Source organism: Sus scrofa, chromosome 13 (genome assembly GCF_000003025.6).
Source record: "Sus scrofa isolate TJ Tabasco breed Duroc chromosome 13, Sscrofa11.1, whole genome shotgun sequence".
Taxonomy (NCBI): Eukaryota; Metazoa; Chordata; class Mammalia; order Artiodactyla; family Suidae; genus Sus; species Sus scrofa.
The window spans coordinates 120,726,814-121,868,272 of NC_010455.5; the positions used below are offsets into that span (position 1 = coordinate 120,726,814).

The window sequence follows — 1,141,459 nt, forward strand, 5'->3', positions numbered from 1 at the left end:
GTGTTTTAATTCAGCAAAATGCTGCACACACTAGGCATACAGTAACACTCAAGTTGTATAGGAGCCTGCTTTTGAACAAAGCCAGACCTGGAGCTTCATTTCAACCTTCTAGGTCAAGGCCTTGCTCCAGCTGCTTCCTACTGCTATTTAGCCACACCCTTATCTTACCTAGGTCTTGCTACTTATGGGGTGTTTTTGATTGCAGGAGTTTGGCAATTAACAGTAAACAACTACCTTCCCTCAGAAAGTATTTTTCTCCCTAATCTATTCAATTTGGCACTTGCAAGACAGAATATCTCGTCCATTGTCTGGGAAACACTGGTCCTACACTGGGCCAGGCACAAAGAAGTTGCATCTCCTTTCAAAATCACTTAAAGGTGATCACTGTTCCTCTAGCCCCAGTTCAGTCGTTTGCTAAAAAGAGCTGCATAGAGGCAAAGACTTTGGTAATTTAACTGAACCGCAACTGAAGACCTCCGGGGATTAACTTTCAGTCGCTACACTCCAGATTGCGCGTATGCGCATTGGGCGACTGGGGGAAGCAAAGAAGGCAGAAACAGACCTGCAACAGGAGGTAGAAACGTAGCAGTCAGCCAGAACCGCCCGTTTGGTAGACTGACACTCAGATGCGACTTAATCCTACCCTTGAAATAAGGGGGTGGGGGGCAGAGCTCCAACTCCGCTTCGGAACCCCGCCCTCTCCGCCAGCCCCGCCCATGCAGCCGAGCCCCGCTCCCTGACGGCTGCGAGGCGCGCCGGGCCCCTCGGTTCGCGCAATCCCTTTCGTCACATCCGGGGCGGGCCGGGGCGCCGGGGGCGGGCCCGGGTGGGGCCCGGGGCCGGGGGTGGGGTTGTGGCGGTGCTTCGGGTGACAACGGTCAATAATGAAGGTGGCTGCGGCTCGGCAGCAGGCTCGGCTGCGCCGGGTGGGGGCGGCGCCGGGGCCGCGCCTGTAGGACCTCGGGGCCGGCACGGCAAGATGCGGCCCCGGCGCGGGGAGTGAGGTGGTGGCGGCGGCGTCGAGCGGAACTTCAGCCAGAGGGGCTCTACTACTTCCCCCTCTGGCTCGTCGGCCTCCACTTGCAGCACCTCGGACCCCCAGTCCCGCGGGACCGGGAAGGCGACGGCGGGGGCATGTGGCGCTGGATTCGACAGCAGTTGGTAGGTGCCTCTGTCCCTCAGCTCCCGGACGCTCGATCCTGCTCGGCCTCTCGGGCCCGGGTGGCGGGGACGGGCCGGCGGCGCGGGCTCCCGGCTAGGCCGCGGCGGAGGCGGGCGCGGGTCCCGGAGCCGGCGAAGCCGCGCGCAGCCCCGGCACGCGTCTTGCCTCCGAGCCCGGGCTGCCGAGGCTGAGGCGGGAGGCGGCTGCTTGCTGCCCGCACTTCTCGGTTACTACCTCCTCCTCGCCTTTTATGGGCGGCTGCGGCCAGAAGCGGGGCCGGGGGTGGTCGGCGACCTCCTGAGGAACTAGGGCGAGGGAACGGAAAGAGAGTAGGTCTTGGGGAGAGAAAAGAGGTTTGTGTTTCCTGCCTCTAGCAATTTGGGACGCGTTTGAGTGGAGGGGAAGGACTTGTCTTCAGCCCCTTCTCACTGTTTTCAAGGTTGCCTAAAGGAGGGTAGCTTATCTAGTCTAACCACTCTCAACGAAAATGTTACCCAACGTCTGGGTGAGGGAAAGAAAGAATTTTCCAACACCCTGTCTAGTTTAGAAGATAAGTACGGTAGTTATGAAGGACTGTTTTCCTTTATACCTTGTCCTCACCCAACCCCAAGTGAAACTTGGAAGGCAAACCTTACTTTTTTCCGTTCTCCTCCAGGCGGTTTGGAGAAGACCGGTTGGGAACCAGTGCTTAACTTTTCAGTTTTATGGAACATTTGTAGAAAAATAGACTCTTAGAAAAGGGTGATTTAAGGCATATAAAAAGTGCCACCTTTCTCAGAATTAATTCACAGAGAAAAATTTCTTGCCTCCTGGCAACTACAGCCCTCAAAATACAGCAGTAAGGCATCAGTGACAATTAGGACAGAAATTGCTCCTGGCTGAAGAAGCCTAGCCTTGTCTCCATGTTGAGGTCTGTTACTGGTTGATGCTTAATTTCTAAATCGCATTAGTAATTAAATGCTTCTACGATCGGTGTTCTCATTTACTAATTCAAAAGGCAGTGAGGCAAAAATGATTTTCATGGGACTGTAAAGATTTTGTGGGACTAAAGCATTGATACCTCTATTTGCCTGCTCCAGAACATTTTTACGTTTAGACTAATGTATGCGGTTTCAGAGCCAGCCTTGTGTTAATTCATTTTGCTGTGGGAATCATTCTCCAAAAAAATCTTATAAATAAAACTACTGTTGCCTGCCACTCCCTCAGACAAATGCTAGCTCTCTATTTTTAGGTAATTGTGAATTCAGATATATGCCTTATTAGGAAACCAAGCTAATGATGCCATTATAATACCATATTGTTGTAATACTTCAGCTTCTTTGCAGTAAGCCACAGCTGGGTAACTTGACTCTCAGATGTTAATTATTATGGGTCTGATCTCATGCTTTTGGTTTTCCCATCTTCATGTGTGGAAGGCTTGTTTGATATTTTTGCGTGCTAGGAAGATCTTTTTTTTTTTTTTTTTTTTTTTGTCTTTTTGCTATTTCTTGGGCCGCTCCCGTTTTTGTTTGTTTGTTTGTTTTGTTTTTGTTTTGTTTTGTCTTTTTGCTATTTCTTGGGCCGCTCCCACGGCATATGGAGGTTCCCAGGCTAGGGGTCTAAACCGGCCTACGCCAGAGCCACAGCAACGCGGGATCCGAGCCGCGTCTGCAACCTACACCACAGCTCACGGCAACGCCAGATCGTTAACCCACTGAGCAAGGGCAGGGATCGAACCCGCAACCTCATGGTTCCTAGTCGGATTCGTTAACCACTGTGCCACGACGGGAACTCAGGAAGATCATTTTTAAAGTGAGTCTCAAAGTTTGGTTTTTTTTTTTCCTAGTAGATTAAGACTACAGTTCTCAGTGTTAGATATTTTTGTTAGCCTGAATAAAATTCTGGTTGTATAACCAGTCTCATCTTCAGCGTAGGCAGTGTGGTAATGTTTTTAAAATGGCTTCAACTGAGCACAGCTGAAAGGAAGGGAAGGAAGTTGTGTGGTTAATTTACAAGACTACTGCCTTATGGAGTGGTTAACAAGTTGAACAAGTTGCTTTGCATAAAGAATGCCATCTCTGACATTAGTTGCTCACCTCACTGGTTTTACTTTTAAGTTATCAGATCTTCCAAGTAAGTAATCAGACCTGTGCCCATGTAGGACTTTGTCTCTCTGATTAAGTTTGTGCAGTCACTTAAGTCATACACTAAGGATAGTGGATACACAGTTTTATTATTCCAGTTATAAACAGCCATTCTAGTTACTATACCAGGAGTTAATTCAATTCAAAGTCTAGTTTAAATCATATTTTCATTTGCTCAATGGATTGAGTCTTTTAGCAGTAGGATCACTTAAAAATTCATATAAATGGGACACATTTGGAGAAATTAATAAACAGATCACAAAGACAGGTTTTTTGGAGTTATATTTATAATATAAATACAAATATAACTCAGTATACAAATACACTATATTCATTATATGACTCGATTTTCAACAGCTTATGCTGTAAGAAGTTTATTGTCATTTTGTTACAGAAGCAACTCCTGTGTTCTAGTAATTTTTCTCTACAGAAATGCTTGACTCCTTATCTCCACAAAGTGATTTCACTTGTTGACACAATGAGAAAAACTAGGAGGTGTCAGAAGGTTGATGTTTTCTTTTGCAGAAGTAGACTGAAAAGATTGGACTGTCCTTTCCTTTTTCTTTTCCATTTTGCTCTTTTTGGTCTTAAAATGCTAGTTATTTTACACCAGGAAAATTTTCTTATGATGTCTTTCTGGTACAATTAGTTTTATTTATAGTGTATTCATTTCTAACATCACATTATGTGTGTTAACTCATTAGAGATGACAGCACCTTGATTATAATAGTGGAAATGCCATTAGCTACTCACTATATACTAATATTTAGGTATTTATGGTAGCCATTAACCATTTGGCTATTAAAATTCTAATTAAATTTAAAATCTGTGGCTATTAGCTACCATATTGAACAGTTCAGAGTAGTATATTCATCATGACATAAAATTCTGTTGTACAACATTGCTTTAAACTTAAATGAAAATCTTTATCATTTCACATTTTAGTTGACATGTAGTATTTCTTTACAGGGCAATATAATGCTATGTTTTTAAAGCAGTCACTGTCACGTGGCTCGGATCCCGCGTTGCTGTGGCTCTGTCTTTGCTGTGGCTCTGTCGTAGGCCAGCAGCTACAGCTCCAATTAGACCCCTACCCTGGGAACCTCCATATGTCACGGGAGCGGCCCCAGAAAAAGGCAAAAAGACTAAAATAAAATAAAAAATAAAGCACTCACTGTGTGCAGACATAATAAGATAAATACTGGAGACACTGATCCCTAGTAGGTCAGTGAGGGCCTTGTTCATCTCTGAATGTTACATAGTATTCACACAGCACTTGACAGAAGAATACAAACTTATGCTAAATAAATGAATAGTTGAGAAAATAAAGTATGAATCCATAATACTGCGTCTGTGTTCAGTGATAAAGTGACAGAATTCAAGATTGACCTGTCCTGAAGAAAGCTAGAAAAGTACTGTAAGTTTACAAAAATACAACTTCATGTTGTCATTCTAGGATACAGTTTCTTTTCTTTCTTTCTTTTTCTTTTCTTTTTTTTTTTAGGGCTGCACTACGGCATGTGGAGGTTCCCAGGCTAGGGTTGAATCTGACGCTGTGGCCACTGGCCTGTGCCACAGCCACGCCAGATCTTAGCCGCATCTGTGACCTACACCACAGCTCACGGCAATGCTGGATTCTTAACCCACTGAGCGAGGCCTGGGATCGAACCCACAACCTCATGGTTCCTAGTCGGATTCATTTCTGCTGCACCATTGCGGGAACTGCAGAAACTGTATAATAAAAGAATGTAAAGTATCTTAAATTTTTTATATTAGTTACGTGTCATAATATTTTGGATTTATTTGGTAAAGTAAAATACTGCCATTTTACCTGTTTATTTTTACCTTTTTTAAAAAATGCAGTTACTAGAAATTTTTTAAATGATTTTTGTTTTTTCCATTATAGTTGGTTTACAGTGTTCTGTCAATTTTTCTACTGTACAGCAAAGTGACCCTGTCGCACACACACAAACACATGTATATACACATTCTTTTTCTCACGTTATCCTTCATCATGCTCCATCACAAGTGGCTAGAGTTCCCAGTGCTATACAGCAGGATCTCATTGTTTACCCATTCCAGATGCAGCATTGTGCATCTGTTAACCCCAGATTCCCAGTCCATCCCACTCCTTCCCCTCCCCCTTGGCAACCACAAGTCTCTTCTCCAAGTCCATGAGTTTCTTTTCTGTGGAAAGGTTCATTTGTGCAGTGTATTAGATTCCAGATGTAAGTGATATCATATGGTATTTGTCATTCTCTTTCTGACTTAGTATGAGAGTCTCTAGTTCCATCCATGTTGCTGCAAATGGCATTGTTTTGTTCTTTTTGATGACTGAGTAGTATTCCATTTTGTATATACACTATGTGTTCTTAATCCATCCTTCTGTTGATGGACATTTAGGTTATTTCCATGCCTTGGCTATTGTTAATAGTGCTGCAGTGAACATATGGATGCATGTGTCTTTTTCAAGGAAAGTTTTGTCGGGATATATGCCCAAGAGTGGGATTGCTGGGTCATATGGTAGTTCTATATTTAGTTTTCTGAGGTACCTCCATACTGTTTTCCATAGTGGTTGTAACAATTTAGAAAATTTTAAATTACATATATGGCTTACATTTGTGGCTGATATTTCTACTGGTGCTGCTGTATAAGCATTAAAAGCCCATGGGGAGTTCCCCTGTGGCACAGTGAGTTAAGGATCCAGCATTGTCACTGCAGCAACTTGGGTTTAGACTAGACTGTAAATATCTTAGAGCAGGGGCCGTATTTTGTTCATCTGTATAGCCCCTGAACTCAAAAAAGCAGCTGGCCCGTTGTAGGTACTCACCCACCAAATGTTGGTTGACTAAATGAATGAGTATCCGATTTATTTCAGCATCAGTTTGGAAGTACCTGTGTTCTTTGCCCTTCTCTCAAGGAATGAATGGAGGAGTTGGAAAGGAAAGCACAGGCCTATGGTGGTATTATTTTGGTGTGGCTAAGTACCTTTTAACCTCAAAAATTAATGTTTAAGATCCTAGATCCTAGAATATTTGCTTCTTTTATCTCTGTTCAGACATATAATCTCAGGTACCCATTTTTTGATTGAGTTAGGTCAAACATTAGTGGAATTCCAGGTATCAAGCAGCACTGAAGTAGGGACCTTGCCCCAATCCCAATCCCCCAAAGAACCTTTTTTTTTTTAATAGCTTTTTTAGGGCCACATCCACAGCATATTGGAGTTCCCAGGCTAGAAGTTGAATTGGAGCTGTAGCTGCTGGACTGCAACACAGCCACAGCAACCCTGGATCCCAAATGCAACTGCGATCTATACCACAGCTCACAGCAATGCTAGATCCTTAACCCACTGAGCAAGACCAGGGATCAAATCTGCATCTGCATGAATACTAGGTGGGTTTCTTACCACTGAGCCACAACCACAAACCCCCAAAGAACCGTATTGATTGCCACTATCATTGTTAAATATCCCTTCTCTCCCTGCAGTCAGTTTTGAACATAGCAGCCAGAGTGATCTTATTAAAGCACAAGTTAGATCATGTAATTCCTCTGTTTAAAACCTCTGAGGGGAGTTCCCGTCATGGCGCAGTGGCTAACGAATCAGACTAGGAACTCTGAGGTTGCGGGTTCGGTCCCTGCCCTTGCTCAGTGGGTTAACGATCCGGTGTTGCCGTGAGCTGTGGTGTAGGTTGCTGACGCATCTCGGATCCCGTGTTGCTGTGGCTCTGGTGTAGGCCGGCGGCTACAGCTCCGATTCAACCCCTAGCGTGGAAACTCCATATGCTGCGGGAGCGGCCCAAAGAAATAGCAAAAAGACAAAAACAAAAACCTCTAAGGACTTGCCTTCTTGCTCAGAGTAAAAGCCAGAGTCTCTGCTGGATCTGTATCCATCCCCCTCCCCAAACCACTTCTCACCTCCCATCATTCTTCGCTCACTTTGCTTTATCCACACAGATCTTGATATTCATCATAGAGAAGTGCCACAAGCATACTTCAATCTTATGATTTTTGTCCTGGTTGTCACCTCTGCTGGAATGTTCTTCCCCCAGTTAGCTGCTGGCTCCTTCACTCCCTTCATGTCATTATTCAAATGTTACCTATCAGTGAGGCCTTTTTTGGTCATTCAGTATAAAATTTTAAACAGCCACCCCATACTTCCCTATCCCCTTCCCACTTTTTAAATTTCTCTTAGCACTTAGCACTGTTAAACATATTCTGTATTTTACCTGTCTCACTTATGTCATGAAGGCAAGGATTTTTGTTTGTTTTGTTTTAGTTCTCCATATAACAAAAGCTGTTTCTCAACTCTATCTACTTTTAGGTAACACTATTTCTTTCACATTTATTTACTTATTCACTCAAACATTTTCTGAACTAGTACTCTGTGATAGCTTATTGCTATGCTCTGAAACTACCAAAATGAAACAGTTCCTGCCCTAGACATTCTTCTAGTACTAATGCATATTTGAACTGTTGTCAATTTTTTTCCCTATTAAAAAAAAAAAAAGGTTGTAGAGACCATTCTTGTTTGTTTATTTATTTATTCATTTGTTTAGTTTTGCTTTTTAGGGCAGCACCTGTGGCATATGGAGGTTCCCAGGTTAGGGGTCTAGTTGGAGCCACAGCTCACCGCAACACTGGATCCTTAACCCACTGAGCAAGGTCAGGGATCGAACCCACAACTTCATGGTTCCTAGTTGGATTTGTTTCTGCTGAGCCACGACAGGAACTCCCCTATGTTTTTTTGTTTGCTTTTTAGGGCCACACTCGCGGCATATGGAGATTCCCAGGCTAGGGTCCAGTCGGAGCTACAGCTGCCAGCCTACGCCACAGCCGCAGCAACTCCAGATCCAAGCCAAGTCTATGACCTACACCACAGCTCATAGCAAGGCCGGATCCTTAAGCCACTGATCAGGCCAGGAATCGAACGCACAACCTCATGGTTCCTAGTAAGATTCATTTCCGCTGAGCCACAACGGGAACTCCTCCTATGTTTTTGTTTTTGGTTTTTGGCTTTTTGAGGGCCGCACTCTCGGCATGTGGAGGTTCCCAGGCTAGGGGTCAGATCGGAGCTGTAGCTACCAGCCTACGCCATAGCCACAGCAACACCAGATCCGAGCCGTGTTTGCGACCTACACCACAGCTCACGGCAACGCTGGGTCCTTGACCTACTGAGACAGGCCAGGGATCAAACCCGAAACCTCATGGTTCCTATTCGGATTCCTTTCCCCTGCAACATGATGGGAACTCCCCCCTTTTTTTTTTGATTGGAATATCTAGAAGTGAAATTGTTGGGTTATGGAGTGTGCACATTATAGCTATTGCTAGATATTGCCAAGTCAACACTTTGTACTGTCAGACTTGAAAAACTTAGCAGGAGTTCCCATGGTGACTCAGCCAAAACGAACTGACTGGGATTGGGTTCAGTCCCTGGCCTCAATCAGTGAGTTAAGGATCCAGCGTTGCTGTGAGCTGTGGTGTAAGTCACAGGCCTGACTTGGATCCTGCATTGCTGTGGCTGTGGCATAGGCTGGCAGCTCCATTCCACCACCGATAGCCTGGGAACTTGCATGTGCTGCACCTGCGGCCCAAAAAAAGAAAAAATTTACCAATCTGATGAGTGTGACAGGTAGCTCATTTTGCCCTAATTGTATTTTCCTGATTGCTAGAGAGATTCAGATGTCCTGTATTTCATTCATATGACTAGATTATCCATTTTTTCTATTGAGTGGTTTGTTTTTTCCTTGTTAGTTTCTTCTGTGGTATGAATGCCCATTCTTTGTTGTATATATTGTAAATATCTTCTTCTAGTCTTTCGCTTGTATTTAACTTTGTTGATGGTGTCTTTTTCAATATTTTAAATTTATTTTTAGGTGAATTTTATCAGGTGAATGATTTCTGCTTTTTATTGTTTAGGAATTCATTTTGTATACTAAGGTCATAAAACTATTTTTGTAGCATTTCCTTCAAGTTGTCTTAAAATTTAGTTTTACAACATTTGGGTCTTTAACATACCTGGAATTTATTTTTGTATATGGATAAAGTAGGGAAATTAGAAAAGGCAAAAAATAAATAAATTTAGGAGTTCCCATCATGGCTCAGTGGTTAACGAATCCAACTAGGAACCATGAGGTTATGGATTCGATCCCTGGCCTTGCTCAGTGGGTTAAGGATCCCACGTTGCTGTGGCTCTGGCATAGGCCAGCAGCTACAGCTCCGATTAGAGCCCTAGCCTGGGAACCTCCATATGCCACAGGAGTAGCCTTAGAAAAGGCCAAAAAAAAAAAAAGATAAAGTAGAGAATTTGTTTTCTCCCGTATGGGAAGTTATTTGTCCCAGTTCCCTTACTGAATGAGCCCTCACTCCCCCACCAACCTGTGTTTGCCTTCTCTGTCACATACCAGGGTTCTCTTTCATAATGTATTCTCTTTTTAGATTTTCTATTCTGTTTTATACATCTGTTGATCTGTTGGTGCACCAAAAATGCACTATCATAATGACAGTAGCTTATGGTAAGTCTTGATAGTTATCTGGCCAGGCAGAACCCTAATCCCTTTTTTTTTCTCTAGAAATGCTTTGGATCTTTACTCTTCCGTATGCTCTTATTTATAATCAGTTTGTTTAGTTCTGTGGAAAATCTTTGATTTTGATTGGCTTTGCATTAAATTTGTTAAGTTTCAATTCATGTTTTTCCCTTTGATCATATAGAAACTATGGATTGTATTTTTATCCTTTTTTTTTTTTTTTTAGCTATGCCTATATATTGAGCATCCCTATCAACCTACACATTGTGTGTGTGTGTGTGTATATATATACATATATATATATATATATATATATATTTTTTTTTTTTTTGCTTTTTAGGGCTGCACCTGCAGCATATGGAAGTTCCCAGGCCAAGGGTCGAATCACAGCTGCAGCTGCCAGCCTATGCCACAGCTACAGCAATGCAGGATCCAAGACTTACCTGCAGCCTATACCACAGCTCATGGCAGCACTGGACCCTTAACCCACTAAGTGAGGCCAGGGATCAAACCTACATCCTCATGGATACTAGTTGGGTTTGTTACTGCTGAGCCTCATTGGGAACTCTAAGGGACTGAGAAGATTTTTACTTTAGTATTCCCTCTCACTTTCCACATTACTATTACACAATAGTTTAGCTCTTTTTTTTTCCTTTACCAGCTTTATTGAGAAATAACTCACATACCATTCAGTTTGTTCTTTAAAGTATACAGTTCAGTTCTTCATTATATGCTTTGAGTTCTGCACTCATGACCACACTCTTAATTTTCAAACTTTTTTTTTTGGCCACACCTGAAGCATGTGGAACTTCCCTGGCCAGGAATCAAAACTGTGCCACAGCAGCAACCCAAGGTGCTGCAGCAACAGCTCCAGATCTTTAACCCAGTATGCCACAAAGGAATTCCAAATTTTAGAGCATTTTTATACCCCCTAAAAAAGACTCCCTGCGCATTAAAGGAGACTTGCTACCCATTAACTTTCATTCTCCATTCCCCCAAGCCACTAGCCCCTATCAATCATTAATCTGCTTTCTGTCTGTGTAGATTTGCCTCCTCTAGACATTTCGTATAAATGGCATCATACAATATGAGGTATTTTGTGACTGTCTTCTTTTCATCTACGATAATGTTTCAAGGTTCATCTGTGTTGTAACGTGTCAGTGCTTTATTTCTTTTTATTGACAAAGATATTCTCTTGTATAGATATACCACATTTTGTTCATTCATTCATCAATTATGGGCATTTCATTTGTTTCCACTGTTTGGCTATTAGAAATAATACTGCTTTCACCATTTATGTGTAGGTTTTTGTGGATGTATGTTTTTGTTTCTCTTTTGTAAATATCTAAGTAGCAGAATCACTGGGTCATATGATAACTATTTTTAATTTTGTGAGGAATTGCCAGACTATTTTCTAAAATGACTATACCATTTTACATTCCCACCAGCAATGTATGAGGGTTCAAGTGTCTTTATATCTTTGCCAACACTTATTTTTGTCTTTTTTTTTTTTTTTTCTATTTAAAGCCATACCTCTGGCATGTGGAAGTTCCCAGTCTAGGGGTCAAATGGGAGCTGAATCTGAGGCCTTCGCCACAGCCATGCAGATCCGAGCCTCATCTGTAGCCTGCGCTGCATCTTGTGGCAATGCTAGATCCTTAACCCACTGCATGGGGCTAGAGTTGAAACCGTCATTATCATGGAGACTACATCAGGTTCTTAACCCACTGATCAACAATGGGAACTCCTATTTTTATCTTTCTGATTCTAGCCATGTCATGGTAAATGGTAACTTGTGCTTTTGATTTCTATTTCCCGAATGACTAATGTTTTCAAACATCTTTTCATGTCCCTATTAGCCAAGTTTTGGGGGGTGAGGGTTGTATTTTGTGGGAGGTTTTTTTGGTTTGTTTTGGGGGGGTTTTGGTGAAATGCTTACATCTTTCTGTCCATTTTTAAGTTGTCCTTTTTTTGTCATAAGAGTTCTTTATATGTTCTGGATACAAGACCCTTATCAGATGTGTGAGTTGCAGATATTTTCTTCTATAATGTGTGTTGTAGTTCTACTTCTTTTTAAACACAAAACATTTTTGAATTTTTAAAATGTTAATCCTTTTGATTTACTACAAGGATTTAGTGATTTCTCTTAGGCATTGTTTCTTGAATACCACCTTTTTTCCTCTGTATTTGCCTTTATTCTTGCTGAAATACATCTTTTAGTTATTTTTAAGCAAGGCTTTATGTGTGGTAAACTTTCTTCATTTTTATATCTTAAAATGTCTATTTCATAGTTAATATTGAATATTAAATTAGGTAAATTCAGAATTCTAGATTAGCAGTTACATTCACTCATCATTGAAGATACTAATTCTATTGCTTTTGGACATTTGCTGGTTTAAAATATGCTTTTAATCTAGTTATCATTTCTTTGCTAATAATCTCTTTCACATTGTTTTTAAGATTATCTCTTTGTCCTGCATATTTTGCAGTTTTATTATGCAAACATAATAATATGAATACAGCATAATAAAACTGCAAAATATGCAGGACAAAGAGATTGCTGTACAATTGTGTGCTTTCAATCAGAAAACTCATTTCTACAGTTCAGAAAAATTTCCAGCCATTTTTTTCCTTAAAATACTGCTTCTCCACCTTTAATATTCTCAATCTGGAACTCTTGCTTGATATTAATCTATGCCCTAGGACTCTTAACTTTTTGTTCATATTTCTCATCTGTTTTCTCTCTGTGCTGCTCTCAGTGTGAATTTCTTAGTTCTAGCTTCTAGTCACATTCTTTCCCATGCATGTTCCATCTACAATTCATCCTTCCGAATTAATTTAAATGACTTTTTTTTCAGAATTTGTTATTGGACCTCTTTCATTGATGCATATCTGCCTGATTTGTAGTATTTTGTTGTTGTTTTAATATTATTCTCTTATCTTTTTGAAAGTTTTATACACGTTAAAAAGTACATAGCTTTTTTCACCCTTATTTGAGTTGAACCTAACTGGGACTCTGGTACAAAAGGGGGTTGAACTTCAGACTGCCTCTTTCCAGATTCAGAGTCCCAAAGGCTCATTACAGAAATGGTTATCTTATTTTAAGCCTAGCTAAGTCTTCTTAATTAAAAAAAATTTTTTTATCTGTCTTTGTTTTTGTGAAGAGTTAAAAGTATGTACTTTTCCAAGGTCACTAACTGATTAGTGCCAGAGGCAGAACTCAAACACTAGAGTGTTGCTCTAGGGAGTTTAACTGTGGAAGAGAATGAGAAGTAGCAGCAGTTTTCCCTTATTTATCTCTTTCCCAGTCTTGCCATTTAAAATCTACCCACGAGTGAGACAAAAAGAGAGGAGCAGTTAGGGAAAAGAAATTTGAAGGTACTCTGAGGTGGAAGTGACGGGTTTGTAGTAGAAAAGGAGAGAAGTGACCAAGAATTCCCATAGTTAGTCCCCTTTGGCCATTTTCGAATTGATGTGACATTTTTAGGTACCAGAAGAAGTTAGGCCTTTCTTGTACCTCAATTTGTATCTCCTCTAGAATATGTTATCTAATGTTACATGCAGCATATTTAAATTGATTTTGAATAGCATGATGCATTTTTTTTAACAATTTTCAAAGTTTTAAATTTCTTGTTTCCTCTTAAAGCTTAGGAATTGCAAAATTATTTTGAAGTTTGATAAGTTTGATGTTGCGATAGAAATTTGGAAATGCTAAGAAGAGATAAGATAGTTGTCCATTTTTATTAATAATTATTATTATATCTTACATCTATAATGAAATGCCATCCTTTTTTTCTTTTTTTCTTTTTTTTTTTTTGCTTTTTAGGGCTGCACCCATGGCATGTGGAAGTTCCCAGGCGAGGGGTTGAATCAGAGCTACAGCTGCCAGCCTATGCCACAGGCATGGCATCTCAGGATCCAAGCCACATCTGCGACCTACACCACAACTCACAGGAATGCCAGATCCCTGGTCCACCGAGCAAGGCCAGGGATTGAACCGGCATCCTCACAGATACTAGTCAGATTCGTTTCTGCTGAGCCATGACCAGAACTCCTTATATATTTTAAAATGAGGTTAACTCAGTCAGAAGAAGATATCTGATAATTTTCTGTAGGAAAAAAAGCAGATCATCTAATGACTTATTGTTATTCCAGTCAGGATTTTACTCATTTTACTTGATACTTGTTTCACTTTTCATGCTTATTAAAAGGCCCTATTTTTTAAAAATGAACTTTTATTCAATGCAGGGGCCCTGACTTCTCACTTTAGTATTTCCACAGTGCTAAGCATAATACCTAGCATGTAGTCAATGCTCGTAGTATTTATACATTTAATTTTTAGAAATTAAATTATGGAATAATTTGGGAGTTCCCGTCATGGCGCAGTGGTTAACGAATCTGACTAGGAACCATGAGGTTGCGGGTTCGATCCCTGGCCTTGCTCAGTGGGTTAAGGATTTGGTGTTGCCGTGAGCTGTGGTGTAGGTTACAGACTCGGCTCGGATTCCACGTTGCTATATGGCTCTGGCGTAGGCCGGCGGCTACAGCTCCGATAAGACCCCTAGCCTGGGAACCTCCATATGCCGCAGGAGCGGCCCAAGAAATGGCAAAAAAAAAAAAAAAAGAAAAAGAAAAAGAAATTAAATTATGGAATAATTTAACAAATGAAATACTCAGTGGCTTGATATTTCAAAATGGTCCATTTCTTTTTTTTTTTTTTGTCTTTTTGCTATTTCTTTGGGCCGCTCCAGCGGCAAATGGAGGTTCCCAGGCTAGGGGTCGAATCAGAGCTGTAGCCACTGGCCTACGCCAGAGCCACAGCAATGCGGGATCTGAGCCGCGTCTGCAACCTACACCACAGCTCACAGCAACGCCAAATCCTTAACCCACTGAGCAAGGCCAGGGACCGAACCCGCAACCTCATGGTTCCTAGTCGGATTCGTTAACCACTGCGCCATGACAGGACTCCCCAAAATGGTCCAATATTTTTACTTAAATTTGATGCAGTGCCTAGCATAGTATCAAGCACATATTTCTCAATAAATACTTGTGCTACATATTGGTATTGTAAGATTTTGCTTTGAAGCCTTTTGCAGTGAGTGCAGTTAGCAGATAAATCTTGAGTATAATATAGTCAGTTCAGATCTTAATCACATGTTACCTAGGAAACATTTTTTTCATTCATGTATCTCTGGAGCTACAAAGGGAATATAGATATCCTTATCTCACTTCTCCACTATGCTCTTTAATATAGTAGTTCAGAAAACTCTAACAAAGACGTGAGGGTGGACTTGATTTTTTACTATTGAGAGACAGGGAAGCGGTTGTCTAACTTTTTTTTTCTTACTGAAATTTAAATATTATGGAGTATCTGGCCTCCAACTTAGATGTGCAGGAGACCCTCAGACTTTGTAGATCCAACTCTTATGCAGAATTAAAGGAAATTGATGCAGTGTTTACTTACCTGCCAGTGTTGATCAACTTTTTTTGAACATATATTTGCAGATTTTTTTTTTTTTTTTAATGGGCCACACCTGTGGCAAATGGAAGTTCCTGGGCTAGGGGCCTACGCCACAGCAACACAGGATCTGAGCCACGTCTGTGACCTACAACACAGCTCATGGCAACACTGGATCCTTAACCCACTGAGGGAGGCCAGGGATCGATCCTGCATCCTCTTGGATACTAGTGGGGTTCTTAACCCACTGAGCCACAGCAGAAACTCCCAGATTTTTTTTTTTCTTTTTTTCTGTGCCTGTGGCATGTAGAAGTTCCTGGGCTAAGGATCTGAACCTACGCCATAGCAGTGACCCAAGCCACTGCAGTGACAACACCAGATCCTTAATCCGCTTTACCTCAGGAGAGTTCCTGTGCAGAATTAAAAAAAAAAAAAAAGAAAAAAGAAAGAAAGAAACTTAGGGATTTATTATGAGATGGTAAAAGTCAAAATTCTTAAATAATCAGGGATGCTTTTAACAATCTTTAAACAGTCTCTTTGACCCTGGGTTCCCTACTTAATGATGTTTCCTGTAGATAGAGAGAACATTTTCAGTGTTCTCTGGCAAAATAAAAAGAAAGTCAGTATAGCATGCATATGTGTGTGTGTGCACGCACGTCTCTTTGTTTAACCTTATATATGTCCTTGTTTTTGAGGACTGTCTTTTTTTAACTTTTAAGAAGTTTAACTTTTTATTCTAAAATAGGTTTAGATTTTCAGAAAGATTGTAAAAATAATACACAGAATTCCAAACATTATTCTCACTGAGTTTCTCCTGTGGTTAACATCTTAAATTAAGGTGCTACATTTGTTACACTGATGAACCAGTGTTAATACATTATTATTAAACCCCATATTTTATTCAGATAGTAGTTTTTCACTAATTTCTTTTTTTATGGGGATATAATTGGCACACAACGTTCTATTAGTTTCAGGTATACAACAATGATTTGATATTTGTATGTATTGCAGAGTGATCATCACAATAAATCTACTTAACATATATCACCAAAGTTTTCCTTGTGATGAGAACTTTTAATATCTACACTCTTAGAAACTTTCAAATATACAACACAGTATTGTTAACTAGAGTTACTGTGCCATACATTACATCCCCTAACTTATTTTATAAATAAAAGTTTGTACCTTTTTTTTTTTTTTTTTTTTGTCTTTTTGCCATTTCTTGAGCCGCTCCCGTGGCATATGGAGGTTCCCAGGCTAGGGGTCGAATCGGAGCTGCAGCTGCCAGCCTACGCCAGAGCCACAGCAACATAGGATCCAAGCCGAGTCTGTGACCTACACCACAGCTCACGGCAACGCCGGATCGTTAACCCACTGAGCAAGGGCAGGGACCGAACCCGCAACCTCATGGTTCCTAGTCGGATTCGTTAACCACTGCGCCATGATGGGAACTCCAAAGTTTTTACCTTTTGACTCCCTTTACCCATTTTGCCCACTCCTCAACCCTCACCTCTGGCAATCACCAATGTCTTCTCTGCATTTCTGAATCTAAGAGATTGAGTTTTTTTTGTTTTTGTTTTTATTTTTTATATTTATTTATTTAGTTAGTTATTTAGCTTTTTAGGGCTGCACCTGTAGCATATGGAAGTTCCCAGGCTAGGAGTGGAATCGGAGCTATAGCTGCTGGCCTACACCATAGCCACAGCAATGCCAGATTGAAGCTGCGTCTGCAGCCTACACTGCAACTCACAGAATGCCAGATCCTTAACCCATTGATCAAGGCCAGGGTTCAAACCCACGTCTTCATGGATACTAGTTGGGTTTGTTACTGCTGAGCCATGATAGAATTCCTGATAATTTTCATTCTAAACAGGTGTAAGATGACATCTCTTTATAGTTTTCACTAATACTCTTTTTCCGATTCATAATCTCATCTGGGATAACACATTACATTTAGTCTTTATGTGTTCCTAGGCTTCCCTGGGCTGTGACAGTTTCTCAGACTTTAAAGAACAATTAAGTCTTAGATTGTTTCCCTTACTTGGGTTTTCTGTTTTTCTTCTGTTCTGATGATCTTTTTCCTTTGCTCATTCCTTTTCTTCTGCATGTATCTTAAATGATAGCCTTGAGAATTCCATGTCTTTCCTAGTCTCTTTCTTCTCTGTTCACTCTTAATAGGGAGTCTAGTGCATATCTTTGACTTTAACCACCATCATTATGCTTGCTGGGTTACAATCTCAAGTCCAGCCCTCTTTCCTGAACTCTAAATAAACACATCCATAATTTGATCTTAAATATGTGAGAAGAGATAGGAAATTAGGTGATATCTTAAGTGATAAGGCCTAAATCACTAAGGTTTCATCAAGGACTAAGTCATGTATTCCTTTTCATTACCAGTCATCCTTAATGCGCTGGAAAGAACTTGGTAAGTATTAAGTAAATACTCTGTGGTTGCTAAAAATTTTTTTTTCCACTACATGCAGGAAGATACCAGAAGGCAAGAATTTGCAGATCAGCAGTGCAGTTTTAATAGTCATTATATAGGATAAATGAATTGCTTGCTGAAAGAACTGTAAATACACTAAGATGTTATTTTATTTTATTTTATTTTCCCACTTTTTAAGGCTCCCGCGACATTTGGAGGTTCCCAGGCTAGGGGTCTAATCGGAGCTGTAGCTGCCAGCCTATGCCAGAGCCACAAGCAATGTGGATCTGAGCCGCGTCTGTGACCTACACCACAGCTCACGGCAACACCGAATCCTCAACCCACTGAGCGAGGCCAAGGATGGAACCCGCAACCTCATGGTTCCTCGTCAGATTTGTTAACCACTGAGCCACGACGGGAACTCCTATTTTGTGTTTTTATAAAAGATATTTTCAGAATTATGTCAGTTTGACTCAATGTTGCTAAATAATCATTTCCATGCTTAAAGGTTAATTATCAAATTTTCATAGCAATAGTTTCTGATTTGCTGAGTTCTTTTTTGTTGTTGTTTTTAACCTGGCGCAGACCTGTTTTACTTCGTTCTGAAGCATGTTTCTCAGATTCTCAGCATATAAATAAGACAATTGTATCTTTCTTCCAGCTTACTTTTTTCTACCTTTTGTTTCAGTTCTTGTCTAACTAAATAGGATTCACTATTTTCTGATTTTAATATTTTTTTGTTGTCATTGTTTAGAATTTTTTATGTAACACACAAGCATGTTTAAATCTGTACTTGGAAATATTTGTTGTAGTTTCCTGGTTTGGATGCTGCTATTATGCTTTCGGTATAAGCAGCGGCTTCTAACTTGAGGGATTCTTTTGTAGACCCAAGATAGTGAATACCTGTAATATGACTTAGATACAAGGCCATACAAGTACATAGTTGGATTTCAACTCTAGGGCCCAGTGCCCCTTATTTCTAACAGTTCATAAATGCTCTTTCCATTCCTATCCTACAATACAATTTAAATATTGACAGAACATTGTAAATCAACAACAAGACAGTCTCTGTTCTTTGACTTCAGTATACTTTTATACTTTTATTTCATTCATTTATATCCTGCAATACAATTTAAATATTGACAGAACATTGTAAATCAACAAGACAGTCTCTGTTCTTTGACTTCAGTATACTTTTATACTTTTATTTCATTCATTTATTTTTATTTTTAATTTATTTTTTTAGGGCCACACTTATGGTACATGAAAGTTCCAACACTAAGGGTTCAATGGGAGCTGCAGCTGCCGGCCTACACCACAGCCACAGCAGTGGCAGATCCGAGCCAAATCTGTGACCTAGGCTGGAGATTATGGCAACACCAGAACCTTAATCCACTGAGCAAGGTTAGGGATTGATCCTGCATCTTCATGGATACTAGTGGGGTTCTTAACCTGCTGAGACACAATGGGAACTCCATTATTTTTATTTTTTAACTGAAGTGTAGTTGATTTCAGTATAGTTTTTATGTTATTGTTTAAAATTTTGCCATTGTGTCTTTGTGATTTATATATATATATGTGTATATATATATATTTTTTTTTAATTTAAAACTTGAAAGTCCTGTGTAAAGGATATGTTTTTTGGAGTTTTTTGTTGGTTTGTTTTGTGTTTTTTGGCCGTGCCTGCAGCACACAGTAGCTCATGGACCAGGGATTGAACCAGAGCCACAGCTGTGACAATGCTGAATCCTTAACCAGGGCCACCAGGGAACTCCAAGGATGTGTTTTATGATTGACTGTCTCTGGCCTTTTGCAGAGTTGTAATCCCACTGCTTCTAATGTACTGAGGAGGACTTAAAAGCCATCTTATATGAAATTGTTGTTTGTAGAGTTCCCATCATGGCTCAGTGGAAATGAATCTGACTAGGAACCATGAGGTTGTGGGTTTGATCCTTGGCCTCACTCAGTGGGTTAAACATCTGGCTTTGCCATGAGCTGTGGTGTAGGTTGCAGACATGGCTTTGATCTGGCATTGCTGTGGATGTGGTGTAGGCCAGCAGCTATAGTTCCAATTGGACCCCTAGCCTGGGAGCTTCCACATGCCTCGGTTGCTGCCCTATAAAAAAAGCAAAAAAAAAAAAAAAAAAGGAAGTTGTTGTTTATGATGGTGAGTAAAGAAGGAAAAAGCTTAGAAGTGACTGAGAAACTTTAGTAGAAATTTCATTTTATTTATCTATCTCCAATCTGGATACCACAGTTAATAAGATTTACTAGTTTCACTCCTTGTCCAGCCAGTGTGCAACTGGATAGGTAAACCAAAAAAATCAGTTAAGGCATTTTGGTTACAGAAACCTTAAATTCTCTCTTACTAGAACCTATGATTTTTTTTTTTTTCTTTTTTCTTTTAGGGCTGCCTCTGTGGCATATGGAAGTTCCCTGTCTAAAGGTCAAATCAGAGCTACAGCTGCTGGCCTACGCCTCAGCCACAGCAACGAGGGATCCAAGCTGCATCTGCAACCTACGCCACAGCTCATGACAGCACCAGAACCTTAACCCACTGAGCAAGGCCAGGGATCAAACCTGTGTCCTCATGGATGATAGATTCGTTAACCATGGAGCCACGACAGGAACTCCTAGAACCTATAATTTTAATATTTTATCTAAATTAAATGAACATCACATGTTTATTTTTATCATAAATGTCTCTAATTCCATACATGTTTTTCACCAGTCCAGCAAACAAGAGACATTTACTATCATGGTTGAATTATGGCCAGATAGGATTCTTCTATTCTAGAAAATCCGTGGTAAAGTCCCAGATGGGTGAAATGGATGTTTTTAATTGTTGTGAGATATATTTAACATAAAATTTGCCATCTTTACCATTTCTAAGGGCACAGTTCTGTGGCATTAAGTACATTCATATTGTTATGCCATCCTCACATAATATCATCTATTTCCTGAATTTTTCATCTTTCCAAACCGAAACTCTATGCTCTTTAAACACTAATGTCTTGTCTCCCACACCACTTCTATAAATGCCTGGCAGGCTATGAATTTGGCAATTCCTATTCCTTATGTAGGAGAAATTTGTTGTTTCATGATGGGCTTAATTTCACTTAACATGTCTTCAGGGTTCATCCATGGTATAGCATAAATCAAAATCTTTTTAAAGCTGAATCATATCCCATTGTACATACCACATTTTGTTTATGCATTCATCTGTCAGTGAACATTTGGGTTGCTTCCACCTTTTGGCTGTTGTGAATAATACTGGAATGAACCCGGGTGTACATTTTTCTGTTCAAGTCTTTTGAGTTTATACCCAGAAGTGGAATCATTGGATCACATGGTTATTCTGTGTTTACTTTTCTGAGGAATCACCATACACAGTGGCTTCTGAAGATGTGTGTTAGAGTTAGGAATCAAGTTTGGGAGGTAATATCGTAAACTTTAAGAAATGAGCTTCCTATAGTAAAGTATTGGCACATGATTTAAGAATCTTGGAGAGTTCTCATTGTGGTTCAGTGGAAACGAATCCGACTAGCATCCATGAGGTGGTGGGTTCAATCCCTGGCCTCATTCAGTGGGTTAAGGATCCAGTGTTGCCATGAGCTGTGTTATTGGTTACAGATACAACTTGGATCCCACCTTGCTGTGGCTATGGTTTAGGCCTGGAGCTATAGTTCCAATTCAGCCCCTAACCTGGGAACTTCCATATGCTGTGGGTGTGGCCCTAAAAAAGCAAAAAAAAAAAAAAAGAATCCTTTTAGTCAAAGATCACTCTAAATGTTGTGTCATATAGCTGGAGAGTCGGTCCCAATCCACTTCTGCACTAAGCTGAAGTTCTTGGAAGCCTAGAGTGGTTTAATAGATGGCAAATTACCTTAAATCCTAAAATGGAATTTATGTAATATGATACACAAAGTTAAATTATTGTGTTTATATCATGGGCGTTTTAAATTATTCCTTCTCACCTTGCTTTGGGTCTGTTAACAGTATAAAATTACCTTGCCCTTATAATACCTTTATATAGGTATATTTTATTTAAAGACTATGTCCAGGAAACAGTAGAATTGGTAAAATACATTAAATTATTCTTACCACAAAGCATTGTATTTTTGCTAAGCCATTTTTCATGTGCTTGTGTACATTGGAATATGTAGCCAAAAAAATCATTTTGTCATACAAAATGTGTGACCTAAATAAAGCTTTTGTTCGTTTATTGTAATAACAGTTCTGTTGCAGTTTTTACTCTGCAACTTATTTTTATGTTGTTTTTCATTTTTTGTTTTGTTTTCTACGTTTTTCTTTCTATTACGGAGGAAATAGGTCACATATAAAAATAATTAAATGTGCAAATTAACTTTGATCACTGTTAACTTTAAAGATAATGTTTTCTTAGTTATATTAAGGAAGTGTGATGATATTTAATTGCAGGACTGTAGTTCTAGTTTCTTAGCTCTTATTTGTAATGCTTGTATTTTTCATAAATTTTTTTTTTTTTTTTTTTTTTTGCTTTTTAGGGCTGCACTTGCGGCATATGGAGGTTCCCAGGCTAGGGATGGAATCAGAGCTCTAACTGCCGGCCCACACCACAGCCACAGCAACACAGGATCTGAGCTTTGTCTGTGACCTATACCACAGCTCATGGCAACTCCAGATTCCTAACCCACTAAGCAAAGCCAGGGATTGAATCTGCGTCCTCATGGATACTAGTCAGATTTGTTAACCACTGAGCCACAAGGGGAACTCCTTTTCATAAAATCTTTAATATTTTAAGAATAGTGCAGAGGAGGGTAAATTCGGTTTGAAAATATAAAATGTTGTGATTCATTTACAAGTTCTGCTTTGTGTGAAAGACCAACTCCTAAAATTTATCACGCTATTTTCTGGTTCACTTTCCCTAGACTTCCATCAGGTTTCTGTTACAAAGGAATCCCTTTCAAATCAGTCCCATGTGTTGTCAGTTCTTCCCCTAAATGCCAGTATGAGATTTTTTTTTTTCATCTTAAATGTTCACTTTTTAAAAAAGTACCTGTCATTTTTATATATGCTCACAAATCCAGACAGAAAAGAGGTTTTTAATTTCATACTTTTTTAGGGTAAGTTTTTATTTTTAAATAGTTTAAATTTGTATGCTTCCAAAAATCCAAACAGTTGACTCTTGAACAACACATGTTTGAACGGTGTAGATCCTCTTATATGTGGATTGTTTTCAGTAGTAATTCTGCAATACTACATGATTTGTTATTTGGAAGGATCCAGGGATGCAGAGGGCCAACTATAAAGTTATATGCAGATTTTCGATGTGTGGAGGTCAGCTCCTTTCACTCTTGAGTTATTCAAGGGTCAGCTGAACCTTTTCTTATCTTTTTTTTTCTCTTACGGTTGTACCTGTGGCATATGAAGTTCCTGGGCCAGGGGTCAAATCAGAGCTGTAGCTGCCAGCCTACAACACAGGATCCGAGCTGCATCTGCGACCTTAACCCATTAAGCGAGGCCAGGAATCAAACCCAAATCCTGATGGATACTAGTTGGGTTCTTAACCTGCTGGTCCACAATGGGAACTCCCTCAGCTGTACTCTTTAGCAGGCATTAGAGTAAAATCAGGATGGCTACAATAGCATTAATCTATCTCAATTCCTTTGCCCAGGACAAGATGAAATCAGAGAAGAAAGGAGCAGGCAAGCCATCCAAGGATTCAAGCTTTGAATAGGTAGTCTGGGATGACAACAGAAAGTGTAATAAATGCCAGAGGCTTCTGAACCTTGGCATGTAGCCTTGACCTAGTGATTAGGGAGTTAGGATTGTACAGAACCATAGAATTGCTGTTAATGCTTGCTAGAAATAGCATGAAACTATACTTGAACTTCACACTAACAGTGAGGTTACACAATTGCTTTTGATAACGTGTGTTTTGATTCCTGTTAAAGTAGAAGTATTATTGAAAGATTGATTCTCTGTGTCACTTTTAAAATATGGAATATTGGCATTCCTTTTGTGGCTCAGCAGAAATGAATCTGACTAGTATCCATGAGAACGCAAGTTCGATCCCTGGCCTTGCTCAGCGGGTTGAGGATCCAGCCTTGCCATGAGCTGTGGTGATTCGACTCCTAGCCTGGGAACCTCCATGTGTTGCAGGTGTGGCCCTAAAAAGACAAAATATATATACATATGTGTGTGTGTGTGTATGTATATGTGTACGTATATATGACCTTAGATAAGTGGCTCTAACTTTCTTTACATCATGAAAAGCTCATGAAAACTATGCTATCATCAGAAAAATAGACGTATATGCAAATTTGCATATAGTTTCAGAAATTCACAGACTGGAGGCCCTGCTCTAAGTCACTTTTCTCATTTTTGGACAGTCATATTCTTTTATTCAGTTCACGGCTACTTGAATTTATTGCAGAGATGATGATGCTAATGAATTGAAGTTATAGGCTTAATTTCCATGAAGGACACTTAGCTATATTTATACTTTAGTCACAAATATAGAATTTAAATAGGGTTGTGGAAAAAAATGCTTAACCCACATGTATATGCATGCCATTGATTATAACATGATTGGATAAGATCATTTGAAGTAATCACTGAAAAAACAACTCAGAAAATGCTTAAGTGGATATTACAGCATCTTTGAGAATAAGGAAAAACATACTATCATTCTCCTTTTGGAATTGTTACTTCAAATTATGATTTCTTGGTGTATGGTGATGCTTAGTTTAAAATTCAATTTAGTTCAAAACTGATTTTTTTAAAACATTTCAAAATATCTCCTTGAAATAATTATAGAAATAGCAGGAGTTCCAAACCTTAGTATCATTGGGTTCATCCAGTAGAAAGGAATAGAGAATGATGAACATCTGCTTCCTAGAAGTACGTGCATTTATATATATAGTATATTCTAGTCATGAATGAGAAATTGTAGTGTAAATAGCATAATATATTTTGGGCAAGCTTCTTTGTTTTGTTTTTTGATTCTTTAGATGTTCATAGTAATAATCTTGGATTTAGCAAAAAGTAAAATTTTATAACAGTGGTTCTTAGTCTCAGTTGTCTTGACATCCTCTTAAAGATTTATATATTCTTTCAACTCTTCAAATTCACTTCCTTTTTACTTTAATCTATCCCAGGAGCTTACATGCATGAGATATAATTTAGGGTTATGTTGCAAGGTTACAGAGTAGATGCAGAGTAAATATACTCCATGGAGTCTAGTGCTTCAGTTATCTGTGTTCCCCTCTTTTGTTTTGCGAATTTTACAGGCAAACTTCCAATGGCCACTCTTTGAGAAAAAGAACCATATATTATTGCAGTAGAATTCTAACTATTTATTCATTCATTAATTTGTTGAATTGTAGCATGTTATAATTTGCTGGAGTATATAATAGATCACATAATCCTTCATGACTAAAGTGCTTAAACTCAGTAAATATATGTTAAATGAATAAATGACATGTACCTTTAAAATGATTATGTTATTCTAGATAGAGCAGTGAGTTCCAACTCTGATTTTGAAACCTGACACCCCCCCCATGAGTTATTACAGGACACAATTGTGAAATGTTTAAAAGAAATTTATGAGGAAAATGAACGTGTGCCGCATTTTATCCTCGAAGAAACTGATTTTTTTTTTTTTTTTTTTTTTTTTTTGTCTCTCTGGGACCGTACCCACACAGCATATGGAGGTTCCCAGGCTAGGGGTTGAATTGGAGTTACAAGTGCTGGCCTCCCATCTCAGCCATGCCATATCCAAACCATATCTGCAGCCTACACCATAGCTTACAGCAATGCTGGATCCTTAACACACTGATGCGAAGCCAGGGGTTGATCTTGCGTCCTTAGGGATACTAGTTGAGTTCATTAGCACTGAGTCAAATGGGAACTCCCCCAATTTTTTTTTAGTGGAGCATACAAATGCATTTAATTTGCACAGTTCTGTATTAGCTGTTTCTAAGATCACCAAATGTTTAAAACCAACAGTAGTTGAAAACCATCTATGGCACTGCTAATATATTCTGTTGTGCTAAACAAAATATTCCTCTAGGTAATACAGGAATTTCCACTTGCTGTGTATATTTGTGCTTAATGGAAATTTTGCAGGGATACTAAGCATGGAAGGGCAACCACATTATTTAGATTACTTAGAGTCCTTAGTATATAAAAGCGGATCATTGTAGTTTATGAATACCAAGTTTAATAGATCTCTTAATAACTTAGAAATACTAGTTAATAGCCCTTGACCACCATGAAAAACATGAAAATCCAACAGAATTCTTTTTTTTTTTTTTTTTTTTTGCAGTTTTTTTCTTGTTGATCTCCAGTTGTATAGCATTGTGGTCGGAAAAGAAGCTTCACATGATTTCAGCTTTCTTAAACTTACTGAAGCCTGATTTGTGGCCCAGAATGTGATCTATCTTAGAGAATGTTCCATGTGCACTTGAGAAGAATGTGTGTTCTGCTGCTTTTGGATGGAGTATTCTATAGCTATTAAGTCCATCTGATCTAATGCATCATTTAAGACCTGTGTTTCCTTGTTGATTTTCTGTCTGGATGAGCTGTCTGTTGCTGTAAGTGGGCTGTTAAAGTCCCCTGCTATTATTATGTTATTGTCAATTTCTCCTTTTAAGGTCGGTTAGCAGTCGCCTTATATATTACGGTGATCCTGTGTGGGTGCATATATATTTGCAATTGCTATATTTTCTTCTTGCAGTGATCATTTGATCACTATGTAATGTTCTTCTTTGTCTCTTATGGTATTCTTTATTTTAAGGTCTGTTTTGTCTGATGCAAGTATTGCTACTCTAGCTTTCTTTTGATTTCCATTTGCATGGAATATTTTCTTCCATCCTCTCACTTTCAATTTATATGTGTCCCTAGAGCTAAAGTGGGTCTCTTGAAGACAGCTTATATATGGGCATTGCTTTTGTATCCATTTAGCCAGTCTGTGTCTTTTGGTTGGGGTATTTAGTCCATTTGCATTTAAGGTAATTATTGGTATGCATGTTCTTACTGGCATTTCGTTAACTGTTGTGGGTTTATTTTTGTCTTTGATCTTTTTTCTTCCCTTCTCTTGGGGTTTGATGATTCTCTTTAGAGTTGTATTTGGATTATGTTTTCTTAATTGTGTGTCTATCTGTTGTGTCGATTTCTGGGTTTGGTGGCATATTTGTGTGTGGAAAATTTCCTATCTCTACTATATGTATGCCTTTTCTGTGAGCCTTGTCATTTGTAATATTTTTGTATCTAGTTGTGCCCTTTTCTTTTCCACCTAGAGAAGTTCCTTTAGAATTTGTTACAAAGCTGGTCTAGTGGTGCTGAATTCTCTTAGCTTTTTCTTGTCTGTAAAGATTTGATGCCACAGCAGCTCGGGAACTGAGCTGTGTCTGTGAGTTACATGACACCTCACAGCAATGCCAGATCCTTAACCCACTGAGTGAGGTCAGGGATCAAACCTGAAACTTCATGATTCCTAGTCGGATTCGTTAACCACTGAGTCACGATGAGAACTCATATGTTGTTTCTTTTCCCTAGCTGTTTTCAGTATTTTCTTTGTCTTGTAATTTTGGTCAGTTTGATAAATATGTGTCTTGGGGAGTTCCTCTTTCAGTTCATTTTATATGGTACTCGTGCTTCCTGGATTCAAGTGAGTGGTTCCTTTCCCATGTTAGGGAGGTTTTCAGCTATTATTTCTTCACATATATTCTCTGGTCCTTTCTCTCCCTCTTCTCCTTCTGGTGCCCTTATAAAGTGGATGTTGGTGTGTTTAAAGTTGTCCCAGAGTTCTCTTAGACTGTCTTCATTTCTTTTCAATCTTTTTTCTCTTTTTTGTTCTGTGTCAGTGATTTCCAATAGTCTGTCCTCCACCTTGCTTATTCATTCTTCTGTCTCCCATATTCTTCTGTTGGTTCATTCTAATGACTTTTTTATTTCATTTATTGTATTTTGCATCACTCCTTGCTGTTTCTTTGCTTACTGTTTCTTGTTATTTATCAGTCTTTGCCTCCGGTTTATTTACAAGATCTTGAATCATCTTCACTATCATCAGTCTATAAAGTCTTTTTCATGGAGGTTGCTAATCTCCAGATCACATGGTTGTTTTTCTGGGCTTTTTTTTCTTATTCTCTTATCTGAGTCATAATTCTCTGCCTTTTCAATTTGTATAGATTTTTGATGTGGTCTCCTTTTTGCAGACAGTAGGGTTGTAGCCTCTCTTGCTTCTGATGTCTGCCCCCCTTGTGGCTGAAGTTGGTATGGGGGCTTGCTGCAGGCTTCCTGATGGGAGGGACTGGTGCCTGCCCACTGGAAGGTAGAGTTGATTCTTATCCCTCTGGTTGGTGGGGCTTTGTCTCTGGGTGAGATAAGAGGTGGCTGTGTGCCTGGGGTGCATTTGGGCAGCCTGTTTGCTGGTGGGCGGGGCTGCCTTCCCACCCTGATTATTGTTTGGCCTGAGGCTTCTCAGCCCTGCTGGGTGGGGCCAGATTTTTCCCACTTGGCCTCCTCTAGAGGAGCACACGCTGATGATTACTCCTAAGACCTTTGCCTCCAGCATCCTTCCCTCACAATGAGCCACAGTCACCCCCTGTTTTCCCAGAAGATCCTCCAGGAACTGCATTCAGATCTGACTCAGGTTTCTATGGAGTCTCTGCTTTGCCCTGGGACCCAGTACACACGAAAGCCTGTGGGCGCCTTTCAAGAGTAGAGTCTCCGTTTCCCCCAGTCCCGTGGAGCTCCTATGCACGAGCCCTGCTGGCCCTCAACACCAAATGCTCTGGGGGCTCCCCCTGCCAATGCCAGATCCCCAGGTATGGGAACCTGACATGGGGCTCAGAACTGTCACTTCTGTGAGTGAGCCTCTGTGATACAGTTACTTTCCAGTCTGGGCGGCCCGCCTGGACCTGGTGTGTACGGGGCTGCTTATGTTGTGTAATTGCACCTCCTGTGGTCTTGATGTGGCCTCCTCTTTGTCTTCTGGAGTAGGATGTCTTTTTTTGATAATTTGCAGTCTATTTTGTTGAAGGTTGTTCAGCAGTTGGTTGAAATTATGGGGTTTTTTAAAAAATTTTTTAATCATTTTTATTTTTTCTATTATAGCTGGTTTACTGGTTGTAATTTTGTTGCTTTTATGAAAGAAGGTGAGCTCTAGTCCCTCTACTCCACCTTCTTAATCCCTGAAAATCCAAGAGAATTCAACTCATTTCCTATTAGAACCAAAAAAGAGTCTTGGGGAGTTCCCGTTGTAGCACAGTGGTTAAAGTATCCGAGTAGGAACCATGAGGTTGCGGGTTCGATCCCTGCCCTTGCTCAGTGAGTTAAGTATCTGGCATTGCCATGAGCTGTGGCGTAGGTTGCAGACACGGCTCGGATCTGGCGTTGCTGTGGCTCTGGTGTAGGCCAGTGGCTACGGCTCCAATTGGACCCCTAGCCTGGGAATCTCCATATGCTGTGGGAGCGGCCCTAGAAAAGGCAAAAAGGCCAAAAAAAAAGAGTGTTGGGTTTGGTAATTGCCTTTAGCATGTCAGAAGGTTCCCAAGGTCTACTAAAGGAGTCTTGATATTTCACTTGCCACCCTGGAAAAGAGTACAATATTGTAAGAATAGAGTATCAATATTCTTATCACCAGGAAAACTTTTGCACTAGAGATCACTACTAAATGTACCTTAAGAGGTGGTCTTTTAAATTTGAGGCCAGAATTATATATCCATATTTCAGAGAGTCAATTAATAATGTAACTAGACCAAAGAAGTGTTTGTGTGGAATGAATCTCTGCTCTCCATTGTTGCCTTTGGGAACAAAGCGTTTTGAAACCAAGTTGATCTGGGCATAATAGAAGTAAATGTAATAAATAAACCTTTGTCATCAGATGTGGAAGGTGCTGACTAGGCCTTAGCTATATAGGACTTCCATCACTGACTAGAAATCCTAAGAGAAAGGCAGGGAATCCTAGGAATGAAAGGGAAGGAAAGAAGCCTTGTCTTTAAATGCTTTTGTAGGTCTTCTAAGTTATTATTCTTTTCTTGTGGTTACATTTCTGACAGATGTGTGGACTATTTTTCATTACCAAGTGTTATTACATAGTTAGTTTATATCTGAGGATAATTACCTGTTTACTTGTGGGAAAAAAACATATGTGGTATAACTCTTCTAATAGTTAAACAGATTGAACCTATATGCACATCAAGGCCCATAATAACATGTGCAATATAATCAATGAAATAGAACCATTAGTAAAGAATCATAACAACGAACCTTATTGACCATTATTTTTCTTTTACTTCACCTTAGGGTTTTGACCCACCACATCAAAGTGACACAAGAACTATTTACATAGCCAACAGGTTTCCTCTGAATGGCCTTTACACACCTCAGAAATTTATAGATAATCGGATCATTTCATCTAAGGTAAGAATTAACACTTATTATTAAAACTGTTGTTATGTACGGTTTTGTTTTAAAAAGTGATTTTTGTGTATTCTAGTATACATTCATATCCTTAAAAATTCAAGGAAGTGGTGGTTGGTAGATCTATCTTAACCAAAATTGTGAACTGTAAAATAAATAAAGATGCTAGTTGCTAATATCAGGTAGCTAATATGCCAAAAATTACCTTTAGTTCCAATTAAACTAAAGAATTAATATCTATACCGTGTGCTAAGTACTATATTAGGTACTTCTCATGTTATTTAATCCTTAATTAACTTTAAGATAGCTTTTGTAAAGTGTTGTTATACTCATTTATATCAGTCTCTTCAGTTGACTTGCTGGGAAATAATTTACCCAAGGATAAAATAGGAGTTTGAACTCAGTTCTATGTGACTTTAAAGCCTGACTTCCTCCAATTTTATCACTCTTCCATAAACATTTTATAGCACCAAAGTACTACGTCACTCTTGCATATTCTTCCTTGTTTCATTTTTTTTCCTGTGGCATTTTTAAGCTATCTTAGTCTACTTTGAAACTGAGGATTTTAGAATGATGTTAGCTAATAGCCTCTTCTCTCAAGATGGAGATTTTTCCCATGGCATCTAACATGGTAGCCATTAGTCACATAGGGCTATTTAGGCCTTGAAACATGGTAATGTAACTGAAAAACTTAATTTTTAATTTATTTAAAATTTTTAATTTTAATTTAAATGTTAGTGGCCACATGTGACTAATGGCTACCTTACTGGATGGTGCAGTTATAGAGGGTGTGAGTCAGAGACAGGGTAAAATTCTCCTTTGAGCACAGCTGTTTCTTTTTTTCTTTTCTTCTTTTTGGTCTTCCACAGCATATGGAAGTTCCCAGGCTAGGGGTGGAATCAGAACTGCAGCTTCCAGTCTATACCACAGCCACAGCAACACTGGATCCGAGCCACACCTGCATCCTACACCACAGCTTAGGGCAACACCGGATCCTTAACCCACTGAGTGAGGCCAGGAATCGAATGCACATCTTCATGGATACTAGTCAGGTTCTTTACCGCTGAGCCACAATGGGATCTCTGCATAGCTGTTTCTTAATAAACCACCTTAAGAAGCATCTTTATATTGCTCCTTTCTTCCCTCACAGGGTGACTGATAATTTGTCTCTCATCATGATCTCATTTTTTTTTTAATTTTTTTGTAATTTTTTTTAATAGTTATTTCCCCAATAGTTTTTTTTCCTACTGTACATCATAGTGACCCAGTTACACATACATGCACACATTCTATTTTTGCACATTATCATGCTCCGTCATAAGTGACTAGACATAGTTCCCAGTGCTACACAGCAGGATCTCATTGCTAATCCATTCCAAAGGCAGTAGTTTGTATCTGTTAACCCCAAGCTCCCCAACCAACCCACTCCCTCCCCCTTGGCAACCACAAGTATATTCTGCAAGTCCATGATTTTCGTTTTTCATAAAAGATGTCTTAGGCCATTGGTTCCTTTGCCCCATTCCTTTTTTTCCCAGCCTTTACGTTATTTACATATGCAACATACCCATTGGTGACATCTCATTTGGACAGAGATTCCAAAATAGAGGGCAGGAAGGGGAAATATCAGAATTTAAGACAATAGAGGAGCTCTAGATTAATGATGCAGTTCTTAGTAAGTGATGCAAGAAATTAAAGTAATAAGGAAGTAATGAGAAGGATAGTCTTCACATATGTGGGGAAAAAGAGACAATATTTATTTAAATATCTACATTTATGAAATTGGTCAAAAACATTAAACCTAATACTGCTGCTTCTTGAAAATTTTTAAGTTTAATTTTTTTAAATTGGGTCTGATTTATATACAATAAAATTCGCTAATTTTAAGTATATAATTTGATGAGCTCTGACAAATGTGTAACATGTGACCACCACCCCGGTTAAGATACAGAATATATTTGTTACCCCAGAAAGTTAATAACCGGTCCCTCTCCTCCTTCCCTCTAGCACTAGCAACTGATCTGCTTGTATCTATGATTTTGTCTTTTCTAAAATGTCAAATAAATATAGTACAAATCTTTTGTGCCTGACTTTTTTTTTACTTCTGAGGTTCATTGTTGATGTTGCAAGTATCAGTCAGTAGTTTATTTCTTTTTTTGGTGCATAGTTTAACTGTTAGCCTAGGTTTGGATAGTTTATGTTATGAATATGGGTCATCTTCATTGTTTACTATCAATATTTTTCCCTTAAATTTCCAGCTACTTTCCTCACCCTGAACTCTAAATCTCTGTCATATTTACTGATAAGGGGGTAGTTTTCTACCACTGTTTTGTTGCTGCCATAGCTATGAAAGTTGGATAGTGTCTTCAGGATAAGAAGCCATAACCATAATACATACTTCTTCCATTTGTAATTTTTTTGAAGTTAAACTCTTCCAGTTTTTTTTTTTTTGTCTTTTTATAGCCGCCCCACGGCCCATGGAATATCCCAGGCTAGGGGTCGAATTGGAGCTGCAGCTGAGGCCTACTCCAGAGCCACAGCAATACCAGGTCTAAGGTGCATCAGCAGCCTACACCACAGCTTGCGGCAATCTTAACCCACTGAGCGAGGCCAGGGATTGAACCCTCACCCTCATGGATACTAGTCAGGTTCTTAACCTGCTGAGCCACAGTGGGAACTCCTTTCTTCCAGTTTCTGCCTATATCTTGGACATGTTCCAGAATTTTAAAAAGTTTGTTTTAATCTAGTTTTGTAATTGTCTGCTAGGAGTTCACAGGCTGCCAATACCGGAAGCTGAATGTCCTAGAAAACTTTTGGAATAAAATATCTTTATATGACTGTTTTTCATATGCAGTATTAGGTTTAATGTCTTTTGTTTGTTTGTCTTTTTGCCATTTCTTGGGCCACTCTGGCAGTACATGGAGGTTCCCAGGCTAGGGGTCTAATTGGAGCTGTAGCCACTGGCCTACACCACAACCACAGCAACACGGGATCCGAGCTGCATCTGAGACCTGCACCACAGCTCATTGCAACGCCGGATCCTTAACCCACTGAGCGATGCCACGGATCAAACATGCAACCTCCTGGTTCCTAGTCGGATTCGTTAACCACTGAGCCATGACGGGAACTCCGAGAAGGTGTACTTCTAATTCATTGTTCTTGACAATTATTACATAATAATTAAGAGAATTTTAAGGCATAATGAATTATTATTTTTCTTAGAAGTATTTTCTCATATTATATTATTCTATGAGGGTGCCTCCTCTGTGTATGACAGGACAAGCACAGAATTTAGACTCATTCAGTCTATTAATATGTTTGTATTTTAGAAAACCTAGAAACGGTTTCTGGTATTTGTAAGCTAGCTTTCGTGAGAAATTTTTATTTATTCTGAGTTTTTCCATTGCATTATTGGGCTAGCCAAGTAAAATATCTTGAAACCAATTACCTTATTTTATATAGTTGCACTTTACAAGATTCTGGAAGACAAAATATATTGTCACTATTATGATTTAAATAGATTGATGTAAAATTAGAACATTGCCAAGTTAATTCTTTTTTTTTTTTTTTTTTTTTTTTTTTTTTTTTGTCTTTTAGAGCCACACCTGCGGCATATGGTGGTTCCCAGGCTAGGGGTCCAATTAGAGCTGCAGCTACCAGCCTACACCACAGCCACAGCAATGCGGGATCCAAGCCCCCGTCTGCAACCTATACCACAGCTCACAGCAACGCCAGATCCTAAAGCCACTGAGTGAGGCCAAGGGTCGAACCCGTGTCCTCGTGGATATTAGTCGGGTTTGTTAACCACTGAGCCACGATGGGAACTCCTGCCAAGTTAATTCTTACAAATTTTTATGTATTTATCTGGTGCTGAAGGAAGCTGCATAGAAAACTGTGACCCCTGTAGGGAAAGCTGTCCTTTTATTCCATTTAAGGTCAACTAACAATGATTTGACCCATCTCACATGCACATGTTTTGACCAGTGACTTCTTTTCATTATAGGAAGTATCTACCTCTCTTCTCTCTAGAGCCCTGAACATAGTTCCCAATCCCAGATTATAGAGCCACTACCACAGGAGATTATGTTTCAGGTATCCCAGATTAGAACTGAAAATACAATTTTACATAAGAAAAGAAGGTTGTTAGGTATTGTACTATTTTTTTATAAATGCTTGGATCAAGTAGACTTTTGTGGACCCTTCCGGGAACCTAACCCTATTTATAAAATTGTTGGTATGAGAAAGGATGTTTCAGGTCTCAACTGATTAAGTAAGAAGCAAGTTTCTGACATACAAAAATTCAGAAATTAGAATCATTTTACACTGCACCAGAGAAAATCTTGAATTGGTCAGTAACCATCAATGCTTCATTCACTGCCTGATATCAGGAGAGTTGCTTAGAAAAAATTTTTTTTCCAACCATATTTATCTATCTATTCAACTTAAATTTTGATCTTCAGCTGTGTGCCAAGTAGTAGTATAATAAGTGCTAGAGAAAGAGCACTAAATAAAACAATGTTACTCATATCAGAGATCTTACTACTGGGGGAATGTACATAGGGTAAAGTAATGTACTATGTAAAGTGTTTCCCTGTTTCATGCATAAAATTTTGTTTTAAGTAGTAAGTGGTACAAGTAAAATTTGTACTCTGCTATAGCATTATAAGCTTATAAACTGATAAATATAACAACAGACACGTGGCAGTTAATATGAGCCAGGTTCTGTCCTAAGTACTTCATAAATGTACTAGCTTATTTAATCTTAACAACCCCATACAGTATGATTATTATTGTCCTCACTTTATAGAGGTACAAAGTGAGAAACAGAGAGATTAGATCAAAGGTCATTTAGTGACCTTGCGTTAAGATTTAGGCCACAGTAGTTTAACACTTTACCATCTATGTTCGTGATCATTATACTCTATATTATACTGTTTTACTTTAAAAATTGACATTGTAGAGTTCTCTTGTAGCACAGTTGGTTAAGGATCGGGCCTTGTCACTGCAGTGCTTGGATGCTGCTGTGTGGCATGGGTTCATTCCCTGGCCTGGGAACTTCCACATGCTGCTGGCATGGCCGGGAAAAAAAAAAAAAAAGACATTGTGACAGATTTTTATGTCCTTTATGAGGTTTTCTTGATGGTTATACCGGTGATTACTTATCTAAAGTAAATTTTAATCTTTTTCACATTCTAGGTCATTCTCCATATCCCCTGCTTAACAAAGAATAATTGAATAATACCATTTCCTCTTTTTCTGACATGAGCTAAAATATAAAAGAAATTGAATCTAGTGTTAGCATTTCTGCCAACTCTTACTTATCTAGAATTAGGTTTAGTTTTGTGAAACCAGAATCCAAAAGAAATTATTAAAATATTTTAGATCTGCCATCTCCAACTTTAAAAAAAAATCAGTTTAATAGCAAAGTTGATGGGTTCCAGTTTTATCTCATTAAAAAAAATTATATCAAAATTGCCAATAAACAGTAAAAGAAAGAAAAAAATAGAATAAAAATCCTGACACTCTAAAAGCCAGGTAGTTGTTTGTTTGTTTTTTGTCTTTTCTAGGGCTGCACCTGCAGCATATGGAGGTTCCCAGGCTAGGGGTTGAATCAGAGCTGTAGCCACCGGCCTACGCCAGGGCCACAGCAACTCGGGATCTGAGCTGCATCCGCAACCTACACCACAGCTCACTGCAACGCCGGATCCTTAACCCACTGAGCAAGGTCAGGGATCAAACCCAAAACCTCATGATTCCTAGTCCGATTTGTTAACTAACCACTGAGCCATGACAGGAACTCCAAAAACCAGGTAGTTTTGTAGCATCAAGAGTTACATGAATTTGTCTAAGGGCTTAATCTGATACTAGTTTTATTATTATTGTATGTATATATTATATATTATTTAAAATATTAACTAAATGATCTCCCCCTTTTTTTCAGTATACTGTATGGAATTTTGTTCCAAAAAATTTATTTGAACAATTCAGAAGAGTGGCAAACTTTTATTTTCTTATCATATTTTTGGTTCAGGTAAGCTTTATCACTCCCTAAGTTAAGTTTATAGACATGGATTCTAAAAAGTTGTCTTTAGAGAAAAGTTACATTGTATTCTAAATCATTTGACTTTGGGACCATTTTTTTTTTTTCCTGCAGAGCTTCCCCATTGTATTCAGTGAATACAGTAATTTAAACCACATCTAGATGTCTGAAAAATAGCCTGTGAATTTTAAGATTAGTTGTATTTTGCTTTATCACTGATATGCTGATATTCATGATCAAAACAATGAAAATAACATTCTTTCAGATGTTCTGCCTCGGAACATGAATATTTTGGTTTTTAATATACAGCACATGTTTTTGGCACGTTTCTGCCTATGGAACCATCTTTGTATAAAGTAAATCTTTAAGAAAGAAGGCTTTTTTTTAATTTAAATTTTACTTTCATTAAAATTTTTGGAGTTCTTATTGTGGCTTAGCGGGTTAAGGACCTAGTGTTATCTCTGTAAGGATACAGGTTCAATCCCTGGCCTCACTCTGTGGGTTAAGGATTCAGCTTTGCCGCAGGCTGCAGCATTAGTGGCAGATGTGGCTTGGATCTGGTGTTGCTGTGGCTGTGGCATAGGCCTGCAGCTGCAGCTCTCATTCAGCTTCTGTCTTAAGAACTCCCATGTGCTGTGGGTAATGCTGTAAAGCAGGAAAAAAATTTTTTTAATTAATAGTTTTTAGGACTCCCCATGAGTGTAGGTTTTTATCCAGGGGGCTGTTTTCTTAAATCTTTGGTCATTATAAGCTGTTTGACAGTGTTTTAATTTTCATGTTGTGCTTTTTTTCTCCCCAATTTCAAAATATGAAGGGAATAGCTTGTGAAATGAGTATAAGTCAGAGTTTAAAATTAGTGATGGTCATTTTCTTTTAAAGAGATTATTCTTTTCTGATAATACTTTAGTAGTCCTTTCAGTGTGGCATTGAATTTTTGTATAAATTCTGAACTTTTTTTTCCATAGAACCTGTGCTTTGAAAAGGAAAAAAAAAAAAAAAAGCTTGTGAAGAATCACTAAAGCTTGAGGAAGCTTTTTTTTAAATTGATTTCCTTTGTGAACAGAAAGGGAACTTCTGATTTTTTTTTTTTTTTTTTTTTTTTTTTTTATCAGTAGAACATTAGCTTGGTTTGGTTGGAAAAATAAGAGGTGTATTATACTAACCACGTCCATGTAGTACACATTTGTGAAATTACTAGTTAAGATCAGAAATTCGGTTTTTCTGTGGAATAGAACAAATTTAATTGGCCTATCCAAAGTAAAGGAATATTAATAAATCACTAGGCCCATATTATAAATAACCAAATACAATAACTGAAAATATTTCTTTACTTCTCCAGAAGTTTATTGAAGCTTCAACTTCATGATTTAGATCATAATTGCAGCATCATTTTCCAAGTTGTATCCCTCGGGTTCTGCTAGATGTAGCAAAATCACTTGTAGAAAAACCCCTTTCTATAGTCCTATTTCTTCTTCTTTGGTTCTTTTTTTTTTTTTTTTTTTTTTTTTTTTTGGCTGTATCCACAACTTTGGAAGTTCCTGGGCCAGGGATCAAATCCAGGCTGTAGCTGTGACCTTTGCCATAGATGCAGCAATGCCAGAGCCTTAACCCACTGTGCCGGGCTGAGGATTGAACCCGTACCTCAGCAGCAACCTGAGCTGCCGTAGGGACAACATCAGATCTTCAACCCACTGTGCCATTTCTTGTTCTCTAAAAGTGATGAGTTTTTTCTGGATTTCAGGGTAAAAACTGACAGACTTCAATATTTCTCAGGATAGGGAGAAAAATATGAAATGAATTCTGAGCAGCTCTAGCTCCCTGAGAAAGACCTGAAGTACTTTGTGTGTAGAGAAAGCAGAGTGACTCAGTCTGCTCTAACAATATTAGTGGGAATGCAGTAGATTTAGATATCCTGCTAGCCCCACATAAAAGCCAACAAAGTGGACTGTGAAGCTGAATTAAATTATGTTCACTGTATAGTATCTCTTCTATTATTTTTTCACTCTGGACCATAATACATATTTTGTATAATGTTTTCAGATATTTTTGAGATTCTGGATGTTAATAGTGTGTTGTGTACAATATAAAATATAATACTCTGAATTCCTTCTTTTTAATCTAGCTTATGATTGATACACCTACCAGTCCAATTACCAGTGGGCTTCCATTGTTCTTTGTGATAACAGTAACTGCCATAAAGCAGGTATGAAATACTTTCTATTGTCCCCCCCCCCCCCGGTCATTCAGAAATTGCTTAATATTTCCACTCCAAAAGTAAGATTTATTGTTATGAAAGTAATTTTCATATAAAAGCAGCAGATTTGTTTGATTTTGCATATAGTAAAATTAAACCAAGTTAAGCCACTGTTGTATTTCAAGTACCTGGTGACTCATGGGATGATTACAGTTGTTAAAAGATGGTCTTTGACAGACCTAGGAAGCATCCAAAAATAAGCATTTTATATGTACAAGCCAATTCATATATGAAACTTTAATTATACTCATCTTTACAAGGTTTGGTAGTATTTATTTATTATTGAATTACAAAGCTACTTTTAACACTTTGGGGTGAGCCCCAAGGAATAAAAAACACTGAGAAGGGGTAACCTCCTCACCCTGCCCCAGGAGTGGCCCAGGGAGAGAGAGGCTAGCTGAGGGGAAGGAAGCATGAAAAGAACCTGCTGCAGACTCAAGTCAAAGGGAATGCATCCGTGCTGGGACCTGTGAGTGCTACAGGAGAAAACGTGAGCGTGGTGGGACTGGCTCCAGGCACACAGGCGAAGGGCAAGAGGGTTGGACATGAAGCACAAAGCTACTTGGGTTCCTCCTCCTTCTCGTTTGCCTTTTTCTGCTTCTGCTGCATTATCTCTGAGTCCCTGCTTATGGGTGACAGCAGAAAGCCCGTCATCTCGGCACTTTCCCTTAAGCGAGTCGCTCTGCTTTTTCATATTTTCCTGGAGGGTGAGCTCGCACTGGTTACCGTGGGTCATGGCGACGGCAGCAGCTCCGACCTCAAGGTTTAGTATTATTTAAAGGAAGTACAGTTCAAAGAGGATATTTTTATAAAGAGTGGATCATGTACTTCTGGCATGAACATTTTTGAAGAAAAATTGTATAGTGCTTTCCTAACTGAAAGCTTTCTCTGCTGAAGTTTATTTTTATGTAAAGTAGTACTTTAGGGGAAATAACTTCAAATAAATCTTTTTTTTTTAATTCAGTGTTTTGTTTTTGTTTTTTTTATAGTTGCACAGCCATCATCACAGTCTACTTTTAGAACATTTCTATCCCAAACCAATCCATCCCTCCCTCCAACCTTCTCCTTTGGTAACCATAAATTTTTCAAAGTCTGTGGATCTGTTGCTATTCTGCAAATAAGTTCATTGTGTCCTTTTTTTTATATTATACCTATAAGTGATAGCATTATGATGCTTATGTCTCACTGTCGGACTAATTTCATTTAGCATGATAACTTCTAGGTCCATCTATGTTGCTGCAAATGCCATTGTTTCATTCTTTTCTTTTTTTTTTTTTTTTTAATGTCTTTTGTACTTTTAGGGCCACACTTGCAGCATGTGGAGGTTCCCAGGTGAGGGGTCTAATTGGAGCTATAGCTGCCAGCCTACTCCAGAGCCACAGCAACACTGGATCCGAGCCACGTCTGTGACCTACACCAAAGCTCATGTCAACACCAGATCCTTAACCCACTGAGGGTGGCCAGGGATGGAACCCACAACCTCATGGTTCATAGTCAGATTCGTTTCTGCTGCACCATGATGGGAACTCCCCTTTTTATGGCTGAATAATATTCCATTGTATATATATACCGCATCTTCTTTATCCACTCCTCTGTCAATAGACATTTAGGTTCCTTCCATGCCTTGGCTGTTGTATATAGTGCTGCAGTGAACATTGGGGTGCATGTATCTTTTCAAGTCATAATTTTCTCTGAAGAGATACCCAGGATTGGGATTGCTGGATCATATGGTAATTCTATTTTTTGTTTTTTGAGGAATCTCCGTACTGTTTTCCACAGTGGTTGCACCAATTTACATTCCCACCAACAGTGTAAGAGGGTTCCCTTTTCTCCACATCCTCTCCAGGATTTGGTATTAATACACTTTTCGATGATGGCCATTCTGGCTGGTGTAAGGTTTTGATTTGTATTTCTCTAATAATTAGTGATGTTGCACATATTTTCATGTGTTTTTTGGCCATCTGTATGTCTTCTTTGGAGAATTATCTTTTTAGATCTTGCTCATTTTTTATTGGGTTGTTTGTTTTTTGGTATTGAATTATAGGAGTTGTTTATACACTTTGGAGATTAGTCCCCCATCAGTCACTTCATTTGCAAATATTTTCTCCATCCTGTGGGTTGTCTTTTCATTTTGTTTAGGTTTTCCTTTGCTGTGTAAAAGCTTTTAGGTCCCATTGGCTTATTTTTGTTTTTATTGTCATTACTCTAGGAGGTAGATCTGAGAAGCTATTGCTGTGGTTTACATCAGAGTGTTTGGCCTGTTTTCCTCTAGACTGAGTTTTTTGGTAGTCCTAAATTTAGGTCTTTAATCCATTTTGAGTTTATTTTTGTGTATGGCATTAAGGAGTATTCTAGTTTCATTCTGTTATCTATAGCCATCCAGTTTTCCCAGCACCACTTACTGAAGGGGCTGTCTTTTCTCCATTGTATATTCTTGCTTCATTTATCATATATTAGTTGACCATAGGTGCATGGGTTTAATTCCGGGCTTTCTTTCCTGTTCCACTGATCTCTATTTTTGTTTCTGTGCCAGTAATACTGTTTTGATGACTGTAGCTTTGTAGTATAGTCTGAAGGCAGGGAGCCTGATTCCTTCAGCCCCATTTTTCTTTCTCATGATCGCTTTGGCTATTCTTGGTCTTTTGTGTTTCCAAACAAGTTTTAAAATATTTTGTTCTTGGGAGTTCCTGTTGTGGCACAGTGGAAATGAATCTCACTAGTAATCATGAGGTTGTGGGTTTGATCACTGGCCTCGCTCAGTGGGTTAAGGATCCAGCATTGCCAAGAGCTGTGGTCACAGACATGGCTTGGATCCTGCATTGCTGTGGCTGTGGTGTAAGCCAGCAGCTACTGGCTCTGATTCGACCCCTAGCCTGGGAACCTCCATATGCTGTGGGTGCAGCCCTAAAAAGAAAAAAAAAAGAAGAAAGAAAAAATATTTTGTTCTTGTTCTGTGAAAAATGCTATTGGTAATTTGATAGGGATTGTATTGAATCTGTGGATTGCATTTGGTAGTATAGTCATTTTGATAAATTGATTCTTCAAATCCAAGAATATGGTATCTGTGTGTGTCATCTTTGATTTCTTTCATCAGCATCTTATGGTTTTCATGGTACAGGTCTTTTGTCTCTTTAGGTAGGTTTATTCCCAGGTATTTTATTCTTTTTGATGTGATGGTAAATGGGATTGCTTCCCTGATTTCACTTTCTGATCATTTGTTGTTAGTATATAGAAATTCAGTCAATTTCTGTGTATTAATTTTGTATCCTGCAACTTTGCCAAAGGCATTGATGAGCTCTAACAGTTTTTTGGTAGAGTCTTTAGGATTTTGTAAGTATAGTATCATGTCATCTGCAAACATTGATAGTTTTACTTCTTCCTTTCCAATTTGGATTCCTTCTATTTCTTTTACTTCTCTGATTGTCATGGCTAGGACTTCCCAACCTATGTTGAATAGTAGTGATGAGAGCAGACATCCTTGTGTTGCTTGTGATCTCAGCAGGAATTTTTTCGGCTTCTCACCAATGAGAATGATGTTAGCTGTGGGTTTGTGATATATGGCCTTTATTATATTGAGGTAGATTCCCTCTATGCCCACTTTCTGGAGGGTTTTTATCAGAAATGGATGTTGGATTTTGTTGAAGGCTTTTTCTTTGTCTATTGAGAGGATCGTATGGTTTTTATTCTTCAGTGTGTTAATGTGGTGTATCACATCGATTGATTTGAGGATAGTGAAAAATCCTTGCATCCCTGGGATGAATCTCACTTGATCATGGTGTACGATCCTTTTAATGTATTTTTTGGTTTTGGTTTTTGTGGGTTTTTTTTTTTTTTTTTTTTTTTTTTGCTTTTTACGGCCACACTCGCAGCATGTGGAGGTTCCCAGGCTAGGCATCAAATCGGAGCTGCAGCTGCCAGCCTATGCCACAGCCACAGCAATGCAGGATCCGAGCTGCATCTGTGACCTACACCACAGCTCATGACAACTCCAGATCCTTAACCCACTGAGAGGGACCAGAGACTGAACCCACAACCTCATGGTTCCTAGTCAGATTTGTTTCTGCTGCACTGCAATGGGAACTCCTGATCCTTTTAATGTATTGCTGGATTCAATTTGCTATTATCTTGTTGAAGATTTTTCCATCTATATTCATCAGTAATATTGCCCTGTAATTTTCATTTTTTTTTGTGGTATCTTTGTCTGGTTTTGGTATCAGGGCGATGTTGGCCTCAGAGAATGAGTTTGGGAGTTTTCCTTTCTCTGCAATTTTTTGGAATAGTTTTAGAATGTTAGGTGTTAACTCTTTTCCAGATTTTTTATAGAATTCACCTGTGAAGCCATCTGGTCCTGGACTTTTGTTTGTTGGAAGTTTTATTTTTATTCATTTTTTTGTCTTTTTGCCATTTCTTGGGCTGCTCCCGTGGCATATGGAGTTTCCCAGGCTAGGGGTTGAATCGGAGCTGTAGCTGCCAGCCTACGCCAGAGCCACAGCAACACGGGATCCAAGCCACGTCTGCAACCTACACCACAGCTCACGGCAACACTGGACCCTTAACCCACTGAGTGAGGCCAGGGATTGAACCCACAACCTCATGGTTCCTAGTCAGATTTGTTAAACATTGAGCCACGATGGGGACTCCTGTTGGAAGTTTTTAAATCACTTTTCAATTTCAGTACTTGTGATTTGTCTGTTCATCTTTTCTATTTATTCTTGGGTTAGTCTTGGAAGACTGTGCTTTTCTAAGAATTTTTTAGGTTGTCCATTTTATTGGCATATAGTTAGTTGTAGTAGTCTTTTAAGATCTTTTGTATTTCTGTTATGTCTGTTGTAACTTCTTTTTCTTTTCTTTCTTTTTTTTTTTTTTTTTTTTTTTTTTTTTTGCTTTTTAAGCCTGCTTTTGTGGCATATGGAGGTTCCCAGGCTAGCGATCGAAGGGGAGCTGCAGCTGCCAGCCTATGCGGTAGCATCAGCAATGCAGGATCCGAGCCTCGTCTGCGACCTACACCACACAGCTCATGACAATGCCAGATCCTTAACCCACTGAGAGAGGCCAGGGATTGAACCTGCAACCTCATGGTTACTAGTCAGATTCATTTCCACTGGGCACAACAACAGGAACTTCATGATATTCATTATTTTAAGGTCTATTTTGTCTGATGTGAGTATTGCTACTCCAGCTCTCTTTTGATTTCTGTTTGCATGGAATATTTTCTTCCATCCTCTCACTTTCAATTTATATGTGTCCCTAGAGCTAAAGTGGGTCTCTTGAAGACAACATATGTATGGGTATCCATTCAGCTAGTCTCTCTTTTGGTTGGAGCATTTAGCCCATTTCATTTAAGGTAATTATTGGTACGCATGTTCTTACTGCCATTTTATTAACTGTTTTGGATTTGTTTTTGTCGTTGATCTTTTTTCTTCCCTTCTTCTTTTGTTCTCTTGGGGTTTGATGACTGTCTTTAGAGTTGTATTTGGATTGCATTTGCTTAATTGTGTGTGTATCTATCGTAGATTTTTGGTTTGAAGTTACCATGAAGTTTTGATATAGGAATCTATACACACAAGATTGTTTTAAGTTGTTGATCTCTTAACTGCAAATGCATCTCTAGTATTCTGCATGTGTACCCTCCTCACGATTTCTGGTTTTAGTAGCATATTTGTGTGTGGAAAATTTCTTCTCTCTACTATATGTATGCCTTTACTGGTGAGCCTTGTCATTTGTAATATTTTTGTATCTAGTTATGGCCTTTTCTTTTCCACCTAGAGAAGTTCCTTTAGTATTTGTTGTAAAGCTGATCTAGTGGTGCTGCATTCTCTTAGCTTTTTCTTTTCTGTAAAGCTTTTGATTTCTCCTTCAAATCTGAATGAGAGCCTCACTGGGTAATGTAATCTTGGTTGGAAGTTTTTTTCTTTTCATCCTGTTAAGTGTATCATACAACTCCCTTCTGGCCTGCAGAGTTTCTGCTGAAAAATCAGCCAGTAGCCTTACTGGGGATTCCCTTGTATGTTATTTGTTTCTTTTCCCTGGCAGCTTTCAATGTTTTTTTCTTTAGTTTTGATCAGTTTGATTAATATGTGTCTTGGGGTATTCCTCCTTGGGTTTATTTTATATGGTATTAATTGTGCTTCCTGGATTTGAGTGAGTGTTTCCATGCCCATCTTAATGAAGTTTTCATCTATTAGCTCTTCAGATATTTTCTCTGGCTCTTTCTCTTTTTTCTCCTTCTGGCACTGCTATAAAGTAGATGTTGGTTTGTTTAACTTTGTCCTGGAGTTCTCATAGACTGTCTTCATTTCTTTTCAATCTTTTTTCTCTTTTCTGTTTTGCATCAGTGATTTCCAGTAGTCTGTCCTCCACCTCACTTATTCATTCTTCTGCATCCTGTATTCTGCTGTTGGTTCCTTTTAGTAACTTTATTTTATTTATTGTATTTTGCATCTCTGCTTGCTTAATCCATAAATCTTCTCTTTGTTCAATGGTTCTTATATCAGTCTTTGCCTCCAGTTTATTTCTAAGATTTTGAATCATCTTTACTATCATTAGTCAGAAGTCTTTTTCATGGAGGTTGCTAATCTTCAGATCACGTAGTTGTTTTTCTGGGGTGTTTTTTGTTTTGTTTTTTGGTTTTTTATGGCCACACCCCCCTGAGCATATGGAGGTTCCCAGGTATGGGTTGAATCAGAGCTTCAGCTGCCAGCCTAATCCACAGTAATGCAGGATCCAACCCTCGTCTGTAACCTACACCATAGCTCACGGCAGCGGCAACACTGGGTCCTTAACCCACTGAGCAAGGCCAGGGATCAAACCCACAACCTCATGGTTCCTAGTCTGGTTCGTTTCCGCTGCATCACGACAGGAACTCCTCTGGGGTTTTTTCTTATTCTCTTATCTGAGTCATAATTCTCTGCCTTTTCAATTTGTATAGATTTTTGATGTGGTCTCCTTTTTGCAGACAGTAGGGTTGTAGCCTCTCTTGCTTCTGATGTCTGCCCCCCTTGTGGCTGAAGTTGGTATGGGGGCTTGCTGCAGGCTTCCTGATGGGAGGGACTGGTGCCTGCCCACTGGAAGGTAGAGTTGATTCTTATCCCTCTGGTTGGTGGGGCTTTGTCTCTGGGTGAGATAAGAGGTGGCTGTGTGCCTGGGGTGCATTTGGGCAGCCTGTTTGCTGGTGGGCGGGGCTGCCTTCCCACCCTGATTATTGTTTGGCCTGAGGCTTCTCAGCCCTGCTGGGTGGGGCCAGATTTTTCCCACTTGGCCTCCTCTAGAGGAGCACACGCTGATGATTACTCCTAAGACCTTTGCCTCCAGCATCCTTCCCTCACAATGAGCCACAGTCACCCCCTGTTTTCCCAGAAGATCCTCCAGGAACTGCATTCAGATCTGACTCAGGTTTCTATGGAGTCTCTGCTTTGCCCTGGGACCCAGTACACACGAAAGCCTGTGGGCGCCTTTCAAGAGTAGAGTCTCCGTTTCCCCCAGTCCCGTGGAGCTCCTATGCACGAGCCCTGCTGGCCCTCAACACCAAATGCTCTGGGGGCTCCCCCTGCCAATGCCAGATCCCCAGGTATGGGAACCTGACATGGGGCTCAGAACTGTCACTTCTGTGAGTGAGCCTCTGTGATACAGTTACTTTCCAGTCTGGGCGGCCCGCCTGGACCTGGTGTGTACGGGGCTGCTTATGTTGTGTAATTGCACCTCCTGTGGTCTTGATGTGGCCTCCTCTTTGTCTTCTGGAGTAGGATGTCTTTTTTTGATAATTTGCAGTCTATTTTGTTGAAGGTTATTCAGCAGTTGGTTGAAATTTTGTTGCTTTTGTGAGAAAAGATTAGCTGCAGTCCTTCTACTCTGCCATCTTAACCCTTTCACCTATTGATCTTGAAATTATATTAAAATCTAAGTAATATGTATGATATCACTTATATGTGGAATCTAAAATATTGCACAGGTGAACCTATCTAGAGAGTAGAAATAGACTTGTGGTTTCCAAGGGGGAGGGGGATGGTCTGGGGGTTGGGATTAGTATATACAAACTATTACATTTAGAATGGGTAAACAATGATGTCCTGCATGGGGACCTATATCCAATCACCTGTGAAAGAACATGATAGAAGATAATATGAGAAAAAGAATATATATTATGTATAACTGGGTCACTTTGCTATACTGCAGAAGTTGACAGAACATTATGAATCAACTATAATAAAATAATTTTTAAAAATCTAGGTATATTAGTTCCCACTGTTGCACAGCAGGTTAAGAATCTGACTGCAGCGGCTTGGGTTTCTGTGGAGATGAGCGCAGTGCATTAAAGAATCCTGTATTGCCTCAGCTGCGGCATAGGTCACAGGTGTGGCTCGCATTCATTCCCTGGCCCAGGATTTTCCATTTACCATGAATGGGACACAAAAACATCTAGGTATAGAAAACAGGATTACTGGATAAATATGACAAGTAAATTTAAAATTCCTAAGAGATGTCACCTCAAAATATTTTGACAGTGACTCAGTTATATAGAATTGATTCCTTCTTCCTGAAAGAGTTAATTTTGAATTTTAATGTGTAAGTATGATCATTTTCATTTTATAAGATTTAGGGATAAGCTTTAAATTGACATGGAAACCAAATTGGCATACATTTTATAATTTTGGGTTTTAGTATGTCCTTCCTTACATGAAAAAGGTAAGGAGAATCTATAGATTAATAGTTACATTATTTATGTAGTGTACCAGAATATCATGCTACTGCTATAAGTTTGATTTCTCTCTCATAATTATTCTATTGGAGACTAGAATTTGTGTAAGTCAGTAAATATCCAAATCACTTAGTACAATTTCACATTTACCTGGTTTTTCAGATGTCATTTATTTCATCAAAGTAACACATAATTGTGCCTTGGACCTCACTTCTATATGTAGTTTCCTTGTAGATGATTTCATCCAATCTAGTGATTTAAGGTCCCGTTTATATGTTGATGATTCTCAAATGTATGTGTATCCTGAAACTGTACTTTGAACTCCAGATACATATATACAATTGTTTGTGCTTGGAGATACAGCTGTTTTCACTTAGATGTCTTAGGCTTTTCCTGATCACTATGTCATGCTCTCATTTCCTCCTGTGGTCTTTTTGCGTCATATCATTTGCTACTACCTATTGTTCTGTTGAATAAGCGCTTGTTTATTAGTTTGTATACTACCTTCATTTGAATGTTTAGTTCTGTGAGGGCAGACTTTAGGTCCTGTGACCAGAACAAGATTGTGCACATATTTAACCTTTAGTAAATATCTGTTTCATGGATGAATAGATGAATATTCATTTCTCGTGAATATTTTTTATTTTTTTATTTTTTTCATTTTTTATTTTTTTTTTGTCTTTTTGCTATTTCTTTAGGCTGCTCCCGCGGCGTATGGAAGTTCCCAGGCTAGGGGTCAAATTGGAGCTGTAGCCACCAGCCTATGCCAGAGCCACAGCAATGCGGGATCCGAGCCGAGTCTGCGACCTACACAACAGCTCACGGCAACGCTGGATCCTTAACCCACTGAGTGAGGCCAGGGGGACCGAACCCGCAACCTCATGGTTCCTAGTTGGATTCGTTAACCACTGTGCCACGATGGGAACTCCTTGAATATTTTTTAAAGCAGTGTTAATTGTTGCAGTATTTCCATGGTTTCCTAGTATATATTTGGCCAAATATATAGATTGGTTTTAATTGGAATGTGATCTCATTACTGAGTTGAAAAAATGCTGGTGAATTTATATCTACAAAATGAGAGGCTTTAATGTAATGATAATAACTTACAACCTATCTCCTGAAATGGGTTAAGTAAAAAAAAAAAAATCTAAAGGTAGGAAGCAGGAAGATTATACCTAAAATCTGTGTTAGCATGGCTATTGCAGTTTAGTATTGAGTTGAGAACGTCTTGATAACTAATGCAGAATGGAAAATATGAACATTCATGTAATTTTCAAAGAGAAAATTTGGGAGTTCTCATCGTGGCTCAGTGGTTAACAAATCCGACTAGGAACCATGAGGTTGCGGGTTCGATCCCTGGCCTTGCTCAGTGGGTTGAGGATCCAGCGTTGCCATGAGCTATGGTGTAGGTCACAGACATGGCTCGTATCCCACTTTGCAGTGACTCTGGCGTAGGCTGGTGGCTACAGCTCTGATTAGACCCCTAGCCTGGGAGCCTCCATATTCCGAGGGTGTGGCCCTAAAAAAGACCAAAAAAAAAAAAAATTCGATCTATCAGGATTTTCTCCCTTTCTCAGAAACAGTTTCAGAACTGAATTTTCTCTTTTGCAACTACTGTATTTAACCTTAGCTTATTTAATAAACATACAATATACTACAATGTACTGTTCAGATTTTATATTCCTTATGGTGGATCAATAGAACAAATTTTTGAAAAATTGTAAAAATGTTCCCATGTCCTACTCTTACCTTCTTCTCTCCTTTAGTGTGCCTTTGAACTTACATCAGAATAGGAAAAGCATTGTTACCAGTTGTTCATTCTTTCATGTGAATAACGTTGTTAGATGTTTTTTTAACTTCTCCCAACTGTATATGCATATTAAATCTTCTTGTGTAATATAAGACATAGTGTTCTGGTAAATATTATAGTCTTTGTTTTATATGAACTTAAAACCTATGAAGTAGAAAAGATAAGTCCAAATACAAAAATAATTATAGTTTAATAAGATAGTATAAGAGCCAAAGAACTAGCTGTAGGTGATCAGAGAATAGGTGGAACTCTTCATCAGGATAATCAAGGAAGGATTCATGGGATAAATATTATTAGAGATGAGACTTGGAATTTGGGTAAAATGGCAGTTGGTAAAGAAGGTGAGATAGAAACAACTTGGGCAAAGGCTCAAATGAAAGAAAAGGCAGGATTTATTTGGGGGAATATCATATCTGACTAAATGTTTGACCTTGTATAGGAAAGTACTAAAAGATAACATACTGGGGCTGGAGGTTGTTAACTAAATTAGTGAAGCTGGAATTCTTTGCTGTGAACATTGAGAGTTACCAAGAGGGGATTGAACAGGATAGTGAATTAAAACAATGTTTTGGAAAGTTTAATCTGGCAGTGATACATAGATTGGATTATAATTTGTGAGCTTGTATTTAAAAAGATGTTTTTTAAATTATTACTCTATTAATGTCATCTGATTATAGAAGTATGCTTTTTGACAGTTTCAGAAAAGATACTTTGACTCTCAATTAAATTTCTCTAAAACTGACATACCACATCATAAATTGAGCCAATATGAGAATATAAAAATGCTTTCCCAAAAAAGCATTTTCCCAAAAAATGCTTTTATTTCCCTATGAAAACATAGACCTTCAAAGTAGTCTTTAATATTTGCTTTATATTTTATATTTTTAGGTAATAGATGCACATATTTTTTAAAAATGGAAATAGTACAAAGTAACATATAGTAAAAGTCTCTTATGCTCCCATCTTATTTCCTAGTCTCCTCCCCTGAGGGAGCTGTTCTTTGTACATTAGTCCAGATATCTGTACAGAGCATTCACATAGGCAAGCATAAGTTTCTCACAAATAATAGCATAGAATACAACACATTCTGTTCCTTTTATCACTTAATGCTGTCTCTTTGATATTCCGTTTTCTGTACTTGTGTTGTACCTCTAGTTCTTGAATTTTCTCTAAAATAGCACAAGTCTCTTCTACTTAAAAAAAAAAAAAGTCACTCCTTAACATTTAATCAAAGGATTTTTTGTGAAATGCTTATGTTTCCTTTTTTAATCATGATCTGGTTGACCTACTATATATATTTTAAGTATAGATTATAATTAACTCTGTTCTATTGTTTAAGAGTGTGAAAAAACTCAACCTAAGTTTCAAAATCTGTTTTTTTTTCTGTTTATCATCTGCAATAATGTCCTGTGAATATATCATTAGTACATAGAAGCAGTAGAACTAAAGATTGAGTAGGTGTTAGGAAAAGGTAGAAATTAAGAGTGACTCCCTAGATTTCTGGTATGAACAACTTTAGTAGATAGTAAGGTCATTTGTCAAGATCAGAAACATTGGAAATAAGGAGTTACTGTTGTGGCTCAGTGGAAGCAAATCTGACTAGCATCCATGAGGGTGCAGGTTCAATCACTCAGTAGGTTAAGGATCTGGTGTTGCCGTGAGCCATGGTATAGATCACAGACGCAGCTTGGATCTGGCATTGCTATGGTTCTGGTGTAGGCCGATGGCTACAGCTCCAATTCCACTCCTAGTCTGGGAACCTCCATGTGCCACGGGTGCAGCCCTAAAAGAAAGAAAGAAACATTGGAAATACAACAGAGTGGGAGGATATCATCAGTTTAGTTTTGAAATGAAGAATGCAGTTGGGTATTCAGGTTTAGAGATATAAATTTCAACTTTGGGTTTGTTTGTCTGTTTGTTTGTTTGTTTCCTGTCTTCTTAGGGCTGCACCTGCAGCATATGGAGGTCCCAGGCCAGGGGTCAAATCAGAGCTGTAGCACTGGCCTATACCACAGCCACAGCAGCACCAGATATGAGTTGCGTCTGCGACCTACACCACACCTCACAGCAACAACAGATCCTTAACCCACTAAGCGAGGCCAGGGATTGAACCTGTGTCCTCATAGATGTTAGATTTGTTTCCACTGAGCTGCTACAGGAATTCCCCCAGTTTCAGAATTTTTTGAAGAGAGAGGGATGGAAGAAATCTTGCAGTAAGAAAGTGAAGAGTGAAAAAAGGGCCCATTAAGGTGCCATAGAAGGAGCTTCCTATAAGGAAACTGAGAAGGAGTAATTAGAGAGGTACTCTGAAAATCAGGAGCATGTATGTGATGAAAACCAAAAGAGTTTCAGGTAGTAATGAGATATATGTGTCAAAATAACCTAAAATAATTTTAATGAGTGAAATGTTTGGGGGAAGTTTTTATGTTTCTTTTTCTCATTGATAAAAGTGTCTTCTAATTATACTGAAAGGAGCATTTTTTTATTCTTTTGATGTTTACAGGGATATGAAGATTGGTTACGACATATTTCAGATAATGAAGTAAACGCAGCTCCTGTATATGTTGTTCGAAGTGGTGGCCTTGTGAAAACTAGGTCAAGGAACATTCGGGTATGCATTTATTAGTAAATGATAGAAATCAATTATATTTTGAAATCACAAATTCTAATCTGATTATATTTTAGTTGAAAGTTTGCTTTCCTACATTAGAATATTGTGATAGGTGCCCCCTTGTGGCTTAGTAACAAATCCAACTAGTATCCATGAGGACTCAGGTTCAATCCGTGGCCTCGCTCAATGGGTTAAGGATCCAGCATTGCCATGAGCTACAGTGTAGGTAACAGAGGTGGCTTCGATCTAGTGTTTTCATGGCTGTGGTGTAGGCCAGTAGCTGCAGCTCTGATTTGATCCCTAGCCTGGGAACGCCCATATGCTGTGGGTGCAGCCCTAAAAAAAAAAGAAAAGGAAAAAAAAAAAAATATATATATATATAGTGATAGGGCACTTGTTTAGAGCGCAATAGAAATAAGTCCTGTTGGAGTTCCTTTTGTGGCTCTGTGGGTCAAGAACCTGATATAAAGTCTGTGGGGATGCAGGTTCGATCCCTAGCCTTGCTTGGTGGGTTCAGGATCTGGTGTTGCCATGAGTGGTGGTGTAGGTCACAGACGTGGATCGGATCTGGTGTTGATGTGGCTGTGGCAGTAGGCTGGCAGCTCACCTCCGATTTGACCCCTAGCCTGGGAACTTCCATATGCCTTGGGAGCTGCCCTAAAAAGACAGGAAAAAAAGAAGAGAAAAAAAAAATAATGTCCTTGTCTTTTGGTATATTCTTTTTTCCCCCAAATTCTTCATAGGTGGGTGATATTGTTCGAGTAGCCAAAGATGAAGTTTTCCCTGCAGATTTGGTGCTTCTATCCTCAGATCGACTTGATGGTTCTTGTCATATTACAACTGCTAGTTTAGATGGAGAAACTAACCTGAAGGTCTGTACATGTATGTTTGAGTGTTGTCTTATATTCTAGTGATACTTTCCTTTGGTTGAGGTAATAAAGTTTGAGCTGATAAAAGCAGAAATGTTTTTAATTACTGAAACTTTTAAAAATTAAATTTTTTTAAAGAAATAATGTTATTATACATTTCCTTCAAGGATAGCCTCACATAGTTAAGACAAGTTAAAAGGAAAAAATATAGAAAAAATATAATCTTTTAATAATTGGTGCCTTTTTAGATGGGGGGGACACATTTAAATTTTTCTCAATTTTAACTTGATTCACTTTTTTTCCTCTATTAAATTGTTCATAATAAACTTGGAGCAGTGACACAGAATTTCCTTGTATGCAAATGTTCTCTGTAGATAGGTAATCACAGTAGCTTTTTTTGCTACTTGTTATTTTCCATTCTTCTTTCTCTTCTGCCATCTAACTAAGTGATCTAAAGTATGGATCATACTTTAGAATGATCAGAGAATGCTATGATTTCATCTGTAAAAGAGATATGAAATAGATGATAGCTAAGGTCCCATTTAGATCTTGAAACTATGCAATTTAATTTTTCTTTTTTCAGACACATGTGGCAGTTCCAGAAACAGCAGTATTACAAACAGTTGCCAATTTGGACACTCTTATAGCTGTGATAGAATGTCAGCAACCAGAAGCAGACTTGTACAGGTATGGTGTGATACTCACCATACTCATTTTAAGTTCTGTTTACAGAGCTCATTTCTACAGTCATAAATATGCAGTAAAATCTTTAGCTAATGGAAGATGTTATTGGGAGGAGCAAGGCAGGAGATCAGTTAAGGGGGAAAGAGCTAAAAGCAGAATTTGCCAGAATTGAATCTAAAGTATTAATTTAAAAGTCGTGCTTTTATTCACATGTTCCTTCCTGTTACCTTCTACTTTGGTATGAACTGGCTTTATAATGATAGCAGTAAACTTTATAATAGTAGTTGTAAGAGAAACAAATTATTTCCTTAAAAGAAAATAATCTAGAAGTTCCCATCGTGGCTCAGTGGAAACAAATCAGACTAGCATCCATGAGGATGCAGGTTTGATCCCTGGCCTCGCTGAGTGGATTAATGATCTGGTGTTGCCATGAACTGTGGTGTAGGTTGCAGATGTGGCTCGGATCTGGCATTGATGTGGCTGTAGCATAGGCCAGTGGCTACAGCTCTGATTTGACCCCTAGCCTGGGAACCTCCGTATGCCATATGTGTGACTCTAAAAAGACAAGAAAATAATCTAACGTTGTGTGCAGGTTTGCATGCATACATTTGTGCTCACTCCATGAAGACTAGGGCCATGTCTTTGTGTTCACCAAAAACTAACTTCTTTCAACATCATAATTTACTAAATACAATTGAAAGTCGTCTTACAGTGAGCAATATTATGATCTGTGGAATGGAAACAGCATTTTGTCATTAAAGACTTAGAAGAGGAGTTCCCGTCATGGTGCAGCGGAAATGAATCTGACTAGGAACCATGAGGTTGCGGGTTCCATCCCTAGCCTAGCTCAGTGGGTTAAGGATCTGGTGTTGCCGTGAGCTATGGTATAAGTCACAGATGCGGCTCGGATCTGATGTTGCTGTGGCTGTGATGTTGCTGTGGCATAGGCCCACAGCTGTAGCTCTAGTTTGATCCCTGGCCCGGGAACCTCCATATGCTGTGGGTGCAGCCCTAAAAAAAAAAAAAAGAAAGAAAACCTAGAGGAGAAACTAAGCTCATTTTTACTCAACAGCTGGTCATAGAATGTAAATTATAACTGCATTGTAAAAACTGCTCTCATCTTGTCATATTCTCTATGTCCCTCTGTTGGTTGAAATGTTTTAAAATCTTATTAATCATTGGCTTTTTCTTATCTCTTACAAATCTTTGTTCTGGATCCATCTATTTATAATGGATTTATAGTTTCTCTCTAATACTGTAAAAATCTCACATTTTCATCAATGTCAAGTGCAGTATAGAGTTTTCCAATTAACTGTAAAGATTTGGAGTTCTTTGGAGTTCCCATTGTGACTCAGCTCTAATGAACCCACCTAGGATCCATAAGGATTCAGGTTCAATCCCTGTTACACTCAGTGGGTTAAGGAATCTGACGTTGCCACAAGCTGCAGTGTAGTTGCAGACAAGGCTCGGATGTGGTGTTGCTGTGGCTATGGTGTAGGCCGGCAGCTGCAGCTCTGATTCAGCCCCTAGCCTGGGAACTTCCATTTTCTGTGAGTGCAGCCCTAAAAAGAAAAAGAAAAAAATCGGAGTTCTATGTTTTAAGAGCATTTAAATTATAAGATAGATTTAACTGCAAAGAATTCAGTACTTTAATAAGAGTTGTATATTGCTGTTATTTCCAAGTCTCAGACAAGATTATAAGATTATTAAAAACTAGAAAATGATGCAGCATTAAGCAAGCATAAAATTAATATCAGATCAGACATGACTAATGCTTTGGTGGGTAGTTTTTACTTTATTTGGAATATAGGGAGAAAGTTTAAAAAACATTTTAAAATGAGAAATAATTCAGTGTTAAATATAATATATTCCTCTTTATTTTCTCTTATCTTCTTCCTTATTGAAAGTATATATTTTGTTTTAAATATAAATGTAGGGAGTTCCTGTTGTGGCTCAGCGGTAATGAACATGACTACTATCCATGAGGTTGTGGGTTCAGTCCCCAGCCCACATTGCTGTGGCTGTGGCATAGGCCAACAGCTGCAGCTCCAATTCAACCCCTAAGCCTGGGAACTTCCATATGCTGCATGTGTGGCCCTAGAAATACACAAAACAAAACAAACAATGTTTCTATATATACATATATATATACATATATATGACTGCTATAGAAGACTTTTGTAATATAAAGATAACTCATAATTAATTATACCATTTTAAAATTTGTATTGCTGTTTTTATTCCCACATTCAACAAATTGAGAACCTATGTACTCAGTATTATAAGATGATAAATAAGGTGAATAAGCATTATTTCCATTCTTTTTTTTTCACATTTTATGTAATTATTCGACTATGCCCATGGCATGAAGAACTTCCTAGGCCAAAGATCAGAACTGAGCCATAGCAGGGACAACACCTAATCCTTAACTACTAGACAGGATTTAGCAGGTTTTTTTTTTTTTTTATCCTTTTACTGTATGCTACATATATGGGAAATATTGAAACCATTTAAAATGCCCAAGTAGGAGAATGCTTAAATGGGTATATGGTATAGATATAAGATGAAATATATAGGTAATCAAAAAATGATGCTTTTCAAAGGTATTTAATGACATAGGAACATACTGAAATATAATGTTAAATGATACAGAGTTGTAGTCTCACATAATCCCAGTTATACAAAAAGAAATATGTATGTTTATGGACTTGATAGGTAATTAAGAAGTAAGATAGAAAAAAATAGATAGATATAAAGAGGAAGAAAAACCTAGAGGAATTACATGTCATAATGTTAGTAGTTATTTCTTGGTGGTAGGATTTCAGCTGCTTTTTAATTACCTTTTGTTCTCTGTGTTTTCTAATATTTCTTGAAAGATTATGGATTGCTTTTGTGATTACTTTCCATCTTACTAAACATTATTCTTAGTGGTCGTTTTTAATGACAACGTAACCCTCTTAAGTAAATGTACTAGAACCTAACCATTCCCCGTTCTTTCCATACCTAGCTTTTCCATTGTTTTGCTGCTAAAATTTCATGCCACGTTATTATGCGTAAGTTCATCAGTTCAGAATCTAGTAGTTGAATAGTTCATCACTCCCTCCTCTTTGATACTATTTGTTCACTTGGCTTCCAGGACATTTCCTTCTCTTGATTTCCCTCCTATTTCACTAGTCCCTTCTTCTCAGTGTCTGTGCCTGATTTCTCCTCTTTTCCCTAACTTCTTGATGTTAGTGTGCCCCAGGACTGTGCTCAGTCCTCTTCCCTTCTCCACCTATACCTTTCACTATTCGAGTTCCCACTGTAGTGCAGTGGATTAAAAGGATATGGCATCGTCTCTGCAGCAGCTTGGGCCACTGCAGAGGTGCAGGTTCAGTCCCTAGCCTGGTAACTTCCGTATGCTTAAGGTGCAGCCAAAAAAAGAAAAAAAAAAAAAAAATCAAAATTCCTGTACCTTTCACTATTTAAATTCACTCTTTGTGATCTCATCCAGGCTGATAGATTTAAAGACCATCTACATGTCACTAACTCCAAATTCATATTTCCATTTCAGATATTTTTCCCCAAATTCAGATTTTTATATCCAGTTTATTGTTTCACAATTTTACTTGGATATTTAGTAGAAATCTCAAATTACTCATGTTGAAAACTGAAGTCCTGATTTCCCTTCAGAAGTTTTTATGCTAACAACCTTTCCCATCTCTGTTGAAGACAGTGCATCCTTTCAGTTCAAGCCAAAATCCTTGGAGTCAACCATGACTCCTCACATCCCCTTCTCTGCTCACCTTTTCTCATGTCATTTCCCACATCTCATCCCAATTCATCAGAACATCTTTTTGGTTTACCTTCAAAATACGTCCAATATTTGACCATCTTTTGGTAATTTCAGTGCTGCTAATTTGGTCTGAACCAGCATCACCTTCTGCTTGGCCTCCTTACTGGTTTTTTTGCTTTTACCCTCTTTCTCTTGCAGTCAGTCTGTTCTCACAAAGCATCCAGAACGATCCTTTTTAAATGTAAGCTAGATCATGTCATTCCTCTGTTCAAACCCTGCAGTGGCTTTTCTTTCTCACTCCAAGTCAAAATTCTTATCTTTTTAATCATCTATAAGACCTTACTGTTTGCTCCCATTCCCCAGCCTTTTTCCCTTCTGACCTACTTTTTGACTTTTTTCCTTCTTCCCTCACCTTCCACCTATTACCAGCCTCCTATTTTCCCTTGAACATGCCATATCTACTTCCACCTTTTCAATAGTAGTTCTTTGTCTAACTCCTTTAGCACCTTCTAGTCTTTGCTTATATCACCTCCTCAGTGAGGCCTACTTTGACTGTTTATTACTGTGACCTGGTCCTTCTTACCCTCATTTGCTTTTCTTTCTTTTTTTTTTTTTTTTTTTTTTTTTATAGCACATAATACCTTCTGGTATACTGTGTAATTTACTTATTTGTTATGCTTATTGCTTATTATTTCCTTTTCCAACTAAAATGTAAACTTGGGAACAGGCATGGAGTCGTGGCTCAGTGGAAACAAATCTGACTAGTATCCATGAGAATGCAGGTTCAGTCCCTGGACTTGCTCAGTGGATTAAGTATCCGGCATTGCTATGAGCTGTCGTGTAGGTTGCAGATACGGCTCAGATCTGGCATTGCTGTGGTTGTGGCGTAGGCCGGCCACTGAAGCTCTGATTCAACCCCTAGCCTGGGAACTTCCATATGCTGCAGGTACAGCTCTTAAAAAGACAAAAACAAAATAAAACAAAACAAAGAGAACAGGCATCTTTGTGTGTTTTGTTCACTGATGTATCCCAAACACCTAGAATTGGCATATGAGACTGTACTACATGTTTGTTGGCAGTTGAAAATAATAAATTTTTGGAGTTTCTGTCATGACTCAGTAGTTAAGGAACCTGACTAGTATCCATGAGGATGCAGGTTCAATCCCTGGCCTTGCTCAATGGGTTAAGGGTCCAGCATTGCCATGAGCTATGGTGTAGGTCACAGACATGGCTTCTTCTGGTGTTGCTGTGGCTGTGGTATAGGCTGGCAGCTGCAGCTCCAATTCGACCCCTAGCCTAGGAACCTCCATATGCTGCGGGTACAGCCCTAAAAAGACAAAAGACAAAAGGAAAAAAAAAAAAAGAAAGAAAATAATGAATGTCTTTATATACTTAACTTTATGTACTTAACATTTCCCTTTTATTAAATTCTCTGTGATATATGCAAGAAAGATTTGTGTGTATTATAGTTCATTTAGCTCTTGAACTACAGTGCCTAGAACAGTATCATGCACATGGTAGACACTCAATAAAAATGTTGAATGAGTATATCCATGATAGAGTTCTAAATTATTACTTAATCAAAGGATATGAGAACATTTATTCAGCAGATATTGGGTGTGTCCAATAACTAAGGCACTGGGACCACAACAGTAAAGAATGATAGCTCCTGACTTCTAGAGTGTATAGTCTCGTACTAGATTATTCCCTAAGAACAGACAGAGCGGCAAAAGTAGAATTATTAAATTAAAATCCAATCACGTTTGGCCTTTAATAAACATAAATACATTACAGAAGCATTGGATTTTTATTGCAGTGGACAGAGTATAAGTTTATCAGTCTTTTTATTATTTGTTTTATTAGTATTAAGTATTTTTGCTAATTTTATTTTATAATAGTTTTATAGCTTTAAAACTAGTTTTATAATAATTTTATAGCTTTAAAACTAGTATTAATTAATTTTCCTTAGAAAAGCTGCACATTTTCTGTGTTTATTTTTCTACTTTGAAAACTTGTCAGTTCCATCCCAATTACCTGTTAGTTAATTGGGGTTGCATTATTTCTTTTTAAAGAACTTGAATAGCTTATTGAGGAGAGGCTAGAGTATGATAAGAAATTATCTCTGCCAAACCACTGAAAGAAATAGAAACCAGGAGAGTATTCTGTTTAGGAATAGCCTCTAGCCATTGCCTATTTCATAGTTTTCTCTTTCCTTGGCTCATTTACTCTTTTTGTTCTTTCTTTTTCTTCTTTCCACCGACTGACTTATTTATTTATTTAGACTGACTCATTACTTCCATTTCTGGGGATTTTTCCCAACAAAATAATGAAATTCTGTCTCTAGGAATTTATCTTAATGAAAATGTGAAAAGGTATATAACCAGGGTTGTTCAAGCTGCATTGTTTAGACTATCCATCAACAGGAAAAACCTAAACTTCTATTTAGTGTGAATTACTTACATAAATTACACAGTAACCCCAAAATGTAATGCTAAGTGTGGCCATTAAAAATAATGATGTAGGGAGTTCCCGTCGTGGCGCAGCGGAAACGAATCCGACTAGGAACCATGAGGTTGAGGGTTCGATCCCTGGCCTTTCTTAGTGGGTTAAGGATCCCGCATTGCTGTGGCTGTGGTGTAGGCCGGCAGCTACAGCTCTAATTAGATCCCTAGCCTTGGAACCTCCATATGCCACAGGTGTGGCCCTCAAAAAGACAAAAATAATAATAATAATAATAACAATAATATGGGGAGTTTCCATCATGGCACAGTGGAAACAATCCAACTAGGAACCATGAGGTTGTGGGTTTGATCCCTGGCCTCAGTGGGTTAAGGATCTGGCATTGCCATGAGCTGTGCAGCCCTAAAAAGCAAAAAAAATAATGATGTAGAAACTATTTTTTTTCTATTTTGACATGTTAAGTGGTAGTGGGAGGTAGGGTGATGTTACCAACAGTGTTTATGATATCACATTTTTTTGCTTTTAATATATATACATAGTTATCATATGTGCATGGAAAAAAAGCCTGTCAAAATATATTAACAGTGTTTTATTTGAGTAGTGGGATTGCTAATGATTGTTATTTCCCTTTTGATGCCCCTCTTTTTTATTTTTTGTTTTTTTTAGGGCTGCCCCTGCGACATATGGGGGTTCCCAGGCTAAGGCTCGAATCGGAGCTGTAGCTGCTGGCCTATGCCACAGCCACAGCAACGCCAGATCCGAGCCTCATCTTTGACCTACATCACATCTCACAGCAACACTGGATCCTTAACCCACTGAGCAAGGCCAGGGATAGAACCTGTGTCCTCATGGATGCTAGTAAGATTCATTTCCACTGAGCCGCAATGGGAACTCCTTGATGCCTTTTTACATTACCTTAATCATTTTATAAAATGTGTGTATTTGGGGGAGTTCCCGTCATGGTGCAGTGGTTAATGAATCCGACTAGGAACCATGGGGTTGCGGGTTCGATCCCTGCCCTTTCTCAGTGGGTTGACGATCTGGTGTTGCCGTGAACTGTGGTGTAGGTTGCGGATGCGGCTTGGATCCTGCGTTGCTGTGGCTCTGACGCAGGCTGGCAGCTGCAGCTCCGATTAGACCCCTAGCCTGGGAACCTCCATATGCCGCGGAAGCGGCCCAAGAAATGGCAAAAAGACCAAAAAAAAAAAGTGTGTATTTGGGTATATGTGATCTTCATAATCAGGAAAGAATTCTCTTTCTACTTTGAAACCAATCAAAAGTGTCTGGTTTGGAGAAAGTGCTAAGGAAAGCGCAAGATGATTTAATCCAGCAGGTTACTGGAATGAACAAATATAAGAAGTGCCTTAGAATCAAGGATAACAGAAAACAAATCTCTTATTGAAATTTGGCTCAGGAAAATGAAGACTGACCACACATTATCTCCAAAAGATGCCTAGGAGTCACCAGCTGAATGGGTTCTTCAAATCTGAATCCAAAGTTGAGGCTCAAACCAAAGCTACATAAAATTCTGTTAAGTGGAGATAATTAAAAAATAGTGCTTGTCTCTGATACAGGAAGCTGAGAGAAATAGAAGTAAGGGATTAGCAAGAAATAATAAAGCCAAAGTCCACGAGAGGTAAAACCTCTGTGACCTAGGAACAGGAGGGAAAACAAGGGACATTTAGAAGGGAATGCTGAATGTTTCTTTGCCTAGTTAAATGATTAACTTGAGGCTCTGTGTAGAATTTGCTTCAATTCAGACTTGACTTCTCACTATTGTAGAAAGTAATTTTATACTTGAGTTGATTCTATGCTCTGAAGCTGTTTTGGTAGTAGAAGTTGGAACTAAAAGGACAATCTCTGAAAATTCATTATGACAGCCAGGCACTTACTGTAAATTTTAGAAAACCAGAAGTTTAAGCAGCTCTGGAGGTCACTAATATTTCTTTGCTTACTACTCTGTCCTTGCCACATTAATTCACACATAGTAGTTGCTGAATGAATATTTTTGGGGTAAATGGAGTGCATGTATGAATGAATAAATGATCGAATGAATGATTCTGGTTACAGGAGTCTAGAAACTGAGATGAACATTGTTGTCTAAATAGTGTATGCATATTTGTGTAGCAGTTATAAATTCTCATCATGACCAACCTAATAATCATGATAATATGTTACATTTACATTGCCATTTTGAAAACATTTCTTCATTCATTTCTTTATTCATGGCTAGAGTAGAAATGTCAAGAATATGAAATTTTTTAAGGCCTAGTGACTGACAAGAATTTACTTTTGTAATTTCTAACTTGAATATTGGACCATTCATATATGCAAAAGATTGGTTTTGTTTCATGGCTAAAAATAGTTCCAGAACTGTCTAAAATTTTCCACCCATTGATGTCATAAATAATGTATCATTAATTTTTTTGTAACATGGTGAATTCTTTGATAGATTCATGGGACGAATGATAATAACTCAACAAATGGAGGAAATTGTAAGGTAAGAATATATTTGCATTAACCAGTTACTTTAAGGGAGAATTACTTTGGGGGAGGGACTAAAATCAAGTTAAAGGGAGGTTAGATAGGTAGGTAGTGTATCATGGGAAAGGATTAATTTTAAAGTATTTAGCAAAACTCCCATCTTTCGCATCATGGCTCAGCATAATGAATTCAGCCTTGCTCGGTAGGTTAAGGATCCAGCATTGCTGTGAGCTGTGGTTTAGGTCACAGATGCAGCTCGGATCCTGCATTGCTGTGGCTGTGGTGTAGGCTTGCAGCTGCAGCTCCGACTGGACCTCAAGTGAGGTACTTCCATTTGCCGAGGGTGCAGCCCTACAAAAAAAATAAATAAGCATTTCATCTTCTAGTAATTTCTAGCAGCAGCAAATGAGATGAGGATGAAGCAAATCTCATGAAATGACATCAAAATAAATTTAGTAAGATTATTTGTATACTTGTATTTCTTTTTCTGATATTAGGTTGTAACATAAAGGGTATGTAGCAGTTCCTATTCAAATCTTTATACATTTAAACCAACTACCATGTAAAATCTAGAATACGAAAAATGTTTTATGTAATGTTTAACAAATATAAATGTTATGGTCTTCTTCAGAATCATTCCTCACAAATTAGAGTATTTGTTGGCCGATCCACAACTTACTCTTCTCTTTGGTTACTTGTTTGGTGGTTTGGTTTGTTTTCCCTCAATATTTAGGTTGATTTCTGGGATTTATATGAAGGGCTTTAGGTCATTTCAAAAATTTGCTAATAGAGTGAAATTATATTGTTACTAATGACCACAATCTTGGAATCAGTCCTTGAACTTCTAATCAAATTAGCATTCCACCCTTTCTTCTAGAGACATGTTCAGTTTGTACTGGCTGCATGAAATAAGTCACTTAACATAAATTGTTGAGAATTTTTAAAAATGAAATTTTTAAGACAAACCACCAAAAATATCATGCATCAGCACAAATTCATACTATTAATACACATTAACACAGGAGCATGTTCAATAAATTCTGTAACAAGATCTTGGTAAGTGTAGGACCTCTGCTGAATAACAATGACAGGGTTTTATTTTGATTTTTGTAGTGATATAGTGGGATGCTTGTGTGGATACATAGTCTGAATTGCATTAAGATACAGTGGCTGGTAAAGGAAAAAAATCAATTATGTTAACTTAGCCCCTAGAGTGTTTTATTTTGTTTTTTTAAAGAGCCATGTTCCATGCTAAAGCAACCAGAGGGAATTGATGAATTATTTTTTAATTCAAAGCTTTCTCATTATATTCCAATTTTATGAGCGCCAAGTTTTTCATTGTTGGAACCAACAGCAATGTGAGCTCAAAGTTTTTCATTGTTGGAACCAACAGCAAGTGAAAATAGAGCTATAACATGACTCCTGAATAATTGATGTTGGACTTTCCATTCCATGTGCTCCAAATATGACTATTTAATAAAACCATGTTTGTTATGTTTGTTAACCATAGCCCAAACACCTGGCCCACCTTGGTTAATGGAATTGATTGATTATTTATTTATTTATCTTTTTAGGGCTGCACCCAGGGCATATGGAGGTTCCCAGGCCAGGGGTCGAATTGGAGCTGTGCCATAGCCACAGCAATGCCAGGTGCAAGCCAAGTCTGTGACCTACACCACAGCTCATGGCAATGCCAGATCCTTAACCCACTGAGCAAGACCAGTGACCAAACCTACTTCCTCATGGATACTAGTCAGATTCATTTCTGCTGAGCCACGACAGGAACTTTTGAATTTTTTTTTTTTTTTTTTAAATAGTGCTTGGGTTTGTAGACCTCGTCAGAACTGGTTCAGATTCTGTTTGATTTGGATAATTGTTGTATGTTTCAGAAAAGCATAAAAAAGGAATATCAACAAAATTAAGGCTTTTTTTTTGCTTACCCCTAACAGAGCCTTATCATTTGTTATCACTAAGAAAATACAATTTTTCTTTTTAGTTATTTCTTCTCATTTTATATCTCCTTTATGGAGAGAAATTCAAACAGAAAGAAGACCTGTGCTCCAAGAAGTATGCAATGCAAGTAGTCAACTTGTCGTGTTAATCTTGCCTAGAGAAAGTACTAACTCACTCACTGTGCTGTTTAATAACCTAGTGTTATTTTAATTGTGCAGAACTCATGCATTTATACACAAATCATACTAAACTTATATTTACATTGCATTTTAATTGTTTTCCCTTTGAAAATTTAATTTTGCTCAAAAATTTAAAATTTCATCTTCTCTGAGACATTAAGTCATTGCTTAGTCTTCAGTTCTGTTGTGTTTTATGTTTAAACTTTTGAAACTGGTGGCTTTGTGAGTTTATCTACAGACATAATCATATTTCTAAGCCGTTGATCTTAAATGACCGAAATGCTAAAGCTGGTATTTGTTGTTATGGTAACTAACATCATAATTGACCTAGACAGCTTTATAGTAGCTGAGATTTTGGTTTTATATGAAAGCATTGTTGTAAGTATAGCTTTAGTGTCTGATAAAGATACCATTTTAAATTTAATTGAATTTTTAATATATTCAGTGCATTTGGTTATTTTTTTTTCCCTAGACCTCTGGGGCCAGAGAGTCTCTTGCTTCGTGGAGCCAGATTAAAAAACACAAAAGAAATTTTTGGTTTGTATATATTGAAAATTTTAGATTATATATAGATTCATGTTGATTCTTTATAGAAGTATTTTTAAAGCACAGCACTTACTGTTTTTTGGTGGTATAATTTATTAGTTAAATATTATCTATGATAATCTTCTTTCAAAGGTTGTGTTATAATTTTGTATTGTATCATTTGTTAATTACTAATTTTGAGCAATAGATTAGACGCTTGCTGATATATTTTCTTTGTGGATACTTGTGAAACTGAATGCCAAGAAGGTTTTTCTGGCATTTCTATTAACAGTGGATGAAACCTATATAACCTGGCACCATGGTGCAGTATAATTCCATTATAATTATCCTTAAATTGGATTAGTAACACCGCTGACTCATTTATTCATCCTTTTTGTTTCCCCCTTTTCTTTTTAGGGCCGCACCTGTGTTCCTGGGCAGGGGGTCGAATCAGAGATGCAGCTGACGGCCTGTGCCACAGCCACAAGGGATCCGAGCCTTATCTGTGACCTTCAGCACTGCTCTTGGCAACACCAGATCCTTAACCCACTGAGTGAGGCCAGGCATTAAACTCGCATCCTCATGGATACTAGCTGGGTTCTTAAACCACTGAGTCACATTGGGAACTTCATCCATCCATTCATCCATTTATTTATTTATTCATTCATTCATTTTTTTTTAGGGCTGCATCCGTGGCATATGGAAGTTCCCAGGCAAGGGGTCCAATAGGAGCTACAGCTGCCAGTCTATAGCACAGCTACAGCAACTCGGGATCCACACCGCATCTGCGACCCACATCACAGCTCACAACAATGCCGGATCCTTAACCCACTGAGCGAGGCCAGGGAACGAACCCAAGTCTTCACAGATACTAGTCGGGTTTGTTACTGCTGAGCCATGATCCAGTTATTTGTTCAACAAATTCTTACCAACCCCTGACTATATACCAGATACAGTTGGAACATACACTGACTGGATCAAAAGGATGAATAAATAGTGTTCTTGCACTGGAGATCTAAATCAATTCACTGTGCTCTGTTTCAGCTCTAGTTAAATTGTGAAGACAGTGGTAGCCTTTAACTGTCAACTAAATCCTCCTCTTTGGGGAATGACCTCTCAACATCCTGGCCAACTTACGTTATTCATTGAATCTGTACAGCTTTTGAGATCCTCTTCCTCATTCTCCTCTTTCCTGTTAACTCTTCTGAATCTTGTCTCAAGATTAGGCTCTCTGATAAAGAAATCCATATTTTTTTTGAAATGGAAAATAGTAAATATGGCAAAAATGTGGAGAAATTGGAACCCTCATAGATTGCTGGTGGGAGTGTACAGTGTTTCAGCTTCTGTGGAAAACAGTTTGGCAATTCCTGAATAAGTTAAACATAGAATTACCATATCACCTAGCAATTCTGCTTCTATCTATTCCCTAAAGAATTGAAAACAAGTGCTCAAACAAAGGCTTGTGTGAGAATGTTCATAGTAGCACTGTTGGTAATAGCCAAAGGGTAGAAACTGGAGTTCCCGTCGTGGCGCAGTGGTTAATGAATCCAACTAGGAACCATGAGGTTGCGGGTTCGGTCGGTCCCTGCCCTTGCTCAGTGGGTTAACGATCCGGCGTTGCCGTGAGCTGTGGTGTAGGTTGCAGACGCAGCTCAGATCCCGCGTTGCTGTGGCTCTGGCGTAGGCCAGTGGCTACAGCTCCGATTCGACCCCTAGCCTGGGAACCTCCATATGCCGCGGGAGCCGCCCAAAGAAATAGCAAAAAGACAAAAAAAAAAAAAAAAAAAAAAAAAGACAAAGGGTAGAAACTGCCTAAATGTTATCAACTAATGAATGCATAAACAAAATTAGGATATCCAAATAATGGAATATTATTCACTCATAAGTAATGAAGTACTGATACATGCTACAACGTGGGTAAACCGTAAAAACATTATGCTGATTAAAAGATGCAAAAGGCTACATATTATATGATTCCTTTATTTGAAATACCCAAAATAGGCAAATTCATAGTGACAGAAAGAGATTAGTGGTTTCTAGGGGGCTTATAAGTAGAGGGGAATGGAGAATGATTGCTTAATTGGTACAGGGTTTTTTGGAGGGTGATGAAAAATTCTCAACTTAAATAGTGAGGGTGGTTGCACAACATTGTGAATGTACTAGATCTGCCACTGAACTGTACACTTTAAAATGAGTGAAATGGTAAACTGTATGTTATAAGTATTTTACCACAATTTTAAAAAGGAAAACCATAGTAATGTTTTGATGGCAAAAGCCAGAGAAAACCTCCAGAGCTTTTCAGCCCTCTCATGTAATGCTGTATTTTAACACATCTCTCTAGCAGTAATATCTTTCACACTCTTGTTCGGTTTTTTGTTTGTTTTTGCTTTTTAGGGCTGCACCTGCAGCACATGCAAGTTCTCAAGCTAGGGGTTGAATTGAAGCTACAGCCACTGGCCTACGCCACACAGCCTTGCAGGATCCTAGCTGCATCTGTGACCTGCACCACAGCTCATGGCAACAATGGATCCTTAACTGAGCAAGGCCAGGGATTGAACCTGCCTGCATCCTCATGGATTCCAGTTAGGTTTGTTAACCGCTGAGCCACGAAGGGAACTACCCATACTCTTAAAATGTTATTTGAATGCCGTTAGACGGATCTGCTGTTGTTTTCCTCAGCACCACCTTTCTCTGTTATCATTCTGGCTGATTTCTCACATTCCTGTAATTTTGGTGCCCTTTGTCATTTGAGTTTTAATCCCTGCTTTTAAGGAATAATTCCAGTAGTGAAAATTCCAACATGATGAATCTTACATTGCTTCTCAAATCATACTATTTAGAGATAGGCTTGAACATTTATTGTTCATCTTTCTTTCTTTTTTTTTTTTTTCTGGTCTTTTTAGGGCTGCCCCTGCAGCATATGGAAGTTCCCGGGCTAGGGGTCAAATCAGAGCTGCAGCTGCCACCATGGCCACAGCCACCGCAATGCCAGATCCAAGCCATGTCTACGACCCACACCACAGCTCACGCCAGATCCTTAACCCATTGAGCAGGGCCAGGTATCGAACCCACATCATCATGGATACTAGTCAGATTAACCTATTGAACCACTGTGTGAACTCCTATCAATCATCTTTCTGTTTCTAGGCATTTTGCTAATTTGTCACACAACTCTCACATTCCCACTTAAAGATGAAGAAATTGAGACTCAGAAAGATTAAATAACTTACTCAAGCTCACAGAACTAATAAGTGGCAGAGCTAGTGTTTAAACTGACAGAGTTCCCTAGTGGCTTAGTGATTAAGGATTTAGGATTGTCACTGCTGTGGCTTGGGTTCAATGCTTGGCCCAGGAATTTCGGCATGCTGAAAATGCAGCCCAAAAAAAGGTATACAAAGGAAACTCTTACTGCAGAGTTTTTTTTAATAAGACATGTCTTACTAATTTCATTCACTCCCCAATTTTAGTCCCATTATTACTGTCATTCTCTCTCATCTGAGACTCATTCATATAGGCATAAATTTTTTTAAAAGCATGTTCCTTGTGTTTACTTCATTTAGTTTTACAGATTTCCATGTTATCCTTCCATTGCTTATCAAATTATGTTTAGACTTCAGATGTGGCATTCAAGGCCTTTCAAGCTCTGACCCCAGTCCAGTTACAAGCTAACAGAAAATGCTTTTCCGTATGTTTATTAACACTGTTTGCTCTATCTATAATGGCCCTCCCTGCCATCTTTATCTTTCCAAATTGTTTTCCTCCATCAATTCCAACTCAAATCATACCTCTTTAATTCAGTTGTAACTCAAGAACAAAACCCACATGTCTTCCTAGCAGGTTGAGTGACTGGAGTTCCCCAAAATTGGACTTAGAAAGGCTTTTAAAAATTCCAGAAAGGCTTAAAGGAAAATTGGATTCTAACAACTTTCAGATGATACATTTTCTTAGATGCTTTCATGCTTGTGAGTACATTCCTTTGTGAAACAAGGTAGAGGATTATTTTAAGACTTGTTGATTTTTTTTAGGTGTTGCTGTATATACTGGAATGGAAACCAAGATGGCATTAAATTACAAAAGTAAATCACAGAAACGGTCTGCAGTAGAAAAGTAAGGAAATTATTTTCACTTATTTATACAAATATGTGTATTCTTGTATATGTATGAGATATGTATATTAAATATATATTTGAAGTCAACAAAAGATAATGTCCTTGAGGATAAGGAGGGTTTTTTTTTTTCTTTTTTCTTTTTTGTCTTTTTAGGGCAGCACCTGTGGCATATGGAGGTTCCCAGGCTAGGGGTCAAATCTCAGAGCTATAGCCACCAGCCTATGCTACAGCAACACAGGATCCAAGCCTTATCCGAGCCTTGTCATTAGCCTTACCGCAGCTAATGACAGTTCCAATCCTTAACCCACTGAGCAAGGCAGGATGGAACCTGTGTCCTCATGAATGCTGGTCAGATTCGTTTCCAGTGAGCCATGACAGTAACTTCTGGTTTTTCATTTTTATTTATTTTTAATTTATAGAAATATAGTTGACATTCAGTATTATGTTGGTTTCAAGTGTAGTCCATAGTGCTTTGACATTTGCATACGTTATGAAATGATTGCAATAAGTCTAATCATTCGGAGTTTCCACTGTGGCTCAGGGTTGAGGACCTGACGCTGTCTCTGTGAGGATGCAGGTTCCATCCTTGGCCTCGCTCAGTGAGTTAAAGATCTGGCATTGCTGCAAACTGTAGTGTATGTTTCAGATGAGGCTTGGAACTGGTGTTGCCGTGGCTGTGGCATAGGCCTCAGCTGTAGCTCCAATTCAACCCCTAGCCTGGTAACTTCCATATGCCCCAAGAGTAGCCATTAAAAGTAAACAAACAGGAGTTCCTGTCGTGGCACAGTGGAAACGAATCCGACTAAGAACCATGAGGTTGCAGGTTTGATCCCTGGCCTCGCTCAGTGGGTTAAGGATCTGGCGTTGCCATGAGCTGTGGTATAGGTCACAGATGCAGCTCAGATCTGGTGTTGCTGTGGTGTAGGTTGGCAGCTGTAGCTCTGATTAGACGCCTAGCCTGGGAACCTCCATATGCCGTGAGTGTGGCCCTAAAAGGACGAAAGACAAAAAAAAAAAAGAAAGAAAACAAAAAACATTAAGTCTCATAATCATCTGTCTCCATATAAAATTATTGAAGTATTGCTCTCTATATTCCTTATGCTGTATATTATATCCTTGTGGCTTTTTTTTTTTTTCATTTTTTAAAGTTTTAATGAAGTATAGTTGATTTGCAATGTTTTGGTAATTTCTTATATATAGCATAGTGATTCAGTTATAGTACACACATCCATTCTTTTCCACATAGACCATCACAGAATACTAGGTAGAGTTCTCTGTGCATACAGCAGGTCCCCATTGGCCAGTCAGTCGTTCCATGTACCACATATAGAATATTGGCATATGCCAATCCCAAACCCCCAATCTATCTTTCCCCCCAATACCTGTCCCCTTTGGTAACCAAAAGTTTGTTTTCAAAGTCTGTGAGTCTGTTTCTGTTCTGCAGATGAGTTCATTTGTATCCATCTTTAGATTCTGTATATAAGTGATATTGTGATATTTTCTTTCTTTCTTTTTTTTTTTTCCCACTGTACAGCAAGGGGGTCAGGTTATCCTTACATGTATACATTACAATTACAGTTTTTCCCCCATGAGTATCTAGACATAGTTCTCAATGCTATTCAGCAGGATCTCCTTGTAAATCTATTCTAAGTTGTGTCTGATAAGCCCAAGCTCCCGATCCCTCCCACTCCCTCCCCCTCCCATCAGGCAGCCACAAGTCTCTTCTCCAAGTCCATGATTTTCTTTTCTGAGGAGATGTTCATTTGTGCTGGATATTAGATTCCAGTTATAAGTGATATCATATGGTATTTGTCTTTGTCTTTCTGGCTCATTTCACTCAGTATGAGAGTCTCTAGTTCCATGTTGCTGCAAATGGCATTATGTCATTCTTTTTTATGGCTGAGTAGTATTCCATTGTGTATATATACCACTTCTTCCGAATCCAATCCTCTGTCGATGGACATTTGGGTTGGTTCCATGTCCTGGCTATTGTGAATAGTGCTGCAATGAACATGCGGGTGCACGTGTCTCTCTTAAGTAGAGTTTTGTCCGGATAGATGCCCAAGAGTGGGATTGTGGGGTCATATGGAAGTTCTATGTATAGATTTCTAAGGTATCTCCAGACTGTTCTCCATAGTGGCTGTACCAGTTTACATTCCCACCAACAGTGCAGGAGGGTTCCCTTTTCTCCACAGCTCCTCCAGCACTTGTTATTTGTGAACTTATTAATGATGGCCATTGTGACTGGTGTGAGGTGGTATCTCATGGTAGTTTTGATTTGCATTTCTCTTATAATCAGCGATGTTGAGCATTTTTTCATGTGTTTGCTGGCCATCTGTATATCTTCTTTGTAGAAATGTCTATTCAGGTCTTTTGCCCATTTTTCCATTGATTGATTGGCTTTTTTGCTGTTGGGTTGTACAAGTTGTTTATATATTCTAGAGATTAAGCCCTTGTCGGGTGCATCATTTGAAACTATTTTCTCCCATTCTATGAGTTGTCTTTTTGTTTTCTTTTGGGTTTCCTTTGCTGTGCAAAAGCTTTTCAGTTTGATGAGGTCCCATGGGTTTATTTTTGCTCTAATTTCTATTGCTTTGGGAGACGGACCTGAGAAAATATTTATGATGTTGATGTCAGAGAGTGTTTTGCCTATGTTTTCTTCTAGGAGTTTGATGGTGTCCTGTCGTATATTTAAGTCTTTCAGCCATTTGGAGTTTATTTTTGTGCATGGTGTGAGGGTGTGTTCTCGTTTCATTGCTTTGCATGCAGCTGTCCAGGTTTCCCAGCAATGCTTGCTGAATAGACTTTCTTTTTCCCATTTTATGTTCTTGCCTCCCTTGTCAAAGATTAATTGACCATAGGTGTCAGGGTTTATTTCCGGGTTCTCTATTCTGTTCCATTGGTCTGTCTGTCTGTTTTGATACCAGTACCACACTGTTTTGATGACTGTGGCTTTGTAGTATTTCTTGAAGTCTGGGAGAGTTATGCCTCCTGCTTGGTTTTTGTTTCTCAGGATTGCTTTGGCGATGCTGGGTCTTTTGTTGTTGCATATAAATGTTTGGATTGTTTGTTCTAGTTCTGTGAAAAATGTCATGGGTAATTTGATAGGGATTGCATGGAATCTGTAGATTGCTTTGGGTAGTATGGCCATTTTTATAATATTGATTTTCCCAATCCAGGAACATGGAATATCTTTCCATTTCTTTACATCTTCTTTGATTTCTTTGATTAAAGTTTTATAGTTCTCGGCATATAGGTCCTTTACCTCCTTGGTCAGATGTATTCCGAGGTATTTGATTTTGTGAGGTACAATTTCAAAAGGTATCGTATTTTTGTATTCCTTTTCTAATGTTTCATTGCTGGTATACAGAAATGCAACTGACTTCTGAATGTTAATCTTATATCCTGCTACTTTGCTGAATTTATTAATCAGTTCAAGGAGTTTTGGGGTTGAGTCCTTAGGGTTTTCTAGGTATAGTATCATGTCATCTGCATACAGTGACAGTTTGATCTCTTCTCTTCCTATATGGATGCCTTTTATTTCTTTTGTTTGTCTAATTGCTGTGGCTAGGACTTCCAAAACTATGTTGAAGAGCAGTGGTGAGAGTGGGCATCCCTGTCTTGTTCCAGATTTGAGTGAGAAGGCTTTCAGTTTTTCCCCATTGAGTATTATATTTGCTGTGGGTTTATCATAAATGGCTTTGATTATATTCAGGAATGTTCCCTCTATACCCAGTTTGGCGAGGGTCTTGATCATGAATGGATGTTGGACTTTGTCAAATGCTTTTTCTGCGTCTATTGAGATGATCATATGATTTTTGACTTTTTTTTTGTTAATGTGGTGTATGATGCTGATTGATTTGCGTATGTTGAACCATCCTTGTGAACCTGGGATGAACCCAACCTGGTCATGGTGTATAATTTTTTTGGTATGTTGTTGGATTTGGTTGGCTAAGATTTTGTTGAGAATTTTTGCATCTGTATGCATCAATGATATTGGGCGATAGTTTTCTTTTTTGGTGGTATCTCTGCCTGGTTTTGGAATGAGGGTGATGGTGGCATCATAGAATGTCTTTGGGAGTATTCCTTCTTCTTCAAGCTTTTGAAAGAGTTTAAGGAGGATGGGCACCAATTCCTCTTTATATGTTTGATAAAATTCACCTGTGAAGCCATCTGGTCCTGGACTTTTATTTGTAGGGAGTGATTTTATGACCTGTTCAATTTCATTTCTAGTGATGGGTCTGTTCAGTTGGTCTGTTTCTACTTGATTCAGTTTTGGCAGGCTGTAAGATTCTAGAAAATTGTCCATTTCTTCCATATTGTCAAACTTGTTGCCGTATAGTTGTTTATAGTTTTCTCTTATGGTTTTTTGTATTTCTGCTGTATCTGTTGTGATTTCTCCTTTTTCATTTATAATTTTGGTTATTTGGGTTCTTTCTCTCCTCTTTTTAGTGAGTCTGGCAGGGGTTTGTCAATTTTGTTCCATGTGATATTTTCTTTCACTGTCTAACTTCCCTTAGTATGATAATCTCTAGCTCCATCTATGTTGCTACAAATGGCATTATATCATTCTTCTTTATGGCTGAGTAATATTCCATTGTATGTACGTACCATATGTTCTTTATCCTCTGTTGATGGACACTTGCATTGCTTCCAGGTCTTGGCTATTGTAGACAGTGCTTCAGTGAACATTGGGGTGCATGTATCTTTTGGAATTATGGTTTTCTCTGGATCGATATCCAGGTGTGGGATTGCTGGATCATATGCTAGTTCTGTTTTTAGTTTTTTGAAGAACATCCATACTGTTTTCCATAGTGGTTTCACCAATTTACATTCCCACCTACAGTGTAAGAGGGTTCCCTTTTCTCCACACCGTCTTCAGCATATATTGTTTGTAGGCTTTTGCATATTGGACATTCTGGCTGGTGTAAGGTGGTACTTCATCATGGATTTGATTTGAATTTCTCTAACTACCAGTGATGTTGAGCATCTTTTCATATATTTTTTGGCCATCTGTACATCTTCTTTTTTTTTTTTTTTTTTGTCTTTTTTTTTGTCTTTTTGCTATTTCTTGGGCCGCTCCTACGGCATGTGGAAGTTCCCAGGCTAGGGTTCTAATTGGAGCTGCAACTGCCAGCCCATGCCGGAGCCACAGCAACGCGGGATCCAAGCTGCGTCTGTGACCCACACCACAGCTCATGGCAATGCCGGATCGTCAACCCACTAAGCAAGGGCAGGGATCGAACCCGCAACCTCATGGTTCCCAGTCGGATTCGCTAACCACTGCGCCACAATGGGAACTCCCATCTGTACATCTTCTTTGGAGAAACATCTATTTAGACCTTCTGCCCTTTTTTTTTTTTTTTTGTCTTTTTTTTTTTTTTCGCTATTTCTGGGGCCGCTCCTGCAGCATATGGAGGTTCCCAGGCTAGGGGTTGAATCGGAGCTGTAGCCGCCGGCCTACGCCAGAGCCACAGCAACGCGGGATCCGAGCCGCATCTGTGACCTACACCACAGCTCACGGCAACGCCGGATCGTTAACCCACTGAGCAAGGGCAGGGACCGAACCCGCAACCTCATGGTTCCTAGTCGGATTCGTTAACCACTGCACCACGACGGGAACTCCTAGACCTTCTGCCCATTTTTTGATTGGCATGTTTGTTTTTTTGATATTGAGGTATCTGAGTTGTTTGTATATTTTGGAGATTTATCCCTTGTCAGTTGCTTCATTTGCAAATATTTTCTCCCATTCTGTAGGCTGTCTTTTCATTTTGTTTATGGTTTCCTTTGCTGTGAAAAAATGTTATAAGTTTAATTAGGTCCCATTTGCTAATTTTTTCTATTTTTATTACTCTAGGTGGTGGATTCAAAAAGATATTGCTTCACTTTATGTCAGAGAGTGTTTGGCCTATGTTTTCCTCTAAGAGTTTTATGGTATCTGGTCTCACATTTAGGTCTTTAATCCATTTTGAGTTTATTTTTTGTGTGTGGTGTTATAGAGTGTTCTAATTTCATTCTTTCACATGAAGCTGTCCAGTTTTCCCTGTACCACTTACTGAAGAGTCTGTCTTTTCTCCATTGTATATTGTTGCCTCGTTTGTCATAGAGTAGTTGACCATAGGTGTGTAGGTTTATTTCTGGGCTTTCTATTTAGTTCCATTGATATATATTTCTGTTTTTGTGCCGGTACCATACCGTTTTGGTAACTGTAGCTTTGTAGTATACTCTGAAGTCAAGGAGCTGATTCCTTCAGCTCCATTTTTCTTTCTCAGGATTGCTTTGGCTATTCAAGGTCTTTTGTGTTTCCATACAAATTTTAAAATTTGGAGTTCCTGTCGTGGCTCAGTGGTTAACAAATCCGACTAGGAACCATGAGGTTGTGGGTTCAATCCCTGGCCTTGCTCAGTGGGTTAAGGATCCGTTATTGCCATGAGCTGTGGTATGGGTCGCAGACATGGCTCGGATCCCGCATTGCTGTTGCTCTGGCATAGGCCAGCGGCTACAGCTCTGATTTGACCCCTAGCCTGAGAACCTCCATATGCCGTGGGAGCGGTCCAAGAAAATGGCAAAAAAGACCAAAAAAATAAAAAATTCTAGTTTTGCAAAAAATGCCATTGGTAATTTAATAGGGATTGCATTGAATCTGTAGATTGCCTTGGATAGTAGATTCATCTTGACAATATTGATTCTTTCATTCTAAGAGCATTGTATATGTTTCCATCTGTTTGTGTCATCTTTGATTTCTTTCATCATATTCTCTCAGAGTATAGGTCTTTTGTGTCTTTAGGTAGGTTTTTTCCTAGTATTTTGTTCTTCTTGATGTGATGATAAGTGGAGTTGTTTCCCTAATTTCCCTTTCTGATATTTCATTGTTATTGTACAGAAATGCATTCAATTTCTGTGTATTAATTTTGTATCCTGCAACTTTATTGAATTTATTGATGAGCTCTAACAATTTTCTTGTAATATCTTTAGTATTTTCTATGTATAGCATCATGTCTTCTACAAACTGTCTTTACTGGTACATCTACTGAATCAGAATACATCTCTTCCAGAAACACCCTTACAGACATAGCCGGAAACAATGTTTTACCAGCTCTCTGAACATCCCTTAGCCTAATCAAGATGACACATAAAGTTAACCATCACAACACTAAATACTAACATTGGAAAAGAAACACCACTGACAGAAACTAAAATTTAAAATAATATCATTTGCAATCCCCCCTAAAAAAAGGGAAAGTACCTAGGTGTATACCTTGCAAAAGTCATATAGAATCTATATGCTGAAGCTTACAAAATGCTGATGAAAGACTTTAAAGATCCAATATAAAGCTTGCCCAAAAGAAGAGAGATTCTTTTTTTTTTTTTTTGTCTTTTTGCTATTTCTTGGGCCGTTCTCACGGCATATGGAGGTTCCCAGGCTAGGGGTCGAATTGGAGCCGCAGCCACCGGCCTACGCCAGAGCCACAGCAACACGGGATCCGAGCCTCGTCTGCAACCTACACTACAGCTCATGGCAACGCCGGATCGTTAACCCACTGAGCAAGGGCAGGGACCGAACCCCCAACCTCATGGTTCCTAGTCGGATTCTTTAACCACTGCGCCATGATGGGAACTCCAAGAAGAGAGGTTCTAAAGTCAGTTTCTGATTTGTATGAATTTGGAAAATTTGCAGAGTGATTTTTGAGCTTTGGTCATCATCTTTTCAAAGGATGTAATCTCTTCCTCACAGATGTCTATTAAACATTAGACAAGTTAATGAATGTGACAGAAGTTTTATAAAATCTTTTTTTTGTTTTGCTTTTTAGGGCTACATTTGTGGCATATGGACGTTCCTAGGCTAAGGGTAGAATCAGAGCTACATACAGATGCCAGCTTATGCCACAGCCACAGCAACACAGGATCTGAGCCATGTCTGCAGCCTTTACCACAGCTCATGGCACACCAGATCCTTAACCCACTATGCAAGGCCAGGGAACAAATCCGCATCCTCATAGTTACTAGTCGGGTTCTTAACCTACTGAGCCACAACAGCAACTTCCTATGAAATCTTACTGGTATACAAATATTGGTAATATTTGCATTTAAGATTAGGTCCTGAGAATGTAGAAGATTTTAGAATAATTACAGCAAAAATGACTGGCCAAAATTGTCATTTACTCTAGGCATTTGTAACAGTAGCTTTTTCTTTTTTTTTTTTACTTCTTTTTTTTTTTCATTTTTTTAAAGTTGTATTGCAGTAGAGTTGATTTACAAAACAGTAGCTAAACTATAGTAAATGTGCTTGTAATCTCTATCATTCTTTTGTTGAATGATAGATTCAACAATGGTTGTGGTAAATAGATTCAATTAAATGGTCGTTTCTTAAAAACAAAGACTATGTCCTTTAAATAGCTATGATAATATCTCATGTATTTAATACCTTATTTGATACCAACATTAATTTCTGAACAAATGAGGATAGTTACACATAATTGATAACGTTTTATATTCTCTTTTTCTCATTCAGATCAATGAATACATTTTTGATAATATATCTAATAATCCTTATTTCTGAAGCCATCATCAGTACTATCTTGAAATATACATGGCAAGCTGAAGAAAAATGGGATGAACCTTGGTATAATCAAAAAACAGAACATCAAAGAAATAGTAGTAAGGTATTTTATAGTGTTCTTGTCTCTTTTGTAGACTTTATTCTTTGGAACAGTTAATGCTTTGGTAGTGACTTCTAATAGGCATGATCACTGTTATCTCTAAAACTGTTACTATTGAAGGATGACAAAAGGACATTACAGGTAAACTAGTCAGTATGTTTGTCCTGGTATTTTTTTTTTTGTATTTTAGGGCATTGACAGTTAAATTTCCTATGGCATGACTTGAATAGTTAAATGAGGTTATAAAAATTTAAATCATCTGTATTGGCATTCCACTTTAGTAGTACAGATTGAATTTTTAAATTCCATTTACTGTATGTGATACCTTAATTAAAGAGTAAGTTGAGGAATCCCCACTGTGGTGCAGTGTGTTAAGAATCCAACTGCAACAGCTCCAGTCACTGTCGAGGCTTGGGTTTGATCCTTGGCACAGTGGGTTAAAGGATCTGGCATTGCTGCAGCTGCGGCATCGCTGCAGCTGCGGCATCGCTTGCAGCTATGGCTTGGATTCAATACATGGCTCAGGAACTTCCTTGTGCTGCAAGTGTGGCCTAAATAAAGAGTGAGTTGATTTATTTTTAGTTCTGTCAGACTAATTCAAGGAGCCTTACCTTCAGTGTACTGATGGTATGAAGTGACATATGTTATATAAAATTTTAAATTGTTTAAATATGGACTATTAAAAGAAGTCAACGTGCAACTTGGGTAAAGTGTCCAGGTTTCACTTTAGGTTAAAGTACAAAATCAGAACAGAAGCTTGGATCTCAAGAGACCACAAAGCAGATAATCACAGAAACATAATTTCAGTATCATTCATAATTAGGTATTTTCTCTTTTACAGAACACATGTTAAAATGTGGAACTGCTGTACCATTGAAATAGGCTATCCTTGTATAATCTCTAATTAAAAGTTTTAGTTTCTAGAAGTTGTAGCCTAGCAATTATTTAAAATTTTTAAGTTATCAAGTGGCGCTGAGTGGGTGGGCCCATGCGCCGGAGTCCCTGTGGGTGCCATTGCGGCAGGGAAGAGCTGGGGGTTGCCATGGCAGAGCTGTAGCAGCTCTAGGTGCAGGAGGCCATGAACTCCATGGTGAAGAATCTGGGGAGAGAGAGCATCCGGAAGATGCAGGGCCGCATGTTCCGGTGCAGCGCTGGCTGCTGTGAGGACACCCAGGCATCCACTCAGCAGGTGCATCAGTGTATTGAGCACTGCCATGCACCTCTGGCTCAAGCCCAGGCCCTGGTCATCAGCGAGTTGGAGAAGGTCCAGGACCACCTGGCCCAGTGCACTTTGCACTGCAACGACAAGCCAAAGATTTAATAGATGCAGGGAGTAAGGAGATCCAGGTGAAGCGGCAGCTGGACACTTATGTGACCAAGTGTGTGGATGACCACATGAACCTCATCCCAACCATGACCAAGAAGATGAAGGAGTCGGCTCCCGTCCATGGGGAAATAGAAGTCTGCTGTTGGCCATTGGGGCTGAGGGCAGGAATCTATTTAAAAACAGGAATGGGGGTTTTGGGTCTTTCAGGCGAAGTTTATGAATGAAATTATGGATGGCAGCAAGTTTAAGACCTCTGTCACTTGCCTCTGGATACGAGTACCTTTGTGTTTCAAACCTAGAAAGTGAAATAGAAAAAAACTGGTGCTAAAATTTGGGTCGGGGATCGCATGGGAGAGTTTTTGAGAGCCTCAGTTTCATATGGCAAGTTCTTATCCTGACAGTGGGGAGCCTCCCTTGTACCAAACCAGAGCCTTCCGAGGTACCAGATTCTCTTAGTACACAGATACTGGCAGGTTTCTCCAACCCACCTGTGATCTAGTGGAGTGTGAGGAGAGGTGTTCCTGTTTGTTGCCGGCCAACCTCCTGTTTACCAGAAGGATCAACACATACCACGCCATTTTCCACAAACTACAATAAAACAAAATCCTCAAGGTCACCAATTTAGGAGGTGAAAGGGGGCTTCCAGGGTTTCGTTTTGCTTGGTTTTCTGTTATATACAAGGATATGAAGTTAACTTAAGACACGGAGTTGGGAGCAGTAGTTTAGATAAGAGCTTTGAAAGGGTCCTCCTTATGAGTATTCATTTCTGGCCATCGAGATTTAGATTTGCCTTGCTTAAAATATTCACACATTTACATCTTTCAGCCTGGAGACCCTGCAAAAATGTGAGAACTGATGTCACACTAGTATGGGAAACAAATCTTCCCTTTCACCGGTAGCCACGATGGGCCCTGAGGCTCTCTGCAGCCAGAGGGACAGAACAATCTTACGGTGACACTCACTCTTGAAGAGGATCTGGATTGTGCTGTATACTAGGACTTAGGAGTGAACAGTGATAGAGAAACTTTTGTCTCCTTAATTAAGAGTTATGAAGTACTAGATTTGGAAAAATCTGGTTTTCATAGAACAGAATGAAAATCTAAACCCAGTATTGCTTATTTTGCCACCTGAACTAACAGGGCTCTATTGAGACAATCCCTTGGCAACATGAAGGTCAAGGGAGGAAAAGTAAGCAACTTAGGGGCCATCTGTTACTCCTTGGAAAAGAGGGACAGCCCGTCATTACCAAATACCACTTTTGTCAGGGCCTTTGTTCTTGCCCCAGTTCTGACACGTTATTGTTTTGATAAGGCCTTGTTGTCCTTTTACCAACTTATTACTTGAAATGATAATATCGCCTACTATCTATTTGCTGTTTCAAGACTGTGATATATTTTCCTAGTGGTTTGGTTTTAAAAATAAATAAGGTTTAATTTTTTCCTCCTTCCCCCCAAAAAATTTTTAAATTATAGTCAGCTTTAGAGTCCCACCATGGCTGGTTTACAATCCAGCTTATCTCTGTAATGTTGCTGGTTCAATCCCCAACCAAGAACAGTGGGTTAAGGATCTGACATTGCTACATTTGTGGTGTAGGTTGCAGATGTGGCTCAGATTCAGTCCCTGGCCCAGAAACATCCATATGCTATGAGAGCAGCCAAAAGAGGGGGGAAAAATTACACTCAATTTTTAGTTGTCTGTGATTTGAAGGGTAGAGGTAGGAAGTATACTCCAGAGGTTCTAATTATAATTTTGCCACAGGTAGTTTCAGTAACACCAAATTTTTGGTGGCTTCTAAAAAGTAACAAATTGAGTGATTTTAATTTAATTTTTTTGTCTTTTACTTTGTAAAAGAAATAACCAAGTAGAACAACCAAAAGAAATGTAATAAAGGAGTTCCCATTGTGGCTCAGTGGTAACGAACCCAGCTAGTACCCATGAGGACGCGGTTCAGTTGCTGACTTCGCTCAGTGAGTTAAGGATCCTGTGTTGCTGTGGCTGTGATAGTAGGCTGGTGGCTACAGCTCCAGTTTGACCCCTAGCCTGGGAACTTCCATATGCCAGGAGTGTGGACCTAAAAAGCAAAAAATAAAATAACCAAAAGGAATATATTAAAAAGACTGTTCAGTTAATGGATTTCAATTCATGAGACTATTCTATTTCAGAATATAATTGATGGTCTGTTTAAATATGAAAGTGATAATTTACTTTAGTAATAGTGGAGAAATTCTCATATATTTTCTTATCAAACATTTTTCCCCCTAGATTCTGAAATTTATTTCAGACTTCCTTGCTTTTTTGGTACTCTACAATTTCATCATTCCAATTTCATTATATGTGACAGTCGAAATGCAGAAATTTCTTGGATCATTTTTTATTGGCTGGGATCTTGATCTCTATCATGAAGAATCAGATCAGAAAGCTCATGTCAATACTTCTGATTTGAATGAAGAACTTGGACAGGTAAAAATGATCCTTTTTTTTTCTAATTTGTTATTTTTATCAAAACAATACGTGTACAAAGACTAATAAAATATTGCAAGGTATATTCCAGAAAACAGACCTATTTTTTTTGCTCTATACCTAATCTGTTGTTTCCCATTTTAAAATCTTAAGCCATTTATTTTATCATTTTACTGTATTTCTGTACAGTATTCTTTCCTGATTTTTAAATGTAAGATATTATTTACTATGGAATATAAAGGTAGAACTTTTCCACTGCTGCTCTCCCACACATACCACTTTGCCTCCTCATGGCCCCTCAATAATGTAAAGTCACACTTTGGAATTTAATAATTATTTATTTACTGACATTATTATGACTGTTTTGGTATTGTTTACTAATTTCTGGTTCTTTATATGTGCCCTATAATATTGTAATTATGTTTTCTTATATATTTTGTTTTTGCTAGAGTTAATTGCTCTGTTTTTTTCATTTGCTTAATTTTTGTATACCACACACAAATCTCTGAATAGTAAACAGCTGTCTGCATATTCAAACACACCAGATAATCTAGGATTTCCTTTCTCTTTCTTGTGCTCTTGCTCACTTTCTCTTTTGAAGCCTGTAAGCTTTCTGCTTCAATTTGGACTTCTGGGCCTACTTCTCAACTGTCGCTTTAGACTTCCTTTTCCATCACCTGGAAATTCCTTTGCCTCCCCCTCTTTTGGATTTCCTGTCTTCTGGATCCCAGGTCCTCCCACCTATGGCTTATTCTCATAGTTTGGTGGAACACATCTTATAACTTCCTGAAAAAGGATGCATAAGAGAGAAATATTTTGACACTTTCCATATCTGAAAATATCTTTGTTTCCTTTTTACATTTAATTAATAATTTAACTGGATAACACATCTCAGGTTGGAAATTATTTTTCCTCAGAATTTGAAAAGCATTTATCCGTTTTCTTTTTCTCTACCTTCTGATATTTCTGTTAGGAAATCCAGTGTCATTCTGATTTCTAGTTCTTTTTTTTTTTTTCTTTTTAGGGCCACATCTGTTGCATATTGAAGTCCCCAGGCTAAGGGTCAATTGGAGCTATAGCTTCCAGCCTACCCCACAGCCACAGAACTGCAGGATCCAAGACACCTCTGTGACCTACACCACAGCTCCCGGCAATCCTGGATTTCTGGCCTACTGAGCGAGGCCTGGGATTGAACCCACTTCCTCTTGGATGCTAGTTGGATTTGTTTCCACTGTGCCACAGTGGGAACTCCTGATTTCCAGTTCTTTATGTGTGAACTATTGTTTTATCTCTGGAAGTGTTAAGTATTTAGCATCTTATCTTTATGCAGTGATTCTAAAATTTTGTGATGATGTATCTTGGTGTGAGTCGTCTTCTTTGGGCAGTGAACTCTGTGAGCCATTTTAGTCTAGAAATTAGTCCTTCAAATCTAGGGATTTTTCTTACATAATTTCTTTGCTAACATGTCTTTTTATGTTTGTGGGATTTTCTTTTTGAAATGTATTAATTTGGTTGTCAGACCATTTATCTGATTCTTTACTTTTTTTTTGACTTTCAGTTTTCATGTCCTTGTTTGTTTATATAATCTGCTTTCTGGGATAATTGGTGAACTTTGTTTTTCTACCTATCTTGATTTCTTTTATTCCTATTAACATTTATATATATATATATATATATATTTTTTTTTTTTTTTTTTTTTTTTTTTGGTCTTTTTGGTCTTTTTGCCATTTCTTGGGGCTGCTGCTGCCGCAGCATATGGGGCTAGGGGTCTAATCAAAACTGTAGCTGCTGGCCTTCACCAGAGCCACAGCAATGTGGGATCTGAGCTGAGGCTGCAACCTCCACCACAGCTCCTTGCAACAACTGGATCCTTAACCCACTGAGTGAGGCCAGGGGTCGAACCTCTGTCCTAATGGATATTAGATTCGTTTCCACTGAGTCACAACAGGAACTCCTCAAAGTTTATTCTTGATTCCTACTATGTAAAAATACTTTATCCAGAAGATAGAAAAGAAGTACTAATGCCACATATCAGTCAATACTATAGATGAACATGAACCTAAAGATGCCACAAACTTCAAAGTATATGTAGATTTTAAATGTTTTGTGTTAATCTCTTTTGTTGGCGTCTTTATTTGCTTGTGCTTGGATTTTAAGACTCTCAATATCATTATATCAGTATTAATAGGTAAATAACTTCAGGAGACAAAGATTTTTGTTTAACATAAGACCCTGAACTCAGAGATTTGTTTTTTTGTTTATTTTTGTTTTCTCTAGGTGGAATATGTGTTTACAGATAAAACTGGTACACTGACAGAAAATGAGATGCAGTTTCGTGAATGTTCAATTAATGGTGTAAAATACCAAGAAATGAATGGTAGACTTGTATCCGAAGGACCAACACCAGACTCTTTAGAAGGAAACTCATCTTATTTTAGTAGTATATCCCATCTTGCAACCAGTTCCTCTTTTAGAACCAGTCCTGAAAATGACACTGAACTGGTAAGCAATTTTTAAATTAATAAATAAGAGTTTCATTTAAAATAGTAACTCTTTGGTAGTTGGTGAGTTGTAGGAGAAAATGTTTAAGTGTTAGTGGAACAGGAATGTCCACTTGAAATGTTTATCCTTTAATTCAGTACTGAGATATATATATGGTCATAAGCCAGCTTAACTTGTCACTTAATATATATCTACTTTAGTTATCTGGTTATTTATTTATTCATTTATTTATTGTCTTTTTTTTAATGGCCACACCCATGGCACATGGAGGTTCCCAGGCCAGGTGTTGAATTAGAACTCTAGTTGCCTGCCTACACCATAGCCACAGCAACATGGGATCCGAACCGCGTCTGCAGCCTGCACCACAGCTCACGGCAACACGAGATCATTAACCCACTGAGCGAGTCCAGGGATGGAACCTTCGTCTTCATGGACACTAGTCAGATTTGTTTTTGCTGAGCCACGATGGGAACTCCAGTTCTCTGGGTGTTTAAATGGGACTACGTTAAGGAACGCTCTTTCTGTCTTGAAGTAAAGAAGGGTTTGCTAAGGAATAGAGCTTAAATTTATTCAGTACCTTTTGATATCTCAATTCTTCCACAAAAGAGTTTTCACCCTTAACTGCAGTTTGGTTATACCTCCTAAAAAGATATTCATATGTTAAAGGGTCATAAAGCAAATGTGATATTTTACTCTTTGGAATTAGAGGCAACCAGGTATTATATATGCAATTCAAAATTATTAACACTCAGGAGTTCCCGTTGTGACACAGCAGAACGAATCTGACTAGTATCCATGAGGATGTGGGTTTGATCCCTGGCTTGCTCAGTGGGTCAGGGAACCAGCGTTGCTGTGAGCCGTGGTGTAGGTTGTGGACGAGGCTCAGATCCCACATTGCTGAGGCTGTGGTGCAGGCCAGCAGCTGTAGCTCCAATTCAATCCCTAGCCTGGCAACTTCCATATGCTATGGGTGCAGCCGTAAAAAAAAAAAAAAAAAAAATATATATATATATATATATAGCACTCTTGTTTTATATCTTAGTTTGTCAAATTATTATTATTGGCAATTTTTAGAATTTTGTGTCTAGTTTCCTAAGTGTTACTTGGTATTGGCATTTTTATTATGGATGTTAATTATGTTTCTACAGATTAAAGAGCATGATCTCTTCTTTAAAGCAGTGAGTCTCTGTCACACTGTGCAGATTAGCAGTGTTCAGACTGACGGCATTGGTGATGGTCCCTGGCAATCCAACTTTGCTTCCTCCCAGTTGGAGTACTATGCATCTTCACCAGATGAAAAGGCTCTAGTGGAAGCTGCTGCAAGGTAGTTCAAGTCTGATTTTCAAATTGTCAGAAAAATACCTTTTAAGTAAATGTGAAAATACTAGAAAATAATTATAAATTCTAAGACAAAATTCATAAATACATTATTTTATGTGGGAATTATTTTAAATGGGAATTTGAGATGTGTCATTAATTTTGTTAAGCTTACATTAAATCATATTTTGAAGAGCTCTCTGAAAGTCTGGTTACTATGAAATATGAATATGATTTGTGAGAAATTATTGTGTATATATTGTTTTAGATGTACTCTGATCCTTCAAGTTCTTAAAAATAATGCTGTACTAGGAAATTCCCTTGTGTGTGCCACAAAGGGTTAAGGATCCAGCATTGCCACTACTGTGGTTCAGGCTCAGGTTCAATCCCTGGCCCAGGAACTTCCACATGCTGCAGGTGCAGCCAAAAAAAAGAATACTATACTCAAAAAAAAAAAAAAACTTTAAAATACATCTTAAACTTTTATTTAAACATTTTTATTAGTTAGATCGTAAAATATGAAATATCATCCTTTAAATCTTATATTTCTTTTTCTTTAATCCCTAGATTTGGCATTGTATTTATTGGCAACTCTGAAGAAACTATGGAAGTTAAAACACTTGGAAAACTGGAAAGGTAATTTTTTTCTGTATTGTACTTTTCTGTATATTAAGTTTTTACTGTAGAACAAGTTGGTAAACAATGACCCAGAAGCCAAATCTGGCCTATAGCCTGTTTTTGTACAGCCTGCAAAGTAAGTTACATATTTAAAGTGTTTGCAAAAACAAATAAAAAAAATGCCAAGACCATATATGCCCTTCAAAGCCTGAAGTATTTACTGTCTGGCACCTTAGAGAAAAACATTTACTGACCCATATTCCACAGTAATAGCAATATGTTTCCTGGTGGCTCAGTAGGCTAAGGGTCCAGCATTCTCACTGCTGTGGCTCGGGTTGCTGCTGTGGCACAGGTTCAGTCTCTGGCCTGGGAACTTCCACATGCCATGTGTGTGGCCAAAAAATAAAAATATTATGCTCTGAATCTTTCATCTGTATTTTAGCTTAATGGTTCTTGAATTTACTTATGTGTTTATTTTTATATACTCGGGGTAATGAGTATCATAAGTTTATATTCACTAAAGAAAAATTCTTTATCTTTCCTATGATTTTTGTCTTTCAAACATCAAGCAACTGCTATCTTATTTCTAGTATTTCTACTGTTTGAAAAATTAGTCCATTCTTATTATAATCATACCTTTTGTGGTTTTAGCAATTCCAATCCTATCTCAACTATACCTGTGCTTTTCCAGACTAATGCTTTTCTGAACCAAATAGTGCCCACTTTGGCTACTTTCATCTGGGAGCCTAGCTCATTTTATCAACTTAAAAACCATATTTCTACTCAGTGTTTTTCTTTGAGATGTGTAAAACATTCCATATTACATCATTGTGTAAATTCATCCAGAAGATTTTTCAAGCCACACCTGACCCATCTACACAAATTCTTTTACAGCTCCCTAGGAGGCCTTTGTTCCCCCCACCTGCATACACATACCTGTCTTAGGTTCAGAATCACTACTGTAATGAGCCTCTGTTATTAATGCGAGTGTCTGTATTTCTCATGTATGTTTGGGCAGAAAAAAAGGTTGAGAATTAGTCACCTTTTTTAGTGAGAAAAACATGAAGCTGGGCAGATCTGGATTCCAATCCTTGTTCTGCCACTCAAAATCTTACTTGACTTGAGGCAAATTAGTATATTCTTCTGAATTTAATAGTCTTCATTTGTAAAGACTTACCTCCTTGGGTTCTCATGGGTAGTAAATAACATAAGGGGAGTTCCCCTGGTGGTTCAGCAGTAACCAGCTGAGCTAGTATCCATGAAGACGTTAGTTCGATCCTTGGCCTTTCTCAGTGGGCTGTGGTGTAGGTCATAGATTCGACTTGGATCCAGCATTGCTGTGGTGTAGGCCTGCAGCTACATCTCTGATTCAACCCCTAGCCTGGGAACTCCGTATGCTGTGGGTGTGACCCTAAAAAGACAAAAAATAAATTTAAAAAAATAAATAAGGTATTTAAAGTACATAGCATTTGACAAGTACTTAATAAATGTCAGTTCCTTCTTTTTCTATCTTGTTTTGTTGTGTTATATATCTATCATCTTGAAAAATGTGGTTGAGATTAATTAATTGTCCTGAATTAACCATTTTTATCCTTTTAGAGATTCTTTCTAAATATTCCCTTAGTATTATTTTAAGAAGTAAAGATTTTATCTTTCTTATCTTTTTTGTTCCCTTAGGTACAAACTGCTTCATATTCTGGAATTTGATTCAGATCGCAGAAGAATGAGTGTAATTGTTCAGGCACCTTCAGGTAACCAATCTAAACTTTCCTTTCCTTTTTTTTTTTTTTTTGGCTTTTTGCCCTTTCTAGGGCTGCTCCTGCGTCATATGGAGGTTCTCAGGCTAAGGGTCTAATTGGAGCTGTAGCTGCCAACCTATGACAGAGCCATGGCAACACAGGATCTGAGCCACATCTGTGACCTGCACCACGGCTCACGGCAGCACCAGATCCTTAACCCACTGAGCAAGGCCAGGGATCGAACCTGCAACCTCATGGTTCCTAGTCGGATTCGTTAACCACTGAGCCATGATGGGAACTCCATGAATTTTTATTTTTTAATATTAAGAGCTTGATAATTCATTTTTCTTTTTAGGTGAGAAACTATTATTTGCTAAAGGAGCTGAATCATCAATTCTCCCTCAATGTATAGGTGGAGAAATAGAAAAAACCAGAATTCATGTAGATGAATTTGCTTTGGTAAGTGCAGATTTCTCTTATTTCAAAAATGCTAAAATGAAAAAAAATGCTTTCATATATATGAAAGATTTGAGGTTTCATTTTTACATTAGTATTTTATCAAGTATTATAGAAATTCTGCAGTTTCAGTTACATTACATGTTAGCTCCTCATTCTTTTATTAAAAAATTACTTTTAACCTGCTGAAATATGTCTTCTATTTGAATCTGTCATGTATTTATATAGAGTACTTATGGCTGCAAACACCACTCAAATTGCTGTATTAAAAAGGGAGGTGTACAAAAATTCCATGGATGTGTACAAACTGGATCCCCTCATACATTACTGATGGGAATATAAATGATACAGCTACTTTAGAAAATAATTTAACAGATCCTCATAGAGCATAGGGTAATATAGAATTACTGTATGACCCAGTAATTTCACTCCTAGGTGAAATAAGATTGTTGAAAACATAAGTCCACACAAAAACTTGTGCAGAAATATTCTTAGCAGCATTATTCCTAATAGCCAAAAAAATGGAAACACCCAAATGTCCACCAACTGATGAATGGATTAAACAATGTGTCATATCCATATAATGGAATGTTATTTGGCCATTAAAAGGAATGAAATATTGATATATGCACCATCATGGATAAACTTTGAAAAGTTTGCTCAGTATAAGGAGCTAGTCACAAAGGGCCCCATATTCATTTATATGAATTATCCAGAACAAGCAAATTCACAGAGCCAGAAGGCAGATTAGTGGTTGCCAGGAGCTGGAGGAAGGGAGAAAAGAAAGGAAAGTGTTTGCTAATGGATATGGAATTCCTTTTAGAGGTGGTGAAGTGATCTAGAAGTAGTAATAATGAGTACACTAAAGACCACTGAATTGTAGTCTTTAAGGTGAACTATGGCATGTGAATTCTGTCCTTAATAAAAGAGTGTCAGAGTATCTTAAAAAAAACAAAGTGCTACAATCCATGTGAAGAGGAATATTATTAAGCAGCTCTCTGTCAGTCTTAGGACCTCATGATCTCTCATTTCTGTAAATGTGTGCTCCATACTTAGTTCACCTGACTCCTTTGCTTGCTTATATTTCTTTTCACCCATTCTTTGTTTATGGTCTAGTTCATTTACCACACTATAAAGTCATTGACAAGAAAAGACATTGTTGTACTTTTCTGTCCTTTTACTATCCTGAACAATGCTGGTCTGTAAGTTTACACTCAATAAAAGTTTATTATAGAATGAATGAATGAATTTCATATGTTAATAACACTAGTGGTCCCTTTTACTTAAAAGAAACAGGTGTTTATAGGTGTAGGTCATTTGTAAATCAAGGAATGTCAATATTTAGAAATCTGCTAAATAGTGTCATATAGTACTTTAAAACCTACCTTGTCCAACTCCTGTTATAGAACATTTATTTTGCTATTTTCTGAGGAAAATGTATTGAAAAAAAAAAAACAAACAAAACTTTTTTCTTCTCGGCCACAACATGCAGCAGCTTGATGTGGGATCTCAGTTCCTAGGCCAGGGATTGAACCCAAGCCACAGTAGTAAAAGCACTGAGTCCCAACCGCTAGACCACCAGAGAACACTCGGAAAAAGAACTTTTATAAGCTTTCAGATTTAGTTTGGTTTTGGTTTTTTGTTTTTGATTTTTTTTTTTTTTTTTTTTAGGGCCACACCCATAGCATAGGGAAGTTCCTAGGCTAGGGGTTAAATTAGAGCTACAGCTGCTGGCCTACACCACAGCCACAGCAACATCAGATCCAAGCTTCAGCTGGGACCTACACCACAGCTCATAGCAATGCCGGATCCTTAACCCACTGAGCGAGGCCAGGGATCAAACCCACAACCTCATGGATCCTAGTCAGATTCGTTTCCCCTTCACCACAACAGGAACTCTAGCTTTCAGGTTTAGATAGCAGCTTTCAGATATTAACATCATAATAAAAGTTTGCACCTAGTAGAAACAAATAATCAAATATAATATCCTAAGTTTTGTGTACTTCTAATTCACCAGCAAAGATATAATGATACAATTTTAAATTATTCAATGCTTCTAGATTATTGGTTGTTTGATTATGACCATCTTACAGGCTTCATTATTTGAATTATGAGTTTGACATACCATGAATCTTCAGGAAATTATAGTCCCCTCTGCTTAAAAAAAAAAAAAAAATTCCTTTTTTTATTTTTTTGTGATGCCCACAGCATGTGGAAGTTCTTGAGCTAGGGATCAGACCCACACCACAGCAGTGACCTGAGCCACTGCAGTGACAACACCAGGTCTTTGACCTTCTGTGCCACAAGGGAACTCCAACAAAAAATTCTTAAAAAGTAGATAAAAGTGGATGCCTCTCTTGACAATCTCGTAGGTAACATTGTAGAACTTCTGTCTTTCCAGGTAAAATGGTTTTAAAATCACAGATAGATCATCTTTATTATCTTGTCTAAGCTCTGTAATGTTTTACAATTCAATGACCTTAAATATTTTGAGCAACTTTTTAAAAACTCATCGGAAATTAAGAGCTATGAGAAGTTCCTGTTGTGGCTCCGCAGTAACAATTCAGACTAGTATCCATGAGGATGTGGGTTCAATCCCTGGCCTCGCTTAGTGGGTTAAGGATCCGGTGTTGTGTGGCTATGGTGAAGCTGTGGTGTAGGTCGCAGACACGTTTCAGCTCCCATGTGTCTGTGGCTGTGGCGAAGGCTGGCAGCTACAGCTCCGATTCAACTCCTAGCCTGGAAACTTCAATATCTCACAGGTGTGGCCCTAAAATGACAAAAAAGAAAGAGGCTATGATGTCATTTGTGTCGTGTAACCCAGATGACTAGGATTTTGTAACAGTCTATTTCCTATCATTAAATGATAGTACTTTTAAAATTATTTATAAGTGATTTTTGCTAATGGGGTCCTCAGTTTATTTCAATGACTTCTTAATTCCCCATTAGTTATTTTTGTTCAATTTTTGTTTATAATTTTTTTGTTTTAGAAAGGGCTAAGAACTCTGTGTATGGCCTATAGACGATTTACATCTAAAGAGTATGAGGAAATAGATCGACGCCTATTTGAAGCGAGGACTGCCTTGCAGCAACGGGAAGAGAAATTGGCAGATGTTTTCCAGTTCATAGAGAAAGACCTGATATTACTGGGAGCTACAGCAGTAGAAGACAAGTAAGTATCAGATCAGGCAGTATCATTTTTCTCTCATAAGAATTGTTCTAGCCAAATGTTTCTCGTTTATGACAAATTCCATTTATTAACACTTTATAATAACTTAATATATTTAAAATCAAAATAGAGTTAAAACCTTAATTTTTAGCAGTCCATATGTGTAATTTTTGTTCTAGCCAGATACCTGAAGTAGTTGAAAGAATCTAGCCATTTATAGTTTTGCCTTTATGCTTGAATTTTTACAGTACTGTTCAGTGTGCCATACAAAGATCTTAAGCACTAGCTTAATTATCCAGCTTACCTCCTTCCACTGCCCCCTTCTACTTTACATTTCCACAGTACCAAACTGTCTATAGTTCTTGGAACAACAACTGTAGTTTAAACTATTCTATTTTGTGCCTTTTTTCCTTGATAAGGCTGTGCCTTCTGCCTGGATCATTCTTCCCTTATCCATTTTTGAATATTTATTGACAAAGTATAATTCATATATTATCTGCACTCCAGAAAGACCTTTCCTAACCCCTGATAGGATTAAAAATATTCTTTGGAAAGTCTTCTTTTGTAGATAATTCCATTATCCTTGTGGCAGTGTATTATAATGATTTGAAGACTTTCTCCTCTGTCAGCCTGTGAATGCCTAGAGATCTACTTATTCTTTGCTTTTGTTCCTCTCTCAATGTGTGTTTCACAGTTTCTTGAATTAAGTTGAATTCTACAGTATAATCTATTGTTGTGTTTTTCTCTACCCCCTAGATCTTAGGATGCTTGGATTTTTTAAAATCTAGGTTTTCATTTACTTTTCAGTAGTCCTCATGAGATTTCTGAGACTCACCTGAGGTTATATAAACCTGTATTGTCTACAGTCTAATTTTTGAACTACTGAGATGAGAGATTTTCTTACCAATAAGAGAGAAAATCTTACTTGACATTTAAGGCATTCTGTAGAGTTAGTTGGTTCTATAAAAATCGACTTTGAAGGTATATTCTTTTTTAAATTTTTTTTTAATTTTATGGCCATACCCACAGAATCTGGAAGTTCCCGAGCCAGGAATTGAAACTGAGCTACAGCTACAGCCTACACCAGAAGCTTTAACCCACTGCACCAGGCTGGGAATGGAACCCACACTTCTGCGGTGACCCAAGCTACTATAGTCGGATTCTTTCCCAACTGTGCCATGGCAGGAACTCTCAAAGATAGATTCTTAAACTATGAAGTTATAGTTTTTATATTAGCCAGGTACCTGATCACTACCCTAATGTGAAAAATAAAATTCAGCTATATTATATGACATTCCTAGATTAAGGTGTTGAGAATTTACCTTACTTGTACTTGGTTTATATTTAAAATACGGTCAAAAAAGTATTTTCTATTACTAATTTTGCCTCTTTTATTTTCAGACTACAAGATAAAGTTCGAGAAACTATTGAAGCATTGAGAATGGCTGGTATCAAAGTGTGGGTACTTACTGGAGATAAACATGAAACAGCTGTTAGTGTGAGTCTATCATGTGGACATTTTCACAGAACAATGAACATTCTTGAACTTATAAACCAGAAATCAGACAGTGAATGTGCTGAAAAATTGAGGCAGCTTGCCAGAAGGTAAGAATATAATTATCTAGATCATGGAGTTGGTCACCAAGCTATGGTCCATGGGTCCAAATACAGCCCACTGCCCTTTTTTACAGCCCATGAGTTCAAAATATTTTACGTTTTTTTTAATGAATGAAGAAGTCAAACAGTAATATTTCGTGGAGTGAAAATCATATGATATTCAAATTTCAGTGTCTGTAAAGTTTTTTTTTGTTTTGTCTTTTTAGGGCCGCACCTGTGGTATATGGAGGTTCCCAGACTAGGGGTAGAATTGGAGCTGTAGCTGCCAGCCTATACCACAGCCACAGCAACACCAGATCCGAGCCACATCTGAGACCCACACCATAGCTCATGACAACACCAGATCTTTAACCCACTGAGCAAGGCCAGGGATCGAACCTGCGGCCTCATGGACACTAGGCACATTCGTTACCGCTGAGCCATTATGGGCACTCCCTGTAAACTTCTACTGGAACAGAGCCACATTTGTTCATTCACATGACATCAGGGAAGGCTTTTCCACTGTGAAAGCACAGTTGAATAATTGCAACAGAGACCTTATAAAGCGGTTTTATCATTTCTCACTGCTGCCTGACACACTACAAATCACAGTAACATAGTTATAACTCATTAGTTTTTTCTGTGCCACACATTTTGCCATATGACAAATAGTATATTTTTATTAGTAGTATTTATTCATCATGTTCAAGCATGAAAAGAAAAATAGACTTTTAACATTACACTCTTAAAGCAGAGTGGAGTAGTTATTGTATTTTATTGTCAAGTTGGATGGCAAAGCATCATGTTTATTATTCAGTGATAATATGCTTTAATATGCTACCTGTTTGAAAAGACATCAAAAATGAAATATAAAATCTCATTACTGATTTTTCTGTTGTAATAAAATGTAAAACTCATACAGATCATCAAAAGATAAACAAGGTTGCAATTGATTTTGAAGATGGATAACATTAACTTTGAACCCCAATTAATCAAAATGTTCTTCCCCCCACCAAATAAAACTTTATTATTTTAAAAATTATACTTACTGTATTTTTTACTTAAAAATTTTTTGTAAAAATTTGTTTCTTCTCTTGTAACTAAGTGCCTACATATTAGCCTCCTGGCCCATAAAACTTAAAATTGAAGTGTTTATTCCTGGCACTTTATAGAAAACATTTGCCAACTCTTGATGAAGTTCACATGATGAAACTGGGAAATTAATCTGCATTTTCACTGTTCAAAGATAATTTCATAAGTATTTATGTTTTAATTCATTCTCTTTTTCTCTAAATCTGTTTTTTAAGGCAGATCAACTTTAGGAACACCCATTTAATGCAGTCTAATTTTTTACAACAAATTAGGTGTGATTCAGTGTAAGCATCAGGGTTGCTTGTATGTAGGCATATTAGATGTCCTTCAGGTGCCTGTCTTTGCAGTCTTAATCATATTAATTCAGAAGAACAAATACAAAAAAAGACAGTGCTGCAGTTGTCAGTGTATGTTCAGTGCTTTATTTATGTTTATTACATAGGCGTTGATGTGGTACTAAACTCTGGATTTCATCAAAGAAAAACTTATTTAAGGAATGATTTATTTATTTTCATTTTTGGCCACCCTGTGGCATATGGAGCTCCGGGGCCAGGAATCAGATCTGGGCCACAGTTTCAACCTAAACCGAAGCTGCAGCAACGCTGGATCCTTAACCCATTATGCTGGGCTGGGGATTGAACCTACATCCCAGTGCTCCCAAGATGCTGCCAGTCCATTGTGCCACAGCAGGAGCTGCTAAGGAATGTTTTAAAGAGACAGTACAACTCTCAGAAGGTTCTTTGCTTGCATTTAAAAAGGTGATTGATCTAGTTAATTATACTACAGTTTTGGAGCAATGATGACACTGTTGGTGCTGCTTAAATATTTAAGTGTCATAATGTCAAAAACTCCCTAAGATGTAGAAATTAATTGCTCCCTAAAATGTAGAAATCATTTGCTTTGTATATGCCTTCTTAAATATTATTTCTGGTTATAAAAATAATAAATGTTCATTTAAAAATACGGAAAGTGGGGAGTTCCTGTTGAGGTGCAGCAGAAACAAATCCAACTAGTATCCTTGCTCAGTGGGTCAGGCATCTGGTGTTGCCATGAGCTGTGGTGTGGGTTGTAGACCTGGCTTAGATCCCGCATTGCTGTGACTGTGGTGTGGGCTGGCAGTTATAACTCTGATTTCAACCCCTAGCCTGGGCATGTCCATCTGCCTTGGGTTTGGCCCTAAAAAGCAAATCAATCAATCAATCAATCAATCCTGAAAGTGATAAGATATGGTTAATAACAGAATACAATAGTCTAAAGAGAGTTTTTATCTGTTTATGATAATATTTAAGTTTTCTATGTATGTATATACTTTTAGTGAATTTGTAAAGATTGTGGATATTGTTCACTTCCCTTTTTGTACAAAAGCTGTGTTATAAAATGAAGTTTATACCTTAAAATAAGTTTTAGGCTTGCTATGTGAAATTTATGTTATATTTTAGAAATATCATCTTTTTGGTGGAATATGTTTTGTGAGTTAACCGTGTGTGTCAATGAGATTTTGATTTATAGACTTTTAGGAAGTATCTGTTCTAAAAATCTTACATATAGCAAAAGAATCCCATGCCTTTGAAATCTTTTGTGTATATATCCATTTCTTTACACATATTAATTGTCTCCTATCTAGGCATTTGGAGCACAGAATCATTTAAGTTGTATTGTTTATTCTCAGAATATTTACAATGTGTAGGAAAAACGGGAGTAAATCATGTTGTCATCATAGACCTATCATCACTGAATTGTAACTGAGGCAAGAACAGAGGGCTGTGGGTGGACAGAGAGGGAAGCTTGGCTTAGGCACAACTCTAGACTAAGCTCTAGCTCTATGTTAGAACTCAAGACTATGTTGTCTCCTGAGATTACATGTAAGCTGGTCAGAGAGTAACACCAAGAAGCAATATGCAAATTCCCAGAGCTGAGAGAGACTCTTTCAAGGAATTGATGGTAGTTAAGTGTGACTGTAGAATGGTGTCGATGGGAGAGGATGTGGGAAGTACTGAGACATGAAGCTACAGAGATGAGCAGATGCTATTTTACTGCATGCCAGAACTGTGAGGTGCTTTTCCATATTTCATAAATGTTATTCCATGGATTGTGAGGTGGTATGGTGATTTATGAAGCCTCTGTAGAGGAATATCTAATTTAGTGTGCCTCAGAAAGATTTCCTAGGAAAACTTATCTGATCTCTCTTACCCTTGGCTACTACTCTTTATGAAGCCATGTGCTGAGGCTCTGCTTAGGCTGAATGCTTTGGAGGCAGCACAGGTTGCTAAGTAAAGTTAAGCCAGTAGGAAAGACAGTCAGTGTAGGTGCTGATTTTAGATATGGTAGAGTTAATAAAAGAAATATACATTTTTTAGAAGTTTATGTTGTAAATGTTAATTGTTTACCACTTATTAGTTATAGTGCCACACAGTAGTTATTAGGCATACTATGAAAGACATCATTTTAACTTATAGAAAATATTGTTTAAATATTACAAGACTAAAATTTATCAATATATGTTAATTTTTATAGCTTGTTGCTTTTTTTTTTTTTTTTTTTTGCCATTTCTTGGGCCGCTCCCACGGCACATGGAGGTTCCCAGGCTAGGGGTCAAATCGGAGCTATAGCCACAGGCCTACACCAGTGCCACAGCAACGCGGGATCCGAGCCGCGTCTACAACCTACTCCACAGCTTACGGCAGCGCCAGATCCCCAACCCACTGAGCAAGGGCAGGGATCGAACCCACAACCTCATGGTTCCTAGTCGGATTTGTTAATCACTGAGCCACGAAGGGAACTAAGCTTGTTGCTCAGTTAATAGTCTCACTTGTCATTTAAAAATTGAGGGTACAGCCAACGTGGAAAACAGTATGGAAAAAAAGTTAAATAAAACTACCATACAATCCGGCAGTTCCACTGCTGGGTATTTACCCAAAGTAGGTAAAATCACTCTCTCAGGGATGTCTGCACTCTCCTCTCCATTGCAGCATTATTCACAGTAGCCGAGAGTGGAACCAGCCTAAGTGTCCATTGATAGGTGTATGGGTAAGGAAAGTGTGTGTATACATACAAAGGATTATTATTCAACATTAAAATAAAAGGAAATCTTGTCTTTTGCAACATCATGGATGGACCATGAGGGCATTATGCTGAGTAAGATAAGTCAGAGAGAAACAAAACTAATGGTAGAATGGTTGGTTGCCCGGAGCCAAGGTGTGGGGAAATGGGGAGTGACATTCAAAGGGTACAAACTGCCAGATGAATAAGTTCTGGGGGTCTGATGTACAGCCTGGTGACTGTAATTAACAGTACTCTACTGTTAATAGAGTAGAGAAGTTGAAAAGTTGTAAAGAGAGTGGATCTTAAGTGTTATTACTACCAAAAAAAAAAAAGTATTTACATGAGGATGGGGGTGTTAGCTAACCTTAATTGTGGTAGTCATTTTTTGCTATATATATAAATGTGTATCAAATCATCATGTTGCACACCTTAAACTCACATACATTATATCAGTAATATCACAGTAAAGCTGAGAAGAAAATAAAATGAAATGTAAGGATGTTTCTCAGTAGCATTCTTGCTATACTGTGAACCCAGTGGTGAGCTGTAGTATTTTCTTTGTGGTGGATTTTGCACAATGCTACTTTGAGTGCTGGCCTTCAACAGCATAAAGAAGCCTGTTCCGCCACACGCTATACAGTGCTTCTTTCATTCAGAGAGCCTTATTACCAAAAGAGGAGTGAGGAGAAACGGCTGAACAAGATAGTGTGCTCAACAATATAGTTGATTTACATACAGATGCAAAATTCTTTTTCTTGTCACAAATAGTTTGCCCAGCTGCCAGAATTAGACTGTGTTTTGGAATAGTGCTCAGTGTAGTATATGCCCACAAGGGAGATGTTATCCATGTTCCAACCTGGTAATATCTGGCATTACAGTCCATTGTAAGGTTAATATCATGAGATGGGTTCTTTCATTCCTTTCCTTCCTACTTAAATGTACAGTGAATCTAGCTCATGAATTTTCCTGAACATTTTTTATTTTATTTAATTTTTTAAACTTAGGATTTGCTAAATGCATAACTAATAATGTTTTTATTTTTGTAAGACTTTTCATACAGTTTGGGAGAATATCCTCAGATTATATGTTACATTCACATTTTAGTAGATACAGTTACTGTATGTGTACATCAGTTCATTGTAAAATTAAATTTTATCTGTTATACTCCTCGTATCAGTTACTCTCAGTTCTGCTTAATCATAACTTTCAATAATACAGCTTAGTTTGTTCCCTAACATCAGTTTTGTAACAGTGAAGTCTGTGAGTGAATGAATGGTCCATCTTTGAAAAAGAATCTATTGTTTGCTAAATGAGTATAAATAATAGGGTTTTAAGGTATCTCACAGGGGATCTAATTATTTTCTTTTTTAGGATTACAGAGGATCATGTGATTCAGCATGGCCTGGTGGTAGATGGGACCAGTCTGTCTCTTGCGCTCAGAGAGCATGAAAAACTATTTATGGAAGTTTGTAGGAATTGTTCAGCTGTATTATGCTGTCGTATGGCACCACTGCAGAAAGCAAAGGTATGTTTATGTCATAAAATGTTCAATAAAGATATTTAGATTTAAAAGTATTCTTTAAGGTTAATATCTTATCTAATTCCATTTGATGGTATTCATTGTATGACTCTTAGTAGGAGCCAGTCACTTATATTATGAAGTCTTTTTTTTTTTTTTTTTTTTTTTGTCTTTTTGCTATTTCTTTGGGCCGCTCCCCTGGCATATGGAGGTTCCCAGGCTAGGGGTTGAATCGGAGCTGTAGCCCCCGGCCTACGCCAGAGCCACAGCAACGTGGGATCCGAGCCGCGTCTGCAACCTACACTACAGCTCATGGCAACGCCGGATCATTAACCCACTGAGCAAGGGCAGGGACCGAACCCGCAACCTCGTGGTTCCTAGTTGGATTCGTTAACCACTGCGCCACGACGGGAACTCCCTATATTATGAATTCTAACCAGGTACATTAGGCCTTTGGAAATTTCAGAATGAGTATTGAAGTTTTACCATTTATAATGACCTAGAAATGACCATGTGATAGATGGCAGTTTGTGATTTTCCTGAGACGCAAATTTGAACTAAGTGTTGATAACTAAAGCCTTGAAAGTTAGGTACTTAACTTGTAAGGAAGCCTAGAAGACTTCAACTCTTATGCACCTCCAGGTGGTTTTTGAATCTCTGCTTATTTTTGCAGTCTCATGAAAGTAATAATTCTCTTCGTTAAAAATGGCTATTAAGTAATATATAGACTTTAAAGTTGAAAAGGTGATTAACTTGTGATATGAAGCTATCTATACACAGGGAATATTTGTGTCAGTTTTGATTTGAGTGAAATCCTATCAAATATTTTTATAAACACTGAATGTTTCGCATATAGATCTAATAAATTATACATCTGGGTCTTTTGGCTTCATGGAATTTTGCTGTAATGCCTTTATTATTATTATTATCATCATCATCCATGTACCCCCAACTGTGGAGACTAAATGTGAGGATCAAACAGAGCTAATGCCTAGATTCTTCATAAAATATATTCAGGTATCCCAAAGAAACCTTTCTTTTGAATTTATTGATTTTAGTCTTGATTGCTTTTTTTTTTTTTTTTTTAAGTGGCTTATGGAAATTCCTGGGCCAGGGATTGAAGTTGAGCCATAGTTGTGACCCATGCTGCAACTGCAGCAGTGCCAGATCCTTTAACCCACTGTGCTGAGCCGGGGATCAAACCCACAGCTTCACAGCAACCTGAATTAGATTTTTAACCTACTGCACCACAGTAGGAACTCCTAATCTGATTGCTTTTTATATTTTAAAAGATTTTGTTACAAGAGAAAATAATTATCTTTCCTCTATATCAAAATGGAAGGAATAATTTCTTGAGAAAGAAAAATATTTGCCTGACGAAGTTCAATTAATTGTAATTATTTCTACATACTTAATCATTATTAAGCTTTTTACAAATTTAAATTGTGTTTAAAAGATTCTTGCTTTCCATCATAAAATCGAAAGTTGGGGAGTTCCCATCGTGGCTCAGCGGAAACGAATGCAACTAGTATCCATGAGGACACAGATTCGATCCCTGGCCTTGTTCAGTGGGTTAAGGATCTGGTGTTGCCGTGAGCTGTGGTGTAGGCCAGCAGCTACAGCTCCGATTCGACCCCTAGCCTGGGAACCTCCATATGTCACAGGTGCTGCCCTAAAAAGACAAATAAATAAATAAATCCAGAGATGGTACTCTGTTTTGCTATGTCATTTCTGAAAGTCATTCTTAGCATCTTAATGTATACAGCCCTCACAAAAAAGTGCATGTTATTATCTGATATAGAATTAATTTTTTTCAATACTTTACTGTTCTTACAACAGAGTCATTTCAGATCAATGACATATAAATAGAAGATTGAAATTTTATCATAACTAATTAGTTCTATGTCTTTCAGGTAATAAGACTGATAAAAATCTCACCTGAGAAACCTATAACATTAGCTGTTGGTGATGGTGCTAATGATGTCAGCATGATACAAGAAGCACATGTTGGCATAGGTGACTGATTTTTTTTCTTTTCCCTTGAACTTTTAAAGTTATTTGGTGATTTTGAATTTTCCTTTTGTAGACTAAGGCACAATATCAAATATATTAATGAGAACTAAATGCAACAGGGTAATATGTCATAGTGTATCCCCATCAGAAACCAATTATAATTAAGCCCAATATTTAGGATATTTTAACTCCAAATTTTCAAAGAAATAAATGCCACATTAGTTAATTTTATCTTTGCCAATTCTCCTTCCCAATAAAGTACATGCCATTTTGTACCTTTTAAAAGTACTTTCACATTATTTTATCTTTTTTTTTTTTTTTTTAAGTGCCGCACCCATGGCATGTGGAGGTTCCCAGGCTAGGGTCGAATCTGGGCCATAGCTGCCAGCCTACACCACAGCCACAGCAACGCTAAATCTGAGCTGAGTCTACGACCTACATCACAGCTCACAGCAACGCTGGATCCTTAACCCACTGAGCAAGGCCAGGGTTTGAACCTTTGTCCTCATGGATACAAGTCAGATTCGTTTCCCCTGAGCCACTCTGGGAACTCCTATTTTATCATTTTTAAACTCCAAATTTGGGATTTACATAGTTAACCATCATGGTTTTCAATTCTTTTTTTTTTTTTTTTTTTGTCTTTTTGTCATTTCTAGGGCCGCTTCTGCGGCATATGGAGGTTCCTAGGCTAGGGGTCTAATTGGAGCTGTAGCCACTGGCCTATACCAGAGCCACGGCAACGCTGGATCCAAGCTGCTTCTGCAACCTACACCACCGCTCACAGCAATGCCAGATCCTTAACCCACTGAGCAAGGCCAGGGATCGAACCCACAACCTCATGGTTCCTAGTCGGATTCGTTAACTGAGCCACGACGGAAACTCCCTTCAGTTCTTGTTTTAGAATATTAATTACTTTATTCATCAATCTAAAGATTCAACAACTATTTTAAAGATTTTTTTTTTCAATTTTGACAGAGATTTCTAGCTTAATAGCATTAGCTGTAGTTCAATATTATTTTGTCACTAGGGTAATATTGACTTTTCACTGCAATTTAGAGCATTGTTTCTCAAATTTGGGTAATGAACAGACCTCTTTTTAAATATACAAATCCTCCAGACTCATAGACTTGCTCTAACTCGTGTTTACAGTGCTACTAATATCATTACTTAAACATCTCATGCTTATGGCCTTTATACCATTTTAAATCCACCATAAGTTTACAGATGCAATTTAAAGGAAAGAGAAAAATGAAAGAAAGTATTAAATTAGCATTTAATTTGGATTAAGCCCCTTTACTGAAACCAAATTGCCATTTTTTTAATGATTTTTATTTTCTCCATTATAGCTGGTTTACAGTGTAAAGATAGTTTTAGAGATAAGGAATTGTACTAAACTGTAGTTAAATTACCACTTATTTCCTATGTAAACCTTTTTTTTTTTTTTTTTTTTTTTTTTTTTGGCTTTTTAGAGTCGCACCCACGGCATATGGAAGTTTCCAGGCTAGAGGTCAAATCGGTGCTACATTTTCCGGCCTATGCCACAGCCACAGCAATGCCAGATCTGAGTCGAGTCTGCAGTCTACACCACAGTTCATGGCAACACCAGATCCCTGACACACTGAGCATCCTCATGGACACTAGCCAGATTTGTTTCTGTTGTGCCATAATGGGAAATCCTTTAAACTGTATTCTGACCTATATTCCTTAATAATTTTATTATACAAATGCTGAAGCAAAAGAGAAAAGTATGGTTTTTTTAATTGAAGGATAAAATTTTAGAGTTAGAAAAGAGGATAATTCTTGCTCTGGAACTGCCTCTGTACTTTGATGAGTAGTTATTGACTAATATTTCCACTCAAATCAACTCCTTCCTCTTCGGGATAATTAACTCTTCATTTTGAAAACTTCATTTCCTTTCTGGTGCATGTCCTGTTGTTTCCTATAAATCTTCAAAACAATTTGATAATTTCCTATACTATATGTTAGAGCATAAAAAACTATAGTGTTTATAACAGTTTGATTGTAGTATGGTAACAACCAGACCAGTGAACAGAATCAATTCAAAGACCTAGGAATTTATTATATATAAAAGGAGATGTTTCAAATAAGTAGGGAAATGAATTATTTGATAAAAAGTACTGATATAACCAGCTATAATGGAAAAAATAAAATGGTAACAACCAGACCAGTGAACAGAATCAATTCAAAGACCTAGGAATTTATTATATATAAAAGGAGATGTTTCAAATAAGTAGGGAAATGAATTATTTGATAAAAAGTACTGATATAACCAGCTATAATGGAAAAAATAAAAATCATTTTATATATATATATAAAAAGTACTGATATAACTAGTTATTTGAGAAAAAAAGGAAGTGGGTCCCTTTCCATCGCTGATAGCAAAAAAATTCCAGGTGGATTAAGGATTTAAATAATTTTTAAGGACCATAAAAAATAATAGGAAAATAATAATAGGAAACCATTAAGGTTCATTAAGAATAATCTTGTTATTTGAAGTATGGAAGGATCTTTTAAGTACAAAACCAACCAAAGCAAGGAACTAAAAAGGGAAAGATCAGTAGGTATGGCAGAAGTAAATACTTCCTATAAACAAATTTAAAGACAAAACTAATAAAGAATATTTGCAAAGTCTTAATATTCCTAATATATGAGGTCTTAAAGTAAGGCAGAATAAGAAAAACACTCTTGTAGGGAGTTCCCGTTGTGATGCAGTGGAAACAAATCCGACTAGTATCCATGAGGATGCAGGTTCGATCCCTGGCCTCACTCAATGGGTTGGGGATCTGGTTTTGACATGAGTTGTGGTGTAGGTCGCAGACACAGCTCATCCTGCGTTGCTGTGGCATAGGTTGGCAGCTGTAGCACCAATTTGACCCCAAGCCTGAAACTTCCATATGCCGGGGGTGTGACCCTAAAAAAAAAGAAAAACTCTCATGGAAGTATGTTGAATGAATGATGTGAGCCATCTGTTGTCACAACAGGAGAAATTTTAAATGAATATTAAATGAATGAAAAAAGTCTTCATTCTCCCTAATAATCAAAAGAATTTAAGATTGCCTGTAAGATTGGCAAAAATTACAGATTGAGAAAACCTGGAATTGGCAAAGGTGTAACAAATGCCCTTATATGATGTTGTGGAATTATAAATTGGTATATCCTGCATTACTGTGTATAACCATTTTAAATGTGTGTCTATTGACCTAACAGTTATGCATCTAGGAATTCCTTTTAAGAAAATAAATGAATGTATTGACAAACATAAGTTATAAACCATGTTTGTAGTATAGTAAGTGACAAAAGCAGATTACAAAACAAATATTCCCATATCTTTATACATTTGTTTGTATGTATATATGTATGCAGAAGGAAAAATTAATTCTAAAAGGATATAGACCAGAGATAGTGGTTTTCTCTAGGTGTTGTAAATATAGGTGATTGTCTTTACTTATACATTTTGGAATATTTTGATCCTTTTATGATAAAAATTTAAATTTTTAATTTAAAAAATTTTTTCAAAGCTACTTCTGCATTGAAAAACAAGCTTGGCAGTAACTCTTTTGAAACCTAGACAATAATTGTAACTCAAAAAAAGGACTCATTTATCAGATAAAATTATGTACTGATTTCAAATCAAATAATAGTGTACATTTTTGTTTTAAAAAGCACACTGACCTATGCATTAAAGTTTTAAAACAGGTAAACATAGTCATTTTGGCTTGATCGAAATTTGCGTATGGCGTATTTATTATGTTCGTTGGAAACAGTGAAGTTAAAGCTGTTTTACAGCATTCTTTTCATTAAAAATCTGTTAACTAGTGCTTCTTGTTAGTCTAAAAAAGATGTTCTTAGATCCTGAACTTTTTTTTTTTTTTTTTTGTCTTTTTGCCGTTTTCTTGGGCCGCTCCCATGGCATATGGAGGTTCCCAGGCTAGGGGTCAAATCGGAGCTGGAGCTGTAGCCGCCAGCGTATGCCACAGCCACAGCAACGTGGGATCCAAGCCACGTCTGTGACCTACACCACAGCTCACGGCAACACCGGATCCTTAACCCACTGAGCAAGGCCAGGGATCGAACCCACAACCTCATAGTTCCTAGTTGGATTCATTAACCACTGAGCCAAGACGGGAACTCTTAATATTATTTTTATATTAATTGTATTTTATTCTAATTCTTTGAAAATTGATGTTACATGCCTGGTATATGTTACAGCTTTATATCAATTACTTTTTTTTTTTTTTTTTTTTGTCTTTTTAGGGCTGCACCCACAGCACATGGAAGTTCCTAGACTAGGGGTCGAATCCAAGCTGTAGCTCGCCACTGCCACAGCAACACGGGATCTGAGCAGTGTCTGTGACCCCACACCACAGCTCACAGCAGTGCTGGATCCTTAACCCACTGAGCAAAGCCAGGGATCAAAGCTGCATGGATGCCAGTCCGATTCATTTCCACTGAACCACGATGGGAATTCCAATTACATGTTTTAGTTACATGTTGTATTCCTTTGGGGAATCTATTGTCTACTATATATTTTTTTCTTTTTTGGACACCCCCATGGCATATGGAAGTTCCGAGGCTCAAATCCAAGCTGCAGTTTCGACCTGTGCCACAGCTGCAGCAATGCCAGTTTCTTAACCCACTGTACAGGCCTGGAGAGATGACACCAGATCCTTAACCCGCTGCAGTGCAGCGGCACCTCTATATTGTCTGCTGTATTTTAGAATATAGTGATCTTAGGTCCGGGTTTAACTGTTATAGATAATCTAAAGATATTTGCAGATATAGCATGAAAATTATACTTACAAGTTATCATGAATTTACCTTTTTGTCCACTTTATTACAGGGATCATGGGGAAAGAAGGAAGACAAGCTGCAAGGAACAGTGACTATGCAATAGCTAGATTTAAATTCCTCTCCAAATTGCTTTTTGTTCATGGTCATTTTTATTATATTAGAATAGCTACCCTTGTACAGTATTTTTTTTATAAGGTGAGTTCATGGAGATATTTTAGAATCCATTACTGACAGAGTATTTGAGGTTTCAATTTAAGGAGTGCTATTATCATACAGCTTACTTTCTTCTTCTTTTTTTTTTTTTTTTTTTTTTAGGGCTGTACCCATGGCATATGGAAATTCCCAGGCTAGGGGTCAGATCAAATTCCGAGGCTATGCCACAGCAACACCAGATCCAAGCCGTGACTGTGACCTACTCCACAGCTCACAGCAATGCCAGATCCTTAACTCCACTGAGTTCCAGGCATCAAACTCACATCCTCATGGATACTAGGTGGGTTCATTACCACTGAGCCACAACAGGAACTCCCATATGAATTATTCTTTAAATTTGTTTCTATAAGTAAAAATAACACCTTATGGAATATACTTTTGTCATTTTGTCATTAACTTAATGTGTATTCACATAAAGCAAATCAGTAGTTGCCAGAGGCCAAAAGTATAGGTGATAGAATTAGCTGGAAATGGATATAAGAGAACTTAGCATGACAGAAAAGTTCTCTAATTGATTGTGTGGTGGTTACATGGGTGTATAAATTTGTCAGAACACATCAGAATTCACACTTGAAATTGATTACTTTATGCAAATTAGAATGTAATTAATTTGATTTCCTTGATGTTATTTTGTCCTAAAAGTATTAAATAATACTTGTCAGGTTGTAAATTCAAGATTATGGTATTGCTTGGCAATAATACAAGTCAAAGGTATTTTATTCTAGCATTTGCAATGCTGCATAGACTTATAGACATTTTTTAATAAAATATGAATCCTGTTTTCCCATTTTCTATGGATAAGTTCTTAATGTTTAGATCAACTGAGATTGTATTTTTGGATTCTTTAATAGTCATTTTTAGAAATTGTTTCTCTTTTAGACCTAAGTATTTTAATTATTTCAATTTAATCTTGTTTTCCAGAATGTGTGCTTTATCACACCCCAATTTTTATATCAGTTCTACTGTTTGTTTTCTCAACAAGTAAGTAAATAGAAGTTTTTGTTTTTCCTTTTAGAATAAAGTATGTGTGTTCACTTTTTTTTTTTTTTTTGTCTTTTTGCCATTTCTAGGGCCGTTTCCGCGGCATATGGAGGTTCCCAGGCTAGGGGTCTAATCGGAGCTGTAGCCTCTGGCGTACGCCAGAGCCACAGCAATGCGGGATCTGAGCCGAGTCTGCAACCTACACCACAGCTCACGGCAACACCAGATCGTTAACCCACTGAGCAAGGGCAGGGACCAAACCCGCAACCTCATGATTCCTAGTCGGATTCGTTAACCACTGCGCCACAACGGGAACTCGGGAACTCCGTGTGTTCACTTTTTGATAGATATTTGGAGGGACTTTTTCTGTTTTTTCTGGTCCTACAGATAACTACACGAAACTTTTCTAATTAGTATATGTAATCAGCATAACATCCATAATTCTCTATTCTGACTTTAAGTTTGAAGCAAGTGTTAATCAAAATATATTTTAACTCTGGAAGCTTTTTTAAAAAAATAGGTATTGACTCTTAATAGCTTATGAGAGAATTTTGCTGTTTTCAACTTACGTGTAATATTTCTGTAAACTCTGTATCAAGCCAAGCAAGGTATTTGTTGAGATGATACCTCATTATTTATTCTTTGACTCATATAATTTTTTAAGATTTGGAAGATACATTAGTGATTGAGTTCAGGGATGGCATATAGGTTTCATATACGAAGGTAAATAAGTGATAGAGGCCCCAAGAGTGCTATACTGAAAAGGTTCAGAAGTCAGAGGCTCAGAGGGAGAAGTCTTTTAATAGGTTGGCAGTAGCTGTAATGAACACATGGTGGGTCTTTTGTTGACCTGCTCCTCCTGACTAATTGGGCACCCTTTTCACAAACCACACTCCATATCTCTAATGGATCAAGACGTTTGTTCTAATTTATTGAGATGACAAGAGTGTAATTATCTAAGGTTTTTTATGAGTTGTTTGTACCCTTAATCACTGTTTTCTCCTCTGTTTACAAACTGTAACTCTAAATTTCAAATATTTGCTTGGGCATTGATTGCCAGTAACAATATTTGCTTACTTGGGTGAAACTAAGAATGCTATAAGAGCATGTAACAAGGAGACTTAACCTATTTTTATTAGGATTGGGGGAAATTGATAGTGTAATTTGAAAGACAGTATCAATATCAAGAAAAGCAGTATGTGAAGTATAGGCAAAATGCTAAGTAATTACTACCAACAGGAGCCACATATGACTGTTTAGAAGTAGCAGCTGTCATTAGGAATGTGAGCCATTATTTAATCCATGATCCATTTATGGATTAAAGTATAGGACTCAACTGGGAAACAAAGCCATGAAAACAAAACTATATGTTTAGCACATCAAAGGAATAATAACAACCTTAGGATGCAAGTAGGAAAATTGTGTAAAATTACCTCACAGTGACCAAAGTGTGGGGTATCTTGATATATAGATCCAATTCACCATAATTCCAGAATCACTTGACATAACAAAACATTCCAGTTTCTGCAGAGAGTATAAACCTAGAGACATTACATCTATATAAGAAGCAAATTGGAATTATTAAAATGGATTTTGTGTAGATTGAAAAAATTATATAATTTTTATTTTTAATATGCTTCGTAATTATATGCATAAGTATAATAGTAGTATATAGTTTAGGGTCTTAAAATTCCTACCAATTTCTCTTTCTAGACACTATATGACAGTGTGTACCTGACTTTATACAATATTTGTTTTACATCCCTACCTATTCTGATATATAGTCTATTGGAACAGCATATAGACCCTCATGTATTACAGAACAAGCCCACCCTCTATCGGTAAGTATTTTCTAGTATTAAATGTCCATAATGTTTCTTATTGCAAGTAGTATATATTATATAGTTATCAACTTTTAAAAGTACCTTAAAATTAAGGAGATATAGTAGGCATTGTCTTGGTGATTGAGGCTTTCCTAAGGAAAGTACTTTAATTGTCATATGGTTTATAATTGTTAAACATTAAGGAGAATATTTAAATTTTCCAATGTTTTTAGGAAAGAATACTTTCATTCTAAGAATGCATTCAGCAATCGCGTAATTTGCACTTAGATTATAAACCAGTAATACTCTATTTCATCAGCACAGAACTTATTCAGTAATTAGTTGCCTCTGGAGTTCCTATTAGTTACATGTTCTAGCACTGCCAAATTTATGAGAGGTGATCATACAAAATACAAGGTTGAGGACGTAATTCCCACTCCAGATCTCCTGGGTTATTCCTGCTTTCTCAGAATCAAGTACTCATAGATACATGGAACCAGCTCAGGACCAGCTTATTGCTTGCGCATTAACGTGACCTCTGCTCTCATAGAGATATTCGGCCATACAAAAATGGCAGTATCTTACCTTGATTTCCTAGGATATCTAGGACTGGGCTTGACCCTAGATCAGCACAGACTGTTCTCATAATAGCTTTTGATAAACATGAACTCAATTAGGAGCCTCAGTGCTGAACCTAACTCATATGACTCCACTGAAAAGACAGTCATGGTAGAGTGACTGTTTATGACAGATAAATCAACTTTTCAAAGTTAAACTGAAGTATGTTTATATCATATTTAGATATACTTATCAACTCTTTTATAGATGTATGGTGTTTTAAGCAGTGGGTTATAAATTGGGTTTTATTCTTTCTGTTAAAATTTTAAGCAATTTTAAATTAAAAAATCCATCATGTTTTTGTTTATCAAATTATAATTATTTAGTAGATATAAATAATAAGTCCTAATTTTTTTTTTTTTAAATTTGCAGAGACATCAGTAAAAACCGTCAACTAAGTATGAAAACATTTCTTTATTGGACCATCTTAGGTTTTAGTCATGCTTTTATTTTCTTTTTTGGATCCTATTTTCTAATAGGGAAAGATACATCTCTGCTTGGAAATGGCCAGGTAAAATATATAAATTTTTTCCTACATCACAGCCATAGCAATGTGGGTCCTTAACCCAATGAGCAAGGCCAGGGATTGAACCCACATCCCCACAGATACTAGTCGAGTTCTTAACCCACTAAGCCACAACAGGAATTCGATGTAGTTTTTTAAGTAGTGTTTTCAATAATTTGATTTGGTGTGGTTTTTGATAAATTTCTGTCATACAAAATAAAAAGCACATTCACGTTATGAAATTGCAGATGTGGAAATGCAATTATAAAAAGGTCTTCAACTTTTTTTTACTTAACGAAATTTTATACAAATAAAAATTAAAATAGAAAAGCAATGCGATGTAATCTTAATATGAAACTCAAGTTACCTAAGCAGTTTTGCCATTCAAAAATTAATTCTCAGGCAATATGTTCATGCTCCTGCATGCTCTTCACTTAAGGACTGTGTTTTTTAATAATAGCTACTGTTTACTTAGTACTTGATATTGTGCTCATCAGTGCTTTACATGCCCCATTTCCATTAATCCTCATTATAATCCTATTGGAGAGATAATTATGGTCCAGCTTTTTTAGATGAGAAATAAAAACTTAGTGTTTAGGTTTTTACTTGTAATTGCAGGTGGATTGGGGGGGGTGTTTGTTTTTGTTTGGTATGCTTAGGAAGTACTACTCTACTCTTCTGCACACATCAGCAATTCTGAGGACGTCAGGTTACTGTTTAGAATGGCCGCTTTTCTGAAATGTGTAACTGGGAAGGAGTACCACACGATATGGTTTTTTTTTTTTAATTACTCAATGAATTAATTACATTTATAGTTGTATGATGATCATCACAATCCAATTTTATAGTATTTCTATCCCATACCCCCAGCGCATCCCCCCACCACCCCCTAAATGGTCTCCTTTGGAAACCGTAAGTTTTTCAAAGTCTGTGAGTCAGTATCTGTTCTGCAAAGAAGATCATTGTGTCCTTTTTTCAGCTTCCACATGTTAAGTGATAGCATTTGATGTTGGCGTCTCATTGTCTGACTTCACTTAGCATGATAATTTCTGGGTCCATCCATATTGCTAAAAATGCCAGTATTTTGTTCCTTTTAATGGCTAATATTCCATTGTGTATATGTACCACCTCTTCTTTAGCCACTCCTCTGTCAATGGACATTTAGGCTGTTTCCATGTCTTGACTATTGCAAATGGTGCTGTAGTGAACATTGGATTACATGTGTCTTTGCGAGGCATGGTTTTCTCTGGATAGATGCCCAGGAGTGGGATTGCTGGATCAAATAGTAGTTCTATTTTTAGTTTTCTGAGGCATCTCTGTACTATTTTCTACAGTGGTTGCACCAGTTTACAATCCCACCAACAGTGTAATAGGGTTCCTTTTTCTCTACACCCTCTCCAGCATTTATTGTTTGTAGACTTTCTGATGATGGCCATTCTGGCTGGTGTAAGGTGGTACCTCATAGTGGTTTTGATTTGCATTTCTTGAATGATGAGTGATGTTTAACATCTTTTCATGTGTTTTTTGGCCATCCACATGTCTTCTTTGGAGCACTGTCTGTTCAAATCTTCTGCCCATTTTTTGATGGGGTTGTTGGTTTTTTTGGTATTGAGCGGTAGGAGGTGTTTATAAATTTTGAGGATTAATCCCTTGTCAGTCACTTCATTTGCAAATATTTTCTCCCATTCTGACCACACGATATGTTGTTTCTGTGTCCTGATTGGAGTGCTCATGTTAAGAGACTCTGCAGAATGAGGCCTCTCTTTCTAGGCTTAGCTAGATGGGTTAGAAGGAAAAGAAATGACAGCTGTGCTACTATGGTAGACTGGAAATCCTTGTCACCTTTTGTTTCTTTTTCCATTCTAAAATATATTTGTAGATACAGAAACACAAGATTTGCAGTTGGGAAAATACGAAGTTTTATCTTTTCAACAAACATTTATTGAGGACCAACCATTTCCATGTACTACACTAGGATCTGGATATATAACAGTAACTAACACACTCAGTCATGGGTTGTGAGGGATAGAGAAAATAAGCAAGTTAAAATGATAACACAAGTGCAGTGAAGGAAATGGGTTTCAATTGTAAAGTGGCTTTAACCATGCAAATCACTATAGTTTGTGAAATAGGAACACATGTTATTGCACTTCACTTTTGAGAGTGCATTTAGCCTGGTTTAGACAAATATATGAATCTAGTTTGTGTAGATGAAAGTTATAGCACTTCCCCCCAAGTAATGACTACCTTTTGTTGAATTTTTTTCTCAGTGCCAAGTGTATTCCAGGTATTTGCTTATTAGTAAATTGTAATAACCCTATATGAGGAAAATAGTTGTTAACTTTTTTCATACTAGGAAATTAACCTCAGGTTAAGAAACTTGCCTCAGATCACACAATAGATTCCAAAGTATAATTCAAACTGAGATCTGTATGATGTCAAAATCTGCGTGCTTAGCTATGATCTAAAATTTCTTTGAGAAGCAAGTATTAATTAGCCTGGTTCCCTTCTGTGAAGCATTGCCCCCTGTGCAAGGACCATCAAATATATGGATATATGAGAGAGCATGCCCATTTCCACCCAAAATACTGGGCTAAGAGGGGAAAGAGTTAAGCAAGATATCATTGGAGGAAAGGAAATTAAAGAGATCTTTCATTACTAGTTACTACTTTTTTTAAATGATTTTAAAAGTGACGTGTCCCCTTTATGGTAAATTTAAACACTATATAGAAAAATATATAAAGAAAATAAATGACCTGTTTTCCTTTTACCCAGTTGTAATTATCTCTGTCATTTTCATGTATTTTCTTCCATTCTTTTTTTTTACTATCTTTCATTAACTTCAGAATTTATATCTCCTTGTTTTCTCAATGAGAGCCTAATTATAATTATCCCCTTATTATAGCCTAAATGATTTCTCGTATTATTAAAAATTCTTCAGAAATTTTTTTCACAGCTACATAGTATTTTATTACGTGGCAAAAATTATTTAAGTATTCCCTTAATTTGAGAATTTAAATTTGTTTCTAGCTTTTAGCTTTTAAAATTAAATATTGAGCATGCCTTATACAAAAGAAAAAAAAACTTAATGAAAGGTAAATTATTATTGGCTCTTTAATACAAAGTTGTTTTTTTTTTTTTAACCACCTGTTAATTATTGTTTGCTGTGCTTTTTTTTAAAACTGAAATTTGTAAATCATTAATTTCTTTCACCTTTTAGCCTACCAGTTCTCCTACTCAGATATATACCACTAGAAATTAATCTACCACTCCCTGCCACCAATACTAGATATAATGGAAAAGAAACATACATTGGAGTCAGTCAAATTGGATTTATATCCTGGCACCTGGAGTTATCATTTGAGTGGTTTGGGATGAATTAGTTAATCTCTCCGAGACTTGGTTTCTTCCCTGCAAATCTAGGAGCATAATTACTTACCTACATGTTTGCTGTCAGGAATAAATGATATACGTGCAACATTAGGCATAGTGGCTAGCATATAAAAGTATTCAATAAATATTAGCAGTATTACTTGTTATTAGTACTGTCAAATCATATTTGATGTGAAGACCCTGTCCTACCCAATCCCACCTGACTTCTTTCTCTGAGAAACTCCTCTTTAGCTGTGTAGGTTAAACTATCCTTTCTGGCTCTCTTAGAACACGCAATGCTTATTTCTAGCTCCAAGCCATTGCTGTTTCCTCCCTAGAGTACTCTTGCCTCTTTTTTTCCAAAGTCCTTCTTATAACCATCTACTCTTCAGGATTGACCCCACAGACCCCTGTCCTTTTGTTGCATCTCCCTCTTATGTGTCCCTGTACTTAAAGTCTGTTTAGACATCTAGGTCCATGTCCCATTGTCCCCACTGGATGTGTTGAATGCTTAATCATCTCTGCATGATCCTGAGAGAGGAGGAGAAAGAGTTGGAATAGTTATGGTCCATGTAGGGCAGAATAGTATAAGGGAAGTTAAGATTCTACCCCATCTTTTGTGTAAGGGCCCAGCAGTATCATGAATATTATAGGTTTTTTTTTTGTTTTTTTTTTTTTGTCTTTTTGTCTTTTTGTCTTTTTGCCTTTTCTAGGGCCACTCCTGCGGCATATGGAGGTTCCCAGGCTAGGGGTCTAATTGGAGCTGTTGCTGCCATCCCATGCCACAGCCACAGCAACTCGGGATCCAAGCCTCATCTGTGACCTATACCACAGCTCATGGGAACACTGGATCTTTAACCCAGTGAGCAAGGCCAGGGATCGAACCCTCAATCTCATGGTTCCTAGTCAGATTTGTTAACCACTGCGCCACGACGGGAACTCCTTTCAACAAATTTTTGAAGTATTATTTCATTCGTATTCCTCTCAGATCTTTTTAATAGGTCTTCCTTTTCCCTTAGTAAAATATAAGAATCCTGCTAAGTTTTCTCTGAGATTTGGAAAGACTGAAAGAATGTATATTATATGTCTAATACCTGTTTGTTATATGTCTATAAAGCTGCTTTCCTATGGGCAGATCTTTATCTGCTAAGCATCATAAAAAAGACATTCCTTTACTGTCACTCCTTAACAAGTTGCTAGAGGACAAAAAAATAAAAGGGCTGAACTACTGGCTAATTTTTTAATTAGTTTTCTTCAAAATAGTGGATAAGTTAAACTTATATAAAATTTATCTGTCTTTATGCAGGCTTAAAATACTCAAAGTATTTGGAATAGAAGTAGTAAGTTAGAGACTGGGGCTTGTCTTCGAATACTTTAGTATCCTAGTACCACAAATATTTGTCAAAAAGTCAGATTTGTGATTTGATGACTTTGGGTAAACATTTATTTTTCAGAGTTGAAAGTGACCTTAACATAAAATTTTAAATTATTTCTGTAATCCAGTAGGATCACCTTTATTTGAGTCAGCTTTTTCTAACAGCCTTCATACAAGAAAGCAATCATCATTTATTTGTTTTTTTTTAATAAAATTTTTATAGCATTTTTTTTTTGTTTGCTTTTTAGGGCCTCACATGCAACATATGGAAGTTTCCAGGCTAGGGGTGGAATTGGAACTGTTGCTGCCAACCTACACCACAGCCACAGCAATGTGGGATCTGAGCTGCACCTGAGAGCTACACCATAGCTCTTGGCAACACTGGATCCCTGACCCAGTGAGTAAGGCCAGGAATCAAACCTGCATCTTCATGGATACCAGTCGGATTCATTTCCACTGAGCCACAATGGGAATCCCCTAGAATCTTTTTTATTAGCAGAATTTTGACGGAAGTAAAAATCATTATAAAATATTTTATTTGTTAAAAATCTTAACTTTTAAAAAATGTCAAGTCCTCCAAGAATAATGGGAAAAAGAAACTGCCATGAAATCATTTTTTTGAAAGCAGCTTCATTGAGGTATAATCAGTATATAATCTGCACATATTTAAAATTCATAATTTGGTACCTTCTTTTACCATCTTAACATTTTCAAGAGTACAGTTCAGTAGTGTTACATACTTTTTTTTTTTTTTTTTTTTGTCTTTTCTAGGGCTGCATCCACAGCATATGGAGGTTCCCAGGCTAGGGGTGTAATCAGAGCTGTAGCCACCGGTCTTTGACCTACATCACAGCTCACAGCAACGCTGGATCCTTAACCCACTGAGCAAGGCCAGGGATCAAACCCACAACCTCATGGTTCCTAGTTGGATTCATTAACCACTGAGCCATGACAGGAACTCCACATACTTTTTCATCCTGCAAAACTAAAACTCTGTCCCTATTAAATAATTATCCATTTTCCCCTCTTCTCAGCCCCTGGAATTTACTGTTTTTTACTCTTTCTACGAATTTGACTACATATGAAATAATTTTTTTAAGTTACATAATTGGAAGGTAAACATCAACAAAGAAGGTTTATTAAGGATAGTATAAATTACAGAGATACTGAAAGCCAAATAACTATGTTTTTTAAAAAAGGAAAATTTATCTGCTCCTTTGTTAATCTCTACAGAGTCAGTCATCTCATCTTGGGACCCTACTTGTTCTAATAATGTTGCTGTTGCTCAGAATATTTTTGGAAATAGCTTATGTTGTCTTTCTGTGATCTCAGTGAAGAAACTTTCTCAGGGGAGAAGCTATTTAAAATTAGAGATGAGGGAAGATGTTACTTAAGATTATAGATAAGAAAAATATGAGAGAAACAATTTAGGTGGAAAGAGTTCACCTCCAGTTAAAGAAAACTTCCACAGAATGCCATGGCAAACACACCCTGGCTCGGTTAAGAATAGATTAGGAGAGTAAAATATATAATGAAAGAAACTAGAAGAAAGGGAGTTTTTGTCATATGGTAAGAGTAGAAAACTAAGATAATGTAGGAAGGAAAAGATCAGGAGAGTAGTTTTAAAAGGTAGCCAAGTTCCCATCCCAGCATTTCATCGTGTTCTGCTTGTCTAGTGGCTTCTTTTGAAGCCTTCAGGTAAAAAAGAAAATAATAATAAAAAAATAATCCGTTGTTAATTCAGGAAACCAAGCACTAATACCTATTCCATTTAATCTCGTTGGTCTGATACGAAAATTAAAGTCTAGATAACTACAGTTTAAAATAAGATCTCACCCAAATAAGTGTTTTTTGGGTTTTTTGTTTTGTTTTGTTTTGTTTTTGTTTTTGTCTTTTTGCCTTTTCTAGGGCTGCTCCCGTGGCATATGGAGGCTCCCAGGCTCGGGGTCGAATGGGAGCTGTAGCCGCCAGCCTACGCCAGAGCCACAGCAACATGGGATCCACGCTGCATCTGCAACCCACACCACAGCTCACAGCAACGCCGGATCCTCAACCCGCTGAGCAAGGCCAGGGATCGAACCCGCAACCCCATGGTTCCTAGTCGGATTCGCTAACCACAACGGGAACTCCCCATATAAGTGTTTTTTAACTTGTTCATTTTGTTTTTGATTTGCTGAGGTATACAGAAAGTCAAAGAAAAATGTCTGATTTTTTTTTTTTCTTTCTCCTTATGGAGTTATACCCAGTTTGGAAAACTAAAATAATTAAAATTCAAAAAATGCAGGACTGGAGAAAAATAGAAAAAAAAACTATTAGAGTACTCTAATTCTAGTTACACTTCTCCAGTAGATATGCTAAATTGTCATACCCTCGGTACCATTCTCAAACATATATTCACTGTTTCACCACATTAAAAATTAAATGAGTTTCCTTGTGGTGCAGTGGGTTAAGGATCCAGCCTTGGTCACTGCAGCGGCTCAGGTTGCTGTGGTGCAGGTTCAGTCCCTGGCCAGGAACTTCCACAGGACACCAAAAAAATAAAATAAAGGGAACAGGAAAGATTAAGGATGAAAAAGTAATTCTTCACTCCTATATCAAGCCTTCCAGGTCTGGAGCATTTGTCAGATTAGTTTAGGGGAAATAATTAGCAACACACAACAGACTGAAGAGATGAAATTTCAAATTCTCGAGTTCCCGTGGTGGCGCAGTGGTTAACGAATCTGACTGGGAACCATGAGGTTGGGGGTTCGGTCCCTGCCCTTGCTCAGGGGGTTAACGATCCGACGTTGCCCTGAGCTGTGGTGTAGGTTGCAGACGCGGCTCGGATCCCGTGTTGCTGTGGCTCTGGCGTAGGCCAGCGGCTATAGCTGCGATTCGACCCCTAGCCTGGGAACCTCCAAATGCTGCGGGATGACCCAAAGAAATAGCAAAAAGACAAAAAAAAAAAAAAATTTCAAATTCTAATTTTGAAAGAGAAAAAAAAAACCTTTTTGTAATTCTTACTAGTACTTTTATTTTTTCATGATTTCTCCTCTTATTTCCTATCTTTAATTGATTTCTCTTTCACACTATACATCATCAGCTATTAAAACCTAACCATCAAATGGTAAGAGCACTGCGTTAAGACAAAAATATACTATTTTATATCTGTATTCCAAAGAGAAATCAGTATTCTTTATTTCAATTCAAATGATTTAACCAACATAATTACCAGTCAGGTCATTCAAGAACACATATGCAATTTAATTCCTATAAATAGATACAGATTTATTATAATTAGAGCTTATAATTAAAATATCTTTGATTATCTAGTACATTACAGAATTTCCCTATATGGTCATTTATTCATGAGACAAATATTTAAAGCATTAATAATATTCCAGGCAATTTGGTTGTGATGATCATTGTACAACTACAAATGTAATAAAATTCATTGAGTAATTTAAAAAAATACAATAATATTCCAGGTAATTTATAGAAAATTATGTACATTAGAGAACAGAAATATATACCTTGCTTATGGTATCACCCAATAATCAGCTATATGTTTAAAGCTGATACTAAAGAGATAGTTTGTACTGGAGAACTGAACAACAGTAACTAATTGCCTTCTCTATAAGTCTCATAAAAATCCCAAACTTACTATTAAAAAATAAAATCTTGACTTCTGCAAACCCATTTTCCTTCCATTTCTCAGGCGAAATTCTAAGAATCATCCTTGACTTCACTTCTTCTTCCTTCACAACCCATACATGGTCACTTTGGTTTTAATCACACATTTCCTGAATGTTTCTATTTCTCTCCTCTTCCAAACTATTAGGATCATCACCATCTCTTTCTGGGACCATAGTAACTGCCCTCTTCCTGCTCCTGCTTCTGTTCTTCCCTTTCCTACTCTCTGTTCTCTACACAGCAGCCCAAGTGATCTTTTAAAAATGAAGAGATCTGGAGTTCCTGTCGTGGCTCAGCAGTAACGAACCTGACTAGTATCCATGAGGACGTGGGTTCAATCCCTGCCCTCACTCAGTGGGTTAAGGATCTGGCATTGCCAGGATCCGTGGTGTAGGTCGGAAATTCAGCTCAGATCCCACGTTGCTGTGGCTGTGGTGTAGGCCAGCAGCTGCAGCTCCAGTTCAACCCCTAGCCTGGGAACTTCCATACACTGCAGGTGAGGCCCTAAAAAGCAAAAAGAAAACGAAAGATCTAGACTGTATCTTGGACTGTATTTCCTACCACCTTTCCTTTTATTTACTCTACTCATCCACATTAGTTTTCTTGCTCTTTTAAACCAATTTGTTCCTGCTTTACTTCTGCACTTGTTATTTCTCTGCCTGGATGCTTTTCTCTCACGTAGTCATGTGAATGACTCTTATTTATTCACATTTGCTGAAACGTCACTGGTTTAAGTAGGCCCTTCTAGCCCACTCCATTAAAACCCCACCTTCCTCACCTTCCTTCAGTTCCTGACCTCTTGCTCTATATTTGCTTTTTTCATAGCACTAACCTCTACCTGAAAGTATGTATTATTAAATCTATTTATTTTCTGTCTCCTCCACAGTGTGTAAGCTCCATGAGGTCCGGAACTTTACCTTATCACTGCTTTATTCCCCAAGGTCTAAATGATATTTGGCATAGAATAGATGCTCAGTTTTATGTCTTAAATATACAAATGAGTGATGAGTGATCCTTTTTAATTTGGAATACATTCTTGGCTTAAGTAATTAGGTACAAGGTTAAGTTAGAAGAAGTGATCTGAAAAACAGATTGTGATAGAAAGTGTTTCAAAGCATCTGTCTCTTCTGAGCAAGGGCAGATCCAGGTTTAGTAGAATAGTCTAAACTCTCCTTATTTTGGCAGACCCTTATTAAAGGAAAAATCATAGAACTGTAAATACAAACTTAAGAGTATGTGGGAGTTCCCGTTGTGGCACAGCAGAAATGAATCCAACTAGGAACCATGATATTGTGGGTTCCATCCCTGGCCTTGCTCAGTGGGTTAAGGATCCGGTGTTGCTGTGAGCTGTAATGTGGATTGCAGACACAGCTCAGATCTGGCATTGCTATGGCTGTGGCATAGGCCGGCAGCAACAGCTCCGATTAGACCCCTAGCCTGGGAACCTCCGTATGCTGTGAGTGCAGCCCTAAAAAGACAAAAGACAAAAAAAGAATGAAAGAGTATGTGAAAGTGACTATGAGTAGACATAAATACATCCCACTTAACCTAAACCAAAGTAATAAGCCCAACTCAACTTCTCTTTAGCCAAATCCCCAAAATGCCCTCTGCCACTCACTTCATCATCACGTAAACTAGCTCAAGAGGAAATGAGAATGGAAAGAGTCTTAACTGATGATTGCACTTGAAATACATTACTTTTGCCAGTTTAAAAAAAGAGAATGTAAATGTGTTTTCCACAGTTCCCTCTAAGTCTATGAATACCAGAAGGAGCCCTAAATCCTCCTCTGCTTCTGAGGAAGAAACCACGTAACTAGCCGCAGTAAAAGCAGATACTGATGGATAGATGTGCTGTTGTTACCACCTCTAGGCACAGGTTTCCTGACAGTATCAAATACCTGTACCCATATGCCTGAAAGAGAAGACTCTTAAGAACTGAGCTGACTGAGACCTGATGATTTTTTCAGTATTTCCAGGTCATCTCTGGAGATGATAAAAGCAGGAAAAGTCAATATGACTTCCATTCTTTTCCACTTGACAAACTCCCCCAAGTACCCTCAAATAAAGAAATACTAGTTATCTCATTGTTGATTATAATAGCCATTATTTATTGATTGCTTATTATTTATACCATACACCCTGTTCTTTCTGCATATCTTAATTCTTTTTTTTTTTTCTTTTGTCTTTTTAGGACCACGCCCTCGGCACATGGAGGTTCCCACGCTGGGGGTCGAATCAGAGCTGTAGCCTATGTCACAGCCACAACAGCACCAGATCTGAGCCACATCTGTGACCTACACCACAGCTCATGGCAAGCTCATGGCAACACTGGATCCTTAACCCACTGAGAAAGGCCAGGGATTGAACCTGCATCCTCATGGATACTAGTCAGATTTGTTTCCACTGAGCGAGATGGGAATTCCTGCATACCCTAATTCTTATGGGAGCCTATAATGTGTTTCCCCATTTTATAGGTACAAAAAGTGACATAGAGAGAGGTTAAGTAATTTGTCAAGTAAATGCTGATTGTTATAAATCCATAATTAATAATTTTTTAAGCCACTGGTAGAGACTGTTATTACTTTTTAAACTAAATTAGTACATAGTTCTGGTTGTGCTCTTATTTGTGTAAATTAAATACTGACATTCTTTGGGAATTCTGCATTTTTAGTAAACCTTAGTTTTGACTATAAAGCCCTGGGAATACTATCTGATTGATGTAAACTGCATTTTCATACAAAATCATTTGAGGAGTAGTTCACTGGCCATTATCTTTCCTTTCACGTGTTGGTTTTGTATGTAAATTTGTTTTTTACCTGTTCTGTCTATGCTGTGTCCAGAAATACAGTGGCAGTTAATCTGCTGTGACTTCTGGTTAGAAGGGTTTTTGGTTAGAAGGGTTTTAGAAAATAATTGTGAGAGTTCCCATCGTGGCTCAGTGGTTATCAAATCTGACTGGGAACCATGAGGTTGCGGGTTTGATCCCTGGCCTCGCTCAGTGGGTTAAGGATCTGGCATTGCTGTGAGCTGTAGTATAGGTTGCAGATGAGGCTTGGATCCTGCGTTGCTGTGGCTCTGGCGTAGGCTGGCAGCTACAGCTCTGATTAGACCCCTAGCCTGGGAACCTCCATATGCTGTGGGTGCAGCCCAAGAAAAGACAAAAAAAAAGAAAATAATTGTGATTGAACAGGTTTTTATCATCATTTTATCTGTGTTACAGGAATAAAGCAGTCACTAATGGCTATACCATTCAACTAAAAACTGTGCCACACAATTCCAAACCTTTCTTTGGGTTTTAATGCTGATAATGTTATCCAAAGAATCATCTTATATAGTAATGAACTTAGTAATGCTTTATAGTGTTTCTTTCATTTTCCTTTAATTTTTCTAATCAAGTCACAGATTTCAGTTGTGATGGGTGTAAATGGTACAAGTGATTTTTAGTGAAGAGTGTAATTACTTTTTGCCTCACACCTGATTTAGCAGTATGTTAACATGTAATGCAATACTGGTTTATTCTTTTTCTTTTAGATGTTTGGAAACTGGACATTTGGCACCTTGGTCTTCACAGTCATGGTTATTACAGTCACAGCGAAGGTATGATATGGAAATTGGAATCATGGATACATTTTGTATCTGTATAATTCAAAGTTAATTTTCTTCATTTCTTTTGCTATAGATAGATCAGTTTTCCCTTATCCTTTTCCAGTCATGAATAATTTTATAGATTGGTAGTTTAATAATTCACTTTAGTTTTTGTCAAAAAAATCCTTTTTTAAGTTCATTGTTTTGGAAAGCCTCAGCTAATTTTTTTGGTGAAATAAAGGTTAACCCCCCAATACTCATCTCTGAGTATTCTTCTTCTCTCTCTGTAATGTAAGATAACACAAACTGGTTTAAGCCATGGAGTTGAGAATAAAATACTCATGAAATTTTAATGCTGCTTTCTTCTAGAAGAAAAATGCTATTAATTTGAAAATGTTCAAATTTCATACCACGATCTTTCCGTTAATGTTTATCCTCTGAAGGATTTTTGCCATAGGAACCTTAGTCACTTATAATTGATACATTTTATTCTTGCGTTTTACCTGAGAAATTAAAGATTTATAAATTTACATTAGGGATTTTTTATTTTTACTTTTTTTAGATGGCTTTGGAAACTCATTTTTGGACCTGGATCAATCACCTTGTTACCTGGGGATCTATTTTATTCTATTTTATATTTTCATTGTTTTATGGAGGGATTCTCTGGTGAGTATATTGTATTTTAATTATGTTGATTCAACTCTAGTAAATATTTATTGTGGTAGAGTCTATTATGTACAAATTCTTCTCAGAATAATTTTGAGACTCTATCCTGATAAGAAATGTAGTTCTTTCAGTTGATCTTCCTGATATGGAGGAAAAAAGAAACAATTATTGGATGTCTACTACATTCTAAGTGTTTTATCTAAGATACTACATTGATTCATTACAATAATCTTATTACCCTCTTTTGTCTATTTGGAAACTGAGCTCCAAGATCACAAAGGTTAAAAAGTAGCAAAGGAGTTCCCGTCTAGGCTCAGTGGTTAGCGAATCCGACTAGGAACCATAAGGTTGTGGGTTCGGTCCCTGGCCTTGCTCAGTGGGTCAAGGATCTGGTGTTGCCATGAGCTGTGGTATAGGTCGCATATGCGGCTCGGATCCTACGTTGCTGTGGCTCTGGTGTAGGCCAGCTACAGCTCCGATTAGACCCCTAGCCTGGGAACCTCCATATGCTGTGGAAGCGGCTCAAGAAATGGCAAAAAAAGACAAAAAAAAAAAAAAAAAAAAAGCAGCAAAGCTAGGATTTACTTGACAGTTAATGTTCTTTACACTAACCATATTCCCTCTAAATTATTATTACTGTATATAATAAAATAAGTCACATAGAATCTTTAAATTTTCATGAATGAGTTAACTTCTCTCTCAAAAGTAAATAGTATGCTGCATCTTCATTGATAAAAATCAGATAGTCATCTACTCTGATAGACTAAAAATTAATGCCTCTCCTAAGATTCTTTGGTAAGCTGTGGACAACTAAAGTCTCTCAACTGGAGAATTTATATTACGTTTGCCTGCTGTGCCTGTGATCCCTATACCAGGCAAAATATTACAAAAAGTGGGCAAAAAACTTGGATTAGCTAAACATTAAATTTCATTTTGGAATGTAAAAGGATACTTTTATGAATATCATCATTTGTTTGTAATGTTTGTTTTTAATCCTCTTTATTTCTCCATTTCTTTCTGTATTTCCCCATATTTTGAAGTAATACATACATAAACCCAAATCTTGATAATACATTCTACTATGTAAAATATTTGTGAGTACATTTTTTTTTAATACATGTGAAGAGAAGATCCTCTAAGTAGAGCTTTTTAATCTAAGATTTGCATAATCAGGCTTGTTGTTGCTTATCAAGTATGTTGTTATGTACTTTTCCTTGGTTTTTTTCGTCTCTTAAGCCTATATTACTACCTAATTCTACCTAATTCTTTTGATATCCTACCACTAAGATAGAATTATTTAGCCAGCTACTTGCCACTTTCCTAATTATAAAAACTATAGCTGTTACTGAAACAAATTAAATTGGATTTTATTTTTAACAGTTAAAGTCTATCTTGGTTTATTAGTTGATTAATTAAATTACACTGAACATTTTCCCATAGTATTCTTCAAATATAGTAGATTTACTTAATGTCTTGATTTAGGAATCTATCCTATTAGTTTCTACTTTTATTAAGACCATTTTCTTTCTTTGCAGGCCATTTTTGGGCTCCCAAAATATGTATTTTGTATTTATTGAGCTCCTGTCAAGTGGTTCTGCTTGGTTTGCCATAATCCTCATGGTTGTTACATGTCTGTTTCTTGATATTGTGAAGAAAGTATTTGACCGACAGCTCCATCCTACAAATATTGAAAAGGCACAGGTATCCACTTGTTATATACAATACCTTTTTAATCGGAAGTCTTTAATGATGAATAACTGTCATTATAATTTGCTTATATTAGAAAATAGGAAATTGTCTATTCCTATAACAAGTATTCTATAAGTATTATTAAATGTGGTATTTTTAAAGATATTGTTGCTATTTTATGACTCCTGACAAATTATAATTTTTAAATTACATTGTGTTATTAATAGAACTAGATTATCAAGTTACATCCAAATAATAGTGTGTCTTTAAATAGTATTACCACAGCATTCTATCAAATATGTATCCATTATCTTTAGAAACCTAAGAATTTGAGTAATACTTCTTTAGTCTATATTGTTTTCAACAAAAGTATGAAATAAATTCTTTAACCTGTGTAACTTTTTACAGAATGGGTTTTTATAAAATATATTCTCTCACTGAACACATACTAATAAATATTAAGTTACAGTAGATGTTACATAGTGTTTAAGAATATGGTCTTTAGGGCCTGATTCAAAACCCAGTTCTACCACTGTGTAGCTCTGTGACTCTTAAGTCTCAGTTTCCTCATGTGTAAAATTATGACAAATATGTCTGTTTTGGAGTTCCAGCACGGTGGGTTAAAGATCCAGCATTGTCACTGCAGCACCTCAGGTCACTGCTTGGATGTGGTTTCCATCCCCGTCCTAGAACTTCCACATTCTGTGGGCACAGCCAAAAAAAAAAGGAATACCTTCATTACTTCAGTAATGAGGATTAAATGAAATAATGTGCACAAAGTAGATGCTCAAAAAATGATAGCTGTTTAGTTAAATGTGCCTTTTTTGTATAATTGACTTGTTCATGACCTAGAAATCTGAGTTCATCCTGTTAACTGTAGCATAGCATTGAGTATATATCCTCAAGAATATATTCTAATCAACTTTTATGCCCTGTAAGCAAAGTTTATTAATCATTTAGTTCTGCCTATATGCCAAGCAAATTTCATTTCAGTTTTGGAAATTTCTGAGTTCCCACTGTAGCGCAACAAGATTGACAGCATCTTGGGAGTGCTGGGATGCATGTTTGATCCCTGGCCTGGCACAGTGGGTTGAATCCGGTGTTGCTGCTCCTGCAGCTTGGGTTGCAGCTATGGCTCAGATCTGATCCCTGGCCTGGGAATTCCATATGCCACAGAGCAGCCAAAAAAAAAAAAAAATTGGAAATTTAGTTGCATGTTTGTACTACAAAAAGCAAGTACTCCCTAAGTACTTAGTGATTTGGTTAGACTTCCTAAACTGTATTTTGGTTTTAATTTCATTTGATCATATCAAGATTTCTATAGCACTTATTTGCTTTGGTAACTCAATCCTAGCCAGTTTTAACACTGTTGAAGCAACATAGACCTCTGAAGCCCCACAAACTTAATTCAAATACTTGAAATGATATTAACCATTTATAAAATGTATGTCCTTAAGTCATTTCCTTAAGCCTCAGTTTCTTCCTCTGTAATGTCAGAGTAATAATTACTACCTTACATGATTGTTTAGAGATAATGAATATAAAGCACCTAACCCTGGATCTATATGTAGTAAGTCTTCAGGTAAGAACATAATTATAAGGATAATGGGAATGTTGCTTTGTGATACTCATCTCCAGATGGAGCTGAAAAAATTTGCATAATCTGATAACTATGTCTGTCTATACATATATTTATATCAGAAAGGTTTGCCTACGGGATTTCCCCTCGTGGCACAGCAGAAACGAATCCGACTAGGAACCATGAGGTTGCAGGTTCCATCCCTGGCCTCACTCAGTGGGTTAAGGATTACGCGTTGCTGTGAGCTGTGGTGTAGGTCGCAGATGCGGCTCGGATCTGGCGATGCTATGGCTCTGGTGTAGGCCAGCAGCAACAGTTCCGATTAGACCCCTAGCCTGGGAACCTCCATATGCCGTTGGTGTGGCCCTAAAAAAGACAGAAAGAAAGGTTTGCCTACCATTTTTCCTATCTTTAGAGATAAATATTTATGTAAGAGAATACTACTTTTAATACATTGTCTATTATACTTTTTCTGGATCCTTATGGAGAACATATTTATCTTGCCCCTGTGGCTATAAAAAGTTATATTACGGAGTTAGTTTCCTTGCGGCACAGTGGGTTAAGGATCCCGTATTATCACTGTAGCCTCTGAAGTCGGTCCCTGACTGGGAAACTTTCTCATGACATGGGCACAACCGAAAAATAAAATAAAATTTTTTAAAGTTATATTTCACCAAAATATATTAATAAGGAATTCCCACTGTGACTCAGCACATAGAAACTTGACTAGTATCCATGAGGATGTGGATTCGATCCCTGGCCACATATATATGTATGCATGTGTGTGTAATATACACACACACACATATATAATATCACTTTACAAATATAATTCTTTATAAAGGTAAACATTTATTTACATTTATCCTTAGAAATTTTCTCAGGCACAACATTTGCAAACATATGTATTTCCATAGATATTTCTTAATGATGAAAGTTGAGTAGTACCTGTTGTGGCTCAGCAGTAATGAACTTGACTAGTATCCATGAGGATGCAGGTTTGATCCCTAGCCTTGCTCAGTGGGTTAAGGATCTGGCATTGCCATGAGTTGTGGTGCAGGTCACAGACATGACTCAGATCCTGAGTTACTGTGGCATAGGCCGGCAGCTGCAGCTCTGATAAGACCCCTACCCTGAAAACTTCTATATGCCGCAGGTGTGGCCCTAAAAAGACCAAAAAAAAAGTTGACAACAATATTAGTTCTTATAATTTTTTATAGCTTCCGCATACACAGGAAATATTTGACACCTTAGGGTGGACCCTTAGATAAGAAAAAATTTAAAGTACTTTATATATATTTTGGTTCTTTTTACCATAGGTTGAATTGATTTAAAAATTGGTTGTTTTTCTATGTATGAAAACTGGTATAAGCTCCCTTCTGCCCCACTAAATTTCTTCAAAATGATTTGACTGGATGTTCTACTGTGATCTGATCTAAAGAGGAAATGTCTACTTCCACCTAGGGATTTTTTTAGCCTGCTGGGAGTTTTCTCTTTTCACTCAGTGGTCATTCAGATTCTGGGTGTGACATTATGCCTTTGCTTCAGTCAGTAATCTTTATTATTTCAGCCTTGTACTGCCATCTCTGATTTCACATGATGAGAAAATTGTTAGAAAGTTGTCAGCTACTTCATTGCTTACCAAAATTAGCAAGAAAAATCATATCAAAAGGAAATTGGTCAGCATTCATTTTGAGCTTTGTTTTTCTCCAAAATAACAATGTGGTATTAAGTGTAAATTCTTTTGATAGCAGAGCCAACAGCCCAACAAATGTCAGTCATGTATGTCTACCATGTATGATATTTTCTACTCTTGTAGGAACAGATGTCTTTATAAATCTTGTCCTGTGTCTGTCTCTTAGGTAATAAATACAGCTCACTGACTTGTTGTATGTCCCATCCCTTTTCTGTCCACTTATAGATGTACTCCAACACAGTCGCTTTAAGTGACGAGTTCATCGCACTGCAGCCATTGTCAAGGGCAAGGAATCAGCTGAGCAAACTTAGGTAGAGTAGGAGGAGTAGAACCTCGTTAACTCTTCTGCATGCTAAAGGTCAATTTAAAAATATTCAAAAGATGGGCAGAGGCATGAATTAAGAGTGGGGCACTTTTGTTAGCACAGCTCTGTCTCTAATTTGACCTTTATTAATATGTATATTGAAACCTTAAGAAAAATCCATTTCTTCTTTGAGAAGAAAATTCAGACAAAAATTCCGCATAACAGGACAGAGATCTGTACCTTGTTATATATTTTACACCTTAATAACTTTTCTAGCACAATTCTAATGCTTCTGCTTGTCATACTTATGAATGTTCCTGCATGTTGAATAATTTAAGCTACAGAAATTCATCATAAAATTTAAAGTTTTAAGTTTCAGTTACTTGGAGGGCTGAGTTACCCATTTCTTATCTTACCTTAATCTGTATTATAAGTACATGCATATTTGTCTTTGTACACTGTAATGGCTGCTGAAACATTTCATATCCTTGCTATTGTTTAGTGTATCTATAAATTGAACAATGTATTTTGTATCTCTTATATGTACCTTTATCTCCACAGACAGATCAATTCTGTCAGTTTCCACAAAAAATAACCAATAGTCTAGAGATGTCTTTGGATGAAAGAGAATAAAAGTTTAAATCCTAGAACTTTTCATATTGTGATGCCAAAACTATATACATTAATTTTAACTCTAGTCTGGTTTGAAGAGGAAAAGTAATATAACTAAAAACTTTTTTTTTTTTTTTTAGTTTTGATACACTTCAGCTTCTCACTGTGTCAGTATTTTTTCTTAATCACATATTTTTCTAAATTCTTTCCTATCCCAAGGTTTCTAGTGCCTATGTTCACTTGATCAAATGAATGGCTTTGACAAAGCACTGCTTAAATAACCTTTATATATAACCCTATGAATTCATAATTTTGAACTGTTCCAAAACTTTACCAGACCTTTTGATTTTATTATTCCTATTAACATCAGTATTTTTTAATTATTCTACTTTGAAATACAAAGGTATAGTTATTGTAGATGAATATACAAATAGCTGTTTGAGTGATAGTCAACTAAATTTCATGTTTAAAACAACTAAAATCAAAACAAACTTGGAAAAACTGCCTTCACCTTTTGTTGAGCCAAATATATATATCACATTTTATCTATACATACCTTTCTGAAAACAGTGGGTATTTATCACATTTTCGAACATTTAATTAACTCTAAAGAAGTAGAGCTCATTATTTAAAAGAATACTTTGGGAGTTCCCGTTGTGGCTTAGTGGAGTTAAGAACCCAACATAGTGTCCGTGAGCATTCAGGTTCAGTCCCTGGCCTCATTCAGGAGGTTAAGGATCCAGCATTGCTGCAAGTTGCGGCATAGGTTGCAGATGCCTCTCAGCTGTGGCTGTGGTGTAAGTCCCAGCTGCAGCTCCGGTTCGACCCCTACTCAAGAACTTGCATATGCTGCAGGTACAGCCATAAAAAAATAATAAAATAGGAGTTCCAGTTGTGACTCAGTAGGTTAAGGACACGACTAGTGTCCATGAGGATGTGGGTTTGATCCCTGGCCTCGCTTAGTGGGTTAAGGATCCAGTGTTGCTGCAAGCTGCAGCATGGGTTGAAGATGTGGCTCGGATCCCACATTGCTGTGGCTGTCATGGAGGCCGCCAGCTGCAGCTCCAGTTCCAGCCCTTAGCTTGGGAACTTCCGTATGCCACAGGTGCAGCCCTGAAATTTAAAAAGATAAAAAAATAACACTTTGGCAAGTACTTTTGTGAAAGTGGAGATTAACTTTTGCATTGTGGATAATCTTGATATTTTTATTAAATCATATTTTCACATACCGTGTCGGCTTAAATCAAGCCACATTTTTTGAGCAAGATAGACTCAAAAAGAATGAGGCAAGGAGATCATAAGTTAAAGAGATCCCACGCTCCATAATAACGTAATAAAGTAGTAAGCTTAACGTTAATCTGTGATAGAACACGATGCAATGAGAGCAGGATACATTAGTCAGGTAGTCCTTGCCGAAGTCACTCTCCAGTCAGGTGGTACAACGGGAGAAGATCTCTTTTGGCTAGCATTCAGATGCTATTGTGGGATGCCCTTGGTGCTGCACCTTGTATGTCCTAGCCAAATTGGTTTACTTCTCTGAGCCTTCAGGTTCTTCACCTATCACATGATCATTTTAAGTATTGTAATCTATTTACTTACCAGCAGCATCAGAGAAGAACAACAACAAAAAATGCTCGGGAGTTCCCGTCGTGGCGCAGTGGTTAACGAATCCGACTAGGAACCATGAGGTTGCGGGTTCGGTCCCTGCCCTTGCTCAGTGGGTTAATGATCCGGTGTTGCCGTGAGCTGTGGTGTAGGTTGCAGACGCGGCTCGGATCCCGCGTTGCTGTGGCTCTGGCGTAGGCCGGTGGCTACAGCTCCGATTCAACCCCTAGCCTGGGAACCTCCATATGCCGCGGGAGCGGCCCAAGAAATAGCAACAACAACAACAACAAAAAGACAAAAGACAAAAAAATAAATAAATAAAAAAATGCTATTATGCTCAACCAAAGGCCAGGCAGAAATAACAGTTGCTTAAATGAGCAGTGGATGATCACTGGGTGGGCATTTGCTCACAGCTACATGAAGAATAAGTGCCCATAAACATCTCTCTGCTGGTGCATTCTGTGAATTTTAAATATGTCTTGTTTTTGAACTACATTGCATAGTATATTCCTGGATATGATCCATGGTATTTGTGCATAAATCAAACATCTTTAAGAGTTTTCAAATCTTTAATCAGGTTCGTACTTCTTAGGAACCATTAACATATGAACACAAATTTTCTTTGGAATAAAAGAGAACTCATTTTGAGTATGTTCCACTCCTTTATGTTATATGCAAAGCTATAATTACAAGCTATCTGTATAAACTTATTGTATTCTTTAAACCGAGGAATTCTACTACTTTATTTTTATATTTATGAAAAATATACTGTAGCATTTTTAATAGAAATAATTATTAATCAGTCCTAAGACTAAGAAAACACATAGAAATGAGAAGAAAGTTATTTTTTACTTATTGAGGACTTTTTTATAATTTAAGAAAGATTAAAATTATCTTGGCTATGGATTCATACTCCTTAGAAGGTCTCTAATACTTTATAGAAATTTGTGGAAGTTAGTCAAAAGTCACTAAAAATATGTATTTCAAATTAATTTTGTTTACTAAATCAAATCAAGCCCCCCCTTGCCCATATGTCTAACATTTGAAAGCCTGTGTGATTGACCCTTCTACTCTGCTGAAGTCTAATTAGGGTAGAGAAGTCTTCTGCGAAGGGAGCATGAGAGATATGAAATGGGATTTACCTTGGGAATGAGAGCCCTTACTCTTGATACCAAGGAATTTGTTGAAGAGAAGAAACTGAATTTTATTGACAGAAACCTGGTTTTAACTTTGTGCACTGGAAAATCATGGCTTTGTTTTGTGTGCCCTATTATATGCACCTTAAGAAGCTCCCGTTAGCTCTCTTTTGTGACAGTAAATGAAAGTAGTTTTGTGTGAACATTCATTTGTGTCTCACAGAATGTGAACCCCAACTTGCTGTTTTGATTCTAAACTTATATACAGTGAGAGTACTGTTCTGTAATATGAGACTTACTGCTTTTCTGTCCTTCCAGATGGAAGAAGATAAGGGTTCAGTCAGCTCAGCATATGAATTTGCTGAAAGCAAGCACAGAGGGGAGGACAGTAGGCACCTGCTAGCTGAGGCTTGCAGCCAGCAGGACAGTTCTTGCGTGCACTAGGTAGTACTGCGCTGGACCTTCCTGGGGACACATCCGCTAAGTTCTCAATCTTGGGGCATGCTATGGGAGAACTGGCCCTGACATTTCAGTTCTTACTTTACTAATCCCTTCACTGTTTCTCATACATCGTTTTTGTTTACCTGTTTCCCTTTTTTGTGATCTTTACATGACCATACCTGAATATTTTGTTAATCTTCCTTTGGAGTTAATAGTGTTAAATCTTACCTTACCTCAAATTCTAACCTAGTAAGGTATTCTCACAACCTGTTGTCTTATAGCCAACAATTTATTCCATTTCACTTCTTCTGAAAATGTCATGCTGTTTCTATTATTTCTGAAATCATTTTTCCCACTTGTAGGTGTGTGTCATTTTATACACGTTGATGTAATTAGACACCAAATTACTTACCTAAGTCTACCTCTTGAGTTTAATAATCGAATAAATGAGTACATAGAATTGGGACCAAATAGTTTTCTGTTGAAAACTCTGACTTCTTATTTTTCATAAGCTTTTCATAGTTATATCTTTGTAATTAGAAAGTATGAATTAATGAGGACTTGGGGGTTACCCTCGTGGCGCAGTGGTTGGCAAGTCCGACTAGGAACCATGAGGTTGGGGGTTCAATCCCTGACCTTGCTCAGTGGGTTAAGGATCCGGCGTTGCGGTGAGCTGTGGTGTAGGTTGCAGACTTGGTTCGGATCCCACGTTGCTATGGCTCTGGCGTAGGCTGGTGGCTATGGCTCCGATTAGACCCCTAGCCTGGGAATCTCCTTGTGTTGTGGAAGCGGCCCTAGAAAAGGCAAAAAAGACCAAAAAAAAAAAAAAAAAAAAGAGGACTTGCTTCACTCCCCTCTTGAGAATTAAACCCTAACAACAACTTGTAGACCTCATTGCTAATTGGGATATGAAAAATATTTGAATTGGTAGTAGTTACGGAATATAAAAATTCTTACCACTAATAATTATATTTTTACTTGGAATATTTTCCATTTTTTATATTTATTGATCAAGAAAGTGCTGTTTTCTGGGATAAACCCTCATAAATGGTGAGACTTTAAAACAAAGTTACTCGAAGATTATAAATCATTTGACTCTAGATCACGCAGTGGGATATAATGTGAATTATTCTGGAAGACATATTTTTAAAATCAGATTCCTTTAGTGAATTGCCCATGTTGAAGATTAATCAACTTTCAGTCACCATTCTTAATTGAAAATAAATCAAAAGAATTCTAAATTTTATTTTTATTTTGTTTAGGGTACTCCATCATATGATTATTGTTATAATGTATTTATCTTGTATTTTGCTTTGATAAATAAAGAATTTTAGTTTTTTGAACATGCCCTCATTGGCCTGCAAGGAAAACTCAGCTTAACAGCGCTGGATAAAAAGGAAAGGCTAGCTGGGATTTATATTCTGTCCTGGTTAATTCACAGAGCCTAATACTGTGAAACTGTGTCCTCTGTGATAAAAGTTACCCAAAGGTTAAGGTTCAGGTGGGTATTTCATAAGACATGGATCTGGTGCTGCTTTACTTTAATATGTCCATTAAAATGTACAGTGAGGTTGAGAATTGGGTTCTTAGAATGTTCCTATTAAATAATAGGGACCTTGTTATGGTTAAATGGTTACTTTTACCAAGTAATAAATGAATTTTCTTATCTTCCTGTGATATAGGGTCTCTCTTTCTATAAAGAGGAAGAACCCTCAAACTGTGGATATGATTTTAATAAAATTGCTGGAAGTGTTCCCTGATCTGCAGGTTTTTTTCCTGTTTATCACCAAATTTTAATTGGCTTCATGAAATATATCTTGAGTATTTCTCTTCTCATATATTTCTATCTTTGGCATATATTTTGAGATAAAAATCACTTTAAAAAAAATAAGTATTACATAATATCTCTCTTATGTATTTTTTGTCTTGAAATGGCAGTTGTTTCTCTAATCAGAATTTAGTCAGCCTTGCCAAATCAGGCAGAGGGTTATGCTGAGCCGTAAATGTTGCCATGAGCTAGACTCTGCTACTCATCTCCCTCTACATTACCTGCCACTTAAACCTCCATTGTTCTGTCATTTTTTGTCTCCGGATTCTAGCCACTGCTCCAGATGCCCTTTCTCCAGCTACACCTAACAACCGTAGGGATATCAACAGGACATTGGGCTACCAACCCTTCAAATCATTGTGGACCCAAGTGCTTAAGCCCCATACCTGAAATCTGCCACCAACAATAACAACCAACAGAAAAACATTTTAAGCAGTTTCAGCCAACTACAAGTCACCTTCCTCTCCATGTGTGACAAAATATACAACTAATTGCTTCATTTAACAAAGCAGTGAACTACAACAGGAACAGAAAACCTTAATGGCCTGTATTCAGTTATTTGCCACTAAAAGCTACACTTCAATGAATAAGTAAAATTCTGTAAGCAAGTAGAATCAGACATTTAAAAAATAATAGTATCAGGGCTCAGTGGCAGGACATAAATGCATATCTGATAAGAGTGACCACAAAACTAATGTTATTTTGAAATCTGTGCTAGTTCATTAAATACCTTTTTTGTCTAGAGGTCAAAATGAAGAAAAATATTAGTATTGACATTATTTCTACCAAACAGTTATCCTATAATGTGATGTGAATGCCTGATACTTAGAAAACTGATTTCCTAACAGCTCTGCTGATTAATTAATTATTGCTTTTCTGATTTACCCTCTCCATTAAAATTGGAGATTTTATCATTTTTCACATATACTCATACTCTTGTTCACCTAATCTACAAGTTCCTAGTCAGATATTATTTATGTAATCACATCATTAAAATAAAGAGGCCTCAGTCTTTTTGAAACAAGGAATAAGCCAAATTTATTAAAAGCTTATTAAGCTTACCTAATATAATTCATACTGTATGCTTATTTTTGTTCGTAAACTTAGACAACACATATGGAAATCTTTTTCAATTATCTTTTAAATTTGTTTATTTTACTTGGGGAGAAGGAAAGAGGGAACAGAGTCTAGGGGAGTAAATGTGAGCTTGGAAAAAGAGGCCTTGAGTAAGAGAGGCAGTTATTTAAATGCCCACAACTAATTGACTACCTCTTCCAATTCTGAATAACGACTTAAGCTGTTACTTGTTTTGGGCATTTTATTACTCTTAATCGAATTTGGAAATCAGTAATATTTGATGACTTTTGATCTCACATTTAAAAGAACATTTAAAAGAAAAACACAAATACTTCTGTGTTTAAGTATTTCCTTAAACACAGACCTTTTTTTTGCTCCATAATTATAGTTTAAAGCTTCTTTCCAAACACCTCCTTTAAAGCTAAACAAGGTGTTTACTTTGATTATCAAATGTATAAAACAGTTTTAAGAGCAAAAGAACAAACATGATTAATAGTTTGATAATTATCTAAACTCAAAAAAAATTATATTTGACTCTAGGTGAGATGTCATAGGAGTGACTAAAAAACTTAGAAGTGTATGACAGTTTTCTAACTCTTAGAAGATATAACGAGTTCCCACTGTGGTGGAGTAAGTTAAGGATCTGGCATTGCTACAGCTCAGATTCAGTCCCTGGCCTGGGAATTTCCATGTGTCACAGATGCAGCCAAAACAAATTCTGATAAATTAAAAGTTCACTTTTTGGTACCACCAAGTAGGGTCTCGCTCCTACTATTTTTTCTTTTCTGTTTTTTTTTAATAGTCTTTAAAAAGGAAGGGCAGTAATGGCTCCCTCTCCTTGCTTTGATTGAAATGAGGTGTAAGTGCTCCACCCCCAGTTATACTGGAAGCTGTGATACAAGAGCAGAGATGCATATGTGGGAAAATAGTGAAGCTCAGAGGTTTGTTTTCTGTAGATAGCTTTACAGGTACACAATTAAGCAGCATTCAGCGTTTTCAAAGCAGGTGGGTTTTTTCCTTTTTAGGGAAAAAAGGAAATATATTTTGCTTAGTTCAAAAGGTGATCTGAAGAAGTCATTTCTTTATATTTTTGATATTTCAAGATGTTTTCTCTCTGTGTTGACTTGCCCATAGTTTAATAACTGTCCTTACCTTTTAAAGGGAAAGGTGATGAATGCAAAGCAAGATGATTACATAAAATCAGATCCAAATCTAAGCAGTGTTCTGCACTCATGTAGACACCCAAATGCTGCTGACCTTATGGATGTCATCTTTAGTGAATCCCTCTGAATTGATTGAGCCACCAGCAATAGGCAAAGCACATGTTGTTAAACTAAGAAGTACCAGACAAACTCCTTGCTCTTTCAGGTTTCTGGTGTAGTTCATTCCTCCCCAGATACGTGTGGTTTAGGACCAGTTTGTTGTTGTTTTGTTGTTTTTCATTTTGAGTTCATCATGAACCAACACTTTTGTAAAATACCATAAAAATGCATTACTAGGATATGAAATTTGGAAGCTATGCAAGTCCAGGTTCTTAAATTATTATTAGTTTCAACAGTTACAAAGGTATTCCGTCAAATTGCCGTAAAATTTTCCAACTCGTAGTCTCACAGACCAGAGACACTTGTCTCCTTGTGGGCCAATAACAGTGTTTTCAGATCAATGCTGATCCAAGCTTGCATTTTGAGGCACACTGGTCATTTTGCAAAGGGGTAGGAGTAACAATTACTCTCTCTTAAACTTAAGCTAAACATGTGCTAAACATGACACGGTTACTCATTCCTTTTTTTTACCTAGTCTGGAATGCTCTTTCTCCCCTGTTTCCAGCTATTGAAATCCCATCCAGTCTTCAGTATGTATTTCAGATGCCCTCTTTTTTGTGCCCTCACACTAATACCAGCAGCAGTAACTGGGTTTGAACTTTCTCTTTTTCAATATTTATGCTCTGCCTCATACCATAGCTATAAGAAGGCAGTATAACGGCACGGTAAAGAGTTTGGCTCTGGAAATCAAAGAAACCAAGCTCAAGCCCCAGCTGGGTAAGCTTGGACATATTTTTAACTTCTCTTTTTCCTTCTCTCTGAAATGTGTATGAGTATGGTGCCTATCAAAGGTGGTTATAAATGAGATAATCCGTGAGAGGCATTTTACATAGTAACTGGCATGTAGATAGTAAGCATTCGATTAATATAACTGCCATTAATAGTTGTTCCAGACTTATCTCCCACCCTTTTCTTTATCCTTAACTCACTAGATTGAAGGCAGGGTTGCTGTCCCCTGTAGGAACCAGCACAGTGCTTTCCTTGCTCAATAAATATAAGTCAAATTTAAGTATTTCTGCCATGTAAGTGATGTAAACAAGCATTGGAATAGAATCCAGAGAGAAGGAAATAGTTGGAGGGGTGAGGGAGGTTTCATAGTATTCAATGATGGTATGTGTGTATGTATGTATTTTTTAAGGCCACACCCACAGCATATGGAGGTTCCCAAGCTAAGGGTCAAATCGGAGCTGTAGCTGCCAGCCTGTGCCACAGCCACAGCAATGCCAGATCCAGTCCACATTTGTAACCTATACCATAGCTCACAGCAACACCAGATCCTTAACCCACTGATCCAGGACAGGGATCAAACCTGCATCCTTGTGGATGCTAGTCAGATTCGTTTCTGCTGAACCACAATGGGAACTCTCTTGATGATGGAATTTAAACTGAACTTGGTGTTGGGGGTCAGCATTCTGCTGATAATTGGTGACAGGCCCTGACACATCCCCACAAGCAGTAAACACTGGTTGGCTGTGCGGAGACTACACATGAGGATTTATAAGTACAGCAGGAAAGGCAGCCTGAGGTCAGGTTATAAAGGGCCTTAAAGGCCTCCTTTGAGAGTTGTGCTTTCTCCTTTGAGCATGGAAAAGCTCTTAAAGTCCTACTTCCTACAGAGGATGATTTTTGAGATGGAGAAAGCCGGAGACCAGTGATCCAAGGACGAAACTAAGAAACTTGTGAAGTCTTTTTACCTAAACCAGCATTTTCTAAAATATTCCCCTGAATATTAATGTTCCCTGGGAAAAGAAGGAAGGGGCGTTTATTGGAAAAACCAGTTTGAGAATTGGGCTGTCTTGCTCTCCTCCTGGAGACTGACCATGCATCCTGACCTATTGATAATCCTTTACTCAAAAAGAAGAAGTCTTGTTTAGCCATTCATTGAACTAGTGTTTCTCAAACTTAATTGACCACAGAACCTTTTTTCATGCAGTATCTGTAAGTAGCTCATAAAACACAGTTTTAAGGAGTTCTCATTGTGGCTCGGCAGGTTAAGAACCCAACTAGTAACCATAAAGATACGAGTTTGATATCCAGCATTGCCACAAGCTGCGGTGTAGGTCACAGATGCAGCTTGAATCTGGTGTTGCTGTGGCTATGGCGCAGGCCGGCAGCTACAGCTCCAATTCGACCCCTAGCTGGGGAACTTCCATAGGCTATGGGTGTAGCCCTAAAAAGGCCAAAGAAAACAGTTTAAGAAATAGTACCATTAGCAGTCTTAAACCCAAGGGTATTATAATGAAAGAACAAGTAAAATTTGTCTATTTCTCTGTGCTTAGCAGATCCTAGGACATTAATGCAATCAGTTTATTCCTGAACTGTTGTCTTGCATTGCTTGGTATTTGGCAAGATTATTCTGAGAAGGGCTTTTGCAGAACCTCACCAGTTGCTTAGGTTCAGAATGTTAGGTTACATTCCATCACATCCATCTCTCTGTCCATTGTGAGTGTCTCCACAAATGTCCCTGTTGCCATACCTACACTCAACACTTGGTGATTCCCAACCTTTGTGGATGCAGCACTCTAATGAATCTATTTTTGTTTCCCTTTCTCTACATTTTCAAAAGATTTGTTATGCAATTGCTGTATATGTAAAGGAAAGTGAATAAAAGTAAGTTCGTTTAAAATGACAGTCCTTGGGAAATTTAGTAGTACCTTGACTATGTCAAAACCAGGGTTGGGAGTCATTGGGCTTTGTGATCATACCATTTCCCCCCCTTATTTTAGCAGGATTAAAATTATTAGTAATACGGCTTTAAGTTATATTGAAGATTGTGTGTCAATCAATATAAATCTTGCATACTTACAGAAATTAATTCAGTTTTAAATCTTAAAGTACTACTTAGTTACGTCTTTAATAGATTTTAATAATGTATCATCAGTTAATTTTTAAAAAGCAAGATGAGCTCATTATGGGCATGGTTAGCACTTAATAGTTGCTTAGCAATTTGAGGCAAATGATGGATTTTTTTCCAAGGATAATTTATGGAGTGTGTGTGTATGTGGTGTTTAGAACTTGGAACATGGTAAACATTACATAAGGCGTTTGCTGCTGCAGTTGTTATTGTTGAAGATTGGTGTTAGCACCTGCTTGATTATTTCCCAGTCTTCAAAATATTTAAACTCAGCTTTTCTCAATTACTTGACATTTTTTATTTAGGAGCATTTCACCTAAACAAAAGTTCAAAGAAGAGTTAGAATTCATTAATTTTCTGAATGGTTGATGTAAATCATTTTGACCATAATATATTATTATGATATTAAAATCCAGAGTTCCCATTGTTGCTCAGCAAGTTATGAACCTGACATTGTCTGAGGATACAGGTTTGATCCCTGGCATCACTCAGTGGGTTAAGGATCCAGCATTGCTCTAAGCTGTGGTGTAGGTCACAGATGCAGCTCATTGTTGGCTGTGGCTGTGGTGTAGGCTGTGGCTGTGGTGTAGGCTGCAGCTGCAGCTCCAATTCAGTCCCTGGCCTGGGACCTTCCATATGCCATGGTGCAGCCAGTAAAAAAAAAAAAAAATGAAAATAAAGATACTAAGATGCAAAATCTTTGCAGATTTATGTAGTATTCAGCTACTTATTTTTGCATAATTATTTTACTTAGCTTCTAATTTAGGACACAATGCCTTTTTAAATATTTTTGTATGATTACTGTTAATTAAAGCTTTCCATACATTTCCACATTATAGAAAACATGTATTTATATTCATTACTTTTGGTTTTCAAAGTGCTTGTTATAATTTTTTAATGTTTTTTGGAAGTCCAAATCTATAAATAACTAATATTTTTCTGCTTCAACTCCTTCAGCTTACTGAAACAAATTCAAGTATCAAGTGCTTGGACTCCATGTGTTGTTTCTCAGAAGGAGAAACAGCGTGCGCATCTGTTGGAAGAATGCTGGAACGAGTAATAGGAAGATGTAGTCCGACCCATGTCAGCAGGTGTGAAATTTCTCTAAGTAGCCTTTGCTGCAGATGAATATCCTGTAAACTGGAACAGGATGAACCTACATCTCTAGATACCTAATAGATCAGCCCCCCTGCTTTTACCAACTGAAGCAGGAAGTGCTATTTATTAGCACTCTTGATGTATTTCACTTTGTGGCTTTAGGATAGGGGATTCTTTCACTAACAGAGGAAGAGAAAGCACGTTTGAAGAGACTTTTCATCTAATGAACAAAAAATTTTGCTTTACAATCTTTTTCAAATGTGGTCAGTAGGAATGTGTACATGGTACTCTTATTTGGGTTTTATAACTTTCTTCTTTTTATTATACTTACACTATTATTTCCTGTATTTTGTTTGTTTGCTTTTTGAATTTACAAAATATTCTACACATAAAAGTAAAATCAGAAGATTTTGCTTTTCTTACTCCTCATGTATATTGTCTAGTCAGTCATTTGAGAATTTGAGGTATTTATAAACATAAAAGGCTGTATTTCTGCTCTCCTACACCTTTTTATATATGTAATGAGGTTTTAAAATGAGTTGTGATTTTTAAGTTTTTACTTGGTGTTTATGGTCTAATTAAAAGTTTCAAAGTTAGAGCAGGCTGTTTAAATTATAGTTTGGAAGAATTTTAGCATTTTTGTCCCCTCCCAGTTAGATTTGGGAATTAGATTTGCTTTTGTGAATCATAACGAAAATACCGTTTTTTAGTAAATACCACTTATTTATATTTAAAAGTGAAATTGACTCAATTCTTTTTTTTTTTTTTTTTTTTTTTTTTTTTGCTATTTCTTGGGCCGCTCCCACGGCATATGGAGGTTCCCAGGCTAGGGGTTGAATTGGAGCCATAGCCACCAGCCTATGCCAGAGCCACAGCAATGCGGGATCCGAGCCGCATCTGCAACCTACACCACAGCTCACGGCAATGCCGGATCATTAACCCACTGAGCAAGGGCAGGGACCGAACCCACAACCTCATGGTTCCTAGTCGGATTCGTTAACCACTGCGCCACGACGGGAACTCCCCTCAATTCTTTATATATTTTCCCAAGAGACATGTTACTATTTAGGAAATATTAAGGAATAGAAGTAACTTTTTTTACACTTTGGTGTTCTTTTGGTGAGTGATATCCAAGTCCCCAAATCAGAGCAGCACTGGTGTGCATGCAAGGTTGCAGATTGGCAGGAACAGATGGTGATGTCCATTGTCCACAGTGTGCCCTAGGAATAGTAGCCCTTTCTACATATGTCATGGCTTGGAAAGATTGGAAAGACCTCAGGAGCAGGGACTAGAGGGTGGAGGAGGCACTGCTCTTATCTGTTGATAAAAGAAGTTTTAATATTTGGTTGGCTTTATGTTTTAAATACAGTGAGTATGACATCAGTCACGTATCATGGAATTCAGGTAACTTTTACAGGCAAGCGTTTTAGTTCCCATTAGTTATGGCCATTTCTTCATGGTACAGTTGCATTTATAAAGAGCATTCTTATGTTAATATCTGTGGTTTCAGTCCCCATTTATTTATTTTAATGTGATCAAAAATATTTCCATAATGCTGTGACATCATTTTGTAGTCATTTATTTCACATATAAGAAATGCTATGAACAGCTAAATTTATTAGGACTTACGTGTTATGACTTACACAGTTGTATTATAAAATGCATTATAAGAAAGCTACTCTGGAGTTCTCTTGTGGCACAGTTGGTTAAGGATCCACCCATCATGTCGCTGCAGTGGCTTGGGTCACTGCTGTGGGTTGGGTTTGATTTCTAGCTGGGAACTTCCACAGATAGTTTTACTGAACAGAACTGAGGTGGGAGACTAAGAGACTATTAGAAAACTTATATAGAATTTTTTAAATATCTTTTTCAACACAATTCTCTTTAATGACAATGTACATCTTCACTATTTAAAAAAGACTTGAATTAATTTTAAATGAGTCCGGAATATTTTTCTGCTTTATGTGTGTATTCCCATTTTCTGGATATCAATTATTTAAGCAATATGCCCCATTATTCTTTATATAGCCATTTTTATGCTGCATTATCCCTTTTGAACCTGCTCTGGGGACTTATTTCTGCATGTTCTATTGAGGTATCTGTTCTCATCTGTATTTCTTTTCACTTAAAATTGTATCATATTTTTTCTTTTGTAAGACTTTTTTAAATTTTCTTAATAAAATGTTTAACAGTAATGAATATCTTATTTGACAGAGTATAAATACCTTTCCAATCCGTCCAGCATCTTAGGTTATATTATTGGTTACTACTGTCATTATCTCCCTGTTTTCTTCAAATGAATAATCTAAAAAATCTTTTGAGATTTGTTCTTTTTTTTTTTTTTTTTTTTAGTGGATAAAATCACACAATATACAGAACCACTTGGTGCTTTTCAAAGGGCTATATGAAAATTGCCATACATCCCTCTATTACAAGATGTAGAATCCCTTGGATATTTGTTCTCTTAGCATTAAACATGAGAGGTAATTGGCATCACTTGAGAAACACAACTAGTGCTTTCATATGACAGATTTCCTTACTAATAAAGTTTTACCATTCAGATACAAAAATTCTACTTACATTTTATTAATCGATGTTGTCAAAGGAATAATGCCATATAGCAAGCTCAGTTTCAAAGGTAACTTCATGGTGCTTAAAGAATTCACCATGTTGTACTCTAAAGGGCTGTACTTCAGCAATAAATGCTTTTCTCTTTGTATTTTACCAAGTTACTTTATCCTAATCAAAACTGTCTTTTAAATAAAAAGGTGTTTCTTTTTAAAAGACAGTTAATATGTAGTTCAGGTGTTTAATGTTCTGTCAAATATGATATTTAACAATATAAATTCACATGTGTGCTTTGAAAAGATCAAAAATGAAGGAAACCTTGCCTAATAAGATTCTTCTATGTAAGTAATGGTTGGAAAAGAGGAAAAACTAATATAAAATTTTGACAGTTTGAGAGTAGAAAATTGACTCCAGATGATTGGTGTGTTTATAGTTATATTTTATCCTGTGTGTCTGAGCATACTTTTCCTTGCACACTTAAAAAAAATGTTTGTCTCATTTCTTTCATTTATTTTACAAATACTGAGTGCCCACTATGTACCAGGCACAGTTCTAAGTGCTAAAGAGACAGTAAAGTACAAGTCCTTCTTAAATTAAGGTAGATGCTGTTTAAGGTTTTCTGGAAACTAGTAAAACTAGAGAACCTATAACCACTAGTATGGTTGTTGCTTGTTTGTCTTCCTCTTTGCCAACTTTGTTAAGTTTCGAGGTTCTAGACTTCATTGTGACTGTTCTGCCACTTAATCCATTTAAACTGGAATTACACACAAACTTTAGAGTCTCTAGGAAACAGAAGATTTTTTTATAAAAGTGAATTTGGTCCATTTTAAATGTTAATCTCCTCCTCTAACATTTTTAAGAAAAATGAGAGCCCTGGAAAAGGTTACATAAAATGCATTTATGGTTAAGTGCTTTTAGTCTTTAAAAAAAGTCACCTTTGACTTGGTAATCCTAATACTGTCCTTAAAATAGATTAGGCTATTTTAAGCATGGCAGGATATTTTTAGTCTTAAGTTATTTTAGCTGAAATTGATATTGCTGTAAATAAAGTATTATATAATGAATTGCTATGGCCTTATCATTCAGACAGACAGTAATTAACTTTTTCCAGACAAGTAGGGGATCATTTCTTCTTAGTTAAGTGAAAACCCTAGTGACTTAAAGGTATTTCTGATACCTATTGAATTAAAATATTTACTTTGTTCAAGCTAATTATGCTAAAATCTTTAGAATAGAATCTATATCTGAAAAGAAATAATAATATAATATGAACATACTGTTTCATTCCAAAGCTTTTGGTAAGTGGGATTTTTGTTTGTTTGCTTCTGTGATATCAAAACACAGCCTAGTTGCTTTTCAGTAAAACTGAATGTGCCTAACTCTTAATAATGTACTTGTTTCTTATTGAATTGTTAAGATTTTAAGAGTGTCTCATGCGTTACTACCAAGAGAAATTGTTTTAATGCTAATGAATCTCAATTTTGGCTAATATTTTTATACAACAACTAGAGCATTATTTTTCCTAAGTTTTTGTATAATATAAATAGAATATTTGTTCATTCAGTGCTAGTAAGAAGAACTTCCCTTTAGCATTTAAAAATGAATCAGTGCTTATTTTAATACTCAAATTGCATTTTGATCCTACAGTTTAGAGTAAATTTTTTCTCAATTAAAACATAGGTCCTGGTGAGCCAAACTTTTCTCTTATTGTTACTTTAGATCATGGAGTGCATCGGATCCTTTCTATACCAACGACAGGAGCATCTTGACTCTCTCCACAATGGATTCATCTACTTGTTAAAGGGGCAGTTGTACTTGGTGGGAGCCATTTCAACTCCTTTCCTAAAATTCAGTGTGATCATCCTGGTAATGGCCACACTAGCTCTGCGGAATTACTTTCTGAAATATCTGGAGTAGTTCATACCCACTTATAGTTATAATGGCAAACGAACGAAAAGCATTGCCATGTACCTCCCTTAATGTAAATCTGAACATGTTAAAATTTGTGAATGATGAGGCATTTTTCATCTCTTTATTTGGACTGTCTCATGTGCTTATGGGATTCCTCCTGGCATTTCAATCTCTTAGTAAGGCCACTATATTTTAATATCAAGGTAGAAAGGGAGATAATTCCTAGTTAATTGTATTTTTTAGTATTAGCTTGGTTATTGACTCTTCTGTTTAAATCTGCTTCTGTAAATTATGCTGAAAAGTTTGCCTTGAAAACTCTATTTTTTTATTAGAGTTATATTTGAAGCTTTTCATGGGAAAAGTTAATGTGAATAGTAAGGAATTTTGGTCCCTCAGTGACCTGTGTTGTTAATTCATAAGTGCTTTCTAAGTTCACAGAGCAAATTAGGAGAATGCGTTTCCAACCATTATTTACTGCACCATGGGTAGTAAATATATACCAGAACCAAACTTCTCTAAATGTACTGTAACAGAAACAGTTAACCATATACATGCAAAGAGTATATCATATCTTATATATATAAATATATGAGGAATCAAGTCCATTCACCAAATTTCAGATTGATGTTTACTATTTTTGTGACAATATAAGGAACCTATAGTGGGTAAATTAGATACCATTAGCATATTATTATTTAATGTGTTTATCATTGGATCTTTTGCATGCTTTAATCTGATTAATATATTTAAATTTGCTTTTTTTGTCTCTCTGAAGCCTCTGTTTATAGTATTTTATGATACTGTTGTAAAGTTCAACTATATCAATAAAAAACAAGTTTGGACAGTATTTAAATATCACAGATACTTTTAATTACACAAATCAGAATGTTAGGGAAATTAAATAAAATGACAAGAGCCTCCTCTATAGCTAGCTTAGAATTGCTCTGGCCTTTCAGTAAGCTAGCTTTTAGAATAAAGGATTTCAGATAAGAATCCCGTTATTTTCGGGTTAGTGTATGTTATCTAAATTACAGCAGACTACCACAGTAAAGTGAAATCTGCCCAGTGTCCCATTATAAGGTGTATTTTCAGGCATGCCCATAGAGTCTAAATGAAACAAAGTCTAAAATGGCAAATACATGGAGTAATGGCTACAATACATTTAAATGTAAAATGGTTAATCAGGTATGTATTACTGGATTAACTCGCTGCACTTCCATCCTGAATTTATCATTTAGATCCACTGTTGTCTTGATAAAAAGTAATGTTTTGGAGTTGCCACCATGGTACAGTGGATTAGGACTCCAACTGCAGTGGTTTGGGTCACTGCAGAGGTGCAGGTTCGATCCCTGGCCCAGTGCACTTGGTTAAAGGATCCAGCATTGCCACAGCTGCAGCATTAGGTTTCTACTGTGGCTTGGATTCAATCCCTGGCCCAGGAATTTCCATATGCCATGAATGTAGCAATAAAATTTAAAAATAATAATAATAATGTTTTAAAATTTGGAAATGATTATTGGTTTAAGAACTATTACCCAACCCTAAGCATATAATGATTGCATACACATGCATTCAAAATTGTATTTATAGAAATGTTTAAGTAAGGTTTTGCCAAAATTTTCACTGGAGAATATGATAATTTTTGCAGATTTATTGCACAACCCTCCTCCCCTTTCCCATTTCATGAATATAAGACTTCTGGAATTGGGCTGGTAGGGAAAGAATAGTAAAATTAAGACTTTACCTTTGTTCACCAGTAAACTATTTTCTTGCTAATATATAACATTTGTCTTTTTCAACAATGTAAGGATATTAAGTTGTAAACTTGAGCCTAAACATTAATTTTCATAAATAGCCCTTCTTTAACTTAGATATTCCAAAATTGTATTTAGGAAGAGTGTTACTCTGGAAATACATCAAAGGATCATAAAATGTACAATGTATATCCTCACCAACTCATGTTCCAGAAGTGGAAATATTGCAGAATATATTCAGTAGAGTAGTTTAGTGGAGGATAAAAGGGAATTTGTTTTTTCTTAGAATGTCTTATAAAGTGTTCATATAACGAAATGACATTTGGTAGCCCTGCATTACATCTACCTTGCAGTGTTTATTTGCCATCAGTTTAACTAACAACCAATACTAGGGAAGGACTGCAAAGCTATCAAGCAGTCTCTGACCAGCTACAGCAAGGCATGTGGTCAGCTAGCCTATTTGGTGCTCATGGTGTGATTGGTGCAATTTTCTGCATTCACTACTTGAAGTTATTTAAGAACTTTATATCCAGAAAAGGTTAATAGCATCTGCTGACACACTCATCCTACTGTGTTGTTCAAAACCTACTCCATTTAAGGGACGATTATCTTGTAAGGAGTTTTCTTCTACAGTGTCATTTACAAACTTCCAGTAGTTTTCTAGTGCTAATATATTGTAAAATTATTATTACATAATGAGTAATCAAAAAATTTTCCCCTTGTGTATTTCTTTAAAATTCTTTGGCTGTTGATAATTAACTTACTCTTATCTGCCAAAGCCAGGGTATGATGCTTCATGTGTTATTGCTAGTTAATGGTCTTAAATCTATTTGCCTCACTGGCTTGCTTTTGCCTAGCCTGAAGGCTGTAGCCCTAAGATAGGAGCAAGCACCAAGTCAGTTTCCGCAACTGCTTATCATCTGCTTTAGGTGAATCAGCACTCTCCCTCGTTATTAGTAAGCATTAGACTCACTCTAGGAGGAGCTGAGTGTGGACCAGGAGAACTATAGCTACCCAGGCTTGCTATGGGGTTGAGGAGAATTTTAGTTTAAATTTCTCTTAACTTGTTTCTTCTTCAGGTCTTAATCTCTCTGATATCCAAAGGCTTCCCAGACCTGATCCAAACTCTGGCACTGTCCTGAGTAGGAGATTAACAGAGGCAAGTCACCCAGTTAGGGAATACCTTTACTCACTATTTCTACTGCATAATATTGTGAAATTGGGTTTATATTGATAAGCTTGAGCCTCCCGATAGGCAAGAGTCACTAAAGTTTACAGTTAATACCAAAAGTTTTATTAGGGGAGTTCCCGCTCTGGCACAATGGGATCGCCGAGGTCTCTGGAGCACTGGAAAGCAGATTCAGTCGCCGACCTAGCGCAGTGGGTTAAGGATCTGACATTGCTGTAGTGTATGTTGCAACTGCAGCTCGGATCTCATCTCTCCATATGCTGTGGGATGGCCAAAAGAGACAAAAAAAGTTATTAGGGGCTGGAAAAAAAAAGGGAAAGTCATCCATGTTTGTGTTTTTCCTAAGATCTATTTGGGGTATCATATAAGCAAGTATTAATAAAACTAACACACCAAAGAGTTATGTAAAACATGTTGTATTAATTTGGGTCCCCCTTAAGAGACATTTTTTATTTCCATCCTGAAATGAATCATATATTTTAAAATAGAATATTATTAAAGTGCTGTTTATGTGAGATAATCTGAATGATATTCGCAAAAAAAACATAATTAATGATTTGTTTGTAATAATGCTGATTGTTAGATTTTTATGAGAAATTAGTAGCTATAAATACTGTAGCAACACTCAGTTTAATATTTTGGACCCTAGACACTGTCGTTGTCTAAAATAATCTTTAAACATTATCTGCATTGTCATTAAATATATATTTATTATACAGCTCAGTAATTTTTTTAAAGTTTATGAAATTATATTTATCAAATAAAATTTTTCCTATATAAAGTCTTTTTCCATTATTTGAATGCATTTTAAACTTCTTTCTGCTCATCACAACCAGCACTGCTGAATATTTTTAAATTTTACTACATTTACCCTCCATTATACTACAGAAACACCATTATGCCATTCACTGACTGCAGTTTTCAAAAATCTAGTTCTTTTGTTACCCAAGTTTTATAGATTATCATTACAGTTTCTGAAAAGAGGTCTGATTGAAATGCACCAACTATAAAAGACCAACATACTTCAACTAGAAATTGCATCATTCATGAAAAACCAGCCAGTGTGAATTTGAAAATGCCTTAGTTCAATAGAAAATGTGTGCTTTCTTTAAAATATAACATGTAATACATATTTATATATAAAATATTCTAACCTACTAATGACAATCATTGTTTCTAATACTTCTTCAGTTGCCAGTTAAAACACATAATTGTTTCATCTACATTTATTAAAAAGGTAAGCTGTTGTCTTTGCCCAAAGTGTTAGTATTTGCAAAAGATGACAATGTGTATGTGCTTTTATTTCTGAAATGGAATAATGTAACTATAGACAAGTCAGTTTAGGCATCTGGGGGGTGTTTGTTTTTGGCCACGCCCGTGGCATGCAGAAATTCCTGAGCCAGGGATCGAACCTGTGCCACAGCTGCAACCCAAGTCACATCAGTGACAGTGTTGGGTCCTTAGCCTGCTACGCCACCAGGGAATTCCCAAGGCATACATTTTGATTTTATTTATTTTTTCTTTTTATGGCAGCACCCATGGCATATGGAAGTTCCCAGGCAATGGGTCAAATCGGAGCTGCAGCTGCCAGCTTACCTCACAGCCATAGCAACAGTGAATCTGAGCTGCATCTGTAACCTGCACTGCAGCTTGCAGCAATGCCAGATCCTTAACCCAATGAGTGAGGCCAGGGGTTGAACCTGCATCCTCACAGATACTATGTCAGGTTCGTAACCTGGTGAGCCACAACAAGAACTCCTGTTTTTATTTTAAAAAGAGTTGAGGATTTGGATTATTTTTAGGGTAACTTCAGTCTTTAATTCTTATTGTACATCATAATGAATCATGTTCTTACTGGGATTTAGGACCAGAAAGTAACATTTGGGAGTTCCCTGATGGCCTGTCGGGTTAAGGATCCAGTGTTGTCGCTGCTAGGACTCAGGTCACTGCAGTGGCGCAGGTTCAATCCCTGGCCCAGGAATTTAGGCATATGCCATGGGCACAGCTAAAGGGGGGAAGAATTTATGAGCATTTCACCAGAAAATTGACTGAATTCAAAAACACTTCAAGTTTTATTTTGAAGAGCTGACTCAAAGAACAAAGTTGTTGTTAATTGAGGTAAGTTTGCATGCCTATGTGAACAGCTCATTTTGGAAATGGCAGATCTGATAATCTGATGTCACATTTTTAATACTAATTTTAAGGTAAAATGTTTTGTATTCAAGTAAAATCTGTAGATGGTGAAGTACATAGATTTTAGTTATTACATTCTATCACTTTTGACAAATCTACACAGCTGTAACCTGAACTCCAATCCAGATAGAGAAACTTTCCATCATTTCCAAAGATCGGAGTACAAGGAGAAATTGATTTATCTCCACTTCTGCCCTTAGGGACCAGTTTTTTTCTATTTTCTATTGCCTGTCATAGATTAGTTTTACTTGCTTTTGTGTGTGTGTGTGTGTGTGTGTGTGTGTGTGTGTGTGTGCGCTTGTGGCATGTGGAAGTTCCCATGCAAGGGGTCCAATTGGAGCTGCAGCTGCCAACCTATACCACAGCCACAGCAACATCTGTGACCTTCACCACAGCTAATAGCAACACCAGATCCTTAGCCCACTGAGCAAGGCCAGCGATTGAACCCTCATCCTCATGGATACTAGTTGGGTTCATTACTGCTAGGCACAACAGGAGCTCCCTACTTGCTCTTGATTTCATATAAATAGAATTACACATCTTCTCTTTTGCATCTGACTTTGTTGTTCCCAATGTCTGTCAGATTCGTCTGTATTGTTGCGTACACCCATAGTAAGTTTTTTTGGTACTCAGTGTTCCTTTTCATGAACATCTCACAGTTTATCCTTACTCTCTTTTATGGACATCTGGATTATTTAGTTTGGGGTGGTTATAAATAAATTCTTAGGAATATTCTTTGTGGATATGTTTTCTCTTACTAAGTAACTTTTGCTGGGTCTTTACATAAGTTTATGTTTATTTTAATGAGAAACTGCCAAAAAGTTTTCCAGAGTGACTTTGCCGTTTTATGCGTGTTTGTATATAATAATGAGAGTTCCAGGAGTTTCTGCTATGGCATAGTTGGTTAAGAATCTGACGGTAGGAGTTCCCATCGTGGCTAAGCAGAAATGATTCTGACTAGCATCCATGAGGACGAAGGTTCCATTCTCTGGCCTCGCTTAGTGGGTTAAGGATCCTGCGTTGCCATGAGCTGTGGTATAGGTCGCAGACGTGGCTCCGATCTGGCCTGGCTGTGGCTGTGGTGCAGGCAGCAGCTACAGCTCCAATTCAACCCCTAGCCTAGGAACTTCCCTGTGCAGCGCGTGCAGCCCTAAAAAGACAAAAAAAAAAAAAAAAAAAAGAACTCTGGCTGCACAGCTCGGGTTACTGTGAAGGTACGATTTGATCCCCAGCTTAGTACAGTGGGTTAAAGGATCTAGCATTGCTGTAGCTGTGCTGTAGATCATAGCTGCAACTCTGATACCTTCTCTGGCCCAGGAACTTCCATATGTCACAAGTGCAGCCATAAATTATAATAATAAGTTCTAGTTTTATTATAATTTTAATTGGCATAACTAATGATATTTAGCTCCTTCTTTTATTATTATAGTTGATTTACAATGTTCTGTCAGTTTCTGTTGCACATTCTTTTTTTTTTTTTCACATTAGCCTCCATCATTTTCCATCACAGGTGATCAGATATAGCTCCCTGTGCTATACAGCAGAAATTTCATTGCTTATCCATTCCAAATGCAATAGTTTACATCTCCTAACCCCAAAGTTCCTTTTCATACGCTTATTGGCACTTTATCTTTTTTTCTGAAATGTCTGTTGAAGTTTTTGGCCATTTTTTTAATTAGGCTGCTTGTCTAATTACAGAATGGTTGGAATCCTTTTCATAAGGTTGTAAGTTCTATGCAATATATATGTATCACTACCATTTTCCTCCCATCTGTGTCCTACCTGTATATTTTCTTAGTGGTGACTTTGGGGTACAGAAGTGTTTCATTTGATGAAGAATATTTTTTTCCTTGTGGTTATTTACTTTGTCTTATCTGAAATATTCTCTTTAACCCCAAGTTCATGAGGATACTTGCCTATGTTTTTTTCTGAAAGCAGTCTATTCTTAACTCTTGATCCATCTCAACTTCATTTATGTGTATGGTGCAAGACAAGGATGGAGGATCTTCCTTCCTCCTAACCCCCATAAGAATATCTATTTGGTTTAGCTCCATTTGTTGAAAATGTTCTGTCTCCATTGAATTCATTTGGTGCCTCTTTAAAATTAACTGACTGTGTAAATGTGGGTCTATTTCTGGACTCTCCATTCTGTTCAGTTCATTTATCCTTACACCAGTAGTACATTGTCTTGATTACTATAGCTTTATGCCTAGCTTTGAGATCAGGTAGTATTAGGTCTTCCAACAATGTCAAGATTGTTTTGGCTATCCTAGGCTCTTTGCATTTACACGTAAGTTTTGAAATCAGTTGATAATTTGTTTTTTAAAAAATCCTGATTTTTTTTTTTTTTTTTTGTCTTTTTGTCTTCTTGCTATTTCTTGGGCTGCTCCTGCGGCATATGGAGGTTCCCAGGCTAGGGGTCCAATCGGAGCTGTAGCCACCGGCCTACGCCAGGGCCACAGCAACGCGGGATCCAAGCCGCGTCTGCAACCTACACCACAGCTCACGGCAACGCCAGATCGTTAACCCACTGAGCAAGGGCAGGGACCAAACCCGCAACCTCATGGTTCCTAATCGGATTCGTTAACACTACGCCACGACGGGAACTCCCTGATATGTTTTTGATTTGGATTGCTTTGGATTTATGGATCAGTTTTGAAAGCCCTGAACTTCTAACAATATTAACTCTCCTGATCCATGAACATGGTATATTTTTCCATTTATCTTAGGTCTTTAATTTCTCTCAGGAATGTTGTAGTCTACAGTGGAGACATCTGGCAAACCTTTGTTAAACTTCTAAAATTTTTAAGCTTTTTGCTGCTATGGTAAGTGTAATTGTTTCTTAATTTATTTTCCAGTCACTCATTACTATCATATATGAATGCAATTAATGTTTGTGCTTTTCATTTTATAACTTAACAACCTTACTGAATTCATTAAATTGTCCTAGAATTTTTTTAAGTTTTATATAGAAATTTTTTGACATATACAATTATGTCATCTGGGAATTATTTGTTTTTTAATTTTTTATTATAGTTATTTACAGTGTTCTGTCAATTTCTGCTGTACAGCAAAGTGACCCAAGTTATACATATATATATCTTTTTTAACTGTAAAAAGATATATGCCTAGGAGTGGGTTTGCTGGGTTGTGTGGTAGTTCTATGTTTAGTTTTCTGAGGAACCTCCATACTCTTTTCCATAGTGGTTGTACCAATTTACATTCCCACAAACAGTGTAGGACCATTCCCTTTTCTCTACACCCTCTCCAGCATTTATTATTTGTAGACTTATTAATGATAGTCATTTTGACTAGTATGAGGTGGCACCTCATTGTAGTTTTTTGGTTTTTTCTTATTTATTTATTTATTTATTTATTTATAGAACCACACCTGTGGCATAAGGAACTTCACAGTGTAGGGGTCAAATTGGAACTGCAGCTGCCAACATATGCCATAGCCATAGCAATGCCAGATCTGAGATACATTTGCGACCTGCATCACAGCTCACCCCAACGCTGGATCCTTAACCCACTGAACAAGACCAGGGATTGAACCTGCATTCTCATGGATACTGAGCCACAACAGGAGCTCCCTTATTGTAGTTTTGATCTGCATTTCTCTAATTAGTGATGTTGAGCATTTTTTCATGTGCCATCATATGTCTTCTTTAGAGAAATGTCTGTTTAGGTCTTTTTTCCGTTTTTTCAATCTTCATGGCTTTAATCTCCTGTTATTTCCTATTGCACTATCTAGAACTTCCTGTACAACATTAAATAGGCATGGTGAAAACCATGAATCGAGTTGAATATTGAAAATGCGTTCTCTCCATTTTTGAAGATTCTCAAATGATTTTTTTATGTTTTAGTTCAGTAATATGGGACACTATCTTGGTTGATTTTGGCCAGCTTTATATCCCTGAAGTAAATTTCACTTGGTTATGATGTGTTGCCCTTTTAAAAATTGTTGTTTGATGGAGTTCCCGTCATGGCTCAGTGGTTAACAAATCCGACTAGGAACCATGAGGTTGCGGGTTCGGTCCCTGGCCTTGCTCAGTGGGTTAAGGATCTGGCATTTGCCGTGAGCTGTGGTGTAGGTTGCAGACGCGGCTCAGATCCTGTGTTGCTGTGGCTCTGGTGTAGGCTGGCAGCTACAGCTCCGATTCAACCCCTAGCCTGGGAGCCTCCATATGCACAGGAGTGGCCCAAGAAATGGCAAAAAGACAAAAAATTAAAAAATTAAAATTGCTGCTTGATATGTTCATATTGTGTTAGGGGCCCTTGTATCTGTGCTTATGAATGATATAGATCTATAAATTCATTTTCTTATCTTTATCAGGTTTCAGTATTAGGGTTATGCTAGCCTCACAAAACAATTTGGGAAGTGTTCCCTCTTCCCCTCTTTTTTTGGAACAGTTTTTGAGGTGGATATTATTTCTTATTTTAATACTTTAAAGGATTCACCATTGAAATCATCTAAGCCTATAATTGGAGGAGTTTTTGGTTTGTTTTTCTGTATATTTTTGGGGGAAGGTGGCATATTTTGGATCACAAATTCAGTTTCTGAAAGAGAGGGTTATTCACATTTTCTGTTTTTTCTATTTTTGAATTAAGTTGTAAGTTGTATCTTTTAAGGAATTTGTCCATTTCATATAATTTGCAATGTTTTTGACATAAAGTTGAGTACATGCTTTGATTATCCTTGCAGTGACTGGGATCTGTAGTAATACTTCTGCTTTTTTTTTTTTTTTTTGAGCCATACCTGCAGCATATGAAAGTTCCCAGGCTAGGGTTGAATTGGAGCCACAGCTGCTGGCCTATGCCACAGCCACAGCAATGCCAGATCCAAGCCACATCTGCAACCTACACCACAGCTCATGGCAACACCACATCCTTTAACCCCTTGAGTGAGGCCAGGAATTGAACTCTCATCTTCATGGATACTAGTCAGGTTCATTACCACTGAGCCACAATGGGAACTCCTCTGCTTTCCTTTTTTATATTGATAGTTTTTTCTTGACTTTTTACCTGACCAATTTGGCAGGTTCATTAGTTTTTCAAAGAACCAACTTTTGTCTTGGTTAATTTTATCCGTTTGTTTTTATTACCTTATGCTCTCATCTTTATAATTTCTATTTTGGTTTTAATTTACTCTTCTTGTATGGCTTTTTTGAAGCTTAGATAATAGAATTTATTTTTTTTATTTTTTATTTTTTTTTTGTCTTTTTGCTATTTCTTTGGGCCGCTGCCGTGGCATATGGAGGTTCCCAGGCTAGGGGTCGAATCGGAGCCATAGCCCCTGGCCTATGCCAGAGCCACAGCAACGCGGGATCCGAGCCACATCTGCAACCTACACCACAGCTCACGGCAACGCCAGATCGTTAACCCACTGAGCAAGGGCAGGGACCAAACCCGCAACCTCATGGTTCCTAGTCGGATTCGTTAACCACTGCGCCACGATGGGAATTCCGTTAGATAATAGAATTTAAACCCTTCAAAGACATTAAAACATATTTCCCCCTCTGTACTGCTTTAGATGCATCCCATATACTTTATCTTTTCACTGTTACTCAGAATATTTTTACTTCCTTTATTTTTTCTTTGATCTCTAGATTATTTAGAGGTGTCTTGATTTCTAAATATTTGAGGGATATAGTTCTTTTCCCATTTCATTCCCTTTACTTCTCTTTTCTTAATAGCATTAGTCAGGATATCTAATACTGTATTAAACATCTGTGGTAATGAGGATATCCTAATCTTGTTTCTTATCTCACAGGCAGTGCATCTAAGGTTTACCCCTTTAGTGTGGCATATACTGTAGGGTTTAAGTATACATAGCCTTTTCCCTCATAAGAAATTTCCTAGAGGATGTGGAGAAAAAGGAACCCTCCTATGCTGTTGGTGGTAAATTGGTGCAACCACTATGGAGAACAGTATGGAAGTTTCTTTTAAAAACTAAAAATAGAACAATCCCATTCCTGGGCATATATCCAGGGAAAACTATAATTCAAGACGATGCATGTGCCCTAATGTTCATAGCACTACTGTTTACAATAGCCAAAATGTGGAAGCAACCTAAATATCTATTGACAGAGAAGGAATAAAGAAGATGTGGTACATATACACAAAGGAATATTACTCAGCCATAACAAAGAATGAAATAATGCCATTTACAGCAACAGAATACCTGGAGTGGAAAGACAAATATCATTTGATATTGCTTATATGCAGAACCTAAAACAATGATACAAATAAACTTATTTACAAAACAAATAGACTCAGATATAGAAAATAAACTTGTGGCTAATGAAAGAGAAAGGTGAGGGGGGCAGATAAATTAGGAGTTTGGGATTAACATATACATTCTACTAAATATAAAATAACCAACAAGGCCCTATACTGTATAACACAAGGAATTATGCTCAGTATCTTGAAATAACATTTAGAATGGATATGTAATGAGGTCCTATTACCCAGCACAGGTTACTATATCCAACCTCTTGGGATAGAACATGATGGAAGATACTATGGGAAAAAGAATGTGTATATATGTATGTATGACTAGTTCACTATGCTGTACAGCAGAAATTGACACAAAAATATAAATCAACTATAAAATACATATATAAAATTTTAATATCTTGTAATAACCTATAATGGAAAAGAGTCTGAAAATACGTGTGTGTAACTGAATCATTTTGCTTTCACCTGAAACAACATTGTAAATCAATTACTCTTTTTTTTTTTCTTGCTTTATAGGGCCGCACTTGTGACATATGGAGGTTCCCAGGCTAGGGGTCCATAGTAGCTGTACCAATTTACATTTCCACCAGCAGTATAGGAGGGTCCCCTTTTCTCTACACCCTCTCCAGCATTTATTTGTAGATTTTTTTTTAATGATAGCCATCTGACCAGTATGAGGTGATAACATTGCAGTTTTTGATTTTCATTTTTCTTAATACTTAGTGATGTAGAGCATATTTTCAAGTGTTTTTTCCTCTAAGAGCTTTATATTATCTGGTCTTACATTTAAGCCTTTAATCCATTTTGAGTTTCTTTTTGTGTATGGTGTTAGAGAATGTTCTAATTTCATTCTTTTAAATGTAGATGTCCAGTTTTCTCAGCACCACTTATTGAAGAGACTTTCTTTTCTCTATTGTATATTCTTGCCTCCTTCACTGTAGGTTAATTGACCATAGGTGTGTGGGTTTATTTCTGGGCTTTCTATTTTCCGTTTGTCTATAAGATTGTCTTTGTGCCAGTACCATACTGTTTTGATTACTGTAGCTTTGTGATCATTCCTTCAGGTCCATTTTTCTTTCTCAAGATTTCTTTTGCTATTCAGGGTCTTTTGTTTACATACAAATTCTAGATCTTCGAGAATACATCATCAGTATTTTGTGGTTTTTTGGTTTTGTTTTTGTTTTGCCTTTTCTAGGGCTGCTCCCTCAGCATATGGAGATTCCCAGGCTAGAGGTCTAATCAGAGCTGTAGCCGCTGGCTACACCAGAGCCACAGCAATATGGGATCCAAGCCACATCTGTGACCTACAGCACAGCTCGAGGCAACACCAGATCCTTAACCCACTGAGCAAGGCCAGGGATTGAACCTGCAACCTCATGGTTCCTACTTGGACTCGTTAACCACTGAGCCACGACGGAACTCTGATCATCGGTATTTTGAAAGAAATTGCATTGACTCTGTAGATTGCCTTCTGTAGTACAGTCATTTTGACCGTATTGGTTCTTCCAATTCAAGAATATGGGATATCTTTCTATTTGTGTCATATCCAATTTCTTTCTTTTCCTTTTTTTTTTTTTTTTTTTTTTTTGGTCTCTGCCTTTTCTGGGGCCTCTCCTGCAGCATATGGAGGTTCCCAGGCTAGGGGTCCAATCGGAGCCGTAACTGCAGGCCTGTGCCAGAGCCATAGCAACGCAGGATCCAAGCCGTGTCTGTGACCTACACCACAGCTCACAGCAATGCCAGGTCCTTAACCCATTGAGCAAGGCCAGGGATCAAACCCACATCCTCACAGATGCTAGTTGGGTTTGTTAACCACTGAGCCGTGACAGGAACTCCCCTAATGCTTTTAATATTTTCTCTTTCTCTGTAACTTTTTCAGTTTGATCAATATGTCTTGGCATGTTCCTGCTTTGATTTATCCTATGAGGGGTTCTCTGTGCTTCCTGAACGTGAATGTTTCCTTTCCCATGTAGGAAATTTTCAGCTATTATCTCTTCAAATATTTTCTCAAGCCCTTCATCTCTTCTTTGGGGACCTCTATAATGTGAATGTTGGGGTCTTTAATGTTGTCTTAGACTGTCATCATTTCTTTTCATTTTTTTTTCTTTATTTTGTTCCACAGCAGTGCTTTCCTTTCTTCTGCCTTGTTTATTCTGCTATTGATTCCTTCTAGTGTATTTTTCATTTCAATTATTGTTCAACTCTGTTCAATATCTTTTAGCTCTTTGTTAAACATTTCTTGTATCTTCTTGGTCTGTGCCTCCATTTTTTTTTTTTTTCTGAGATCCTGGATCATCTTTGCTATCATTACTCTGAATTCTTTTTCAGATAGATTGTCTATCTCCACTTAATTGTTCTTCTGGGCTTTTATCTTGTTTCTTTTCTGGGACATATTCCTCTACCATCTCATTTTGTCTGTCTGTGTTTGCTGTCTTCATTTTGCAGGCTGTAGAATTATAGTTCCTCTTGCTTCTGTTGTCTGACCCTTGGTGGGTGAGGCTGCTCTAGAGCCTTGTGCAGACTTCCTGGTGGGAGGGAAAGAAATAGTGCCTCCCCACTGGTGGAGAAAGCTGGGTCTTCTCCCTCTGGTGGACAGGGCCAGATCAGAGGCTGTGTTTAGAGGCTGGGAAGTCAGGAAAACTTTAGGCAGCCTGTCTGCCAAGGGTGTGTTCCTGCCTGTTGGTTGTTTGGCCTTGGGCATCGCAGCAGTGGAGTCTACATGCTTGCTGTTGGGTGGGGCCAGGTGTTGCTGTGAAAATGGAAGCCTCCAGGAGAGCTTACACCAATGAGTACTCCCTGGTACCTCTGTCGCCAGTGTCTTCGTCCCCACAGTGAGACACAACCCCCTCCCCTGTCTCCCTAGGATACCTTCCAAGTCCCACAGGTATGCCCAGGCCCCTATGAAGTCACTGCTTACTCCCTGGGTCCTGGTACATATGAGACTTTGTGTGCACCCTCCAAGAGTGGAGTTTCTGTTTCCCCCAGTCCTGTTGAACTCTTGCAGTCAAGTCCTGGTGGCCTTCAAAGGCAAATTCTCTGGGGGCTCCGCCTGATGTCACATTCCTAGGATGCAGAGCCTGACATGGGGCTCAGAATTCTCACTCCTATGGAGAACCTCTGCGATATAATTATTTTCCAGATTGTGTGTTGCCCACATGGCTGGTATGTATTTCAATTATATTGTGAAGGCACACATACCATCTCATTGTGCCTTTTTTTTTTTTTTTTTTTTTTGGCTTTTTGCCTTTTGAGGGCTGCTCCCCTGGCATATGAAGGCTCCCAGGCTAGGGGTCAAATTGGAGCTGTAGCCACTGGCCTATGCCAGAGCCACAGCAACACGGGATCCAAGCCGTGTCTACAACCTACACCACAGCTCACGGCAATGCCAGATCCTTAACCCACTGAGCAAGGCCAGGGATCGAACCTGCAACCTCATGGTTCCTAGTCGGATTTGTTAACCACTGAGCCACGACGGGAACTCCTGTGCCTTTTTCTTTGGATGTAGAATAACTTTTCTGGTAGGTTACAGTCCTTTTTATTTTTGTGTTTTTATTTACTTATTTAATTTATTTTAGGGCTGCACCCATGGCATATGGAAGTTCCCAGGTTAGGAGTCAAGTTGGAGTTGCAGCTGCCAGCCTATGCCACAGCCATAGCAACACCAGATCTTCACCGCAATTCGTGGAAATGCTGGATCCTTAACCCACTGAGCAAGGTCAGGGATCGAATCTGCATCCTCATGTATACTAGTTGGGTTCATTACCCCTGGGCCACATCGGAAACTCCCTACTCTTTCTTATTGATGGTCATTCAGCTGTTAATTGTGATTTTGGTGTTTTTGTGAGAGGTGGTTAGCTTAACTCTTTGTACTCCGCCATCTTCTCTCACACCAAAACTAGGGTTTTCTATATACAATATCATGTCATCTGCAAAGAGTGCCATTTTACTTACTTCCAATTTGGTTGAATTTTATCCCTTTTTCATACCTAATTGCTCTGTTTAGGACTTCCAATGTTATGTTGAATAAATGTGGCAAGAGGGGGACATTGTCTTGTTCCTGATCTTAGAGGAAAAGCTTTTAGAATTTCAGCATTGAACATGTTAGTGGTGGACATGTAATATGATCTTTATTATATGGAGATGAATTCCCTCTATACTCAGATTGTTAAGAATTTTTATAATAAATGGATGTTGGATTTTGTCAAAAACTAACTCGACCTATTGAGATTATCATACAATTTTTATTCATTTTGTCAATGTGTTGTGTATTGATTGATTTGCAGGTGTTGAACCACCCTTGGATCCCTAGAATAAATTCTACTTAATCTTGGTGTATGATTTTTTTAATGTATTCAGTTTGCTAATTTTTTTAATGAATTTGGTTTGCTAATAATTTTATTGAGGATTTCTGTATTTATTTTCACCAAGGACATTGGCCTGTATTTTTTTTCTTGTAGTGTCCTTGTCTGCGTTTGGTAACAGGGTAATGCTGACCTTGAAAAATGAGTTTGGAAATGTTCCCTATTGTATTTTTTTGTAAGAATCCAAGAAGGATTGGTATTAATTCTTTTTTTTTTTTTTTTTTTTTTTTTTTTGTCTTTTTAGGGCCGCACTTGGCAGCAGTGTTAATTCTTTACCTTTTGGTAGAATTTACCAATGAAACCATCTGGACCTGGAGTTTTAGTTAGTTGGGAGGTTTTTATAGTGATTCTATCTCCTTACTAGTGATTGATCTACTCAGAATTTCCATTACTTCCTAATTCAGTCTTGGTAGGTTGTATGTTTCTAGGAATTTATCCTTTTCATCTAAGTTATCTAATTTCTTGTTATATAATCATAATAGTCTTATGATTCTTTGTGTTTTTGTGGTATCATAGGTAATATCTCTTTCATTTCTGATTTTCAGTCCTCTTTCTTGGTCAGTCTAGATAAAGGTTTGTCAATTGTGTTTACTTTTCAAAGGTCCAGCTCTTAGTTTTATTGATTTTATATCTTTTTAGTCTATTTATTTCCACTTTGATCTTTGTTATCTCCTTCCACTATTTGGGCTTTATTTATACTTTTTCTAGTTTATTTACATGTAAAGTTATTTAGATTTTGTTTGAGAAGTTCCTATGAACTTCCCTCTTAGAACTGGTTTTTGCTGTATCCCATAAATTTTTGTATGTTGTATTTCCATTTTCGTTTGTCTCAAGGTTTTTTTTGTTTTGTTGTCTTTTTAGGGCTGCACCCACAGCATAAGGAAGTTCCCGGACCAGGGGTCAAAAAAATCACCTGCTGGCCTACACCATAGCTCATGGCAATGCCAGATCCTTAACCCACTGAGCAGCGCCAGGAATTGAACCCACATCCTCATGGATACTACTTGGGTTCATTACCTCTGAGCTACAACAGAAATACCTCAAGGTATTTTTTATTTATCCTGATTTCTTCTTTGAGCCCTTGGTTGTTCAGTAGCAGGTTGTTTAATCTCTACATTTGTGACTTTTCTGGGTTTTTTTGTTTTCTTCTTGTAATTGATTTGCAGTTTCAAACCATATGGTCAAGAAAAGAAACTTGATATGATTTCATACTTTTAAAATTTTATTAAGACTCGTCTCGTGGCTTAAAATCTGTCCTGGAGAATGTTCCTGTTCACTTAAGAAAAATGTGTACTTTGCTGCTTTTGGATGGAATGGTCAGTGAATATCTGTTAAGTCCATCTGGTCTAACATTTCATTTAAGGCCACTGCTTTATTGATTTTCTGTCTGAATGATTTACCTATTGATGAAAGTGGGTAACTAAAATCCCCTATTACTATATTGCTATATATTTCTCTCTTAGGTTTGTAAATATTTGCTTTATATATTTTTTCAAGTTATAGTAAGTATGGCTTTTATTTTTTTTATTAGAGTATAGTTGAATTACAGTGGTATGTAGTTATTTGGTTTATATATTTAAGTGCTCCTATATTGGATTGATAAATGTTTACAAATGTTATATCCGTTTGTTGGATTGACTCCTTTATCATTATGTTGCTGTCTTTGTTTTAAAGTGTATTTTGTATAATATAAATGTAGCTACCCCAATTTTCATTGGTTTCCATCTACATAGAATTATCTTTTTCCAGAGTTCCCGTCGTGGCGCAGTGGTTAACGAATCCGACTAGGAACCATGAGGTTGTGGGTTCGATCCCTGCCCTTGCTCAGTGGGTTAACGATCCGGCGTTGCCGTGAGCTGTGGTGTAGGTCGCAGACGTGGCTCTGACCCCACGTTGCTGTGGCTGTGGTGTAGGCTGTCGACTACAGCTCCAATTGGACCCCTAGCCTGGGAACCTCCATATGCCACTGGAGTGGCCCAAGAAATGGCAAAAAGACAAAAAAAAAAAAAAAAAGAAAGAATTATCTTTTTCAGTTCTTTCACTTTCAGTCAGTGTGTATTCTTACATCTAAAGTGATTTACTTGCAGAAGTCAGAAAAAGACAACTACCATATGATTTCACTTATGTATGGAATCTAAAATATGGCATAGGAGTTCCCATCAAGGCACAGCAGAAACAAATTCCACTGGGAACCATGAGGTTGCAGGTTGGATCCCTGGCCTCGCTCAGTAGGTTAAGGACCTGGTGTTGCCATGAGCTGTGGTGTGGGTTGAAGACACGGCTTGGATCTGGTGTTGCTGTGGCATAGGCCAGCTTCAATAGCTCCGATTAGAACCCTAGCCTGGGAAACCTCCATATGCCATGGGTGCAGCCCTAAAAAGACAAATACAAAAAAACAAACAAACAAAAACAAAACCTTAAAATATGAACCTACCTATGAAACAGAAACAGACTTGCAGACATAGAGAATAGTCTTACAGTTGCCAAGGACCAGGGAGGGGGGTGGACTGGGAGTTTGGGGTAGGAGATGCTAACTAGTACATTTAGAATGGACAAGCAGGGAGTTTCCATTGTGGCACAGTGGAAACAAATCCGAATAATATCCATGCTGATGTGGGTTTGATCTCTGGCCTTGCTCAGTAGGTAGGGGATCTGGTGTTGCTATAAACTGTGGTGTAGGTTGCCCATAAGGCTCAGATCCTGTGTTGATGTGGCTGTGGCATAGGCCATCAACTGTACCTCCAGTTAGACCCCTAGCCTGGGAATTTCCATATGCCTAAATATGGCCCTAAAAAGCAAATAAATAAATAAAATGGATAAGCAATGAGGTCCTACTGTATAGCACAATAGCACTGGGAACTATCTCTCTCTCTTGTGATTATTTTTTTTAATCCATTCAGATACTCCTTTTGGGAAATTTAGTCCATTTACTTTTAAAGTAATTATTGATAGGTATATACTCATGGTCATTTGTGTGTTGTTTTCTGTTTTATAGTTCCTCTATCCCTTTCTTCTTTTGTTCTCTTTGTGATTTGATGATTTTCTTTTGTGGTATGTGTAGATTCTTTTCTCGATCTTTTGTATAGCTATTCTAGGTTTTCCTTTGTGATTTATTTCACAAAGTTAACATATAACTTAGTCTTTGAAGATGATAACAACTTAAGTTTGAACATTCTAAAGCTGTACATTTTACTTCTCCCCATGTGCATTTCTTTCTCTCTCCCTCTCATTTTTTTTTTTTTTTTTTTTTTTTTTTTGCTTTGTAGGCTAGGGATCAGACTTGCATCATCATGGATACTACTTGGGTTCTTAATTTGCTGAGCCACCAGAGGGAACTCCTATTTCTTGGCTCTGATGTCATGTTTTACATCTTTTTATATTGTGTATCTTTTAATTACTATAGTTATTTTTTTACTACTTTGTCTTTTAATATTGATGTTTTTATTATCACTATGCTGCTATATGGCACACTCCTCAACCCCTCCTTTATTTTTGTTTAATTACTCAATGAATTTTATTACATTTACAGTTATACAATGATCATCACAACCCAGTTTTATAGCATTTCCATCTCAAACCCCTAACCCATCCTCCCACCCTCAACCTGTCTCCTTTGGAAACCATATGTTTTTTAAAGTCTGGGAGTCAGTATCTCTTCTGCAAAGAAGTTCATTGTGTCTTTTTTTTAGATTCCACATGTCAGTGATAGCATTTGATGTTGGTGTCTCAATGTCTGACTAACTTCACTTAGCACGATAATTTCTAGGTCCATCCATGTTGCTGCAAATGCCGTTATTTCTTTCCTTTTAAAAGCTGAGTAATATTCCATTGTGTACTCTTCTTTAGCCACTCCTCTGTCAATGGACATTTAGGCTGTTTCCATGTCTTGGCTATTGTATATAGTGCTGCAATGAACATTGGAATACATGTGTCTTTTTGAGCCATGGTTTTCTCTGGGTAGATGCCCAGGAGTGAGATTGCTGGATCAAATGGTAATCCTATTTTTAGTTTTGTTTGTTTGTTTTTTGTCTTTTCTAGGGCTGCACCCACGGCATATGTAAGCTAGATGTCTAATCGGAGCTGTAGCCACTGGCCTATGCCAGGGCCACAGCAATGTGGGATCCAAGCCCTACACCACAGCTCATGGCAATGCCAGATTCTTAACCCACTGAGTGAGGTCAGGGATAGAACCTGCAACTTCATAGTTCCTTGTCAGATTCATTAACCACTGAGCCATGATGGGAACTCCCCTATTTTTAGTTTCTGAGGAATCTCCATACTGTTTTCCACAATGGTTGCACCAATTTACATTCCCACCAACAATGTAACAGGGTTCCTTTTTCTCCACACTCTCTCCATCACTTATTGTTTGTAGACTTTTTGATGATGGCCATTCTGGCCGGTGTAAGGTGGTATCTCATAGTGATTTTGATTTGCATTTCTCTAGTAATTAGTAATTTTTCAACATCTTTTCATGTGGGCTTTTTTTTTTCCCATCTATATGTCTTCTTTGGAGAATTGTCTGTTTAGATCTTCTGCCCATTTTTTGATAGGGTTGTTGGTTTTTTTGGTATTGAACTGTAGGAGGTGTTTATAAATTTTGAAGATTAATCCCTTGTCAGTCATTTCATTCACAAATATTTTCTCCCATTCTGTGGGTTGTCTTTTCATTTTGTTCAGGGTTTCCTTTGCTGTGCAGAAACTTTTAAGTTTGATTAAGTCCCATTTATGTATTTGTGTTTTTACTGTCATTACTCTAGGAGGTGGACCTGAGAAGATTTTGCTGTGGTTTATGTCAGAGGGTGTTTGGCCTATGTTTTCCTCTAAGAATTTCATAGTATCCAGTCTTATATTTAGGTCTTTAATCCCTTTTGAGTTTATTTTTGTGTATGGTGTTAGGAAGTGTTCTAATTTCATTCTTTTACAGGTGGCTGTCCACTTTTCCCAGCCACACTTGTTGAAGGGACTGTCTTTTCTCCATTGTATATTCTTGCCTCTTTTGTCATAGATTAGTTGACTGTAGGTGCATGGGCTTAATTCTGGGCTTTTTATCCTGTTCCACTGATCTCTATTTCTGTCTTTGTGCCAGTACCATACTGTTTTGATTACAGTAGCTTTGTAGTAAAGTCTGAAGTCAGGGAGCCTGATTCCTCCAGCTCCATTTTTCTTTCTGAGGATTGCTTTGGCTATTCTGGGTCTTTTGTGCTTCCAAACAAACTTTAAGATATTTTTTCCTAGGAGTTCCTGTCATGGCACTGTGGAAGAGAATCTGACTAGGAACCATGAAGCTGCAGGTTCAATTCCTAGACTTGTTCAATGGTTAAGAATCCAGTGTTGCCATGGTGTGTGTCGCAGACATGGCTTGGATCTGCTGTGGCTGTGGTTGTGGCATAGGCCAGCAGCTGTAGTTCCGATTAGACCCCAAGCCTGGGAACCTCCATATGCCATGAGGTGTGGCCCTAAAAAGCAAAAAAAAAAAAAAAAAAAATTTTGTTCTAGTTCTGTGAAAAATGTCCTTGGTAATTTGATAGGGATTGCATCAAATCTGTAGATTGCCTTGGGTAGTATAGTCATTTTGATAATATTGATTCTTCCAATCCAAGAGCCTGGTATGTCTTTCCATCTGTTTGTGTCACCTTTGATTTCTTTTATCAGCATCTTAAAGTTTTCAGAGTACAGATCTTTTATCTCTTTAGGTTAAAAAAATTTTTTTTTAGCCATAGTGTGCAGCATCTTGATGTGGGATCTCAGTTCCCAGACCAGGGATTGAACCCCAGGCTGCAGAGTCTTAACCACTAGACAACCAGGGAACTCCCCTACTTTTGTATTTTAACCTTTATACTAGCTTAATAAGTGATTAGACTTTATGTAATCTAATTAAACTGTCTAAATGTCTTACTGATTATTTATTTTTGTCTGTCTTTTTAGGCAGCACCTGTGGCACATGGAGGTTCCCAGGCTAGGGGTCCAATTGGAGCTATTGCTACTGGCCTATGCCAGAGCCACAGCAATGCCAGATCTGAGCTGTGTCTGCAACCTACACCATAGCTCACGGCAACACAAGATCCTTAACCCACTGAGCAAGGCCAGGACTCGAACCCACAACCTCATAGTTCCTAGTCAGATTTGCTTCCACTGCGCCATGAAGGGAACTTCTGATTACTAATTTATAAGTTTTAATTTCCAAGTATTTTTAATTGATTTATAATTTCATGTAGCCTGAGAACATATTCTGTATGCTTTCAAGTCTTAAATATATTAAACCCCAGCATTTGATATAGCTTGGTTAATGTTCAAGTGCACAGCAAGACTTTGTTTCTGCGTTTAGAGCTGGGAGTTGCCACTCCATCCTAACAACAAGAGAGAATCTGAACAGATTAAAAAATCAACAACTCTTTGTGGACCTATAAGGAAGTAGAAGACAGAAGGTAAACTGTGCCCCAGTATTGGAGGGACAGGACAATACAGGGAGTGTTGTGGGCTAGTAGCCATTTTGAAATATGCTGGACCACACTGTTAAGAAGCTCTGCTCCTAGGGGAAACTAGTTAATCAAAGCCCACCCTGCTGGGGAATTATTAGAACCTGTCATGGAAGAAGGGCAGTATTCAACTCCAACCCACTCTAGCCATCTTTTACCATGTAAGGAAGGGTACTGAAAATTGTAAATGTCTGTCTAGAGGCATAGGCTCACGAAAATACAGAGCTAATCATAAAAATATAGCACACTTCCTCTCCCGCCATACTGTATTACTAAAGGCCTATTTACAGCAGTTACTTTTGGCCAGTACATCATGTCCAACTAGCAATTAAAAACAAAAACTGAAAGCCATGCTAAAAGGCAAAAAACAATTTGAAGAGACAGAGGAAACTTAAGAGCCCCAAAAAGCAGAAATGTTGGAATTATGAGACTGGGAATTTAAAACTATAACTAATATGCAATGGACTCTGATGATGTAGACAGCACGCAAAAAACACATTGGCAATTTAAGCAGAGAGATGGAAATCTAACAGTAATGTTAAAGATTAAAAACAAGAACGGAAGTGAAGAATGCTTTTGATGGGCTTATTTGTAGACTAGACACAGCTGAGGAACAAATCTCTATGCTACAGAGGATATATCAATAGAATCCTTAGAAACTGAAAAGTGAAGATAAGGACTAAAAACAAAAAACAATACAATAAGAGTTCCCATTGTGAGTCAGTGGTTAAGAATCCAACATGTATCCATGAGGATGTGGGTTCAATCCCTGGCCTCACTCAGTGGTTTAAAGGATCCAGCATTGCCACTAGCTGTGATGTAGTTCACAGATGAGGCTTGGATCTGGCTGTGGTGAAGGCCGGAAGCTGCAGCTCCGATTCAACCCCTAGCTCAGGTACCTCCATATTCCAAGGTGCAGTCCTAAAAAGAAAAAGGAAAAAAAAAAAATACAATATCCAAGTACTACGGGACAACTACAAAAGATATAACAAATGTATAATGGCAATACATAATAAAAGAGGAGCTATTATAAATAATAACATATTTTCCCCAACAGTGATGTCAGACACCAAACCACAGATCCAGAAAATCAGAGAACACCAAAGAATACAATCATAGAAAATGCTCAATTAAAACTACAAATGACAGAAAAAGAATGAAAAATAACTGAAACAAGAATAGAAAACTGTAATGATTATGACTGATGTTAATACAACTATCAATAATCACTTTGAATCTCATTTTTTAAATGTACCAATAAAAAGATAAAGATTGTCAGAGTTGATCAAATATAAAGATCTAACTATATATTGTCTACAAGAAATCCACTTTAAAGACAAATAAGGAGTTACCATTGTGGCTCAGGAAAAATGAATCTGACTAGTATCCATGAGGATGCAGGTTTGATCCCTGGCCTCACTCAGTGGGTTAAGGATCCAGCGTTACTGTGAGCTATGGCATAGGTTGCAGACACAGCTCAGATCCCACATTATTGTGGCTCTGGTGTAGACCAGCAGCTACAGCTCCAATTTGACCCCTAGCCTGGGAACCTCCATATGCCTTGGGTGTGGCCTAAAAAGACTAAAAAAGAACAAATGGACTTAACTGTCTTATAACATTCTATGCAACAGCAGCAGACTATACATTCTTTTCAAGTATACATGGAACGTTCTCCAGGAGATATGATAAATATACCAGGAAACAAGTAAATATTAGCAAAGATAAGAAAACTGAAATCATACAGCTATCTTTTCTGAAAAAAATGGTATGAAACTAGAAATCAACAAGAAAAAATAAGATGATCTACAGATATGTGGAAATTAAACATCACATTTCCAAATAACCAATGGGTCAAGGGAGAAATCAAAAGGGAAGTAAAAAATTATCTTGAAACAAATGAAAATGAAAATACAGTATATCAAATACTGTGGGATGCAGCAAAGGCAGAGAAGGACGTTTATAGCAATAAATGCATATTAAGAAATTAGATCTCAAATAATAACCTAACTTAAATGTACCAGAAAAAGAATAAGTCAAAGCCCAAGTTAGCACAAGGAAACAATAAAAGATCAGAATGAAAGTAGAGACCAGAAAAACAATAGAAAGAATAAACAAATCTAAGAGCTGTTTCTTTTAAAAGATAAAGAAAATTGAGGAGTTCCTATTGTGGCACAGGGGAAACTACTTCAACTAGGAACCATGAGGTTGTGGGTTGGATCTCTGGCCTTGCTCAGTGGGTTAAGGATCCAGGGTTGCTGTGAGCTGTGGTGTAGGTCATATCATAGACATGGCTCAGATCCTACATTGCTGTGGCTGTGACTTAGGCCGGCAGCTATAACTCCAATTCGACCCCTAGCCTGGGAACCTCCATGTGCCTTGGATGCGGCCCTAAAAAGCAAAAAAAAAAAAAAAAAAAAAAGAAAGAAAGAAAGAAAATTGACAAAACTTTATCTAGACTAAGTAAAAGAAAGACTTAGGTAAGATTAGAAATGAAAGAGGTGTTAGAACTGATACTACAGAAATTATATGCCAGCAAATTACATAACCTAGACAAAATAGATAAATTTCTAGAAACACACACCTACCAAGACTAAAGCAGGAAGAAACAAAATCTGACCAATAATAAAAACTCCCAACACAGGAAACAAGACAACATGACTACACTGGAAATTTCTACCAAATATATAAAGAGGGAGATCCCATCATGGCTCAGTGGAAAAGAATCTGACTAGAATCCATGAGGACACAGGTTCGATCCCTGGCCTCACTTAGTGGGTTAAGGATCCAGCGTTGCTGTGAGCTGTGGTATGGGTCACAGACGAGGCTCAGATCTGACATTGCTGTGGCTGTGGCGTAGGCCAGCAGCCACAAAATATCAAGGAATAAGGAACACTTCCAAACTCATTCTATGAAGTTAGCATAACCTTGATAGTAAAATCAGACAAAGATACCAAAAGAAAAGACCAATAATCCTGACACAGATATAAAAGAAATTTTTTGGTCTTTTTAGGGCCACACCTGCAGCATATGGAGGTTCCTAGGCACAGCTGCAGCTGCTATCCTACACCACAGCCACAGCAATACTGGATCCAAGCTGTGTCTAAGACCTGCACCACAGCTCATGGCAATGCTAGATCCTTAACCCACTGAGCAAGGCCCGGGATCAAACCTGCATCCACATGGATGCCAGTCAGGTTCATTTCTGCTGAGCCACGACGGGAACTTGTTTTTTTTTTTTTTTTTTTTTCCCCCCCGAGAAGTAAAATTTTTCAACAGAACATTAGCAAACTGAATACAAACACATTAAAATGATTATGGACCATGACCAATTGGGATTTACCTCTGGGATGCAAGCACATTTCAGCATGTACAAATCAATAAATGTAATAGATTGCATCAATAAAATGAAAGCTAAAGATCACATCATTTCAATATATGCAGAAAAATCATTTGACAAAATTTAACAACATTTTATGATTTAAAAATTATAAAGCCCTTAACAGATTATGTATAGAAGGAACTTACCTCAAAATAAACTAAGGCCAAATAAGACAAACCCACAGCTAATATTACACCCTATGGAGAAAAAGTCAAAGTGTTTTCTCTAAGATCAGGAACAAGACAAGGATAGCCATTTCGCTACTTCTATCCAATGTACTAATGGAAATCCTAACTAGAGCAATTAAGCAAGACAAGGAAATATAAGGCATCCCAATCAGAAAGGAAGAAGTAAAATTGTCACTATTTGCTTATGATATGAATTTACACAAAAATCCTAAAGAGATAGTCAAAAATTATTGGTATTAACCATTTCAATAAAGTGACAGGGTACAAAAATCAACATACAGAAATCAGTTACATTCCACGAGTTCCTGTTGTAGAACAGCAGAAAGAATCTAATACCCATGATGATGTCGGTTCGATTCCTGGCCTCGCTCAGTGGGTCAGGGATCCGGCGTTGGCATGAACTGTGGTGTAGGCTGCAGATGCAGCTTGGATCTCGCATTGCTGTGGCTGTGGCATAGGCTGGCAGCTGTAGCTCCAATTTGACTCCTAGCCTGGGAACTTCCATATGCCATGGGTATGGCCCTAAATAGCAAAAAAAGAAAAAAAAAAAAAAAAAGAAAGAAAGAAATCAGTTTCATTCCTTTACACCAATGGTGAAACATTTGGAAAAAAAAAAAAAAAGACAACTATCCAATTTATAATAGCATCAAAAACAATAAAATACCTAGAATAAATTTAACAAAAGTGAAAGATCTGTACAACGAAAGATAAATTACAAGAACTTACTAAAAGAAAGTGAAAAAGACATGAATAGAAAGACATCCCATGTTCATGCACTGGAAGAATTAATATTTTTAAAATGGCAATTATACTCAAATACGTTGAAAAATTCAATGCAATCCCCATCAAAATGCCAACAATATTCCTTATAGAAATAGAAGAAATAATCCTAAAATGTTTGTAAGACCACAAAAGACCTTAAATAACCAAAGCAATCCTGGGGGAAAAAAGAACAAAGCCAGAGGTATCATGCTTCCAGATTTCAAATTATACCATGAAGTCAAAGTAATAAAAACAGTATGGTACTATTGCAGAAATAGACACACCAACCAATGGAACAGCATGGAGAGCCCTGAATTAAATCCCAGCATATATGGTCAACTAATATTCCACAAGGGTACCAAGAACATCAAATGTGGAAAGAATAACTGGAGAAACACACGCAGAGCAAAAAAATTGGTCCCCTATCTCACATCACTCACAAAAATTAACTCAAAATGAATCAAGGACTTAAACATTAGACCTGATACCATAAAACTCCTAGAAGAAAATGTAAGGAAGATGTTATTGGTCTTGCAAGCAGTTTTTTGGACGTGACACCAAAAGCAGTAACATTGAAAGCAAAAATGAATACATGGACTATATCTAACTCAAAAGTTTTGTTCTTTCTGCAGAGCAAAAAGAACAAAATAACAAAATGAAATGATTAGCTACAAAATGGGAGAAAAGTTTTATGTATATCAGATAAAGTGTTAATATCCAAAATATGTAAAGAGATCATACAACTTAATAGCAGAAAATTTAATTTTAAAATGGCAGAAGAGGGAATTCCCATTATGGCTCAGTGGGTTAAGAACCTGACATAGTGTCCATGAAGAAGCAGGTTTGATCCCTGGCTTCACTCAGAAGGTTAGGGATCCAGTGTCGTGGCAAGCTATAGTGTAGTTCACAAATGCAGCTCCAGTCCAGTGTTACTGGGGCTGTGGCCCAGGTTGCAGGTTAGATTCAGCTCCTAGCCTGGGAACTTCCATATGCCATGGATGTGGCCATAAAAAAAAAAAAAAAAAAAGAAGAGACGGCTTAACTGGCAGCATAGCAAGTTAAAGATCTGGCATTGTCGCTATAGTCAGCTAGTGAGTGTGTAGTAAAAAGGAGACCTCATACATTGTTGGTGGGAATGTAAATTGGTCCAATTACTGGAAAACAGTATGGAGTGCTCCTCAAAATATTAAAAATAGATCTACCACATGATTTAGCAATTCCACTTCTGAGTATACACCCAAGGGAAATGAAAACAGGATTTCAAGAAGATATATATATGTACACCTCTTGTGTTAATCGCAGTGTCATTCACAAGATATTTTTTTAAAATTTGAACTTTATGTAAGTTCCCTTGTAGTACAGTGGGTTAAGGATCCACTGCTGTCACTGCAAAGCTTGGGTCACTGCTGTGTGTGTGTGTGTGTGTGTGTGTTCAATCCCTGGCCCAGGAACTTCCACATGCCACAGAAGCAGTCCAAAAAAAAAAAAATGCCCATGAATGGGTTTTTTTTAATCCAAATAATGAAATATTATTCATCCATGAGAAAGAATATCCTGTCATTTGCCACAATGTGGAGGACCTTGAGCATATTATGCTAGCAAGATAAGTCAGCCAGAGAAAGACAAGTACTATACAATTCAACTTATATGAAGAAACTTAAAAAATCAAACCTGTTTAAAAAAAACAGACTAGAGTAAAATGGTAGATAGTTACCAGGTGACTGGGGGCAGGGAGATGAGATTGATGGTGTTTAAGGACACAAACTTATAATGAGTAGTATTAAGCTGTAGAGACCTAAAGCACAGTATAATGAATATAGACAATAATATTGTACTATAATTTTAATGTGACAAATCAATTATATTACAGTATATAGATGTATCAACACATTTATTAATGTAAATATTTATAAATAAATGTTTATAAAAGTAATATGTATGTATACATATATGCAAGTCAAATTCAATATTTATCCATGTATGCAAGGCTGGTGCAACATTTGAAAATCAATTAATGAAATTAGAGTCATGCCATTATCCTGTACACCTTAACCTTATGCAATGCTCCATGTAAATTATATCTTAATAAAACAAAAAAATCAATTAACATAATCTGTTTTATCAGCAGGCTAAAGAAGAAAAACCACCCGATCTTATCAAGAGATGCAGAAAAAAGCATTTGAAAAGACAGACTGTTCAAAAAGTGGTGCTGTGAAAACTGGACAGCCACATGTAAAAAGAATGAAATTAGAACACTTCCTAACACCATACACAAAAATAAACTCAAAAGGGATTAAAGACCTAGACATAAGACCAGATACTATAAAACTCTTAGAGGAAAATGTAGGTCAAAAACACCCTCTGACAGAAACTACAGCAACATTTTCTCAGATCCACCTCTTAATGACAATAAAAACAAAAATAAACAAATGGGACTTCATTAAACTTAAAAGTTTCTGCACAGCAAAGGAAACCCTGAACAAAATGAAAATACAGCCCACAGAATGGGAGAAGATATTTGCAAATGAAGTGACTGACAAGGGATTAATCTTCAAAATTTATAAACACCTCCTACCACTCAATACCAAAAAAACAAACCCCATCAAAAAATGGGCAGAAGATCTAAACAGACAATTCTCCAAGACATACAGATGTCCAAAAAACACATGAAAAGATGTTAAACATCACTAATTACTAGAGAAATGCAAATCAAAACCACTACGAGATACCACCTTATACCAGCCAGAATGGCCATCATCAGAAAGTCTACAAACAATAAATGCTGGAGAGGGTAGGGAGAAAAGGGAACCCTATTGCACTGTCGGTGGGAATGTAAATTGGTGCAACCACTGTGGAAAACAGGATGGAGATTCCTCAGAAGACTAAAAATAGGATTACCATTTGATCCAGTAATCCCACTCCTGGGCATCAACCCAGAGAAAACCATAACTCCCAAAGACACATGTACTCCAATGTTCATTGCAGCACCATTTGCAATAGCCAAGACATGGAAACAGCCTAAATGTCCATTGACAGAGGAGTAGATAAAGAAGATGTGGTACATATACACAATGGAATATTACTCAGCCATTAAAAGGAAAGAAATAACAGCATTTTTAGCAACATGGATGGACCTAGAAATTATCATGCTAAGTGAAGTTAGACAGTGAGACACCAACATCAAATGCTATCACTGACATGTGGAATCTAAAAAAAAGACACAATGAACTTCTTTGCAGAAGAGATACTGACTCACAGACTTTGCAAAACTTACGGTTTCCAAAGGAGACAGGTTGGGGGTAGGGGGAGGCACTGAGAGTTTGGGATGGAAATGCTATAAAATTTGGTTGTGATGATTATTGTACACCTATAAAAAAATTCATTACATAATTTAAAAAAAAAGCATTTGAAAAAATTCAACACCCAGTAAAATAGGAATAGAAGGGAATTTCCCCAACTTAATAAAGAATATCTACAAAAGCCTACAGCTATACTTAACTGTGAGAAATCAAAGATTTCCCGCTAAGATCAGGTACAAGAGAAATATCCTCTCACCACTCCTTTCAAACATTACCCTGAAAGTTCCATCTAATCCAATAAGACAAGAAAAAATAATAAAACTACCTTTGTCACATACAACGTGATATTCTACGAAGAAAATCCAAAAGAAATGACAAAAGGTGTTCCTACTGTGGCACAGTGGAAATGAATCTGATTAGGAACCATGAGGTTTCAGGCTCCATCCTTGGCCTCGATCAGTAGTTTAAGGAACTGGCTTTGCCGTGAGCTGTGGTGTAGGTTGCACATGTGGCTCAGATTCTGTGTTGCTGTGGCTGTGGCATAGGCCAGCAGCTATAGCTTCAATTAGACCCCTAGCCTGGGAAGCTCCATATGCCCAGGATCTGGCCCTAAAAAGCAAAAAAAAAAAAAGAGCTGACAAAAATTTCCTGAAATGAATATTGATTATAGCAAGTTTGCTGGATGAAATTTCATATATAAAAGTCAACCACTTTCTCAGCAATGAACAAGTGGGATTTGAAATTAAAAACACCATTTAATTAGGAACCCTCCAAACTGAAACAGATGTAAATCTAACAAAATATTCATGCAATCTATATAAGGATCTAATAAATGAAATCAAAGAACTAAGTAAATGGAGAGATATTCCATGTTCATGGGTAGGAAGACTCAGTATTTTCAAGATGTCATTTCTTCCTAAATTGATATACACGTTCAATATAATCCCAAGAGTTCCCACTGTGGCACAGTGGGTTAATGATCTGGCTTGTCTCTGTGGAGGCTCCAGTTCAATCCCTTGCCTGGTGCAGTGGGTTAGGGATCCAGCACTGCTGCAGCTATAGTGTATGTCACAGCTCTGGCTTGGTTTCAGTCCCTGGACCAGCAACTTCCATGTGCCATGGGTGTGGCCATAAAAGAAAAAAACACAATCCCAGTTTAAATCCCACAAAGTGCACTATACAATGTGCAGAATGTACCAGCTATAGAATGTGTATTCTACAGTTGCTGAATATAATGTTCTATAATCACCAGTTATTTTCAAATCTATATTCGTGTGTGTGAGTGTGTGGTTTGGTTTTGGTCAATTCTATCAATTATTACATGGTAAAATCTCCAATTGTGGATTTGCCCATTTCTCTCTGTCATTATTTTTCTTCATAGATAAAGTTGTTATTAAATGCATATACATTTAGGATTATGTTTTGATGAAGTAATCCTTTTATCAATATGAAATGTCCCTTTTTACCTTATTTTAATATAGCCACACTATTTTGCTTATGCGTAATTGTTTACATGGTACATTTTTTTCTATCCTTTTAACTCATTGGTGTCTTTATATTTAAAACATGACTTGTATCAAGCATCTACTTAGGGTCTTGCTTTTTATCTATTCTAACAATCTATTTTAATTGGAGTGGTCAGCCCATTGAAGTTCAACATAATTTTTTAATTTTTAAAGTTTTATTGAAGTTGACTTGCAATGTGTGATAATTTCTGCCATACAATGAAGAGATTCAGTTACACACATCTATTCTTTTTCAGATTGCTTTCCCATATAGATTATCACAGAATACTGGGCAGCGTTCCCTGTTCTATACAGCAGGTCCCTGTTGGCCAGTCACTCCACACATCGCAGTGTACATATGCCAATCCCCAACCCCCAGTCCATCCCTTCCTCTCCACCAGTTCCCTTTAGTAACCTTGTTTTCAAAGTCTGTGAGTCTGGTGCTGTCCCAAAAATAAGTTTATTTGTATTCTTTTTGTAGAGTCCACATATAAGCGATATCATATGATATTTGTCTTTTACTGTAACTTTACTTAGCATGATAATCTCCAGGTCCATCCATGTGGGTTCAAATGGCTTTATTTCATTTTCTTTTATGGCTGAATAATATCCATTGAATATGTGTACCACAGCTTCTTTATCCATTCTTTTCTCAATGGATGTCTAGGTTGCTTCCATGTCTTAGCTACCATAAATAATGCTGGTTGCTTCCGTGTCTTGGCTATTGTAAACAGTGCCTGAACACTATTAACATTACATTCAGCAACTGTGGAATACACATTCTATAGCTGGCACATTCTACACATTCTATGAACACTGGGGAGCGTGTTTCCTTTTGAATTAATGGTTTTCTCCAGATAAATGCCCAGGTGTGGGATTTTTAGATCATATAGCAGTTCTGTTTTTAGATTTTTTAGTAAACTCCATGCTGTTTTCCACAGTGATTGTACCAATTTACTTTCTCACCAACAGAGTAGGAGGCATCCCTTTTCTCTGTACACTTTCCAGACTTTTTGATGATGGCCATTTTGGCTGGTGTAAGGCGGTACCTCATGGTTTTGATTTGTATTTCTCTAATAATTAGAGATGTTGAGCATATTTTTTTGGGGGGTGGGCATCTGTACGTCTTCCTTGGAGAAATGTCTATTCAGATCTTCTGCCTCTTTACTGGTTGGGTTGCTTATTTTTTGATATTGAGTTGTATGAGTTGTTTATCTTGGAGATTAACCCCTTGTCAGTCCCTTCATTTGCAAATATTTTCTCCCATTCTGTGGGTTGTCTTTTTATTTATGGTTTCCTTTGCTATGCAAAAATTTTTTAAAAGTTTTAAAAGTCTTAATTAGGTCCCATTTATTTTTGTTTTTACTTTTTATTACTCTAGGTGGTGGACCTGAAAAGACACTGCTATGGTTTATGTCAGAGAGTGTTTTATGTTTTCCTCTAAGAGTTTTATAGTGTCTGGTCTTATATTTATGTCTTTAATCCATTTTGAGTTTATTTTTGTATATGGTGTTAGTGTTCTAATTTCATTCTCTTACATGTAGCTGTCTAGTTTTCCCAGCACCACGTACTGAAGAGTCTTCCTTTTCTCCTTTGTATAGTCTTGCCTTGTTTGTCATAGATTAGTTGTCCATAGGTGCAAGGGTTTATTTCTATCCTGATCCACTGATCTCTATTTCTGCTTTTTTGTGCCAGTACCATATTCTTGATGAATGTAGTTTTGTAACATAGTCTGAAGTCAGGAAGCTTGATTCCTCCAGCTACATTTTTCTTTCTGAGGATTGCTTTGGCTCTTCGTGATCTTTTGTTTCCATAGAAATTTTGTTCATTCTGTGAAAAATGCCATTGGTAATCTGATAGGGATTGAATTGAATCTGCAGATTGCCTTGGGTAGTAGAGTCATTTTGACAACATTGATTCTTCCAATCTGAGACCATGTTTTATCTTCCCATCTGTTTGTGTCATCTTCAACTTCTTTCATCAGCATCTTATAATTCTCAGAGTACAGGTCTTTTGTCTCTTTGGGGAGGTATTCCTAGATATTTTATTCTTTTTGATGCAATGATAAATGGGATTGTTTCCCTAAGTTCAATATAATTATTGATGTATTTGTATTTAAACTTTCCATCTTGCTCTTTTCTATCCATTCCATATATTTGTGCTTTTCTTTTTCTTTCCTGTCTTCACTTATATTTATTATTTTTTGGCATTCAATCTCTTTTTGCTTTTTGGTTATACCTGTTTTCATTGGTAACCCTTAGGATTTATAATACATCATTCTTATATTGAACCAGTCTATATTTATTATACCACTTCATCAATAAGGATCTTACAACAGTAAAATTTCATTTACCGCCCCCCTTCCAATCTTTTGCATTATTGTCATGTGTTTCACTTTTACAGCTTATAAACCAACCAAACACTTTTTTGCGGGGAGAGGATTCCAAGGCATGTGGAAGTTCCTGGAGTAGGGATCAAATGTGCACCAAAGCAGTGACCCAAGCTACAGCAGTGATAATGCTGGGTATTTAACTGCAAGGACACCAGGGAACTCCTAAATACTTTTTGCTTTAAACAAATTAAAGAAATTAAAACTTTCAAAACTATTTTATATTTATCTAATGTTACCATTTCCAACATGCTTCAGTCTTTCCATACTTTTACTTTCTCAAAGACCAACAAATGTAAGTAAATTGTGATTTTTATAATTAAAACAAAATTTTTAGGGCCACACCTGTGGCATGTGGAAGTTCCCAGGCTAGGAGCTGAATTGGAGCCACAGCTGCCAGCCACAGCCACAGCAATGGGGGATCCAAGCTGTGTCCAAGACCTACACCAAAGTTCACAGCAACGGCGGATCCTTAACCCACTGACTGAGGCCAGGGATCGAAACTGCATCCTCATGGATGCAAGTCAGGTTTGTCACCACTGAGCCATGACTGGAACTCCTTTATAATATTTTAATATTTCTAATATTTTTAGTTTCTTGGTAGTAAAAATGGACAATTGTGGACTCACAATGCTGGCATAAGAGAGAGTGAGAATAGTTCTTTTGTGACATCACAAGTTAGGGATCTGGCATTATCACTGCAGAGGCAGAGGTTGTTCCTGTGGCACAAGCTCAATCCCTGGCCCCAGAACTTCCACATACCCCAGGTGTGGCCAAAAAAAAAAAGAATAATGGAATGAATTGGCCTCGACAAAGTGCCAACGCAAAGTGCATAATGCAAAATCTTTTATAACAACTTTAATATAAAAATATTTACAGAAATTATGGCATGTACTTTTTAGTGTCTAATGCCTGAGAATACACACAATTAAATTGAATTTAAAGACCCCTTGGACTAGACAAAGTACACCAGAGGTACAACTTGAGGTAGTACTACCCTGCAAGGGCATTTTAAAATATGTCTGCAATTTAGATTGTCACACTGGGTAGGCAGTATTTCATTTCCTGGGGTAAAATACACAGAACTGAGATCCAATGCAGGATTGTCTTACCTCAAAATGCTCATAGCACCCAGATGAGAGACAGTAAAAATATCTGGCTCTACTTTGGGGCATTATTTATTTTGACTTTTTTGAGAGAATATGAAACATTCCATTCATATCTAACTTTAACAGAATACCTGATTTTTCACCTCATTTCTAATCCAACTGTCTCCCACTATGATAAATTACACCATCATCCAATGAGACATTTTTCTTCCCCTCCCCATCAACATGCAATTCATCATTACATGAGTTGACCCCACCTTTAAAATATCTCTCTTTAATCAGTGTCACACTAGTTCAAACCAACATTACCTCAGTCTAGACAGCAACCTACTAACTCCCTGGGAACCATTCTGCACACAGCAGTCAGAGTCATTGCTTAAAAGCAAAACTCAAAAAATTTTACTTCTGTTTTTAAAATCTTCAAAGTTATCTAGTTACACTTAGAAATTCAGATTCTTTTGCTACCTCACAAAATCATATGTGATGTGTCTCCTGCCTGCCTCTCACCTCATGGTTCTCTGCTCCTCACCCACTGTGCTGCCACCTCTCTGCCTTCCCTTTTCTCAAACTTGCTTCAGGGACTTTAAACTAATGTTTCCTCTGCATAGAAGATCCTTTTCTGCTAGATTTTCATGTAGCTGGCTCGTTTTCTTTAGGACCTCTCACCCTGCTGAGCCAATTCAGCATCTTCAGAAGTAGAAGTAGTTACATTAAAAATGAGTAAACTGGGAGTTCTTGTTGTGGCTCAACATGTTAAGAACCTGCCATAGTGTCCCTTAGAATGTGGGGTCAATCCCTGGCCTCACTCAGTGGGTTAAAGATCTGGCATTGCTGCAAGCTGTGGTGTAGGTCGCAGATGTGGCTTGGAGCTGGTGTTGCCTTGGCTGTGGTGCAGACTGAAGCTGCAGCTCCAGTTTGACCTCTAGCCCAGGAACTTCCATATGCTGCAGGTGAGGCCTTAAAAAATAAAAAAAAATATAAATTTTTAAAAAATGTAAACTGGAGTTCCCTGGTGGCTCAGAGGTAGTTAAGGATCTGGCGTCACCCCTGCCATGTCTCGGGACACTGCTGTAGCACAGATTCGACCCCTGGCCTGGAAACTTCCATATGACACAGATGCAGCCAAAAAAAAAAAAAAAAAAAAAAAAAAAAATTGTCAGCCAAAAAAAAATTGTTTTTTCATTTCTTTTTGTCTTTTTTGCCTTTTCTAGGGCCGCTTCCACAGCATATGGAGGTTCCCAGGCTAGGGGTCGAATCGGAGCTGTTGCTGCTGGCCTACGCCAGAGCCAGAGCAACATGGGATCTGAGCCGAGTCTGCAACCTACACCACCGCTCACAGCAACGCCGGATCCTTAACCCACTGAGCAAGGCCAGGGATTGAACCCGAAACCTCATGGTTCCCAGTCGGATTCATTAACCACTGCGCTACCACAGGAACTCGTTTTTTCACTTCTTTAATTAAAAAATTTTTAAAATAAGTAAACTAAAAATCTTACATATGCTAAAGTTGGTGAACCAGTGAGCTAAACTTTTCTCTGTGTCTGTTACTGATTTGTTAATGAATGTGGAAACAAAAAGCATTTGAGTATCCAATCCAATAACTTTTTTTCTTTTTTTTGCTTTTTAGCGCAGCACTTGCAGCATATGGAAGTTCCCAGGCTAGGGGCAGAATTGGAGCTGCAGGTGCCAGCCTATACCACAGCCACAGCAATGCAGGATCCAAGCCATGTCTGCAATCTACACCATAGCTCACAGACACGCTGGATCCTTAACCTACTGAGCAAGACCAGGGATCGTACCGCATCCTCATGGATACTAGTCTGGATTCGTTTCCATTGCACCACAAGGGGAACTCCAAATCCAATAATTGTTGTTTCCCTTAGAAAATTTTAACATTCAGTGCATGTTGTAGTTAGAAAATGCCATACTACTGCAACAAACACCCAACAACAATAAAGAGGCTTAAGGAGAAGAGGTGTAACATTCTATGACTACATTCTGTGGAGAGTTCCAGTAGGAATTATATAACATGACAAAGTGGGAGTTGTTTCTGGAAGAATGGTTCAACATACAAAAATCACTCTAATATACCACATTAACAGAATGAAGGACAAAAACTAAATGATCATCCTAATTCATGCAGAAAAACATTTGGTAAGACTCAATACCATTTCCTCATTCTCCCCACCTGCCAATCATCAAACTAGGAATAGAAGGAAACTACCTCAGCATAATAAAGGCCATATATGAAAAGCCCAAAGCTAACATTATACTCAGCGTTAAAAGATGCCAAGCTTTTCCTCTAAGATCAGGAATAAAGCAGGATGCCCATTCTTGCCACTTCTACTCAACATGGCGTTTGAAGTCCTAGGCAGAGCAATTAACAAGGAAAAACAAAAACCATCTAAACTGGAAAGAAAGAAAATTATGTTTGCAAATATCTTTCATGATGAAAACCCTAAAGACTCTACACACACACACACACCTAAACCAAAACCTCTACTTCTAAAAAAAAGCAAAAGAAAAGGCAGAAGTTCCCATTGTGGCTTAGCAGTAACAAACCCGACTGGCATCCATGAGGAGGAGGGTTTCAATCCCTGGCCTTACTCAGTGGGCTAAAGGATCTGGTGTTGCTGTTAAGTCGAGGTGTAGAGCACAGACATGGCTCGGATCATGCATGGCTGTGGCTGTGGCTGTGGCTGCAGCTCCGATTGGACCCCTAGCCTGGGAGCTTCCCCATGTCACAGGAGCAGCCCTAAAAAAAAAAAAAAAAAAAAAAAAAAAAAAAAAAAAGGCAGAAACCTAAAGGGAGAAATAGACAGCAATACAATAAGAGTAGGGCCTTCATTATCCCACTTTTATCAATGGATAGATCATCCAGACAGAATACAAGGAAACACAGTACTTAATGACATTTGACAAGATACTTAATATCCAGAATATCAAAAGAATTCCTACAACATAAAAAGCAGTAACCCAATTCAAAAATGGGAAAAGGACTTGAATAGACATTTTCCTAAAGATGAATACAAATGACCAACAGGCAAATGAAAAGATGCTCAACACTCAATCAACATCACTAACCAGAGAAAAGCAATTCGGATCCATGAGATATTAACTCACATCCATTAGGATGGCTAGTATAAAAAAAGGGAAAGGCAGGGAGAGGAAAGGAAGGAAGGAGAGAAGGAATGGAGGGAGGGAGGAAATAAGTGTTGAAGATACGGAGAAATTGGAACCTTTATGTACTATTGGTAGGACTGTAAAATGGTGCAACTGCCATGGAAAACAGTATAGAATTTCCTCAAAAAATTTCAACTAGAACTGCCATAGGATCCAACAATCACACTTCTGGGTATACAGCCAAAAGAACTGAAAGCAGGGACTCAAAGAAATATTTGCACACACGTTCATAGCAGCACAATTCACAATAGTCAAATGTCCACTGACAGATAAACGGATAAAGAAAATGTGATGTATACTTACAACAGAGTATCATCCAGCCTTTAATAGGAATGAATTCCTGTCATATGCCACAATATGGATGAAGCTTGAGGACAATAATGTAAAAATAAGTGAAATAAGGCTTATCACAAAAAGACAAATATTGTGTGATTCCATTTATATTAAGTATTTAAAATAATTAAATCCACAAAGTAAAATGGAAGTTACCAGGGACTGGAGTGTATAAAAGTAGAAATGCTGAGTCATATGCTAAATCTATGCTTAACTTTTTGAGGAACAGCCAAACTGTGTTCCAAAGCTGTTACACCAATGTACAAGGGCTCCAATTCATCTACATGCTCTTCAACACTTTTCCTCTCTTACAGAAATAATCCTTGAGGGTGTGAGGTGATAGCTCACTGTGGTTTTGATTTGCATTTCCCTAATAACTAATGATGTTGAGCATTTTTCATGTGTTTATTAGCCATTTATATATTTCTTTTGGAGAAACGTCTATTCAAATCCTTTGCTCATTTGTAAACTGGGTTGTATTTTTATTATTAAGTTCTATGAGTTCTTTGTATATTCTGGATATAAGTCCCATCATATTTTTATGTTAAGGGAGTATCTGTTGATATAATTACTATGGATTTTTTATAACCACACTTCATTAACTTTCAAAATACTTCCAAGACAATGCATTTTTTTTTGATGAAGTACATCAAATGTCACCATAAAAATAAATTGCATAGAAATTTAAAAATTGGAAAAAAAAAATTGAAAGCAACCACTGCTGCATTTGCAAACAAATGCATTCCAAGTGTAGGAGAGGCAGGTTATGGGATCCATAGATTAAAAGAAATTTAGATATATACTCAACATATGGACTTTATTTAAAACCTCCCTTCAACTGGAAAAATAAATTATGAGGCAATTTAAAGAGCTGGCTGCAGAGTTAATAAATTGTTAACATTTAAGTATGATATAATATTGTGGTTATATTTTAAGAGTTATTATCTTTCAGACATACATACTGAAATATTTACAAATGAAACTATTTGCTAGCTGGGACTTGCTTCAAAATAAATCAGAGTTGGGAAGTTTCCTGGTGGCCTAATGGTTAAGGACTTGGCTGTCACTGCTGTGGCTCAGATTTGATCCTTGGCCGGGGAACTTCTGCATGCTGCTACAAAGGCAATAAATAAATTAAATACATACATACATACATAAAATCAGGATTGGGAATATGGGTGGCATACAAAAAATCACAATTAGCCATGACATGTGTTGAAGTAAGTTTGTTCTACTACTCTACTTTTTCATGTGTCTGAAATTTTCCATTAAACATAAAATAACCACTACTTTAATGTCCACTATGTATAAAAGCACAGGTGGCTGACAGCAACTAAACAATACCAACTAAAGTTATGCAAAATTAGTAAATTAATTCCTCAAAAGAGCTCTAGGAAAATTATTAAGAGACTGACATGTCTATACAATTATTTATGCAACATTTTAAGTATTACCACCAGTCACAGGCTAACTGGCTAACTATATAAATCATGGTACATACAACAGCACAAAATAACAGCCATTAGCATCATTCTTCACCTACACAGGTCATCTCCTCACCAGAATTCACCAAGGGACTAGAATTCCCATTGGAAAAGTAAAATAACTAACCTCATCAGTTACAGAAAATACTATTTTCAAGTAAGCTTATGTATATAGAAAGTAGTTTTACAGCAATCCCTAAGGCCACCTTATACTCACCCAAATCGGACATCTGGTAGACACATGAATTAATAAGACAGGTAGATATATATAACTTGCACACTTCAAATACATATCCACCAGAATGACAATAATAATAAAAGTAAAAATTATCCCCAAGGATAGAGAGAAATGGTAACCCTTATGCATTGTGTTAGGAATATTTTTAAACAGTATAGCAATTTTGGAAAACAGTTTGGCAGTTTAGAAAACGAAACAAAATTTCAAACAACCCAACATTTACACCCCTAGGAATTTACCTAAAAGAAATGAAAATATATGTCCTCACAATGACACATATGGGAATGTTCATAGCATTTTTATAGTAACAAAAAAGTGAAAACAGTCCAAATGTCCATCCATGGTTAATGAATAAACAAGATGTATTATGTCCATACATAATGGAATATGAAATATTAAATAATGGAATACTATTTAATAACTAAAAGAACTATAAATAGGTATATGCTATAACATGGATGTACCCCCAAAACATCATGCCAATGGCAAGAAGCCAAATACAGACTGCTTCAAGTTGTACAATTCTATTCAAGTGTAATTTCTAGAAAAGGAATATTTATAGAAACACATCTGTGTGGCTGCCTAGGGCTCAGGGTAGGACAAGGAACTGCAAAGGGGCATGAGGGGAACTTTTTGGGCTGATGGAAATTTTCTAAAACTGGATCATGATGGTTTCACAACTGTGTAAACTTAATAAAACCACTGAATTATACATTTATAATAGGTGGATTTTATGGTGTGTAAATTACCCATCAATGAAGCTGCTGTTGCTGAGTAGCATTACAACAAAGCCTTAGGAATGACTATTTTAAAACTCTGGCTTTCATTTCATATAATTTCAATACAATGAGTTCTAATGTACTCTCGGGATTAAGAACATTGAAAACTACCCATGCTATTTTCAAAGGATTCCAAGTACACACATCTCTAAACCTTACTCATAAAATACTGCTCTCTTAGTTATGTCATGTAACTATGTGACAATATTATTGTCTACAACTTACATTAGCATTTCTCCTTAGCCATCTTCTTTTCCCTTAAACTTATGCCCTACAGTATTCCTTCTTGTAAAAACCTCATTTGGTGGCCAAGACCCAATGTTTTCTTAAAATATTTCATAATCCAAAATAAAATTTTAATAGTTAAACATGCACCTAAATACATATACACATGCTAAGTATAAAATGAAATGAGAATAATTTCCTCATTAAACCACTCACATGCTGCCTCTGATGTTTCCAAACTTTTTACCATTTCACATCAAGCTTTGCTTTCACTATTTTGGTTCAAAATTCTTCTTTGCTTTAAACTTATTTGATAGATTCTTCTTTTCAAAGCAGTGCTACCTTCTAGAATCAGGCCTGCTTCAATTTCAGCCTGATTCCATTTCTTCCCATGCCACTGAAAAATCTTCCCAAGAGGTAATGTTCACTCTTAAGTCATTTTTTTTGGAGTTCCTGTTGTGGTGCGGTGGGTTAAGAATCCAACCACAGGAGTTCCCATCGTGTAGGTCACAGAGGTGGCTTGGATCTGGTGTTGCTGAGGCTGTGGTGTATAGGCTGGCAGCTGCAGCTCCGATTCGACCCTGGCCTGGGAACTTCCATATGTCACAGGTGTAGCCCTAAAAAGACCAAAAAAAAAAAATCCAACTACAGCAGCTCAGGTCACTGTAGAGGCATGAATTCAGTCCCTGACCAAGAAACTTCCACATGCTGTGGATGCAGACACAAAAAAATCATAATAAATTTTAAAAACAAATGTATTTTTTTAACCCAAACATGTTTCCCCAAACCAAATCTCAAACAAAACACCAATAACCTACAAGAGATAACGTAGAAAGCTTCCAACCTCATGACATATAGCACCCTCAAGGTATGGCTTAAAAATCAATGCTTTAAATTATAAGCTACACTGATTCCTTCATAGCACAAAACAAAAAAGGTAAGCCAAAAATACATAAGTAATTCATTCTTTTAAGAAAAACTAGGATATACTTTAAAAATTTACATTTTAGAAACTCAATTTTTAAAATGGATAATTATAAAATAATTCCCCAAATAATGTCTTTAAAATTCCATAAAGACATTACTTTTTAGGATCTCATCTACTACAAAGGCTGTGCACCTTTTATCATAATTTCCTAATTTATGCAGATTAAAAAACAACAATCACCACCAGGAGTTCCTACTGTGGTACAACAGGATTGGCAGCATCTCTGCAGCACTAGGACACAGGTTCAATCTCGGGCCCAGCACCCCAGCACAGTGGGTGGGTTAAGGATCTGGCATTGCTGCGGCAAATCTGATCTCTGGCCTGGGAATTCCATATGTCACAGGGCGACCAAAATAAAATAAAATTTTAAAAAATGACCAAAGAAAAGTCAAAAGTCACATTAACACAAAACACTGAGCCTAGAGGAATGTTGTCAAATGAGCTGGTCAGCAGGAAATGCCAATTACCCAACAGGCAGTAAAGAAAATAGATGGCAAGAATGCTCTGGTAAAAACCATTTATGTAACTGTATTATGAGTTAAAAAAAAAAAACAAAAAACAAAAAACCAGGACTATCTGCCTCCAGAATCAGGTACAAATCCAGCAAATGTTCAACCAAAATGGCGACAAACAGTAAAGTATAAACCTGGAAAAGGGGATCTATAGTAAAAGGAATTTTTAAACTTAGCAATTACAAAATATAAACCCCTTCCCCTTCAGAAATGAAAGGTTTCATGATATATAACTTTACCGCATTTCTATAAAATAGAAATTATTGCTATATGATTGTAAAAATGGAGGCAAGAATTCAGAAATATACTCATTTATAATCAATTAAATGATGAGCCATAATTTGAACCCTAATTATCACATTATATAGAAATCACAAATCAGGTATCGTGTCCTTAGTTATTAAGATATGTTAAATAGTTCACATTTTAAAAACATTTTATCATTACATTATCAAATTTGATAAAATCTTATCAAAACATCTATATATTCAATATAAATCATATTGTTAAAAGTATAAGGTAATATTTAAAGAAAACTGCTGTGGTGTCAAGTAAGTATTTTCTATTAAATATACACAATTTAACATTTAGAACACCATAAATTAATTCTTGCTAAAAGCTGATTCAGGTTTACAAAGGCACCACTTTCCTTCTTTTCCCCAAAAATTCTTTCATCAGGCTTAACTTTCTTCTGTCCTTCATACGTAAAAGTTATAGAAGGTTATAATACGTAGTCAATACGTTTTTAAAAATCTAAGCAAAGTGCATGTTAATTGGCTACAACTACGCAAACTTCTTGATTATCGTCAAATAAAAAATAGATGAACACTTCATTCACTTAAATCTTTCTGAGGAAAGAATATAGTATACCTTGCTTAAATAAGAATTCCCCAGTGAGAATATTATATAAAGGGTTCCCATGTTATTTTATTAAGTTTTCTTTCTCTCATTAAAACTTTTTGAAAGTCTAATGAACACATACCTACAATGCCATACTATACAACTACAGTACTGTTAATAAAGCAGCCCAGTATAATTGTAAACATTTTAAATGTAGTAAACAAGACTTGGCATGTTTTTTTCTCCCCAAAACTTGCCATTACAATGATCTTCCCATGAATAATTATCTTTCCTGGAAAAGTTTTCTGGTATATTTTAGTCTTTAAAAAATATTACACTGAAATAATATGTGAAAAGATTTAGTCATGGCAATTTCACTGAAGCTTTTATTGCCTCTGTTGGTAATATGACAGGGATGTAAGAAACACAATTGAACTTACAGAGATATGCAGATGATAAGTCATTAAAGATAATCTTGATCTCAAGTATTTTTATATGTGGGCACTTCTAATTTTATACACTTTTACTATTTAAAAAGCATTACATTTTAAAATGTGTACCTGTTTCGACATTTGGCAAAAAGGAAACTGTACCTGCGGTTCAATTTAAAACAAAGATTCACCATGGGGAGTTTATCAGAATGAAGACTGAAACACTAATGAATTAAAGCAATTCAAGTTGTCTGTATGTGTGTGTGCATGTATGTCTCTTTCAACCTGTCAATCTCTCACAGACACACACTCACACACACACAGCCATTATGCATAAGTTTTTTAGTACAAAATATTCCCTGTAACCATTTAGCCTCAGAATAATCACACCACATTAAATCAGTCTTCTCTTTTCAGCCCTAGTAATAGTACTGTTTAATTCTAAGACGCCATCATAGAGTGAACAACCTTAACTTTTATGCTACATAATTATATTCAAAGCTCTATGTATTTTCTGTTTATAATTACACAGTAATTATAAATGTTTAGTACCAAACTGATGACAAACACTATTTTGTTGAAAAGATCTTGCATTTAGAAGGAAGTCTGTAAAACCCAAGGCACTAGGCCACGAACCAGTATCAGACTTTTACGAAAAACAATTTATATTGGGGAAAAAAAGCTAATCGGATCTCATTTCAAAACACAGCATACTCAAATCAATCAATCAATCCAAAAACAATACCATAACTCAAAATTTTCAAGACAGGAAACAAAAAATAGTACACATATATATGTATATATATATCTTTTTAAAATTTTTCATAATTGAAGTTCCTCTTAATATTTACAAATATGAACTCAGGAATACTGAAAGCAGCAGGATTCTTCTTTTTACTTTTCTTTTTTTTAAATGACCAATTCCAGTAACCGGAATAGAAATTTTCAAAATTTTCTTCAGGTAGAATCATAGTCTTGAATTAAATTTATGATTAGAGTATTAACATCTATGGGGAAAGCTTTGTAGTCAATTTCAAAATCATGTACATAAAAAGTAGTTTTAACATATCATTGTTTCTTAAAATCATTTCCGCATCTACATTATAATGTACTCCTATTCTGAAGTATATTCCTTTGAAAATTTCAACATTAGATCTTAGAGAGTGCCTGGATACACCAAACAAAATCTATTCCTGCTAAAAACCAACCATCCAGTATCTGACGTTTCACATTTTTTAGCGTGCCTTACAGAAATGTTTAAGAAAGCAATAAATCCTTCTTCATATGTCAAGAACTGAATAGAAAAATGAGAATTTTCGGCATGAAAGCAGTTCATAGGTATTGTAATGAAACAAAAAAACATACAAGATACATTTCTGCTTTAATGTGAAAACTGAGCTCATCTGAGTGAAAAAAAAAAAACAGTAGAGGCTAAATAATTTACGAAAATAGAAGCCAGATTGGTATTTTGCATCAAGTGCATGCTTGCTTAAAAATCTTTGCTCCTGAAGTATTTGGCAACCACAGTGATTAGCAATTAAAGCAATTTCAACAAAATAAGAAGTCATCAAAAATGGACTACGTGTCTGAAAGAGCAGTACCTATATTATAATTGAACTTCATGGCTCATTACGACCATTATCAAAATTTAGTTCCTACTATTTTATAAATTAAGAGAATTTCATTTGTGTTCCATAGTATGCTGACAAAAAAACCGAAAAAAACCCAAAAATAAACCTTCATGCCTAAATTTAGAATACTGCATTATGTAGCAATCTAAAACGTTCAAAACAAATTAAATAGTTTAACTTACTTGACAGGCATATAAGCATTTCAAAATCATAATGAAATCCAATTATGTAGTGCATAATGTAGACAGGAGTAGAATCTAACATTATGCAGCCATTTTCTAAGTAAAAGCCCCTGTAAGACAACTATATATAAACATGGGTAAGATAAGTGCAGACTAGTTCTGTGGAACCTTTTGAAATCAAGGGTCTAAAAACACAACAACATTTTTGGGTAGGCCACCAAGTTATCCTAAAATTTTTTCACGTTGGTTATTTTGACATTTTTTTCATCAGATACTCTACTCACATTAATGATACATGTGATTTGCCAGGAAAAAAAAAAAAATCCCCCCAAACCAAAACACCATTCCAGATCCGGTACACTTAAATATATCACTCTCACTGGAAGTGCTATCAGCATAGTCTTTGCAACTAGCCCAAAGCATATATTTAAGAAGTTTTTATAAATTGTTTGTGACGTTCATATGTTTAATTTTTATGCCAAACTGTTTTCTGATGAAGACAGCATTGTGCTTTATGCAAGAATGGAAACCTCAAAATAATCACCATAAAGCTTCTAAGACTTATGGGAGAATAAACTAGGATGGTCCACAGATATAAGATGAAATCCACAATGTTGGAATAATAAATGTTTAGAGCGGCCCAGACTAGAAGACAAGCCCAAACCACCATTAGAAGAATGAAATACGATATGGTCCAAGATGTATCCTTAAAGTTTTGTCTCAACCCTCAGTCTGAATTGTGAGGATTGATCTTCAGTTCAGTCCAGCCAGCAGAAATTGACTGTGCAATTTTCCGTTGAATTTATTGTACAGACTATGTACATTCTAGAAAGTTCCTTTAGTGCTACACTGTTGTACTTTTTGTCCCAGCAATTTGAGGGCGTGCAAATTCCACAAAGTCATCAATAAGAACAGGCCATGCTCCTAGAGGGGGGTGGGGAATGGAAGAAAGGAAAGAAAGAAAAACAGAAATAAGGCTAATGGGTTTTTTGTTTTATTTTATTTGCTTTTTAGGGCCACACCCAAAGTATATGGAGGTTCTCAGGCTAGGGGTCTAATTGGAGCTATAGCAACTTAGGATCCAAGCTGTGCCTGCAACCTACGCCATAGCTTATGGCAATGCCAGATCCTTAACCCACTGAGGGAGGCCAGGGATCGAACATGCAACCTCATGGTTACTAGTCAGATTCGCTTCCACTGAGCCGCAACAGAACTCCAAGGCTAATGTTGTAATAGAATCCTTTTTTAAAAAAACTATCTCCCTCATAATTGTTAAGGATATCATAAGTACTCCCACTGACAGGACATCCAAATTTCTAGCCTTTTAAAGTTTCTACCTAAAATATTCCTTGCATTTTCTCTGCTATATTATTCCAACATTTAATCATTCTTTGAATTAAAAAAAAAAAACTCCCCTTGTAATTAATATTATGGTCTTCTGAAGGCTACTAAAGTAATAATCTGGTCATATCTGGCCTTGATATGATGACATGCTGCCAGTGCTAAAAAGCATAGTAGGTTGGAATTAACTTTTTTTTGGAATTTTGTGGCACCCTTGCAAAGGAAATTAAGAGCAAGGATCAAACTCTATCCTATTTCATGATAATAAATTACTAGAAGATTTAAAATTACATATATGTCAACTTCCAAATCAGGAAGTTCTCCAGTTTTATGAAAGGCCTAACAGAAAGCATCAATTATCAGTTATTTCTCACTTTTTAAGGAACATGACAATGAAATGACAAGACATGACAGTGAAAACAAAGATAAGGAAGTAACACCTGGGATTAGATTAAACAGTTTCAGGACACTTTCGAGGAGGCCATAGTTACTAGAGATTTTTCAAAGATTATCTCTATTTGACAATATCAAAAAAAAAAAAAAAAAAGTCCTGCTAGGAAGTTCCCTTGTGGTGCAGTGGGCTAAGGATATGGTGATGCAGTGGCTGTGGCACAGGTCAAAACTGTGGCACAGGTTAGATCCCTGCCCTAGGAACTTCCACATGCCACAGGTACAGCAAAAAAACAAACAAAAAACCAACATCCTGCTAATTCTCAATGGGAACTAGGTAAATGCGAAAGGAATCAATGTAACTGATTAAACTGAAGAAATCAATGTAAACCACTGCCATTTACAAAAAAACAAAAACACATGTCCTGAGAGTGGATGGAAGAATCATCTTTTTTTTTTTTTTTTTTTTTGTCTTTTTGCTATTTCTTGGGCCGCTCCTGCGGCATATGGAGGTTCCCAGGCTAGGGGTCCAATTGGAGCTGTAGCCGCCGGCCTACACCAGAGCCACAGCAACACAGGATCTGAGCCGCGTCTGCAACCTACACAGCTCACGGCAACGCTAGATCATTAACCCACTGAGCAAGGGCAGGGACCGAACCCGCAACCTTATGGTTTCTGGTCAGATTCGTTAACCACTGCGCCACGATAGGAACTCCGGAAGAATCATCTTTATACATACATGAAGAACCAGCAGAAAAGCATTCAAACAGTGAGTATTCAATGACTGTACAAAGTATTCCAGTAAGCAACTAAACTCCATTTCCATTTGGACAAAGTCACTAAACTTAAGGAGTTTACAATCAAGTTCACAGATAAGACAAACACATAACAATAAAAAATATACAATAACTTGAAATACTAAAAAAAGAATAGGTTCCTAAAGTAAACTGAAAATCTAAAACATGGATGAAAATTACTCATGCCTTTCTGGAAGACAAGAACATGTAGTTGGTGTTTAAGGAAAGGATTTGGATTGGTAAAGAGGATGAAGGCATTTCACATATTCAGAAGAACACAAAAGCTCCTAAGAGGGAAATTCAACTCCAAGAAATACAGAAGTAGATGAAATTCAAGAGTGTGTGATAAGAAGTTCCCGTCATGGCTCAGTGGTTAACAAATCCGACGAGGAACCATGAGGTTGCGGGTTCAATCCCTGGCCTTGCTCAGCGGGTTAACGATCCGGCGTTGCTGTGAGCTGTGGTGTAGGTTGCAGACGCGGCTCAGATCCTGCATTGCTGTAGCTCTGGTGTAAGCCGGTGCCTACAGCTCTGATTAGAACCCTAGCCTGGGAACATGCATATGCAGCGGGAGTGGCCCAAGAAATGGCAAAGAGACAAAAAAAAAAAAAAAAAAAGAGTGTGTGATATAAGAAGACAAGTTGTAAAAAAAAAAAAAAACAAAAAACTGGTAGGGCAAGTTTGTTACCTTCTTCGTCATAATTAGACATGTCATCTGCAATCATTGTACTGAAGTCTAAAAGAAGATTCCAAGTATCTTTCGGTATTGATCGTTTATGATGTTCCTATTAAGGAAAAAAAAAAAAGCATCCAAATCACTAAAAAGAGTTTCAAAAAACCAGTCCTGATGATGCCAAACACAATAATGCAAAACAACTTACATAATGAAATTCTGGAAATCAAATTTTTCATTACATCTCATTACATGCTCTGAGATGAGTTAGTCATGCTTTAAAATGTTAATTTATTGTCAAAGCAAACTGCAGAAAACATGAACTTACCAACAAAAACTTATTCCATAAGTCTAAGAATTTAAATCTTCCATTAAGCACTAAATTCCAGTAGGCAATGGCCATTTCTAGATCTGTTAAATTAAAAAAAAAAGAAATTATGTATTTCAAATGTCAGAAATATTTGTCCCTAAAAAAAAAAAAAACAAAACAAAACAAAAAAAACCATAAGAAAAAAAGATAGCCTTAAAAACAAACAAACTTATGTCCTGAATACTTACACAAGAAAAATTTCCTATAGAGGTAGTCCAAGCTTTGTATCCTACTTCCATCACTAATGAATAGCTCTTTTAGAGCAAGAAGGATTTCACTTACCTCATAGGGGATTTCTTTCTTTCTTTTCTTTTTTTTTTTTTCCCTTTGCTTTTTAGGGCCGCTCCCACAGCATATAGAGGTTCTTAGGCTAGGGGTCAAATGGGAGCTACAGCTGCCGGCCTACGCCACAGCCACAGCTACATCCACAGGAAAGCAGGATCCAAGCTGCATCTGCAACCTACACCACAGCTCACAGCAACGCCAGGTCCTTAACTCATAGGGGGTTTCTTAAGTTTAAATGAGATAATATAGATAAGCATGTTTGACTAACTCATAAGTACTCAGATGTTGATGTAAACCAGTGTTTCTTTTCTTTTCTTGTTTTTTTTTAGGACTGCATCTGCGGCATATGGAAGTTCTCAGGCTACAGCTGCAGGCCTACATCACAGCCACAGCCACGGGGATCAGAGCCATGTGTGCGACTACACCACAGCTCACAGTAATCCAAGATCCTTAATCCACAGATCAAGGCCAGGAATCAAACCTGCATCTTCATGGATACTAGCTGGGTTTGTAATCTGCTGACCCACAAGGGGAACTCCCAGTGTTTCTTTTTTATTTTTTGACTGTCCAGCAGCATACAGAGCTCCCGGGCCAAGGGTCAGATCTGAGCCGCAGTTTTGATCTACGCCACAGCTGCAGCAAGGCCAGATCCTTAACGCATTGTGCCAGGCTGGGGATAGAACCTGCATCCCAGTGCTCCCAATCCTGCTGTGCCACAGCAGGAACTCCTAAATTAGTGTTTCTTGACCTCAGCACTTTTGACATTTGGAGTCAGATGATTTTTGTCGTGGGGGGCTGTCCTATGCAATACAGCATCAGCAGCAGCATCCCTGGTCTCTACTCACTAGATGCCAGTAGCTGTTTTATCCTATCCCCAGTGGTAAAAACCAAAAATACCTCCATATACTGCCAAAGGTCCCTGGGGAGGCAAAATTGCCCCTAGTTGAAAATCACTGATGTACACTTAAAGCTGTAATTCAAAGAATTACTACCCACAATCATAACCAATTTTACACTCCAAGTTGTTGGCTGACTGATCCTGACCTCAAGAAGACCATTAAGAATATTGATTTTTAAAATTAATGATAAACTAAGATTTGTCTTTTAAAAATTTTGATGAAGAGGATTTAAATAATTGATTTTGGAGCAGAGAAGGTAAGGCAGCAAAATTACCACCAGACAAAAAAACTCTGTCATACGACAGGAAGAACGAACTATGATTCCTTTCAAGATACTGAAGTAGCTATGTCAAGCTTTTGTGAATTAACATTTCCAGGTCAGGAAAAATTATACCCCAAGTAACTTAAAAGTCCTTTTAGATACACTCTGGATAAACTAAGAAATTGTAAGAGACTCCCAAAAGGCTCCCAAAAGGCTCATGTCCTACCTCAAAGAAAAACCTTGTAAGTCATAAGGTAAAAAATCTACCATCTTCACTGGACCTTTACCTCCTCAAGGACAGGGACTACATACCCCCAAACTAGCAGACTGAAACATACAGTAAGCTTTCAGGAACTGCTGAATGAACAAACTTCCTATGGCTCCATGGGCAAATGTACTTACCTTCAAATCTATCATTATATCTTCCTTCAAAATCAGTGGAAAAGGGGTTTCTTTTTCCTCCTAGGCAAGGTTAAGCCCCTAACACCGCTCCTCTGCACCCAATACACCATCCTGCCTTTTCAAGGAATCTAGTGTGTTGATTAGGTTTCTTCTCTCCCTGTATCTTCAACTTTGCCCTGTCTTCTAGATTTCACCTCCACAAAGGAACATGCTCAAGTTACCACCTATCTTTAAAAAATCTTTCACCCCCTTACTAGCTAACCTGTTCCCTTCACAGATAATCCTGAAAGAGTAGAGTCTTACTTTAAATGTGCTTATGAAAATATGTCTGAAAGTCAAGTTCAGATCCCCGTGTTTTAAGAGAACTAGAAATTTGACGCCAATTCTTTTTTTTCCCCAAGCCAAACTGCATCCAGCTTTATTAAAGATACTTTTCATTAAACAACCAGGCAGACAATTGTTAACCGTATACAACTTTCAAAACTCCCTTTTTCAATGGACTACTAAAATTAGCCACTATAAAACCCAATGAAGTCTCCACGGAATGCTCTGAACAGGGAAAGTTTAAAGTGAGTTGATATTTAGCATTTTGTTTAACAACTCTTCACAGGCTGACCTTGACTTTCAGGACATAAAAATGGTAGCATTATTAATCTAAAGATCTGCAATCTAAAAAAGGAACTACTGTTCTTTTGAGGGATGCCATCTCAACGACTCCAATTCCTAATCATAATTCTTCTCTAATCTTTACACTCTTTAAGGCTCTATACCCAACATTCCTTCAGGTTCTTCACATTTTAGTATTTTCTTTTTTTTTTCCTTTAGGGCCGCACTTGCGGCATATGGAGGTTCCCAGGCTAGGAGTCTAATCGGAGCTACAGCTGCCGGCCTATGCCAGTGCCACAGCAACACCAGATCTGAGCCACGTCTGCAACCTACACCATAGCTCATGGCAACACCAGATCCTTAACCCACTGAGGAAGGCCAGAGATCCAACCTGCAACCTCATGGTTTCTAGTCGGATTTGTTTCCGATGCGCTACGACGGGAACTCTACATTTTAGCATTTTATCAACTAAACTTATGTCTAGCTTAAAGTGCACTGAAATTACTGTTATTATTAGCATGTGTAGTAGGATTTGCTGTTATTTGCATGCCTGATGATATCCTTCTTCACTTTGAACGCACTGAATTTATGAGAACTAACCTTGTTACTAGTGTTAGCATTTTTCTCTTTTCAATTAATTTTTAGACAATGAGAAAAAATGAAATATCCAATAACTGTAAACCATGAGACACCCATAAAAGCCCATTTGTCCACTGATATACTAACATAAGAATCTGACAAAAGTAGGAACGTACATGTTATTATGGTTGAAAAGTTCAGGGTGGAGTTCCCACTGTAGCAAAGTGGGTTAAGAATCTTACTGCAGTGCTTGCTTCGGGAGCACATATACTAAAATTGGGACAATACAGAGAAGATTAGCATGGCCCCTGTGCAAGGATGACAAGCAAATTTATGAAGTGTTCCATTTTTTAATATAAGAAAGGGAATTTTTATATATATGGATGACTGGGTCACTTTCTTGCACAGCAGAAATTGGCACAATGTTGTAAATCAACTATAACAAAAAAATTTTTAATTAAAAAAAAAAGAATCTGACTGCAGTAGCTTGGGTCACTGCAGAGGTACGAGTTTGATCCCTGGCTTGGCACAGTGGGTTAAAGGATCCAGTGCTGCTGCATCTGTGGCTCGGATTCAATCCCTGGCCCCAGAACTTCCTTATGTAGCTGGTGAAGCCAATAAAAAAAAAAAAAAATAGTTCAGGTTGTAAAAGAACTTTTTGTAAACTACATTCATTGTCCAATTTCTCCACCTCCCATACTCTCTAATTCTATAAACTGGGGTCCACCTCTGTCACTCATCCCACTGAAAGTAATCTCTGAAGGGTCACCAAAACCCTTCTAGTTGCCAAATAAACCTTTAGGTCCTTCTATTAGTTGGCTTTCTGCTGTGCTTGACAAAGTTGAGCACACCTACTAGATGAAATTGTCACTTCTTTGAGCTTTAATGATATCACTCTATTAATTTTTCTCTGTTCTCTCGGCCTTATTTTCTTTTACTGGCTCCTCTTCCTCCATTCAGCCATTAAATGTTGATGTTCTATGACGCTGTATGTCAGCAATAACCACTTCTACTTCTCTCAGTAGATTTTTCAAACCTTTACCTTTTTTCAAGTTATATGCTCAATCATCTCTCACAAGTTCTAAATCTGAAAATTCTATCTCTGTGGTCTAGATTCTTATATCTAACTGCCTAAGGGCATCTTCAACTGGGGATTCATAAACAATTCAAGTTCAACAGGGCTCAAACTGAACTCATTATCTTACCCCATTTTTCTTCTCTCTCAATGAATGTCATCACCCTACAGTGTTTCTCAATGAAAAACAAATTTTCGTTGTGAGGAACTGCTATGCCATTGTAGGTCTTTCAGCAGCCCCCAGTCCTGGTAGAAACCCTCAGTCACTGTAACAATTTACCAAAAAAATACCACCACCACCCCAACTTCCAAGTGTCCCCAAATGGGGGTTGAGAACTCAGACCTCATCAAACTTGTAATCAATCAAAGCTTTCTCATTTTGGCTTCTAAGTACCTTTTAAATCTATTATCTTCTCCATCCCCACTTGCAGGCCCTATGCTAGGGTCCTCTTCATATCTAACTAAATCACTGCAATAGCTTCAGAACAAATCTCTGTTCCTCTAGTTCTGCCTCCACTCCTTTTAAAGGACCGCACTGCTTTCAGAAAGACTTTTCAGGCATATAAATTTGGTTTCACTCCCATGTTAAAATTCTTCAATGATTAAAACAATGAGATACACTTGCACACCTTTTAGAATGGCCAAAATCCACAACACTGACAACACCAAATGCTGGTGAGGATGGGAAGCAACAGGAACTCTCATTCATGGATGGTGAGAATGCAAAATAGTATAGCCACTTTGGAGCAGTTTGACAGTTTCCTAAAAAACTAAACTATGCTTACCATATGATCCAGCAATCACACTCCTTGGCATTTACCCAAATGAACTGAAAACTTATATCCACACAAAAAATCTGGTACACAGGTGTTTACAGGTTTATTCATAACTGCCAAAACTTGGAAGCAACCAAGATGTCCTATAGCAGGTAAACAGATATATAAACTGTTGGACATCCAAAGGAAAACTATTCAGTGCTAAAATGAAATGGGCTTTTTCCAGCCACGAAAAGACATGGAGGAAAACAAATGCGTAATAATGTTACTAAGTGAAAGAGGTAAATCCACAAAAACTGCATATTGTAAGATTCCAACGTTATGACATTCTAGAAAAGGCAAAGAAATAGAGACAATAAAAAGATCGGGGGGGGGGAGAAAAAGAAAAAAATGGCACGACATTGTAAATCAACTTTTCAGGCATATAAATTTCTAAAACTTTAAAACTAAAACTTTAAAAGATGAAAAAAAAAATCAGAGCTGGGAAATCTCTATACGTTCTGCTCAATTTTGCTGTAAAACTAAAATAGCTCAAAAAATAAAGTCTATTAACTTTTTAAAAACTGCAGTATTTTCCATTGCCTTCAGATAAAAAAATCTACATTTCTAGTCAAATGAACTTACTTGGAGTTTCTCAAAGGTGCTATGTCTCTAAGCAATTGAACTTGCTAATCTCTCCACATTAGAGATGGCTTCTTTTGGCTTTGAAAACATAAATTCATTCTTCAGGGCTCAAAAATTTTAATCTTTGTGAAGACTTTGCAAACTCACCAAGACATACTTAAGATGTTCCTAACTCCATGCTCTCAGAGTAAGCAGCCAATAAATGTTTTTGAATGAAACAGGAATACTCAAAAAGATCAATAAGTTATTATTTAGAGCTGAAACATTGTAAGGTAAGTTGTTTAGGGATAAAATGTCAATTGTCACAAGCAGAGGAAAAACTGCCCTGTAGATAGAAATGTCTGAGTGACAGAGTACAGCCCAGCTACAGAAGTGGTTTAATACAGTAATTTAGCCTCTTAAATCTCTATCACTAGTTCAGTAGCCTCAAGCAACTAAGTTCAAATTTCATAATTCAGTTCAGTACCTAGCCTCACAGGACTGGAAAGAGAACAAATTCAATAATAATGTAATAAGAAGCAACAACAGCAGTTAGAATAAATAGAATGATAATACAAGAAAAAAAGAGATAAGCAAGTCCTATCAGTAATACTACCTAAAACTGAAATACTTGCAGAATGAATTATTAAGCTCTTATGATAAAATTAAAAATGCAAACAGAGATAATCCCAGTGTCATTCTTTCAAACAGAACCAACAAGGGTAATGTGCTACTTCATAAAAGATGATCAACTGAGTGCTGGATAAACACAGAAATGAACTAAGACTAGATCCACTTTCCCTAAGGGGAACAAAATGCTTCCAACTCACTAGGGACGATGCATGGTGATTTAAAATCCTACCTACAATATCTTCATTTACCTAGAAATATCTACAATTTGCACAACATAATAAAAATAATATAAAATGTAGAGTCAGAAGATCTGAAATTGAGTCCCAATTCTACCAGCTCTAAAGTTATACGACCTTAATAGATCAGTCTCTCTGAATATGATTTTCCTCATCTTTATGACAAAGAGAGAGGTTTCACTTAGCTCAAAGGATTGTTATGAGAACCAAATGGAATTATGCAAATGAAAATAGACTTTTAAAACGCCCTTTAAAGTTATTTCTAAATATTAAAGTAAATGTTTAACAATGTTAACATTTTTTTAAAATCAACTGCGCAGGTGTAAGATTCTGGCTGAACTACCACAGTACGTAAGAAAATAATCTACGAAAAAAAATAAAAGAAGAAAAGAAAACGGGAGTTCCTATTGTGGCTCAATCAGTTATGAACCCAACTAGTATCCACCAGGATGTGGGTTTGATCCCTGGCCTCACTCAGTGGTTTAAGGATCTGGTGGTGCCATGAGCCGTGGCGTAGGTCACAGATGTGGCTTGGATCCCAAGTTGCTGTAGCTGTCATGTAGGCCAGCAGCTGCAGCTCTGATTGGACCCCTAGCCTGGGAACTTCCATATGCTATAGGTACAGTCCTAAAAAGCAAATAATAATAATGATAATAATAATAATAACCTACAGACTTTAGTCTAATAAACTCAGGATGGTCCTAAAAATGAAATGGCTACTAAAAAACAAATGTAATTTTTGAACAACAGAATTAACAGTCTCACAAAAAAAACAGTCCCATGGTGCTCTACATTAAAATAGCCTCCTTCCTTCCTATTATGTTCAGTTTTAAGAGAAAATGAGAAATTAGAAATGTAGCTAGGGGAAACAGCAACAGGAATTTAACAAAGGTCTTCTCAAATGAAAAATAGTTAAAAAAAAGTGAAATGCTGACCTGAAAAAAAGGAAAAGGGGTAAATGAGAGCAATTCAAAGGATTAAGACTTCCTTTGTGCAGCAGCAGAGGACAAATAAGAGCAATGGTCAAAGTTATGAAGACAAAGATGTTAGCTTAACAAGGAAAAAGTGTGTGATAACAAGTAAGATTATTCTGTGATGAGAACAGACCACCTTCTAAAACGATTTGTGTCCAATCTCTGCCTTGTGTGTTCAAAAGTAAAAACTTAAGTATCAGGTATGGATGCTTCTTTGGATTGGTTAGAGTCAACCAAGGACCTATGAAATCCCTTTCAAACTTAAGATTCAGAAGACTATCAGAAATGGCAGGTAACTCATACAGATGGTGAAAAAGGAAGCACCCTATTCTGGTGTCACAAGAAATAAGGTTTAAAAAAATGAGAAAACATGGAGAACACCAGCTCTCATTATAACTACCACAGCTATTTATAAATAAACCACAGTGCTGTCACTGCCACTCTTTGCCAATTTGTTTTGGGCCTCACCTCCACTCATATGATGTCCTAATTCCTTTCTGCCAAACATTATAATTTAAGAGCCCTCTGAACCCTTAGAAAGGCTGTCAAGAAAACTATTTACTTTTTTAAGTTATTCAACTAAGGAAGTCATTACCTCTCCTTATATCCAATACTAATAAATGTAAAAGAGAAATTATGATTTGTCCTTTATTATTTTATTTAAAAAATTAGGACTTTTTTCGTTTTCAGTTTATGAAAAAACTGATCAGAAAGTACAGAGTTTCCATATACTTTTACCCCATCTTTCCCTCGTGTCCATTATTTTAACATCTTGTTTTAGCGGAGTGTATTTCTTATAACTGAAAAGACAATATTAGTCACCAAAGTCCATTATTTTACATTAGAGTTCCTTCTGTGCTGTACATTCTATGGTTTGGGGCTTTTTTTTTTTTTTTGGCTGCACCTATGGCAGGCAGAAGGTCCTGGGCCAGGGATTGAACAGGCACCACAGTGGGATCTTAACTTGCTGTGCCACAAGGGAATTCCTGGGGCCTTTTAAAAAACAACATCCATTCATTCATTCATTTATTTATTTATGTCTTTTTAGAGCTGCACCTGCAGCATATAAAGTTCTCAGGCTAGGGTCAAATTGGAGCTGCAGCTGCTGACCTACGCCATAACCACACCAGAGCCAAGCCATATCTGAGACCTACACTGCAGCTCGTGGCAATGCTAGATCCTTTAACCCACCAAGCAAGACCAGGGATAAAACCCACGTCCTCATGGATACTAGTTGGGTTCTCAACCTACTGAGCCACAATGGGAACTCCTTAAAAACAACTTATAAATTGTAGTTAATTACACATAAAATTTGTCATCTTAACTATTTTTAAGTGTATAGGTCAATAGTGTTAGGTACGTTCATATTGTTATAGAAGGAATCTCCAGAACTCTTTTCATCTTACAAATCAGAAACTCTATACCCATTAAACCATACTGCATTTTTCTTTTATTTTTGTCTTTTTAGGGCCAAATCCATGGCATACGGAAGTTCCCACGTTAGGGGTCGAATTGGAGCTGTAGCTGCCAGCCTCTACTACAGCCACAGCAACACGGGATCCGAGCCGCATCTGTGACCTACACCACAGCTCACAGCAACACCTGATCCTTAACCCACTGAGTGAGGCCAGGGAGTGAACCCACATCCTCATGGATACTAGTCAGGGTCATTTTTTTACCACTGAGCCACAAAGGGAACTCCAATCCTGCATTTTTCTTAAGCTCACTACTTATTACGTAACAGAAAAAAAACATAATTTTAAAATCTAATTCTTCAGCATAGTATTTTTCTCAACTTTCCCTGTAATCTGTAATTAAATTCCAATTTACCATATTAATATATCCAATATCTCTAAAATGTTATTTCAGCTTTATATTCACCAAATATAATAAAAACTAAGATTCAATATCAAAACTAGTCACCCCAAAATATCATTTATTTTGTGTTCTAGTAAGGGGTAGGGATATAGTTAAGAAATAGGTTCAGCTCCTTTAAACCAACATTTGATAGTCAAGAACATCTTCTCTAGTCATATCAAAATAATGCACTACATTTCTAAACACAACAAAAATAATTCTTTGAGTGTATACATGTAAACTTAAAGACTTTAACTGGTTTTTATTTGTGGGAAAAAAAGAGACTAGAAAAAATAGTCCAGTTAGCTGGTGGCCACAGAGAGACAATAAAGAAACTATCACTAGCTATCCCAGTTTAGTTTGCCTGCAAAATGAGAAAATTTCCTGTATCTCCAACCTAAACTGAAGGATCAGCTGGAAAGCAGATATCACTATTTCAAATGATGCTTTATAGATATCTTTGAAATCTTTAATCAACTCAGTCAAGTTTAGTTACTCTTTAGGCCAATTCTCTAATACAAATGTTGTACATTCATCGCTTCCACTAGCTTTCAATCACACTTCCTCAATCTAACTCTTATTCATATCATCCTTCTCTCAGTGTTTTTTTTTCTTTCAAATCTACAATATAAAGGGACTTCCTGCTGTGGCACAGTGGTTTAATTATCGCACTGCAGCGGCTCAGGTCGCTGTGGAGGAGAGAGTTTGATTCCCAGCCCAGTACAGTGGGTTAAAGGATCTGGTGTTCCTGCAGCTACAGCGCAGGTTATAGCTCCAGCTCAGATCCAATCCCTGGCCCAGGAACTTCTGTATGCTGCAAGTAGAGCCATAAAAAAAAATTTTTTTTTAATTAAAATTTAAAAAATAAAGAAGGATTAGTACAAGAGGCCCCCAAAAGCCTCTCCAAGTACTGTATCTTCAAAATCAAAAACAAACTCACTTCCATCATTAGATAAGTTATTTAACTTGCTGTGCCTCAGTTTCCTCATCTGCAAAATAAGGATTAAAAAATACCTAGCATTCTATGACTGGCACATGGTAGCTGATCAACTATTGAAAAATGAATAACTCATAAAGTGTTTAAACATTAAATGAGGCAGTGCACATCACCAGGCACACTGAAAGTTCACATTAAATGGAAGCTACTGCCACGATCAAAATCTCCAGTGCATCCCCACTGCCCACAAATTCCAATTTAAGCCTTACTGTTCTGCTTTTTTAAAAGGCCTAATACTAAATCTCACCAATTTAAGCTCCAAGCAAGCACTTCCACTACAATCAGATCATTTCTCTCTTTCACAAAGAAAGCCAAGATTATTTCTGAAGTCTGAAACCTTCATTACTATTTATCCTCTCTCTGGAACACCATTCTGTCCCTTGCCCAGCCAGAACCTTTTGTTCACACCCCATTTTGTCCAGGAAGCATTTCCCAACCATTCCAGCTTTTACTCGGTTCTCCTTTTATCTAAAACTTTCACACTCATAATAATTATTTTGTATTATGCTCTGTCTACTTTTTCTGAGGAATCTGCAAGTTACACTGTAGGTTTTATTTTACATCCCCTAGCCATCCCCAAAGCAAATGTGTGGTTATTACTGCAGTAAAAACAACTGAACTAAATTGCTTTTTTTGTTTGTTTGTTTTTTGTCTTTTTAGGGCCATACACGCAACATAAGCAGCATACGGGAGTTACCAGGCTAGCGGTGGAATTAGAGCCGTAGCTGCTGGCCTACGCCCCAGCCACAGCAACACCAGACCCAAGCCGCATCTCTGACCTATACCACAGCTCACGGCAATGAAAGACCGTTAACCCACTGAGTGAGGCAGGAGATCAAACCTGCATCCTCATGGATACTAGTAGGGCTCTTAACATGCTGAGCACCAACAGGAACTCCTGAACTAACCTTTAATAATGGCTATTTCTGGTTAAGATTATGAATGATAATCACCCTTTTATTCTCTCTTATAGTGTCCAAATAAATCATACCAAATAGATTTATCTGGCATTCTATGACGTAGAAAGTTTACAATGCCATTTTGCCAGATCCACAGTGAAATAACTTATCATCTTAAGGTGCTACAGTATCTTCTGGGTAATAAACAAACAAACAAACATGCAAATGTACATACGTATGTCAATGGAATTTTAACAACTGCTTATTTCTGCACTGTAGTTCTTAAAAAAAAAAACAGTGGTTCACATATCATATCCAAAGTCTTACTGAATGGGCAGGGTATTTTCTGAATAACTAGAAGTTCATTTTTTCTCATTTTTATTAAATGATAACAACTTTATGTTCAAAACACAGAACATTCTATTACAAACAAAAGTGACACTGTCAATGTATATGAATATATTTGAAATACCATATAATTTAAAAAATTCTTACCTAATCCTTTTTGTCCTGGATTCTTTGCAAAATTAAAAGTAAACTGGTAAAAATCCTTAAATCGTCCTGGTTCTTTCAATTCTTGTTCCATCTTGGGTATCTGGGCCTTTAGTTTTTCTATGCTGTCACATCTATATTGTAAAATTAAGTTTATAAAAGATAAACTTTTCCACTATAAATTAAGAACTTACTTACTTCACAACAGCTTACATTTATGTCATAGAACTTCTTTTTTAAAAAAAAATCCATTGAAATTTCATCTTTTTACATTATATTACTAACAAGTATGGGGGTCAGGTGGAGGAATAAAGATCTGGGGTGATTAAATGTTAGAAAAAGCTACTATTTTTAAAAGAAATGGGCCATTACTTTTAATTATGTAACTCACTAGACTGTCAACACACCCGAACTGTAGAAGTCAGCTGTAATGGACAGAGGAGTACTATCAGCATAACAATCACCAGCTTAAACTGTAGTAGATATCCTCACATGGAAACAAATCACATGTCTAGCTTCCAAATACACTGAAAGCAGTCTCTTGGTTAGGTGAGAAAGCATTCCTCCTGAAAACCTACTCTTTGTTATATACAAAGTATCAAGATAAACATCAGCTGAGCTTCTAATCAACTCTAACTGAAGTTATCTCAAATCAATATTAAGCTTTTTCCGTATTTGCAAAGCATTCAACTTCCAAGGAGCTGAAAGTGTCCAAGTGCTAAGTCCTACTTTCCACACAGCAGCCTTAAGGTAGAAAGAGTCTGTTATAGATTCCGCAAACCAATCATTCCACATTTTTTCCTTTAAATCATTTATTATTTTATTTTCCTTCTATGTTCTTTAGTATGTCTCCCAGATCATTAGTTTGTAAATTAAAATTTTGATTTTGACATTCATTACATTTAGCATGAATTCACTTTCAAATGAAAAAAAAAAAAAAAAAAAGTGAGTCCTAATGAAACCTGTCCTAGCACAGAAAATTCCAGCAAGTTCTGGATAGGGCTGGCTCTAGTCATAGAACATAGTGTGTCTAAGCCAGTTATTAATTTATTGTCTCTCAGCTTTAAACCCATCCTTCTTTCCTCTACTTTGCGACTATTTGCAGGAGACTACAAATTGTGAGACTTCATTTTTCTGGCCAGCTGGCTCACTATTAGGTTCTACCAACAGAGGGCAAGGAAAGGGTGGATGAAGGAACTTTTTCTTATGCCAGTCTGTTTTCTGCAGAGAGCAAGGATTTCAGAGTGCTGGGAGTAAATCGCAGCTAGCTTCTCCACCAGAGAGGTAGGTGAGGCATCATGCTCCTGCAGTAGCCACACACTGTCTTCTGGGGTCCGAATCTCAGCCTTGTGGGGATCCTCTTAAGTTTCTAGGTTCCTTCCTTGTTTACCTTCCTCAGCTTCAGGGGTGGTGGCAGCTTCTTGCAACTGCCATCTCTGTTATACTTAAGAGTTTTCCTTTACTCCTTTAACACAATAAAAATTTTTTAAATTTACCTTGTTCAAATTACTGCTAAGGTTTTCATGTCTTGTCTGGACGGTAACTGATTACAATGTCCCTTAGGCTCAAGAATCAGCATGTCTGAGTTCAAATTCTGGCATACCACCTAACTCTGTATTTCCTCTTTACCTCTGTTTCCTATTCTCTAAAATGCAGATATAAACACTACTTCTCTCACAGGTGAAGTTCTTACCTAGCACAGTTCCTGAAATAAGATAAATTTTTGACAAATGTTTAGCTGTTATTATTCAAAAGCACCCACTAAAAACTCAAAGGGCAGCCTGTTACCTATCCACACACTAAATACTTTCGTGGCCTCATTAAACACAGACAACTAGAGGCCACAGGTAAAACCTCTACCTGACTTCTCAATGTATTTATCCTAAGACATTTAGCTAATAAGCTATCAAGGTATACGTCAAGATTTTAAAATTCTAGGAGTTTATAAATTCAGAGTTCACAGCCTCACCTTAGGAAATAATTTAAAACTTGCTCATTTCAATTATCAATGAAATTTAATATTTCAAATATTAAAGCATGGGTTTTTTTTTTTTTTTTCTTTTTTGGCCACACCTGTGGCATGTGGAAGTTCCTGGGACAGGGATCAAAACCGTGTCACAGTAGCAACCTGAGCTGCTGCAGTGACAACTCCAGATCTTAACCCACTGAGCCACAAGAGAACTCCTAAGGCATAGTAATAGTAATACTAGTGAACCTCCCATAGAAACAAATGACAAAAGCATAATACATATAGAATAGATGGCACTAACTGCAAAGATAACTTGACACGGGAAAGAACTAGGATATTAGCCCATTTCTATTTATAGGGCACAAATGTCAATTCCACAGTAATTCCCATAGTAATATACCTAATTTCCTATGGTAATTATACTCACCCTAACTCTGTCATGCCGTCCATAAACTCCTGTTTTGAAAACTCACACTGTGTTGCTGCTCTGAACTTCCATGCGATGATCAACACACTAATGCTGGCTGGATCGAGTGCCAGGTCATCACAGAACTGCTGTATACCGTCTATTCCAATTTTATTTTCATCTTGAGGATCTTTAAAAACAACAATACAATATTAAATTAGTGTTTTATTTTACTATGCTATTCCTGAATCTGAAAAAGGTAATGATTTTTGCTTCATTAAAAAAAAATGATCAAAATAGACAAAAACATAAGGCAATATTACTCTAACAGATATCTTCCCCCTATAATATTTAAAGTCACTCTGCCCGTGAAATAGCATTCTTAAGGAAAACAGCAGGATATATATCCAAAGAGGCACCTGATTTTTAAAAGTCTCACTTTTTTCATTGAAAAATGTCCCATATTTATAAACATTCAAAAAAATCAGACATTCCTATACAGGGATAAAGAATTTTTACTGAACATATCCATATTTTACAGAGACATTCTAAACAGTATTATATACAGAAATACTATTTTTCTTAAAGTTCATTTCACTACAGAAATCACTTAAAAGAGTATCAGAAAATCCTGTGAAATCAGATTGTTATGATCATTATACAACTACAGATGTGATAAATTCATTTGATAAATAAATAAGAGTATCAGAAAAACCATTACCTCTGCAATTCAATCCTAATCACAATACACACATCTGCTGTTCAAGTTAAAAAAAAAACTATCAATATTTACTTTTGAGACAGCAAAAAATTTAAGTAACAATAAATACAAGGAGAAAGAAGCACTCATACACTGCTGTCAAACATGATTAGCCAACATCTCTAGGAATAAAAAATGTGCACAGGGAGTTCCTGTTGTGGCTGAGCAGGTTAAGCATCCAACTAATATCCATGAGGATGTGGGGTTCGACCCCTGGCCTCGATCAAATGGGTTAAGGATCTGGTGTTGCCACAAGCTGTGGTATAAGGCACAGATGCAGCTTGGATTTGGCATCACTGTAGCTGTGGCATGGCCTGGTAGCTGCTGCTGTTTCGACCCCTAGCCTGGGAACTTCCATATGATGCAGGTATGGCCTTTAAAAGAAAAATAAACATTAAATTTGGCAGGTTTTCTTGAAATCAGCTGAGTTATATGAAAATGAGGGAGTTCCTGTTGTGGTTGATGAACCTGACTGGCATCCATGAGGACACAGGTTCTATCCCTGGTCTCACTGTGAGCTGTGGTGTAGGCCGTAGATGCGGCTTGGATCTAGTGTTACTGTGGCTGCCGGCAGCTGTAGCACCAATTCAGCCCTTAGCCTGGGAACCTCCATATGCCATAGGTGTGGCCCTAAAAACACAAAAGACGAAAAAAAAAAAAAAAAAAAAGAAACGAAAAAGAAAAAGGAAATGAGGGGAAAAACCTAGTCCCCCAGCCCACATTCTCAAATTGAATCATGGGGAAGTAAAAATAAGGGGACAAAGGGAGAGGAAATGAAGAGGCTAAGAGGAAATTGTACTGCACAGAAGAAAAAAATTTATCCCATTTCTTAAAGTAATTCGAAGATCTAAAAAGCTCTGTTGGACACATCCACCCAATTAATGTTCTCTGTATTATCTGATTTCTCACAAGAAGCATGTAACTTTGGAAAACCTGGTTCGAAATATTTAAAGTCACAAGCACTCACCTTTGTATCTATTGTATAGTTGTTCTAACTTCTTCCTGTCCAATGATCCTTTTACACTCTCTCGTATATAAAGTTCAGGATTTTGGAAAAAATTGTCTGTTGCAACATCTAACTTCCAGTCATTTTGAGACAGACAACTTACTGCTGTTTTTTCACTAGATTGTGTGAAGATCATAAACTGACGAACTTTATCCTTCTGCGATGATTTCAACTTGTTCTATTGAAACCAGAAAATAAACTGAAACTCTGTATAAAAATCACAAAATACTAAGTATTTCTATATTGCTGACTAAATCACGTACCAATACCTTTTCCTCACAAAATATTAAAACATTTAGCTCAAGACTTATTCTTGGGGAGTTTCCATTGTGGCTCAGCGGTAAGGAACCCGACTACTGTCCATGAGGACATGGATTCAATCCCTGGTCTCACTCAGTTAGTTAAGAATCTGCTTTGCTGTGAGCTGTGGTAAAAGTTGCAGACATGGCTTGGATCCCAGTTGCTGTGGCTGTGGTGTAGGCCAGCAGCTGCAGCTCTGATTCAACCCTTAGCCTGGGAACTTTCATGTGCAGTAGGAGTGGCCCTAAAAAGACACACCACACAAACACACATTTACTTTTGATCTAGTAATCAGAAAGAAATTTTTAAAAAATCTAAAACACAAAATTAGTATCATTTTGGAAAAGAAACTAGGACAGAGGCATTTCTCCTACAAGTGGGTCCTGCAAACATGTATAAAAGGCTCTAGAAGGGAAATATAGCTACTCTCAAAACTCTAACCAAGTGCAAAGCTGTAAGAGGATGCTGAAGGAGTGGTGGGGAGGAAGGTGACATTATTTCGCCAGCCAGGTTCCTCAAGAGACCCTGAGAAACAATGCAATTAACAGGTATTTGTTGCTGCCCTAAAACACATTATAAAGGATATGGGGTACAATTCTCCCCAACCTCTCTCCCCCACCTTGTTTTCTTGCTATTTTTACCAAATGTGAGAAACCAATAGATTATGAGTACTCTACATTTCTCCTCACAATGTTCAGGAACCAAAATAATTGTCAACAGAATTGCCTCACATTTTCAGTCAAATCAGAAGTGGTGAAATATGAACAACCAACCCAGGTAATTTTTAATAGGATTCTCTCTTTTTTACCTTGAAAGAATCACCTCTTTCCCTTAGCCTCAGTGTAGCAAAGGCTCTCTCTAGCCAGCCTCTCTACTATAATGACCTCCTCTCACTGACCACGTGTTGACACATTCATTTCTCATTTGACCTGAACCCTTAGCAAAACAAAGCAAGGCAATTAGGCCCTCTACTCTCTCCCAGTATCAAAGGACATTTTCTTTCTCCCCTCTCACCCAAGCTGGTCTCCTGTGTAATTTCAGCCTCCCCACTATTATTCTTCCCCATTGCAAGTCGTAATTCCACCTCTCAGTGAAATATTTGGGTTCTCCTGAGTTATTACTGCAAACGAAGGGGGGCAAAGCACGTGAGTAGGGCATACATTAATAGACTGTTGTGACATTTAAGCAACATATCTGAGAACCCCAGCATTTTTGATCTGGCTCAAACTGACAGATCACAAACCTCACTCCCCTGATGGTACAGATGAGAGAACAGACCTAAAGGATAAGGAATTTGTTCAAAAGCCACCCAGGTTATTATTAGCAGAAATGGGACAAGAACAGAAAGGTCTCATGAATCTGAGTCTTAGTAATCTTTCTGAAATAAACCACACTGCTTGCTATACATATTTATAAACATTTTGAGGTTTTCAGGAAAAAGATTACCAAAGAGATAAATATTTCTACCTATGACAGAGTAAAAAGAAGACTATGCAAAATCAAATGTGAAAACCAACCCTATCTCTTGCAATATGAAAAATATTTATACCCTGGAGTCTGATCTGTCAGCCATACTCTTCTCTCTCTGTAAATATGTTATTACTTAGGATTACAGATTAAAATTTCAACCTCTGTTCTCAATTAAAATTGGGAAACTATAAATTCACTAACTTCCTGTTACTATACTAATAACCACCACCTGTGGACACCAGATAACTCATATCACATCATGCAACAAATCTCTCACATGTTTAGGAGTCTTCCCTGTTAAAAAATAATCTTCTCAAGATATGTTATTTAATTGCAACAACCCCATAATGAGACCAAATGCCAAGGAAGATACCTGTCTAATTTTAATATACTGTTTAACTGAAAGGAAACCACTTTGATTTCAACTTGTCATTGAAATCTATTTTTAAAATAAGTATATCTTTCTAAGACATACAGTATACATAAGAGATACAGTATCTAAGAGATATAGTATACTGACATATATTTTAATCCTCTGAAGAACAAGGAAGTATCTGAGGGCCACTATGATTATCAATGACCATTGTATAATGTTGTACAAAGTGTTGGAGATTAACCTAGAAGTATAACAACTACAGGCCACATCCTGGAAATTCTTTTGGGGTGGGTTTTTTTTTTGTTTTTTGTTTGTTTGTTTGTTTGTTTTTCCTTTTTATGGCCACAAAGTTCCCAGGCGAGGGACTGACTCTGAGCTGCAGCTGTGACCTATCCCACAGCTGTGGCCACACTGGATCCTCTAACCCATTGCACTGGGCCAGGGATCAAACCCGTGCCTCTGCAGTGACCCAAGTTGCTGCAGTCAGCTTCTTAACCCACTGGGCCATAGCAGGAACTCCTACACCCTGGAAATTATTTTTTTTATTTTTATTTTTTGTCTTTTTGCCATTTCTTGGGCCACTCCAGTGGCATATGGAGGTTCCGAGGCTAGGGGTCTAATCAGAGCTGTAGCCACTGGCCTACACCAGAGCCACAGCAACGCCGGATCCGAGCTGCGTCTGCAACCTACACCACAGCTCACGGCAATGCCGGATCCTCAACCCACTGAGCAAGGCCAGGGATCGAACCTGCAACCTCATGGTTCTTAGTCGGATTCGTTAACCACTGAGCCACGACGGGAACTCCTCGAAATTATTATTATTACTTTTTTTTTTTTTTTTGTCTTTTTGCCATTTCTTGGGCTGCTCCTGCGGCATATGGAGATTCCCAGGCTAGGGGTCCAATTGGAGCTGTAGCCGCCGGCCTACGCCAGAGCCACAGCAACGCCGGATCTGAGCCACGTCTGCAACCTACACCACAGCTCACGGCAACGCCAGATCGTTAACCCACTGAGCAAGGGCAGGGACCGAACCCACAACCTCATGGTTCCTAGTCGGATTTGCCAACCACTGCACCACGACGGGAACTCCTCGAAATTATTTTTTAATTAAACATTATATAACTTCTCTGTATAATACATCCTCGGTATTCTCCCATTCTCATAAAAGTTAGAGGCAGCATGACAATAAGGGCTATTGGGGATTTTATCATACAGTATTAAATCCTCCCTGCTACCCTGTTGGAGGGAATGTAAGCTGGTACAGCCAATAAAAACAGTATGGAGGTTCCTCAGAAAACTAAGGGTAGAGTTACCATATGATCCAGCAATCCCATGCCTGGGCATACATCTAGATCAAAAAAAAAAAAAAATCAAAAAGATACACGCAACACTATTCACACTAGCCTCGACATAGAAACCACCTAAATGCCCATCAACAGATGAATGGATAAAGAAGATGTGTTACATACATAGTATGGAATACTACTCAACCATAAAAAGAATGAAATAATGCCATTTGCTGCAACATGGGTGGACCTAGAGATTATCATACCAAGAGAAGTCAGAAAGTGAAAGACAAATAAAATCATATGCTATCACTTATAGGTGGAAGCTAAAATATGACACAGATGAAACTATTAAACAGACTCACAGACAAGGAGAACAGATTTGTGGTTGCTAAAGGGAAGGGGGGTGGGGAGAAGGATGGAGTGGGAGGTTTGGATTAACATATGTAAAGCTATTATATATGGAAGATTATCACAACAAGATCCTACTGTATAGCACAGATAACCATTCAATGTCCTATGATAGACTAAAATGGAAAAGAATATTTAAAAATCATGTGTGTATATATACATATAACTGAATCACTGCTTACAGCAGAAATAAATACAACATTGTAAACCAACTATACTTAAAAAAAAAAAATCAAGGGAGTTCCTGGTAGTCTAGTGGTTAGAATTCAGTGCTTTTACCACTGCAGCCCTGCCTGAGTCCTTGGTCTAGGAAGTGAGATCCCACATCAGGCTACTGCACACTTAAGCCAAAAAAAAAAAAAAAAAAAAAGGAAAAAAATTTTTTTAATTTAAACAAATAAATCCAGTGTTGTTCCCTGAAACGTGAATCAGATTTGTGAAGGAAAAACAGTTTAAGTCACTTCTGTAAGCCAAAAAGAGTTGTTCACTCTATTAATGACTTCTTGTCAGAAAACAAGATATTAGAAAATTGAGGAGATGATAAAAAAGTCTTATCCAAAAAACTAACAACTAAGTATATAAGTATATACTTCACATACCTTATGTGAAATAAAATTTTATCTAATAAGGAGTTCCCTCATGGTTCAACGGGTTAAGGATCCAGCACTGCCACTGCTGTGGTTCTGGTTACAGCTGTGGCTTGGGTTTGATTCCTGGCCCAAGAATTTCTGCACGCCACAGGTGTAGCCAAAAAAAGAAAAAAAGAAAAGAAAAAAAAAGAAGTATACAATAATGTCTATGTATATGCAAAGAGAAACTGTTTTAACTGGTTTAAATTTCCAGTATATGGGGCAATATCAATATATTTTAAGAAAATGAACTGCAGCTACCCATTCCCAACACCATAAAAGGCTAGTGATAACTGATAACTGGCAGAGAATATATAGTAAGAGTTGCTGCTAGGCCAACTAATAAGCACTTCCACTCTTACAAGGTCTGATAAGTACCCTCCCCTTTCTTGCACTTATAATGAGCTCTGACCACTTCTCTGTCAGCTCACTGTGCCTAGAATAAATCTTAACACTTGTGCTTTTACTCAGGAGGATGTACTCAATTCTATAGTCCCAAAGACTGCCCTAGAGGCAAGTTGGAATGGGCTACACAGACCTGTACTTTTCCCAAGCCTATCTAGGAGAACTGTAACACTCCCACTCCCTTTTCCCACACCACAAGTGGGCACCAAGCAAGGTGTTTTTGAGAGTACAGTTCAAAGGTTTAAATAAATTTCTATCAACTTAAGGAAGACAAAAAAAGGTATCTAACCAGCAAAGAATTATTTTATAGGGGATGAGAGGGTGGATAGAAAGCTGAGGTGGAAGAAAAACCAGATGGATTGTCTCTATTTCTACTACAAACCCAGTGGGTAACTTCCTAAGAGCAAAAACATGTGACAACTACAATGATTCAGCACTCAAATGTAGTACAGTCTATTTACTTTAAGACTTACTTAAAAGGAGCAAACTTGAATGGTCAGTAAAAAAGATTAGGCAAGACAATCTTCAGTACTCAAATGTGAAACCTATCTACACATTATCAATTTTCAAGGAAATTCAGTATCAGTTAAGTATGCAAGATGTATAAAATAAAAAATATACTGATTATTTACAATTCTAGCCAAAAAAAAGGGAGGGAGAGAGGAAGAAAAGGGGAAAAGGAGGAGGGAGAAAACAAGAGAAATGCTGTCTCATAATAGAAAGCTAATATCAATTTTATCAAAGGTTACCAAAGTTAAAAATATCACTTACTACCACAACCTGGACAATAAAAACCATTTGCTTATTTTTCCAAAATAAAAAAACCTAGTTAGCAATATACATTGTTTTATACTTAAATCTAGCATGTTTTTCCACTTAAGAAATTAAAGAATTACATTTAGGGAGTTCCCGTCGTGGCGCAGTGGTTAACGAATCCGACTAGGCACCAGGAGGTTGCGGGTTCGGTCCCTGCCCTTGCTCAGTGGATTACCGATCCGGCGTTGCCGTGAGCTGTGGTGTAGGTCGCAGACGCGGCTCGGATCCCGCGTTGCTGTGCCTCTGGCATAGGCCGGTGGCTACAGCTCCGATTCAACCCCTAGCCTGGGAACCTCCATATGCCGCGGGAGCGGCCCAAGAAATAGCAACAACAACAACAACAACAACAAAAAAGACAAGAATTACATTTAAAATAACAGTTTATCTGGAAAAAAAACTGAATACTTTGCACATGCAGCCAAGTATCATACAGTCAAATATATTTAACCACAGAACTTACAAAGTCTATTGTGATAGAAGAATAGAGATTCAGAAAGGCCCCATAATAAAAATAATGATCATTAAAGATAGGAAATTCCTCTTATAAGTATTCACATCAAGAAAAACAATTAGGGAGTTCCCGTCGTGGCGCAGTGGTTAACGAATCCGACTAGGAACCAGGAGGTTGCGGGTTCGGTCGCTGCCCTTGCTCAGTGGATTACCGATCCGGCGTTGCCGTGAGCTGTGGTGTAGGTTGCAGACGTGGCTCGGGTCCTGCGTTGCTGTGGCTCTGGCGTAGGCCGGTGGCTACAGCTCCGATTCAACCCCTAGCCTGGGAACCTCCATATGTCGCTGGAGCGGCCCAAGAAATAGCAACAACAACAACAACAAAAGACAAAAAGACAAAAAAAAAAAAAAAGAAAAAAGAAAAACAATTAGGAGTTCCCATCGTGGCGCAGCAGAAACAAATCCAACTAGGAGCCACAAGGTTGCGTGTTCAATCCCGGGCCTCGTTCAGTGGATTAAGGACCCTGCATTGCTATGGCTGTGGTATAGGCCTGCTGCTGTAGCTCCGATTGGACCCCTAGCCTGGGAACCTCCATATGCTGTGGGTGCCGCCCTAAAAAGCAAAAAAAAAAAAAAAAAAGCAAAAAAGAAAGAAAGAAAAACAATGAACATGGAAAATTATTTTCTAGTTAACTAAGTTCTAATAATTTCAAAATAAAAATAATTTTAATAGGTAAGTGACTTTTTTTTTTAATGGCTATACCCATGGCATATGAAAGTTCATTCCAGGGACAGGGACTGAATCCAAGCCTTAGCAAGATCCTTTGTGCCAGGCTGGGGATTAAACCTGTGCCTTTGCAGCGACCCCAGCCACTGCAGTAAGATTCTTAACCCATTGCACCACCATGGGAACTGTGACATTTTTTAAAACAAAAAATTACAATCCATTTTATTATTCTATTATTCTGAATGCTCATCTTCTCACCTTTAAGTTTCAATTTTAGTCTAAACTCCAGAAAAGAAAAACACCAAGGCCTTTATTTTTTATTTTTATCTTTATGCCGTACCCACAGCATATGGAAGTTTCTGGGCCAGGGATCAAATCCAAGCCAAAGCTTGCAAACCTACACTTCTGCTGCTGCAATGCCAGATCCTTAACCTGCTGTACCACAGTGGGAATTCCAGGCCTTTATATTCTTGAAGGAATTAATTTTCTAACTCAATTCTAGTTACCTCAGGATTTGATTAATCTAGCTCAGAAAGGAAATGTTTTAAAAATCGAACACTGTCAGCAGGTTAAGGATCTAGCGATATCACTGCAGTGGCTCAGGTCACTGCTGTGGCACGAATTTGGTCCCTGGCCTGGGAACTTCCACATGCCGTGGGCAAAGCTACAAAAATTAAAAAAAAAAAAAAAAATCAAACACTATAATGATCACTCATAATTTACATTAAAAGCTCTGTATGTTGTTCTCATGTATTTACCATATGATTAACAGTTTAACTTCAACTGAAATTTTAAAAAGCTGGTTTGAGTCCAGAAAAATCATACTTTCTAAATATGATATAGTATTTAGCAGACACAGCCAAATGTTACCAATATCCCAAACCACTCATCTATAAAAGGTCTTCCCACAGATTATTAGTCTGAAGTCAAAAGTACAAGAAAAATCAATTCAATTAACTAGGCTACCTACTCGTAGAGAAGACTTTCACCTAGGGGCAAAGTTCTCCCAGAAAGCCAGGCTAAGAATCTAAGTAGGAGTAGCTGTAAATTCTCTTTACTTCCACCTGCACAGAAAGGTTGAAGAGTGCATACACTCACGCCAGCCTGGCAAGATTTTAATTCCACCTATGCCTCTTAATTGCTGTGTGACTTTGGAAAAATAATTTAATCTCTGTGTGCTTCAATTTCTTCATCTGTAAACAAGGTGTGAAAGTTATCAGAATTAATTCAAGTTAAAGTCTTAGAATTGACTTTACCACACAGTAATGACTCCTTACAAATCCACAATGAATACTCCAGAGGAAAAAAGCAATTTTATGTAAACAAGATAGTAAGAAAGAATAACAACCACCATAATCAGAAAACCAGCAGCTCACATTTACTTGAGCTCCTACTGTGTGCCAACTCTGTGGTAGGTATTTTATTATTAACAATGCTGCAAGGTGGTTATCATTCAGTCTGTTCCACCAATGAGGAGATCTCAGCGCTCCTTTTACCTAAAGACAGGCTAATCCAAAACGTAGCAGAGCCAGAAGTGAAACCCTGATTCCTGGGCAAGGCATCCAGTCTTTCCATTCATTCTACATTATTCTCAGGTGAGAGAGAAAACAAAATGGGCAAAAGTGCAACCACTGACTAAGTACTGTGTGAACTGGGGTAGAAGGGGAACTGTGAACAGTATTTCTTCACCTGTTTTTATGGAAATGTTAAATCAGTAATCAAGTGACCTTTTTCCCTTTCAAATGTTTTCTGACTAAAAATTGTACAAGAAGCATTCCCTTGCTAACTAAAAGGCTAATTTAGGGACCGAACTTCCTTTTAGGGTTTTTGAGGAAGAGGGGAGGAGAGAAGACGTGGATAGGTTATTTTTAAGACAAGTAATTCATCAGGAAGAAAAACGTGTTTATAGTCCTTTCATAGTCTATTTTTTAAAAGATGGCCACATCTATAGCTTTAACTCTACAGAGGTGGAAAGTCAGCAGCACTAAAAATCAGGGCTTCCTTTTCCAATGAGAAGGATTGAAACACAGAGAAAATAAAAAAACATGTACAGGTTATAGCCACAAAATACAAGCACATGTGTACAGTTTCAAATACTAAGCCAAACCAAACACAAACAAACAAAACCCCCAACCCCGAGTATTCATGCAAATTACAACCTGCAGTTTGGAATAATTACTTATGGTAGGCCTGTGGCTCTTATCACTCATCCATAAACTTCTTGCACTTTGAATGACAGTTGAAAGGAACTCTTCTTTGAGAGGTACTGCACTGTACTACTTCTAAGTCAAATGTGGAATAATGTACTATACTATCTAATCATTGTACTCGATGTTTTACTAGAATACTTGTAAGACTCAAACTGGCTGGGTATCTTTTTAAAGGATTTTCCTCACAGTTTAAAAAAAAATTTCATTAATGGAAATTTAAAGGATTTTCCCCTCCCCACCCTCAGAATTATTATCCAAAAGAGGATACCACTGTAAATGCAATAAATATTTTGATTCTGGTTTAGAAAAGACTGTTTTGACTATTAAAAAATTATTTTAGCTAATTCCTGATTATTTTTGAAAACAGAATAGAAATAACCTCCTTAAAATACTTGTGTTAGCCATCATATTTCAACCAATCCTCCCAAATGTACTGCTTGAGTGTCTAACAAGTAGTCAAGGAAGCTAATTTAAATTTGCTTCACCTCTAGATAAACATCTTTTCTAAAGAAATCTCAAATTAACAAAAAGATTACTGAGGTGAAAACAAAACAACAAAAACAAATGAACAAAAAAAGAATTAAATGAGATTTTTAAAGTTCCATAGTTAAATAATTTATGCTGTTGAACAATCATTCAACAGTCATGGATATTTGTTTCACAAGGAGAGTAAATGATCCTTGAAAAATGAAATCTCCTAATTCTAAGATTTGGTATCTATTCAAATCCCAAATCCAAAAACATAGAATCCTACGAATAATAAGTAAGTGCTTCAAATGTTTACTGAAAAATATCCTAATATAACAAAGGAATGGCCCATGTACTTCAACTTATCTCTGTTGCTGAACGCTATGCTTAGTGTTGAGGGATTCAAGAGTGCAATGCAACAGAATTCTTTGGAAAAGAACTGTTTAAAAGTAAATCTCAGGTTCCCGTCGTGGCTCAGTGGTTAATGAATCCAACTAGGAATCATGAGATTTCGGGTTCGATCCCTGGCCTTGCTCAGTGGGTTGAGGATCTGGTGTTGCCGTGAGCTGCGGTGTAGGTTGTAGACCAGGATCGGATCTGGTATGGCTGTGGCTGTGGCGTAGGCTTGGCAGCTACAGTTCCGATTAGACCCCTAGCCTGGGAACCTCCACATGCTGCAGATGTGGCCTTAGAAAAGATGGGGAAAAAAAAAAAAGACAAAAAACAAAAAAAGTAAATCTCAAACTTTTACAATGCAAATAAGCAGCCTAATCACTCTAAATGATTAGGTACTAATTTTATAAAATGGATTCAGGAGTTTCCAATGTGACACAGTGAGTTAATGATCTGGCTTGTCTCTGGCAACATCTGTTCAATTCCCAGCCCGGTGCAGTGGGTTAAGGATCCAGCATTGCCACAGCTGTGCCTTAGGTCACAGCTGAAGCTCAGATTTGATCCCTGGAAGATCTGAACTTTCATATGCAGCAGGTGTGACCAAAAAAAAAAAAAAAAAATGGATTCAACAAAGTGGAGTTCCTGTCTAGCTCAGTGGTTAATGAACCTGACTAGTTCAATCCCTGGCCTCGCTCAGTGGGTTAAGGATCCGGCATTGCCTTGAACTGTGGTGTAGGTTGAAGATTCAGCTCGGATCTGGTGTTGCTGGGCTGTGGCACAGGCTGGCAGCTGTAGTTCCAATGCGACCCCTAGTCTGGGAATCTCCATATGCTTAGCGTGCAGCCCTAAAAAGACAAAGCAAACAAACAAACAAACAAAAAATGGAGTTCCCGTGTGGCTCAGTGATTAACAAACCCAACCAGTATCCATGACAATGTGAGTTCGATCCCTGGATTAAGGTTAAGATTAAGGTAAAGGCTGCAGCTCCAATTTGACCCCTGGCCTGGGAACCTCCACATGCCAGGGGTGCGGCCCTAAAAAGACAAAAGACAAAAAAAAAAAAGTGATGGAAGACACTTTTCCCTTCTGTTTTGCTTTTTTTAGGTTGAGAGGGCATACATCTAAAGTGACTAGGTAAACTAGATAGTCAGCAGGTTATTCAAGAGCTTGTTTGTGTCCTCAAAGCAACTGAATCCTATTTGGAACTCTCTCTTCATCAAATGTCATGGCTAATACTAACACAACCTGAATGACACACACTGAAAATTTAAGAGGGCTTTCTCAGATTTTCACTATGTTTGACCCAACCTATGAAGCCATAATCAAAAGAGCCACTTGACTCCAATGAGTTCAGCTCTTTTAAAACTTAAAACAAAAACCCCACAAGTTAATTTTACTTTCAACTTTTTTTCAATTACTAAATGTCTAACATCAGATCATCTGATGTGACATGGAAACAACTAGGCTGCTATTCAATAAAAGGAAGAAACCAGAGTGAAACTAATCAAAATTTCCACACCTACAAGGAAAGGGTGCTTGCTGGGTTTAAAAAAAAAAAAGAGGGGTAGATAAAGTATGTAACCAGACCAGGCTTCCAATTCCTGCTCTGTCACATACTAGCTCTTTACTCTCAACAACTCTTCAGAAACAAGAAACCTTTTTCAGAGATGTTAAAAAGAGGTAGCAATACCTATCTCACAAACTGTAGTAGAGATGAAGTTAACAATTGTGAATTGTCTGACTAGCAGAGTTCTTGATAAAGGTTAATGTTCATTCTCCCCAAAGGCCCAGTTTTTTGCATACAGTCATTAAATGACATGCAAACTACTAGAACTTATTCAAAAGGAATCTATGAATCAAAGAGATAGTGTTGTTCTTATTAATTAGCATGGCTAGGTAAACTGATGTTCAACTAGTTTTTTATTAAATATTAGATAGTCATCTTAACCAAAATTTAAAACTGAACACAGAAGCTGCACTTGTTTTAAAAACTGCTTTGAAAATAATTACCTGTAGTATAATTTGAATAGGACACTATGAAACAGTAGACACAAGATCTATCATACCACTAAGAATCCTTCAGTGGCTCACAATTCTCTTGGAGTAAAAACTCAATATGATTACAACACCCACCCATGCCCATCTCCAATTCTTATCACTCAGACCTCATCTGCTCCAATGCTCAACATGCTCCTACCTCCACCCTGTCCCACCAACTCCAGCTACACTGGACTCACTGTTCCTCAAACGCTCTCTGATCACATTTCTGCATGGCTTACTCCTTCATCTCCTAGTCTGCTGAAAATTCACCTCGCTAGTGGTACAAATACTATTTTGCAACCCCAATTCCACTGTGCCCCAACACTCCCAATTCCTCTCCCTAACACTGCTTTTCTCCCATAGCACTTAACATCTTCTAATATAGTGAGAAAGAAAATTATATACTATGTTTATCATTTGTCTCTCCCTACAAAATTGTAACCCTCACCAGAGCAAGGATTTTATCTTTTTGATGAAGAAAAAAAAGAAAAAGAAAAAAAAATATATAAGTGTATGTATATTCCTAGTACCTAGAACAGTGCCTGGCACATAATAGGCATTTAAGAAATAATATTAAAATTAAGGCCCTCCCTTAATTTACTTATGTCTATGCAAAGAACATGTAACAAGTTCTACAGAGACAATCTTGAACAGACCTATATTTAGACTTATAAACTCTGATATTTGTTGAAAATAAGTCTACACATTTTTTAAAAAACCATTAACATTAATCACTCATTAATTTGAATTTTATTTAACATTTTCATTAATAACACTTGAGTCTTCCCCTGTTTAAATGAGTAACATAATTTAATTCCAAATCCTATTTTCAACTCTTTCTCTAGATTTCATGTGAATTAAAAGATTACATGTACTACAAATACGGGGGGAAATAGTAAAACCAGGAAAAAATAATTTCAGTTCTGTAACTAACAATTTTGCCAACTTGAACCTCAAAATCTCCTTGATCCTCAATTTCTTCTTCTGTAAAAGGGAAGAGGAGTAAATGAGATATCTCTGAGGCTGTTTCACATCTAAAAATTCTATGATGTGGTAAGTCTATAGAAATTTGGTAGCTTACACAGTCTACACAATTCTCACACATCTAACAAAAATCATTAAAAAATCAAAATTTTTCCCTGAATGAAACTTTAGAAATCATCAAATCCTGTCCTCTTACAAATAAGAAAACAAGTCAGAAATCTTGAACACTTTGAAAAAGATTTTCAGGAGTAACAGAATATTGTCTAGTTTCGAAGTTATTTTTAGTCCTTCTATATATGTGTCAGATAGGTTAAATACACATTTTTTTTCCTTACACAAAATATTTTACATCATTTAAGCTTGCCCCAGAACTGACAATATAACACGTGGTCTAGAAAGGGGCTGCATTACACAAACGGAAAAACATTAGCCCAAAAATTGTATCAAGAAATAATTATAAGTAAAATAAATTTACAATGAACAACTTAACTAGAAAGTTCTTACGGCCTAACTTTTATTAGGGCCCACAGAGATTTAGCTTCCAAACTAACAAAAGCACATCAAGACAATTCTAGTGACAACATCTGAGTTCAGCCACAGAAAGTGTTTTATATTTGTGTTATCTTGTCATTACTGGTATAATTAAATGAGTTATGGCTAAGTTCCAAAACTTGTTACTTTAATATTAATAAAAAGACAGAAGCTTACAAACTCCAATCCAAGCTGAACTCTCATATGAACCACATGAATTCTGAATCGTCGTGAACAGGTAATGTGTGTATTGTAGACCTTGAATTCTACAGGATGGTGCTGATTGGAGACTACTATGAACAGAACACATTTCAGTGCTCTCCCAGAGTGTTTACCAGGGAATTACATTTCATTACTTCAAGCTTACTACTTAACTACACGCCAAGAGTCTGGAAACTTTAGGAGTAATGTCTATGACCCTCAAAACGCTTAAGAAATTGGAAACTGTTCAGCCACCCAGGTGGATCTTTGAACATCGCAACATTAATCTAAACATTAACTTGCACTTTACAGCAGTTTTCTTGCAAACACAAATGGTAAATTTTCATGAAATTTACCAGAGAACGTAAGTCCTGAGTACAAAGCAAACTAAACCACATGTCCATATATGACACCACAATTCTGCCAAGTTGGAGGCGAGACTAGATAAGCGTCATTCAGCAAAAATAAGATCAACTAAAAACAAAGACACTGGGGCATTCCCTTAACACAGACACACACACACACCCTCGTCAAAGAGGCCTTTATGTTCCCCCTGAGCAAAAGGACAACAATATCATTTTTACTGTCTATTCATACAGTATCCTACATGGAATTCCACTCATGCTCAGATATAATGCTAAACATCGCTTCTCAAAAACTAAAGTCCAAGAGTCAGGTACACAATTACCAAAATGTAAACAGATAACTTAAATACCACGTCTTTAAGCTTGTTAGACATTTTCCAAACAAAAAAGAAAAAAAAAGGAGAGGGAAATAACTTGACAAACTGTTTTTTAAAAATCACAAATGGTCTTTAACTGGTATAATAAAGGAATTACTCCTCCCACCCCAAGTACATAAAATACGTGCTCAAAAGGTAGCAAGTCTGCTTCTCCTAATTTTATAAAATAAGAACAGGTTGCACTTCCGTACCCCCCCTCCCCCCACGTCCCCCAGCTCCGCGGTCTCCCATGGTCTCAGCAGAGACGTAAATATAACCTTCACCAACTAGCCAGTGAAACTCCCATTTTCCAAAAGCATGGGACGCGCTGAGAGGTGATGGAGAAAGGAAGAGGGCTGTTACCCCGCCCCAAGCAAAACTGCCTGGAGACTTGAAGGGTGTTGAAGCCGGAGCGGAGGAGGGAGAAGAGCGCCGGGAAAGTCTTCTCCTTCTCCCCGGCGGGGCGGAGGGGGAAGCCCCGGCTCCGGGGCGGGGGGGAGGCTCCTCAGCCGGAACCCCGGACCCCGGTCCCCCGCCAGACACAATGGAGCCAGCGAGGGGGCCGGGCAGGGGCAGGGCCGTTGCCCCATCCCCTCCCCCCGCCCCAACGCCTCCCCTCGCCGCGCCGGGCCCCGGGCGAGGGGCACTGGGGGCCGCTCCCCGCGCCCTAAACTCTCCGGGGCTCCCGACTAGGCCCGGCTCCGCTCCGCCTCCTCGGCTCTCGCGTAGCGGCGGCGCCCGGGCGGGAAGGGGCGAAGGAGGAAGGGAGAGGCGGGGAGGAGAGCCCTGCCGGGGAGCGGGACGGAGGCCGCGGGCCGAGGCTCGGGGCGGCGGGGTCGCCACGGGGCGGAGGGCGGCTGGGGCGGGGGTGCGCGGCTGCGCCGGCCGCCAGCCGGCGGGGCGGGCGGCCGCAGTGCCTCACCATGTTGGTGTCCTCCAGGCCTCTCCCCTCCTCCTCCGACTCCGCAGCGAATGGACGGCGGCGGCGGCGGCGGCTCCTCTCACGGGCTTGCCGGGCTCCCGCTCATGCGCAGTGCGGGGCAGCCCCGGCGCGGCCCGAGGAGGCAGCCCCGGGCCTCCGGGAGGCGGAGGGACTGGGGCGGGCAGCGGACGACCCGCGCGGGGCTTCCCCCGGGCGCGGGGTCCCCCCTCCCCGGCGGGGGGCGCGGCGGGGCAGGAGGGCGACGCACGCGCTGCGCGCGCGGACATCCTCCCGCCGCGCCAGGCGGTCTCTAATGGGGTGGGAGGCCGGGGGACACCACCTCCGCTTCCTACGCGCTCTTTCCTCCGTCCGACGGCCAGGGCTGGGTATGCACGGGCGGGAGGAGGGGAAGAGCGATGGCCCATAACTTGAGCAACTGGGGACGACTGGAAGGGCCAGGACTGAGGCGCTAGATCCATGCCAAACCTCCCCTCAACATCAATACCACCCCCCCAAAAAAGGAAGAGTGAAAACACCTCCACCCCAATGTTTTTTTTCTCTCCACCCTCCCTCCAACTCCATCGTTCCAGTATGGACTTCATCAGGTCGCCCACGCGGACATGCCATGGGCGACCTTAGTCTAGCCATGTGGGAGCCGTAATGCCCTTTAGTATGGCACAGGCTCTTCCCAGACCTATGTCCACAGGAAGACCAGTGGGATGGTCCTAGGGTACCAGGTGAGGAGGACTGAGGATTCAGGGCCCCATGCCTGCCACCATTGGCACCTAAATATCCACTTAGTTAAACCTTCCTAGGATAAGTTTTGGGAAGTAAACTTTTCTTTTTAAAACCAAGGGTTGATGTGAGGCTTGACCTAATCTTCTAAGTCTGGTGAGGCTGAGGATACCAGTATTCTCTGCTGGGGGTCAGTGGACAAGTATGTGCTGCAGGGAGTATAAAAGACTCTTTGGAATAGTCCCTGCCCTTAAGACATAATTGGAGAGATGAGACACTTTCACGCACGAGGGAAGGAAATAAGAAAATAGATAATAAAGCAAACATCAGAAAAGCAGATCTAACATTGAGCGAAAAGATCTATGTGTTTCAGAACAGAACCAACCTGAGTGGAAGTGGTATCACCCTCACCTGTTATCACCCCAATACTGGCATAAGCTGCCAGATCAACTCTATAACTTCACAGCTTTAAAATTCTTATGAAAGCCACAGACCTTCTTTGGCAATCCCTGGGGACCTCCTAACCCTTCCTGGAGCAGCCATGTATCAGGAGCTCCCAGGACTCTACCAAGACAGACCCCTGGCCACCACTAACCACACAGCCATTCTTTTCACCAGCCTTCAGTGTGCTTATACTAATGTACCAATCTCCTTGCTAGGCTCTGGGTAAACAGCTCAGTCAGAATAAGACAGATACGCCTCATGCAGCAAGCCTGAAGCTGGACCATATCCCTGGATGTTCTCCAGGTATTCACCTAGCATTTGACCTGAAAGATCAACTAACATCTATGGTCTAAAGGAAGAGGATTCTCGATATCTCTTTCCCCGCACTGTCATACCTCATTGACGTAATAGCTCATGGGTCTACAACTCAAGCTCTTTTTCCTAATTGCCAACTCCAGTAAACAGTTCTTAGTTCTTATTCTACTTGCCCTTGCTTCTGCATTTGAACATTTATTTCCTCCTTAAATTTCCTTTCCATCATTTTCCATGATTCCACTTTCTTCTACATTTCTTCCTTCGTCTGTGACCACTTCCCTCTGCTGGTTTAGCTCTCTTTGGCTCTTAAATGGTGGCCTTTCCAGAACTATCCCTGAATCTCTTCCTGTATACAAGTTGTGTCATGTTCTCACTCACATTCCCACAATGTCAACTACTACCTGTATTTTGAAGAGTCCTAAATCTTGACTTCTACACATTAATTTTGGTTACTCCACAGGCCTGTCAGTCTTGACAAATCCAAAACCTTATTCCCAAACCTGCTTTCCTCCTGTCTTTTTACCAGATCTTCCAAGCGAGGAAGGCTAAGAGTCATTCCCGATTCCTTCTATTTCATCCCTCTAAGTGTAATCGCTCACTAAATGTTTTTTTGGTTTAACACATAGCCTCTTTTCTTTTTTGGCCACCGTGGGGCATATGGAGAGTTCCTTAGCCAGAGATCAGATCTGAGCCGCAGTTCCAAACTATACTGCCGCTGTGGCAATGCTGGATCCTAAACCCACTGTGCCAGGCCAGGGATCAAACCTGCTTCCCAGCACTCCAGCGACACCTCTGATCCTGTTGTGCCACAGCAGGAACTCCCTCAATAGCTTCTTAACTAATTTTCTGGCCTCTACTCTTTCCCACTGCTCCAGAGTTCTCTTTCTATAACACAAACCTGAATTTCATCCTTAAAATTCTCCTTGGTCTCCATAAATGTGAGCCTCTTTGGTATGGCATATAAAGCTCTAGCCTCATAACCTCTATACTCATCTTGGCATTTCCCACTACCTTCCCCACAAGCGCACCTCTTATTTCAATTTTAACAATCCAACCCTGCCATCTCTCATTCTGCTATCCCTGGTGGACAGGCTAACCACTGTTAGGGCTTTCCAGGTACCATGCACTGTTTTAACCCATGACACAGGAGTTCCCGTTATGGCTCAGCAGTAATGAACCGGACTAGTACCCATGAGGATCCTTGGCCCCCTTCAGTGGGTTAAGGATCCAGTGTTGCAGACACAGTTCGGATCTGGTGTTGCTGTGGCTGTGGTGTAGACTGGCAGATGTAGCTTCTATTAGACCCCTAGCCTGGAAACTACCATATGCCACGAGTGCGACCCTAAAAAATAAATAAATTATAACAAATAAATCCATGCCACATCCTAACTCATGTAATCCTCACGTCAACCCTGTGAACTATGCCCAGTGATTATGCCCATCCTACCAAGGAAGAAATTGAAGCACAGAGAGGTTAAATAACATGCTTACTCTTCCTCATCTGGTATGTAGTAGGACTGGGATATAAACCGAAACAGAATGGCTACAGACTATTCTCTTAACCACGACACTCTATTTCCTGCCAAGACCTCATACTCAACACAAAGACCATCGTCTCTGTGATTGTCTCCTGACCTCATTCCTTGATTCCAGCAGTTAAGTATGTTACTCCTTCTGCACTTCTGTGACAGCTTATATACACTTCTGTTACACTGATGACATCATATGATAATTATTTGCCTCCATAACTACCTCCCTTGCCAGATTGTGCACTGCACCAGGCCAGGGACCCAGTTGCACACATCTTTTGAGTGTTCAGTGTCAAAGTGAGTGCCTTGCATATAGAACATAGATGTGTGCTACATGGTGATGGTAATTAAAAGAAAGAAGACAGCTAACTAATGTTTTGATCTGCCTTAAAATTGTGCCTATACTGTTTGTTATCGTAATGGAATGTCTGTCCTCTTTGGCAGATGGATGTTATACCATATGGTCAGATGGTAAATGTAGTAGCAACTGTACCCATTATTGCACTTTCAGGCTACAGTACTGAATGTGAAATGGAGAATTATTACTCAGTCATTGTCACTGAGAGAAACACACTTGTTAAAATTGCCCTGATTATTTTTTAAATGGAAAAGTCCTGAAGGTAGAGCATAAATCACAAGATGTAATTAATTAAAGAATATTCATTAACATGTTCATATTACCTTTTTTGTCATGAGTTTTCAAGTATTTAAGTTAAGGCTCTGAGGTTCTCTAAGTACAGAATTTGTAAACATTATTTTCTACAGTGACAATCTCAATATAACAAAAAGAAATGATAGAAACATCTAGCTGAAATCTGCTATCATTCTCCCTCTGCCCCCAATATAGATTTATATCTATAAATATATCAACATATAGACATATACACATGTGTACATATGTATATATACAGAGAAAGCTCAACCACACAGGTATATTCACTGTATACATACAGCTACATAGACAAACTAATATACAGTGTTTGCACACAGTATATTTTTCAAGGTAAAAAACCATGCAGTTATTTGAAAATAATTGCTGCCTCAGACACTTAAAAATTCATGTTAAGATAGATATATTTGCTGATAAAATTGTTGCTAGTCTTAAGAAAATAAAAAAACCAAGGATTCCACACTTTTAAAATCTGCCTTTGAGCAAAGAGAAAGAGCAAAAGTAATCTGAAAAGACAGATTGCTAACATTTCTGGTAGTTCATTTAGCTAAAATTAAGCTTGCAGGGTAACTATGTAGACATAGTTACAGTTCAAAGGCTCTAGTCTGGGATGCACAGCCACCACCCTCCCACACTTAACTTGGGTGCAATCAGTTTTGCCCAACATTTACATAAATGTGCTTATTGAGTTCAAGCTGGCCTATTTATGAACATGTTAAGAGTAAATGAGACTGACCAATGCGACCTATTTTAGTTTGAGTGAGACATGGCATTTCGATTTTATCAGTCCAGAATTGTAAATTTTTTTTTCTTTTTTGGCCACACCCTTGGCATGTGGAAGTTCTTGGGCCAGGGATCGAACCCACACCACAGAAGCAACCTGAACCACAGCAGGGACAATGCCAGATCCTTAACTCACTGAGCCACCAGGGAACCCCCAGAATTATAACTTTTTAAAGGGTAAAACAGACAGATTTAGGCCCCAGGGGCAGGGATGTCTAATGTAAAAGCCATGGTCCCAAGTTCACACCAAACTCACCAGAGTAGCTTTTTGGCTCTCCTGTCCCTAAGCAATGTTACCAGTGAAGCCAAAGAAATGATTCCCCGTGACTCTCTATCCAACATTCTGAACCATTTGAAGAGGAATCCTTAATCAGGACAAGGGGATAAACCTCAAGGAGTGTCCCCAGGAAACTGGGCCCCATTGTCCTCTTCACACAAAAAAGCCAACCACAGTGGTATTCCAGTGGGTCACCTTCTAAATAGAGAAACAGGAATATTCACCAGAGCCAGTCTGTCACCTCAAGGTACATGTGGATCTGTTGATTTTAGCTGCTCCACACTCATGGTAGAGGAATGGACTTGCAGTAACAACTGAGATGGAGGGCCAGCAATGGGAAACCATCTGAGACCATCACTGATGATGTCACAATGTCTTACTGTCCCAAGATGTCCATCCTGGACCCCCCTGCCTGGCCCAGCTTAGTTCTTCCCACAGTGAAGACTGTAGCTCAGCTAGAGTGTCTGTCTGGAACAGCTCTGGTCAGTTGCAAAGAGTTCATTGAAATCATAATGACTGAAACAGTTCTGTAGGTAGCAGATTACACGATCCCCTAGAATCCAGGGTGTTTGCTCCTTTCATAATTTTGGTCCTCACCAAGATCATTTGCCACTGATGATGATAGAGGAAAAGCTGGTACTGGATCAAAACTTTGCTCTCCTAGCTTTATTCAGTGGATAGCAATAAGGCATGCACACTTCTCTGGGACTTGGTATTCTCAAAACAAAAAGACTGGGTTGACTTGTAGTAAGTTTCTGTCAACCCCTAAATTTGTTTGATTCTTTCCCAGTAGACTATTATGAGCTGTCCTTGAAGATCAGGAAAGTATAGCTTGTCTCATTTATTCACGCATTCATTCATTGTGAAGCATATGAAGCACCGCATATCCGACAAATATAATGCAGGCCACAAATGTGAAGCATATGTGAAATTTAAGTTTTTCTAGTAATGACATTTTTTAAAAGTAAAAAGAAGCAGACTTCACTTGTTTTGTTTTTAATATTTTATTTAACCCAAGATAGCCAAGATATCAGCATTTCAACTTGTACTGAATATAAAATATTAATGATTTGCAGCAACATAGATAGACCTAGAGACTATCACAGTAAGTGAAGTCAAAGACAAATATCATATGCTATCACATGTGAAGCCTAAAAAGATGATACAAATGAACTTATTTACAAAACAGAAATAGACTCACAGACATAGAAACAATTTATGGTTACCAAAGGGGAAGGAGGGAGGGATAAATTAGGAGTTTGGGATTAGCAGATACAAACTACTATATATATAAATTCTATATATAAAATAATGAACAAGGATCTACTGTATAGCATGTGAACGATATTCAATATCTTATAATAACCTGTAATTGAAAAGAATATAAAAAAATCTATATGTAACCATATATATAGAAACTGAATCACTTTGCCATACTAACACAACATTGTAATTCAACTATACGTCAATTAAAAAAAAAGTTAAGCTACTACTATATAGCTCAGGGAAATCAATTCATTACTCTGTGACAGCATACACAGAGGAAAGAATCTGAAAAAGAATATATATATATGTAGTACATATATATATACACATATGTAGTATATATGTATATATATAGTATGGCTGATTCACTTTGCTGTACACCTAAAACTAACATAACATAAGTCATCTATATGCCAATAACATTTAATTTAATTATTTTTCTTTTTGTGGCTTTACTGTGGCATATAGAAGATCCTGGGCCTAGGGTTGAATCTGAACTGCAGCTGAGACCTACGCCACAGCCATGGCAACACCAGATCCTTAACTCACTGAGTAAGGCCAGGAATTGAACCCATAGCCTCACAGAGATAATACTGGATCCTGAATCCACTGGGCCATAATGGGAACTCCCAATGAAACTGGTTTTTAAAAAAGAATCTATTAATTTTCTAAACCTTAAAAAATTTTTAAAAAACAAATTTCAATTAAAAAAAAAGATTGGCCAAAAAGATGATTAAGACATTTTACTTTTATTTTCACAGTAAGTCTTTGAAATTTTATATATATTTTACACTTAAAGTTACCTTAATTTGGACTGATCATTTTTTTTTTTTTTTTTTTTTTTTTTTTTTGTCTTTTTGAGATTTCTTGGGCCGCTCCTGCGGCATATGGAGGTTCCCAGGCTAGGGGTCGAATTGGAGCTGTAGCCACTGGCCTACGCCAGAGCCACGGCAACGTAGGATCCGAGCTGCATCTGCGACCTATACCACAGCTCATGGCAACGCCGGATCCTTAACCCACTGAGCAAGGGCAGGGACCGAACCCGCAACCTCATGGTTCTAATCGGATTTGTTAACCACTGCGCCACAACGGGAACTCCTGGACTGATCACATTTTAAGTGCTCAGTCACCACATGGCAACAGCCACTGTTTGGCCAGCACAGGCTGAGGCAGTGGCTGGCCTGGAGTGGGTGACCAATTAATGGGAGCAATAAGTATTACTATTATTCTATTAATTAATTAATTAATTAATTAATTTTAGAGCCAAACTCATGGCATATGAAGGTTCCCAGGCTAGAGGTTGAATAGGAGCTGTAGTGACGGCCTACGCCACAGCCACAGCAATGCTGGATACGAGCCACATCTGTGACCTACACCACAGCTCATGGCAATGCTAGATCCCTAACCCACTGAACCAGGGATTGAACCCGTGTCCTCATGGATCCTAGTTGGGTTCGTTAACTGCTAAGACACGAAGGGAACTCCAGTAATAAGTATTCTTACTTCCAGGAAATAGATGAAAATCAAAGTAAATCTGCAATATCAATATATAACCAATAGTAGCACAAGGATATTTGGCATTTGGGAAGATAAAATAGTTCAGTTGGAGAAAGAACACTGGCAAGAGGGCAAAGAATTATTCTTTAAATATACATATATATCTAAGGTAAATATTTTCCACGTGTATAGCAAACTAGGAAAATCATTTAGGGAGTTTCCATCCCAGAAACAAATCTGACTAGTATCCATGAGGACGCAGGTTTGATCCCTGGCCTTGCTCAGTGGGTTATGGATCCGGTGTTGTCTTGAGCTGTGGTGTAGGTTGCAGACATGGCTCGGATCCTGCCTTTCTGTGGCTGTGGTGTAGGCTGGCAGCTACAGCTCCGATTCAACCCCTAGCCTGGAAACCTCCATGTGCCATGGGTGTGGCCCTAAAAAGACACACACACACAAAAATTTATAAATGTCTATCAAGCACCAATAACTTTCCTGACTATGAACATCCTGTTAAATGTAATATCTGTATTCTTCAATCAAAAGAAGCTATATTAAACACTGAAATGAATTTCATAAGCAGTTGAGAGTTTTGAGGTGTTTTTCTTAGGGCTATATAGTAAATTAAGTAAATGCCGTTTTCTTCATTTCCTTCAATATATGTCACTCTTTTCAAAAAAAAATTATTTGGGATGGGTGGTGAGAAAAGAGTTTGGTGAAAGAAAAAATTTCAGTGCAAATATTATACAATTTTTAAAAAGTTAATATCAAGGTCAGGTTAGCCCTATGGCACTGTAAAAGCGAAAAGAGCAGTAAAAATAAACAAAAACAAAAATGCTAATATTATGAGATTATCATTTTGAGACTAAATATACAGAAAGAAGTCAGTGAAGGATTCTAAAGATGAAACTCAAACAGGTTAATCTGTTGAAACCAGGAAGCACCATGTAGGACATCTGGGAAAGGAGATGACAGGGCAGAGTTCCTCAGAGATGAAATGTGACCTGGCCAACAGTGCAAGAAAGAAAAATGTCGGTAGGTCACCACTTTGAAGCAAATAAGGACTCTTTGAGAATTTGAAGAAGTCCCTTGATTTATTGAGAGCCTCACCTGGAAGAAGGGTGCAGAGGCTAAGGGTTGAGTGGTGGAGAAGCAAACATGAAGGTCAGGGTCAGGCCCTGCCAGTGAGCTCTAGGGAGGTGTTGGCGACAGCACAATTGGCAGATCAGGTCTGGCTGGAAAGAACTGCCAGAGGGAGGGGCTAGGAGAGAGGTAGGGATTATTTTCATTCCTGATCAATAGGATACAGCCCTACAGAGTAACAGCATAGCTGTGAAATGCGTACGAGAACACCTAGTTTGGGCTGGGCGCATGTGCCAGGGCCACATACCTTGGGTGAAGTGTCTGGCTCAGAGCCCAGGTTCTTAGCTCACCACCCTCAGTGCCAGATGTTTCATTTGTTTGGTTGATTGGGGAACTGAGAAGAGTCTAAGATTTGATTCCAGTCCTTCAGATGGAAGATTTCTCAAATGAAATAATGAAGAATATTGTCAGTGATGAAGGCACTGCCGTTGGAATGTTTTCTTTACGTTATATGAAATTCAGATCCCTTGTTATTTTTACATTTGTATTTCTCTTCTATAACTTACAAATGGAAGAGTGGCATCACCTTTGAAACTTTTGAGATAGGCCTCTGGGGTTACATGAAAGAGTCATGGACTAAGACAACTGTGTTTTAGCCTCTCTCCACGGAACTGGGCAAATCATGCTTGTTTCCTGTGTACTCAATTCCTCTGACTGGCAAGTTTGGGTGAGACAAATTCTTGGCTTCCTTCCAACTTCAAAGCTAAGCTTGGCTCAAAAATTCTAGGAAGTATAATTGTTCTCATTTAGTCATTTATTTCAACATTCATTGAACACCTACATGTCAGCCAGAGTATGAAGTGCGAGGAGTACAAAGAAAGACCCAAACTGTCCCAGCATCACTGCCCACCCAACTCAGGAACTCAGGATCAGGCAATGTGGGCTCTGTGGGAAGTGAGGAAAGAGTCTTTGAGAAGTACTATAAGTACTGCATCCAGGAGACCCAACGAGACTATGGGCACAAAGGAGACTGTGTGTTGAAGGAGAGCCTGAGCTCCCAGTTGCCTGGATCTGTGTTCGAACCGGACTTTACCATTTATTATAAAGGTGATGGCGGCATATTTCTTAATATGAGTCTCAGTTCCTTCATCTCCAAAATACTTGCCTCAGAGTATTGCGTGACAAATCAGTGAGACAGAAAAAAAACACAAATAGCAAATGTTGGCGAGGATGTGGAGAAAAGCGAACTCTTGCACACTGTTGATGGGACTGTAAATTGGTGGAAAACAGTACAGAGGCTGCTCAAAAAATAACAGTAGAACTACCATATGATCCAGCAATTCCACTCCTAGGTATAAATTCAAAGAAAATGAAAATATTAATTTGAAAAAGATACATGAACCCCAACATTTATATCAACTTTATTTACAATAGCCAAGATATGAAAGAACACACACACACACACACACACACACACACACACACACACACACACACACGTATATAATGGAATACTACTGAGCTGTAAAAAGAATTAAATTTTGCTGTTTGCAATAACATGGAGGTACCTGGAGGGTATTATGCTTAGTGAAATAAGTCTGACAGAGAAAGACAAATACTGTATGTTATCACTTGTCTGTGGAATATAAAAAGAAAAAAAAAAAAACAAAGGAGTTCCCTGGTGGCCTAGCAGTTAGGGATCCAGCATTGTCATTGCTGTGACTTGGGTTTGATCCCTGGCCTGGGAACTTCTGCATGACCAAAAACAAACAGAACAAAACAAAACAGAAATAGACTCACAGATATAAAGAACAAACTAGTGTTTACCAGTGGGGAGAGAAAAGGGGGAAGGCGGGAAGGCCAAGGTAGGGGGAGGGGTTAAGAGGCACAAACTACTATGAATAAAATAAATATATATAAAATAAATAAGCAACAAGGATTATTATACAGCACAGGGAATATAGCCAATATTTTATAGTAACTTTAAATGGAGTAAAATCTATGAAAACTTTGAATCATTGTGTTGTACACCTGAAACTAACATAACGTTATAAATCAACCAGACCTCAATTGAAAAACAAAGGTAAAGGAGACAGAATATGTAATGCTAGTAGTAGGCAGTAACAAGTTGTGGTTGCTTATTCTAGAAGGGGTGACATATGAAAAGACTTCTAACAAATGAATTGCAGTGAGTCTCAGGCTGAGTTGACTTTGTTTGTTTTCAGAAGAAAGTCATTTAAATTCCCTGGTGGCCTAGCAGCTGGGGACCCAGTGTTGTCACTGCTGTGGCTTGGGTTTGATCCCTGCCTCAGAAACTTGCACGTGCCATAGGTGTAGTGCCCCTCCCCCAAAAAAGTACTCTCAGATGGAGCATGTGGTCATTTTTTTTTTTTCACATTTCATAGAGCAAAAAAAAAACCCAAGTGAGCAATGATCATAACAAATATTACAGTTACATTATGAGGGAAACACTGGCTAGAAACTCAGTTCCCTCCAAACACGGAGTCAAGTCAACAGTTTCTTCTGGACATATCATTATATATATATACACACACACACATATATATAGGTAATTATATATATATATATATATATATATATATATATATATTATATATGTAATTTTACATGTATACACATACATACCACATTTCTTCCCCAAATCTCAAGGGGCTGTGATCAGAAGTTACAGTGACAATGACTACTTAAGAGACATTTTTCAATTCCACCAACTGTAAGAGAGAAGGTAGCAACATCCTCTCCTCCTCTCCTGTCTGTGATCAGTTGGGCATTTGGCTCTGGAGGTACTTAGGTCCTAACATGCCATCTGTCTCTACTCATGTCTATAATAGATGTCCCAGGACGGGTTCTCTGATGAAATATGAGTTATATTTTGGTGGACAAACCAAAAAAAGATCTGGTTTCTGCTTTAAAAATAGCTTATGAGGAGTTTCCACATGGCTTAGTGGCTTAAGGATCCAGTGTTTTCACTGCCATGACTCTGGTTAGAGCTGTGGTGTGGTTATGATCCCTGGCCTAAGAACTTCCACATGATGTAAGCCCTGCCAAAACAAAAACAAAAACAAACAAACAAAAAAAGAAATCAGAGAGTTCCTGTTGTGGCTCAGTGGGTTACAAACACAACTAATATCCATGAGATGTGGGTTTGATCCCTGGCCCTGTTCAGTGGGCTAAGGATCCGGCACTTATGCAAGTTGTGGCACAGGTCACAAATGTGGCTTATATTTCCCCATTGCTGTGACTGCAGCTGCAGCTCCAGTTCGACTTCTTAGTCTGAGATCTTCCATATGCCTCAGGCGTGGCCCTAAACCCCCCCCCCCAAAAAAAAGACATCAAAGAAACGACACTGCAGACTAATATCCCTTAAGCATAAATGCAGAAATCCATTAGAAAATGTTAACAAGCTAAAAAAAAAAAAAAGGGAGTTCCCGTCGTGGCGCAGTGGTTAGCGAATCCAACTAGGAACCATGAGGTTGCGGGTTCGGTCCCTGCCCTTGCTCAGCGGGTTAATGATCCGGTGTTGCCGTGAGCTGTGGTGTAGGTTGCAGACGTGGCTCGGATCCTGCATTGCTGTGGCTCTGGCGTAGGCGGGGGGCTACAGCTCTGATTCGACCCCTAGCCTGGGAACCTCCATATGCCGTGGGAGTGGCCCAAAGAAATAACAAAAAGACAAAAAAAAAAAAAAAAAGAAAATGTTATAATTTATAAAAAGAGTTATGGACTGTAACCTAGTACCAGGAATGCAAGGTTGGTTTTAGTAATTGAAAAAAAAAAAATCAACAAATGTAACAGATCAAATTAACAGGATAAAAGATTAAAAAAAAATCATCTCAATAGATGCAGAAAAAGCATTTAACAAAACCCAACAGCTATTCATGATAAACACACACACACACACACACACACACACACACACACACACACACACACACAAACTCCACAACCTAGGACTAAAAATGTAATTCCTTACCTGCCTGAAGGCTTCTACAAAAAAATCTGTGTTATCATCATAGCACTGAGTGAAAAACTGACAGCTTCTCCCTATAATTGGAACAAAGGAAAGAAATTTGCTTTTTCTACTTCTAGTCAACCTTTTACTGAGGTTCTAGTCATCCAATAAGAAAGCAAATTTGTAAGACATCTAAACTGGAAGGATATAAAATTGATTTTATTCTAAGATGACATTGTCCTGTATATAGAGAACCCTAGAGCCTCAACCCCATGCTCCAAAATGCTAGGACTGAAAAATGAATTCAGCAAGGCCATTGAATACAAGATCAAAATGGGGATGGGGGAGTCAATTGAATTTCTATATAATAGCAATAAACAATCCCAAATTAAGAAAAGAATTTCATTCCTATTAGAATAAAAAATAGTAAAATACTTAGGAATAGATTTAACAAAAAAAGAGAAAATTATAAATCATTGCTGGGAACACATTTGAAAACATCTAAATAAATGAAGAAATATCCCATGTTCATGAATTGAAAGACTCAATATTGTTATGATGGTAATTCTCCATAAATCACCGTACAGATTCAATACGATCCCTATTAAAACCCCAGCAGGGGAGTCTCCACTGTGACTGATGGGTTAACAACCCAACATAGTGTCTGTGAGAATGCAAGTTCGAACTCTTGGTTTGCTTAGTGGGTTAACGATCCAGTGTTGCCGCAAGCTTCTGGTGTAGGTTGAAGATGCAGCTGGGAACTGGCATGGCTGTGGCTCTGGCGTAGGCGGGCAGCTGCAGTCCCAATTCAACTCCTAGCCCAGGAACTTTCTGTTTCACGTGCTGTTTCATGCGCTGCAGGTGTGGTCATAAAAAGGAAAGAAAAAAAAATCCCAGCAGGCTTTGCAGAAAAATTGATAACCTGATCCTAAAATTTACATGGAAATTCAACATCATTATTCATTAAAGAAAAGCAAATTCAAACTACAGTGAAAAAAAAAATTCACAGTAGAATACACACATATATCCACCAGAGTGGTTATAATTAAAAAGAGAGATTTTCCTAAGTTTTGGTAAACATGTTGAGAATTGGAACCCTCATGCATCACTGATGGGAATGTAAAATAGAAACAGAAATTGTTGTAAAGTGTTTTGTTTTTTTTTTTTTCTTTTTGGTCTTTTTAGGTCCATACCCATGGCATACGGAAGTTCCTAGGCGAGCGGTCCAATCAGAGCTACAGCTGCTGGCCTACGCCACAGCCACAGCAATGCAGGATCAGAGCCACTCAGAGCCACTTCTGCGACCTACACCACAGCTCACGGCAACGCCTGATCCTTAACCCACTGAGCAAGGCCAGAGATTGATGGATATAATTGGGTTTGTTACCACTGAGCAACGATGGGAACTCCCAGAAAGTGTTCCCAAACTTTTTGTGTTTTTTGTTGTTGTTGTTGTTTTTGTCTTTTTAGGGCTACACCTGAGGCACGAAGGTTCCCAGGCTAAGGCTCTAATTGGAGCTGTTTCTGCTGGCCTACACCACAGCCACAGCAATGTAGGATCCAAGCCCTGTCTGCGACACACACCACCTCATGGCAACACTGGATCCCTAACCTACTAAGTGTAGCCAGGGATCAAACCTGTAACCTCATGGTTCCTAGTCAGATTCGTTTCCACTGCACCACGACAGGAACTCAGTGTTCTTAAACTTGAACTCAGCATATGACCAGCAGTTCTACTATTAAGTATTTATCCAGGAGACATGAAAGAGGTGTACAAGAATGTTCACAGCAGCACTGTGCAAAATGGACATAAGTGGCAATTCTTCAAATGTTCATCAATTGAGGAATGGATAAAGAAAATGTGGTATATCCATATAATGGAATAGGATGCAGCAAAACAAAAAAACAAAAACAAAACAAAATAAGAAACAATGATTCTGTGTGGCCCCTGCTTCTTCCTATTCTCTTACAAAGTGAAGTCTCCCTAGGTAGAAAGGAAGCTAGGAAAGTGATCTACTAGCTTCTAGCAGGACCCTTAATGTGGAAAATTCCCCAAACACAGAAAAGATTTTCAATTGCTATTGTTGGGTGTCACAAGACATGATAAATATCCACTGAAACACTCTCTTTGGAACCATTTCTTGGGTCACAAAAAATGGGACTTTGACTCAGGGCTTTGAAATTTTCAAGGTTGAAGAAATGGATGGAACAAGCTGAACAAGCATACAAATGTCAAGGGTAAGCAATGCTTTGTATGTGGGCCTCCCTCTTCCCCAAACAAAAGGAAGCTTTGTGCGCTGGTCCCAGCAGCAGAATTTCTAGACATGGCCCCACTTCTTCCCTTTCTACCCCAACCTCCTGGATGTCCTTGCCACCACTCACCTGGTGCTCTGGGCTCCCAAGTCAGGCCCTCCCGAGCTGAGTCTGGCTCACCACTATGGGATCACTGTCCTTAAGGTCAGATTTATTCTTGTCACTTATGGGTCACCCCCACCTCCAAACAAACAAAAAAGCAAACAAAAAGCACCATTAGCCACTTACTTCTTGTCTCCATGCTCTGGATGCCACTTATGAATGGCTTCGAATGCTTCTAACCCACATTTTCCTGAATGCCCTCACTGTATGTGTTCTTTATTGCTTAAAAAAATGGAGAAATTACTTGATGACTTCTTAAATAATACCTGCGGCAAAAAAAAAAAAAAAAAAAAATTGTCTTGGAGTTCCCACTGTGGCTCAGCAGGTTCAGAACCCGACTAGTATACATGAGGATGCAGGTTCGATCCCTGGCCTCGCTCAGTGGGTTAAGGATCCAGTGTTACTGCAAACTGTGGTGTAGGTTACAGATGTGGCCGGGATCTGAGTTGCTGTGGCTGTGGTATAGGCCAGAAGCTGCAGTTCCAATTTTACCCCTAGCCTGGGAACTTCCATATGCCACAGGTGTGGTCCTAAAAAGCAAAACAAAACAAAAAAATGTTTTAATACTAAAAGTCCTTGTTGATAGAAATAATTAAGAAGAATATAAAAGAGTAAAGAGCTTGAGAACCATTAAACTAAACAGTAATAGATATTAGAATAGATATTAAAAACTAGCCCTTTGGACTTCCTTGGTGGCCCAGTGGGTTAAAGATCTGGCATCGTCACTACTGTGGCTCAGGTCACAGCTGTGGCGTGGGTTTGATCCCTGGCCTGGGAACTTCTACATGCCACAGGGGCGGCCAAGGAAAGCAAGAAAAAAGGAACTAGCCCTTCAAAATATTAAAAATTTACTTCTCATTGATGGGATCATTTTGTATAGTATGAATCTAAAATCAAGTAATAGTGGCCTCAGATTATCTATTTGGTAATAGTGACTTGAGTGATTACAGTGATGTAATTCAATGAACTAAGAGGAACAGTTTCAACAAAGAGGGAATACAAGAAAAGAAATGATTTCTGAGAGTATACCAGGTTTATACTACCAATTTTAATCTTAATTCATGACTCCTTTTTGGCTACACCCGCAGCATGTACAAGTTCCCTGGCCAGGGACTGGACCTGAGCCATAGCAGTAACAATGCCAGATTCTTACCCTGCTGAGCCACCTGGGAACTCTCAATCTTGGTTCAAGACAATTCAAATCAAAAGAAAAACTAATCACTTTCACCTTCTTAAAAAAGAGCAGAAAATTAAGATTTATAATTTTCCATTTGTTTTTCTGGAAGACTTTTGGTTTGGCTCTTTTTTGTTATGTTATATACTCTATTGATTAATTCAACCCAATGCCAAGGAAGGCAGGAATTGAGATGCTGACAGATGTTACTGCTTCTAACAGATAGAATATATAAGAGAAGAGCCAACTGATTTCCATGTTGTGGTTTCAACTAGATCTTAGAATGAATAAATTCATCCAAGAGAACTCAGGATTCCACTGGCCCTGAGGAAACTCATAAAATGTTCTGCTTTATTCCCAAATAAACATAGATTTTAAAGTTCAGGAAGGAGTCAAGTAAGCATAGTTGCTCACTAGCCCAGCTGCCTTGCCAACATCTCCTGTCCAGGGAGATGCCTCTAATGCAGGGCAGATACTGATACCTGACCCTAGGAGTCTGGCAGAGGCCCAGGAGGAAAGTGCAGGCAGGCTGGCTGGGGCTGTGAAGGTGGAGAGAGTGTCAGATGGTGTGTTGGATCATTGTGGCTCCAGTCATACTTAGTGTTTTGATATCATAATTGAAGGAAGACTGGAAGACTGGTAAGGCATAATGGTTTTTTACCACAAAAGGTTTCAAATACACACAAAGTACACCACAAGGTGTAATCAACTCCCATGCACCCAACACCCAACTTCTACAATTAGTTCAAGACCAGTCTAGTCTCATCTATACCCTACTCATTCCCAGGGCCTGCATGATTTTGATGCAAATCTCTGATATTATTATAACATTTCACTCATAATTCAGTATCTCTAAAACAAGAGGCTTTTAGAGAAAAAAAAACCCAAATAATCCACAATACTATTAACTCATCTAAAGAATTAACAATGATTCCTTAATATTTTTTTCATTTATATATATCCATTTTGTGTTTACATTTCCCTAGAGGGTCTACACATTTTTTTTAAGAACATAAACTTAACTTAGAAAGTTAATTAACTCAGATTTATGTTTTTGATTTTCTAATAAATTATAAACTCCTTGAGCAGCGGGATTGTTTTGTTTATGCCTGCTTCTGAGCGCGTTGCCAACACTTATGCCCAGATTTCACAGTAAAGGTAATTAATTAAATGTGTAATAAAAGAGCTTTTTATGACTCTACATGCAACTACATTTACAAATCAGAAAAAGATCATCACAGTCCTGTTCCAATTTTTAGTACAGAAAATATGAAACAATATAGACCCTCAATTTCATGAGTTAAATTGAAATGAAAATGTCATATATAACATAAGCAATTGCAAATCTGAAACATCCGACTACTAAAAATCTCTCTTGAGAGCTATCACAATTTCTGACAACCTGAGAAACTGATTCTCCAGAGAGAATCTGTCAGTTTTGGCGCAATATCCACGATCACCAAATCAAAGTAAGAGAGAACATCCCTGATAAGAGAAAGATGTGTTCTATGAATTTTAATACAAAAATGGAAGGTTTGTTTGAGATTAAATCAAGGTAAACAGTTTTGATTATCCACCCAGGAGGGCTTTTCCCATCTGTACCATCTTCTCATGTGTTTCCCTCTCTCACTTCCCTCATTTCTAGTTCTTTTTTATAGTAGACAAACAAAATATATGAATTTAAGGGAAAAAATGAGAGCTATGTATCCTTAAGAATATGATCCTAAAAGGAAGAAGAAAGTTATGTACATTGAAATAAGCGCTGCATCATTTTTTAATAGGAAATTTACCTTTCAATAATCTGAATGTCTAAAAATAGCAATATGGAAATTCCTCTGTGGCTCAGTAGGTTAAGGATCTGGTGTTGTCACTGCACTGCCTTGGGTTGCTGTCACAGGTTTGATCCCTGGCCTGGGAACTTCCACATGCGATGGGTGTGGTCAAAGATAAAATAAGATAAAAGTTTAAAAGAATTAAAAAAATAGGAGTATGGTTATATAAAGTATATCCTATTCAATTATCAGAAATAAAAAGGAAAAATTATGAAGTTTTTAAAACTGGAATTATAAAGACCAGGATTTATGAAGACCAGGTAGTAGCATGGAGAATGCCTGTGATTTGTTAGGTAAAAACAATCAGGATTAAAATTTTATGAACACGATGATTTTCACTATGTAAAAAGTATACCTGTAAATAAAAGACTGAAAGGAAATGAAATAGTAGTGGTTATGTTAGTGTGGTGGAATTATGCATGATTTAAAAAATATTATATGTCTGGCCTTATAATATGCTAAATAAATACCAATTTCTTTTGTTTTTCTGTACCCTCTAGCTAAAAATAATAGCACCTTGGTTAAGGGTATTAAATGTAAATATGTTTTCTTCTTTTTAAAGTTTATATTCATACAACTCAACAGCAAAAAAGCCAACAACCCAATGGAAAAATAGGCAAAGGATCTGAATAGACATTTCTCCAAGGAAGAGATACAGATGGCCAACAAGCATTTGAAAAAATGCTCAACACCCCTGATCATAAGAGAAATGCAAATCAAAACTACTATGAGGTACCACCTCACACCAGTCAGAATGGCCATCATTAATAAGTCCACAAATAACAAATGCTGGAGGGGGTGTGGAGAAAAGGGAACCCTTCTGCACTGTTGGTGGGAATGTAAGCTGGTACAGCCACTGTGGAGAACAGTGTGGAGGTACCTTAGAAATCTATACATAGAACTACCATATGACCCAGCAATCCCACTCTTGGGCATATATCTGGACAAAACTTTCCTTAAAAAAGACACATGCACCCACATGTTCATTGCAGCTCCATTCACAATAGCCAAGAGCTGGAAACAACCCAAATGTCCATCGACAGATGATTGGATTAGGAAGATGTGGTATATATATGCAATGGAATACTACCTCAGCCATAAAAAAGAACCAAATAATGCCATTTGCAGCAACACGGATGGAACTAGAGACTCTCATACTGAGTGAAAAAAGAAAAAGACAAATACCATATGATATCAACCATATCTGGTATCTAATATATAGCACAAATGAACTTTTCCACAGAAAAGAAAATCACAGACTTGGAGAATAGACTTGTGGTTGCCCGGGGGGAGGGGAAGGGAGAAGGGAGCAGGAAGGATTGGGAGCTTGGGGTCAACGGATGCAAACTATTGCTCATGGAATGGATTTACAGTGAGATCCTGCTGTGCAGCACTGAAAGCTATGTCTAGATACTTACAATGCAGCACGACAATGGGAGAAAAAATTATGTACACATGTATGTGTAACTAGGTCCCCATGCTCTACAGTGGGAAAAAAAAATGTGTTGGGGGAAATAACAATAAAAAAATAAATTAAAAAAAAATAAAGTGTATATCCAACTTATATATATTTAACTACATATATAACCAATAATGAAAGAATCAGATTTAACTCGTTTTTCTTTTTAGGGCCACACTCCTGGCATATAGAAGTTCCCAGGCTAAGGGTCAAATCAGAGCTGCAGTTGCTGGCCTATGCCATAGCTGCAGCAACTCGGATCCTTAACCCACTGAGTGGGGCCTGGGATCAAACCTGCATCCTCATGGATACTAGTCGGATTCGTTACCTCTAAGAATGGTGCTATAAAATAAAATTACTTATTAAATTTTACTTCTCCTTCTACTTAAATATTAATAAATACTATAACAAAATACCTAGCAGGGATCCTTACACATTTAGGACCTTGACATATATTGGCTGAATAGATTTGAAAACACTGATTCATTTGTTCATTCATTTGATGAATTTTATTTTTTATTTATTTATTTTTTTAAGCCACCTCACATGTTGTTCCTGGGCCTGGGATCAGAGCTGTAGTTGCAACTTACCCTACAATTGAGGCACCGCCAGATCCTTAACCTACTGTGTCAGGCCATGGATTGAAACTGTGTCCTCCTGGATGCTAGTCAGATTGGTTTCCGCTAAGCTATGACAGGAACTCCTGGCTAACAATGGTATTAATAAATCTAAAGAAAGAATATGTATTAAAAAATAGGGATGAGCAAATGAAAAATTTAAAAAATGAGAAACCTCAGGGGAGGAAATTGGTAGTTTGTCTTTGATCATTTGAGGCTCTGGACCCAAAAGTATGCATTCTTTTTGTGGAGAGAGATACATCAAATTGTCAGATCCCTTATCATGCACCAGACTCCTTTATCTGGGAATCCTTGCTCATCAAGAAAACTTGTCATTATAATTTGGCTTCCTTGTGTTTTTCACACCAGGAGAAACATACCAGTCATATCAATATAAGTATTCTAATTTGTGACAAGTACATTTCTCACCATGAATCAAGAAATCATCGTTAAGGTCTTGATTTTTTTTTTTTTTTTTGGTGGGTCCTAGTAGCATCTCTAAGAGATCAAACAAGTTTGTTTTAATGAAAAAATCAAATTTCTGGGTACACATATATGTTATTCTGCTGGAAGAAGGGACAAATACTTTTTGCCCATAAATTTTTCTTTTATGTGGATTCCACTGTGTAGTTTTAATATTTTTTTAAATACATTCATTTAAGCAAGTCAGATTTTTTGGAAAGGAGAACTACATTAGCAAATAATAAAGTGTGCAAAATATGTAAGAAATAATCATCTAAAAAAGTACAGTTGGAGTTCCCATTGTGGCTCAGTGGTAACAAAACCGCCTAGTATCTATGCGAAGGCAGGTTCAATCCCTAGCCCCACTCAGTGGGTTAAGGATCCAGCGTTGCCATGAGCTGCGGTGTAGGTTGCAGACAAAGCTCGGATCCTGTGTTGCTGTGGCTGTGGCCTAGGCTGGTGGCTACAGCTCTGATTTGACCCCTAGCCTGATAACTTCTATGTGCCATGGGTGCAGCCCTAAAAAGACAAATAAATAAATAAATAAAATTTAAAAAAGCACAGAGTTGAGAGAACTGTATCCTTGTTTTTATTTCACTTTATTTCTTTTTGCTTTTTAGAGCAGCATCCACGGCATATGGAGGTTCCCAGGTTAGGTAGGGGTCTAATAGGAGCTACAGCTGCCAGCCTATACCACAGCCACAGCAACGTCAGATCTGAGCCATGTCTGCGACCTACACCAGGGCTCATGGCAACACCAGATCCTTCACCCACTGAGCGAGGCCAGGGATCAAACCTGCAACCTCATGGTTCCTACTCAGATTCATTTCCACTGCACCACAACTGAAACTATGAAACTGTCTTTTTAATTCTTTCATTTTTGTAAGTGAAATATTGGCTTTAGTGAGTCCTATCTTTTCCCTTAACCTGTCTTCACAATTCTCCAGAAGGGTGAAATGTTACCCTTCTGCTTAAAAAGACCTAAACTGGCACTGAATCTACCTACAAAGTACATTTTCCAAACATCAGATGTTTTCAAACTCCTTCTAAGAAACCAAGTCTCTGAGAATTATGGACCTCATTGCCTGCTGCCCTGTCCATTCACCACCCAATCCCACTATTTTCATCTGCGAAGTTAACAAATTCCTTGTCAAAGTTGAAACGTGGTATTTCTATTAAGATTATAAATGGATAATCTTATTCTAGAAAAGAGGACATCAGAGGATTGTTTTGTCCAGAAGATGTTTTAATATTAACCTCCATTCTGAATAGGTTTTATTTCCAAGTTTCTAATTCCACCTTGCTGAAGTTGCACTGAGTCTTTTAAAGCCACTCGTCTGGCCAGTAGCATGACTATGATCCTCTGGTCAGACAAGTGTGGGGCCCCTGGTACCATTAAGTTCTCCTGGCGGAGATCTGAAAAAGTGAGAATAATCAGCTGAGGAGGGAATGTTTTCACAAGGTAGATAAGAGTGTAACCTTTAAGGGGCCTTCCTGAAGCAGACCCCTCCACCTCTGCTTTAGATCTTCTCTCTAGTACCTAGATAACATCTGATGCACATTTCCTGAGCTGTTTCACAGATGTCAAAACCTTCCAACAAATGGAAGATGTTAACTACTTGATGACCTTGAGCACATGGTCCCAGACCTACTGGAGCCTAAGGATTGATAATGTTGGCTCTTTGCCACCACCCTGTTGCCTTACGATCAACCAATCAGAGAACTATATACGAACTGATCACATGCTCTGTGACCTCCCCACCCCCAACTCCCTCACTTGGTCTTGTTTTTTTCTTTTCTTCTCTTTTTTTTTTTGTCTTTTGTCTTTTTAGGGCTGCACCGGTGGCATATGTAGGTTCCCAGGCAAGGGGTCTAATCAGAGCTAGAGCCGCTGTCCTACACCACAGCCACAGCCACGTTGATCTGAGCCATGTCTGCGACCTACACCACAGCTCATGGCAACGTCAGATTCTTAACCCACTGAGTGAGGCCCGGGACTGAATCTATGTCCTCATGGATACTAGTCATGTTTGTTAACCACTGAGCCGTGATGGGAACTCTTCCCTTACCTGGTCTTTAAAGATGCTTTGCTGAAACCCTTGGGGGAGTTCGGGGATCTTAGAGCATGAGCCACAGGTTCCCCTTGTATTGGTACCCTTAAAATAAAAGCTACACTTCCTTTGTTAGTAGATTGACCTTACTGCCAGCAAGTGGGGGAGAGATCCGTTTGGTTTGGTAAAAAGAGGGGTGCATAAGTTCTGGACGAGTAAAACTACATATCTTGCCCCACCCCCACCCCAGGCCTGGCTACTTCAGGAGGCAGCAAGCATGACATGGTTAGAAAGCAGAGAATTTTGGGATGAAAAGCTTTGGTTTCAGATTTGGTCCCAACAACTATGCAAAGTACAATTAATTGTAAGTTTCTCATAAGCTCAGTTCCTTCAAATTCCTATTAGGATAATAGCAGTGATACCCCTCTTGGTGATTAAAAAATGTCAATATATCATAAAACACTTTAAAATGTGAGTTGTGACTGTGGGTATAGCAATATACTGTCAAATACTAGTGTTTTTCCCTTAATTTTTCAATAATTTATTATTAGAAACAGACCCAGCAATTCACTTCTAGTAATTTATCCTAATAGACGTAACTGTGTGTGTACAATAAAAGAACTTGTCAAGTTATTCACAGCAATGTTTTTTGTTTGATTGTTTGTTTGTTTGTATTACCAGAATATTGAAAACAATCTGCACGTCCATCAATAAGGGTCTGGGTGAATAAATTATATATATTTTGTGGAACAAAGTGAATTCCATGAAGTTGTGAAACAGAAAAAGGCAACTCCCTATACATTGTTACAGAAGGATCTCCAATACATATTATTATAAAAAAGCAAAGTGCAGAACTCAGCTTCTACTGTAGGAGGAAATTAGACTCTACAGTTGTATCTGCTTTTGAGTGTATAAAGAAGCACTGGAAGTGATAGGGATGGAGCAGGGATAGTTACACAGGTAGTTGTAGAAGTCCCAGTAGGGGACCACAGATAGAGAGGGAAACTTAGGGAACTTTGGAAAACCACTGCCAAGTTAATAATTGCTCAAAAAAGCTATCAAAAGGAAGCAGGCTTGCTTAACTATAAAACCATAGGAGTTCCCATTGTGGCTCAGTGGTTAGCGAACCCAACTAGGAACCACGAGGTTGCAGGTTCGATCCCTGGCCTTGCTCAGTGGGTTAAGGATCCGGCGTTGCTGTGAGCTGTGATGTAGGTTGTAGACGCGGCTCTGATCCCGAGTTGCTGTGGCTGTGGTGTAGGCCGGCGGCTACAGCTCCAATTCGACCCTAGCCTGGGAACCTCCACATGCCACGTGAGCAGCCCTAGAAATGGCAAAAAAAAAAAAAAGCCAAAAAAAAAAACAACCAAAAAAACTATAAAACCATAAATTAAAGCATGAGATATGCCTTAGGGTATTAAGTGAAAGATAAAATGAAGACGGCATTCAAGTCCAGCAAGATAATGACCCTTAGGACCAAGGACAGGAATTTAAGGGAAAGATGATATTCCAAAGTAGCAGACCCTCATTACAAGGAAACCTGTGGTGATTCAACAGATTTTAGCATATGTTACCCCCCTTCTGCTGATTCGAATAAGCACCATGACAGTCCTAGTTTGACCTCGTAGGTCAAATGCTCTCCTATCTGATATGAAGGAGGAGCTAATGATGTAAGCCTGACACCTACTCGAGGAAGAAGGTGGTCTTTTCCCACTTTTCTTGGATTATAAAAATGTAACCCACCTAATTCTTGGGACAGAGCTTCTTTGACTGCCTGCTTGTATCTCTCACAAGCATCCTATCTTAATAAATCTATTTCTTGCCTATCACTTTGTCTCTCACTGAATTCCTCCTGTGCTGAGACACAAAGAACCCAAACCTCAGTAAGTCCACACTGATTCTAATTTAAAAAACTGTGGGTTCAAGTTCCAATCTAGGTTCAATCAAGTTCCTGCTAGGTTCAAGTCAAAAATGTTGTTAGTTCAGAAGTGTAAGCAGGAGTTCCTGTCATGGCGCAGTGGTTAACAAATCCGACTAGGAACCATGAGGTTGAGGGTTCGATCCCTGGCCTTGCTCAGTGGGTTAAGGATCCAGCATGGCCGTGAGCTGTGGTGTAGGTTGCAGACACGGCTTGGATCCCGAGTTGCTGTGGCTCTGGCGTAGGCTGGTGGCTACGGTTCCGATTGGACCCCTAGCCTGGGAACCTCCACATGCCACAGGAGTGGCCCAAGAAATTGCAAAAAGACAAAAAAAAAAAAAGGTGCAAGCAGATGGGGTAGGGTGTCTGTCCGCTGGAGGAAGAAAACCAGTCATGGCTTTCTTGACATGAGAAGCCATTTTTGATCTGAGCCATTTTGTGATCTAAGCTGGGCCACAACTAGCCCTTGAACAGGCCTCAGCAGTTAATAGTCTTAAGGGAAAAAAGAAAGCAGGAAGAAAGGAATGGCAGTCAAGAAACAATAGTTCCCCTTGTGGTGCATTGGAAACTAGTCTGATTAGGAACCATGAGGGTGTGGGTTTGATCCCTGGCCTCACTCAGTGGATTAAGGATCTGGTGTTGCCATGAGCTGTGGCGTAGGTCGCAGATGCAGCTCGGATCTTATGTTGCTGTGGCTGTGGTGTAGACAGGCAGCTGTAGCTCTGATTGGACCCCTGGCCTGGGAACCTACATCCGCCTCGGGAACAGCCCTAAAAAAAACAAAAACAAAAAAAAACCCACAAAAAGACAAAAAAATAGAGCCCAAGTTCCTCAAGGGATTTGCATTAACAATCTGATATGCGTCTTTAAGTTGTTTGCAGGAACTAAGGCCCTTATCCAGGTGGAGGATCCCAGACTGGTTGGAATCTAAGGAATGATGATATCAACCTTTTCTGACCCTTGTAACTTCAGTCAACTAAAGCTTGGACTCCTCAAGCTCCAATTCTATGCTGAATTCTCCTCTGCTCCAGGCCCTTCATGAATATGCATATATATACTGCCTAAACCTCTTCATGAATATGCACTGCGCCCTTAGCTTAAAATTTCCCCAGTTTTGCTGTTGGGGAGAAACTGCTTTGGGAGAGGTCCCCAGCATTCTCCTCACTTGCTGTAAGTAATAAATCCTTTCTTCTCCCAATCTTTGGCTTGGTTGTGTCTTTTGGCCCACCAAGAGGTGAACCCAGTTTTTGGGTAAATGAGGACACACAACAAACTATAGTGGTTAACTGTTGGCAGGGGTGAGGGGACTGTGGTGGGAGATTTTCACTGTGTATCTTTTAATACATATTTTTGGATTTCGAACCATGAAACTATATTACCCATTCCAAAATTAAGTTAATACTTAATTGAGAAGAGACTAATATTTACACTGCTAAGGAACTACAGATCTACTGTTTATCTTGAGTATAGGAGATCTTCAGTAACAATTTGATGTGTTGTATTACTGCCAAATGACTCCAGGGTTAAGTTGTGTGATGGGCCAGGCCCGTGTGAGAAGCAAGGAAGGTCAAAGGCATGGGGGATGAGGAGCCTGTTTAGGTGGGCACATAAAAAAGGGAAGCTCCCTGGAGTTCCCGTCGTGGCTCAGTGGTTAACGAATCCGACTAGGAACCATGAGGTTGCGGGTTCGATTCCTGGCCTTGCTCAGTGGGTTAAGGATCTGGCATTGCTGTGAGCTGTGCTGCAGGTCACAGATGTGGCTCGGATCTTGAGTTGCTGTGGCTCTGGCGTAGGCCAGCAGCTACAGCTCTGAATAGACCCCTAGCCGGGGAACCTCCATATGCCGTGGGAGTGGCCCTAGAAAACACATACACACACACACACACACACACACACACACACACACACACACGAAGCTCCGTGTGGGGCCAGATGGGAAACAGGGGAACAAACTGAGGCAGGTCACACACACACACACACACACACACACACACACACACACACACACACACGAAGCTCCGTGTGGGGCCAGATGGGAAACAGGGGAACAAACTGAGGCAGGTCACACACACACACACACACACACACACACACACACACACACACACACACACGAAGCTCCGTGTGGGGCCAGATGGGAAACAGGGGAACAAACTGAGGCAGGTGCCAGTCTGTGTTATAGTTAACATGAAGCCCGCTTTCAGTGATAGAGGAAACCATGTGGCTTTTATGACATAGGTGGTAATGATAAAGGAATGAGAATAATTGGAAAGAGAGAGAAGTCCCAAGTTACCTTTCTTTGTTGTTGTTAGTGTTTTTGTTTTGTTTTTCTAGTGGTGGGAGTGGTGTATCTTGATTGAGAGTTATTTCAAATTGAATCAAAGGTTTAGCAAAATGCTAACCAGCAGGAGTACAAATAGAGAAAGTTAGCCTTCTTAGGAGGGAGGGAGTTACATCAGGGCTGCGGTTGGAGGTTTAAGGGGAGGGCAATTCACCGCAGGAGACTGAGCCAGTTAGAGGTACCAAGGCATTCTGATTTCTGGGATCCAGCAAATGGGAGACAAATGTCAGGGTGACAGGGTAATCATGGGTATCAGAGCTGTGATCTGCTAGTGGCCCAGGCACCCCCTGGTCCAGAAGGAATGGTGCCCCACGGTTATTCATAGGGAGTCGGGGTGGAAAGGCAAGATTGTCCCACCCAGCTAGAAACTTTGAGAGCTGTGGGCAGGGCCTCCTGGGATGGAGAAGAATTACTAACTCCAAGGCTGCAGCTCCCATGGGCCAGCCCTCAGGGAGCAGTGTGTCATTAGCAGGAAGGGATTAATGACCCAGGACTCCCTGCTCTGGACTCAAAGCAAAGCATTTTTGGACATTCAACTCCTCTCCTCTCACCACACAGTTTAAATCACATTTTCCCGTTCTGGGAATTTTGAAGCTTAGTGTGAATATCTAGGAGTGCTTTTGAGATCCTCTGATGAAAGGTGCAACAGAAGTGCAAAGTATTACTATCAACACTGTAAATATTTTAATGACAACAGCAGAAGTGTCATGTGCAGGCAGAAGAGATGCACATGCTGACATTTAATATTCCTAAAAGAACTACGGATTGTTAGGAATGGCACATGCGCAAAAGAAGAGGAGCTGGCTATGGAGGAAAAAAAAGACAGTTGAGCTAAGTAAGAAACCTCCCTACTCTGCTGCCCAGCAGAAATGGCACTACCCACCCACACTGAGGCTGAAGCCAGACACCAGGGTTTCCCCTCCAGGTACCAGCCACACACTGATACCAGGTATCAGTGACAACTGATGCAGAAGACAGAGCAAAGCCAGGCCCAGCCTTTAGGCAAGGGGCGAGCTGCTTCTGGGAGTGCTGCTGTCCCATTAGCAGGCAGGCTCTGGGACAGACCAGCCTGGCAGCTGACTGTCGTGCAAGGAGGGGCTAACAGAGGCTTCCCCTGACAGCAGCACAGTCGGCCCGTGGTTGTTGACAGGTGTCAGGCTGACCCTGGAGCAACTTAGAGCTGAGGGACAGGGTGATGCATGACCAGGCAGAGTTTTTCACCACTATGGGACATGGGAATTCTGCTGGCAAGAAAAACTAGTTGGCTCAATTTAGAGCAGTTTCTTAATTGTTCTCAAGCAATAACTGAAGTTAGAAATTAATAACTACTGGGTGAGCATAAATGATGTTCTGGGCACAGTGCTCAAAGGCAACCTCTACTACATTTTCTCATTTAATCTTCACAACAACCCTGTGAGGTAGGACCACTACCCATTCACAGATAGGCTCAGAAGTTAAGTGACCTACCCAACACTACAGTGAGAGGCAAGGCTAGGATCTGAATGCAAGTATTTTAACTCCAAAGTTGTTTGGACTACAATGCTATGTGGCCTCCTCAATGATCAAAAAGCAAACATCAGGGCTCTTAAATTTTGTGCTTTTGTTTGTTTTAAACACACTGCATCCAGTATGCTACTGTCAAAGGTAAGATAGCAAAAGGCTTTCTTCCAACTCTATGACTCAGGTTTTGACCCATGCCCACAAGCAGATCTTATCCAAAAGAAGAGTTACTTCTTCCTTTTCTTTTTGATCTTTTTGTCTTTTTAGGTTGTGGAGGTTCCCAGGTTAGGGGTCCAATCAGAGCTGTAGCCGCTGGCCTACCCCACAGCCACAGCAACGGGGGATCCGAGCTGTGTCTTTGACCTACACCACAACTCACAATAATGCTGGATCCTCAACCCACTGAGCGAGGCCAGGGATCAAACCCTCGTCTTCAGGGATGCTAGTTGGGTTCGTTAACTGCTGAGCCACGACAGGAACTGCAAAGAGTTACCTCTTTTAAGTCAGGAAGATACACACTAAGGTCTGTCTTCCACACCCAGACAACCCAGGCCAGGCTTCCATATTTGGAGCCTGTTTTGGACTCACTGCCTCCAGTCTCTACTTTCTAATCCATATTCTAGATTGTGGACAGAAATAACTTTGAAAAATCTGCCTGCTTGAAAATCTCCAAGGCCCCCAGCTGCCTCCAGAATAAAGTAGTTCCCCTGCTGGGCAGCCACTTCCCAATCTCTTGCCCACGCCCCCTAAGGTCCAGCTTCTGCTGGATCACCCTGTGCCCTGAACAGGGTGCACTTTCACACCTCACTGTTATTATTAGCCCCTTCCTGTCCCTCTCCCTGCAATGGCCTTGTCTTACCTTCCTTCTCCATCTGGCAAATGGCTTGCCTCCAAAGCCCAGTTCAAATGTCACTGTGCTCCCTCAGCTTTCTGACTCACAGTAGCATTTATTACTCCACTCGCTTGACCGCCCTCCTCCATGGCACCCGGTGCCCCAAAGCATATTAAACTACTTACCGTCAAGTACAATACATATATCTATACAGCTTGATCCTCTTCCCCATGGAGGCAAGGACAAAAATCATTTCTTACCATCTTTGTTCCCAGAGGCCCTGGTATACAGCAAATGCCCTAAATGTTTTAGAAGAAACAGATGCAGTCATGTGCAAAGGAACTCTGCTCACACAGCACTACTATCAGTGACGATCTCATTATGTGGGTAATTGCACTAGCTGGCTTCAAATTCCTTCTACACACATGATTTCCTGTGATCTACACTGCCCCTTTATAGTGAAGTAGAGAATAACTCTTGTTCCCCTGAAGAAAATCAAAGGGGGCATACAGCAACCCCAAATTCCACCAGAGAACCTTTGCTTTTCTCTCCTGTCAACAAAGAAAGTTTTGTTTGGGCAGGGGAAATGGCTGTGTAGCTAGAACTATAGTCAGAAGCACTGTTCTAGGTGCCCTCCTCCTTTATGATCCCGTGCCTAAATATCTATCTGTAAGCACATCTTCCTAACTGGTTTTCCAGCCTCAAGTCTTTTCCTCCTCCATCCAGCTTGCATGTTTACTGCCAGATGAAAATTTTTAAAATAGCATTTGACTTACATGTTAACTTTATGTTAGTTATGAAACATAACTGTATAATAAATATAACCAACCAAGCATCTAGCCCTGCAACTAGAACAGTAACAGTAGCTTGTGTCTGTGTGTACATAACACATATGTCAGTTCCTTGCCTATATCTGGAGCTAACTGCTATCTTTCGTTTTGAGTATTTTTATTTTACTTTTTAAGAACATATTTATTAAAAGGGAAAGGGAGGAGGGACAAATTAGGAGAATGAGATGAACAGATACAAACTACTATACATAAAATAGATAAGCAATAAGGAATTACGGTACAGCACCAGGAACTATATTCAGTAGCTTGTAATAACCTATAATGGAAAAAAGTGAAATGTCACATTGCTGTACACCTGAAACTAACACAATCTTACAAACTGGTCACACCTCAATAAAAATGGTTTTATTACATACCTGAATATCACTGATTTTGCTGATCCAGGGAATCCATAAAGATAGTATGATACTGTGTATATCAACTGGTACCTGCTATTTCACTGTGTTGTGAATCTAAGATTCATCCCTGTTGATGAACTTGGTTATTTTGTTGTTACATAGTATTCCACTGTGTGCCATACCACAGTTATTTACTCCTTCTCCTGCCAACCAACTTGGATTGTTTCCAGGGCTTTGCTATTATGGGTAATGTAGCTATGAACAGTTCTTAGTGCACAAGTGCATTTGTGCATTTCTAGAACTGCGATGTTAGGTCATTGGTACACAAATGTTCAACCTTGTGAAATAATGTCAAAGTTTTTTAAAGAGGCTTTGAGAGTCAGGGGAATTTTTCCCAAATCATTGCTTTCTCTGCTAAAAAATATATAATTCTGTGTAACTACTCCTTGCAAGATAAAATCCATACCTGCCATTTCGTGCTAGTTACAAGCTGGCCCCAACATAAATTTCCTATCTTTTCTCTTATTAGCCACCCCTCCCAAACACCTTCCACTCCAGCTGGGCAGATTTGCTCCTGGATATAGAACACAACTTGCTTATTTTCAACAGGGTAGCCCTGCTTCTTCCACTCTAGCCTACAGCCCCCAGACTCCCACTACTACCCCTGGGTTCTCCTTCATGAAACGTACCCTGAGCACATTGGCCCACAAAACTCTCAAACCCCAGTTCCTAAAATGCCTGTGTTCTGCACCAGTCATAGGATACCAGTCTTCACCCCATCCACCGCTTAAGATACTGAGTTTCATGCTGCCTTGTTGGAAAATGGATGTTCTAAGCCATATATTCAGATTTACTTGAAAACTCAGCATTATCCAAATTTAGTATTTGGTACCTTTCTCACCACTCTTTTGACAATGGAAATTGCTTAATTTGGGGTCTGACTGTTTTCCTACATAACTTTTGACATGATTAGGTCTTATTTTCCCAATTAAAATCACTGGCATCTTTCTTTTTTCCTTCTTTTTTGGGCTGCCCCATGGCATATGGAATTCCTGGGCCAGGGATCAGATTCAAGCTGCAGTTGTGACCTAAGCTGTAGCTGTGGCAACATGGTGGGATCCTTTAACCCAGTGTGCCAGGCCAGGGATTGAACCTGTGTCCTGGTGCTGCAGAGACACCGCCAATTCAGTTGCACCAGAGCAGGAACTCCTAAAATCACTGGCATCTTAAAGTACAGAGCCCTTATTTTAATATTTCTTTGTACTCTCCACAACATCTTACATAGTCTCGTGTGTGCAGCAAGAACTCAATTCAACAAATCTTTAAAACGTCAGCAGATGCCTGAAAGTTCAGGAAGCTGTGTGCTTTTAGAAAAAAATACGTTCTAGCATACAATTTAAATATCATAGGGAGTTGTTCCCATTGCAGCTCAGCCAGTTAAGAACCCAACTAGTATTGGTGAAGGTGCAGGTTTGATCCCTGGCCTTAGTCGGTGGGTTAAGGATCAGGTTTTGCTGCAAGCTACAGTGTAGGTCTTAGATGTAGCTTGCAGCCCGAGTTGCTGTGGCTTTGGTGTAGGTCGTCAGTTGCAGTTCCAATTCAACCCCTAGCCCCTGGGAGCTTCCATATGCTGAAGGTGTGGACCTAAAAAGGAAAAAAAAAAAAAAAAAAAAAAGAAGTCCTGCTGTGGTGCAGTGGGTTTAAGAGATCCAGCATTACCACAGGTGTGGCTCAGCTTCAATCCCTAACCCAGGAACTTCCATATGCCTTGGGTGTGGTCATTAAAAAAAATTACATATATATATACATATACATGTGTGTATAAAATATATATACACAAAAGCATAAGCACGTGTATGTGTGTGTATACAAGATTATAAAGTACAATAAAGGGAGATGCAGTCTAGAAAGAAACTTTCCAATGACAAAAACAGTAAACAAGTAACATCCACAACTTTAAACTAAGATGTTTCTTTGACAAAAAAACTCTTTGGTTGAGTTTAGTACTAAGGTATCTATCTCTGAAATATGTTGCTGTCCATTTTTGTCATGACCATCACAGAAAATAATTCATTTACTTAAAGAAGCTTTTCTCAGGAGTTTTCTTGCAGTGCAGCAAGTTAAGGATCTGGTGTTGTCACTGCAGCAGCTTGGGTCATTGCTGTGGCTCAGGTTCAGTCCTGGGCCAGGGAACTTCCACATGCTGTGGGCGCAGCCAAAAAAAAAAAAAAAAAAAATCCTCTAAAACAAAAAAGGACCTTTTCTCTTTCATTTTCTTTTGATCAAGTTGCTGCCCACCTTCCTAAAAACACTACATTGTATAAAATCTGGGGCAAAGACAAACCATATTAGCCTCCAATAAACAAGTATAATTTAATTTTATTAATATGAAATATTTTGAGATAATTTACTGTATTCATGACCCAAGTACATGATTCTAAAATATGAAAGGGTTTTAAGCACAATCATATATAATCATTTAGTAAAAGTGCTGGTCATCAGACCTCAAGAAAAGCAGGAAGGCACTTTCTCTTTTTGGAGTAGAGATTTTATACTTAAGATGCTTCTTAATTGACTATTTATTTGATGGAGCTTATTCGGTTCCCTTTTTGTCAGATCCTTCCTCCTGAAACTCGACTACAGGAGCATGTCTGTTGGCCTGAGAGCCTTCTTTGTAGAACACTTTCTTGATCGTGCCATCCTTTGGAGCCTTTATAGTGTGCTGCAGAGACACAAGGCATGACAAACAATGGCTGTGATATGAACGAGGGTTTGGCATATATGCAATCAAGAAACAAGAAAGTGAAAAATGAAGCCAGCTGTTGATGTTTTGTCATCTGTTGATGCTTTCCGTCTTTTTGAGTATCACTGCACACAGAGAAAATATTTTTATGGTGCGCTTGGGGGTTGACACATTCAAGGTCAATAACAGGGAAGCTCTGGTTTAGCTAGTAATTCTCAGCTCCAGTATCACAGTAGAATCTCGCCTAGGAAGCTTTTAAAAGCTACTGATCCTTGGGCTCCCCTCCATGAGATCCCAATTCAACTGGTCTGGGGAAGTATTTTTGTTGTTGTTGCTGTTGTTGTTATATCTGGAGCATGCAGATGTTCCCTGTCTAAGGACTGAACCCACATCACAGCAAGTAACCAGAGCCACAGCTGGATCCTTAACCTACTGAGCTACCAGGGAACTCCTGGGGAAGAATTTTTTAGAAAGCTCCCTATGTGCAATTCATGACCAGGGCTGAGAACTACTAGTCTACAATTTGTAACCATCTAAAAACCTAAACAGCTAATTTAGTTGGATTGAGGTTTTCACTTTGATACTGATGCTTGGCATCCTAGGTTTGGCTTTAGAAAATAACAATAGTTAACCATTTAATTGGGTTACTGCCTGAATTTAAGTTATTGATAATTTCAGAGTCAGAAATGACAGGAATAACTCACAAAATTAAAATTTATTTCAGAGAAGAATTGGTTTTCTTTCCTGCAGTTAAGGCTTCACCAGCCCATGGCTCTCAGTATTTAAAACAGTCTTAACTTAGAGTTCCCATCACGGCTCAGCAGAAACAAATCTGACTAGTATCCATGAGGATATAGATTTGATCCCTGGGCTTGCTCAGTGGGTTAAGGATCCGGCGTTGCTGTTAGCCATGGTGTAGGTTGCAGATGCAGCTCAGATCCCGAATTGCTGTGGCTGTGGTATAGGCCGGCAGCTGTAGCTCCAATTTGACCCCTAGCCTGGGAACCTCCATGTGCCACTGGTTTAGCCTTTAAAAAAAAAGATCTTACAAGAGAAGGCAAAGGAACAATCGGAATTGATGGTTTACTTGGCAAGTGCACTCAGTGATTTCACTTACCTCCATCTTCATGGCGATCATAACCATCAGAGAATCTCCGGCTTTTACTTTGTCTCCAGCTTTGACAAACACCTAGAAACTCAGACAGTTTAATATATTAAAATACAGAGGTCCTTTGTGGTTCACAGAGTTGGTATATAAACGCATGCAGGAGTATGCATCTATGTGGTTGTCTTGTCTGCCAAAGACAAGTATACTGGCACAAACCAGAGACCCATAGGCCAGTGTGGCACTGCCGGCACTGCTGTCAGTGAGGGGGCACTTCTCAGCTCCCCACCCCTATCCCCAACCCATCTAGCCCTGAAGCAGATGAATACACATTATGTATTTCATGATCCTTTTGTTTTTTTCATGTATTATATAGACAAGACATACCATCAGCAGGGAAGGACTACAGCCACACCTCTTCCCTTTATTGTGCTTTGCAGACACTTTTTTTTTTTTTTAAATAAATTGAAGGTTTGTGGCAACTCTGCATTGAGCAAGTCTACGGGTGCCATTTTTCCAACAGGATTTCTCACTTTGTGCCTTTGTGTCACATTTTGGCAATTCTTGAAATATTTCAAACCCTCTGCCAACAAAAAAGATTGTGACTCACTGATAACTTAGAAGATGGTTAACATTTTTTTAGCGATAAATTTTTGTTTGTTTGTTTTTTGTTTTTTAGGGCTGCACCCGTGGCATACAGAAGTTCCCAGGCTAGGGGTTGAAATGGAGCTATAGCTGCCGGCCTACACCACAGCCATAGCAACGCCAGATCTGAGCCGTGTCTGTAACCTACACCACAGCTCACGGCAACACCGGATCCCCAGACGATTGAGCAAAGCCAGAGGTCGAACTGGCATCCTCATGGATACTAGCCAAATTCTTTTCCACTGCGCCACAATGGGAACTCCAGCAATAAAGTATTTTTAAATTAAGATACGTACATTGGTTTTTTTAGACATATTTTTATTTCACACTTAATAGACTATAACATACTGTAAATGTAATTTTATATGTACTGGGAAACAAAAAAATTTGTGTGACTTGCTTTGCTGTGGTAACTGAACCTGCAATTTCTCTGCAGGATGCCTGTACTACACTCAAATGTCTTCTCGGTAGGCAGTGTGGAGGGTCTTGCCTGGTTTTCTGCTTTTTAAGTTGTTTGGGATAGTGTTTCAAGTCTTTAGGGCCTTGTGTGATAAATGTACAGAAAATCTTAATGTGAAAGAAACTTACTGGCAGCCCAGAAAAATATGCGTTTTCCTTCTTTCAGGTATAAATGAACTCATTTATCCCAGATGGTTTCACTTTCTTCTTGTTTAACATAATTATCAAGTAGTTTTTAGAAATATCACACAGTAGAGTTAGGTTCTAAAGTCAATACATAGAGCCAATATTGTGAAAAATGAGAAGCTCCACAAATCATCCACTGCTGGGTAATGCTACAGTAGCATCTAATGAATTCAATGGCCTAGGTTTAGGCCAGTTACAGGGAAAAACTTGTAAACCCCGTGTAAGAATGCCCACATTACAAGAGGTCTGTGGGAAATGAGACTGAACGAACTATAGGCAGATTCAAGTCCCCTAGTCCACTTCCCTTCTGGGGCAAACATTTTCAGAGGGGACAGTGGGTGAGATCACTCACACCACTCAAACAGTTGTATTCTTATTCTCTTTTTTTATGGCTGCACCTACAGCATATGGAAGTTCCCAGCCAGGGACGGAATGTGAGCCACGCTGTGGCAGTGCTGGATCCTTTGACCCTCTGAGCTGGGTTGGGATCAAACCCGCGCCTCCACAGTGACCTGAGCCCCTGAAGTTGAATTCTTAATCCACTGTGCCACAGTGGGAATCACTCTTCTTATTTGTTGGTATGAAGAATATACAATTGATTTTTTTTTCTTTTCTTTTTGTCTTTTTAGGGCCACACCCACGGCATATGGAGGTTCCCAGGCTAGGGCTCCAAATGAAGCTGTAGCTGTGGGCCTACACCACAGCCACAGCAATTCGGGATCTGAACTGCATCTCTGACCTACACCACAGCTCATGGCAACACTGGATCCTTAAGCCACTGAGAGAGGACAGGGATCAAACCTGCGTCCTCATGGATACTAGTCAGATTTCGTTTCTGCTGAGCCACAACAGGAACTCCTATAGTTGACCATTTATGGCTTAATTGCATTTGAAGGGACTCTACTGTATTCAAGTATACAAAAGGAGACCACTGATCTACCACCATTGGAAGTCATATCAGTTATGGATCTTAACTCTGAGCTCACACGCATTCACCACCAATTCTTCACCAATACCTTTCAAATTTTTAGATAATGCCTGCCGAATGTTCCATTTAGTCATATAAAGACAACTTGGATTATCTATACTCTGATGGAAATTCCCAATTTATCAAATGTTAGGTAAATGGTATTTTCACTGAAGACTCTTAATATAAACTTTATAATAGATCCTATTGTTTTCTTTTCTTTCTCATGGCAATGCCGGATCCTTAACCCACTGAGTGAGGCCGGGGATCAAACCTGTAACCTCATGGATACTAGTTGGGTTCTTAACCCACTGAGCCACAATGGGAACTCCTGATCCTCCTATTTTCTTGAAATGGATGTTTTCCAATGAGCAAGATTTAGAGAGGGAGGAAAAGGATATGTACTACAAAGTTCAACAAAGCTATTTATCAGGACTTACTAGATATCATTCTACACACATTCTTGTCATTACCTTTTCAATGGTTCCAGTCATTGGAGCTATGGCACTTCCTTGGGTTCCTTCTGAGCTCACTGAAGACAAATATTTGGGGACTGGAATGCCAATCTGAATACTTCCATCCTATAAATAGAAATGATATTTATAGGTAGTTTTATACTATAAATCAGAAAGGAAATTAAGAACTTATCACTTCAGTTTTACTAATAGACCTGAGGCAATGATTGTTTTCAAGCTGTTTGCTAAATATTAGTCATCTTTTTTTTATTTTTTATTTTTTTGTCTTTTTGCCATTTCTTGGGCCGTTTCCGCGGCATATGAAGGTTCCCAGGCTAGGGGTCGAATTGGAGCTGTAGCCGCTGGCCTACGCCAGGGCCACAGCAATGCGGGATCCGAGCCGCGTCTGCAACCTACACCACAGCTCACGGCAATGCCGGATCCTTAACCCACTGAGCAAGGCGAGGGATTGAACCCACAACCTCATGGTTCCTAGTCGGATTCATTAACCACTGAGCCACGACGGGCATTCCTTTTTTTTTTTTTGGTCATATTAGTCATCTTTAATACCACGGTTCTAATCTAGCTTTGTGCCTTGAGCGAAGTACTAAGCACCTCTCAGTCTTGGTTTCTCATTATAAAGGAGTAATGGCACATATGCCTCACAGGGGATTAAAAGAATTCATGTATCTAACTGTTGCCAAAGACAGCCACTGTTTGGAAACAGCATCCTCACTATCGAATGCTTAGTCTAAGCCAGGACTTCTTAATTACATGTGTGTTATGTCACTGATTGTCATAACAACCTTAAGAAGTGGGTACTATTATGTATTCCTATTTATAGATGGGAGAACTGAAGCCCAGAGAATAACTTGCCCAAAGTCACACAGATACTGGTAGGGCCAGGATCTGAACCACAGCAGTTTCACCCTCTAAAACTCAGGCTCTTCACCACTCTACTGCCTCTGCCATCATATCATTAGCGCATACTGACTATGGCAAAAGATGCCCTTGACTCCATGCACATAATTTAATCACTGGAATACTAAAGGCATCTCATCACAAAGAACTGTGATCTGCAAGATGGTTCTCAAATGTGAGAAAACTCTGAAGAGGCCACAGCACATCTGATAATCCATTCTCTTTCTTTGTCCATGGAGAACATAAGGTCTCCTAACAAGCTCCTAACCAAATCCATGCCAAGTCCACCTCAACCAGCCTTTGACTGGCAAGAGACCACCGCTAATCCCACCCACCTTCCCTGCAGGGACTATCTGGCCCACAGACCCTTCCTTCATGGTCACCTCCTCCCAAGTCCCCAGGATTCCACGGAGGATGGTGTTTGGGGGAAGTGTTTAGGAATCAAATCCCTGAGAGAACACTGGCCCCTGAGCAGGGAGATGCACTCTGACAAGAAGAGGTGTGTTTGAGAATCAAAGGAAGAAAATGGATATGTGTCTGTCAGTGAGAATCTGTGAGAACAAAAGGTGTGAATGGAAATCTGGAGTACGTGGAAATGTGACCATGAACGGGAGGTAGAGAAAAGGCCAGTGAGTGAGGAAGCAGTTTCTTTCTCTAATATCTCAGGGGAATGCCTCTGGTCAAGCACTTTTCTCCCAAACTCCAATAGTGTTATTATAAAGGGACATTACCATGGAAAATAGGTAAATAGTGTTTTCCAGGATAATTAGCTTAGTTTTACTAGCAACTCCATTAATAGAAGACTTCAGGTAGGTGCAGTCTCCCTCACTGTAAAGATCACCAAGGACATGGAAAGTCTTATCTTCAATCTGAAAAAAAAAAAAAAAAAAAAACCCAGAAAAACAAGATCCTTAAAATAAATGAACAAGACTACAGAAGTAAAATCAAAATCAATTCTTTAATATTAACAGTTTCAAAAGTTAATAGGTAAAATGTTCTCCTGCTAAGATTCACAAAGAAAATACTCTAAATAAAAGGAAACATCAGTAAGATAATTAAAAGAAAGAAAAAAAGTTATGTAACATAGCTACAGCACCATGATGCTACAGATAAAGGTTCATTTAAGAATAGCAATAAAAGAGTGAAACAGAAACACAAATCAAAGTAAGCAAAATTATTAAAATTGAGTTGAGTATATTAGGTTAGTACTCATTTCTGAGTACCCAGAGTCAAATGTCATTGTACTGTGCCAAAGTCCATAATGAAAAAAGCCAGAACCACATAATTAGATGGATTTCTTTTATCTCACCAACATGTAGATCCAATTTATGGGTTCCAGTTATAATTTGAGAAGAGAAATTAGCTGGAGATTGACCACAATTTTCTTACTCTGAGAGAGAGTACGGAAGAACAAATTTCACAATCTTTCAAGGCAGCTGACAAAAGGATACAAAACCTCACATATACACTCAAAAAAAAATAATTTTTCCCCTTACATACAGAAAATCCATTTAAATCTTTCTCTATTTTTCATTTCAATTCCCATGTTAGTGTCAGAGTCTTGTGGCTATTCTTTTCAAATATATTATGTAGGCTAAAGGGAAAGAGGTCACACTGCAGTATTTATACATTGGTTCTCATCTATCCTAAGTTAAATATGACATTTTACTCTGCTTTGTAACCATTTAAAATAGCCACATGAATATTTGTGGGATTCTCAGGACATAAAGGTTAGATTGGGAACAGTTTTGTTTAAAGATTTACAAAAGCACATTCTAAATGTGTGAGATGTAGTTCTGTGCGCAGGTTAGAACAAACCTGCAATTTACTTTACCATTTACGAAGGGATAAGAAGAGTCCCTAAACCAGAGGTATGAATATGAATCGCAACTCTCCCATATGAAAGTAGGTAGATTTCCTATCATTTTTCTAGGTCTTGGAGAAAGAAAACCAAAGTGTCTCAAGGTATTGAGGGATCTAAGGCACCCTACTGACACTCATTTTTGCAGGATTTGAAATTTCTTAACACATACTAAAAATGATTTATTCTAGCCTCTGAATTTGTACTTACTATAGGTCTTTGGTTGAGTTCTCACATTGCTTTTTTTTTTTTTTTTTTTTTTTGTCTTTTTGCCATTTCTTGGGCCGCTCCAGAGGCATATGGAGTTTCCCAAGCTAGGGGTCTAATCGGAGCTGTAGCTGCCAGCCTACGCCAGAGCCACAGCAACGCAGGATCTGAGCCGCATCTGCGACCTACACCACAGCTCACCGCAATGCCAGATCGTCAAGCCACTGAGCAAGGGCAGGGATCGAACCCGCAACCTCATGGTTCCTAGTCGGATCGTTAACCACTGCGCCACGACGGGAACTCCTCACATTGCTTTTTAACACTTTCAGCATTTCATTTTGCATGTGTAATAGACTTTTTTTTGCTGTGCCCAAAGCACGCCAAAGTTCCTGGGCCAGGGATCGAACCCTCACCAGAGCTGTAACCAGAGCCACAATGGTGGCAACACTGGATCCTTAACCTGCTGAGCCACAGGGAACTCCTAAAATGGATTTTTAAAAATTGAGGTCTATCTGCAGATGTCCTTCAGGGGATGAATTTTTTCAATGTGGTTCATGCATACTATCAGGATTAAAAAGGAATGAACAAGTGAAAGATGCAGCTACTTGGAAGAATTATCAGAGAATTATGCTGAGTGAGAAAATCCAGTCCAATATGGTTACATAATGTAGGATTCCTTTTATATAATGTTCTTAAAATGACAAAGTAATTAGAGGTGAAGAAGAGTTTTAAGTTGTCATGTGATGGGGAGGAAGGATGGTTATAGAAGGGCAACAAGAAGGTGCTTGTGGTGATGGAACTTTTCTTCCCTGCGACTGGGCTGGTGGATATGGGACAAGAGCATGCGATGGAGTTCTATAGAACAAACACACACACTCTCAGGCATGTGAAATCTGAATGAATGAGTTGGTGGAATGTGTCACTGTCAGTTTCCCGAATGTGGTATTATACTAGTTTTGCAAGATGTTACCATTTTGGAAAATGGGTAAAAAAATAAATGGAATCTCTTACTATTTCTCCAACTGCATATGAACCTCTAATTATCTAAAATAAAATTTTAAATTATTAAACAAAAAACAAGGTCTACCATAAAAATTCTGACTAAAGATTCTCAAAAGTGTTACCTGTGGATCCCTTGAGGTCCCCAAAACCTCTTTAGGAGTTCCACAAAACCAAATGATTTCAAAATAATATAATATTTTTTGTCTTTTTTAAAGACCTCATTCTCTCACAAGTATATGGTGGGATTTTCTTTCTTTCTTCTTCTTCTTCTTTTTTTTTTTTTTTTTTTTCCGCTTTTCAGGGCTGCACCCCGAGGTACATGGAGGATCCCAGGCTAGAGGTTGAACTGGAGCTACAGCTGCTGGCCTACACCACAGCCACAGCAAAGTGGGATCCGAGGTACATCTGCAACCTACACCACAGCTCACAACAATGCCAGATCCCCCACCCACTGAGCGAGGCCAGGAATAGAACCTGCATCCTCATGGATACTAGTTGGATTCATTTCCGCTGAGCCACAATGGAAACTCCTGGTGGGATTTTCTAGAGACTGCAGGGCATGTGCTAATGTTTTAGCTCTGATGGCTAATGGAATATGAGCTTGCGATAATTTTTTTTCAGTTTATCCTGCAAATGAACAACAAAAAACCCAATCCCATTTTAAAAAAGGGCAAATAAATTGAATATTTCCCCAAGAACATGAACGAATAGGCAATTAGCATATAAAAAGATGCTTACCACCATTAAGTCATTATGGAAAAACAAATCAAAACCACAGTGAGATATTTCCCATACCTTAGAATGTTTGTTTGTTTTTAAAAGAAAACAAACAAAACCCCCACAACCCATCAGAATATACACGTTGGCAAGGAAGGATGTAGAGAAACTGACTCCCTTGTGCACTATTGGTGGGAATTTAAAATGGTATAGAAACTATGGAAAGAGTATGGTAGTTCCTTTTAAAATTAAAAACAGAATTACCATATGATTCAGCAATTCTACTTCTTTGGGTACCTGCCTAAAAAAATTGCAATCAGAGTCTTGAAGAGATGTTTATATACTGATGTTCACAGAAGCATTATTCTCAATAGGCAAAAGGTAGAACGACCCAAGTATCCATTGACAGATGAATAAATAAAGTATGGTGTATATATAAATGGAATATTCAGCCTTAAAAAAGAAGAAAATTTGGACATATGCTACAACAGTGGAAGGACCTCAAAGACATTATACTAAGTGAAATTATTCAATTACAAAAGGAATAATGTTGAATGATTCTACTCACAAGAGGTACCTAGAATAGTTAACTTCATAGACAGTAAGTAGAATGGTGATGGTCAGGGGACGGGGAAGGGGGGTGGATTCGTACTGTTTAATGGGACAGAGTTTCAGTTCCACAAGAGGAGAAAAGTTCTGCAGATGGATGGTGGTAGCAGTTGTACAACAATGTGAATGTATTTAATGCTACTAAACCATACACTTAAAAAAGGTTAAAATGGTGTATATATATAAAATAATGAATATTTAAAAGAGTGTTACAGAGGTCTTGAGACAAAAAGCTTAAGATCTGCTGCTTTAAATACCTTCACACACACTTTAGGGGCTTGTGAAGTGTCTGATTCAAAGATATTACTATTATTATTGTTATTATTTTACCAAGTTTTTATTCTTAAGGAAACAACAGCCAAACTGAATACATGATCAGAAACTACTTAGGGGACAATTTCTCCAAATTGGTTGGAAATAAAAGCTCATGACATTTTCCTAGCTACAGTCATAATAATCAATGTCTTAAGAGAAAGTAGAGAGTGGAAAAATACTTTACTCAATATGACAGAGATCAGATTTAGTTCTGAGCTGCAGAACAAAACCAAGAAGGCTTACCTGCATGCTGTATGACCCATCACGGTTATATGTTACAGCTATGGTTATATCTTTACGGAGAAAGGGAGGGAAATTGAAAAAAAAAATTAGAAGATATTAATTTATTCAGGAACTGAGATTTAGAAAACCTCACTTTAGACCTAAGGATAAGTAGTTGTTAGGGATATCAACATCTTTTAACTCCCTAGCAATAAAGATTTTTTAAAAGTCAAGCAGGTTTCAATAAAGGTGATTTTTTTTTTTTTTTTTCAGGGCCACACCTATGGCATGTGGAAGTTCCCAGGCTAGTGGGTAAATTGGAGCTACAGCTTCTGGTTTACGCCGGGTCCCTGACCCAAGGAGTGAGGCCAGTGATCGAACCTGCTTCCTCATGGATATTAGTGGATTTATTTCTGCTGCGCCACGATGGGAACTCCAATAAAAGTGAATTTTAAACTTTTCTTTTTTAAAATTGGAGTTTCAGGTCTTTTAAGATTATGGATCATTTCAGATACTTTCCCCTCAACAAGAAAGAGAAGTTCTGCTTAGACCCAAATATGCCGTTTGTGATTTTGGCTAAGTCATTTAAAATCTGAGTCTTGGAGTCCCCCCATTGTGGCTCAGCAGGTTAAGAGCCTGAGTAGTATGCATGAGGATGCATGTTTGATCCCGAGTCTCACTCAGTGGGTTAAGGATCTGGCACTGCTATGAGCTGTGATGTATGTCACAGACACAGCTTGGATCCTTCATTGCTGTGGCTGTGGCTGTGGCTGTGGCTGTGGCGCAGACTCCAGCTGCAGCTCTGACTCGACCCTAGCCTGGGAACCTCCATATGCCACAGGTGTGGCTGTAAAAAATAATAATAAAAAAAAATACATATAATAAAATCTCTGAGTCTTGATTTTCTGATCCATTATCTGGGTATGAGAATGTAACAATGATTAAATAAATGTGAAAGTGCTTTATAAGTTGTAACAGTGTACGGAGTTCTCATTGTGGCTCATTGGAAATGAATCTGACTAGTATCCATGAGGACGCAGTCTCAATCCCTGTCCTCGATGTGAACTGTGGTGTAGGCTGCAGATGTCGCTCAGATCCCCCATTGTTGTGGCTGTGGTGTAGGCCGGCAGCTATGGTTCTAATTCGACCCCTAGCCTGGGAACCTCTATATGCCACGGGTGTGGCCCTAAAATGACAAAAAAAAAAAGAAAATTTTTTTTTCAACAGACTATACAAATATAATATATTCACATTCTGTGAAGAAAGAATAGGTTAAAGACTATCCTAGGAGATGGAAATTTTGTAGCGTGGAGAATGCAGACAAAAGCCATTTCATCTACTCTTGACACATCAACCAGCATTTTGATGCTGCCAGTTCAAATCTGTTTCCAACCTTGACCTTCCTTCTCCAGAACTATGTCATTCCCAGCAGGATCCTCCTTCCGCACCTTAAAATAAATATGGTGGGTCTCCCCCCCGCTCCACCTGCCTTACCTCCTGACCTGTGAGCTCTAGGACTGACACCATTATTCTGGTCATCCAGGTGTATAACCTTTCATTCTTGCCTTTTCCTTCACTTTCCATCTCCAATAGTCCCCACAAAGCTGTCAAATTCTTCCCTTTGAGGACCAGTCCTCTCTATTTCCTCCTTCCCTTTCTCACTGCTCTACCCAGATTCAGGCCTCTGCCCGGCTCACGGAAGAGGCCCTCCCCAAACCCTGCCAGCTGATGCTGCCTAGCACAACCCCACATCATTCAAAATGCTTCCCCAAACTCCTAGCCTTACTTCCCACCATTCTTCTACATCACCCTGTGTCCTAGACCAATGGGAAAATGAGCTGGCGTCTAGCTTCCCCACACCGAGCCTCTTTGCTCCTGCTCCTCCCTCACACTCTGGCCCCCAGTTGCACTGAGCCCCTTCCCACCATTCATATCCCTTCACTCACTGGCCCTGGGAAGAGGCTGTCTGGGTGGGAATGAATTCTCTCTGCTTTGAACATTTAGATGGATATAAAATACCATCATGATTCTTCCCACATCCAGCTTTATGAGTGATTTTTCTCTTTGTCAGTTGTTTTCAAAACTTTCAAAAATGAAAAGAGTCACAAAAGCCAAATACTGAGGTACGTAAAACAGAGTGAAAGTCCTCTCTATTGCCCAGATGTACTACTATTAAACACTTGATCCTGTGAATTCTTTTTTTTTTTTTTTTTTTGTCTTTTGTTGTTGTTGCTATTTCTTGGGCCGCTCCCGCGGCATATGGAGGTTCCCAGGCTAGGGGTTGAATCGGAGCTGTAGCCACCGGCCTACGCCAGAGCCACAGCAACGCGGGATCCGAGCCTCGTCTGCAACCTACACCACAGCTCACGGCAACGCCGGATCCTTAACCCACTGAGCAAGGGCAGGGACCGAACCCGCAACCTCCTGGTTCCTAGTCGGATTCGTTAACCACTGCGCCATGACGGGAACTCCAGATCCTGTGAATTCTTTTAGACATTATATGTTTTTATTTTATTTTGTATGGCCACACCTGTAGCACATGGCAGTTCGTGGGCCAGGGAATGAAGCTGAGCTACAGCTGTGGTAACACTGGATCCTTTAACACACTGCCCTGGGCCGGGGACCCAAGCCACTGCAAGCAACCTGAGCTGCTGCAGTCAGGATTCTTAATCTACCGCACCACAGCGGGAACTCCTCATTGACCTATTCTGAAAATGCAAATGAAATAATCCATGGAAAGCACTTAACACCGTGTCTGCCGTATACCAAACACTCAATAAATTCTAGATACTATTATTAAGGCAGGGTTCTATGAAACATGGCTATAGTAACAAAAGATTATTTTTCAAACCTTGAATATTTAAAATACTGAGTTGTTCTCAGACAAAAACAAAAACAAAAACAAAAATGGAATTCCCGTTGAGGCGCAGCAGAAACGAATCTGACTAGGAACCATGAGGTTGAGGGTTTGATCCCTGGCTTTGCTCAGTGGGTTAAGGATTCGATGTTGCTGTGAGCTCTGGTGTAGGTTGCAGACGTGGCTCAGATCCCGTGTTGCTGTAGCTATGGCATAGACAGGCGGCTGTAGCTCTGATTGGACCCCTAGCCTGGGAACCTCCATATGCCACAGGTACAGCCCTAAAAAGACAAAAGACAAAAATAATAAAAATAAAATAAAATAAAATAAATAAAATAAATAAAATACTGAGTTGTTTTCACTTAGATCATTAGGAGCTATTTCTACTTGAGATTCACAAATGATTCCGGGCCCTCAGACTTCTTGTCTGGAGCACTCTCTTATTCAACGAGGGTCATTGCTGATTAGCATTCCTTAAAGACTTACCATGATATTTCTGAAATTTATTACATTCAGACCTGGATTACTGTTGAAAAACACTACCAAAAGAATGTAGTGAACAGCATTCATCTCTGTTTATGTATTTATTTATTTTAAAATTAAAAAAAAAATTCCAAGAGCTGCAGTGTAATTCTAAACACTGCTCAGAGCCTGAGTGAATATTCATGCCAATAATACAACTGGCTCACCTGAGTTATAATCACACATGTGATTTTTCTGTTTAATTTAGGTTGACGAGGCCACTGAAACTTTGCTGCTGATATTTGTATTCAGCATAGAGGAGTCTAGAGTAAAATACTCCAGATTTTGGAGGCTGTTTTTTAGCATGAAATGAATAAGCACACCATAAAATGGATCGGTTAACTATTTGCAGAATGCTACTTTATAAGGAATGTTTGCAAACTTCCTTTCCACCACACACAACTCATTTAAGACAATGACCATCTGGGCGCAGAATGAAAAAATACTCAAAGAGCTGTGTATAACCCAAACGTCTTCCATGAACAAAGCATCTGTTAATAAGTGAGTAACACTTATTAAGTGTCTACATGGAGTTGATACAAGAAAAATTCTACTCTGTCCAGGGAAGAGGGTGCTGTGATCAGCTGGCAGGAGGATTCCGTTCTACCAAGGAGGCACATTTTTATAATGGGCAGCTCCCAACACCACACATTCAAAGGTAATCCAGCCCCACATCTAGCTTCCCAGGAAAACTGTGCTGCAACAGAAGGGATACAGTCACCTGCTAGCACAGGGTTCTGGTCCCTCTAGTACACTCTTCCAGCCAGAATCTAATAAACTGCCTTCTGGATTAGGTGTTGGCCTCTCCTGACTTCAGTTATAATAAATCAGCCCCACTCCTAGCCTACTTATATTAGTTTGCAATCAAAAATCACTTTCCACTGGAGAAGTGGTGGAAATAGCACAGGAGTCAAGGTCAGAAAGCCTGGGTGTCAATCTTGGCTCTGCCTTGAGTAAATTACTGCCTGTCAACAACACCTTGGTTTAACAGTGACCCCTCTCCTGTCTGAGCAGTGGGCAATCTTCCCTGCCTGGAGTAGTTTTAGTTATTGCTTTTCTTCCTTAAAAGTAATACATTCTCACCAAAGTGCAAAGCAAAGAAAGTACAAAGAAGGTGGGGGGAAGACAGTTTCAAATTTTACCATCCAATGGTAACCTCACTAATACTTTGGCATATTTCTTTTCTTTCTTTCTTTTTTTGTTTTGGCTTTTTAGGGCCGCACCCGAGGCATATGGAAGTTCCCAGGCTAGGGGTTGAATTGGAGCTATAGCTGCTGGCCTGGACCACAGACATAGCAATGTGGGATCTGAGCCGTGTCAGCGACCTACACCACAGCTCATGGCAACACTGGATCCTTAACCTGCTGAGTGACGCGAGGGATCAAATCGACATCCTCATGGATCCTAGTCGGGTTCATTAACTGCTGAGCCACAAAGGGAAATCCTATTTTGGCATATTTCATTTCTGTCATTTTGCTATGTGTGTTTTATGACATGTTTTTAAAATATTTACAAAATATAGAAAAATGTAAAGAAAAACAAATATCATTAACTCTACCACCCAAAGCCAATCAATTCTATTATTTTGGAATAATTCCTTTCAATGTTTAGGCTAGGAATCTTAAAAATTATAATTGACTGATCATGGCCAGGCTGAATCTTTTTTTTTTCAGGTAAATCTGATATATTCTATGAAGCACATTTCTTTTTTAATAAAAACCATTATTTACCTTTTTTACCATCCTTAAGGGTCATTTTTCTGGTGTAACAGATATTCAGTCTTCTTCCACTGCTGGATGCAAAAGGAGAATATCGATCTAGAAAAAATTTAAAATTCAATAACAAATTTATGAACATCAAGCCTACTAACAAAAACAGACATACAACAGAGGTCCTATTCTGGCAGTTCAAATATATTTATTTTAGTCATTGCTTTACATTTAAATTAGATGTTTTCACTTATGTTTCAAGAAATTTCCTATGAAAAATCTCAGTTTTTCTTGGAAAATCAGGATATTTACAGTCTTAACTCTCATCCTCTGGTAGCATAAGCTGTGCAGGGCTCACCCCCCACCCCGCCTCCTTTTTTGACCACACGTGCGGCATGTGGAAGTTCCCAGTCCAGGGTTCAAACCTGTACCACAGCAACAACCCAAGCCGCTGCAGTGACAATGCTGGCTCCTTAACCTGCTGCACCACAAGAGAACTCCCATGGGATCATCCTCTCTGACAGGGCGAATGCATTCCAGGTCACCCAAATCCCTCCCACCCACCATTTTCCTTTCACTCGGCCTCTTTTAGTCTTCCCTGCTACTGGTCCACCCCATAGACATTTTTTTTGTGTGTTCACTCGTGGTTAGACAATACCCAGGAGCTACAGCATAGCTAAATTGAAATACTTTCTTCTGAAACTCCTCTTGGTGCTGGTTATAAATTTTTAAAAGGAAGGTGAGAGTATGAGGACTCTCCATTCAAAAAATGCCAGGTCCAGGTTTAGGAATACCATAAGGGGTACCGTTAAATGCATTTATTTAACGTAACAGAATAAAAGGAGGACGGAGCACAAATCTAAAGAGGTAGTTATATATTTTAAGCTTTCGATATAACTTTCTTTTTTTTTTCTTTTTTTTTTTAAAGATCTTACCTGCAGCATATTGAGGTTCCCAGGCTAGGGGTCGAATTGGAGCTGTAGCCGCCAGCCTATGCCACAGCCATAGCCATGCCAGATCCAAGCCACATCTGCAACCTACACCACAGCTCATAGCAACACCAGATCCTTAACCCACTGAGTGAGGCCAGGGATCAAACCTGCATCCTCATGGATCCTAGTTGGGTTTGTTAATCACTGAGCCACGACGGGAACTCCCAATGCAACTTTCTTGAATGAACCTAGAAATTAAATAAAATCCCAATAACAGGATCCTATAATAATATAATAATCCAAAAAATAATGAAGGGATAAATTGATTCAATTTTTTTTTTCCTGTTTGCTCCAAAGTTCAGGAGTTAACCTGAGTAAATACTATGGAGTAAGTTCGGGAGAGCTCAGATTTTGCTCAATTTAGAGGGAAGAATTTTTTTGTTTGTTTTGTTTGCTTTGTTTTTTATCTTTGGCTACGCCCATGGCAAGTGGAAGTTCCCAGGCCAGGGACTGAACCGGTGCCACACCAGCAACTCGAACCACAGGTTTTTAACCTTCTGAGCCATAGAGGAACTCCTAGAGGGAAGAACTTCTTAATGGAGAACTGACTGAAAACTGTAATTAGCTGATGAATTTTCATTAATAATTTCTACCTTCCTGAGGTGTTAGGAAGAGGCTGGACAACCACTCAGTGGGGATGCCAAGCAGGGATGCACGTGTGTAGAGCCAAAATGAATCTCTGCCATTGTCCTCCCTGTGCTCAGACTCCATGATATGATGAAGGGCCTAGGTCTCCAGCTAGAAATTTGATCACAGAATGGAAAGGAGAGGAGGAAGTAACAATAAATTATGGTAACCCAAGGGAATCCCCTCAGAGTTCCCAGTTGCTGTCTGTAGCCTCCTGGACCAAGGAAGTTGCTGTAGGTGCAGAGGATACAACATAGTAAACCACTAGGAGTGGCAAATGAAAGAAGCTGGGAGGAAATAAAATGTAAATTAAAAAAAAGAAAAAAAAAGAGTTCCTATTGTGACTCAGCAGGCTAACGACCCCATGTTGTCTCTGAGGATGCAGGATGGATTAATGGCCTTGCTCAGTGGGTTGAGGATCCGGTGTTGCAACAAGCTGTGATACAGGTCACAGATGTGGCTCGGATATGGCATTGCCGTGGCTGTGGTGTGGGCTGGCAGCTGCAGCTGATTAGACTCCTAGCCTGAGAACTTCGATGTGCCACAGGTATGGCCCTAAAAAAAGAGAAAAAAGAAAGTTGGAAGGATATCAGCATGAGCTGTGGGGAGAACTAGTGTTTGCTTGAAAAGAAGTCCATCTCTACTTTGTTGGGTGATTGTTAAGTTATATTTAATGGGTTAAATAAAGAGTGTTTATGGGTGCATCCGTGCACACTAAATAACACTTTAGCAGAGGATGATGTCAATCATAGAAAAGGGAGGCAGGAGTGGCATAAAGAAAGAAAAACATGTTCAATGATTATTTACATACTTTTTTTTTTTTTTAACTTTTTAGGGCCGCACTTACCTGCATATGGAGGTTCCCAGGCTAGGGGTCTAATCAGAGCTCCAACTGCCAGCCTACACCCCAGCCACAGCAACTTGGGATCTGACCTACACCACAGCTCATGGCAACGCCATATTTTAACCCACTGAGCGAGGCCAGGGATCAAACCTGAAACCTCATGGTTCCTAGTCGGATTCATTTCCACTGCGCCGCCATGGGAACTCCCTGATTATTTATACACTCTTGAAAAGCAGAGGAAAGAGAAAAGCATTCCGTACCTTGTGTCTGAATTCTGAAAGCCTCAGACATAGGCTTCTCCTTGAGGATGAGCCCCAGAGCTGCCTGGCATAAAAACTCTTTGGCTGTGTCCTTCTGACTGGGCAACAGTTCTTTGTGATGCTGAGGGATGAAATCAGTGTGCACATTCCCAGCTTCAAACTCCGGGTGGCCAGTCAGGCTGAGGAGGAAGTTGATGTTGGTGTGCAGCCCAACAATCTAGGACCGAAAAAGCCATGTCCCCGGTGAGCGGAGAAAACAACACATTCAGACAACTGTTCCTATAGCATTTGCTCTTTCTCCTAAGTATTTTCTACTATAAATAACTCAGAAGACCAAACCAAACCAAACCAAACCAAACAAACAAACAAAAAAAACAAAACAAAAAAAAACCACTTCACCATCACTATACACCTGCACTTAATATTATGTTGATTTATTATGACAAAGTGGACCAAGGAAGTGGTACTGGGTAGGTAGTGTGAGGACATTTAATTGGTTCAGGATAGGAAAGCAAGCAATCATTACAAAACTTAAATGAGATTTACTTGCAAGATATTGAAGACTTTCGGCTCAGAAAATGCCCACAAAACAGGAAGACAGCAAACAGAGAGTAGGACTGCTACACTGGGAAGACGATAGAATTACATGACCTGAAAAGAGCTTCCTCCCAACACTAAAACCCAAATTTTACACATTGATATAAAAAGTATAAAATGAACCAAAATCCACCCAATAAATGGGATCCGGGGCAAAACCAGCTATCCGAGGCTTGGGGACATTCATTCATTCATTCACTCATTCATCCATCCATTCACTTATTTGCCAACCATTTACTGAATCCCTTTTATTTTTTTAAATTTAATTTAATTTTATTTTTTGTCTTTTTGTCTTTTAGGGCCACACCTGTGGCTTACAGAGGCCCCCAGGCTAGGGGTCTAATCAGAGCTGTTGCCGCCGGCCTACACCACAGCCACAGCAATGCAGCATCCAAGCCATGTCTGCCACCTACACCACAGCCCATGCCAACACTGGATCCTCAACCCACTGAGCGAGGTCAAGGACTGAACCCGCATCCTCATGAATGCTAGTCGGGTTCGTTAGCCACTTAGCCATGACAGGAACTCCCTGAATGCCTTTTAGGTTCCAGGTCCTGATTTGAGTTTGGGGACACAGTGAGAAACAAAAGAGACCATGTCCTTGCCCTGGGAGTTTACATTCTAAGGACAGATAACAAACGTTATCTATTAAAAAAATATCTAATACAATGTCAGGAGATAGAAGAGAAACAAGGCCAGCTGAAGGGCCAGAGGGTCTTGTGGGGCAGCCTGGGAAGGACTCTGAGGAACACAGGGAGGAAAGAATCGTGTGGGGAATATTCTGGAAGAGACAACAGGAACACACACCTCCTTATTGGGTGTGTCTAAGGCATGGCAAGGAGGCCATTGTAGGTGAAGCCATAAAAACCAGAAGTTTAATCAAATTCACCATGTATAATAATCTGAATATCATGGCTTCATAAGATATCCTTCTATGAGGCTCATTCAGTGTGGTATGGGACTTTTTGTACCAAGGAAATTAATGTGCTACAGAAAAGCAAGGAATTTCATCAAATGGATAAAACTGAACATAATTATTTTCCTTTGGAGAAAATAACACCAGACTATAGGCCACACCCGTGTAGCTGGCCTTATGTACAGGATGAACAGAAATTTCATATCAGATTCCACTGAAGTTAATACCAAAGTAAAGTTTTAGTCCTGCAATTTTTCTGTTCTAGCTGAAATCAAGAGGTCCTCCAACTATTCTGATCCATGGGAAATTCTCCCACATGAAGTTATTTTGTTTGTGACATATGGGGAATTGGAATAAGCTGACAAGTAAAGAGGTCCACCAATCATGACAGACATGGTTGGCTATAGAGACAGAACATCAAGGTCACGAACGGCTCCAGGTCACTCACATTGTAATATCGAAGGCTGTACCTCAGTTTGGTCAGGGCTGCCTGGCGATCTGCAGCCCACACAACCAGCTTGGCAATCATGGGGTCGTAATGCACTGAAACTTCATCTCCTGAAATCGAGAGCCCAAAGTAATCAAAGTTAAAACTTAAAGAGAGAAAATATAATAAGCAGACATTCTCCACAGGCTTTAGGTACATTTCATACTTAATCCCCACACACTCCTACATGAGAGAGATTGTTCTCACCATTTTATTCATGAGGAACCGAGGCTCACCGGAATTTAAAAACTTAGCAGAAGTTGAAAGGGAGTATGGCCACCCAAGAGCACCGGGCCCTAAAAGAGTCATTCAGTGACACACAGGCTGGTTTTCCCCATCCAACCTTCTGAATGTTCTTTCCCCTTCTCATTTTGGAAGTTAGTGCAAACTCCCTCCACCTCTCATATCACAATCACCTTTGGCCCTGGCATTCCTTCCTCTAACTCCTCAGTTTTCTCATTAGAAAAATGAGGATAATGATTTTCCTCTCCTGTAGGCTGACTGGAAGGGACTGACAGTCAAGTGCCAGATGCCATACCTGGCAGAGCTGATAAACAAACAGCGGCTATCTGTACTATGACGCAGTCTCAGAGAACAAGAGTCTGAATTAAGCACATCTCACTAATTAGAAATGGTTCAAGTCAAAAGGACATGGGTGTGTTATAAAGAATGATGGTCTAGGAATTCCTGTCATGGCTCAGTGTAAACAAATCTGACTAGTATCCATGAGGCCGAAGGTTCAATCCCTGGCCTTGTTCAATGGGTTAAGGATCCGGCATTGCCGTGAGCTGTGGTATAGGTCAAAGATGTGGCTCGGATCTCCCGTTGCTGTGGCTGTGGTGTAGGTCAGCAGCTGTAGCTCCAATTCGACCCCTAGCCTGGGAACCTCCATATGCCATGGAAGCAGCCCTAAAAAGAAAAAAAAAAAGAATGCTGTTCTAGGACCTCTGTGATTCTGCCAGGTCACCTGACCCCTCTGAACCCAAGTTGATTAACCTATACAATCAAGGAGTTAGATTACACTTCTTTATCTAGTCATCCATTTACCCCCAGCCCTACCCATCAACACATACTGTACCCTTTCTAGGCCTAGGCTTGAACAAGGGGCTGCAAATATAGCATGGAAGACACAATCACTCCCTTAATACTCTTACAGTCTAGTGAAGAAACTAGACAAGGAATAAAAAGATCACCGAAAGATAATATACAAGGGTAATGACCAAGGAATACACACAGGGGTCATGGAACCCAAAAGAGGAGGGTTGGGGGAATTTCCTGGTGGTTTGGTGGGTTTGGGGATCCATCTGGCGCTGTCACTGCTGTGCTTCAGGTTTTATCCCTGGCCCAAGAATCTCTGTATGCCGTGAGCACAGCCGCTACCTCCAACCCCCCTCCCCGCCCCCCCAAAAAACCCCACAACAAAACAAATAAAAGGGTTAGAAGAAGCTTCCTGGACTAGATTGTCCTCCCCAGTGCCAGGATGTGAATCTGGGAGCCAGTTTCACAATTTTACCTCTGCTACCCTTTGAGCACCTTTAACAAATTAGGCTGTAAGCTTTGCTTGCCTCAGATTCTTTTTTTTTTTTAATCTCTACGGTATTCTACTGAAATGTTAAAGAAAATTTTTACTGGAGTTCCCGTCGAGGCGCAGCAGAAACGAATCCGACTAGGAACCATGAGGTTGCACGTTCAATCCCTGGCCTTGCTCAGTGGGTCCAGCGTTGCCATGAGCTGTGGTATAGGTTGCAGATGTGGTTCGGATCCCATGTTGCTGTGGCTCTGGCGTAGGCTGGCAGCTGTAGCTCCGATTAGGCCCCTAGCCTGGGAACCTCCATGTGCCGCAGATGCGGCCCTAAAAAACAAACAAACAAAATTACTGATTAACAAATCTTGCTGTGGGTTAGCCAGAGCTCTCAAAATGCTGCCACTCTATCAGTAAGAAGTCCTAATTCCTCATTTTGGCTTTTAACACCCTATATGATTTTTGCACCCACTCTGTATATGCAGCCACATCTCCAACTGCTCACCATTTCTCCAGCCACATATTTTCTTACAGTTCTTCCAACACACCTTTAGTAAAGCCGCTTTTCTTCTCTTTTCTTTTTTTTGTCTTTTTTTCTTTTCTAGGGCCACACCTGTGGCATATGGAGGTTCCCAGGCTAGGGGTCCAATTGGAGCTGTAGTCACCAGCCTACACCACAGCCACAGCAACTTGGGATCTGAGCTGCATCTGTGACTTACACCACAGCTCACGGCAACGCTGGATCCTTAACCCACTGAGCAAGGCCAGGGATCATGGTTCCTAGTCGGATTCGTTAAACACTGCACCATGACGGGAACTCCCACTTTTCTGTATGCTGTTAAATCTGCCTACTCAGGAGTTCCCATTGTGGTTCAGCAGGTTGAGAACCCAACATAGTGTCCGTGAGGACGCAGGTTTGAACCCTGGTCTTGCTCAGCAGGTAAAGAAACTGGTGTTGCCACAAGCTGCAGTGTAGCTCGAAGACCTGACTTGGATCCAGTGTTGCTGTGGCTGTGGCATAGGCCAGAGGCTATAGCTCCAATTCAATCCCTGAACGGGGAACTTCCATATGCCACAGGAACAGCCATTACAAAAAAAAAAAAAAAAAAAATCTGCCTACTCAAATCCACTCCAGACTTCCTCTTAGAAATGTGCCCTGATTACACTGGCCTAACATAACCTGCTATTCCTGAGAATTGCTTTATTTTAATCACTCACCATCTGAATAACTTCTCTGGCAACTAAAGTTAAGGTGGCAGTAAACAGAGGTGACTCAGAGAATAAACCCTGGAGCCAGAATGTATGGGCCTGAAGCTTGGCTCCAAGTGACCTTGAACAAGTCACTTTTCCGTGCCCTGGTTTGCTCATGTGGAAAATGGGGGGTGATAAAAACACCTACTTATAGGGTAGTTAAAGGAGCCCAGGTAGAAAAATCACCTAGAACAGGGCCTGTACATAGTAAGTGCTTAGTAATTGTTATGACCATTGTTATTAATTATAAACAAACTGTGATAGCTCTTGAACTATTAATTTTTTTTTTTTTACTTTTCCTCCTTTTATTTATTACTGTTTAGATTGCACTAAGTTTATTTTATAATCCTCCAGCTTGACTTTCAGTACCTCGAAAGGGTGCCTTGGGCATAGCATGTATCAGTCACCTTAAATCACATTTGGAACCAAGAAAAGGAAAACTATAAAACAGTATAAAATCAACCTTCCAGCAAAGTGTTTGGTGCTTAGGTTTGACTAAGTGCTGCTACATTTCAAAAAAGGGTAGTTACTGTTTAAAAATACTAGTTACTCTTATTTTAAAAAAGAGCAATTCCAGAAGGAAAAGTAAAGATGAATGAGAAATCAGTTAAATCCCTTATTTAAAAAAACAGACTTTCCACAAGACACAGGGAAAGGACCCCCACCCCAAAATAAAAATGACCAAAATATTTTAAATACCGAGACTTTTGTGCTTTATTTCACATTACCTTGCTGTACTCCAGTTTCAATCCTGGTGGAAAGGTCTGCTTGAGGGGTGGAGAGATGCACTAGGGGTCCAGCACCTGGCATGAAGTTATCGTTAGGATCTTCCGCGTATATTCTGGCTTCAAAGGCATGGCCCTGCAGAGTTATTTCTTCCTGGCTCAAAGGAATCTTCTCTCCTGCTGCAATCTGGTAAAAGAAGAGCATGTGCTTCTTATGAAAATTCACCTTACAGAAGCTACAAGACTTAGGTGATGATCTTGCCTTTTTCTATGTAAAATGTACATCTGGACTTTATAAAGAAGCCAAGGGAGTTCCCATTGTGGCTCTGTGGTTAATGAACCCAACCAGCATCCATGAGGATGTGGGTTCATTCCTGGCCTCACTCAGTGGGTTAAGGATCCAGTGTTGTTGTGAGCTGTGGTGTAGGTCGTAGATGAAGCTCAGATCCTGTGTTGCCATGACTCTGGTGTAGGCTGGTAGCTACAGCTCCAATTGGATCCCTAGCCTGGGAACTTCCACATGCAGTGGGTGTGGCCCTAGAAAGAAAAAAAGACAAAAAGACACACACACACACACACACACACACACACACACAAAGCCAAATAAAAACTATTACTTTACCTATCCACTTAAGTATTGGGCAAAAGCAAAAAACAAAAAAAAAATAAAAAAAACAAACAACCCAAATGATGCAGCCTGGAAATAATATTATTCATTACAATGGGTTTCTACAACTTTAAATAGAGAAAACAGACAAACTGATGACAAATCATAAATTTAAATCAGTGCTTTTTTAATATAATGAAAACAAATTTCTTTTTTTTTTTAAATTTGGTTTTGCTTTAATGTGAGTTTATCTTTTTTTTTTAAAATATTTTTTTTTAATTTTCCCACTGTACAGCAAGGGGGTCAGGTTATCCTTACATGTATACATTACAATTACATTTTTCCCCCACCCTTTCTTCTGTTGCAGCATGAGTATCTAGACAGAGTTCTCAATGCTATTCAGCAGGATCTCCTTGTAAATCTATTCTAAGTTGTGTCTGATAAGCCCAAGCTCCCGATCCCTCCCACTCCCTCCCCCTCCCATCAGGCAGCCACAAGTCTCTTCTCCAAGTCCATGATTTTCTTTTCTGAGGAGATGTTCATTTGTGCTGGATATTAGATTCCAGTTATAAGTGATATCATATGGTATTTGTCTTTGTCTTTCTGGCTCATTTCACTCAGTATGAGTCTCTAGTTCCATCCATGCTGCTGCAAATGGCATGATGTCATCCTTTTTTTATGGCTGAGTAGTATTCCATTGTGTATATATACCACCTCTTCCGAATCCAATCCTCTGTCGATGGACATTTGGGTTGGTTCCATGTCCTGGCTATTGTGAATAGTGCTGCAATGAACATGCGGGTGCACGTGTCTCTCTTAAGTAGAGTTTTGTCCGGATAGATGCCCAAGAGTGGGATTGCGGGGTCATATGGAAGTTCTATGTATAGATTTCTAAGGTATCTCCAGACTGTTCTCCATAGTGGCTGTACCAGTTTACATTCCCACCAACAGTGCAGGAGGGTTCCCTTTTCTCCACAGCCCCTCCAGCACTTGTTATTTGTGGACTTATTAATGATGGCCATTCTGACTGGTGTGAGGTGGTATCTCATGGTAGTTTTGATTTGCATTTCTCTTATAATCAGCGATGTTGAGCATTTTTTCATGTGTTTGCTGGCCATCTGTATATCTTCTTTGGAGAAATGTCTATTCAGGTCTTTTGCCCATTTTTCCATTGATTGATTGGCTTTTTTGCTGTTGGGTTGTATAAGTTGTTTATATATTCTAGAGATTAAGCCCTTGTCGGGTGCATCATTTGAAACTATTTTCTCCCATTCTGTAAGTTGTCTTTTTGTTTTCTTTTGGGTTTCCTTTGCTGTGCAAAAGCTTTTCAGTTTGATGAGGTCCCATGGGTTTATTTTTGCTCTAATTTCTATTGCTTTGGGAGACTGACCTGAGAAAATATTCATGATGTTGATGTCAGAGAGTGTTTTGCCTATGTTTTCATCTAGGAGTTTGATGGTGTCCTGTCGTATATTTAAGTCTTTCAGCCATTTGGAGTTTATTTTTGTGCATGGTGTGAGGGTGTGTTCTCGTTTCATTGCTTTGCATGCAGCTGTCCAGGTTTCCCAGCAATGCTTGCTGAATAGACTTTCTTTTTCCCATTTTATGTTCTTGCCTCCCTTGTCAAAGATTAATTGACCATAGGTGTCAGGGTTTATTTCCGGGTTCTCTATTCTGTTCCATTGGTCTGTCTGTCTGTCTGTTTTGATACCAGTACCACACTGTTTTGATGACTGTGGCTTTGTAGTATTTCTTGAAGTCTGGGAGAGTTATGCCTCCTGCTTGGTTTTTGTTTCTCAAGATTGCTTTGGTGATTCTGGGTCTTTTGTGGTTCCATATAAATGTTTGGATTGTTTGTTCTAGTTCTGTGAACAATGTCATGGGTAATTTGATAAGGATTGCATTGAATCTATAGATTGCTTTGGGTAGTATGACCATTTTTACAATATTGATTCTTCCAATCCAGGAACATGGAATATCTTTCCATTTCTTTACATCTTCTTTGATTTCTTTGGTTAAAGTTTTATAGTTCTTGGCATATAGGTCCTTTACCTCCTTGGTCAGGTGTATTCCAAGGTATTTGATTTTGTGAGGTACAATTTTAAAAGGTATCGTATTTTTGTATTCCTTTTCTAATATTTCATTGCTGGTATACAGAAATGCAACTGACTTCTGAGTGTTAATCGTATATCCTGCCACTTTGCTGAATTTATTAATCAGTTCAAGGAGTTTTGGGGTTGAGTCCTTAGGGTTTTCTATGTATAGTATCATGTCATCTGCATACAGTGACAGTTTGATCTCTTCTCTTCCTATATGGATGCCTTTTATTTCTTTTGTTTGTCTAATTGCTGTGGCCAGGACTTCCAAAACTATGTTGAAGAGCAGTGGTGAGAGTGGGCATCCCTGTCTTGTTCCAGATTTGAGTGAGAAGGCTTTCAGTTTTTCCCCAGTGAGGATTGTATTTGCTGTGGGTTTATCATAAATGGCTTTGATTATATTCAGGAATGTTCCCTCTATACCCACTTTGGCGAGGGTCTTGATCATGAATGGATGTTGAACTTTGTCAAATGCTTTTTCTGCGTCTATTGAGATGATCATATGATTTTTGACTTTTTTTTTGTTAATGTGGTGTATGATGCTGATTGGTTTGTGTATGTTGAACCATCCTTGTGAACCTGGGATGAACCCAACCTGGTCATGGTGTATAATTTTTTTGGTATGTTGTTGGATTTGGTTGGCTAAGATTTTGTTGAGAATTTTTGCATCTGTATGCATCAATGATATTGGGCGATAGTTTCCTTTTTTGGTGGTATCTCTGCCTGGTTTTGGAATGAGGGTGATGGTGGCCTCATAGAATGTCTTTGGGAGTATTCCTTCTTCTTCAACCTTTTGAAAGAGTTTAAGGAGGATGGGCACCAATTCCTCTTTGTATGTTTGATAAAATTCACCTGTGAAGCCATCTGGTCCTGGACTTTTATTTGTAGGGAGTGATTTTATGACCTGTTCAATTTCATTTCTAGTGATGGGTCTGTTCAGTTGGTCTGTTTCTGCTTGATTCAGTTTTGGCAGGCTGTAAGATTCTAGAAAATTGTCCATTTCTTCCATATTGTCAAACTTGTTGCCATACAGTTGTTCATAGTATTCTCTTATGGTTTTTTGTATTTCTGCTGTATCCGTTGTGATTTCTCCTTTTTCATTTATAATTTTGGTTATTTGGGTTCTTTCTCTCCTCTTTTTAGTGAGTCTGGCCAGGGGTTTGTCAATTTTGTTCACCTTTTCCAAGAACCAGCTCTTGGTTTTATTCATTTTCTCTATTGTTTTTTGAGTCTCTATTTTATTGATTTCTTCTTTCATCTTTATAATTTCCTTCCTTCTGCTGACTTTAGGACTTTTTTGTTCTTCTTTTTCTACTTCGTTTAGGTGGAGGGTTAAGTTGTCAATTTGGGATCTTTCTTCTTTTTTGAGAAAGGCCTGGATTGCTATAAATTTCCCTCTGAGCACTGCTTTCGCAGCATCCCATAGATTTTGAGAGGTTGTGTCTTCATTATCATTTGTTTCAAGGTAGTTTTTAATTTCCTTTTTGATTTCCTCATTGCCCCATTGGTTTTTTAGTAGCATGTTGTTTAGTCTCCATGTAGTAGGTTTTTTCTCTTTGCTTTTCCCATGGTTGATTTCTAATTTCATGGCATTGTGGTCAGAGAAGATACTTGAGATAATTTCTACGCTCCTAAATTTATTGCGATTCGCTTTGTGTCCCAATATGTGGTCGATTCTTGAGAATGTTCCATGAGCATTTGAGAAGAATGTAGTGTTCCATGAGCATTTTTTGGATGTAGTGTCCTGAAGATATCAATTAAGTCTAACTTTTCTATTGTTTCCTTTAGGATCTCTGTTGCTTTATTGGTTTTCTGTCTAGAGGATCTGTCCATTGATGTGAGGGGGGTATTAAGGTCTCCTACTATGATTGTATTCTCATCAATATCTCCCTTTATGTCTGTTAATATTTGTTGTATGTATCTGGGTGCTCCTATATTTGGGGCATATATGTTGATGATAGTAACATCCTCTCCTTGGATGGATCCCTTAATCATTAAGTAGTGTCCTTCTTTGTCTTTCTTTATGTCTTTTGTTTTAAAGTCTATTTTGTCTGATATGAGCGTTGCGACTCCTGCTTTTCTGTCATGTCTATTGGCGTGAAATATTTTTCCCCACCCTTTCACTTTCAATCTATATGTATCTTTTGTCCTAAGGTGAGTTTCTTGTAGGCAGCATATTGAAGGTTTTTGCCTTTTTATCCACTCAGCCACTCTGTGTCTTTTGATTGGGGCATTCAGTCCATTGACATTTAAGGTGATAATTGATAGATGATTATTTATTGCCATTTGAACCTCGTGCTCCAGTTGATTCTATGGTTCTCCATTCTTCGTTTCTTTCTTTTCTTTTTTTTTTTTTTTTGGTTGGATGGTCTCCTGTTATTATCTGCTTGAGTGTATTTTTTTTTCATTTTTTGCAAATGCAATATTTGGTTTTGGCTTGTGGTTGCCCTGTATGCTAACCCCTTCCCATAATTAAGTATGCTAACCCCTTCCCATAATTGTGTGTTTTAGCCTGATGGTCCTGTAAGTTCAAACACTTCATTACTATATTAAAATTAAGAAGAGAAACATACAAACAAACAAAAAGGGGTATTTACTTCCTAACATCCCTTGCCCACATTTTATGGTTTTGATGACACTTTTTTTTTCTTTTTAATTTTATTTTGTTTGAAGCATGTTCATGATTAAATCTGTATGCTGGCTTATTTGAGTGATTGCTCTCTGATTGCAGTTTCCTCAGTCCTAGTTCTTCCTCTTCTTCTTTTTTTTTTCTTTTCTTTTTTCTTCCCTTTCCTTCCTTTTTGGTTTAGAGAAGCCCTTTCAATATTTCCTTTAACCTGGGTTTTGTGTTGCTGTATTCTTTAAGTTTTTATTTGTTGGGAAAAATTTTTATTTCCCCTTCTATTTTAAATGATATTCTTGCTGGATAGAGTATTCTAGGTTGCATATTTTTTCCTTTGAGCACTTTAAATATCTCTTGCCATTCCCTCCTGGCCTGTAGTGTTTCTGTAGAGAAATCAGCTGATATTCTTATGGGGGTTCCCTTGTAGGTAACATTCTGTTTTTCTCTTGCTGCCTTTAGGATCCTCTCTTTATCACTAACTTTTGCCATTTTTATTATGATGTGTCTTGGTGTGGGTCTGTTTGGGTTCAGTTTGTTTGGGGCCCTCTGTGCTTCTTGTATCTTGAACCCAGTATCCTTTAGATTTGGGAAGTTTCCAGCGATAATTTCTTCAAATATATTTTCCATCCCCTTATCTTTTTCTACTCCTTCTGGAATTCCTATTATGCGTAGATTGGCCCGCTTTATATTATCCCATAGGTCTCTTATATTGCTTTCCAGTTTTTTGATTCAGTTTTCTGTCTGTTGACCAGATTGAGTGATTTCCATTATTCTATCTTCCATATCACTGATTCGTTCTTCTGCATTATTCATTCTGGTTTTTACTGCCCCTAGTTCAGTTTGCATCTCTGCAAACGAATGTTCTAGTTTTTCTTGGCTCCTCCTTATATTTTCTAGTTCCTTTCTGAGGGTATCTGCATTACTGTTCATATCTTCTCTTAATTCCTTCAGTATTTTCACTATTTCTCTTTTGAACTCCAGGTCTGTCTGACTGCAGAGATCTGTTTCATTGCTGACTGTTTTAGGTGAGTTCTCCTGTTGGTTTGACTGGGGGTGGTTTCTCAGCTTCTTCATCTTGCTTGTTGTTTTCTTTCTCCTGAGGGAGTTGTACCCTCCGTTATCAGGCAGTGTTTGCCTTGTCACTGCCATGGAATATTTCCCGAGGGCTGGCGTTGTTGGTCAATCTTTTTTGAGGCAGTGTGGCTTTTCTGGAGTGTTGATGGGGCTAACAGTGTTTCTTTGAAGCAAAGGAGGACTGCCTGAGGGCAGACAGGACTGGGAGGTCCACACCACGATGGTAGCAGATTTCACTTGGTCATGCAGAGCTTGCTCTGGTGTTTTTAGGCTGTGGGGTTCTTGCAGGGGGTTGGCGGTGTTGGGCAGCTGTTCCTCAGGAGTGCAGCACCCCCTGGGGGCTGGAGAAGCTATCTGGGTCACTGAGAACCTAAGAGGCTCTTCCCTAGGGAAGCCCAACTCAGAAGGACAGCCTGAGAATGTAGGCGGATCTTTTCACAGTCCGGCCGAGCTTGTTGCAGCTTTTCTGGGCTGCAGGGGCTCTTCCAGGGGGCTGGTGGTGCTGAGCAGCTATTCCGAGGGAGTGGGGCACCCCCTGGGGCTTGGGCGGGTAGCAGGGCCACTGGAAACCCAAGAGGCTCCTCCCCAGGGCAGCCTGACTCAGAAAGACCGTCTGAGATCTTTTCCTGACTCGGCCAGGCTGTTGCAGCTTTTCTGGGCTGCAGGGGGTCCTGCCTGGAGCTGGCAGTCCTATGCAGCTGATCCACTAGGGCACCCCCTGGGGGCTTGGGCGGGTAGCAGGGCCGTTGGAGATCCAAGAGGCTCCTCCCCGGGGCAACCCGACTCAGAAAAACCATCCGAGAATTAGGCCGATCTATTCACAGCCTGGCTAGGCTTGTTCTAGCTTTTCTGGGCTGCAGGCCTTTTCTCGGGGGCTGGTGGTGGTTGGTGCTGCTCTGCGGAAGTGTAGCCCCTCCAAAGGGCAAGCAGGCCTGTGCAGGGACAGCCCCTGCGGTGGTAGGCTTCAGGCAATTGTTGAGGCCAGCCCTCCCGGATGGCAGGCAGCCCCAGGTCCGGTGAGAGCGTAGGGAGTGGCGGGGGTGGGGGGAAGGGATGCACTGGGAAGCACAGCTTTCTGCTAGCTAGCAGGCCTGTAAGCTTGCTGTGGCGTAGGGGGTATTCTATGGGGACCCACCCCTTCTTCTCTCCCCTCCCCAGCACGGGCGCAAACCAGGCTCTTCTCTCAGGTTCCCTCTGATGCGGCTTTCCACTTCCCCGCCCCTAGAGTATTGTTCCCTTCCTCTGAGACAGCTTTGTTTTCTAGTCTCCCAGGCAGTCTCTGCCCCGTCAAATGGTTTCTAGACCTCCCAAGCAGTTTCCGCTCCGCCCTGCCCCCCCTAGCCCGGGGACTAACCTTCGGAGGCGAGGTCTCGGTGCCCAGCCCCCACCCAGGCATCCCCCCGCCCTTTCCTGGGGACTAACCTCTGGAGCCGAGGATTCGGTGCCCAGCCCCCACCCAGGCATCTCAATTTTTGGTGACTGTGCCTGTAGTTCAGATGGTCCGTTGGGTTCTTGATCGGCTTTTCCTTACTCCAACTTATTGCTACACTCTTCTCTGCATCTGGAGATTCCTCCGGTTTGTTTGATCTTTCCCCTGGTAGGTGACTTTCCAGGGTGCGGGATCCCTTTCTCCTCCGCAGTTCCCTTTCGGGAGCGCCCGTCCTGCTCGGATTCACCTTCTCTCACTCTCCTCTTTTCTCCCGTTCTGCCCAGTAATGTCACGAACTTCTTGCCATTATTGGAGTTTAGGTTCCTCTGCCAGCGATTGGTTGCTGTTCTGTGCGCGTCATTTATTCTGTAGATGTGCTTTTTTTGTTGTGTTTGTGGGAGAGGGCGAGCATGTCCCCCTACTCCTCCGCCATCTTGTCCTCTCTCTGAAAACAAATTTCTTAATGGCAAAATACATTTCAGTTTTTTCTTTTTCTTTCTTTCCTTTTTTTAGGGCTGCACCTGCGGCATATGGAGGTTCCCAGGCTAGGGGTCCAATTGGAGCGACAGCTGCTGGCCTATGCTACAGCCACAGCAACACCAGATCTGAGCTGTGTCTGTGACCTATACCATGGCTCACGGCAATGCTGGATCCTTTAACCCAATGAGCGAGGCCAGGGATGGAATCTGCAACCTCACGGTTCCCAGTCGGATTCGTTTCTGCAGTGCCACGATGGGAACTCCTCTTTAATGTCTTAATGCTCAGAAAAAACTGCCTGGCATATAGTAAGCACTATCTAAGTGCTAGCTATTATCATTTCATTCTTATCCTTTATAATGAAATACTCTTCAATGTTTTAACAAAGAATAATACAAAAGGAAAAGAAAGACCATATGACCATATTCTAAGATCTGATCTTATTCCTGAATATATAGCTCAATTTCAACCTGGCTTATCTTGGCCTGTTTTCTTCTGAAGGTGGCTTCTGTCTGAGACCAGAAGGGCCTGGACCCAACCATGCCTCTGGGTACTTGGAAATCTGTGCCATCTGAGTTGTCTCAGGCTTTAGACACTGACTCTCTGGAACCCCCGGACTTTGGACATTTCACCAGTCTCCCTGACACTGCCAACCACCTGCACTTGCTGCCTGGGTGCTCACATCACTGCACCCTCACTCTAGGAAGCCAGTGACTCCAGAGGCAGGTCCTGGAGCATAAACTCTTGACTCACTACATGCTAAGACCCCTTGTTTTAACTCTGCTTGGAGGCCAGACTCCAAAGTGCCTGCAACACTGAAAATAAGGTCCAGTGATGTCCCTAAGCTCTAGAAACCCTCCCCAGATGATAAAAGCCTGCTTCTCTTTCTAACGAGCCTTTGAGACTCTTATAATTTCTTGGCTCGCAGAAATAAATGTCTGTTGGTCCCCCTAATATCCAAAAGCTCCTTAATCCTTAGAAACTTTCTGTCCTTCATGATTTCAGAATTCTGGACTCTCTTGGTTACTGCTTCAGGAAAAAAAAATATTCTTTTCCTCAAGGATATTCTAGAAACACAGGGACTCTTTTTCCAAAAGTTTCTCAATGCACTATGATTTCCCTGGTACTTACTAACACTTAGAAGCCTGATGTGCCAGATTTTCATTAGTTTCTAAGGCTATAGAGGCCCAGAAGAATCTTAAGCCTCAATTAAAACCACCAATCATCCCCAAGGAACCAGAAAAAGGAACATCATGTTATTGTCAACAGAAGTTCTGCAAAGACAAAATTATCAAAGTAATCAAGACCTTAGTATTACCACATGGAAAAAGATAATTTAGATTTAGGATATACAAAGAACCTCTGTAGGTTCTTTGCATATCCTACAGAGATAAAGAATATTCATAATAGGGAGTTCCCATCGTGGCTCAGTGGTTAATGAGTCCCACAAGGAACCACGAGGTTGTGGGTTCAGTCCCCGGCCTTGCTCAGTGGGTTAAGGATCCGGCATTGCCGTGAGCTGTGGTGTAGGTCGCAGAGGCAGCTCAGATCCCGTGTTGCTATGGCTGTGGTGTAGGCCGGCAGCTACAGCTCTGATTTGACCCCTAGCCTGGGAACCTCTATGTGCTGTAAGAGCAGCCCAAGAAATGGCAAAAAAACAAAAAACAAACAAACAAACAAAAAGAATATTCATAATACTATGCAGCTAGAGATAATCTTACTAGGTGAGGTTAAGTCAGACAGAGCAAGACAGGTATCATATGATATCACTTATATGTGGAATCTAAAATATGGCACAAATGAACTCATCTACAGAACAGAAACAGTCTCACAGACACAGAGAACAAAATTGTGGTTGTCAAGGAGGAAGAAGGAGGAAAGGAATGGACTGAGAGTTTGGGGTTAGTAGATACAAACTACTACATTTAGAATGGATAAACAAGGTCCTACATCACTTTGCTGTATAGCAGAAATTAGCACAACATTATAAATCAGCTATACTTCAATTTAAAAAATAGTCATACTACTACCTAAAATAATTTTCATATTTAGGAAAGGCTGTCAAATCTATTGTTTTCAGGAGTTCTGTCGTGACACAGCGGAAATGAATCCGACTAGGAACCATGAAGTTTCGGTTCAATCCCTGGCCTCCCTCAGTGGGTTAAGGATTTGGCATTGCCGTGAGCTTTGGTATAGGCCAGCAGCTGTAGCCCCGATTAGACCCCTAGCCTGGGAACCTCCATATGCCAAATTCGAATTTTCTAAACATTTCCTCTGAAAGGCTACACTTATCCCTTCATGGGCCAACAACAAGGTGTTAGCACTTGCCCGTGAACTATTCTGTTGGTGTAGACCCTTCCCTTGGCTCTTCATTCCCAACTCTTCCTTTGCTCATTTCATCTTGGCTAGCATCCATCCTGCCTCTAATGATGGCCTGGCCCTGAAAGATGGGGTCTCAGGCAGCGCATAAGGCTTTTTGTTGACACAATGTGGTCACAAGCAAGTCTCAGTGGCAGCAGCTCACCTGCTGGCTGCTCCATGTCTAAGGGGAAAAGATGGTAAGTAACAGACAAGGAAGCTCAGTCCATAAAGTGACAATAACGTCATGGCATCAAATGTTACGTCACCTTTAACCTCCCATCTTCCTAGCTTCATGAGAACCATTAACAACTGAGCCCTGTCCAAGGTGATGCCTCCTTTCAAGAGGCCAAAAGGCAATGTATTCTCAACACTGATCTTAACAGAAAAAAATACTCCCACCCTAAGCTGCCATTCCACCAAATCAATTCCTGTGATCATCTCAGTAACAGGATGTTCCACTTGCAGCCTTGTATTCATCTCCATGAAGTAGAAATTGTGCTTTGAGTCCATAATAAACTCCACAGTTCCTAAAAGATAAAAAACAATAGTCACATTTCAATAGCATATCAGGGGTAGGAAGCAAAATTTTCCATGGTACGTAATATCAACTTTCACAGTTGCCTTCATTCAATGGTAAATATTTTGCATTTCATGAAGAAAACATCTGACATTTTGCAGTGGCAAGTGATTCTCAATCAAAAATTGGGAGCCACATGAAATTTAACAATAGAAAAGCATATTTGGGGTTATGAATAAATGGTAAACCCAAGTTATGAATCAGTCTCAGCGGCTGTGGCAGGAGAACGTGATTGACCATGTGTTACTGTTTTAGTGTACCAGGAACCCTGGAAATGTCATTGTGACATCCCATCTCACTCTAACTTGGTGGAGAAAATCAAGGTTTTTCCACCTGACTGTGGGCTTTGGAAGCTTCTATAAAAGTTCTTTTGCTGGTGACCCAGTGGGAGACCGATTAGTAACTAAACATAACGTTAGTGTCTTATCCATAGCATTCTATTAACTACTACACTTCCCCCAAATTTATTCAGGTATAATCTCAGACAGTAAAATTTATCCATTTTAAGTACAGGTGTGCTGGTTTCAGCAACTGCATATAATCATAAAACCACCACCACAGTGGAAATACAAAACATTTCCACCATCCCAAACATTCCCTTCTTCCCCTTTGCCGTCACTCCCTTCCCCAGGACCTACCTCCAGGCAACCACTGGTCTGCTTACTATCACAGTTTTTTCCCTAGAATGTCATATACACGAAATCATACAGTATGTAGGTTTTTGTGTTTGAATTTTTTTCACTTAGCCCAAAGTTAGCTTCATATACCTTAAAACTGTTTTTTAGGCGTTCCCGTCATGGAGCAGAGGTTAACAAATCCGACTAAGAACCATGAGGTTGCGGGTTCGATCTCTGGCCTCACTCCAGGGGTTAAGGATCCAGCGTTGCCATGAGCTGTGATGTAGGTTGCAGATGCAGCTTGGATCCCGTGTTGCTGTGGCTCTGGTGTAGGCCGGCGGCTACAGCTCTGATTCGAACCCTTGCCTGGGAACCTCCATGTTGCCGAGGGTACGGCTCTGGAAAAAGACAAAAAACAAATCAAAACAAAACAAAAAAAAACTGTTTTTCAAAATGTTGGCCACATTCTATTAGTGGATTGTAAAAATTTAGTCAAAGATTTCATTTCTGACCCAGCAGAAAGGAGCTTGAAAGTCACCATTACATTCTGACAAATAAAAAGCTGAATAAGCTGAAAAGTCAACAACTCTTCCTAGATCCACCAGAGATGTGAGGTCACAGGGCAAACCACTGCCCCCCAATTAGAGACACAGACAAGTGAATGCAGAGATCCACAACTTACCAGAGCAAAACACATGAGTAAAAACCTCTATGGGAATAAGTACTGGAGAAGGAAAACCTGGACTGTAATTGACAAATTTTTGGAGGTTCAATGTGAACAGTTCTGAGAATTAAAGACTCCAGGGGGGACCAAGTCATAGGGAGCCACCAGCTATTTTCAGTTTTACCGCCAGAAGCTCTACTGGATCCTCAGTGAACACTGGAGAAAACTATCCCTTGAGTTTCCAGCAGTGGGAGGGGAAAAGGAACCATTTGAAATAGGTCAAAGTTCTGTTCTTCTGAGCAAGATCTGCCCTTAAGAGAACGATTTTCCCAGAGCCTAAACTATTAGGATATTATCATGCCTAATTAATATAACTGAGGGAAGGGAAATACACAACTCCAGCCCATGCCAGCCATTCTGTTCCACATAAGCAAATAAATAATAAATAAAAAGCAAACTAAGAAGCACTGGTGAAGTTCACAGTTTAGGGTGAAGCTCATCAAAGGACTTAGACCTAATCATAGGACTACAGAACACTTTCCCTTCCTCAAATCCAACCACTACATTACTAAAGACCTATTTACCACCGTTCCTTTTACCTGGTACAACAACATCTGGCTATTGAGAAAAATTACACGGCATGCTAAGAGGCAAAAAACAGTTTGGATAGTCTAAAAAAGCATCAGAACCAGACTCAGATGTGACGAATGCTAGAACTATTAGACCAAGTACTTAAAAGCATTGTAAGTAATATGCTAAGAGTGTGAGCTCCCATTGTGGCACTGTGGAAACAAATCTGACTAGTATCCATGAGGATATGGGTTCGATCCCTGGCCTTGCTCAGTGAATCGGGGATCTGGCATTTCCATGAGCAGTGGTGTAAGTTGCAGAAATGGCTTGGATCCTGTGTTCCTGTGGCTGTGGTTGGCAGCTGTAGCTCCAATTCAACCCCTAGCCTGGGAACTTTCAGGACCACAGGGGCGGCCCTGAAAAGAAAAAAAAAAAAAAAAAGGCTAAGGACTTTAATAAAAGCAGAAAACACGTAAGAACATACAGATAATGTCAGCAGAGACATGGAAATTTTAAAAAAAGAGAAAAAAAATTGCTAGAGATCAAAAACATTTTGATAGACATGAAGAATACATTTGATGGGCTCATCAGTAGAATGGACATAGCTAAGGAAAGAATCTCTAAGCTTGAGGATATGACAACAGAAACTTACAAAACTAAAAGCAAAGAGAAAAAACACTGGTTAAAAAACAAAAACAAAAACCCAAACAGAAGAGAATATCTAAGAACTAGGGAGAACTTGAAAAAGTGCAGCATTTACATGATAGAAATACCAGAAGATGAATGAAGAAAGGAGCAGAAGCAGTATTTGAAGTACTAAAAATGGAAAATTTCCCCAAATCAATGTTGCACACCAAAATCACAGATCCAGGCAGCTCAGAGGAAACAAAGCAGGATAAATGTCAGAAAAACTAAACCTAGGCATATAATTTTCAAAGTATAGAAAATAAAAAATAAAGAAAAATACTAACCATGAAATATTAGAAATGGAATACAGAAATACAATAGCTTTTAAAATTGCACCCCCAAAAATCAAATACCTGGGAATACACCTGACCAACGAGGAAAAGGACTTATATGCTGAGAACTATAAAACATTAATCAAGGAAATTAAAGAAGATATAAAGAAATGGAAAGATATTCCACGCACCTGGGCTGGAAAAATTAATATTGTAAAAATGGTCATACTACGCAAAGCAATCTACAGATTCGATGCAATCCCTATCAAATTACCCATGACATTTTTCACAGAACTAGAACAAACGATCCAAAAATGTATATGGAACCACAAAAGACCCAGAATTACCAAAGCTGTTCTGAGGAAGAAAAACCAAGCAAGAGGCATAACTCTCTCAGATCAGGCAATATTACAAAGCCACAGTCATCAAGACAGTGTGGTACTGGTATCAAAACAGACAGACAGACCAATGGAACAAAATAGAGAACCAAGAAATAAGCCCAGATACCTATGGTCAACTAATCTTTGACAAAGGAGGCAAGAACATAAAATGGAGAAAAGACAGTCTTTTCAGCAAGTATTGCTGGGAAACATGGACAGCTGCATGTAAACCAATGAAACTAGAAGACACCCTCACACCATGCACAAAAAATAAACTCAAAATGGCTTAAGGACTTAAATATAAGACAAGACACCATCAAACTCCTGGAAGAGAACATAGGCAAAACATTCTCTGACATCAACCTTAGAAATGTTTTCTCAGGTCAGTCTTCCAAAGCAACAGAAATAAAAGCAGAAATAAACCAACGAGACCTAATCAAATTGACAAGCTTTTGCAGAGCAAAGGAAACCAAAAAGAAAACAAAAAGACAACTTATAGAATGGGAGAAAATAGTTTCAAATGATGCAACTGACAAGGGCTTAATCTCTAAAATATGCAACTTATCCAACTCAACAGCAAAAAAGCGAACAACCCAATTGAAAAATGGGCAGGAGTTCCCGTCATGGCTCAGTGGTTAATGAATCCGACTAAGAACCATGAGGTTGGGGTTCGATCCGTGGCCTTACTCAGTGGATGAAGGATCTGGCGTTGCCGTAAGCAGACGCGGCTCGGATCCCGCGTTGCTGTGGCTCTGGCATAGGCTGAGCCTTTCCCAAGAAATGGCAAAAAGACAAAAAAAAAAAAAAAAAAGAAAGAAAGAAGAAAAATGGGCAAAAGACTTGAACAGACATTTCTCCAAAGCAGATATACAGATGGCCAACAGGTACATGAAAAAATGCTCAACAGCCCTGATTATTAGAGAAATGCATATCAAAACTACCATGAGATACTACCTCATACCCAGTCAGAATGGCTATCATGGCAACACTGGATCTTGAACCCACTGACTGAGTGGAGCCAGGGATAGAATCCTAGTCCTTGTGGATACTAGTTGGGTTTGTTACCACTGAACCACAACAGGAACTCCTAAAATATTTTAAACTAAATAAAAATAGGAACACTACTTACCAAATCTGTGGGATATATAAAAAGCAGTGCTTAGAGGGCTCTTTATAGCACTAAATCCATATATTCGAAGAAAAGAAAGATCTGAAATTAATATAAACTTCCATTCTAGGAAACGCGTAAAAGAAAAAAATTCATTCCAAAGCAGAAGAAAATAATAGAGTAGAAATCCATGAAATTGAACACAGGAAGTCAATAAATATGCAAAAAAACCAACAAAACCAAAAGTTGGTTCTTTGAAAAGATCCATCAAATTGATAAATTTTAAGACAGGCTACCTAAGAAAAAACAGGACACACATTACTAATACTAGAAATGAAAGAAGGAATACCATTACAAATCCTATAAACATTTTAAAGACAATGAAAGGATATTATTAATAACTCTATATCCAAAAATATATTTGTCTTTTTTTTTTTTTTTGCGATTTCTTGGGCCGCTCCCGCAGCATGTGGAGGTTCCCAGGCTAGGGGTCAAATCAGAGCTGTAGACGCTGGCCTATGCCAGAACCACAGCAACGTGGGATCCGAGCTGTGTTTGCAACCTACACCACAACTCATGGCAACGCCGGATCCTTAACCCACTGAGCAAGGCCAGGGATCGAACCTGCAACCTCATGGTTCCTAGTCAGATTCGTTAACCGTAACTGAGCCACAAAGGGAACTCCTGTCTTTTTTTTTTTAAAAGGGCTGCACCCAAGGCCTATGTAAGTTCCTAGGCTAGGGATTGAATCAGAGCTATAGCTGCCGGCCTATACCACAGCCAGAGCAATGTGGGATCTGACCTGTGTCTGGAACCTATACCACAGCTCATGGCAATGCCAGATCCTTAACCCACTGAGCGAGGCCAGGGATTAAACCTGTGTCCTCATGGATACTAGCTGGGTTCGTTACCACTGAGCCAGGACGGGAACTCCCAATGCCCACAAATTTAATAATCTAGATGAACTGGATCAATTCCTTCAAAGACACAATCTGCCAAAACTCACACAAGAAAAAATAGATAAAAATGAATCTAATTTAGATATAAGTTTAAACAGATCTATATTTATTAAAGAAACTGGAATAATCATTAACAACCTTCAAAACAGAAAGCAGCAGTCCCAGACTGATTCACCAGTGAATTCTACTAAATGCTGAAGGTAGAATTTATACCTGTTCTCTACAATCTCTTCCAGAAGATAGATGACAGAATACCTCCAACAATATATAAAAGTAATTATATACCATGACCAGGTGGGATTTATCTCAGTTATGTTAACCTGGTTCAAGATTTGAAAATCAATTAATGTAATCCATCACATCCACAGGTTAAAGAAGAATCACATGATTATATCAAGAAATGCAGAAGAAAAGCATTTGATGAAATCTAATGTCTAATTACAATAAAAAACTTCCTAGTTAGGAATAGAGGGGAACTTCAACTTGATAAAGAAGATTTACAAAAACCTACAGTTAACATCATACCTAATGGTGAGACAGTAAAAGTCTTCCAATTAAGATACAAAACAAGGCAAGGATGTTTGCCGTCATCACTCATTTTCAACATCATAATGCAAATCTTAGCTAATGCAGTGAGATAAGACAAGGAAACATATGTTATACAGATTGGGAAAGAAGAAGTAAAGTTGTCTGTTCATGGATGACTATATTAAAAAATTCAAAAAATTTGACAAAAATACTTTCTGCAACTAATAAGCAATCATATCAAGGTTGTAGGATACAAGATTAATATACAAAAATTAACTGTTTTCCTATATACCAGCAATAAACAAGTAGAATTTGAAATTTAAAACACAGTATCATTGGAGTTCCTATCATGGTGCAGCAGAAATGAATCTGACTAGGAACCATGGGGTGATGGGTTCGAACCCTGGCCTCGCTCATGGCAGAGGTCGCAGACACGGCTCGGATCCTGCATGGCTGTGGCATAGGCTATCGGCTACAGCTCTGACTGGACCCCTAGCCTAGAACCTCTATATGCTGTGGGTGCAGCCCTAAAAAACCAAACAAATAAATAAATAAAAAATAAAATAAAATAAAAATATATAAATAAACACAGTATCATTTATATTAGCACACCCCCTCAAACAAAACAGGTATAAACCTAACAGAATATCTATAAGGTCTATATGAGAAAACTATACAATTCTGATAAAAGAAGTCAAAGAAGAAGGGAAAGATATTCCATGTTCATTGATAAGAAGATTCAACACTGTCAAGATGTTGGTTCTTCCCACTTGTTGTAAAGAGTCAATGCAATCTCAGTTAAAATCCTAGCAAGTTTTTGTGTGTGTGTGTGTGAATATCAAAAAACTGATTCTAATGTTTATATGAAGAGGCAAAAAGATTCAGAAGAGCTGACAATAATAAGAATGACAAAACTGGAGGACTGACACCATAGGAGTCCAAGATTTATCATAAAGCTATAGTAATCAAAACAATGAAGTATTCGTGAAAGGACAGACCAGCGGAACAGAATAGAGCTTAGAAGCAGACCCACATAAATACAGATAACTGATCTTTGACAAACGAGCAAAGGCACTACAATGGAGCAATACAGTCTTTTCAAGAAATGTTGCTGGGAGTTGCTGCTGTGGCAAAACAGGATTAGTGGTGTCTCTGGAATGCTGGGATACAGGTAACAAGCCTGGTGCAGTGAGATAAGGATCTGGCCCGGCTGCACCTGAGGCATAGGTCATAAATGTGACAGACCTGAGCCCTGGCCTGGGAACTCCATATACAGCAATGAGGCCAAAAAGGAAAAGAAATGTTGCTGGAACAACTGGACATCTACATGCAAAAAAATGAATGTAGACACAGAATTTCTGCCTTCACAAAAATCAACTCAAAATGGATCAAGGACCTAAATGTAAAACACAAAAGCATAGAACTACAAGAAGATTACACAGGAGAAAACCTCGTTGACCTTGGGCATCATGATGACCCCCCTTTTGGCCATGTCTGTGGCATACAGAAGTTACCACACCAGGAACTGAACCCATGCCACAGCAGCGACCAGAGCCACAGCAGTGCCAATGCAGGATCCTTAACCTGCTGAGCCACCAGGGAACTCTGGTGATGCTTTTTAGATACGACAGCAAAAGCACAGTCCATGAAAGAAATAATTGATAAATTGGACTCAATTAAAATAAAAAACTTCTGCTCTGAAAAAAGACAATGTCAATAGAATGAAGACTATCCATAGACTGGGAGAAAATATTTGCAAAAGTTACATCTGATAAAGGATTGTAATCTAAAATACACAAAGAACTCTTAAAACTAATCAACAGGAAAACAGCCAATCCAATTTTTAAAAAAATGGGCAAAAGGCCCAAAAAGACACCTCATCAAAGAAGATAGACAGATGGCAAGTAAGCATATGAGAAGATGCTCCACATCATCAGGGAAATACAAATTAAAACAATAATGAGATACCACTACGTACCTATTAGAATGGCCAAAATCTGGAAGACTGATGATACTAAGTGCTAGTTAGGATGTGGAGCCACTTTGGAAGACAGTTTTGCAGTTTCTTATAAAAATAAACATACTTTTACAATATGATCCAGTAATCATACGTCTTGACCCAAATGAACTGAAACTACATCCACACAAAACCCTGTACACAGATGTTTATAGCAGCTTTATTTATAATTTCCAAACTTGAGAGAAACAAAGATGTCTTTGAGTAGATGAGAAGATAAACTTGGTACATTCAGACAACGGAATATTATTCAACACTAAACTGAAATGAACTCTCAAGCCATGAAAAGACATGGAGGAAATTTAATGCATATCCTAAATGAAAGAAGCCAACCTGAAAAGGCTATATAGCCAATTGATTCCAACTATATGATATTCTGGAAAAGACAAATAAAAAGATCAGTGGGAGTCCCTGCCATGGGGCAGTGGGTGAAGAATCCGAATGCAGCAGCTCGGGTCGCTGTGGAAGTGCAGGTTCAATGCCCAGTCCAGTGCAATGGGTTAAAGGATCTGGCATGGCTGTAATTGTGGCTCAGATTTGATGCCTAGCCCAGGAACATCCATAAGCTATGGGTGTGGCATTAACAAAACAAAACAAAACAAAAAAATAACAAAGATCAGTGGTTGAGAGGGGTTGAAGATAGAGGGACAAACAGTATATTTAGGGGACGAAAACTATTCTGTAGTATATAGTACAATGGTAGATACATGGTGGATATACGTCATTCATGTATCTGTCCAAACGCACAAAATGTACATCAAGAGTGAGCCATGGAGTTCCCATCGTGGCGCAGTGGTTAACGAATCCGACTAGGAACCATGAGGTTGCGGGTTCGGTCCCTGCCCTTGCTCAGTGGGTTAACGATCCGGCGTTGCCGTGAGCTGTGGTGTAGGTTGCAGACGCGGCTCTGATCCCGCGTTGCTGTGGCCCTGGCGTAGGCTGGTGGCTCCAGCTCCGATTAGACCCCTAGCCTGGGAACCTCCATACGCCGCTCAAGTGGCCCAAGAAATAGAAATTAGACAATAAATAAATAAATAAATAAATAAATCTTAAAAAATAAATAAATAAATAAATAAAAGAGTGAGCCCTATAGTAAACTATGGACTCTGAGTGATAATAATGTGTCAGTGTAGGTTCATTAGTTTTAACAAATGTACCATTCCAGTGTAGGATGTTGATAGTGAGGAAGGCTGTGCATGTGTGGAGAAGGGTGTATGGGAACTCTCTGTACTTTCTGCTCAATTTTGCTGTGAACCTAAAACTACTCTAAAAAAATTGAAGTTTACAATTTTAGAAAATGTAAAAAATCATTTTAGTGATTTTATTTTAAAACAGGATAGAAAATACCAAAAAGCATTACACATAGTTAGGGTAAGTACTGTTTAGTGACTCCTCCCCCGCTGCCCCCAAATACATAAACACAAACACTTATGAGTAAATATAGGGTCTTAATGTAAAATGTCTTTCTTTCTTTCTTTCTTTTTTTTTTAGGCTGTACTCACAGCATATGGAAGTTACCAGGCCAGAGACTGAATCTGAGGCACAGCTGCATCAATGCTGGATCCTTACTCCACTGTGCTGGGCTGGGGATCAAACCCATGCCACTACAAAGACAACTCTGGATCCTTAACCAGCTGCAGCACAGTAGGAACTCCTAAAATGTATTTCTCAGTGTGGATGTAGTCCAAAAAGTTTGAAAGCCAATGATTTAAAAGTTATGTTTCATTTGCTTTTTGAAACACTAATGATTATTCCTTTTTCTTCTATTAGAAGCAAATCTTAGCATACCTGCACCAACATAATTTACAGCTTTAGCAGCTCTGACTGCAGCTTCTCCAAGTTTTTTTCTTACTTCGGGTTTAATACCAGGCTATGAAAAAATATTTGAAATAAATTTCCATTAGAAATTTGCCTTACTAGAAATTTCCATTAAGATCCAATACTACATTTCTATGTATCAAATACTGCATTCAAGAGATAATAAAGATAAATAGCTAATGTTAAACATTTCTTCAGGAAATACTGTTTTATACCACAGTTCAACTGTCCCTAGGCAAAGCTTTTCAACATTTTAAAATGTTAGCCTGCAGTGCTCTACAGATTTTTATTTAAGCAATCACTACTTGAAAATAGGCTTTACTGAAATTATTGTTGACATTTACTTCAGACGAAATATACTCTGTAACAGAAATTAAATTTTGTATACAGTATAAGAATAACAAATGGATTAACCAAAACCCTTGGATCCATGACATTTTATAAATACACATTGAAAAAAAAAAAACACACACACACATATGTAACTTTGGACAAAAAAGAGTCTATGGCAATAGCAGTTCCCAGAGAAATGTAAATCTAAAAACAGGTAATCTGAGGAGTAGGCCTTGATTGACCCAGATAAACACCTAAACCAATTCAGAGGTAGACTCAAAGAGATGTAAACAATTCTGAGGGGTCAAAGTTGCCAAATAAGAGTAAAGCTCTCTCCTATACAATATAACCTCTAAATTGGGAATATGACTAACATATTTTAGGAACATTTAACATAGCAGTTAAAAGAATCTCAATTAACAAAACCATTCCATTCCTCAAACATTCTAGTTAATTATAATTTAAAACCTGCACGGAAACACTAACACAGCTAGAGTTCCTACTGTGGCAAAATGGGATTGGTGGCATCTTGGGAATGCTGGGACACAGGTTCGATCCATGACCTGGAACAGAGGGTTGGGGATCCATACTGTGGCAGCTGCAGCTTAGGTTGCAACTGCAGCTCGTATCTGACCCATGGCCTCCACAGGGAGGTCAAAAAGGGGGAGGTAGGGGGAAGGAAGCACTATACAGCTGCTAATCACAGAAGGTTTTTCAAGACCCCAATCCAACAGGACTATGGCCCTGTTGTGTGTGCTCTCTGTATGGTAGTCCCAGAACACTAACTCCCTCCTCATCCCCGACACTGCAGGGGGGCCTTGTTACTACTGGGAATTGGTTGTTCTGCAGACTAGCATCACAGATTTCTGACATAAGAGTCAGTGACTGAGTTCTGTATTATAGAGGAGCTATAGCAAATTTCTTTACAAGATTCTTACCCCTGGAGCCTCCTCAATGATCTTCTGATATCTCCTCTGCACACTACAGTCTCTTTCAAATAGGTACACCACATTGCCATGGTGGTCACCAAAGACCTGGACTTCTACATGCCTGTTTAAAAACCCAATGAAAAGTTTCCATTTGAAAGATGAATATTCAAGAAAAAAGTTATATATATGAAATGGCTTGGGAAATAAAAAAAGACAGGAAACACAGGAGACTACTTATGACCTCACAGGAGGGGCAAGTCACAGGTATAAACTGCCAAGGAAAAGACTACATTAAAATTACAAATTATGGAGTTCCCGTCGTGGCGCAGTGGTTAACGAATCCGACTAGGAACCATGAGGTTGCGGGTTCAATCCCTGCCCTTGCTCAGTGGGTTAACGATCCGGCGTTGCCGTGAGCTGTGGTGTAGGTTGCAGACGCGGCTCGGATCCCGAGTTGCTGTGGCTCTGGCGTAGGCCAGTGGCTCCAGCTCCGATTAGACCCCTAGCCTGGGAACCTCCATATGCCGAGGGAGCGGCCCAAGAAATAGCAACAACAACAACAACAACAACAAAAAAGACAAAAGACAAAAAAAAAAAAATTACAAATTATATGAGTTCCTGTCATGGCGCAGCGGAAACAAATCCGACTAGGAACCATGAGGTTTCGGGTTCGATCTCTGGCCTTGCTCAGTGGGTTAAGAATCTGGGATTGCTGTGAGCTGTGGTGTAGGTTGTAGATGCGGCTGGGATCTGGTGTTGCTGTGGCTGTGGCATAGGCCGGCAGCTACAGCTCCGATTAGACCCCTACCCTGGGAACCTCCATATGCCTCTAGTGGCCCTAAAAGGACAAAAGACAATAAATAAATAAATAAAAAATTTAAAAAATAAGTAAAATTACTAATTATAGTCACATTTCATATATCCTCAAAAAGCCAATGAAAACATTTTTTTAATGACCAGGGACTTTTAAAGATTAACTTGTCTAATCATATTTTATAAAGTAAAGCAGACTGAAAATTATTATGGCTTATCCATAGAAAGTTAAGAAATAAGTTTATAGGGATCACTTGTTTTTAAGAATACACTAACATTAAATCAAAAAAATAGAAAAAGGAACTTTTTTTTGGTCTTTTTAGGGCTGCACCCGTGGCATATGAAGGTTTCCAGGCTAGGGGTCAAATTGGAACTACAGCTGCCAGCCTGCACCACAGCCACAGCAGTGCCAGATCTGAGCCACATCTGCACCCTATACCACAGCTCACAGCAACGCCAGATCCTTAACCCACTGAGCAAAGGCAGGGATCAAACCCGCAACCACATGGTTCCTAGTCAGATTCATTTCTGCTGTGCCACGACGGGAACTCCTATTATTACTTTAAATATTTCTCCTTTTCCTTTCTCTCTTCTCCTTGCTGTATTCACATGATACATAGGTTACACCATTTAAAATTGTCCCACAGTTCTCAGATATTATGTTCTGTTTGTTTATTGCTTTCTGTTTTTGTGTGTGTGTCTTTTTAGGGCCGCACCAGATGCATATGGAAGTTCCCAGGCCAGGTTGATTCAGAGCAGTAGCTGCAGGCCAACCCCACAGCCACAGCAACACAGGATCCGAGCCGTGTCTGCGACCTACAGCACAGCTCACGGCAATGCTGGATCTTTAACCCACTGAGCAAGGCCAAGGATGGAACCTGCGTCTTCATGGATGCTAGTCAGATTCATTTCCGATGAGCCACAACGGGAACTCCCTGCTTTATTTCTCTTCTCTTCAATCTGAGGAGTTTCCATTGACATATGTTCAAGGTCACTGTTTCTTTTCTTAGCTGTGTCCAGTCTACCAATAAGCCCATCAAATGCGTTCTTCATTTCTGCTACAGTGTTTTCGAATCCTGGCATTTCCTTTAAATTTTCTTCTTAGAGTTTCCATCTCTCTGCTTACCTTCCCCATATGTACTTGCATGCTGTCTACTGCTCCATTAGAGCCCTTAGCATATTAATCAGTTCCTTTAAATTCTATACTTGACAATTTCAAAATCCGTGTCATGTTTCTGGTTCTAATGCTTGCTTTTTCTCTTCAGACCATACTTATCTTTTGGCATGCCTTAAAATGTTTTCATTAAATGCCAGACATAACGTATTATGGAATAGGAACTGAGTTAAATAGAACTTTAATGTGAGGTTTTATGTTAACCTGGCTAAGAGGCAGGTTGTGTTTAATGTCTGCAGTAGCTGTAGGTGCCAGAGGCTTCAGTTTCCTTTAGTGTCCCTGTTATATTTTTTTCTCCTGTTGTCTTGGGGTTTCCCTAAGAACACCTTTTTTTTTTTTTTTTTTTTTTTTTTTGTCTTTTGTCTTTTTTGTTGTTGTTGTTATTGTTGCTATTTCTTGGGCCGCTCCCGCGGCATATGGAGGTTCCCAGGCTAGGGGTTGAATCAGAGCTGTAGCCACCGGCCTATGCCAGAGCCACAGCAACGCGGGATCCGAGCCGCGTCTGCAACCTACACCACAGCTCACGGCAACGCCGGATCGTTAACCCACTGAGCAAGGGCAGGGATTGAACCCGCAACCTCATGGTTCCTAGTCGGATTCGTTAACCACTGTGCCACGACGGGAACTCCGCGAGAACACCTTCTTAAATAGAGTCTCTGTCTTGCAGCTCTTTCAGTTGTAAGCCTGTTATTGTATGGTAGACCTGGTGACATGGTAGTGGAGTGTGGGGGAGTGAAAGCATTCTATGATCTCATGATTACATTTCTGTCTTTTAATGGGTCTGTGTCCTGTGTGCTTCAGAGGGCTTTTTAGCTTTCTTTTTCTTTTTTTTTTTCCTTCCCTGAGGAGAAACAGCAAGGCTAGAGGGTGTTAGAGTCAGCCTGCTGCCCTTCCACCAGGACAGAAAAGGCTCTGGCCAAGTTCCCCTTAGAGTGCTGGCCTTCCTTCGGGAGAACAGACTGCTCTGGGCCTATTTCAAAATGGTTTCTTTTCTCCTCCCCCTGCTCTAAAATGGGAGGGAACTTTTCTTGGATTTTCATTGTGAGAATCTGGTAGTATTCTTGGTGGAAACAAATCTATGAAAATGTGGGGTTCCCCCTAACACCAGGTCCTCACCACCAAGTTAGTCCATACTCAGCCTCCAGTATTTGTCACAATTCCCATTTAGGTGTTCCTATCAGTTTACAGCTCCAGCAGCCTCTGCTCCAGATTAGCTGATCTTGGCTGGGCTCACTGTATGCACATGCCTGCCCAGATTTCAGGGGAGTGATTTGCCCTGTGGCCTCAGTTCTCTGACACGTCTAAAATTCACTGACTTTCATTTTGTTCAAATTTTTACTTGCTGTTTAGATGTGAGTGACAACTTCCAAACTCTGCATGTTGGAGCTGCACTGTTTGTTTTTCAAATTCCAGTTGTAAAACTTGACCACGTCCACTGACTCCCCCCGACATTCAGCTGCTCCAGAGAAGGAAACACTAGAGCAGGGACTCTAGGTTCTGCAAGGAACACGTGGGGGCCACACCAGGGGCACAACACAGTCTTTTTTGAGTTCTCCAGAGGAGCAAACACTTTTCTTCAGCTGTTTGCAAGGAAAGCTCTCTGAGGATCTGTGTTCTGTGGTGATTTCTACAGTTGGCAAGTCACCCCTGTTATTTCCCTTTTTCTGATGATCCTTTTCTGTGTTGCTTTCCTAACTTAGAGATTCTGGAGCAAAGTGTCTGAGAACCAGGAGGTGCATCAAATCCTAGCCACTCCAAGGCAGGCACTGCTGGGGTCTGGCTAGACAGACAGACAGATGCATCTGGATTCCAGCAGGAACGCTTTGATATTTTCTAAGTGCTCTGAAGTTTTTATTTTCCTGTTGGTATTTTCAGTCCTTCTAGGATGTATAATAAATGTGAAGTAATGAGGGAGTCTTGATTCTTTAAAAAAAAATCCTCTAAAAAAGTATGTTTTGAAGGCTTTTCTATCCCAACTTTTTAGGTCAGCTCAATAGTTCTGATCAGATCTATAAAACATCATGATTTCTGTTTTTCTCAGTTAACAGCACCACCTTACCAATCTTGTGGCACCCCAGAAGATTACTCGACAGGTAATTATTTAGCAGGACATAAAATAGTATGATTATCCTGATACTGAAATATGAGAAAATACACAATAGAAATATGTAGAAATGCTAATACTAACATTAGAAGAATGAGCTTATGAGTGAATTTGTATTCTATCTTCTGTATTTTCCAACTTGGTAATGTATTCATATTACTACCATACTTAAAAAATACTATTGATGCTTATCATGAAGAAAATAATATACCAGGTAATAATATAAGGGAAAATAAAAAGAACTACCAGGTCTTTGATTTCCAGGAGTTTCCCAGCTACTGAGGGAATAAATTACAATGTGAGGTATTCTCTAGCTAACATTTCACAAGAATCTACATCTTTAAGGAATGTTGCGGGCATTGAGTTACAGTCACTGAAATAGCCAGCTGACGTCTCCATGACAATTTTAACTCAAGAGTAAGCCAATTTGCATAGCCAGTCTATTCTTTTTTTGAAAGATACTGTGGAAAAGAACCTTCAATTTACCTTAGAACTGCTTCCATTTTTGTTGTATTTCCCACTAATAGATGGCATATGTCGTGCTCTCCTAGTCAACTGGCCTATTTTGAGAATGACTTTTTTTTTTAAACTATCATACCCTATTGAATTTAATGAACAGTGCCATGCATATAACAGTTCTAAGTTTTGTTGGGACTGAAACAAAACAATTGGGAGCCTTCTTTAAGAAGAGTATAAAACTAGAATTCCCGTCATGGCTTAGTAGTTAAGGAACCCGACTAATGTCTATGAGGACTTGGGTTCAATTCCTGGCCTCACTCAGTGGGTTAAGGATCTGGTATTGCCGTGAGCTGTGGTATAGATCACAGATGAGGCTCGGATCCCGAGTTGCTGTGGCTGTGGCATAGGACGGCAGCTACAGCTTCAATCTGACCCCTAGCCTGGGAACCTCCATATGCCACGGGTGGTGCGGCCCTAAAAAAAAATTTTTAAAAATAAGAGTAAAAAATTAGTACAGGATCTCAGAAGAGGCTCATGCAAGGAAGGGCCTGAAGCTTTAGTTCATTACTTTCTAGAAAAAGCCCTCTCTGGCCATGATTCCAAAATGAATTATTCTTTATAAAGTCATCCAACTTACAGGTTTTATATATATGTATATTTTTACCATGAATTCTATGAAACAAGAAGTTTTTATAATTAGTATCTTACTTGAAGCAATACAGATAAAAACAAAACTCAAAAAAAATTTTAAAAATTAGACATCAATATGATATTTGCTATAGTGGTACCTAAAGAAAACAGTTTAGTGCGATTACTTAGAGTGTGAATTCTAGAGTCAGCCTGCCTGTGTTCAAATATCAGCTTCACCACTTCTAGGCAGGAGACCTTGGGGAAGTCAGATGACCACTCTCACTCAGTGTTCTCACCTGCAAAATGGGAATAGGGCCTACCTAATAGGATTATTGCAGGAACTAGAATAGAAATAGGACAGGAAGATTACTACTTAGTATACGTAAAATACTTGAAATCTGGCACATGATTTAGTACCAGAGTGAGCTGTTAGTATTATTTGTCAATATATCACAGTTATAATTCAATTGGGATAACTATTGGGTAACTATTTCCATTTTCTGAGTATCTCAAATGATATTTATAGACTTCTGTAAAATAAAGCTTGATTTCTTATAAGAATTTTTTTCATTTTGAAAAGACTAAATTCCATCAACAAGAAAAAAAATTTAGTGAATTAATGATACATTAGTTTCAAGGGACTACTAAGCAAGCCCAATAAAAAGAATAAGGTGGGAGTTCCCATCGTGGTGCAGCAGAAATGAATCTGATTAGGAACCATGAGGTTGCAGGTTTGATCCCTGGCCTTGCTCAGTGGGTTAAGGATCTGGCGTTACCATGAGCTATGGTGTAGGTCGCAGACGCAGCTCTGATCCCGCCTCGCTGTGGCTCTGGCGTAGGCTGGCAGCTACAGTTCCAACTGGACCCCTAGCCTGGAAACCTCCAGGTGCCATGGGTGCAGCCCTAAAAAGGAAAAAAAAAAAAAAAAAAAAAAGGTGTTCCCGTCATGGCGCAGTGGTTAACGAATCCGACTAGGAACGATGAGGCTGTGGGTTCGATCCCTGCACTTGCTCGGTGGGTTAAGGATCCGGCGTTGCTGTGAGCTGTGGTGTAGGTCACAGACACGGCTCGGATCCTTCGTTGCTGTGGCTCTGGCGTAGGCCAGCAGCTACAGCTCTGATTAGACCCCTAGCCTGGGAACCTCCATGTGCCATAGGAGTGGCCCTAGAAAAGGCAAAAAGACCAAAAAAAAAAAAAAAGAATGAGGTGGGTCTATGTTCACTGACAAGAAAAGATGTCTATGATATAACATTATGTAAGATTCTGTTCACTGTTTCCTGTGTATTTTGCATTCGGTGTGTATACGTATAAATGATTCTATTCACATAGAAAATGCCTGGAGGAATGCATACCCTACTATAAGTGGTTATATCGGGAAATGGGATTAGAGAATTTAACGTACTCCTGTATTAAAATTTCATATTTTATATAATGTGCCTGCATTTCTTTTTTTTTTTTTTTTGGCTGTACCTGTGGCATACAGAAAGTCCTGGGCCAGGGATCAAACCTGCACCACAGCAGTGACCTGCACCACAGCAGTGACCTGAACCACAGCAGTGACAACACTGGATTCTTAACCTACCGTGCCATCATGGAACTCCTGCATGCATTTCTTTTATAACTGAATTTTTTTCAAAAAGCTGAACCTACCTTGGCATGTCTACAAACTTCTCAATCATCATAACGTCATCGTTGACACACTGCTTAGCTTCTCTCCGAGCTGATTCCAACTGCTCTTGAAATTCTTTTTCAGATCTAATGATCCTCATACCCTAGGATGGGAAGACAATTATGACTACAACATAAGTAGAAGAAATTAGACTAGGCCCAAATGGACAACACAAGCACACACAATCTTACTTTTCCTCCTCCACCACGAACAGCTTTAATCATGACAGGGTAACCGATCCTCCCAGCATGCTCTCTCAGGCACTGGTCTGACTGGTCCTCGCCGTGATAGCCTTCCACAATGGGCACTCCAGCAGCAGCCATGATGGATTTGGATGTGCTTTAGAGTAACAAACCAGATGTGCCCCAATTCTATGATTATTTCATACAAGAGAATCACAAACTGCCCAGTCTACAGAATACAACGGAACTTTTAAATTATTCCACAGGTAAAGAAAGGTCTACCATCTGAGACAACAAATATTAATGCAGCCGTTAAAATATCTATTTGTTTCCTTAATCCAATTACTATGTGGTAGCTCAACCCATCTTGTTTTAAACTGCCCCAAATGAATTAACATATTGATTAGAAATGCTAATGAGTTGAATTATTTTCTGTAACTCACTGTAGTTGCAAATAAATAACTTATGCCTATGACAACAAAAGGGTGTAATTAACATGCCTCTTATAGGTAAAACAAACCATTTCAATTGACCTTCCGATGGCTATATTTAAAAGAGATAAAAAACTCTTACCTCTTTATACCCATGTCTCTAATTGCTGATGAAGGAGGACCTATGAAAATAATTCCTTCTTGTTTACATAGTTCAGCAAATTCCATGCTTTCTGAAAGAAAACCGTATCCTGGATGGATAGCCTAGAAGGGAGAAATGAAAGGATAAACATTCAAGCGTCCCACAGGCAAAGTGATGCAGGTGATGGTGGCTCCCTCTGGGAAGGCCTGCTGATGCTGGTCTCTATCAGAATGTTTCCAAAGAGAGGACTGAAGTTTCATACTAAAGTTCTGAAGCCTCATAGAAAACCCTAAGGACTCAACCCCAAAACTCCTTGAACTGATTAATAAATTCAGCAAAGTAGCAGGATATAAGATTAACATTCAGAGGTCAGTTGCATTTCTGTATACCAGCAATGAAACATTAGAAAAGGAATACAAAAATACGATACCTTTTAAAATTGTACCTCACAAAATCAAATACCTCGGAATACACCTGACCAAGGAGGTAAAGGACCTATATGCCAAGAACTATAAAACTTTAACCAAAGAAATCAAAGAAGATGTAAAGAAATGGAAAGATATTCCATGTTCCTGGATTGGAAGAATCAATATTGTAAAAATGGCCATACTACCCAAAGCAATCTATAGATTCAATGCAATCCCTATCAAATTACCCATGACATTGTTCACAGAACTAGAACAAACAATCCAAACATTTATATGGAACCACAAAAGACCCAGAATCACCAAAGCAATCTTGAGAAACAAAAACCAAGCAGGAGGCATAACTCTCCCAGACTTCAAGAAATACTACAAAGCCACAGTCATCAAAACAGTGTGGTACTGGTATCAAAACAGACAGACAGACAGACCAATGGAACAGAATAGAGAACCCGGAAATAAACCCTGACACCTATGGTCAATTAATCTTTGACAAGGGAGGCAAGAACATAAAATGGGAAAAAGAAAGTCTATTCAGCAAGCATTGCTGGGAAACCTGGACAGCTGCATGCAAAGCAATGAAACGAGAACACACCCTCACACCATGCACAAAAATAAACTCCAAATGGCTGAAAGACTTAAATATACGACAGGACACCATCAAACGCCTAGAAGAAAACATAGGCAAAACACTCTCTGACATCAACATCATGAATATTTTCTCAGGTCAGTCTCCCAAAGCAATAGAAATTAGAGCAAAAATAAACCCATGGGACCTCATCAAACTGAAAAGCTTTTGCACAGCAAAGGAAACCCAAAAGAAAACAAAAAGACAACTTACAGAATGGGAGAAAATAGTTTCAAATGATGCACCCGACAAGGGCTTAATCTCTAGAATATATAAACAACTTATACAACCCAACAGCAAAAAAGCCAATCAATCAATGGAAAAATGGGCAAAAGACCTGAATAGACATTTCTCCAAAGAAGATATACAGATGGCCAGCAAACACATGAAAAAATGCTCAACATCGCTGATTATAAGAGAAATGCAAATCAAAACTACCATGAGATACCACCTCACACCAGTCAGAATGGCCATCATTAATAAGTCCACAAATAACAAGTGCTGGAGGGGCTGTGGAGAAAAGGGAACCCTCCTGCACTGTTGGTGGGAATGTAAACTGGTACAGCCACTATGGAGAACAGTCTGGAGATACCTTAGAAATCTATACATAGAACTTCCATATGACCCCGCAATCCCACTCTTGGGCATCTATCCGGACAAAACTCTACTTAAGAGAGACACGTGCACCCGCATGTTCATTGCAGCACTATTCACAATAGCCAGGACATGGAAACAACCCAAATGTCCATCGACAGAGGATTGGATTCGGAAGAGGTGGTATATATACACAATGGAATACTACTCAGCCATAAAAAAGAATGACATAATGCCATTTGCAGCAACATGGATGGAACTAGAGACTCATACTGAGTGAAATGAGCCAGAAAGACAAAGACAAATACCATATGATATCACTTATAACTGGAATCTAATATCCAGCACAAATGAACATCTCCTCAGAAAAGAAAATCATGGACTTGGAGAAGAGACTTGTGGCTGCCTGATGGGAGGGGGAGGGAGTGGGAGGGATCGGGAGCTTGGCCTTATCAGACACAACCTAGAATAGATTTACAAGGAGATCCTGCTGAATAGCATTGAGAACTATGTCTAGATACTCATGTTTCAACAGAAGAAAGGGTGGGGAAAAAAATGTAATTGTAATGTATACATGTAAGGATAACCTGACCCCCTTGCTGTACAGTGGGAAAATAAAAAAAAATAAAAAAAATAAAAAAAATTAAAGTTCTGAAGCCTTGACCAGAACCAGGAAGATCTGAATTTCCTTTTATTGTGGTAATATATATATCAAGTTGACTATTTTAAACACTTTTAAGTGTACAGTTCGGTGGCATTAAGAACATTCAAAATGTTGTGCAACCATTACCATCATCCATGTCGAGAACATTACCTACTGAACATTATTTCCCTGTTTCCTGATAACCTCTATCTTACTTTCCATCTCCATGCATCTGGCTATTCTTGGTACTTGATATGAGTGGAATCATATAATATTTGTTCATTTGTCTGTGGTTTATTTTATTTAGCATGATGTTTTCAATGTTGATCCATGTATCAGAATTTTATTCCTTGTTTATGTCTGAATAATAGGGCATTGCAGGTATATTCCACATCTGTTCATGCACTCAGCTCTTGTTTTTTGCTCTTCACGGCTGCACCCATGGCATATGGAGGTTCCCAGGCTGGGGGTCGAATTGGAGCTATAGCTACCAGCCTACACCACAACCACAGCAAAGCAGGATCTGAGCCGCGTCTGCAACCTACACCACAGCTCACGGCAATGCCAGATCCTTAACCCACTGAGCAAGGCCAGGGATACAACCTGCATCCTCATGGATTCTAGTTGGGTTCCCCCATCCCCTCAACTCTTGATGGACATGTGGATTATTTTTACTTCTTGGCTATGGTGAATAATGTTGCTACGAACATTGGCATACATGTATGTGAGTTCCTGCTTTAAATTCTTTTAGGTAATATCAAGGAATATTTGCAAAAAGGAGCAAAGGACTTCAGAGTGGTAATGGGGGTGTTGTATGCTCTGCCTCCATATAAAGCTGGCCTAGGATTGAAACCATGGTACTCAAAAGCTTAAGAGCACCCTCGCACAATAGTAACACATTTGGCTTCAGGTCACTATCTCCCAATGTTACGCTTCCAGAAAAGAAGCTAAAAAGCAACAACAAGTCATATAGTATTAAAATATGTATACTTTGGTGAAAGAGGACCCCCATCAGCTTTTAACCCAATTACCTGCAACTCAGTTTTAAGAATTTATTTATTTGGCTTTCTAGCGCATAGAAAAGGAAAATCATTAACTGAAGGACAGCAAGATTTCTAAGAGAAACATACTGAGAGTAAAAAGGGAGGAAATAGAGGAAAGCAAAAAGCAGAACAGGCTCAGATGGTTTAGTGAGGAATAAAGCAGCTCTCCAGCTTCAATAGTCCTTAGGGCAATTTTGTTCTTCTAAAATAATAATTAAGTATGTTTAATTATAACCCAGAGAATGTAAGAAGAAAAAATCTCCTTCAACCCCAGTTCCAAATAGTTAAGTTCAAAGAACGTTTTGAAATTAAAGGGTTAAGCATCAGATGTCTGGGAAACGCATGTAAATAGAAAAACCCACATTTTAGTGACAGCAAACAGCAAAATGCTAGATATTGAATAAGATGCTAGATAATCACATTTTGATATCAGTTTGGAGTTTTGTTTCTTTTAAATAAAAGTTCAATTCTAGTCATTTTATAAGAAATGCCAAATATTATTTTTGTGAGGCAAAGTAAAACAGGTTTATATCCTAGTTCTCCATGGTTTGTTTTTCCCCCTTTGATCATTTTTCTCAGTTGAGGTACAGTTGGTTTACAATCTTTCAGGTGTACAGCAAAGTGATTCAGTTACAGACAAACACACAGATTTTTTTTCCCAATTCTTTTCCACTATAGATTATTACAAGCTGCCGACTATAATTCCCTGTGCTGTACAATAGGTTCTTTTTATCTATTTTATATATAGTAGTATTTATCTGTTAATCCTGAATTCCTAATTTATCCCTCCTCACACCTTTTCGCTTTGGTAACCATAAGTTTGTTTTCTATGTCTGTGAGTCTATTTCTGTTTTATAAATAAGTTCATTTGTTTAGATTCCACATATAAGTGATATCATATGATATATTTAAATTGGAAAGGAAGAAGTAAAACTGTCACTGTGGTGAGATGACATGATACTATACACGGAAAATCCTCAAGACTCTATCAGAAAACTACTAGAGCTCATCAGTTCGTTAAAGTTGCAAGATACAAAATTAACACACAGAAATCTGTTGCATTTCTATACACTAGCAATAAAATATTAGAAAGAGAAATCAGGGAAACAATCCCATTTACCAACACATCAAAAAGAATAAAATACCTAGGAATAAACCTACCTATAGGAGGCAAGAGACCTATATCCTGAAAACTATAAGATGCTGAGAAAGAAAATGAAGATGACACAAATAGAAGGATAAACCATCTTCTTGGATTAGAAGAATTAATACCGTTAAAATGACCAGGAGTTCCTGCTGCAGGTGGAACCGGATCGATGGTGTCTTGAGAGAGGTGGGACAATCCACTATTGCCTCAGCTGTGGCTTAGGCAGCACTAGCAGTTTGGATCTGACCTCTGGCCCTGGATCTCCACACGCCACGGGGCAGCCAAAAATTAATGAATAAAATAAAATAAAATAAAAATAACCATACTACCCAAGGCAATCTACATATTCAATGCAATCCCTATCAAATCACCAATGGCATTTTCCACAGAACTAGAACAAATAATTCTGAAATTTATATGGAAACACAAAAAAACCCTGAACAGTCAAAACAATCCTGAGATAGAAGACTGGAGTGGAAGCAATCATGCTCCCTATCTTGAGACCATAGCTACCATCATCAAAACAAGATGGTACTGGCACAAAAACAGACACATAGATCAATGGAACAGGACAGAAAGCCCAGAAATAAACCCACACACTTATGGCCAATTAATATACGACAAAGGGGGCAAAAATATACAATGGAGAAAAGACAGTTTCTCCAATAAGTGATGGTGGGAAAACTGGACAGCTACATGTACAAGAATGAAATTAGAACATTCCCTCACGCCATACACAAAAATAAACACAAAACAAATTACACTTAAATGTAAAACCAGATACTATACAACTCTTAGAGGAGAACATAGGCAGAATATGCTCCAACATAAATCGCAGAAATATCTTTTTGCATCCACCTCCTAGAGTAATGAAAATGAAAAAAAAAATAAACAAATGGGACCTAATTAAACTTAAAAGCTTTTGCACAGCAAAGGAAACCATAAACAAAACAAAAATATAACCTACAGAATAGGAGAAAATATTTGCAAATGATGTGACTGACAAGGCATTAATTTCCAAAATATATAACAGCTTAATTAAAAAAAAACAAAAAACAAAAAACAAAAAACAACCAAACCAAAAAAACACTAAAACAAAAAATGGGCACTAGAGTTCTCCTGTGGCACAATGGGTTAAGGATCTGGCATTGTCACTGCAGTGGCTTAGGCTGAAGAGGGTGTGGAGAAAAGGGGACCCTCCTATACTGTTGATGGAGTTTCCTTAAAAACTCTAAAAATAGAGCTACCATATGATCCAGCAATCCCACTCCTGGGTATATACTTGCAGAAAACTGTAATTCGAAAACATACATGCACCCCAGTGCTCATAGCAGCATTTTTACAATAGCCAAGACATGGAAGCAACTTAAATGTCCATTGACCAATGAATGGATAAAGAAGATGTATACAGGAGTTTCCACTGTGGCTCAGTGGGTGAGGAACCCAACTAATATCCATGAGGATGCAGGTTTGATTCTTGGCCTCACTTAGTGGGTTAAGGATCTGGCATTGCCATGAGCTGTGGTGTAGGTTGCAGATGTGGCCCAGATCCTGTGTTGCCGTGGCTGGGGCGTAGGGGGGGCAGCTGCAGCTCCAATTCAACCCCTGGCCTGAGAACTTCCATATGCCACAGGTATGACCCTAAAATATAAAAATAAACAAAAAAGATGTATATACATACACATATACAATGGAATATTACTCAGCCATTACACAAAAAAGAAATAATGTCATCTACAGCAGTATGGATGGACCTAGAGATTATCATACTAAGTGAAATAAGTTCAACAGATAAAGAAAAATATCATATAAATCACTTATATGTGGAATCTAAAAAAATGATACAAATGAACCCCCTGGCTTTGTAACAGCTTCTTAAAGGTACAGTTTATAATATAGAACACTTACTCATTTATAGTTTCATGAATTTAGCAAATTTAAATGACGGTGTAACTATTACTGCAATCCACTTTTAGAACACTTCCGCCACTTGAAAATGTTCCTGTGTGTCCATGTGCATTATCTGATTAATCCTTGCTCCCAGAACCAGGCAACTACTGACTGGCTGTCTCTATAACTTTCCCTTTTTTAGAAATCTCATTTAATGGAACCATAGAGTCCACAGTCTTTGTGTGTCTAGCTTCTTAAACGTAGCATAATTTTGTGTGGTTCAAAAAATGAGCTACTGATGCATACTACAACATGGATAAATATGCCACATTTTATTTATCTATTTGGATTTTTTTCCAGTTTGGGGCTATTATGAATAATGCTGTTACGAACATTCATGTACAAGTCTGTGTGGACGTATTGCTCATTTCTGTTGGGTCAATTCCCAGGAGTGCAACTGTTGGGTCAAAATATGGTAAGTATATATTTACCTTTTTAAGAACTAGCCAGTTTTCTAAAGTGGCTATACTATTTTGCATTTCCACCAGCAATGTATGATGGTTCCAAGTTCCTCCACATCCCTGTTAACACATGGTATCATCAGTCTCTTTGATTTTAGCCATTCTAGTGGGTGCGCCAGTGGTACTGCATTTTTAAAATACCTTTGTTGACATATAATTCATAACACGGTAAACTTAATCCACTGATTCTGGTATAGGTGCAGAATTGTGCAATCATCACCGTAATCTAAGATATTGAGTTAAGATCTAATAATGTAAGTTTTCATTACTCCAAAAAGACACTGTGCCTACTTCAGTTATTCTCCATTCTCCACATGGCACCAGCCCTAGACAACCACTACTTTGTTTCTATAGATTTCTCTATTTTGGACATTCTACATAACTGGAACTATGTAATACATAGTCTTTGTGACTAGCTTCTTTCACTAAACGTGATATTTTCAAGGTCCATCAATTTTTTAGCATGTTAACAGTACATCATTCCTTATTATTGCTGAGTAATATTCTATTTTAGGGATATACCACATTTTACTTATCTGTGCATCAGTGGATGGACATCTGGATTATTTCCACTTTTTTGGCTACTATGAATAATGCTTTGATGAACATTCTTCTGTAAGTTTTCACATGGATATATGATCTCATTTCTTTTGGATATACTGAAGAAGGAGAGTCACTGGTTCATATTAATTCTATGTTTAACCTTGTGAGGAACTAACAAATTATTTTCCAAATGTACCAGATTATATATGAAGGTTTCAATTTTTCTGTGTTATTGTCAACACTTATTATCAGTAACATATGAAGGGTAGGGTTAGGGTTAGGGTTAAGGTTAGGGTTAGGGGTTAGGGTTAGTAACATACAAAGGTTTCAATTTTTCTATGTTATTGTCAACACATTATCTTTTTGATTATAGCAACTTGAGTGTAAAGTGGTATCTTACTGTGATTTTAATTTGCATTTCCTTAATGGTTAATAATACTGAGCATCTTTTAATGGGCTCGTTGCCATTTGTGTATATTCTTTGCTTTCAATTCAAATCTCTTGCTCATGCTTTCCCATTATGTTGTTTGTCTTCTAATTAAGTTGTAGTTGTTATACATCCTGGATACCTGTCCTTTATCAAATATATGTTTTGCACATATCTTCTCCCAGTCCATCACTTGTCTTTTTATGTTCTTAATAGTTTCTTTCTTTCTTTTTTTTTTTTTCCTTTTTGGCCATGCCCATTATACGCAGATGTTCCCAGGCCAGGGATCAAACCCATGCCACAGCAGTGACAATGCTGTATCCTTAACCTGCTGAGCCACCAGGGAATTCTTTAATGGTTTCTTTTGAAGAGTGGAAGTATTAAATTTTGATGAAGTCTCTTTTATAATTTTTTTCTTTTACAGATATTATTTATAGTATCATACCTAAGAGACTTTTGCCTAAAATTTCTCAAAGGTTTTCTCCTCCTATGCTTTGCTCTAGAAGTTTTACAGGGTTAACTCTTACATTTAGGTCAATGATATAATTCAAGTTAAGGCGTAAGGTGGGGATGTAGGAACTAGACTTTAGCTTTATCTTTTTGGATATTGATATTCAATTGTTCCAGTACCATTTGTTGAAAAGATTATCCTTCCCCCATTGAATTACTTGAGCATCTTTATTCAAAAATTAGTTGACCAGAAGTTCCTGCTATGGTGCAATGGGATTGGCAGTATCTCTGCAGCACCAAGGATGTGGTTCAATCCCTGGCCAAGCACAACTGCAGCTTGGATCTGATCCCTGGTGTGCAACTCCATATGCTGCAGGGCTGCCAAAAAAGAAAAGGAAAAAAAACTTCCTTGATCATATATGTGTGAGTTTATTTTGAGACTTTTTATTCTCTTCCACTGACATAAATATATATTCTTCTGATACCACACTGTCTTGGTTACTATAGCTTCATAATGAGCCTTGAAATCTAAGAGTCTACGAACCTTACGGATTTGTTAGTCTTTTCAAAATTGTTTCAACTATACACTAAGCCTTTTGGCTGTTTTAGTATCAGTCTGTCAATATCTTAAAAAACAAACCCACTGGGCTTAAGTAGAGAAATACTCTTCCTTCACAACTAAGAAAAGCAACTATCTCCTTGCAAAAATAATGTTTAAATACACTATGGGAATGGCCTCAAGAAGTTTAATTTCTCTTAGGAAGAACACTTAAATATACCCAAACCATAATATCCTTGAGCATTTGAAAGGATTAAAAAGGAAAAACTAACAATACTACCACCAGTGGGCTAATTTGTTAGCCATCAGGCATGTATTTAGCTGCCAACTCACTCTGGTAGGTCACAGAACTGTAACTCTGTTTAGATTCTGTTTAGATTTTTCATCACATAATACTAACATGCCTTTAAGAGTAAAGATAGAAAACTGTTATTTTCTAATCTTAAATCTCTGATAAGTTAATTTCTTCCATGTTTTTAGTTTGTACTATTCTGCTCTGTGCTTGCTCAAGCATATGCACAAATCCATAGCTAATGTTGTTGTTGGCTCTGCCTTTGAACAGAAATGAGATGTGTCCTTTCCACGGTGGGGGAATAAGGCATATTCTTTCAATTCTTATCACCAAGAATTTCCTACCCACATCTGTGATATTTATGACATTACGTAGTTTTGGTCAACCACACAGATTATTAGTATTTAATTAAATAACTTGGCACATTTATGATAATTAGTGACTCTAAAACATCTTTAATCAAGTTATTCACTCCTGGTGGCACACGGAAAGAAACTGGAGCACCTGTACAAAACATTCGTGCTCGCGAGCTAACCCAGATAACTGACAGGTATGACTGAGGCCTGGCAAAATTACTTTTTAACTTTTCACTAAAGAATAATATACATACAAAAACATGCACATTGTAAGGGTACAGCTTTCATAAACATCATTTTCATAAACCGAATACACCTGTGTAGACAGTGTTCGGCTCAAGGAGTAAAGCATTGCTAGCAATTCACAGAGCATAAAGCTCTCTTCCAGGTAACTTTAGGACCCTCCCAGGGTACGAGCCAACAGTCTCTTTAAAATCAGCTGGCACTGACTACTACTACCTCTTTCAAAACCAGCCAGAGAAAGTTGGAAACAACTGACAATCAAGAGAACTAGCCTAGTGAGCGAGCTTGCCATCACATTTTCTAGATTCTCTCAATACAGCATCACCAGGCAAAGCACTGGAAATCTAGTTCCTATGTAAATTTTACTCTGGAGTCTATAAAAAAGCCTATGTCAAAATGGCCATATTAAGAATTCCACATTTTTGGCCTTTTAAGATCACTATACATGTTATTCAATGTCCTTTAATGATCAAGAGAGTTCCCTGTGTGGCTCAGCGGTTAACGAACCTGAATAGGATCCATGAAGATATGGGTTCAATTCCTGACCTCGCTCAGTGGGTTAAGCATCTGGCATTGCCGTGAGCTCTGGTGTAGGTGGCAGACGTGGCTCAGATCCCATGTTGCTGTGGTTGTGGTGTAGGCCGGCAGCTGTAGCTCCGATTTGACCCCAGGCTTGGGAACTTCCATATGCCGAGGGTGAGGCCCTAAAAAGAAAAAAACAAAAACAAAAACACAAGAAAACCAATACATTTCTTCTTCAAAGTCAAGGTGAAAGCAAAGTTTGCTTCCCTAATTGGCAAGTAGCCTTGTAAATTATAACCAAATTTCCCAATTTTCAAATTTGACAAATTTTACCAAATTTCCTTTTTGATCAGGGATGCCAGGGAGAACCAAAGTAGCTTTCTGACTTAATTCTAAGCCCTATCCCCCCGAAATAGTCCTACATTACTTTTTTTTTCCTTTTTGTGTGAAAATTATTTATTCTTTTCTCGTTGTTTGTGTTTTTGTTTTGTTTTGTTTTCTCTTTCTTAGAGCTGCACCTGCGGCATATGGAAATTCTCAGGCTGGGGTCAAATCAGAACTGCAATTGCTGGCCTATACCACAGCCACAGCAACGTGGGATCCAAGCCTTGTCTTCAACCTACACCACAGCTCAAGGTAACGGTGGATCCTTTAACCCATTAAGCAAGGCCAGGGACTGAACCTGCATCCTCATGGATACTAGTCTGGTTCATAACCCACTGAGCCACAACATGAACTCCTTATTTTTGTGTTATTACAGCATTTAACATAATACTAATTCAGATAGACACATAGACTTAGCATATCAAATATTTTCTATAGGGTTATTATTATTTACATTGAAAACTGGTCTCAGCGAACTGTCACTAAAAAGGGAGAGGATTTTCATGTCTAAGGAGAAGACTGTTTAGAAGGGAAAGTAATGATAAAATAAGGAAGCTGACTGGCTTATAAGAAGTTTGTTTGTTTGTTTGTTTGTTTGTTTTTTGTGTCTTTTTTGTTGTTGTTGTTGCTATTTCTTGGGCCGCTCCCAAGGCATATGGAGGTTCCCAGGCTAGGGGTTGACTCGGAGCTGTAGCCACCGGCCTACGCCAGAGCCACAGCAACACAGGATCCGAGCTGCGTCTGCGACCCACACCACACCACACCACAGCTCACAGCAACGCCGGATCGTTGAGCAAGGGCAGGGACCGAACCCGCAACCTCATGGTTCCTAGTCGGATTCGTTAACCACTGCGCCACGACGGGAACTCCCAGAAGTTATTTTTAATCATTTGGAATTTCTGATTAAATAACACCTTCCTTTTTCCCAAAATGCAGGACAATAGTTCTACTGTTCAGCCTGATCTATTAAAGGGGTAATAAGGCTGGAAGTCAGAAGACTCTGGTTTAATCCTTTCTCTTTCAAGGATGAGACAAGTTTTGCTTTCAAAGCACTTGGGGGGTCTTGAAGAAAACGTTAATTATGCACAAAAATGTAGATTACAGTGGGCTTGGGATGAGGCCTAAGAGTCTACATTTCTACCAAACTCCCAAGTAATGCCATGAACCACACTTTGAATAGAGAGACCCAATGATTTTGGATTTCACATATCCTTGTGTTGGATTTTACATCTGTAAACTAGACATCTGTCATGTAAGCTCAAACACATGATAAATAAAGTGATATTTATGCTAAAGTGCCTGGATTTCTAACTAAATACATAGTCAATGCATTATTATCATCTCCTTACCCTCTGAATAAGTGCCTTTTACTAAACGTGATACTACAAGTTTTAGACATGAGCATCTTTTAAATGTTTGTCAGTATAAATTATACCTAAATTATTTATTCTAAAAACTCTAATTCTGAAGAAGAGAACACAGATGCAGAAACACATAAAGACAAAACAATTACATATATTTACCAATTCAAATTCATGCCCCCCTGCGTACCAGCTCATTTGGAAGCTGGGAAGTAGAGAAAAAGTCTGGATAGAGGTTCTTCTCTTAAGTGGGGGCTCGATGCAATTGAACAGGAGCCATGACATGCATTAAAATCACTGAACAAGGAGTTCCCGTCGTGGCGCAGTGGTTAACGAATCCGACTAGGAACCATGAGGTTGCGGGTTCGGTCCCTGCCCTTGCTCAGTGGGTTAACGATCTGGCGTTGCCGTGAGCTGTGGTGTAGGTTGCAGACTCGGCTCGGATCCTGTGTTGCTGTGCCTCTGGCGTAGGCCGGTGGCTACAGCTCCGAATCAACCCCTAGCCTGGAAACCTCCATATGCCGCGGGAGCGGCCCAAGAAATAGCAACAACAACAACAACAAAAGACAAAGAGACAAAAGACAAAAAAAAAAAAAAATCACTGAACAAGATAATAGCTGATCAAGTATAAAAATGATTAGAACAGGGACTCAAATGCTGAAGGAAAAGGGAAAATTCCATGTGACTAGACGAGACCTGAAGGAAATTCTAAGAGGCAGGACCTCCAGTGCTGAAGGGCAAGCCCACAGCAACCGACTCCTAATTATTCTGCCTGCTCTCTGTTTTTATCCTCACCTTTGCCCCCCTTCCCACTAGCCTATTCCCCACCAGTGGTCACAGTGATCTCATTAAAAGGTAAATCAGGGAGCTCCTGCTGTGGCTCACTGTGCTGAGTTCTTAACCTCAGCACAGTGACCCTGAGGATGCAGGTTTGATCCCTGGTCTTGCTCAGTGGGTTAATGTTCCAGCGCTGCCTTGAGCTGGTGTAGGTCACAGATGCAGCTCAGATCTGGCATTGCTGTGGCTGTGGTGTGGGCAGGCAGCTGTAGCTTTGATTCGACCCCTAGCCTGGGGACTTCCATATGTGGTCCATGCGACCATTAAAAAAAAAAAGGTAAATCAGATCATCTCACTACCCTGCATAGCTATTCAGAAAGAAATATGAAGTCCTTACAAAGGCCTATAATGTACTAAATGATCAGGCTTATCGTCTCCTACCATACTCTTCCTGTGTCAGCTCGTTTTTTCAGCTCCAAACCAAACCTTCCACATTAATCTTTGTCGGGGGTATGTGCAAATGGACTTTCTGGCCTGTCAGGTTCCGTCAGCAGGAGTCACTGTAGGGAAACTGGAAGCATGGGAAGTTTCTGGTTCCCCAGTAGCACTCCCAGTCTTCAGTCTCTTGGAGCTTCCAGAACCAGTCTCGATATGCCCCCTGCAACCAGGGAGGGCCCCTCCACAGGGAACTGAGCAAGAGCCGCAGAGAGTCTTTCCTCCAACCTCTTTCTCAGCTCAAGGGATGGATGTCAAAATCTGCAGTTTTTATCATTAGGTAATTTCAACATACTCCTTTTTTTTTTTTTCCTCTTCCAGCACTCTAACACTTGACATTGGTGGAACTAATTCCTGAATTTAATTCCCTCTGTTGAAATACCTAAATACCTAATGGCATTTCGGTTCTGGATCCCAAATGACACAGTCTCTTACTGCCTTCACTTCATCCACACAAAATACTTCTGTACCTTGAACACTGAGCTTATTTTCATTTCAGAGTCTTGGCAATCCCATTTGCTGGTCCTTTTTCTCCAAGTTCTCCACATGGCTGGCTCCTTCTCAACATGCAGGTCTCTGTTCAACTGTCACCTCTTTAGGGAGGCCTCCACTGCTCACCCTATTTAAAAGCATCTTGGAGTTCCCGTCTTAACTAAGTGGTAACAAACCTGACTAGTATCCATGAGGATGCAGGTTTGATTCCTGGCCTTGCTCAGTGGGTTAAGGATAAGGTGTTGTGGTGGGGTGCAGTGTAGGTCACAGATATGGCTCAGATGGCATTGTTGCAGCTGTGGTGTAGGTCGCAGACGCTGCTCAGATCCCGCATTGCTGTGGCTGTGGTGTAGGCCAGCAGCTAAAGCTCTGATTCAACCCCTAGCCTGGGAACTTCCATATGCTGCAGGTGCAGCCCTAAAAACAAACAAACAAACAAAAAAACCACCATCTCCTAATCAATCTTTATTCTTTTATCCTGCTTCACTTTCTTCCCACTACTTATAACATTCTTAATTGTATTCTTTACTTATTTAAATATTTTCTTTCTCCTTTCCTCCTTTTCTCCCTTTCTTTCTTCCCCTTTCTCTGGCCGTGCCCATGCCATATGGAAGTTCCCAGGCCAGGGATCGAATCCGAGCCACAGCTGCAGCAATGCCAGATCCTTAACCCACTGTGCCACAGCAGGAATGCCATTAAATATTTATTTTCTGTCTCACCTACAAGACTGTGGCTTCATGGGGTATGAACTGTCTCAGACATTGCGGCATCCACGCTTAGAAGCTGGCACAAAGCAGGAGACCAATTAATGCTTGCTGAGCGAATAAATGTATGAATGATAAGAGACAGGGGAAAGAGCATTTCGGGCACATGGAACAATATAAGAAAATGCTTATAAGAAATAAGCATGGTTTACAAAGATGGAGAAAAGTTCATTGTAGTAATAAAGAACTGGTGATGAGACATAAGTTTTGACAAATACTGGAAATTCTTAAATGCTAGGCTGAAGAGTGTGAATTTTATCCTGCAATCATTGAAGATTTACTCACTGGGGGATCAGATGAGGGAAAAAAAAAAAAAAGAGCAGGGGGTAATAATGAAACAAATGTTTAAGAAACATTTGTTTAGTAGTATGGAGAACTCGTTGGATGAGTAAGGGATTTAGAAGTAGGGAAAACAGCTGAGAATCAGAAATACAGGTAAGAGATCATAGGTCTGGCTGTATGATCAAAAAGAACAAGTTCTGGAGCCATTTTAAGGAAAGATTTAACACAAGTTGGTTCCTATGTTATAAGGATGAAGGAGAGGTGTAATAACAAAAGTTTTGAGCCTGGGATATTGGGAAACCAGAAAGTAGGGCCCTAGAGAGAGGCTGGAAAGTCAAATGGGAAAAAGATTTTTTTCTGGATTCTATCTTTCCTTGTAATTGAGAACACTGCCTATTTCCTCAAAAGGATCTGATATTCCTTGGATCTGATTTTGAAGATAGAAGGGCTAAATTCGCTTTAATTAATTAATTTACTTATTTATTGTCTTTTTGCCTTTTCTAGGGCCACTTCCGCAGCATATGGAGGTTCCCAGGCTAGGGGTCTAATCAGAGCCGTAGCCACCAGCCTACGCCAGAGCCACAGCAACTCGGGATCCAAGCCGTGTCTGCGACCTACACCACAGCTCACAGCAATGCCAGATCCTTAACCCATTGAGCAAGGCCAAGAATCGAACCCACAAATGGTTCCTAGTCGGATTCGTTAACCACTGAGCCATGATGGGAACTCCTAAATTTGCTTTAATTTAAATTTGTAATTTAGACCCTCCTTCCTTCCCCAGGATTCGGCTGAGGGTTGAGAAGGGACACGCCTAGTTTACAAAAATAACCCCTCTATCAAATGTAAAAATCTTGGGAATAGCTAAAAACAGAGAACAAGTACTGCGAGTAACAAGCAATTTTCTGTAAACCGTACCTAGCAACTCCTTTTGCAATGTAAACCTCTATACAACTCTTACCTGCACAGCGGAGATCTTGGCCACTTGAATGATTTTCTCCATAGAAAGGTAGCTCTGCTGTGAGGGAGCGGGGCCGATGAAATATGCCTCATCTGCCTGTTGAAGGAACATGATGTGCTTAAAAGATCACACAGCCAGTACACACTAGCATACCACATAGAATTGCTGCTAGGTCATCTTATTATTAAAAATAAAAATGCTAGCTCTTGAGAACAGTTCAAGAATTGAGAAACAGGAGTTCCCGTCGTGGTGCAGTGGTTAATGAATCCGACTAGGAACCATGAGGTTGCGGGTTCGATCCCTGGCTTTGCTCAGCGGGTTAACGATCCGGCGTTGCCATGAGCTGTGGTGTAGGTTGCAGATGCAGCTCGGATCCCGCGTTGATGTGGCTCTGGCGTAGGCCAGTGGCTAAAGCTCCAATTCGACCCCTAGCCTAGGAACCTCCATATGCTGAGAGAGCGGCCCAAGAAATGCCAAAAGACAAAAAAAAAAAAAAAGATTTGAGAAACAAAAGCACCAGCTCATGTCTATTTTATAAAAATGAGCCATCTGGAATCTTCTGCATAAGGAGGATGAAAACTTGATTTTTATGTATAAAACACACACTTAAGGGGAAACTAAAGTGCCTTAGGATAGAAAGCAACAGCCATTCATCATGGTATTATGATTTGTAACAACAATAACCTTACATATATATAACACCAAAAATTGTTGTACAATTTGACAACAGACACAGCATATAGCTATACAACAGATGCATACAGCAAGAAATAAAATTACAAAGTATACTGAAGTTTATAGAGTTATTAGAGTATAATAGTCCTTCTATACATTTGTGAACTATTTTATACTGTCCCTTAAAACTTTCACACAATCATAGCATCCTTTGAAACAGACCAGATACAAAACATCATTTACTCAAAGACTTAGTAAATGCCACCATGCACCCACGCTTTGAGGTGGGAGCTGCCTGTACATCAGTAAATAAGACAAACGTCTGTTTAGAGGAAGAGACAAACACCCAACACGCATTCACACACTTAATGACAGCTGTGATAAAGGCCAAGAAGGGAAAACAGAGGATAAAATGCAGTAAGAAGAAAAGGATCAGGGCTGAGGCTGGTCAGGGAAAGGCTGGGAGGGAAGGTCGGGGGCTTCTCTGGAAGATGAGGACTTGGCCAGGCCAGTAGGTGGAGAGGGTGGGGCTAGAAATAGGAGTAAAGATGGGAGCAAGCCTCCCAAGCAGAGAAAACAACACATAGGAAGGCCCTGGCATGGGAGGAAACCTGGCCTATTTGAGGGACTGAAGGAAGCTTGTGTGGCTGGAGCATAGTGAGCAAGGGGCCAGGGCCCAGAGATGTGGCCAGATGACACAGGGAGACAGATTTCAGAGGGCCTTGTGGGAGGCTAAAGCTTTGTATTTTCTCCCAAGGGGATACATAATGAGACTTTTATAAGGTTTTCTTTTTTTTAATTTTTAATTCCATAAAACACAAATCTATCCTCACTCTGAGAATGTGAAAAATAACACAAAAGCAAGGAAGCCCTTTGGCACCACTTTCCCGCTCTCCCATTCCAAACCCCTTCCAGATATAACCTCTATGATCATTTGGGACCTAACTTTCCACATCCATGTTCCTATTTATCTGTATATATTTACATAAGCACATAACAGCTTTTGGTTTTGTTTTTACAAGAAATAAGATCAACCTCAAGTCATCTTCTGCAACTGCTTTTTTCATTATCTGTGTGTCCTGAGAGCTCTTTCCTTGCTAGTACACACATGAGTACCTCATTTTTTAATAACAAATGCATAATGTCCCAGAGTATGAGGTACTATAGTTCATTTAATCCGGTACCCCTTAACAGACATTTAAGTCATAATGGCAAGTGCCTCTAGGTGCACATATGTGTGAGTACGTCTCTCGACAGAAATCTAGAGGAGTGTTTGCCGGGTTGGGTAAAAGATATGACATTTTATTTTATTTTTTAGTCTTTTTGCCATTTCTTGGGCTGCTCCTGCGGCATATGGAGGGTCCCAGGCTAGGGGTCTAATCGGAACTGTAGCCACCGGCCTACGCCAGAGCCACAGCAACGCCAGATCCGAGCCGCTTCTGCAACCCACACCACAGCTCACGTCAACGCTGGATCGTTAACCCACTGAGCAAGGTCAGGGATCGAACCCGCAACCTCATGGTTCCTAGTCGGATTCGTTAACCACTGCACCACGACGGGAACTCTAGATATGACATTTTAATCGCTCCTGGTTAATCATCTCTTGAAATGGTGTCGCCAACACACATTTCCATCAACATAGCAGTTTCTAGCCACATTAACCAATGCTGAGTACTCTCCATCTCTTAAATTATTGCTAGTCTGGTAGATGATAAAAAGGTTTAAAGCATTTAAAACATGGGAGTAACATGGAAAAAAAATTCTGATTTTAGGCTCTCAGTCTGGCTCAAGTGTAGAAAACATGATGGCAGGAGGTCAAGAGCAGAAGCAGGGAGCTCACATAGTAGGCTGGGGCATGTGACCAGAAGAAGATGCTATGAGGAGGAGGTGGTAGAGAGCAGAAAGAAGTGGAAAGAAACGCTTGGGAAGCAGAACTAATAGCACTTGGAGTCTGTCCAGATGGAGGAGGGGGAGAGATGTAGGGTGAGGAGGAAGAGGGGAGATGGTCAGACTCCCAGATCTCTGGCATTATTATTTTTTATCAGCAACGGTGTTGCCAGTGACTGGGTTAGGGAAGTCTACAAGAAAAGCACGTCAGTACAGATGAAGGGTGATGAGTTCAGTTCTGGACACTGGTTTGGTACCTGTGACACTCTCCAGTGGAGACGCTGAGCGGGAGGTTGGACAGACATGTATCACCTTCAAAAGAAGGTCTGGGCCAGAGACAGACATTTGGAAGTTTTCAGCAGAGCCATAGCAGTAGATATGATCTGGAGTGAGAGTATACAGGAGAAAAGAATGGAAGATTCTTAAAAGGTGAGAGGAGGACACCACAGCACAGGAAGACAACTGGCCTTGGATGGGAAGAGGACAGACAGGGGTACGGTGAGCAGATTCTGTGACAAGAGGCTCAGTGCTACGTCCTCTGTGAATCGAGATCATCTGTTGAGAAGAGGTGGCAGAGGGAGAGTCATAGCTTGGAATGGAGCAAACAGCTTTGAGATAGTCACAGCACAGAATTTGTGAGAAAAGTGGCCAGTCACATGGGCTGGCTGTGTGGGACAGTGGCACTGGTCACCAGGAATTTATGTCCACGCTTGGAGTCTTGCTGCAGCCAGAAGAAAGGCCAGTAGCTGAATTCATCCGTGCCTGGGTTCTATCTGGAGGGTGATAGCTAATAACAACTGATGATAACTACAAACTTCAGGAAAGTAGGATCCTTTCAGTTATAATTTTACAGTTAAATCAAGGATCTGAAACTTTAAGTGACTTATCCAAGATCCCCTGGCTAGTAAGTCGCAGCTGCTAAGCCTGAACTTGATCCTTTTCCTGGTACATTATAGATCTGGATGTGCACCACTCAAAGTATGATCTGTGGGTCAGCCACATTCTTTATACTGTTTTAACCAGTCTTGGATGAAAAAGGACCTTGCCTCAAGGTCAGCCACACCACTAAGCATGCTGTTTAGCTCCACTGGTGTTATGTTTGGAAAAGGTTCCCAAGATAAATTATTAATGAGCAGTTTGAACTTACCTATTTAGACATTGTTTTTTATTTTTATTTTTTAATTTTTTTTTTGTCTTTTTCTAGGGCTGCACCCTCGGCATATGGAGGTTCCCAGGGTAAGGGCTGAATTGGAGCTGTAGCCGCTGGCCTACACCACAGCCACAGCAGGATCTGAGCAGCATCTGTGACCTACACCACAGCCCCTGGCAATGCTGGATCCTTTAACACACTGAGCAAGATCAGGGATGGAACCTGCATCCTCATGGACACTAGCTGGACTCTTAACACACTGAGCCACAACAGGAATTCCAATTTAGACACTGTTAACACTAGCAAATATATACTGTCAACAAGAAAATAAAACATTAACACAATGAACAAGTATGATCACTTACAAAATTTGACTTACGGTTCTTAACTTACCATGTCTACATGCATAGAATTCCTATCGGCCTCACTATAAACAGCCACAGACTGTACACCCATTTTTCTGGCTGTTCGTATCACCCTGCAAGCAATTTCTCCTCTGTTTGCAATGAGGATCTTGGTAATGTTTCGTCCTGTTTAAAACACCATAAAAAACATGCACAAATGTTACTGGGGAATTATGGAATAAGAACTTGAAATATAGTCGTCGCTCGATATCCATAGGGGATTGGCTCCAGGACCCCTGCAGACACCAAAATCCACAGATACTTAAGCTCCCTTATATAAAATGGTAGAGTATTTGCATATAACCCATCCACACCCTCCTATTTACTTTAAATCATCTCTAGATTACTTATAATACCTAACACAATGTAAACACTGCATAAATAGCTGTAAGTACAAGGTAAATGCTATGTAAATAGTTGCCAGTGCACAGCAAATTCAAATTTTACTTTTGGAAACTTCCTGGAATTTTTGAATATTGTGATACCTGGCTGGCTGAATCCACAGATGTGGACATGTGGATACTGGAGGGCCCACTGTAAACATCCCAATGACATTAACCAGCTGATAAGCATTTGCTGTGGTAAAGTCAGCACAATGAAGCCTCAAATAGACATTGTAGCTAATATTTCTGCATTTCTTGTCAACGTCCAATATTTGTAGGTGTTGCTACTTGTGTAAAAGGTAAAGTTTGACCTTTGCAGAGAGAGGGCCGCTTTAACTTACAGTGTCTCTTCCTCTCATTGTAGGTTGTCTCTCCAAGTAAACCAAGCTATCTTCTTTGCCTTTCCATTTTGGCCCTGATTTAGAATCAATGCCAGTGCAATCAATTTAGGGCGAGCTGGTAATAAGCCTTTAGAAATCATGAAAGTTGAGATACTCTTATAAACATAAATGTGTGTGTGTCTTTTTTAGGGTCGCACCTATGGCATGTGGCGGTTCCCAGGCTAGGGGCTGAATGAGAGTTGTAGCTGCCAGCCCACACCAGAGCCACAGCAATGCCAGATCTGAGCTGCATCTGCGACCTACACTACAGCTCATGGCAACACCAGATCCTTAACCCACTGAGCCAGGCCAGGGATCAAACCCACATCCTCATGGATACCAGTCAGGTTTGCAACCTGCTGAGCCACAATGGGACCTCCTAACATAAATTTTTAAATTACTTAGCTTTTCCTTTAAACTAAATTTGAAAGATGCTTTGTTATGTCAAAGATAAAATTATAATAGCTAAAAAAAACCCATTAATTAGTAATAATAACTAAATTTTCATAATTATCCTCTATGTCCCAGGTCCTCTGCTAATCATTCAACCTGGGCTTAAATGCTCACAATAATCCTATGGAGTAGATGCTACTATTATTATCTCAATTCTAAAAATGAAATGAAGACTGGAAGAAACACTACTTTCCTGAGATCATACAACTAAAAGAGATGGTAGCTCTGGGATTTGAACCTAGGTTATCTTCACTCCACAATGTGAGCTCTTCATCACTCTGCTCCACTGCCTCTAACCTCCTGTACAATGTAAAATTAATATTGTACCAGTTCACTGGCATCAGTGTCATGTGACAAGCTATTGTATTAATAAATAAGACACACTTCCATCATCACACATGAAATGTTTCTGACAGTTTATAATACTTATTTTTCTCAGAAAAGAAAGTTTTATATCATTTATTTATTGATTTTGGCCGAGCCTGCAGCAGGTGAAAGTTCCCAGGCCAGGGACTGAACCTATGTCTCTGCAACAACCTGAGGCACTGAAGCTGGATTCCTTTTTTTTTTTTTTTTTTTTTTTTGTCCTTTTGCCTTTTCTAGGGCCACTCCCACAGCATATGGAGGTTCCCAGGCTAGGGGTCTAATCAGAGCTGTAGCACCGGCCTACGCCAGAGCCACAGCAACGCCAGATCTGAGCTGGGTCTGCAACCTACACCACAGCAACCTACACCACAGCTCACGGCAACGCCAGATCCTCAACCCACTGAGCAAGGCCAGGGATCGAACCCGCAATCTCATGGTTCCTAGTCAGATTCGTTAACCACTGAGCCATGACAGTAACTCCTCAAGCTGGATTCTTAACCCACTCTGGCACAGCAGGAACTCTGAACCCAAATTTGTATGTAATTTAAAACAATGTTTTTCTGATAGGGATCTACAGAGTTGTGAGGGGGCTGCTAGGAGGAAGTATGCATATGTGTGTTGGGGAGGGCTACATTCAATCAACCAGAAGTTATACTTTTATATGCTTATAGTTGGGAACTCCATATAAAATTTTATTTGGGAAAAAACATCTTCCTACTTGAAATAACTGTTTTAAAGCACTGATTTAGATCATCATAATTATGCTTGTCTAATTCAATACACTAAGAGGGTCAAATAACAACATAAATATAAAATGTCCTCAACTATTTCCTTATATATTTTAGACTCAAAAGCAAGAGAGATTTAACCTTATAGAGGTGAGGGGAGTTCCCGTCGTGGTGCAGTGGAAATGAATCTGACTAGGAACCATGAGGTTTCAGGTTTGATCCCTGGTCTTGCTCAGTGGGTTAAGGATCCGGCGTTGCCATGGTGTAGGGTCACAGACATGGCCTGGATCTGGCATTTCTGTGGCTGTGGCATAAGCCCAAGGCTGTAGCTCCTATTAGACCCCTAGCATATGGGAACCTCCACATGCTGCAGGTACAGCCCTAAAAAGCAATAATTAATTAATTAATTAATTAAATAAACATTTCCCTTTCCTACTTCACAATCTGATACCAAGCCAAACAGAACAGACTATCAGTACCTGTAGTTGTTCCATACTTCATGGTTCTTTGCTTCCAAGCCCATCCCCTATAAAATAAATTCAAATGAAATTATAATTAAACAGGATATTTAAGATCTGTCATTGTTCCTTCACAAGAATCTCAATTCACTTATTTATTTATTTCGGCCACACTCCCAGCATATGGAAGTTCTCAGGCCAGGAACTGAATGGAGCTACAGCTGTAGCAACACCTGATCCTTTATCCCACTATGCCGGGCTGGGGACCCAACCTCACCTCCACAGCAACCCGAGCTGCTGCAGACACAAAAATCTCAATTTTTAAAAACTTGAAGCCAAGTCCAGATATGACCTTAGTTAAATCCTAAGCCTACAAAGTGATTCAATAAGATTTTCTTTGTGGGAAGAAAACTAATCTAGAAATCAGAAGTTGCAGTTCTGGCTGTTCTCCCTGGCACTCTGTGTCCTTGAACAAATCACCTGACCTGCTCGCTCCTGAGGCTGGCAAATGACCATGGGGTCAATGGGAAAGTCAAGACACTTCAAGATCATCCAATTTGGCTTTTTTCAAACTTTTCTGATTAGAATCCAAGGTAAAAACTATGTTTGACTTCACAACCCAGTAAATCAGTGAATACAAGAAGTTTCACAAAAGAAAGATTTTTCCTATTTCCCTATTGAAATAGCTTCTGTTGCTTTTTTTTTTTTTTTCCAAGATTTTTTCCTAACAATTCTTTTTTAGGAGTTCCCATCATGGCGCAGGGGTTAACGAATCTGACTAGGAACCATGAGGTTGCGGGTCGATCACTGGCCTTGCTCAGTGGGTTAAGGATCCGGCATTGCTGTGAGCTGTGGTGTAGGTTGCAGATGCAGCTAGGATCCCGCATTGCTGAGGCTCTGGCGTAGGCCGGTGGCTATAGCTCCTATTCAACCCCTAGCCTGGGAACCTCCATATGCCGTGGGAGCAGCCCTAGAAAAGGCAAAAAGAAAAAAAAAACCCCCCCAAAAAATAAAAATTCTTTTTTAAAATGATTTTTATTTCTTCCATTATAGTTGATTTACAGTGTTCTGTCAATGTATGACCCAGTCATACACATATATATACACATTCTTTTTCTCTCACATTATCCTCCATTATGCTCCATCACAAGTGATTTGATATAGTTTCCAGTGCTATACAATAGGATCTCATTGCTTATCCACTCCAAAGGCAATAGTTTGCATCTACTAACCTCAGATTTCCAGCCCACCCCACTCCCTCCCTCTCCCCCTAAATAGCTTTTGTTCTATTCCATTTTATTAAATGCTGAAAAATACCGATCTAATTCACCTCTCTGATAATACAGATTTGAACAATTATGCCCAGAGAGATAAAGGAAAGGGGCTGAGCAAGGGCAGCAGAAAGAATGCTGGGTGCAGGGCTGGAACAGCCCCCACTGACCAGCTGCTGGAGACCCAAGGCAAGTCACTTTACATCATTGTTTCTCAATCTTTTTTTTCACTATGGTCCCCTAATGTGAAAACATAAATGCTAAGGAATAAGATTTCATAGGAGAGGTTGAGCTTTGGGGGGCCACCAACTGTGGTAACTAACATCAGATTTTTTTCCCTCTCTCAAGAACCAATTTTTACTTCACAACTCGGGCTTCAGGGTCCTCACACAAGAAAGGAGATTTTAAAGCTATTTTTCAGTTTTAAAAGCACACAGGGGAGCTCCCGCTGCAGCTCAGTGGAAATGAATCCGACTAGTATTCATGAGGACACAGGTTGGGTCCCTGACCTCGCTCAGTGGGTTAAGGATCTGCTGCTGCTATGAGCGGTGGTGTAGGTTACAGACATGGCTCTGAGCCCACGTTGCCATGACAGTGGTGTAGGCTGGAGGCTACAGCTCAGATTCAACCAGCCAGACTGGGAACCTCCATATGCTGTTGGTGCAGCCCTAAAAAGACCAAAAAACAAAAAAACAGCATACAGTTTTACTCTGAGCCCTTGGATAAATAAGAAATGGACTTGTGGGAGATGGGATTACGATGGCGGAATAGAAAGACTGGAGCTCAATTTCTCTCCTAAAAACAACAAAATTCACAACTAAAGGCTGAGCAATCTTCAACCAAATGGATCAGAAACCTAAGAAAAGATATCCTACTCCAGAAGACAAAGAGGAGGCCACATCAAGAGGTAGGAGGGGCAATAACGTGATATAAACAAGCCCATACTGCAGGGGTGGGAGGCCCCAGAGACTGGAAAGTAACTGGTTCACAGAGACTCACCTACAGGAGTGAGGTCTGAGCCCCACATCAAACTCCCACGTGTGGGGATCTGGCACTGGGAGAAAGAGGCCCCGGAGCATCTGGCATTGAAGGCCAGTGGGGCTTGTGCACGGGAGCTCCACAGGACTGGGGGAAATGGAGACCCCATTCTTAAAAGGCACACACACACTTTCACGTGCACTGGGTCCCAGGGCAAAGCAAAGTCTCCATAGGAATCTGGGTCAAACCTGATTGCAGTTCTTGGAGGACCTCTTGGGAAAACAGGAGTGAATGTGGCTTGTTGTGAGGGAAGGACACTGGAAGCAAAGCTCTTGGGAATATTCACCAGCTGCCTTTCTCTGGAGGTGACCATTTTGGGAAAATCTGGCCCCACCCATCAGCGCTGAGAAGCCCCAGGACAAACAACAATCAAGGTGGGATCACAGCCCCGCCCCTCAGTAAAGAGGCTTCCTAAAGACCCCCCAGGCACAGAGCCTCTAATACCATCCAGAGACAAAGCCACACCCACCAGAGGGATTAGAATCAGCTCCACCTACCAGTGGGCAGGCATCAGTCCCTCCCATCAGGAAGCCTACACCAAGCACCAACTTCAGCCACAAGGGGGGCAGCCACCAGAAGTAAGAGAGGCTACAACTCTATTATTTGTCAAAAAGTCACCACATCAAAAACCTATAAAAATGAAAAGACAGAGAACAATAACTCAGATGAGGGAGAAGGAAAAAACCCCCAGAAAAACAGCTAAGTGATCAGGAGATTCTCAGCCTCTAGGAAAAAGACTTTAGACTGTTGATGCTGAAGATGATGCAAGACATTGGAAATAAACTAGAGGCAACGATGGAAACACTGAGCAAAGAGATACAAGATATAAAACTTAAACAAGAAGAGATGCAAAATACAATAACTGAAATAAAAAAATTCACTAGAAGCAGCTAACAGCAGAATACAGGAGGCAGAAGAACGAATAAGCGAGGTGGAGGACAGATTAGTTGAAATTATGGATGAAGAACAGAAAAGAGAAAAAAGATTGAAAACAAATGAAGAGAGTCTCAGAGAACTCTGGGACAACGTTAAATGCACCAACATCTGTATTATAGGGGTGCCAGAGGAGAAGAGAGAGAAGGAGACAGAAAAAATATTCCAAGAGATAATAGCCGAAAACTTCCCTAACATGGGAAAGGAACCACTCGCTCAAATCCAGGAAGCACAACTAGTACCATATAAAATAAACCCAAGGAGGAATACCTCGAAACACATAATAATCAAACTGACCAAAATTAAAGACAAAGAGAAAATCTTGAAAGCAGCTAGGGAAAAGAAACAAATAACATGCAAGGGAACCCCAATAAGGTTATCAGCAGATTTCTCAGCAGAAACTCTGCAGGCCAGAGGGAGTGGCATGATATACTTAACGTGATGAAAGGAGAAAACCTCCAACCAAGATTACTTTACCCAGCAAGGCTCTCATTCAGATTTGAAGGAGAAATAAAAAACCTTCACAGAGAAACAAAAGCTAAGAGAATTCAGCAATACTAAACCAGCCTTACAACAAATACTAAGGGAACTTCTCTAGGCAGAAAAGAAAAGACAGCAACAAGAAACAAAAATACCACAAATGACAAGGCTCACAAGTAAAGGTATATAAACAGGAAAGGTACGAAATCATCCATGCACAATTATGCCACCAAAATCAGAAATCATGAGAAGAGGTGGGTACAAATGCAGGACACTGGAGATGAACTTGCAATTAAGAGAACAACAATTTAAAACAATCTCATATACATATAGACTCATATCAAAACTTCAGAATAACTGCAAACCAAAAATCTACAATTGATACACAAAGAAAAATCAACTCAAATACAACACTAAAGATAGTCATCAAACAGGAAGAGGAGAGAACAAGAAAAGAAGAGAAGAAAAAAGAGCAACGAAAACAAATCCAAAGCAATTAATAAAATGGCAATAAGAATATACATATCAATAATTACCTTAAAGGTGAATGGACTAAACGCCCAACCAAAAGACACAGACTGGCTGAATGGATACAAAAACAAGACCCATATATATGCTGTCTTCAAGAGACCCACTTCACTTCTAGGGACACATATAAATTGAAAGTGAGAGGATGGAAGAAAATATTTTATGCAAACAGGGATCAAAAGAAAGCTGGAGTAGCAATACTCACATCAGACAAAATGGACTTTAAAATGAAGAATATTTTAAGGGACAAAGAAGGTCACTACATAAGGATCAAAGGATCAATCCAAGAAGATATAACAATTTTAAATATCTACACAGCCAACATAGGTTCACCACAATATATAAGGCAACTGCTAACAACTTTAAAAGGACAAATCGACAATAATACAATCATAGTGGGGGACTTTAACACCCCACTTACAGCAATGGACAGATCATCCAGACAGAAAATCAATAAGGAAACATAGGCCCTGAATGAAGCATTAAACCAGAAGGAGTTACTAGATATTTATAGGACATTCCACCCAAAAGCAACAGAATACACATTCTTCTCAAGTGCACATGGAACATTCTCTAAGATTGATCACATCCTGGGCTACAAATCAAACCTCGGTAACTTTAAGAAAATTGAAGTCGTATCAAGCATCTTTTCTGACCACAGCAAGGCTATATGACTGGAAATCAATAACAAGAAAAAAAAATGCAAAAAACACAAACACGTGGAGACTCAACAACATGCTACTAAACAACCAATGGATCACTGAAGAAATCAAAGAGGAAATTAAAAAATACCTAGAAGCTAATGATAACAAAGATAGGACACTCCAAAACCTATGGGATGCAGCAAAGGCCGTTCTAAGAGGAAAGTTTATAGCAATACAAGTCCACCTCAAGAAACAAGAAAAAGCTCAACTAAACAAGCTAACTTTACATCTAAAGCAGCTTGAGAGAGAACAGACAAGACCTAAAGATAGTAGAAGGAAAGAAATCATAAAGATCAGAGCAGAAATCAATGAAATAGAAACAAGGAAAACCACAGAAAAGATCAATGAAACGAAAAGCTTGTTCTTTAAAAAGATCAACAAAATTGATAAACCCTTAGCCAGTCTTATCAAAGAAAAAAGAGAGAGGACTCAAATCAATAAAATTAGAAATGAAAAAGGAGAAGTAACAACAGACATCACAGAAATACAAAGGATTATAAAAGACTACTATATGCAACTATACGCCAATAAAATGGAAAACCTAGAAGAAATGGACAAATTCTTAGAAAAGTACAACCTTCCAAGACTAAACCAAGATGAAAGAGAAAAGATGAACAGACAAATCACAAGAGCTGAAATTAAAACTGTGATTAAAAAACTTCCAACAAACAAAAGTCCAGGACCAGATGGCTTCACAGGAGAATTCCAACAAACATTTAGAGAAGAGCTAACACCTCTCCTTCTGAAAATATTTCAAAAAATTGCAGAGGAAGGGATACTCCCAAACACAGTCTATGAGGCCAACATCACTCTGATACCAAAACCAGACAAAGGTACAACAAAAAAAAGAAAACTGCAGGTCAATTTCACTGATGAACATCGATGCAAAAAGCCTCAACAAAAGACTAGTAAACTGCATCCAACAATACATTAAAAGGATGTACATCATGATCAAGTGGGATTTAACCCAGGGATGCAAGGGTTCTTCAATATCCACAAATCCATCAGTGTGATACACCACATTAACAAAATGAAGAATAAAAACCATATCATCCTCTCAGTAGATGCAGAAAAAGCCTTTGACAAAATCCAACACCCATTTCTGATAAAAACCCTTCAGAAAGTGGGCATAGAGGAAACCTACCTCAGCATAATAATGGCCATATATGACAAACCCTCAGCAAACATCATTCTCAATGGTGAAAAGCTGCAAGAATTCTCACTGAGATCAGGAACAAGACAAGGATGTCTGCTCTTGACACTACTCCTCAACATAGTTTTGGAAGTCCTAGCCACAGCAATCACAGAAGTAAAAGAAATCCAGATTGGAAAGGAAGAAGTAAAACTATCACTATTTGCAGATGACATGGTACTATACCTAGAGAATCCGAAAGACTCTACCAGAAAACTGTTAGAGCTCACTCATGAATTTGGCAAAGTTACAGGATACAAAATTAATACACAGAAATTGACAGCATTTCTATATACTAACAATGAAAGATCAGAACGAGAAATTAGGGAAGCAATCCCGTTTACCATCGCATCCAGAAGAATAAAATACCTAGGAGTAAACCTACCTAAAGAGACAAAAGACCTGTACTCTGAAAACTATAAGACACTGATGAAAGAAATCAAATATGACACAAGTAGATGGAAAGACATCCCATGTTCTTGGATTGGAAGAGTTAATATCAAAATGACTATACTACCTAAGGCAATATACAGATTCAATGCAATACCCATCAAATAACCAACGACATTTTTCACAGAACTCAAAACAAAATATTTTAAAGTTTGTTTGGAAGCACAAAAGACCCAGAATAGCCAAAGACATCTTGAAAAAGAAAAATGGAGCTGGAGGAATCAGGCTCCCGGATTTTAGACAATACTACAAAGCAACAGTCATCAAAACCGTATGGTACTGGCACAAAGACAGAAATATAGATCAGTGGAACAGGATAGAAAGCCCAGAATTAAATCCATGCACCTACAGACAACTAATCTATGACAAAGGAGGCAAGAATATACAATGGAGAAAAGACAGCCTGTTCAATAAGTGGTGCTGGGAAAACTGCACAGCCACATGGAAAAGAATGAAAATAGAACATTCCCTAACCCCATACACAAAAATAAACTTGAAATGGATTAAAGACTTAGATATGACCAGACACTATAAAACTCTTAGAGGAAAACATAGCCCAAACACTCTCTGACAAAAACGACAGCAACATCTTCTCAGATCCACCTCTTAGAGTAATGACAGTAAAAACAAAAATAAACAAATGGGACCTAATTAAACTTAAAAGTTTCTACACAGCAAAGGAAACCCTAAACAAAATGAAAAGACAACCCACAGAATGGGAGAAAATCTTTGCAATCAACTGACAAGGGATTAATCTCCAACAGTTATAAACATCTCCTACCACTCAATACCAAAAAAACCAACAACCCCATCAAAAAATGGGCAGAAGATCTAAACAGACAGTTCTACAAAGAAGACATATGGATGGCCAAAAAACACATGAAAAGATGTTCAACATTACTCATTATTCGTGAAATGCAAAGCAAAACCACTAGGAGGTACCACCTTACACCAGCCAGAATGGCCATCATCAAAAAATCTACAAACAATAAGTGCTGGAGAGAGTGGGAGAAAAAGGAACACTAGTACACTGTTGGTGCGATTGTAAATTGGTGCAACCACTGTGGAAAGCAGTATGGAAATGCCTCAGAAAACTAAAAATAGAACTACCATTTGATCCAGCAATCCCACTCCTGGGCATCTATCCAGAGAAAACCTTGACTCCCAAAGACACATGTACTCCAATGTTCATTGCAGCACTATTTTCAATAGCCAAGACATGGAAACAACCTAAATGTCCATTGACAGAGGAGTGGATCAAGAAGATGTGGCACATATACACAATGGAATATTACTCAGCCATTAAAAGGAATGAAATACCAGCATTTTTAGCAACATGGATGGACCTAGAAATTATCATGCTAAGTGAAGTCAGTCAGACAATGGGACACCAACATCAAATGCTTTCACCGACATGTGGAATCTGAAAAAAGGACAGACTGAACTTCTTTGCAGAACAGATGTTGACTCAGACTTTGAAAAACTTATGGTCTCCGGAGGAGACAGTTTGGGGGGTGGGGGGATGTGCTTGGGTTGTGGGGTGGAAATCCTGTGAAATTGGATTGTGATGATCATTATACAACTACAGATGTGATAAAAAAAAAAAAAACGAAATGGACTTGTGTGAGTTGTCTTAGCCAGGCAGAAGTTCATTAAGGGCTAAGATAATTTTAAGTTCTATGATAACTACTGATACAATAAGTTAATGATGAAACTTTAACCAAGAGCTGACAGAAAGCAGGCCAGATTCATATAATGCCTATCAGGTGTCAGCTAAGAAAGAATACACCAAGAAACCAATGAATTACAGAAGCAATTCCACCTTAGTCTTTTCTGTCCACCTCTGGAAAATCTGGCAAAATTAAGGTTATAAAGAACTAACTAGGGGGAGTTCCCATTGTGGCTCAGTGGTTAACAAATCGACTAGGAACCATGAGACTGAGGGTTCGATCCCTGCCCTTGCTCGGTGGGTTAAGGATCCGGCGTTGCCTTGAGCTGTGGTGTAGGTCACAGACACGGCTCAGATCCCGTGTTGCTGTGGCTGGGGTGTAGGCTGGCAGCTACAGCTCTGATTAGACCCCTAGCCTGGGAACCTCCACATGCCGCGAGAGCGGCCCAAGAAATCACAAAAAGACAAAAAAAAAAAAAAAAAGAAAAAAGAAAAAAAGAAAAAGAAAAGAACTAGCTAGGGAGTTCCTGTCATGGCTCAGTGGTTAAGGAATCTGACTAGGAATCATGAGGTTTTGGGTTCGATCCCTGGCCTCACTCATTAGGTTAAGGATCTGGCATTGCATGAGACGCAGCTCGGATCCTCTGTTGCTGTGGCTGTGGTGTAGGCTGACAGCTGTAACTCCGATTTGACCCCTAGCCTTGGAACCACCATATGCTGAGGGTGTGGCCCTTAAAAAAAAGAAAAAAAAAGATAAATATATAAATTGAAAAAAATAATAATAAAAAGAACTAACCGGAGTTCCCATCGTGGCTCAGTGGTTAACGAATCCAACTGGGAACCATGAGGTTGCGGGTTCGATCCCTGCCTGCCCTTGCTCTGTGGGTTGAGGATCCGGTGTTGCCATAAGCTGTGGTGTAGGCTGCAGACGCAGCTGGGATCCCACGTTGCTGTGGCTCTGGCGTAGGCTGGCAGCTACAGCTCTGATTGGACCCCTAGCCTGGGAACCTCCACATGCCGTGGGAGCAGCCCAAGAAATGGCAAAAACAAACAAACAAACAAACAAAAAAAAACCTAACCATTTTAGATCCTTTCAGAAGTAGGCCATAAACAGTAAAATGTGTATTAGAAACAATGTAACTATGAATGTGTAGCACATATACATAGAATGTATATAACAGTAAATGAACAGGACTAGCCTTCACCGGGGCACAGATGCAGGAGGCCAGATTATTAGAGTGGACAATCACACACTCACAGACCTATGATGTACACTCAGTCAGACACTGACATCTGCCAAGGGCTCATGGGAAGACCCACAGCTCTGGCACTTGAGTTGCACAAGATGGTTTTTTCAGAAGGCTCCTGCTTTCCCACATCTTTCCAATCAACTGACCTCACTTTCCTGATCGTCAGTGGAAGATCGAGGATCATAGCCTCTTCCCATCACAATCTTCAGATAGTTTATTGATAAGATTCAAGGCCTGTCCTGGGCACTGTGTCTATAAAATGGCTGCCTCTTGGTAAATCCAGCTTAAGACTCTGATTAAGTTTTAAGGACACTGCTGAACTAGTTTTCCTCTGCCATTTTCCAGTAAAGACCAGCAGACAGCCAGATACTGCCCCTCCCACACACCACCTCCCACACATCACTTAGCTATAATCTATGCCAACACTGTTCTGATTGTTTATTCCATTTTCCACCATTATCTAAGCTTTAATTTTAAATAATGGCTAAAAAACAACATTAAGAAGTTGCTTCTATGGAAAGCTATCCCGTGCTCCTGGGCAGGAAGAATTAATATCATCACCTCTTTCTAGATAAAGTCCTGAGCTAATAAGCAACTTGCCCAAAGTTGCTCACACACCCAGTGCTGAGCTGAGCAGGACTCCTGCCTTCTGACTGCAGTCTTAGCAGTAAGCTATACTGTCTTTCCAGAAAGAGGGAAAGGAGAGAGACATGGAGGGAAGGGAAAGCAAAGGAAGCTAAAGAAGCCTGCTACCTGGAAAACTGAAGATATCTTCCCTGCCAAAGTTATTACCACGGAAGCTTATACTTTAAAACGGATCTGGAGGGAGTTCCCGTCGTGGCTCAGCGGTAGCGAACCTGATAGTATCCATGAGGACGCAGGTTCGATCCCTGGCCTTGCTCAGCGGGTTAAGGATCCAACGTCGCCCTGAGCTGTGGTGTAGCCCGACAGCTACAGTTCTGATTCCACCCCTAGCCTGGGTGCTGCCCTAAAAAGACTTAAATAAATAAATAAATACATAAATAAAACAAACCGGATCTGAAGTCAGGTTAGCTAGAGTGATTATCTAAAAGTTTTGTTTAAACTTGTGTACAAAGCTTCTGGCCAAACACCCTCTCAGCCCTTTGGGAGATAAGTTTGCTTTTGTTAACTTGATTCATTTCAGCAAAGAAAAAGAACTCCAAAAGTGTTCCCCTGAACATAAAGAGGCTTCAGGGCATCCTGGCGCCATTTCTTACTACTAGTGTAAACTAGAGCGAGCCGCGACGCTTTCGGACTTCACCAAAAAGCGCGATGATAACAGCGCTTCCCACACAAGAAATTCAGCGAAAACACTAAGTTAAAGGTTAGGAGCCGTGTAAGCATTACGCTTGTCCCTATGGCGAGCGGAGCATGGAGACAGCAGGCCCAGCCTCCCCACTCCCCCCCTCCTCAAAAACGGGCAGAAGGCTGAAGGGTGGCTGTGTGGAAGGGAGAAGAAAAGGAAGGGCTGGGCGGGTCTCCCTCCTTAGGCCGAGAATGAAGCAGAAACTCCCCAAGTGCGCCGGAATTTTCCTTCCGTCCTCCCCTCCTCCCAGTCGACTCTCTGTCCCTCCACGCCTCCACAGGGCTTTAGAGTTCATTCCCGCCCCAACACGGAACCGAGGCCCCTCCACCCGCCGTTACCTCGGCGGCAGCAGCAAGCTCGTGACTCGCTGCGTCAAGAGCAACACAGACACCGCAGAGGCCGCCGCCATGTTCCTGCAGCCCCGCAGCCCGCTGGCTCCTAAACATACAGCTGCGTCCCATTCACTGCAAAACCCTGCCTCGGTTGCTCCAGTGCGTGGTCTTCTGCCGGCCACAGTCCAGGTCAAAGCAAACCAATAGGCCAACCGTGGTGTGGTGGGGGCGTCTCCACCAGAACCAATCAAAGAACCGAGGAGGGCTTCGGTGGCGGCGATTGGTCGGGCCACGTGTCCCGGGGTTATCCTGCTTCCTCCGCCCCGCCCCTTGTACCAACGAGAGGAAGGGTCAGCTAAAACCCGGAGTTCTGTCTTCCCTAGGCTTTTGGCTATCCTTCTTTCTGGAACCGTCCTTCGGACTTTTATCCTTAAAGCCGCGAGAAAGCGGGCGAGACGGAGTCGTGGGGGAAAGTAAACGGGGTGGAGAGCATGATAATCAAATTTTCTAGTGATCTCAAGAACGAATGAAATAAATAACTAAAATTAAATTTAAGGCGTTCGCTTGTGGCTCAGCGGGTTAAGAATCCCATCGGTAGGGTTGCAGCAGTGGGGAGGGTTCGATCCCTGGCCCAGGAGCTTCCATATGCCTGGGGTGGGGCAAAAAAATAAAATTTAGCTAGAAGTTTAAAACCACTTGAGATTTCTTTTGGTTTTGGTATTTTGTCGTTTTGTGGAAGTTCGCAGACACCAGAGCGGTGACTAGAGCTGAGCCCTTTAACCTGCTGTACCACAAGGGAAATTCTAAAAATACCCGAGCATCAAAAAAAAAAAAAAAAAAAAAGTCAAATTGAATGCAGGATATCAAGGAAATAAAAGTACTGAAAACACAGCATATAAATGCTTATTTGCTATAGCTCAAATCAGGCTTATAGGAAATTTATAGTGAAAGTGAATCAATCTCCAGTTCAAGGTTTAGGAAGGATACATTAGGAAAGCAGAATAAATCAGTAAAGATAAAAAACAAAAAATGAATCAAGGAGTTACCATCGTGGTGCAGCTGAAATGAATCTGACTAGGAACCAAGAGGTTGCTGGTTCCATCCCTGGCCTCACTCAATGGGCTAAGGATTCAGCATTGCCATGAGCTGTGGTGTGGGTCACAGATGTGGCTCTGATCCTGTGTTGCTGTGGCTGTGGTGTAGGCTGGCAGCCATAGTTCTGAGTCACCCTTAGCCTGGGAACCTCCATATGCTGCGCAGGGTACAGCCCTAAAAAGCAAAAGCAAAAATAAAAACAAAGAAATGAATTGAGAGAACTAACATGAAACAAATCTGACTAGGATCCATGAGGACACAGGTTCAATCCCTGGCCTCGCTCAGTGGGTTAAGGATCTGGTGTTGCTGTGGCTGTGGCTGTGGTGTAGGACAGCAGCTATAGCTCGGATTCGACCCCTAGCCTGGGAAGCCCCATATACTGTGAGTGCAACCTTAACATAAAAGACAAAAAAAAAAAAAAAAAAGAGAGAGATAAGTGATTAAATATAAAAAAGTGAAAGCATAAAAGTGCTAGAAGGTATCATGAGATATCTTTTTTTTTTTTTTTTGGTTTTTGGTTTTTAGGGTCACACCCCCGGCATATGGAGGGTCCCAGACCAGCGGTCAAATTGGAGCCACAACTGCCAGCCTACACCACAGCTACAGCAACACCAGATCCAAGCCATGTCTGCGACCTACACCACAGCTCACGGCAACGCCAGGTCCTTAACCCACTGAATGAGGCCAGGGATTGAACTGGACACCTCATGGTTCCTAGTTGGATTTGTTTCCTCTGTGCAACAACAGGAACCCCGTCATGGGATATCTTAAAGGTTTTTCTAAGTCTAACACAATACTCAGAAACTGTAACAGAAAAAGAACTGATAAATTCAACTACATATTTTTTTGAAAATCTGCACATAAAACATACATATTGAAAAAACCAGTAAACTTAGAATAATTTAAAATTCTCATCACAGATGAAGGCCTACTTCCCTTAGTATATAAGTAATTAATATAAATCAATAAGAAAAAATCTATAATGTAAGAGAAAATTGTCAAAGAATGTGAAAAGACCAATGGAACAGAATAGAGAGCCCAGAAATAAACCCATGCATATACAATTAACTAACATTTGACAAGGGTGCCAAGTACTCCTAATGGGGAAAGGATAGTCCCTTCAATAAATACTGTTGGGAAAACTGGATATCCACATGCAAAAGAATGAACTGGAACTCTGCCTTTAACCACTAGAAAAAAACACGGAAAAAAGCTTGTTGACATTGGCAAGATTTTTCAAAAAACACCAAAAGTAGGAGTTCCTGTCGTGGCTCAGTGGTTAACAAATTCGACTAGGAACCATGAGGTTGCGGGTTCGATCCCTGGCCTTGCTCAGTGGGTTAAGGATCCAGTGTTGCCATGAACTGTGGTGTAGGCTGCAGACACTGCTCAATCCCATGTTGCTGTGGCTCTGTCGTCGGCCGGTGGCTACAGCTCTGATTAGACCCCTAGTCTGGGAACCTCCATATGCTGCGAGAGTGGCCCAAGAAATGGCAAAAAAGACACCAAAAGTAAAGGCAACAAAAGCAAAAATAAGCAAGTTGGGGCTACCTCAAGCTAAAAAGCTTCATCACAGCAAAGGAAACAATCAACACATGAAAAGGCAGTCTGCCAAATAGGAGAAAATATTTACAAACCATACATCTAATAAGGGGTTAATATCTAAAATATACAAAGAATTCATACAACTCAATAGCCAAAAAATAATCCAATTACCCCAAATAATCCAATTTAAAAATGGGCAAAGGGAGTTCCCATTGTGGCTCAGTAGGTTAAGAACACCAAGCTGTGTCTCTAAGATGTGGGTTCAACCCCCAGCTTTGCTCAGTGGGTTAAGGATCTGGTGGTGTTGCAAAGTGTGGCTTAGGTGGAAGATGCAGCTTATATCTGGTGCTGCTATGGCTGTGGTGTAGGCCTGCAGTTGCAGCTCTGTTTTGAACCCAGCCCAGGAACATCCATGAGCCACAGGTGTGGCAGTAAAAAGGAAAAAAAAAATGAGCAAAGGACCCAAATAGACATTTTTCCAAAGACAAATTGCTAACACCTACATGAAAAGGTGCTCAACATCACTAATCATCAGGGAAATGCAAATCAAAACCACAATGAGATATCACCTTACACCTGTAAGAATGGCTATCAACAAAAAGATAAAAGAGGAGTTCCCACTGTGGCAAAGTGGGTTAAGGATCCAGTGTTGCCTCAGCTATGATGTAGGTGGCAGATACGGCTCAAATTTGGGAACTTTCATAGGCTGTGAGTGTAGCCAAAAAAGGAAAGAAAAAAAAAGACCAAAGATAACAAGTGTTGGTGAAGACATGGAGAAAAGGAAACACTTGTACACTGTTGGTGGGAATATAAATTGGACAGTCGTTATGGAAAATAATATTCATATTTCTCAGAAAATTAAAATAGAAACACCATAAGATTCAGAAATACTACTTCTGGACCATATATCTAAAGGAAACAAAATCAGTGTGTTTTGGGGGTAGTGGGGGGGGGCTGTGCTTACGGCATGTGGAAGTTCCTGGGCCAGGAATCAAACCTGAGCCACAGCAGTGACTTGAGCTGCTGCTGCTGCTGTGGTGACAATGCCAGATCCTTAACCCACTGTGCCACAAGGGAACTCCAAAATCAGTGTCTTAAAGATATATTTGCACTAACATCTTTTTTTTTTTCTTTTTTCTTTGTCTTTTTAGGGCCACACATGGATGTTCCCAGGCTAGGGGTCTAATTGGAGCTGTAGCCCCTGGCCTACACCAGAGCCAGAGCAACTCAGGATCCAAGCCACGTCTGCAACCTACACCAGAGCTCACAGCAACGCTGGATCCTTAACCCACTGAGCAAGGCCAGGGATTGAACCTGTGTCCTCATGCATACTAGTCAGTTTTGTTTCCGCTGAGCCATGCCAGGAACTCCTGCACTACTGTCTTTATTGCAACATTATCCACAGTAGCCAAGACATGGAAACAACCTAGGTATTGGTTGAACTGGATAAATGAATAAAGAAGATCACACCCCCCCACACACAATGGAATATAATTCAACCGTAAGAAATGCCATTTGCAACAACATGGATGAAACTCGAGGACATTATGCTAAGTGAAATGAACCAGATAAAGAAAGGCAAATTCTGTATAATCTCACTTACATTTGGAATCTTAAAAAAAAAAAGTCAGGAGTTCCCATCATGGCGCAGTGGTTAACAAATCCGACTAGGAACCATGAGGTGGCAGGTTCGATCCCTGCCCTTGCTCAGTGGGTTAAGGATCTGGCCTTGCTGTGGTGTAGGTTGCAGACATGGCTCAGATCCTGCGTTGCTGTGGCTGTAGTGTAGGCCTACGGCTACAGCTCCAATTAGACCCCTAGCCTGGGAACCTCCATATGCCACTGGAGGGGCCCCAGAAAAGACAAAAAAAAAAAAAAAAAAAGTCAAATGTATAGCAACAGAGAGTAGAATGGTGGTTACCAGGAGCTGAGGGGTGGGAGGAAAAATGGGAGATGCTGGTCAAAGCATACAAACCTTCACTTATAAGTTCCAGGGAATCTAATATATAGCATGGTGACTAAAATTATAATACTGTGCTGTATATTTGAAATTTCCTGAGAGCAGGTCTTAAGTATTCTCACCACATGAGAGTGGTAATAATTTTACAATATATACATATAACAATCATTACATTGTACACATTACGTATATATTTTATTTGCCAATTATACCTCAATAAAGCTAGGGGGGAAACTAACAAGTATAATTAAAAAAAGAATATGAGAAGTTCACAGAAATGGAAATGTAAAGAAATGTAAAAGTCACTTGACTTTATTCCAAATCAAAGAAATACAAATTAAAACTAAAATGATATACCATATTTCACCTATCACATTAGCAAACATCAAAAAGTTTAATAACACACTGTAATTAGTGAGGCATAAGAATACTATCATTATTTATTTATTTATTTGTCTTTTTGCCATTTCTTGAGCCGTTCCCACGGTATATGGAGGTTCCCAGGTTAGGGGTCGAATTGGAGCTGTGGCCACTGGCCTACACCAGAGCCACAGCAATGCGGGATCTGAGCAACGTCTGCAACCTACACCACAGCTCACGGTAACGCCGGATCCTTAACCCACTGAGCAAGGCCAGGGATCGAACCTGCAACCTCATGGTTCCTAGTCGGATTCGTTAACCACTGAGCCACAACAGGAACTCCAAGAATACTATCATTATTGAGTGAAACTTGACATAACTATTATGCAGAGTACTTTGGTAATAGTTATCAAAATTGCAAATTCATTAACTTTTGGACCTAGCAAAACTATTTCTAAGAATTTGATCTACTCATAGATATTTGAAATGATGTCTGATTAAGGAAACATTTTTTCATTGTGGGAAATAACAAACTGATTAAGAGTCCGGTTAAACAGATGTACAGTTATACATTTAATGGGTTATTATGCAGCCACTATAAAAAGAATGAGACAGCGCTATGTATGTACTCACATATTAGGATTTATTGATGAGTGTAAAAAGCAATGTGCAGAACTGTGGTTATTATTCTATCATTTGCATGAAAATAGGAAAAAAATACATGTTTATGTATGTAGCAATATCCTTTAGAAAAGAAAATTTGTCACCTTCAGGACAGGGATAAGACAGTGACAACTTTTTATTATACAGTCTTTTGCATATTTTGAATTTGGTACCTGAATATATAACTTTTAAGCAATCTGTTTTGACATAACTTCAGACATACAGAAAAACTGCAGGAATAGTACCCTTCACCTATATTTCCCAAGTGTTTATATTTTACCACATTTGCTTTCACTTTTTCTCTCCGTGTACAAATATACACTCACATGCACAAACATGCATACACTCACATTTTTTTCTGAACAATTTATAAGTTGCACACATGATGCCCTCTTTTACTCCTAACTACCTTAATGTGTATTTCCTAAAACAAAGAGAGTCTCTTACATATCCATAGAACAATGAACAAAACTGGAAAATCAGCATTGATGAAATACTATTATTTATACTGTAGACATGATTCAAATTTGACCAGTAGCTCCAATGGTGTCTGATATCAAAACAAAACTCTGTTATTACACACTGCATTGAATTGTCATGTCCCTTAATCTGGAATGTTCCCTCAGGTTTTCTCAGATTCTCATGACACTGGCTTTTTTTTTTTTTTTTTTTAATGGCCACAACCGTGGCATATGGAAGTTCCAGAGCCGCAGAAACGGCTTATGCCACAGGTGTACCAACTCCAGATCTTTAACCCATTGCCCCGGGCCAAGGACCAGATCTGTACCAAATCTGCCCCTCTGCAGTGACCTGAGCTGCTGTAGGAGGATTCTTAACCCCCGTGCCATGGCGGGAACTCTGACACTGACATTTTTTTCAAGAGTGAGGCCAGCTGTTTTGTAATATATCCCTCAGTTTGGTTCATCTGATATTTCCTCATGACTCGATTAAGGTTATGCTTTTTTTTTTTTTTTTTTGGCTTTTTTTTTAGGACCGAAATCTGGAAATTTCTAGGCGAGGTGTTGAATCAGAACTCCAGCTGTTGGTCTACATCACAGCCACAGCAATGCCAGATCCAAACCTCATCTGTGACATATACCACAGCTCATGGCAATGCTGGATTCTTAATCCACTGGGCAAGGCCAGGGATCGAACCTGCTTCCTCATCGATGCTAGTCAGGTTCATTACTTCTGTGCCACCACAGGAACCCCAGGCTATGCTTTTAAGACAGAAGTGATGTTATACCCTGCTTAGTTGATTTCATCAGGAGGTACACAATGTTGGTGTGTCCCACGATGGCGTGTTAATTTTATAGCTTGGTTAATGTGTTGTCTCCCGGGTTTCTTCATTGTAAATAATTTTTCTTAATAGTCCATGCCTCCAAGAGGTAGAATTAAGGTACTTAACCATTACCTCTTAAGAATTTTCTGTGCTTTGCAAAGTTCTACAGACATGACTTTAACAATAACTAATGTCGAAATCTGGTTAAAACAAAATGGGGGAGAGGAGGAGTTCCTGCTGTGGCACAATGGGATCAGCAATGTATCTGCAGCACTGGGATGCAGGTTCAATCCCTGGCCTGACACAGTGCATTAAGAATCCTGGGTTGCTCCAGATGTGTAGTCCTCCGCTGCAGCTTGGATCTCATCCCTGGCTTGGAAACTCCATATGCTGTGGGGTGGACAAAAAAGAAAAAAAAAAATGGGGGAGAGGAGGTAGAAGTAGAAGTATAGAGATGGATGCTGGTGTGCTGTACTCTCTGTAGCTCCACCTATTGGTCCTGGTGTGGGCATGATTATCTCCAAGTTCCTGCATGAGGGCACTTATTATATTGACCCATTGTCCTCTTATGTGCTCCAGTAGAAGTGTAGAGCAGCCCTTCAGCCTCTTGGGTGTTCATTTAGTATATTTAGGCTAAAACTAGGGCACAAAGTGATGACTCACTATAACATTATGTACTAAAGGATTTTAAAATACTTTCTAATGGCGATAAGCCATTCCTAGTGAATGTCAGGAGGCTGCAGTGGTTCCTGCCATTGCAGGAGTCACAACATCCAGCAAAAACAGGATGTTTTATACCTTGCATATGACTGTTTATCCCCTGATTTTAAAAACATCTTATTGTGGAAAAATTTACAAAAATAGATAGGATTATACAATAAATCTCTACTCCCATTCCCCAATTTCAACAGTCACCAACTCATGCTTAATATTTTTCATCTATCCTGCCCAACCCCACCTCTTACCAGATTATTTTGAAGCAAATACCAGCCATTATTTAATTCCATAAGTATTCTGGTATGTATACACCCAAAATATTAAATCTTTTCAAAAGCCACAGATATTATACCAAAAATATTAGCAATAATTAATTGCTTAACATTATTAAATATTGTTAGTGTTCAACTTTCTATAATTACCTTATAAGTATTTTTATCTTTCTTTTTAACTTTTTAAAGTTAATTTTTACTCTTTTTTTGAAACAGCTTCAAAAAAAGTCCAAACCAGGAGTTCCCTCAGGGCTCAGCAGGTTAAGGACCCAGTGTTGTCACTGCTATGGCTCTGATTATAGCTGGAGCAGCATGGACTGGATCCCTGGCTCAACCACATGCCACAGGTGTAGCCCCCCAAAAATTTCAGATATTACAGTTTGGTTGACACATTTCTTATGATTCTACTAATCTATAGGCCCTTCAACCTCAATTTTAAATGCCTTAACTATTTAAAAAATAATAATTCAGATTGTTTCCTGAAATTTGGACTTTGCTGATTGCATTCTCTTCATACTTTTAACATGATCATCCATTCTTGACTGCAGATGCGTTCATGAACCTGACTGAGATCAAAAGAACAACCCTACCAAGCTCAGGCCATATTGCTGATCTGATCTACAGAGTCATGAACTAAATAAATAATTATTGTTTTAAGCTGCTAAGTTTTGGAGCAATTTGTTACACAGCCAAAGATAACTGAGACTCAGAATGTGCTTTTTTTTTTTTTTAAGGGCGACAGGTGGTGCTTCATATGGAAGTTCCCAGGCTAGGGGTCAAATCAGAGCTACAGCTGCCAGTCTACACTACAGCCACAGCAATGCCAGATCCGAGTCACATTTGCGACCTACACTGCAGTTCATGGTGACACCATTGAGCAGGGCCAGGGATTGAACCTGAATCCTCATGGAGGCTAGTTGAGTTCTTTTCCTCTGAGCCACAACAAGAACTCCAGTATGTGCACTTTTATGACGGATTTCCTTCATTGAACATAATGTCTTTGAATATCATTAATGTGTGTATATTATTACATGAAATACCACAATTTATTTATCCATTCATCTGATGATAGACATTGGATTGTTTCCAGTTTGGGATGATTATGATCGAAGCTACTATGAATATTTTCCACCTCTTTCTATGTACATATGTAGTAATTTTTCATGCATATACAACTGGTTGTCCAATTTCTGTAATGGGACAGCGGCCAGAAAACCATAGCTCATAGTTCAGCCACTTAGTTTGGTGAAATACAGTCGTGCTCATTTGTTTCTGTATTATCTGTGGCTGATTTGTGCTCTGTGGACTAAGAGTTGAAAATTTTAATTTGCAACTTTAATATGGTTTATTTTCTTAGAAGTTCAGTTTCTCTCAACTAGGTCTTCCTACCTAGTAACAATGTGGCAATGGAGTACAGAACAAAATTATTTATAGGAGGATGATTTAACATATTGCTTCAAGCAATAATCTCCACTAAGGTTGTAAACAAAAATTTTAATAGCATAAGAACTGAAGTATAAGAAACAAATGACATAAATGAATCTCAGAAGTTTTTATTACAAAAACTTTTAATACAATTCAATACTCTATTAAGACTCAAGTCAGGGCCTTGCCAACCCTTCTGAGTCATAAGAGAGTAAGTCAGGAAAGTCAATATGTACTCCAGTGTGACTTGAATTATTCCTTTACTAAAGAATGCTAGGGGGAGTTCCCATCGTGGCACAGCAGAAACCAATCTGACTAGGAACCATGAGGTTTCGGGTTCGATCCCTGGCCTTGCTCAGTGGGTTAAGGATCAGGCGTTGCCATGAGCTGTGGTGTAGGTTGCAGTCTCGGCTTGGATCCTGCATTGCTGTGGCTGTGGTGTAGGCTGGCAGCTGTAGCTCTGATTGGACCCCTGGCCTGGGAACCTCCATATGCCGCGGGTGTGGCCCTAAAAAGACAAAGACAACAACAACCAAAAAAAAAAAAATTAGTAATAATAAAAAATAAAATAAAAATTAAAAAAAGAATGCTGGGATATGTGGTCTTTTCTGTTAATATCCTGACTTAGTTCATTTCTTTGGTAATAAAAACAGGGAGGAATAAAATTGTTGGTCTGAAAAATAAGGGATGTGAGTATAAAAGAATCACTTTGTTGTATAGTAAAAATTATCACAACATTGTAAGTCAACTATATTTCAATAAAACTTAAAAAAAAAAATAAAAGTTTTGGTAGGCTGCTCTACAGAATAAAGTGAACCAGAGTGGAAAATGTAGGTATAAAACTGCAGAAGAAGCAAGTTACCACAAGAGGGGGGTCGGCATTCAAGAAAGAAAAGCTGGTTAGTGGTTCAATTTCTCTTTTCAAATAAAAAGGATCTTGAGAAATTTACTCCATTCCTTTATGCTTTGAGTCACAGCTTAACAATCCCATAAAAGTGAGGAACAAGAGTTCCCGTGGTGGCTCAGCAGGTTAAGGACCAGATGTTGTCTTTATGAAGATTCCAGTTCGATCCCTGGCCTCACTAAGTGGGCTAAGGATCCAGTGTTGTTGCAAGCTGCAGCATAGGTTGCAGATTTGGCTCCCATCTGTCATTGCTGTGGATGTGGTGTAGGCCTTGGCTGTGGCTCTGATTTGACCCCTGGCCTTAGAACTTCCATAGGCCAAAGGTGCTGCCTTAAAGCAATGTTTTACAGAGCCCCTCAGTTTCTTTCAAGGGAGTAGGGAACATCATTAAAGATAGGCTAGTTCACTTTCCATTGTCTTCCTTTCATGTACCCTAATTTCTCATGATCCTGGATAAAATTTCCACAGTAAAAGGGAGCATATGCCAGTGTAAGGCTTCAGGCAGCAATTACTGTTATTGTTCTTGAAGACAACTTGGTGTAGTGAAAAGACCAGAGAGACCTTGGCACTAGACCAACAGGAAGTGCAATTCAAGCTCTGCCACTTGTTAGCTGGTGACATTTAAGTGATTAATTTTCTTAAGGCTGAGTTTACTCATATGTAAATTTTGAAAATGAATGAGATGTATATAAACTGCTTAGCCTAGTGTCTGGCACTTACGTGTTCAATAGTGAAAGGTCATTATTACTGTTTCTTGCTTATTATTTAATTATGCTCTCTGTAGCCACCTAATTCTTAGTCTTTAGTGATTCTGGAGCAGGAGTCATGAAGATAAAAATATAAGCTGATTTGTTCTTCTTGGTGTCACATCAAAAAGGACAACCTGCAATATGTTGTTCTTTTTGATGATTTTTAGAAAATGTTTAAAGTGGAAAAGGGGGTAAGTCAACTGCCAGGCACATGAACATCACATAAAGCACAGGTAGGAAAAGCGCTGAAAATCCATTTTATACACAAACAGAAGCATTTCCTTTTATTTATTTATTTATTTATTTATTTTCCTTTTTTGGCTATCCCGAGGCTTATGGAGTTCCCAGCCCAAGATTAGATTTGAGCTGCATTTGCAACCTATGCCACAGCTGCAGCAACGCTGGATCTTTAACCCACTGTGCTGGGCCAGGGATCAAACATGTGTCCCAGTGCTTTAGAGACACTGCTGATCCTGTTGCACCACAGCGGGAACTCCCAGAAGCATTTTTTTATTTTTAATGGAAAAGATCAAGGATAAAATAAAATCCCCAAAGTGAACATAGGTAGCATTAATTTCAATTGACACTTTGGTTTTTAATTTGGAGCATATATCATTTTACATAGAGTATGTTAATTTAATGTATCTTGAATGTTGATTTTGAGTGGTTGAAGTAGTTTCAAGGAAACCAGAAAATGTTCTTAAACAACTCACAAGATCTTTCATAAAATTGAACAAACAATATTTAGAAATCGATGTGCTGCTTGAACTTGAATCAGAAATGACTTGGTTTTTGTGAAAGATGGGGGTTCACATTGTTGGAAGAACCCATACTCTACAGGAAGTCCTCAACATCCTGGAAACGAAGGAAGACTTCTCCACACTCCAGGTTTTTTTTTTTTTCCCGTGGGGCACCAGTTAGATTCTCTGGTATTCAGATGATTCACGCTTTAGGCGGATTCCATAGACAATCAAACCCACAGCACAGAGACCAAGCACAATGGCCCCAATCACAGGAAGCACAATTGTGTAGTCAGATGAACACTCGTCCACTAAGAGAAAACACAAACACAATACAGCCAATAAGGTTTAATGAGGACAGACTGGAAAGCAGGCTAAAGTTGGGGAGAATATGAGCTTTGGAGTCAGGCCTGAGCTTGACTTTTAATTCTGCCACTAACTGTGTAAACCTGTGTGGGTTATTTAGTGTTGCAGTTTACTTATTCATAAAGCAAGCAAATAATATATAAAATTGTTGTAGGATGAAATAAGGTAAACTTCTCTGTTCAGAAATTAATAGATATTTAATAATTGTTACCTCTGTTTTCTTTCAGATATTGCTCTGTGCTTATATAAAACAGACTGTCACCATAAATGTGATCTCTTGAAAACATGTGATGTTTCTCCATTTTATAATATATTTTTGTCACACTTAATATTCTCTTTTGTTGCTTTTCGTGAGCAAGAAGCATTAGAAAATAGACGTAATTATTTATGAGAACTTAAAAGTGAAAGTTTGTAAATTTGTCGAAACTCTTTTTTCTTTGATCTGTTAGAGAGTACTTATTCAGTTCATTTAAAATGTAATCAGTCTTGGAGTTCCCGCCATGGCGCAGTGGTTAATGAATTTGACTAGGAACCATGAGGTTGTGGGTTCGATACCTGGCCTTGCTCAGTGGGTTAAGGAGGGTTCGATACCTGGCCTTGCTCAGTGGGTTAAGGATCCGGTGTTGCCACAAGCTGTGGTGTAGGTTGCAGACGCAGCTAGGATCCCCTGTTGCTGTGGCTCTGGCATAGGCTTGGCAGTTACAGCTCCGATTCAACCCCTTGCCTGGGAACCTCCATATGATATGCGGCGGGAGCGGCCCTAGAAAAGACAAAAAAAAAAAAAAAATGTAAACAGTCTTGAGTGAAGAAAGATGGAAGGCCCTGAGGATAGAGGAACTTGACTGAATACAAGTAAATGGAGAACTGTATCTCTGTCTTACAGATGAGAGGATAGGCCATGTAGTCTTCCAAGAGCCAATACTGAAATCATGTCCTGAACTAAGGATCACTATTAATCCAATTCTCACCTGAGCTCCAAGAAAAAAGAGCCAGGAGTTCCTGTGTGGCTTGGCAGTAATGAAGCTGACTGGTATCCATGAGGATGGGGGTTTGATCCCTGGCCTCACTCAGTGATTTAAGGATCCAGTGTTGCCGTGAGCTGTGGTGTAGGTTGAAGACACGGCTCAGATCTTGCATTGCTGTGGCTGTGGTGTAGGCCAGCGGCTACAGCTCCGATTAGACCCCTAGCCTGGGAACCTCCATATGGTGTGGGTGCCGCCCTAAAAAAAAAAAAAAATTATATATATATATATATGTATATGGTAACTTTCCTTATAAATACATAAACATGTATGTTCTCATTCTTTCTTTTAATAACTGCATAATATTCTGTTGATGGACCCTTGGTTTGTTTTTAATCTTTTATTATTACAAATAATGCTATGATGAAGAACCATATACATATATAATTTCATATATGGTAAGGAATAATAATAAAAATCTCAGATCCATAATTGTTTAATGCTTTTTATATTTAATTCTTTAAATAGATAAAATGTGTTTAAAAAAATCCCCAAAATTCTGGTTTCTCTGTTGCTGAGGGATGTTTGCTGATATATTTGTTTATGATGTGGCTTTTCTCAGACCTTATCAAATTTTATTGTTAAGCAGTAGCTTTAAGAAGAGCTCATTGGGGGAGTTCCCATCATGGCTCAGTGGGTTAAGAATCTGACTAATATTCATGAGGATGCGGGTTCGATTCTTGGCCTTGCTCAGTGGGTTAAAGGATCCAGCGTTCCCATGAGCCGTGGTGTAGGTCACAGATGCCCCTCAGATCCTGCACTGCTGTGGCTGTGGTTGTGGCTGTGGCTGGCAGCTGCAGCTCAGATTTGACCCCTAGCCTGGGACCTTCCATATGCCATGGATGTGGGCCTAAAAAGACAAAAAAATAAAATAAGAAGAAAAAGAAGAAGAGCTCATTGGTGCTGTACACCTTGAATTATTTCTTGTTTGAGGATCTCTGCCTTTTTTTTTTTTTTCCACAGCTGCACCTGGCACATATAGAAGTTCCCTGACCAGGGGTTGAATCAGAGCTACAACTGCTGCCTATGCCAGCCAGCTCGTGGCAATGCCAGATTCTTAACCCACTGAACAAGGCCAGGGATGGAACCCACATCCTCATGGAGACAATGTTGGGGCCTTAACCCACTGAGCCACAATGGGAATGCTATAGCTTTGACGCTATATCTTTAGAATTCTAGGACCTACTTTGAATATGTCTTAATGTTAAGCTTTTTGTATGAGGTGCCTCCAACCCCCACCCCGGCATATATCATGTTCTTTCAATTTGCAACTTCAATTATTTATTTTAAGGAAAATCTCTTAAAACATCAAATAAATCATTTAAAAATCTTTAACTCTGTATTTCAGAGGCACCAGTTGTCCTTATTTTAGATGATCTAAATATCTTTCCTACCTAGCAGCTCCCCTATAATATTATAATCTTAATTTTTATCTGTATTAACTGATTATCTCAGTCTTTTTTTCTCTGAAGATGATTCAGTTTTCAGCTCTATCTATTCTTCCTTTTACTATTTCCATTTATTATATCAGGGTATTGCTTTGACGCCCTCAATTTGTTTTCTTAGGAGTTAGATCTCCTCTTCACCTCGCTCATTTTAACATTTCCCCTATTAGCTCAGGTTATATGGAATTCATATTCTTATTAAGTGATTCTCAGCAAAAACTAATTGACAGGACTTTCTCTCTGCTCCTTGAGTTATATTTTCTTTCTCAACTGTATTCCTTTCTAACCCTCCCTCCTTTAAATTTAAAAATTGTGGACAAATATACACAACATAAAATTTACCATTTTAACTGTTTTTAAGTGTACACTTCAGTGACATTAAGTTTAGTCACATTTTTATGCAACTGTCACCATTATCCATCCCCAGGACTTTTTTCATCCTGCAAAATGAAAACTCTGTACCCATAATTTGATTTCACCTTATATTATTCTTGCTGAAGTAATTTTGCATAGTGGTCATTTAATTTATTTTCATCCTGCTCATACTAGTTAATGTTTCCCTTTGAGCTAAGCATTTGGATTCTATTTTCTTTTCTTTACATTGGGAACTAGCTACAGTCTGGGGGTGTCCTCTGATTTGAGGCCCCAGTTCGTTCTCATCAGTCTGTGCTTACTCTGCTTCAGCTTTCCAGGAGTCATTTTCACTACTCTTGGTTTGAAGAAATAGAGTGACCACTCTGTTTCTCTCCAGTTTTAAGAATGGAAGTGAACATTCACAGGATATTTTTTTCTCACTATTGGCTTCTTGGGGAGAAAGGGTTAGGAGCCCAGCTCACTGTCCCTCTCTCCTCTTCCTCTGAGTCTTGTATCTTTGTTGTTTATCAATTAAAAATGTTTATTGCATTTGGTTATGTGTTTTTTAATTGCTACTGGTGATGTAAAACAAATTCCCCCTTCAATCTATTAGATAATGAGGAAGAGAAATTCTGTGAAGATAATTCTAGTCACTATTTTAACTCCAATTTTTCATTTCATGTATTTCTATAGGGCTTAACATTTTTAAAACAATCTACATGTAGTGTTTTGTTCCCATTTTTTCTTAAAAATTAAGAATGAGTAGTGAAGGATAAATTATAACCACTTTAAACAGTTTAGGCGGCAAAATCAAAATTCAGGCACACATTTATATACATTTGTTAATCTATGTTTTGTATGTAATTCATACGTAATTCTTTATTTGCATTATAATTGTGAAAACCTGGAAATAACACAGCTTCGCAACAATAACAGAATAGTAAGTAAATTATTGTTTATGTGGATAGCATATTCATGACAGCAGGCATAAGAATGACACTTTGCACCTTTAGTGGCTTGGAGAATGCTTATGGTGTGCAGGTGAAAAGGATCCCAAACTGTGTTCTCCGTGTGCTTCCAGTTGATAAAACAACATTCATGAGAAGGAAATACAGTTACCCTTGAAGGACACCAGTTTGAACTGCGCGAATCTACTTACGGGTGGATATTTTTCAATAGTAAATACTGCAGGACTACTCTACCCGCCGGTGCTTGGAGAACACAGGGACAGAGGGAACCATGTAAACGAAGAGACAACCATTCTACATGGATTTTCAACTGCGGGAGGGCGGGCATCCCTCGCCCCCAGCGTTGTTCAAGAGTCAACTGTACATCAAAATTAGCAAAGGACAGGCTACAGCTCTGATTCGACCCCTACCCTGGGAACCTCCATATGCCACGGGCGTGGCCCTAAAAAGGACAAAAAGATAAAAAAAAAAAAAAAAACAAAAAAAAACAAAAAACCAACCCAAACAAACAAGCAAAACAATGGACAGGTTATCTCCAGGCAGGCATTAGTGAAGGTTTCTAGTACCTCTAGGTATGCTGCAGAGAGAGGGGTAAATTCAGGAGTTCCACCATCAGCAGAAGGGAGAAACTGAGTTGAAACCAGCTCAAGCAGTGGGAGAGCCAAAGGCAAGGGGCCAGTGCTGCCAGGGAGGCTCAGAAGGCCCCCTGTGAGTCTTCCCCAAGTCACTCTCAGCAGCTTCCTGCCCAGACAGAAAAGGACAAGCAGCACTCTGCAATTAGGCCTCACAGCACAAGAGACAGCTTGGGGGCCACTGGGGTAGCACCCTAGGGGACAGAGAGAGCCACCTCCTGACATCCAGTTTACCACACTCTCAATCCCAGCACGTTCTCTTGGGGACCCTCCTGGAACATCACTGCAGACAATGGGCAGACCTGCGAGGCAATAATGCATCCAGGCATTTATTTACTAATCATTCAAGTGACACCTCTGCTCTTTGTGGTCACTAGAATGTTAATTCAAAGCAATTTTATTTTTTTTATTTTTATTTTTTTGTCTTTTTGCCTTTTCTAGGGCCGCTGCCGCGGCATGTGGAGGTTCCCAGGCTAGGGGTCTAATTGGAGCTGTAGCTTCCGGCCTACACCACAAACACAGCAACGCAGGATCCAAGCCGCATCAGCAACCTACACCACAGCTCAAGGGAACGCCGGATCCTTAACCCACTGAGCAAGGCCAGGGATCGAACCCGCAATCTCATGGTTCCTAGTCGGATTCGTTAACCACTGAGCCACGACGGGAACTCCTCAAAGCAATTTTAAAGACAACTGATGTGGCGGGGGGATGGGTAGATCATAGGAGTCCAAGCAGCAGCCATCACTTCAAAGAACTCAGGAAGATGGTTGAAAGGCAAATTAAACTCAAGTGAACTGCCTTCTCCCTCTCTTGATTTTAATTCCATTTCATTTTCCATCTGCTGTGGGAGAAACTTCCACACTAGAACCTTCTTTAGGTCATTCTCCAAGATGGTTGGTGGCACGGTAAATACATAACCCGTGCTCTGTGGTATAGAACCTTCCAAGTACACTTGAGGCTGAACTGGAAATGGGTGTCTGGTGTGGGTACTGACTGACACCTGCTGGAGGGAGGAGATGCAGATGGATGGCATCTCTCCAAAGCTAAGCCCTTGCTGTTCCACCCAAGTGGCTTTGGGGAACACTGAGTCCTCAATCCCAGATTTGCATCAACACCTCCTGTGGTAAGGAGGAAACAGAAATGTCCTCACTCTCCAGCCTGTTCAGGGGTGTTTGAAGCTCTCTTGAAGCTGCTGTGTGCTCTCCCTACCCCCTCAATACCTCAAGGGAAAGTAGTCCATGTCCTAGATAAGCAGTGGTTGCCAACTTTCATAAACTTCCTGTTAAAAATACTGAATGGCAACACTGGGAAATGTAGAAAAACAAGACAACTTTCTATTAGGAAAAGTGGTTAAAAACATCCAGAAATGCATTACTCTCTCCTTTCTCTGAAATAAAAACCCCAGTTCTCCTTTTTTTTTTTTTTTTTTTTTTTTGGCTTTTTGCCATTTCTTGGGCCGCTCCCGCGGCATATGGAGGTTCCCAGGCTAGGGGTCTAATCGGAGCTGTAGCCGCCAGTCTACGCCAGAGCCACAGCAACGCGGGATTTGAGCCGTGTCTGCGACCCACACCACAGCTCACGGCAACGACGGATCGTTAACCCACTGAGCAAGGGCAGGGATCGAACCCACAACCTCATGGTTCCTAGTTGGATTCGTTAACCACTGCGCCATGACGGGAACTCCCCCAGTTCTCCTATTTAAACAAGTCAATGCAATAGAAAACCATGAATAACAGTCCAAGCCTGGCTTACAATTCTTTTTTTGTAAAAATGTGCTGAAAAGTGGGTAATAATCTGGGTAGATCTACCTCTTCTGCTTAACATTTATTAAGCCTCTTCTGTTTGCCAAAATCTTTGGTAGGTACATTAAAAAAAGGAAAGGGGGAAGTTCCCTGGTGGTGGAGCAGGTTAAGGATCCAACATTGCCACTGCTGTGGCTCAGATTGCTGCTGTGGTGCGGGTTCGATCCCTGGTCTAGGAATTTCTGCATGCCTTGCGTGTGCATGGCCAAAAAAAAAAGGGAAGTTTTCTTTCTCTCTCTCTCTTTTTTTTTTTTTTTTTTTTGCAAATAATACATTATAATAGTGTAGAAAATGTCTTTTAAAAAATGATAGTCTGTCAAGACCATTGGTAATTTAAGCAAATCAGGAATTGGGCAAAATCAAGGAGTTTAAAACTCCTTTAGAATCTATTTTGAAATGGATTTTTTTGGGGAGGGGGAATTTCCTGCTGCATGAGATTATTTTATAAATGGATTGGTTTTTTAAAAAGCCATATTAAAAAAACCAAACAAACACACCTGGATATTGAGACTCAAAATTGTGTAGTTTGAAAATGTCTTTCCCATAAGTCTCCTTTTCAGTGTTTGCTTTCTCCTTCTCATAAGGACTCTGCTCACATCTCTGCCTCTTGTCTCTAGTTCTTGCAGCTAGACCTGTATTTTCAGGTGTGGATGATGGACTTCAAGCCAAATGGAGTGGGAAGGAGGGGGCTACCCTGTAGCTAGCTTTGATGGCCCTTTTGGATTGGGAGAATGGAGTAGGCAACTAGAAAAGTCAATCCCTTTACTTCAGTCTAAATATGCAGCCAGAATTTCCAAGGCCTTAACCTTGCACATTGTGAAGAAGGTGGGTCTTTACAAGTGTTCATATCCTCTAGTGGGCCTCTTTCTGGTCACCAGGCATGCTGTTAGCAAAATGCCAAGCAGTCCTGCGATACTCAGGCCCACGGCAACGGGGATTTCTCTCCTGTTTCTGTCACTGAAGCATTCATCCGCTGTAATTGAAGTCAGAGTAACAGGTGTTATAGGATGTATAGGATGGTCACAATGCAGGGAAGTGATACTGCCCCGCCTGCCTCAGCTTCGTGGAGAAGGAAAGTGAGTGAGAGATGTTGCTGGGCCCTCCCTCTGCCTCAGACACACAAATACGTGAAGACGGAAGGGAGGGGACTAGTGCAATGGATGTGGTGCCTGTGATCACATAAGGGGTATGTTAAACTGCAGCTCCCCAGGCCCCACACTCAAGCAGTTATGATTCAGTGGGTCGGAGGTGGGCCCTGGGTGATGCTGATGCAGCTGCGAGGTGGATCCAAATTTGAGAAATGCTGGTTTGGTCTAGAGGGTCAGGATCACAATTGTGTCTTGACCTTCCAGCCAGGGTAAGCCCAGGAGCCTTGTTTCCCGACTTCAGAAACATGGACCTGCACCAAATTACGTGGCCAAAGTTTTCTTTTTAAACCCTGTGCTGCTGCTTCTTTTCTTTTTCTTTTTTTGGCCGCATCTGCAGCAGGTTGAAGTTCCTGGGCCAGGGATCGAACCTACGGTACAGCCGTGACAATGCCGGATTCTCAGCCTGCTAGGCCACTGGGGAACTCCCAAGCCCTGTGCTTCTTGAAGGGGCTGCTAGCCAGCCTGGGCTTCCGGTACTTGGAGAGACCTTTGCAGGCTCTGAGATTTTAGAGAGAATGTGGGGGTCTGGAACCTACTGTTTGAGAGGATCATTCTCTTTGACAAGGCTAAGCATTTACACTCGCTGGATTTTTCCCTAGTTCTCTGAGCCTCTGTTGAAGGGTCACCCATGGATCAGGTCTTCCCTGACCCCCTTTCTCCAAACACTGTGTTTGTCACACCTTCCTCTGTACTCTCCTAGCCCTTGGTACATATTCCATTTGTAACACCATATTGCATGGTAACTTTTATTTGTTAACCTGCTCCTTTTCTCCTCTTCTCTTACTCTCTGGCAGAAAATATTATTTACAGAATGACATACAACTTCACCTGTGAGTATCTTTAGTTGAAATTTGAGGCACAAAGACTGGGAATAAGGAGCTGAGCTGAAGCAGCAATGGTGGAATGAACAAGAGAAACAATTTGAAGGGAGAACTGACAGGGTTTTGTGACTATTCATATGAGAGGGCAAGGGAGGGATTGGAAAAAATAGCTTTCTACATCTGCTTGTGAGCACTACTAATAGCAGGCCAGGTGTGCTGCTGAAAGATTTTATTTCTCACCTCTGCCACTAAGAGGTTCCCCAGACCTGCTCCCTTCCTGCCACACACAGGTTCTGAGGGGAAGAAAGAGCAAGTGTGTGCCTTATTTTTAAGAGCACATGATTAAATACAGAGGTTTTTCAAGACTTCATAATGAATTTTTAAACGTTTCCCCAAATTGGGTATTTTGAGACAAGAAGACAAAGTAGGGGGCAATACCTACTAGCAAATTTTAATATTTAATCTTAGAGCTGTGGCAAAGGTCTAAAATGAAGATTGTAGGGCTCAGACAAAACCTACAGAAATCAAGGGACCTAAGGCAAGTAACATTTTAATCCTTCCTTTAGCTAAAGGCTTTCCGTCAAGTATATCAGAAATTTTCTGCCAGACACATCTTCAGCTTTACAATGGAATTCAAAAAGAAATCTGACTCAAGTTATAGAAAATTTAATTCATAGCTAAGCTTATAGCTAAATCTATTTTCGATAGTTGAGAAGTACTCATAATGTCACTGAGTTATTATGAGACAGATGTTTTAGAAAGTGAAGTTCAATTCTTGCCCAAGTGTAGAAATTCTGATAACACTGTTTTCCCACTGGGGAAAAGGGGGCTTTTTGGAAAGTCACCTTGGGTTGTCCCTGGCCTTCTTTCTAGGACCTGCTTCCCTCTGCAGTGGTAAAAACCCAAAGCAGAAGTTACAGAGAAACTAAGACTAATGATGAAGAACTGGTTGGATGGAACAGCTTGGATTTGAGAAGAGGGGATCCAATGGAGTGTATTTCTGTGTCAAATTATCACATCTTTCTCTTTTTCCTCTGTAAGTAGGAGAGGAATCTATTCTAAAATCTTGCATTTTAGAAATCACTAATACTCAGGATTTTTAGTGTTCTCCAGTGACACCTGCGTTCAACCAGCTTGTACAAGGTAGGTTGCTGATGGTGTTTTCTGACTCTTTCATTGAATATGTGTGTGTGTTTAAATGAGTTAGAATGTACATTTTGATCAGACAAGGAGCATATATTCCACTGTGGGAGGGTGGTGGACACGAGTGGGTTGAGGGGTCTGATTTGGAGGTTGGTATTGACTCATACAATGGTGGGAGGGAGGACCGGCCAGGGAAACTGGACCCTAAGAGCTCTGTGGAATCACCCTGTTCACACTGTTCTAGGACGTTCATGGGATTCTTGTCCCTTGGAAAGCTTTCAACAAAAACAACCTAAAACTATTCCTGGGTCTCAGAAGTTTACGTTTGCAACCTGAGGAGCCCTTAACTTACCATTTCCAAAGTGGTCATCTTCGAAATCAAAGGCCTGAAGCTGGACGTTCATTGTGTTCAGCTGAAGGTGGGGTGACAGCTGGATACTCTGTTCACTTACGCACTTGAAGGAGTGCCCGATCATGGTCTCAAACATCACCACAGCATTTTTCATTCCTTGGTAAACTTTCTCTGACAACCCAAAGGTGAAATATCAGCATGTAAGAATCCTGGCAAATATCCACTGAACCCCAGCCACTGCTGGATGGCCATGTGCAGTGAACTGGCCTTCCTTAGAGGTGGCTCTGACACAAAGGTGTCCTTATCTGACACCTTTGCCTCATGAAGCATCACCCTGGTGCTCTCTGGGGACTTTTTTTGCTGGTGCTCTGTTTGCAGAATACAGGGGCAACCTCACATAAATTGGAAAGTGATAGCCATGAAATAAAAACATCTCAGAATTGTTTCTTCGGTTAGTGTAAATCATTGGGGGCAGAGTTGGTGGAGACTATGTCAATGCTTGGGCAAAAAAAACAAAAACAAAAAACAAAAAAACTGCCCACACAAACTTTAGAAATAAAAGAAGTAAGATGGTTCTCCAAGACAACGTTACATGAACTCATAATGAAGTAGAGCAAAGACATGAAAGGTTACCAAGCAGCTATTTGCATTTCACCAGACTGAATGCATTAATATACCAAAAGGAAGGACAGAGCCCATCATTGGGATGGGTTGTGGCATCATCTGTGGAAACAAAGATATGGGAAAGGCCTATCTCCGCCCATCAGAGTACTGCTGGGAGGGAGGAACCTGCTGGAGGACTGGCCCTGTTTTATCAGCAGTACATCCTTTGCAAGGCAGTGTATGCTTCAAGGCACATGGGATTAAATCTTTAAGTCATATAATAACTCCATTTGCTCTAATTCCACCTCCACCAGGCACCTTTCTGAATATACCTTGGTTTCCCGAATGGGAGAAAAGTCATGGGCCAGAGGATCCATCTGTCTGGTCCCCTTGCTGTTAACAATAAGAAACAGTAGCGTAATAAACCAACACATTGAATTCTGTGTTCTGAGTATTATTTTATTTTATTATTATTATTATTTGTTTTTTAGGGCCGGACCTGCAGCATATGGAGGTTCCCAGGCTAGGGGTCAACAGCAGCTGACCTACACCACAGCTCACGGCAACATCGGATCTGAGCTGTGTCTGTGACCTACACCACAGCTCACGGCAACATCGGATCCTTAACCCACTGAGTGAGGCCAGGGATCAAACCCGCCACCTCATGGTTCCTAGTCAGATTCATTTCCACTGTGCCATCCTGAATTCTGATTTTATACATTAGTTTCACAACTTTTAACATCAGGCTCCTTGAAGAGAAAGCCACTGCCTAAGGGTGTGCTGACAGCTCCTGGGACCTCAGTGAATTCGCCCCTGGGCTGTTAGTGAGGGGAGCCTGGAAGTTCCCTCCCCTCCTACCCTGCGGGTGTGTTCACTTGCATCTGAGATGACGTCACACGCTGAGGGTCACTGCGTGTCAGGTGCTGTGTACTTTACATGCATTTTCTCGTTTAATTCCCATAATAATTTTTTGAGATGGGTACTACTGTCACCATTTTATAGGTGAGGAAACCGAGGGAGTTGAAAACATCTGCTTAAGATCATAGACCCAGGGAGTCCCTGCTGTGGTGCAATGGGTTAAGGATCTGGAATTGCCACAGTTGTGGCATAGGATCCCTGGCCCAGAAACTTCCATTTGCCATGAGTGCAGCTGAGAAAGAAAAAAAAAAAAGATCACAGAGCGAGTAAATGGTACTCAGACTCAAGCAGTTTGATTCTAGAACTAGTTATCTTAACTGCTAAGGTATGGTGTCTCCTGCCCATTATTTCCTGTAGATGCCTCTGCATTTGTACCTGCAAATGTCCTACGTGACACTGCTGGACCTTGTGTTATATCCTGGGTAGTCTGCTACCACCGCCCGAGTAACATGACCATGGTCATTACTACTATAACCACAACCACTACTATTACACCACCACCACCACTACCCCTGACATGAAAATTATTCCTATGACTAAGATGGTTTCTGCTGCCATTACTGAGCCTTGAGCATGGGGACCTAGAATTGTTTTATCCCTTCCTTCAACCTCCCAGTTCGTTCCTGGACTGACTTTCCCTTCTCCTGCCACTTGAGACATGACTACCCTATTAGGAGCTAAAATTTGGTTCATACTTAGTGATAGACAATATTAGCTAATTTATGTTAGTGATAGGGACTGGGTGAAGGGCCGAAATAGGTGATTAAACAGTTAATCTCACTAGGAGACTAAGTAGAAAAGAGGCATGAGAGAACCCTGTAAGTTAATGATTGCTCAAGAGGCTTGGGAGTTCCCGTCGTGGCTCAGTGGTTAATGAACCTGACTAGCATCCGTGAGGATGCGGGTTCAATCCCTGGCCTCGCTCAGTGGGTTAAGGATCTGGAGTTGCCATGAGCTGTGGTGTAGCTCACAAACGTGGCTCGGATCCCGAGTTGCTGTGGCTGTGGTGCAGGCCAGCAGCTCCGATCGGACCCCTAGCCTGGGAACCTCCATGTGCCTTGGGTGCAGCCCTAAAAAGACGACAAAAAAAATAAAATAAAATAAAATAAAAAGTAAATAAATAAATAAAAGAGAAAAGATAAGAAAAGAAAGCAGTCTTGCTTAGCAACAAAACCATGCAACAGAAGCATGAGACATGCCCCAGAACAAGAAAAACGATGGTGGAATGAGACCCATATTCTGCTCAGTGTGGTTAGTAAGTTAATGATTCCTAGGAGATGTTTCTCTACACACACTAAAAACAAAAATATAGGAAAAGGTGACATTATACTGAAATATGAGATGATTTACCATATTTTAGTATATGTTACTACTTTTTTGCTCATTTCCATTGCACCATGATAGTCCCAGTTTGACCATATGTGGACAAGTAAACTCCCCTGCCTGACATGAAGGAGAAGCTGATGATGGACGCTTGACATCTACTCAAGAATGAGGAAGAAGGTGGTCTTCTCCCCCTTCCCATTCTTTCTTTGATTATAAAACTGATTATAAAATTGATTATAAAAGTCCTCATGGTGTGGCACTCCCTGCTTCCCCCCCTTGTGTTTCTCACAGGCATCCTGTACTAATAAACTCTTTTCCTTACCCCTTCACTCTGCCTCTCACTGAATTCTTTCTGCACCAAGACAGAAGAACCTACATGTTACTAAGTCCTGATATGCATTCTGCTGTTCATTAGCATTCACAATATTTACCCCCCAGTCTGTCTGGGGGGCTCAATTTAGTGAGTTAATGTATATCAAAGTGTCAATTCTGATGTCTTACTTACATTTTTTTTCTTTTTTTTTGTCTTTTTGCCATTTCTTGGGCCGCTCTCGCAGCATATGGAGGTTCCCAGGCTAGGGGTCTAATCGGAGCTGTAGCCAACGGCCTACACCAGAGCCACAGCAATTCGGGATCCAACCAGCGTCTGTTACCTACACCACAGCTCACGGCAACGCTGGATCCTTGACCCACTGAGCAAGGCCAGGGATCAAACCCGCAACCTCATGGTTCCTAGTCAGATTCGTTAACCACTGCGCCACGATGGGAACTCCCAACATCTTACTTACATTTAACTGATAATCACTGACAGCATCTTCTTGAGCAGTATCAGTGTAATACACTAGTATTTAAAATAGATACCTCTTCACATTTTCATTTGTTGGCAAGTATCTTTAGGGTATACATTCCTTAGTTAATAAGATAAGTTTAAGCCAATCAAAAGAATTTTGAAAAGGAGAAAACAGACGTGAAAACTCTTAGTATGGTACCTGGCTCAGAGGAGGTGCTCATTAATGGTTGCCCTCTTATCCTAGGCCTTCTGGAGAAACATTGAGGCTTTTGAGAGAGTCCCCCAACTTAACTAGGAATTCTTTCAACTTGCTCCACCCTGGGCAAGTCTTTCAACTTGCTCCACTCTGGGCAATTCTTTCAACTTGCTCCACTCTGGGCAATTCTCCACTCAGCAACCAAAGTGCAACTTTATCATTGTAAATCTGATGGATCATTTCCCTACTCCAAGCCCTCCAGTGGCATCCTTTCACACTTCAGAATAAAATCCAAAGTCCTCACGCTGCCTTACACATGGGCTCTCCATGCTCTGGCCTGGCTCCCTCCCACACCTCACCGCTGCTTTGCTCACACATTGGCCCCTACTGGTCCTCAAGCAAACTAGCAAGCTCACACTTTAGAGTATACCTGTTGTTCCTGCAACCTGGAAAGAGTTCCCCAGACCCAGATGTCCCCAAATGGGGGTAGCTCTCTGCTCAAACTCATGTGCTCAGAGAGACCTTCTCTTCTGAGGGCTTCTCTAATACACTTTCCAGGCCTCTTCACCCCCATCCCACTAGTGTTTGCTCATAGAATTTATCACTATTTAACTGTGTATTATAATTTCATGTATCTGGAGTTCCCCTTGTGGCTCAACAGTAACGAACTCAACTAGTATCCATGAGGGTGCAAGTTCAATCCCTGGCCTTGCTCAGTGGGTTAAGGATCCAGTGTTGCTGTGAGCTGTAGTGTAGGTCGAAGATGTGGCTCGATTCTGGCATTGCTGTGGCTGTGGTGTAGGCCAGCAGCTACTGCTAGGATTCGACCCCTAGCCCGGGAACTTCCATATGCTGCAGGTACAACTGTAAAAAAGCAAAATAAATAAATAAATAAATAAATAATGTCATGTATCTGTTTATGGTCCTCTCCCCACTTCTAGAATGTAAGTTCCGTGAGGGCAGAGACTATACATTTAGATAATTATGGATCCCCAGTTACCTATTATAGGGGCTTGGAACCTATCAGGCAATCACTACACTTTTTTTTTTTTGGCCTTTTGTCTTTTTAGGAGGTTCCCAGGTTAGGGGTTGAATTGGAGCTACAGCTGCCGGCCTACTCCACAGCCACAGCCACACCAGATCCAAGCCATGTCTGTGACCTACACCACAGCTCACAGCAACGCCGGATCCTTAACCCACTGAGCGAGGCCAGGGATCGAACCAGAATCCTCATGGATACTAGTTGTTAACCACTGAGCCAAGACAGGAACTCCCACTTTTGTACAATGAGCGCATGATTTCAAGAGTATAGAATAAACTGCACCATTAACAGCCAATCTGTCCAAAAGTCGCTCAACTATTATTGCTGATAATGATCTTTGATGCAATGCAGCCAACTTGCTTCATGAGCAGGTAAGCAGACAAGCTGACTGAAAAACAGAGATACAATAAGTCCTCCCAAAGTTACCTTGGCTGGTTATTCTCTCAGTCTGTTTCTCAAACATAGCATCAGAGATTAGCGAATTCAATGGGATGAGAAATGAGCTAACGAGAAACATGGTGTTATCACTGATGGAACAGGCTTCAACTACATACCTGGATTTGAGACGGTCAGATAGGCTCCCACTCCACTGACATAATACGAGTTTTCATCCTGTAAAACAGCAGTGTGTCAACCTTTGGGTAATTTCTCTTTTTATGTTTACAATCATAATTAACAGATTGTTTAGGCAGAGTTCTATTAAATCCTCGAAATGGGGGTTTTGGGGGTATGTTGGTATGGAGCCATAACTGTGTTCGAAAATTTCCAAAAAAAATGTCATATAATAATAAGTTATGGCTTGCCTTGGCTGAAAATTTCTCTACTGCATGCTAGGGTCTAAAATTTAAATTCTGTTGGTACAATTTGAGTCCCTCCAATTGGACTAAATTTCCCCCTGTTAAAATGCAAATACATCTGGAAGGTGGCTGGGTTGGGAGAGGCAGCGTATACATTAAGCTCTTACTAGTAATAATATCTTAGGGTAGGGATTCAAGCAGAGACCACTCATCCTTAAGGCTACCTTTAGGTGGACTTCATGGAGGGGGTCCATAAACTCTCTGGGGAAAAATAGTGTGTGCAAAATTGGTGTAGATTTTCCTGGGTAGGGTATCAACCACTTTTAACAGAGAAATGGGTTCATGTTTCCAGAATGGTTAGATAGGGCATGTGAAGGATTCTGCAAAGAAATGGTTAAACTTGAGATTACTGGCTGTTCTCTAGAAGAGGATCCCAGGTTGTGGTGTTCAAAAATATAAAGCAGTGCTCCTCATTTTATTCAGGGATTGTCCTTTTGAATAAACAAAACAAACCAAAAAACCCAACAACACAGGCCTGTAACTTCCTGAGATACTCAGGGTATGGAACATTCGAAGGAATTGAATTGAGATTATGAAAGGGTAAGTTGGAAAAGGAGTTTTTATTTTCTAAAGTAGGTGATTTACGGTGTTATCACTTTTAAACAACCATTAGAAAACTATCCTCGAGTTCCTGCTGTGGTGCAGTGGGTTAAGAATCCCATTGCAGCGATTCAGATCACTACAGAAGGAGGGTTCAGTCTGTGGTCGGGGAACTTCTATGTATTGCGGGTGTGGCCATTAAAAAAAAAAAAAGGAAGAAAGGAAGAGACAAAGAAAGAAAAGAAAAGAAAGAAGGAAAGAAAGAAAGAAAGAAAGAAAGAAAGAAAGAAAGAAAGAAAGAAAGAAAGAAAGAAAGAAAGGAAGAAAGAAAGAAAAAGAAAGAAAGAAAGGAAGGAAGAAAGGAAGGAAGGAAGGAAGAAAGGAAAGAAAGAGAGAAAGAGAGAAAGAAAGAAAGAAAGAAAGAAAGAAAGAGAGAAAGAGAGAGAGAGAAAGGAGTTCCCGTCATGGCACAGAGGAAACGAATCAGACTGGGAACCATGAAGTTGTAGGTTCAGTCCCTCGCCTCACTCAGTGGATTGAGGATCTGGCGTTTCCATGAGCTGTGGTGTAGGTCGAAGACGAGGCATGGATCCTGCATTGCTGTGGCTCTGGCCTAGGCCGGCAGCTGTAGCTCCAATTGGACCCCTGGCCTGGGAACCTCCATATGTCCTAAAAGGACAAAGGCCAAAAAAAAAAGAAAAAAGAAAAAAAAAGAGAGAAAACCACCGCAAGTAAGAGCTGGTAGAGCAACCAAAATCAGAATCTGAAATTAAATTATTTTTAGTAGTTTCAAATCTATTCATTAAAGGAATTTAACAATAATAATCTTGACCACATTCCAGTCTATTTATATATTATTTGTGGATGAAGTGATGATTCCTTACACAAATAAGGATTCCAGAAATACAAACTATTCTAGTGAGGTCACTGCTAGGGAGACACTGAATTCTAGATCGTACAGTTCACTGAACAGCACCTCCATGTGCTGGCTTCTCACCTCATGCCAGGCACTTTTTACCTCATGTGGCAGCCACCTCTGTGCCGTGCCTTATTTAATCCTCACAACAACTAGGAGAGGAAATGGAGGCTCTATATGAGAAGTTGGCAAGTTTTTTGCTGTAAAAAGCCAGATGGCAAATATTTTAGGCTTTGTGGTTCTCTGAGGTGACCACTCAGCCCTGCCATTCTAGCACACAAGCAGCCATAGACAACACACACACAAATGAGTAGGCCATGTTCCAAAAAATACTTCATTTATGGATACAGAAGTTTGAATTTTTTTTTTAGGGCCACGCCTGTGGCACATGGAAGAAGTTCCCAGGTTAGGGGTTTAACTGGAGCTGTAGCTGCCAGCCTATGCCACAGCCACAGTAATGCCAGACACTTAAACCACTGAGTGGGGCCAGGGATCGAACTCACATCATCATGGATACTAGTTGGGTCTATTACCGCTGAGCCACAATGGAAAATCCTGAAATTTGAATTTTATATGATTTCCATGTGTCATAAAATATTCCTTTTTCCCCCAACCATTAAAAAAATGAGAAAGCTATTCTTAGCTTGTGGATTGTACATTTTTTTGGTGGCAGTGTGGATTTGATCTTAGGGCCATGGTTTTTTGACTTCTGATCTATACCATCAGTGAAAAAACAAGGTGGCTGAACAATTCAGTTGGTTATGAAATGTTTTAAGAGAGTGGTTAACCTCCTAAATGCAAGAAAGGAGTATTGCTAAACATTCTTAATTACTATCTAAAAAATATGTCTTTGGTCCCATGTAGCCTAGTTTGAGTTGTCAATCTTTGTGAATATTCCAAAAATTCAACATTTTTACTTATTCAGTAGGAAAATGGGGACAATAATAGTAGGACTTACCTCTTAGGTTGATGTGAATATTAAAAGAAGGAATCATGTAAAAAATTTATCATAGTCTTCACTTAAATTTTAACTGGCATTATTAATAACAGTAATAATAAGTTTGCCCCCTTCCTGGTAAACCTCTCTCATTGAGCTCAAGTGATTTTTTTTTTTTTTTTTTTTTTTTTGCTTTTTAGGGCCACACCTCTGGCATATGGAGTTTCCCAGGGGTCAAATTGGAGCTACAGCTGCTGGCCTACGCCACAGCTGCAGCAACGCAGGATCTGTGCTGCATCTGTGACCTACACCACAGCTCATGGCAACGCCAGATCTGTAACCCACTTAGCGAGGCCAGGGATCGAACCCACAACCTCGTGGTTCCTAGTTGGATTCATTTCCACTGTGCCACAATGGTAACTCCTCAAATGATAATTTTTATCTATCTCCTAGAGCTCAGATCCACCACAAACAGAATGAACTAAGAGAGCTGAGATAGCTAAGCCCAGATGGAAACCTCGGCTCTGGGGGATGGGATGGGGTAGATACAGAGGAGAGCGGTAGTGGGGGAGGTGGAGTGCTTCAAACAGGTGTCAAAATTTAACCCAAAGCCCAAGGGAAATTACATGCCACACATTATGCATTTCTAGTGTCTGTTTCTCCCTTGACTCCCACAGAGTTATTCTCTGCCAGATGTTTTTCTCATTTGGGGTTGAGGTTGGAGAGTGACAAATATCTACCATGCCAGATGCTTCAAGACAAAGCAAAAATCCTTTATGTACCCATGAACATTGACAAAAGGGGGGCCAAAGACTCCTAAAAGCTGAATATGGTACTTTATTTAGCATTTAGTGCATATCCAACTGAATGGATTACTTACAACAGTCCTGTCTCACTACTCGATCATTGGCTACTGACACACTGCCAGAGAACTCTGCAATATCTCACCAAAAGGATCTTAATTCAAGGAACTTAGCATAGGGACAGGGTCCAGAGCAAGCCAGCATGGCAATGACCATGAGACCCAGGGTCCTCCCCTCAACTTCTCCAAAATGTATTATGAGAGTTTCATAGTCCCAGATGTGCAGGATGTAGCTTGTGTCTTCAATATCAGTCAGGTCTTTTTTGATCGATGTTGTCATGATTTCATCAAGAAACCTCCACTCTGGATGTCACAAAAGGAAGCCAAAGAGGTTGTCTCTTTAGAGCTGCTGATCTACTTTTTGGCAACTTGGCCCAGAGTTTTCTGTGAAATTTACATTCACTCCTTTATTGATTCATTCCTTCATCAAATATTTGCTAAAGAAGGAGCACATACAAAGTCAGGGCTGGGCACCCAAGGGAGGAATGTGAATAAGTCAGAAACTTGCCTTCAAGATGGCAAAATGTACAGCAAGTGCATTAGTGGAGGTCAGGGAGCATATGAAGGGTCAGGAAACCAAGAGAAGGAAGTGTCCCTGCTTTAGCTACTAGGATGGAGGGGGGCGGATTGGGGTAGGGAGACTTCATAGGTGATGATAATTGAGATAACTGAGAAAACTGAGACTTCATGGGGTGAAGATGAATTAATAATTCATCTCAAAGGATGAATTAGGGGTGAAAGGGGCATTCCAGGCAGAAGGAACCCCACAAGGGAAAACAGGGCAGGAAGTGGTGCAGCACACTAGGGAAGTTCTAAATTGCACCCTCTGAGAGTGTTAACATTTGAACACAGATAATAGCTCTCAGGAATTGAGAATTGAGAGGCCTCCAAGTGCCCCTGAAAGGCTCTAAGGAAACACAGGGGGTGAACACTTCCGCTGGCCAGTGCTTGCCTGGCCCTGGGACTGGTTTCTACCAGAACCCAGAGCCAGTTATCTGTACTCACTCAAGGTTAGCGCTGCTACTGTTGAGGAGCGCTGGTGTAGATGTGGCAGCATTAGAAAAGTGACTGACTGAATTGCTGAGCCCGTTTCTCTTACAGAAGAATCTAGATGACTTCCCTGCCTAAATGCGTTTTCCAGAGTTCACCCATTAGCTCAGAGAGTGTGGTGCTGGGATCCACAGGCCAAATCTGGCCTACAGCTGTGTTTGGTTTGACTAGCACGGTGTTCAATTTTGTTTTAAAATGTACTGCCAACACTTAAACACCACATGCTTTTCAGGGAACTATATCCAATCTCTTGGGATAGACTATGATGAAAGATAATATAAGAAAAGGAATGTATATATATGTATGACTGGGTCCTTTTGCTGTACAGCAGAAACTGGCACAACATTGTTAATCAACTGTATATTAATTAAAAAATAAATTAAAAAAAACAAGTGGCTTTATAAAAAGATCTGGATTTCTGCCTTCTTTCTCTCTCTTTTTCTTTAGGGCTGCGCCTGCGTGGCATATGGAGGTTCCCAGGCTAGGGGTTGAATCAGAGCTGTAACTGCTGGCCACAGCCACAGCCCCAGCCCCAGCCACACCAGATCTAAGCCACATCTATAACTTACACCACAGCTCACAGCAACCTGGATCTTCAATCCACAGAGCAAGGCCAGGGATTGAACCTGCCTCCTCATGGATACTTGTCGGATTCATTTCCCCTGAGCCACGATGGGAACCCATGCCTTCTCTTGAACCGTCAAAAGATCTGTCAGCATTTGTCTCTCATCATCACCTGATACATAAAATATTTATCTGGCACAGTAGGGTGGCAGCCAGTTAGGATGCCCCACTGTCCTGAATGAATGCCCATCATAAAAGACAGTGACAATCCCCTGGGCTATATGCCAGCCCCACCCCTTGCCCATTGGTGAGCTGGGAAGTGGCCGCCCTCTCCAGGGAGGACAGGCACTCCTGACCTCCACTCAGGTCCCCTCACTAGGAGGCTGCTCCTGTTGTCTCAGCTCACTCTAGTTTTTCTTATGCAAATTTAATGGAAAAACAAAATCTTCATCAAAAGCAGGAAAATAAAAAATAAGAACTACCCGTTTCAAGAAAAAAGACATTTTTACTTTTACACTACCTTCCTCATTAAGTTCTACATTTAGTCCCTGTAATCTTTGGATTTGTAGCCACTGTTTTGGCTTAAACAAGTTCTCTTTTAAAATGCAGACATTCCCCAGAAGGGTTAAGACTGGTGGGAACTTCTACTTTCTATGAGCCCTTTTGTTTTCTCTTGGGGCACAGCTAAGGTAGCTCCTCCAGGAGTGGAAATGGATAAGGTGTGTTTGGTTGACGGGACTCAGGCAAAGCAGCTCTTGCAACACTTGGGGCTCTGGATTGAGAGCAGCTCCCCTTGCTCCTTCCTGAAAGTGGGTGGAGGGAGCGGGGGCCCTGCTGATCCTTCTTGCTTTCCTGGACACTCATTTCCTGTCCACCCTCTGAAAGCATAGAGGGTTTCCAGAAAGGCAGGGATTTAGCCCTTGGGTGGAGCTTGATCAAACAGAGAACAGCCTGAAGGCATCGTTCCAGGAGAAAGGAAGGGTGCCAGAGGAACCCCTGCTAGCAGTTCTGCCTCAGCCTGGCAGCAGTGGCCATTGTGTGCCTCAGACAACCATTGGATACCTTCCCTTAGGCAATTATTCACATGGGCGGTGGTCTGGGTGGGATCAAGACTTAAACTAAAGCATACATGCTCATATATATCCTCTGCCATTTTCCCAAAGTGACTTTTTGACAATCATCCAGGAATACAACACTTAATTCTTCCCTGAATGTTCTTTGGGTGAGATTTTTTTTTTTTCCCCCAATTTGATACTGAAAGGAAATCCCCACCTTCCCAGGTGCATCTCTACCTTAAGATGAAAAGTATGCACGAGGAGGATAAAGCCTATGAGACCAAGTTAATAATAAGTTAATAAACCCCCTTTATTGACCACTGCATGTACCAAGCACTGTGCTAGATGGGTTATGAATACCATTTCTGATTCTCCCAAAGGTCTCTTTAAGTAGCTATAATTATTTCCATTTTATGTATGAGGAAACATGCCCCAACTAGTCCAAGATCATGCAGATAGTAAGTATGGCTGAGGGACAATCTTGATTTGTCTGATCCCAAAGCCTATGCTCATTGCTCTCCAAGATCTGCTAACCAAGCCCCTCTAACGTCAGGGGTCACTTTGGATGGGTAAGAAGGAGGCCCTCACTAAGTTCCAGCTGCAAGGTCCTCTTGGCCTACCTGAGACACGTTAGGGCAGGCATGGGCAAGTCTCCTTTGAGAGAGGGGCCACCATATTGTGTCCCAGAGACATTTGCCCATTTCAGTCACTGTGGTCACAGCTACTGGCTGTTAAACATCCACTTTCCACATATCAGTCAAAGCTCTTTAGAGGAATGATCTTTAAGTCCTTTCCCACATTCATTTTTCAAGTGAAAAAAAAAATTCAAACAGGTTAAGTTTCCTGCCTGATGTCATAAGGAGCACAAGTGAGAGAGTCAAATTTGTAGCCAAGACTCTGGCCTCACAACCATGCTCTTTGACTCTATTCTGCCTGCTCCTGGGATATGGTCTAAAAAACCCTGCATTTGGTTAGTCCCTGAATTTTGCCTGCTGTGGTTGGAAAGAACCCATTGTGACATCTGACTTGGGTTTTAGAGTAATCCTGCCTATGGTCTGTTCATAGGTACAACTTCCTCCTTTGGGTACTTTGCAAAGGGCACTGCGGTCAGGTTCCCCAAGACTAAGTCTCCCCCAAGAGGTGTCAAAGCCTTTCTTGGGCTGCACAGAGGAGGCTAAAGAGGGAAGAAAGCAAACAGAAGATGTCGACACCTGCCCCCTCTCCATTCCCATGACCTTCATTCTTATCAGAGACTATCTCAAAAGTCCTATTTCCCTTGGAGCTTAAAGTGAAGTGCGGGATTGCACCATTGGCCCCCAGAGTGAGGGACAGAAAAAGTGGTGCTAGAGCCAGTTAGTGGGAAGAGGCTGAGCCTCACCTTGGTAAATGTGAGATTCACAAATCCGCCCTGGAAATTCAGGAGAAGCTTGGATTTTCGGGAGCCACAGTTCCCGGAGGCTTGGGTTGTGTTGGGGTCAATGTTGAAGTATCTCTGAGGTGAAAAAACCTAAACGAAACAAAATAGAATGGCTCAATGAGATGTAGAAGAAAATTCTAGCTGGCAGACTAGCAGCACAAGAGAGTAAGTGAGCCTAGAACTCAAGGCTGGTGTGTGTTCACTGGAGAATTTCAATATCCCCAGAAGACACCTCTCATTTCCAAATTATTATGTTTAAAAATTTTTTTAAAGAAGAAGTTCTCCCACAGAGAAAGAGTTCCTTGATAGATAATTCATGGTGGGTATGTTCTTGATAAACAACATGGACTTTCATTTTTGTTAGATCAAACATGTTGAAGGGTACTACAGGAAAGATTTTTCTATCTAATGTATTTTTGTTCCAATAAAAACCTAAATGTGGATGTTTTATTTGAAATCATAAAACCTGTGCAAAAAAGGGAAGTGCTATTTTTACAGGGATTCTTTCAGTCAGCCAAATAATCTTAGCCCCACCCTCATCCCTTCCAATCGTCTTGCTAATGTGGACTTGTCATATTAATGTCACAGCTGATTGGAACCATGGAGATCCCCCAATCCAAACCTCTCATTTCACAGAAAAGTTGCTGAGGCTTAGAAGTCATCCAGAGGGGGAGGGCCAGGCTGGAGCCAAAGCAGGACTCACCCCAATCCTCTGCCCATGCTGGCTAAAAGTGAGGGGTGCATGTATTTAAAATTTTGTGTGTGCCTTCCTTAATTCATACAATCACTACCAGTGTCAATTTTTATGTGTATTCCAAAACAGATCCACGTTTTTATGGAACACCTTGGAGAAAGAGGAGCTCATGGCTAGTTATTTCAAGATACAGGATGCAGAGGAATGTTCACTTATAACAAGGCACACTCCGCTCCAATTTTCTGAAGATAGTGTTATAGTCCTATAACTCCAACTTACCGACTGTGTATCTTGAACTGTCAACTCTATTCCCATCTCTGCTTTGATACAGAGCTTGCTTCCATTTAGAACTTGATAAATTCCAGTCTTGGCTGATGATGGCTGAGGTGCAAGGGTGGGCCCGGGAGCTATGGTGGCAGGGGAGGCCGTTTGTGTGGTATTGTGTGCGCCTGTGGTTGGCCCTGGGGTATGGTTGGGGTGAGTAGGCTTCTGACTGGCGGTGCTGTTGTGTGGTGAGGTGGACAAAGTTGCTGGAAGGGTGGTCTGGTTACTGGGTTGAGTAGTTTTCCCAGCTGTGGGGCTGAGGGTTGATGACCTGGTTCCAGTTGTGTGGGCTGGTGGGATGATGGTGGGTAGCAGTGAACTGAGACCTGCACTGGGGCTGATTGCAGCCTCAGTGACTGGAGCAGCCATGTGTGATGTGTTGGGTGTGGCCAGGGTTGTGAACAGGGTGTGGGTTGTTGGGCTGGTAGATGGGGTGCTGTTTGTAGCTGCCAGGGAAGTTGCTGCGAGAGTTGTTATGGTTGTGTGTGTGGTGAGGGTCTCGGAGTCGGTCACTGTGGTAGCTATCTGAGAGGTGACATGACCATCTGTTGACTTTGCTGCTAAAGTTTTGTGAGGCGTGTGGTTAGTTGGCTTCCAGAGAGAAGGTTCTGCTGTGGCCTGTACTGTTGCTGCTGTTGTAGGTGAAGAAGAGTCTGTGATTTCTGGAAAAACTTTTGCTTTCATATGATGGCCGTAATGCAAAAACACTGCAAATAAGGAAACAAAAGTGTTAACACATCAACTAAAAGCTCACATTAGTGAGTCCCTCCTCCACTCCCACTGGAATGTTTCTTTACTAAAAATTAACATGAATTTTTTCTTTTTCTTTTCTTTTTTTTTCTTTCTTTTTTTTTTTTTTTTGGTCTTTTTGTCTTTTTAAGACCACACCCGAGGCATATGGAGGTTCCCAGGCTAGGGTCAAATTGGAGCTACAGCTGCCAGCCTATGCCACAGCCATAGCAATGCTGGATCCGAGCCATGTCTGTGACCTACACCACAGCTCACAGCTCAGCATTGCCAGATCCTTAAACCACTGAGCAAGGCCAAGGATTGAACCTACATCCTCATGGATACTACTCAGGTTTGTTAACTACTGAACCCCTCCATGTTCCTGGATTGGGAAAGTCAATATTGTAAAAATGGCCATACTACCCAAAGCAATCTACAGATTCCATGCAATCCCTATCAAATTACCCATGACATTTTTCACAGAACTAGAACAAACAATCCAAACATTTATATGCAACAACAAAAGACCCAGCATCGCCAAAGCAATCCTGAGAAACAAAAACCAAGCAGGAGGCATAACTCTCCCAGACTTCAAGAAATACTACAAAGCCACAGTCATCAAAACAGTGTGGTACTGGTATCAAAACAGACAGACAGACAGACCAATGGAACAGAATAGAGAACCCGGAAATAAACCCTGACACCTATGGTCAATTAATCTTTGACAAGGGAGGCAAGAACATAAAATGGGAAAAAGAAAGTCTATTCAGCAAGCATTGCTGGGAAACCTGGACAGCTGCATGCAAAGCAATGAAACGAGAACACACCCTCACACCATGCACAAAAATAAACTCCAAATGGCTGAAAGACTTAAATATACGACAGGACACCATCAAACTCCTAGATGAAAACATAGGCAAAGCACTCTCTGACATCAACATCATGAATATTTTCTCAGGTCAGTCTCCCAAAGCAATAGAAATTAGAGCAAAAATAAACCCGTGGGACCTCATCAAACTGAAAAGCTTTTGCACAGCAAAGGAAACCCAAAAGAAAACAAAAAGACAACTTACAGAATGGGAGAAAATAGTTTCAAATGATGCACCCGACAAGGGCTTAATCTCTAGAATATATAAACAACTTATACAACCCAACAGCAAAAAAGCCAATCAATCAATGGAAAAATGGGCAAAAGACCTGAATAGACATTTCTCCAAAGAAGATATACAGATGGCCAGCAAACACATGAAAAAATGCTCAACATCGCTGATTATAAGAGAAATGCAAATCAAAACTACCATGAGATACCACTTCACACCAGTCAGAATGGCCATCATTAATAAATCCACAAATAACAAGTGCTGGAGGGGCTGTGGAGAAAAGGGAACCCTCCTGCACTGCTGGTGGGAATGTAAACTGGTACAGCCACTATGGAGAACAGTTTGGAGATACCTTAGAAATCTATACATAGAACTTCCATATGACCCTGCAATCCCACTCTTGGGCATCTATCCGGACAAAACTCTACTTAAGAGAGACACGTGCACCCGCATGTTCATTGCAGCACTATTCACAATAGCCAGGACATGGAACCAACCCAAATGTCCATCGACAGATGATTGGATTCGGAAGAGGTGGTATATATACACAATGGAATACTACTCAGCCATAAAAAAGAATGACATAATGCCATTTGCAGCAGCATGGATGGAACTAGAGACTCATACTGAGTGAAATGAGCCAGAAAGACAAAGACAAATACCATATGATATCACTTATAACTGGAATCTAATATCCAGCACAAATGAACATCTCCTCAGAAAAGAAAATCATGGACTTGGAGAAGAGACTTGTGGCTGCCTGATGGGAGGGGAAGGGAGTGGGAGGGATCGGTAGCTTGGGCTTATCAGACACAACTTAGAATAGATGTACAAGGATATCCTGCTGAATAGCATTGAGAACTCTGTCTAGATACTCATGCTGCAACAGAAGAAAGGGTGGGGGAAAAATGTAATTGTAATAAAAAATATTAAAAAAAATAATAAATACACAAGTGGCTTACAAAAAAAAAAACAAAAAAACCCCCAAAAAACTACTGAACCCCATCAGGAACTCCATCTTTTTCTTTTCTCTCTCTCTCTCTTTTCTTTTTTTTTTTTTTTTTTTTTTAGGGCCACACTTGTGGCATATGTAAGTCCCAGGCTAGGGGTCAAATTGGAGCAGCTGAGGCCTACGCCACAGCCATGGCAACACCAGATCCAAGCCACATCTGCAACCTATGCTGCAGCTTGCAGCAACGCCAGATCCTTAACCCTCTGAGTGAGTCCAGGGACTGAACCTCATATCCTCATGGAGACCATGTCAGGTTCTTAACCTACTGAGTCACAACAAGACCTCCCTAACATGCATTTTTTACATTTTGGGAAAAATTTATAAGGATACAACAGTGAAGTGAAGATCATCCAAGATTCTACCATGAGGCCATCATTTTTATGTTTTGGTTGTACCCATGTTTTTTATGGGGCTGTCATCATAAGGCAGATATTCTTTGCCTTTGTCTGTATGGGGTGTGGCACTAATGCCCAGCGATCATGCTCAGCTAGATATCCGATGCCTCTTCATTTTCCATCAAATGTGAATCCAGATAGTCCCTGGCTAGAGAATGTTCCTGGGGTACGTGCGGCTGTGATGACCTGATAGAGTTGGGGTAGCATGAATACTGGCATAAAGATTTATACCAAGTTGTTTAATTTTCATAGAATCATATAATCCTAGGTTTGAAAGAGACCTTAAAGATTATCTAGTACTAATCCTACCCTGATATGTGAACAGTACTTTGGATTTGCCATGTGTTCATCCAATCTATGCATAGTTAACTTTGAATCTGACAAGAGATTCAGGTCCCCTCCCTTTTTTAAATTTTGCCATCAGTTTTCTAAATATAGCACAATTTCTGTCATTCTCTTACTTAACCTTTTGAGTGGCCCAGTCTTTTTCAACTAAGACATTAAATTAATCCACAAATGCTCTGATACAACTGATGTGCTGTCCATCATAGTTTGGCTTAAATGTCAGCTCCTCAGAGTCTGCCCTGCCCTCTCTGTATAAAATAGCTCCCCATCCCCGCAATTCTCCATCTCATCATTATATTCATTGCTTTCACTGTACTAATCACAACTTGTAATACTATAAGGGGATGATCTTCAAATATTTAACAATAAGCCTAGCCAGACAGTGTATACCAGCAGAGTATCAGCCCTGATTATATGTTTATTTATTGATTTATTTACTGATTGCACATCTCTACCATTAGATTAAAAACAGCCTCAAAGTGGGAACTGTATGTGTTTTTCTTACCAAACACCGATGCGATGCATAGAAGTTGTTTGGTAGATATGGACTGGATGAATAAATAACTGAACGAGGGTTATAGCACTGTAGATCTTCTCAGATTATTGTAAGGCTCAAACAAGGTGCTTTGCGTGAAAGCCTTCCTGTGCTATTAAGAATTCCTAGAGTGAGAGTTCCCTAGTGGCTCAGTGGGCTAAGGATCCTGCATTGTCACTGCAGTGGCTCGGGTCACTGCTGTGGCTCAGGTTCCATCCCTGACACAGGAACTTCTGCATGCTGTGGGTGAGGCCAAAAAAAAAAAAGGTGAAAAAATTCTAGAGTGTGTTATTGCCACAGGCTCTCTCCTGGACCATCCCTTCAGGGTGGGAGGCTCTAGCTCTTTTTGAACCAGAATAGTTCTATCCTTGCCTCCTTTCCAGCAAGTCAGAAAGGGGACAAGTGTGGATGATGTCCCTTGAGAGTTTATGATCAGGCATGCTGAGAGATGGACTTGTCTCTTCAGTGCTATGGTTTTTCACTGTGTTTACCCATTGTATTTTCACTCATTGGAGCTATCGCTTACTGTGTGGGGCAGTGACTGGGGAAAACTTGAGGAAAAGGGAAAGAAGATCACTCTAGGAATTCCCGTGGCTCAGTGGGTTAAGGATCCATCATTGTCACTGCTTTGGCTCTGGTTATAGCTGTGACATGGGTTCAATCCCTGGCCTGGAAAATTCCACATGCCATAAGCAAGGCAAAAAAAAAAAAAAAAAAAAAAAAAAAAAAAAAAAGTGCTTTGTGCTGATGCTTACAGAGTCCTGAAATTCATATCTAATCAAAATCACCCATAAACTCCTTTACTATCTCCCTTTTTCATTCAGTACTTTTTGTTTTGGCCTGCAGAAATTCTCAGGTAATGAGAGCCATAGCAGTGACAATGCTGGATTCTTAACCTGCTGAGCCACCAGGGAACTACCATTCAACACATTTCTAAGTGGTTATTTTCCCCATAATAATAACACTAAAAAGTCCATGTTACTGAACACTTACTATATGCTAGGCCTCAGGTCAAAGGTTATCTTTCACAAACCCTTCTCAAAACCCCTCTGATGGGTACTATCTTTATCTGTCTTTCAGATGAAGATGCCCAGGTTTAGCAAATTCTATTAACTTGACCATAATCACACAACTACATTGCGGAGTTGAGGCTTGAGCCTGTCTGTACCAAAGCCTGCCTTGGGATTTGAGGATGGGTGGTGGTGGTGTACATCACTATGAAGAATGACGAAAGAGACCACAGTGGAGGAGAGAGGAAGAGTAGGGTGCCGCTCCAGTGACCCCAATTCACCAAACCTTCATAAGAGTGGTCCTTAGTGAGGCTTTCAAAGGACCACATGCTAAAATTGTGATTGTTTTCCGGAAGAAAAGTTCTAACTTTAAGCCCAGTAGTAACACTTATGAATTATTTCTGCACAGCTGGTTTACAAAATGGGAAAGACAAAACTATCAGTTCCAAATGCCTTAGATAACCTTTAAAACAGACATTATTAATGACATTAAGTCACTTGAGACTATTATCTAAGAATCTTTTTTTTCTTGTCCTTTGTCTTTTTAGGGCTGTAACTATGGCATATGGAAGTTCCCAGGCTAGGGGTTGAATTGGAGCTACAACAGCCAGCCTACACCACAACCATAGCAACACAGAATCAGAGCCACATCTGTGACCTACATCACAGCTCATGGCAACGCTGGATCCTTAACCCACTGAGTGAGGCCAGGGATCAAACCTGTGTCCTCATGGATACTAGCTGTGTTCGTTAACCACTGAGCCACTACAGGAATTCCTTAAGAGTCTTTTTTTTTGTGCCTCAACTGTTTACTTGAACAATTGAAATGTATGATACTTGAGAGTTGTAGATTTTATGGGCTGTAGGCTTACTTTGTAAATGTTTGTAAAATCACTGTGTGGAATATTTATGCCCACATCGTAGAGCTTGGAGCAAGATTTTTTCTTTCAAGATTATTATGACGGTTGATAGTTGTTGAACATTTATTTTCATAATTCGTTTGGGCTGAACCTGAGTTGCTGTTTCCTGGGTCAAGAACTCAGTGGGAACCCCATTACTATGGAGAAATAGAATTCACTCCCAGATGCAGTGTGAAGACATTCGCTCCCAGGAATATCTTGTAAAAAGCAAAGACTGCTGCAGAGAACTCTGAGGGACTGGGACCACCTGCTTTTCTCTCTCTTGGGAAGATCAGATCCTTGATAAAATCCCACTGTATGCAGCTTATGCTTATGAGCTAAAGCAAATCTTCTCAACTGAGTAGAATTTCTTCAACTCAGTAGCACACCATTTAAAGGGGGAGTCTTCCTCATTATGCAGTTAGATCTCTCTCAGTAATGAGGAATGAATTCAGTAAGGGGGGAGGGGAAGCCCACTGGCCATTCATGAAATCACATCATCCCAAAGAGGACAAGAAGACTCATGGTAGGCCATCAAGGTGTGCTTGGTGGAGTTCCCGTCGTGGCTCAGTGGTTAATGAATCCGACTGGGAAACATGGGGTTGCAGGTTCGATCCCTGGCCTTGCTCAGTGGGTTAAGGATCCAGCATTGCCATGAGCTGTGGTGTAGGTTGCAGACGCTGCTCAGATCCCGTGCTGCTATAGCTCTGGCGTAGGTTGGCGGCTACAGCTCCGATTAGACCCCTAGCCTGGGAACTTCCATATGCCGCAGGTGCAGCCCTAAAAAGATCAAAAAAAAAAAAAAAAAAAAAAAAAAAAAGAGGTGTGCTTGGTGTGTAGGAAGTATTTGTGAGGTACCTGGAGGTGATGGCAATCATGGTATCTCCCTATGGTGTGTAACTTTGTAGTGGACAAAAACTGGGCTGATAGGTGTCAGGACCAAAAGTGACAGTGTGTTAGAGATTAAACAAGTATGGGAGATAGTATTCTAATATTCTTCTCTTTCCTCTCTTTGGCCCCTTCCCTCCCACCCTCATCTCCCTATAGGAATGTGTGGTATAAGAGATGGACAGGTGATTAGATGGAAATTTGACAGGAGTAGCTATGCTGTGCATTGAAATATGCCCCAGAAAGTTCATATGTTTGTTAGGTACTCAATGGAAATAATACTCTGAAAAATACTCTGCTTTAAAAAATCCATGTATATGACCTATCTTTGTTAAAATTGGGTCATAGTTTTTTTTTTTTTTTTTTTTTTTTTTGCTTTTTTAGGGCCGCACCCATGCCATATGGAAGTTCCCAGGCTAGGGGTTGAATTGGGGCTACCGATGCTGGCCTATACCATAGCCACAGCAACACTAGATCCAGGCCACATTTGCAACCATCACCACAGCTCATGGCAATGCCAGATCCTTAACCCACTGAGTGAAGCCAGGGATTAAACCCACAACCTCATGGATCCTACTCAGGTTCATTAACCACTGAGCCACGAAGGGAATCCCTGGGTCATAGTTTTTAAATGGGATTTTTGGCCCTCTTAGAGGTTTAGTCAAGTTCACAGGTCTGTCTAAGACCCACGAAGAGGGCAGTGGGCAGAAGCAAGGGCAGAGCATAGTTGGAATACTCAGAAAAACAGAGGCTAGAATCCACATACTGATTTGCTAAGCTCCCATCCCCAGTCACTCAGCATCTCTTCTCCAGGATTCAAGAGACTCAGCAAATGGGTACCCCAGAGTCTTAACCCCTTGCTTAGACTTTCTGATGGTGAGCTGCAGGAAGGCACATGAGAAGGTTTTGGTTTCTCTACAACCCACAGGAGGACCTAAGAGATGACTCACCGGCCAGGCCCCGGGAAAGCCAGTGACCACACAAGGGCTGTTTCTCCAGGTATTTCTCAGACAGCTGGGCTTTCCCAGAGTGCCTTAGTTTGGTTTCCCTGCCATACCCAATTCAGCACATACATAGGCGCCACCTCTGAGTCAAGCTCCAGGGCAGGCACTGGTGTAGGTCCTCCTTCTCAGGGGCTCAAAGCCTTGTAAGGCAGACACAGAAATGGACCACACTCTTCAATGTGGCAGGTGTTATTACGGAAGCAGACCCCAAGTGCTATGGCATGGGTTTGGGAACCCAACACAAGGAGAAATTCTTCAGGCAGACAAGAAAGTAAATGGCATCCTATTGGCAAGAGGACGAGGTCGGGCAAAAGCACGGGGCTTGAGAGCCTAGTATGTCTGCACAACAGCTGGGGAGTCAGCATGATGTGGGGTGTGAGGAAGAGGGTCAGGAGGAGGGCCAGCAGGGAGCAGGCCCAGCAGGTGTTGGAGGTTACAGTGGTCTGCAGAGGTGTAAGGAGCACAGCTGGAGAGTAAATGGAGCCCCGTGGCTACCTCCAGGGGTAGGGAATTGAGTTCAGCCCCTGAGCACTTTCTCCGGCACCTTCCTTGGGGCATCAGAAGCAGCCCCAGGGGTGTGCGGCAAGAAGACTGTTTTTGGACATGGAGGGCAGCAAGGGTGGGCCCTTAGCAGGATTCTGCTCATAGTTTCACAGTTCAATCTTATACCTCTTAACAGAAAGATTTAAATCCTTAGCAAAAGATGCAAAACTATCTCTGTTAGTTTCCTGTGGGACTTGAGACTCAAAGAGAACCCTTGAACAGAAAGGGCTCCAGCCCTCTGTGGGAGATTGCTGGCTGACTACCCCATTTTTCTTAGTAACAGAACCATGCGTTTAAGCTGAACGCTTCCTGCCCAGGATAAAGCCCTTCGCCTCCAAGCCTCCTTTCCTGCTGGGTGGGAATGTGTGACTGAATTTGAGCCAAAGCGAGAAGTGGTAGGGTCATGTGGGCCCTCTGGGAAGGCTGCTCAAAAGGAGCTCAGTCACCTATGGGGCCTCTCTGTTGCCTCCTTGTTTTCCTCCTTTAATCAGCCTGCAACTTGTAGGTGATGGCTGGAGCTCCAGCAGATGTCTAGATCCATGAGGAGACTTTGCAAGTGGAAGTCACACATAGGGTGGTGGGTCCACAATAATGAGTCCCCACATCAGACCTGGTCTGAAGTCCTCTGGACTTGCTTTCACATGAGAGAGAAACAAATATTTACCTTGTTTAATTCACTATTTGGGGCTTGTTCCCCTCCCTTCCTCCATTCCTACCCTTTTCTCTTTCCTTCTTTCCTTCTTTCTTTCTTTCTCTCTCTCCTTCCTTCCTTCCTTCTTTCCTTCTTTCATTCTTTTTGGTTTTTAGGGCTGCACTTGCAGCATATGGAATTTCCCAGGCTAATGGTCAAATCGGAGCTGTAGCTGTCAGCCTACACCACAGCCACAGCCACAGCAACACTGGATCCCGAGACCTATGCTGCAGCTTGCTGCTACACCACGATCCTTAACCCACAGAGTGAGAGCAGGGATTGAACCTGCATCCTCAAAGAGACAACATCAGGTCTTCAACCTGCTGAGCCACAGCGGGAACTCCACTGGAGCTTGTCTCTTAGGTGCTGTTGAGCCTAAACTTAACTGATAGAAACTTAAATCCTCTCGTTTTATGGAGGAGGAATTTGCGATCAGGGAAGCAAAGTGACTGGATAAAGATTACACTATTAGCTCACCTAAAAGCTCTGTCTCTTCAAGCAAAATGTCTAATGGTTTTTGCTTACATCCAATTCAGCAAGTATTTCTCAAACGTATGCATGTGAAAGCGTAGTGCAGGAGTGCAGAACATGGACCCTGAAGTAGACTTCCTGGATGCAAATCTTAGGGCCCTCATTTGTTAGCTGAGTGCTCAAGAGTGATTCCTCAGCCTGCCTCAGTACCCTCGCCTGGAAAATGGGGCACTTCCATATGTTTCATTCACTCAGTTTGCTTCTGGAATTGTGCAGCTCAGAGAGAAAAGGGCAATGTGGGCATTTGCTCTCCACCTGCTAGTGCATTTATTGTATACTCGCTGCATTCCTGAATCCACTAGTCATCTGTCAGCCATTGAATTGGTGCCCACACACAGGTCACTGAGGGTAACTGCTAACCTGCGATCTTTTGCTTTTTTATTAGTTTGTTCTGCTAACTACAATGATGACTTTCCCTTGACTACATCCAGGGGCTGGGAATTGAGTTTAGCCCCTGAGTTCTTTCTCCAGCCCCCCCTTCCTGAGGCCACAGAAGCAGCACCAGCCTCCAAAAGAATGTGAAACTCTAATTCTGAAATTGTGGCGCTAAAAAAAAACAGCCTGGATTAGGGCAGCTGGCCTGACTCAACTTGCATAACAATTCATGTTACGGTTGCACAAAGATTCATGTTGCATAACAATTCATGTGCAGCTGTGTCCCCCACCTGAGTGTATTAGTAGGGCCATGTAGACAGAGCCAGTTGCCTCACAAGTTCAAGTCAGAGGTTCTTGAAGGAATTGTGATGCAACCAGCAAACTTGATAACAGCACAAAAAAAAATTCAATATCCTAGGGAGAAAATGCTCTTGGTGAAAGCAGGGTGTGTGGACAAAAAATAATCATTAAAACTCAATTTCTCAGATAGTCTCTCTGATCTGAAATACGCTGGTAATCAAAAAAGAAATCTTATGGCACAGTTTGTCGGACCATATCTCGTTCACCTTCACTACTCAATGTTTATGTAATATAAACATAGCACTTCATTTGAGAAAAGCAGAAAAGCAAGGCATGACATGCTTTCCCCAGAAAGTGTGGCAAAAGCCCCATTTCTAAGCCCTGGCTCAGTTCTCTCTTTTTTTTTTTTTTTTTTTCTTTTTAGAGCCACACTCGTGGCATAAAGAAGTTCACAGGCTAGGGCTTGAATCAGAGCTACAGCTTCTGGCCCACACAACTGCCACAGCTGGATCTGAGCCATGTCTGTGACCTACAGCAAAACTCATGGCACCACCGGATCCTTAACCCACTGAGCGAGGCCAGGGATTGAACCTGCATCCTCATGGATCCCAGTAGGGTTCGTTACTGCTGAGCCATGATGGGAATTCCCTCAGTTCTTTGCCTCTTAAATCAAAGTAATTTCTACAAATGCTTCCTAATAAGGTATCTAGAACCCATTTGGGAGCCAGAGACAGTGTCACAGCCTTCTGGGGTTGACACCTCCTCTGCCTGATTCATGGAAGACAAGTCCAAAACTATGAAAGTCTTTGGAAAAAAATGAAGGTGTGCTCCATGTGTAAGGCAATAGCAAGACACTCCCAAGTCAAACACCCACAGTAGCTGAAGCCACTATAGCTATCTCCTGTCTGTCTTCTCCCACTTAAATCAGTGGCACTAGAATGCATTTATGTTTAATAGGACCAGATGTGGCAGGGTCACCATGGAAAGTCAAGTGTGTCACTCACCAGCCAGGGACACGAAGGACACCAGCACTGCAGAGAGCCGCCAGGACATGGTTGTCTCTCCAAGGGGCTGCAGCACTCAGAGCTCAGAACAGCTGGGTCTTCTGAACAGCGCAGAAGGCTAATTCCGGGGCAGGCTCCGGTAGCAAAGAAGACACTCCCTCTGTCCCTCATTCACTTGTGGCAGAGAAACCAAAGTCACTTGCATTATGAGAAGTAACGGAAAGGCCCTCCCAAGTGGTGTGCTGAGTGGGGAGGGAAACCAGAAGTGGCCCTTGTGTGAAAGCAGGTACTTTCATCTTTGCCTTTGTTTGTGAGGGCTGGGAAGGGGGTGGGGGAGGCCCCTCAGCCAAGGTTAAGGGCATCTGAGATCATTTCCATAAGAGGTAGTGGACCTGTGGCAGTGCCTGCTTCCTTCTCTCATAAGTCAGGCCTCCATTTTTCTCTAAGACCTTGAGTCATTTCTATAAACCCAGAGATTCTTTCCAGGCAGGAGAAAACCAGTGCCTCAGTCATGAGGATGAGCAGGAGTCAAAACTCAGTGGCTAGAGCACTGTTTATCTCTGAGTGTACTCACAAGAGGCAGCCCTGCTCTCTGCTCATGGCAGCCTCACCTGGGGACCTCATCTTGGGGGGAGTGGGAGGAGTGCGAGCTTGGGAGCTGGGGAGATCTGGGTTTGAATCTGGCTCTGCCAACTTACCAGAGGTATGGCTGTGGGTAACCTTGAGCCCTGGTTTCTTCTGCTGTATGACAGGGATCATAATGCCTACTGCCAGGTGATTCTCCTGGAACACAAATAATATTCAATATCCTCAAAAGGCAACCTTTTCATGTCTTATCGCCTTTCTCTCTTAATTAGACAAAACAATGATGTTCTATCGCTCGGAGCTGTGAGTCCCAGTGAGGAACGCTCATATACGCAGTATATTAGGATACCCTCCTGATGACTGGATTCAGGGCGTTCAGTTTAGTCTCAGATCGATACCTGAAAAGCAAATTTGGCAACCATTTTACTGTACTATATTGCTCTAATCAGGTAAATTTACCAAAGTGAAGAGAAGATTAACCTGTGTCAGCCTAATTTCAGCTACTTCTTGACTGGGATTCTAGACTTTGAGTCAATTTATTCAACAGACAATCACTAAGTGGATAGTATGTGTTTATTCTTATTCTTCACTCTTCTTATTCCACTTAAGCCCCACAGCCACTTTATGTGGGCATTATTGCATCATTGTTGTCCCGTTTCACAGATGGGGAAACGGAGCACAGAGAGGTCAAGCGACTTGCCCAGAGTCACTTAGGTAATAAATGAAAAAGCTGGGCTATGAATCCAGTCTGGCTTGAGACTTTAGGATTTTAAGCACCTTGCTGTACGACTGCTAAAGAGGTGCTCTGGACTAGATATGATATATGCTTTCAAGTTGCTTACTGCCTAGCTGAGAAGCAACATTTATTGATATACATAAATAACTAGAGAGTGACTGATCAATTGTCTGCTGCTTAGAACCACACTGGATGAAGAATAGGCAGGAGTTCCTCCATGGCTCAGTGGGTTAAAGATCCAGCACTGTCACTGCTGTGGCTCGAGTTATAGCTGTGGCACAGGTTCAGTCCCTGGCCTGGGAACTTCCACATGTCACAGGCATGGCAAAAAAAAAAAAAAAAAATAGAGATGACTTTGTGGTGGCTGAACCTTGGAGATTCTTGAAGGTCATAGAGGATCTGGATAGTTGGAGAAGAGTAATAATAATAACAACAACAATAATAATAGTTTGCATATAAGGAATCCCTACTATGGGCCTGACATGGTGTAATGCATATGGCACCTCTACAGGGAAGTTTTTTGTTTTTTCTTTTTTAGCTGCAATCATGGTATATGGGAGTTCCCAAGCCATGGATAGAATCTGAGCTACAGATATGACCAGGGCCAGAGCTGTGGCAATGCCAGATCCATAACCTATCGCACTGGGCCGGAGATTGAACCCATACCTCAGCAGTGACCTAAGCTGCCACAGAGACAATCTTTAACCTGCTGCACCACAGCAGGAACTCCCAGGGCAGAATTTTTTAATTCCCATGTTACTGATGTAGAAACTGAACTGCCCAACATCACATAACCGGCTAAAATTTGCATGATGGCTTGTCTGGCCCTGAAGCCTGTGCCCTTTCTACTGGCCACAGGAAGCAAAATCTCTTGATTAGTGATAAGCCTGACTGGAGGGGATTGGGGAGCAGTGGGGAATATGGTTGAAAGATCAAGTTAGTTCCATTTTGGAGAGGTGAAAAAAAGCCAGAGGAGTCTAGTCTCAACCCAAGAGGACATGGGTGGCACCAAAGCCTTTGAAGGAAGAAGTAGTATATGGAGGAGTTCCCTGGTGGCTCAGAGGCTAAGAATCTGGTGTTGTCACTGCTATGGATTGGGTCACTGGTATGGTGCAGGTTTGATCTTTGCCTTGGAAACTTCTGTATGCCATGGGCACGGCCAAAAAATAAAAGTAGTATATGGAAGCAGGGGTTAACCTGATACATGGTAAGGTCCCTGTGGCTTTGAGGGGAGAAAGTTCATCCATTTGTCCAGCCAACATTTCCTGGAGGATATCTGGAACCAGGCTCCTGAGCAGGTCAGAAGATGAGAGTCTTGAAGCTGTTTTTCAGGGCTGTCACCTTTGACTAAAGGAGCAGTGCCACAGCTGAGTGTTTCAGAAAGCAGCTAGAACCTCTAAGCACTGTTTCAGATGCATCCTGTAAGTTTTGGTATGCTGTACTTTCACTTTCATTCATCCTAAGTTATTTTTTAATTTCCACTTTGACTTCTTTTTTGGTCCATTTGTTATTTAGGAGTTTCTTGCTTAATTTCCACCTATTTGTGAATTTCCCAAATTTTCTTGTTATTGATGTCTAATTTCACCTATTTTGAATGGAGAACATATGCAGGATTTCAATTCTTTCAAATTTATAGAGGCTTTTTTATGGTCTAAAATATAAACTATCCTGGAGAATATTATGTGCATTTGAGAGAAATTTGTATTTTGTGCTTTTTGGGGATATAATACTATGTGAGATGTCTGATAGCTCTAGTTACTGCATTGTTCAAGACTATTTCCTGCTTGTCCCTTCACCTGGTTGTTGTAACCATTATTGAAAGTAGTGTATTGAAGACTCCAATTATCGTTGTTGTATTGTCTCTTCTTCCCTTCAATTCTCAGTTTTTTTTGCTTCTTATATTTTGGGGCTTTATTGTTAGGCTTCTCTGTGAATGATTTTTATATGTTCTTGATAGAATGACCCTTTTATCATTAGAAAATGTCCTTTTTCTCTAGTAACAATTTTTGTTTTAAAATCTATTTTGCCCAGTATTACTAGGTGTACTTCAGCTCTCACTTGGTTACTCTGAACAGGATATATCTTCCACATTTTTACTTTTACTCTATTTGTGTCTTTGAGTATAAAGTGTATCTTTTATAGACAGCATATAATAGGATCATGTTTTTTACTCATTCCATTAATACCTCCATTTTAATTGGCATGTTTAACCCATTTACATTTAATGTAATTACTGATAAGGTAGGATTTATGCTTGCCATTTTTTCTCTGTTTTCTGTATATCTCTTTTGTTCCTCTGCTCCTGTACTATTTTCTTCTTATGTGTTAAATAGATGTTTTCTGGTGTATAATTTTAATTCCTTCCATTTACCATATATTTTTTAAAGTTTTTTTTTTCTAGTAGTTACTCTAAAGATTACTGAACATCTCAGCCTATAGAAATCCTAATTTCAATAGTATAAAAAAACTTTGCTTCTATTTCCTTAGTCTCCCCTTACTTTTTGCTGTTATTGCCAAATGAATTACATCTGTATACATTGTATAACCACCATCATGGTTTATAATGACTGCTTTATGATGTTACATCAGATAAGAGAAAAATATATTACAAACAATGCTAGAGAATATGTTCCCTCAAAATTTATATATTGAATCCCTAATGTGGTGGTATTTGGAGGTGGGGACTCCAGAGGTTATTACATTATGAGGGTGGAGCCCTCATGATGGGATTAGCATCCCTATAAGAAGAGGAAGAGAGCTAGTCCTCTCTGCTCTTCACCAAGTGAGGATACAGTGAGAAAGCAGCTGTCTACCAGCCAGGAAGTTGGCCCTCACCAGACCATGCTTGCAGCCCCATCTCAGACTTCTCGGTCTCCACAATTTTGAGAAATAAATCTGGGTAAGCCATTCAGTTTATGGGAATTTGTTATAGTAGACAGAAATAACTAACACAAACAAAAAATATATTTTTTAATGTCTTTCATATGTACCTATGTATTTACAATTATTGGTGCTCTTTATCTCTTCATGTGGATTTGAGTTCCTGTCTAGTAACTTTCATTTCTGCCTAACATTTCTAGTAGGGAAGGTTTATTAGTGAAAAATTATCTCTGTTATCATTTATCTGGAATGTCTTAATTTCTCCTTCAGCTCTGAAGGACATATTCATGGATATAGAATTCTTAATTGACAGTGTTTTTTCTTTTCAGTGCTTTAATATATCATTTCACTTCTTTTTGGCTTTGATGATTTCTTAAAATTTTTTTTTTTTATTTTTGGCTTTGATGACTTCTGATGAGAAATTTATTATTAAGAATTCTAGGAGTTCCCATCATGGCTCAGTGGTAATGAACCCCACTAGTATCCATGAGGGCTCAGGTTTGATCCCTGGTCTCAACTCAGTGGGTTAAGGATCTGGTGTTTCTGTGGCTGTGGTGTAGGCTGGCAGCTGTTACTACAATTCAACCCATAGCCTGGGAAATTCCATATGCTGAAGTGCAGCCCTAAAGAGCCAAAAAAAAAAAAAAATTCATATGGTTGGAGATGTGGATTGAAGTTCATTGCTTTGCCTAGAGAAAACTGATTGTTCCAGCATCAACTGTTGAAAAAATTATCCTTTCTTCACTGTATTACTTTTGTATCCTCGTTGAATATCAGTTGTCCAAATGTATGTGGGACTATTCTGTCCTAGTTAAGTAATTTTCTATCTTTATGTCAAGATCAAATTGCCTTGGTTACTATATCTTCATAATAAACCTTGAAATCAGGTGTTATTAGCCCTTCAACTTTGTTCTTCAACATTCTTTTGGCTTCTCACTTCCAGTTCCCTAATTCCTTCTCTTAGCTTTAAGTTAGCCAATAAAGACTGAACCTGGGCACCCTACCCTTGGACCCTGATAAAGTTAGAGCCCCAGGTTTGTGCTCTTTGCCTTTCTCAACCTGTGACCTTACTTTGTGCCCCTTGGGTGTGCCATGTACTCTCAAGGACCTGCGAATAATAAATCTTGTTCCTCAAAATTCCTTGATATTTTCTTGCTGAAGTATGTACTGCAATGACAATATGAGTCACTTGGGTCAGTCCTGCCACAACACTGGCCTCAGAGGCTCAGGTAAGTACCTCAGGCTTTCCTAGTTCCTAGTGGAGAGCATCACTACCTATAGGCTGGGACTGACACAACAGGGGGGAACACAATCAGCCCATAACAGTGGTCTGTCTTGTTAAATGTCCCATGTGCACTTATTCTTCTGTTGTTGGATTTAGTGTTCTATAAATGTTTAACCAGTTAAGTTAAATTGTTCAAGTATTCTATATTCTTACTGATTTTCTTTATTGTTTTACCAATTCTTACAAGAGAGGAGTCAAAATATTGGATTATAATTGTGGATTTGTTTATTACTCTTTGTAGTTGCTTTTGCTTTGTGTATTCTGAAGCTGTTATTGATGTGTAAATATTTAGGATTGGTCCTCTTGATGGATTAACCACTTTAGTTCTTTCAATTTATCTTAAGTTTCGGTTATATTCTTTGTTCTGAGACCTACTTTTTTGTTTGTTTGTTTGTTTGTTTTATTATTTTTGGTTTTGTCTGTGGCATGTGGAAGTTCCTAGGCCAGGGATCACACCTGTGTCACAGCAGTGACGATGCAGGGCCTTAACTACCAGGCCACCCGGAAACTCCAGAACCTACTTTGTTTTTATATTGACATAGTAATTCTGGCTTTCTTTTGATTAGTATTATCATGGGATATGTTTTTCCATCCTTTTACTTTTAATCTATTTGTGTCTTTATACTGTTAACAGATAAAATGAAGCATATTAAAGTTTTTTAAGTTTATTTGAGCAAAACTCAGTTCAAATCAGGCAATGCCAAACCACAAGTAGTTGGGACTACTCCATTGACAGAAGCTAGGGGAAAGACTTAGAAGAGGTGGAAGCAAAGCAAAGAAAATTTGGTTGGCTATAGCTTAAGTGGTTACATTATTTGAGGTAGCCAAGTTGGCTGTTTGTGATTGGTTGTCCTTAGGTTTCAGTCTTTTAACCTTGAGGCATTTCAGGCTTGGGTTTTGATTTGCTTACATAGGGTACTAAGGTATTAAAGCCAGCTCAGTCTAAAGGCCTCTTTGTTTAATTAATTTAAAAATAATTAGAGTGGGTTTCTTGTAGGCCACAAGGGTAATTTTTTTCTCCTTTTATTTTTAAAATATCTAACTTCAAAATTGCCCTCTTTTTTATTTATAATGCTTTTTATTTTTTCTATTATAGCTGGTTTACAATTGCCTTCTTTTAATTGGGGTGTTCAAACCATATGATTATTGATACGGTTAAGTTTACATCTACCAACTTGGCAACTATTTTCTATTTTTTCTGCCTGTTCTTGGTTTCATTTTTTCCTGTTTCTCTATGAACTGTTAGATTAGTTGTCTTTAAAATTCCATTTTATCTCATTTGTTGGCTTATTATAGCTCTTCTATGTTATTATATTTGTTTATTTTTGGCTGCCCCATGGCATATGGAGTTCCCTGGCCAGGGATGAGATCAGAGTCACAGTTGTGACCTACACCACAGTTATGGTAACACTGGATCCTTAACCTACTGTGCTGGGTCAGGAATAGAACCTGCATCCTGGCACTGCAGATGCTGTGGATCCCATTATGCCGTGGTGGGAAATCCTGTTATGTTACTTTAGTGTTTGTTTTAGGATTTATAGTATATATCCTTAAGGTATCACAGTGTACCTTCAAATGATTTTATACCACTTCACACAGAAGAAATTTACAACAATGTACTTTAATTTCTTCCCTCTTGGCCTCTGGTCTCTTGCCATACATTTAAATTTTGCATATGTATAAACTCCTTAACATATTATTATTCTTTTTTAATTTAAATAGTCAATTATCAATGGTCCCATCATGGTGCAGTGGAAATGAATCCAACTAGGAACCATGAGGTTGCAGGTTCAATCCCTGGACTTGCTCAGTGGATTGAGGATCCGGTGTTTCCATGAGCTGTGGTGTAGGTTGAAGATGTGGCTCGGATCCTGAGTTGCTGTGGCTCTGGCGTAGGCTGGTGGCTACAGCTCTGATTAGACCCCTAGCCTGGGAACCTCCATATGCTGCGGGTGTGGCCCTAAAAGGACAAAAAGACAATAAATAAATAAATAGTCAATTATCTTTTAAGGAGATGTGAAAAATAAGGGGAAAAAGCTTCTATACTTACTTACATGATTATAATTTCTTGCAGTCTTCATTACTTTGTGTAGATCCTTGGGTTTGTTGTTGCTACCCTAAGTACACCACTCACTTTAAATTCCTCAAGTAATATAAAAACAAAAATAAACAAATGGGACCTAATCAAACTTACAAACTTTTGTACAGCAAAGGAAACCATAAAGAAAAAAATAAATAAAAAAAGACAACCTACAGAATAGGAGAAAACATGTGCAACTGATGTAACTGACAAGGGCCTAATCTCCAAAATATACAAATAACTCATGCAACTCAACAACAGCAATAAAAAAAACCAAACAGTCCAATTGAAAAATAGGCAGAAGACCTATCTCCAAAGAAGATATACAGATGGCCGGTAGGTACATGAAAAAATGCTCAGCATCACTAATAATTAGATCAATGCAAATCAAAACTACAATGAGGTACCACCACACACTGGTCAGAACAGCTACCACTGATAAATCTACAAACAACAAATGCTGGAGAGGGTGTAGAGAAATGGGAACATTCCTTCACTGTTGGTGGGAATGTAAGTTGGTACAACCACTATGGAAAGCAGTATGGAGTCTCCTCAGGAGATGATAAAATTAGAATCAACATATGATCCAGCAATCCCATTCTGGGGCGTATATCCAGACAAAACATTCGCTCAAAAAGATACATGCACCCATATATTCATAGCAGCACTATTCACAATAGCCAAGACATGGAAACAACTTAAATGTTCATCAGCAGATGAATGGATTAAGAAGATGTGGTAAATATACACAATGGAATACTACTCAGCCATAAAAAGAAATACTGCCATTTGCAGCAACATAGATGCAACTAGAGATCTGAATACTAAATGAAGTAAGTCAGAAAGAGAAAGACAAATACCATGTGATATCACTTATATTGGAATCTAAAATATGGCACAAAAGGGAAGTTCCCATTGTGGCTCAGTGGTAATGACCCCAATTAGTATCCCTGGCCTTGTTCAGTGGGTTAAGGATCCAGCATTGCTATGAGCTGTGGTGTAGGCTGCAGATGGGGCTTGGATCTGGCATTGCTGTGGCTGTGCCATAGGCTACCAGCTGTAGCTCCATTTCGACCCCTAGCCTGGGAACTTCCATATGCTGTAGGTGTGGTGTGAAAAAAGTAAGTAATTAATTAAGTAAGTAAGTAAATAAATAAATGGCACAAATGAACCTATGTACAAAACAGAAACAGATTCATGGACATAGAGAACAGATTTGTGGTTGCCAAGGGGCAGGGGAGAGAGTGGGATGGACTGGGAGTTTGGGGTTAGTAGATGCAAAAATACCACTTTTAGAATGGATAAGCAATGAGGGCCTACTGTATAGCACAGGGGACTATATCCAATCTCCTGGGATAGATAATTATGTGAAAAAAATATAAATAAAACTATATATAACATTATATATAATGAGTAACTTTGCTGTACTGCAGAAATTGGCATATTGTAAATCAATTATAATTTTAAAAAATTCTTCAAGTGTTTGTTACCTGTGTTTAAGGTATGGCTTTTTTTGCCCAAATGTTTTTCTCAATGTGTGCTCCACCCTCAGCCTTAGGTCTTCTCTGGTGTGGATCAGAGCCTCTCTCCAAGCTCTTGTAGCTCTCCCAGCAGATTCCATTGTTACTGGATAGTCAATGCTTGTTAGTTAGCCTGGTGGTGGGGGCTGAGGGGGGAGGTGCCCTGTTCTGATTAAGTCTTAGTCATGCAGCCATTCTATCCCTGGGTCTTGAGGCAGGTGTGACCGGCAAATTTTTTCTATCCCTCCTGTAGCAGTAGTTCTGGCACATGTTCTGACCTCTTTCTCAACATCAGAGGCTTGGTTTTTTATTTTGTACTTTCCTGGCTGTAGCTGGATTTACCAGCCCTGTAAAGGTGTGTTTATTGTCTGTCCCCTGAGAGTTGATTCTGGTTTTGTTCTGTAGGAAAGATGGGGCAATAGGATTTGAGCACTGTTATATGCCTTTTCTATAGCAACTGATATTCCCCTCCCCTGGGCTAGGCCCTGAAAGATGATTTCTCAGGACTTTTGCATGCCTTTTTTTGTGAGTGACCAGTGAGGGCACTGGAGAAAAGTCTGCAGGAGGATGCAAAATTTCATATATCTGTGACCCCAGGGTTTCTGTTTTCTCTTGAAAGTCCACACTGGGCCATTAACAAATTTAGCTGAACTCTCCTTGCCATTATATGGTAGTGCCTGCCCCAGGAGTTTCCGCTCTCTTTGTAGTATCTGTCTTTCTTTGGATTTCAGCTTATATGATTGCTCTGTAAACTCAGCTCTCTTATGGGTCCACAAAAAGTGAATTTGCTTATTTTCCAGATTATTTGATCTTGCAAGTGTAGGATAGTGCTCTTTCTAGATTTCTATATCTTATGTGGAAGATATTTTTAACAGCCGCCTAGTTCTTCTGCATGTCAGTACAATACCTTATCCATCAGCATTTTATTATTTGATATATTTGTTATCAAATAATAATAACTTACTCAAAACTTAGCAGCTAAACAAAAAACATTTATTATCTCAAGGTCCCCTGGTAATAAATTCAAAAGTGGTTTAGTTGGATTCTTCTGGGTCCTGGTCTATGAAATTTCAGCCACGACAGCTGGAGCTGAAGTCATCTGAAAACTTGACTAGGGCTGGAGAATCTGCTTCTCAGGCGGCACCAGTGCATGGCTATTGGCAGGAGGCTTCAGTTTCTGCCCTGTGGGTCTCTCCTTTGGGCTGCTTCAGCGACTCTCAATATGGTAGCGGCTTCTTCCACTGTGAGTAATCCAAGAGGGAGAATGAGGAAAAAACCAAAAGCTTTTTATAACCCAATCTTGAAAGTCACTTAGCATCACTTCCACCACTTTCTGTTTATTAGGGTCACTAGTGCAGCCCACACTCAAAGGGAGGGTCATTTGACTGCACTCTTTGAAAGAGGAAGTCTCAATCTGGGGATAAATTTAAACACTACCACAGACATTTAGGTCATTCCCCATTTCTAACTACTTGTTTTCCTGTCAAAAGTGATGCTAAAATGAACAACTGTGCATATAGTTCTTTGTTTAATGATATACATAAGTATATCATTAAAATAAATTCCTAGAAGTGGAATTTCTGGATCAAATCATATAATTGTTTAAACTTTTTGAAAGCTGTTACAAATTGTCATCAAAAGTTAGTACTAATTTACAGTCCTATTAACAGTGCATGAGTGTGCTAGTTTTCCTATACCTTCTCCAACACTGAATATTATCAAATTTCAAACACTGGACAGTCTGATAATGAAAAATGATGATTCATGGTTTTGTGAGTTCCCATTGTGGCTCAGCAGGTTAAGAATCTGACTAGTATTCATGATTGTGCGGGTTTGATCCCTGGTTTCGCCTAGTGGTTTAAGGATACAGCATTGCTGCAAGCTGCACATAGGTCACAGATATTGCTCAGATCTGGCACTGCTGTGGCTGTGGTGTAGGCTGGCATCTGCAGCCCTATTTGACCCCTAGCCTGAGAACTTGCATATGCTGCAGGTGAGGCCCTAAAAGGAGGGAGAGAAAAAAGAAAAGATATATCATTGTTTTGCCTCTTTTCATATATTTACTGGATTTTGAATTTTTCCTATGTATATTCATATCCTTTGCCCATTTATTTTCCCATCATTATTGATTTGTAAAAGCTCTTGACATATCAAGGTCTTGTACCCTATGTTTTGAAAATTTATTTATCTTGTTTTAATTTTTTCCTTTTTTCTGCATATAAGTTTTTGCCTTTTCACATAGTCTAATTTGTTAAGATTTTCTTTGGTAGCTTCTGGCTTTAGCTTTTCCTGGAAAGACTTTATCCTATTCAAGATTCTTTTTAAAATGTTTTGACTTTCATGATTTCTTTAAGTCACACGTTTAGTTATATGAATGATTTTAAGGGCCGAGGTAAAGTTATTATTATTTTTTTCTACATTGCTCTCCAGTGGTTCCAACACCACTTTTACACATAATTTACTTTTTGGTTCAGAACTAATATGAAATGCCTTTTTCTATACTTTAAATTCCGAGATGTGTTTGGGTCCATTTCAAGATTTTCTACTCTGTTCTTTTTGTTTGTTAATTTCCATGGCATGAATTCTCTGGCAAATTAAGATATTATGATATAAACCTACAATTATTGCTACTTTATTAATAGCCATATTTGAAAGCTTATCCATAAATAAAAACTGCTCAGATCAAAGATGCAACTAACAAATATTTTACAGAGGATTGATAAAACTCTAATTTAAAAAGCTTTCTATCCTCATCTGATAACAAACTTGAAACTCAGGAGACACTTGGTATTTGTTGACTGAGTAAGCAAATGCTAATGTAGTAACTAGAATCCTGGCCTAGGAGTTGGAAGACCTAGATTCTAGTTCCTGCTCTTCTGCAGGCTGGCTGGGTGATGCTGACACACAGTAAGAAAGTTGCAGTTGGGCAATGGCCTCCAACTAGCTTCACAACGGCTCTTCTAGCTTGATGTGGCCAGGCAACAAAGTTTCCACTAAGGAAATATAAGAAAAGGATTTGTGTGCTACTTGAAGGCTGGGCCTTAAAACATTGCATATGCAAACTTGTGAGTTCTTTTCCCTTCCTGTGAGCTGGAAAGTGGATATTCCTGAGACCTGCTTTTGACTACATAGACAAAGACAATGTTCTAAGGAATGGTGGCAAAACCAGAAGGAGGGAATCTGGTACACTAAATGACTGTAGAGTAGAGCAGCCCTCATACCCAACACAGGCTGTTTCACAAGACAGAAATATTCTTTAGATCACGATATTGTTTGATCTCTTTGTTACAGCAGCTTAGTCTTTTCCCCTTACTAATACACATAGGATGTTATATTCCACAAAGAAAAGGGTTCTGTGGTCAAATAAATTTGGGAAATCATGAGTTTAACAAAAGTATTCAGACTTCCTTCCTGAAAGAGTTCTCAGCTCCTCCAATCTACTAATTGGGAGCAATGAAGAGAGGAGTAGAATATGGAGTGTGTGTGTGTTTAGGGCCACACCCACAGCATATGGAGGTTCCCAGATTAGGGGTCAAATCAGAGCTACAGGCGCCGGCCTATGCCACAGCCATGGCAATGCAGGATCCGAGCCACGTCTATGACTTACACCGCAGCTCACAGCAATGCCAGATCTTTAACCCACTAAGTGAGGCCAGGGATCAAACCCATGTCCTGATGGAACCTAGTGGGGTTCCTTAACCACTGAGCTACGACAGGAACTCCTGGAGTATTTTTAAAGTATACTTATTTTTTTTTTTTTTTTTTTTGTCTTTTGTCTTTTTGTCTGCTGTTGTTGTTGATGTTGTTGTTGCTGTTGTTGCTATTTCTTGGGCCGCTCCCACGGCATATGGAGGTTCCCAGGCCAGGGGTCCAATCGGAGCTGTAGCCACCGGCCTCCGCCAGAGCCACAGCAACGCGGGATCCGAGCCGCGTCTACAACCTACACCACAGCTCACGGCAACGCCAGATCGTTAACCCACTGAGCAAGGGCAGGGACTGAACCCGCAACCTCATGGTTCCTAGTCGGATTCATTAACCACTGCGCCACGACGGGAACTCCTAAAGTATACTTATTTTTAAATAATTCTTTTTCATTGTGAGATTAACTCATTGAACCCCTACATTCTTTTACCTATTCTGCAAAATATACTCTGGTAAATTTAGAGGATCTCTAAATTTTCTAATCATTTCATAATGCATGGTTGGCGCTTAGTGTGGACTCAGATTCCTGTCAGATTTTGCAGATCCAAGGCCAGGGCACGTTGACCTGGGGCTACGGCATTCCCACTCCTCAGCAACGTGTTGAAATGGGTCCCTCTAGTGGGCGACGGCAACACGATGGACAACCAGTAAAAGAAGGCTGGAGGATTTTATCTGATGGTTTTGGATTCCTTTCCACTTACTCAGATGGAAAGATGACAACAAAACCCACTCATAGAAGAGCCACCATCTTTTATTTATTTATTTATTTATTTATTTATTTATTTATTTATTTTTACCAGTATTTAAGAAGTCTAAAAATTTCGCAACAATTTTCTGAGGAGAGCGTCCAGGCTTTGAAGCAGGGGATGCAGTGTCTGTTGGGGACCACTACGTATCTGGCATGGCTTTAGAATTCTCTCACTGCCTCTATTCACCTCTCAGTCCACCATAAGCTCAATGGGAGTCTGAGTTCTTGAGCCCAGCAAAGGGGTTTTCTCTTAGAGGACACCTGTAAACAGAGCAGCAGTGTGGGGCTTGGGCAAGGATGCCAAAGTGGACCATTCTGAAGACCTGGGGGCAGCACTTTGGGACATTAGCAATGATGATTAATACAGAGATGGCGCCTTTGGCAGCCCACCTGTGATGGGAGATTTGTGGAGAGGTTCTTCCTGGGAGGCCTGAGCACTCAGCCAGCACCATCCAGTGTGGCCATTTTTGTAGATTCAGAAAATGACCTCAGTCCAAAGGATTGAAAAAGCTTTGGGATGTTTCTGTAGTGGGCAACTGGCCAGCCAATGGTCAAAGTGTTTAAGAGGATCCAAGTGATATGTTTTCTGACCATTTCAATAGTCAGAATCCTTAAGATTTGTCTATTCAGCTCTAGTTCTTACATATGCTCATTGAGAAACATATTATAGTGATTGATAACTGGAGACCAAAGCAGAAAGGTCTTCTGGGAAATTTATGTATTCAAGACTGTATGGATGTATATTATAAAAGGTATGGAAACATGCCATTGTAGATTATATAGAACCACACTCTCTCCTCCTTCTTCTTGCCGCGCCCATGGCATGTGGAAGTTCATGGGCCAGAGATTGAACCCACATCACAGAAACAACCCCAGTCACTGCAGTGACAATGCTGGATCCTTAACCAAGGATCCAGCACTACAAGGAACTCCCTATACTTTCTTTTGACCTGGTAGATTGACTTGGTAGATTAGATACATGCAATGCTCTTAATGCAGCAAAAGGGCTCTGCATGCTTAGAAAAATCCCAATGTGTTGGTAACGTAAGCTTGGGTTGGATCTAAAACAGGTTTCCCTCTTTGGGAAAGGAGCTCATATAACCTTTCAAGAGTTACTGAATGCAAGCGCAGGATGTCAGGAGTAGTTCACAAGAGTCCACTCCCACTGTGTTGGTCTGCAGAACTCCCCTGAGCCTCTGCTGCAGGTCTCTTCTGCTCTTCTCTTCTCTGCCTCCTCTGGAGCTGCACTTCATAGCTGGCTGGTCTCAATCCTCCTCCTTCCCCACAGATGTTTAAGAAGGAGGGAGGGACTCACCTCCAAAGATAAGTGGGAAAGAGTGAATGGACTAAGGACAAAGACGGGGAAGAGCTGGAGATTTCCAGGCAAGTCAGAGGCAAGTCCTGTAGTTGGAGGAGTAAAATCAGGGCAAGTCCTGTAGTTGGAGGAGTAAAATCAGGGCAGCACTGATTGCTGAGGTTGCCTCCTAGTCTCTTGCAGACTGGCTCTGAGGACCAAATGAGGCTGCATCTATCAAGCACCAGGGCCACCAAAAAGGCATGTTAGTGTCCTTTTGAGCCCTGTGGCCTGGGGGCCTCTGCCAGGACATCGTCCCCACTGTGCATCACTCCTCTGTGCCTGTGCAAGGCCAGGATGTCGTTCTTCTTCTCCACCTGGAGAAAGTGCTTGTTCCAGGAGACCCAGCTCAGATGTCACCCTTTTCCTGACTACATCAGGAAGCGTCAGCGGCAGCATTTGTCACACCGTGTTGTGATGATGTTTCCACTTGTGTCTGCCCAACCTGGACTGAGAGCTTCTCACTCATCTTCACACCTCCCTAGTCTCTCCTGGTGCCAGCACCTTCCTTAGGAAGGGGGTTTCTCGGAAACAGGTGTTGAATGAAATGAGGGAATATATACACATATAAATGAATATTATGATTGAAATGGAACAATGTGGGTTGGAAAATAATGCAGGTAGAAGGAAATAAGATTTCCCATAGATTTGGGAAGAACTTTATTTTAGTGTGCAAATAATCAATATTGTATCCTACTAATTTGAAACACGCTTTACCAAGAAAGATACTTTGTTGTTGGAAAGGGGGCATGAGAGGGTGGCCCCACAACATAGTTTAACTTTCTGAAAAATTTCAAACACTCTGTTGGACAACTGTTCCAAGGAGCCCCTTCCTGACCATCTGTCCCTTAGTCTTTGTCCTTTTTTGGCCACTCAGTCAAAGGGCTTCTTTGTGGACACACCATTTTGGTTTTCCTGAACTCTACAGTGATGTTCCTGAGTCTCAGGGGAGTCACTCCCCAGGTGCTTGCTGACACATTCCATCCAGGAACAAATCAGGGGACCAAAGTTCAGCCAGATCTCTCGTCAGGTGAAACGTTAAAATCAAATCATTCTAACAATTCCCAAACTAACAAAAACCGAACCAAAACAAAACCCTAATTCTAAAACTAAACAACTCCAGAGTTCAGGGTGCTGCTTAATAGCCATGATGGCTCAGTTTCCCACTCACCCTTCTGCTCTCTGCTTGGTGGTTGGGACAATTCACCTCCTCTGCCAGCTGCTCCCCGTCAGGCTGGGCCAAGAGAGCAGAGACCAGAGGCCGGGGGAGGGGAGAGGGCTGTGCTCCTCCCTGGGTGCTGGGGCTCCCTTCGGTATTATTCTACAAACCGGCCTTCACCCTGAGAGTCACAGTCGGTTCCAGTAGCTCCAGTTTACCATTTCCCCAACATTTATGTAACTGGCTTCATCACACCCCTTCCTTCAGCATCAGCTGGCAGCACCCTCTCTCCAGAGTTTTGTATCCAGTTCCCAGGGCTACCTTCAAGGATTTGGGGGGGACACCTGGGGAATGCCTCCCCCACAGAGAGGGCTACCCTCAGCCATGTGGGGCCCCCAAATTCTTCCTTTGTTCCCCCTGCCTTGGGTTGGTAGCTGCTCCTTATAGTTAAAATCTTCATGATATCTCATACTTTTTCTTCCTGTTAAAATCTCCAATAGTTGGGTAACACTTCCTTAAATTAAATTCTCCTTGTTAAAATAACTAGTATAGTCTCTCTCTCTCTTGATTGGATCCTGACTGATGGAGTAAATAATTCTAATACTAAATAATTTTGAAAATAAAAAAAGTAAAAATACAGAATAGAACAGAATTTGACAAAGATGTAACTGAAAAAAAAATAACTGAGAATAAGGAACTCTGACAATACCTTAAAAACTAAATAGCTCAAACGCTCTGAAAATAACTCAAAAAATAATGCTAAAAAATGCAACAACTGAAAATAAAATAATTTAAAACCAAATTAAAACTAAAAAAAAAAAACCCTCTAAATAATGGAAAAAAACCCCAAATAAACAAATGTAAAAATAACCCAGAATCTAAAGAAAATAAATAACTGTGAAGAAAAGTAACTCTAAAACTAAATAGCTACAGGGGAAACTCTAAAATAACTACAGATATATTACTCTGAAAATAATTAAAACACTTCCAGCAAGTTGTTTTTGTTTTTGGCCTTGCCCACAGTATATGGAAGTTCTTGGGCCAGGTATGGAACCTGAACCTGTGCCACAGCATTGACCCGAGCCACTGTAGTGACAATACCAGATCCTTAACCCGCTGCACTGTGAGACAATCCCTTCCAGTGAGTTTTTAGTATTCAAATAAGTAAATGTAAATGTACATTATTCAAAAATGCCAATAACTAAAAGTAAAATAATCATGAAAACAAATAACTCAGATATTAAATAATTGTAAAGTTAGATACATAAAAAATAATTGTAAAGCTAACTAATTTAGAAATATACAACTCATAAAACAAAACAACCATAAATTAAGTAACTGAAAATAGGCACATGAAACCATAAATAACCTTAAAGACAAAATAATTACAAACAGGTAACTTTAAAGCTATAAGATTAAATAACTAGAAAACCAAAAATGTGTGAAAATTAACTAAAATAATCAAAACTGAAAAAAAAATCTGAAAAGAACTGAAACTAATTTTAAAAACTAGTAAATCTAAATGCAAATATCTCAGAAGATAACTTGTAACCAACTGCTCCCTAAAAGGAAACAATCCTGAAAGTAAGGCAAATATCACAGTAACATTCTTGCAGGAATTCAGGGAGAAGAGCACAGGGCTGTCCTGTGGAGTCTAAGTGGCTAAGAACAGAGGTTCTCAACCCAGCTCCTCATTCCCACCCCAGGAGAAATCTGGCAATGTTTGAAGGCATTTCTGATTGTCATAATTTGGGTAAGTGGGTAGGGGTCACTGGCATATAGCGGGTAGAAGCCAGAGATGCTCCAAACAAACCACAATGTACAAGGCAGCCCCCTACAACAAGAACTGTCCAGCCCGCAAAGTCAAAAGTGCCCACACTGACACCCTGGACTCAGGGCACTCCAACAACCCGGCTCTGCTAACCTCCGCAGGCGAGAGTTGGGCAGCCCAAGGTTCTCTGCAGGGTCGATGCCAAGTTCCTGAGCTCGGGCATGGCGAGCAGCTGGAGGTTCTCTGTGGGGTCCTCACCCAAGTGGCACGTCAGCATCTCCAGGTTTGCCAGGGGACCTGCGCCAAGTCCCTGTGCAGGCGCATGTAGAACCCAGCGCAGTTCTCTGCCGGGGGTGGGGGTTTGCATAGGAAAGGATGGGCTCCGTGGGCTGTTGGGGACCACTCCTCAAGCTCCAGAAAGGCCACCGTTAGGCGCCCGGCCAAGGCAGCAGATCTGCTGGCTCTGAGGACCGTTTGCTGCTTCTGCTTAAGTATAGGCCTGGCCTCCACATCCACTGCAGCGTCTCGCCAGAATGAAGGGGTACAGGGCGGCTCAGTTGTCTGGAACCCATGTCAGTTCTCTGTGGAGCGGCCTCAGGCCCCCTTCCCGGGCTCCCACCGTCTCTTCCTCACAACTGGTCTCCCCCGCAGGGGACGATCAAGTCAGTGGACACCCCAAGGCACTCCTCAGTTTTGTTTGTGGCTCTGAAATTCCCAGAAGAAAGTCAGAGGAACAATGGCTCACACATTCGCTTACTTTTCTTTCTGCTTCACACTCACGTGTCCTCTTCTTCGCTGTCCTTTTTCTTCGGGATGCTTTTTCCGGTTTCCTGAGCAGACTTTTGGAGCAACACGTTTCATAACTGCCGTCCAAATGGAAAAGTCCCGAGAGCTAGAAGGGAAAAGATAGTAATTTAGTGCTGTGGTGGGGTGGCGGGGTGGTAGGGAGATTCCGGCTGGCAGGGCGGGGCCAGCCCAGCTTTCCCACGGGGCCACTCGAATCCCCAGCAAGAGCCTCTCAGTTGGGGCAGAAACCAAAAGCCTTGCTGAGAAGCCAGTGAGGCGGGACACACTGGGCCCCCGGGGGCCTGAGCCACTTTGCAGATCCAATGACCTCAACTTCCTGGATTAGGGTGGGTGCTCATGGGTGAGAATCCTGAACAGGAGGGAGAGAGGGAAGGAGGAGGCAAGGAAGAAGTGGGAGGAGAAGCTGATGAATGAGGGAGCATATGAAAGAAGTAAGACAGAAATAAATTACACTCGGAGCACTGCTCTCCTTTTCCAAATCTTCTACACCTTCACAATCGGCAAAGGTTTCCATGGAGATAAACTCCCTGCTGGAGCAGCCTTAGGAAAAGAAAAGGTAGGACCTGGCTGGCTGTGAGGGAGAGAGCGTCGGAGGATGGGCCCACAGAGGTAGTGGCAGGAAGTAATGGGCAGCACCGGTCCCCAGGAACCCATTCTCCCCATCTCTACCTCTGACTCTCCCAGAACCAGACTGCTTCATGTGGGCCCGGAGGCAGAGGTTTGTGATCTGCAGATTCCCTTTTCTAGCTCAAAATTCTGCAACTGTGACAGAGAAGAAATGTCCAGATGGTGTTCAGAGCTCTAACTCCTTGTCCTCCAAGGAAGCAATCATTGCCTTTTTCTGTTTTATGATTTTCCTGCCTTCCTTCCTGCCCACCCTTTACTCATCCTTGCCTTCTTTTCTCTTCCCTAATTACTGCCCATTTCCCATTTCCTTGGCAGTCTCTGCCAAATGTCACTGCTCTCCCCTTGGGAAGATCGGTGCAACAGTAAGAACATCCAGACTCTCTCTCCAATGAATTGATTAATTAACCAATTAGCCACATCATTGTGCACCTAACCTGTGCCAGGGCTGTTAAAGACACTGTGGGGAACTGCAGCCCCTACCAAACACTGAGCTTGCGCCAAGCCTGCTCTGTACCTGCTCAGATGTCGGGAGTTTGTCGAAAGTTAAGCCTCACACAACCCTGTAAGGGCCACAGCCCCATTTTACAGATGAGAAACCAAACTGAAAGAAGAATAATCACCTTGACAAATTCCCTTGGCCTGCAAGCACTGCAGGTAGAACCTACACATTCCTACTCTTTGTTATACACTCTAAAGATGTGATCTCTGCCCCCACAATGCTCCCAAGTGGTGGGCTTCAAGGTAAGGTGGGCGAGCATCTGCAGAAAGATCTCAAATTGAGGGAACCTCAGCATCAGCTGAGTTCAGTTGATCTGGCATGAATCTGAGTGCAGGAGAGTTTCTATTTAGGTAAGAATTCAAGGGGAGGAGGTTGGGGTGAGGCCTTGGGCAGGGTGTGGGTAGAAGGGCCATCTGGGAAGAGGATGGGTGGGAGGAGAAGGATCAGAAGGAGCCTGCAGCTGCGGTGGGGTGGTGCACAGTATCTGTCAGAGGAGGCAGCTACCAAGAGGGAGCTCCCTGATCTGCTGCCCAGAGGCCCCCCTAAAATGCATTCTGGGTCCAGGTCCTCTCTAGAGCGGAGTGGAGGCTGAGCCAGCAACACAGGAAGCAGCTGGCAGCCCCTTCCAGGAGGCCTTGAGAAACCCCACCCAGTGCGGGGGCAAAGCCTCACTTAATTCCTGGTCCTGGGATGAGGTGGGGTGAGGAGGGAGGGTGGAAGAGGAATTGGGTCAGGGAGGTGCCTCCCACTGCCCTCCTTCAGATGTGTCTGGGGCATCCACAGTATCCGCCAGAGATGCCCCTTAGGGAGGTCACCCAACCTGGGTCCCCTTAGACAGGAGCAGACATTGAGGACAGAGAGGGATGGTGGTCTTGCTGGAAGGCATTAGGGGAAGAGTGGAGCAGCCCCGCCCTTGACTGCCACCTGTGTGAACTGAAGGGCTTCGTCTCCAGGGATTGTGGCCTCAGGGCCCCAGACAGTGCCCAGTGCCAATCATCCCAGAGCGCCAGCTGGGAGGTTGGGAGTGGGCCCTGTGACCTCATCAACCATAGAACACCCGAAGCAGACCTGAGCAGGGGTGGGAAGCAACTCCGGAACTGAAAGACCTAAGGACGAGTTCCAGCCCCTCCACAGGGTAAGTGGCCTCTGGGGTGAAATGACAACTGGTGCTGGGGCTGCTTTCCCCTCTATCCTCAGGCCCTATAGGACAGGGATGGGAGGGGCTCCAGCCGGGCACAGGGCTGGCACAGAGGGGCTCCCACACACCTGGCCACAGGATGACTGCAGTGTTTCAGGGTCATCCAGGATCGCTGCCTCCAGGTAAGGATCTGCCTGCACTCAGCTGTCAAGACCCAGATGCCACCCCCCTGCTGGGCCCCACAGGCCCCGAGTTTAGTCTAGGGCAGGGTCTTCCATACCCCTTAGAGTGTGACTGCAGGGAGGTGCACATGTGACATCCCAGCACAGTGTCACACACATAAATACACTTATAAACTTAAAAGCAGTGTTTGTGGGACAGTCTCAGCTTACAACGTATGACGTCCTCCTCTGTTCTATTACTTTGTTCTGTTCTATGCTTGGAGACAGAGGAGGCGAAGGGCTGCGGGAGGTGGTGGGGTCACCCACAATCTCCTCACAAGTCCCTCTGGGGGAGAGTTTCTCTGAGGCAAAGGGCATCTGCCCTGGGTGAGCCCTCCTGTGTCTCCCCGCAGGTCCTGGGCTCTTGGAGCAGAGAGAATACTCTTTTCACCCGTATCCTCCATGGCTCTTGGAAGAAACCCAGAAGTCTTAGAACCTCTGAGCCTTGGAGAATGTCCCTCAGCCAAGGCGTCTGGTTTTGCAGGGGAGGAAAGTGCAGCTCATGGACAGTCTTTTGTTGTATTTGGTACATCTTAGGAATTTAATAAATAATACTTGTTATGATTAATAGTAATTACAATAATACTAAAGAGAGGATCTCAGAAGAGCTCTGGGTACTCCAAGCGTACTACTGTTACTCACATTTGGAAGATATTTGTCTGCCATTGTCTTCATCCTCATAAACATCTGGGGGAGGAAACATAATGGTGAAAAAAGGAAGCAGAGTGCCCACACATGCACACATATACTCTCCCTAGAAAAACTAAACCAGGAGTTCCCGACGGGGTGCAGCGGAAATGAATCCGACTAGGAACCATGAGGTGGCGGGTTCAATCCCTGGCCTCACTCAGTGGGTTAAGGATCCTGCGTTGCTGTGGCTGTGGTGTAGGCCGGTGGCTACGGCTCCGATTAGACCCCTAGCCTGGGAACCTCCATATGTTGCAGGTGCAGCCCTAGAAAAGACAAAAAACAAAAACAAAAACAAAAAACTAAACCAAACATACAGGCCCTTGACAAATATTCGATTTGATTACAGCAAAATTTCAAGTGATAGTTGCATTTTTGGAAAACGACCAGAATGACCCTGGTGCCAGCTCAGGTCTAGCAGTGTGTGGAGAAGATATACCCTGAGTCTCGGCCCTGCCCAATTCATGTACCAGAATAAGCAGAGAGAGTATTGGTGGAGAAGGGCAGGAAAAACAGGAAAGGTGGGTCATGAAAATTCATGCTGATAAGGACTGCACGTATTCTCTTTTCCTTTAGTGGATGATGTTTAGCACACACTACATAAATCCTAAAATATTTAGGGAATTTAATTTAGTACCTGGTGTTTAAAATCCTGATCTATTTTTCTCTTCTTTTTTTTTAAGGGCCATACCCATGGTATATGTAAGTTCCCAGGCTAGGGGTTGAATTGGTGCCACAGCTGCCAGCCTACACTGCAGCCACAGCAATGCAGGATCCTAGCCATGTCTGTGACCTACACCACAGCTCACAGCAAGGCTGGATCTTTAACCCACTGAGTGAGGCCGGGGGTTGAACCTGCATTCTCATGGTTCCTAGTCGGGTTCATTAATCCCTCAGCCATGAAGGGAACTCCCTGATCTTTTATTTTTCTTTAAAAAAATTACTGAACTTTATTAACAGGTGAGCCCATTAGTGAGTTTAAACTGTCTTCCTCAGAATAAAAGTTTTTGGACTTTGAAGATAAAATCATGGCTTTCCCCTTGCTGTCCACTAGGTGGCAGAAAGGGACAACTGTAGAGTCCGCACATAACTTTCAAAAGGGCAAACTATTTCCTATTTTTTTCAAACCAGATTTTCCTTTACTCCTGACAATTACAGCTTTTAAAGGGGGACCATCTCTATCATATGAACTCAAGTACACCATTTTCACCTGGGGGATAGGGATTGGAAGCCTTAAAGTGATGCCTACGCCCATGGGCTTTCCCTCCCTTTATTGGAGGAACAAACAGGAAGCTGGTTGCTATATAATATGCTAACAGCAATCTGGTCACCAGCCTAAGGACTTCATTGCATTTAATTCTCACAGCAAGACGATATATAGTATTACCTCTATTTTGTAAAATAATTGATGAAAATAATTCAAGCACAACAAAGTTACGTAATTCATCCAAAGAGATGGAGCTGAAGTCTGTAAGCCCTCAGTGCTTGAGTCCTTAACCGTGTGCTATGCTGGTAACTGTGCTCTTTCTCTGCCTTCTAGGAGTTAACCAGTGGGGTCACACTCGGCCTAATTCATCCCAGCAGCTCTCCAGAGCTTACATCAGGCAAGAGCTCCAGGATGTTTCCAAGGGTACCAGGCTAAATAAGGATCTTTTGCTTGGTGCCCTAGAGCATGAACTTCAATGTCTAGGCTGGTCTATATGTGAAGTGTTTACTTCCTATACCTACCTGTCTTTGGTCAAGAGAAAGGGAATCATGCCTAAGTATTCAATGATTTGCTTTCAGATTCCATATAGTCTCACAGCACTTTTTTTTTTGTGTGTTTTTTTTGTTTTGTTTTTGTTTTTGTTTTTCGTTCCTCTCTCCTTTTTTCTTTTTGGCTGTGCCCATGGCATGTGGAAGTTCCTGAGCCAGGAATAGAATCCATACCACAGCAGTGACCTGAGCTGCAGCAGTGACAACATGGGATCTTTAACCTAATGAGCCACAAGGGAACTCCTTTAGTGCATTTTCAGTTGTCAAAGTCCCTGCCAGCTTCTGGGGAAGTCTGCGTTTGCTGTTGTAGACTTTTAGGGTTGCAAGGAGCTGGGGTCAAAGAAATTTCACAATTGGGAAACAAGCACCTAGATCAGCAACCAGGTGCCCTCTGATGTGTCTAGTTGGGTTTAACAAAAGCCTTGCCTGTTTCATCAGAGATTTAATGAGAAATTTTCAGTAAGACTAAAATATAAAGCCTCCCCCCCAACCCCAAAGCAAATGGTTGCCATGCTCAAGGAAGTCATTGATCCCTGATCATCGAGACAGTCAGGCTGCTACCTAATAGAAGCAGAGAGGTGGAGTTCCCTTCCTGGCTCAGTGGTTAACAAACCCGACTGGGATCCATGAGGATGTGGGTTTGATCCCTGGCCTCACTCAGTGGGTTAAGGATCTGGCATTGCCATGAATTCTGGTGTAGATTGCAGATGCGGCTTAGATCCCATGTTGCTGTGGCTGTGGCGTAGGCTGGCAGCTGTAGTTCCAATTTGACCCCTAACCTGGGAACTGCCATATGCTGTGGGTGCGACCCTAAAAAGCAGAAGCAAAAAAAAAAAAAAAAAAGAAGAAGCAGAGAGGAACACATCTGGTGCTCCTGTGATCCACTGGGACATCTCCCAGAACTCTCTTGCCTGGATGTAACTGTAAATGGACTAGTAAAAGAACAACAGCCAGACAAGTGGGTGCTGGGACACCCACTTCGTATGCTACCAGCAGAAGTGCCAGATGAGGAGGAAGGGAACAAAGGTACAACCTAAGGACAAGTGGGGTAGCAGGAGGTAGATGTAGATTTATTTTTTTAATGGCCACACCCATGGCACTTGGAAGTTCCTGGACCAGGAATTGAATCTGAGCTGCAGCTGCCACCTATGCTGCAGCTGTGGCAATGCAAGATCCTTCAACCCACTGCACCCAGCTAGGGATCAAACTAATGCTTCTGCAGCAGTTCAAGCCGCTGTTGTCAGATTCTTAACCTACTGAGCCATGGTAGGAACTCCACTTTTATTTTTTTTTCAGACATAGATTTAAGTAGGACTTTTACTATGTCCCCTGGTGGAAATGTTCCCCCAGGGAACCAAGACCTCTAGACTGACTGAGGCTGAAGTTGCAGGGACGGGGAGGACAAATTCCCCACATGCGTCACTAAAAGTATGGTAATGAATAAGGTCACAACTCATCAACCTCTTGCTCCCAGATTCATATATTCTACGTGCTTGGGGGCACAGTGCCATAAAATGGCCATTGCTTTAAGATACATACTGAGTTTAGATTAGCACCCCAACCCCTCAGTCTCACATTCAAACTGCTACTCACCCCTGTCTTCAAGAGGCTGTCCTATGGATCTTTCAGGCCACATATTTCTTCTGAATGTGTGGTAGGACCAGGGGGTTGGTCCCATGGTTATTATGCCCATGGCAGTTCCTCTTTCGCCATAGGGTGAGTCCCTCAATCAGTGTTCTGTTGATCAGACATTACATGAATCCTAAGACAGTGTTGCTAACTGAGGCACTGAGGGCAGGAAAGGTCAATCCCCCTCAGGGTGAATCACTGTACTTTCCAGCCTGAAGGGTCTGAGGAAATCAGGAGGCCATCAAGGGACAGTATCCAACTGAGGGCTCAACATGGATCTCTTTGCTGGCAGGTTGGACGGTTAACAGTGGCAGTAGCCAGGTGGGTCTTAACAACAGGGAGCCCATGCTGGTAGGTTCATGGACAGCCTCCTATTCTACTGCCAAGGCTTCTCCCCTTATGAGTCCCTTGTACAGGCATTGGGTTGCCAAGGAAGAAGTTGGCTGACACTTTCTGACCAAATCATCCAGTTGGCTTGATTCCCTAATAACTTCTCTGCAGGGTTCTCTGGGGAGCAATTAAAACATGGTATAAAGACCTTTACATTTTGAGCTCATGTTTGTAGGTCTATGTGCCTCCTCTCCAGTCAGATAATGTTGTACTTTGATGCTGGTTATTCTAGAAGGGATTGAGAAGGGAGGGGCAGATGTACCCTAAGGAGGGCAAGGATTGTCTCATGTCTCATGAGGCTGCTGCATAATCTTGCAGGGAGGAGAAAGGCCCATCTTCCAACAAGGGGGAGTGGGCCACTTCTGCCAGCTCAGGGAAAGAAGGGCATGTACCCAGATATCCTCTGGTTTTTAGGGTCCCTCATCTTCCCTATCAGGGCCTGACTTGCCAGCTCATTTTCTAGTACTAGGGGCCCAAAATAATTAGGAACAGCCTTGCCTAAGCTGAGAATTCATCCTCTCAAGTAGTGCCCTCTGCTATAGGAGGTGAGGGGCTGAACACTGGAGAGGAGGCCCTCTGATTCTCACACTGTACTTTGGCAATTAAGCAGTTCCCATCATGGCTTAGCAGAAACAAATCTGACTAGCATCCGTGAGGACACAGGTTTGATCCCTGGCCTTGCTCAGTAGGCTTAGGATTTCACGTTGTTGTAAGCTGTGGTATAGGTTGCAGACATGGCTAGGGAAACCACATTGCTGTGGCTGTGGTGTGGGCCAACAGCTATGGCTCTGATTTGACCCCTACCCTGGGACCCTCCATATGCTGCAGGTGCGACCCTAAAAAAACAAACAAACAAACAAACAATAAATAAGTGATTAATCTGAACCTGTCACTTTCTTCAATACATCAGTGGTGCTTAGCAATATTCTCCCAGTACTACATTCCTGATAGTTAATATCTTCCCCAAACTTCTCAAATGCTACAGACATTGCACCACTGGTGCATCCCTGTCTGCCTGTATCCAATCCCAGGTCACTACCAGGGAAGGTCTTAGCTACTGAACTGCTACACAGGCCAGGACCAGGACTTCCAACATGCCACCTACCAATGGGGTCTTCAATGCCATTTGGTCAGCACCATAATGCCATCCTTTCTAGGACCTCTCAGGGCCCTAACTGTCTTAGGTCAGGTTTCCCAGATGCAGATTGTGCAAGAAAGTTAAGGAGAAAGGGCTTTCTGTTGAAATGTGTAAAGCAATGAGGGCAGAAGATAGAGCAAGGGAGAAGCTAGGTGCAGATAAGGGTTAAGCCAAGGTCTAGCATCAGCCTGATTCCCCCGAGAAACACTGGAGTGTGGATGGCACCACAAGTGTCCCATCTTGAGGCCATTGGCTGGCTGTGAGCTGCCCCTGAGGGAGGCCATAAGTTCTCAGGCACTTTCTGGCTGGATGGCTCTAGTCAGCTGAAAATCACAACTGACCGATAAAAAGTATCTGGATGAGGTCTTAACAGCCTCTACTATACTATTTTTAAATTACAAAAAAAAAAAAAAAGAATAGATTTGGAAGTTCCCATTGTGGCTCAGCGGTAATGAACCTGACTAGTATCCATGAGGATGTGGGTTTGATCTCTGGGCTCGCTCAGTGGGTTAAGGATCCAGTGTTGCCAAGAGCTGTGGTGTAGGCAGCAGACGTAGTTCGGAACCTGTGCTGCTATGGCTGTGACGCAGGCTGTAGCTCTGATTCAACCCCTAACCTGGGAACTTCCATATACTGTGGGTGTGGCCCTAAAAAGCAAATATATATATAGTTTTTACAGCAAGTTTAAGTTCACAGAAAAATTGAACAGAAAATACAGAGAGTTTCCATATGACTCCTTGCCACTCTCCCCACAGTTTCTCCTATTATTTACATCTTGCATTAGTGTGATACCTTTGTTACAATTGATAAAGAAACATTGGTACACTATTATTAACTAAAGTCCATAGCTTACATTACAGTTTACTCTTTGTGTTGTACAGTTCTACGGGTTTTGATAGACGCATAATGCCATGTTATCCACCATTATATCACAGAATAGTTTCATTACTCTAAAAATCTCCTGTGCTCTACTTATTCATTCCCCACCTCCTACCCTTAAACCCTGGTAACAACTGATCTTTTTATTGCCTCTATACCTTTCCCTTTTCCAGAATGTCATACAGTTGGAATCGGATAGTATGTAACCTTTTTCAGGCTAGGTTTTTTCATTTAGCACTATGCTTTTAAGTTTCCTCCATGTCTTTTTATAGCCTGATAGCTCATATCTTTTGGTTACTGAATAATTTCCCATTGTATGGGTACTCTATAGTTTGCAAGTCATTTAGGTAAATGCCAAGGAGTATGATCACTGAACCACAGGGTAAGACTATCATTAGCTTTGCGAGAATTTGCCAAACTGTGTACTATTTTGCATTCTCAACAGCGATGATTGAGAGTTCTTGTTTTTCTATATCCTCACCAGCATTTAGTATTTTCAGTGTCCTATACTACTTTTACAATGTAACTCTCTCTCTCTCTCTTTTTTTTTTTTTTTTTTTTTTTTTTTGAGGTATCAGCCAATCTTTTGAAGAGCTGACTGGTTTTTGTGAACTGAAGTAGAGAAAAAGTCAGCAAGCTTATGTCAACCTAAGAGTTATTCCCATGTTATCTTTCTGTCTCCTGAAAACAGCCTGGTTTCCTAGCATTGAAGCTGGGTACATGCATGTGTGCGTATACACAGATGCACAGACACACATAAACATCTATGGACACAGACTTCAACCAAGCCTAGACTAGGACACACTTAACTAAATGTCAGCCATCCTGCTCATGTCATGGCTTTGGATCTGATGACCTTGGATTAGCCAGATAGAGATAGAAGGAAGAAAAGAAAGGCACCTGGACAATCCACATCTTTATAATTTGGGTAAAAGAGTGACAGCTCTATTAATTGGCTTATATCTGTAAATTTGTAGATTGTACCAATGTTGACCCTTCCATCCTCAAGAAAAGGGACTTTTAAAGGTCTCTTTATGGGATTCTTGGAACATGAAAAAAGAGTTAAACACTTCAAGAACAGAACATACTTTATGACTAGTCAAGGTAGATAAGTCCAATTTTCTAACAATTCTTGGTAATCTGAAAAGTCACTTTGTTACATGGCAAGCCGAGATAAGACTTGATCAGAGATAGTATTGGGGATAATGCCAATTATTTAGGAGATGAAAATCTCGTTTTATCTTTTCTTAAAAACATGTTTTAACAAGGCAATACAAAGTCTCCACAGGAAAACAAAATATAAAAATTTCATAGTGCCCAGAGATTCTGCTACATTAGAGGCAGGTTTTATGCAAAGGAAATTTAGGGACTATATTCTATGAACTCTCACCAGCCACAATTTTTCTCAAGCCTTACTTCTTCTGGTCTGTACCAAGAAGAAAACAGGTCATTTTTCAAATATAAAAATTTACCACACACATATACACTGTAATTGAGGATAACTGCCTTATTAAATGGCATTGCCATTGATATTTGTTGGCCAAGACTGAAAATTTAATTTCATTTTTTTGGGGGAGCCACAGGTGTGGCATATGGAAGTTCCCGGGCTAGGGGTCAGATTGGAGCTGCAGCTGCTGGCCTAGTCACAGCCACAGCAATGCCAGATCCAAGCAGTGTCTGTGACCTATGCCACTGCTCAAGGCAATGCCAGACCTTTAACCCACCGAGTGGGGCTGGGGATTGAACCCTCATCCTCACGGATACTAGTCGGGTTCATTTCCATTGAGCCACAATAGGAACTTCTGAAAATTCAACCCTTCCCTCCTTCCCTCCTTCCTTCCTTCCTTCCTCACTTTCTCTGTTTTTATAGCCACATGCACAGCAATATAGAAATTTCTGGGCCAGGAAATGAATCTGAGCTGCAGCTGTGGCAATGCTAGATCCTTTAACCCACTATGCCAGGCTGAGGATCAAACCTGCACCTCCACAGAGACCGGAGCCTCTGCAGTCAGATTCTTAAGCTGCTGTGCCATAGCAAGAACTCCTCACTTTCTTAATTATGTGCCTGTCTTCCTGTTAATCTTCCATTTCATACTTATTAATACCCAAAGCTTCAGAAATCTGAAGAAGAAACATACACTAACTAGTTAGGCTTGTGCTGGTGTATAGGGCAGTCTGTGTAAGTTTCCTTAATGACTTTTTGTACTTTATAGGTGCTCAATAAATGTATTTTGAACTAAAACTACTTTGAGGGGCCTTTTCCAAATAAAGTATATGCCTGAAGACATATTTCACGTCACACCATAGGAATCATATGATGATCTAAAATCAAGTCTCAGATACTAAATTCTAAACACTTTGATTACAGGCAGTAGTAAAAGCACAAGGAAGGTCTTTTGGGAAAGATTATCTTTTAAACAGGAAAAGAAAAGACGACCACAGAAATAGCACATTCGAGCCCCATCAACACATAACCTATTATGTCATTAAAATACAAAATGTAAAAATGTCTCCATATTTGGTTTTCTTTTTGATCTCATGCTCAATTCTGCCTACCAGAATATGGACACATAAAGAAATCAGAGCTGAAATCTTGTGAGGAAGCTACTGGTCAAGTGCTCCTAATCTTTCCAAGGATAGCTTTGGACAGAGGTGAAATCCATAAACCCTGGATAGAGCAAGAAATACAGTGCCACCATCCAGTGTCTTTATTCCAAAGCAGGGACATTCTGGCAATGCTCTTGGCCTACAACCATTTCCTTAAGAGGACAAATCTTCCAAAGAGCAAGTCACTTTTCAATGTGAAACATTTGCCCTTCATTTCAATTCTGGCCTAATTGGATCTACACAAATGAATAGCAGGAAATAGATTTTATGTTTTATCTTCTTACTCACATCATTAAGGAAGGGCTAAGACTCAGGCAATGTCTTTCTCAGCTTTTAAGCAGCTGGTATCACCCCATTGCTTTCATGCCCCGCTCTCCCACTGGATCCTACCTTTAATCCTACATGTGCTGGGGATTGGGTGTTCCTTGCTACTGGCAGCTCTTTCCATATTTTCAATCCAGGGTGCAAATTCCACTTCCTGGCCTTTGCTTTAGAGAAATACACATGAACATTGAACCATTGGAAAGAATGGCACACGCATTCCTCCTCATCCTAGCTGGAGTGATGCTGGCTCACATCAGATTATCCCCAGCTAAAGCCTTATGGACGTGCGTGTCCTCCTCCTATACCTGGATTCTTAGACTTAGCCCAGTTCTCTGGATGAACTGGAATGTTCAAGGGACACCACCTGTTGGATTATATAGTTAATACCTAACTGGCTGCAAATCTTAAAGTGGGAGAGGTGAGGAGATGGAATCCTTTTTCACTGTCTCAAGAGGCTGTTTCAAGAGCTCAACAAATAAGCATCTGCTAGCACTGAAGGTCTGAAACAAATAAGATGCACCCTGAGCTAAAGTTTAACGCCTCCTAGCTTGGCTTGCAGAGTAGTTTGCTAGCCTGATGTGATTACTCAGTGAATTATTTGTTTATTCACTAAATATTTACTGAGCACCTACATGAGTGCCAGACCCTTGTATAATATAAGGCCTGAGGGGAGCTGAAGCTAATAAGACAACCTCTATGCCCTAGAGGAAATTCATCGACTAGTGGGAGAAAACTTAAATATATTGTCATAAAATTATAATATAGCATGTTAAATACTGTGATGGAGTCCTCCTTAAAGCATGGATGCAGAGGAGTGAGAGAGACTCAGCTGTCCACCACAGCCCTCACCCATTTCCATTTCTTTGTTTTGGGGCCTAGGAACAGGCCACATGAGCCTAAAAAACTAAGCAGGCTGTACCTGAACTGGATTATGGTCTACAGGTTTAATCCAAAAGCATTTATTGGGTCCTGAGTGCCTTGGACAGGGAAAGGAGTGAGAGATGGAGAGCTTCTAAGTGGGCAGGAGTTTCCAATGGAGTAAGGAGCACCAGTGCGAGCATCTTCCTCCAGACAAGGAGGAATGAAGAAAGGAAAATGACGATCAGGAGCATTCTAGGTGGACTGAGGGAAGCCAGAGCCAACATCAGAGGGTACACCTGCCTACTCAGGAAAGTAGCTGAAGAAAAAAACAGGAGTAGAATTGGACTTCTTACAGGAAAGTCCCAGAAAAACAGACAGAAGCAAGGGCATCTATAGAAGGTTTCAAAATAGCAGGTATGACTCAACTGCAATACAGCAAGCAAGCATTAGGAAAGATAATCTAGGCTGGCAGTGGGGTAGGAAGCTAAAATGTTAATTAGGAGAATTAATTTGAATTAAAATTTAATTGGAAATTCCTTGTAATAAGCTAAGTGTTGAAGAAAATCAATGAAAGCAATCATGTAGAATTAGGAACGATCTGCAACATTTGACACTTCTTTAAAAAAAAAAAAATCAGTACACACCTAGTACCTGCTTCAAACTGTAGATTCCCTTGGCCTGAAATTTAAAAAAGAAAAAAAAAAAAAATCGGCTCTCTCAAATGTAAGCTGATTTGAATAGATTTTACATATTTATTTTCTAAACACATACAGAGAATACTATAAAAAGACATGAAAAGTGTGTAGATCTTGGTCTTATTTTCCTAGTAGTTTGGAAAACATTTTTGCAGGCCTGGCTCACCTGACCCTGCCAGGCCCCCTCCCACTTCTCCACCCATCCTGCTGCATTCCCTGTGTGTCTGGATTCTTAGTCCATCCAAGTTTCCACAGTTAGCTCCATTAGCACTGAATTAAGGGATAAACAATGTGCCCATTAAGTCCTCACTTTTTCCACTTGCGCCCAAATGACATGACTTGGTGAGGGAAAGATCATGAGTTTCTAGGCAGTGATAAGAATCACATTCTTTGTTGGGGTGTTGTCCCAGCTGTGAGAACAGCACCAGGTCTCAGCCTCCAGTGGCCCCAGCGCCTACACCAGCCTTAAAGCCAAACTCCTCAGCCTGATCCTCAAAGCTTACTTTGTTCTCTCTCACCTCATGTCCTTCCACTCTACGCATGAACCTCTCAAGTCAGGCTCCAGGTCATCACTGAACATTGTCCCCTGGAGGCTCTGCGGTGATTTTCAAAGCTTCCTGCGTCCAGCTTTATTACCCACATGAAGGCACAAGTTGCCCAGTTGCTGGGATGGGTCTGTGGCCTGGATTTCCCACCTTGTGCTCTGGTGCTCGGCTAGGACCAGGGCTTTGCCTTGTACCAGGCACCGTGCCACTCCTGCAGAGCTGCCTGTCGCCAGAGCCCCTCCCTGGTGGGCCTGATCTCCTCCCAGCCTCCCCGGGCCTCCTGGTCACAGGGACTCAGGTCACAAGTGGGAGGTTGTCCCAAACCACACTGCCTGCCACCCTCCTTGACCTGCAATGCTGTGCCCCCTGCCTTGGGTTACACTTTTTCCTGCCCAAACCCTGTCTGACTCTGTAACTCCCCCTGGGCACAAGGCCCCTTCTGTCCCCAGAGGCCCTGTCTCCACATCCCTCAGTGGCTCCCTGTGTCCTCTTGTCACCTGAGAGGCCCATGTTGCTGGGGTATCAGATGCCTTGCCCAGCGTGCACGGGGTTATCACGCCCAGCAGTCCCAGGTTGAGGGTGGTTTAAAAACGAGCTGGGGTGGTAATACACAGGTGTCAGAGACGTGCGAGGTGCCAGACATGCATAAGGTGCTGATGTCCCTGACCTGGCAGCCTCTTGCAGCCTGACGCACAGGAGTCTCGTCTCCTATTGGGACCAGCCCGAAGCTCACCCACTGCTCCCTCACCCACAGGGCACTGAGGCCCCAACAAATCCCTAGAGCCCTTACTGTTGGCATCACTTTCAGTGACATCTCATCAGACCTGACTGGTGAGCAGGACTCAGGAGACCCAGTCTGCTGCTGGAAAGTTGGATGAAACTGACCCTCTGTTTGCCTACCTGCAGAGGGAAGAGGTTGGGACCACACCTCTGGGCCTCTCTTTCAGTTCAATAGGGTTTTTTGTTTGTTTGTTGTCAATCTAAATTACATGCTAGGGTCTGGTTCTGCTTCTTCTTCATTTTTTTTTTTTGTCTTTTTGCCTTTTCTTGGGCCGCTCCCACGGCATATGGAGATTCCCAGGCTAGGGGTCGAATTGGAGCTGTAGCCGCCAGCCTACACCAGAGCCACAGCAATGCGGGATCCGAGCCGCGTCTGCGACCTACACCACAGCTCATGGCAATGCCAGATCCTTAACCCCCTGAGCAAGGCGAGGGATCGAACCTGCAACCTCATGGTTCCTAGTCGGATTCGTCAACCACTGCGCCACGACGGGAACTCCTGGTTCTGCTTCTTATCTGTATTTTACATTCCTGTCACAACCTATATAGCACACAGTACTAGGACTTGAGGAAGACTTGAAAAATGTGTTTCTAAATTATTAACTGAATAAAAGTCATGATCTCATAATAAACGTGTTTTCCTGCTGGGCAGGGTGATTTAGTTAAAATCTAGATTGTCAATTAAGTTCAATACTTGTTAAGATATTAGTTCTCACCAAATTGAGCTATAGATTTTAGACAATCCCAATCAAAATCTCAGCAAGCTTTTTTTTCTTTTTTCTTTTTAAATAGGGTTGTACCTGCAACATATGGAATTTCCCAGCTAGGGGTCAAATCAGAGCTGTAGCTGCCAGCCTACACCACAGCCACAGCAATGCGAGATCTGAGCCATGTCTATGACCTATAGCACAGCTCATGACAGCACTGGATCCTTAACCCACTGAGCAGGGACAGGAATCAAACCCACATCCTCTTGGATGCTAGTCAGTTTCGCTACCACTGAGCCACAATGGGAACTCCACAAGAAGCTTTCTTATTGAAATTGACAAGCTGATTGTAAAGTACATTCAGAAATGTAAAGGGTACAGAATAGCGAAAACAACTTTAAAAAGAAGAACAATGTTGACCGACTCAAACGATCTGGTTTTAAGACATTATAAAACTACAGTAATTAAGACAGTAAGGTACTGATGTCAAGACAGACAACTAGATCAATTAAACACAATAGAGCATCTGGGAATAGATGCACTTATATTAATAATCAACTCAAGAGTCTTTTCAACAAAAAGTAGTACAATGTCCATCACCGTGCACAAAGCTCAACTCTGATTCACACCATATACCATAAAACCCTTCAGCATAGATCAGAGACTTAAATGTAAAACTTAAACTATAAAATATGTAGGAGAAAATATAGGAGAAAAATCTTTGTGACCTTTAGACAAACACTTCATAGGCACAACACCAACAGTATGATCCATAATTTCTTAAAAATTGGATTTCGTAAAAACTAAAATCTGTTCTTCAAAATTTATTGTTAGGAGAATGAAGAACTAAGCCACATACTGAAAGAAAAATTTGCAAAGCATATATCTAATAATGGACTTGTATCTAGAATATATTTTTAAAAATTCTCAAAATTAAATAATAAGAAAACAATGAGCAATAGATTGGAACAGATACTTCACCAAAGAAGACATATGGATGGCAAAGAAGCACACAAAAGATGCTCAACCATTAGTCAAAGCAAGTTAGAAGTAAATTAAAGCCTCAGTAACATGCCGCTACACACCTATTAGAAGGCTTAAAATTAAAAAGACTGACAATACCAAATGTTGGTGAGGATGTGGAGCAAGTGGAACTTTCATAACTACTGTGGGAATGTAAGATGGTATAACCCAAATGATTCCTAAAGTGAACTGAAATCTGGAAACAAGTACTTATGAAAACTTGAGGATTCATTTAGAAAAAAGGTTCTGTTATATTCAGAAAAGCATACAATACCATATCCAACACTTAAACTCTGCAATAGTTTTTACATTACATACCTCAAGTTACTTTCTTAAGACTTTTTTTTTTTCTTCTTTTTAGGGCCGAACCGAAAAAAGAGTTTCCAGGCTAGGGGTTGAATCAGAGCTACAGCAGCTGGCCTACACCACAGCCACAGTAATGTCAGATCGGAGCCATGTCTGCAACCTACACCACAGCTCACAGCAGCACCAGATCCTTAATCCACTGAGCAAGGCCAGGGATTGAACCCATATCCTCATAGATACTAGTCAGATTAGTTTCTGCTGCACCACAACAGGAACTTCCTCTTAAGATTTTTCAATAAATTGATTGAACAATATTGGTTGAGGACCCATTCAGTGCTGTTTCCTGTCTTTTGTGTTATTTTAGGAGCTCACAAAATGTATGAAAGTTATAAAACAATAATGTCATTGAAAGAAAAAAAAAGACGGCATAACCACATTGGAAAATAGCGTAGCAATTTCTTAAAAAGTTAAACATGACCTACCATATGACCTAAGCATTAAACTCTTAGGTATTTACCCATGAGAAATGAAAACATACATCCACAAGAAAATTTGTGTTCCAGTGTTCACAGCATCATTATTCCGAATAGCACCTCAAAAGTGGAAACAAACCAAATGTTCATTAACAGGTAAATGGTTACATACATTGGGATATATTCAAACAATGGAATGTGACACAGCAATTTATTTATTTATTTTTTTGTCTTTTTGCCATTTCTAGGGCCGCTCCTGCAGCATATGGAGGTTCCCAGGCTAGGGGTCCAATCAGAGCTGTAGCTACCAGCCTACGCCAGAGCCACAGCAACTCAGGATCCGAGCCACGTCTGAGACCTACACCACAGCTCACGGCAAGGCTGGATCCTTAACCCACTGAGCAAGGGCAGGGATTGAACCCGCAACCTCATGGTTCCTAGTCGGATTCATTAACCACTGAGCCACGATGGGAACTCCTGACACAGCAATTTAAAGAAATGTATTACTGCTACACAAGGCAACATGAATGAATCTCAAAATAATTATGCTAAGGGAAAGAAACTAGACCAAAAAAAAAATGCTATATGATTTCTTTATGGAATTCTAGAAAATTCACACTAATCTAGAGTGACAGGAAAATCAGTGACCTTCTCACCTAAAGAGCAGAGGGGAGTGAGGGAGGGGCAAGAAAAAGGTAATAAAAGGGGACATGAGGAAAATTTGGGTGGTGAGCGTTCATTTTCCTGATTGTGGTAATTCACAGGTGTGTGCATATGTCAAAACTTATTAAATTATATAACTTAAATTGTGCAATTTATTATGTCAATATACCTCAATAAAGCTGTGTTTTTTCCAATAAAGCTGTTTTAAAAATAAAAGTTTGCCTTCCAGGAATCAAATGGCAGAACTTTGCCTGGAGTAGAAAGTTCCTTTCCTTCCACAATGAGGAAATCATTAAGGAGTATTAAAGCTCTCAACATACAAGGCATCATAGGTGCTTAGGTTGGTAAGGACCTTGAAACATGTTAGTGATCCCTCCAGGAAAAAAAATCTTAATTGGAAGTTTATTGTGTGGCAAAAATGCTGAAACTAGGGATGTGATTTACTGTGTTCCACTTAAGTATTACCATGTGAATGATGGTGATTTAAAAAGTAGACACATTCTGGGTAAATATACAGCATATGGGCTGATATTCTGACTCAGTATACTCTGGTCCGTGCTCCTCAGGCGCCGTATTGTTAGTGTTTGGCTGCTTTAAGAAATAAAGGCTGACCCCGAAATAAATTTTTCACATCTGACTGGGTGAACATGTTCTTTCTTTCTTTCTTTTCTTTTTTTTTTTTTTTTTTTTTTGTCTTTTTATCTTTTCTATGGCTACACCTACGGCACATGGAGATTCCCAGGATAGGGGTCTAATCAGAGCTGTAGCCACCAGCCTATGCCAGAGCTACAGCAAAGTGGGATCCGAGCGGCATCTGCGACCCACACCACAGCTCACGGCAATGCCAGATCCTTAACCCACTGAGCAAGTCAGGGATCAAATCTGCAACCTCATGGTTCCTAGTCAGATTTGTCAACTACTGAGCCACGACGGGAGCTCCACATGTTCTTTCTTTAATTGTTTTAAGGTTTTAAAGTGTCTCCTTGCATTTGATATGCAACTGTAGAATATGTACATCTAATATTACTCCTTGCTGTTTTAAAAATAAAAAATAAATATGTGGAAAAAAAAGTTTAAAGCCTCTGCCCAGAAATTTTAATAAGCTAAAATGCATATCCCCAGGCATCAGCCCTAGCTATCCTAATTCTACAGTTCTAGGGTAGGACTCAGAAATCTGCATTTAGGAGTTCCCTGGTGGCTTAGTGCTTAAGGATTTGGTGTTGTCACTGCTGTAGCTTGGGTTTGATCCCTGGCTTGGGAACTTTGGCATGTCGTGGATGTGGCCAAAAAAAAAAAAAAAATTCTGTATTTGTAACATGCTCTTTAAGTAATTCTAATGCCAGTTGTCCCTAAGCCACCCTTTGTAAAACACTGGTTTAGGGAGTAAGGATTTCGAGAACAATTTTGTGATTAGAATGATTGTTTCCAGGAAATATAAGTAACTTTTTCTACTAGAGTTATTATATCTTTCTGTGTTATACCTCCAGAGCATTCACATTCAATTACCATAATATATGTTTAGCATACTATTAATAATTCAAAAGCAAAATTAAATCATAGTTTTTACCCACCTTATCTTTATATAAATTAAAATAAACTGTATGCTCTCATTACTATTTCCTAGCAGAGGCTTACAGTTTAAATCAAGAACTTATGTCACTTGGTTGTGACTGAAATCTGATGTGGTTTTCCAGTTTAATTTCTTAGTTTACCTTTTTCCACATCTTATGATGCACACCCACCCTCACATCCTCCTGACTAGCTGATGATCAGAGTAGACACAGAAAGGGTGGGCAGTGGTTCCACTCCTGCTAAAGCTCTGAAGACAGTTATCTTTTCATATTTACACTAATTTCCTTACTAAACAATATAAACCTTTGCCAGTATAAGTAATAGGAGCTATATTCCACAGGAGGCAAGCATTTCTTAACCCTAGCAACATTACCTGAAGGAAATATTAGTACTCAACTGATGAAGCTTTGTTGTGGATTTTCATATCTAATATCAGTTGAAAATACAAATGTGAAAGCTGATCACCTTACTCAAGAGGATTTTTTTTTTTTTTTTTTTTTTTTTAGGGCCACATCTCTGGCAGATGGAAGCTCCCAGGCTAGGAGTCAAATTGGAGCTGCAGCTGCCAGCCTACACCACAGACATAGGAATACCGCAGCTCATGGCAACACTGGATCCTTAACCCACTGAGCAGGGCTGGGGATCAAACTTGTGTCATGAATACTAGTGGGGTTCATTACCACTGAGCCACAATGGAAACTCCTTCAAGATGATTTTTAATTACTAAAAGGAATACAGTGAATGACATCTGTGAAAATGGTGTAGGGAAAAAACCCCAAAATTCTCTCCTCCAGGAAAGCATTGGAAAAACTGGTGAAAATAGTCACACAGTATTTTCAGAACACTGGAAATAAAACCAAGGTTTCCAGCAATCAGGAGAGCAATTTATTCAAGAAGAATGGATGAACCTCAGTATGATCAGCAAGCTTTGTGGTGTTTTAGTTGCCCCAGTCCCATCCTACCCCTTCTTCTTGTTGGTGGCCTTAGAGATCAACAGCCTTCAATCATAGCAAAAATCAGTAAACTGCCAGCTATAGGAGGGGCCAGAATAGGGTTGGAGCTCCTTCAAAATCTCATTCCCAGAAATCTGTCATTATTTGAGTTGTCTGGTGGTTCCCTGGAATACCTTACCTGCAAGGTTGTTTTTATTGACCTGATTAAGATCTTGCCTGCTGTGAAAATCCTTTTTTCCAGGGGCACTGGTAGAAAATGTCTAAAGGCAATTGTTGAAATTCTTGGCTGCCTGAGGCACTGGATAACAGCTGGGGCCAACATAGGCTAATCAAAAAGTTTAAAAGAAAAACTTAAGAATAATATATCCATAGTGGCTTTGAAAAAGTACAAAATATTCCTGAGAATCTAGAAGGCCTTTGTGTATGTGCTGAGGGCTATGTACATGTTCAGGAAATATCTGAGAAGGACTTAGGCTCTCACCTCAGCTGACCTTGAGGCTCTGCACAAACAGGAAGTGAAGGCTAATGTGGAAATGTCACCTGTCTAGCTGAGCATTTAAGATGTGCTCCAATATTCACACAGAGCCCCTTGGCAAAGACAAATATTTACTGGTTTCAAGTGTGTAAGAAAATCTCTGCCGAGTCATAAACTGAGCAGAGACTTCTGTGGCCACATGTGACAACGAACACTGATTTTATAGAATTACTTCAGAAAAATCATGCAACAAAAAAACAACAAAAACAAAGAGTAACAGCAACACTGAAGATAGAGGAGAGTCTGATTTCCAGAGTTGCTACATTATGTTACATTATGTTATTTTAAATGTCCAGCTTTCAAAGAAAAATTATGACACATGCAGAGAAACAAGAAAGTATGACCTGTACACAGAAAAAGAGGAGTTCCCTTGTGATTCAGTGGGTTAAGGATCTGGCATTGTCACTAATGTGGCATGTGTTTGATACCTAGCTCAGGAATTTCCACATGCTATGGATGTAGGCCCTCCCCCCAAAAAAAAGAATTAAAGGAAAGTATGACAACAAATTCTCATCACATAGAGATATAAATAGAGAGAAATTATATTTTAAAAGGGCCAAATAGATATTTTGGGTTGAAAAGTACAACTAAAATGAAAAATTCACTAGAGTAGCTCAATAACAGATTTTGGAAGACAGAAGAAAGAATCAGAGAACTTATATATGGGTCAGTTGAAACTATCCAGTTTGAGGGAGAGAAAGAAAAAGAATGTAAAAGTAAAAAAAGAACAGAGCCTTAAAGACCTGTAGGACATCATAAAGTATCTCAACATACACATAATGAAGAGTTCCAGAGGAGAGAAACAAAGGAACTGAAAGAATACTTAAAGAAATAGTGGCTACAAACCTCCAAGATGTGATGAAAAATCCTAATTTATACATCCGAATGATCCACAAACTCCAAAGGAAAAAAACTCGAAGAAAGCCACATCTACAATACACATAACATAATCAAACTGTCAAAAGACAAAGAATTGAGAGACAGCCAAGATGGCAGAGTAGGAAGGCCCTGAGTGCACCTCCTTTAATGGTCACCCCAAAACTATAACTATTTACAGAGCAACTATTGAGAACCATCTCAAGATTAGCAGAAAAGATTTTTCACAACCTAGGATATGAAGAAGAAACCACAATAAGAAGGGTAGGAGGGTCAGAGAAGCAGTACAGTCAAAATCTATACTCCTTGGGTAGGGTAGATAACCCACAAACAGGAGGATAATCACATTTTCAGAAGTTCTCCCCAAGGAGCAAGAGGTGTGAGTGCCATATTGGGCTCCCCAGCTTGGGGGGCCTGCACCAAGAAGATGAGACCCTGGAACATTTGGCTTAGAAGGCTGGTAGCTTCAAAGGGCTTGAGGAAAAAGAGACTCCACTCCTAAAGGGCACACACAAAATCTTGCATACTTTAAGACCCAGGGCATAAGCAATAATTTTAAAGGATCCTGGGTCAGATCCACTTGCTAATCTTGGAAAGCTTCCCAGAGAGGCAGGAGGCAACTAGGATCCTCCTGGGGATACAGAGGCTGGCAGCACCCACATTTGGGAGCTCATTCTACCATGATGGCACTGGTGCTGGCAAGTGCCATTTTGAAATCCTCCCTCTTGATTATTAGTGCTGGGACAAAGTTTCAACCCACCAGAGGGTCCAGGACCTGGCCCCACTCACCAATAGGCTAGCACAAGCCCTGGGAAACCCTGAGTCAACATAGTCAGCTTCACCTCGATCTAGCTCTGCTTACCAGCAGGATAGCAGCCTTATGCAAGAGGCAGAGTCTGGCAGCCAATTGAGATGTAGGCCAGCCCCACCTATAAGTGTGTTTATGGTAGTCAGAACCACCACAACAGAAAGATCCACACAGTCCACATAGGAGGCAGTCCTAGAGCATATCACTCTGGTGACCAAAGAGGAGTGTGCTGTTGGGCCTCACGGTACATCTCCTACATCAGGTAACTTCTTCAACACTGGGAAATGTAACTGACCTACCTAGAATATGTAGAAATTAAAACAAAGAATTAGGCAAAAAGAGGCAACAGAAGAATATGTACCAAATGAAGGAACAAGATAAAACCTCAGAAGAATTAAATGAAGTGGAGATAAGCAATCTATTCAATAAAGAGTTCAAGGTGGGAGTTTCCATTGTGGCTCAGCAGGTTAAGAACCCTACTGTCTTTGTGAGGATATGAATTCAATCCCTGGCCTTGCTCAGTGGGTTAAGGATCCAGTGTTGTCACAAGCTGTGGCATAGGTCACAGATGTGGCTCAGATCCAGTGTTGCCATGGCTGTGGCATAGGCTGCAGCTGTAGCTCCGATTTGATCCCTGGCCAGGGAACTTTATGTCCTACAGGTGCAGCCGTGAAAAAAAAGAAAAAAAAAAAAAAGAGTTCAAGGTAATGATCATAAAGATACTTAATGAATTCAAGAGAGAAATAAATGTAAATGAGTTAGAAAATAAGAACCAAGCAAAACTGAAGAATACAATAACTAAAACAAAAAATATACCAGAAGGAATCAACAGTAGAATAGATAATGCAGGGGAGCGGATCAGCGAACTGGAAGACAGAATAGTGGAAATCACCCAAGCTGACTGGAAAAAAGAAAAGAGAATTGTTAAAAATGAAGATAGCTTAGGAGACCTTTGGGACAACATCAAGCATACTAACATTTGCATTACAGGGGTTCCAGGAGAAGAGAGAGAGAAAGAGGAAGATAATTTATTTGAAGACACAATAACCGAAAACTTCCCTAACCTGGGGAAGGAAACAGAATAGACATTTTTAACACAGAAGATGGTCAACAGACACATGAAAAGGTGTTCAATATCATAATCACCATGGAAATGCAAATCAAAACCACAATGAGATATCACTTCACACCTGTTGGAATGTCTATTATCAAAAAGGCAACAAATAAAAAGTGTTGGCATGGATGCGGAGAAAAGAAAACTCAGGTACTGTTGGTGGGAAAGTAAATTGGTATAACCACTATGGAAGACAGTATGGAGGTTCCATAAAAAATTAAAAACAGAATTACCAATATGATGTGGTAATTCCACCCTGGGTATTTATCTGAAGAAAACAAAAAAACTAAATTGTAAAGCTATCTGTATCCCTATGTTCACTGTAGCATCATTTACAATTGCCAAGATATGGAAACAACCTAAGTGTCCACTGATAGATAAATGAATAAAGATGTGGTTTATGCGTATAATGGGATTTTACTCAGCCATAATGAAATGAAATGAAATCTTGTCACTTGTGACAACATGGGTGGATCTAGAGGGTATTATGCTAAGTAGAATAAGTCAGAAAGAGAAAGATAAATATTGTGATTTGACTTATATGTAGAATCTAAAAAACAACAACAAACCAAATGAACAAAAGTGACAAAATGGAAACAGAGTTATAGATACAGAGAACAAAGATGTGGTTGCCTGAGGGGAGTGGGATTGGGGGAGGAAAGAATTAGGTGAGGAAGATTAAGAGGTTCAAACGTACAGTTACAAAACAAATGAGTCCCAAGGATGAAAATGTGCAGCATGGGGAGTACAGTCAATAATACTGCAATAACTTTGGTGACAGAGAGAAACTGGAATTACTGTGGTGATCATTTTGTAATATATAGCCATCTTGAACCACTATGCTATGCACCTGAAACTAATATAGTTTCATAGGTCGATTATCCTTCAAAAAAAAAAAAAAAAAAAAAAAAGAGAGAGAGAGAGAGAATTGTCACATGCAAAGAATCTTCAATAAGATAAATAGCTGATTTCTTATAAACCATGGAGGCCACAGAATGGTGGGATGACATTCGCAGTGCTTAAAGGAAAAGACTGTCAACGAAGAATTCTATATTTATGGCCGACTGATTTTCATCAGGAGTCTGTCTTAATTCAGGCTGCTATTACAAAGTACCACAGATGGGTGGCTTATAAATGAAAAAAAATTTTTTTCTCACAGTTCTGGGCTTGGAAGTCTGAAATGAGGGTACCAGCATAGCTGAGTTCTGGTGAGGACTTTCCTCTGAGCTGCGGATTGTTGACTTCTCATTGTATCCTCACACAGCAGAGAGCAGAGAGAGGAAGCAAGTTCTCTTGTGGCACTTATAAGGTCACTATCCCATTCATGGGCTCTCCCTCTCTATATATACCTAGAGCACTAGAAACATAGGTTTACACAAAAACTTGCACACAAGTTTCCAAAGCAGCATTATTCACAATGTCCAAAAAAGCATAAACAACCCAAATAGCTATTAGCTGTTGAATGGATAAACAATATGGTATATCCATACAATGCATTATGATTCAGCCATGAAAAGTAATGAAAAACTGATACATGCTACAGCATGGATGAACATGGAATAAATTATGGTCAGTGAAAAAAACTAGACAGAAAACACTATGTTACATTTTATATGATTCCTTTTATATAAAATGTCCAGAGTAAGAAAATCTATATAGAGAGAATGATTAGTGGTTGCCAGGGGCTGGGATAGTGAGAAGATGGGGAATGACTGCAAATGAATATAGAGTTTTTGTGGGGGTGGGTGATGAAAATGTTCTGGAATTAGATAGAGGTGATGGTTACACAACTTTGTGAAAAGACTAAAACCCCAGTGAATTGTATGATATTAATTATATCTCAACTTAAAAATCTAGTATAGCTTCTGAAAGTAGTGTTGGTCATTTAAATCTCCATTAACATTTTTCTTAGGTGCCTTTGGGATTTTGGATTGAGAAAGTTGATCTTGGCAATTAGGTATGTGGGGAGAACACAGCTAAAAAGGGACACACACAGCCACAAAACCCTCCATCTAAAGCAAGCACAGGTGCTTCCAGGTACCATGAAAATGTGCTTGTAGGCAAACCGTTTTCTTTAATATCCCCAGTCTGCATACCCACTACAAAGCTGGAATAAGTATAACTCTCCAGACTAAAGTTAGCAAGGGTAACCCTACCTTTAGTATTGTTTTGTTGTTCCATCAGTAATTTACTTATTTCTGAAAACCAACAATCTCTGATTTCTTTTGAAGCTGCCTGCAAATTACAGATAAGAAAATGCTATGAGTATCAGATCACCGGGTGTATTAATTAGACAGGACTTTTATTCTCTGCATGACCTTTAGAATAAGATAGAAAACACTTGTTGAGTCACAGGAATGCAGTAGGGAAAATGTAGAGGACACTTATGGGAAGGGCATGAGTTTTACCTGCAGGATGTATTTCTCAAGTCCATTTTGGTTGGCAATTTCAAACTTTCTGCTGCTCCCTCTTCCGAGTTGGTGAATTGAAAGTGACATCAACTAGTGTACAGAAAGAGAAAAGATTTCTATACCATCTTTTCTGATTTTAAAATTATCTCTATCAGCCATTCTAATCCTTTCTACCTTTTCTCACTCTCTTCTTCCATCTCCCTTCTAAGTGTTTTGCAGTCCTCTGTTAACGGCCCCAAGGAGCATAAAACACAGCCTGGCATGATGTCGTCTGGCTTGTCTGTTTCAGCAGAATATATCTTTCCATATGCAGAGCTGTAGCCTTCAACCTTTGAGCAAGAACGTCATCCCTTCTTTAATACCTGAATACTTCACAAATCTCTATATAATAGTATCTGAATTAACACCCATTAAGAAACATAAATAACAAAAATACTATGAATAAATTAACAATTTTAATCACGTGTGTGTGTGTGTGTGTGTGTGTGTGTGTGAGAGAGAGAGAGAGAGAGAGAGAGAGAGAGAGAGAGAGAGAGAGAGAGAAAGCAAGAGGGAGAGAGACCACTAGCTATGAAGTATTTCTTCCATAGGTGAGAGGCAATGCTTGATGTGGACATGGGTTCCCAGGCTCCAGGGTCAGGGTGCTGCCTAGCTTTGCATGCAAAGGTATGTTATTGAGAAGGGCGTGGAAGATGAAATCCAGCCCACGCTCTAATCACCAAGACTTTACTGCTCTCTTTGGAGGAAAGAGGGTGCTTTTAATTAGTTTGTCCAGACAGGCTGCCATAGGGTCCCTTTTCTCTACCCAGCACAAAGGCACCTCTGTGCCAGCTCTGCTATTATCTAGCGACTGATTACAAGCCCTAACTCTGGAATCAGGCCTGGGTGTGGGTTCTCTGTGTATGGCATTTGGCAAGTTAACCTCACCTCTCTAAGCTACAGCCTCCTTATCTGTAAAAGGACAACAACATTTCTCTCCACAGGGCTGTGCTGACTCCCAAGTGCAAAAGGACCTCTTTACCTTCAAAGACTTCTTAAAGATGTAGTGGGGAGATAGGCCCTGGTCACTGGGCTCCATTCGTATCTTACAAAACACGATTCCTCTTTCAAACAGATAGATTTGCCTCTGGCTGGGCTTAAATCGAATTAAATCCTTCATCTTATAACGATCCTTGTGAACTGCCCAGACATTGAAAGAGCCATACATCAACACCTTGCCCAGTTTTCTGATGTCATCCTTTGGGAAACAGAAATACACAAAAAGAAGCTGTTAAATTGTCTGACAGAACTCTTAGGGGTCTGTTTTCAAATTACAAAGCATGCTTACTGAAGGTGAGAATCTTACAAGTGTCACTCAGGCTAGCTACAATTTTGTGAGCTTCACTGAGCATGGCAGCATGAAGTTTTATAAATAGTCTTGGCTGTATGAGTTATTAAACATAAAGCATGCTAGAAATATTTTGAACTAAAGATATGGCGCTCTGATATTTTTTCTTGTAATGAATTTTAGGTAGTAGAATTTTCTTTCCTCCTTTTTTTTGGGGGGTCTTATTTTCAGGGCTACACCTGCGGCATATGGAGGTTCCCAGGTTAGGGGTTGAATCGGAACTGTTGCTGCTGGCCTTCACCACAGCCACAGCAACATGGGATCTGAGCCGCCTCTGTGACCTACACCATAGCTCATAGCAACGCCAGATCCTTAACCCACTGAGCAAGGCCAGGGATCGAACCTGAGTCCTCAGGGATGATTTGTTTTCACTGAGCCATGATGGGAACTCCCCCTCTTTGTTTTTGATATAAGACCCTACTTAAAAAGAGCAAGAAATCAATATTTTAATTGTGTTCAGGAGAGACAGAACCTTGGCTGCATTATGGATCTTTGCTAATCTACGTGTTTCATCCATATCCTAACATCTGCTTCAGGCATATGAGAATCTGACACATGAAGTTTGTTCTGAAAGGAGAAAACTCAGTATGACCTAATCTTCATAGAACTGTAATGGAAATGATAATTATATTCAACTCTGCATTTTTCAGAGTGAGTGAACAGTGCAAAGATAATCCCCAATGATAAAATTTTTGTCTAATCTTTTTGACTTGAGGGCACATGCTATGATGTCTTTCCCTCCAGCACATGTCTGGTTTAAAGTCCAAGTGAGGTGACACTGTCTCCTCTGAGCTCTCTCTAAAGGTTGCAGAGTGAGATGAGCTAGGAAAGTGGTATTTTATCCAGTATTTTCAAAAGATTATATCACTTAAAGTAGATAATCAAGAATTTATTTCCCTGAGTCAAAACAACAAGGGGAAACATTATTTGAACAGGACCAGGATGGGGATATTTCCTGGAGTTACGTCTTGTTGAGATAAATCCCTACAATTTCTGATAGTTATTACTAGAGCTATGTAACTAGGTACAATTACTTAGGCACTTTATGATTTACTATTTACATCGAACGGACTGTGAATATTATTTTAAAAAATGATTGACTCTGTATCTGAAAGTCTAAAATAAAAACTTCTAGAGCAATAAACTCTAGTCATTTCTATGGTGCCTGTGGCATATTTTCAGTGCTACTTTTCTCTTTTTGCTTTGTAAAATTTACATCAGGTAAATGTGGTAGATGAAGCCTTCACTGAAGCATAAAGAGCCCCAGTCATAAGGCCTTCTGTCCTAAGAGCATGATGTTCCTACTGCAGGTTGCACAGCTCAGCTTGACCACACTGCAAGCAGGTGCACGATGGGTCCATGAGAACTCATGAGAAGTTTTTTACTTTATCCACACCCTTCCAGTACCCACTCAGATGTAACCACTCTAGCCCTCCGTGATGGCTTTCTCCTTTAAACCCATTCAATTTATACTCTTCAGACATATATAGTGCAGGAAATATGTTTTAGTCAAGGCAACTGGCAAAAATGGATGTCTACTCTTTGCCACAGGAACAACTGTAATTAGTTTATATTTAAAAATTTATTTACAGTCCACTTCACTTTAAAAACTAGATACATCTCCCTCTCTTTTTTTTTTTTTTTTTTTTTGTCTGTTTGCCATTTCTTGGGCCACTCTCACAGCATATGGAGGTTCCCAGGCTAGGGGTCAAATTGGAGCTGCAGCCACCGGTCTATGCCAGAGCCACAGCAACACGGGATCTGAGCTGCGTCTACAATCTACACCACAGCTCATGGCAATGTCGGATCCTTAACCCACTGAGCAAGGTCAGGGATCGAACCCGCAACCTCATGGTTCCTAGTCGGATTCATTAACCACTGAGCCACGACAGGAACTCCAAAAACTAAATACATCTTATAAAATATATATTATAGGCAGACAGAAAATAACCAAGGGGATTAGGGTGAAGAAAAAAGAGAGATTAAAAAAAGTAAGACAAATTGGTTGTACATAAAATCCATACAATAATGCCATGCAAACTTGCTGCAGACTAGACTCTGACCTACTAGCAGGCATAACAGAGGGATCTGGTGAGTTACATGATTCATTATGTCCAAAGACATACCCAAACCAGTTGTTTAGGAAAAGCACGGCAATTCTGCTAATCAGACCTAAGAGAAATTTCCCCCATGGGTCCTCACTAAAGGTCACTGGGTTAAATACTGAGCCCATCCATAACTACATCCCAGAATAGATAGACGGATGGATTTCAGGTAAAGCTGTTTCTAATAACACATCTGGTGAATGAGGAGGCATCACTTTATAGCACAGATGTTAAAAGCAATTCCAAAAGAGGCCAGAAGGATTGGGGAGCAGGGAACAAGTCCAGGTATATACTCTCTGATGACCTGGAGAGGGCTGGCCGATGTTATTAAGGTGTCTGCCAAGGCCATGGGCTGCAGAGGCCAAAGAGGCAACCCAAGGCAACGATGTTTTCGTCCTTTACAACCTCTGCATTTCACACCCCTCCCACAGCCATGGCTGTTTGAACTTTGGTAAGTCACTGACCAAAGGATATGAATTCAGAGATGGGCCAGCCCCTGACCACAGAGGTCTGGTGTAAAGAAGCTGTGCCAGATGGCCAATTTGATCCCCGTCTGAACTGAGGAGAAGTGAGGAGGAAGCAGCGAGCAGCAGGAGTTGTAGCTGTGAGATGATGCTTTATGAGAGGGGACGAGGTGGAATAAATGACAAGGAAGCAGAACAAGGAAGATGAGTCACCAGAAAGTATGAGGAAGAGGAAAAGACATTGATGGGGGAATGGCCCAGTCAGAGGGCAGTGAGAGGAGAGGACATACCTGGTATGCATAGGGAGAGCACACAGATGAGAACCCCTACTCCCTCTCAGGCCAAGGACCCAGAGTTGCTGTGGATCCTGGGATTGTCTAGTTCCCACAACCATGATCCTAGTTCTGCCATTGTTCTGACTCTTCCTGAGGTTATGTGGTTGCCTTTTACAATAAGTCTGTCATCACCGGAGGTCACTGAAGGGAATCCCAGGGTCATTTGAGTTGAGCTGAACCAGATGGGCTGCATATTGTTCAGGTCATCTTGCATAAACTTTCTTAGGATCATGCCGGTGCTGGGATCAGGCATCTCAATGCTTGCGGCCCAACCTGTGGTGGCTGCGGGCACACGCCCTGTATGGTACTGATGAAGGACTGGTGTGCATATGTAACCGTCATTCAGGACACATGTCTGTGTGGAGGCCATCCCACCTCAAAAAGGAAGAGGGTGGGGGGAGTGCTCTGAGCAGGACCAAGGAATACCCCTGGCCGACTTTTCAACCGTATGTATCCTTTCTTTCCCATCGGATTGTAGTTGGCCCCAAGGCCAGAGATCAGGTACACAATCTTCTGCATATATTTGTGCCCTAGAAAGTATTTAATCATTTACTGGCATTTAGTGAGTGCCTTGGGGGACACCAAGCTAAATGTTCAACACTATGAGGAAGATAAGTCAGTGATGACCTTGAACTGGGTTGAATAGTATTTCCCAAAAACTCAAGTTCACCTGGGATCTCAGAACGTGACTCTACTTGGAAATAGGTTCTTTAGTTAAAATGAGATCCTACTGGATTAGGGTAGAGACATAGAGGCACACACATAGAGAGAACAGCTATGACAACAGGCATAGAAGTGAAAGGAAACCCGAAGAGAAGCAAGGAAGGATTCTTTCCTAGAGCCTTCAGAGGGAGCATGGGCCTGCCAACACCTTGACTTTGGACCTTATGCCTCCAGAACTGTGAGAGAATAGATTTTTGGGCTTTTTAGCCACCCAATCTGGGGTGCTTTGCTATGAAGTTCTAGGAAATGAATATACCTCCAACCAGTTTTTTCCCTAGTGATGTAATAGTGTAGTCATCACTTTGGTGTGTTGATGAACCAGCTGGGTTTGAGCTCAGAGATACAACACAGGGGCTTCCCTAAACAAATAAGCAAATGAAAATTCAGACAGTACCCCCTACATGGGAAATGATGGCAAAATAGTCTAGTAAACACTACCATTTTCATGTGCAGACATTTTGGAGGTAAGAGCTCTGAGGTAAGAATTTCAAATGTGACCATATCAACCAAATGAGGAATCTGGCTAAGAGAGGGGAATGCAGGGAAGCTGGTCTCCAGAAAGAAAACTTTCAGGTGCCCAGGTTTTCATTCCTAGCAACGACAGATAAAGTGACATACTTCTTGCACAAAGAGGCAGGAAACATCTGGATAAATGAATGAGCACAAAGCCTGGTCCAGAAATGAGAAGCAGAAGCGGTGGGACAGAGGGGCCTGTGATTACAATTGCCAGAAGCGAAGGGGTTCCTTCCTTTCCAGCCTGATTAAGGACCCAAATAAATCAGGACTGGGTTTATTCAGTGTCTACCAGGTGCCAGGCACTGTGCTGTGTCCTTAAGTATGATGTAATCCTCATTTGCTTCTCACAATCACCGTTAACATAGGTGTTGTGAATGTGGAAAGAAGTGCAAGGAAATTCCATTGATTTATTCAGATTATTTACTCAGCCTTATCTCTAAAGCCAACACTATGGTGAGGAAAGGAAGAACTAAATAGAAAATAAAATACCTGGCCCTAGCCCATAATAAATTTGCAGTAAAAATAATTCCCTTATTGAATAACAAATCTGTTTCAGAAAATAAAAATGTTTTACTCAACTTTTACTATTCAACCTTAGAAATTGTTCCTGGAAAGTCAGGATTTAAAAGAACTCTAAAGGCATCTCTATTTTATGCATTGGATTGAATAGAGAGGTTTTTTTTTTGTTTGTTTGTTTTTTATTTTTGTTTTTGTTTTTAGTAGAGAGGGAAGTAATCTATATCTCAATGTGCTATAAAATAAACTTTCTTCAGATTTTTTTTTTTTTTTTTTTTTTTGTCTCTTTAGGGCCATACACGTGGCATATGGGATTCCCAGGCTAGGGGTTGAATTGGTACTGTAGCCGCTGGCCACAGCCACAGCCACATCCAAGCTGCGTCTGCAACCTACACCACAGCTCACTGTTAACCTTAACCTACTGAGCGAGGCCAGGGATGGAACCTGCATCCTCATGGATGCTAGTCAGATTTGTTTCCACTGAGCCACAATGGGAACTCCTGGAAAAAAAATTTTTTAGGCTTCTGTGACTTAAATCAGGAACTAACCGAGTGTACACAACAGGGAGAAAATGTAAATATAAGAAAACATTTTTTCTGGTTTTTAATTATGAAGTCATCCCATCAAGTTCAATTTCTTCACTTTACAAAACCAGGTTAATATTGGATGTCAAGTAGAGAAACTAAGAGGTCACGTTCTAGTTCTATCACTACCTACAGAATGCGACTAAACACCTTGTGATAAAGTTCTACAAAGCTGATGCAAAGAATCTCGGAATCATCAGAGTTGAGTTGAGAGTAGTTGGGTTGTTAGTAAACTAACAGCTTACTATCATGGAGTTACCATTGTGGCTCAGCAGTTAATGAACCCAACTAGTATCTGTGAGGACACGGGTTCGATGCCTGGCCTTGCTCAGTGGGTTAAAGATCCAGCGTTGCTGTGAGCTGTGGTGTAGGCCAGCAGCTGCAGCTCTGATTTGATCCCTACCTTGGAACCTCTATATCCCGCATATGCTGTGGGTACGGCTCTAAAAAAAATATATATATATATGCTGAGAGGATGTCACTCTGGATAGCGAGTGATAAGGTCTAAGTAGCCCCAGCTGAAGACCATGTGATTTGAGGTGACTTAACTCTTCTTTCCATGGACCTGTTCCTGAATCAGAAAGATGCAAAGTCCAATGCCTGCTCTTCCACAGTTAAATAGGATTACATAAAACAGGATAAATTAGCTAATGTATTACACGTAAAGCAAATTGAAGTTTTAGTAAGAAAAGAAACCATAGTATATGTTAACGGAGCAATTCTGAGGACACGTGGGTGGGGGGAGTTCTGTGCATTTGATGTAAAAAAACCTTTAAAATTCTAGGGAGTTGCCTTCATGGCTCAGGGGTTAATAAACCCGACTAGTATCCATGAGGTTGTGGGTTTGATCCCTGGCCTCACTCAGTGGGTTAAGGATCTGGCATTGCTATGAGCTGTGGTGTAGGTCACAGATGCGGCTCAGATCTGGCATTGCTGTGGCTGTGGTGTAGGCCGGCAGCTGAAGCTCCAATTCGACCCCTAGCCTGGGAACTTCCATATGCTGCTGCAGGTGTGGCCCTAAAAAAAAAAAAGGTAAAACAAAACAAAAACAAAACCCACCTTTAAAATTCTACAAATCCCTTCATCTTATTTGCATGCAAGCCAGACTGGAAGGAAATCATAGTAGATTCGTATTTATTCACATTTTAATCATTCTTCTCATAACTTCCTCTTCCTATGTTACTTACACTCAGAATAATAGCTGGGAGTTTCCTGTGCTGCATACAGGTTCCAGGACATCCTTTTGATTCAGGGAAATGGCTCTCTAATAGGGGTAGCTGACATGTGTTCAAAGATAAAAAGAAGAACAGAAAGATGTCCCAAATGATGAAACAAACTGCTCTCTTGACTTTCCTTAGCCAAGGAAATAAGTTGTTATTATCAAGAAAACGATCCCCTTTGCCACACACCGCATGGTTCATGAATATCCTCTTAAATCATGCATCAGTAGTAAGCAGAGAGCATTCTGGAGTCCCAGGGGATAGTAACAGCATCGGTGCCCAATGGGGCTGTTTCTGAGATGCTGGCCTCAGAATACCAGGAGGGAGGAGGGAGGGAAATAAAAAGATCACAGTTGTTGGTTTTTTTTTTCTTCTCCTAACTAATTTGCATGGTTTGACTTCTTTCATTTTTTTTTTTTTTTTGTCTTTTTAGGGCCGCACCCATGGCATATGGAGGTTCCCAGACTAGGGGTCCAATTGGAGCTACAGCTGCCGGCCTACACCACAGCCATAGCAACACGGGATTCAAGCCACATCTGTGAGCTACAACACCACCCACAGCAACGCTGGATCCTTAACCCACTGAGTGAGGCCAGGGGTCGAACCCGCACCCTCATGGATATTAGTCGGGTTCATTAACCGCCGAGCCATGAAGGGAACTCCTGCAGTTTTTGATTTCTGACAAGGAAAGAAAAGAGAGGTCATTTCATCTACCCAGATCTCAATAAACAATATGTTAAATCTAGATATAAATAAAAAGGGAAACAAAGAGAAGGAAAGTATCTCTCTGAAATGTGATTCTCCGAATGCTTGATCCCTGGGTGGGAGACAGAATAGTAGCCTCCCAAAGAGGTCCAAGTCCTAATCCCTGGAACCCAAGACTATGTCAGGTTTCTGGACAAATGAATTAAGGTTGTTAATCAGTCAACGCTGAGATGGGGAGATTATCACGGATTAAAAATTTGGACTCCATGTCATCACAAGTGTCCTTAAAAATGGAAGAGAAGCAGAAGAGAAGGTCTGAGGGATGTGATGTAGGAAGAACTCAACACACTGCTGCTGGCTTTCTTTGAAGATGGAGTAAGAGGCCATGAGCCAAGGAATGAAGGTGGTCTTTGTAAACTGGAAAAGACAATGAAAGAGATTCTCTCCTAAAGAAGGTAGACACCTTGATTTTAGCTTGGTTGGACTATTTTACTTTTTAGGGCGGCACCTGTGCATATGGAAGTTCCCAGGCTAGGGGTCAAATCAGAGCTGCAGCTGCTGGCCTTCACCACAACCACAGCAACACCAGATCGCAGCCACATCTGTGACCTACCTACACCACAGCTTGCATCAACACCAGATCCTTAACCCACTGAACAAGGCCAGGGGTCGAACCCACATCCTCACTGAGGCTATGTCGGGTTCTCGACTCACTGAGCCGCAACGGGGACTCCAATTTGGGCTATTCTAGGCCATCAAGCTTTGGGTTATTTGCTATGACAATGACGGAAAACATACCTGTGTCCAAATCTAGAGTACCTACCAAGCAAAACCAACTGAAGGTTAATTATGCCCCAGTTCCATGGAAATCATACAGTTATAGAGGATAGTTTGCCTGGAATGCCTGGGTCTAGCCCACTTGGGATTAACCCTAATGCCAGAGTGGAGATGGCTCAACCCCCAAGCACTTCTTCCTTAGGTATTTTCTCTTTAAGCATCTGGATTAAGGGAGGTATAATATGATTGTAGGGCCTCTCCTGAGGTCTATGATGTGAAATGGGATTAGACTTTCAATTAGGAAACATTTTTAGGAGTTCCCATCATGGCGCAATAGTTAACGAATCTGACTAGGAACCATGAGGTTGCGGGTTCGGTACCTGCCCTTGTTCAGTGGGTTAAGGATCTGGCGTTGCCGTGAGCTGTGGTGTAGGTTGCAGGCGCAGCTCGGATCTGGCATTGCTGTGGCTGTGGTGTAGGCCGCCAGCTACAGCTCCAATTCGACCCCTAGCCTGGGAACCTCCATATGCCGTAGGAGCGGCCCAAGAAATAGCAAAAAAAGACAAAAAAAAAAAAAAAAAAAAAAAAAAAGGAACCATTTTTAAAGTACTTTTCACAGCAAAAATATGAGTAAAAAGGAAAATATTTTAATATTTTAATGGTGCCATGAGTGAGGAAGTAAATTACTCCTTTAGCACTTTCCCTTGACCAATATGTTCTGGCTTCTAAATTTATGTTTTTTCCAGAGTGTGGGTCAGTTTCAACATTCAGGAGCCCAAGGGCCACCATCTAAGATTCCTAAAAATGCTGAAATGCTGCTTGGAATCTCATAACTTGGGTTTGCTGACCGATTTAAGTTACTTTCCCCAGAGTCAGATTTCTTTCCCACAGATCAGTTCTCTAACTTGGGCTCGGCATCTCCTTCCTTTGGGATACAGTGCCTGCCTTTTGCTGAAATGTCCAAGCACTTGCTATGGAACATACCGGGCATCCAGTGACTGCTGCCAGGTCCACAGCCAACTCACAGGACTTGATCAAATCCTCCATCATGGCCAAAGCTTGTTGTAGTTCAGCTGAGAAGGCTGAATCCTTCATCCTCTTTGGCCCATTCTGTGGAAACCAAATGCCTTGTTGGAAATCAAAAAGCGAACTATCTATCAAGTGAATAAGGGAAATAGGACAGAGGTAAGGAGCCATGGGTGGGTACATCAACCTGTTTCCCTGCTTTGAAAGAATGGTGGCTAAGGCTATTGGCTGGTTTTAAGTATAAGAAACACACACACACACACACACAAACACACATGCAAAATCATTGATTATACCTTTTGCATATTGTATTAATGAAATTCATAAAATCATGGACATTATATTCCAGCTATATAAGAAGCACCCTGAGTTTTTTGTTTATTTGTTTATTTGTTTGTTTGTTTTTGGCTGCACCCATGGCATGTGCAAATTCCTGGGCCAGGGACTGAACCTGAGCTATAGTAGTAACCTGAGCCACAGCAGTGACAATGCACCAAGGCCTTAACTGCTAGGCCACCAGGGAACTCCCTGAGTTTTTTTAAAGCATGAAAACCCCAGTCCCTTTACATAGGCTGCTCTCCTTTTTACTCCCCTACCCTGGGGGCCTACTGAAAAGTACAATCTGAGTATCATATTTCTATATTTAATGGGACAGTTTTATTCCTATGGGTAAAATTATACTTAAAATCATCCCAGAGGAGGATATATATAAACTATAGAGGCGAAGAATAGGGCTACTAAGAATTTATGTGTAATCACCATAATGGTGGCATTTGCCACACTGAATCTCCCCCAGCTCTCCTCTTCCTCCCTCCTTGCCTCCTCCAGCCCTCCCCATATTCTATCACCATTAAAGATGCCAAAGAGGTAAGCCAGGTGGACTGCACCTCCCAAACAGCAAAAAGACCCAGCATTAAGTGGAAAAGCTAACTCTAGAGACCAATGTTCCCACTATTATTCCTGTAACACTTAGGACATGATAGGTAGGTAGGGTTGTTTCAGCGGGAAAGTGTTTTGCTTAGGATTTTGGTATTTTATTCCCCTGCTACCTACATAGCATATGTATCTGTTACCTGGTAAATAACAACAAAAAGATTTTGGTTTTGTCCTTTTTTTAAAAAACATATCAACTGGAGTTCCTGTTGTAGCGCAGTGGAAACGAATCCAACTAGGAACCATGAGGTTGCAGGTTCAATTCCTGGCCCCGTTCAGTGGGTTAAGGATCCAGTGCTGCTGTGAGCTGTGGTGTAGGTCGCAGATGTGGCTTGGATCTGGTGTTGCTATGACTGTGGTGTAGGCCGGCAGCTATAGCTCTGGTTTGACCCCTAGCCTGGGAACCTCCATATGCTGTGAGTTTGGCCCTAAAAAGCAAAAATAAATAAGTAAATTAATTAATTAATTAAAAAAATAAAAACACATCAACTTCTACAACAAAGAACAGAGAACTCTCTGCTGATGCCCACATAGCACCACCTCTTCCTGCCCTCTCTACTGCATGATGTGAGCAAAGGGTTGTATATTTTCTTTCTTTTCTTTTCTTTTTTTTTTTTTTTTTTTTTTTTGGCTTTTTAGGGCTGCACCTGTGGCATATGGAGATTCCCAGGCTAGGGGTCGAATCAGAACTACAGCTTCGGTCCTACACAACAGCCATGGGAACGTGGGATCTAAGCTGCGTCTACAATCTATACCATAGTTCACAGCAACACCAGATCCTTACCCATTGAGTGAGGCCAGGGATCAAACCAGCAACCTTGTGGTTCCTAGTCGGATTTGTTTCTGCTGCACCACAATGGGAAATCCCAAGGGTTGTATGTTTTCTTAACCTCTACTTAAACACGGAAGAATAGCATCTTTGGATCTGAGCGACTGGGCAAACGAACAGAGCAGAGCACTGGCCTCCACCAAACAATGTGCCATGGATTCTAACCTTCTTACTCTTTGTAAATACGTTCTGGGTCCTGGTGAAAGACCACAGGCTCTCACCTGAGTTTACTGTAATGTCATTCGTAAGGGATTACAAGTTCTCACACCAGGCAACTTCCTCTTCACTAAATTTCTTGAAACTCAACTTCCTTTTAGAGACTCAACTGCTCCTATTTCCTCTCCTTCTCACTAATCCTCCTCCCTCAAACACAGAAAGTTTTACACTGTGTGATACAAGGCCCTTACAAACGTTATTAAACCCCTCTGACTCAGGCCAGCTCCACTTGCTCCAGGCTATAAAATTATTACCTGTGCCTTGAGCTTCTTTTAATCTTAAGGCATCGCCCACCACACATTCTGAGCAGAGAGGATATGCAAATGACTGCTCCTTGAGACACATGCCTCATGTTTTTCTTGTTAAAACCAGATTTAATATAGTAGAAAAAAATTAAAAACCCACTTTTAAGCCACAAATTTCTTCCCAGTCTGGTGTGGCCACCACTTCTTCCAAGAGAAACTTGTTAGTCTTAGAATTCACACACATATACACACTTGGAAGAGAAGACTAGATATGTTATGAAGTACAAAGAAGTAAATATAAATCATTTATAATCCTACCATGTAGGAAAACCACAATAGGGATTTTATCATATTTACTTCCAGTCTTTTATGTATGTATTTTATACCTTCAGTTAATTCTATATTCCTATAAGACATTTTTATGTGGAAGGAAGAAAATATACTACCACATCTCATTGCAAATCCCCACTTTGAAATTGCCTTTAATTTTTTTTCCTGACTATGAATTATAGGATGCAAACTATTTTAGAAAATTTAGACAATAAACCTACTGTACAGCACAGGAACTATAAACACTCCCTTGGGGTAGAACATGATGGAAGATAGTATGAGAAAAGTTCCTGTTGGAGTTCCCATTGTGGCTCAGAGGAAATGAACCTGACTAGTATCCATAAGGATACAGGTTCGATCCCTGGCCACGCTCAGTGGGTTAAGGATCTGGTGTTGCCTCGAGCTGTGATGTAGGTCACAGATATGGCTCAGATCCCATGTTGCTGTGGCTGTAGTGTAGTCTGGTGGCTGTGGTATAGGCCAGCAGCTGCAGCTCTGATTGGACCCTAGCCTGGGAACTTCCATATGCCATAGATGCAGTCCTAAAAAGAAAAAGAATGTACATATATGTATGACTGGGTCACTATGCTATACAGCAGAAATTGGTACAACATTGTAAATCAACTATAATTTTAAAATTCAGACAATAAAGATCATAAACAAAGAAAACAAGATTGCCTTAAGTCCTTCTACCTATAGACATAACACCATTAGCAGTTAGTACATAAAACAATATTTAACATCCAGTACCTTAGCTGAACATCCTTCCAGTTCACCTGGGTCCACTTCCAAATCTGCAGGAGACTCAAAATCCAGCAGACCCTGCATTAACCCAAAAGCTTTATTGAAAATCAAAAAGTAGAATGCCAACTTAATCTACTGTGCAAACCATCTCCAGCCAATGTTAAACTGAGAATGTATAAGAATTTATCACAAGTATGAGGGAGAGAATGAATAGTACCTTCAGCACAGAGTTCTTCCACAAATATAGAATCACATTGGACACTATTTTATAGCCTGCTTTTTCACAACAACACATCATGAACATTTCCCATGATGTTACATTTTTTAAAAAACATGTTTTTAATTGTGGCAGAGTATTGCATCCTATAGATAAATCATAATTGATGAATTTCCTCTACTGTTCAACATTTAGGTTTAATAATGTTTTTACTATAATCATCATCTTTATACACTTTTCTTTCTTTCTTTTTTTTTCTTTTTGTCTTTTTAGGGCCACACCAGAGGCATATGGACATTCCCAAGCTAGGGGTCGAATTGGAGATACAGCTGTGGGCCTACACCAGAGCCACAGCAACTCCAGATCTGAGCCGCATCTGTGACCTATACCACAGCTCACAGCAATGCTGGATCCTTAACCCACTGAGCAATGCCAGGGATCAAACCTGAGTCCTCATGAATACTAGTCAGATTCATTCCCGTTAAACCATGATGGGAATTCACTATACACTTTTCTTAAGGATAAATTCCTAGAAGTAGAATTGTTAACATTAAGAGTGATGCCTATTGTCAAGTTCTTTAGAGAAGGACTGCGTTCCCACCAGCCATATATGAAAGCTTGTTTCACAAGTCCCTAGCCTATATAGAGTATTACCATTTAATCAGAAAGTTTTGCCTGTTGAATCAACAGGGCAATCGTACCTCACTGCTATTCTGAACTGGAATTTCTCAAATAACTGGTGAGGTAGAATTCTCAAAAAAAGCTTTGCTATTAGCACTTTTTCTTTTGGAAACTGCTTCTTTCCTTTGTTCATCTTTTTATTATCAATTTTTAAAATTTTGGTTTTATTGAGGTATAATATTTTTTTGGCCGTGCCTGAAGCATGTGATGTTCCCAGGCCAGGGATGGAACCTGAGCCACAGCAGTGACAATGCTGAGTCCTTATCACTAGGCTACCAGGGAACTCTTTTATTGATGTATAATTGACATATAGTCATTAGGTATATACAGTGTGTACTGTAGTGATTTGATATACTTACACATTGTGAAAGGATTCCCAGCATCGAGTTAATTAATATACCTATCACCTTACATATCTTCTTTTTTTTTATTTTGGTATGAACATTTAAGTCCTACTCTCTTGGAAAATTTCAATTATACAACAGTCTTATCAACAATAGTCACCATGTTTTACCTTATAGATTCAGACCTTACTGATCTTAGATGTGAAAGTTTATACCTTGTACCAACCTCTCCCCCTTAGTTCTCTTTTTAAACAGTAATCTATTTATGACATGAGTTGGATTACACAGGAAATCAGCATAACTGCTTGTTAAATCATCTTTTTTTGCAATAAGCAAAACTTACTGTAAAGAAATAATGTACTATTTTGCAAACCATATTTTAATTAAGCGAAATCCAGGTAAGAAAAATTCTCTACATTAAATATGATAGTTTCCATGTATCACTTGGTCTGTTTGAGAGAACTCTGAGCTTAGTGATAGTGCCTTCTATTGTCCCTTAATGCATCGATTTCTCATACATGCTGATACATAATGTACTAATACTGTCTGATCAACTTGCCATGATTCATTAGACATTACATACATTATGTACTCTGTCATACTGTTAATTTTCACAATATCTCATAAAAGATATTAAGCATTTTGTAGGTAACATCTTTTTTATTTTTGTTTTTCATTATCAATTACTATAAACTTATGATTAAGCATGCTGACCACTTGTCATACATCTTGCTGGTATTTTCCCCAATTCTTCATATGTCTTTTTTTTTTTTTTTTTTTGGCTGCATGTGCAGCATGTGGAAGTTCCTGGGCCAGGGATCAAACCCTCACCACAGCAGTGACAATGTCAGATACTTAACCTGCTCAGCCACACAGGAATTCCTTTGTGTGTCTGTTTTTAATGGAATAATCTACCATTCATTTCCCACTTTCTTTTATACTTAGAAAAGCTTTCCCACACTAGGATCCTACAGTCCTTTCCAAGGCAATTGGTCCAACATCCATGCTCTCTCAAGGAAGCTGATGGTAGAAGCGCTGCAGAATGAGCTCTGTCCCTCAGGGCAGAGAACACTACCAAGTTCCTTCTCTCTTCGTGGGTGTGCCAATGGTTTGAACTTGTTTTTTCCAGGCACAAAGCAATCTTAGCTATGGGAAAAAAACTGGTCTGTCTTGAGTAGCCTCCCACAGTTTCCCACAGTTGGCCAAAGAATGTTTTACAAGGATTCTGTCTCTTGTTTCCTCAGAGAAATGAAGCTAACAAAACCTTCTAAGTATTTTTTAACATGTGTTACTTCATTTAGTGCTCCCCAAAAGCATACCAGAAAAGTACTATTACTACCTTCAATTTTGCAGGTGAGGAACTGAGGCAGAGGGGGGTTAAGCAATTTGCCTGAGTTCATGCAGCCTGGAAGTGTCTGAGCCGAAGCCATACCCAGGATGTCTAATTCCTGAGTCTGTGTTTCTAATCACTGTGCACCACAGCCCTCCAGGTAAGGTTCTGACGTAGATGCTGTGTCGACACTGTGTCTCTGGGAAAGCCCAAGCCCTTCGGCACTGGATGCACCAGGCCCTGGTGCAGAGACTCCATGGAGGTCCTGTTCCCTCCTCACTGTGCCTACGAGTAGGACTCGTAATGTTCAGGTGACAGGAAAGACGGGGCTGTCAGAGGAACACAAAGCCCTAAGTGAATGCTGTACCAAAACATGCTCACAGATGCCACTCAGAGAGGGAAGCAGAGGGTCACCATCTTCATTGCCAGCTGGTGTGGCATCTCCACGTGTACAACAGCTGCAGGTTACCTTCTGGAAGCTTCCTGGGGGGTCTGCCCTGACAGAGCCCTCTACCACGTCACTCCCTTGATCCTCACGGCAATCTTGGGGAGGAGGCTCCACTGTTCTCACTTTAGTGTCCTCGAGAAAACCAAGGCTTGAGAAGGCTGGTCCTCCCGCGCCCGGTACAGCAGAGGCTGGGCCTGCTGACGCAGAGCCGAGAGGGGTGACTGTTCTGAGGGCACAATGTTGGCAATAAGGTAACCGCTCTGAGTCTCAGTTTCTTCACAGCCCAGAACTTTTTGGCACATCTGATTGTGGCGATTAAATGAGAAATACATGTGGGAAGGTATCCAGTAAACAGCAGGGGCTTCTTTTTAAATTAAGAGAAAGTAAACACTAAGCAAGACAGCTTATTAAGGTTAGTTGAAAACAAACCTTGGAGGAGTGGCCCAAACCTTTCCCTTGGCTCACACATAGAGAAGCAGCCTTGACAGAGCCTCCTGTCCTGGGGTGGGGCATGGGGCTCTGGAAGTGTTCTATTGAAGGTGTGCTGGTGTCAGCAAGAGAAAGAACAACCCAGGGGTTCAGCAGAACAAAATTCATTGTTATGTTGCTCTTGAGAAAGATCCTCAGTCTAGGGGTAGAGGCCTATGTTGCAGAAGGAGGGATGGATGGAATTTTGCCTACTCCTTTCCATTGTTTCAATGCATACAAAATAGTGACTTTGGAGAAAAACATACCTCTTTCTTGAAGTTCCTTGCTTTAGCTGTAAAGTGGGGCAAATATATCTTTTTTTTTTTTCTTTTCCTTTTTTGGCCATTCCATGGTATATGGAGTTTCTGGTTCCCAGGGCGGGGATCAGATAAGAGCTGAAGTTGCAACCTACACCACAGCTGCAGCATTGTGGATCCTTTAACCCATTGGGCCCTAGTGGAAAACTGTGTCCTGGAGCTGCAGAGACACTGCTAATTCTGTTGCACCACAGTGGGGACTCCAGCCGATGATTTCTTTTCTTTTCCTTCTTTCTTTCTTTCTTTTTTTTTTTTTTTTTTTTTTTTTTTTTTGCCTTTTTGTCTTTTTAGGGCCACACCTGTAGCATATGGAGGTTCCCAGGCTAGGGGTCTAATCAGAGCTGTAGCCGCCAGCCTATGCCAGAGCCACAGCAATGTGGGATCCGAGCCAAGTCTGCGATCTACACCACAGCTCACAGCAATGCTGGATCCTTAACCCACTGAGAGAGGCTAGAGGTTGAACCCACAACCTCATGGTTCCTAGTCAGATTTGTTAACCACTGAGCTACAACGGGAACTCCCCAGCAGATGATTTCTTACCTGTAGATACCTTACAGATAGTAGAAGCCTGGCTGCCTCCCCACCCTCTTAGCTGCCAGCAGTGTGATGCATCCCTTTTCCCTGCTTTGCTCCTAGGAACCCCTGCTCCCCTAAGCCAGACTCCTTAGAGATCCATGCTCTGGATGCATGTTGGAGTAGCCAGGCTTCCAGGTACTTATGATTCTTTGGTCTTACTCTTCAATGAAGACGCTGGTTTATTTTTTTATTTTAATGATTTTAATTTTTTTCCATTATAGCTGGTTTACAGTGTTCTGCCAATTTTCTATCGTATAGCAAGGTGACCCATTCACACATACATCTATACATTCTTTTTTTCTCATATCATCATGCTCCATCATAAGTGACTATATATAGTTCCCAGTGCTCCACAGCAGGATCTCATTGCTTGTCCATTCCAAAGGCAATAGTTTGCATCTATTAACCCCAAATTCCCAGTCCACCACATTCCCTCCTCCTTGGCAACCACAAGTCTGTTCTCCATGTTCATGATTTTCTTTTCTGTGGAAAGGTTCATTTGTGCTGTATATTAGACTCCAGATATAAGTGATATCATATGGTATTTGTCTTTCACTTTCTGACCTCATTTACTATAATAATCTTTAGATCTATCCATGTTGCTACAAATGGCATTGTTTCCTTCTTTTTTACAGCTGAGTAGTATTGCATTGCATATATATACCACATCTTCTTTATCCAGTCATTTGTTGATATACATTTAGGTTGCTTCCACACCTTGGCTATTGTAAATAGTGCTGCTTTGAACACTGGAGTGCATGTATCTTTTCAAATTAGAGTTTTCTCTGGATATATGCCCAGGGGAGGATTGCTAGCTCATATGGTAACTCTACATTTAGTTTTTTTTTTAAGGAACCTCCAGACTGTTTTCCATAGTGGCTGCACTAATCTTCATTCCCACCAACAGTGTAGGAGGGTTCCCTTTTCTCCACACCCTCTCTAGCATTTGTTATTTGTAGACTTTTTAATGGTGGTCATTCTGATCAGTGTGAAGTGAAATGAGGTGGCACCTCATTGTAGTTTTGATTTGCATTTCTCTAATAATTAGCAATGTTGGGCATTTTTTTATGTACCTACTGGCCATCTGTATGTCTTCTTTGGATACATGTCTATTTAGGTCTTCTGCTCATTTTTTGATTCGGTTGTCTGTTCTGTTATTGAGTTGTATGAGCTATTTGTATATTTTGGAAATTAAGCCCTTGTCAGTGGTTGCATAGTTGGCAATTTTCCCCCAGTCTGTAGGTTGTCTTTTCGTTTTGTTTATGGTTTCCTTTGCTTTGCAAAAAGCCTGTAAGTTTGATTAAGTCCCATTTGTTTATTTTTGCTTTTTCTATTGCCTTGGGAAACTGACCTAAGAAAACACTGGTATGATTTATGTCAGAGAATGTTTTGCCTATGTTCTCTTCTAGGAGTTTCACAGTGTCACATCTTATATTTAAGTCTTCTTAGGCCATTTTGAGTTTATTTTTGTGTGAGGTTGTGTTCTAATCCATTGATTTGCATGTGGCCATCCAGCTTTACCAATACCACTTGCTGACGAGACTGTCTTTTCTCCATTGTATATTCTTGCTTCCTTTGTCAAAGATTAATTGACTGTAGGTGAGTGGGTTTATTTCTGAGCTCTCTAGTCTGTTTCATTGATCCATGTGTCTGTTTTTGTACCAATACCATGCTGTTTTTATTACTGTAGCTTTGCATTATTATCTTAAGTTTAGGACAATTATGCCTCCTGCTTCTTTTCCCCCCTAAAGACTGCTTTGGCAATTCTGGGTCTTTTATGCTTCCATACAAAGTTTAGAATTATTTGTCCTAGTTCTGTGAAAAATGTCATGGGTAATTTTATAGGGACTGCATTAAATCTATAGATTGCTTTGGGTAGTATGGCATTTTAACAATATTAAGTCTTCCAATCCAAGAGCATGGGATATCTTTCCACTTCTTTGAATATCTTCAGTTTCCTTTATCAAGTTTTATAGTTCTCAGAATATAAATCTTTTACCTCTTCAAAGAGGTTTATTCTTAAGATTTTATTTTATTTTTATTTATTTATTTTTTTTTAGGGCTATATCTGTGGCATATGGAAGTTCCCAGGCTAGGGTTGAATCAGAGCTGCAGCTGCCAGCCTATACCACAGCCACAGCAATGTGGGATCCGAGCTGCCTCTGTGACCCACACCACAGCTCAGGGCAATGCTGGATCCTTAACCCACTGAGCAAGGGATCTAGCATGAATCCTCATGGATACTAGTTGGGTTTGTAACATACTAAGCCACAATGGGAACTCCAGTACTTTAGTTTCTTGATGTCATTTTAAAAGAAATTAAAAAACAACAACACTTTCCCTTTCCAATAATTTATTGCTAATGTAAAGAAATGCAGCCAATTTCTGTATGTTAATCTTGTATCCTGTTACCTTGCCAAATTCATTTATCGGTTCTACTAGTTTTTTGTGATGACAAGGTTGATTTAGGCTTGGGAACAGAAAAAGTTGGCAGAATAGGGAGTTCCCTTGTGGTGTATCAGGTTAAGGATCTGATAACCTGCAGTGTTGTCACTGCAGTGGTTGGGGTAGCTGCTGTGGTAAGGGGTCAGTCCTTGGCCTGGGAACTTCCACATGCCGAGAGTGCGGCCAAAAAAAAAAGAAAAAAAGCTGGAAGGATAGGCATATCTTCACTTTTGGAAGGGAAGGTGAAGCCACAATTTTGCATGTCTAAGGAAAAGCATACCATAGTGCAGGCACCTGTTTTTCCAGCACAAGAAGCACTGTCTCACTGACTTACCTTCAACAGCATCTGATACTTTATAAGTCTCTGGCTTGGTCCTCTCAGATACTTAAAAAGAGGGAGACTGTGACCCAGTTGACGCTGGCATACCTTGAGAAGCCAAAGAGAAACAAAATAAAAGCTGCAGCATTTAAATACAAGAAGTGAAATGCTCTCTTCCTGAACAAGAGAGGCAGCTGTGTCGACCATTTTCATAATGTTATTGGCTGCTCAGTACCTCAGGAACAGTGTGTAAAGTGAAAGAAAGGGGAAAGTGTTGGCTAGTATTTTTATAGGCAACTAGGGATGCCAGACCATTTATTTCCTTTAGAAAAGAAAGTAAGACCAAAAAAAAAAAAAAAAAAAAAAAAACAAAACAAAACAAAAAAAAAACCAACCAAACAAAAAAACCCCAAGGTCCACTAGGAGGGAAATAGGAGACAGTGCGGATTTCAAATCCTTCTGAAAAGGAGGCAGTGTGTCTTCAGGTTGGGCTTGTGGGTGATGGAGTCTATTCAAGGGAACATGATGGTTTATTGGTATCATTCCAGGGAGCCCCAAAGTGTGACCTTTTGGACTGAATTCCACTTAAAAAAACCCATATTAAAAGAGGTTTTCTCACCAAGCTACAGCTATTCCTCATAGGGCTCCCACAGAGATGCGGGCAGCACTGAAACTTCCAATATGTAGTGTCAAAGTAGGAGAGACTTTTAGGAAGCATAAATCCCTACGCCAAATCCCTCTGCCTACTTCATACTTTCAATTTCTTCATAAATTGGATTCACATAAACATTGTCCAGGGAAAACAATTTGTGGGAGATCTTAGAACCCCAACATTACCCCAAAGTAGGTGCAGTCTTGACATTCTTGCCAGATTGCCCTGGCTCGGGGCAGATTCTTATGGTATTTAAAATACATTTGGAGATCTTCTTTCTGGGTGAGAAAAAGTTAGAATAAATTAATCAGGTAGCATTTTATCAGTAAGTGGACAGGGTAATACTGTTTATTCATTTATGAAACAGGCCTGAGTATTTTCTCTCTCACTTGCTCTCTTTTTTTCAGAAGAAGGAAGGAATTATTACTTGCAGCAAATCAGGAGACCATTGGGGACCTTTCCCAAAGCACTATCTCAGGGCCTGAGTATTTTCAATTTGTAAGGAACTGGGGATGTACAATACATAACCTTCTTTTGGGGTGAGTGTGTGATGGGGAGGTATGCAGAGGTTATTAAAAAAAAAAAAAAACTCAGAGCTGAATGAGTGCTGTGGGAGCAGTTATAGGACTCTGTCAAATAGATAAGAAAATTCATGAACAAGAGTCAATTTTTTTTTCTTTTATGTTTTAGGGCTGCACTTGTGGCATATTGAGGTTCCCAGGCTAGGGGTCAAATCGGAACTACAGCTGCTGGCCTACACCACAGTCATGGCAACTCGGGATCCGAGCCGAGTCTGAGACCTACACCGCAGCTCATGGGAACGCCGGATCTTTAACCCACTGAGCGAGGCCAGGGATTGAACCCGCAATCTCAAGGTTCCTAGTCGGATTTGTTTCCTCTGTGCCACAATGGGAATGCCTCAATTTTTATCTTTATCTTTTCTCCTTTGCTTTTTATCTGGTAGACCAACATCTCCCCCAAACAGTTCTGCACAGAGTGGTGAAATGGACAAACAGTGCTGGTAGCGCCTCCTTTATCTCTCCCCACTCACTCCTTATTACAATCATCCTGATGCCAACCCTACAAATAAACCTAAGAAACAGCTGAAAGACAGAAACACCCCAGAAGAAAATGTGGCAGTTTGGACACAAACCTAAGTGGTTTGGTCACCCCCTGCCTCAGACCTCACCTTCAGCCTGCAGCATAAGACTCGGAGACAGGAAAAGCTACATGACTACCTCAGTGCTGGAGATCAAGGGGGATTCCAAGTGCTGTGTGACTTATATTCTCATTGTATCAAAGACCATGACAGGTGGGCACACATCCCAGATAGAAAAGATACTCCAAGCCTGTGGACTCAGCTTTCCAGCTTCAACCACTCCATCAGGAGAACCTGGTCCATGGCAGCTGTGCTTCTCATAGAGCCCAGGCTCTGGCAGAGACGACGATGTGGCCACTGCCTTACGCATTTCTGTGTCCTTATCCTCTAGCTCAGGCCATTCTTAATGTCCTTTATCTGGGTATCAGTTATTTTTTTCCCTTACAGCTTCAACTATGTCTATTGGACTTGGACTTCTAAACACCCTGCTGTAGTGAATGATTTCCATTTCTGTAGCTCTTCCCCTCTCCTAATGGATTGTAGGTTGTCATTTCACTTCACTACAGCAACTCTGTCCTTTGCTACTCTCTCCAAGAAAAATTAAACACACACACAGACACACATGTTTATTTAGGAAGGCACATGGCCCTTAAGAAATGTTGTTCAGACTGGTTAATAAACTGGAATAATAATAATTCAGAGCTTAACAATAATATCTTCATTGTTCATTCACTAAAGAACTGTTGAGTGCCTCTGATGTGCCAGCACCATGCTAAGTACATTTGTTAAACTCAATGGCTCCCAGAGCATAAGAGTATAGACATGGGGATGTTTCCTGTCATGCTGAAGACCAGACTTATAAAACACGACAAATTGTTAAGGCATTTCACCCACACTTGGTCTGTCACAGCACAAAGACATTGGTATTTAGTTCCTAAAAGAATTCAGTTTCACTGCTTTCAACACTCATCACCAGAGGATTCTCAGAAGCTGGAGGAGTCTTTGGAGATCCAACCTTCCACCCAGGAAAACATCCCCCACAGTCAGCCACCTTTCCCCAAACTCTCCCAGTGACAGAGAGGGGCCTGGTTCTCTTGGTGGATGCTGAGCTGATACCTGTGTTCCTGAAATCTTCACCCCCTGGCCCTGTGTCTGCACTTTGGGCAACACAAAACATGATAGGCCCTCAAGCACTGAAACATAACCATTGACCTAAATGTGCTCTTCAGTCCAAAATTCCTTACAGAAAGCCTATAAACTAAATCCCTCCCTTTACCTCCTTGTAGAAAAATCAGGGGCTAAAAAACTGCTACCCCCAAAATCATGTTCACACTGGGAGACAAGACTTCTTATGGATAAAGAAGACTGTGGGCTCTGGTGGTGGATGGCCCAGGTTGTTTTTGGCTTTGTTAGTTACCAAGTATAGGTCTGAGGTCAGTAATTTAACCTTCCCACACTTCAGTTTTTCATCTGTCGAGTGGACTCATAACAGCAGTCAACTTCTAAGGTAGCTGTGAGATTAAATGAGATGATGTATAGGTATCTCTCAACAAAGGCCCAATACTCAGAGACTACCCAACGAATGGTGACTATTGTCAAAGAACTTTGCACTTTGTAGCATGCTTCTGTGTGCATTCTTTTATTTTACTTGCACAACTTTACATATCAGGATTACTAAGCTAGTTGTATAGACAGGAAAGTAGGACTCCTGGGTTTAAGTGACTTACTTTAGGTCATGCTGATAGCAAGTGGCTCAACTTAGATAAGAAGTTAAGTTTTCTGAGTCCCACCCCAGCTTTTCCCACTGTACCATTTGAGAGCTCAGAGCAAATGGAATGCAAAGGAAACTACTGACAAGCATCATTCTACAAAGAGCTTGGTCTGGGGCAGGGGCCAGAATCTTCCTGTATACTACTGGCTATTGAGTCTGATGAAAACACGGCTAGAGCGATATCTCAAAAATCATTTCTGGGGTTAGAAAAATCTGCAAATATTACTGGAAGAGGTAAACTGCTGTAGTAAATGGATGATGGGCCCACATTATTGTCTAACAAATACAGGGCTTTATATTGTAGGGGTCAGTTCCCTCAAGGATTCTCTAAGATTCAGTAATTGTGGTTTTTAATTACTCCATTGGTCCCAGAGTAATAACTTTGTGCTTGATAAGAATTTATTACCTGTATTTTGTCTCCAATGTCATAAATCATATAGGATTATATGCAGAATTTGTGGTTTGGATTAATGATTTCTAAGGTTCCTTCCAACGTGGGGGGCTATAAAAAGCTCTGTGGGAGTTCCCATCATGGCTCAGTGGTTAATGAATCCAACTGGGAACCATGAGGTTTCGGGTTCAGTCCCTGGCCTTGCTCAGTGGGTTAAGGATCCGGCGTTGCCGTGAGCTGTGGTGTAGGTCACAGACGTGGCTCAGATTGTGTGTTGCTGTGGCTCTAGTGTAGGCCGGCAGCTATAGCTCCGATTAGACCCCTAGCCTGGGAACCTCTATATGCTGCAGGTGTGGCCCTAGAAAAGACAAAAAAAAAAAAAAAAAAAAAGCTTTGTAAAACTTTTGGAGAGATATTCTTTTAAGAAAAGGTGTTTAGTTAGCAATTCCCTGACCATTTCCTCGTACTTGAACAATTTTTATTTGATAATATCCACTTTTCCCACATAGGAATTTGATTCTATTCTCATTCAACAATTTCAATGTATTTGCATAATGACATAATTACAAAACTGCAATTATTAAACTCTGCAATTAGATTTCTCATAGGTGGTTTGATGAGTGCGAAACTGCAAAAGAGTATAAGGTACCAATAATGCCATAAAAGTAATTTGAAAAGGAAACTAATGATTGAATACAAAATGGTTTTAAACATATCTTGAATTCTGGCACTGGATGAAAAATCTATCATGAGGCTATGATAGAAAGCCCAGATAGGGCCTTGTAAGGGGTCTTCCTTTTTTTTTTTTTTTTTTAGGTTTTATTGAAGTATAGGTAATTCACACGGCTGTGATAATTTTTGCTGTACGATAAAGTGACCCAGTCATACATGTACATATATCCATTCTCTCTGATTCTTTTCCCACATAGATTATCACAGAATACTGTAAGGGCCCTTCTAAGCCAATCAGAGCTCTGAGGGTTGAAGACTATTTCGCCATTATGTCAAATACCTTGAAACCTGGGGGGTTTTGTTTGCTTGCTTTCAGTTAATCATAAATACTGCTCTTAGACTTATCAGCCATAATTTGAGCAGTTTAAAAATGTTTAAGTGGTTTGATGTGTTGTTTCAGGCTTGCAAAAAGAAAACGAGCAAGAGAAGGAAAAGAAGGGCTGGGGAGTTCCCATTGTGGCGTGGCAGAAACGAACCCTACCAGTATCCATGAGGATGCAGGTTCGATTCCTGGCCTTGCTCCTGGGTTAAGGTGGCTTGGATATGGTGTTGCTATGGCTGTGGTGTAGGCTGACAGCTACAGCTCCAATTCGACCCCCTAGCCTGGGAACTTCCATATGCTGCAGGCGTGACCCTAAAGAGACAAACAACAACAACAACAAAACAACCCTCAAACCAAACAAAAACCCAAAACAATAACAACAAAAACAACATCAGAAAAAAAAGAAAGAAAGAAAAAAAAAAAAGAAGGGCTGGCTAGGAGAGAGAGAAGAAATGGGAAAGATTTAGAAAGCAGCGGGCACTGGGTCACCTGCATAGCCCTCCCAAAGGGAAGGAGGCCCTTAGTGGGGAATGACGTCTGCTAAGGCATTTCTCTGAGCCAGCTCCCAGGGAGCACAGATGGCCCACATGGTCCACTGATTGCCTGAGGCCTGGTGGAGAACCAGCAAGAGGGGAAAGGTGTGTGTGGTGGGAAGGGAGGTAGTTAGAGGTACGATGCTGTAGGACAGGACGTTTACAAATGGGGTGCTAACCATGCGACAGGCTAAAGGTTTAACATGTTCTGACTGACTATCCTTGATGCCATAGAAAATAAAACGGAAGAAAAATAATTTTCTGAGAGCTTCAGTTTAACACCAGTACTTCTCCCTAGAGTGTTAATACAACCTCAGTGAAAAATTGATGCCTGCGATGTGATTCTTGTCCTAAAACAGCTTAGTCATTCAGAAGAGGGTCATCTGCCTCAAGGATCCAGGGGCCAGTCTTCCATTTTAGGGGGTTTTGCAGGAAGCCAGGCCTGCAGTTGCTCCCACCCAGCACAGTGAGCTCTGTCAAACTGGACTCAGCTCACCCTGGGTGAAATACAGCAGAAGACTCTCGCTTTGCATTCAAAAGGCAGATAGAAGTTTTGAGACCACTGGTGTTTCCATTTGCCCTTGCACATACACAGAAAATTAAGGGCTGTCTTTAACACATGGACATTTTGATTTATTGGGAGCACAGACTTACTCTCTTGAGAAAGCAACGTGCCAGAAGTTCAGGGTTTTCGGTACACTTTTCCAATTCTTTTAGAAAAATCCTAGGAAAAGAAAAGTACAATAATGCTTTGATTTTTTACAGGTATGAGGTTAACAAAAAGACTCTTTAGCAACAAATTTTAAAGTAAAATCACATAGGATTTAAGAGGTGCCTAGAAGAGGTACCTGCGGTTATCCAGGCTTTACTGCTTTTGACTCATCTTCAACACACTGATTTGGAAAAAACAAGTGTATTCTGTAACTTTACTAGGATTCCCTGAAACCACTCACCTCTGTTCTGACCATGTGAAGCACCAGACAGAGGTGGACTGGAAACGCTGATGATCCCTGCTTTATGTGATAGCAGTGATAATTGCTGCCACTGCTACTACCATCACTGATAGCTGACTATAGGTCAGGCATAGGCTAAGTGCTCTGCAAACGATATCTCATTTAATCCCCCATAAAACCTTGCAAGATAGGGTTTCATAAGCATGAAACCTGAGGTTCAAAGATTCTGCATAATTTCTCCAAGGAAAGTAGCAGAAATGGGATTTTCATTTTATTTCAGCTCTGTGTCTGACCAGTTGGCAAGAGATGGGATTAATGCACCAAACAGTCTCTTGTCTCCTGTCAATTAGATGTATGATCCTGGGGCCATGACACTGACTAAAGTGAGTAGACAATGTGTGGTTTTGTTATCTGTAAAATAAAAGTGTTGGAAGATGATTTCCAAAGTCCCTTCCTTTTCTCATTCTCTAGAATGAAACACCCAAGCAGTCCTGGGTTAACAGGACAAGTGCCTGACTTGTTAGCATTTTCTAATATTTTGCTTCCCAGAACTCCCCTATGGTAAGAGGTATATAGATGTGTGTCTTGGTCAACTTTGTATTCCCAGTGCTGAACACAGTGCCTGAGACACTGTGCTCAGTAAATGCTGAAGCATGAGTAGATCAGTAAGCAAAGGAACTCACAAATGAATACAACATCAATGCCTGACACTAGTACATGCTCCATTAATGTCTTTTCCCTTCTTCCTTTGGGGATCTTGGGGACATTTCTACCCCTTCTCATCCCATTCCACCCCAATCCCATCCACTGACTCTGGCCTACGTGCTTAAGCCTGAAAATATCTAGGCACTTTCTTCTCTAAATTTCATCAGTCTGATTTCCATCCTCTTATTTTCCATTTTCCCTGATAATTCAAATGACTGTATACCTGTTGTGAAACTCGTAAAGTTCTCTAATATTCCCAAAGAGAAAGTCCTTGTTATTTTGAAGAACATCTGGAATTAGATGCTTCAGCCAAATAAAATCCATTGGCAAGATATATCCCTGCAGAGGTGGAGACAAGCAGGAACATATAAGAGATGATCTGAATTAGCCACTCCAGGGACCAAAACTTTAATAATTGGAGAGTATGGCACACATATTTCTTGAAAGGCATTCCATCATATACTCTCTTTTGGAATTATTTTCCTCATGTTCCCATCTTCAGAAGAAGAAGGCTTAATGGTAATGATAACAAAATGCTATTTTTATAGGAAGAACAAATCTATTTTTAAAATATGTTATAAAAGTCAAGTGTGAAAGGAAAAAACTTACCCATTGTTTTATGACCTGATGCAATTACTACTGTATTACTATATTTCCTTCATGACTTTTTAAAAGCTTATTTTATGTGGTTATAATCATAGTAGTTATGAAATTTGTAGTCTGTTCTTCCATATACATTTTAGACTCTGTAAAATTCTACATATATTGTTTTTTAATTTGCTCTTACAAGCATTTATTTCCATACTGTTGTATGTTACTAAAAACAATTATTTTGGGGGTTCCTGTCATGGCTCAGCAGTAAAGAACCTGACTAGAATCCATGGGGACGAAGGTGTGATCCCTGGCTATGCTCAGTGGATTAAAGGATCCAATGTTGCCATGAGCTGCGGTGCAAGCTGCAGACGTGGCTTGGATCCTGTGTTGCTGTGGTGCAGATTGGCAGCTACAGTTCCGATTCAACCCCTCACCTGGGAACTTCCATATAAAGCAGGTTGCAGCGCAAAAAAAAAAAAAAAAAAAAAAAAAAGACAAAAAATACCCAATTATTTTGTAACAGTTGATAAATACTTTATTTAGTTAGCTTGTATAGAAGACTTCATCAACCATTCCCTTTTGTATTGGACATTTGGCTTTCTGATGTTTTCTTGTAAAAAAATTTCTATTATAATTTTATACTCAGTTTATTTCTCAAGATTATTACCTTAGGAAAATAGGGAAAACATAAGTTTTCACTCTTAAGCAAAAAGCAAAAAAATGCTACTTAAAACGATGAGAAACAATTCTTCTTTACCAAATGATTAAAAATATCTTTGCGTGTGTGTCTCAAAATTAACGTGTGTGTGTGTGTGTCTCAAAAGCGGATCATATCCATTGGAGGCAAACTTTCGGTGAACCTAATTGGGCATTGCTAGAATCATATGAATTGGTACAATCTTTTGGAAGTTATTTGGTTACATGGATCAACAGTCATAAGACTGTTCCCATTCCCTACTGAAAAAACACCTGTGACATTATAAGACCTGAAACTTTGGTGGGAATTGTGAAGACTTATGACAGCTATTTTGAGTTTCTTTCTACAACAAAATTTCTCCACTTTGAATACATGCTTAAATGTCCCCCTTGCCCCCCCCAAATCTACTCACATCAATTATGTTCTTAATCTCTTTTATGTAAGTCTCTTCCGTTTCAAGCAAGTCCCGTATAATGCGCCTGAACAAGCAGCAGGTGGGAAGATGAAAGAGAAAAAGGGGTGGGGAGGAGCAGTCTTTTAGAATTCTTTTAGAGTAATGGTCATCAATACAGTTCCCCTTAGTGGCTCACCTATGTAGGTTGTGATCAGTTCATTCTGTTCTGTTGAACACCTGAGGCCAACATCTCACAAAAGCACACTCTGATCACACTGGCGTGAGAAGAAGGGGCAAAGTTAAAGGACTCAAAATCCATTTGTGTAGCTAGAGAACGACCTGTTCCAGTGGGCCATAGCATGGAGGTCAAGAGGCAGGCACTGGAATCAGAAACACCAGCTTGGATCCTTGGTTAGGAAGGTTGCCTGACTCCTACATTGCACATGTGGTTTCCTAGATTTTCTCTCCAGCCTCTGCTGTTTCATTGCTCACATCAGGATCTTTGACCTCCCTGGGTACATTTTGTTGTGCATGGGGTTAGATGGATGCCTGTCCCACCCCTTTTCTCTGGCATTCCATATTTCCCTGTGATTGATTTCCTCAGCCAGAAGACATGAGGTCTGTCTGTTTCCCTGGAGGAAGGCAGATGGGGGGTGTGGAATGCAGAATTCTAAGATGGCCCCCAAAACTCCTGGCCCTGGTGTACATACACATACCCTCCCAGTTAGTCAATCAAACACCATCTTAAGCGCTGCTGTATTAAGATATTTTGCCATTCGTTTTGTTCCAAATCAGTTGATCTTAAGGTAGGTAGATTACCAGGCTGATCATATCCTAATCACATGGACTCTTTAGATCTGGGTCTAAAAGTCAGAGATATTGGGAGCATGAGAAGGATTTAACACAAGGGAGAGTCTCCTTTGCTGGGTTTGGAGATGGGGTGCTGATGGCAAGGAACACAGGCAGCCCTTAGTAGTTGAGTGGTTCGCAGGTGATGGCCAGCAAGGAAACAGGAACTTTAGTTCTACTATTGAAAGGAATTGAGTTCAGCCACAACCACATGAACTTAGAAGATGATACCTTCTAAGAAGTGCACTTGGCCAACATCTTGATTTTATCTGTGAGACTTGAGCAAAAAGCCAATCATTTGATGACCAGACTCCTGTCCCAGCGCAATCGTGAGTTGAGCTGCTAAGTTTGTGATCATTTTTTAAATGGAGCAATAGGAAACTCATAGAAAGAGTGAGGCTAGTCCCCACATCTGACTCCAGACAGACTGCTTTCTTTTTCTTCTCAGGCTGTGTGGCCACACTTTCTTTCTAGGGCTTTTGTTCAGGCCTCTGAGTAAATCAGTGTTTGTACAAGTGTTCACATGTAGAGTATATACATTTATGGTTTAATGTGAAATCTTGGTGGGTTATCTATTAAAAAGTAGCCTACTCTAGGAATTCCCATCGTAGCTCAGTGGTTAATGAATCCGAGTAGGAACCATGAGGTTTCGGGTTCGATCCCTGGCCTTGCTCAGAGGGTTAAGGATCTGGCATTGCCGTGAGCTGCAGTGTAGGTCGCAGACGTGGCTCGGATCCCACGTTGCTGTGGCTGTGGTGTTGGTCGGCAGCTATAGCTCTGATTAGACCCCTAGCCTAAGAACTTCCATATGCCACGGGTGTGGCCTGAAAAAGTGCTCGCACACACACGTAGCCTACTTTAGAAAAGGATTTCTTTTCCTCTCATAAAAATGGATATGGCAAGGGACAAATAATCAAAGGATACAGTATAGGAAATTCACACAATTATACAAATAGCTATTAGTCTTATGAAAAAATGCTCAATACATACTAATCCAATAAGGCACATTAAAAAGAAGCAACAGTTTTCAATTTCTATAGAATGGCAGGCATTGCAAACCTCAAAGGAAGACTGGCAGATGAGGATGTGGAAACACACTCAGATATTGGTGGAAATGTAAATTTGTGCAAGATAAATTAGAAATATCTTATAAAAATTTAGAACTCATACTCCTTGACTCAGTAATTTCACTTCTAAGTATGTTTATTGTTTGCAGTTAGAACAATATAACTTCAACAACAATCAGATATAAATTGGAAATTACTAAAATGTTCATCTATAAATTATGGTGCATACATATAATGAAATGCCACACAGTTTTTAAAAAGACTGAAGCTGACTAAATCATGCTGATATGATACAGACCAAGTATTTTAAGTAAATTAAAAAAAAAAAAAAAAATGCACAACAGTGTTCAGAGTATGACTATTTGTGTAAAATGAGTGTGTATGCATAATATATGTAAAATTGCATGTGCTTAGAAAATTCATGCATGGAGTTCCCGTCATGGCGCAGTGGTTAAGGAATCCGACTAGGAACCATGAGGTTGCGGGTTCGATCCCTGCCCTTGCTCAGTGGGTTAACAATCCGGCGTTGCCGTGAGCTGTGGTGTAGGTGGCAGATGAGGCTCGGATCCTGCGTTGCTCTGGCTCTGGTGTAGGCTGGCAGCTATAGCTCTGATTAGACCCCTAGCCTGGGAACCTCCATATGCCGCGGGAGCGGCCCAAGAAATGGCAAAAAGACAAAAAAAAAAAAAAAAAAAGAAAGAAAGAAAGAAAGAAAATTCATGCAAAGGAAATTAAAAATGCTGTTAACAGTGTCTGCTTTTGGAGGGTGAAACTGAAAAGTAGAAAATAGGGAAGGAGAATATTTATTTATTTATTCATTTATTTTTTTGCTGCATTTGTGGCATGTGGAAGTTCCCAGACTAGGGATCAATTCCCAGTTGCAGCTTTGACCTATGCCACAGCTGTGGCAATGTCGGATCCTTAACCCATTGTGCCATAGAGAGAAAGCGAGAACTCTGATTTTTTACATTTTACTCTATACCCTTCCTTAATCTTTGACTTATAAAAAACTTTTGAGAGTTCCTGCTGTAGCTCAGCAGGTTATGAACCTGACTAATATCCATGAGATGTGGGTTCCATCCTGGACTTAATCAGTGAGTTAAGGATCTGGTGTTGCTGTGAGCTGTGGTGTAGGTCACAGACGTGGCTCAGATCCCTTGTTGCTGTGGCTGTGGCATAGGCCAGCAGCTGTAGCTCTGATTGAACCCTTAGCCTGGGAGCTTCCATATGCCACAGATGTGGCCCTGAAAACCGAAAAAAAAAAGAAAAAAAATTTAAACATTGAATGCTTTTATACTGAAAAAATGATTTACATGACATTTTAAAATGAATGTTTGAATGTTACTGGAGATAATGACATATAAACCCCATTTGAGAGATATAAATAAATTCTATAATTTACCTATTTTATAGCTCAACAATTATTCCTCAAATGACAATTTTTGTATCTGTATATAAATCCTTTTTATAAGACAAGACTGGTAAAGGATAGCCATTGACAGAAAACACAATTTCAAGAAGTATAATTCTACCAAAAAATTGTTTTAAGTTCATATTTATCTAACAAAGTCTCTGAGTAAGAGTTTCCTTTGCTTTTTGTAAGTCATTCTGAAATGATGACAGTTATGTCAGAAGGAAATATCGGCCTTGATACCAATCTGTTTCTATGAGCCATGACATTAAGTAGGTCCACAGCAACAGTTAAGCATTCATAGAAAACCAGAGTACAGCCGGCCTCTCATGCCCTGGTGAAGCACTGGGCTTAAGCAAACTTGGCAAGTCTGTTTAAGGATGTACTGACTAGCACTAACTAGGGGGTGGGCAGAAATTAATCTTATCATCGAACAGTTATAGAGACCCTTGGGAGTCTTTAGGAATCTGACCAAGAAAATATACACAGCTCAGAGGAAAAAAAAAACAAAAACCCTCGTCAGGTCGTATCCCAATTCCAACTGCTTCATTTTACTTAATTGAGTGCAATGGATAAAACAACAGGATGTCGTCCCCTGAACACTGGCAGCCTTCATTCAGTTCAGATTTAAAAATAAAAAAGTTATCACACCATTGTTAGCTGTTATTTTCCCTTTCTTCTCCGTTGTTTTCCTTTCAAATAACTTTATAAAATGAGAGAAAATTGATGATGCTGGGTGGTGATTGCCTACTTTAGTATTTCAAAGCACATAACTTTGTTCACAGAAAAGACTCAATGATTTAATAGCTAAAGTCATCGGGTACATATAATGTAGATGAAAAACAGAAAACAGTGGGTGTACTCAAGTAATTTTAAAACCTTAAACACCTAGAGCAATTTATGTCCCAGTGGATATATAGAGGTGGAGCAGTGTAATTAGGATGGGTTGATGATGCGAGATCAAGATCGGCCTGTACGAATGTACTCAACACTAATGTACTGTTTTGACACTTTGTTTTACTTTTATAAGTGGATCTCCTCCCACCCACACTCCCAGGTCATTAAGAAGGAAATGGAGTTCCCATCGTGGCTCAGTGGTTAACAAATCCAACTAGTAACTATGAGGTTGCGGATTCGATACTTGGCCTCGCTCAGTGGGTTAAGGATCCAGCGTTGCCAGTGAGCTGTAGCTCGGATCCCGCCGCATTGCTGTGGCTCTGGCGTAGGCTGGCAGCTAAAACTCAGATTAGACCCCTAGCCTGGGAACCTCCATATGTGGTGGGTGTAGCCCTAGAAAAGACAAAAACAAAAAAATAAAAGAAAGAAATGGATGTATACTGGGAGAGGGACTGTTTCTCCTCCGAAGCTATATTTCAAGGTAGCATAAAAACAGAGCTTTGGATATCTGGTTCCACCTTATAAGACACCTCATGTTTATTTCAGATGATACCACAACCGAGAAACAAGAATGGAAAGTCATTTAAAAAACGAAGGCAGCCCTATTTGGTAAGCAAGATCATTAAAGTACATGTTAGGATGTCCTGATAAGTTCCTTGTCTGCCCATGCACCTTAATCTGTTCCCCCTTTTAACTCTCGCCCCTCACCCCCTTCCCCAATTTCTCATTTCTCCAATAGACAAGTCTCCTTCTGGAAGCGAGCCTGTTGGGAGTATATTTTTGCTCATTTAATTGCCAATACCATTTGTCATCAAGAGTTTTCATTTACTCCTCATATTCTATCATATTACAGACATCAGAAAGTATTACAGATTTTCACTTTTAAAGATCTGGTTTTCACCTAATACTTTCTTTGCCAAATCGAAAGGTCTGTTCTTATCCTTCTCAAACTCTAGAGCATCTGATGTAATGGATACGCACCTTCCTCTTTTTTTTTTTTTTTTTTTTTCTTTTTAGGGCTGCACCCACAGCATATTGAAGTTCCCAGGATAGGGGTCAAATTGGAGCTACAGCAGCCGGCCTAGGTCACAGCCACAGCAATGCAGGATCCGAGCCGTGTCTTCGACCTACACCACAGCTCACGGCAATGCTGGATCCTTAACCCACTGAGTGAGACCAGGGATCAAACCCACATCCTCATGGATCCTAGTCTGGTTTGTTAACCACTGAGCCACGAAGGGAACTCTGATACTCACCTCCTTAAACCTTTCTCTTCCTTTGGTTTCTCTTTATCATTCAGTCTTCTTCACCACCCCCTTTCTGTTTCCTCTCTATTCCTTCCTTGCTTCATCTCCGTCATGTCTAATGTGGCTGCTCCCCAAAGGTCTGAACCCAGATTTCCAGGCTTCCTTCCTTCCTCTTCCCTCAGGGTGTTGACTCTCTCCCACATCTTGATCTTCCTGCCAGACCTTAGGTCATGCTCAAGCCCATGTTGCCAATGGTCTACACATGTCTTGACACGGATGCCTCCCAGACACCGCATCACCTCAGGATGAAGTAGAACTCACCAGACAGAACTAGCATGCTCATCAGTGGAAGGATCATTTTCTACAGTCCTTAAAACACAGCTGTCATTTCAAACTCCTCCCTGCCATTATTGCTCACATCCAGTCTGTCACCAAGCCTCATCTCTTCATCTCTGGACATGCCTCTTGGAGTCACTGTTTATTCTCCATTTCTGATGCTACCAATATGGAGGAAATTCTCCCTTTCTTTTCATCTCGAATACTCTGGTGCCCTCCGAGCAGCTCACTCTTGCCTCTGAGATCTCATTCCCATCAATCTGTTCTGCAGACCACTAGTGTATGCCCTTCCCAAAGCTCCAAGTCCATTACGCCACCATTCTCCCTCTTCGAAAACCTAAAATAGCCTTCAATTGCCCACATCTGTCAGTGTTCCTTCTAGGACATCAAGAATCTCCATTCATTTGAAAAGAATCTTCTCAGGGGGCTTGCTCAAAAGGTAAATACAGACTATCAGATTCAGAATGGGGAGAGGGAGGTGAAATATAGAGGTGGAATCTGTAATTTTCACGAGCACCTCACATGATTCTAATGCAGATGTTCCTCTCTTCAACTAAATAACACGGTTCTGACCCACTCCTTTTAGCCACCTTCCCCCTTTAGTTAGGGCAGTGTTATCATTATTTCATACTTCCTTTCAAATTCTAATTATTCTTAAAAGTACTGATCCTCTCTGCTCCATGAAAACTCTTTCCAACAGCTTCAGGTGAAATTAGTACTACAATCTTGTCCTTGCTTCCCAGACAAAAATCATCAGATCCATTTATCAAGCATGTTTTAGCTCCCTCCTAGGAGCCAGGCACCATTATGCACTTGGGATAGAGAAATGTACCACAATGCCAGCCCTTAGGCAGTTCTTAGTCTAATGGCAGAGACAAGAAAACCAATGACTCCAGTGCAGAGTGATGGGCAGCAGGTAGTCAGAGAAGTCAGGTGCACAGGAGGAGCTGTAATTAAATGAGGAATGGGGAGGAGACACTGCCAATTTTGGGTTTAGTGGAGTGAAGTTTAAGTAAGGTTTTAAAAAAAGCAAACAAGGGGACAAGGATGGTGAAGTGTGTGCCAGGCCGAGGGGGACAGTGAGGAGGAGGGAGCAGAGGTGAGAGATGTATATTCTACCAGTACTTGTGAATTCTTTGGTGTGGCTGGGCCAACAGTCTAGCAGGTTCATACAATGCTAGAAGCAGATATAACCCTAAAAACCATCCAGCTCACCCTTTTATAGATGACAAGAGAGAGCCCCAGACCCATGCACTGACACACCCAAGGTCTCTAGTTTCAGCAGTCAGTGTTCTTCCCACTACCTATGTCGCCCTTCCTGGCCTCTGTTTGGGGTGCATCTAAAGTCCCATTTTCTGATTATGACATAAAACACAAATTGAAATGAAACTAGCAGAGGGATTTTAAAATGCTGGGCTTCAGGAAAATAGGGTTCCAAGACTATTTCTGCTTCTAATATGCAGGGTAACTCTGAGCAGGCCAACTTTCTTTCTCAGGGTCTCCATGTCTTCATGTGTCAAAAGGTGGAATTAGATCATCCTGAGCATCTCTCCGGGCTCTCATGGGTCATTCTCTAAATATATTATCATTTCTAGTAACATGTATGATGTAGTCTTTGGTCAAGGTCTAATAACATCTTGCTTCTCATTTCTCACAAGAAAAGAAGCAAAGGTCTCAAGACTTTCTGTTCATTTACAGCCTCAATTAACTGAGCAGTTAATGTGTGACTGCAGGCACAATAGGACGGCAAGGGGAAGAATCAGTGTGGACTGGAGAGGTCTTGGAGGAGGTGAGATCTGAACTGTTCTCTGTAAGAGGTGAGGACTGGCAGGAAAACAGGAGGGTGTTCCAGGAAGAAGAAGACATGAGCAGGGGCCAGGAGTCCTGTTACACAAGGGGCCTTTGGGGAGCAGGGCTGCTGGGGCAGGGTCTGGGTGGGGAGGTGGGAGGTAGGGGGAGCCTGGATGCCAGAGATGGTTGTGGTGCCAGGTTTAGGTGAGACTTGATGCAGGAGCCCAGGGAAAGGTACTGGAGACTGATGCGGCCAACAGGGCAGAGAACAGTCCCCGGGGCCTGTTTCATTCAGCACTGAATAAGTCCTGAGGGTTTAGAATTTGGAAAACATGTTCTTAGTTTTCCATCCTTCTTCTGCTTTGCTTAGGTGTTCCATAATTGCTTAATAAATTCCCAGAACTGTACATGGTAACAACATGAAACACTATGAACCCATACAATGACCATGTTGAAATCAGTGGTATTTTAAGCGTTCATAAAAGGTCTGATGAATATAAACAGTTCTCTGTCCCTGAAAGGTGAACAGTTGAAAGTTTTGCTTAGCTGCTGATGTGCCATCTGTTCCCTCATCTCCTCTTTTATATCTCAGTTTCTGCACTTTGTCTGATGTTAACTGGATTTGATCTCATTATCCTGATGTGTTTAGGGTAAACTATCTCAAATTCTTTTTGGAGGAGGATGGGGCATAAATAAATTACTATTAAAGTTTATTTGGAGTTCCCGTCGTGGCGCAGTGGTTAACGAATCCGACTAGGAACCATGAGGTTGCGGGTTTGGTCCCTGCCCTTGCTCAGTGGGTTAACAATCCGGCGTTGCCGTGAGCTGTGGTGTAGGTTGCAGACGCGGCTCGAATCCTGCGTTGCTGTGGCTCTGGCGTAGGCCGGTGGCTACAGCTCCGATTCAACCCCTAGCCTGGGAACCTCCATATGCCGCGGGAGCGGCCCAAGAAATAGCAACAACAACAACAACAACAAAAAAGACAAAAGACAAAAAAAAAAAAAAAAAAAAAGTTTATCTGGATGGATGCTCACTCTTCAATATCACATAAAAAATAATGACAAAATAATTTCATGTGTATTGCATTTTTAAAGGAGGGGCTGATTATAAACACAATCCCATTAATCTTAGTTTAAGTTGATGGCCCTGCATTTATATGCATTTGAGGGTTTATACAGGTTTTTTTTTTAAATTGTGGTAAAATATACACAACAAAATTTACCATTTAAACATTTTTAAATGGACAATTTGGTGGCATTAACTACATTCACAATGTTGTGCCACCATCACCAGAACTTTTCCATCAACCCAGACTGAAGCTCTATACTCATTAAACACTACTCACCATTTCCCCCCCCTGCCCCGCCCCCTTGGCCCTGGTAACCTCCACTCCTTTGTGTCTCTATGAATTTGCCTGCTCTAGGTACCTCATATAAGTGGAACCAAACAATATGTGCTCTTTTGTGTCTGGCTTACCTCACAGAATATAGTATTTTCAAAGTTCATCCATGATGTAGCATATGTCAGAATTTCATTCCTGTTCATCTTCCACTGTGTGTATAGACCACAATTCATTTATCCATCCCTTGTCCCCATGTCTTACAAGTAGGTAAGTTTTCAATAAATGTTTACTGAATGGATAGATGGTGGATTAAGGAACAGATACCAACACTGTAAGCAACTGTAAGCACTAATTGTTATTCTCATTTCACAGAAGAAGAAATTGGGACTGAGGGCATTAAGTGACTTGAATCAGGTCAAACTGCTGGCTGGGTGCTGCCAGCAAGAGGTCAGGCCCAGGCCTTCTAGCTCTAAAACCAGAGACAGGGGAACTGATGTGCCAAGGGTGAATGTCAGTCCACTGAAATAGTATCCAATATTCTGACTCTGCAGCATGGCTCCACAAGGGACAGGGCCTGCACAATAAGGACAAAGGGAAGCAGGCTAGAGAAAAAGGGATGACATCATCCATTTATGCCTAGGACTCAAGGAATATGGTTCAAATCTCAGAGCCACAGTGCATCGACACATGCACAATCCAAACATAATAAGGCATCATGGGAGAGGTTTCTGGTACCAAGGAGATTGATGGAATATGCTGATAGGGAAACCACTACTCCCTCAACTCCTGGGGAAGGGTAGTGCTGGTACTAACTCCAACAGGAGTATCCAAGTAACCTGATAATTTCAGTAAGGAAAAGAAATTGTGAAAAAGTTAATATGCTTCTGCCTCATGCAAAGGGAAAATCTACTGCAAGAAGGAAATTCCCAAAGATTAAAAAAAAAAAAAAAAGTGTATAAAATAAAGGCCAAAAAAAAAAAAAAAAACCCAAAACTGAAAAGACACACTGCTTTCTCTACTCTGTGTACCTTTTTGCAGACCTATTTGTATCTTTATCTACCCAACAGGTCCCCTATTATTCTATTAATCCTTTTCCTCCCAAGAGAGTTTATTATACTAGAAACATATTCTTCAGAGACATTGCTCTCTCTTTCTAGGATTCCTTAGCCTTCTATCTGCAGGATCAATTAGGTGTTAATATTGGGCTTTATGACCTTAGCCCATCACACCAACCAAGACTTGATGAAACATGTATTGTTTCAGATCCCATGATTTATCAAGGACTTTAGAATTAGCTTTTGAAAAGTGTTGTTAATAAGTAAGAAAAAAACCTCACTATAGCGAAACTATTTCTAACTCGTAACTGATGGTCCTTATTTTATTTTATTTTATTTTTTTGCTTTTTAGGGCTGCATCTGCGGCATATGGAGGTTCCCAGGCTAAGGGTCAATTGGAGCTGTAGCTGCAGGCCTATGCCACAAACCAAAGCAATGCCATATCCAAGCATCATCTGTGACCTACACCATAGCTCAGGGCAACACCAGATCCTTAACCCACTGAGCAAAGCCAGAGATTGAACCTGCATCCTCATGGATGCTAGTCAGATTTATTAGCTGAGTCATGACGGGAACTCCTAATGGTCCATATTTTAAATAATACTCAATATTAAAGCTTGGGCAAACCTATAACTGCCTTTTAAAATTTGTTTGCGTGGTATTTGCATCATGTACGCTTCATGAAGCAGGCAATGAGTGCTTAATAATTATTAATAATGAAGAAAAGGGAAATAGTAAATTATATTTTAGTTGTCCCTTAAATAATAGCACAAACTTATGCAAAATTTCTAACACGAATGGTTGCATCTGAGCCATGTACATAGCCCCCATATCACAGTAACTGCTTTATAAACATCTCCACGTGCTGTAATTTTCTGATATTTTTTTGTACCACCCCATTACAAGATCCAAATAGTTTTGCTCAGTTTAGACAGCTATAGGCAGGCTGGTGCCAACTGTCTTTTAAGATATATAAGTGCTAATCAGGCAGCATTCAAGATTGAGAATCATTCACTCACTCAATTTGGTTGGGTGGGAGATAAAAAGGTGGAGTTAGAAGCAGCCCCTTGGAACTTGCACAGAACGTTATATGGCCCTGGGAGTGTGAAGTGAATGTATGATCTGCAGGTAGAGAGGGGAGAAGACATGCTGAAGGATCCACTGGCAGGGAGTTACTACCAGGTCACTGTCACTGGGGAGTCTGAGCATTTGAAACAATGTGTCAGCCTTACTCTTACCCCGTGATCCTCTCACTGCCCCCACTACCCCCACCGCCCCCACATGAGGCCCACTCAATCCATAATACAGCTCTATTGTACCAAGGAGGGTCCCAGAAAGCAGGGCTTGCCTCTCTAAGACTGCCCTGTCTGTGTGGGGCCCCTACTGAGGGTGAGAGGAGCATGAGAGAGATGTCCTTATATACTATTGATGTGGAAGGAGACTATGGGTTAAGGAGGTCCCTCCCCTGTGCAGAGAAGAGAGAGGAACAAAGTCGTTCTTAGAATGGCCTGTGGGTGAGAACCTGCTTGTGCTGTAAAGTTCTCTTCATCTTCCAGCTCTGGGTGTACCTAGTATGGTTTCATCCAGCTTCCAAGGTCCTAGAATTGAGGGAGGCTGCCAAATGGTGCCAAACCACAGGAGCAGAAGCAAGAGCTGCAGGAAAGGGGCTAGTGTGTCTGCAGTGTCAGCTTTTGCGCCCTGTTGGCATCAAGGGAGAAGTACACTGGGGCCATTGTACTGCAGATGAGGCTTCTTGGATCGAAAGGCTGAACATTTGATGAATCTGGGAAACATTCAGCAAAAACTCAGTTCAATCAGCAGTTAGTACATATTTGCACTGTGCAAGGCATTGTGGGAGGGTTCTTCAAAGGAACTGGACATGAGCAGGATGTAGTCATGCTCAGGAGGTCTGAGGACTCTCAAATGAGTAGGGAAAACAGATCCACAAATATTTATACAGCAACAAAATGCCACTGATTGTTACTGACATGTAAGAATGTCACACCCTAGGGTGGGCCCACTGGTGAGAACAAGGAGGATTCTGGCTCTTGAGGGCAACCAACTACTATCCACTCACTACTTCACAAATATGTATTTGAATTTTCCATTTTAGACCTGCTTAGCTTAAGACTGATGTGACACATTTAAGTGAAGACATTCATGTTCGGAGCTCAGAATCTAGACTAAAAATATAAATCAGAGATTCAGACCAACAGATGAGTTCACCAATGAGCAAGTGTGGTGAGAAAAGAATGCCCACAAGGATATATGTGGGGGTAGGAGGGGCTGGTGAGCAGTCAAGGAGGAAGAAGCAGCTAAGGAGATGTTGCATCGTTTTAACTGCTGATTTTGTGTTAACAGAAGGTGTATCTCAAGAGATTTATGAAACACAGATCCTTTTACAACAATGATGATGGGGTAGAGCATGAAGACCAAGTGAGAGGAAATTCTTGCAGACTGTCATGAGCATGAGGTTGACAGCTGCCCACCCAGTCTGTGAGGATGCCCAGACGCCATGCTCAGCAATTCACATACATTATTGTTTCTGTTGTCAGACCTCACTGCACCTTTGCAGGCAGGAATTGTCGTAGGGCACAGAGAAGTTGGGTCACTTGCCCAAACCTGTGGCCAGCAGGAAGCTAGGTCAAGATTCCTCTCTATCTCTCTAGCATCTCTGGTTTTGCATAAATGTTCATTGGATTCAGAACACACAGCCTGTGGTGTGTCTGAATTCATGGGACAGGGCCTGTGCAGAATCTGTGAGGAAATCTATCTTCTACAGAAAGAGCAAATTAAGCCAAACAAGTCAAGCCTAGCACTATAGTGATATGCTTCAGCTCTGTTAGGCATTAAGGAGTCAGCTATCAAACCTACTTCTCCTTGCAGGATTTCAGTAACACTTGTCCCTTCTTTGGGTTTCTTTGGCTCCAACCATTTCCTGGGTCCTCTTGTACTCAAGTTTCAGTCTTCTTTCCCTACAACTAATGATACATGCCCAACTCTCTGATCCTCTTTCCTACATTTGCTTCTCCCTCTGCTCTTTCTCTGTCTTATCGTCCCCCTTCTAACTCTTAACATGCAAATTGAATTCCCCCATTCTCTAAAGTTTACCATCTTGATGCTACAGTTTTCCTTTTCCAGCAACTCTCCATAGTCCTCTAGCGCTCTGTGAAACGATTACCTGACAGTGAGGTTGAAAGTTGTTTATAAATCTAATTGTACTGGTTCACAAGCGGCTACTATAGACACGGAGGGCAAGGCAATTCTGTCCTCCTTCCTCGTGACGGTCAAATTAGCATCACTGCTATCAGTTAATTTTATCTCTAACTAATTTCAAAATTTTCACACACTCCCTCCCAATAAAAGAAACTGAGAACTTCATTCTATACCATCAAGTCTATCATTCTCTTCCTCTCCCTCTGAGGTGGAAAGGGAGCCAGCCTGCCACAGGCATCCTCCCAGATGGGCAGAGGAGCTGTTCCCATGTAGTACGCAGGCACCAGGACAGGCATTCTGGGCCACTCTGCTCCTCTCCATCTCCCATCCACACCCTCTCCCCACCTCCCACCAAAAGCCCCACATCCTATCACCAATATCCTGACCTCCTTCTAATCCTTTGCCTGTGTTGTCTATCTCCATATAAGCTGATGTGACTATATGATTTTTATATGTATTTATCAATGTTTGAGTCAGTTTGTATTTTTGGTGGGTACAGTCCGATGTGTTCGAGCATGTGGAATATACATGTGCTGACACCTGCACCCATGTGGGCCTAGTTTCAAGCGACCTGACACGAATATAATGATAATGAACATTTGTACATAAATACAGAATACACATATGATACCTAGGGGTTATGTCTATGGGCTTAGCATCAGGATTTTATTTTGCATAAAGGGAGTGATCTGCACTGCACTAACAATGAATCAGCTTTTTAAAGGTCACTATCAGTGACTCCCTTACAAATCACATTACATAAATACTTCTGTGATTGGACATGCCATTTGGCACTACAGTCTCTGAGTTGATAAAGGCAGCACCAAGCCATGCTCTCTACAGGTAATATATGAAAGGAAATAACTGCATAATTGAAAATATTTTAAGGAGCTTAAAGAAACTACTTTTAAAACTTCTTAAAAATCTGGTTTGAAATAACAAGTACAATGTTATGTTTACACTTTCAAATTGACTCAGTAATCTACTTTTAAGTCATTACCTGTCATCTTCCTTTCACAGTCACAAATCCAAAACTTTTATTTTACTGAAATATGGGTTAATCTTTTATTTTCTGTCATGTTCTCAAATACATACAATTACAAAGCTGTTCAAAATATCACCTCTGTTAAATGATAATGTTTGTTCTACAGGAGGACGCTAGAACAATATTTGGGGAACAAGAAACCAGACCCATAAAGGATTTATTTATAATCTCTTCCCTTTAGTGGAAATTCATATTCTCCTGATTTGGTCTAATTACATGCATTAGTATTTTGAATTGGGAAAAAACGGCTCAAAGAGGACACATACAGATCCTGGCTCACAGCTGATGATCTGAGTAAAATGATCTCAATTAACTGAAGAGATGGGGAGAAGCATTTCCTGGAGTTCCTATGCACGGACAACAGACTGGGGTGGGGCTCACTGCCTTCACCAACACACTGGGGTGGTGTTGAAGGGACAGGCCAGTCTGGGTTTTGCAGTGACGCCAAGAAGGTGCAGGAAATGCTGCACACCGCACACCAGCCCAGCCGCGCCCCCGCCCTCCGCCCGGAACCCCTGATTGGGTCCGCCAAGACCTGCCCGTTCCAGCCAGTTCCTCGCTGGGGAAGCGAGCGCAGCGCTGGCCGTCCAGCCCCGGCTCACGATTTAAAACGGGCAAGTTTTGTTCCTGAAATCAATGACTCGCTCCGCTGCCGGAAGGAGAGCCGACCTCCGTTTTGGGAGTTTAAGGAGCTGATGTTGGTCTTGGTGAGTTCTGCTTTAAGCTCCGTTTGAAATTGAGCTGGGCTTGAAAGTGAACTCATTGCGGGGAGGGGGGAGTCTCTCCCCAACCGCCCCACTGATTTCTTAAAACCAACCGCCGTCGTGAAGCTCTAGTTTGCTGTATGTTAGCTCCCTTCTTTTGTTACCGAGGCCCCCAGAAGCCTGAGGCATAAGTGGTGTTACAAGAGATCTTTTAAAGACTAGCCTGCCCTTAGAATTCTTGCTCCTAAAAGGAAAATAAGGTGCTCGAAGTACAACTCAGAACTTACATTTCCTAGAAGAGTAAACTGATGCGTGTTCTGAACAAATGGATCAGTTGTCTAACAAATACTATCTCCTAATGAAAAGTGTATGGAGACCAGTTGTTTCATATGGAATTCATATATGTGATCAACTGCACTATTTTAAAAAATGCTTTGCAGCCCACCGCATCCTAGCAGGGGCCCAGGTCCCTAGTGAGTGGAAATGTGGTCTTCTCTTCCGGATCGCTAAATGGGGGAAGTTCTAGCCCGCTCAGCGGGAATAAATCTCAACTGGTTTGTTCTCCGTGCGGGCAGACAGGCTCCCCCAGTCCGCAGTGAAGGCTCCGGGCCGCCCGGCCTCCGCCCCGCCCCTGCCTGGCCCGGCTGCCTCGCAGCGTCTCCCCGCAGGAGCAAATCCCGGGCCACGGGAAAGGAGAGTCGGAGTCTGTTCTGCTTCCTCTGGGCCAGGCGAGGTCTCTAGGGCCGAGGGGGTAAGAATTGTGAGGAGGTGAAGGCACGCGCATTCGCACGGTGGCTGGAGGACTTCAGGTCTGAATACACACTGGGGCCGGGGAGCCGCCGCTGGAGCAGAGCTGGCTGCTGCCCCGGCCTGGGGCGCGCGCGGCCGGGCGTCGGGAAGCGGAGGCAGCCCTACCCGCCGTAGGGTAGGCTGCCCGCCGCCCGGGAGCGCGGCGGCGAAGGAGGCGCGTTCCCTGTCCGGAGCCCCTTTGTTCGCTCCGGCCTGTTGGCGGGCGCCCGGCGACCGTGGCTCCCGGTCGAGAAGCAGCCCAGGTGCAGCAGGTAGGCTGGGAGACCCGGAGCTCTGGTGGGGGTGAATTTTCCCAGGGCCGGGAGGGATCCCCTTCTCTAGGGAGCTCCCGCCAGGCTGCCGCTGCGCCGCGCTGCTAAAACCAGCCGGAGCGCGGGAGCCGGGAGGCGAAAGCCGCGCCCTGCGGGCCTCGGTTTCCGGCCAGGGTCTCCTAACCTTGCTGCCACCCCTAGGCTGCAGGGGTGAATTTGGTTGAAAGGCCGAGTCTGAAGGTTGAAGCTAGGAAACTGCCAGACTGGGGAAGCTTTCGGTGAGTTACTGGTCAGGGAGAAAGAGACAAGGAAGTGGGCAGGCGGAGAAACTGGGAAATTAGACCTCTTTGTAGGAGGGTAAGTATTTGCCACTCTTTCCTTTGACTCTGTTGAATTCTATTTTGCTTCCTGAAGTGACAGAGTCATTGCTTACTCAGATACCAATTACGTAGGTCCAAAGTAGCACCTTTTCATCCAACCCTTGACTATGCACCCTATATTTTTCTTTCCCACTGTTGGTCTTCATAGGTTATGGGTCATGTTAAAGGGACACCATCGTTGTAACCGCTCAGTGCCTGGTGGTGTCTTGGAGCTCATATTTAGGGTAATTCTCTGATGAAAGTACATCCATTAGAATTGGATTTGTTCCTCTGTGCCTTTATTTTGGGAAACTTTGCCTGGTCCCAATGGGGGAAGGGAGAACGATGTGAAAAGCTGAAACTGACCCAGAAAAGGACGATGGAAGGTCCTTTTAAGGACCTATTAAGTAGTGGCGCTGAAAAGATCCCATCCTGAACTTCTGATCTGAAAGGGGGATTGGTGATAAGCACCGGAGGTCTCATGTGAAACTTATGGTAGATTTTATATCTTGTCATGGGGGAGGGGAAGCTGCCTCTTTAAAGCAAGATAAATTCAATACCTGAAATGTTTCCATTAAATACTTAAATGATCCTCCCCTCCAGTTCCTTCTCTCTCTCTCTCTCTCTCTCTCTCTCTCACTCTCTCACTCCTTCTCCCACAGGCACTCTCCATGAGAGTTTATTGGGTACCCTCTGAGAAGTGGCTCAGTCTTACTAGTCTCAGCCCTCTGGGGCTTCAACCATGACACCTGAAGATGGGAAAGAGTGTTATGACAGGGAAAGTTCAAGCAGAAGCTCAGAGAGTCTGTTTCTGAGAAAATGAGAAATGAAGGATGATTAGGAGGCACAGATGATATTGCATATAAATGCTGTGACCACACACACCCTCAGAAGATGGAGAAGAATTTTCAAAATAAAGTGCAGGCTCTAGAAAGGAAAAACGTCATCTTATATTTAAAATAGATATCAAATTTCCTTTTTTATAAAAGACTGATTCAAATGAGATTGTAGGGAAAGGAAATAACTTTCTAATTCTCAAATATAGAACAGCTTGAATAATAACTCATGGGTTTTGAAATGGGTCATCTTTGAAAATGGGTCACTTTGGCTAGTCATTGCACTGGGTGACTTTCAAATTGTCTAGGTAGAGTTCTTTCAGAGGACTAGCTGCCACTGGAATTTATATAACAGAACATAGGATGTGGTAGAAAGAAACTGGAAGAAATTCGGAAGGAAATGATCTCTTCTTAAAGTAACAAAATGTATCCTGTCTTTCTGGAATGTTGTATATGCTCAATTGAATAAATCTTAGCTTTGCATTCTATGGCACATTATACCTTTTGGGGAATATTTCTATAACCATTATTTTATTCCACTGCTGAATAATCTTGTGAGGAGATGTATACATTGTTATCCATGTTCCAGAAATTGAGGAACAGCAAATTATTATAAAGCTCTGCCATTAGACATAGAATTTCTATCAGCAAGATTTAGCCAGAACAGTGTAAATCTAGAATATTTTCCTTATAGTGTGCATGTATAAAAGAGATATAAGAACTGATATTTAAAAATAAGTAACCAAATCAGGTGAGATGTAAACCTAAATGATTGTTTTACATTTTAATGCTGGAAATTCAGAAGCTAGCTTGGATCAGTAACTTATTTTTAAGATTTATCTTCCTTAGGGAAGGTTTTAACAATGGAAGTCAGTTTTTGTTTTTGTTTTGTTTTAACAGAAAAGAATGTTCTATGAAGTCTGTAGGTAATAAACCCCCTAAATTCCAAGTTCAGAATACTATTACACAGCTTAAGATCCTGTGGAATTTTATATTTTTTCTCTTTTATTCTTTTTCTACAAATCTTTTGACAACTTTTGGTAGTGCTCGAAACTAAGTTAAAAAGCTGGCTCAACTCTCAGGTTTCTTTCTCCATAATTTATCATCTTTTGACAGTCTCATCTTCATTGAAATGTATCTTTAAGTGCTTATGGGAATGATATTGTTCTTTCCTGTCAAGGATATTGGAAAAGCATGTTCAGTCTACCAGGAATGTTACCTTTGTTCTCAGTCACAACAGTGTTTGAGATGTGTTAATGGCCCTTAGAGATCAGATCACTATTTTAAAAAACTCATATCCAATAAATATTTTAGGTAAGAATATTAAAGAGGATAGCTTATTGGTTTGAAAGGAAAATAACTCCTAAAGAATATCAGCCATCTACTAACTAAACCATCATGGTAAAGATGCATGAACAATTTCTAGAGAAAGGAAATTAGTGTTTACTGAATACCTGATCTGGACCACACTTTGTCAATAAATCATCTCAAATGATCCTCAGAAAACACTGTTGGTACAAGGTGTACAGATGAGTCAAAATGATGTGACTAGTAAACAGAAGCTCCAGAATATAAATTACTTTTGATCAGATTTTAAAGCTCTTGGTTTTTCTACCCTCTTGTCCCTGTCAGGTCCAGATTCCAGGTTGCACCAGAACATTTTCTTCCTCTGTTGTGGATCACACTGCAACATCCCTGAAGCCCTTCTGGCATCCTGCTATGGCCTACTACACAGTATGTGATAAGCTAATTTTTCTTTAATGAATTAAATATAGGTATTACCCACTTTCAGTGCTCTGTGGCATAATGCCTGGGACAGGGCAGGTGCTTAAATGGTAGTTAACTTATATAAACGTTGACCAACTGTAATGGAAACATGCTAAATACACCTCTTATGTTTTATACCATTATTTATTTTCTGGTACTCTAAACCTGCAATCAATTGCTGTTTCCAAAGATAATGTCCAGAACGGGACATATGAACTGCCACTGGACCACAGGCTAATGTGTATTACTTATATGACAGGTTTATACTAGGCTATACTGTCACCCTCTTTCAAAATCACAATTTTTCAAATCATAATTTGACCTGAGCTCAAATGCTTCCATTTAATCCAATACTTATTCATCAAATACTTGCTTAAAACATCCTCTGAGTCCTATACTTTTTACTTACCTCTCCTTTCCCACTTCTCACCTTATTTATTTATTTATTTATCACCCTCTTCTGCCACTTTGAATCTCCACCCTTAAATTCCCCAATCTTCCTTATGTGGGAAAGACCATATGTACTCCTCTGATCACATCTGTCCATTATCTAGTGCTACTGAGATCAAGAAAGGGAAGGAGGGAAGCTCAAGATGGAAGGTTAGGAAAAGGATATGTGGAGTTCCCGTCGTGGCGCAGTGGTTAACGAATCCGACTAGGAACCATGAGGTTGCGGGTTCGGTCCCTGCCCTTGCTCAGTGGGTTAACGATCCGGCGTTGCCGTGAGCTGTGGTGTAGGTTGCAGACGCGGCTCGGATCCTGCGTTGCTGTGCCTCTGGCGTAGGCCAGTGGCTACAGCTCTGATTCAACCCCTAGCCTGGGAACCTCCATATGCCGCGGGAGCGGCCCAAGAAATAGCAACAACAACAAAAAAGACAAAAGACAAAAGACAAAAAAAAAAAAAAAAAAAAAGGATATGTTACAAGGAAAATGAGAACAATCTCTGGTGAAATGCAGGAGGTAGCAAAACATAAATGACTCCAAACTTAAGACAGTGAAGCAAATCTTTTGCCTTCTTGGCACCTGCCCCATCTGCTTCCTTATCCTCCCATCCTAATGGGAGCTCTGCCAGTGCCAGGAAGGGCAGGTGAAGAGCTCAGAGACTGGGCTGGAACTGGTCAGCTGCTTTGGGGCTGCCACAGGGTCTGGAATTTATGGAGGTTACATGGCTAACCCCATGTCTCAGTGCCTCAGTTTCTTCTGCAAAATGGGGAGATCATTTCTCCCTCAGAGGTTGTTGTGAGGCTTGAGGAGTTACTATATATGTAAAACATTCAGATCTGAGCCTGGTGCATAGTAAACACACCATGTTAGTAACTGTTGCTAGACTGGGCATAAGGAGAAGCTTGTTTCTTAAGTAGGCAAGAACAAAACTGACAAGAATTGTATTTAAAAGAGCAAGTAGCCTTGTCAACCCAAACAACAATGCCTCAAGAATAAATACAGAAGGCCCAAGTTTAGAAAAGCAAATGTCTGACCTCTCTGAGACCCTTTGTGTATTTCAGCTTTTTTTGTTTGTTTTAAGTTCTGTATAATCAAACTGGTTACTGGGAAATTTTAGTGACATTAATATAACGCTTCTGAAATATAATAATACTCTGCAATCCCTGGGCCACCAGCTTCCTTAGTGCTTGTGTTTACTTAAGGTTTGTCTTTACTTGTTTGTTAATTTTCTATTTCCCTGTCTTTATTTTTCTCATACTAGCAAAAAGAAATTGATACTCTGTTTAATTTATGAAGAAACACACAACTTAGTTTATAGGTGGTGAGCAATTTACTGGATTCATTATATATTTATAACCAGCTTTTCCTACTGTCTCACATCCATGCTTGCTGAGTTGGAGTTTAAAGTTTTTGGACTAACGCTGAATAAAAAACTAATTCTAGAAATGTATTCTTCATGGAGGGACAACTATTCCAAATGGCTTCTAATCTCTGCCCATGGCTTGAGCTAAAGTTTCATAGCTAGTCACAGACACAAAACCACCTAAAGACAGTCATTGGGTGGATTTTTCCTTCTTTACAGCTTTATATTGGAAACACTCAAATTTGATTAAAGAATAAAGTAAAAATTGAGAGAACATCTAATTTTTCACACTTAAAATAAAATTCACATTTTGGGTTGCTTCCTTCCTTTGTGAGCAACGAGAAAGGGAATTAGCGCTAAAAAGTAACCCGTTGGGTTTCTCAGCACCAATTACTATAACTAATTTACTAAGAAAAAAAAATCTGTGAAGATCAAATTATAGCCTTTCCAGTAAATTCAAGGCTTTTTATTCCTGATTTATTTACCATGGCAATTTGGCTCCTGAGGATTGGTCCTAGCTATGTTTAATAGGGAAGAGGTGATCAGAACAAGCCAAAAAAAAAGTACTTGGAATGTAGAACAAACTGCAACATAAAGATGGGAGAGAAAATGTTATCTTTCTTTCCTTTGAGTTATACCTGGAAAGGAACCAAAAATTGTATCTCGTGGGACTTTAAGCCACAAAAGCTTAAACATAAAAGTATAAAGTAGCTTTTTAAAAAAAATCTGTGACTTACTGGGGGAGCAGCATTAGTTTATAGTCATACTTTTATTGCTGTAAAATTTTGTGTCCCAAATGAGTGCCTTGCTTGCCTCTCCCTAGCCCTGGCCCTGACGGTCAGTGTGCTTTATGGAGGGAACAGAGTGGGTGGCCAGCCTGGGGAATTCCTGAAGAGGAAGCACACATGGGAGAGGACATTGACAATCTGTGTGATGTCTTCTCCTTTCTCTCTGAGCAGGAGGTGAAGTCATCAGCTAAGAGTGAGGAGGACAGGCCTCGGGAGACGGGGGAAGATCTAGCATGGCTGGTGAGAGCCTGGGAGAGGGAGAAGGTCCAGGACAAGTGGGGGATAGTCACACAGCACTGAGTACTCTGCCCACAGCTGGATGTTGCCAATTGTGGCGATGCTGTCTGCCTGGTGGGTTAGGCTTGTCCAGTAGCCTGGCAGGTGTTGCAGGCGTTGAGAAGATGGAAGAAGACAAGAATGACCCAAGGTCTGGGGTTGCTCACATAGAAGGACAGGAAGCAGGGAGAGGAGGGCAGAAGTGCCAGGTGATTCCACATCTGAGACAGGGAGGCGGGTAGAAGAAAGGTCAGGAGATTGCTGGGTGGAATGGGTGTTAGGGGGCAGGCAGGGGGTGGGCAGAGGATTCTAGATGAATATTTCGGGGCTGGGGCTGAAGAGGGAATGGACTGGAATTTTGAAGTTTTGAGTAAATGCTGTTCTCAGCAAAGCAGTTCTAAATGACCTTCTTGCTGATAAGTTGTGTTGAGTGTGTGGGAGGGAATGTGAACAAAGTGGCATATATACCATAAAACGAGGGCTCCTTAGACTTCTGAGTGTTGCATATCTACTAAATAAGATGTAGAAAAATAGTTTCTCCAAGATTAGATGTTGTTAGTATATTACGACAATGGCTAGAAACAGTGGTCAAGAATCAAATGAATAGAGATAAAAGTCTACGCATTTTGATTTCAACCCAGTGGCTTTCTCTAGTTCACATTACTCTGCTTTCAGGTCTAGATTCAGTGCTGCTTCTCCTCCAGGAAGATGCCTTCCCCACCTCCACCCAGCCCCCACCACCTCCACCTGGAGACCCCCTGTGCTCCAGCTCTCACCATTTGCTGCCCCCCATCTGTCTTCCCCCTCGAGCTCCATGCCAGGCCTTGTGCGTCCTGCCTTCTATCCTCCTCTGCCTTCAATTTTCTGATGAGCCAGTCTGTAAAACAGTTCATTTTTTCTTTGACTCCTCTCTCTTCTTCCCCTGAGTTTATTGTTCCTCAGGCGTTTGCTCAGCTCTCCCCTGGAGAGCCCACCCGCCCTCACAGTGGCCACCGTCCTTATGCTCAGGGTGCCAGGGACGGCGGTCCTGTCTACCTCAGGCTCAGCCTGCCTGCTGGACCACTCCACGTGTTGTCCAACACCTCAGTCAACGCAGCCCCGAACCAAATGTGTTCCCTCCTCATTCCTGACTCAGGAAGCCAGTTTTCCCTCTTTTGTCAGTAATGCCTGAAACTAGATATCAGTTGCTAATGGAGTTACTCCCTGTCCAAGGTCATTTATCATGTCCTGCTGGAGTTGTGTTTTTCTTAAAAATATCTTCTTTATCCCTTCCTTCTCTCCCCAGTTCCACCATCCTAGACTAGGCCCTCCTGACCTTATCCCACTTCTTGCCAGGTGTCCTGATCTCCAGCCATCCTGCATTCACCCTGTGTACCACTGCCAGATTTTTGCTTAAATATTACAGAGACAAGGGAGTTATCATTAAAAACAAAAACAGAAACTTCTGTGACTTGGTGCCCTGGGCACTCACTGGCTTCTCTGCCTTATTTTCAGGGTTCACCATAAGCAGGCCCCAACCTCCCTGCATTCATATACTTGCCTGTTTCTCAAATATTTCCTGTATTGTGATTCTTTCTTTTCTTGCTTAAAACAGATTGCTTGACTTTGTGCCACCACCTGAACCCCATGCATCTTCAGGCCCTTCTGATCCAACTGTCACTGATCTCTACTCCTGGGGACACTCCTTGTGTGCCTGGAGTTGGTATGACCCAGATTATTGCTGACACAGCATCTGTACCTTATTGGAATATGCCAGTTGTTGTCCAGGAGAACTGTGTTTTCACATGGGCACCATGAATCTTGTCTCAACTAGATTGTAGATACTTTCAGATTAGAGGCCAGAAAATTGTACTTCAGGACTCCCACCATGCCTGGCATAAGTATTTCCATAGCAAATATTCACATACTTGTAGGATGAATTGAAACACTGGGACACTGAGGTTGCTTCATTTGAACTTAAAATGCTGACCTCACCATCTTGATTAAAACTTCAAAATTTACAGCTGCTTTTGCATAATATTTTAGGATCACAAAAGCAGACTCAAAGAAATGAGTTGACAGCAGAAGTGAAGTAGGAAAAAAAAAAAAAAAACAACCAGAGGTCATTTACAGAAACTTGTAGCTTCCAGATGTAGGTAGGTATTAACTGTTTTTTTCCCCCCAGAAAAGTTTAAAGAGCTCTCTTATGAAGAAATATTCTTTAATAGGTAAGGGGCACAGCTCCCAGACTGCAAATATTTGGGGAGGGGGGCATCCTGCCACCTTCTTTTCTGATGTTCCTACTCAACTTCTTTTATTCTTCTGGCTACTTCATTAGGAAAGAGAATATTAAGAATATCTGTTTCTTCTTCTCAACAGAGACAGAAGCAAACCCAAGTTATATTCTAAATATTTGCATATTTCCCTCTAAGCAGTTCCTTGTCCTGTTCTCTCTTATAATCTTTCCTGTTTCCCATTTTTGGCATGCTCTGTAATTTTTATATCTCTTCAGTAATAATACTTTGATCTTTGCCCCCAGTTTGCAGATTAGATCACCAAAGCAGAGTGCATGAGGGTTGCCCGAGGCTGTATAATAAATCTGGCCCCAAACCAGGTAGCCTTGGTTCCAGCCTATTGATTTTTTGCCCTGCTGTGCTTTGAGCACAAAGGAAGCTGCACCCACAGCATTCTGTTGTGGATGGTTGCTGAGCTCCCATTCATTACTGGGATCACTTTGTTTCCTATTAGGTCCAGCATTTTCTTTCTCCAGGTCAGGCAGGCCTGTGGGCTTCTCTGTACCCCGAACCCTGCACTTTGAATGCAGAAGCTAGAGGACGTGCTTTAGAGAAGTTTTATGACTCTATGTGAACCAGAAGGGTGGGCCTCAATTGCTTGTGTGCGGTCTCCATCAGCAAAGCCTGGGCTGGGGCAATGTCGTTTAATTGTAATGAATAAATTTGGGTCATGGAGGTGCTTTTGCTTTCAGTTGGAAAAGGCCGCCTCGCCTAGTGACTCAATTCACGTTGGAGGAGGTGGGGTGTTCTTTTGTTATAAGAGAAGGGGGGTCCTGTAGAAGAGTCGTTTACGTTCCTCGATCTTCCCCTTATCACCACAACACTATCAGGGAGATTTAGTTATGACTGACATACACAGTGCCTCCAACAATTCCACCTGCTATGGGTGGAAAAACTGTGTCTTAGAATTTCACACGCTGTGCTGAGGCTAAAGAAATAGCGTGGGTTGCTGGCTTCGTGAGGATTCTTCATCATTTTTCAGAAAACTGTTGTGACTCTTAAAGGTCAGTTGGTAACAACTGAAGACATACGGGAAAATGAGGTGAGCACATGCGTGGTGGGGTGGGGAAGGGACAAAGTGCATGTTGTGGGCTAGCTGCTTGGTTGTAGTAGCAATGTTGGCAGCAGCCACGCTCCACCCGGATGAGTAACAGACCCCATTCATGGGAGAGAGACTAGGGCCTCTGTGAGTCCAGGGTGCATGTGGGTGCTGGTGGGTTGATTGTCTAGCAAGAAGTTCAGGCTTATAAACAACTGTGCATAGGTGCAAAGCAAGCTGCTGTTGGAACACACTAAGCACAGCTGCTTGGAGATGGAAAGCTAGTTTTGCCTGTGGTTCCAAAGGTTACTCTCCCCTTTGTTTCTTTCTCAGGGCCTCTTGGAATAGAAACTACAGATTATTTCAATGATGAATTTTTTTAGAATTCTTAAACATTTTGCTGGCTTAAAATCTGCCATTAAGGATTCTTTGTTACTTTATATTAAGCCTCCAATTCCTTCGGTATGTATCGTGGAGGAGGCAGAAGGGAATTTGGGCCTTCAGAGTGGGCCTTATCTAAAGTGGTGAGCACTGCTATGACTGAGAGGAAGCCCCCCCCCCCCCCCACCAAGGAGAGTTACTTTGCAAAGTTTAAGCAGATGCCACCATTAGAAACAGATGCTTCCTGCTCTCTTACCCTGCCCTATAGCATTTGGTTCACCATGACCAGCCAAACCAAGGGGGAAATTACTGATGTTGATCTAGCACTTAGAACAGTATTCCTCACCTTTTTTGATGGTAAAGCACAATAAAAATGCATTTTACATTAAGCCCTGAAGGTATATATACATAAAACTTAAAGTTTTCAAAATGATACTTATTACTTTCAGTGCACTCTGTCATTCTCTATTCTGTTCCTGCTTTTTCTTATCTTTGGGGGAAAAAATGCTGTTTATGGCTTCCTAAGTGGTGCTAGCAATTTAAAATCTATACCCTCAGGGATAAGATATTACCTGTGCTGATTATCTCTGGACAAAGTCTCACTAAGGCTTGGTTCTAATCTCCTGTCCTCCTTGGACTTTTCACATGCTGGGCTTTTGCAGTTTTCGCCCTAATGTGGAATAATCTTGGAGGATGGGAAGTACAGCTGGATGTGAAAGACATGAAGTCAGGAAGGAATTCCCACAGCCAAGGTTAGGCTGGTACTGCCTGGCAGCTCTCTCAGTGTGCGCAGTTGGTTTTTTTATCAGGGACAAAAAGCGGGGGATTTGAGGATGAGGTCTTCGGGCACAAAAGCAGAGCCCTTGCCTTGGAGCTGGTGACGTGGGCTCGGCTGCTCAGCCAGCCCTGGCATCCTGGAGCCTGTGTTGCCCTTTCCATCAGTCTGTTGAAAGCCCAGGAGACTGATGTGTCAAGCCGGAGGGAAGAGCCTGTTTCTATAGGCCAAAGGAATTTCTTATCGTGATAAGCACTGGGACAGAATCCTTGAGGGAAGGGTGGTGCTGTCTCCTAGTGGCAGAAGGGAAGGGAGAACCTGCAGCAGGGGCGTCTTCTCAGGTGGTGCCTGGCAGGGCATCCTGACCCCAGTTCTTCCCAAGTGATGAGATGTCTGAGTGGAAGGCGGCTCCACTCCCAGCATGGTTCCTTGCACCGGCATTCAGAGAACTCCTGCTAGGTGTCAGGCACTGAAGTGGATGCTGAGGATAGGGCATCTATAACAAGGCATCTATCTCGTGCCTTGGGTCAGACTTCATAGTGTAATCAGGAGGAGGCAGTTAAATAAAGAATCTCAGTACAAGAAGACGGTGTGAGAAGATGTTGTGGCACCATCTTCTTGAGCAGGGGAGCCCAATTCAGACTTCCCAGAGGAAGATGCCATTAGAATTTAGTCAAGGTTAGGAGACTCCCTTTAGCAAGGGGAGTGGAGCTGCCAGGACTGCTGGCACAAAGACGGGTGTGTATGAAATAGCAAGTGCACCTGAGCTTTGGCCGGTAATTTGGTATTGTCAACTAGTGGAGAGTATCTGGAGGGGTTTAAAGAGCTCAATTAGTCTCACGGTTAGATCTGAATTTTAGAAAGGTCACTCTGACCATGAAGCAGAGGGTGAGTTGGCCAGAGATCATTCAGTCAGCTGTTCTTGCCTGGCTGAGAAGTGATGTTGTCATGAAAGGGTGAAGAGAGGTTTAGAAGAAGCAATGCATGGGATTAAAAAACTAGATATGGAAGTGGAGGGGGAGAAGGAGACTTCCAGATTTCTAGCATGGACACATGGAGTGAAGTCAGACAGAAAGAGAAAATGGAAACAGCAGGTTTTAGAACAGAAAACAGTAGAATGGTTTGGAAATGGCACTTGAGTACCCCTGGGTGCCAGCTAATTATTATCTATCTACTTTCTTCTATCTATGTATCTATGTATGTTCCCATTTAAGCTTCAAGTTAAGAGGTGTTAGTAGAATTTTTTAGATTTCTGGGTTAGATGCATGATACAGTGAGACATGTAGCAAGTGGCTGAGCTGGCAATGGTGTTCAAATTGCCTGACCTCAAAGACAGTGCTTGCCGGCTACAATCCCGTGGCTTCCCAGTTTTCAACGTGTTAAATGTGAAGTGCCTGTGGAGTTTCAAAAGGAAAAGTACAAAAAGATGAGTGTATAGATTGGGGGCTTACAAAAGTCACTTTGGTTAGAGAGGGTGTGGATTGTGCTTTTGAAAAGCATTTTTCAACTCCTTGATTTATGAATCTTGATTTGGGGAAAAAAAAATCTTACTCTTATTCCTGCTTTGTCTGGGGCAAGCAAGCTTTAATGGATTTTTTACTATTATGAACTTTATTATCATTCAGTATTTTGCTTTGAACTATATAGCTGCTTTCATCCTGACTATATTCCAAGTCAATATATTCATAGATACCCCTTTTGAGGAATTTGGACTTTAAGTATATAAGATGATAGCCTTTTTGGAGGCTTTTTTTTTTTTTTAAGGTTGAGAAGATAAGGGGGTCTCTACATTCTGAATGAGACCCCCCCTCAACATCCCTGAAAAAATAAACAGCTGTATGCCTCCATTCAACACTAGCTGCCCCATCACCTTTTGTCCAGATCAGTCAGGTGACATTTAGTTTTTAAAGATTTAAGAGTAATTTGTTTCTTTTTGATAACTCAGTAACCTGTTCACTTGTCTTCATTTCTCTTCCTGACTCTAACAGGTTGCACTTAACTTTCACAAAAAGAAGTACACGGAATAGCTGCATGTGAGGCCAATCCCCAAATTTAATGAAGGATGTCAGAATGGGAACATTTTGATGTGCCAGTGTCCTCATGCAACAGTATGCTCCGTTCTTTTGCCATCTCTGAAAAAATGGTATTAAAAGAAAATATTCTGTAAATAAGAAGCTCGGTATACATGTTTAATGACCAACATGGACATCTGTTCTACAGAATACCAAGTCCTATGCTCTTGAAGAAGCAAGCGCCCATTTAAAACTGACCCTAAATAAAAACAAACTTGAATAGACATCAGAATGTTTGGGAGTGGCAGGAGAGTAAAAAAATGGCAATTTATTCAGATATTTGCCACTTGTTTCGTACTAAGCCTCATGTTCTTCTGGGGACCGATCGATAATCACATCGTGAGCCATATGAAGTCCTACTCTTACAGATACCTCATAAATAGCTACGACTTTGTGAATGATAGCCTGTCTCTTAAGCGCAGCGAGGATGGGACTCCTCGCTACCAATACTTGATTAACCATGAGGAGAAGTGTCAAGCACAAGATGTCCTGCTCTTACTGTTCGTGAAGACTGCTCCTGAAAACTACAATCGACGTTCGGCCATTAGGAACACCTGGGGCAATGAGAAGTATGTTCAGTCTCAACTTAATGCCAACATCAAAACTCTGTTTGTCTTAGGAACACCTTCTGACCCACTGATGAGAGAAAGACTTCAGAGAAGACTGGTTTGGGAAGATCACATGTACAGTGATATAATTCAGCAAGATTTTGTTGATTCTTTCTATAATCTTACTCTTAAATTTCTTCTGCAGTTCAAATGGGCAAATAGCTTTTGTCCACATGCCAAATTCCTTATGACTGCTGATGATGACATATTTATACACATGCCAAATCTTATCGAATACCTTCAAAGTTTAGAACAAATGGGTGTTCAAGACTTTTGGATTGGTCGCGTTCATCATGGTGCCCCTCCTGTTAGAGATAAAAGCAGCAAATACTATGTCTCCTATGACATGTACCAGTGGCCGGCTTACCCTGACTATACTGCCGGAGCTGCCTATGTGATCTCTGGTGACGTAGCCACTAAAGTTTATGAGGCCTCACAGACACTCAACTCTAGTCTCTACATAGATGATGTATTCATGGGCCTCTGTGCCAATAAAATAGGGCTGGTACCACAAAGCCATGCGTTTTTCTCTGGGGAAGGTAAAACTCCTTATCATCCCTGCATCTACGAGAAAATGATGACATCTCATGGACACGTGGAAGACCTTCAGGACCTTTGGAAGGATGCCACAGACCCGAAAGTAAAAATGATTTCAAAAGGTTTTTTTGGTCAAATATACTGCAGGATAATTAAGATAGTTCTCCTTTGCAAACTGACCTATCTGGATACGTATCCTTGTAGGGCTGCCTTTGCCTAATAGTACTTGAATGTTATGTGTTTTCACTGTCACTGAGCCAATCCTGGATGCAAAAAGCCTTTACATGTTTGTCTATACCATAAGTGAAATGAATATGAAGAACAAAGAAATGTTTTGAAAGCCTAGCTTCTCAGAATGTTTCTTTGACTCTAGAAGCCCTTCAATATAACTTACCTACTTCATTGCCTAAATTCATTTTGAGAAATTTATATTTAGACAAGGTTTATGAAAATAAAACTAAAGGGAATTTCAGGTTCTTAGTACCACATATATACTGTAGAGAAGTTATTAAGGTGCCTTGGTGTTAGAATAACTGCTTTTGAAAAATACCAAGTAAATGTATAGCACAACATTTCAAAGTAATGAACGTATTGCTTGACCAGGTATACAAGTTTATCTCCCTTTCTTCAGAGGAGATTTAGGGAAAAATGTACACAATTTCTTTAAAAACCACCAAATCACTTATTGTCTCATCCACATAGCTATTTTACCTAGATAGTATTGGAGTCATTTAAGATATACCTTTTTTTTCAAAGTTCAATGTGAAATTTAAGGCTTTGGCTCTGCCCTAACTGATGCTTTATGACGGGTTTTTTCGATTATTAGAAAATGACCCAAACATGGCAGTTTCTTACTCATACAGTCTTTCTCTAGGATGAAATCATTGTTACTTTAAAAAAGCTGATTTTAATTTAATGAATTTTTCAACTGATTTTTAGATATTAAAAATTGGTCTCTTTTTAAGACAGCTATGAATGCAGTTTGCATAGAGGAATATAATAACGGAGAAGAATTCAAAAAGATAGAACATTAAAAGCCTCTTTTTTCCATAATTTATAAAAATTGTAGTGTCTAAATTATTGCACTGATTACTAAAATTGGCCTACCCCTCTCCACCAGGTCTCATAAACCACAGCACTTTGTTCTGAGTTCAGATTTTAAAATCGAGAGTATTAAATATCAAATTAAAACTACAATATCTAAAAAAAAATCTATTCTTTCATCAAGCAGAATGAAAGTGATAGAAAAGTCACCAGTTTAATGCATCTGTAAAGCTGTATGTTCCTTGTAATCAAAGAAATGTGGTTAAGATCCAATAAAGCAAGTTACAGTTATTTTACAAAGCAGGATAAAAATGCAGCCATGATGCAAGCCATCTCCCCTCACTAGAGAAAGAACTAGGTGATGTCTATTGCTAGGGGAATTATATGAAAGCCAAAATAGTGATTTCAGCAAAAGTGGTTGAACTGATTATAAAACTTTTGTCTACAGAGGCACCTGTTAGGGAAAAAAAAGATGTCTCACTTAATAAGGTGAGGTCTAAAACACGCAAAAAAAAAAAAAGAGAAAAAAGAATTCTTGGTATACACACTTGGATGATGACATATATAATCTTTTGCAAGTAGCTTTTCAATGTTTACAGAAATTTTTTGTTAATTTTTTTCTATTTTGAAAATTGACGGTTGTTTACACTGATTGCTCAGATAATTTAGACTTTTTAACTAATGTCAAAACTACAGTGTCAAACATTCTAGTTTGTAGTTACTTTCAGAGTAGGTTCAGGGTTTTTAGACCATTACAGTTTAAATTTTCTCACCAATTTTAAAAACTCTAGAGAACAAAAGCACATTTTGACAGAGCATGTTTATAATTATTTTTTTTTAGTTGATCCTTTAATAACCATTTGCCTTTTGGCCATATATATGCCCTGTGTATCTATACTTGTAACTGTTTAAATTTGCTATTGGTTGAAACATCATTGTCTCTGGGGCCATCAGAATTATTTTGTTTACAGTAATACTTCTGTGAAACAATTATTTATTTGTCAAAGAGCTCCCCTCAATTGTGTTCATCTTTTTATTTTTGTTTAAAATAGAATGAAACATTTACATTTAAAGGAAATATGAAGGCATTTCCTTTTTTTAATAAGAAGGAAACTGCTAGATGCTTCCTTCATCAGACTTAAAGTACTGAGAAGAATAATTGTAAATAAAGGATTCCAACCTTTTAAAAAGGAAGAAAAAAACTTTGGTGCTCCAATGCAAGGCTATTTTTTTTTTTTAATTCAACAAAGGGAAAATATACTATCAGCCTGGATGGTCACTTGATGGTTGTACACAGTGTTATTGCTAAAAACTTTTTACCTCTTGGTTGGTTTGCATCTTTTTTCCATATTATTAATTTTATACCAAAATATTTATATTATTTGAATTTTGCTCTTGTATGGCAAAACAATTAGTAGGTTTTTAAAAATAAATCTATGGTTTCCAATAAACAACTTGAAAACTGTCAACAGATGTGTATTTTCACAGAAGTTTTTAAACTCCTGTGTGAACACCATTTGTTTATATAATCAACTTGTTCTGTTTAATGTCAGAGAGGTCTGTAGTATAAGATCTTAATCCTATTTCCTGTTCAGACTTGCTGCTGTGCCCAGGGTAGAGGATTATTGTGTCCTTTGCATTGTGGCGCCACCTAAAATGCCTCTTTTGTTAAATGATTTACTCTGGAATGTCTAAATGGGGGAATTCTCTCCTAATAGCTTGTCCAGGAAAAAAATGAAATAAGAACCTATAGCCATAGTGCCTTTTGACACCATTCGAAAGGTCATGGTTTCCTTTTATTTGATATCATTAGCTGTCCAAAAGTTGATTCAAATTTAGCCCTAGTCTCTTAATGTTAGAGATGTTCTTCAACCTGCTCTGCAGTGTTTGGTGTTTCAGTGTATTTGTATATAGTATGCGCTCATCTGCTTTTCACCTGATTCCTGCTTGATTCTTAGCATAGTAGATGGTATGATTCAATACACACACACACACACACACACACACACACACACATAAAATGATCATACAGATTATATATTTATATAAGATATATATGTATAATGTCTAACAATAGCTTTATTGAGATGTAATTTATATGCCACAAAATTTACCTTTTTTAAAAAATTAAAGTATACTTAATTTATAATCTATCACTTTCTTCTGTACAGCAAAGTGACCCAGTCATACATATTATATACATTCTTTTTCCAATTCAGTCCATATATTTTTTAAAACTTGGAAGCATCTGAATTGTTTGGTTGTAGTAGAACTTTTTACTTGTGAGGCATAGCCATGCCGTTTGTAGTTGGGACTAAAACGATGATTCTCCGTAAGAATTAAACGGACCTATATTTGGGACTTTAATTGAATACCTTAGCTACAATAAGAATCAGACCAGAGAACTTTATTTATTTATTTATTTTTGTCTTTTGTATTTTTAGGGCTATACACGCGGCATATGGAGGTTCCCAGGCTAGGGGTCGAATCAGAGCTATAGCTGCTGGCCTACACCACAGCCACAGCAATACCAGATCCGAGCCACGTGTGTGACCTACACCACAGCTCATGGCAACGCCGGATCCTTAACCCACTAAGCGAGGCCAGGGATTGAACCCACAACCTCATGGTTCCTAGTCTGATTCGTTTCTGCTGTGCCATGATGGGAACTCCAGACCAGAGAACTCTTGATATACAAGGTTATACATTCTTCTGTAATAATGAGAGAAATGTCAGGTGTCTCCTGGACTGTTTTCCCTTCAATGACTGCATTCTGCAGTGGAAGAAGCTTTCATTATGATATTCCTTTGCTGCAGATCTCAAAGGCTCCTTACTGCCCCCAACATCAAATCTAATCCTTTCTACTGGGTTTTAAGGCCTTGTGTAATCTTCTTTCCCTCCTTCTTTCCTTCTAGCTTTATTTTTCCCATTGCCACTACCATCCATCACAAATCTCATTTGTGACCATGCCTTGCGTAAGCTGGTTTCCCTTTCCAGGAATGCTGTTTCTCCTGTTGAAATCTTGGATATCCAGTTCTAACTTTGTTCCTCCATTAGGCATCTCTTCCCTTTCTCCCTCTAAAATACATGCTTAATCACATATATTATTGTGCTTCCTAGTAATTATTTCATGTGTTTCTTCCTGGCTAACACATAAGTTCCGAAGGCGAGGACTATACACAGTACCATCACATAGTGCTTGTGATCATTATTTTATTCAAATATAATAAAGTATTGTTACTCTGGCAAGCCATCCAAATATGAAAAGAGATTAATTATTCAGAACCCTTCATGGACACTATCTGGTACAATGTTTTACCTGTACCACTTAAAAGTTTATAATTTATTCAACAAAATCTGAATTCTTACCATATTCCAAGTATATTGTACATGTCAGCTCTAGCCCGAAAGATTTATATTAGCTATACATAAAAACTCAAATCTATAAAATAAAAAGTGAATAAGGAGCTATAGATTAAAATGTTGCAGCAAAAATGGTGATCTTACAGTATTAATTCAAAGCTAGTGTTATGGTTGCCAAGGGGGACTGGGAGTGGGATGGACTGGGAGTATGGGATTAATAGATGCAAACTATTGCATTTGGAGTGGATAAGCAATGAGATCCAGCTGTATAGCACAGGGAACTATATCCAGTCACTTGTGATGGAACATGATGGAGAATAATGTGAAAAAAAGAATATACACTGTGTGTGTGTGTGTGTGTGTGTGTGTGGTGGCTGGGTCACTTTGCTGTACAGTAGAAATCAACACAACACTAAATCAACTATAAAGGAAAAAAATGATAAAGCTAGTGGTAGAACAAAAACAGCAGTCTTAAAGATTCTCCTATCACCTTAATCTACTACATAATTTTGCCTTTTCTCAAGGTTCTTTTGCGAGAATCATAGATATTTTTGTTTCATTAAATGGTGTAATTTTTTCCTTTTGTATTACTCTTTAGAAATATGATTTAATCATTCACTGTAAATTAATTCATCAGTTAACTTAAAGGATTAAGACTTATAAAAGTACAATTATAAAAATAGGTATGGTTGTAATAATAGAAGAGTCCTCCAAGATATATTGTCACTTAAGGAAAACAACAGAATATGTTGCCAAGTGATGCTTTTCAGATACAACCCAACTAAACACACTCAGATATGCTGAATTGACCCATTTACTATAACTCAAAGACACATTTCAACCAGTAAGAGCCCACATGTTTCCTAAGTACACTTCAAAGTCAAAGAATAGAAAGTAGACTAACTAGACCAATATTGGCTTTAATCAAGGGGCAGCTTCCTTGAAAATGTTTGTTTATTGATTCTACAGGTGTTTTGAGGCCTGCCAAGAGCTAAGCAAGATAGAATCTGGGATGAAAGCAGCTCATAAATGAGTCAGTCAAATGGTGTGGGTAAAACAGTGTGACAAATGTTAAAACAGAGCGAATGATGGAGATTCTGAGTATAAAGAAGACTTTAAAAAAACGAATTTCCTCTCGTGCCTTTGGTCTGTTACAATTTAGGTTTTCTGATCTACAGAGCATTCATATGAATGCAAACACCTTCCTGTAGGCCAAAGACAGCATTACATTTGTATAAATTGTGTCTTTGGGAAACCTATAGCCTTTAAATGTTTAAAAACCTATAACTCCAACAATATTAATAATAATATTTTTTCATATACTATTTTCTTGATAATCCATCATTTTTAAACACTGAGTATCTTTGAAAGCCTGGTTTCCAAAAAAGTAAGATGCCATTTTCAGCTCTTGCTTATTGCTTTTATGAGATGAGTTTTGTTCTCATGTATATAACAAAGGTTAGTATATAGAATAAATAATGTTGATGTTTATCTGGAAAGATAAGTGATGAGATTTAAAACAGAGGACACCCTATCCTCCTCCATCACCACCTCCATCCCTCTAAAGGGTTAACATGACTTCTACAAAGGGATGTGCAATCTTACCTGCTGGGGGAAAGATTTTTGGAACCTTCAAGCTGCTCTGGCTCAGGGTTCTCCCCATCATGACTGCTTTCAGGTATTTCTTCATTCTGAAGTGAAAGAAATTTTGATAAGATCATCTGTTTGTTTGGGGGAGGAAGGCTCTTATCTATATTTTTCTATTCCCAAATGTCTTTGTTTTGTTTTCATTTTTAGTTTTCTAGATGAGCAAAATATCCAGTGTCTCATCTTTCTCTTTCTTGGGTTATCCTCAACTACTCTGTATATTTTTTAGTTTGTCTCTCAGACTTCCTTCAAGAACATAAAAAACTTATTCTGAAAAGCAGGTATTCTTTTTCCTTCATAATGAAGGAGTAATAACGTCCTCCCCCTTCCCTGTGGATTCACAAAAAAGATTCAGTTTGCTATAAGGGAGAGTGAAGGGGTCATCTGATTCAATATTTGCGTTTTTTTTTCTTTATGGGGTAAGAAATCAAGGTCTGGAGAAGTGGTGACTTGCCCAAGGCCAAAAAGAGAGTTAGAAGCAGAGAGGAGCTAAGTCCAGGGTCCATTTTCACAGGCTGGTAATCAAGAGTCTGTTCCATCACACTGCCTCCCTAGGACAGGGCAGGGAAGGGCAGGGCAGGGCAGGGCAGGGCCGGGCAGAGCTGTCACCAGTGCAGGGCCTGAAGCCCTGCTCCACTATGTGCCACCTCTGAGACCTTGGGTAAACTCACCAAGCCTCTCGATTTCCTCCCCTAGAACATGGACCCCATCTGCCACATAGGGTTCTGGCCCTTTTTCAGAATAACTCTAGGCATTCGATTTTTTAAAAGAGACAAGACTCCTACTCAATTTACTTTCAAGAAAATATCCTTTTAACAAGGAAGTAAATTTATACAACAAAATGAATGCAGCGAGAGTATTATAAAAGCATTAACCAATAACGAACAGGTAGGTAATTAGCCAGTGTTTGAGTTCTTCCTTCCTGCTAGGTTCTGTTTAAATTAGTTATTTTACCTCCTCACAAACGGGAGTATAGCTTTAGAAAGGGCCCTCTTGCAGAAATATTGTTAAGAGAAATGTAATGAATAAACATAAAGATTCCTGGTAAATTAGAGCTGAAGGTTAAGAGGATGAGCTTTTCCCAGATTCAGATGAACAGATAGGAAGTCTTGCAAAGCAGGTGAGAGTGACAGCCTGCTCAGCTAGTTGTTGACAACGCAAGAGAGTCCTTTCCTTGGATTGAGAGAGAGCAGTCAGGTAAGGTTGTTTTATTATCCACAATGCCCACCACAGAGACAGCAATTCAAAAATGCTCAGTGTATGAAAGGAAATTGTGGATTTTCTATCTTTTCACAGATGTCTTCCCAAATCTTGTCTCATATCCAGAAAGCAGGCTAACAAATAAAGGAGGATTTGGGATACTAGTTTTGCTAATTTAGCTGTAAAATACAAGAGCAATCTTCCATTCGAGTTCTTATTTTTTTCTTTTAAAATAGGATATCATCTCAATTAGAATCTAAATTTTTAGTTCTATACATACATTTGACCAGAGACTAGAATATATTTTTCACTTCAGTCAATATATAGAGGTAAATAGCAGTTCCTGGATTCAAACCAATCTAGGTATTTTCATCACACTACCAAAGCTCTTCACATTTTCTATGTGATGTTGAACTAATTACTATGGCATTAATGTTACAATGCATCTCTTTTTAGTTCTTCCTCTGTGACGTTACTGTGCCAGAAACACCCAGTGGACTTTGAGCTCCAGCTTTATTCATCTTTGAATCCACAACATGCAATACCTTCAGAAAGAGTAACTACCATTATTAACAAAACTCCCTTTCACTGTAAAACTTGCTTTGTGCTTATGAAATGAACTGTGCTCTTTCCAACCCTATTGATCTATTGTTAGTATGGTGGGTTGTAGAAGCTCCTATTTCACCACAACCTAGTATAGTGATGGAAAAATAACAATGACTCAAGGTGCAGGTATGGATTTCATTATTATTATTATTATTTTTGTCTTTTGTCTTTTTTAAGGCCACACCAGTGGCATATGGAGGTTTGCAGGTAGGGGTCTAATCAGAGCTGTTGCTGCTGGACTACACCACAGCCACAGCAATACAGGGTCTGAGCCATGTCTGTGACCTACACCACAGCTCACGGCAACACCAGATCCTTAACCCACTGAGCAAGGCCAGGGATCAAACCTGCAACCTCATGGTTCCTAGTCGGATTCATTTCCGCTGCGCCATTATCTTTTATGCAGAATGATGTCATTCCTCTAATTTATAGACTATCACACAGGAGATGACCTCATGGCTTGCTGAAATGCCTGGGCATGGACTTGGTTGTGTTAATCCATGTTCTTGCGCCACGTGTCAGACACTTGGTGTCAGGGTGGAGGAAGAGTCCTCTGTCAATCAACTTTGATGTTACTGAGGATGTATGGGAAGGATCCACAGCAGATCTGGAAACAGTTTTGGTAAGAGCCTGCAGTAAGGTCGTTAACTGCACTGTATACCAAGGTTTTGCTAAGGCAGATGGCTTAGTTCTAGTGCAGTGGCTTTCAAAATGTGACCACAACCCACAAGAATAATGTTTACATAATAATACTTATACACACATACTGTGATTTATAATAGGAAATATATATTTGGTCTTCACCCTGTTTCTGGCACAGAGCTCCTAAAACCCTTTAAGTTTCCTTTGATAAGAGTGTCTTGATATTTACAATAACCCCTTTCAACCACACTTGGGTTTATGCTAATGAGGTGACTTCTGGAAAGCACCTACAGCCAGTCTCTCCAGTCTGTGGAAGCACAGGTGAGGAGTTCCTGCTGGGGTGCAGCAGAAACGAATCTGACTAGGAACCAGGAGGTTGCAGGTTCGATCCCTGGCCTTGCTTAGTGGGTTAAGGATCCGGTGTTGCCATGAGCTGTGATATAGGTCACAGACGAGGCTTGGATATGGCGTTGCTATGGCTGTGGTGTAGGCCGGCAGCTGTAGCTCTGATCCGACCTCTGGCCTGGGAACCTCCATATGCCTTGGGTGTGTGGCCCCCCAAAAAAAGAGAAAAAAATAAAAGCACAGGTGACAGCTTGGGTTTGTGATGGTGGGGGGGCATGGATGTACATGGAAGCAGTCTTAGAGAGCTGAGTCCTGAATGTTTGGAATCTGAAGCTATCTCTAAGTAGATAGTGCAGAATTGAGTTTGGTGGGGTTGGGAAAAGCATACAACGGATATACAGGTACCTGGAAAATGTGATTGGGTTATTTTTGTGATGGGATATATTCTATTTGAAAATTTTATCCCATTCCATTCGGTCCTTTTTATTTATTTATTTTTAAAGGCTGGTGTACCCACCGAATTGAGTTCACTATCATCCTCATGACCTGTAAGTTGAAAACCTCTGATAGAGTGAAAAGAACACAAACTGAGGTGTGAGAGGTAAATCTGGGTGGGGATCCCTGGATTACTTTGTAAAAAGTGGCCTCGGGGAGCACCTTGGTTCTCTATCAGTAAAATAAGGGTAATTACATCTATATCAGAAGGTTGTTGTGGTGGTTAGAGATAATTTACTAAAATGTTTAGTACAAAGAAAAGGCTTAATGGAATTTATGGTTGGCTCTTTAATATTTACTTTTTGGAGATTAAAACAGGTAATTATGTAAAGTACTCAGCATGCTGACCTTCAGTAATTGCTGGGTAGTTGCTACCTGCTCAGGTATGAGAGATCCCAAATTTCTCACCAGCTGGGAGATGTTGGCCAAGTCACTTAATCTTCCTGGACAACCATTTCCTCCTTCTGTGTAAAATGAGGGAGATGTGATTTGGCTATGAAACACTCCTCTGCTTATAATTTTAAAAACCAGCAGAGGTGCTACTGCTTCCAATTTTGAGATGAAAGCTAAATTGGAGTCAGAGTACTTTTGGGAAAATTTTAAATTAAGCTTCCTGAAAGCTCTGGAGGAAGAGAGCATTTTCAAACAAATGCTTGTTTTTTTCAAATATTTATCCTTTGATTAAAATAATGGGCCAAATATTGTGTGAATGCATTTGTGTACATAAGCCTATTTCTGTATCTATCTATATCTTAGTTTTTCTATTGGAAATGTAATTTCTTAATTGTGGCAAGTTTAAAATTATGTGTCTTAGCCAAATATTAAAATAAAACTCACTTCGTGAAAATAAATAAATAAATAAATAAAATAAAATAAAATAATGGGCCGAGAAAACTGACCATAGGCCAACCCATGAATTGCTGCTGTATTTCTCTGTTAGGGTTTCTGTATGAGCCTCACTGAATTATAAAATGAGGTTATTTTAAAGCACAGCAACAAGTTTCTTGTGAAATCATATCCTGTTTCCTTGTAGTCACCTTGACTTGGAGATGCCCCTAGGGCCTCCCAAAGACAGGATTTTTCTCAGTCAACTGGTACTTGACAACCATAAACTACTCCACTGGGAGGCCAGTCAGGTAGGAGACGCCCTTCCTCTGTACGTTCATTTTATTCTGAAGAAAAAAGGTAGCAGTGAAGGCAGGCAGGCTGGCTGGCAGCTGTTCCAGGCCCAGCATCACTCCCTGTACCCCCCACACCTACCCAAGCCTCTCCCCAGTTTCGAAATGACACCAACCCAAATGCAGGCTTTCTAGGGTCACTTTTAATGATGACTTCCTCTATCTTCCCAAAAACATAGAGTTTGATTGTTTTGTCTACCATATACATATCTAATGGTGTGTGTGTGTGTGTGTGTGTATACAAATAGATACAATTTTTTTTTAGGGCTGTACCTGCAGCATATGGAAGTTCCCAGGCTAGGGGTCGATTCGGAGCTACAGCTGCCAGCCTACGCCACAGCCATAGCAATGCAGGATCTGAGCTGCATATGCGACCTACACCACAGCTCAAGGCAACACTGGATCCTTAACCCATTGAGCAAGGCCAGGGATTGAACCCACATCCTCATGCATACTGGTTGGGTTTATTACCACTGAGTCACAACAGGAACTCCTCCCCTATATTTTGATGAATGACATATTTCCAAAATAGAAAAAAATAGGCTAAGTGCCTAACCTGAAGGAATTTTGTAAAAAAAAATTATTTCAATTTCTCTGAAGAATAGATCTTTTAAAATTTTTTTAAAAAAGGTGTTTTTTTTGTTTTGTTTTGTTTTGTTTTTTCCCCCCAGCCCTGCCTATGGCATGCAGAAATTCCTGGGCCAGGGATAGAACTTGTGCCACAGCAGTGACCCAAGCCACAGCAGTGACAATGCCAGATCCTTAACTGCTAGGCCACCTGGGAACTCTAACAGCTAAATTTCAATTGACTATTAACATTGTTTTTTTCTTCCTCACAGGAGACATAGCAACATGTGAAACAGAATCAAATTAGTTTTTCCCTTCAGTGATTTCTTTTCATGATTTTAGGAATGCTTGGAAAGCAATTTCAGCTCCAACTTTTTAAAGTGATGGTATCTGGTAATTTAATGTTCAAGTATGATTTATTATATTATTACATTTCTTAAAAGTAAAGCTGCTAGAGCTAATACTGAGAGAGAAAAGGCAAGGCAGATAAGGGGTTGAACCAACCTCTTCATTAAGTATGAAGAGTGATCACTACAAGAAGTGTTTAACCCTTTTCTGGCATTATAAATTAATTATGGAAACCCAAGAAAGTAAAAGAAAAAGTATGACAAGTAAGAATCACTGAATATATATAGAATAGCATGGCTTAGAGGATAGTGGGAAAGAAAGGAAAAGAAACCTCTCCAAAGGGCATCCCCCTCCAGCTCAGTCCAGGGTGGCCTTAGAGACTCCATCCCAGAGTGAAAAACTTCAGCCTCCCTGCTCCACTGCTGGAACTGGCAGGCAAGGGCAAACCCCATCCCCTTATTTTTGAGATCCAGTGGGTTCTAACATGGAGAATAGAAAGAACTTTTGAAAAATAGGAACCACTTAGAGAATCTATCCTTCAAATGAATTCCTAGCTGTCTCATTTGTCCTATTTGCTTGATCTTTGCTGGCCCTTTTCAGCACATCTTTTCCTACTACTCTTCACTGGGCAATCGGTCCCTTTTCAAAAACAGCAAGTATTTGCCGGAGATTTAAGGGGTTGTCAGTCACTCAGTAATGCACTGCTGTGGAACTAGCTCATTTAGATTTCTCCCACCTCTAGTCCTGATTCTATTGGGAGAAGGCTTCCAAGAGGGAAGGGAGAGGCAGGGAGGGGACAGGAAGGCTTTAGGATATTTTAGACTGAAGCCCTTTGGAGGGGAAGGGCAGGCTTGAGGAGACAGGCATAAGTGGTCCTGAGGCTTTGCGGAAATGCAAAATGATGAGAAAGATAAGGAAATGGGTTCTAGACACAAACTTTACAAAATTTTTCCAGGGTCTCTTTTACCTAAGACCTTGAATTTCCCAGCTAGAATTATGAGTAATTAGTTCAAAGCTCTTGCTGGCTAATTGGCTTTTATAGGCTGGACTAATAATCTAAACATTACTTTTAATATTTATTTATGGGGGAAATGTCTTCTTAAAAAACTGTAAATCTTGCAGCACTGTTTCACCAGTGATAGGCAAGTCTGTAGTTCTGTTAAATATATCAGAAAGTGAGGAATATGTCACAAGATACCTTTCTCCCATTCCCAAACCATGAAAATGTGGAGAAATAAGTATGCCGAGGACACTGAAAAGAAGTTGCCCATACCTCCTGAGTTTTCTCAGGCTATTTGATTTCATGTGATTTTAACCTCAATGCATAAATGTCACTGTAACTTAATATTTACTTATTTAACTCATTAAATCTTACTTAACTCATAAATAAAATCATAAGTTTGAAAAGTGCTTTATTAGATTTATAGAAGTGCCCTAACCTAGTTCACAAAAAATTTCCACAAAACCTCAAGGCCAATTGGTTGACTCTCGATGGTGTGGGGAGGGCTATAGCCCAGCTAACATAAAGAGAGTGTGGGTTGCTGCTACAGATCTACAAGACTTCACAACTGCTAGACTCAGCCTGTACAAAACCACATTTTCTATTGTTCCTCCTGAGTGCTCTATCTTGGCCAACCACTTCCTCTAATGAGGAATCCAGGACAGAAACTTGAAAGTGTCTTCAATATCCTTCTTTCCCTCCCTAGTAAATCTACCCTCTTGTTTCTTTGCCTTGATCTATTCCTTCATTCATCAAACTTTTTCTGACAGCCTGGAGTATTTCAGGCATTGGGGAGAAAACCAGGACTCATGGGTATGAGCTCTGCCCATCTCCCTTCTTGCCACTGACATCAGTAGGTTCTCAACATCAAAGTCTCACCTAGACTGTGACAACTGCTGGTCAGTCTGCCTGTCTCCATCTAATTTACTCTTCATTGTCAGACCAATGTGGTACCAATCATAGGTGCCCTTGGTGGCAACAACTCTCAACCAGTCTTCAGCAACCTGACTTTGCTCTGCTCTCTCAGCTTTCTTGGTCCATTCCCAGAATAGCCTATGCTCCCTTTGGACTTCTGAGACTTTATATCCTTCCCCATCCTGGAATGCCATTCTCTGTCTTACCCACCTTTCGAAGATGTATTTATTCTTTAACAGTAAGTCCAAATGCCACCTCCTGGGATGTAAAAATATCCCCAATACACTTACTATGAACTACAGCAAATATAGTTTCCTCTTCTGCCCTCTAATACACCATATTCCTCTCACCAGAGGTATGTCATTCTACTTTATATGATGAATTGTTGGAAATTGGTTATTTCTCCCATGAAACTTGTAAGTTTCCTGAGTTTGGGACCCATGTTAGAATTGTTTTCCATATGTTTAAACTGAGCTGAATAAGCCACCCAAATTGGACACATCAGATATTTCAGTCATGTCAATATTCCATTGGTCAAAGAGCAAAGTCAACAGTGATCTTACTGTCATTCTCTTTTTTCATGTAGTTAGTTCCCTCAGTGAAAAATATATTCTCACAGATTAATATAATCATATCCTCACTCCCCTGAATTTTGGACTCTGTATTAGCCTAAGAGATCCATATCTACCTTAATTAGTTCTTCTAGAGGCCAATGTGACCAAAAGAACAACCCTTGTACCAAGTGCATTCTAGTCACCAAATGCACAAATTAAAAATCCAGATTCTTGGGAGTTGCCTGGTGGCTCAGTGGGTTAAGGATCTGATGTTGTCACTGCTGTGGCTCTGGTTACTGCTGTGGTGTAGGTTTGCTCCCTGGCCCAGGAACTTTTGTTTTCTGTGTGCATAGCCAAAAAAAAAAAAAAAAAAAAAAAGTAATTCTTGTACCTTATCACAAAACTCCTGAATCAGCATCTCTGTGAGTGGATCCTGAGAATCTGCATTATGAATAAGCTTCTCAGGACTGCGGTACATACGAAACTGAGAATCTTCACCCTAGAAATTGTTCAAAGAGCGTGGTTGGGGGCTGCCTCATGGGTTTAGTGGATTCTTTGAAACTCTCATTAGCTCTAAGAATGACTAGACTTTAAATATCATAGAAAATGAACAGTGAAAAGAGGTTATAGTTCATAGTTTTCTAGTTGAGAATCAGAAAGGTAAATGGAAGCTTTTGGCACTTGGAAGAGTGAGAAAGCAAAGAATTGAATTTGGCCCTGATCTATGACCATTTGGCAGAAAGATCCATATTGGAGATTTGAAGAAGCTACATAAGGCCTGAATCTGACTTTCCTTTGGCTTCTTTTCATCTTTTACACAAAACATTCCATTTATAAACACAGGATTAAATGGAAAACTACATTACTAAGAATCTTCTGTATGTCAGGGCATCAATGCTAGGTGCTTTCTACATATTTCTCATTTAACCAACCACCTGTGAGGTTACTCTATTTATCCCTATTTTTGCAGAAGAGGAAATTTAGAGGATAAAAGGTTAAGTAAACTGCTAGTTAGGTAGATTGAGTAAATAATCAGGTAGATAGGTTAAGTTAGATAGCTAAGTAAACTACTAGATAAACTGATAATTTCAAATCCCAGTTTAACCGTTTACTAGGTTGTGTGAGCCTTGGGGAAACTCACTCAGCTTCTCAGAGTCTCAATAGCATCACCGATGAAACAAATATCACCTTCCTCACAAGGTATTGAAGACTTGTGGTGAAATCAGGCACGTGCAGCACCAAGCACAACGTCTGGCTCTCAGTCAGTGTTAGCAACCCCTCCTCACGTCTCTGTTTCCTTCCTGCCTTCACTTTTTTTTTTTTTGGTTTTGTTTTTAAAAAATTTTTATGGAGTTCCTGTGTGGCTCAGCAGAAATGAATCTGACTAGTATCCATAACAACATGGGTTTGATCCCTGGCCTCGCTCAGCGGGTTAAGGATCTGGCATTGCCGTGAGCTGTGGTGTAGGTCAGAGTCACAGCTCAGATCTGGCGTTGGCGTGGTTGTGGTGTAGGCCGGCGACTACAGCTCTGATTGGACCCCTAGCCTGGGAACTTCCATATGCCATGGAAGCGGCCCTAAAAAGACACACACACAAAAATTATGAAGGAGCCTGTTTGCACAGAAGCATGGAAAGCCCTCGCTATTTTAAATGAGTTTAAAAGGTGCCCAGGAATTCTGTTCATTGGTGCTCATAGCTAGTAACTCTTCCTCCTTCCTGAGGTTGATGTTCAGGTAAAAGGAATACTTAACAGCCTCTGGCTTCGTTCCAGCTCCCAAGAGGCTGTGATGTGAGCAGCCCCTGTGAGTCATGCTTTCAGCTTCCAACTGGTGACGTGAAGGGCAGAAAGGAGCCATATCACAACCGCCAGCAACCACAGCAGATGACTCCACTCTGGCTTTCCCTGATGGCAGAAAGCCAAGCGCATGCCCTCACAGCTGCCAGATGCCCCCGGAGCCTCAGCCACTTCCTTAAGTCAAGCTTGTCAAGTTCCTGTGAACTGGCACACCAAGGATCATCCGGCTGGAGAAGTGTGAACACCTTTTTTGGGAATGAGTTCTCTGATTATGATAAAATCATATCATAATTTTAGTTGCAGAGAGTATCAGTGACTCCAGCAGCAGCAATCATGAATGGTTTGGGTTTATAGCTTTTTTTTTTTTTTTCCCCTGTGAGCATTTACTCATGAAGGCAAAGGGGCAAATTATCACACTTGATTTGCTCTTATAGCCTGGTTGTGATTTCATTTCATCTTTGAATTCCAGGCTTAAGGCCAAATATATGTCAGAATTGTCACCTGTAGTCAGATTCACGTTCTCCTATCTATCCTGGTCATCCGTCTTGGATGGTGGCCATAAAACACAAGCAGCAGTAACTGTTCTTGATGTTAATCAACCTCCTTATCCCCCTTTTAACAGCCCATGGACTGTGCAGACATGAATCTAAACCTTCTTTTCTTACCTACCTTTTACTTACTAGTTTTCTTACATATTTTGGAATATTTCCCTGGCCATCCTACCTGTCTTAGGAAATACTAATTGTATTTGCTGATCCTAAATTGATTTCTAAGTCCAGGATGGGGGGATTTAGTGCACAAGCCCCCATTCTTCCTCTCACGTTGTTCACGACTGTGGCTTCTGCTCTTCTCATAGCCTTGGGCTTTAGAAGCAGAAGTCTGACCAGCCACTGTTTGCCAAAATGAGGTAGACTGGCAGCCTCTGTTCTGCTTGCTTTTCCACCTCGACTGTTAACATAAGCCTTTCATTAAATACACAAACAAGGCAACAGTAAGGGGAAAAAATGACAAAAGCACAGAAGGATGACTGTAGCTTGTACCTGTGCCTGCTGAGCAGTACCTATGCTGTTGATGATCTGCCTGAACACAGGGAGTGAGCATCTTAGAAGGATGGGTTTGGAGCCTGAATGAAATAAATAGCACAGCAGAAGGAAGAAACCAGAATTCTGGTGGTCAGAGCTTTTTGAATTCTATTCAACATTTCTCAAACCTATTTGCCTCTGATAGTATCCCTACCCCTGCTCCCACATTGTCTATATTTACCAATATATAATCTAGGAGTAAACAATAAATGTAGCTTATGGAAACCTTTGGTCTTAAATACTTGAGGTCTTCCCTGAGGAAAGGTGCTTTATGTATATTACTATATTTCCTTTTTTTCTTTTATCACACATAAAACAACAGCACTCATTTTTTCTTGTTTCTAATTATTGAAATAATTAACTCTAATTTGAATTCTTATATATGAGGACATCCACACACTTACAATTCCCATGACATCTTTATAAAGTGTGCAGCTCATGAATACATTGTCTAAAGATGGGCAAAGTAAGTCACAGAGATGTGGCGTGACTTCAAATCACATGGTGTGTCAATGCAACAGTATATGAGTTCGGGGGCCAAATCTGGGCTCTAGCACTTTGGCACAGCCCTCACTCTCAGATGACATTCTCCGCAGACCAGGGTACAGAGAAGGGTAGAGTGATGCTTAGTTTTGAATGTGATCACAGTTAAACTCTTTTTATATCACCTAATGATTTTACAGACTTCATGAATGTCAAGTTAGGTGAAGTTTAATTATATTTGCCCATTTCAAAAAAATCACGATATTTACTATTTTATATGGCTGATCAAGACTGTGCGATACAATGAGCAATCGTACACCAAAAAACTGGAGAACCTAAAGACATGGGCAAGTTTCTAGAAATAGCCCGCCAAAACTGAATCAAGAAGAAACAATCTGAATAGTCCAATCTCTAGAAGTGAAATAGAATCTTTACTACTAATAATTTAAAAACAAAGTCCTGAAAACAAAAGTTCAGGACCAGATGGCTTCACTAGGAAATCCTACTAGATATACAGAAAGGACTTATACCAATCCTCGAACTCTTTCAAAAGACTGAGGAGAAGGGAACACTCCCAAAATCATCTATGAAGCTACCTGATACCAAAACCAGACAACGATACAACAAAAAAAGAAAATTACAAGACTGTATGAAATTGCAGATTGTTTCTTAAGTCTGGAAGACATGGTGATGCAATTCCTCTGACCATGAGGGAAATAGCAATGAGAACGTCCTCATCTGCCCAGAATACAGAAGGATGACTGAACGAAGTGACACAGGAATGCAGCTTTCTCTCTCTAAGAAAAGTCTGCCAGGAGCTAGTTCTCATGTTGTTTCTGGCTCCAGGAAGAAAAGCCTATGACTTGCTTTCTGCCTGATTCCTTAATGGGCAGTGGAGTCCCTGTGGGGAGCCTAGATTCAGACACACTAGGACTTGATGATGGATCTGAACTGTTGCTGAAGTTCATTTGAGTTCATGGTCTACTGGACTCTGTTTCAGAGTCATTCAGTCAGCCATTTACTTTTCAGTGAGACAGAGGAGAGGGGAGCCTTTTGGGGTTGCTGTGCAGCAACACATATTCATAATTTATCTTGTTTGGATTTTAACAATAACATTACCCTACAATTATACAGTGCTTGGCAATTTTCAAATTTTCTTTTGATGCTCAAAACAGTTTCAAGAAGATGTTTTCATTCCCATTTTTATAGATGAGAAACTGACGTTTGGAGAGATTATGTTGCTTAAATCTAGGTCTGCAGGATTCCAAAACTTATGCTCTTTTGAAAAAATTTTATTTTAAAATAACTATAGATTCACATGAATTCTGCAAAGAAACATACAGGGAAGTTCCATGTACTCTTCTTCCAAAGTTAACATCACACAACTAGAGAACAATATCAAAAGCAAGATGACTTTGGCACACTCCTCAATGCTTATTCAAAGTTTACCAGCTGTATATGCATGTGTGTGTGTGTACACATGTATGCATGTGTAGCCATATGCGATCTCGTCATGTTCTTTTTCTATATAAACCATACCCTGTTCTACCAATTTAAAATACGAAAGCAGATGACAGGAATGAACAAAATGATTTTTCCTTAAATAAAACAATATCTACCAACAATTCTGTACATGACCAAACAGTGTTTCATTTCTACTTGCAGTTAGGAAGAAAAAAAGGAAGAAATCCTACAAATCTCAGCTCTTGGGAGTACGACTCTGTGCTATATGCCTTTATGGCTCTATCTGGAGGTGACAGTAGGTATGAAATAGGGAAAAACAATTTATTGGTTTATTGATAATTATGGCAGCTATCTTTTATTGTGTCAGAAATTTCTATCAGTAAAAGGTGACCTTACCTTGACTTCAAATTTAGTCTCATCATCTTCCTTTTCCAAAGAGTTCAAATCTGTCTCCACATAAGGTTCCTCCAATGTTTTCTGACAAGGAGCTAGAGGGACAAAGAAAACCTGCCATTAGTTTGGCTATTTGTTTTGTTTTTGTTTTTGTTTTGTTTTTGTCTTTTTGTCCTTTTAGGGCCGCACAGGCAGCATATGGAGGTTCCCAGGCTAGGGGTCTAATTGGAGCTGTAGCTGCCAGCCTATGCCAAGAGCCACAGCAACTCGGGATCCGAGCCGAGTCTACAATCTACACCACAGCTCACGGCAATGCCGGATCCTTAACCCACTGAGCAAGGTCAGGAATCGAACCCAAAACCTCATGGTTCCTAGTTGGATTCGTTAACCACTGAGCCACAACGGGAACTCTGCAATTTGGCTATTTGGCTTACAATTAACTCAGAGCGTTTAGCTTGACTTGAACCTGTTGACAGAGTTGATTAGCAAAGCTTAATTGAGCTGCTGCAATGATTTCCAAGGTAGTAGATAAAATCGAAAGTGAAAGAGATATGCAGAAAATAAAGAGTCCTTGGAGTTCCCTGGTGGCCTGGTGGTTAAGGATCTGGCACTGTCACTTCTGCAGCTCAGGTCACTATTGTGGTGAGGGTTTGATCCCTGGCTTGGGAACTTCCGCACCCACCCCGAATCCTTGATCCCACCCCGAATCCTTGATCCCAAGCAATTGACATTTGATCCAAAGAGAAAAAAGTCACACCCAAAACTACAGAAAACATCAAACCACAACAAATCAGTAAATGCAACTGACATTTGATCCAAAGAGAAAAAAGTCACACCCAAAACTACAGAAAACATCAAACCACAACAAATCAGTAAATGTAATGTGGTAAAAATGATAGTTTCCACCATTCTCATTATTAAGGCCCAGCTAAAAAGTCACATTCTTCATAAAGTCTTCCTTAACTATTCCAAATTCTATGGATTCTTTTATGTACTGATACTTTAGCATTAATCATTTGCAATGTATAGTATTCCATTTGATGTTGTTCTTGGATTACATGACCAGATTTAATTCTAGGTATACCACATTCTACTGAATGTATTTTTATATTATATAGGTTTTTAATTTGTGCTTATTATAGAAAATTTTAAAAATACTAAAATCTTACATTTTAAACACACTATGATTATACAAGAGGATGTCCATGCCTGCCCTAGGAAGAAATTGTTGGATTCCAGAACAGATACAACCGTATTTATTAGTGGACAAGAATCAGCTGAGTCTGAAGGGAAGTGCTCTCTCCTCTCAATCACTCTATCTCCCTCCTCTCCTTCCCACAGGGCCCTCGGACACCTGGGACTTGCCCTTCTTTAAGCTCCACAGTCATTTGGCTATAAGACTGGGATTGGGGAAGAAGAAGCCATGGTTAGGCTGGAGGCTTTCTAACCCAGCTTTGCCAGAGGGCTGCATTGGGGTGAGGGCTGCAAGGCTAATACGTAAGAAGTATTTTGAGTTTGTTATTTTCTGCTTTTTTTTTAGGGCCGCACCTGTGGCATATGGAAATTCCCATGCTAGAGGCTGAATCAGAGCCACAGTAACAGCAACTTGGGATCTGAGCCATGTCTGCGACCTACACCAAAGCTCACGGCAACACCGGATCCTTAACCCACCAAGTGAGGCCAGGGATTGAACCTGCATCCTCACGGATACTAGTCGGATTCATTTCTACTGCTCCACAGTAGGAACTCCCTACTTTGAGTTCTTGTTACCAGCGTGACCCTTGTATATACAGTTCCTTTGAGAAACTCACAGGATACATGTGATTGGTCCAGAACCCCCAAGCGTCACCCAGCTAACACCACCAACATTAACCTGATGCTTCTCTGTGGTGGACCTGACAGAAGTTGACTCTCTTGCCTCCAGAGGCTCCTCCCTTCCCTCAGGTTCTGTGAGCCAACTGGAAGCAGCTGGGTTTTCTGTAGGTTTTCCATAGATGTTATGTTGTAATCTGTAGTGAAGCATACTGTTTGCTGCCCCAGGTTACATGACCACTGAAGCTACTTTATAACAATGGACAGTCTGTTGGGCTCCTCATTCTCTGAAGGATCTCTGTAAGCTGAGTGATTCCAGGCATAACAATGGGATGCTAGAAATGCATGCACTTACTGGCAACACCCGTGACTGAGAAGCACCTGCCCTAAATGCTAAGTACTGTGATGAAGTTAAAGGCAGGGACGTGGGTGCTGTGCTGCCAGATATTCAAGTCTTGCTTGAAGCACACATTATCAAAGTGCCTTAGCTGCTTCAACTGTAAAGTGGGGAATAATGAGAAAGCCCACAGTATAGGGTTGTTAGGAAGCTTTAATGAGTAAATATGCATAAAATGTTTAGGTCATGGTAAACACTCAGTATATTTTAGCTATTATTATAGCCACAAAAGAATTTCTTCCCATTCCTTATGTACTTCAGAGAGGTTGAATGTTGTACCCAAGACACCTGGCTACCAAGAGTCAGCACTGAGATTCCAGCTTCCATCTCTAAGCCACTCTGAACATGTTCCTTGTGCTGTGAAACAGAATGGTTTACCTTGGCATGGACCCAGTGACTAAGCAATGAGACAGATGTTTCTGAAAACCCTGTTAGCATCCTCCTAGAATTCACACTTGGGGGTTACTCTCCAAAACAAAGGTGAAGACCGTTATACAAAATGAGCAAGTTGCCTAAGGTCAACAATATGTGTTCAGACATGTCAAAGATCTGTGTACCCTAGGAGGGTCAATACCTACTATGAAATCTTGTGTTTGAAAAGCCAAGAAACAATCTATTATCCCTGCTTTGTTTACTAGTAACAAACACATGTCCCTTAAAATAATAAGGGAAGCAAAGTCATCAAAGTGAGCATAATTTAGTTTTGGTTAAAAGCCCCAGACAGAAGTCAGGAGAACTGAGCCCTGTTTCCAACCATTCAAGAAGGATGTCTCTCTGTGTGTGAATCTCTGTGTGTATCTGTGGTATGTATGTATAAGTGTTTCTGAGTGTGCATGTATATATAGGGGTGTGTGTGTGCATGTGTGTGTGTGTGTGTGCGTACACTCAGGAAAGAAATTCACTAAGCTGTTATCAAGACTAAAGTCTAAAAAGTGGAATATGTGACGGGACACAGAGGACTGTAACTTGTACTGAATTGAGAGTTACAAAAGACGCCATAATTTCAGATAAATGAAAACTGAGCTTGTTGCAAACAGACCTGCAAAACAAGAAATGCTAAAGGAAGTTTTCGGCCTGAAGAGACTTGACATAGGATGGTAATTCAATAATAAAGAACACCAGAAATGGTGAAGAAGGGGGGTTAAATATAAAATAACATATATTTTTTCTTTTTTCTTCCTTTCTCTCAATTTCTTTAAAAGACATATGACAGTTAAAGCAAAATTGGAATATAATATTGGGACATGGAACATATGTAGATATAACATTTAGGATAAAAACAGCATAGAGGATGAATAAAGGGAATTTGGAACTATACTGTTGCAAATTTCCTATATTTACATAAAGTGCTACAATATTAACTCAAAGTAAATTGTGAGAAATTAAGGATGCACACGGTAATCCCTAGAAGAAACACCTGGGGAAAAACAATTCAAAGAAGGATGTGTGCTAAAAAGCCAGTAGAGGAATTAAAATGGAATGCTAAAAAAATTTACTAACCCAAAAGAAGCCAGGAAAGGAGATCAGAGGAATAAAAAACATACCAGACAAACAGACCACAAATAACAAAAAAGTATCTCTAAATCCAACTATATCAATAATTACAGAGTATATAAAACGGACTAAGGATTCCAACTAGAAGACTGAGGTTAACACAACATTTTAAAAAGTCAAGACTGAGTTACATGCTGTCTACAAAAAAATATACTTTAAAAATAAAGACAAATAGAAGAACGAAGAAAATCCATCATGCAAACACTAAGCGTAAGAAAGCTGGAATGGCTACATTAATATCAGTCAAAACAGACTTCAAGACAAGGACTGTTACTAAAGATAAGAAGGGAATGAGAGATATTTCATAGTTATAAAAGGGTTAGTATATTTGGAAGACATAACAATTATGAATATGTATGTGCTTAAGAACAGAGTTTCAAAACACATGAAGCAACAAATACATACATCATGTCCAAGAGTATTTACCCAGGAATGTATGACTGTTTTAACATTAAAAAAAATAAGTCACTGTAATCCACCATATTAGCCAATAAAGGAGAAAAACTGTATGATCATCACAATATATGCACCAAATACAGCATCTGAAAAATTCAATAATCATTCAAAATAAAACTCAAATTGGAATAGAAGGGAACTTCCTCTACCTAATAAAAGGCATCTGTGTAAAACTTGCTGCTAACATCATACTTCAAGATGAAAAATGAACTCTTTCCCTGATTATTGGGAAAAAATATGAGTATTTGCTCTCATTACTTCTATTCAATATTGTATGAGAGGTCCCAGCCATTATCATAAGGCAAAGGGGGAAAAAGGCATAAAGATTGAAACAGAAGACGTAAAACTGTCCCTATTCACAGATGGTATGACTACATTCTTATACAGAAATACATTTCCATTGATAGCTATATATAGTGAATTCCATTTATTTAAGGTTTTTTTTAAAAAAAAAACATGAAATGCCTAAGATCTTTACCCTCAAAACTTCTATATTATTGAGGGAAAATGAAGACCTGAATAAATGAAAGAGATAACATTTATGAGTTGGTAGACTCAACATTGGTGAGATAAAAGTTCTCCCAAAATTGATCTTTGTATTAAGTGTATAATCCCAGGAGAAACTGAAAGGTGAGTCTAAAATTTATGTGGAAATGAAAAGGACCTAAAATAGCCAAACAATCTTGAAAAAGACCAAAGTTGGAAGACAACACTACCCGATCTCAAGGCTGACTAATAAACTATATAGTAATCAAGACCATGTTGGATTAGAAGTTCCTGCTGTGGCTCAGCAGGTTGAGAACATGACTAGTATCTATGAGGATGAGGGTTCGATCCCTGGCCTCTCTCAGTGATTGAGAGAGAATCAGGCGTTGCTGTACTCTGTAGGTCTCAGAGGCAAGGATCCTGCGTTGCTGTGGCTGTGGCGTGGGCTGGAGGCTGTGGCTGTGATTCAACCCCTAGCCCGGGAACTTCCACATGTGGAAGGACTTACTTTCCCCCAAAGAACCAACTTGACGACTCCATGGCTAATAGAATCTTGTGGGCCTTTTAAAGGTCCCCAATGGAGTTTATTTTATGCTAATATTATTTTGTGCATTTATACTATTCTTCTACTACACTGTGAGCTTCTCCAGGTATCCAGACACTCAATTTTATCTAACTTTGTCTTTAACACCTGTTTTAATCCATATCTGTAGTTTGTCTTAAGTAGTAGCTATCAAAACAATGACGATTATGCATCTTGAACAACCATAACTTCAACCCTCATGGGCATCAATGAAATGTAAGGCCACAAAACTTCCTTCCCCAAATAACCTACCCAAGGTGGAGGGCTGGCTGATTTTCGGTGACACCCATTTTGGGGAGGACTCAGGATGGGGGGCCACGGGTTGCACTGGGCGAGTCTGTCTAGCTGCCAGTTTCATCAGACTCATTTGCCTCTTGTGAAATATTTCCTGCACATCGCTCAACTTCTGCAGGACTTTCTGGGCTTTGACCTGTGGGAACAAAAGCAGATCTTGAGCTGACTGCTCTGCACTGATCTTGAGGACATGAGGCAAGCCCTTTTTCTCATCTTCCCCTCCTCCCTGCCTCCTTATCTCCCTCAGGTGACCCTTCTCTGGGTATCCATATGTAGGTCATTGTACACATCCCCTTGTACAGAATTTGGCTCTAAAAGCCTATAGCTCCCACTTGATTAGCAGGGGTTGTACCCTTTTCAATACTGTATCTCCAGTCCCTAGAACACTGCCTAGCATAGAGTAGTGCTGAGTAAATATATGCTGAGTGGGTAAATGTTCCCTAAACCTTGTCCATTCATGGTAGAAAAGGATGCCACAGGCCATGAATGAGTGGCATTAGACCAACTTATAAACCAGGAGGATTTCAAAATAAGAAATGTACCCTAAATAAAGACCCTAATGGAGAAAAGACCTGTTAAGTGTTCTGGGGGAAAGAGGTAGCTAAATTCTGAGGTAGGTTCAAAGGAATCACAAGGACTTGTAATGAAAAGGACAGACATTTAAATTTTATTCTGTGAGACCCCTTTTCTATACAAAAGTAGGAAAGAAATAAATTAAAGGAATACCAGTGGAAAGGCGAAACTCAAACACGTTCTGATAACTGACTATACGCCCTAAGGCAGAGGTTCATAGCAGAACAAGAAACAAGACCTGTTTAACCTGAGTTTCCCCAAGTCCTGAATTCAGCTGAATACATTTCTTTCAACACAACATCCCTCTAGCACTAGTGGGTCCAGGAAGTGGGTAGACTTTTCTTTGTCATGCTGACTCCGACAGTAGATATTTCATGCTTTCCGGACAATCTGGTTTCTACTGCACCAACCTCGATATTGTAGCATAAAAGCAGTCATAGATAATAGATAATACATAAATGAATGAGAGAGGCTGTGTTCTGATAAAATTTGATTTACAAAAATAGGTAGCAAGCAGTTTTGGCCCACTTTGGAATCCAGTTTGCTGACTCCTACTCAGGTCTATGTTTAAAGGGTCTCTTCAGAGAATGTGCCTCTGGCCTCAGGAACCTCAGTTGTACAGTGGACTTCAGGTTCTGATAACATAACTATGAGTCTGAGTCCTCAGATAAGCCTAATTCTCTTATGTTAGGGTGATAGCAATGTCATTTTGTACTGTGGGGGGATGGTGATAAGACTTGGTGACCAGCCACTGCTACCCAGCCCTCTGGCCCAGAAATTGAGGAAACTGAGACATAAGGATTAATTGCTGCACAAAGATTGAGAAATCAGACTTAATGGATGACTGTCATATTGGTAGTGTGTGGTGGTCAGCTCTGGTGTGAGGTCAGTGTCACATGCTAGAGCCCAGTGAGTCACCACTTGGGCTGGACAGGACTCAGTTCACCTTAGCTCTTTTGCTGCATTCCCTTGAGATCTCAGGGTGAACTCTGAAAATAATTGTCATGAGGCAGTCAGAAGGGACTCTAAATTCCTAAATTGACTTGGGGGAAGTGGGTGCGAGATTAACAGCTGCATTCCCCTCTTTCCTTTTTTTCACTTGCAAATCCATTCTCTGTACCACAATCAGAATTGTCTAAAATGTAAATTATCTAACTTTACTGTTTAAAAGCCCTGCAGGAGCTCCCTGCTGCATCAGACCCCTCATGCTGAGCACTGGGCTCTTCAGGACTTGACCCTGATTTCCCTGTCTTACCTCCCGGCAGTACCCACCCCTTACATTCCAGCCTCGAGCTGCCAGAGTTCCTATAGTGCTTGTTTCCAGCCTCTCTGTCTTTGCACTTTCTGTTCCTTCTGCTGCAGTTCCCTTCCCCTACTTTGTCTTCCCTAAAAATGCCTACCTAGTTTTCCAGACCAAATTTAGGCATCCTCTCCTACACATACCCTGGCCTCCCCAGGCTGAGCTGAACATTCCTCCCCTGGGTGCCTCACAGTTCCTTCTATTCTATATGCTCTTGGACCAAGGAGCATTTACTGGGGACATGTTGTCTTCAACCAAACTGCTAGGACCTTGATATAGGAGTTGTGGCTGTCATTACTGATTCCCAGAATAAAGTGCAAACTGGATAGCCAATGAATATTTAAAGAATTGAATTCTGTTATTTGCTACTGAGATTATTTCATTCCCTGGACTGGGTAGTGAAAATGAACGAAGGAGAAAAATCAAAACAGTAACACTAAAAGGGTAGCACAACAGCAATGTATTAGGAAAAATCACTTGTGGAGAGTATATTGTCAGACAGAGACAAAGTGGCCACTAATAAGAACGAAAGTATAATTGCTGATGTCGTTTTGGTAATTACTATGTCTTAAATGTAACACAGTCAATCTTTTAGACAGAGTACTTGTTTTTTTAGAAATAAATTTTATTTTTGATTTTTTGTCTTCTTTTTTTTTTTTAGGGCTGCACCCGTTGCATATGGAGGTTCCCAGGCTAGGGGTCAAATTGGAGCTGTAGCCGCCGGCCACAGCCGCAGCCACAGCCACAGCAATGCGGGATCTGAGCTGTGTCTGCGACCTACACCACAGCTCCCAGCAATGCCAGATCCTTAACCCACTGATCAAGGCCAGGGATCAAACCGGCATCCTCATGGATGCTAGCCGGGTTCATTAACCATTGAGCCATGACAGGAACTACAGAAATAAACTTCATTTTTTAGAACAGTTTTAGATTTGCAGTAAAATTGCAAAATAGTATAGAGAGTTCCCATATATATATACTACACTCAATTTCCCATATGATTAATATCTTATGTTAGTATGGTACATTTGGTACAATTAATGAACCAATATTGACACACTACATTATTAAAATAAATTATTATTTGTCTTTAGGGCCACATCCGTGGCATACAGAAGTTCCCAGGCTAGGGGTCAAATCAGAGTTATAGCTGCCAGCCTACACCACAGCCACAGCAACGCTGGATCCTTAACCCACTGAGTGAGGCCAGGGATTGAACCCACATCCTCATGGATACTAATTGGGTTCATTACTTCTGAGCCATGATGGGAACTCCCTAAAATAAATTATTATTAAATCAAATACATAGTTTAGATTTTCTTAGTTTTTACCTAATAAATCTTTTTTCCCCCAGGGTTCCATCCAGGATACCATATTACAATTAGTTGTTATGATTTTTTTAGGCTTTTCTTGACTGCGACAGTTTCTCAACTTTTCCTATTTTTGATGAACTTGACTGTTTTGAGGAGTACCGGTCAGGTATTTTGTAGAATGTCTCTCAGTTGGGATTTATATGATGTTTTTCTTATGATTAGATTGGAGTTATAGGCTTTTTTGGGGAAGACCACAGAAATAAAGTGCCATTTTCATCACACCATATCAAGCGTATACACTTGTTGGAGTTCTTGCTGTGGTGCAGTGGGTTAAGGATCTGCTGTTGCCACAGCTGTGGTCTAGTTGCAGCTTCAGCTTGGAGTTGACCCCTGGCCTGGGAACTTCCACATGCTGTGGGTGTGGATTAAAAAAAAAAAAAAAAGGTATATACTTATTTACATGACTTAAGACTCTTGATGCTGACCTTGATCACCTAACCATGTTTGTTAGGTTTCTCCACTGTAAAGTCACTCTTATTTCTTCCTTCTTATTCTGTACTCTTTGAAAGAATGTCTCTGCGTGCAGCCCACACTTAAGGAGTGAGGAGTCATGCTCCATTCCCTCCAGGCCAGCATATCTACATAAATAATTTGGAATTCTTCTGCATGGGAGATTAGGTTTCTTTTCCCCATTTCCTTATTTATTCTATCATGTATTTATATCACAATGGATTCATGATACCTATTTAATACTTTGGGTTGTAACCCAATACTACTTTGTGAATTTTGTTCCTCAAATTGCTCCAGCATTGGTCATGGGGAGCTCTTTCAACTCTCTCCTATGTTACACATTGTGGTTTGCTTTGTTTTGTCTTGAGCAGTTTCTTATTTTCTGGCACTAAAAGATGCTCTAGGATCATCTTCTTTAAAAAACCGAAGTATAGCTGATTTACAATATTATATTAGATTCAGGTATACAACACAGTAATTCAGTATTTTGCCTGTGCTCTATTCCCTGTGCTATACAATATAACCTTGTGGCTTATTCATTTTATACACAATACTTTGTACCTCTTAATCCTCTACCCCTATCTTGCCCTCCCCCTGCTTTCTTCTCCAACTGATAATCACTAGTCTGTTCTTTATATCTGTGAATCTGTTCCCATTTTGTTACATTACCTTCATTTGTTTTATTTTTTAGATTCCACATATAAGTGATTTGTCCTTCTCTGACTTATTTCATTAAACATAATACATACTGCATAATACTCTAGGTCCATCCACATTTTGCAAATGGCAGAATTTCATTCTTTTAATGGCTGGATAATACACACACTCTTCTTTATCCATTCATCTATTGTTGGGCACTTAGGTTGCTTCTATATCTTGGCTTTGTAAATAATAGCCAAGAACAATGGGGTGCTCCTACGAACACTGGGGTGCTCCTACAAACACTGGGGTACAGGTGAATTAGTGTTTTCATTTTCTTTGGAGAAATACCTAGTAGTAGAATTGCTGGATCATCCAAATTTCTATTTTTAGTTTTTTGAGGAAACGCCATACTGTTTTCCATAGTGATAGCACCAATTTACATTGTCACCAATAGGTAAAAAGGTTCCACTATCTCCACATCAATGCCAACATTTGTTATTTTGTTGATAGCCATTCAGACAGAACTAAAGTGATATCTTACTGTATTACTGATTGCATTTCTCTGATGGTTAGCGATGCTGAGCATCTTTCCATGTATCTGTTGGCCATGTGTATGTGTTCTTTGAAAAAAATGTCTATTTGGGTCTTCTGCCCATTTTTCAATTTTTTTTTTCTTTTTTGCTTTTTAGGCCCAAACTCACAGCATACGGAAGTTCCCAGGCTAGGGTCAAATCGGAGCTACAGCTGTCGACCCACACCACAACTACAGCAACACCAGATCTGAGCCATGTCTGTGACTTACACCAAGCTCATAGCAGTGCCAGATCCTTACCCACTGAGCAAAGCCAGGGATCAAACCCACCTCTTCATGGATACTAGTCAGATTTGTTTCTGCTGCACCACAACAGGAACTCCCAGGTTGGTTTTTTTTTTTTTTTTTAATATGTATTTCATGAGCTGTTAATATATATATTTTGGATATTAAGTGCTTATCAGTCATACCATTTGCAAATATTTTCTCCCATTCAGTTGGCTGTCTTTTGGTTTTGGTACTGGTTCTCTTTGCTATGCAAAAGTTAAGTTTAATTAGATACCATTTGTTTATTTTTGCTTTTGTTTCCTTTGTCTTAGGAGACAAATTTGAAAAATACTGCTACAATTTATGTCAAAGAACATTCTGCATTTATCTTATTCTAGGAATTTTATAGTTTCTAGTCTTACATTTAGGCCTTTGATCCATTTTGAGTTTATTTTTGTATACAGTATGAGAAAATGTTCTAATTTTATACTTTTACATGTACCTGTCCAGTTTTCTTAGCATCACTTATTGAAGATACGGCCTTTTATCCATTGTATAGTCTTCCCTTCTCCATCATAGATTAATTGACCATGAGTGCATGGGTTTATTTCTGGGCTATTTATTCCCTTCCATTGCTTTACATGTTTGTTTTTTGTGCCATATCATTTAGATTACTATAGCTTTGTAGTATAGTCTTTAGTCAGGGAGCATGATACCTCCAGCTTTGTTCTTTTTTTCTCAAGATTTCTTTGGATATTTGTGGTCTCTTGTGGTTTCATATATATTTTAGGACTATTTGTTCTAGTTACATGGAAAACGTCATGAATATTTTGATAGGGATCACATTAAATCTGCAGATAGCTTTGGGTAGTTGGACATTTTAATAATATTAATTCTTCAAATCCATAAATGGAGCTTTCTTTCCATTTCTATCATCTTCAATTTGCTTCATCAGTGTTTTATAGTTTTCAGAGTATAGATCTTTCACTTCCTTGGTTAAGTTTATTCCTAGGTTTTTTTTCTTTTTTTTTTTGATGCAATTTAAAATGGGATAGATTTCTTGCCTTTTCTTTCTGATAGTTCACTTTAAATGTATAGAAAAGAAACAGATTTCCATATATTAATTTTATACCCTGCAACTTCACTGAATTCATTTATTAGTTCTAATAGTTTTTTGGTGGAGATCTTAGAGGTTTCTATTTACAGCATCATGTCATCTGCAAATAGTGACAGTTTTACTCTTCCCTTTATATTTGAATGTCTTTTAATCATTTTTCTTGTCTAACTGGTATGGCTAGGATTTCCACTGCTATGTTAATAGGAGTGGCAAGAATGGGAATCCTTATCTTGTTCCTATTTTTGGAGGAAGAGCTTTTAGATTTTTACTGTTTAAAATGATGTTAAAGTTTTTCAAAAACAAGTTGTTCCTTATTTTTCCAACTCTATTAAAAACTTTCAACTTTTCACTCTGTGCGTCCAATTCTTTTCCTGAGTTCTTTGATCATCCTGACAATCATTACCCTGCACTCTTTCTTGGGTAGACTGCCTATCTCCAGTTCACATAGTTGTTATTCTTATCTTCTTCTTTCGTATGGAACATGTTCCTCTGCTGTTTTATTTTGCCTAAGTTGCTATTTGTATTTTTATGTTTTTGGTAGGTTAGTTATATTTCCTGACCTTGCAGAAGTGGCCTTCTGTAGGAGACATCCTATGTGTCCCAGCAGTGTACTCCCCTCTGATCATCCAAGCTATATGCTCTAGGGTTCCCCCAAGATGGTTGTGTGGGTCATTCTGCTGTGGTGGGTTGACTATGTGGATGGTCTGGTGTGCTTGGTTGGTCCCTAGTATAGTTGACTGCCAGGACCCACCTTGTGTGGAGGCTGCTGGCTTCTGGTTGGCAGGACCTGGTCACATGGCTGACTACAGAACCCCGGGGGGGCTAGTGTTGGCTCACTGGTAGGTGGAGTCAGTGTCCAGAAGACTCCAAGGCTGTTCACCCACTGGTGGGTGAAGCCAGCTCCCAAGTTTAGTATTGAAAGGTATAGCCAGGTCCTAGAATTTGGCTGTAAGGCCCAGAGATCCCAGAGGTGGTGGTCAGATTGTGTGTAAGGTCCAGGGTGTCCAGAAGCTTATGTTGGCCTGCAAGTGAGCAGGGCTGGGGCCCAGCTGTTCTTATGGCAGGATTTGGACTACTATGGGCAGACTAGGCCTGCAAACTGTCAGACTATGATTTTCTTGCACCTGGTATCTGCCCCGTGGCTGGTGAGGCTGATCCAGGGATTAGAGTAGACTTCCTAGAGGGCAGGGCAGGTGCCTGCCCACTGGTGGATAGAGCTGGGCCCTGGCCCTCTGATTGGCAAGTCTATCTCTAGAGGATGTCTAGAGGCAACTGTGGGCTCAGGAAGTCTTTAGGCAGCCTGTCTGATGGTGGGTGGGGCTGACTCCACACCCAGTTAGTTGCCTGGCCAATCCCAACACTTGTGCCTAAAGGCCTTTGAGTGGGGCCAGGTCTTGACATTAATCAGCTAGAGGGGAGTATACTACAATAATGCCTGGCTGCACTAGTGTCATGGGAGAAGGCACTCCCAGGTATGGCTATCACCCATGTCTATGTTCCCAGAGTGAACCACAGCTGCTCTTCACTTCTCTGGAGACTCTCCAAGACTATTGGGTAGGTCTGGCCCAGGCTCCTATCAAATTGCTGTTTTGCCCTGGGTCCTAAAGCAGGTGAGATTTTGTGTGTGCCTTTAAAGAATGAATTCTCTACTTTCCTCAGCCCTGTGAGATTCCTAAAATTAAGCTCTGCTAGCCTTCAAAGCAAATGTTCTGGGGGCTTATCCTCCTGGTGCAGGACCCCTGGGCTGTGGAGCCCAATGTGGGGCTCAGAATTCTCATGCCTGCAAAATAATTATTCTCGTTTATGGGTTGCCCACCTGGGGATATGAAACAAGTCCACCTCTCCTAACCACCTTATCATGATTCCTTCTTTATGTCTTTAGTTGTATAAGATCTTTTCCTATAGGTTCTGGTCTTTTTCATCAATGGTTGTTCTGCAAATAGTTGTGATTTTGGTATGCTCATGAGAGGAGGTGAGCCCAGGGTCTTTCTACTCTGCCATCTTGGCCAGCCTCAAAAATAGCCTTTAATATGTTATGTTCCCTCTATACCAACTTTGATGAGAGATTTTTAAAAATTTTTATTATAGTTGATTTACAGTTGTTCTGTCAATTTCTGCTGTATAGCAAAGTGACCCAGTCATACATATATACACACTCTTCTTCTCACATTATCTTCTATCATGTTGTATCACAAGAGATGATGAGAGTTTTTTATCATGAATGCATACAGGATTTTGTTAAATGCTTTTTCTGAATCTACTGAGATGATCATGTGATTTTTATCCTTCCTTTGTTAACGTGGTTATCACACTGATTGATTTGTAGATATTAAATGCTTCCCTGGGGTTAATTCCACTTGATCGTGATGTATAATTCTTTTTATATACTGTTGAATTCAGTTTGCTAATACTTTTTTGAGGATTTTTGCACCTATATTCATTAGAGATATTGGCCTGAAATTTCCTTCATTTTGACAGTGTCTTTGGCTTTGATAATCAGGTAATATCAGGTGGTTTCATAGAATGAATTTGGGAATTCTCCCTCTTTTTCAATTTTTTGGGATAGTTTGAGAAAGGCAGGTATTACCTCTTCTTTATATGTTTGGTAGAATTCTCCTGTGAAACAATCCAGTCCTAGACTTTTGTTTCATGAGGTTTTTAAAAAATTATTATTATTATAAATTCAACTTTAGTGCTAGTGACTGGCCTGTTCAGACTATTTCCTTCTGAAAGAAGCAAGTCTCAGAAGACTGTACGCTTCTAGAAATTTATGCATTTCTTTTAGGTTGTCCAATTTGTTGGCACATAACTGTCTGTAGTATTCTTTTATGATTTTTTTGTATCTCTGTGATATTGCTATTCCTTTTTTTTTTTTTTTCTTTTTAGGGCTGCACATGCAGCATGTGTAAGTTCCCAGGCTAGGGGTCAAATTGGAGCTACAGCAGCTGGCCTATGCCGCAGCCACGGTAATGCGGGATCTGAGCCATATCTGTAACCTACACCACAGCTCATAGCAATGCTGGATCCTTAACCCTCTGAGCGAGGCCAGGGATTGAACCTGCATCCTCATGGACACTAGTCGGATTAATTTCTGCTGTGCCACATTTCTTATTTGTTAATTTGGGTCTTCTCTTTTTTTTTTTTTCTTGATGAGCCTAGATAAAAGCTTTTCAACTTTATCTTTTAAAAAACTAGCTCTTGGCTTCATTGATCTTTTCCATTGTTTTGGGGATTTTATTTATTTCTTCCCTGATCTTTATTACTTCCTTTCTTATGATAACTTTGGGCTTTGTTAGTCTTTTTTAAATTCCTTTAGATGACAAGTTAAGATTTTTCCTATTTTTTTATTTTTTTTAAATTAAAAAAATTTTTTTTAATTTGTGTTTTTGCCTTTTCTTGGGCCGCTCCCACAGCATGTGGAGGTTCCCAGGCTAGGAGTCTAATCAGAGCTACAGCTGCCGGCCTACACCAAAGCCACAGCAACATGGGATATGAGCTACGTCTGCAACCTACACCACAGCTCATGGCAACGCCAGATCCTTAACCCACTGAGAGAGGCTAGGGCGAACCCGCAACCTCATGGTTCCCAGTTGGATTCGTTAAGCACTGCGCCATGATAGGAACTCCAAGATTTTTCTTATTTCTTGGGGTAGTCCTGTATCATTATAAACTTACTGCTTAGAACTACTTTTGCTTGCTATGTGCCATAGATTTTGGAAAATTGTGTTTTTATTTTCATTTGTTTTGAGGTATTTTCTAATTTCCTCTTTGATTTCTTCCTTGACTCATTGGTTTTTTAGTAGCATGTTGTTTAGTCTCTATGTGTTTGAGTTCTTCCCATTTTTCTTCCTGTAATTGATTTGTAGTTACCATTGTGGTAAAACAAAACAAAACAACAAAAAACCAAAAAGAAACAAAAAAAAAAAAAACAGGCTGATATAATTTCTATCTTCTTAAATTTGTTGAGAATTATTTTCTGGCTGTCATGTAATCCATGCTGGAGAATGTTCCATACGCACTTGAAAAGAATGTTTTTTTTTTGTTTTTTGTTTTTTGGTTTTTTTTTTGTCTTTTTGCTATTTCTTTGGGCCGCTCCTGCGGCATATGGAGGTTCCCAGGCTAGGGGTCGAATCGGAGCTGTAGCCACTGGCCTACGCCAGAGCCACAGCAACGCGGGATCCGAGCCATGTCTGCAACCCACACCACAGCTCACAGCAACGCCGGATCGTTAACCCACTGAGCAAGGGCAGGGACCGAACCCGCAACCTCATGGCTCCTAGTTGGATTCGCCAACCACTGCGCCACGACGGGAACCCCCCTGAAAAGAATGTTGTATGCTCTCCTGCTTTTGGAAAGAATGTCCTGTGAATAGAAGTCTAAATGGTCTAATGTGCCATTTAAGAGCATTGTTTCTGTACTGATTTTTCCGTCTGGATATTTTGTCCATTATTGTGAGTGGGGTGTTAGAGTCACCTACTATTACTGTATTATTGTGGAACTCTCCTTCTCTGTCTGCTAATATTTGCTTTACATATTTAGGTGTTCCTATATTAGGTGCATATATGTTAACAAATACTATATCCTCTTCCTGTATTGATCCCTTTATCACTATATGATGCCCTTCTTTGTTTTTTGTTACAGACTTTGTTATAAAGTCTATATTGCCTGAGATGAGTATTGCTACCCTAACTTTCTCATTGTTTTCATTTGTATGAAATACCTTTTCTATCCTCTTATTTTCAGTCTGTTTATCTTTAGCTCTGAAGTGAGTCTCCTGTAAGCTGCATATAGAGAGATCTTGTGTTTTTTTTTTAATCCAGTCAGTCAATCTTTTGATTGGAGCACTTAGTCCACTGACATTTAAGGTAATTATTGATAGTTTTGTATTTATTGGCATTTTTTACTTGTTTTCTGGTTGCTTTTGTAGTTCATCTCTCTTCTTCCCTTGTGGTTTTATGATTTTCTTTAGTGGTATGCTTATGTTCCTGTCTCTGGTTTTTGTGTATCTGTTATAGGTTTTGTTTTGTGGTTACTATGAGGTTCATATATGTTGACCTGTAACTATATCTACTTGTTTTAAACTGGTACTCATTTAAGTTCAGACACATTCTAAAGAGCTACATTTTTTTTTTAACTGAGCTCCCTCATGTTTTGTGTCTTTGATGCCGTATTTTGTATCTTCATATGTATCCCTTCACTATTTACTGCAGTTAAGAGTTAATTTTACAATTTCTTGTGTTTTAATAGTCATACTAGCTTATTTAAATGGTTGATCCACAGCCTTTACTATATATTTGCCTTTACTAATAGAATTTTTCCTTTCTATAGATTTTTACTTCTTGTAGCTTTTTCCTTTCCACTTAGAGATGACCCTTTAACATTTCTTTTAGGGGCTATTTAGTGTTAATAAACTCTTACTAGTTTTTGCTCATCTGAGAAGTTCTTTATTTCTCCCTCAATTCTAAAAGATAATCTTGCTGGGAAGAATATTTGTGTTATAGGTGTTTCCCTCTTAGCACTTTATATCTATCACAGCCACTCCCTCCTGGCCTATAAAGTTTCTGCAGAAAGTTAGCTGATAGCCTTATGGTTCCCCTGTATATCACTCTTTTTTTTTTTTTTCCTTTTGTTGCCTTTAGAATTCTCTCTTTATCTCTGTCATGTTAATTAAAATGTCTTGATGTGAGTCTCTTGGGTTCATCTTGTTTAGGACCCTCTGTGCTTCTAGTACCTGGATATCTGTTTCCTTCATCAGGTTCAGGAAGTTTTCAGCCATAATTTCATCAAACACATTTTCAACCCCTTTCTATCTCTCTTCTCCTTCTGGGACCCCTATAATGCCATTGTTGCTACACTTGATGCTGTTCCAGAGTTCCTTATTTATCTTCATTTTAAAAATGTTTTTCTTTTTGCTCTTCTGATTAGGTGATTTCCATTATACTGTTTTCCAGATCATTTATGTGTTATTTGGTATCACCTAGTCAGCTGCTAATAACTTCTGGTGTGTTTTTCATTTCAGTTATAGTATTCTTCAGTTCTGACTGGTTCATTTTTAAATAAGTATTTTCTAGTTCTTGTTAATATTTCCACTGTGTTTATCTATTCTTTTACCTATTTCAGTTAGCATTCTTATTACTAATGCTTTGAACTGTTTATCTGGTAAATTATTTATCTCTGTTTCATTATGAGCTTTTTTTCCATTTTTTTTCATTGTTCTTTCATTTGAAACAAATTTCTCTATCTTCTTATTTTGCTTAACTTTTTCTGTCTTTATTCAATTAGGTGAAACAGTTATATATCCTGCTCTTGAAGGAGTTTCCAAGTGTGGGAGCATCCCTACTCAGTTTGCATGTGCCCAGTGGCTTTGGTGGGAGGGCTGGATCTGACATGAGCACAAGTCCCATCTTTCCTCTCGGTGTGCTGGCAGAACCAGGTGTGAGGCAGGACTTCTCCTCTGCTCAGTGGCCATCACCACCCTATTGGGTGCAAAGTCTGATCCGAAATTGCTGGAGCAGAAGCCCTAAGGGTTGGGTCCAAGCTGATACTGTTTCCTCTAAGTGTGTGCTCTCCATCTCCTACTAGCATTGGTACCTTTGCCCCAAAGTGAGCAGTGCTGGAGCAAGAGGGGCCAGAATGGGTATCTGGTGCAGGCAGGAATGTGTGCTGGGGTGTCCCTGGCACATCAGTCAAGAGTTCCAGACTGCTCTGGATCTATCTCCTCCATGAGCATGAGTCATGGCTGCCCTCACTCTGTTCAGATGCTGTGTTGGATCCAAGCAGCCTCATCCCCAACAACTGGGCATCTCTCTCCGCTGGGGCAGCTTCCATCCTAGTGTGGACCTATGCCATGGAGATAACAGGGCCAGAGCGATTGCTTGGCCTGGGGTGGGGTGTATGCTGGGGCAGTTGAGAGAAACTGGCCAGAACCCCAGGAAGTTTCTATCTGCTTCCTCTGCCTTGTTTCAGGAGTGTGCAAGCATGTGCACATTCTTCATTAGTGGAGTCCAAGTTTCTTACAGCCCCTCTGTCACTCCCATTGCATTTTTACAATTTTTTAAATTACATTTTTACAGATTGATGGTTATGTTTTTTATTTTATTTTTAATTGAAGTACAGTTTATTTACAATATTGTGTTAGTTTTTGGTGTACGGTACATATAGCAAATTGATTCATATTCTTCTCCATATGGTATATCCCAGCATATTGAATATAGAATATAGTTTCCTGTGCTCTCTTATTGTTAATCCATTCTATATAGAATAGTTTGCATATGATCCTTTTTATGTGTCGTTGGATCTCACAGGTTTTTAAACCAGCTAAGGGGACTCACCCTCCCAGTGTAAGACCCTGGGGTTGGGGCACCCAATATGTGGTTCAAACTGCTCACTCCCCAGGGTGCATCTCTGAGCACATCTAATTCCCTTCCTCCTCTGTGCCCCCTCCCAGGGGCATGGTCTTGCCCTGATTGCTTCTCTTCCCTTCCTACCTGATTCCAAGTGGGTCTTTTTTTTTTTTTTTTTTTTTTTTTTATGGCTTTGACTGAACAAGTGTCTTTCTCCCGGTCTCATTTGTTTTCAGTGAGACTTGCTCCACATGTAGATATAGTATTGATATGTTTGTTGGGGGTGATGAGCTCTGCATCCTCCTAGTCTGCCATCTTGATCTCCCTCTCTAGGATCATTCTATTTACTTCCTTTCCCAGCCCTAGGTACATCCAATTCTCCAAGGAGGCCAGTTCTCTTTTACTGGAGAATGGAATTAGAAACCAAGTTCTCAGTGGTGGGCATACTCATCGAAACTAGGGGTCTCACTGCTTCTATGCTCAGCATTAACTGTCCAAGTAAGAAGATACATGTGTCTATACCAATGTGTGTATATGCACATAAGAGGATTATTTCTATATGTAGAGAGTGCCAGTTTTGTCAACCAAGTCATTACTCCTCCATGGATAAAACTCTCTGACACAACAAGATATTTAAATATTATAACCTAGAATTTTACTCCAAATGAAAAGAAGAAAAAAATGTGTTTTGGAGATTTTTTTGGGTTCATTTTAGATTTTTAAAATACATTTTTTCTGGTCTTCTCCTTCCTCCAGAGGTGGTTTATTAAGTTGTATTCATTTCCCGGTGGATGGTGAGGTCAGGAAGTTTGCTAACACTGGCCAAAATGGCAGCTGTGGCCATAAGTCTCCCTAGTTGACCTGATGGACATGGAGCTAATGGACATGGAGCTGAGTGAGATTGTTATGCTTTAGGAATACGACTGGGGCTACCAATCATCCCGGGTCTACGATATAGCACTGACATAAGATGGACCTCCTCTTTGTCTTCTCTGCAGGGAAGTGGAAGGGTCCCTGTGTTAGAGGAAGACGACCTACCTAACCACCCTCACATTGTGACCTCAAGATCACGCCTTACCACCAAAACGCACTGGGAGGACTCAGGAAAAGAACATCACTGAGGCACAACCCCAAACTAAGTTGCCTCCACTGTACTTGGCCCTCTCTGCCACTTACCTGCCCACTTTTTCAGCAAAAGTAGATTGGACACAAGGCATAGAAACACAGAGATAGATAAAAATCTTGCCTCACAGAAGCTCCCAGTGTAATGAACAAAACAGATATTGAAAATAACCTACTAAGGGAGTTCCTGTTGTGGCGCAGGGGAAACGAATCTGACTAGGAACCATGAGGTTGAGGGTTCGATCCCTGGCCTCACTTAGTGGGTTCGGGATCCGGCGTTGCCGTGAGCTGTGGTATAGGTCGCAGATGCAGCTCGGATCTGGCATTGCTGTGGCTCTGGCGTAGGCCAGTGGCTACAGCTCCGATTAAACTCCTAGCCTGGAACCTCCATATGCTGCGGGTGAGGCCCTAAAAGGACAAAAAGACCAAAAAAACGCAAAAAACCAACCAAACGAACAAACAAAACTACTAGGGAGTTCCCTTCGTGGCTCAGGGGAAACAAATCTGACTAGCATCCATGAGGACGCAGGTCTGATCCCTGGCCTTGCTCAGTAGTTAAGGATCCAGCATGGCCACTGAGCTGTGGTATAGGTTGCAGACGCGGCTCAGATCCCGAGTTGCTGTGGCTGTGGCATGGGTCACCAGCTGTAGCTCTGACTTGACCCCTAGCCTGGGAACCTCCATATGCTGTGGGTACAGCCCTAAAAATACAAAACGTCAAACGACTAGGATACAGTATGCTGTGTATCATTTTGGAGCAAAGGCTCTTGGTCTGGATCCATGGATGGACTTCAAGGTGTTTTCTAAAATTAATTATAAAAAGTGATATTTGCTTCCCTACTACATCTCTCTCCACTGCTCTGTGTCCCACATACTGACCACTAGGGACGCCATCAGATGAGCTCACTAGATGCTCACGGGCTTTTAGCTGGATCTGTCCAATGGGATGCACCACCAGGAATCTGAGAGAGGGAGAGAGAAAAGTAGGGATATATATGTCTCCACCAGTGGTTAGCTTCTTCTGCTGAAGGCCACAGCTCTTACTGGTTCTTACAGTCACAGCTGCAGTGATTTCTGGGTTCCCCTTTGTTTTTCAGGCTTGGGGGTGATAACTGCTCCCTATTTCTTGCTAGCCCAGGGTGCTTCACCATCCCTACTGGATTCCCTAAATGTTGCCCTTATCTTTGTTAAGAAATGCCTACATTAAACTCCATTCAATCATTTGCAGTCTGCAGAGTCCTGAAAACATGTGAATCAGATTTTCAAAAGGATCTATGATCCAAAAGAGGTTAAAAAAAAAAAAAGTCCTTTCAGCAGAAGTACATATAAGGTGATGTAGATCTAAGAGGAAGGTGTGCTCTCTATAACTGCTGGCTTCACAGAAGAGTGCTCCTCTCAAAATGTAAATATTATTCCCCTGCTAAAACCCTTCACTGCCTCTTAGAATAAAGACCAAACTCCTTCCTATGTCCTAACTCATCTGGCCTTCTTCAATCTCACTTCAAACACTCTTCCCTTGTTCTCTGAACTCCAACCACCCTGACTTTTGGACTCTGCACTTGTGCCTGGCTCCCTCCAGCCTTGCAGCCAGGCATACGCTGATCCTTCTATCTGGAAAGGCTCCTCCATCTTCTCTACTCATTTTTCAGGGCTTGGTTCAAGTGACTCTTCCCAGGGGATTTCCAGGTTAGGTTCCTTTGTCAATACCCAATAGGACCCTGAATCCACCCTCCAGAGCACATATCTCAGCTTGCAACACATTTTTATGTTTTTTGTCTAATATTTATTAATGTCAATCTTTTCCATATATAAACTGTAAGTTCTATGAAAGATGGAACGACACCTCTTTCCACTCGTAAGTGTGTTCCTCAGCATTCAGCACTATGATACCTCAGAATGCTCACATGTATTTGGAGAGAAATGAATGACTGAAGGTGACATTTGAATCAGACCATGAAGAGTCAGTTTGCCAGGGCACACAGACCAGGAATTTAAGAAGCCACCTGATGGAGTTCCCCTGTGGCTCAGTGGGTTAAAAACCTACTATCTATGAGGATGCAGGTTCGATCCCTGCCCTCTCAGTGGATTAAAGGATCTGGCATTGCTATAAGCTGCAGTGAAGGTCACGGATGCAGCTTGGATCTTACATTGCTGTGGCTGTGGCACAGGCCAGCAGCTGCAGCTCTGATTTGACCCCTAGCCTGGGAACTTCCATATGCCATAGGTGCAATCCTAAAGAGAAAAAAAAAAAAAAAAAAAAAAAAAAAAAAGAACGAGAAAAGAAGCCACCTAAGGGCTCAAGAACTGGTTAACCATACATCCTACCTACATTTTCTTGGGCAACAGGCAAAATAATCCCCACATTTCTTTCCCCCAAACACAATCAAAATAACTCAGAAACATTACCTTTACATCAAGAGTGAGCATCAACTCAAACTGGTTGTAAAACTCCTTGGGGCTGGGCAACTGGTACTCCTTCACTGTACCCAGGAATGTCTCAATGTCATTCAAGGCAATGTCAACTCCCTCTCGGGAGTGGCACTTGTCTACAGCTTGGGATGCCAAGAGGTAGATTCCTGCTTCACACCACTGGCTGACCTTTTGGAAAGAAACACAGTGCCCTGTGCAGTTAGCCTACCCGCAACACAGCCCCCATAATCTTCAGGAAGTCCAAGTTCATATGGGGTCAACAAGGATTTTGAGACAATGGGAAACTGTCATGGGACAGCATCAAGTTTAGAGATCCAACCGCTGCAAATACAACCACGAGGTGGAGAAGCCCAAATCAATTTTACATCTGTATACTTTTCAGGGAAGTCACCCAGTCAAAAAATGAATCACATAAGCATTCTTTTTTACACTGACAGTAACTAACACATCTCCAAGAGGAGAGAATTGAATATTTTTACGTTTGGTCTAACACTTGCATTTATTAGCATTTAGCATTCCAAGGGAAGCATCTAAGAATGTAAAACTTTGTAACTCATAACTCAAATTTTCCAGAATGCTGAAATTAAATCGGGTAGGTAATGAACTCTAACAATTTAATTTTTTAACTTAAATGTAAAGACAGGGGCCCTTGTGCTATTTGAATATTTATGTGAAAAGAAGCTGCCAGGGCAATTACATCTGCAATTCCATTTACTGTGTGACCTGAAGAGCTATGTCAAACAACTATACAGAGAAAAAAGATCAAAAGGGAGCTCTCTAAAGTAGTTATCTCTATGTGGGAAAATCACGGGCAACTTAAATTGGTCTTTATTTTTTTTCCCTATATTATCTACACTGAATTTGTACTACTTTAAAAAAAATTTTTTTAAACAAAGGCCCCCTTTTAAAAAAAATATTTATTTATTGTCTTTTTAGGGCCATACCCACAGCATATGGAGGTTCCCAGGCTAGGGGTCCAAGGCGAGCTATAGCTGCTGGCCTACACCACGGCTCATGGCAAGGCCGGATCCTTAACCCACTGAGCGAGGCCAGGGATCAAAACTGCGTCCTCATGGAGGCTAGTCAGATTTGTTTCTGCTGAGCCATGATGGGAACTCCCTGCACTACTTTTAGAATAGTAAAAAATAATAGAGATATTTAAAAGCCGATGATTACCACCTTGTGGGGCTGAGGAGGGGATGGTATGTAGGTCAGTGTCCATTAGTAACTTTTTTCTTCCTTCTGCCTCCATTTTTGGATTTTTCAAAACAATATGAACTATGTTTTGATACATACTGTGAAAAACTTCTCTTCAAATATCATGCCCATATCTGCAGAAAACACCAAGCTGGGGTCTTCTGCAGAGTCATAGATAGCAGCTACTTGCTTCCCAAAACACACACACTGCACACATGAGTATTAGGCTATTATCTCTGGAGCATAAATGGAGTGAGAAAAACAGCAGCTGATCCCACAGAGAGATCAGTGCACAAAGCAGGAACAGCTGTATTTCATTGACACTAAAATCCCTTTGGCAACGGGATGATGTGAATAGCCTGGGCGGGTGCCCCCAGCTCTCAGAGAGAAACAACTGTGGGAATGGAGCATGCTGACTCATGGCAGTGAGCTGTGAGCTGCCTAGGAACAGCTGAATAGCTGACAGGGAAGGCTCCAGAAATCACAGACCCTGCTGACTGGGAACTGGCCTCAGAGATCACCACTGAAGGGCAGTGGGGACCGCACCCTCTCCCTGTGAGCCCTCTGCATATACCACTGCTGTCTAGTTTAGGGGCCTCGAGTTTGCAATTTGGCGGTCCCAGCTTCAAATATGCCATCCCGTTTTCCTCATGTGTGGTCTTGGCCAATCTCTTATCCAGGCTTCTCAGTGTTGTCCATGTACCAGCTGCACCAAATCACCTGGGCACTTGATGAAAATACTGATTCCTGGGCATCATCCCAGTTTTACTGAATCAGAGTCTCCAGAGTGGTACATCAGGGAATCTGCAATTATAGCAAGCTCACCTCATGCACTCAATGTTTTGACCCACTGACTTAACCTTGCTGAGTATCAGTTTTGTCTCCATAAAATGAGACCATTAATATCTTCCTCATAGGTTGTCTTAAGGATTAAAGAGATGAGATAATTAAGCTCCTGGTAAGAACAGAGGGGATAGGAGTGTTTAATAGTCATTATTACTTTGGCTTCCTCAAAAGGATTTATGATCTGGTGCCTTTATATGAGTAGTGTTTTGCAAATACAGTGCTTGGTTCTCTGAACACCTGATGGGGAATCAAAAAATATCAGGGCCAGACCAAAACACACTCTTTACATCTGGGTCCACATGGAGGAAATGGACTTTAGTTCACTCTAATGGCATATGGTGGGATGGCTGGGGCATTTTTGACCTTCAATACCTCTATGATCTAGAATATGGACAGTTTTTAATGCCTCTTGAGCACTGTTTCACATGAAAGACTTTATCCTCTCAGCAACCATGAGGGGGAGGGAGGACAAATATGATTAAGAATGTTTTATATTTGCAGCAGAAACAAATCTGACTAGGAACCACGAGGTTGTGGGTTCAATCCCTGGCCTCGCTCAGTGGGTTAAGGATCTGGCATTGCTGTGAGCTGTGGTGTAGGTCACAGATGAGGCTTGGATCATGCGTTGTTGTGGCTGTGGCGTAGGCCAGAAGCTGTAGCTCCGATTTGACCCCTAGCCTGGGTACCTCCATATGCTGTGGGTGCGGCCCTAAAAAGCAAAAAAAAAAAAAAAAAAGAATGTAAGAATGTTTCATAGAAAATTTTGCAGGAGTTTCTGTCATGGCTCAGTGGGTTAAGATTACCCAACTAGTATCCATGAGGATGCGGGTTTGATCCCTGGCCTCGCTCAGTGGGCTAAGGATCCAGTGTTGCCATGAGCTGTGGTGCAGGTCGAAGTTCAGATCTGGCATTACTGTGGCTATGGCTGTGGCTGGCAGCTGCAGCTCCAATTTGACCCCTAGCCTGGGTACTTCCACATGCTGCAGGTGTGGCCCTTTTAAAAAAAAAAAAGAAAATTTTGCAGACATCATGGTCACAGCTTTGTTTTGCTCACCTTGTCCAACTGTCTATGCAACTCCAAGGACTTTTCTAAAATGTCACATTTTTTCTTGTTTTCATTGATGAAGTCATCACAGAGATGCCTGAGCTCTGCACACCTGGGTCTGATGGAGTCCACTGCATAGTGGTGGTTTTGGATAAGCTGGTCCCCAATTACTGCAAGTAGCTGCGCCTTTTCCAAGGGTTCCTGCAAAGTAAACATCCACAGTCAAGCATCAGAAGCCAATTCAGTTTTTCAACTTCATCAATGAAAACAACAACAACAAAAAATGACATTTTAGAAAAGTCCTTGGAGTTGCATAGACAGTTGAAAAACTGAATTGAAAAACTTATGGTCTCCAGAGGAGACAGTTTGTGGGGGTGAGCGGATGTGCTTGGGTTGTGGGATGGAAATCCTGTGAAATTGAATTGTGATGATCACTATACAACTACAGATGTGATAAATTCATTTAGTAATTAAAAAAATAAAATAAGAAGCTAATTCAGGAGCTCCCGCTGTGGCACAATGGGATCTGTGGTGTCTTGGGAGCCCTGGGACACAGGTTTGATCCTTGGCCCGGCACAGTGGGTTAAAGATCTGGCACTGCCTGTAGCTGCAGCTTAGGTCACAACTGCAGCCTTGAACTGATCCCTAGCCCCAGAGCTCCATATGCTGTGTGGGGTGGCCAAAAATGGGAAAAAAAAAGAAGCCGCCAAATCACGGTGAGGCTGCTATTCCGTGTTTGGAACTGTGTGTTCCAAACACGGAGGTTTTAGGCTAGGGAAAAGTTGACCAGATTTTAGGCTAAGAGTCTGGGGGCTCGGGAACCTTGGAAAACACTGGGGTGGTTCAAGGTCCAGAGGAAGTCTAACCTAGTCCAGGGTCATTTGCACTCTGAAGAAGAGCAAATCATTCATTCAAATATTTGTTGAGTTGTGAGCTAGGCACTAAGGATATACTGTTAACAAGCCATGAATTTTCAGTTCAATGGAGAACTCAGATACTAAATAAATTGTACAAATAATTATTACAAGAGCATGAAGTGTTATACTGCACAGAACTGGAGTCTGAATCATCCTGTCAACTTAATGGAAAAGGAAAAGGGATAGACATATGGCCCTGAGGAGAGTGGGGAGTGAGCTGAGCCTGAGAAAATGGTAAAGCTATGGTTTTGGGCGAGTCTACGGGGGGATCATGAGACCCAAGAAATATGTTTGTCTAAACCTTTTCCTGCAACCCACAATGTCCCTGTCTGCTCTGACCTCGTCTGCTCAGCAACCGCATCTCCTACTTCTCTCTGCAGGGCTCACTTTATTCTAACTACATGTGCCATGTTTTCCTGTTTTTAACTCACTCATCATCTATTACTGAAGACCAAACATGTCCAGGTGCTTGGGGTTTGGTGGTAGACAAAGCAGGCAAAAATCTCTGCCCTTACAAAGCTTATATTTCATTAGGAGAGACAGGCAATAAATAAATATGTTAATAAAATAATATCTTAGATAGTGATGAATACTCTGGAGAAAAATCAAACAGGAGAAGGAGGGCAGGGAGTGCTTGTAGAAGAGCTGCTATTTTAAATAGGATGGTGAGAGGAGCTCACTGAGAAGGTACAAGCTGCAGCACAGAAGAGTTAACACAGCAGCCTGAGACTACTGTCCTTAGAAAGGCCTGCTTGCAAGGTTGGCCCTTGGCTGTCAGCTGGGAATGTCAGCTGGCAGGGTTCCTACCATTCCTAATGAGAATGGCTCACCGAATCTAAACTGTTCATGCAAACGATCTGTTTTATGCTGAACACCCGATTTCTTTCTGGGAGTCTGGAATTCTGCTATATACTAGTCAGAGGATACCTACATAACTATCTCTCAATAAAAACTCTGGGCAGGAAGCCCCTAGTAAGCTTTCCTCACTACGATGCTGTCTCAGCCCAGCAATCCACTGCTGGGGACATTACATGCATCCTGTGGGACTTCCCGGAAAAGTGGAAGCCAGCACCTGGTTTCCTCCAGACTTCACCCCACCCCCCCACCCCCCGCACCTTTTTCCCTTTGCTAATTTTGCTTGGTATTATTTCACTGTGATAAAACATGACCATGATCATAAGTACACGCTGAGTCTTGTAAGTTCTCCTAGCAAATCTTTAAGCCTGGGTGTGATCTTCAGGACCCTTGACACAGAAGCCAAGACCTGAAGTGAGGGACAACCACACAGCACTTAGCTGAGAGTGGGGGCATGTCTGACATGTTTGGGTAGCAGCAGGAGGCTACTATGACTGCAGCAGAGAAGCAAGGAGGAAAGGAGTAAGAGACAAGATCAGAGAGGAAAAAGGGGATCAGACCGGGAGGGCCTTGCTGCTACTGTGAGCACTTTGGTTCCATCCGTTGCGACATGGGATGTGCTGGAGGGTTTTGAGGAAAGGGTCTCATTCATGTTTTTGAAAGGATTACTCCAGATATGCTGTTGAGAATGGCAGAGGGAAAGCAGGGAGACCAGGTAGGAGGGCTACTGCAGTCACTCAGGTAAGAGGTATGGCTTCGACAAGGCTGGCAACTAAATTAGCTCCTGTCTCAGCACCCTTCCCTGGGATGCTCCTCCCAGGTCTAAGCTCTCGGCTTAGAATGAACTGATGAAGTCGGGGATGCAGTGATCTGCGTGGCTGACCTGAGTCAACACAGATGACTGCCACATCTCCAAAGGCCTCCAGGACAGAAGGCCCATATAGAACCTCGCTGACCACGTTGAACATCCAGGGTGCCACATCTGCCCTGGCTTAGCTTTTCATAGTAACCCAGGGAATCATGATGACTCCAAGGGTTGACAACTCTCCTTCTCTTAATTTACAGTGGTTAACGATTTTGACAATTTCAGGACACCTGCCCCCACCCAGCCAATCATGTGCAGAGCACAGCTTCTTCTTAATACCTTTTGAACCCTGAGCCCTTCTTCCCCTTGTCACTGTGTGTTCCGACCTTGATGCCTTCTGACTGGGACAGCCAGTCTCTCTGATTTCCTTTAGGCTTTCCTTCAAATCTCACTCCACAATACTGATGAAACAGCAATTCCATTACAACATCTATTCGTGTTTACATGACTCCCAAGCCTCAAATCCATTTGTGGCCTCCTGCTGTGTCCAGGAGGAAGTTTGAATCCCTGAGCCATGCACAGAAGGCCTTCATCATTTGTGTCATACCCGTGCCTCCTCCTCCTTCACTTCTGTCACCCTCATCCTCTGCTATAACCAGACTCATGGCCCATTTGTAGTTCCTCAAATATTTAGGCAGCCTCAGGCTCCATGCCATCTCTTGCCCTCTCTGCCTAGAAAACTCCCTCCTTCTCCCACCACTCCCTGCCCTGCCTCTTCACCCCTCACCAACCCCTCAATGTACCTACACTCCTCTGGAACTAACTCCGAATCACTTCGGAGTTCATTTTCTCCCAGAAACTTCCTTTGACTCCACCATTTTATTCCGATGGCTCACTTCCATGCTCCTATAACACTCTATGCCATTTTGTGATCAGAGCATGAAACTGACTGAGCTGTGGTCCGTTATCTATTTGCCCATACCATGCTACAGGCCCTTGTGGGCATGCACCAGTTCTTATTCAGCTTAAAGCAGTACACGGCACATGTTAAGCACTTAAGAATAAATGACTGGTGTGCAAAACAAAAAAGGAGTATTGATACAGAAATAAAGTGACATGAATAAATCACTGGCTCCTCAAAAAACTCAGGGATAAATACCTAGTACATCTGTTCTAAATAGCAAAGGCCCAGATGTACTGGTCACCATCGCTCAAAGGAGGTTAGAATGCTAATTCCTTAGGCAGCAATTTTTTACTTTTTTGCTCACTACTTTGTCTTTAGAACTCAGAACAGTACATAGCATGGTAGGAGATCAATAAAGATTTGCAGAAGGAATGAAGAACAGATAAGACACTTATACTAGAACTGCTCAGCCACTGCAGGTTGAACTGTGCAAACGTTCTATAGCCCAGAATTTACCCCACCACCTCTGTGATATTAACAAAAACAGCTAACATTCACCAAGTGCTTATTATATGCCAGGTACTGTTCCAAATATGTACACCAACCGTTCCTTTTACTCCTTACAACAAACCCTTTAATGCAGGTGCTGTTTTATAAAAGAGGGGTGGAAATACCATGGACCAAGGTGACCTGGGTAGGAAAGAAAAGAACCAGGTTTCAAACTCAAGAAGACTGGCTCCAAAATCTGGCTGCAACCAACACACAGAGAGAAAATGGCTCTGCTTGTCCTTTCTGTGCTTAGAGCTCAGTTACATTGGTTGAAACTGTCTGACTTTAGTCAAATATAGAAGCATGAAAACTTGTCCAGGAAGTCACTGTTGACTCTTTTTTAAGTCCAGCTACCTAATTTATTAAGAATAGAACAAGTTTTTTGGACCCAGTGAACTTCACCTCAGGATGTTCCCCAGGTGCCTCGTGGTGGTCACAGCCTGCCCCTGACCTGGCATGCAGCATCTCACCCTTCAGAACTATTCTTAAAATGCTTGAGATTTTGGAAGAAAATGTGAGAAACAAGTCTAAATGAATTTTGAGAAGAGACCCATAAATACAACACAAGAGTTAGCATCAGATGGCTGGAAGATTACTCTATTGAAATGAATGGATGATAATAATAGCTTCTAAGCTCTGATCACCTTCTATGTTTGAGGCACTCACTAATTTCTTACCACACATCTTATTCATTTCATCTTCCCAGGAACTCTGTGACACAGGAATTATTATTATCCATTTTACAGATGAGAGGATATGTTCAGGAAGGCTAAGAAAACTTGACTAGGGTCACACAGAGCTGGTAGTTGCTAGAGCCGAGATTTGAATCCACTTCTGTCTGACTCCAAAGCCTGTGTCATGCCATGTTCCAGCCCACTTGGCCTCCCCGCTTGTGCTAGGATAATGGCTGCATAGGCATAACTACCAAATCCTTCAGGTGTCTGCAAAGAACTTTACTGTAAAACCTCCAAATCGCAGTTTATTTGTTCAGTCTACACAGCTTTTGCTCAAGAAAATCAGGCAACAGAACCTCCGAAGCAAAAAAAAAAAAAAAAAAAAAAAAAAAAAAGAAAAGAAAAGAAACAATGAGAAAGAAATGGCTAAAATCAGGTGCTCTGGTCATAAGCTTGGCATCTTTCAGATGCTGAAAATTTCAGAAGGCTGGACAGTCAAGTTGCAGCATGTAATTCAGAAAACTTTATTGTAATAACAGTTTATTTTCTCCTAAGGCACAGGATGGATAAAACCATTCTGCCTGGACTCTGTGGATCATATGTAGTAGGTTAATCCAGCTAGTTCAGGAACACTGCTCATGAAAGATGGGTCATGGTTCACAGAGCATTTCCAAGTCCCATGACCAGAGGTTTCACCTCTATCTCCGGTCAGCAATTTTCAAAGTATGTACCAAAGATCACAACTCCAAGGAGGTGGGCAGAAGAGAGAATGTGGATGCAGTCATGCAGATCCATCCCCCGTATTTAAAATACAACCCAGAACACCATCCAATGGCTTCCTCTTCCACTGAGAATAAAATCCAATCCTCACCACACTGCTCCCAGCTCATTCTCTCCCGGCTGACAATGTTACAGCCATTCCTTGGACTCCCAACCTCATTCCTACTTCAAGACCTTTGTACTTGTAACTTTTCTGCCTTGACTGCTATTCCCTAAATCTTTGCATGGCTATCTAGATCTCAGATCAAAGGCGTTTCCTAACTACTCCTCTAAAGTAGCACCCCCAATCACTTTTTATCATATCACTATCTGATATGATTATTTGATTACTTTTCACCCCAGTAGAAGGTAACCTCCATGAAAGCAGGGTCTTGACTGGTTCACCACTATATCCACAGAATATAGGACAAGGAACATTTGGTGATGAATGAATGTCTTCCTAGTGTGTCAGCAGCTACCTTCATTTTATACATATCCATATATAAAACTATACTTTTCAAACCAAAAAAATGAAGGTGCTGGGCTTGATGATGCATTTTTTTCCCCTAAAATAGGAATGTATGTAGATGAAAATATGTAGTATCTCTATTTAATAAGGAGTTTACTTGAAAAAAAACTAAAATTACATAAAATTGGGACTATCTTGGAGAATCTGAGATAAGTAGTTATCAGATACATGAAATTCAATTTTTTTTCATTGCTTAATAAACTGTTTTGATGAGTTATGCCTTTACCTCCACAGCGTGTAGCTGTCAACAATCACTGATAACAGGAGTGATCACCAGGGAAGGATGAGAATGGTGAGTGAGTCTGGGTGCACAGGTAAGTTTGCGTATTTACACATGTGCAAAAGCACCTTCAGCTCAGAATCCGTAACTGACAGCTATTTTTTTTTTTTTTTTTTTTTGTCTTTTTAGGGCCATGCCTGCGGCATATGGAGGTTCCCAGGCTATGGGTCGAATTGGAGCTGTAGCGTCAGGCCTACGCCAGAGCCACAGCAACACCAGATCCGAGCCGCGTCTGCGACCTACACCACAGCTCACAGCAACACCAGATCCTCAACCTACTAAGCAAGACCAGAGACCGAACTCGAAACCTCATGGTTCCCAGTTGGATTCGTTTTCGCTGTGCCATGACAGGAACTCCCATAACTGACAGTCATTTAAGCTAGAGTGGCCTTGGTTTACATTTGCTACTATAATTGAGAAGATATGTCTCTGACTATAATGTGTGTTTTGAATGCCTGGGGATCTTATTAAAAATGCAGATTCTGATTCTGAGGTGGGGACTGAGATTTCGCCATATTTTTAATAAGTTCTCACTCAGGTGACATCTATGCTGCTGGCGCAAGGATCACACTTTGAGAAGCAAATCTAGTACTACAAAATTACCATCTGGGAACCCTGCTTCTAGATTAGCTCAGAAAGGAAGTGGTAGCCACAGAGGACTTAGTTCCCAAGAGACAAAAATATAGAGAACCCAATTAAAGAAAAGCAGAAAGGAACTTCTCTGGAAATAGATGAATGGGTTTTCTTAATTCACAATAAGCCAAATTTGTAAGCACTCAAAATAGACTTACTCCTAAGTGCTGCCTTGTGTACCGATCTGGGAAATTGTTTAACTCTGGTATGAGAATTTGAAACACATATATTCCTTTGTAATTGCGATACTGACAACTCTTTGAGCATGAGAAAGAAGGCTTTGCCAACTCTGTGTAGTAACAAAACTAACTGGGACCAATTTCCCCTTTTCACCATTTTGCTTGTTATAAAATAGGTTACTTTTTTCTGGTTTCCCCTTTTCAAGTTTCCCGTCCTTACCACCACCCAGCTCCCCCACATCCGGCCCAGTGGGTAATACTCTCATTACTTTCTGCTGCTCTTCCACCAGCCTGCCACCCCACAAATGGTCAGTGCCACCCGGAACTCTCAACTGACTTAAGCCTCCAGCCTCAACTGGCTGCTCTAGCAGCCTTAACAGAACTCTGCACTGCCTGCATTATTGCTCACATTGTTACTGTGCATATTTCCCTGGGGACCTTGGGCGAGAGTGGGGTCACTGAAAAGGCAGGATTTGAGTATTCCTGTGTCATTTGACTATCTTCTTACAATAATGAGGGGCCATGCATGACCTGTAACCATCCAGTGACTTTCTTCCCAGTCCATGAAAATGGTGAAAACAAACCTGGCCTTCTCCTTCCAGTTTTTTGTGTTCCTTAAGAAGTTGCTCCACTCGCGTCACACTATCTCCAATGTCTGTACACTCTGCTTGCTCTGCCAACAAGTTGCCCAGGGCAAGCTTAACCTACACGACACATTAGAAAAATCCAGAAATAAGCCAACAAACACCCATCTGGAGGTACTCTAGACGACTAGAAAATCCAAAAAGGATTCAGGACATATGCATATCTATCGAGACTTTTTGAAAAATTACAGTTCATTAGCTTTCAGATTAAGTTGGGGGTGCTGAGACACATGTAGATGCAACATTAAAGCAAAATTGAACAGATTATCAATCAAAAAGGAAGGTAAACCATCACTGAAATACCATGTCTGCCAATAGGAAAATGGGATTCTAGTGCATTCCTACCCCACTGCAAAAGCGAGAAGGGGAAATCAAAGAAATAAGGGGGAACTGGATTTGGGAAAGGAGGGAAGCCTGATACCCACAGTTCAAGAGGGAAGAGAAAATCAGAGATCACTGAACCATAAAAGGAAGTTCTATTCAACAAGAAAATAACACCTCACAAAAATTTTGTTCAAAATGCTGCAGCTGTAGGCATTGATTAAGCTTCAGGTGATGCTCAGACCAAAACTGACTGAAGGCTTTTTCTGTTTCATCCAATTGAACTAACAATCTGTCAAGAAAGAATAAGAAGTGAGAATGGTTAGCACTCATTTCCACAGGCTCATGTAGATAACACTCATGGTTTCCATACTACTACTTGTGGTACTTTCCTTTCTATGGAAATCTCTGCCACCTGTGACTTCCTCATGGTTCAGCTGGCTCCCACATTTTTCACTTTCAGTCAGGATACCCTTGGTACTAGGCAGAAAAGTCACTTCAGATGCAGCTGCTATGCTTTAAAATGTGCCCCTGGTAATCTTACCTTTGTGCTTATTTCTTCCACCCGAGCACAACACCCAACCAAACTGTTATTTGCAAATGAAGCTCAATAAATACTACTACCTTCCTTGACATCCTAGGATGTGGGAATGGCATCCTCATAAAAAGATCTCTGTAGATGGATGTCAGATGGATACTGTGGTTTTTTCTTTGTTGTCTCAAACATTCTTTCTTGACCCCAACATCAGCAGCTGTTTCAATCTATTGGTTGTTTCAGATCATCTGGTTCTACATTTTCTCTCCCCAGAAAGCAGATTTCCCCCATCCCCAACTCACCTTTTCATGGTAGCTACATTGTCAAGTTCATTCAGATTGAGTTTGCTGGTAGGACTTTTGGTTGCTGGTTCTCGAATGCATGACAGCAATGTGGCCCCTTGCTTTCCAAGTAACTTCAGCTCATCCTAGAGAAAGGGAAATATAGTCTCTCTTAAAAGGAATTAACAAAAGCAAATCCTTGGTAGGTCTGAGGTGAGGTGAATGGTGAATAGCAAATTAAATGCTAAAAAAGTCAAGCTATAGCTTTTAAAATTAACTTATTCTTAATAGGTAATACACATGATACAAAATTCAAGATATACCAAAAAAAAAGCAAGTTATGTATCCATAGCCCATCTACTCTCCTACTTCAAAAACAACTGTTTAGTTTTTATGTCTATTTCAAGTTGTCATAAATTAAAAACTGTTAGTTAATAAAATCTGGTTTTAATATAAGAGAGTGACCAGAAATAAGAAAATGACATCTATCAAATGTAAGTGCTGGAAATGCCATGCAATAATAATGTAATAATCTCTAGCTGACCATGAATAAAACTTCATCCGGTCTCATCAATAAACACCTGCCAGTCCTTCCCCCTGCTCCCAAAGCGTGGCTTTATTCCATAATGGAAGTTTAGCATAGATAGGCAGCAATTGCAGTTTGACCTGGAAAGATTCATATTTCCAAGGCAACTCTATTCTCCTCTTTTTACATGTGGACTTAGGGTGCTGCAACTGGGGAAGATGTCAGGCTATCTTCCTTCTCCCAAACCCAGTGGCACTAGGCCTCTACTTGCACAGCACAGGTGGTCTCTCAATTCCCTGAGCATTCAGTGGGAGGTAAGCCAAAAGGAGTGGAGCCTGGCCTAGGATTTTGCTGCTAGGAGCTCTGGGCTTGGCCCCTGGGTCACAGAGGATGCTGGTTTGCTATGCCCTGAAGGTAAGAATGGGCCCATAGTTACAAAACAATCACTTGGATGCACATGAATTCCAAATCTCCTCCTCTAGGCTCATCACTTCCAGCCTCATAGGATGCAGAGTCATTCCCTGTGGGAGTTTTATACTCTCCACTGGAGTCATACAGAAATCCAGGCCCTCTCAACCTCATGCCTCTGCTCCTTGTCTCCCATCCCACTCCAGTATTCACCCTCTTCAGAAATTCCCATTATCTATACCCATCCTCAAACTTGTCCCAGGATCTGATTGATGAAAGATTTGACTCCTCTGTTCTAGGCTCTCAAAATTCTTTGGATAGCCCATATGGCTCTGTCCTCCACAAGTAATGCCCCAAATCAGCCACGTGGTTGGTATTCCTGCCTGGGAACCAGACATATCCCTTCTTTTCCACTCTCAGGTATCAGCCCTCATTTCTTATCTCATTGATGCTCATTAAATATTTGTAGGTTGGATGAATTAAAAATAGTCTAAAAGAGATTACGTTGCAGATGGATTAAAAACAAATAAGAGGAGTTCCCGTCTTGGCTCAGTGGTTAACGAATCCGACTAGGAACCATGAAGTTGTGGGTTCGATCCTTGGCCTTGCTCAGTGGGTTAAGGATCTGGCGTTGCCATGAGCTGTGGTGTAGGTTGCAGACGCGGCTCGGATCCCGAGTTACTGTGGCCCTGGCGTAGGCCAGTGGCTACAGGCTCCAATTCAATCCCTAGCCTGGGAACCTCCATATGCCGTGGGAGTGGCCCTCAAAAGGCAAAAAGACAAAAAAAAAAAAAAAAGAAAGAAAGATATGATGGAGAGAAAAAAATCACTCATTAGTAAGTGCTCTTAGCTTTCCCTCTTTTTCCTCCCCATGAAAAAGGGTCTTGGTTTTAACTCAGTCTCTTAACTGCCTCTGAGCTTACAGCATTCTAGCAGCATTGTGGCATTAGCTGTTATCTCTCTCTCACACATACAGTGTGTGTGATGCAGAATTGGGAGGAAAGATGGAGGGACCAAAGAAGAGGGATATTGCTAGGGCAAAATGGAGACATCAGAGCGGGAAACTTGGAAGAGAAATATAGCCAAAAAGCTGCAAAGCATGAGGAAAGCATATGAGAGAAAGAAGATGAGTCTTAGTAAGTGATGTCATACACTGTATTTCCTTTACATGGTTTAAAAATACAAGGAAAAACTGTGACCTGGTTACTGCTTTGGGACAAGACAACATAATCACCTTCAGCAAGGTTACCAAAATCCACCATAAACAAAGAAGAAAGATTGAGGAACTATAGTACTTGGAAAGCATAAAAGTAAGTTGCCCAACCCCAAAACAGAGTTTGTCCCTGTTCATAGTGGTGACAATTCAAAATATTTAACACCTGTATAGAGCAGTCACTGACCAATAAGCACAGAAGTCAGACAAAATGCTGAAACAGTGCTGAGGTCATTGTGGTCCAGGTATTAACCTTTCAGTTGCCAGAATCATGAGGAGGTCTGTGGGTCCTGGGAAATGGGCGAGGGAGGTGGAGTGAGGCACTCAAGGGATATAAATCTTTAATTCTTTAAACAACTGCTACAGCTGTCCCAGTGTGTATTTACCATTATGGTTCCATCACTATGGAGACAAGCAGTTGGCCAGAAGACCTATGATGGAGTTCCCATCACGGCGCTGTGGTTAACAAATCCAACTAGGAACTATGAGGTTTCGGGTTCGATTCCTGGCCTTGCTCAGTGGGTTAAGGATTCAGCGTTGCCCTGAGCTGTGGTGTAGGTTGCAGACGCAGCTCGGATCCCGTGTTGCTGTGGCTCTGGCATAGGCCGGTGGCCACAGCTCCGATTCGACCCCTAGCCTGGGAATCTCCATATGCCACGGGAATGGCCTAAGAAATGGCAAAAAGACAAAAAAAAAAAAAAAAAAGAAGACCTATGATGTAGCAAGGCATGGGGGACTACTTTAAGGTCAAAAGAATTTAAAGTTCCTGGGAGGAATTCTTTCCTATGACAAGTGTAAGTATGAATGCAGATATTCATTCATTCATTCAAAATGCATTTACTATAAAGAACTATTACTACATGCCAGGCCCTGTGCTCGGCTGTGTCAGGGGCTGGAAGTAGAGGTAAGATGGGAAGAGGACCTGTTAGAGCCTAGAGAATACGTGAATGATGAATGCTTCACACTCCTTATTCAGCCTTTATTACTTACTCAATATCAGCCACTAAAAGTGAACTCTACTGTCCTGTGTTATTCATAATGCTGACTAATGAATTCCAGAATCTGGACTTTAAAATGCAAATCTTCATAGTTCAGGGGAAAAAGTCCCTGAAAGAGATGAGATATCCCCTTTCCTCAGTGGCTATTGAGTGAAATCTTCCTATGACTTAAAACTAGATCGATGCTATAAAACTGGGTTGTGATGATCATTATACAAGTATAAATATAATAAAATTCATTGAGAAAAAAAACTAGATCAAAACTTTGATTGTTAGGGTATTAACATTGAAATATCTTATGGCATTTCAGACCTATTGATACACATATTGGTATTCATAATACTACTTCTGTCTTCCTGTGCAAAATCGAGACCTCTGGGTCTACCCATTTCTAACTTATATTCTCTGCAAGTAGAGTCTGAACAAAGGGTCTTTAAAAACTCCTAAATCTACAAAATTATTGCTGAGGTCTTGAAAATAAGTAATTCTGATAGATTATTTTCTTCATTATTTGTTACCCTGGTGGTATTGATGGAATTGTCATCTCTGAATACAAGACTGAAGGAATACTGAATGGAACAAATACTGAATATGAAACTGTATTTATATCTATAAAGATTGATCTGTCACATAACTGAAGGATCCCTGGCACTTACCTCTGCTCCTGTGTGATGGGAAAAAGACCTACGGGTCTTTTAGGTTTACCATTTTAACAACAAAAACAACAACAACAACAAAATGGGAGTTTTACCCTATTTAAATGAGCAAGGCCAGGGATCAAACCCACAACCCCATGGTTCCTCGTCTGATTCGTTAACCACTGAGCCACGATGGGAACTCCTCCCTTCTCTTGTATGTAGTATGATCTGGCAACTTTACAGGTACCTATTCAAATCATTTGCCCATTTTTAAATTGGGTTACTTGTCTTCTTAACGGTTGAGTTGTTAAAAATTGTTTATATAGTCTGGACACTAGACATTTATCAAACACATCATTTGCAAACATTTTATCCCATTATATAGGCTGTCTTTTCACTTTCTTGATAGTGTCCTTTGAAGAATAAAAATTCTTAATTTTGATAATTCCAGTTTATTTATCTTTTCCTCAGCTGCTTGTGCTTTTAGTGTCATATCTAAGAAACTATTCCTTAATCTAAGGTCAAGAAGATTTACATCTCTATTTCCAAGAGTTTTATAATTTTAGAATTTACATTTAGTTCTTTGATCGATTTTGAGTTAATTTTTATATATAGTGTGAGATAAGCTTTTTATTTCCTTTGTTTCCCATGTGGATATCCAATTGTCCCATGGTGCAAGGATGTTAGGCAGTTTCATTCTCATGAAAAGAAACTATCTTTGGTCACTTGTGCATTTTTCTTTTTCTTTTCTTTTCTTTTACTGCCAGCATTCAGGCTGGAGGAGGAGCTCAGTGATCTGCTTCCGGAAGATGTATATAAGTTCATGAGAGTTTCAGTAAGTTCTCTTTGTGCAGATAGGATCCTGACAGCAGCAGGTGAGTGCTGCCATTCTGCTTGTAAACAGAGAGATGGCTTATATCCCGTCAAGCCTGCCTTTCCTCAGGAAATAAATGCTCTCCTTGGAGAAGGATTCAATTTTCAGAGGAGCTTGGGGGCAATTATGTGCACGTGCTCTAAAGGTGTATTCCAACTCTCCTTCCATGTGTGAAAAGCACACACAGGGATGGGATGTGTGTATGGTGTGTCCTTGCCTTGATTCATGAGGACCTTGGCCTCCCCCAAAGAAGGCTAACACTGTGTGTATAGTACCTCTCTTCCTTTCTGTTCCTCAGATGGTATAGTGAAATCACAGAGAAAATAAAGTTTCAAGTCTTAGCATGAAGCTCAAGTGCCCACAATATGACTGAACACAAAACAACACATTGAAATTAAGAACATTCTTTGACCACAAATATGGATTAAAAGAGCCAACCTGTAGCTCAGCTTTAAGGAAGGAATTTGTTTCTAGAGAAGAGCTTAAGCTCATAAGTTTGCTTGAAAACACAATATGATTCTTTTGCTGTGAATGTTCTGAGATTTTTTTCTTCATAAACATTATGGTTTGATATACCAGTGTGGTCAAGAGAGAAGAGATTATTTGGGAAGATAATTTTGAAGAAAGTGGTAACAACTCCATAAAGAATTAGCAAATGATGCTGTAAAAGTTGTCAAGTTAAATGACTCTCCTGTTTTCATTGGTTGATTGTAGAGGCACCTCTGTGCTTATCTGAATCTAAAATAAGGGCTCTCAAAGATCTCTTAGAGAAAGGAAGTCAAGAAACCAAACCAAATCTCTTAATGCTGTGCTGTTCAGACAAAAACTCTCTGGACTGGGAGGCAGCTGTAAATCATACACTATTACTCTCATAGATATTTAAATAGATTTAAAAGTTCACTGGTCTGAGGATGAATCTCATATTGTTTTTTCACTTGGAAAAGATGCTTTCCAAATGGAAAAAAAAATTGTTCAATTAATTATAGAAACTTTGGTTAAAAAATAGGTAAATCACTCTAACAAAAATAAAATAAAATGTATAAATAATCAAAAACTACTAAGTTATTAATAAAAGTTTCAACAATATTTTTTAATAATATAAACTCTTACTTTGTAGCATTTTTGGATGGGAAAAAGGAAATATCTAAAACCTAGTTTAATAATTTTGGAATTTTTGCTTCTAGTTTATAAGATGTGAAAGAAATCAAACTTGTATTAAGCCAATAATTAGTAATCACAAAAAAGAAAACCTCTGTATTGTCTTTAAAAGAATATTAATATTACTTGGTAAAATACGGAATAATCTGTATTTGTATTTTAACCCAAATTCACTTAATATTTTTTTCTTCCAGTTTTATTGACATATAACCAACATACAACACTGTATAAGTTTAAGGTTTCATCTTGGTGCTTCTACTCTGCAACCTCTCCCAACCCTCCTTGGAGTGAGGCACAGAACACACCTGCTCATGAGGCCAGGCTACAGCCCCATTCACAACGCCTCCCTACAGGTTTCTACATTCAACATCACATCCGTATACTACGTGACTACTCTGTAGGCACCTATGGACTTGACCCTGTGGGCCTGGACCACCAACCCTTTTCTAGTAGACTTTCAGCAGAGGTATCCTAGACCCAGCCTTTCACACACCTGTGCCACCTCTTCCAAGAACTACACGAGGTGAACTTGGCCAATACACTCGGCAAAGAAAAAGGTCAAGCTTCTCAAGGCATTTCCATGGAAAATTCTAGGATGGTTTCAGGTTTCTACAGTTTCAAACCAGATCTCTTGATTACTCAGAGTAATTTTGAGAATACATTTTGAACCCTTTATGGTGACCAAGACTCTTAAAGAGAGAATTAAACAGTGCTCCCTGACACATGAAATAATTAATTTACCTCAGCTACTACACTCTGACTCCCCTAAACTGAGCTATGTGTTTCTTAGGTTTGTATTTTTTTTGTTTGCTTTATTGGCATGCAGTGATGGGCTATTGATATATGTTGAATAAATACAAAATCAACCACTTAGCAAGGCAAATTTTCTGCAAATTTTTCATCGCAGATAAAAGATTTCAGCTCTTCTTAAGCTCAATGCAGCAAGAATACATGTAATGCTACAATGGATCAACTTTCCCATCCTGAATTTGCTGCCCTGTTGAATTCTGGTCTCCTGTGAAATAATGGATTTGGTCTGTTTGTGCTTCTGGGGGCGGAAAGGGGCTGACACCCATCTAGTAAGCCCTGAGAAGACTTCCCTTTGCTGCATGATCTGAAAGAATTTAGTAGGCTCCCTTCCCAGCAGGTTCTAATGTGCTTTTATGAATCATTTAATAGGCGCCTCTCCTCAAACCAATTTTAGAACATCTTTCATAGTCTTTTTTTTCTCAAGTTGGTCCTCAAATAAAAAGACATATCCCTGAGAGAGTGATGCAATAAGTCCGCTTAATTGTCTGCCCTAAAACTTCACAACAGCCTCAGGACAGTTTATGTTTCAAAAGCTGACTCTCATCCCTCTCTCCCTCCCTGCAATTTCAGCCCATTATATCTTTCTCTGTGCTGAGCAGACCATAGGAGTATGGACCTCAATGCAATGCTCACAAACCCCATCTCACAAGCACAAAGCTGGAATGAGTTTCTTTTTGAGGGGCTGCTTCTCATCGGCCTTATTTGCAAGGCTTTCACATATACTACCCAGTCTTTAAGAGATTTTTCTCTTCACATATTGTCTATCCGGATTGAAGATAATTAGTGACTGCCAAGTCAATGGAGAAGAGACGAGAAGACTTTTAATTCTGCTCACAGCACCTCCAGGAAGCTGACCATCTACCAGCACAGATGCTGGCCTCTGAAAGGTCACTGACCACTTACCTGCATCTTGTCCCGTTGTTTTGTGTGGGACATGAGAAGGTCTTCAGTGGATGGCACACTTCTGGGCAGCTCTGTTGTGGCCAGACAGTCCCCAAAAGTCCGGAGCATTTGGGCAGTGGTCTTCAATGCTAAAGCAAAATTTTCAATGGCCTAGAAGATCAGACCATCATAACAACGAGGAGGGATTAACATTCACCAACATGCTCTCACAATAGGACAGGAGAACTAGCTGCTGTTTCCTGCACTGTACTTTGTGCTACACATTTTTGTATCATCTCAGTAATCCAGAGCAGAAGGCATTTTATCTCCATTTCATAGAAGAGGGAACTGAAGCTCTAATAGGGCAAGTGAATCGGCCAAGATCATATTATTAGGGCAGCAAAGAAGGAAAGAAGGCAGGATTATAACCCATGGTTGCTCTATTTTTGCAGGAGTTTTTCAAGGATCAAAAGAAATGGTAAATTTGAAAGAATCCGGGGCACAGATGAGTACCTTACAAATGTAATAGTAAGAATTAAGATAAGAGGGTATGTGAGGCCTACAAATGTCATCCCAGAAATAGAGGAAAGCCAGAGCTTTCCTACGGTAGGTCCCATTAACAAATTAACTTGATTCCCTAAAATAGGGCACAAATGAACCTATTGACAGAATAGAAACAGACTCACAGACTTAAAGAACAGACTTATGGCTGCCTAGACAGAGAGGGGAGGGAATGGGATGGACAGGGAGTTTGGGGGGAGTAGATGCAAACTACTACATTTAGAATGGATAAGCAATGAGGTCCTACTGTACAACACAGGGAACAACATCAGTTGATCTTTATGGTCCTTCTCCATCTCTAGAAAAGCCGGAGGGACACTGAAAAAGGCACATAAATTGATACTCACAGTTCGATGATTTATCCACTGACTGTGGCGATATTCCAAAGTTCCCCCTAAGTCCTCTGTCAGTTGGCTTTTGTCAATATAGCCATGAAGGTCAGAAACGGAGTTTAACATAACAATCTGTAACAGAAAAAAAACCCGGTATGTTTCTCGCAGATAATTAAGTAGCTCATCCAGATTCTACTGTGACTTAAACAGTACTTTGACTTTGCCTGATCAGGCATTTATATCCAAAGATGTTTACTACATCCAGCAGAGAAACATTCTGAAGTCTCTTTCCATTTTCCTCCTTTGAATAAGGAATGGCACAGTGCTGAACAGTCTGTGACAAAATGGTAACTCAGAACAGCGAGCTCAGTTCTGAGCTACGTAGAAGTCAGGTCTTGTTTTACGTGAGTTTTTGTCAAAAATTCCCAGGCTAAAGTATACCCTTCAGCCATCAAAACCAAACGCTGTACTGAGACCTAAAAATCTGTGATAAAAATCCCAATAAAGGGTGGGCTGAATAAAATAAATAAAAATAATACATAAATAATAAAATAAATAATCATAAAATTTGAACACAGGGACCTACTGAGGAGCGTGGATTGAAAAGATTCACTATTTCGATGCACCTTCTATGAAGAACGGTGATAATGCCCCCAACTGATCTTGCGTGGACGAGGTTTGGAGGCAATCAAGAGTGTGTTTTCATAAGTTAACACGCCTGCTGATGAACGAATGCCTAGACTTCTAAGAAGGGGGACACACTCCAAACTGTCCCTTTCTACTCCTCTGCAGTGGTCCCGTCCAGGGTGTGGTCCTGACTCTCAGTCCCAGGGTCCATATCACACCCCAACTCACTCCCACCTCTGAAACCACCCCCCTTATAACCTTTAACTAATGACTCTGTATTTCTTCAGTCATTGATTATTTTGACCTGTAAGTATAAGAAACCTCTTCCTTCAAAGCCTCTCCCTCATTTACTGCTGTGGCAGCACTGACTTAACAGTGTCATATCCAACACATACATTCTTAGAACAGATTCTTAGCCAGAGGACATGAGAATATAGGCTTTATTCTATTATTATACAGTAGCAATTAAGGGATAAATCTATTTGGGGATGAAAAGAATATAAGTTAGGGCCCAAAGTCTATGGGTGAAAACACAACTGATTTACTCATTCAACAAATCCGTACTGAATTTCTAATAAATGCCAGGCTCTGAGGGATACAATTAAGTATGACAGGCCCTGCCTTCAAGGCACTTAGGCTTAGTAGGATTTGATTCTACACTGTTTCGGGTCTCATGCCCCATGCCTTTCTCCTTCTTCACTTCTGGAACAGAGTTTGGGAACTTTAAAAATTATTTTTAGGGGAATTCCCGTCATGGTTCAGTGGTTAACAAATCCGGCTAGGAACCATGAGGTTGCAGGTTCAATCCCTGGCCTTGCTCAGTAGGTTAAAGATCCAGTGTTGCCATAAGCTGTGGTGCAGGTCACAGATACAGCTCGGATCCTGTGCTGCTGTGGCTGTGGTGTAGGCCGGCGTCTACAGCTCTGATTAGACCCCTAGCCTGGGAACCTCCATGTGCTGCAGGAGCAGCCCTAGAAAAGGCAAAAAGAGAAGAAAAAAAAAGTTATTTTTATAACATGAAAGAAAGGAAAACAGAAACAAAAACCTGAACCCGTCTCTGTCTTTCCCTCCTAAAAATTTTAAAACAATTTTGGGAGCTTCAAAAAGATTTTTAATCTTTCTAAAATTAGAAATTATAGGACACATAATAAGAAATGATCAGGTAAAAAGTGTATTTTACTTCTCAGAACATTACTTGCTATGGTAACACTCGGAATTTTCTAAAAAAAATACCAATGTGCAATAAGGTATTAGGCAGAAGTGACTTTGCCCACAGGCTGGAGTTTTAGAACCCTCTCCTGCCAGGCTGCACACCTTCTGTCCCATTTTACTTAACAAGAGAGGGAGGCATGCATTCCCACACTTGTCAGGACTCTGCTTTCTCATCTTTGGCCTCAGACAACCAAGACGAATTTTAAATTAAAAGCTAAAAGTGAATATTCAAAATAAAAAGAAGACATTAAAAGATCCAACACTGTTAAATACTGATCTGTAGAGTGAAAGCAATCCCAACCCAAATCCCCACAGATGTTTTATAGAAATTGACAAGCTGATTCTAAAATTCACAGGCAATTGCAAAATACACAGCATAAGTAAAACAATTTTGAAAAAGACTAAAGTTGAACAAATCACCCTACCTACCTGATTTCAAGACTTATTATAAACTGGGGAGTTCCTATTGCGGTTCAGCAAGTTAAGAACCTGGCACAGTGTCCATGAGGATTTGGGTTTGACACCTGGCGTCACTCAGTGGGTTAAGGATCCGGCATTGCCACACGCTTCGGCAGGTAGGTTGCAGATGTGGCTTGGATCTGGCGTGGCTGTGCTGTGGTGTCAGCCAGCAGCTGCCGCTCTGATTCAACCCCTAGCCTAGGAACTTCCATATGCCATAGGCGGTGGCCCTAAAAAAGAAAAATAAATAAACTACAGTTGTCTAGAGTGTGATAACAGCGAACAATAAACAAACAGATCAACAGAAGAGAACGGAGTCCTGAAATAGACTCACACAGCTATGGTTGATTTATTTTTTTTACTTATTTACTTTTAACTTTGAAGTAAATATAGATTCTCAGGAAGCAGCAAAGATCATACAGAGAGGTTCCATGTACCTTTCACTGTTTCCTCCGAAGGTTACATCTTACATAATTATAGCACAATATCAAAACCAGGAAGTTGATACTGATATAATGTGTGTGTGTGGTCTTGTCATCTTCTCACAAGTGTAGATTTGTGTAACCACCAGTACAATCAAGATGCAGAACTACTCCATCATGGGAAGACCTCCGTTGTGCTACCCTATATTTGTTTGTTTGTTTGGCTTCACCAGCGGTGTGTGGAAGTCCCTAGGGATCAAGCCAAGTGCCACAGCTGCAACCTAGGCCACAGCAATGACAACACCAGATCTTTCTACCTCTGTGCCACCAGGGAACTCCATGTTACCCTTTACACCTGTCCCCATTCCCACCATCCGTGAATCCTAGCAAACACTAAATATGACTTTTGATGAAGGTACAAAATTAATCCAATGGAGAATTAATTCCATGTTCAATGAATGGTGCCGGAACAACTGCACATCCGCATGCAAAAAAGGATTCTTGCCCTTACATCTTACTCAAAAATTAACTCAAAATGAGGAGTTCCCGTCGTGGCACAGTGGTTAACGAATCTGATGAGGAACCATGAGGTTGCGGGTTCGATCCCCCACCTTGCTCAGTGGGTTAACAATCCGGTGTTGCCGTGAGCTGTGGTGTAGGTTGCAGATGCAGCTGGGATCCTGCGTTGCTGTGACTCTGGTGTAGGCTTGTGGCTACAGCTCCGATTTGACCCCTAGCCTGGGAAACTCCATATGCCGTGAAAGCGGCCCAAGAAATGGCAAAAAGACAAAAAAAAAAAAAAAAGAAATATTTAAAAATTAACTCAAAATGAATCACAGATCTAAATATAAAATATAAAACTTGAAGAAGAAAAATCTTCTTCTTCTAAGAGAAAAATCTTAGGAGGAAATTTTTGTGTTAGGCATAGTTTTAAGATACAACACAAAAAGCACAACCTATCAAAGAAAAACTCATAAATTGGATTTCATCCAAATGGAAAACATGTACTCTCCAAAAGACACTGTTAGAAGAATGAAAAGACAACTCAGAAACTGAAAGAAAATATTTGCAAATCACCTATCTGACAATGGGTTTATATCCAGAATATACGAAAAATATATATCAACTCAAACTCAACAATAAGAAACTATTAAAAAGGGGCAAATATTTGAATAAATGCTTCATCAAAGGTGATATGCACATGGAAAATAAGTACATGAAAAGCAGTTCCTTACCATTAGTTGATTAGGGAACTGCAAATTCTGCAAATTAAAACCACAGTGAGGAGAAAAAAAAAAAAAAAGAGCACAGTGACGTACCACAATGCACCTACTAGAATGGCTTAAAAAAAAAAAAAAAAGAAAGAAAAAAAGAGTCCATATCCAGAGTGGCAAAAATATAGAGCAAGCGGAATTCTCCTACATTGCTCGTGGGAATACAAGATAGTAGAGCCACTCTGCACAACAGTTTGGCAGTGTCCTATAAAGTTACACATTATACTTACCATATGGCCCAGCAAAAAAAACTTGTGTGAGAATGTCTATAGCAACTTTATTCTTGACTGCTAAAAACCTCAAACGACTCAAATGTCCTTCCCTGGTGAATGGATAAATAAATTGTGGTAATCTATAATGTGGAATAATATTCAACAATAAAGGGAAAGAACTAATGATTACATGGATGAAGTCCAAATGTTTAGTGCTAAATGACAGAAGTCAGACTCAAAAGACACTCTCTGGAAAAGGCAAAACTATAGGGATGGGGACCAGATCAGTGGCTGCCTGACGTTAGGGCCAGGAGAAGAGCTGACTACAAAGGGACAGCACCAGGAGATTTGGGGGAGTGATGGAACCATACTGTATCTTTACTACGGTGGTAGTTAAATAAACCATGCAATTGTCAAAATGCATCCAATCATACACCAAAAAGAATATATTTCACTGCATGTAAATGAAAAAAAAAAAAAAAAAAAAAAAGGAGAGGCAGTTTTACCATAAAACCTTCTTCCTCTTTTAATCTTTACAGGATCAAGAGGGGAAACAAAGTTAAGTTCTATATAAAAAAGAAGGAAAGCATAATAATTTCACTCACAAAACACAGGATACATGGAGCATATAAACTTTGCCTTAAAATAGTTCTTCTGAAAAAAAAATAGTTCTTCTGCCTTAGATTATGTATTTGCCTATTTTGCATCCTCTCATCACAGGTCCAATTATATTAACTACATTATATTACTTTCTGTATTTTTGATGATCTGGCACATACGACCTTACCAACTGGGGAGAGGCTAGCTAATTTTTAGAGATTAAAAAAAGGACTGGAGGGAACACGTTTGTCATTTGAAAACTACCCAAGCCCAAGCCCATATCACCCAACTAGTTTCTTAACTAACTCTTACACAGCAAGTCAACATTTCTCCTGCCCTAGATCATCCCAGGGCAAGGTGCCATGCAACTGGTATCAGCCAAAAAATAGAAAATAAATAAAAATAAATAAATAAAAAAGAGTGAATCCTAAGAGTTCTCACCATGAGAAAAAAAAATCATTTTGTTATCTGTTTGAGATGATAAATGTTCACTAAACTTGTGATAATCACTTTATGATACATGTAATTAAATCATTACGCTGTACACCTTAAACTTATACAGCGCTGTATGTCAGTTATGTCTCAATAAAAGAAAAAACAAACAGGCAAAATACATACATTGGAGTTTGATTACATCAAGCTTGGTAACCTAGGACTCTGAATTCTGTGGTGCATCACAGCATGAGGGAAGTTCGGGCTTCTCTGTAAGGTAAAATGCTAGCCTACAGGGCAAGCTTTTTGCATCAAAACATGTCCTATTATATGTGCCATATTTTGGGTGACTGAGAACTTTTAAGAAGTTCAGTTTAGTTTAAAATGAAAAGTACATGGCTAGGGGAGTTCCCCGTTCATTGTGGCTCAGCAGGTTAAGACTCGACTAGTATCCATGAGAATGTGGGTTCGATCCCTGGCCTTGCTCAGTAGATTAAAGGAGTCGGCATTGCCATGAGCCGCAGTGTAGGTGGCAGATGCAGCTCGGATCTGGTGTTGCTGTGGCTGTGGCTGTCAGCTATAGCTCCAATTCGACTCCTAGCCTAGGAACTTCCATATGCTGTGGGTGAAGCCATTGAAAAAAAAAAAAAAGCATATAGGGTAATAAATCAACATGCGCTACTACAAAGTGAAGTAGTTAACGACATAGCACCAAGGTCAAACAGACATTCTCTCCTTAGTGTAGATGTACCACATGAAAAGCAGGGCATAATCCACATACATGCCTATATACATATTATCACTTCCAGAGGTGTATTTATACACAACCAGGGAAAGATGTATGACATTTGGTCAAATGCTCAGTTCAAACTCCAAACCTGAGTTACAAGAAGCAATTGACTAGTCCTTATTTTTGAAGGCGAAAAAGGTTCTGAGGATTATGGCAAGGTATTAACTTCATGTAAGTCATTATTTTCTCCAATTTTAATTATCACTTAATTCAGGAAAACAAAACAAAAAACTCATGGCTTGCACTTCCCTTAAGCACTCAAATATTTAAAAATAATTGTCTACAACAGAATGGGAAATTCGTTTTGCGTATGGTTAATACTCAAAGTATAGGAAAGAATATTTTAAGAAATTTTTTTTTTTTTTGTCTTTTTTTGTTGTTGCTGTTGTTGTTGTTGCTATTTCTTGGGCCGCTCCCGCGGCATATGGAGGTTCCCAGGCTAGGGGTCGAATCGGAGCTGTAGCCACCGGCCTACGCCAGAGCCACAGCAACTCGGGATCCGAGCCGCGTCTGCAACCTACACCACAGCTCACGGCAAAGCCGGATCCTTAACCCACTGAGCAAGGGCAGGGACCGAACCCGCGACCTCATGGTTCCTAGTCGGATTCGTTAACCACTGCGCCACGACGGGAACTCCCTAAGAAATTTGATAAATTAATATAAAATGGAACCAAAAGAGGGAAAATAAGAGTGGAAAAGAGGAAAATGAGAAAAAAATCTCTTGTCTGAGATAGTTACTTTTCACTGAGATGAGCTAAAAATTTTCTCAGAGCAGTTTCGATTAAAGTGGAGGGTTTTGTTTGTTTTGAACAGACAATATGGGTAGGTGGTAATAAATTCAAACAGAAAAAGAGTTTATCTAAATAGAAAAATAGCCTTCCTCTCACCCCTCCCCGAAGGTCTCCAGCACTACATCCAGGAAGCAACCACTTCAAAAAGTTCCTTATATATCTTATATCCTTCCTAAGATGATCTAAGCATATACAATCATATTTATGCCCCTCCTATTTTATTCAAATGAGAACATACTATATATACTATTTCTTTTTTTTTCTTTTTTTTTTTTTTTTTTTTTTTGTCTTTTGTCTTTTGTTGTTGTTGTTGTTGCTATTTCTTGGGCCGCTCCCGCAGCATATGGAGGTTCCCAGGCTAGGGGTTGAATCGGAGCTGTAGCCACCAGCCTATGCCAGAGCCACAGCAACGCGGGATCCGAGCCGCGTCTGCAACCTACACCACAGCTCACAGCAACGCCGGATCGTCAACCCACTGAGCAAGGCCAGGGATTGAACCCGCAACCTCATGGTTCCTAGTTGGATTCGTTAACCACTGCGCCACAACGGGAACTCCCCTATATATACTATTTCCTCTTGCTTTTACCCCAACTTAAAAATATATCATAGACGGGAGTTCCCACTGTGGCTCAGTGGGTTAAGGACCTCACACTGTCTCTGTGTGAATGTGGCTTCACCCAGTGGGTTAAGGATCTGTCATTGCCACAAGCTGCAGGAAAGGTTGAAGATGCAGGTCAGATTTTATGTTGCTGCAGCAGCAGCTTGAATTCAACCCCTGGTGATTCAATCCCAGAACTTCCATATGCCGCAGGTGTAGCCATTAAAAAAAAAAGAAAAAAAATATCATAGATGGTCTAAAATTTAAGGTATCAATGTGAATGTTATAATTTCTATAATAAATACACATATTTATATAATTTACAAATGTATATATGTATACACAATTATAAATAAGGACATGTATATGTGCATATATGTTCATATATGCTCAGACTCTGCTGAAAGGGCCTGGCAATAAAGACACCTGAATAGTAAGAGCATATCTAGCATCCAGATCTTGGTCTGATTTACCACTGAAAGGAACCAGGGCTCATCAGAGGAATGGCTAATTACCAGGCTGGATCGGGGTATACATGAGAAGAGTTTGGAACATAATATTAGGTCAGAAAGTAAGGAAGCACTAAAAAAAAAAAAAAAAAAAAAACGATGGGAGCATGTCACAAGGACACAGGAGCCAGTTTGAAGGGGCTCCTACTAGCCAAATCTGGGACAATCTGAGTACCAAAATAATTAAGAACTGTAATGAATTATAAGCCATTGGAAAAAATAAGAATCCATAATGATAACAGGAAAATAAATAGGTGGTAAGGGAAAGCTCTACGTTTCAGGAGAATACCAACTCCTGATTAGTAAATACTGAGAGTATTGGAGTTGAAAAATCATTTGCAATTGATATAATAAAGGTTGTTTCAGGCAAGAATCATCAATGGATATTAAATATAAAGAGACAATTTTTGAGGAGCAGGGTTCTTTGTTTGTATGATTTTAAAGGGTCTCTCCAAAGATTCTATATTAGTTGCAAGGCAAAACATCATACATTTGAGATATTGGACAAAGCTTTGACCAAGGAGTCAAAATTAACATCACTAGTGAGGGGCAGATGAACCCTGCATGTCTCCACATGAGATACCCTGAGAAAGCCATGACATCAATCAAGTGGTTTTCCAGCTGGAAATGCATAACCCAAATCAAGTTCTGAGAAACCACCACACAAGCCCCAAATGAGGTATGCTTTACTTTTTTAAGAGGCTGTATTATTCAAAAATGCTGATGTCATAAAAGACAAAGAAAGGCTGTGGAAAGGTTTCAGATTAAAGGATACTAAACAGATAATTAAATGCACTATCTGATCATAGCCTGCATCACTATACATAAATATACACAGAGCGTACTTACTATGTATAGGTATAATACATGTATTTCTATATATACATACATATTCATATATAGAGAGATAAATATGCATAGAGAAAAAGATGTATGAATCTACGGAGATGTATAATGTACATTGAGGAGCAAATAATAAATAAATAGTAAAGCAAATGGGGATAAAATGTTAACGATAGGTGAATAAATATGGGTAAAGGGCATGTTCTTTGTACTAGAAATTTTCTGAGTTGAAAATCATTTCCGACTCAAAAAATAAAATAAAAGATATCACATACTTTTCTATGCCACTTTAGATGTATCTTATTTTTGTTTTTCACTTTTTAATTGAGATACAATTTACACAAGTAAAATGCACAGTGTTTTTTTTGTTTGTTGGTCTTTTGTCTTTTTAGGGCCACATCCATGGCACATGGAGGTTCCCAGGCTAGGGGTCTAATTGGAGCTACAGCTGCTGGCCTATTCCAGAGCCACAGATCTGAGCCGCATCTGTGACCTACACCACAGCTCATGGCAATGCCGATCCTTAACCCACTGAGCAAGGCCAGGGATCGAACCCAGAACCTCATGGTTCCTAGTCGGATTCGTTTCCAATGTGCCACAATGGGAATTCCTCAAGAGAATATTTTTGAGATGTATCCATGTTGTTACAAGTTCAATACTTCACTTCTTTTTATTGCTTAGAGTTATTCTTTTATATGAATATGCCACAATTTATTCATTTATTATTGGATATTCTTGTTCATACCTTCTGTAGATAGGTGTCTTCATTCCTCTTGGGTGGGGCACGGGGCAGGTGTATATTTAACTCTATAAGAAACTACCAACTGATTTCACTGCGGTTGAACCATATCTCATCACTTTTGATGGCTGCAAATTATTTAATTGATTTGGTGGACTACAATTTATTTAACCAACCCCCATTGTTGGGCATTAAGTTTTTTCTAATCATTTATTATTACAATTTGGTAATGAATATAATTACATATTCAGCTTTGTGTACAAGTATGAGTTATTTGTAGAATAACTTTCATAGGTAGGTCAAAGAGTGTATACATTTTAATTTTTTTTATTTTTTTTTTTGTCTTTTTTGTCTTTTTGTTGTTGTTGTTGTTGTTGCTATTTCTTGGGCCGCTCCCGCGGCATATGGAGGTTCCCAGGCTAGGGGTTGAATCGGAGCTGTAGCCACCGGCCTACGCCAGAGCCACAGCAACGCGGGATCCGAGCCGCGTCTGCAACCTACACCACAGCTCACGGCAAAGCCGGATCCTTAACCCACTGAGCAAGGGCAGGGACCGAACCCGCAACCTCATGGTTCCTAGTCGGATTCGTTAACCACTGCACCACGACGGGAACTCCTAATTTTTTATCAAATATTGTCTATTAGTGTTTTATATTGGAAACCAATACAAAAATTATTTCATTCCCATTAAAAAAGTATGAAAGTGCCTGTTTGCCCCACATCTCTGCCAGTTACAGGTAAAACTTTTAATCCTATCATATTAATTTGTACTTTTTATGAGTATTACAATGTTGGTTTTAATTTTTACTTACATGTGCCTATATTTGTCACTCCCATATTTTACATCCTTATTTTTCTTTACCAATACTAATTGCAATTTCTCTTTCTTTTTCAACCTCTTTCTACAACCTTGGACACCAACTTTTGTTTTCCTTTTTATAGTCACACCTGGGGCATATGGAAACTTCCAGGTCAGGGGTCAAACTGGAGCTGCAGCTGAAGGCCTATGCCACAGCCACAAAAACACTGGATCTGAGATGCATCCGTGACCTAAGCTGCAGATTGCAGCAACCCCAGATCCTTAACCCACTGAGTGAGGCCAGAGATCGAACTACATCCTCACAGAGACAATGTTAGGTCCTTAACCAACAAATGTTGGATCCTCAACCCAGCACTGAGCCACAGTGGGAATTCCAAGGACTCCACATTTTATATAATACCACTAGACTTGTGTAACTCCAGCACACCCCCCTTTTTTTTTTCCTTCACTGGCAGCAGGCAGAAAGTTCCTGGGCCAGGGACTGAAGCTGCACCACAGCAGTGACAATGTCAGATCCTTAACTCATGGAGCCACCAGGGAACTCCTTCAGTATTCCTTTACCCAAGTAAAAACTCCCCAACTCAAAAACCTTCACTGGATCCCCATTACCTACTGAATAAAATCCAGACCCTTTATCTTCACACTTAAGATCCATTCCATATTTCTTATCTTTTCTCCCAAAAGATTATCCTGTATGTACTTCCCCAAGAATGACGCTTCCTCAGGGACTTCCCATAAAATGAGTACTTCCTGATTCCATGTCCTGATACATGCCACTCCCTCTGCCCAGAATGCCCTCCTCTCCCCTGCCTAAGGAGAATTATCTTCCTTAAAAGGTAATGGCTCACATGCCATCTTCCCCCCATGCCCTAAACAAATGCAGATAAGATGAAAGGTCACACTTACCGGCACTTTCATTTTAAATTCATCTCGATAGTATTTAATGCCAATGTCAGTGAATGTCCTCTGGATAAATCGAGATGGACGAAGAATGAATATGAGCTGCAGGTTTCCTGGAAATGCTACCTGGAAAGATCATAAAAGATATCAGGCAAGTGCCACATCCATTGTCTCCTCTTACCCAAGATTACAGATGACAAAGTTAAAGGGGACACCATGGATGCCAAAGAAATAGAATATATTTCACAAGATTTCAGAGCTGATAGAGATCTTACTGGTCACATAATCCAAATCCCTCCTTAAAACCAAACCAATCAAACAAAAAGTTTTTCTGATTGAAAAAATAATTTATACTTTACAGAAAAATTAAGAAAATAATAGTACACATTAGAATGAGAAAAACACCCATGATTTCATAGCCATTCTTTAAAAATCTAATTACAAAAAAATATATATATATATATCTAATTACATATGGGCTACTTTCTCTGCTTAAATATCTTTATTATAGATTAAAGTCATACCACAGAAATGTCTTGCAACCTGCCTTTTTACTTAATATTATATCATTGGTTTTTATTCCTCTTATCAAAAATTCTTTGGAAATATTTTGATGGGTGTAAAATTTATTCAACTAATCCTTTATTGTTAGCGATTTAGGCTCTTCTATATTTTTACTATTATAAATAACAATGAAATTTTTATCCACATTTTGGAAAATAGCTTCCTAGAAGAATTACTGAGTCAGAGATTTAGTATTTTAAGGGTTCTTAATGCATATTGTTGCTAACTTGCTTTCAAGAAGCGTTGCCCTCATCTTGAGGTAAAGTCCTGAGAAATGAAATAACAGATTCATGTAACAACTTCGTGGCAAAATTGGGAATCCAAGTCTCCCATTGCTCATTGCTTTCCATTCTTCCAGCGGTTTCCAAGAACAACCTCCTGAGGTGCTTGGTGAAAAACAGCCTAGTCTTTCCCATGGAATATTCTCATTCATTAGGATTGAGATAAAGTCTAGATATCTATTTTTGACAAGCACATGAAAACATTCTGATAAGTAGTCAGGTTTTTAGATCCCTGCACTATTGCATCTTTTATATATAAACGTGATCTATGCAATTCTTGGATGAATTAGACTCAAGTATTAGATGATTCAAGTATCGTCTATGACCCCTGGGAAACCAGAGTGCTCTAGAGGCCAGACCTCTGGAATAGTCACGGGCACTGTCAACTGCCTAAATCCTCAGGGCATCAACCATCATCATAGTTATCCCCCAAATAAACACTATGATCAAAACCAAGCCAAAAGAACAAAACAATCCATGCTCAGGGAGAAGGGAATGTTCCTTTTCCTCATCTTTGAAATGCAAACTCCCAAACAGAAGACCCTTGCATTATGTTATTTCATGATGGGACAAAGGTACTGAGACACTCTCTGTGTATCTGGATGAGGCCCCAAAGGGATCTGAGAGAGACTCTGTACATGTCCAGGCCTGTATGTGTGACTGCTTCTGCTGAGTAGGCATACTGAGGCTCCAAACAGCCCTCTCCCAGCTGAGCCTCTCCCAGCCTCTATATTACCATCCTACCATATCCCATCCTCTTCAGCCACTCCCAGCTGCCCCAGTAAGCCATGCTCTGGTGGAAATGCTAGTGTGGCAGGCCCCGAGTGTCTCAGCCTGCCCACGTGGCTGATTGCCCTGGTCTGAGGTCCCTACAGAGATAGGATGCACGTACTTGCTGGAAGGCAACAACTAGGGATCAAAGTCAGACTAATAAGATGGAAAAAGAAACCCATCCAAGGTTGTGCAATTTAACGCCAAAAACAAGAACATATCATATCATTTTTCTAGTTTTGGCCAGTGTCTTTCTAACTTGAAAAAACATAATTTTGAATACTGGAATGAAGATTGTCTTAAATTGCATGGTCCCCCAAAGCAAGCCCTACGATGAGTACTTGGGTCTAAAGAGTTTATGTGAGGAGATGATTCCAGGAAACACAGGGAGTGTGGGGGTACTGGTGAGACAATGATGGCTCATTAAGTGGGACTGCTGTGAGCAAGAAGGGCTGGGACCTCTGAGATAGTGTATAGAACGTACCTCAAAACCGTCCCACTGAGTGACACAGAAGCTGGGGTATGTTTCCACTAACTCCCACAGCTCAGTAGTTGCAGGTCACTCCTGGAGCATTAACTTCCCAGCCCTCCCTACCTGCTCCTCTCCAGTGACCAGACTGGTCAAAACGGTAGAGAGACTTAGGAAGCCTTTGACACTCTTAGGAATCATCTGCAAGTGACCTTCAGGTGGATATGGACATGACACAACAGCCTCTGCTACAAAGACATTGTCAAAATTTGGCATAAAATAACTGATATTTCCCTGTGACTCTGATGTGAAATAGTTAGACCATTTAAATTACCTTTATAATAATAGCACAAAAAATATTTACAGCTATTTGGGAGTTCCCGTCGTGACTCGAGGGTTAACAAATCCGGCTAGGAACCATGAGGTTGCAGGTTAGATATCTGGCCTGGATCAGTGGGTTGTGGATCCAGCATTGTCGTGAGCTGTGGTGTAGGTCGCAGATGCAGCTCAGATCCCACCGTGCTATGGCTGTGGCATAGGCTGGCAGCTATAGCTCTGATTAGACCCCTAGCCTGGGAACCTCCATATGCTGTGGGTGAGGCCCTAGAAAAGACAAAAAAGACAAAAAATAAAAATAAAAATAAATTTTAAAAAAATTTACAGCTATTCGTGTCAAGGATGCTTTAACGGAGCTCCATTTGTCCCTTCGTCTGTCGATAATGATGACGAATCCGATGCTGGCAGCCTCCACACTGCAAAAAAGGATGGTCGGTGTCAGAGACAGTGAAACACATGGGTATGGTATGGCTCCCTGAGCTTATCAATTCTACTACCTCTGTGTTACTCCAGGCTCGATGTGCAAACACCATGCACAGCATGAGGGGAGAAGCGGGTCTGATTGGCTCTCCCAACAAGGGAACCAGCTTCCTTTCCTTGAAGCAGAAATACCTGGTGTCTCAAACCCTCTCATGGGCTCTGTTTCTGGATGGCAAATGTATGAAATATCCAACAAGCATGAGTACTCATGTCACTGGAGCACCACATGCCCCAGGGTAAGCAGAGAACCTTGAGGTTGAGCTCTGCCATCTTTCCACTCCCAAGACTGACATGCATGGAGCCATCAGCATCCTTCCATAGGAGGCAGCCCCAGAGGTGTTCAGTAATGACACACGTTGATGGGAAAAACAACTCCTTTCTAGTGCCTCGCCATGAATGGCCAGAAAACCATGGCACAAGAAGGTATCGCCTTCATTAGGAACAACAAAAAAAGCTGTTTGGTCCCCTCTTAAGTCGCCACAAAATTTTTTAAAACTAAAATCCTAAAAGGGAAAATATTTTTCTTCTTTTTCTTTGGGGGAAACAATGGGAGGAGAGAGCAAGAGCTTTGGAACCTGGTTCAAATCCTTATAAAGCCACTTACTAGCACTGAGCCTTGCGGTGATCGCCTAATTTCCTTATCTGTAAGATGAGAACAATACCACCAAGAGTGAAATGAATGGGAGCACAGATTCTGGAGCCAGACTGCCTACATTTGAAACATGAATTCTATCATTCATATATTGTATGTTTGAGGGCAGGGGAAGTGACTTAACCTGTATGGTTTCTCAGACTCCTCTTTTGTAATGTAGGAATAGTAATAGTAACTAGCTGTAGGACTGATGTGAGGATTAGGTAAGTATGTATAGCACAGATGTATAAAACACTCAGGATAATGTCTTGGCACTTGGTAATACTGTGTAAGTACTACTATTATGATGATTACTTATGTGCTTGTCATGAAGATTACAAGAGATCAAGGTCATGAAAAGTAGTTGGCCTACAGTAAACTTTTGCTAATTCTCTAATATTGGGTAAAAGGTGAACTTTGCCTTAAAAAAATGCAAATAAGGTACAAGGTCTAAGCAAACTCAATAAGAAAAGATAAGTAGCTAATCTGAAATAAGCATTACTAGGCCAATCCAGTAATGGGAGAGACAACTGGTGTTTGGGCCCAACCAGAATAGATAGACTTTGATGAACACCCTGAGTATTCTAAAAAGGCCATATGCTAGGATAAATAAAACACCAAGGAAGTTTTCATAGGGTTAAGGGTACACTCTAAGCATAAGGACAAAATAGAAATAAACTTGCCTTAAGAAAAACTAAAACCAAGCTTAAATAAGATCAAGGTGATACAGCAGTACTTTGACTGTCAGATTAAAACTCGAGTATGGTTTGTAAGTATATAAGTCTCAACAACATATCATCTACAATATTTAGCATAAAATTAAAAATTAACAGAAATGCCATGAAGGAATTTCCATTGTGGCTTAGCAGATTAAGAACCTAACTAGTATCCAAGAGGATGTGGGTTTGATCCTTGGCCTTGCTCAGTGAATTAAGGATCTGGTGTTGCCATGAGCCACATCTGTGTAGGTAACAGATGCAGCTGGGATCCCACGTTGCAGTGGGTGTGGAGTAGGCTGGCAGCTGCAGCTCTGATTCAACCCCTGTCCTGGGAGCTTCCATATGCTGCAGGTATGGCCATAAAAAAAAGAGAAAGAAAGAGAAGAAAAAAGAAATGCCATGAAGTAGAAAAATAATCAGTAATTAAGAGACAAAACAGGAGTTCCTGTCGTGGCTCAGTGGTTAACGAATCTGACTAGGAACCATGACGTTGCGGATTCGATCCCTGGCCTTGCTCAGTGGGTTAAGGATCTGGTGTTGCCGTGAGCTGTGGTGTAGGTTGCAAACATGGCTTGGATCCCGCGTTGCTGTGGCTTTGGAGTAGGCTGGTGGCCACAGCTCCAATTGGACCCTTAGCCTGGGAACCTCCATATGCTGCGGGAGCAGCCCAAGAAATGGCAAAAAGACAAAAAAAAAAAAAAAAAAAAGAGAGAGAGACAAAACAGTTAACAGACACAGTCTCAAAGATGTTTCTATTTTTGGCAGACAAAAACTTCAAAATAACTATGATCAATATACTGGAGAAAAGGGTAGACAAAAGGGATTAAAATATGCATTATTTCCACAGAGAATCAGAATCCATAATAAAGAGTCAAATGAATCTTCTAGAATTACAAAATACTAACGTTTGAAATTAAAACTCATTGAATTTATTTAACAACAGATTGAACGTAGCAGAAGATGGAATCTGGGGAAGTGAAAACAGATTATTTAAAAATATTAAAACTGAAACAAGGGGAAAATGGAAAAAAACTGTGGTATAGGGAATGATTGCCCAACAGCGAACTGCTGTATAGCACAGGGAAATCTACCCAATATTCTGTGATAATCTATATGAGAAAAGAATTTGGAAAAGAATGGATGTGTGTATATGAATAACTAAATCACTCTGTTGTAGAGCATTAGTTATCACAACATTGTAAATAAACTATACTTCGATGAAACTATTACAAGTGCATGCAAATGAGATTTTAGATTATGAACAGAAGTCCCAGAAGAAGATGAGAGAGAGTATTTTATGGAAAAAATACTTTAAAAACTAGGGAAGAATTTTCCATATCTAATCAAAGACATCAACTCAGACTCAAGTAGCTCTTCCAATACCAAGCAGGATAAATATAAAGAGAAACTCAGAGTTCCCTTCATGGCTCAGTGCTTAAAGAACCTGACTAATATCCATGAGGATGCAGGTTTGACCCCTGGCCTTGTTCAGTGAATTAAGGATCTGGCAATGCCGTGAGCTGTAGTGTAGGTTACAGACTTGGCGCAGACCCCATGTTACTGTGGCTGTGGCAAAGCCTGGCAGCTGTAGCTCTGATATGACCTCGAGCCTGGGAACTTCCATATGCCATGCGTGCAGCCCTAAAAAGCAAAATACATACATACATACATACATACTAATCTAGAGCCAAATAGCTGAAAATTAAAGATAAGGAGAAAATCTTAGCTTCTCCAATAAAGATACTATACCTAGAAAATCCTAAAGACACTACCAGAAAACTGTTAGAGCTCATCAATGAATTTGGCAAAGTCTCAGGATACAAAATTAACACACAGAAATCAACTGTATTTTTATAAACAAACAATGAAAGATCAGAAAGAGAAACTAGGGAAACAATCCCATTTACTGTCATATCAAAAAGAATAAAATACTTAGGAATAAACCTACCTCAAGAGACAGAAGACCTGTACTCTGAAAACTATAAGACACTGATGAAAAAAATCAAAGATGACACAAGTAGATAGAAAGACATACTGTGTTCTTAGATCAGAAGAATCAATATTATCAAAATGACTATACTATCCAAGGCAATCTACAGATTCAATGCAATCCCTATTAAATTACCAATGGCATTTTTCACAGAACTAGAATAAAATATTTTAAAGTTTGTATGGAAGTACAAAAGACCTAGAATAGCCAAAGACATCCTGAGGAAAAAAAAAAAAAATGGAGCTGGAGGAATCAGTCTTCCTGACTTCAGGCTATACTACAAAGCTACACTCATCAAAACGTATGATACTGGCACAAAAACAGAAATATAGATCAATGGAACAGGACAGAAAGCCCAGAATTAAACCCTCGCACCTACAATCAACTAATCTATGACAAAGGAGGCAAGAATATACAATGGAGAGAAGACAGTCCCTTTAATAAGCAGTGCTGGGAAAATTGGACAGCCACATGTAAAAGAATGAAATTAGAACACCTCCTAACACCATACACAAAAATAAACTCAAAATGGATTAAAGACCTAAATATAAGACCAGATACTATAAAACTCAGAGGAAAACATAGACCAAACACTCTCTGACATAAACCCAGCAACATCTTCTCAGATCTACCTCCTAGAGTAATGACAATAAAAACAAAATAAACAAATGGGACCTAATTAAACTTAAAAGTTTTTGCACAGAAAAGGAAACCCTAAACAAAACAAAAAGACAGCCATAGAATGGGACAAAATATTTGTTAATGAAGTGCTGACAAGGGCTTAATCTCCAAAAAACAACAAAAACCACCAAAAAATGGGCAGAAGACTTAAACAGATAATTCTCCAAAGAAGACATACAGATGGCCAAAAAGCACATGAAAAGATGCTCAACATCACTTATTATTATAAATGCAAATCAAAACTACTATGAGGTACCACTTTGTACCAGCCAGAATGGCCATCATCAAAAAGTCTACAAACAATAAATGCTGGAGAGGATATGGAGAAAAGGGAAGCCTCTTACACTATTGGTGGGAATGTAAATTGGTTCAACTGTTATAGAAAATAGTATGGAGATTCCTCAGAAATTTAAAAATAGAATTACCATTTGATTCAGCATTCCCATTCCTGAGAATCGAGAGAAAACCATGACTTGAAAAGATACAGGTACTCCAATGTTCACTGTGGCACTATACACAACAGCCAAGGCATAGAAACAACCTAAATGCCTGCTGACTGAGGAGTAGATAAAGAAGATGTGGTACATATACCCAATGGAATATTACTCATCCATTAAAAGGAAAGAAATAATGGCATTTGCAGCAACATGGATGAACCTAGAAATTATCATACTAAGTGAAGTGAGTCAGACAGTGAGACACCAACATCATATGCTATCACTTACATGTGGAATCTAAAAAAAGGACACAATGAACTTCTTTGCAGAACAGATACCGACTCATAGACTTTGAAAAACTTATGGTTTCCAAAAGAGACAGGTTGGGGATGGGGGGATGGGCTGTGGGTCTGGGATGGAAATGCTGTAAAATTGGGTTGTGATATCATTGTACAACTAAAAATGTGATAAAGTTCATTGAGTTAAAAAAAAAAGTAACCAGTAAAAAAGACACATTGCCTTCAGAAGAATTACATTATAAATAATCACTGACTTTTTGATAGAAATCTATGGAAGCTACAAACCAATGAAATACCTTAGAAGCGCTGACCTGAAAAAATGATTCATTTAGAAGTCTATACCCACTGAAAATACATTTTTTAAAAAGAAGGTGAAATAAGGACATTTCCAGGCAGCTAGTGCTGAGAGAATTTATTGCCAGTAAATACATACTTAAAGAAATATTAAAGGATATTCCCCAGGCTGAATGAAGTTGGAGGCATGAAGGTACAAGAGAGAGAAACAACCTGAAAAAAAGTTTTAGGAAGACTTTCATTCTTATCCTTAAAACAAACAATCAAAAAAAAAAAAAAACCTGGTTAAATTAAAAACTTGTATTTGTCCTTAAAGACATTAGATAACCTGAAGACAAAGAAAGTTAAATGAACAAATTGCAGAGAGTGTTAAGATTTTCCATAGTAAGCAAATACTGGAAGAGGCTTTCACAAGAAGCGATGGTCGACCATTCTGGTAATAGGTAAATGCATGTTCCTAAAAGGAAATAATCTCACATGGTAACTTCAATCTGTAAGAAGGAATGAAGGGCACTATAAACATTAAACATGTAGATAAATATTATTAACTATGTTTTAATAGTCACTAGAAGACTATTGAGTATTCAAAGCAAAAATAACACAGTATTATTAAATATTATATATATATAAATTGATATATACTGTAAAACTAGAGAAAACATCACTTAAAATCTAATAGATGAGATAAAATGGAATACTGAATACATCTGAATAATTCAAAAGTGGGCAGGTGCTATAGACTGAATTGTGTCCTCCCCAAATTCCTATGTTGAAGCTCTATCACTGTGACTGTAACTGGGGATAGCGCCTGCAAGGAGGGGATAAAGATTAAATAAGGTCTTAAATGTGGGATCCTTATTCAACAGGGCTGATGCCTTTATAAGAAGAGGAAGAGACACCAGATTGCTCTCTGCCATGTGAGAACACAGCAAGAACACAACCGTTATAGTTAGGAAAAAAGCCTTCACCAGAAACAGAATTAGCTGGATCCTTGATCTTGGACTTCTAACCTCCAGAACCATGAAGAAATAAATTTCTGTTGTTTAAGCTGTCCAGTCTATGCCATTTTGTTATGGTAGACAGAGCAGACTAACATAGCAGGAAAGGAGGAATAAAGGAGCAAGTCACTGATAGCACAAATAGCAGGATGGTAAATTTAAACCCAACCGATCTCAATAGTCACATTAAGTGGAGATGGTCTAAATGTCTCCATTTAAAAGGCCAGTAGTGTCGGGGGGAAATACTGATTACAAGACATAGTGGTTATACTTTTTTTTTTTTTTTTTTGTCCTTTTTGTCTTTTCTAGGGCTGCACCTGCCGCATATGGAGGTTCCCAGACTAGGAATCCAATTAGAGATGTAGGCGCCAGCCTACACCACAGCCACAGCAAAGCGGGATCCGAGCTATGTCTGAGACCTACACCACAGGTCACGGCAATGCCGAATCCTTAACCCACTAAGCAAGGCCAGGGATTGAACCTGAAACCTCATGGTTCCTAGTTGGATTTGCTAACCACTAAGCCATGACAGGAACTCCGTGATTATACTTTAAACATAAAGACAGAAAGAGGTTAAAAGAAAGAGGATGGGAGTTCCCAATGTGGCTCAGCATGGATACCTGACTTGTACCCATGAGGACATGGATTTGGTCCCTGGCCCCAGTTACTAGGTTTAGGATCTGGTGTTGCCCGAGCTGCAGAGTAGGTTGGAGACACGGCTTGGATCCCATGTTGCTGTGGCTATGGATGGGCTGGGAGCTGCAGCTCCAATTTGACCTCTGGTAACCTCCATATGCCGTGGGTGTTGGCCCTAAAAAAAAAGGAAAGAGAAGAGATGGTTGGAAGTTCTCACGTGGCACAGTGGGTTAGCAATCCAATGTTGCCATAGCTGTGGCACAGGCTGCAACTGTGGTGCGGGTTCAATCTCTGGCCCTGGAACTTCTATATATGTTGTGGGTAGTGCCAAAAAAAGAAAAGAAAAAGAGGATGGTAAAAGATATATCATCTTTTAATCTTTTAATGATAAAATCACTAATCATAAGAGGGTCAATGTAGTTATATTAATATTAGAAAAAGTAGAGTCAGGGATTTCCCATCGTGGTGCAGCAGAAACGAATCCGACTAGGAACCATGAGGTTCTGGGTTCGACCCCTGGCCTCACTCAGTGGGTTAAGGATCTGGTATTGCCGTGAGCTGTGGTGTAGGTCACAGCTGCGGCTCGGATCCCGTATTGCTGTGGCTGTGATGTAGGCTGGCAGCTATAGCTCCAATTAGACCCCTAGCCTGGGAACTTCCTTATGCTGCAGGTGTGGCCCTAAAAAGGAAAAAAAAAAAAAAAAAAAAAAAGTAGAGTCAAACATAAGGAGCATTATCAGGGATAAATGATTCATAAAAGGATTAGATCACTGGTTTTAAATCTTTCCTATCTTCCACTGTCCAAATATTGAAAGTTAAAATTCCCTTTTAAACACTGCTCTAGCTACATCACATAGATATACTGTCTTTACTGTTCAGCCAAAAATGTTTTCTAATCTCTCTTATGATTTCTTCTTTAATTTATGGATTATTTAGAGATGGTTACTTCCAAATTTTTAAAAAATTTTCCAATCAATGGTGATAAAAGTCAGAATAGTGGTTTCCTTGTAGGAGCTGGGAGTAGGAGTGCAGATATTGATAGAAAAGACTCAGGAAGGAGTTCCTGCCATGGCTCAGTGGTAACAAACCAGACTGGTATCCATGAAGACGTGGGTTCAATCCCTGGCCTCGCTCAGTGGGTAAAGGATCTGGCATTGCCATGAGCTGTGGTGTAGGTCGCAGATACGGCTCAGATCTCATGTTGCTGTGGCTGGGGTATAGGACGGCAGCTATAGCTCTGATTTGACCCCTAGCCTGGGAACTTCCATATGCCACAGGTGCGGCCCTAAAAAGCACGAGGAAAAAAAAAAAAGAAGAAGAAGAAGAAGAAGCAGGAGGAAACCTTCACAGAATTATTCTATACCCTGGTCTAAGTGGCTGTTACCTGGTGTATTGACAGGTAAATATTCATCAAGCTATATAGCTGAGATTTGTATACTTTACTGTATGTAAATTATAACTCAGCTTAAAAACCTAAAGAATTAAATAAATTCAAGTTGTGAAGAAGGAAAAAATGTTATACAGTTTAAAAATAAAAATCCATACTTATCGAGTATACAAGAGGTATCAGGCATTGATCAAGAGGCATACAACAATGACCAAAACAATTTTGTAGTACAGCAAAAGCAAACCAACATTAATAACAATAATTATTTTAGACAATAATAGCTACTATACCTTGAGCTCCTATCATTTGTCAGGCATCTTTTTTTTTTTTTAATCTGACAAACTTATGAACTAGATAGTTGTCTTCATTTTACAGGTGAGGAAACAAAGGCTAATAGAAATAAAATAACTTGCCTGATATCATACTAGCAAAACTGGATTTCAAACTCAAGAGCTCTCCAATAGCAATGCTCATGTTCATAACCCCATCCCAAGACTCCCCTTCAACTTTTTCTCACAGCATATCTGCTTGTGCCTATTGGCAGTTTTATTTTGTATATTTTGCTGTTCCTAATCTCTATTTCTTTTCTTTTCTCTTTAAAACAAATAATTATTCAATTCATTGTTCTAAGGGAGCACCCAGGGCTCCTAAGTAAGGTAGAGTTGGGAGAGGCTCAGCAAATATAATATAATATAGTACATAAGCACAGGCTGTTCTTTGATCTATGAAATAAACAGCTGCCAGCATATGTGGCTTCCACAGCCAAAGGGACGGCTCTTCACAGCTCCCTGCAGAGCAAGACCTGAGACCACAGCATCTGGGTAAACACGGTGGGATCTGCTGGGAATATGCACATAAAGGACAGTGTCTCCTGAAACAACTGTGTACAGGGCACAGTTATGTACAGGCCACAGCTCAGAAAGAAGAGTTAATGAATCATGTCAATGATTGTGAATATAGCCCCTCTCATAAGGTAAATATTCTAAACAACATGCAGTAATATCAACTACTGTGTGGTTTATTTTCCTACCTTATCTGGTTCAACAAAAGGGTCAAAACCTAAACTACACCAAAGGTACAGGAAATAGGGTTTCTGTACAATGAATTTCTTTTTTTTAATTTCATCATATACAAAAAAATACTTTAATTACCTGACATATTTATGACACTGCACTAAATCTACAGAATAATGACCTCATAGGAGTTAAATTAAGATAAATGAAGCCAAAGTTCCCAACGTGGCTCAGCGGGAAACGAATCTGATTAGTATCCATGAGGACACAGGTTTGATCCCTGGTCTCACTCAAGGGGTTAAGGCTCCAGCATTGCTGTGGGCTGTGGTGTAGGTCGCAGACATGGCTTGGATCTGGTGTTGCTGTGACTATGGCGAAGGCCAGCAGCCACAGCTCCGATTTGACTCCTCGCCTGGGAACCTCCATATGATGTGGGTGCAGCCCTAAAACAACCAAAAAAAAAAAAGGATAAATGAAGCTGCCATGAATACAGCTATATGTACAAAGAAAGAATAAAAAAATTAGATCAAAATACACCTGACCAATAAGATGTAAGTTGTTGAGTCTTTACCCATGTAGGACAATGTATTTCTTTTAGGCAACACTCGGCTGTTTTAATCCCTACTGTTCTTTTTAACACTAATATCCTATAATAGGTTAGATGCATAAATACTATTTAATATAAATCCTCACAACCACCCTCACCACTAGGTTGATAATAATATTTCCACTTTATTGATGATGGAACTAATCATCCTTAGAGATGATTTAAAAATAATAACTTGCTCAAAGTCACAAAACTACAGGCAGAATTAAGACTCAAAGTCTTCTGACTCTGAGACCAATGTTTAAGCCACAAAATTCATATTCTCTTGGTAAGGAAAACATTTTAACACCATATTCTTTCATTTTCCAATCTTCATAACTCTTCTGCAACAAATATAATTGAATTTTTGATGACTTAAACCTGACATTTTGGGAGTTCCCGTCGTGGTGCAGTGGTTAACGAATCCGACTAGGAACCATGAGGTTGCGGGTTCGGTCCCTGCCCTTGCTCAGTGGGTTAACAATCCGGTGTTGCCGTGAGCTGTGGTGTAGGTTGCAGACGCGGCTCGGATCCCGAGTTGCTGTGGCTCTGTCATAGGCCAGTGGCTACAGCTCCGATTAGACCCCTAGCCTAGGAACCTCCATATGCCATGGAAGTGGCCCAAAGAAATAGCAAAAAAAAAAAAAAAACCTGACATTTTGAATACGACCTTGTTGTGAGACATGTTTCTACAATATTTTCTTAGCCTCTTTGCTGAAAACTCCATCTTTACCCCATCTTCCTGCTTGAAAAACAGTCACACTGATGGTAAATGACTTAAGCTTAAGAACAAAGACCTAAAGGCATAAATTGTTCATAGGGTCAGCTGAATGAGGACATAATGAGTTGCTCTAGGCACATGCAGATTGGCACACTGTTTGCACAAGCACATATGTCCTCTAAAGAATAAGAGAAAGAGGAACCTCATGGCCAAGTGGTTTATGAGCGGTCGTTAACAGAATATGCATTAGCAAAGAGAACCAAGGTGCAAACCAAGGCACACCCGGGTTGCCGCAAATAGACATGCCATTTGCGGAAGCTCAGTGAGGATTCTCGGAAATGCTATGGATAGATAGCTAACTCAAATGCTAATGATTGTTAAATGCCTAAAGGTCAGAGTAAAAGCTTAACCATCTACCAGTTAAGTGACTTTTAAATAATAAAAGAACTTATAAAATAATAATTAAAAAACCCCTATATCCTCCACCTATAGCCCCCTTCTCACTTGACGTAATCCTAAAGAGCACAATAAAAGCAGTGTGGTTTCTTGAGGCGGTGCTCTTGGTCTGTGAGACCTTGAGTCCCACCTTTACTTAAGATAAATGTCTCTGTGTCTTGTTTTATGTCAACTTTTTTCCTTAAGTTTCACAGCACCCGTTCTTCAACCCCATCCTGCTGAGCTGGTCTCAGCATGACCTAAAAATAAACATATGAGTGAAAGAGACTGAAGTAAATATGTTCTGACCCCAAAATACCAGAGCAGTTTTGTGGTTGATACGGTACTTATTTTCTTAATTAAGCTCTAATGTTAATATATTTTCTATGATTTGCCTTTTTCAATAAGCAAGGAATAGAAAATATGATGGTTAACTGAAATTGTATAAGAACTGAGTCAGGAGTTCCTACTGTGGCTCAGTGGAAACAAATCTGACTGGCATCCATGAGGATGCAGGTTCGATCCCTGGCCCTGCTCAGTGGATTGGGGCTCCTGCATTGCTGTGAGCTGTGGTGTAGGTTGCAGACATGGCTTGGATCTGGCATTGCTGTGGCTGCAGCGTAGGCTGGTGGCCACAGCTCTAATTCGACCCCTAGCCTGAGAGCCTCCATATGCCACTAGGGGTGGCCCTAAAAAGACAAAAAAAAAAAAAAAGAAAAGAAAAAAAAGAACTGAGTCAAATGCAGGTTGACCCACCATCCTGACCACCCTGGTTTGTCCAGAATGCCCTCCCCAAGGTGGGCGGGCATCATCAATCCACTGAGGTCCTGAAGAGAACAAAAATGTGCAGGAAGAAAGGATGTACACTCTCCCTCAATCTGTTGAGCTGGGACAGTGATCTTGGCTCTCAGGACTTCAGTCTTGGAATGGAATCCACAGCACCGGCTTTCTGGTTTTATGCCTTCAAACTACATCACCTACCTTCCTGGATCTCCAGTTTGCAGAGGACAGACTATAAGACATCTCAACCTCCAGAACTGCATGAGCCAATACCTGAAATACATGTCTTTATCTATATACCAGAATTCTCCAGAGGAAAAGAATCCATAAGATATACATATTATATGAGATTTATTTTTATTATATGAATTGGCTCATGCAGTTATAGAATACAGAGGCCAAGAAGTCCACAATATGCCATCTGCAAGCTGAAGAATTAGGGAGGTTGATGGTATAATTCAAACCAAGTCCAAGGCCAGCGAATGGAGGTGCTGATGATTTCAATCCTGATCTGAATCTGAAGGCCCAAAGACAGAACACTGATGTCACAGGACATCCAAGAGAAGGTGGATGTCCCAGCTGAAACCCAGAGAGCTCACTCTTCCACCACCTTTTTGTTCTATTCAGGCATTCAAGAGATTGGAAGAATGCCCATTTACATTGGGGAAGGCAATCTGCTTTACTCAATTCCTGGATTCAAATGTTAATCTCTTCTAGAAATGCACTCATAGACAAAACCAAAAATAGTATTTTACCGGCGATCTGGGTATCCCTTAGCCTAGTCAAGTTAATACATAAAACTAACCATCATGTAAATATACATGTATCCTACTGGTTCTGTTTCTCTGGAGAATTCTGATTACATAAACAGAGTTAAAAAAAAAAAAAAAAAAAGTAGGGGAAAGAGATAAAACCATTCCCAAAAAAGAAAAGTACACCCTAAGTGCAAAGATACTGAAAAAAGAGTCCTAGTATATCAGGGTACTAACTAGAAAAGAATGCAAAGGAGCAGTGTTGGAAAGACAAAGCTTCTGGGAAGGAAAAGGAAGTGAAAGGAGAGATGGTGACCATGTGGTAAAGGCAAGAAGAAGCAAGAGGTGGAGTTTCTGCTGTGGTGCAGCAGGTTAAGGACCCAATGTTGTCACTGTGGTGGCACAGGTTCAATCCCTGGCCTGGTACAGCAGGTTAAGGATCCAGCGTTTCCACAGCTGTGGCATAGGCTGCAGCTGTGGCTTAGATTCAGTCTGTCCCAGGAACTTCCATGTGCTGTGGGTGTGGCCAAAACAAAAAACAAAAACCCCCAAAAACAAGAGGTAAAATTTCATATAAGACCAAAAAAAAAAAAAAAAAAAATCAAGGATATACAATTTTTCACTTAACTACCAAAAAAATTTTTAAAGTCCAGCAGTAAAAAAAAAAAAAAAAAAAAAAAAAAACCAACAACAACAACAACAAAAAAGCTGTATTTAGCTATACTACAAAGACAGTGTTCTTGAATTAGGAATCTTATAAACCACTCCAAACCACCAAACCTGTCTACTAATTGCAAAGATGAAAGTAGTATTCATCTATACAAAGCTACTAATAAGGGGAAAAAAAGAAAATAAGAATCAAAACTTCAAGAGAATGAGAAGACAAGCCACAAACTTGGCTTTGAAAATATTCACAAAGATGTATCTGATAAAGAACATAATCCAAAATACAAAGGAATTTTAAGATTTAATAATAAAAAAACAGAACAACCCAATTAAAAACCGATTAAAAAAACAAAACAGATACCTCACAAAAGAATATATCCAGATGGAAAATGAGCAAATGAAAAGATATTTAACAACATATATCATTAGGAAGCTGCAAATTAAAACAACAAAGAAATTCCACTACACGCCTATTAGAATGGTCAAAATCCTAAACACTGACAATACCAAATTTTGGCAAAGATGTGGAGGAACAGGAACTCACATTCTTGTTGGTGAATATTCAAAAATGGTATAACCATTTTGAAATACAGTCTGGCAGTTCTTATACTCATACCAAGTGATCCAACAAGTGTACTTGTTGGTTACCTAAATGAGTTGAAAAGTTATGTCCACACAAAATCTCATACATGGATGTTTATAGCAGTTTTATTCATAATTGTTAAAACTTGGAAGCAACCAAGATATCCTTCAGCAGGTGAATGGCTAAACTGTAGTACATCTAGACAATAAAATATTACTCAGTACTAAAAAGAAGTGATCTATTAAATCACAAAAAGACATGGAAGAAACCTAACTGCAGATTACTAAGTGAAAGAAGTCAATCTAAAAAGGCCACATACTATATGGTTACAACTATATTACATTTTGCAGACTGCAAAACTATGGAGACAGTAAAAACCAGTGGCTGCTAGGGTTGGGGACTGAGAGCATGGGATGGATGAATAGGTGGAGCACAGAAGATTTTTAGGGCAGTGAAACTATCCTATATGACACTACAATGGTGGATACATGTCATAATACATTTGTCCAAACCTAAAGTATGTACAACACCAAGACTGAACCCTAATATAAACTATGGATTCTAGACGTTAATGATGTATCAATGTAGGCTCAATTGTAACAAACGTTCCACTCTGATACTTGATGTTAATGGGGAGGTTGGGCATGTGTGTGAGAGGCAATATAGGAAATATCTGAAATTTCCACTCAATTTTGCTATGAACATAAAACTTCTGTTTAAAAAAGTCTATTAAAAAACTTTTTAGGTAATGAAATTCCTTGCAAAAAATTAGTCATTAAGCAGACAAGAATCTGTAACATAGCTCTCCAAACTGAATTACATGTCTATAAACAATCATGTAAGGAACTTGAAAACCAAGAACAGAAGTGGGATTTTTCTATTATATAAAGAAAAGAACAAATAAAATAAGAGTTGACTGAAGTCAGAGGAATAAAAAAAGAAGACAAAATCACATGAGAAATGGAGTCTAAATTACAAGATACCTAGGGAATAACACATGTGAACAGAAGTTTAGTAAGGAGCAGTGAACAGCATAAAGAAAACAAATAAGCAGGAACTCAAATCAAGATGGCAGAGAAGTAGGGTATGAAGCGATAACATGACACAAAATACATCAAAAGTAGGACATGAAATACTTTAAAAAAAAAAACCTACATGTAAAATGATTCTCACAGAACACCTAATGAAAGTTAGTGGAAGATCTAAGACTTCCAAAAGGGCAAGAAAACCCCCACATAACTGGATAGGACGAAACAAAAAAAAGAGAGAGAAAAGAGAGAAAAAGGAAATCAGGAAGGGACCAGCACTCCTGGAAGCGAGCTGTGAAAGAGGAAAGGAATCCACACACTAGGAGGCCCCCTGACTGTTGGGAAGATCAGCTGGGACAGAGGGGGAGTCTCAAAACCTAGGAGAAAAGCACGGCAGATAGTCTGAGGAGGGCGAAGCAGAGAGAGCACCGCAGCTGCACAGATGATCTGTACCACTGCCTGGTGCAGCCCAGCCTGAGACACCTGGGTTGAGATTGGGCACTGGGGCTCAGATTTTGAAGGTCCGTCCTCAGGAAAGGACCAGGTTTGGCTGCATGTAAACAGCTTAAGGGAGCTAGACAGTGGTGCACCCCAGCTAAGGGAGTATGGGAGGAGGACAGGTCTTCCAGAGAAGGCACCATTGTCGGGGAGTGCAAGTGGCAGGGTGGCAGTGGGAGTGCCAAAGGAACTTCTTGGTGTGCAGGCTGTAGGTGGCAGGGCACCATTGCACAGGCTATGGCCTGCTGTCTGCTGTCCCCACCATCATGGGAAGGACATCATTGTGGAGGGACCTATCACTGGGTGCTGTCCTCCACTCCCACGTCCCTGGAAATAGGAGGCCTGCCATCACCACCACAGCTGAGGGTCCTGCAAATAGACACTGCCCTTCACCCCCATCTCCTTGGGAACTCACATGCCTCATCATTGCCATTGCAGAGAGCCCTGAGACTAGACTCTGTCAGCACCTCCCTGGGGGTTACCACCACTGCCAAGGGCCCAGTGACCAGGCACCACCTGCAGGAGCAGCCCATTGCCCCCACCTCCCTGGAAGCATGTGTAGGCTGTGCACCCACACGCCCCCTATCAATGGGATCATGGCCTGCACATACTGTAAAAAGAACAGCAAGCATCCAAACCCAAAAGCAACCTTCATTCCAAAGAAATAATAAACCTACACAAGCTACCCTGGGACATTCCCACATATAAATAGCCCTCCAAAACCACAGTAGATAATCGTTTACCCCAAACTCACAGAATAAGAAAAATAGAGGCAAAATTACGAAGAACAGGAATCATTCCCAGTTGAAAGAACAGAAGAATTCCCCCTGAAGGAGCAAAAAATAAAAGACCTATTCAGTCTAACTCAAAAAGGAGGTAATGAAAATACTGAAGGAGTTTACAACAGCTACTGATGGCAATGTAGATTACAGGAAAAGGAACTAGAGTATAAGGAGGAACTAAGAAAAATTAGAAAACTCATTTGCAGAAATGAAAGATGAATTAAAGGCACTGTACAGCAGAAAGAATAATGCAGAGGAACAAATGAGTAGCTTAGAAGACAGAATAATGAGAATCAACCAATCAGGACAGCAGACAGAAAGCCAAATGAAAAAAAAAAATGGAAGTAATGTAAGAGATCTATGGGATAATATAAAGCATGCCAATATATGCCTAATAGGGATACTAGAAGAAGAAGAGAGAGAAAAAAAGGATTGAAAATGTATTTGAAAAAATTATGGCTGAAAATTCCCCAAATCTAAAGAAGGAAGCACAGAAGGCCCTAAACAAGATGAACCCAAAGAGATCTACACCAAGGTATATTATAATAAAAATACCAAAAGTTAAAGATAAGGAGAGGACTCTAAAGAGAAAAACAAGGAGTTAATCATAAGGGAACCCCCATAAGGCAATCAGCTAATTTCTCTACAGAAATACTGCAGGCCAGAAGGGAGTGGCAAGATATATTCAAAGTTTTAAAAGGGAAAAATGTGCAACCTAGAATACTCTACCCAGCAAGATTATCATTTAAAACAGGAGAAAAAAAAAAGAATTTCTAAGACAGAAAAACTAAAAGAATACAGCAATACTAAAACTATCTTAAAAGAAAGGTCTCCTCTAAATAGGAAATAAGTAGGAAGATAGAGGATGGAGGAAACCATAATTGGAAAGTAATCACTTAAATAAGCCAGTACACAGATCAAAACAAAAACAACAAAAAACTCTAGAGTTCCTATTGTGGCACAGCAGTTTAAGGATCTGTGGTTGTCTCTATAGTGGCTCAGGTCACTAACAAGGTGCAGGTTCAATCCCCAGCCCAGCACAGTGGGTTAAGGATCTGGTATTGTTGGAGCTGTGGCTCAGATTCTGTCCCTAGCCTGGGAACTTCCACATTCCACAGGTACAGCCAAACAAACAAAAATCCACAAAAACCTATTTGTGAAAATGATAATAAGTACAAGGAATAGCAAAAGCATAAAGATGAAGTACATCAAAATCATAAAATGTGGGGAAGGAGAGTAATAAATCTAGACTTTTTTTGTTTTTAAAGAATGTGCTTGAGCCTATATGACTATCAGTCTAAAGCAAGAAGATGTAGGAAAGAGTTAACATACTTGAAAAACAGGGAAAACACAAATCAAAACCAAACAATACATTCATAAAAACCAAAAAGAAGAGAATACAAGCATAAAATAAAAGGAAATCAACCAAAAAAAGAAAAAAAAGAATAAACAGAATCAACTGGAAACAAGGTTGAAAATGGCAATAAATACATACAATTTTTTTTTTTTTTTTTTTTTTGTGTTTTAGGGCCACACCCATGGCATATGGAGATTCCCAGGCTAGGGGTTCAATTGGAGCTGTAGGCACCAGCCTACACCATAGCTACAACAATGCCAGATCTGAGCTGCATTTGTGACCTATGCCACAGTTCACGGTAATGCCAGATCCTTAACTCACTGAGTGAGGCCAGGGATCGAGCCCACAACCTCATGGTTCCTAGTCAGATTTGTTTCTCCTGTGCCACAATGGGAACTCCTCAATAATTACTTTAAATGTCAATGGGCTGAATGCTCCAATCAAAAGACATAGTGTGGCAGACTGGATAAAAAAACAAGAGCCTATAATATGCTGCCTACAAGAGACCCACCTTAGGGCAAAAGACACATATAGATTGAAAGTGAGGGGATGGAAAATGATATTTCATGCAAATGGAAATGACAAGAAAGTGAGAGTCTCAATATCAGATAAAATAGACTTTAAAACAAAGCCCATAAAGAAAGATAAAGAAAGACACTAATGATAAAAGGATCAATTCAAGAAGAGGATATTACACTCATCAACATATATGCACCTAAATAACATAAAATACTAACAGACATAAAAGGAAAAATTGATGGAAATACAATACTAGTAGGAGACTTTAATATCCCACTCATATCAATGGACAGATCTTCTAGACAGAAAATCAATACAGTAACAGAGACCCTAAAGAACACAATAGAACAGTTAGACTTAATTGATACTGTCAAGACATTACATCCAAAAAACCCAGAATATACCTTCTTTTCAAATCCCCATGGAATATTCTCTAGGATTGACCACATACGAGGAGCACAAGACTAACCTCCACAAATTTAAGAGTTTAGAAATTATTTTACACATTTTCTCTGACCACAGTGGCATGAAATTAGAAATCAACCACAGGAAAAGAAATGAGAAAAATGGACCACATCGAGACTAAACAATATGCTACTAAAAATACCAATGGGCCAATAAGACAATAAAAAAAGAAAATTAAAAACCACCTTGAGACAAACAACACTGAAAATACAACCATACAAAATCAATGGGATGCTGCAAAAGCAGTTCTTAGAGGGACATTCACAGTAATACAGACCTTCCTTAAAAAAATAAGAAAAATCTCAAATCAACAACCTAACCTACCACCCAAAAGAATTGGAAAAAGAAGAATAAACAAAACCTAAAGGCAGTAGAAGGAAGGAAATCATAGAGATCAGAGAGAAAGTCAATAAAATAGAGCTTCAAACAAAATAGAAAGAAATCGATAAAACCAAGAGCTGGTTCTTTGAAAGGGTAAATAAAATTAACAAACCTCTGGCCAGACTCACCAAGAAGATGACAGAGAACCCAAATTACAAAATAAGAAACAAAAAAGGAGAGTTGCTGTGGCTGTGATGTAGGCCAGGCCTACAGCTCCAATTTAACCCTTAGCCTGGGAACCTCCATATGCTGTGGGTGTGGCCCTGGAAAGACAAAAGACAAAAAAAAAAAAAAAAAAAAAGAAGAAGAAGAAAAGAAGAAAAGAAATAAAAAAGGAGAAATATCAACTAACAGGGTAGAAAAGAAAAAAAAAAAAAAAAAAAAACCCAAACATAAGAGGAAACCATGAGCAATCTATTTCAACAAATTTGACAACTTAGAAGAAATAGACAACTTTCTAGAGACATACAGCCCACCAAAAGTGAATCAAGAAGAGATCATCTGAAGAGACCAATTACTAGAAATGAAAATTGAATATGCAATAAAAAAAAATTCCTTACAAACAAAAGTCCAAAACCAGATGACTTCACAGACTAATTCTAGCATACAAAGAACTTATACCAATCCTTCTTAAACTCTTCCAAAAGACTGAAGAATGAAAACTCCCAAAGACATTCTATGAAGCTACCAGCACCCTAATACCAAAACCAGATAAAAATACTACCAAAAAAGAAAATTATAGGCCAATAACTTTGATGAATACAGATATAAAAATTCTCAACAAAATTTTAGCCAACCAAACCCAACAACACATAAAAAAGATCATACATCACAACTAGGTGGTATTCATCCCAAGTTCACTAGGGTAGTTCAGCATATGCAAATTAATCAAGGTCATATACCACATTAACAAAAGAAAAGTCAAAAACCCCATGATCACCTTAATAGATGCAGAAAAGGCACCTGACAAAATCAAACATCTATCCATGGCAAAAACTCTTACCAAAGTGGATACAGAGAAAACATATCTCAATATAATATAGCCATTTATGGAGTTCCCATTGTGATTTAATGGGTTAAGGATCCAGTGTTGCTGCAAGCTGTTGGTGTAGGTCGCAGAATCGGCTTGGATCCAGTGTTTCTGTGGCTGTGGTGCAGGCCTGTAACTTTGGCTACAATTTGACCCCTACCCTGAGAAGAAAAATTAAAAAATTAAAATAAAAGCCACTTGTGACAAACCTACAGCCAATATAATTCTCAATGGTGAAAAGCTTTAAGCCTTGGACTAAAATCTGGAACAAGACAAGGATGCTCTCTTTCACCACTTTTATTCAATGTAGTATTAGAAGTCCTAGCCACAGCAATCAGACAACCAAAAGAGATAAAAAGTATCCAAATTGGAAAAGAAGAGGTAAAATTGTCACTGTATGCAGATGACATGATACTATATATAGAAAACCCTAAGGACTTCACACAAAAACTACCTGAACTGATCAACGAATTCTACAAAGTACCAGGATACAAGATTAGCATTCAGAAGTCGGTTGCATATCTGTACACTAACAATGAAATACTAGAAAAATAACATAAAAAACTAATACCTTTTAAAATCACACATACACCCACAAAACAAACCTCGGAATAAACCTGACCAAGGAAGTGAAAGTAACTATAACGCTGAGTAACTATAAAACATTAATCAAGGAAATAAAAGAGGATTCAAAGAAATGGAAAGATATCCCAGATGAAACTAGAGATTCTCTTACTAACTGAAGTAAGTCAGAAAGACAAATACCATATGATATCACTTATATGTGGAATCTATGGCACTAATGAACCTAGCTATAAAACACTCACAGACATAGAGAACAGACTTGTTGTTGCCAAGGTGAAGAGGGGAGAGAGAGGGGTAGACTGGGAGTTTCAGTGTTAGTACATGCAAACTATTACATTTAGAACAGATAAGAAATGAGGTCCTACTGGATAGCACAGGGAACTATATCCAGTCTCTTGGGATAGACCATGATAGAAGATAAAAAATGTACAGCAGAAATTGGCACAACATTATATATCAACTATACCTTAATTATAAATAAACAATCAAATAAATAAAAATAGTTGGCCATTTCTGTGGTTCAGAATGTTTTAGAAATGCCTTTTCAAACCACTCAGCCACACTCTGTAGCCACTGGAGACATATTTAAAATGCGACCTCAAGTCCATGTGCCCAGACACAAAAAAGCAAAAAAGTCTGACGGTGAACACAATTCCTTAACCTGAGGATTACCATTAGCTTCTTACTCTCCCTCCTCTCCCACTGCCTGTGCAGAAAGGCTTCCCACAGTAGCTGTCCCCAGTGCCTGTCTTTCCTGTCCATTCCTTTCCATCCAGTCCTCCTGCCATCATGCAGCTCACTCCTGCTTCATTTGGCATCTATCCCAGTGCAGAAGCCCCTAACTGTTCTCCCTGTCTCCTTTCCCCCACTGCCTCTGATCCATCCTGCACACCACCACCAAATTCAGCTGGTTGTCATTTTCTTCTTCAAAACCTCCAATGGCCTTATCCTGCTCACTGTGCCTAAACTCCTTAACTCGGTGGAGAAATTCCTTGCTCAGTCTGTTCCCAACTGTCACCTCAGGTCTCATTTCTCACTACTATCTGAAAAGGAGCCTCACTTTGTTCTGGGCAACCTAGATCGTTTGTAATTCTCCAAACATGCTCTATTTTAAAACTTCACAATTCAGGAGGATTGGAAATAGAAGCCAAACCTTTTGCCCCAGATCACATATTAGTGAACATGGAATCTGGATTTAATTCCAGGTTTGGACTATGCCAAAGCTCTTAAATACCATCCTGTTCTCTCTCTGTGGAATGTCCCTCTCTGATCTACCTGTGGAAATCTTTGCTATCCTTCAAGCCACTTCACTCCAGAAGCTTCCCTGTTTTTCCTGTCTGAAGGAACTTTCCTCTCTTCTGAACTCCTATAGCACTTTCATTGAGTATTTCACAAAATTATCATGGCAACATAGTCATGTGATGCCCTTATGGCACCTAACACAGCTCCTTACACACTGATGGTACTCAGCAAGGATCTGATAAAGAATGAGCTACCGTGGGAAGGCTTTCTGCAATGAGAGATCCTTATTAATTTCACTCACAGAGCTATTCTTTCCCTGCCCTGAGCATCCTGCCTTTCTCCTCTTCTAGTGCATCAGTTCTTTGGTCCATGTCATAAGCCCTCTGCCAACTGCCTATGAAACACTGTGCAAAATGGGAAAAAGCTCTGGTGCCTGGTAACCACTGTTAATGTTTAGGAAGATGCAAAGTGCAGTAAATGGGGATCATAAAAGAACAGGAGTGGTTTCATTCTTTGGAACCTGAGATGGAAACTGGAAAGCAAGGTTCGGGTCAAATTCTCCTTTCAGATCTTCTTATCCACTGTTTCAGTTTCATTTTGAAAGGAACAAGGGGTGGGGCAGTGAGCAAGTATGAGCAAATGCCAGGAAGAGGAACCGGGAATAACCGGTCAGACAGCTACCCTTTCTCAAGAGACAAATTGCATTCTAGGAAAGGAAAATACACCCTAGTTCCCAAGAAATTATACAAGGAGCATAGAGCAGAAAAGGGATATTAGGCTTAAATAGCAGCTTATTGGTTTGTCGTATCTTCTTATGCCTGTGAGGTAGGGTTTTGACCCCTCGATGCTTCTCTCTACACTGGCTCACGTGACAGTCAATGTAAGGCCATCAGCATGACTCAGAAAAGGCTGCACCTATAAAATGAAAATGACCCATTCCATTTAGCATATGACTGCATCCAGGGATTCAGTACAATTAGTGAATTTAAAGCAAATATAATGAGAATGGGGAGGAGGCACTTCTACCAGTGGCTCACTTCCCTGCTCACCCTCTTTCTTGCTGCTCCTCAGAGTTGCTAAACCAGTGGGTTAATGTTTTGGAAAGCCACAGAGCCAAAGAGAGAAATCAAGTTCAGTTCAACTCCCCATAACCCAGGGAAGTAAAGCAGGAGTGAGAAGGAGATTTCCCTTCTCTCTGTAAGTGAACTTCTTCCCACCTATGATTGAAATGAATCATATCAGAACTAGAAATTCTACCAACATTACTTATTGAGAACCTACTATGTGTAAGGCTAGGGATTTAAAAAAAAATTAGAAGGAAAAAAAAAAAAAAGCATTGGCCCCTATTCTTAAGTAGTTCACAGTATAATCGGAGAAACAGAAATAATTTCCACATACCATGGCATTATGCAAGGGGTCCACTCAGAGTTCTGTGGAAATAAAGAGTCTGCGAGAGCAGAACTGGAGTCAGGGAAGGTTTCCTTGAAGAAATGAAATCAGACTGAGGGCTGACAACTGTGCAGGAGTTAGCCAGGTTTAGATGGGTGGGAAAGGTATTCCAATGGACAGAACTGCATGAGCAAAGCCCAGAGATCTACAGCATTCTCCCCTCAAACCAACAAAACCCAAATCCTCTTGTGTCTGCACAATGCTTACAATATTCTGGGATCAGAGGTAGAAAACAGGGGAATTGGTAAAATACAATTTAAGTACTGAACTTTGAAGAGGTGCATTAAAAATAAATCCATAGCCTTCTCTGAAGAAGTAACAAGGGTAAAAACCAAAACCAAAACCAAAAACAACCCTTAAAGTGCATTTGATGGAAGCAAAGTAATCACCTTCCTAATCTCAACAGGTAGGATCAGACTCCAGGTATCCTTTCAACCACAGAGCTGGTGTTTACCTCTAAATCATATGAGGCAGATGGAAAACAAGCTAAACAGCACTCCCCTGACTATTGTGTAAAATCCTAACCACAAAGCAGTTAAGTAACAGATGACAATATGAGCCATTCAGCTCATGGAAGTAGGGCCTATCCTAGCTGAGTCTGCTCTCCTGGAAATTTGGATTTGGATCCCAGGCCAAGCTCCATCTTTGTATGCGTAATGTCTGTCACCAATATGAACTCTGTCCCACATTCCATCTCTTGGAGACCTGGCTATTTATTGACTTAAGTGGCGTAAATATGTGAGACCCTGGGGCAGAGAGGGTGGAAGGAGCAGATGCCGGAAAACATCCTTGTTTTGGTCTCAACTATAGCCACAGTTTTTATTCCTAGACTTTTAGTTTCCTTCCTCTGTGCCTTAGTTTCTCCATCCAACAAGGACAATGAAAATCTACCCCTAAATTCCTTATTTAAAGGAGATAAATTAAATAACTCCTGGAAAGGCTTGAGTTTTCTGTGCAGCAGATAGGTGTTTAAGACGAAAGATCCCAGAAAGCCATAATCTTAATCTAGAGCAATGAACCTTAAGAAACTAAAGCAGCATCAGCTGTCCAATCAGTTTTTCATTCACTTAACAATGCTGATTAAGTTCTTCGTATGTGCACATCATAATCAAAGCTGATACTCACGTGTCTTTATTTTCTAGTCTCTTTCCACATCCCTTGTGGCTGACAGATAAGAGAAACTGGCTGAGTTACATACCAAAATGTGAGCTGTGCTCACGGAAGACTGTATCTCATCCTAGCCCCACCATGCAGGAAATTCAGGCTAAAGCCAGCGACAGGAAGGCAGCAGAGCTCTGTGTTCATCTCACCTGGGGACACTAGTTAGGTAGGTCATAACATTCAGGAAGTCCTCCTCTGGGATGTGTTTGAACCCCACAAACTCTGGAAAAGTGATGATGGGGGCACCGTCTTTCCCTCGACCTCCTGCAACAAAAATGGATGGTCATGATATTAGCAAAATGTTTTCCCATTGCATCTCTGCAGGCAGAGGACTTCAACTAATATCAAATCGAGGTGTGCATTGGCCTCGCCCCTCTTCTGTCTATATTATTTCAGAGCAGAATGTGGGAAGGTTGACACTGAATTATTTCCAGCAAGACTTGCTTCTCCTTCATGCTTGCTCAATGATGGTGTGAGAATGCAAGTTTTGAATCCTTTGAAGATAGTCACTGCACAATATCTAACACTGATTTAATTATATTAACATAGGTAGAATGGTAAATAATGCCAACACAAATATATAATATTGTTCTTTTTTTTTTGTCTTTTTAGGGCCACATCTATGTCATATAGAACTTCCCAGGCTAGGAATCGAATCTGAGCAGTAGCCACAGCTACAGCCATGCCAGATCTGAGCCGTGTCTGTTACCTACCCCACAGTTCATGGCAACGTTGCATTCTTAACCCACTGCGCAAGGCCAGGGATCGAACCCACATCCTCTTGGATATTAGTAGGGTTCATTTCTGCTGAGCCACAATGGGAACTCCTACAATATTGTTCTTCATTTTTAGTTAGTAAATATCAAAGGTAAGAGAGCATGGTGGTTAAGAGAATTGGCTCTAATATCAGACAGCCTGGTTCAAATTCTGCTTTACCACTCAACTTCTATGTGATTTTAGGCAAGATACTTACGTAAATAGAAGTTTCCTTATATATACATATATATCTATGTAATAGGAATATTATCTGTAGCTACCCAAAGGTACTGTGAGGATTAAGTGAGAACATATATGAAAAGCACTTTAGCAGAGTCTTTATTATATATAAGTGCTCCATAAATGGTAACCATTATTATAGTTATTATTCTTACAAGGTGGCAGTAATCAGCTGCCCTTCAATGACTCCTAAATAGGGCTATAAGACATCTCTGTGAGAACAAAAATGTAAAATTAGCATTTAAATATTTAATTCATTGGAGCAGAGGCCACCAGATTAAATGAAATAGTTTATATTTCCCAATTTCTCTGCAGCTAGATGCACCCACATGACTAAGTTTCCAAATAGGGAACCATAGTGAACTCGCAGAAGCACCATGAATATTTTACATTTGGGGAAAAAACAGCAATAGCTGGCATTTGTCAGATGCCGTGCTTGGCACTAGCTTGAGGTAGTTAACAAGTTCAACATTAAATTGTGCAGTATTCTTCTGAATGGTATTGCACATTTGGGAAGCTGGGGTTTTGGGGACTGATGGGGTAAAAAGCAAGCAGTATGAAAATAAAAGTGGAATAGGAAATGCAGGTGGTGATGTCTAGACTGATTCCAAGGTTTGAGATAATCGTGGTTCTCTAAGAATAAAAGTTAAATATTACTTTTCCTTCCAATTTGTGTGTAGTAATTTTTTGGAACAGCTTCTAGATTGTCAGGATTATACAGACTTGTTGTTTTAACTGTTAGGTACTGCTTTTGGCCAAAACGGATTGTGAAAAAATGACTGATACTAAGGTAGCAAGGTTTGAGGAAGTTGAGGACCTGTTTCCCAGACAAAGGGTCATGAGCAACTTCCAGGCTATGTCCATTGAGGGAGATTACTTCAGCGGAATATGGCTCCCAAGTGACATCAACTATGAACGACCGCACGTATTTCATGAATCTAGCAAAAGAGCTATCCCTGCAGTTGAACAAAGACTGTGATTACTGAGGCTGTGGGATCAATGAAGAAACTACAGAAAATGGAGACTCAGAGAAGCAAAGGCAGGCCACACTCCTAAGGAGAGAGGGTCCTGGCCCATCACCTCGAAAATCCAGGCCATATTGCCCGTCTATCTGATGACACTACCATTAAGATCATCCAACCAGGAGTTCCTATTGTGGCTCAGTGGTAGTGAACCCGACTAGTATCGATGAGGATGTGGGTTCTATCTCTGGCCTCACTCAGTGGGTTAAGGATCTGGTGTTGCTGTGGCTGTGGCATAGGCCGGTAGCTACAGCTCTGATTCGACCCCTAACCCAAGAACTTTATGGTGAGGCCATAAAAAGAAAAACTACGGAAGTTCCCATTGTGGTTCATCAGTAAAGAGCCTGTTTAGTATCCATGAGGATGCAGATTCGATCCCTGGCCTCGCTCAGTGGGTTAAGGATGCAGTGTTGCTGTGAGCTGTAGTATAGGTTGCAGACGCAGCTTGGATTTGGCACTGCTGAGGCTGTAGTGTAGGCTGGCAGCTGCAGCTCAGATCCAACCCCTAGTGTGGGAACCTCCAAATGCCACAGGTTGAAAAAAAAAAAAGGCGCAAAAAAAAAAAATTAGAAATTACAAAAAAAAAAAAAAAAAAAAAATGGCATCCAGCCCACTCTGCTGCTCTGAGTCCAAACTTGATAAGTATCTTCTGCTTCTACACTGATGTTTGTTCCATGTAAATTTGTCTCAAGAGAGAGAACGTACTACTATGCAAATATGAGTATTTGTATCATGCAAAGAATAAGTCAGCACTATGGTTTACAAGTCTCTTGTAAGCACTGTTAATGTGAGTCTTGGGCTCTCAGGAACCAGTCACTGTGATATTTGATGACCAAGCCATTCTTTTCCAGGCATGCCTCTTTATTAATCTTGCATGCTTATTTTAAATTAAAAAAAAAAGATACCTACAGATTAGATGTTTGACAAGGACACTGAGTTCCCTCGTTATTCTGACTGAAAACAATTTAGATCAAGATACTATTACTTTTAACTAATAAATATTCTTCCTCTTTCTAGTTTCATAATCATAGGAAGTTTCAGAGAAATATGAATAAAGAGAAGTTGTGTCTCAAGTAAAGTTAAATTCAGATGCATTTTAACACTGTATTAACTGGATAAACAATATTTGCCAAGAGAATGACTAAAATATTTCCAGGAACCAAAATACTGTAAAATACTCATAAGGATATGATTACACCATTTAATGATTTTACCTTTTTCACTAACTTTAATTAAAGCTATTCATGCCTAAATGAAGAAAGGCGGAATTTTCCTATCTTGGTTAAAACTGATACTGAATACCAGAGAGGCCCCAAGGTTGCCTGGGGACACCACGTGCTGCTGAACTGTAGTCTATTAGTCTTAGAGGAGGAGCACCAAGGAAACAAAGCAACGGCCTCCATACAGCCGTTGACAGCCCATGACAAGGCATTCAGCGCCACCTTATGAGGACATGTGGAAATGCAAAAGGTAAAGAAAACTAGAGTCCTTGGAAGTACAATGGTGACATAAAATAAACTTCACTCCTCCTGGTATCATTTCTACCTGTACATTAAATGCCACAGAACTAGCTTTAATGCAGAAAACATTAGCAAGTGCTTGGGGTACATGAGCCTAGGCATGAAGACTTGCATCATTTAGAGAATTTGGAAGAATGAGAAACCCTATAGGAAGACAGTGAAGAGGAACAATGGAGAGACAGTGAGATGGTTACTGCAACTTGCCTCCCAGTATCTCTTTTCCCTTCCTCTTCCCCCCAAAGAACTGATTTTAGTGGGAAATTGAAGTACGACTTCCTGGGACGCTCTTGGGAAACCTGGGATGCTAAATAACCTGACCTACGTAATAAAGAATTATCCCACATCCTGTTTGATTTCTGAATGTCTTACCAGAAACTCAATATAAGTAAAAAGTCAGTTTACAGTTACCTGATCCAGAACTCTTAACTTTGTTTTACATATAGTCATAAAGTAATTAAAATATATTTCTAGTAATACTGAGATATAATTGACATATGACACTGTATCGGCTTGAGGGGTACAATAATGATTTGATATATGTATATACTTGGAAATGATCACTACAATGATTTCAGTTAACATCCATCACCTCACAAAGTTATAATTTTTCTTCTTGTGGTAAAACCTTTTAAGATCTACTATCTTAGCAATTTTCAAATCTACAATACAATATTGTTAACTATAGTCACCATCTATCACATCACATCTCCAGAATTATTTATTTAGTGCCACAACCACAGCCTATGGAAGTTCCCAGACTAGGGGCTGAATGGGAGTTGCAGCTGCCAGGGTACACCACAGCCACAGCAACATGGGATCCAAGCTGCATCTGCAATCTACGCCACAGCTCACGGCAACCCTGGAACCCTGACCCACTAAGCAAGGCCAGGGATGGAGCCTGCATCCTCATGGATCCTAGTGGGATTCATTTCTGCTGCACCACAATAGGAACTCCCAAGAACTTATTTATTTTATCTCTGGAAGTTTGCATCTTTTGACCACCTTCACCCATCCCACCTTTGGCAACCACCAACCTGTTCTCTATTTCTAAGAGTTCTGGGGTTTTTTGGATCATATAATTAAGATCATAAAGTATTCATCTTTCTCTGTCTGACTTATTTCCGATAGCATAATGGACCACCTGTGCTGTCACAAATCATATTTTTGAAGGGTTTTAAAATATATACTGAGTTTTCCAGAAATTGCAACTACCATATAAATTGAGGGAAGATAATACTTTACTTTTTTGTTCAGAACTTTGTCAACAATTGTTTACTATTTCAGAAAGTTACTACAGTAAGGCCACTTGGGATTCTGGTCACCCGTACCACATCCTGGCATGTGCACCTGTTACCTTTATGACGACTTCACATACAAAGGCAAGCCCTGATTACTTCATTATTTCTTCTAGAATAGCTAGAAATACATATGGAAATACATATCATTTTACTGTGCTTCCTTTCGTTTTCTTTCTCCTTCACATTACAGCTCTCCCCTACATTTAACTTTAAAATTTTTTTGAAGTATATGCATAAATAAGTAGGGGGTGGCAGTTCACACTCTGGGCACAAGCTAGCTGTATTTCCCAGCTTCCCTTGCAGTTAAGTGTGTCCACATGACTGAGATGGGTTTAGGTCGATGGAATGTGGTGTGTACTGCTGTCGAGCAGAGGCTTTAAAGAAGTAGTATACTCTCTTTCCGTGTCTGCTTCCTGGATATAGATAGTAAGAAGACCACAAAATGGGTTAGAGCAATAAGAGCCACAGAGTGAAAGGAGCCTTCATTCCTGAACCTCTGTGTGGAGATAAGTTGTCTGCTGACCACACATACAGGCTGAACATACAAGCTGGACTGTGTCAAGAGTAAGACTAAATTTCTACTGTGTTTGTCTGAACTATACATACTATACATACATTTTGGAATCTGTTAGAGCTGTTTATCACATCCTAATTAATGCAGGTTACAGTATCTATACATTTCATTTCAAGATGGTGGGGAGGGGGCAATACAAACCTTTTGTTATTAAAAAAAAGAGGAACTTGATCCAACGTGATTGAGAACCATTTCTGCGTATACAACAGTCACTAGGCATTTGTGGCTGCTGAGCCCTTGACATGTGACTAGCCCAAACCAAGATGTGCTGTATGTATAAAACACAAACTAGATTTCCAAGACTTAGTCCAAAAAGAAGTAAAATATCTCATTAATAATTTTGAATACTGATATGCTAGAATGCTATTTTAGCTATACTGGGTTAAATAAAATATAATGTTAAAATTAATTCCCAGTGTTCCTTTTTGCTTTTTTAATATGGTTACCACAAAATTTAAAAGTACACATGTGGGTCACATTATATTTCTATTAAACAGCACTGTTCTAGAATTTCTAGCATTGGTTCTCATTTCCCAGGTGCCAAGTTACAAGTTCCCTGTCTCTGACTTAGACACCAGATTTTAACTCTGCTCACTTATTTGCTTTGATAGTCTCCATTGTTTCAGGTAAGAACTTCCCACTTGCCCCTGGGAACTCCACCTCTACAAACCCGGGGCTCCACTGGCACATGTATGGGGGGAGATGTCGGGGACTTCACAAGCCTGAGTACTTCATGCTTTCATTATCAATTATTTCCCTTTTTAAGGGCTGCACCCATAATATACAGAAGTTCCCAGACTAAGGAATCATAGCTACAGCTGCCGGCCTACACCAGAGCCACAACCACATTGGGTCCGAGGCACATCTGTGACCTGCACCGCAGCTTGTGGCAACCTCAGATCCTTAACTCACTTAGCAAGACCAGGGATTGAACTTGCATCCTCATGAACACCATGTCAGGTTCTTAACCTGCTAAGCCACAACAGGAACTCATTATTAATTATTTCTAAAAGGATTAAAGGTGTTGAGAGAGATGGAGAGAGAAATTCGATAATAATTTCAAAGAGGGAAATTACCATCAAAAGAAAAATCAATAGATAATTCCTCATACTTAAGGAAAAGCCTTTTTGCAGACACTGACAAATGGCTAATTTTCCAACACCCTCTTCCTTGGCAACCTTCTAACTGGCATTAAAAAGCTAAATGTTTGCCTTCTCAGACTCCCTTGCTGCTAGGTATGGCTACACAATATAATTCTGGAATGAGACATAAGCAGAAGTCTGTCAAGAGCTTCTACGAAAGTTATTGTTGTCTTGGCAAAAGGAACAGAAGAAGCCAGAATTGCTCCTTTTCCTTCTTCCTGCTTTGAGTACAGACTTGATTTCTGGAGCTATAGCAGCCATCTTGGAGTAAAGACTTTAAAAATAAGAGAAATATCAAGAGAGTTACAAAGATGCCAGTCTTAATATTGTTGATCAAATACCAAGAATTTCTACCTACTGACCTCTTGTTATGTGCTTTAAAAAGCAAAGAAATAGGAGTTTCCTGGTGGCCTAATGGTTAACGATCCGGCTGGGGTTGTCAGTGCTGTGCTGTAGGTTCTATCTCTGGCTCAGGAATTTCCACATGCCAAGGGTATGGCCAAAACAAACATGTCCTATATAGGCTATGTTCTTTTGTAGCCAGACATGCTGGGGACTATTTAAAAACTACCCACTTTACAGATGAGAAACCCAAGGTTCAGACCAACCTACTTAATTGTGTTGGAATATGAACCTAGAGCTGCCCATCCAAAGCACAGAATGTTTCTACATACTAACCTGCTTATATTCTCTTGTGTCCTAGCTAAGCCCTGAGCTTAGAACTATCCAAAATTCATTGGGAACATGTAGGTTGTCTTTCAAGGTCAGAGAAACCAGGTGCCCTAGCCCTGGTCACCATCCAATTCCTGCTGATGGCCCTGCTCACAGTCCGTGCCATTCAGAGGCTTCAAACTATCTGGCCACAAATCTGGGTTGGTCATCATGAAACAAGTCTTGCTCTCCACCAGCCATGGGAGCACAGCAGGCCAGGTACATGGAGCCTCACTGAGAAAAAAGCTCCATCCTCTCCTTCCCAGCCATCCCTGGTTGATGGAGCCTGGTGTAGGCCGGTGGCTACAGCTCCAATTAGACCCCTAGCCTGGGAACCTCCATATGCCGTAGGAGCGGCCCAAGAAATGGCAAAAAGACAAAACAAAAAAACTAAACAACAACAACAACCACAAAACCTAATTGCAGAGATTTCTATTTCACAATCACAACTAGTCAGGCACCCACAAAGGCCCCACTGCTGACATTTGCTGCCTCTGCCCACTAAGAGGGAGCAGTTAAAGATGAAAAGCAGGCCTGCTCATTCCAAACAAGTGCTGACTCAGAGAACCCTATGGCTCTGGCTATTCTTACTTACTTGTCGTGTTGCAAATGCTGTCATAGCTAATCCATGCCTTTTTCTCACAAGAAGGGCAAACTTGAGGCAACAAGCTGAAAAAAGAAACTCAGAAAGGAAGCTTTACCACTATCAGAGTGCTTTTCCTGAAGCAGAGGTATCCTCTCGGGCCAGTACAAGTTTTCAGTTCTATGTTCTACATGAAAGAGTGACAATCATCTCTATTCATGACTTAATTACACACCACATACACTGTCTGGTTTTCATCCCTCATAAAAACTCTATCATACTGAAAGCTATTTTTGGTTATATAACCCTAAAATAAACAACTTTATGGGATTAAAATATATCAGGAAAAAAGGACTAATAGTTGGCATTTTTCATACATTATGTCTTTAATCCTCAAAATTATGATGATCTCATTCAATACACAAATGAGGAATGTGAAGCTTAGACAAGTAAATTACCCAATGTGATGCAATAGCATAATCTAAATCCATATCTAGGGCTGTCTGGCACCATTTATGATTCTCGTTATCCTGCCCCAAAGAAACAAGAATAGAAAGAAATGCCTCAATATTACTCAAAAGAGATTAACTTTGGATATTTAAAAGCATGAATTAATCAGTTACAGGATTCCTTCACCAGATGAGTCATTGTGTAATTTTATAAGCCAGAATCATGTCCTGAGGCATTAAAGTTTTGATGTGAGACTGTAGGAATCCACCCCACCCACCCCCAAACCCATTCCAGACCTTGATGCACATTGGCCTTGGGCCTGCTGTGACACAGTACCATGGCAGCAGTTACCAGAAACTCAGAGGACAGTTCACATCCTGCCTTTTGTTGCATACTACCCTAGGCTCACTGTGAGAAACTATGACACTGCACCTGCAGGAGGCCAGCCAGGCACTCCCATCAGGGTTAGGATGGTAGTGCCTCGACTGGGGATGCAGGGAGTCCACTGGCCTCACAGGACAGACCAAGAGGACTTGCACAATTTCAACCTGAGCAGATATTATGTTCCAGCCTTGTTCTAAGCATTAGCAATACAGGCATAAATTTTAAAAATGAGAACCCTATACTTATGGAACTTTCAGTGTCTATCTGAGCAGTGACCATCATGGAGGAAAGACCAGAGAATTCCCCAGAATGTTTCGCATTGATTAAGATGCTCTTACCCAGGATATAACACAAATAAGAAAAAGCAGTCCTGGGGAGTTCCCGTCATGGTGCAGTGGGTAATGAATCTGACTAGGAACCATGAGGTTGCGGGTTTGGTCCCTGCCCTTGCTCAGTGGGTTAACAATCCGGCATTGCCGTGAGCTGTGGTGTAGGTTGCAGACGCGGCTCGGATCCCGCGTTGCTGTGGCTCTGGCGTAGGCCGGCGGCTGCAGCTCCAATTCAACCCCTAGCCCGGGAACCTCCATATGCCGCGGGAACGGTCCAAAGAAATAGCAGACAAAAAAAAAAAAAAAAAAAGCAGTCCTGGAGTTTCATTGTGGCTCAGTGGTAATGAACCTAATTAGCATCCATGAGGAAGTGGGTTCATTCCTTGGCCTCACTCAGTGGATTAAGGATTCGGTGTTGCCATGAGCTGTGGTGTACATCTCAGACTCAGCTCAGACCTGGCATTGCTGTGGCTGTGGCATAGGCTGGCAGCTACAGCTGATTTGACTTCTAACCCAGGAACTTCCATATGCCAATGGTGCAGCCCTTTAAAAAAGTAAAGAAAAGAAAGGAAAAAGCAATCCAAACACAACACTAAAAATAGTGATTAAACCACAAGAGAAGAAGGGATGAAAAAAGACCAACAAGAACAAATTCAAAACAATTAACACAATGGCAATAAGAACATACATACCAATAAATATCTTAAAGGTAAATGGACTAAGTGCTCCAACCAAAAGATTTAGGCTGGCTGAATGGATACAAAAACAAGACCCATACAAACTGAAAGTGAGAGGATGGAAGAAAAAAGCCCATGCAAACAGAAATCAAAAGAAAGCTAGAGTAGCAATACTCACATCAGACACAATAGACCTTAAAATAAAGAATGTTACAAAAGACAAAGAAGGACATTACATAATGATTAAAGGCTCAATCCACAAAAAAGATAAAACAATTGTAAATACATATGAACCCAACACAGGAGCATCTCAATCCATAAGCCAACCGCTAACAGCCTGAAAAGGAGAAATCAGCAATAGCACAATAATAGTGGGCAACTTTAACACCCCACTCATAGCAATGGACATATCATCCAAACAGACAATCACTAAGAAAGTACAAGCCTTAAATGACGTATTAGACCAGATGGACTTATAGAACATTTCATCCAAAAGCAGCAGAATACACATTCTTCTCAAGTGCACACAGAACATTCTCCAGGATAGATAACATTCTGGACCACAAATCAAGCCTCAGTAAATTTAAGACAACTGAAATCATATCAAGCATCTTTTCCAATCACAATGTTATATGACTGGAAATCAACAAAAAGGAAAAAAACTGCAAAAAACACCAACACATGGAGACTAAACAACATGCTACTAAACAACCAATGGATCACTGAAGAAATCAAAGAGAAAATTTAAAAAAAAATACCTAGAAACAAATGACAACAGACACAATCCAAAACCTATGGGATGCAGCAAAAGCAGTTATAAGAGGGAAGTTTATAGCAATACAAGCTTACTTAGAGGAAACAGGAAAATCAAATAAAGAGTGTAACCTTATACCTAAAGCAACTAGAGAAAGAACAAACAAAACCCAAAGTAGAAGGAAAGAAAACATAAAGATCAGAACTCAAATAAATGAAACAGAGGTAAAGAAAATGATAGAAAAGATCAAAGAAGCTAAAAGCTGATTCTTTGAAAAGATTAACAAAATTGATAAACCCTAAGTCAGACTCATTAAGAAAAAAAAGGAAAGGGCTCAAATAAAAAAAATTAGAAACGAAAAGGAGGAGTTCCCGTCATGACTGGAGTTCCTATCATGGCTCAGTGGTTGACAAATCTGACTAGCAACTATGAGGATGCAGGTTCAATCCCTGGCTTTGCTCAGTGGGTTAAGGACGTGGCATTGCCTTGAGATGTGGTGTAGGTCACAGACACAGCTCACATCCTGCACTGCTGTGGCTATAGCTCTGATAAGACCCCTAGCCTGGGAACCTCTATATGCCATGGGTGTGGCCCTAAAAAGACCCAAAAAAAAAAAAAGAAAAGAAAGAAAGGAATATAAAAGGAGATGTTACAATGGACATCACAGAAATACAAAGCATCCTAAAAGACTACTACAAGTAACTATAGGCCAAAAAAGTGGACAACCTAGAAGAAATGGATAAATTCTTAAAAAGGTACTATCTTCCTAGACTAAACCAGGAAGAAATAGGAAAAATGAATAGACCAATCACAAGTATTGAAGTCAAAGCTGTGATTTAAAAACTTACAAAGAACAAAAGTCCAGGACCAGATGGCTTCACAAGCAAATCCTATGAAAAATTTATAGAAGAATTAACACCTATCCTTCTGAAACTATTCCAAAAAATTTCAGAAGGAACACTCCCAAACTCATTCTATGAGGCCACTCTCACCCTGATACCAAAATTAGACGAAGATGGCACAAAAAACAGAAAGTTATAGCCCATTATCGGTGATGAACATAGATGCGAAAATCCTCATCAAAGGACTAGCAAACAGAATCCAGCAATACATTAAAAGGGTCATACAGGGAGCTCCCATCGTAGCGCAGTGGTTAACAAATCCAACTAGGAACCATGAGGCTGCGGGTTCAATCCCTGGCCTTGCTCAGTGGGTTAAGGATCCAGTGTTGCCGTGAGCTGTGGTGCAGGTTGCAGACGCGGCTTGGATCCTGCATTGCTGTGGCTCTGACGTAGGCCGGTGTCTACAGCTCCGATTAGACCCCTAGCCTGGGAACCTCCATATGCTGTGGGAAGCAGCCCTAGAAAAGGCAAAAAGACAAAAATAAAAATAAAAGGGTCATACACCATGATTAAGTGAGATTTATCCCAGGGATGCAAGGATTTTTCAATATCCACAAATCAGTGTGATATGACACATTAACAAACTGAAGAATAAAAACCATATGGTCCTCTCAATAGATGAGGAAAAAAGAGTTCCCATTGTGGCTCAGCAGGTTACAAACCCAACTACTATTCATGAAGATGCAGGTCTAACCCCTGGCCTTGCTCAGTGGGTTAAGGATCCAGCACTGCTGTGAGCTGTGGTGTAGGCTGCAATGCAGCTTGGATCCCATGTTGCTGTGGCTGTGGCATAGACCAGAAGCAGTAGCTCTGATTTGACCCCTAGGCTGGGAACTTCCATATGCCACAGGTGTGGCCCTAAAAAGCAAAAAAAAAAAAAAAAAAAAAAAAAAAAAAAAGTTCAGAAAAAGCTTTTGACAAAATCCACAACCCATTTCTGATTTAAAAAAAAAAAAAAATCCGGAGTTCCCGTCGTCGCGCAGTGGTTAACGAATCCGACTAGGAACCATGAGGTTGCGGGTTCGGTCCCTGCCCTTGCTCAGTGGGTTAACGATCCGGCGTTGCCGTGAGCTGTGGTGTAGGCTGCAGACGCGGCTCGGATCCCGCGTTGCTGTGGCTCTGGTGTAGGCCAGTGGCTACAGCTCCGATTCAACCCCTAGCCTGGGAACCTCCATATGCCGCGGGAGCGGCCCAAGAAATAGCAACAACAACAACAACAAAAAAGACAAAAAAAAAGACAAAAAAAAAAAAAAAAAAAAAAAAAAAAAAAAAATCCTCAAGAGCGTGGGCATTGAGGGAACCTATCTCAATATAATAAAAGCCATATATGACAAACCCACAACAAACAGCTAACATCATTCTCAATGGTGAAAAACTGAAAGAATTTCCACTAAGATCAGGAAGAAGACAAGGATGTCTGCTCTTGCCACTTCTATTCAACAGTTTTGCAAGTCCTAGCCATGGCAGAGAAGAAAAAGAAATAAAAGGAATCCAAATTTGAAAGGAAGAAGTAAAATTTTCACTGTTTGCAGATGACATTATACTATACCTAGAAAATCCTAAAGACACTACCATAAAACTGTTAGAGCTCATCAATGAATTTGGTAGTTTCAGGATAAAAAATTAATACACAGAAATTGATTGCATTTCTATATACTAACAATGAAAGATCAGAAAGAGAAATCAGGGAAATAATCACATTTACCATCTCATCAAAAAGAATAAAATATCTAGGAATAAACCTACCTAAAGAGACAAAAGACCTGTACTCTGAAAACTATTAAGATGCTGATGAGGAGTTTCTGTTGTGACATGGCAGAAAGGAATACAACGTATCCATGAGGATACAGGTTCAATCCCTGGCCTCGCCCAGTGGGTCAGGGATCCAGCATTGCCATGAGCTGTGGTGTAGGTCACAGATGCAGCTTGGATCTGGTGTTGCTGTGGCTATGGTGTAGGGCAGCAGCTGTACTCTGATCTGACCCCTAGCCTGGGAACTTCCATCGTGATTGCAGCACTGAAATGGAGAAAAAAAAAAAAAAGATGTTGATAAATGAAATCAAAGATGATACAAATAGATGGAAAGATATACCATGCTCTTAGATTGGAAGAATCAATATTGTCAAAATGACTATACTACCCAGGGCAATCTACAGATTCAATGCAAACCCTATCACATTACCAATGATATTTTTCACAGAACTAGAACAAAATATTTTGAAATTTTTATGGAAACACAAAAGACCCCAAATAGCCAAAACAATCCTGAGAAAGAAAAATGGAGATGGACAAATTAGGCTCCCTGACTTCAGATCATACTACAAAGTTCGTCATCAAAACAGTATGGTAACTGCACAAAAAACAGAAATACAGATCAATGGAACAAGATAGAAAGCCCAGAATTAAACCCAAGCACCTATGGTCAACTAATCTATAACAAAGGACTTGAGAATTTACAAGGAGAAATTACAGTCCCTTCAATAAGTGGCGCTGGGAAAACTGGACAGCTATATTTAAAAGAATGAAATTAGAACACTAACACCATACAAAAAAATAAACTCAAAACGGATTAAAGACCTAAATGTAAGACCAGATACTATATAACCCTTAGAGGAAAATAGGCCGAACACTCTCTGACATAAATCATAGCAATATCCTCTCAGATCCACCTCCAAGAGAAATAATAATAAAAACAAAAACAAATGGGACCTAATTAAACTTAAGAGGTTTTGCACAGCAAAGGAAACCCTAAACAAAATGAAAAGACAACTCACAGAATGGGAGAAAATATTTGCAAATGAAGCAACTGACAAGGGATTAATCTCCAAAATTTATAAACACCTCCTGCACCTCAATATCAAAAAAACAAACCACCCCATTAAAAAAAGGACAGAAGATCTAAACAGACATTTCTCCAAAGAAGACATGTAGATGGCCAAAAAGCACATGAAAAGATGCTCACTATCATTAATTATAGAAATCCAAGTCAAAACTACTATGAGGTACCACTTTATACCAGCCAGAATGTCCAAAAATTCTACAAACAATAAATGCTGGAAAGGGTGTGTGGAAAAGGGAACCCTCTTACACTGTTGGTGGGAATGTAAATTGGTGCAACCATTATGTAAAACAGTTTGGAGGATCCTCAGAAATTTAAAAATAAAATTACCATTTGATCCAGCAATCCCACTCCTGGGCTCTATCTGGAGAAAACTATGACTTGAAAAGATACATCCAACCCAATATTCAGTTCCTCTTGCGGCACTATATACAATAGCCAAGATATGGAAGCAACCTAAATAGCCATAGACAGAGAAATGGATAAAGAAGATGTGGTACACATATACAATGGAATATTACTCAGCCATAAAAAGAATGAAATAATGGCATTTGCAGCAACATGGATGGACCTAGGAATTATCATACTAAGTGAAGTTGGTCAGACAGTGAGAGACAAACATCATATGATATCACTTATATGTGGATTCTTAAAAAAGGATTCAAATGAACTATTTGCAGAACAGAAACAGACTCACAAATTTTTAAAATTTTATGGTCACAAAGGGGACAGGTTGGGGGTAGGAAGGGGTGGACTGGGGGTTTGAGATGGAAATGTTCTAAAATTAGGTTTTGATGACAGTTATAAAACTACAAATATAATAAAATTCATTGAATTATTAGAAAAATAAAATAAAAGATAAAATAAAATTTGATATATAAGAGCTAAGAATAAAAGACAAATCTCAGAGTTCCCACTGTGGCACAACAGGATCAGTGGCATCTCTATAGTGCCAGGACGCAGGCTTGATTCCCAGCCTGGCACAACGGGTTAAAGGATCTGGCATTGCTGTAGCTGCGGTGCAGGTCACAAATGTGACTCAGATCTGATGCCTGTCCTAGGAACTCCATATGCCATAAGGCAGCCAAGAAAGAAAACAAACAAACAAACAAACAAAAACACAAGCCCCTCAGAGAATAAATAACCTCAGCAACATTCATGAGCCTTTAAAACCAAGAATTTCTTAAAGTTGGATCTTGGGAGAACATCCAACAAGAATATTAGAAGAACATCAGGGTGGCAGCTGATGTCAGTAGTTATTTCTTTTTTCTTCTTCAAAATCTTTTCAGCTCTGTTCTTTACAACCTCAAAGAAATGTACTCCCTTCAGATAGAGCAAATTGCACCCAACAGCGAAAGGAATAACATCTAAGAGATCCCACCCTCCTCCAGCTGGAGAGCCCTCAGTTCATTTAGTCCTGGGTGAGGCTTAAGAGATGACTGAGACTTGAGTATAATGTTAAGTTCAAGAGGTTGGGCCCTCCCAGCAAGACCCTCCAACAAAATCCAGAAATGCAAATGAATTTTCCCCTTACCTGAAAGAATGGCAAATTGTCGGTGAAGTTGTTCAATTATATCCACTGCCACCAAGGGCCTGATTTCCTGCTGCATAATTTCATCTGCAGAAATGAAATAAACATGAGGTTAAATACTTGCAAATAATAAAGAATTTAAAGGAAGAAAGGGAAGTTCCACTACTAGAGAAATCTCGGACTTATCAAGATATGGTTATGGACACATTATTCTCTTGAGAATTCAATTCCTAATAGGGAAGGATGGATCTGGGTTCTGTGTGGTTTGACTCTTACGCATGAACACAGGAACACATTTCTAGTGCCTCTCCCAAAGTTTTGTGAGGAATCAATGCAAGAAAGAGACCCTGAAGTTTAAGTTCAGTAGCTTCACAGTAGATCTGCTGGGATGGTCTCATTACCAAGGCAGGTGCTTAGGTATCTGCCCACTCCTTTGCGTCTGCAGAAGGACATGTTAAACACCATCTAAGTTACCAGACTTCTTCTCAGACTGGGTCATAAAACCAATCTGGGGTTTATGAAGGTTCTTTTGATTTTTTTTCCCCTCCTTCCCTTCCTTCCTTTTTGCCTCTCTCCTTAGTCACCTCCATGCCTTTGTTCCCCTTCTAGAATACTTCAAGGAGCCTCTTCCCACTGCCAAGCATCTTTTAGAAGGCACACTCCATTTTGCTAAATAAAGATGCTCTTTACTGAGTAAAGGATTATAGGTTTCCAAGGCAAAAATTCAAATCTTTCGAGCACAAGCCTTCAAATGTCTTCTAACCCCAAAGAGTCACTTAAGATTTACATTTTATCCATTTGAGGAAAAGGGTTTAGAGAGAGGGGAAGGATGAGTGGTATCGCTTAACCTGGGCTGGGAGGAGGGAGGCATTTTCATGGTCTACCTAAGAGGGAATTTCAAAAAATGAACTGTTTATTGTTTCTACAGCAGGCTAGATTAAGGTGTGTACAAACAGCCTTGTACGCTGATGCTAACCAGGTATCTCCTATGTTATGATATCCCAATGGTGACCAATTGGAAGGTTATATTCAGGAAGCTCCTTCCAGAGCCATAGTTTATACTTCTCAGCTTTGGTGTGAAGGTGAAAAGAGATAATATAAATGTAGATGTACACAGTAGGTGCTCAGTAAAAGCTGGTTATATCCATCATTCTGGAAAGTCCTTTCCTATGTTTGTTTTTGGCATGTCTTGCAAAGTGTTGGGCATGTGCCACTTAAACCCCATAACTGTTCTCAATGAATTCTATGCTTTTTTTCTGGAGAAAAGGGGGGTAAACCCAATACCCTTTCTGCTATGAATTCACTAAAAAAAACAAAACAAACAAAAAAAAAACTTTGCTTTCGCTGTTACAGGTGTTGCCCCCTGCAATCTGCCTGTGTGAAATAAAGACACTATAGTTACATCTTACAAAAAGAGCCTTCTTTGTTAGATACACAAAGTAAAGTATTTAATAGTAAATTATAATGAAGTCTGAGACCTGCTTAAAATACTGCAGCACTTCCCTCTGCCAAAAACATATGTGGAGTGGGGGAAGGGAAAACTAGACTAACAAAATGAGGATAATTGCTAAAGCTGGTTGATGGGCTCATGAGAGTTCATTATACAAAATTCTTTTGCATATGTTCCAAATTTTCCATAATAAAATGTAAATTACAAATGGAAAACAGAGAATTTAAGCAGAAACAGGAGTTATGCACCTGAAGAGTTTTTCAGAATATATTCTCCCAGTGATCTAAGAAAGATGCATTATTATTTTTCCATACCTGAGGGAGTCTATTTAAGAGAGAATGACCCCAGAGAAAAACCAAGATCATAAGATGTAATATATTGTTATTGCACTTCAGTATGTGAGGTATGCTCTAAAGTTAAACATTTTAAATTAAAGAGGTAAGATCTGAAAGGGACAAGAGAAATGAGTTAAGCCAACCATCCCCTCATCCCATCTCATTTTTTAAATGAAGAAATAGAGTTTGTCTTTGCCTTTGGTCACCCAACAGTTTAAGTGTGGAGCTTGGGTCAGCCCAGGATCTCCTGACTCTAAAAGGGCAAACATGATGAAGTTTCTGGACGCCTGGCCCTAAGGAGCACTGGCTTCTTCTACCCCGAGTGGGTGACTACATCATAGGAATCTGTGGAGGATTGCCCAGCCTCCCAATGGAGACATTCTCACCTGCCTTCTGTGGTTACCAGAGGAACAGGATTAAAATTTATGATTTGTTTTTCCAATAATAGAAATGGACCAGTTTGCCTTTGGTTCAGGTTTTGCTGAGAGAGCCTGGCCTCCAGCCAGGGAGGGACATGGTTATCCATGAAGACTTCTCAGGGAAGGGGCCTTATGACCCAATCTGGTCAGCAATAACAGAGCATGAGGGTTTCTCAGACTCAGTGCTGACCCAGTGCGTGGAGATGACCTCAGACACACCCAGCTTTCAGTGATGCCCGACACCCATGCTCCATGCTCAGTTCAGCCCCACTCATGCTCTGTACCAGAAGAGACAAAAGGACCAGTCCTGCTGCTGAAAGTCTCTACTACCCACTTGTGTAGAGACAGCACAGGGAAGGGAGTACAGGAGCTCTTTAGTCTCACCTCCCTCTGCAGTGGGAAGAAGGGTTCCTCAAATCACACAGCCCTGCATGGCAAGGGCCATCTCTACCAATTTCTTGCCTTGTGACCAGGGCAAGAACACTCTGAGCCTTAGCATCCACACGTGTGGCTTTTCCTTCTCCAGGAACAGTTGGCCATGGCCAGTGATAACCCACCAAGGTGATGGTGCCTGCTGCACCCTGCGAGGCCCCTTGGTTCTATACATAAGTTTCTGGCTTGCTGCTTGCTATTTCTGATGTGTATGGACTAGAGAGAAATTCATCTCTTTGTGACTCACATAAGACAAAGGGAAGTGGTTACTGAATTTCAACACAATTTCTATCCTGGGCAAAGTTACAGATAGATCTGGGGAAAACTTGTCCCTTTACTATCTCTGATAAGTATACAGACATGATTATATGTTATCCTGGACCTATAGTTCCAAAAATGCAGGAAGTATCAAACACCACAAAGGCCTCCTAGATGATGCAGTAATAGCCCAGCACCTCCCATGGGAATTCAGCAGAGACAGCGAGTAAAGCCCCTGTGTTTCCACTCCCTAACCCCCACCCCTGTCTCAAAACAATGCAGGCTCTGGGGCAGGACCCTTCCTACTGACGGCATCTTCCTCCTTGGGGCAGAGGGCAGGAAACAGGCTGATAACAGCTGATGCTGTCTAGGTATTGCAACTGGTAAGAAATGAAGGGAAGTGAAACCTGCAGCTTCTGCTCTTGCTGTTCTGAAATTCCAGTCATATTGGGATTTAAAAGACTAAAGTATGTTCTGAGGAAAAAAGGAACCAAAATAATAAATAAATAAATAAATAACCAAACAAAGAAACAAACTGCTCCATTACTACTTTTCCCAGAGAACCTGTGGGCAGAAAGGATGGAAGGGTAGGCCATTAGCTGAACTAGGAATAGGACCAGGATCTCCACTCTTAGCCACTATGGAACAAGCCTCTGTTCATGACAATAATGAGAGCACCAGCTGTGATCTGGCCCCAACAAGACACTTTAATTAGCTAGATAATGACAGTAAAGGAATATGCCCTAGCACTAAAAGAGACCTCCTCTAGTCCATCCCCTTCTCCCATGCCCACAACTAGACCAGCCTCTACTTCTAAGAAAACATCTTTGGACCAGAGGCTCCGAGAAATCAGTTGTTGGGCTGGTATGAAAAGCCACCCCATGGGGTCACACTGTGTTTCACATCTTTTTACGGACCAGGTCAGAAAAAACACAAATCTATTGTCCTTCTTTTACTGGGTGCTGTGCTACAGAATACTTAACTTGAACCAGAAGACTTCAATACTAAGCCTTATCTGTAAATTAATAATGAATAAGAGGCACCTGAAAAGCAGATGGAAGAATTTTTTAAAGGAGAAATTTAGAAGATTTTAAAAACCAAGAACACTGAAAAATGTTCAACTTCCCAGTAGTCAAATAATACAATTAAAACAGCAATAAAATTTCTCATTTCATCCCTAAAATAACACAAGATGTTGGGGTTATGTTGGAAAACTAGTACTTCTACATAACCTTGGAGAGTAAAGCTGGTAGTGTCCTTTTAGAAAGCAGTTTCACAATATCTGCCCAGTGATTACTGTGTAGATGACATAACAAACACTTTTATACATCATCTTATTTAATCATCAAAGCAATGCTAAGAGTGATATGGAATTAAATCTGCAATAGCTGGACCAGGGTTAAGTAGAACCAGAATTTGAACTCAGTTCATTCTAAACTCCAAAGCCCAACATCTTAACCAAATAATACAGAGTTTCAGTATACAGTCGTCAAAATCTTCATAATCTTTTATCCATTCAACCTATATCTGGAAAGGTTTCCTGAGAAAATAATAAAATAAAAACTTTATACATAAAAATACAGACTGGAGTATTATTTATAGGAGTAAAAAAAGGAAACAATCATGATAAAATGATGAATACAATGTCCACAGAAAAATATTTAAGTTTCAAGAACATAAAAATCTTATGTATGGGGATATTGCAGCCAGATTCAAACAGATGAAAGTATGTGGTATGTTTATGCACATAGGTGTGGGCATGAGAAAGGAAAAAAAGAAAAAGCTGTGCTAGAGTGATAGAATCATATTTAATTAACCCCTTTAGTTTGCACAGAGGAAAGTATGCTCTGGTAGCTGTTATTTTTTTATGCTAATAGGACTTTATTGAAGTATAATTTATATGCAGTACAATGCACAGATCTTAAGTGTACAGGTTGATGAATTTTGACAAACACATACACTAATGGAACCACAAAACAGATCAAGATATGGAACAGTTCCATCACCCCAGGAAGTTTCCTTGTCAGCCTTGCCCTAGGCCTGTACCCTCCCTCCCATAAAGATATGTGTTAAAGACCACATGGTCCTTGTGACCCAGAGCTCAGCACCGGCTGGGCGCACTGTGCTCTAAACAGCTACTCTCTTAACACCATGGGGGCCCCAGAAAAGACTTCTCCACATCTCTTGGTCTATATCCTCAAAAGAAAAGGCGAACGGCATCCAAATGCTATGACGGTTTGTGAGCTGTGCCACTGTTGACATCAGGGACAGACACTGCTTCGGAGTGCTGGGAGGATTTGAGCGGTGAGGATTTGAGCAGCGGAAGCGCTTAGGTAAGAGAAAAGACAAATTAATTCTTGAATTCTCCCTCTCACATGGCACGAATGCTGTAGATTCTTACATAATGAAATACAATGTCTAGTACTATGGAGCACCAACATTCTCACTTTTCTTCCTTCCAATTAATGATACAAATATATTCAAAGTTTGAACTCCTGGAACACAATTACATTTTACTTAGATCACATTTATTTTAGATCACTGTTCTCAGTGGAGCTCAGATTAGGTGAAAATCTCAACTATAACAACATACTGCTTTTGCTGATATGATGTGAAATTAAGGCCTTATGGACTGTGGATATCTTTATTATGCATCCAAATTTCACTGCCCATCAACACAACTCTTGGAGATGTTATAACCCAATTTATTCATCTCTGTTATTTTCTGATTTTGTTCATATAAAAACCACTCCTTTATGGTTTCACATTTTTTTTGGCCATGCCTGTGGCATGTGGAAATTCTAGAGCCAAGGATCAAACCCTCGCCATGGCAGCAACCCAAGCCACAGCCGTGACAACACTGAGTCCTTAATCTGCTGAGCCATGAGGGCACTTCCCTTTATACATATTTTAAATCTTGTTCTTATGGGGGTATGTTTGTCAAGTATAAAAATAGAAGGGTACCTTGTAACTGTGGCATTTGGGCTTCTATTTGTACTTTTGCCTCGGTCTCTGCAAATGCCCATTGAAAACTGCTTTGAGAAGTAGTGAGATATTACTAGGCACAAAAATTTCTGGTTTTGAACCCTGATCCAAATCCTTTTTCTTCTTTTTAATTTTTTGTTACAAAAATAAAATGATTAAGCTTCTTAATTTCTGCTGACATTTCACACTGTGTACTTGCATGATCACAAGCACGGCACCAAGGTGTAAGTTTCTATGCAAAGACTTTCCTTGACAATAAATAGCTAGCAATGACATTCTCCTGTGGCCCTTCATAACTCCAGGATAGGCAAACCAGCTGTTGCCTGGGGTCTACTAAATATAAAGCAATCAAAGCCCTGGAGAAAATGAAGAAAATCTGTGGAATCCCTAATCCCTCCCTCTGTTAAAGCTCTCAAATTTTAGCACTAGATTTCAAAGTGCTACCACCTGCATTTTAATCAAAACTGCCCCAGAGCAATGCTTCTCAAATTATATAATGATATAATAAATCACCTGCTTTAAAATGCAGATTTGGATTTAGTAGGCCTGAGGTAGGCTCAGAAATTCCGCATTTCTAACAAATTTCCTTGATACCGCTAATTCAACAGAGAAGAAAGCACATGTTGAATTCCAAGCCTTTAGACTATTCTTGTTCTTTTCCTGTTGCTTATGAAAATGCTGTTCAGGAAAAAAAAAAAAAGGTTTTTGAGTTGTTCACTAGTGCTTCTTTTGTCATTCCATAAAATAATCGTCTATATGTATTCAAAGTATTTTTGAAACTGAGTCCTAGATGGTCTAAACATTTTGGCCTAACATTCCCTTCTGGGCTGTTTTTAGGATCAGCACCCTGGGAAACAAGCCAGCCCTGCCTGGAACACCTGTTTACTTCTTCTGGCACTCTGAGCCCTACTCCACTGATTAGTGTGGGCCTTCTAATACCTATCCCTTCCCCGTTCTCAGACCACTCCCAGCCTGGAATTCAGTGAAGTCTATTCACTGGAAGCAGTGTCTTGGGCAAAACAATATAATACAGTCTAATATTGATGAGATGAGAAGACTTGATATGACTGACAACACAGCATTCTTCCAAAAGCTTCTACAGTTTCATTTCTCTCTTAAGATCTTAGGGGAAAAAAAAAATATCTTCACCCAAAAGAATCAAAACAGTAGGATTTTATGGAGTTCCCTGGTAGCCTAGTGGTTAAGGGCTCACATTGTCACTGCTGTGGCTCGAGTTATTGCTATGGCTCGGGTCTGATCCCTGGCCTGGGAATTTTTGTATACAGCAGGCACAGCCAAAAAAATAATAATAAAGTTAAAAAAAATAGGATTTTAGACATTTTAGCAATATGATGGATTAACAATTTTATTTTTGTTTAAGAAAAAGCCCTGGAGGGTCTGGCTAAACATTCCTTCCTTCCTCTCTCAATGTATTCATTCATTCAGGTACTCTGAAAGCAGAGTGAGAAGAGCTGGACTTGCATCCCATCTCTGCCACAAACCAGGCCCTCCATCTTCAGGTTCTCTTTCTGTAAAACGGGAATGGATAATAATTTAATAATCTCCTCTTAGAGGGCTGTTGTAAGGGTTAATATTACCATTTATTGAGCACTTACTACCTACTGGGCACTGTGCAACAACATGCTGATAAAATAAAAACTCATTTTTTAAGGCAAGACAAGAGAAATTTAGACATAAAAATTTTCTCTGCCCTTTGGCCTCCTCTTCTCCTTTCGTGTGCATTATGCATTAACTAGAGCATCCCAATGACAGAAACCCTTGCTCAACCATAAAGACCAATTTTTCCTCTATGGCATTAGCCATATAACTCCTTAGAAGAAAACATTCCTTTCTCAATCCTATAAGGGGTCACGATGACCCACTACTTGCCTTGTACATACAGACATCTTTGGTGAACTTTACATATAACGTCAACACATCATCTCCCTTAAAGATAGCGATTGGTGTAAAACAAACTGGTCAAGCCATCTGGGAAGATAATGGGCTACACCTAATGGAAGTCCTCAGCTTAAATACTTCCTTATGACCTTATTAATGTTACTAGATACATCACTTGTATTCTGCCATTCAAGAAGATTACTGTTTCCTGAATCATCAAATGTGTGACTGAACTGCCAATAAAATTAATGATGACTAGGCAACTTGAAATGATTGATCAAATACATAGCTGTGTAAGGGCAATTATTGGGTTTTTTGGTTTGTTTTTTTGGTGGTTTTTTTTTTTTTTTTTTTGTCTTTTTGCCTTTTCTAGGGCCACACCCGCTCCATATGGACGTTTCCAGGCTAGGGGTCAAACTGGAGCTATAGCCACCGGCCTACACCAGAGCCGCAGCAATGTGGGATCTGAGCCATGTCTGTGACCTACACCACAGCTCATGGCAGCACCAGATCCTTAACTCACTGAGCAAGGCCAGGGATCGAACCTGCAACCTCATGGTTCCCAGTCAGATTTGTTAACCACTGCACCATGACGGAACTCCAAGGGCAATTATTGTAATAGCGTAACTCTAGATATGAGAAGTAACATGAGGGGCCAATTTCCAGTAACAGACTGGTAAAACAGGCCAGCCAAAGGCTTTTGGCTGTTGTTAAAAGAGTCTCGTCCAGTAATAGCACACTGAATGGCCTATCAACAACATCCTCACTTGGCCTAGAAATGAGCATTCCTAGTGCCAGCAGACAAGCTGATCATGATATGCCTCCCAAATGTTGGCAGAAATTAAGATCAAAAGGGAGAGGACTATCAAATAAAGAAGATTGTCCACCATCCAGTTCTACAAGAATCACGTAATTAGCCATTGTTGTTACTGACTCAGTGTACCGACTCTAAAAGGGATTCAGGGCAAAGATCAGGATGAGGCACTTTGTGCTCTGGGGGAAATGACAGAACTGGCACTCAGATATTTTTAGGAGAAAAAGAAAATTGTTTTTTCTCTTTTAGGGTTGCACCTGTGGCATTTGGAAGTTCCCAGGTTAGGGGTAAAATCAGAGCTACAGCTGCTGGCCTATGTCACAGCCACAGCAACATGGGATCTAAGCCATGTCTGTGACCTATACCACAGCTCACGGCAATGCCTGGATCCCTGACCCACTAAGTGAGGCCAGGGATCAAACCCGCGACTTCAAGGATACTAGTCGGATTCGTTTCCACTGCACCACAATGGGAACTCCCTTAGGAGAAAATTTTATGAACTCAGTTTCTTGTATCTTTCCATACTTCAAAAAGCACTAAAACCATGTAGTTTTAAGATATCCATCTCTTTGAGTTCCCACTGTGGCTCAGTGGGTTATGAACCCACCTGTATCCATGAAGATGAAGATCAAATCCCTGACCTCATCAAATCCCTGACCTGGGTTAAGGATCCAATGTTGCTGTGAGCTGTGGTGTAGGTCCATAGACGTGGCTCAGATCCCGTGTTGCTGTGGCTGTGGCACAGGCCAGCAGCTGCACCTCCAATTCGACTCCTAACCTGAGAACGTCCATATGCTGCAGGTACAGCCCTAAAAAGCAAAAAAATAAAAATAAAAATATATCTGTTTCTTGAGAATACCAGCAACCTTCTACCATGATGAGTGCTTGATTCCACATACCCCTTCATTAAAACCACATACACACTAGCCTCTCCCCACCCCTCATCTCTTCAGAACAGTTCTCACAGCTCTGTGAGAGACTGTCTTCTGGTTTATAATCCTCAGGTTGGCTTGAATAAAATTTTCCATTTCTTTCTTAGATTGTTAATTTTTTTCATTGACAATACTTTCCATTAGATCTAATTAATATATGAAAGCAATTTGTTTATAATAGACTCAAAGGAAGCCAATTAAGTTTATCATTTAGTCCTCTGAGCCACAACACCCCCCACGTTATTGCTACCAGTTGATGATCTGCTTTGAAATTCTGCTCTAAAGTCCCCATTGATACCATGTGACGTCTTTCTCTTTCACTATGAAGTAAGTTGATAGAACTTGTTATGAACTTGGAAGGACCCAGGAGTAGAAGGAAGACTGGAATTAGACCAAAATATAAATAAGGATGTAGTATACAATAAAAGTGGTCCTTCCCTTGGGACAAGAAGGAAATTAGAGATTTTCCTCCCTACATGATAACATGGTGTTGCTAGGAAACCTTGTGTGAGCCCAAAGAGCATGAAGCAAATAGACAATTACCTGAGGATGCATCTTGCTAACAGATGCACAAAATAAACTGAGATAAAATACAAATGCTCACAGACACAGAACAAAGATAGTGGGCAGTGGGGAATATATCAGTAAGTCCATCAACAAAAGAAGCAGACTTAGAAACAAGTAGGTGCTTCAGTTCTTACAGCATCTGTATTACCGGCTTCCACATACACATAAGGCATACTTAGAAACACTTAGAAATGCTTTTCCTTCTCACCCAGTCACTGAAGGGAAGTGGTTTTCTTTTTTCTACTCTTAAATCACTAGCTTGCTATCAGCTCATGTGTCTAAAATGAAGTCTTAGCATTTCAGATTTTAACACTTTTCTTCAGACTTAACATTTTTCTTTAGGAACCTGGTCTGGATTCTTATTTTCATTTTACTAAAGCAATGGATGTTGGCTACTTTTTTATTATAATTTTAATTTTTAAACATTGTAATTAAAAAAACTAAGTAAACTCCTTATCATTGCTTTACCCCACATTAGTTATCTATCTTAATGGTGTAAAATAGTCAGTACATATATATGTATGTACAGACACAGATGCTTTTAAAATGAATTAATACTTATAGCTTGATTTTTTTCAAAATATTTGGTTATCTCTTTTTAATATGAATTTTTCAATAAATGACCACCTAGAATATTGCTAATAGCTAATTAATGCTTTAAATTTTAAAAGTCCTTTTTAAACTCCTCAACAAACTTGAGACAGTATTGCAAAATAGTTTTTAAATGTAAATGGGTTAGTTAAACCATTATTCTTCTGAGAATGAGGATAAATAACAAAATATACGTAAGAGAAAGGCATCATTACTCTCACAGTACCTTTTTTTGCCATATATTCTAGCCTGATGCAGCTTCCTAGGAAATGGTGGTAAGCCCTCATTTCTGCCTCTGTGATCCGCACGGAGGTGTAAGGTAAGGATCCAGGGTCTTGCTGCCCACACCTTGTACACCAGGAGGCCATTGGATCTCTCCCCCTTCCTCTCTCAGCTCTGCACTTACACAAATGAGTTTAATCCTTTCTCCTGGCTAATCTCTCTGAAGTTCACTCAAGGGCACATCATTGCTGAGAGTTTATCCTTTGGACTAGTGAGTGTTCATAGGATTACAGGCCCAGCAGATTATCAGACCTTCTCATTGGCAAACTGGGGGATGAGGATGTCAAGAAGAGAGGGAAATCCTAAAATTGATAAGAATCAGAATGCTTTTTCATTTTTAGAGGAATCACATCCTGAGACATACATCAAGCCACTGGATATGTAAAATAATATAATAGACAGGGAAAAATTTTTTAAAAGATGCTCTTAAGAAAATGTATTCCAGGACTTCCCATCGTGGCTCAGCGGAAACAAATCTGACTGGTATCCATGAGGACGCAGGTTTAATCCCTTGCCTTGCGTAGTGGGTTAAGGATCCAGTATTGCCATGGGCTGTGATATAGGTCACAGATGCGGCTCGGATCTGGCATTGCTGGGCTATAGCGTAGGCCGGCTGCCGCACCTCTAATTCAACCCCTAGCCTGGGAACTCCATATGCCAAAGGTGTGGCCCTAAAAAGACAGAAAAAAAAAAAAAGAAAGAAAGAAAGAAAGAAAGAAAGAAAGAAAGAAAGAAAGAAAGAAAGAAAGAAAGAAAGAAAGAAAGGAAGAAAGAAAGAAAATGTATTCCAGGCTATAATTCTCACCCCCTCCCAACTTCTCCAGGCTTCCAAGAAATAAAATCCTGAGAATTAACAATGTAACCACTAGAGTCACTACCTAGGCAGGCAACGTAGACTGGCACAGAAAATGGTAAAGATTCCTGAGATGGGATATAGAGAATCTCTTGAACTACTTCTAAAGATCAGATGCAAGCACAATATCATGATTCTAAATAAAGGATGTTCTTTGCCTATTGTGATCAGACAGAGACCCCACTTACTACCATTTGGGGAAAAGTGAGTTCACCTTTCAGAACTGTGCTATGCAGAATGTGCTATAGTGAGAAAGAGGCTGCTTTGTCACAAAGCTTTTTTTTTTTAATTCTTAAAAGCTTAATGTTTTTGTTTATTAATATTATGTTCCAAGATTTAAAGAAAGGGCATAATATGAAATATCCAATAAGTAATAAATCAGTTCTATATACAAACTATAATATTTATTTGTATGATTCAAGCTAACAGTTCAGAGTAAGGCTTGCAACTGGCCAAGGAGAAAACAGGAAAACCTTTTTTATAAAAAAAAAATTGTCTATTTTCAGAGAGTGGATAAAATATACACATACTAAAATACTCAAATTTGAAGTATATATTTTTATGAGTTTTGACAAATAGATATATCCATGTAACTCATACCTTTTTTGAGATATAGAACACTTCCATCTATAGAAAGTACACATATCCCTACCCAGTCAACCCTTATTGCTAATCCCAGGCAACCACTGTTGTGATTTTTCAACAGAGACTAGCTTTGTCTGTTCAAAGACCCCATGTAACGCAATCATACAGTATGTACTCTTTTGTGTCTATCTTCCTTCTTTCAGGAATGTTTCTGAGATTCACACATATTGTGTGCATCAGTAGTTTATTCATTTTATTGCTGAGTTGTATCCCATCATAAGGACAGTCATAGTTTGTCCATTCTCCCACTGATAGACAATCAGGGTTTTTTTCCCAATTTGGGTGTTATGAATGAAGTTTCTAAGAACATTTATGTAAAGGTCTTTGGACATACATATGTTTGCATTTCTCTTGGATAAATACATAGGAGTGGTATTGCTGAGTCAAAGGAGAGATGTATATTCAACTTGCAAGAAACTTCCAAACCTTTTCCAAATTGTTTATATTAGAAGTTTTTAAGATTAAAGGCTGCTCTGGAATTCTCCCTGTGGCTCAGTGGTAACACACAACTAGTATCCACGAGGACGCAGGTTCTCTCCCTGGCCCAATTCAGTGGGTTAAGGATCTGACGTTGCCATGAGCTGTTGTGGCAGACGAGGCTTGGATCTGGCATTGCTATAGCTATGGCGTAGACCTGCAGCTGCAGTTTCAATTCGACCCCTAGCCTGGGAACTTCCATATTGCTGCAGGTGCAGCCCTAAAAAGAAAACAAAACAAAAAAAGATTAGAGGCTGCTCTGTTTAGCACTCTTCAGAGCCAGTTCTTTATTAATGTTAATTGCATGCTAAGTACTTTAAGAAAATACCTAAATTAGGAAGAAGAAACTTAATTTAAATTGGGACTCTAAAACTAATGAAAGCTCTTTTTTTTTCTTCCACTAAGTACTCCAAATATGCTGACTCTGACCAAATGCAAAGTGTGAAAGACTCTTAAGGGCAGTAAACAAAGCAGTTTTTTAAAAAAACAGTTTTATTATATATAGCCAAATTTCCTCCCAAATGCCTGTACCAGTTTGGGTTCCTATCAGCATCATTATATAAATAATTCCACATATGGAGGCTCACTTTCTTACTAAACATTAACTTCTTTAGTCTTTCACTCAGAAATGAATAGCCATGAATGCTTCGCTGGCATCATAGCACCTAGGAACATAAAAACCATCTTTGCTAACCACGTAAACCCACAACAGCAGCGTGCATGCAACTGTGCACACCCCAGAAATGACCCTAATTACAGGTGTTACTTCAGAGATACCAAGGGTGTAGTTCAGACCACTGCAATAAAGAGAACACTGCTATAAAGCTAGTCGTATGGGTTTTATGGTTTCCCAGTGCATATAAAAATTGTATTTACACTATATTGTGGTTTATTAAGTGTGCAAATTATGTCTAAAATACTATACATGCCTTAATTTAAAAATACTTTATTGCTAAAAGAAGCTAACCATCACCTGAGACTTCAGCAAGTTCTAATCAAAGATCAGTGATCACAGATCAACATAAAAAATACAATATAACACAAAAGCTTGAAGTATTGTGAAAATTACCAAAATGGGACACAGAGACGCCGTGAGCAAATGCCACTGAAAAATGGCACCAACAGACTTGTTTGACAGAGGGTTGCCACAAGCTTTCAATCTATAAAAAATGCAAATGTCTCTGAAGTATAATAAAGGTAACTGCAATAAAATGAGATATGCCTGTATATCTTTTTGCAGGTTACAGAAATGTAGGGGAAAAGTGGACTGTAAAATCTTGGAAGCTTTATATATTTGGATCTATTATATGAACAAGTTTTGTACAGCTCTTATAAATCCTATATTCCATGCACTGACCTTTATTACTTGACCAAGATCAAGCAATCAAAAAAGGGCAATATTTTCTTTATGTTTAACAACAGATTCTGAAATAACTGGGTACTGTACTAGGTAACACTCCTTATAAAAGAGCTGATTATTTCAGTAGTAATGACAATGGGAGATGATTATTTCCCACATCTCTCCCCAAGAAACTACCATTACAGTATCAAAAAAGCACAAATCAAAATCCTGTAACAGATACATAAAAACTACAGAACACCAAATACATGCACAGCACTAAGGAAAATCATCAAACCACAAGGGAAGAAACTGAAGAAGAGAACAGAGAAGAACTAAAACAAAAACAAAAAACACAGAAAAAAAGTAGCAAAATGACAATAAGCTTATATCTATCAATAATCACTTTAAATATCAATGGACTAAATGCTCCAATCCAAAGACATAGAGTGGATGACTGGATAAAAACAAGACCCAGAGTTCCCATTGTGGTGCAGTGGAAATGAATCCAACTAGGAACCATGTAGTTTGGGGTTCAATCCCTGGCCTCACTCAGTGGGTTAATGATCTGTAGTTGCTGTGAGCTAGTGTAGGTCACAGATGTGGCTTGGATCCTGCATTGCTGTGGCTGTGGTGCAGGCCAGCAGTTGCAGCTCTGATTTGACCCCTGGCCTGGGAATCTCCATATGCTGCAGATGCATCCGTAAAAAGGAAAAAAAAAATAAAAATAAAAAAATTTTAGAAATTAACAAGACCCATCTATAATGCTGCTTACAAGAGACTCACTTCAGAGCTGAAGACAAACACAAACTAAAGTGAGGGTAGATTTAAAAAGATATTTCATGAAAACGCAAATGGAAAAAATAAGAAAACTGGAGTAGCAATACTCATATTAGACAAAATAGACTTTAGAACAAAGTCTCTAACAAAGGACTAAAAAGGGCATCAGACAATGATAAAGGAATCAATACAAGAAGAAAATATAACACTCACTGACATATATGTACCTAATATAGGAGTACCCAAATACATAAAGCAAATATTAAGAGACATAAAGGGAGAAATTAACAATTTAGTAATAGTGGATGACTTTAACACCCCACTTACATCAATGGGTAGCTCATCCAGACAGAAAATCAGCAAGGAATCAGTACTCTAAATGACACATCAGGAGTTCCCTGGTGGCCTAGAAGTTAAGGATCCAGTGTTGTCACTGCTGTGGCATGGGTTCAATTCCTAGCCTGGAAATATCCACATGCCACAGGCACAGTCAAAAAGAATGACACATCAGACCAGCTGGACTTAATAGGGATCTACAGAACATTCCATCTAAAAACAGTAGAATACATATTCTTTTCAAGTGCACATGGAATTTCTCCAGGATAGATCACATGCCAGTCCACAAAACAAGTCTCAACAAATTTAAGAGTATAGAAATTATATTATTTTTTTTTCTGATCACAACAGTATGAAACTAGAAATCAATTACAGGAAGAAAAATGATAAAGACATAAACACATGGAGACTAAACAACATCCTACTAAAAAAAAAAACAGCAGGTCCATGAGGAAATCAGAAAATACTTCGACACAAATAAAAATGAATAACAGCTTTCCAAAATCTGTGGGATGCAGCAAATACAGTTCTAAGAGGGATGTTTATAATGATATGGGCCTACTTCAAGAAACAAGAGAAATCTCAGCGTTCCCATCATGGCTCAGTGGTTAATGAATCCGACTAGGAACCATGAGGTTGTGGGTTCGATCCCTGGCCTTGCTCAGTGGGTTAAGGATCCAGTGTTGCTGTGAGCTGTGGTGTAGGTTGCAGACGCGGCTTGGATCCTGAGTTGCTGTGTCTCTGGTGTAGGCCAGTGGCTACAGCTCTGATTGGACCCCTAGCCTGGGAACCTCCATATGCCATGGGAGCAGCCCTAGAAAAGGCAAAAAGACAAAAAAAAAAAAAAAAAGGAAAGAAAGAAAGAAACAGGAGAAATCTCAAATAAACAACCTAATCTACCATGTAAAGAAATCAGAAAAAGAAGAACAAGCAAAGCCCAAAGTCAGCAGAAGGTAGGACATAATAAAGATCAGAGAGGAAATAAATAAAATGGAGACCAAAAAAAGGAAAAGAAAAGAGCAGTGAAATCAAGACCTGGTGTTTTGAAAAGATAAAATTGATAAACCTTTAGCTAGGCTCACCAAGAAGAAAAGAGCAAGGACTCAAATGAACAAAATAGAAAATGAAAGAGGAGAAATAACAGCCAATACCATAGAGATAGAAAAAAATCATAATACTATGAATAGTTAATATGCCAACAAACTGGACAACCTAGAAGAAATACAAAATTTCTATAAACATACAACCTACCAAGACTGAATCAGAAAAAAAATGGACAATCTGAACAGACTGGTCAGTAGTGAAACTGAATTTGTAATTAAAAAAAAAAAATAGTCCCAGAAAACAAAAGTCCAGCACAGGACAGCTTCACGGAAGAATTCTACCAAATATACAAAAAGGTAGTACCTATTCTTCTCAACCTGTTCCAAAAATTGAAGAGTAGGGAACACTCCCAAATTCATTCTATGAAGCCAACATTACCCTGTAGAATGAACTGAAGCCATCTGGGCAAAATGGAGAATGAGAAATAATCTATAAGCTCAAGAAGGATTTGAACTATCCATGGCGCAAGAGCATCAGGGTTAGTATTTTACCAGAAGTAGGATCAAAGTCATATTAAATGTAAAGATAAGTTTTCCTTCTATATATATTAGACTTTGTTTTCTTTTGAAAAAAAAATCAAAACTCAAATGGCCAGGTGTATTTACTGAGGAGACTAAACTGGATTTTCTCCAGAGCTGGCCTGGGAGTGAAGGGAGTAAAAGGACTTGGTGGTGTTGCTGAGGGCAACACTTCTACCAGCTGACCCACTCATCTCCCTGATCTTCTCCTCTCACAGAGAAAAAGGGACACCTCACACCCCATAGGCCAAGGAGGAGGGGTCCAATTACATACATGTGGAGAGACCTCTACAAGAATGTTATATATGATATGTGGGTCCCACTGAAGAGAGGGGATAGAGTTCATGAGGGACAGAGAGACTTAACTTCACATTCTTTTGTACTATTTGCAATTTATAGAAACAGCATGGATTACTTTCATTGGTAAACTAAAAATGTAAGAAAGACTTAAACTTATTTTATTTGGGTTACTAATTCCATATACATAGATTTACAAAATGCTCCTCAATAATATTTTTAGAATACCGCTTAACCTTTATAAACTTTATTGATCACCACAGCAAAATGTTGATGGTTACTGAAGCTGGGTGATGAGTATGGCTTATAAAACTACTCTATTTTTGCGATGTCTTTGAACTTTCATAATTAAAAGTCATCTCCAAAGACTAGTAGTAAACCAAGTAGGCTACACAAATGAGATCAGACAGTTTTCTATTGCCTTCAGTGCATATAAGATGCCATGGTGGTGAAATCCCTAAACAATGCAAAGTAACTTGGGCATTATGATTGGGTTTTAAAAAATATTTCTGTTTAGCTAATATTAAAAATTATATGGAAATGTGGCTTTGGAGTTCCCACTGCAGCACAGTGGGTCAAGGATCTGGTGTCTCTGCAGCAGCTTGGATAACCACTGAGGCATGGGTTTGATCTCCAGCCCAGCACAGTGGGTCAAAGGATCTGGTATTGCCACAGCTGGGGCTTGGATTCAAGCCCTGGCATGGGAATGTCCAAATGCTGCAGGTGAGGCCCTAAAACAAAACAAACAAACAAACAAACAAAAAAGAGGAAGAAGAAAGGGAGATTTTAAACAAATAAAAAGTAACTGAAGCAAAATTATAAAATAAATAACAAATTGGAAAGTAAAAAATACCTGCTATAAACATAACAAAGCTTTAATATTCAACAAAGAACAAAGCAACACAAAAATATCTTGGTCCCAAAACACACATGAACAAGTCACAGAGCAAAAAATTCCAACAGCAAATAAACTTATTTAAAATTATTCTAGGAGTTCCTGTCACAGTGCAGTGGTTAACAAATCTGACTAGGAACCATGAGGTTGCGGGTTCGATCCCTGGCCTTGCTCAGTGGGTTAAGGATCTGGCATTGCTGTGAGCTGAGGTGTAGGTAGCAGATGTGGCTGGGATCCCATGTTTATGTGGCTCTGGCATAGGCCAGCGTCTACAGCTCCAATTAGACTCCTAGCCTGGGAACCTCCATATGCCACGAGAAGCAGCCCTAGAAAAGGCAAAAAGACAAAAAAAAAAAAATCTAATTCACTAGTAATTTTAAAAATTCACTTAAAATTAATACTGTCACATTTATCAAACAATCAAAAATTCAAATAATATCACCAAAGAGAGTTAACACTGTCACAGGTATTGTGCCATGCACTTAACATGCAATACTTCCAAACCCTAATAGATAAGTTCTGTTATTTCCCCCATCTGATACATGAGAAAACAGATGATAACAAATGCTGATAAAGAGATATGGTGAAATAAAGAATCTTTACACTCCACTGAAGGGTACTAAAATAATATACAGAAAGCAATTTGACCAAAATGTATTTTAAAATTTAATACTCATACTCTTTGATCTGACAATAACATTTTCTAGAATTCTATCCTTAAAAGACAATCTGAAGTGTGTTGAAATGTGTGCAAAGATTTCTGAAGAAAGACAACCCCTGCATCTTTAAAAAAAATAACACTGAGAAACTGGAAACAACCTAGATAATCAAGATCAGGGAAAAATTTAAATTATGGTACAACCATGCAGTGAAAAATTATAAATCTATCAAATTACTGCTTGTGAAGTTTTTTAATAATATATGGATTGTTTATTAATATAATTTAGTTTAAATTTATTTATTTATTTATTGCTTTTTAGGGCTACATGTGTGGCATATGTAAATTCCCAGGTGAGGGGTCAAATCAGAGCTGCAACTGCCAGCCTATACCACAGACAGATACTTAACCCACTGAGCAAGAGAGGCTACAATTCTTCAGCCTGCAGAAAGGAGACCACAAACACAGAAAGCTAGACAAAATTAAAATGCAGAGAAATATGCTCCAGATGAAAGAATAAGTCAAAAACCCAGAAAAATAGGTAAGTGAAGTGGAGATAAGCAACCTACATGAAAAAGACTTTAGAGTAGTGATAGTAAGGATGATCCAAGATATTGGGAAAGAAACTAGAGGCAAAAATCAATAAATTACAAGAAATGTTTAACAAACAAATAAAAGATTTAAAGACCAAACTAACACAGATGAACAACACAATAACCAAAATGAAAAATTCACTAGAAGGAATCAATAGCAGAACATCAGGAGGCAGAAGAATGAATAAGTGAGATAGAAGACAGACTGGTGGAAATCACTGATGTGAAACAGAATAAAGAAAAAAAAATGAAAAGAAATGAAGACAGTCAAAGAGAACTCTGAGAAAGCATTAAACACACCAACATTCACACTGTAGGGGTGCCAGAAGGAGAAGATAGAAAGGGCCAGAGAAAATATTTGAAGCAATAATAGCTGAAAACTTCCCTAACATGGAAAAGGAATCACTCACTCAAACCCAGGAAACACAAAGAGTCCCATATAGAATAAACCCAAGGAAAAACACCTTGAAACACATATTAATCAAATTGGCCAAATTAAAGACAAAGAGAAAATATTGAAAGCAGCTAGTGGAAAGCAACAAATAACATTCAAAGAAACCCCAATAAGGTTATAAGCTGATTTTTCAGCAGAAACTCTACAGGCAAGAAAGGAGTGGAACAAAATATTTAGTGATGAAAGGGAAAAACCTACAACCAAGAACATTCTAACCAGCAAGGCGCTCATTTTGATTTGGTGGAGAATCAAAAGCTTTACAAATAAGTAAAAGCTAAGAGAATTAAGCACAACTAAAACAGTTTTAAACAAATGCTAAAGAAACTTCTCTAAGTGGAAAAGAAAAGGCCACAACTACAAACAATAAAATTAAAAATGAGAAAGCTCACTGGTAATGGCAAACATAGTAAAGATAGAAAATCATCCACACACAAATATGGTATCAAAACCAGCAATTTTGAGAAAAGGAGAGTACAAATGCAGGAGAATGGGGACACATTTTAACTTAAGAGACCAGCAATTTAAAACAATCTTGTATATATATATAGACTCCTACATCAAAACCTCCTGCAAACCAAAAGTCTCCAACAGATACACAAATTTAAGAAAGCAATCCAAACAAAACACTAAAGATAGTCATCGAACCACAAGAGAACAAAAGAGGGAAAAAAAAGATCAACAAAAACAAGCGCAAAACAATTAACAAAATGGCAGTAAGAACATACTTTTCAATAATTACCTTAATCGTAAATGGATTAAATGCTCCAACCAAAAGACAAAGACTGGCTGAATGAATATAAAACCAAGACTCATATATATGCTCTCTATAAGAGACCCACTTCAGTCCTAGGGAAACATACAAAGTGAAAGTGAGAAGATGGAAGAAGATACTCTATGCAAACAGAAATCAAAAGAAAGTTGGAATTGGAGTTCCCATTGTGGCTCAGCAGTTGCAAGCCCAACTAGCATCCATGAGGATGCAGGTTCAATCCTTAGCCTTGCTATGTGAGTAAAGGATCTGGCACTGCCATGAGCTATGGAATAGGTTGAAGGTGTGGCTTGGATTCTGCATTGCAGTGGCTGTGGTGTAGGCCAGCAGCTGCAGCTTCTATTCACCTCTAGCCTGGGAACTTCCATATGCTATGAGTGTAGCCCTAAAAAGTGGAAAGAAAGAAAGAGAGAGAGGGAGAGGAAGAAAAGGAAGGAAGGAAGATAGGAAGGAAGGGAGGGAAAGAGGAAGGGAGCGAGGAAGGGAGGAAGGAAGGAGAAATGAAGGAAAGAAGGAAGAGAAAGAAAGAAAAAGAAAGAAAGGCAGGAGGGAAAGGAAGCTGGAGTTGCAATACTCATATCAGACAAAATAGACCTTAAAATAAAGATGGTTATAAGACACAAAGAAGGACATTACATAATGATCAAAGGATAAATCTAGAGTTCAGGTTGTGGCTCAGTGAGTTAAAAACCTGAAATAGTGTCCATGAGCATCCAAGTTCAATCCCTGGCCTCACTCAGTGGGTGAAGGATCTGGCATTGCCACAAGCTGTAGCATAGGCCTCAAATGCACCTCAGATCCAGTGTTGCTGTGGCTGTGGCAGAGGCCAGCAATTGCAACTCCAATTTGACCCCTAGCCCAGGAACTTCCATATGCCACAGGTAAGGCCAAAAAAGAAAAAAATAAAAGGATCAATCCAAGAAGCTATAACAATTATAAATATATATGCACCCACATAGGAACACTTCAATGTACAAGGCAACTGCTAACAGCCATAAAAGAAGAAATCAACAATAACATGATAATGGTGGACAAATTTAACATCCCATTCACAGCAACAGACAGATCATCCAGACAGAAAATCAACAAGGTAATACAGGCCTAAAATGACACATTAGACCAGATGGACTTAATTGATATTTATAGAACATTTCATCCAAAAGCAGCAGAATACACATTCTTCTCAAGCACATATAGAACATTTTCTAGGATAGATCACATTCTGGACCACAAGTCAAGCATTGGTAAATTTAAGAAAATTGAAATTATATCAAGCATCTTTTCCAACCACAATGCAGTAAGATAAAAAAGTCAACAAGACAAAAACTGCAACAAACACAAACACAAGGAAACTAAACAATATGCTACTAAACAACTAATGGATCACTGAATAAATCGAAGAGAAAATTTAAAACTACCTAGAGGCAAATGAAAATGAAAGCACAATGATCCAAAATCTATGGGATGCAGCAAAAGCAGTTCTAAGAGGGAAGTTTATAGCAATACCAGCTTACTTTAGGAAACAAGAAAAATCTCAAATAACTTAAACTTATGCCTAAAGCAATTAGAGAAAGAAGAACAAAACCCAAAGTTAGTAGAAGGAAAGAAATCATAATGCTCAGAGCAGAAATAAATAAAACAGAAACAAAGAGGTTACAATGGACATCACAGAAATACAAAGGTTCATAAGAGACTACTACAAACAACTATATGCCAATAAAATGGACAACCAAGAAGAAATGGACAAATTTTTAGAAAAGTACAATCTTCCAAAACTGAACCATTAAAAAATGAAAAGATAAACAGACTAATCCCCAAGTACTGAAATTGAAAATGTAATTTAAAACATTTCAGAAAAAAGTCCAGGACCAGATGACTTCACAGAATCAATATAGATCAATTAGAGAAGAGTTAACACCTATCCTTCTGAAACTATTCTAAAAAATTGCAGAGGAAGGAAACTCCCTAACTCAGTCTATGAGACCACCATCACCCTCATACCAAAACCAGACAAAGATACCACAAGAAAAGAAAATTATAGGCCAATATCACTGATGAATATAGATGCAAAAATCATCAACAAAATACTATAAAACCAAATACAACAATAACATTAAAAAGATTATATACCATGATCAAGTGGGACTTATCCCAGGGATCAAAGACTTTTTCAGTATTTGCAAATCAATCAGGATGATACACCACATTAACAAATTGAAGAATAAAAACTATATGATCATCTCAATACATGAAGAAAAAGCTTTTAACAAAATCCAACACCCATTTCTGATAAAACCCTTATCACAAAAAATAAAAGTGGGCATAGAGGGAATCTACCTTAACTTAATAAAGACCATATATGACTAAAAACCACAGCTAATATTCTTAATAGTGAAAAGCTAAAAGAATTTCCACAAGACAAGGATGCCTACTCTTGCCATCTTAATTAAACAAAGTTTTAGAAGTCCTAGGCACAGCAATCAGAGAAGAAAAATAAATAGAAGGAATTCAAATTGGAAAAGAAGTAAAATTGTTGCTGTTTGTAGATAACATGATACTATACACAGAAAATCCTAGGGATGCTATCAGGAAACTACTAAAGCACATTAATGAATTCAATGAAGTTGCAGGATACAAAATTAATACACAGAAATCTCTTGCATTTCTAACACTAACAATGAAAGATCAGAAAGAGAAATTAAGGAAACCATCCCATTTACCATTACAACAAAAAGAATAAAATATCTAGGAATAAATCTACCTCAGGAGGCAAAAGACCTGTACTCAGAAAATAAGATGCTGATGAAAGAAATCAAAGATGATACAAACAGATGGAAAGATATAGCATGCTCTTGGATTGGAAGAATCAATATTGTCAAAATGACTATACTACCTAAGGCAATCTACAGATCCAATGCAATCTCATCAATAATCAATAGCATTTTTCACAAAACTAGAATAAAAATATTTTAAAATTTGTATGGAAGCAAAAAAGACCCCAAATATCCAAGGCAATCCTGAGCAAGAAAAATGGAGATGGACGAATGAGACTCCTCTGGCTTTAGACTATACTACAAAGCTACAATCATCAAAACAATATAGCATTGGCATAAAAACAGAAATATAGATCAATAGAACAGGATAGAAAGCCCAGAAATAAACCCATGCACCTATGATCAACTAATCTACAACAAGGGAGGAAAGAATACACAGTGGAGAAAAGACAGTTTCTTTAATAATAAGTGGGGCTGGGAAAACTGGACAGCTACATGTGAAGGAATGAAATTAGAACACTCTCTAACATCATACAATAAATAAATAAACTCAAAATGGATTAAAGACCTAAATATAAGACCAGATACTATAAAACTCTTAGAAGAAAACATAGGTAGAACACTCTCTGGTATAAACTGCAGCAATATCTTTTTGGATTCACTTCCTAGAGTAAATAAAAACAAAAATAAACAGATGGGACCTAATTAAATCCAAAAGTTTCGGCACAGCAAAGGAAACCATAAACAAAATGAAAAGACGACCCACAGAATGAAAGAAACTATTTGCTAATGAAACAACTGACAAGGGATTAATCTCCAAAATATACAAACAACTCATGCAGCTCAATATAAAAAAAAATCCAATCAAAAATTGGACAAAATATCTAAATAGACATTTCTCTAAATAAGACATACAGATGGCCAAAAAGCATATGAAGATGTTTGACATCACTAATTATCAGAGAAATGCAAATCAAAACTATAATGAGGTCACCTTATACCAGTCAGAATGGCCATCATCAAAAAGTCTGCAAACAATAAATGCGGGGATGGTGCAGAGAAAAGGGAACCCTCTTACACTGCTGGTGGGAAAGTAAATTGGTACAACACTATGGAAAACAGTATGGAGGTTTCTCAGAAAAACTCAAAATAGAACTACCATATGATCCATCAACCCCATTTTCAGGCATCTATCTGGAGAAAACTATAATTCAAAAAGATACATGCTCTGCAATGTTCACTGCAGCACTATTTATAGTATCCAAGACATGGAAGCAACCTAAATCTGTCAGCAGAGGAATAGATAAAGAGGATGTGGTACATATATATAATGGAACATTTGTAGCAACACAGATAGATCTAGAGATTATCATACTAAGTGAAGTTAGGCAGTGAAAGACAAACATCATATGATATCACTTATATGTGGAATCTTAAAAAAAAGTATACAAATAAACTTATTGGCATAACAGAAACAGACTCGGACTTTGAAAACAAACTTATGATTACCAAATGGAACAGGTCGGGGCAGAGCAGGGATGAACTGGGGGTTTGGGATTGGCATGTGCATAATGTGGTATATGGAATGACTGACCAACAGGAACCTGCCATAGAGCACAGAGAACTCTACCCAATATTCTGTGACAATATACATGGGAAAAGAATCTGAAAAAGAATGGATGTTTGTATATGTATAACTGAATCACTTTGTTGTACAGCATAAATTATCACAACATTGTTAAATCAATGAAACTTTTTTAAAAAAAGAACCAATTGGCCATATTTGTGTAGGACTGTTTTTGGATTCTCTCTTCTGTTCTATTGATCTATGTGTCTGTCCTACCACACTGACTTGATTACTTTGCTTTATAGAAATTCTTTTTTGCCTATTATACTACTTTTTAGCTGATTATAAATTTTAAAATCAGCTGGTTGATTTCTTAAAAAAAAAACCAAAGTGACAGCCTTATGGCTTAAGTGTTTAATTTACAGGTCAATTTGGGGAGAACTGATAATACTGACTCCTCTAAACCTTAAACACAGGCTAGGTATTATTTATAAACATCGTTTTTAAAGATTTTATGAAACACCACATAATGTGCATTCCCCTCCCATTTCTTCTGTTTCTTTTTTAGATTATACCACAAAGCCATAGAAAATGATGAACATGATCTTTCTCTTTAAAATCCGGTTCAGTTTACCCAAGGCACTGAGGGAGAAAATGCTGACACCACACTTGAAGGGCAAAACAGGTTTGACTAGTGGAATTTTCCTTCTCATCTCTGTACCATATGTCAAAGTCTACATCCCATTTCACAGCTTGAGGTTTTTTCCCTCTTTTATAAGCAAAATTTATTTTGCTTGCTGAAAGGATAAATAATGCAAAGGAAACCAAATTGAGTGAAGAGCAGAGGGATGTGAGTGGGGAAATTCTTGAGGATCATCTTCCTAGTCTAGGTCCTACACCAGACCTTCCCCACCAGTGGAGACAAAAAGAGAGGAAAGAATAACTTTAAATGGAGTATAATCTGTAAAAACTTTGAATCACTATGTTGTACACATGAAACTAATATAATATGGTAAATCAACTATACGCAATAAAAAATTTTTTAAAAAACAAACAGAAACAGTAACTATGGGAGGTGATGGATATGCTAGATTGTTGTAATCATTTCATAATGTGTACATATATCAAAACATCACATTACATACCTTATATATACACAATTTTTATTGGGGAAGGAGTTCCCTATGGCATAGTGGGTTAAGGATCTGGCACTGTCACTGCATTAGATCAAACCTATGGTGCAGGTTTGATCTCTGGTCCAAGAACTTCCATATGCCACAGATGCAGCCAAATACATACACACACACACACACACACACACACACACACACACACACACACACACACACACAGTTTTAAATGAAAATAAAAAGAGAGTGAGAATGAGCCACAGGGAAGGAAAGAACCAGTGAAATGGAGAAGGGAAGGCCCTATAAAACCCCCAAGGGGCTAGAGTGGCCACATGACATTTTAAACAACGTGATGTCTCCAGCTCCATTTCAGTGTCTGTGTTTCTAGACCATAAACATCTCCTCTCTCCCATCTTCGGGAAATTCTCCTGCACCCTCCACCTTCTGTATATGTGAGTTTTGAGACACGGAGGGAAAGAGTTGAGTTTCACAACTAAATCACCAGGGGCACAAGCAAGGCAACAAATGTGGAGCACAGAGAAGCAGAGAGGCCTGGAGACTACCAGGAGAAAAGCCCACGTTATGAGGCAGGTACTGGGGAGTAACGGCTAATTGCCTGAAACTTCCTCCTGGAGCTTACAGCTTAACATTTGCCTCCCTGTCAGATAGTAAGCCCCAGGAGAACCTTTCATTCTTCCAAATCCCCAGTATACCTAACAAGCGTGCAGGACACTAGGGTGGCAGCAGTGGAGGCACCCAGGTTCTGGCCTTCAGCGGCATGGATCATGGTTGCTCCTTCACCCCCTGACCCCAGCAACTGGCCCATGGCTAGCTCTGGAGGTCCTCAGTAAATGTGGTTAGTCTTAACTTAGAGGAAAAGTAAGGAAAAACAGGCAAACAGACCTTTCCCTTCAGTGACTGAATTCATTCTAGCTTCCTTGGATACAGAAAGAGAAAAGAGCTTAAATGAATCTAAACTGATCTGATAATATATTTAAAAAAATAAAAACAAAAACGGAGATACAAACCAAGACATGACTGGATAAGAAATGGGATCTGATAACTGGACGAAAGAAATACAGAATTAATTCTTCTAAGACAGGGAAGACCAATATGCTCAAACATTTTGGACACCTGTATTTTGTCCAGCCATATACTTCATATTTGAATCTCCCACATAGTAAAGTCCTCTAAATATAGGGATTCTTCCATACTAAGCAAAAGAGCACACTGGTGCTGTTACCTTGCTATTATAATTGGAGGTTGTACCTTTATTAGATTTATCTTTCCCTAGGACTCTGGTGCTTAGCATAAGAAGTACCAAGTAGGCAGCACTCTCAAAAATTTCTTCCTGAACAAAGGCTTTTTGTTTTTTTTTTTTTTGTCTTTTTAGGGCCACACCCAAAGCACATAGAAGTTTCCAGGCTAGGGGTCGAATCAGAGCTGGCTGCCAGCCTACACCACAGCCACAGAAATGCAGGATCCAAGCTGCATCTGAGACCTACACCACAGCCCACAGCAATACCAGATCCTTAACCCACTGAGCAAGGCCAGGGATCAAACACGCCTCATCATGGATACTATGATGATATCAGTGGGTTCACTGCCACTGAGCCATGATGGGAACTCCAACAAAGGCTTATTTTTGTTTAAGTGTTACACATAAATATTTGCATATTTAAGGACTACAAAGTAAACCTTCAAATTTTAAATGAGTTTTCCTTTGGAAGAAAGTGATAAATGAACATTTCAGGTGGCTGGTAAAATACTTACACTTTGGGAACTAATGCTTTTAGTTTCCATTTCATTTTTGAATGATTTTTATTTTTATTTTCTTTTTTGGCCACCCTGTGGCACACGGAGTTCCTGGGCCAGGATCAGATCAGAGCCACAGCTGCAGCAACATCATATCTTTTAATCCACTGTGCCAAGCCGGGGATTGAAACTGCATTTTAGAGCTGCAGAGACACCACCAAATCCCATTGTGTCACAATGGGAACGCCCAAAAGATTTTTAAAACTAGTATCATGTCTGTCATTTACTGGTTTATATTCCATTCTATATTGGAATTCTCTATGACAAGCCATAGTCCTTAAAGCCAGCCAACCTTGACTTCTAATTCTGACTTTTGCACTCTGTATCATCTTGGGCAAATTTCCTAACCTGTTTAAGTCTCAAATTTCTACTCCATAAAAATGGGCTGTACTTCTGATTAAATTTAATTAAAGCAACAGTATATATAAAGCACAAAATGTGACACTAAACAGGCAGAAAATAAATGGTAACTATGATAACATGTTCAATATTATTTCCATGTCCTCTAGCCTCTCCAGCCCATTTCCTTTAGGAAAGGATCTACGCATGTGAAAAAAGAAAAAAGGTAAGCCTCCAAACTGACAGGACTATCTGGATTGGCAACCAATCAGGGACCAATGTGTGACTTTTTTTCATTCTCTTGATATAACTATCAGATTGGGCCTTAGAGATTCTCTTCTAGTCCAGTGGCTTATAGACCTCCTACCCAAACCCCTCAGATCCTTTGTTAGCTGGTTGCTGCAGTGGCTGGTGGGTTACTCAGGTCTGCAGCTTCCTCATCTAATGCTCTCCTACAACATCTCATGGGCTATAGGCCTGGCACAGTGCCTTGCTTATGATGGGCGCTCTCTAAAAACCTGTTCATTGACCAGTTCATTGTTTTGTTTGTTTTTTCTTTTTTTCTTTTCAGGGCCACACCTGCAGCAAATGGAATTCCCAGGCTTGGTGTCAAATCAGAGCTGCAGCTGCTGGCCTATGCCACAGCCACAGCAACACAAAATCCAAGCTATATCTGCGACCTGCACCACAGCTCACAAGGTGGGTCTTTAACCCACTGAGCGAGGCTATAGATTGAACCCGTGTCATTATGGATACTAGTCAGGCTCGTTACTGCTGAGCCACAACAGCAATTCTGACCAGTTGGTATCTTGATATAGTTATGGTACCTAACTATTGACATGGCCACATAAGGACAAGTGGCCTTGGACTATAACCCAAAGAAAGAAGCAGCACCCTGAAAACAAGCCAAATGGAGCTTCCTGCTCTAGATTCTGTAACATACTGACAACCTGCAGAACATGGACTATGGAGTAGTACTGATCAGGAATACAGACCATGGAGCCAAATCTGCCTGGGTTCAAATCCTCTCCCTGCCACCAAGAGCAGGGTGCTACAAAGCAACCTATTTTGTCCTTTGCTAATGTGAATTAAATACATACATCTTTAATAACATCAATGTGTTAAATTCCAAAATCTCTTAAGTTTATTATTATCATTATTGTCTGCTAGTAAGAAATAAGTGCTTGAATTCAGTTAAGTCTATGATAATGACATAGTTTTCCTTTCCAAACTCATTAAAATCAGTCAACACCCATATCTCGTAGTTAGCAGTAAAAGAACTTTTACCTGTTTGGGAAGAGCTGTTATGCTAGACTGGGCTTGGAGGCTCTCTGGCTGGGCCATGCTCACTGACACCTAAAGGGAAGTCGACGGGGCAACAGACTCATCCTTCAGAGAAAATTCTAAGATGAGCAGGACCATTTCCATTTTGATCTTCAATGATTTCAACTATTCTGACGGATACTTTAAAATTAGCTATATTAAGTGTAATTCAGCAGAAATTTCAGGCTACTTGAAGCTTTTTTAAAAATACAGAACACAGGAGTTCCTGTCATGGCTCAGTGCTTAGCAAACCTGACTAGCATCCATGAGGAAGTGGGTTTGATCCCAGGCCTCGCTCAGTGGGTTAACGATTTGGCATTGCTGTGAGCTGTGGTGTAGTTTGAATATGTGGCTCGGATCCAGCGTTGCTGTGGCTGTGGCGTAGGCCAGCAGCTACAGTTCCAATTGGACCCCTAGCCTGGGAACCTCCATATGCCGCAGGTGCGGCCCTGAAAGACAAAAAGACAAAATTAATTAATTAATTAATTTTAAAAAAATAAAAATACAGAACACAGATGAGCCTTTATAGCAAAAACATAATCCCTTGGCCACAGCAAGTCAAGGGAGGCCCCGTTAGGGGGCCAGCCATCTAATGGCTGTGCACAACACCCCTGGCTCTCTGACAGGAGAGATCCCTGAGCTTAGTTGGTTGCTGGACAGCAGATGGAGGAAAGCATTTTCATCTAGTTTAGCTCTCTTAAAGATGAACTACAGTTATTCAACACTCAAGGCTCCTGACACCTGGCAAAATACAGAGAAAACATTTGAGACCCAGTTTACTAGAATAGTTTGCAAGGGTCCTGCTATAGCAAGCACAGTAGCTTGCCTGAAGCAACAATGTAATGAAGGAAGGCTATAGGTGAAGCACATTTTCTCTGTAAATACACACAAGATAAAACACCAAGGAGATGTTCTGCTTTCCCTCTAGAATTCAAAATGTTACAGAGAGGCTCACTCTCACTCAAACAACAAGAAAAAGCCAAATAAACTATAAAAGCATAACCTGTCTTAAACCCCTACAAGCAAATAAGAAGAAATCACCTAACATTTCAAATGAATTGTGAAAGGCTGAGTGAGCCAGGATGCAGGGGGTATTCATAGCCATCTGCAGCTCTTCTCCCTGGATTAGGGACCTGGTGGGAGACTTGAGAGAGCTTCCATGGGAGAAAGACCTGGAGGAGGAGAGGTGCCTAGGAATGCAAATTTCTCCCTACAGACAAAAGCCTTTAGCTCCTGGGGGGAAAGTAGTCAACCTTCTAACTGGACTCCAGGGCACAGGTGAAGACCCACTGCAGCTTGAAGAAGAGTAAAACAAAAATCCCTCCTGCTGCAGGAGGCACAGAAGACTTGCAAAGATCTGCCAAAGACGCTGATTCAAATAATTTTATAACAGTTGCAAATACAGCCCGGATGCAGTGCTTCACGTGAATTTATTGTCCCTACAGTAATAATAAAATGTGGAAGAGTAGCCCCCCTGCACATGATGGCTTCGCAATCTCTTAGGCCTAGCACTGCTCTCTCTCCAGTACCCTGGACAGCCCAGGCTAGTTGTAAAGAAAGTAGCAAGGAGATTCTCAGCAAGAGCACAGATTATTGCACACTCCCTCAAGGCAGCCATTCACAATTTCCGTTGCTGCCAGGGTTAAGTCGTGGGGTCCAGTGGCCTTCTCACATCCTCTGCCACACTTTTGTCCCATTTCCTCTGTCCACATCAGCCCCACTGCTTCCTCCTGCAGGCATTGAAACCATCCTGTTTTCAACACGTGCCCCACAGGGCAAGCTCACACTGCTCAAGCTGTGGTTTCTAGTAAGTACTAGAGGAATGCTGGTAGAGTATTCCTCTTAACTAGATTGGAGAGACAATAAATCACTTCTTTCACTCCTGCTAGTCCATAAATCAGGCAACTGAGGTCATTTTATATTCAGAGACTCTTTGGCTATAGTCCTCAAAGGAGTTATTTTTAACCACTTTCAACTATATAGCATAGTTCTGCTTATAACATAAGCAAAGGGACCAACATAATTATCACTCTACTTTAGAGATGAGGAAATTCAGAGAATAAAGAAAGTCCATTCTATTAAACACGTGATTTTTTTCTTGGCCACGACCACGGCATGTAGAAGTTCCTGGGCCAGGGACAGAACTCTGCACCACAGCAATGACAATGCCAGATCCTCAACCTGCTAAGCCACTAGGGAACTCCAAACATGTAATTCTTATCTCCTACTACATGGTTAATTTAGCCTGCAAGGTCACAAAGCAATTTCAGTTGAGATTTCTACCTTGAGGTAAGACACAGTCGTTTTATTAGAAAAGACTCTATTACATGTTCAATCAACAAAATATGCATCATTATTTGGAACAAAGAAAAAAATCCAAGACAGACTGCAACTAAATGCTGAAAAATACATATGAGATGGCCACCGACTATTGCAGGTGCTCAGAAAAGGGAACAAGAGGCTGGGCCTGGCCTGGTTCATTCTGTGCAGGACTCCTGGGGGAGAGAAGCCTGAGACAAACACTGAAAGATTTAGACAGGCAGGCAGAGCACTGCTGGTGAGAAGAACCACAAATAAGACTGAGAGAGAGGGAAGTGAGACCCAGGGAGACTAGAATACTGCCATCAGGGCCCTTTCCAACCAAGTCAAATAGAACAGACAACCCCCCTCCAAAAAAGAACATTTTCATTAATAATGCCAGGTACTGAGCTAAACCTAAGGATAAGAAGATGAATCAGTTATCATTCCTTTCATGCTCCTCTCCTGCTAATCCATAAAGCTCTAGGAAGGGGACACACAGGAGGTAGATAAGGCAGAAATCTTTCCCCAGAACCAAATTAACACAAATATCCACTAAATAATTCATTATTTTCAAGTAGCAATAAAAATTTCTGCCTTGATATAATAGAAAGAGCACAGGCTTAGAAATTAGACCTCAGTCCAATCTTGACAGACTAGCGGCTTTAAGCAATTTACTTAACTTTTTTTTCATTCTTAGTTTTGCCATTGAGCAAAATGAGAGTAATAATACCTACGTTCCCAAGCTGTAAAGATACAAAGGCACATGTTAAAAGGCATTGCACTCAATAAAAGTTTTTCTTTTTTAAATGGATATTCATCTTACCAAAAAACTTTCAATACAAAACCAAAACAGGACAGAGAAGTTGCTCTTAATACATCTTCCCCTACCCTCCTCTTCCTATCCTCAGCCTAGGGTCTAATTTTATACTACTTTTAAGTATTTGCCAGTCTATTAGTTCATATGTGTAACTGTCATCCCAGAAAAGACCTGTCCCAGAACAAAAGGAGAGAGTGATCAGGGATCCTCTCCCCACCAATATTTTTGATGGTTAACTTTTTAATATTTAAGCTCATTCTTAGAGCTTCTACTACTTGGAATCTGTAACCTTAGACAGGTTATTAACACCCACAGGTTTTTTTCGAGGTCAGATAATGTGGGATCCTGGTCTGGATGACAACACAGCACAATGGAGGGCTAAAGCTTTAATAATGCATTCATGGCACAACACTGTAAATCAACTATACTCTAATTTAAAATTTTTGAAAATAATAATAAAGCATTCCTTGAAAGCAAATCAAACCCCTTGTGCTAAAAGGCTCAGTCTCAACCTGCAGACACACTGGAAATTAAAATCTTGAAACTTTCAGTGGGAGATCCTCTCTGATACCAGGAAGATAACACTTGTTAGAGGCAATATTCCACTCTCCTGTGCTTTTCTAACCTGTCTCCACCAGCAGGAAAGCCTGGAGGGTGTCCACAGTGCAGAGAGTCAGCAACACTTGGGCAGTTGGATTTTACTTCTCTTTTTTTTCTTTTCTTTTTTTTTTTTTTTTCTTTTTATGGCCTCACCTGTGGCATATGGAAGTTTCCAGACTAGGGGCTGAAAAGGAGCTGCAGCTGCTGGCCTGCACCAGAGCCACAACACTGCATCTGAGCTACATCTGCAACCTATGCCGTAGCTTGTAGCAATGCTGGATCCTTAACCCACTAATCCATAATGGGAACTCCTGGATTTTACTTCTGAGTTTTTGTTTAGGGCACCACAAAGAAGAAAGCAGAAGGGTGGCCCCAGGAGCAAGAATGAGCACTTTTCTCCAAAACAGCAAATTCAGATCAGGATTGGCCCACAACTCTGCCAAAAAGACCTCCACAGACAGAATCTGGGGAGGAGCAGGAGGAAGAGAAGCAGCACTGATGGTGCCTGTGATGCACCAGGGCAAAGGACAAAGTAGGAGAGAATGTTGTCCTTGCATCTAAAGCCACTCTCGCTATCCCTGCTTCGCAAGTTTCTCCCCTTCAACAGGTAAGCATTCATTAAGACACCATGTAGAAATTCATCTTCTACAAGTCCTATGGAGTACTATTATCCTTATTTTACATGTGAGGGAACCAAGACTCAGGGGGCAAAGTGAGGTGCTAAAGGCTACTACACCGCTGTTTTATGGCAAAGCCTGGGCACAGCCTTACTTCACATCTGAAAAGGAAGGAATTGCCATTGATATCCTCCACATTAAATGATCACCTCTAACTCAATATTACTTAGACACTGATCCTAAGGAAACTTGATTTCATAAATGACCACTCTCTATAGCATAAATAGTTGTTTTCCCATGACAACATTTCAGTTAGTATTTGCTTGGCATCCTTCACCAAAAGCTGGCATTTCACGTCATAAATACAATAACACCCATTCAGTCTTTAGAGCACCACATTATATCTAAATAATAATGTCTTTTATACACAGAATTACCTTTGGTCTCTTTTTTTTAATATATGGATTTGAATGTCCATCTAAGATCACCTATTTTCAGCCTAAAGAACTTTCTTTAGTATTTTTGGTATGGTGTTTCCATTAGCAAGAAATTCTCTGCTTTCTTTACCCAGAAATGTCTTTGTTTCGTCTTCATTTTTTTTTTTTTTTTTTTTTTTTTTGGCCACACCTGTGTGGCATAAGTTCCCAGGCCAGGGATCGAACCCATGCCACAGCAATGACCCAAGCTGCTGCAGTGACAACACTGGATCATTAACCAGCTGCACCACAAGAGAACGCCTCACCTCCATTTTTGAAAGATAGTTTTGTTGGATATAAGATTTGGGGTTGACAACTTTTTCTCTTAGCACTTTGAATATGTTACCCCTCTGCTTTCCAGTGCCTATTGTTTCTGATGAGTCAGTTGTTAAACTTACTAACATTCCTATATACATAACAAGTCACTTTTTCTTGTCTTTAAAATTTTTCTCTTTTGGTTTTAGTATTTTTACTGTGATGTGATCAGTGTGGCTCTATTTGTCTTTATCCTACTTGGTCTTCACTGAGCTTCTTGGATGTGTTAATGAATGTTTTTATTGTCATTATTTTTTTTAATGGGAGGGGTTTTGGGCATTAATTCTTCCAATACTATTTCCATTCATTTTTCTCTTTCTTCTTTCAGGTATTCCCTTTTTATGCATGTTGGTGCATACATGTGTTCCACATTTCTCTAAGGCTATATTCACTTTTCTTCATTCTTTTTTTCTCTCTGTTCTTCATGTTGCATAACTAGTCTATCTTTAAGTTCCTCAATTCTTTCTTCTGCCAGAACAAATCCACTGTTCAGCACCTCTAGTGAATCTTTCATTTCAGTTATAGTTCTCAACTCCAGAATTTCCATTTGACACTTTTTTTTTTAATATATCTCTTTATTGATATTTGCTACTTGGTGAGAAATTGTCATTATAGTTTCCTTTACTTCTTTAATCATGGTTTCCTTTAGTTTTTGTTTTGTTTTGTTTTGTTTTTTTGTCTGTTTGCCATTACTTGGGCCGCTCCCGTGGCATATGGAGATTTCCAGGCTAGGGGTCTAATCAGAGCTGCAGCTGCCAGCCTACACCAGGGCCACAGCAACTAGGGATCCGAGCCGCGTCTGCGACCTATACCACAGCTCATGGCAATGCCAGATCCTTAACCCACTGAGCAAGGCCAGGGATCAAACCCGCAACCTCATGGTTCCTAGTCAGATTCATTAACCTCTGCGCCACGACAGGAACTCCCTCCTTTAGTTCTTTGAACATATTTACAGTGCCTGTACTACATTGAAGCCTTTGCTAAATCTGACATCTGAGTCTCTTCACAAGCAGTTTCTCATGTCTGCTTTTTAAATTCTTGTTTATGTGTCACACTTTCCTGTGTGTGCAGACCTTATAAATTTTGGTTGAAAATTGGGCATCTGGAGTTCCCATTGTGGCTCAGTGGTTAGTGAACCAACTAACATCCATGAGGACGCAGGTTTGATCCTTGGCCTTGCTCAGTGGGTTAAGTATCTGGTGTTGCTGTGAGCTGTGGTGTTGGCCACAGACACAGCTCTGATCCCACATTGCTGTGGTTGTGGCATAAGCCAGAAGCTACAGCTCTGATTGGACCCCTAGCCTGGAACCTCCATATGCTGTAGGTGTGGCCCTAAAAAGACAAAAAGACGAAAAAAAAAAGAAAAGAAAAGAAAATTGGACATTTTACATAATAATTGGATACTAATTCCCCTCCTCCCCATCTCTCGGGCTTGTTTTTGTTTGTTGGTCTTTGTTCATTTGTTCACTTAGTTACATAGCTATTTTAGTGAAGTCTGTTTCCCTTGTAGGATGAAGCCTCTAATATTACTCTTTCACTTTGCGGCCTTGGACATGCTCACAGTCACCTTTGGATAACAGTGGGTTTAATAGGGCTTCCTTTGCCTGTCTCTTCTGATTTGTTAAGTTGTCTGCCTCTGTTGATATCACACACTACTCTGGTCTGAATGTTTGTATCCCCTCAAAATCCACATGTTGAAAGCCTAACCCCTAAAGCTGACTGTATTAGTAGACGGGGGCTTTAGAAAGAGCTCAAGTCATAAAGGTGGAACCCTTATAAATGGGATTAGTGCCTTATAAAAGAGGCTCCAGGTGTTCCCTGGTGGCTGATGGCTCAGCAGTTTTAGGCTAAGGATCTGGTGTTGTCACTGCTGTGGCTCAGGTCGCTGCTGTGCTGTGGGTTTGATCCCTGGCCCAGGAAATTCCACATGTTGCAAGTGCAGGGGTTGGGGGGGAAGCCTCCTTAGGAATTTCTAGCACCTTCTGTCATGTGAGGCTATAACCCAGAATCTGACCCAGAGGAGGTCCTCAATGACCACACCAGTACCCCAATTTCAGAATTCCAGCCTCCAGAACTATGAGAATATAAGCAAATTCCTGTTTCTAAACTACTTATCCTGTGATATTTTGTCCTAACAGTCCCAATGGAGTAAGACACCAGCTGATTGCTCTAGCTTTCAACAATGCCCTGAGGTGTCAAGTGCTCTACAGTCTGATCCAATCAAATTTAGGCAGGGGTAGTTTTTGAGGCTTTGATGCTTGTTCTATCTCAGGAAGGCTCATCTTAACTCTTTCCCTAGTTCTCCTTGGTAAACAAGCTGGCCTATGGTTTAGCCTATTGCTCTCATAGAGCTGCCAAGCCTCCTCTTAATTGTTTACCACCAAAATCCCCATTGTTTCCAAGAGTGTCTTCAAGTTTCAACTTCTCTGACACTCTGTTTCAAATAGACAGTTCCTTTGGGGAGAGCTTTGTACTCACTGGTTTTATGGAATGTCTCTCTCCTTAAGTAGAATCTCCAAGCCAAGGATAGAAGCCACTCGTCTTCTTAGCATGTCTCTTCCAATGTCAAAACTGTGCCCTACAAGGGAGCTGAGGCAAGGGCAATCAGGGCTCAGTATTCTTGGACTCCTACATCTGGTTTAGAACTTCTATGAGTGAAGGATGAGTGGGAGAGATAGACTCCAACTTCTCAGCCATACTCACCAGAACTTAACCTCTGCAACTTGGGAGCTGGAGAAGATAAGAAATGCTAACAGCCTGCTCCAGCTGGTGAGATACTGTATCCCTTAACTGGGAACTGAGGGGAAAGTCTTCTTGGCCATGATCTACCCAGACCTGTTGTATAGCTCAGGGAACTCTACTCAATATTCTGTGATAGTCTATATGGGGAAAGAATCTGAAAAAGAATGAATGTGTGTATAACTTCCAGATATAAGATAAATAAGTACTAGGGATATAATATATATAATTAATACTGCTGTATATTATATATGAAAGGTGTTAAGGGAGTAAATTCTAAGAGTTCTTATCACAAGGAAAACTTTTTTTTTTCTATTTCTTTACTGTTGTAGCTACATGAGATGAGGAATGTTCTCTAATTTGTTGTGGTCATCATTTGACAATGTTTGTAAGTCAAATCATTATGTTGTACATCCTAAACATACACAGTGCTTGCTGTATGTCAATTATATCTCAATAAAACTGAAAGAACAAACAAAAACACAAAGCCAATCCACTCTAGCAGAAGCTCCATTAGTACTCAGTGCAACTCTAAGAAGACAGGGGCTGCTGCAGGGATAGAGACCCCTCAGTGAGATCCCCAAACAGCACCTAAAGAGCTGTCTTCTGGTCCTGAGCCTGCCACTTGCTACCCCTTGAGACCATAGATGATGAAACCCCTAAGTCTCAATTCCCTCACTGTAAAATGGGGGTGATAATGTACAATCCACCTACTTCATGGGTTTGAGAGATTATAAAGGAGACAGAGTGCTGCAAAGCACACACATGACAGGGATCATTAGAAGTTCTGTGAGGGTAGAAACTACAACAAATTCATGTCTGTATCCTCCATGGAGCTGTCTATGGAATGAAGGAGGGAGTAAGGTGGGCAAGAAAATACCATAGCCTAAGCGCCACAGGCAGTCTGGTGTTAGCCAAAGAATACTGTCTACCAGATCTTCAAGAAGACCCTACATCCAAAAAATAGGAGAGACTTTAATAATCATCCAGGTCTACCTCTCACTTAATAGATGGGAAGCGTCACCCTGAGAGAGGCCCAGGGATCTACCTGAGATCTTTAGTGGCAGAGGGCCCAGGGAGAGGGCCAGTAACACAGTCACAGGTTAGATGACATTTTTACCCACATTATCTTATAAGCAGCCTTTGAGCTGCATGGGGAAGGATTATTAAAATTCTCATATTTCAGACTAAGGTTGAATGATTTGTCCAGGGCAGAATTCAAATTCAGACAGTCATATCCCTGTTCCACTACTTTTCCTGCACCACAATTTCATGCACACACTGGTATTTAGCACAATCATCTCGACATGCAATATATTTCAAACTCAAAATTCTTTTTTATCTCTTGCTGCCTTCAGCAGTATTTCACATTCAGCCTTCCTGGTAGGATTCTACTGACATTCTGTCTTAAGGAAAAATCAGTTCAGTGGCCACATTTGGCACCAGAAACATTTTTTTAAATTGAATCATCAAAACTGAGCTTCCTCCATATAAATCATCTTCACAAAGTAAATCCCCATGTGTGTACATTCAAGATGTATATAGTTATTGCAATAAACACATTGAACCAGGGTGCTCCGAAAGCAATAATGGTTCACTGATCAAAATGATACTAAACATGTAAATACCAAGAAGACAGTTTAACAAATGGGTGGAACACTGAAAACTTCCTGGCCTTGTCAGTGAAAACTGATTTGCATATATAGAAGGGTCTCAAAATGAAGTGAGCAACAGAGAAAATTATCCAGCTAATTCTAGTCATCTATATCCGAAGCATCTAAACCCAAGCATATTTTTTATTTGGGGAGGACCAGGGAAGGGCTGGGGGAAGAAAACATTAAGAATTAACTTGCCACTGTATCAGTGTTCTCCTACTATTATATAGGGCCTGACTTTCCACCACAACCCTTATTTCAGGAGCAAGGCACATATGTTTGCTCCCGTTTTGTAACACATGGAAGAGGATTAAAATTGCTTGATAGGCGGTGGAGGTGCTTGCAGAGGTTTCTCACTGGGGTTAGCCAGGGTCCAGACACCTCCAGGAGGTATTGCTATAGCACAGGCCAAGGTCTTATTTCACTCAGTATGATAATCTCTAGGTCCAGGCAGAGAAAGACAAATTTCATATGATATCACTTACATGTTTAATCTAGTAAAAATGATACAGAATAACTTATTTATAAAACAGAAACTTACAGATTTCAAAACAAATCTTATGGTTACCACAGGTAAAACCTTTGCAGGGGAGGGAGGAATTGAGAGGGTGGAAATAACACATACACACTATTGTACAAATAGATAATTAACAGGAACTTACTAAAGCACAGGAGAATCTACTCAATAGTTTGTAATATCACCACACAACTCCCCACCCCCGTTGCGGTCAGCAGGGTGGGTAACAGGCCCTAATAGCCCAAGAGCCCTCAGTTTAGAACTCAACACAAATGGCAACTCCCTGGTGAAGGCACTTGCCCCACGGCCTGCCTTGGCCCTGCCAGGCGTAAGGGACCCCCGGATCCCAAGCGCAGCGCCCCAGGTATGCCAGCGCCCACCGGGAGCAGCACCTGAGGCAGAGGCCGAGACGCTCGGCATGCGCCCCACGGCCTTCCCAGGACTGCAAGGGGGCCGGGTGGGAGTGGGGGTAGGCCAGGCCCGAGACTGTGCCCCCACCCTCTATTAATAAAATGCAGGATTAAAAAAGCTTCATTTACCGACATGAGTGATCACTGTAGCCAGTCGCCGGGTGAACTCCTGAGGGGCCATTTCTTCTTTTAACCAAAATAGCATTTCAGAAAAAAAAAGGTACAAAGCAACATAAAACTGTTTCTACTGCTGCTGTGGATGATTTTTTTAAGGCATCTCCTCCCTCACACTATTCTTCGCTCTCCTCAGGCACAAAACGAGTCACTTCCAGCCAAGGCCAACTCCCCAGGGCCGCGCGGCTAGAGGACGCCAGTCACGCCCTACAGAGGATTATTTTAAAGGTTAGGTCGAGCAGCTTTCCCAAGGCAACTCCTGGCTTTAAGCCGAAAGTGGCAGTTCTGGAGGTGAGAAGAGTCGCCCCCATCTAGCTGTAACTGCGCATCTGGCTTCCTAGGCCGAGGGGGCGCACGGGTTTTTAGACTTGTGGTCGCGTCTCCCGCGCCGCTTCTCAGACGGTAGGGATGAAGGATGCTCTGTCATCGCGCTGGAGGCGCGCAGAGTCTGCGGGTTCGGAAGGCACAGAAGCTGAGGCGACTGGGGGTCGTCTGCACCGCCCACTCGCAGCTCAGCTGGCCCCAGAGCTTCCCGCCTACGCGCCCACCTTTCCCTGTCCGGGGGCGGTGCCCAAGGCGAAGGGAGAGGCGCGCAAGCGCGCGAGCGCCGCACTTTTTTGGGCAGGGAAGCGGCGCTCTTTCCCGCGAGCGAAGCCTGCGCTCAGGTCCCCAGAACCCGGGCGATTCACGATCTGTCCTCTAGCTGTCGGGGACATAAGATAGCGACTTCGCCGCGCCAGCCAGCAGCACCCGGGTTCTGAATGCCAGAAGCTCGCCTTCCTGGATCGCCCCTCCTCCCCCCGCCAGATATCCGTCGAGAAGCCGAGGCATGAAGGGGGCCAGCTGTGAGTGCTCGGGAAGGAGGGCTGGGTGAGGCCCTGCTGCCGGTCCGGTCCCGACTCCTGGCGGGGCTGGAGGTGGCGAAGTGTTGTTATGGAGGAATGGAAGCGGCTGGAGTTTGTTACCCCCTTTTGTGGGGGGGTCGCATTCAGTTATCAACGTCTTCTGTACACATCCGTACTTGGAGCGGGAAGCGCAGGCTGTGCTTGGACCCTGCTGTGCACAAGTGTGCGTACGGGTGTGTCCACCGTGTGGGCCTTTTCCTTTGTGCAGCTTTTCCCGTGCGCCGATGCTCCGCCTGCAAACGGTCAGGCTCGCCAGTGCTCCCTCCTGGAAAGGCTCTGGGACAGCACCCGCGTGGACCTTCCTCCGCATCAGTCCTTAGAGCGTCTGCTCTAAGCAAATATCCAGTGGTAGACACTGTTCTGGGCTTTCCTTAGGTGATTCCAGATTCTTCCTGACAGGCGGACTAATGGAATTCAGCAGAGCTCCAGGGAAAAGCCTGAGCAAACGCGAATCTGCTCAGCTTGTCCTTCAATCCATTCTACGAGGGGGGGACCCGGTCGCCAGGTTCTGAGCCTATTTCAGAAAACTCAGCTTCCCCTTTTGGCGTGTAAAAAGCCAGACCTCAAACACCCTGTATTCAGTTTCTAGTAAGAGCCACTCACCCCAGGGCTTTGGGGACGTGTTTAAATGCTTTCTGGTAACAATTATGGGCTGAGGTTAAGAGATGGTGTTAGCCCACCTCCGACGTGAGATTTGTGCAGAGGTTTCTCCCTCCCCATGCTATTTGGGCACTTTGCACTCTGCCTGCACAAGTAGAGCAACAATTTTCATAGCAACCTCTTGCAAGAAATTCAGAAAGTCGTTAAAGACCCAAAGGAGTAAGACAGCTTTGGGTTGTGTTTCCATGATATCTGGCTATTCAAGGGCCGTAAGTATTTTTGAGGAACCTAATGAGGTAGTGAGATGGTAGTAAGTTCTCTGGTGCCGTCAGAGCCAATTGTGAGTTGGCCCCTAGAAGCTAGCACATGACTAAGGAGACTGGTAATGTGGGACATTCTGGACTTTGCAGATCCAGTGACCTCTGATTCTTGAATTGAACCCGGTTGTAATGGGTGAGAATCATGGATGGAAAGGATAGGAGAGGGGGGGAGAACAAGAAGAGGCAGGAGAAGCTTATGAATAGGAATGAGAGAGGAAAATAAGAAATAGAAAGGAAATAAATCACACTCAGAGGGCTGCTCTCTTCCCACATCTGTACTTTCACAATCTTCAGAGGTTTCCATGGAGATGAGTTGGCTGATTTTATGGAAGATGTAACAGGCAGTGCCTGTCCTCAGAAACCAATTTTATCCCCGCATCTCTATCTGGGGCCTTAGCTGCTTCACCTGGGCCACGAAGGGGTGGGTCTGTGAACTCCAGGTTCTCTTTTCCAGTTCTGAAATTCTGTAACTATAACTAAGAAATGAGCATAGTTTTCAATAGCCCATACTTCCTTGTTCCTCCAAGAATCGTCATTGTCTCCATTGCTCTCGTGAATATGGATATGCTTCCTATATTCTCTCTTTCCCTGCTCTCCTCCTTTCTGTGCCTCCTTTTAGCTTTCCTAATTATGATTTATTCCCTGTCTCTGACAAATCACATTGTTCTAATTTATGGCAAAATCAAGGAACAAGCCAGAATAGCCTGCCTTCCTCTCTAATGAATAAATTAATAATTAGTCACATCTATTGAGCATCAATTATATGCCCAGGGTTGTGATAGGCAATGTCAAATACAGCAGCTACCACCACCGTGTAATAAGTGACTGCTCTGGCCTCCTGCTACAATGGTAGGCATTTCACAAACATCATTTAAGCCCCACAATAACCCGTTAGAGCTTTAGTCTCTTTTTGCAGATGCTACTGGCATAGGGACTAAACTGTGTATCATTAATCTTATGGATCTAGACCATTCTGTGCCTTTAGGTAAGGATTTGCCTGAGCCTGGAAAGACAAATCATGCTTTAAGCACTGCCAAGGTAGATGCCACTTCCCTTTTAGTGCATTACCAGCACTGCCTCTGACAACGATGAGGAAGACAAAGGACCCACGTTGGGCCACAGGTGAGGGTCAGGTACCCCTGGAGCCACCAAGTTTAGTCTAAATCAGTGGTTCTCAAACTAGCAGAATCACCCAGAAATTCAGTGATTTTTTCTAAAATACAAATTCCTGGTCCCCCCCTCCAGAGATTCTGATTCAGTAGTGTCAAATGAGACCTTAGAATTTGCCTTTCTAGCAAGTTACCAGGATGACTGATGCTGTTGGTGTTGGACGACACTGTGAGCACCACTAGAGCAAGGCCTAGAGCAAGGCTGTTCAAACTTCTTAGACTGAAAACCACAGTATGATATGAATTTTACATCATTATACAATAGATGTAAATATACATAATTAAAACAAGAATTGTATGAATCAATTTTTCCCTTGCTACATGTGAAGCCATGAAATATAGATTTCTATTCTATTTCTTTTTTAAAAAAAACAGTGGTCCAAATTAGGGAAATACGCATTTGGAGAGTATGGTATTGTAGTTATATAAGAAAATGTCTCTGGAGTTCCCGTCGTGGCTCAGTGGTTAACAGATCCGACTAGGAACCATGAAGTTTCGGGATCGATCCCTGGCCTTGCTCAGTGGGTTGAGAATCCGGCGTTGCCATGAGCTGTGGTGTAGGTTGCAGACAGCGGCTCGGATCCCGAGTTGCTGTGGCTCTGGCGTAGGCCAGTGGCTACAGCTCCAGTTTGACCTCCATGTGCCGCGGGAGCGGCCCAAGAAATCGCAAAAAGACAAAAAAAAAAAAAAAAAAGAAAAAAAATGTCCTCATTAGAGATTTACCCTGATGGTTTTAGGAGTGAAGCATCATTGTCTGCCATTTAAACTACCTTAGCAAAGAGAATAAATGTGATCAATCCTAGGAAATAGTAATAATTGTTAAGTGGGAGTGGTATGTATATAGGTTATTTTACTATGCTCCCTACTTTTCTACATGTTTAAATACTTTTTTTCTTAATAAAAAGTGTTTTAAAATGATTGCACCTACTGAATTGATTGTATGACCCACTAAGCAGTGGTTGCTGGCAGTTTGCAAAACACTCTGCTAAGGCAGAGCAGAGAAAAAGAAAAAGAGAGGAGGAAGAGAGATGGTGGGGAAAGGAAATGGGGGTACAAAAAAGATGATGGGAGATAGAGGATAAAGTAAGCAGAGCTGCACTGTGGGAGGTGATAAGGGTCACCACAAATGCCTCAAGGTATAGCCCCTCGATAAGGCTCCTTCCTGTCTGTCTCACTCTGCCTTCACTGTATCTTCCCCATTGGACTTGGGCTACGTGGTAGGAAGAATACCTTCTGTAACACCCTTCAGTCAAAGCCTCTTGTTTCACAAAGGTTTTAGACCTGCCTCCACACTGCAATGGTGCCTCTTTGCCCCCAGTGCTGCCTAGTAGGAACTATTTCTGGAGTTGGGAGATGAGCTATTCAAATATGTAAGACCAGATGGGGATCCGTGTCTAAGGGGGTCACACCATGAGTCACCTATGGCACAACTGACTGAAGAGGTGAACCCAGAAAGTGAAAAATCACCTGAGTTCACACCATCCCAACAGTCATTCCACTGTCGTCTTCTGTTTCCTGAGACCATCCTGTCCCCCTGGCATCCAAGTGCCTATGAAAATGCATGTACACACACATGGAGGAGGGTAGCAGCTACCTCTTCCTCTGCATGTCCACTCTCCTCCCCCATATATATATATACCCTTCCTCAATTTTAATCTTATTGTCAAAATAATGCATTTTCTTTGTGGAACATATTAGCAAAATACAGAAAATAAAGAAAAGGCAGGAAAAAGGAGGGATGGAGAATCGATCAGAAGCCTACTATCTGCAGGCAAAATCATGTTGAATTTAAATTTTCATGAATAAAAAGATTTTAGAGGAGTTTTAGGCTTGCAGAAAAATTGAGCAGAAAGTACAGAGAATTCCCATATACCCACTCTCCCCCCAAACAGTTTCTCATTGTTATTAACCAAAGTCTGTATTTTACATTAAGGTTCACCAGATGTGTTGTACAATTCTGTGGGTTTTGACTAATGCATAATGTCATGTATGTATGCACCATTATAATATGATACACAATGGTTTCACTGTTAAAAATCCCCTATGCTGCACCTATTCATCCTCCCCTCCCCTCAAACTTTGAACAACCACTTATCTTTTTACTATCTCTATAGTTTTGCCCCTTCCAGAATGTCATATAATTGGAATAATACAGTATGTAGCCTTATCAGACTGACTGCCCTCATTTAGCAATATACATTTAAGGTTCCTCTATGTCTTTTGTGGATTGATAACTCATTTCTTTTTATCACTGAATAATATTCCTTATATTACACTGTATGGATGTACCACAGTTGTTTATCCATTTACCCACTGACAGATGCCATCCTGGTTGTTTTCAGTTGGGGGCAATTCTGAATAAAGCTGCTATACATATTTGTGCACATAAATTTTCAATTCATTTGAGTAAATACCTAGGAATGCTGTTTCTGGATTTTATGCTAAGACTATGTTTACCTTTGTAAGAAACTACAAATTGCCTTGCAAAACCATGTTACATTCCCACCAGCAATGAATGAGAATTCCCATTGCTCTACACCCGTACTAACATTTGGTGTTTTCAGTGTTTTAGATTTTGGCCATTCTAATAAGTATGTAGTGACAGCTCAGAATGGTCTAAATTTGCAGCTACCTAATGGCATGTGATAGTGAGTGACTTTTTTTCTGCTTGTCTGTATGTCTTCTTTGGTGAGGTGTCTGCCCACTTTTTAATTAGAGCAGAATCCCTGAAAGAAAACATCCTTCAATCAAAGCCTCTTGTTTTCTTGAGTTTTAAGAGTTCTTTGTATATTTTGGACACAAGTCTTTTATCAAATATGTAGGCTTTTTTTTTTTTTTCTTTTTATGGCCACACTAGTGGCATATGGAAGTTCCCAGGCAAGGGGTCAAACCAGAGCCACAGCTGCCAGCCTACACCACAGCCAAGGCAACATCAGATCCAAGCAGCATCTGCAACCCACACCACAGCTTGCAGCAACGCCAGATCCTTAACCCACCAGTCGAGGCCAGGGATCCAACTCGCATCCTCACAGAACTGTCAGGTTCTTAACCCACTGAGCCACAATGGAAACTCCCGGATGTATGTTTTGAAGATATTTTTCTCCTAGCCTGTGGCTTGTCTTTTCATTCTCTTAACAATGAAGGGCAGAAGTTTTTAATTTTAATGAGGAACAATTTATCAGTTTTTCCCCTCTTGGATCATGCTTTTGGTGTTTTAACTAAAAGTCATTGCCAAACCCAAAGTCACCTAGATTTTCTCGTAGAATTTGTACAGTTCTACATTTTACATTTAGGTCTATGATAAATTTTGAGATAATTTTTATGAAAATTGTAAAGTTAGTGTCTAGATTCATTAATTTGTGTGTGAATGTCCAGTTTTTCCAGCATCACAAGTTGAAAGACTCTTTGCTTCCATTGGATTGGTTTTGTTCCTTTGTCAATGATCAGTTGATTGTATTTGTGTGGGCCTATAGCTGGGCACTTTATTCTTTCAGTTGATCTGTTTGTTCTTTCACTGATACCATGTTTTGATTATTGAATAAGAAGTTCTATGATCAGCATATATATGTATCTGTGATAAATGTGTGTTTTATTAGGTTTTGTTATCAGTGTTTATTCATTTCATAAATAGAATTGGAAACGTTTCCTTCTTTTTCTGTGCTTAGGACAGAATAATAACAATGGACTCATGTATTCCTTAAAGTTTCTCAGTAGAATTCTTCTATGAAATAATATAAGCCTGGTGCTTTTGTGCATGGGGGTGTGGGAAAATTCACTTCTCTGACATCTATTTCTTCTCTGATAACTTAAATACTTAGAATTACTACCTTTTCTGGGATTATTGATAAATTATATTTTCTCGTAGTTTCATCCATTTCATCCACATTTTCAAATTTGTTGTGGAGAGTGAAACAAACTAATCCTATACAACTCCTAATTTCTTTCTGTGTCTGAAGTTATTTCCCCTTATGTTTTTGTATTTCAATTATGTTTTCTCTCTTTGTTTCTTAAGCAGGTTAGTCAAATGACTATTGTTGCTTTTTTCAAATACTCTATTGAGTAGTAGTCCCATTTCTCTTTTCTAATTAATTATTTTATCCTTTGTAATTCCTTCCTTTTGTTTTCCTTAGGATGACTTTGTTAATTTTTTTCTATTTAAAAAACTAGAAACTTCTAATTGGGCATTTATTTTGTATTTTCCTTGGAGCACACATTTTAAGTATCCTATAGCCACGAGTATGCACTGCTTCATCTATTTTTATTTTTAAAATATTTTAGGACTTCCAGTTTTCAGTTCAGCATGAAAAAACTTGGAAGTTGCCACTTCATCCTAACAACAAATAAAAAGCTGAACAAACTGAAAAATCAACAACTCTTCTTAGATCCATAAGAGACATAGGGTCACAGGGCAAACAGTTGCCCCCAAATTGGAGAGGCCAGCAGGCAAATATAGAGAATCTCAACTTAATCACAGAAACCCACAAGCAGCAACTTCTGCAGGAACCATTGCTGGGGTAGGGAAACCTGAACTTTAGTTGATGGATTGTTGGGGGCTCAGTGTAGAAAAAGCTGAGAGGTAAAAACTCCAGGGGGACCCAGTCTTGAGTGGGGAGGGGGACATGTTTATGAATTTTATCTCCAGGAGTTCTACTAGGACCTTACATTGAATATCAGGTTTTCCCTACTTGATCTATAGATTCAATTCAATTGCAATCAAAATCCCAGCAAGTTATTTTATTGATATTTAAAAACTGATTGTAAAGTTTATATGGAGAGACAAAAGACTTAAAGTAGCCAACACACACAAAACTGAAGGAGAAGAACAAAGTTGGCAGACTGACACTACCCAACATTAAGACTTGCTGTAAACCTACAGTAATCAACATTAGTGTGGTATTGGCCACTGAACAGATAAACAGATCAACTGAAAAGAATAGACAGCCCATAAATACATCAACATAGATACAGTCACTTGATCTTTGACAAAGGAGCAAAAGGAACACAATATAGCAAAGACAGTCTTTTTAACAGTGCTGGAGCACCTATACATCTACTTGTAAATATATACGTGTGTGTGCATAGCACCCTTCATAAAAATTAACTCAAAATGGATCACTGACCTAATGTAAAATACAAAACTATAATATTCCTATAAAATAAGATAAGCTAGATGACCTAGGGTTTGGTGAGGACTTTCTAGGTACAACACCAAAGGCACAATTCATGAAAGAAAGAATTGATAAGATAGACTTCGTTAAAAGTAAGATTTTCTGCTGTGTGAAAGATACCATTAAGAGAATTAGAGAAGAAGCTGATAGAAAATATTTATGAAAGACATATCTGTCAAAAAAAAAAAAGGACTGTTATCTAAAATACACAAAGAACTCTTAAAACTCAATAGTAAGAATAACCTAATTTTTAAAACGGGCTAAAGATCTTAGCAGTGTACATGTGTGTGTTTGTAAAGGTATCAAATCAACACAATGCTGTGTGCCAACTAGATCTCAATTTAAAAAGCATTATAGAAGAAAATTAAGTCTATCTTAAAATCGTGTAATTTCAACTTTGAGACAATTAAGAGGAGGATTTTTTAAAATACATGTTTTTCACATTTTTGAAAACAAAACTTTGTGTTCTTCTTCCCCCACACCTTTTTGTGTATTAGGACAGCTACCCTCTCTTCTCCCCCCCTCAGAAAACTCTAAAAATTAAAGGTCATGAAGGGCTCATCGCTCTGGAGCCCACGAGAGGAAAAGAACCCCACGGACCACAGGAAGAAACATGCAACAGACATCCAGGCAATCTAAGGGGCCTGAGGACAGCAGCCCCCCCACCCCGCTGGGACCCGAACCCAGGAGGTGGAGGAAGCAGGGACCACTCCCACTGGGCACAGCCCAATCAGCCCGTCGCCGCCACTGCAGCCCTGGCAGTTCGTTGATTGGCTTCAGTGGTGACGCCCTCTCCCGAATGCCTCGCTCGGATTGGCCTGTTCCTTGGTTCGGACTGGACGGTGGCCAGAGGAGGACAAGAGACTTCCATACCGCCTGGAGGGACGATTTGGGTGACATTTGAGACGCAGCCACACATCCACATGCGTCCAGGCTCCTGGGACATGGCGGCGGCCTCTGTGGTATCGGTGCTGCTGGCGGCGTCTGAGAGGAACCGGTGTCCGGAGCCCGGTGCTGCTGCTGCTGCTGCTGCTGCCGAGGCAACGGTGGGTGGAGGGGCGGTTGCTCCTTCCCAGCGGATGGGGGCGTAGGATGTTTGGCCCGCTCCAGCGACAAGAGAGAACCTCCTGAGAGGTTTGGTAGAATCTCCTTGTCAGGGGATTCGGGTTTCGGTCCCACCCCTGAGAGGGAGTCCTCCCACACTCAAGCCCTTCCTTTTCTTCCCTCTCCCCTGGTTCTCTCCTGAGCCCGCCCTTTGCCCTAGTTTCTCCTCTTAGGGGTGGGGGTTGGGGGGAATGGAGCTGGGCTTGCCAGTAGGGTTGTCATATTTAGCAGTAAAAATACAGGATGCTAGTTCAAATTTAAATTTCACATAAACAATACATAATTCTTTAGTATAATATGTGTCCGATATCAAATAAAATTAAAATATAAAAACATCATTTGTTAACTGTCTGAAATTTAACTGGGCATCCTGTTTTTTACCTGGCAATCCTAGGCAAAAATAGCATTTATGTACCTCCTATTTACGGTATCCTTTCATAGCACTCCCAGTATGGGGAGTGTTATAATCCATGTTCTGATGAACCCCAAAGGGTCTTGCTCAAGGTTATGCAACTAGTAAGTAACCAGGCTGGGATACCTTAAAAGCCCATTTCAATTCTGCTATCTCTCGTCAGGTGTGCAATTCAAGGAAAGACTCCTGGAGAGCTCGTCCAATTGTTAGAATGAATCTCCTTAATAAAAGCCAATTTATCTTTCAGAGGGGCTATAGAGTTGTTTTATATTCAGGTTCTCTGCTGTGGCATTTACCTTATATTTGGGGGAAGAAACTGTATTAAACTGTCAAGGAATATTGATTTACTATATGATGATGAAAGTATATTTTATATTATTAAATCACAATAGCATATCATTTGACTTTGACATCAGTGAACAAGGTTATGTTCATACAGTAGACCCATACATCTCTGTAAGCATAGTGATTAAGGCAGTATAGGGTATTCTGAAATGAGACATACCTCGGTTCAAAGCCTAGCTTCACGAACACTTTGATGCAGTAGGTAAGTTACAGAATCTCTCTGGGCCTCTGTTTGCTCTTTTTAAAAAAGAAATAGTAATTATAACCACTTCGTAGGGTTGTTGTACTAAATTCTTATCAAGTGCCTGGAACATTTAAATTAATTAATTTTAGCTATGATTTGCCATTATACTTTGAGTATAATGTGGATTTTGGCATAAATCATTAGATAATTAAATGTTTTAATTTTAGTTTTAAGTTGAAAAAAGCCAGTAATTAAGAATATTATGAATATTGTGAATTTCAGTGAAATGTACTATTCAATAATAAAAGAGATATTTTAGATAATATACCAGTTTCACTAAATCAACTATCTGTAAGCCAAGTTAATAGAATAAAATATTTGTATATCAGTCTCAGTAATTGCTCCTCATGTATAATTTTATATGATTTTCATTTTCATTGTGTTATAAACAGGAAGAAAACTTACCAAGCACCAACGGAGAGAAAATAACTACAGGGTGAGGGGTAAAGCCAGAAAATAGGTCTATGATCAGTGGCTGTTTATGGTGAGGTAGACTTAGTATGTTTTAAAAACCAAATGTCAAGCTTTGTAGGGATTTTATATTTCTTTGTATATTGTCTTATTTCCTTAGTGTTTACAGTGTTAACTTAGTTCACTTACAAACTATTCTCTAAAATTCCTCTTGGGAACTTTTTTCAGTTTTTCTCTAAAAAACTACAAAAGCTTTCTACTACCTTGAAGGGAATGTGGAATTGTGAAAATTGAAATTAACAACTATGGACTATTATCCAAATAATTGTAAACAAGTCACTGAACACATCTGAGCCTTGCTTTATCTCTAAAATCAAAACAAATGAAAACCTACCCCACCATCCCCAAGGTTTATAAATGCTACCGATTACTGTAACTCTTATCCACCCGAAAAAATTCCTCCATGGATGAATCCAACTATTTGGATTTTTTGTTCCTGCTGCAGGCTTCCCAGAAGAGCTGGAGAAACTTTCACACTGGAAAGACTTGGTACTAAAATAAATTCATGGTAGTCACCTTCACCTGGACTTTCACACCGCACAGCAGGCCCACTGTGTTTCTCTAACCACTCATTCTTCCTTTTTATGCAATTGCGGTTTCAAATCCTCTTCACTTCTTTCAAGCTTCTGACATCCTTTGAAAGCCATTCTCACTAAGTGACCTCTGTGTTATTGAGAAAATTGAGTACCTGAGCTTCTGAATTTCCTGCTGGAAAATCTGCCCACTGACCTTCATCTGCATCCATCCAGCTTTCACTGAATCCTAGTACCTTTGCCTGTGTTCTGAATTCTTCCTTACTATCTCAGGGACCTTTATCATCAGTTATCCCTTATGTCACCTGGATGGTCAGCCACTGCCTCTAAATCCTTCCCATCCGCATGTAAATATTCATTCCTGCAGTCCCTTCTTCAGGGAACAGTTGTCAGTTACCATTCTTCCACCCATCTAATACTCGATTTCTTCTCCCATTTGTAATCAGTTTTAAAGAACCGTCTGCCCTGATGTTTCTATTTCTTTACTTCCCATTCTCTTGGCAACCTGTTCCCGTTGTTCTTCCATCCTCACCCCTCTGCTGAAACTATTCCTGCTAAGGTCCCAATAGTTTCCTTGTCCCTCAATCCCATGGACTTCTGACCTGTTAGGCAACATTTCATACCCTAAACCAGTGTTCGGGCAAACTGTAGCATGTGGACCAAATATAGCTTCAGCATGTTCTTATATGGCCTTTGAACTAAAATATTTTCATCTATCTGGCTCTTTACAGAAAAAGATTGCCAACCCCTTCTATAGTTCACTCCCTCCTTTTAAGAATAAATTCTTTTGGCTCTTCCCTTATAAGTAAGTTTTGTTTTCTTTGTACTCTTCTCTCCTTTCTTTCTCAGTCTCTCTGTGGTTACCAGACCCTTAGATGTTGGAATTCCTCAACACTTTATGTTGGAAGTGGGATCTTCTGGATCTCATCTACTCCCAAACTTCTACCTCACATTTTCTTCTGAACATCATACATGTGTATTCAACTGCCTACTCAACCTCTCCACTTAATGTGCTACAGATAGCCCAAACTCAATATATTTGAAACTGAACTCACAATCCTGTGCTAACCCTGCCTTTCCTACAGACTGTCATAACCCAATAGAGTATAAAGCTGTTGCTTATAAAGTTAATGTCAGAAATCTGGGAGTCTTTGAACATCTCTTCCTCTCCTCATCTTGTTCCACTCACATCTAAGTAATCACCAAATGCTATTAATTGTATTACCTGCTTGGTTTTTAATCTACTTCATTCATTCTGCCCAATACCACCCTAAAGTCAAAAACACCATCATCTGGTCAAATGCTTTAACCTAAGTAGCCTTCCTCTTTTTCTTTAAAAAAAATTTTTTTGTAATTGAATAATTCTCATACCATATGGGTTACCCTAAAATTTACAATTTAGTAGTTCTTAGCTTATTCAAGATTCAAACATTAGTGGTACATATCTGGTATTTTTGCCATAAGCATCTTTGCTGTAGACATTTTTGCTGCATAGCTAAGTGGCTTTAGAGCAATTTTGCCTTAAAACATAAGATAACTGGTTGACAGTTTGGTTTCAAATGATTGACACTTAGTTTCATTTCTCCATTGACACAGTTCTCCCATTTTTATATTCCATAAATCCTAGCCCTCATAAGGATCGACACAATGACAAGTAGATATGGTAGTATTAAAATAGTGGATGAAAACTGTATATCAACTTGATGGGAAATATGGTGATAAAACTTACCGGAACTGTTAAATAAGAATGTAAAGACAGATTGCATACTATACCAGAAAATGATAACTCAGTTTGCAAATCCTTCAGTGACTTGAAGACATGGAGTTGAAGCCACATTTCCCATAAAACTTTGGAACATCAATTAACAGACATGTGATAACATACCAAAAACAAACAACAGTGTGGGTACTTTCACAATGCAATACAAAGCTCAGTTATAATTGAGTATTTGGAAACTGATACCTCTTTTTTTTCCTTTTTTTGTGCTTTTCAGGGCTGCACCCACGGCGTATGGAGGTTCCCAGGCTAGGGGTCTAATCAGAGCTATAGCTGCCGGCCTACACCATAGCCACAGCAACACCAGATACGAGCCTCGTCTGCAACCTACATCACAGTTCATGGCAGCGCCGGATCCTTAACCCAATGAGCAAGGCCAGGGATCGAACCCGCAATCTCATGGTTCCTAGTCGGATTTGTTTCTGCTGTGCCACAGTGGGTACTCCTGATACCTCTCTTAATGAAAGAAGAAAGTTTAGTGAAAAAGAAAAGGTGCTATGCCGAATGAGGAGAGACATCAACTGCAAAATAACAAAGTAAAATGTATGTGTAAAATACATTCTCTTACATCATAGTACAATTATCAAAATCAAGAAATTAATTTTGATGTAATATTATCTAATCTGCTGACCTTATTAAGATTTAGCCAGTTGTCAAACTAACGTGTATGTGTATTTTACAAAAAATAAAAATAAAAGAACAGGGAGTTCCCGTCGTGGCGCAATGGTTAACAAATCCGACTAGGAACCATGAGGTTGCGGGTTCGATCCCTGCCCTTGCTCAGTGGGTTAACGATCCGGCGTTGCCGTGAGCTGTGGTGTAGGTTGCAGACGCGGCTCGGATCCCGCGTTGCTGTGGCTCTGGCGTAGGCCGGCGGCTACAGCTCCGATTCAACCCCTAGCCTGGGAACCTCCATATGCCGCGGGAGCGGCCCAAGAAATAGCAACAACAACAACAACAAAAAGACAAAAATAAATAAATAAATAAATAAAAGAACAGAACAGAAAAAATGGGGTTTTAGTGGTCTAGAATCTAATTCAGTTTCACACATTGGATTTAGTCACCATGTCTCTTTGGTCTGCCTCATTCTGGAACACTTCCTCACTCTTTGTCTTTAATAAGACTAGATGATGACGGGAGTTTTGGTATTCATGATGCATCAGCAATGGAGAGCTCTACTTGATACTCAAAACAAGAGGAGAGGATGGTGTCACTCACTGAGCATGTAGGCCAGTTTCTTTGGTGAATATCCCTCAATTTTTTTTTTTTTTTTTTTCTGACAGCCTACACATTTCTGAAAGAAATACCACAAAAGTAATGTTGTGTATTATAATGAGAGTCTGGACAGAGTGTGCTCTCAAGCCTGTTCCCCTGGAGGTGGCTCAAGGCCACAGAAAAACTGAAATCAGTGCAGTCAGTCATTGGGGTTGTCCTCACCAGAGAGCCAGCCAGCTGGTGTATTTACATTCCCATCTTCAGTCACTGATGAAAGGCTCACCCCAGGGGGGCATATTCCCAGAAGCTTCAGGTTTTATAAAAGTCAAGAACAGCTTAAGACTTAGTATAAAGGACCTTCGTTTTATTTATTGTCCACGCATGCTTAGAGTTTTTGTTTCAAATTAAACAAGAACTAGATTTGCATTTACAATTTGTAGGGTTGTATTCAACAGACTGAGAAACTAAAGCTCTCTTTCAGGGTAAACAGGATCCATGCATTGGTGGTGGTGTTCAGTTTTACATGCTGTTTTGCAGCATGAAAACTGCAATGATCTGTAATTGGGAATCTTTGTTACTTGTGATACATCTGTTGCCTGTGCTGTTTTCAAAGCTTACTGCTGTGTTAGCTATGAAATAAAGCTTTTCTTAACAAAACTGAAGGCTTTATTAAGATCAAAGCAGTGGGTGAGTTTTTCTATTGAGAAGATACTAATTTTTAAAGTGAGCGTTAGTCAGTGAATACATATCAGAACGATTTGCCTTGGAGCTGTAAATGTAGAGCTTGTTTCCCTATTTACACATCTTACATGTAAAAGAATAATGTAGGAAATGTTTGTTTTGGTTCTTTCATTACCTGGCTGGTATCTCTAGGAAACTAAGGATCCCAAGTTTGCAAAGGCACAAAAATGTAATTAAAAGTGAGATGCTTAAAGGGATTTTATCCTGAAGCGGTTTGTCTGCATTTTAATTTCAGAAGTAATTCTGTGTTGTGCTGCATAAAAGCTATTTGCAAACCAGAATTTTAAACTAAATATGAACAGCTTAGCATTTAGCCATGTTCTTTGAAAGATATTGGATGGAACCTTTATGTAATAATTTAAGCTTTTGACTTTTACATCCAATAGGCAGTTTTGGCATTTGGAGACTATATGGGAGCAACTTGTCTGTGCCTGCCTTGTGTGGAATCAGTGCTCCCAATGAAATGCAAAACCTGCAGGCTGATAGAGGAGGCAGCACACAACGTCCAGGGAGAGCATTGATATGTTAAATAGAAGATATCTTTGTAAGTATTGCTGTATTTTTCCTAGGGCCTTGTTTAACCATATATATTTGGGGTAAGGGAGGGGAAATAATTAGCCTGATCATTTAAGTCAGTTGCCATGCATGAATATTTAGAATATTTATAAGGCTTTTCTTTTCTTTTTTGGCCACCCCATGGCATATGGAGTTTCTGGGCCAGGGATCAGATCTAAGCCGCAGTTGCCAAACTGGATTTTTTTTTTTCTTTTTTTTTTTTCTTTCTTTTTTTTTTTTTTTTTAGGGCCTCACCCAAGGCAAATGGAGGTTCCCAGGTTAGGAGTCGAACTGGCGCTGCTGCTGCTGGCCTGCACCACAGCAACATCAGATCCGAGCCACGTCTGCACCTACACCACAGCTCACGACAATGCTGGATCCTTAACCCACTGAGAGAGGCCAGGGATTGAACCTGTGTTCTCATGGATTCTAGTCAGATTCGTTTCCTCAGAGCCACCACTGGAACTCCCAAGCGGGATTCTTTAACCTACTCTCCTGGACTGGGGATCAAAACTGCTTCCTGGCTATACAGAGACGCCAACGATTCCATTGTGCCACAGTAGGAACTCCAGGCTTTTCTTTCTTTCTTTTTTTTTTTTCCTTTTGTCCTACCAAGTAATGTGGAGGGTTTCTTGCCCTTTTTTGGAGGTTTAAGTTCTTCTGTCAGCATTCAGTAAATGTTCTGTGTGAATCATGTGGTTTTTTGATGTATTTGTGGGAGAAAGTGAGTGTGATATCTTACTCCTCTGCCATCTTCCCTTCCAGGCTCTTCCTTAATAGGCTTTATTTTTTAGAACAGTTTTAGGTTTACAGAAAAATGGAAAAGAGAGTTCCCAGATTCCTATATTATTAACATTAATAATGTTATTATTAACATAACATTACATTAGTATGCTACATTTGTTAAAATTAATGACAAAAAAATAAAATTAATGAACTAACTTTGACACATATCATGAACTAAAGTCCAGAATTTATTCAGATTTCCTCAGTTTTCACCTAATGTCCTTTTTCTGTTCCAGGAACCCACTGAGGATAACCCATGACATTTAATTGTTATGTCTCCTTGAGCTCTCCTTGACTGTAGCAGTTATTCAGATTTTCCTTGTTTTTGATGACCTTGATCATTTTGAGAAGTATGGGTATTTAGTAGGATGCCCTTGTATTAGAATTTGTCTGATTTTTTTTTTCTCAAGATTAGACTGTAGTTATGGGTTTGGTTTTGTGGGAGAGGGGCAGCAGGAAGGCCACAGAGGTACCATTTTCATCTCACTCTATCAAGGGTTATTACTGTTGATGTTGACCTTGATCATGGCTGAGGTAGCATTTGTGAGGTTTTTAAAAAGTCATTCTTCCTCTGTCTCCTTCCATTTTGTAGTCTCTAGAAGAAAGTCTCGGCAACCCACTGTTAAGTAAGACTTTTTTTCGTTTTACAAAATGGATCAAGATGCTTGTTTTGGATGAATTCAGTAAAAATGTTGAGCCAAAGGATTAAAGGTCAAATCCATGAGATTTACCGGAAATCAAATCTGGATTCAGGTGTGTATGATTTTTCTGCAGCTGGCAGGTTAGGTTAACTGTTACGATATAGCTGTGAAGTGCTATATTGTCATTTCCCCTGCCAAAAGCAATTGTTTCCTACAATCTCTGTCTAACTCCATTCTGTAGTAAGACAGGGACGCTTGGTCTCAAACATTATTTCTATATTATTATGAAAAATGTTATATCTGCTTAATTGATATGTCAACATAATTAGCTGTTGTCTCTTTTTTTAAGGCTGTATTGTTTTCTGCCTTAATGCTAATCGATATATTGAAAATCATCAAAAAGTTCCCAAGAGATCCATTTCAAATTCCGGTGAAGAAGGAAGAACTGAACTTTGAAAAGGCCAAAATGTTACAATAATTTTGAAAGAGGGTAATGTTCCTCTAATTGACTTATATAAACTGTATAGCCAAGATTTTTTTTTAAAACTTCTTATTTAAGCTCTGTGCTAAAAGTGTAGAAACCAGTATCTGCATTGTCTTAGTACTCGTAATAAAGCTGACAGAGTAAAAACAAGGAGACAAACAACTATACCAGATAGTAGAAAAACTACAGGTAACTCCATGGTATTTTGTTCTAAGATTTGGTAATATCCCTATTTAGGCAGAATTAATAGAATGAATTTCCAACTAGTTCCTTCCAATAGTAGGGGTGAGAATTAGAAGTTAAATGTGGAGTTCGCACCGTGGCTCAGTGGTTAACAAATCCAACTAGGAACCATGAGGTTACAGGTTCGATCCCTGGCCGCGTTCAGTGGGTTAAGAATCCGGCATTGCCGTGAGCTGTGGTGTAGGTTGCAGATGAGGCTTGGATTCCGCGTTGCTGTGGCTGTGGTATAGGCCGGCGGCTACAGCTCCAATTGGACCCCTACCCTGGGAACCTCCATATGTCGATATGTCGAGGGAGCAGCCCTAGAAAAGGCAAAAAGACAAAAAAAAAAAAAAGAATAAGTTAAATGGCTTTTTATTCTGACTCATCTGAATTAACATTTTCCTCTCTGAAATACTGTAGGGAAGGAATAGTATGCTCTTTGTGACATATGAGAGACCAGCCAGTGCACAAGCTGTTCTTCAGAGCACCAGGCAAAGGGTAGACTGGCTCTGAGAAAATGCATGCCAGGAATTTCAGTTTCTGTTGTGGCAAGAGCTGTTCTTCCCTAGTATTAAAACACTTAAAATCTATTTCCTTAATAAACTGAAGCAGGATATAGTTACAATGTAGCTGTGAAGTGCTACATTGTCTTTGCTGCCTGCTCAAAATAAGACTGTTTCCTTCCAAGCCCTGTCCGCAGTGGTGCCCTAGCAGCCAGGGATGTGTAGTCTCATACATGGTCTCATACATGTTTATTGGTTTCTTTTTTCTTTTTTTTAGGGCCTCACCCAAGGCATATGGAGGTTCCCAGGATAGGGGTCTAATCGGAGCTACAGCTGCCGGCCTGCACCACAGCCACAGCAACACCAGACCTGAGCCATGTCTCTGACCTACACCACAGCTCACTGCAGTGCCAGATCCTTAACTCAGTGAGCAAGGCCAGGGATCAAACCTGTGTTCTCATGGATGCTAGTCAGATTCGTTTCCACTGAACCACAATAGGAACTCCACGTTTATCAGTTTAAGTCCTGACTTAACAAATGACTCCTGAGAGCTGAGGCTTATTAATATTTTCAGGTGGTGATAGAAGGAAAGAGGCATTACCAAGAAGGAATTCAGATAAGGGACAAACCACTTTTGAGTACTACTGACTTACTGGCATTTAATTTAATTACAACATTTATCTACTAAATATTGGTTTCAAGGGGAAGATTTTTCATCATCTTTGTCAGCTCAAGTGAACTGTGTGATTTACGTACTGTTCATTACTATTTTGTGCCCTGAAAAAATGTGTAAAAGTTGCTTTTTGAACCAGAATTTGAATATATTGTATCTTATCTCAGGCTTATGATTTTTGTGTACAACTAATGTCTGTGGTTACAAACTGTGATCTGCCCACTACTTGTGAAAACTATATTCTCAGCTGAGTATTTGTCATCTTCATTGAATTACCTGCTTTTATTCCAGTAAAATAAATTCATGTAACGCTTTTCAAATATGGTTTGTCAGCCAGACAACCTTGAAAATCATATTGCATGAATCAGGAAATGGAGTAACATGATGTTATATTTAAATTGTAGTTGCAAAGATTCATGGTTGATCCGAACACAATGGGAAAACAGTGTGAACTATAGCCCAGATTTTGGACTTCATACAGTTGATATTCAAAGGGCAAATTAATAATGCTGTTAGATCTGGTTGTCTTAACTTACACACTTTTTTTTTTGGTTGTTTAGTTGTATTGCTCACATCTTGTATTTTCTTGGTGATTCCTCTAAATTGAAGTTTTCTTGGCATTTTCTGGTAGCAATTTATATTCACCCTGGCTTAGTTATAGTAGCTTTCTCACTAAATAAATTGAATTATGTCTTGCTACTAATGTAAAAATAACATTGTCCAAAAATATAGTAGTCGATAAGAATAGATGATGAGCTGATGCTCAGAAATACATTGGCCTGATTTAGGACATAGATTCATCAGTGAAATAGCATGTTGTTTGGATAAAGAGCAAGTCAGTATTTACATTTTTTTTTTCTCTTGTCCTGACTATTTGATATTTTAAGTTGCTTCAGCCAAGACCTTTTTGATTGGTTCTGTCATCTGTTTTAGTAGAGAGCTGTGGTGGTGAATATAACTCTGTCATTTGTGTTACAGCATATGAGGTGAACTGAGCAGAAAGCAGTGATAAATATGGGTTACCATAACCCATTTGGGGAGGTATCCCCCCATGGACCAAGACTGTCCAATAGAACTTCCTTCAGTGATGGAAATGTTTTATAACTGCTCTGCCCAGCACATATGACTGACCACATATGGCTACTGAAATGTGGTTAATGCAACTGAGGAACTGAATTTTCTATTTTATTTAATTTTAGTTAGTTTTAATAGCCACATGTAATCACTGGCTATTGCATTGGACAGCATAGTACCAAGCAACAGTTAACTTTCCAGAGTTTATATTTTCAGTTTATAGTTCCAAAAGTGTGTCAAAATGGATTACACAACTGCTCCTTTTGTTTTGTCCCTGGTGTTTATGTCTGTCCCAGGCAGATACCTGCTCTTGGCTCACTTAGATACAGCCTTTAATTTCACTGCCTCAAACACAGCACCAAAGTCAGCTTTGAAAGCAGTAACACTCAAGCTGCCTGATGGCATCTGGTCTTGCAGCTAGACAAGTCTTTTTGAACTAACTACAAAAGAAATCTTTTCTTTTCCCTAGATAGTGTGATTAGCATTTAGTGCTCCAATTAGAAGCTCTCTGAGTATAATCTTGGCAAATAAACAGCCACTGATGGTTAACAAGTAGCTCATATCATTAGTAGTTTATGTAGTATTTGATATGTGATATTCTGATTAATAATTTTTCTTTTGTTCAGAATTGTTCAGAGTTGATTTGGGAGGAAAGCAATGGCCGTAAGTGTTGAAGAAGACAAGGAGGTTCTTTGTGATACTGATACTTTCTACAATACTGCAGTGGAGGAAACGCCAGTGGGTATGACGGACCTTATTAAATCCTGGGATGAAATGGTTTTGAATGTGATGCTTGCTGTTGCAGTGCAGGTGATCATGATGTGCACTGTGCTTCTTTTGCAGGGGGTGGGGGGGTTGCGGGAGGAATATTTGAAGCTTGTTTCAATGCTCATAACGGATCAAAAATATAGATTTTGCTGCAAAGCAACTTTAGTCATGAGCTCTTTTGAGGAAAGTCATTGCCTTTATCCTCTTTAGAGTTAGATTGTTGGTTGGGTCTAAGGGATTGTGAACATCTTCCTTAGCAATTTATTTCCTAGTTATCTAAATAATAATTATATTGAGTATTTGTTATCATCTAATAATATACTTACAGACTGAAAGATATGTGCCTTCAGTGTTTAAACTAGTGTATCTGCCATTATTGTGTTAGTCATCAGGCTGAGTAGAATGAACTTTAAAATTATTTTTTAAGAAAATATTTGAATTCATTTTGTTTGGTATCATTTTTATTCAGTAAGGCATTTATTTTGTTAGTGGTAAGTGTAAACTAGAGTCTTTTGCTAAGCACCAGCAACAATCATATCCTATGGTTAAATCTCAGAAAAATCGCTATATTGCATATTGAATGTTCAGCAAATTACAATGAAGTATATTTTTCTTTAAAAGTGTTTGGCCTTTATTCCTAAACATTTGTACTTCTTGCCATAACTTCATATTTTCAAAGGAAAAAGATAAAACAGCACTCTAAATATTTTTTCTAGTCACAAAATTACATACAAAGGATGGGATGTTTGTGTGTAATTTTGTTCTAACAAATATGTTTTTTCATGAAAAGTTTAATGGTTCCAAGTTAGCTGCTGCTTGGCAGTAGCACAAAGACTGATTAGTTGCAAATTTCATCAGCACCATCTGCTAAGCATTATCTACTTCTTTAAGAAAAAAGAAGTATTAGAGTGTAAGATGGCACCCTCTTCTGATGTGGCAAACATTTCCTGGTATAGGCCCCATAGTTACTCAACAGCCAAGATTTTTTTGTTAATAAACCAATCAATAAACTTATTTTTCCATAACAATAACACAGAGTTGCTATGGTACGCTCTGTTGTAGAAGGAATGAGTATGATCCTTGTTTTCTCCTTCTCACAAATTATCAAGCAGTCTTTTTCTTGACCATCATTTTTAATTTGTCAGAAGAACTACTTAGTGAATATCCCACCAGTTGTTTTGATTGGCATCACAGAAAAAAAAAATATGATAATGAATTTCTAGGGAAGAGCAGCGCCCCTGTCGTTTCTCAGTCCTAGTACTGATGCTTGCCACTGTCCACTGGAAAATAAGGCACCGTGAAAAAGCAGTGAGTTTCAGTTTTATTCAGGGACCTTACTGAGGAGTGTAGCCTGGGAGACAGTCTCTCAGGTAGCTCTGAGGAGTGGCTCTGAAGAGGTGGGAGGGTGCAGGGGAGCCAGTGTATATATATATGAAATGTTTTGGCTAGGAAATATATATAGTCAAGCATATATCTCTACTGCTAATCACATACACCAGAAACCTCCAGATATCTCAAGTTAAGTTAATGATTTTAGTGCTTATCTATGTATGAGAAGATGCAAAAATCTGGGGTCATTGAAATTCTTCCTTAGATATGCTGTCTTAGCTATCTAGAGTCCTTTATATCAAAAAGCAAAATGCTTCAGCCTGAATTCCTTTCAGAGTGCACGGCATTTCAGTGACTGCAATAGCTAATGACTTGCCCTTGTAGAACTGGAATGGTGGGTAACATCCTTTGTTTATACCACCTTCCTTATCATAAAACTGCTGCTGTGGCAAATAAGACAAATGCAAGAATCCTTGGATGTATCAGATCAATTAAAAGTCATCACTGTCTTCAGGAAGTAAATTTTTGAAAAGAGATCCTAAAGAATGAGATGTAGGGGATGGCATCTACCCCAACATCCATTCCCTACAAAGACTGGAAGGCAGGTGAAGAGAACTACATAAAGATGAGACAAAACCAAACAAGAACTACATAAAGATGAGACAAAACCAAACAAACATAACTCGTTTTAGGAAAAGGTATAAATAACTACAGAATTTACTAGAAGACCTTCACAGCCCTGTTTAATAATGTGAATTTTATCATGATCAAAGTCAACCATTTTCTCCATCTAAAGACACCTTTAATTTCTTTCTTGAACTCAATAGCCTCCTAACACTTCTGCCTCCCAGAGGCCCACTCTCACGTTCCTTCATCCTATGTATGTGGCCCTCTGCTGTTCTCTCGACACTCTTCTTAGGCTACTTGTGTGCTCCTTCAAGCATCAGACCAAAACCACTCCCTGGATGTTTTTAGTTTGATGACTCTGGCACTTCAATATGTTCAAACCCAAACTTATTATCTTTCTCCAGGGCTGCTTAGCGCATTACCTTGTACCTCCTTCTCTTATCCAGACTTTGGCAATGATCTCCAAATTTGTTTCTCTGCCCTGCCCTTGGTCTTCCTTTATCCAGTCCATTTACCATCAGAGTGATCTCATAAAAATATAAATTATTCAATAGCTTTTCTTTCCACCTGGAATGAAGTCCAAAGTCAGTAGCTTTCCTGCCTTTGGTATTTCATCTAAAAAGTCACCATCAAACCCAAAGTCATCAAGATTTTCTCTCATGTTATTTTCTAGGAGTTTTATAGTTTTACGAAGATCTGTGGCACCTGGCCAAGATTGCTTTGCCAGCTATCCCTGTGCCCTTTTTCCCTAGCAGCCCCGCTCTAGCAACAAGGACTTTTCACTTTCACTTCACTGGCAGCTGGACCTTAGCTCCTGGTTGGTTAAGCCCATTCTTCCAAGAACCAACCTCAGAGAAAAGGTACTCAATTTGGACTATGTCATGTTCCCTCACCTGCAACAGTTATGTAATTAATCTATCATTTGTTTGAAGTTTATCTCTTTTTTTTTTTTTTTTTTTGTCTTTTTGTCTTTTCTAGGGCCGCACCTGTGGCTTATGGAGTTTCCCAGGCTAGGGGTCCAATCAGAGCTGTAGCCACCGGCCTACACCACAGCCACAGCAACACAGGATCTGAGCCATGTCTGCGACCTACACCACAGCTCTCGGCAACGCCAGATCCTTAACCCACTGAGCAAGGCCAGGTATCAAACCCAAAACCTCATGGTTCCTAGTCGGATTCGCTAACCACTGAGCCGTGACGGGAACTCCTGATGTTTATTTCTTTATTGACTTACTAAGATAGGTTGTCCTGTACACCACTGGCTTGTGAAACTATAAATCTTGCAGTGAACCTGTGTTAGTTAAACTATTAGTAAAGACAATCTCAGTTTCTGAGCACAATTTTCCATCTCCAAGACAAAACACCTTGACCTAAATTCATTTGTTAAGCAACGTTGCCCCAGCCCTGGCTTTGCCAATGGAGACCACACAGGAAATCAAGGCCTACCCTTCTGGTTCACAGAAAGTCAAAAAGCTTCTCTAAAGCCTGTCCTCTAAGCTTCTTGTCCAAAGTGCAGGGAAGGGACTTGGGGAGAGGCCCACAAGCCCACCTGATCTGGAGAAAGAAAAAGCTGGACTTATAGGAAACAAAGCAATCCAAGTACTGAATGTGAGCTCAGCTACCGTCCACAACAGAATGTTGTGGGGGCAGCTTCCTTTGTGCCCTGCAGCACAGCTGGTGACCAATCATCTGGTTGGAAACTTCAGGGTTACCCTGTTTGGGGCTAGATTTATTATGTAACCACAAGCACTCTGATCTGGTGATTTAATATGCAAATTAAGGATGAATATCAATGTATTATTACTAATGAGATATAAAAATTGCAGATGACTTCAGGGAATAAGAAAGACCATAGGAGAGAACAGGACAAAGAAGCAAATATGCACATATTTGGAGTCTAACTTGGGTTTATCTGTGTTTGGGCTGGAGACAGATTTATATCTTCTTTTTTAATAGGGGGTGGTGGTCAGAAGAATAAAGGAGAGGAGAGTAAAGGAATTTGGGGAAGCAGGTGGTAGACCCCACCCCAAGTCTGGGAGCTATGCCTCCCCACTATTTAAAAAAAAACTACAGGAGTTCCCGTCATGGCTCAGTGGTTAACGAATCCAACTAGGAGCCATGAGGTTTCGGGTTTGTCCTTGGCCTTGCTCAGTGGGTTAAGGATCTGGTGTTGCCATGAGCTGTGGGGTAGGTAGCAAACAAGGCTCGGATCCCACATTGCTGTGGGTCTACCGTAGGCCGGCGGCTACAGCTCCAATTGGACCCCTAGCCTGGGAGCCTCCATATGCCACGGGTACAGCCCTAGAAAAGGCAAAAAGACAAAAACAAAACAAACAAACAAACAAAAAACCCTACAAAAGAGTTCTCTCTCTCTCTCTCTCTTTTTTTTTGGGGGGGGAGGCTTTTTAGGGCTGAACTCACGGCATATAGAGGGTTCAAGGCTAGGGGTTCAATCAGAGCAGCTGCTGGCTTACACCAGAGCCACAGCAATGCAGGATCTAAGCCGTGTCTGCAACCTACACCACAGCTCACAGCAATGCCAGATCCTTAACCCACTGAGTGAAGCCAGGGTTTGAACCCACAACCTCATGGTTCCTAGTTGGATTCGTTTCCACTGTGCCAGGATGGGAACTCCTACAAAAGAGTTCTCTAACCTTTTCTGGACAAGCTAGTTTACCTACAGTTATCTCATTTATTCTACCTCACCCCTGCTGGTAACTCATTTCTTTACTGGATCTACTTTTGTGACCCTGAAATATATGTAAAACCAACTACATTGGTTGAAATTTATTTTGCTTTTTAGGGCTTCACTCATGGCATATGGAAGTTTCCAGGCTAGGGGTTGAATCAGGGCTGCAGCTGCCTGCCTACACCATAGCCACAGCAATGCCAAATCTGAGCCGCATCTGTGACCTACACTGCAGCTTGCAGCTTGCGGCAATGCCTATCCTTAACCCACTGATCAAAGCCAGGGATCGAACCCACAGTCTCATGGATACTAGTTGGTTTCTAAACCCACTGAAACACAATGGGAACTCCTATTTGTTGAAATTATGATTAAGCTGATAATGCCTGCATTTTAACTGACAGTTAAACTACTACAGTTTCCAGTATTTCAATTCATCCTCTAAGTATTTGAGTACTTTCTATGTAAGTACTTATACTATACACAAAGGAAAATAATGGACTAATAGAATCTTCAGCCTCGAAGTATTAGAGACAGTTGGAGTCAAGACAAAATTGCAGGAAAAAACTTCGCACATCGTTATTCAGGCAGGTCAGTCAGTGTTAACGTGGGCGATACCAATGGCAGGCCGTGCAGGAGTTTCCCTAGGAGCAGAGATCAGTGAGGGTTGGATGAATTACAGAATTTCAGAAGAGCCTGAGGATCAACAGGATTTAGGTGGTCTTAGGAGGGGCAATCTTTGTTTTAGGTATGAAAGAAAAGGCAGACTTTCCTTAAAGCAGTGAACACAGATTTTATTTGGTAACCAGTAGGGGTTGCTGACAGTAGGAGAAAGAGCTGAGCTCCACCTCAGATTTATGCAGAGTTGACTGGGTGCTTTTATTTATTTTTTATTTGTTTTATTTTTTTGTCTTTTTTGGGCCACACCTGAGGCACATGGAGGTTCCTAGGCTACAGGTCAAAATGGAGCCATAGCGGCTGGCCTACACCACAGCCACAGCACTGGATCCAAGCCGTGACTCCGACCTACCTACACTACAGCTCACAGCAATGCCAGATCCTTAGCCCACTGAGCAAGGCCAGGGATCAAACTCGCATCCTCATGGATACTAGTTGGGTTCATTAACCACTGAGCCATGATCGGAACTCCTGACTGGGTGCTTTCAAAGGGAGAATGAGGGAGCAGAGAGGGGTAGTGGGTGGGGCTCAAGTAGAGTTCAGAGAAGTGAAAAATTATAAAACGTGGGTAAGAGTGGGTCAGTGTAAATGTGATAAGGCCAGCTGTGCCTGCCAGCTGGCAATCTTGAAGTTAGGATTCTCTCCTTCCTGTGATGACATACCAAAGAAATGGCTTTCAGGTCCTTGAGAAAGACACAGCCCTCAGTTTAGCTCAAATAAAACTTTTTTTCCTATTCTAGATTGTGTATTGACTATCCCTGTCGATAAAGCATTACTGACAAAAGAGGGAAAACTGGTTTCCTGAGTCAGGAATGAGGAGGGAACACGTTTGGTTCGGGGCTGCGTTGACTGAGGTGTTGGACAACACGTGGAGTGGTCCAGCAGGCAGGCTGAGCCTGAGGTAGACAGGACCGCCGTCCCTGGCACCCTGAGCATAAGGACGGTGGCCACTGTGAGGGCGGGTGGGCTCTCCAGGGGAGAGCTGAGCAAACGCCTGAGGAACAATAAACTCAGGGGAAAAAGAGAGAGGAGTCAAAGAAAAAATGAACTGTTTTACAGACTGGCTCATCAGAAAATTGAAGGCAGAGGAGGATAGAAGGCAGGACGCACAAGGCCTGGCATGGAGCTCGAGGGGGGAGACAGATGGGGGGCAGCAAATGGTGAGAGCTGGAGCGCAGGGGGTCTCCAGGTGGAGGTGGTGGGGGCTGGGTGGAGGTGGGGAAGGCATCTTCCAGGAGGAGAAGCAGCACTGAATCCAGACCTGAAGGCCCAGTAATGTGAACTAGAGAAAGCCACTGGGTTGAAATCAAAATGCGTAGACTTTTGTCTCCATTCATTTGGTTCTTGACCACTGTTTCTAGCCATTGTCGTAATATACTAACAACATCTAATCTTGGGGAAAGCATTTTTCTTTTTTTTCTTCCTAAGTAAATTTATTGACAATATGTACCATATTTTGTGATTATTAAGCTTTGGCATGGAAAATGAAGCTTTCTACTGCCAAGGAACTAGGGGGAGCTTTTTTACATATAATTGTTTTACATAAACAATTATTTAAATGATAATTTATGAGATTTTAAATGTGCATGGCATTCTCAACACCTACTGGATATTAAGTTAATGTAATATTTTTAACAATCATCTAAGTTTTGCATTGATAATAGATGAAGAGTAGATCTTGAACTTGATTTTTTAATTGGAAACTATATTTCTTTTTTTAACGTTTGTTTAACATTTTTTAAAATTATAGTTGATTTACAATGTTCTGTCAGTTTCTGCTGTACAGCAAAGTGACCCGGTCATACATATATATATTTATACATTCTTTTTCCTACATTGTCTTCCATCATGTTCCATCCCAAGTGACTGGATACAGTTCCCTGGGCTATACAGCAGGATCTCATTGCTTATCCACTCCAAATGCATTGGTTTGCATCAACTTCTATATCTTACTTAGTAGGCATACAATGCTCAGAATTCTAAGGAGCCCTCGTTTTATGGTGTATATGCCACTTTGTTCACATTCCCTCCCACACACTCAACACAACTTATCAGCAAGAAGGTCATTTAGAACTGCTTTGCTGAGAACAGCATTTACTCAAAACTTCAAATTCCAGTCCATTCCCTCTTCAGCCCCAGCCCCGAAATATTCATCTAGAATCCTCTGCCCACCCCCTGCCTGCCCCCTAACACCCATTCCACCCAGCAATCTCCTGACCTTTCTTCTACCCGCCTCCCTGTCTCAGATGTGGAATCACCTGGCACTTCTGCCCTCCTCTCCCTGCTTCCTGTCCTTCTATCTGAGCAACCCCAGACCTTGGGTCATTCTTGTCTTCTTGCATCTTCTTAACGCCTGCAACACCTGCCAGGCTACTGGACAAGCCTAACCCACCAGGCAGACAGCATCGCCACAAATGGCAACATCCAGCTGTGGGCAGAGTACTCAGTGCTGTGTGACTATCCCCCACTTGTCCTGGACCTTCTCCCTCTCCCAGGCTCTCACCAGCCATGCTAGATCTTCCCCCGTCTCCCGAGGCCTGTCCTCCTCACTCTTAGCTGATGACTTCACCTCCTGCTCAGAGAGAAAGGAGAAGACATCACACAGATTGTCAATGTCCTCTCCCATGTGTGCTTCCTCTTCAGGAATTCCCCAGGCTGGCCACCCACTCTGTTCCCTCCATAAAGCACACTGACTGACTGTCAGAGCCAGGGCTAGGGAGAGGCAAGCAAGGCACTCATTTGGGGCACAAAATTTAAGGGGTACCAAAAAGTACAGTAATCGTAATAAATAATATTTTAAAAACAATAATTTTAAAAAATAAAAATAATACAAAAAAAAAAATCCATGACGTACAAAACATTAAAATTTTAAATAGAGACAAGCTCCAACCCTGCACTTACTTGGCCCTGCCTCCTCCCCTCACCCTAAGCCCATCCTGCTGCATGTAGCCCCCTGTTGCTGAATATTGTTGACTGGAAAGTGATCTTGACTCTGCATTCATATACACATAACAGAAGCAAAGTTTCACCAAGAAACATTTACACTTACTATATGTAATACATACTTCTGACGTCAGCCCGCTAAATGGTGTCCACAAATGTTTGAGTGGAGACCTGCAGTTTGAAGAAACCACCAGTAGAGGGATCGAAAGTTCTCTCTTACTGTAAAGTGATCCTCTCACCCTTTGGTCATTGCCAAAACAAAAATGAATCCCAAAGTTCCATAAAGAAGATAATGTAATCCAAAGGGAAGACTAGGAGACTAGAATTAGGAAATATTAGGGACCATTATAAAAAAACAACAACAACTAAGTCATTTAATTATTCTGCTCTGATTCCAGTTTCTTCCTTGTCAGGGAAATAAAAGATTACTATGAAACCTGCCCCCCTGAATGTCCCTATATCATCTCTATAGAAACACACTTAAATTTTATAGTTTCACATGAATTAGGAAAAAGGACTGGTGTTTTCATTTAAGAGATCAATCTGATATTCACAATGTCTCATGAATCATCAGTATTAAAGATGAAAGTGGCAGGTTTAACAGCTTTGAACTTAAACTGACAAGGATCCTCTAGGGAGCTACTGTAAAGTTTACTACTTTGTACCTTTTTAGTCTTTCAAGTCCCATGGTCTGGCAATTCTTGGCTCTTGCCCAGGGATGGCAAAAGACAGACAGATAAAATTATCTATAAATTCTTAATGCTACATCAACTTCTACATGCTAAGTCTTTTTTTTTCCCCCTTAGCTTCTTTTGATGAGCTAGTCCTCGTTAAACAAACCTGCCCTTGCTTAAACCAGTTCAGGAGCCAAATGGGGATGTTAAATGCAGGCGTTCCCTAGTGGTTCAGCAGGTTAAAGACCTGGCACTCTTGATGCTACAGCTTTGGTTACAGCTGTAGTTCAGTCCCTGGCCCTGGAACTTATGCACATCACAGGCATTGCCAAAAAAAAAAAAAAAGAAGAAGAAGAAGAAGAAATCACAATCCCTCCCCCCAGAATTTATTGCAAAACTTGTAATTTCAAATTTGTAGATTTCTCTCAGGATACCCATTGTAGTAGCTGGTGCTGCTTCCTGTGCAACAGTATTTGCTTATGTTATCCACCTGAGAAGGAAGGTAACAACCTGAAGTTTGAATTTACAACCCACATTTGATGTGTAGAAAATTATGTGTTTTCTCAGTTGTTATTTTTATTATTTATTTTTGTACTTTTGTACTTTTTAGGACCGCACCCACAGCACATGGAGGTTCCCAGGCCAGGGGTTGAATCAGAGCTATAGCCACTGGCCTACATCACAGCCACAGCAATGCCAGATCCAAGCCATGTCTGTGACCTACACTACAGCTCATGGCAATGCCGGATCCCTAACCCACTGAGGAGGCCAGGGATTGAACCTGTGTCCTCATGGAAATTAGATTCATTTCCAATGAGCCACAATGGGAACTCCTGTTATCATTTATTAATTCAAATTTGAGAGGTTGCAATTTGTCTGTCTCCTCCACAAAAGACAAAAATCTACTCAGTAGCTATCTTCCCATGTTTTGTGACTGTGACATAAGCTTTTGAACTTGAGCTCACACTGTAGGCAAAGGTTAGAGACTGTTTAGAGTTATCCTCCCACAAAGAAGATACTTAGAGAGTTAGTTCTCGATTCAGCCTGAGTCCAAGGACTAACTTAACATGGACATGGAACAGAGGGAAACTTGGGTTACGATACTATTTCTCACTGTTGCCACTTGAGACCTATTGAGTGTGTTCAGCAACAAAATCCACACCTACATAAACTATTACCTTTCTTCACAAGTTACACATAGGGATAGATTTCTGTTCACTGACACGGAAAAACAAAGGCAGCAGAATGCCACATGAACAAATTGGCAAAGACAAGCCCTGAATCTTTACTGTGGAAACTGGTGGCACAGGGATTGTAGAGCATTATTCTATTTTATAGGACTTGGGTCTTCATGCTCTGTCCTATCATTGCTGCTATAAAAGGACTGCTATGTTTCACATCCCTGGAGATAGGTTTTCTGTCACTTAGAGAGCTGTGCTGCAGAGTCAGAAATTGGCTCCCCTTTCATCCTTGACTCATCAGTTTCCCTAATGCCTCTGGCCTTAGAGCCAGGAGCCTGGACTTGACATCTTACCCAGGAGTTCAACCTCAGTCAAGTCACTTAACTAGTCTGAATCCTAATTTCATTGGTTTGCTGGCAAATATTTTAAAACTGGCTCTCAAGGGGTGGAGGGGGAGGGGTGCTGACTTACAGTTTTTGCTGATTTCCTTGCTGTAAATACTCCCACTGTGGCCAGTTTCAAGCTGCCAAGGTGAAGTCACTTAATGGAAGTGTAGCTGGGAAGAAATGTGCAGCAGCTCTCCTGAGCAGGTCCTGATTGTTACCAACCGGGGTCCCTGGACTCTTTAATCAATATAAATTGATAAGAGGCCAGATGAGGAATTCAGGGAAGGCTTTAGTGGGACTACTGCAGCAGGAGGGAGTAAAAACAAATAATATTTGCCTGTGCTCTATCCCCGATGTGGCGGTGAGCTGGTTGCTTCAATGAGGTGAGGGTAGGGGTGGGTCAGTGGGTTGGGCCAGAGGGGTGGCTTAGGTGGTCTGCCTCCCCCTTGGTGGTGCTGTGTGCAGGGATCATGGGGTCTGCTTTTGATCCTGGCACCTCAGAAGTGGCAGTTGGTTTTTGGCCTTTTCTTATTATTGTTCATAATTTGCCTGAACTGTGCATGCATGCAGTTATTTCCCATATAGTTTCTTGGTATTGTGTTGCTGGAGGAGACATTTCTCCAGGTGCAAGCTCTCCAGTAAAGAGTCCCAGGTCCCAGGTCCCAGGTCCCACCTGTCTCATAATGGCTCCAACACAACACTGTGTCTTCCTCAGTCAAGTGGGAACAACTTTTACTACACATTCCACCTCAGAATTGTTATTTCTGACTTAATTCAATCACTCATTCTTTTAATAAGCACTTGTTTATTGGGACTTTACCTGGGTTTATAGGCACTCTGCTGAATACAAGGGGATGAAAGGAAGCGCTGTCAGGAGTTCTGCGGCTCAAATAAAATAATGCACATTAACAACAACAAAAAAATCCCCACGTTTTTAATCTGTAAAATGCTATACACACAAATGCAGGGATTGTTAACTTGAATTAGGTTTAATAAGTTAGGTTTACAAAGGACCTCAGATCTTCTGTCCAAAAGGTCTTGTGTATGGAGACCTATTTTGTCCTATTTAGTATAATGAAATGTTGAAGATCACATATCTAGAACAATTTCAATAATTATTTATTTGTACTCCACCTACTTCCAAAAAGTATTTGAAATAGTTTTTGTGTTAAAAAAAATTCGGAATATAAAACAAATCCAATGATCACAGAGATAGAAACTAAGAAGAGGAAGAAACAGATGAAGTCTAGCCCCTGAGAAAAATTCTCAAGTGTTAACCTCCTAAGAACCAGGGGAGTGTTTATATTCATCAGATTGTTAAAATAACACTTAAAAAAAGTTGGTTTCAACATGGTCCTTGTATGGGTTTATGGTGTTTTATGTTGTTACCATATATAGTTCTGGGAATTTATTAAGCAATTATGGAACACCTAAGCAAAGCAGAAGAAGGATGGAAAACTAAGAACATGTTTTCCAAATTCTAAACCCTCAGGACTTATTCGGTGCTGAATGAAACAGGCCCCGGGGACTGTTCTCTGCCCTGTTGGCCGCATCAGTCTCCAGTACCTTTCCCTGGGCTCCTGCATCAAGTCTCACCTAAACCTGGCACCACAACCATCTCTGGCATCCAGGCTCCCCCTGCCTCCCGCCTCCCCACCCAGACCCTGCCCCAGCAGCCCTGCTCCCCCAAGGCCCCTTGTGTAACAGGACTCCTGGCCCCTGCTCATGTCTTCTTCTTCCTGGAACACCCTCCTGTTTTCCTGCAAGTCCTCACCTCTCACAGAGAACAGTTCAGATCTCACCTCCTCCAAGACCTCTCCAGTCCACACTGATTCTTCCCCTTGCCGTCCTATTGTGCCTGCAGTCACACATTAACTGCTCAGTTAATTGAGGCTGTAAATGAACAGAAAGTCTTGTGACCATTGCTTCTTGTGAAAAATCAAAAGTAAGGTGCAACTAGATCAAAGATCACACTATAAATTTTTTTTATAAACAGATTTATAGAATAAAGATGATGTAATCCCCACAATTAGATGTGCCGAAAGGCTCTGGTCTGTGAAGAAACCAAGGCTCAGGGCAATTAGCGTATTGCCAACATTCTGCCCTCAGAAGAAATTACCCCTCTCAGCTCTGCATCAGCAGGCCCAGCCTCAGCTGTACGGGGTGTGGAGGACTGGCCCTCTCAGGCCTTGGTTTTCTCGAGGACACTAAAGTGAGGACAGTGGAGCCTCCTCCCCAGGATTGCCGTGAGGAGCAGGGAGTAACTCCGTAGAGGGCTCACTCAGGGCGGACCCCCAGGAAGCTCCTTCCAGAAGGTAACCTGCAGCTGTTGTACGCCCGGAGATGCCACACCAGCTGGCAATGCAGATGGTGATCCTCGGCTTCCCTCCCTGAGTGGCACCTGTGAGCATGTTTTGGTACAGCGTTCACTTAGGGCCTTGTGTACCTCTGACAGCCCCATCTTTACGGTCACCTGAACATTAGAAGGCTGGGGCTTTCCCAGAGATGCAGCGTTTGATGCAATCGCTACGTCAGAACCTTAGTGAGGGGTGTGGTGCACAGTGATTAGGAACAGACTGTCGGGTTTTTTGCATTGGGTAGGATCATGGGATCCCGATGGGAGGGAGGTGTCTAAGACTAAAACAGAAATAATGATCGAATACACCCTTAAAAAATTATAAGACAAGGAGTTCCCATTGTGGCTCAGCAGATTAAGAACCTGACACTGTCTCTGGAGGATGCAGGTTCAATCTCTGGCCTCGCTCAGTGGGTTAAGGATCCCATGTTGCTGCAAACTGCAACGTAGGCCAGCAGCTGCCGCTCTGATTCCACCCCTCGCTCCCAGGAACTTCCATATGTGGCTGTAAAAAAATAAAGAAGAGGAGTTCCCGTCGTGGCGCAGTGGTTAACGAATCCGACTAGGAACCATGAGGTCGCGGGTTCGGTCCCTGCCTTTGCTCAGTGGGTTAATGATCCGGCGTTGCCGTGAGCTGTGGTGTAGGTTGCAGACGCGGCTCGGATCCCGCGTTGCTGTGGCTCTGGCGTAGGCCGGTGGCTACAGCTCCGATTAGACCCCTAGCCTGGGAACCTCCATATGCCGCGGAAGCAGCCCAAGAGATAGCAACAACAACAAAAAGACAAAATAAATAAATAAATAAAGAAGAAATTTTTAAAAATTACAAGACAAATGGAAAACTGGGGGAAATATTTACATCATGTATGACAAAAGGGACAAAGAGTTAGTGTCCTTGATGCATAATAAGCCCTTACAAATTAACAAATAAAAGATAAACAAAGGACATAGGAAGTTCACCAAAGTAGAAATGGCTAATAAGCATATGAAAATACACTGAATCTCTTCAGTTATCAAAGAACTTCAAGTTCTAACAATGAGAAAGAATTGCTTTGTTTATTCAATTGACAAAGTTTTGTTTTAGTGTTTATTTTTTGTTGTTGTTAAATGGTAATACCCTAGGTAGAATAAAATGAGAATTTGACCTTGCTCTAAGGAGTCTTGGAAACCTGCATCAACCCCTTAATGTATACATATAGTGTGACCAAGCAAGTCCATGTCTATATTATTGGAAATAATGCCCAAAGATGCTTATGATTATTAAAATAGGTTGAAGTTTACAAACAACCTGGAGTTCCCGTCATAGCTCAGCAGTAACGACTGACTAGTATCCATAAGGACACATGTTCAATCCCTGGCTTCGCTCAGTGGGTTAAGGATTCAGCTTTGCCATGAGACTCAGCTCGGATCCCTCGTTCCTGTGGCTGTGGTGTAGGCCAGCAGCTACAGCTCCTATTCCATCCCTAGCCTAGGAACTTCCGTATGCCATGGGTGTGGCCCTAAAAAAAGAGACCAAAAAAAAGTCTACAAACAACCGAATGTTCATCAGTAGAGGAGACTAAATCAATTAGGTTTTTATTTTTGGAGTTCCCTAGTAGCTCAGTGGGTTAAGGATCCAGAATTGTCACTGCTGTGGCTTGGTTTCCTGCTGTGGCGCTGGTTTCATCCTTGGCCTGGGAACTTCTGCATACTGTGGGCAAGGCCAAAAAACAAAAAAAAAAACCCACCACATTTTAGAAGAATTATGATAATGTGACATGGGAAACTGTTCATGATATACTTTAGAGTGGGGAAACCAGGCTACAAAATAATACAGTATGATTCTATATATGTGGGGAAAACCTCTGGGCTGTATGTGTCAGGAATTCTCTTTTACTCAGAAAAGACAGACAAATTTGAGCATATTCTCAGACCTTTTAGCATTGGCTGAAGGTTTGTGCATGGTAGATTTACTTGACATGCTACTTTTTGCATTTTCAGTGCAGCTCCTACGTAAAATACTCGGTCTGCTGAGTTTTGCATCTACTGACTCTTTGGAGGTAAAGCCAGGCAACCTAGAAGGAAGGTACTGGATATTAAATACGGATGTTTATAGATAACCAACTATTACTGGTGCTTGTCTCTGGATGAGGAGACGTGGCAATTTTATTTTCCTTATCTTCACTGTCTAAATTTTCAAAAACATATATTCAATAATTTATACTGAAAAATTAAATTTTAAAGGTAATTTTGAGGATATCTAGTAGAGTGAGAAACAGTATTTTCTTCCAGATAGAAGTGTTTAATGAGAATTCAGAAGCAAGCTTAGAAATAATTACATATGTATAAGTGTATATATAAAAGACCAGAAGTAAATAAGCCAAAAATCTCTATTGGGGTAACCACACTAGGATTATTAATAGTAAAATTATGAAAGTAACATTCCCTCTCTATACTAATAATATGTTATATAATATAATCTATTAAATATATTTATACATGTATATGTAATATGTATGGAATATATTTAATATAGTATGTATATATACACATATAAAGATCAAGTGTGTGTGTATATATATATACACACACATACATATACATATATATGTTAATATATATATATATACACACACACACACACATATATATTCCTCCAAGGGAAACTTGACCACATCAAATTTTCCCTTGGAGCAAAGGGTGACCACTTTAACATGAAACTGACCCCCAGATTACATGCAAATATATGCCTTAGCAGAGAGGATTTTTAAATTTATTTTTTTTTTTTTTGTCTTTTTAGGGTCACACCCACAGCATATGGAGGTTCCCAGGCTAGGGGTCCAATCAGAGCTCTAGCTGCTGCCCTACGCCACAGCCACAGCAATGCCAGATCTGAGCTGTGTCTGCGACCTACAACACAGCTCACGGCAAAGCCGGATCCTTAACCCACGAGCGAGGCCAGGGATTGAACCCGAAACCTCATGGCTCCTACTTGGATTCCTTTCTCCTGCTCCATGATGGGAACTCCAAGATAATTTTTTTAAACAATTCCTATTCAGAATATTCAGGTTATGACTAGTGGAAAAACTCAACACATTCAACATCTTAGGAGCAGTATCTACGGCTCTTCCATGCTCAGAACGTGTTGTGGGGACCCCCTGAAATGGCTTCGGCTGTGTTCCAATAAAATTTTATTCACTGACATCGGAATTTGAGTTTCATATAATTTTTGTGTCATGAAATAGTAGTTTTCTGGGTTTTTCTTCCAATATTTAAAAATGTAAACACCATTCTTACCTTGTGGATCATACAAAAGGGCATTTGGTTCACCCACAGGCTGTATTTGTTGACTCCTGTTTAAGGAAACAGAAAGAAGCGGGGGAATTCAGGGAGCTACAAAGAGTAACCTTTTCTTGGTTGTAGAATTGATGAAGGATGAGGTTGGAGAGAGAAATATGGTAATGGGGAACCAGACTACAAAGGGTTCTGTAGGCCTTTGGGAGAAGTTTGCTTTGGGGGATGTGGTGAGACATTAGAGGATTTTGAGCAGAGAAATGCCATGATCTGACTTAGGCTTTAAAATTATGAAGCCCAATTTAACCTGGTTTTGTAATAGGAAGTAGTTGAACTTGAACAGATGAATTCATAAATGAAACACCGAGGGAAAATTCCTTTCTGATCCTTACTTTTTCTTCCAGCTGTGTGAGCTTAATTAGTTTTTAGCTTAAAACTAAAGACTGTCTATATGTATCTCTATATATATCTTTTGTGTGTGTGTTTTTTGTTTTTTGTTTTGTTTTGTTTTGTTTTTTTGTCTTTAGGGCCGCACCCAAGGCACGTGGAAGTTCCCAGGCTGGGGGGTCAAATCAGAGCTGTAGCCCCCAGCCTACACCACAGCCACAGCAACGCAGGATCCTTAACCCACTGAGCAGGGCCATGGATTGAACCCACATCCTCACGGATACTAGTTGTGTTTGTTACCGGTGCACCACAACAGGAACTCCTGGATCTTAACTGGAATGAAGTTGATTACTTTCCATATTTCAAAGACTTTTCTCTTGAATCCAATGCCATAGAAATGCATTCAAATTCCATTTACATCCTGACTAGTCACCAAAAAGCTCCAAAGTTTGAATATTCATGGTGAAAAAAAAATTTTCTTTTCTGAAACTAGTTTGTGTAATTCAGTAATGGAAGTATTTTTATTGCAAGGGAAGGATCATGGTCTAATCTGTTTTAGTCACCACTTCCCTGAGCAGAATGTTGGCTGCAGAGATAAGCCTGAGTAAATAATTTTAATAAATCAATGGAATTGCCTTGTATATCTTTTCATATTCACAACACCTTTGTTAAAGGCGACTGTGAGGAGCAAATGAGGATGACATAATAGCACCATGCCTGGCACCTGGCAGACCCTGAATAAAGGGGCCCAGTGCTGATTTATTTGGGTCCTTAATCAGGCTGGATAGAAAGGAACTCCTTTGCTTCTGGCAATTGTAATCATGGGCCCCTCTGACCCATAGCTTCTGCTTTTCATTTCTGGACCAGGCTTTGTGCTCATTCATTTACCCAGATGTTTCCTGCCTCTTTGTGAAAGAAGTATGTCACTTTATCTGTCATTGCCAGAAATGAAAACCTGGGCACCCGAAAGAGTTGTCTTTCTGGAGACCAGCTTCCCTGAATTCTCTCTCTCAGCCAGATTCTTCATTTGGTGGTTATGGTCACATTTGAAATTCTTACCTCCGCGCTCTCACCTACAAAATGTCCATATGTGAAAATGGTAGTGTTTAAAACAAAATGGAAGCCACACCTTCTAGTCTCCCTGTGCGGAATGAATAACACATAGCTCTTAGCAAAGCATCTGATTTAGGGTAAGCTTTCACTCATTCCTAATTGATACTATTAACTGTTCTTCAAAGATAAGAGGAAAACATTGGGGTTCAGGCCTTCAGACAGGGAAATGGCATGCCTCCATCTATGTGCCAGGAAAGGGTCCTTAAAAAGTTATGCATAAATCGTTTACCTTTTTTTCTGAAAGAAAAAAAAAATGTTTTTAGATGAAGCTAAAGATACACACACATATATATATATAGTTTCTTACTTTAAACCTGTGCAGGAAAGACCCACCCTCTGAAGGAGCAGGATCAGAGTGGGTCCATCCTGCCATCTAGTGGAAAGCTAGGGAAAAGCCAAATTTAAAGCAAAATAATTGATCTAGTCATGATTTTTGTTTTCCAAGTCAGATGTGTTTTCTAAATCAGAATAATTTAAATCCCTTATTAGATTCATTAGTTAAAATATCTCATTCAATTTGTCAAAGGAAAACAACATTAGTGTTTAAAATCTAAGCCCCCAAACTACATTTCCTAAATCATGTTGTAATGAAGAAGGTCTGCTAAGAGGAAAGAGAATGCTCCCCGGGTTTTATCAGCACGAATTTTCATGGCCCATAATTCCCATCCATCTGGCCCTTCTCTACCTGCAAATTGTGTTTATTCTAGCATATGGACTGAGCATGCCCCAGAGACCAGGGCTATGTCTTCCCAACATACTGCTGGACTCTGGCTAGGACCAAAGACATTCTATTCATTTTCTAAGAATGTAAATGTCTTTTGAAACCAGATGGATCATTGGCAGGGGCCTCTGTTGCGTGTGTGTGTGTGTGCGCGTGTGTGCCTTTTTCCTCTCCTTTTATGATTAGGGCTTTCATGACAAATATAACCTGCTTCCTCTAGTAGTCAGGAGAATTTCCTTTCTGCCTAGGATGAAACAGTGGCAGCCAGGTCACCCCCCAAGCCCAGTTATAGCAGCAATATGAAGTATCCAGAGTTGTTCTGAGACCCTCTAGTTAGTGTTGCAGTTACTATTAGCAACAATCATACCATGTGCGATTTTTGAGTTCTCAAATACTCTAAACTATATACATTTTTTTGCTCATCCTCATGCCAATCCTATAAAATAGGTATTATTATCCCCATTTTAGAAACAAGGAAACTGATGCTCAGAGAGGTTACGTGGCTTACCTAAGATCACTCAGCCAGAGAGTGAGTGGCAAAGTCAAAACTGCACTCACGTCTGACTGACAACAAAACCCCTGTTCCCCCCACCAGGCAGTGGGCCTCTCATTTATTCAGGTGCCTGTGACTTGCCAGACCCCGAGCCTGAGATTCTGGGGTTCCCTCACTGCTACCACCTCCATAGAAAATAATATTTAGTACCACAGAGCCCATGGCCGGTAAATTCAGGAGGAAGGGATTAAAGATGGAAATGACAAACTTACAGCAAAAGACTGTCCATGAGCTGCACTTTCCTCCCCTGCAAAACCAGACGCCTTGGCTGAGGGACATTCCTCAAGGCTCAGAGGTTCTAAGACTTCTGGGTTTCTTCCAAGAGCCATGGAGGATACGGGTGAAAAGGGTATTCTCTCTGCTCCAAGAGCCCAGGACCCGCGGGGAGACACGGGAGGGCTCACCCAGGGCAGATGCCCTTTGCCTCAGAGAAACTCTCCCCCAGAGGGACTTGTGAGGAGATTGTGGGTGACCCCACCACCTCCCGCAGCCCTTCGCCTCCTCTGTCTCCAGGAATAGAACAGAACAAAGTAATAGAACAGAGGAGGACGTCATACGTTGTAAGCTGAGACTGTCCCACAAACACTGCTTTTAAGTTTATAAGTGTATTTATGTGTGTGACACTGTGCTGGGATGTCACATGTGCACCTCCCTGCAGTCACACTCTAAGGGGTATGGAAGACCCTGCCCTAGACTAAACTCGGGGCCTGTGGGGCCCAGCAGGGGGGTGGCATCTGGGTCTTGACAGCTGAGCGCAGGCAGATACTTACCTGGAGGCAGTGATCCTGGATGACCCTGAAACACTGCAGTCATCCTGTGGCCAGGTGTGTGGGAGCCCCTCCGTGCCAGCCCTGTGCCCGGCTGGAGCCCCTCCCATCCCTGTCCTGTAGGGCCTGAGGATAGAGGGGAAAGCAGCCCCAGCACCAGCTGTCATTTCACCCCAGAGGCCACTTACCCTGCGGAGGGGCTGGAACTCGTCCTCAGGTCTTTCAGTTCCCGAGTTGCCTCCCACCCCCACTCAGGTCTGCTTTGGGTGTTCTATAGTTGATGAGGTCACAGGGCCCACTCCCAACCTCCCAGCTGGCGCTGTATCGTTTAGGGCACTGAGGCCATGGCCCCAGGAGATTATCCCTTCAGTTCACGCAGGAGGTGGTCAGGGGCATGGCTGCTCCACTCCTCCCTGAGAGCTTTCCAGCAAGACTGCCATTCCTTCATCCTCACTGTCTGCTCCTGGTCTAAGGGGACCCAGATTGGGTGACTGCCCTCAAGAAGTGTCTTGGGGGGTTACCACAGATGTTCCCAGTCACACTGGCACTGTGCCGAGCCAGGAACTCCTCTGTCCTCCACCCCATACCGTTTCCCCATATATTAGCAATCTTCTGCTGTGTAACAAATTCCCCAAAACTTAGTAGCTTAAAACAACAAACATTTTTATCTCAGTTTCTGAGGGGCAGCTCAGTTGGGTTGCTCTGGCTCAGGGTAGGTCATGAGAGTCTAGTACAGCTGTTGGGTAGAGCTGTGGTCATCTGAAGCCTTGAGGACTAAAGGGCTACAAATAAGTTCAGCATGGCTGTTGGCAGGAGGTCTTCATCTACAGGGATGCTGAGTATCTTCATAACATAGCAGTTGGCTTCCTCAGAGTGAATGATCCAAGAGAAAGAAAGGAAGAGGACCCAGTGCCTTTTGGGACCTAATGCAATTTAAAAATGGGCAAAAGGTTAGAAGAGTCATTTCCTTAAAGAAGGTACATGAATGGCCAATAAACATATGAAATGATGCTTATCACTAGTCCTTAGGGAGAAAGGAATCAAAACCCGGAGAAACCACTTCACACCTACTGGAATGGCTATAATCAAAAAGACAGACAATGACAAGTGTTGGCAAGGATGTGGAGAAGCTGGAACCTTTGTCCACTGCTGCAGGGAATGCAAAATGGTGCAGTCACTGTGGACTGGTTTGGCAGATTTCTCATAATGTTAAGCACAGCATGACTATATGACCCAGCAATTTCATTCCTAGGTCTATACCCAAGAGAAGTGAAAATATATGTTCACACAGAAACCTGGATGAAAATATTTATAGCAGTGCTATTCACAATAGCCAAAAGGTAGAAATAATCTATATGCTTCCATAAAATAAAATACTATTTGGGGAGTTCCCTTCATAGCTCAGCGGTTAATGAACCTGACCAGGATCCATGAGGATGTGGGTTCCATCCCTGGCCTCAATCAGTGGGTTAAGGATCCGACATTGTGGATCCTACACTGTGGTGTAGGTCGCAGACGTGGATCTGATCCTGCATTGATGTGGCTGTGGCGTAGGCCGGCAGCTGTAGGTCCGATTGGACTCCTAGTCTGGGAACTTCCATATGCCTTGGGTGAGGCCCTAAAAACTATAAAAAAAAGAATTATTTGGTCAAAAAAAGGAATGAAACATTGATACATGTTACAGCATATAGGAACCTTGAAAGCATGCTACATCAAAAGAGCCAGTCAAAAGACTCATATTATACTATTCCATTTTTAAGAAATGTCGAAAATAGGCAAACCTATAGAAGCAGAAAGTAGAATAGCAGTGGCCTAGGGCTGGGGTGGAAATGGCAGTGACTGTAAATGGGCATAACATCTCTTTTGGGGGTGATGAAAATGTTCTACGATTAAATTTTGGTAAAATTTGCAAAACTCTGTAAGTATACTTAAAATCATCGAATTTTACACTTAGATGAATTTTATGGCATATAAATACTATCTCAATAAAGCTATTTTTGAAGGAATGAATGTATTGCTACAACAGTAATGATGAATCTCAAGAATGAAAGAACTGCTGAATGAAAGAAGCCAGACAAGAAAGTGTACATGTTGTATGATTCCATTTATATAAAGCCCTAGAAAATGCAAACTGCTCTATAGTGACAGAAAGAAGGTCATTGGTTTGCCGTATGGGAGTGGTGGAGGGATGGGTTGGGACAAAGAAAGTGATTACCAGAGGGCAGTAGAAAATTTGGGGGTGGGTAGTTTTATTATCTTCTTTGTGCTGATGGTTTCACAGATGCATACATATGTCAAAAGTTTTCAAATGGTGCATTTGAAATATGTGCAGCTTATTGTATGCTACTTATACCTCAGTAAGGCTTTTCTAATAAATGATTTCATGATAATGCTATCTATGATTTGGCACTGAAACAAAAAGTTATTATGTACAGACAAGCAAGGAAACAGAGCAGTGGGACATACATTTTATACTAATGAAATACATATTCGTGAGAGGAAGAGTGACCACAATTTCATATTTACTTAAAAGTAAGAACAAGACACCTAAGTAAATGATGCTATAATGTACTTCATCACTGAGACTGTGTGCTAAAGGGTCACATTTATTATGCTAAGAAATGCAAGTGAAATGTAGGGCATGTGGCCTAATCTCTGAAATGGAGAAAAGAAATTTCAGGAGTTCCTGTCGTGGTACGGAGGAAATGAATCTGACTAAGAACCATGAGGTTGCAGGTTCAATCCCTGGCCTTGCTCAGTGGGTTAAGGATCTGGCATTGATGTGAGCTGTGGTGTGGGTTGCAGACGCAGCTCAGATCCCTGACTTGCTCTGGCTATGGTGTAGGCTGGCCCCTATAAGCTCCGATTTGACCCCTAGCCTGGGAATCTCTATATGGGGTGGGTGCGGCCCTAAAAAAGGCAAAAAAAAATAAAAAATAAAAATAAAAATTTTTTGTTTCAAAGCAAAGAAAGCTGGTTGTAACCGATTCATGCACTGAAATCTATTATTAAGGTGTTCTACCATCTTTCCTTTGTTAGAGTCACCTAAGATATTTTTCTTATGCTCAACAGTGTCTTAAATTCAATGACTTTGGGATAGAATAGGCCACAGTCTCTCTAGGAGCTCACTCTGAGAGAGGAGGCCTGGCAGGGAGCTGGGGGAATAGAACAGAGCTATAGGACTGGAAGTTCAGACCCAACCTTTCTATTTTAGGAAAATAAATGCTCCACTCACCACCAGGATGTTAGTAGTAACTTGTTGTCATCTTTTGCTCCCATGTGGAACCTTTAAAAGTGCAATCTTACCTCCTGAGTGAGTCTGCTAGGGCTAGAAGTCAACTTAGAGGTCATCTCCAACCCCTCATTGCTTTTTTTGGTAAAGGTCTCTGGCCTTATACAGATCACACAGTGACTTAGTGATAATGGATTTCTAGATTTTCCAGAGTGAGTCTAGAATTGTGACATGCACAATTTAAAGTCCTCGAATCGTAGAGTCATGGAACAACGTGGGTCCTGTGCTGTTGCTGCAGCAGCAGTGGGCACAACAGAAGCAGCATGAGCTTGGGAGACCCACAAATGGGTTTCCAGCCCTGATGCTCAGAAGGTACTCAACACCTGTGAGCCTCGGTTTTCTCACCCATAAAGCATCAATTTACTTCATATAGTTGGTGCAAGGTTTAGACAAGATAGTGTATCTCAGAGGCTATAAACACAAAGGTCTTTGGGGGCCAATCAGGTCAGTGGAGTCTGGCAAACTGGACAGCACATCCCCTTTCTAAAGAGAACTTTCTCTACTCCGTTCTGGCCAGTTGTTAAGTAGGAATATGGTCCCAGTGTTGCCAAGTTTTAAAAACATCGCATAGTCCAAAGAAAAGATAGCTGTGGTTTTCATCATTCAACCTCCCATATGTGTAAAGTGTCCAGGAAGTGATCGATATCGTGGTGGTAATTGTTGGATAGCAGCTTCCTCAGGACCTCCCCCCACCCCACCCGCTGCCCTATCATTATTCCTGGAGGGCAATGAAATAGCAACATTCTTTGAGTGTTCACTCATGTGCCCAGCTCTGCGCAAGGTGCCCTAGATACAAAACCAGCAGGAAAACACCCCTATTACAACCCTCCTTTAGAGCCAGGGAGGTTGATGACAATGCTGCTGCCTAGTCTAAGCCACCATGTCTCTAGCCTTGGTGCCTACTAAGAATTCTATGGAGTTCCCTTCATGGCTCAGCAGTTAATGAACCCGACTAGGATCCAATGAAGATGTAGGTTTGATCCCTGGCCTCTCTCAGTGGGTTGAGGATCAGGCATTGCCGTAAGCTGTGGTGTAGGTCGCAGACGTGGCTCAGATCCTTCATTGCTGTGGCTGTGGCATTGGCCAGCAGCTGTAGCTCTGATTTGACCCCTAGCCTGGGAACCTCCATATTTCCACAAGTGCAGCCCTAAAAAGCCAAAAACGAAAAAGAATTCCAGCCACCTTCCAGGAAGCTGCATTCTCTAAAATCATCTTGAAATGACACTTCTAACACCTAATTTCTAGTTCCCTACCTGAATTGCCACATACTTTACCTCAATTTTTTCAATGGTTTTTTGGTTTGCACTTAACCCCTAAGGATTTTTAATAGTTTGTTTTGCATTGTGCTGAATCTCAGTCTACCTTACTTTGGGATACTCATAAGTGGTTTTACAAAATCATCTAGGCTTCCTGGAAGTCACTGACTTTAAAAGTTCTGGCTTTCATCCGCCTGGTACCACTCACCAGTATCACCACTGATGGTCTCATGTTCAAAGATGCCCATGTACCTGAGTGCTGCCATTTTCATTTACTCAGGGAATGACAGTGACCAGGCAACTGGGAGGATCGGCCCCAGCCCAGTGTGATGTGAGTGCACAGGTCAGGGTCAGAAAGATTAAGGATTTGGAGAAAGCTCAGTGTTTTTTTGAATTCATAAAAAATGAGCTTTCAGCAGTCCCCAGCTACCAATTGCCACCGTGAAAATAGCAAACTTGAATTTGTGAGCTATCGGGTGTGTAACATCTGTGAATCTGTATCATTTCTGAACTTCTCTGATGCCCTACCGTCTTCCTCTGATCACAAGCAAAATTCTTACAGTGGCCTTGAAACTCCTTCCCGTCACTCAGAACTCTTTCCAGTCATCAAGACCTTTTTACTGTTCTTTGAGTACATTGAGCCTCCTGCCTTAGGGTCTTCGCATTGGCTGTTCCCTCTACCTGGAACATGCTTCCCCCACATATTCTCTTCACTCAAGTTTCTGCTTAACTGTCTTTACCAGAAAGGGTATCTGCTCACCCTGTTTAAGTAGCATGCTTACCCTTACCCTGTTTACCCTTACTCCTTTCTAGCATCTATTACTACATGAAAGCAGATTATGTACTTTGACGTTTGCCTGTCTCTACTAGAATGTTAGCTCAGAAGAGCAGGGACTTGTGTTTTGTTCATGATGTGGAGTCCTCGTATCTAGACTCATGCCTGGCACATATTAAGCACTCAATAGTTATTGCACTGTTTCACAAAGACTCACCCCCATTATTTCCTTCACTAATGTCTATTTATGACTCATTCAGAACAAAGTCTAATGTACTGATTTCCTCAACGTTTCTACAGTGACCTTTTCTGGGAAAGCAACATTCTACTAGAATGGAGTTCCTACTCATTCTAGAAACCAACTATTCATTCTATACTGTAGCTCAGTGGAAACGAACCTGACTAGTATCTATGAGGATGCAGGTTCAACCCCTGGCCCCACTCAGTGGGTTAAGGATCTGGTGTTGCTGTGAGCTGTGGTGTAGGTTGCAGCAGTGGCTTGGATCTGGTGTTGCTGTGGCTGTGGCTGTGGCTGGCAGCTATAGCTTGGATTCAACCCCTAGCCTGAAAACTTCCATATGCTGTGGGTATGGCCTTAAAAATAGAAAAAAGAAAGAAAAGAAAAGAAAGAAAGAAGGAAGGAAGGAAAGAAAGAAAGAAAGAAAGAAAGAAAGAAAGAAAGAAAGAAAGAAAGCAAGCAAGCAAGCAAGCAAGCAACATTCTACTAGGATGCACTTTGATTAATTAAAAATCCCAGCATTTCTACCTAGGTTTCGCCTATCTAGAATAGGTTGTCATTTTTCCAGTCTCTTTATTTATGACTCTGTCCATGTTTCTGGGAAATTACTCTATAGATGCTCCTATTACTATATTTTTGTTATGAAAGAATAGAATGTCATCCACAAAAATTCTGTTTCTCTAAGGTCCGGCTCACAGGTGCCTTTGTGCAGCAAGATTTTCCCCCTCTGGTTTCTGCTCTAAGTGTTAAACTAATGTTTGCAACATCCTCTCCCCTCATCCCCGCCCTGTCTGGCAGGTCTGCACCTTCCAGTCTTGTATTTTTCAAGTATGGGTTGTGACTTGTGAGCCACTGGAGACTGATGAAATGAACTGAGTGGTTGTGAAGAGCATTTTAAGAAAAAATATAATAAGACAGAAAATATTGAAAATTTTTTTTTTCTTTTTCAGCTGTACCTGCAGCACATGGAAGTTCCCAGGCCAGAAATCAAATCTGATCCATAGCTGCAACCTACGCCACAGCTACAGCAATGCCAGATCCGGTGCCTCAGTGGGAACTCCTTGTAAATGTTTTCATTTTGAAACTGTGAGACAGTCCAGACAGTTTGAGGCTGGAAAAGCTCAAAGCTGTCAAAAGAATTTACCAACACCTGATACTAGGCCCCTGACCTCCTTTCCTTAGAGCATTTACTGAGGGCTTACAATTGTAAATCTTTCCTCTGTCCCTTTGAGATATATATGTATATATCTCCTACAACCCAGGAGTGTGTTTCTCAAGGCCCTGAAAGCCATTCCTTTGATGTGTAATCATCAGGAAGGGCAGTGTCTTTGTCTCCCAGTCTATGGGAGGAGGGCATCCTCACTTCACGGTTGCCAGCCTGCAGACACAGATGCCCTAAACACATTTACAGCGACCAACTCTGTGATTTTTCACTTTCCTGACTCTCCCTGAGCCCCCACCAGCTCCCCCACCCCTGCTCCCTCACCCTCCCTTTAAAGCACTCAGTCACTTCTGCAAAGATCCTAATGGGGCTCAGCCCTTTCCCCTACTGTCAGTGGTTACTGAATAAAATCTGTTTTCACTGCTTTAATGCCCAGCTTTATCTATCTTTGACCATACACACACACACACACACACACACACACACACCCCTCCTAAGGAAAAACACTGTTCCTCAGGGATAGCTAAATCTGAGAGATCAGGAGACCCTAGAGATGCTATGGTGCTGGGGTAGCTAGAAGTCAAGACAAGGAGGGTGTGAGGTTTCCATGTTTGGAGACCCCAGGAGAGGCAGCAGGTAAGGAGCCCAGACAAATGATCAGGGATGGGGCAGGCATGGCTGTCAAGGTTATGGGTGTCATGAAGGAATCAGTAACAAAGGAGACATCTGAGCAGGCAAGAAGAAAAGGAAAATTCTCAAGTGTTAGAAAATGTATGTGGGAGTGAAAATCAGAGTGAATGGCAATCAGGCAGGCTGATACAAGGCAGCTTGAGGATGGGTGCGACCTGACCCAAATTTGTCCCCATCACCAAGGGTCTTGAGTTGTGGCAGCATACAGGAACAGAAAATGAGGCCAGAGCCCACGGAGGAGGGGCTGGGGACTGATATCCTATATAAAGGCTGCATCTCCACTGGAAAGGAGGCTGGTCCAGGGAATGCTGTGCACCAGCAGAGAGTCCCAGGGGCAGGAAGAGGAGCCAAGGAAAGCTGAGGAAATGCCAAGCCTCAGCCAATCTGTCCAGGCATCAGACTACCACTTAGATCCAGCAGGGAAATAGGAGGTCTCAGCATCCAAGTTAAAGTCAAAACCCCATTTTTGACTCTCAGCAGGTGCATTGGCTGTCAGACCTATGGTCCAGGATTAATTCTAGAACACATCCCACCGATGAGATAGGGCTGTAATTCCCAAGGTTTCCCAACCAGAATCCCTAAAACTGAGAAGTGATAACTTATATCTCTGGGGGGCCCAGAGGGAATGGTTTAAAGCAATTTATGTGACCCTACATTCCTTTAAAGCCTTCAGTTTTCCTTTTCAATTGCATAGGGCCTTTGCATTGAAATCCAGAACAAACTAAATAATGACAAACTTTCCAATGCTCAACAGCCACAGCTCTTTGGCTCATGTGTCCAGTACCATGAGCCCTATTGGAGAAGCACAGGTCAGCGCTTCAGAAACAACATGGTAACATTGGTAGAGGCAGGGCTGAGAGGTCAGACCAGAAACCAGCAACCTAGAGGGCTCACCCCGCAGGAAAGCATCAGGCCAGGTAGGATGAGAGTCACACAGTTTGCAAATGGATTGGTAAATGCTGGCGCAGAGAGGCAATAAGGCTTTAGAGAGGGGAAAGCTGTCTAGTTTTTACCATTCTGTAAGCCAAATCTGACTAATTTTAGCCTATGAGTTTATCTAAACCCTTTTGAATCAACTGATATATTTCACACTTCTGCCTCCTAAATTAACTTCTCTTCAGGAGTTCCCCATCGTGGTGCAGTGGAAATGAATCCGACTAGGAACCAGGAGGTTGCGGGTTCGATCCCTGGCCTCGCTCAGTGGGTTAAGGATCCGGCATTGCCGTGAGCTGTGGTGTAGGTTGCAGATGCAGCTTGGATCCTGTGTTGCTCTCGCTCTGGTGTAGGCCGGCGGCTACAGCTCCGATTAGACCCCTAGCCTGGGAACCTCCATATGCCGAGAGAGCGGCCCTAAAAAGCAAATGAAACAAAACAAAACACCTTCTATTCAGATACTGCTTACTCATATTAACCAAAACAAGCCGAAAAGTTCACCTAGTGATTGTATACAACATATTCTTATCCATTCCACACACAGTTTATTGAATAAATAAAAACTTTATTTGTATTTTTACCTATAAACAGTATCTTTAGTTTGATCACGTTAAAAGAAAATAGAACCTTATGTAACGCAATGCTTAAAAGATTTGGTTAATTAATTTTTGGTTATTTGCACCTATAAATATCAAAATCTGACCTGTCAAAATTGGTTTTGCAGTAGCCATGTTTGAGATATTTCCATGAAGGTTAATTCTTCAAATTAGGAGATGTAATACAACACCCAGATCAGATTCTATGGGGAAAAAAAATTTTGCAACCCCACATTAGGACTTTATATAAGAAATTCTGGTGGTGTTTATTCACTTTGAACACTTTACTGAGGCCTTTCTTTTTCAAAATCAAATAGGATAAGTAAATAACAGTACCTCAAGGACTTTTACAAATAGCAAAGCTACACTTTCACAGCTATAAGCAAATGATACTTGCATTTCCCTGAGAGCACAGTTTGCTTTGAGTTCAAGGGCTGGGGGTGTGTGTGTATGTGTCTCCTTAAGCCAGTGTATGCGGAATGTGATGAAAGCTATTAAGAGAATATTTATCTGTTGATGTTTGTGCGAGCTTAGCCCCTCACCCATTTCGTAACAGCCTGGGGTCTCTCAACCTCCCCTACAGAGTCTACCTCATCACAGCCTCTGGGCCTCACTCTTTCTTGGTCCAGCAAGATAGGAGACCCAGCCAAGCAGTTTGGAGGCCCCACAACACATGAGTCTGACTGCTAGTCCTGCTCTAACCTTGCCTCACTTCTAAGAAGTGGGTTCCCTCCTGGAAGGCACTTACCTGGAACCCCTGTTCTTTATTCTCCCCTCACCCTCCTTGGGAATGGAGTCATGCTCACAAGCTCCAGAGCCCCTGACATCATCTTCTTGACCCATGACCCTAAACCTGACTTCCTCCTCCTCCTCCCTCAACTTCTTCCTCTCAGCCAGGGGTGCACTATTTATTCTTGGGACCTGCCCTGAGATCCCATCTGCTGTGCCAGGACGTCCCACACACCCTGCCCGACTCCTAGGGCCCTTTGTCTCTGGCTCATCTGGCACCAACCTGCCTCATCCCCATGCTGGTGGAATAGCTTATAACCATTAACTTCCTGCAAACTAGATTTCAATTAATTGTTCATCTGAGAATAAAAATTTGATTTTATAGAGCTTCCATCTCTGGCTAGTGCCTAGAAACTTAAATACTGATGATATACAGCTTCCTAAAAATGATTTGAGCTTTTTTTCTGTCCCTAAAAGTTATAGACTGGAAGCTTCAAATGCAGAGCTCGGGATCTTCGTAGATGTATCTGTTTGCCAACCTATGCCATTACTGAGAACCTCTGCATTGAGGACCAGGTTTATAATGCAGAGATCCTAAATCCTTACTTTCCTAGCACAGGGTTGAGCTGCTGATGGGCTGAAAATTTGCCAGCTGCTCCTATCAAAGGAGGACTAGGACAAGGAGCACTCACTTTCTGAGGGGAAACTCTCTGTGTATGCCAGTGATGCTGTCATTGGATTTCCTCTTTGAGTGGTCTTTCCTGAAATTGTCTTTGAACTATGACTGATTTCTCCTGTAGCACATGAATGGTGATTGAAAAGAAAGACAAGCATGCAAACAATGGCCACATCTTTGACCTAAGAGCATAGCTTCCCAAGGAGACCACCTGGAAAGGCAACAAAGATCTGGATGCAACGATGCAACCTCATAACTTCACGTATGTCTTGTTTTTCTCTAACTTGGTGAAAAGAAAAATTGTAATATTCACCAGTGGCCTGTTTACCTGTTTACTGAGTGTTTCTAGGGTGGGGATTTGTCTTGTTCTTCGGTGTTCTTACGGCTTGCCCAACATAAAAATCTCCTGGAATGTTTGCTGAATTGAAGTAGATTAAATTGTTTCAGTTGAGAGTTCAGTTAAGGTCATCAGTGTTCATGAATAATTGAGGTATGTGCTGTAACATTTCTACAAATATTTTCCCATCTAACTTTCCATAGCAGGGAGCTGAACTCTCACACCTGACTCTAAGGCACAGAGTTTTTCACACAGCAACACGCATTTATATTTATCCTCAACAACCTAAGCATAAATAGAAATCTCAGTTGTAATGTTCCAAGTCTTTTTCATATGCTTTGAACTGTAGCTCCTTCTAACCATAGCTTTTTTATGAAAGTTAAATTCATTATCAACTCTAGTATCTCTACCTTCTCTAACTGCTAGGAAACACAAGCACAATATGGCACATCTGACATGAAATAAAATGCTATATAGAGAGATTTGAAATCACATGATAAAAATAAAGGACATTAGGTAATGCAGTTACTATGTTGTTACCATTGTTGTTGCTTTTTAAGTACAGCATATGAAACAGGATCTCTTAATCTGTTTCTCTAATTTGGGGATTAGAATGAATTTCCAGTGAGCTCATTTGAAAGCTCTGTCTCTTGGAGTGAAGGACAGATTCTGTTCTTCGAGTCAACATTGTGCCAAGTCGATTCAAAAATCAAATAGAAGGGATTAAAAGGATCCTGAAAACAGAGCTTCCAAGAGGGTGTGGTCATAGGAACACAGACCCAAATCACTGATTAAAAAGTGGAAAGTATACTGTCAGGGTCATTTCTCAGTGGCCAGCAGTGTAAGGATACTTACATTAGAAAAAAAAAAAAAAAAAAAACACTTATTCTGAGGCTCTGGAAAAACCTTTTCTACATTGTAAAACAACTGTTGGACATTAAGAAGCCAGGGACTGGACCGTGCTGAAGGTACCATTCTGCCTGGCAATGACAGTCCCAGTCTACAGTGGGCCTCCTGGGATCATAAAAAATAGAAGCTTTTAATGGGGAGGACAGAAGTCTTTCACATCTTTCATAGCAAACAGATCTTCTCGGACCCATCTCCCCGGAACTGTCCGATGGAAGAACATGTGAGACCCTCCTGACAAGAAACCCGAGGTTCCCACACCAAAGTTTCCATATCATTTAAATGTAAGGCAAAAAAGAAAAGAAAAAAGAAACACCTTTACTTCCCTGCTTTTCTGAGTAAATCCTTTAGCAAACTTATCAGAACAAAAAATGATCTGGGTTTCGATTTCTTGCTCTGAGATAGACAGCACGACAAAACCCGCACTGACTTTTGAAACTGAAAGATGTGGGTTTGGGCTCTTGGCTTAGCCACCTGCAATCTGAGTGACCTGGGCAAAGCACTTAGTCTCTCTTAAAACTCGGTTTCCTCACCTGTAAAACAGGAGTGCTAACATTCAGTCACCAGGTCACTCTGCTGGTTAAAGGCATTGGTATACAAAAGTGCCTGGCACAGAACCTGGTATAGGACAAGTGGGATTTGAATGTTCAATATTACTCTTCTTCCCTCCTGAGGTAGGTCTCACAAACATTCCTGGCTGGTCTCAAGTGTCCCAAGGCTGTGACTTCCAAGGAGTCCCCATGGGGAACCACAGTGAGCCCCCTGATGTATGGCCTGTAACTCAAGCCCCGTTTGCTGCTGAAGTGGGTCGAACACCGGGGAGAGTGAGGAGGGCTCCCCACATGGCTCCGCCTCCACACTCCTGTGGTTAAACCGAAACAGCTCCAGGCACAATCCTTCGGATGTGGGTATATGACTTTCTGATGGTGACACTGCCGTGGTGCGACACCCCCCGAGGCAGGACGCACTCTTCTGTCAGTTTCTGGGCCTCAGGGTCCCAGCACAGCACTGTGGCGATGACCTCGTTCTTCTCGTCCCGCCCCCCAGTGATATAGAGCCGGTTGTTGCAGGGTGCGATGCCGCAGCTGGCCCTCTCGTGGCTGAGCTGGGTCACCAGGCACCAGCTGTCCTCCAGAGGGCTGTAGGCGTACAGGGCTCTCATGGCCCCTCCTGAAGAGGGAAGGAAACACTGTGAGCATCTCACGATTTTTCTGGTTTTCTTCCCCATTAACCACTGAAACTCTACTTCTGGTTAGGTCAAGTCTGCCATCTCGCCAATAGGACAAATAGATTCATGGCTCTCCAGAAAGCCTAAACGGATAACTAGGGGGAGGAAGTCTCATGCTGGAAACACTTCACAGCCCTTTAAACTCTACAGCCAGGTTCTAAAGGACACCTGGCTTCACATGGCTGCCAAAAATATACCCTAAGACTGCTCCCTGGAAGAAATACCACCTGGTGTATCAGGTAAGCCCAGTTCATAATCCCAGCTCTGCCACTTTTTGATCTGTAACCATGAGCACCGAGACCATGGAGGTTATAAGAAATCATAAGACCCATGCACAAAAAGCCCCTGGCAGAAGGCCTGGTACATAGAAGTCTTGCATTGTATTGATATACATGGCAGTGACTAGAGGTGGTAGCACCTCTTTGTAAACTAGGCATGACCTGGGACACCAGTCCAAGTGACCCATCTTGAGATTAGACCTCTGAAGCACAGTCATTACACGGACCATAAAGACAAAGGAAACCTGAAGCAAGGGAGAGAAGGAGCTTTGCTTTAATCTGTTCCCATACTTTACATCCAGGAAGTCTTCTCCGATTAGTTCTTATTTGCTGAATATTGTATATTCTTAATCCTGGCTGCACATTAAAAGCATCCTTCTTTTTCTCTGATATTATTGGTCTGGACACACCCCAGCTACCCATATTTTTGTAAAAAGCTCCACAGATCATTCCAATGACTAGTCAGGGTTGAGATCCATCATCCTGAACAATAACATGCCAACTGCGGCCTGGCTATTCAGGCTTTCCTTCCAACTAAATGCAACCTTTCGGAGGCTCCAAAGCAAGTGTGGAGAATAAAATTCCCATGAACACAAAATAAGACATAATCATAGCTACCATTTATTGGACACTTATACTGTGCCCATTTCAATTTCTGGGCATTGCTAAGACTTACAACACTCTTTGTTCCCATATCAACTTCTGGCTTCTCCCCTGGGCCCCATCATCCATCTGCTTTGTGTGTCTCCTAAATGTGGGCTGTTCCTGTCTCCAGGACTGCAAGGTAAATTCCACCAGTCCTCATCTTCTCTTCTTTCTCAGCCCCACCCACATCACCTAGGAATTGGAGCCTTCTCAGGAGGGCCTTGTGTGATCTCCAGGCATAGCTGCATGGGTGGCGGACCTTGGTTAAATAAGAAGCCATTTGCTCACTTACCAACCACATAGATACGGTCCCGGAAACTCACTGCATTGATGCATTTAGCCTCTACTGGCATGGCCGACTTTAAATTCCACTTATTAGTTGAAGGGTCATAACACTGAGTCTTGTCTGTGGCCAGTTTCCCATTGGGCCCTCCCCCAATCACATAGAGCTTCTTCTTATGGCTGGTGGCTGCGAAGGAACTGACGTGGACAAGGAGAGGCGCGGCCTGCAGAGGCACAGGGCACCAGGAGAAGCTGTCAGTCACAGTGCCCAGATTGCTGCAGTGGCTCAGAGGACACAGGCTAGGAGCCAGGGGACACAAGCCTGGGCATCCTTTGCCTGAAGTCACAAGGCCTGTGGGCTTGACTCCCCTTGAGACAGAGAGAGGATCATAGCACACATTTCCCACCCTCCCTCCACGCTCCGGAGGCTTTCAGCCTATTTCTCCCAGAGTCCAGCTCTCAGGGAAAGAGAAGTAGAGACAGGAACAAGTGTTTATACAGATGAAACCAGACAATATTGGAGGAGAATGCATTCTCAGCCATATTCATATGTTCCTTCATTCAAAAAAAAAATACTTACTGAGTGCCTACTATGTGCTAGGTATTATCCTGGGTGCTTATAAGGGTTTCTGGTGGCTATGGGTAAGCAGACACTCCCATTCTGGGGCAATATACAGATTTGGGGATTAAGCCAGACTTGTACTTTCACCCTGTGAACCCTAGGGCACTAAAGGGGACTTTCAAGAGTGATTGACATGACTCTCTTGGGTCATGGAGCAACTTTGTGATGGGACTTGATAAACTGAGATCTTGGGTACACCCCATAAATATTAAGGGCTCCCTATAAAGTTCTTTTCAAGTTAACAGATCTTGGCTGGATGCCATAATGATGTGGCTACCTTTGCTTGTGCGTTTGATGATGCTTAACACTTCCCAAAGCTGGACCATGGTTTGACATATAATCTGATAAGAAGAAAGAAAAATTTGAAATTGGGACTAATCTGAGAATATAGAAAGTGAGGTCACCTTACCTGAGTGTGTGTGTGCGTGTGTGTGTGTGTGTGTGTGTAACATGAGATCTACCCTCAACAAATTTTTAAGTGTAAAATGCAGTATTGTTATCTATAGGCACAATGCTGTTTTATCTCCAGAGCTGGTTCATTTTGCATAACTGAAACTTTATATCCATTGATTAGCAGTGGTTTGCCTTTTCCTGTGTATAATCTACACATGAGGTTGTACTGCTGAAGTATTTCATGCAGACATGTAAATGGTTCATCATTAATAGGCAAATAAATAAGGGCCGACTTCTAAATACTGTCAAATGACTCTGTTTGGTTCAATAAACAGTTTAGTCAAGAGATCCCTGTGTGCCCAGTGTGGAGAAGACAAGGACAGATGGTATCTGAGGAGACAGAGTTTCTCGGGCAAGACATACAGACCAAGACAGGATCAAGCCTCCCCTCTACACCTGGGGTTCTGGCCAGGATAGGACAGGTAGCCACACAGAACTTCCCCACCTGAAGGGAAGTCATTTCTCTGACCTGATCAGCAATGCTAAAATGATGGCTCCTATGAGGAGGGAAGCTCAGTGACACCAAAAATGTTCTCAGTGGGAACAGAGAGACCAGAGAGTAGCCATATACCTACACTGACAGATACCTTTCTTTAAAACTTTGAAGCAATAATACAGAGCTACTCATTGAAATAATCTATACCTCTGACCAGCAGTTGTGGAAGGGGTCATAGGTCTCCACGTTGTTGATCCTCTGCAAGCCGTCGAAACCTCCGATCACGTAGACCTTGCCCCCCAACACCACCATCTTATGCCTCCAGCGGCCTATGTTCAAATACTCAATTTGAATCCATTTGTTGATTGAAGAATTATATTTCCAAACATCGTGCTGTGTTTCTTTGCCACCTAGAAGACACACAGAGCATTTAAGAGACCACCAGATACGTCGGAGATATAGCTTCTCCCATAATTTCCCCTAAGTGTTAAATTCCCAAGCCGGCACCAACTCCTGACCCCAGCCCCCAACAGAAATCATGAAGGTGTATGAGGTGTGGTTGAGGAGATGGAGTCAACACAAGGACACAGGGAGAGATGATGTAAGGCTAGGGTGAATCATAAACCTGGCTGTGCTGTGAGAGTTCAGAGCAGAGGGGCCTAAGTGGGCTGCATCCAGAAAAGGCTTCAGGGAAGTGGCACCCAAATCTACTTAGCTGAGTGGAGACCAGCAGGAACCTGGACTCAGTGTTTGTGCAGCCAAGGGAGGGAAGTCAGGTAGGACAGGTAAAGTGGACAATTCCCCACCAAGGTAGGGAAAGTAGGGCCTTGACCAGTGGCCAAATTAGAAAGCAGTTTAAGTTCTACATTTGCCTATTCAAACAAATACAAACCTGGAAAAATCTCCACGAAATCTTACAAAATTCTCTGGCCTCATATATCTGATCTATATAAAAAGAGAAGTTGGACTTACCCTATTTTGAAATAATTTCTATTGGAATAGAATGAGATGTTCACAATAGACCATTTGAACTTTTTTTTCCCCACATGTGCAGCTTAAGGAAGTTCCCAGGCTAGTAGTCGAATCGGAGCTACAGCTGCTGGCCTACGCCGCAACCACAGCAACACAGTATCCAAGCCGTGTCTGCGACCTGCACCACAGTTCACAGCAACGCTGGATCCTTAACCCACTGAGCAAGGCCAGGGACCGAACCCATGTCCTCACGGATACTAGTTGGGTTCATTACTGCTGAGCCACAATGAGAACACTATACAATAGATCATTTGAGAGTAAGCTGGTAAATATTTTTTTTCAAAATGACACAATAAACAGAAAATACATAATTCAGTTAGGAAGCGAGACCAAGACAAAGGAGAACTTTTTTTGTGTGACTTTCATAAAATATTTTAACAACCTCGTATTTCCATTGCCCCATCAGCATAGGGTACTACCAACTTCTTAAAACAAAAGATGTACTTTTCAGACTCATGAGTGTGGACTATTATGGAAATGACTATCTCTGATGATGCTCTGTGTCACAGGTAAGTGTTTGGCAAAGGTGGAGCCCAGAAATGGGATTCCTAGGTCAAGGCTATGTGCACTTTGAGTTTTTACAGGTGCTGCCAAAGGGCCTTCCAAAGCTGTCCTGGATGATCTGCCCCCACCCACAGCAGATATTAGGAGGGGTTTTGGGGTTGGTTTGTTTTGTTTTTTAGCCTGACGAACAAAAATGATGTTATAGTTTGGTTCTCCCCAGTTACTAGGGAGACTGAGCTTCTTCCTCTTCTGTGATTTGTTTGCTCATATAGTTTAACCATTCTGGGGAGGGTGTGTGTGTACCTTTTAGAGGTCTCTATTCAAAGCACAGTGACATTGATCCCATTTAGGTAGTGTCCAAAATTATAAAATAACTACACACTTTCAAAGAAATATATGCGAACTTTATTAAAAAGGAAAAAAACCTACAGTTTTTACCTCTGGATGTAAAAGAAGACCTGATTAACTGGGCAAGCATATCGTGTGCACACATGAGAAGACGTTACTGCAAAGATGCCAACCTTCCCTAAGTTAATCTATGTATCAGGTGCCTTCAGAGCTTCTCATGGATTTTAAGACATAAAGTGACCATTCTAAATTTCATTAGGAAGAGTAGATTTGGAAACATATCCAAGAAACTTTTGAAAAAAAGAAGAATGGGTAGAGGGCTTTCCCTAGCAAATATCAACATATACTAAAAAGCTATGATAATAAAAATAATGTGGTACTAGTGTAAGATGAGACAAACTGATCAATTAAAAACAAGAGTACAGAAAGACTAAAAAGATCTAGAGATCATTAAATAAATGGTATTAGAACAACTCACTATTCATTTGGAGAAAAATTAATTTAGATCCCTATTTCCCATTACATTTAAAATTCAAATGTAAATGCTATAAAAGTAACTGGAGAGTATATACAAGAAGGTGTTAATGATCTCGAGGTGAGGAGGGGCTTTCTAAGCATGACATGAAACCTAGACTCATATAGAAAGGGGAGTAACTATAGAAAATACAAAGTTAAAAGATAACCACTGTCTGGAAGAAGGTATTTTCAATACAAATAGCAAAGGATATATAATAAGAACTCCAAAAATTAATAAGAAAAAGACAAACAATAGAAAAACAAAGGGTAGTTTGTTTGTTTGTTTGTTTGTTTTAGGGCTGTACCCACAGCATATGAAGTTTCCCAGGCTAGGGGCAGAATTGGAGCTGCAGCTGCCAGCTTATGCCACAGCCACAGCAATGAGGGATCAGAGCCGCATCTGCAAGCTTCTCCACAGCTCACAGCAACGCTGGATCCTTAACTGACTGAGAGGGGCCAGGGACTGAACCCACATCCAAATGGATACTAGTTGGGTTCATTACTGCTGACCCACAATGGGAACTCCAACAAAGGGTAGTAACAGATAATTAAAAAAAAAAAAAGATACATTAGCTAATAAATATATGACATATACCCAACATCATTAATGATCCAAGAATATAAATTTAAACATTCTACTCTGTTAAAAATGTAATTGAGTTCCCATCATGGCTCAGTGGTTAACGAATCCGACTAGGAACCATGAGGTTGCGGGTTCGATCTATGGCCTTGCTCAGTGGGTTAAGGATCTGGCGTTGCCGTGAGCTGTGGTGTAGGTTGCAGATGCGGCTCGGATCCCATTGCTGTGTCTCAGGTGTAGGCCGGCGGCTACAGCTCCGATTAGACCCCTAGCCTGGGAACCTCTATTTGCCGTGGGAGCGGCCCTAGAAAAAGGCAAAAAGACAAAAAAAATGTAATTGATAATAAGTAAGGATGTAGAATATGAGCACTATCATTCATCACTGGTTGAACTGGAAATATAAACTTTCTGGAGGACAATTTAGCAATAGCTACAAAAATTCTAAATTTATGCATCTTATGACCACTTTCAGGAATCTCTCCATAGTAGCAGTTCATATATATATGAGTGTGTATGAAAATGCCTATTGCAGTATTTTTTCCAGTGGGAACATAATAGTTGAAAAAAATTATAGTTCATTCACCCAATAGCCAGCCCTGCAGCTGGTGACAAGATCAACAAAACAATCCTCACAATAATGATAATGACCAATATGAACTCTCATCATTATGCTGTGCTTTTCATGTATTATATCACTTAGCACATATAATAGATCCATTATACTAACAGGTAATGATGTCCAGAAAAGATTGTCAATTGAGTACAAGTTTCTGTGGATTTAATTGTGTATAACAATTATGCTTTCATGTATTTCCTGTATCATTTTTTAAAAAGACAACAACAAATTGAAGACAGGGAAAAGGCAAGTTGCAGAATAAAAGAAAGAGTGTAGTTTATGTGGCAAGGACTGACCATGATTACCAAACCTGTCTTTTCCTCCTGGGCACATGGCTAAACTACATTTCCCAGCCTGGCTGCAAGGGACAGTTTAGCAATAGGTACAAAAATTGCAGGGGGAAGTGGAGGTACGGGGGGCGCATGTGGCTGGTTCTCGCCAATAGAATGTGGGCAGAATGGATGTCTCATGTCCACACTGAGGCTGTTGTGAGCAGGTGTGCCTTCTCAACTTGTTTGGTTCCCCTCTTCCTGCAAGGAACCAAATTTGAAGGCCATGTAGATGTGGAAATAACCACATCATAAGATGGAAGAAGCGTAGGTCCCTGAATGATTGAGTGGAGCACCCCCTCAATGCTCACATACTATTGTGATAATTCATTGAGATTTAGGGTTTGTTACAGCAGCTGGCATTATTTACTATAAGACAATACAAAACCACTTTTGTATAGGATTGTAATGGAACAGAGAAATTACATATTTTACCTTACACTCCCAGTATTGCTAAATCTTCTACAGCAATTAAAAATATTTCTACAAGATGAAAGAAAGCTAAAACCTGGTCTATGATATTAATATACTCAAAGAAGAACTGACCTGCCCTTAATTTTGAAGGAGACCAGCTCTGGGAAGAATCTCTTCCCAAAACAGGTTCAGATTAGAGACAGCCTCCAAGGGAAGGGAGGTTTGTCTTTTCTCTTGGATCCTCAAGAAGAGCTGGGTGGCTTTCAATGCTATGGGAGAGCATGAGACTCAGAGAACCCAGACTGGAATCCTGCCTGGCACTTACCAGTGTATGACTTTAGGTCATTCCATACCTTTTGGAGCCTCAGTTCTCTCCACTTATAACCTGGAGATTAATCACCTACCTTACAGAGCTGATGTGAGAGGCAAACACCAAAATATAAATTCATCTACTATGCGATAAAGATGGTGGAGACTATGTCATTTAATAAATATTTATCAAGCATTTACTATGTACATACACAGAGCTAAGTATTGGGAATAGAGTATTGACTCATGAATTTAAGGATATAAATGAGAAAAAGGCATAGAGCAATGATAAAAATTAAGAAAACAACTTAGAAGTAAGAAATGAAAAAGTACTGGATGCTACTGGAGCATCTAAAAGTAAGACCTGAGTTCCCATCGTGGCTTAGTGGTTAACAAACCCGACTAGCATCCATGAGGACATGGTTTGATCCCTGGCCTTGCTTAGTAGGTTAAGGATCCGGCATTACCGTGAGCTGTGGGGTAGATTACAGATGTGGCTCAGATCCCATGTTGCTGTGGCTGTGGTGTAGGCCAGCAGCTACAGCTCCGATTTGACCCCTAGCCTGGGAACCTCCATATGCCACAGGTGCAGCCCTAGAAAGACAAAAAAAGACAATAAATAAATAAATAAAAATTAAGACCTAATAACTTGAGGGAAGGGGTCAGATTGGTATTCATTACTGTATTCCCAGGGCCTAGCTTGGTGTCAGATGCCTGTAGCAGACACCAAATAAACTCCAGTGTCACTTTCCTTCTTCCTTTTCTATGAAGAACTGGATCTGTCTGCCTGTTCCCTCAGTTCCTAGTACAATACTGCTCAAGGGTGGGGGTTCATTCAGTAATAATTCACCCTCCAAAATAAGACCAACTGAGCACCTGGTTTCCATATCCTGATCCAGTCAGAGCTAGATCACTGCCAAACACAGTAATTCTTCTAGGACATTTCCCTGCTCTCACTCATGATCATGAACGTGGTCCTTTGGGGGGCTGGCTTTGGCATCAGGTGGCTTCCACTTACCTGAGATGTAGACCTCATTTTTTAATGTCACGCATGCAAACTCCACCCACTTCTTATTCTCACTGTCCAGCTCATGCTCTGTCATGGGGAGCTTGGCCACTTCCAGGCGGCTGCGTCTCAGGGGGTCCAGGCAGGTTACCTCTGCCACAAACCGTTCATCCTTCGTGCAGCCACCAATGATCATGAACACCTCAGACTGGAACTCATGCATCCTGGGCTTGGTGCGCTCTGAAATGATCTGGAAAACCAATGGGAGTGCATAAAGGCAGAATGAACAGCACAGTGGTTCTGAGCTCAGGCTATGGAGCCAGAGGAGCAGAGCCCAATCCCCAACTCTGACACCATATGACCATGTGACTTTACCTCCTTGAGCCTCAGTTTTATCTTCTGTATAATGGGGATTTTAACAGTAATAACCTCATAGGTTTGTTGTGACAATTAACTAATATACTTAGTGTACTTGGCTCAAGATTAACTGAGATAATATATTTAGTATACTTGGCTGATAGGTACTCAATGAAGGTTATCTCTTACAGATTTTGCTACTTTTTAAGGAGTTCAGTCTGTTTATCCATCAAATGCACTTCCTGCCTCTTCCCGCTTGCCTGGTCAGATGCATTGAATCCTGAAATTTCATTTATACTTTCCCATGGTTTCAATTTCTTGATGATACCCCAGACTTTGCTTACTACCAGACTTCTTCTGGAAGAGAAGTTCTGGCAGTGGGCACATAAGAACATCTACAGACTTAGGAGAAAAGAACCAAAAGGGAGCAGAATGTGGCCAGGGAGATGGGGAACTGGGTCCCAACATCAAGCATATGACCCTTCAGAGCCTTGAACTAGCAAAGAAATTCACACCATGGATATTTGTACCGGGCTGAAAGAACAGAAGTTGGGAGTCGAATACACCAGAGTTCCATCTTGGTTTCACCACCTATGGCCATGTGACCTTGGAGAAGTAACATAATCTGTATAAATGCTTATAATCATTCTGATGTCACCAGTTCATCTGAGCCTTCATGGGTAGTGGCGTCGAGGGATAAGCAGGGTGCCTGGCACAGGCATGACCCTCAGTAGCTAGTCATGGCAATAGGAGTGTAGGGAATGTCCTATTAATGTTATTAAGGAAAAGGAAGGGCTGCCTTCCTGGTTCCATCCATCCCCTGGCCTTGATGGGGAAAGTTCTGCGGCTGTGCTGATGGGAGAGGCAGCACCCATTTCCCACATGGCCGAAGCAACTACATTTTCCTACAAGGTTAACCTGACCTAACAGACTTTGGACTTTTGATCTTGCCCACAGATGGTTACAGTTGTAAAGAATGAGCCCACAATCGGCGAAATCAATCAATGGTCACATGTAATCAGACAAGCCAACACCCAACCTCTATTGTCCCATAAGAGAGTTTGTTTTTCTGTGCCAGAGAGTCATATACAATCAATTTTGCATCCTCAATTCTTTTTTTTATGATTTTTATTTTTTTCCATTATAGCTGGTTTACAGTGTTCTTCAATTTTCTACTGTACAGCATGGTGATCCAGTTACACATACATGTATACATACTTTTTTCTCACATTATCATGCTCCATCATAAGTGACCAGACATAGTTTCCAGTGCTACACAGGAAACTCAATTGAATCCTCAATTCTTGAGGCCACACCATGGCCATAAAAATCTGTGGCAGGGCTATCCTCTGCGGATCAACAGAAAGGAGCAGGGATGTATGTGGCAGGACAAATCCTGGGCAATGGATTGAGCCTGAGGGCACTGACAGTGGAAAGCCAGCTGGGATAAGGGGAAGAGGGGACTTGGAGGTACTATGAAGCACCAAATTGGCAGGGGAAGATGGAGCAATGAGTTGGCATCAAATAAAACTCTGCCACTCTGAAATTTCTACCTCCAGCTACCAGCCCTGGTTCCTGCTTCTGAACCTCTCTTCCCCATAGCCGAAGTGCACCTCCAATACCAAGCTGGGCCTCTTTCAGGGAGCGTTTAGGGATTATAGGGTGATAATTAAAGAACATCACTAGCCTCCCAGAACTGGTTCCCTGTAACTCTTACTCCAATTCCAAAAGCCAGGTCTCAGTCCCCACTCTGCCTGCTCTCCTGCATCAATAGTCTGCTGACTAGCAGGGACCCAACTAGCTGTGACCTTATTCTTGACACCCAGGGCTGGTATCCTGGTCCAGAGTCCTGGCCTGTAGAAGACTTTTCTCCTGCAAACTAAAACCCTGCGTTCCTGCCTGCTGTCTGAATCTCCCCATAGTATCTGTCCTTGATTTCCCTTTCCACTTCCCCAATCACTTACCCTGTAAGCCGCTTGACATTTTCTTTTTCTTTTTAGGGCCGCACCCACGGCACATGCAAGTTCCCAGGCTAGGGGTCGAACTGGGGCTGCAGCTGCCAGCCTACAGCATAGCCACAGCTATGCGGCATCCAAGCTGTATCTGTGGCCTACACTTCAACTTGTGGCAATGCAGGATCTTTTAACCCACTGAGCGAGGCCAGGGATCAAACCCGCATCCTCATGGATACTTAGTCGGATTCTTAACACCCTAAGCCACAATGGGAACTCCATTTGACATTATTTTCAACCTCACTTTATTCTTTTCTTCAGGAAACCACCCTTGCCTTTCCACACATGTATCCATAGTCCTGAATTTCCCCATCCCAGCACTTTTCATCTTCTGTAATTTACTCTGAAGTCCCCAATGGCAGGGATAGCCCTTTTCTTCAGTAGATCCTCAGAACAAAGAACAGTGCCTGGTGGGTTTTTCCATAGTGGCTCAGTGGAAATGAACCCGACTAGTACCTATGAGGACGCAGGTTCAATCCCTGGCCCCACTCAGTGGATTAAGGATCTGGCACTGCTGTAAACTGTGGTATAGGCTGCAGATGAGGCTCTGATCCAGCATTGCTGTGGCTGTGGCGTGGGCCGGCAGCTATAGCTCTGATTCAACCCCTAGCCTGGGAACTTCCCTATGCCATGGGTGCAGCCCTAAAAAGACAAACAAACAAAACAACAACAACAAAAAATGAAACAAAAAACCCAGCAAAAAACAACAACAATAACAACAACAAAAACAGTGCCTGAACTTGTGGGTGAATGAATGAATGGGCAAGTAGAGTACCCAGGATTTAATCAAGATTGTTTTCTCTAGCCTAGGTCATAATGGTAAGGAGCCTTTACCACACCCCCAAGAAATGCCCACCTCCTGACATTTACAGCCTATGTTGTTCCCTCCATATTGTTTCTGGGTTGGGCTCTGTGCCAGTAGATATACTGTAACTTCTGAAATTAGGTTATGAAGGCACTAACAGCTTCCATCTTGATTGTTCCCTCAGTCTTTCTTGAGTCATTTGCTCTGGGGGAAGCCAGCTGCTATAGAGAAGCTCAAGGGGCAAGAAGCTGGGGCTTCTAGCCAACACACGGCAAGGAAATGACACTGGTCAATAATCCTGTGAGTCAACTTGAAAGTAGATTCCCAGCCCCAGCCAACAGCATGACTACAACAGAAGGACCCTGAGCCAGACCACTCAGCTAAATCACTCCTAGATTCCTGACACCTGTGAGATAATAAATGTTTGTGGGCACAATTTGTTGCACAGCAATTGAAAACTAATAACAGTTATTTAGTTGACAGGATTGGCTGGGTGTTGAGATCTGCCTTGTAACTTGGCACCACAGAACTGCCAAGTGGTGGCACCATAACCAAATTGTAAGTTCAGCTACATTCTGCAAAATATTAACCTCAAAGGTATGACAAATGCCAGTCTGAAGTCAGTGATGTGCATTTGTTGCAGTCACAGGGAAGTGTTTGCCAATGAACTGCATGCAATAATCAGGCTTAACCAGTTTACTTTCATATTGTTTACAATAGAACAAACAGCTGTACCTTACTGATTACTCGTTGTCCACAGAACCTATATGAGAGGACCAAACAGAAGAAACTGCCTCAACTAAGCTGTCCTCAGGGGTGAGCTTCTGTCCCTCTGTCCTCAGAAATGAGCCTCCTAATGCCACACATATCAGAGCAGCCTTTAGATCAAGTTCTTCCTGGAAACTTTGGAGGCATTGAAATGAAGGGGCAACTTGCTCTGCCCCAAAAGACCTCTCCCACTAAAGGTACCAGCTATTACTCCTAAATCAAAGGTAAACTGACATTTGCTTTTAGGGTTCTAAAATTCCCTCTGTCACCACCTCTATAAAGCTTAGAGGAGGGATAAAGTTAAAAGGGAGAGATAATGATAGGACAAGTAGGGTTAAGTTTGGAAAAGGAAGATTAAGAGGAGACATCTGTTCATTACAACAATGGCATCAGGAATAAGGCCAAGATCATACAAGCAGTGATAAGAAAGGGAGTTTCAGGGAATCAACTAGCAATGAGACCCAACTCAGGAATCATAGTGATTGGTTGGTTCAGTTACCTAGATTATAAAATGAGGATGAGAGGAGTTCCCTGGTGGCTCAGTGGATTCAGAATCTGGCATCCATGCTGTGTCTTGGGTCACTGCTGTGGCATGGGTTCAATCCCTGACCTGGGAAATTCTGCATACCACAGGCGTGGCCATAAAAATAAAATAAAATAAAAATAGAATAAAATGAGGATGTGAAAGTGCCCTGAGCAGAATTTGGGGCAATAAGGCAACAAAAAACTAGGACACACTGAAAAGAGAGATATTTAGCCTCAGAGAAAGAAAATGCTTAATTGTGGGAAATAGAGTACCATAAAGGAAGTGAGTGAGAACAGGAACAGTCTTTGTTTGTGGGGGCACTTATCATGTGCCAGACATTGCGCTTGCATATCTCATTCATTATCTTACTTAATTCTCAAAACCATTCCATCAGCTGGTGGGTGTTACCATCCCCATGTTACAAAGACTGAACCTTAGAGCAGCTAAGTAGCTTGCCCAAGGTCACACTGTAGGTAAATTGTGCAATCAAGATTAAAACCCAGACCCACCTGACTGCAAGCCCAATTTCCTGACATTGGGGACTTTTCCAGTTATTAAATTATCTCTCTTCCTAAATCCAAGCTTATAATCCCACTCTCCACCCCACTGCAAATACAAGCTTCAGAGGAGTAATTTTGCACAAGACATAGTAGGGTCATTTTATATAAGTGGAAAGCCTTTATCACCTGCATTTCAGGGAGTTAGAAAATAGGAAGCAGAAACAATAACAGCCAAAATGTTAGAGGTATAGGCGAATAAGACTCCGTACTTTAATTTTTTTTTTTTTTTTTTTTTGTCTTTTGTCTTTTTAGTGCCACACCTACAGCATATGGAGGTTCCCAGGCCAGGGGTTAAATCAGAGCTGCAGCCGCCGGCCTACCCCACAACCACAGCAACTTGGGATCTAAGCCACATTTTGAGCTACAGCTTATGGCAACACCGGATCCCTAACCCGCTGAGCAAGGCCAGGGATCAAACCCACATCCTCATGGATACTAGTCAGGTTTATTAACCACTGAGCCATGATGGGAACTCCAAGACTCTGTACTTTAAATGCTGAACTGAAAGCAGTTGCAGAGACTGACCTTGTCTTCAAGAATATGAGGGCTTTCCCAGTGCTGAGCCACCTGCTGGTGACCCATATAACCAGCATAGGATCCATGTGGTTGGCCAGTCTTCCTCCAACAGTGTACTCATCACCCTGAATTTGCTTAGTGTCTGTCTTCTCTGAAAGACCATAAGTTGGTAAGGCAGAGACTGCTTTGTGGTGCCCAGTGCCATACCTGGCATATAGTTGGTGTTCAGAATTTATTGTGAAGAATGAAAGCATAGCATATTAAAATATTAGAATGTTGTTAAAGTAGAACTTAGAGGGAAATTGATAGCACTGGTGACAATATTAGAAAAAAGAAAAAGATCTCAAATCAATGACCTTCATTTCTACCCTAAGAAACTAGAAAAAGAAGAGAAAATTAAATCCAAAGTAGGCAAAAGAAAGGAAATAATCAAGATTCAAGTAGAAATAAGTGAAATAGGGAGTTCTCGTCATGGCACAGCAGAAATGAATCCGACTAGGAACTATGAGGTTGAGAATTCGATCCCTAGCCTTGCTCCGTGGGTTAAGGATCTGGCATTGCTGTGAGCTGTGGTGTAGGCCGGCAGCTACAGCTCCAATTAGACCCTTAGCCTGGGACCCTCCATATGCCGCAAGTGCGCCCCTAAAAAGCAAAAAAAAAAAAGAAAAACAAAAAAGAAATAAGTGAAATAAAAAATATAAAAACAAACAATAGAGAAAATCAAGTGAAACCAAAAACTGGCTCTTTGAGAAAATCAATAAAATTGATAAACCTCTAATCAAACTGATGAGGAAAGAAAAGAGGGGAAACAAATTACCAATATCTGGAACAAGAGATGTAACATCATCACAGATTCTACAGATATTAAAAAGGATAATAAGGGAATACTGGGAACAACTTTATGCCCATAAATTCAGCAACTTCTATAAAATGGAAAATTCTTTGAAAGACACAAACTACCAAAGTTCACTCTAGAAGAAATAGATAACCTGAATAGCCTCCTATATCTCTATGTCTCTTACTGAAATACAATTTGTAGTTTGACGTTTAAAACCTCACTCACACACACACACACACACACACACACGCACACGCACACGCACACGCACATACACAAAAACCCTGCTGGTTCTAATAGCATCACGGATAAATTCTACCAAATATTTAAGAATGTGTTTGCAGAGTACATAAATGATCATGAATCTGAGGACAACATAGAACTAGAAAAGGATACACAGAAAAGAAGGGGTTGCAAGGATATTCTTAAAGATGATTTGTAAGCTATTTTGGCTAAGACCTCTACAAATGGACTAGTGAAGAAGGCTTGGTAGCCAACCTAAGAACTATTGCATAGCGGCATACATGTGTGGGTGTTCATGTGTACAAACTCTATATCATTACTTCCTGGTTGTTTCGTTCCTCTCTACTAAGCCCATTCTTGTCTTTATAAAGTTCTGAATATAACATTTCTTCAGGAATTATCAAGGAGAACCAGGTAGATACAAATGATAGGTTTTTTTTTTTTCCTTTGTCTTTTGAGGGCTGTACCCATGGCATATGGAAGTTCCCAGGCTAGGGGTATAATCAGAGCTACAGCTGCCGGCCTACACCAGAGCCACAGCCACGCCAGATCCAAGGCGTGTCTACAACCTAAACCACAGCTCACGGCAACGCCAGATCCTCAACCCACTGAGTGAGGCCAGGGATTGAAACTCATGGTTCCTAGTTGGATTCCTTTCTGCTGTGCCACGATGGGAATCCCTAAATGATAGGTTTATTTACCATCTTGGTACCTATTTATTCATTCAACAAGCATTAACCAATCACTTACTTCATATCAGGGACTCTCCTAAGGTCTGGATGAAAAAAGTCCAGCAAGATATATTTCCTAACTTAACAAATTCCCTGTCTACAGATATTTACAGATGAGGAATTCAATGGTTAACATGCAGCGGCTGGTGCTATGAGAGAGCAGGGGCTATGAGATTGAGAGGAGCCTCTGGAGAAGGTGATGCTTGAACAGAGCTTTGAAGCTAAAGCAGAAGTTATCAGATGAAGAAAAGAGAAAGAGTCATTTGAGCACCTCCTGATTTAGCCTAAAGGAAGAAAAGGCACATCCACTTTGGGGAATTGCAAGTAATGCATTAGGACTGTAGCAAGAGAGAGAGGTTGGAGATGACACTAGAGCAGCAAGCAGGGGGCCAGTCTCTGAGAGTTTAAGCAGAAGTGTGGGCTTATCCTTAAAGTGCTTGGGTACCATTGAAGAGGCTAAGCCCAGGAATGAAATTATTGGGCTTGAGTTTTAGATCATCAGGCTGGTAAGTTAACTGGAGGAAGGCCAGACTAGGAGCAGGAAGGTGAGTTCTGAGAAATTCAGGAAGGAAATAATGAGAGTCTGAACCTCAGAAATGTCAGAGGAGATTCAAGAGACTCTAGGTTTCCCCAGAGTGGGCGAACTGGGAAAGCAGCAGCCCTGTGAAATGCAACTGGACAGGGCACACTCCCTTCATGTATGTGTCTCCCCCAACAACTTCCCACCCTCACACAACTGGCCAGAAGGAGGATGTGCCAGGCACGGTGCTGGGTGATTTCCAGATCTCACCTAGGTCTCTCAGCAGCTGTCTACCATGTAGCATATCCCCATTTCACAGACCAGAAATCTGGGCTTCAGGAACTGCCTGACTCAAACTATACACATATGGCATCATTTCTTAATGCCCTAAGGGTTTGTGAGCCCGTCTCACCTCCATCTCTGTGAGGTGTACTAACTCCTTCACTTCGCCGGTAATATACAGCATCTCTCATCATCAACTTACCTCATTGCCAGAAAGATGGTACATCCTAGCTTCCTGGAGTAGTGGGAAGACCTCCGGGCACTGCCTGATGAGAGGATCTGCTTCCACCATCTCCACAAAGTACCACGGGTCCAGAAGCGGCAAGCGCACGTTCTCCAGCACATAGGGCAGCAAGCAGAGTCGTTCTGACTGTTTGTGCCGGACCCAGCTCATCACAGTCTCAAACACCTGAGACTCCTCGTCACATAAAGGTCATCACTCTTCAGGATGTGGTACAGAGTATCCACAGGAAGTTCAAGGAACTCCTCGGAGTTCAGAATCTGCACAAAGTTCTGGATGATGTAACTCTGAACCTGCTTCTTTAGACTGTCCAAGGAGTGTGTGTCTGCCAGCCTCAGTATCCCAACACAGTTTTCTGGGTTCAAGGCTTCTGTGAGGAAGCTGGCACAGGCATCCACCATACGCAGGAACTAAGAGAACAAAAGTATGGCAAATCAGCCCAGAAAATGACTAGTCCATGAGAAGGTTTATCAGCTGTGTGCAGTAGCAAAAACCTAGAAACAACCCAAGTGACCCACAGTAGGGGACTAGGTAAATAAATGAAAATATATTCCTATGTTTGACAGCTGTATGGTCATTAAGAAAGCATGTTGTAGAAGAAAATTAAATGAGGGAGTTCCTGTTGTGGCTCAACAGAAAAGAATCCGACTAGTATCCATGAGGATGCTGGTTTGATCCCTGGCCTCACTCAGTGGGTTAAGGATCCAGCATTGCTGTGAGCTGTGGTGTAGGTTGCAGATGTGGCTCAAATCCCAAGGTGCTGTGGCTATGGTATAGGCTGGCAGCTGCAGCTCTGATTTGACCCCTAGCCTGGAAACTTCCATATGCCACAGGTGTAGCCCTAAAAAAAAAAAAAAAAAAAATTAAATGACATGGAAAATGTTCATAATGTATTGAGTTGAAAAAATTCATTCACTGAGTCTTGATCAAGCATCTAAATTTAATTAGCAACTTACAGGAAATAGGAAAGAGGAACATGTTAAATGATGCCATGGGAATATAATCAGCAAGACCCAGATTGAAAGAAACTTTACAGAACAATTTCTTCAACAAATACTTCAAAAGAAGAGAGAGAGAAGGGGGAGGGCAGAGCAGAGAGGGAAAGCCTAAGCATGAAAAGATATTTAAAAGATATTCAGGAGTTCCCATCGTGGCTCAGTGGTCAATGAACCTGACTAGGAACCATGAGGTTACAGGTTCGATCCCTGGCCTTGCTCAGTGGGTTAAGGATCCGATGTTGCCGTGAGCTATGGTGTAGGTAGCAGATGTGGTTCGGATCCCGTGTTGCTGTGGCTCTGGTGTAGCCTGGCGGCTACAGCTCCGATTAGACCCCTAGCCTGGGAACCTCCATATTCTGTGGGAGCACCCCTAGAAATAGCAAAAAAAGACAAAAAAAAAAAAAAAGAAAGATACTTCAACCTACTACCAAGTATAAATATTATTTGGATCCCTGATTTAAATAATTTTAAAATTCAGAGAAATGTTTACAATGAACATTTGGTGATATGAAGCAATTATTATTCATTTTAACTGTGGTAATGGTATTATAGTTATGTTTAAAGAAGACTCATCTTTTGGAGCTATATACTGAAATACTTTCAGGTGAAATGAGAAAATACGTCACAAAATCATACATACCTTATGATGTTATTTTTATAAAGAAAAAATACATAGAGTATAGGCATAAAAAGACTGAAGGATATAAACCAAAAATTAACAATTGTTATATCTGTATATCAGGTATCTTAGGACAAATTATGCTGCAGTAACAAACAACCCTCAAATCTCAGGGGTTTTGAACAATAAATGTCATTTCTCACTCACATTACATGTCATTCACAGGGCTATTCATTCTGAGACCCAGGATAATGGAAGAGCCCTTAAATTTTATGTGCCAGTTTTGTGATAGAAGAAGATAAAAGATGGCAGAACCACTCAAAGGCTCTTAAAACTTTTTGCTCAGAGGTGATACATGGCATTTCCCCTCACACTTAACTGGCAAAATTTGTTGTCAAGACAATGATAATCCTCCCACAGAAACAGGTTCCATAGGAATGGATGGAATATACATATAAATAATATGACACCACACTCTGTAATAAGGCTATGGATTTTTAAATTTTGTTTATTTATATACTTTTAAATCCTCTAAAGTGAATAAGTAACACTTTTTAATAAAAAATTAATTTGGAAAATTGATTGGCTTCCAAGTCTTATTTTTATTTTTTTAATTATTTATTTTTTGGCCATACCCACCACATTTAGAAGTTTCTGGGCCCGGGATAGAATCTGAGCCACACCTACAACCTACACCACATCTGCGGCAACACCGGATCTTTAACCCACTGCGCCCGGCTGGGGATCGAACCCACGCCACTACAGAGAAAATGCTGGATTCTTAACCTGCTGCACCACAGTGGGAACTCCTAAGTCTTATTTTTAAGTTATCATCATCCTCATAAGAATGAGTCCCTTGGAGTTCCCTTGTGGCAGAGCAAGTTAAGGATTCGGCATCATCACTGCAGCAGCTCAGGTCACTGCTATGGTGTGGGTTTGCTCTCTGGCCCAGGAACTTCCACATGCCACAGGCATGGCCAAAAAATATACATGTATGAGTGTATGTATATATGTATGTGTGTATATATGCATATGTGAATTCCATATGCATATATAGCACTTTACGGCTTACAAAGCCCTGTCGTAACCATTATACTATTTAATACTCATTTTACAGATGAGGTTTCTCAAATGCACCAACCAGTTCATTCTTATCTGTGGCTCTCTGGAGCTTAGCCTTGAACAAGTCCAACCTCTTACCTTCCCTCCTAGTCCACTGGGTCCCTTATAGGGTCAAGTTCTCAATGTTCTTGGTTTTCTCAACTAGAAGGATGGAAAGAGGGAGACAGAGGGTGCAGGGCCTGGGGGGGAGGGCTGGTCTGAAGACAGGGCCTGGTAAGAGTACTGATGGGCAGACCTTACCAGGGAGGGGTGCAGCCTGCAGGGGAAAAACTAATGATAGGAGCGGGGATGGCAGGGTTGTGGGGCCTGAAGGAAGGGGGCAGGACTGCTCTTGGAGGAGACCATATTGACTCAGACTTTGTGCTTCATTCCAGAGCATTCTAGGGGGGCACACGTCCCTAATTGGGGGATCAATCCCAATTTCAAAATATGATCTTGCCACGTCAGACCAGACTTTTCAATTGTAAGTTTAGAAAACATTGATCTGAGGGTCAATGCTGGAAAAAGTCTAAATTCTGCTTTAGACCACCCTGTCTGCAGGCCCCAACTGCCTGCAGATCTGTTCCTCGCATGAGCAACTGTGGAAACAGTTGAGACTGAGAAATCTAACACCTGTTTGGTTGTTTGCAGATTTTCAGTTCAAAGAGTAAAAATATACAACCGAGACCAAAGCCTTGCTGAGCCCACAGAAGCTGTAACCAGAGCCGTATATGGCTCTGCCCACAGAGACATCCAAGAGGGCTGGAAAGGAACTCACATAGATGGCAGCCCTCAGAGCAAAACGGCAGGTACATCTTGGCAACATTTGCCTGAGAGATAGATGATATGAAAATCAAATAGATTTTCTAAATATGTAGACTGTGTCTGGAGAGCAACCTAAGAACCTGGTAACTGGTTGCCTCTGGGAGGGGGAACTGGTGGCTGGGGTCAGGGTGGAAAGGGAGAGTTACTTTCACTGTTTACCATTTTGTATTCCTTCCAATAGTGTGCCATGTGGAGGAATTGTCTATTTAAAATAAATGAAGTTTCCCACAAATAGAGAAAATACTAGAAGAGAATACACCAAAACGCTAGTAGTGGTTTTCTCAATTCCATTTTATAGGTCAAGTTATTCGTTTGTTTTTGAGACTTTGCCAAGACCAAGTTTTCTACAATGTGCATGAAGTTACTTTTAAAATCAGAAAAAAAAATTACTTTCTTACAATTTCAAGTGCATAATGAGAAAATAAAATAAAATGTAAAATAAAATAAAATAAAAGAGCACCTACTACATGCCAGCCTTTTTATATTAACCAGCTCATTTGATACTTACAACACGATAAAGTAGATATGTATTATCATTCCTGTTTTGTAGATGAGGAAACAGATTCACAGAAGTGAAGTACTTTCTTCAGAGACTTTTATAATGGGAGGCAGAGCTAAAACGTGAAACAGTTTTATCTGATTCCAAAAAAATGCGTGTTTTTACATTATTTCAAGTTGCCTGCAATCAAATAGCATGTGCACAGAACAAGGGCTTGGCAGATGCCAAGGTAATTTGCACACTTCACTGGAGAGCTCAGATGGTGTGATCTGCCCAGACTCAGGAAGGCCTGGCTGACAAGATACCAGTTTCTTCCCCTGTATGATGACCACTGATGAGCAAAGAAGGGAATCAGGAAGGACAATAAAACCAAGGACGGAAGCTCATGTTTGTGAGAAACAGTGACCCCAACATCTCTCTCCATTCAGAGAACATTCATTCTTCTGTTCATCTACCTGTTCTTTTCCCGAAGATATATTGGGCATCTGTTAGGTCCTTTGCCCTCAGTCAGGGCTGGGGGAACAGAGAGGAGGAGAAATAGACACAGGGCCTGTGCTCATCAGAGAAGACAGGCCAGTCAGGGAGGCAGGCAGAAAAATATCTGATTTTGCTTCTTCATATTCAAGAATATTTGGGACTTTAGGGTAAGTTTTCTGTCTCAGCCTGTCCCAATGACACATGAGCTCAATTATGAAAGCTGAGAGATGACAGATAATGGCAAGAGACAGCCAACTTCCTGTTTGGGGGGGACATGTGAGTAAAAGTTTACACCCAGGCACCTGACTCTTGAACAAGACTAAAAATACAATCAAAGAAACCACTTGAAACATGGCTGCAGTTCCCATGAGAAGTGTCTGCCTCAGAGAGAACGTACCTCCCTCCCCATCTCCACTGCCCCTCTTTTACTTCCCTTTATGCGCTCCAGAACCAGGGGTCCTAAAGGACCTCACCACTGTAACCCCACATCTCGCTAGAGGTTCCTTCAAATCCACTCCAGAATTACTGAAGTATTATTTTGGTCCAAATCAGGAATTCCTTTGACCATAGTCCCTATGGTCTTGGAGTTCTTGCAAAGGGTCTATAAAGACTTTGATATTCTTACCTTCAAGGCCCCAAAAATTCAGGATATGTGAAAAGTGTGTCAGTGGCTAATGAGATTAGAAAAATTCCAGTTCACTTGAAAGTGTTTCTGAATTCACTATTCTGTCACTATTTTTGTCTTTACAGACAATAGATACTAAATGTAAAGCCATTCTCTTGTGGGGTCTGTATTGATATTAAAGGGGGTCTTGGGAGTTCCTGTTGTGGGCTCAGTGGTTAACAAACCCGACTTTCATCCATGGGGACTCAGGTTCAATACCTGGCCTTGCTCAGTGGACTAAGGATCCAGCATTGCCATGGGCTGTGGTGTAGGTTGCAGACACAGCTCAGATCCTGCGTTGCTGTGGCTCTGGTGTAAGCTGGCGGCTACAGCTCTGATTGGACCCCTAGCCTGGGAACCTCCATATGTCTCGGGTGAGGCCCTAAAAGACAAAAAAACCAAAAAATAAATAAATAAATAAAATAAAAAGGAGGGGTCTTCATGCAAATTGTCAGTTACCACTGATCCTAATCTTCTACCCTTGCCCCTCCCTCTCTCTCAGGCCAGACTCCTGCCTCAGACTCTAATGGAACACCCAGGATTGCTCTCTGTTCCCTCCAGACTTTCAGTCCTCACTCAACTTGGCTGAAAGGTCTGCTGGTTCCTGGAAGTATACAGGGTGGGCAGGAAAGAAAGGACCTAAGACTTGCAACAGACCCACTCACTAAGGTGGGGCATGTGCTGGGGGGCTGAGGCACTTAGAGGTACACTGACCTCAACAGTGAAATCAGAGGAAAAGGAGAGGGGCAGGGCTTACGGGTGTGGCAAGTTTGGTAGAAATTTAGGCAACATACAGCCCCTGAGTTCCCAGAGGACATAGTGGGAGTCCCAACAGGCCAGCAGTATGCAAAAGGGGATACATGTGGGCCACACTAAGATGCGAGAGGAGGAGTTCTCGTCGTGGTGCAGTGGTTGATGAATCCGACTAGGAACCATGAAGTTGTGGGTTCGGTCCCTGCCCTTGCTTGGTGGGTTAACGATCTGGCGTTGCCGTGAGCTGCGGTGTAGGTTGCAGATGCGGCTCGGATCCCGCCTTGCTGTGGCTCTGGCGTAGGCAGGTGGCTACAGCTCCGATTCGACCTCTAGCCTGGGAACCTCCATATGCCGTGGGAGCGGCCCAAGAAATAGCAAAAAAAGACCAAAAAAAAAAAAAAAAAAAAGATGCGAGAGGATACACGTGTGTCATGCCAAGATTCAAGGGGCAAGTGGCACAGCTGCAGCTTAGTGACTGAGCCCAGAGAGAGAGGGAGAAGGCCAGGGAGGAACTCCATTATGAGGATTAAATGGAATGATTGATGCTCAGGATGTTGGGGGGTTGGGGGGGTGGAGAGAGAGAGTGTGTGTGTGTGTGTGTGTGTGTTAGTATATACATGTGCAGGGCACAGAAACATGTATCTAAGCAGAAGCCAAGTGTGTGTGTGTGTGTGTGTGTGTGTGTGTGTGTATACATGTGCTGGGCACAGAAACATGTATCTAAGCAGAAGCCAAGTCCTGAGAAGCTGGTCCATGAATATGTACCGCTGCAATGGGCAGGATTACAGGTAAAGAAGGTGAAACCTTAAGGCTTACTTATAAGTCCCTTTTTCCTAAAATACTTTTCCCCCAACCCCATGGCCACTTGTTGAAATACTACCCATCCTATGAAATTCACCTCCTTTAAGGCCAGAAATTTCTCAACTCCAACATTCTGCCTTAGGGCCTGGAAACTCTTTGGAAATCCTTGTGTTTGAAGTTTCAGGGGGTGGTAAATGGAGGAAGGTACAGGAGCCAGAAGTTTTAGGTTTAGACCAGGTCACAGCTCCACTGCTTGATGAGCTGAACTCTCTCTAAGCCACAGTCTCTTCATCGGGAATAATAAACCCACCTTGCAGGCTCATTATGAGGGTATTACCTGGCCTGCTCACTCTCAGAAATACTGTCAATATCAAATAGGATCATGTAGGGGAAATAATTTGATAAATTACTGCTTAAATTTATATTCATAATTTTTGTATTTATTTCCCCCGACAGCATCTCACAAAGGACCTTGCACATAGCAGATACTTAGTAATCTGTGGTAGTTAGGTAGCAGAACAAGTCAGAATCTGGTAGCAACATGGATTATATTACAATTAAAGCCCCACATCCCACTTCCTTATTCCATAGCCTATATGTAGCACCTAGGGCATTCCAGGCTTACTTCCCCAGGGAAAGGTGATAGGGTAGATACAATAAGACAATTTTGGATTTTGAATTTCTAAATACTCTTTTAGAACTTATAATAAAAAAATAATTTTGAAACACCAATTAGTGGTAATAACTGGGCCCTCTGAGCTTCAAAATCTAGAATCCTAAATCATGTAGGCATAGAGTTTATGCCAAAACAGTAGAAACAGAAGAATGGATGCTAACGTGAGAGTCAACGTTTCCCACACTGGAGGAGATAACAATCCCCACCCCTGGAAGAGGGAGGAGAAAGGAGGAGTCTAGTCATGGAGTGAGAAGCAGCTGTGGATCCTTGGGAGGATGCTTACTTCCCAGAGCAGGCCAAAGCTCCAGAGCAAGGGGGATGCTGGAAGCCCCTTAGAGGCTATGGATCTAAGAACGAAAGAATCTGTGCCTTGACTGCCTAGAAGAAATCAGAAAAGCAGCCATCTAGTACAGCAGCAAATGAGAGAAAATGGAGTGTGTTGTTTCTAGACAAAGGGGGCCCATGGCAGTCACTCTGAGTTTCCTATCGTTCCAGACTGGCACAGGACAGGAAATGGATCTTTCTTGGGCATGGAAATAGCTGAGAGGACTGGCAGGCCTGAAGAGGCCTTAAAAACACAAGGGAAATGCAAAATGACCAGCAAGGACTGATGGCCAGAATCAAGGGGGCTTGGGAATTTTCAACTGATGCCAGTGGGGAAGGGGTCAATGATCAAGAGAGAGACCGATGGGAATACAGAAGCTTCAGCAGATGCCCGCACAGACCAATGATGCAAATGACTGTGGTAAGCCTGGGCCAGATGCTTCTTTCTGCAATGTTCTGGTATTATGTAAATGCATCCTGGAGCTATATAAGCAACCCAAATCCCAAATTGATGAGGCTTTCCTAAAGTGAGTTGTTAAGTTGACTTCAGTTTCTGCCACTGGTAGAACAGGAAGCTCAAAATAGAGATTAAGTACAATGTTAAAAAGCAGTAGGTTAAAGAACCCTTTGTTTTTGCATACCAGAGTTTGCAGCCTAAAACTCAGACCCCTGAACTAACTGGAACTCAAGAACAATATAAAATTCAAAAATAGGCAAAAATGATCCACAGTGACATGGCTAGAGCAGTAGTTAACCCTGGGGAGGTACTGCCTGGGCAGGGCATAAGGGAGCATTCTGAGATGCCAGGAATATTCCAGAGCTTGATCTGGGTGGTGGTTACATGGTCATTTACATGTGCAAAAAATCATCAAACTGTACACTTAAGATATGAACATATTACTGAATGTAAGTTATACCCAAAAATTAAAAAGAGCAAACATTGAGGTCATTCACAGAAATGCAAACATAAGAGATGCTATTTGGGCAGCAGCAGGCTCACTGTGGGGACACCTGGTAACTCCAACTGTCCAAGGTTCCCCGGGGGAGTTGGGTAAAGTTGCAGCTGCGCCAATCACAGAACACCACTTGTTCCCAGAACCTTGCATCAGGCAGCCCTCCCTGAGGATACTGAAGGCCCTACCTGCCTTCAGGATCATGGCTTATTTCAGGCCCTGCTCTGGGGGATGGACACAGTATGTATAGAGGACACAGGCTACGCATAGGAGTTAAATTCAGGCTCCTCTCCTCTACTAGCCATGAACCCATTTACTTAGAATTGCTGAATATTATTTCCCTCATCTATAAATTGGGGGTAAAAATACCTACCTCATAGTACAGGCAAAATAATTGCTCTGAAATGCTCTGAAAAGGGCAACTGTTGCGTTCCTGCAGACCAAGAAAATTAACCCTGATTTCTTAACACTCGCAGTAGCCACACAGTAACACTGGTTGACAAAAGGAATGTGTGGAAGATGTACATGAGACAGTCAACAGGTTTATTTTATCTGGATGATGGTAAAAAAAAAAAGCGCTGAACTGGTTTTCTTGCCTAGATCGACTGGCTGTTCTGATGTCAAGTAAATATAATCTGTGGGTTCCTGACAATAAGGACAGAAGTTCATCTATCCTTAAAGTAATGGAACCTACTTTTGGCTAGGTGCCTGGCACTTAGTAGGTCCCTTAAACTGAACAAGCATTAGTATCAGCCTACGGAATTCTCCCTCCTCTACTAGCCCATGGCATTTCCAAGAGCCAGAACCAGAATTGGGCTCTTTAGTGTCCTCTTACAGGAGGTCAGGCAAATTTTCTATGGCATCTCAAGCAGATCCTCATATTCAGCTAGTGATGAGCAAGAGCAGCACATATTCTCCAGCTCAACAAACATTTATGTACCATGTTCCAAGTATGAGGAAGCCAAGAAGCCAACCCAGACTGTGAAGTTGGCCACTGACCACATGGCTACCACATCATATAGGTCTACTACCATTATGTTGTTAGCAAAAGAAATACTATGAAAATAAGCAATGTCAGGACTGTCACCAAAGTTTCTTCAGACTGCCACTGTGGTGAAAGTTTGTCACTTCCCCAGAAGGTGCTTTGTAGGCACCACATGGGTCTTCTCAGGCCCAGCCCAGATGATCAGGACCCCACTCCAACATCCCGCTTTCTTTCTTCACTTCTGCCCTAAGGACTCAGCCTGAACCCCTTTTTTCCCCAAGGTCTTCTAACTGACTGCTCTGTATCTTGGGATCCTTCCATCTAAGACTAAGTGCAGGGTGCGTATGGTCTCCCTGACCTCAATCTTCTTGCTGCCCAGCAGATAAGCTCACAAGCCCTTATTCTTTCATGAGATTTTAACAATAAAAATCAAAGTAATAAATAAAGGCAAAGTTCCCCAAACAAACATGGCAGAGTCCTCTGAGATTAAAAAAATTGTATGAATTCTTAGAGTCATTGTTCCAGGTGTGTAGTTTCTGACCACCTGGCTTATCTAGAATTTTGAAGCCCAAGAGGGTGGGGAGAGGGAGTGGGATAGACTGGGAGTTTGGGGGTAGTACATGCAAACTATGACATTTAAAAAGGATAAGCATCCATTAACCCCAAGCTCCCAATCCATTCCACTCCCCCCACCTCCCCCTTGGCAACCACAAGTCTATTCTCCAAGTCCATGATTTTCTTTTCTGTGGAAAGGTTCGTTTGTGCTGTATATTAGATTCCAGATATGTGATATCATATGGTATTTGTCTTTCTCTTTCTGACTTACTTCACTCAGTTTGAGAGTCTCTAGTTTGATCCATGTTGCTACAAATGGCATTATTTTGTTCTTTTTTTGTGGCAGAGTAGGATTCCATGGTGTATATATACAGACTATTGCCTTTGGAATGGATTAGCATGAAAAGAACAAGGCAGCTCTACACATACTGGCCTGTAACAACCTCCAAAAATTATTGTGAAGCCAATAAAAGCAAGATGCAAAATAGAGGGTACAGTGTGACAACATTTTTGTTCAAAAACAGAGGCAATGAATGTCAATGATACAAGCACATGTGCCCTGGTGAGGACAAAGAACATGAAGAACAACAAGACAGAAAGAAGGAAGCCAATTGAAAAAATGGCAAATGATTCCATCTCTCCTACATTTCTGAATTTGGAACATATGTTTTATCCAACCCAAATAATAAGTAATATATTTTTTAAATATATCGTTAAACCAGTAAGATTTTTTTTTAATTTTTTAATTTTTATTTTTATTTTTTGTCTTTTTGCCTTTTCTAGGCCGCTCCTGTGGCACATGGAGGTTCCCAGGCTAGGGGTCTAATCAGAGTTGTGGCGTCTGGCCTACACCAGAGCCACAGCAATGCGGGATCCGAGCTGCATCTGCAACCTACACCACAGCTCACGGCAATGCCAGATCCTTAACCCACTGAGCAAGGCCAGGGATCAAACCCGCAACCTCATGGTTCCTAGTTGGATTCGTTAACCACTGCGCCACGATGGGAACTCCATAAGTAATATTTTAAAACCACGAAGTGATTTCAACAACTTTTAGTATCTGTCCTTTATGGTGCCTTCAGACATAAAAAAAAAAAATATTCCCAGTTTTCTATGTCTGGGGCTTCAAAGCAAATAGTCCAGAAGCAAGAGCAATTAGAAAGTGGGGTTAAATAGATATCTAGAAGCTTAGGGCACTCTTCTCCTATTCTCACAAGAATTAACACTCACAGGAAAATGAGTGAAATAGCATCAGAGAGAAACTTACTGTTTTTTGCCTAGAAAGTAATCAAGATTTGGAAATTTTTTTAGATAAGGGATTATCAGAACAGGGAAATTGCTCTACCACTATTCTGTCTCCATCTTCCTGTCCAAAAGCTCATTAAAGCTCATTAAACTCTCCATTGAAGCTCACCACTTGGGAGAAAATAAAAAAGATGAAGAAGAAACAATGTTACACTGAAATAATTTCCAGTTATAATAAAGATTTAGGTATTGAACCTGTAGATGTAACAAGACTAAGTGAACTTATAAGTAAGTACATAATCAAGCAATGTGGAAGGTCTTTCTAAAAATACACACCAAAGGCAAAAAACCATCAAGGAAATGACCAATAGATCGGACTAAATTCTGGTTTTAAACTTCGTACATTAGAAAGCTGTAACTAAAAATTATGAGTCATATGATCAATAGAAAATATTTGCAACATTATTACCAAAGATTCCAGTCTTTACTAACTAAAGGGTTTTTTTTAAGGTCTTTAAAAATCACCCTAAGCTGAAAGGAGAACAAGAAACAGAAACACAAACCCATCCTCAATGAAACCAAGAGTCATCAGTAACCCTAAACCACACGATATGAAGGCTGGTGACTTTGGTGAGAGGAGAGAGGTCATACCATTTCTGTCCCTCAGAACCCAAAAAAGCAGGAATATTAAAGTCCCCCCAAAACCAAGAAGGCCAGAGTAGGTGGTACCTGACAACAGAGAGTTGATTTAAGAAGTTAAGCCCGGAGTTCCCATCATGGCTCAGTGGTTAATGAACACAACTAAGAACCATGAGGTTGTGGGTTCAATCCCTAGCCTTGCTCAGTGGGTTAAGGATCTGGCATTGCCGTGAGCTGTGGTGTAGGTTGCAGACACAGCTCGGATCCCGAGGTGCTGTGGCTCTGGCGTAGGCCAGCGGCTACAGCTCCAATTTGACCCCTAGCCTGGGAACCTCCATATGCCGGCCCAAGAAATGGCAAAAAGACCAAAAAAAAAAAAAAAAGAAGTTAAGCCCTGGTTCCTGTCCATACCTCTTGCAGTCCAACAACTCCCACAGGAGATTTATCCCCTGGAGAAACAAGACCAGAAAGGTTCTGGACTCAGGGACACCAGAAACCAAAGAAGACACATGAGGCATCTTACTTTTAAAAAGGTGGCTGTCTTACAGCTTCTGGCAAAAGAATGAAGATCCTTACCTGAAGAAACTGAACAACCCCAGGGAAAAATCAATAGACAATGATATTTGAGAATCCCAAAAAAGAAAAAAAAAAACAACAATAAACAACTGGCAGGCACCTGATAACCCTGGTAAAGCACTCTAGTCTGCTAGCTTCCCATCCTATTCCATGTGTACCAAGATGAACCTAGTATATTAAAGGCTCAATATAAAATAGGACTGAGTAACAAGGACATTTGAGGAAACCCTTTGTAGTAGCTGAATTGTGGCCCCCAAAAGATATGGCCACATCACAATCTCCAGAATCTGTGACCATTACCTTATATGGCAAAAGAGTGAATATTGCTTCATATGGCACAAGGTGTGCCTAGGCTAAGAATCATGAGAGGAAGAGCTTATCTGGGTGGGTCCTACGTGCAATCACATATGTCTTATAAAACACAAACACACAGAGAGGACACACAGAAGAAAAGGAGGCAATGCAACCATGACTACAGAGATTTGAATGGTGTGACCACAAGTGAAGAGATGCCAGCAGCCACCAGAAACTGTAAAAGGCAAAGAAAAGATTCTCCCTTAGAGTCTCCACAGGCAGTACAGTCCTGCTGACATCCTGAATTTGGACTTCTGTCCTCTAGAACTGCAAGAGAATAAATTTCTGTTGTTCTAAGTCACCCATTTTATGGTAATTTGTTTTAGTAGCAGCCCTAGGAAACTGATATACCTTCTAAGATGAAAGTTGGAGACATAAGCAAACAAGCAGTGTAAAGCAACTCAGAAAAGAAAGACAGCAGAAGAAAACTTTAAATATAATAGCCTCAAAAAAATAAGAATAGAAACCTATTAAAATAAATACCAAGGACTCTTGAAAACAAAGGATACTGCAGTGGAAATTAAAAACTCATAGAAGAGTTGAAATATATAATTAAAGAAATCTCCTAGAAAGTAGAACAAAAAGGTCATTGGGAGAGAAAAGTTAAGAAGTAAAATAGGAGTTCCCATTGTGGCTCAGTGGTTAATGAATCCAACTAGGAACCATGAGGTTTCAGGTTCAGTCCCTGGCCTTGCTCAGTGGGTTAAGGATCTGGCATTGCTGTGAGCTGTGGTGTAGGTCACAGACACAGCTCAGATCCCATGTTGTTGTGGCTATGATGTAGGCCAGTGGCTACAGCTCCGATTAGACCCCTAGCCTGGGAATCTCCATATGCTGCAGGTGCAGCCCTACAAAAACGACAAAAAAAAAAGAAGAAATAAAACTCTGAACATGCAGCACCTAACTAATGGTAGCTCCAGAGCAGAGAATAGATAAAAGAGTTGGAAGGAAAGGCTTAAAGAGAAAAAACAAGATCCCAGAATTGAGAGACACGAGTCTCCCAACTGAAGGAACAAACACAATCAATGAAAAAAGACCTGTAGCAACTGTAAGGGCCATTACAGAAATGAATCTATTGATACAAAAAAAAATGATTATAATACAAGTAAAATAAACAGATAAAAAACGTGACCAATAGTAACCTATTTTTATAAAATATGTATGTAATAGGTAACAATATAGAGCACTGCCTTCAAAATGTCAAAAGAAAATTATTTTCAACCTTGAATTTTATACCCAGACAAAATATCAATCAAATATGAAGGTTCTGGAGACCACTGAGTTGCTGAACTCTGCAGAAAGCAAACTTGGTGTGTGGCAAAGCCAGAAAAGCATGTATGCTGAGGCAGAGTTCTCTAGTACCGGGTCTCCTTTGAAGACAAGATAAGGGGCTTATGCATTAACCATGCTATTCTATAAACAACTGCACTATGGTCCTAAGGGTGTGCCCCTTTGATATCATTAAGAGATAGCTTTGTCTTGTCCACTAATCTCGTCACCTTCCTTAATAAAATTCATGTGGCAGTGAAGGGAAAACAAAAGCATTTTAGACATTTAAATATAAAAATGTATCTATTATGTACTCTTTCATTAGAAGCTATTAAAAGTTGTTATCCATTAAAATGTGGGTGTATTCAAGAAAGAAGGTATGGGATCTAGGAAGATAAAATCCAACTTAGAAAAGAGTAGAAGGAACTCCCAGGATGACAGCAAAGGGAAGTCCCAGGATAACAGGCATGCAGCAGGCTTAGAGAGAAACTAATTAAGATAAGAGCAGGAGGACAGAGGGAAAGAAGTCATCTAAAATTAATACGCCAAGAGATAACAGTGTTCACAAATCATTTAGAAATCTGGAAGTAAACAAAAAAGAAACATTAAAAAATATGCAAAAGTAATTGTTTCAGAAGAGTAGGCTGAAGGAGGGGTTGGGAATAGGTGATCATTGCTTTTCACTTTAAGACTTTTAGCTATATTTTACTTTTTAAGGTTGTATTTGTTTCCTGGGGGCTTCATAACAAATTACCACAAACTTAGAAGTTTAACCAACCAGAAATTTATTCCCTCGCAGTTTTGGTATCAGAGGTCTGATGCTCTTATCTTAACTAGTTTCTCTCTAAGCCTGGTGTAGGTCAGCAGCTATGGCTCCAATTTTTCCCCTAGCCTGGGAACCTCCATATGCTGCAGAAGCAACCCTAGAAATGCCACAAAGACAAAAAAAAAAAAATCAAATGCTGATCTACTGATAATCCAAGATGCCATATCCCAAAGTCCTAAACCATGGACAAGATCTGATGCTTGTCTCCAGTCTCTGAGAATGATCTGACCTTGTCCCTGAACTCTGTTTATCATAAATCTCAACATCTTCAGTGGGACAATCTCTATCATAACCCAAAGGATCTGAGCTCAAGGTGTAAACTTAGACCTAGGTAAAAGTGGTAACTCAGGATACAACTCCTGTGATAATTGTGGATGCAACTGACATAATCTATGGGTATGATTATTTTATGAAGCTAGATATAATTACTATAATCAGACTGAAATAAACATAGTTAAATGAAAACAACAAATTTAATTCTGAGGGTTCTCTATCATCTTCTATGATACCCCTCATAAGATGTGCTCCTCTTTCACACTCACCACAAATTGCTGGCCAGTGAGGATCCTGCTTCCCCGAAGTCTAGACACTGCTCTCTGAGAGACTGCATGGTATGGTGGCAAGCATGAAGCCCCTGGACTCAGAAAGCTCAGGGTTCAAATCACAGCTTTGTCATTTATCCTCCATGTGCCTTACTTTACCCACCTAAAAAGTGGAGATAAAGCAACTAACCTCCCGGATTGTGCTAAGGAGTAGAGGGTACATATATGAAGTGATAACTATAGCACCCACTACCCCACTCCAATTAGGCTTCTATAAATTGTAGCCATTGTTCCTAGAGTTGGGACCCAAGCATAGGTTCTAGGCATTGAGCTCCCCTGGCTTCATCTCATAAAGGACACAGTGCCTCAGCTCACCACCTTTCAGAAAATTTCAAGTAATCACAGGCCCAGCTAAGTGCATGTGCATGTCCCAGGTACAGACCTAGGAGCAAGGCCAGGCAGATCTCCAAAGAACTGCTGCTTTTTTCTCCTCCGGTGGAGAGCACTGGGTCTATCTGTTCACGCACCTGGAAAAGGTTAGCAGCTTCCAGAACCCGTTGGACGTTCTGCTTGGTGATCAGCGCCTTGCTGGTGTACGTGTAGTCCAGAAGGGTGTGCATGGTCTCTGCATCGACCCCTTTGATAATGATCCTCTTCTCGTACTTCTCCTTTAAATCATTGCAGAACATGGCCCTGGAAGGGAGATGTGCGAATCTGAGTCCAGCCATTAGTTCCAGGTCTACACAGACCCCCTTCAGAACTGTCTGCCTCCATGGAACAGTGAGGTACCCACGGTCAGGACCTGGGGCAATGGTTCTCTGCCCCTCAGCAGCTAGCACACATAAGACGTTCCATGAGTGCTTACTGAGCTGATGTTTCCCTCTCTGCTGGGACCAACTGTAGTCTCCAAAACAGTCCCAGATCTGAAGGCACACTAGGAGCCCTACTGGCACACCTGGTGGGATCTAGAACTACTTCATATTGGTTCAAAGTGTGGGATTCTTCTGGAGGCTTATGACAATGCCAAAACCTCTTCCCAGAAACTATAGTAATTGAGGCAGTATTTACCAGGACGGAGCCCTGGTGACAGAATGTACTTTCTAGAACTGGGACTTCTGCCCCAAAACAGAGGGAATAATACCCCTAAATCCTGCTCCCCCTCCCTTTGCCACACCTCCTATTTATCTCTAGATATCAGTTTCTTCCCCCTATTTCCTCATTTGTAAAACAAAGTTATTTGCTTGTGGTTTCCCAGGAACAAACATCAAAAAGAGAAAAACACTGAGAAAAGAGAGAAAGAGAGGAATAAATCACTTGACAGGCTGACTTTTTTTTTTGAAACTTTTGTTTTAGCCAATGAAATCTTTTCCCTCAGGTCTCCCTCTGTCCTTCTTCCTGTCATTGTTTTAATTAATAATAATCCTCCTATACTTCTTCCTCCTCTTCTCTCCTCTCTCATATGGCCTCCTCCCCCTCCCCTTAAAAAATATGACACTATGATACAGAGAGCAAATGTGAATTCTGCAAAGTTAACAAAGTCCAACCTGGAACCAGAGGAGCAGTCATTTAATCGGAGCAGATGACCGATTTACAAGCCAGTTTCTTCAGCCATTACCTCTCTTGGTTAGAGGGGCACAGAGACATTTGCAGATCCACATACCTTGTAATGTGAGATTGTGAAGCATTCACCTTGCTGCCTCCTGATTCCATAGAGAACCCTGCTATCACAGCAACCATACAACTTCTCAGCTCAGCCTGCCTTCCTGGGAAGAGTTAGACAACCTCACTCTCTAAACCTCTCATTATCTGAGTCTCTAGAGCAGAACTGCCCAACAGAAATATAATGCAAGCTATATATGTAATTAAAATTTTTCTAGTAACCGCAATTTTTTAAAGTAAAAAATATGAGATAAAAGTAATTGTTAATATACAGAAATATCATTTCAACATGTAGTAAATATTTTTTGGTTATTAATGAGATAATTTACATTCTTTTTTTCATACTAAGTCTTCAAAATCCCTCATGTATTTTTTCCACTTAAAGCACATCTCAATCCAGACCAGCCATAAGTCAAATGCTCAATAGCCACATAAATGTAGTGGCCACTGTCTTAGGCAGTGCAGCTCTAGGACATCAGTCCTAAATTCTGCTGTTGGTTCACCCAGCTCTGCAGTCATCTCAGAGGGTATGTGAATGTCACCCACATGAATGTCACATATATGAACATATGGGAAACAGGGCATTTAGCAGAAGTGGGTGAGCAGTGATGATGGAGTCAAACGAAGCTTCATGTAACTGAGGCAACATGTCACTGGAGTCCTACCAAGGTGAAATTTAGAAATGCCCCTTCATCTAAAATGTGATTTAAAAAAAATCAAAGTACAGTTGGTTTACAATGTTGTGTTATAAAATGTGATTTTAAAATTAGTAAGGGGTGAATTTTGTTGAGTCTGTACCATCCCAGACATTCTAATGAAAACTGTAAAAGTCTAGTGGAGAGATGTTTTAATATTAAATGAGATACATATATAAATTGTCAATTCAATGCCTTTCACTTTAAGGAGCTCTTTTGAACCTATGTATTTTGTGTGTCACATATGACATGATTACTGGGATCTCTGGGATCATCTAGATTCTTGATCAGGCTGTCACTGCTACACGTAGCATCTGAATCCTCTCTTGGAGTCTGTAGCAGAATAACATCCTGCCCCAGCTCAGTGGATACCTGACTTGGTGTCTGAAACCCCAAGAAACTAACCCTCAGGAGTTTCCACCATGGCTTAGCGGAAACGAATCTGACTAGCATCCATGAGGACGCAGGTTCGATCCCTGCCCTCGCTCAGTGGGTTAAGGATCTGGTGTTGCCGTGAGCTCTGGTATAGTTCGCAGACATGGCTCATATGCCACCTTGCGGTGGCTGTGGTGTAGGCTGGCAGCTGCAGCTCCGATTCGACCTCTAGCCTGGGAACCTCCATATGCCGCAGGTGCAACCCTAAAAAGACAAAAAAAAAAGAAACTAACCCTCAGTAGTTAATGGTATGTTAGGGGTGTGGGGAGAGCAGGCTGAGGTAGGGAAGGTGATGCGTTGGAGGAGTAGGATTAGGAAGGGGAGGAGCAGGCAAGACAAAAGTCCTACAGACAGTCACTTTGGCTAATCCTGCAGGGGACCACTGGGGAATACATTCCAGAGTTGTCTCAACAAAAGGCAAAGAAGCTGGGCTCTGACAGTCTTAGTTACAGGCAATCCTGGGAGTAGGTACATTCTCAGGCTCTTCTGACTTTTGCTGTGTGTGGGGGGGGTGTGTGCACATGCACAGGGAGAGTGACTCCAGGAGCCTAGGAGAGGGTGGGAAGAAGAGCCACAGTGCTAACTGTTGGAAGGTGAAAGAGTCTGTGATGTCTAGGCTCTGATGCTAACTCACAGCATGACTTTGCACAAGTGAGCAAAACTCAGTTTCCTCCTCTGTTAAATGGTATAATAATAGTCCCTACCCCCTGTGAGCTGTTGGGAAGAATAAGATAATGCATGCAAAGTGATTGGCACAATATCCAGCACTCACTAAGGGAAGGCATCTCACCAGGTCAGAGGAATCTTGGCAGGCTGTGGGAGACGGTTGGAGCAGGTGGGCTGACTGCAAGTGGTTCACAACTCTTGACCAGCCAACATTAGGCATGGTCCGGTCAGGCCCCTGAATGGCTGTCTACCCAGCCAGCCTAGAGTTAAGGGTGAGGCTGTACACAAACTGGTCTAGAGACATTTGCATGGTGCTGGCACACAGTAGGAGCTCAATAAATGTGCAGAGAGAGAGAGAGAGGAAGGAAGACTCTAAAGAACATCATCCCTTGTCTAGGGCTTTTCTTTCTTTCTTTCTTTCTTTTTTTTTTTTTTTTTTTGCCTAGTTTGGGTCCCAAAATCTCAGCATTTCTCTGCTTTCCTCTCAGACTTTTTCACTGATTTTCTGCCCCTTAAATAAACTATCCTGGGCCACAGCCACCATGCTGAACTCAGATGAGGTGAAACTAAGGAGAAAACTACATATTTCTCATAAGTCAAACCCCAAACCTCCTGTTGCTCTCCAGGAGATCCATGGAAACATTTTGGCAAAGTTGGGCCCCATGAAATGTCCTTAACCTGGGCAAAGTGGGTCATGCCTCAGTTTCCACTTGAATAACAGTAATTTCTCACATTTTTGTTTGTAGCATTTGTAGGGCAAACGACATTATCTCTTTTGATTACTATACCCATTTTGTAGGTGATAGACTGAGGTTAAAGTTAAGGGAATTGCCCAAGGCCCCACAGGTTGCTGGCAATAGAATGGGGATCAGAACCTAGGACTCTGGGGTCTTAGTCTGGAGCTCACACTAAAATTAAGAAAATCAGCAGGTGCTCAAGGTCATCTGTGTCAGCACTGAGTGAACCAGACCACGTTTTGCTCCCTGAGAACACAGCTGGATTAGTTGCTCATGATTTACCCCTTAACTTATACAGGAGATAAATAATTTTTTGTGTAATAAAAATACTTCCTAGACAGACAGTGACCAATTCTCATGAGATTCTTGTAAAACAGAGGTAGCTATGAAGATCCCCATTTTATAGTTAGAAACGGAGTAGGGAGTCAGTTGCCCGATGCTTCAGCAGTGACTCAGTGCCAATCCCGAAGCAGAGCTCGAGTCAGTGAGCTCATCTCCCGCAACAGCCATGAAAACAGCCCCACAGGCCAGAGAGTCTCCTGGAGTGAAGTCAGACCATGGTCCCACCACTCTGCCTGGGCCTCACTTCCTTCCAAGCTCTGCCAGCCTCACTCCTCATTTCATTCCAGCCTCTCCTCAGACATCACCTCCTCAGAGTGACCCTCCCTGACATTCAGTCTAAAACAGTCACTCCTTAACATCTTCGCCACCTTTCTTTTTCTTCAAAACCCTGCCACAACCTGAAATTACGTTACACATCTGTGGTTAACAAGTTTAACTGTCATCTTCCCACTAGAAGGTGAGCTGAGTGAGGGCAGGGACTGTATCGTGCTCAATGCCATATACCCAGGGCTAGAACTGTGCTTGGAACTTAGTAGGGACTCAGTAAATATTTGGGGAGAGAACAAATGAATGAATGAGAGAACTTCTGCTACTAGCCCCTGTATATTTGCTTTTGACAGGAATCTGCACCCGCAAGTATTATCAAACACTCTCTGAAGGATGAGGCCGAAGAGCCTGCCCTTAGAGAACTCTCATCACACCAAGTCCAGGGTCTGGAGCTTAAAGAGGGCACACCCATACCAGAGCTCTCCACTCACAGCTACAACCAGTTCTTGATGCTCCTACAGTTTCTAAATATCAACCACTCAGAAATCTTCAACAACCCCAACTTTGCTATGGCTCACTCTCTCCCCAGGCCTCTATACCTGCCTCTGAAGTTCCCGTCTCCTGAACCTCTAACCCCAATCACAGTCCTATGAACCAATATCCACATCCACCACTCCCACTTTCTCATTCTTAGCTCAGCTCCACCCATGCTGCCCCCTGCTCTGTTCATCCCCTAATCCCTTTACCACCCTGTTTATACCAGGAACTAACTCCTCTGCATCAGTGAGATATTCTGGGTTGGAAGGGCTCTAACATTTGTTGCAAACTGAGTTAAATTCTACTTAAGAATATGTGTTAATATGTATGTAGTTAGCCAAAAATATTTTAAAATTAATAATCATGTGCTGCTCAATGGACATTATATTGTTAAGAAAGGATTACTGGATATAAACGCAATGTGGCCAGTCAAAGGGGTTCCCACTGCAAAGAAAGCAGGGAATAAGCAGATGCAAAGGTGTCCTAGTGTGGGATGACATCATCCCGGTGCCTCTAAGCTGAAAGCAACAAACCTTCCTCTTGCAATTTCCTAACCAAAAGAAGTATAGAGACAGTTGGCTCAGCCCGGTTTCTGACCTCAAGCTGTTCCCTAAGCCCTACCTTGTAGACCCTGTCCCAACACATGAGTCCTGCCCACATCCCTGGCCTGCAGACACTCCAGCCTCGAGGACAGTAGGTCTCAAAATATATTCCATGGATAGCTTACATCAGAATTCCTGGGGTGTTTGTTAAGAGTGCATAATTCTGAACCCCACCCACCCCCAGACCTACTGCATCAAAATCTCTGCCAGTGGGGCTGGGAATATGAATTTTATTAGGCTCCCCTGGCGCCACTCATAATTGTTTTACAAACCTAAGTTTAAGAACAAGTGCCCTAGAGAGAGCTCACTTCACTTTCCAACACAGCTCCCCTTGGCTCACCTTGGGAAGGGGAAGACTGGACAAAGGTCCAGGTCAAGGAAATAAATTGGCTGTGGTTCTGGGACAGACATGCCCTTGAAAGTCTCCCCTCCGTGTAGATTCTCCTTTTCATCTTCTGAGATCCAGCCTTCCTAGAATTCCATGAGGCCCATGGTTGCCCCCAAATGAGGGAGTTCTCCCCCTCTGCTTCCCAACCTGGTGGGAGTTCAGATGGGAGCAGGCCTTGTCCTGGCCTCTTAAGTCTTTCTCTAGCTTAGCTGTTTAGGCAGGGCCCCTGCAGTGTATATTCAAGTAACACATTTCATTAGAGCTAGGAGCTCTGAAACAGGATGTGGTGCCAAAGCCCTGTTAGTAAACAATGTGCAATTCCCTATTCTTATCTGCTGTGCACATGTAAATCTCATATACTGGAGGGGTAGCTTCAGAGAAGGATTTGGTGGTTCATGACCATCTCTCTTTCTACTCCAGAGACATGCTATGAGCACTTTACCATCCCTCTCCAGGGCCTGGAGTCAGCTCCCTGAATTCCCAGCTGCTGAGTATTTGCTCCAAACTGACAGGACTGAAACCACAGACCTGCCCCTACTTGACTCTAAACATCACCATATCTCCAAAGATCTGCCCCTACCAAGCTCCTAGCCCAAGTTCAGCACTCCTCAGCATACTGCATCTTTGGCAGGTATGCTGCCACCTCTAAATCCTTCTGGGATTGGTACAAAAGAATCTTTTTACCTTGATGGAGAATCGTGATGGAAAAAGTTGGAAATGAAGATCTATGCAGTTGTTATATATTCACTAATTATACGGTATAATTTTTACCAGTTTTGTAAATACAGGATTTGCTATTTCTCTTGACTCTCTCGATCATTTGAAGAAGAAGAGTATTAAAGTATTTTCTAGATCTCAAAAAAGGGGGGGAGGGCAGAAATGCCAGCCATGTTTCTACAAAATCAGAGTCCCTCTCAGCCCTACTGGATCATTGCTGAGGTGTCCACCTGTCCATGGATGGCCTCAGCCCATCCAAATTTGTGATAGAAAGAAGGGTTTGTTCTGTCCTGAAAGGTCAGGCAGACATCAATCACAGCAAATGCTTGTGGCCAGGATTCAGCAGTGATTCAAGCATAAAGATATAATGGGAGATTCTCATTTTGCCTGCCCAACATCATCCCTAATCATTTTAGTAGGAGTACCCAGATTTTCCTCTGGGGAACTATCCCTCCTCCAATACCAGTCTGGGTGTTTAGACGGACTAGTCCCACCTCTTAAGTCAAGGTGAGCATGGTCTATTACTGTTCCTAAGCCACAATGATTGGGTCACAGATGGGCACTGGAAGAAGCCAGTCCAATGGAAACCAATTCCAGAATTTTCTCCAAAACTGCTGGGAAAGAGCTCTCTTCCCACATGGGGTTGCGGAGCTGAGAGAAATAAAAGTTCAGAGCTGCTAGAGACCTTTTGTTTCCATGTATGAAGAACCCCTGCCCTCCCAAGAGAAACCAACACAAAGAACAGCAGAGACAAGAGACAGCAAGTAAATCTGAGCCCTGATGTATGATTTGAGCACAATAATCCAACTAACCCTGAAACCAGTATCTGAGGACTTTAAAATTATGCAAAGCAAGTAAGTTTAAAAATATATATATGTTTAACCAGTTTGAACTGAGTATCTGCTGTTTGCAACCCAGAGTCTTGATTGACACAATCGGACAAGAAAAATCCTGAATAACAAATGGGACCAAATTACTAAAGAAGATTGTATAGAGTGCCCAGGAAAAAAAAAATATTAAAGTACTCTCAACACTGCTGTACAAGGCCCTTTACAGTCTGATCTGTGCACCCCTTCCCCATCCCATGATGCAGCTAACACTTTCCAATGCGTGCCTCTGTTTACATTAACACCCTTGAACTCCAGACCGGATTCTCTATGTACACTCTATAGGACTTATTTTTAATGTGTTTTTTTTCCTCTATTTCGTTCATAAGGATCTGAAAGGCAAGGGTTGCATTTTATTTCTCTCTCAATCCTTATTTACAGGTCCATAGTAGACACTTTGTATTTGTTGGCTGGCTGGATGGATGAAAAAGAAGCTACACATGTAGCTCAGTGGTTCCTATAGGACAAGTGGATTTGCCTAGTCTATCCATAGTCTCCAAAACCTCGTTTCTCCTCTAACAACCATGAGAATAAATAACAATGACCTCCGAGACTGACTGACCCGGAGCAAAGAATATGTGTGTGAAGAAATACATGATCCAGTGATTCTCCATATTGGAACCCCAGGCCCATGGTGTTTATCGTATGACTTCCTGAGATTTTACATTACAAAACCTGGTGGTTGTACTTTACCCTAATTTGTTTTTGCACAGCTCCCACCTCCTTATGTGAAGGTGAAACCCAGCTTCTCCTAACAAAACACCACTTCCCTCCCAACCCTCTTTGGTGGGAGGTCTGCTCTAATTCTCACTTCCCTTGGGCTGGGAGCAGAGTCAGCATTTCTCCCCTGCCACATCCTGACTAAGCTGTTGCCCTGGAGGTTCCTCATCATCCTCTTTTCCCAAATGTTTCCCATCGCAGACCCCAAGGACCCCATACTGGTTTCCTTATGGTCTCTATGTCATTATCCAGAAGTCAAGGATCAGCATCAGCTTAGAGATTTTTCTGAGCACTCCCTGGCTGTGACCACTTGGAAACATGCAAACGGGTCCCAATTCTCACCCCCAAGGTATTCAAATGTCCAGGCTTTCCTAGTCCTAAAAGTTATCCCTGTTGTGTACGGCAAAGATGATCAGGTGTGTGTTCCAGACTCTCCACCAACAGCTGCCACAGAGGAATCTGGGTTGCCAGGCCTGCTCCTGGGGCTTTTATGATACAGAATCCAGAGGAAAAGGGAGGAAGACAGGGGATCTTTCATCTGGTGATGGACAGGACTTTCGAATCAGGAGATGAAGGAAAAGTTACCAGAGGGTGGGTTGCCCTCAGGGCTACCTGGATGGGGCAAGAGTCAGGGCTAACATCCAGCTGCACTCACCACATCCTGAGCCCTGACGCTTGTAGTAACAGTCTCCAGGGAAAGGGGCACCTATTTTAAATTGGTCCTCCCAGACAGAACTTTTAAAAACTCATAAAGTTATCCTTAAATCCAGCAGTGATCAGAGACCTAGGTAAGAGGGAAGAACAGATTTTTAATAGCTATGGTGTGGGTGTCCCTCAAGGTGTTCAAAAAAATACGAATTCAGAATTTGAGTCACTTTGAAATTTCTTGTTCTGTTTCTGGGCTCTGCTCTACCAAGGGCAGCATGGGTGGGTGGAATATTGATAAAGTTACACTGCCTTCTCTCTCTAGTCTTGAAGCTTAGAGAAGTATGTGTGTCTTCCAGTCCTCCAGTTCTGCATTCTTCCTCCCCTTCTCACCAGCCAGCCCCGCCCCCCTCCTTGGGGCTCTCTGTCGTCAGGCTGAGGGCCCTCAGAGAGGGCTCAGAATGTCACTTTAGACTGTCTCCCCATCCCCACTGCCTCAGCCTTAATTCCAATCTCATCTCCTCTATTTGTAATTTCTGCAACCACCTGAGGGGCTCCCTAGATTATGGGGCTTCCTCACCACAGCCCAAAGGGTTATTTTAACAGTGATCTCATATTACTTTCCTGATTAAAAACTCTTCCCTGGAGTTCCTGTCGTGGCGCAGTGGTTAACAAATCTGACTAGGAACCATGAGGTTGCGGGTTTGATCCCTGGCCTTGCTCAGTGGGTTAAGGATCCAGCGTTGCCGTGAGCTGTGGTGTAGGTCGCAGATGCTTGGATCTGGTGTTGCTGTAGCTGTGGTGTAGGCTGGTGGCTACCGCTCCGATTAGACCCCTAGCCTGGGAGCCTCCATATGCCGCAGGAGCAGCCCTAGAAAAGGCAAAAAGACAAAAATAAAAATTAAAAAAAATAAAAATAAAAACTCTTCCCTGGCTTCCCACTGCCTATAAGATACATTTTCAAACTCTCCATCCTAACCCAACAAAGCCTTTCAGGCTACCCTGCCCATCTCTCAGTCTTACTGGCCCATGCATGTCCTTCACTCCAATCTTAATCTTCTACCTGTGGTCCCCATACTGCTACTACTGCTACTTTCCCAGTAGTGTTTTCTTTGGCTCTGGAATGTCACTCCCTTTCTTGCCTTCACTTGGTCCCTTTGGGCCAATGCCTTTAAAACTTCACCTTTTAAAATTTTGCTGAGGGAGTTTCTGTTGTAACTCAACAGGTTAAGAACCTGACAGAGTGTCCCTGAAGATGTGGGTTCCATTCCTGGTCTCATTCACTGGGTTAAGGATTCGGCTGCAGCATAGTCTGCAGACTCGGCTGGGATCTGGTGTTATGTGGCTGTGGAGTAGATGGGCAACTTCAGCCCAGATTTGACCCATACACCAGGAACTTCCATATGCTGAACATGTGGCCATAAAAAGAAAAAATAATAGCAATTTAAAAAATTCTGCTCAGCTAACTCTTCCAGGAAGCCTGCTCTGACTGCTTTTTCTCCAGCCTGATTCTGTCACCAGCAAATCCCACTGAGGTGCTGGTTAAAAATAAGACGGAATTTAGGTGATTAGGTCTAACCTCTTCTTTTGTACTCAGTTTAGTCTCCCTTGCCTGTAGGGGGGCTGTGTGAAGAGGCCTTGTGCCTGAAGCACTTCACTCCACACCTCAGCTCCAGACCTTGGGCAGAATTGCTCTGCAAGACGCGGCAATTCATCGCGGAAGCAGCGCGCTGAGACGCTACGCATGCGCCGTGAACAGGCACGTGAATAGAGCAACTGCACCAGCTTCGTGAGAACTCCACGCTGTCCCTGCGGAGAAGAACCCCGCAAAGCACTCCACCCATAGTCTGACCGCCTGACCCCAGAGCATGGACTCTAGAACGGGAACTTTTGATTCTTCATTCTTAAATCAGAGTAAAGCTTTCCTTTGCTTCGGTGTAAGCAACACCCAGCAGGAGGACCCTTTTTGGGGCAAGGCTGGAAAGGGTCAGTAACGATTTTACACCCCTTCCATAAGCAGAGCTCCATCCCAGCCCTAATTGCCCTGTACTGCAACATTGCCTTACCTGTCTCTCTCTTCTAATTTATTGGGATTTTGAAATCAAGTGGGCACTATAACTCATCCATCTTTGTACATTTGGTGCCTGGCATAGAATAGGCACTTGATAAATTTGTGTCAATTGAATGAACATATGAATGGAAAGATGGATGGAATTTCACTAAGCCCACTCAACACCACAGTAATGAAAGCTTAAAACTTTGTGCCCCCCCCCCCCAGATATTTGGACTTTAAGAGTGGTTATATAATCCTATTCTCCTCAATTTAAAAACGCACAGATCACTGGTGGTAAACAGAATGTTTGGGAGGAGTGCAGGTTTTCACAGCAGTTACTAAGAATTGTCTCCCCTTCTTTCTCCAGGGCCATCTGTAAAGGAGACAGACATTGTCTGCCAACCCAGCCTGCTATCCTGAGCTTTAAGGATACTGCCAGTCATCTGAGAACTTTCCTAAATTTCCCAATCTTCATTCTCTTTGTCCAGTGTCTTTTGTGTGCTGTGTCCACCAACCTCACCTTCCTGGAATTACTCAAGAGGCATCTGCCCCTCCCTTAATTCCCCCAACACCAAAATTCCCTTGATACCCAGCCCCCTACAAGCCTTACTCTACATGACACATGATCTCTTGAATACCAGTCTGTTCTTACTTGGCCCTGGACCTGAGTCATTATATGCAAAGCTGCTGGTGGATAATTTTTGTAGATCCTTCACTATCTCCTCAAAAAAAGGTAAGATGCAACTTTTGGTTTGATTGTGTTTTAAAGTCATAACAGTATCAGCACTCCTGCAATTATTGTGGCCTTGAAGCTTTCCACGAAAGTTACATGTAGTAAAAGAATTCTTACACTAGAAGAAGACACATAGGTTAGCTAAATGATATTATTTCATAGCAAGGGAGATTTATCTTTATACAGAAATGGCATCTCCACACATGCCATGTAATGAGAATTTTCTGTACCATAATATTCAGTCAATTCTTCAAAACAAAGAGAAAGGGGAGTTCCCGTCATGGCACAGTGGAAATGAATCCGACTAGGAACCATGAGGTTGCGGATTCAATCCCTAGCCTCACTCAGTGGGTTAAGGATCAAGCATTGCTGTGAGCTGTGGTGTAGGTTGTGGATGTGGCTTGGATCCTGCATTGCTGTGGCTGTGGTGTGGGTCAGCAACTGTAGCTCCAATTTGACTCCTAGCTTGGGAACCCCTATATGCTGCAGGTGCAGCCCTAAAAAGCAAAAAAGAAAGAAAGAAAAAGGAAAACGATAAATATCAAGTTCAGTAATTGAAGGTTGTATTTTTTAAAGTTGACTATTTCCTCCTTATATTTAGATAACACTTATAAACCTTTGAAACATAAATCCCCGTGATTTTAAATAAAGGTTAACAATAACATAAACATTTAAAAACAATTCATGATCACATTTTCCCATTCAGTGATATGTATTTTCTGTATAATGGTTTCTGTAGTTCTTTTCATAGGCCTGTGTGTTTTATAATATTTACAACCAAACTTTTATGTTATGCTTTTTCATGTGACATTTTGTCTTTCAACATTGAAATTTCCAATTTTTATATCATGTTAACAATTGCTATTTTAAATGATTATGTAATATTTCACATTATCTATCTTAATTTGCTAGTTTCTACTATTGGACACTTAGCTTTGAATTTATTATATTTTGGAAATATATATGTATATTATAGATAACATTGTATTGAGCAACTTTGTGTTTATAGATATTTATTTTATTAGTATCGAATTACTTTCTCATAATTAAATCCCCCCAGGTAGTATAAACATTAAAGCTTATGAACATCTTTCTGGTTTTTACTGTATAGCAACACTGTTGCTTTCTAAAGTGTTTATATAACATGATCATATGACATCCAAAAAGGAAAAAGAAATGGCTTCTCCAAAAGAACTTGAGATGGCTTATGCTAAAGCAACAAAAATGCTATAAAATACAAATAGTAACAACAAAAAATAAGAAGATAAAAAATAAGTCAGAGGAGAATGTCTCTGAAGGCTAAGGAAAGCTGATGCACTGAGCTTCCTGAGAGCCAAAGCAAATACAGAAGTATAACAAGTTGGCTGATTTTTTAAAAACAATAGGATGTGTTATCCTTTAATGGAAATTTATTTTTCCTTTTTTCTGGTATTTCCCCCCGCTTCTGGAAAATGCTCTTCTCCTTACTCAGGTCCTACTCAGATCATGTGGTTCAAGTGGAAGCTGTCACCTATTTACCTCTCTCTCTCTCTCTCTCTCTCTCTCTCTCTCTCTCTCTCAGACACACACACACACACACACACACATACACACCCCTCCAGCAGTGTTCTCATGAGCTAAGCTGACAGAAATTGCTCTAGGATTGCATAATTGAATGAACCTGGGCCAGTCTTTCCTGGGGCCTTTCAAACTGAAGTCAGCCCTACAGTTTCTTTCTGGAACAAAAGCTGGGGAAAGTGAGTCTCAACACTGCCAGCTGGCAAATTCCCCATCGTGAGGCAGAAGTGCACTTGAGCAATCCCCACCTGAGAGAGAAGCTGAGTGAGGGTGAGAAGAAATCTCCCTGCCTGCATTCAGGGCCTTTGTTCCTCTTCCTCCTGGGCTCTGCTACATCCCGGCCCTTTCTATGCCTTGGTTATGTGGCTAAATACCTTCCTCTTTTGCCTAAACTGGTTTGACTTTGAGTTCCTAATCCCTTGCAACCAAAAGAATGCTGACTAATATAGGAACATTGAGCAATGGAATGGATGGTGAGCTCCAAGGCGGTTTTACCAAAACCACAAATGTTCTACATCTGGCCATCTTAAGAGATTGTTTGATGTTTACTATACTAGAATCTAGTTCTGTAAAGGCATTTTCATAGAGGGACAGTTACATACCCATGTACTGATGCAGGGATAAAGCTCAGAACTTGAGATGTAAATGATGAAAGGATTTTTCAGTTGTGTTTAAGCTGAATACTGCATGGACTATTATTCAAAACTAGAGGAGAGTATTTTTTCTATTCTTGACTGAAAGAAGATCCACATGCCCTAGACATCAGGGTAGAGATGACATCAATGACATTTTATCAAAAATTCAAAGGACCTGATTGCACTTCTGCCTTAGGGTAGTAACCCCTGTCTAGCATCTTCCAATCCTAAGAAAGGTCTGTGGGAGTCACTATGTAGGCATAGCACACCTGTGTCCAGATGGTCACATGAGTGACCTATCAAATCCACACCCTTCTGAAGCAGTTTGGATTTTGTAAATGCTCCTTACAATTGCTCCTATGGTGACCACACTTTATCATCCTTCCCTTTTCTAAAGTTATGCAATAGCCGTCCAACCCTTTGAGGACTTCCTGCTCTGACCAGGATGCCACTTAATCAGTGGCAGAACCTGAAGGAGGAATATCAATATTTTATTCAGGTCAAACATTTACAGGGTGTCTGCTGAATGCCAGGCATTATGGTGATACCAAGGCCTTCTTGGAGTTCACACTTCCAACCTGATTATGGCCCATACATGATGGATGATGCCTTCCAGTCATATATGCTCACAGGTATTCCCAGGGCTACCCACAATTGGGAGGGAGAAAAAGAATGAAAGTGAAAGTAATTGTCCTCTTGCATTCTAGGGTCTTAGGATTCTGATCTCCGATGCATATGTGACAAGAGCCATGGAATTCCCTAATCCTTATGTAGTCTCTCATAACTTTAAGCCCAATCCTGTAGGCCTACCACATAGTAGCTGTATATAATGGACCTTTGTCATTTTTTGGTTGCCCAGCAGCTGAAACTATCCCTCAGTGTGGCAAATCTCCCTCTGAATGAGATGTAGTGTGTGGCAGAAGCCTCTTCCCTACCTAGAAGCTGGGAAGGCCCGATGCTCACTTTCCCAGCTTCTGTCACAGCTAATACCCTGTGTAACCCAGCCTTGGCCCATCAGATAAACCAACCCCGGACTATGAACTGGTTGCTGGTGATGCAAAGAGGCAGGGACAGAGAAGAACCTGTTCTGGAGGTGGCAGCAGCAGCCTCCATTTTCCCAAGGCGGCAGTGGCAGCAATGCCAGGGGCCACAGCTCTGCTAGCCCTGGCCTCGAGGGTCCTGTAGTAGCAGGACACTCCTCCCTCTGCAGGTTCTGGGTGGCTTTAGGTTGTGATTCTGGCCACTGCCTGACTTCTCTTGCTTCTGTCTGTTTTCTGAGTTTGGTACTCCAGCCTTCAGAAGGATTCTGCTACCCATATAAATCCAGTTGATTTCTGTTCCTTGGAACTAGGAAATCTGACATATTACCATGCATAAAATGTTTAGGCAAATAAAGTCATAAATGAATCCATTTTATCATGTGTATTTCACAACTCACCACAATAGGTGGACACAAGTCATTAGCTTCACTGCACTGTTGAGAATGGTGTTGAGCCTCAGAGGTCAAACAATTCCTCCAACATTTACACAGTTGAGCAGGGGCAGAATCTGCACTCAAAACTCAGTGAGAACTTTAAGATAGTGTTCTTTCCATGGTATCAACAGTTATTGCTTCTAGTCCCAGTGATGGCCTATAGGTTCTGGAGGCCCTATACCTTCAAAGCATACTGTCCCCTCACCTCACATGCTGACCTGCCTCCTTATTTCTTCTTTAGCGCTTTGACCCAGAGCAGTGCCCTAAGGCCCTACCAGCATCTGTCATCTCAGCCCCCAGACACAAATTGGGTGAATGTTCCTACTGTATCCTGCCTGTGCATGTGTGTGCCTGCACACAAAGGCAATAAATTTTTACATCTTCTCATTTTCAGCATATGTAAGACCCCACTAGTTCACGGAGGGAAGAGGGAGTTGATCTTACACAGGAAATGTCCTAACAGCCATATTTCTGCCCAGTGGAGAGGTCGGTTTTCAGACCATTCTTCCTAGCAAAGTGAATTCCCTGGAAGGTGAAACGGAGACAGTGATATCTACTTGCTGTAATTTAATTATCAATATTGTGAGGATTAAATGAAATGAAAAAGAATCCAACAACATTCCTGGCATGGCATAAATGCTCAAAAACTGTTAACCTTTCTATATTTTAAACTGCAAAAAGTACTTACCTCGAGGGTGTTTATTACCACATACTTTATAAAAACAAAATTTTGGAAGCAACCTATATTCACAATGAAAAATTTTCATATTATGCATCTGTTACAAATGGTAGCTAAATAAATAAATAGTTAAGAGAACTGTGGAGCACTATGGGGGAAAGAAAATAAGAAAAAGCAGTGCAGGAGTTCCTGCTGTGGCTCAGCAGGTTAAGAATCTGACTAGTAACCATAAGGATGCGGGTTCTATCCCTGGCCTCATTCAGTGGGTTAAAGGATCCAGCATTGCTGTTAGAAGCTGACTAGTATCCATAAGGATGCGGGTTCCATCCTTGGCCTCATTCAGTGGGTTAAAGGATCCAGCATTGCTGTGAACTATGATAAAGGTCACAGATGCGGCTTGGATCCCTTGTTGCTGTGGCTGTGGTGTAGGCCGGCAGCTATGGTTCTTATTTGACCCCTAGCCTGGGAACTTCCACAAGTCGTGGGTGCAGCCCTAAAAAGCCAAAAAAAAAAAAAAAAAAAAAAGCAGTGCAGGAGTTTCCTGGTGGCCTAGTGGTTAAGGACTCAGCACTCAGCATTGTCACTGCTGTGGCTTGAATTTCATCCCTGGCTCGGGGAACTTCTGCATGGTGCAAACAAGGCCAAAAAAAAAAGAAAAGAAAAGAAAAGAAAAGAAAAAAGAGCCGCAAAGTAAGGTGCTAATTATATGTAAACTGGAGTTCCCGTTGTGGCGCAGTGGTTAACGAATCTGACTAGGAACCATGAGGTTGCAGGTTCGATCCCTGCCCTTGCTCAGTGGGTTAAGGATTCGGCATTGCCGTGAGCTGTGGTGTAGGTCGCAGATGCGGCTCAGATCCCGCGTTGCTGTGGCTCTGGTGTAGGCTGGCAGCTACAGCTCCGATTCGACCCCTAGCCTGGGAACCTCCATATGCCGTGGGAGCAGCCCAAGAAATGACCAAAAAAAAAAAAAAATTATATGTAAATTATATCTACAAGTATATTAAAATATTCAGATGAAAAAAGTAGAACAACACCAAAATGAAAATTAACTCTATCAGGAAGTCCTGTGATCCCTTACACCAAAAACTTGAGCTATATGTGCTTTGGCTTTCAGAATTTGGGGCTATTACCAAATCCTGAATATTATATTGTACTAGATTAATCTAATACATTAACACGTCAACAGTGAATATATGAATAGTTATCCTAAGTGAAATAAATAAAGACACTAAGTAGCCTCCTCTCAGGAGTGGTCTCTCTACCAGATGATTGTGATTCTAGTTGGATTTGGCCATAATATAAATTATGAAAAACTTGTTCTCTTTTCTTTTTCTTTTTCTTTTTTTTTTTTCTTTCTAGGGCTGCACCCATGGCATTTGGAAGTTTCCAAGCTAGGGGTCGAATTGGAGCTGCAGCTGCTGGCCTACACCATAACCACAGCAATGCAGGATCCAAGCCACGTCTGCACAACTCACGGCAATGCCAGATCCTTAACCGGCTGAGTGAGGTCAGGGATCGAACCCATGTCTTCATGGACACTAGTTGGGTTCATTACTGCTGAGCCATAACGGGAATGCCTGAAAAACTTTTTCATTTTCGGCACTTTGGGGGATTTTGAAATTGCAGATAAGGGATTATAGATCTATAGTACTTAAATATTAACCACCGTCTTGATTCTGCCAAAAGGTATATTAAAAGGGTAGAATACAGAACCCATTGCTAGAAGTACAATCATCAGTTCATTTGAGCTCACCAGCAGTACCCATTGTGGCAGCAGCAGTCCTCCCTGCTTTTGCCATATTATAAATCCAGACCCAGATGGCTGTAACTCATTCTTGTTTATTCTATCCCTGCACTTGCTGGCTCCTTTCTAGATATCTTACATACCTAAGGAGGAAAAGTAAAGGATTACAACATCAAAACACGGTCAAAGAGTAGCCTCTTGCCACCTTTCTGCCATCCAGCAGTGGGTTAATATACAATAATTATTAATAGATTGTGTCCACAATACTCTTTCATTCCTGGCCTCATGCTTGATTTTGGTAGCTCACGGTCAAAGTCCCCTTTTCATAGCCTCAGGGTATCAGATGCAGAGACTGAGGTACTGAGGTACAAGTCAGAGGTCAAGTCCAGGTGAGGATTTCAGGCATTGACAGCAACAAAGGAGTGTGCTGCTGACAGCCTCAGCCTGGAAGCTTATATATTCATGGAGAAGGGGCAGTCATCAGGCCCTACATCACTGCTTCCTGCATCACCACTACTCCCCTCCCATTGCCAACCTTTGGAATCACAACGTGGTTGCCCTCACAGGTCAACATCATTTAGGGTTGTGCCGTATTCTGCAGTGAGTTGCTCCCCCGCAAATCGACAGAACCACTGGATTAAATGGAGATCATTTGGGAAGTGGGACTCGGCATGCAGGATGCCCAAGCCCTTCCAATGACTTTGATTCAGGGACTTGTTCAGAGGCATAACACAAACAGTAGCTTTTTTAGCAATCTTATAAAAGACACTGGTAGTCTTATATAATTTTTAAAACATTATAAATGTTAAATCTATGCTTCCCTGGATTTTTCCAAGCTTTATTCATTCTCACTCTTTTCTCAGCCTCAACTCTATGTGTTTTCCGAGCTTCCTCATTCCATTCCAATGTAGTTTCCCGCAAAGGGAACTACATTGTTTGAGTTACTCATATAGTCCCTATTTACAGCCACTGTGTTTACATATGCAGCTAGATAATAGCTGGACAGCAGGTTCACAGAAAATGTATAGGATAATGGAAGTGAACAAGATGCTGGGGGGACACGGAACTGGTAAGTTCTCTGATGCATTGGACCATGTGAAAGTTCATTGTGGAGAGGCTGTGAGCAAAAGGTACCCCCAAAACTAAGCAGATGGAAAAAAAGAGTGTATCATTAAGTTCGGGAAATACAAAAAGATATACAAGAAAGAAAATGTAGTCATAACACACAGTTTGGCTCAACAGGAAACAATGTTTTCATAGACATAATATAAACATTTAATACAAATGTATTAAAAATGTGATAGCATTATATATATTGAGAGATTATAAGGAAGGGAAACATATGATATAGGAGTTAGATATAAGTGCTAATTCCTTATCAGGCATACAAGAAATTAATAAATGATGTCTAACATTGTAAAATAAAGAAGGTGTTTATTTGAAAATAATGGGCTCTGGGACTTCCTGTCATGCCTCAGTGGTAACGAACCCGAATAGGATCCATGAGGTTGTAGGTTTGATCCCTGGCCTCGCTCAGTGCATTAAGGATCCAGCTTTGCCATGAGCTGTGGCGTAGGTTGCAGCCATGGCTTACATCCCACATTGCTGTGGCTGTGGTATATAGGCTGGCGGTTATAGCACCATTGCGACACCCCTAGCCTGGAAACTTCCATATGCTGCAGGTGCAGCCCTAAAAAGACAGAAAGAAAGGAAGAAAGAAAGAAAAAGAAAATAGTGTGGTCTCTGGTGAGCAAGACTGAAGGGTAGAGGAGGTAAAGAAGAATTTTTGGTTTTCATTATAAGCCTTTAGATACTGTTTGACTCTTTGTTAACTATTTACATGTAATACTTTGATTAAAAATAAAATTCTATTTTAAAAGATTACATGAAAATTTGAAAGGCTATGAAGAGATAGTTCACAGAAAAAGAACTGCAGATGACCCTTAAACATATGAAAAGATGTTTGACTTTATCAAAAGTAAGAGAGGTTCCCATTGTGGCTCAGGGGTAACAAACTCAACTAATATCCATAAGGATGAGAGTTCAATCCCTGGCCTCGCTTGATGGGTTAAGGACCCGGCGTTGCAGTGAGCTGTGATGTAGATCGCAGACACAGCTAAGATCTGGTGTTGCTGTGGCTGTGGTGTAGGCCAGCAGCTAGAGCTCTGATTCAACCCCTAGCCTGGGAACCTCCATATGCTGTGGGCGTGGCCATAAAAAAATAAAAGTAACAATAATGAGAGGAAGACAAATTAAAAGTAACTTGAAATACTGTTCCTCATCTATCAGATCAGGAAAAGCCCAAAAGTTAGATGCCCTCCTCTGTTGGAAAAGCTGTGGGGAGTCCAAAATCATTGAACCCCTATTAAGAAGAATCTGACAATATACACTAAGACTGCAGATCTCTTTGTCTCAGCAAACCCTCTTCTAGAAATGCACCCCCAAACACTCCTGCATTCATATGAAGTGACATATAAGATTATTCATTATAACATTGTTTGTAATAGCAAAACATTAATCCAAATAGAGGATTGTTTAAAAAACTATGGTTCAGTCACCTAGCGGAAAATATTTATGTTCTCAATGAATAAAGAAAAAAAGTCTACATAATTTTACAACCCGCCTCCAGGGCACAGAGGGCTGTGTCGGAAGCCTCTCAGACAGAACAGACTCTCTGCCCTTCCGAAGTCTGAGCATAAGAGGAACTTGCCTCCCAGCCTCTTTCAAAATCTTAGAAACAAAGCAAGACAGACAGAGGCAATGTCAGACTTAGTGTCAGCCCTAGGTCCTAATCCCACTTGGGCACTGTATTAACGGACACACTCTGGACTTCGCTTCCTCATCTGGAAAAGGGGAGACAATTCCCCACCTCGTAGGGTTGTTGTGAGGATTAAGTGGGACAGTGTGTGTGACAAAGTGGCGCAGGGCCTGGCCCAGTGCGGGCCCAGCAACAGAAGTTATTTTTAATAGGAGTACTGGAAAAAAGATTCCTGTCTCCAGGACGGTGTTCATTACAGGAGGACAGTCATCTTGGAAATACCAAGATAAGAATCAACAAAGAGTGGAAGGAATTTCCCTTCATGACCAGGCAGTTTGGGAAGAGAATATTCATCCATAGGCAGACACATGCCCCATGTGTCTGCCCCTAGCTTCTTGTTGTCCCACTACTGCTTCTGGGGCTGGCACACACTTTCCCTAAGTATCTGTATCAGCAGAGTTGGAAGGACCTGAGCCCAAGCACCTTCTGTTTAGGCTGAGTACTCCAGGACTAGAGAAACCAGTGACATACTCAAGAGCACACAGCCAACAGTCCTGTTTCACAGCCAGGCCGAGAAGCTGGTAAAGTTGCTAACTGGGCATGCATTTTATAACAGCAGTTTTCTAGTGACCCTAAACAGAATATACCTGAAACTGAGTGCTCAGGACATGAGCTAGGTTGACTCTGATTCATTTCTTTAGTTGGTTGGTTGGTTGCCCACACCCCCAGCATTCAGAAGTTCCCAGGCCAGGGATCAAACCTGAGCTATATCAGCAACTCTGCCAGATCCTTAACCTACTGTACCACTAGGGAACTCCTTTTTTTTTCTTCTTTTTTTAATTTTGATTCATTTCTGAAAGGGGTTGTGACCAGTATGAAAACATATGATCGATATTGGTGGGGTAAGTAATGTGTTTATCACATCAACCCAGATTTATGGCTGTGCCTATACTTTATCTTTTATATACTTTTTGTGGAACGAAGCCTCCAAATTAGGGGCAGTTTGCATTGCAATAAAAACAAAAGTTTCTAGAGTGCCCAATCCTTGCTCCAGCATTGACTACATATGAAATGTTGGGTTTCCACTTCCTCATCTGTAAAAGAGCATATCAGCCACCTTTACCATGCTGTTGCAAAAATAAAATCAGATAACTGTCTGGCACACAGTAGGCTCTACTTCCTCCAAACCCAGATATCCCCTTGTCTCATTTACATGTGGCACCTAGTCAGCCCCACAACATCTTCCTTACCCTGCTCTTTGAATTCCACAGATTTTCCCTTAAGCATCTCAAAAAAGTGAAAAAAAATTAACTACCTTCCATGATATTTACATAAGGAAATAGGTTTTAATCTCTTCGGCCAGAATCAAGAGTTAAGAAGTATCCTAATAAGAATTACAAGGGTATTTTTTTTCAAGTTCCCTGAAGACCTGCATCCATATTTCCCTTGTGAACTGGTTCCCACCATGTCTACATTGATCTGGGGAACACTGGATCCAGCCAAATTCACTGGGTTCCTGGTTCTGCAACATTCCTACCCCAAGCATTTGCTCAATACGTGGTTCTTAGCTGAACTAAGCAGAACGAGGTGAAGAATTTCAACAAAGACATTTTGAGCATCTACTAGATGCTAGACACTACGTGAAGCCTTTTCCCCCTCTCTTATTTAATTATCACAATGATCCTGAGAGATAAGCATCATTGTCCCCATCTTACAGATGTCAAAACAAAATTCAGAGCATTAAGTGACTTGCTTAAAGTCGCAGGATCGGGAAGGGGCAGAGTGGGATGGAGCCCAGATCTCTTGAGTTTCTTGTAACTAGTGGCCTCTCACTTGTAAAGCACTTTGTAACTGCTTCCCTCCCCACCCACTCCCTGTACACAAACAGAAACCCCCAATTTTCAGCAAGCCATTGGATAACTTTAAAAGAGTGGCCACATCCTTTTCTTACCTCTATTGGTGAACAAAGACAACATTATGTTTCCAACACACTAGTCAGATGAGGGGGAAAATCCCCATGATTTCAATAATTTTCCACCCTCTGGAACAAGGACCTATACCCAGAAGTTTCACCGTAATATATAAACATTACTTTTAAAAGATGAAAGCTCTCTTTTAATATGACTGAAATGCTAATCTCTAAGGTTTAGTAGCTTGCTTTTTTGTATCTCGAGTAGACTCACAAACCTAAATAAATATACAAACCATAAATGCAACAGCCAACTAGTTAGATTAAATTCTCATGTCAGTACAGATTTCCCTTCTGACTTGCACCCAGTTTGAGTCTGGTCCTAGGAGTGCTGACCTGAAATAGTTGCTGGCCGCGGCAAGCACCACGCGGTGGCAGGAGAATTCCTGAATGTCCACACACAAGATGACGTCTGTCAGAGCATTTTCCACGCGGAGGGTCTCCAGGCCATTCTGTAGAATTAAGGAAAGTCCAGTGTCGTCAAACTTTACCTTATCTCCATTTAAGATTTCTACCAGGTCTCCCCTTTTCTGGGGGGGGTCATCTGTAGAAGGTGCCAGGGGCCCTTCCAGACTCTTCTCTACCACGTCGCCCATGGTCCAGGTGCCCCTTTGTCCTGCCATCAACATCCAGACTGAAGGAGCACCCAAGTTTCAGGCAGGTCACATTGCAGAAGCTGGGCGGATTTCCTGTGCAGGGCCCTCCACTTATCACCAGCTGTCACACACACATAACAGGAAGTCTCACACTTTCTCATCCTGTTACTACAAACGCCAGTAACTTCTATTCTTCTTTCTGTAATCATCACAAGTTTAGAAATTACTTAGAAGGGTGTGTAGGAAGGGGCTCCAGAGAAAAGGAGTGGCTTCTAGGAGTCCGCTAAGTGTGCTGTGTGGCTATTTTAGTCCGCCTCCCCCCTCATATCCGTGAGCAGGAAGCCCCTGGTTCTGGTTATTGCATTTGTACTCCTGGTGCTTCTGCAACCAAAGGTGTTGGTGATGGGATGAGCAGGGCGCATTCTAAATCCTCCCCCTCCTTCCTCTCAGGAGTCGGAGACCCCACGATGAGCCCCCCCGCTGAGTCCCTTGGGCACCTTGAAACACTCATGTCCCTTGGGCATTCTCATTTCTGTCATCCCTGCCTGTCTTCTCTCTCTGTCTTGGGGGTGGGTGGGAAACAATGCCATGGCGAATATTAAAGTTCCCCTCCCCCACCCCCAAATGTCTATTGTTCTAGATATGCCTCTGGGGGCAGAGAAAAAATGGAAAAATGGTCTCCAGAGACTCTGTGGCCAGGAAGACCAATCAGGGTAGGTCAATACCAAATTGTCCTAGCAAGTCTCAAATTAGCCTGACCTCACCCGGCATCTATTGGTCAGGCATTTAGTGATGGATCACGAAGTATTTTCATTGCCTCTGCAGGTCTCCATTAAATAACTGTTTGGTTATTATTATTATTAAATGCCTGTTATATCCTAGGAAGTTTACAGGAGGTAGTGTAATTTAATCTTTATAACCACCCCCTGGCATTAAAATGACTTTCCTCATTTTATAGCTAAGGAAACTGAAGCTCTGCTCAAGTGAATAGCAGGGCTCAGTTCTTGGCCCCAAAGCCCCTGTTTCTTCCACCGCCACCAGCCTACCAGAGCTGTAATACTGTGTTGACCCTGCCTCTTTGACATCCATGGAGAGAACTGCTTGCCTCCTATGACTGCCCCAGGGCCCAAGGCCTTGCCAGAGTGGCTTCTGCTGCCCACTCCTGCTTTTATTCACCTTCTAGCAGTGGGGAGCCCTGGCAGTCCTCCAGCTCAGCAGGAGCCCAATCCTTTCTCTCTCATGGTCAGTGGTGACTGAAGCCCTCTCCAGCCATCCCATGTCTGCCTCAGCTTTCTCTTCTTCCATGGATACTTACTCCTAAAAGCGCATTCCTTGCTATTTCCCCAACAGTTATTCTTCATCCAGAGCTCTATCAGTCAAGATGCTTTTGGCTTCAGTGACAGAATAGCCCATCAAAAGTCATTCAAACAATAGGGGTCTTATATTATAAGAAGCCAGAAGTGTGGAGTCCTGGGTTGATCCAGAAGCTCAATGATGTCTTCAGGGACACAGGACTTTTTTTTCCATCTTTCATCCTGTTACCCTCAGTAAGGTAGAAATGTACCCTTATGGTCATTTAGTAGCTGCCATAGTACCAAACATCATGTCTTCACAGAACCCTGGTCCAAAATCAGGACAAAAAAGGGCTGGCCACTTTTTCTCCATCGCTCTTCTTACCAGAGAGAAAATTATTCCCTAAAATCCCCATCACATTTTCCCTAGGCCACCTGGCCACCTCAGACCAAACACTAGGAAATATAAATTGACCATGATTGGCATTTGCCAAACATGATTCATTCACTGGGACTAGTCCACCTCTCCCAAGATCAAGGAATAGCCATTTGGTAGCTGAACAAAATCTGGGCCTATTAACACAGATCAGGGAAGGGCCAGTGTGTGGTTAGCCTCCTGTGCCTGCCATAAGGACATGCACAACCTGAGCTCTCCATGCAGGCCTTGGCTGGGAGGAGCTCAGAACTTCACTTCCATGACTCTAACCATCCCCTCCAGTAGAGCTGAGGACAATACACGACCTGATCCCTCTCATGGCATTTTTGTCCTCTAGGGCCTGTCGAATTATAAACAGCTTTGGCCATATTCAACTCCACCCAACCACCCCCCCAAATAAAAGAAAATTAAGAATGAAACTCAATTCTTCATTCATGGTGGATCCTGTTGGCCAAGTACCCTTACTGTTTTGCAAATACCTTCCCAACACACCCACATCCCCATCCCCTTACATGAATAGACAACTGCCGTCTTCCCCAAACCATCCATTCTCCTAGTAGGCAAGCACACCCAGAGTTGTACCATGGATGTGATAAGATCTATGATTAGATTTTAGGGCAAAGGTGAAAAACACAATCAGTGCATCTATGTCACCTGGATATGCTCTGAGATTCAGCATGGAACTGGTAAATATTCTTTAACGCTATAAGCAAAATAGTTCTGTTCTATGTAAGCTTTATTTTCCTACCAGGCAACAATATGTATAAACCATTGGCAAAAGCTTTACTGAGAAAACAATCTAGAAAACAATTCTGTCTTACTAGACTAGTTGGCTTTATGATGCTTGTAAGGAATAAATTCTGTCCTCATACATATTGGGTAATTGCATTCAAGGAAAATCTCTATCCCCAAGGCCATGGCTTGCCTCCTCTGACTCCAGTCAACTGTCTTCTCTAACACAAATTATGCTGATAGAAACAAGTCTTTTTTTTTTTAGGTCCGCACCCACGGCATATGGAAGTTCCCAGGCTAGGGGTCGAACCAGAGCTGTAGCTGCCGGCCTACACCACAGCCTGATCTCTGTTTTAGAGATATATTTTAGAGATCACATAATTATAGCACACAATATCGGTGTCACACACATATCCATCTAGAGGTGACCCACGAAAATTTCCCATGCATGCAAAAAGCATCACTCTGCCTAAGAGCATGGTCCAGCTACAAGAGCATGCCAACTCACTAGAGATGCTGCAGAGATAATGCCCCGCCAAGAGTGACCTTCAGCTAATGGCCAGGAATTGGTACGTAAAAATGCTGTCTTCCTTGTCTCTTTTTGGGACAGCACTGAAGTATGTTCTACATCATCTTTTAGAGGACTCCCAAGTGTTGAACTCCAGCTTCCCATGTTGAACTTATCTTCTAAGAGATTCCTGCCCTTCCTATCTCACTTCCCCATCCAATTGGTATTCATCTCGAATAAACTCCTTGCACCCAATCTTTGTCTTAAGGTATACTTTGGGGAGTTCCCATCGTGGCTCAGCAATGAACAAGCCCGACTAGCATTCATGAGGGCTTGAGTTCAATCCCTGGCCCCGCTCAGTGGGTTAAGGGTGGGGCATTGCCATGAGCCATGGTGTAGGTTGCAGGTGCAGCTAGGATCCTGCGTTGCTATGGCTGTGGTGTAGGCTGACGGCTACAGCTCTGATTGGACCCTTATCCTGGGAACTTTCCATATGCTGCAGGTGCGGGCCTAGAAAGACAAAAAGACAAAAAAATAAAATAAAATAAAAAAATAAGATATACTTTGTGAAGGAAGACAAATTAAGAGACATAGTTGCTGAGTGTCAGAATTGAGATTTGGACTCAGGTCTGGCTGATTCCAAAACCCATGCTTCCCATTTTCCACTGTTCTACAATGACTCCATGGTATCTCAATTCCAAGAAGAGATTCTTCCCAGAAACACTTCAAAGCAACTATGACCTTGAACTATCATCAGAGGATTCTGTCTTTGAGTCCTGGTCCTCTCTGACCTGAGAGTCTCCATCCACCAACCTAGCCAGTGTCTAATAAGCTCTGGTTCCTGCTCTCTGCTGCTGTACCAATGTTTAAGGGCCTAACTTATGGCTGACAGAAAGGACTTCACAAAGCCAACTAGACCATGCCTGCCTTTGCAGGGCACAGTCACAATCAGAATGGCACCAACCATCAAGAGCTGCCCTCAAGTGCCTCTGGGCCTCTGCCTGCCACATTTGTCAGGGCCACACTTGAATGCCACCATTGCCAATAGTCCACTGCTTCCATCGCTCTCTTCAAAAGTAGGAGAGGACCCCTCCCTGTTTCTTTTTCTAATGTTAATATAAAAGTCAAAAGAACTCATCTCAGTATCCTTTCTTTCCTGCCCCTCAGAATCTTTGAGTTGCTGGTCTTCCAAGCCCCCATATGGGGACTATCTCTACATGTGAGGATAACACCCTGTATGGGGCTATCACCAGTTTTTTGACAGGAGCCATCTATTGCCCTACACAAGCTAGATAAGCCATCTATTCCCCTACATAGAGGCTTCTCCTTCCTGATTCACAGTCTGTGAATGAGGGGGCAATAAGACATCAATTCTGTTTATAAAATAGTTCAGTAAAGTGGCTGGAACAAGATAAAAATATAAAAATTGTTTCCCAGTATACCAACAAGACCCAGCTAGAAAATGTAATAGAAAAATAGCATCATACACCATGGTAATAAAACATATATAAATGCCTAGGAATAACCCTACAAGAAATGTAAAAGAAAACTAACAAACTTTACTAAAAGATTTAAAAGAAAACTTGAGTAAATGGGAATATAACATATAGGAACAAAACAATAAAAAGTCGACTGTGATATACCCTCTCTCCATCCCAAACAATCACTATCACTTTCCCATCAAATATCTTTATATATATGACAATATTTCATGCATGAGTGTAGAGTTCAACTGTGTGGTATTTACAAGGGTGCGTGTGCTTTATAATAATTCACTAGACTATGCAGTTTATGTGTCATTTTCTATATCTTTGATAATACGAAGGTAACAATAATAATAGTAACAGTGTCACCGTTTTTTGAACACCTACCAGATGCAAGGGCTTTGCCAACCATTATCTCTTTTCATGCTTATAATAATCCTTTGAAGTAAATATTGTTGTTCCTCAACTTAAGTACTTGAAAACTGAGGCTAATCAGAGTTAACAGCTTGTTAAGATATACAGCCCCTATTTCCTCTTTCTAACCCTCTCATTCAGCCTCTTGACCCAAAGAGATGGAATTAATATTCCAATCTCATTTGCTCATCCCAAAGCCTAGATTCTTAACTTCCATGACGTATCTTGTCATCATAACTACATATTTTGTTTCTAAATATGCTTGGAGTTTTCTTGTCTTTGAGTTGTATTTATTTCTTTTGCCCAAACTGTCTGTCTGCTTTTATGCCTGAAGAAATACAGCACATTCAGATTGGAAAATTATACCTAGATTTAGTACCACTTTTGTAAATTTAAACTAAAAACATAGGTACATCTTAGAACCAACTTACCCAACTCTGGTACTACTAACATGTTGTGCTGGGTAACTCTTTGTTGGGGGAGAAGGAGCTGTCCTTTACTTTGTAGGATATTTAACAGCATCCTTATCCACTACCCACTAGATATAAGTAGCATCCTTCCTCAGTTGTGGCAATCAACAAATGTCTCTAAACACTGCCAGATGTCCCCAGGTGGCAAAATACCCTGGCTGAGAACCACTGTCCTAGATATGTACCTATCGAAAGTGTCAAACCAAGTTATATCTTGGTAGTACAATTTGTGATGCTTCTTACATCCTTCCTACTTTATATGTATATTTGAAATCTACTTAAATTTCTTCTGGGAGATAGAGGTTTTTTTTTTTTCTCTTATTACAGAAATAAGGACGTTTACTGAAGATCTAGGAAGTACAAAGCAAAAAGAAGGGTCTAGAATGCCCTTTCGCTGAAATACTTATAGTCTTGAGTTTTTTTTTTTTTTTTTAATAATACTAGCTGTCTTCAATGGTGCTACCTCTATGAAGCTTTCCCTGAAATCCTCTATTGTATAGTCTCTCCTTTCCCTATATTTTATTCCTCCTAAGGCATGATTAATGTATTTCTTAAGGGTTTGGATCTGAGATTGTTTTCTAGATTATGAAATCCTTGAGAAAAGAGGGGTATCTCCCATTTGTAGGGTGACCAACTCTCCTAGTTTACCTGGACTCAAGGATTTCCCAGGATGCCAGACTTTCTAGGCTAAAACTGGGACAATCCTGGGGAAACCCAGGCAATATGGTCACCCTATGTCTATGTCCCCCAGCATGCCGAACAATTTGCCTATTTAGACATTCAACAACGTTGTCCCAGCTAAAGTTGGAAAAGAGAAATCAGTAGTGTTTCCTTCTTCCCCTTATCTCATTCCTGCCCCCATCCTTTCACACCTACATTTCTATTTCCCAGGCATCTGTCTAGCATTCTCTGAGCTACACTCTGTGTATATTGGGCTTCTGAACAAGTCACAGGTTGACATTTGTGGTTTCTGCCCTCTCATTGTTAGAAGATAATTACCCATGAATATTTTCATGTGGCTGCATGATCCGGGCTTTCTGAACAAAGAGCACTGACGTGCTTGGCTAAAGGGAGATTGAATTTAAGACATGCCTCAAAAGTTAGAGATAGTGTATTGCTCCAGGGAGATTTAGGGACTTGTTTCCCCTGAAGCCATTTGCTTATACTGCATGGTAGTAAAGAAAAGGTAGACTGTCCACTCCTCTCCCCAGAGGATTTCTTTACATTCCCAAATAATAGCTCCAACCCCTCTCTCTTTTTCTCTCCTTTCTGCAGGAGACAGTAAGCCAATGTGCCAGCTGCCCTATACAAGCTGAGTCTCATAATTTTAGGGGTCCTCTCCTGAGGTTCAACAGCCCCATTCACTCACAGGGCAGCAGCAGGTTCTTACCATATCACCCATACGGACTGGGATGCAGGAACCTAGTATGAAGATGGTCTGTGAGTAACAAACTGTCCTTTCTCTGATTCAGAGAACTTGTATTTGGAGAACTACCTACTATTAAGTATAACCAGAGGACAAGGTGTGTGACTAGGGAGGGGTTGGAAAGGGGGATACAATTCTAAGACACCAGGCCACTGAGGGGATTTGGACCCAAGCCCTCTGGCAGTGATGCTGAAACCAGAGCATGCATCTGTGTTACTTGGAGCTCAGATTTTCTGATTTGATGGGTCTAGGGTGGGGCCTAAGAATTTACATTTCTATCAAGTTCCCAAGTAATTCTGATGATTTGCTCCCAGGGCATTTTCCTTGAGAACCATGGTTATACGTGAATCTGTACAGAAGTTTAACAAAGGGGAAGAGGAAAACTCTGACCTGGGGTTTTAAAGGTCATCCAATAGAAGAAGCTGGACATGCCTCCAGTGAATCAGAGTCAACAGGAAGGAGTTACAGGCAAACCCAATATGGATTCTCTAATCCTTAGAGCCATTTCACGTGGGCCTAGAATTACCTCAAACAACAGATCAAAAAACAAACCCAGATGATTAAGTCACATAGCTGGTTAGCAGCTGAAATGTGACTACAGCTCAAGACATGCAACACCTGAGCCAGTGTTGTAGCCACCATCCCAGGCTGAAGTAGCATGAGCAGGACTTCACCTGTGTCTTACTTGTAAGTGGGAGGCCACTGGAGATACATTCATGCCTCAAAAAAATTAGCTTCTGTCCTGGACCATCCTTCTGGGTGGCCCAGAGGACAGAACCTGCAGCTTCTACTTCAGGTCAGGGTTTACCTGTGTATCCCTAGCTCACAGGTAGAGTGCTCTAGCCTCTCCCACTCCCATCCCCCAGATGCTACTGGCCTGGTCTCTCCTCCTTTCCTGATTCAAGACTGCCCAACACTCCTAGGCTTGTGCCCATCAAATGTCCAGCCCTAGGCCCCTCAGGTCAACTCCTCTAGACAACAATGTTCCAGCATAATAGTAACAAAAGGTAAATGCTTTCATAGAGAACAATGAGTTGGGGGCCTGCCTGAATCACAAACAGGAAGTTGGAAAATTGCTTGAGAAGGAATCCGAGGCTGATCTAAGTGGGGAGCCCGGAAACCAAAATCTGAGGGTAGGGCCAAGTCCAGAGGCCACTGTTACATAATTGAAGAGGATTTTTTTAAAAAAGATTTGTCAAGGTTTTATTTTCTCTCACGCATTCCACATATAGCACATATTTTATCTAGATAGCTTTTCATTTTTAGTCAATATAGTGAAAGGCTTGTCATATACATGGTCACAGTTTTTCAAAACGTTCTATTCAGGGCTACCTAGTCTGGTCCTTGAGCATCACCCTGGAATGGCCTCTACAGATCTGAACTTAAGGTAGGCCAGGTGTTCCCTAGACCCTGAGCAGGCAATTCTGACCAACCTCTCTCTGAAATAATGTCCACAAAATAGGGAGTCAAGAAGTTCCTATTGTGTCTCAGCCAGTTAAGAACCTGGCATAGTGTCTATGAGGATGTGGTTTTGATACTGGCCTTACTGAGTGGGTTGAGGCTACAGTGTTGCAGCAAGCTGTGATGTAGGTCACAGAAGCGGCTCAGATCCAGCATTGCTGGGGCTGTGGTGTATGTAGGCTGGCAGCTGCAGCTCCAGTTCAGCCCCTAGCCCTGGAATTACCATACGCCACAAGTGCAGCTGTGAAAAAGAAAAAGAAAAAACAGGGAGTCAAAATTTGGAAGTGCCTTCTTAAAGGCAGCTCTGAGCCCAAACAAACCCGTAAGCCCTTAGGGTAGCCCCAGGAGTCAATGGAGGCGACTGATGGCAAAAGCTAAGACTGACCCTCAACAAATGGTGAAATCAGGGAAGTTTGTCCTTAATATACCACTCCACAGCCCAGATAGCTCTTTCTATTTTTAAAATATTTTTAATTGAAGTATAGTTGATTTACAATATTATATTAGTTTCAGTTGTACAACATAGTGATTCAATATTATTATACATTATACTCCATTTAAAGTTGTGACAAAATAATGGCTCTATTTCCCTGTGTTGTAGGATATATCTTTGTTGCTTATACATAGTAGTTTGTAACTCTTAATCCCATACCCCTGTCTGTCCCCTCCCTCACTCCCTCCCTCTCTCCACAGGCAATCACTGTTTTCTTATATTCATTCATTTTATGTTTTAGATTCTACATATAAGTGATAACATAGAGTATTTGTTTTTGTCTGACTTTTTTCACTAAGCATAATAACCCTTAGGTCTGTTTCTGTTTTCTTATATTCATTCATTTTATGTTTTAGATTCTACATATAAGTGATAACAGAGTATTTGTTTTTTTCTGACTTTTTTCACTAAGCATAATAATCCTTAGGTCCATCCACATTGTTGCAAATGGCAGAATTTCTTTTATTTTTTTTATGGCCTATAATATCTCTTTATCCATCTATCTAGCTATATGTCTATCTACACATATATAGACCACATCTGCTTTATCTTTTCATCTGTTGATGGGCATTTAGGTTACTTCCATATCTTGACAATTGTAAATAATGCTGCTATGATCATGGGGTGCATGTACCTTTTAAAATCAGTATTTTAGGAGTTCCCGTCGTGGCGCAGTGGTTAACGAATCCGACTAGGAACCATGAGGTTGCGGGTTCGGTCCCTACCCTTGCTCAGTGGGTTAACGATCCGGCATTGCCGTGAGCTGTGGTGTAGGTTGCAGATGCGGCTCAGATCCAGCGTTGTTGTGGCTCTGGCATAGGCTGGTGGCTACAGCTCCGATTAGACGCCTAGCCTGGGAACCGCCATATGCCGCAAGAGCGGCACAAGAAAATGGCAAAAAGACAAAAAAATAAATAAATAAAATCAGTATTTTAGTTTTCTAATATATACCTAGGAGTGGGATTGCTGGACCATGTGCTAGTTCTCTTTTTAGTTTTTTGAGGAATCTCCATACCGTTTTCCATAGTGGCTGCACAAATTTACCTTCCCACCAACAGAGCATTAAGATTCCCTTTCTCCACATCCTCACCGCATTTTTTTATTCGTGATCTTTTCCTTTTCTTTTTTCATGGCCGCACTTGCAGTATATGTAAGTTCCTGGCTAGGATTTGAAACCAAGACACATCTGCGACCCACGCCACAGCTGCAGCAATGCCAGATCCTTTAGCCCACTGTGTCAGGCTGGGGCTTGAACCTGCACCTCTGCAGGTCAAGCTGCTGCAGTCAGACTCCCAACTCACTTCACCACAGTGAGAATTCCAGTTATTTGTGGTCTTTTTGATGATAGTCATTCTAACAGATGTGAAGTGATGTTTCACCATGGTTTTAATTTGCATTTCTCTGATGATTAGTGATGTTGAGCATCTTTTTATGTGCGTATTGGCTATCTTTATATCTCCTTTAGAAAAATGTCTATTTAGGTCTTCTCCCAATTTTTAAACTGAGTTATTTGTTTTTCTGATATTGAATTGTATGAAATCTTTATATATTTTGGATATTAACCCCTTATAGTTTATATCATTTGCAAATATTTTCTCCCATTCAGTAAGTTGTCTTTTGATTTTGTCAATGGTTTCCTTTGCTATGCAAAAGCTTTTAAGTCCCATTTGTTTATTTCCATTTCTTTTTTTAAAATAACTTTTGTTAGATGTTTTTCCAATTATAAAATAATGATAAATCACCTTATTGAAGATTTGGAAACTTTAAAAAAGAATCAAAGTTGGAGAGATTGGACTACATGCATTTCTTCCCAACTTTGAATTCAATAACGTCATATTGGTTGAAATTGGCCATGGATAGGAGCATTTACACCACAGAATGATAAGTGCTACAAATCAGGGCCTTTTTTTTTTTTTTTTTTTTTTTTTAAACCAGTACACAACTAATAAACCACCTTCCCCTTTACACTGTTCAGGTCCTGATGCCACCTTGAGTCTATACTGCCTTCCAACTCCACTTAAGACTGTACCATTGAATTGCAGGGAAGCTCTGCCTAAATTGCCCTTTTCCCAAGGTAACTTGATTGAGCCTCTGAATTGCCCTTTTCCCAAGGTAACTTGATTGAACCTCTGATCCTTAGCTCTAAACTGGCTTCACTGAAACAGAGACAGAGCTGTGTTAGGATGCTCTTCCATATGACCCACACGCTAACCAGCATTCCACCCTTCCTCCACAGACCCTATTGTTGCTACCACCTCTAAATATTTGCTATAGAAGCCACATCTGCAGCTCAACTTGGCACCATTAAGCTTCTACACCTGCCTTGAGATCAAGTCAAGTTTTCTTATAAAGGGAATTTCTCAGTAGATACTGATTTTTGAGTCATTTAGCTTCATGTAGCCTCTTCTCCTTATCCTATTATGACTTTGTGCCCTAGTTTGCCTCTTGGCCAACCTTGCTCAAGATATTAAGGGGCTCTTTTTTTTTTTTTTTTTTTTTTTTTTTTTTTAAGCTGGGATTGCCATCTTCCAGCAATTTGCCAAAATGACCGACACAAAGGCAAAGAAGAGAGGCACCCTCTGTATGTTCTCTACGCCTATTAGAAAACATGGAATTGTTCCTTCAGCCACATCCATGGGAATCTACAACAAAGGTGATATTGCAGACTTCATGTTCAAAAAAGGAATTCCGGGAGTTCCTGTCGTGACTCAGCAGTAACGAACCTGACTAGTATCCATGAGGACATGGGTTCGATCCCTGGCCTTGCTCAGTGGGTTAAGGATCCAGCATTGCGGTAACCTGTGGTGAATCACAGATGTAGCTCGGATCTGGCTTTGCCATGGCTTTGACGTAGGCCAGCAGCTACAGCTCCGATTGGATCCTTAGCCTGGGACCTTCCATGTGCCGCAGGTACAGTCCTAAAAAGACAAGAAAAAAAGAAAAAAAAAAAGGAATTCCCCACAAACATTCCCATGGCGAAACTGGGCAAGTCTAGTGTTGCCCAGCATGCTGTTGGCATTGCTATAAACAAAGAAGTAAAGATTCTTGCCAAGAGAACTAATGTGCATACTAAGCATATCAAGCCCTCTAAGAGCAGAGAGAGCTTCCTGAAACATGCACAGGAAAGCAATCGGAAAAAGAAGGAAGCTGAGAGAAAAGTACTTGGGCTCAACAGAAGCACCAGCCTGCTCCTCCTAAAGAAGCACACTTTGTGAGAACCAGTGGAAAGCAGCTTGAACTGCTGGAACCCAGTCCCTGTGAATTTGTGATGTCATAAAAATAAAGTTTGGAGTTCATGGAAAAGTGTTAGCTCTGGGAAGAAATCAGAAAAGCAAAGCAAGACTCCAGTCCTGGAAGAACAGCAATACCAACCATGGTGCTCAGAGGACGAAAGACTAGAGATGAGCATAAGGTTAAAGCAAGGTCAGTTGATTATGGTTTATTGAAAGGATTTTAAAAAGCAGATCAACATCTCAGTTCCTTTATCTGTAAATTGGAGTCAATAACAGTGTCCATTTCAATGCATTATGAAGGCTTTAGCACAATGCCTGGCATATAGTAAGCAGAGAGCTATGTAAGTATTAGCTATTATTATTCAAACCTTTCCGTAGAAAAGAAAGTATGTGTATTTCATTCTAAATTGGGCTTCTGGCTCCAGACCAAAAAGCTCCTTCAGTACAATGGCCTTTGTTAGTAACTGCAGGCAATTTATTGTCTCCATGTTATCTTGGATCATTTCCATATAGTCAGTGTAGAGGGGCCCATAGACCACCATCTCTCCAGGGAAATAAACATTCCATCACTCCACCCTGTGCGTCAGAAATAATATTCTACCCAGAGTCACAAGTTGTAGAAGTATTTATCCATCTGGGAAACTGTTCCCAGAAGTAACCCAGATAAAAGAGGTAATTTGAAAATACATTATTTCAAATATATATATTTTTTATTTATAATATAAAATATATTATTTTCAAAGAATGAATTCAAATATATATTATGTATTAGCTATAAACATATTAATATATTGTAGATGATACTATTACTATGAAGAGTGTCGTTGTTGAGAGGTTACTGGGTTAAATGTCCTTTGTGCTTTATCTCATCTTATTTCCTTATATCCTGATAATTTGATAAAGTGAATTGTTTCCAGCTGAGGAAATCAAGCCTCAAAATTGAAGCTGGGTGCTTTGTTCCAGGTCACACAGCTGTCCTGGTTAAGTCAATTACAGCATCTGATCTGCCCAGGCCCTTTTCTAATGGAAAGTTCCCAGCCTGCCCCTTTGGTACTACACCACTCCGCTGCTGCCCCTTGTTCCTGACAAGAGTGGGTGCCCCTATCCAAAGATAGCCAAGTGCACAGAGAGATTCGTTCAAGGACAGGTACAGCTGGCTCAAAAAGATCAGATGGGACAACTCGAGAGTCTCTCTCGAATCCAAAATAAAAAACATAGAGTTTGCCATTTAAGAGCCAAAATAAGGAGCAAGGAGTTCCCACTGTGGTGCAACAGGATTGGCGGCATCTCTATTGCCCCAGGACACAGGTTTAATCCCTAGTCCAGCACAACGAGTTAAAAGGCTCCTTTGTTGCTGCAGCTGCAGCATAGGGCTTGTGTCTCAGGTATGATCCCTGGCCTGGGAACTCCATGTGCTGTGGGACTGCCAAAAAAGAAAAAATAAATAAATAGAAAGCAAAAAGATGTATCTAGATGCCATAGATAAAGTCAGAACCATCGCAGGGTAAAGCCATTTGCAAACCAAACTTCTGAAGAGCAAAACTGTAAGTAAGCAGAGGGGCTTGGAAGGTTAAAGAGGAGGCTGGAGCTGACATGTAGATGGTAGCTGAGACAGGTCACCCTGAAACAGTGGCGAGGCACAAGCCCCTGTTGTTGAAGTCCCGGGGGGTCACTCTGAATCTGGATCTGCCTTCTAGCTCTAGTTACAGCTCCACTCTTGGATTTGAGGGATTTCTGACTAGATCCCACTTTTCTTGAAGGAGCTTGATTGAGAATTTGTTCATTATTTTCAAATGGGCCTCACTGGAACAGAAGCAGAGCAGTTGGGCAAAGCTCACCTGTCTGACCTGCACACACTAACCCCTGTGCTACTCTTCCTCCACAGACTTGGGATGTTGCCAGGTGCAGACACAGGCCCTGAAAAAAGAGCAGCTATCATAGCTGGAGCCAGTGCTAATTCAGGTTTGCTGTTTATGTCCAACCTGGAAGTGGGCTTTCCAAATGAAAAGTCAAGGAGAAAACTGGAAACAGCAAAAATTCCAAAGAGTGTTTTATCAACAAAAATGGCCTCCAAGTGTTTGCTTATTGCTAAGTGTGTGTTGGGGGATGGGGAATAAGTTATGAAATGATAGGTACAGGATGTTTCTATTTTTGCAAATGTATATGTGAAAATAGAAAAAAATACCAGAAGGAAAGGTAATCATTCATTCATCAAATGTTTCCTGAGTATGCTCTAGGTATTCAGGAGACAAGGGTGAGCAAAAGGTGACACAGTTCCTACCTTCAAGGAGCTTTCCGTCTAGTGAGGGAGACCAACACACACACTGCAGTCATTCTAAGTGTCAGAAGGAAATGCACTTGGTGGTAAACTTCTTCAGGGGCCATGTGACCTGGTCAAAGAAGTCAGCAAGGGCTTCTTGGATGACTGAGCTGTGATAGATGAGAATACAGTACCTGTGTGAAGTGTTGTCCAGGCAGAGGCTACAGCATGGACAAAGACCAGTGAGGAGGGGCCACAGCAAGTATAAGAAACTGGAAGGAGGCCATGTGGTTGGAGTGAAAAAAAGCTGGATAGAGAATAGTGTGAATGAGGCTGGAGAGGTAGGTAGGGCCAGACCACATAGGGTCTTACAAGCCACATTGAGGAGTTTTGTCTGTACCTCTGAGGGGTTGGGAGAGCAGCTGAGGGTAGGATATGTAAGATATAATCAGATCTGCACTTGAGGAGTTCCCAGTGCGGCACAGCTGGTTAAGAATCCTATTGTGGGAGTTCCCATCATGGCTCAGCGGTTAATGAATCCGACTAGGAACCATGAGGTTGCAGGTTGGATCCCTGGCCTTGCTCCGTGGGTTAAGGATTCTGTGTTGCTGTGGCTCTGGCATAGGCCAGCGGCTACATCTACGATTAGACCCCTAGCCTGGAAACCTCCATATGCCCCAGGTGGGGCCCTAGAAAAGGCAAAAAGACAAAAAAAAAAAAAAAAAAAAAAGCTGATTGTGGCAGCTTAGGCCACTGTGTAGGTGTGGGTTCAATCCCCAGCCTGGTACAGTGAACTAAAGGATCTGGCATTGCCACAGCTATGTTGTAGTTCACAGCTTGGAGTCAGTCCCTGGCCTGGGAACTTCCATATGCTGCAGGTGTGGCCATAAAAAAATAATAATGAAAAAACAAATCAGGAGTTCACATTGTGGCTCAGCAGGTTAAGTACCCAACATTATCTGTATGAGGATGTGGGTTAGACCCCTGGCCTCACTCCGTGGGTTAAGAATTTGGTATTGCTGGTATGCTGTGGGGTAGGCCTCAGATGCAGCTCTGATTCAGCCCCTAGCACAGGACTTGTATATGCCACAGGTGCAGCTATTAAAAAATAAAATAAAAAATCAGATTTGCACTTAAAAATACCTGTCTCTATATGGAGGACAAATCACTAGGAGCCAGCATGGATGAGCAGGAAGAAAAGGGGATCAGTGTGGAATCCATCACAGTAACCCAGGTGGCCTAAGGTGGCAGCATGGACTGGGAAAGAGGGCTGGGGATAGAAACAAGCTGATGAATGTGAGGCATATATGAAAGTTAAAATCAATAAGATTTGAATAGGGAGAGTAAAGGAAAGGGAATTTTCAAGAATGGCCTAGGTTTCTAGTATGAATAACAGGATACATGGCACTACCAACACTCTGATATGGGGAAAACTGGAAAAGGAACAGATTTGGAGAAGAGTATGAGTTTATTCTTGGTCATGCTGAGTCTGAAGAGACTGAGACATTCAAGATGTGCTATCAGGTGAGCTATTTGATACACTGTCTAGAGTTCAACGGAGAAGTTTGGGTTGAAGATATAAATCAATGTACCAACACATTGAAAGTGGTTATTTCTGGGTGAAAAGCTTCTATATGTTTTTTGTTTTATTCTTTGTGCTCTTCTGTTTTTCCCAAGTTTTCCACAGTGAACAATATTTTTTTTTCCAAATAGAGTCCTTTAAAAAAGATGTTCTCTGTGCATGTAGCAGGGGGAGTACTCTCTTTCTCACAGCTAGCATTAGTGACCTCAATAGCAATGTCTCTAGAGTGGGGAAAGCCCAATTCATTTAATGCTAATATATCTTTAGCAACACCATGTTTCTTTAGTTTAGTTTTGTTTTGTTTTGTTTTTTGTTTGTTTTTTCCTTCTTATGGCCACACCTGTGGCATATGGAAGTTCCCAGGCTAGGGGTCGAATTGGAGCAGCAGCTGCCAGCCTACTCCACAGCCACAGCAACACAGGAACCAAGCTGCATCTGTGACCTACACTGCAGCTTGCGGCAATGCTGGATCCTTAACCCACTGAACAAAGCCAGGGATCGAGCCTGTATCCTCATAGGCACTATGTTGGGTTCTCAACCCCCTGAGCCACAACAGGAATTCCAACATCATGTTTCTTTTACATGAATCTATGTAGATATAGCCGTCTTCCAAATTGTAACTTGGTGTCCTGAACAGACCTATACAACAGGAGTTGTTCACTGTGCAGGTGGACGGTCAAGTTTCAGATCCAAGTGTCTCCCTGATAATTGAGGTGTTTTGAGGAGCCGAATAAACAGCAGTGTTTTCCCCCTTATCCTGGAGATGGACCAACTGAGAAGAAAAAGAGTTAAGAGATGAGGACCAAATACCTGTGTGCTAGCTATGTTGGAGAGTCAAACTGTTTAATCGGCAGGTTAGCTACACATTTGTGGTGACACTGAACCAGGGCCAGCCTCCACCCACACCTCACCCCCAGAATTGCAAAAGCAGAAAACCAAAGGAAGAGGAGAGGTGGAAGCTGGGCCACACACACCATTTCTATTTCCTCACTCACCATTGTCCCTGAGGCAGAATGACGAGGGATGTAAGGATGGAGAAAAGGCAGGTGTGTAAGGCTGATGCAAGGAAACATCAGAAATAGGAGACATATTCATACTTACCAGCAGCCACCATGAGTTGTGTCCAGCATCAGGTTTCTAACTCAAGCCCTATCACATACAAAATACTATGCTGTCCCTTGTACGTGTGGGTAGAGTCTGAGTCGCTAGAGACTAGCAACAAATCAACACTAGCAGAAACTGAATTTGTTAGCACAATATTGGGTGCATAATTCTTGTTTGGATCCTGGATTTAAATATACATCTTCTTTTGTTTTTCTTCTTTTTAGGGCATCTGCGACCTATGCCACAGCTCACAGCAACGCCGGATCCTTAACCCACTGAGCAAGGCCAGGGATTGAACCCACGTCCTCATGGATCCTAGTCAAGTTCGTTACCGCTGAGCCACAATGGGAATGCCTGGATCCTGGATTTAAAAAGAAAAACAGTATCCATAATTATAGCAGCATTATTTGTTTTTGTTGTTGTTGTTTTGGTTTTTTTGTTTGCTTTTTTGGGTTTTTTTGCTTCTTAGTGCTACACCTGTAGCATATGGAGCTTCTCAGGCTAGGGGTCGAATCAAAGCTACAGCTGCTGACCTAAACTGCAGTCACAGCAATGCCAGATCCGAGCCGAGTCTGTGACCTACACCACAGCTCATGGCAACACCAGATCCCTGAGCCACTGAGCGGGGCCAGGGATCAAACCCACATCCTCATGGATACTAATCAGATTCATTTCTGCTGTGCCACGATGGAACTCCCTATACAGTATTATTTGTAATAGTCAAAGGGTGGAAGCAATCTACGAGTCCATGGACAGACTAATGAATAAGGAAAATGTAATAGTTAAGTAGAACAGAACTTCATTCTGCCTTAAAAATGAAGGAAATCTGGAGTTTCCTGGTGGCTCAGTGGGTTAAGGATCTGGCGATGTCACTGCTGTGGCATGGGTTCAACCCCTGGTCCTAGAACTTCTGCATGCCAAGACTGAGGCCAAAAAGAAAATAAAAACAAAAAAGTGAAAGAAATCTTGTCACATGCTACAACACAAATGAACCTTGAGGAAATTATGCTAAATGAGATGAGCCAGTCACAAAAAGATAAATGCTACATGATTGCACTTACGTGAGGTACCTAGAGCAGTCAAATTCATGGACAGAAAGTAGAATTATGGTTGCCAGGGCCTGGGAAGAAGGAAATGGGGTTAGTGGGTTAGTGGGTTAGTGGGGTTTCTTCTTTTTTCTTTCTTCTTCTTTTTCTTTCTTTCTTTTTTTCTTTTCTTTTTGTTTTTTTGGCTGCACCCACGGCATATGTAAGTTCCGGGGCCAGGGATTGAATCCAAGGCACAACTGGGACCTGCACCATAGCTGTGGCAACACCAGATCCTTAACCTGCTGCACCACAGCAGGAACTCAGAGTTCGTGTTTAATGGGTTTTAGTTTTTATTTTTGCAAAATGGAAAGAGTTCTGGAGGATGGTTGCACAACAATGTGAATAGACTTAAAGTTATTGAACTCTGCATTTTAAAATGGTTAACATGGTTTTTAAAAAAGCAACAACAACAGCTAAAGAAAAAAAGAAAGGAGTTTTTCTGGTTTTAATATATTAGCAATACCAGGCACAGGATATTCCAGAGTTCCAAAAGTATTAAGGTCAAATGTCACATGTTTCAAAATATCCTTAGATGAAATGGTATTGAATATGGACTTGGGTTTCAAATAGAAAATTAATCAAAATTGAGTCCTGGGATATTTAAAAACAATGTAAAACATTTTCAATTTACATGTGAATTCATCTAGCACAAAAGTTATGTTAAAGCTTTGATTATATTGCCCAAAAAAGTAGCTATAAAGGACATTTTAAGGAACATGTGACTATGAATTATATTCAATGATATTATACCAAGGTTAAATTTCTTTCTTTCTTTTTCATTTTTATTTTTATGGCCTCACTGGCAGCATATGGAAATTCCCAAGCCAGGGATTGAATCCAAGTCCCCGTTCAACCTTATGCCACATCTGTAGCAACACTGACTCCTTATATCACTGTGCCACACCAGGGATCAAACCCATGTTGCCACAGAGACAACACCAGATCCTTAACCTGCTGTGCCACAGCACAACTCCACCAAGGTTAAATTTCTTACATAAGATCATGACATTGAAGTTCTATAGGAGAATGTCTTTGTTCTCAGGAGATACATTGTTCTTTATGGAGGATAAAACATCATGATACCTGACACTTATTTTCAAATGGTTCAGCAAAACAAAACGTTTGGATAAAGAGAAGCATAAAGCAAAGGGTATGTGGAAGCTCATTATTCTATTCTTTTATATTTTAAATCTAAACTGTTTCAAGGAATATATAGGGAGCACAAAAGCTCATCATGGATGGAGAATGAGGCTTGAAATGAGCAGTGAAGGGTAAGCTCAGAATCACTCTGAAGGATCATCCTGGTAAAGACACCACTTTCCTCATGCCTGAGTTAAGACGCTACAGCTTGCTCCACAGACACTGTTAGTGCAAGCCAAGGGGTAGCACTGCCAGGGCTTCCCCAAGGACTCAATCTTGCAATCACCTCCCAACTGAGTAAATAAATCTGCAGCGATGGTCACCTCTGGATGTACTGTTAGAATTAACGTGTAAACCCTATCAGCTGAGAATAAGACCAAAGGCAGGGGAGTTGAGGGACAGGGACTTTTAGTCAATTTCATTTTGAAACAGGCAGGTGCCCTCTTACCCTTTAAGACACTGCATCCAGGGGGGGAAAAAAAGTGATAAAATCTGTTTGACATTTCAAGCTACGAATTTCAAGATGACTGTAGATAAGAGAAGAACAAGGAAAACATTGGGTTAATGAAGTCTGCTTTTTCTATCTCTCCATTTCAAGGAAAGCTTTTATGTATATCTGTGGATGTATCATCCACATTATCCAGAGATTCCTGAATTAACCTAAATTCTTTTAACCTTAACATACTGGAAACCTGATATGATAAATATGATTCAGTAACTCTGATCTTTTATGATTCTTAAAAAGAAAATGTAGAAATATTTTAATACATATGAAAGGCATTGAGGAAGGACTTTTAGATAATCCCCAGTCTGGGTGAATAGCCCTGCTGCTCAGCACTGTGGATATAATAAATGAGAAGATAAAATATTATTAAAAGGTGCCATATATAACCAATAGTCTAACCATAGCATAGTTAATCATCATACCAACCCTTCCAGGGACAAATACAGGAGATATGGAGGGGGACAGCACTCAGAAGTAGAGGTCCCTGCTCAGTTCTTAATCTCACACCGCCTCTTTGCAAATTGCCTCCTTCAATATGGTGTATAGAAGGATGATGGTAACTAATTCAAACTGGGGGCTGGAAAACTTACCCATCGCTTTCCCAGAGCAATAATTGGGATTTGCATGCTTCTACCTGGAGAAAGGGTCCCATTGTGGAGAGAATCAGGATCTCTGTCACCCCATTCTAAGGGCCTAAGGGCTCTGCTTGAGCAGGAAAGCAAAAGACCATTGGAAAGGGCCGAAGTCTGGAGGTAGAAAGACCTGAATTTTAATGCCAATTATTGCATTACCCACAGTGTGGCCTTAACGAGTTGCTTAATTTTGCAGACTCTCAGATTCTTCACCTACAAAATGGGGTACCCACCTCGTAGTATTTTGGGGACATCAAATGAGAGCTCGCTATGCAAAGTCCTTAGCACCAAACCTGACATACCATGGTGCTAAATAAATAACAACTATTATTAAAAAACGAAAGTTTCAAGCCCTACGCAAGGAAGAGCAGAGACAAAAATTCCCTCCAGACGTGAGAACCATGTGTGTTTTTGGCCACTGTCTGACTGTCTGACATGTAAATCATGTCTAACCCTCTCAAAATAATCCACCTCAATGGAAAATCTTTTCTTTGTCTGAGGTTGATAAATCACACCCTTCTGTGCTTCTGTGCGCTAGGCTGCCTCTTCCCCTGAGGGCTCTGTCCCGGGGTCATGGACAAGTCCAAGGTGACCCTGAGGATGGGGAGTTGAAATGGGTCCTTTTCCAGAATGTTAGGTTTAACTTTAATCAATGCTTATTAAATGCCAAGTATGGGCCAGCCACAGTGCTAGACATGAGGGGATACAGAAGGGACAGAATATCCCCTAGCTCTGCCTCAAGGATCCCCAGCCTAATGAGGCCAACAAGAGAACAGAAAAGCTCTGAATAGCATGTGGCCCATGAAGGCTACTAGGAGAAAATTCAATACTTTAAATTATATGAAGTCTTTCAGACCCAATATTATATATTTTCAATATTTTTTTCTGTTTCTCAGTTTAGTTCTTTTCCTTAACAATTAAATACTCAGCAAAATGGGCTTAAGTCCAATGTACATTCAAAGGAGAAAACAAAACCCACCACTCTGTTTGCTTCAGACATCACCATCTTAGTCTCAACTGTGCTGAATTTGTGAGCTCTATAGTTCTTGTCCCTGGCATCAGAGGAGAGGTACCTAATACAGTGTGGAGAAGGCTATGCCAGAAAGGATCTCTCTGTCACACTCTCTGTGAGAGTCACATTGGGGATTAGGGCTTTTAATATATGAATTTTGTGGGGACATAATTCAGTCCATAGCATTCCACCCCCGGGCTCCCCACATCCATGTCCTTATTGCATGGAAAATACATTCACTCCATCCCAACAGCGCCAGAAGTGTAATTCATTCTGGCATCAATTCTAAAGTCCAAACTCTCATCTAAATAGCTAAGTCAGGGAGTTCCCATTGTGGCTCAGCAGTAACCAACCCAACTAGTATCCATGAGGATGCAGGTTTGATCCCTGGCCTCGCTCAGTGGGTTAAGGATCCAGCTTGGCCGTGAGCTGTGGTGTAGGTCACAGACACAGCTTGGATCCCTCATTGCTGTGGCTGTTGCGTAAGCTGGCAGCTGTAGCTCTGGTTCAACCCCTAGCCTGGGAACTTCCATATACTGTGGGTGTAGCCCTAAAAAGCAAAATAAATAAATAAATAAATAAATAAACAAATGAATAAATAAATAAGTAAATAGCTAAGTCAGATGTAGGTGAGACTAGAGGTAGGAGTGATCCTGAGATAAAACTCCTCTCCAGGTGTGGACCTGTGAAACCAGACAAGTTCTATGCTTCCAAAATACAGTGGTGGGATAGGCATTCTCATTCCAAAATGGAGATTTAGGAAAGAAGAAGGAGTGATAGGTCCCAAGTAAGTACAAAACCCAGCAAGGCAAATTCCATTAGATCTTAAGCCGCAGGAAGAATCCTCTTAGGCTCAGGCTCAGCCTTCCTGACCCCCTGGGACTGCAGCCCCACCTCTTCAGCTCCTGCTGGGCCAGGGTCATGCCTCCAGGGCTCCTGTCACTTTAACTGGGAGAATTTAATCTAGAGAATGTTTAACCAGACAATAAGGCAACTGCTAAGGCAAAAATAGAACACTAAACTATCACAAAGGTAGCAACAGCAGGAAGCAATTCACAGGTTGGGGGAACCAAGGGAAGAGGTTGGAGTGATTAAAATTTAGAGGTTTGGAAGAGAGTCCCAATGGATTGGGACTCAGACTTCTGAGGAAGGGGTGCCAGCCAGCAGTGCTGGTGTTTCATGGGGTTGCTGTGAGGTTGGCTTTGTAAATTGGTAAAACCTCAAACTGGATCGAACTGTATGTTGTTATTTGCTAGAGCTGCCATAATAAAGCATTACAGACTGGGTGACTTAAACAATAGAAATGTATTGTCTCACAGTTCTGGAGGCTACAAGTCTAAAATTAAAGTTAGCAGGGTGAATTTCTTCTGAAACCTGTAAAGGAAGTATCCGTTCAAGGCCTCTGTCCTGGGCTTATAAATGGCCATCTTCTCCCTATTATCTCTTCACATCCGTTTCCCTTTGCAGTTATCTCCGTATCCTCTGGGTTCAAACTTCCTCATCTTCTAAGGACCTCAGTCATATTGGATTAGGACCCACCCTAATGACCTCATTTTAATTTGATTAGCTCTCTAAAGACCCTATCTCCAAATAGAGTCACATTCTGAGGTACTTGGCAGCGGGGATGGGAGGGGGGGTGGGGGGGTGGGCGGTGTCAGGACTACAGTATATGAATTTTAGGGGAGCACAATTCAGCCCATAACACACTGCTGCTGGAACAAACTACTTTTGCCAGAGAGAAGGAGCAGCATTCCTGGATGCTGACAACAGGAACTGGAAGTCAATAAGAATAAACCAGAAGCAAAGAGGAAAGGGTAAGTCCCTTCTTCTCCATCTAGTCCTGCAATTTCCCTCCAACATCCCTTATTGACAGAGACTAAAAGGAAGCAGCTGGCCAAGGAAAAATGTGGTTTGCAAAGTCCCAGCCCCATTCACAAAGCAGATTATAGAAGAATGGGTTTGCAGCTGAGAAACATTTGTTTAATAACTGACACAGTGCTGAATAATTGTTACTTATTCTGACTAACCCCTAGCATCAGAACTTTTTTCATTTTCCACACATTTTTATAATATATTAAGAGAAAATGACAATAAAAATATTTCATCGAACAGACATACTAGTTATGCTGCTAGAGCTGTACTGACGGCCAGTGGTCTGGAACATCACCGTGCCTCAGCTCACGTCCTTTGGTCCACTGGTGTACAGCAATCTATCAGCAGCCTTCAGACCTGACCTCTGGAAAGCCAATGTGTAATATATAAGGTGTGTAAGAAAACAAAAAAATAGAAAGTCAAGTTGTCAGCAGTGTTATCTCCATTTTATATCTCAAGAGATGAAAATCCTGAAGGAGAGGTCATGTGCCCAAGGTCACGCAGCTAATCTGCAAGGATTTGAATGGGGTCTTATTCTCTGCACCTCAGTTTCCTCATTTGCTACATGAAGATAGCAGTACTTACCCAACAGAGCTGTTCTGCAGATTAAATGAGTGAATATGTGTAATGTGCTTAAGACACAGCCTGGCATGTCGGAAGAGCTTAACAAATGTTGGCCAAGACTGGGGCTTTTTCTACCATCCCAGGCTGTCCCATTATACATACTCACTGTCAAAACTTTGCATTTGGGAGATAGAACTGCAAAGAATAGAGATAGGGTTGGGAATAAAATTCCTTTAAATTTTTTAATTTTTTTCATCTTTTAAAGTTTTGTTTAAGTATAGTTGATTTACAATGTCATGATAACTTCTGCAGTATAGCAAAGTGATTCAATTATACATGTACACACATCCATTCTTTTCCATATTCTTTTCCCATAGAGATTTTCACAGAATGTTGGGTAGAGTTCCCTGTGCTATACAGCAGGTCCCCTTTGGCCAAGCATTCCATATACCAGTGTCTTTCGCTATCCAATCTTTTTGCAGGCAGTCAGCCCTTTTGAACTCTCAGGACCTAGAGACAAACATTTATTGAGCGCCAGCCACAAGGTAATCACTAACTATGTAACAATGAGACAGAGAAGGCCCCTGCTTCATCACCGGCTTAAAGACTTAGTTTAGACAAGCAATGACAACATAGAAAAGGGCTGTGATAGAAGATATCTAGTATGGGAGCCTATATCAGGGAAACCTAGTGAGATCTGGAGGAACTCAGAGAAAGCTTTCATAGAGGAAGTCACATTTAAGTTGAAATCTAAAAGACAAGTAAGCATTTCAAATAGGGGCCAATTTGGGAAAGAGCCTAGAGGCAAGAGGGAGCAAGGAGTAGTCAAAGAATGGAAGGAGGCTGCCTCTGGCAGGGAAGTTGAGGTGGGCAACAGACAAAGCTGGCCAGATCTCCCCAGGATCTGTTCTTGAATGGCTGTGTGAGCCAGGGGATCTTTACATTAACTGGAAGATAGTGTAGGACCACAGAAAGGTTTTAAGCAAGTGAGGGACAATTAGGTGTGCACTTACCAAGTTTCTACTTTGGGCAACTGGATAGATGGTGATATCTTTTACCAGGATAGGGGCACAGGAGACAGAGACGGTTGAAGGCAGAAGATGGTGGGTTTAGGTTTAGGGTTAGGGTTGAGTCTGAATTATACAAGGATCATCCAGATGGAGATGATCCCTAGGTAACTGGATTCTCTGTAAACCATCTTGTCTTATTTTCCCACCTCAACTTCTTACCACAGTCCTATCTCTCCAAGCAGCCAAGCTCTCTATGAACCAACCAATAAGTGCCTTGAGTTCCACCTGCTATCTAGAGTATTATTAGCCCCTCATTTTAATAACCAATTAATTCAAATTTGCTCCCCTCCAAAATTCATCCTAAGTGAGAACAGGATGTGGGCGAAACTAACAGATAATTATATATGTATGGTGAACTCTATTTAAAATGACACCATTTTTATTCAACTGATAGATATTTTCTAAACCCAAATCTAATTTTTGCTCTTTTTTCCCTTTTTTTTTTTTTTTTTTTTGGCTGCCCACAGCATGTGGAAGTTCCCAAGCCAGGGATCAAAGCCACACCATAGAAGTGACCCAAGCTACTGCAGTGACAATGCCAGATCTTTAATCCACTGCACCAGAAGAGAACTCTAAATATTTGCTCTTTATTTGCTACCACCAACTAGGATAGAGGGGTCCATTTTTGTAAATGTCATCCTGTCTTGTTCTTCACAAAATTAAACACCAAGAATGGAATTACAAGTTATTTGAATTTTTATTCTTGAAAGGAAAATCCTAAATTTCACAACATCAAAGTCAGATTTCTTATTTTTTTTTCTTTTTTTCTTTTTACCTTTTCTAGGGCTGCTCCCGCGGCATATGGAGGTTCCCAGGCTAGGGGTCAAATCGGAGCTGTAGCTGCCAACCTACACCAGAGCCACAGCAACTCAGGATCTGAGCCGCGTCTGTGACCTACACCACAGCTCACGGCAACACCAGATCCTTGACCCACTGAGCATGGCCAGGGATTGAACCCACAACCTCATGGATCCTAGTCAGATTCGTTAACCACTGAGCCACGACAGGAACTCCCCAAAGTCAGATTTCTTAATCCGAAAATATGGCCAGTTGAGAATCAGAACACATTATGGCAAGAACATTTAAACAAGTGGATACTATGTTTAATTGAGAAATCCTGGTATACAGGATCTTTTCAACAAATTTTGGCCTGTTTTGGAAGGAACATATATTAGCATAATTCTGGTCTCCTCTGCAGTGGGGTCAAGTGGCAGCTGCAGGTAAGGAAGTGGTAAAGTTTCTTCAGGTGTAGGTTTCTCCCAGGTGGAAGCAGCTCTCCTCAGAAGGAGCAGTGGCCAAGCCCAGGGCAGAATCACTAGAGGACTATACCTTCAGAGGCTGAAACAGTAAAAAAGACATATGCCCCACAACCCCCAATCCAAAGGAACATATATGTTGAGAGAGATTTTAAAAAGCCAGTTCCTCTAGGAAAGCTTCCCTCATTTCATTCAGGCTTGGTTTAATGTGCCTCCCATTTGAACCCTGGACTTTTCTGCCATGGCACTTGGCACCCATTATTGGAAACATATATTCTAGTGCTCATTCCTCCACTACACCCGTCTGCAGTGTGAGGGCACACACTGTGTCTTGGACATTTGCATCTTCCTAGTGTCAGGCACAGTAGAGACTCAATAAAATCTGATAAATAAAATAGTGAATGCCCTAGACACACGTTTCTTAGGCAACTCTAACATCAATAAAGATGCTTAGAGTTAAATACATATAAACATGTAATTTTATAAAATTTTATCAACTCTTAGCTCTACTACTAATGCAAAACCCAGATCCCTGAAAAGTATCCAAGCTGTGCTTGTGATCTATATCACAGCTCACGGCAACGCCAGATCCCCAACCCATTGAGCAAGGCCAGAGATCAAACCCACATCCTCATAAATACTAGTCAGACTTGTTTCTGCTGCACCACAGTGTAACTCCCTTTGAAAAGTCCTGTTAAATAAAGGATTGCTTTGGAGTTCCCATTGTGGCTCAGTGGTAACTAACCAACCAGTAACCATGAGGATGAGGGTTCGATCCCTGGCCCTGCTCAGTGGGTTAAGGATCCGGCATTGCAGTGAGCTGTGGTGTAGGTTACAGATGAGGCTCAGATACCACAGTGTTGCTGTGGCTGTGAGTAGACTGGCGGCTGCAGCTCCAATTGGATCTCTAGCCTGGGAACTTCCAAGTGCCATGGGTCCAGCCCTAAAAAGCAAAAAAAAAAAAAAAAAGGAAGGGTTTGAGTTGGTTTTGGTTTTTTTGGCTTTTTTAGGGCTGCCCCTGCAGCATGTGGAGGTTCCCAGGCTAGGTTTCTAATCAGAGCTGTAGCTGCTGGCCACAGCAACGCCAGATCTGAGCCACGTCTGCAACCTACACCACAGCTCATGGCAATGACAGATCCTTAACCCACTGAGCAAGGCCAGGCCTCATGGTTCCTAGTTGGATTCATTTCCGCTGTGCCATGACAGGAACTCCAGGAAGGGATTATTTTAATTTACCTTTTCTCCTCTGCTCTGGCCTACCTCTAAGGCACAGCATTCATGCACCCTTCAACTCAAATATATTGAATGAGCACACACTATACGGCAAGCATTGTACTAAAGGCAGGATGTACAGCATTGATTATGATAGAATCAGGCCCATGCCCTCATGTGGGGCTTACAGTCTGGTGTCCATTGGCATCTGCTCACTTCCAGAACTCCAAAGACCCTGAGACTGCTACATGGATGTAATCTATTCTTATCTTTAAGCTCTTGCAAATGTAATGTATTGATAAGGCGAGTCTGTGCTAATTCAGGAATATCTGGAGGTTTGCCATCCAGAGTTAAATAATAAGTCTGCTAGGTATTTTAATTTTCCCTAGCCAACTGGGAACGGATCCATCCAGAGATCCATATTGAGGCACATCCAAGTTTCCTGTGCCTCGTCACCTGCATGGGGATATCTGCCCAGATCGCCATCTCAGAATAGCCAGAGGGAGATGGTGATGCCCACACCATGCAGAATCACTTGCTAAGGGCCTTCAATTGCCTGCTTAGAGCCCACCCTGGCATGAATTAGGGAAGGGCGCCCCGTCTGTGCAGGCACATTAGAAAAAGGCATCCCTTCCTCCCTAGCAGATGTAGCCCCCCTCTAGGGTGCACAGCTGGGAGAGTGGAGCCTAGCCAGGATTTCAGTCCCGACAGACTCCTCTGCCCAGTCCCACACTAAAGCCCTGCTGTTAACTCCCTGGTCCATGCACTGGGTGCAAAATGCACTCGTGCATTTACCTTCAGGATGTTTAAATTAATGTTCATAACTAAGGAAACCAGTTTTTCTGGGACATGACTGAACTGGATGGAAAGCCCTTCCTAAAATCCCCGCAGGGGCCACAGAAACTTTGAACACGATTCAGACTTATTAAATTTTTTTCCAAGATGACAGCTTATTTCTGCCAAAGAACGCTCTAACTCTTCAAAACCTGTGACTTCACTGAGCTGTGAGCAGTTCAGAAATGGAAAATCAGCAGAGCCTCCAGTTGCATGGTTTGGGACCAAAGCCCAGCACCTCCCTGGACAAATATCAAGGTCAGTGTTCCCACAACTCGCCAAAGTCGCATCACTGAGAAAGTGAAGTCTGGTGGCCTTCGGCTCAGAGCTTGAATTCCCAGTAAGTCATTTGTCTGAAGCAGCAAGTCAACAAACCCCCTCATGCTAGCCACTCATTATATTAAAATAAGCGACTCTCCCTGTGGGTTCAACCCCTTCCACATGCCCATAAACTGGTTATATAGTTCAGAGTACAGGCCTGAGGAAAATGCATAATCTTAATCATTTCCTTCATTTAATAAATGTCACTTGGAATGTGGCCCTAACATCAGCTGGGTAGCCTTGCCCCTTTAAGATCTAGATAAGACAGGTTCAAACCCAGTTCCAAGTCCTGCAGAAATTCCAGGGCTCCCCCAAGATTCCTGTGAATGGGGTGGGGCGGGAAGAACTGCACCACAGCATCTTCAGCTCTGATTCCCAGCCTCCTGAATTACAACCCTTCATTCTGCCCTTGGGGTTGCTCTTTTATCCTGGCCCTGGTGTTATTCACCAGGACCAGCCTCTTCACTTGTGACCCTGAGAAGCCAACTGTGCAAAGGAGACTCCTGCGGGGAGGCGTGACAGGCTGCCTGTCACCAGCCGACACTCAGGTGCACGGTCTGTTCTCAAAGGTCCTGAGACACCAGATCTGCACCGGCAGGCTTGCACAACCCACTCCCGGCCCGGACATCCTGGCTTTGCTCAGGCCTCTCCCCTCCTCTCCTCTCCCCTCTTTCCAGTCACCACCACCCCTGCATCCAAATTCTCTTCTCAATTTGATATGAGCCATTCAGTACCCTCTTCTCAAGTCACCCCAGACCCAGCTTCCAGCAAATCCTTCAAGGGGCTCAGATGAACAAATAGGCCATATTATTGTTTCAGCAGACACCGTGACTTTATAGGTTTTTTTTTCTTTAGCAACATTCACCATCCTTGAAGACACTTCTAGTTTCAAAGATCCATTTTCTCTTTGCTTTTGCTTTTCTGGTAAATGGCGCAATGGAAATCAGGTGCTTGAACCTCCGTCTTCAGCTTGATTAAACAGTGGAAAACTTTTTTTTCCTCCCCTCTTATTGCAGGTGTCTGGTCTATGGTAAGTACATTCAACTTTTCCAAGCTTAGAATAAAGTCCCAAATTACAAATCGGCAGGTGGTTTAACCGATTTGTAAACCAGTTTATACTGCTAGCTACCTGGGTTTAAAGACAGGAAGAGTTTAGTTTTAAAAAATGATTACATTTAGAATGGATAAGCAGGAGTTCCCATTGTGGCTCAGCAGTAATGAACCTGACTAGTATCCGTGAGTATTTGGGTTCAATACCTGGCCTCAATCAGTGGATTAAGGATCTGGTGTTGCCACTAGCTGTGGTGTAGGTGGTAGACATGACTTGGATCCCATGGTGCTGTGACTGTGGTGCAGGCCAGCAGCTGCAGCTCCGATTCAACCCCTGGCCAGAAGACTTCCATGTGCAGCAGGTACAACCCTAAAGAGCAAAAAAAAAAAAAAAAAAAAAAAGAAGGATGAGCAATGAGATCCTACTGTACAGAACAGGAAGATATGCAATCTCTTGTGATAGAACACGATGGAAGATAATATGAGAAAAAGAATGTATATATATGTATGACTGGGTCACTATGCTGTACAGCAGAAATTGACACAACACTGTAAATCAACTATACTCTAATAAAAGATTTTTAATTAAATTTAAAAAGTAAATAAATAAAATAAAATCTCAGGCCAAGGCCAAGATCGGCAGGCCCCATGCAGTTGATGAGTACTGTGGGAGGCAGGCTGTCTCAGGAGCTCTGCCTCACAGTGGCTCTGCCCACCTGGATGATGAGCGGGTTACACAGGCAAAGGGGCCAGCCTTGTTTACTCTGTGGCTTCTTTGGCTGACAGTCATTTTGCTGTTTCCTCCGATCTTTTTTCTGCCATCCCTCCTCACACATTAAAAGCAAAAAGGGGGCAGATTCCAGGCTCAGCCTTCCATCTGTGCAGGCTGTGCAGCTCTTTGAAGGCCTCATACTCACCCCCAGAATCATGCAAGCCCCACAGGAAAGGGGGAGCTCCTCATAAACTTGCTGTTCACATCCTTCATTTTGAACAAGTCTCCTTGACCCATTCCTCAAGCTTTATTCCATTCCAATGATGTTGTTTGTTTAGGGGCTCATTTTGATTCTCCATCCTGGCCATGTGGTCTCAGACTGCTTCAAGCAAACAGGCCTCTCTCTGCCATCTGACCCGCCTGGGATCCTCCTGCCTCAGCCCCACTCCTGCAAGTAGAACGTTCTCCAGTCCTGAGGATGGCATTGGGCCATCAGGAATCCACAGTCCACAGGCCCAGGAGCACTCGCTCTTCCCTTGTCCCACCCCCAAAAGGCCCCCAGCAATACCTTCCCCAAGGCCACTGATGGAGCCCTGAAAAGAGGCCTCAGCCCTGAAGGTTGAGCAGTGGCTGATGCCACGGCACTGACCCTGGGCCACTCCTTGACTGGATGCCTTTCCTGGGGCATTTTCTGGCAAGTGAATCCAGCCGCTGAATTTCTCCAAGCAGTTTGTACTTCCATGGCTGTGGCTCTCAGGAGAGGCGGGATGAGTAGTGGTTTGGTTCCCTGCCTGATGAAAGTGAGCCACATCCAAGGACACATTCCTTATGAGACATGTACTGCTTCTTCAACAGTCTCTGGCAGTGGTGAGCTCTAATAGCAGAAAACGCCATTGCAATGAGCAAGGATGATGAAAAAGAGACTTTGAAACTCACTCAGAGGGGTCATGCTCTGAGGGAAAAAGGCCCCCACAAAGACATGCAGAAATTGTCTTCCCACCTTTTAGATGCCTGCAATCATGAAGTCAGCCGGAAAACCAAGCCTGGTCTGGGGCAACAGCAGGGAAGGAGGCCGCAGCTGTTACAGGGTAATTAAAGTCAGGCAAAATGCAGAGAGGGCCAGGAGGCTGATGTGAGGTTAGGTGGGGTCAGACAGGACATGGATCAGCTCAGGCCTGTAAAATGCCCATCAGCTGTGGACACACAGGAACAGCCCATCTAAGCACAACCAAGAGTAAGGAAACTAACAGCAGGGATCTGACGGTCTTCCTTCACAGGCCACCATCACCAGATCCATTTTCTCCCTCTCTTCTACTGCATCTCCTTCAAGGAAGTTGAAGAATCCCTGTTTCCTGTTATCAGTTGATTTTATGAACAGGAAACTCTTTGTCCTAGCTGGTGGCATATTGAATGGGTGGATGAATGAATGAGAGAGCAAGAAGTCGGAAAAGTATATTTCACAGATAGAACCAGCAACAAGGATTGAGTTTTAGGCCAGGATTTATCACCTTCCCCAAATTATCTCTGAGGACTGCACTGACAGTTGAGTTTCCAATGAGGCTAGGGGTATGACCCTATAGACTGGTACTAACCACAAGTGTAATAATAATGCACTGGGAACTGTATCTAGTCACTTATGATGGATCATGGCAGAGGATAATGTGAGAAAAAGAATGTATATATATATATATGTGTGTGTGTGTGACTGGGTCTCTTTGCTGTACTATAGAAAATTGACAGAACACTGTAAACCAGCTATAACGGAAAAAATAAAAATCATTTTTAAAAAAAGAGTAATGATAATGGTGATCATTTGTCAGAGCTGATGCTTTGTACCAAGCATGGTGTCATATGCTGTACTAGATACAACTTTTGGCATTTTCACCGGGGTGCAGTGGGTTAAGAATCTGACTGCAGTGGCTCAGGTCACTGCAGAGGTATGGGTTCAACCCCCCACCTGGCAAAATAGTTAAGGTATCTGGCGGTGGTGTCTCTCACAGCTGTGGATGGGATTCACTCCCTGGCCTGGCGGGGTACTTCTATGTCCTCAGCCATAAGAAGAAAAAAAGATACATGGATACAACCCTTGTGTATTCTATGCAAGCTACTTTGAGAAGAGGGTTATTTCAGGGATTAGATGCGGTAGCTAGACTGCAGTGCATATAAAAAGTGTTTAAAACACACATAATAAAGATGTTTATAGGAGCTGTACATGCAGGATACTTTGAGAAGAGGGTTATTTCAAGGAGTAGATGTGATAGTTTCTGAAATTCATTTGGAGAAGTGCATATTTATAAACTCTTGTAATAACTATGTTTTTTAAAAAGTGGTAGCCTATACTCATGTTGCAACAGAAGAAAGGCTGGGGGAAAAATGTAATTGTAATGTATACATGTAAGGATAACCTGACCCCCTTGCTGTACAGTGGGAAAAAAAAAAAAAAAGTGGTAGCCACTTGGGACAAATAAAACTGTTTTTTAAGTGAAAAAAAAAATAGGGCTTTTGTTGTTTCAAGTAACAAAACCCAACCCAAATTGACACAAACGTAGAAAAAGAAATGGTTACAGTTACAGGGAGATCACTTTGAACCTATGATTGGAATGCTCCTAGGCTTTCCTAGACCAGGAAACACTCTCTTCTCTTAACATCTGGTTTATCATTTTTCTCGGACTCTTTTTTTTTTTTTTTTTTTTTTTTGCCATTTCTTGGGCCGCTCCCGCGGCATATGGAGGTTCCCAGGCTAGGGGTCCAATCGGAACTACAGCCGCCAGCCTCTGCCCGAGCCACAGCAACACCAGATCCGAGCCATGTCTGTGACCTACACCACAGCTCACAGCAACGCTGGATCCTTAACCCACTGAGCAAGGGCAGGGACCGAACCCTCAACCTCATGGTTCCTAGTCGGATTCATTAACCACTGCACCACGACGGGAACTCCTTCTCGGACTCTTTTAGCTTCTTTATCCATGTGATAGGAATCACAACTGTCTACCACCCACATTTATGTGCATTTCTTCTCTCATGGCAAACAATTACCTGGCGCTTGAGGGGATGTATAAGATATCCTTCATAAAGGGCTAGAAAATAGAGGCTTCGAAGGAACCGAATGATATGCTGAGGTAATTAACAGCCTCATAGCCTATGGAAAATTGAAATTTCTAGGCCAGAAATTGAACTGGCCTAGACTGCCATTCCCCTGTTGAAACTTAATCTCTTAAGTCATGATTCAGTCTGCCACCTTATAACCCTGCTGCTTCTTGGTAACCTCCTAACCCTTGGAATTACATTTCCTTTTCTTCCCAGCATGGTTCACAGATGCCGCCAAGTCTTAAAATACACTAATGATATGTTGGATATCAACCTTGACCCAAATTCATTTGAAATCAACTTCTTGCTTTAAAGCACTAGGCTTCTCTGAAAGGCTCAGATCCTCCAGGTTTTGCAGGGATGTGTCAACAACAACAACAGCAACAAATAATCAACAGTCAATCTAAGAAAGAAATGAGAGGAATGTGGAATTCCTGCTGTGGTGCAGTGCGTTAAGAATCCAACTGCAGCAGCTTGGGTCACTGTGGAGGGGAGAGTTCAATCCCCAGCCAGGTGCAATGGGTTAAAGGATCCAGTGTTGCTGCAGCTGCAGCATAGGTAGCTGTGGCTTGGATTCAATTCTTGGCCCCCAGGAACTTCCATATGCTGTGGGTGTAGCCGTAAAGTAAAATAAAAACAGAAAAGAAAAGAAATGAAAGTATTATTTGAGCCAACCTAAGGATTATAACCTAGGAGACAGTTTTTCAGAAACTTTTGAGGACTGTTCCACCTGTTAGAGAAGAAAATACAATTATATAATTTTTTTTGAGACAAAGGTTTATACATCAAAGTAACGTATTGACTGTTTACACAGTCCTTCAAGGGGAGTTGTAGGTTATTGTGATCCCTTACAGGATTGACAAAGGAATGTTGCTGGTGCCAGGAAGAAATTTCTTTTTGGGAGGAGGGGGTTGTGAGTAATCATTCCTGTGTCTCTTAAATGGATCTAGTTAAAATATAACACGGATGTACACGGCACCCTAAAGGGGCGGGGATAGTGGCTGGAGAGGGCAGAGAGTCTTATGTTTAAATCGTGTTCTTGGAGTGGCCTAGGTGGCATTTTCACTGCTGGGGTGTGGGTTTGATCCCTGGCCCTGGAAATTCCACATGCCATGTAAGTGACCAAAAAAAAAAAAAAAAGAAAGAAAGAAAAGAAAAAAAATTTGTTCTTGTTCTGTCTTAAAAGTAATTTTATTTCATCAGAGGGGAGGATAAAGTAAGACAGGCCTTGCATTTTATTATGTCTATGAAATGTTTTAGCACAATGAAGTAGCAGCTGAAAAATCCCTCATCACAGTGACCATACCATTTTTTGTTGGGCCCTTTCCACGTATCGGACCTTATGCCTAAACAACTCTGCAAAGGCAATTATTTCTTAGATGGAGAAATTAAGATTCAAAGGTTAAGTGACTTGCCCAAGATCATTAAGCCAGTAAGAGACAGAGATAGAATTTGAACCCAGACATCTCTGACCCAAAGCCATGCTTTTCCATCATACCATGCTGATCAAATAGTCATTGTCATCTATTGCTCTTTGCAATTTGAATTTGGTTGTAGAGGAGGAAATGGAAGTTATAAACATAAGATGGCATCCCAGAATTTCTCATCACTTCTGTGACTCACAGCACCCCATCCAAGTCACCTGGATTTTCTGTTAGTTGGGGGTACTCTATACTTTTTCAACCTTAGGAGGTCTTGAGGGCTCCAGTGTCCTGTCTCCAAGGAGGGAGGATTTCATCTGGGCCCTCTGCACTGAAGGATTTTTTCTTCAGTCTGGCCGTTACAGAGCAGAATGCTTAAGGTGTTGCCCTTTTTGCCATTCTAACAACATTTTCTTAGGGAGAGGCTGCCCAGGCTTTATGTAAGTTTCCTTTTCTGTCATATCTTCTGACGGAAGAGAAGTCAAAACTGATCACTATTAACATCTATCTTTCCCAGACCCCAAGGATTCTGCCCCTCTTTCTCCATAACGCAGGGTGAGGCAGTGGCCCACTCATTTGGAGGAAACACCACATTGAAGTGACAGCCTCCCCACTGAACAAGCTTTAGGGCCCTGCAATTTCTCTCTCGGGTTCTTCTAACTCAGATTCATATGGTTCCTCCAGAGGATGACTACTCACTGTTGGACTATGCTCCTTTCATTCATTTATTCACTGAATATTTATTGAACACCTGCTATCTGCCAGGTATTATTCTGGATGTCAAGAATGCTGGTGTTAACAAGTTGGGAAGGTCTTTGTCTTCATGAAACTTACACTCTGGTAAAAGAAACACAAAACCAAATAACTCAACAAAGAAGTAATAAGATTGTTCAAGTTTATGATTAGTGCTATGGGTTAAAAAAATAAGGCACTTAGAGTTGTGGAGGTTTCAGGAGGATCTACTTTAGAAAGGGTACTCAGGAAAAGCCTTCTCAAGGAGGTGATGTTTGAGCAGAGACTGAAGGGTGAGATGGATGCAGCCTTATCAGAGTCAGTAAAAGAATATTCCATGCAGAGGGAACAGAAAGTACAAAGTCCCTGAGGTAAGCAAGAGACTGGGCCATTCAAGAAAAAGTGGTCACAGCATAGTGAGTGAAAGAGAAGAGACCATATGAACTTAAGACCAAAATAGGGGCTAGATTATAAAGGCATTTGTACATGACAGTTAGGAGGTTGAATTCTATTTTATATGAAATAGAGAAATAATCAAGGATTTAAGCAGAAGAATGACATGATTGGATTTAAATATTTAAAATTTACTCTGGTGATGTGAAAAATAGACTAAACAGGGGAAAGGCAGAAGAAGGGAGACCCAGAGAGAGTTTGGCAGTAGTTCAGGAAAAGTTCATGGTGCCTTGGAGTAGGGGGTGACAATAGAGACAGAAAGAAGAGGATGGATTTGGGGTGTATTCTTCATGTAGGACAGACAAGTTTTGGCTGTGAACCAGAAGAAGGGGATGAGGAAAGGGGAAACATCCAAAATGACTCTTAGATTTTGGGTTTAAGCAATTGGTTGGAAGATGATGCTTTTTAGTATTATAAGAAAGGACTAGAGAAAAACAAATGGTGATGATGGTACAGGGAGGAGTTCCCGTCATGGCGCAGTGGTTAACGAATCCGACTAGGAACCATAAGGTTTCGGGTTCAATCCCTGGCCTTGCTCAGTAGGTTAAGGATCCGGCGTTGCCATGAGCTGCAGTGGGTTCAATCCCTGGCCTTGCTCAGTAGGTTAAGGATCCGGCATTGCCGTGAACTGCAGTGTAGGTCACAGACGCGCCTCGGATCCCACATTGCCTTGGCTCTGGTGTAGGCCGGTGGCTACAGCTCTGATTAGACCCCTAGCCTGGGAACCTCCATACACCGCAGGAAGCAGCCCTAGAAAAGGCAGAGACAGAAAAAAAAAAAAAAAAAAAAAAAAAAAGATGGTACAGGGAAATTTGGGCCATGTTAAAATGCCACCAAGTAGAGTTGCCAGTACCCACTGGATTCATGAATATGGGACTCAGAGAAAATGTTTGGGTTAAAAGAGTACATTTGGAAATCGTCAGCCCATCATTTCTCAGCCTTTTGGTGAAGATCAAGTGGAAATCCTCAATCAGCACAGGGCCAGTCAAAATCATAAAGTGGAAAGGGAGAGCATATCAAGAACATGCAAACAACGAAGGGTAGAAGACCCAGGACAGGTCTGGGGCACAACTTCATTCAGAGGTTGAGAAGAGGAGAACAAAACAGTTTCAACAATACATAGAGCAAGAAGGATGCATTTGAAATAATCAGGAAAAGATTTTATTCCTTTTCTCCATTACCTGTTCAAACTCCCACCCCGGGTGTGGAAATAATTGTTCCCTACTCCTTGAATAAAATCAAGGGTCATTTTGTGATGTTTTGAGACATTCTTAAGTAATAAAAAGCTATCTAGTCACCTCTGGTCAGACACACACACAGAGTCTAATTTCAGTAAGTAATACATATGAATGGCCCAAAGAAATAACCCAAACTTCCACATTCACCAGGAGTTGAAGGTTCTCCCCCAGCTTAGGCAGGTTCCAACCTGGCTGCCTCTAGTGGGAGAGGAGACTCTTTATTTCTCTCACTCAGCTCCTTCTGGTTCCTCCAGTGGCGAAGCAGAGTTGGGGGGCAAGAAGGGGGCAGGAGAGAAAAGGTAGAAAGGCAGGAAAGAGCTTACTTGACTAGTCTAGTTATGCACTAAACAAAGCTACCTGGGCTTGGTAGCTATTTGAGCTTATTCCTTTACCCCGGGGACTATTTATTTATTTATTTATTTATTTATTTTCAGAGACTCCACATCTCAGGAAATCCTGCAATGGCAGTCGTCTTGCTGGAGGTAAATGCGTCTCCTACAGCTGGTCACTTAAAATTCTTCCCTCACCACCTCGGAATTCAATGGTGTATCTCCAGGGTTTGTTTATGGTTTGTTGACTTGTTTTTCTCCAAGGAGCCCTCTTGGATAGGATCTAAGAAAATTCCATGCCTGCTCTCTTTGTGGGTCAGGTCCATGGGAGGTACTCAAGCCTCAGTTGCCCAAAACTCTGTGAGAACAGCCATCCCCCATGCAGTGGCTCTTTACTCTCTTATCAGAGGAGCCGCCAGCCACAGTCAGACTCCCGTCCTCTGACTCTCCAAGGGCTCCCCAGTAAGCCCCTTCCACGAAGCTGGCAGAAAAGAGAAGTGGACTCACTGCTTCCCACTGTGGAGAAAAACTTGTATTGCATATCTCTCTAAAGTAGTTTTCTCTCCAATTTCCTATGCACTTTGGCACCTTCAACCTTTTTCATAACTGGAGGTATTTAGTCAACCAAGAGACATAAAACACACTCTTGGCTGGTCCTTTGCAAGTCCTGGTTAATTATCTCCTTAAATCATTTGCTAAGATGGTGTTGGGAAGATAAGGCTGAGGACAAAATAGGATGAGTTCTGTTTTACAATCCTGTGTGCCCAGAAAAATGAGAAAGAGCAACTGAAGGGAAAAGTAAAACCAGAAGAACGTGATAGAGCATAAGCTAAAGTGTTCCCAAGAAGTCACCTGTTGCTAAAAGGTGGAATAAAATGAAGACCAAAAAATGTCCCTGAATTTGGTGCCTTGTGCAGCTCCATTTCATCATAGTGTTTAGGAATAAAGGTTAAATTGACAAATTAGATGCATCCTCAGAATTTGTTCTCCCCTTCTTCTTTGCCATCACACCCTATGGCCAGCTCCATTATAAATTCTGATTGGTCCAAGTCAGCCACTATAATCTACTTTCCTCTGGCAATGATTCATTTAGGAATGAGCACATAATAAAATTCTGACCAAGATGTGAGAGGAAGTCTGTTGGAAGACTTCTGCAGAGGTCTGGTTGTTCTTAAGAGGAGACACATTGACTATAGTCCTTTCTACAAGTGGCACTTAGCTCTGTGGAAACCATCTTGGTACCAGCCTGAGGATAAAGCTAACACCAAAGAGGATGCCAAAAGAATTGCCACAAAGCAGAGTCAGAGCCCATGCTCAGAGCCCACTCTACCTGTACGGGTCTTGTTATTTAAATTCATAAATCTCCATATCATTTCACACAGTTGATTCAGAGGTTTCTGTTATTTAATGCCAAAAGCATCTTGACAATAAAGAATAGGCTTAAGGGAGGTGAAGAATTGGAGACAGAGTGTAGGTAAATCTTTTGAGATGTTTTTCTGGGAAGAGAGGCAGAGAAATGATCTGACAGCTGGAGGAGGATGAAGGATTTAGTGAAGGCTTTTTTAATGATGGGGGACACAGTAGCCAGTTTGTGCATATGATACTGGATGGGAAGGATCCAGTAGAAAAGGCAGAGCCACAAGAGCAAGTATCTTCTTGCCACCTCACTTAAAGTGTGCAGCTACTTCTGGAGTCTCTCTCACTGATTTTGCTGACACCCCCAAAAAGAAGGGCCACCAATTCTCACAGCATTATTTCCATTGTCTGACTGTAACTGCTTGCATGCTGCCTCCCTAGTGGTCTGTTGGTAGGCTCCAGCCAGCCATCTCTGAGCTCTTTCTTTGTCTGGAGACAAAGCAGTGGCTAATCCCTGCAGGCTGATCTCTCTAGGACAACCTCTGCTCACTGGAGAGCTAGCAAGAGGGTTTTCATTTTCTTGAGGGTCTTCCCAAGGAAATCCCAATCTTACACAATTTTAGTTCCCCTCGCAAAGTAACCCAGGCTACCCAAGAGCCCAGCTTGCAATTAGTTGCTTATCCTTCAACTGAGCCGGCCCCTAGGCCCCACTTCGCCCAGAGCCTCAGACAGCTCAACTTAATGAAGGTTGTTATTACTTAACCCCCTCCCTCCTTAACACTTTACTTTCCAATTATAATTTCACAAAAGGACATGCATCCAAGACTGTTGGAAAATAGAGCCCCTCTCCTCCAAGGTGGGAGGACTGGTCTCCAAATCAGCAGCTCTCTCCCCTTCCCAGCCTACTGAAATCATATGCAAATTAACTTAGGGTACTGGTCTTTCCCCAGAGGAACAGAAACATTCAGTCCCAGCTGGGACTTGAGCTAAATCTCACGACGTATTTACTGAACTACTAGAAGGTGATCCGAAAGGGCAATGCTGTAAAGCATTTCCAGTAAAAATATAAAGATAATGCAAAGGACAAAGTCAGAAACAATGTCGATTTGCCTTTCTATTACTTCCTGTCCAAAGCAATGGTTTGTTCCATATTTCACTTCCCCTACTCATTTAGCAGTCAAACAAGATGTGCAGTCTAAAATGTTTAACAGCCATGCTATGAGGTACGATTATCAACAGTCACATAGAAACACCTGGTAAAAGTCACATAACTGAGTTTCATTTCCTTGTGAAATTTCAACGATTCGTTAACCAAAACTTTACAATTGACTAACATATTTTAAATATCTAAAACATGCTCCTTTTGTTAATTAAATTTGAATTGATTTACTTATTCTTATTTTACTTTATTTTCCTACTAATGTAATTTTGGCTAAAATAGAGACCATGTTTAAGAGAAAGAAACCAGCCAAACACCCATTTCTAAAATCTTCACACTTTAATCATTAGGAATGATTTCCCACTTAGAATGATCTTTTAAACTAAGTCACACCTGAAATTTTTAATGATTTGGAGTAAAGCATTTTATTACTAAATTAATTTACTTTCTGAGTTTATTATATTTAAATTTGCACCTGTGCATACTTTAAAATTCAGCTGCCTCATATCCTTTTTTTAGAATAGGGAAGTTATTAATTAATTAAATATTTTCGTGATGATCTTTCTCTAGTCCTTGCAAAGGACATTAGCAATATATTTTTGTACGAGACTCCTTTGGGGATTCTCCTCTGAGACCTGCCCTTTCCCATGGGGGTAATTTCCATAGACACATTCTTATTGATTTCACTTTCTTGGTCACTTTTTTTTTCTGCAGCATGTGGAGGTTCCCAGGCTAGGCATCGAATCAGAGCTACATCTGCTGGCCTATGCCACAGCCACAGCAATGCAGGATCTGAGCCATATCTGCAAACTTCACCAAAACTCACGGCAACACTGGATCCTTAACCAACTGAGCAAGGCCAGGGATGGAATCCACAACCTCATGGATCCTAGTTCAGTTCATTAGCCCGCTGAGCCAGAAGGGAACTCCTCTTGGCCACATTTGATTGGTCCAAGGATAGATACCTGACCCTGCTGGACCTATCAGATTTTCTCTTATGGAAATCTGGAATTATATATAGCCATTCTAGTCAGGCTTTATGGGTACTTAAGAGGATAGATGGGCTGCTAAGCAAATCAAAAAGTAAAGGAAATAAAAGAATGAAGCACACTCTCAGAACAGAAATAAAAGACCAAGGACCCTCAGAAAGAGAAGTAAAGAAGAAGAGGCAGCTGCATTTATGGTGGCTTTCCAGCACCTAATCTGGTACCTCAGCGGCTCTTTCATTCAGTTCTGTGAAATACCCATGTAGACTTGTGTCTCTATTTAGTTTACACAAGTTTAAGTGAGCATCTGGAACTTCGAATTAAATTGTCTCTAAAATGACAATGAAGTCCTCAGAACTTACTAAAATACGGAGAACAACTGGCCAAAAAACAACACTATATTTTAACAATCTATGATTACTGAGCTCTTGGGTATGATCTTTGTTTCTTTGCTATGTTAAGCACTTAACATAGACTGAATGATGCTTTCAAAATGTTTCTGACTACAACACAAAGAGGGACATCATCAAAATGATGAAATAAGAATTTTCTACTATCTTTCCCCTAAAGGCGTTGATTCTGATAATCACCCATGGACAAGAGTGCCTTTTTAGAAGTCCAGGAGTCCAAAAGAAAAATTATAGCACATAGTTAGAGTGAAAAAAAAAATCTGATGCTAGACACATTGATACTGTAATAAGAGACAAAGAAGGTTATTATATAATGAAAAAGGGTCAATATATCAAGGGGATATATCAATTATAAATCTATACCCAACATCAGAACACTGAAATAGATTAAGCATATACTAACAGATTTGAAGGGAAAAATAAACAACAATAATAGTAGGGAATTTTAATACCCTACTTTCAACAATGGCTAGATCATCCAGACAGAAAATCAATAAAGAAACATTGGACTTGAACCACATAGACCTAACAGATAAATATAGTACCTTCCATCCAACAACAGCAGAATATATATTTTCCTCAAGTGCATGTGAAACATTCTCCAGGATAAATCATATGTTAGGTCACAAAACAAGTTTTATCAAATTTAAGAAGATAGAAACCATACCACGTATTTTTCTGATCATAATGGTATGAAACTAGAAATCAATAACAGTATGAAAACCAGAAAATTCACAAATATATAAAAATTAGGAGTTCCCGTCGTGGTGCAGTGGTTAACGAATCTGACTAGGAAACATGAGGTTGCAGGTTAGATCCCTGGCCTTGCTCCGTGGGTTAAGGATCCCGGGTTGCTGTGAGCCGTGGTGTAGGTCACAGATGCAACTTGGATCCCGCGTTGCTGTGGCTGTGGCATAGGCTGGCAACTATAGCTCCGATTAGACCCCTAGCCTGGGAACCTCCACATGCTGCAGGAGCAGCCCTAGAAAAGGCAAAAAAATAAAATAAAATAAATAAAAATTAAACATTACAATCCCAAATTACCAATGTGTCAAAGAAGAACTCAAAAGAAATTGACAAGTTAGCTAGGCTGAGGGAAGAAAAAGCATATTCAAATAAATAAAATTGTAAATGAAAGTGGAGATATTACAATTAATACTACAGAAGCAAATGCTCATAAGAAAATATTATGAACAAGTACATGTCAACAAATTGGATAACCTAGAAAAAAATGGATAAATTCCTAGAAACATACAAACTACCAAGACTGAATCATGAAGAAATAGAAAATCTGAACAGAACAATCACTAGTAATGAGACTGAATCAGTAATCAAAAATCTCCCAACAAAGAGAAGCCCAGAACCAAATGATTTACTGGAGAAGTCTAATAAACATTTTAAGAAGTAATGCCAATCCTTTCTCAAACTATTCTGGAAAATTAAAGAGGTGGAATACTTCCAAATATATTTTACAAGACCACCATTTCTCTGATACTCTTGATATCAAAACCATACAAAAATCACCTGTAATGGAAAAAAAATAAAAATCATTATATAAATTAAAAAAAACCACACAAAGATACAAAAAGAAATAAAGAAATACAGAAATACAGAAGGAAATAAAGAAAATCAGAAGCTAATATTTCTCATGAATATAGATGCAAAAATCCTTAACAAAATATTGGCAAATCAAATCCAACAATACATTAAGAGGATCATATAACACAATCAAGTAAGATTTATCCCAGACATGTAAAGATGGTTCAATGTCCACAAATCAATCAATGTGATATGCCACATTAACAAAATGAAGAATAAAAAATCATATGATCACTTTACTAGATACAGAAAAAGCATTTGACAATAACATAATACTATATAGCAAAAACCCTAAAAACTCCACCCCAAAACAGAACAAATAAATGAATACAGTAAAGTGGCAGCATACAAAAATTAATAAACAAACTTCGTTTCCACACATTAATAAAAAACTATCAGAAAGAGAAATTAAGAGAACAATCTCACTTATAATTACATCAAAAAAAATAAAGTATCTAGGCATAAGTTTAAGGCATTAAGGAAGTGAAAGACCCGGATACTGAAAATTATAAGACATTGATTAAAGACACTGAAGAAGATACAAATAAATGGAAAGATATTCTGTGCTCGTGGATTAGAAGAATTAATGTTATTGTCCATACTCCCCAAAGCAATATACAGACTTAATGTAATTCCTATCAAAATTCCAGCAGGGCATTTTTCACAGAAATAGAACAAAAAATCCTAAAATACGTATGGAACCACAAAAGGAAAAAAAAAAATCTGAATAGTCAAAGCAAGCCTGAGGAAGAAAAACAAAACTGAGAACATCAAACTTCCTGATTTCAAAGTATATTACAAAGCTATAGTAATCAAAACACTGTTGGCCGGCCATAAATACAGACACATAAAACAATGGAGCAGAATCAAGAGCCCCCAAATGCCTATGCATACACAGTCAACTAAATTTGAGAAAGGTGCCAAGGATACTAAAAATAGACCTGTCAATAAATAGTGCTGAGAAATCTGAATATTCATATGCAAAAGAATAAAATTGTACTCCTTTCTTAACACCACTCACAAAAAATAACTCTTAAACATAAGCTCTGAAACCATAAAACTCCTAGAAGAAAACATAGGGGAAAATCCCCTGGACATTGGTCTTGGCAACAATTTTTTGGACATGATATAAGCAATGAAAGCAAAGTAAATTAGTGGAACTACCTCAACCTGAAAAGATTTTTGCATAGCAAAAGCAAAACAAAATGATCAACAAGATGAAAAGGTAACCTATGGAACAGAAAAAAATTCTTGCCAACTATATATCTGATAAGAGGTTAATATCCAAAAAAAATAAGGAACTCACGCAACAAAGCAAAAACAAAAACCAAAAAAAAACCGCAATAATCTGATTTATAAATGGGCAGAGAACATGAAGATACCTTTTCTAAAAAAGCATACAAATGGCCAATAGGTGCATGAAAAGATACTCATCATCACTCACTATCAGGAAAATGCGAAATAAAACCACAGTGATACATCACCTCACACCTGTGTAGATTATCAAAAGGACAAGAGATAAGTGTTAGAAAGGATGTGGAGTAAGGGGAAACCTTGTGCACTGTTGGTGGGAATGTAAACTGGTACAATTTCTGTGGAAAACAGTATGAAGGTTCCTCAAAAAATTAAAAATAGTACAACCAGCTCTCCATAGCCACAAGTTACTCATCCATGGATCCATCCCACTGTGGATTGAAAACAATTTTTTTTTAAATTGCACGAAGTTTCCAAAAGCAAAGCTTGAATTTGCCGCATCCTGGCAACTATTTACATATTACTTGCATTGTATGTACATCTATTTACATAGCATTTACACTGCAATCTGTATTATAAGTAAGATTACTTATAAGAGATGATTTAGAGTATACAGGAGGGTGTGCATAGGTTACATGTAATACCACACCATTTCATATGAGGGACTTGAGCATCTGCAAATTTCAGTATCCCTGGAAAGGGTCCTGCGGATGCGGAGGGATGACTACACTACCACATGATCTGGCAATCCCACTTGTAGGCACAAGGCATCCCTCATTTGATTGTGTTTTGTTTTATTGCACTTTACAGATTCTGCATTTTTTTTGTTTTGTTTTGATTGTTTGTTTTAACAAATTGCGGTTTGTGGCCTTCATTGAGCAAGTGTATTGGTGCCATTTTCCCAATGGCATTTGGTCACTTCTCATCTCTGTGTTTGTTACCTTTTGGCAATTTTCACAATATTCCAAACTTTTTCATTATTGCTATATTTCTTATGGTAATCTGCAATCAGTGTTCTCTGATGCTAACTATGTAATTTTTGGGGAGCATGACAAACCACATCCATATAAGAAGGCAAACTTGATCAATGGGTGTTCTGACCGCTCCACTGACCTGCCTTTCCTCCATCTATCTTCCTCTCCTCGGATCTCCATATCCCCTGAGACATAACAATATTGAAATGAGGCCAGTTAATAACCATAGAATGGCCTCTAAGAGTTCAAGTGAAAGGAAGAGATAATTGTTAAGCCTCTTTATTTATTTATTTATTTTTAATTTTAATTTTTTTTTGTCTTTTTGCAATTTCTTAGGCCGCTCCCTCGGCATATGGAGGTTCCCAGGCTAGGGGTCGAATCGGAGCTGTAGCCACTGGCCTACGCCAGAGCCACAGCAACGTGGGATCCAAGCCACATCTGCGACCTACCCCACAGCTCATGGCAACGCCGGATCCTTAACCCACTGAGCAAGGCCAGAGATCGAACCCTCAACCTCATGGTTCCTAGTCAGATTCGTTAACCACTGCGCCGCGACAGGAATTCCATAAGCCTCTCACTTTAAATAAAAAACTAGAAATAAATTAAGCTTTATGGAAAGCAGAGATATGTCAAAAGCTAGGCTTCTTGTGCCAGATAGCCAAGTTGTGAACGAAAACAAAAAAAAGTTCTGAGGGTTCCTATCATGGCTCAGCAGTAACGAAACCAACTAGTATCTATGGGGATGCAGGTTTGAACCCTTGCCTCACTCAGTGGGTTAAGGATCTGACATTGCTGTGAGCCGTGGTATAGGTCACAGATGCGGCTGGGATCTGGCGTTGCAGTGGCTGTGGTGTAGGCCAGCAGCTATAGCTCTAATTGGACCTCTAGCCTGGGAACCTCCATGTGCTGTGGGTGGGGCCCTAAAAAGCAAAAAAAAAAAAAAAAAAAAAAAAAAAGAAAGGAAGGAAGGGAATGAAATTTCTTGAAGGAAATTAAAAGCAATATTCCAGGAAACACAAGAATGATAAGGAAGAGAAATAGACTTATTGCTGATATCTGATATGGAAAAAGTTTTAGTAGTCAAACTTTTTTAGAAGATCAACCAGCCACACATTCCCTTAAGTCAAAGCCTAATCCAGACCAAGACTCTAAGTATGTTCAACTCTATGAAGGCTGAGAGAGGTAGGGAAGTCGTGGAAATTGGAAGCTAGCAGAAGTTAGTCTGTGTTCTACAACATAAAACTGCAAAGTGAAGCAGTTTGTGCTGATGTAGAAACTCCAGCAAGTTATCCAGAAGATATCTGGCTAAAATAATTAATGAAAATGATTAAACTAAACAAAGTTTTTCAAAGTAGACAAAACAGATGACATTGGAAGAAGATGCCATCTAGGACTTCCACATCTGGAAAAAATAAGGCAATGCCTGCCTTCAAATAGTCAAAGGACAGGCTGAGTTTTCTTAGGGGCTAATGCAGCTGGTGATTTTAAGTTGAAGCCAATGCTCATTTACCATTCTAAAAATCCTAGGGTCTTAAGAATTACACTAAATCTACTCTGCAGTGCTCTGTAAGTGGGAAAACAAAGCCTGGATAACAGCACATCTGTTTACTGAATATTTTAAGCCCACTGTCAAAACCTACTGTTCAGAAAAAGAGTTCATTCAAAGTATTTCAGGTTATTGACATTGCACCAGGTCACCCAAGAGCTCTGGTGGAGATGTACAATGAGATTAATGTTGTTTTTATGCCTGCTAACACAATACCCATTCTGTAGCTCCTGGATCAAGGAGTCATTTCTATTTTCAAGTGTTATTATTTAAGAAATACATTTCTGAAGTTCCCAGTGTGGCTCACTGGTAACGTATCCCACTAGTATCCATGAGGATGTAGGTTCGATCCCGGGCCTTGCTCAGTGGGTTAAAGGATCCAGCATTGTGATGAGATGTGGTGTACATTGCATACTTGGCTCAGATCTGGCTTTGCTGTGGCTGTGGTGTAGGCCAGCAGCTATAGCTCCAATTCAACCTTAGCCTGAGAATTTCCATATGCCCAGTTGTGGCCTTAAAAAGGGAAGAAAGAAAGAAAGAAAAAGAAAGAAAGAAAGAAAGAAAGAAAGAAAGAAAGAAAGAAAGAAAGAAAGAAAGAGAAAGAGAAAGAAAGAAAGAAATTTCCTAAGGCTATAGCTGCCACAAATAGTGATTTCCTCTGATGGATCTGGGCAAATTAAATTGAAAATCTGAAATTCCCGTCATGGCTCAGTGGTTAATGAATCTGACTAGGAAACATGAGGTTGTGGGTTCAATTCCTGGCCTCGTTCAGTGGGTTAAGGATCTGGCATTGCCACGAGCTGTGGTGTAAGTCACAGATGCGGCTCGGACCTGGCGTTGCTATGGCTCAGGTGTAGGCCAGTGGCTACATCTCTGATAGACCCCTAGCCTGGGAACCTCCATATGCCGAGGGTGTGGCCCTAGAAAAGACAAAAAATAAATAAATAAAGAAATTGAAAATCTTCTGGTAATGATTCACCACTCTGTGTGCTGTTAAGAGGTCAAAATATCAATGTTAACAGGAGATGGGAAGAAGTTGATCCCAGCCCTCATAGATGACTTTGATGGGTTCAAGACTTCAGTGGAGGAAATAACTGCAGGTATACTGGAAATAGCAAGAGAACTAGAAATAGAATTGGAGCCTGAAGATGTAACTAACTGAACTGCTGCAATCTCATCATAAAACGTTTCAGGGTTTTTTCTCTCTGTGCCTCATTTTGAATTTGACTCTGAATTGCTATGGCTTCAGTTTCACTGATTTTTTTTTCTTGTACAGTATCTTATGTGCTATTAATCTCATCTACTATATTTTTCATTTCACATATTGTATTTTTCATCTTTAGAAGTTCCATTTGGATCCATTTTGCACCTCCCATTTCTATCTCAGGTGTTCCTTTACTTTCTTGAACATTTTGAGTGTATTTATAAAAGCTGCTTTGGAGTTCCCATCATGGCTCAGGTAACGAACCCAACTAGTATCCTTTAGGACTCAGGTTCCATCCCTGGCCTGGCTCAGTGAATTAAGGATCTGGTGTTCCTATGGCTGTGGTGTAGGCCGGCAGCTGTAGCTCCTATTGGACCTCTAGCCTGGGAACTTCCATATGCCATGGGTGCGACACTAAAAAGACAAAAAAATAAAAATAAAAGTAATAGCTACTTTAGCATTTTTGTCTTCTCATTCCATCATCTCTATCATTCCTCGTTCTGTTTCTGTTGATTGACTTTCCACTTGCTTATGAATCACACTTTCCCACTTATTTGCATACCTGTCCATTTCTTTTATTGGATTCCTGACACTGTGAATTTTATATTTTGGGTGTTGAATTTTGTTGAATTTCCTCAGTTAGTGTTGGATTTTGTGCTGGTATATCTAGAATCTAAAATCAGTTATCTAGGATCAGTTTGTTCCTTTCAAAGATTCCTTTGAAGCCAGAGCAGCCTTTAATCTCAGCTAGACCTAATTTAGCCTCACTACTAAGGAAATACCCTTCTGGCATGTCTCCTTGATGCCTTAGAAAATATGAGATATTTCTACTCTGACTGCTGGAGCACAAACCATTCCCAGCTCTGTAGGAGCTCCAGGAATTGTTCACGTTACTGCTTGTAGTGATCCTTTCCATGGCCTCAGTGGTTTCCTCTCACACATGTGCAGTTCACTCACCCAGAGACTTCAGGGAGTTTCTGCCAATATCCAGAGCTCATTCTTTCTTTTCTTTTCTTTCTTTCTTTCTTTTTTTTAAGAACCACACCTGTGGCATATGGAAGTTCCCAGGCTAGGGGTCGAAACGGAGCTACAGCTGCCGGCCTGCACCACAGCCACAGCAACGCCAGATCCCAGCTGTGTTTGCGACCTACACCACAGCTCACAGCAATGCTGGATCCTTAACCCTCTCAGCAAGGCCAGGGATCAAACCCGAGTTCTCATGGATACTAGTTGGGTTCGTTAGCACTGAGCCATGATGGGAACCCTCAGAGTTCTTTCCTTATGCATTCTCTCCTCTCCTGTACTGTGCTCCATGAGTTCTAGCTACATTAACCTCTTTGAACTCCAGTTTATGTTTTCAGCTCAGGGAGTTCCTTCACTTGCATGGAGCCCATTCAGGCAGTACACTGAGTCAAATGTAAAATTCATTTCATTTCTTTTCTTTCTCTCAGGGATCACAGACCTATCCTACCTGCTATCCAAATTTCAAAAACTGTTGTTACATATTTTGTCCAGAATTCTTGTTGTTTAAGGTAGAGGGTAAATCCAGTTTCTATTATTCTATCATGTCTGAAAGCAAAGTCAGTTAAATTTCAATTTCAGTTAAAAACAGAAATCAGACAGGAATCACCCCTTTTACTTAAAATACCACTAATAATTATGGCAAATATTAGTCAAGTCAATATTTCTGGTCATGTGGGTCTTAATGTGGTTCTTTAAGAGTTGTAATTGAGAAGAGTAAAATGTTCCTTTTCCCAGTAAACAGGAGAGCTTGAGGAAAACTGATGTACAGAAACCAGTGCTATGAAACCCACACTTGTCTGCCTATTTTAATTAACATTTAGTCATGAAGCTGCAATCATGCTGCCCTTTTATACTTCATTTTATTACCACTAAAGATTCTTTGTATCACGTTTTTCTTATTTTATTTTATTTTATTTTATTATTATTATTATTCTTGCTTTTTAGGGCCTCACCATCAGCATATGGAGGTTCCCAGGCTAGGGGTCCAATCGGAGCTGTAGCTGCTGGCCTACACCACAGCCACAGCAACATCAGATCCAAGCCACATCTGCGACCTACACCACAGCTCACGGCAACACCAGATCTTTAACCCACTGAGTGAGGCCAGGGATCGAACCCACAACCTCATGGTTCCTAGTTGGATTCACTTCCACTGAGCCACGACAGGAACTCCAACATTTTTCTTATTTTTAAATGTATACTCTTCCTGCATGTTCACTATAGAAAAAAAATTAGAACATACAGATAAACTAAAATAGGAGGAACATTCATCCAAAGTTTAGATGTAGATTACAGGATGTAACAATTAAAATACCATAAGATTTTTAAAATTTTTTATTGAAATGTAGTTGACTTAAAAAGTTGTGTTAATTTCAGGTGTACAGCAAAGTAAATCAATTATACATACACATATGTGTATATGTATATGTGTGTGTGTATATGTATATATATATGTATCTTCATTCCCTTTCAGATTCTTTTCCCATGTAGGTTATTACACAGTATTATTGAGTAAATGTCTTTGTGCTATACTGTAGGTTCTTGTTATCTATTTCATATATAGTGGTGTGTATATATCAATCCTACTCCCTAATTTATCCCTCTTCCCTCCCCAATTTTCCGCTTTGGTAAACATAATTTTGGTTTCAAGGTCTTTGAGTCTGCTGTATCATTTCTCTTAGATTCCACATATTGGTGATCTCATATAATATTTGTCTTTCTCTGTCTGACTCACTTCACTTAGTATGATAATTTCTAGGTCCATCCATGTTCCTGCAAATGGAATTTTTCATGCTTTTTTATGGCTGAGTAATATTCCCTTATATATATATATCACATCTTCTTTATCCATTCCTCTGCTGATGAACATTTAGGTTGCTTCTATGTCTTGGCTATTGTAAATAGTGCTGCAATGAACATTTGGGTGTGCGTATTTTTGTGAATTATGGTTTTCTCAGGACAAATGCCCAGGAATGGGATTGCTGGATCATATTTGGTTTTTTAAGAAACCTCCATACTGTTCTCCAAAGTGGTTGTACCAATTTACATCCCCACCAAAAGTGTAGGAGGGCTCCCTTTTCTCCACACCCTCTCTAGCATTTACCGTTTGTCGACTTTTTGATGATGGCCATTCCCATTGTTATGAGGTGACACCTCATTGTAGTTTTGCTTTGCATTTCTCTAATAATTAGCAATGTTGAGCATCTTTTCATGTGCTTTTTGGCCATTTATCTGTTTTCTTTGGAGAAATGCTTGTTTAGATCATCCAACCATTTTTTAATTGTGTTGCTTGTTTTTTAGATATAAAGCTCTATGAGATGTTTGTATATTTTGGAGATTAATCCCTTCTTGGTCACTTTGTTTGCAAAGATTTTTTTTTCCCATTCTGTGAGTTGTATTTTTGTTTTGTTAATGGTTTCCTTTAGTGTGCAAAAACTTTGTTTAATTAGGTCTCATTTGTTTATTTTTGTTTTTATTTTCATGACTCCAGGAGGTGGATCAAAAAAGATGTTGCAGCAATTTATGTCAAAGAGTGTTCTGCCTATATTTTCCTCTAAGAATTTTATAGTATCCAGTCTAACATTTAAGTCTTTAATCAATTTTGAGTCCATGTTTCTGTATGGTGTTAGAGAGTGTTCTAATCTCATTCTTTTACATGTAGCTGTCCTGTTTTCCTTGCACCACTTACTGAAGAGACTGTCTTTTCTCCATTGTATACTCTTGCCTCCTTTGTCATAGATTAATTGACCATAAGTGCATGGGTTTATTTCTGGGCTTTCTATCCTGTTCTACTGATCTACCTGTCTGTTTTTGTATCAGCACCATAATATTTTAATAACTGTAGCTTTGTAGTATAGTCTGATATAAGGGAGCCTGATTCATCTAGCTCCATTTTTCTTTCACAAGATTACTTTGGCTATTCAGGGTCTTTTGTGTTCCATAAAGATTTTAAATGTTTTGGTTCTAGTTCTGAGAAAAATTACATTGGTAATTTAATAGGGATTGCATTGAATCTGCACATTGTCTTGGGTAGTATAGTCATTTTGACAATACTGATTCTTCCAACCTAAGAACAATATATCATAAGATATTTCAAAAAACTAAAACTCCTAGTGAATTTTAATAAAATAAAACTACCAAAAATATGAATGACCATTTAAATAAATGTAACAATAATTACTATAACCTTTGCCATCTATTGAGCAATTGCTATGTGTCAGATACTATGTTGGCTGTTTTAAATATCCTACTTTGTATTTGCATTTAATTGCTTAATAGTCTATATCTTGAATAGATATTTACAGATGGAGAAGTTAAGTCTCAGGCTCAAGGTTGCAATTAATACTAGCAGGCAGACAAATCAGGTCTGTCTATCTCCAAAACCTTTCAAAATTATTTTCACTTTGTCGTGGAGTTACAGGATCCAAATAAGGCAAACTTCAAAGTTTGTAGTAAAGTCGTAAGACATAAACCTTTGAGATCAAAAGTATTCAAAATAAAATTCCCTATTACTGACCACCTATAGAGATCAACCCAAGGAGATTTGTAATAGTGATTGTAATATAAATTTTCAACACTGCACTTTAGGTACCCACATACCAGTGGTTTTGTTGATGTGATACTATTTTCAATCAAAACTTCATGCACTTTTCTTGGGCCTCTCTCCAAACTCTGTGTACTTTCTCTGCCTCCTTGACACCCTTGTCACAAATCCTCCCTTTTATTCAGTCGGTTCCTGCCAGTTGCCCACTCCCTGCTTCTTCCCATCACATCTACCCATCCTCCATGTCTCCACACCAAAGGAGCAGATCTCTCAGCTATGGAAGGAACACAGTGCATCTTTTAAGAGTAGGAAAGGATAATTTAAAATTGAGGCAACAAATGGTCCTGAAAGCTCACTCCTGAAAGCTGAGCAGGGCAGAAAGATACTGAAGTGGGTGGATCTGGCAACTAAAGGAGAACACTCTGACCATAGCCCCTTCCCCAGACAAGGGGACTGAAGTCCAAGGGAACAGTCACACCAGGAGTGATCAATGGGATGTTTTATAATAGCTTTAAATTGTATGTGAAATATAATAAAAATACAGTTTCAGTGGTTTTATTTTATTTTATAAATTCTGAGATAAATACAAAAAGACCAATGTTGCCATTATGTAGTCATAGCCTGTACATGAATTGCTGGTGAATGTAACTGCCTCATCAATTCCTATAAAGAGACTCAGAATGCTTTTGATATGCAGGGGGCACAAGTTTAAAATGTAACTGGTGGGGGAGGAGCAGCAGGTTTTTTTTTTTTTTTTTTTTTTTAGATTTTTAAATGATCTAAGATTATCTGGAAAACTTTCAGAAACAGAGTAAAAATGGAAGAGGAGGAGTTCCCATCATGGCACAGTGGAAACCAATCCAACTAGGAACCATGAGGTGGTGGGTTCGATCCCTGGCCTCGCTCAGTGGGTTAAGGATCCAGCATTGCCGTGAGCTGCGGTGTAGGTCGCAGACATGGCTCAGATCCTGCATTGCTGTGGCCGTGGTGTAGGCCAGCAGCTGTAGCTCCAATAAGACCCCTAGCCTGGGAACCTCCATATGCTGTGGGTGCAGCCCTAAAAGGAGAAAAAAAAAAAAAAAGAAAGAAAGAAAGAAAAAGCAAGAGGAGAGAAAAAAATCTACCTTCACTTACTTAGGACTGTTCACAGGACAGGGACTGGACTTAATGACTTCTAATCCCTAAAAAAGTGCACCTTATAGTGGAGGAGAAATTTTACACACTCCATCATAGTGCAGCTGACGCAATGTACACACACACACACACACACACACACACAAGGAGGACTTAACTCAAGATGTACGAACAGGAAGTGGCTTTATTTGTCTCCTAACACTGTCCTTTAACATGGCTTACTGGATCTTTGTTTTTAGCCCCTGGATAAGAATCTCAGTAAGACATAAGTTTTTCAGGCTCCTGTGGTTATAGGAATAGCCTCAGATAGGGACCCTAAGAATTCTAGCCCTTAGTATGTAAAAAAAAACTCACATCCAATTCAATACTTCTCTCCACCTCCAGGCTTAACTTATGGCTGGGAACCAGCACTGGATAAGAAGGCCTGCATGGTCTGCAATTCTTTTGCTCCACCTTATCCACCTTTTCTTCTGGCTCTTCTAGGATCAGGTTAGGGGGAAGGGAAGGGAAACATAGGCTGGGGCAGTTTGTGGTCTCTCTTGACTAATTTCGATGGCTGAGGTTCACATACGAGGTTTTAGAGGGGAAGCCTTTGTGGGTTCTTCAGAAGCCACCATTGTACCTATGTAGGGCATGGTTCCCTGATGTGGGTGACATCCTGTACTCTCTGGCTAATTTACAGCCATCTACCCCTGCATCTCCTGACCTCTGGAGATAACCACCACTATCTCACACTGCTGGAGTTCTGGCAGATAGCTCCCTGGGACAAGACGCTATCAAGGAGACTCAAATGCGGAGTCCATTTGGCCAGGGAAATCACCATCCTTGCCCCATCAAACTCTTGCCCTCTCTCCTTACCACATCATCATAGTCTTCTCCAGCCTGGTAGGAAGCAAATACCAGTGCCTAACCTTACATCTGCCTTCCACTTCAAACTCCAAGGTCTATAGGTCAGGCTTTCCTCAAATGTTCTTAGCCCTGAGCTCTGGCTCCATGAAAGCACAGGGGCTGTAACTCCTTGTCAGCCCATCATTTAACTATATCACTCCCTCCTAGGCAGACTCTGAAATGAGCCCCCTTTGAAATCCTAGTGTCCTGTGAGGCTGGAGGTGGGTGACAGGGGCTGATAGTTGCAGGACCAGCACTGTTATCTTTTAGGAAGCCCTGAAGGTATGCTTAACAACATCCTCTAGAAGGGGAGAGGTATTTATCATTGGGTTTGAGAATTGAGCCAAAATTCTAAGACATCAGAAAAATCCCCTTCCTTACCCTTTTATATTAGCAACAACAATTCAGTTCTGTTTCTTGACATGGTTTCTGGTTACTTGAGTGTGTTGACATTAAGAAAAATTCACCAAACTGTGTGCTTATGCTTTGTGTGCTTGTCTTTATGTAGGTTGTACTTGCATAAAAGTTTGCTTACAGGAAATGATCCTGAACCCACTGTGTGTTGGACTCTGTGCCAGGAATTTTGCATATCTTATATCATTTCATCAGGCTGACTACCACTTATTAATCATCTACTATACATCAGCACTGTTACATTCTTTTAATTTTTATTGTGATGTATAACATATACTCAGAATATGTCCAGCTTAACAGTTACAAAGAGAACACACATGTAACTACCACCTAGATCAAAAAATATATTGCCAGCACCCCCAGCAGGCCCTCATGTATCCTTTCTTGATAACAACCCCCTGCAATACTCTTCATTTGAATTATTTGATTTAATCCTCGCAATAATCCTGAGAAATTACCAGCAACTTCAAGCTGGAAAATTCCCAGACTTCACCTAGATCTGGGACATAGTTGAGTTCTGCTGAGCCAGAGTGCATGCAGAAACCTCACTGAGCACCTGGGACATTCAGTAAAGACCCCAGAAGGGGATTAGGTCTTTCTCTGTCTGACTTATTTCACTTAACATAATACCCTCAAGGGTCATCCATGGATCCAGCATCCTAATCAGAAATTGAGTCTTACCTGTTCAGTTTCTGTGATACTGGGTTCTACCCTCCTCTCCATACCCAGAGGATGGAGAAAGTTCCTAATGTCCAGTCTCTCTACCTATAGCCTCAAAATGTTCTGCTTATCTCCTTAGCACTGAATTCCTAGGCTTGCCTGGACATTGGCCACTAGAACTTACTCTTTCACATGCCCTGCCCTCATGAGTCCCTGGGCTCTGGTTCCAACTACCCAAGGTCTGGCTCATTCATTCATTCAACCAGTATTTATTGAGTACCTATTACGCATCAGGCAGTAAGCAAGGTCCTGGAGACACAGTCGTGAACAGGACAGGCATAGTCACTTTTCCAAAGAAGTTACAGTCTACTGGGGGATACAGACAAGCAGTAAGACAATTGCAGAGCATTGTCATAAGTCCTATGAGCAAGCAGGTCCAGGGAGCTTTGAAAGTATAGAGGATAAATGCTCAAGGTGGACTTCAGCTTTAAGAAAGACATTTTAGAGGTAATAAAATCAAAGCTGAAAACTGAAGGAAGAGTAGGAGTCAGCCAGAAGGTTAAGAAGAGTAGTATAGTGTTCTAGGCCAGAAGTTCTCAAAATGTATTTTTAGACCAGCAGCATCAGTAGCAACAAAGTACTTAGAAATGCAAGTTCCCAGACCCTTCCTCAGACCCACAGAATCAGAAATTCTAGATGTCAGGCCCCTCAGTATTTGTAATTTTGCTGCACAGTGTAATTTAAGAATCACTGATCTAGGCTGAGGGATAAAACATGCAAAGGCCTGGCAAGAACGTGGCTTCCCTCCCCTGAAAATCATACCCTATTTACGAGAGTGATGACTCTGCTGCCTCATCTGAGATGGCAGCTCCAGGCCCAGCTCAGTTCCTTCAGTACAGAAAAATAGAATAGGGAAGGACTACTGTCTGTTTAATACATAGTAATCACCTATGCTCCACATAGTTGCTTTTACCTTATTCTCACTACATGCCTATTTTTGTGCCCTTTTCACAGATATGGAAACTGAGGTTCAGAGACAGTAAGGAGTTTTGCCTCACCTCACTCAGCCAGCAAGTCCCAGAACTGGGATTTGAACCCAGCTCTCTCTGACTCTAAAACCCAAAGATTTTTCTATATTTGCCTACTGCTTCCAGAGAAAAGAGTTCAATATTGAGAGGTGGGGACAGGATCAGAACATAGGTTGGGCTCTTAGATGAGTCTCACAAGACAGGGTGGAGAAAGGGAATCCGAGTCCCACCCTATGTCCCCTCTTCTCAGACTCCCACCCGCTAGAGAGGAGATGACCAACAGATAAGAGCAAGGAGGCCAAGCTCTTTCACTCAGGACTGAATGGGAGTGAGGAATACAAGCCCAGTGTTGCTCGGTTGAAAAATCCTAGTTAAAGCCTTATCAAAGGCTACGTTTCAGACTGGCTTTTCAGAAGTAAATGGAGTAATTTTCTGGAAAGCAATTTGATAATACATAAGAAGAACCTTAAGCTTCCAGAGGCTGATCTAATTATATCTACAAACAAAACATAATCATGAGAATAGTCATGATATATTATTAAGAAAAAAGGTGGATTAAAACTACATATATAGTGTGATTCCAAAAATGTTAAAATGCCAAATAAAAAGACTAGAAGGGAACATGCCAAAGTGTTAAAACAGTTTCCCACAATCTAATACTCACAAAATAGTGAGTAAATTTCTTTTTAATTTTGTCTTCTTAAGGCCGCACTCACGGCATGTGGAGGTTCCCAGGCTACCTGTCAAGTCAGAGCTACAGCTGGTGGCCTACACTACAGCCACAGCAACTCAGGATCTGAACTGCGTCTGCAACCTACACCACAGCTCACGGCAACACCCGATTCTTAACTCACTAAGCAAGGCCAGGGATCAAACCTACAGCCTCATGGCTCCTAGTCGGGTTCATTAACCACTGAGCTATGACGGGAACTCCAAAATAGCATAAATTTAAGAGAATAATTTATGTACCAAGATGTTCTTTAGACTGAACATAATGAAAAGGGATAAATTACAATTTAATCATGTGATAGAATATAAAGCCATCACCAAAAGTGACGGTTTAAAAAAATATCTCTGTCAAGTCCCTGGCTCCTGCCTGCATTCACATGTCCCCAGAAATAGGACCCAGATGTCCTTCCAAAATGACGGTGAGAGGCAGGGCTACAGAGAGCCAAAATGAGCCACCTCTTCTGGAGCTTCCTGGAAATTTTCAGTTATGATTAAGTCCTAGCTTTCCCCTCTCACAGAACTCACACCGCTGTATTAGGAATTAAGCCTGGACCCAGGGAACTCCAGACTGAGTAGGGCTTAAACAGATTTAAACAAAAAGCAGTCTGCTTAAATCTTATCTCTTGCCTGCTTATCCCCCAGCTCCCTGTACATCCTGGATGGTGAGTTGCCTGTAAGTAGAAATGTGACCAACTGGCCTCTGAATCCCTAAGGGAGAGAGCATCATTATTTTTCTTGTCTGTCATGATTTTATCAGTGGTTGCCCCTTGTTCTGCACTGAGGCAGGCCAGGCACTGGACTCTTTATGCACAGAGTCAGCCAGCTGCAGCCCGTGGATGAAACCCGACCCATCATCTGCTTTGTAGGTAATTTTATTGCAACACACACACACACACACACACACACACACACACACACACACACACACAGTATATTTGTGACCATGAGAATAGTTAGGATATTTGTGAACAGGAAAAATGCGGTAGAAATTATATATACATGGTGATTCCAATTTTTAAAAGCTTAAAAAGAATAAGAAACACACCTAAATGTGAAAATAACTTCCCCCTCATCTAATATAACAATCCACAATGGTAATTATGCCCACTCCACAGAGGCAGAAGCAGGAGGATTGCCTCTGAAGACTGGACTGGTGGGTGGCTTATTCCATTTCTCCATACTGTCTTCTGTATTTTCTATAATTCCACTCTTTGTTCCTATCCCACAAGGGAGGCCAGGTCCTGAAAAATCCAAAGATGCTCCCTGCTGTTCAACTGAATCCCCTCTGCCCAAAGGCACAGCCTGCCATCTGTCCCAGGCCTCTGGAGACGTGAGGATGCAGGTTGCTTATTGGGCTTCCCTGAGAGGTCTGGTTCCTGAAGGCCTTGAAAGACCATCCTGTGAGTGCAGCTGCCTATAAAATCTCATTAACTTCAAATTAAAATTTAAAAACCTGAGCCATCCCTGATCAATCAAAATTAATTCAATTTCTTTTTTAAAAAAACATCTGAAGAGGGCTGTGACCTCCTCTCAGGGAAATTTGGAAATTTCCTGGTGCTGTCTCAGCACTCCAGGCTCCGTTTCTGCCTTATTCCCTCCTCTGGTTCAGAATCTCTGTGTAAACCAGAGAGCCGGCTTCCCTCTGGTTGTTTACTGATCTCACAACTCTTTATGTCCACAGCTCACCGGGTTCCTGTCTAAGCCTGTTGGTGACCCAGCCCTGGGCTTTTGCCAAGCCCCTGACTCCCAGCTCCCGGCCAGCCACCCAGCCAGCCAGCACCCTCATACCAGCTCTCAGTCCTGTCATTTTGTTCATGAAGGTAGCAGTGCAAAGGAGGAGTCAGATTTTATTTCTGGTGGTGACATCAGCAAGAGTTTGAGTAGCTCCCGGCTACATTAACAGCAGAGAAACTAGCTCGGATGGTTCCAGGGCTCCATTTTTGCTGTTTCTACCTCTTTGTCTGCACTTGCCACTGCTCTTCTTCTCCCATAAAGCTTGGTTGTTACTATTAAATGTTGTCCCAAATAGAAGTTCACTGATTCTGGAGTTCCCGTCGTGGCTCAGCAGTAATAAATCTGACTAGCATCCAGGAAGACGCAGATTCAATCCCTGGCCTCGATCAGTGGGTCAGGGATCTGGCGCTGCTGTGAGCTGTGGTGTAGGTTGCAGACATGGCTCAGATCCCAAGTTGCTGTAGCTCTGGCGTAGGCCAGTGACTGTGGCTCCGATTGGACCCCTAGCCTGGGAACCTCCATATGCTTTGGGTGTGGCCCTAAAAAGAATACCCGCCCCCCTCCCAAAAATTTCAAAACAAGCAGAGAAAGGTCTCTAGCAACACTGTTTGGCTTTCTTCTCCACATGGCTTTACACTTTACCCCTCTCTAAGCTGCAAATTCACCTTACATTTTAGGGCAAATTTCACTCCTGTGCAATTTGAGGTGCCCTGACCAATAATTCAGGCCTCTGTATCCTCATCTTGTGGATAGCCTTGTTAGTCTGAATCCACTAATGGTTTGTAATCAAGCTCCTGTCTTGAAAATTCAGGTGACCTTGATTCCCTTCCTGGGCTCCCAAGTCCAAGCCAGGTTGGCATCCCAGGGATGTGAAGGCAGTTACCCTATAGAAGGGCCATGTCTGTCTCAGGTACTGTCTCAGACGCTTTGACAAGTAATTTGCAAAGTGCTGTGAGCAGAAGTAAGAGGACCCGGAATTCCCATCATGGCTCAGTGGAAATGGATCTAAATAGCATCCGTAAGGACTCAGGTTTGATCTCTGGCCTCCCCCAGTGGGTTAAGGAGCTGACATCGCTGTAAGCTGTGGTGTAGGTTGCAGACAAGGTTGAGATCTGGCATTGCTGTGGCTGTGGCATAGGCCAGCAGCTGCAGCTCTGATTTGAGCCCTATCCTGGGAACCTCCATATGCCTCAAGTGTGGCCCTTAAAAAAAAAAAAGAGGTAAGAGGACCTGACCCGGCATCTTGGCTTAGCCATGACCTGAGGCAAATGGGATGGACTTTGGATGGTAACTACAGGGTATCAGTCAGTCCTCAATGGGAAGAGGGCCTATAAACTGATTACAAGCCCACTAGCTGCTGGAGCTCTTCCCTGCCTCCTGTTAGGCTCTGAAAGGGAAAATAGGTTGGGCTTAATCAACAGAGGACTTCTATGACTGCAGTTAGGAGGGACGGACCAAATAAAACTAGATTTCTTTCCCTTTGTAATGGTCTGGGTTCCCCAGAAACAGAAGAAATGGGATTTATTATGAGGAAAGTGCTCACACAGTTATGGAGGCTGAGAAGCCCCAAGATCTGCAGTTGGTGAGCCAGAGAGCAAGGAAAACCAATGAATGGAATACAGTCCAAGTCTGACCCAGTGGCAGAATGATAATGTCCCAGCCTGAAGACAATTAGGCAAGAGAGAATTCTCTCTTATTCCACATTTTTGCTCCATTCAGGTGTTCAATCAATTGGATGAAACTCATCCACTCTGGGAAGGGCAATCTGCTTTATTTGGTCTACAGATTTAAATGCTAGGTTCATCTAGGAACACCATCACAGACATATCCAGGAGTAATGTTTCACCAAATGTCAAGGCAAGTGTCGACAGACACAATTAACCATCATAAACTCCCTGGACCTCAGTTTCCTCGGTTGTACATTGAGATTGGATCTGTGATATTCAGTTTTATTTCTGGTATTATGAACATACCAGAAGGCCTACCCTATTCTATAATCAGACATAATAATAATATTATCTAAAAGGCATGTGTTGTGAGAAGCATGTTAAAATAATATGTATGGTTCCTAGTCGGATTCATTTCTGCTGCGCCACTACAGGAACTCCTGATAATATGTATGAAAGTGCTCTATAAAACAGTGAGATTATTATTCCTTATTAAGATTATTAAAGTGCTCTGCAAAATTTTGTGATTATTATTGCTATTTTTTTTTTTTTTTTGTCTTTTTTCACTAGGGCCCAATCTGCAGCACATGGGAATTCCCAGGCTAGGGGTCGAATCAGAGCTTCAGCTGCCAGCCTACACCATAGCCACAGCAAAGTGGGATCTGAGCCACCCCTGAAACCTACACCACAGCTCACAGTAACATCAGATCCTTAACCCACTGAGTGAGGCCAGGGCTCAAACCCACATCTTCATGGATATTATTTGGGTTCGTTACTGATGAGCCACAATGGGAACTCCTATTATTGACATTAATCGTCATAACTATCTATCCTCTTCCTGGCTTTTAACCATTATACCCTATTTGTAAGTAAGGTGACTATTTCTGTCAGTTACATCTTACAGCCCCACTATTCCCTTACATTGTTACAATGTTTCACCCACCATCATCGCCTTGGTTTTTAACTTCAGTACCTGCTTTAAAATATAAGTTTTGGAGTTCCTGTTGTGGCTCAGCGGTTAATGAACCAAATTGGCATCCATGAGGATGCAGGTTCAATCCCTGGCCTCTCTCAGTTGGTTAAGGATCCAGTGTTGCCATGAACTCTGGTGTAGGTCGCAGACATGTCTCGGATCTGGCCTTGTTGTGGCTGTGGTGTAGGCCAGCAGCTACAGCTCCCATTCGACCCCTGGCCTGGGAACCTCCATGTGCTGCATGTGTGGCCCTAAAAATACAAAAAAGAGAAAAAGAAAAAAAATGTAAGTTTTCATTATTATTCAAGTATAATGAAGCCAGCACATAAGGAGATGACTGTCACTGAAAAGACAATTTTTTATTGACAGTTCCCAAAAGAAGGGGCACATCATGCCACACAGGGCCACCTAGAGGAGCATAAGGGCCAGTCAGGAGAAAAGGAAATTGAGGGGGGAACATGGGCAAGAACCTTCATAATGGTTTTCACAGGAAGGAATAGGTGAGGCAGGGTAAGCAGGTTTAGGACAGTCTAGTTTGAATAATTTCTGCAGACTCTCAGATATAGGGACTCTTCCTAGTTGTCAGGTACCTAGGCCTGGGGCAATTAGGACAGAGGAACAGTGGCCAAAGGTGAGACACTGTGAGCAGCAGATAAAGCATGTGGTTGCGGTATGGTCTTGGATTGGCTGGTTTGTCTATGAAACTGCCAAGGGAGTTGTTTGCTATCTGTAGGAATTTGCTAACCCTGGGAGGGACCACAACTTCCAGTGATAGTAAGGCCCCCAAAAGCATCAAAATTAAAAAACTTAACCCATCCCGATTCTTAATAAAGATGCTAAGTATTGACCCTAAATATCATAGTTAATTCCATGGAAACTAAGAGTTCATGGAGTTCCCCTCGTGGCTCAGTGGTTAATGAATCTGACTAGGAACCATGAGGTTGTGGGTTTGATCCCTGGCCTTGCTGTGGGTTAAGAATCTGGAGTTGCAGTAAGCTGTGGTGTAGGTTGCAGACGTGGCTTGGATCCCACATTGCTGTGGTGGCCCTGGAAAGACAAAAAGACCAAAAAAAAAAAAAAAAAAAAAAAGGTTCACAGTTAAGAGAGGTCTTTCTCTAACTTTCATTTATTCATTCGACAAGCATCTACTAAGCATTTACTATGTACTGAGCACTATGTTAAATCCTGGGATACAAAGAAGAAAAAGTCTTTTGCTTTATGTGAGGGTAACATAATGAAACCAGTTAAGATGTCTTTAGTAAACATTATGATAACAGGAAGTCTAGTGTTCCACAATAGAGGCATCAAACACAGCCTGAAAGACACCAGATTCCTCAATGCTTCAATCTCCCTACCTCTCCCCTTCCTCTAACTCCACAGTGTGGGGTTCAGGAACAGAGCCTATGGCAACAAAGCTGAAGAATTTCTTGACTTCTCTCTCCCACCAGCTCCTCCAATAAATTCCCTTTTTTTTGTTTGTTTGTTTTGTCATTGTTGTTGTTGTTTTAGTTTGGTTGGGGTTGGGTTTTTTTTTTTTTTTTTTTTTTTTTTTTTTGGTTTTTCTTTTGTGTGTTTTTTGCTTATTTTTTTTTTTTTAGGACATATGGAAGTTCCCAGGCTAGGGGTTGAATCTGAGCTACAGCTGTCGGCCTACACCACAGCCACAGCAACGCCAGATCCAAGCCTCATGTGCAACATGTGCAACCTACACCACAGCTCATAGTACGCTGGATCCCTTGACCCACCAAGCGAGGCTAGGGATCTAATCCGAGCCCTCATAGATGCTAGGTGGGTTCTTTACTGTTGATCCAAGAATTCCCCATAAGCGTCCTTTGACTAAAATTGTTTTCCCTTTCCATTTCTTAGAACTAACCATGAGGAAATCATGCAGTAGAAGCAAAAATCTATATACAGAAGAAAATCCATTACAGAGTTATCAAAATCAGGGGAAAAAAAATTAGATGCAGCATAAGTATTCAAAACCAATGGAGTAGTTGCACAAAGTATAGCACATCCCCAAGGCACATTATTAAGCAAAAGGAACATATAATTGTTCAGGAGGAGCATGGACCTGAGAATCAGATATTCTAAGTTCCAGTCTTTGAGCAAACCAGTTGAAGTTCCTGAATCTCGGTTTTCCCATTTGTAAAATGGGGCTAGCTAATAATAGTTGCTAATTCACAGTGTCAGCATGGTGATTTAATAAGATAATAATGCAGGTAAATGTAACAAACACTAGAATAGCATCCAGTAAATGTTGGACATTATTGTTGTCATTATTATTAATGTGAAGCTAATGAAAACAGTTAATTGGGTGGACTTAATACACCACGGAAAATATTCTTAATTCAATCTTAAATAAAAGTATATATATATATATATATATATATATATATATATATATATATAAAATAGTATATAAACAAATTCTGAGCCTAGAGAAATTTATATGAAATGTTTAAACAGTTGTACTGATAGCATGACATTATGAGTAGTATTTTCATGAAAGATTTGTTTCAATCTTACTGCAAATTTCTCTTTTACAAAAAAATGAAAGGGAGAAATATAAAAGCAAAATTTAAAGTCAAACATGGAGTTCCCACTGTGGTGCAGCAGGTTAAGGATCCAGCATTGTCTCTGTGATGGCTCTAGTAGCTGCTGAGGCTCAGGTTCAATCCCCAGTCTCATATAATGGGCTAAGGAACTGGCGTTGCCACAGCTGTAATGTAGGTAGAAGCTGTGGCTCGGATTTGATCCCTGGTCCAGAAACTTCCATATGCCACTGACATTGCCAAAAAAAAACCAAAAAATTTACAATAAAACATAAGGCAACTCTGAAATTATGTATCTGTTATGCCAAGAAATTCAAAAAACACCAAAAATAAATTTTTCCTAGGATTCATGTCTGCAGAGTTGATGAGCCTAAATCACCTTCAATTTGGGGAGATGCATCTTTTTTTTTAGCATATAAAACTCTAACTCATTTCAATATTTAGTAATAACATGCTGATGAAAGCTAGTTCCAAACTGCAGGTCAGTGTTATTGGGACGGGTAAGAGGTGGAAAATCAAGACAGTTTAGAAAGAAGGAGATAGAACGCCATCTATTAAATGTTGACATATAAGAGTTTATTTTGCACATGTAGTATACTAACTGAAATATGCAAAAATTTGTATAAATAGCTATAATACACTATAGATATATAGATATAAAGAAATAAGAGATTGGAAATATATTGCTAACAGTAGCTCTCTTGGGTTGGAAGATCATAGGTAATACCAAATTTCTTCCTTATAATTTTAAATTTAGAGGAAGGACTAGTCACTTATAATGGAGCATGATGGAGGATAATATGAGAAAAAGAATGCATATATGTGTGACTGGGTCTCTTTGCTGTACTGTAGAAAATTGACAGAACACTGTAAACCAACTATAATGGAAAAAATAAAAATCATTAAAAAATAAATTTAGAAGAAGGGAATTTTAAAGATGATTTATTTCTTCTTTTTAAAGCAAAGGATTATTAATGAGAAGGTAAGAGGGAGAGCACAAGCCAGTACTGTCATAAATTCCCTAATGCATGTGATTGATTACTCCCAAAAGTCCCTGAGTTGGGAGCTAAAAATAGGAAGAGCTGGGAGCTGAATTGGTGGGGGGCGGGGAGGGGGGGGAGGGGTGGTAGAGGCGGTAAGGAATCCCAAAGCAAAGGCTGTGAGCAGGTCAAACTGAGGTGAAGCACAGGAGTGGGGTGATTGGACAGATGGGAGGTTATCTGGGGTTCTCCCTTAGGAGTGGGGCTGCATGGGCAGGAGGTGATGGTCCAGGGATCCAACTTGGAGATGCTTTGTGGAGGGTAGAGCTTTGGGGGTGGAAGAGTTTTTTTAAAGATTCAGTAGAGGAACCGACTTCAGTTTGATCCCAAAGGAAGCAGCTATATCCTCCCCAAACCCCATTAGCCTATCAAGCAGGACTTTTCACTCCCAGAGCTGGAACCTGATTTCTGGTCATTTGTGGCCTCTTATACACAACTTCTTCCCAAGGAATTCTACGTGCTCTCGGTTTGGATACTTGTTCAACCAAAAGAACTTTTCCACTGAAATCCTTTTAATCAAAAAAAAAAAAAAAAAGCAAACTTCCTGTACTTCTAGAATTAGAGAGGCCTTTAGGAATAGTTTAGCCAAACACCTTTGTGGGTGCAAGACACAGTGCTCCTTTTAGAGGTAAGGAAACTAGGACCCAAGGAGATTAGGTGATTTGTCCACGGTAACTGGGTAAGTTACAGCAGGGCTCCCCCGGATCCCTCTCTTTTCCGTGTACTTTTGCCAATACCCCATGTTGTTCCTTATTAAACAGGAAGAATTGACCTTTGTTAGAATTCGTCAATGCACCGTTATGTCCTGTCATAACAGTACCTATTATTATATCTTGACAAAATAATATTTTCCATTATGTCCTGACTGAATATTACTTAAACATTCATTGAGGCCCATGTACTCTTTTATAAGCAGTCATTTAATTCTCATAATAGGAAGGTATTATCAGGAGTTCCCGTTGTGGCTCAGTGGTTAATGAATCCAACTAGGAACCATGAGGTTTCACGTTCGATCCCTGGCCTTGCGCAGTGGGTTGAGGATCCGGCGTTGCCGTGAGCTATGGTGTAGGTCACAGACATGGCTTGGATCCCACGTTCCTGTGTCTTGGGTGTAGGCCAGCGGGCTACAGCTCCGATTAGATCCCTAGCCTGGGAAACTTCATGTGCTGCGGTGCAGCCCTAAAAGGACAGAAGACAAAAAAAAAAAAAAAAAAAAAAAAAAAAAGAAGGTATTGTCAGATTTCAGACAAAGCTGAGAATCAGAAAAGTTAAATAAACCATCACTGTCACCTTGTTAATGATAGCAGAGTCAGGATCTGAACCCAGTCCATCTGAATCCAAAATTACCTTCTTAACTCCCCATAAAAACACACTGTTGGGAAATATGTACAATGGAATATTATTCTGCCTTTAGAAAGAAGGAAGTCTTGCTATTTGCAACAACATAGATGAATGTGGAGGACATCATGTTAAGTGACGTAAGCCAGACACAGAATGACAGATATTGCACCAGACACAGAATATCAGATACTGCATGATCTCAACTTGTGTGTGAAATCTAAAAAATGTTGAAGCTATAGAACCAGAGAAAAGAATGGTGCTGATGTGGCGGGATGGGGGCAGCTGGATGGAAAGATGTGGTCAAAGGATGCAAAGTTTCAGCTATACAAGATGAATTAAGTTCTCTGAGTTCTTATTGTGGCTCAGTGAGTAACAAACTCGACTAGTATCCATGAGGATATGGGTTCAATCCCTGGAATCAGTCAGTGGATTAAGGATCTGGTTGCCATGAGCTGTGGTGTAGGTCACAGACACGGCACAGATCTGACATTGCTGTGGCTGTGGTGTAGGCCAGCAGCTGCAGCTCCAATTTGACCCCTAGCCTGGGAGCTTCCACATGCAGCAGGCAAGGACCTGAAAAGCAAAAAAAAAAAAAAGTGAGTAAGTTCTAAAGATCTGAAGAACAGCAATGTGATTATGGTCAACAATATTTTCTTAAATGCTTGAAATATGCTAAAAGGAGAGTTCCTGTCATGGTTCAACGGTTAACGAACCCGACCAGTCCACAAAGACTCAGGTTTGATTCCTGGCCTCACTCAGTGGGTTGAGGATCCGGCGTTGCTGTGAGCTGTGGTGTAGGTTGCAGATTCGGCTTGGATCTGGCGTTGCTGTGCCTGTGGCCGGTAACTGCAGCTCTGATTCAACCCTGAGCCTGAGAACCTCCATATGCCACAGGTGTGACCCTAAAAAGACCAAAAAAAAAAAAAAAGGAAAAAAAGGAAAAAAATTTGCTAAAGGGGTGGATGTTAAGTGTTCTTACCACATAAAAAAAGGAAAAGAAGCTGGGGAAGGGGTGGTAGGCACTATGTCTGGCTGCAAAGGCAGCAAGAAGTCCCTGGAGTAGCCCAAGAAGCAGGCCAAGGAGATGAATGAGGAAGATAAAGCATTCAAGCAGAAACAGAAAGAGGAGCAGAACTCAGAGGAACTAAAAGCAAAGACTATGGGGAAGGGCCCCCTGGTCACAGGTAGAATTAAGAAATCTTACAAGGAGTTCCCGTCACGGCGCAGTGGTTAACGAATCCGACTAGGAACCATGAGGTTGAGGGTTCGGTCCCTGCCCTTGCTCAGTGGGTTAACGATCCGGCGTTGCCATGAGCTGTGATGTAGGTTGCAGACGCGGCTCGGATCCCGCGTTGCTGTGGCTCTGGCGTAGGCCGGTGGCTACAGCTCCGATTCAACCCCTAGCCTGGGAACCTCCATATGCCTCGGGAGCGGCCCAAGAAATAGCAACAACAACAACAAAAACAACAAGAAAAAGGACAAAAAGACACAAAAAAAAAAAAAAAGAAAAAGAAATCTTACAAAAAATAAGCTGTTTCTTGTGCCTGAGTCGATGATCCTAAACTCCATTCCTGCTTAAATGTCAGGATTCCCTGACAAACCACCTTTGCTACCTATAGCTAGAATGCCACCTGTAATTAGAATGCAGTGTACATTTAAGAATAAACTTTTAGGGAGTTCCCGTCGTGGCTCAGTGGTTAATGAATCTGACTAGGAACCATGAGGTTGCAGGTTCGATCCCTAGCCTTGCTCAGTGGCTTAAGGATCTGGCGTTGCCGTGAGCTGTGGTGTAGGTCTCAGACGCAGCTCAGATCCTGCGTTTCTGTGGCTCTGGTGTAGGCCAGTGGCTACAGCTCCAATTCGACCCCTAGCCTGGGAACCTCCATATGCTGCAGGAGAGGCCCAAGAAATGGTAAAAAGACAAAAAAAAAAAAAAAAAAGAGTAAACTTTTGGGAGTTCCCGTCATGGCTCATTGGTTAATGAATCTGACTAGGAACCATGAGTTTGTGGGTTTGATCCCCGGCCTCGCTCAGTGGGTTAAGGATCCAGTGCTGCTGTGAGCTGTGGTGTAGGTTACAGATTCGGCTCAGATCTGGCATTGCTGTGGTGTAGGCCAACAGCTATAGCTCTGACTAGACCCCTACCCTGGGAACCGCCATATGCCATGAGTGTGGCCCTAGAAAAGACCAAAAAAAAAAAAAAAGAAAAGAAGAAACCATTAACAATCTGAGAGGAGATATGTTAATTTGCTTGATTGTGGTAATGTTTATGTGTATCAAATCACTATGTTTATCAAGGCATCAAACTATACACCTTAAATATATACAATTTTTAATTGTCAAATACACCCCAGTAAAAGTTTTAAAATAAATAACAACACCTTGACTGTACCAAAAAAAGAAAGAAAATACCCTGTTGGGGCTGGTCTTTTGAGGAGCTGGTTCTCCATTAAAGTAAATTCAGCATTCCTAAAGTTCTCCCATTAGTGAAATTGCCTTTTTTTCTATTAAAATGGCAACGTTTAAGCATCTTGACATTATATAAGCCTAAATTCCTAAATTGCACCCATTTTAAACACCTCCATAGAGTTACCAGGATAAGAATTTTTACCTCAAATTTGTTTTTATTTTACTCAAGTGGGCAAAGTATTATTATAATGTATTACTATAACAGTAATGATTTGCACACTCAAGCATAAAAAAAAAAAAAAAAAGAACCCAGGGTAAATTTTTATGAGAACTGTAAAGGAGAAATCTGAGATACTTCCTTGTTTTGTTTGCTTTATTTTCCATTAACATGGCAATCTTCAAAAGTTTTGCATTATAAAACATCAACTCCAGGATTTGAATTAATAAATAAAAACAAGGTGCCCTCCAATTCCTAACCAGTGTTGGGGACAAAGATCATTCAGAGTTCATCCTGAAAAGCATCTAAATTTAGAGATTTGCTCCCCGAGCAAAACTTTCATGTACCACTAATAGAACCAGGCAGCCTTTCCGAAGTATGTCAGGCATGTGTTTGCGATGCTGTTACAAGCAGGGTCAAGAGTGTCTGTCCCTGTGCACTGGTGACCTGGGAGCCCTCTCTGTTTTCTAGGCCAGTCACAGATCTGGAGCTGGAAGCAAAGCAGATTGTGTAACAGTGAGCACAGGTGCTTATTTTAATCACATTAGTCAGGCAAGGACTTTTTCAAACATATTTCTTAATTTGAAAAGGGTATATATGTGCATAGTTTGTTTTGTTTTTTGTTTTTAATGTTGAAAGTTTACTGAAAGAAACACAGGTCTTTCTCAAACCCTACTACTAGTCCCTCGGTCTGCAACTCAAAAGCAACCATGGTTGAAGCTCAGCAATGTGGCCTTTGAGTGTGGAAGAGGCAAACTATTTTTCCTACATCTATCTTGTGGCAGTCTCTCTCTCTCTCTCTCTCTCTCTCCCTCTCGCTAATCCCATAAATGCCTATTGGGAAAGACAAAAGAAGTCAAAGGACAGACTCTGCTAAGTGTTGAGAAAGGCTGGCTTTAGTTTCTCGGTTTTCTAAATCACTTCATTTCTTCAGGTTTGTTTATCAAATCTAGATAATAGCGATTATATGTTCTTTTATGCTTCCTTTCTTTCCTTCTTTACAGCTAGAATTGGTGGGGGAGGGGTCAATAATAAGAACAGTAATACCTTTGGTTGGTACTCAGCACTTACTATATCCCATGCACTATATTTTTTTTCTCATTTTGTCTTCATAATAGTTCTGTGAGGTAGATGTTTTATCTTCATTTTTACAGATGAGAAAACTAAAAAAAGATTAAGCAATTTACTCAAGGATACACAGCTAATAAGAAACAAAGCTAAATTTTGAATCTAGACTCTTCAAGTCTAAAGCCCCACTGAAACACTTAGATTTCAAGCCTTCATAGGAAGACAGAGGACACAACTGTCAAAGAACAATTACGTAAGGGCATAAAAAGCTTAAAATTTTATGTAAGGGGGTGAAAGATGACGCAGCACAAATTAGGGTCCTCCTGGACTAGCAGTGTGTGAGATCTGCTCTGAGATCTGCATTAAAGCTTTTGGGAGGGTACAGTCTTTAGGGCATAAGCCTGCTGCGGCCTCCATTGCCCGGCAAAGCAAACAAAGCTGGTTTTTTCTCCTTCACCCCCTCAAAAAAATAATTTAAAAAAAATAAAATAAAGCTTTTGAGAGGTTTCCCTGTTCACAATGGATGCTTTAGACAGAGCATGCAATGAGCACAGTGTCAGGTAAGCTTGCTAAACTGAGAATTCTCAGGCTGAAGATGGGAGCACCAGCCTCCACCGACACAAGTTATTAAGAAACTGGATGAGGTCTTCCAAGAACAGGAGACATCTGTTGCAGATATTCGTGTCCAGGCCCAGCCCTTTCATACCTGCCGAGGGATTCCTGGGAGGGCTGCCCATCAAGCAAAAGGGAACCACAAATGGACAAGACACACTCTCAGAAACTGCAGGCATTGGGAAGGAGAACTGTGCCAGGGACAGCAGAGCAGCAGAGGAAGATCAAGTTGGAGTTATTACATGCCTCTTAAATGTCACGGGGTGGCAAGAAACTGGAGATGAAGTCAAAGACCAGCAGCAGGAATTCTATATGGACTCACAGCCACCTGTGGGAAAGACTACTGAGCAGACTAGGAGAGGGATTATGGTCATTTTAAAAAAAACTGGCCTAAGCAGTTCCCATCATAGCTCAGCAGAAATGAGTCTGACTAGCATCCATGAGGACAAAGGCTTGATCCCTGGCCTTGATCAGTGGGTTAAGGATCCAGAGTGAGCTGTGCTGTAGGTTGCAGATGCAGCTTGGATCCCATGCTGCTGTGGCTGTGGCATAGGCTGGCAGCTGTAGCTCTGATTCAGTCCCTAGCCTGGGAACCTCCATGTGCCATGGGTGCAGCCCTAAAAAAACAACAAAAAACAAAAAACTGGCCCAAGCTTGTGACCAGATGCCATGAGCCAAAGAAGACACTTTCCATACTTGTTCATACCTGAGAGGGTTTTGTATCAGGTCATGTGAAAAGGTGCTATGAGGTGTTGCTTGGAGAATCAGGCCCACCTAGAGCAGTAAGGGCAGGAGTAATCTCCAAAACACCAGGTTTCTTCTGAGACCAGAGGGGCCACCTGAATTCTCGTTACTGGGCAATTAATGAAGGAAGAAGAGAGGGAGGTGAAATCAGATTTCCTGGGGGCAGAAGCATGGAGAGAAGAGTAGGGACCGGCATCACAGTGCAGGGAGGATGCAAGAACACCTCAGTCCCCTGAAGTCAGAGCCCAGAGTTCACAGTGATGACCAGTCATCCTTACCTGTACCTCATGTGGCAAATTTGGTCACAAACAGGATCTGAGGTCACCAAGGTACCAATTCCTGGTACCTCATCATCTTCAATCTATGGAAAGATGGTTTGAAGAACAAAGCAAGGATCACCACCCCACCCACCCCATTCAAGAGAAACAACAGCAAAAGAAACATTTCTTGTTGAAGAAGGAAAAGCTCAGGAAGTAGGGGGTGGGGAGGCTCCCCTTTAAGGTGGCAGAAGACTTACCTCTTTTCCCAGATCTCAAAATGGAAATTTCCCCAGCTATGCCTTTCCTTCTCAAATCCTAATGCTCCTATGTTTGACCCCAAGCTCTAAATGGGCTAGTGGGGCCCATGACCATCTGGGCTGGCATGAGGCAGCCCTTCCTGGGTAACTAGAGCCAGAGAGAGTCAGACCTCTGCATCCAAAAGAGCTTCAGAGGAGTTCCTGTTGTGGCTCAGTGGTAATGAACATGACTAGTATCCATGAGAATGCATGTTCAATTCCTTGCCTCGATTACTGGGTTAAACGGATCTGGCGTTGCTGTGAGCTGTAGTGTAGGTCACAGACACAGCTCAGATCTGGCCTTGCTATGACTGCGATATAGGCCAGCAGCTACAGCTCCAATTCGACCCCTAGCCTGGGAACTTCCATATGCCACAGGTGCAGCCCTAAAAAGACAAAAAATAAAATAAAATAAAATAAAATAAAATAAAATAAAATAAAATAAAATAAAATAAAATAAAAATAAATAAAGCAAAAAATCTGCAGAGATGAGTCACATCTCAGCTCACCAGAGAAGCAGGAGAAGAGGAGGGTCTCAAGATTGGAGAGGCTCAGGTGCTATGAGCAAATAGTGTATTGTGTTCACTCTTGTCTTCACTCAACACTCTGAGGAGGTATTGTGTAACAGACTCGCTGAGATGTTAAATATGTCTGTGGAGGAAAACAGGGTGGAGGTGGGGCAGGCTGAGATAATTTGTTATTTATGGTATTCTCTGTCTTCTGAAGAATGGAACGCTCTTGTTTGAAAGGTGATGAGTGTGAAAATGCAAATTACTGAAAAAGAGATGAGGGGATAGAAGGATAGAGGATACTGTCTAGGAGGAAGATGGCAGGGACAAGGGAAAGGGTGGAACCCCAAGCTTGTGGCTGGAGAGAGGCCCGGAGAGAGGCCCAGAGTGAGGGTGTGCGGTGGGAAAAGAAAAGTAGCTGGTACCAAGGAGGAGCTGAGGTGCGGCAGCAGGGACGTTTAACGGGAGTCGTTACAGAGTTTTGCGATGTGAGATGCCATGTAATTCTCTCTTTGAGACACCTTCAGTAAAATCTCCCCAGTGCTTTGCAGCTGGCGTGTGATTCTGGGAGGTACAAACGTGTTGAGCCCATAGCCGGTCAAAGGATCCAGCTGCTTTCAGGGACTGGGTATAAACACAGTGAGAGCATCACACTCTAAAGGACATAGGAGATGTGCACAGCTTCGCAATAGGTGAAGGAGAGAAGAGAGGATCAGAGCAGGTGGCACCAGAAATGGGCCTTAAATGATGACCAATATTCTACCAGGATTAAGAACAGGGGGAAGTTCCTGTTGTGGCTCAGTGGTAATGAGTCCAACTAGTATCCATGAGAATGTGGGTTCGATCCCAGGCCTTACTCAGTGGGTCGGGGATCCAGTGTTGCCATGCACTGTAGTGTAGGTCACAGATGCAGCTCAGATCCTGCATTGCTGTGGCTGTGGCGCAGGCTGGCAGCTACAGCTCCAATTTGACCTTTGACCTTAGCCAAAGAACTTTCATATGCCACAGCTATGGCCTTAAAAAGCAAAAAAAAAAAAAAAAAAAAAAAAAAAGAGGGGACTAAAGCCACATGAAAGAATGCTCAACATCACTAATTATTAGAGAAATGCAAATCAAAACTACAATGAGGTACCATTTCACATAGGCCATAATGGTCATCATTAATAAGACTACAAATAACACATGCTGGAGAGGATGTGGAGAAGGGAATCCTCCTACACTGTTGGTAGGAATGTATATTGGTACAACCACTATGGAAAACAGTATGGTGGTTCCTCAGAAAACTAAATATAGAACTACTACATGATCCAGCAATTCCACTCCTGGGCATATATCCAGAGAGAACTTTCATTCAAAAAGATACATGCACCCCTATATTCATTGTAGCACTATTCACAATAGCCAAGAGATGGAAACAACCTAAATGTCCATCCATAGGTGAACAGATTAAGAAGATGTGGTACATATACACAATGGAATACTACTCGGCCATAAAAAAGAACAAGATAATGCCCTTTGCAGGAACATGGGTGGAACGAGAGATTTTCATACTAAGTGAAGTAAGTCGTAAAGGGAAAGGCAGATACCATATGATATCATTTATCTGTGGAATCTAAAATATGGCACAGATGAACCTACCTATAGAACAGAAATAGACTCACAGACATGGACAGCAGACTGGTGGTTACCAAGAGGGAGGGGGAGGGAGTGGGACAGACTGGGAGTTCAGGGTTAATAGATGCACATTTAAAATGGATAGACAATCAGGTCCTATTGTATAGCACAGGGAACTATGTTCAATCACTTGTTATGGAACATGATGAAAGATAATACGAGAAAGAGAATGTGTAAGAATGTATGACTGGGTCACTTTGCTGTACAACAGAAATTGACAGAACAATGTAAAACAACTTTTTTTAAAAAAAGAATATAATAACCCCCTCACCCCAACAAAAGAACAGGGGACTTCAAGTGCAAGAAATCTAGAGCAGAGGCAGGGAAGTCTGAAAGTGTGTGGCATGTTTTGGGAGAGATGATTTATGTTTTAACCATTATCTGCATGGGGAAGAGGAACAGGCTGGAGAGAGAAAAAAATGTCTGGAGGAAGTATGGATGCTTGGCCACTGTCAAACTGTAAAGGCTGTGGTGGATGTTCTAGAGAGCAAAACGAGGATTTCCATGCAGTATTTGCAAGAAGACACAATTTGGAACAATATACTGTATCTCTGAAAGAAGAGGAATAAAGACCCTCTGGCTCCCCTCATTCCAAGTAGCTGCCTCCTTCAAATGACAAAGCTGGATTATAAACACTGCCTAAAATACATCATGTTACAATCTTACTCAATTTCAGCAGATTGCCCCTGGACCTGACTCTGCTTCTATTCCAGGCCCAGCTGAGGAAAAGGCTGCCATGTGGCCACACTCACTGAGGTGGGGTGGGCATAACTCCCAGGACCCTCTACCAATGCCAAAACCACCTTTATTCTGGGGGCTGCCAAAGGAGTTCCCACACCCACCAGTAGGCCCCCTCCTGCCTTCAGGGCTACCATACTGTGGGTCCCCTCACTGCCTTCCATTCTGAGTTGGGATCAACCACCCTGCATCTAACCGCCCCAGAGAGCCCGAGAACTGGACTTGGACATACAGGCCAGTCCAAGTGGACCCCAGGGGGGTCTGGTGGCACTTTTCTTCTCTCTGGTCTCCTTAACCTCAAGAACCAGAGATCACTCCACCAGTTAACAGATACATACTGAACATCTACTAGGTATACTATGACAAAAAATGAAGCATCAGTCTTGACCTCAGGGATTTCAGAGGGTAGTCAGTTGGGAAAGGCATGTAAAAACAGTTGACCCTTAAACAACCAGGATTTGAATTGCACAGGTCTACTTATATGCAGGTTTTTTTCAGTAGTAAGTACTACAGTACTACACCATCCAGGGTTGGTTGAATCAGGGTTGATTGAATCTGCTGATGTGGAACCAGAGTTATGTAGGAACCGCGTATATGGGGGGCTGACCATAAGCTCTAAACAGATTTTCAGCTGCACAGAGGATCAGAGCACTTAACCCCTGTGTTGTTCAAGGATCAACTATAAACATGGGCAATTAGTGTGGTAACTGCTGGGAAGGAGGTAAAGATGGATTGCTGTGAGAAGACAGAGGGGAGACATCTCACGAAAAGGCAATGGGGAGGAATGGAGGGTTTCCCAGAGAGAAGACCCACAGACCCTCAGAACTAAGAGCAGGAGCTAGCCTAGTGAATGGGGTGAAGGGAAGGAGAGGACATAAGAGGCATAGGGAGCAGTATATAGATGCGAATGTCCTGGAGACAGAGCAAGAGTCCTGTAGGCAACCGTAGGAAGTTCACTGTGACTGGTGTTCAGGCTGCAGAAGCGAGCCCCAGAGTACATCAAGAAGAGCCTTAAATGCACTGCCAGAGAGGTGGGACTTTTATGACGCCAGTGAGGATCCATGGGTGCTGGAAAAATGAAAAGCCATACAAGAAAGGAAGTTGTATCCTGTTTAATTCATTGTTGAATAATAAATACATAGTCTTACTGACCTAAACACTAAATAATTATTTAACCAGAAAATGGATGATTGGAAGGATGGTGGACAGGGACGACAGCTTCCTTAATAGGAAATAGCCATACATTATACTGGAAGATAAATGTAAATACCAGAATAGCTCAAATAGTTGAAAGTGGCTGCTTCTGGAGAATTAAGAATGAGGAGGGGTGGGAGATGGACGACTGTCATACTACTAGACTTGTAATATTTAACCTTGTAAATACACTTTTTAGAAGGATAATTGTGTACCTATATTAATATAATTTTTTTTTAAATCTATGTGTCAGAGTTCCTGTTGTGGCGCAGCGGAACCAAATCCAACTAGGAACCATGGGATTGCAGGATCCAATCCTGGCCTCACTCAGCAGGTTAAGAATCCGGTGTTGCCCCGAGCTATGGTGTAGGTTGCAGACACGGCTCAGATCCTGCCTTGCTGTGGTTGTGGTGTAGGCTGGCAGCTGTGGCTTCAATTGGACCCCTAGCCTGGGAACCTCCATATGCTGCGGCCCTAAAATAAAAAAACTATGTGTCTATCTCAGCTTCACCACTTAATTGCTGAATGATCAGTGCCAGCTCTTTTATCCTCTCTGTGGCTTAGTTTCTTCATCTGTAAAATGGGATAATAAAACTGCCTTGCCGGGTTATTATGAAGATTAAAGGATATATGTGAAGAGCCTAGCAGTGGGTCTGGAGCTTAGTAGAAGCTCAATAAATGGTAGGCATTTTCATTTCTTAATAACATATGGAAATGAGGGCTAAAAAGCATGTTTAAAAAGCCTGGACACAAGCCTTCTTATATACACCTTTAGCCATTGGAACACATCCTCTTATTTAATAAAGACATGACTATATTCTTAAACTACAGAAGAAGAAGTTATAATTCTGATATCAGAAACGAAAAACTAGTTAAATGTTTCAAAATATGGAGGTGTACTCAGCCTTAAAAAAAATATTTCTGGAGACAAAAAAAAAAAAAAAAAAAAAAAAAAAAGCACAAAATAATGTCCTTTGGGGAATCTGCTTCAGAAAACAGGGATTTGTGACAAGGTTATCTGGTTTGCATGTACGTTTACAATAAAAAGATAACCCGAGGTGATACAGGTGACAGTGACAGATTTAAAAAGAAAAGTGGGTTCGTCTAGCTATCAGGGTTCTTGTCCTTCTCACCTCTCAGGCCCTCAGATCTCCTGACTGCATACCAAAGGATCAAATAAAAAGGTCTCTAAACCTAATCCCAAATTCTAGGGTTCTAAGAATTCTTGGTTACGTGCTTTTGCCTTGGGACGTGGCAATAAACACACGACTCATTTCTCACTGGGCTCCTCGCACAGATGCATTTCCTTAACCTATCTCTACCTAAAACAAAGTGTTTCCGAATCACCGGCTCTTAGACTGTTATCTTCCCACGCCCAGCACCCGACACCCACCCTACAACGGGAACCCCAAGTGGCCCCGGCGGCCACCCCCGGAATGAGAACTACATCTCCCAGGGTGCCCCGAGGCGGGGGAATGCCCACTCGGATAGGCCAGGGGTCCGTGACGCTTAGTGTTTTGGCCCCGACGGTCACATGTTTCCTTTGTTGTGAGCTGCGGGGAGACTGGTGGCTGGAGGAGACGCCGGCGCAGGAGAGAGCGCTGCGCCGCGGGCCGCTAAGGGACCGCTTGGGCCACCTCTGCTGGCCACTGCTGCTGGCCTCTTCCAGCCTTCTTCTTGAGGTACCCGGGGATGACAGCTCCGGGACCGGCCGAAAGGCGAGGAAACGACCAGAGCCGGGGGCGGAGGGGCGGCTGAGGTCACAACCACGGGGATGTCTGCAGGAGGGAAGCCAGCGGCGGCCGGCCTCTGGAGCCAGAGGAGGGGGGACTGAGGAGAGATTGCAGCTGGGGCTACAGGGCTCCTGTCTGGGGCGAGGCGACTCCGAGGCTCTCTTGGGGGGTCTTCAGCCCCGGTTCCGTAACAACACTATGAAAGAAAGGGCACCCCCGCCTCCTGGCACTACCGCCCCGGAACCGCGGCGTTGCTGGCGTGCCCGCCGGGGGCGGATTGGGAGGGGCCTGGTCGCCGGGGCTGGGGGCAGCTGGTGCGGATCTCCCCGCCGCCGGAGGGACTGAGGTAGCTGGCAGTGAGGGCGGGGAGAAGGGTCCCGCAACTTGCCGATGGGCTTCGAACGGACCACTGCTCTTTTTTACTCGAAGGAAGTGCCGAGAATGCGAAGGTATCAGGTCAAGCTTTCCCATTTGGTGGGGGCGACCGTTTGGTCCTGACGGGGAGGACTGACGGGGTCAAGGTGGGTCCCAGCGTAGCGGGCCAGAACAGCCCCGTAAAGAGTTGCGAAATGTGTGCGGCGCTGTCACCTGACCGTTACCCCCGCCCCCACCGTCCTGCGAGCCTTTGTTTACCGCCGCTCGCCGCAGGGCCAGCGCAGAGAACGGAGAACTGGGCCCTGGAGAGACAGTCCCTGGGGAGCCCGGGCGGGCGGGGGAGCGGGCGTTCCGTCGGCTGAGTCCCCGCCTAACCTCCCCACCTTCTCACCACTCCAGGCCTCGGTTTCTTAATTTAGTTCCTAATGGCCCCGCCCCCAGATTCTGGACGCTGGAGGCGAAGGCTGTTAACGCGGCGGGGATTGGGGGCCTGCGGCGGCTAGCGGGCGGGACGACCGGGCGAATTCCGAGCGTTTATTGGAGGGTGCCTTGTCGCTGGGTGGACGTGCCCAGGCACTTCTTCCCCGCCTCCTTGAAGGTGATCTGGAGGACGCGCGGGAGCGCGCGCGCTCGCCTCTCGTGCCGCCGCAGCACTAGAGGAGCGGGTGGCGCGCGCTCCCGCGCTGGAGGACTCGGGCGCGAGGCCCCTCTGTCTGGCCGTCCTTTGCAGCTCTGGGGCCCGCGGAGGACAGCAGCCGCGGCGCGAGATCTGAGGGCCGGAAAATTAGCCCCTTTTGACTTGCATGGCCTTAGCTACCCAGGTGGTGGAAAGAAAGTCCTCAGACGAATTAGTTCTTGCCTGTTCTGTAAACAAGGTTTAAGTAGTTTAAAAAGAGCCGTAACGCCACGTTTTAGAGTGCTTTACAGTCATCCCTGAGGTGGTAACTGTTCAGTTTCAGTGGGTTTTAATAATTAATGACTTATTCTCTTGAACAGCTTTAAAAAAATCTCATCTTAGTATTTGCAGTTACAGATTGTTTAGGTCGACCAGCTGAGGATGCTTTTTGTTACGTCCTAAAATAGATTAAAAAGCTGCCTCCTGTCGACTAAAACGTAAAATTAGAATTATATTTTTTAAAAAAGGTAACTTGAGGATATATTTTTTAAAAGTAAGATTCTTCTATATTTGGGTTTAGATGAGTTGCTTCCTTGTTTGGGGAATATAGCTCTCTGTTTTGTGATGACATTAATATCTACAAGAACAATCGTTTTACCAGTATGTGAACGATGCGGTTTTCCTAATCTTGTGTTAATAGGGTTCCTTGGGTTTTTAATCAGATTTTCTTTTCCTGTAAATCTGTAGGAATTCACCCAAGACAGTGCATTTCTGTAGGAGGTAGATCGAGTTCCCTGGGTGAACCAGGAATTGAATATGAACAGTTCCCATTGGGTATGCATTCTTAATTTATTTTTAAAATTCAAGTTCGGATGACTGCACCAGAAAGAGCAGCTTCTGTGCCTCATCGCTTGTGCATTAAAGGCATTTAACATTTCTAAATAAGTACAAGATGCAAACCTCTAACCTTTTTAAAACATAAAACCACCACTCGTGAGCCTGCTCATCCAGACAAAGCCTGTAACTTAGTCTCTAAACAGGAAGAAGAAATAATATTCTGATTTAGGGCTATCAGCTTTAATTTAAACTTTCCTGGCTTTTGTCCAAGTTGCTAAAACTTAGTGCTTTTTCAGAAAACTTTGTTTTAGCTTCTTTGTTTTTCTGCCATTTTATCAAAACCCAAAGATCAAGCCTGTGAAAAACAAATACTGTTTATTAAATAAATGACTGCAGTTATTTTTTGTGTATACTTTTTTCCTACCAAGGAGTTTGGGACATCCTTTGTCAATAAGTATTTAGGTATGGACTGTACAATTTTTTAAAAGTAAATAAAATATATTCATAATATATCCTCATAAGTTTATGAACTATATATAAGATTATATATTTTTGTATTATTGTTTCTGTTGTGACTGAAACAGCATGTGGCCACTTGACAATTGTTGACATTTTAAAACCTCTATTCTTCCTCCTATTAAAAACACAATAGCTGAACTAGCTTTTTTATTAAACATTTTTTTTTACCTCTGCAGTTCTTTTTTTTTTTTTGTCTTTTTGCCTTTTCTAGGGCCACTCCTGTGACATATGGAGGTTCCCAGGCTAGGGGTTGAATCGGAGCTGTAGCCACCGGCCTACGCCAGAGCCACAGCAACGCGGGATCCGAGCCGCGTCTGCAACCTACACCACAGCTCATGGCAACACCGGATCCTTAACCCACTGAGCAAGGCCAGGGATCGAACCTGCAACTTCATGGTTCCTAGTCAGATTCGTTTCCACCACGCCACGACGGGAACTCCCTTGCAGTTCTATTTTTTAAATAAATTTTATTGGAGTGTAGGTGATTTAAAATGTTGTGTTAGTTTCAGGTATACAGCAAGGTAAACCAGCCATACATATACATATATATCCATTCTTTTTCAGATTCTTTCCCAATGTAGGCCATCACAGAGTATTGAATAGATAGATTTCCCCAAGCTTTAAAGTAGGTCCTTGTTACTGATGGATTCCATATGTAGTAGTATGTATGCCATCCCAACCTCTCAGTCCATCCCTACCTCCAAAGTTTCCCCTTTGGTAACCGTCAGTTTAGTTTCAAAATCTTTGAGTCTATTAAAGAGTTTGTCACTCTGCTTAAATTTGTTACCCAAGGGCTGCAATTTCATAGCATTTGGCACAGCTCAAAGTCTACCAGGAGTTCCCCTGTGGCGCAGAAGGTTAAGGATCTGGCATTGTCACTGCTGTGACTTGGGTCACTACTGTAGCGTGGGTTCAATCCCTGACCTGTGAATTTCTGCATACTGCAAACATGGCCCCCTCCCAAAAAAAGTCTACTTTTTATGTGCCATATGAAAGTTCCTGGGCCAGGGGTTGAATCAAAGCTGCAGCTGTGGCCTACACCATAGCCACAGCAACACCAGATCCAGGCTACATCTGCGACCTATGTTGCAGCTTGCAGCAATGCCAGAGCCTTCACTGGATGAGTGAGACCAGGAATTGAACCCTCATCCTTACAGAGGCAATGTCAGTCCTTAGCTTGCTGAGCCACAGTGGGAACTCCTACTTGACGGTTTCTAAAACTTACTCCTGTAAATAATTTGTGTCACCACTGTGGTAAACAAAAAGCATTGATTTATATAGGTTTTTTTTTTTTAATATATAGAGAAGTCATCTAAAATCTGTAAGTCTTAAGATTTTAAAACGAAACAATGCACTGGATACTTAAAAGAAACATGTTTCTAACAGGATAAAACCAAAGGGCATTAAGTTTACATGTCAAGTAGTTTCAGTAGTGTAGCTTTATACCAGGTATGATGTCTGATGATTAACTTTTTTTTCTTCCTTTGGGTTTTGGGGAATATTAGTAGCCAAAAGTTTTAAAGCAAGGGAGAGAAACACTGAATGGAGCAACTCAAATTTTTTGTTCTGTGATTTGGGAGAAGATAGTATTCTTTTTTCAGTTAAAGAGTCGGTTGTTTAGTCTGACGCATTGTTTAAGCACTTCTAAATTTTTCATCATCAAATTCCTCTTATTTTCATTAATCAAAGTAATAATGTATTGACTATTTGAGGTTCTAATAAGCAAGTGATATTCTTTTGTTATAATTCTAGACAAGGAAATTTAAGGTTTTTGTTGGTTTCTAATATCTTATGGTGGGTAAATATGTTCTTGGTGCCTTCATTAAGATAAATTAGAAATGTTAAAAATAGGAATTCCCATTGTGGCGCAGTGGTTAACGAATGCGACTAGGAACCATGAGGTGATGGGTTCGATCCCTGGCCTTGCTCAGTGGGTTAAGGATCCGGCGTTGCTGTGAGCTGTGGTGTAGGTGGCACACTCGGCTTGGATCTCGCGGTGCTGTGGCTCTGGCGTAGGCCGGTGGCTACAGCTCTGATTCAACCCCTAGCCTGGGAACCTCCATATATTGCAGGAGTGGCCCTAGAAAAGACAAAAAGACAAAAAGACAAAAAAAAAAAAAAAGAAAGAAAGAAAGAAATGTTAAAAATAACAGCTTGAAGACTGGACTTTAAATACTACATTTGTAAAATTTGATTTGGGCACCACTACTCCAAGACTAAAGGTTTAAATTGAAAATTTAAGGGTATAAATTTACAGTTTTTAAAAAGCAGTCACTAAATCGACTGCTTCAAGTAAATTAGTGTTTGAGAAAAGGGTGAAAAAACTGCTTGTTTTCTGATAGCCACATTTTATATATAATTTCCAACTTTTAAATAATGGATTTACTGTGTTACAGTGGCTTCTGGCTTTCCTTCTTTTGAGTTGCTATATATTTTTAGAGATAAATCTCTTATTCATTAGCCTCTTTGCTGTTTCTGCTATGTTGTTCTTCACTCAAAGTTTGATTTGAGAAAAAGGAGTAGTGTAGAGCATAGCGTGTAGCAATTCCTTATGCAAGGTGTAGGGACCATGTTAGTCAAAATGTTGGTGTCCTTTACTGTCTGGTACTTATTAGTCTTTATAAGCCCCTCACTAATCCATACTATCTTAAGGCTAATAGTAACTTTTTTCTTTGTATAGGTCTCCTGCATTCTAAAGGAAAAATAAGCTTGATTGCAGTACAACTACTCTCTAAGATCAATTCTGGTATTATATATCTCCTTTGGACTTTTTATGCTAACCTCCTCTGCCCCTTGCTCTGACCTATTAGGTTGGTAAGTATTATCTAAAATCCCTGCAGAAAATTCCCCGGGTGGATGCCTTGCCCTTCTACTCCATAAGGTGTAATTCTAGAGTAGATCAGTCATGAGAGAATCTCTTCCAGTTTGCACCTGTATTTTCTGCTAGAGAAACACAGAGAATTTAAATCTATTTTAGTATCAGTCTTGGAGTTCTTGTTTGATTCTAATCTTAGCCAATCTTACATAGTCTAAAATGGTGTCTGAGTCCAATATTCACCACCCCAGTGCCAGACAGAGAGTAGGCTCTCTGGAATTGTTTCTTGAATTGACCCAAACCCCTACATTGGCTCAGGAACTTATTGTATTTTTTTCTTTTCTTTTTTTTTTCCCTCCCAACCTCACCCGCAGCATATGGAAGTTCCCAGCTCAGTGATTGAATCCAAGCCACAGCTTGACCTATACCACAGCTGCAGCAATACTGGATCCTTAACCCACTGTACTACAGCACAAATTCCAGGATCTTATTGTCTTATTGGGAAGAAACTTACTTAGCTAGGACTGACAGTCCCCTAATTGGACCAAGTTGAAATACTCTTTACCAAGGTACACACAAGTTAGATTGACCTACACAAAAAGGAAACAAGCAAGATAGCATTCACCTCACAATCAAAGCATAATCAGGGTATAGAGAACTGTGTTTGTGTATACATGTAGAAAAAATCAGTAGTCTGTAATCCTGGTTTTTAAAGATCAACTTTTGAATTTGCCTAAAATTGTTAAGAATTTATGAGTTCTATTTATAGATATCTAGGTCAGAAACCAGAACCACTTGTGTTTAAATTCTGTGCACAGTTCAAGATTCTAGTATTTTTCGCTTGAGTATTCCTCTCTTCTCTGTACAAAAAGAAAAGAAAAAGCGAAAAGAATTGTGCTGAATTGGTTGGTTTCTTTTATTATTATTATCATTATTATTATTATTATCTTACTTTTTTAGGGCTGCACCCACAACATATGGATGTTCCCAGGCTAAGGGTCAAATCGGAGTTATAGCTAGCTGTGGGCCTGCACAGCCACCGCAACACTGTATCCAAGCCATGTCTGCAACCCACACCACAACCCACGGCAACACTGGATCCTTAACCCACTGAGCAAGGCCAGGGATTGAATCTACGTCCTCACGGATGCTAGTTAGGTTTGTTACCACTGAGCCACCATGGGAACTCTCAGTTGGTTTCTATAGGTACTAAAGTCTATAAGGAAAAAAAAAGCAGAAGAAATGTGCATTTATATACTAAAAGATTTTAAATAACTACTTGATAAGCAGGGTGATTTTTTTTTTTTTTTTTTTTGTCTTTTTGTCTTTTTGCTATTTCTTGGGCCGCTCCTGCGGCATATGGAGGTTCCCAGGCGAGGGGTCGAATCGGAGCTGTAGCCACCAGCCTACGCCAGACCCACAGCAACGAGGGATCCGAGCCACGTCTGCGACCTATACCACAGCTCACGGCAACGCCGGACCCTTAAGCAGGGTGATTTTATATGGATAATCTAGATAGCTAAGAATTAAAACACTGAAATTTTTTTACCTGAATTACCCAGAATACTTGAGATTTTCTTATTAATTTCATAATTATGTAAGATATTAATTTGCTTTAAGGAATTGTTATTCAGTATTGGTTTTCTTTGCAAAAGTACAACTTCCAGTCAAACTGAAATCTACTAAAATCTTTTTTCAGTATATTAGTAATTAATGCTAATTATACTTGAAGTAATTACTATTTCATTTGTATATTACTGTTCTCCATTTACTTTAGGTGTGGAAAAACTGGGGCTTTGACCAAGCAAATGCTAAAAAGGTATTTTATTTATAATATTTATAAACTGTAAATATTGTTATTAGAAAATATAACTCATTTTCCTTTAACCAGGGATCACATAGACCATCAGAGTAACAGGGAACAATCCTGTCCTAATGATGATATAGGAAGGCAGCATCACAGTCATTTCCGTTACCAAATAAAATATTTACATACTCCTTTCCATTCCTTCCAAATATCCCCAGTCCCTCTTCTACCATTTCTCCAGCCTTAGAAATACTAAAATAGGAGTTCCCATCATGGCTCAGCAGAAATGAATCTGACTAGCATCCATGAGGATGCAGGTTCAATCCCTGGCCTCTCTCAGTGGGTTAAGGATCCGGCGTTGCTGTGAGCTGTGGTGTAGGTCACAGATGTGGCTCAGATCTGGCATTGCTGTGGCTGTGGTGTAGACCAGTGCCTATAGCTCCAATTGAACCCCTAGCCTGGGAACCTCCATATGCCATGGGTGCGACCCTAAAAAGACCAAAAAAAAAAAAAAAAAAGAAAAAGAAATACTAAAATAAATTATCTCCATTCTTTTTTCTGGAACATAGGCCAAAACCATTTGTTTTTAAATCTGCCTAGCCATCCAAAACTTGTTCTATGACATTTTTTAGTTCTGCATTTGGAAATAAACTCTTAGAGTGCCCTTAGTCAGAAGACTCTCTTAAAAATCTTCCTTTCAGGAGTTCTCTTACGGAGCAGTGGGTTAGGGATCTGGCATTGTCACTGCAGCGACTTGGGTGGCTGCTATAGCATGGGTTTGATCCCTTGCCTGGGAACTTCTACACACCACAGGTGTGACGGAAAAAAAAAAAAAAAAAAAAAAGAAAGAAAAATCTTCCTTTCAGGTAAGATTGTAGCTTTAGGAATGAAGCTCCTGAAGGAAATGATGGAGAGAAAGAATGGATACTGGCTTTTCTAGACAAGTCATGTAACTTTGGCAGTCAGTTGAAAGTCTGGTCACTTTTGCACCCACTAACTTGTGTAGGTATTACTTTCAGTTATATGTCTTTAGAACAAATATTTTCCTTTTGTTTTGTCCAGAGATGCCTACTTACTTGCTCCTTTTCTTTTTTTCTTTCTTTTCTCTTTTTGGTCTTTTTAAAGCCGCATCCATGGCATATGAAGTTCCCAGGCTAGGGTCGAATTGGAGCTGCAGCTGCTGGCCTACGCCACAGCCACAGCCACACCAGATCCGAGCCACCTCTGTGACCTATACCACAGCTCACAGCAATGCTGGATCCTTAACCCACTGACCAATGTCAGGGATCGAACAGGTGTCCTCATGGATACTAGTCGGGTTCACTACCACTGAGCCACGATGGAATCTCCAGTTGCTCCTTTTTCTAATGGGAATAATGATGCTTTGATATTTTCTGTTTTTGGAAGAATTCAGTGTGTAATTTTATGTTTCATTTTCTTGATTATAAGTTCATTAATGACAAATCTTAAACCTATATTAGATACTATATACTTTGAGGTGTTATTAAACTTGTCTTTACATTTTTAACCATTCCTAGTTAAAATAAAAATACTTTGTGTAAAATGGGAAAATAAAGTCTAGTGAATTACACCTGGAAGCCCAAAAGATACACTCTGAAATATATCTCTATTCAGAGTTTATATTTTGTGCTGTTGTGAACTGGTGAATGGGAGAGTTCTCAGAAAGTCTGGAGAAGGTGAGGCTGTCCAACAAGCCAGGCAAAAGCTGCTTGGAAGGAAGTAGCCCAGATCTATGAGATAGTCTCTTTTGTATCTAAAGCAGTTAATAAGTTATCTTGTTGCTGTTGAGCGCTTTGTAGGAACAAGTGATTTTATAGCTGTTCTAATTCAGGATTTTAAGTTCTACATTGAGTGGAAGACCTCTCGTCAATAAACAACCAAGGAAAATATCTATGAGAATTAAGGGGCGGAAAATAGCATAAAAAGACCCTTAATTCATATAAAATTTTATTTTATTTTTTATTTTTTGGTCTTTTTGCCATTTCTTGGGCCGCTCCCACACATATGGAGGTTCCCAGGCTAGGGGTTGAATTGGAGCTATAGCCACTGGCCTACGCCAGAGCCACAGCAACGCGGGATCCAAGCCAAGTGTGCCACCTACACCACAGCTCACGGCAACGCCAGATCCTTAACCCACTGAGCAAGGCCAGGGATCAAACCCTCCACCTCGTGGTTCCTAGTTGGATTCGCTAACCACTGAGACACGACGGGAACTTCTCATGTAAAATTTTAATCAGCCTTGTGTTAATACAACTCACTCAATATTACTATCCCCAAATTTATCAGATATAGATACAATAAAATACCAGAGACAGTGCTAGATTATTGGATATAGAAAGCAGAGTATCCTTTCATTTATGTTTTCTTTCTTTTCTTTTTTTTCTTTTTTGGCCTCCTGGCAGCAGCCAGGGATCAGATCTGAGCTGCAGTTTTGGCACTGCAGATCCTTAATCCACTGTGCCAGGCCAGGGATTGAACTGGTGTCCCAGTGCTCCAGAGGTGCCACAGATCCTGTAGCACTGCAGTGGGAACTCCTCATTTGTGTGTTCTTACTTGTCCCTTCTAGCCAAAAGGGAAATTCATAGTACTTGCAGTATGTTATCTTGTTTTGCATTCTAGGTACATTTGTATTTAAACATTGAAGAAACTTGTTGCATCGGGTTAAGAACCTGACATAATGTCTGTGAGAATGCTGGTTCGATCCCTGGCCTCCATCAGTGGGTTTAGGATCGTCATTGCCACAAGCACTGGCGTAGGTGGTAGATGCAGCTCAGATCTGGCATTGCTGTGGCTATAGTGTAGGCCAGCAGCTACAGCTCCGATTTGACCCCCTAGCTTGGGAACTTCCATATGCCATGGGAACAGCCCTAAAGAGGAAAGAAAAAAAAAAAATCTGGAATTCCCATCGTGGCTCAGTGGAAACGAATCTGACTAGTATCCATGAGGATGCAGGTTCATTCCCTGTCCTCACTCAGTGGGTTAAGGATCTGTCATTGCCGTGAGCTGTGGTGTAGGTCACAGATGAGGCTTGGATCTGGTGTTGCTGTGGCTGTGGTATAAGCTGGTGGCTACAGCTCCGATTTGACCCCTAGTCTGGGAACCTCCATATGCCATGGGTGTGTCCCTAAAAAGACCAAAAAATAAAAAATAAAATCTAAAAACCGAGTACTGTATAATTATAGTGCAGATTTGGGGGAAAATAAAGAAAAACAAAAATAAATCTCTTTAACATTTTGGCATATGTGCCTTATGTTTTCTATGCCTAGATACACTGATACTTAACTTTTTCTATTTTCTTTACATATTTTTTGATATCTGCTTTTCACGTACTATCTGGATACTTCTTCCCCATGTCATTTAATAGTCTATATAATTTTTTTTTTGGACTGAAGAGTTTCTGTTTGATTGGTGACGAAGCCTACAGACTTCTTGGTCACTAAGATTAGTCTATATAATTTTTAATGGGTGCATGGACTGTATTCCATCCTTAAGATATACTGTGGTTTAGCTAATCACCTATAAGTTGTTTTAAGTATTTTCTATTAATACAGAATTGAACATCTGTAGATAAATATTTCCATATAATCCTGATTATTTCCGTAGGATAGATTGCTAGAAAGGGATTTTAATGGTCAAAAAACGTACATATTTTAAAGACCATTGATAGATACAGCTAAATTCTTCTCTAGCAACACTATATTAAAATAATTTTTTTAAATTTTAATCTTTGCATGCACATCTTTTTATTTATTTATTTATTTATTTTTGTCTTTTTGCTATTTCTTTGGGCCACTCCCACGGCATATGGAGGTTCCCAGGCTAGGGGTCCAATCACAGCTGTAGCCGCCAGCCTATGCCAGAGCCACAGCAACGCGGGGTCCGAGCCGCGTCTGCAACCTACACCACAGCTCACGGCAACGCCGGATCCTTAACCCACTAAGCAAGGGCAGGGACCGAACCCGCAACCTCATGGTTCCTAGTCGGATTCGTTAACCACTGCGCCACGACGGGAACTCCTTAAAATAATTTATATTAGGATTCTGAATATAGTCAAATGCTATGTCTTGAAGCATTCTCACAGCTCTACATTCAGTAGATGAACCCAGTTGTGGAAAAGGGAAACAGAACGTTGTTAGTAAATCACAAGGTGTCTATTACCCTTTCAAATTATTCCTACTGTTCTAATTGTATAAATCTTTATTAAGATGAGATAGTGCTTTTACCCTGTATGAAATATGTTGTTTGATTTTGTTGTAGTGATTACATCAAAATGAAATTATGTAATTTGAATACTGAACTTTTTACATATTGAAGTGTTTTAACTTTTTTTACTTTTAGTCACATAAGGAAGATCCCTAACAGTTACTTCTCAACAATTATATAGTCATCTGATGTAACAATGGTACTAATATTGGGACGAAGACTAAACAGAGAGGATCTCGGGGTGCGTGATTCACCAGCAACAAAGCGTAAAGTTTTTGAAATGGACCCTAAATCTCTGACAGGCCGAGAGTTTTTTGACTTCTCTTCAGGATCATCCCATGCTGAAAACATACTGCAGATATTTAATGAATTCCGAGATAGCCGCTTATTCACAGATGTTATCATCTGTGTGGAAGGAAAAGAATTTCCTTGCCATAGAGCTGTTCTCTCAGCCTGTAGTAGCTACTTCAGAGCTATGTTTTGTAATGACCACAGGGAAAGCCGAGAAATGTTGGTTGAGATCAATGGTATTTTAGCTGAAGCTATGGAATGTTTTTTGCAGTATGTTTATACTGGAAAAGTGAAGATCACCACAGAGAATGTACAGTATCTCTTTGAAACATCAAGCCTTTTTCAGATTAGTGTTCTCCGTGATGCATGTGCCAAGTTCTTAGAGGAGCAACTTGATCCTTGTAATTGCTTAGGAATCCAGCGCTTTGCTGATACCCATTCCCTCAAAACACTCTTCACAAAATGCAAGAATTTTGCATTACAAACTTTTGAGGATGTGTCCCAGCATGAAGAATTTCTTGAGCTTGACAAAGATGAACTAATTGATTATATTTGTAGTGATGAACTTGTTATTGGCAAAGAGGAGATGGTTTTTGAAGCTGTCATGCGCTGGGTCTATCGTGCTGTTGATCTGAGAAGACCACTGTTACATGAGCTCCTGACACATGTGAGACTCCCCCTGTTGCATCCCAACTACTTTGTTCAAACAGTTGAGGTGGACCAATTGATCCAGAATTCTCCTGAGTGTTATCAGTTGTTGCATGAAGCAAGACGATACCACATACTTGGGAATGAAATGATGTCCCCAAGGACTAGGCCGCGCAGGTAAGAAGACTGTTTACGTATGAACAATAGTATATGTAATTAACAAAAGTTTTTGTTTTTAAAATAGTTTAAAATCTGAGTGTAATTTCAGTATCGTCGTTTATATGCATTGTCTGCAGGTGGCTTTATATAATCTGAGATTTGTTTTAGATTACAGATCGTTAGAATTTCTCTCCCAGTGAAGACTATATTCAACAGTAGCATTTTTTGTTTTTGTTGTTCTGAGCTGTGAGAGGGTATTGCAAAGGGTCTTCACAACCATGCATGTTTCAACCCATTTCTTCTGATTTCTCTTTACCTTTGTAGGGTACCAAGTCATTCCACTTTTCTTTCCAAAGGGTCTTTGGCTATAAAGTAGCTAAAGACTTTGTTAGACTCTGTTGGACTGCCTCTGCTTATAAAAAGAATAATTTGTTTATTCTCAGACCAAACTTTTTCATAACAAACATGAAATACCTGTATTTTTACCTGAAGTAAATAAGCTGGTATAGATTGAGTGGATTCTCAGATGTAAAACCCAGGTGTCAGATCTTTTCTTATTGCTACAGTTACTATATTTAAACCACCTATAGATTTTAATTCATAAACTCTAGAAAAATAATCGCTATGCCTTAATAATGGGAGGAATAGTATTAATGTATTTTACAGTGAATAAGCAAAAAATGGCTGAGAAATAAAAAATTTTTTAAATACTTTTCTGACAAAGCTAATTGTGTGTGAAAAACCACATAACATAAAATTTATATTCTAACCATTTTAAGTGTACTGTTTAATAGTGTTAAATATATTCACACTGTTGTGAAACTAGTGTTTATTTTGTTTTCCTACACTATCTCCACTTTTCCTATAAATTCACTCTAGCATACCTCTCAAATGAACATTTTTAGCATTGATTTTGATTATCATTGTTTTGGAATGTGATTAAAATTCAGCATATTTTGAGATAGCATGTCTTTAAAAATCTACAGTAGTTTGGATATAGCAAGGTTTAATCTGTTTCCTCATATGTAGAATGAGAATGATGATAAATAGTGCTTACTTCACAGGTTTTGCCATTGAAACTATCAATGCAGTAATCTTTAAGGTACTCAGCATAGAAAGTGGTACATGGGAAATGCTTAAAATATTATTAGCTATTATTATTTATATGATGTTATGTTGATCTGACCCACTTTAAGAAAACTCCCAGTAGTTGACTGTCTGAACTTTTTTATAAATTGGGAACAATATTGGGTAACTGTTATTACAAAAAATAATGTAGTATTTCTTTGTTTTAGGATTAGAAAGTGCTTTTTTTCCCCTCCAAGGAACTGTCCTTTGTTAAAAGTAATTGTTTTATAAGAAACAAATACTCTACTTGGAGTTTCTGTTGTGGCTTAGAGGGTTAAGAGCCCAACTAGTATCCATGAGGACGTCGGTTCAATCCCTGATCTTGCTCAGTGGGTTAAGCATCTGGAGTTGCTGCAAGCTCTGGCGTAGGTCACAGATGTGGCTTGGATCTGGCGTTGCTGTGGCTCTGGTGTAGGCTAGCAGCTGCCCCTCAGATTTGACCCCTAGCCTGGGAACTTCCATATGCCACAGATGCGGCCCTAAACAGAAAAAAAAAATTTTTTTTTTTCACTCTTATTCGTTTAACAAAGAACAAAAAGCTACAATTTTATTCTATAAAATATACTGATGATTTTTTTAAAGTTCTTTTTAGGACTGTTAAGAGGCTTCGGCTGAGCTTAAGAATGTGAAAGACCAAGATTCTTAAGTGTATTAATAAAGAAAGCTAAACAGGGAGTTCCTGCTGTGGTGCAGTGGTTTAACAATCCAACCTCAGGGGCTCAGGTCACTGTGTAGGCTTGGACCTGGGATCTTCCATATGACATGGTGCAGCCATTAAAAAAAAGAAAGAAGAAGAAAGCTAAACAGCTTTGGGACTGTTCCAGAACTTTTCTGGACAAACATTATCTCTCCAAGGGCAAAATTGTATATTTTTCCAAACAGAATCCCCTTGTGGTAGACAGAATGATTGTGGGTCAAATAGAGTTAATAATATCTATCCTATATATCTCCTGTCTGTATAGTATTAGAATAGGAACCAAGGGGTATATGTTGTAGAATCAAAGTAAATCATTTATATTAACATTATTTATGTATAAAGATATAACTGGAATGAAATCAGAATGCAGCCTAAAGATAATTGGGCTTAGATTATAATTAGAGAATTTTCTGATTTTCTTAGTTATCTGATTTTAAAAAATACAGTTTTACATCCAATTTTTTTTTTTTCTTTCTACCTTTTGTAGGGCCGCTCCCACAGCATATGGAGGTTCCCAGGCTAGGGGGTCTAATAGGAGATGTAGCTGCTGGCCTATGCCAGAATCACAGCAACACGGAATCCAAGCCGAGTCTGCGACCTACACCACAGTTCACATCAACGCCGGATCCTTAACCCACTGAGCAAGGCCAAGGATCGAACCCTCCATCTCATGGTTCCTAATCGGATTCGTTAACCACTGAGCCACGACAGGAACTCCTACATCCAATTTTTAAGGGAACTAATCCCTTTCATATAGTGAAACACATCTGTATACAAGATTTCGATATCACTTCTCTTTAGGAGGTGAGTAGGATAAAAAACAATTATATTGAATTTGCAGACTATTGTAAATACAATAGCAGATATTTATTTTATGTAGGCATTACATGAGAAATCTGAAGAGGAATCCTCTATTTTACAACTCTGCCATCACCTTCTGTCCCTTAATATTCTGTCTTTCACTTCTCTGTTACTGCATGTTAGTACTAATCACTAGAAATCTCCTTATCTGAACAATATGTGTTATTTGTACAGGTTCCCATCTTTGGGAGAAGCTCTAAACTTCTTTGTAAGATGAGTGATGTCTCTCCTTCTTCAACTGCAGTTTACTCCTCTGACTTCTGCTCCAGTAGTCACCCTACTGAAACGCCTCTCAATCAGATCATCACTGACCTCCTATTTGTTATTTGTTAGCCTCTTTTCGGTCTTTATTCACTTTGATCTCTCTTTAGGATCTGACATTTTAAATTGCATTACTCCCTCTTGAAACTCTCTTCCATTAGCTTTGGGAGTACCATTTCCCTCATGGTCATCTTCTTCAGCTACTATTTTTCAACTTGATAGTTCTTTATCTAGTCTTCAAAATGATATTCCCTTGGTTCACATCTCTTTACTTGCCCTGATACTTGCCTAGACGATCTCTTCTCTTCTCCTGGTCTTAATTACCATGCTTGCTATTGACTTATCAAACCTATATCTCCAGCCAAGACTTTTTCATTCATTAAGCCAATGTCTTTCTAAAATTACATATATAGGGAGTTCCTTTTATGGCTCAGTGGGTTACGAGACTAGTATCCAAAAGGATGCAGTTTGATCCCTGGCCTCACTCAGTGGCTTAAAGATCCAGTGTTTTGCCACGAGCTATGGTGTAGGTCACAGAGGTGGCTGGGATCTGGCATTGCTGTGGCTGTGGCCTAGGACAGCATCTGCAACTCTGATTCAGCTCCTAGCCCAGGAACTTCCATATGCTGCAAGTGCAGCTATAAAAAGAAAAAAAAATTATCTCTGGATTAGGACAATGACAGTCTGATCCCACCACTCTATAGTTAGGTTATACTCTTCACAGCATCCAGTATTTTTTTTCTTTTTTTTTTTTTTTTGGCTGTGTGGGCAGCATGTGGACGTTCCTGGGCCAGAGATCAAACCTATGCCGCAACAGTAACCAGGGCCACAGCAGTGACAATGCTGGCTCCTTAACCCACTGGGCCACAGAGGAACTCCTCATCCAGTATTTCGTTAGTGTTTATCATGTGCCAAGTATTCTCCAGAGCTCAGTGCATACTGGGTTGTTTACTTACATATATACCCATGTGTCTCTTAAATAACAGAGAAAACCTCAAGATACATTATTAAAATCAGAGTGTGATGGCAGTTTCCTGGAAACATATAGGACATAAGACCATGAAAGCTTCAATAATCTGCACCACCACTTTTAAACCTTGGGTACATAAATAAAAAATAGTAGAGCCCAATTACAAAGGAGTAAAGCTTAGGAATAGACTTGTCATTTTATTAATATGTTATACAACTTTAAATCTTTATATTAATGTATAATACCATTTTTAATAATGCCAAGTACAAGCCTCATGATGCATTAAGAATACTGGCTTCACACAGGGAATCTAATCGCTTGTGATGGAACATGATGGAGGATAATGTGAGAAAAAGAAAAAATATATATATATATTTGTGGGTCACTTTGTTGTACAGCAGAGATTGACAGAACATTGTAAATCAACTATAATGAAAAAATTTTTTTAAAGAGTACTGTCTTCAGAATCAGACAGGACCGAACTGGAATCTAGCTCTACATAACTAGTTAAATATGTGACCTCGGATAAAGCATTTTAACTTCTCTGTGTATCAGCTTCCTCATCTATAAAATAAGCATAATGCCATCTACTTTGTAAGATTGTTATGAGGATTAGAAATACCATATGAAAAATGCATAACCTAGTATTTGACATCAAATGCTTATAATAATTATTGCTGGTTTCATGAATAATCAAAATATATTATAAATTTGTTCTGTATTTTTATAGACTAGGAAATGTGGTTTGCTATCAAGTGGTTTATTTTTTAAGTATAAATTGTTCCTATCCATGGAAAAAAATATTTGCCATACTCCACTAAGCAATAGAGATAGCTAAGATTTAATAAGATCATCATTTTGGGTTTGGAATTGGTTAATAAACTACTTTTCTAATACCTTCTACTATCTCTTGTCTAATAATCAGTTACTGTATAATGAAAATAGGAACCTAATTTCCATAATGAAGACAGGTTCAAGTTCTTAAATCAATGAGAAAACTAAGATTACTTTTTTTTTTTTTTTTTTTGGCCACACCTGTGACATACAGAAGTTCCCAGGCCAGGGATCAGACCCATGCCACAGTAGTGTCAACACCAGACCTTTAATCCACCTCTCCACAGGGGAACTGCAAGATTTTTAAGAAGTAATATTTTTGAACTCAATCTTCTGCATTTTTGTTCCAGTCCCACAGTTTACTGTTTTTATACATGTTAGTTTATTGTTATTTTGAACCCATTTTTATGTGAAAGTACTGCATACATGTGTACAAAGGTCTGCTTGACCCTTGATATATCAGTTATCATCCCCCAAAGGATACCTCCCCATTATCAGTTTTTTTTTAACTCTTTTTAGAAATATTCTTTGCATATAGAAGTGTATGTTTACACACATATATCCCTACTCTTTCTTATATAGATTGTAGTATACTTCACCCAAAGTTATATACCTTGTTTTTATCACTTAAAAGTATCTTGGAGGTTGTTCTGTATCAACACACACAGGTCTTCATTCCTTTTTTTTTTTTTTTTTTTTGTATTTTTTGCCTTTTCTGGGGCTGCTTCCCACGGCATATGGAGGTTCCCAGGCTAGGGGTTTAATCAGCGTTGTGGCCTCTGGCCTATGCCAGAGCCATAGCAATGCGGGATCCGAGCCAAGTCTGTGACCTACACCACAGCTCACGTTAACACCACCAGATCCTTAACCCACTGAGCAAGGCCAAGGATCGAACCCATAACCTCATGGTTCCTAGTTGGATTCGTTAACCACTGCACCATGACAGGAACTCCCCTTTTTTTCTTTCACTTTTTTTTTTTTTTTTTTGTGTTTTTAGGACTGCACCTGGGGCATATGGAGGTTCCCAAGATAGGGGTCCAATTGGAGCTACAGCTTCCAGCCTACACCACAGCCACAGCAATACCAAATCAGAGCCACTTCTACGATCTGTACCTCAGCTCATGGCAATGCTGGATCCTTAACCCAGCTAGCAAGGCCAGGGATCGAACCCAAGTCCTCATGGATACTAGTTGGGTTTGTTACCACTGAGCCACAATGGGAACTCTTTTCACTCTTTATTATGGAAAATTTCAAATTCATTCTTTTTTAAGAGACATCTATGCCATTCATGGATACCATAGTTTATTTAATCCATCTCTTAATGATGGATATTTAGGTTGTTTCTAGATTTTTTTCATCACAAACAATGCTCAGTGAATATTCATGTATATATGTTGGATAATTTACAGCCTAGATTGCTACAAGTGGAATTGCTCAGTCATAGGATATGTACATTTTAAATTTTGGTAGATATTTTAAAAATTGCCTTCCAGGGGTTCCCGTCGTGGCTCAGCAGTTAGCAAATCTGACTAGCATCCATGAGGACATAGGTTCGATCCCTGGTCTCGCTCAGTGGGTTAAGGATCTGGTGTTGCCATGAGCTGTGCGGTGTAGGTCGCAGATGCAACTCAGATCCTGTGTTGATGTGGCTGTGGTGTAGGCTGGCAGCTACAGCTCTGATTCAGCACCTAGCCTGGGAACCTACATATGCTGCAGGTGCAGCCCTAAAAAGCAAAAAAAAAAAAAAAAAAAAAATTGCCTTCCAGTTTATACTTTATGCAAAAATAATGGGAGTCTACATTTCTCCATTCCCTTACTGGCACAGTATATTTTTAGCTTTTGTAAATCTTTGCTGCTCTGGAAAAGTGAAAATTGATATCTCCCAATTTTAATTTCTATTTCTTTAATGTGGAAGACTGAACATCTTTTCCTGAGTTTGAAAATCGTTTGTAAAAAAAAAAAAAAGGAAGGAGTTGCCGTCGTGGCACAGTGGTTAACGAATCCGACTAGGAACCATGAGGTTGAGGGTTCAGTCCCTGGCCTTGCTCCTTGGGTTAAGGATCCAGCATTGCTGTGAGCTGTGGTGTGGGTTGCAGACACAGCTCAGATCTGGCATTGCTGTGGCTCTGGCATAGGCCAGTGGCTACAGCTCTGATTAGACCCCTAGCCTGGGAACCTGCATATGCCGTGGGAGTGGCCCTAGAGATGGCAAAAAGACAAAAAAATAAAAAATAAAAAGGAAAAAAAAAGAAAATTGTTTGTAGATTCTTTTCTGCAGTTCATTGAACTCTAGTGTATCAGAATTCTGATTGCAAGTAATTGAAATCTGCTCGCCAGCATAATCGTAGGAGGGAGATAGATATGTTAAAAGGGTACAGAGGAGTTCCCATCATGGCATAGCAGAAACGTATCCGGCTAGGAACCATGAGGTTGCGGGTTTGATCCCTGGCCTCGCTCAGTAGGTTAAGGATCCAGCTTTGCTGTGAGCTGTGGTGTAGGTCGCATACATGACTCGGATCCCATGTTGCTGTGGCTGTGGCGTAGACCAGCAGCAACAGCTCCGATTAGACTCCTAGCCTGGGAACCTCCATATGCCCATGGGTGTGGCCCTAAAAAGCAAGAAGACATAAAAGGGTATAGGAATTCAGTATCTTGTAGAACCTAAGGGCAGAAATTCAGCAGGATTTCCAAGACTAGAATAGGCTAATGAAAAGCCACCAGAAACCAAGGTATGCCCTGCCCTCTCTCTACCTCTTGCCTCTGCTGTTCTCTGCATACCTGCATCATTCTCACTAGTCTGGCTGGATATGACCACTCATGGTCTATATTATAAGTTCAGTCACCCATAGAGATTGAATCTCTCCATCTCGTGTGGAGAGATAATCTCATTCAGCCAGACAACCTTCTGTGGACAGTTGTTACCAATGGCAGTGGGAGCAGGATCATGTAGCAGAAAAGTGATAGCTGAAATTCTTGTCCCGTACGTAAGAACAGACAACCCAGTAGTGGCTATTAATAGTATGGTATGGGTTTTTTTTTTTCCTTTGTTCTTTCTTGAGGCAAAGAGGAGGGGATAGAGTAATTTATACTAATTGGAGATAACAGAAAAATAACAGCCATATTCCTACCTTCAAGAGGTAACACTGGCATTTGGCTTTATTCTTCCCTTTTATTCTCTATGAATTTATTATTTCTTTTACAGAGTTGTAATCTATTTTATAGTCTGCTGTTATCATTTAATATGTGGTAAACATATTTTCATGCCATGAAATCTACTATAATGTGCCATAACCATCCCACCCACATTTAAACTCTTAACTCTTTTTTTTTAGTAGTGAGAGGAACATCTTTGTGGCTATGTAAGCACATCCGTGATTAGTTCCTGATGATAAATTCTTAGATAAGTGTTGATTTTTAAGAGTAAACACTTGAAATCTTTCGACCTGTAAAACATTTCCTTATAGAACTTACTCTGCCTATTCCAGTTTCAGGTGGAAAGCCTTACCACACCAATTGAAACTACCCTTAGTAAGTTTAGAAAGCCATAAGGTTTATAGCTGGCATAGCCTCTTAAGGGGTCATTTATATTTATGAACCTTGATCCAGTAACTCCTATAGGCTCAGAAACTTTGTTTCTTCATTTGTTTTGGCTTTTTAGGGCCACACCCGTGGCATATGGAAATTCCCAGTCTAGGAGTCCAATCAGAGCCATAGCTGCCAGCCTATGCCACAGCCACAGCAACACTAGATCCAGGCTGTGTCTTCGACCTACACCACAGCTCACAGCAACGCTGGATCCTTAACCCACTGAATGAGGCCAGAGATCAAACCCGCATCCTCATGGATACTAATCGGATTCGTTATCACTGAGCAACAACAGGAACTCCTGGAAACTTTTTTTTGGTACAGTAAGAATAGATCACACTATTAGCAGATTTAATGTTAATTATGAGGGACTGATTAACTCATTTATCTTCTACTTATATGTATTTATTTGCAATAAGAAATGGAACTGTTTGGAGTTCCTGTTGTGGAACTCTTAAAAAATAGATTGTACGAGTATCCAGAATTTTATTCATGCTTTACTATCATCTTGGCTAATTTTTTTATTCTGGTCACCATTATCAGCTGCAGCAATTCATTTCCTTCAAGTCAGTCATCTTCCTGCCTGAGATAAATATTTTTCCAAGCTCAAGAAGTAAAAATAACTTTTATTGAGTTAACAGTCTCTAATGAGAACACCAGACTTGTCTCTAATTAAACTAAAAGCTATTTTGTTGCAAGTAAGACCTTCAGTTACGAAAAACTACTAGTTTGCTGATCCTTTAAGATAAATACATGTAGACACTGAAATGATCCTTGATTTAATGAGATTAAATATTTTAGCCATTAGCTTTTTGTGCTATTTTCTCTTTTTGTTCCAAGGTATGAAATAGACAATGTAGTTTATTGGGCTAGGAAGTCTCAGAAAAGGCAAGCAAATTCAAGCAAAGAGAACATATGTAAAATGCTATAAAGAATGTATAAAACAAAATTCTACATATGTAAAATGCTATAAAGAATGTATAAAGGAGTTCCTGTCGTGGCTCAGTGGTTAACGAATGCGACTAGGAACCATGAGGTTGTGGGTTCGATCCCTGGCCTTGCTCAGTGGGTTAACGATCCGGCGTTGCCGTGAGCTGTGGTGTAGGTCACAAACGTGGCTCGGATCCCGCTTTGCTGTGGCTCTGGCGTAGGCCGGTGGCTACAGCTCCGATTCAACCCCTAGCCTGGGAACCTCCACATGCCGCGGGAGCGGCCCAAGAAATAACAACAACAACAAAAAGACAAAAGACCAAAAAAAAAAAAAAAAAAATGTATAAAACAAAATTCTACCAGAATTCTATGTAGTAATTACCTTGATTTTATACTAAAACAATTAGGAGTGGCTGAACCCTAGTACAGTATTTAGCAATTTTTGTTACAGTCAGTCAACAAAAAAGGCTTTGAGGAATATCATGCAGATTTGTCTTAGAAGTATTTCAAGTGAGATTTTAGGAAATAATACTTCTATGGAAAGAAGGATAAATTAATCAGTAGTTAAACTACTAAGTGTCTGGTGCTATCCACTACTTACTTTTAATATTTACATTTTGGAATTATTTGGTAATAGTAAATATTACTGGTAGTATTTGGATCTCCTTCTGTTAATATTTTACTATTTACTAGATTAGGGTTATATAATTCACTGGCTTTCTAAAAGTAATTTTTAGTCCATCTGTGAATAATATTCTTTTCTATAATGTCTATTTCTTATTTTATAATGGAAAAAGTATGCCTGGCATGGACAAGGTGCATGATTATTAGTTGAAATAGCTGTAAGTATAGCTAGAATATAGCAGCTCTGTTAAAGGGACATACCAGTGTTGCTTAACAGGTTTTTTCTAGTGTAATTGTAAAACATCACACTAAGTAAAACTACAAAAGGGTGTTCTGACTTCTGGCCTGGCCTTTTTTTTCCCTTCACATTTACATAAGAAGAGAGGGATTGTTAACATTTTTCTTTGTGAGACTTAATAAATAATCATAAGACTTTTTCATTTTCATGAGGCTTAAGAACAAAAAGAAAAGGCTTGGATAAGCTTTTAGTTTTTCCTGTCTCTATTTTAATTTTAAACTACAAAGTAAAAGAAGCCAGTAATTAACATAAACCTTAGGATTCCTTTAGTTCTCTTAAAAGTTGTCTTTTCCACTCTAAAAGTAGCCATGCTCATTATTGTTTTGAAAATTTGTGTTGATAGAAAAGAGGAAGCCACACAATCCAGAGAAAGCCATCATTAGCACTTTGGTATGTCCTTTCCAGACACATTATTTACATAGTATCCATCCTAGTCCTTTCCTTACCTACCATTTTTCATCTTGCTTTTTTTCCTTTAGCATTCATTGTTATAAACTGTTAACATTTTTAGTGACCACCACCATTTTAAGTTGGATTACTTAATTTACTTAACATAAAAGTTATTTTTAAAAATAATGTCTGAACAAATACATAGATTCCTCTAAATGGTACCTAGATTGTACTATGAATTCCTGCTGAAAGAACTAGCAATCTGATGAAAAAGCTCCCTTTTCCAACACTTAGAAAACGTGCATTATCTTATCTTATATGGTTATGCGTATCTGAATTGCTGCAAGACTGCGTTTGAAAGTCATCCTTACTATTACCAGGGTTCCACTTGAGTTGGGTGGGATCTTTGGACTGCTTTACAATTTTTAAGATAAAATTCATAGAAATTTTCTGTAGAAAGATACCACTAAATCCCTTGTAAATGTTCTCAAAGTAAGTAATTGGCAGCCTGTATTAGTTGACACATGCCCAGAGAATAAACTTAACTGTTTATAATGTTCCATTTTCTTTATGACAATGGTATGCTCTTAGAGTTTTAAACAATCTTGAGTGTATTTTAATTTGTTATTTCTGTATTTTTATAATAATTATTTTAGGTCAACTGGCTATTCTGAGGTAATAGTTGTCGTTGGAGGCTGTGAACGAGTTGGAGGATTTAATCTTCCATATACTGAGTGTTATGATCCTGTGACAGGAGAGTGGAAGTCTTTGGCTAAGCTTCCAGAATTTACCAAATCAGAGTATGCGGTCTGTGCTCTAAGGAATGACATTCTTGTTTCAGGTAAATAAAGACCTATTACAATAGCTACTTTTAATTTAAACACAGTTTGGCTGTTTTAAACCATTACTGTGTCTCAAAGGAAAATGGGTGAAAGTGGACACACCCACTTAAGGCAGATCAGATTATACAGCAAATAAAACTGAAAATGACTTTTTACTCTTAAAAACAGGCACAAGATGATGCAGAATGATTTATAAAAGATTCACCAGAAAACGCCTTTAACCATATTATTTTTTAAATGCTCACAAATGATAGAGAATATGGTATAATTTTTAAAATGTTTACCTGTTTGCTTTGAGGAATATAGTAAAGTAGGCAAAGTGAAATGTACTCAGAGTTAAACATCTCTAATCCACCCTTTTACCAGCTTTGCAAGTTGCTGTATTATGACACATCGAACAGTGTAACAACACATACTTTATTTTGTACAGTGGTATGCTTTTTAAAAAATGGGGCATTTAAAAAAACTTTCTATAAAAGTAGTGTTTTTTCAGGTGCTTCTGTTGTCTGACTCTAAAATGAACAGTCTTATACACCTGTAAAATCCATACTCTACATTTTGTTATTGGGCATAGGATTATTATTTCTCAAGATAACAATGGACAAAGTTAAATCTACTCTGTAGAACTATTTCTGTTAAGTTTTAAGAGGGTCCTTATTTCATTTATTGAACTAAATCCTCAAATTCTTGGACTGGGTGAATAAATCAGTGTTTTCATTATCTATGCCTCTGACATAGATCTCTTGGTGATATGCATATTAGTGTGTGTGAATTGTTTTGCATTTAAAGGTGGAAGAATCAATGGCCGTGATGTGTGGATTTATAATTCACAATTAAATATTTGGATCAGAGTTGCTTCTCTAAATAAAGGCAGATGGCGTCACAAAATGGCAGTCCTCCTGGGTAAAGTAAGAGAAACTATTTTCATTATTGCTGGTACATTTCCAGAATAAATACCACAGATGAATCCTTCATTTTACTCACCCTCTGGGTATTTTGGATTCAGATTGTGTTTCCTTCCATTTCTAACCTCAATACATAAACTGAAGATATAAACAATTTGACACTGTACTTTTGAATGGATATTTTGTTCTCCCAATTTGGAATTCATAGCAGTGCAGCACATTTCTCTTCTCAAGCACCATTGGAGTCTATAAATGCCTGAGAAGCATTGAAAAATAAAGGAGTGACATCAAGTTCAAAAACAGGCCTGTGTCGAATCCAAGCAGGCTTTTTCTTTTTACTGACTTTGGCATTCATGCCACGATATATTTATCTAGAGTAATGTTGTTTTATCTTTTTATTAGTACAAGTAGGGGCAAAAGAAATAAGTGTTAAGATAAACTTGCCAATATATTTGAAAACAAACTTATTACTGGCTACAGCAAATAAATGTTATAAAAAACATAAAATTTAATTCTGGACCATTCACCATCCTTTGGATCTTGAGAATCCCTTGTGGACTAGTGGTTTCCAAACTTTTTAAGAGAAACTACATCTACTTTTTTGAAGTTAAATCTAATAGAAAAAGCTATTCAATAAAGCAGATGTACCAAGGGCTGACTTGGGCTCTTTAGCCTTTCCTTGCTTCCATCTCTATCAGTTCCTCCAAAGTTACTTCAAAGTAGTAAGTAATCTAAGTAAAAGCAGCATACTTGTTCACATGTTTGGTTTTTTTTTTTTTTAAGTATAGTTGATTTACAACATTGTGTTAGTTTCAAGTATACAGCATAGTGATTTGTGTTTTAGGGTTTTTGTTTGCAGATTTTATATTCTATTATAGGTTATCACAAGATATCAGATATATCACACATTTTTTTGTTGTTTTGGGGGTTTTTGTTTGTTTGTTTGTTTTGTTTGTTTTTGCTTTTTTGGGCCACACTCGTGACATATGGAAGTTCTCAGGCTAGGGGTCAAATCCAGAGCTGCGGCTGCTGGCCTACACCACAGCCACCGCAACACCAGATCCAAGCCACATCTATGACTAAACCACAGCTAACGGCAACAATGGATCCTTAACTTACTGAGTGAGGCCAGGAATCGAACCTGTGTCCTCATGGATGCTAGTCAGGTTCATTACCACTGAGCCACAATGGGAACTCCCTATTTTTTTTTTTATTTAATTGGAGTAGAGTTGATTTATAACATTGTGTTAGTTTGTGTTAGTTTCCTATGTCCAGCAAAGTGATTTAGTTATACAGATATACATATCCATTCTTTTTCAAATTCCTTTTCCCAGTATTATAGAATACTGAGTAGAGTTCCTTGTCACACATGCATTTCTGACTGGTCCCTTAGTACCCCGTTCTTAAAAGATTGCTGCCTCTTAAGCCCTCTCATGAAGACATTTTAGAGCCACCACAGAATCACTCTAGTTGAAACATAGATGATGCTTCCCACTCAGCCTCCCTCCCCCTATCTCCACACTGAAGCTTCTCCATACTATAGAATACTAGAGCTTCTCAAAGCACAGTTTGAAAGCTACTGTTAATTCCTGAGGGTATTTATCTAGTGTGCTGCCATCAATAAGACCAATGAAATAATGAGGACCTTGAGATAGATGCAATGGAAATAAAACATTAATAAAATATTTTCTAAAACCATTGCTTTGTTAGTATCTACCATATTATATGTAGTTTTGGTAGTAGCTATACCTCAAGAATGACAAAATGTTACTGGAAAAGGGCAGCTAAAATAATTAAAGGATTGACAAGAGATCTGACTAAAAATATTATAATTGTTTAGTCTGAACATACAGAAGCAGATGAAAATGATTGATATCACAAATATCATGTATAGATTGATGAACACAAATTTATTTGACAAATATTAGTATTTGAAAGAAATAAAAGGAATCCTTCCTACCTTACATAGCAAGTACTCAATTCATGAAAAATAATTATCCTAAAAATTACAATGTAGGCTGAATTCAAACCTATAAAGTTATTTAAATTTATAAATGCTCTATTTTAAAGAAACCTAGAATGGTTTGGAATATAGAATCTTAGAGTAAGAAGGAATTTTAGAGAATATTTAATATAACTTTTTCAGTTCACAAAGAAACTGAATCCAGAGAGGTGAAGTCATTTGCCCAAGGTTGCACAGAAAGTGATAAATGGGCAAAAGCTCAGATTTTCCTTGTCTAGAGACCTTTTATCTTAAGACTCATGGCATATATTTTTAGTTTACACATGTAGAGAATAGTATTAAAGTTTTATCCTCAAAATTGCATTTTGTGATAGGTACTATTTTATTATCTGAGTTTTCAAATTGAGGAAATCAAGACTGAGTTTCAGAGAGAATAGATAAGCTGCTCAAGCAAGGTCTTACTTGCAGTAACAGAGCTAGATATGGACCCTTCCTCTCCTGACTTCAAAGCCTATGCCATTAATTACTGCATTGTGCCTCAGTTTCCATACCAGTGCTGGCATTCCTACCTCTTATGCAGTTTCTAGCTGCATGACCTTGAGTAAGTTAACCTCTCTGAGCTGTGTGGTTTGGGGAGAGCAAACCCATCAAATAGATCATTTTAACATAATGTGAGAAATACAAGATTGAAAAAGCATTGGGCTCTTGAGGAAATTTGGAAGAGTAGGGAAAGATAGATCATGGACACTTTTTTTTTTTTTTTTTTTTTTTTTTAGTCTTTTTGCCATTTCTTAGGTCGCTCCCACGGCATATGGAGGTTCCCAGGCTAGGGGTCCAATTGGAGCTGTAGCCACCCGCCTACACCAGAACCACAACACCGTGGGATCCGAGCTGTGTCTGCAACCTACACCACAGCTCACGGCAACACCGGATCCTCAACCCACTGAGTGAGGCCAGGGATCGAACCCGCAACCTCATGGTTCCTAGTCAGATTCGTTAACCACTGAGCCACGATGGGAACTCCGATCATGGACACATTTGAATGACAATGTATAAAGTTTGACCTTGACCTTTAGGTGTTTATTATTAAAAATTAAAAGGAGTTGATGAAGTATTGATGAAAATTAATCTGTGGTTAGAGAGTATAGGAGTAGAGACCAGGAGATTGAGAGGTATGAAATGACACAGGCCTCAGGCTAGAATAGTGGCAATGGGAAGCAAACGTAACAGATGAGAGAGATTCTGTGAAAGAAGGTTCATTAGAACTTAATGGTTGGGGGAGTTCCCGTTGTGGCGCAGTGGTTAACGAATCCGACTAGGAACCATGAGGTTGTGGGTTCAATCCCTGGCCTTGCTCAGTGGGTTAAGGATCCAGTGTTGCCGTGAGCTGTGGTGTAGGTTGCAGACACAGCTCGGATCCCTCGTTGCTGTGGCCCTGGCATAGGCTGGTGGGTTACAGCTCCGATTCAACCCCTAGCCTGGGAACCTCCAATATGCCACAGGAGCGGCCCAAGAAATGGCAAAAAAAAAAGACAAAAAAAAAAAAAAAAAAGAACTTAATGGTTGGTTAGATAGGGATGGAGAGAAGAGTTATGATGACTGTCCATTAAAAGAATTGTAGGTGTTAAACTGGAGGGCTTCTATATGTTAAGTTTCTTATGTATCTCATGATGCTTAATGGATTATTCTACATCTAAGTAATTTAACAAATTCGTCTAACATATAAAGATGTTTATTTGTCCTACCTTCTTCATATTTGTGAAAAAATATGCATGTGGAAGCCCTTTAAAATATATAGTATGGGGAGTTCCCGTCGTGGCACAGTGGTTAACGAATCCGACTAGGAACCATGAGGTTGCGGGTTCGGTCCCTGCCCTTGCTCAGTGGGTTAACGATCCGGCGTTGCCGTGAGCTGTGGTTGTAGGTTGCAGACACAGCTCGGATCCCTCGTTGCTGTGGCTCTGGCGTAGGCCGGTGGCTACAGCTCCGATTCGACCCCTAGCCTGGGAACCTCCATATGCTGCAGGAGCGGCCCAAGAAATAGCAAAAAAAAAAAAGATAAAATATATAGTATGAAGTTCATTATGTATTAGATACTTTTCCGGCACTGTAGGAACTAAATTAAATAATTCAGAGATCTCACAATCTAAAGGGAACCCTCCTACAGTGTTGGTGGGAATGTAAGCTGCAACCACCATGGAAGAGAGTATGGAAGTTCCTTAAAAAACTAAATATAGAACTACCATATGACCACTCTTGGGCATATATCCAGAGAAAACCATAATTTGAAAAGACACATGCATTCCAGTGTTTATTGCAGCACTGTTTACAATAGCCAAGACATGGAAGCAACCTAAATGTCCATCCACAAAGAATTGGATAAAGAAGATGTTGTACATATATACAATGGAATATTTATTATTCAGCCATAAAAAAGAACGAAATAATGTCATTTGTAGCAACATAGATGGACCTAGAAATTATCATACTAAGTGAAGTACGTCAGCCAGAGAAAGACAAATACCATGTGAGATCACTAGTATGTGGAATCTAATAGCAATGATACAATAGAATGTATAAAACTAACAGACTCAAAGATTTCAAAACCAAACTTAGGGTTTACCAAAGGGGAAATGTGGTAGGGAGGGATAAATTTGGGGGTTGGGATTGAAATATACACAGTACTATATATAAAATAGATGGGTAACAAGGACCTATTGTATAGCACAGGGAAATTTACTCAATATTGTATAATAACATATAGGAAATGAATCTGAAAAGGAATGGATATATGTATACGTGTAACTGATTTACTTTGCTGTATGCCTGAAATTAACACAACTTTGTGACTCAACTATATTCCAATAAAATTTTAAAAAGAGATCTCACAATCTAGTAATCCTTACCTAATATATTTTAGTTTTATACCTTTATTACTTTATAATAGTCGAATATTTTCACTGTCTGTGAGTGAGCAAAATCCCGTAATTCTCAATGCAAGCAATATTGCCCCTAAGGGGTAAAGATTGTTCTTGGGGAGTGTGAAAAATCGTACTTTTTCATGTATAAAGCACAGATATACATACAGTATGTAAACAGATATACAGTATATCTGTGGTGTTAAAATTTCATTGGAGGGGGCTATTTTGAAAAAATGTCCAAAAAGGCTCCTTCGCAATGGTGAGAGGGTGATAATTTTTTTTCAAGGTCCAGAAACTGAGTTAAATGTATTGCAATTAAACCTACTAAAGACATTTAAAGGGAAGGGATCCTTTAATTCTTTAGCCAACTAGTTCAAAATTCAAACTCTTGATAATTAAGATCTTTCCATGTATTTTACATATAGGTATATGTTGTTGGAGGCTATGATGGGCAAAACAGACTTAGCAGCGTAGAATGTTACGATTCCTTTTCAAATCGATGGACTGAAGTTGCTCCCCTTAAGGAAGCAGTGAGTTCTCCTGCTGTGACTAGCTGTGTAGGCAAATTGTTTGTGATTGGTGGAGGACCTGATGATAATACTTGTTCTGATAAGGTAAGCCATGTTCTCTTATAGAAGTTACCAATGATGTGCACAAGAAGAGAAATACAGAAGGTCTATCAAGTAGGTAGTTTGGTCCCTTAGTGTAAGGGGCCTTTTATACATGGAGAGGAAAACATAGAATTTTAAGTTACTAAAGTGAGATCCCAATATATCCAACAACTTTCTGCTATAAGTGTGATCCAGTCTCTTTGAAATGAGCCCTGTCTCAGTGTTGAGATCTTGTACTAAATAAATCTTTTGAAAGCCTTTTACTGGTATAGTTTACAGAATCAAAAAATTCTTCACACAAAACACAACTGGGAAGTGAACTAGCAAAAGTAAGACAGTAACTAACTACATACTGCTTCCAACTGGGTCATTTGCTGCGTACTTTGAAAATATTCTTTAGAACAAAGAAAAGGGAAGAAAACCTTTCTAATGTAAATAAAGGCTGGCTCAAAGCTGCTGTGGTTCATTGAATTCCTGGGACAAAAGAACATGTGCCATCCTGACATCTCAGAAAATACCTCATTTATTCTGGAAACAAGTGTCTAATGCCAATTCATTTAGCAATAGTTAACAGAATTTTGTCAATCAACATTCTTTTTCTAAATTAAATTTTAATATAATGTCAAATGTTATATATTTAGAATTCATTCGTTCAGAATTTGTGGTAATTCAAAGTATACTGAATTGAGGTTTGCTTGTGTTCTTTTGAAGGACTCCTAAAAGTGTAAAGAAATTATATTCAAACTGAAGCATACTTATTCTATATAACACAATTTTTTTTTTAAATATAGACTCTTAATTCTAATGCACATAAGTAAAGTAAACCTGGTAGCCGTTCATTCTGGAAACAATCTGTGTTTGTTTGTTACTCTGTTCAGCTTGATAGTGTATAATTTGCATTCCTTTTGAGAAGTTCATAATTCAAATATTTTACCCTCAAGCTAACCTCCCTTAGTTCTGTGAATTAATTGGATTTTATTTTTATCACATTTCTGTATGTTGGTAGACTTTTTATTAAGTAAATCTACATTTTTATTGAGAAATTTTAATTAAATATTTCTGTATATTATTAGGTTCAATCTTATGATCCAGAAACCAATTCTTGGCTACTTCGTGCAGCTATCCCTATTGCCAAGAGGTGTATAACAGCAGTATCCTTAAACAACCTGATATATGTTGCTGGTGGACTGACCAAGGCAATATACTGTTATGATCCAGTTGAAGATTACTGGATGCATGTACAGAATACATTCAGCCGACAGGTAATAATATAAAACAGTTCAGAAAAAAGTCAATCTAGGAGGGACAACTACAGGACCCGTATGAACATATTGTATCTTCACTATTAATATATTTCATGTATGCTTGAGTTATTTCATAATTTTTTAAAACTCCACATAAAGCATGTAGTATCCTTGTTTTGAACTCCTTCCAAGGAATTGTTTTATTGAAATAACTTACTTTTTTACCATCTCATGGTAAACCAGGTGTTGCACTTAAGGCTGTTTTTTTACCCTCTGGACCTTTTTCAGAATCCTGCTCCTGTCCCTATCCTTCTCTCTCACTAATTTCAAAAAAAGAAGAAATGCTCTCAAATGGGTTTCTAGGTAATTTGTTGTTTTTTTTGTTATAAAAGAAATGGTGCACTTGGGTCTTTATCCACGCTCCGCTTATACCCTTACTCTGCTTCTATCCCCACCCCCAAAAGGCCTTCTTTCTGCCTTGATTCATGCTCTCCTTCTACCACCAAAATGTTCCTTCTACCACCAAAATGTTTGATGGTTCTAATGCTGGAAATCTAGCTCTACCTATACCACTCTAGAGATGTTGTACTCCCAGAGGTCATTGCTGATCATCTCCTGAGTCTCATTCATGTTCTCTTGGGCTTTTTCCTACCCAACCATTAAATATGGGTATTCTTTGACCCTCTTTCTCCTGCCCTTTCCTCAGTTTATACTCCATTCCTGAGTGATCGCATTTACTGCTCAGTATTGATGACTTCAAATCTTAATCTCTGTTAAAGCCTCTCTCTTGTGCTTCAGACTCAGATTTCCAGTTGCCTATTTGGTATCTTCCATAGCGTACCAAGACTTGGGACTTAAAACAGAATTCATCTTCTTCCTTAAGCCTGCTTTTTCTGTTTCCACACAACCTAGTGAATGGGAAAACTGTTTCTCCCTTACAGCACTTCTGACACCAGACGTGTGGGTTTACTCCCACACCAACCAGTTTTCCATCTCCAGCTGGTGTCTTACAATTCAGTTCCATTCTGATACTACCTGAAGTTAGCTTTAGATTCCACAAGCGATCTGTGCTACAAGACTGCCACCGCTTTAGATGCTTGTCTCAAGTCCCAGGTTGTCACCAGTACTTCTTACCAATCACCTATAAATCAAGGTTTCTACAACCCATTCTTGGGCTAAGTGCTCAGAAAACGCTTATGTTTACAGGTTTGTTTTATAACAAAGTATATTATAAAGGACACAGATGATCAGCCAAATGAAGAGGTACTGAGGGTCAGGTCTGAAAGGGTTAAAGCACAGGACCTAGTGTCCTCATGGTTTTGAGGTACACCACCTTCCTAGCACATGAATGTGTTTACCAACCCAGAAGCTCTCCAAATCTTGTACTTTGGGGATTTTTATGGAGGCTTCATCATGTAGACGTGGTCAGTTATTAACTCAGTTTCCAGCACTTCTCCCCTCTCCAGAGAAGAGAAAGTGCAGTGAAACTTTCAAGCTTTTATTTATTTTATTTTATTTTATTTTATCTTATCTTTTGTCTTTTTAGGACCACACCCACAGCATATGGAGGTTCCCAGACTAGGGATCTAATCAGAGCTGTTGCTGCCTGCCTATGCCAGAGCCACAGCAACACCAGATCTGAACCACGCCTGTGACCTACACCACAGCTCACGTTAATGCAGGATCCTTAACCTACTGAGTGAGGCCAGGGATCGAACTCGCAACCTCACGGTTCCTAGTTGGATTCGTTTTTGCTGCGCCAAGACGGGAACTCCTCAAGTTTTTAATTATGGCTTGATATCTCTTGTGACCAGTCCTCATCTAGGAGCCCAAAAAGAGTTTCTTGTTAGAACAAAAGACACTCCCATCAACCAGGAAATCCAAAGGATCTCAGAGTTCTATGTTAGGAACCAGAGGCAGAGACCAATATATATTTGCTATTATTTCACATCTAGAAACTTAATTTTTTTAATTCTTCCTACTTTCTCTTAAATTGAATCAATCCAACATATCAGTTTTGTGTCCTTCAGAGTTACTCCTAGTCTTTTTCATTCCTGGGGTTCCTGCTTTTGTTCAGGTTCTCATCAGTTCTTATCTAAACTAAAACAATATATCCTAATTAGTGTTCTTTTCTCTAATGTCTTGTTTTTCTACCATTTGTTTCCCAGGAAATCTACCTACTGATTGGAAATATCCAAAAGTTTTCCCACCTCATTCTAGGTCTTCTCTTTTTTTTTTTGGCTTTTTAGGACCACACCCGCAGCATATGGAGGTTCCCAGACTAGGGGTCTAAACAGAACTGTTGCTGCTGGCCTACGCCAGAGCCACAATAATGCCAGATCCTTAACCTACTGAGCGAGGCCAGGGATCAAACCTGTAACCTCTCATCATTCCTAGTTGGATTCGTTTCTACTGCGCCCCAATGGGAACTCCCATTCTAGGTCTTCTGTTGTCTGACCTCTGCTTGCCTTTTCAGTTTCACTGTCTTCACCTTTTTTCCAGTTATGTGCAGTATCTGTTGCTTTCATTTGCTGTGCAGATAGCGTGCATTCTTGTCATGGTTCATGCTGTCGTCTTAGTCTTCAGTGCCTTTCTATCTTCTCTACTTGTAAGTCTACTCATTTTTTTAAGGATGATATTGTTAAGAATTAATCTCTTTTTTTATGATCTGTCACTACACTTATACCTCTATTATGGAAGTCATATATTTTCTTATAGGTATGAATGTTATTTCTCTACTGGAATTAAGTCTTCTTAAGAATACTGTGTTTTCTGGAGTTCCCGTCGTGGCGCAGTGGTTAACGAATTCGACTAGGAACCATGAGGTTGCGGGTTCGGTCCCTGCCCTTGCTCAGTGGGTTAACGATCCGGCGTTGCCGTGAGCTGTGGTGTAGGTTGCAGACGCGGCTCGAATCCCGAGTTGCTGTGGCTGTGGTGTAGGCCGGTGGCTACAGCTCCGATTGGACCCCTTGCCTGGGAACCTCCATATGCTGCAGGAGTGGCCCAAGAAATAGCAAAAAGACAAAAAAAAAAAAAAAAAAAAAAAAAAAAAGAATACTGTGTTTTCTGACTCATCTCATGTTTCTTGCATTTATTGGTGGTAGGTAAATATTTATTGAATAAGTAAACAAATAAGAGAATGAAGTAACAGAGGGTCCTAATGTTAAGACAGTTTTATATGCAAAATATGTAAGAAATATAGAGCAGGATTTGAGTCTAACACCCATTTATGCAGTTGTACATTGAGGTATAGTCTCCAATTAATAATTTATTCAGAGTAATAGGCCTCAGCTGATGAAAGGGATATAATAGGATCTTCAGCTTCATGGTACAGAGGGAACATAATCTTCTGTCCCTCTTAAATCACATTTAAATAAATTGATCTATATTTCTCTGGTTCAGTGGCCTCCTAGAAAGGACAGTCTCCAACTCTGTGATTGAAAGTGTACCTTGCCATATAAGAACCCTTGTTAATGGTCACATTCACCCATGTGACAAGTGTTTACACCTATTTCTAGATTTTTTTTTTAACCAAAGCTATTTGTATTAGTTTATTGCAGTGAGTATTTTAAAGTATAATGCATTTTCACTAAGAATTAGTGTTCACTTAGAACTTGACTATACTGTATAAAATAATAGCAGAGCTTAGGAAGATAATTGTTAGCAGCTAACATAACATAAGGCATATAATGAATCTGTTTTTAACTAAATGATGGAGATTAAACTAAGGAAAAACAAGACACAAATGGCACATTTTCCCAAATTAAATAATTACTGATATTGACTTCTGAAATTTCAAGAAACATTTAGATCAGAAATATATTGAAACTGTTATGACAAAGACAAATCGTTGAAGTGTAAATCTAGTATTCTATATCAAATCTCTTGAAACAAAAAACCACTGAGATTTCTAGGATTATCCTTTCTCCCCTGGTCCATTCTTACTACCAGTACCTTTAAGTGCATCTTATATGTTATTGATAGGTGATTTTTGAACCATCTGCATTTGTCTATCCTGTTAAGACTAATCAAATGAAAAAAGGATAAATCAACTGTGATTTATGTTTGAGTCAAAGATTGTGGTTTTTTAAATGCTTAAAATATTGAATGATCAAAAAAAAGCTGAAAAAAATGAGCTCTTTTTTTGCAGTCCTAATGGACCCAGCCTTTTTTGCTGTTTGTACCTCAGCGTGTCCATGCCTTTTGACTTTGCAATTCCTGAAAACCATAACTTGCTTTTTTTTTTTTTTTTTATGGCCACATTTGCGACATATGGAAGTTCCCAGGCCGGGAATTAAATCCAAGCCACAGCTGCAATCCACATCGCAGCTGCAGCAATGTGGGATCCTTTAACCTACTGCACCAGGCCAGAGATTGAACCTCTGACTCCTGCAGTGACCTGAGCTGCTGCAGTCTGATTCATAACCCACTGCACCATAGTGGGAACTCCATAACTTGCTATGTTAAATAGATTTTCCTTTTTTTTTTTTTTCCCTTTTTCAGCCACCCCCCATAGCACGTGGAAGTTTCTGGGCCAGGGATTGAATCTGAGCTGGAGCTGAGACCTTTGCCACAGCTGCATTAACACTGGATCCCTAATCCAGGATCATTAACTCACTGTGCCACAGCAGGAACTCACATACTTTACTTTTTAACTTTCATCGTTTTTTTTCTTTTTTGGCCACCTCTCGGCATATGGAGTTCCCAGACCAGGGATCAGAGCCAAAGGAACATTTTTTTTTTTTAATTGTAGAATTTTTTTTTTTAACTCACCGATGAAGTTTTTTTTTCTTTTTAACTGTTCTTCAGTGGACTAGATATTTTAAATGTCATTAAAGTTTAAAATAGTAAATGAAAAGAAATCTGATTGTTTATTGTTGGCATTTAAACATTTAAGCATTATAAAAAATGAGAAGGAAAAATTAAATTTTTTATAATAAGACTTTCATTTAAGTCATGAAAAATGATATTAAAACTTGCTATATTAATAAATTATTTATTTACCACCTGCCATTATGCTTGAGGTTCTCATAGAATGAAATAAAGTACTATGCAAGTAATTTTATGATATGAGTGAATAACTGCAAGGTTGCCTACTTCATTTAATTCTGAGCATTATTTATGAAATTATGTTAATAACAGGATGCTATAATTATATAGTTTAAGAATCATCATCAAAGTGACTGAAGGCTTCAATAGTGCAAACCAACTTGTACTTGAGAACTAAGGATCTTGGTTTTTTTATTGGATTCAGAACTTTTATAATTTAAAGAAAGAGCTCGTTGTGCTTTACATGAAAAATATTATTGTTTGGCACAGAATTGGTACAACTCATGGGTGGCATTCTGCATAAAAATTTGTCACTAATGATAATGGGCCAGGTCATTCTAGGTGTATATAAACTCTAATGTAGGCATTTTTAAGTATTCAGTAATCTTGTAGACCCAAAGATACTATCCTCTATTATATAAATCCACAAAGATTTAATTTTTTGTACAAGAGCATAATTTATATATAGCAAATCCAATCAAATAAAAATGTTTATTTAAAGTACTCACTAGTAGAACCCATCTCATTGTTGATTGTGTGGAAACAGGATAATAATATGCAATCACTTTTTGAATTAGAGTGAAATGCGAATTGAAGAACACTTGACCTGCAGCATAACCAGATTCATGCCCTAGTGAGATTAGTGTAAATTTCTTTCTTTGAAGAATCACTCTTATCCCTATACAAATATTTGTTTTATATAGTAATTACCTTATTGACAAAGAATGAAATTTAGCTAAGAATCTCATTGTGTGGAAATGTATAAATGTTATTTGGGGAGTTTCTATGCCCCAGCCAAGGCCCCTAGTAACAGTGCTTTGTCAATATGGTTATAACCCTTTCTGTCATTCATTCATTTAACTTTTTTTTTTTTTTTTAATCTTTTTTTGTGTTTTCTAGGGCTGCACCCGCGGCCTATGGAGGTTCCCAGGCTAGGGGTCTAATCGGAGATGTAGCCGCCGGCCTACACCAGAGCCACAGCAACGCGGGATCCGAGCCGCATCTGCAACCTACACTACAGCTCACAGCAACGCCGGATCGTTAACCCACTGAGCAAGGCCAGGGATCGATCCCGCAACCTCATGGTTCCTAATCGGACTCGTTAACCACTGAGCCACAATGGGAACTCCGATTCATTTAACTTTCGAGTAATCCCATGTAATGAATGATATTCCTACCTCTTCATGTAACAGTCTCTATCTATAGTAAAGAACCTTCCTGTAATAGAAGCAACTCTTCAAGAATGTTTTCGTTCAACTACCATTAAGTTAATTAAAACCCTTCTTTCAGTCTATCACCCCCTCTTCACCTCCCATATCTTGTCCCCAATTATTGACATATATTCTATCTTAACACTCCCTTCACCTATGCAAAATTATCTAGTACTCATATATAGAACAGGCATTGGGCAAAAGGGAGCTTATTTCATGTCTCCTTTTTTTTGACTGTGTTAAGGCATGTCTTATTTCACTTTTCAGTTTGCTACCAAATCCCTTACCATCAACAGCTAATTTTTTTTTTTTAATTTGGTTAAACAGGAAAACTGTGGTATGTCTGTGTGTAATGGTAAAATATATATCCTGGGTGGAAGACGGGAGAACGGAGAAGCCACAGACACTATTCTCTGTTATGATCCTGCAACAAGTATCATCACAGGAGTAGCTGCAATGCCTAGGCCAGTATCCTATCATGGATGTGTGACTATTCATAGATACAATGAGAAGTGCTTTAAGCTCTAAAGCCAGGATACCTCACCCAAGAAACCACACCCATCCAAGATGAGAGGTTTTAAAAGCTCCAGAGTGGGGACTTGACATATCTCCTTTATGCCATATGCACAAAAAGCAAAAATAATAATTGTGGTGCCTTTCTCCTCAAAATATCAATCTTTCAAACTGTAATAAAGCCTTTCCTGTAATTGTGGGAAGAAATTATTGTTGTTGAAGGTAACAGTGATCTTTGTTTGGGCTTTGAGAGTGTACCTTTGTGAGTATTTGTAGAAAACCTGTGTGGAATAGAGAAATAATGTCTGCCTACATACATACCTTTTAGGAAATTGTGACTGGTCTCTTCATTTATGTATGTTTATCTGCAAGACTGTATATTCCTTATTTTGTCATGTATGTATATATATATATAAATAGAAAATGGCATGACAAGGCTTCATTTATGTTGAATCATATAATGCTTAGAATGCAAAGAATCATTCTGAGGGGGAAAAAATCTTTTAAAAATCTTTGTCACCAAAAAACATATCCAAATTGATTAATTTTGGTTTTTTTTCAGATTGATAAAAATGTAATGACAACAATCTGAGTATCATATAATACTGAATTATTGTGACTTCATTCTTAGATTTGCTTTCTTATGCTAAAGATATTTCTTTGGGAGGAGATACAAAAGCAAGTGCCCTTAAAGTAGGGATTAAAATTACAGGTTAGTTCCTAAGAAAAAATTATCTAAGACCGTTGAAGGGAAAATGACCCACTGTGGCTCTCAGAAGTATTTATGTATCATCTCTAAATCCTCTAAGGGAAGCACCTTTTCTTGAACCTGGCAGAAGAGTTGAAATCCACTTTCCATTATTATCTTGTGAAAAACAGGGACAGATTTTCTCCCTAGCCCAGTAGGGTTTGACCTCAATTAGTATGGTGCTTTGGGTGAGGACCTCTTCCTGGTTATCCCACTTTCTTGTAAACAGCTAAAAATCCTGGGAGTCTCTACTGTTAAGCTGCCCTTAAAGGATAAAGCAGGGACCACCTCTCTCAGTGGGTCCATATTTCTTTTAAAATTAGCTATCTATAGAAACTAACAGCAGTAGTTTCAGTCTTCTAAGATAACTATTTCATTTGGTACCCATTGTGTAAAATATTGATCAACGTTCTCAAGCTCCTCTACATCAAATTGCCTTTGTCTAGATGTTTCAACTTCAGTTTATAAAGCTTACTAGTTTTCAGAGAAGAATGTAAAAATTTTTTCTAAGGTAAATGGAATGGCAGGAACTAGCATAAGTGATTATCATTATTCCTGGGAGACAGGTATAATTTACAACGATTTAGGGATGTTCCAGGTAGCCTGCTGTTTTTCAACTTCCCAGGCACTATTGTCATCTCACATCATAATTATATACTCCTTGTCATAGGAGAAATGATGCACATATGTGATTATAGTTCACCAGATTTCTGTTAAAACCATGATAGTAATCAAAAGCCTAATATTGATAAACTACTCCTTTTTCCTCGTTTTAGAATGATACAGAGATTTCAGATAAACTCTGCAGCATCAACGTTAACACGTAGCTGGAATCTGAATTCTGAGGAAAACTAAAAAGCTTAACAAATTTTTAGGGAATTTTTATTTTTCAAATCTTAATTTGAAGTGATATGTGCCTCTGTGTGATGATAACATCAAAGCAATTCAGAAACCAGTTTTCTACCATTTTAGTTGAAAGATAACAGTAGATATATTGGGATGCTTATATAATTTTAATTTAATTTTAGAGTAAACCTCTACTTCTGCATCATACCCTTTGTAGATAATGGAACCTATTTAGTTCAGACATTCTTTGTGGTATATGAGATAATGTATGAGAAAAGTGTTTTTTTTGTAAATGCTGAGGATTATACAAATAATACTTGTTATTTTGTGTATTTGTGAGATCATGTCCATCCATAAAATCAGACACTTCACACAAAAAAAGACTTTTTCATCATAGCTTGTATTTTAGTACTTCTATTATAAAAGTATTAACTATTTACTTGTATTTTGTTATACATTTATTTTCAATATTCATGTGTTTATTGTAGTAAATTTGAAATGAAATCCTATAAAATATAACTTGTTTAAATGTGGACCTCATGCCAATATTGTTTAATTTTTTTCTCTGCATAATTTTTAAAGAATTAATTAAGTTAGCCACCAGGAACTTGGCTTGAATCCTATGAAGTTAAAGTAACAATTTTTTTTTGTTTTTTTGCCACATCCATGGCATACAGAAATTCCCAGGCCAAAGATCAAACCCAAGCCACAGCCATGACAACACCAAATCTTTAACCTCTAGGCCTGCAGGGAATTTAAACAAAAATTTAAAGTAACAAATTTTTAAAGCTACCCAACTGATACTTTAATTTCCTTTAATTATTTATCTTCCTTTACTGGTTTTTGATAAATAAAGTTAGCATTGATAAACTAATACAGAATTTTAGGATATAATTAGTATATCAAAAAGGTTTATCAACCAAATTAGTGTCAGATTATATTGGTGTCATCATGGAGGTGACAGATTTTCTTTTGGTGGGTTATGTTCATATAAGCCTTTGGATTAGTATGTATGTATATACATGTATATATATATGTATATAGATAGTATGCTCATCTACACACATTTATACAAACACCAAGAATTTCATCAGTTTGTGATGGTCAGAAAAAGGCACATAAAGTAAAAATTGACCTTATTAAATTCAATCCCAGAAGTTTTTAATTTGGGCATTTATAGAATACTTTTAACATGAAAATACATGAAAGCATGATGACTAGTGTATACAGTCAGAATCTATATAACACAGTTTTATAAGATAAGAAAATAAATTCGAGGGAGATACAAGTTTGCTAAACCTAGCCATGATACCTCAGTGGGAAAGGAATTCAAAGTATGTTTTGTGGATCAACAGAAGAGTACAGGGCTTTTTTCATGGACTTTATTCCCTTTTCATGTGTTCCTATATGTGAGTGGGCTATGAAGTGGTCTAGTTTTTACAAGGCCTTTGCCACTCTAATCTTCCCACTGACTTTTACTGCACATGTGTGAAATGGTAGCCTATTGGATCTTCAGTAAACTTTTTTTTCCCTAGAGATGGAAATATAGGTATTATTCCATTTAAAGCAGGTGTTAAGAAGAAAATGATGTAAATACTCAGGGAGGGTATTTTCATTTTTGCCTAATTGGAGTGTTTAAAGTGCCATAACTACATAACTTTCAGTTCATGATTCTAGAGTAAATTTAATTTGGTAAAGGGGCTTCACACATGGCGGTGGTTAAACATTCATTTTTTATAATTAGAAAGAAGGAAGCATTTTGTGGACTGATACATTTTCTCTTAGTGAATATGAATTGTTTCTGTATCTCTACTGTCATACCCTTTTTGAAACTCAGGAAAGACAAAGGTTCAACTATACTACTTTTGTCAATATGCAAACCAGGTGTGTTTTTTTTTTTTTTTTCCTGTTGTCTGGATATGGCAATAGATTTTTTTTTTTTTTTAATGATTGCTGTGAGAACCCGTACATGAAAAGAGGGGTTAAATCGTTGGTGTGTGCCTTTTGTTTCTTGAGATTTATATGTGGAAAAGACATCTTCTACTCCCGACTGTATTTTCAGAGAAGAGATTGCCATTTATGTGGTGCCAAGTGATAATGTCTCTCAAAGGCTTCCTGTGGACTGCCTTTATCTTCCTAAACTCTAGACACCAGTTAACCTCAATAATTTTGGCCTTATTAGATGTTCTTATGCATTATATTGAAAGCCAGGTTTACGTCACCTCACCCCAGTATTCCTTTTAGTGGAGTAAATAAATTTACCGTACCAAGAAACCAGAATGAGGCAATTTGGTTGGTCTTTAAGTCAGTAGGTTTGACTAGCTAGCTATCCTTACTGTCACATCTAACGCTAGGCATCAGAAACCACTTGAGCCAGGAGTGTTGAATTGATAATTCCAGAGACATTTTCAACATACTTCAGACCTTTGAAAAAAATTTTTTATGAATGTTTTACATTTGTGTGATTGCCTTAGATATTAAATTTACTTAGTGCTAAAGATCATCCTTAGTTTTTTTAAATAGCAGTAGTTATAACTTATTTTATATATTGTCCCAAAGAAAGAAATTTATTTTAATGTTTTCAAAACAACTGCATCTGAATTTATGTGCCTTAAGTTCTCTAGTGCTATTTCAACTTTTTTTTTCTTTTTTTTTTTTTTTTTTCGGTTTAGATAAGTTTCGTATTTGTTTTCTACAGAGTAAATTTCCCTTCTTACATTTTTTAATGAGAACTGACCATGTGGTTGCTTGGCAGAAAGAATGTTAAGAAAGGTTTTTGAGTGTTTTGAGTTTTTATGTTTGGGGAGGTTTTTTGTTTGATGCCAAGGTGCTTTTTAAGATACTAAGAAAAACATCTATGTTACATTGATTAAAACCTTTGTAAACATCATTTGCAATATCTGTATCTAATGTCAAAAAAGTAAATCTACTTGTTGTTTTCTTCTTATATACCATTTTTTTCCCTCTATAGTCTCTTTCATTTATCTTTCTTGAAAAAGTTCTTATTACTCTTTGCTTCTCTAACACCCATCCCCACAGTTTCTTTAAATCTCGTTGAGAGTTTCTGGAGCTGAGACAACACAATTACAGAGTTGAAAAAAGTATAATGTGCTTTACAACTTGTACAGACCTGTGGTAGCCAAATGTCATTTGCTTTCTGAGAAAGGCTCCAGAATCTTCACTGTAGAAAAAAAAAAAAAACGTATTTCTTTGTCTCAGTTCAGTTGCAGCACACTAATACTTACATGTCTTGTTTAAATATACTTTGTGCATAGTTTTCTTTAATTTTTTAAAAGTTGTGTATCTAATAAAAAATGTCTTTTAGCCATTATTACTTGATTATGGTTGTATTAAATTTTATTTACAAAAAAACTTGTTTTTTTGTCTTAAATATATTCAAGTGGCTGTTTGAAAAAAAGAGTAGGCAAAATTATAAATTAATATATGTATTTATTGGTATGTCCACGAAGTAACTAGAAGGATAAATACAAAAAACTGAGAACATTGATGTGTATGAGGAAATGGTGGCTTAGGGATAAGTAAAAAGGAAACTATACCCCTATAAAATTATGTGTATGTAATCATATTACTATATATATATATATATATAATCAATTTTTTAGTCTGAACCCCAGGGAAGTATTACAATAATATTTGAAAAAATTTTTAATTACTGGAAAGTGACCCATAACATTTGCACTATAGTGTTCTTTGGATTTGGCTCTCAGAAATACCCTTATGGTAATACCAAGAATAAAGAAATTTTATTTCAGGTGTTGAAAAGAGGGCATGTTACCACAGAGATAATGTCTGATTTTACATTAGCAAAAGTAAAATTTTGAAAAGACATATTACAGAAACATAAACAAAACTTAGCTTTTTATGCTTAGTTTTTAAATTGTGCCATCAAAATAAAATGGCAGAGTTCCCGGCGTGGCTCAGTGGTTAAGGAATCTGACTAGGAACCATGAGGTTGCGGGTTCAATCCCTGGCCTCTCTCAGTGGGTTGAGGAACCGGCATTGCCATGAGCTGTGGTGTAGGTCGCAGTTGTGGCTCAGATCCTGTGTTGCTCTGGCCCTGGCGTGGGCCGGTGGCTACAGCTCTGATTAGATCCCTAGTTTGGGAACCTTCATATGCCGTAGGTTCGGCCCTAGAAAAGACCAAAAAAAAAAAAAAAAAAAAAAAGCAGAGTATGTCTTAAGTGTTAAAGCTGTTTTCATTTCACTTAACTGCTCTGTGAATACACCTGCAAAGTGGATGGGCATCATCAGATCTGATTCCAACCAGTGACCCATTCTTTCCTTATCTAGAAAATGCAGTCATAATACTCAGCTAACAGGCTTGTTGGATAATGGGATGTATGTTGAAGAGTGAACGCAGTTCTGGCACAGAAGACAAGACTATAAATGGTTCCTTTCTCCTTGTCTTCAGGACAAAAATGCAATATGCAAAGTCAGGGAAGGAGTTTAAATAATCAAAAGTATTTGTTAGCTTATATTTGAGAAACTATGGGCAATGAGTAAACAATAAAAGCCTCTTGGAGTTCCCTTGTGGTGCAATGGGTTAAGGATCCAGCTTTGTCACTGCAGTGGCTCAGGTTGCTGCTGTGGTGTGGGTTTTATCCCTGGCCCAGGAACTTCCACATGTTGCAGAGGTAAGGAAAAAAAAAAAAAAAAGAAAAAAAGAATGGAAGTCTCTTGTAATTTAAATTTTTTCCTAAAAAGACCAAAAACTTATACTCTTAACAGAATGAGGAGGGATATGGGCTAAATCCCGCCTTCTGCTTCTCAGCTATTTATTAACTGTTAATGAAGACTGAGAAAATAAAAAGGCATGATTTCCTCCTAATTATGTTGGTTTCTTTTTCTCTATTTTAGGATGTTTTGACATCTTTGGGGGACCTTGCTGGCTGGAGAGAGACTGCTCCTCCCAGTACTAACTAATTCTAAGAGGCTGTAAACAGCTTGTCAGTAAGGCCAGCTTTCATGCATAAACCAACCAATCTTTGGAGTTCTCTTCATGGCTCAGTGGTTAACGAATCTGACTAGAAACCATGAGGTTGCGGGTTCGATCCCTGGCCTTGCTCATTGGGTTAAAGATCCAGTGTTTCTGTGAGCTGTGGTATAGGTCGCAGATGCGGCTTGGATCTGGTGTTGCTGTGACTGTTGTGTAGGCCGGCAGCAACAGCTCTGATTAAACCCCTAGCCTGGGAATCTCCATGTGCCATGAGCGCAGCCCTAGAAAAGACAAAACAAAACAAAACAAAAATCACAAAACACACCAGCCAATCTTCTGTCCAAATCTCCAACCATCTCCTTTAATAACACATACCAAGCCAACATTCCCCCCACCCTAAATCACCCTGGGTCCAGGAACCAGATGACTTAAGAACCACCCCAGAAACACCCCCCCCTTCCCCGTGACCCCAGACCAGCCAGAATTATCCAAACTAGCCAATCCTAAACTGTTTACTGTTCCATGCCTTTCCATGGAAATGCCAGTAAAGACTCTGACCTAAGCTTTCCCCTCATTTCTTTCTGCCTCCTGACTGACACTGGTGCTTCCCTGTGACCCTGCACAGTACACTGCACCTCTTTTTTTTTTTTTTTTTCACTGCACCTCTTATCTCTAGGGGAACTGTATGTAAGTATGTATGTGTGTGCTTAATTTTTCTTTTTAGGATCATACCTGCAGTATATGGAAGTTCCCCAGCTAGGGATTGAATCAGAGGTGCAGCTCCCAGCCTACACAGCAACAGCAACACAAGATTCAAGCCACATCTGTAACCTGCACCACTGCTCACAGCAAAGCCAGATCATTAACCCATTGAAAACGAGGCCAAGGATCAAACCCTCATCCTCATGGATACTAGTCAGGTTCATTACCATTGAGCCACAATGGAAACTCCTAAGGGAACTGTAGGCAATATTAAACTTTTCTTTCAATGGCATTGACCACTCCATGTTGTCACTCAGTCACCTTTATAAATTGACTCACAATCACTTGTTCATTTTCACAATTTACTAGCATGCTCAGTACAGAGGTGCTTAATGTTTTAATGAATAAAACCACCAAGTCTTATTTTTATAGGAGCCTTTATAGACCTTAAAATAGGATTTTTGGGTCATAGTTTGATAAACATAATCAATACATAGGTATATAACCAAAGTGCTAAAGAGGGATCAGTCCAAATAGTCAAAGCATTGAACTCCCATATCTTTTTTAGAGAAAAACACATCCATATGATAAAAGTTGGCATCTTGTCCAAATGGAAGGAGGAAAGAGGATTTTAAAAGATTGTATTTGGAGCTCCCTTGTGGCTCAGCAAGTTAAAGATCCAGCGTTTCATTCGGATCCCTGTGGCTCAGGTCACTGCTGTGGCACAGACCTGATCCCTGGCCCTGCGGCATGGCCAAAAAAAAAGTGATCATGTTTACTTGCTTAACACCATTCTAATGAGATTCGGTAGATGATACCAAAGAGAGTAAGACTTTATAGGAATTCAGAGTCTGCAGGTGAGTAAATAGAGGAGGTAAAACAAAACAGAAAGCAACCTGCCAAGAAGTTCTAGAGTGGTGTGACAGCTGTGGAGATGGGCCTGACTGACCTCTGACCACAGGGAGCATAATTGACCAAATGATGCCCCAGCTGCTGGATTTGAACTCCATCTCACATTTGTGCAGAGGCCATACCTCCTGCCAGCTACTTCCAGCCGATGACTTGCAGCAGGGATGCAAAGGCACATGTTCCTGGGAGACATGTCTCTTCTAAAGGTGTATTTGAGCCCCAGGACTCACTTTCTGTCTCATCCAAACAAACTTCACTAGACCACATGGCAATGTAAGATGCTTCTATCCAAACTTCTTTCTCTCTGTTCTTCATTTGCTTTGGGGATCTACTGGCTCTTTCAGCCTTCCCTCTCTCCCCTTTTAAGCTTTCCCTCCAGGGTATTTTCTTGCACATTTTTATTAAAATCTGTGCACATTTGATCACATTTTGGCATCTACTTCTCAGAAGACACAGGACTAGCATCCAGGGCAACTGAGGAAAACAATCCCTTGGCAATCGTTGCCTTAAGGATAAAATAGCACCCTGGGAGTTCCCGTTGTGGCTCAGTGGTTAACGAATCTGACTAGGAACCATGAGGTTGCAGGTTCGATCCCTGGCCTTGCTCAGTGGATTAAAGATCCAGCGTTGCTGTGAGCTGTGACGTAGGTGGCAGATGCGGCTCAGATCCCAAGTTGCTGTGGCTCTGGTGTAGACTGGTGGGTACAGCTCCGATTCAACCCCTAGCCTGGGAAACTCCATATGCCACGGATACAGCCCTAAGATTAAAAAAAAAAAAAAAAAAAAAGACCAAAAAAAAAAAAAATTAGCACTGCGGAGTGATTCACTAAACCCGGTTTTCTGAAAAGTCCTAGCTGTTAGACTAGGTTTGGTGGAAACATAATGTGAAAATAGGTTCTGAAGTCAGAACTGTGTTCAAATGCCAGCTTTAGCATTTACTGCTTGTGTGTGTTTGGCAAGACAGTCAAACTTTCTGGGCTTCAATTTTCCTCTCTTCCTACTTAGGCTTGTTGTAAGGATTAAATTAGAATGTAAAAACATGTACAGTCTTAGCAAGCAGCCCTTCCCTGATTCCCATGCATCTCTTTACCTGACAGAAAGATTCTGTAGGGTAGGGCCTGTCTTATTAGGTTAATTCCACAGCCCCTTACCCAGTGCTTGGCAGCAATTGGAAAGAAGAGACTAAAGCCTGATACTTGGCAAAGGTACTTAAGCAGGAATGGTAATTATTCACAGCTGAGATATTCATTCATTTATGTATTCATTTATTTACTTGACAAACACTGGAGGCCTTAATATAGAATATTTCCTCTGGGACTGCAGTGATGAATGTGACTGTCCCTGTCCTCAAACTTTATAGAATGATGGGAGAAGCAGACGTATGAACAGATAAGTTCTATGTAGTATGATAGAGGAAGTTATAGGATTCCAGGTATAGAGAACTGTGTAAATGGGAATAAAGAGCCACCACTCTGTATAATAAAGAGATTATATGGTTTCTTCTTTCCGATTGCTGCCCAGCACTACATAAGGTACTGTGGGATGAATCTAAGACAGGACCTGCCCTCTAGAGCTTTTTGTCAAGCGAGGAAATACATAGCAATTAGGGAACAACTGCTTACTGAGACACAGAAATAACATTACACTAATATCTGAGTTTGTTTCATTTTTCACTTCACAACTTGTTTCAGTATACCTACCATTTTTAAGATTGTTTAGTAGCAAATTTGACATCTGACTCAGAATCTTGCTCTTTCATTTTGATTTCTGCCATTATCCTGGGCCATTAAGCATATGGGACCCATCCCTTTGCTCTGGCCTCACATTGTTCTGACCTCTAGTCAACAGATCTTCACTCCCACTCATCCAAGTAACACACAAGGCCATTCCTCAGATCATCACCCAGAATCACTTTTCCTATGAAACTTTCAACCCTAAAGACTTTCTGCATTTCGCCACAGCCTTCCCTTCCTTCCATCACTCATTCTATGACTTTCCTTGTGAATTTATCCCGATCTCCAGTCTTCTAACACACCTTCACGCAGGTCCCTGGGTTACCCACTATCCCTTCCCAGCCTGCATTCGGTCATCACAGTGTCATTCCAACACTCTCAAACAGGACCCCAAATTTGCTCACCCTTTCACTCTCCCATTCCACTTACCCTCCTACTGCCTCCATGTGTATCAACCCATTGGTTTGCCTTCTATGCTCCTACTGTCAAGCTATTGAGCACGAGTAGAGAAAACCAGTTAGCTGAAATTTATATCTTTAAAATTTTGTCATCTTAAACTTCAACTGGGAAAAATATTCCAGGCAAGATTTTCAACGTGTAACTACCCTCTTCTCTTTCCTTTCTCTATAACAGCTTGCTCACCACTCTCCAGGCCTACTCCACTGCCTTCTCTTTTGTTCTCAGCCGTTGATCTCACCCTCCCCTTCAAAGATGTAAAGGACACGGAGTAGAATCCCTCCCCTGATACTTATTCCTATCCCCTTTCTTTTTCAGGATTTAGGTATCTCTCCTGCAACTGAACACTGAATCCCACTCATTCAGCATCTGAGGGACTTCCACCCTCTCCTTCCCTGATTTTCAACTTCTCTCTATGAGCACATTTAGCCTCTCCCTTATTTATTTATTTGTTTATTTATTTATGTCTTTTTAGGGTTGCACCCATGGCACATGGACATTCCCAGGTTAAGGGTTGAATCGGAGCTGCTGATGCCAGCCTACATCACAGCCAGAGCAATACGGGATCCAAGCTGTGTCTGTGACCTACGGACAGGTCATAGCAACACTGGATCCTTAACCCACTGAGGGAAGCTAGGGATTGAACTCACATCCTCATGGATATTATTTGGGTTAATAAGTGCTAAACCACAACAGGAACTTCCTCTCCCATCTTTAAAATCCTTTCTGCAGGAGCTTCCATCGTGGTTCAGTGGAAACGAATCTGACTAGCTTCCATGAGGATACAGGTTCCATTCCTGGCCTTGCTTAGTGGGTTAAGGATCCGGCGTTGCCATCAGCTGTGGTGTAGGTAGCAGACGCAGCTTGGATCTGGCATTGCTGTGGCTGTGGCATAGGCCAGTGGCTATAGCTTCAATTTGACCCCTAGCCTGGCAACCTCCATATGCCGAGGTGTGACCCTAAAAAAAAAAACAAACAAGCAAACAAAAACACACACACAAAAACTCCCTTTCTGCAGCCTTGAGTTCCTTTATGATTCTAACCTCTTTTTTAAAAAGTTTCTCCTTTGCTTTACTTCTTAAAATACCACGATCTGGCTCATATTTTCACACCACTACAGAAATCACACTTGCCAAGAGCTCCAATTACATTTTTGTTGCTAGATTCCAAGTTCTAATATTATTTTGCAAATTTGATGCTCCTGATGACATTTTTCAATCTTCGCAATAGTCATACTTTTACTTCTCTTTCATGGACATTTCCTCCACTTTGGCCCTAAATCCTTAGTCATCAGATTTTCCTTCTTACCTGCAAATAATTATCCTGGGTAATTTTATCCACTGCTATTATTCCAGTTATGACTGTATTTGATGGCTTCTAAATCTAAATGTTCAGACAAGATACTTTTTTTTTCATTACTCAATGAATTTATTACAATTATAGTTCTACTATGATCATCACAATCCAATTTTACAGGATTTCCATCCCAAACCACCAGCACATCCCCCACACCTCAATCTTTATCCTTTGGAAACCATAAGTTTTTCAAAGTCTGAGTCAATATCTGTTCTGCAAAGAAGTTCGGTCCGTTCTTTTTTCAGATTCCACATGTCAGTGATAGCATTTGATGTTGGTATCTCATTGTCTGACTGACTTCACTTAGCATGATAATTTCTAGGTCATCCAGTTTGCTAAAAATGTTGGTATTTTGTTCATTTTAATGGCTGAGTAATATTCCATTGTGTATATGTACCACCTCTTCTTGATTCACTCCTCTGTCAATGGACATTTAGGTTGTTTCCATGTCTTGGCTGTTGAAAAGAGTGCTGCAATGAACATTGGAGTACATGTGTCTTTTTGAATCATGGTTTTCTCTAGATAGATTCCTAGGAGTGGGAGTGCTGGGTCAAATGGTAGTTCTATGTTTAGTTTTCTGAGGCATCTCCATACTGTTTTCCACAGTGGTTGCACCAATTTACAATCCCACCAACAGTGTAATAGGGTTCCTTTTTCTCCCTCTCTCTCCAGCACTTCTTGTTTGTAGACTTTTTGATGATGGCCATTCTGGCTGGTATAAGGTGGTACCTCATAGTGATTTTGATTTGCATTTCTCTAATGATGAGTGATGTTGAACATCTTTTCATGTGTTTTTTGGCCATCCTTATATCTTCTTTGGAGAATTGTCTGTTTAGATCTGTCCATTTTTTGATGGGCTTTTTCGTTTTTTTTGGTAATGAACTGTAGGAGGTGTTTATAAATTTTGGAGATTAATCCCTTGTCTGTCACTTCATCTGCAAATATTTTCTCCCATTCTGTGGGTTGTCTTTTCATTTTGTTTAGGGTTTCCTTTGATATGCAAAAACTTTTAAGTTTAATTAAGTCCCATTTGTTTATTTTTGTTTTTACTGTCATTACTCTAAGAGGTGGCTCTGAGAATATGTTACTGTTGTTTATATCGGAGAGTGTTTGGCCTATGTTTTCCTCTAAGAGTTTTATAGTATCTGGTCTTTTATATAGGTCTTTAATCCATTTTGAGTTTATTTTTGCATATGGTGTTAAGAAGTGTTCTAATTTCATTCTTGTACATGTGGCTGTCCAGTTTTCCCAGCACCACTTATTGAACGGGCTGTCTTTTCTCCATTGTATATTCTTGCCTCCTTTGTCATAGATTAGATTGCTGTAGGTGCGTGGGTTTAATTCTGAGCTTTCTATCCTGTTCCACTGATCTGTATATCTGTCTTTGTGCCAGTACCATATGGTTTTGATGACTGTTGCTTTGTACTATAGTCTGAGGTCCAGGAACCTGATTTCTCCATCTCCATTTTCCTTTTTCAGGATATCTTTGGCTATTCTGGGTCTTTTGTGTTTCCAAACAAAATTTAAAATATTTTGTTCAAGTTCTGTGAAAAATGTCCTTGGTAATTTGAGAAGGACTGCATTGAATCTATAGATTGCCTTGGGTAGTATAGTCATTTTGATAATATTAACTCTTCCAATCCAAGAGCATAGGATATGTTTCCATCTATTTATGTCATCTTTGAGTTCTTTCAGCAGTGTCTTATAGTTTTCAGAGTACAGGTCTTTTGTCTCTTTAGGTAGATTTACTCCTAGGTATTTTATTCTTCTGGATGCAATGGTAAACAGGAATGCTTCTCTAATTTCTCTTTCTGATCTTACATTGTTAGTATATAGAAGTGCCATCAATTTCTGTGTATTAATTTTGTATCCTGCGACTTTGCCAAATTCATGGATGAACTCTAACAGTTTTCTGGTAGAGTCTTTTGGATTCTCCAGGTATAGTATCATGTCATCTGCAAATAGTGGTAGTTTTACTTCTTCCTTTCCTGTTTGGATTCCTTTTATTTCTTTTACTGCTCTGGTTGCTGTGGCTAGGACTTCCAAAACTATGTTGAATAGTAGTGGCGAGAGCGGACATCCTTGTCTTGTTCCTGATCTCAGCAGGAATTCTTGCAGCTTTTCACCATTGAGAATGATATTAGCTATGGGTTTGTCATATATGGCCTTGATTATGCTGAGGTAGGTTTCCTCTATGCCCATTTTCTGAAGGGTTTTTATCAGAAATGGGTGTTGGATTTTGTCAAAGGCTTTTTCTGCGTCTATTGAGAGGATCATATGGTTTTTATTCTTCAGTTTGTTAATGTGGTGTATCACACTGATGGATTTGCAGATATTGAAGAACCCTTGCATCCCTGGGATAAATCCCACTTGATCATGGTGTACAATACTTTTAATGTATTGTTGGATGTGGTTTTCCAGTATTTTGTTGAGGATTTTTGCATCAATGTCCATCAGTGAAATTGGCCTGTAATTTTCTTTTTTTTTTTTTTTTTTTGTGGTATCTTTGTCTGGTTTTGGTATCAGGGTGATGGTGGCCTCATAGACTGAGTTTGGGAGTGTCCCTTTCTCTGCAATTTTTTGGATAGTTTCAGAAGAATAGGTGTGAGCTCTTCTTTAAATGTTTGATAGAATTTGCCTGTGAAGCCATCTAGTCCTGGACTTTTGTTTGTTGGAAGTTTTTTTAATCATAGTTTCAATTTCAGTTCTTGTGATTGGTCTGTTCATCTTTTCTCTTTCATCTTGTTTTAGCCTTGGAAGATTGTACTTCTCTAAGAATTTTTCCATTTCTTCTAGGTTTTCCATTTTATTGGCATATAGTTGCATATAGTAGTCTCTTATGATCCTTTGTATTTCTGGGATGTCCGTTGTTACTTCTCCTTTTTCATTTCTAATTGTATTGATTTGAGTCCTCTCTTTTTTTCTTGATAAGTCTGGCTAAGGGTTTATCAATGTTGTTGATCTTTTCAAAGAACGAGCTTTTCGTTTCATTGATCTTTTCTATGGTCTTCTTTGTTTCTATTTCATTGATTTCTGCTCTGATCTTTATGATTTATTTCCTTCCACTAACTTTAGGTCTTGTCTGTTCTTCTCTCTCAAGCTGCTTTAAATATAAAGTTTGCTTGTTAATTTGAGATTTTTCTTGTTTCCTGAGGTGGGCTTGTGTTGCTGTAAACTTTCCTCTTAGAACAGCTTTTGCTGCATCTCGTAGGTTTTGGAGTGTCGTATCTTTGTTATCATTTGCTTCTAGTTATTTTTAAATTTCCTCTTTGATTTCTTCAGTGATCCATTGGTTATTTAGTAGCATGTTGTAGAGTCGCCACATGTTTGTGGTTTTTTGCAGTTTATTTCTTGTTGTTGATTTCCAGTCATATAGTGTTGTGGTTGGAGAAGATGCTTGATATATTTTCAACTTTCTTAAAGTTCCCGAGGTTTGATTTGTAGCCCAGGATGTGATCAGTCTCAAAGAATGTTCCATGTGCACTTGAGAAGAATGTGTATTCTGTTGCTTTTGGATGGACTGTCCTATAAATATCTATTAAGTCCATCTGGTCTAATGCTTCTTTCAGGGCCTATGTTTCCTTATTGATTTTCTGTCTGGATGATCTGTCCATTGCTGTAAGTGGGGTGTTAAAGTCGCCCACTATTATTATGTTATTGCCAATTTGTCCTTTTAAGGTTCTTAGCAGTTGCCTCATATATTGTGGTGAAACTATGTTGGGTGCATAGATATTTAAAATTGCTATATCTTCTTTTTGGATTGATCCTTTGATCATTATGTAGTGACCTTCCTTGTCCCTTAAAATATTCTTCATTTTAAAGCCTATTTTTTTCTGATATGAGTATTGCTACTCCAGCTTTCTTTTGATTCCCATTTGCATGGAATATTTTCTTCCATCCTCTCACTTTGAATTTGTATGTGTTCCTAGAAGTGAAGTGGGTCGCTCGAAGACAGCATATATATGGTTCTTGTTTTTGTATCCATTCAGCTAGTCTATGTCTTTTGGTTGGGGCATTTAGTCCATTAACATTTAAGGTAATTATTGATATGTATGTTCTTATTGCCATTTTATTAATTGCTTTGGATTTGTTTTTGTTGTTCTTTTTTCTTCCCTTCTTCTCTTGTTCTCTCTTCTTCTGGTTTGATGACTATTTTTAGTGTTGTATTTGAGTTGATTTTTCTTATTTGTGTATCAATTGTGGATTTTTGGTTTGCAGTTATTCTGTAGTTTTGATATAAGAATCTCTATATATAAGAGATTGTTTTAAGTTGTTCGTCTCTTAATTGCAAGTTCATCTCCAGTGTCCTGCATTTGTACCCTCCTCTTCTCACGATTTCTGATTTGGTGGCATAATTGTGCATGGATGATTTTGTATCTTTACTGTATGTATACCTTTACTGATGAGCCTTGTCATTTATAGTATTTTTGTTTCTGGTTGTGGCCTTTTCTTTTCTGTCTAGAGAAGTTCCTTTAGTATTTGCTGTAAGGCTGGTTTAGCGTTGCTGAATTCTCTCAGCTTTTGCTTATATGTGAAGGTTTTGATTTCTTCAAATATGAATGAGAGCCTTGCTGGGTAAAGTTACCTTGGTTGGAGGTTTTTTCCTTTCATCACATTAAGTATATCATGCCACTCCCTTCTGGCCTGCAGAGTTTCTGCTGAAAAATATGCTGATAACCTTATCAGGGTTTCCTTGTATGTTATTTGTTTCTTTTCCCTAGCTGCTTTCAAGATTTTCTCTTTGTCTTTAATTTTGGTCAGTTTGATTAATGTGTGTTTCGAGGTATTCCTCCTTGGGTTTATTTTATATGGTACTTGTTGTGCTTCCTGGATTTGAGTGAGTAGTTCCTTTCCCATATTAGGGAAATTTTCAGCTATTATCTCTTGGAATATTTTTTCTGTCCCCTTTTTTCTCTCTTCTCCTTCTGGCACCCCTGTAATACATATGTTGGTGCATTTAACATTGTCCCAGAGTTCTCTGGGACAATCTTCATTTGTTTTCAATCTTTTTTCTCTTTTCTGTTCTTCATCCATAATTTCTACTAATCTGTCCTCCACCTCGCTTATTCGTTCTTCTGCCTCCTATATTCTGCTGTTGGCTGCTTCTAATGAATTTTTTATTTTAATTATTGTATTTTGCATCTCTTCATGTTTAAGTTTTATATCTTGTATCTCTTTGCTCAGTGTTTCCTGTAAGTTATCCATCTTTGCCTCCAGTTTATTTCCAATGTCTTGCATCATCTTCAGCATCAACAGTCTAAAATATTTTTCCTGGAGGCTGAGAATCTCATGATCACTTTGCTGTTTTTCTGGGGTTTTTCCTTTCTCTCTCATCTGAGTTACAGTTCTCTGTCTTTTCACTTTTACAGGTTTTTGGTGTGGTGACCTTTTGACAAACAATAGAATTGTAGCCTCTCTTACTTTTGGTGTCTGCCCCCTTGTGGCTGAAGTCAGTATGGGGGCTTGCTGTAGGTTTCCCGATGGGAGGGGCTGATGCCTGCCCACTGTTAGGTGGAGCTGATTCCTATCCCTCTGGTGGGTGTGGCTTTGTCTCTGGGTGAGATTAAGGGCAGTTGTGTGCCTGAGGGATCTTTAGGTAGCCTGTTTTCTGAGGGGCGGGGCTGTGATCCCACCTGGATTGTTGTTTGGCCTGGGGCTTCTCAGTGCTGATGGCTGGAGCCAGATTTTCCCAAAATGGCCACCTCCAAGAAAGGCATGCTGATGAATATTCCCAAGAGCTTTACTTCCAATGTCCTTCCCCTACAACAAGCCACATTCACCCCTGTTTTCCCAGGATGTCCTCCAAGAACTGCAGTCAGTTTTGACCCAGATTCCTATGGAGACTTAGCTTTGCCCTGGGAGCCAGCACACGTGAAAGTTTGTGTGTGCCTTTTAAGAATGGGGTCTCCGTTTTCCCCAGTCCTGTGGAGCTCTTGCACACAAGCCCCACTGGCCTTGATGCTCCGAGGGCTCTTTCTCCCAGTGCCAGATCCCCACACATGGGAGTTTGATGTGGGGCTCAGAACTTTCACTTCTGTAGGTGATTATCTGTGAAACAATTACTTTCCAGTCTGTGGGGCTTCCCACCTGGGAGGTACGGGGTTGCTTATATCAAGTAATTGCCCCTCCTACCTCTTGACGTGGCCTCCTCTTTTTCTCTGGAGTAGGATATCTTTTTTTTTTTTTTTTTGGCTTTTTTTGGCCATTTCTTGGGCCGATCCCATGGCATATGGAGGTTGCCAGGCTAGGGGTCCAATTGGAGCTGTAGCCACTGGCCTACACCAGAGCCACAGCAACTCGGGATCCAAGCCACATCTGCAACCCACACCACAGCTCACGGCAATGCCCGATCCTTAACCCACCCAGCAAGGCCAGGGATCAAACCCTCAACCTCATGGTTCCTAGTCGGATTCATTAACCTCTGAGCCACAACGGGAACTCCCTGGAATAGAATATCTTTTTGAAAGTTTCTGGTCCATTTGGTTGAAAATTGCTCAGTATTTGTTTGTAAATTTTGTTGTTTTTAGGAGAGAAGTTGAGCTCCAGTCCTTCTATTTCACCATCTTAATCTCATCCTCCCTGACAAGATACCTATATCCAACTTTCTTCTAGAAATTTCTGTATGAGTCCTTAATATGGGACTATTGGAATCTGAAACTCAAAAAACTTTTTCTCCGGAGTTCCCATTATAGCCCGGCAGAAACGAATTGGACTAGGAGACATGAGGTTGCGGGTTCACTCAGTGGGTTAAGGATCCAACATTGCCATGAGCTGTGGTGTAGGTTGCAGATGCGGCTCTGATCTGGTGCTGCCATGGCTCTGGTGTAGGCCAAGCAACAGCTCCGATTGGACCCCTAGCCTGGGAACCTCCATAGGCTGCAGGTGCAGCCCTAAAAGGACAAAAGACAAAAATAAATAAATAAATAAATAAACCTTTTTCTCCAAAAGCTTTTATTTTGTATTTTTCCCTTCAGTTAACAGAATTGACTGCTTATCAACGCCAGAAATCTAAAAGTAATTTTTCTATTATTCGATTATGTATTCAAATATTTATTAAGTACCTACCTTGAGCCAGAAACTCTTCCTCTTTATCTCTAGATCTATCTATCTATCTATCTACCTACCTTTCTGTCCTCCCTACCAACGCCTTGGTTCAGACCTTCATCCTCTCTTGTATGGAACAGCCATACATGCTAAGTGGTTTGCCTAAGTTCAGAGTTCCTTGTTGGCATGCGACTGAAATAACTCTATCTGAATAGGGAATTTACTGGGAGGAAACAGAGTCTCACAGAGTTGATGGGAGAGCCAAGTATCACTCATGGAAAATAGGCAGAAACTGGGGCAGCTCCAGAGAGCCAGGACACACACAAAGACCTTTTAGCAGAAATAACATCCCTACCTACCCACCATGCTATTCAGTTTATCTTTGCCTCACTTACTCCTTGACTGAAATCCCTGGTGGAAGTGATCAGTTTGCTGACATGAGTTCATGGACCTGGCTGGCTGCTAAGGGCTAGGAAGCGGGGAAGGGAAAGGGAGTGGGAGAGAGAGCTGAATTGCTTACAGAGAGGAAGGCTTTGTTTCTTGCCAAAATAAATACAATATGGAATTCCCCAAACCTTGGGTGGGGTGGGGGAGAGAAGGAATGTTTCATGGGCTTACCCATCTCTCTGCTTTGGCTTCTTTCTCTTAGAATGCCTGGTCTCTGGCTATCTCCCCCACATTTCCTGAAAGAGCTAGGGGAGCTTCCATGCTCACCCTCTTCCCATCTCAGTGTGAGTTAGATGAGCTCTCGTGTGCCCCCAGTACCTCCTTTGTATACCTCTATGAGAGTATGTTTCTGTTTACTTGATCCGTTACCTTCCTAGCCTAGACTATGGATTCTTCAAAATCAGGAACCATCTCTTATTCGGTGAGATCCAAGGATCTAGCCAAGAATCCAGTCCAGGGGAGAGGACCAGCTGGTATAAGATGCCTTAGTAGATAGTTTTGGAAAGCCCAAGGTCACGGGAAAGTGAAAGGAGAGAGAAGATTGCTAGAAGGTGGAGTGCCAATGAAAAAAAGCCCAGTTTTGAATTTGACTAGAATTGGAAAATCTCATCAATATGTGTTAAATCGTATTTTAAAAGATTTCCTGGCATCTGACATAACAGTGACTTTCCCTGATCTTATCCTTAGGTTTTGGGTTTCTGAATAAATTTAGGTTTGGTAGCAACCCCCTCCTTGCTTCTGAGTCCAGATCAAATGCTACCTCATCTATGAAGCCTTTTCTTATTCCCCAAATAGATTTATTTTTCACTCCTTGAGAGCAAGGACTAAATCTGTCTTGTTAACCTAACTCTATCCCCAGGTCCTGGCAAAGTGTCTGGCCCAGATTAACTAATGAATATTTATTTAACTGATAATCTATAGGAAAGCAAAAGGGGTTATTTAGTGATCCCTGCTTTGGTTCACTCCGACTGCTTCTCTCTTGTTATGCTAACTGGAAGTCCTAATGGATCACTGCCCAATTTTTTACTCTGACTTACTCTGCTATTGCTGTCCCTAAACCCCACCTGTACCCCTAACTCCACATCTGCAAGGAACACATTTTTATCAAAATATATATAAATTACTTCCAGAATAGTGGTGTGAAGAGTTTCACGGGCCTACACCTCAGCAAAACAACTGCACTTGGTAAAAATTCTTTTAAAAACAACATTTAAAATCTCTAGAAATTATCCTAAGGGCATATAGTAAGTGCAGAAACATGCACTCATGAAAACCTGCTGAAACTTAGTAAGAACAGAGTCTGAAGCACTTAAGCCACCACCACACACACTCCACCTCACTCTCCCCCCAACTCAATATGACAGAAGCAACACCCCAAGTGGGTGTGGTCAAGAAGATGGGGCTTTTGCTCCCCTGCTCCCAGGCAAGGTTGTCTCTGTGGGAGGGGCAGGCCCCCAGGGCTCCATGTTGCCCAGGCTAATTCCCAGGTGAGTATCATGGAGAGGTAGAGGCACCCTTCCTGCAGGCCAGCTCCACTGGCACGTCAGAGGTTCCACACACAAAAAAAGGCAGATGGAGTAGATCTGAGGCTACCACCCCAGCACAGCACCCTGCTTGTAAAGCTGACTGACTTTATTTCAGACAGACAGGATGATGTTCAAGCTTAAGGGAGTTCCTGAAAGCAGTTAAGAAGAGGCTGGTGGCACCAAGAGATCAACAAAGGACACCATGGGCCAGTTGGTTTACCAGTGAGAACAAGAGAAGACCCCCTCCTAGGATCGAATAAATCTCAAAGACTGGCTTCAAAAACGGTCTGAAAAAGAATGGATGTGTGTATAGGTACAAATGAATCATTTTGTTGTACAGCAAAAATTATCACAATATTGTAAATCAACTGTACTTCAATAAAACATTTAAAAAATGAAAAAAAGGATTCCTAGTGTTCTGTGGGTTGAAAATCTGACTGCAGCAGTATGGAGGTGCACGTTTGATCCCTAGCCTGGCACAGTGGGTTTAGGATCTGGTGTTGCTGCCGCTGCTGCATAGGTTTCAGCCAAGGCTCAGATTCAGTCCCTGTCCTGGAAACTTACATATGCTGTGGGTGCAGCCATAACGTTTTTTGGTTTTTTGTTTGTTTATGATTTTTATTTTTTCCACTATAGCTGGTTTACAGTGATTTTTTTTAATATATTTTATTTTTTAAAAAAAGACATAGGAGTTCCCGTTGTGGCGCAGTGGAAATGAATCCGACTAGGAACCATGAGGTTCAGGTTCGATCCCTGGCCTTTTTCAGTGCGTTAAGGATCCGGCGTTGCTGTGAGCTGTGGTGTAGGTCACAGATGTGGCTCGGATCTGGCGTGGCTGTGGCTATGGTGTAGGCTGGTGGCTACAGCTCCCATTAGACCCCTAGCCTGGGAACCTCCATATGACACGGGTGCAGCCCTAAAAGGACAAAAGACAAAAAAAAAAAAAAGACAGATAATAACAAATGTTGACAAGGATATGGAAAAAATGGAATCCTCGTTCATTGCTGCTAAGTACTTAAAATGGTACAGCTGCTTTAAAAACAGTTTGGCTGTTCCTCAAAAAGTCAAACATACGGTTAGCATATAACCCAACTCCTAGGTAAACACCCAAGAGAAATAAAAACATAGGTCCACGCAAAAACTTACGCATCAACTTTTATAATGGCATTATTTGTAATAGACAAAAGGTAGAAGCAACTCAAATGTCTATCAACAGATGAATGGATAAATAAAAAAGTGAAATTTTATCCAGAATAAAAAAGGAACAGAGCCCTCATATGTGTTATAATGTGGCTGAATTTTAAAAGCATTATGCAAAGTGAAAGAAACCAGTCACAAAAGGCCACCTATTATGTAATTCCATTCATATGAAACACCAATAATGTGCAAATTTATAGAGACAGAGGATTAAGAATCTGACTGCATTGGCTCAGGTCGCTGCAGAGGTGCAGCTTTAACCCCCAGCCCAGTGCAGTGGGTTAAAGATCTGGGGTTGCTGGGGTTGTTGGACTTTCAGTCATAGCTCAGTGGTAAGAAACCTGACTAGTATACATGAGGGCTAGGGTTCAATCCCTGGCCTGCTCAGTGGATTAAGGATCTGGCGTTGCTGTGGTTGTGGTGCAGGCTGGCAGCTAAAGCTTCGATTCGACCCCTAGCTTGGGAATTTACATATGCTGCAGGTGTGGCCCTAAAAAGACAAAAAAAAAAAAGATCTGGGGTTGCTGATTCAATCTGTGGACTGGGAACTTCCATATGCCTCGAGAGTGGCCATAAAAAAAAAAAAAGAAATGCTTGCAGCAGAGCATCTATCAATGCCTTAGTGCAAGACCCTGCACAACACTGTTTCTCACACTTAAGGTGGAATAGGAATCACCTGGGGATCCCGTTAAATTGTAGATTCTGACTCAGTAAGTCGGTCTGAGGTGGAGCTTGAAACTTTGCATTTCTAACAAGCTCCCAGGTGATGGCGCTATTGTTGGTTGCGGACCACATTTAAGTAGCAAGACTCTAAGGACCCTGTGTATGAGGTGCCAAAGGAAAGGAGAGGAAGTAGTAAATGAATTCTTCAGAAGGGAAGCCCAGATCTGGGCTTTTCTTGAAGAACTGGCAGGGAGTTTTCAAAGAGTATGAAGGCAGATGTGTACCCCAGGCAGGTGGAAGAGAATGAGTCCAGACCTGGACGTGAGAGTGGACGGTGACTTCAGAAAAAACATAAGGAATGTGGTGAGCTGTAGCCAGGAACCGGGAAGGTAGGTAGTAAGGGATCTTTCACCGGATGTTAATGAGTTTTAATTTTAGCCTAGGCCATTGGTTCTCAAAATGTGATGCCTGATCAGCACCATCCCAACTTTGTTAGGAATGCACATTTTAGGACCCACCCCAGACCTACTGAATCAGAAACTGTGGAGAAGGGGCCCAGTGATCCAGGTTTGAACAGGTTCCTCGAGTAATGTGGATGCACAGTAAAATGTGAGAACGACTGGCAATGGGGGCAGGCCCTGGGAGGTATTTTAAACAGTGGAGTGAAGTGAGCAGAGGTTTTGTAGAAAGTCGGCACAGCAATTGAGATGCGCTAGATAGGGAGAGTGTGTGGGAGGCGGTGCACAGCACGGCCAAAGCAAGGCCGGGAGTCCATTGCGGGAGAGGGTGGGCACCTGGGCCAGGGCAATGGCTGAGGGAATAAAGGAGAGAGAGCTGACCTAAGAGGAATTCAGGAGATGGATTCAGTAACACCCGGAGACTAATTGGATATGACCTGTGTAGGTAAATAAGGAGTGGAAGAGTCCAAAGTTTCTATCTTAAAGGAGTTCTGAAACTACTAGCCAAAATAGATAAGAATGGGAGGTCCCAATGCGGCACAACAGGATTGGCAGTGTCTCTGCAGTGCCAGGATGCAAGTTCCATTCCTGGCCCCTGGTGCAGTGGGTTAAAAGATCTAGCATTGCTGCAGCTGCTGCATGGGTTGTGGCCTGGATCTGACCCCTAGCCCAAGAACTCTAAATGCCATGGGGTGGCAAAAAAAAAAAAAAGTAAGAAAGGAGAAAGGCTTGGATGGGAAAAAAATGAGTTTAATTACGGATAGGTTGAATTTGCTTCAGGTCCATGCAAAGGGAAATGTCTTAAAGGGACTTCACAATAATGGTCCAGGTTCAGAATGGAGGCCCAAGTTCATGGTCTAGATTTGGAACTCATTAGTATGTAAAGGGCATTGAAGCTGTACACGAGGAGAAAATTATTCAAGAAATGAGAGGCGGGAGTTCCTGTCGTGGCGCAGTGGTTAACGAATCTGACTAGGAACCATGAGGTTGCGGGTTCGGTCCCTGCGCTTGCTCAGTGGGTTAACGATCCAGGTGTTGCTGTGAGCTGTGGTGTAGGTCACAGACACGGCTCGGATCTGGTGTTGCTGTGGCTCTGGCGTAGGCTGGTGGCTGTAGCTCCAATTGGACCCCTAGCCTGGGAACCTCCACGTGCCTCGGGTGTAGCCCTAAAAAAAAAAAAAAAAAAAAAAAGGGCAAAAAAAGAAAAAAAGAAATGAGAACAGACCAAAGAAAGAAGACATAGAAACCTCAGGGTTCAGGCATAGGCAGAGAAAGAGGAGCCTGGGGTAGAGATTGAGAACAAGTCAAAAAACACACTGAAGAAATCTCATGTCTTATACAGGAATGTGGTAGACTGCAAATAACAGAAAGCCTGTCCACAAGTTGTTTAAACAAACACGTGATATTTTTCTTGCAGAGCAAGTTGGCAGTCCAGGCCTGGTACCACGATAAAAGCCCAAAGCTCCTGCTTTCTTTCTGTCCCATTTTTAAGGTGTTGGCTTGTAATTCCATGGTTGAAGGATGGCTGCTGTACTTCAGGCACCACATCCAAATTCAAGGCAAGAAGCAGGGGGCAGAGGAGCCAAGGCAGGACCAGCTACAACTCTTCCTTTTCTTTGGGAGTCTTTTTATTCATTGAATTTGTGGTTTCATCTTCTTGGCTAGAACTGAGTCACATGGTCACTCCTGGCTGCAAGGGAGGGTCAGAAACTGAACGTTGAAATTTCTGGCTTCTATAGATGAAGACAAGGGAGAAAGGGTTGGATCTGAAGTCTACCAAGCAGTTGTGTATGCCACATCTAAAAGGAGAGTTACCAAAGGAGAGAAGTGTTGATGGAGGGGGGCCAGGAGAGGCACAGCTTTCGAACCCTAGCCTGCTGCAGAACTTAATCTTTTAAACAAAATATAAATGTCAACATTGTACAGAGTTGAATCAAAACAACAACAACAACTCTCCAGCTATAATTCCCAATTTAGCATTTGTTTTTTAAGCTCTAAATTAGACTGCCTACATTTTGGGCCATGAAGATCCAAACTCACTCTATACACAAACTCTGACTCCTCAAATTCTCCACTTGGTGTTATCTATAGTGAAGGGAACAAGAAGCAGCAGAGAAAATTCTCTGACAGTTTCCCCTCCTTTTGGTCATTTTATCATGTGAACAACCTTCTCAAGGCACATTTATGACTGTTTTTGACATTATCTGCTGCTCAGTTCAGGGCACCAAACTTGGGAGTTTACCCTGGACATATGAATAAGGCATTTTATCAGTATGGAAGGAAAAACATTATGACCATCCATGTAAGAGTTTGGAGGTGTTTGGAGAATAAAAGTTATTATGCATGCAGTATGTCTCACTGCCAAGGTCAATTTACAGAAGTTCACTCTAACTAAAATCCCCTGCTCATTTGTAGTGGAAGAATCTGAGATCTGATTTCAGGGGCAACATCCCACAATCTGCCATTGGGTGTCCCTGGTGAAGGACAAATAAGACTTCTAACATTAGGGTCAACAGGACATCACTCCGTGGACAGTAATTGGTTTTTGAAATCTGACACATATGCAATATTATTTATTTTGGCTTCATCTAGGCCACCAGGGGCCTCTTATTACAGTCAGGAACCTCTTGCCTGAGGGCATTTCTAGAACAGATGGGTCATAAAACAGGAAACCAGAAAAAAATCATGATAAAAGCCAGCAAAGGATAATACAAGTAAATACCATCAAGAAAATTAAAGGATATAAAAAATTCTGTCAAATACGCTCAGCTCTAGTATGATTTATCCTGTCATAACAGAAAGCTGTAGTATGGAAGGCCAATTTTAAAACAATAAACAAAAATTCAAAATACCTCAATATTGAACTTACTAAGCACTTAGAAGCTTTTGAAAGATATAAGGAAACGTAACCAAATTAAAATCAGGTCTTCAGTCTTTAAAACGTGATTCAGCATTTTTAAGTAGAACTATTTTTGTACATTGCCCTTTTTACATTGTCTGGATTCCACCACAATCAAATCACATTACAGCTGAAATTCTACATTTATGGGTTTGTTTGTTTCTTTGTCTTTTTTTTTTTTCTTTTTGTCTTTTCTAGGGCTGCTTCCTGCAGCACATGGAGGTTCCCAGGCTAGGGGTTGAATCGGATCTTCAGCTGCCAGCTTACACCACAGCCACAGCAACGCCGGATCAGAGCCTCGCCTGCGACCTACACCACAGCTCATGGCAACGCCAGATCCTTAACCCACGGAGCAAGGCCAGGGATCGGACTCGAAACCTCGTGGTTCCTCGTCGGATTCATTAACCACTGAGCCACGACAGGAACTCCCTACATTTATATTATTTTACCTTCACAAGTAATTTTCAGATATTTTTAGCTTATGCCTAGATATGTCTTTTTCTCTTTTTGGGGGGCAGCAATCACAGTATATGGAAGTTCCTAGGCTAGGGGTGCAATTGGAGCTACAGCTGCCGGCCACGGCCACAGCCACAGCCACAGCCACTCAGGATCTGAGCCTCGTCTGTCACTATACCACAGCTCACAGCAATGCCGGGTCCTAACCCACTGAGCAAGGCCAGGGATCTAACCCTAGTCCTCATGGATCCTAGTTGGGTTTGTTACTGCTGAGCCATGAAGGGAACTCCTAGAGATGGCTTTTTAAAAACTTTATTGAAATACATGCTTTTGCTACAAACATTCCTTTGCAAATTTTGTGTGGACATATGCTTTCATTTCTTTTGGGTCTTTGCCTAGGAATGTAACTGCAGGGTCACATGAGAACTCTGTGTTTAACATTTTGAGAAACTGCCAAGCTGTTTGTCAAAGCAGCTGTACCCTTTACAGTCCCATCAGCACTACATGAGAGTTGCAGGTTCTCCACATCAGGGGCTTCATTTTTATATGAAACAAATACAGAGAACCCAATCAGCTCCAGCCATAGAAAGTTTCCTTTCAGGGCAAATATTCATATATACATACATATGTTTTGCATGAATGAAAAATGTCTTGCATCATCTTCCCCATTTATGGTGACTGCACCATCCACATGGAAGGATGGCGTGCAATAAGGTCTGCAAGGGTGGGATATGGTTTTGCCAAAATCCAAATAGACCAGCCAGATATTTGGTTTCTTGTTTGGATATGGTTGGGGAAAATCACTTATTTTTAGCAACCTGACTATAATAATGAGGCACTAATCACTTTAAGAGTTTGCTTGGGCAATACATGTGAGGTCTCATTTGAGAAGTCTAATTAGTGTCTGCCCTGAGGGCTCTAGGAGTCCCACTCCGGGTAATCTTAGGAAGGGTGGCTGGGCTTCCCCAGGAGGAGGATGCCTAGGGTTTTCAGATCTCTGGGTCTGAGATTAGCAACAGTTTTCCATCTGAGCCAGCTTTCCCTCCTATTCTGAGACAGAGCCCACCTGAAAATTCTCACCACTCTCCCAGGCTTTCCTGGGTTCTCTGGTGGCTGCTTTTTATTGGCCTGCCCTCCCTCTCCCCCCACTGGAGCCCTATAAGAAGTTGTTCACTGCAGATCCCAGGGTGAGCCCCCCTCTCACATACCAGCTCCTTTCCCTGGATCGGTGCCATCATTCCTAGAACCTTCTTCTTTGTTGTTGTTTGTCTTTAGGGCTGCACCCTTAGCATGTGGAAGTTCCAGGGCTAGGGGTTGAATCAGAGCTGCAGATACCAGCCTACACCACGGCCACAGCAACGCCAGATCCGAGCCACATCTGCCTACACCACAGCTCATGGCAACGCCAGATCCTTAACCCCTTGAGAGAGGCCAGGGATTGAATCTGAGGCCTAATAGTTGGGTTTGTTACCACTGAGCCACAATGGGAACTCCCTTCCTCAAAGTTTCTTGACTATAATAAGTGTTGTTTTTCCTTTCATTAATATTGAATTTAACATAATACTGGATTTAGCATTAATATATGGATTTAACACCCATGCCCTGCCTCCCTCCTCTCACACTTTTACTGGGAAAGAGGCTGGTGAGCAATCCAAACCACCCAACCCCCTTTCCCAGTTAAGAGATTGTAAGACCCCAAACTGACTGAAACCATATTTTCCCCCAAGACTTGAAGCTAAGTTTAAGCATATTGTCAAAATCTCCCCCACCTCAGTCTGAGATCAAGCCTACCTAAATAAAAGTGTTTGAAATTAAAAAGTTAATTATTGGAGTTCCCACTGTGGTGCAATAGGATCTGAAGCATTTCTGCAGCGCCAGGACTCAGGATCGATTCTCTGCCTGGTTCAGCAGAGTGGGTTAAAGGATCCTGCATTGCCACAGTTGCTGTGTTGGCTGCAACTGTGGCTGAAATCTGATCCCCGGCCAGGGAAATTCATATATCATGGGGCAGCCAAAAAAGAAAAAAAAACTTATTTTAACATTTTGGTTGCCTTTGTTCTATCTCCTATACTTGAGAATGATAGACTTCCTCAGAAGTATGATTATGTCAGAAGTGTGGAAATACAGTTATGAGTTTCTTATACATATTTAATCTGAGTATTAACCTGTTTTGACCACTGTTATCTGACCGGATAACATATACACAGAAATTTCACAAGTAAATAATTTTTAAATTCTTACTCATAGAAATTAGATGTCTCAATTTTAATATTTTACTGGTACAGAGAAATAATTCTCCAATATCAGAAAGCAGCAGAACAAATAAAATGGCAATTGATGCTCAGACTGGGATGGGATTGCAGGGAGGGGCAGGAGAACAAAAGGGGTGCTGGGGGTGCTGAGACTGTGCCCTATAGGCAATAGAGCTTTTCTAAAAGGGGCTGCAGCTTTCCAGCTGCATTCATGGTGTTTAACTCTCAGGCCTTAGTGCCAGACTGCCTGGGTCTGCAATCCAGCTCCATCACTTCTTAGCTGTCTAACAAGTTACTCAAACTATCTGTGCTTCAGTTTTCTCTTCTTTAAAGTATGCATAATAATAATAAGTTGTTACTTAGGTTAAATTTGTGAAGTGCTTGGAACACTGCCTGGTTTTTAGTGTTAGCTAATATCTAATTATAGCAGTGTGGGTCCAGGTCTCCATAGCTTCTGATTTTTCATAGAAGGAGAAATCCAGGTTATTATGTGAAATTTCTCAACATTTGGAATGCTGGTTTAACACAAATTGTGACATTGCGAGCTGTGACTGTGAAAGCCCTCTGAACTGTGCCATCATTTCTGCAATCTCACCAACCCTCAGAACTACCTGTTGACAAGGGTGTGTTGACAGTACCACCTACCAGTTCTCTGAGCCCCAGAACTGGTATACGGATGCCTGTTTAATCATTTCAAGTGGATGACTCAAACTTAAAATGTCCCAAGAAGCATTCTTGGAAGCATTCACCTCCCTCCCCAACATAGAAAATCCATTCTCTTCTTAGTCTCCCCCTCCTCAGTAAATGCCACCACCATCTGCCAACACCAGAAACCAGTCACTTCACTTCTTCTCCTAATCTTCTCCTTCAGGCCCACCTCCAGGGGGTGTGCAGGTAAATGCTGCCAAGGAGGCCTGGCCAAGAAAGGGCCTGGAATCCAGTCTCCAGCTGTGTGCCCCAGCACAGGCAGTGTGTACTTGAAGTATAGCGTGGCTTTTGCTCACGCGCATTTGGCTTAGCAGAGGCCAGTCCCTTTCTGTCTTCCCCTGGTCTTCTCCCAGTTCGATATCAACTCTCTTGATAGTTTCTCCACAATTCTTGAATCTTTCTGCTTCCCTCCATCTTCACTGCCCAATGTTAGACACCCTCATTTTCACCTGGATAATCGAATTGCTTTCCAACTAACTGCATGGCTGCTTCTTTGTTCACACACCCTTCCAATCACGCCCCACCCCTATGCCAGGTGGAAGACACTACTTTAAAAGGGCAAATTGGGAGTTCCCGTTGTGGCGCAGTGGTTAATGAATCCGACTAGGAACCATGAGGTTGCGGGTTCGATCCCTGCCCTATGCTCAGTGGGTTAACGATCCGGCGTTGCTGTGAGCTGCAGTGTAGGTTGCAGATGCGGCTCGGATCCCGCGTTGCTGTGGCTCTGGCGTAGGCCGGTGGCTACAGCTCCGATTCGACCCCTCGCCTGGGAACCTCCATATGCCGTGGGAGCGGCCCAAGAAATAGCAAAAAAAAAAAGACAAAAAAAAAAAAAAAAAAAAAGGGCAAATTGAGGAGTTCCCCTTGTGGCTCAGCAGCAAGGAATCTGACTAGCATCCATGAGGACGCAGGTTCTATCCCTGGCCTTGCTCAGTGGGCTAAGGATAGAGCATTGCTGTGGCTGTGTTGTAGGCAGCAGCTACAGCTCTGATTCAAACCCTAGCCTGGGAACCTCCATATGCCTCAGGTGCAGCCCTAAAAAATAAACAAAAAGATAAATAAATGGGCAAACTGAATACATTACTCCCCTGCTTGAACTCTTTGATGACTTTCTGTTGTTCTCAAGGTAAAGGATCCAGATCTTGCTCTTGTCTAATTCTCAGCCCCAAACCCAGCCGCTCTGCTCTTGCTTAATTTACTCTGGCTGTCTCACACTTTGTCTTGGGCTTTACCGTGACCCAACAGCTCCTACTGCTTTCAGGTTTCACTGAATACTTTTTCAGGGAGGGCTTTTCTACCTCCATATTAACTGTGATCCTCCTGTGATGTGTTTTCTTAGGATCCTGCCCATTTCCTTCATAGAGCTTATTTCTGTTACTGAAATACACACAGTGAGTGCATATGTCTTAAAATCTGTGGCTATGTTAATTCTCTTTAAATGATGCAAACTTTCTTGAGGGCTTTCATTCCTATTGAGGACTGGGCTAAATTTAAACTTGCCATACTACTCAGGCACAAAAAACAAATGAAATTTCGCCATTGCAGCAATATGGATAGCCTTGGAGGACATTATGCTACGTGAAATAAGTCAGACGGAGAAAGGCAAATGCTGTTTGACATCACTCATATGTCGAATTTAAAAAAATACAACAAACTGGAAGCTATCGTCATGGCACAGTGGTTAACGAATCTGACTAAGAACCATGCGGTTGCGGGTTCGATCCCTGGCCTCGCTCAATGGGTTAAGGATCTGGCATTGCCTTGACCCATGGTGCAGGTTGCAGACAAGGCTCAGATCCCGTGTTGCTGTGGCTGTGGCGTAGGCCAGCGGCTACAGCTCCAATTCAACACCTACCCTGGGAACCTCCATATGCCGCAGGAGCGGCCCTAGAAAAGGCAAAAAGACAAAAAAAATAAATAAATACAAATAAAAAATAAAAAAATAAAACAAACTAGTGAATAAAACAAAAAAGAGGCAGACCCACAGATATAGAGAACAAACTAGTGGTTACCAGTGTGGAGAGGGAAAGGGGAGCGGTAAAATCGGGGTAGGAGAAAAAAGGAATTGTTTATTGTGTGATTACATGAGATCTTGTGTGTGAAACTTTAGAAAATTGTAAAGCACTACAGAATTTAATGAATCTTTCATTCAATTAAAAAAAAAATTCTGGCAAGTTCCCATGGCGGCCTAGAAGTAACAAACCCAACTAGTATCCATCCCTGGCCTTGCTCAGTGGGTTAAGGACCTGGTATTGCCATGAGTGGTGGTGTAGGATGCAGATGAAGCTCAGATCCAGATTGCTGTGGCTCTGGTATAGTCGGTGGCTACAGCTCCAAATAGACCCCTAGCCTGGGAACCTCCATATGCCCCAGGAGCGGCTCTAGAAAAGGCAAAAAGATTAAAAAAAAAAAAAAAGAACAAAATTGCAGTCCTATCAGAACTTTCCCCTCCCCACTCCCATCCCTTCCCAAGATGGTCTGCAGGATCAAAGGGAAGATTTGAGGCAGTGGCCAGAGGGGTCTCAGATCTGTGTGCAGAGCTCTGAGCTGTTAGCCTGGGTCTCCCTGGCCTCTCCAGCCATGTGCCTAGTCACTCCTAGTCACCAGGGCCCTGGTGGTATAAGGTGTTCAGGTTGTTGGCTGGTAAGCTCATGATATGTTGCTTTAGCACCTTGAGAGTCTGATGTCTCACCTCCCACCCTCACTCCTCCATCCCTTTTCCTCTTATGACCTGACTTGGGGGCACTTTGGCTCTTGCTGGGCATTTCAGTGCTGGCCATCCTTGGGGTATTGGCCACATTTTCTAGCTATTCCCTGCTAATTAATCCACCACAAGGCCTGACCTCTGGTTTAGGATCACCTGGCCCCTGGCAGAGTACCCACTGCCCTGGCCATGGCTCTCAACCATGCTACTTTCTGCTTTCCTGGCAGAAGTCATACAGAGAAGTCTGGGTTTCTGGCACACCATCCTCAAATCATGGACATGCAGCAACACTACCTCAGATTCCTCTTTCTCCCTAATGCTACTGTCTGCTCCTGAGCTCTAATCAAAGTGAGACTTCTGCTAGAATTGGGCACCCTTCTAAGCTGGGCCAGGGGAAGTGGGCTTCTAGTCTCCTCCATACTTAGCTGGATATGTCCAGGGTTAAAGCCCCAAAGTAGGACAACACAGACACTCAGGCTGACTACTTACCCTACCTCTTCCTCCATGAAATTTATTTTTATCTCTCCAATTTCTAGTCTCTCTCTGGGTTTTAGCTTAAGGCTCAGGGAGTCATTTCCTGGCCTTTCAGATTGGACTGACTGCAAATTTCACAAGTTCAGGAACCGTTTTGTTCATTTCTGACCCAAGTATCTAATATAGTGCTGGCACAGAGTGCCAGGACACAGAATAGAAACAATAAAAATTTGTTGAACCAATTATAGCTAATCTGTCTTTACCCCTAGAAGACCTGAAAGTTAGGAGGCCAAGAGTGACATTTATAAACCCCTCTATTCCCTTATCATGGAGGGCTTAGGAGTAAGTTCCTGGCCCAGCTCTTCATCTACCCATGCATTCAACAAATACTTTTTGAGCAGTTCCAGATATGGCACAGTGGGTTAAGGATCTAATATTGTCTTTGTGGTGGCTTGGGTCGATGATAAGGTGTGGGCGCAAACCCTGGCCAGGTGCAATGGGTTAAGTGAGTTTAGTGGGTTAAGGATCCATTGGGTTAATACAGTGGGTTAAGGATGCAGTGCCACAACTGTGGCCTATGTTACAGCTGCAGCTTGTCTGGGAACTTCCATAAGCCGAAGTGCAGCCAAAAAAGGCGGGGGGGGTGGGATTTAAAGAAAAACAAATACTCCTCAGAAAACTAAATATAAAACTGCCATATGATATAGCAATCCCACTCCTGGGCATATATCCAGACAAAACTACAATTCAAAAAGATACACCCATATGTTCACAGCAGCACTACTGAAAATAGCCAAAACATGGAAACAACCTAAATGTCCATCGACAGATGAATGGATTAAGATGAGGTACATATACACAATGGAATACTACTTAGCCATAAAAAGACCAAGATAATGCCATTTTCAGCAACATGTATGCAACTAGAGATTCTCATACTAAGTGAAGTCAGAAAGAGAAAGACAAATACCATCTACCACTTGTATGTGGAATCTAATATGTGGCAAAATGAACCTATCTATAGAACAGAAACAGGCTCAGGACATGAAGAACAGACTTGTGGTTGCCAAGGAGAGGAGAGAATGAGATAGACAGGGAGTTTGGGGTTAGTAGATGCAAACTATTACATTTAGAATGGATAGGCAGTGAAAAGTCTTACCGTATGACACAGGGAACTGAGTCCAATCTCTGGGGTTAGAACATGATGGAGGATGATATGAGAAAAAGAATGTGTATATATATGTGTGTATATATATATATATCTAGGTCACTTTGCTGTACAACAGAAATTGGCACAAAATTGTAAACCAACTATAATTAAAAAATGTAAAAAAAAGCTTTTGAGTGCGCATTATGTGCAGTGCACTGGGCTTGCTATTGGAGACACAGGAGTAAATCCTTTAAAACATTTTTATTAAACATTAAATACATCCAAAAATTGATAACATATACATAAGTAAAAAAAATATATAAAGCGAACTCCCTCTAAACCTTGGTAAATCCAACGATAAATCTTTACATAGTGAGAATAGATTGAAGGGGACAGAAACAAATCTCTGGAGACCAAATGGGAGGCTACAGAATCCTCAGGAGGGGAGATGATGGGGTCTATGGCAGGGTAGGACAGAGAGAGGACAAGGCAAGGTTGCGCTTAAGAGATATTTAAGCGGCAAACAATACTTTATGGATTGTTACTAGTTGTATGACCCAGATAAGTCCTCACCTTTCCCAGACTCAGTTTCTGCATCTGTAAAATAGGTTAACAACTATAGCTATTTGTATATCTAGCACAAAGCTTGGTACAAGCACACACACAAATCATAGCTACTGCTGTTACTGCTATGTTAGCTTCATAATTGCCGGGAGAACGAATATTCTGTCTTTGGGCTGAAACTCGCTATCTTCCTCTAAGGAGTAAAATGATACACGGTGATGCCTTTACCAGAACCCGTGACTATTCTCCCCAGACAGAGTGGCCGCGCGGGGCAGTGCCGAGCAGGGCTGTGCGGCGGCGGCGGGGTGAGAGTCTGGGTCAGCTCCAGCTCCGCCGCGGCGCCGGCCCCGCCCATAACCCTGCGAGCTCCGCCTCCGGAACCGCGCGCGCCGCCGCCGCTGCCGCCGCCGCAGCGCGCGCCCCGCCCCGCCCCTGCTGGTGACGTGCGAGCCAAACGGGCCGGGCGGGCTCCACCGAGCCGTGTGCTTCCTCGGGTTCTGGGGTCGCCGGGGCCTCGTGGCGGGGCGGCTCCTCGGGGGCTTGACCTGCCCCCTCCCCTCCCCCGTGCCCTCTCGCGGTGCCCGGCGGGGCCTGCGCTTCAGCCGGAGACCCGGAAAAAGGGTGAGTGTTGGCGGGAGCAGGATGGGACCGCCTTGCGCGCGCTCCGCTCTCCGGGGCATTGTCTGGGCGGGGGCGGCGCGGGCACGTGCGTGCCCCTCCCCCACTCCGCCGCGCCCCCCGCCCCCGGCTGAGGGGAAGGAGGGGGCGGGTGACTGGCGGGGAGAGGATCCGGAGGAGGAGGTTGGGTCCGGATGAGTGTGTGCGGCGGAGGCGTCTCCGAAGCGGGAACCCGGAATTTGGGTGTGTGGAGATATCTTTTTCTTAGCGGCACCGTACTGTCTCAGGGGATAGCGGTCCCTTGAGCCCCAGTGGCCGGAGCTTTTAGGGTGTTAAACGCGGTGGCCTGTGATGGGATTGGGGATGAGATTTGGCCCCAGGACAAGCAAGTTGTGGATTTATTAGCAAGAATCCTGGAATCTCTCTCCAACCTGTCGCCTTCCCTACTGTTCCCCTCCACCGTGAAGGATGAACAGGATGTAAAAAGGTTGGAGGATATTCCGGGGATGATGCCCGAGTTTAAAGCACCAAAGGTGTGAGACAGTGCGGGGTTGGAGTGGAAGGCTTGGGAAAATGAGTACTCGGAAGAAAGGCTGGTTTGGTGGGTTGTGGCCAGATTGCAGGAAACAATGAGGTTTGTATTATAACCTTTTTCTTTTTTTTTTTTCTATTATGAAAGTAATTATGTTAACAAAAATAGCAAGTAGAGGAGGAAAATATCACCAGTAATTCTACAGCCCTGACACATCATTCTTAGAGTTTTGATATATGTTTGCTAGTATTTTCTTTTAAGCTTATAACAGTTAAGGAGTTTTAACTACAATTTTCCATTCCCTTTTCTCATTAACATGTAAAATGTGATGTAATAGCATGTAGTGTTCAGCAATATAATTTGCTCTTAATAAGCAGGGAGCACGTATTCATCATAGAAAAATTTAAAAACACAGGCAAGAAAGTGAGGAAAAGTACCCTTGTTTTTACTGTCTAGAGATATTATCACTGCATGCATATATTTGGCTGTAAATGTTCTAAGATAGGAGCAGGTGAGGGAGGCTGTTTTTAGGATTTGGGTTTTTATGAGAACCTTTGAAGATTTTAAGGCAAGTAGCATAATCTGACTACCGAGAAAGAGGGCAAAAGTGGAAGCTAGGCGATCAGTTAGTTTACAGTACCTTGGACTAGGTCCGTGGAGGTGGAGATGGAGGAGAGTAGAATGATTAACAGATATTCTCGAGGTAGAATGAACAAGACTTGGAAATGGATTGGTGAGGGAAAGGGAGAACTCTGCTTTTTGATAATTGTTTTGAGCAACTATGAGTAGATGGAGGCATTTACTGAGAAGAATGGAGAAGAGAAATTTGAGGTGGGGGAGACCATGAGTTCCATTTGGGGGTTATTAAATTTGGAATGTATACTAAATATGAAGTAGGTATGTTGAGGCAGTTGGACGTGCAGGTTTGGTGCTCCCACAAGAGAAAGCCTAGAGCTGGAGATAAAAAAGATTGGCAGAGTACTCAGTATATAGACAATATTCAAAATTATGGGACTATAGGAGATAACTTAGGGAAAGAGTGTAGGTAGAGAAGTGAAAATTGAGTGAGGCTTAGGCACTCTAATGCTTGGAGGTCTTGTTGAGGAAGAAGATTGAGCACAGGACAGAAGAAACAGCCAGTGGCATAAGAGGAAAAGCAGGAGACTGGTGTCATGGAAGCCACGAGAGAACTTCTGGAAGATGGAGACTTGCTCTGTCAATGCCAATGAAATTTTTAATGAGATACTCAATTGGATGTTATTAGTTTGGACATTGGTATTACTATCCGGAGTTCTAGAAGTGGGAGGTGTAAACAGATTGGAATAATTGAATGGACAAGAGGAAATGAAGACAGTGAGGATGAATTAGAAACAAATGGCCCTTGTTGAAGACACCTTATTTTCATCTCCACCCATACTAAATTTGATAGATGAAAAATGGTGGCTTGCTTGTTTCATTCCCTAATTCCTAGTATGTTTGAACATTTTTTTCATGGTTATTGGCCATTTGTGGATTTCTGATCCTATCATCTGCGTATATTTGTGTTTGTCATTTTTCTAACTCATTGATTTTCTCTTGTCAGGAGTTCCGTAGATTCTAAAAATATGTGGCTTGATAGCGCTCACAGAATTTTCCTCGTGTGTCCTCCTCTCCCTCCATTCCCTGGGAATAAATTAATTTATTACATATGTTCCATCAAGAAGGACATGGTTAATACCATACTTATCATTTAACTCTTACATATACTTTTTTCAATTGTAGTAAAATCCGCATAACATAAAATTTACCACCATAACCATTTTTAAATATACAGTTCAGTGGGATTAAATACATTCATAATGTTGTGTCTATCTCTACAAGTCTTTTCATCATATAAAACTGAAATTCTATATCCATTAGGCAATTACTTTCTTTTTTTTTTTTTTTTGTCTTTTTTGTTGTTGTTGTTGCTATTTCTTGGGCCACTCCCGCAGCATATGGAGGTTCCCAGGCTAGGGGTTGAATCGGAGCTGTAGCCACCGGCCTACGCCAGAGCCACAGCAACGCGGGATCCGAGCCGCGTCTGCAACCTACACCACAGCTCACGGCAACGCCGGATCGTTAACCCACTGAGCATAGGGCAGGGATCGAACCCGCAACCTCATGGTTCCTAGTCGGATTCGTTAACCACTGCGCCACGACGGGAACTCCAGGCAATTACTTTCTATTTTCCTCTTACCCCCAACCTGTAGCAATCACCATTCTACTTTCTGTCCCTGATTTTGACTACTCTCAATAACCTCATATAAGTGGGATCAGACAGTATTTGTCTTTTTTTTTTCCTGGTCTTTTTTTTCTTCTTTTAGGGCTGCACCTGAGGCATATGGAAGTTCCCAGGCTAATAGTCTAATTGGAGCTGCAGCCGCTGGCCTATGCCACAGCCACAGCAACATGGGATCCTAGCCAAGTCTGTGACCTACACCAGAGCTCACGGCAATGCCGGATCCTTAACCCACTGAGCAAGGCCAGGGATCGAACCTGAAATCTCATGGTTCCTAGTCGGATTCGTTAACCACTGCGCCACGATGGGAACTCCTTTGGTTTTTTTTTTTTTAATAGCAGCCATCATAATGTGTGAGGTGTTTTTGATTTGCACTTTGCTAATATTAGTGATAGTACCTTTTCATGTGCTTATTGGCCATTTGTATATCTTCTTTGGAAAAATGTTAATTCAAGTCCCTTGCCCATTTTTTTAAAAAATTAAAAAATTTTTTAATTGCAGCACCTGCAGCAAATGAAAGTTTCCAGGCTGGGGATTAAACCCACACCATCACATTGATCTGAGTTGCCGTAGTTGGATTCTTAACCCACAGTGCCACAGTGGGAACTTCCTTGCCCATTTTTGAATGGAGGGTTTTTTTTTTTTTTTTTTTTTTTCTTTTTCAGCCACCCCATGGCATATGGGGTCAGAACTGAGTTTACACTGCAGCTGTGGCAACACAGTACCCTTAACCCAGTGTGCTGGGTGGGGGATCAAACCTGCATCCCAGTACTACAGAGATGCTGCTCATTTTGTTGCACCACAGCAGGAACTCCAGAACTGAGTTGTTGTTGAGTTTTAGTAATTCTATGTTTGGGTATTAATCCCTTTTCAAATATATGATTTGCAAATATTTTCTTTTTTTTTATTTGCAAATTTTTTTTTTGATTTGCAAATATTTTCTTCTGTGGGTTGTGTTTTTACTCTCTTGATGGTGTATTTTGATGCACAAAATTTAAAAATTTTCAGGAAGTCTGGTTTGTCTGTTTCTTTCATTACCTGTATCTTTGGTGTCATAGCCAAGAAATCATTGCCAAATCCAATTTCATGAAACTTTTGTCTGTGTTTTCTTCTAAGTGTTTTATTGTTTTAAGTTTTGTATTTGGGTTTTTTGTTTTCTTGGTTTTTTCTTTTTAGGGCAGCACCTAACAGCATATGGAAGTTCCCAGGCTTGGGGTTGAGTTGGAGCTGCAGTTGCTGGCTTGCACCACATCTATGGCAACTCCAGATCTTCTAGATCTGAGCCACGTCTGTGACCTACACCTCAGCTCGGGCAACGCTGGATGCCTTAACCGACTGAATGAGGCCAGGGATCAAACCCACATCCTCATGGATACTAGTAGGGTTCTTAACCCACCGAGCCATAATGGGAACTCCTGTATTTAGGTTTTTGATCCATTTTGAATTAATTTTTGTACATGGTATTAGTTAAGAGTCCAGCTTCATTCTTTTACGAATAGATACGCAGTTTTCCTAGCACTGTTTAAAAGACCTTTTTTTCCCTCCATTGGATGATCTTGGAACCCTTGTCAGAAATCATTTGACTATATATGCAATAGTTTTTTTCTGGGCTATTTTATTCCATAGGTCTGCATATCTGTTTATGCCAGTACCACACTGTATTGATTACTGTAGCTTTGAAATTGGGATATGTGAATCCTTCAGTTTTGTTCTTTTTCAAGGTTGTTTTGGTTATCTAGGGTCCCTTGAGATCCCATATAAATTTTTCTAGGATGGGTATTTCTGTTTCTACAAAAAATGTCATTGGGATTTTGGCAAGGATTGCGTTGAATCTGTACATGGCTTTGGCCAGTATTGACTTTTTTTTAATTTTTTTTTTACTTTTTCCATTATAGTTGGTTTACAGTGTTCTGTCAGTTTTCTAATATACAGCAAAGTGACCCAGTCACACACACACACATATATATACATTCTTTTTCTCACATTATCCTCCATCATGTTCCATCACAAGTGACTAGATATAGTTCCCTGTGCTATACAGCAGGATCTCATTGCTAGTATTGACTTTTTAATGATATTAACTCTTCCAATCGATGCACATGGGATGTGTTAATATTTATGTCTTTAATTTTTTCAGTAATATTTTGTAGTTTTCATTGTATATAAGTCTTTCACCTCCTTGGTTAGTCTTTAAGTATTTTTTTTTTTTGATGATAAAGATGGAAATATATTTGTAATTTCCTGTTATATTGTTCATTATGTTAGAAATGCAACTGATTTTTATGTGTTGAGTGGGTATCCTCCTATTTTGCTGAATTCATTTATTCTAACAATTTTTTTGGTGGAATCTTCAGGGTTTCCTACATATAAGATCATGTCCCCCCAATATTAAAACACCTTCCTGTTCATTCAGTGGATATACTATAATTTGCTATGGGCTATTTCTAGTTGTTGGTGTTTTTTGTTTGTTTGCTATGTTTTTTTAAGGGCCACACCTGCAGCATATGGAAGTTCCCATGCTGGGGGTCGAATTGGAGCTTCAGCTGCTGGCCTGCAACGCAGGATCTGAGCCGAATCTGCAACTACACCACAGCTCACTGCAATGCTGGATCCTTAATCCATTGAGTCAGGCCAAGTTTTGAACCTCTGTCCTCCTAGATATTAGTCGGGTTCCTTACCACTGAGCCACAATGGCAACTATTCTTTCTTTCTTTTAAATTAAATGGCCATGTCTGTGGCATATGGAAGTTCCCAGAGCAGAAATTGAATCAGCTATAGCTGCAAACTGTGCTCCAGCTGCAGCAACACCAAGTGCTTTAAATCCCTTCACCAGGCCAAGGATCAAACTTGTGCCTCTGCAGCAACCCAAGCTGCTGCAATCAGATTCTTTTTGTTTGTTTTGCTTTTTAGGGCTGCACCCGTGGCACATGGAGGTTCCTAGGCCAGGAGCCAAATCGGAGCTGCAGCTGCTGGCCTGCATCACAGCTCATGGAAATGCCGGATCCTCAGCCCACTGAGCAAAGCCAGTGGTTGAACCTGAGTCCTCATAGATGCTAGTCAGATTTGTTCACCACTGAGCCATGAAGGGGAACTTCTGCAGATTCCTAACCCACTGATCACAGCAGGAACTCCTATTTTAGTTTTTTATTATAAAATATAGAAAGAGAACTGACATTTAAGTTGTAGATCTCTAAGTACAGCGCACATATGATGTACATCACCATCCCTGAGAGTGTTTTTTTAGGATAGATTCTCAGAAATACTTGATTCTTCTCTCTTCTCATTCAGTAATAGAGAATTGAATTCTTCTTCTTTTTTTTTTTTTTTTTGTCTTTTTGCCATTTCTTGGGCCACTCCTGTGGCATATGGAGGATCCCAGGCTAGGAATTGGAGCTGTAGACGCTGGCCTATGTCAGAGCCATGGCAACTCAGGATCTGCAACCTATACCACAGCTCACGGCAACACCGGATCCTTAACCCACTGAGCAAGGCCAGGGATCGAACCCGAAACCTCATGGTTGCTCATTGGATTTGTTAACCACTGAGCCAAGACGGGAACTCCGAGAATTGAATTCTTTATTGCCATCTCCTTAAGTTGGCCCCCACCTCCCTGCCTCTAATGCTGCCCCTCTTTCAGTCTGTTTTCCACAGTGCGGCTGATGCAGAGTGAGGGTCAGGATTGGTGCACTTTTCCCGCATAGAAAACAAGACTTAGGAAGCAGATTGCTTCTGCATTATCTGTTCTTGTGGGAGTTAGGAAAAAAAAGTTTTTGAAAGCTAGAGTGCACTTCCTGGATGAGTTGGGATTTAGTTTGATTCTTAAAGGGTGAACAGCATTTCAGTAAGTGGAGAAAAGGTAGGGATGAAATGTGAACCTGTTGGAAGGTAATTAGAAGTTTAGGCAGGTGGACTTAGATGACTAGACAAGGAGAGGTAGAAGAACTAGTTCTACAGATTGTTTATTCTGTTTATCTGAAAAGTGAGCTATGGTGTTGACGCGTGGGAGACCTGATATATGGTGGTAAAGAAGGCTGATGGTGTGTCCGGAATACCAGGGCCTTCAACTTTATTTGTAATGTTTTTATTTATAGAGTTGTGGATACCTTGGGGATTGTTATCTAATTTGGTTTTTTAAAATTAATATAGTTTCAGAGTATGTGTACTTTTTTATTGATATATCATTCACATAAAATTCATCATCTGAGAGTGTATAATTAAGTGGGTTTTTTTTTTTAGTATATTCACAAGGTTGTATAAGCATTACTAGCATCAAATTCTGTAACATGTTCATAACTCCAGAAAGAAATGCCATACCTACTTGCTGTCAGTCCCAGTTCCCTCCTCTCTTCCTCACCTGGCAACCACTTGCTGTGTGTGGATTTGCTTGTTTCTAGATGTTTCATAGAGATATAATCATAAAACCTGTGGCCTTTTATACCTGACTTTCATTTAATTAGTACGGTATATTCAAAGTTGATGCACATTGTAGCATGTGTCAGTACTTCATTCCTTTTTTATTGCTTAATAATCTGTTGTATGAATATATCACATTTTGTTTATCTGATCATCAGTTGATAGACAGTTGAGTTGCTTCCATTTTTTTTCACTGTTATGAATAACGCTACCATGGCACAGTGGGTTAAAAATCTGACTGTTGGTGGCTCCGGTGGCTACAGAGGCAAGGATTCGATCCCTGGCCCAGCACAGTGGGTTAAAGGATCCGGTGTTGCTTCAGCTGTGGCTCAGGTTCAGTCTTTGGACCGGGAACTTCCATGTGCTATGGGTGCGGCCATAAATAAATTTTTTTTTAAAAATGCTGTTGTGAATTTTCACATAATGGAAGTTTTTGTGTGGACATATATTTTCACTTAGCTTGGCTGTATACCTAGGAGTGAGATTGCTGAGTCACATAATAATTCTGTTTTTAACTTTTTGAGGAACTGCACAACTATTTTCCACAGTGGCTGTACCATTTTACATTTCCACCAACAATGAATGAGGGTTCCCACTGTATATTCTTTATACATTTTTTGACAGTCTGTATGTAATAGTTGTGTGTTTATGTTTAAACAGCGCTGTTGAGGTACAATGGGCATACCACAAACTGCACGTATATAAAGTGTATATACCTTGATAAGTTTATATTTATACACCTGTGAAACCATCATCACAATCAAGACAGTAAACATATGCCTCATCCCAGAAATTCGCACAACATTGTAAATCATTTATACTTAAAAAAAAAAAAAATCAAGGTTAAGAAGGAGAACAACAACATATGCATCATCCCCCAGATTTTTCTCATGCCTCTTTGTGATCCCTCTCGCCCCCGTCCCCGTTGTTGCCCCATGCTGTGGCAACCACTGATCAGGTTTCTGTCACTGTAGACTAGTTTGCATTTTATATAAGTGGAATCATTGTAGTACTTTTTTCTTTAGCTGGCTTCTTTCACTCAGCATCCTTTTGAGATTAATTCATGTTGTTGTCGTGTATCAGTTCATTCCTTTTTATTGATGAGTATATTCTATTGTATGGGTCTATCATATATCACAATTTGTTTATCCATTCAGCTGTTAATGGACATTTGGGTTGTTTCTAGTTTTTGACTATTACACATAAAATTGCTCCGAACATTTGCATACAAGTTTTTATGATCATGTGCTTTTATTTCTCTCGGGTAATTCCTGGGAGTGGAATGGCTGGGTCATGTGGTAGGATATGTTTAATTTTTAAGAAACTGTCAAACTGTGTTCCAAAATGGTTGTACCATTTTACATTCATTCTCACCACCAATGCATACAGGTTCCAGTTTTCCACATTCTCTGTAGTTGTGTCTTTTCAGCATATAGCGAGGTAAGAAGCAAGCAGAAAGGGACATAAAGACACCTATAATCCATCTCCCAGATTGGTCCTTTTGGCTCCCCCAAATAATGCATGTACATGATTGGAAAATTCAAACATTGTATTCAGGAATAAAGTGAAAAGCAAAACCACTACCCAGAGGCAACTATTGTTAGTTGTTTTTGATCCTTTCTTCCAGAAAAACCTACAAAGGCATCTACAGCTTTTTTTTGTTCTTGTCTCTCTTCTCTCTCCCCTAGTTGATATGGGAAGAATAAAAGTACACCTACCAGGAGTTACCTTTGTGGCGCAGTGGAAACGAATCCATGAGTTTGCTGGTTTGATTCCTTGCCCTTGCTCAGTTGGTTAAGGATCCGGTGTTGCCGTGAGTTGTGGTGTATGTCACAGACGCTTCTTGAATCGGTGTTGCTGTGGCTGTGGTGTAGGCTGACATCTGTAGCCTGGGAACCTCCACATGCCACAGGTGCAGCCCTAAAAAGCAAAAAGAAAAAAAAAAAAGGTACACATACCATTCTGCACATTGGATTCTTTCACTTTACAGTTTATTTTAGAGGTATTTCCATATCAACACTTTTTTTTTTCCCCCCATCAATTTGCCATTTCTTGGGCTGCTCTCATGGCATATGGAGGTTCCCAGGCTAGGGGTCTAATCGGAGCTGTAGCCACCAGCCTATGCTAGAGCCACAGCAACTCTGGATCCGAGCCAAGTCTTCGACCTACACCACAGCTCATGGCAACGCCAGATCCTTTACCCACTGAGCAAGGCCAAGGACCGAACCCGCAACTTCATGGTTCCTAGTTGGATTCGTTAACCACTGCGCCATGATGGGAACTCCAACACATTTTTTAAATGGCTGCGTAACACAACAGCCGGTTTTGCTGTAAGAAAACTCAAAATTGTTCACATGCAATTGATATATTGAGCTTTTTGAGTATAACATGAATTTCACATTTGCTTGTGTATGATGTCATCTACATCAAATGCTAGGTGAATACAGAAAACTTCGCCCTGCTAAATTGAGTCACAGACGAAATACGCAAGCCACCCGCAGGCATACACCTCAGACATCCTCTGGTAACTTCAGTTTACTGCTGTGTTATGAGCCACGCCCATCCACATCTGGTGTTAGTTTATTCTGTTGATTTCAGATTAGCTTCCTACGACTTTTCTGTAATTCTGGAGCCGTAACATTTCAGTGCTCATTTCCACAAGCAAACTTGAAGTCTTTTTCAAGGTAAAGTGCTGTATTTATTGCAGCATTTATGTATTTCTGAACCATTTAATGTGTAAAGCTATGCTGCCATTTTTATTAGATTCCCTTTTTGTTAGATTCTTTTTTAAAAATGTCACAATAAAGTGTTATGCCTAAACTTAATTTTTCACATAAGCTTTTTGGTTTCTATTATGCAGTTTTATGTAGCATGGTGATTTTTAGGAATGCATATGTCATATTAGAGTGGAACTGATATATTCCACAGAATGAATGTACATAATTTCTTTATTTTTAAATTTGTATTTTTTTAAATTGTGAAATACCTCACATATACTTAAGAGCACATATAATAAGGAAATAAGTTTTAAAAAATAGTAATAATAAAGTAATGAATATCTAGCCACCACCCAACTTAAAAAATAGGAGATCACTTAATTTTGAACTTCTTTGTACTCTTCTCTGAGAACTGATCATTTTTATACCTTTTTTTTTTTTTTTTTCTTTTTTCTTTTTACGGCCGCACCTGCAGCACATGGAAGTTCCCAGACTAGGGGGCGAATCAGAGCTGCAGCTGCTGGCCTCCACCACAGCCACAGCAACTCAGGATCTGAGCCACATCTGCGACCTACACCACAGCTCATGGCAGTGCTGAATCCTTAACCCACCCAGTGGTGCCAGGGATCGAACCTGTGTCCTCATGGATACTAGTCTGGTTCACTACTGCTGAGCCACAATGGAAACTCTATTTTATACCTTTTTTTTTTTTTTGTCTTTTTAGACACCCCTTGGCATATGGAAGTTCCCAGGCTAGGGGGCTAATCAGAGCTACAGCTGCCGGCCTACACCACAGCCACAGCAACGCCACATCTGAGCCACATCTGCGACCTACACCACAGCTCATGGCAATGCCGAATCCTTAACCGACTGAGCAAGGCCAGGGATCAAACCCGAAACCTCATGGTTTCTAGTTGGATTCATTTAAGCTGCGCCATGACAGGAATTCTTACTTTATACTTTTTTGAATATCTGAGATATTTGATGAAAAAAATTAAATTTCAAAGTATTAACAATCCATGCCTCCCCCCTGCCCCCAACTGGTCTTCCTAATGTTGACTCCCTAGCTGACTGCCCTGCCTTCCTGCACTTGTATGCATAGCATGCACATGCATACTTGGAGAAGGATAATCTGTAAATAGATTTTAAGGTTAATATATACTGGGGTTGTTGTTATTTTTTATAATGGCTTTGTGGAGCTCTAATTCACATCCCATAAAATTCACTCTTTTGAAGTGTAAAACTCAGTTTCTTTTTTACGTATAGCTACAAAGTTGTGCAACCATCACCATATTTAATTTCAGAAATTTTTCATCAGGTAGATTTTTGTAAATAGGTAGATTTTCTAGATTAGGCAGTGTTGATCTAAAGAAAGACAAATTTAAGGTACTTTTCTTTCTTGAATTTCAGCTCCAGATAAAGATATGTGACTTATCCCCGTACGATTTATTGTCAGTTTGAAAGCTCCAGTGAAAAAATTCCTCATTCAGTGAAGTGTGGAGGATTTGGCTTGATTTATGTATTCTCAGTGACTTAAGCCCAAGAGTTTGACACAGTCTTGTTCTGGTCCAGTTCCTTCATTTCCTTGTCAACTTGAATTTGTAGACATTATGTTTGTTGTTTTTGCTGTTTTTCCTTTTTGCTTCTCTTGGAAAGGAAACTTTTATGCCTTCACAACTGAAACAACAAGATTGTCGTATGAGTCAGAACTATCACTTTAGATAATTCTAGTGATTTTTTTGTGTGTATGTCCAAAAATGGCTCCAAGGAAGTTACTGTAATGTTATATGGTCTTCCTTATGTCAACTTAAGAAAATTTTTCCATAAATATCTCAAAACCCATAAACATCCTAGATAGCTCAGTCTGCCCAGAAAAAGTATGCTTAAGTGGTGTAACCTAAGGGTAAAACCTGTTTAAGGCCACTTCTTCAGTTGTCACACTAATGGATGGAAGCAGGGTGCAGATAATTTTAGAATAGCTGTTTGATCCTCAGTGCTTTTTCTTGTTCCTTTGTAAGATTGGAGACAGTACTGTCCTGAATGGATCCTCGAACAGAACTTAGTATAGTAACATCTTTGACCTTAAGCAGTTTTATTTATAATAAGAAAGTAGCAGTTTTTGACCTGGAATAATGTAATACTTCAATAATGCAACAGTTTTTTTGAGCTCAGCTGTCTAGCTGTTCCTATGCTGCTCAGCTCTTCACATGTCACATTGGGGGTGGCAAAATCAATTGAGTGGTTCACGTCAGTTTGATGCGAAACCTCTGTCAGCTTACCACTGTTCTGGTCCATTGTAAAATTGTGGTTGTTTTTATTTAAAGGACCTTCTTTCTTCCATACCAGATGAGTTGAAGAAACAGTGATTATGTTGGCCAACAAATGACAGTAGTTCCCCTTTCCCCATGGTTTTCCTATCCAGAGTTTTGCTTTCCATGGTTTCAGTTACCCACCATCAGCCACGGTATGAAAAGATGAAATGGGAAATTCCAGAAATAAGTTTTAGATTGTTCACCATTCTGAGCTAGCGTGATGAAATTTCGTGGCATCCTTGTTCTGTCCCAGCTGGGATGTGAATCATCCCTTTAGCCAGTGTACCTTTCCCGTTAGTTACTTAGTAGCTGGTTCAGTTATCACATTAGTTGTGGAGGTTCAAGTTGCCCTTATTTTACTTAATGATGGTTCCAAAGTGCAAGAGTAGTGATGCTGGCAGTTCAGATCCGTCAAAGAGAATCCGTTAAGTGCTCGCTTTTGGTGAAACGGTGAAAGTCAATAAAAAATGAAAAAAAATTCTCCACTGAGATTGCTAAGACTTCTGGTAAGAATGAATCTTCCATCTGTGAAATCGTGAAGAAGGAAAAAGAAATTCATACTAGTTTTGTTGTCACACCTCATATTGCAAAAGTTATGGCTACAATGTGTGAGGATTACCTAGGTAAGATAGAAAAGGCATCAAATTTTGGGTGGAAGACATGAACAGAAAACAGGGGCCAGTACTGTCTTCTGTTTCAGACATACACTGCAGGTCTTGGAACATATCCCCACAGATAAGGGGGGCTACCCAAGTGGTTTTGTGTATAAGACCTAGCTTAGAATAACTAGGATAGAGTTTTTGTCAGTACTAACTTAAATGAAAATCAGAGCAGAATCTTCTCCCTTTTAAGGTTTCCCTTTAATCCTGAGTATTTCCCTACTATAATAGGCTACTTCAGGTTGCTTGTATTATGAAAAACAAACATACTTTTAAGAAAGAAAATTTTTTTTTTTGTCTTTTGCTATTTTGGCCGTCCTCGCATATGGAGTTCCAGCTAGTCGAATCGAGCTGTAGCACTGCCTACGCCAGAGCCACAGCAACGCGGATCCGACCGCGTCTGCAACCTACACCACAGCTCACGCAACGCCGATCGTCAACCCACTGAGCAAGCCAACCGAACCCAACCTCATGTTCCTGTCGATCGTAACCACTGCCACGATGGAACTAAAAAGAAAATTTTTACTTAGCTGTGGGAGATGACAGTTCTATGAGTAATCTTCAAATAGAGGAAAAAATTTAAGTTGACATTGAAATATACATTTTGATTCTTTTGAAAGAACTTTATGCCTAATGATTTTTGTCAGTATAATATAAAATAGATATTTTTCTTACCATGCACATTGAGCAGTCTTTGGGAAGTCTGGATAGTGTTGGTGTAAAGCCGCTGCTGTTTTTACTTTGCAAAATGTATCATGCAAATGAATCATGTTTATTTGAACTACTGAAAGTCAATTACATTAATACATCCCTAAATGTCCAGTGTTAGACATATGCAGTGCAAATCACCTTGCTCTGGATCTCCCCAATACTTGATTTATTGCTGATATTTCACCATTTCACCTAAAGCAGTAAAAATCTTGCAGTCATGGTGCACTATTCTTTTAATGCCCTGCTAGATTGGATTTGTATCTGCATACATTCACAATTGAAAATTGGTCTTTGGTTTTCTGAGGAAGCCTTTTGACCAAATCTCCATAGTTTTAGAAATATTGTATCCTTCCTTTTGGTAGTTTTTAAATAGTCTGTCATTTTAGTTTCCTTCTTTCATATCATAGTTTTTGTTAATTTCATATTTAATTTTATTAAAATCAGAGACTATGGCTGTAGTATTTCCTAATTTTGCAATAATTGAGACTCCTTGTATAACTTATATGGCTTAATTGTAACGAATTTTTACAGATATTTCATATGGGTTATTCTTTGTTGGGTTCAGAGTGGTATGTATGTATCTGTTAAATCTGGCTTGTAAATGGCATCATCCTTTTGAGGAGCTATGTTCACATTCTCCTGTTATTGTTCTTTTTCTTAAATTCTCCTTGTATTTCTGGTTTTGTAGGTTTTAACGTGATGTAGTTTGTTGTATAGTTTATGACTTTGCAATAGTGTCTTTTAATAGTAACAATCTCTTTTTTTATTCTTTATTTTTATTTTTTAAGGCTGCAGCCATGGCCTATGGAAGTTCCCAGGCTAGGGATAGAATTGGAGTTGCAGCTGCTAGCCTACACCACAGCCAAGGCAATGCCAGAACCGAGCCACATCTGCTTGCAGCTTGTTGGCAACACTGGATCCGTATTTCACTTAGTGAGGTCAGGGATTGAACCAACATCCTCATGGATACTAGCTGTGTTCTTAACCCACTGAGCCATAATGGGAACTCCCAACATGATCTTTTTTGTGTTAATTGTTTGTTCCTTAAATTATTTTCTGTTATTAATCTTGGTATGTCTGCTACCTTTTTGTTTGCATTGTCTGTGTATAATAACTTTGCACATTCCTTTATTTTATTTTATTTTTTGTCTTTTTAGGGCTGCACCTATGGCATATGGAAGTTCCCAGGCTAGGGGTCGAATTGGAGCTGCAGCTGCTGGCATGTGCTACCGCCACAGCAACACTGGACCCAAGTCACGTTTGTGTCCTGCGCTATAGCTTATGGCAACGCCTGATCTCTAACCCACTCAGTGAGGCCAGGGATCGGACCCATGTCCTCATGGATACTAGTAGGGTTCATTAACCACTGAGCCTCGATGGGTTCATTTATTTTAAACATTTAGGTATAATACCTGTGAAGGTATAGCAGTAGCAACAAATAGACTTGTAAGTTATATAGAAAGAGCAAAGAAAGCTGGTAGTTATGTTCCCTGTGGGTATTTATATTTTGGCATGTATTTTAGTTATCCATTCATTTATTTATTCAGAAAATAATTTGTTGAGAGCTTCTAGGAACTTTGCAGAGGGAGTATGGGGAGAGCTCTTTGGTGTGATCAGGGAATGCCTTCTCTGATAAGGCAGGCATTTGAGCTGGGGTCTGGTAAAGCCAACCTGAGGGACAAGCCTTCCAGGCAGAAATCCAGAAACTAAGGAGAGATTGAGGTGTATTTGAAGAATAGAAAGAAAACCAGTGTGTGTGGGTCTTAATGATTAAAGATAGAGAAGCAGGCAGGGCCCAATTCATGTAACATCTTATAGGTCATGTTAAGGAGTGTGACTTTATTCGAAGTGTTATGGTAAACCATTGGAAGATTTCAGGCAGGGGAGGGCATATTTAGGTATGTTTGTTTAGTCCTTTCCTGAGCCAAGGTATAGTTTACATACAGTGCAATAGATTCTTTTTTTTTTTGCTTTTTAGGGTCACACCCACGGCATATGGAGGTTCCCAGACTGGGGATTGAATTGGAATTGTAGCTGCCCACCTACGCCACAGCAACAATGGGATCCGAGCTGTGTCTGAGACCTACACTACAGCTCACGGCAACGCCGGATCCTTAACCCACTGAGCAAGGCCAGGGATGGAACCCACAACCTTACGGTTCCTATTCGGATTCATTTCCGTTGCGCCACAATGGGAATATGTAAATACACAGATTTTTGAGTGTACAGTTGGATTGAGTTTTTAACAATTGCATATACCCAAGTAACCCACACCTTTATTAAGATATAAAATATTTCTGTCACCCCAGAAATATTCTTTATTCCTCTTCTCAGTCATTACCTACCACTGGCACTTCACCTCCTCTCTTTTCTTTCACCATAGATTAACTCATGTGTTCCTGAACTTCTTATAAATAGTCATTCAGTATGTGCTCTTATTATGGTTCTGGCTTCTTTTACTTACCATAATGATTTTGAGATTGATTCCTCTTGTTGATTGGATCAGGAGTTCATTGGGTGTACTACAATTTGTTTACTCATTCTCCTGTTTTGTTTTTTTGTAAGCATTTTTGAAATGTATTTCTCTAATAGAGGAGAATGGATTCTGTCACTCGGATGTTTAATAAAGGAGCACTAGTGTTCTTCTTTACAAAAGGGAAAATATTTTGTTTGAAATGAAAAATATAGAAAGGACACGGCTGAAGGATGATAAAATAATTAACATCTTAGGAACATCTGTCTGTGTGGAGGCAAGTGGAAAATGATTATGCTGCACCTCCCATCACCCCCTTTTTGTTTTGTCTTTTGTGTTTTTAGGGCCGCACCCATGGCATATGGATTTTCCCAGGCTAGGGTTAAATCAGAGCTGTAGCCACCAGCCTACGCCACAGCCAAAGCAACTCAGGATCCAGCTGCATCTGTGACCTACACCACAGCTCACAGCAACGCCGGATCCTTAACCCACTGAGCGAGGCCAGGGATCGAACCCACGTTGTCATGGATGCTAGTCAGTTTTGTCAACCACTGAGCCACAGCGGGACTCCAGAAGAAAGGCTTCCCTGACCAGGAATCAAACCTGGGCTGTGGTGGTGAGAGTGCCAAATCCTAATCACTAGACCACCAGGGAGGGTCCCCCCTCTTAAATCAGATAGAAAAAGTCATTTTGTTTTGTTTTGTTTTTTGTCTTTTTGCTATTTCTTGGGCCGTTCCCGAGGCATATGGAAGTTCCCAGGCTAGAGGTTGAATCGGAGCTGTAGCCGCCAGTCTACACCAGAGCCACAGCAACGCTGGATCCGAGCCGCGTCTGCAACCTACACCAGAGCTCATGGCAATGCCGGATCGATAGCCCACTGAGCAAGGGCAGGGATCGAACCCGCAACCTCATGGTTCCTAGTCGGATTCATTAACCACTGTGCCACTGACGGGAACAGAAAAAGTCATTTTGAATGAAAGCACGAAATTCAGTGGTTCTGATGAGATTCAAATGCTGTGAGGTTCGTAGGATTTTCTATTTTCTATTGTGGAGATAGCTCAGCCAGGTTCCAAGAACCTTACTTATCAGAGTGTATTCCTTCTCCCAAGAGTTAGCCATATCCTGTTTTTGTTTTTGTTTTGCTTTTTAGGACAGCACTTGCAACATATGGAAGTTCCCAGGCTAGGGTTCGAATGGGAACTGCAGCTCCTGGCCTGCACCACAGCCACAGCAATGCAGGATCCGAGCCTTGTCTGTGACCTGTGCACCACAGCTCACGGCAATGCCAGATCCTCAACCCACTGAGCAAGGCCAGGGATCAAACCTGGATCCTCATGGATACTATTTGGGTTTCTTACTTCTGAGCCATGCCAGGAACTCCCAGCTATATCTTGTATGATGTGGTGTTTGCAAGACAGTGTTCTAGGAGTAGGTTCTAGACCCCTAGCCTGGAAACCTCCGTAAGCCGCGGGAGCAGCCCTAGAAAAGGCAAAAAGACCAAAAAAAACAACCAAAAAAACAAATTGAGGCATTCTCTAAGTGTAAAATGCATACCATACTTAATATAACAATAAGAATGTAAATTATCTTATTGCTAATTTGTTTATATTGATTATATCTTTGGAATGATAATATTTTGGGTATATTGGTTAAAATACATTATTACAATTAGTTTCACCCATTTCTTTTTCCTTTTTTTGCTTTTTAAGGCCGTACCTGTGACATGTGAAAGTTCCCAGGCTAGGGGTTGAATAGAAGCTGCATCTGCCAGCCTGTGCCACAGCTACAGCAATGTGGGATTGGAGCTGTGTCTGTGACCTTCACCACAGCTCACGGCAGCACTGGATCCTTAACCCACTGAGTGAGTCCAGGGATCTACCCACATCCGCATGGATACTAGTTCAGTTTGTTGCCCCTGAGCCGCATGAGAACTCCCCTTTTTCCTTTTTTTAATGTGACTACTAGAAAATTTTTAATTCCATTTATGGCTCACATTATGTTTCTATTGGACAGTGTTATCTGGATCGCATTTCCTAAGCTGACTCGTGAAATATTAATAATTGCTCAATGAAGCACCATTTGGAAGAGGAACAGTGTCCAGTGGAACTTTTTGCAGCAATAGAGTATTTTGTATCTTTGCTGTCCAATTTAGTAGCTACTAGCAACTGATGGCTATTGAGCACCTGAACTGTGGCTGGTGTTCTGAAATGTTGGGAAAGGAACTGAATTTTTAATTTTGTTTAATTTTAGTTTGAAAAAGTAGCCGCTGGCAGATAGTGGCTAATGTATTGGGACAGTGCAGATCTAAAATTTATGGGATAGTTTATTCAAAGACTTGTATACCTAGGCCTTGTTTACCATATTGCAAACTTGTTAGTTTAATATAAGTCTATATGGTTTGTGTTTATTATGAATAATAGTAAATGAACAGTAGCAATATTTATTAAGTACCTTTTTATAGCATGTGTTACGTAATATGTAAGTACCAGAGAGAGAATTTGTATAATGAATTATTTGAGATATATTGCTGATATTCTGTAATAAATTTGATGCATTGTGAATTCCAGGATACTGTGTAGGCTTACTATGTTTTCATCAAAATCTGGTTTTGTTCCTTTCCTTATGAGAGTCCTTCTGTGAAAGCCCGGTTCCTTTTGGAAAGTCTGAACAGCATGCTGCCTTGTTAAAGGATTTACTCTTGCAAGGGAAACCCATGCTTTGTAAACAGATGATGATGATTCTTTTTTTTTTTCAGTAAACTTTTGAAGTTAGTTATGCTTTTGGCTTTAAAGGAATATGTACATATATACACAGACTAGAAGTATCACTACTATGTAATATTTACTCCCTTTGTATGAGTGTACATATATATATATAAGTATTACTGTCAAGCAGTGTTATTTATTAATGTATTATTGCTTCACAGTGAAGAACGAATGTCATCATGTCTGGAATCAAGCGAACTGTTAAAGAAACTGATCCCGATTATGAGGATGTATCTGTGGCCCTTCCAAATAAGCGGCATAAAGCAATTGAGAATTCAGGTAAAAATTCACCTGCCTTAGGAAATTATTTCTTTGTTGACGTATGCCTCCCTATAAGATTTATAGGGAGTAAAATGAAGTGCATTTCCACTGTTGTGTACGTTTGGAAATTTGTGAGAGGGATTAGCTAAGTGCCCTGGTTAATAGTAATGTATCATGTATGGCATAAAGGGCAGAAACACGATCAGGTAGACTGTGAAAGCACCAGTCATGAGATAGGCCATAAGTTTTGGCTATCATTGTATGGTAGCTGCAATCCTAGAGTTTTAGTGATGTGTCTGTTACAGTGTGGTATTTTATAAGTCTCTTTGGACTGGAAATTCACATCTAATTCCAAGTAATAAAAACATTTTACTGCAACTTTTCTTCCCATTCAGTTATAATTTTATTTTTAAGACTGTGACACTTGCTTTCAATAACAAGCCAAATAAAAATGAAAATATATCATGAAACTTAAATTCATTATTCAAATGCATCACATAGCATATCTTTTTTTTTGTAATAAAAATAAGAACAGGAAAAACTGTTTTAGGAAACTTTATAATTTCAATTCAAATCTAACATAAGTTCCCAAATACTTAGCCAAAGCAGGGACAAATTTTTTTGTTACCGAGTGACAATTTGCCATTCTTCCTCTTGGTGTCTATTCTCTATCCAATCCCAAATCACATTTTTATTTTTCAGAATTTTTCTTAAAGTAGCTTTGATAGGATGTTTCCCTTTTCTTATGTGGTTTTATTATGTTTGTTTTTATTTTTCATTTTTCCATATAAGAGATAATTTTAATTGTTTCTTTCTGAGGAACTTATGATAAAACAGCCTTTAGTAATAATGGTCTCTGCCTTTTTTGGTTTTTTTTTTTTGTTTTTGTTTTTGTTTTTATTTTCCCACTGTACAGCAAGGGGGTCAGGTTATCCTTACATGTATACATTACAATTACAGTTTTTTCCCCCACCCTTTCTTCTGTTGCAACATGAGTATCTAGACATAGTTCTCAATGCTATTCAGCAGGATCTCCTTGTAAATCTATTCTAAGTTGTGTCTGATAAGCCCAAGCTCCCGATCCCTCCCACTCCCTCCCCCTCCCATCAGGCAACCACAAGTCTCTTCTCCAAGTCCATGATTTTCTCTTCTGAGGAGATGTTCATTTGTGCTGGATATTAGATTCCAGTTATAAGTGATATCATATGGTATTTGTCTTTGTCTTTCTGGCTCATTTCACTCAGTATGAGATTCTCTAGTTCCATCCATGTTGCTGCAAATGGCATGATGTCATCCTTTTTTATGGCTGAGTAGTATTCCATTGTGTATATATACCACCTCTTCCGAATCCAATCATCTGCTGATGGACATTTGGGTTGTTTCCATGTCCTGGCTATTGTGAATAGTGCTGCAATGAACATGTGGGTGCATGTGTCTCTTTTAAGTAGAGTTTTGTCCGGATAGATGCCCAAGAGTGGGATTGCAGGGTCATATGGACGTTCTATGTATAGATTTTAAGGTATCTCCAAACTGTTCTCCATAGTGGCTGTACCAGTTTACATTCCCACCAGCAGTGCAGGAGGGTTCCCTTTTCTCCACAGCCCCTCCAGCACTTGCCATTTGTGGATTTATTAATGATGGCCATTCTGACTGGTGTGAGGTGGTATCTCATGGTAGTTTTGATTTGCATTTCTCTTATAATCAGCGATGTTGAGCATTTTTTCATGTGTTTGCTGGCCATCTGTATATCTTCTTTGGAGAAAAGTCTATTCAGGTCTTTTGCCCATTTTTCCATTGATTGATTGGTTTTTTTGCTGTTGAGTTGTATAAGTTGCTTATATATTCTAGAGATTAAGCCCTTGTTGGTGCATCATTTGAAACTGTTTTCTCCCATTCTGTAAGTTGTCTTTTTGTTTTCTTTTGGGTTTCCTTTGCTGTGCAAAAGCTTTTCAGTTTGATGAGGTCCCATGGGTTTATTTTTGCTCTAATTTCGATTGCTTTGGGAGACTGACCTGAGAAAATATCCATGATGTTGATGTCAGAGAGTGTTTTGCCTATGTTTTCTTCTAGGAGTTTGATGGTGTTCTGTCGTATATTTAAGTCTTTCAGCCATTTGGAGTTTATTTTTGTGCATGGTGTGAGGGTGTGTTCTAGTTTCATTGCTTTGCATGCAGCTGTCCAGGTTTCCCAGCAATGCTTGCTGAATAGACTTTCTTTTCCCATTTTATGTTCTTGCCTCCCTTGTCAAAGATTAATTGACCATAGGTGTCAGGGTTTATTTCCGGATTCTCTATTGTGTTCCATTGGTCTGTCTGTCTGTCTGTTTTGATACCAGTACCACACTGTTTTGATGACTGTGGCTTTGTAGTATTTCTTGAAGTCTGGGAGAGTTATGCCTCCTGCTTGGTTTTTGTTTCTCAGGATTGCTTTGGCGATGCTGAGTCTTTTGTGTTCCATATAAATGTTTGGATTGTTTGTTTAGTTCTGTGAAAAATATCATGGGTAATTTGATAGGGATTGCATTGAATCTGTAGATTGCTTTAGGTAGTATGGCTATTTTTACAATATTGATTTTCCCAATATGGAATATCTTTCCATTTCTTTACATCTTCTTTGATTTCTTTGATTAAAGTTTTATAGTTCTCGGCATATAGGTCCTTTACCTCCTTGGTCAGGTGTATTCCGAGGTATTTGATTTTGTGAGGTGCAATTTTAAAAGGTATCGTATTTTCGTATTCCTTTTCTAATGTTTCATTGCTGGTATACAGAAATGCAACTGACTTCTGAATGTTAATCTTATATCTTGCTACTTTGCTGAATTTATTGATCAGTTCAAGGAGTTTTGGGGTTGAGTCCTTCGGGTTTTCTAGGTATAGTATCATGTCATCTGCATACAGTGACAGTTTGATCTCTTCTCTTCCTATATGGATGCCTTTTATTTCTTTTGTTTGTCTAATTGCTGTGGCTAAGACTTCCAAAACTATGTTGAATAGCAGTGGTGAGAGTGGGCATCCCTGTCTTGTTCCAGATTTGAGTGAGAAGGCTTTCAGTTTTTCCCCATTGAGGATTGTATTTGCTGTGGGTTTATCATAAATGGCTTTGATGATATTCAGGAATGTTCCCTCTATACCCAGTTTGGCGAGGGTCTTGATCATGAATGGATGTTGAACTTTGTCAAATGCTTTTTCTGCGTCTATTGAGATGATCATATAATTTTTGACTTTTTTTTTGTTAATGTGGTGTATGATGCTGATTGATTTGCGTATGTTGAACCATCCTTGTGAACCTGGGATGAACCCAACCTGGTCATGGTGTATAATTTTTTTGGTATGTTGTTGGATTCGGTTGGCTAAGATTTTGTTGAGAATTTTTGCATCTATATTCATCAATGATATTGGGCGATAGTTTTCTTTTTTGGTGGTATCTCTATCTGGTTTTGGAATGAGGGTGATGGTGACCTCATAGAATGTCTTTGGGAGTCTCTGCCTTTTAGCCTCTCCCAAGATTATCTGCTGGTTTCTATATACAAGGTTTATATATACAAGGATATTTACAGTAATGCTAAGGGAAACATTCTTTTCCTTGAATAAGAAAAATATTAGTCATTTGCTTCAGTGTAGGCATGGCCACAAGAATGCTTATACTGGCACTAGTTTTTTTTTTTTTTTTTTTTTTTTTTCTTTTTTTGGTCGCAGCTGTGGCAAATAGGAGTTCCTAGGCTAGGGGTCGAATTGGACCTGCAGCTCACGCCTATACCACAGCCACAGCAGTGCTGAATCCAAGTCACATCTGTGACCTGTGCCGCAGCTTGGAGCAATATCGTGGATCCCTAACCCACTGATCGAGGCCAAGGATCAAACCTGCATCCTTGTGGATGCTTTGTTGGGTTCTTAATCCACAGAGTCAAAGCAGGAACTCCCGTCCAGCACTAGTTTTGAATTGCCAGTCAGATGGCGTATTTTATGGCAAGAAAATGACATGGGTGATCAATGGGCCCAAGTTTCCTCTGCAGTGAATTTTTCATACACTCCAAAGAATGGGTGGTGATTTTTTTCATATTGAAAACACAGGATCATTATGTAAAATCCCAGGTTTTTCAAGTATTCTCTTGACTTTTTATTCTCTTGTAATCAAGCTACATTTCATATTCTGATATTTTTAACTCTTTGAGTTACATATTACTCTGAATAGTCATCATCTGATTTGAATCACTTTCATAAGCATTTTCTTTCTTTTGAATTCTTTCTTTGTTCATTCCTTCAGGTAGTTGTGATCAGAAACTGCTAAATTGCTCGCTAGCTCCTTCTGTACAGAAGGAAGCTTCTTGCCCTTTTATGAACTGTTCTTGTGTCACAGACTACCCCTCCCTCTAGCTGACTCTTTACTTGCTTTTTTCTTAGGGTTATGGTTTTCAGAAGTCACCACATTTTTCTCTCAGAATCTTCATGGGTTTCTTTTTTCTTTTTTTCTTTTTTTTGGTTATTTTATTATGATATGATTTTAAACAGAAAAATTGCAAGGAGTACCTCTATGTCTTTTATCCAGATTAATTCACCAGTTGTTTTACATTTTGCCTCATTTGGTTTATCACTCTTCTCCACCCCCCAAGCCCATATACTTACACTGTACAAACGCATGTATGCACACAGATATATATGCATATCATTTTTTCCAAATTTTCAGAAGATAAATTGGACACCTGTAAGTACCTGTGTATTTCCTAAGGACAAATTGCTTATGTAATCACAGTACAATTATCGGAAGCAGAAAAAATTTTTTTTTTTTTTTTTTTTTGTCTTTTTAGCTATTTCTTGGGCCGCTCCCACGGCATATGCAGGTTCCCAGGCTAGGGGTCTAGTCGGAGCTGTAGCCACCGGCCTACACCAGAGCCACAGCAACATGGGATCCGAGCTGCGACTGCAACCTACACCACAGTTCACGGCAATGCCGGATCGTTAACCCACTGAGCAAGGGCAGGGACCAAACCCGCAACCTCATGGTTCCTAGTTGGATTCGTTAACCACTGCACCACGATGGGAACTCCGGAAGCAGAAAATTTTAACATTTATACATTACATTATCTAATCTGCAGTCCATATTCAAGTTTTACCAATGTCTCAGTATTTTATAACTGTATCCCCCTCTCCAGGATTACACAGTGCATTTAGTTGTCATCTCTTTAGTTTCTTTTAATCACCTCAACTTTTCTTTGTCTTCTCGACTTTAATATTTGAATAGTTCAGGCTAGTTATTTTGTAGAATGTCCTTCAATTAGTTTCATCTGATGTATGTTGTGTATGGCATTTTTAGCAGGAATGCCACAGAGTCTTGAACTCTTGCCATTGCATCATAGCAGAAAACTCTTGAGGTCAGTTTGTCCGAGTATTAGTGATGTTAACTTTTCATCATTGGTTCAAGTGATGACCACTAGGTTTCTCCACTTCAGAGCTATAATTCCAGGGTTTCTTTTGTTGCTCGCTGACTTAAATCAAGACAGTGACTGTTTAATTAGACCTTGGATTATTGTATGTTCTTTGTGTAGCTCGAGATGCTGCTGTGCAGAAGATTGAGACTATTATCAAGGAACAGTTTGCACTTGAAATGAAGAATAAGGAACATGAAATTGAGGTCATTGACCAGGTATGATAATGATCAATTAAAAATAAATAAAGCTATTGAAAAAGATCTGTTGAGATAGAATTATTGTGTATTTTCCCCCTTTGCTGTTCTTTTAAAGGAGCTTTCTTGTTTTTGGGAAAAAAGACCTATGCTTTTTTCCCCTTTACATGAAATTATAGAAGATAAAGAAAAAAAAAAATCACTTTGACATTCCATCCCAAAAGATAATTCCTCTTTGCTCTTGTGCTCAGTATCTTTGTGGACAGTTCTCAATGAATATGCATATATACACATAAGTATGTATATCAGTATGTCTATATACTCTTGCAAACATCATATTTTGCCATCCTTTTAAATGTTTTGCCAGTCTGATAGGTGGAAAAATGGTTATATCTATCTTTCTTTGATTATTAGAGAATTAGAGCTTTTTGGGGTCTTTTGCATTTCTAATGAAATGTTTGTATATTCTGCCTTTTTGTTTAAAGTCATGAATTAACATTTATTTTAGCGACTGATTGAGGCAAGAAGGATGATGGATAAACTTCGTGCCTGCATTGTTGCAAACTACTATGCTTCTGCAGGGCTTCTGAAAGTTTCTGAGGTAAGTTTTCCTCATGAGCTTTCATGTCTGGCCACCTATATTGTTGTATGAAGGGCAGTTAGTGTTGTTGTGCAGTCCCTGCCTAGGAAACATTTCTTTTATAGACCTTTGGAATTCAAGAAGCCTAGCCTACTTTCCTGGAAAAATACATGAATTTATCATTGTGTTCAACCATAATCCTTTAATCTGGCTTCTCTACATCGTCAATAATCCTAAGGAACTTTTTTTTTCTGCTTAATTCTCCTCTAGTTGTTAATACTGTTGCTAGGCTTTGCAGATACAAAGATGAGTGTAACCCTATCTCAACTTGGCCTTATTCCTTTTCATTTGGTTATGGTTGGCTTTGGAGTAAATTATAGATAGATTGATTTTTCTCTGACCTTTTACTGCTAATGAATGACAATTTTTAGTTTCATTAGATTTACCCATTTCAAGAATCCTTGGGAGTTCCCGTTGTGGCTCAGTGGTTAACGAATCCGACTAGGAACCATGAGATTGCGGGTTTGATCCCTGGCCTTGCTCAGTGGGTTAAGGATCCGGCGTTGCCATGAGCTGTGGTGTAGGTTGCAGACATGGCTCGGATCCTGCATTGCTATGGCTGTGGCGTAGGCTGGTGGCTTACAGCTCCGATTTGACCCCTAGCCTGGGAACCTCCACATGCCACGGGAGTGGCCCTAGAAATGGAAAAAAAAAAAAAAAAAAAAAAAAATCCTCGCTTTTTCTTTCTCCTATTTTTTGTGAAAATTTTCAAAAATACAGAAAAGGTGAAATAAGTACTGTTAATGCATCACTTAGCTTCAACAATTTTACGTTTTACCATATTTGCTTTATTTAACTTATTTTTCTCAAAAACATTAAAAAGTAAATCCTGAGCATCATAATATTTCATCCTTAAATACTAAATCCTAAAGGACAGTCTTTTGTGTATCACTACTTAAGAGAATGATTCCCTAATATTGTCTGATAACCAATCCATAGTCAGATTTTTCCAGTTGTTCAGCAAAATACCTTTTAAAGATGTTTTTCTGAGGAACCAGTATCCAGTCAGGGTTTATGGTCTGACTATTTTGTTTCTCTGGCCTCAGTTTATCTAGAACAGTGCTGCCACTTCTCCCCACCTCTTCTGTGATATGACTTACTTGGAGAGTTCAGGCCATTTATCTTGTACAATGTCTACATTTTGGATTTTCCCCCTCCTTGGGTTATTCCTTCATTCCCTCTCTTTTCCTGTAAAATGAGAGTCAAGTCTAAAGGTTTGATTAGATTAAGATTAAATCTTTTTGGTGATAATCCTTTGTAGATGATGCTGTGTACTTCATATTGTATCACGTTAGGAGACATAATATCAGGCTATACCACTGTTAGTGATACTAAAATTTAGTCAGTTGGTTAATGTGGTTACCACGAGATTGCTCATTACAAAGGATGGGGCTAGGGTTCAACTGATGCAGTATTTCTCCTTGTTTGACATTCTGATAATTGGAGCATAAGTTTTGTTTGTTTTCTTAAGTTTTTTCCCATTAGAGTTAGATAATTCTCCTCTTAGATGGCACTGGCTCAGTGAGACTAATAAAAGGACTCGGGGAGCATGGTGTCTTACCACTTCGCATTACTCCCCATGATTTTTACAGATAAGAGGTGCCTGTCATGTAGGCTTTCTGTCATCCCATGGAGCTCTAGGGTATCTGGTGCTGGCTAAACTCTTATTGTTGTCTTACAGAAATCTGAAGCATTATTTGTGTTTAATCTTCCTTTTTTTTTAATGATCTGTTTTTACCAGAAATATGCTGTTTATTTTTTCTTTGAAAGTCTTAAATATGAAGTAAGTACATAGTATAAAGACAGAATATTTTAACATTTTGTGGTTCAAAACTCTAGATCTAGAGTGGGACAATGTTGCTCACTTGGTGGCTATTTAAATCTTTTTTTTTAAGTATAGTTGATTTGCAGTGTTTCTTTAATTTCTTTTGTACAGCAAAGTGACCCAGTCCTACACAGTTCCCTGTGTTGTACAGTAGAGCCCCATTGCCCATCCATTCCAGTATAACAATTTGCTTCCAAAAACCCCTAACTGCCCATCCATCCCTCTCCCTCCCCCGTCTCCCTTGGGAACCACAAGTCTGCTCTCCTTGGCCATGATCTGTTTCTCTTTTGTAGATAGGATCATCTGTGCCATCTTTTAGATTCCACAAATAAGTGGTATCACATAGTATTTGCCTTTTTCTTTCTGGCTTACTTAGTATGAGAATCTCTAGTTCCATCCTTGTTGCTGCAAGTGGCATTAGTTTATCTTTCTTATGTCTGAGTAGTATTTCATTGTGTGCATGTACCATTCATCTGTCAGTGGACATTTAGGTAGTTTCCATGTCTTGGCTATTGTGAATAGCACTGCAGTGAACATAGGGGTACATGTGTCTTTTTCAGTGAAAATTTTGTCTGGATAATATGCCCAGGAGAGGGATTGCTGGGTCCTATGGTAGTTCTATATTTAGTTTTCTGAGGTACTTCTATACTGTTTTCCATAGTCGTTGTACCAGTTTACATTCCCACCAACAGTGAAGGAGGGTACCCTTTTCTCCACACCCTCTCTAGCATTTATTTGTTGACTTGTTAATGATGACCATTCTGACTGGTGTGAGGTGGTACCTTATTGTAGTTTTGGTTTGCATTTCTCTAATAATTAGTGATGTTGAGCATTTTTTTATGTGTCTCTTGGCCATCTATTTGTCTTCTTTGGAGAATTGTCTGTTTAGGTCTTCTGCCCATCTTTTCAGTTGGCTTGTTTTTTTTTTGCTGCTGAGTTGTATGAATCGTTTGTGTATTTTGGATATTAGGCCCTTGTCTGTTGCATTGTTTGCAAATATTTTTTTCCCATTCTGTGTTTTTTTTTTTTCATTTTTTAATGGTTTCCTTTGCTGTGCAGAAGCTTTTGAGTTGATTTAATTAAGTCCCATTGGTTTATGTGTGTCCTTGTTGTCATTATTCTAGCAGGTGGATCACACAAGATGTTGCTGTGATTTATGTCAAAGAGCGTCTTATAGTTTTCAGAGTATTAATCTATTGTCTTTTTAGGTAGGTTCATTCCTAGGTATTTTATTCTTTTTGATGTGGTAATTTCTCTGATTTCTCTTTCTGGTCTTTCATTGTTAATATATAGAAATGCAGTGATTTCTGAGCATTAATTTTGGAACCTGCAACTTGGCGAAATTCATTGATGAGTTCAGTTTTCTGGTGCTATCCTTAGGATTTTCTTAGTATCATGTCATCTGCAGACAGTGATAGTTTTACTTCTTTTCCAATTTGGGCATTTAATCTTTGATGGTAGATAATTTTTTCCTCTACTGCAGTGGTTTCCATATTGCAGCTACATTTTAGAGCTTCCATAACAAATGATTACAAGATTGGTGGCTTAAAACAATGGGAATTTATTCTAGAGGCCTCTAGAATAAATCTTGTGATTCTGGAGGCTAATGGTCCAAAGTCAAGGTGTTGGCTGGGCAGTGCTCCCTCTGAAGACTACAGCAGAATTCTTCCTTGTCTTCTCCTAGCTTCTGGTGGTTGCTGACAATACTTGGCATTTCTTGGTTTGGAACTGCATCACTCCAGTTTCTGCCTTTAACTTCACATGGACTTTTCCCTCTGTTTCTCTGTTTCTTTCTGTATCCAAATTTCCCTCTCTTAAGAACACTAGATGTTGGAGTAAGTCCTACCCAAAGTCAGTGTGAAGTCATCTTAACTTGGTTACATCTGAAAAGACCCTATTTCCAAATAAAGTCATATTTACAGGTTTTGGGGGACCAAAAATTTTTGGAAGACACTGTTCATTGAAGGGCAGATTCTAATGTTATCTGTTATATGGCTTGCTATTGGATTAAAAAAGATGGACATCATGAGCTAGCAGCTGCATGATGTAGGACTGTAGCTACTCTGAAGAGCTGACTGTTCATTTAATGTCTTTTTTTTTTTTAAACATTAGCAGTAGTGAACTGTACTATTTGATGGTCTAGAAATGTGCTTACTGTATTCGGATTAGGATTTATTCAAGAATATTTAGGTATATTTTTGTCTATAATCTGCCATTTAATTATTTTTAGTTTGCTCTAACAAAATATACTTATAGCTCTAAAATATACTTTTATTACTGAACTACAGCACCTTTGTTGCTTTGGCTCTAAAACATTAGCCTCTGGCTCCCTTTTATTAACTAAAACAAGTACTTTAATAGCGCAAGTTCTAAAAGCTGGGCTCCCAAGGAATGTAACTATAGTGTGTTCTATTATAACAGAACACATTTCATTTTATATACAAGTAACAAGATATAGAAAAAAACCCTAGACTGGCTTCAGTGCCAGACTGAGGGCAAACTTTCTATGTCAGTGTAAATCATTTTAAAGCATTCTGTGCTACATTTTACTCCTACATGGGAGCCATTGTACCGTACACATTCTTTAAAAAACCTTTATATTTCTTACAGGAATGTTTTATCTATAGCAGTTGATGTGTTTATGTCAAGCAATATGAGATTTATTTTTTTTAAGCCAATTCTGACTTTCCATATGTTATCACATATTTATCTTTTCTTTTACCTTCTGAGGGCTTGCATTTTTAAGTTTTTTAGTGTTAGGACCTTTGAGTAATTATTTATCATTCTCTAGTTTTTGTTGTGTTGATTTGAACCACATTAGGGAGTCTGGACTTTGTTTTATGGGTATGGGGAGACTTGGAAGGATTTTTAAGCATGATCCCAAAATAAATAAGGAGTTTAGAAAGTATGAAACTTTGATCTGGTTTTGGTGGATGTGAGTACAAGTTTGTTTTGCCTACTTTCATTTTTGCAGGGATCAAAGACATGTGATACAATGGTTTTTAATCATCCTGCTATCAAGAAATTTTTGGAATCACCATCTAGGTCATCATCTCCTGCCAATCAGAGATCAGAAACACCATCAGCCAATCATTCAGAAAGTGATTCTTTATCTCAACACAATGACTTCTTATCTGACAAAGACACTAACAGCAATATGGACGTCGAAGAAAGACTCTCAAACAACACGGAGCAAAGACCAAGCCGAAATACTGGAAGGGTATATATATAGTTGGATGGAGGGGAGGGAGCCAGAGGAAAAGGGAACCAGTATTATGAAGTATGCACATATTATCTCATTTAATTTTTGTATGAACCTTAGGAAATAAGTTAATTATATCCCTTTAGGAGATGGGGAAACTGAGTCTCGATGGGGTTAAAGTTTTGTCCACAAGTATCAGAACTGAGAATTAAACCTATGTCTTTCTGATTTTAGACTTAAAGGCTCCTGTGCACTGCACACCTCCTAGATGGCATTCATGTAGATATGAAAGAAACCTTGAGGAGTTAGCAATGCTGTCATCTTTTTTATAATGTTTATTCTCTCAAGGGCAGTGACCCTTCAGTAGTTTTCTTTTTGAAACTTTATATTCTGAGATGCTTTAATAGCTGGACGAAATTTGATAAATCATAAGTAGAATTGAAAGATAGTTATTGCTCTTTGATCCTGTCAATTTGTTATTTGAGTCATTACCTCAAGATACTCAACTTCTCGGTATAATGCTTGGCTTTTAGCATCCTTTCTGGTTGAGACCAGTGGTTTTTCTCAACCGGATATCCTGTGATAGAGGACATTTCCAGGCTGTTTTTCGAATACTCAGACATCAAGGATTTATTTATTTTTTTTAATTAAAATTTTGTTTGTTTGTTTTTTTTTTTGGCCTTTTTCTAGGGCTGCTCTCATGGCATATGGAGGTTCCCAGGCTAGGGGTCAAATCGGAGCTGTAGCTGCCAGCCTACGCCACAGCACAGCAACACAGGATCCAAGCTGAGTCTGCGACCTCCACCACAGCTCACAGCAACAGTGGATCCTTAACTCACTGAGCAAGGCCAGGGATTGAACTCGAAACCTCATGGTTCCTATTCAGATTCGTTAACCACTGAGCCACAATGGGAACTCCGGATTCAATTTATTTTTGATAAAATTTAAAAATACTTTCTGGTTACAAGTTCATATATGTTCATTGTTGAAAATTTTAAACTACAGAAAAGTAAAAGATAATAGAAAAGTCATTCATAGTGCCGCAACCCAAAATCAGAACTCTTAATGTTTGGGTTTAGTTGTCTCCTTTTAGTATAATCTCTGGGGAGATAGTGCATGTGTTTTTATTTTTTTAATTAAAAGGAGTTTAGATCATGCTAGTCATAGGGCTTAGAAACCCACCGTCTTTTATGTAATATGAACACTCATGTTTATGTAACAAATATATAGTGTTTACTGTGTACCAGTTTCTAAGAACTGTATAAAACAATCCTCTTAGATACTATTATCATCCTTATTTTATAGATGAGGAAATTGAAATAGAAGTTAAGTAATTATACCCATGGTTACACATCTAGTAGATATAAGGGTCAAGGCTTATACACTGGCTATCTATCTCCATAGTGAAACTTAACCATTATGTTTACATTACTTATTGAAAAATGTGTAATAGTACAGCAGGTTGAGAAGAATAAATTCCGTTGACCCCTTTCCCCATTCCCATTTCCTGTAGGTAACCACTGTAGTAGTTTCTTCCATATCCTGTTTGTATATACAAAGCAGCTGTGTGTGATTATTAAACACACACACAGGGGATTACGGTGTACAAACTTCTATAAACTAATGTGAAAATTATAGTGGGGGAGTTCCGGTTGTGGCTTTGTGGTAACGAACTCGACTAGTATCCATGAGGACGTGGTTTCTATCCCGGCCCCTGCTCATTGGGTTAATGATCCGATGTTGCCACAAGCTGGCAGTATAGGTCGTAGACACTGCTTGGATCTGGCATTGCTGTTACTGTGGTGTAGGCCAGCAGCTGTAACTTTGATTCAACCCCTAGCCTGGGAACTTCCATATGCCACAGGTGCGGTTCTAAAAAGAAAATGAAAAAAAAAGAAGTAATAAAATTATAGTAAAATTATTCTTTCATGCTCTCAGAGGGGCAACAAAGCCAGAGAATTTTGCAATTATTGAGTTATTCCATTCATACTTTGTTTGATTTTCTGGTTTCTGCTTACTGAAAATTGTCCAAATTGAAAATGAAAATTATGATTTTTTTTTTCCCCAGGATACATCTAGTATCACTGGTTCCCATAAAACAGAGCAACGGAATGCTGATCTTGCAGTAGATGAGACTTCACGACTTTTTGTAAAGAAAACAATAGTAGTGGGCAATGTGTCTAAGTGAGTATCCAGCTGAAATATCTCATTTTCAGTCATCTATTTATGGAAACATTCAGGCATACTCTTCTTATCATAGTATAACGGTAGGAATAAGCCTCAGGGATTCTTTTTCCCAAACTCTTAGTTTTAAAAGTAAATGAGGGAGTTCCCGTCGTGGCACAGTGGTTAACGAATCCGACTAGGAACCATGAGGTTGTGGGTTCGGTCCCTGCCCTTGCTCAGTGGGTTAACGATCTGGTGTTGCCGTGAGCTGTGGTGTAGGTTGCAGACGTGGCTCGGATCCCGCGTTGCTGTGGCTCTGGCATAGGCCGGCGGCTACAGCTCCGATTAAACCCCTAGCCTGGGAACCTCCATATGCCGCAGGAGCGGCCCAAGAAATAGCAACAACAACAACAAGAGACAAAAAAAAAAAAAACAAAAAAAAAAAGTAAATGAGGAGTTCCCGTCGTGGTGCAGTGGTTAACGAATCCGACTAGAAACCATGAGGTTGCGGGTTTGGTCCCTGCCCTTGCTCAGTGGGTTAATGATCCGGTGTTGCCGTGAGCTGTGGTGTAGGTTGCAGACGCGGCTCGGATCCCGTGTTGCTGTGGCTCTGGCCTAGGCCAGTGGCTACAGCTCCGATTCGACCCCTAGCCTGGGAACCTCCATATGCTGTGGGAGCGGCCCAAAGAAATAGCAAAAAAAAGACAAAAAAAAAAAAAAAAAAAGTAAATGAGTTCCCATCATGGCTCAGTGGTTAACGAATCTAACTAGGAACCATGAAGTTGTGGGTTCAATCCCAGTGGGTTAAGGATCTGGCGTTGCCATGGGCTGTCGTGTAGGTCGCAGATGCGCTTCGGATCCTGCGTTGCTGTGGCTCTGGTGTAGACCAGCAGCTACAGCTCCAATTAGACCCCTAGCCTGGGAACTTCCATGTGCCGTGGGTGCGGCCCCAGAAAAGACAAAAGATAAATAAATACATAAAAGTAATCAAAAGTCCATGGGTCTTCTAATCTTCGACATAGGATAAAATTGTGCCTGGTAGAAGACATGAACTTTTATGCAAATGGTGTGTTTCATCAAGCACGTAAGTATGGATGGATAAGTTTGGAGAAACTTTTGGGTTCTTCTACCTCGTTCTGTCCTTAGGAGCCTTTCCTAATTCCTAAAAATGTTTATTTGGTTGCCCAAATCAAATGTTTTAAATTTGTATCAAAGGTTGTAGAGCAGGTCTTGACAGAATTCCTTCAAGATAAAGGGCTATCTCTTTAACTGTGATCTCATGCTACCTTGTTGGAGCTTCGTCATTTTTGTGAAGTACCTAGAAATGGGTAAAGACATCATAAATCTTCAAACAGCATAAGAATGTTATTTTCTCATAAGGGCTTAGTTTCCCTCCTCATTAGGCCTATTTCCTTTATGCTCTCGTTATTTTTCTCATATTATATAGTTATTTCCTATTTTCATATGTTTTTTCCAAATCAGACTGAAATCTCTTTAGGGTATAAAGTATGTCTTGTTTGTTTTTGTGTCTTTCAGTAGTTGGTGTTCAGTAATGATGAAGTGATTTATTGATGAAAATTGTAGTTAGATTCGACTATTGAAAATAAAGGATTCAGGAGTTCCCATTGTGGCACAGTGGAAATGAAACCGACTGGTTTTCATGAGGATGCAGGTTTGATCCCTGGCCTCGCTCAGTGGGTTAAGGGTCTGGCATTGCGACGAGCTACAGTGTAGGTCACAGGCAAAGCTCAGATCCTAAGTTACTGTGGCTGTGGCATCGGCCGGCAGCTGCAGCTCCAGTTCAACCCCTAGACTGGGAACTTCTGTATGCCATGGGTACAGCCCTAAAAAGCAAAAAAAAAATAATAATAATAATAAAGGGTTCAGAATTACAGTGAATATCTGAGGAGGGAGAATCAGATGTGGAAGGAGTCTTCCAAGTCCCATTTAATGGACCACTGATAACAAGTGAGAGTATGATAAAAAATCACAGGAAGTTCCCATCATGGCTCAGCGGTTAACGAATCTAACTAGCATCCATGAGGACACAGGTTCAATCTCTGGCCTTGCTCAGTGGGTTAAGGATCCAGTGTTGCCGTGACCTGTGGTGTAGGTCACAGATGCGGCTTGGCTCCTGTGTTGCTGTGGCTGTGGCATAGGTGGCAGCTACAGCTCTGATTTGACCCCTAGCCTGGGAACCTCCATATGCCGCAGGTGCGACCCTAAAAAAACAAGACCAAAAATAACACACCTCAGGATAATGAAAACAAAGATTCTCAATGGTCTAGGTAATTGTATTTAAATAGAAGCATAAAATATGATTAAGGCAATTAGATTTCCATTTTATGGATAATTTTAGGGTTAGCATGCATTCAGCTGAGGGGACTAATGTGGTATTAGAATTGGGGGTCTTCTCTGTGGTACAAGACAGAGCAGCCCAGAAAAGATCAAAACTAGAAATTCAGTAGACCCACCAGGTCATGAGAAGACTGGGGAGAAATAGTCATTGACATTTTAAACAATTACATCTAATTTGTAGGTTTTGGGGTTTAAGACCAGCTAGAACTTAAAATACTGGTTAACTATGGATTTTAGGTAGAAAGGAGTGATTGGCATGAGAGTTACAAAGTCCTTGTTTGTTCTAGAAGAGAGTAAAAATATTGATTAGACTTAGAATGCTTGTTAGAGATTTACACTTTAAAAGTAGTAGAGGGTGAGGGGGATTGAATGAAGAAGAGGGGGAAAAAAAAACCAAACCCGATTCCAAAAGAAGATAAGCAGGGGTAGGAGGAGATGGAAGAGAAGAAAAGGAAAAAAAAAAAAAGACAAATAGTATAAAATAATTTAGTATAAAATAATTTAGTAGCAGTAAGTCTGAATGTATCAACAATCATAAAAATGTATATGGATTTAAGTATCTAGTTAAAAGAAATTGTTGTATTGAGATAGAATAACATCTTTATGCTAATACATTTGAAAATTTAGATGACAGAAAATTCCTAGAAAACTACAACTTAAAATGATTCAAAAAAGGAAAAACCTTAAATAGTTTAGAACTACTAGGTAAGCTTAGTTATTGATTTTTAAAACATTTTCTTTGTATAACCAAATTAAACCACAAGGCTTAGATTGCTTTAAAGGCTGAATGGGAGTTCCCGTCATAGCTCAGTAGAAGCAAATCCAGCTAGTATCCATGAGGATGCTGGTTCAATCCCTGGCCCCACTCAGTGGGTTAAGGATCCCCAATGTTGCCAAGAGCTGAGGTGTTGAATCTGGTGTTGCTGTGGCTGTAGGTGTAGGCCAACAGCTGTAACTCCATTTCCACCCCTAGCCTGGGGAATTTCCGTATGCCAAACCTGTGGCCCTAAAAAAAGTAAAAGTAAAAATAAATAAAGGTTGAATGAACAGCTAATTCTAATTGTATTCAAAATCTTCTGGAGAAAAAGAGACAAAACTTGTCATCTTATGTTGTGAAGGTAACGTAACTTTGTTCATAAAGCTAAGCAGGAAGTTAATAAAAGGAAAATTATGGGATATTGACACTCATGAATATAGATGCAAAAGCAAAACAAAATCATTAGCAAACTGAAGTCAGCAACTATAGAAATGATAATTTTTGATGACTAAGAAATACAAGTTTGGATTAACGATAGAAATTAATACTTTTAACGACATTAACATATTAAAGAGGATAAAACATGACACTTAAGAAGATGTAGTAACAGCATTTGACAAAATTCAGCATCTATTTGTGATAAATCCTGATGGCAGACTTGGAATTTATTTAACTGAGATAACAAATATCTGAGAAAACCTGCAGCAAATATCATACTCAGTGGTAAAACTATTAAAAAACACTTCCCTTTAGGATCAGGAATAAGATGAGATGCTTGGTATCACTACTATTAATGATTGTACTTGGAGATACTAATACAATCAGATTAAAAAAAATCTTAATAAGGATTAGAAAAGAAACAAAATATTATTATTAATAGGTGATATAATTGTCTACACAGAAAAATCTAAGACCGTTTTTTTTTGTCTTTTTAGGGCTGCACCCACAGCAAATGAGGTTCCCAAGTAGGCTTATGCCACAGCCGCAGCAATTCAAGATCTGAGCCACATTTCCAACTTGCACCACAGCTTACAGCAGTGGTGGATCCTTAACCCTCTGAGCAAAGCCAGAGATCGAACCCGAGTCCTCGTGGATACTAGTCGACTTCGTTAACCGCTGAGCCCTGACAGGAACTCCTAAAACAATTTTTGATAGTCTGAATTAGTAAGAGAGCTTGGCAAGGTTATCAAAATACAGTATCAGTACACAGAAGTCCATTGTTTCTGTATGACAGAGTTAGTAAACATTCTTTATTTTTATTTATTTGTTGATTGCATTTTTAGGGCCACACTCGTGGCATATGGAGGTTCCCAGGCTAGGGGTTGAATCAGAGCTACAGCTGAAGGCCTGCACCAGAGCCACAGCCACACAGGATCTGAGCTGCATCTGCAACCTGCACTACAGCCCACAGCAATGCCAAATCCTTAACCCACTGAGCAAGGCTGGGGATCAAACCCACAACCTCATGGTTACTTGTTGGATTCGTTTCCACTGAACCACAATGGGAACTCCAGTAAACATTTTTTAAAGGATACATTTACTATAGCAATACAAAAATACAACATAATAAAAGATATGCTGGCCTTTGATAAAAATGTATATAAATTTTATTGAAAGACATGAAACAAATAATTAGAGCAGTATACCATGTTCATGAATAGGAAAGCTCAAATATTATAATAAAAAAATCACTTCTCCCTAAGTTAATATTTAGATACTCTGATTAAAATCCCAACAGGGTTCATGAAATTCACAGGCTAGCTTTTATTTGGAGGAGCAAAGGATCAAGACTGGACAGGAATACTCCTGAAGAAAAACTAAGTTAGGCAGCTTGGCCCACAGCATTGCTAAGGATAACCATAGACATAGATGAATGTATAGGTCAGGATCCTGTTTTCCTACAGCGTGTAGTAAGGGGGCCTCATGAAGTAAAGATAGAGCCTCAAAAGGGATGGCTAAGGACTCTGGTTTTACTATGGTCAGGACTTAAGGGAATAGCTTGATTTGGCTTTGAAAGTGCAGGAGACCAGTTGCAACCTTCTTGGCAGCAGTTAGTAGGAAAAAAAAAAAGAGTTCAAAGTTTTAGCTCTTTGAAACTTGATTGAAATCATCCCTGGGATAGAGGTCCTGGGAATAAGAAATATGCCTGTCTATTTCTACCTCATTACTCAGGAAAAGCAAGGTTGATTTTTAAAAATTTTTTATTTTAGGAGTTCTCGTTGTGGCTTGGTGGAAAGGAATCCTACTGTGAAGCATGAGGTTGTGGGTTTGATCCCTGGTCTCGCCCAGTGGCTTAAGGATCCGGCATTGCCATGAGCTGTGGTGTAGGTCACAGATGCAGCTCAGATCTGGCGTTGCTGTGGCTGTCGTGTAGGCCAGCAGCTGTAGCTCCAATTTGACCCCTAGCCTGGGAACCTCCATATGCCGCGGGTGCAGCCCCCCCAAAAAATTTTATATTGTTTTTTTTTCTTTTTATGGCCACACCCTGGGGCATATGGAAGTTCCCAGGCCAGGGGTTGAATTGGAACTGCAACCGGAGCCTCTATCACAGCCATAGTAACACTGGATCCGAGGTGCATCTTATGGCAATGCTAGATCCTTAACCCACTGAGCCATGCCAGGGATCGAAACCACACACTCACAGAGACAGGTCCTTAACCTTAACCTTCTGAGCCACAAAAGGAACTTCAAAATTGATTTTTTTTTTTAATTGCATGGTGATAGAAAATAAAACAAACTATAAGTTCCCTCAAAAAAAAAGTTTAAAAGTGTTAACTGCAAAGATTCATTTTATTTGGTTAGGTGATTTAACTTAAATATTGCCTGAATTTTCCAGGTTTTTTAAATTGAAAATATTTTCAGCTTTATTGAGGTGTAATTGACAAGATAACATTGTTAAAATATTTAAAGTGTGCATTATGATTTGGTATATGTACACATTTCGAAAGGATTCCTCACATCAAACTAGTGAAAACATCCATCATCCCTTCACATTTAAAATCTAATCCGTTAGCAGATTTCAGTTATGCAATACAGGTTATCTGCTACATTTACCATGTTACACCTAGATTCTCAGACCTTATTCATCTGTAACCTTTTACCAAACTCTATTTCTCCCACTCTTCAGCCCCTGGCAACCATTTCTCTACTCTGCTTCTATGAGTTTAATTTTTTTTTTAGATCCCACATATAAGTGATACCAAGTATTATTTGTCTTTGTCTGGCTTGTTTCACTTAGCATAATGCCCTCAAGGCTCATCCATGTTGTCACCATTGGCAGCATTTCTTTTTTTTCTCATGGCTAAATAATATTCCCCAGGGGTTCCCACTGTGGCTCAGTGGGTTAAGGACCCAACCTTGTCTCTGTAAGGATTCGGGTTCCATCCCTGGCCTCACTCTGAGTTAAAGATCTAGCATTGCTGCAAGCTGCAGTATAAGTCAAAGATGCAGCTTGGATCCTGTGTGGATTGGCTGTGGCGTGGGCCCCAGTTGCAGCTCTGATTTGACCCCTACCCCAGATATGGCTGTGAAAAGAAAAATAACATTAGTATTCCCGTGTGTGTGTGTGTGTGTGTGTGTGTGTGTGTGTGTCATTATATCTTCATCCATTTCTTTAAAAATTCTTTTTACTTGAAGTATAATTGAGTTAACATTGTATTAGTTTCAATTATACTTCAATTAAATCATTTTTAGGAAGTTCCCATGTGATACATTGGGTTAAAGATCTGATGTTGCCGAATCTGTGGTGCAGGTTGCAACTGCAGACGGGTTTGATCCCTGGCCCAGGAACTTCCACATGCCATGGGTGTGGCCAAAAAAAAAAAAAAAACCACTTTTTTTTGTCTTTTTAAGGGCCTCATCCATGGCATGTGGAAGTTCCCAGTCTAGGGTTCGAATTGTAGCTGTAGCTCTTAGCTACAGCCACAGCAACACGAAATCTGAGCCAAGTCTGGGACCTACACCACAGCTCTCGGCAACACCAGATCATTAATCCACTGAGCGGGGTCAGGGATGGAACCCACATCCTCATGGATGCTAGTTGGGTTCGTTACCACTGAGCCACAAAGGCAACTCCTGCTTTTTTGTTTTGTTGATAGTTTCCATCGATGTGCAAAATCTTTTTAGTTTAATGCAGGCGCATTTGTTTATTTTGACTTTTGTTACTCTTGCCTAAGAAGACATATTCAAAAAGATACTGCTAAAACTGATGTCAAGAGCATACTGCCTATGTTTTCTCCAGGGAGGTTTATGATTTCAGGTCTCACATTTAAGTCTTTAATCCATTCTGAATTTATTTTTGTATGTGATATGAGAAACGTCCAATTTGATTCTTTTGCATGAAGCCGTCCAGTTTTCCCAACACCACTTATTGCAGAAGTTATTTTTTACCCATTGTATATTTTTGCCTCCTTTATTGTAGGTCAATTGACCAGTTAGTGTGGGTTTATTTCTGGGCTCTCTATTTTGTCCATCTGTATGTGTCTGCTTTTATGCCAGTACTATGCTGTTTTGCTTACTGTAGCTTTATAGTGTATATCCATTCATCTCTTGACAGACACTTAGGTTCCCCTGCCTTTGCTATTGTAAATAATGCTGTAGTGAACATGGTAGTGCAGGTATGTCTTTGATACCCTGTGTTCATTCTTTGCATATATACACAGAAACAGGGTAGTCTTAAATTTTTTGAGGAACCTCCATACTGTTTTCCATAGTGGCTACATTTACAGTCCCACCAACAGTACATAAGGGTTCCCTCTTCTACATGTTGTCATCAACACTTCTTATGTCTTACATTCTTTTGGGGTGGGGTGGGGAGGCGGGGGCTGCGCCTGTGGTATATGGAAGTTCCCAGGCCAGTAGTTGAATCTGTGCCACTGCTGTAACCTGAGCCGTAGCAGTGACAACAGTGGATCCTTCACCCACTGAGCTACCAGGGAGTTCATTTCATGTTTTTGGTGATAGGCATTCTAACAGGTGCAAGATGATAACTCATTGTGGTTTTGATTTGCACTTACTTGATGATTAGTGATGTTGAGCACATTTTCATGTACCTATTGACCATTTGTATGTCTTTCTTGGAAAAGTGTTTATTTATTTATTTATTATTTTTATTATGGCCACACCTGTGGTATATGGAAGTTCCCAGGGCAGGGATTGACTTCAGCCACAGTTGTGCTGTGGCAATGCCAGATTCTTTAACCGATTGTGCTGGCCCAAGGATTGAACCGCCCCCTGCAGTGACGCAAACCACTGCAGTCACATTTTTTTTTTTAAGACTGAACCTGCAGCATATGGAAGTTCCTGGGCAAGGAGTCCAATCAGAGCTGCAGCTGCTAGCCACAGCCACAGGAACACCAGATCTGAGCTGCAGCTGCCACATATGCTGCAGCTTGTGGCAACACCCGATCCTTAACTCACTGAGCGAGACCGGGGATCAAACTCATATCCTCATAGATACTGTGTCGGGTTCTTAACCCACTAGGCCATGAAGGTAACTCCTGCAGTTGGATTCTTAACCCACTGTGCCACAATGGAAACTAAGTGTTTACTTAGTTCCTCTGCCTATTTATTTATTTGTTTATTATTTATTTTTTTGTCTTTTTAGAGTTGCCCCCATAGCATATGGAGGTTCCCAGGCTAAGGGTCAAATCAGAGCTGTAGCTGCTGGTCTACACCACAGCCACAGCAATGCCAGATCTGAGCCACATCTGTGACCTACACCACAGCTCACAGCAACGCTGGATCCCTAACCCTCACTGAGTGAGGCCAGGGATCAAACCTGTGTCCTCATGTATGCTAGTCGGATTCGTTTCCAATGAGCCAAAGTGGGAATTCCTCCTCTGCCTATTTATAAATCAGTTGTGTGGTTTTGGGTTTGGTTTGTGTTTTGCTGTTATATGAGTTCTTCATATGTTTTGGATATTAACCCTTTATTAGATACATGATTTGCAAATATTTTTTCCTATTCCATAGGTTTCCTTTTAATTTTATTGATGGTTTCCTTTCTTGAGCAAAAACTTTTTAATTTGATATAGTTCCATTTGTTTACTTTTGCTTTTGTTGCCTCTGTTGTTGGTGTCAAATCCAAAAAGATCATTGCCAAGACCAATGTCAAGGAGCTTACTCTTTTCGTTTAGGACTTTTATGGTTTCAGGTATTAAATTTAACTTAATAATCCATTTTGAGTTGCTTTTGTGTATGATGTGGGTAGAGGTCCAGTTTCATTCTTTTTGAATTTGGCTTTTGAGTTTTCCCAGCATCACTGAAGTGACTATCTTTCCCCCATTGTATATCTTGTCTCCTTTGTTGTAAATTAATTGACCAGTAAGTATGGGTTTATTTCTGGGCTCTCTAGTCTGTTCCATTGATTTATGGCTCTGTTTTTATGCTAGTACAACACTGTAGCTTTGTGATATTCGAAATCAGGAAGTGTCATGCTTCCAGCTTTATTCTTCTTTCTTGGTATTGATGTGGCTATTCAGAATCTCTTGTGGTTCCGTACATATTTTAGGATGGTTTTTCTATGAAAATTGCCATTGGAATTTTGATAGGAATTACATTGAATCTAGATTGCTTTGGGTAGTATGAACATTTTAACTATTCTTCCAATTCATGAACATAGGATATCTGTTTATATGTGTCGTCTTCAGTTTTTTTCATAAAGTCTTATAATTTTCAGTATACAGGTGTTTTACATCTTTGATTAAATTTATTGCTAAGTATTTTGTTGTGTTTGATGCTGTTGTAAGTGAAATTATTGTCTTGATTTATTTTTCTGATAGTTTGTTGTTAGCATATAGAAATAATTGATTTTTTAATGTTGATTTTATACCCTGCAACTTTACTGAATTTGTTCATTAGTTCTAGCATTATTAGGGTGAAGTGTTGAGGTTTTTCTGTGTATGATATGTTGTGTGCAAATAGAGATGATTCACTTCTCCCTTTCCAGTTTGGATGCCTTTTATTTCTTTTCTTGTCTGATTGATCTGGCTAGGACTTCTTATACTATGTTGAATGAAAGTGATGACAGTAGACATTTTTGTCTTGCTCTTGATCATGGAGGCAAGAGCCCTCAGCTTTCCTCCATTGAGTATGATGTTGGTGGGCTTGTCATATGTGCCCATTATTATATTGAGGTATGCTTTCTCTATACCCAGTTTGTTGAGAGTTTTTAATCATGAATAGATACTGAATTTTGTCAGATGCTTTTTCTGTATCTACTGAGATGACCATAGATTTTTATCCTTCATTAATGTGGTGTGTTATGTTGATTGATTTGTGGGTGTCAAACTATCCTTGCATGCTTGGAATAAATTCCTCTTGATCATGTTGTATGACTTTTTAATGTACTGTTAAATTCTGTTTGCTAATGTTTTGTTGAAGAATTTTGCATCTACTTTTATCAAGGATATTCACTTGTAATTTTTTTTTCTTACACAATATTCTTATCTGGCTTTGTTATCAGGGTAATGTTGGCTTTGTAAAATGAGTTTGTTGAGTGTTCCCTTCTCTTCTGTTTTTTGGAAGAGATTGATTGGTATCAATTCTTTAAATGTTTGGTAGAATTCACCCTTTAAGCCATTTGATCCTGATATTTACTTTATTGATAGGTTTTTCTTTTCTTTTCTTTTCTTTTCTTTTCTTTTCTTTTCTTTTCTTTTCTTTTCTTTTCTTCCTTCCTTCCTGTCTGTCTGTCTGTCTGTCTTTTTAGGGCTACATCCACATCATATGGAAGTTCCCAGGCTAGGAGTCGAATCAGACCTGTAGCTGCTGGCCTGTGCCATAGCCACAGTGATGCGGGAGCCCAGCTGTGTCTGCAACTCACACCACAGCTCATGGCAATGCCAGATCCTTAATCCTCTAAGCAAGGCCAGGGATTGAACCCATGTCCTCATGAATACTAATCAGGTTCATTACTGCTGAGCCACGATGGGAACTCTGAGAGATTTTTATTTTCTGATTCAGTCTCCTTATTAGTAATTGTTCTGTTCAGATTTTCTGTTTCTTCACAATTCAGTCTGGGTAGGATGTATATTTCTAGGATTTATTCATTTCTTCTAAGTTGTCCATTGTGTTGGCACGTAATTGTTCATAGTCTCTTATGATCCTTTATATTTGTATGTTATTAGTTGTAATGTCTTCTCTTTCCTTTATAATTTTATTTATTTGAGTCCTCCCACTCACCTTTCTTGGTAAGTCTAGCTAAGGGTTTGTCTATCTTAGTTATCCTTTCAAAAAACTTAGATTCTTTTATCTTTTCTATTGTGCTTTTAATCTCTAATTTATTTCTGTTATGGTCTTTGTTATTTCCTTCCTTCTACTAACTTTGGGCTCTGTTTTTTTTTTCTGGTTCCTTGGAGTGTAAAGTTTGGTTGTTTATTTAAGATCTTTCTTTTTTCATGACGTAGGCATTTATCACTGTAAACTTCCTTCTTAGGACTATTTTTGCTGCATCGCTTAAGTTTTGGTATGCTGCAGTTCCATTTTCATTTGTCTCAGGTCTCTCTTGATTTCTTTCTTTACCTATTGGTTGGTAAGTGACATGATGTTTAATCTTCACATATATGTAAATTTTCCTGTTTTCTTTGTGTAAATTGATTTTTAATCTTGTTTTAAGTAGTAGTTAATTGGCTTGTTAGGAAAAAAAATGTCAAGGTTTTTTTTTTTTTTTTCCCCTACTCTAGGTATATACCTCCTGATAAGAGAGAAGAAAATGACCAGTCGACTCACAAGTGGATGGTATATGTCCGAGGGTCTCGCAGAGAACCCAGCATTAATCATTTTGTCAAGAAAGTTTGGTTCTTTCTTCATCCCAGCTATAAACCAAATGACCTTGTGGAAGTTAGGTGAGCACACTTGAGTTATTAAACCTAAGAAATACAGGTTTATTGAAGTGAAAGAAAAGTGATTTAACTTGCAGACACTCCCTCGTAATTCTTGAATTATTAATAATTTACTCAGCTTCAGCTTTTAGTCACAATATAATTTTAGCTGTGATTCCCCCTTATAGATTTCCATCTCACTGAACAGGCACTGTCCTCTCCTATAAGGTTGTTACCATATGAATTATGTTAACTGATTCTACTTGCCTCTGGAAATACCTTAACTTGTTTATATAGATAGAGATAAATATTAAAATGTTACTGTTTTTTGTTTGTTTTTTTGGGCCCGCCAAGCCTTCAGCATGTGAAAGTTCCCAGGCCAGGGACTGAACCTGCGCCACAGCAGCAATCCAGCCCACTGCAAAGATAATGCTGGATCCTTAACATGCTGCTCCAGGGGGAGCTCCCAAAATGTTACTGTTTCTATGATTACCAGAATATAATAGAATTAAATAAAGAATTCTAACATTACAGAAATATTTAATGTTGAAAGTTCCACATGATCTCACTCTTTTGCAGAAGTAACCCTTGATGATACTTTTCCTTTATTAACATAGTATAATTGTTGAGCTTTTTTTTGTTATTTTGTAGAGGTGGAATGATAATATATATACTGTTCTGAAAGTTGTTTCATTTAGGTGTATTCCTTACTTTTTCTTTTTTTTTGCTATTTTAGGGCCGTATCTGAGGCATATGGAGATTCCCACGCCAGGGGTCAGATTGGAGCTGTAGCTGCCTTGCTATGCAACAGCCACAAGAACAGGGGAGACGAGCTGCATCTGCAACCTACACCACAGCTCACAGCAAGGCCAGATGCTTAACCCACTGAGCAAGGCCAGAGATCGAACCACATTCCCATAGATCCTAGTTGGGTTTGTTAACCACTGAGCCACAAAGGGAACTCCATATTCTTTACATCTTTATGTGATGTTACGTATCACGTACACACTCATTATATAAATGTATTACAGAAGTGGTTGTGGTTTATTATCAGCGAAATCTCCTATATCCTCAACTCTCTTCAGAACATTCTCTCCATCCCTGACTCTTAAATAAAACATGGCTGTCTCCAAGGAACACCACTTCTGAGAAAACTTTCTAGTGGTAGCTGTTTTTCTCCCTTACAAACCATGTGCCATTGGGTCTAGTGGTGGGGCGCATGTCTTTCTTGCTCATATTCGTGGCTTTCAGACCTTTTCCCAAATTCCTTTCCCTAGAAAGCCCAACTCTTTTGAAGCATCATAAGGTTTGCTGCTTCTCCTTGCAGGCATATGCTGATTTCCCAGTCACTCCTTTTTTTGGGGGGCCATGCCCTCGGCATAAAGAGGTTCCCAGGCTAGGGGTCAAATCGGAGCTGTAGGACAGGCCTACACCACAGCCACAACAATGCCAGATCCAAGCTGCGTCTGCGACCTACACCACAGCTCACAGGAACACTGGATCCTCAACCCACTGAGTGAGGCCAGGGATCAAACTGCCTCCTCATGGCAACTAGTAAGATTTGTTTCTGAGCCACGAAGGGAACTCTGCTTCTCTCTTTCAAAAACAGTTTTAGCATTTAATGTATTGATTTTTCCCTCTGACAGTAATCTTGCTGTCATTCTAAGGACTTTGACCTGCATATATACAGTTCATCCAAAACCCTGGCCTCCCAGTTCATTGATTTGCTCACTTTAACAATGAGGTTGTAGTGGTGGTATACCATTGAATCTATGCTGAGTAAGGAGAGCAGATTATATAGTAGCAGTGATGGGTAGTGAAAATGAGTATGGGAAGAAATGGAAATCTGTGTGGGGTCAAATAATAAATAGCTGGACTAGGAATGAAGCTGGAAAGATGGGAGTCAGCCAGAAAGTGGAATACTTGGAAATGAGATTTTTTTTTTATAACTGGTACGGTACATTTATCTTTTTCATAGAGATAGTTATACATACATCAATTATCAGCTCATCCATCCTTTCCCTACATTTTTTTTATTTTCTAAAATCTTATTGAAGTGTAGTTGATTTACAACGTTGTGATAATTTCTCCTGTACAACAAAGTGATTCAGTTAACATATACACATCCATTCTTTTTCAGATTCTTCTCCTATATAGATTATCTTAGAATATTGGGTAGAGTTCCCTGTGCTGTACCTTTCCCTACATTTAACACACACTAAATTCCCACTTAAACATGAATCCTAGATATTGTTAATAATTTTGATTCTTGTACCAGTATTATACTATTGTAATTATTTTGCTTTATAGCATATTCTGATAGCTGGTAGCATATCTTCCCCTGATTATTACTATTCTACAATTTCTTTCTTGCCCATTCTTGAGTATATATGTTGTTCCAGATTACTTAGAATCTAAGTGTCAAGTTGTGGATTGAAATTGTATTGAATTAATGGTTAATTTTCACATTTTTTATGATACTGGATCTTTTGATCCTGTCTACCCAGGAGAATCAATCAGTATAGGAGTTTTCCAGTACAAACAAAAATTTTTTTCTTTTACTGTTTACAAAACTTCCTTTATTTTCTTGACATATTTCGCTGGCTAGAACCTCAGAAATTTGTATTCTCTTTTATTCTAATGGTAGAGTTTGATTGTTAGAGAATGAAGGAGCAGTTTCATTCTTAGACTCTCAAACATTTGTGTTGAAAAGACCTTGTTTGTGATTTTGTTTCAGTCTTTACCCAATTCACGAAATCTTTCAGAAGTGCCCAGTACAGCTTACCTACCTCATCTAGAATTCCTCTGGTGACCTAGACTTGTTTTCTTTGCCGTCTTCCTGTTGCCTGTCTTCTTCACTTACACACGTGCATGCACATATGCAAACGTACATGCACGTACACATGCACCATGGCGGTCTTTCTTAAGGTCTGCTGTTTATCCTTCAAGGCATAACTCAGAGGTTACTTTTTCAATGAATCCTTCTTTGCCCTACTTTCCTACTATAGTTAAGTTATAGTAATTGATTATTTACTGGAATTCTTGGAATCATAACAAGATTTTATAGTTGAAAGAGTTTATAAAGTAACAGTATTTTCTGAGTTTAGATATCCCAACTCCAAATTAGCCCATGTTTTAGTAAAAATATTTTAGTGAGTTTGGTAAGAAATAGTAGACGTGTGTAAAAATCACTATGTCTATAAAAATGTAAATAATAAAAAAGAATGTATGTTTTAATGTCCAGATCAGCAAGAAAGTCCCTTAAATAGTAGGAAAAAAGCGCACTAACTTAGGAAAACATTTTATTTACTGTAAAGCATGTGAATCAGTTAAAAATAATCATTTTTATTGATGATAAACATCAGATTTACCAAAAATGAGATTAAAAACTCATTACATGACACTTTCTTTTTTTTGCTTTTTAGGCCTCACCTGCAGCATATGGAAGTTCCCAGGCTAAGGACTGAATTTGAGCTGCATCTACTGGCCCACGCCACAGCACAGCAACACAACACTAAATCCAAGCCGAGTCTGCAAGCTATACCACAGCTCATGGCAACACCAGATCCTTTAGTACTGTGACATTCATGAAATCACCTTAGTTCCCTGTCTTTGAAAATAAGGACAATGGATTATATGGTATAAGTGTCTGAGCTCTAAGTCAGTAGATGAAAGTTTAATGTAGGTTTGAGTTGAATTTTTTCTTTGATAGTTTAGCAGTTTAGCAAAATTCAGCATGTTGATTTAGCACCAAGTGAGGCAATCTAAATAATTACTGGAAGGATGTGATATTGTAACTTATCCATTATGAGAAAACTTTCCTTTCTAGAAAGACAGCATAAATATGGACTAATACATTAATATCTGTTTTTCCCTAGAGAACCTCCTTTTCACTTGACCAGGAGAGGCTGGGGTGAGTTTCCTGTCAGAGTTCAAGTTCACTTTAAGGACAGCCAGAACAAGCGGATAGATATCATACATAATCTGAAGGTATTGTAACAAGACATTTCTCCTCAGAAGTGAAGTATCCCTTTTCACCTGGCACTTGGAATATTACATTAGGTCTTCTGAGAGAAGTGACCAGGAATAGTGAAAGTAAGATGAATCTCTTTGAGTGTGTTTTGCTTATTGCTACACTTCTTCGTCCTCTGAAGGTTTCGGGAAGGGTAGCTTTATGGCGGAATGTATATTCTTTAAGAAGATGAAATGGGGAGTTCCCGTCGTGGCGCAGTGGTTAACGAATCCGACTAGGAACCATGAGGTTGCGGGTTCGGTCCCTGCCCTTGCTCAGTGGGTGAACGATCCGGCGTTGCTGTGAGCTGTGGTGTGGGTCGCAGAGGCGGCTCGGATCCCGCGTTGCTGTGGCTCTGGCGTAGGCCGGTGGCTACAGCTCCGATTCAACCCCTAGCCTGGGAACCTCCATATGCCGCGGGAGCGGCCCAAGAAATAGCAACAACAACAACAACAAAAAGACAAAAAGACAAAAGACAAAAAAAAAAAAAAAGAAGATGAAATGGTCATATAGGGAGTTCCCGTTGTGGCTCAGTGGTTAATGAATCTGACTAGGAGCCCTGAGGTTACAGGTTTGATTCCTGGCCTCGCTCAGTGGGTTAAGGATCCGATGTTGCTGTGAGCTGTGGTGTAGGTTGCAGACGTGGCTCAGATCCCGAGTTGCTGTGGCCCTGGTGTAGGTTGGCAGCTATAGCTCTGATTGGACCCCTAGCCTGGGAACCTCCATATGCCTCGGGTGCAGCCCTAGAAAAGCCACACACAAAAAAAAAAAAAAAGGTCAGATAATCAGAAGACTTGAATCTCTGATCAGAGCTTCTTGTTTCTGTGTTACTTGGGGCTAAGTAACTGAAACCTTTTTCTTTTTAATTATATTATACATTTGACATTTTACTTTTCTATAAAAGAGGAACAGGTAATTAGCCTTGTCTATTTATCTCCTAAGGATAAAGACAGAGGTGAACATAGGTAGTAATACTTTAAAAATCTTTCACTGATGTATCTGCATAGTTTATTATGTAACCATTATAAATTTTACTTTACAAAGTGTTTTCTGTAACATGGGGAAAAACTGAGTGAAAAGCACAAAGTATGAAACTATATGTTTAGTATGAGTTCACCTGAGATTTTCAGTAGGTGGGAAAAAACAAGAAGTATACTAATGTTAAGGTAATTGAAGTAATGACATTGTGGACAATTTCTCCTACTCTTTTTTTCTGTGATTTTTTTTTCTTTTCCAATTTTATGTAATAAACATATTTTAACTTTCATAGTTAGAAAACAGACCATTGTTTTTAGCATTCCCCTAGGCCCTCTCTGTAGTAGTCTCATGTATATTTCTCTCTGTTAAGATACGATTCCAATATTGAACTTCTCCCAAAGTGCCCTTGCTCCGTGGGTTTACCACTTTGTTCCCATTAATTTCTCCCAAATGAATCTGAGTACATTTTCAGAATTCCTTTTTCATTCCTTTTCTACTAATGCACCTTTTTCAACCTCAAGACGGGCTGAGATTTGCCCTTCATTGGTGGAAGACAGCACTGCTTAACTTCATATTTAAATTATTTTCTAGAGATTACTGTAAAACAAGATTGCCTTATTTACAACCACAGAGAAGAACTGAAACCAAATAAAAAACATACAGCTACTTTGTTGTGAAGGGCGGGATATGTTCCTACTTACTTAGAGGAAGGTCTAAAATAGTTTTGTTTCCCTTTTAACTTATTTTAAGGAGTGTACAGACTGTCTTATATTGTGCTGAGCCCAGCCTTAAATCCCTGAAATAAAGGGAATTGTTTACATAGTTTTTAAATTCCTTTTTTTTTTTTTTTTTTTTTTGTCTTTTTGCCTTTTCTAGGGCTGCTCCTGCGGCATATGCAGGCTCCCAGGCTAGGGGTCTAATGGGAGCTGTAGCCACTGGCCTACGCCAGAGCCACAGCAACACCAGATTTGAGCCGTGTCTGCAACCTACACCACAGCTCATGGCAATGCCGGATCCTTAGCCCACTGAGCAAGGCCACAGATCGAACCCGCAGCCTCACTGTTCCTAGTCAGATTCGTTAACCACTGAGCCACGACGGGAACTCCTGTTTACATAGTTTTTATACATGCTGTGATGTCCTTATCATTTAGAGTTCCTGGTGAACAGCTGATTTTAAATGACAATATTTAAAATAATTCTTAGAAGGTTTTTCTTCACTTCACTACTTACTATGTGTTGATTGGCCTTGAGAACTTAAGCATCTCTGTGGTGACCATTGATCCTTATACTGGAGTATCGTTTTTCTTGCTGTTTCTGCATTAACTCCTGAGAACCACCTTTGATTCTTCTCTCTGTGTTCTTCGTATTTGTTCAGTTGCAGGGTATTTCTTTCTTCATAATTTTTCTTACAGTTTCCCCTTCTCCCTTCCCACTCTTACTAGGCTGTTATTCTACTCCGTTTCCTGATTAGCTTCTCTAATTCCAGTCTCTCTCCTTTTCCCTCAGTACATTCTGCACACCACCATCAGATTAGTCTTCCTAAAATAGGAGAACTATTATGCTGTTCTTCTCTGAGAAGCCCTGATTGCATTCCTGTTATTCAAGCTCAGACTCCCTTGTATACTGTTCAAGACTCTTCACATTTTACTCAACATTCTTACCCTAAATTATCTCACACTAATCCCCTGCATGAACATTCCTGCTCCAGCCAGGTCAGCCTGTTTGTGTCCCAGAAATGCTGTGGGCCTTCTCTCATGTCTTCTTTTATGCTCTTCCCCTCCTTGGATGCCTGCGTGGATTCTTTCCATTCCTCAGGTTCCTATGTAACTTTTCCTGGCTATTAAAATCCATAGTGATTTCTCTATGTTCTGAAATTCTGTAGTGTCTAACAAGTTATACTTGATACTGTAGTAATTACATTAAATTCTGAGTACTCTAAGGGTTAAGAGTTCCGTAAAATTTTAAATTTCCAGGATGAAATCCCCTATCCGGTATCCCTGAGAGTCACCTAACCTCTCCTAAACCATTGCCATAGAGCAGAATAATTCCCAAAACAATCCATTTATCTGTTTAGCAAATAAAGTTTTGGAAGTTTCTCTCATAAATATACCTAAAATTATACACACACACACACACACACACACACACACACACACACACCGAACCTGATCTCATTTATCCTGATTTGATTTTTGGAGTAGCAAAGAACAAGCTTTGGTTTGTTTTTGTAAGAACTCTAAAATAATGATAGCCTTTATGTCTCTCCTTAAATCATTTCTTCTCCAGCCAAAACCTGTTCTTGTAACAGTTCTTTTATGCTGTTCTTTCCAGTTCCTCTCGCCATTTTGATAATAGTTCTGTTTTGTCAGTGTTCTCTTGAAATGTGGTCCCTAGTGTAAAACATAGACCAGTGCAGATTTCAGAGAAACTGTTATTTCTATGCTCTGGAGAATGTCAAAGTGGATGTAGCCTAAAATTGCATGTACGTTTCTAACAGTCATACTGTTGGTGAAAGTTTAAGTATTAAAACTCCAGATCTCTTCCATGGGGCCACAATACCTCTACATATGTATTGCCTTTTCTGTTATGAACACTAGGTCTCCATTGAGTTGTCTTCTCTGTGTTGGTTGCTAAGGAACTCAGCCAAACTTGAAATCCCTACCTCTTGCACGTCTTTAGAATTTTCTATCTGCCAACATCCCTGCCTTCATATTTTCCCATCTTTCCTTTCCTTTCTAACCAACTTAATAATTTTTTACATGTTGATCTTATTGTATTAGGTTTGTATTGGTAGGCTGCCACAATCCCTTTCTTAAATTGATAGGCAGAATTCCTAGTAGCCAGTGGTTAAGGACTCAGCATTGTCACTGCTGTGGATTGGCTTACTGCTGTGGCATGGGTTTGATCCCTGACCCATTAACTTCTGTATGCCATGGGCACAGGCAAAATAAAATAAACTGATAGGATATAAATTAAAGTATAAGAATAAGGACTTAGCCTCCTTGTATGTAATAGTAAACTGTTTGTTTGTTTTGTCTTTTTAAGGCCACACCCACAGCATATGGAGGTTCCTAGGATAGGGGTCGAATCAGAGCTATGCCGCTGGCCTACACTACAGCCATAGCAACACCATATTCAGGCTGCATCTGCTACCTACACCACAGCTCACGGCAATGCCAGATCCCCAACCCACTGAGCAGTGCCAGGAATGGAACCTGCGTCCTCATGGATACTAGTCAGATTCATTTCTGCTGAGCCATGAGGGGAACTCCATAAACTTTTAAAAAATATTATTAACATTCCCTCAGTTTATACTCCTTTGTCTCCTTTAAGATAAATCATCCATGTTGCTAATATACTGGAAGTGATTAGTATTGCCTAAATTTTCATTCATTTTTTTTAAGAGGGCTTACTAAATATACTCTAATTATAATTGTGTCATCACATTGCATGTATATTTTTATAACCCTGTCTTTATAATACCTACCTATATATCTGAGGTTTTTATTTATTTTCCTCAGATTTTCTCTCATAAAATCGAGGTTTTTTATTAAAGTTATGAGTTGATAGCTTACATTGTGAAAAAGTAGATCCCATGGTATGAATACTTGTAATAAAAGGGGTTTTAGATAAGATTGTATCCTAAGCTTTGTTGGTAAGCATAGTGAAACTTAATACTCTTGTTTTTGTCTTTCAATAGCTGGACAGAACTTACACTGGCTTACAGACTCTTGGAGCAGAGACGGTAGGTTTTTTTTTCCTATAGCATTATTTAGGAATAAATAGAATGAAAATTAATCTTCATTTTTAATTAGGAAAAAAATAGAGCTAAATTTTTAAAAGAAGTTTATCTCCCCCCTTTTTTGTTCCTTTTAAAAGTTGTGCTAAAATACAGATAAAATTTACCATTAAGTGTTAAATGGTATTAAATATATTCACATTTTCATGCAGCTGTCACTACAATCTATCTCCAGAAAACTACTTTTCATCTTGGAAAACCGCATCTGTACCCTTTTACACTAACTCACCCTCTTCCCCCCACCCCCTGGCAACCACCCCTCTACTTTCTGTCTCTCTGAATTTGACTACACTAGGTATCACTGTACTCCAGGAATTGTACAGTGTTTGTGTGCTTGTACTGGCATACTTTATTTAGCATAATGTTCTCAAGGTTCATCAATGTTTTAGCATGTTTCAGAATGTCTTTTTTCAGGCTAACATTCTGTTGTATGTATACACTGCGTTTTGTTCATCCGTTTATCTGTCAGTTAACACTTGAGTTGCTTACATTTTGGTTGGCTGTTGTCAATAGTGCTACTAAGAACATGGGTCTTTTTGAGTCCCTGTGTTCAGTACTTTAGGGTGTACACCCAGAGGTAGAGTTGCTGGCTCATATAGTCATTTTATTTTATTTTACTTTTTTCTTTTTCAGCTGCTCCTGCGGCATATAGAAGTTCCTGGGCCAGGGATTGAGTCTGAGCCACAGCTGCAGCAATGCTGGATCTTTAACCTACTGTGCCCTCCCAGGAATCAAACCTGCACCATTGCAGAGACAATGCCAGATTCTTAACCTGCTGTGCCACAGTGTGAACTCCTGGTCATTTTATTTTTAATTTTTCATGGAACCGCTGTTCTGTTTTCCGTAGCAGCTGCACCATTTTATATTCCCATCAGCGGTGCATAAAGATTCCAATTTCTTGACATCATTGCCAGCACTTTTCATTTTCTCTTTTTTTGATATTGTTCACTGGGTGTGAGGTGGTATTTCATTGTGGTTTTGGTATACATTTTTGTAACGATTATTGATGTTGAGGATCTTTTCATGTGTTTATTAGCTATTTGGGTTGTTTGGGGTTTTGGTGATTTTTAGGAGTTCTCTCTATATTCTCAATATTAATCTCTTATCATATATATTTTTGGCGGATATTTTCTCCCATTTTGCGGGTTGCCTTTTCACTTTGTTATTGTGTCCTTTGATGCCCAGAAGTTGTAGATTTTTATGTAGTCAAATTTATCTGTTTATTCTTTTATCTGTACCTTTTGTGTCATATCTAAGAAATCATTGCCAAATTCAATGTCACGACACTTGGCTCCTGTATTTTCTGCTAAGAGTTTTATTATTTTAGGTCTTATGTTTAGGTCTTTGATCCATTTTGAGTTAATTTTTGTGCATGGTGTAAAGTAAAGGTCCACTTTCATTTGAATGCATATGGATATCCAGTTTTCTCTGCACCATTTGTTGAAAGACTGTCCTTTTCCCATCAGTGGTCTTGGCACCCTTGTCAGATATAATTTGACCATGTATGTAAGAGTAGTATATTCTGTTCTAGTGGTCTGTTTGTCTGTATTTATGCCAGGGCCACACTTTCTTGATTACTATAGTTTTATAATAATAAATTTTGAAATCAGGAAGTATAGGACCTTCAACTTTGTTTTCCCACCCCATAACCACCCCTCTCCCTTTTTGGTATTTGTGATATCTCAGCAGTAGCCATTATAATTAGAACTAGCTAAGTTAAACCTTCCTCTCTTTAGGGAAATGTGCTGTGTTATGGCAGAAGATATTTATTGATCACATACTTGATGCTAGGCATTGTTCAGGCACTAAGGATATAGAAATGAACAAAAGAGAGTAGCTACTACTCTCAAGGAGTTATATTCTTGGTTATGTTGAAAACTGGGAGAAGATATATAGTAAATATAGAAGCAAATAGATAATTTCACTTACAGATAAGTGCTGTAAAGAAAGTAGCTGGGGAACAAGGAGGTTGCTTTGGCTAGGTTGGTTAGGGAAGGCCTTTCTGAGAAGATGGCATTTGATTGAGACCTAATGGTGAGAAAAAGCAGCCAGGCAAAGACTGGGGAAAGAATGTTCCAAGCAGCAGAGACACTAACTAGAAAGACCCCAGTTTTATGATTGGTTTCATTGAGTTATCTATTCAACTAGATTAGATTACATTCAGGGATAAATCCTTAATGAGATTGAAGTTGCCTTTGTAATTTGTTCCACTTCTTAGAGTACCACGTTCTGAGACAGGTTTGGGGCTTTCTGTGATGTTGATGATGGATTCACGAGCCCATTGTTGCCTGATTGTGTAGGTGGTGGATGTTGAGCTCCACCGGCATTCTCTTGGAGAAGACTCTGCTTACCCTCGGTCATCCGAGTCAGACATCTCAGATGCCCCACCGTCTTTGCCTTTGACCATTCCAGCCCCTGTGAAGGCTTCCTCACCGATAAAACCATCACACGACCCAGTACCTGATAGCTCCGTCGAGAAAGGTAGTGCATTTTTCCTTGTGTGGAAGTGATTTTACCTTGTATGCAGGAGTCATGGGGCATTCTTTTCCCTTACTTGGTATTGAATTCCTGTCTTCAGAGACTTAAGAGTATATGGAAAATAAATTTTCCGTAAGTAGGCATGTTGCTTTCCCACACAGACCTATTTTGAAAATAGTCAAATCTTTACTTTTTCAGAAAATTTTATTTCATAAAGTTTATCAACGTCTTATAGAACACAAAAGTAAGCCACCGAAAAGCGTTAAATTTTTATTCTTTGATGAATATAATGGTTTCTTCTGGTATGTTATGGGAAGACTTTCTGATTTGGTCCTTCACTGTGTGAACAAGAAACTTGAATATTAAGTATCTAATCTTATATGAAATACAGTATAACATCAAAAATGCATTTTGACTGGCATTTTTTTCATTTAATAAGCATATAAATGTATAATTAAGTTTTCACTTACATAACATACATATATAAGATTGATTCTAAATGGTGTAAGTTTAATTTATAAGCCTACATTTTAATGCGATGTTCCTATTAGTTCTTTTATAAAAATCTCGTTTATTACTCTTTAAATTTCAATTGCATCTTTTTTATGGGCATTTAATAAAATAGAACATCATTAGATTAAGTGAATACTTTCATTTGAGTTTTTCCTCTTTGAATAGTTTTTCAATTCATATATAAAAGAAGTTGTGTAAGTTTTGTTACATACTGTTAATGTTTTCTAATTTTTTGAAAGAAACATTCAGTGAAACATGATTCTAGGCATGATATTTAGACTTCATCCTAAAATACATAAAGCAGTATTAAATACCAGTCAACTGTGTTTATTTTACTGTTTGTAAATCATTTAAATGGTTGTTGAAATGATACGGGATTTCAGAATGATTGATGACTTAGATTTGCCTGTTTCATTTCAAGAAGGATTCCCAGCCAGTACTGAAGCTGAGAGACACACGACATTTTATTCTTTGCCATCTTCAGTGGAACGAACACCCACCAAAATGACAACATCCCAGAAGGTTACCTTTTGTTCTCATGGCAATTCAGCTTTTCAGCCAATAGCATCAAGTTGCAAAATTGTGCCGCAAAGTCAAGTTCCTAATCCTGAGTCACCTGGAAAGTCCTTCCAGCCTATCACCATGAGCTGCAAGATTGTCTCAGGTATACATTGCATATGTCCAGTTAGTGTGTGTAACAGTTGTCAGAATGGCAAAACAGAGTACTATGGCTTTTTTTTTTCCTTCTAGGCAGGGTTTTGTTTAGTACTGATTAGCAAAACAAAAGTGTCACAAAACAAAAAGTCATTCATGTAGAAACAGTTTTTAAAAGAGGAAAGAAATGAAAGTCAAAGCAGTCAAATTTTCATCTAGAATCACAGGTAAATTGTTTACTAGGATATATAGTGGAAACTAAGTTAGGAATAAAGTTTGGGGCTTATATATGGAAACCAGAATGACTAGTAATAGAAAAAATTTAGTTGTCCTTTGGTTTGTAGTTAAGCTTCAAGGGTTGGAATTGGTTTGCATTGAGATATCTTTTATACTATCTAACCACACTAGAAATGTACTCATTCCTATGCTTCGTAGATAGTTCTGAGCTTTGATTTTGAGGTTGAATTGACCATTGCCTTACAGCAGTTTTACATTTATGTTAGGTAAACCAGTAGAAGCATGCTTTAGTTTTGACTGTGCCACCTCAGAAAAGACATGAAAGAGAGTCAGTAGAAATATCTAGGCAGTGGGAGGCTTCTATATAATACTAAAATGAGGGGGGTGGTCTTCGGTGTTAAAACATAGCTAAGCAGAAATATGATCCAAGACCTCGAAATTGGTGAAAGGTCAAGAATGTGCAGTTTTACCTATCATTTAGAAGCATTTTGGAGCTTGCTGCTTTAGAAGCAGAATAGGCTGAATGCATACATTGTTTTGAAGTTTTCATTTGACAAATTTACTGACAAATTTGATCAGTAACAGTTGAGGATGTTTAATGGTGTGTTAGTAACCTTAGAGAATAATCTGTGGGAACATAAATCTCTGGATTGTGGCTGTGCACGGACTTTTTGGTGGGTAAATTTCATATTCCCCCCTATTAGGTATTCATTGCAAATCAAGATTTGACTCCTAAGTCTAGCTGTTGACTTATTAGTAAATTTCCTCATTTAACTGTAGTGTCTTCAGGTGAAAACAGTATTATAGCAACCTGCCCAAGATGTTATTACCTACGGATTCAGCAGTTCCACACTTATGTAAAGCACTGTTTTTTTGTCCTCTAATGTGCTTACTGGGGGATCTTGTTAAAATACTGACTTAAATTCAGTAGATCTGGGGTAGGATCTAAGAATCTGTTTTTAACAGGCTCCCTGCTACTGCTGCTGCTCCTGCTGCTGCTAGTCCAAGGATAAGGATTTAGATAGTCAAATGCACTAATCCCTGGCCTCAGCTGCTGCTGCTCTCAGTACCTGAAACCTATAGTCCCATTCTCTTTTCCCAATTTGTCACCTTTGTCCTGGTGGCCCTGCTCCTTTTCCATTTTCTTTAGCATCCTCTTAGATGGGCTGAATATATCTATTTTGTTTAGTTTATTTTCTCTTTTTTATTAATAAAGGTTCCCCTATATCAACCCCAAGTCCATCGCCATTGCCTCGAACCCCAACTTCCACTCCAGTCCATGTGAAGCAAGGCACTACCAGTTCTGTTATTAATAATCCTTATGTTATCGTGGACAAGCCAGGGCAGGTTATTGGAGCCACCACTCCTACTGCAGGTGTGTGTTTGAACGATGTTCGTGCAATCCCCAAGATTTGATCTTTTTTAAAGGTGAAATCTTAGCATGACTTAGTAGCCATATAATGGGAAAATGAAATCTTCAACCATGAACAAGAGGAGGGAATATCCAAGACTAACGCCAGTGCTGTTTCTCTGAGGGAAGATTAACTTTTTGTAAAGATTATATTTCCAGGAATTTACTTAATTTTTTTTTAATTTCTAAAGATAGAAAGTGAGCCATAATTTAATTTTCTTTATAAAGAAAAAGAGTAGATTTTATTCTCATTTAGATTGCATTATTTTTGGACAGCATGGTTATTAACTTTTTCAAATTAAGCTTTAGAGCAAGAATAACTGGAGTTGCTACTATGGCACAGCAGGTTAAGGATCCGGTGTTGTCTCTTCAGTGGCTCGGGTTGCTACTGCGGTGCAGGCTCGATCCCAAGCCTGGCACAGTGGGTTAAGGCTCTCTCATTGTCTCAGCTGTGGCATAGGTCGCTGCTGCAGCTTGGCTTCAGTCCCTGGCATGGAAACTTCCATATACTGCAAGTGAGGCCAAGGTGGGGGGAAAAAAGTTTTGTGAGTCGTATATTCTTCCCACTGACATTAAAAAAGTTATCTTTACTTTTCTGTGAATAAAATAAAATTTGCAGGTGGGAGGGAAACCAAACTCTCAGTTTGGTTATTTAGTTATTTAAAAAAAAAAAATACTCTAATAGGAAGAATAAAAAGTCTTTGGTGTTTATCATCATAACCTCATATAAATACAAAATACCTTTCAGGTTTTTTTTTTTTTTTTAAGTACTCTTAACATTTTTTTTAATTACTCTAACATTTTATTTCAGTTAAACTGTTTGAACATGTGCTCCTCAGTATAAATTTCCCTATAGCTTTCATTTTTAATTAAGAGAAATAGCAAAAAGAGAAATGAAGTAAGAGAAATGACTATAAAGTAATGACATTGATTTTTTTTTTTCTTATTTGATTTTAATGCACATTAGTGTATGTTAGGCCTTTCCAAATAGTTTTTGGAAGTTATATCCTTTAACAATGACTAATTGTGGAACTCCTTTCAAAAAATGCTGCTTTCAGAGATTCCCTTTTGAATGCACTTAGGGATGCCAGGTAGGTGTCCTTTGAGGATGTTTACTTTTAGGAATCAGCCAAAAGCCTCTGCAGGCAAGTTTGGTAAAGAGAGTAGGTGACCAAATACCATTTTTGGTCCTCACTTACTGTTGGCTGTAGATAATGTGACTTATTTTTACCGGACCCTAGAGGCAGTTGTACTGATGGAGTTTAAAATGTTTAATGTTGGCAGTGTTTTGAAATAGGTATAACCTTCAAGTGAGACTACTTTCAGGGAATTAGCATTCAGTGGAATGCATAGATTTTGGCGCATTGTTAAATAACCAACAGCATTTTGTTACATAAGGGATACATTATGTTATCTCTATAAGTACAGAATGTATTGTATCTACTTACCTTATTTATTCTTCTACACCCTTACTAGCTTCTTGTTCCTTTTTGGTTGAAGTGGTCAGCTTCACAGGATGAATCCTTAAGTGGTTTTTCTGTACAGTCTCATGGTTATGAGTTTTCAACTCTTCAAAACAATAAATAGTCAGGAGAAGGGGAGGGTGGTGGAAAATGGCTTTAAAATTCCATTTTATTTATTTTGTTTATATTTTACTTTTAAATCTATCTTGCTTATCAGGAAGTCCTACCAGCAAGCTCTCAACTGCCTCTCAGGCTTCCCAAGGAACAGGTTCCCCGATTCCTAAAATTCATGGAAGTAGTTTTGTGACATCTACTGTCAAGGTAACACTCTCACTGCACTTTGCTAGTTTCTAAAGATGATATGGTCAAATTCAGCCAGAGTTTGTCAGATGATAATGCAGATTTCATAAAGTAGAATCTTCAAGCTATAGTGTCATAAAGATCATGACTCCAAACTCCCTACCTTACCCTTGATCTTTTCCTCATATAGATGTCTCTCGACACTTCTACTAGTCGAATACCCAGTATCTCTTTGAAAACTATGACGTGTATATTTTTTGGACAGCTTTGTTATACATTTTTCTTTATAAAGTAATAATTCCTATCTTTCCACAATGTGTTTTTCCCCACTCCCACCTTCTTCAGGGTAAGAAGTCTTTTGAAATATAGAACTCCAAATATGATCTGACTTGGATGTTTTTGATGATCTTTTGTTATATAGTTAAGCAGTGGTCTTAACTTTGTTTCTTGCCCTCAACATTTATTTATGGAAAATTGCCTCTGAGACTTGGATTTTGTATTTGAGAATTAGAGACAGATGGCAGTAATTTTGAATTTCGACATCTGTTGTCTTTGTTCACTGTTCAAATATTTTGTTCTTTTTTTTTTTTTTTTTTTTTTTTAATTTCTAGGGCCGTACCTGCGGCATATGGAGGTTCCCAGGTTAGGGGTCGAATTGGAGCTGTAGTCACTGGCCTACGCCAGAGCCACAGCAACATGGGATCCGAGCTGCATCTGTGACCTACACCACAGCTCACGGCAATGCCAGGTTCCTAACCCACTGAGCAAGGCCAGAGATTGAACCCACAACCTCATGGTTCCTAGTCGGATTCATTAACCACTGAGCCATGATGGGAACTCCTGTTGTATTCTTTTAAAAATTCTTATTGAAAACTATCCCCTTGCATCCTGGGTATTTATTCCAAGTAAGAATAATAAATCAAGTTGCAAGTACTATTAAAAGGGTGTATATGCTGAAACACTGTAACTATCTGTTACGTTCATCTATTTATTTAGTGCTTAGACTCTAGGGATAGAAAAGAAGTAGAATACAGTGCCTGTCCTTTAGTAGCATCTGGCAGGGGACTAGACATGAAGCCAACAAATCAACCAAACATTAGAAGTATTGTGATAGGAGTCTTTCCAGCATACCATGGGGCACAGATGGGCAGATTCTTGCCAGGTTATAGCCTTACTTTGAATTTGCTTCTAAGATAATATTAAAATGCAGGTGTATGTTTGGGTTTTTTGGTTGTTTATGTTGCTAGAGAATGTCACAAATTTGTATTAAATATCAGTGATTAGAGCATAGGAAATCACTCACTTTATCCTAACTGTACAATATGTATTTTTACAAACACAGCAGGAGGACTCTTTGTTCGCATCTATGCCACCTCTTTGCCCAATTGGGAGTCACCCAAAAGTTCAAAGCCCCAAACCTATAACTGGAGGCCTTGGAGCTTTCACAAAAGTGAGTATTCAGGAGGGGATTATCCCACAAGTCAGTGTGGTCTTGTTACATGATCTTATGTTGGTTGATGCTACCCCACAACGTGGAACTTTTTAGTTATATTTCATTTCTAAGACCAGATCCAGCTTCTGAGACATGCTTCCACTTGTTTAGTGATGTTCACAGGGCAGCCCTTTGAGTCCAGAAAGATGGGAACTTCTGAGAGCCGGAATAGTGCATTTCTCTCTGCTGCCATTTTGCCACCAATGTCGAAAACAAATGACGAGGTTGGTTTGGTTTGCAGATACACTGGATCAAGCCCTTAAACAGCCACTGTGAGCTGTACTTAAGCACTATTTTTACTCTTCTGGTGGAGTCATTCATTAATTCCTATAAACAGAATAAATTCAGATACTAGTAGCATTTTTCATGGCTCTTTATTCAGTGTCATTATCATATTTGTTGCAAGGTAATCATCAAACAGGAACCTGGTGAAGCCTCTCATATACCCACAACAGGAGCTGCTAGCCAGTCACCACTCCCTCAGTATGTGACTGTGAAAGGGGGTCACATGATAGCTGTGTCCCCTCAGAAACAGGTCCTAACTGCTGGAGAAGGAACTGCCCAGTCACCAAAGATTCAGCCCTCCAAGGTTGGTGTTGGGTAGGGATGGGGAAGTCAACATGTTAATGAATGTTGTTTGCCTAAGTAATTGACAAGAGCTGCAGAGGTTTAGGATGACAGCATTGCTGATCCCAGGAAAACCTGTGGATGAAAATTCCATCGGAAAAGCAAATCAATCGAAGTTAAACCTATCTGTTCTTGCAGTAGCTTTTGACAAGGGTGGGGAAGTGTTTTATAGAGGGACCAGGGATAGTCCAAGAGGTGAAGGGGTGCTGTCTTATCCTTCTGGCGGTGAAGGTGATTGATGTAGTGGACACAATTTTCCACTTGATTCAAGTCCAAAATGGATAACTGACCAGTCCAGAGTCCACTGTTTTACGTATTTATTTTTGATAGGAGAATGCTGTAGTTTGCACCTCTGATGCTCTGGCTGTATGATCTGTTAAATGATTCTTGACCTCTTAGGGAGTTTATTTTCTTTATAATTTGGAGACGTGGGGAATTTACTTATTGGGAGAACTGTAAAACAGATGCGGGAGTTCCTGTTGTGGGTCAGCTGGTTAAGGATCTGACATTTGTCTCTGTGAGGATGCAGGTTTGATCCCTGGCCTCTCTCAGTGGGTTAAGAATCTGACATTGTTATAAGCTGCGGCATAGGTGGCAGATGGATCTCAGATCTGGTGTTGCTGGCTTGGCTTAGGCCTCAGTTGCAGTTCCACTTCACCCCCTAGCCTGGGAACTTCCATATGCCACGGGTATGGCTGTAAAAAGAAAAAACAAAAAAGAGCTACATGTCTTCGTGCATCCTTTGTGCTAAAAAGTGCCAGAGTTTATAGCATGCTCTTTTTTATACGTTATTTGTAATCCTCAAGCAACCTTGCAAGGCGAATGTTTTTACCCCTATTTGACAAATAAGGAAACTGTGGCTCTGAGAGGTTAGCCAACTTCCTTGAGAGCATGCAGCTAATAAGTGATAGAGAGGCTTTTGCTCACGCTCCCCTTGTGGACTGGGGGGCTCTGGCCATAGCCTGTGGCTGGGAAGGGTGACAGAGAGACGAAGGTGCAGTGGTGGTGGTGGTGGGGAGATGTCAGGTAAGAACGAGCAGCCTGAGCAAACTATTGCCAAGGACCTGGTTATGACCAACTGTGAAGTGAGGGGCCACACTTACAACCAGGTACTTCAGTCTTTGGTTGGAAGCATCTTGCTCAGGTGTGTCGGTACTGAGCCTGTGTGAGGGAAAGGTGATGCCATGATGATGGAAGAGATGGGGGTGATTTTTAAGAAAGATAAAGGAATGTAGAAAGGTGTTGCCTTTTCCACCAGCATTTCGGTAAATAACTGTGTATGTTACTTCTCCTTTTTGAAGAGTGACCAGGACTGTATTGTCAAGGAAGGTGACTTGGTAAAAATGGACGTGGGAGTTCATATGGATGGCTGCATTGCTGATGTGGCTCACACTTCCATGGTTGATGTAGCTCTGGGGACCAAAGTAACCTGGTGGAAAGCAGATGTCATTAAGGCAGCTTACCTTTGTGCTGAAGCTGCCCTATACCCGGTCAGACCTGGAAACCAGAACCCACAAGTTGTCCACTCATTTAATTGCACTCTGATGGAAGATGTGCTGTCACACCAGCTGAAGCAGCATGTCATTGAGGGAGAGAAAACCATTAACCAGAATCCCATAGACCAGCAGAAGGACCATGAAAAACCCAAATTTAAGGTACATGAAGTAGATATTGTGGATGTTCTTGTCAGCTTAGGCCAGGTCAAGGCCAGGGATGTAGGACAGAGAGAGAACTGCCGTTTACAAATGAGACCCTTCTGAGTAGTTAAGATCTAAAAATGAAAACTTCACATGCCTCTTCAGTGAGGTCAAAAGGTGTTTTGATGCCATGCCCTTTACTTTTAAGACTGAAGATGGGAAGGCCTGCATGGGTGTGGTAGAGTGCGCCAAACATGAACTTCTACAGCCATTTAATGTTCTCTTTGAAAAGGAGGGTGAATATGTTGCCAGGTTTAACTTTAGTTCTGCTCATACTCAGTGGCACCACATGGATGACCAGTGATCCCTTTGAGCCTGACCTTTATGAGTCCGAGATGGAGGTCCAGGATACAGAGCTGAAGGTCCTCCTCTAGGGTTGTACAAGTTGGAAAACCCAGAAAAAGAAAAAAAGTCAGCCTCTAAGCCTGCCAAGAATGCCACCAGTGGGGAAACTTTAGAAGAAAATGAGGCTGGGAACAGAGGCGGGTCCCATCTCTTCAGCATGTCATTGCTGCCTCGTCCCTTCCCGCACACCCCAGGCTCTGTGAAGTGCAGTTCATCTTCTCTGTGCAGAATTGCCTGTCCTCATCCCAGTTCCCCAGCCCAGACCCCTCCCAACAACTGATTTTGGTCTTGGGAGGCTAGTCTTAGAGCCACTGAAGACTACTTGAAATAGAAAAGAGAAATTGAGTAATAAAATCAAGAGTCAGAATCCATCATCTCCCAGCCCCTCTTTCTAGCCTTTTTCTGCTAGTCTCTGCTTGGTGTGTGGCTCTATAGCGGAACAAGGAGGAGGATAAAGTAGCCACCACCACTAAAAATTTGGCTGAAGTTTTTATACCACTCCATCGTGAGCATTTTTCCATCTGTTGGAGCTCATTCCTCTCTTTAATCACTCCTCCCAGTATTTTATCAGGCCTCAAAATAGCTCTTTTTCAGATTGTTTTTCTTCAGAGGTTGCAGATTCCTTTTGTGATCCAGGCTTAGTAAATCTTGGTACTCATTTTTGTTCGGTAGGACTTTTTTTCCCCTCCACAAAGCTGTAAAGAAGTAATCCACCTTAGCCTTGTCCATTTCTTTGGTGTCAGTGGGGTTCTTCCCTTGCTCCACCTTAGAAACCTAAACTGGAAGCTTAACTATGGTTTTGTTCCCTGTTTGAAATATTTTGGCCTCCCTTCCTTGAAAGAAAGACTAGGAAGCAGAGGAGCAGACTGGGTGAAAAGACATAGCTCCTGGCTTTCTGAAGCTGTGGACTTGGATTGGATGAAACGAGGCACCCCCTAACTTAGGGGATTTTTAAACATGTTGGAAATAACATGGTGTTAAAATTTTGTATTTGCTTGTTAAAATAATAATAATAGTGAGTGGCAGAAAATTTAAACCCAGGTCTTCTGACTCAGAAACTCCCCATTCCAGAACTATTAAAATTTGGGAGTTCCCTAGTGATACAGTGGTTAGGATTTGGCACTTTGACCACTGTGGCAGTGAAAAGATCCCTGGTCTGGGAACTGAGATCCCACATCAAACCACTGCATGCTGCAGCTTTAAAAGAAAAGAAAAAAAAAAAAAAATGTGAGCCATTATCTGTAACCTAAAGCATGCTTTTAGAACATGCAGAGTTAACATCTCACTTTTAGGGAAGATATATCCTAAAGCTATTAAGAATATTATGTGAAGTGCTTGTTTTAAAATTTAAAATAAGAAAAGGTTTTAGACATTTTAGTTAGTCTAGATAGCTACCTATAGATCAAGTTAAAAATTCATGGTTTTATAAGTAGTTCTAAAATCTGTAGGAGTTCATTAACCACTTTGCCAAACTTATCTGGTCATAAGGCTAACTGATGATTTAAAATATGCAGGTACTAAGGCCCCTATCTCAGATTTATTGAATCGTAATCTTCTTGGAGGCCCTGGGAATCTGGATTTTTAACAAACTCTCCTATTGACTCATATGATTAGGCAAATTTAGGAACCATAGAACTATAGCCTCAAATTTGACTCTGGGGCTCCATAGCCAGAATCATTAAGACAGGCAACTCCCAGCTACTTCCTGATGCTCCCTCTGTTGTCTTGGCCTCGGGGATAAGCATTTCGATGAAGTCCTTTTGTGAATCGGTTATTGTCACCTGGACTTTACATCCTGTGTGTTCTTCAAAATCTATTTTGCTTCCCTTAGAAGTGCATGGCATATTACTGATTTAAGTTTTTGAATGATTACAGCATTGCTCTTTATGCTCAGAAGTTCTGATAAGTTTCTACTTTTTGCCACTTTTTGCATTTTGCAAATCTGCTCACTCAGTAATGCTGAACAACTGAATTGGCTTTCTTATCACATTGCCTCCTACCTAATGGCAAAATAGGACCAAGAGGAAGTGGATAGGCTTGTGCTAGAATGCCCTAAATAAGGTGCAAGAGCACCTGATAAGAAAAGCCGCAGAGGGCTGTGAACAAAACTGCAGAGAAGCAGCAGACCGTGAGAAAAGACATCACTGTCTACCCAGGAAATTTAGTACGTGCTTTGGACTCAAGAGTAGGAGCTATCTGCAAGACTGTCCCTGGTTGTTGCTGAGGCGCAGTCTAAGAAAGAATGCCAGAAAACAGAAGGGTGAACAGAATAGTACTGTTTTACCTAATGCACAACTTCGGAGTAATAGAAGCACAACTTATCTTTTTCATAAAAGTAGAGAGAGGTGCTGCTTTTGACATGAAAAGAGACAACTGAGGAATTGGGGTGGGTTCATATGGAAAGGAAGCAGTGTGGTATAGTTAAAAGAGCGTGAGCTTTGGAATTAGAGCTTGCTGCCATTTCAGATCCCAGCCACTCATTCATTATGTGAGCTGGGCATATTTATCTCTCAACCTTGTTTTTTCATCTAATAAAAGGGGAAGATATCCTCTACTTGGCAGAGTTGTGGGAGAATTAAAAATCATAGTATATGGAGGACGTAGCACAGAGCAGGTACTAAGTGATAACAGCTGATGTTATATGAGGACCAGTCCTGTGTGTATGTGCATGAGTACCATGTGATAGTGCCTGTCATTGAGAACTAAATCATAAGTGGCTACATTTTTCAATATCTAGAGGAAAATATGATGCATACAGACTCCTCACCTTCAAGTTGCTAAAGAAGATTCTGACATTCACAGGTCTGTACAGGGCACAGGGAGGGCAGGAATAGAAGTACTGAATCAAAGCTTGAATCGAAGTATATATAACATACAGAACAAAGATGTCTGCTCTGTGAAACTAGAGGGAAATTCAGAATGCAGAGAGAAGAGCTGTGGAAGCTGTGGGAAGGGGAAGAGAACAGTTGGTAGGTGAGTTCGGGCTCTAGGCCAAAATGCTGTGTTTAAAAAAAATAATAGTAAGTTGGGGTTACAGTGTCCTACTTAGGAAACTTCCTTGTAGTGTCTCTAGACAGCTTGTCATAGGGTTTTTCCCAGTAGATTGCCAGACTTCCTCATTCTCGGTGTTTTAGGATAAACATTAGGGGTGGGTTGGTGCATCTTGTGAGTGCTTTGCTCCTGGTGGACAAGCTCTGCTAATAAAATCTGTCCTCCTGTGGCCAGCGTGGGACACCATGCTTTATTTGGCTCTTGGAGAGATTGGATGTGCCATATTCTGGACATTTTGAAGCAGCTGACTATGAGAATAGAGGTTGGCACAAGGAGGGAAAAGCAAGTCAGATGCATAGGGTTTGGGGAAAGAAATTAGGTTCACATATGTCTTAATTTCCTTTTTTAAAAAATTGAAGTAGATAGGAGTTCCCCTTGTGGCACAATGGAAACAAATCTGACTAGCATCCATGAGGACACAGGTTTCATCCCTGTGCTCACTCAGTGGGTTAAGGATCTAGCTTTGTCGAGCTGTGGTGTAGGTCAGCAGCTGTACCTCTGATTTGACCCCTAGCCTGGGATATGGCCCTTAAAAGACATTAATAAATAAAATAAAATTGAAATAGAGTTGGTGTATAATATTATATGAGTTACAGGTATTAATGTAGTGATTCACAATTTTTAAAGGTTATACTCCATTTACAGTTATTTTAAAATATTTACTGCACTATGTTGTACATGTTTTATACCTAATTGTACTTCTTTTTTGTGGCCATGCCCATGACATGTGGAAGTTCCTGGGCCAGGGATTGAAACTTGTACCATAGCACTGGCTGCAACAGTGACAACAGTGGATCCTTAACCCACTGCACCACGAGGGAACTCCCATTTGTACCTCTTGATCCCCCGCCCCTACGCTGCCTGTCCTCCCTTTTTTCTCCCCACTGGTAACCACCAGTTTGTTCTCTATACATGCAAGTTTGCTTCTTTTTTGTTCTATTCTCTAGTTCATTGTATTTGTTTAGATTCCGTATACAAGTGATACCACATGTAAGCATTATTATCCTTTAAGATCTTTGCTTTCTTTGTTAATTTAGGAACATGAAAGTAGATTATGTGTAATTTACCTTAGGAAGTACATTATTAAGTTTGAAATATTTAGGAAATGTAAAAAAAGACTCTATTTTGTTGCTCTGTTGTTTTCAAATTTTGGTTTTCAGCTTATGCACTAAGGTAGTCACTTCATCTCATGCCACCATATTCACATTTCTGGCCAGCAGAAAGAGAGAAGAGGAAGGGGGCCAGAGAGAGCCATAACCCAAAAGTTGCACTCATTACTCTGTTCACATCCCTTTAGTCAGAAATTAGATGTCAAACCCATGTGTAAAGGGGTTGGGAAATATAGTTGGTATTCTGTGTGACCATGTGCCTAACTGAAAATTGGGGGCTCTGTCATTGTGGGAGAAAAGCAAAGAATACATATTGGGGTTCAACTAGCAGTTTCTGGCATACCTTAAAAATAGTTTTCTCCATCAAGAAACTTGTTTTCATTAATGCACAGAAAAGTTCTTGATTAGTGAGAAGTTGGTTTACCTCCACATTTCTAGGGAGAAGGAGTATGCCCAGCCAGCTCTGCAGCCATAGCCACACTCCTTGTAGTCTATAGAATGAGGCTTATGCAGTCAGAATAAAGAGATTCGGATAATCATCAGGGATTGTTTTAACCAAGACAGGTTAGCTGGGAGAATTTCTCTTCTCCATTCTAGGTAAACTTGCTTCCCCCACCTCCTGCCCCGAATTGAGTCGCTGATTCTTTTGTTTCTTCCTTCTTCCTTCACCTTCCTTAAATCTATGCACAAGTAGACTATTGTAACTAATCCTTCATGTCCATTACTCGGTCTCAGCAGATGTTAGCATTTCTCAAAGCAGGTACCAGATGTTATCTACACTGTTTTCTGTTGTATTAACTGAATCCAGGGTTTAAAATCACAGCCTTCTGCCCTGGTCAAATCCTGAAGACCGTGACCGATGTTTATGCTTCGGCTCTGCCCTGAGTCTCTCTGTAGCCTCAAAAATGACCATTCTTCAGTTAATAGTAACAGGTGTGCTGGCTGCTGCTGTCATTTCATTTACTGTTTACATCATGCTGCTGGGCATTTTAGAAGCTTTCTCTCATTTATGCTTCATGATCTTATGAGATAAATATTATCCATATCTTAGAGATGAGGCATCTAGAGCCAAAGCTCAAAGAGGTTAAGTAACCGTCCAGCTACTAACTGGTGGAACAAAAGTGGGAAAGCATGACTGACTGACTGCTAATAAAAACCCAGACTCTTTTCTTCTGTGTTGCACTGTGGTTTATAATGATTAGAGGTCCATTTTCTTTACATCAGCCATATTATCCAAGCACATGGCAAGTGTATTTTACTGTATTTGCTCTCCTTGAAAAGGAACCATGTGTGATCTAGTAATTATTTTAACTTAAAAATCCCATTCATAAGTTGCATTATGATCTATCATTTTGTTTTACCTCTTAAGGAATCCTGTTTTTTGGTTTTGTTTTGTTTTTTTAGGGCCGCCCTTGGGGCACATGGAGGTTCTCTGGCTAGGGTTCTAATCAGAGCCGTAGCCGCCAGCCTGCACCACAGCCACAGCAATGTCAGATCCAAGCCATGTCTGCAACCTATTTTATACCACAGCTCATGGCAATGCTGAATCCTTAACCCACTGAGCAAGGCCAGGGATCAAACCCACAACCTCATGGTTCCTGGTTGGATTCGTTTCTGCTGCACCACAACGGGGACTCCCGGAACCTTTTTTTTTTTTTTTTTTTGGTCTTTTTGCCTTTTCTAGGGCTGCACCTGCGGCATATGGAGGTTCCCAGGCTAGGGGTTTAGTGGGAACTGTAGCTGCCAAGCCTACGCCACAGCCACAGCAATGCGGGATCTGAGCCGCGTCTGCAACCTACACCACAGCTCATGGCAATGCTGGATCCTTAACCCACTGAGCAAGGCCAAGGATCGAACCCACAACCTCATGGTTCTTAGATTCGTTAACCACTGAGCCACAACGGGAACTCCTGTTACTTTTTTAATTTGGAAAGATTCTAAAATTTCAGTAAAATATGGAGAATAATATAATTGATGCCTATGTATCCTCCACCATAAATTACCATGTTTGTACTTAGTTCAAATCATTTTTTTCTCCAAATAAAACATGACTGATAAAGTTGAAGTCTACTTTGTTCTTCCCCAAAGCAACAGTCATAAATTTGGATGTGTAGCTTTATAGGCCATACTTTTTATCATAAGTATATAGCCATAGGTAACTTTCAGTGTTGTGTGTTTTGAAGATTTGCGTAAAAGATATTTATACTCATATTTTTCTGCAACTCTCCTTTCACTCAGTATTAGTACTTTCATAGTCTGTTGTGATTTCCAGTTCATTTTTACTAATGTATGGTATTCCATTGTCTTATACCAGAATTTATCCATTTTTCTGTCTATAGACATTAAGCATGTTACATGTTGTAGACATTAAAATTGTTTACAAATTACAAATAATGCTACCATAGACTATGTATGTGTGTTCCCTTGAGCACATGTCTAAGAGTTCTCTGGATATATTCCTTAAAGCAGAGTTGCTGCAATAGTGGGGTTTGTGAATTTTCAATTGTGGTGGATAACCTGGTACCCCTCTGGAGTGGCTGTACAAATTTACCTTTATACCTGCAGTGAACAAAAGTTCATGTTTTCCCATATCCTCTAGCTTTGGTATTACCAGGCTTTAAAGATTTCCTCTCTGGTCTGATGGTTGAAAATTACTTCCTTTTTTATCCTTTTTACCTTTAGAAGGCAGATCTTTTGCCGAGAACTTCTTTTTATGAAATAGAATTGAGAAGTGGGAAACACTGCCCCAGTTTTCCGTATTTGTTTCTTCTAATTTAACCTCCTGCTATTGACTGTGTTTTAAAAGAGATCCATAGTATTTTCTTACCTGAGAGAGTTCACTGTACAGTATTTTCAGAGCCAAGTATTTCTAGCTTTCATAATTTGGGTGCCAGGATGTTTTCCTTTTTTAATTCAATTAAAAATTTACTAGCTTACTTTCAAGGAAAGGAATGATTAGAAGGATATAGAAAAAGATAATTTTTCTTAAAAGTCAGTTGGAAGACGTGTCATCTGTTAAACTATATAATAAGTGACATGAATTATTAGACGTTATAGAGATGAAGAAATAATTGCTTCAGATGGGGATAACACAGAACGGGTTACTGAAGAGGTGATATTTAAAAGTGTATAGTGGATAACTTCATTCACATTGTAAATATTGCTGATGAAAATTTAGTTTATGTAGCGGTGCAAAACATTGTGGAAACCATGAACTTAATTTCCTTTGACAAATTTTGTTGTTACTTTAGTGGTACATATAATAAATGTAATTTCTCACCAAAAAAAATAAAAATAGTGTATAGTGGAGTTTATAGTTTGAATATTGGAATGTCTATTGCATAGTTGTTCATAATGTGAAATTTAAAATTACCTAAGTATCCATTCAGTAGTGAAATATTTACATAGATTATGATATATTTATTCTAATAATTATTTTTTGGTTGTTTAAAAATGTTTTTGAAAACTAATTTTGGAAATGCTTGTAACATGATGTTAAATTTAAAAATCACAAAACTTTGTTTTTATATTATATATTGTTTTTATTTTATATATTAAGAATCAGAAGTAAATACTACATTAAAATATTAAGAGATTATTTCTGGATGAGTAGAGTTTTTTCTCTGTATTTCCTAAGTTTCTTAAAAAAAAAAACACACACACATTACTTTTTATAATTAAAACAAGTTATAGATAGTTGTTGGAGTTAAGACAAAAGCTGTAACCTTTTATTGTAATAGTCTTCAAACTGAAGAAATACTGCTGTTCACCTCCTAGGTAGCATTTCTAGATGATTGAATTAGAGTCCTTGTGTTATCACTAGGACTTTGCTTTGTTCTTTGCTGGAACAGAGTGACTATGCTACTTTAAGACCTCAAAGTACTGTGAGAAGAAGCAGTGCTAGATTCTCCTCTATTTTGAACAGGTTGTTGGGGTGCCAGTTGGGTCTACTCTACCTTCAACAGTGAAGCAGGCTGTGGCAATCAGTGGTGGCCAGATCCTGGTAGCTAAGGCGAGCTCATCTGTCACCAAAGCAGTTGGTCCAAAGCAAGTTGTGACCCAAGGAGTTGCCAAGGCAATCGTGAGCGGAGGTGGAGGAACCATTGTCGCCCAGCCGGTGCAAGCCTTAACCAAGGCTCAGGTCACAGCTGCTGGCCCTCAGAAAAGTGGATCCCAGGGTTCAGGTAACTGCTACTAGTTGGACGCCCTTTCAGCAGCAGCCCCTTGCAAAATGCCCTGTGCTAGTGATTTGATATGCTGTTTGGTTCTCTCTAGGAAAACCTAGTAAATTGATGTTATAAAGAATATATAAAAACATGTTAATCTTTTCCATGTAACATCTTATGTAGAGGTCCTTAGGGCTTTTACATTAAGAGGTGTGTGTGCGTGCCTGTGTGTTTTAGCAAGAATAATAAAAATAGAGAGTATTTCTTGATACTGCTTTCAGAGCTGAAGAGTAATTCTCATTTGTCCTTATTTCCGCTTTGGGTTATATTTCAGACTTAAAATCTTGGTGTTGTCATTTGCGAGCAGCATTTTAAGATACTTGACTAAGGCATTCTCTACTAAACAAAAGTTTAAACATTTTAAATATGTTTTAGTCCTTGATTATTCCTGTGAGAGCATGAAGAAATACCTCTAAGGGATTAGATATTTACTCATATTTGAAGGTCCTGATGAGACCAAAGGATGGTTGCAGTGGAAGGATAGAAAGGTAGTGGATGTCAAAATAAAGATTTCAGAGGTGAAGAACTGGTGATTACAAGCTTGTGGCATTAAAAGTGAGTGAGATGGACTGGAACAAGTGATCTCTTTGTAGTTGGGAAGATCAAGCTCTGAGAAAGCAGAGGATTGAGTACATTGTCTACAATGCTGTCACTGAAAAGGTTGGTCTTTAGCAGAGAATGCAGTTCTTTGAGGCAGGAGTCTGCCTTTAGCAATTGAGGGGGAAGTGACTTAGGAGTTCAATAAATGAGAGAGAGAAGATGATACAGATGATGTTAAACTGAGATGATGACACTCAGTTTATTATCAGTCCCTGAGTATGAGCCTCAAAGGAAGTGGGGCCTTTTTTCTTTTTTTTCCAGAGTGAGGGGTCATGATGGTCTGAAAGCCAAGCTGGAGAGCAAAAAGTCTCTCCTGGTCCTAGCCCTCAGACATTGGGGTAAGACAGAAAACAGCTCCTACTGGAGGGGTGCTGGGGGAGTCCTACCTTCAGATGACTGACATGTTTAATTACCACAAAAAGGAGATAATGTTCAAGGAGATGGAGGTTCTAGAGGGTGTTATGATCACAACAGGAATTCCGAGGGGGGCGCAGTAAATAAGTTAGGGAAGAAGGAACGAATGAGGAGATGGGTTCAGATTAGGGACTCTGAGCAGTGTGGAGATGGGACTGCTGGTGCAGGTGGCATGGCTGCTATGCAGTGTGTAAGATGGGGTTGTTATAACGGAGAGGGATGACCCTCAGTTTCATATCAGTCCCTGGTATCTGGGGGCAGCTTCTAGGGTTCCTGCCTCCCAAAGCTTTGACAGTGAAGTGGTGATGAGGCACTGAGAGTCCTTTCCCTGTGGTGACACCCACGGTTCTGTAGGCTTCATTTCACGGAGATTTGAATTCACAGTGACTGCAGAAAGTTTTTGTGGTTAGAGGTTTTACAGCCATGTACATCGAGAATTAAACTCTAAGGGGTAAGCGAAAATCTTGACATAGGTGAGACTTTAAAAAAATGGATTATAGTTTTACAGGATATGTGCTAGTTGTTGACTGTAGCATTTTTTTTAGTTCTTAGAAAGTGAGCAAAGCTAGAAGTTGTTTCAAATCAGTAGATTCAACCATTACTAGAAATTGACATAAAGGGTCTTTAAACAATGGGGAGGGGGTGTACTCATCCATAGAGAGTCAGTGATCATTTCATTGATCATCTAAAGCACAGTACTGTTAAGAGTAAAAAGAGTCATATTTATAATTACATTGGGACATAAGTATAAATTGTAACTGTTTTGGGAAAACCAGGACATATGGTCCCCCACTTAACATACAGATATGAATTTCTTTTTTTCCTTTTTTGCTTTTTAGGGCCGCACTGGCGGCATATGGAGGTTCTCAGGCTGGGGGTTGAATCAGAGCTATAGCTGCTGGCCTACAACACAGCCACAGCAACGCAGGACCCAAGCCACATCTGCAGCCTACACCACAGCTCATGGTAACACCAGATCCTTAACACACTGAGCAAGGCCAGAGATTGAACCCGAGTCCTCAAGGATGCTTAGATTCATTAACTGCTGAGCCATGATGGGAACTCTCAGATATGAATTTCTTAATAGTTTATAGCAAGCTCTTCTATTATGTAAACTTTTTAATTAATAATTAAGAATCTCAGCCTTTAAAGCATTGTGCATCTAGGAAGCAAACTGTAGAGCTTATTGCTTGTTAGTGTTTTTAGGTAAGTATTTTATTACTGTGTGTGTTTTAATTTTAGAGATAACGGTGCCCTCAGTTCCAATTTATCTTACTGTTTTTTCTTTTCTTTTTTCCCCTTTTTAGTAATGGCAACGCTGCAGCTACCAGCCACTAATTTGGCCAACTTGGCAAATTTGCCGCCTGGCACTAAACTCTACCTTACCACGAACAGCAAGAACCCTTCAGGAAAAGGCAAACTGCTGCTGATCCCTCAAGGAGCCATCCTGCGGGCTACCAACAATGCTAGTTAGTCCATCATTATATCATTTGGTTCTTTGGTCTCTGGGTATGTTCATCTCATCCACCAGAAGTGCATTTCTTACCTGTTCCAGGAAGCATATTCATAGCTCTCTTTGGTGGTAGAATGCTAGCATTTGTCCAGATGTATTTAAAATTGTACACATATTTTAACTAGAAGTGGCTTTAAATAATCATAGTTTTAGGAGGTGATACTATTGTCTTAGATTTATCTATTCAGTTTGGTGGGATCAGGAACAAATTACACTAAAGAAGTACGGCTAGTGAGGCAGTTTTGGGAGAATGCTGTCTCTGTGAGTTTGGGGAATCAGGATGTCTGTGGTTTATCTTTCTCTGGCCAGGTGGTCCATGGCTTAGGTGTCTGTTAGTTCATCTTGCCTTGGAGAATCAGTCTGAGTTTTTACCTTAGTGATGTTATCTCCAAGAGTGATTTTAACACATTAATTCTGTTGTTGACAAGAGCAATTTTAGTACATTAACGATGTTAACAACAGCAGTTTTAATCACCTGACCCTGGTTGATTAATGTTCACTTAGCACAGGATTGAGGTCAGAGGAGACAAGAAAGGGAGTAAAATTTTGGATAGCGAGATTCATCATAAACTCAACAGAGGAACTCGGTTTTAGGGGGTTAGGAGGACTCCCTTTCAAAAGCTGGTCACCATTTTGTTTATGGACTGTAACGGGCGATTTCTACTCTCACCCTGGTATTTTTTCCTCCTACCTAAGCAATGGTGTATCAAAAATTTAGATATATAAGAAAAAGAAAAAGTATTCCAAAATTCATCCAGAGAGCTACTTGGATTTTCATTTATATGTATAATATATAAATTACCAGAAGGGAAGTTAATCCAAAGGCTTCAAAGTGGAATTTGAAAAGCAAAAAAGAATGGGGCTCAGAGTTCCCTTGCCTGCAGCTCGGATCTGATCCCTAGCCCAGGAACTCCGTATGCCACAGGGCAGCCAAAAAAGGAAATTTAAAAGATAAATGGGGCTCTGGAGTCATTCTGAATATGAGGAAAGTCTTAAATTTTTTTTCCAGAGCAGGGGGAGACAGAAAAGATAGAGTACTGTAAAATTACACTGAATTCCAGCAGTTTCACTGAAATTGAATCAGATGCCAGAAAGTTTGAGAGCACTTAACTGAACACATTCTAAGTGTTGATTAAAAGCACTGGGTTAGGAAATGTACCAGACTCTCTCTTGATCTTCCTCAGCTAAGCCAAAACACTTGTCAAAGATAAGTTTTCATTGCAGCACTGAGAGCCGAACTAGTTGACCATCATTCAGTCAAAAGTAAATAAATTTGTCTTTAGCACTAGGAAATCTTCTCTCTTGTCACACACTCAGTTTATTATAAAAAAGAAGAAATGAAGGAAAGAAAAGGAATGGAGCCGTAAAAGAAACATCTCTCTGAGCTCATCTGTTTTTTTCTGTTAAGCCTTCTATAAATACTTTTTTGATGATGCTATCATTTGTTGTGTCTTCAGACCTCCAGTCTGGCTCAGCTGGTGGTGGTGGTGGTGGTGGTGGTGGCGGTGGTGGCGGCGGTGGTGGTGGCGGTAGTGGCGGCGGCAGCAGCGGTGGTGGAGGTGGAGGTGGAGGTAGTAGCAACACTGGAGGAGGAGGAACAGCAGCCCAAAGCCCCGCGGGCCCTGGAGGGATATCCCAGCACCTGACGTACACGTCTTACATCCTCAAGCAAACCCCCCAGGTATGGTCATTTCTGATCTGTTAAATCATTTAGTTACTTGATATCTGCCTTTGATTATAGTGGATTTACCTTTATAGCTCTGGGATCAAGGGTCAGTACTAACATTTTAGCCATGTTAGAAATCTGTCATTTTAGGCTTGCTTTATTTTCAGAGGAAAGTAGGTGCAGATTCAGACTTAAGTAACTTATCCAAGATTGCACTGCTAAGCCAGTGGTAGAGTTTGGATTTAAACCCAGATCTTTCTGAAAGGTTTTTGCTATGCTTTTGCCTCTTATGGATTTGGAAAAGTATTAATGTGCAGTTGAAATTTTTCTTTAGATGGGAGTAACCAAAGAAATAGTATAAAGTTATGGTATTCAGAACTATCTTGGATCCAATATTAGGAACAGGTTTCTGCCGCCTTTCCCCTCGTTGCTAGTCTTGTCTTCTCTCTCAGGAAGGTAATGGAATTTTGGTTCCAGATGTTCTTAGTGAGACAGGTGGATAGTTAACAGTCTGAACGATTAAATCCACCTATGAGGACTAGATTGTAAAACTTCAGTTTCTAACAGCCTGCCCTCTAACAACAGTACAAAATGCGAGGAGCAGGGATAACTAGTGGCAGTGACACTGAGACCAGAGCTGTTCTTTTCAGTTATTTTAATTGAGTTGAAGGGGAGCTTATAATGTGGGACCTTGTGTTTTAAAGGATCAGAATAAGTCATTTGAATTTAACAAATTACTGATTAAGTCTTCATTTCTTTGTAACATAGGGCACATTTTTAGTTGGCCAGCCGTCACCGCAGACATCTGGAAAACAGCTGACTACGGGGTCAGTGGTCCAAGGAACACTGGGAGTCAGCACATCTTCTGCACAAGGACAGCAAACGTTAAAAGTTATCTCTGGACAAAAAACCACTTTGTTTACCCAGGTAAATACACACACACACACGCACACACACACACACCCCCAAATATGTGGTAGTCATGGCATTTACTTAAAATATTTAAAGCTTATCTCTTTCCACAAACAAATTATGGTTGCATAAGAAAAGAAGCAGTAACATAGTAAAGAAAAATGAGAGTAAAATCTTAAGATTTGGGAAAATTTAAGTAGAATGAGAAGATGATACCAGGGAGTAATTTAGCTATGCAAACAGTAATGACCTATATATTGAATAAAATTTGTGAAAGCAAAATAAGAAGGATGATCACTTATAAAATCCACACTATATGTGAGAGGAGAAAAATAACCACATAATATTTTCTTAGAAGAAATGAAGATTTTCTTGACCGTTCATTCCAAAATGTCTCTGGAGGGACTTCATATATAGGAGATTCTGAATAGTGCTATAGGTAATTTCAGCCACAGTGTCCATATAGAAAGTAAACACTGAGGGAGTTTGGTGTGTGTTTCTACAGCTTCTTTCGTATAGGTGAAGAATGACAGGGAATTGTAACGGGGTGAAGGAAATCATAATCATCCTCAGGGGACTCTGTAGCTAAACCTCAAGAACTTACACATGAAACAAGGTGTGGAAGGCTATAGACGGTATAATGCCATTATCAACAAACAGGGCACTTTTTATGACTGTATGTAGATCAGTTCCCAAAGCACGAAACTAATATTGAATTTTTGTCAAATGCCTTTTCTCTCTCTCTTGAGAGGTCATGTGATTTTTCTTTTTCAGTTTGTTAATGTGGTGAATTACATTGGTTTTTTTAAATGTTAAACCAACTTTGCCTTCCTGGATTAAACCCGACTTTGTAGTTTATGTCTGTTTTTGGTATCAGAGTAATGTTGGCCTCATAAAATGAGTTGGAAATTTTTACCTCCTCTTTACTTTTTTGGGAAGCCTTTATGTCGACTTGGTATTATTTCTTCCTTAACTTTACACTAGTAAAACCATAATGGCCTGGAGTTTTCCTAATTGGGAAGGTTTTTAACTATAATTTCAATTTATTTAATACACATATGACTGACTATTCCGGTTATTTATTTTGTCTTGAGGAAGCTTGGTAGTTTATATCTTTAAACGAATTTATTACATCTAAGTAGTCAAATTTCTTGGCACAAACTTGTTCATAATTTTCCCTTATTATCTTTTTAATGTCTTCAGAATCTTTAGTGATGTCCCCTTTTTCATTATCAATTTTGATAATTATATGTCTTTTTTTCTTGATCAGTCTATCTGGAGATTTATCAATTTTATGATCTTTTCAAATTATCAGCATTTGGTTTCCATAAGTACTAATTTGTCTTTGGTCAGATGCTCTTTGCTGTTTCAAACAGATGCGAGGCCCTGAAATTCTTCAGGCAATTCTCTAAAATCTTAGCTAATTTCTTCTATCCTGCTTATGTTGCAGCCAATGCAGTGACTTTCTGTTCTTCCAAAGCTGAGATGTTTTCTGTTGCCTTTTATTAAAGTACAATTTACATAGAATAGTGAACAGATCACAAGGGTACTGCCTAGTGAGTTTTGGCAAATGTATATGCTCTTGCAAGCATCATCCCAATCAAGATATTCAGCATTTCCATCACACTAAAATATACCCTTCATTTCTCTTTTCCCTTTTGTTCTATTACCATTTTTCTTTTTCTGTCACCATAGATTAGCTGTTGTCTGTTCTTGAACTTCATATCAATAAAATTATGTAGTATATAGTCGTTTATGATAGCTTCTATTATTGAACAAAATGTTTTTGAGATTTATCCATATGTGTATAATTACTTATTCTTTTTTATTCTTGAGTAATATTTTGTTGCATGATCTATTCTGTTGATGGACACTTGGATTATTTCCATTTTTTGACTTAGGAATGACACTGTTATGAACAGTCTCAAATAGATCATTTGTACAGTAGGATAGCTCTGTCATAGGGTAAATATACCTTTATAAGAAGTTTTCTAAGAAATTGACAGATAGTTTTACAAAGCGAGTGTACATTTGACTCTCCCATAAGTAATGTGGGACAGTTCCAGTTACTGTACATTCTCACTAACATGCGGTATCATTATTCATTTTAATTTTAGCCATTTTTGTGAGTGATATCTTAGTTTGCTTTTAATTTGTATGAGACTGGGAGTTTCCATTGTGGCTCAGCAGTTAGCAACCCCAACTAGCATCTGTGAGGACGTGGGTTTGATCCCTGGCCTCGCTCAGTGGGTTAAGGATCTGGTATTGCTGGAAACTATGGCGTTGGTCACAGACGAGGCTTGGTTGCTGCATTGCTGTGGCTAAAGCTGCAGTTGGACCCCTAACCTGGGAACCTCCATAAGTTGCTGGAGCGGCCCTAAAAAGACAAAAAGACAAAATAATAATAATAATTTGCATGAGACTCCAATACATAATAATGTCATGGCTACTACTTTTGGATTCTTTTTTTTTTTTTTTTTTAATTTTTCTTTTCTAGTTTATAAAGTGTCATTTGTAAATCACCATTTTTTAATTTTTATTTATTTATTTATTTATTTATTTTTTTGTCTTTTGTCTTTTGTTGTTGTTGTTGTTGTTGCTATTTCTTGGGCCGCTCCTGCGGCATATGGATGTTCCCAGGCTAGGGGTTGAATCGGAGCTGTAGCCACCGGCCTACGCCAGAGCCACAGCAACGAGGGATCCGAGCCGCGTCTGCAACCTACACCACAGCTCACGGCAACGCCGGATCATTAACCCACTGAGCAAGGGCAGGGACCGAACCCTCAACCTCATGGTTCCTAGTCGGATTCGTTAACCACTGCGCCACGACGGGAACTCCCTACTTTTGGATTCTAATCATGACTTTTCATGCAGTGGTTTTGCCAACCTGCAAAGCTGAAAATGCTTACTTATGCCATTTACAAAAAAAGTTTGCTGAGCCTTGACTTAAACCACTAAAACTATAATTTGCTTAATGATTCTCTGGTACAAAAATGCTAAGCCTGTACTAGCCTAGAGCACCATTAACTTACCCATTTAAAGCTGGTCCTTCTTGGTTAGATTTTCATGTCTACAGATCACGTATACATTTAGGAGTACTTTGGATTCAATTATTTTGATAACAAATGCCTGGTTTCTTTCAGCTGTCAAATAGAGTCTTGCAAATTCAGTTACCTGTTCTACATCAGAGATAAAGGAACATTTGAATTAAAATGTCACACACCTGACAACTTGTTGGAAAGTGCATAACCACTTCATATAGTTTTAATTAGCAAGACTTTCTTAGGGATGCGCTATTGGGGGTGGGGGTGGGGGGAGCATATGTAGGTAAGGATTAAATTGTGCCTATTAACCAGAGTAACATTATTACTCCAACTCATTTTGTTTCTCCAGGCAGCCCCTGGGGGACAGGCATCTCTAATGAAAATATCTGATAGCACATTGAAGTCTGTGCCAGCCACCTCACAGCTCTCAAAGCCTGGAACCACAATGCTGAGAGTAGCAGGAGGGGTTATCACAACTGCCACTTCCCCAGCTGTAGCCCTCTCAGCAAATGGTCCTGCACAACAGGTGAGAAGTAGCATGATAGTGGAAAATCATAATGAAGCATAAAAGCAATAAAAATATAAAATACTCAGCAGGCACACTATTGGGCCTTTTTTTTGTTTTTGTTTTTTTTAAAGGACCACACCCATGGCATATGGAAGTTCCCAAGTCAAATTGGAGTTGCAGCTGCTGGCCTGCACCACAACCATGGCAATGCTGGATCCACGCTGCATCTGTAACCTACACCACAGCTCACAGCAACACTGGATCCTTAGCCCACTGAGTAAGGCCAGGAATTGAGCGCACATCCCCATGGATATTAGTCGGGTTTTTAACCTGCTAAGCCATAATGGAAACTCCATATTATTCTTTAAAAAAAAAAAAAAAAAAAAAAATCAAATATAATTCACATACCATAAAATTCACCATTTTAAAGTATACAGTTCAGCGATTTTTATTATATTTTCAATGTTGTGCAACAATCACAGTAGTCTAATTCTGGAACTTTTTTTTTTTTTTTTTTTGTCTTTTTAGGGCTGTACCAGCAGCATACGGAAGTTCCCAGGCTAGGGGTTGAATTGGAGATGTTGATGCTGACGTATGCCACAGCCACAGTAACGCGGGATCCAAGCCACCTCTGTGACCTGCACCACAGCTCACGGCCAGTGCTGGATCTTCAACCCTTTGAGTGAGACCAGGATTGAACCTGTGTCCTCGTGGATTGAACCCAACCTAGTTAGGTTCATTACCACTGACTCATGACAGGAATTCCTCTAGAACTTCTTTTAATCACTCCAAAAACTAACTCACCATCCAGTAGTAGCCACTCCCATCCCCTCCCTCCCTCTAGTCCTAGGCAGCTACTGATCTACTTGCTTGTGACGTGGCTTCTTTTTCTTAGCATGTTTTCAAGATTCATACATGTTGTAGCATGTATCAATACTTCATTCCTTTTTGGAGGGGAGGAGGGGCATGTGGAAGTTCCCCACCCAGGGATTGAACCCGTGCCATAGCATCCACTTAATCCACTGCAGTGGCAATACCACTGCATTCTTAACCTGATGCACCACAGGAGAACTCCACTTCATTCCTTTTTATTTCTTATTTTTCTGTCTTTTTAGAGCTGCAGCCGCAGCATGTGGAAATTCCCAGGCTAGAGGTCGAATCGGAGCTACAGCTGCCAGCCTACGCCACAGCCACAGCAACGCCAGGTCCAGACCTTGTCTGTGACCACCACAGCTCACAGCAACACCAGATTCTTAACCCACTGAGCGAGGCCAGGGATCAAACCTGCGTCCCCATGGATGCTAGTCAGATTTGTTTCCACTGAGCCATAGCGGGAACTCCTGTTTGGGTTTTTTTATTTTGGCCATCGTAGTGGGTATAAAGTGGTATCTCATTATGGTTTTGATTTGTAATTTTAATGAAGTTGCTGTTTTTCTTTTTTGGTTATATTTGTGGTGTTACAGCTGAGATACTGTTGCCTAATTCAAAGCCACAAAATTTAAGCCTGTGTTTTAAGAGTTTTCTAGTTTAGGTCTTATATTTAGGTCTTCTGTCCATTTTGAGTTAGTCTGAGATGGGGGGGGCTAAACTTGATTCTTTTGTATGTAAATATCCAGTTGGCCCAGCAACATTTGTTAAAAAGTCTGTTTCCCCTTTTAATTGTCCTGGCACCTCTCGGGAACTCTTATAATCTGATTTGCTTACTCAACAGCTTCATCTCCTACAAGTGCTGCTTCCCCTCAGGCCTACTCACCCCACTCTACTTTGCAGTCCCTTCAACATAGCACATTCTTTCATGCCTCTCTGACTTTCCATTGCTGTCTTCTGCCAGGAAACACCCTTCTTTTTCTCCTTTCCCTTTCTTGAGTCTTGAAGATTTCCCTAAAGTGCATTATTTCTACCTGAGGCCTTTCTCAGCACTCTCCTCTCCCATCCCTAGGCTGAAGTAGTAGCTTTCCTCTCAGTGGTAATGGTGCCTTGTATCTGTGCCTGCTGCAGCATTCTTCAGAGTTTGGTAACCCTCGCCTTCAAGGTTTATCTCTGGGCCCTAACGTTTAACTCTATGCCTGCCCTATAGTAGATGTTTTTTGAATAATATGGAAAACTTTAGAGGAGTTCCCAACGTGTTGCAGCGAAAGCAAATCTGAATAGGAACCATGAGGTTTCAGGTTCAATCCTCGTTCAGTGGGTTAAGGATCTGGCATTGCCATGAGCTGTGGTGTAGGTCGCAGACACGGCTCAGATCCTGTGTTGCTGTGGATGTGGCGTAGGCCAGAAGTTTTAGCTCCGATTGGACCCCTAGCCTGGGAACCTCCATATGCTGCAGGTGTGGCCCTAAAAAGCAAAAAGAAAAGAAAAGAAAAAGTGAAACATTATAGTGAGTTTTTTAAAAATCATATTATCCCATTTTTACATTCTGAGATTATGTCCTCCTTTTTAGGGATGGGGGGAATTTGACATATCCTTTTATAAAGTGATAGAATAAGTGGTGAGTTTTTAAAATATGGTAACCCTGGGATACCTCCTCATTTTAAAATCCAAATATTTTCCTGGTCTGTGAAATCTGAACATACAGGAACCACCAAACTAGAGAAGCAGTCTTTTTAAATGGCATGCCATTGAACAGGTAGCTAATCATAGCTAATAGCTAGTATTTATTGAGTATGCTACATGGCAGTCATTGTTTTTTTGTTTTTTTTTTTTTTGTCTTTTGTCTTTTTGTTGTTGTTGTTGTTGTTGTTGTTGTTGTTGCTATTTCTTGGGCCGCTCCCGCGGCATATGGAGGTTCCAGGCTAGGGGTTGAATCGGAGCTGTAGCCACCGGCCTACGCCAGAGCCACAGCAATGCAGGATCCGAGCCGCGTCTGCAACCTACACCACAGCTCACGGCAACGCCGGATCGTTAACCCACTGAGCAAGGGCAGGGACCGAACCCGCAACCTCATGGTTCCTAGCTGGATTCGTTAACCACTGTGCCACGACGGGAACTCCCGCAGTCATTGTTTAAGCAAGTTACACTGCTTTCTTCTTAAATTTCTATTATTTCTGGTCCTGTGGGTTAGCAGTCAGAAGGAGCAGCTCCCAGTTCGTCATCTACTATGGGTGCTGTAATGAAAACTTCTGGGCAACAACAAGTGTGTGTGAGCCAGGCTGCCATGGGAACCTGCAAGGCTGCTGCCCCCTCCGTCATCAGCGCCACATCCCTGGTGTCCACACCCAACCCCATCTCTGGAAAGGCCACAGTGTCAGGTCAGTTGTATCATAATATTATTTCTCTCTCCCTTCTCTGGGGTAGAGTATTTTTGGAATGTCTTAAACAATATTTTTGTATAATAAAGTGTTAAAAATCATTAACTCAGGAACGTTTTCCATACAGGTGCTTTTTAGAGAAATTACTCATTTAAAAATCTATGAACAAATTTTTAAGACCAAGATGTTCTTATGGATTGAAAGCAATTTTTAATTGATATAATAAAACATTAGCCATATGGAACTCTTCTGGGTATTTATCGTCAGTTTTGAATGGAACTCATAAAACGTCATACATTTCTTTTGGCCTTCATAAGCAAAATATGTAAAATGTAAATTAGGAGTTCCTGTCGTGGCTCAGTGGAAACAAATCTGACTAGCATCCATGAGGACACAGATTCGATCCCTGGCCTCGCTCAGTGGGTTAAGGATCCGGTGTTGCCGTGAGCTGTGGTGTAGGTCGCAGATGCGGCTTGGATCCCATGTTGCTGTGGCTGTGGTGTAGGCCAGTGGCTACAGCTCTGATTTGACCTCTAGTCTGGGAACCTCCATATGCTGTGGGTGTGGCCCTAGAAAGACAAAAATAAAAAATTAAAATAAAATGTAAATTAACATGATTGTTAACAGTAGTTATTATATTGGGTAGTATTAGTATGACGTGCTTGAGATCTGGTAAGTTGTATCCTAACACTAAACGACCCCAGAAAAGTGTCCCTTTTACTTCTTTGGGTAACAGAGCACAAATCCTGGAGCCAGATTGCCTAATACCTACTTCATGAAGTTGAGAGAATTCAATGAGTTGATATAGAGATGCTTCAAATACTGTCTGGCATGTAGTAGCCATTCTATAAATAATTGCTACTATTATCAGTTTTAGTTTTTTGTTACTGTAGGTCTTCATTCCCTATCTGCAATTCTAAAATTGAAAAAGCTGTGAAAACCAAACATGTGTTTGCTGTTATTTTCACCCGTAAGTAACTTTAGGGCAAAATCTGATCTCCATTGGCAGGCTATTTATTTATTTATTCTGGTCTTTTTGTCTTTTTAGGGCCGCACTTGCAGCAGGTATATGGAGGTTCCCAGGGTTGCTAGTTGGGTTTGCTAACCGTTGAGCCATGACGGGGAACTCCTGACGAGCTAGTTATACTACTTGATATGAGTATTCATATTTTGCCACAAATACTAATATGTTTGATTACATGCTGTCACACATGCCAATCTAATGTACAGCATTATCTGATCTAATATACAGCATTACTTCTCAACCTTGAAAGGTCAGTTTTGTTTTTCTGCAATCCAGTACAGACAGATACTTCTGTAAAATGTAATAAAAATGTCACAGCAAAGTCAAAATGTTACAGAAGTTTTTTTTTGTTTTGTTTTGTTTGTCTTTTTGTCCTTTTAGGGCCGCTCCCGAGGCATATGGAGGTTTCCAGGGTAGGGGTCGAATTGGAGCTGTTGCCACCGGCCTATGCCACAGCCACAGCAATGCCAGATCCGAGCTGCACCTGTGACCTACACCACAGCTCACAGCAATGCCAGATCCTTAACCCACTGAGCGAGACCAGGGCTCGAACCTGCAACCTCATGGTTCCTAGTCGGATTCATTTCCACTGAGCCACAACGGGAACTCCTACAGAAGTTTTTGAATGGTCTTAATATCTATAGTGCCTTGTTGCAGATTAATAACAGTCTACCAACTGGCACTGGTATACAGGGGAAAAAGAACTGAGTATTGCTAACATACATACATGCACATGAACAAACGTACCTTAGTATCTTTGGATAAATATTGTGGATATTCTTATTGTTACTGTTATTATCACTGCATTCCATACAAGACTCCAAAACAAGACCCTGTATTTTATTTGCATTTGGGGTGGTTAGAGACCAACAGATTAAGCCTGGTTTATTTTTCCCATGATTTCCCCCTCCCAGTTAAAATTAACCAAGTTTTTATGTGAGGAGTGCTTGTTCTCTACTAATTGTTTGGAGGTACTGTGTTAGCACTGAAGTAGACATTGTAGAAATAGGAGTAATTATTATAAGAAATGAATGCCCTCTCTTTTTTCTGATTTTTAAAACACAATAAATGAAGTCTCCCTGCTTTAACTTGTAGTTTCTTAAAATAACTGGTGATGAAACTTTCCGTATTATATTTTCATAAGCGAATCAAACTATTTTCTACTGACTAATTGTATGTGTATTCTTTTTTTTTAATTGAGGTATAACCTTTAATTTTTCAATTAAAATTTTTGTGTGCATTATAAACTGTTTTGAACAAAGTCGCCATTGTAACTGGAGCAGAGTGAGCAAAGGAAAGAGCACTAGGAGGGAAAGTCTGTGGGATGCGGGCCAGGTCATACAGGGCCTTGGTAGGTCATTGTCAGAACACCCAATTTTTACTTGAAGGGAATCCGCTGGGGGGGGGTCTTCTATTAAGGGGTGATGTGGTGTTCCTTACCTTTTAACAGGACCACTGGCTATAGCATTAGACTAAACTGTGGGGCACAAGGTGGAAGCAGGGACCGACCAAGAAGTAGACACTAAGGAAATCGGACGATGTATTCAGGAGGCCTGGCAACATTAGGCTAAAATCAGTTCCAGAAAGAAAACAGAAATTAGGGAGTTCCTGTTGTGGCTCAGCGGTAAACCCAGCTAATACCGATGAGATACAGGTTCAATCCCTGGCCTCGCTCTGTGGGTTGAGGATCCAGCATTGCCCTAAGCTGTGGTGTAGGTCGCAGATGCAGCTCAGATCTTGCCTTGCTGTGGCTGTGGTGTAGGCTGGCAGCTGCAACTCCAGTTCAAGCCCTAGCCTGGGAACTCCCATATGCCACACATGGAGCCCTAAAAAGACAAAAAGAAAGAAGCCAAAGGGAATTCCCAGGGTAACTGTGCAGGATGCTTCCTGGATGAGTGCTTTGCAAAAGGCCTAGAAAAGAACAGCCCAAATTGGAGCAGATTGAGCACCCCAGGAAGGGTAGGTCTTATTTGAAAAATGGAACTGTAAATTATTTAGGAGATTGGACTGTGTAGAGAACTGTATGAAGGGATGGTTTATAGCATTTTTTTGAAGGATGTGAGAGGGCTTTTGTAAAATGTTGGAAGAAAACTAAGCAAGTGAAAAAGAAGGAAATTAACTCCAGAAAATGAAATGGAATCATTGTATCATGATATTCTTTGTATCAACAGAAAATAATATTGGAGAAGAGGGACTGGAGGGTATCAGTGCCTTAAAATGTTTATCTACCCTAATATTAAGTCACTGTATAACATCAGAATGTTACGTCAGAATGAATCAAGGCCTACATTGTACATACACATCCTTTTAAAATAGGCTGAGATAAATATTACAATACCAAAAAGGTTGAAAGTGGATGCCACTGGGGAACTAAATAAGGACAGGACGGTGGAGCAAAGGATGGCTGTTTTTAGTTATATACCTTTTAGCACTTTTTACTTTTCAACTGATATAAGCCTGTAATATTTGATAGAAATAAGAAATTTTAAAGTAGGAAGAAACCAAGCTATTATTGTACTCTTGAGGGCACATCTCAGTAAGCAAGTACTCTTTGACCCATCTAGCATTCATTTATTCTAAAGAAAGATTTTCTTGTTAATTTAAGGCTTTGTTATTCCTTTTCTTAACTCAAGCCAACTGTATTCCAGTGTCTTGAAGTATCTTTAGCCTCTGGTGCTGTTTTTTTTTTTTTTTTTTTTTTTTGTCTTTTGTCTTTTTGCTGTTGTTGTTGTTGTTGCTATTTCTTGGGCCGCTCCTGCGGCATATGGAGGTTCCCAGGCTAGGGGTTGAAACGGAGCTGTAGCCACCGGCCTACGCCAGAGACACAGCAACGCGGGATCCGAGCCGCGTCTGCAACCTACACCACAGCTCACGGCAACGCCAGATCGTTAACCCACTAAGCAAGGGCAGGGACCGAACCCGCAACCTCATGGTTCCTAGTCGGATTCGTTAACCACTGCGCCACGACGGGAACTCCTGGTGCTGTTTTAAGTAGTTGTTAGGTTATAGCATGGATTTGTCTTGTGTACTCTCCTTTTGTCTTTTTTTTTTTTTTTTTTAATTGGCCCTTTGAATGCCTAGAAGAGCTTTGTAATGGAAATGGGAGTGTGGCGCTTGGTCTTTAAAGGAAAATGAGACAGTGTGACCCTTTCTGAAATAAGGGGAGATTATCTGGTTTGAAAAATAAGGGCTGCACAGAGATAGGAAATTAGAAGGCATGGTGAGTAGGCAGATGAAATATTAGATATATAAGGATGTTGTGAAGGAGATACAGAAAAATTAAGACCAGACTAAAATGGACACTGAATGCTTTGAGGTATTTTGGAAATATTCTTTAGGCAGTCCACAGCCAGAGAAGGTTTTTAAGTAGGAAAATGACAATTGTCCAAATCAAAATACAAAATTTTACGTCCAGTTTATATGTATCACAGTTATATACAGAACAGATACATTGTCATGAAAAACAGACATGGAAAAGAGCTATCTCAAAATGTTGATACTGTTTGTCTCTACAGTAGGACTCTGGGTGACTTTTTTCTGTTATTTCTGCTTTTCTGGGAATTTCTGTATTATGTTAGGATTGCAGGGTAGAACTAAATCATTGTTGTCACGTCACTGTTTTATTGAGAAGTCTGCTGCCTCATGTTTCCAGCTCTTTCTTTATTGAAAGAGTAATTGTCCTGTGAGAAAATATGAATGCTATAGAGGGCAGAAACTTTAAGGAAGCATCTGATCTTCAGCTTGGCCTTATCTTCCAACTTATTTTAGGATTGTTAAAGATTCACTCCAGTCAGTCCAATCCCCAGCAGGCTGTCCTGACGATCCCCAGCCAGCTCAAACCACTCAGTGTAAACACATCTGGAGGTGTGCAGACTATACTGATGCCTGTGAATAAAGGTGCGTGTGCTTGTCTCTGGTCTGTTTGGGGGGAAGGTCTGTATTCCATCACTTGGTGACTGCTCCTCCCTTGTGTACACTCCCTGGCACCAGCACCAGGGCTGAAAGTAGAACCCAATATCCATTGGCTTCTAAATAACTGCCCATTCAGAGTTCCCGTCGTGGAGCAGCAGAAACGAACCCGACTAGGAACCATGAGGTTTCAGGTTTGATCCTTGGCCTTGCTCAGCAGGTTAAGGATCTGGTGTTGCTCTGAGCTGTGGTGTAGGTTGCAGATGAGGCTGGGATCCCATATTGCTGTGGCTGTGGTATAGGCCAGCAGCTGCAGCTCCAATTCGACCCCTAGCCTGGGAACCTCCATATGCCAAGGGTGCGGCCCTAAGTAGAAAAAAAATTTTAAAATAACTGCCGTTTCTGCAGTTGAGTAGTAAGGAGGAACATTTTAAGCATTTATGAGAGTGCAGGTTAATTGGATTTTTATTTTCTGAGTTTAGTAACAGGCTCCCATTTCCACAGTTGAAGATAACAGCTCAGTAACCCTGGCACTGATAGGAAACAGCCCGTCTTGTTGATCACTGTATTTTCAAAGGACCTTACCATTTCTGTTACACTGGGATTGTTTTTGTGCTAGTAGTCTACACTGGGACTATCAAGTGGGAGTTAGATTATTTTCATTAAAATAATTTCTGTTTCTTCAATCTTCCCCTCCTTTTTGCCTGAAGTGGTTCAATCATTTTCTGCCAGCAAATCACCTGCCATTGTGCCCGCAGCCACCCCAGCTCCAGTTGTCCCCAGCTCTGCTCCAGCCACTGTTACAAAAGGTATGTAGTTTCTCACAGTATATTTGCCCAGAAGTTTTATGTAAGACATTACTGTAATCTGAATCCCTTGAATTAAAGCATCTATCAATCAGTCACTTCAAAAATACGTAGTGTTTACGTGTAGACTTGACGTTGAGGGAAATACAGAGGTGTATAAAGCTTAATTTTAGCCCTCCAAGAAGAGAGTAGCAGTAGACCACATGCAGTGATTGATAAATGCAGGATAAGTGATCTGGAAAATGAATGCTGAAATAATTTCCATCTAGGATGTCTGGTCAGGGAATGTGGAAGTGGGTAGGACTTTGTTTGAGACACAGATTATAACCTGGACTTTAAGACTGAAGCATTTTCAGCAACAAGGTCCTGTTGCATAGCACAGGGAACTATATCCAGTCTCCTGGGATAAACCATAATGGAAAGGAATATAAAAAAGAATATATAGGTGTTCCCTGGTGGCCTGGCAGTTAAGGACTCGGCTTGTGACTGTTGAGTTTCGGGTTCAATCCCTGACCCAGGAACTTCCACATGCCACAGGCACAGCCAAAAAAAGAAGAAATAATGTGTAAAGAGTTCCCTGGTGGTCTAGTGGCTGGGACTCGGTGCTTTCACTGCTGAGGCCCAGGTTTAGTCCCTGCTCTGGGAACTGAGATTCCACATCATGCGGCTGCATGTTGCAGCCAAAAATGTTTTTAAAATAATAATAATAAATTTTGGAGTTCCTATCACAGCACAGCAGAAACGAATCCTCCTAGGAACCATGATGTTGTGACTTTGATCCCAGTCCTCGCTCGGTGGGTTAAGGACCTGGCATTGCTGTGAGCTGTGGGGTAGGTCACAGACACGGCTCAGATTCTGCATTGCTGTGGCGCTGGTGTAGGCTGGCAGCTGTAGCTTGGATTGAACCCCTAGTCTGGGAACCTCCATATGCTGTGGTTGTGGCCATAAAAAGCAAATAATAATAATAATATTTTTTAAAAGAATGTGTGTAAGTCACTTTGCTATACAGCAGAAATTAGCATGACATTGTAAATCAACTGTAATTTGGAAAAGAGTGAAGCATTTTCAGCTGTGGAGTGGTCAAGGGTCATGCCAGATTAAGGGAGCAGTAGAGACAAAGACTAAGAGGATTTGTTTGGGGAAACAGACCAATTAAAGGGTCTCATCTATGGTGTATAGTTGTAAAAGTAGCTGTAGGTAGGGCCAGATGTTGGCACCTGGCAATGGGGATATTTCTGACTGTTGAGTAGATGGAGATAGTCTAGTGAGTTAGAACAATACATTTTGCCATCTATAACGTCGGTTACAATAATGATAATTACCATGTTTAAGAGCCTAAGTTGTGCCAGGCACCATGCCAGCTACTTAGGTATAAAAATCACTGATTATCCCAGTACTTTAGGATAGTTATTATTCCCATTTTTCAAATGAGGGTACTGAAGTTTGGAGATAGTAAGTCTATACTTCCCAAGTCTAAAAAACTGGAAAGTCATGCAGTCAGCATTTGAAATACTTCCGCTTTTCAGGCATGCCAGGATCTCTCATCACAGTCTTGAGAAGAAATAGATTTGGAATTCACAGCATGACCATCTAAAGCAAGGGTTGGCTGACTTCAGTCTGCTGCTTGTTTTTTAAACGGGGTTTCGTTGGCACATGGCCATGCCCGTTCATTTACATATTGTCTTTGGGTTTATTTCACTCTCAGAGTTGGTAGTTCCAGCCTATCACAGCACAGCAGAAACGAATCCTCCTAGGAACCATGATGTTGTGACTTTGATCCCAGTCCTCGCTCGGTGGGTTAAGGACCTGGCATTGCTGTGAGCTGTGGGGTAGGTCACAGACACGGCTCAGATTCTGCATTGCTGTGGCGCTGGTGTAGGCTGGCAGCTGTAGCTTGGATTGAACCCCTAGTCTGGGAACCTCCATATGCTGTGGTTGTGGCCATAAAAAGCAAATAATAATAATAATATTTTTTAAAAGAATGTGTGTAAGTCACTTTGCTATACAGCAGAAATTAGCATGACATTGTAAATCAACTGTAATTTGGAAAAGAGTGAAGCATTTTCAGCTGTGGAGTGGTCAAGGGTCATGCCAGATTAAGGGAGCAGTAGAGACAAAGACTAAGAGGATTTGTTTGGGGAAACAGACCAATTAAAGGGTCTCATCTATGGTGTATAGTTGTAAAAGTAGCTGTAGGTAGGGCCAGATGTTGGCACCTGGCAATGGGGATATTTCTGACTGTTGAGTAGATGGAGATAGTCTAGTGAGTTAGAACAATACATTTTGCCATCTATAACGTCGGTTACAATAATGATAATTACCATGTTTAAGAGCCTAAGTTGTGCCAGGCACCATGCCAGCTACTTAGGTATAAAAATCACTGATTATCCCAGTACTTTAGGATAGTTATTATTCCCATTTTTCAAATGAGGGTACTGAAGTTTGGAGATAGTAAGTCTATACTTCCCAAGTCTAAAAAACTGGAAAGTCATGCAGTCAGCATTTGAAATACTTCCGCTTTTCAGGCATGCCAGGATCTCTCATCACAGTCTTGAGAAGAAATAGATTTGGAATTCACAGCATGACCATCTAAAGCAAGGGTTGGCTGACTTCAGTCTGCTGCTTGTTTTTTAAACGGGGTTTCGTTGGCACATGGCCATGCCCGTTCATTTACATATTGTCTTTGGGTTTATTTCACTCTCAGAGTTGGTAGTTCCAGCTGAGACCATATCACTCACAAAGCTTAAAATGTTTACTAATGAGTTCCTTACAGGGAGAGTTTGCCAATCCCTGATCAAAAGATAGCTGATGAAAGAATCAATATTAATCTAGACCAGCATTTCTCCTCAGTAGTAGGTATATATCATAGGCCTTCTTCATACAGATTCTGAGTCACATAATTTTGGACTGAAGCCGGAGCATCTCTGTTTTGATGTTAATTGAGGTAAAATTTTGTATAGTGAAATGCAAAGATACTAAGCACACCATTTGATGAGTTTTGACAAATATGTAAACCCAAAAAGCAACATTCCATTCAAGCTATAGAAATTTCCATCACCTTGTGCCCCCTTCCAGTCAGTTCTCAGCCACTGTCTGATATCTGTTACGATAAATTAGTTGGGTCTGTGTTTTAACTTTATGTGGATGGAAGCATGTGCATTCTTCTAATGAGTAAATGAAATCATTCACTCACTGTAATGTTTTTCAGATTCAACCATGTCGTTGTTGAGTAATTCCTCATAGTAGGGGTATATGGATTTTTACCATAATTTGTATATCCCTTCTCCTGTTAGTGGACATTAGGGTTGTTTCCAGTTTAGGGCTATTGTGTATACGTTTTTGAGAGCATATGTTCTTATTTCTCCATTAGAATAGCTGCCCCAATATAGAAATGCTAATTAACAGAATTTTGTAATTTTTTGAGTGCCAGATTAAAGTGAGTATATGTACACCTAATAGAACTGGAGTATCTGAACTTTTCCTAAGGACTCCCTTCTATTTCTTGATGTCTTGGAATCACTGAGTATTGGGGGAAGAAGAGGTGGTATTCATAGTGAAATTAGCAAGATCCGTTCAATACAAGTCAGTATACATTCAGAAACCGTTTTGATTTCTATATAGAAATTAACTACTAACAACCTACTGAACATTTCTGAGAGAATTTTAAGACCTAACTAAATGGAAGGATATACCATTACAAATACAACAAATTAAAAAAAAGTATATTAATTTACTGAAAGACCTGATATGTTATTCTATTCCCCAAAATGGCATAGATTCAGTACAGTTCCAGTCAGAATCCCTACAGTGTTCTTGTGTTTGTGTGGAAATTGACAAGCTAAGTCTAAAATGTATATGGACATGCAAAGGCCTAGAGCAGCCGAGACATTTTTGAAGAGCAAAAAGCCAGGAGACTTTGGCCACTATTATCTAGATAGTTAGATACATAGATAGTTACTATATACTATAAAGCTACAGCCATTGAGATGGTGTATATAGTCCTGTTTCAAGAATAGACAGAATATAGGATGAGGGAGTAGGAGGTACAAACTGTTGGGTGTAAGATAGGCTCAGGATGCGTTGATACAGGGAGTACAGCCAATCTTTTGTAATAACTGTAAATGGAAAATAACCTTTAAAATTTGTATAGTTTTTTTTTTTTTTTTTTTTTTTTTAATTTTAAGGAATAGACAGAATAGTTGAACAGAAAAGAGAGCCCAGAAATAGACTCACACATATAGGGTCACCTGATTTCATGACAAACTCACTAGGGAAAGGATGTTCTTTTCAATAACTAGTGCTAGATTAATTGGATGTACCCATTTGGGGAAACAACAAACCCTGGCTCCTACCTTTCACCATAAACAAAAATTAATTTGTGTTGGATCATAGACCTAAATGTGAAAGGTAAAACAATAAAGCTTCTAGAAGAGAATATGAAAATATTATCTTCATAACCGTAGGCAGAGATATTTTGTAAACAAAACACATAAGAAATTAGCCATAAAAGAAAATATTGATAAATTGGACTTTGTTAACACTGGGAACCTCACTTTATTAGAGGGACAAATTTGAAAGTCAAGGTCGGGCCACATCCTGGGAGATTTTGGTAGTAGATATATCTGACAAAGGAGTTCCATTCAGAATATATACAGACCTAAAAATCAATATGTAAAAGACTGACACTAGTTTTTTTAAAAGAGCAAGAAATATAAATAGGTATTTCACAGAACAAGATTTTTTGTGTGTGTGTGTGTGTGTTTTGCATTTCTTTGGCCGCTCCCACGGCATATGGAGGTTCCCAGGCTAGGGGTCGAATCAGAGCTGTAGCTGCCAGCCTATGCCAGAGCCACAGCAACGCAGGATCCAAGCAGCATCTGCAACCTACACCACAGCTCACGGCAACGCCGGATCGTTAACCCACTGAGCAAGGGCAGGGATCGAACCCTCAACCTCATGGTTCCTAGTCGGATTCGTTAACCACTGTGCCACGACGGGAACTCCCCAGAACAAGATGTTGAAATACCTCATAAGGAAATATAAAGTTGTTCAGCCTCATCAGTCATCAAGGAGAAATGCATGTTAAAGCCACAGTGAAATACTCTTCTATCACCAAAATTAATAGAATTCACATTACCAAGTGTTGGCAAGGATATGAAGCAATTGGAACTCACATACACTGCTCTAGGACTACAAATTGATGTAGTCACTTTGGAAATCAGTTTGGTGGTTTCTAATAAAGTTAAACATGTATCTGCCCTATGTTCCAACAAATACATTTCTAGGAGATGTATGCTTATGTCCACCCAAAGAAATATACAGACAGTTCTGTTACATTGTTTTTTGGTTGTTTGTTTGATCGGTTGGGTTTTTTTTGGCTGCACCTGGAAGTTCCCAGGCCAGGGATCGAACCTTTGCCAAAGCAGTGACAGTACCGGATCCTTAACTGCTAGGCCACCAGGGAACTCCCACATTATCATTCTTGATTGCTAAAAAGATACTGATGCAAAAAGGTATGCACGGTATGATTCCAGTCATATGAAATTTAAAGTGGACCAAGGTGTTATCTTTGGCAGGGAGGAACCTCAAAAGCCTAAGGGAGCCTGGTTGAGGACTGGAAATATTCTGTGTCTTGGTTGGAGTGGTGGGGGCATGGGTGTGTACATAGGTAAAATTTATCAAACAGTACCCTTAATATTTGTGCATTTTGTGCAAGTTATGCATCATTTCAAAAGGGGAAGATATACTAGTAGATCTCATTTGTAGATCCTTGTTTATAGGAAACTACTTAAGGATGTTGAGTAGGAAAATGTCATTTTAAAGGGTGCTTTAAAGTTTTTCTCATGCTCATATACAAGATGTGTTGTGAGGGAAGAGACTGAGGGCCGAGGAAAGCTGATGTAGAAGCAGTGAGTGTGTGGTCGTGGTATTTTGATCAAAGATGACTGTGGAAGTAAAGGAAGACACATGCTGCTGAGACATCACTGTCTCCTGTCAGTAGATTTGGTGATACTAAAGCCTCATGTGATCAGCTTGGCTTTTTCCAAGCACAACAGATCTAATTTTTGCTTTTTGCCCTGTGTCTCAGGACACTGAGATAATGCTAAAAGTTGATAAGCTTAGCTGGAGAGAGGCTATCCAAAAGGCTATCAGAACTTAGGACAGGCCAGCATTGTTCAAGTGTGCGCGCATGTGTGTTTGTGTGATCTCTCGCAGCAGTGTGGCTGGTCCTCTGAGAAATACCTAAAAACCCATTTTATTGCCCCGCCTTGTCATGAGACCCAGGCTGACAGTTCTCCCCTTGTCTGCTGATCCCGTGACGGTAGGTGCCTCTCAGTGCCCTGGCCGTGCCCCTCAGCAGCTGCTGCAGCAATTTCCTCACTGAGTCCCATGGAAGAGCTTTTGTTTCAGCCTGCACATGTCCTTCCATCATCGAACCCTAACAGCTCTCTCATTGTTGCTCTTCCCTTGTAGTGAAGACTGAACCAGAAACGCCTGGGCCAAGCTGCCTCTCTCAGGATGGTCAGACAGCAGTGAAAACAGAAGAAAGTTCTGAGCTGGGAAGCTATGTCATTAAGTAATTATTTCAGTCCTTTCTAAGAGAGTTGTGCTTTCCATGTTTTTATGATACTTTAAAAAAAAAACCCATCCCTCTGACAGCTGTGTGTGTGTCCAGTTGTGTGTGTGAGTTAAGCCCTTTGTTGGGTGGAAAGCCCCCATGTGCAGTGAACAAGTATCACTGCTTGCTGCATAGCTCAGGGGTCTTCGTTGACCACATTGATGTGACCTTGGAGCTGCACTTAATCTGTTGCCTCAGCAGCCTCAGGTGGATTTACAGATCTCTCTCCATTTGAGCTTGCCACTGTGTATCTCTGCTGAAACTTTGCATATGAAATGTCTTATGATGTAACTCCTCAGGTGTGTACATTCTCTGAGTTTCCACACACCTGTCTGATCTTAAACAGCTGCCTTTTCATGGCCTGTGCATACTCAGTGCCTCTTCTAAAAATAGTCCTTGAAATGTTGTAATTTCTGAATTGAGAACCTACCTCTGACTGCATATTTTGAAGTATCTCTCAAACTGCTGGGAACAGTAGAATCTTAGCCACATTTGTATGAGAGAGTTGTTATAGTGCATGCTGTCACCTAAGATAGGCATTTGTATGACAGAATTCTCTGTTTTATTGACAGTCACATTGCAAAAAGATTACATGGCTGTTGGAGTTCCTGTCATGGCTCAGCAGAAACAAATCTGACTAGTATCCACAAGGACATGGGTTTAGTCCCTGGCCTCACTCAGTGGGTTAAGGATCTGGCGTTGCTGTGAGCTGTGGTGTATGTAGGTCACAGACATGGCTCAGGATCTGGCATGGCTGAGGCTGTGGCGTAGGCTAGTGGCTGCAGCTCTGATTCAACCCCTAGCCTGGGAACCTCCATATGCCAGGGGTGCAGCCCTAAAAAGACCAAAAAAAAAAAAAAAAAAGATTACACGGCTATTTAATTTTAAAATATAGAGGTAATAAAATGTCAGGTTTGCATAATTTATCATTCCTCGTTATTCTTGACTTTTTGTTTTTAAGCATTGAATCCTTTTGGTTCATAAAAAGCCTTTGTATAGAAAAAAGGACATGTTAATATAATTGGTTTAAATTTTAATTCCCTTGGAAAGGGGAACTATATACATAAATTTATGTACACACACACACATATATGGAGTTACAAACTGCTATGTTATTCCTGTTTTAATTTTCTTTATCCTTCTCAGGATAGACCATTTAGAGACTGTCCAGCAGCTCTTAACTGCAATAGTAAAGAAGATCCCATTAATCACTGCAAAAAGTAAGACAATACTGAATATATGGATGCATTTTTTTTAAAGTTGTGAACTACTTGGAGTATTGAGTCAACTTGAATCTCTAGGTGTTGTAATTAATACTGACATGGTAGTTATTTTAGGGGGTTTTAGCTACAGCTGTAGCTTATATGCAGCAGGGTTTTAGAATTCACAATATCATGGTCAGTAGGTTAGTCTTTTACTGATTTCTCTGTGTTTGATCAGCATTTGTTGTACATAAATCATAATTATTTTCTGAATATAAAGTTACATTTGTTTTTAATGTTTATTAATAAGGAAAGAAATTGCATTTGCCTGCACTGTGCCAGACTCTGCAGGCTTATTACATTTGCTGTCCTATTTAATCATAGTCTCTCATGGGATACATGGTGTCATCTGCATTTTACAGATGAGAAAACTAAAGATAAGAAAGGTTGAGTAACTTGCTCAAGATGACTAGCTATGGGTTGTGAGGCAGGAGACCAACCCAGTTTTATTTGATTCATTAATCTTCCATCTCATACTCACTGTCACTCACTCTGTAGAGATGCACAACTCTCAAGTCCTCCAGCAGTGAAATATGCTCTCTCACTGCCCATTGTTAGCAAAACTGAAGTTTGCTTCTCAGCCCCAATGTCTCTGACAAGGTCAGTAGCCCTCACCAAGGGCATGACCCACAGCCTGTGGCTGTGCAGGTGCCTGCTCTCAGGCAGGATCTCTGTGAACATTGATCTAGAGGGAAGGGATGAAGCAGGTTACATTTATATTCATGGGAATATGAAAATGATAGGCCAAGTCGAGACTATCCAACTTTTTTTTTTTCCAGCTGTAATAGCAAAGAAATTATTTCTTCTTTTTCTCCAAGTTCAAGGGGTCATTTTGAAGTAGCTCAAAGTAAATTTTCAGTGATTTTTCTACCCCAGCAGAAAAAAAATTTTTTTCTCTTTTTAAAAAATTTAGATACAGATAGAGAGCATTAGAGCTGAAAGGCAATTCAGGAACCATCTTTCCTTGCGGTCTTATTTTTACAGTTAAGGAAACTGAAGGCAAGAGAGATGATGTAGGCATCTTAGTTAATGGTGAGGCCAGGGCTAGATCTCAGGTCTCCCGCTTCCAGTGAATGCAATTTCCACTTATTTTAATAGACAGTACTGCCATAAAGCTTTCTCTACCAGGGAAGTTGGTCTTCCAAGAAGGGGTGATGTTTTGCGTACACACAACTGAGATGCCTTCTCTTTTAAGGAGAAGGCCTTCTGTGTTATGTTGCATCTGAACTTGCCCAGTAATGAATAAATCCAATAAAGCGGTGTAAGGAAACTTTTGGACATGCCTCCAGCAAATAAGATTTTATTTAAATCATAACTCTATTCAGAGTTTGCTGATATGTATATTCTAGGTGAAGATGCCAGCTGCTTTTCTGCAAAATCTGTGGAACAGTATTATGGCTGGAACATTGGGAAGAGGAGAGCTGCTGAGGTAATCCCATGTCTGCCTCTTTGATGTGCAGGCCACCATGAGAGCCCATGGGAGAAAATAACCAAAGCACATGTGTATTCTGGCTGCTCCCATAAACCTTGTCATATGGAACAGTGATCAGATTTGCAGCATGTTTTGTTGAGTATATGATGGTAGAACTTTTTCCTTAGTTAAAAATCTTATTCTTTAAAGACTTGTAGCTAGTCTTTGAAAGATCTACTTTCTTCTGCATTGGTAAAAATTTCTAAAAATTGGTAAAAGAATTATATATATTAAACTTAAATACTTATTGAGTACTTACACTATGGGAGCCACAATGCCAGACAGTGGGGTTATAAGAGGAAGCAGCTTATACAGAGGCATGCTTAGGAAGCCTTGAAAACATCAGCAATGGGATTGGAGGAGGCTGGAGAGGGAGGGGAAGTAGGAGACCACGGGTAGAAACCAAATAAAAAACTTTAAAAGGCCAAACCTAGGAATATTAGTTTTATTTCATAAGCATTGGGCAGAAGTTCTTTTACTTTTTTTTTTTTTTTTTTTTGACCAAGGAGTAACACCATTGTTTTTTGGTTTTTTTTCCTTAGAAAAAAATGATTCTAACAAGTTAGCATGGTAATTTACAATTGGGTGATTTATTTAAACGTACTTCTAAAGTGGAAGAATTTGATTATGGTTTCCCTTCCCACTTCCCCAATTTTTTTTTAAGTGGCAAAGAGCAATGACAATGCGAAAAGTCTTACAAGAAATACTGGAAAAGAATCCACGGTTTCACCACCTGACTCCCCTTAAAACCAAGCACATTGCTCACTGGTGTCGCTGCCACGGCTACACCCCACCTGACCCTGAGAGCCTGAGGAGTGAAGGGGATTCAATTGAGGATGTGCTGACCCAGATCGACAGTGAGCCAGGTAAGTGTCAGGGGAGACTCAGAGCATCACCACAGCAGAGAGGTTTTTCCATGTTACACGCACTCATCTCTCAGCCTCCACAGTTCTTGGGCCTCATCAGCCCCAGCAGTTTTCAAGTGCTCTGTCCTTCAGCTGAAGTGAAGGGACCCGAGGACTCCAGGAGCTGCCTTGGAAAACAGGAGCCTTTGCTAACCTCTGGCCGTGTGTCCCACCTGCCCCCCAGGACACCCCCTACAGAATTACTTGTGCCCAAGTGTCCCAAGTGCTGTGTCCCGGCCAGGCATGTTCCAGCCCATGGCATGCACCAGACACACACCTTTCGTTCAGGAGCTCCCCCTCCTCAGCATCATTTCTCCTTGGAAGACTTTCCTGACCACTTCCTTTCCTCCAGGTAGAAGTAACTTCTTCCTTTGTGACCTTATATTCACCCCCCACATAGACAAGTCTTTGCAGCCTCCTTAAAGATGGAGATGAGGTCTTATCTGTTACTTTCTCTCCAAAACCTAGCTAGGAAGTGTTGGAGGCACAGGTGTGAACAGCTAATAATGTTGCAGATAAAAAGCTTTTTTTTTAGGGCCTCACTCTTGACATATAGAAGTTCCCAGGGTAGAGGGTTGAATGGGAGCTGCAGCTGCCAGCCTATACCACAGTCATAGCCATGCCAGATCCGAGCCATGTCTGTAACCTACACCACAACTCGCAGCAACACTGGATCGTTAACCCACTGAGTGAGGCCAGGGGTCAAACACACATTCTCATGGATACTGGTCAGGTTGGTTTCCCCTGAGCCACAATGGGAACTCCCTGTTGCAGATAAAATGAATTGTTTTATGATAAAGATACAAATAACAGAGCTCTAAGTGGGCAGGTGTCAAGGGGGAGCTATGCATAAAACAAACATGGGGAGAATATTTTGAGTTTCATCTTAAAGAATAAGAAGGGTTGTTTTCTCTTCTCAACCCCATTTCTACAGAAAAACAGGTGCTCCATTCCCCCCGTCTGAGAGAACTAGAAACACAGGGGGGCCTTTAAGACTTAAGTCCCATTTTCTCCATGAAACTTTTCTGAGAACCCAAAGGCAAGGCGACCTCTCTTTTCTCTTATCTGCAGTGACATCTAATGTCAGAACCTTAAGGGTTTGTCAGACTTACATATCTAAGCTCTTTGGCAAGCAGAGACCATGTCCGTACTTCTGTGCTTCACCGGTAGTATACGCAGAACCGGCCCAGGGCTTCTGTTACTGTGGCTGATTAACCTGTGAGTGCCCGGCCTACAGTAGCACAGGATGCCAGGAGCTGGATGCTCTGCCATCACCCTGCGGGGTGCCCTTAACCCCCTCGTGTAGCTGCTCTGGACCTCTTGTTACTTAGCCATAAAGTGAAAGGGGTGCCCTAGAAGATTCCCAGAGCCCCTCCAGGCTTTACAGTTCTTTTTTTTTTTTTTTTTTTTTTTTTTTTTTGGCTTTTTTAGGGCCACACCCATGGCATATGGAGGTTCCCAGACTAAGGGTTGAATCAGAGCTACAGCTGCTGGTCCACACCGCAGCCACAGCTACACCAGATGCTTGACCCACTGAGGGATCACACCCACATCCTGGTGGATACTGGTTGGATTTATTTCCGCTGAGCCACGATGAGAGCTCCCCTGGCTTTACAGTTATAATACTCTTCGTTGGGCTTTGTATAAATCAGCTTATTAAAGATTGGATGCATGGTATACACTAAAATGTTAATAGTACTTATCTCTGAGCAGTGAGAAGAGGGGTGCCTTATAATTTCTCCATTATGCATTTTAAATTGTTCAGATTTAAAATTTGAAAAAAAAAAAATCCGTGGGGTGGGAAGATGACCTCATTTTTGGTGGCGTAAGTCAGAATTGTGTGCTGCTTTGACTTAGGTTGCCCTTAACATCATCACATCTACCTTTACACAAGATGCCTGTCTTGCTGCTTGTCTGCCTTATGACTTCTTAGTTCTCATAATTATAGATCCGTAGAATTTCAGAACTGGAAAGAAGGTCAGCTTCCTTGATACCCTTCTTCTTTGGCTCTCAGGCTGTTGGTCTTTTGGGGAGGGGAAGTCCCTCTCTTTTGTCACCACAGCTGCCATAAGACTGATCACCTCTCATTTAGAGTGCCCATCATCATTCTCCTCTGCTGACAACCTCTGCCGGAAACTGGAAGACCTGCAGCAGTTTCAGAAGAGCGAGCCGGAGAATGAGGAGGAAGTGGACATCCTCAGCCTCTCGGAGCCACTAAAGATAAACATCAAAAAGGAACAGGAAGAGAAACAGGAAGAAATGAAATTCTACCTGCCACCAACGCCAGGCTCTGAATTTATTGGTGACATCACACAGAAGGTAGGGGGTTGAGGCCTGTGCTGCTGGATCCCTCACCAGGTTTGGCCTTAGAACCGACAGCAGACGTTCTGCTGAAGTCTGTGTGGTCTCCTTCTGCCAGTAAACCCAGGCTCTGCTCTGAGCACCTGCCTTCCCACATCAGGGCCCTGAGGCAAGAACACGAATTACATTGTAGATGTTGCTCCTTGAACGTGGAATCGAAGCAAAGGCAGCTAGATACAGGCAGTTTTTTACTTTTCATCTTGTCTCTCGTTTGCCTCAGTAGAAGCATCTGTCCCTCATGAGGTGTGTCATAATGAGCTTTCCCTGACATTGCTAAAGCCCAGGTGCCCTGCCTGGGTGTGGATGTGGCACCCACTGCCCTTACAGGACAGCAGAGAATTACCAGCCCACCCCTGAGGGAACTCGGCTGTGCCTCAGTGTTTGCTTACACTTACAAGAGCAAATGAAAAACGGGGCAGTTTCCAATAATCCCTTCACCACCTTTTGCAAGTAGGGCCTCAGAGTCCGATTCCAGGCTTTACAATGTGTTGACCCCCACCATCAGAATTCATGGCAAATCCTTTATTCTCCCAGCAAGGAGATCTGGGGAGTAAGAGCAGGATTATGATAGCATTTTTAACAATCCCTCAGAAACATGGAGTGACAGAACAGCAAATGGCTCCAGTTGCTATATTCTGTGTTTCTTCTCCATGAGTTTTATCTAGAATGTTTGGAGGGTTATTCTTCCACCCAGATATCCTTGCATATCAGAGGATGTGCTTGTTTTTAATGTAGAAGTAGGAACAAATGGCTTCCTTCTGCTCTTCCAGATTGGAATCACCTTGCAGCCTGTGGCACTTCACAGGAATGTGTATGCGTCGGTGGTGGAGGACATGATTTTAAAGGTGGGTGCCTATGGGCAGCGGAGGGGCTGTGAACTGCCCCAGGGGCTGAAGCAGTGAGGGGCCGGCCGGGCAGGACAGTTTGGATCTCAGGCTACCTTGAGTAAGGGACAAGGACAGAAGTAGAAGATGACAGGCTTTAAGATTCTTTTTTTCCCTGTTTTTTAGGGCCGCACCTGTGGCATGTGGAAGTTCCCACACTAGGGATTGAATCAGAGCTGTAGTTGCCAGCCACAGCCACAGCAACTCAGGATCTGAGCGTGTCTGTGACTGAAACCACAGTTCATGGCAACACCGGAACCTTAACCCACTGAGCAGGGCCAGGGATCAAACCCGCATCCTCATGGATACTAGTCAGGTTCGTTTCCAGTAAGCCACAATGGGAACTCCAAAGATTTTTTTTTTTTCTTCTGATTTTTAAATGAACCAAATTGTAGTTCCTCTGAATGTCAAAGCATCAACATCAAGAGTTTGTGTTTGGAGTTCCCTGGTGGCCGAGTAGTTAAGGACTCAGCGTCATCACTGTTGTGGCTCAGGTTACACTCTCTGGCCCAGGAACTTGTGCATGCTGCAGGCAGGAAAAAGCAAACAAAAACAATATCTGACTATGAAAACTATAGTTGGACATAATTTCTGACCATTCAGAATTTCTCAGAGTCATGGTCTCTATCACTGTGGCCTACTGTTTGTAATCTATTATTTGAACCTTTAATTTTTCCTTAAGAACTTTTGGTCCTTAGATACAGTTGTTAGGGTTTGGGATGGGGTCAGCTGCATCCTTTCTTGCCAGCAAGCAGATGGCCATTTTGAGAGTAACAGCATCTTCTGTCGTAGGCGACGGAGCAGCTGGTCAGTGACATCCTGAGACAGGCTTTGGCGGTTGGATACCAGGCAGCATCTCACAACAGGTACCGTACCTCTTTAATCAGTGGCGTCGGGCTCACAGATATTTCCGGACAGTTGCCCACAAAGATGTTTTGTACCTAAATCAGTCCAGTGGGAGGTAGGGGTGTCAGGGCTGGGGACATTCTCAGAGCCAGACTGAGGCGGGTCTGCTTGATGGTTTTGGGAGAATTTCTTGGTTGTGCCTCCCCGCTGCCCCAGCTCTGTAACTTCCCCATCTCCACTGCTTAGACACTGTTCAGTTGGCCTCTGGTATGTTACAAGGTTGAGTAAATAGCAGCCCTTTGCAGTTAAAGGTAACAACAGTGTCCACTTCATGTTAGACTTGGGGCCAGGTACTTGCATATATTACCTAATTTGTTTATCATTGCAGAACTCATGCTCCCTTTTTTAAAAATCGGGAACCCAGGTTCTGAAGGGTTATCTTGTTTGGCTTTCCTAGCCAAGTACATGATAGAACCTAGATTTAAACTTAGATCTCATTGGCTCTAAAGCCTGCAAGCTCACCACTGCTCTTTGCAGCCTCTCTCATTGTCATTGATTGGGACTCTGCATTTTGCTCTTTTCCTGGGCCCTGACAGAATGGTAGACAGGCCTTTGTTCTACATTTGGTCGTTCCCTTCAAAGGAAACAAATTAACTGTATTCCATTGCATGTAAAGGCTGCCATAAATTAATAGAATCTTAACAGCGTACCCAAAGACATGAGGAGGCCTGAATCAGAGGAATATTATTAGGTCAGACTGGACAGGAACATAACACATGGGGCAGTCTAGACAGTCCTTTATGAAAAGCAGGGGACAGAGGAGTTCCAGTAATGCTGCTTGTTGTCCTACTTGAAATCTGAGAGTGGGCTGAGTGCCTCTGGCCCCCTGCTCACCTCCATGGTCCCAGCTGTGGAGACACAGAGTGACCTGACTGCTTTTGATAAGAACACGAACATCACACCCCAGCATAACACCATCTCCCATCTTTCCAAGGGACGGGAAATGTGGCCCTTGTGTTCCGTGGTGCTTTGACTCCGTTTTTACTGGCCAAGACTGAATTATAGTATCATTCTGTTCTGCGCTCCACTTTACTTCCTTTATCTTTTCTCAGTCCTCAAAGTCTTTTTTTGTTGGTTTGTTTTACCTTAATCATTCAATCAACTTCTTGAAATCTGTCTCCTGCCTATGAGTGGGAAGTCCCATTTGAGCCCTAAATAGAGCTGGCTGTGAAGAGGTCACATCTCACCAGAGTCAAAGGAATTAGTGGGAAAGAAGAGAAAGGGAGGAAGAGAAGCACCTGGCCGCTCCCCATCCCCAGAGTAGCACCAAACCATCATTATCCCCGCCTGTTAGGGCCTGTACACAGATGGTCCTTTCGTAGCTTAACTGATTAAATTATGTAGAGAGAGAATCACTCCTCATATCTTTGTTTTTTGGACCAGGATTCCCAAAGAAATTACAGTGAGTAATATTCACCAGGCCATTTGTAACATTCCTTTTCTGGACTTCCTCACAAATAAACATATGGGGATTCTGAATGAAGATCAATGAATGGAACGAAGAAGGCCCTAGGAAAGCAGGATTCAAAGCCTCGAACTGTGATGACTCTTCTGTTTGGGAGAGCAGGTCATTCTCTGTGCGTCAGAATATCATGGCCACCAAGCTGTTGGCTCCACCTAACACCACCAGAGCGTCAGTCCCAGGTCAGATCCCTTTAGGACAGAAGTCTGTTTCCTGATTGCAGCGTGAAGACGAGAGTGGGTGCATGCTCTGGCAGCTGGCTTTTGTTCACCGTGCACACTCCGTCAGTCTCAGAGTGGGGCAGGCCATGTATACCAGGCCCTTCTCTCCTCTGGGTGTTTTCCAAGGGACAACCTTGGGCCCGAGACTCCTTGCATGAGATGGAAAAGGGGTCTAGCAAGCTAGAGATTCCACCCATCCTGTGGGCTGGGGTTATAGGCAGCTGGTAACATCTGGAAGGAGGGTCAGGCTTCACACTCAGCAGTGGCCGTGGTGAGGAGAATCCACACTCAGCCCTCGGGAGTCGGCTCAGGAAGTGGTGAGGCTGTGTGGAGAACACCCAGGCCTCGGAGGCTGAAGCTGGGCAGAATTTCCTGGAGCACAAGAGAATTACTGCACCCAGCCTCAGAGCACTGTCAAGGGATGGGCAGAACCCAGCACAGGTCAGGAAGAGTTTTGACTACAACCAGGAAAGGTCTTACTTTGTTAGTAGTAGACACACCCACCAATCCCAGACACTCTGCAGACGTACACAAGCCTCGAGTGCTGCCGGGCGGAGAGCTGGTTTCACACCATTTGCACCGTCTGCCGGAGCTTCCGCAGCCAAATCTGTGTGGAGAGGCCAGTGGGGAGCAGCCCATCAGTCATTTTGGTGTCCTCCTCTTCTTTGTCAAGGAGTCTTTCCCAAGAAGTGTTTCAGACAAACCCTTTGAGTGCCTTAAAGGTAGAGAAATGACTGCTGAAGCTGACAGGGATGTCAGTGCTGGGAAGCAGAACGAATTGTGTCAGAAGCAGAGCCCCTCTCAGGAAGCAGGCATGGACAGAAGAAGGAAGGTTAGCAGCGCCCTGTGTGATGTCCAGTTTCATTAAAGAACCTCTGCCCCAATCTTTCTGACAGTCTGTGTGGAAGTTAAGAATTTATTCTCAGTTAGGAATCTGCTCCAAGAGAATTTGAAACCCTATGAGTCAGAGTCAGAGAAACTTACCCAAGCAGGATAATCCGTGTTTTCATGAATCCTCTAGATGTTTGAGTCGGGAAAAGGCAGGGAGGCAGTGACCAGAAGCCTGTCCTTTTTATGCAGCATCTGAGGAGGGCAGGTGCAGGAGGATCTGTCTGTTCAGTAAGGGAGAGGGAGGGCCCTGGCTTAGTAATAAAATAGTGTTGCTAAAAAGGCTCAGATCTTCTATATATCAATACTCCAGACAAGGTTAATGGATAAGTGTAAAAATTCATTCAGCAGTGGACTGTGACTCGGATCTGCAGGATGGAAGATTTGATCCATATTACAGATTGTTATTTCAGATATGAATAACCCCAAGAAATTATCTTTTTGCAAAAAAAAAAAAATAGTAAGTATAATAGTCCCCATATATGTCAATGTTTGCAATGTATTTGTATCATAATGTGTAACATAATTGTGGAACAAAAATACCTACAATAAATCTTTGACTATTTGAGATGGGATTTTCTGAGTTTGGAGCACTGCACTTGGGTAGTGTTTTTCTTACGTTAGGTTACAAAGAGCTGGGATGGGGCAGAGGTAAAGGTGTTTATTTAAATGAATTCTTCCACTTCTTTCCAAAAAGAATTTGCAGCTAAATAAAATAAAGGATTACAGATATATAAAAATCTGCAGAAAATTTGGAAGATGTGTGGACATAGTGATTTCTGACAGCTTTGGGGCAATGGAGAACTACCTAACGAGCTCAGAGCCCCCTCAAAGTCAAGCCCAGACCTCAAAGCTCCTGTTGTCTAACGAAGAAACACCCTGGTTTGAGTGGCAAGAGAGAAGGAGTCTGTGCTGAGGCCTCAAAAGAATTACTCTAGTGACCCAGTCCTGTTGGGACCAGCTGCTGTCACAGTGGCTAAAAAGTTACAGAAAGTGCAGAAATAGTTCAGAAATGACTACTGTTTATAGCCACCCTTAATAAGAGCTCAAGGCTTTGATAACTTTGGTTCTTGAAAGGTAAGAAGTCCTGCGGAGAGAACGACATGTGACACAGTCCAGATATGTGGCTCTTTTGGGACCAGACTTGATTAGTGTCCGTCTTTAGGGAGTTGAGTGGTCTGAAAGGAGGAGGAGAGGGGCCATTGCTTAGCCCCCCTTCCTGAATGTTATTTGTTTCAGCAGCCACAGGACAGACAGCCTAGTGTCACAGGCAGTACCTTAATTGGAGATGCCCTCTTCCTGACCGATGGGGCCAGTGGGACTGACCTTGCTCAAGGGTAAGGTCCGCTGTCTGCCCCAGGATGGGCACAGGGCCATGGTGTTCTCAGCAGCTGATTTTGGGAGTTTGACCTAAAATCCTGGAGTTATTACAGGTATGGAAGTATTAGTATTTGTAATGGGTTTTCTAAGTCTGAAGCACCCTGGTGCAGAGAAAGGCGGGACTTTAAATGCTGATGAAAGGACGTGAGGCGGTGGGGGCTGCCCTCTGCTTGGGCCTCCTCACGCTGATCAGGCTGCCACTGTTGTACTGGCTCTGGTTGTGGAATAATTAATACTGAACTCTTTCTTTTGGCTGAAACTAGCTAACAGATTAAACTGCTTTTAAATTTTTGAGTAAATACAAAAATGATTTGTAGAAACCTTAGCAAATAATTGTAAGGTGTAAAACATTTTAAGTTACCTGTAGCTCCCCTTCTCAAAGATAACCACCATTAATAATCCGGTGCGTTTCTGTCTTTGTATTATATATATAACCTATGTGAGTTGGAACCACGTGGTTGAGGCTGTTACTGTGTCAGTTGCTTCTTAAGGCAGCGCCACTAACATTGTATCTTAAAGCCTTATGTTAAGACCCAGAGTGAGTGGGAGGAAGGTTCTTTGGAATCCAGATCTAATAACGAAGAGTAGGAAGGAAGGCTGTTGCGCTAGGGTGTTCGTGAAAAGCTGTTCTTGGGCTGCGGGATGCCTCCCGGAGGTCAGGCCTGTCTCAGGCCGTGGGTGCTACCCCCGCTGCTGCAGAGCTGATGCTGATGGGAGGGGGCAGCCTGCTTTTCCCAACTCAATGAAAGGGCTCCCCAGGCAGGCTCTAGGGAAAGGCCAGTTCTACTGTGTGACATGGGCAGGCACCTCAGATGGACCAGATCTGTAGATGAGGGTAAAGCCGGCTCCCAGGAAGAGACACTTGGATAGGAGAGAATAAGGACGGCAGCTGGGCTTTGTTGGCCGTTTACTGTACTGAGCACCAAGCACAGAAACACGAATTCTCTTAGCAGGGTATGGCGGGGGTGTATTATCCTCATGTTGCAGATAAGGAAACAGAAGCCTAAACTGCTGGCAGCTAAGTGAGTGGAAAAGCCAAGATCTGAGCCCAAGCCTAGCTTCACAGACAGTCCTTTTACCCCAGGCTCCTGGCAGGGTTTGGGGGGGGAGTAATTGAAAGAGGAGGTTGGTGGGTTCCATAAAATACTACATACGGCACCATTGCGACTGCAGCCCAGGGTGAGAAGCCTCAGAACCTACAAGCCTCCAAGGGACAGCAGCAGTAGCCAAGGCACATCACAGTCCTGTGACCGAGAGGAGGATAAAGGAAGACATGAGAAGGTGCTCATGTTTGTAAGTAATTTAAAGAAATAAGTTAACAAGAAATTGAAACAGTACATTTGCATTTTAGTAAAATCTGAGATTGTACAGTTAATCTGTTTGCTTCTCACAGAATGCCCAGCAGGCAGTCTCTTTTCTCTTAGAAACATCTAACATGCAAACCAATGAAGTCTGAAATAATAGAACCCTTTGTGTAAGCATATGGTTTTGCTTTTCTCTTTAAAATTATTCTCTCAGAGCATTTCCTTTGTTGGAACAAGGAGAAGGGCTGTGCCTGCTGGAGCCAGGAGCTAGCACCTCTGAGGGGACGGCCCCCTCGCAGCCTGAGCTGGAAACACGCCCCACCTCCCACTCTTGAGCTGCTTCTAAAACCTGAACGCCACCTCCTGTGGCGAAAGTAAATGCTCACCTAGCTAAGCCCCTTGTGGGCTGGAGGGGAATAAAGATCCGAGGGGAAATCCTTGAGTTTCCTTAGCAATACTGTCCCAAGCTGGTGCCTCTCAGGTGTAAAAGGAACACAGACTCCTTCAGATGTTTCAAGGGCTGCTGTGCAAAGAGGGGACCAAGCTGGTTCCAGGTGGCTCCATTAGCTGGAATTTATCGAGAAAGTCAGGAGAGGGCCTTCCAAAAACAAAATGAGCTGCCTCCTCGACAGGTAGTGAGCTCCCTGTAATGAGGTGACTTTTTAAAGGTCTTTTAGGGAATGAGGTTAATGCCACCCTTTCCCCCCCAAAGCTCTGTTTTTAGCCAGTGTGTATAGTAGTTCCCATCTAGTCATTAATATGTTAAGGGGACAGCACTGGAGCTTGTGAGGTTCAAAACCCTACCACATGGTAAATGTCATTGGTTTGGTACTTCACTCATCCCAAGAAATGTTTGGTTAAAACCAGGGTCATCTTGGCCATAAAGAAATTGTCTTTAAAGTTGAAACGGTATGATTGATACTTTGTTTCTTTGGGAATTTCTCCCTGGTTACTCGTTGGCATCATCATGAGTCCCATGCAGGGGATAACCTAAGATTTCTCGTACAGCCTGAACGAGTGAGCCTTTTGCAGGACTATCCAAGGCTATTGCCTTGGGTTACCATAGGTTATAAAATTATCATGCAGCCTGGGAGGACAAAGGGGACATTACTGGATCTTCCGAGGACCTATTATGTCCATATTCCTCAGCCCCCAGGGACCAGTTCTTGGTAGAGTTGATCAAGTTCTTCAGATTTAAAAACCGAAGGGCAGCCAAACGAGGCAGTTAAAGATCCAAAGCCTTCTGCACACTTCTTGAGGAAGAAGAGGGTGGCGTGGTGTCCCTCCTGGGCCTCTGTTCTGCCCGCGAGGAGCGGTGCCTCTGCACAGGGTCCATCCGGACCAAGACCTCACCCAGCCCCTGGGGCACGGGTTCTGTTGCCCAGGGCTCACTCCTCTCGATGGACAGTCACACGTTGAGGATCCGGGGTGCAGGGGCCTGGAAGATGGCTGAGGGATTAGGGGTGAACTTCTTCCTCACCTCAGGGACCTGAGACAGACATGAAATGTTGCCACAGATCAGTGGAAACATGGCCTTTTCCTCGACTTTCCCCCTACCCATGAATCCAGGGAAAACATCCCCACTCTGCCATCCTCGAAAGTTGCTGAACCGAAGGGTCTTCAGGGGAAACGTGCATGTGCATTTGCAGCCGCGTGGACCCTGGAGTCTGCTTCTGAAGCCTCCTTTGGGTTGAGTCAGGAAGCTGAGCAGCCCCACCTCCCATCCATCGCCTCCTCTCACGAATGCCAAGCACTGGGAGGGCTTGTCAGTGGTCAACGGTAAGAGTGGGATTTAGGAGGGGAAGAGACCCCCTGCTCCCCAGAGACGCCAGCACTAGGGGGACACACAAGCGGCAACAAGAAGCACCTTGGTTTTCTGTTTGAGAGGGATGATTGGCTCTCTGACACCACTGTCCCTGTATAATGCCATCCTACACCATCCAAATCTGACTCCTTGTCCCTAACCTGGAAAAAGACCTCTGTCCTCAGCCCTGCAGCCAGGCACTCAGCCCCTCATCCCACAGCATCAGCTTCGGACTGACCTGGAAGCCAGCCCCAGGGCTGCCGTCCCATCTGGAGCTGTGGGTTGTGATGACTGTGGTGGGTTTCACCTTTGTGGATTTGGACGGTTTCACTCCAGTCCAGGCCTGGAATTCCTGTCTGGAACAGAGGACACATCACAGCCTTGCACAGAGCCATCCTCTCCCCTAGCCCCTCAGAAGCTATTGCCTTTGCCACGGGCTTCCGTGTTCCTGGCCAACACCCGTCCACTGCTGAGATGCTGCTTTGGCTGCAAATGTTCCTTTCTCTCCTTAAAAAGGCAGAACCAGCGGAAGAAGCACAGACTCCGGACTAGCCCTCTGCTTCTGAGAGCTCCACTGGGAGGTCTGCTCACCCCAACCCCACAGGGCATAGGAGCAGAAACTTTCTCCCCTGTTGCCAACAGGCACAGGATGCATGGGAAGCTCCAGCAGCAGTTGGGATCCTCCTGTCCCGGCAGGCACCTGGCCTGCACGGGGCCTTAAGGGGAGCACTTTCCAGCCGTGCCCTCCAGGGCTCCCTCTCTCGTCTCCAGGCCACTTCAAAGGGTCCTGGAAGCCCAGAACCAGCGAAGTCGCTCACCTCCAGCCCATGTCACTGGCGGACCTTAGATCCTGAGGAGGTGCTGGCCTGGACAGTGCACAGCACAGTCCTCCATAGTTACCACTTAGGAGGAAAATGAGGCTCAGGGTTATGTTTAATTTTTAGTAATTTTTTAATTATCTGCTGCAAAAGGGAATAAATCATGGTGACTCTCTCAAGAAACTAAAGATGGCCTGGCTTTTGCCTGTTGCTGTGTGCTCGTGCAGTGCAGGGAGGGATGGTGGTCTGCCCCCGGCTTGGGGTAGAAGCTCCCTGGAGGGAAGGGACAAGGCTGGCACAGCCTAGCTCCTTGTGCTCAGCGTTCCATGTTCTTTAACTCTTCAATTCCTTTAAACAAACAAAAGAAGACCTATTTTAATTCTATCAACTACACTATTAAATGGCAGAGCGCTCCCGTGCCCACAGGAACCCTTGTCATAGTGATGTTGTAGGGGAAAGTGTCCAGCTGGCCGGGGGCAGCACCCACATGTGGGCTGGGTCTGAGCCTATCTCCCATCCACAGTCCTGGCAGGATTCCAGGCCCTGAGGTCAACAAAGCTGCCTTTTCTCCCTGGCAGCAGCACAGCTGGGCACCACTGGGCAGGCCACGTGTGCAGAGAGCAGCTGTGTTTTTTCATGGTCAGCACTTGGGTGCCAGGAAGTGAACTGGGCCAGGGCCCTATCAGATAATTTTTGCTTCCAAAGCTGCAAGGTTTCAAGACCAGCTGCCCAAGCCATCTGCTGCTCTGTTTCCTCTGGGAAGCAGGTCCTCCCCTGGGTGTGCCCTTCTGTTCCCAAACTGAGCTGTGCCTTGGGCCAGGCAGCCCAAGCCTGCTACCTCAGGGTGGTTGCAGGGGGTCCCAGAGCAGGAGGCAACCAGAGCCAGGAGCTAGAGCAGTGCCTGTGGCTGCTCCTGGGGCAGGGCTGGTACTAGAGCTAGGAGCAGGGGAGATACTACAGTGGGGATGGAGAAGGGACACTGCAGACAGGGCCTGGTAACTGCCCAGAAGAGGAAGCAGGCAGACTCATGGCTCTACATGAGATAATAAAAATACCGGACTAGCCAAGTTCACTGTGCCTCCCCCCACCAAGCAGACTCCACTATCATCCACCTCATGGGAGCCTCAGCTGGACTCTGAGGGCCACAGTCCCTCCCACCGAGAGGCAGAGGACCACTCAGGGTATCATAGACTGAGGATCCTGGGCCTGGGTTGTCAGCCCAAAACGGCTTCAAGCAAATCGCTTAACTTCCCTGAGCTTTCAAGTTGGACAGTTGGAAAAGAGGGAGTTAAGTCTGGCACTTTGACTATTAGCCCTTTAACTGACTCAACCCAGGAAGGAGGGAGGAAGATGACTGAGGAAGGAGATCGTCCAGAAGTGGGAGAAGCTAGAGTTCTGGAGGGGGAGACTCTAGAAGGAACTGGTCAGGAGGAGAGTCCCAGGCTGGCAGTGGGCAGGACCCCGCTGCCCATCTGGCTGAGCGAGTGAGGCAGGTCAGTTCTCACCTGGAGACCAGGGCCCTGGCAAGGAAGGAACTGCTGGGGTGAAGAAAAGTAGCCACAGTACTATGATCTCTTAGGTTCCCTGTGAGCATCTTTCAAGAAGGCAAGCGGGATGGAGTCGCTCATGTCAGTAGTAGAGCCAGGAGGTAGAGGGTCCCAGAAGTCAGCTGGCATGGTGCTGGGGGAGCCAAGTTCAGCAGTGACCTGTGTCTCTGCCAGGCAGCCCAGCTCTTACTATTTCTGCTTTACAAATGAGGAAAGGGTCAGAGGGACAAGAGATCCACCAAGCTTAGACACCAGGAGTGAGAGCTAAGAGCTCAGTGTGTCCCAACGCTTGTCGATATCTGCTCACCCCTGATCAAGGAACTGCCTGATCCAGAGGCGGCAGCATCTTAGGGGATGATAACCTGTTGGGGGCATCAGTTTAGCCTCTAGGTAAGACACACTCAGATTCCACTCTGCTCTGCTCTGCGTGAGCTCACAACAGCCACTCAGGTTGCTCATCTGTAGAGTGGGAACAGCAAGAACTGAACTGATCCCAGAGGGTTAGTGTGCATCTTCGGGAGACAATACATGGGAACCCCGAAGCCTGGTGCCTGGCTCATGCTAACCAAAGAGTATTAACTAGTACCTTTAGTATCACTTGAGCTGGAAGGACCAGCAAGACATTTCAATCTGCCATCTGCTCATCAAAGGTGAGGGACTGCTTCTAAAAGCTCAGCCTTCACTGGACACTCCCAGTGAGCAGCTCAGCACCAGGCGAGGCTCACCCATCACACTCAATCCTAGTTATTAGAAAGCGCTTCCCTTCCTTAAGCTGAAGCCTTCTCCCTGCCAGCTCTGCCCTGGGTCTGCACATTTGAGGGTGCTGCACACTCAGGACTTCTGGCCTTTGAGACCCATCACCACTCAGGCCACTGCAGCTGGTTCAGGGTCTGGTCATGCATCAGTTAGCACTGTCCACTGCCTGCCTAGGGCCTGGCACTGTGGCTCAGTGTTTGTTCCACCCAATGTCCTTGCCTGCGTTTCTGCAGCTCAGTTTGAGCACACATCCCTGAACACAGGCCTCACCCTGCAACAGTCACTCCCACTGAATTCCTTAAAACCTGCATGTCCATGAAGGCACCTCTGGGAGATGGAATGTTCCACCTGTCTTGATTATGGTAGTGATGCCCAGCTGTATACTTATAATGGATGGAAATTTTACCTCAATACATTTGCCTTTTTTTTTTTTTAACAGTTGCTTTTTAAAAGTAATAAAATTATAGGGAAAAGTTCATACCTTTTGGTCTTTAATTCCACAGGTAGGAATTTATACTAAAGAAATTATGGTATAAGCAAAGACTGGTATAAGCAAAGAATGCTTATCATAGAAATTATTTTTCTCTAAAAAAATTTTGTTAAAGGTAATAAACATATTTTTGAAGCAGTGGCTCAAAAGAGCAAAGGGAAAAGTCCTTCAGTCTCCTTCCACCCCCAGGGAGCATCCACAACTCCTTCCCCTTCTTCCTCTCCCTCGAGATTACCATTTTTTCACGCATCCATGCAGAGGCATCTTACACTTATTTCAGCAGCTATGTATATTTCAGCCCCTTTAAAAACACAAATAGTAGCAGACATACGGTTCTGCATCTTTTTTTGACAGGTACCTATGGAAGATCTACTATCAGGACATTCTGGGTTTCCCAGAGCCCATCCTATGGCAGCGCTATAATTAAAGGATAGTGGAACTGTTTCCATTTTCTGCTGTACAGTGTTAACACATACCTTATATTCCTTAGCTCCCACCCTATGTTCAGGGTTACCTGTAGGGAAAATTTCTGGAAATGAAGTAACTAGATCAAAAGAACAGTGTTTGTAATAGGCCCAAATTAGAAACATTCCTAAACATTCAATGACATGAGAGTAGGTTAGTATTTGGACATACTGCCTACTCATTAAAATTCATGTTGTAGAAGAACATCTAGTAACAGACCTATATACACAAGACATGAAAAAAGTGTACAGTACAAATCTAACCATCGAAGAATTATAAACAGATATGCACTCCAATCCATATTAAGGATTAGAAACAACAGTTTGGGGTAGGATGAAGGGTAAACCCATTTTCTACACTACACAAAATAATTTCTGTGATTTCAAATTTTTCTACAGTGAGTACACATCACTGTTGTAATAAGAAGGGCAAAACCCCTCAGTTGTCCAGGCCAGAGCTGAGGACACATAGGCCTGCCCTCAGTCACTCAGTGGGATCCCCAGGGGACCACCCACTAGGAAGCCGTGCACTTGGTCCTCACCACAAACAGAAGACACTGGCTCAGGCAGCTGGACTGCGCGCACCTCTCCTATGGCTGGGCCCCCCTGGTGGAAGTTAAGGGGAAGCAGGTTTAACTCAGTTGAGGGCAAGCATTTCTGACAGGACTGCCCGAGAAGCCAGCGAGTGAGGCAGTGAGCTCCCCACCGAGGTGAGTCTGGTCAGGGAGCACAGGAGACGCTGGCAGTGCCAGGGACCAAAGCGGATTACCTCAGAGGCCGCCTGCAGCTCTTAAGTTGTGTGTGGGATGGGAGCTCCAGGCTCCTCCTCCCTCCTAACCACCCTGGTGCTCCTGGCTCCCGGGGCTCAGACCCCTCCGACATGGGGCCCAGATACCGTGCGCTCCCCTGACCCTCACCTGTACGACGTGGTCGCCGCTGCAGCTCCGTCCGCATCTCCGATGGGGAGCACATACACCCCCCGGCCAGGGGGCGCTGGGGGCTTGACCCTGCGGCTGCCCGCCCCGGGCCTGCGAGCCTGTGCTGTATCTCTCGGCCCCGCGGGCGCTGTCCACACGCCAAAGTCCCGCTGGTACTGAGTAAGCGGCACGTCCCGGCTGGGGTCCCGGCCGCCCACAGGGGACGGGCACTTGCGCGAGGCGGCACTGCCCGGGCCCGGCTCCTCGATCTCGAGGTCCGAATAGCTGTGCAGGGTCAATGGCACGGCCACGTCGGAGCGGTCCAGCTGGTTCCAGCGCCGCGCCAGGCAGCAGAGGCGGCTGATGCAGGGCCACGCCATGCCGGCCCGGCCGCCGCTCGGCTCCCCGCGCTCCGGCCGCGCTGCCCGCCCGCGGCCCCGCCCCCGCAGCCCTCCCTGCGCCGCCGCAGCTCCGCCCCCTGGCCTAGGGGTGGCCACCCAGGGAGCTGGAGGGCTGGGGACCGCGCCAAGAGGCCAGGGCCGCGTGTGCTGGGATGCAGCAGCCTTGGCGAGGGAAGAGAGCGCGACTGGAGGGGTGCCAAAGCCATAGTGGGTTTGTGGGGGGTAGGGCTAAAACCGCCCGGAGGCATTTACAAGTGTCCAATTTGAAGAATGTTTCGTAATTTAATCCGAAATTCCTTAAATGTTATTTTATAAATTGGACCCAGCTTCGCAGAGGCCGAGGGCTGCCTGGCGACAATTACTAGTTGATTGCCCTGGGCCAGCACCCAGGCCGCAGCACGCCTCCCCAGGGTCTGTGTGGTCTTGCCGACGGGGTAGCAGCCAGATTTGTGCGCGGCTGCACCACGGGGCTCGCAAGCAGGGGTAGAGGCAGAGATGAGAGGATCCACAGGGAAGACCTGCGCTTCCCAGAGAACGCGTGTGTGAATCAGCCTTTATAATGCCAAATTTGTGAAGGCCAATTCAGCTTCCATTGGCATTTCCTGAGGTCTAAAATCCCTAATTTTAAGGCATGGGCCACAAAGTCTTGATTTAGCTTTATAAAGCTGCTACGAATTTTTGGCTGCTGTTAAAAAAGTTCCCTAGAGCTAAGTATGGGGAATCTTCCAGGCTAAAGATCTGTCTGTTTAAGGCATGACAGGGTATCAAACAACTCCCTGGCCACTCTTAAAAGGCTTCCTGAATGTTTGACATAAGCCTTCAGTATGCACCGCGGACCAATTACTAACAACACTAGTGAAACAGCATTAACCACCTAGAACTCCATCTCAAGCCTACATTTGGACGGTGTCCAGACTGCACCTCAGAAAACTGCAGTACAGCCACTGCCAGAGAGAATACAGATTCCTCTCCCAAACTATTGCCTGTCTTAGCTTGAAGGCACAGCAAAGTGACATGACAAATGCCCCAAAGTGGCAGCAGTTCAGCTGCTTCAGCCAGGCCATGGCCCAAGAGACAGCAGAAGAGGAGCCGTGTGTACTGAGGACACTGGGAGACTGAACACCTGCTTAGGTAAGCTGCCTTTGTGCGACCCTGGGTGCCAAGGCCCCAGGTCAGCCACTCTAGAGATCAGTGACTAAAACACTCCATCATGCAGGAAAAAAAGAACAGCTCTTCTTGTTTTGATTTCTCCATTAATTAAACAGAGAGCAGTTACTGTGTGCCTAGAGTAATGCTGGTGCCTTCAGGTTTGCAGTGCAGTGGGCAGCAGACACGGAAACCAGTGTGACAGAACTTTCCAACAGTGGAAGGAGGACCGGGGGTTGGACTTGCTGCCTGTAACAAGGGAGGGCGGCTGGGTCGGGTGAGAATGCAGAGTCCAGGGGCCAAGGGTTCAGTCAGAGGCAGCAGAGGCTGGACCATGGAGGGCTTGCTTGGTAGCCACACTAGGGAGTTTAAGTTCTTCACAGATGACAAAAGGAAACGACTAAAGTGTTTTGAGTGTTCTGTGGCCCTATGGAAAAGTACAAGGACATTTTGGAGAGCAATTGGAGAGCAGTCTTAACAGTCCAGGTTAGAGACAAGGGATTGGACTTAAGGCACAGAAATAAGAGGAGAGGGAATCTAGAATGGCTCCAGGTTTCCGACCTGAGCCAGAAGTGGTATTTGATGTACCTGTGCAGTGGGGTCCCAGCACGTAGACACGTACTGAGAGCATGGAGACATTCCGTGGGTCCAGAGCTCAAATGAGATAACTGAAGCCCCAGGAAGCAGAAGAGAGATGAGACAGCTAAGGCTGCACTCCTGGGACCCCACACTTCAGAGGACAGTGGGGGCAGCACAGGCTGAGGGGCACACAAGCCAGGCAGACCACGGCCTTGGGGTGGTCATGTGTCAGCATAGAAGCCAAGATGAGAAATTAAGATACCCCAGCAAGCAAACAGGACAACAGGGACAGTTTCCAAAGCTGCGGACAGTTAGGCTTGTGCTTCCAGAGCTGTGTGCTGACCTCCGAAGGCCTGTCACAGGGAAAACGGTGACTTTCTAACCGCTCCTTCCCAAACCATCACAAAGCAGGGAGAGGAACCGTGTCTTCATTGCCTGTTTTCCTGGTCTGCCCACAGAGGACAGGAATTTCATTTTGGCCTCCATACGGAATGTCCATATGATAACAGCCTCACATCCCATTTTTGAAAAACACCACTTGCCTCATCCGTAGGTCACAGGGTTGTTAGCATCACTACATATTCAGAAACACAAAGCACAGCAGTGTGACCTTGGGCACCGCCCACACACCACTGCCCTGGCTCCTTACTGGCAAAATGAGGGCTGGGTTAAAAAATTTTTCTCCCCTCACAGTGACATCAGAATAGAATCCTCTGCCTGGGAGAATGACTGGAACTTTGCAGTAGAGAAGAGTCCAGCTTGGTGGAAAAAATAAGAACCACCAATTTCTGGACAATTCCTATGTGCTGGGTATGTGGTGCCATTCAGCTCTCAATACCACGTGCAGTGGGCACCACTCCCTCTCCCTGGGAGGAGGGAGCCATGCTGTGCCCACCGCAACCCAAGCTCAGCCCTCCTGTACAAGGTGCAAAATTTAATGTGACCTTTTGAGAGCGCCAGATTTTAAAACTCTCCTATAAATCCTTTCAAGAAAAACGCTGAAATTCTCAAACTGCATTTCCCAAAAGTAACTCTCAATCATGAGGACAAGTCAGTTTCGCTACAGTGAAGCTGTATGATGATGACTACATCAGGAAGATGCGCCACTTCAAAGAAGGTACATTTCCCAACATAAGATGAAATTAGGCTCAGAGTCAAGTCTGAGTTTATACAAGATACTTCCTACTAATTCTTAATTTAGCTACAACTTTAACCTAGAAAGCAAAACCTAAAAATAGCTTTTTGTATATGCCGCTCACTGCCACAAAATGTTACCTTTCTTGGGAAATTTTAGAAAATAATGCCGCTGTTGTTTCAGACCATGCCAGAGAGAAGTTGCTCTTAACTTTTACCTGTCAACCAAGCAAGGAGAGGGCTGGGTAAATAAGAGTAAATATTTAGCAGAGATGTTAAGAAGGCCATCGTTAAAAAACAAGCACCTCTGAGTTCCCATCAGACCTTTCCATGTGAATGCTTGTCAGGTTCAGGACTCAAACTACGTTACACGTACGACAAACAGCAAGATCCCAGGGCAGCATTCATGCTCTTCAAAAGAGTACACACACCCTCTGTTTACAAACTAGAGATATAAACCTTTATTTCACAACTTTGTCATAATTCACTTTTTAATGAGACATGTACTGGGGACATAGTTTAAAATACTCAGAAGCTAAATACTGAGTGTCTTCCAGGCAGGAGCAAAGATGTGGACACTCCAGGGCCGATGTGTTCCTGGGGCTTCAGCCAGCATGGACCTGAGGCACCGGTGTTGTCCAACCCTAGTTTTACTTAGAGCCACCTCCTTTCCTGGGGCCGTTAGTCCTCATTTCATGCCAAATTTTCACTAGAGGTTCCCTGTTCTTCCAAATGAGTTCATGACCGTAAGTAATATACCATCTGGGGAAAAAAACAAACAAACCAGGGCCAATATTCAAACAGTATGACACAAATGTCAAGTACCATGATGACGGGTATCAGGTCAACATTTTAAAAAACTGAATGCCACTGTTATTATCCAGCTTATTTAAAAAATAACTGCTTAGTTTATTTAATGTAGATCAATGGCTTACCTTTAATACATAGATTAAAGTTAGTACATAGATTAATACTATGTTAAAGATTGAAGTAAAGGGAGTTCCTGTTGTGGCGCAGCAGAGGTGAATCTGATTAGTATGCATGAGGATGCAGGTTCAATCCCTGGCCTCGCTCGATGGGTTAAATATCCGGTGTTGCTGTGGCTGTGGTGTAGTCCGACAGCTGAAGTTCCAATTCGACCCCTAGCCTGGGAACATCCATATGCCGCAGGAGTGGCCCTAAAAAAACAAAACAAAACTAAAACAAAAAATGATGGAAGTAGGATGGGACCCTGCAAGTCATATCACTTTTCTTTTTCCTATTTACAAACATGAGGAAACAAAGCCTGAGAGAAAGTCGTTCATCCAAGGTGCTAACAGCTGCTGAGTGGGCAAGGACTCACCCGCAGATCAGAGTGATTCTAGGCCTGGACTCTCTTTATTAAGTAAGGAATCAGAATTTACGCCTAATGATGGCTATACTAATTTAAATGCCTCGTTATCTTCCACCTGGCTACACAAAAGGGAGTCTGCTCATCCAAATTCTGCCCACCTTTTAAAATACAGCTCTCATCCACATTCTCCTGTTAAACAATCTCTGCAAGCAGCCTGGAGCAAAGAGCTAAGGAAGCTCAGACATGGGGAGATTCAGTAACTTGCTCAGGCTGCACGTCTGGGAATCACCAGAACTGAGACTAGAACCCAAATCTGACTCTGTAACCTGTGCTCTAACCACTAGGTGATACTTCAGCACCAAGGAGCACCCACTTAAGCTGAGGAACAGATAGGGAGTGATGGATTTGAGAAGTCCACAAGCCTAGGGGCCTGCACACCAGGCACTCTACCCAAGCACAGCAGAGGCCACACGGGGACTCAAGGGCGCCTCCCTTCCCAGGCTGGCAGAACATGAGGAGAGCGTCCCTGGATGGGGGAATGACTTGGAATAGCTATTACTAAAAGTTTTTGTTGGAGATCCCACTGTGGTACAGCAAGTTAAGGATCTGGTGTTGCCGCAGCTGTGACATAGGGCACAGCTCTGGCTTGGATTCGATCCCTGGCCCAGGAACTTCACATGCATGGTGCAGCCAAAAAAAAAAAAAAAGTTACTGAAATTTTTATCTTTGCCCTGGTTTCCCCAAACAGATTTCATGTTTCTTGAGGGAGAAGCCAGATTCTGTTGCTCTTTCCATCTCAGACACCTGCCTGAAAAAAATGCTCCATTCAACTTAATTGAAATTTTATTTTTTAACATTTTAAAAATGTTCTGAGCATGTATTTTTTATTACAAAGGGCCTGAATTATATGTGAATCTTAATACTCAGTATAGTTAAATTTTAATCATGAAAAACAGTCACCATTCAAATTTTGAAAAATAATCAGTAAATTTATGGAAAGAAAAAAGGCACTTTAGAAATATGCAAATTAATAGGCATGTAACAAAATTCTTTCGGGCTTAGAGTGAAGTTCTCTGGTGAACTTAAAACATGAGAAAAAGGACCACCCTAAGACTCAAAGGCAACTATAAAACTCTTAAATGAAACAAACACTTCTTGGGAACTCTCCATTAAAAGTGTCCTCTCAAATCTTTTTTTCTTCTTTTCTTAGGGCCACACTCACAGTACATGGAAGTTCCCAGACTAGGGGTCAAATTGGAGCTGTAACTGCCAGCCTACACTACACCACATAGCTCACAGCAACGCTGGATCCCTAATTTGTGCCGGGGATCGAACCCATATCCTCATGGTTACTAGTCGGGTTTGTTACTGCTGAGCCACAACAGGAACTCCTCCTCTCAAATCTTTTTAACCTACTTATTTCAAGGAAAGAGTCGATTTTAATCTTACAGGTACACTATTTTGATTATACTTATATAAGTTCAGATGGTCATTTGGTTAAATTAAAATTAGGAAAATATTTCAAAATGACTAATTTCTGGAGTTCCCTTCATGGCTCAGCAGAAACAAATCTAACTAGTATCCATGAGGACACAGGTTCAATCCCTGGCCTCACTCAGAGGGTTAAGGATCCAGCATTGCCGTGAGCTGTGGTGTAGGTTGCAGATGCGGCTCAGAGCTGGTATTGCTGTGGCTCTGGCGTAGACCAGCAGCTACAGCTCCAATTTGACCCCTAGCCTGGGAACCTCCATATGCCTCGGGTGCAACCCTAAAAAAGACTAATTTCTGAGGATCGTTTTTTGGTTTTGGTAGCAGCCTCACAGTCTAATGCTCAGTCTGAAACTCCAGCTCTGCTATGACAGGCTGTTGTAACTTTGGACAAAAGTCCTGCTTCAAGCAGTTTCCTTGCTGTAAGCTGGAATATCACACAGGATTTTAAGAGTATTTAAATTAGTCCTTAGCTTAGGCACACAGCAAATATTCAGTATACGTTAGCTATCATTATTGCAGCAACTCAAGGTGAAGACCATAAAACATGGTCAGGGACAAAGACAAAGAAAGGTGCAGGAGGTTACTAACAGAACCTTTAGCATTAGTAAAGATTTCTAAATCTATTTTCTTTTTCTTTTTATGGCTGCACCATGGCGCATGGAGTTCCTGGGCCACTGGTTGAATTGCAGCTGCAGCTACCGCTGCAGCCTATGCCACACCACAGCCATAGCAATACTGTATCCAAGCCACATCAACCTATGCCACAGCTCACTGCAACACCAGTAAGCCAGGCCAGGGATCAAACCAGCATCCTCACAGAGACAATATCGGGTCCTTAACTTGCTGAGCCACAACAGGAACTCTAAGATTTCTAAATCTAGATTAAAGATGTTAGAAAAGATGAATTCTGGCTATGACTGAGATCTAGTCAATGAAAGCAGGTGAAATTGGAAACAGCAAAAAGAAAGGATTCCTCTGTCTTTCAGATCCTGGACTTTACAACGCATTTGATCCAATTTTCAGAACAAAAAAAAAGGTCATCTAATTATAGTTAGGAAGAATAAAAAACTGCTGGGGAAAAGATTATTTAAGTATATGTGAAAGGAGCCAGGTAAATTCAGAGTTCATAAAACTGAACCCCTTTTCATCAGTCTATGTTCCTCATACTGTAATATCAGGTCAGTTTCTACTATTTATAATGTGCTGCTGTTAAAGCTAGCACTCACATGTGCTATTCTTTAATCATCACTGAAAATTATAAATGGCATAATGGCATTTAGTTCTACCGCCTACTGGGCAAGACTGCTCCACTTAGAATAGATTTTTCTACTTTTTTTTTTTTTTTTTCAATTAAGACACTAAGATTTCCCATTGTCATGAAATAAAGTAAAAACCAAGGAAGGCCAAAAGGCAACATTTATGCAAGAAAAGAGAAGCCATTAGGGATCCAGCTTATGAAACAGACAACAACTCTGCTGAAGGGACTCCACGGTCAGATGGACTCCAGGAGTCCTAGGGAAGTTCTGCGACTATATCACTCTGTTTTCGGCAAGAGTCCATTGCCTGAGGCACAAATGAGAGAGCTTGTAACCACAACGCAATTGTAATCACTACGGTGTGATGAGAGCAGGAAGGGCTCTGGATCTGGGTTTTTGTTTTTTGTTTTGTTTTGTTTTTTGTCTTTTTAGGGCCGCACCCAAGGCATATGGAGGTTCCCAGGCTAGGGGTCAAATTGGAGCTGCAGCTGCTGGCCTATGCCACAGCCACAGCAACTTGGGCTCCAAGCCCTGTCTGCAACCTACATCACAGCTCACAGCCAACACCAGACCCTTAACCCACTGAGGGAGGCCAGGGATCGAACCCACGTCCTCAAGGATACTAGTCAGATTCGTTTCTGCTGAGCCACAACAGGAACTCCTGGATCTAGGTTTAAATCTCTCCTCTGCTACTTAAGAGCTGTTAGACCTGGGAAGATTACTTCTGAGCCTCAGTTTCCCATCAATAAAAAAAAGGTAATAATAATGACACAATGCAAGGTGACTAGCTCAGTGCCTGCTGCATAACAGATGCATAGTAAGAAGTCAGCTCTAGTTTATGATGTCTGGCCTCTACTCCAGTCACAAAGGAGCACCTGCACACTCACCCAGGCAGAGGACCAGCTCCACCCACTCAGGGTGTCTACCCAGCACTGAGATGAGGACAGTGGTAGTGGGATGGGGGAGCAAGGTGGGAAGTGGGGAGGGGAGAGGTGGCTTGAGAGTGGGGAAAGGAATAGAGCACAGACTAGGGGGCTGGGGAACAGTCTCCAAGGAGAACTAGGAATTGTGATGGGTCAGGAGTTGGGGGTAACTTGAGGCTAAGGGTACAGTAAAAAGCACAGATGGTCTCTCCCTATGAATGACCCGGCAGGGGCAGGGCCAGTAGTCTCACAGCCCACCTCACATGGTGAAGCTGTGCAAGGCCAAAGCCAAGCATGTTGGGCTTTCCTCAACCTCCTAGTCCCATGTGCCTCTGCATCCATCACAGAACTACCTGCCCAACTGCCTTCCTTGGGGCGGGGGGAGGGAGAGGACCCGAGAAAGCAGTGTAACAATCAATCACACTCGAACTTACATTCCAAAGAGAGCTCCCCCAAGATGTGCTGCATGATCAAAAAATTTCCATCCCAGGATCATTCCTGCTGTATCCATGGCAATAATGGCTTTTAGGGCCTGAAAGCCAGCAAAGGAGAACAGAAATGGTACAACTTTGATTCCTCCAACATTGACATTTCTAATTTAAGGGCAAAAATTCAGTCAATGTAAAAATATCACCACTGTCCCAGCACTTTGCTTCATAAAAATACTCACATTCCCTGCGGTGAACGTGAACATTGGAAGGAAGATAATGGCGAGCCTCCCCTCTGGGATCTTGGTGCAGACAGCTGCCAGGACGGTCATGATTGCGCCCGACTACAAAGTAAGACGTTGGTGAAAAGGGGAAACTCTCAATGTGCGACTGCTTAGTGACCACAATGTCTAAAATATCCGAGAAAGCTTTTAAACCACAAACATCTAGGTGAGAACGAACCTTAAAAGTTTTCAGTTACTAATGAATAAAAATATTAGGCAAAAGGGCTCCAAGTACATCACAGTAACCATCCGGCAAGGATTAAACTAGAGAACTACAGGCAGTAAGAAATAAAAACTTGTACATCAGCACTTAATGAACTTCAGGGACAGTGTTCCACATGTCACATCCATCACTTCTCATAATGACTAAAAAAGTACTTCTCGGATTTCCCGTCGTGGAGCAGCAGAAACAATCTGACTAGAAACCATGAGGTTGCGGGTACGATCCCTGGCCTCACTCAGTGGGTTAAGGATCCGGTGTTGCCACGAACTGTGGTGTAGGTCGCAGACACGGCTCGGATCTGGCGTTGCTGTGGCCCTGGCATAGGCTGGCAGCTATAGCTCCAATTAGACCCCTGGCCTGGGAACCTCCATATGCTGTGGGTGCAGCCCTAAAAGGACAAAAAGAGACAGAAAAAAAAAAAAAAAAAAAAAAGCACCTGTCACACTTTAACAAAGCTCCTTCAGCCACAGAGTATAAATTTGCCCAAAGGAGCCCACATACATGAAATTTCTTCCAAGTTTAATGCTTTATCATAAATCGCGTGAAATTTGCATCCTGCTTCACAATAAAACTAAACATCTTTCTTAAAACCTTTGACAAATGTTCTGTTCCAGGAAAGCATGCAAATTTATCCCAAGGCTCTGTATGGACCCTCCCCTCATGGCATCCTCCCAGAGACACACATGCATCCACCTGCTTGAGAAGCAATTCCCCCAATAACACTGCATTCGAAAATAAACTTCCCAACTTATGATCAGTACAACCATTTCTTATTATAATAACTGAAATTAAAATTGCTGCATATACTATTCACAATAGCCAGGACATGGAAACAATTCAAATGTCCATCGACAGAGGATTGGATTCGGAAGAGGTGGTATATATACACAATGGAATACTACTCAGCCATAAAAAAGGATGACATAATGCCATTTGCAGCAATATGGATGGAACTAGAGAATCTCATACTGAGTGAAATGAGCCAGAAAGACAAAGACAAATACCATATGATATCACTTATAACTGGAATCTAATATCCAGCACAAATGAACATCTCCTCAGAAGAGAAAATCATGGACTTGGAGAAGAGACTTGTGGTTGCCTGATGGGAGGGGGAGGGAGTGGGAGGGATCGGGAGCTTGGGCTTATCAGACACAACTTAGAATAGATTTACAAGGAGATCCTGCTGAATAGCATTGAGAACTATGTCTAGATACTCATGTTGCAACAGAAGAAATGGTGGGGGAAAAACTGTAATTGTAATGTATACATGTAAGGATAACCTGACCCCCTTGCTGTACAGTGGGAAAATAAAATAAAAAAAATAAAAATAAAAAAATCTCAAAAAAAAAAAAAATTGCTGCATAGTTTTTTCTTCTATGTTTGTTTTTCCAGGTTGCTATGTAAGCTTCATAATTTAAATTAACAATGGCTATGAAATATCTCCTGGATAAATGATGAAAATTAAACTTTCTTAACACTGGACATGTTCCCTACTCCTCTTAATGGTAGGATGCTTGAGAAACAGGCTCATAACCTCTGGTTCACACTAAATGTCACGATTATCAGTGAAATACTTGAGTCCTATTGGGCACTATACTAGATGCTGGGGACCCAGAGAGGAACAAAATTGGCAGTCCTGCCATAATGGAGCTTATAGAGTGGCATGAGAGACATAAGTAAAAACAAAATATGGTCAGCTATGATGGGCAAGTACAGCAACTGCCAAACTGTTTTCCAAAGTGGTTAGAGTATTTTATTTTCCTACCAGCAATGTGTGAGATTTCCAGTTTCTCCATATCCTCACCAACACTTGGTATGGTCAGTTTTTTAAATTTGTATATGTATCTGTGTGTGTGATATTTTCTCTTCTACTCTATTGAACATAATTCCAGTTTTGTCAATTTTTCCACTTTGTGGCTACTTTCCCCCATGTACTGCATTTAATTGTCATGTCTCCTTGATCTTTGAAAAGTTGGAACGAAGAGTTTACTTCCATTATATTTTTAAAAGCACCTGACTAGAGAAGGTAAAAATAAAGACTCTCTATATGGGATAGAGCAAACATTTGTCCAAAAAGAGCAAGCTGCAATTTATTCATACACATAAATATATGTAAATTTGTGAAGATAAAAAGTCACTTTTAGAAAATTTTAGAAGGCTATGGAGTTCCCGTCATGGCGCAGTGGTTAATGAATCTGACTAGAAACCATGAGGTTACGGGCGTTGCTCAGTGGGTTAAGGATCTGGCGTTGCCGTTAGCTGTGGTGTACATTGCAGACGCGGCTCAGATCCCGAGTTGCTGGGGCTCTGGTGTAGGTCGGCGGCTGCAGCTCCCATTGGACCCCTAGCCTGGGAACCTCCATATGCCGCAGGAGCGGCCCTAGAAAAGAAAAAAAAAAAAAAAAAAATTTTAGAAAGCTAATGGAACCACCTAAAGTAACGTAAGTAAGTACAATAAGTTACAGTCACAGAGAAACTAGCTTTACATAGAAATGCACAGTTAATGAGAACTTCAATATTGAAATTTCTATAATGAGCACTTTGGGTAATCATCTATGGATAAGTAATTTAGAGGGACCTAACAGGACTTTAATCCCCTTCTTTCACGTCAGCTAACCAAATTAAATTTGTTTCATTTTAGGAAAAAGTGTAATTTTATTACTTTTCTCTCTCAGAAAATAAGGTTTCGACTTGATTTCTTCTGGATTTTGTTGAGTTGACTTTTTTAGGTTTTATTTAAAAATCTAGGATACTCAAGTTGCAGCACACCTGCTATAAAGTCTGAAAGGCTTTTCTCTAATTTTCAAATTCTCAGTGATATTGATATTTACTCTGCTTAAACAGTATATGCTGATCAACTTGGGAGCAGATGCTGAAAGTTCTAATCAGAAGAGATCTTTCAGAATACATATAAATTGGGCCTGTATAACAAACATGTTGCACTCTAGAGGAACCACGACCCAGCAAGTTCTGTGGGGAGTCCCATCTTCTGAGGTGGTTCTGGTACCCTTGAAAGTTGCTGTGATTCATTTAGGACATGGAGTAGGTAACCAGCGCAAGGGTGAACAAGTTATAGAGGCCAGATGTGCACAAGACAGCAAACCCCCTGTGAAGGGGAAGTCAGGATTTTTGAAGAACCCCATGTGTTACTATTACAGACTCACACAGCAGCCAGTTTGGGCAACAGACAACAGCAGACAGTTCATCTTAAATAGAGAATATAGAATTCTGACTCCTAACCCCCACTTTAAAATTGACAGCTCTCTCCAATTCCCCTTTAATATGTCCCTACTAATAAGTACAGCATCTGGCAGACGAATCTGCATAGCACTCAAATACTGACTAAGGAGGAGGATGCAGTATTAAGTTCAAACCTGTAACTACTCAGAATTTTCCAATGGTAGATTAGGCTCTCTGGTTTATGGGAACTGGATACCCACTATTCTGACTACTCCTCATGATAGGTACTCTGTGCCAGTTAGGTATACATAAACGACCAATGGCTAAAAGCTATAGCCTGAAATGATAAGGCTTTACAAATGTATAAATTCTACATTAGATATAGATTAGATAACAGAATTGTTTTAATGTTAATTTTCCTGGCTTTGATAACTATACTGTGGTTCTACATTTTTTTTTTCCTCTTTTTGGCTTTTCTAGGGCCACTCCTGTGGCATATGGAGGTTCCCAGGCTAGGGGTCTAATCAGAGCTGCAGCTGCCTGCCCATACCAGAGCCACAGCAATGTGGGATCCAAGCCACGTCCACGACCCACACCACAGCTCACGGCAATGCTGAATCCCCAACCCACTGAGCAAGGCCAGGGACCAAACCCATAACCCCATGGTTCCCAGTCGGATTCGTTAACCACCGCGCCACGACCAGAACTCCTGTGGTTCTTTAATTAACAGTAGGAACTCTGTACTTAATTCTGCAATTTTATAAGTCTAAAATTATTTCAAAATGAAGTTTAAAATTTTAATTAGAAATACTTACTGCACCAAGTGATGGTCCATATCTTCCTGTGGCAACTTTACACACATAACTGACAAAATTGGAAATAACACCTGAGAAATAAATCATAATTCAGTAATATTAGCGAGATATAAAAATGGCTTCCAGTTCTGACCTCCACCCCACAGAGACCAACAACGTTGAGTTTCTACCTGGGTCATTATAAGTTGCAGGCAAATACTTACCCTGCCTATCGCTTAGACACTTTATAGGGGGGAAAAAAATGTCTGACCCACTATATGATTTACTGAATGAACAGGGTCATTTCACTTCTCAGTTATCTATCATCTTCCTCATTTACACTGTGTGAAGAAAGACTAGTTCCCAGACTCACCAAGTGTCTGGAAATTCTCTGGACTGCACTTTCAAAACTAACTCAGAATCTCTGGAGTAGGACCAGGGGGTCTATATTTTATTCGGCTTGCCAAATGAATCTGCTGCACGTCTAGACTAGATGATCCTTTACAGGTCCCTTTGGCACCACTGTCATCTGAGCTGAGTGTGGCTCATTTTAAAAAACAGCTTTCTAGAGTTCCCACTGTGACTCAGCAGGTTAAGGACCCAATGCTATCTCTGTGAGGATGAGGGTTCGATTCCTGGCCTTGCTCAGTGGGTTTAGGATCTGACATTGCCCCAAGCTGCAGTGCAGGTCACAGATGCAGCTCCAATTTGACCCATATCCTGGGAACTTTCATATGCTGCAGGTGTGGCCATAAAAAGAAAAAAAAATTTTCTCTGGGTACAGTACACTCCCCCACCCCCCGCCAAAAAAACCCAAAACTTCCTATAAAGCAAGGACTAATGGCGCTTTAAATAGATCCTTTGTATCTACTAGTGCTTGTGGAAACAACTACACACTTAGCTTAGAGCCAAAAGATTTGCTAAGCTTCTGTTTTGATTCTAGCTGATTGCTTCTGTTTAATTAACACGGACCAAGTACCCATTCTGGGCCTTGTGGTAGATGCTTCTATTTAATCCTTTCTACAACCCTGTGTCATGACACTAAGTATCATTATCCTCACAGAAGTATATAGTCTTTTCTGCAACATCACACAGCAGGTAGGAGTAACAGGATCTGAACATAGGTCTTCCATCTCCAAGCTCAATGTCTTCACTACAGCTGATATACACACACACACACATATGTGTGTGTGTATACACACACACACACACACACACACACACACACACACACACACATTTCTTTTCCCCCTTTTTTAGGGCCACACCTGCAGCATATGGAAGTTCCTCGGCTAGGGGTCAAATTGGAGCTGCAGCTGCCATATGCTGCAGCCACAGCAAAACAGGATCCAACCCACATCTGTGACCTATGTGGCAGCTTGTGGTAATGCTGGATCCTTAACCCACTGAGTGAGGCCAGGGATCAACCCCACATCCTCATGGATACTAGTCAGGTTCTTAACCTGCTGAACCACAACAGGAACTCCTCTACTGTTTTTAAGTCTCATGCGCTACTGACTGAGCTAACTGGGCAGTTCTATACTATTTTTTTTTTTGTCTTTTTGTTGTTGTTGTTGCTATTTCTTGGGCCGCTCCCGTGGCATATGGAGGTTCCCAGGCTAGGGGTTGAATCGGAGCTGTAGCCACCGGCCTACACCAGAGCCACAGCAACGCGGGGATCTAAGCTGTGTCTGCAACCTACACCACAGCTCACGGCCACGCCAGATCTTTAACCCACTGAGCAAGGCCAGGGATCGAACCCTCAACCTCATGGTTCCTAGTCGGATTTGTTAACCACTGAGCCACGACGGGAACTCCATTCTATACTATTTTTAAATGAAGGGATATTAGGAGTGAATTTTTGCACTTCATGGTTTTAATTAAGTACGTTTTGCAAACAGAGATAAATAAGTTTAAGCCACCTGTTGACAATTTAGCAGCATCTAGGAAATTACGATTCTTGCACTATCATTACCTAGTTGAAATAAGGAAGTGCTACCTCCAGAATGACTAGAATAGTTCCATGCTAATATATGCTTGCAACAAAGAGAATGAACTCATTCTTGACACTCTTATTGGAGAGCTCTAATCTAAAGCTTTCTGACCACATGTGGGAAATGAACTTAAGGTTATTTAACAAAGATCCAGGTGACCGACACAGCCAGAAGTCTGGGAACCACTTATCTATAAAAATGGTGGGCCTGGAGTTCCCTTGCCGTGCAGCAGGTTAAGGATCTGGGATTGTCACTACAGTGGCTCAGGTTGCTGCTGTGACACGGGTTCAATCCCTGGTCCAGGAACTTCCACAAGCCGCAAGTGTGGCAAAAAAACAAACAAACAAACAAACAAAAAAACCTGAGGTAAAAAAACCAAGGTCTAGTGAGAGAAAAATGGCATGCTTAAATTCTACACCAGTCTATGCTATCCTTTTCTCCATACAATTGGACAAATATGTACTGAGCACTTACTCTATGTAGAATATGGCTACAAGCATTCCCTTTGTCCCTTCTCCAGTTAAGTTAAGAGCACTTCTGCTCCGAAAGGGCCCAAGATGAAAGCTTATTACCTGCAGATAAGTACACTGCCATGAACTGCTCTTGACCCAGAATGTTCACTATGCTGGAGGAGAAGCTCCACAAAACATACATATTAGCTGCCATGTGAAACAAGGAAAAATGACTGAACGTTGACAGCAACATTGGAGCGCAAAGGACCTCTACAAGACAAAGAAAAACATCATGTAATTTTTACACAGGCAGTAAAAATTATCCAGTTTTAGACTTTTTTTTATTATTATGAAATAAAGAAAACATGGGAAACAAACCAGAGCCAGTTTAAAGCTTGGATAAGATGGTTTATGACAGCATTTTTCAAAGTGGTAAAAAGCTATCTTAAATCTCTTTTCTACTTAGTAAGCAACCAATAAAAATTCTCAATTCGATGAAAGCAACTTGGCCTTATGGTAAAAGCTAGTTAGAAAAAATAATTAGTAAATTATTTCAGTTACAGAAATAAAGTTGTATATAATAGTCTATTCAAAGAGTAAACCTGTAGTGATCATGGATCTTAAGTCATTAAAAAAATATTTAGATATCTACTAGGTGCAAGTAGATGCCTGGACACAGTAGTAAGAGAATGAGGCTCCTATCCTCCAAGAGCTCACAGCCTGACCTCCTGGTTTCACTTACTGACAGGCAACATCTTTTCTATAGCATTTCAATCAACATAAAGCATATTTATCTCATTATTACCACTACATGAAAATAAAACCACACAAGTTAGACTTACTTGAGGCTGGATTGGATGTGAAATATCTGATCATTGTCCGCTGTAGAGAAGGTACTCTCCACAAACAAAATACAAAAACATTTGCAGCTATGATACCTACAAAATAAGTATTTATAAGAGAAGTTAAAAATAAAAGTAAAGAAAGTCTGATCAAAAGTCCACCTGAATAAGATTTTCTACCATAATTATTTAAGAGTATTACATACTTTAGGGGTAAAGAGGGAAGTAAGCTAAGAAAAATAAGTGAAATCAAGGTTTTTGAATATCAAAACTGTCACAGGGTGGTAAAGTCAGAATATTCATGGAAAAGCGTAAAAGCTCTATCAGCTAACTTCCTTCACTCAAATCCACATTTTACTTCTTCAGAACACTTTATTCTTCTCAATAAATAATCAGACACATAATAACTGTTTGAAAATGGCCACGCCAAAGACAGAAGTAATGTACAGAATTAGGTTCTTTGGCCAAGAGTAGAAAAGCTACATAACATTGCTTATTTTTCCTCAAGGAATGGTATGTTTCTTTAACTTCTGCACAGCTTATGGAAACACCTATGGATCATCTGTGTAGATGAAGATCAATATGTCTGAGAAAAACACTCAACAGATAAGAATTCAGGAGTAATCTAAAAGAATTCTGCAACTGCTTTTGAAAAATGTTTATAAGTGGGAGTTTGATGATTTCATTTTTCTGTAAGAACTGATGTTGCTAGAACTATCACTAAATTGAATATATTTATTTAATGATAAAATGTTACTAGTTTTAATTATTCTTAAAAATTACAAACTTTAAAAAAATCCACTCCAAATGAATTAAAGACCTAGATATAAGACCAGACACTATCAAACTCCTAGAGGAAAATATAGGCCACTCTCTGACATAAATGACAGCAACATCTCAGATCCACCTCTTAGAGTAGTGACAATAAAAACAAAAATAAACAAATGGGACTTAATTAAACTTAAAAGCTTCTACACAACAAAGGAAACCCTAAACAAAACGAAAAGACAACCCACAGAATGGGAGAAAATATTTGCAAGTGATTCAATTGACAAGGAATTAATCTCCAAAATTTATAAACACCTTCTGCAGCTCCATACCAAAAAAACAAAAAACCCAATTAAAAAATGGGCAGAAGATCTAAACAGACAGTTCTCCAAAGAAGACATACAGATGGCCAAAAAACACATGAAAAGATGTTCAACATCACTCATTATTAGAGAAATGCAAATCAAAACCACTATGAAGTACCACCTTACACCAGCCAGAATGGCCACCATCAAAAAGTCTACAAACATAAGTGTTGGAGAGGGTGTGGAGAAAAAGGAACCCACTACACTGTTGGTAGGATTGTAAATTGGTGCAACCACTGTGGAAAATAAAATAGTATGGAGATGCCTCAGAAAACTAAAAATAGAACTATCATTCAATCCAGCAATCCCACTCCTGGGCATCTATCCAAAGAAAACCACAACTCGCAAAGACACATGTACTCCGATGTTCACTGCAGCACTATTTGCAATAGCTAAGACATGGAAACAACCTAAATGTCCATCGACAGAGGAGTGGATCAAGAAGATGTGGCACATATACACAATGGAATATTACTCAGCCATTAAAAGGAACGAAATACCAGCATTTTTAGCACCATGGATGGGCCTAGAAATTATTCTAAGTGAAGTCAGCCATACAATAGAGTCACCAACATCAAATGCTTTCACTGACATGTGGAATTTGAAAAAAGGACAGACTGAACTTCTTTGCAGAACAGATGCTGACTCACAGACATTGAAAAACTTATGGTCTCCAGAGGAGACAGTTTGGGGGGATGTGCTTAGGTTATGAGATGGAAATCCTGTGAAATTGGATTGTTAAGATCATTATACTGGAATTCCCGTCGTGGCTCAGTAGTTAACGAATCCAACTAGGAACCATGAGGTTTCGGGTTCGATCCCTGGCCTTGCTCAGTGGGTTAATGATCCGGTGTTGCCGTGAGCTGTGGTGTAGGTTGCAGACATGGCTCAGATCCCGCGTTGCTGTGGCTCTGGTGTAGGCTGGCAGCTACAGCTCCGATTCAACCCCTAGCCTGGGAACCTCCATATGGCACAGGAGCGGCCCAAGACATGGCAAAAAAAAAAAAAAAAAAAAAAAATCATTATACAACTAAAGATGTGATAAATTCATTTGAGTAGTGATAAATTCATTTGAGTAATAAGTAAAAAAAAAAAAAAAATATATATATATATATACATATATATATATATGTAATGCGAGCCACAAACATCATTTTAAATGTTCTGGTAGCAATACTGACAAAGTGAAACATGTAAAGTTAATTTCAGTAATATGTTTTGTTTAACCCAGTAGATCCAAGATTTTATTACTTCAACATGTAATTGATATAAAAGTGAAAAAAAAAAAAAATCCATGGAGTTCTCATTATGGCTCAGCAGAAACCAATCTGACTAGCATCCATGAGGACACACGTTCAATCCCTGGCCTCACTCAGTGGGTTAAGGACCGGCATTGCTATGAGCTGTGGTATAGGTTGCAGACGTGGCTTGGATCTGGTGTTGCTATGGCTGTGGTGTAGGCCGGCAGCTACAGCTCCAATTCGACCCCTAGCCTGGGAACTGCCATATGATGTGGGGGTGGCCCTAAAAAGCAAAAAAAAAAAAAAAAATCCATTAGTTTTATGTATTACAACTTCTTATACATAGTAGGCACTCATCTATTTGAATTGAAGAAATTGGGGGGGGGCTGTCTTTTTTTTTTTTTTCCTTCTTTCAGGGCCACACTCGCAGCACATGGAGGTTCCCAGGAAAGGGGTCTAATCGGAACTGCAGCCACTGGCTTACACCACAACAACGCCAGATCTGAGCCTCGTCTTCAACCTACACCGAAAGCTCATGGCAACGCCAGATCTTTAACCCACTGAGTGAGGCCAGGGATCGAACCCACAACCTCACTGTTCCTGGTAGGATTCATTTCTGCTGTACCATGCATGACGCGAACTCCTGAACTGAAGAAATTTAAACATCTGTTCATTCTACCAATGTCTTTAGGCAATTAGCCCTTTTAACTTCAATGATAAGAACTGATTTCTAGCATCACTCTGATAAAAGGATTTATTTTATTTTTTATTTTTTGGCCGACCTGTGGCACATGGAGTTCCCAAGGGCCAGTAACTAGATTTGAGCCACAACCTGGGCTGCAGCTGCGGCAACACCAGATCTGTAACCCACTGTGCAGGACTGGGAATCAAACCTGCTCCCAAGACACCACCATCCTGTTGTGCCACAGTAGGAACTACTTTATTTTTTATTATGATTTTTTTTTTGGGCTGGGCCCACAGCATGTGGAAGTTCTTGGGCCAGGAATAGAACCTCTGCCACTACAGTGGCCCAGGCCACAGCAGTGATAACACCGGATAAAAGGATTTATTTTAGAAGATATTCAAACTGTACAGCTCCTGCAGCTGCTGCATCTTGGAGTTACCTTTGACTCCCATATTTGCTCACTCTGCGAGGCTCTCGGCTGTTAGCATTCCTAGTGTCTCTAATTTTTGTTCTCCTGCTTGAGACTTAGGAAACTACCATTTTTCATAGATTCTAAGACATTTTTCCCATTTTAGTATCTGAAGTCAAGATGCATCTTACAACTGGTGGTATGTCAGATGAACTGGTAATGAGGACTGTGACAACTATTATACAATCTTTGGTAAACAACTACAAATCTTTCCAAGATGGTGTGAGGGACAGATAGTATTTATGAAAAAAATGGGGGAAAGGGGCTATGAGCAAGGCAAGCGTGTGTACCTCCCAATGAGAAACCTGGAACCCTGGGCTGGTAGGCGGGCAGAAGGGCGGAGACTCCTCAGCTGGAGGAAGAGACCTCAGGGGTTTCTCCTCAAGGAGTGAGCAGTGATTAGTGTTGCCTGAGGTTCTTTCATTTCTTTGGGGAGAGTTAAACATCTTTACTAACACAGAGAACTCTTAGGTCTAGACTGTTGTACACAGTATTGATATCTTATGGTAAAGAAGACTTGAGAATAGTTTGGCCCCAGATTTCCACTGTGATGAATATGATCAATCAGAGCTTTGCAATTTGTTTCATCGCAAAGAGAACAAGATGGGGCCCCAATACTGCCTGCTGAAAAATATCAACAACTACTCTGCCTTATCTGCCAGTTCTGCTGGCTACCTCCTAAAACCAGTGACATACAGCAACACTTCTGCCAACTGCAAGCACCAGAGCACTGTAGAAGCAGAAGAGCATCTTTGGCTGAAGAGATTACAACTGGGAAAAGATCTGAAGGGAAAGATAACCAAAAACATCAAGATGAACAGTAGCCAAAGAGTCAATATTGCCAAGTTTCCCAGCTAAATGCAGCCCACCCTACTGGTAAATTATGACAGAATATTGGCACTGAAACACACTCTAGTCAAATCCCTCACTTCATAGATCAGTGGTCTATGATCAGGCATCCCATCAATAAACAACCAAACATACAACATACACACCTGAATTATGTGCATGAACCTCTATAATTCATTATAAAACACTAACAAAAAATAAGTAAAATGCAGATATTTTCTTGCACATCCCATTTCAAAGGCCGTTTATAGAGGAGACAACTAAGGCCCTAAGTAAGGTACAAGTTTTCAGAGAGCCAAATTCAGTGGCTAAGCCAGAATTCCTAATCTAGTGCTCTTTCTACTAGATACCAAACGGGAAGGCAAGGGGATTTCTTTCACCCCTGGTCAATCTAGGACTTCAAACACCAGACAAAGGGCTCAAACACCAGACAAAGGGCTCCTTATCTGGAAAAAGCGTAGGTTAGTCCTCAGAAGCAAGTGAGCAGGAGAGGAGGTGCAACAATCCCAAGCCTACTGAGAAAGCCTTGCCCTGTCTAAAGGTATGGGTGAAGGAGCCCAGCAGAACTGACTCTGTCCTATTTGCACTATAACCTAAGCAAGAGAGCTAACCTCTCATCCTCAGTTTTCTCTTCTGTAAAATGGGGGTAATAAAGTCTACCTTGAAAAGTGGAGTGATTATTAAATGAGAAAGCATAATTAAATGTAGTGGTCACAAAGTGAAAACTCAATAAATGAAAAATATGGTAGAAAAGGAATGGCTTTTTAATTTTTAATTTTTTGTCTTTTTGCCTTTTCTAGGGCCGCTCCCGCGGCATATGGAGGTTCCCAGGCTAGGGGTCTAATCAGAGCTGTAGCCACCGACCTACACCAGAGCCACAGCAACGCGGGATCCGAGCCACGTTTGTGACCTACACCACAGCTCACCACAACACCGGACCCTTAACCCACTGAACAAGGCCAGGGATCGAACCCACAACCTCATGGTTCCTAGTCGCATTCGTTAACCACTGAGCCACGACAGGAACTCCAGGAATGGCTTTTTAAGGTCTGAATCCTAGGTATGCCACTCCGTAGCTTTGTGGCCTTTCATCCCCTTCACTCCAGTTTATAAAGTGATGACAGTATTTCCTACACATCATAAAGGTTGTAATGAGAATAAGATAGTAAATCAAACCTATTATGCAGATACTCAAAGAAAATGGTTCCCTACCCCTCCTTCTCCTTGGAGAAGTAGAACTGCTTAGGGTCTCGCTTGTATCTCCATTAGGAGTGCTACTTGCTTGCTCCTCACTCATATGCTGGACAAACCTGACACTATTGATTTGGGAAGGTTGCTGCTGCTTCAGTGCCTACCTTTAACAAAGTGATGCACTGGATTCTATCAGTGAGAATAATGGAGCACTGAGAACTTCTAAAAATTCTCTCCTTCATAAAAGCAATGAAAAATTGGTGAGAACAGTCAGAATCAACTTTTTCAGAATATCGGAAACTAGACAAGGCTTGCAACAACCCAGCATTTTAAAAAAAAGGATTAATCTTGTTAAGAACAGTGAACTTTGAGGCATTTTAACTTACCCTAGTCCCATCCCCCCACTTGCTAGATGTAAGTTAGCTATGAAAACAATGCACTTTCCCAGTGCACCCTGTTAACCACCAGAGACAGCAGAATGGATTTAAATCTCTTTCAAAGTCTTGTTCCCAAAGAACTATCATCATCTGACCTGTCTGCTAACAGTTCCTTGGAAGACCTCACTTGTAAAGAGGTTTGTATTTCACCAATCTGGAAAACTCACGTGCAAAACTCCTTTCCCCAGGAAGCACTGGTCAAAAACAACTACAGGCAAGTGTTTTATGTTTGCACCTGCCTGAGATGATGGATACCCACAGACTAAAAAAAAATCTTAAAGGAAGATATGGACTGAAATGTCCGTGGGACTTATAAAACCTCCAACATGTTCCTAGGATCTAGAAAGCCATAAGAATAAGACAAAATAGACTTTATGACAGTATTTGTTCCTAGAGACAAAGAATGACACTATAATGACAAAAGGTTCAAAAAGAACAATTGCTTTTTGTTTTCTAGAGCCACACCTGCAGCATATGGAAGTTCCCAGGACAGGGGTTGATTGGAGCTGCAGCTGCTGGCCTACACCACAGAAACACCAGATCCGAGCCACATCTGCGACCTACACCACAGCTCATGGCAACACCAGATCCCACTGAGCAAGGCCAGGGATCGAACCCACATCCTCATGATACTAGTTAGGTTCATTACCACTGAACCACAATGGGAACTCCAAAAAGAAAAATACTGATATCCATCCAGAAGATATAACAAACATGTATTGTTAGCAAAAATAGAAACACAAAATATTTAAAGCAAAAATAGACAGAATTTACGGGAGAAAGAGATCACTTGGTAATAGTTGGAGACTTCCATATCTCATTTATAAGTGGACAAAATAATTAGATGATCAGCAGGAAAGTAGAAAACTTGAACAACTGTATACCAACAAATGAGAATAACTTAGGTGAAACTGATAAATTCCTAGGAAGACACAAACCTCTGAAACTGACTCAAGAAGAAACAGAAAATCTGAATAGGCCTATACGTAGGAAAGACATTGAATTAATAAAAAAAAAAAAAAAACTTCCGGAGTTCCCGTCATGGCTCAGTGGTTAACCAATCCGACTAAAAACTATGAGGTTGTGGGTTTGATCCCTGGCCTTGCTCAGTGGGTTGCCGTGAGCTGTGGTGTAGGTGGCAGACACGGCTTGGATCCCGCGTTGCTGTGTCTCTGGAATAGGCCAGCGGCTACAGTTCCGATTCAACTCCTAGCCTGGGAACCTCCATATGCTGCAGGAGCAACCCAAGAAATGGCAAAAAGACAAAACAAACAAACAAAACAAAAAACTTCCCATAAAGAAAACGTCAAGACCAGATGGTTTTAATGGTATCCTACTTCCCGAGAGCTACTGTAATAAATTACCACAAACATGTTGGTTAAAACAACAGAAATGTATTCTCTTATAGTTCTGCAGGCTAGAAATTTGAAATCAAATTGCTGACTGGGCCATGCTTCCTTATGAAGGCTCTAGGGAAGACTCCTTCCTTCCCGCTTCTTAGTTTCTAGTGGCTCTTAGTACTGTTTGGCTCATAGCAGCATCACTCCAATCTCCACCTCTATCTCCTTACTCAGTCTTCATTTCTGCATTTGTCTTTTTGTCCTTTTCTCTTGTTATAAGGACACAAATCATTGGAGTTTGGGCCTACCTTAATCCAGTATGATCTAACTATTTCTTTTTTTTTTTAAACCCTGAGGATTTGGAATTTTGTTTGGTTTTTTTGTTTTGTTTTGGCCACACCCATGGCAAGAAGTTCCTGGGCCAGGGATTGAACCCAGGCCACAGCAATGATAAAACCAGATCCTTAACCCACTGAGCTACCTGAGAATTCCTCATTTTTAATTAAGATAATACTGAGTTTCTGGGTTATCTTAGTTCAAATAACACTGACTTTCTGTGGACATGAATTTGGGGAAACATTATTTGACTTACTACAACTGATGAACATAAAGGAGACTCAACATCAATTCTTTCCAAAGTCTTCCCAAAAAAGGAGAGGAAGGAACATTTCTCAACTCATTCTATACAGCCAGTATTACCCTGACATCAAACCAGACAAAGTAACAAAAAGGTCCTACTGTATAGCACAGGAAACTATGTTCAATATCCTGTAATAAACCATAACGGACAAGAATATGAAAAGGAATATATATATATATATGTATAACCAAGTCACTGTGCTGTACAGCAAAAATTAAAACAGCACTGTAAATAAACTGTACTTTAATAAAACAAAGACATTACAAAACAACTACCAATATCCATTATGAACACAGATGGAAAGTCTCAAGAAAATACTACCAAATCACATGCAGCAGCATATAAGAAAGGATATTATAAACCATAACAGAATCAAATTTATTTGGGAATGCAAACCTGGCTCAACATATAATAATCAGTATAACACTCCATGTTAACAAAGAAAGAAGACTCACAATTCCCAGTTTGAAAACTTAAAACACAAAGCTAATCAAAACTGTATGTCATAAGGATACACATACAGATCAACAGAATAGTTGAGAATCCAGGAAGAAGATCCATACATCTGTGGTCAATTGTTTTTGTTTTTAATGGGGTCCCAAGACAATTCAATGGGAAAAGAACAGTCTTTAACAAATGGTGCTGTAACAACTAGCCATCCACCAGCAAAACAATGAATATGGGAGTTCTCTGGTGGTTCAGCGGGTTGAGGATCCAGATTTGTCACTGCTCCAGCTTGGATTCAATCCCTGACCCTGGAACTTCCACATGCTGTAGATGCAGCAAAAAAAAAAAAAAAAAAGGACAAAGGACTTAAACATTTCCCTAAAAGACAACTGCACATGAAAAGATGCTCAGAGTTATCAGTCATTAGGGGAACACAGTCAAAACCATAGGATACCACTTGCCGCACAGTGAGATGGCCAGTACTTCAGAAATGGGGGCGGGGGGGGGGATAATAAGTATTGGCCAGGATATGGAGAAACTGTAGCTCTTGTACATTGCTTATGGGAATGCAAAATGGTATAGCTACTGGGAAAAACAGTTCAATGGTTTACTAAAATGTTAAACACCAAATTATATGGTCCATCAATTCCATGAATATATACTACAAAGAAGTGAAAGCAGAGACTCAAAACATAAATGTTCTGGAGTTCCCGTCGTGGCGCAGTGATTAACGAATCCGAGACTAGGAACCATGAGGTTGGGGGTTCGGTCCCTGCCTTTGCTCAGTTGGTTAACGATCCAGCATTGCCGTGAGCTGTGGTGTAGGTTGCAGACACGGCTCAGATCCCGTGTTGCTGTGTCTCTGGCATAGGCCGGTGGCTACAGCTCCGATTCGACCCCTGGCCTGGGAACCTCCATACGCCGTGGGAGTGGCCCAAAGAAATAGCAAAAAAAAGAAAAAAAAAAAAACATAAATGTTCTTAGCACTTATTCATGATAACCAAAAGGGAGAAACAAACCAAATGTCCATCACCAGGTGACTAGAAAAACATAGTACATACAATGAAATGTTATTCAGCCATAAAAAGAAAAAAAAAGAATAAAAAGAAAAAAAGAAATTCACGTTGCCATGAGCTGTGTTGTCGGTCACAGATGCTGCTCAGACGCCAGCAGCTAAGGCTCCAATTCAACTCCTAGCCTGGGAACTTTCACATGCCACAGGTGTGGCCCTAAAAAGACTTTTAAAAAAAAAATCTGATGCATGCTAAAATATGGATGAACCTGGAAAATAGTATGCTAAACAGAAGCCAGACACAAAAATATATTTTATAATTCTACTTACATGGCGTACAGGCAACTCACAGAAACAAAGTATATTGGTAGTTACCAAAGGCTAAGGGGTAGGGGAGAAAGGAAGTTATTGTTTGATGGGTTTTAACAGTTTTTGTGTGGGATGATGAAAAGTTCTGGAAATGGATAGTGATAATGGCTACACAACACTGTGACTGTACTTAATGCCACTGAACTGGAGTTCTCTTGTGATTAAGAATCTGGTGTTGTCATTGTAGCAGCTTGGGTCACTGCTGTGTTATGGGTTCAATCCCTGGCCCCACAATTTCCATATGCTGCAGGCGCAGCCAAAAAAGAAAAAAATTACAAATAGAACTATGACACAGCTCAGGAATCCCACTTCTGGGTTGATATCCAATAGAATTGAAAGGAAGGACACAAAGAAATCTGCAAGCCCATGTTCCTAGCAGTACAATTCACAACAGCCAAGAGGTGAAAGCAACCCACATGGCCATCAAAGAATGTAGGGAAAAAAACATGATATATACACACAATGGAATAAATTATTCAGCATTAAAAAAGGGAAGGAGTTCCCGTCATGGATCAGTGCTTAATGACCCTGACCAGCATCCATGAGGACACAGGTTCAATTCCTGGCCTCGCTCAGTGGGTTAAGGATGCAGCATTGCTGTGAACTGTGATGTAGGTCATGGATGCAGCTCGGATCCCACATTGCTGTGTCTATGGCACAGGCTGGCAGCTACAGCTTCAACTGGACCCCTCACTTGGGAACCTTCATATGCTGTGAGTACGGTTCTAAAAAAGACAAAAAAAAAAAAAAAAAAAGGAAGGGGGTAAAAAAAGGCAGGCAATCCTGTTACATTTTATAGTGTGGTTGACCCTTGAGGACATTATGCTTTGTGAAATAAGCGAGTCAACAAAGACAAGTACTAAATACTCCCACATATATGAGGTTTCTAAAGTAGTAAAATTTATAGGGGGAAAAGGGTATGATAGTTACCAGGGACTAGAGGAGGGGAAAAGGGAAATTGTATAATGGATACAGAGTTTCACTTTTACAAAATGAGAAGAATTATAGAGGTGCTTCATAACAATGTAAATATACTTAACTCTAGTGGACTGTACACTTAAAAATGGTTAAAATGGGGAGTTCCCGTCGTGGCGCAGTGGTTAAAGAATCCGACTAGGAACCATGAGGTTGCAGGTTCGGTCCCTGCCCTTGCTCAGTGGGTTAACGATCCGGCGTTGCCGTGAGCTGTGGTGTAGGTTGCAGACGCGGCTCGGATCCCGCGTTGCTGTGGCTCTGGCGTAGGCCAGTGGCTACAGCTCCGATTAGACCCCTAGCCTGGGAACCTCCATATGCCGCAGGAACGGCCCAAGAAATAGCAACAACAACAACAACAACAACAACAAAAAGACAAAAAAAAAAAAAAATGGTTAAAATGGTACATTTTATGTGTGTTTTACAATTTTAAGAAAGTTTAAAACGGAGATTTACAAGATGGCAGAGTAGAAAGACTTCAGCTCACCTCCTCTCATGAATACACCCAAATCACAACTGCTGAACAACCACTGATAAAATATACAGGAAACTATGCCAAAAAAGAAATCCTACACCCAAAGACAAAGAAATCACAAGACAGTAGGAGGAGCACTTTCATGATATAAGCAAACCCGTACCCACTGTGTGGGCAACCCACAAACTGAAAAATAGCAATATTGCAGAGGCTCTTCCATGTGAGTGAGCATTCCAAACCCCATGTCGGGTCCTCCAGCCTGGGCAGTTTGGCATTGAGAAGAAGAGCCCCAGAGTATTTGGCATTTGAGGCCTGCAGGGATTGAGTGCAAGAGCTCCACAAGACTGAGGGAAACAGAATCCACTCCTGAAGAGCATACACAAGGTTTCACGTGTACTGGGTCCAAGGACAAAGCAGGGACTCTATGAGAATCCAGGTCAAACATACCTGTGGATCTTGGAGGGCCTCCTGGGAGGCAGGAGCCAGGTGCAGTGCACTGGGGGGTAAGACACTGGAGGCAGAAAACCCAGGGAATAATTATTGGTGTGAGCTCCCCCTGGAGACTGCCATTTTGGAAAAATCTGGCTCCACCCAACACGTTGCAGCCATCAGTGCCAAGAAGCCCTAAGCCAAACAACCAACAGGGTGGGAACACAAACCTACCCTTCAACAGACAGGGCTGCCTCTAGTCCCACCCCTCAAACTGCCCCACCCACCACAGCAATGAAACCAATGAAACTCAGCTCCACCAAAAACTGGGCAGGCACCAGTCTCTCCCATCAGGAAGCCAGCCTAAGTCCCTTGACCAGCTTCGCCCACCAGGGGGCAGACATGAGAACCAAGAATGGATATCGCAGACATGAGAACCTACAGAAAGGAATCCACAAACACAAAAAGCCAGTTAAAAGGAAACAGTGGAAAAATACACTCCAGACAAAGGAACAAGTCAAAACACCAAAAGAATAACTAAGAGAAGTGGAGATAGGCAACATACATGAAAAAGACGTTAAGACAAATGATTGCAAAGATGATCCAAGATCTCAAGAAAAAACTGGAGGCAAAGATTGAGAAATTACAAGAAATGCTTAACAAAGAAATAGAAGATTTAAAAAATAAAGATGAACAATGCAATAACAAATGAAAAATACACTAGAAGGAATCAATAAAGTATAAATGAGCCAGAGAAACGAATACATGAAATGGAAGACAGACTGGTGGAAATTACTCATAGACAAAAAAAAAAAAAAAAAGGAATGAAGAGAAATGAGAGTCTAAAAGAACTCTGGGACAAAATAAAATGCACCAACATTTGCATTATAGGGGTCTCAAGAGGAAGAGAGAAAGGCCCTTAGAAAATATATGAAGAGATACAGCTAAAAACTTCCCTAACATGGGAAAGGAACATTAATTCAAGTCTAGGAAGCATGATGAGTCCCAAGTAGGAACACCTCAAGCACATATTAAATCAAAATCGACCAAAATTAAAGACAGAGAAAATACTGAAAGCAGCTAGGGAAAAGAAACAAGTAACATTCAAGGGAACCCCAATAAGGTTATCTGCTCATTTTTCAGCAAAAACTCTTGCAGGCCAGAAAGGAGTATCACAATAAATTCAAGTAATGAAAGGCAAAAACCTCCAACCAAGAACACTCTACCCAGCAAGGCTCTCGTTCAGATTCGAAGGAGAAATCAAAAGCTTTATAGGTAAGTAAAACCAAGAGAATGCAGTACCATCAAACCACCTTTACAACAAAAGCTAAAGGAACTTCTCTAGGAAACAAAGGCCACAACTATAAACACAAAAATTGCAAATGAGAAGGCTCACCAGTTAAAAGCAAACACACAGGAAAGAAAAGTAGGAAATAGTCCACACACAAATTTGATATCAAAACCAGCAATCAGAGGTGAGTATGCTGCAGGGTATTGAAATGGCATTTGCAATTAAGAAACCAGCAGCCTAAAACAATCTTGTATATATATAGACTGCTGCATCAAAACTCATGGTAGCTGCACCCCAAAAATCTAAAATAGATACACACACAAATAAGAAAAAGCAACCCAAACACAACACTAAAGAGAGTCATCAAACCACAGAGAACAATAGAGAAATAAAAAAGACCATCAAACACAAATTCAAAATAATTAACGTCAGTAAGAACATACATATCAGAAACTACCTTAAACGTAAATGTACTAAATGCTCCAACCAAAAGACACAGACTGGCTGAATGGATACAAAAACAAGTCCCATATATATGCTGTCTACAAGAGACCCACTTCAGAGCTAGGAACACATTCAGAAAGTAAGATGGAGGAGTTCCCGTCGTGGCGCAGTGGTTAACGAATCCGACTAGGAACCATGAGGTTGCGGGTTCGGTCCCTGCCCTTGCTCAGTGGGTAACGATCCGGCGTTGCTGTGAGCTGTGGTGTAGGTTGCAGACGCGGCTCGGATCCCGCGTTGCTGTGGCTCTGGCGTAGGCCGGTGGCTACAGCTCCGATTCGACCCCTAGCCTGGGAACCTCCATATGCCGCGGGAGCAGCCCAAGAAATAGCAAAAAGACAAAAAAAAAAAAAAAAAGAAAGTAAGATGGAAAAAGGTAAATAAAAATCAAAAGAAAGCTAGAGTAGCAATACTCATATCAGACAAAATAGACTTTAAAGTAAAGAACGTTACAAGAGACAAAGAAGGATACTACATAATGATGAAGGGATCAATTCAAGAACAAGAAATAACAATTCTAAACATCTATGCACCCAACACAGGAGTACCTCAATATATATATAAGGCAAATGCTAACAGGCATAAAAGGAGAAATCAACAATAACACAATAATAGTGGGGACTTTTAACACAGCAATGAACAGAAAATCATCTAGGCAGAAAATCATCTAGACAGAAAACCAATAAGGAAATACAGGTCTTAAAATAACACATTACACCAATGGAATTGATATTTATAAAATATTCCATCCAAAAGTAGCAGAATACACATTCTTCTCAAGTGCATATGAAACATTCTCCAGGATAGATCACATCTTGGGCAACAAATATAGCCTCAGGAAATTTAAGAAAATTGAAATCACATCAAGCACCTTTACTGACCACATGCTATGAGAAGAAATCAACCACAAGGAAAAAAAAAAAAAAAAAAAACTGCAAAATAACGCAAAGATGTGTAGAACAATATGCTACTAAGCAACCAATGGATCACCAAAGAAATCAAAGAGGAAATAAAGATACACCTAGAGTCAAATGACAATGAAGATAAAATCCAAAACCTATGGGATGCAACAAAAGCAGTTCTAAAATGGGGTTTTAAGGCAATAAAAGCCTACCTCAGGAAACAAGAAAAATGGTCAAGTAACCTAACCTTACACCTAAAGCAACCAGGGAAAGAACACCCAGATTTAGATCCTACTCATCAAGATGGCAGGAGGAGTGCTTGTGTGATTTAAACAATCCCATACCTGCCAGGTGGGCAACCTACAGACTGGAAAGGCTCACCCACAGGAGTGAGAGTTCCAAGCCCAAGGGGTTCCCACTCCTAGGGGTCTGGCATTGGGAGGAGCCCCCACAGCATTTGGCACTTAAAGCCAGTGGGGCTTATGCACTCGAGTTCCACAGGACTAGGGGGAAAGGAGACTCCACTCTTGAAGGGAACACACAGGCTTTAAGGTGCACTGAGTCCCAGGGCAAAGCAGAGACTCCAAAAGAATCTGGGTTAGACCTACTTACAGATCTGGGAGGATATCCTGGGAAAACAGGGGGTGACTATGGCTCATTGTGGGGTAAGGATATTGAAGGCAAAGGGCTCAGGAATAATCACTAGTGTGAACTCCCCAGAGGTGACCATTTTGGAAAAATATGGCCCCACCCAACAGGGCTGAGAAGCCCCAGGCCAAACAACAAAGAGGGTGGGAAACACAGCCCCACCCATCAGAAAACAGGCTGCCTAAGACATCCTAGGCACACAGCTGCATCTAATCACGCCCAGAGACAAAGCCCCACCCACCAAAGGGACAGGAATCAGCTCCACCTACCAGTGGTCAGGCACCAGTCCCTTCCGTCAGGAAGTGTGCAGCAAGTCCCCAAACCAACTTCAGCTGCAAGAGGGGCAGATATCAGAAGCAAGAGAGGCTACAACCCTATTGCCTACAATAGGGAGACCAAACGAAAAATCGATATAAAATGAAAAGGCAGAGAATTATGACCCAGATAAAGGAAAAAAACAAAAACAAAAAAAACAGAAAAACAGCTAAGTGATTGGGAGATTAGCAACCTCCAGGAAAATGACTTTAGTCTAATGATAGTAAAGATGATTCTAGATCCTGGAAATAAGCTGGAGACAAACACTGATAAATTACAAGAAACACTGAACAAAGAAATAGAGAATTTAAAGACTAAGCAAGTAGAGACGCAAAATACAACAACTGAAATAAAAAATTCACTGGAAGGAACCAAGAGCGAAATACAGGAGGCAGAAGCACAAATAAGCGAGGTGGAAGACAGACTGGTAGAAATCACTGACAAGGAACAGAAAAGAGAAAAAAAGACTGAAAAGAAATGAAGACAGCCTAAGAGAACTCTGACAACTTTAAATGCACCAACATCTGCATCAAAGGGGTGCCAGAAGGAGAAGAGAGGGAGAAAGGGCCAGAAAAAATATTGAAGCGATAACAGCCGAAAACTTACCTAACATGGGAAAGGAATCACTCACTCAAATTCAGGAAGCACAATAAGTACTATATAAAATTAACCCAAGAAGGAGCACCCAGAGACATATATTAATCAAACTGACCAAAATTAAAGACCATGAGAAAATATTCAAAGCAGCTAGGGAAAAGAAACAAGTAACACATAAGAGAACCCCAATACGGTTATCAGCTGATTTTTCAGCAAAAACTCTGGAGGCCAGAAGGGAGTGGCACAATATATTTAAAGTGATGAATGGAAAAAAATCTCCAGCCAAGACTCTCATTCAGATTTGAAGGAGAAATCAAAAGCTTTATAGTAAAAGCTAAGAGAATTCAGCACCATTAAACCAGCTTTACAACAAATACTAAAGGAACCTCTCTAGGTGGAAAAGAAAAGGCTAAAACTAGTTAACAAAAAAAAAATTACAAATGACAGGGCTCACTAGTAAAGCCATACATATAGTAAAGGTAGGAAATCATTCACACACCAATATGCTGCCAAAGCCAGAAATCATGAGAAAAGGAGGGTACAAATGCAGGATACTGAAGATGCATTTACAATTAAGACACCAACAACCTAAAACAATTTGTGTGTATGTGTTATCTTCTTATATCAAAACTTTGCAGTTAATTGCAAACCAAGAATCTACAATAGATACACAAATAAGAAAAAGCCAAACACAACACTAAAGACAGTCATCAAACCACAAGAGAAGAGAACAAGAGAAGGGAGGAAAAAAGACCAATGACAACAAATCCAAAACAATTAACAAAATGGCAATAAGAACATACATATCAATAATTATCTTAAATGTAAATGGACTAAATGTCCAAACCAAAAGATATAGACTGGCTAAATGGATACATAAACAAGACCCATATATAAGCTATCTTCTAGAGACCCACTTCAGTTCTAGACACACATAAACTGAAAGTGAGAGGATGGAAGAAAATATTCCATGTAAACGGAAATCAAAAGAAGGCTTGAGTTGCAATACTCATATCAGACAAAACAAACTTATATAACATTTTTTTTAAAGAGACATTAAAGTATTTATTCTTAAAATAAAGAATGACATTTAAAATATTCTTAAAGACATTTATTCTTGGAGTTCCTGTCATGGCACAGTATAAACAAATCCAGCTAGGAACCATGAGGTTGTGGGTTTGATCCCTGGCCTTGCCCGGTGGGTTAAGGATCCGGTGTTGCCATGAGCTGTGGTGTAGGTCACAGACTCGGCTCAGATCTGGTGTTGCTGTGGCGTAGGCCGGCAGCTGTAGCTCCGATTCGACCCCTAGCCTGGGAACCTCCATATGCTGCGAGTGCAGCCACAAAAAAGCAAAAAAAGGACATTTATTCTTAAAATAAAGAATGTTATAAGTTACATAAGGATTAAAGGATCAATCCAAGAAGAAGATATAACAATAGTAAATATATATGACCCAACATAGGAGCACCTCAATACATAAAGCAACTGCTGACAGCCTTAAAAGGAGAAACTGAGTTCCCGTCGTGGCGCAGTGGTTAGCGAATCCAACTAGGAACCATGAGGTTGCGGGTTCGGTCCCTGCCTTTGCTCAGTGGGTTAACGATCCGGCGTTGCCGTGAGCTGTGGTGTAGGTCGCAGACGCAGCTCGGATCCCACACTGCTGTGGCTCTGGTGTAGGCCGGTGGCTACAGCTCCGATTAGACCCCTAGCCTGGGAACCTCCATATGCCGCGGGAGTGGCCCAAAGAGATAGCAAAAAGACAAAAAAAAAAAAAAAAAAAAGGAGAAACTGACAACACAGTAATAGTGAGCCACTTAGAACAATGGACAGATCATCCAGAGAGAAAATCAACAAGGAAACACAGGCCTTAAATGATGCATTAGACCAGATGGGCTTAATAGATATTTTTTGAACATTCCTTCCAAAAGCAGCAGAATACACACTCTTCTCGAGGGTACATGGAACATTATCTAAGACAGATTACATTCTGGGCCACAAATCAAGCCTTGGTAGATTTAAGAAAACTGAAACCGTATCAAGCATCTTTTCCAACTGCAATGCTTATAAGACTAGAAATCAACAAGAAAAAAAATGGCAAAACACACAAACACTTGGAGAGTAAACCACATGCTACTAAACACTAATTGATCACTGAAGAAATCAAAGAGGAAATTTAATACTAGAAGCAAATGACAACAAAGACACAACAATCCAAACCTATGGGATGAAGCAAAAGCAGTTCTAAGAGGGAGGTTATAGCAACACAAGTCTACCTCAGGAAACAATAAAAATCTCAAAAAAACAATCGTCGACCTAAAAAAAAAAGTACACAACCTGAAAGTTTCCGCCCAAAGAGGAAAGGTGGGAATTCAGGATATGATAAAGGTGAGGGGTAGATGCATGCAGCCATATACGCATTTTATAAAAGTTTGTTGCTGATCTCCTGAAGGTTACTACCAGCCACAAGCAGCAGACATCACATGAAGTATTTTAGTGTTTTTCTAGATATGAGGAGATCCAAGAATTGGCACATAAAATCTCCTAAAAATATCTATCTGTAGACCTGTTCTCCCAGTTTTCCACAGAGTATCTCACTCCTGATTTTCACACTGAGCTCTGCTCAGGGGGTGCTGCAGGGGCTCATGATTTAATCCATGTAGAGGCTGATGGCAAGTGCCAAACTTCAGTTTACATGATCTAACTTTACACCTAAAGCAATTAGAGAAAGAACAGACAAAACCCAAAGTTACCAGGAGGAAAGAAATAGTAAGATCAGAGCAGAAATAAATGAAATAGAAATTTAAAAAACCACAGAAATGATCAGTGAAACTAAAAGCTGGGTCTTTGAAAAGAGCAACAAAATTGATAAGCCCTTAGCCAGATTCATCAAGATAAAGAAAGAGGATTCAAATCAGTAAAATTAGAAATGAAAAAGGAGAAGTTACAATGGAAATCACAGAAATACAAAGGAACATCAGAGACTACAACAAGCAACTATATGCCAATAAAATGGACAACCTAAAAGAAATGGACAAATTCTTAGAAAAGAACAATCTTCCAAGACTAAACCAAAAAGAAATAGTAAAGATGAACGGACCAATCACAAGCACTAAATTTGAAACTGTGATTTAAAAACTTCCAACAGGAGTTCCCGTTGTGGCACAGTGGTTAACGAATCCAACTAGGAACCATGAGGTTGTGGGTTTGGTCCCTGCCCTTGCTCAGTGGGTTGACGATCCAGCGTTGCCGTGAGCTGTGGTGTAGGTTGCAGACGCGGCTCGAATCCTGCGTTGCTGCGGCTCTGGCGTAGGCCAGCAGCTACAGCTCCAATTAGACCCCTAGCCTGGGAACCTCCATATGCTGTGGAAGCGGCCCCAAAAAAAAATAGCAAAAAGCCAAAAAGCCAGAAAGCCAAAAAAAAAACAAAAACAAAAAAACAAACTTCCAACAAACAAAAGTCCACAACAAGATGGCTTCACAGGTGAAGTCTATCAAAAAATTTAGAAAAGAATTAACAACTATCATTCTGAAACTATTCCAAAAAATGGCAGAGGAAGGAACACTCCCAAACTCATTCTATGAGGCCACCATCACCCTGATACCAAAACCAGACAAAGATACCACAAAAAAAAAAGAGAGAGAGAGAAAATTACAGGCCAGTATCACTGATGAACACAGATGCAAAAATCTTCAACGAAATATTAGCAAAGCAAATCCAGCAATACATTAAAAGGATCGTACAACATGATCAAGTGGGATTTATCCCAGGGATGCAAAGATTTTTCAATATCCACAAATCAGTCTGATATACCACATTAACAAACTGAAGAATAAAAACCATTATGATCCTTTCAGTAGATGTGGAAAAAGTTTCTGATAAAATCCAACGCCCATTAAGGATTAAAAAAAAAAAAAACCCTCCAGAAAGTGGGGAATAGAAGGAACCTACCTCAACATGATAAAAGCCATATATGACAAAGCCACAGCTAACATTCTCAATGGTGAAAGGCTAAAGCAATTCCTACTAAGATCAGGAACAAGACAAGGATGTCCACTTTTTTTTTTTTTTTTTTTTTGTCTTTTTGTCATTTCTGGCCGCTCCTGCGGCATATGGAGGTTCCCAGGCTAGGGGTCGAATCGGAGCTGTAGCCACCGGCCTACACCAGAGCCACAGCAACGCTGGATCCGAGCCATGTCTGCAACCTACACCACAGCTCGCAGCAATGCCAGATCCTTAACCCACTGAGCAAGGCCAGGGATCAAACCCGCAACCTCATGGTTCCTAGTTGGATCCGTTAACCACTGTGCCACGATGGGAACTCCAAGGATGTCCACTCTTGCCACTTCTATTCAACATAGTTTTATAAGTCCTAGCCACAGCAATCAGAGAAGAAAAAGAAATAAAAGGAATCTAAATTGGAAAGAAAGAAGCAAAACTATCACTGTTTGCAGATGACATGTTATACCTAGAAAATCCTAAAGACACTACAAGAAAACTGTTACAGCTCATCAATTTGGTAAAGCTGCAAGTTACAAAACTAAACAGAGGTCAACTGCATTTCTACATACTAACAGTGAAAGATCAGAAAGAGAAAGCAGGGAAACAATCCCATTTACCACCACATCAAAAAGAAAAAAAAAAAAAAAAAAAATTCAGGAATAAATCTACCTAAAGAGACAAGAAACCTAAGAGACCTGTACTCTGAAAACTATAAGATATTGATGAAAGAAACCAAAGGCGACACAAACAGGTGGAAAGATATACCATTCTCTTGGACTGGAAGAATCAATATTGTCAAAATGACTATACTACCCAAAGCCATCAATGCAATCCCTATCAAATTACTGATGGCGTTTTTCACAGAATTAGAATAAAAAAAATTTTTTTTAATTTGTATGGAATACAAAGGCCCTGAATACCCAAAGCAATCTTAGGAAAATTGAAGCTGGAGGAATCAAGCTCCCTGAATTCAGACTACTATACTACAAAACTACAATCATCAAAACAGTATGGTACTGGCACAAAAACAGAAATATAAATCAGTGAAACAAGAAAGAAAGCCCAGGGGAAAAAACCCACACACCTATGGTCAACTAATTTACAACAAAGGAAGCAAGAATATATAATGGAGAAAAGAAAGTTGTTTCAGTAAGTAGTATTGGGAAAACTGGACAGCTACATGTAAATGAATGAAATTAGAACACTAACACCATACACAAAATAAATTCAAAATGGACTAAAGACCCAGCTCTAAGCTAAATATAAGACCTACCATAAAACTCTCAGAGGAAAAGACAAAATACTCTTTGACATAAACCACAGCAGTATCTTTTTGGATCTAGCTCCTAGAGTAATGGAAATAAATAAACAAATGGGACCTAACTGAACTTAAAAACTTTTGCACAGCAAAGGAAACCAAAAACAAACAGACAGCCCACAGAATTGGAGAAAATATTTGCAAATGAAGTGACCAACAAAGGTCTAATCTCCAAAATATACAAACAATTCATGCTGCTCAACATCAAAAACAAACAAAAATCTAACAGCCCAAAGAAGGGATACAGATGGCCAAAAAACACATGAAAAGTGTTCAACATTGCTAATTAGTAGAGAAATGCAAACCAAAACTATAATGTACACAATGTACACCTCACACCAGTCAGAATGGCCATCATCAAAAAGTCTACAAACAACAAATGCTGGAGAGGGTGTGGAGAAAAGGGAACCCTCCTACACTGTTGGTGGGAATGCACACTGGCACAACCACTATGGAAAACAATACGGAGGTTCCTCAAAAAGCTAAAAATGGAACTACCATATGATCCAGCAATCCCACTTTTGGGCATATATTCAGAGAAAATCGTAATTCAAAAAGATACATGCACCACAAAGTTCACTGCAGCACTAGTTACAATGGCCAAGACATGGAAGCAACCTAATCTATTGATGAAGAAATGGATAAAGATGTGGTAATTATATAGTATGGAATATCACTCAGCCACAAGAAAGAATGAAATAAGGCCATTTGCAGCAACATGAATGGACCTAGAGATTATCACACTAAGTGAAGTAAGTCAAAGACAAGCATCAGATGATACCACTTAATATGTAGAATCTAAAAAAAAAAAAAAAAAAGATCAAATGAACTTATTTACAAAACAGAAACATACTCACAGACTTTGAAAACAAAACTTATGGTTACCAAAAGGGGCAGGCGGTGGGTGTGAATGAACTAGGGGTTATGCACACTGTTGTATATGGAATGGATGGTCAGTAGGGACCTGCTGTATAGCACTAAGAACTCTACCCCATATTCTGTGATAACCTATATGGAGAAAGAATCTGAAAAAGAATAGGTATGTGTATTAACAACCAAGAAATCACAACAATGTAAATCAACTATGTCAATAAAACTTTAAAAGTCAGAGTACCATGTAACCCAATAATTCCATTTATAGGTATATTAGCAAGAGAAATGAAAACATATGTTCACACAAAAACAAATGAAGTTCATAGCTGCATTATCATAATATTAAGCCAAAAAGTGGAAACAAATGTCCACCAACAGATGAATAAACAAAATGTGATATATCCACATAATGGAATATTATTTAGCCATAAAAAGAAATACATACTGACAGATGCCACTATGGGTGAACCTGGAAAACATTACTCTGAAAGAAGCAACCACAAAAAGCCTCATATTATGCGATTCCATTTTTATGAAATGCTAAAATGTTCAGAACAGGCAAGTCCACAGAGGAAGAGAGTGGCTGTCTAGGCCTGAGGGGAAGAAGGGAATGAGGAGTAACTGCTAATGGCAATGGGGCTTCTTTTTGGAACAACGAAACTGTTCCGGGATTAGGCGACAACAGCAGCACAATCTTGTGAACATACTAAAGAACACTGAGTTATATTCAGTTGACCCTTGAACAACATGCATTTGAACTGAACAGGTCTATTATATACAGATTTTTTTTCAATAATAAATACTAGGGTACTATGGAAGCCACGGTTGGTTGAATCCACGGATGCAAAACAGTGGAGAGAATTCTGACTATAAAGCTATACGCAGGTTTTCAACTGTGTGGAGGGTCAGCACCCTTAAAGGCCATCTGTTTTGTTTTTTTGTTTGTTTTTGTTTTTGGCCATGCCCAACAGCACAAGGAAAGAGTTCCTGGGCCAGGGACTGAACCCCAACCACAGCAGTAACCAGAGCCACAGCAGTGACAATGCTGGATCCTTAACACACTGTGCCACCAGGGAACTCCATCAACTGTACTTTTAAATGAATTTCTGAATATGTGAAGTATATCTTGATTTTTTTTTTTCTTAAAACAGATACACTGGGGAATTCCTGTTGTGGCTAAACAATAACAAATCCAACTAGTATCCATGAGGATTCAGGTTTGATCCCTGGCCTCATTCAGGGGGTTAAGGATCAGGCACTACCATGAGCTGCGGTGTAGGTCACAGACGTAGCTCAGATCCTGCGTTGCCATGGCTGTGGCCAACAACTGCAGCTCCAATTTGACCCCTAGCCTGGGAACTTCCATATGCCACAGGTATGGACCTAAAAAGCAAGAAAAAAAAGATACACTGATTTGCGAAGCACTCCTCAGGTTTCAATCACTTCAGTCTATTTTCCTCCTTGGCCAAGCAAGGGGGCACAACTTCTTTTTTCTTTTTCTTAAAAAAAGAAAAAGAAAAGAAAAAAGAAAAGAAAAAAGAAAAGAAAAGAAAAGAAAAGAAAAGAAAAGAAAAGAAAAGAAAAGAAAAGAAAAGAAAAGAAAAGAAAAAAAAAGACTATCCCATTTGGAGTCCACTATCTAATATCAGCATCCCCATCTGTTTCTGAGGGGAGCCAGTTCATCCCTCCACAGCTCCTCTAAATGAAGGAAGCTAAACCTGGCCAGTCCAGACAATGGTAAGCATATACATCCATAATAGCCAGGGAAATGAGCTCAAGTGGTCCCTACGTCAGGTTCCCTTCAAACAAGGGCTACAGGAAAGGGATAATTCTGTTGGCCTTACATAGTGCTCTATTTCTCCTCCTGGGAAGTTCAAGACTGGCCCCACAACTCCCTGGAGTCACAAGAGCAAATCCAGAGAAATCATCCATCTTCCATCCTCCTATGGAAGCAAGCCCAAAGACAACCTAAATATCCATTAATGTAAGACTTGTTACAATAGTATTCATGTACATGGATTACTGCAATGCCATTAAAAAGAATGAGCCTGAGGTGATGGTAATTTCCTTTTCCTGATCTGGGTGCTAGTTACGTGGATGTGCTCAGTTTGTGAAAATCAGTTGTACATCTGACATGGGCATATTCTTTTGTGTATATTATGCTTCAATATATTTTTTTTTCTTTTTAGGGCCACACTTGCAGCATACGGAAGCTCCCAGGCTAGAGGTGGAGTCGGAGCTACAGCTGCTGGCCACACCCACAGCCATGCCAGATTCCAGCCACAGCTCGCAGCAACACTGGTTCCTTAACCCACTGAGGTGAGGCCAGGGATTGAACCCGTATCCTCATGGATACTAGTCGGATTCGTTTCTGCTGGGCCACAACAGGAACTCCCAATAAAGTGTTTTTTAAAAGCATACAATATGGAGTTCCAGTTGTGGCTTAGCGGGTTAAGAACTTAACACAGTCCCTATGAGAACGTGGGTTTGAATCCTGGCCTCGTTCAGTGGGTTAAGGATCTGACATTGCCGCAAGCTGCAGCAAAGGTCACAGATGCAGCTCAGACCTGGTGCTGCCGTGGCTGTGGAGTACTCCTCAGCTACAGCTCCAATTCACCCCCTAGCCTTGGAACTTCCATATGCCATAGGAACAGTAGTAAAAAGAAAAAAAAAAGCATGCAACAGATCTACTTGTATTGATACAGAATGTCCTTTAAAATACTAAGTATGGGAGTTCCGTCATGCCTCAGCAGTAACAAACCCGACTAGGATCCATGAGGATGCAGGTTCAATCCCTAGCCTAAGTGGGTCGGGGATCCGTCACTGCCATGAGCTGTAGTGTAGGTTGCAGACATGGCTCAGATCCCATGTGGCTATGGCTGTGGTGTAGGCTGGCAGCTATAGCTCCGATTTGAGCTGTAGCCTGGGAACTTCCATATGCCACGGGTATGGCCCTAAAAAGCAAAAGAAAATCAATAAAAATAAATAAAATACTAAGTGAAAAAAAAAAAACAAAACAGAGCTGTAGAGCAGTATGTATTACATGCTACCATTTGTGTTTAATACATATAAATAAATGCTTTGCGAAGTTCCCGTCATGGCACAATGGATACAAATCCAACTAGGAACCATGAGGTTTTGGGTTCGATCCCTGGCCTTGCTCAGTGGGTTAAGGATCTGGCGTTGCTGTGAGCTGTGGTATAGGTCACAGACACGGCTTGGATCTGGCGTTGCTGTGGCTGTGGCGAAGGCCGGCAGCAACAGCTCCGATTCAACCCGACCTGGGAACCTCCATGTGCCTCAAGTGCAGCCCTAAAAAGACACACACAAAAAAAAAAAAAAAAAAAGAAAAGAAAAGAAAAGAAAAAAAGTAATTGGAAGAGCTAAGCAAGGTCAGTTGAATGAATTAGTACCTCTGAAAAAAGACAAGACATAACTAAAACACAATCTTATTAATCATGGAAATCTTAGTGTATAGCTGATACCCCTAACAAGTATTGTGAAGCTAGAGTCACTGCTACCAGAATAACTATTTCCTAAAAGAAGAGTCTGAGATGACACCGAACAGACCAAAAAAGATTTCCTCAACCTTTAAAAGTCATTGAGATAATCTGACAATAAGTACTTAAGTATTTAAGATCTTTAGAATGACCATTCACATTTATGTGGTCCAAAGTACTTTATACTCAAACCACTAGTTAGATCACAACATCATCTAAGGGAAAGAACTCATTTCTAATTATTTCTAAATACCAACTTCTCTGAATAAACTGTATTGGCATGAAAGAGGTTTGAAATTCTGATCCCAATTTTCCTCATATGTTAAAAGACAAAAATTTTTACCATTTTCAAAGAACACTAAGTTAAATCAACTAATTGTAAGACACTTTCAAAAGAAATCAAAACTTTGCTACCCTAAGGAAATGCTGTTAATTTTCAGAAAACAAGTAACAAAAAAATCCCAATTCCAATGGAAATGTGTTACCACCAAGCTATTTTTGAAGTTATCGTATTTATTAATAAGACCTCACTGACTAATCAGTTCTACAGTATGGCAACATACTTTGAAAAATCTCAATCTTTTGATTCAAGATTTCATCAATATTCATTCACTCAGATTTTAACTGAATGTCTTTTCTATGTGCCAGATTGTGTGCTAGGAGGTACAGCAAAATGAAAAAATCTCATCATTGTCCTCAAAGAGGATTCACATGTAATTATATACGGCAGGTTGTGCTGTAAGTGATTAAAAGTGCAATGAGTTTAGAAAAAAAGAAAGTAGTGCAGGAAGCAATGTCTAAACCATAAGCTTGAAGACGATCAGGATCTACCAAGGAGACAGAAAAACTAAACCTTCCAAACACAGGAAATAGTCTGAATGAAGATAGATAAGCACCTTTTCACCACTTAAATAGATATCAAAAATTAAGAGCACCATTAAATCTAACCATATCTGAAGAAAAACACTATTTTACTAGTTCTCCAGAAAGATTTTTTTCCCCTATCTGCACAATTGTTAAAGAACTTACAAATCCATTTCCCCAAATTTCTCAAATAACCAAGTCCACGAAATGTTGTACGTGTTACCTTCAAGAGCCAGATCTACAGTCCATAAAAATTTGCAAAAAACTAAAACAGAATTATCATGATGATATACATATTATGCTTCCATTTAAAGAGGATTTTATAAACAGAATGGTGTAGAAAAGAGAAAATTGGCTTTAGGATGAAATAGACCTAGGTTTTGAAACTCAGCTCTACTACTTACTAGCAGGGTGACCTTCGAAAAGTTCCTTCTCTGAAAGCCAGTTTCCTTATCTGTAAAAAGGGAGATAACTACCCTGTAAGCAACCCTGTGAGGCAGGGCAAGAATATGTATAAAGCATGCTGCATTTAAGAAGGTACCTAATCAATATCCCCTTTAGTTACTTTACTGGGAAAGTAATAATTACTTAGAACCTATTTCACAAGCTAGAATTTTAAAACAAAGATCATTTGATCAGTATCACACTAAACCACGATTAGAAAATAACTGACCTGGAGCATCATGTATACCTTTATGCCACACTACTTTCAAACTATGACATTAGCTTGAAGGTACAGAAACTGTCTTCTAAACCACTGATGAGCATGGTACAAAGGCCATTGACTGTGACATACTGTACCTTTTGGTTTGATTTCTCTTCCCTTGAATGGCTAAAACGTGTAAGCTAACACAAACCTGTCACAGTCCGCTGGCCATCACTTAGGTTATTCCACCACTTGTTAATCTAAAACAGAAGTAAAATTGCATATCACTATATGGTAAATACTTTCAGGCTACATAAATGAAAAATAAGAAAGAAAATGCCTTGTGCAAGAGTTCTCATCTGTAAAAACCTCTAGGGAACCACAGACATAATATGTGGTTGAGTGGAAAGCACAGGTGTTTTAGAGTCAGACAGCCTGCGTTCTCTAGAGAGCCACGGATTAGCTCTGTTACCTCAGACAAATTACTTCTAAACTTGGGTTTCTTGATACATAAAATGGAGACAGTAACAGATATCAAGCAATACCATTATGAGGAATACCATTAACAAAGCACTAAGCACACTACCAGGTATAGATAGGTATCAAATAATTATGCAACGAGGCCCAATCTCATTTTAAAATTCTAACCAAGAATATTTTCTACTAAAATTACTTAAAAAAAAAAAAAAGATGTATCAGATTGAGGTTTAGAAAAAGACAGAATCCAGAGTTCCCTTGTAGCTCAGCAGAAACAAATCCAACTAGTATCCATGAGGATTTGGGTTCGATCCCTGGCCTCACTCAGTGGGTTAAGGATCTGGCGTTGCCATGAACTGTGGTGTAGGTCACAGACGAGGCCCAGATCCCAAGCTGCTGTGGCCATGGTGTAGGCCAGCAGCTGTAGCTCCAATTTGACCCCTGCCTGGGAACTTTTATATGCCACAAGTGTGGCACCAAAAAAAAAAAAAAAAAAGAAGAAGAAAGAAAAAGAAAAAGAATCCTAATTGCCTAATCTTTCAGAGACACACCTCAAAAATTTTTATAGATGAAAGAGGCCTAGAATTTGCTTTACAATAATCAAGTGGTGGAGAGGGAAGGGAAAGAAGGGGGATGAGATAAAACAAAGCTGGCTATGTACTGATGATGAACGGTGTGCATTATACTATTCTCTTTATTCTTTTTACTTTACTTTTGAAATTTTCCATGATTAGATTTTTAAAATCCCATGTTCTAGAGCATTCCTTGGTGTCCTCATGGTTAAAGATCTGGTGGTGTCACTGCTTTGGCTTGAGAGTCACTGCTGCTGTGGTGCAGGTTTGATCCCTGGCCAGGAACTTCCATATTCCACAGGCAAAAACTGAAACAAACCTATGTTCTAAATATAAAACTGAAGCAAACTTTGTACACGAATACAGAAAGAAATCCCAAGTTTAAAAAAAGGTTACAGATCGATATGTTTATTAATCCATATATAATCATGGTTCCATTTTTGTAACTCAGTTGAGACTTTAACAACAGGGGTTTAAACTGCACTGATCCACCTACACACAGATTTTTTTCAATAAATGTGTACCACAGTATACTACACCATCTGCAGTTGGCTGAACCTGATGTGGGACCAATGTTATAGAAGGCCAACTATGTTAGATGCAGGTTTGCTACTGTGTGGACAGTGGGCACCCCAATCCCTGCATTGTTCAAGAATCAACTGTATAATTAAATTGTGCATGAGCTCTCAGACCTCACTCACAGCTTCTTAATAGCGTGGCAGGGGTTCCCAGGACTTTCGCTTCCGCTGTTATATTTATGTATTATTTCAATTTCCTTTAATTAACATGGATTCTATTTTATATCCTATCATTTAACTATTTTAAACAGATCCATCTTTGGATGAAGACTATATATATTGCTTGTTATTTTCACCATTCTAAGGAACAATTTGGGTATCAAAACTTTCTAACACAGGGAGTTCCCTTGTGGCCCTGCAGTTAAGGACTCAGCATTGTCACTTTTTGTGGCTTAGCTTCAATCCCTGACCCAGGAACTTCCACATGCCACAGTCACAGCCAAAAAAAAACCTCTGTAATGCAGAAACCTGCAGCTTTCCTTCTTTCTTATGGCCATACCTGCAGCATACAGGAGTTCTCAGGTTGAATGCAAGCCGCAACTGCAGCACCACCACATCTTTTAATCCACTGTGCCGGGCTAGAAATCAAACTCACACCTCCACAGCAACCAAAACCGCTGCAGTCAGGTTCTAACCCACTGCACCACAGCAGCAACTCTAGAAAACTGTAGCTTTCTAAAGAATCCAAGATTGTGGAGCAGGTCAATGTTACTATCTTCTCAACCACTGTACTGAACAAAAATCACTGCTAGGTTATTGTAGTTTTTACCTGCAAATAGTACATCCACTGTTCTTCTGACATAAAGCCTCTCTAAAACAGGTAGGACTCATGCTTCTTGTGTCTATGGGGAAAGAAGGAGGAATGAATCCTTCTCCCTACTAGAGGAACCTTCAACTATCGTTAGGAAAAGAAAACTCAGAGTTGTCATTGTGGCTCAGTGGTAACAAACCCAACTAGTATCCATGAGGATGCAGGTTCAATCCCTGGCCTCGCTCAATGGGTTAAGGCTCTTCCATTGCATGAGCTGCAGTGTAAGTCACAGACATGACTCGGATCTGGTGTGGCTGTGGCAAAGGCCAACAGCTGCAGCTCCAATTCAATCCCTAGCCTGGAAAACTCCATGTGCCGCAAGTGTGCCCCCCTCCCCGCCCAAAAAAGAAAGAAAATGCAGAAAAAGAAAACCCAAGGCTACCCTCTCGGGTTAAGAAGATCCTAGGAAGCAGAAAATTAAATAGGATGCTGACCTTCTCTCCAAACTAGAAGGGCAGTTAGTGTGTCATAAAATATATGGAGGTGCCTCAAAAACAAATGGACCTGAATCTACAAATTAGCCAATGGTCTGCTCAATAAGTACTGTCAAGCAGAATGAACAAAATATAGGCTTTACCTCAAAGGCAACATTTTAAGAAAATCAGCAGGAAGAAAAGCTAATAACTTGCGTATGAAGTAATGAAAAGTTCCAAAAGCTCTATATCTGTACCTTTTCCTTACATCTTCATCCCTGAGCATAGTTAGAAATACTAACAGTAGGTATTTACTAGAGGTATATAAACATTGTATCACTGAGAAGCTTTTTAAAATCCACATAGTATCTCCATCCCTGAAGCATAAAATTCCCTGTGATTCTAATATGTACTCTAAAATAAACCATCCAGATAATGCAAGTAAAACAGTGGTCCCTAGTAGGACTGGAAGAGGCTCCAAAACATTAATTTTTTAGCAACTGCATGTAGTGATTCTTGATACATGTGGATAGAGGGACAAACTTCTTGGAACACTGTTAAGTACAACACCATCAGATATACAAAACATTAACCCTGCAATGAAATGACTCTAAAGAATATTAAGTGCAATGACCTTATATCTACTTACCTAACACCACCATTAACTAAAAACACTTAGTAACTAGACTTCAAAAACTGATCACCTATAATAAACAGAAAAAACACCATGTTTATCTTTACCTCCTTTCTGAAGTCTCCTTCCTTTTGTGGTCTTATGCTATCCAACCAATCAGCTTTTATACCATCAAAATAACTCTGGACCCTGGATTTCAGTGATTCATATTGCCAAATAGCAGCCGATCCAAATGCACAACCTGTAAACTATATACATTACAAAATAAATTTAAAAGAAATAGATCTGGCACACTGAAACCTATTAGGTGAAAAGAACATTTAATTGTTTCCCATTTTACGAACTTCACAGTACCCTGGGGCCTGTTTACAGTTAGAACTTCCCATAAAATTCAAAAGTCAACTCAGTATCACTAGCAATGTAACACCAAGTAAGAGGCCCATGAGTTTCTTCTCCAGGGCTTACATAAGTGAATCAAACTCTTAACAGCAACTATTAAATTCACGTTCTCTTATGATCACGACCCCATACCCTTTTGACACCCCCACCCCACCTTGTTTTTACTTTAAGGGAATTGAAATAGGGACAGATAATACTTTAACACGACACCTGCAGCAAGTAGGTAACTCCTAGTGACATGAGCTCTTACCCCAACGGTAAAAAACAAAGGCTTTACAAGAGTTCTTATAGGATAGGGAGAAGGATAAAAGGCTGTTTCTTCTACAGGAGGAATCAAAGCACTTCTCTTATATGCTTCACTACTTCTTCCTGTGTCTGATCTTCGAGGTTCAACCTTTCTGGGTGCTTTTCTGAATCCACATTTTTGCTGAATAAAAAAGTTAAACCTATAGGGGGAAAAAAAGAGATTAGAAACAGAGCTACGTCCTGCAAACATCAACCTCTATGAGCTTCCCCACTTGACCTGCATTATCACCATTTTGGTTTATTCCCACTTTGTAGCCCCAAAGCCACCAAGATTCCTACTCCTAAGTAGGATTCAGTCAAAACAATGAACTGTGTCTTTCTGGAACAGGGGAGACATATAAACTACAGCAACTTTATAGAGGGAATTTATTTGGGCTGTTACTGTGTATCAATCAATAAAATACTTTGTATCCATCCTTCACAGTTTGCAATCCTATAAAAAGCTGGATGACTACAAGGTGTGGTTTGAATTAGCACAGAATAGCTTTGTTATCTTATTTGAAATTTGGTCAAATTCCAGAACCTTTAAATCAAATAATGATTTCCTTTTATAAACCAACCATTCCAAACTGGTGGATTTTTCCCCCACCGAGCCCCATATTTACTTCACTACCAGTGTGGGAGACACCCACCAAATGTTCTATAAAGGGTTTTGCTTTTTGAGTTCTTAAAGCCTGACCTCCTTGAAACATCTGACACTAATGATCACACCTATCAGCACCTGTAAGGATGCACTCACTCCCTGATCTTCAAATTCACTTTCCAGACAGCTTCCTCCTTTCTCCTAACCCTTAGAGACAAATATACTTAAAGGCTCCAATAATGGTTCCTTTGCACACTCTCATTCAAACCGAATCCATATAAATTTGTGAAGCATTGTCTTTTTCTCTTGTAAAATAGTAACTTCCCCCAGGCGGACCACATAGAGGCCCCTTCCTGTTTGTTTTATTATACTCTAAACATATGATACTTCTAGACTCATAGAACTCCCTGAAAGCAATCAGACAGGTCTTCTCATCTTTATAACCCGGCCCCTGAAACACTTTGGCTGAATAAAAGAATTTCTATAGCCTGGATGTCTTCTAAGCAAGTAACTGATTCAAATACATGTCTCTAGTCCCAGTCTCAGGATTTTCTTGTCTTGCATTTCCAACTATACACTGAATACTTCCACTAGGATATACTCCCCATTACTTTAAAATCATTATATAATGTAGAAAGGGAATTCATCCCTTTCTACAAGGAGCTTAATTTTCTAACTTCCTTATTCTTTCAGTGGGACCACAGTTCTCTTAATCACTAAGGTTAAAAATCTATAAATCAGAGTTACCATCGTGGCGCAGTGGTTAACAAATCTGACTAGAAACCATGAGGTTGCAGGTTCGATCCCTGGCCTTGCTCAGTGGGTTAAGGATCCAGCATTGCTGTGAGCTGTGGTGTAGGTCACAGACGCGGCTTGGATCCTGCAGTGCTGTGACTCTGGCGTAGGCCAGTAGCTCCAGCTCCAATTAGACCCCTAGCCTGGGAACCTCCATATGCCATTGGAGCGGCCCTAGAAAAAGGCAAAAAAAAAAAAAAGACAAAAAAAAAAATCTATAAATCATCTCAAACACCACAAAACTACAGTAATCAAAACAGCGTGGTACTAGCACAAAAACAGACACACCGATCAATGGAACAGAGAGCTCCGAAATAAACCCATACACCTATGGACTATAAATCCTCAACAAAGGAGGCAAGAATATACAATGGGGAAAAGACAGTCTCTTCATCAAGTGTTGTTGGGAAAGTTGGACAGCCACATGTAAATCAATGAAGTCAGAACACATACTAACACCATACACAAAACAAATTCAAAATGGCTTTAAAGACTTAAATTTAAGAGAAGACACCATAAAACTCCTAGACAAGAACACGGCCAAAACATTCTCTGACATAAATCATACCAACGTTTCCTTAGGTCTCCCAAGCCAATAGAAATAAAAGCAAAAATATGCAAATGGAACCTAATCAAACTTATAAACTTTTGCAGAGCAAAGGAAACAAACAAAACCAAAAGAAAACTTGTGGACTGGGAGAAAATATTTGTAAATGATGCAACCAACAAACAGTTCATACAATAACAACAACAAAAAAAAGGTACAGAAGACCTAAATAAACATTTCTCCAAAGAAGACATACAGACGGCCAATAGGCACATGAAAAGATGCTCATCACTGGCAATTATTAGAGAAATAAAAATCAAAACTACAACAAGGTACCGGCTCACAATAGTCAGAATGGCTATCATTAAAAAGTCTACCAATAATAAATGCTAGAGAGTATAGAGAAAAGGGAACCCTGTTAAGACTGTGGTGGGAAGAAAAATCAGTGCAGCACCTATGGAAAAATGTACGAAGGTTCCTCAAAAAACTAAAAATAGGAGCTTCCTGATGGTGCAATGGTTAAGGATCCAATGTTGTCACTGCTATGGTGAGGGTTCACTCTCTGGCCCAGGAACTTGTGCATGCTACAGGAGTGCCCTCCCCCCCAAAAAAGGGAGTTCCCATTGTGGCTCAGCAGTAATGACCCCAACTACTATCCATGAGGTTCGATTCCTGGCTGTACTCAGTGGATTATGGATCTGGCGTTTCCGTGAGCTGTGGTGTAGGTCACAGACATGGCTCGGATCCCATGTTGCTACGACTGTGGCGTAGGCCGGCAGCTACAGCTCCAACTTGACGCCTAGCCTGGGAACGTCATATGCCTCAGGTTCCACCCTAAAAAGACCAGGGAAAAAAAAAAAAAACCTAAATTAAAAACAGAGTTACCGTAGGATCCAGCAATGCCACTCCTGGATACATACCAAGACAAAAGTCTAATTTGAAAAGATACACGCCCCCCTCCATGTTCATAGTAGCACCATTTACAATAGCAAGACATGGAAACAACTTAAATATCCATCGACAGATGAATGGATAAAGAACATAAACATATGGTATAAACACACACACAATGAATATCACTCAGACATAAAAAGAATGAAATCATGCCATTTGCAATAAGATGGATGGACCTAAAAATTATCATACTAAGTGAAGTAAATCAAATACTATAGGATATCACTCATATGTGGAATCTGGAATATAACACAAATCAACATTATCTATGAAATAAATGAAAGGAAAGTGGTATTATTCACTAAGATAAGGAAAATCAAAGGCACCAAATAGTAACAGGAAATTGGAAGATGAGAGATGACAAATTCCATCCTGAGCAGTTTAAAATGTTTGCAATCATAGCAGCTCAATTCTAACAGTTAAAAATTGGAACTTAAATTTCCATCAACAGGGGCAAGGATAAACTGTGGTATATTCATACGATAGAATACAGTTGTCCTTCAGTACTCATGGGAGATTGGTTCTAGGATCCCCTTGCAGGTACCAAATTCAGGGTGCTCAAATCTCTTACATAAAATGGTGGTTTAGCACTAATGAACCTATCTACAGAAAAGAAACCAACTCATGGACATGGAGAACAGACCTGTGGTTGCTGAGGGGGAGGGAGTGGGATAGACCGGGACTTTGGGGTTAGCAGATGCAAACTACTGCATTTGGAGTGGATAAGCAATGAGATCCTGCTCTATAGTACAGGGAACTATATCCCATCACTTGCGATGGAACATGATGGAGGATAACGTGAGAAAAAGAATGTATATGCTTATGTATAACTGGGTCACTTTGCTGTACAGAAATTGACAGAACATTGTAAACCACTATAATAAATTTTTTTTAATAAAAGGGTGTAATATAGTTGGCCCTCCCCACCAAAGTTGGTTGTATCCTCGGCGAGGTTAGTTAAGTGAGGATGAGTGATAATGATAAAGTAATAAGTCCTAAAACTAACTTACTAATTCAGAATTTATACTTACAAATAAAGGTTACTCCTTTCAACGAAATCTATTTTGGAAAGCAATGTATTTATTCAGACAATGCCAATGTTGCTCTGATTATCTGTGAACTCCTTCAGAGCCTATTCCCAGTCTTATGAATCCTTCAGCTAATACTGCCAATTCCAAATCTATTTCAATTTCTTGTTGTGTTGCCTCTTTTTCTGCAGAGGCTAGGAAAGATATCTTCACTTTTCCAGTTTCTCCTATGGCTAGGGGTAGCCATACTACAGAGTTCTGATAAAATGAGACTTAAGAATTGTTTACGGAGTTCCCGTTGTGGCTCAGTGGTTAACGAATTCGACTAAGAACCATGAGGTTGTGGGTTCGATCCCTGGCCTTGCTCAGTTGGTTAAGGATCTGGCGTTGCCGTGAGCTGTGGTATAGGTTGCAGATGAGGCTCAGATCCCACGTTGCTGTGGCTATGGTGTAGGCCGGCAGCAACAGCTCCAATTAGACCCTTAGCCTGGGAACCTCCATATGCCTCGGGAGCAGCCCTAGAAAAGGCAAAAAGACCAAAAAAAAAAAGAATTGTTTAGAAACCTCTGGAAAAGGTTTTGCTTATCCAATAAAAATGGAGATTTCACTGTTTTGTTTTGTTGTCCTTTGTCTTTTTAGGGCCACACCTGGGCATATGGAGGTTCTCAGGCTAGGGGTCTAACTGGAGCTGTAGCCACTGGCCCACACCACAGCCACAGCCACACCGGATCCTTAACCCACTGAGCAAGGCCAGGGATCAAACCCGCACCCCATGGTTCCTAGTCAGATTTATTTCCTCTGTGCCACGACAGGAACTCCCTCCCACTTCTTTTTGCCTTGGAAAAGGTTGTAATGCCTAGCAGTGTAGCAGGCATCTTATACCAAGATAAAGGCCAAGGTATTTGGCTACTAACTGACATTTTTTGAGCCACTGAGCAAAGACAATAGATACCTATCTCCAGTCATTTTATGCTAGATAAATACTCTCATTTATTTAAGCAACAATAAACTTATAGCCAAAGGTATTCCTGATGATACCTTTAAAATAGCAGATGTTATTCTTCTGCAACTGAATTCGATTTACATTATATATTCCAAAGTAATTTAGAATCAGGGCTAGTAAGTAAAGTAACAGGTAACACCACTTCTGGCCAAAAGCCAAAGGTGTGACATAAAGTAATGGAAATACATTTTTCCTTTAAATGTTTCCAAGGTAAATGGTTACAAATTGTTACAACCCAGTATTGTTGGTTTCCGGCTTTTTTTTTTTTTAGACCAAGAAATATGAAGAATGAGATTCCTGTACATCTCCAACAGGTTAACACTATAGGCTATGTACTCAGTTGGTTCTAATAAAAGACTACTTTTTACAGCTTTGTCAATTCAGTTATAATCGTGAAGCACAATAATTGAAAAGGAATACAAATACACCAAGTTGGGAATCTGAATTTGAAGCAAAGCCAGATCCTCTGCCTAGAATAATAGTTACATTGAGAATCTCAACAGAAGTGTGGCGCTGAGGACACCAAGAACATGTTACACAAGTTGGCCCCAGGGTTAAGTTCAGATGTAGAACACACATGTCAAGGGCAAATACATTGGGAATTACAGCTGGACATACAGAACTTTGGGGACAGAACTAAGTACTATGTCTAGGGTCACTGAACACCTATTCCTTTTACCTAAGGTACATTCACATGCTGCAGAGAATGGAAAGCTATAAACTATTTCACAGGTATCCTTTTGGTTAGGGTTCCAAATGTGATCACAGCCTGCTAATCAGATATACGGGCATACCTAAAGTCAGAACTGAGTCTAGTGAGAAGGGAACACACAAGATAATTCTGCTAGTGAAAATAATGCTGGAGGCAGCATAGTTCTTTCTTTGGTCAGCAGATCCTGATCTGGCAGCTGCTTGCCCAGCTGTCTCATTTGCTCTTGCCCAGCTGTTATTGCATAACAGACTGCCCCAAACTTAGTTGTCCTAAAATCCTAATTTATTATTTCTCATGATTCTGTAAGTTAGCTGCACTCAGCTGGGCAGTTCTTCCACTGGTCCTACCAGGGATCACTCATGCAGCCAGTCATTTGGTTACTGAACTGGAGCTGGAGAGTCTAAGATGGCCTCACTGCCCTATCTGGAGCCTCAGTATGGGCTGTCAACTGGCCATCTCTCTAAATGGTCTCCATAATCTCTAGACTAGTCTAACAGGGGCTTCTACCATGGCAGTGGGAGAAAAGGCTAAAGCTGCAAGGCCTCTCCAGGCCCAGACTCTGAACCTCGCACATTACTTCTTCCACATGCCACTGGGGAAAAAGCATTGTGCAAAGCTGTATAAAAGCAAGTCACAAGCCCAACCCAGCTTGAAGAAACAGGGAAACAGATTCCAATTATGGATGAGAAGTTGCAAATTATCACGGTAGTATTTTTTAATCTATCACATTAATCGTGGCAGAGGAAGTTATGACCCTGAAAGCTTAGTCTGGAATAGTAATTCTCAATGCTGGCCCCTATAGAGTCACAGGATATGCCACCCTCAAATACACCACTTTGGCATAGGGATTATTCTGGCAACAGAGAAGCAGCAGATACAAGAAAAACTCCCTGCCCTGCCCTTATATGCCTAAAAGCAGGATGTACATTTGTAAAGGTGAACCCACTCTCCCCTTTCTACCAGGAAGGACAGTAGTTAACCACAAGACAGCTCTAAGGCCCAATGAGCTCAGAGAAAGCACCAGAGGAAGCTACAGAACAAACTTTACCAACTAGTCCTTGTCTTCCATTAGGTTCCCTCTTATATTACCTTCCTACAATGTGCTGCCCTAGAAACTCAAAGTCCTTTTCCTTTGTTTTGTCATTTCTCTAAAATGTTGTTATTCTTGGAGTTCCCGTCGTGGCGCAGTGGTTAACGAATCTGACTAGGAAACATGAGGCTTCGGTTCGGTCCCTGCCCTTGCTCAGTGGGTTAACGATCCGTCGTTGCCGTGAGCTGTGGTGTAGGTTGCAGACAAGGCTCGGATCCCGCATTGCTGTGGCTCTGGCATAGGCCGGCAGCTACAGCTCCGATTCGACCCCTAGCCTGGGAACCTCCATATGCCGTGGGAGCGGCCCAAGAAATAGCAAAAAGACAAAAAAAAAAAAAAAAAAAAAGTTGTTATTCTTTTGTCAGCCCAAGTTCTAACCACCCCTTTGGGTTATTCATCACTATTCCCATATGTATGCGCAATGAGCATTTTCATAAACTTGTTTGTTTTCCTCTTGTTAATCTGTCTTTTGTTAGTCTGACAGGGCCCCAGCCAAAGAACCTAAGACTGGCAGAGGGAAAACAGCTTCTCCTTTCCTCTACTACTCACTAGAATTACCTGGTGAGCTCTTAAAAATACTATACCACGGCTCCACATCATACAGACTAAATTAGAATTTCCGGGGGTGGGACCAAGGCATCAGTAGTTTTAAGGGCTCCCCCGGTGATTCTCATGTGCCAGAGGGTTGAGATTTACCACAGATGAGGTAAAAACTTTATATACAAATCACCTGTGGATCTTATTTAAACTAAGATTCTAATTCAGTAGGTCCGGGGTGAGTAAGTCTGAGATTCTGCATTTCTAAGTAAGCTCTTCAATTACAGACTGACAAACTATAGCCTGCAGAGTGAATCTGGCACTCCGGCTTAATATTGCTTTTGCATTTCTAGGGAGTTGTTTAAAAGAAAGAGAATATCTGACAGAAAACTTATGTGGCCCTATTTTCTTTCTTTTTTTTTTTTTTTTGGCTGCACCCAGGGCATGTGGAAGTTCCCGGCCCAGAAAATGAATCTGCACCACAGCAGCAACCCGAGATGCTCCAGTGATAACAGCAGGTTCTTACCTCACTATGCCACAAGGGAACTCCAATGTGGCCCTTTTCTATCTAGCCTTTTACAAAAAAGGTTTGGTAAACCCTGTCCCAAATTGCTGGTTCATAAACCACTTTTTGAACAGCAGGAGCTAGAACCTAATGCCCCATTCTTCCAACAACATTTCTATTTTAATTACAATGGTTATCTAGGTAACATGATAGGAATTTTAAAAATAGGTTTTGAAACCAAAGAATTCCAACATGAATGTTTCACTAGGACTGATGGTGGATTAAGACTCATTGCCAGCATCCACACTCTCTTTCCCTCTCCTAAGAGGACCCTGAAATTTCCAGCTATTTGGTTTGGGAAGGCACACCAAGCTCCTAACTGGCTTAAGCAAACCTACACATCCCATTCCCTGGCAACTTTAAGGGATTCAAAGATGGACATGTAGCCCAAGTTAGACCAATCCACTCCAGTTAACATCAAGTTCAAGATTTTGTTTGTAATACTGGGGAAGAGAACTTTTCCTCCTGGATTTGAATCTAAAGGTATACAGCCCCAAGTGCTGCTGAGAGCCATCTTACAACACCATGGAGATAGCACCCTGAGAAAACAGAGCCAACATTTAGGAAGTAGAGCCAAGCCATGGAGGAGAATGGAGTCTTGGTGACCATCTGGAACACTGGATCCTGCCTCACCAGAAGCCAAGCCTCACCTCTGGACTTTTTAACCACATAAACCAAAAAAAATCCCCTCACTGACTCGATCAATTAGAGCTGGGGACAGGATGCTTTTAGCTATAATATGAACTTCATCACACATTTAGGAAGCTTTTTTAGTTTTACACTTCTTTTTTTTTTGCTTTTTAGGGCCACACCCACAGCATATGGAGGTTCCCAGTCTAGGGGTCTAATCAGAGCTGCAGCTGTTGGCCACAGCCATGCCAGATCCAAGCCACACCTGCAACCTAGACCACAGCTCAGGGCAATGCCAGATCCTTAACCCACTGAGCGAGGCGAGGAATTGAACCAGAAACCTCATGGTTCCTAGTCGGATTCGTTTCCGCTGCGCCAAGATGGGAACTCCAACAGTTTTACATTTCTTAAAATGTAAAACCAACCAGAAAAAGCATGATAAATGTCTTCAACTGCATTGTTTGAGATTGAGCCCAAACCTCTGCTTTTTAACCATATCCCTGATTCATTCCTCTGTGATATAATTTTAGAACTTCTAGAAGTGAAAGCATACCTAATAGTTATATACAAGGAAATTCAGAAGTTCCTGGCATGGCCCAGGAGAAATGAATCTGACTAGTATTCACGAAGACGCAGGTTCGATCCTTGGCCTTGCTCAGTGGGTTAAGAATGGGGTGTTGCCGTGAGCTGTGGTGTTGACTGCAAAAACGGCTAGGATCTGGCGTTGCTGTGGTGTAGGCCAGCAGCTATAGCTCCAATTCCGATTCAACCTGCAACCTCACGGTTCCTAGTCAGATTTCTTAACCACTGAGCCACAATGGGAACTCCTATAAATGACAACTTTTAAAAACTGTGATGTTAATCATCAACGTCAATTGTATGTTTTTTCCAAATGCTCTCCAATTTTTACTGGAGGCTTCTATTTTTCCTTTACCCATGGCATATGCAAGTTCCCAGGCCAGGGGTCAAATCCCAGCCACAGCTGCAGCAACGCCAGATCCTTAACCCACTGCACCACAGTGGGAACTCCTAGACCTCCTCAGTAGACAAGTTTTTCTTTTCTTTTCCCTTCCTAACACATATCATTAATATACAACACCTGGTGCTTCCCAAGAGCTATATTCACTTTTCTTGCCTCCCAAACTCTACAATTTCAATTGGGATCTGGATTAAAGAATGAAATCAGGACCGCTGAAATCAATCACCACCTCCACCCGACCTTCTTTTCCATCTCCTCAGAAGTTTAAGACTTCTGAGTTGACAGGACTTGGCTAGGGTCTGGGAAATATAGCCTACAAACACTCCAGGTGACTTTAAGCAATGGCTCTACCACTCTGGAGCCTCAATTATCTAACATTCGTGTTTCTTGCTACCATCTACCTACCATCAATCGGGTGGATTCCGGGCACTTATCTAACTGAGGCAGAAATTAGGAAAGCTGAAACTCTGGAATAAAGAACAGTAAATAATTTCAGAACCCATACACATCAGAATCTTAGTTGAGGATTTCTCTCCTCTCAATTTAGAGTTGAATTATTCTAAGGCAAAAGCAGCCAATTACAGACAGAACATACTCTTCAAACAGCCTCCACTCGGGAACAGTCGAGTAGTTTTGTTTTCAAATCATCTGGAAACCAACTATTCCACTATCTCAATTCTTGAACAGAAAAGCCTCTCCTACAACTCCGCAAGCGTCAAAGTGATGCCCTCCTGCGATTCTGTCTTCCCTTATAAGGCTTTCTAAACGCTAAAGAAGGTAATTTGCAGTAAAACTAAGGTTTATGTAAAAACCGACGGAAAATAAAATCTTGACCCTGCCATTCGAGTAGGTGTGTTAAACTACTTCCCTTGCTGGCGGGATTATGAGGCGTGGCGCACGATCAGCCCTCGCCGATTACTGTCCCTCCCGACAGAAGAGGGGCCAGCGCGGGCTCACTGAAAGCTGGGCCGGGGCTGGTCACTATGAATCCGGGGCAGGATGGCGCGGCTAGAAGCGAGGACTGGATGGCGGCGAGAGAGGAAGTTGGGACGGAGAGAGAAGGGACGGATGTGCACAGAGGGTGAGCGGGGAGTGGCACGAGAGGCCCACACGGCCTCCGCCCCTAAAGATACACCTCCAAAGCCAGGGTCACCAGAGTCGAGAAGCCACGAGCGGCGGTCATTACCTGCGCCCGAGTAGCTGCGGCGGGGCCAGGCCCGCGGTGAGCTCCTCGCAGCTGCGGCTGCCTGCCGGTGGAGCCCATGCATGTCTGCAACCCCAGCCTCTACACGCCCAGCCACGCCACGCCATCTTCCCAACCTCTGCCCCACCATGGCCCGACCTTACCAACCCTTGCTTGGAACCACTTCCGGGGCGGAGGAAAAACCATAGAGCCCGGAGGAGCATCCTAGAGCGCCCTCGCGCGGCTGAGCCCAAGCCAGACCAACCCGAGGGACTGGGACCCGCCGGCTGGTTCTTCCAGTAACACCGGTCTGTACCTGGGAGGGCTGTGGGAGTTGGGACTGCCCTCCACCCCGCTTGCACAAAAGGCCCCGAGGAAAAAGAGAAGGGAAAACTGGTATTTATTGAGTGACGCCATGTACCAGGAACTTTACCTAAATTATTGCATTTAATCCACTTAAAGCACTCCAGAAAAAATATTATCACTGTCTTTACCATGTTTCTGAGGCCCAGAGGGAAGTGAGAGGAAGAACCAAAATGGTAACGGAAGTTTTCTGAAATTACTACTCTTTTTTGTGCATCTCACTATTTCATGTTATGATACACTGAAGAGGATCCAAACCTGACTTGAAAATCTGAATTGTAGATAAAATTTAGACTTCATGATCAGTCTTTGCCTCCCTGTCAGTCAGCTTTATTTCCTTCCACTCCTCCTTCTGACTGTAGCTGCAGCCATGCTAAGTCATCCGCAGTTTCTGAAAGGCATTGCTTTTCCAGCTCCTACTTCTCGAAAGTTCATATACCATCCTCACTGCCTGAAACACTTTTCCATTCTCTCTCTGCCTAACCAATCCTTCAAACCAACCTCAATCATCAGGTTTTTTAGGAGGCTGTAAGGGAGGAAAAGTTTCCCTCCGTTCTCTTAGGATCCCTGGCTGGGCCTGAAAATTAAACTGGCAAAGGCTAATAGGAGAAGAGCATGAAAATTTTGTAGACATTTTGCATGTACTTGGGAGTCTTCACAAGAGAATTAAGACCAGAAGAAGTGACTAGAGCTGAAAGTATTTAAAATTTGTGTAGAATTGGCAAGATAATGGGTCTTGGGTTAGGGGAAGACCAACTAGAGCTAGGTAGTCCTTATCTTCCTTAAGTGGGAAGGTAAGAGTTAGGTTAACAAGGTTTGTTTGCAGATTACACTGGTGTTTCTTGTTGAACAATAATATTAGTGATTATTAATAAATAATTATTAATGATAATCAGTATCAAGACTACAAAAAAAAACCAAGTGTTTTATTTGGGGGTCTTAAGAATTGCAATTTGAAAGACTGAAAAATTGAAAAAGTGTTCAAGGAAGAGAGAGTCAGGAGCTTAAAAAGGCAAAATCCATGTGGTTGTGCAAGAATTATGATCGACCCTGAAGCAAGAAAGGAAATATTTGTTCTTAAAGGATAGGTTCTCACCAGTTATTTTAGGATAAAGGTCCAATAAGTAAATAGGCTGCCATGAAGTATTTTAGGGTGAGAGTTGGATAATTATCTTGAGTTTCTGAAACATTGAGCAGATGATCTGGATTCTGGCTTTAAGACAATAAGATTCCATACAGGTTGAGACATGCAAAAGTGACCTCCTGGCTCCATTTTAGACAGCTCTCTTAGCCATACTGACTTTATTTTTATTTATTTTTTCTTTCACACTGGTCACTAGTCTTTGGAATGGTAAGAATCTGTCTCCATAAAAGGGGACATTTATTTCCTGCCTTTAAGGGAAAGGGGGAGCCTTTTCTGCATTTACTGCTTCTTAATTGCCTTCAGCTCAAAATAACTTTTATGTCAAAGAGTCATATTTGGGGTGAGACATATTTTGCTTTCCTTTAAGGCCATCCTTTTAGGCCTTCAGTCTGATTTAACTCTGTTTTTATACTGCTTATGCATATCACTATAATAACATGGCATTCATTCCATAAATACTTAATAAGCACCAACAGATGCCAGGCAATGTACTAGATCTGGGATGTATTTTAGAAGACACAATCTCTGACCTCACAGACATCCTACTCTCCTAGGGGAGAAAGGACCAAGTAAATAAACAGGCAAGTACAATACATTGAAAGAAGTGCTTTGGTCAGAGAAGCAGAAAGCTCTTTGGAGATTTGGAGGAGGGGGGAAACAGTGCAGTCAAAGGATAAGGAATGGAAGGAAGGGGATAAGGCGCCCCAGAGAAACTGATAGAGGTTACCAGGAGAAGAGAAGGGCCTAAATATTCTAGCATTTGTGATGTTTTTCCAGGGCATGACTTTTTTGAGAAACCAAAATAAATTAACTTCGCCTTAGTCATAGATGTCAATTCTGGGATTTGATTTTACCGTATTTGCAAGCCAATATGTTTGAATGCTGGCAGAAAACAGGAGACTCCTGGGTCAGAAATAAAAGACTTTATTACCCAGAGCACAAGCATCATATGCATCACTTGCAGGGGTTTCCCTTTTTCTCCAAGTCCTATGGTGGCAATTACATGAGCCAGATGGATGCTGAACATGCAAAGGATTTTAATTTCAACTGAAGAGCACTGAGCTTGGAGTATCTACCATTTTCATAGTATTTTTTTTAAAAAAGGAAAAAGAAAAAGAAACAACAGGGCCAAATGGAGTCACCTGTGCTAAGCCCCACATCAGCAAAACATGACTTAATACCTAATTAAATTAGTTTCAGCCTCTCCTAGGAATGTGACCTTTAATCAGTCAATCTGGAATTACCTGGTCAGGACTACTCAAATAATCTGATAGATTCACACCTTTCCCCAAATGAAGGTGACCTTGCCTGAAATAACCCACTCTTTTGCTAGAAACTTCCTTTTTCTTCCCCCTTCTGCCTATAAAAACCTTCCATTTCTTATAGGTCCTGAGAGCTCCTTTCTGACTTTTAAGATGAGATTCTGCCCAATTCATGAATCATTAAATAAAGATCTAATTGAGATCTTCAAATTCACTCAGTTGAATTTTTGTTTAACATTAAGTGGTAAGCAAGCAAAATACCTTGATGCAAAGGCATTTTCTTCCAAAACAAAAGGCATATTTGCTTATAGCCTTGCATCTTAGTCTACTTGGGCTGCCATCAGAAAGTACCAGACACTGGGTGGCTTAAACAACAGAAATTTATTTCTCACAGCTCTGGAGGCTAGAAGTCTGAGATCAAGGCACCAACCTGGTCAAGTTCTGGTAAGAGCTATCTTCCTGGTTGCAGATGATTGACTTACTGCTTTGTCCTCACATGGCAGAGGCAACAAGCTCTCTGGTGTCTCTTCTTATAAAAGCACTAATCCTATCACAGGGGCCTCACCCTCATGACCTCGTCTACACCTAATTATCTCCCAAAGTCCCCATCTCCAAATACCATCATTTTGGGGATTAGGGTTTCAACATATTAATACTAGGGTCTCCCAGGGGTCAAGATGAGTGGGAAAGGCCTGTGAAGGTGTGCTGACTATAATCCAGGCCAAGGAGTATTTATTATTATTTGCCATTTGTGCACACTTAGTATGTACTAGGTATTGTATTGGGTATTTTACATGTATGATCATATTAAACTGTAATATCAACCAAATGAGTTAGCATTATTATCTGCACTTTGCAGATGAGACCACTGATGCTTATTGATATTCTGACACTTTGACTGTTTATTTCTATAAATTAGGGTAAAGTTTTCTACCTTGTCTTTTTTTTTTTTTTTTTTTTTTTGTCTTTTTAGGGCCACACCTATGGCATATGGAAGTTCCCAGGTTAGGGGTCAAATCAGAGCTGTAGCTGCTGGCCTACCCACAGCCACAGCAACTCGGGATCCAAGCCGCATCTGTGACCTACACCACAGTCACAGCAATGCTGGATCCTTAACCCACTGAGCAAGGCCAGGGATCAAACCCATGTCCTCACGGATACTAGTTGGGTTCGTTAAGCACTGAACCATGACAGGAACTCCTACCTTGTCATTTTTGATGATTAAATGACTTTTTATGTGTCAGGTGCCCACGTGCATATTGTTGAAACTCAACACAAGGTAGCTACCACAGTGTGATAATAATTAGAAACTAAGGTGGCAGCCCATCCACAGGGGAAGGGCTCCTCTCATCATCATTTTAACTTTAGGGCCATACATGAAGATGCAAAGTGCTTATGTGTGTGAGTTTGGGAGAAAGAGCTCTCCATCAACATCACCTGAGCACATATCATATGCCAGGCTCTGTGCTGAGCATTGGCGCTCACAAAAGTCCTAAGGGAGAACTCCTCTTATCATGAGGGGGAATAGGAGGCACACAAGAGTTCTATTGATACCAAAACTGAGATTTCAAACAAGGTTGAAACACACATGAGGGAAAGCTTCCTGGAGGAGTTGGCCTTTGAAGGGAAGAACATGGAAGGGGCCAGACAGGATTGAAGACAAGAGGCTAGATGGGGTGGGTTAAGGGGTGGAGGATGCTGCAAGCTTGAGATAGTGGATCCATGTGTGTTTTCAGCACCATGAAGCAATTAACTCAGTTCTGACATGATTTGCCTAGAGATTCCAGAGGTTAAGGGTTAACTCCCACAAGACTGCTCCCATTCCCCACTTCAGATGTCAATCACAAGTTCAGGTTGTCATCTGTGCTTCTGACCAACAAGCTATAGACCCTCCTATCACTTGAGAAATTCCAAGGGTTTGAGGAACTTTGTGCCATGAACAAAGAATAGAGAACAAATGCTTTTCTTATTATATCCTAGGGGCATTTCTTATCAGGAAGAGAACTGAAGGGTTAGGCAAGTGAGGCAAGAAGCAATTAAATTAGGGCCCACTTTGTTTTCTCCACCCTAGAGCCTATCTGGGTCACAAACAGCTGCCAGCCCTGGATGGGAATCTTCCAGGCAAGAGAATCCTGGGCTTTCTGCTGCTTTCTGGAACCCCACCTGCCCAGTGGGTCCCAGTCTGGACTCCTGGGGCCTTGGGTATGGTTCCACACAGAAAATGAGGTGCCTGTGAGAAGCTTAATTATCTCAAAAAGCATGGAAGAGAATGTTACTCAGGCATAAAAAAGAATGAAATGTTGCCATTTTCAGCATCATGGATGGACCAAAAGAGTATACTAAGTGAAGAAAGTCAGACAGAAAAAGACAAATATCATATTATATCACTTATTGTGGAATCTTTAAAAATGATGCAACAGAAACAGACTCACAGACATAGAAAACAAGCTTATGGTTACCAAAAGGGAGAGGGGGAGGGATGGATAAATTAAGAATTTGGGATTAGCAGATACACACTACTATATATAAAATAAACAACAAGGATCTACTGTATAGCACAGGGAACTATTTTCAATACATTGTTATCATTGTGATAACCTATAACAGAAAAGAACCTGAAAATGTGTGTGTGTATTACTATATGACTGAATGACTTTGCTGTACACCTGAAATACTGTACATCAACTATACTTCAACTTAAAAAAAAGAAGAGGACATCAACATCATGAATATTTTCTCAGGTCAGTCTCCCAAAGCAATAGAAATTAGAGCAAAAATAAACCCATGGGACCTCATCAAACTGAAAAGCTTTTGCACAGCAAAGGAAACCAAAAAGAAAACAAAAAGACAACTTACAGAATGGGAGAAAATAGTTTCAAAGGATGCAACTGACAAGGGCTTAATCTCTAGAATATATAAGCAGCTTATACAACCCAACAGCAAAAAAACCAATCAATCAATGGAAAAATGGGCAAAAGACCTGAATAGACATTTCTCCAAAGAAGATATACAGATGGCCAACAAACACATGAAAAAATGCTCAACATCGCTGATTATAAGAGAAATGCAAATCAAAACTACCATGAGATACCACCTCACACCAGTCAGAATGGCCATCATTAATAAATCCACAAATGGCAAGTGCTGGAGGGGCTGTGGAGAAAAGGGAACCCTCCTGCACTGCTGGTGGGAATGTAAACTGGTACAGCCACTGTGGAGAACAGTTTGGAGATACCTTACAAATCTATACATAGAACTTCCATATGACCCTGCAATCCCACTCTTGGGCATCTATCCGGACAAAACTCTACTTAAAAGAGACACGTGCACCTGCATGTTCATTGCAGCACTATTCACAATAGCCAGGACATGGAAACAATCCAAATGTCCATCGACAGAGGATTGGATTCGGAAGAGGTGGTATATATACACAATGGAATACTACTCAGCCATAAAAAAGGATGACATAATGCCATTTGCAGCAACATGGATGGAACTAGAGAATCTCATACTGAGTGAAATGAGCCAGAAAGACAAAGACAAATACCATATGATATCACTTATAACTGGAATCTAATATCCAGCACAAATGAACATCTCCTCAGAAAAGAAAATCATGGACTTGGAGATGAGACTTGTGGTTGCCTGATGGGAGGGGGAGGGAGTGGGAGGGATCGGGAGCTTGGGCTTATCAGACACAACCTACAATAGATTTACAAGGAGATCCTGCTGAATAGCATTGAGAACTATGTCTAGATACTTATGTTGCAACAGAAGAAAGGGTGGGGGAAAAAACTGTAACTGCAATGTATACATCTAAGGATAACCTGACCCCCTTGCTGTACAGTGGGAAAATAAAAAAAAAATTGTTATCCATTTCACAAGGTCATTATTATTAAATAACATAATGGATTAAGAAACTATAAAAAAAAAAGAAGAGGGATCTTAGAACAAGATAGCAGAGTAGAAGGAATCAAGCTCATCTCCTCTCATGGAAACACCAAAATTACAACTAACTGCTGAACAGCCATCAACAAAGTAGACTGGAAGCTACCAAAAAAGATCTTCTATACACAAAGACAAAGAAGAAGCCACGCTGAGAATGCAGGAGGGGAACTTTTGAGATATAAGCAATCCCATACCTGCTGGGTGGGCAACCAATAGACTGGAAAATAACTGTCACAGAGGCTCTGCCACAGGAATGAGAGTTCCAAGCCCCACATCAGTTTCCCAAATCTGGGGTTCTGGTCTTGGGAGGAGGAACTACCAGAGCATTTGGCATTTAAGACCAGCACAGGAGATCCCTGGGACTGGGGTGGAGGGAGATACTCTACTCTTGGTGAGTAAAACACAGGATTCCATATGCACTGGGTCCCAGGGCAAAGCAGGGACTCCATAAGAATCTGGGTCAGACCTACCTGCAGGTCTTGGAGGGTCTCCTGGGAAAGCAGGGGTCAGCTTTGGCTCACTGTGGGGACAGGACATTGGAGGCAAAAGTTTCAGGGAATGATCATTGGCATGCACTCCTCTGGAGGCTGCCATTTTGAAAAAACTTGCCCCAGGCCAAAAAACAAACAGGGTGGAAACACAGCCCCAACCATCAGCAAACAGGCTACATAAAGTCTTTCCAGGCACACGGCCACCTCTAATCACACCCAGAAACAAAGCTCCACCCACAAGAGGAACAAAACTCAACTCCACCTACCAGTGGTCAGGCCCAACCTCCCATCAAGAAGTCTGTCCCCTATATCAACTTCACCCATAGAGGAGCAGACATCAGAAGCAAACGATGCTGCAACCCAATAGCCTGCAAAAAGGAGGCCATCCAAAAAGCTATACAAAATGAAAAGGCAGAGAAATAGGAGCCAGATAAAGGAACAAGACAAAACCTCAGAAAAATAGCTAAGTGAACTGGAGATAAGTAACCTCCATGAAAAAGACTTTAGAATAATGATAGTAAAGATGATCAGATATCTTGGGGGAAAAAACCAGAGGCAAAGATCAAGAAGTTATAGGAAGTGATGAATGAAGAAATAAAGAATAAAGAAGAAATGAAAAACACAGTAACAAAAATCAAAAATTCACCAGAAGTAACCAAGAGTGGACTGCAAAAGGCAGAAGAAAGAGTAAGAAAGGTGGAAAACAGACTGGTAGAAATCGCTGATGTGGAACAGAATAAAGACAAAAGAATGAAAAGAAATTAAGACAGTCTAAGAGAACTCAGGGACAACTTTAAATGCACCAACATTCTCATTATAGGGGTGCCAGAAGAAGAGAGAGAAAGGGCAGAGAAAATATTTGAAGAGATAATAGCTGAAAACTTTCTTAACATGGGAAAGGAATCACTCACTAAAATCCAGGAAGCACAAAAAAATAACATATAGAATAAACCCAAGGAGGAACACCCCGAGACACATATTAATCAAACTGAATAAAATTAAAGATAAAGAGAAAATATTGAAAGTTGCCAGAAAAAAAAAGCAACAAATAGCATATGAGGGAACCCCCATAAGGTTATCAACTAATTTTTTAATAGAAACTCTGCAGGTCAGAAGGCAGTGGCATGATATACTTAAAGTGATGAATGGGAAAAAAACTACAACCAAAAATACTCTATCCAGCAAGTCTCTCATTCAGATTTGAAGGAGAAATCAAAAGTTTACAGACAAGCAAAAGCTAAGAGAATTCAATACCATCAAACCTGCTTTACAACAAATGCTAAAGGAACTTCTCTAGGTGGAAAAGAAAAGGCCACAACTAGAAATGAGAAAATCACAAATGAGAAGGCTCACCAGTAAAGGCAAATGTATAGTAAAGGTAGGAAATCATCCATACAGAAATATGATTTCAAAACAAGCAATCTTGAGAAGAGGAGGGTACAAATGTAGGATACTGGAAATGAATTTCCAATTAAGATACTAGCAACTTAAAACAATCTTGCATATATATTGGAGTTCCCGTCATGGCTCAGCAGTAACAAATCTGACTAGGAACCATGAGGTTGCAGGTTCAATCCCTGGCCTCACTCAGTGGGTTAAGGATCCAGCGTTGCTATGAGCTATGGTGTAGGTTGCAGATGCAGCTCAGATCTGGCGTTGTTGTGGCTCTGGAGCATAGGCTGGTGGCTACAGCTCTGATTTGACCCCTAGCCTGGAAAACTCCATATGCTGTGAGTGCGGCCCTAAAAAGCAAAAACAAATAAATCCAATCCTATATATATATATTCCTATATCAAAACCTCATGATAACTGCAAACCAAAAATCTGCAATAGTTACACACACAAATAAGAAAAAACAATCCAAACACAACACTAAAGATAGGCATCAAACCACAAGAGAAGAGAACAAAAGAAGCAGGGATTAAGAAAGACCAACAAAAATAAATACAAAATAATTATCAAAACAGCAATAAGAACATATATATCAATAATTACCTTAAATGTAAATGGATTAAATTCTCCAACCAAAAGACATAGACTGGCTGAATGGATACAAAAACAAAACCCATTTTTTTGGAGCACAAAAGACCCAGAATAGCCAAAGTTATCCTGAAAAAGGAAAATGGAGCTGGAGGAATCAGGCTCCCTGACTTAAGACTATACTACAAAACGACAGTCAACAAAACAATATGGTGCTGGCACAAAGACAGATATATAGATCAGTGGAACAGGATAGAAAGCTCAGAATTGAACCCATGCACCTACAATCAACTCATCTATGACAAAGGATCCAAGAATATACAATGGAGAAAAGACAGCCCGTTCAATAAGTGGTGCTGGGAAAACTGGACAGCCACGTGTGAAAGAATGAAATTAGAACACTTCCTAACAACATACACAAAAATAAACTCAAAATGGATTTAAGACTTAGATATAAGACCAGATACTATAAAACTCTTAGAGGAAAACATAGGCCAAACACTCTCTGACATAAACAACAGCAACATCTTCTCAGATCCACCTCTTAGAGTAGTGACAGTAAAAACAAAAATAAACAAATGGAACTTAATTAAACTTAAAAGTTTCTGCACAGCAAAGGAAACCCTAAACAAAACGAAAAGACAACCCACAGAATGGGAGAAAATATTTGCAAGTGATTCAACTGACAAGGAATTAATCTCTAAAATTTATAAACACCTCCTACAGCTCAATACCAAAAAAACAAACAACCCCATCAAAAAATGGACAGAAGATCTAAACATACAATTCTCCAAAGAAGACATAGAGATGGCAAAAAAAAACACATGAAAAGATGGTCAACATCACTCATTATTAGAGAAATGCAAATCAAAACCTCTAGGAGGTACCACCTTACACCAGCCAGAATGGCCATCATCAAAAAGTCTGAAAACAATAAGTGCTGGAGAGGGTGTGGAGAAAAAGGAACCCTATTACACTGTTGATGGGAATATAAATTGGTGCAACCACTGTGGAGAACAATATGGAGATTCCTCAGAAAACTAAACATAGAACTACCATTTGATCCAGCAATCCCATTCCTGGGCATCTATCCAGAGAAAACCATGACTGAAAAGACACATGTGGAATTCCTGTTGTGGCTCAGTGGTTAATGAATCCGACTAGGAACCATGAGGTTGCGGGTTCAATCCCTGGCCTTGCTCAGTGGGTTAAGGATCTGGCGTGGCCGTGAGCTGTGGTATAGGTCACAGACTCAGTTTGGATCTGGCGTTGCTGTGGCTGTGGCATAGCCAGTGGCTACAGCTCTGATTCAACCCCTATCCTGGGAACCTCCATATGCCGTGGGAGCAGCCCTAGAAAAGGCAAAAAGACAAAAAGAAAAAAAAAAAAAAGACATGTGTACTTCAATGTTGATCGCAGCTCTATTTGCAACAGCTAAAATGGAAACAATCTAAATGTCCATTGACAGAGGAGTGGATCAAGAAGAGGTGGTACATGTACACAATGGAATATTACTCAGCCATTAAAAGGAACAAAATATTAACATTTTTAGCCACATGGATGGACCTAGAAATTATCATGCTAAGTGAAGTCAGTCAGACAATGAGACACCAACATCAAATGCTTTCACTGACATGTGGAATCTGAAAAAAGACACAATGAGCTTCTTTGCAGAACAGATATTGACTCACAGACTTTGAAAAATTTATGGTTTCCAAAGGAGAGAGGTTGGGGAGTGGGGTGATATGCTGGGGGTTTGGGATAGAAATGCTATAAAATTGGGTTTGATGATCATTGTACAACTATAAATGTAATAAATTCATTGAGTGATATTAAACAAACAAAGACCCATACATATGCTGTCTACAAAAGACCCATTTCAGTCCTTGGGAAACATGCAAGTTTAAAGTGAGAGGATGAAAGAAGATATTCCATGCAAACAGAAATTTTTAAAAAGCTGGAGTATGGAATTCCAGCTGTGGTGCAACAGGATTCATGGCATCTCTAGAGCACTGGGATGCAGGTTTGATTCCCCAGCCTGGCACAGTGGATTAAGGATCTGGCATTGGCTCAGCTATTGCATAGCTCACAATGGACCTGATACCTGGCCCAGAAACTCCATATGCTGCAGGGCAGCCAAAAAAAGGGAAGAAAGAAAGAAAGAAAGCTGGAGTAGCAATACTCATATCAGACAAAATAGAGTTTAAAATAAAGACTGTTACAAGAGACAAAGAAGGACATTACACAATGATAAAAGGATCAATCCAAGAAGAAGACATAACAATTGTAAATATATATGCACCCAACATAGGACACCTCAATATATGAGGCAACTAAACAGCCATGAAAGGAGAAATCAACAATAACACAATAATAGTGAGGGACTCTAACACCCCACTTACAGCAATGGACAGATCATCTAGACAGAAAATCAACAAGGAAACACAGGCCTTCAATGATGCATTAACTTGTTGGACTTAATAGATAATTATAGAACATTCCACCAAGCAGCAGAATGCACATTCTTCTCAAGCACACATGCAACATTCTCCAGGATAGATCAAATCTTGGACAACAAATCAAGCCTCAGGAAATTTAAGAAAATTGAAATCATATCAAGCACCTTTACAGACCACAATTCTATGAGAGTAGAAATCAACCACAAGAAAAAAACTTCAAAAAACACAAATACGTGCTGACTAAACAATATGCTACTAAATGACCAATGGATCACAGAAGAAATCAAAAAGGAAATTAGGGGAAAAAATGTAATTGTAATGTATACATGTAAGGATAACCTGACCCCCTTGCTGTACAGTGGGAAAATTAAAAAATATATTAAAAATTAAAAAAAATAAATAAAAATTAAAAAAGGAAATTAAACAATATTTAAAGACAAATGACAACACAGACACAATGATCCAAAACCTATGGGATGCAGCAAAAGCAGTTCTAAGAGGGGAGTTTAAGAAGTTCTCACTGGGGTGCTGTGGGTTAATGATATGGGTTGTCTCTGTGGAGGCACTCGTTTGATCCCCACTCTGGCATGGTGGGTTACCGATCCAGTGTTGTTGCAGCTGTGGCATAGGTTGCAGCTCCAGCTCAGTTTCAATATCTGGCCTGGGAACTTCCATACGCCATGGGTGTGGCCAAACAAAGAAAAAATAACAAGGGGGGAGTTTACAGCAATACAAGCCTACCTCAGGAAACAAGAAAAATCTCAAATAAACAACATAACCTTACACCTAAAGCAACTAGAGAAAGAAGAACAAACAAACCCCAAAGTTTGTAGAAGGAAAGAAATCATAAAGATCAGAGCTGAAATAAATGAAATAGAAAAGAAGAAAACAATGAAAAGATCAATGAAACTAAAAGCTGGTTCTTTGAAAAGAACAAATTGATAAACCCTTAGCCAGACTCATCAAAAAAAAAAAAAAAGAGAGAGTATTCAAATCAATAAAATTAGAAATGAAAAAGAAGTTGCAATGGACACTACAGAAATACGAAGGATCATAAGAGACAAGCAACTATATGCCAATAAATGGACAATCTGGGAGAAATGGATGAATTCTTAGAAAGGTACAATCTTCTAAGACTGAACCAGGAAGAAACAGAAAAGATGAATGGACCAATCACAAGTGCTGAAATTGAAACTGATTTAAAAACTTCCAAAAAACAGAAGTCCAGGACCAGATGGCATCACAGGTGAATTCTAGCAAACATTTAGAGACGAGTTAACACCTATCCTGAAACTTTTCCAAAAAACTGCAGAAGAAGGAACACTCCCAAACTCACTCTATGAGGCCATCATCATCCTAATAATATCAAAACCAGATAAAGATACAAAAAAAAAAAAAAAAGAAAGAAAGAAAATTACAGGCCAATGTCACTGATGAACATAGGTGCAAAACTTCTCAACAAAATACTAGCATATAGAATCCAACAATATATTATTAGGATCATATACCATAATCAAGTAGGATTTATCCAGGGATACATGAATTTTTCAATACCCAAAAATCATTCAGTGTGATATAACACATTAACAAGTTGAAGAGAAGTTCCCATCATGGCTCAGTGGTTAACCAACCTGACTAGTATCCATGAGGATGTGGGTCTGATCCCTGGCCTTGCTCAGTAGATTAAGGATCTGGTGTTGCCATGAGCTTGGTATAGTTTGCAGATGCTGCTCAGATCTGGTGTTGCCGTGGCTGTGGTGTAGGCCGGCGGCTGCATTTCCGATTCTATCCCTAGCCTGGGAACCTCCATATGCCTCAGGTGTGGCCCTAAAAAGACAAAAAACAAACAAACAAACAACAAGAACAAATTAAAGAATAAGAATTAAATTATAATCTCAATAGATGCAGAAAGAGGTTTTGAAAAATCCAACACCACTTCTGATAAAAAACCTCCAGTGGGCATTCAGGGAACTTATCTCAACATAATAAAGGCCATATATGACAAAGCCACAGCTAACATCATTCTCAATGATGGAAATCTGAAAGAATTCCCACTAAAATCAGGAACAAGACAAGGATGTCCTCTCTTGCCACTTATTCAATATAGTTTTGTAAGTCTTAGCCATGGCAATTAGAGAAGAAAAAGAAATAAAAGGAATCCAAATTGGAAGGGAAGAAGTAAAACTATCACTGTTTGCAGATGACATGATACTATACCGAGAAAATCCCAAAGATGCTGCCAGAAAACTGTTAGAGCTCATCAATGAATTTAGTAAAGTTACAGGGTATAAAATTAATCCACATAAATCTATTGCTTTTCTATCAAATTACCAATGGCATTTTTCACAATACTAGAACAAAAAAAATTTTAATTTATATGGAAACCCAAAAAAAAAAACCCTGAATAGCCAAGGAAATCCTAAGAAAGAAAAACAGAGCCAGAGAAATCAGGCTCCCTAACTTTAGACTATACTACAAAGCTACAGTTATCAAACAGTATGGTACTGGCACAAAAACAGAAATATAGATCAATGGAAGGAGATAGAAATTCCAGGGAAAAAACCACACACCTATAGTCAATTAATCTACAACAAAGGAGGCAAGAATATATACTGGAAAAAAGAAAGTCTCTTCAATAAGTAGTGCTGGGAAAATTGACAGATACATGTAAAACAATGAAATCGTAACACTCACTAACTCCATACACAAAAATGAACTCAAAATGTATAAAGACCTAAATACATGACCAATACAATAAAACTCTTGGAGGAAAACAGGCAGAACATTCTCTGACATAAACCATAGCAATATCTTTTCAGATCCACCTCCTACAGAAATGAAAATAAAAACAAATATAAACAAATGGGATCTAATTAAACTTAAAGTTTTTGCATAATAAAAGAAACCATAAATAAAATGAAAAGACAACTCACAGAATGGGAGAAAATATTTCCAAGTGATTCAACTGACAAGGGATTAATCTCCAAAATTTATAAACACCTCCTTCAGCTCAATACCCAAAAAACAAACAACCCCATCAAAAAATGGGCAGAAGATCTAAATAGACATTTCTCCAAAGACATACAGATGGCAAAAAAAAAAAAACACATGAAAATTTGCTCAACATCTCTAATTATTAGAAATATGCAAATCAAAACTACTATAAGGTGCCACCTTACACAAGTCAGAATTCTAGTATCAAAAAGTCTACGAACAGGAGTTCCCATCATGGTGCAGTGGAAATGAATCTGACTAGGAACGATGAGGTTGTGAGTTCAATTCCTGGCCTTGCTCAGTGGATTAAGGATCCGGCATTGCCATGAGTGTGGTGTAGGTCGCAGGCAGAGCTTGGATCCTGCGTTGCTGTGGCTCTGGCAAAGACCAGTGGCTACAGCTCCGATTTGACCCCTAGTCTGGGAACCTCCATATGCTGTGGGTACAGCCCTAAAAAGCAAAAAAAAAAAAAAAAAGAAGTCTACAAACAGTAAGCGGTGGAGAGGGTATGGAGAAAGTTGAACCCTCTTACACTGTTGGTTGGAATATAAATTTGTACAAACACTATGGAAAACAGTATGGAGGTGCCTCAAAAATTAAAAATAGAACTACCATATGATCCAGTAATCTTGCCAGATAAAACCATAATTCAAAAAGATACATGTAACTCAATGTTCATTGCAGCACTATTTACAGTAGCCAAGACATGGAAGCTACATAAATGTCCATTGACAGAGGAGTGGTTAAAGATCTGGTACAAATATATGATGGACTATTACTCAGCCGTTAAAAAAAAGAATGATATAATACCATTCGCAGCAACATGGATGGACCTAGAGATTATTGTACTAAGTGAAGTCAGACAGCAAAAGGCAAACATCATATGATATCACCTATATGTGGAATCTAAAAAAGGATACAAACAAGCTTAACTGCAGAACAGAAATAGACTCAAAGACTTGGAAAACAAGAAGTTCCCTTCGTGGCTCAGAGGTTAACAAACACAACTGGAATCCATGAAGATGCAGGTTCAATCCCTGATCCTACTCAGTGGTTTAAGGATCCGGTGCTGCCCTGAGCTGTGGTGTAGGTCACAGACGCAGCTCCAATCCCACATTGCTTTGACTGTGGTGTAGGCTGGCAGCTATAGCTCTGATTAGACCCCGGGAATTTCCATATGCTGAACTGGCCCTGAAAAAGGAAGGAAGGAAGGAAGGAAGGAAGGAAGGAAGGAAGGAAGGAAGGAAGGAAGGAAGGAAGGAAGGAAGAAAGAAAGAAAGAAAGAAAGAAAGAAAGAAAGAAAGAAAGAAAGAAAGAAACTTTGAAAATAAACTTATGGTTACCAAAGAGGGTAGGGAGAAGGATGGACTGAGGTTTTGGGATTGGTGTATGCACAATGAGGTATATGGATTCATTGGCCAATATATGGATATGGATTGATTGGCCAATGGGCATCTGCTGTATAGCACAGGGAACTCTACCCAATATATTGATAATATATATGGGAAAAGAATCTGAAAGAGGGGAGTTCCTGTTGTGGCACAGCAGAAACGAATCGGAGTAGGAACCATGAGGTTGCAGGTTCAGTCCTTGGCCTTGCTCAGTGGGTTAAGGATCCGGCGTTTCCATGAGCTGCAGTGTAGGTTGCAGATGTGGCTTGGATCTAGCACTGATGCGGCTGTGGTGTAGGCTGGCAGCTACAGCTCCGATTAGACCCCCTAGCCTGGGAACCTTCACATGCCACAGATGCAGCCCTAAAAAGACAAAAAAAAAAAAAAAAAGAGTCTGAAAAAGAATGGATGTGTGTATATGTATAACTGAATCACTTTGTTGTACAGCAGAAATTGTCACAACATTGTAAATCAACCTTATTTCATTTAAAAAATGAAAAAAATCCATTGGAATTTCCTTGTGGCACAGCAGCTTAAGGATCAGGTGTTGTCACTGAAGTGGTACCAGTTCATCCCTGGCCTGGGAACTTCCACATACCATGGGTGCAGCCAAAAATAAATTTAAAAAGAAGAGGAAAAAAAGCCTAGTAGAACGTATACATTTGTTTGCAAAAAGGCCGAAGGCTAATTAATACATCAAGTTTCCTTATTTCTGGCTGAAATTTTCCCAGCCAGGGTAGAAGTTATGAATGAAAAAATTAATAGTCTAGGAAAGGAACAGAAAATTTTATTCACACCAACCTGAGGAGTCTAACCTGGGAGACATTCTGTCAGAAAACTGAGGACTGTTCCACTCATTAGAGGTCAAAGCACAATTATACATGTGTTTGGGACAAAGGGTTATATATCAAATGACATATTTTTTTTGAAATTTTTACTTTTTTTACATAATAAAATACATACATTTAAACACAATTCCATTCACACAGATTATTATATCATGGATCTTAAGAAAGAGATTAAGTGACTCCCTCTGGAGAAGTGGAATGGAAAATATGCTGAGACAAATAGGAAATTTATTCTATACTTTATCCCATTTTGTATGGCTTTCATCCTTACTAGTTAGTATTATCTACTACATTTCAATTTTTCTTTAGCAATTAGCATTATATTAAAATTGTTATATTATGCAACTAAAATTTATAAAGAACAAAGCCTTATATACCATTAAATGTTTTATATAGCATAATAAAAAGAATAACTTAACTGGTAAGAATAACAAAAATAATACACCCTCTGAAAATAAGTAAAATAAAAAGTGCATAAATTGGTTAAAAAACAGTGTAACTATAAATATGTCCTCACAATTTGTTACATCTTATTGATTCTTCAATAAAGGCATTACACCATTCTAGGTGATGTGATAAACAAGACATTATAGACCTTACATTGTACCATGGAGAGAAATGGTTATTAATAATACAATTGTAGAACTGTATTATTTAATTGTACAGTTGCATTATTTAATTATAATTATCATAAATTCTTTGATGGAGAGGAAATCAGAATCAGATCTAAGAAGACTTCAGCATTCCAAGAATGATGTCAAATGACCCCCTTCATGGTGGATTATGCACTTATTTACTATGAGATATATTTCTTTTCCAGAGATTGCTTGTTTGTGTATCAATTGTAGATTTTTGGTTTGCAGTTATTCTGAAGTTTTGATATGAGTCTATATGTATATGAGATTGTTTTAAGTTGTTGTTCTCTTAATTGCAAGTACATCTCCAGTGTCCTGCATTTGTACCCACCTCTTCTCGTGATTTCTGATTTTGGTAGTATAATTGTGCATGGATGATTTTGTATCTTTACTGTATATATACCTTTACTGGTGAGCCTTGTCATTTGTGGAATTTTTGTTTCCTGTTGCTGTCTTTTCTTTTCTGCCTAGAGAAGTTCCTTTGGTATTTGTTGTAAGGCTGGTTTAGTGTTGCTGAATTCTCTCAGCTTTTGCTTATCTGTGAAGGTTTTGATTTCTCCTTCAAATCTGAATGAGAACCTTGCTGGGTAATCTTGGCTGGAGGTTTTTTCCTTTCTTCACGTTAGGTATATCATGCCACTCCCTCTGGCCTGCAGAGTTTCTGCTGAAAAATCTGCTGATAACCTTATTGGGGTTACCTTGTATGTTGTTTGTTTCTTTTCCCTAGCTGCTTTCAAGATTTTCTCTTTGTCTTTAATTTTGGTCAGTTTGATTAATATATGTCTCAGTGAATTCCTCCTTGGGTTTGTTTTATATGGTACTTGTTGTGCTTCCTGGATTTGAGTGATTCCTTACCCATGTTAGGGAAGTTTTCGGCTATTATCTCTTGGAATATTTTTTCTGTCCCCTTCTCTCTCTCTCATCTCCTTCTGGCACCCCTAAATACGGATGTTGGTGCGTTTAATGTTGTCCCAGAGTTCTCTGAGACTCTCTTCATTTGTTTTCAATCTTTTTTCTCTTTTCTGTTCTGCATCCATAATTTCCACTAATCTGTCCTCCACCTCGCTTATTCATTCTTTTGCCTCCTGTATTCTGCTGATAGCTGCTTCTAGTGAATTTTTTATTTCAGTTATTGTATTTTGCATCTCTTCTTGTTTAAGTTTTATATCTTGTATCTCTTTGCTCAGTGTTTCCTGTAAGTCATCCATCTTTGCCTCCAGTTTATTTCCAATGTCTTGCATCATCTTCAGCATCAACAATCTAAAGTCTTTTTCCTGGAGGCTAAGAATCTCCTTATCGCTTAGCTGCTTTTCTGGGGTTTTTCCTTTCTCCCTCATCTGAGTTATAGTTCTCTGTCTTTTCATTTTTATAGGTTTTTGGTGTGGTGACCTTTTTATAGATAATAGAGTTGTAGCCTCTCTTACTTCTGGTGTCTGCCCCCCTTGCAGCTGAAGTCAGTATGGGGGCTTGCTGTAGGCTTCCTGATGGGAGGGGCTGATGCCTGCCCCCTGGTAGGTGGAGCTGATTCTAATCCCTCTGGTGGGTGGGGCTTAGTCTCTGGATGGAATTAGAGGCCTCTGTGTGCCTGAGGGGTCTTTAGGTAGCCTGTTTACTGAGGGGCAAGGATGTGATCCCATCTGGATTGTTTGCTCTGGGGCTTCTCAGTGCTGACTAATGGGTGGGGCCAGATTCTCCCAAAATGGCCACCTCCAGAGAAAGGCAGCTGCTGAATATTCTCAAGAGCTTTGCCTTCAATGTCCTTCCCTCACAACAAGCCACATTCACCCCTGTTTTCCCAGGATGTCCTGCATTCAGGTTTGACCCAGATTCCTATGGAAACTGCTCTGCCCTGGGACCCAGTGCACATGAAAGTCTGTGTGCTCCTTTTAAGAATGGGGTCTCCGTTTCCCCCAGTCCCATGGAGCTCCTGCTCACAAGCCCCACTGGCCTTCAATATCAGATGCTCCGGGGGCTCTTTCTCCCAGTGCCAGGACCCCGTGTGTGAGGGTTTGATTTGGGGCTCAGAACTCTCACTCCTGTAGGTGAGTCTCTCTCTGTGAACCAGTTAGTTTTCAGTCTGTGGAGCTTCCCACCCAGGAGGTATGGGGTTGTTTATATCACGAAATCACCCCTCCTACCTCTTGATGTGGCCTCTTCTTGTTCTTCTGGAGTAGGGTATCTTTTTTAAGGTTTCCGGTCCATTTAGGTGGAGATTGCTCAGTCTTTAGTTGTGAATTTTGTTGTTTTTTCTCAAATGACATATTATTGACAGTTTACGCAATCCAGATCTGCGATATAAATTGAGTAGAAGGTTATGAGTCATCATGGGTCCTTACAATATTAAGAAGATTTGTAAGATCCTTACAAGATCTCCTAAGGAGATCTAGTTATGCAGGTGCAGGACACACACTAAAAGAGAGAGATGGGGGCAAAGAAAAATTTTGTTTTCATTTTTTCTTGTCTTGCCATATGAATTTTATTTCACCACAGGGATGACGGATCTCCTAATTCGAAATGTTGGTTCATTCTGTCCACTGAAAAAAACACACAACTTAAGAGCAGTGAATTTCAGTTTTATTCAGGGTCGTTTCTGAGGAACTGCTCCAAAGAGGTAGGGGAGGAACCAGTAGGCATTTGAATTTGTCGGTGGAAAGTAAAGGTAGTCAAGCTAATCACAAAGAACAGCTACCTGAAGTAATGGTTTTGGTGCTTATCTATGTTTGGAAAGATGCAAGAATCTGGGCCACCGAAACTCTTCCTGAGATATGCCTCTTAACTACCTAGGAGCCCTTATATCCAAAACACGGAGTGCCAGTTCTGTTTCTTCCAGGCTGATTTCCCCTCAGGGCACACTGGGGTGTGTGACTACACTACCCACTGTTAAGTGGGTTGTGACCTAACCCTTTGGCTAAGAGGAGAGTGAGTGAAGCGCTTTGTGCTCTCTGTTTATAATTCATAGGTACATCTTTTAAGTAACGGAGAGGAGAAAGGTAAGACATTTCTTTCTTAGAAATCAGATTTATTGACAGGATTTATACACAGTAACATCACACAGTTCAACGATTTTCGACACATGGTTGTGTAACCATCACCACAATCAAGATAAAGAACATTTCCTCACCCTAGAAAATTCCCTAGCGTCCCTTTACCATTAACCCATAACGCTACTCCCTTGTCACCCACTTAATGTTTTCTATCCAACAAGCTCTGCCTTTTCAAGAATATCATAGAAATGGAATCACACAGTATGTTTTGTTAGGAACATGTATTCTCATTTCTTTTGGTGAAATACCTAGGAGTGAGAAATCTGGATTATATGGTATAACATTTAATTGTACCAGGAACTGCCACACTGTTTTCCAATGTGGTTGTACCATTTTACATTCCCATCCAGGAACTGGAATTCTCAGAGCTTCGCTTTCAGCAATTCTGATAGGTATGTAGTGGTATCTCATTTTGATTTTAATTTGCATCTCCTTAATACAAGTTATTCTTTTTTAATAAACAGGTCTTGTTTGGAGACACAGTGTTTTAAAACTTGAGGCATCCTAGGTTGCTGGCTTTGCCTGACACACGGAGATCCTTCCCTGTCCTGTGCCTGTAGGGACCTGTACTTCATCCTTTTGGTCAGGAGAGGGCAGGAGAGAACAGAAAATAAGCTGCCCAGTTTCCAGGCCATGGAGCACGGGCATCCATAGTTTTTGGATGCATTGCTGTGTTTAAGGTTTTTATTAAATGCCTCTGCCTCTGAACTTACTCAGCTGATACCTTGTGAGGCTTGACTCCCCAAATTAATCTTGTGAAATGATTAAAGGCCAAACCTCTAAATGAACCTTGTAAAATCTTTCCCTGACAAAGCATGACTAACTTAAGAATTAAGCTATGAAAATTGAGCCACTTTGTAGAATTCTTAAGTCTAGTCTCCAGTGCCACTCGTCAGAGCTTGTGTTGGGGGAACCACAGGCAGCTGAGCTGGTGAACCCTTATTCCCCATAACTGTGCGGGTGCCGAGAGAAACTCAGGAAGGATGTTGTGGGGGACAGGTCTCCAGATGCCCCAGCTGGCTAGAGACCCTCCTCTCTAGGACCTGGGTTGTAGCAGTTCAGATGGGGCACAGCAAAGATCTTCTGGGGCTGGGGCTGCCGAGTTCCCCCAAAGATGTACTCTAGCCTGAGCCCTGGGCTTCCTTCTGGCAATTGGAACCGAAAGGTCCTGAGAGGGCGGCAAACATCAGGAAGAGCTCCATCTGAGCCAACTGGTCCCCTAGGCATACCCGATGCCCTGGAAGCAGAAGGAAAGGTCAGAAATCGGCAGCTGTCCTTGCACCTGTCCCATCACATCTGCCACCCAGTGCTGTGCCCAGTACCTGCAGAGAACAGCAGGGAGGCCTCATTGACCAGAAAGTTTCCATTCTTGTCCAGGAAGTGGCCAGGGTTGAACTGTCGGGGGGTCTCCCAACACTGGGGGTCATAGAGCACAGAGGCCAGGTTGAGCAAGACGATGGTGCCCTGCAAGGGGAGCTGGTCTGGCTCAGGGAGCTCAGCAGGCCCTGATGCTGGGCTGATGTGAGCTCAGAGATCATCCGTTGTGCAGGGGAGAGTCACCTGGGAGGACTTGGGGAGACTCAGCCGACAGGCCCTCACATCAGCAAAGCTGCTGGGCTAAGGAGCACCATCTCCATTCTAAAGACTATAACCCCGGCTAGAGGCATAGCTGCTGCCTCCAAAGAAGAGGCCCATGGCTGTTGGGCCTGACTGGAGGGGACCAAGGCAACAAACACTAGTGGTGTGTGCATGTGTGTGTGTGTGTGTGTGTGTGAGAGAGAGAGAGAGAGACAAAGAAACAGAGGATAAATGGAAAGACAGACAGACAAAGAGAAAGACTGAGTAATGAGGCAGAGAGGAGAAGAGACAGAAAGCTTCACTCTTCAGAATAGGGAGAGGGGAGGGTGCCCTCTAACCCTAATCCTAACCCTAGCCTCTCTCTACCTCAAAGGAGTGACTGGAAAAGGAATCAGCCTGATCGATGGGAGCAGAAAGGAGCCAAAGGCTCCCGTCGGTGACTTCCGCTCCTTATCCCACGGGCCCCGGGCTGACAGGGAGGCCAAAGCGGAGCCATGATGGGGTTGGCTGAGGACCCGGCACTTGGCTCCTGTAGCTCCAGGGGTTCTGAGGAAGGCTCCCTATCCCATGGCTTATTAACCAAACACCAGAGAATTCAATGGTCAGCCCTGTCGGGGCTAGAGTATTGGCCACAGGATTCTTGGTCTTGACAAAGACACCTTGAAATTAAAAACAAAAAACTCGGAGTTCCCACTGTGACACAGTGAAAATAGATCTGACTAGTATCCATGAGGACTCAGGTTTGATCCCTGGCCTCACTCAGTGGGTTAAGGATCTGGTGTTGCTGTAAGCTGTGGTGTAGATCACAGACACAGCTCGGATCCTGCATTGCTGTGGCTGCTGTGCAGGCTGGCAGCTATAGCTCTGATTTGACCCCTAGCCTGGGAACTTCCATATGCTGCAGGTGTGGCCCTAAAAAGACCCAAAAATAAATAAATAAATTAATTAATTAATTTAATTAAATAAAAACAAAAAAACTCAGTAGAGTTTGAAGGATGCACACCAAACTGAAGCTAGTAAAGAATGTAGAAATTCAGACATTATAACTATTTTCAGAAAGCTTTTTTTTTTTTTTTTTTTTTTTTGGCTTTTTAGGGCCGTACAGCATATGGAAGTTCCCAGGTTAAGGGTTAAATTGGAGCTATAGCTACTGGGCTGTGCCACAGCCACAGCAACGCCAAATCCAAGCCACATCTGTGACATACACCACAGGTCACAGCAACGCCAGGTCCTTAACCCACTGAGTGAGGCTAGGGATCGAACTTGCTTCCTCATGGATCGTAGTCAGATTCGTTTCTGCTGTGCCATGATGGGAACTCCCAGAAGGCACTTTCTTTTAGTTGTTCTCTCGAAGATTTAAGGGAGCGCCTGACCCTAGCCATCCAGCCCCATAGGCAATGCCAGTCTTTAAACCGCTGAGCCACAGAGGAACTACCACAACAGTTCTTAATAATCACCTGCAGACGCAGAGGCTCCTAGCAGGACACTCTTTTCCCTCCATAATTATTTATATCCTGTTCTGGGTGATGTTCTGGATTCCTTGCAAAGTGACTGAGTAATCTTACTCTGTAGAACAGACTCAGACCATAGCCCACCCAGTACACAAAAAAAGGACAACCCTCCTTTTCCTCCAAATTAAGAGCCATCTGCCTTCTGGGTACCTCCTGGGGACTCTGTCCCAGCTTCTTCCCAGTAAATGGCAGTTTGGGATTTACAATAAAATAGAATGTCTGAGGAGAGATAGGCTTGACATGCCACCTCTATACTTGGGACCACTGCTGTTATCACTGTCACTCCACCAATGCAATGGTTGAGAACAATTTAGGAATCTCTGTAACATTTAATGATCTACTGTCAAGCTTTGATTCTATTTTCAGGAGACATCTCTCACCCAAGTTGGAAAAGCTCAGTATTGATTCCAGGCTATTAATGGTTTCCTGGAGGACTTATGACAGAACAACACCTGGAATCAAATAGGCAGGAATGTGCTATTAATAAGGAAACGTCTAACCCCAAAGGTATAAATCAGAGCTAATCCGAGTTCCCTCCTTTTAAACTTGACCTAATTTGGCATAGCTTTTAAGTAACCAGGACCTGAGCCTCCTACCAGGCTAACCGCAAAGTGAGTTGATGACATGGTCTTGTTCTCACATTCGAGACATATGTCTAACCTAAGAGCTTGAAGGCCAAATACTGCGGAGGACAGTTCAGTGTCAGCCCATCTGGCAGACCAACAGACAATGCAAAACATCCCCACTCCACACGCTGGTTCATTTACTTTCCTAGAGAGGCATATCCGGAGCAATACAAATGGCAGGGAGTATGGCAGAAAAGAGCAAAAACTTTGGAATCAGAAGGACATGAATCTGAAACCCAGTTATTTACTAATTGTGAGTTTGGGACATTTACTTGAGCTCTCTAAACTGAAAGTTCCCTATCTGTGAAAGAAAGAAAGAGAGAGAGAAAGAAACAAAGAAAGAAAGAAAGAAACAAAGAAACAAAGAAAGAAACAAAGAAAGAAAGAAAGAAAGAAAGAAAGGAAGGAAGGAAGAAAGAAAGAAAGGAAGGAGAAAGAAAAACAATAGCAAAACATCTAAAAGACAGAGTTATTCTGAAGAAAAAAATGAGAAAAAATGATTTTAAACTGATAAGAATTTAATAATCACATCCTGCAGGGCTCTTGCAGTCAAGTCTGCCCTGAACCAGGGCTGTAAGAGTTGAACAAAGGTTCTCATGATGGAGAAAACTATGTCTCCATTCCTTCTTTCTCCATCATTTTCCTGGTGTACCACCTTGTACCACTGATGCTTCCACCAAGGACAGGCTGAAACATCAGTGCTGAGCCAACGCCCCTTTCTGAGGAACGCTTGGGTTCTGGCCACCACCTCCACGCACAAGGCACCAAGATGAGCAACTCTGTTTCATCTTCATTAAAATGGCAACCTTGCCAGCCACACATCTGTGCTACATTTCCTTTAAAATGACTCCCTGCTCCCAAAATGATCCTTGATGCCTGGCGTTCAGTCCCCATCCCCTTGGGGGTAGGCTAAATCGTGACTCCCTTCTAGCAAGTAGAATATGGCAAAAGTGATGGACTATCACACCCGAGGTTAGGTACCAAAAGCCTGTAGCCTCTGTCTTGGGTGCCCTCTCACTCGCTCTCTAATGGAGGACAGCTGCCGTGTTTTGAGCTGCCACCTGGAGAGGTGCAAGTGTCGAGGAACTGAGGGCAGCCTCCAGCTAACAGCCCAGGAGCAACTGAATCCTGAAAACAGCAATGAAAGTCCACTTACAGAGGTACCTCCCTCATGGAGCCTTCAGATGAGGCTGCAGCCAATAACTTGATCATAACCTCATGAGAGACCTTGAATCAGAGGCATCCAGCTAAACTGCACCTAGATCCCTGACCCACAGAAAGGCTGTTGTTGTAAGTGGCTAAGTTTGGGGGTGATTTGTTACATAGTAAGAGAGAGAGACTCATTCAATAAACATCTTTTATCTAGGATCTGCTGGCAGTCATTGTAAGGACCAAATGCTGTCCTAAGGGATACACAGCCCTTAGCACACAGAAAGGCTTGGCAGGGAGCAGGAATTACTGCTATCATCCAGTTTGTATTAGAAACCTACATGGAAACCTATCTCAAGCTGTATCACCAGAGAGCGACAAAAGTCAACTCTGTTTTGTTCTTTGACTCCCTGCAGATGTGAATTCAACTTCATATTAAACTTTTTGTTTTGCTTTTTAGGGCCACATTCGCAGCATATGGAGGTTCCCAGGCTAGGGGTCGAATCAGAGCTACAGCTGCTGGCCTACGCCACAACCACAGCAATGCGGGATCCGAGCCAAGTCTGCGACCTACACCATAGCTCACAGCAACGCTGGATCCTTAACCCACTGGGTGAGGCCAGGGATTGACCTGAAACCTCATGGTTCCTATTCAGGTTCATTTCTGCTGCGCCACAATGGGAACTCCCATATTAAACCTTTAATTTCTCTTTTTCTTCTTTTTATGGCCACACCTGCAGCATATGGAAGTCCCCAGGCTAGGAGTGGAATCAAAGGTGCAGCTGCCTACTCCAGAGCCACAGCAACACTGGATCTGAGTCACATCTGTGACCTACACCACAGCTTTCAGCAACACCAGTTCCTTAACCCACTGAGCGAGGCCAGAGATTGAACCCGCATCCTCATGGACACTGTGACAGGTTCTTAGCCTGCTGATCCACAACAGGAACTCCTAAACTTGTAATCTCTTAAAAGGAGTTGAGATAAGAAGAAGCTACCATTTGGAAGAATATTTCTGTATCTTTAAAAAAACTCCTACTTAAGGCACCACCCAATACATCGTCCCAGTATGAGAGTTCCTATTGTGGCTCAGTGGGTTAAGAACACAACTAGTATCCATAAGGATTTGGGTTCAATCTCTGGCCTCGTTCAGTAGGTTAAGGATCTGGTGTTGCCCCAAACTGCAGCATAGGTCACAGATGCAGCTTGGATCCTGTGTTGCCGTGGCTGTGGCGTAGGCTGGCAGGTGCAGCTCTGATTTGATATTAGCCCACCCAGGGAACGTCCATATGCCACAGGTGTGGCCCTAAAAAAGGAGGGGTGTGTTATGAATGATGATCTTCATAATAACTTTTTGGAGGGTGATAAACCAAAGCTTTCCTGTTACAGGTGCATGCTTCCTTTTATTATATAAGGAGAGTCAACTAATTGGGATTTCCTTTTTTGCCTTGATTCCAGGGAAGCTCAGACTTAAGTTTTTTGATATATATACAGTAGCTATTCTTTTTTATTTTTTTAGGGCCACACCTGCGGCATATGGAGGTTCCCAGGCTAGGGGTCGAATCGGAGCTACAGCCACCAGCCTATGCCATAGCCACAGCCACACAGGATCCAAGCTTTGTCTTTGACCTAAGCCACAGCTCATGGCAATGCCGGATTCTTAACCCACTAAGCGAGGCCAGGGATTGAACCTGCAAACTCATGGTTACTAGTCAGATTCATTTCTACTGTGCCACAATGGGAACTCATATACAGTTGCTATTCTTGACCTAAATAGTTGCATTTAACTTTATTCCGCTATATCTCCTCATTTGGTATTTGTTCTGTTAACCTTGGTATAAAATGAAAGAAGCAAGATGCGTCCTACTAGAAATCAGTTCTAAGGATATGATACAAAATGCAGACAAAACTTAAGGCACATAAATTGCAAATAGCCTAAATATTCATCAGTAAGGGTTAAGAACTACAAAATATCAGTTTGGTGGCACATTATGCAGCCATTAAGAGTGAGCAGTTCCCACTGTGGCTCAGTGGTTAACGAATTCGACTAGGAACCATGAAGTTGCGGGTTCAATCCCTGGCCTTGCTCAGTGGGTTAAGGATCCGGCGTTGCCATGAGCTGTGGTGTAGGTTGCAGACATGGCTTGGATCCTGCATTGCTCCGGCTCTGGCATAGGCCGGCAGCTGTAGCTCCAACTGGACCCCTAGCCTGGGAACCTCCATATGCCGCAGGTGTGGCCCTAGAAAAGGTAAAAAGATTTAAAAAAAAAAAAAGTGATGTAGAACAGTGATTTTTCAAAATGTGGTCCCAGCACCACCTGGGAACTTGTTAGAACAGCAAATTCTCAGCCTCACTCCCACAATACTCTGGGAATGGAGTCCAGCAATGTCTGCTTAAGCAAGCCCTGCAGGTGATTCTGATGTATTCAGAAGTTTGAGAACCAGTAACAAGGAAGAATTAGAATAAGTTAAATGAAGGATTCAGAGTTATATATTCAGCATAATCACAGCTATGTAAAATATATGTGGACGAAGAGATTAGAAAGAGGTACATTAAATGTCTTCGGGGGTTACTTCTGAACAATAGAGAACATTTTAAAATGTCCCTAAATGAATAAAATTCTTTCACAATCATAACCCTCCCTCCAGAGTTCCATAGATAAAGATGGATGGATGGATGTATAATTGAGAGCAGACAGGCAGAAGCTGTAGCAGGTGGCTGTGCTGGGCAAGGGGGCTTTCTGCAGGGGTCACACTGGGGCCACCTACCTTGGGCACATGGTGCCCACGCACACAGGTGGAGGTCACGCACTGGCGCACGGGCACCTATGGTCACGACACTGCTAAGGCACAGGTGTAGGGCAGTCGCTCTTGGTCTTCGTAGTGGACGGCCTGGGAGGTGCCCAGCACCATGTCCAGCTCCCGCTGCACCCTCTCTATGGGCAGTTCCATGTAGATCCAAGGAGGGCGCAGCAGCCCAGCCTCCCCACCGCGCCCCACCATCTCCAACCCCACCCAGAGACAGCCGCTGAGCCTCACAGCCCCTCAGTCACCCCACTCCACTCAGCCACCCCTGGTCCCACAGTGACAGGCCCTCTCTGAGGTATAGCTTGTGAACAAGATTTTGCAGGATTTTCTCCTTTCAGGGGGCGGGGGCGGGAGGACTTGAAGAAAGGGGACGGACCCAGATTTGATCACCCACTATGTGCCAGGTGTCCTATAGGGGAAGAATTGTCTCCATTTTACTGACAGGAAAACTGAGGCTGCAAATGGACAGGTGCTTTTGCCCAAGGTCACGAAACTAGTGGAACCAGGATTTGAACTTAGGGCATAGCCAGTTTGTCCCTGAGAGAACCCTAGCCACCTTTTTTCTTTTAGGTTGTGATCTTAATTGAACATTAACACAGGGCCTGGCACTTAGTAGGTGCTGAATCTTTACTGAATGAATGAAATACTGTCTCCCATTTCACACTGATTCTAACTGGTTGAATTACTTACCCAGGGTCACTCAGTAAATAGCATGGTGGGAATAGAAGCCTCCCTGTCTGATTCAAAGCCACGAATGTTTCCTGTACCACAGCGGTGACAGCAGGACCCACTCTGGGGCCACAGATCAAAGACAGTGGTGGGGGCAGATGCCCTCAGCCCAGAAGCCCACAGCAGGGGTAATGGGCAGAGGGCAATCAGCAGGGTGTAACCACAGCCCCCTTACCCTGGATGGCTCCGTGCTGGACCATGTAGATGAGGGCCCAGCATAGGGTGGTGGCCGTGGTGTCAGTGCCTCCCAGAAACAGGTCGCTCACCACCTGGATCAGGTTCTCCTCATTGAACGTGGAGATAGGGTCGTCCGTGGCCTGGCAGGTGGGTGATGGGTGGTGGGGGAAGCAGCTCTGGGTCTGAAGCTCTCCCCTAACAGAGCCCTGCTGTCTCCCTGGGGGAGGCCTGGCCCGTCCCTAGACTTGGGGGCCCAGAACTCCTCTGGGATCAGACCCTCCGGAGGGCATGGGTCCCAGGACTGTAGTAATTTTGGGGCAGGTGGGACTGTGCTGGGGTGCTGGCCCTGACATCAGTCAGGTGCCCTGCTTCCCACCCTACCCACATCTGCAGGAGTCGGTACTGGCCTGGGAGAAGACAGAGAGGAAAAGCCCCAAATGGCTGCTGTCTCAGCATGCTCTGAAAGCTCATAGATTGAGGCCAGGATGAGGAATGGAGGCCAAGCCCTTGAAACAAAGAGCAGCTGGCAAGACAGCACCCCCACCCACACCCCCCACCATCCCTTCCTCCCTCTGCAGCCGTTTCAGGCCCACCTCGTTGATCTGGGCCAGGTAGCAGCTGATGAAGTCCTTGGGGGCCTCAGATGTCCTGAGTTTATGTCTGCTGATCTCCTGGCAGATAGCCCCGCACAGCCTCCTAGTGCCTAAACATCTCCTGATGGGGGCCTGGGAGGCGGCGGAAGGCCCGGGGGAACAGGTCATACAGCTGTGGGGGAAGAGGCCCACCAGGGGGCTGCTCAGGTGCTGGCTCTGAGTCAGGGCAGCTGAGAACAGAGGTAGGGGCGCCAAAGGGTGCTAGGACCTCTGACCCAGGACCTCTGACCCAGGCATCCCAGGACCGCTTGTCATCTGGAGCCTGTCTACACTCCCAAAGTCATCTGGACAGAAATGGGAGCAGTGGTAGCAGAGATTGCATCCAGGTCCCAGATAGAGCTGTGCTTATGAGAATATAACCTCATACTCCCTGGCCACACTTCCATGCTCCACCACAATAAAGGAAGTCTGATGCTGCGAATCGTCATTTTGCTGAGCAGAGGCTGCCTAAGGAACCCAGAATCAAGCCCTGTGGGCTTCCTCCTGCCTGCTTCCCATCCTCTCTGTTTGAGGTCCCTGCCTACCCTGGGCCCCCAGCTGTCTACTGGCCCACAAGCCTGCCTCCCCAAGAGTGCCAAATGGTGCTGACAATGGCCAGGCCAAAGTCAATGGCTTGAGTCAGTTCCTGGAGGAAAGGTTCCTCCAAGAGGAAGCAGTGGCCAAACATGAGGGCCCCAGTGACTCTGGCCATGGACCTGACGATGGGCACCTGAGGGTTGAAGGGTCTACCTGAGGGCAGAGGGCAGGACTTGGAGCAAGGATGCAAAAAGAGCACTGCCCTGAGCACTCGTCCAGTCTGTGTACAGTCGCTCACTGTCTCATTCATTCACTCAGCAAATGCTTACTGGGCTCCTTCTATGAGCCAGGCTCAGTGACAGGTGCTGGGTTTGCAGAGAGAGGCATGGGAGGCAGACACCATTTAAGCACGCTAGAATCGGGGGCAGGTATGACCCGGCTGGGAACAAAGGGTAGGGACCAGGTGATGCCAGCTGGATCTGAAAGGAGCAGTGTTTTCTCACAAGGGAGGGAAGGGGTGTGGATTAGGATGTTCCAGAGGGGGGATAGCATGTGCAAAGGGTCAGTGGTGTGAAAGCCCTCAGATGCTGGGGAAGACATTTCCCCAACTGCAGAAAAGGGCTTCGGGCTTCCTGGTGGACTGGATGTTCCTGTGTCTCTGTCCACGCACCTTATAGAAATTCCTCGATTTATCAATGAGCTCAGATCCCCTACTGAGCCCACGAAGGGGCCAGCTCTTTGCATAGACACCTCCCCCAAGGCTCAGTCCCTCTGCAGGGATATGTGTGTGTGTTGTGGGGGGAATAGGGTAGATCTGCCTCAGCAGCTCCTTACCCTGCTCCTGCTGGAAGGCCTCAGCCAGATCTGCTGCCTCTTCCTGCAGCTGCAGCTCCAGCGCCAGCTTGCCTAAGCCCAGTCCGCAAAGTGTCACCAAGCAGAAACGTCTCTGCTGCCGCCACCTGTGCCCATTGCTGCAGATGATCCCTGGGCCCGGGTTGGGGGACAGTGAGCAGCCTCTCCCAGCCTCCCAGGCCAAGGCCCATTTGGCTCTCACCCACAGATCCTGGGATGCCCCCCCAGCTCAGGCTGAGGCTCTGCCCTGACTGGCCCATGAGGGGCTTTTGGGGGTTGTGGGGTCCATGAGCCTGGTGCCGTCAAAGTGGGCTCAGCGATGCCCTCCTTCCAGGCTGCTAACCTGATTTTGCCTTTAAGAGTCCCCCCCAAAAAATGGAGGAGAAGGTTCAGAAGGGAAGGGAGGGGGGAACCTGGGAAGGAGGAAAGAGGAAGGGCATTTGCTGAGCCAGGTGCTGTACGTGGTGCTCTTGGGCTTGCAGCTCACTGAACCTCCCCCACATCCCTGGGAGGTGACAGCAGTCACTGTCGCCATCCAGTAGCTTCCGTTGAGGGGCAGAGCCTGAAGAGAGGAGTACTTTGAGGGGCAGAGCTTGAGGCTTCCTCGCTGGGTACCAGGCAGCAGAGCTGAGACGTGACCCCCTTCCCATCCCCCTCCCTCCACTGGCACATCTGTGCTGGAAGAGACCTGAGTCCTAGTGGCTTTCTCCCTGTTAACAATTCTGGGTCACCCAACTGGACCCCTGAGCACAGTCACCATCAAGTCACAGCGTCCCCAGCAGGGAGGGCAGCCTTACCTCTTTCTTGGAACAGATCCCTGAAGAGTGGGGTGAGGGGCCGGCCTGAGAACTGCTCGGAGTTGGAGACCAGGGCCTCCTTCACCACCCAGAAGCCGTTCAGCACCACCACCGGCATTGAGCCCACCCACATAGTGAGCACGTTACCGTGAGTGTGGGCCAGCTGCAGAGAGACGATTCCACGGCTGCAGAGAAAGCTCAGCTGGCCCCTCTCCCTGGCCCTTTCCTCCTGGTACAGATCCCCTGCCTTCTAGCACTCAGTACCCAGCATTCTCTGGGCACCTGCCACCCCTTCTCAGACGAGCCAAACCCCTGATTCCCACAGCCAGCACTGGTGCCAGCACAGATCGCCGGCTCTGTGTGCATTTGTCAGGGCCCAACACTCACATGGCCTCTGGTTTGGACCCTAGGGGTCCTGGGAGTTGGGTATGTTCTACCCATTTTACAGAGGATATTAAATTATAACTACACTTTCTGCAGGGATTAGTGTCCAGTGTGGCCTCTACATGTGTTACTTTAGCCCACCCTCAGTATAAGCATGGAGTAGGTATCGTTACCTCTATTTTATGAAAATGGAGGCCAAAAAGAATAGCAAAAGCCCAGGGCCTCCAACCCAAATCTTTGGACTCTCAATGCAAGTCTGAGATCATGGTCATCTAGTATCTTCTACCAGAATTTGTAGTCTTTTTTTCTTCTTCTTCTTCTTTTTTTTTTTTTTTTGCCTTTTCTAGGGCTGCACCCATGACATATGGAGGTTCCCAGGCTAGGGGTCCAATCGGAGCTGTAGCCGCCAGCCTACGCCAGAGCCACAGCAACGTGGGATCTGACCGCATCTGCTACCTGCACCGTAGTTCACAGCAACACCGGATCCTTAACCCACTGAGCAAGGCCAGGGATATTGAACCCGCAACCTCATGGCTCCTAGTCCGATTTGTTAACCACTGAGCCACGACGGGAACCCCCTCAACCAGAATTTTTAAAAACACTTAGTAACCATTGATGAGAGCTGAGTGCAGACATGTGGAAGGAAATTGTCTCCTGCCCTCCAGTTCTCAGCAATAATTCAGTTCTGGCCTGGATTTCAACCCCCACCCTGAGTGCAACAGGAGTCCTCCCACTGGTAGGATCCACCCACCCTAGAAGAAGGCTGCATGCAGTCGTGTTATTTGAGTATACCCTCGGGGGTCCCATTCTCCCCACTGCCCATCCCAAGTGGCTTTTCTAAAGGTTTCTTTCTGGAGTTCCTGCTGTAGTGCTGTGGGTCGAGAATCCAACTGCAGTGGCTCAGGTTGCTGCAGAGGCATGGGTTCAATCCTGGCCTGGCACAGTGGGTAAAAGGATCAGTGTTGCCACAGCTGTGGCTCAGATTCAATCCCTGGCCTGGGAACTTCCATATACCGCAGGTGCAGCCCTTCAAAAAAGAAAGAATTTCTTTCCAGCCACATACAGTGCTCTCCTAGAGCAAATTCTTGTTTAAATAGTTTTCTCCATCATGTTACACTGGCAGGGGGCCTTTGCCTCAGGACCCTCTTGGGTGAGCTCTCTGCAAAGTCTTTCCAGTCAGTGTTTGCAATCCTTCAGCAAATCTGCTTCCAACAGAGGAGGAAACTGAGGCTCGAGGCCATACAGGGAGCAAGTGACAGGAGCAGGATTCACCCCATGTCTGAGCCCAGTTCTCTGCTTTCAATGTCCCTGGACTGGGAGGAGTATTTGTCTGCCCTCCCCCTTGGGAGGGTCTTCTCTTCAGGATGGGCTCCCTCCCTGGAGCAGCGGCTCCGGGTGCAGTTGAAAGCTTAGTTGCCACAGGTTTCCGAGGATGGGGAAGGGGAAGGGACCTAGAGGAAGGTGGCTCCTTTCCCGGTAGATGATGCCAAGTTTCAGGAGCAGAAAGGAGATGGCCAGTAAAGCCAGCTGAGCTGGGAGAACATCTCGGGTCTTTACCTCCAGTGTGGTCCAGCCTTCTCTCCCCCGCCTGTCCTCCGCTTTTATGCCAGTGCTCTCAGGCAGTGTCATGGAGGGAAGCAATTCCAGGAGTCTTCACGATGGAGTAAATTCATTTGGTCACACCAGGCACACCCTGGGCCTGCGACTCAGAAGGGCCACAGGGCTCCGGCCTGGGACAGGTTGGGACACATTCACTCCGCAGCAGCCTCACCTCTGGCCCATGGAGTTCAGCCCTGGTGGGGGTCTTCTCAGCCTCTGCCTGGGAGTCTCAGCCACTGCCTGGGTCAGCTCAGGGAGGGATGGGGCAGCTCCTGGCAGTGGCATCATCTCCTCTTGAGATCTGCTATTCCAGTTCAGCATGATGAAAACTGGGCTCTTCTTTCCTGATCCTTTCTGCCCAGACACAAAGCAGCCTTTCCCGAGCCCTCACCAGCCCCTCAGTCACCTCCATCCCACCTCCAGCCTCTGGTCAGCTCGGACTTTTCACCTGCCCAGGGTCCCTGTGCTTGTCAGTTGTCCAGTCCTGTAGCCTTTGCTTTCCTTTTTTTTCTTTCTTTTTTTTTTTTTTTTTGTCTTTTTCTAGGGCCACACCCGCAGCATATGTAGGTTCCCAGGCTAGGGGTTGAATCGGAGCTAGCTGCCAGCCTACGCTACAGCCACAGCAATGCCAGATCCGAGCCATGTCTGCGAGCTACACCACAGCTCACAGCAACACCAGATCCTTAACCCACTGAGCGAGGCCAGGGATCAAACCCGCAACCTCATGGTTCCTAGTTGGATTCGTTAACTGCTGAGCCACGATGGGAACTCCTGTAGCCTTTGCTTTTATCTCAGCTGTCCTGCAGCCAGACTACTGAGTCTAAATCCTGGTTCTCTCCTTGTTAGTTGAGGATTTGGGGCAAGTTATTCAGCCTCCCCCTGCCTTGGTTTTCTCATTTGTACAATGGAGAGGAAAATTCTAGCCACCACCTCATAGAGTTGTACCAGCTGTGGCAGGAGGAACACTCAAGTTGAGTAAATTGGAGATGGTTTAATAAAGAGATCTACAAAGGTGTGTGGACAGGGTTTAGGGGAACCACAAGGCACAGTGCAGGGTGGTGGGGACCCCTGCCCACTTGAGGCTTAAAGAGGGCAGGGACGTTGTCTAATGGGCATGGAGATTCAGTTGAGGAAGATGAAAAAGTTCTGGAGATGGGTGGTGTGATGGCTGCCCAACAATGTAAATGCACTCAATGGCGCTGAACTGTACACTTTAAAATGGTAAGCTTTGTGTTGTGCATATTTCCCCACATTTTTTTAACAATGATTCTTATTTTTATTTTTTATTTTATTTTTTGTCTTTTCTAGGTCTGCACCTGCGGCATATGGAGGTTCCCAGGCTAGGGGTCTAATCGTAGATGTTGCTGCTGGCCTACGCCACAGCCACAGTAACGTCAGATCCGAGCTGTGTCTGTGACCTACACCGCAGCTCACGGCAACGCCAGGTCCTTACCCCACTGAGAAAGGCCAGGGATCAAACCCGCAACCTCATGGTTCCTAGTCAGATTCATTTCCACTGCACCAAGACAGGAACTCCTGATTTTTATTTTTCCATTATAGCTGGTTTACCGTGTTCTGTCAATTTTCTACTGTACAGCAAGGTGACCCAGTTATACATTCATGTATGCATTCTTTTTTCTCACATTATCATGCTCCATCATAAGTGACTAGATATAGTTCCCAGGGCTACACAGCAGGATCTTATTGCTTATGCATTCCAAAGACAATAGTTTGCATCTATTAACCCCAAATTCCCAATCCATCCTACTCCCAGCCCCTCCCCCTTGGCAACTACAAGTTTGTTCTCCATGTCCATGATTTTCTTTTCTGTGGAAAAGTTCATTTGTGCTGTATTTCCCACATTTTTTTTTTCTTTTTGGTCTTTTTGCTATTTCTTTGGGCCGCTCCCATGGCATATGGAGGTTCCCAGGCTAGGGGTCCAATTGGAGCTGTAGCCGCCGGCCTACGCCAGAGTCACAGCAACACAGGATCCAAGCCGCGTCTGCAATCTACACCACAGCTCACGGCAACGCCGGATCGTTAACCCACTGAGCAAGGGCAGGAACCACACCCGCAACTTCATGGTTCTTAGTCAGATTCGTTAACCACTGCGCCACGATGGGAACTCCCACATTTTTTTTTTTTTTTTTTGAAAAGGCACAGAGACATCAACAGAGCCGGGAGCTCCTAGTTTAATGGACACCAACTAGCAACTGTTGGTAGGCCATTGACAAGAGCCCTGGCCCTCAGTAGTGGAATGTAGCTGGTTTATGGCACTCCTGCAGGAAATAAATACCCTCTCCTCCCTCTGCTCCATTCTCTCCTTCTCTCTCTCTTTTTTTTCTTTTTTGCTCTGCTCAAGGCATGCAGAAGTTCCTGGGACAGGGATCAAACCCAGGCCACAGCAGAAACCCAAGCCACCCAGTAACAATGCCAGATTCTTAACTCTCTGAGCCACCAGAGAACTCCCTGCTCCATCCTCTGATGTTTGGAATGTAGTTATCTCCCTTTGGTCAAATCCAGTGAGAAGCTGAAGGACAAGAAATCCAGTAGAAAATGTAAAACAGTACAATTGCTTTGGAAACAATCTAGTGGTTCCTCAAATAGTTAATCATAAAGTCACCATATGATCCAGCACTTCCAGTCCTAGGTATATACTCAAGAGAAAAGAAAACAGATATTCACACCAAAATGTGTACGCAAGTGTTCACAGCAGCATCATCCATAAAGGTCAAAAGGTGGAACCAATCCAAATGTCCACCTATGGATGAGTGGGTAAATAAAATTCGGTATAACCATACGGTAGAATATTATTTGGCAACAAAAAGTACTGATACATGCTATAACATGGATGAATACTGAAAACTTTATGTAAATTGAAAGAAGCCAGACACAAGGGATATATTGCATGATTCCATTTATATGAAATGTACAGAACAGGCAAATCTAAGAGTTTCCATTGTGGCTTAGTGGGTTAAGAATGCAACTAATATCCATGAGGATGTGGGTTTGGTCCCTGGCCTCACTCAGTGGGTTAAGGATCCAGCATTGCCAAGTCGCAGATGTGTCTTAGATCCAGGGTTGTTGTGGCTGTGGCGTAGGCTGGCAGCTACAGCTCTGATTAGACTTCTAGCCTGGGAACTTCCACATGCTGCAGGCGAGGCTGTAAAAAGAAAAAGAAAAAGGCATATCTATGGAGACAGAAAATACCTTAATGGTTGCCTAGGACTAAAAAGAATCGGGGGGCGGGGGGTGAATTAGGGGGTGATGTGTAACAGGCACAGGGTATCTTTTAGGGGCAATGAAATGTTCTAAAATTGATTTTGGTGGTGGATGCGCAATCCATGAATATACGAAAAATCATTGAATTGTACACGGGTGAATTGCTTTCTATGTAAATACCAATAAAGCTGTGTGTTTCTCAACAAAGCTTTGTGTGTAGGTGGGGAGAGGGCGAGTCGTCCATTCATTTCAGCAATCTTCAATACAGTGGTTCCCAGACTTCCCTCTACTTGTGGAAACCCAGCACCAACCCCTCTATCAACACAGGCAGTGTCTCCTCAGGTCTATGCCTTCGTTCATGCAGTTCCCTCTGCACGGAGGGCCTTCCCCACGTCTCCTCCTCTAGAAGTTCCATCTATCTTCAAGGCCTACCTCACGTGGATGTGATGACAAGGATGCTCCTCTCACAGGGATGTTGGGAGGATGAGCTGAGACAATGGGAAATGAAAGTGTTTGTGGGTAACACATCTGTTGGTACAAATGCTATTATTGCTGCAATTTCCACAAACCTGCTTGCTGCCTTCTGCTTTTTATAAGTTGCCTTCCCCTCTCCCGTAAGCCATGCTCCTTCTTCCTCGAATTGTCTCATAAGAGACTGCACTTCTCTAAATGCTTCCCTAGCCAACCCCACCAGTCTCTACCCACTACCTCCAAACACCTCAACCATCTGCCATGTGGTTCTTGACTTGTTCTGGATTGACTCTTTGGCTCTGTTACCTATGTGGGTGTCCACTCCATCCTTTCCACAATACGAAAAAGTCCTAAGGGCAGGTGACACGTCTCCTTTACTTTTGGTTTTTCTGACAGTGTCACCTGATGGCTTGGAGTCCCAAGTTGCCTCTGAGTGATCCGGAGTCACTGACACAAGGACCTGGTGGGCCCCAAGGCCAGTCCCACGTTCTTCTGTGTGAGCACAGCAGTGACCCCTGAATGAGAGCTCCTTCATGGCGGTCTTTCCACACAGTCTAGACTTCTGTTTTACTGCCTTCTCTCTCCACTAGGGTGTGCAGACCTTGGAATATCTCAAATGTAACCCAGTATATCATTCCAGCCTTTGAGTTCTTTCGGATGGTATTGGTGGTTTGGGTGTATGAGAACGGTGTTTGGGGGTGGCTGGGCTGGGAGGTGCTGGTGATAGAGGCTTTTGCATATAGATGAAGCTGGTTGGGCAGTGGCTGTGATAGTGACTCTGGTTTTGGAGATGGTGGTAGGATAGAAGGATGAATCTGTCATCTATCTTGTGGCCAACGGACCACATTCCATTCAGGTCCAGTTATCATCTGAGTATCTTGGCCAGGAATGTTTCTCAGAGCCTCCTCAAAGTCAGATACAGCATTTGAAGCCTTTACTTTAAGACACAGAAAGGTATTACTCTAGTGGGAGACTTGCCTGGTTAACATTCCTGTGTGTTCAACTTTGTCAAACTTCCTCCCCTCCTGAGGTGGGATGCGGCTCCTGGAACAGACATACCCAGCACACAAGGCCAGACTGCCATCGGATTCCAGGGATGGCAGGTCCAGGACCTGGAATGGAGGCCCAGGGCATTAGCCCCTTCCTCATAGCTTGGCCAAGGCCTTCAGTGTTGGATTATGAGGTGTGGGCTCCCCAGTAAGATGGTGGAGGTGGGCCACAAAGGTCCCACTTAGAAGGAAGTCCCCATGCAGAGTATGTGTGACCCTGAAGTAGCCCATCCTCACCCTCATATCTGGTCTCCTTATGATTCCAACCACCATTGGCACCCAAGCCATGGGGCTCCCTGTTTCCTCTTTATTTTTATTTTTTTTTAAGGCTGCAGGTTCAGCATATGGAAGTTCCCAGGCTAGGGGTCAAATCGGAGCTACAGCTGCCCGCCTATACCACAGTCACAGCCACACCAGATCCAGGTCACCTCTGAGACCTACACCACAGCTCATGGCAATGCCCAATCCTTAACCTACTGAGCTAGGCCAGAGATCAAACCTGCATCCTCAGGGATACTAGTTGGGTTTGTTACCACTGAGCCATGATGGGAACACCTCTTTGTCTCCTTTTTAGAATTCTAGGCCAAAAGGGGTCAAAATTCAGACCCCATCTCCTGTTCCTCTAGGAACAACTCAAATCATCTAAAGACATCTTGGCTGATGTTGGAGACATGGCTCAGATCTTCAGTGTCAAAAAATGAGACACATGAACACGGGGAGATCTCGACAAGGCTCTTTACTTCTGCAGAAGGGCGCAGGTACTACAAAAAGGACGTGCGCCGAACAAAGTACCCTCCCCTATTTATCCCTAACACAGGTGATGTACCTGTCCCCTTCCCATTGGTCAGGTCAGGGTGCATATTCTTCTCTTCCCGGTTGGCTAATTTGAAACAAATTATTACTGGGAGAAGAGGGAAAGACGGGGTGGGGGTGGGGGTCACAGGAAGGCATTTCAGCAAAATGGAGTAACCAAGATTTCCTTTGATAGAAAAGACGTTATGTTACTTTCCACACTGAGCATCTTCCTTGCGTGAAGTATTTGCCCATCACATTTCTAAACCAATCCTTTCTACAATGCTGTGAAGGATGTTACTGTAAGCAGATAAGGTAGGGGACTCCAGAGAAAGAAAACCAGCATGGCTTTCTTTCTTTTTTTTTTTTTTTTTTGTCTTTTTGCCATTTCTTGGGCCACTCCCATGGCATATGGAGATTCCCAGGCTAGGGGTCGAATCAGAGCTGTAGCCACCAGCCTATACCACAGCCATAGCAACGCAGGATCCGAGCCACATCTGCAACCTACACCACAGCTCACGGCAATGCTGGATCCTTAACCCCCTGATCGAGGCCAGGGATCAAACCCGCAACCTCATGGTTCTTAGTCAGATTCGTTAACCACTGTTAACTCCCAGCATGGCTTTCTTGACACAAGAGAAGCCACTTTGACCTAAGCCATCTTGTGATCTAAGCCTGACCACAATGCTTGCCCATAAACAGGTCTCAGTAATTAATGATCTCAAGTAAACAAAGAATGCAGAAACAAGTGAGTTATCAGGCAAGATAAGTAAAAAGCGCGAAGATAATATGTCAGTTGTAAAGTCTCCCAGTTCTAGTTCAGGGATAAAGATAAGCCTGAAGTGCTCAACCACCAGATCCACTGGGACCTAAGGGATAATGATGTTGACATTTTCTGACCCTCCTGACTTCAATCAACTAAAGCTTGGAATCCATAGATCAGTCTTCATGAATCTGCATATACCCTTAGCTTAAATACTCCCTAATTTTGCTATTCTGGGAGACACTGTTTTGGGGAAAATCCCTGGTCTTCTCCTTACTAGTCACAAGTAATAATATTTTATTTTATTTTACTTTATTTTATTTTTGTCTTTTTGCCTTTTCTAGGGCCGCTCCTGCGGCATATGGAGATTCCCAGGCTAGGGATCTAATTGGAGCTGCAGCTGCCGGCCTACTCCAGAGCCACAGCAACTCGGGATCCGAGCTGCATCTGTGACCTACACCACAGCTCACGGCAACGCTGGATCCTTAACCCACTGAGGAAGGCCAGGGACCGAACCCCTATCCTTATGGTTCCTAGTCGTATACATTAACTACTGCGTAAAGAAGGGAACTCCAAGCCACAAGTAATAATAAATCCTTCCTTTTCCCGCTCTTTGGCTTGGTTTTGTCTTTAGACTTGATACTCACCAAGAAGCAAACCCAGATTTGGGGTAACATTACTGCTTCTATTTTACAGATGAAGAAAGCCAGGGTGAGCTGATTTGCCCAAGAAAGTGGCAGGACTACAATTCTAACCCAGGTCTTCTGTCTCCAAGTTCAGTTTTCTCTTTCCACAGCTGCCTCCCAGCTGGGACAAGCCAATATCCTCAAAAGGAAGTTTACCAAAGGCCACAAAAAAAATTAAAGCGAGAAACCCTGAGCCAGTCATGTTTGCAGAGGTTCAGAGGCAGCTGTAGAGGCTCAGGGCCAGGCTGGTCCCAGGTCTACCTTTGCCTCCTGCCTGATACTGCACCCAGGAACCCCTTCTTCAGAGCTGAGATGCTCTTTCCACTCCTCCCTTCCATCCAGGGGGACCCCCTCCCATGGCCCTTGAAGAAACATTCGGTAAGGATTCATATCACAGCCCCAGCCAAGGGGCCTGTGCCCCAGACAGGAGCTCTCCTCCACAGCAGACTGCCCCCGGTGAGGTGATGGAGCCCAGCTAAAGGCTGCCTTTTCCCACCTCGCCCTCGACCCAAACCCAGGCCTAATCCATGCTCAGTGTCTACAGGCTGTTGCACCCACACCAGCTCCAGCAAGTCGTGGGCTCTCGGCAGCCCCACCCCCCACTTCACACTGAAGGGGAAGAGACAAAAATTAGGAGGTACAGGGACTACTAGCAATGGAAGAAATGATGAGAGGTGAGGCAGGAGGGGTCCCCAAACTTATCTCTATACACATGAACAAAGGAAGGGACTTGAACTTCTGTTGTTTTTTTGTTTCTTTAGGGCTACACTTGTGGCATATGGATGTTCCCAGGCTAGGGGTAAATTGGAGCTGCAGCTGCCTGCCTATACCACAGCCACAGCCACTGGATCCAAGTAATGGCTGCAACCTACACCGCAGCTCACACGGTGCTTAATCAGATCCTTAACCCAATGAGCGAGGCCAGGGATTAAACCCATGTCCTCATGGATTCTAGTCAGGTTTGTTTCCACTGAGCCACAATGGGAACTCCAGGACTTGTACTTTTTTTTTTTTGTCTTTTTTTTTTTTTTGCCTTTTCTAGGGCTGCTCCTGCGGCATATGGAGGTTCCCAGGCTAGGGATCTAATCAGAGCTATAGCCGCCAGCCTACGCCTCAGCCACAGCAACACGGGATCCAAGCCGCATCTGCAACATACACCACAGCTCACAGCAACGCCGGATCGTCAACCCACTGAGCAAGGCCAGGGATCGAACCCGAAACCTCATGGTTCCTAGTCGGATTCGTCAACCACTGTGCCATGACAGGAACTCCAGGACTTGTACTTCTTATGTGTGTGTAGAATTTGCACAATGCGCCCAGAATCTCTTGGGAGTGAGTGGGAACAAATACAAGTGGCCTCTGGACAAGTAGGTGAAATCCCTGAGGAAGCAGAGCCATTTCTGGGGAAGGTTGGGAAACCCATGAATCCGTAACTGAAGGAGGGTCTGGCTTGGAGACCACATCCAGGCAACTGGGGTGAGGGCTAGCCCTAAAAGACATGCCCTGCTTCGCACATTTTATAATTCACTGTGCCTCTTTCATTCTCCATAGTATCCCAGTTTGGGGTGTTTGGTTGATTGGGTTTTTGGCCACACTTGCAGCATGCAGAAGTTGCCAGGCCGGGGATCAAACCCACACCAAAGCAGAGACAACACAGGATGCTTAACTGGTAGGCCACCAGTGAAGTCCCACAGTATGCCAGTGTGACTGCTCCCCATGAACGCCCTACAGCCCCCGACTCTATAAGTCTCCAGGCTTTGCAGGTGGAGAAAGGATGCTGTGACATCTCATTGTAATGAAACCAGCAACGAGAATACTGCTGAGTGTTCCAGTTCCCACAGGGGGTTGGTTTCTTTCAATCTTGATTTGAAGAGGAGGATGGGGCTGTCAAAGACACTCCCACACCATTGCTGTGCCCCAGGGCTTGGGAGGAGGCTTGGTGTCTGAAGAGTGTGGCAAAGGACAGCCACACCCTCCCCACACACTTGCGCATGGGCACACCCACACCTTCACTGAGCTCCAGGGGTAGTTGAATTATTCACACACATTATACTCGGTCTATTCCTCCTCTCTGAGCAAGACTTATGGCAGCTTTTTATCAAAAACAGTAAATATATTTGGATTTCTATTGCGGCTCAGCATTAACGAACCTGACTAGTATCCATGAGGATGTGGGTTCAATCCCTGGCCCTGCTCAGTGGCTTAAGGATTCTGCGTTACTGTGGCTGTGGTGCAGGCCAGCAGCTGTGGCTCTTATTAGACCCCTATCCTGGGAACTTCCATATGCCGTGGATGTGGCCCTAGAGATTAATAAATAAGATATTGTATTTTGACAAATATTTTGTTTTTAGGGCTGCACTTGCAGCATATGGAGGTTCCCAGGCTAGGGATCGAATCAGAGCGGTAGCCACCAGCCTACACCACAGCCACAGCAACACAGGATCCGAGCTGCGTCTGTGACCTACACCACGGCTCATAGCAATGCTGGATCCTTAACCCACTGAGCGAGGCCAGGGATCTAACCCACAGCCTCATGGATGCCAGTCAGGTTCATTTCTGCTACCCCACAAAGGGAACTCCCTGTTACATATATTTTATTTTATTTTTTTATAATTTTTTAAATTTTCCCACTGTACAGCAAGGGGGTCAGGTTATCCTTACATGTGTACATTACAATTACATTTTTTCCCCCACCCTTTCTTCTGTTGCAACATGAGTATCTAGACAAAGTTCTCAATGCTATTCAGCAGGATCTCCTTGTAAATCTATTCTAAGTTGTGTCTGATAAGCCCAAGCTCCTGATCCCTCCCACTCCCTCCCCCTCCCATCAGGCAGCCACAAGTCTCTTCTCAAAGTCCATGATTTTCTTTTCTGAGGAGATGTTCATTTGTGCTGGATATTAGATTCCAGTTATAAGTGATATCATATGGTATTTGTCTTTGTCTTTCTGGCCCATTTCACTCAGGATGAGATTCTCTAGTTCCATCCACGTTGCTGCAAATGGCATCATGTCATTCTTTTTTATGGCTGAGTAGTATTCCATTGTGTATATATACCACCTCTTCCGAATCCAATCATCTGTCGATGGACATTTGGGTTGTTTCCATGTCCTGGCTATTGTGAATAGGGCTGCAATGAACATGCGGGTGCACGTGTCTCTTTTAAGTAGAGTTTTGTCCGGATAGATGCCCAAGAGTGGGATTGCAGGGTCATATGGAAGTTCTATGTATAGATTTCTAAGGTATCTCCAAACTGTTCTCCATAGTGGCTGTACCAGTTTACATTCCCACCAGCAGTGCAGGAGGGTTCCCTTTTTTCCACAGCCCCTCCAGCACTTGTTATTTGTGGATTTATTAATGATGGCCATTCTGACTGGTGTGAGGTGGTATCTCATGGTAGTTTTGATTTGCATTTCTCTTATAATCAGCGATGTTGAGCATTTTTTCATGTGTTTGTTGGCCATCTGTATATCTTCTTTGGAGAAATGTCTATTCAGGTCTTTTGCCCATTTTTCCATTGATTGATTGGCTTTTTTGCTGTTGGGTTGTGTAAGTTGTTTATATATTCTAGTGATTAAGCCTTTGTCAGTTGCATCATTTGAAACTGTTTTCTCCCATTCTGTAAGTTGTCTTTTTGTTTTCTTTTGGGTTTCCTTTGCTGTGCAAAAGCTTTTCAGTTTGATGAGGTCCCATGGGTTTATTTTTGCTCTGATTTCTATTGCTTTGGGAGACTGACCTGAGAAAATATCCATGATGTTGATGTCAGAGAGTGTTTTGCCTATGTTTTCTTCTAGGAGTTTGATGGTGTCCTGTCGTATATTTAAGTCTTTCAGCCATTTGGAGTTTATTTTTGTGCATGGTGTGAGGGTGTGTTCTAGTTTCATTGCTTTGCATGCAGCTGTCCAGGTTTCCCAGCAATGCTTGCTGAATAGACTTTCTTGTTCCCATTTTATGTTCTTGCCTCCCTTGTCAAAGATTAATTGACCATAGGTGTCAGGGTTTATTTCCGGATTCTCTATTCTGTTCCATTGGTCTGTCTGTCTGTTTTGATACCAGTACCACACTGTTTTGATGACTGTGGCTTTGTAGTATTTCTTGAAGTCTGGGAGAGTTATGCCTCCTGCTTGGTTTTTGTTTCTCAGGATTGCTTTGGCGATGCTGGGTCTTTTGTTGTTCCATTTAAATGTTTGGATTGTTTGTTCTAGTTCTGTGAAAAATATCATGGGTAATTTGATAGGGATTGCATTGAATCTGTAGATTGCTTTGGGTAGTATGGCCATTTTTACAATATTGACTTTCCCAATCCAGGAACATGGAATATCTTTCTTTCCATTTCTTTACATCTTCTTTGATTTCTTTGATTAAAGTTTTATAGTTCTCGGCATATAGGTCCTTTACCTCCTTGGTCAGGTGTATTCCGAGGTATTTGATTTTGTGAGGTGCAATTTTAAAAGGTATCGTATTTTTGTATTCCTTTTCTAATATTTCATTGCTGGTATACAGAAATGCGACTGACTTCTGAATGTTAATCTTATATCCTGCTACTTTGCTGAATTTATTAATCAGTTCAAGTAGTTTTGGGGTTGAGTCCTTCGGGTTTTCTAGGTATAGTATCATGTCATCTGCATACAGTGACAGTTTGATCTCTTCTCTTCCTATATGGATGCCTTTTATTTCTTTTGTTTGTCTAATTGCTGTGGCTAGGACTTCCAAAACTATGTTGAAGAGCAGTGGTGAGAGTGGGTATCCCTGTCTTGTTCCAGCAGTTACATATATTTTAAACAGTTGAAAGGAAAGATCCAAAATTTTAGGAAGGACATGAGAAATAAGCGGAGATAGATGTACTCACAGTGCCTGAGCTTCCTGTCAGCCTGACTTTAAGAGGGGAGACAAAGTGTTCCAGAATCTCCGCTGAGAAGCAGAGAATTTCCACATTGCCAAATTCTGAAAGGGATTTACTGTGTGGACTCTTACCCAGTAGACAGAGTTGTCAGTGGAGATTTTCTGGAAGATGCAACAGTAGCTTTTCTCCTAGGCCATTTCTGAGAGTGACTCTGATACTGGCCAAGGACACAGTACTGAGACCAGAGGCATGGTCTCTTTATGAGTCCACACTGGCTTGCCTACGGTGGGGTGATTTATGAGCAGAACCCTGTCACATCTAGGAAGGGGTGTATCACTGCTTAGTCAAACATGGCTTTACTGATCTAACCACAAATATCGGCAGTTTTATCACACAATATGTGGCCAGGACTGAGTCCTTACAACCTTGACCAGCTGCTGGGCTCCCAAAGGAAATATACACCAAGGCTGGAGTAGGCAAAACCCTTCCACTGATTGCTTCAAGGTTTTGGCCATGCCTCTGTGAGGCAGCTTGGTGGGCTAGTCTGGCCAGCCTGATGCCAAGAGACTCCTGTGTCTGGTCTCAGGGAGGCCCGAGACCCAGAGGCTTCTTGGGCACCAGCCCTGGACCCACATCCTTATATTCGACTTTTAGATCTTAGCACATTCAAGAAGAGAAAATGTGACCCCAAGGTAGAAAAGGGCCCTGACAGGAGGAAAGAGTGCCTATACAATCTAGGCCAAAACTGGTCCAGGCACCTCCTTGGTGATGAGAGATCCTGACTGCTCTCAGCATGCTGGAGGTTCCCAGGCTAGGGGTCTAACTGGAGCTGTAGCTGTCAGCCTACACCACAGCCACAGCAATGCCAGATCCGAGCAGTGTCTGCAACCTACACCACAGCTCACATGAACACCGGATCCTTAACCCACTGAGCAAGGCCAGGGATTGAACCCACAACCTCATGATTCCTAGTTGGATTCGTTTCCTCTCTGCCACGATGTCAACTCCCTATTTTAGTCTTCTTTTTCAGCTGAAAGCTCCGTGGGCCTGTTTTTGGTTTCTAGAGTCCAGCAAAGTGCCTAGCACTTAATGGATGCTCAATACATATTTGGAAAAGAGTCCAGGTTTTGGGAAGCTGGGAGGGAAGAGACAGTTGGATCAATATGATGGGAGAGAGAAGAGGATTAGGGTTGGAAGCAATACATACCATCTTTAGGGCCAGCCGATGAAAACTTCCTATTTGGCATTTCAATGCATGTAAGTAGGGAAGTAAGTAGACTTCCCTGGTCTACTGGCCCTGCACAGAAGCTCTCAAGCATAGAGGTTGGCATGGTGACCAGAGGGAGGAAGCCTGGGTTCATAAGTGACTGCATGGGAGTTCCCGTCCTGGTACAGCAGAAAAAAATCGACTAGGAACCATGTGAGTTTGCAGGTTTGATCCCTGGCCTCGCTCAGTGGGTTAAGGATCCGGCGTTGCCGTGAGCTATGGTGTAGGTCGCAGACAAGGCTTGGATCTGGCATTGCTGTGGCTGAGGTGTAGACCAGCGGCTACAGCTCCGATTAGACCCCGAGCCTGGGAACCTCCATATGCCGCAAGTACGGCCCTTAAATGACAAAAGACAAAATGACAAAAGACAAAAATAACAAAAGACAAAAGACAAAAAAAAAAAAAAAAAAAGTGACTGCATGAGCAGAACCCTCACCCCACCCCTCCCAGCACCATACTGCTCTGTGACAGGAGTAGGGTTATTGTGTTAAGCTGCTGAAAACTTGGCATGTGACAGCAGTGACCACACTCTAACTACTTACTTGGACCCAGGGAATTAGGAGCTGAGAGAACACGAAATGGTGATGTGGAAATTGCCTTTAAAAATCAAATTTAGGCATTCCCGCTCTGGTGCAGTGGGTTAAGAATCTGACTGCAGCAGCTTGGTTCGCTGGGGGAGGTGCAGGTTTGATCCCTGGCCCAGCGTAGTGGGTTAAAGGATGCGGCATTGCCGCAGCTGCGGTGTAGGTTACAGCTGTAGCTCAGATTCAGTCCCTGGCCTGGGAACTTCCATATGCCGGGGGCATGGCCATTAAAAAAATCAAATTTAAAGACAACATGGAAACATGAAAACTGAAACAACCTAATATCCATTGAAATTGGATTGTTTATATAGATAGTGCATCAAAGGCATCTTCTCAGTAAGACTGTCCAGCCTTGCTGAAATTTATCCTCTGGTACCCTTCCCTGCTTCATTTTTTCCCCCGTTCCTCATCATTATCTAATAGTCCTTATATCTCACTGATTGCCTGTTCTCCCAATAGGATGTAAACTCCATGAGAGCAGGGATGTTTTCTGTTTTATTCACTACTCTACTGTCAGTTTCTAGAATAGTGCTTGTCTTATACTAGATGCTCAATTTTTTTTTTTTGACGGAAACAAATAAATCTCTACAAAAAAATGCTATAAAACTATTAAAATCATGTTTCTGAAGAATATTTGACCTGAGAAAATGTTCCCAATATATTAGCTGAGATTATACAAATTGTATATGTAGTTATCCTAATTTTGTTTTTTAATTAAGTATATTTCAAATGAATAATGCTGTTATGTGTTTAGAAAAAAATCCTGGAAAAATATAGCTCAAATTGTTAACAGTGGTTGCCTTCTTTGTAGGGTGATTAAGATGCTTTTTTTTTTTCCTGCCTTCTTGGTATGCAGAAGTTCCTGGACCAGGGATCAAATCCATGCCACAGCAGTGGCCAGAGACACAGCAGTGACAACGCCCAATCCTTAACCCACTGCACCACCAGAGAACTCCAAGATGCATTTCTACTCTCTACATTTTCTATGTTTAAGTGCTCTTTGCATTTCCAATAAAAATGCACACATGGTATTTTTGAAAACTAAAAAAATAGAAAAACATATGAAGCATACAGCAGCGTAACACTAGCTAGTTTGCTTCAGCAATGTTGTGAAACTTCTCCAAGAAGTAGTGGCTTTTAAAAAAATTTATTTTACTCAGGGATTTGAGAAGAACTCAGCTGGGCATTTCTGATCTATGTGGCATAAACTGGGATGTCTGGGGCTGGAGGTTTCATTTCAAAATGGCTTTTCTTTTCTTTCTTTTTTTTTTTTAGGGTCACACCCATGGCATATGGAAATTCCCAGGCAAGGGGTCAAATCAGAACTACAGCTGCCAGCCACAGCCACAGCAATGCAAGATCCTAGCCACACCTGTGACCTACACCACAGCTCACAGCAACACTGGATCCTTAACCCACTGAGCAAGGCCAGGGATTGAACTCACATCCTCATGGATACTAGTCAGGTTTGTTAACGCTGAGCCATGACGGGAACTCCAAAATGGCTTTGCACTCACATATCTAATGCCTCAGTACTCCCTGGCCTCATTCTATCTCTGTATGCTATCTCATCCTTCAGGAACTCTCCATGTGCTTCATAAATCTCACAATATGCTGATCTCAGGATAGTTGCACTGGGGACATGGTGGCTGGCTTCCAAGAGGCAGGAAGTATGAGCTGCTGGGCCACAAAGCGGCTTTGTGCAGAACTGACACAGTACCAGCCAGTTCAGTTGGTTAAAATAGTCACAGAGCCAACTCAGAGTCAAGGGGGTGGAGAAAGAGACTCCACCTCTGGATGGGAGAGTTGCAGGGTCACGCTGTAATAAAGCAAGGGAGATGGGGGACGCTGCTGTGGCCATGTTTGTAAAATGCACTGCCATAATCGGGTTCAGACAATTTTTGGCTTCTTCACCGCATCTATCCACATTTTCCAAATTTTGTACAAAATCATGCATTACTTTTATAAGCAGGAAATAAAAGTTATTTAAAAAATATGGCACATGGAGTTCCCGTCATGGCACAGTGGTTAACGAATCTGACTAGGAACCATGAGGTTGCAGGTTCGCTTTCTGGCCTTCCTCAGTGGGTTAAGGATCTGGCATTGCCACAGGCTGTTGTGTAAGTCAAAGACACGGCTTGGATCCTGCGTTGCTGTGGCTGTGGCATAGGCCAGTGGCTACAGCTCCGATTAGACCCCTAGCCTAGGAACCTCCATATGCCACAGGACCAGCCCTAGAAAAGGCAAAAAGACAAAAATAAATAAATAAATAAATAAAATAAAAAATGAAAATAAAGAATATGGCACATGACCATGCATCAGTGTAAGGTAAGGTTTTAGCTGCTGAGCCTTTCCGTCTCCTCTGCCCTCCAGGGCTCATTTCCTTTCAATGCTCGGCCCCATTTCTAGGTGATCAATCAGGGAAGAAGTAAGAAAGGACCTTTCATTTCACTAAGCCACACCTCAAATCCTAGGCATTCTTATTTTCTGGCTTTCCCAAAGTCGTTTCACATAAAGACTTCTTTTCCTCAATGCCACTCTTTTGCCTTCGAAGAAATCAAATTCTTTTTTGCCATGACCACAAAGTCTGCAACACTGAATTCTATTAACCAATATTTATTGAGCATGCATGGATAAGGCACGATTCAAGAGTCAGCTGAGTAGTGTCATTAAGTACCTTTTACATAAACACAATGCATAAGCCAGGAACTATAAGGTATACAAAAGTAAGATGATCTACTGCCTGCAAGTTTAAGTTCATGGGATGAAACATAAGGAAATAATCAACTATAATATGTAAAGTGAAAGGAAATAAAACTTTAAAAAGACTTGTGAGCAAAGTGTTGTAGGAACCCAGAGGAACTCGATTTTAAGAGAAAGGTTTTGCCAAAGAGATAGTATTTGAACTGAATTTAAGAAGAAAAAGATGGAGTTCCTGGTGGCTCAGAGTGTCAGGGAGCCAGTGTTGTCACTGCTGTGGCATGGGTTGAATCCCTGGCCTGGGGATCTTCTGCAGGCTGAAGGCATGGCACAAAGAAGAGAGAGAGAGAGAGAGAGAGAGAGAGAGAGAGAGAGAGAGAGAGAGAGAGAGAGAGAGAGAGAGAGAGAAAGGAAAGGAAAGAAAGAAAGAAAGAAAGAAAGAAAGAAAGAAAGAAAGAAAGAAAGAAAGAAAGAGATAAAGAAAGAAAGAAAGAAAGAAAGAAAGAAAGAAAGAAAGAAAGAGATAAAGAAAGAAAGACAGAAAGGAAGAGATAAAGAAAGAGATAAAGAAAGAAAGAACATGGCTTTGTTCAAGAGAAGATCAAGGGATTTTAGGCTGAGAAAATAGCAAAGACTTAAAAGTGTGAAAATATTGGCTTGTTTTTAGGAATTACTGAGTAGAAAAGGACGGTTGGAGTCGGATAATAGACACCTTTACTGTCAAACTAAGGAATACTGGTCTCTCCATAGACAACTGTCCCCTGAAGATTTTTGAAGGGTTAAGTATTTGATCAACTTGCATTTTTGGTTTGCATTCTGGCAGTAGCATATACAGTGGTTTGGAGAAGGACACTGAGGTAGAGAGAGACTAGCTGTAAGTCTGTAACTACAATACAAAAAAAGAAGGGAGGGGAGTTCCCATTGTGGAGCAGTATAAGCGAATCTGACTGGTATCCATGAGGTTGCGGGTTCAATCCCTGGCCTCTCTCAGTGGGTCAGGGATCTGGCATTGCCGTGAGCTGTGGTGTAGGTCGCAGGTGAGGCTCAGGTTCTGAGTGGCTGTGGCTGGCAGTTGTAGCTCTGATTCAACCTCTAGCCTGGGAACCTTATATGCCGTGGGTAGGGCACTAAAAAAAGAAAAAGAAAAAGAAGGGATGGAGGTGAGTCTTAATTAAGGCAGAAGGAGAGGAAAAGAGTTGGTGGTGATGACTCATAGGACCTGGAAGTGACTGAATTTATTGGGAAGGGGTAGGAGAGTCGAAGTAACACAAGTCTTCTGGCCTAAAAGACAGAGGGACTACGAGAGAAGACAAGGCGCGTGGATTTTTCAAGAAGCTGTTTGAGGTCCTGGGAGATGGCAGCAGAGATGCTCATTAGGCAGCTGGACATGGGTATTAAGGAGAAAGGCCAGGGAGTTCCCTGGTTGCCTAGTGGTTAAGGATATGGCATTGTCACTGCTGTGGCTCTGAGGCAGGAGATAGATGGATTCTATGATAGACATTTATAACCAGCCTCTTTTTACACTTTCTGAGGCAGGAGATAGGTGGGCTCCAGGGTAAACACTTACAACCAGCCACCCATCTATACTTCAAGATAGAAATAACAGGCACAAGCAAACCATTGGTCCTTGTCTTCTGCGAACTTTTTTTTTTTTTTTTTTTTTGTCTTTTTGCCTTTTCTAGGGCCGCTCCCACGGCATATGGAGATTCTCAGGCTAGGGGTCTAATCGGAGCTGTAGCCACTGGCCTAAACCACAGCCACAGCAACGAGGGATCTGAGTCGCATCTTCGACCCACACCACAGCTCATGGCAACGCCCGATCCTTAACCCACTGAGAAAGGCCAGGGATTGAACCCGAAACCTCATGGTTCTTAGATTCGTTAACCACTGCGCTATGATGGGAACTCCTGTGAACTTCTTAAACAATGGTAAGGACAGGATGAAAAGAGGAGCTAAGCGCTGCTCGGGCAAAAGACCAAAAGGTCACATACTTTCCATCCTTGGGGTCAGGGAGACCCCAACTACACATATGCAGACAGACCCCTCTGGGTGGGAAAGGGAAGGGATACCAGACCATAATGAGTTTTGATAATCTTCCTGCCTTGTTTGCTCTGGAAGCCATCTTGACCAAAAGATACACACGCAGATCTGGGAGGGCCCTGGGTCTGGTCGGGTGTGAAAGATAAAACGAGATAATTGGCCAAAGGAAAACAAAGACCTGGGAGAACTTCCCCAGGTAAGTAATTTAAACCACCTCTCTGGCAGGCTCCTCATTCAGAGGGATGCCCACACCTGCACTCCTCTTTGGGGTGTGTGTTACTGCTTTACTTCTGCCTTAGATAAATAGAGTATTTTCTGCGTGCTCTCCCACATGTGGTACTGTGTTTCTTTTTTTCTTTTTAGGGCTGTATCCACGGCCTGTGTAAGTTCCCAGGCTAGGGGGTCCAATTGGAGCTACAGCTGCCGGCCTACACCACAGCTCACGGCAACGCCAGATCCTTAATCCCCTGAGCAAGGCCAGGGATCAAACCCGCAACCTCATGGTTTCTAGTCAGATTCATTTCTTCCGTGCCACAACAGGAACTCCAATGTACTGTGTTTCTAACAATAAACTTTATACCTGTTTTCACAGTCTGTGCCTCCTTGAAACATTCTTGTTCTCAACAGGGGGCAAGAATCAGGGCAATTTTGCTTTCAGCCTCTAGCTAGTCTAGTGACTAGGATTCCTGATTTTCAACCAGGCTGCCCAGGTTCAATTCCTGAGTAGAGAATTAAGGTCTGACTTCAAGTCATCACTCACTGCTGTCTCCTCGAGATCAGCTTGGGTCACAGCTGTGGCACAGGTTCAATCCCTGGCCCAGGAACTTCAGTTGAAAGTTTGTCACGGTGCTGGTGGGAGAAAGAATCCATGCAAGGAGAGCAAAGGGAGAAGGCAGAAGGCAGGAAAATGCCTCCTTTTAAGGGGGCCAAGCAGATTACGGCAATGGGAGTAAAATCATGGACCAGACCTCAAGTCCTTGTGCTTCGAAGGAAAAGGCTTTTCCTTCAGTCTCCCAGGCCTCCCCTAAGTCTCAAAAGGCCAACTCAAGAGTTAACAATTGGGAAATTTTGTTATAGCTAAAAACCAAAATTAGTTAAATCAGTCTCCCTTATGTTATGTCCTGCCTTGGGCCCCGAACTTACTACTAATGTTGATTTTCTAGTTAGAATTCTATGGCACCTAGTGTCCAGCTTCTCACAAATGATCTCTTTTCCTTGCTTAATTGCTTTCTTTTACTAATGGTTACTTTCTAGTTAGTTATGTTGCACCTAGTGCTTTTTTTGTAAGTGGAACCCTCCCTAACACCCCTTCCCTGTAAGCAATCTTTCCAGAGAGAAGGTCAAGGAGCAATAACCTCGCAGACAACCAGAGACCATCGCCAGACCCACTGTCTTTCAAACTAAACCTGTAAGACCCCTTGCTAGCCCCTTTCAAAGCAGGGGGCACGGTTTTGAGATGTTAGCCTGCTGTAGCCTCCTTCGTCTGGCAAAGCAATAAAGCTGTTCTTTCTGCTTCACCCAAACTTAACTGGTGTACAGAGGCCAAGTTTTGGCTACAGGTGGAGACCTAAGAGCTAAGAGAGAACAGAACTAAAGGAGGGGAAGTGAGGTCCTGAGCCACAGAGAGCGTGACCATGACAACCACACAGGGCTCCTCCTGCTGACCTTGTCACCCTTCTTAGAAGATAAATCTGGTGCATCCACAAAAGTGGGTGCTGACATTGGTGCTGCCCAACAGGACTTTCTGCAATGATGGAACGTTGTATATTTGCGCTCATCCAGTACAGTAGCCAGAGGCCAGGAGTAGCTACCATGCGCTTGAAATGTGACAGCTGAGGAACTAAGTGTTTTGGGGTTTTTTTTTTTGGCTGCACCTGAGGCATGTGGAAATTCCTAGGCCAAGGATCAAATCTGTGCCACAGCAGTGACCCCAGCCACTGCAGTGACAATGATGGATTCTTAACCTGCTAGGCCACCAAGGAACCCCCTGAGAAACTGTATTTTTAACTTAACAGCCAAGCCCCTGATTTTTCAAGACACTAGTTTACAAAAAGGACTGAGTTCAAGACAGGATTTCTGATGAATCAGCAGAACCAGTACCAAATAGTTTAAAAGCTTTCTTGGCTGCATTCAACATGATCTATTGAGGAACTTTAGAATGAGTATCCTTTTGAATGGGCACTTAATTCTCATTGAGTTAATCTGAATGAATTGGCTGAAAGGGCAGTTATATTGTTTGGCTTGCTGAGAACTGTCAACTGTTCATTTAAAATATAAACACACTCATAACCACTCACCTCCCCACAACCCTTCCCACTCCTTACCCTCTTAGCAGCGCAGGGGGTTTATTTGGTGACCATGCACAGGAACACAGGCTATAGGCACTAGGCCCATTACAGGTGATTCCAGGCACACTGGATCCACACCCCTTGCAACCAACCAGCTCCACTACGGTCCCTTCCCATCTGTCACTTGGAT

The 1,141,459-nt window shown here is 40.6% G+C and overlaps 12 protein-coding genes, 5 long non-coding RNA genes and 2 pseudogenes across 97 annotated transcripts; 9 read left to right on the forward strand and 10 right to left on the reverse strand.

The window, feature by feature from the left end:
• On the forward strand, positions 820-147,094 carry ATP11B (ATPase phospholipid transporting 11B (putative)). Of its 21 annotated transcripts, XR_002337765.1 has the most exons (33): positions 849-1,161; positions 18,939-19,096; positions 29,987-30,103; positions 36,042-36,131; positions 38,263-38,343; positions 51,403-51,510; positions 52,254-52,382; positions 52,963-53,066; positions 61,751-61,798; positions 64,387-64,451; positions 68,465-68,546; positions 77,061-77,211; positions 80,798-80,995; positions 83,273-83,497; positions 84,646-84,821; positions 85,382-85,450; positions 87,110-87,183; positions 87,527-87,630; positions 90,618-90,799; positions 92,198-92,401; positions 97,898-98,051; positions 99,959-100,061; positions 104,920-105,065; positions 106,005-106,064; positions 107,778-107,905; positions 108,878-109,016; positions 120,961-121,026; positions 121,577-121,680; positions 123,216-123,381; positions 126,870-126,955; positions 130,620-130,745; positions 138,781-138,914; positions 143,209-144,517. XR_002337765.1 is itself a non-coding variant. In XM_021069872.1 (32 exons), exons 2-31 carry the CDS (start codon positions 18,956-18,958, stop codon positions 138,881-138,883), a joined length of 3,603 nt encoding a protein of 1,200 aa, XP_020925531.1. In that variant the 5' UTR covers positions 849-1,161; positions 18,939-18,955; the 3' UTR covers positions 138,884-138,914; positions 143,209-147,094. The 21 variants fall into 21 exon arrangements, 20 of the variants coding, with proteins under 20 accessions (XP_020925535.1, XP_020925526.1, XP_020925534.1 ...); XM_021069872.1 differs by lacking the exon at positions 130,620-130,745 and having other exon boundaries at positions 143,209-147,094; XM_021069865.1 differs by lacking the exons at positions 126,870-126,955; positions 130,620-130,745 and adding an exon at positions 140,950-141,016.
• LOC100155468 (protein FAM136A) lies at positions 77,218-80,791 on the forward strand. The gene is given in 2 exon segments (XM_013990143.2): positions 77,218-78,515; positions 78,518-80,791. Coding segments are annotated over 2 exon segments (471 nt in total). The 5' UTR covers positions 77,218-78,286; the 3' UTR covers positions 78,760-80,791.
• Positions 187,188-224,012, reverse strand: DCUN1D1 (defective in cullin neddylation 1 domain containing 1). 2 transcript variants are annotated; one of them, XM_003358695.4, is made up of 7 exons: positions 223,698-224,012; positions 208,322-208,538; positions 206,616-206,784; positions 204,223-204,353; positions 192,603-192,685; positions 192,290-192,386; positions 187,188-189,997 (listed from the first exon to the last, which is right to left on the reverse strand). In XM_003358695.4, the coding sequence occupies exons 1-7, from the start codon at positions 223,698-223,700 to the stop codon at positions 189,918-189,920; spliced, it is 780 nt and encodes a 259-aa protein (XP_003358743.1). In that variant the 5' UTR covers positions 223,701-224,012; the 3' UTR covers positions 187,188-189,917. The 2 variants fall into 2 exon arrangements, with proteins under 2 accessions (XP_003358743.1, XP_020925544.1); XM_021069885.1 differs by lacking the exon at positions 223,698-224,012 and adding an exon at positions 223,139-223,261.
• LOC100624406 lies at positions 231,573-255,593 on the reverse strand. 2 transcript variants are annotated; one of them, XR_001304494.2, is made up of 5 exons: positions 253,050-255,593; positions 238,805-238,944; positions 236,285-236,355; positions 232,601-233,641; positions 231,573-232,471 (listed from the first exon to the last, which is right to left on the reverse strand). It is a non-coding gene; the product is annotated as an uncharacterized LOC100624406 (long non-coding RNA). The 2 variants fall into 2 exon arrangements; XR_001304493.2 differs by having other exon boundaries at positions 231,573-232,214; positions 232,321-233,641.
• MCCC1 (methylcrotonoyl-CoA carboxylase 1) lies at positions 256,413-343,882 on the reverse strand. 3 transcript variants are annotated; one of them, XM_021069887.1, is made up of 19 exons: positions 343,364-343,882; positions 332,205-332,251; positions 329,405-329,541; positions 325,300-325,395; positions 309,507-309,628; positions 308,943-309,090; positions 308,733-308,854; positions 301,912-302,023; positions 300,611-300,692; positions 290,843-290,970; positions 279,780-279,963; positions 276,240-276,349; positions 274,279-274,495; positions 271,577-271,663; positions 266,489-266,538; positions 262,266-262,403; positions 260,632-260,739; positions 257,914-257,985; positions 256,413-256,775 (listed from the first exon to the last, which is right to left on the reverse strand). In XM_021069887.1, the coding sequence occupies exons 1-19, from the start codon at positions 343,432-343,434 to the stop codon at positions 256,647-256,649; spliced, it is 2,160 nt and encodes a 719-aa protein (XP_020925546.1). In that variant the 5' UTR covers positions 343,435-343,882; the 3' UTR covers positions 256,413-256,646. The 3 variants fall into 3 exon arrangements, with proteins under 3 accessions (XP_020925546.1, XP_020925548.1, XP_020925547.1); XM_021069889.1 differs by lacking the exon at positions 332,205-332,251 and having other exon boundaries at positions 343,364-343,575; XM_021069888.1 differs by lacking the exons at positions 256,413-256,775; positions 257,914-257,985 and adding an exon at positions 258,461-258,484 and having other exon boundaries at positions 343,364-343,580.
• On the reverse strand, positions 354,904-390,847 carry LAMP3 (lysosomal associated membrane protein 3). 4 transcript variants are annotated; one of them, XM_003358698.4, is made up of 6 exons: positions 390,575-390,847; positions 379,169-379,920; positions 378,157-378,285; positions 370,552-370,609; positions 365,123-365,293; positions 354,904-355,380 (listed from the first exon to the last, which is right to left on the reverse strand). In XM_003358698.4, the coding sequence occupies exons 1-6, from the start codon at positions 390,621-390,623 to the stop codon at positions 355,247-355,249; spliced, it is 1,293 nt and encodes a 430-aa protein (XP_003358746.1). In that variant the 5' UTR covers positions 390,624-390,847; the 3' UTR covers positions 354,904-355,246. The 4 variants fall into 4 exon arrangements, with proteins under 4 accessions (XP_003358746.1, XP_020925549.1, XP_020925550.1 ...); XM_021069890.1 differs by having other exon boundaries at positions 354,904-356,195; positions 390,575-390,807; XM_005670019.3 differs by lacking the exon at positions 354,904-355,380 and adding an exon at positions 362,407-362,631 and having other exon boundaries at positions 390,575-390,801.
• On the reverse strand, positions 404,111-651,558 carry MCF2L2 (MCF.2 cell line derived transforming sequence-like 2). 7 transcript variants are annotated; one of them, XM_021069892.1, is made up of 29 exons: positions 650,958-651,424; positions 610,755-610,838; positions 595,189-595,303; positions 570,780-570,870; positions 568,040-568,159; positions 556,821-556,937; positions 555,934-556,083; positions 548,427-548,551; positions 547,767-547,881; positions 547,209-547,328; positions 539,550-539,741; positions 536,429-536,620; positions 519,262-519,439; positions 513,725-513,816; positions 508,895-509,002; positions 500,612-500,697; positions 465,079-465,145; positions 463,599-463,714; positions 462,372-462,441; positions 457,055-457,147; positions 456,233-456,325; positions 449,079-449,150; positions 445,734-445,859; positions 443,235-443,324; positions 436,439-436,654; positions 435,415-435,507; positions 435,163-435,241; positions 412,329-412,373; positions 404,111-409,286 (listed from the first exon to the last, which is right to left on the reverse strand). In XM_021069892.1, the coding sequence occupies exons 1-29, from the start codon at positions 651,031-651,033 to the stop codon at positions 409,252-409,254; spliced, it is 3,156 nt and encodes a 1,051-aa protein (XP_020925551.1). In that variant the 5' UTR covers positions 651,034-651,424; the 3' UTR covers positions 404,111-409,251. The 7 variants fall into 7 exon arrangements, with proteins under 7 accessions (XP_020925551.1, XP_020925555.1, XP_020925554.1 ...); XM_021069896.1 differs by lacking the exon at positions 508,895-509,002 and having other exon boundaries at positions 650,958-651,451; XM_021069895.1 differs by lacking the exon at positions 457,055-457,147 and having other exon boundaries at positions 650,958-651,272.
• B3GNT5 (UDP-GlcNAc:betaGal beta-1,3-N-acetylglucosaminyltransferase 5) lies at positions 478,257-496,184 on the forward strand. 7 transcript variants are annotated; one of them, XM_021068549.1, is made up of 4 exons: positions 478,257-480,023; positions 483,909-484,010; positions 486,810-486,878; positions 493,371-496,184. In XM_021068549.1, exons 1-4 carry the CDS (start codon positions 479,778-479,780, stop codon positions 493,407-493,409), a joined length of 456 nt encoding a protein of 151 aa, XP_020924208.1. In that variant the 5' UTR covers positions 478,257-479,777; the 3' UTR covers positions 493,410-496,184.
• On the forward strand, positions 651,760-701,987 carry LOC100624963. Of its 6 annotated transcripts, none has more exons than XR_002337767.1 (6): positions 651,760-651,847; positions 659,662-660,210; positions 666,393-666,550; positions 667,940-668,100; positions 668,338-668,478; positions 671,574-672,335. It is a non-coding gene; the product is annotated as an uncharacterized LOC100624963 (long non-coding RNA). The 6 variants fall into 6 exon arrangements; XR_002337768.1 differs by lacking the exon at positions 651,760-651,847 and adding an exon at positions 701,858-701,987 and having other exon boundaries at positions 658,212-660,210; positions 671,574-671,689; XR_002337770.1 differs by lacking the exon at positions 651,760-651,847 and adding an exon at positions 683,712-684,977 and having other exon boundaries at positions 658,212-660,210; positions 671,574-671,689.
• Positions 699,805-760,447, reverse strand: KLHL6 (kelch like family member 6). Its single transcript, XM_021069900.1, is given in 8 exon segments — positions 699,805-704,146; positions 705,420-705,633; positions 707,128-707,330; positions 712,587-712,824; positions 720,935-721,155; positions 721,158-721,383; positions 737,182-737,347; positions 759,890-760,447. Coding segments are annotated over 8 exon segments (1,863 nt in total). The 5' UTR covers positions 760,183-760,447; the 3' UTR covers positions 699,805-703,844.
• LOC110256375 lies at positions 771,811-777,309 on the forward strand. The gene is made up of 3 exons (XR_002337771.1): positions 771,811-772,288; positions 773,984-774,060; positions 777,269-777,309. It is a non-coding gene; the product is annotated as an uncharacterized LOC110256375 (long non-coding RNA).
• Positions 783,075-792,095, forward strand: LOC106504853. Its single transcript, XR_001298825.2, has 3 exons — positions 783,075-783,235; positions 788,338-788,487; positions 790,651-792,095. It is a non-coding gene; the product is annotated as an uncharacterized LOC106504853 (long non-coding RNA).
• On the reverse strand, positions 822,193-833,016 carry LOC106504926. Of its 2 annotated transcripts, XR_001298953.2 has the most exons (4): positions 832,903-832,995; positions 832,116-832,198; positions 831,800-831,946; positions 822,863-822,901 (listed from the first exon to the last, which is right to left on the reverse strand). It is a non-coding gene; the product is annotated as an uncharacterized LOC106504926 (long non-coding RNA). The 2 variants fall into 2 exon arrangements; XR_002337772.1 differs by lacking the exon at positions 831,800-831,946 and having other exon boundaries at positions 822,193-822,901; positions 832,903-833,016.
• On the forward strand, positions 838,020-881,333 carry KLHL24 (kelch like family member 24). Of its 14 annotated transcripts, none has more exons than XM_021069902.1 (10): positions 838,036-838,690; positions 839,980-840,066; positions 843,269-843,402; positions 845,181-845,222; positions 849,570-850,550; positions 861,767-861,951; positions 862,742-862,860; positions 868,167-868,355; positions 869,426-869,614; positions 876,184-881,294. In XM_021069902.1, exons 5-10 carry the CDS (start codon positions 849,631-849,633, stop codon positions 876,382-876,384), a joined length of 1,803 nt encoding a protein of 600 aa, XP_020925561.1. In that variant the 5' UTR covers positions 838,036-838,690; positions 839,980-840,066; positions 843,269-843,402; positions 845,181-845,222; positions 849,570-849,630; the 3' UTR covers positions 876,385-881,294. The 14 variants fall into 14 exon arrangements, with proteins under 14 accessions (XP_020925564.1, XP_003132609.2, XP_020925561.1 ...); XM_021069901.1 differs by having other exon boundaries at positions 838,036-838,226; XM_005652345.3 differs by having other exon boundaries at positions 838,038-838,190.
• YEATS2 (YEATS domain containing 2) lies at positions 911,010-1,019,318 on the forward strand. Of its 17 annotated transcripts, none has more exons than XM_021069912.1 (31): positions 911,010-911,239; positions 930,240-930,357; positions 935,882-935,979; positions 936,467-936,559; positions 941,398-941,643; positions 943,694-943,809; positions 955,591-955,752; positions 959,607-959,718; positions 964,419-964,463; positions 966,818-966,998; positions 967,933-968,172; positions 969,616-969,774; positions 971,491-971,594; positions 972,916-973,023; positions 973,472-973,654; positions 983,820-984,078; positions 986,442-986,603; positions 988,105-988,328; positions 989,082-989,240; positions 992,619-992,795; positions 995,839-996,025; positions 1,000,818-1,000,946; positions 1,001,669-1,001,767; positions 1,008,239-1,008,341; positions 1,009,530-1,009,603; positions 1,010,995-1,011,074; positions 1,011,781-1,011,982; positions 1,014,114-1,014,340; positions 1,015,153-1,015,227; positions 1,016,059-1,016,132; positions 1,017,556-1,019,311. In XM_021069912.1, the coding sequence occupies exons 2-31, from the start codon at positions 930,258-930,260 to the stop codon at positions 1,017,662-1,017,664; spliced, it is 4,287 nt and encodes a 1,428-aa protein (XP_020925571.1). In that variant the 5' UTR covers positions 911,010-911,239; positions 930,240-930,257; the 3' UTR covers positions 1,017,665-1,019,311. The 17 variants fall into 17 exon arrangements, with proteins under 17 accessions (XP_020925571.1, XP_020925573.1, XP_003132607.4 ...); XM_021069914.1 differs by having other exon boundaries at positions 911,033-911,239; positions 967,930-968,172; positions 995,842-996,025; positions 1,017,556-1,019,318; XM_003132559.6 differs by having other exon boundaries at positions 911,033-911,239; positions 995,842-996,025; positions 1,017,556-1,019,318.
• Positions 974,292-979,237, forward strand: LOC106506059 (annotated as a pseudogene).
• Positions 1,011,579-1,028,669, reverse strand: MAP6D1 (MAP6 domain containing 1). 4 transcript variants are annotated; one of them, XM_021069929.1, is made up of 6 exons: positions 1,028,224-1,028,669; positions 1,023,470-1,023,587; positions 1,021,814-1,022,916; positions 1,021,278-1,021,367; positions 1,018,840-1,018,967; positions 1,011,579-1,018,462 (listed from the first exon to the last, which is right to left on the reverse strand). In XM_021069929.1, exons 1-3 carry the CDS (start codon positions 1,028,601-1,028,603, stop codon positions 1,022,836-1,022,838), a joined length of 579 nt encoding a protein of 192 aa, XP_020925588.1. In that variant the 5' UTR covers positions 1,028,604-1,028,669; the 3' UTR covers positions 1,011,579-1,018,462; positions 1,018,840-1,018,967; positions 1,021,278-1,021,367; positions 1,021,814-1,022,835. The 4 variants fall into 4 exon arrangements, with proteins under 4 accessions (XP_020925588.1, XP_020925587.1, XP_020925590.1 ...); XM_021069928.1 differs by having other exon boundaries at positions 1,017,532-1,018,967; XM_021069931.1 differs by lacking the exon at positions 1,021,814-1,022,916 and having other exon boundaries at positions 1,017,532-1,018,967; positions 1,028,224-1,028,667.
• On the reverse strand, positions 1,031,921-1,086,866 carry PARL (presenilin associated rhomboid like). Of its 4 annotated transcripts, XM_021069925.1 has the most exons (11): positions 1,086,796-1,086,866; positions 1,075,966-1,076,161; positions 1,075,424-1,075,564; positions 1,072,043-1,072,091; positions 1,068,666-1,068,764; positions 1,044,687-1,044,782; positions 1,043,965-1,044,114; positions 1,041,420-1,041,490; positions 1,037,157-1,037,258; positions 1,036,921-1,037,018; positions 1,031,921-1,032,245 (listed from the first exon to the last, which is right to left on the reverse strand). In XM_021069925.1, the coding sequence occupies exons 1-11, from the start codon at positions 1,086,849-1,086,851 to the stop codon at positions 1,032,134-1,032,136; spliced, it is 1,170 nt and encodes a 389-aa protein (XP_020925584.1). In that variant the 5' UTR covers positions 1,086,852-1,086,866; the 3' UTR covers positions 1,031,921-1,032,133. The 4 variants fall into 4 exon arrangements, with proteins under 4 accessions (XP_020925584.1, XP_020925585.1, XP_003483328.1 ...); XM_021069926.1 differs by lacking the exon at positions 1,068,666-1,068,764; XM_003483280.4 differs by lacking the exon at positions 1,068,666-1,068,764 and having other exon boundaries at positions 1,086,631-1,086,820.
• Positions 1,107,959-1,118,700, reverse strand: LOC100513437 (annotated as a pseudogene).

Bases quoted from the DNA above. Each gene is read 5' to 3' on its own strand.
- ATP11B (XM_021069865.1), top strand. From the start codon at position 18,956: ATGAAAGTTCCAACACTAAGGGTTCAATGGGAGCTGCAGCTGCCGGCC. The intron at 36,132-38,262 runs GTAAGCTTTATC...TTTTTAATCTAG, and splicing joins TTATCATATTTTTGGTTCAG to CTTATGATTGATACACCTAC. The intron at 109,017-120,960 runs GTAAAATATATA...TTTTTCTTTTAG, and splicing joins CTCTGCTTGGAAATGGCCAG to ATGTTTGGAAACTGGACATT.
- MCCC1 (XM_021069887.1), bottom strand. From the start codon at position 343,434: ATGGCGGCGGCCTCTGCGGTGTCTGTGTTGCTCTTGACGCAGCGAGTC. The intron at 279,964-290,842 runs GTGGGAGTATTT...TTCTTTTACCAG, and splicing joins TGGTGGAATGGCAGCTTAGG to ATTGCAGCAGGAGAGAAGAT. The intron at 266,539-271,576 runs GTAAATAATGGT...TTCTCCGTAAAG, and splicing joins CCTTAAGGATGGTAAAAAAG to ATATAACCATAGCTGTAACA.
- DCUN1D1 (XM_003358695.4), bottom strand. The intron at 206,785-208,321 runs GTGAGTGCTTGT...TTGTTTTTAAAG, and splicing joins ACTATACAATAGATACAAAG to ATCCTCAAGATGAAAATAAA. The intron at 192,686-204,222 runs GTAAGAATTTTT...TTAATTTAACAG, and splicing joins TCCAGGACAAAAAGGATTAG to ATCTAGAAATGGCCATTGCC.
- YEATS2 (XM_021069909.1), top strand. From the start codon at position 930,258: ATGTCTGGAATCAAGCGAACTGTTAAAGAAACTGATCCCGATTATGAG. The intron at 955,753-959,606 runs GTGAGCACACTT...GTTTTTCCCTAG, and splicing joins AATGACCTTGTGGAAGTTAG to AGAACCTCCTTTTCACTTGA. The intron at 1,009,604-1,010,994 runs GTAAGACAATAC...TGTATATTCTAG, and splicing joins CCCATTAATCACTGCAAAAA to GTGAAGATGCCAGCTGCTTT.
- B3GNT5 (XM_021068547.1), top strand. From the start codon at position 493,686: ATGTTTGGGAGTGGCAGGAGAGTAAAAAAATGGCAATTTATTCAGATA.
- LAMP3 (XM_021069890.1), bottom strand. From the start codon at position 390,623: ATGTCCTGGCGGCTCTCTGCAGTGCTGGTGTCCTTCGTGTCCCTGGCT. The intron at 379,921-390,574 runs GTGAGTGACACA...CCTTATTTGCAG, and splicing joins GTCCTTCGTGTCCCTGGCTG to TGTTTTTGCATTACGGCCAT. The intron at 356,196-365,122 runs GTAAGTTAAGGG...TGTCTTTTCTAG, and splicing joins AGATGACCACTTTGGAAATG to GGCCGCTCCCGCCGCATATC.
- MAP6D1 (XM_021069929.1), bottom strand. From the start codon at position 1,028,603: ATGGCGTGGCCCTGCATCAGCCGCCTCTGCTGCCTGGCGCGGCGCTGG. The intron at 1,023,588-1,028,223 runs GTGAGGGTCAGG...CCTCTGTTCCAG, and splicing joins GCGGCGACCACGTCGTACAG to ACAGGAATTCCAGGCCTGGA. The intron at 1,022,917-1,023,469 runs GTCAGTCCGAAG...TGTCTGTCTCAG, and splicing joins GCCCTGGGGCTGGCTTCCAG to GTCCCTGAGGTGAGGAAGAA.
- MCF2L2 (XM_021069892.1), bottom strand. From the start codon at position 651,033: ATGCTATTTTGGTTAAAAGAAGAAATGGCCCCTCAGGAGTTCACCCGG. The intron at 463,715-465,078 runs GTGAGTAGATTT...CCACCTCTGCAG, and splicing joins AGATTAAGAACATAATTGAT to GGATATATCTTGCCAATGGA. The intron at 412,374-435,162 runs GTAGGGTTACCC...TTCCTCCCCCAG, and splicing joins ACAACAAAACAATACTAAAG to ATGTTTATGAGGATGAAGAC.
- KLHL24 (XM_021069905.1), top strand. From the start codon at position 849,631: ATGGTACTAATATTGGGACGAAGACTAAACAGAGAGGATCTCGGGGTG. The intron at 850,551-861,766 runs GTAAGAAGACTG...TAATTATTTTAG, and splicing joins CCAAGGACTAGGCCGCGCAG to GTCAACTGGCTATTCTGAGG. The intron at 869,615-876,183 runs GTAATAATATAA...TTGGTTAAACAG, and splicing joins AGAATACATTCAGCCGACAG to GAAAACTGTGGTATGTCTGT.
- PARL (XM_021069925.1), bottom strand. From the start codon at position 1,086,851: ATGCTCCTCCGGGCTCTATGGTTTTTCCTCCGCCCCGGAAGTGGTTCC. The intron at 1,037,259-1,041,419 runs GTAAGTATTTCT...CTTACTTTGTAG, and splicing joins ATGGACCATCACTTGGTGCA to TCGGGCGCAATCATGACCGT. The intron at 1,032,246-1,036,920 runs GTAAGTTCGAGT...TTTTTTCCCCAG, and splicing joins GGGGGAGCTCTCTTTGGAAT to ATGGTATATTACTTACGGTC.